The 1,153,433-nt window shown below is 36.9% G+C and overlaps 2 protein-coding genes, 2 long non-coding RNA genes and 1 other non-coding gene across 17 annotated transcripts; 2 read left to right on the forward strand and 3 right to left on the reverse strand.

Annotated features, from left to right (window-relative positions):
* Positions 1 to 114,232: 114,232 nt before the first annotated feature.
* On the forward strand, positions 114,233 to 705,528 carry CACNA2D1 (calcium voltage-gated channel auxiliary subunit alpha2delta 1). Of its 11 annotated transcripts, XM_066238142.1 has the most exons (41): positions 114,234 to 114,793; positions 213,196 to 213,277; positions 230,908 to 231,024; positions 418,479 to 418,538; positions 452,427 to 452,468; positions 491,786 to 491,915; positions 534,479 to 534,610; positions 551,733 to 551,802; positions 554,381 to 554,431; positions 557,360 to 557,459; positions 603,435 to 603,593; positions 608,476 to 608,580; positions 622,070 to 622,148; positions 623,412 to 623,461; positions 624,673 to 624,762; positions 628,503 to 628,580; positions 629,945 to 630,019; positions 630,300 to 630,374; positions 634,383 to 634,439; positions 638,522 to 638,593; positions 639,916 to 639,987; positions 642,601 to 642,662; positions 646,857 to 646,933; positions 648,185 to 648,205; positions 648,869 to 648,929; positions 654,790 to 654,887; positions 658,543 to 658,630; positions 660,768 to 660,830; positions 664,405 to 664,508; positions 665,324 to 665,410; positions 667,717 to 667,784; positions 669,412 to 669,450; positions 671,209 to 671,280; positions 672,606 to 672,758; positions 672,844 to 672,896; positions 674,801 to 674,856; positions 675,225 to 675,354; positions 677,399 to 677,508; positions 680,327 to 680,409; positions 682,427 to 682,515; positions 701,887 to 705,528. In XM_066238142.1, exons 1-41 carry the CDS (start codon positions 114,699 to 114,701, stop codon positions 701,921 to 701,923), a joined length of 3,342 nt encoding a protein of 1,113 aa, XP_066094239.1. In that variant the 5' UTR covers positions 114,234 to 114,698; the 3' UTR covers positions 701,924 to 705,528. The 11 variants fall into 11 exon arrangements, with proteins under 11 accessions (XP_066094249.1, XP_066094239.1, XP_066094245.1 ...); XM_066238148.1 differs by lacking the exon at positions 634,383 to 634,439 and having other exon boundaries at positions 638,537 to 638,593; XM_066238143.1 differs by lacking the exon at positions 682,427 to 682,515 and having other exon boundaries at positions 114,236 to 114,793.
* On the reverse strand, positions 131,224 to 144,594 carry LOC136310092 (uncharacterized). The gene is made up of 2 exons (XR_010726499.1): positions 144,503 to 144,594; positions 131,224 to 131,400 (listed from the first exon to the last, which is right to left on the reverse strand). It is a non-coding gene; the product is annotated as an uncharacterized lncRNA (long non-coding RNA).
* LOC136311395 (small nucleolar RNA SNORA5) lies at positions 259,802 to 259,937 on the reverse strand. Its single transcript, XR_010726783.1, has one exon. It is a non-coding gene; the product is annotated as a small nucleolar RNA SNORA5 (small nucleolar RNA).
* Positions 705,529 to 980,038: 274,510 nt separating the features above from the next.
* HGF (hepatocyte growth factor) lies at positions 980,039 to 1,054,394 on the forward strand. 3 transcript variants are annotated; one of them, XM_066239857.1, is made up of 18 exons: positions 980,072 to 980,279; positions 987,041 to 987,206; positions 991,013 to 991,125; positions 992,692 to 992,806; positions 999,239 to 999,366; positions 1,005,341 to 1,005,461; positions 1,007,177 to 1,007,295; positions 1,024,062 to 1,024,236; positions 1,027,296 to 1,027,423; positions 1,034,756 to 1,034,858; positions 1,038,628 to 1,038,761; positions 1,043,004 to 1,043,042; positions 1,044,189 to 1,044,285; positions 1,048,393 to 1,048,467; positions 1,049,347 to 1,049,493; positions 1,050,421 to 1,050,527; positions 1,050,651 to 1,050,796; positions 1,053,795 to 1,054,394. In XM_066239857.1, the coding sequence occupies exons 1-18, from the start codon at positions 980,192 to 980,194 to the stop codon at positions 1,053,969 to 1,053,971; spliced, it is 2,178 nt and encodes a 725-aa protein (XP_066095954.1). In that variant the 5' UTR covers positions 980,072 to 980,191; the 3' UTR covers positions 1,053,972 to 1,054,394. The 3 variants fall into 3 exon arrangements, with proteins under 3 accessions (XP_066095955.1, XP_066095954.1, XP_066095953.1); XM_066239856.1 differs by having other exon boundaries at positions 980,073 to 980,279; positions 999,224 to 999,366; XM_066239858.1 differs by lacking the exons at positions 1,024,062 to 1,024,236; positions 1,027,296 to 1,027,423; positions 1,034,756 to 1,034,858; ... (6 more) ...; positions 1,050,651 to 1,050,796; positions 1,053,795 to 1,054,394 and adding an exon at positions 1,007,676 to 1,007,885 and having other exon boundaries at positions 980,039 to 980,279; positions 999,224 to 999,366.
* A 40,461-nt stretch (positions 1,054,395 to 1,094,855) lies between these two features.
* LOC136310381 (uncharacterized) lies at positions 1,094,856 to 1,096,080 on the reverse strand. The gene is made up of 2 exons (XR_010726558.1): positions 1,095,581 to 1,096,080; positions 1,094,856 to 1,095,517 (listed from the first exon to the last, which is right to left on the reverse strand). It is a non-coding gene; the product is annotated as an uncharacterized lncRNA (long non-coding RNA).
* Positions 1,096,081 to 1,153,433: the final 57,353 nt, after the last annotated feature.

Below are 1,153,433 nucleotides of genomic sequence, written 5' to 3' on the forward strand. Positions count from 1 at the left end.
GAGAAATGGCACCATGAGGAGCGCTCCTGATACCTCTATCCAAAATTTCAACAAGTTCTACAACTAGAGACACAGAAAAACGATCCCAGGAGCATCTGTAAGTCCCTCACACTGAAGGTATGATTGGGCAAAAATGTGGCTAAATATATAACCAACCCTGAAGGAAATAAGATGGAGAACGGAACAGTCTGCCTTCCTCACTGACCTGAGCAAGGGCTGCTTTCACTTGGAACTGAGAGAAAGTGAGGGCTGGGGGCATGAAAAGAGCTGGGCTGGGGCAGAGACGTTCAAGCTGAGGAAAGAGTGAGTCTGCGGCAGCTCAGCCCATGAGCTAACGCTGGCACGAGACCTGGCAAAGGTGGGTGAGCTGCGGCCCCCATTATCCCCAATATGCTGATCGGGAGCATGGACAGTGAACAAGTGGTTCCTCCTAGCGCCCCGGGGGTGGGTGCCCGCATTCCCGGACAGAGGGTCAGGGTCAGAGACTTCTGCATGGGCTGCGACCAGAGTCTCGGTGTAATAATCCCTGCTCCCCAAGCAACAGAGCGGGGGGAGGGCACAAAACCACCCGGACCTCTCTGGGAGGGCGGGGCGCCTTCACCAAGGCTAACAAAATAAGCACAATCCTGGGGAAGAAAAAATGTGAAAGTGCTGGGGGAGGGGCGCGCAGGCAGGTTGCAGACAGTCTGTGGAGCAGATCTGCGGATCCAATCACTGAAATTAGCTTAACCCACAGTCTGCTCACTGCTCAACTGGCCTATGCTGGCAGCGGCTCTGGCTGACAAGGTCTTTTTTCTCAAGTCAGTGATTTAAGACAAGAGACGTGATATTTTTTAGTGCTTCTTGCTCTGCACGTAGTGGCGGGGGCAACTTCCTGTCAGCTGATACAGGGTGAAAAACACATTCCTATGGAACAGATCTCAGAGAACACTGCAGAAGTTGGACAGGCTAGGCTGTAGGCTTTTTAACAAGGAAGAAGCCTGCAGAAAGCAATCCAACAGAATGCTAAGGCAAATATAACTAGATATATCTGGGGAACCTTAGAAAGGAGCCTGAACAGAAGTCAGTATGCCCCCCCTACCTGCTTAAGCTGGTGGCTCTGATTGGCAGAGCTTTCATACTCAGGGCTGTGCACTAAAAGGAGGGACTTGGCAGCTTTTAAGAACTTCTGTTCTACAGGCAGTGACTGGGGCATCTTCTTCCCAGCCAAAACAGGTTACAGAGTGCAAAAAACCTGGGGAGAGTGGTCCCACAGAGTGCTGAGGCATACTAGACATGCCAGGATGCTTATAGAAAGACACCTTGAGAGCAAATAGCTCCCAGCCCTGCCTGATTACTCTGGCAGCTCTAACTGACAGAGCCTTACCCAGAGCCCTGTGCTGAGTGGGGATTTGCCAGCTCTTTGAGCCTCTTACATTCCAAGCAGTGGCAGGGGAAACCTCATAGCTGGATCACCAGGCTGCTAATTCAAGAAGGAGAGACTAGGAGAGAGGCTCCGGGAAAACGGACTCTCCCATTGTTGGAGCCTGAAAATGCTAACAAGCCCTGACTACCAATGAGACTGAAGCCTAGTATATGTCATCACCATAAAGACTCATCAACTGCAAATCTCTACCTAAGTGTGCCTCAGGGGCAGAGCCTGGGGTACAAAGTCACTGATCAGGAAGAGGGAGAGGAAAGAAAAAGGAAGAAGATAACCTCTAAAAATCAAGAATATTCTACAGTCTTTATAACTTTTTCCACTTTTTTTTGTCTCATTTTCTTATCTTTATTTTTTTTTTCCACCTTGGTCCTTTTATCCTCTGCTCATCTTATTCTTTTCTCTTCATCTTGAACTACATTGCCCATAAGTGTTACATTTCCCATTTTTTCTTTTCTTTTTTCTTTCTCTCTATAAGAATTACACTCCAAAACCTTTAACTCTCTTCTTTTTTTTCCTTTTCTTCTTTTTTTTTTCTTTTTTCTCCCTCTCTCTTAGATTTTTCTTTTCAATTTCACTTTTCCTCTCATTTAATCTTCACTCACAAATTATTTTATTTTAGATTCAAATTTTTTCTTTCAGGCATTTTGTGTGCTTTTTACTTTGCTTTTTAACTCATCAGCATTTCCCCCAATCCCAGTTCTACATTCTATGTAGTTTCTGTCCACTTAATACAATAGTATTTTTTTTCTTTTTCTTGTTTCTTTCTTATCTCTTTCACTATATCTCTCATTCAACCATCATTTACAAGCAAATTATTTTATTCTTGATCCAAATTTCTTTCCATTTTGGCATTTTATGGGTCCCTACCCCGTTTTTTGCCCCTTTGTCACTTTTCCCCAACTAAGGCCCTCCATTATAAGTAGTTTTTGTTCCATTTAGCACAATATAATTCATAGTTTTTCAAGGTATTTTATCAAAGATAAAAAGAAAATAATAATAATTTTTAAATTGTTTATTGTCTATTTTTTTTTACTTTTTATTCTTTATTAATTCTCACTAGTGTTACTAACAAAACCATCCTCAGATGCCATTAAGGAAAAGGAAATCAAATATCATAGATACAAAAGACAGAGATGTAGCACAGATAGATAAGAAAAAATCTATAGAAAAATATTTTAATAGATTGGAAACCTTGGAGTTAAATGACAGAGAATTTAAAATAGAAATTCTAAAAATACTCAGAAATATACAAGAAAACACAGAAAGGAAATTTAGGGAGCTCAAAAAACAACTCAATGAACACAAAGAATGCATTACCAAGAAAATTGAAACTGAAAACAAATCAAACAGATGAAAAACTCAATTCATGAACTGAAAAATGAGGTAACAAGCTTAGCTTATAGAACAGGCCAGATAGAAGAGAGGATAAGTGACATAGAAGACAGGCAACTTGAGGCACAACAGAGAGAAGAGGAGAGAGACTCATGAATTTAAAAAAATGAGAAAACCATACAAGAATTGTCTGACTCCATCAAAAAGAGTAACATAAGAATAATTGGTATATCAGAAGGGGAAGAGAGAGAAAATGGAATGTAGAACATATTCAAACAAATAATAGATGAGAACTTCCCAAGCCTGTGGAAAGAACTAAAGCCTGAATTCAAGAAGCAAACAGAACACTTAGTTACCTTAACCCCAACAAACCTACTCGAAGGCACATCATAATGAAATTGGCACAAACCAACGACAAAGAAAAAATTCTCAAAGTAGCTAGGGAAAAGAAGAATACAACATATAAAGGAAGGCTTATTAGATTATCATCAGATTTCTGAGCAGAAACTCTACAAGCCAGAAGAGAGTGGACCCCAATATTTGCAGCTCTGAAAGAGAGTAACTTCCAGCCAAGAATACTATACCCTTAAAAGCTATCCTTCAAATAAGAAGGAGAAATAAAAACATTTACAGATACAAAAAAGATGAGGGAATTTATCATCAGAAAACCCCCACTCCAGGAAATACTAAAGGCTGTTTTCCAACCAGATACAAAGAACAAAACAAAACTACAAGTAAAAGCTCCAAAAAGAACACAATAAAACCAAATTTAAACTGTTACAACAAAAACAAAAAAGGGGAGAGGATGAAGATTAACAGTAGCGAAGGACAATGGAGTACAGAAGCACTCATAAGATAGTTTATTACAATGAACATGGTAGGTACCCTTTCTATTACTTAGTGGTAACTACCCCTGAAAAAAACCACCACAGAAGCACATGACTTGAAAAAGGAAGTAACAGAAAAAAGAAGTATGGATTACAACCAAACAAAAACAAATGATAGAAAAACAAAAGAGAAGAATCAAACAACATATAAAACTAACAGAAAGCAATATAGAAAATGGCAATTGGAAACCCTCAAGTATCAATAATTACACTAAATGTAAATGGATTGAACTCACCAATCAAAAGACACAGAGTAGCAGAATGGATTAAAAAAGAAAATCCACCTGTATGCTGCCTAAAAGAAACATATCTAAGCAAAAAGGATAAAAACAAAATCAAGGTGAAAGGTTGGAAAACCATACTCCAAGCAAATAACATCCAAAAAAAGCAGGTGTAGCAATATTCATATCTAACAATGCTGACTTCAAGACAGCAAAGGTAATTAGAGACAAAAATGGTCATTTTATAATGATTAAGGGAACACTGAATCAAGAAGACATAACACTTCTTAATATATATGCACCAAACCAAGGAGCACCAAAATATATAAGACAGCTACTGTCTGACCAAAAAACAAAAACTGACAATAATACAATCATACTTGGAGACCTCAATACATCGCTGATGGCTCTAGATCATTCACCCAAACAGAAAACAAGTAAAAAAAATACTGGCTTTAAATGAAACACTAGAGCAATTGGATATGATAGACATTTACAGGACATTTCATTCCAAAGTGACAGCGTACACATTTTTCTCTAGTGTACATGGAATATTCTCAAGAATTGACCATATGTTGGGCCAGAAAAATAACATCAGCAAATTCAGAGAAAATGAAATTGTACCAAGCATATATTCTGATCATAAAGCCTTGAAACTAGCATTCGACTGCAAAAAAGAGGGAAAAAAAACCTCAAAAATGTGGAAACAAAACAACATACTTTTAAAATATGAGTGGGTCAAAGAAGAAATAAGTGCAGAGATCAAAAGATACATACAGACAAATGAAAATAACAATACGACATATCAGAATCTCTGAGATGCAGCAAAAGCAGTAATAAGAGGGAAGTTCATATCATTTCAGGCCTATACAAACAAACAGGAGAGAAAACCCAAGTAAACCACTTAACTTCACATCTTAAGGAACTAGAAAAAGAAGAACAAAGACAACCCAAAACCAGCCGAAGAAAGGAAATAATAAAAATCAGAGCAAAAATAAATAAAATAGAAAACAGAAAAACTACAGAAAAAAATTAATAAAACAAGGAGGTGGTTCTTTGAAAAGATCAACAAAATTGACAAATCTTGGAATGACTCACTAAGAAAAAAAGAAAAAAGACTCATATAAACAAAATCGAAAATGAAAGAGGAGAAATCACCACAGATATCATAGATATACAAAGAATTATTGTAGAATACTATGAAAAACTATGTGCCACCAAATTCAACAATCTAGAAGAAATGGATAAATTCTTAGAACAATACAATCTTCCTAGACTGAGTCATGAAGAAGCAGAAAGCCTAAAGAGACCAATAAGCAGAGAGGAAATAGAAAAAAAATATTAAAAACATCCCCCAAAATAAAAGTACAGGTCCAGAAGGCTATACTAGTGAATTCTATCAAACATTCAAAGAAGACTTGGTTCCTATTCTACTCAAAGTCTTCCAAAAACTGAAGAAGAAGCAATACTTCCAAACACATTTTATGAGGCCAACATAAACCTCATACCGAAACCTGGCAAGGACAGCACAGAAAAAGAAAGCTACAGACCAATATCTCTAATGAATACAGATGCTAAAATACTAAACAAAATACTAGCAAATCGAATACAACAACATATTAAAAAAAAATACATCACGATCAAGTGGGATTCATCCCAGAATCTCAAGGATGGTTCAACATACATAAAACGGTTAATGTTAATACACCGTATTAACAAAACAAAGAATAAAAACCACATGATCTTATCAAAAGATGCAGAAAAGGCATTCGATAAAATACAGCACAATTTTTTGTTTAAAACACTCAACAAAATAGGTATAGAAGGAAAATATTTCAACATGATAAAGGCCATTTATGATAAACTATCAACTAACATAATATTACATGACATAAAACTGAGGACTTTCCCTCTTAAATCAGGAACAAGACAGGGTTGTCCACTCTGCACTCTTATTCAACGTGGTGCTAGAAGTTCTAGCCAGAGCAATCAGACAAGATAAATAAATAAAAGGCTTGTATATCGGAAAAGAAAAAGTAAAGGTTTCACTTTTTGCAGATGATATGATCCTATACATCGAAAACCCCACAGACTCCACAAAAAGATTACTAGAAACAATAAACCAATACAGTAAGGTCGCAGGATACAAAATTAATATAGAAAAGTCCATAGCCTTTCTATATGCCAACAATGAAACATTAGAAAACAATCTCAAAATAATAATCCCTCAAGGTTGCAACAAAAAAGATAAAATACCTATGAATAAACAAAACAAAGAATGTAAAGGACCTATATAATAAAAACTACAAAGCATTGTTAAGGGAAATCAAAAAAGATACAATGAAATGGAAAAATACTCCTTGTTCTTGAACAGGAAGAATAAATATCAAAATGACCATATTACCCAAAGCAATATAAAATTTAATGCAATTCTCATCAAAATTCCAATGGTATTTTTTTAAAAAATGAAAAAAAACACATCAGATTTATATGGAACTATAAAAAACCCTGAATAACCAAAGAAAAAGAACAAAGCTGGGTGCATTACGTTACCTGACTTCAAATTATATTATAGAACCAACCATCAAAACAGCAAGGTATTGGCATAAAAACAGATACTCAGACCAATGGAACAGAATAGAAAGCCCAGAAATAAAACCACATATATCTGGTCAAATAATTTTTGATAAAGGCGCCAACAACACACAATGGAGAAAAGAAAGCCTCTTCAACAAATGGTGCTGGGAAAACTGGAAGGCCACATGGAAAAGAATGAAACTCAACTACAATTTGTCCCCTTGTACTAAAATTAATTCAAAATGGATCAAAGACCTAAATAGAAGACCTGAAACAATTAAGTTCATAGAAGAAAACATAGGTACTAAATTCATAGACCTTGGTGTTAATAATCATTTTATGAATTTGAATTTCAAAGGTAACGGAAGTGAAGGCAAAGATAAATGAATGGAACTACATCAGACTAAAAAGTTTTTGCTCAGCAAGAGAAACTGACAACAAAATAAACAGACAGCCAATTAAATGGGAAATGATATTTTCAAACAACAGCTCAGATAAGGGCCTAATATCCAAAATATACAAAGAACTCATAAAACTCAACAACAAACAAACAAACAATCCAATAAAAAAAATGGGAAGAGGCCCTGGCCGGTTGGCTCAGTGGTAGAGTGTTGGCCTGGCATGCAGGAGTCCCAGGTTCGATTCCCAGCCAGGGCACACAGGAGATGCACCCATCTGCTTCTCCACCCCTCCCCCTCTCCTTCCTCTCTGTCTCTCTCTTCCTCTCTCGCAGTCAAGGCTCCATTGGAGCAAAGTTATCCCGGGCATTGAGGATGGCTCCATGGCCTCTGCCTCAGGCGCTAGAATGGCCCTGGTTGCAACAGAGCAACACCCCAGATGGGCAGAGCATCACCCCCTGGTGGGCATTCCTGGTGGATCCCGGTCAGGGGCAGGCGGGAGTCTGTCTGACTGCCTCCCCATTTCTAACTTCAGAAAAAAAAAAAGGGAAGAGGACATGAACAGACACTTCTCCCAGGAAGAAATACAAATGGCCAACAGATATATTGAAAGATGCTCATCTTTATTAGTTATTATAGAAATATAAATCAAAACTACAATGAGATACTACCTCAGACGTGTTAGATTAGCTATTATCATTAAGACAGGTAATAACAAGTGTTGGAGAGGCTGTGTAGAAAAAGGAACCCTCATCCACTGTTGGTGGGAGTGTAAAGTAATACAACCATTATGGAAGAAAGTATGGTTGTTCCTCCAAAAACTAAAAATAGAACTACCATATGACCCAGCAATCCCTCTACTTTGTATATACCCCCAAAACTCAAAAACATTGGTACGTAAAGACACATGCAGCCCCATGTTCATTGCAGCATTGTTCACAGTGGCCAAGACGTGGAAACAACCAAAAAGCCTTTCAATAGAGGATTGGATAAAGAAGATGTGGTACATATACACTATGGAATACTACTAAGCCATAAGAAATGATGACATCAGATCATTTACAACAACATGGATGGACCTTGATAACATTATACTGAATGAAATATGTAAATTAGAAAAAACTAAAAACTGCATGATTCCATACATAGGTGGGACATAAAAACCAGACTAAGAGACATGGACAAGAGTATGGTGGTTAAGGGGGGAGGAGGGTGGGGAGGGAGGGAGAAGGGGGAGGGGAGGGGCACAAAGATAACAAGATAGAAGGTGATGGAGGATAATTTGACTTTGGGTGATGGGTATGCAACATAATTGAATAATAAGATAACCTGGACATGTTTACTTTGAACATATGTACCCTAATTTATTAATGTCACCCCATTAAAATTAATTAAAAAGATAAAAAAGAATTTCAAAAGGCATGATTATTGGAAAGCATAAAAAATGTTACAGAATACACGTTTGTCACGCAAGGGGAATGGTCTCACGATCCCTTTGTCTAGAGGAGTACTCACTCTCAGGACTCCAGAAGGGGAGGAAGAGTTAGCATCAGTGTAGGATATGTAAACATTGTCTCCTAAAGGATCTTATTGAAGGAGATCCTTCAATAAGAGAAGAGGAAGTTCTTTGTTGTCTAGCAAGTAGTGGCCTCAGTCCTTCCAGAGAACTCTAGTTAAACTATTATTAGTTACTAACTTTTTCCCTTTTAATCTCTTTCTCTGAGTTTTTCTTTTCTTTTCAGAAAGGACGAGTAAGGGGGCCTGACTCTTCCTTCTAAAATACTAATGTTAATTTTTGCAATTCTTCAGCACCTTATCACAGAAATACCTCCTCTCCAGCAAACAATTGCCCCTTTCCGTGGCTGGCAGGCATTTTGCAATTTGCAATCTGCCACCCTGAGGGCAATCACCCACAGCCTTCCACAGACTATATACACATGGCGCTGCTCTGCGCCAATGCAAAATACAAGCGAGCAAACCTAAATGCACTTGTTTCACACTTGAAACACATTGGTTAGCTCAACACTATATGATTTTACTTATATGTAGAATCTAAAAAAGCAAATCAAACAAACAAACAAACCAAAACAGACTCATAGATATGGAAAACACACTGATGGTTACTAGATGGCAGGTGGATGGGGAGATGGGTTAAAAAGGTGAAGGGGAATACGAGGTACAAAATCCTAGTTATAAAGCAAATAAGTCACAGAGATATAAAATATGGCACAGGGAATATAGTCAATAATACTGTAATAACTTTGTATGAAGACAGATGGTTGCTAGATTTACTGTGGTGATTATATCATAAGGTATAGAAATATCAAATCTCTATGTTGCACACTTGAAACTAATATAATATTGTACATCAGCTACAATTTAAAAAATCATATACAGAAAACAAGGAAATACAATTTAAAGTAGGAAACCACTCTGGACAAAGGACAACAGCCATATGACTGGGCAGTCCTGAGTGTTCAGTTCGCTGAAATCTTCAGGAGACCTCAGCCACAGCCCCCATATATATTACATGCAAGACCCCTTGCAAAAAGCATTCAGCTAAGCCCAGTCAACCCACAGAATCATGAAAGATAGTAATCAAGAGTGTTTTTGTTGTAAAGTACACAATTCCACGGGTTTTCATAGAGGCACGTAGTCCAAATAAGTTTTTGAAAAGTTTCGTTAAAGGAGGAAATTTATTAAATATGCTGGCCGCATATAGCTTACATGGGGTCAGTCTGAAATCGTGTGTCTCATTAATATTCTAGGGGTTGGTTATATACCATTAATTATACATGGGCGGGAAAACAACCTGACATCATGGTGTAAACCTATACCTTTTGTTTTCTCCTATATGGGTGTGGGGAAAGGATGAAGGGAGGGGGATGGGACATAATTCATTAGCAAGCGTATAACATTTGTCTATAAGATTCATAAAAAAAAAGGCTTCTATTTTAAAACTTACAAGGCCACATAATGGCAAAAATGTCACTTTACATACCAAAAGACATTCCTATAATTTTCTAGCATTCATTTGCTATTTCTTTGTCCAGAGACACATACATCAAAACATGCTTTCAGGAGGGGAGAGGTAGTTTCCATGGGGACAAATGCCTGTGAATGGTCATTAGTATAAGAAAAGGTTTAACATAAGCTTTTCTCTCCCTACACCTGGCTAGCTATTCACCCATTTCCCCATAGGTATGGGGGAAGGTCAGAGAATCCAAGTCTCCTTTCTCTTTCTGCATCCACAGCACAATGTCGTTGGCCATCTTGATTTTATGCTAATCATACAAGTACAGAGATCTTTTACAAAATCTCTCTGTATGCCTAGCCCAAACTAAAAAAATGTTCTTTAAGCTTCTTAAAATATTAATATTAATTCTGTAGCCTTTGGTACCTTACAACATTTTAAGTCACTAAGTTTTAGGGTAGACAGATTCCAGCAATAGATATCTGAAACAGAATCTGTGTATGTCTATGGATTTATGTGTATCTACACACATACACATGGGGGGGGAGCAAATGTGGAAAATATTAACAATTGTCACTCTAGATGAAGCATTTACAAGTGTTCTTCATGATATTCTCTTAACATTTCTGTAAATTTGAAAATTTATAATTAAAAATGTAAGGATGAAAAAACCCAAAACCATCTTATTTGCAACATAGATGTGAATTACAATTGTATTAGGTAAGTCAAAGAAAGAACTAAGTTTTTTTGTTAGGTTGATGATTATATGAGAAGAAACATACCTCCATTGTGGGTGAAGTCAGCATCATTAGAGACCTAACTTCTCTGCCTAAACTGTAAGAAGGGAGAAAGAAGCTCTGTAAATAGCAGAAATGTGAAAACACTGCCAGAAATGAAAATACTTTCACATTAGGCTTCTTCCAATGAGCTGGGAATTATTGTTGTTTCCTCCCAGCAGATCTTTGAGAGGAAAAAAGAAAAAAAAGGTGTTAGTGCATTTTGATAATTGCAAAATAAAAATGCTCTAGCTTTCCAAAAAATAAATAAAATAAAGATACTTGATTGGCTCATGTAACTGAGAATTCCAGAGGCAGAATGAGGCTTTCTATAAAGCTGCCAGTGATCTCTCAAATATAATAACATGAACCACGTTTCTTTGTCTCTTCCTCTGCCTTTCTTGGGGCTAGCTTTATTCAAAGCTGGGTTTCAATATGGCAGCCAATAGATCCCAAAGCTACCTGCATTCTCATTCCTTTAGGAAAGAGCAAGTATCTTTTAAAATCTGAGGTTCACTAAGACCAAATACTCACTATGCTCACTAGACCCAGGCCACTTTTCTGTCCAGAAGGTGGAAGACAATGATCAGCCCTACCTTGGTTGTATAGTTTGTTCCACAAGTCAGGAGGAGTAATATTAGAGTTTCTGATACCACCTTAAGGAAACAGATCTGCTGTGAATTTAAAAAGAGAAAATAAGCCCTGGCTGGTTGGCTCAGTGTTGGAGTGTTGGCCTGGTGTGTGTATGTCCTGGGTTTGATTTCCGGTCAGGGCACACAGGAGATACCACCATTTGCTTATCCCTTCTCCCTCCCCCTTCTTTCTCTCTCTCTTTTTTCCTCCTGCAGCCATGGTTCTATTGATTTGAATGTGCATCCCTGGGTACTGAGGATGGCTCTTTGGAGCCCCTACCTCAGGTGCTGAAAATAGCTCTGTTGTAAGCATGACCCCTGATGGGCAGAGCACTGGCCCCAAACAGGGGTTACCATGATGGATCTTGGTCCGGGCACATGTGGGAGTCTGTTTCTGTATCTCCATTCCCCCACTTTAGTAAAAAAAGAGAGAAATAAAATAGATGCTCTGTGGACAACTAAACAAAAATCTCTGCTGCATTATTTTCTCTTCAGTTCTCGTCTATTTCTATTTCTTCATTTTTCTCTTACATTGCAAAGTGACTGCTGGCTACCACTTCTGAGTTTAGAATACCTCCTTTTAAGAAAATAGTCAGACTTAGATTGGAAACTTCTTGTCCCAAAGCAAATTTATAGTAAGGGGAACTGCCTGGCTTACTAGAATCATGTGACCAAATAAATGTGTCCATGACCTTGAGTCAATTCCTATAAATAGAAGGTATCTGGCACACCCATTGGCTTGTGGTCTCAGTATTGTGGAAGTACTGGAGTGACAGTTGAGACTAGGCAATGAAAGGCATTGTAGCTTTAGCTTTGCTTTCTGGTATTGCTCACTGTATGGGAAGCTAGGCACTGTTTTATAAAACCACTCCAACAATCCTTAAGAGAGGCCTTCCTCCCATAGCTGTCTCATCTTGCTAACTATAAGGTTTAGCAACATTTGGAACTGAGCCTTGAGCCCTACTTAAGCCTTCAGATGACTAGCACCTCAACCAACATCTTGACCAATATCATAAAAGACTTTGAGCAGAACTGCCCAGCCTTGACTCTTCTAAATTTTGGACCCTCAGAAATTGAGAGAGATAATAAAATTTTATTGTTATATTAAGCCACTGAATTTCAAGGTAATTTGTTTTGCAAATATAGATGGCTAATACAGATTTATTTTCTCTATTTTGTAAAAGAAAAGTCATTTTATTGCTAGTTGTGTGTTGTGTGTGTGTGTGTGTGTGTGTGTGAATTTTGTCCTGGATCAAGTGAATTAGGATGTGTTCTTTTAAAATCAAAGGAAGCTACTCTTAATTTTTCTGATTGATGAGTAATTATCAATGCATCTTCTATTTTTAATAATAATTAGCTAATATGTGAGTATGTATCTATATCTATCTATCTATTTTTCAATTATTTCCCAAAACAGTATGAAATAGGATATTAATGAGGAAACTGGAGTGTAAAGAGATTAGGCAACCTTGGCCTGACCTGTGGTGGATCAGTGGATAAAGCGTCAACCTGGAAATGCTGAGGTCGCCGGTTCGAAACCCTGGGCTTGCCTGGTCAAGGCACATATGGGAGTTGATGCTTCCAGCTCCTCCCCCCTTCTCTCTCTCTGTCTCTCTCCTCTCTCTCTCTCTCTCTCTCTCTCTCTCTCTCTCTCTGTCTCTCTCTCTCTCTGTCTCTCCCTTTCCTCTCTAAAATGAATAAATTTTTAAAAAATTAAAAAAAAATTAAATTAAAAAAAATAAAAAATAAAAAAAAGAGATTAGGCAACCTATCCAAGTTTATCCAGCTAGTAAGCAGCAGTCCAAGGCCACACTATTTTACCTCAGTGCTCATGCTTTAACCATTACATGTTATGAGAACCTTCTACTCCAAATATCAACCCTCATCACTTATGATTTACTATGAAATTTGGAATTGTGGTATTTTATTTTGGATTTTATATTATATTCACAGAAATGGTTGCTTTCTATATTATGTATGCTATCTTTTGGCATTTTGGTCTCAGAATGATGATAGCTTCATAAAGAAAATTGAAATGTTATTGCTCTTTGTCTACATTTTGTACTTTTTAATAGTGTGAAGGTCATATAGTCCTATAAATTATGAAATAATATATTTCAAAAGTGTGGAATTAAGCTATTTGGCTTCAGAATTATTTTGAGAATATTTTTGATTCAATATGTTTTAATTTTTTTAGATCATCACAAATTTATAGAAAAATAATATTTTTCAATAAATAATTTGAAAATTAGTTTGCCAAACTAATATCAACTTCAAAAAACTTATTTTTTAATTCCTATAAAGAAGGACTTTCCCTCTAGCTAACAATACAACTATCAAAATCAATATATTAACATTGATAATTTTTTTATCTAATCTTCAGATCCCATTCAAGTTTCACTACTTGTTCTAAAAATATCTTTCCTGCAAAAGGAGTCAATTACTGGAGGTACTTAACTATCCTGTTTCTTTTGTCTTCTTAAGTTTGGAAGAGTTCCTCAGTCTTTGCTCATTTTTGATGGCTTTGGCATTGCTATAGTTTGTAATTATTTTGTAGAATGCCTCTCAATTTAGATTTCTCTCATGCTTCCTCATGATTAGATTTAGAATATGTATCCTTAGCAGGAATGTGACAGAACTGGCTGCATCCTTCTCTTTTAGATGACATATGATTTCAATTTTTCCCATCAATATTGGTGGTTCACTTTGATCACATAATTAAGATGATGTCTACTGGGATGGTCCAAAGTAAGCTATTCTGTTATTTTGAAATTAGTAGGTATTTTATGTGGAGGTAGTCTAAACCTATGTAAATATATTCTTTCTCGTTGTATTTTGTAATTTATTCATTTATTTTGGTATGGATTCATGGTTTCTCATTTTACTCAATGGGTTATAATCCATTGCAATCATTATTGGATTGTTCATGTTTTTTCTGATGTGATCAGTGAGAGCTCTTTTAAGGTGGCTCTTGTGCTTTTTCATATGACTCTACCATTTTTGCACATATTCATCTTGAAATTTCCCTGCTCCAGGCATTGATAGTATCATTTCTTTCAGGAGCACTGGTTATGAGAAGCCAAGATCTGAGCTTATGTTTGATTGTCAATGATTCCAGAGAGTGAACAGAGCCAGAAAGGACATGTGTGTGCGTGCATGCACATGTGCAAACACACATGCATGTATAATGTTGTCTGTACTTACTGCTTTATCAGTCTATACATTGAAAACTATTGTTTCACATTGACACATCCACTGCCAATTTAACTCCACAGGGTTCATTTTTGTTTTCTCTCTTTTCATATTTCTAACTTCTTCTATGACACTGAGGAATCTGCCTCCCACAATGCTGAATACATTTACATACTTGATCAGTGTCCTGTTGATGATCCATCTCAAGCTTTTCCATCCCCCTCCTTCACATAGATGTGTATCTCTTCCTTCTTGGATGTAACTCTTCACAGTGGCCTCCCTATTTCCCCACAATAAATACTTGTTTCAACTTGCTGTTTGAGCCCAGTGTGTACAGGTGTACCTTGAAAATATTGTGGATTCAGTTCTATATCACCACAATAAAGTGAATATCGCAATAAAGTGAGTCTCACAAATTTTTTGGTACATATAGTTATATTTATACTATACCTTAGTCTATTAAGTGTACAATAACGTGTCTAAAAATGTACATACCATTTTTTCAGAACAGTTTATTGATAAAAATACTATCATCTGAGCCTTCAGTAAACGATCATCTTTTTGCTGGTTCAGGGTCTTGCCTCAGCTGCTGACTGGTTAGGCCAGGGGTCCCCAAACTTTTTACACAAGGGGCTAGTTCACTGTCCATCAGACCGTTGGAGGGCCAGACTATAAAAAAAACTATGAACAAATCCCTATGCACACTGCACATATCTTACTTTAAAGTAAAAAAACAAAACGGGAACAAATACAATATTTAAAATAAAGAACAAGTAAATTTAAATCAACAAACTGACCAGTATTTTAATGGGAACTATGGGCCTGCTTTTGGCTAATGAGATGGTCAATGTGCTCCTCTCACTGACCACCAATGAAAGAGGTGCCCCTTCCGGAAGTGCAGAGGGGGCCGGATAAATAGCCTCAGGGAGCCGCATGTGGCCTGTGGGCTGTAGTTTGGGGACCCCTGGGTTAGGGTATGGTTGCTGAAGGTTGGGGTGACTGCGGCAATTTCTTAAAATAAGACAACAACAAAGTTTCTGCATTGATTGACTCTTCCTTTTACATATGATTTCTCTGCAGCATGCAATGCTGTTTGATGACTATTTACTAAAAGAATTTTCAAAATCAGTCAGTCCTCTCAAACCCTGCTTTATCAACTGAGTATGCTATTATCTAAATCCTTTCTTAACATTTCAACAATCTTCATAGCATATTCACCAGGAGTAGATGTCTGACTCTTCCTTTCACTCGAACATTTATAGGTCGTTGTATGGTTAGTAACTAGCCTAATTTCAATATTATTATGCCTCAGGGAATAAGGAGGCCCCAGGACAGGAAAAGAGACATGGAATAACTGGTCTGCGGGGCAGTCAGAACACATATTTATTAATTAAATTTGCCACCTTATATGAGCACAGTTTATGGCATCCCAAAACAATTATAATAGTAACATCAAAGATCACTGATCACAGAGTGCCAAAACAAAGACAATAATGAAAAAGTGTGAAATATTGCAAGAATTATCAGAATGTGACACAGATACAAAGTAAAAAAATACAGTTTGAATAAAATGGTTCTGACAGACATGTTCAATGCCAGGTTGCTACAAATGTTCTATTTGTAGAAAATGCTGTGTCTGCAAAGTTCATTAAAGCAAAGCACAAGGCTATGAGGTATGTCTATACACACCCTGCTCACTCAGCTTGGGCTGTGACACCCTACCCGATATTGGTATACCCTCCTGTGGGGATGCTCTTCTGTTTGGCTCGAGTTCTGACTCTCCATTCCAGGCCACAGTCCTAAAAAGTGACAGGAAAAATGACTTCTCCCTGCTTTGGTTTGACCTCCCACCCTGGGCCACCTCTACAACTACTTATGTTGATATCCAACTTTGAACTGCTTTCCCTCTCACCTCATTGCATGCACCTGCTTTTCCCTTCCTCACCTAATGGTTTTGGGATCAAATTATTTGGGAAGGAAAGAAAATGGAAAAGAAAGTAAAGAAAAGGGGTGGATATTTAAAAAAACTTTTTTGTTTCATCTACTTTTTTTTTTAAGCTCTAATTTTTTAGCTTACTTAGATGTAAATTTTTCAGAGAGACTTAGTCATTTTGAAAAATTCAAAGCATGCAATAAAAACAGCAAACTTTTAAGTCATACCAGTTAAGAATTTTGGAAGACAACTCTTCAATGATTTTTCACAGTTCTGCACATTGTGTGAAAGAGGCATTAACAGGCAATTCTCTATGAAATTTCTATATGTGTTGTAATATTTTTCTTCCCGGACTATCTTTTTAAGGATGTTTACATAGTAAACAGCCCTGAAATACTATATTCTGTCTCTTTTCAAAGCGCAGTACAGATTTTTATGCTGCTCAGTATATATAATACAGGTATCCCTTTAAACATATTTGCCTCCAGCTTATTATAAAAGGTTGCATTTTTTCTCTTCTTACACAACTCACTGCATGGTGGGATCTTGCCCTAATACCTGTGGGAGTTAGAGCTTGGGGAATTGGCATAAGAAAATGATAATACTGTAGTTTCTGATGTGATTGTGAGTTAGGAACTTCTAAACTTATAAGGAGGGCAACATATAAGATACTTTATAATTATTACAAGAATGCATTCGGCTGCAAATAACAAAATCCAGATATCACTCACTAAAACAGAGATTTGTTTTCTAATATAAATAATCAACCTTGAGATAAGAGATCCAATAATTATACAATTGCTAAAACATGTCACCAAGTACCTGGACTCATTCTATTTTTCTGTTCTGCCATCTTTATCAAGCATACTTTATTCTCATGATTCAGGCATTGTGTCTATTTACCAAACTTGAAAATGAGATAATAGAATAAAGCAATGGATAGATAGGACTGTTAACAACACCCGAAAAAAATTTTTTTCTGAGGGATCTGACCTAGGCAATAGACTTCCACTTACCACCTGTCCAGATCTGTGTCACATTGACTTCCCAAGGACCTAAGGGCAGAAGACCAAGGATATATAACTTAGGTCAGCCAATACATCATTTTTGCTATAAGTATCATCTTATGATAGTCTTCTTTGAATATGTTACAAAGTTATTTTATTTCTTATTTTGTGAATTTGCTTTATCTGATTTATCTTGAATAAATTTTCCAACTATCTACCTGTTGTAATTAACATTTTTTGTTTGAAAAATATCAGTACAAGAGACTTCTGCATTTGACTAGAAAGAAGAGGAATTAAATTTACTCTCTCACCTGAAACAATTAAAAATCAACACAAAGCCTGACCTGTGGTAGTACAGTGGAAGAAATGTTGACCTGGAATGCTGAGGTCGCATTTTGAAACCTTGGGCTTTCCCAGAAAAGGCACAAACTAGAAGCAACTACTGCAAGTTGATGCTTCCTGCTCTTCCACTCACCCCAAAATTTAAAAAAGAAAGAAAGAAAAGGAAAATCAACATAAAACATATTAAACATAATTTTCAGACTTTTGGCATCAGGTGGCAGCTACCAAATTGATATGGCTCACTTCCATAGGTTGGGCCAGAAAGGAGTCAATGAGCCAAATGGATGCAGACAGTTTGGTGCTCACAGTAATAGTAACAGCTTGGAGCTGAATTGCCCAACCTTGGTTCACACAAGGGAACATTATGTGGGCCCAGTGTTACCTGTCCACACAATAGGGATACACTGAGCTTAGAGGACACTCACCCCCAATCTTTCTGGGTGACTGCTAGCAAGCCTGGTCAAACCGTGCCATAGAAGAAGACAGATTTACTTTCCAGGAGGGGTAACCAAGACAGAGACACCTACCTTGAGGAATCTTCTGCCTAATGTTGACTAAAATTGGTGAAGTGATGATTCTCATAGAGCTTTTTTTTTTTTTTTTTTTTTTAATAAATTTTTATTAATGGTAATGGGATGACATTAATAAATCAGGGTACATATATTCAAAGAAAACATGTCTAGGTTATTTTGTCATCAAATTATGTTGCAAACCCCTCGCCCAAAGTCAGATTGTCCTCCGTCACCCTCTATCTAGTTCTCTGTGCCCCTCCCCCTCCCCCTAACTCTCTCCCTTCCTCCCTCCCATGTCCTCCCTCCCCCCCCCACCCTTGGTAACCACCACACTCTTGTCCATGTCTCTTAGTCTCATTTTTATGTTCCACCAATGTATGGAATCATGTAGTTCTTGTTTTTTTCTGATTTACTTATTTCACTCCTTATAATGTTATCAAGATCCCACCATTTTGCTGTAAATGATCTGATGTCATCATTTCTTATGGATGAGTAGTATTCCATAGTGTATATGTGCCACATCTTCTTTATCCAGTCTTCTATTGAAGGGCTTTTTGGTTGTTTCCATGTCTTGGCCACTGTGAACAGTGCTGCAATGAACGTGGGGCTACATGTGTCTTCACGTATCAATGTTTCTGAGATTTTGGGGTATATACCCAGTAGAGGGATTGCTGGGTCATAAGGTAGTTCTATTTGCAGTTTTTTGAGGAACCACCATACTTTCCTCCATAATGGTTGTACTACTTTACAGTCCCACCAACAGTGAATGAGGGTTCCTTTTTCTCCACAGCCTCTCCAACATTTGCTATTTCCCGTCTTGTTGATAATAGCTAATCTAACAGGAGTGAGGTGGTATCTCATTGTAGTTTTGATTTGCATTTCTCTAATAACTAATGAAGCTGAGCATCTTTTCATATATCTGTTGGCCATTTGTATCTCTTCCTGGGAGAAGTGTCTGTTCATGTCCTCTTCCCATTTTTTTATTGGATTGTTTGTTTGTTTGTTGTTGAGTTTTATGAGTTCTTTGTAAATTTTGGATATTAGGCCCTTATCTGAGCTGTCGTTTGAAAATATCAGTTCCCATATAGTTGGCTGTCTGTTTATTTTGATATCAGTTTCTCTTGCTGAGCAAAAACTTTTAATTCTGATGTAGTCCCATTCATTTATCTTTGCCTTCACTTCTCTTGCCATTGGAGTCAAGTTCATAAAATGTTCTTTAAAACCCAGGTCCATGATTTTAGTATCTATATCTTCTTCTATGTACTTTATTGTTTCAGGTCTTCTATTTAGGTCTTTGATCCATTTTGAATTAATTTTAGTACACGGGGACAGGCTGTAGTCGAGTTTCATTCTTTTGCATGTGGCTTTCCAGTTTTTCCAACACCATTTGTTGAAGAGGCTTTCTTTTCTCCATTGTGTGTTGTTGGCCCGTTTATCAAAGATTATTTGACCATATATATGTGGTTTTATTTCTAGGCTTTCTATTCTGTTCCATTGGTCTGAGTGTCTATTTTTCTGCCAATACCATGCTGTTTTGATTATCGTGGCCCTATAATATAGTTTAAAGTCAGGTATTGTAATGCCCCCAGCTTCATTCTTTTTCCTTAGGATTGTTTTGGCTATTCGGGGTTTTTTATAGTTCCATATAAATCTGATGATTTTTTGTTCCATTTCTTTAAAAAATCTCATAGGGATTTTGATGGGAATTGCATTAAATTTGTATATTGCTTTGGGTAATATGGCCATTTTGATTATATTTATTCTTCCTATCCAAGAACAAGGAATATTTTTCCATCTCATTGTATCTTTTTCGATTTCCCTTAACAATGCTTTGTAATTTTCATTATATAGGTCTTTTACGTTCTTTGTTATGTTTATTCCTAGGTATTTTATTTTTGTTGTTGCAATCGTGAAGGGGATTATTTTTTTGAGTTCATTTCTAATATTTCATTGTTGGCATATAGAAAGGCTATGGACTTTTGTATGTTAATTTTGTATCCTGCGACCTTACTGTATTGGTTTATTGTTTCTAATAATCTTTTTGTGGAGTCCTTCGGGTTTTCGATGTATAGGATCATATCATCAGCAAAAAGTGATAGCTTTACTTCTTCTTTTCCGATATGGATGCCTTTTATTTCTTTGTCTTGTCTGATTGCTCTGGCCAGAACTTCTAGCACCACGTTGAATAAGAGTGGAGAGAGTGGACAACCCTGTCTTGTTCCTGATTTAAGGTAGAAAGTCCTCAGTTTTATGCCGTTTAATAGGATGTTGGCTGATGGTTTATCATATATGGCCTTTATCATGTTGAGATATTTTCCTTCTATACCCATTTTGTTGAGAGTCTTAAACATAAAATTGTGTTGTATTTTATCAAAAGCCTTTTCTGCATCTATTGATAAGATCATGTGGTTTTTGTTCTTTGTTTTGTTGATATGGTGTATTACGTTAACCGTTTTGCGTATGTTGAACCATCCTTGAGATTCTGGGATGAATCCCACTTGATCATGATGTATTATTTTTTTAATATGTTGTTGTATTCGGTTTGCCAGTATTTTGTTTAGTATTTTAGCATCTGTATTCATTAGAGATATTGGTCTGTAGTTTTCTTTCTTTGTGCCATCCTTGCCTGGTTTTGGTATGAGGGTTATGTTGGCCTCATAAAATGTGTTTGGAAGTATTGCTTCTTCTTCAATTTTTTGGAAGACTTTGAGTAGATTAGGAACCAAGTCTTCTTTGAATGTTTGATAGAATTCACTAGTATAATCGTCTGGGCCTGGACTTTTATTTTTGGGGAGATTTTTAATAGTTTTTTCTATTTCCTCCCTGCTGATTGGTCTGTTTAGGCTTTCTGCTTCTTCATGACTCAGTCTAGGAAGGTTGTATTGTTCTAGGAATTTATCCATTTCTTCTAGATTGTTGTATTTGGTGGCATATAATTTTTCATAGTATTCTACAATAATTCTTTGTATATCTATGATGTCTGTGGTGATCTCTCCTCTTTCATTTTGGATTTTATTTATTTGAGTCCTGTGTCTTTTTTCCTTGGTGAGTCTTGCCAAGGGTTTGTCAATTTTGTTGATCTTTTCAAAGAACCAGCTCCTTGTTTTATTGATTTTTTCTATAGTTTTTCTGTTCTCTATTTCATTTACTTCTGCTCTGATTTTTATTATCTCCTTTCTTCGGCTGGTTTTGGGTTGTCTTTGTTCTTCTTTTTCTAGTTCCTTAAGGTGTGAAGTTAAGTGGTTTACTTCGGCTCTCTCTTGTTTGTTCATATAGGCCTGAAGTGATATGAACTTTCCTCTTATTACTGCTTTTGCTGCATCCCAGAGATTCTGATATGTCGTATTTTCATTTTCATTTGTCTGTATATATCTTTTGATTTCTGCGCTTATTTCTTCTTTGACCCATTCATTTTTTAGAAGTATGTTGTTTAGTTTCCACATTTTTGTGGGTTTTCCCCCCTCTTTTTTGCAGTTGAATTCTAGTTTCAAGGCTTTATGATCAGAAAATATGCTTGGTACAATTTCAATTTTTCTAAATTTGCTGATATTGTCTTTGTGGCCCAACATATGGTCAATTCTTGAGAATGTTCCATGTACACTAGAGAAAAATGTATACTCTGTCGCTTTGGGATGAAGTGTCCTGTAGATGTCTATCATATCCAGGTGTTCTAGTATTTCGTTTAAGGCCACTATATCTTTATTGATTCTCTGTTTGGATGACCGATCTAGAGCCGTCAGCGGTGTATTGAGGTCTCCAAGTATGATTGTATTTTTGTTAGTTTTTGTTTTAAGGTCAATAAGTAGCTGTCTTATATATTTTGGTGCTCCTTGGTTTGGTGCATATATATTAAGGATTGTTATGTCTTCTTGATTCAACTTCCCCTTAATCATTATGAAATGACCATTTTTGTCTCTGAGTACTTTTTCTGTCTTGTAGTCAGCATTATTAGATATGAGTATTGCTACGCCTGCTTTTTTTTGGGTGTTGTTTGCTTGGAGTATTGTTTTCCAGCCTTTCACTTTGAATTTGTTTTTATCCTTGTTGCTTAGATGTGTTTCTTGTAGGCAGCATATAGTTGGATTTTCTTTTTTAATCCATTCTGCTACTCTGTGTCTTTTTATTGGTAAGTTTAATCCATTTACATTTAGTGTAATTATTGACACTTGTGGGTTCCCTACTGCCATTTTATAAATTGCTTTCTGTTAGTTTTGTATCTAGTTTGATTCTTCTCTTTTGTTTTTCTATCATTTGTTTTTGTTTGTTTGTGTTCCATACTTCTTTCCTCTGTTGCTACCTTTTTTAAGTCAAGTGTTTTTGTGGTGGTTTTTTTAAGGGTGGTTACCATTAAGTAATGAAAAGGGTACCTACCATATTCATTGTAGTACCCTATCTTATAAGTATTTCTGCACTTCATCATCCTTTGCTACTGTTAATCTCCATCCTCTCCCCCCTTTTTTTCCTTTGTTGTCACAGTTTAAGTTTGGTTTTATTGTGTTCTTGGTGGAGCTGTTACTTGTGGTGTTGTTTTCTTTTGTTCTTTGAATCTGGTTGGAAAACCCCCTTTAGTATTTCCTGGAGTGGGGGCTTTCTGTTGATAAATTCTCTCATCTTTTCTGTATTTGTGAATGTTTTTATATCTCCTTCGTACTTGAAAAATAGCTTTGATGGGTATAGTATTCTTGGCTGAAAGTTCCTCTCTTTCAGGGCTTTAAATATTGGGGTCCACTCTCTTCTAGCTTATAGAGTTTCTACTGAGAAATCTGATGATAATCTAATAGGCCTTCCTTTATATGTTGTACTCTTCTTTTCCCTGGCTGCCTTGAGAATTTTTTCTTTGTCATTGGTTTGTGTCATCTTTATTATGATGTGCCTTGGAGTGGGTTTGTTGGGGTTAAGAAAACTTGGTGTTCTGTTTGCTTCTTGAATTTGAGGCTTTAGTTCCTTCCACAGGCTTGGGAAGTTCTCATCTATTATTTGTTTGAGTATATTTTCCATTCCATTTTCTTTCTCTTCTCCCTCTGATATACCTATTATTCTTATGTTATTCTTTCTGATGGAGTCAGACAATTCCTGTAGGGCTTTCTCGTTTTTTATTATTTTTGAGTCTCTTTCTTCTTCATTCTGTTGTGCCTCAAGTTGTTTGTCTTCTATTTCACTAATCCTATCTTCAATCTGGGCTGTTCTGTTAGCTAAGCTTGTTACCTCGTTTTTCAGCTCGTGAATTGAGTTTTTCATTTCTGTTTGATTTGTTTTTATAGTTTCAATTTCCTTGGTAATATATTCTTTGTGTTCATTGAGTTGTTTTCTGATCTCCCTATATTGCCTTTCTGTGTTTTCTTGTATATCTCTGAGTATTTTTAAGATTTCTATTTTAAATTCTCTGTCATTTAGCTCCAAGGCTTCCAATATGTTAAGTCTTTTCTCCATAGATTTTTCCACATCTATTTGTGTTACCTCTCTTTCTTTTGTATCCATAATATTCGATTTCCTCTTTCTTATCGGCATCTGAGGGTGGTCTTATTGATAGCACTAATTAGAATTAATAAAGAGTAAAAAGTAAAAAAAAAAAAAAAAAAAAGGTAAAACACCCCACAAAAAAAAACAGTAATAGTTTATTATTTCCCCCTTTTTTTTTCTCTTCTCTTTCCCTCCTCTCCCCTCCTCAGGGAAATATCGTGCCTATAATGGAGGGCCTGATTTGGGGTGAAGAGTTCAAGGGGCAAAAAAAAGGGAGTAGGGACCTACTAAATGCAAAAAAAAAAAAAAAAAAAGGAAGAAAATCTTAGACAAGCATAAGATGATTTGCTTGTAAGTGATGGTCAACTAAGAGATATAATGAGAGGGATAAGAGGGAACCAGAAAAAAGGACCAAAAAAGAATAATAAAGAAGAAAAAATAAAAATAATAAGTAAAAATCTGTTGTATTAAGTGGAGCGAAGACTAAATACAATGGAGACCTTGGGTTGGGAGGACCCAAAATGCCACAAAAATAAACAAACAAGAAAAAAAAATAAAAACAAAAGCAAAAAAGAGAAATAAAGCCAAAAAAAAGCCTTGAGTCCCAAATTAACTAATTTGTTCGTGATTGAGGATTATATGGGAGGAAAGTAAAATGAGAAAAGAAAAATCGAATAGAAAGGAAAAAATAAGAAAAAGAGAAAAACGAAGGAAGAAATAAAATAGGAAGAGAAAAAAACAAAATAAAGCAAGACAAAAAAAAAAACAAAAGAGGAGAGAGTGAGAGTTAAGTGTTTTGGAGTATAACCTTAAAGGAGGGTGAGGATGAAGAAGAAAAATAAAATGCAACACTCATGGGTAGTGTAGTTCAAGAAAGGGGAAGCATAAGATGGGCAGAGAATAGAAGGACCGAGGTGGAGGAAATAAAGGCAAAAAGATAGAAGAAACAAACAACAACAACGAAAAAAAAAATTAGTGGATCAAGTTGTAAAGTCTGTGGGTTTTTCTTGATTTTGAGAGGTTAACTTCTTCCTTTTTCTTTTCTCTCCCTCTTCTTGGTCGGTGACTCTGTACCCCAGGCTCTGCCCCTGTGTCACTCTTAGGTAGGGATTTGCAGTTGATGGGATTCTATGGCAATGTCATATAATTGGCTTTAGTCTTGCTGGAAGTAAAGGCTTGTTGGCGTTTGCAGGGTCCAACGATGAGAGAGTTTGCTTTCCTGGATTCTCTCTCCTAGTCCCCCCTTTCTGAATTAGCAGTCTGGTGATCCAGCTATAAGGCTGCAACTGCTTCTGCCTGGGGAGTAAGAGGCTCAAAGAGCTGGGAAATCCCCACTCTATCCCCACTCAGTGCAAGGCTTTGGGAAAGGCTCTGAGAGTCAGGGCCTCCAGGTAATCAGGCGGGGGTGGGAGTCAATTGTTGTCAAGGTGACTGTTCAGCGCCTATCATTTAGTTGGACCTCTCAACCCAGGCTTTCCACGCTTTGTAGCCTGTTTTTGCAGGGAAGAAGAGGCACTAGTCTCTGCTTACGACTAGTGTAGTATAGACCTTATTATCTGCCAAGTCCTTCTTGTTAGCGTTTATCCCTGAATATGGAGGCTCTATCAATCAGAAGTTGCCCCCGCCCCTTTAGCGAGAGGCACTAAAAAATATCACGCCTCTTGTCTTGGATCGCTGAACTGAGAGAGATCTTATCAATTAGAACCGAGGGTGCGCAGATTTCATGGGTTAAGCTAATTTCAGTGATTGGGTCGCAGCTGTGCTTCCGAAGGTATTTTAGGCTGCCTGCGCGCGCCCCTCCCCCAACGCTTGATTGTTAGCTTGAATGGCTGGGTGAGGTGCCCCGCCCACGGAGAGAATCTCCCAAGCCTCTCCCGCTCGCGCCGCCGCTGGCAGCTGGACCGCACCAGGCGCAGGATAATGGAGCCCCCTGGATGTGCGGGCCAGCAGGGCGCCCTGGGTGCGTGGAATGCCCAAGGCACGCGCGCGAATGGGGCACTCCGGGCACCGGTGGCCGGCGACCCCCACTCGCTGTGTGCGGGCCGCTGGGAACGTCAGCGGTGCTCAACCGGACCGGGCGCGCGCGGCTGCTCGCGGTGGCTCACGGCGGTGGCTCGTCGCGGCCGCTCGTGGCGGCCGCTCGCGGCAGCGGCTCGCGGGGGCTCGCGGCGGCTCGCGGTGGCGGCTCGCAGCGGCAGCTCGCAGCGGCTCGCGGTTCCCAAGTATATGGGCTGACTCACCACAGGCGCACTTCCTTGAGGTTTGAAAGAACGTCCCTGTGGTAGATTCCTTCACACCCTCGTCTCTCAGATTCAAGTGATAACAGTCCTTTCGCTTTCAGTTTGTGTGGAACTCCGGAATGCTCCGAGGATAAATTTTTCTGTTTCTAGTTGATAAATTTGTTGTGATTTAGGGGAGAGCTGTCGGATGCGCTGCTCACGGCGCCATTTCCGTGACGTCACTCTCTCATAGAGCTTTTAAAATGAGTATATGCTAAAGAATATGGCCTGAAGTTTTTCTTTAATAGTTACTCTGAATTTGAGAAAAATTAAATGAGATAATACATTATATATTCCTGGCATATACTATTGTATATTTCTGGCATATGTTTATGTAATTTAAATGTTTACCTTATAATAAACAAGAAACGTCAAAAAAAAAAAGTGGTGAGTACAGACATCCTAATCTTAGTAGTTTTCTTTGTAATAGCCCCAAAGTTTACACCATCAAGTGTTCATCAACAGATATTAGAAAAATAAACTGTAGCATATACACAAAAAAGAATAGTTCAACAATAAAAAGAAATAGGGGATCTGAAGATGGCAGCAGAGTAGGCAGACAAACAGACTCCCAGCTCACACCACCAAACTGGATTATAAACTAATATATAAACAATCAGCATGAAAAACCAATCTGGACTACAAGAACAACTCTCAAAAACCAAAGAGCAAAGAAGAAGCCACAACAAACCTGGTAGGGAGCGCCTGAATCTCCCCTGCTTATAGGAACAGAGGGGGGGTGAGGCTGAGAGCCCAGAAGGGATCTCACTCCAAGGAAAAGAGCAATAAATACTGCTCACAGCCACTTGCCTGACGACCAGGAACAAGGTGTGTTGAAAGGGCCATCTTGTCTTCCAAAAAGAAAGGAGAGAGAGAGAGAGAGAGAGAGATGGATGGTAAGGGGAAGAAGAATGTAGGTGACAACCTGAAAAGCTGACTCATTCAGTGCTGGAGGCAGCCATAACTAATCCTTCCACAAAGCAAAATACAAAAGCATTTCCAGGTCACAGAGATACAGACATCTCTCCAGCTCCAATCAGCTCAACAAGACACAGCTGAAAACAAGAAGTGGGGAGGAGGGGCAGTAACTCAGGTCTCCATGGAGATCTGGGATACACCTCCCCCTAGTGAAGCTGAGAAAGCAACCTGCCCCCAGAGAGATTAACTGGCAGAAGAGGACTTCAGAGTCTCAGGTCACACCCACTGCATTCCTGGATACAGTTTCAAATAAGCCCCCTGCTGAGATCAGCGATCAAGACTATCATCTATTAAGAAAACAAACAAACCAAGACTTCAAAGGGGCCCAAATCCGAAAGTAGATTACAAATAATAGCTGATGCCAACCCAAGAAGACCTAGAAATAACACACTTGAAAACTGGAGGCAGAAAACACCAAGCCTAGGCTTAACCAGCTCTACAAACAAAACACCCAAATAGATACAATGAGAAGACAGAGAAGTGCACTCCAAATGAAACCACAAGAGAAACATCCAGAAAATGAACTGAGTGATATGGAAAAAACCAAACTTCTGGATGCGGAGTTCAAAATAATGATTGTAAGGATGCTTAGGGAACTTAGAACCACAATGAATGGTCATTATGAACACCTAAATAAATAACAAGTATTAAAAAAGATATTGAAATATTAAAAAAAAATCAGTTGGAGATGACAAATACAATATCAGAAATGAAGACCATAATGGAAGGAATTAAAAACAGGATGGATGGAAGCTGAGGATCGAATCAGCAAGTTGGAGGACAACTAGAATGAAGGCATGAAAGCAGAGAAGAAAAAAAAAAGAGACTCAAAAAGTCTGAGGAAACTCTTAGAGAGCTCTGTGACAACATGAAGAGAAATAACATCTGCATCATAGGGGTTCCTGAAAAAGAAGAGAAAGGATAAGGGATAGAGACTTTGTTCAATATCATAGCTGAAAACTTTCCTAAATTAATGCAAAAGAAACTCTCACAAGTTCAAGAAGCACAGAAAACTCCATTAAAGAGAAACCAAAAAAAACCTACACCAAGACACATCATAATTAAAATACCAAAGCTAAGTGATAAAGAGAAAATATTAAAAGCTGCTAGAGAAAAAAAGGCTATCCCCTACAAAGGAGCCCCCATAAGGATGACATCAGACTTCTCAACAGAAACACTTGAGGCCAGAAGGGAATGGCAAGAAATATTCAAAGTAATGCAGAACAAGAACCTACAACCAAGACTACTTTATCCAGCAAGGCTATCATTTAAAATTGAAGGAGAAATAAAAAGTTGCCCAGTAAAAAAGAACTCAAGGAATTCATTACAACCAAGCCACTGCTGCAGGAAATGTCAAGGAGCATGGTGTAAACAGATAAAAGTGGGAAAAGAATATAGCAAAAGAGGAATACAGTTTTAAAGAATAAAATGGCAATAAAAAACTACATATCAATAATAACCTTAAATGTAAATGGATTAAATGATCCAATCAAAAGATATAGGGTAACTGCATGGATAGGAAATCAGGACCCATACATAAGCTGTCTACAAGAGACACACCTTAAAACAAAAGATGCACATAGGCTGAAGGTAAAAGGATGGAAAAAAATATTTCATGCAAATGGAAATGAAAAAAAAGCTGGGGTAGCAATACTTATATCAGACAAAATTGACTTTAAAACAAAGGATATAGTAAGAGATAAAGAAGGCCACTACATAATGATAAAGAGAGCAATACAACAGGAAGATATAACTAATATAAATATCTACGCACCTAATATAGGAGCACCTAAATATATAAAGCAGACTTTGATGGATATAAAGAGTGAGATCAACAGCAATACTATAATAGTAGGGGATTTTAATACCCCACTGACATCACTAGATAGATACTCAAGAAAGAAAATTAACAAAGAAACAGACTTAAAGGACACACTAGATCAACTGAATTTAATAGATATCTTCAGAACCTTTCACCCTAAAGCAGCAGAATATACATTCTTTTCAAGTGCTCATGGTACATTCTCTAGGATAGACCACATGTTAGGGCACAAAAATGGTCTCAACAAATTTAAGAAGATTGAAATCATATCAAGCACTTTCTGTGATCACAATGGCATGAAACTAGAAATCAACCACAACAGAAAAGCTCAAAAATTCTCAAATACATGGAAACTAAATAGCAGATTGTTAAATAACGAATGGATTAAGAAAGAGATCAAAGAAGAAATAAAAAATTCCTAGAAACGAATGATAATGAGCATACAACAACTCAAAATTTATGGGACACAGCAAAAGTAGTACTGAGAGGGAAGTTCATAGCACTACAGGCACACCTTAAGAAGCTAGAAAAAGCTCAAATAAACAACTTAACCCTGCATCTAAAAGAACTAGAAAAAGAACAGCAAGTAAAGCCCAAATGTAGTAGAAGAAAGGAAATAATAAAGATCAGAGCAGAAATAAATGACATAGAGACAAAAGAAACAATACAGAGGATCAATGAAACTAGGTGCTGGTTCTTTGAAAAGGTAAACAAGATTTATTAACTTTAACTAGACTCACCAAGAAAAAGAGAGAGAGGACTCAAATAAATAAAATTAGAAATGAGAGGGGAGAAATAACAACTGACACAACAGAAATACAAAATATTGTAAGAAAATATTATGAAGAACTGTATGCCAAAAAACTAGACAACCTAGATGAAATGGAAAATTCCTTGAAACATACAATCTTCCAAAAATCAATCTGGAAGAATCAGAAAACCTAAACAGACCGATTACACCAAATGAGATCAAAACAGTTATCAAAAAACTCCCAACAAAGAAAAGTCCTGGGCCAGATGGCTTAACAAGTGAATTCTACCAAATATTCAAAGAACTAACTCCTATCCTTATCAAGCTATTTCAAAAAATTCAAGAGGAAGAAACACTTCCAAGATCCTTTCATGAGGCGAGCATAATTCTGATTCCAAAACCAGACAAAGACAACACAAAGAAAGAAAATTATAGGCCAATATCCCTGATGAATATAGATGCTAAAATCCTCAACAAAATATTAGCAAATCGGATCCAACAATATATGGAAAAAATCATTCACCATGATCAAGTGGGATTTATTCTGGGGAGGCAAGGCTGGTACAATATTCACAAATCAATCAAGGTTATTCATCACATAAACAAAAGGAAGGAGAAAAACCACATGATAATTTCAATAGGTGCAGAAAAAGCATTTGATAAAATCCAGCACGCATTCATGATCAAAACTCTCAGCAAAGTGGGAATACAGGGAACATACCTCCACATGATAAAAGCCATCTATGACAAACCCACAGCTAACATCATACTCAATGGGCAAAAATTAAAAGAAATTCCCTTAAGATCAGGAACAAGGCAGGGGTGCCCCCCTTTCACCACTCTTATTCAACATAGTCCTGGAAGTCCTAGCCACAGCAATCAGACAAGAAGAAGAAATAAAAGGCATTCAAGTTGGAAAAGAAGAAGTAAAGCTATCATTATTTGCAGATGAGATGATATTGTATATAGAAAACCCTAAAGTCTCAGTCAAATAACTACTGGACCTGATAAATGAATTCAGCAAAGTGGCAGGATGTAAAATCAATACTCAGAAATCAGAGGCATTTTATACACCAACAATGAACAATCAGAAAGAGAAATTAAGAAAACAATCCCCTTCACTATTACAACCAAAAAAGTAAAGTACATAGGAGTACATTTAACCAAGGAGACTAAAGACTTGTACTCGGAAAATTATAAAACATTGATAAAAGAAATCAAGGAAGATACAAACAAGTGGAAGCATATACCATGCTCATGTTTAGGAAGATTAAACTTCATTAAAATGTCTATATTACCCAAAGCAATTTATAAATTCAATGCAATACCAATTAAAATACCAATGACATACTTTAAAGATATAGATCACATATTCCAAAAATTTATATGGAACCAAAAGAGAACACGAATAGCCTCAGCAATCTTAAAAAAGAAGAAGAAAGGGGGAGGTATCACACTTCCTTATATCAAGCTATACTACAAGGCATTGTACTCAAAACAGCCTGGTACTGGCATAAGAACAGGCACATAGATCAATGGAACAGAACGGAGAATCCAGAAATAAAACCACAGCTCTATGGACAACTGATATTTGACAAAGGAGGTAAGGGCATACAATGGAGTAAAGACAGCCTCTTCAACAAATGGTGTTGGGAAAATTGGACAGCAAACTGCAAAAAAATGAAACTCGACCACCAACTTACACCATTCACAAAAATAAACTCAAAATGGATAAAAGATTTAAATGTAAGGCGTGAAACCATAAGCATCTTAGAAGAAAACATTGGCAGTAAGCTCTCCGACATCTCTCGCAGCGATATATTTGCTGATTTATCTCCACGGGCAAGGGAAATAAAAGACAGGATAAAAATGGGACTATATCAAACTAAAAAGCTTTTGCACAGCCAAAGACAATAAGAACAGAATAAAAAGACAAACTACACAATGGGAGAGCATATTTGACATTACGTGTGATAAGGCATTAATAACCAAAATTTATAAAGAACTTGTAAATCTCAACACCAGGAAGACATACAGTCCAATCAAAAAATGGGCAAAAGAAATGAATAGACACTTCTCCAAAGAAGACATACAGATGGCCAATAGGCATATAAAAAAATGCTCAACATCATTAGAGAAATGCAAATTAAAATCACAATGAGATATCATCTCACACTGGTCAGAATGGCACTCATCAACAAAACAACACAGAGTAAGTGCTGGCGAGGATGTGGAGAAAAGGGAACCCTCCTACACTGCTGATGGGAATGCAGACTGGTGCAGCCTCTGTGGAAAACAGTATGAAGATTCCTCAAAAAATTAGAAATCGAACTGCCTTTTGACCCAGCCATCCCACTTTTAGGAATATACCCCAAGGACACCATATAATGGTTCCAGAAGGAGAAATGCACCCCCATGTTTACAGCAGCATTGTTTACAATAGTGAAGATCTGGAAACAGCCCAAGTGTCCATCAGAGGACAAGTGGATTAAAAAGCTTTGGTACATATATACTATGGAATACTACTCAGCCATAAGAAATGATGACATCAGATCATTTACAATAACATGGATGGACCTTAATAACATTATACGGAGTGAAATAAGTAAATCAGAATAAACTAAGAACTATATGGACCAATCCATAGATGGGACATAAAAATGAGACTCAGAGACATGGACAAGAATGTGATGGTAACAGAGGGTAGGGTGGAGGGGTGGGAAGGGGGCAAGGAAGGAGAAGGAGGGGGGAGAGAGAGGGGAGGGGCACAAAGAAAACCAGAGAGAAGGTGACAGAAGACAATTTGACTTTGGGTAAGGGGTATGCAGCATAATCAAATGTCAAAATAATCAGGAGATGTTATCTCGGAACATATGTACCCTGATTTATCAATGTCACTGCATTAAAATTAATAAAAACAAGATAAAAAAAGAAATGAATTATTGATACACACATGAAAAAACTGAAAGCAATTATGTTAAGTTGAAGATGTTAAACATAAAAATATAGGCTATATGATATTCTAGAAATTTTGCTCATTTTGGCAACACATATCCTAAAAAAATTTTTAGAAATTGCAAATACAGAAACAGAAAACAGATCCGTGGTTCTTGGGTTGAGAATCAGAAAGCGATCACAAAATGACATGTAGAAAGCTTTGGGGGTGAGAAATTCATTTATAATCTCAATTATAGTGATAGTTTCACAAATGTATATATATGTTAAAACATCAATTTGTACATTTAAATATGTGATTTATATAAATTAAATCTGTTAAATATGTAGAAAAACAGTCTGGAGACAGTAGATTTATTTATAAAATTCTGTGTTCTAATTGATTTTTTAAAAGATTTTATTTATTTATTTTAGAGAGGAGAGAGAGAAGGGGGGAGGAGCAGGAAGCAACAACCCCCATATCTGCCTTGACCAGGCAAGCCCAGAGTTTTGAACCAGTGACCTCAGTGTTCCAGATTTATGCTTTATCCAGTGCACCACCACAGGTTGGGTGGTTTTCTTTTTAATTCTTACTTTTCTCTTTATTTCAAAACTTTTGAGTTGTATATGTGTAGTACACTTTTAATTCTCAACTAGTAATGACATTTTATAAAATGAATCTTCTTATGAGTGTGGCTTTGACCATTCAGTCTATAATTTTATTTTGAATTTTGCCTTGACTTGAAAGCTATTTAGATGAGTTATTTCAGAATTTTAGAAAGACAACTTTCAGTATTAACAATCATATTGCATTTTGGATAAATAATTTTAGCTACAATTTCAGATGTTGTTTGTTGTTGTTGCCACACCCAATTCTCCTGTCCCAGGCCAGTGCATCCTAGTCCTAGCTGTGAGTGTTGGCCCCTAGGAGCTCAAAGTTGCCCTTGCATCAAGAGAATTGCCCTCATCCAACAGGGGTTATGTCTTCCTACTGGTTAGGTCCCTTCCCTCCAAGCAGCCCTAGTCAATCCCATAAATGACTGATGAAGAGGTGGGGAAATCCAGCTTCCTCATCCAAAGGTGAAAGATATTACAGGTGCAGTTATGTTCTAGAGGTCTGTTTCCCTATCATGCTAAGTCTAGAATATACTGAAACCACTTCCTTTTTCAGCCTCCCTCTCATTTCTGTCTTCCCTTATGTTTCTTCTCCCTGAAAGCACTCCCACAATAAATCACAGGCGTCCAAATTTCTGTGTAATGCTCTGCTTCTGGAAGTCCCAAATACATCATTTTATAATCCATTTTTATAAGGGTTCCTAACTGCTTTAGTTATACCTCTATATTTATATGTACACATTATATTGATCATTTTCTGAAGCAGTAGCAGGTGTCTTTCCTCAAAGTGTGGCTGTTTCCATTTCATCCCTCAGCATTCAGGCAGCAGCAGCAGCAACTTTCTGTCTGTAGGGAAAAGATGGACACAGCTTAGCCTTAGGAGTCAAATCATTATTATGCTCTTCCAAATGGACACGTGCAGCCCATTAGCAGAGGAAATAATCTTGTTCACTTGCACGCCCCCCCCATTCTTCCTCATCGCAATAAATGCCAGCACCACTTACGAAGTTGTTAACATGAAAATCTCAGAACTATGCTTGCTCCTGCTCTTTCTCATTGAACATCCAATCTCCAAGCAAGTCCTGTTCAATCTACTTGCAAAATGAACACAAATCCAGCATTTTCTCAGTGTCTCCTCTCTCACACCCAGATTACTGTCATCAACTCCGAATTTATTTCCTGCTTCCACTTTCACCTTCACCCTTAGCAACCAGCCTAATCCTTTTCAAATGTAACTGATCATGTCACTCCCGGCTGGAACTCTCCAAGAACATACCACCCCACTTAGAAGAACATATAAAAATTTTACGTGCTCTGGTACCCAGTCTTTGCTCCCATCTCGTCTTTTCTCACCTCCTCTCGCTCACTCTACTCTGGCCACACTTGTTTCCTTGACACGAGTGCATGGTCCAGAATCAGAACCTTTACAGTCTGGAACTACTTTTTCCCTGTGGATCTTGACAATTCTCTCTCTACTTAACTTATATCTCTGCTAAAATGTCCCTTCCTCAACAATGCCATTGCTGACCATCATTTTTTAAAGCGTACTCTATATCAACCTCTGGTTTCCAACTGTGCTTTAGTTTTCTGCAGTGTACCTGTTACATTATATTATCTGTCTCTCATTTATTGTTCATCTCTTCTACTTAACGAAGGCTTAGAAAAACATCTGCTTTAATTAGATGTTGCTCTGACATTATCTAACAGTGCCTAATACATAATAACTCATTGTTAAATAAATGAATAGATAGAAATCAATAAGAGAATAAAAGATTAGACATGCCATATTTAATTAGTTTTATATTTGGATCATGAATATTTTGTACAGTTTGGCTGTTAGTTTTTTCTTGGAGTTTCTGACATTTTGGGGGAGTGGGTAGTCATGTTTACTTATCTCACATGACTCCCAGAAGCTTTCATTTTAATCTCTCCATTTATTCCCTAATTTTGTTCCTCTTGAAGTCAACAGTTTAGGGCTCTAATTTGGATTTATGTCTGTATATTTAAGCACACAATCTTATATAGATATTTAATTTACCTTTAAATTTCAAGGGCCATCTTTTGGGCCATTCAAATGAAAATTCTGGATTTGTACATGACCCAACTATTCCTGTCAGAGTGAACATGCAATCTTCTCACAAATCCTACCTCTACTGAAGGTATAGAACTAAAATGCAGTATTTTCTCAGTTTTTGCGCTGCCATATGTATCTCCACCTAGATCACTTCTATTACCTATTTAGAACCTCAGTCAGTTCTAGAGCTGCAGCCACATGACCTTTATTTTGAACTTTCACTTGATCATGTCCTCCAGGAGCCATTTGTCCTCTGGCCAGTTGCTGCAGATGGCTCCTGAGGGCTGGCCTTTATTTCTATAATGGGTTAAGTTCACTCTTTTCTGGATCTACTGTCTTAATCATTCTTATTAATTCATTATTCTAGCAAATTATTTCCTCACACCAATCTTTCTGGTCTTGCTCCCAAGAGCAAGCCGACCCTGTCAGTTTCTAATAGGTAAAGTTTCCTTTACCCTGAGATCTTTTTCGACTCCGCTGCACAAGCCCTCCATGGGAATATTCAGGCTGAACATTTGATTGTCTCTCTTGTGTCTTTTTTGTTTGATAACTTCTCCTATTCTCAATCCTTCCATTTTCTCTCACCTCCATTTGTGCTCCATTTAATCAGATATTGAGACCTTTAGAGCAGTCATTTATCTCTAAGTCTTTTTTATTTTTATTTTCTTGCTCTACACTTTTTAAATCTATATTCTGGGAGATATTTTAACTCTATTTTCTAAACTTAAAGTGGGATTTATGTTTGTCCATTGCACATTTTCTGTCCAGTACTTTTTGTTTATTCTTTAATTTATACTTTCACATATAATATTATTCTTGGATACAATATATCAGTAAATGTGTTTTACTTTTCACCAGAATTCTGTTGGGTTTTTTAGAGACCTATACTCTGTTGAAGGTTTTGTTGAATCAACGCCATCAGCAAGTTGTTCTGGGGGGGGGGGCGCTTCTAAGGGGTGTCTCAAGTGCCTAGTGCTCAATAATATGGGTAATTTGCACGTCCAAATCTGGATTCCTTCCTCTTTGTTTCCTCTATCATGATTGTACAACAGGTTCAGACAGCTTGCTCTATCTGTTGGCATCCTTCAACCTACTTACTGTCTTTAAAATATTTAATGAAACCCCTTGTCTACTTACACTTTCCCTTCCTATTCTCTTTGTTGGTATGGTACCATTTAGTGTAAAATTTTTATCATCACCATTATAATGTGATTTGGGGAGAGAAAGAAAATAAGCTTAAGGTTTCAGTCTTTGGTTGACCCAGAATCATTACTATATTGTTCTGCATTTTTTTTTGTATGTAATCAATCATTTGATTCAAGTGTTTTTTTCCCTCTAATTAAAAATAAAAGTCCATCAGAAGATCTCAGTTCTAGTATCCTTTCTGACACTCACAAGAGATCTTGGCCAGTGAACCTCTGTGGACCTCAAAAGCAATGACTATAAAATTAGTAGTTCATATACAGGGATTTCTAAATTTCTTTCATCTCTAAAGTTCTAATTGTAATTCTATTGTAAAAATATTAATAAGTTTAAAAATATTCTTCTAGTTACCATAGAATGCTTTCTGACGGTATATTCTGGAAAGACAAAGCAAGAATTTGAAGACAGTGTTTTTAAATGAGAAAAAAAAAGAATCTTATCCTTCAAAAAATCCTCTTCTGTTATAAAATGGATTGGGGGGGGCAGCTGGCATTAAAACAGTAAGGTTTTATTTATAGAAAAAAGAATGACAGCTCAATTCATTTTAAAGAGAAGTCACACCAAAAGCTCATAAGAAGAGATTCTCTCCTTTGCAAATGTTCAAATTGCTCTCTGAATCTTTTATTCAATTATGAGATCTAGAGCACATCTTGTATACAATGATATATTTGTTTTTGCTCACAGCATGTTCACAACAAGGTTATGAATTTTGGGTCAATAGGCTGAAAATGAGATTTTCGATTCCTATTCTTGAAAGATTTATGTTAGTTCTAGGGAAATAGAAGGACACAGATTTTAGTTGTAATACTTTTTAAAAAACAAAATCTTACCATTAATTCAAGCTGATTGCCTTCATTGGTTCCTACTTTGAAGACCCTGGACCAAACTGAGTTAGCAGCCAACCCTCTCACAAATCTGTAAAATGACATTATTTGAAAAGCTAATGAAGCTAATATTAGTTCCCATTTCCTCTTTTGAGATAAAGTGCCATTGATGAATGAAGCAATATTTGGAATACATGTCAGTAACTTTCCACAAATGGAAAGCTTTATTTTATGGACATGTAGGAGAATTTTAAGGAGGCATGAACACATCACAGAACACAACTGACTCATAATTCGACCTGGGAGAAAAACTGTCCTTCCACACTTTGAGGTTTTTCTCCTGGGAATAGGAAAACCATGGCTCCTTTCTTCCAATTTCATTCCTATATACTTCTAGCATCAATTTCAACTGCAGAGATGGCAGTACTAAAATATTTATTAGGGTACTAAACTTCATGGAAGTAGCATCTTCATAAAGCGGAGCCTAGGTCATGACATTGTATGTATTTTGGCAAACTTGTTTTCATTTTACTGAGCCATTGAACCCAGTAATTTTCAACCTTTTCACATTTGGGAACCAATGGAAATGGGACAATTATTTTAGTGACCACTAAGGCAGAAATCACGCTGAGCATAATCAAATTCGACTAAGATCATTGGGTCTGTAATCTTCATATAAGATCAGGGTGGATAACTCTGCACACTGGCCCAAATTTCTTGTGGACGAATCCATGACCATAAGTTGAAAAATACTGATCAGCCTATGTTTATATTATGTATATTTTAAGCCTATGAGAAGAGAAATAAAATAATTTCTAATTATAAAACATTAATTGAGATTATTTACAGAACTATGTAAGTTTAATTGGAATCACAGGATTGAAAGAATCTATACTTTTCATTAGAAATTTACTGCTTGCTGTCTTTGAGTGATATAGTGTTTCTAGTTTTGTTATTACTAAAGTCGGATGTTTAGAAGAGTGTTTTAAATATCAATTCTCGTATTCATTATAGAAATAATAAAGCTTTATTTAGCACGAATCAACTTGTGCCACCATTTTGTTTTGAATTGCCTTTCTTCTCTATTCCAAATCCCTTTGTTCGTCAGCCCAGCAAGGCCTTTGATATTTGTTTGCTTATCTGTTTTGGGGTGTTTTTTTTGTATTTTTCTGAAGCTGGAAATGGGGAGATATAGTCTGACAGATTCCCGCCCGTGCCTGACCGGGATCCACCCGGCCCGCCCACCAGGGGGCGACGCTCTGCCCACCAGGGGGTGATGCTCTGCCCCTCTGGGATGTAGCTCTGTTGCGACCAGAGCCACTCCAGCGCCTGGGGCAGAGGCCAAGGAGCCATCCCCAGCGCCCAGGCCATCCTTGCTCTAATGGAGCCTCGCTGTGGGAGGGGAAGAGAGAGACAGAGAGGAAGGAGAGGGGGAGGGGTGGAGAAGCAGATGGGCGCCTCTCCTGTGTGCCCTGGCCGGGAATCGAACCTGGGACTTCTGCACACCAGGCCGACGCTCTACCACTGAGCCAACCTGCCAGGGCCTGCTTATCTGTTTTTTGCATGTGGCATTTTTTTTCTCTTGTGAGATTCCCAATAACAGAGATTGTATTTTATTAGTTTCTGTTATTCCACTTTTTAGCCTGGCAATTAAGGGTTGAACAGATAGTTGCTGATTTTTATTATTGTGTTTTCTAGATTTAAAAATAAGAAAGTTAGTTATTATTAGTTGTTTCCTTTTTCCTTTACATTTGTACAGGACTTTAAAAATAATAAGAGAATATTGTACTTTGACCAAGTTGCTGAAAAGTAAGAAATAAAATGAAACAATGAGTAAATTATTACAAATGAGTCAAATTAAACAATCAGATGATTTTGACAAATCTAAGCAATAGCAACAACTAAAACTTTTAAAGTCTATAAAAACAAATTTTATTTTCAGGAGAAGCAATATAAACATCAAAACATAAGTTCTGTTTTCACTTAAAACAGAAAGATGGACTAAATGTACTAGGTAAATGTATTAATGTTTATAAGCTAGATTATTATATGTTCTGATAATCTCAAAATATCTGAAGTAAGGGGACTATACCATGTCCTAGTGAACACATTCATTATTTTCTTAAACAATTCTCTTACTTAATGTATTTTTACTCTCACCTTTCTTCCAATTTTGGGGGTCACTTCCATAAAGAAAAAAATTTCTGAAATATAACCATTTGAAACTAATAATTATCAGAACATGACTACAGAAAAGTATTATTTAGTCAATGCCTTTTTTAAAACCAGCTGAACATTGGTCTGCTCACACGTCCTCCTACCTTCCTACATCTTCCTGTCTTTGTCCATATCTGGCTGCTGCTAAAGAGCATATTCTTATTCTGTTTGAACCTTATCTTTCACCCACATACATCCTGCTGCTTTTCAGGTAACCATGACAATATTTCACAGTACTGAGGTTATGTGCCATATAAAATTCAGCCATGCTGTCTTAACTTTATTAGCAAACACAGCCTTCCTGAAATATTATACACATGCATACTCTAATATCATTGAAACTTCATGACATTTGTGAACTCATAAAATACCAAGTGGGCAATCAGATGATTTAATGAGTGGAAAGATGTTTTGATTCTTTTGTTAGGAACAAATAAAAGCACATGAATCTTTGTTCATAAAAAATAGTACCTAAATTTTTTTCTAAATTATTTTTCTAAATACTTTTACTCCTTTAATATCTGCTTCCTTAAAATTTACATAATTAGAAATATTTGCTAATTAATAATCATAGCAAGGTTTGAGATATATTTTTCTTTCTTTCTTTGTTTCTTTTTCTTTCTTTCTTTCATTTCTTCTTTCCTTCTTTTTTATTAAGTGAGAGGCAGGAAGAAAAACAGACTCCTGCATGCACCTTGACCAGGATCCACTCAAAAAGCCCCCTAGTGGGCAGTCACTGCTCCATTGCTTGGCATCCAAGCTATTTTTAGTGCTGAGACGAGACCATGGAGCTTTCCTCAGTGCCTGGGGCCAACTCGCTCAAATCATTCAAGCCATGACTGTGGGAGGAGAAAAGAGAGAGAGAAAAAGAGAGAGAAAGGAGAAGCAGATGGTCACTTCTCCTGTGTGCCCTGAGTGGGATTCAAACCCAGGACTTTCATACACCTGGCCGATGCTTTACTGCTGAGCCAATAGGCCAGGACCCAGTTATATTTTCTGGTTAACAATTATTAATAATTATTTGTTGCTTAAAATATTTTTAAATTTAATTTATTGAGGTGACACTGGCTAACATAATTATATGTGTTTCAGGTGCCCAATTCTACAGTACATCTCTGTACTCTGTATTATGTTTTCACATCCCCCCCCCCCAGTCAAGTCTTCATTCATCACCATTTATCTCCTCATCAGACAACTTTGGTACAGCATAAAGACTCTGGTGAAGAAGTAAGAAGATTGAAATTCAACGTGACCAGGAGGTGGCACAGTGGATAGAGCATTGGTCTGGGACACAGAGGACCCTGGTTCAAAACCCCAGCTTGAGTGCAGACTCATCCACCTTGAGTGTGGGTTTGCCGGCTTGAGCATGGGAGCATAGACATGAACTCATGGTTGCTGGCTTGAGCCCAAGGTCACTGGCTTGAGCAAGGGGGTCACTGGCTCAGCCAGAGCCCTCCAGTCAAGGCACATATAAGAAAGCAATCAATGCACAACTAAGGTGCTGCTGTGAAGAATTGATGCTTCTCATCTCTCTCCTTTCCTGTCTGTCTGCCCCTGTCTGTGTCTCTTTCTCTCTAAATAAATAAATAAACAAACAAACAAATAACTAAATAGAAGAAGAAGATTCCAGGTAACCATAGAAATCACTGGATTATTCTTTCATAGCTTTTCAACATATAGACTGTTTCCTAAGATTTTGCTGATTCACACTTAAGGATTCAATCATTACCTGTTTGCAGATAATTCAATTCTTTCTCACTCTAGCTTCTCTACAGTGCTCCACTTTATTACTGAGTTGAAATAATATCATAAAACCTACCAATAAGAAATATTTTTGAGCATTAATGGAAACACTGCCATAGAAACTGAGATTAAAAAAAAGATGTTAAATGTCAACTCAGAACATGGAGGATTTACAATTAACTTGAGGACATGTCTTACTGAGACTTTTTCTAACTGGTTTCTTTCCTTATTAAACTAGCATATATTCAGTGATCAGTACTGCTACACACTCTCTCAGATGTACCCATGAAGAAAGACACAATGCCAATCCTTCGGGAACTCATAGTCTACCTATTCCATTCTTTTTCTTTTTATTACATGTCCTTGGTTAGTGCTCTTATCTCATTACTAGAGTCAGTGTCCTTTCCTTGAACTTTTTCTGCTATCAGTTAATTACATGCCAGATTAAACTCTTGAAAACAAATTTTCAACATTTCACCAACTATAAAATTCTAATAGGAAAAAGTTTGTCATTGAAAGATCTTTAGAACCTGGTACTCAGTAAATCTGTGTTATTATATTACCATGTTTTTGCCAATATTTTTTCTTCTATCTGGCACTTACCATTGTTTATAGTTTATCTACATTTAAGACCAGTTTGGTTAAAAACACACACACACACCAATTTATTTCCTGAAAGTGTATAAATCTTTCACCTTTTACTAATTTATTATCTTAAAGATTTGCTGTTTGGAAGTTCCACAAGGGTTTAACTGAGCAAAACTCAAAACACTGACAGGGCAGCATACCTTTCTGGAGGTCTTGAGGGAGAATTCTTTTTCTTACCACTTTCAACTTTAGAGGCCATAACATTCATTGACACAGGGCTTTCTTTCTCCCTCCTTTAAGTTAGCAATGTTCCATCTCTCTGCCCATTCCTTCCATGTTGTATCTCCCTCTGACTGCAACAGGGAAAAATTTTCTACTTTAAGGATCATGTAATTAGATTGGGTCCACTCAGATCATACAGAATAATTTCTCCATCACAAAGTCCTTAATGAAATCACATCTACAACATCCATGTAAGGCAGTGGTCCCCAACCCCCCGGCCACGGACCGGTACCGGTCTATGGGCCATTTGGAACTGGTCCACAGAGAAAGAATAAATAACATTATTTCCGTTTTATTTATATTTAAGTCTGAACGACGTTTTATTTTTGAAAAATGACCAGATTCCCTCTGTTACATTCGTCTAAGACTCACTCTTGATGCTTGTATCGGTCACGTGATACATTTATCCGTCCCACCCTAAAGACCGGTCTGTGAAAATATTTTCTGACATTAAACCGGTCCATGGCTCAAAAAAGGTTGGGAACCACTGATGTAAAGTATCTATTCACAGATTCTAGGTATTAAGGAATGAAATCTTTGGGAAGTGGTGGTGAGGGAGGACCATTATTCTGCCTACATCAATGGTATTGTGACTATTTAGGAAATTATTTTTATTCTTAGAAGAAGCATAACTTTAAGAATAAGTTTATAACTCAAATATATATTTTATATATACATATACATATATATTCTATAACACACACTCACACATATATCATGTATACAGATAACCGATGTAGTAAAATTTAGATGGAGTTAAATTTAGATGGAGGGTTATGGTTGTTTTTGTTCTGTTCTTTCAATTCCTCTGTAGGTTTAAATTTTTTCAAAAAAAAAAAGAGAGGTGCTATTGAATACTTTCAGTCCCCAGACAATCCAGGACACATCTGATTTAGAAGTGATCTCAGAAAAAAGAAAGTTGGAACAATTTTAAGATTGGGTAGCTCAATAAATATCTATGGAGAGAACCAGCTAGAATAAGAATAAAGCTGAAAATGGTTTTTTTTTGTTTTTTTTTTTCCATTTTTCTGAAGCTGGAAACAGGGAGAGACAGTCAGACAGACTCCCGCATGCGCCCGACCGGGATCCATCCGGCACGCCCACCAGGGGCGACGCTCTGCCCACCAGGGGGCGATGCTCTGCCCATCCTGGGCGTCGCCATGTTGCGACCAGAGCCACTCTAGCGCCTGAGGCAGAGGCCACAGAGCCATCCCCAGCGCCTGGGCCATCTTTGCTCCAATGGAGCCTTGGCTGCGGGAGGGGAAGAGAGAGACAGAGAGGAAAGCGCGGCGGAGGGGTGGAGAAGCAAATGGGCGCTTCTCCTGTGTGCCCTGGCCGGGAATCGAACCCGGGTCCTCCGCACGCTAGGCCGACGCTCTACCGCTGAGCCAACCGGCCAGGGCGAAAATGGTTTTAACAAAAAGCAACAACCACTTATATTTTCTGGGATTGGTGTTTGGTAGTCTGTAGGTGATAGAGCAACCTTGTTTTTATTTGAATAAACAAAATTACGAAGTGGCCTTCTTTTGTCTCAGAGTGAACTTGTCTTACGTTGACAAGCTCTTGGAATGTGCATGTTGAAGGGGACAACAACATGGCCGACTTGTGAGCTCAGGGTCAGCTTCTGACAACACTGAGTCCTAGCTGTCAGTGTCAGACCAGCTTTCAGCTGCTTTACTTCTTCTCAATTGTTTTTTTTAAATTAAGGCTCAAAACATAGTAATGAGTAAGTTAATTTTAACTCCAGTGCTATATTTTCAGAATATAGTTGTTAAAAATGGTAACTGAACCTAGGATAAATATTTTAAGGATAATTAATATTATTCACACTTATGCATTCATTTGGCAAAAGTAGTGAATGTCTAGTATAGGGAGAGTATGCTAAGTGGCCATAAGAGGACTATAAAGATAACAAAGAGACATAATTGTCTTAAAAAAAAACACTTTGTTCATATATATGATAAATATTTCCAAGTTAGGCCACTTATAAGGAAAAACTATCAGCATATTTATTACCTAAAGCTTTGTTTAAAGTTGAATTTTAGATAATTATGTATGCTAGCAATATTATCAGGAAAGCTTTATGGGATTATTTACATTGGTATATATGTATTGTGAAATCTGAACAGTTAGCTCCACAGACCCCTTACCATGCTGCTATGTTTTGAGCTGTTATTAGAAGTAAATATATACCTGAATTTAAAAACAAATGAACATTAAATAGTACATTACTTACATCTGCTCCTCATAAGGACGACCCAGGCACGTAGTCTTTAGCAATGCCGTACATTCCCAATGATAGGTGGATGACATAAAGCCAGAATTGTGCAATGGAGTCTTGGATGTTTGTTTATAAAATAAATAGTAAATTTTCCCCATTAAGTCATAGCAAAATATGATGATGTGAAGCACTGTTCATAGTGCTATTGTTATCGAACTTTTATATCAAGAAGTATAGCCCTGGCTGGTTGGCTCAGCGGTAGAGCGTCGGCCTAGCGTGCGGAGGACCCGGGTTCGATTCCCGGCCAGGGCACACAGGAGAAGCGCCCATTTGCTTCTCCACCCCCTCCGCCGCGCTTTCCTCTCTGTCTCTCTCTTCCCCTCCCGCAGCCAAGGCTCCATTGGAGCAGAGATGGCCCGGGCGCTGGGCATGGCTCTGTGGCCTCTGCCTCAGGCGCTAGAGTGGCTCTGGTCGCAATATGGCGACGCCCAGGATGGGCAGAGCATCGCCCCCTGGGGGGCAGAGCACCGCCCCTGGTGGGCGTGCCGGGTGGATCCCGGTCGGGCGCATGCGGGAGTCTGTCTGACTGTCTCTCCCTGTTTCCAGCTTCAGAAAAATGAAAAAAAAAAAAAAAAAAAAAAAAAAGTATAATCCTCTGGAAGGAAATATTTCCCAGGGGAAAGAATACCATTTAACACATGTTTCTTTTTTAATTTTTAAATTGCAGTTGATATTCAATATTATATTAGTTTCAGAAGTACAGTATAATGGTTCAACATTTAGAGAACTTATGAAGAGATCTGTCTAGTAAGTTGAGGACCCCCAAACCCACACATAGCTATTATAATGCTATTGACTATATTTCCTATGTTGCTCTTTACATCCCCAGACTGCTTGGTAACTGCCCATTTGTATTTATTAATCCCTCCAACTTTTTCACCCGACCCCACTATGCTTTCTCACCTGGTGGCCATCAGTTTTTTCTCTGTATGTATGAAATTATTTGTTTTGTTTGTTTGTTTACATATTTTGTGTTTCAGATTTTATATATACATAAATTATAATGTATTTGTCTTTGTCTGACTTATTTCACTTGGTAAATACCCTCTAGGTCTATCCATGTTGTCACAAATGGTAAAATTTCACTGGTTTTCTGGCTAATATTCCATTGTATGTACATACCACATCTCCTTTATCCATTTGTCGGTCAGTGAACACTGAGGTTCCTTCCACTCTTGACTATTGTAAATAATGCTGCAATGAGCAGGGGTGCATATGTCTTTTTGAATTAGTGTTTTGGGTTTCTTTGGATAATACCTGGAGGTGGAATTACTGGGTCTTTCTTTCTCTCTTGTTATAGCCTTTGTTTTAAAGTCTATTTTGTCTGATATAAGTATTACTACCCCAGCTCTTTTTTTATTTCCATTTGCCTGAAATATCTATTTCTATTCCTTTACTTTTAGTCTATGTTTGTCTTTTAATCTGACATGAGTCTCTTATAGGCAGCATATATATGAGTCCTGTTTTCTTATCCATTCAGCCATGCTATGTCTTTAAATTGAAGCATTTAATCAATTTACATTTAAAGTAATTATGCAGTTATTGCCATTGTATTACTTTTTTTTTCTCCTTCTTCTCATACATAGAAGTTCATTTATTGTTTCTCATAGTACTGGTTTGGTGGTGATGAATTCCTTTAGCTTGCTCTTGTTTGGGGAGCTCTTTATCTCTCTTTCAAATCTAAATAATAGCCTTGCTAGGTAGAGTAGTCTTCGTTGTAGGCTCTTGCTTTCCATCACTTTTAATATATCATGCCAGTCCCTCAGGACTGCCAAGCTTCTGTTGCAAAATCAGCTGACAGTCTTATGAAAACTCCTTTCTAGGTAACTAACTGCTTTTTTTTTTTTTTTTTTTTTTTTTTTTTTTTTTGCTGCTTTCAAGATTCTCTCTCTCTTTTACCTTTGGAATTTTAATTATGATGTGTCTTGGTCTAGCTCCCTTTGGGGTCATCTATCTTATAGTTCACAGCATCTTTCCACTATCTTCTGCATTCTGCTGTGGGATCTATCTATTGAGTTTGTTATTGCAGTTATTGCACACTTTAATTGCAATATTTCTATTTGGTTCTTTTTCTTCTATTTCTTTGCTGAGATTTTTTTCACCCTGACACTTTCCTTTTGTTTCATTTGTTTTAAATGTATTTGTAATGCTTATTGATTTCTTTTTAAAATTTATGCTTTAAAATATTTTTCAGCTATTCCTAACATGTTTTTACAATGTGTATTTATTGTCTTTAAAAATTCATATTGTGGTTTTATTTTGTTTTTGTTTTTCATTGCTAAAGAAAGAAATAGACAGATGGAGAGGGACAGACAGACAGGAGAGGAGAGAGATGAGAGGCATCAACTCATAGTTGCAGCACCTTAGCTGATCATTGATTGCTTTCTCATATGTGCCTTGACCAGGGGGCTACAACTGAGCCAGTGACCCCTTGCTCAAGCCAGCAACCTTGGGCTTCAAGCCAGCGACCTTTGGGCTCAAACCAGTAACCAAGGTCATGTATATGATCCTACGATCAAACCTGTGACCACATGCTCAAGCTGATGAACTGTGCTCAAGCTGGCAACCTTAGGTTTTGAACTTGGGTCCTCAGTGTCCCAGGTTGATGCTCTATCCAGTGTGCCACCTTCTGGTCAGACCATATTGTTGTTTTCTTGTTTCTCTGTGTAATATATGATTTATTAAGTTATGAACGTCTGGATTTCATATAAACCTTTTTTAAGGTGGCTTCCTCTGACTATGCTGCAACAGAGGAAGAAAGGATCCCACCTTGTTACTGCCAGATGGGGGTAGAAGTCCAAGTTCCTGCTCAGCTTCATTTGAAACCAAGAAGGGTCTTTTTCTGCTGAATAGGAGAGTAATTCCAGCTTCCTTTTAGATTTTTGCTGAAATTACCCTAGATGGTGGAATTAAGAGTGCTTCCTTTCTACTGAGTGGTGGAGGTTAAGAGTTTTGGCCTCCACTGACATTAGAGACAAAGGAGTGATTTTATTAACACTGAGTGTTAAGGAAAAGTCTTGATTCTTTTTTAGTCCTTCTCTGATATCACCCCACTGGGGAGGGAAAGAGATGCTCAGTGACTGCAGGTGGTAGTAAAAGGCCATGCTCCCCCCTCAACCTTGGTGTTCACTGAAGGGGTGCTCCTTACTGGCTAATGGGAATGAGAGTCCCAGTACCCAACTTCACCTTCTGTGGACAAGTCCTGCCAGGGGTGAGGGCGACAGAGACGCAAAGACCCAACTCCGGGGACCAGGTTCAGTGGCGCAGATCCACTTTATTCAGGAAGTAAGCTAGCTTATATATATGGATTCAGCCGATAGGGTGTAACAGCGTGTCCTTCATAGCCAATGGCTGAAAAGGTCAGGGAGCTGCCTGGTTGGCGCTAAGTCACTTCCTTATAGCGGGCGAGCTCCCTTCCTGGGCATGCCCAGGAGGGTTCTGGGAGCTGGAGTGTTCTCACAGCAGTGCATCAGCCATAGCTGCTAGGAATGCGCTCTGCACTCCACCCACAACATTCTCAGGTACTACTAGGGAAGGAGGACTGGGGCACTTTGCTATAGTCTGAAAACAATTTTTGTTCAGTCTTTTCTGATGTGAAGGGCAGAGTTAGAGGCACAGTTTTCCTATGGTGTTTGGCTAAAGTAAAGTGGTTATGTATTGTATAAAATATTTTTCCCTGGTTAAGCTGCCCATTTCTTAGTCATTTGGCTAGAGAGAACAGGTTTTGTAGGATTATTATTGTCTTTCTATTTGTATCTCCAAGTGGTCACTTTTCCAGCATCCAGTCTGGAATATATAAGGCAAAAGTAAAACCCAGAGATCATATTTGTTTTTTCTGGTCCCAAGATTTTTAGATGATCTTCCTTCTTTTCTCCACCTTTTAGTCTTGTTACTTTTGTTGTACATACAATGTCCAGGAGTTTTAGTTGTAATTATTGGAAGAAATATGAAGATAATATATCTGCTATACTTTCTTGGGAATGGAATTCCAAAATAAATTTATTTGTATATTCAAATTTATACCTTTTATTATAAATTTATCAGTGAGACTATTTGATAGGGTCTTGTATGACCTTCACCATGCAATTTATTTTAGTAGTATTTTTTATGCATTGTATTGAGAAAATTTTTGCTTTATACAAATAGCAGTTACCATCATATCCTTTTTTATTTTGTCTGATTCATGTGTCACCTCTTATTTAATGCCCATTTGGTAGGCAAAGTTGTATGGGATCACAGCCACATCTATTTACTAACATGCTGTTTGTGGCTAATTTTGCAGTACAATGACAGAATTGAGTAGTTGTCACTGAAACTTCTTGATGCAGAATACTGAAAATATTTACACTCTGCACCTTTATAGAAAAATTTTGACAACCCCTACTTTAAATGTTCTACTTTACTTTCTCATGCCACTAGTATGTAATTACAACCCAGAAGTTGGAATGAGGAAGACTGGAATAATTTATTCCAAAGATGAATTACTAGGCCCTGGCTGAATAGCTCAGCTGGTTGGAACATCATCCCAACATGCCAAAGTTTCAGGTTTAATCTCCAGTCAGGTCACGTATAAGAATCAACTTTGAATGTGTAAATAAGTGGAAAAATAAATTGATATTTCTTTTTCTCCCTTCTCTCTAAAATCAATTTTAAAAGATGAATTGCTAACTATATTTAATAATTCATTATTTTAGTCAGTAAGTGAGTTCTAAGCCATTAAAATATTCATTAATCGGTAAAAAGTACTTTCAGATTTATTTTCTTAATCTGACACATTCAATATTGTCAGTTAAGGAAAATAGTAGATATCTCAGTTGGAAATCCAAAATTTCCCATAAATCCATTCATTAAAACATTTGAGTCTAGGCCCTGGCCGGTTGGCTCAGCAGTAGATTGTCGGCCTGGCGTGTGGGGGACCCGGGTTCGATTCCTGGCCAGGGCACATAGGAGAAGCGCCCATTTGCTTCTCCACCCCCCTCCTCCTTCCTCTCTGTCTCTCTCTTCCCCTCCCGCAGCCAAGGCTCCATTGGAGCAAAGATGGCCCAGGTGCTGGGGATGGCTCCTTGGCCTCTGTCCCAGGCGCTAGAGTGGCTCTGGTCGCAACAGAGCAACGCCCCGGAGGGGCAGAGCATCCCCCCTGGTGGGCAGAGCATCGCCCCCTGGTGGGCATGCCGGGTGGATCCTGGTCGGGCGCATGCGGGAGTCTGTCTGACTGTCTCTCCCCGTCTCTGACTTCAGAAAAATACAGAAAAAAAAAATTTGAATCTAAAATTTTAGATTTGTTTAATTGACATACTTTATATTCTCAGTTAAAGCATTGTGGTATTCAGACTGCATTACCCAATGACGTTTTACTGAGCCACATGCAGATGAGTACAACTATTTCATAAGTGGAAAATAGGCTAACGATGAAGTAAGGGTGAAAGCCTTGGTAATAACAGCAACACTATTTTTTCTAAGACTGTACAGTCAATTTGAGGAGTAGGTAGGAAATTGCTATGGCTAGAAAAGAGTGAAGAATGAAGATTTAATAGGAGATGAATTCAGATAGGTGGCCATGGGCCAGAACATGCAGAAACTCATTTATCATGATAAATCCTTAGATTGTTATCTGAGTAAACTGGAAGTTTTAAAGCAGAGGAATTATATGATTGAACTGAAGGTTTGAAAGGAACACTTTAGCCAATGTGTGAAGTAAGAAAGTAAATAAAAGAGATACCAGTTTAAGGGGCTGTTACAATAAACTAGATAAGAAATAATAGTGATTTGGGATGGGGTGGTGTATAATAAGAATTTTACTGGCATTGGAATTTTGTAAGTGATAGGAATTCTTTTTTTAACTTGATGAACTCTTATAATTTATGCTAACCAGGCATTTGCATTGTGTAAGCTAGCATAATGACACAGAATGGTGGCTATCTAGGCCTAAAAGACCTACTGTGTGGTTAGAATATTGGGTTCTTGAGGCATATATCAATGTGACTCCTAGAAAGGACAGGGATCTAGAGTTTGAGTGCAATCATGCCTCTAATGATACCCAAATAAAAACTCTGGGCACCATTGCTTGGATACGGAGATCTGTGCAGAGATTTTATTATAGGAGCACAAATACCATTTAGGAAACTTTTGAGGGTTTATTAAGAATGCTGTCATGTTTGGCGAGTCACATTTACTTTTGATATTATGATGTGTTTTCTCTTTAGAAATAAGATATTATATTTAACAAGTTGTTGATCATGAACTAAAATAAACACAGAGTTTACAGTATTTTTGTAGATGTAGGAACTTCCCGTAATATGGTCTTTAGACATTTATACTTAATAAATACTGGGGCATTTAAAGTGTGATCCTGGCCACACTTCTGTAAATTACAGTGCCTTGGAGTTTTAAAACATATATGTTTACTTTTATAGAAGAGTTAATAAGTGCTATGCTGTCCAATAACAACACTGTCACTTAAAATGAAAGAATTAGGAGCATTGTTAACCTGACAACGTCATGGCTTCATGTGTATATGTCAAATCACAAAGAACTCTGCTTACATGAAGTGATTGGTTAGACTGATGTTCAAGTAAATGTGTAAGGCTTCAAAGAATATATAGATCTTCATTTAGTCAGAAACATTATGGACATCAAAATTTCAACTGAAAAATGCTTGAAGGCATAGAATAGCATTGGATAAACAAACACTAGTTATAAAAAAAATTATCAATTTCAATGTCATTTTAAAATTACTACAGTAAGGTTTAGAATCACCAGAGCAGAGGCCACGTTGTGAGCAATATAAAAAAGAAACCAGCTTCATTAAATCTTTGAGATGCATATGTGTATTGGAATAACATAGTTTCAAGCCCCACACAACTTCATTACAAGTGGCAGAAGGGAGTCTATAATTATCAATTATACTAACATCTTTTAGTAAAAAATTCTAGAATGTGAAGACACCATGACTAGCTATATGAATAAATTTGGGGCAGCAATAGATGGTTTTTTTTTTTAAAGTTTAATTAAATATTTGGGTAATGAAATCTAGGCATTTTTTTTTTTTTTCATTTTTCTGAAGCTGGAAACAGGGAGAGACAGTCAGACAGACTCCCGCATGCGCCCGACCGGGATCCACCCGGCACGCCCACCAGGGGCGGTGCTCTGCCCCCCAGGGGGCGATGCTCTGCCCATCCTGGGCGTCGCCATATTGCGACCAGAGCCACTCTAGCGCCTGAGGCAGAGGCCACAGAGCCATGCCCAGCGCCCGGGCCATCTTTGCTCCAATGGAGCCTTGGCTGCGGGAGGGGAAGAGAGAGACAGAGAGGAAAGCGCGGCGGAGGGGTGGAGAAGCAAATGGGCGCTTCTCCTATGTGCCCTGGCCGGGAATCAAACCCGGGTCCTCCGCACGCTAGGCCGACGCTCTACCGCTGAGCCAACCGGCCAGGGCAATCTAGGGATTTTTTTAAATCTTTTTTTCTTTTTTTTTTCTTTATTCATTTTTAGAGAGGAGAGAGAGAGGGAGAGAGAGAGAGAGACAGAGAGAGAGAAGGGGGAAGGAGCTGGAAGCATCAATTCCCATATGTGCCTTGACCAGGCAAGCCCAGGGTTTCGAACCGGCGACCTCAGCATTTCCAGGTCGACGCATTATCCACTGCGCCACCACAGGTCAGGCAATAGATGTTTTTAATAAGATAATTATATGTTATTTTTAGATTTTTCCCAAGCTCTTTCAAAGATTTATATAAAACCAGCCAAAAGCTTGATGATTTGTCAGCAAGTATATATTGTAGAACATTTAGGATCAGTATACAGAGCTTATATAGTATGAAGGAACTAAAGGAATACATTCTTTTGCATTGTGTGTAATGCAAACATTTTAATTAATTAACTTTTCAAGTGCATGAATTCCCATGACTAGTCATTTTTAAAATTACCATCACTTTGATTTTCAAGTCATTAAAGGACATTGAATTACATCAACTAGAGTCATGCAAAAGGAATGCACTCATTCTGAATCTGTAAACAGATATGAGCTAATTGGCCTACCTGGCTAAGGTCCCAATGTTATTTAAAAGGCATAGGCACCTTCTTTTTTTTTTTTTTTTTTTTTTTTTAATTTTTTATTTATTTATTTATTTTTACAGAGGCAGAGATAGACAGGGACAGACAGACAGGAACGGAGAGAGATGAGAAGCATCAATCATCAGTTTCTCGTTGTGCGTTGCGACTTCTTAGTTGTTCATTGATTGCTTTCTCACATGTGCCTTGACCGCGGGCCTTCAGCAGACCGAGTAACCCCCTGCTGGAGCCAGCGACCTTGGGTCCAAGCTGGTGAGCTCTTTGCTCAAGCCATATGAGCCCGCGCTCAAGCTGGCCACCTCGGGGTCTCGAACCTGGGTCCTTCCGCATCCCAGTCCGACGCTCTATCCACTGCGCCACCACCTGGTCAGGCCATAGGCACCTTCTTAAAATAAACTATTTAAAATGGTAGAAAAGTTGTTTTGAATATATATATATCTATATATACTTCAAAAACAGAGAGTATCGCAGTTATATAGGTTAATCTATAGATGTTGATTATTGATACTTGAAACCGAACTATATAGTATTAATCAGCAAATATCAAGGCACACTGCTATAGATTTTAAAAGTTATGAGAAGTAATTTCAGCCTCTTAAGTGACAATAATGTGGAAAGCATAAGACATATTCACATGAAATATAACTTATGCAAGATAATGCAATTGCAGGAAGAGTTATAGCAAGGTCAGTATCTCTGACTTGCGGTTCTAAGATGAAGTTTTCACAGTAAGTGGAAGTTGGATTGGCCCTGGAAGGGTATGTCACAACTGAACATGGTAAAAAGGAGGGGGTTTGGACAAAGACAAAGGATCAAGAAAATGCTGTGCATATTTAGAATTCACAAGTAGATATATTTCCCAGGACATTTGAATATGTGTGATAAAGCATTAAAAATAAGATTGGGCTTTGTTGTGGAGGCTATTAAATGCCAGACTGAGCATAAGGATCTTCAACATTGTAGTAATATTTTCACTTGGCTCCTGAGTCAGTACATTCATAAATCAAAACATAAACTTCAGTTCTAGATCAATTAAAAAGTGATGAACGAGATTGGGGGAGTGACGTCACGGAAATGGCGCCGTGAGCAGCGCGTCGGACAGCTCTCCCCTAAATCACAACAAATTTATCAACTAGAAACAGAAAAATTTATCCTCGGAGCATTCCGGAGTTCCACACAAACTGATAGCGAAAGGACTGTTATCACTTGAATCTGAGATACGAGGGTGTAGAGGAATCTACCACAGGGACATTCTTTCAAACCGCAAGGAAGTGCGCCTGTGGTGAGTCAGCCCATATACTTGGGAACCGCAAGCCGCCGTGAGCGGCCGCCGTGAACCGCCACCGCGAGCGGCCGCCATGAGCCGCCGCCGCCGCGAGCCGCAGCGAGCAGCCGCGCGCGCGCCGGTCTGGTTGAGCACCACTGACGTTCCCAGCGGCCCGCACACAGCGAGTGGGGGTCGCCGGCCACCGGTGCCCGGAGCGCCCCATTCGCGCGCGTGCCTTGGGCATTCCACGCGCCCAGGGTGCCCTGCTGTCCCGCACACCCAGGGGGCTCCATTATCCTGCGCCTGGTGCGGTCCAGCTGCCAGCGGCGGGGCGAGCGGGAGAGGCTTGGGAGATTCTCTCCGTGGGCGGGGCACCTCACCCAGCCATTCAAGCTAACAATCAAGCGTTGGGGGAGGGGCGCGCGCAGGCAGCCTAAAATACCTTCGGAAGCACAGCTGCGACCCAATCACTGAAATTAGCTTAACCCATGAAATCTGCGCACCCTCGGTTCTAATTGATAAGATCTCTCTCAGTTCAGCGATCCAAGACAAGAGGCGTGATATTTTTTAGTGCCTCTCGCTAAAGGGGCGGGGGCAACTTCTGATTGATAGAGCCTCCATATTCAGGGATAAACGCTAACAAGAAGGACTTGGCAGATAATAAGGTCTATACTACACTAGTCGTAAGCAGAGACTAGTGCCTCTTCTTCCCTGCAAAAACAGGCTACAAAGCGTGGAAAGCCTGGGTTGAGAGGTCCAACTAAATGATAGGCGCTGAACAGTCACCTTGACAACAATTGACTCCCACCCCCGCCTGATTACCTGGAGGCCCTGACTCTCAGAGCCTTTCCCAAAGCCTTGCACTGAGTGGGGATAGAGTGGGGATTTCCCAGCTCTTTGAGCCTCTTACTCCCCAGGCAGAAGCAGTTGCAGCCTTATAGCTGGATCACCAGACTGCTAATTCAGAAAGGGGGGACTAGGAGAGAGAATCCAGGAAAGCAAACTCTCTCATCGTTGGACCCTGCAAACGCCAACAAGCCTTTACTTCCAGCAAGACTAAAGCCAATTATATGACATTGCCATAGAATCCCATCAACTGCAAATCCCTACCTAAGAGTGACACAGGGGCAGAGCCTGGGGTACAGAGTCACCGACCAAGAAGAGGGAGAGAAAAGAAAAAGGAAGAAGTTAACCTCTCAAAATCAAGAAAAACCCACAGACTTTACAACTTGATCCACTAATTTTGTTGTTGTTGTTGTTGTTTGTTTCTTCTATCTTTTTGCCTTTATTTCCTCCACCTCGGTCCTTCTATTCTCTGCCCATCTTATGCTTCCCCTTTCTTGAACTACACTACCCATGAGTGTTGCATTTTATTTTTCTTCTTCATCCTCACCATCCTTTAAGGTTATACTCCAAAACACTTAACACTCACTCTCTCCTCTTTTGTTTTGTTTTTTTTTTGTCTTGCTTTATTTTGTTTTTTTCTCTTCCTATTTTATCTCTTCCTTCGTTTTTCTCTTTTTCTTATTTTTTCCTTTCTATTCGTTTTTTCTTTTCTCATTTTACTTTCCTCCCATATAATCCTCAATCACGAACAAATTAGTTAATTTGGGACTCAAGTCTTTTTTTGGGCTTTATTTCTCTTTTTTGCTTTTGTTTTTATTTTTTTTTCTTGTTTGTTTATTTTTGTGGCATTTTGGGTCCTCCCAACTCAAGGTCTCCATTATATTTAGTCTTCGCTCCACTTAATACAACAGATTTTTACTTATTATTTTTATTTTTTCTTCTTTATTATTCTTTTTTGGTCCTTTTTTCTGGTTCCCTCTTATCCCTCTCATTATATCTCTTAGTTGACCATCACTTACAAGCAAATCATCTTATGCTTGTCTAAGATTTTCTTCCTTTTTTTTTTTTTTTTTTTTGCATTTAGTAGGTCCCTACTCCCTTTTTTTTGCCCCTTGAACTCTTCACCCCAAATCAGGCCCTCCATTATAGGCATGATATTTCCCTGAGGAGGGGAGAGGAGGGAAAGAGAAGAGAGAAAAAAAGGGGGAAATAATAAATTATTACTGTTTTTTTTTGTGGGGTGTTTTACCTTTTTTTTTTTTTTTTTTTTACTTTTTACTCTTTATTAATTCTAATTAGTGCTATCAATAAGACCACCCTCAGATGCCGATAAGAAAGAGGAAATCGAATATTATGGATACAAAAGAAAGAGAGGTAACACAAATAGATGTGGAAAAATCTATGGAGAAAAGACTTAACATATTGGAAGCCTTGGAGCTAAATGACAGAGAATTTAAAATAGAAATCTTAAAAATACTCAGAGATATACAAGAAAACACAGAAAGGCAATATAGGGAGATCAGAAAACAACTCAATGAACACAAAGAATATATTACCAAGGAAATTGAAACTATAAAAACAAATCAAACAGAAATGAAAAACTCAATTCACGAGCTGAAAAACGAGGTAACAGGCTTAGCTAACAGAACAGCCCAGATTGAAGATAGGATTAGTGAAATAGAAGACAAACAACTTGAGGCACAACAGAGAGAAGAAGAAAGAGACTCAAAAATAATAAAAAACGAGAAAGCCCTACAGGAATTGTCTGACTCCATCAGAAAGAATAACATAAGAATAATAGGTATATCAGAGGGAGAAGAGAAAGAAAATGGAATGGAGAATATACTCAAACAAATAATAGACGAGAACTTCCCAAGCCTGTGGAAGGAACTAAAGCCTCAAATTCAAGAAGCAAACAGAACACCAAGTTTTCTTAACCCCAACAAAACCACTCCAAGGCACATCATAATAAAGATGACACAAACCAATGACAAAGAAAAAATTCTCAAGGCAGCCAGGGAAAAGAAGAGTACAACATATAAAGGAAGGCCTATTAGATTATCATCAGATTTCTCAGCAGAAACTCTACAAGCTAGAAGAGAGTGGACCCCAATATTTAAAGCCCTGAAAGAGAGGAACTTTCAGCCAAGAATACTATACCCATCAAAGCTATCCTTCAAGTATGAAGGAGATATAAAAACATTCACAAATACAGAAAAGATGAGAGAATTTATCAGCAGAAAGCCCCCACTCCAGGAAATACTAAAGGGGGTTTTCCAACCAGATTCAAAGAACAAAAGAAAACAACACCACAAGTAAAAGCTCCACCAAGAACACAATAAAACCAAACTTAAACTGTGACAACAAAGGAAAAAAAGGGGGGAGAGGATGGAGATTAACAGTAGCAAAGGATGATGAAGTGCAGAAATACTTATAAGATAGGGTACTACAATGAATATGGTAGGTACCCTTTTCATTACTTAATGGTAACCACCCTTAAAAAAACCACCACAAAAACACTTGACTTAAAAAAGGTAGCAACAGAGGAAAGAAGTATGGAACACAAACAAACAAAAAGTGATAGAAAAACAAAAGAGAAGAATCAAACTAGATACAAAACTAACAGAAAGCAATTTATAAAATGGCAGTAGGGAACCCACAAGTGTCAATAATTACACTAAATGTAAATGGATTAAACTTACCAATAAAAAGACACAGAGTAGCAGAATGGATTAAAAAAGAAAATCCAACTATATGCTGCCTACAAGAAACACATCTAAGCAACAAGGATAAAAACAAATTCAAAGTGAAAGGCTGGAAAACAATACTCCAAGCAAACAACACCCAAAAAAGAGCAGGCGTAGCAATACTCATATCTAATAATGCTGACTACAAGACAGAAAAAGTACTTAGAGACAAAAATGGTCATTTCATAATGATTAAGGGGAAGTTGAATCAAGAAGACATAACAATCCTTAATATATATGCACCAAACCAAGGAGCACCAAAATATATAAGACAGCTACTTATTGACCTTAAAACAAAAACTAACAAAAATACAATCATACTTGGAGACCTCAATACACCGCTGACGGCTCTAGATCGGTCATCCAAACAGAGAATCAATAAAGATATAGTGGCCTTAAACAAAATACTAGAACACCTGGATATGATAGACATCTACAGGACACTTCACCCCAAAGCGACAGAGTATACATTTTTCTCTAGTGTACATGGAACATTCTCAAGAATTGACCATATGTTGGGCCACAAAGACAATATCAGCAAATTTAGAAAAATTGAAATTGTACCAAGCATATTTTCTGATCATAAAGCCTTGAAACTAGAATTCAACTGCAAAAATGAGGGGGAAAAACCCACAAAAATGTGGAAACTAAACAACATACTTCTAAAAAATGAATGGGTCAAAGAAGAAATAAGCGCAGAAATCAAAAGATATATACAGACAAATGAAAATGAAAATACGACATATCAGAATCTCTGGGATGCAGCAAAAGCAGTAATAAGAGGAAAGTTCATATCACTTCAGGCCTATATGAACAAACAAGAGAGAGCCGAAGTAAACCACTTAACTTCACACCTTAAGGAACTAGAAAAAGAAGAACAAAGACAACCCAAAACCAGCCGAAGAAAGGAGATAATAAAAATCAGAGCAGAAATAAATGAAATAGAGAACAGAAAAACTATAGAAAAAATCAATAAAACAAGGAGCTGGTTCTTTGAAAAGATCAACAAAATTGACAAACCCTTGGCAAGACTCACCAAGGAAAAAAGACACAGGACTCAAATAAATAAAATCCAAAATGAAAGAGGAGAGATCACCACAGACATCATAGATATACAAAGAATTATTGTAGAATACTATGAAAAATTATATGCCACCAAATACAACAATCTAGAAGAAATGGATAAATTCCTAGAACAATACAACCTTCCTAGACTGAGTCATGAAGAAGCAGAAAGCCTAAACAGACCAATCAGCAGGGAGGAAATAGAAAAAACCATTGAAAACCTCCCCAAAAATAAAAGTCCAGGCCCAGACGGTTATACTAGTGAATTCTATCAAACATTCAAAGAAGACTTGGTTCCTATTCTACTCTAAGTCTTCCAAAAAATTGAAGAAGAAGCAATACTTCCAAACACATTTTATGAGGCCAACATAACCCTCATACCAAAACCTGGCAAGGATGGCACAAAGAAAGAAAACTACAGACCAATATCTCTAATGAATACAGATGCTAAAATACTAAACAAAATACTGGCAAACCGAATACAACAACATATTAAAAAAATAATACATCATGATCAAGTGGGATTCATCCCAGAATCTCAAGGATGGTTCAACATACGCAAAACGGTTAACGTAATACACCATATCAACAAAACAAAGAACAAAAACCACATGATCTTATCAATAGATGCAGAAAAGGCTTTTGATAAAATACAACACAATTTTATGTTTAAGACTCTCAACAAAATGGGTATAGAAGGAAAATATCTCAACATCATAAAGGCCATATATGATAAACCATCAGCCAACATCCTATTAAACGGCATAAAACTGAGGACTTTCTACCTTAAATCAGGAACAAGACAGGGTTGTCCACTCTCTCCACTCTTATTCAACGTGGTGCTAGAAGTTCTGGCCAGAGCAATCAGACAAGACAAAGAAATAAAAGGCATCCATATCGGAAAAGAAGAAGTAAAGCTATCACTTTTTGCTGATGATATGATCCTATACATCGAAAACCCGAAGGACTCCACAAAAAGATTATTAGAAACAATAAACCAATACAGTAAGGTCGCAGGATACAAAATTAACATACAAAAGTCCATAGCCTTTCTATATGCCAACAATGAAATATTAGAAAACGAACTCAAAAAAATAATCCCCTTCACGATTGCAACAAAAAAAATAAAATACCTAGGAATAAACATAACAAAGAACGTAAAGGACCTATATAATGAAAATTACAAAGCATTGTTAAGGGAAATCGAAAAAGATACAATGAGATGGAAAAATATTCCTTGTTCTTGGATAGGAAGAATAAATATAATCAAAATGGCCATATTACCCAAAGCAATATACAAATTTAATGCAATTCCCATCAAAATCCCTATGAGATTTTTTAAAGAAATGGAACAAAAAATCATCAGATTTATATGGAACTATAAAAAACCCCGAATAGCCAAAACAATCCTAAGGAAAAAGAATGAAGCTGGGGGCATTACAATACCTGACTTTAAACTATATTATAGGGCCACGATAATCAAAACAGCATGGTATTGGCAAAAAAATAGACACTCAGACCAATGGAACAGAATAGAAAGCCCAGAAATAAAACCACATATATATGGTCAAATAATCTTTGACAAAGGGGCCAACAACACACAATGGAGAAAAGAAAGCCTCTTCAACAAATGGTGTTGGGAAAACTGGAAAGCCACATGCAAAAGAATGAAACTCGACTACAGCCTGTCCCCGTGTACTAAAATTAATTCAAAATGGATCAAAGACCTAAATATAAGACCTGAAACAATAAAGTACATAGAAGAAGACATAGGTACTAAAATCATGGACCTGGGTTTTAAAGAACATTTTATGAACTTGACTCCAATGGCAAGAGAACTGAAGGCAAAGATAAATGAATGGGACTACATCAGAATTAAAAGTTTTTGCTCAGCAAGAGAAACTGATATCAAAATAAACAGACAGCCAACTATATGGGAACTGATATTTTCAAACGACAGCTCAGATAAGGGCCTAATATCCAAAATTAATAAGAACTCATAAAACTCAACAACAAACAAACAAACAATCCAATAAAAAAATGGGAAGAGGACATGAACAGACACTTCTCCCAGGAAGAGATACAAATGGCCAACAGATATATGAAAAGATGCTCAGCTTCATTAGTTATTAGAGAAATGCAAATCAAAACTACAATGAGATACCACCTCACTCCTGTTAGATTAGCTATTATCAACAAGACGGGTAATAGCAAATGTTGGAGAGGCTGTGGAGAAAAAGGAACCCTCATTCACTGTTGGTGGGACTGTAAAGTAGTACAACCATTATGGAGGAAAGTATGGTGGTTCCTCAAAAAACTGCAAATAGAACTACCTTATGACCCAGCAATCCCTCTACTGGGTATATACCCCAAAACCTCAGAAACATTGATACGTGAAGACACATGTAGCCCCATGTTCATTGCAGCACTGTTCACAGTGGCCAAGACATGGAAACAACCAAAAAGCCCTTCAATAGAAGACTGGATAAAGAAGATGTGGCACATATACACTATGGAATACTACTCAGCCATAAGAAATGATGACATCAGATCATTTACAGCAAAATGGTGGGATCTTGATAACATTATAAGGAGTGAAATAAGTAAATCAGAAAAAAACAAGAACTACATGATTCCATACATTGGTGGAACATAAAAATGAGACTAAGAGACATGGGCAAGAGTGTGGTGGTTACCAGGGGTGGGGGGGGGAGGGAGGACATGGGAGGGAGGGAGGGAGAGAGTTAGGGGGAGGGGGAGGGGCACAGAGAACTAGATAGAGGGTGACGGAGGACAATCTGACTTTGGGCGAGGGGTTTGCAACATAATTTGATGACAAAATAACCTAGACATGTTTTCTTTGAATATATGTACCCTGATTTATTAATGTCATCCCATTACCATTAATAAAAATTTATTAAAAAAAAAAAAAAAAAAAAGTGATGAACTTGTTTACCGGAAAGTGGCAGCTGTTTATTATATGCCTCTTTTCTTTGACCTGACAGATTTTGCAAAAGCAAATTGACGGAAAAAATGAAAACAGTTGGTTAATGCAGTAATTTACTATCTTCGTCAGTCTTTAGATTGACTGGATTCACTGTGGAGACATCTGAGATGATTCCTCAGTGCCACCCCGCAGACTGGACGCTACCTGTGGACATCTGTGGTTCTCCTGCCCAGCACCGTGCTTCCTACTTCACACCATTTTCACTTTCCTCATTGTAGGTGATTTGGCAGAAGTGTCAATGGAAGTGCGCTGACCTTTCCCAGCCAGGATAGGGACACATGACCCAAGATGAATCAGAGTCCCTGTCCTTGGGACTTAGCAGAGTGCCACAAACAGTAAAACTCTAAGGCAAAATATTCCAATTTGTGGCTTCCTAACAAGACTGTTCATTAATTTCTGCAACTTAGCCTCCAGGCACTGGTCTACTTTCTGCGCAGTGAGACTCTGGCTCCTCAATTTTCACTTTGTATGCCTTCAAGAAATTCATTTTTTGCTTAAGTTTTCCACAGAGAGTGTCCATGGCTAGTGACTAATGACACAACATCTAATAATGGTATGGAGATTTTAATATGAACTGCTGTTGTTGGTGGGTTATACTTTGAACCCACTAATGTCTTATATGTAAAGTAATCTAATTTCTGCTCTTAAACTGGGATATTTTTGAAAGTCAAAGAGGGCATCATTGAAAATTAAGCTGTAACACTGATGAAAATAAGACCAGAACATAGGTCTTACACTTATAATATTTTACTTATTGTGTAAAACTTTAAATATGCTTTGCATTTTGAGACCCCCCACACACACACTTTTTATTAGAGGTTAACAGGAATGGGCTGGTCAATAAGCAATCTTCTCTTACTATGAAATTTTGAGTGCCACTCCTAAGATTCTAGAAGGGTGGTTTGCTGTCCTGGGAATTCATCTGACCTATAGTTCAAGTTTTATGGATTGAACAATTGTTGCTGAGACCATTATTGTAGCAAGATAATAGTGGTATGCGCATTTCTTTCCATTTTACTGAATAATTGTCAATTTCCTGTGGTGAATACAGGCAAAAATAAAAGTAAATAACAAAAAAACCACCAACAAAGACAAGAAATTCTGCTTAATGCTCTCCAAAAGTATAACCTGTAAGAATAGTCTACTGATAAGATCCTTTTAAATATGACCTATGACAACATGCCAGTAACACTAATTGTCTTCTTCTTAAGGAATGGAAAACTTAATGAAATCCTTCTAACAGTAATGTTAGCTATGCCTATTGTGTGTGTGTATAAAATCATTATATATCTTTGTATATGTATGTATATATTGATCATAATTTTAATATACAGAGGTATATAATTTACATAGATTTATATAAATGATACAATAATATAGGAGTGTCCATATACCAAAAAAAAGCCAGCAAGAGAATAAAAAGAATATAAGTATAGCTTTTGTAGTGTACAGAATAATTGTAAATGTAACTCAGCAATTCACTTTTCAGCTATTTTCCACATAAGAGCTTTTAAGCAAACAGTTCTACTTCCTGCAAAGTTTGTTCCCTCCTTATTTTTATCTGGCTGACTCTTAATTATCTTTCAGGTTTCAGTTTAAATATTATTTTCTCAGCAAAGTCTTAGCTACTTCTGAAATCTAAATCACATACTCATGATCTTCTTTATATCCTTCAATTTCCTTTACTGTAGATATTTAGAATTATATGTATTTACACTGCTAAAAAAATTAGGGGATATTTTATTGCTTCATATTTATTTTGAAATATCCACTAATTTTTGTAAGCAGTATATATTATTATTTATTTTATATTTTTTATAAGACTAGAAGATTCCTGAGGGCAAGGATCTTTTGACTGATAAGATATTTATCCAACTTAATGAAACTCCAGCTTATTTCTAATTCTGTCTAATTTTTGTGGTCATATCTTGATTCTGTGCCGAGTACATAAGCAAGTATGGAGTAATGCACACAGTCTTCTGTGTGATGACATTTGCTTCAGGAAAATATCATCAGTATGGTAACTGTTCAGCATATAGGCAATATTTAATTTCCTTTCAATCAGAATAGTAAACAAAATGAGAAAATTGTAAGAGCTCAAACCTATCTCTTATCATTCGATAATTAGAGCAGGGCAAACTTTAGTGGTATTGGGATAATTAAAAGCATGTGTAACATAATGTGACTTAAAAATGTTAGTGATGTTATCAAATAATGTTTGAATTTGGAATCTCCCCAAAAGTTATTGGAGGGAGAAAGAGTGTTTTATTTGTAAAATAAAAAGTTTCCCTAAGACTGTGATTTTCTCTTTAATGAGTCTTAATGAAAAGTTACTTGGATGGTTGTTTGTAAATAATCACCCTTTACAAATATTCACTGCTCTTGTGAGATGTCCATGTAAATGCAGTAAAACTGTTTCACCTTTTCTTACTTCATACTAGAGTAAAAGAAATTACAAAAATTCACCTCTTTCCTATTTACTAACAATAAAATTTCAGAAAAAGAAATGAAAATAAAAAATAAGTCCCTTTGCAATTGCAACAAAATACCTAGGAATAAAATTAAGAAAGAATGTGAAGGACCTATATACTAAAAACTATAAGCATTATTTAAAAAGATTGAAAAAGACACAATTAAATGGAAAGATATTTTGTGTTCATGGGTTGGAAGAATCAACATAGTTTAAATGGCCACTTATCCAAAGCAATATACAGATTTAATATACTTCCCATCAAAATCCCAATGTTATTTTTTAAGGAAACAGAAAAAATCATCAGATTTTCTTGGAACACAAAAGACCCTAAATAGCCAAAGCAATCCTGAGAATAAAGAACAAAGCCAGAGGCATCACACTGCCTTACTTCAAGTTATACTACAAAGTGACAATAATCAAAGAAGCATGGTATTGGCAGAAAAACAGACACACATACCAATGGAACAAAATTGAGAGCCAGAAATAAAATCACATGCATATATGTTAATAATTATTGACAGAGGAGCCAAAAACACACAATGGAGAAGAGAAAAAAAAACCCTCTTCAATAAATGGTGTTGGGAAAATTTGAAAGTTGCATATATTTAGATTACAGTTTGTACTCATGTGCAAAAATTAATTCAAAATGGATCAAATACCTAAATATAAGAGCTGAAGCCATAAATTATATAGAAGAAAACATAGGTACTAAACTCATGGACCTTGGTTTTAGAGAACATTTTATGACTTTGACCCCATAGGTAAAGGTAGTAATGGAAAAAATAAATTAATGGAACTATATCAAACTAAAAAGCAAATGCACAGCAAAAGAAACTGCCAATAAAATAAAAAAGCAACCAACAAAATGGAAGGTGATATTTGCAAACAACAGCTCCAATGGGTGTTAATATTCAAAATATACAAAAAACTCATAGAACTCAAAACCAAACAAAAAATCTAATTAAAAAATGGGCAGAAGACCTAAACAGACACCTCTCAAAGGACAAATGGCCAACAGATATCAACTTTAATAGCTATTATGGAAATTCAAATCAAAACTACAATGTGATATCAACTATTAGAATGGCTATTATAAACATGACAGGTAATAACAAGTGTTGGAGAGGTTGTGGAGAAAAAGAAACCCTCATTCACTGCTAATGGGAATGAAAATTGGTACAGCCACTTTGGAAAACAGTATGATATTTCCTCAAAAAATTAAGAAAAGACTTACCATATGACCCAGCAATTGCTGTTCTGGGTATATACCAAAAAATCTCAAAAACACTTATTTGCAAAGCTATACATACTCCTATGTTTGTTGCAGCATTATTTACTTATGGTGGCCAAAACATGGAGACAACCAAAGTGTTCTTTGATGGAGGATTTGATAAAGAAGATGTGGTATGTATACTATAGTATAATATAGTATGCTGTTCAGCCATAAGAAAAGATGAAATACTGCTATTTGCAACAACATGGATGGACCTAGAGAATACTATGGTAAGTGAAATAAATCATTCAGAAAAATCTAAGAATCATGTGATTTCACTCATATGTGGGAGATAAAACTAAAACTCATAGATACAGACAACAGTATTATATCTGGTAACAGTAGTAACCAGAAGGAAGAAAGGGGGGTGGTAGTAAAGGGAAAAGAAGGCCAAATATATAATGTTTGATTTAAGACAGGGGTCCCCAAACTTTGTACACAGGGGGCCAGTTCACTGTCCCTCAGACCGTTGGAGGGCCAGACTTTAAAAAAAACTATGAACAAATCCCTATGCACACTGCACATATCTTATTTTAAAGTAAAAATACAAAATGAGAACAAATACAATATTTAAAATAAAGAACAAGTAAATCAACAAACTGACCAGTATTTCAATGGGAACTATGCTCCTCTCACTGATCACCAATGAAAGAGGTGCCCCTTCCGGAAGTGTGGCGGGGCCGGATAAATGGCCTCAGGGGGCCGCATGCGGCCCTTGGGCCCTGGTTTGGGGACCCCTGATTTAAGAAGACTTGACTATGGGTGGTGAGCACACAATGCATTATACAAATCATGTATCATAGAAATATATACTTGAAATCTAAATAATCTTGTTAACCAATGTCACCCCAATCAATTTAATAAAAACAGACAATGATGGCGCGGTAGGAAGCGATACCGAAAATCTCCCCATAAACTCAACAAGTACTTCAACCAGAAACAGAAAAACCTATCCTTGGAGTCTTCAGATGCTTCACAACACACCTGAAGGTAGGATCAAGCGAAAGACTGGCTAAATATATGGTCAAACTTCGGGGGAAATAAGGAGTAAGAAATGCTCCGCGTTCCTCTCTAATCCAAACAGGATGGCTTTCACTGAGAACTGAGAATATAGAAACTAAGGCGGGCGTAGGGAGTGAATAGTTCCAGGCTGCGGTACAGCCAAATCAGGCGGTAGCACGGAGATCCAAGCCGTGGAAAAACCTGGGCAATTCAAGCTAACACGCGCGCGCCAAACCCAGACAAAGAAAGACAAGTGGGGCAGCCATTTTCTGCATCTCCTGGTTGGCGTGGTTAGTGGGCAAAAGATTCCTACGAACACTTCAGGGGTGGGCGCCGCCCGTGCTAACCTACAGAGAAGCAAAGTCAGAGGCCTCTGTGTGGGCAAAAAGCAGCATCTCCTAGGAGCCCCAACGCCCTGAGGGGACCGGGCACGGGGAGGGAGCTGGAGCCAACCGCAACGGCGGAACTTTTCTGTGCGGGAGGAGGGCTTTCGCGGAGCGAGAGGCGTCCCGTGTGAACCTCATAATCTGGTCAGTGCGCACGCACGCAAAGTGGGCAGGAGATTCCTCCGAACTCCTCAGGGGTGGGTGCTCGTGTTTTCCCTCAGAGGAGCAGAATCAGAGGCCCGTGAGCGGGCCAGGAGCGGAAGCCCCAGCGCCCTGGGAAAGCCGCACGGGGACAGAGCGAAAGCCAATTCCAACCCAGTAACTTTTCCATGTGGGCAGAGGGCTTTCTTGGAGTGAGAGGCGTCCCGGACGCCTGAGCCTCAAAATCTGGTCAGTGCGCACGCAGGAAGAGTGAACAGGAGATTCCTCCGAACTCCTCAGAGGTGGGCACCCATGTTTTTCCCACAGAGGAGCAGGTCTGTGAGCAGGCCAGGAGCGGAATATCAGGCAGCCCTAGCCCCTTGGGAAAGCCGCACGAGGATAGAGCGAAAGCCAATTCCAAAGCTCGATCTTTTCCGTGTGGGTAGGGATTTCACTCGAAGTGTGACCTGTCTGGCTAGAGATTCCTCCGAACGCCTCAGGAGTGGGCACTCGAGTTATCCCACAGAGGGGCAGAGCCAGAGATCTTTGAGTGAGAGGAAGCCACGCCTCATTATGCTGGCAGGTCTGACTGACTGAGCCTTACTCAGAGCCCTGTGCTGAGTGGGAACAGAGTGGGGAGTTGCCAGCTCTTTGAGACTCTTACTATCCAGGCAGAGGCAGCAGCAACCCCATAACTGGATTATCAGGCTTCTAATTGTGGAAGGAAAGACTAGGAGAAAGGCTCCAGGAACACTCTCACAGTGAGAGATCCTCTCTGTTGGAGCCTATAAACACTAATGAACCTTGGCTGCCAACGAGACTGAAGCCCAATACATGACATTGCCATAGAGAATTATCAACTGCAAACCTCTTCCAGAGCGTGCCACAGGGGCAGAACCCGGGGTACAAAGTCACCAACCAGAAAGACAGAAAAGAAAAAGCAAGACGACAACCTCTCAAAATCAAGAATAATCTGCAGATTTTATAACCTATCCCATCTTATTATATTTGTTCGTCTGTGTCTCTTTTCTTCATTCTTGATTTTTTTTTTCTACTACAATTTGGTCATTTAATTCTCTCTCAGTCTTACTCTCGCCTCTCTTTGAACTACACTACCCATAAGTGTTACATCTCACATTATCTTTTCTTTCCTCCTCCTTTCTCTCTTTGAGGGTTGCAATCCAAAACCCCTAACTCTCTCTTTCTCTCTCCTCCTTTTTCTTTTTTCTTCTTTAAGTGGTTCCATCTTTTCTCTCTCTCTCTCTCTCTTTTCTCCCTCTATATTAGTCTCTTCCTCTCTCCTTTACGTCTTCTCTCATTCAAACTTCAATAACGAACAAATTATCTTATCTGGGACTCAAACTTAAGTTTGTGGCATTTTGGAGGGTTTTTACTTCACCTTTTTAACACATTAGCAGTGCTCCCATCCCTGGCTCTCCATTTTATCTAGTTCTTGTTCCATTAAATACAATAGTAATTTTTTAATTTTCCACCCTTTTTTCCTGTTTCCCTCTTATTCCTCTCATCATATCTCTGAGTCAGCCAACACCTAAAAGCAAAACATTTTATTCTTGACCCAAATTTTTTCCTAATTTGCTTTTTGTGGGTCTATACTGCTCCCCCCTTTTTTATATATAAATTTTTTTTCTTGTATTTTTTTTTCCTTTACCCCTATATTACTTCTCCCCAATTCAGGCCCTCCACTACAGGTATTGTTTGTTCTATTTAGTACAATATAATTCACAGTTCATCACAAGATTTTCTCAAAAAAGAGGGGAGAGGAGAGGAGAGGAAAAAAGGAGGGGAAGGAATTATTCCCTTTTTTTCCCCTCAAATTTTTATCTTATTTTATTTTTCTTTATTTAATGATTAATTTTTTTAAAAAACGTGCAATTTTTTATTTTTATTTTTATTTTTTTATCCTTTTATTCCTTATAAAATCTCATTAATACTATCAAGAAAATCACCCTCAGATGCCATTAAAGAAGAGAAAATCGAATATCATGGATACAAAAGATAGAGAGGTAACACAGAGAGATGAGGAAAAATCTATGGAGAAAAAATTTAAGATATTGGAAACCTTGGAGTTAAACGACAGTGAATTTAAAATAGAAATTCTAAAAATACTCAGAGATATACAAGAAAACACAGAAAGGCAATTTAGGGAGCTCAGAAAACAACTCGATGAACACAAAGAGTATATCTCCAAGGAAATTGAAACTATAAAAACAAATCAAACAGAGATGAAAAACTCAATTCATGAGCTGAAAAATGAGGTAACAAGCTTAGCTAATAGAACAGGCCAGATAGAAGAGAGGATCAGCGAAATAGAAGACAAGCAACTTGAGGCTCAACAAAGAGAAGAAGAAAGAGATTCAAAAATTAAAAAAAATGAAATAGCCCTACAGGAATTATCTGACTCCATCAAAAAGAATAACATAAAAATAATAGGTATATCAGAGGGAGAAGAGAGAGAAAATGGAATGGAGAACATACTCAAACAAATAATAGATGAGAACTTCCCAAGCCTCTGGAAAGAACTAAAACCTCAAATTCTAGAAGCAAACAGAACTCCAAGTTTTCTTAACCCCAACAAACCTACTTCAAGGCACATCATAATAAAATTGGCACAAACCAACTGCAAAGAAAAAATTCTCAAGGCAGCCAGGGAAAAGAAGAATACAACATATAAAGGAAGGCCCATTACATTATCATCAGATTTCTCAACAGAAACTCTACAAGCTAGAAGAGAGTGGACCCCAATATTTAAAGTCTTGAAAGAGGGGAACTTTCAGCCACGAATACTATACCCATCAAAGCTAACCTTCAAATATGAAGGAGAAATAAAAACATTCACAGATACAGAAAAGCTGAGAGAATTTATCACCAGAAAACCCCCACTCCAGGAAATACTAAAGGGGGTTCTCCAATCAGATACAAAGAATAAAAAAACAACAACAACAAAGCCACAAGTAAAAGCTCCAAGAAGAACATAACAAAACCAACTTTAAACTGTGACAACAATAAGAAAGGGGGGGAGAGGATGAAGATTAACAGTAGCAAAGGGCGATGGAGGGCAAAAGTACTCACAAAATAGTGCACTACAATGAACAGGGTAGGAACCCTTTTCATTACTTAATGGTAACCACTATTGAAAAAACCACCACAGAAGCACATGATTTAAAAAAGATAGCAATAAAGGAAAGATGTATGGAACACAACCAAATAAAAACAAAAGATAGAAAAACGAAAGAGAAGAATCAAACAAGGCACAAAACTAACAGAAAGCAATCTATAAAATGGCAATGAGGAACTCACAAGTGTCAATAATTACACTAAATGTAAACGGATTAAACTCACCAATAAAAAGGCACAGAGTAGCCTAATGGATCAAAAAAGAAAATCCAACTGTATGCTGCCTACAAGAAACTCATCTAAGTAACAAGGATAAAAACAAATTCAAAGTGAAAGGCTGGAAAACAATACTCCAAGCAAATAACATCCAAAAAAAAGCAGGTGTAGCAATACTCATATCGGATAATGCTGACTACAAGACAGGAAAAGTACTCAGAGACAAAAATGGCCATTTCATAATGGCTAAGGGGACACTGAATCAAGAAGACATAACAATTCTTAATATATATGCACCAAACCAAGGAGCACCAAAATATATAAGACAGCTACTTATTGACCTTAAAACAAAAACTGACAAAAATACAATCATACTTGGAGACCTCAATACACCGCTGACGGCTCTAGATCGGTCATCCAAACAGAGAATCAACAAAGACATAGTGGCCTTAAACAAAACACTAGAGTACCTGGATATGATAGAAATCTACAGGACATTTCATCCCAAAGTGACTGAGTATACATTTTTCTCCAGTGTACATGGATCATTCTCAAGAATTGACCATATGCTGGGCCACAAAAACAACATCAACAAATTCAGAAAAATTGAAGTTGTACCAAGCATATTTTCTGATCATAAAGCCTTGAAACTAGAATTCAACAGCAAAAAAGAGGGAAAAAATCCCACAAAAATGTGGAAACTAAACAACATACTTTTAAAGAATGAATGGGTCAAAGAAGAAATAAGTGCAGAGATCAAAAGATATATACAGACAAATGAAAATGATAATACGACATATCAGAATCTATGGGATGCAGCAAAAGCAGTGATAAGAGGAAAGTTCATATCACTTCAGGCATATATGAACAAACAAGAGAGAGCCCAAGTGAACCACTTAACTTCACACCTTAAGGAACTAGAAAATGAAGAACAAAGACAACCCAAAACCAGGCGAAGAAAGGAGATAATAAAAATCAGAGCAGAAATAAATGAAATAGAGAACAGAAAAACTATAGAAAAAATTAATAGAACAAGGAGCTGGTTCTTTGAAAAAATCCACAAAATTGACAAACCCTTGGCAAGACTTACCAAGGAAAAAAGAGAAAGAACTCATATAAACAAAATCCAAAATGAAAGAGGAGAAATCACCACGGACATCGTAGATATACAAAGAATTATTGTAGAATACTATGAAAAACTTTATGCCACTAAATTCAACAACCTAGAAGAAATGGATAAATTCCTAGAACAATACAACCTTCCTAGACTGAGTCAAGAAGAAGCAGAAAGCCTAAACAGACCTATTAGTAGAGAAGAAATAGAAAAAACCATTGAAAACCTCCCCAAAAATAAAAGTCCAGGCCCAGACGGCTATACTAGCGAATTTTATCAAACCTTCAAAGAAGACTTGGTTCCTATTCTACAGAGAGTCTTCCAAAAAATTGAAGAAGAAGCAATACTTCCAAACACATTTTATGAGGCAAACATAACCCTTATACCAAAACCAGGCAAGGATGGCACAAAAAAAGAAAACTACAGACCAATATCTCTAATGAATACAGATGCTAAAATACTAAACAAAATACTAGCAAATCGAATACAACAACATATTAAAAAAATAATACATCATGATCAAGTGGGATTCATCCCAGAATCTCAAGGATGGTTCAACATACGTAAAACGGTTAACGTAATACACCATATCAACAAAACAAATAACAAGAACCACATGATATTATCAATAGATGCAGAAAAGGCTTTTGATAAAATACAACACAATTTTATGTTTAAGACTCTCAACAAAATGGGTATAGAAGGAAAATATCTCAACATGATAAAGGCCATATATGATAAACCATCAGGTAACATCATATTAAATGGCACTAAACTGAAGGCTTTCCCCCTTAAATCAGGAACAAGACAGGGTTGTCCACTCTCTCCACTCTTATTTAATGTGGTACTAGAGGTTCTTGCCACAGCAATCAGACAAGACAAAGAAATAAAAGGCATCCATATCGGAAAAGAAGAAGTAAAGGTATCACTTTTTGCTGATGATATGATCCTATACATCGAAAACCCCAAAGAATCCACAAAAAGACTTCTAGAAAAAAATAAGTCAATACAGTAAGGTCGCAGGATACAAAATTAACATACAGAAGTCAATAGCCTTTCTATATGCCAACAATGAAACATTTGAGAATGAACTCAAAAGAATAATCCCCTTCACGATTGCAACAAACAAAATAAAATACCTAGGAATAAACATAACAAAGAATGTAAAGGACTTATATAATGAAAACTATAAACCATTGTTAAGGGAAATTGGAAAAGACATTATGAGATGGAAGAATATTCCTTGTTCTTGGTTAGGTAGAATAAATATAATCAAGATGGCCATATTACCCAAAGCTATATACAAATTTAATGCAATTCCCATCAAAATTCCAATGACATTTTTTAAAGAAATGGAGCAAAAAATAATCAGATTTATATGGAACTATAAAAAGCCCCGAATAGCCAAAGCAATCCTAAAGAAAAGGAATGAAGCTGGGGACATTACAATACCTGACTTCAAACTCTATTATAGGGCCACGACAATCAAAACAACATGGTATTGGCAGAAAAATAGACACTCAGACCAATGGAACAGAATAGAAAGTCCAGAAATAAAACCACATATATATAGTCAAATAATTTTTGATAAAGGGGCCAACAACACTCAATGGAGAAAAGAAAGCCTCTTCAACAAATGGTGCTGGGAAAACTGGAAAGCCACATGCAAAAGAATGAAGCTGGACTACAGTTTGTCCCCCTGTATTAAAATTAACTCAAAATGGATCAAAGATCTAAACATAAGACCTGAAACAATAAAGTACATAGAAGAAGACATAGGCACCAAACTCATGGACCTGGGCTTTAAAGAGCATTTTATGAATTTGACACCACAGGCAAGAGAAGTGAAAGCAAAAATTAATGAATGGGACTACATCAGACTAAGAAGTTTTTGTTCAGCAAGAGAAATTGATAACAAGATAAACAGACAGCCAACTAATTGGGAAATGATATTTTTAAACACCTGCTCAGATAAGGGCTTAATATCCAAAATATACAAAGAACTCATAAAACTCAACGACAAACAAACAAACAATCCAATAAAAAAATGGGAAGAGGATATGAACAGACACTTCTCCAGGAAGAAATACAAATGGCCAACAGATATATGAAAAGATGCTCATCTTCTTTAGTTATTAGAGAAATGCAAATCAAAACTGCAATGAGATATCACCTCACACCTGTTAGACTAGCTATTATTAACAAGACAGGTAATAGCAAATGTTGGAGAGGTTGTGGAGAAAAAGGAACCCTTATACACTGTTGGTGGGAATGTAAAGTAGTACAACCATTATGGAAGAAAGTATGGTGGTTCCTCAAAAAACTGAAAATAGAACTACCTTATGACCCAGCAATCCCTCTACTGGGTATATACCCCAAAAACTCAGAAACATTGACTTGTAAAGACACATGCAGCCCCATGTTCATTGCAGCATTGTTCACAGTGGCCAGGACATGGAAACAACCAAAAAGCCCATCAATAGATGACTGGATAAAGAAGATGTGGCACATATACACTATGGAATACTACTCAGCCATAAGAAATGATGACATCAGATCATTTATAGCAAAATGGTGGGATCTTGACAACATTATACGGAGTGAAATAAGTAAATCAGAAAAAACCAGGAACTGCATTTTTCCATACGTAGATGGGACATAAAACTGAGACCAAGAGACATTGACAAGAGTGTGGTGGTTACGGGGGGAGGGGGGAGAGGGAGAGGGAAGGGGGAGGGGGAGGGGCACAGAGAGAACTAGATAGAGGGTGACAGGACAATCTGACTTTGGGTGATGTGTATGCAACATAATTGAACTTTAAGATAACCTGGACATATTACCTTTGAATATATGTATCTTGATTTACTGATGTCACCCCATTAAAAATAAAAAAATAAAAAAAAAACACACAGTATCATACTAACATAAAAGATTCAACTTCAGAACAAAAATACAAAAAGAGCAAGTTTTTAATTCTTTTTTTATTTTGTAGAAAACTGAACTATATTTCAAACTTCCAATTAAGATTAGTAAAATTCACAAGCTTAGCCTTTTTTTGACAAATTTGTATAATCTTATACCACTTTATTATGATTTGAAAATGATTTGAAAATGAGGAACATTCAGAAGAATGTAAATTACTATTCTCTCCATGAGAATCTTAAGAGTATATTTTGGAGTTATAAAACACTCAACAAAATTTTTAAGTGGAAAAGAATAAGTGGATGGCATAATTCATGACTTGATTCCTTAATCTATTAACATCATAAAGACAATAAAATAAATTCATTTTATTTCTCTGATTGTTAGCATAGTATTTTAGAACACACTAAAAAATCACTATGTATGAATTTAGAGATGTGATTAAATCATTTAACATTATGCTATAAAACAAATGTAAACCGAAGAAAGTAGAGGCTGCTTTGTAATGACTCAATGGTATAATGCAGTATTGGCATAAAGCCGGGTGAAATGAAAAGCACAGCCACTATTTCGTATTAGTTTTGCAAAGCAACATGTCATTCAATAAATATATGACAATTTGTTATAATTAAAAGCACTGTTTATGTTCATAGAATTTTATTTTAAGAAAATAGTCATACTTTGTGATAACTTATAATCACAGATGATTTGATGACTTCATTTGAACCAGCTAACTAGAAATAAAGCTTTTCTATGTCTTTACTGTGACAAATATTTTGCTATCTATTTTAAAGAGATTTTTCTGAAAACAAACCAAAAGCTAAAACTTCATTGTGTTTTAGTAATTATGGTTATTTATCACTTAAATCCAGTAGATTTCACTGAAGAAAAGTGAAACGTATGAAGGCTTCCTTTAAACATATGAAGCCTGTTACTGAAGCATAAGCACACTCTGTGCTAGAAGAGAAATCTGGCAAAACATTTACAAATAATTTTTCAATTAATTGGAATCCACAATAAATAAAAATCCACATTTCATATATTGATAAGTTGAGTTTCTTTTGAGTGTCTCCATTTTAGACATAAATAAGATTTATTTAAATCAACTTGATTGTTTGCAAGTAGGTACTATTTAGATGTTTCTGTGTTGTTGGTTTTTAATTTTTCACCTGAAACTGCTGTTTGAAAATGTATATTTTTCTGAGTATATGGTTCCTTTTCAAATTGTAGAAATATTAATTTTTTATTTTTATTTTTTGTATTTTTCTGAAGCTGGAAACGGGGAGAGACAGACAGACTCCCACATGCGCCCGACCGGGATCCACCCAGCACGCCCACCAGGGGCAACACTCTGCCCACCAGGGGGCGATGCTCTGCCCCTCCGGGGCGTCGCTCTGCCGCGACCAGAGCCACTCTAGCGCCTGAGGCAGAGGCCAAAGAACCATCCCCAGCGCCCCGGCCATCTTTGCTCCAATGGAGTCTTGGCTGCCAGAGGGGAAGACAGAGACAGAGAGGAAGGAGGGGGTAGGGGTGGAGAAGCAAATGGGCACTTCTCCTGTGGGCCCTGGCTGGAAATCGAACCCGGGTCCCCCGCACGCCAGGCCGACGCTCTACCACTGAGCCAACCGGCCAGGGCCGAAATATTAATTTTATAAGGTCTTTATTATTGTTTTTGATGATGAATATCATGATGATAATGGCTGAAATTACTGAAACAGGTACGTTCAGAGTCTAGAATAGCCTCATTAAATGTGTCCCAAAGTATTTTTACTGTTTAATATGAATTAACTAATCCAATCCTCAAAACAAACCTATGAGGTGAGTGCAATTATTATTTCAAATCTATAGGCAAAGCAACTAAGAAACAGTAAGGTTTAGAAACTTGCCCAACAACTCGTGCCAGTAAATGGGAGGCTCAGGATTTTAACTCAGGCAGTTTAGCAGCTTATAAATTATTGTCTTTTGGCTTCAATTACATAGCACTATAGGTGACCTGTGAGCAATGCAGGGGTTAGGAAATTGACTCTAGGTACAATAAAAAAATCCACATATAATTTTTTACTTCCTCAAAACTTAATTGTTCCTTCGTATCCATGGGGATTGGTTCCAAGATCCCTCCTGTCTACAGATACCAAAATCTGCAGATGCTCAAATCCTCTACGTATATAATATTGAGTGGATTAATGCATACAGTCAGTCCTTGCATCTGCAAACTCTCAGCCAGACTGAAAGCAGTGCAGATAATTATTGGGGGGAAAAAATCTGCGAATAAGTGAACCCCAGCAGTTTACATCTACATTATTCAAACTTCAACAGTAATTTAAGTTCTGCTACCTGAAAACAACAGGTTATTAATACAGTATTAAAAATTATCGAGGCTTTCGACTTTCGGCCAGCTGGAGACTTAGGTGCAACTTTCCTTGTCGTCTGGAATGCAGGGTTTTTTTATAGCAGCCGCCTCTGCCTTGTACCAAATTTCAACCCCAAAGAAGTTCAAGTCATATACCTGAGGTGCAAGTTGGTGCTATGTCTGCCCTGGCCACCAAGACTGGACCCCAACATTGGGTCTGTCTCCATAAAAGCCTGGTGATCACATCGCCAAAGTAACCAGTGGTAGAAGGGCCTGAGGATTACCGTGAAACTAACCATTCAGAACAGACAGGCTCAAACTGAAGGTAGTACCGTCTGCCTCTGACCTGATCATCAAAACCCTCAACCTCCAAGGGAAAGAAAGAAGCCAAAAAAACCATTAAGTACAGCGGAAATACCACTTTGGATGAGACTGCCAACATCGCTGGAAAGATGTGGCACTAATCTTTAGCTGGAGAAAGAACTCTCTGGAACTATTAAAGGCATACTATGGACTGCCCAGTCTGTGGGCTGCAATACTGATGGCTGTCAACCTTGTGACATCATAGATGACATCAGCACTGGTTCAGCGGGATGCCTGGCTAGTGAAGAACTACAAAGGAAATATTCATTAAAGATCATTAGCAACCAAAACAAAAAAAAGTCATCAAGTTCTCAGCTATTGCCATGCAGTATTGTAGTTTATATCCATTGGGGATTGTTTATTATTCATTTATATAAATTAAATTTATATAATTTTAAAATTTCTCATTGATATCACCTATCTAAAAAATCCTGTTTTATAAATTAGCAAAACATATTTTTAATTTTATGTCATATATAAATGGTGTATATAATATTGCTCCAGGTCTCAAAAGAATAGACTGATTTTTTTTCTAGTTTTCACATTTGCTTTTGCTCTTCTATAAAAGCAATATTAGTATATATTTATATAATTTAATATTTATTTAATGTTATATTTTGTTTATTTGCCTATCTTTTCTTTTTATAGTAAATAGTAGTAATTATAATGTTGATTATGCTGAAAAGTGTTTATATGATAGCATGATCCTGAGGTAGTTTGCTAGTGTGAAAAATAAAACCTAATGAATTAAGTATAAAATATGTAGATTCTGCTTAAGTGAATAGTGATTCACAGAAGTGATATCAAACACATGACAATTCTTAACTTTAGGGTATTTTTTTAATGTGAAAACTGAAGATAATTCTAACTATGGTAGTCCATCACAGCAATTTTTTAAATTAAAAATAATAATATATTGGATGACATTTTATAAATTAAAAAATATACAATGGTGTGTTCATTATCATTGCTATGGTTAGTGTTACTTCCAAATCAGAGATCAAAAAATACATATCAGGAGATTAAAAAGAAGCATGTCACAGCTTATAATAAAGGGGTAGAATAATAAAAAAAAAATTTGTGTGTGTGTCAGAGACAGACAGAGAGAGGGATAGACTGACAGAAACAGAGAGAGGTGATAAGCATCCATTTTTGTTGTGTCTTGTTTGTCTCAGTTGTTCATTGATTGCTTTCTCATGTGTGCCTTGACCAGAGAGGCTGCAGCAGAGCGAGTGACCCCTTGCTCAAGCCAGAGACCTTGGGCTCAAGCCAGTGATCATGGAGTCATGTCTATGATCCCACACTCAAGCCAGCGACCCTGCGCTCAAGCTAGTGAGCCTACGGTCCATCAGCAACCTCGGGGTTTTGAACCTGGGTCCTCCACGTCCCAGTGCAATGCTCTATCTACTGCGCCACCGCCTGATCAGACTAATCAAAGAGCTTAATTGTTACTATTTAAAGAAGATAAATTTTATGGCCTGACCTGTGGTGGCACAGTGGATAAAGCGTCAACCTGGAAACGCCGAGGTTGCCGGTCCAAAACCCTGGGCTTGCCTGGTAGAGGCACATATGGGAGTTGATGCTTCCTGCTCCTCCCCCCTTCTCCCTCTCTCTCTTTCTCTCTCTCTCTCTCCCCCCCCCTCTCTCCCCTCTCTATAATGAATAAATAAAATCTAAAAAAAAAAAAGTTACAAATCTAAAAAAAAAATTTTTTTAAAGAAGGTAAATTTTAATTAAATGCTTATAGTTTAGTTCTATGAACTCTTATAGCCCATAAAAGAGTATAAAAAATAAGTTTTAAAAAAGGGTTGAATTCAGATTATAGAAGGTTTTGAATATCTAAGATATTTGTCCTTGGGTTAAAAAAAAATTGCCTCACTGAATATTTTTCAATAGAATAAGGATACAACACCTGTAATTTTAAAAAAATTAATAACGGTGTTTAGAACAGACCAGTTAGGTAAGAATGAAAAAGAAAGCTAATTATACCATGGTAGGAAGTAGATACAGACTAGCTGCATGTTTGTGCAAAGTATGGATCCTAACTTTAATAATTTGCTTCAAAATTGCAAAAAAATTAATAATGGTAGGTATATTAAACAGAAATGATGAATTTAAATAGTCTGTATTCTAGTTTATAGCAAATAACTTAAACTAAGTTTAAAAGCAGCCTTTCTAGAACAGTTAAATGATCTATCAAAAGATTGTAGTAAATTGTAAACAGGTTCTGCTAAGATAACTGCTTACCTTCCATTTTAGTGAATTTCTTTGATAATTTAAGTTTGAATAAGCACTTATATGTGTCCATAATGGTTTTTTGTTTGTTTGTTTTTAAAGATTTTATTTATTTATTTTAGAGAGTAGAGAGAATGAGAGAGAGAGAGAAAAGGGGAGGAGCAAGAAGCATCAACTCCCATATGTGCCTTGACCAGGCAGGCTCAGGGTTTCAAACCAGCAACCTCAGCGTTCCAGTTCGATACTTTATCTATCCACTGTGTCACCACAGGTCAAGCTCCATAATAATGTTTTAAGTGCTATATATTTATGCATTTATCAATATTTTAGAAGTTTGATTAGTTATAGTTTAACAATATAATATAGGTTAAACTTTATTGACTTTAGTAAAACAATGGCCCATAATATCAAGAGAGATAAACTTATAAATATACACGTATATATAATCACTTTGTGGTAACGCTGTGGATAGAATAATGGCGTAAAACCAACACGAGTTGGTTTACAGCAATTGAGATGGGAGTAAGGGTATAAGAAAATGGAAGCAATGGGCCAAGATTTCCCTAGAGAAAGCTAGATGGACAACATTAAGGTGTTTTTACTTATATCTGGTAATGAAGAAATGAAAGGCTGGCACGCTATTGGAGCTAGGCACTAAAATACAATCAGTAGAGCAGGGCCACTTACCCATGGAACCAAAATACAAAAGGGCAAACAAAAACAGGAACAGACTAACGGAGAACAAACTGTGGCTGGTGAGAGGGAGGAAGGGGTATGTGTGAAATAGGTGAAGGGAATTAAGGGATGCAAACTTTCAAAATTAAAGAAGTCACGTGAAGTAAAAATCACACAGAGAAAATAGTCAATAATACTGTACTAACTTGGTTTGGTAACAGAAGGTAACTAGACTGTAAATGGTGATCACTTTGTTATATATAAATATCAAATCACTATGTTTCACATCTGGAACTAATATAATATTGTAAGTTAGTTATACTTGTATGAATGAATGAATGCAGAAGTTATCACAAGACCAACAAGACAGAATGGGAAGCTTTTGAATCACATACCTATTGACCACAAGAAAGAACACTGCACTTTTTGTTATAGCTTTTAAGATGTAAGAAAAATGTATGGTTACACAATAGAGACTCCCTTTAATTGTCTAACTCTCCATGAGAAATTCATTTTGGTTTGTTCGTCTCTTTATGAGTAATTGAGCCGCATTTAAATTTAACTGTGCTGTGAAATTGAATTCCACTTATTACATGATAAGTGGCATCCATTGGCAAGTTTAGGAATAAGCAAGTTAATATACTCAATCTCCATTAGATGCAACATGACAATTTATTCCACATATTTTTAAAAAAACCCAGTTGTTTATACAAATAGGTATAAATTCAAGTGTATGTTAAGTAAGGAAATTTTTTGTTTACTAATGAATTTTTAGCAATACAAATGAAAATATATTTAAAAGTTGTATGAATTTAGAAAACACTAGTAGTCTTACCTGGCAATAGCATATAATGCTAATGCTAGTTTAAAGAAAAAAATGTCTCTGCCATCGCAGCTGGTAACTGCTGTGCTCAGACTCTTCATGCTGTTGCTTCTCATTTAAACATAGAAGTTGACTTATGTCAGTAAAAATAGTCTCACTGTTTAACTGGCAGTAGATAAACTTCCTAGTTACCAGCCAAATATCAAGAACTTGCGAGATAATATTTCTGTTGCTGATTAGACAGTGTAACTTTAGAGCTCTGAAGTTAGAGTAAAATCAGCACTTCATTGGAGTTGATTTGAAAAAAAATTCGCTAGGTTGGTTAGAGACAGTAATCAATCGTTCCTAAAAACCAAGCTGGCCTTACAAACATACAGTCATAAACATGATTACACAGAAAGGGAAAAATGATATGTTTATTTGCATACTTTTCAGGGGGTTCAAAAATTATAATCAACTGTGGAAGATTAAACAAAACATTGTTATTTCACTTAAAGATAAATACAAATTTTAAATGTATTCCTTCTCTGCAGGAAAAATTAAAGACAAACAAACTAGACCCAATCTAAATAAGTTCATGATCTCTTAAATGGTCTTGTATCTCTATTTGCAAAGGAATTATTGTTCTATGTCTCAATATATGTATCTAAAAATAGGTTGTAAAGGAAAATAAGCTTTTATCCCAAATAATCACTAGTTTGATGTATTGTCTCAATTGAACAGTCCAAGGAACTAATTAAAGGAATAAATGTCCTAACCAGGCAGTGGCGCAGAGGATAGAGAGTCGGACTGGGATGCCGAGGACCCAGGTTCGAGACCCCAAGGTCACTAGCTTGAGTGCAGGCTTGTCTGGTTTGAGCAAAGCTCACTAGCTTGAGCCCAAGGTCGCTGGTTTGAGCAAGGGGTTACTTGGTCTGCTGTAGCCCTCCCCTCTCGGTCAGGGCACATATGAGAAAGCAATCAATGAACAACTAAGGTGCTGCAATGAAGAACTGATGCTTCTCATCTCTCTCCCTTCCTATCTGTCCCTATCTGTTCCTCTCTGTCTCTGTCACAAAAAAAAAAAAAAAAAAAAAAGGAGGAATAAATGGTTGTTGCAGTGGTGGTAACATTACCCAACATCTCTTATTTATTGATTACTTGCCCATAAAAGTTTTCTGAATTCCTAGCTAATACAATTTTTTTAATTAGCAGAATTCAGAAATTCCAGGTTGGTCTTTTGTCTTTTGAATAGAATTGCTGGCAACATCAGGCCATGGGAGATTGGGGGACCTTAGCTGTGCACTTCACTTTTTCTCTCACTTGCCTGCCATATTTTTCTCCTTTTCAGTATATACTGTTCCTTTTGGCATTAAGAGGTTAGCAGGGAAGAGAGAACAGAGGAGAACAAGCATACACAGTGCTGTGAAAGGAACACTGACATGACAATCAGAAGTCTACATTTCATCCTGGTGTTATAACTAACAAAAGCAAGTTTTTTCACATGTCTGAGTTCTTGTTTCTTCATATGCAAAATTATGAGTTAGAACTCTGAGGTTCTTCTATACCTCTAATTTATTATTCTAAGTGTGTAAGAAAGTATAAAATAAGTCATATATTATGGAAGCGAAATTTGTTACAGTAGAATGGCAGCACTTTTTTCTCTGCAGAAACTAATGTGCCAATTATAAAATGTTATGATTTCATTTATATTTCTAGTTCAAGATAAAAGTAGAATATAAACTCCAAAATTTGGTAAAATCTGTGGAGAGACTTAGAAATCCTATTACAATATATGCACTCTCTGTCTGTTCATGATGCATCATTTTTCCAAATGTTTACGAGGAATACCTCTTTTTCTAGTGAGTGTAGCAGTCCAATCATTTAGTTAAGGCTTGAAAGTACACAGTTTCTGTAAGTTGTCATAGGCAAAAACCTAATGTAATGGAAGGTTTATTGTGAGCTAAGTATTACAATCTGGAAAGAAATCATTTTTATTATCTTCAGGGTTGATTACTGGCATGCATCAAGCTACAAAGGACTGGAAATTTTATCATACTTGCAAGCTAACAAGTTAGCCTACTACAGTTCCGTGGTTGCTGACAAAACACTTGATACTCCTGGGTCAAAGACAAAGAACTTTATTCTGCATTATATTTGAGTGTTAACATTTAAGCTAATGCCCCAATTCCACAAGGGGATTTGAAGAGGGACAGATGTTACGCATATATACAGTGGGTTACATTATTGGGGAGGAATCTTGAGCTTAAGGAATAAACTCTTTGTAATGGACAGTGAATCTGACTGACCTTTTTCCCAGCAGTGAAGGAAGACATATTTATTTAAACACAACAGTAACCAAATGTGCTTTCTGCTCCAGAGGAGACACTATCTTCATCATTAAAGATTGTTCCCTATACAAACGGCCTTGGGAAAATAATCCAGAACATAGGCCATCATCAGTTCCTCTTACTAGCAAATTGTACAAGAATCCAAGATACCTATGGAGAATTACTGCCACCGATATGTTAAAGCAATTTGTTTGAAAATGGCTAATAATTAAGGGCTCATTAAAATAAAACATTTATATGTTATAATAAAACTGTTTACATTTTAGATATCAATCACAATTTGAGTTTGGGACAATAGTGAAATAGAAAAGAAGATGAACCAGAATATTTGAATTCAATAAATCTTTATAGAGAGAAGTGACTATGTTAAAGGCTATTATCAAGGTCATCAACATTTTGCTGTAGTCATTGGTCAATCCAAAATCCTTCTCTCACTTCACCACTCCACAGCACTGACAGAGTTGCCTACCTCCAAATCCTGAAGGACTACCTTCTGTGACTTCTGAGATACCACAATATCTTTATTTTTTTTCTTACCTTATTGGTAGCTCCTCTCTAGGCGACTTTGTTAACTGTTAATCTTATGACAAAACAGTACCTTTTTGTGTACCTTTGGATAAAAGTTTTAGCCAAATTTTTTACATCTAAATTTTTTCTCGGTGATTTCATTCAGTCCCACAAATTAAAATCTAATTTATATTATAACAACCTAAACTATATCTTCAGCTGAGGAACCTGTCCAAGTCTCTAGGCTCATATATCCAACTTTCTATTCATATTTTTACTACAATGTAATTGGTATGAAAAACTTAACAGGTCCAGAAAAGAACTTTTAATTTCCCACAGCCCAACAAGATCAGTTTCTCCTCAAGAATTCTCCACAAATATCAACTCATTTGCTCATGTTTCAAACTCAGAAGTTATGTCTATTCTCCCTCTTTCTTCTCCCATATCCTTGACAAACAATCATGACAGCATTATCCCAACACAAATCTGGCATCTGGCTCCTTCTGACAGTCTTTAATACATTATTACTATTGTTCTAGGTATTACCACATCTTGCTTGTTCTACTACAATGGCTTCTTAAATGCTTTCACTCTTGCCTCAATGGCAACTAGAATAAACATTTTTAAGTGATTTAAAATTTTCCCAGGCTTAAAAATCTTGCAATGACTTCTAATTTTCAATAAAAATAAAATTGACTCCTTATAGCAGCTTACAAGACCCTGTTGCTCTAGCACTGCTCGCTTCTCAGGCCTCTTCCTGCGCCACTCTCCAAGATACTCTCTGACCGAAGTCGTACTGCCATTACCACTCTCCAAGATACTCTCTGACCGCAGTCGTACTGTCATTACCGCTCTCCAAGATACTCTCTGACCGCAGTCGTACTGTCATTACCGCTCTCCAAGATACTCTCTGACCGCAGTCGTACTGTCATTACCGCTCTCCAAGATACTCTCTGACCGCAGTCGTACTGTCATTACCGCTCTCCAAGATACTCTCTGACCGCAGTCGTACTGTCATTTTTATATGCTTCAAGCACAGCAAACTTTTTCTCACTTTGGGTCCATTTCACTTGCTCTTCACTTTGCCTGGAATACTCTTCCCTCAGATTTCGGCATGGCTGTATCTTTCTCATCAGTCAAATCTATCTTAGTTCAATTTTATGTCAGAGAGAATTCTCGGAGTTTTCACTCCTTCCAACCCAGTTCCTCAGTGTAGCAGACATTTCTGTAGATTGTTATACAGCCATTTTCTTTGATAACAAAATATTGATTTTATTCATATCCCTTAGAACAGAATCTTCAGGGAAGACTGGACTTTTTCCCCAGAACCAAGGCATGACTCAATTATTTGAACAATCAGGATTATCTCATATTATCGCCAATTGGTCATTTTAGCCATAAGCCTATTGTACAATTTAGAGGAAGCTTTGCATGGGAGGCAAGTCTAAAAAACAGTGTGTCTTATGAAGAATGCCCCTTTACTACTGCAGGGATCTTACACTGAGATTCTCTCTGCTGTTTTGAGGCCCGGGGTACATTCAGGAAAGAAGAACTGGCCAAGAAGCTGAAAATGACAAAGACTTTCTGTAACTGGTGAGGTAACTGAGCTCTTGAATTAATCATCCTAAAGCTATTCTAGCAACTGACATCATGTCATATGAGACGATCAGTATGCTTACTGACCGAAACATGGGTTTGTTTGTTTATTGATTTATTTTCTCTGACTTGTGACAGGAAGCATCCTCACTGCTGCCCTTGATACCCCCCCCCCCCCGCCCGGTCCTAACTCTTCTGTCCTAGCACTTTCCTCATTGAAGCCAGCACTTCACTGTCCCCATTATGTAGCCCCCAGGATAGTGCCTTAACTGCGTTAGGTGCTCAGTCAATATATTTTTAAGTTAAAGAAAATTTAAGTGAAGAAAAATCAATGTCCATTAGAACTTTTAATATATTAAAAGAAATAAAAATATTTCACACATGTAATAGGTATAATAATTCTTTGTAATATGTTAATGGGCTCTTCTCTTTCATCTTTCTATGCTGTGTAATATTCTCCCAGTCAACTATCTGAGCATGGTAGGGAGAAAGGGCCACTGGAATTAGGGTTGTTAAAAAAAAAAACGAGAAAGAAATAACTTCATCTTTAAAAAATAAAAGATTTTCTGGGGGTGTTTTTTGAGAAATTGTCTAAACTACAGGTTAGTTTGAAAAAGAAAAGGATTTTCTATATGTTTTAAATTAGCACATACTAAGATTTCATCCTTCCACGCTGCAGTGTTTACATCTGCATTCAGGTAGGGAAACATAAAAAAAGTGAGCCTTACAAGAAGATAGGTTAGAGAAGTTTCTTGAATTGGAAACCAGGAGAAGTTCTAAGAAAAGGGGAAAATTATTTTCTTTCCTCATGAGATTGTCTGAGTGTACAGAAAAATGCAGAAGTTATCAAGACAGTGTCAGGTAAAACTAAAGATATCTGAAGTCAGTAGCTTGTTTTTCTAAGTAGATTATAGAAGAGACTGAAAGATTATTGGAGAAGTCTTCCAAGTGACCCATCTCAAGCCATGAAGGAAGGAAGTGCCTGGGCCCTGGAGACCCTGGGTAATTTCAGACTATGTGAAAGGTAGACATTTTGGAATCTCTCACAATGGAAATGTAAATACCTGGAATGAAATGCTTTAGAAAGTGTCAACAGATGGCAAAGTGTCAGAGCCCATCTCAGTAGAAACACGATAAGAGCAACTGCAATGCAGTGGAAGCCAGTAACGATCCAGGGAATAAAGGATAAACTGAATAGATACTACCTTTTTGCCACAAATGTATATCTCTAGTCCCAACTTCCCTTTTGAACTCTAACAAGCACATGCAGTTGCCTGCTCAACATTTTCACTTGCACGATAAACTGGAATCTTAAATTAGCATGCTCCCAAAAGATTAACATATCTAAAATAGAAATCTTTTTATATTTCTTACCCCAAACCTGCTCCTCCCCATCTTTTTTATCTCAGTAAATGTTTACCTTCCCCAGTTGTTCAGTTTAAAGTCTTCAACCTCAGTATTGATACCACTCTTAAACTAATACTCAATTTCAATTTCATCAGCAGGTCTGACTAACTTTAAGTTCAAATTACAATCAAGATCTGGCTGTTTTCTGTCCATTTACACCACAGCCACATTAATCTTAGCCATTATCATTTTTTGCCTGGGAAATTCTGAGTTTCGTAACTGGTGTCCCTGATTTTAGTTTTGCCAACTCTATTCTGCATACACACACCTGTCAACTTGACACTTTCAAGATATGTCATATTATGTCCCTCTACTGCTTAAGCCTTACAGTATTTTACAGTGCTCTCACAATACTGTCATCTCCCACAGTGACCTAAGAGGCTTCACTTCACCAGGTCCCTGTGTACCTTGCTGATACACTCACCAATTGCTGCTCACTGTTCTACAGCCTCACTGGCTTCATGATTGTTCCTCTTCCAAGATAATGAGCACCTGCCTCAGGGTCTTAAAACCCACCCCTGGAACGCTTTTCCATTTGATGACTTTATAGCTTGTTCCTTCACTTCATTCTGGTCTTTGAGCAAATGTCCTTTTTTTCAGCAGGCTCCTTTATGACCACTGTAAAAAGATGGCAAACACGTTCCTTTCCTGCCCTAATGCCAAAACCTTTCTTTTACAATTTCTTTTACTGTCAACAAGATCCTACTGAAGAAAATATTAGACAAAATTTAGATGACAAAAGCTTATTATTTAAAGCATGCCAATGAATCATTATAGAGACCAAGTTAAAGAAAAGTCATTTTCAATGGATAAAATCAGAAAAATCTTTATTAAGTCATTGGCATATAAGCTGTACCTTGACCAATGCATGTGGTTAATTAGGACCCTGTCAGACCTGAAAACCAATCAGATCCAAACAATGAATCACAAACCTTATGAGAAGATACCACTTGTGTCCAACTTCCAGGATACTAGATTTTGTCAAAAGACAGGCTTAGCCTTGTCTTTGGTGGCGCAGGGATAAAGCATCAACCTGGAGTGCTGAGGTCACTGGTTCGAAACCCTGGACTTGCCTGGTCAAGGCACATTGCAATGGTAAGATGAGAAAATGCAAAGTAACAAAAGCAAGGCAAGAATACAGGGATCAAGAAGCAAAACTTTTTTTTTTTCATTTTGTAAGACTTTGGTGACTAGAATATGAGGATTTGGTATATGAGAAAATAAGCCACATTTTCATAGGTTTATGCAGGAAAAAATACATAGATGTGAGACTGATTTGAACTTGTCATTTGCAGTTTTTGGACTTTTCCAACATTACCCCTGCTAGGGAATAAAGTAGTAAATCGGACTCAAGGTAGTGTTGACCTAGAGATCAAGGCTAAGTACCTTGTCTGCCTGATCAGACAATAGATTGAATTGTGTTCTCCCAAAATTCATATGTTGAAATTCTAACCCCCATGTGACTATATTGGAGAGAGAATCTTTAAGGAGCTATTTAAGTTTAAATGAGTTCATAAGGGTGAAGCCCTAGTCCAATAAGACTGGTGTTCTGATCTAAAGAGAGTTACCAGCTCTCTCTTTCCCCATGTGATGAATTAACAAGAAGGTGCCCATCTGCCTACCAGGAAAAGAGATTTTAGCAAAACCCATATCTGCACCCTGATCTTAGACTTTCAGCATCTGGACTATGAGAAAATACAATTCTGTTGCTTAGCCACCTAGTCTGTAATATTTTGTTATGGCTACTAACCTTATGAAATACATGAAAACAAACAGAGGTCTACAATATCATGATTACCCACATGCAAAAATAACTAGACAAGAGTCAAGTAAGAATTCCAGAATTACTATGTGAAAAATTACCCAGAGAACAGAAGTAAAGCGGTGGTGGGGGTTTGTGGGCTCCGAGACAGCATTTCTGTGCAGTCTTCCTGCCCTCTGTAGTGCTCTTCCATCACAGAGGGAAGCTCTACTGTGCCAACCTGATCGTGGCACTGGCTTGCTCTTCAAGAGCAGCTCATCATCTGTTATCTATGGCATAAAGTTCTTCCTGATCTTGACAAACTAAACCATGCATGATTTCGCTCCAGTGGTACTCTTTAGATTCATTTTTGCCACTACCACCAAAATCCTAATTTTCAGCCCAAAAAGAACTATCTTAAATTTTCCATGTTGCCACGCTGTTTTCACAACTTTATACTCTGCCTAGGGAATGCTTTCTCCTTCCAAATCCTTCTCACCCATTTTTAAAACAACTACTCATCTGTCAAACCCTGGTTAAAATTTTGCCTTCTCTCATAATCCCAAAATCATTCCATTGTACACACTCTCATTACATCTTGAACTTCATCCCTCAACTATAAACAATTGCCGTATCTATTACATTTGCTTCTCTATGCTAGACTTATTTAGAGACTCAACATGTCACATTCTATTTACTTGGCCTTGGAAAATCTCTGTCTCTCTCTCTCTTCTTGTGTTTCTCCTTTTTGCTAATATAATTCCTGTTCATTTTTTGGCCTAAAATTCCAGAAAACTTTTCCAGTCTCTTAAGATTAACATGTCTCTCTGTAAATATTCCTTATCATTTTCACTGCACCTTGATTGGTATTTATTTATTTGCTATTTCCCTCATTCTGGAATAATGAGTGAGTATCATCTGTCTGCAAGAACTGTACTGTCCAACACAGCAGTTACTAGCTGCATGGACTAATGAACACATGAAATGTAGCTAGTGCAAATTGAGTTGTGCTACAAAGGTAAGATATGTGCTGGCTTTTAAAAATATAACCAAAAAAAGAATATAAAGTATCACAATAAAAATTTTTATTTTGATTAGATATAGAAATGCTAACATCTTGAATATATTGAGACAAATGAAGTATATTATAAAAATTAGTTTTTTGTTTTTACTCTTTTTAACGGGCTACTAAAAAATGTAACATTTTCATATGTGCCACACGTTATATTCTTATTAAGTAGCACTGTACTATATCATGGTCTTCACAAATAGAGAAAACATAATTTATTGATTTTCTACAAAGTATGTATTCATGAATAATTTTTAAATTTTTTTTCTTTATTAAGTCTAAAAAGGCTTGGTGGGGGGAGAGAAAGAGAAAGACCAGGAGAAGAGCAGGAAGTATGTACTCCCATATGAGCCTTGACCAGGCAAGCCCAGGGTTTCAAACCATTGACCTCAGCGTTCCAGGTCAACACTTCACCTTCAGTGAATAAATTAATAACTATAAAATAACACTGGGGAACAATTTTTTAAAATTTTCTGTTGCATGAGGTTTTAGAACTGTTTCTATATAATTCTGCATTGCTGATTCCAAATCTGAAATCCAAATTTTTGTGCATGCTCTAGTTTTTATGCAGTTTTAATTTCTTTTTGTTACAGTTAATGGCATGCATTGGTTTTTAAATTGGAGTTAAAGGGCAACGACTCTTGGATTGAACATAACCACAAGGAAATTAATGTTTTACAAACATCACTTTTACATAATTATAGTTGTTTTTAAATGTAAAAAAATTATTATCTGATAAAAATACCCTCTTATTTTGTTTTAAGATTGAATCATGGCTTCTTTGAGTAGGCGTAAATGTAAGAATAGTCCTGACACCTTCTGTTATATATGTGGCCGTTACACACTTCAACGTCAAAGGTGCAATATTTCATCATTTGTGACACGTGCATATATTGCCTATTTTCAAGATCCCCTTGGCGATCAAGACAAGAATTGGGCTCGTCACATTGTGTGTCATAATTGTGAGGAAATGCTACATGACTGGACAAAAGAAAAACGTAAAGGAATGGCTTTTGGTATCCCCATGGTTTGGCGTGAACCTAAGGACCACACCAGTGACTATTATTTCTGTCTGACCCATACAAAGGGCATCAGCAAGAAAAAACAGCATATGATCACATATCTTAATATTCCTTCAACAATACGACCTGTCCCACACTTTGAGACACTCCCAGTTCCAGTTTTCAATGGTTTTATTTCTTCTAAGGTCGAAGAAAGTGAACATGGTGATCAAGTGTATTTTGATAAGAACATGAGGAAATGGTTATAGAATCTGAAGGGTCTTCTGATGCCAAGCAGTCATTAACCCCTCAGCAGTTTAGCCAACCGGAATTGAATGACTTAGTAAGAATTACATAAAAATTGTCTTCAACTTTCTAAAGTATGAGGAGCATAAGTCATTTCATTTGTGTGAATCTTAAAACGATAAATTTCCTGCTAGGACAACAGAGAGGTTTCATGAAGTATTCTTGCTTTCTGTGTTTGTGGGACAGCTGAGCTCAGGAGAAACACTGGACACAGAAGGAGTGGCCAAAACGTGAAGCTCTGGAAGTAGGGATGCAAAATATTGTGAATGAACCTGTAGTTAATCGAGACAGTATCATTTTTCTCCCACTTCACATCAAACTTGGCTTAATGAAGCAGTTTGTTCAGGCTTTGAATAGAGAAAGTGAATGCTTTCAACATATTATTTCTGCTTTTCCTGCCTTGTCTTTCGAGAAGATAAAAGCACGCGTGTTCGATGGACCTCAAATTCAAACCCTCATACGTGACAAAGAATTTGCCAGGAAGATGAATAAGGAGGAGAAAGCAGCATGGCAGTCTTTTGTGGCAGTTACAAAGAACTTTCTTGGCAACAAAAAAGCAGAAAACTCTGAACTTCTGGTTCAAAGGAAGCTGTTGGATTTCTACAACATTGGATGTAGCATGAGCATTAAGATTCACTTCCTAGCCCTGGCCGGTTGGCTCAGCGGTAGAGCGTCGGCCTAGCGTGCAGAGGACCCGGGTTCAATTCCCGGCCAGGGCACACAGGAGAAGCGCCCATTTGCTTCTCCACCCCTCCGCCACGCCTTCCTCTCTGTCTCTCTCTTCCCCTCCCGCAGCCAAGGCTCCATTGGAGCAAAGATGGCCCCGGGCGCTGGGGATGGCTCTGTGGCCACTGCCTCAGGCGCTAGAGTGGCTCTGGTCGCAACATGGCGACACCCAGGATGGGCAGAGCGTCGCCCCATGATGGGCGTGCCGGGTGGATCCCGGTCGGGCGCATGCAGGAGTCTGTCTGACTGTCTCTCCCTGTTTCCAGCTTCAGAAAAATGCAAAAAAAAAAAAAAAAAAAAAAAAAAAAGATTCACTTCCTGAACAATCACCTTAATAAGTTTCCCGAATATCTTGGAGCTGTTAGTGATGAGCAGACTACTGCTGGAGCATCAAACGAGATTGTTCTCAACAAGTACACAAACACAAGAGCTACAAACACAAATTTTTGCCTGAATAGAATTTAAATAAGTTTTGTGCAAATTTTATGATAAAAATAAGTGTTTTAATATGTTCTGTTTTGAAATTGTAGACAAATTCTGATGCAATCATATCTTTTAGTGTATTAGTGTATTTACTGCATTATATAAATTATATTTTCACAAAGATGATGCCCAAGAAGACATTCTACTTCATTATGTTAAACTAAATGTTGAAAATTTTACAATAAGATGAAAACCTAAAATTTTGGATTGCAAAGAAAAAACTGTAGCTTACAGAGAAAAACTAATGCCAGATTTAAGATCAGCACACTCGAATTAGGTAAGAACAAGTATTTTTGTGGATGCAACAAAAATTTTTTCCCCAGTGTAATGAGTGAAACTAGTTGTATTATTTTATCAGCAATAAGTAAAGACATTTTCACAGATTCTTTATTCCTAATCTATCTTGAAAATGCTCTCTTTTTTTTTTGTTTGCATGTAAAATAGGAGAAATCAAGAGAAAACAGCTTGAAAACTTTGTGATGACAAAGTTCTGAGTCCAAAAGAAATATACACCCTCACTTTTCTTTAATATATTTTTAAATATTTTATTTGAATCTGTATTTGGGGGGTCATTTTGAATGTGCTGTCATAGGCAGATGCTTCTGTTCTTTAAGACTAGAGGCACAGGAATCAGTAGGTGGTGGTGCAGATGGCAAGGAGAGGGTGGGATGACATTTCAAACTGTGGGCAGGACTAATGCAAACTTCTCAGCCTAAAAGGAATTTTTGTCGCCTGATCATTTCTGCAAGATTTCTTGCTTTCCAAGTGGTCTCTGACCCCCACCCTCATATGTATATATATATACTTTAAGTCTCTCCACTGAAAGTATTGCATATTTTAATTCTCAAAGACCATGAGTCCTCAAAATATTGCTTATGGGACCAAACTTTATAATTCTAAAATCGGAAATCACATAAATTTTTATTTTCAGAAATCTTAAGTATAAGGAAATTGATGTGTTTTTGTCATGCATTTAATAATTAGAAAGATAAATGCATATAGTTTTAATGGAAAGAAAGTGCAAATGATTTCATCTTATTTTTTTTTAGCCATTGCCTTTGAGCCATAGAATACAAACTGCCTGAGACAAGTCAACCTCCACACTGAGTTCTCCTGGAGTAGCTCAATTTCATTTCCAACAAACCTTGGCAAGTAAATTCCATCTCTGTATCTCTGATCACTAATGTCCCAGTGAAAAATGCATTCCAGCTTGTCAACAGCTTTGTATAGAGTGATATATTCCCAACTGTCTAGCCACAATAGTACATTGTGTTATAACTTTTTTTCCCTCTCTTATATGCTTGAACATTGAAATGCCAATTAAGGTACTAAAAAAATTATTTTTGCAAATTATTATTTCCAATGTTCTCATTTACCAAAGTTGTTAAAATATTAAAAGCTTTAAAGATGAAACAGTTAACTGATTATGATAAAACTAAACTAAACAGAACATGACCAAACAGAACATGTCCTCAGGCCCAGCAAAATGTTATAGACCCTGATGTCCTGAATTCCAGGTAAATTTCAAGGTTTTGCTACAGTAGAAAAAGAAAGGATAGTATCAAGTGTAAATGAGGCTCTGGAGTAACCCATATTCTTACTCGTTGTTAGTTAGGATGGAAAGCATGATAACTACTGTGCAAAATATTTTGGCATTATCTAGTCAAAAAGTGCATACTTAACTACCCAACAATTCGTTCTTAAAATTGTATTCTAAAAAAATTCTCAAATATGTGACGCAAGAAATAGGTGCACAAATGTTCACAGAAGTACTATTGGTGAGAGTAAAGAACAAGTCCATCAATAATAAAGTGGTTCAAATAATTGAGATGAAGGGATTGTTAGCCAGCAATAAAAATCAGTGATAGCATGAGTCTACCTTGTAGTCATGAACTTGAGGGGCAAAATCAGAAAAGGAAACTATAAGCAGTAATTCCATTTATATAAAGTTTTGTGCATGCAATATTAAACAATACATTGAGAAAGACTACAGACACAAGAGATAAAAAGTATTTAGAGATGAAGAAAGGCATAGCGAACAAAAAGTTGAAAACATTAGTGAATTCTTGGTAAATGAGGAGAGGAGTTGATGGAACCAGGGCAGGGCAAGTCGTGGCTTCCAAGATCTATGGACCATGTTCTGTCTCCTAACCTGAGTGGTGGGCATGGCATTGTTTAATTATGATCATTCATTATACCTAACAGCCTATTGTAAATAGTATTTTATTAATTTGTGTATATCAAATATTAAATATAAAATAATTGTAAAATGTTGAGTCATAAAAGAAAGAGAAAGTGAGTGAAGGGAAGGAGGAAGACAAAATATATGGAAAAATAAAGGGGAAAAATAATGACTAAGCAAAACAGAAGAAAATAAATCATCTGAGCAATATGGAAATCACAAGGGAAAGGTAAAAGAAACAGAGAAATGTTGGTCATGATGACATATTAATAATAACATTAAAACGATGGTAATAATGATGATAATTATATAATATGTAATGCTTACAGATTCATTGTTATATTTCAGACAATGTTCTCAGTATTTGTACAGTAATTCATTTAACCATTATAAATCCATGGGATATGTTCTACTACTATTTCTAATTTTCACATTACTAAACTCAGGTAAATAAAATCCTAGTAAACTTTTAAAGGTCATACTTTTTTTTTTTAATTTTTTTTGGGGAGGTATTTTTCTATTTTTTTTATTTTTTATTTATTTTTATTTATTGATTGATTTTTAGAGGGTGGGGAGAGAGAGAGAGAGAGAGAGAGAGAGAGACAAAAAAAGAGGAGGAGCAGGAAGCATCAACTCCCATATGTGCCTTGACCAGGCAAGCCCAAGGTTTCAAACCGGCAACCTCAGCATTCCAGGTGGAGGCTTTATCCCACTGCGCCACCACAGGTCAGGCTAAAGGTCATATATTTGATAAGTGGCAGAATGGGGATATTAATCCCATTTGACAGACTGACTTCTTTTTTTAAATTGAATATAATTAACATTTAACATTATATTAACTTTAGGTATTCAACATAATGACTCAGTATTAGTACATATTATGAAATTATCATCACAATAAGTCTAGTTAACATCCATCACCGGACATAGCTACAAATTTTTTAACACCATACTATCTAATGTCTCCAAGAATCATGATTCCCAGATAGTAAGTGATTAATTTTTCCTAGTCTATCTGGCCATGCCTCCATGAACCTACCGCAGTCATTCCTAGTATATAAATAGGTCACTTATGGGGAATGTGTTTGACCTCATGAAAATTAGGCAGACTGTGTCAGTGGTTATAAGATTAAAAGTCTATTCAAGTCTCTATTTCCACCTTTTAAGGAAATCTAGTAACCTTGTATCCTACCTCTTCTCAAGACTTGTCATCCTCCATGAGATACTGAAGTTGGAATCTGTAACAGAGGTATTAGGTCACATTTATTAAATGCTTTCTTAGGCATTACTGTATTTTCCTATATTTCAACTTTTTCATTTTCTTCCCAAAGAAACAATGTCTTATATGATACCTAAGATTTTTCATGCATCGTATAATCTTTCATTAAAGATTAAAGTGGACAATATTATCCTTCACATTTTCAGCTTAGTCTTCATTGAAAACTCACTGAGGGTGGTTCCAAACTTAGAGATGTTTACATAGAAACAACCACAAACTGTTATAATTGAGGCTAAGTGAGAAGATTCCACATATTTTTCTCAAATGTCATTATATACTGTAACTATCTCTTATTTTATTTCTTATATCTATGTTGTGACCTTATTCTGTGAAACTATATGCTTATGAATAATTTATCATTCTAGTTAGTGAGAGTCATCATAAATCAAAATTATATATGACTCACCAAGTAGGGGGAAAAATGATCATAATAATCATTGAAACTGAGTCACCATTTCTTTATTACCTTACCCTGTAGTCCTGGAACACAGCCTGGGACAGCACTAATTACATCCTTACCAACTGACTTTCTTGACAACCTAACCCCCCCCCCCCCCCCTGCACCTCAGTCTTGACTGAGAAGTGTGAGTGAGGATGTGAAGATCTAAGTGCTTTCTGGAGCAGGACACAGCAAACACCACAGTATTCAGAGTCAGCAAGCTCAGTTTATTTCCCACGCTCCTGTTTGGTAGCATCCCGTCCTAAACAGGTTTCATAATCCCTGTTTCACTACCAACAAATCACTTAAATTTAGCATCAATTATCTCACATGTAAAAGGGAAATAAGACCTTCTTCAAGTGGTGGTTGTGACAATTCACTGAGTGTATAGATATAGAAAATATAACACTATGTGACACTAATAAATGCTTAATAATTAATAGCTTTCTTAACTTCCATTAAAATTAGTTTTTTTATTCCCATCATGACTATATGTAGCTTCAACATTTCTAAAATTGTTGATAAAAACAAAATAATGAACAAAATATCTTTTCAGTTGCTATAAGTCGTATTAAATTTCCTAGGTCCTCACCTTAGTGGCCTTCAATTCCCCACTAATTTATGACCATTGACCACTGGACCCTGTTTAGTAGTTTTAGTTAGCCAGTATTGCAACAATCACTGGCTGGAGGTATTTTTATAAAATCTCACTCAACAAACACATAGAGACCTAAAATGAAGTAATCCTGCTAGTAAATGTTCTCTGACCTTGTGCCTATTTGTTCCAAACTGTTATCTTTTGCTCCTGGTCTGCTAATCAGATTTCTGGTCTCCTGATTTGTTCCTCCCCTCCCCACACCCTTAATCCAGCCTTCTCAGAATTACAAAGTTAAATTTTAATTGTGCATAACTGATCATGGCATGACCCATTTAAGTTCTTAAGATAAAATCCCAGCCCTGGCCGGTTGGCTCAGCGGTAGAGCGTCGGCCTGGCGTGCGGGGGAACCGGGTTCGATTCCCGGCCAGGGCACATAGGAGAAGCGCCCATTTGCTTCTCCACCCCCCAACCCCTCCTTCCTCTCTGTCTCTCTCTTCCCCTCCCACAGCCAAGGCTCCATTGGAGCAAAGATGGCCCAGGCGCTGTGGGGATGGCTCCTTGGCCTCTGTCCCAGGCGCTAGAGTGGCTCTGGTCGCAGCAGAGCAATGCCCCGGAGGGGCAGAGCATCGCCCCCTGGTGGGCAGAGCGTCGCCCCTGGTGGGCGTGCCAGGTGGATCCCAGTCGGCGCATGCGGGAGTCTGTCTGACTGTCTCTCCCCGTTTCCAGCTTCAGAAAAATACAAAAAAAAAAAAAAAAAAAAAAAAAGATAAAATCCCAAGCCCTTAACATTGTCTTCAAGATTCTGTACAACTTTACTGATTTCTTCTTTATATAACATATTTCCCCATGTATAAGACACACCCTTTTTTGAGAATTTTTGGGTCTAAAAACTGGGTGCATCTTATACAGTGGTTGGAGATATTTTTTACTTACATTTCCTGCTTGAAGAGTTGTATGAATTTTATGAATAAAACTTGAGTTAAATAACTTTACATAATACTTTTTTTTTTTTTTCAAATTTCAGGCTCCATAATTATGGTGCATTTTATACATGGAAGCATTTTATACATGGGTGTTGGTCAAATAAGTTTGTAAATATGATATATATGTTTGTTCGCTTATAGTTTGCATTGGGTGTAAGGGACAGGCTGTAAGCAGGCTGGGTCGTTATAGCCTAAGTCTTAGTTTTAAAACTAAGCTTTTCCCAGCCCTGGCTGGTTGGCTCAGCGGTAGAGCGTTGGCCTGGCGTGCGGGGGACCCGGGTTCGATTCCCGGCCAGGGCACATAGGAGAGGCGCCCATTTGCTTCTCCACCCCCACCCTCTCCTTCCTCTCTGTCTCTCTCTTCCCCTCCCGCAGCCAAGGCTCCATTGGAGCAAAGATGGCCCGGGCGCTGGGGATGGCTCCTTGGCCTCTGCCCCAGGCGCTAGAGTGGCTCTGGTCGCAGCAGAGCGACGCCCTGGAGGGGCAGAGCATCCCCCCCTGGTGGGCATGCCGGGTGGATCCCGGTCAGGTGCATGCGGGAGTCTGTCTGACTGTCTCTCCCCATTTCTAGCTGCAGAAAAATACAAAAAAAAAAAAAAAAACTAAGCTTTTCCCCACACCCTTGACTGTTGCATGATAGGGGGTGGTGCACTCTCATGAGGAATCCCATTATGTCTCAGATAAGTGACTTTGTATCAGAGACTTCCTTGTTTGTATATTGGATTAAAGGTTTCGATTTCTACACTATAAAATGGGGCAGAGGAGCCCATGCTAGAGGAAAGTAGAGAAAGGCCACGTGGAGGAGAGGAGAAGCAGCCAAGATGGCGGAGTGCTGAAGGAGAAGCCAGTTTGTACAGAGTTCATGCAGAAAGAAGGAGATGGGGAACAGAGGTGAATAAGGTTGGTGAGGTAGAAACTTTGATTCTAGGAAACTCAGATAAGTCAGTGGCTTTGGGTGCCCTGAATGGAAAGGGAAGTGTTTTCCCACTGTGTGTATTTTTTGCCCACCAGGTGCAAGCTAGGGTTAAAGCTAATGGCCCACCTGTTCTTGGCCCTGTTGTTTCATTACCGTCTGTCCGAATCAAATGCGAACCTATATGGGCCAGATGGCTGTGATGGTGGCCATGGCTACTGGTTTTCCAATGGGGAAATAGAGTACCTTCATATTAAATCATTTCTTTTTGTTTTTTAAAACTGTAATCTAACAACATTGGCTTTTAAATTTTTTCTTTGAAGGTGACACACTCTTTCCTGCCCTTTTGTTCTTTTGTACTCTTTTCAAATTTTTCTCATTGTTTCTGGATTTTCAGTAGTTTGACTGCTATGGGTTTAATGTGATTTTCTTTTTATATATATACTGATTGAGTTATACAGTACTTCCTGATTCTCTGAGCTGACATCTTTCATCACTTTTAAGAATTCTCAACCATTCTCTCTGCTTCTGCTCTATTCTCTCTCTTTCCTTTCCTTACAAGACCACAATTACATGCATGTTAGACCTTTCTCTCTGTCCCATATGTCTATACACATTTTTCTGTATTTTTTTTCTCTTTAGTCTGGATATTTTCCATAAATCTGTATTCTGATTCTATAATCTTGTCTTTTCCGTGTCTAATATGTAGTTTAACACAGCTATTTTTCAATTCTAAAATTTCCGTTTAATTTTTTTTCATTGTTTTCAATTCTCTAGTAAAATTTTCCACCATTCAATATATCTCTGTGTTTTTTTCTCTTTTCTTGAATGCTTTAATCATAATTATTTGAATATCTTTCTTTACTACTGCCATTATTTGGATGACTGCAAATCTATATTAACTTTCCTTCTAAGTGTTTGAACATATGGTTTTGTCTTGTAGAATCTTTAGAGTATCTGACTAAATATTGGATAGTAGGTATTAAAAATGGAGGTTCTGTGGTCGGCAGTTAGACAGACATGAACAGAGCAAGGACGATGGGCTAAATACAAAAGCTCACTAAAGTAAAGATGATAGGCCAGACTTTAGCTGTGTTTAAGCTCCAGGCCCAGAAAAATAGCAAAACCAGACAAATAAGTCTATGGCTTACCTCAGGACCAGCTGCATTGATTAAGACCACTCCCTCTCTCCCTTCTCTTGTGGACCATGAAAGAACACACTGGAAAGCTGATGAATATTCTAGTGAGACCCTCCCCTGGGACCTGCCCTAAAATTTCCACTCGTAAAGCCCTGAGGATGGACTACCTAGTGCCCTCTCCCTCCTGGGAGCACGGTGCCTTCTCTGTTCTTCTCCCCAGCCCCTCAGGCATGTTGCCTTTACCCTTCTCTTTCCTGAGCTCCAAGGGCCCCTTCTTTTGCCTCTATAACTTGTTTTCTGAGTCCATTTCTTTTGCCTTTATGATTTTCTAAGTAAACTTTCTCCTACAGTTTGAGACTTGCCTCTGAATTCTTTCCCAGCCAGAAGTCAAGTACCAAGGAGCTGAGCCCAGGTCCTGTCTGACTCCACTGGTCTAATCCGGAAGCTGTTCTTGCTGCCACCAACAGATTCATCTTTCCCTTGTAGAAACACCAACATTTATGAAAGTCACGGCATGAGTGCATAAATAATTCTGTGACTATTTTGATAAGTGTTAAAAATATATAAATATCCAATGAAATGCCTATTCTGTTGAATATTTTTTTTAAGTAAGAGCAACATAAAATACAATGTTTGATAAAATTTAGCATGATCCTCAATTTTTTATTTTTAAGTGTCATAGTTATATTAAGGTATATGTAAATATAATTTTGTTACATCAGCTCCAAGGTTAGAACAATTTTTTTATTGAGGAAAAAAAAATATATGTGACTGTTAACATATATATTTTTTATATATCAAGGGATATAAGTAAAACCAAATATTATAGGTGACATAAATTTAAAATGTCAAGCATGACAGGCATTAATCTAGTTAATTTTGTAAATTATTGCTAATGTATTCATTAACATTTCAGGGGTTTGTTTTCCCTTTATGGTTTCAAGGTAATTTAGTAATGCTTCTTATGCTTCAATTTAAAACCAAGCTTGCTCAATCAAGTAATCTGATACTGAATGTAATAATAAATTAACAAAGTTGCAATAAAAATGCAGTATTTCTTAGAGATTAAAACATTACACACACACTTTCGGCTTTGGAAATTGTTTTCAAATAACATTATGCTTACAAATCTCTAATTAGACACTTAGACCTTGCATTAACCCATTTCATGCATTCACCAGTGCCAATTTCTGTGCTAGCACTCCTAACAGCTTTTTTATATCAATCTAATAGACACAAAACAAAACAAAAAAACACAAACATCTGTCTGCAGATGCAGATTTCCTTGGAAAATCCAGGGAACTGAAAAAAGAACAAACCTGAATTCCAAATCTATGCGTCCTCGTTGGGTTCACCTTATTTCCATAACCACATTCTCTTTGGAGTAGCTAGATTACTCTTCTCTCCAAAGCACTAACATCAATTATTATTTTCTAACCAATATTGTCTTGCTTATGTTCTTTGAAAGGATTCTATGACCCATATGAGGCTATTTGTTATAAGAATGAGTAAAAATAAATAAAATTGCCCTTCAATGTCCCATAAAGTAAATTTGAAGAACATCTAAGACTACGTTTCAAGGACTCTGTTAATAATGTTTTCTTGTTGATTATTGTTCTTGTAATTGATTTTCACGAGAAATTTTAAAAGAAATACTAATCATTTAATTTTGGTACTCCAAAATTGTCTCAATGGATCAAATCCATACTGACTTTCCTTACTAAAGCCAAATATCTTTTTATAGAGCCTGCAAATCTTTTTTCAAGGTGACAGTTTATCTAATAAACTGATTTTTGATAATGACAATGACTCTTTCTGTGTTAATGGCAGAGGGGCTTTCTCCCTGATGGCTTGTGCATTTGAATGCACTTCCTAACTAACCTAAAGTCATAACTTTGATAGTGGAGTTCTAAGCAAAACGGGAGAAGGGACACGGCCTTGAGGGGTACTTGTTTTAAGAAGAATAGGGCGTTCAAGGTCTTTGCACAGCCCAACTTTCAAACAGAAAAGTTAACTTCCAATCTGGCCTCACTGTTGCAGGAGCTGTTTTGGGGGCAGGTCAGTAACAGTAAATTTGATATGTAAAAGGCAGTAGGAGATCTTACAGGCAATTTAATCAGGCATGAGTGTTAATAGTTAATACTCAATAATAGAGCTCACCTCACTGAATCACTCTTTCCACCATGTACCCAGATGATGCACCAGTGTTAAAAGTTTTGCTCTGCTAGTTTAGTGACTTAAAAAATTTGTCTTTAGTGTGTAATTTCCTTTTATGTCTTCCTCTGTTTTCCTTAGCATACCTCACATCATCTCCCACTCACAAACATTCACTTTATGAATAACCCTGAATAGCAGAATCAGTATTACTTTTGAATTTGTTACACATGCAACTGCTTGGGGCCCACTCAAACCTACTGAATTAAAAACTCAGGACTTGGGACCAGTCATCGGGTCTTCCAGGTGTCTATGACGCATACTCCAATTTGAGAACCGCTGATATGTATGAATGGTCTTCCAGCTCAAAGTTAGAGTGCTGACCTTCTCATGTCAGGATTTTCTTCCAGAAGCCCCTCAGTCTAGCCTCTATCTCAAATTCCTGGTGCTGAGTAGAAGTTTTGAAACTGCTTAGGGGAGGATAAGCCTTCATTTCTACAAATTCACCTCTCCTAGGAATCGATCTTTACTTTTTAAAAGAGGATAATAAGAACAAATTTCAGTTTGGCTTTACTTTAAACAGACATGATACCAAATTTTGATTAATTTTTCTTGCATGCAATGCTTTTGACTTGTTTACCTACCTGTCTTGTTTCTTTAATAACATATTTGTAGAGTGCCTACTATGAAAGGCAATATTGTCTATAAAATATGCAAGCCATGGCCTAGTAGTTCAGTTGGTCATAGCATCATCCTGACACACCAAGTATATGGGTGCTGTCCTTGGTGAGGGCACATATGGGAACCAACCAATGAATAATAGGTGGAACAACAAATTGGTGTTTCTATCTATCTCAAAAAGAAAAATTAAAATATGAAGTCTAGTAAATTGTGCCAGGCATCACCATATATATATATATATAATTAAGACAGTTAATATGCCACTTAACAATGTAAAGTGTACAAATCAATGGTTTTTAGTATATTTGCAAGCATCACCCACAATCAATCTTAGAACATTGCATTTCCTCATATCCATTAGCAGTCACTCCCAATTTTCCCCATTAGCCGCCCTAGTCCTAGGCAAACATTTAATATATCTATAGATTTGGCTATTCTGGATACTTCAGAGAAATGAAATTATTCCACATGTAGTCTTTTGTGACTGAATTTCACTGAGCATGTTTTCAAGGTTCATCCATGGTGTAGAATTTTATTGCCAAATAATATTTCATTGCATAGATATACTAAATTTTATTTATCTATTTATTGGCTGATGGACCTATGGCTTATTTGTACTTTCTGGCTATGAACATTTCATGTCTATCTTTTTGTGTAGACATATGTTTTCATCTCTCTTGGTAAAATGCTGGGTACTATGGCAACTCTATGTTTACATTTTTCAAAGCAGCCACCCCATTTTACATTCCCACTTGTCATTAATTTACAAAGGTTCTTGATCTGACATTCTGAATAAGCTTTAAGTTTTAAAACTTTTATTTTTTATACATAATGGCATCATGCATCCTAAAATTAGAAAATAGGTGAATGTCTCATATAAAAATTTATATGTAACATATGAACCCATGCATTTCACCCAAGTTTGGGGTTCTGAATAGAAACATATAAATTTATTAAGCACATGATCTTTGTCAGAATGTTTAGTTTTCAGCAAGTTCTTAATAAAATGACTGACTGCAAGAATAAATATATTAACAAATAAAAAGATATCCAAATTTTTAGTTTGCAGCAAATACAAAAGGGAATTCTTTTTTAAAAAGACTTTATTTATTCATTTTAAAGAGAGAAGAGAGAAAGGGAGACAGAGGGAGAGAAGGGAGGAAGAGCAGGAAGCATCACTCCCATATGTGCCTTGACCAGGCAAGCCCAGGGTTTTGAACCGGCGACCTCAGTGTTCCAGGTGAATGCTGTGCCACCACAGGTCAAGCTCAAAAGTGAATTTTTAGGTTTCTATTATCTACTCACACACAGAGGCAGATTTAAGGGTGGGTGCACTGGGCACACGCCCTGGGCCCCGACTTCTGAAGGGCCCGGCAAAACCCCAACTTGACACTTTTTTCTAATGACATCAAGTTTGGTTTCATATGTGCAATTTCAACATTAATAGTACATAATATTTTTTATTTATTTAAAAGTATGGTTAACATGTATTTTTATTTTCCTTGTTTCTCTTTTTTTTTAAGAGGCCCAATATTTTCTTCTGTGCCTGGGGCCTCAAACGACCTTAATCCACTTCTACTCATGTGTATTACAGAAAAATTTTGGCTTTTTATAAAAATGAAATATAATAAAATATTTTTGATTCTCTTAATGAGATTAAGTGATGACCATCAACCCACATTCATCAATTGATACTTCCAAGATTAATTTAAATGTTATTTGAAGTCTGTTAGATTTTTGAAGCTCAGTTGAATTTTGAATTTATGTTCAGGTTAACTAAAACCATATTCTTTCTATGAAAAAATGCAGCTTGTGTTTCAAAAGAAGGATACTAAAATAACTGTTTGGAACACATATTTATAAGTTGAGAATTGCCTGTATTTTTGGAATACTATTACTAGTAGTGTTAAAATATTTTTTACGTAAATTAAAAAAGTACTTCTAAGAGAAAGTACCAAATACAGTTATCTTACTATTTCATTGAAAAATAAAATGACAAATCCTACCCATATTGTATATTTGAGGATCTAATATAAGTTTTCAAAATGAAATGCATTTAGTTATAATTTCATTTTTCTTATATTTTCATATTCGGCTTACAAAGCTACTTCTTTGCTTGATCAAGGTGATAATGTTTTATATTTATAAAATATTTTTGTCTTCCTCATCTTCATTGAAAGGGGGATAAAATCAGTACAGGGTCCTAGGGTATGGCACAGTTCTGTTCCTACGACAGTGATGTACCATAATCTGAATTTTGGTGTAAGTCACAAAGCACCCTAGCCTAACACAAACGAACACTTGCACTTTTAATCATCCAAAATGGCGCAGATAAGTGTACTCAGGATGTCAACCCCCTCACTCATAGTACGCTTTACTGCATATTCTTCCACCACACACAACCAAACTAGCTCACTCATCTAGTTAAGTCAAAACACTCACGTTTCAATTTTTTAAAATTTTTATGGGAGTGAGTGTTGTAAGCTCAAAATGTTGTATGTCAAGACTGTTGTAACCCGAGGACCTTATGTACTATGAAGGTGTCCTGCTGGGTAGTTTATGTAAGAAGAATACATGAAGCAACATCTCTAGCCAGTGATTAAATGCAGAAGCAGAATAGATGTATCTGATTGTGGGGCAACTGTGTCAGGCTTGCGCAAGGGGTTACCAGGTGTAAGCACTTTGTCTGATTGGTGCGTGAGCACATGGCCGCGCCACGTGTGTACTCCTACACAAGGCTATGGGTGCTTGTGCTCTGGGGCATTGTGGGTGGTGGATTTCCTTCCCGCCACTGTGAGGGGCCACTTTACTATTCGTTAGCCTGAAGAGGTGGTTTCCTCTGCCTGTGTGCTTGTCTGCCATTGTGAGACTTTATTAAACAAAATGGCCCAACGCTTTTCCAGCTCCGCAGTTTTTTTACCGTCTGCCCGAATCCAGTGGGAGCCTGCCTGGCTTCGGCCACAGGCATTACACTGATGATTGTAAATGCCATTTACGGCCTCATGTACTTCAATATCATAAATACTACTAGAAAGCCCGGCGGTCATACGAAATGACCGTTGTTCTAGATATTATAAATTGTAATTAAAATGATTTGTGCAAAGGTGTCTGCTAATTCAAACTGAATTACCCAGGGCAGGTGGTGAGGATGCCCCTTTGCTTACTGCCCCACGGGGTTTCCCCCTTCTACTTGCTTAATTGCTTAAAGTATAGTGCAATGAAGGAAACCACTGGCGGTACATTTCTTAAGAGCCACCGCTAGGTCAATAAATAAAGGTGATTTAAATAATAAAATGTTAATTCACATGTCAAAGATCTCTTTGTACACAACATTTCTTGTGTAGATCTTTCTATCATTTTTAAGCTCGCCTTGCAGAGGACCATCAATTATTTTTAATTTTATGTCCGTTCTTTCACGAACTCTTGAACAGGCAACATAAAGTTGACCGTGTCCAAATGCAGGCTCAGGTAAAAAAATGCCAACACGCTTAAGCATTTGGCCCTGAGACTTATTAATGGTCATAGCAAAGGCAAGTTTTACAGGAAATTGTCTACGTCTCAATTGAAACGGCAACCCTGTTTGAGATGGAGCCAAATCAATTCTTGGAATGACATGTATGTCACCTTTAGAGGAGCCAGTCAAAGACTTAGCTATTATGACATTATTTTTCAGTTGGAGAACCTCTAGTCTTGTACCATTGCAAAGATCCCTTCTGGTGTTAAGATTTCTTAACATCATAATAATTGCTCCAATCTTTAACCTCAATTTGTGAGGTGGCATGCCAGAAGGCGAGACTATTTGAATGTCGTGGCAACTTCACCCCATTGACTAGTACAGTTACTAGTACAGCAACCAATAAGCTATTGGCGACAAACAGACACTTAAGCTGCATATAATAAAGATTCTCATTCAGTACAAAGATGACAACACCAAATAAACTCCATAACATATACATAAATGATACAAATACAGAAGTGGGGTTCATATGCCAATTGAAATTATAATTTAATTCTTTTATATGAATCTATAACAGTAGACCCAAATGATTATTGTTTTTTATATGAGTTTAAATATATATATATATATATATATATATATATATATATATATTTAAGTGAAAGGAGAGGAGATAGACAAACCCCTGCATGCTCTCTAACCTGGATCTACTGACAACCCTTGTCTGGGGCTGATGCTCCAATCAGGCAAGCTATTTTTAGTGCCTGAGGCTACTACTTAGGCCAACTGAGTTATCCTCAGTGCCTGACTGATGCTTGAACTCTATCAAGCCACTGACTGTGGAAGGGGAAGAGAGGGGAAAAGAGAGAGAGAGAGAGAAAGGGTAGAGGGAGGGGGAGAGAAGGAGATGATTTCTTCTCATGTGTGCCCTGACTAGGGACTGAACCCGGGACTTCTGCATGCTGTGATAATGCTCTATCCACTGAGCCAACCAGACAGGGCCTAAATATAAACTTTTTATAGTGATTAATTGCTTGAGGTAGACTATGTAGAAGATTAAGAGTCAAAGGTTTTATATTTGGAAAAACCCTAGTCATCCGTAATTTGTACAATTTAAGTACTAAGGTCATTTAAATTTGTCTAATAATCACTTTAAGTTGAATTAATATTTGTTAAATAGCTATATAGTTAATACTTGTAGGTCTCATCAAATTCTACACCAGGTTAAATATGTAATGATTGATCTTTTTAAATAAGAATAAGTAAAAATCTTTTTATAATACTAAAAATCATTGGAACATACCTTTTAAATGGGTGAACTATATAGTATGTAGGTTAATATACATAAAGCTGCTAAAAAGCAAATTACAAAAAATCTTTTCCTATATTTCCAAATTTTTTAATCTGCCCACATAAATGGAGCCTTGAAAATGGCTTACTTATTTATTCTCAGACAATATCTTTTTTTATTACAAACTTTTTTCCCCAAATGAAGTCTCCATATTTATTATCAGTTTACTAATATATATTTTAAAGCATGTACACAACAAATTATAAGATAACAGTATTCCTTTAGAGCCTATGTGTACCATAAAATTAATTAAATATATATTCTATGCCAGTTAATTGTTCTTACAGATAACTATTTAGTCTTCTTTAAAATGACTTGTTATAGATTTCTCTTCAATTCTTAAAGTCCAACAAGACTGAAAAAAAGAAATTCACCTTGCATAGCTCAATGCTTTTTATCTGTTTTCCTGTAACACCCCTGACTTTGGGTGTGGCTATAAATGAGTGAAAGAATTATGCTGTATACTTTAATCCTCACAAAATTGTTTGCATTTTTTTAAAAATTGAAAATTGAGGCTTAGAAAGCAAAGTAACGTGGCTCATGTCTCTGAACTACAAACAACAGGGTTAAGTTTTTTCAGTTAGATATGTCTGCCATTTCTAGCTCCATTGCATGTGAGCATACTTCTTTCTCACTGGGCAGGATTTCAAGAATCACTAGAAATCTGGAGTCACAAATTTGAGTATTTCATGGAGGTCTTGAGATTAATGAGTTAAAATTTTCTCATTAATTAAAAACACATTACAGTAAGATTAACACAAGACATGAAAAACAGATTGGAACATGTGACATGGGGTTCAGGGCTCTTGAACATGTTTTAATGGGAACGGTTTTTCCAGTTAGAACAAAGTCATTGAAGCAGCAAGTCACTGTTGACCTTTTCTCCTAATCCCATTTACACCTCCTATTATTCATGAGTTTTTCTGAAAAAAGGTATTGAGAAAAAGAAGTGGTTCTGAAGGTTGAAAATGGAAAGAATGTAGGTTCATTAAAGTTCATGAGAGATTCATTATAAAAATATTTGTACATATAAATCAATATTCTATATGAAATGGATTATGGCATTTTTCAGTAGAGTTCATATAAAAATTAGGTGACTAGGCTGCTCACTATGCGTAAGGAATATGCAAACATGTTAGAGTAGTTGTACCTTATATAATGCTTTAATTTTACTGATTTAAAAATGTGGTTAAATATGAATATCATATAACCCATTTTACTTTTTGAGCAAGAATATTGAAAGATTATTCATATTTTCTGTAAATAGGGAGATACTGTAGATTACCATATTTGTTTAGCAATAAAAATTTTAGCTGATTGAATATTGACATAAATTTAGCTGCCTTAATCTTTTACCTCATTTATACTGCACTGAATTCCAGGCATTTTTGGCCTTCATGTTTCCTGCTGTCCCTGTTTTAACTTTTTCTTCTTTGCATTGCATTTATTTGTTATAGGAGCAAATTCATCCTTTCCTTCACATTGTTCTTCCTTTATGTTTCCATTTATCTTTTTCTGGGTAATTTCTCTTTGTATTTTCAAGTATTTCCACTTCCTTTTCTCCTTACTACTTAAAAGGGGTCTCTCTTTTGGTAATGTGTTAGAGACACTCAACTATTGTCTGTTGGGGAAGAAAAAGACCAAAAGAAGGGGTGGGGAAGGGGCGGAATGGAGCTGGCTAGTTAACTGGGTGAAGAAAAGGGGAATAACATTAGAACTGAGTTCTCTTCCTGCACACTGAGGAATTATGGTCATGTATTCAGGCTTGACTTTGAAGCTTTGTCATCGTCTTGTAACTGAGTTTATAATGACAGTTCATCTTTGATAAGTATTTTGTGGTTGTTCAAAGGAAAATGTTTCATGTATTTTGAGAAATAACAAAGTTTAAAGCAAATATGTAATCAATCCAATATATAGGAAGTCCAAAAATATTCTAATAATCTTGAAAAAAATGAAGTCTTGAACATAAGAAATTTCAAGTATTAATAAGGAAAGAGATAGAGATGACTGAATATGCACAGCCCTCCCAACCAAAAAGTATGCTGGCTTTTATTATAAATATTGACTACTAATCATGTGAATGGTATAATTAAATAAAATTAACATCATTTTTAATGATAGCTAGATTATGAAATGTTATTAGAATACTATAAAAACAAAAACCTTAATTTTTAAGTTATTTACTTGACATTTTAAAGTGATGTTTTGGCTTAAACTTACTAAAAATTAACCTGCATGTATCCTGACAGTGTAAATATATCCAAAAAAGTGAATGACATCTTGGCAAAAGGAAGACTGATCTTTGTGCAACAGAAAGATTTGCTACCCAGGTAGCACATGCCGTTGTGCACAGGGGACTGGTCCCAGGACCTCCATGGGTACCCAGCTCCGAGGGTGCTCAAGTACCTCACATAAAACTGTGAAGCACTTTCCCATACTCTGCACACATTCTCCAGTGTATGTTAAACCACCTCTAGATCACTCCTAGTACTTAGAACCAAATCAGTGCTATGTAAGTATTTGCTGTACTATATTGTTTAGGGAATAAATAGAAAAAGTCTCTATGTGTTGATTCCAGACACAGCCATTGTAGGTCTACATAGTAGTACACATCAGCAACAACATAACACTTCCCCCCCCTGAATATTTATGTTCCTCAGTTAGTTGAAGTCACGTATTCAGAACTTGTGAATATAGAGGGCTGGCTGTTTACACAGTTTGAAACGGAAGACTCAGTTTATTGTCTTACTTTGGACTATCTTCAACTAGGTTGGCAAATTTATGAAATCACTTCTTTTTTTGTAGCTAGCCGTGGCTATTCTGAGAGAATCATATTCTTAAGGAAGGGTCACCTTAAAGTAAAATTAAAGGAATTGTGAATGAGAAAAAAAATAATGTATTTAAAATTGAACTTTAGATAATGCAAGTTATCTTTAGAATAGAATTGTTTAAATTCTTGTTCTTAGTTTTACAGGTATAAAATGTTGAAATATTGTTTCAATTATGAAAACTAAAACATTAGATAGCATATAACAATATCCTTCAGTGGATTAAGTATCACGGTATGTTTTTCCCCAAAATTATCAAGAACCCTTAGAAATTATACTCCACCATCTCTTATATCTTGAAGAAAGTACTATTACTATATAAAATTATTTGATGTATATTGATTTTCAAATACCAAATTTATATTTCCATGTGATAGGTGAATAAAATAGATTTGTCATATATCAATGGGTTGTAGCATTTTAACTCTAAATTTACTGATGTGTCCAGATAGTGATGTCTCCTTTGTAATAATAGAGCACTTTAATCACATAAATCTGAAATATGTGGCTACAAAAATAAAATTGTTGTATTCCTATTTTGTCCCCCAATTTCATTACTGCTAGTAAGATTATTTTGTGGTGCTTCTATGAACAATCATTAATAGATATAATATCTGTACAGGAGTTGCATTTAATCCATAACATATCCAAATTCTTATAGAAAATGCTAGGTTATAATAGTGCTATATCATGTTTAAAGTATATGAAAACACCTAGTATCGGAAGAACAGTATCAACAAATGATCTTTCTCTTGTTCTCTCATGGAAGGTTGCATTTATTCAACTTAAGAAACTGGAAAGGGTAGCAATAGTTATTAGTTTTTATCTTTACAAAGGTTACTATCTAGCTATTATTAACCATATCCCATTGTATTTTGCTGCATTCTCTACTTCCTTTTGTCTGCACAGGCCTAAATGAATGGATTCCATATAGTTTGTATAATAACTTACAGTTAAAAAATCACCATCACCAAGAAAATTCCAGCCACATTTTTGGAGTGAAGAAGGACCTTACTATGAAATTTAGATTTTAGAATCTAATAGTTCTTTTTTTAGGGGAAGTTATGCTGTAGGTGCTAATCTTGCATGTGCTTCATAGGGGAGGGAGGGAGGAAAAGCAAAAGTAAAACAGAAATAGGTAAATTGATATTTTGATGACTAGCAGATTCAAAAATAGAACAGCATAAAAGCTATTGCTTGGCTGAAGATATAATGGCATTTAATATAACACGTAACTTAAGTTAGCAGAAGTTTGCCAATATAGAATTCTAATGGGCAAATAATGAACTTCCAACAAGTACCTGTTTAATGTTTCTCTGTGTCCACTTAGGAGTAGATGTTTTCATCAAAATTTTAATGTGATATCTGCCAAGAGCTGTATTACTCAGGCCTAGGAAAAATTTTTTCTAAAATCTGTCTTGTTTGTAGGAAATAGTTAACTACATTTTTTTGAGATAGTGTCTTTTCCTTGTTGGTTTCTATGATGGCCGCTGTGTGCTGCTTTAGTATAAAAATACTGGATGTGAACGTTGCCTTAAAAACCCCATAACACACTCTCTTTACCATTCATTTTCCTGGGAATTGATAATTCTGAGTTGCTTTCTTTCTTATTCTCATCTTCTAAGCAGATTCTTCAAGGACATAGATAATTGAAGCTTTCTGTCCATTTCTGTTTTATTTTGGCTTTCTCTGGCATGTATCTGTGTGTGCATAAAAGCATATATCACCTCAAATCACAGGTATTTTCGAATATGGCTTTAGAGTATATTTTTATTTCAGAGACAGGTCATATACCTCTGTTTGCATATAAACAAATAAGGCCTGTTGTCATGGTTTTCTCCTTACATTTCTTAAGATATGCCAAAAAAGCAAGAAAATTAATTATTGCCTTTTATTTTGGCCAAGAGGAATTATTTATTCTAGTTTATTTTTAATTAATTTATTTGTAGTATTTGTATGTGTGCATTTGTACATAAGAGAGAGGAAAAATTCTAATGAGGTTACTATGTCTTACTTTTTAAGCCACCATGTTCTATAACCTAAAATACAAAGGGGGTAAGAGTGGACATTTCATGGTTACTAGGTTAATATTGTTCTTTATTTTTAATAAAAATAAAATGTATGTGAATTAAATATTTACATATAATAACAATTGTTAGTCAAAAGTTACAGATCATAAATTTGCCATAAAAGTCATTGCTTTGCATGAACAAAATCTTCTTTAAACTTCCCTTTAAAAATGATTAAATACACACCTCTGCAACTTTTCACAAGTCTTTATTAGAAAATTTCCTCTTAAGTGAATAATATATATCGATTTCTGGCTTCTTGCTCATTTATAGGCCATAAGACAAGTTTCATTATCAGTCCTTATGATTTCTAAGCAGTTTATCTTAAATGGCAAATTTTGGTGATTTAGCAACATTTTATTAAAATTAATGGGATGAGATTTAATTTTTGTGAAATTTTTTAAAATACCAGAACAAAGATGAAACAATGTACTGTACATGGCTATGGTAATCCAATGGGCACATAATGCTATGTTGTGTAAATTGCTGTGCTCTATCACACATAAGAAAAGCCATATTATGAATATACTCATTAAAAAGGTTTAGGTTGATAAAAGGCAATAAATAGCAAACCATAGAACAGAGCCCTGAGCAGTGATTTAGACTTACAGTGGATAACCAACCCTTTCAGAAATAATTGTAGAAGCAATATCTTTCTTCAACAGCTTCAAATATTAGAGAACAGAGTGCTTCATCAGAGTGATCCAAAGAAATTGAGCTTTGGCTCAAAGGCCAACAACATTAATAATGAAGGCTGACTTACCTTCTCTAGAAGGTATTACTTTTTTTTTTTAATCTTTAGACTCCTTTTTTTAAAGATAGAAATTGGAAACGGTATACCTTAGTAGGAAGTCTGAGGTCATTATTGAGATAATTGACAGAATATATTACAAAAATATTTTCATGTAGTGAGACTATTATGATACCAACATATCATGTAGACAATAATGGGCATCTAATTCTGCTATTTGTAATCCGCATGCTGGGGAAGAAAATCAGCTTTCGCATCATTACAAATTGGAAAAGAAATGATTAACTTGACTATTTGGTTATCTAATTTTGGAGTGGAAAGCTATCTCCAGTTATTGAAATCTCCTTCCGGAGCTGTTTCTTCATGGCATCACACCCCACCTCATGTTTGCTAGCTCCTGCTGCCATACTCTATGCTTAGCATAAAACAAAGTTAAGACTCTGTGGGGTGCCTTTGTGAGGCCTCTCAAGAGTAGAAAGAAAGAAAACAAAGAGCAAGAAAGAAATGTACATAATATAAAAACAAGGCACCAAAAAGGAAAGGTAAGGGGGAAGAAAACATCACTGGGTTAAGAATCTTAAAATCACCCAGACTTTGAATTTTGCTAGTAAGTAGTAGTATGTCTTCTCTGTTTTGGGATGTTGTGGTCAGAGTTGGACCATCAGTTCCCAATACATAAGGGTCTTTCTCTTTCATAAGCTCCCCCTGAAACTAAAGAAGGGCTAATTAACAATTTTACACATAATGCAGGATGGTCATCCCCCCAGGGATCATGTTCTTTGTGCTTCATATCAGAAGTGCTCTAATACACTATAATAGGGAGCTTAAGAATCTGAGATGTTCAGGAAAATCTTTCCACTGCTGGGGTGCCAGTTCCCTCCTAAAAATGGCTTGTGTGGTTGGGAGTGGCCTCATCCAGGGCCCTTCTGTTCTTTCTACAAGAAGGCCTTAGCACACCCTACCACTGCTTCTACGGGGGGTGGGGGGTGGAGGTGCAAATTGGCTAGGCAGCGCTACTCCTTAGCTCTCTCCACCTCCCTTAACTGCTCCTTCGTATTTCAGGAGCTTTTCTCAAATTGCTACCCTTTTCGTCCCTTCGTCCCTTCACATTGACAAAGTGAACTCACCCTGGAGCAACCCCATCAAGCAGGGCAGCCGAATGGCTAAAGCAGGGCGCTTGGAACCTTCTGGAAGTAGTCTTACTAGGATGGTACAAAGCCATTTTCGCAGCACTGTCCTCCTCAAATGGAGACTTCGTTCCTCCAACTCTGTCCTACTGAATGGCAGGACTGGGAAGATTTTATAGCATCAGGTGCTTCCCCGGATTGTCCACAGCCCGGGCCCTGGGGCTCTGCTCTCGCCAGGTGAACCATACCTGGGGTGGGGCCGCTGGCCCAACTGGCATTCAGCCATGCCAGAGGCGCTAGCTTCTGGCACTGCCGGGCAAATAAACAGTGCCACCTGGTAGAGAGTCAAAATTGGTGCTTTAAAAAGCAAATACAAACCTCTCCTACATTTGTTGTCAAATCACTTCTGCACAATTCGCAGGCAGGCAGAGGATTCTGCGCCCGGGAAAAGGGCTGGGGGAACGCTGCCTGCATGTGCAAAAATAACCACCGAAGACGCAAGTCAAGTCCTGGGCCGGGGCCTCTGCAGCCTGTGGATGCCCGCCGGGCTGCTGGCTGTCCCCCGGGAGCCCCGCGGGGCCGGGTCCACTCCTCCTCCGCTCGCCGGGCGGCGGGAGCAGGCGGACTCCGACTTCAGGAGTTCCTTTCTGCCTTGTAAGGAGGGCTGCTCCCGGCCCGTCTCCGCCCGGTCGCTCTGACGCCCAGCCCTCCCGCTGCCCACCCCCAGCCGCCTCCCTCTGACTTGCCGGGAAGCCAGACGGAGCCTCTCCCTGCCACAAGTCTCTCCGCCTGCCATCCCTCCGTTCCCACGTCCACCCCCGCACCCCTCCCGAGAGCCGCCACCCCTCCCGCGCCCCCGCCTCCTTCTCCTCGGCAATCAGGGGAATAAATCAGGGAAGAAATCGAGAGGGGGGAAGCGAGACAAGGAGAGTGCGCGGGCGCTGGCAGGCTCGCCCAGGTCTGTTTCCAAAGTCGCCCTTGATGGCGGCGGAGGCGAGGCCGTGGCGGCGCTGAGCAGTCGACGCGCCTGAGGGTCCGCCCGCCGCCGCCCCTGCCCCGCGTCGCCTGCGCTCCGGCCCCGCGTCGCCTGCGCCCCGGCCCGGGCGCGCCCGCCCTCCAGACGTCTGCGGGCCGGGCAGCGCGCTCCTCTCCTCCTGCGCTTCCCGGCACCGTTTCTTCCCGGCTGGGGAGGGAGGCGGGATTGATCTTCGATCGCGAAGATGGCTGCTGGCTGCCTGCTGGCCTTGACTCTGACACTTTTCCAATCTTTGCTGATCCGCCCCTCGTCGGAGGAGCCGTTCCCTTCGGCCATCACGTAAGTCTCCGGGCAGCGCAGGGCTGGGCGTGCCGGCCGAGGGTGCCCCTGGGCTGGGCGCGGGAGTCCGTTCCCGATCGCGGGGCTCTCCTGCCCGTGGGGGTGGGGAGCGAGCCGCGCTGCAACCCGGGGAGGCCGAGCCGGAGGGGCGTGCGGCTCGCCGCTGGAACGCGCTCCGAACCGGCGTGTCAGAGGGGCTGGACGCGGCGGCCGCGCTGTCCCGGGAAACGTCCGCCGACGACGGGCGGCGACTCAGCCCTGCTCTTAAAGGATTCTGTAGACTTAACGAGTTTATAAGTACGGGGGTAAACAAAGTTTCTAGCCAGATAGCCGCTCTCATCAAACCTAGTCTAATAAAAGTTGTATTTTCGTTGGGTATTAACAAATAGGTAATTTCAGTCTTGTTAGTATAGCTTGGACTTCTGCACTTGGCCTCTGGGATGCTAATTGCTATGATGTCCAAACTCCTTTCGATCCCAAATTCCTGGGCGCACTTGATAGCCTTTCTGATCAGAAGTATGCTCGCTCCCCGCCACTGAGTACTGTCCACTCAGGGGTCTCTCCGATTCTGGACCACGCTTTCCAGCCTCCCTAAACTAACCCTTTATTTGAAGCATCTAAGTGCCGGAAGACACGCGGTTCCTGTTCTTAGAATGAATAGAACCTACTCTTTGAGGGAGGGACTGAACGTTACCAGAGTCTCCTACAATTTTCTCTTATTTTTAACATTTCTAAAATAACTTAAAAAAAGAAAAAAACACTTCGTTGCTATTCTGGAAATAGAGTGCTTAAAGGTAGTCATGTAGTCACACGGCAGGAAGGGAATAAAAAATAATTCTCATCTCTCCTAGGTAGGAAAAAAGAATCAAAGTCAGTGGCACATAAAAATATTTTTAAATGCGCCGAATAGCCTATCAGGCATTCTGGGAAAGCTTTTATTTTAGTTCTTGAAGCTACTTTAAAGCTTTTGAGAGTAGATAATCTTAAACGGATGAGTCACTTTAATGCATTTTACATAACAAAAACAAAGCCCAAGGTAGCCTTCCGGTATTTGTGATGTTGGGAATTATTTGCTGTCCTTTTGTTACCGAGTGCTGAATTCTGGAGTTTTTGGTGGATACAACAGTGAATCTTGACCAGATGAAACCCTACAGCTATTATTTAAGATCCAGCTTGCAGTATTTATTACATTAGGTGTCAGTACAAGCAGCTGACGGATACACATTCTAACCCAGCAAAAGGGAAGTGTCTAATTTTTTTGTCATTGATTTACAGTCATGTTTCTTTTAAGATAATCTTAAATAAAAATAATTGTGGATCCTTTTTTGTTATGAAGCAAAAGTAAATGTAATCTGTAGATCTTCATCAGCGTCATGTTCCAAGCGGATATTTCGAAACCTAAAAAGAGTTAAGAATTACCTTAAAGACGCTTCCAAAATTATTTACTCTTATTGAAAAATTACACTTTTACTCTTTCTAGCTTGGCCTGTACAGCAAGAACTCAAGTGACTCACTTGCATTTTGTGTCAAATAAAGAAGTGGCTCTTTACAAAAGGAATCCGTGTATTTTACACATGTTTCAAGTCTTATTTTTAACTGACAGTTTATCAATGTTTCTATCACTTGGAGGGAATGCATTACCATACCAGTGAGGAAAACTATGACTTTAAATTCCAACAAAATACAGCCTTTTATTCCTGAACATGCCATGGTAAAAATCCTTATTGTAAGGATAGCTGCAACACATCATATCCTAAAATTAAAATAACTAAAATTTCATGGTCAGAATTTACTATAGTCAAGAAAGAAAATAAATATGGGTAAAAATAGGAATTAGGAAACCACAATTTTTTTCCTTGAAAGGATTTGAAATTTATTTTTTAGCAATGGAAATTTAAGATGTCTTTAAATATATGAAATATTATTTCATGAAGTAAAAGCTTAATAAAAGATTTGTAGATCTAAGTCAGTCCCCTATACTTAATGTTAACGATATTTTTGTAAGGGTTCTGCATCTTTATTTATTTGAAAAGTTAGTAACACCATCTTCTGAGGAGAGGACAAGTGATAGTTGATATCTGTACTGATTTATGAATAAATGTTATAAAATTTTTTTTAAATGCAGCATTATTTTTATCAAGATGTGATGCCAATTGCTTTTCTTGCAAGAAAAGAGTTCATATGGAGTGTTGAGATTGTCAGGATCAATTTCAAATCTTTGGGAAAAATTTCAAGTTTATGAAAATAGTACAAAGATTAGAGCATTCACTGAAGGCACATTATTATGCTTCTATGTATACATTTCTCTGGAGATCATTAGAAAATTTTTTGTTTCTTTTGACAATTTTGTTTTTCAGAGGAAAGGTAATATAAGAAGTTTTGATTATCAGAAGAGGATGCCATCAACACTATAAAATTAATTGTGCACTTACTGGAGTGGGACATGAATTAGAGTTAGTAATTCATTTTTTTTAAAGAGTGTTTATAATATTAAGGACTAAAATTTTTTTAATAAAACAAAATGATATTCTAAATATCTTTAATTTTCTGCTCTCTGCTTTCTCATATATATTCTCATAGCATATTCTTCTGTGTTACACTAGTAAGCTGTTCTAAGTATTAATACTAAAATAATTTTTTTTCAGACAGGAATTTTGATACAGTTCTTTTGCTAGGTTAGGTTTTTCTTGTGGATATGACTGTCTCCATAAGGTGTAAAACATAAATATGCCACATGTTAACAACCACCTAATGCATATTGGTTTATATATAAAGGGAAAATACATAATTTCCATGTTATAGTATGCATATGTTATATTGGTAGTTAAAATATAGTTTTCAAAAAGGCAGCTCTCGTTTGGTGTAGAAATAATTTCTTGACTCATATGTGAAAACACTTCTATTTTAAAACTTAGTGTAATATATATGGTAGCCAATACAGTAATGGTAATTTAAACCTGTCCCTTTTAATTTTAGAATCTATTTACAAATCTTTTTTTCTAAACTTTGTAGTTATAACTACTCTTCATGTTAAACTTTTATCTCTGTCATATCAAAATGCCTATGAGTCAAGAATAATTGGTTGAGAGACCATATATGGAATTTTAAAATAAACTATAATGGAATAAATATATTAGTAAGAATGATAGCTACCTACATTAAATAACCATAACATCTTATAAAAGAATAGTACTTTGAGGTTTAAAATCTTAAGATGTATATATTTTTTGTTATTAGCACATTTACATTTAAAGATAGTAGAGAAGAATTTTTTTATGTCATTGGAATGGATATGTTTTCTATGTGTTAGTGACATAGTCACATTTATTTGGGCTTAGCAATTTCTATTCACATACTATGTATATAAGAAAATGCCTTATGATCAAATATGAGATAAGATATTAAATATAAAATCAACCCCCCAAACTATGAACATTAATAAATTCCTATATTAGATCTTTAGTTTGTTGTCATCAATTTAAACACATTTATTATTCTACAGGTGTGTTTAAAATATGCAACAGTAGATATATTTTTCCATATAGCTACTAATATGTTTGTAATTTATTAACATTTATAAATAAGTATATTTGTAGGTGTTTGGATTAGCATTTGAATGAGAATTAGAGCAACAGAAATGGATGTAAAGCAAAAAATAATTATAAATATACAAAAAAATCTAAGCTTATTATGGTTTATAACAAGGAGATAAAATGTGCCTTTATTATTTCTTATGGCTTTCACTAATTTAATTTTAATTCAATAAATATATATGCAACTGGAATCTATAAAGCAAGTTCATTTTGAAAAAGATTGAAAAATCTATTATTCTTTTTTCAAAGAAACCTTGCTGCATAAACACCTTTCTGTTATTTCTCTAGTATTGATAAAAATAACATAATACTGTCTCTTGTAGGGTTTATACATGGTAAAGTTTTGCAAAAAAATAAATAACACATGCAAATTATGTATGCAGATTTAGTATTTATAGTTAGTATATATTCATAAGGAATAACAATGCATTTAGGAATTTTAAAAATAGTTTTAAAAATTGTGCACATAATAAAGTATATTATTTGATATGTTCTTTAGGGTATCATTATATAAGGCACATATACAGAAATTTCTTTTTCTTGTTTTTCAATATACATGACATTTTCAAGTAAATCTCTTCTTTACATCTTGTTTTCTCTGTGTCTTCAAACTCTTTATAAAGTTAAACTGGAGATTTAAACGGTTAAAGTAAAATATATTTTGAGCAAATTGTCAATATGTTGATTTCCATCCGCATCTTACATGTATGGACATAATCGGTTCTAAAACAAACCTGCTTAGACAGAAGTTTGAAAAAAATCAAAGTTTGTTTCAGTATTTCTAAGAAGTAACATTTCATTGTTATTAAAAGGACAACCTTTCACCATTTGTAATAAAAGAGCTCTCTGTTGTAGTATTTCAGAAAGTGTGTAAGCTACTTACCATGAGGAAAGAACTCTGTTATATTTCATCCATTCCAATGTACTGAAGGCTGATCGTGTGCATAGTGTGGCTGTATCACACTGTGTCAGCCAGGCCTCTTCATGGACTGCCTGGCTTGTTCCACAACTGTTCCCACATGGCCGCTTTCCAGTAAACTTGGAACTACACAGAGATAGCCAACTATGTAGCTGACATACAGTTCTTTTATTTTCTTTTGTGTGCACAAGAAAAGGAAAATGGTTTTGTCATACTGTTTACAGAGTTGAAAGAAAGCAGGTGTTGAATTCAGTGTCAACTGAGGTAAAAACAGTAGCACTTTGTGAAAAATACTGTATTAACTATCTTTTCCTTGAGGGTCCAAAATGTTAATGTTGCATAACTGAATACATTGTCTAGTTTGTATTATAGTATTCCACTCAATGATATACTTCATGTGTGTGCAGTCATATATATTGGGTGGAATGAAAGTAGGTTTACAGTTGTCCATTTGGAAAATAATACAATAATTAATAAATAATGATTCTAGAATAAACTTTCACGTACTCACGACTGTAAACCCACCTTTGCCCCACCCTGTATGTGAGTGCACACATGTGTGTTTTTATAAACTTCTTCAAGTCATCTGCTGGGATAGAAAAAGACCTCAGTAAGGTAAATTTATTAACAAATGTACATGCTTTAAGATCTTTCAATTTATGATTGCTTCTAGGAATGTAATGTAATTCAAAACATTTTTATAACCGTAGCATTTAGAATAAATGATTCTTCTTGTAAAGAAAATCAAATGAGATATTGTATACAAAACCAACTTGAAAATGTTCAGGTCATAAAGTGACAAGTTATTACCATAATAGATTAGAAACAAAGGAAATATGATCCTAAAGACAATTTTGCCTTCTTTTAAACAAAACAAGTACGAGAAGCTATTGCACATGGAATATTGGGTATTTATTAAAAGGTCTTTGCATGCAAAGCAATTTTATTTCTGCCATTTAGATAGGGGATACTTTTAAATTTGTAAGAATTAAATATATTTGGCATTGTGACATTTTTAGAATAAAGGATTAATGTGCCATGTTTTAAAATTTTATTTGTAAAATATAAACTTTCAGGTTTCTTTTCTTTATAGATGTTACATATTTTGTTGTAACTCAACACACATGATTAAACTACTAATAGCAATCTAAAAAAATGAGTCAAGTGATCATTGCTCCTTTAAAATTTGCCATTTACACAGATTCTAACAAGATCATAATCAAGGAAAAGACTGACATTGTGACCTCAACAAACCAGTGCACTTTTTCAGTTAATTTCAGTAATTCAGAATTAGGCTCTTATACGTGAAGTAATATTTAAAGTTCTGTTTGAATATGAATGTGGATATTTCTGGCTAAATGTTATTTTAACATTTACTTCTACTGATTTTTTTTTTGCCATATGCTTCTGCTGGAGTAAAAAAATTAGGATATATTTTAAATTCTATATTATAAATGGAGGAACTACTTAAGCTGGAAATGATGGCAGTGGGAAATAACATTGCTGCCCATTTTAAATACTTCAGAATTGGGATACTCTTACTGTCAATTTGAAGTATTTTTATTTCTGAGTAATTAAAAAATTTGTTGTGATAGTCTGCCTAATTTTGAATTCTTTTTTTCAAATAACTAATTACTAGTTCTTTCTTTCACACACACATATTTACTATTAATTATAATTTATTATTTGCATATAACATTAAATCAATTGAGGGAATTTTTGGTTTGTTTTCTCCCAAGTAACCTGTTGCCAGACCTCACTTCCAGCTCTCCATCTCCTTCGATTCTTCTCTCTTGGTTTCAGGGACTCCCTCTGACCGTGGGGCCTTTCTCTCTATGGGAAATTGTCGAGGGATTTTGATGCACAGATAAGTCTGTCATACATCAAAACTTTCACATAAATTGTCAAACAGTCTAGACAATTGTATCTTTTGACATTTGCCTGCATACTGTGGGGACAATTAGAGGAAAGAGGGAAAGAGCTAATAAAATTATTCTGTCTAAGGTGCCATTGTCAGGCTATGTAAAGGGATGGTTAAGCATTAATGATGTCTTATTTTGAGGATTAAAAGAGGACTAGCTCAGTAAAATAAATTAGGCAAACTGGGAAAATCTCTGGTTTTGAAAAAGTGATCAAGAAGCATTGTGGTACAACTGCTGCCTGGCCTTCGCCTGTGTGCGTGGGCGGATGGAGGAGCGGTGGGTCACAACGCTAATGGCGCTACAGGGAGCACTTGCTTCCTTAAACATTTCTTATTTTTTCTCCATTTTCTGTGTGAGCTTGGTAATCCTGGATATGCTGTTTTTATAACATAATATTCATTTTTAAATATGTAACTATTCAGATAGGAAAATTCACCTTAGAAACCAAAGACAATAAAATTATTTAGATCTCAAAAAATAGAAGCAAACATTTTTTTATTTTTATAAAAAAATAAAAAACTAACCCTGGGGAATTAGTTCATTGGATAAGAAATGTTACTGTAGCCCTTCATTAAAAACTTAGGTGCTTATACTCAAGAAAGAAATTATAAATTTTTGCCATTAGAGTATAAGAAATGAAATAACTTGTTATTTAACCTTCTACGTAGTATACTTAAGATTATTTAGATTTCAAAGTGTATAGTACATCATATTATCTAAAACAATTTTAATTTCTCTCAATGTGCCCCGCTTCATATGTTTTAAACATCAAATGAAATTAATTCAATAACTAATACAATTATTATTATTTAGTACAAATTAAATAGTACACTGAATTACATTCTGAGCCTCCAAACTGAGGAAAAGAGTCCCAAAATAAGACAGTCACAACTCCAAGCTGATTGTGAAGTAGTGGAACTCATCAAAACATGCCAAGAAAAAGCACATAGCATGTGGAAGAAACATGGTCTGTTCCATGTTAGGCCCAGGGCTTTTGGGTGGGAAGAGATGTTGGTGGGACTGGATGATTGTTTTAAGTCTGACTTTTACAATTTTTGCACCTCATGTATTTCTACATGACCTGGAGGGAGACCGGCTGTGTTCCCAGCACATGGACATTTGTGGTAGCCCAACTCTGCATACTCAAATTTGGCCTTCATCCTAAGATTTTTAAGTTAAAAGTAAAAGTTATAGGTTTTGAATCACAGCATCTAGAAGATGGGTTAAAGAGGACCAATATTTGAGGCAGAGACAAGGAGAAGAGCAGTTAGCAGACACCATTGCAGTATTCCGAGAGTGAGAGATAGCCAATGTCTAAAGAGCAGTGGCCGGTGGAGAGCAGAGCAGGTGTGAAACATAATGCATAGATGGGATGTGAGGGGCTATTCATTCTGGGATTTGGGGAATCGGGTAGAGAGAGGAGTTAGAATTTAAGATCTCTAACAGATAGATCATGTTACACTGAACTTTGTGGACCAGAGTACACAGGAGGAATACCAACTCGGTGGTGGGAGTAAAGGTAATAGACTCACTGTCAGACATTTTGAGTTAGCAGTATCTCTGTAGATGATATTAGGCAATTTGAAATACATATCTGATGGGGATCTAGAAACAAATTCAGAGAGCAATCTTTAAAGGCAGAAAAAAAGGTTCACTCATTGATTTAACAAATATTTATTTAGTATCTGTTCTGATAGGCATTGTGAGCTTTTAAAGAAGAACTTCGGTCTGTAGTTTAATTTTGCAGCGAGGTCAGAAAGATGAGCCCTTTAAGGAAGTCACCAGGCCATTGAGGATATGAATGCAGTTTCAGCAGCATGTTGCTGACTGAGCCTCCGGAGTTGGTAGCAGCTGAGACTAAAGGTAGCACGAGTCGCGAGGGATTTGACAATGCGAGGAAGGGGAAAGTGGTGTGCGGTAAGTTCAGAAGAAGACAGTTTAAGAATTTTGGCACTCTTTTTCTTTGTTTGAAAATAGGACTTACATTAGACTGCTTGGGATTGCGAGTGGCAGAATACCATAAGACTATCTTGAACCAAAAAGGGAAATCTTTTTCAGTGGTTGTGGAGCTGGATGATCAATTATGGGAGTTAAGGTCAAGAATGTGCCAAAAACTACAGAAAGGGATGGGTCTGCATCACGATCAGCTCTTGCTCCAACCTGAGGTTTTCTTTGACTCCTCCTTCTCTGTTCCCTGCAAACTGGCTGCATCTGCTTTCCAGTGTTGATGGTGTTGAATAGCTGCAAGGCTTTGCATGCCTTCCATCAAAGCTTTGTACTAGTTTGAGACTAGTTCAAAACAGCCTCCTAGAGAAATACTGACCATCTGAATATGGTTTCGATGGTCATCTACAGCCCATTTAGTTGTGATCAGGAGATGGGATTTGGAAAAAGGACTCTGGTTGCCAGAGCTTGGGTCACTCTTCCATAATCTAGTCCAGTCTCATTAGGAGGGAGGTAGTACACTGCAACAGGCCAGTTGCTATTAGCATGGGTAGAGGAAGAGGTGTTTCTTCGAAAATGGCTCCTGAGCTTGGGACATGTTATAGGGCCAACTAAGTTAAGCGTTACCAGAGGAAAGATTAGAGGGAGAAGACCAAATGTCAGAGGGATGAAAGAGATGACAAAGACCATGATTTTGGGGTAATGTTCTGACAGGCAGGTGGGGAAGGGTTCAAGAAGAAAAACAATGTCTTACAAAGTCACTTTTGAAAGAAGAAACAGCCCTTTTAATTCACTGAAGATTTTTTTTGGAGGAATGTTTCAAATTACATATTCCATTCTCAAGAAGGAATGACATGATTCAGAAATGCAGCATATACACAATGAGTAATTTTCAAGCTTTGAGATACACAGGTTAGAGTTTTCCTTTATTTGGTAGTAATAAGATTCCAGTTCATACCTCTGTTGTGTCTGGATACAGCAACATTTGGTCCTTTTTTATCTTTCTTTCTCTTTCCTTTCTTTTTTTTAGTAGACATTGTCAACTTGAAGATCCATGCTGTTTTGCAAAATGTTATTAGATTTAATAAGTATATGTGTTTACGGTAGAAAGGAAAAGCAACAGGAAGGAACCAATAGAGGAAATAGTTTCTGTTTTGGTAATTTATCGTTATTTATCAATTTTGTGACCAATAGGAGAGGTTTACTCCCACACACTGTCCCCACCTTATATTCAGTCTAGCAAAAGGCAGAAATTGGAATTGGAACAGTTCCCTGTCAATTAAACAAAATGATAAATTGGATAAGATAAGAACCCACTAACAGAATATTCCTGCAAAGCATGGTCCTGGCCAACCCTCGAAGAAGCATCTCAGGTCTCCTGAAGTTCTGGAAATTCCTGGCAGCTGCCAGCACATTGTTCCCTGAGCTTCCAAGATGACTGAATGAATGGTTTGTGACAAGAGATAAGATTTAGAGTGCACTATGAATATTTTCCTTTTGTGCCTTCCTCTGTTTTTTTTTTCTCATAGGTATTCACAGTTTACTTGAGCTAATTCTGATGTCTCTACTGCAGAATGTATGGACACTAATACTAACAATTTTTATGTTATATATATTTATATATATATATTGCTTTATGACATTTTTGAGCTCCTGTTCACCAGGCACTTTGAATTAATAATCTGCATGTCTTTAAATAACCCACCCAATTTTTGCATCAGTCCCCTAAGATAAATATTATTATTATCGTTTATAGATGAGGGAAGTTAAATTTAGAGTTTTAAGAACTTTATGAATTGCCTTAGGAGCAAAATTTGATCTCAAACAGCTTAATTCTAGAGTCCTACATTTACCTTCTGTAGTTGGCAGGACCTTTGACATGTTGGCGCGCATTCTCTCACCTGGGCCCATCGTGGCTGGGTGAATGTTCCAGCAATGAGGTTGAGGGGAAAAGAGTCAGTATGAATTGGAGCAGTCTCAGTTTCTCCACATGCAGAACAAGGATAATATTACGTTAATCCAGAAGCATGGTGTTATTCTATGAGGCGATACGTGGGGGGAAATTTGAAGGTCTGTTTTATTTGTTTTTTTTGTTTGTTTTTTGGTTTTTTTTTTACAGAGAGAGAGAGAGATGGATAGATAGGGACAGACAGACAGACAGGAATGGAGAAAAATGAGAAGCATCAATTATCAGTTTTTCGTTGCAACACTTAGTTCATTGATTGCTTTCTCATATGTGCCTGACCGTGGGCCTTCAGCAGACCGAATAACCCTTGCTCAAGCCAGCGACCTTGGGTCCAAGCTGGTGAGCTTTGCTCAAACCAAATGAGCCCGCGCTCAAGCTGGCAACCTCAGGGTCTCGAACCTGGGTCTTCTGCATCCCTGTCCAATGCTCTATCCCAGGGGTCCCCAAACTTTTTACACAGGGGGCCAGTTCACTGTCCCTCAGACTGCTGGAGGGCCGGACTATAAAAAAAACTATGAACAAATCCCTATGCACACTGCACATATATTTTTTTAAAGTAAAAAAATCAAAACAAAACAAAACAAAAAAACGGGGACAAATACAGTATTTAAAATAAAGCACAAGTAAATTTAAATCAACAAACTGACCAGTATTTCAATGGGAACTATGGGCCTGCTTTTGGCTAATGAGATGGTCAATGTTCGGTTCCATATTTGTCACTGCTAGCCGTAACAAGTGATATGACGTGCTTCAGGAGCCGTGACGTGTGCGTCCCGCGTCACCGGAAGTAGTACTGTACGTGAGCGACGCCGCACTTTGCGGTGCCACCACATACAGTACTCCAGGAGCACAGGGTGCGGATGCATCCTGTGCTCCTCTCACTGACCACCAATGAAAGAGGTGGCCCTTCTGGAAGTGCAGGGGGGCCAGATAAATGGCCTCAGGGGGCCGCATGTGGCCCGCGGGCCGTAGTTTGGAGACCCCTGCTCTATCCACTGCACCACTGCCTGGTCAGGCTGAAGGACTGTTTAATGGTAAGGCTTTACTATTTGTACCACGTGTGATATTTCTGCCTTGAAAAAGTCAGGAAGTGATGACTGAGGTTTAGTGAGCTGGCTTATTATGCTAATATATCATTTGGACCATGAGAGGAACCTGAAATGATCAGGCCTTCACAAAGTCTCTTCCTAAAGACTGTGTAGTTAGTTGTCAGTCACAAAGGAGGATGCTGTGAACTTGCGTGAGGGAAGTGTTTTGTCTCTAAGTTAAGGACACACACTGTCACCTACAAGAGACCTGAAGAAAGCAGAACCATGAAGGATTGGATGTGTTTTATCACAACATTTCAACCAGCACCTGTTGTACAAGAACTGTGCCGCAGAAAGCCAATCTCTTTTTAAAAGTTACCCCTTTGCCACTGACAACTTCTCATTGTCAGATAAAGATGTGAGTTTCCAGCTTCCAGTCAGAATATTTGAAAGTTAATAAAGCAATCTGCCCATGATGTTTACAGAAATGGTTCCGGACAACTCTCCAAATTGGGCAAGCACAGAAGTGTAAAATCGAGATCTGTTGCATTTTAAGCAAGCAACACAGAAGTCAGTAAAAATTGCCAAGGGCACAATGAAAAAGGCTGGTTTTCATTTGCCTCATCCAACCGATGATTAGTCACACTCATTAACCCCACCCCTTCACTTTCCAGAGTAAATGGAGTTCAGCCTTTTACACACACACTTTTCTGCTTGGTGGAAATAAAAGCCTTAACGTGTCTGCTGCACATTTTTAATCGATTTGTGGAAGAAAGATATTTTGATGAAACTTCACATTAATACCATGATTAATGAATACAACTTGATGATAGCCATTGAAGCAGCAAGTTTTCAAGTGCCAGGAACCTGCCTTTTTGACATTTGCCACAGAAAGGAATGTGTAAAATTCTTAGAATATTTGTCACTTTAAAATTACCAGCCCTTCTTTGCCATGACATTCTATTCTATTAGAATGGACTTAAATTTGCATTTGTGAACCTGTTAGGAGAGACAAACCAATGGGCCATGTGAAGCCTCAGGAGGACGGGCCCAATGGGGGTTATATGCATGGCTCTAAATTAAACATTTAAGCTTGGTTGTTTCTCAAAACATCTGATTTTCCTGTCAGTATAAATGTAGAAATCAGAATTAATTTTCCTGAGGTAAAATTTTATTGTGCATGTGTAGCTCAGTTCCCAGGGGATTGATATACATCATGTCAAGGTCTGCCAGTGAGTAATTGTTTAAAATTTATATCAATACTCAATGGTAATAAATAAACAGAGGGGACTGGGAGCTCACCACAGAGCCAGCCATGCATGGTGATTAGATGAGGCCCATTTGTCTCCTTAAGTGATCAGATGTGACACAACCTGTCTGTGTGGTGTCTAGAAGCCAGCTGAGTCCCCGTGTAAATGACCGTGACACAGGGGTGGCTTAAGGGTTGTTAGCCTTGGACTTGATTCTGTCTCTTCTCAATTTTTCCACAAGTAAAGTAGATTGGCCCCTGGGATTCTGTTCTTGTGATATGCATGGGGTTATACTCTGGGGTCAACAGACAATCAAGATCTGGGTTTCCCCCCTTTTTTGTTTCCTCTACACCCATCCTAATTGCAGGGTAACATATAAGAGATGTGTGTGTGTGTGTGTGTGTACATACAACACAGGGATAAAAGGTTTACTGTTGTATAAAAATAATACAGTAATAAATAATACAAGGATAAACTCTGTTTTACCTACTCACAACTATAAACATACTTTTGCCCAACCCTGTGTATTATAGTAATATAGCACATTATATGTTACTATAATGTATACAAACATAATATATATGAAATGAAAGTATCATAAAACACTAGTGAAATATGCATATAAATTCAGATGTATTACATGTATGTAGAACACATCTTTAAAAGACATTATGAAAATGCTTTTTAGTATTCAGAAGAGCGGTCATACATATAAAGGATTGCAAGTTTTATCAGGAGTGACTGCTTACTGATTATAGTTTTATTTATTTTTTTGCCCATTTTGAGTCTTATAACTCTCTTTCACATCTTCCAAGCCCCACAATGATCCTATATTGCTCCACTTGCTCCCCAAAGTTGCTAGTAAGCACATTATTAGATGTTGAAACAAAGCCAGAGCCATACTAGTCTGTCCTGGAAGTTCCAAGAACTCGAGGTAGGCAGCCTGCTATGGTAGGAAGTACTTCAACTTCTAAAACAGATCATGTATGGTTAGAGAAAAAACCTCTCTAACCAGATTTTTTCATTTGAACCATGGAACACAAATAATATATGGGTGCTATTTTTTTAGTTCTCTCAAGAAATGGTTCATGACTGGTACCATCTAGAATAGAGCATTTAATTCTTAAAAATGGATGCTTTTGACCATTAAGGCTTAATTCTCTCATGGAACTTGCTTCATTGGTTAAAGTGTAGGTTCAAAGCTCAACATTATAATTTATTAGCTGGGTTCAAGTGTGCCTTCTCATTGACAAAACCGTATAAGGTTTTTGCAAGGATTAAGAACGTTAATTCATGTAAAAGCACTGGCACATAGAAAGCACTGAATAAATAAAATTTGATTAGAAGCAGGAGAATTGAGTGGAGTCAGTTGATTTGGGTTCCTGTTAGTCTCTGCCACTAACTAGCTAGGAATTGTGCCTTGGTAACATCTTGTGAGGAAGAATTCCTGGCATAAACACCTTCTAACATCTAACTGCTCATCACTTAACTGTTTACTAACAACTTAGTCTTAGTTGTTACATACTTGCAGCTCATGTGTCTGTTGGACAGCTGTGTTCTGAAATTATAAAATGGAACATTTCAAGAATAAACAATTTATAACTTTTAAATTGGCGTGATGAAATCTCACACTGTCCCTCTCTGTCTCATGTGGGATTTGAATCATTCTCTGCCCAGCATTTCCACTCTGTACGTACCATTAAATATGGCATTTTAAGACAGAGACCACTTTCACATAACTTTTATCAGAGTATATTGAATATTGTTATAATTGACCTATTTTATTCTTGGTTATTGTTGATCTCTGTGCCTAATTTATAAATTAAGTATTATCATAGGTATGTACGAATAAGGAGAACAGCATATATAGAATTTGGTGCTATGTGTGGTTTTAGGCATCCATGGGGGTCTTGGTATGCATCATTCATGGAGAAGGGGGAGCTACAGTGCTTGAGTTACCCCGTTTCCTGTGGGTATGCTTTTGAAAAAGCTCTGGCCTCATATTTTAGTTTCCTCTCATGATATTTCTGAAATATCTCATATTTTTGAAAAATGGTGAAGTTTTATGTTTTTCTTCCTTTTCAACACTCTGTGCTACTACTAACGCCTAGTAGGGTCCCAGGCTTCTTTCTTTGTCTGATCAGAGGGCATATCAAGAAATGTCTAATGATGTCAGTGACCTTGCGTTCTTGTGTGCAGGGATATACTATTAGTGGCCAATTGTAACCTGATGATTTTAGTTCTGCCAAAGTGTTCCTAGATGTTCTTTCTGACAATATATTTCTAGTAATTAATGCAAACTCTGAAAATGGCAACTTTAAAACTGTATCAGCAATAATTGTTATAGTTGTGTAATATAGAATGGTCCTTTTTTCCCCCTTTGAAATTGAGCGAGAAGCATATCTTATCTTGAGGAATAAATGAATATTGTGGAGTTTTTTAAGAGTATAAATCAATTAAACTGTTTAAAACATCAATTTAAATTTTCCAGGAAGAATTTATATTAAAACTCATCATGCATCTTGAAGTTTAGAAGTGTTTGCAGAATTACATAAAATGTGGCTTTTCCTTGTGCCCAGTTGATTAGCTTTGTTCCTAATGTAATGTCGTGACTAAATGAGAAAAGTTAGGAAAACTGTTAATCTTCAACATTTATGTAAAAAGAGATGTCAATCGGATTATTCAAAAGAGATCAAAGACTCACCACTAATTTTTTTTCTTCTTTTTCTAGGCGAGAGGAGGGGAGATAGAGAGACAGACTCCCACATGTGCCCCAACTGGGATCCACCCAGCAGCCCCTGTCTGGGGTCAATGCTGTGCCCATCTGGGGCCATGCTTGCAACCCAGCTATTTTAGTGCCTGACATGGAGGCTCCAGAGAGCCATCCTCAGCAACTGGGGCCAAAGTGCTTGAACCAATTGAGCCTTGGCTGCGGGAGGGGAAGAGAGAGGGAGAGAGAATGGAGAGGGGGAGGGGAGGAGAAGCAGATGGTCACTTCTCCTGTGTGCCCTGACCAGGAATTGAACCTGGGACATGCACACACTGGGCTGATGCTCTATTACTGAGCCAATTGGTTAGGGCCCTGACCACTAATTTAAAGTATAGTCAGTGAATGATAGCAAACTTGACAGCATCTTTATAACGACATTTTATATGAAGATTGATAGGATGAGTCACTTGTTTAGAATTCAGTAATTTGAATTCATTTATTTATTTCAGTTTGGTATTTTCTATGCTTAGAAATATGCTGCCACAAGCTGAGTAGTTTATAACAATGTACATGTATTTTCTCACAGTTTCCATGGTGAGGAGTCTAGTCATAGCTTAGCTGTATCTTCTGCTCACAAAGCTTCTCTAAGGTGTTGACTGGCCTGCATTCCTTTCTGGGGCTACTTTCTGCTCTTCTTTCAAGCTTATGTGGTTGTTGACACTTCCTTGGGGTTGTAGGACTAGCTCAGCCCTCCTTCCCTTTATTTCCATCTGCCAGAGTCCATTCAGATTTACTGTCCAAAAGGCCCTTTCAAAGCTCCTCTCACAACATGGCATTTACCTCTTCCTGAAAGGCCAACAGGAAAATCTCTCTGTTCAGTCCCTCTTTTAAGGACTTTCAACTAATTAAGTAGACCACTCACGATAATCTTTCTTTTGATGAACTCAGAATCAAATAATTTGGGATCTTTCATCTAGAGAATCCCTTCAGCCTTGACCATATAACATTACTCAATCATGGGAGTGACTTCCTCTTTATAATCACAGGTCCTACCCCCTACTACTCCAGGAGTGGATGAGACAGGGAGCCATGTCAGAATTCTGCTTCCAACAGCTTTTATTATTAGACAGCCATCATAAAAACACCCGAAATTAGAAAATGGATGGGAATGCTCATTTGTTTCCCACTTCAGTTGTTCACAAACTTTGACAGTTCTCCGAGGCAGTCAGATAACCTATCATTCTTTCACCTCCAGGGAAATTGGCGCTGATCATCCTGTAAGGAAAGTAAATTCCAATAGCTCATTAACAGCTTATTACTAGTGTAGGCTGAGCTTTTCTCTGTGCTGTGGTGTAAGTCAGTTTACACAATTATTGCTAAGAATGTGTAGAAAAGTTGTAAGACAGTTCTGAAATATAAAGGATTAAATTACTCCCAAATTAAGATTTATATTTCATGAAATCTTAGATCTCTCCTGAAATTGTGTGCATTTTTCTGCATATATAAACTAGGTGATTTTCTATAATCCTAACCTGCATCTTTTTTACCCATTCATACCCATATGGAATGAACCTTTCTAATTAATGCCCTAATTATAAGGTATTACTGCAGAAATTTTTATATAATGGAAAGCATCATATATGATTTATCTTCTTCAATAAATAGATTTTGGAAAATAGCTATGGCTTGCACTTTTCAAAGAAAAGATTATCATAAAATGCTTCTTCAAAATACCTCAGTATTGGGTACTCAGTAAGTTTACCCTTAAAAAAAGGCCGCTTCCTACCCTGCATACAGGTGCCCTGTGTATACCTAGTCATTTTGTTTGGAAGTACTGCTAATTATCTGAGTTGTTCAGGATTTGTCTTGTTATACCACAAGCACTAATTTGCTAACACCTGGGATGCTGGTCAGAATAGTTGTCTAATTCAGTGCTTTTCACTCTGTCCCTTTTATTTATTTATTCATTTATTTATTTATTTTTGGAAAATTTCCCATCCATTGCAAATGTATATTTTTATAGAACATAATGAAAATCAATTAATGGAAAAGTGGAATTTAAAAAATATGAACCTTGTTTCAAAATAATCAGATTTAGTAGTTATAACATTACTTTATATTTTATTTATTTATTTTAATTGATCTTTTTTTAAATCCTTTTTAAAAAATTTTTATTATTTATTTATTTATTTATTTATTCATTTTTAGAGAGGAGAGAGAGAGTGAGAAAGAGAGACAGGAGAGAGACAGAGAGAGAGAAGGGGGGAGGAGCTGGAAGCATCAACTCCCATATGTGCCTTGACCAGGCAAGCCCAGGGTTTCGAACTGGCGGCCTCAGCATTTCCAGGTCGACGCTTCATCCACTGCGCCACCACAGGTCAGGCATAACATTACTTTTTAAACGGCTATGAAAGTGTCTAAATACACTCCATGTCTACACTTTTCTTGAGTCAGATTTTGCAGAACACAACCTGATTAACTTGTTTTATTGATTTGCATGCTTAAGTTAACCAAATTACTGTTTTCAGTTTGTAATTGGCATTAAAAAAATTAGAAGATTTTCACATTAAATCGTCTTTAAAAATGACATACCCTGAGTTAATGCTTATCTTTGGTTTCAGCATTTTAGGATAGCTGTGATCTTTTTCCATAAAGGAATCATAATATTTTGGTTTGAAAGGAGCTGCCTAATTTCATTCAGATTGTTACATGTGGTTATGACTTGAATTTAAATTATTTACAAGCAACTTTAACTTTTAGTGTGTTCTCTTTAGGACGTTTCCTGTTTCAGTGAGTCTAAATGCTTGCTGTAAGTAGAACAGGCATTTTGGTACTGCAGTGATGGGAAGGACCGCCAAAGCTGAGGCAGATTGTGTGTTTTCCAATTTGCTTTTTAAAAAATTACCTGTATAAAGTTTACTTGGCTTATGAGTGTGAGGTTGTGTAAAAGTCTCCATTGCTGTCTCAGGTGTGAAAGTGTCTGCCATAGTATGATAGTGGAACGTTCTCAATGGATTGAAACACATCTAGAATCCAACAATATGATTATTGCCAAGGCAATCAAAAGTTTTCTAAGAGTGGTTCACATGTTCACTTAGTAAGTATTGAAAATTGCCAAACTTTTTCATTTTGTAGACCCCAATTTTTCTTTAGGCATCTCTGCTCATTGTAGTTGAAATGTATGAAAGAAACTTAGTGACTTTTTTGACAAAATCTAGTTCTGTTGTTTTTTTCTGGTTTGGAGATTTTTGTGACAGGTGGTACCAAAGATGTTCTCAAATTGCTTGTAGGATTTTACCTAATGAAACTGAGGCATGTTAAGTTCTAGCAATAGACAAGTACTACAAGTTATCAGCTCTTTATCTTATGTCTTTCCATGAAGTCTCTCTGAGTTCTGTCACTACACACTTATTCCTGAACAGTTGTTTCAAGGATTTTTATAGATTTTTAGACTATTGAGATAAACTAGTTTCCTAAGAAAATCAGCATTTATGTGTTTCAAGAATCTCTTGAAGGGTTCTTATTCTGTTCTTTAGTGGGTCACTTAAAACTAATAGAATTAAACTAGCTCCTTTTATAAAGATGCTGCATCTCCCAGCTAATAGTGGATGTCAAGAACAATGCCAATGTTGACAGTAGTAGACATGCTCTTGCTAAACTGGCCTTCTAAATGATTTTAAAAATAACCTTACAAGCCCTGGCCGGTTGGCTCAGCGGTAGAGCGTCGGCCTAGCGTGTGGAGGACCTGGGTTCGATTCCCGGCCAGGGCACACAGGAGAAGCGCTCATTTGCTTCTCCACCCCTCCGCCGCGCTTTCCTCTCTGTCTCTCCCTTCCCCTCCCGCAGCCAAGGCTCCATTGGAGCAAAGATGGCCCGGGCGCTGGGGATGGCTCTGTGGCCTCTGCCTCAGGTGTTAGAGTGGCTCTGGTCGCAACATGGCGACGCCCAGGATGGGCAGAGCATCGCCCCTGGTGGGCGTGCCGGGTGGATCCCGGTCGGGCGCATGCGGGAGTCTGTCTGACTGTCTCTCCCTGTTTCCAGCTTCAGAAAAATGAAAAAAAAAAATAATAAATAACCTTACAAAAATACTTGATTGGAAATTCCCTTATAATTCATGGATCTTATACAGTAAAAATTATAGCTGTTTCTATGTAGTTTAAAAATCCTGTTCACGAAAGAGAATATGTAATTTATAACATTACAATGGCCATGATTCTAAGAAATCTGCTGAAATCTTACCTGTGGAAATTGTCTAATACCTGGGTAACTATTGCAGTTAATTGCAATAAAATATTCATTATTATTACATTTAGATGTACATATATATTTAAAACATTTTGGCAAGATGACCCTTACACATGAATATTTTAATTTAATATATTTCAGTTTGGCCAAAAATATGGCTGAGAATTTAAAACCAGATGTCACTGTCTTATAACCCTCACATCTAAAAATAAGTTTTTATCTTCTTTTTGAGCAGCCTTGTTTAGGGGCTGGCTAAGTGTTTTCTTAGAGCTACGTGGGGCAACAATGGGAAACTGTGTCTTAAGAAAATGCTTGGATGAGGCAACTAAACGTTTGCTGCAACATGGACTTTTTATGAGGCTAGCATGTTGAATCCAGATTATCTATGACATTATTCTGTTGATCTTAATGGTCTTGAAATGAAAGTCTTCATGGTACTCACATCCCTGACCATCCTAATTTTTAATTAGATGGTGAATTAAGGCATATTTATACATATGTGATCTGATTAATTTGGAGCTGACCTACCTCCAGGTGAGCACGCCAGAAGTGACGTGGGCATTCTCTGCAGTTGTGAGGGAGGCCGCCACCAACAGTGGTAAATGTGGTTTTATGTCTTTAGGCTTCTCTCCCCCACCCATCCACCACAGTATTGACTCACTCCTTTCCTAGTGGATCGGGTGTCCATAAGCTCTTCCCTGGTTGATCAAATTTCTGTCTTTATCTTTTATCCATCCCTCTTTAAAAAAACTCAAAGGAACTCTTCTTTCCTAAACCATTGGATCAACAGAATCTTTATAGAGGTGTCATTTTAAAGGGAATTAATTAATACAAATAAATCTGTAATGTGTAGGCTATATAAATACAGACTCTATTTTTAAAGGGAAGATTTGTTTTCTGTAGTTCTGTTCTGGCTCATGATTGCAACTGTCCAACCCCATGTCAGAGGAGGAATATCAGGCCTATCTGCTCCTGAAAGTTTGTTCACCAACATCTGGGCATAGTCATCGAATAAGCTTTGAGAGAATGAGTTCTTGGGGTTTTCGGGCTAGCCTCAGATACCATCCCTTAGAACATCAGATATTGTTCTAAATAATCATCATTTTAGATAGATATCAGTGCACAGAATAAAGTGGATATATATGACATTTTATAATAATGAAGCAAGAGTGCAATTTTATAAAAACAGAAGTGTTTTGAAGGATATCTACTTGAGGAAATGTAAAAGAAAAACTGAGTGATACACCTGAAGAACTAAGTGATGCCACCAGGTTAGAGGAGTTGTGGCCTGCTAGTTTTTTTCCTCCTCTGATTTTTTTATTTTATGTCGTTCCACATTGAAGATAGAAAGTTTGTTCCACATAAAACATAGTACAAATTTATCAAAGGCAAGTACTATGCAAAATTATTGTTTAAAATAAGGAAACAAGGACCTAAAAACACTTAACGCAATTGTTCCATAAAATGTATCGCCAAGAAAATATTCTAACATTTGTTTTAAGAGGCAGAACTGGATTTGCTCATTATATTCAGTTAGGTACATTTCTGAATACTTTTCTCATGCTTTTATCTCACAATGAGTCATTCTGTTTCTGGCCTTCATGATGTGGCAGGTTAAAAGCAGTGTTTTATTTTATAAAGAAAAGAAAATCATGAGTTGGTAATGGGGAGAAAACTAGAAATTAAGAGGCTTTTGGAATCTTCAATTATAATGTGCAATTCAGTTTGACTCATTTATATTTCTTGCTGATACCTGATTTCTCCTAAATTCATACATAGTGTGATAATGGCTAGAATATTTTATTTTAATATATTTGTTTGAATTTTATTATACTTTAATAGTATTTGGTAACAATTCATAATTTTAGAAAAATCAAATCAGAGAAACTTGACCAAAAATTACTATTAAAACCTACTAAAATGCACCTAGGAAAGATAGTATTACCACATAGATCTTATGCAAACCCACAAATTTTTTACATAATATAGGTGAGGTTTTTCAGGGTTGGAACTACTGACATTTTGGTCCACACAGTTCTCTGGACTTGTGCATTGTAAGATGTTTAGAAATACCCTTGGTCTCTGACCTTGGTCACTACCAGTAGCAATCCTTCCCCAAGTTATAACAATAAAAAATGTTTCCAGACATTGTCAGATGTGTCTTGCAGTGTGAATTCACCCCTGGTTGAGAGCCATTGATCTAAAAGGTAAACTGCACAATAAATTGGCCCATGATATGTGTTCCTGTCGCCACTGGTGCCTTTTTCTGGCTCACTTCCAAAAATACTTATGTGGGGTTTGCATTTTCTGAATGTTCCATCAATGAGTTTTATTCATTAATCCCTGATAATATATAAGTATGCTATTTTAAAAAAAGTAAATTGACTAGTTCAAAATATTTTCTAAATTTAGCTGTTAAATTTAGTGTGTGGTAAAGCAGGAAGTATAAGTATTTAACATATAGTCAGATATATAGGGGTAGAATCCTTCTATTCCTGGAGATCTGAGAATTTCCTGAAGGAAAATTTTGCAGTGAAACATGTTTTTAGCATGAGAATACTGGTATCTGCGCCTTCCTGCTGGCTTTGGAGAGGAAATGTGACAATCTATTTTGTTCTTTGTGCATGCTGCATAAAATGCTTTGTAGACACCAGAAATGCTGGACAGTTGCCAGGGTGGCCCGAGGGCAAACTGTAATTAATATGGTCACACACTCTTGTTTCACCTGGTAAAGCTGCATAATAAACTAATAATGGTTTTCTTGGTTGAAAACCATCTCCATTTTTTTTTCAGAGGGGAATAATTAATAGAGACCCCCACAGAAAAAAAAAAGGAAAGAAAGAAAACCAGTATGAACACTATAGGGAAAAACTCACTCTACTACTGAGCTTTATTTGTAGGTGGATTCTTTAGGATACTGTCTTATATACGGCTCTGAAATTTTATAGGGCTGGCCTGGACTGATCACACACCAAGAATATCTTGATGAGAATGAAAAGAATACCAAGCATTTCTGCCCATCTGCTTTTACTGCAAATGGAGAAGAGCTGCATGCTGGTTTGTTCTCTTTTAGGACAGTGTATTTACAAGAATGACAACACAAAGTGGTGTAGTGTAGAAACAGCAATCTGGTGAGAGCTGTCCATGTTGGTTAGGAGGCAATGCTATTACAAGAGGGAAAATGGAAACCCAGACTCTCTGGCCCAAGATAATCTTTCTTTCTTATTTTATTGGAGAGTAATTTTTCTGCTTCTTGTTTTTTTGTCTGCGAAGAAATAATACAGTATTTTGTGTCTTTAGCTGATTGGGTTTAAATGAGACTCTTGAAGTAGTTCAGATCCATCCTGCTCTGACTGACTTAGGAGGACCTAGTATGATCCACTTTCGTATCTCCTTTTTATATTATCCTGTGACACCTCTCTAATATTCATCATTTTATTAACAAAACATAAATATATTGAACTTTTACTCTATGCAAAAGCTAGTGCATTTCCAATTTTTTTCCTTCTTTTAGATATTCACTATTATTACATGAGCATAATAACCCCTGCCTTTCCCTGTTTCTACTACAGACCAATAGGGTAGAGAGAGAGAGAGAGAGACCTACCAGCATTTTATTTCAGCCCAGCTCTTCCTTTTGTTAACCATCATGTTGGGTTGGATTAGGACCCTTTTGGTTTCTAGCTACTATCCACCCTGATTAGTATGCTCCTTCATTCTCAAAAGTGTTCAAGTTCAGACAACAAAATCGATGGTTATCCTGTGCTCAGGCTATATTAGTATGTCGTACAGTGTAATCCAACTCAAGGTGTCATCGTTAGGAAATTTAGATTATATTTTCAATATATATGATATATATATATATACATATATATATATACACACCATATAGTGAAAATATTTAAGTATTGGTAAGGTTTTTTACATGTACCTGGACTGTAGCTAGGTTAAAAGAAACGCAATGATTGAGAAGCACTTGTTTTAGCTTCTTCATATCCTGGATGTATTATTCTTTCTTTTACCTGCCTTTAGAAATGAGACATTTGCTATGTATTCCTGTATGGCCAGTAGTTGGGGCCATCACAGCCATGCACATGCAGGTTACCATTAGATTCTGGCAGATGGTAAAGAAACTGTGGAGCCAAAAACTGGTGGACCATTCCATTATTCTAGTCTCGCACCCGGCTGGAGAGTAAACACAAACATACAGGGCACCAAAACCCACTCACACATTCTCTGGTTCCAAAACCAGGAGAATCTTTTCTGTTTTTTTTTTTACTCTGCAAAACTGGCTTCTCTCTCCTTCCTTTTCATCTTGGCTTCTTCCTCCTTCTAAAAAAACTACCTGGGCTCACAAAGACCCCTCCTCCAGCACACATTAGCATAACAATAGTCATTCTCAAGCAGGAAGGTAATTAGCAGTTTCACCTGGCAGCACTAGCGCCATTGTTAACAAAGTGAACAAACATAAAAATCACGTTTTACAATCTTATTTGCCCAAGAATTCCACAATAGCAGTTTAAAATTTTTAAATATCTGTGAATGACCAAGTTATGCAAACTGTTATAATGAAGAACAATCCTAATTTATTCATTACTTGTGAGAATGCTTTTGAATCCCTGCAACAGATTGACTTGTGTTTTTCCAAAATTTATATAGCGAAATTCTAACTTCCAGCACCTCAAAGTGTTCCCTAATTTCAAAATAGAGTCTTTGCAGATGTAACTAGTTATGATTAGGTCATGCTAGAGTAAGGTGGGCTGTAGTCCAATATGGAAAACATACATGAAAAAGAGAAGATTTGGACCCAGACACACACCCAGGGAGAGTGCCACATGAAAATTGGAATTATGCTGCCACAAACCACGAACTACCAGAAGCTGGTAGAGAGCCTAGAATAGAAACTTGCCTAGCACCTCCCCAAGGAGCTTGGCCCTACCAATCCCTGGCTGGTTTTCTAACCCCCAGAATTATGAGACAATATGATTCTGTTATGCTAAGCTGCTCAGTTTGTGGTACTTTTTTATGGCGATGCCAAGACACTAATATAGACTCCATTACTCTGTAGGGATGGTCATGACATCACATTCAGTCATGTAAGGTCTGCTGGGGCATACTGTCATCATATACAACAGTTATCATAATGGTTTCCTGTTCAACGAGACATCATTAGAAATAATCCCTTTAGAACATTTAGTTATGAATGCTCTCTATATTTATACCCCCCAAAATATTCAATCTAGGTGTCTTTTGGGTGTTACAGGCAAAACTTCCAGGTGATTTCATGCAGCTCCCAGACTTCATGTCTAGGGAGTTTTTCTAGCATTCTCTTACAAAGAGAGACATATCTGATATTTCCTCCTGTACTCCTTCCTCTCTGGCACAACAGCAGTGGATGTGCTCCAGGTTTGGAAAATATGTGATGGATGAATAGCATGATTCTTGCCAGACAGACTTCCCAAGAAATAAAGAGAACCCTTAGGCTTTTCAAGATTTGTATATTGAAAAAAGGAGGCTAATTTGGAAAGTTTTTTTTTTTCCTTTTTCTAAAATAACATAGTGTGGTAATAGTACTTTTACTTTGGGATGTTTTAAATTTGAATAGCATGAGTTCATTAACATGTACATTTTTAGAATGCTAGTGATGTGATTATAAATAAATGTGTGGCTATACTCAGTGCATTAAACAGTTTCACAGAGGTGTGTACTCCCAGGATATAGTCTCAGAATCTGAGGTCAGCCTCTCTTTGAGCTATAATGCTAGTACTATGTTCACCTTCTTAAATCGTTTTTGTAAAAGAAATTCTGGACACATACATCTCCCTAGAATGGATCAAAATCACTTATAGGCTGAATCAATACTGTGTGTATTCTCTTTCAGGACTTAATGCTCTTTTCATTCTGTCCTCCCTGGATTAGAATGCTTGATACATGCTTTTAATACTCATTGCTACTCTAGCTTCTCACAAATTAATACTTAATGCTTCATTGTTTGGAGCTATGTTTAGTAGGTCTTCCCGCTTTTTATTTTTCCTTCTTTATTTGAGGCTTTATTTAATGAGTTCTGTAATGTGTGTAGGGTCACTTGTGACTTCGGCTTGTGTGCTAGACCTGGGTCCATGAGTGCACTGCTTGATGTCTCAGTCTCTGCATGCAAATGCTCTGTCTTACCGAGCTCACAGCAGTGTTGTGATATGCACATAAGTATATGACACAAGTATATGGGGACATGTTGAAACTCGAGAGCACAATATTGACATGTGATATTAGACTATTCATTTTCCTGCTGAGCCAATACGTTGGATTTGTGTAACGTTAAACTTGCCGTTGAAGTGGGCTGTCTGCCCCTTCCAGGACCTTGCTTTCCTGAGCTTATGTTGTATTTGAAATGCAGGTGAGACACCTTCTGGTGTAGATGCCAGCATTTGTATGTTATGACTATAAAATAGTGACTGAGTTACAATTACATCTTGGTTTATCATTCCAGTATTTCACTGGGTAAAATTCTGGTTGATGGCTTAAAGTAAGTTATAAATGTTATTCATGATAATGTATCCTCATTAATAAAATAATTCAATGTATGTTCTCATTATATGTATATGTAGTATATGTGTATACATATATACACTCAACAAAATTAATAAAATATTTTAATAAACATTACCAACCATGGCCCAGGCAATATGTTAATCCCTGAAGAAATCAAGTCAATAGCACAAGATCGTATCTTAGATAATTTATAGAATAGTTGTAACACTATTTAACATTTAAGTATTTACATGTACTATATTTAAGCTCAATTTTTTTAAAATTAATTTTTATCTAAAATAGTTTGGATTTACAAGTATTCTGGTTGTAATTAAGAAATAAAAATATTTTAAATATGTTTTTCAATAAATTATGAATAGAATAAGCTCCATTTATTTTCTTAGGAATAATGGGGCCTTAGCGCCGAACCCACCAGCCATTATCCTGGAGCTCTTCAGGAAGGTGTTGGGCACACGGACGGGTCACATGCAGCCAGGCAGAGATGGGAAGGCCTCAGCCCAGGTCTGAAAATGCAGACACATTGTTTTTTGGCCGAGAAATCAGGGCATGGGTAGAAATAAACTTGCTGATGACCTATTTTTCCTTTAGGTAAAAGTTAGATATTTAGAAGGAAATAAGCCCATATGAGTTATTTTTGCACAGATATAAAAGTAGTCCCTCAGTCAGAACATAGTAGGTAAAAAGTGATTGATGAAGAAATGTCTAATTAAGAACTCACTAAAGTTGCCTCAGAAATGCTAATGTAGTCTTTTAGAATCTGTTTAATTTTTATATAACAGATACAAATAGATAGGTGAACTAATTCAAATAATATTATTTCTTTAATTTTTAAGGTAAGATAATTGTGACTAACATAATTTAACAAATAAAATACCTCACTTTTAGCAACTTAATACTTATTTAAGTGATGTATAAGCATTTTAGAGCTTTTTCCTCCCATCATTTTAAATCTCTGCAACAATTTGGGAAATGTTTCAGTTAATTTTGAATTTAACTGAATGTTTTGATAATCTCAAGGAGAATTTTATAATTTTTCAATAAATAGACTTAGAATTTCAAGTATTCCTTTTAATAGAAGTTTCTGCGTAATTTTCCCCACTTATACCAAGAATTTATAATTTCTGTTCTAAGAGTAAGGCAAAAGCAAGCTAGTACTTAGCAGATTAACAACTGATTTCTATCTTTGAGAACCAAATCAGAGGGAACAGTTTAAGGGGTTAAGGCACAAAGAGCTTCTAACACACATACAAACACATAATTGAAGCCCCGAACAGTGTCTGGGAAGGATGATCAAGAGCCCACAGGTGAGAGAAGGCCAGTTTTTTAGTCAAAGTTTACTTTTTAAGATTACTTCTCATGTATTCAGTACACTTAGGTGGGTGGCAACTCAGTTACATTGTTTGAGATTTAGTCTCTGATTTAACAATGGTACAGTTTCTCAAGGATGGGGTGGATGGTGTTCGGCAGGGGCAGCTAGCACAGCCGCAGTCAGCTAACTGGTCACGTGAGTAAACACCCAAGGCTCTGTGGTGTTCTGTTGCCAGTGTTTTTTGGTTTGTTTGTTTGTTTTTACAGAAGAGAGTCAGAGAGGGACAGACAGACAGGAACGGAGAGAGATGAGAAGCATCAATCATCAATTTTTCATTGCAGCATCTTAGTTGCTCATTGATTGCTTTCTTTCTCATATGTGCCTTGACCATGGGGCTTTAGCAGACTGGGTAACCCCTAGCTTGAGCCAGTGATCTTGGGTCCAAGATCTTGGATCTGGTGAGCTTTGCTCAAACCAGATGAGCCCACACTCAATCTGGTGACCTCAGGGTCTCGAATCTGGGTCCTCCGCATCCCAGTCCGACACTCTATACACTGCGTCAGTGCCTGGTCAGGTGCCAGTGTTTTTTGATATTATGTTTTGTGTTTTCACATCCCATCATGTCTCTAAAACACCCATCTGTGTATCACTGCTTCTGGTGAGAAGAAGAGGAAGGCAATTATACAGATAATGGTGTGTGTGTGTGTGTGTGTGTGTGTGTGTATGTGATTTAGTTTTAGTTACAGCTGGAGGTAAGGAATTTGACATTTTGAGGCACTTTCAATTTTTATGAAATAATTTCAACTTTTCATGAAATTTAGATGTCTTTGTGGGAAATGCACCAAAATTCAAGTTCCTCTAGTGAGGTTTACTATTCAGGAAAATAACAATTTCCCAAGATATTTTCTACCCCTATTAGCTCCTCTCCTCTGTTTGTCAGAAAATTGGGCAGAAGCAAGGTGTCCATGTACCTGTATAAAAAAAGGGATTTAGCCTGATCAGGCCGTGGTGCAGTGAATAGAACGTCGGACTGGGATGTGAAGGACCCAGGTTCGAAACCCTGAGCTCACCAGCTTGAGCCCAAGGTCGCTGGCTCGAGCAAGGGGTCACTCAGTTTGTGGTAGGGCCCCTCCATCAAGGCACATGAGAAAGCAATGAATGAACAACTAAGGTGCCGCAATGAAGAATTGATGCTTCTCATCTTTCTCCCTTCTTGTCTCTCTGTCCCTGTCTATCCCTTTCTCTGTCTGTCTCTGTTACAAAAAAGGGGGGCTTTAAAATTTTGGATTCTTGTATGTGAATATTATGTGTCTTTAATTATGTAAACAACAGTTTAAATAACATTGCTTCTGTATGTTTTGATCATCAGCTACAAATAATAATTTGTTCATAGCAAAAAATCATTTCTAAAATTTATTAAGTGCTATGTGCCAGGTAGTATACTAGTGTTTTACTTATGTTATCTTATTTAATTCTGACCTAAACCCTATAAAACAGCAAAAGGCGTTCTTTTCTCTTTACAAATGAAGAAGCAGCTGAGGTCCTGAGCCGTTAAATACCCTATCTGGACTACATGGAGAGTAATAGTGGGACAGAAGTACAACTCTGAGCTGTCTGACTCCAGATTTGCTCTCAGCTACAGAACCAGACTGTCTTCCCATGCAGAATTACTCAGGCGCCAAGCATTTAAAATAGCATTCGAAATACAGATGACCTTATTTTATGGTCTTAGGAAGTCTGTAGTTTCTCTTTATCTAGACCAGTGATTTTTAAATGAAGGACATTTTAACTACTACTTCTCTAGATAAATCAATGACTTTCAACTCTTGCTTCTTAGTAAGAGTCCTCAAAAGAGTACATTAAGTATTAATGGATAAACATTTCCCCCCATAATAATGCATGTGAAAGAAATCTTCAAAGTAAAAGAGGGAAATGAATATCAAAGAAGCTTCTTTTAGAATGTAATCCTATGAGAGCATAGTCTTGAAAGATTAAAAAAAGATTCTCTTTGTGATTATGAATTTGAAACAGCTGGAATGAATTCTGTCATGATCAACATAACTGAAGATCATTTCTGAAAGTGAGGAATATAGCATGTAAAAGACTCATCACTTGGTACTGAGGTCACCTGCTTCATAACAGACTAAAATAGAAGAGAACAAGTGTTAAGAATTTATTCTGCCTTCCCAATGCTTTTGTAGCTTTATTTTTAGAGCTCTGCGAGCGGTGGTAGGGCCATTGTTTGCCCTTACGCGCCTGCTCGGTCAGACTCACCCACTTCTCTTGCAGTCTTCGCCTCCTTTGACGTGTGTGAAGGACTTCCTCACTATTGCAAGCTCGTCATCTGGTGTCAGCCGCCCAGATAGAGCTTGCCTCTTCAGCCCTCTGAGGTCACAAGGGAGATATTTTTCTACTGCCTGTTAATATGTGTTAGTTTTTTCTTAAGGCTAAGCCAATCAGAATGAAAGGGTGTTGGATAGTGTTGTGGGAGGGATAAAAAAATTTAATAAAGAATGGATTAGATAAACTGCTATGATGGATTGATTCATAAAGAGAAGATGAAATGGAATACTTCAGTGGCTTGCTTACAAACTAAGCTATCATAAATGTCCCAAACCACACAAATATACTGCTTTTTGTGATAAAAGCAGAACACATTTTTTCATTAAAATTGTGCTTGTTTGTGTATATTTCTGAAGAAATTAAAATAACTATCTAGAGGTTTATCCATAGTATGCTATTTACTAAAGACAAACTAAGTGTAGCAATGTAAAAGGTATAGTTAAGAATGAGAGTTTCAAATACTTAAATATTTAAAACACTGGAGGCAGTAGTGACCAGCAGAGACCTTAGACAGTGACTTTCTCAGGAACTGTCAGCAGTTTATGCTGCTCGTTGGAATCACAGGAGATTCAGATACACGTTGGAATCCTTTGGTGCTTAGCTTCTACCCTAGAGACTGTGGTCATTGGCTGGCATTGGTATTTAAACAGATAGTCTCCCTAGACGATTTTGTTGTGTAGCCAGGGTAGAAAACCATTGACGAAAACACTCAACTGGAGAGTTGTGTGTTTACAATTATTGATGTCTAATTATATTTGACTTGCAAGATTTGCAGAATATAACATTTCAAAACATACTAGCATTAAAAAAATAGGTTTTTATTATCAGATAATCTATGTCTAAGAGTCAATCAAATATTTGTTGAATACCTACCACATAGGGGACACTGATGGAGAGCTGAAGGGATCTAGCTTTTCATTTCTTCTCAAAGAATTTAGAATCTGAGGAAGAACAGATATATCCGAAGAAGCATTAATGTGCTAACGCTGTACATGCTTCGCAGGAAAGTGCGGTCATGCTATGGTGAACTCAGGAAGAGGAGCAAATCTGGGCCCATGTGGTCATGGAGAGTTCACAGACGGTTTGCAATACAGATTTCCTCTGAAAGCTTTTAAAACTTCAGTTGCTGAAAATTTGTTGGTAGCTTAAAAGTGCTGAGAATGGATCCTCAGATCTATCTGGTCTTTCTTCTGCAGATAAATTTCCCTCATTGAATCACATTGTCTTGGGACCATTCTTAATTAGCTGGTTACCCCTTGTGTTTCCAACTGTTTGGAACTTGAGTATGAAGTTGATCTTAAATGGTAGCTTTTGAGCTGGCCTCACAGAGTGAACAGAATTTAGGTGCAAATAGAGTAGGTTGAATTTTCCTGCTTCAGATTAGCACGGACCATATTGAATAAAATAGAGTATACAACCTGGTTGAAAAAGGAAAGTTATTGCAATAGCAACAGAGTTCATTCCTTTCATCTTCCTTGTGCTTTATCTGAACAGTGCATTTTTTTTTAGAGAGAGCAAGAGAGAGAGGGAGAGAGAGAGAGAGAGAGAGGAAGGGAGAGAGATGAGAAGCATCAACTCATAATTGCAGTATTTTAGTTCATTGATTGCTTTTCATAAAAGTACATTTGTATTATTATGTTTACAACATTTTTGAGGCATTAATTACTGTTATTGAGTAAACAGTGAGGTTCAAAGTGTTTATAATAACAAGCATTAGTTAAGTCATCAAGTTTTAAACATAGTCTAGTAGCCATTCTGATATCAAAAGCCATGCTCTCTCCACTCTGCTGTGTTGCCTTGTGTAAAGGAACTATGGGAAGAGTCAGAAGGAAGGTACAGAAAGAGGGAGGCTTGTGGAATGCCTCGAACACCAGTCCAGAGAATGGATTTTATCCTGGTGGAAGCGAGGAGCCATTGATGGTTTTTTGCAGGGGGAATATATTTTAGTTATCTTAGAAGGTTAATCAGGCAGCAATGTTATATCAGTTCACTAAAAATGCTTATTTATCTAAAAACTATTTATTGAACCTATATTGTATTCTACACAGTATCTAGTCCTTGGGAGTAGAATTGTATTAATCTAGAGTGCTTTTAATCTGGAAGTCTCTTTGTGTAATGTGCTGTGCTACACAGTTTGGAGATAAAGATAGATAAGACAGAGCATCTGCCCTTTTTATATCTTATTATTGAATCAGCTTATTGGATAATTGTTTTGCTTTTCTAAATTTAATTACAACATGATAGATTCTAGAGGGGAAGGCTACCCAGGTATCAGGGGTGAATAAATGGAAGGGAAATATGAAAAAAAGAAATGATAGAAAGGAAGAATGTGGTTTTTTAAACCTTGATGTTTTGTTTCATACAAACTTAAGAAAAATAGTTTTGTCACCATGAGTTAATATGTAGTGTGCTGTGACATCATAGTGTTCCAAATACTATCTGGAATTTTTACTTTGTGTGGAAATAAGTTTTTCATTGTACACGACATTCTCTTTATGAAATATTTGATATGTAGGACTATGAAAGGTACTGTGAGAAGTTATGAAAAGAGGGATTATATAAAGCAAGAGAAAATCAAATTACGTGTAAGTTATATAATATTGTTTTTATCTGTGGCCAAGATCTATTGATCTACTAGATTTGACCAGCATATTTTTTGAACTGTCTTTCTTGATGGCTGACATTCTTCAAAGAAAAACTATCTACCATTAAGTGTCAATAGTATGGCCAGAACACAGAGCAAAACTGACTTCATGAGGTTTTTTTTTTTTTTTTTCTTTCAGAGACAGAGAGAGAGAGTCAGAGAGAGGGATAGATAGGGACAGACAGACAGGAACGGAGAGAGATGAGAAGCATCAATTATCAGTTTTTCATTGCGACACCTTAGTTGTTCATTGATTGCTTTCTCATATGTGCCTTGACTGCGGGCCTTCAGCAGAATGAGTAACCCCTTGCTCGAGCCAGCGACCTTGGGTCCAAGCTGATGAGCTTTGCTCAAACCAGATGAGCCCGCGCTCAAGCTGGCAAACTCGGGGTCTCAAACCTGGGTCTTCTGCATCCCAGTCCGATGTTCTATCCACTGCGCCACTGCCTGGTCAGGCCCTCATGAGGTATTAAACCCTCATTTTGGGGTTTCTTTGTACCATGCTCTGACCCAATCTGTATGCCCTAGACCTCTGATTGAGTAGAGGAGAAGGCTGAAAAGTTGTTTTCAAGGTATACTCAAGCCGTATGGGTACCAAGCATTATATATAGCCTAAACATATAAACTGTCTTATTCATAATAATTACTGCTGTTTTTCAACTGTATGTCAGTGTCATTGTTATTAGTAAGTTATATTTGAGCATGTGCATTTTCTTTCTTTTTTGTTAACGTGAATCCTCATTCACAATTTTAGCAGGTTTTGCTCTTAGTCATTTTTGTGGCCAATGTGCAGATAATCAAGGAAAAAGTCATAAAGTAACTGTATTAAAATATCAGTAATCTTTCAATATTTGGAGGATATATAAAATGTATACTTTATAAAAGTATAGAAATAGAGAAATTTTGTGCATGCTTATATTACTCATCTAGTGATATAAAACACTCAATCCAAAATACGTGTACTCAAATATGGATGTCAAATCCATTTCCCTTGCCTGTTTGAATTTCAAAAATATTTTCATAGCTCTAGCAAAGTGAGCTCACACACCTAGTGTGTGTGATGCCTTGTTGTAACATTGCTAATGGTGCTAGGCAAATCCCTCAGAAAATACTTGAACAAAGATTTGAAGACAACTGTCAGGCAGCTGCCCAGCTGTGCTGGAATTCTCTCTGTGCCAGTGCCAGTCCCATTCTTCAGATGGGCAGAAGACTTATTCGCATCTTAATATTTTTGGAGGAGTAGTAAATAGAATATTCAATTTTTATTATTATTTTTTAGTGAGTAAGACAGAAGGACAGACAGACAGGAAAGGGAGAGAGAGGAGAAGCATCAGTTCTTCATTGCAGCAGTTTAGTTGTTCATTCATTGCTTTCTCATATGTGCCTTGACCAGGGGGGCTGCAGTAGAGCGAGTGACTTCTTGCTCAAGCCAGTGACCTTGAGCTCAAGACAGTGACCTTGAGCTTTAAGCCAGCACCCTTTAGGCTCAAGCCAGCAACTGTCAGGTCATGTCTATGATCCCACGCTCAAGCTAGCGACCCCTGCGCTCAAGCTTGTGAGCCTGTCTCAAGTCGGATGAGCCCGCGCTCAAGCCGGTAACCTCTAGGTTTCAAACCTGGGTCCTCTGTGTCCTCCGTGGATGCTCTACTCACTGTGTCACTGCCTGTCAGGCAGAATATTTGACTGTTGAAATTAGCTTTTATATATGTGAACTTACTTAAAATCACTTAAACATAGCTATTAATTTATTATACTTATTGAATATTAGTGGAAAATTGTAAAGTTGGGAGACAAAAAAAGAATCCAAGTAAGAGGCCCTGGCCGGTTGGCTCAGTGGTAGAGTGGCAGCCAGTGTGTGGAAGTCCAGGTTCAATTCCTGGCTTGGGCACACAGGAGAAATGCCCATCGGTTTCTCCACCCTTCCCCTCTCCTTCCTCTCTGTCTCTCTCTTCCCCTCCTGCAGCCAGGGCTCCACTGGAGCAAAGTTGGCCTGGGCGCTGAGGATGACTCCATGGCCTCTTCCTCAGGTGCTAGAATGGCTCTGGTTGCAACAAAGCAACACCCAGATGGGCAGAGCATCACCCCCTGGTGGGCATGCCGGGTGGATCCTGGTCAGCTGCATGTGGGAGTCTGTCTCTCTGTCTTCTTGCTTCTCACTTCAGGAAAAAAAAAAAAATCCAAATAAAATGGGTAAGGATTTACAGAAAAAATGTGGTGCATTGAATACCAAAGCTGTGATTTCTGAGCCAGGAGTTCTCCAAGATGAGAACTAAAAAAATAAAAATAAAAATAAAGATTTTATTTTTTTGAGCAGCTTTAGGTTCACTACAAAATTGAGAGAAGGAGAATACAGAGGTTTTGCATAGAGCTCTGCCCGCGCATGCGGAGCCTTTCATAGCCTCCATTACCAACCTCCCTTTTGTCTATAGATATATAAATATAGCACAAGCGTCCAAACAGTAAACCCCGAAGTGGAAAGAGTTGAGGAGGTGACACTCTTTGATAGTAGTTTGGGGAATGTCTTCCAAAAAACACATTTAAAATATAATCCCTACACTTGAAAGGTAACTGTATAGACCTGATCATGAGCCATGTTCTTTAGAATTTCACAGACAATGTTGTTACTGGCCACACAACCACAGCATGAATTTCTGGACATGTTCTTCGTTTTCCTATAGACCATTTCCTATAGGAAGCTCTTTCTTTTTTCTTTTTTTAGTGAGGACCAGAGTCTTGCAATGCTTTTATCAATACTTAGAAGTAACTTCCCCAGCTTTAGAAATAGACTCTGTTTGCATATATGTAACTTATTTGTATATCTTAATTTATACATTGAATTTAAACCTTAATTTATGTTTTAAATTATTCTTCTAAATTTTAATGTACATACTTAATATGTTTAAAAAGAAATTGTATTGTCTCTTATTTTCATGTTTTAATTATCTTAATTAGACATATATCTTCACTTTTAAATTGAGAGCACTTGTCATTCAGCACTGACCACATTTTATGTTCAGAACCACCAAGAACAGTGATATAAAATGACTAATCAGAAGATTTTTTAAAATGGCAAAGAGTATCAATACTTTTTTTGCTAACCCAGCCATTTGACCTCAACAAAAGTGATTAGAATACCAATTGAATTTTATTTAACCAGTTTTGAAACGCTGTTGCTCAGTGAGAGTAATTCTTAAAATCAGTGAACTCAGAAAGGAAAGTATCTTGGATGCTTTGGATTTTTCTATTTAAATCTCCACTGACTGCCCCGATTAAGTATAGATTTCATACTTGAGCGACAGCAACAAGTGCTGAAACCGAACCCTGAATTCTCAGTGCTCTGATGCGCCATGTTTGGCAAATCACTGCTCTCTGGACCTTAGTTGTCTGGCAAATGTCCTTTCTGCTGACTACAGAGGGAAGCAACGGCAGATGGAGGACATGGTCTCAGAGTTTTCTTTTCTGCTTATGTAAAATCAGTACTACTGACTGATGGCGTAAAGGAATGAGTTAGTATTAAAAGTTATCTAATGGTGCCACATGTGAACTTAAAGAGCCTGGCTTTAAGTAAATATTCAGGAATACATACAAAAGCAAGTATGCAAGAAGTAGAGCTAAATTAATGCCCCTATAATTGAATTTTATTTTAAATTTGAGCCATCTTTAAGAATGATAGTGGAAAACTTAAGCTAGTTACTTACAACTGATCATTTCAGGATTCTTCACTAACCCATTTGCACCAAGGATGGCAGTTAAGATCTGAGGAGTGCCCAGGTAGTTCCTAGGCTTTAAGAAGGACAGGTTCATCTAACATCCGTGGAAATCAAGCTAATTTGTTTTGACCTTTGTCCCTACTGCAGGTCCTTAGATATGCATATTCCTGCACATGTCACTCTGTGTCTTTCTCACTTCAACCATTAGGTTCCTTCAGGTCACTGGACTCTGTCAGTCACTTCTGTGTCTCTCTTTTGGCCAGAGTTTCAAGAACTTATTTAGAACTCCCATCCAAGAATTTGACCTGGTCCTTTGGCTACCAACTCAATGTCGGAATTAGAAGTGGAGGGGGAAGAGAAAGAGGGAAAAAGAGTGTATGTGCATTTAACAACACTAAATTTTATCCCTCACACTTACAGAACTACTTAGTACTTACATTATCCATATATTTTCTCGTACAGCTGGAATACTTTCATTGGCACTCCATCTGGCAAGGGACTGTATAGTTGGATTGAGTGAGACGGGAAGCTCAAACAATCTAAAAAAGTCTATTAATCTTAGAAAAACACTTTTTTTTATATGATTTAAAAAATGAAAAACATTCTTTCTCAATGTAATGGAATAATAAACCTCTGTCAGCCTTGGAGCGACTCAGGACAGTGGAACTGCTTTGATGACCATTACTTTAGTTGTTCCCCACTGTGTGCATCCATATAGTTTAGGGGGAGGAGGGACGATTCCATGCTCATCGATGCAGCCTCATCCCTCTGATTGGGGGGGGGAGGTGACATTAAAATCCACATTTGTTTAAAATGATGTCTAGGACTGCTTTTCAATATGTAAGAAAGAGAAGGTTTCTCCTCTGTATTTTGTGGCATATGTATAAAAGTGGAGATTGATACATGAATTTGCTACCCTAAGTAAAACCATGATGAAATGATACAAGGAAGAAAGCAGTGTGAAATCAGTAGCAGAGAAAGAGAACTAGAGTCCTACATAAACCACACCTGAAGTCCACATTACTATTAGAGATTTTAAGAAGTAAGCCAAAAATAGTTACAGTAAATGTGTAAACAATCTGTATGCTCTGTCTGTTGCTACCAAAAACATTCTAATACCAAGATACATTTTTTGCTGATTCTTAAATATGTTAACTTCAGGACCTTACTATAGTCAGAGTCTGGTAATTATCCTGGTATCTTGACATAGGATATATTTAAGTCCAAAATTAGAGCACTTTTCCATCCCTACCCTTTCTTATTCCAAACTTTTCTTTCTTTCTTTTGGTTAAGGGTGCCACCTTCTTATTGTTCTATAACAGTGGTCCCCAACCCCCAGGCCGCAGACTGGTACTGGTCCATGGGCCGTTTGGTAGTGGTCCGCAGAGAAAGAATAAATAACTTAACATTATTTCTGTTTTATTTATATTTAAGTCTGAACGATGTTTTATTTTTAAAAAATGACCAGATTCCCTCTGTTACATCCACCTAAGACTCACTCTTGACGGTCACGTGATGCATTTATACGTCCCACCCTAAAGGCCGGTCTGTGAAAATATTTTCTGACATTAAACCAGTCCGTGGCCCAGAAAAGGTTGGGGACCACTGTGCTATAGGAAATTTATAATACCCTCATTATCTCCCTTGTTTATGCTTTTTTGTCTCTACCCAGAATCATTTGACTACCATATATTTTCCTAACTTCATTTTCTGTCCCATTGATACTAGCTTAGATCAAGTTTTTTCACCTTTGTTATTAAATATAATCTATTAATGTAGTCTCCTAACACAACAGTCTGTTTTCCACATTACTGTCTGTATCTTAAACAAACAACAAAGACAAACTTCTGATTATGCTCTTTCTTTATTTAAAAATTTTCAGTGACTTGCATTTCTTACAGAATGAAGTTCAGACTTTTGGGTCTCAACATACTTTTTAATATAGATCTTCATTCTGTTCTTGTTTCATCACTTAAAAATGGGAATAATATTAATAAAGCCATAAGTACGTTGTGAAAGTTAATACAGACAAAGTGTCTGGAGCACGGTAGGCTCTGGGTTAAGTGGCAGTTACTATTATAAGCCCAAAGGGATAGTGACTGCCTGAATACGGCCATGTGACTTCGCATGTGGTGGTCCTTTCACCTGCTCTGCCCCGCCCTCCTGTGAATGTCTCATAATCCAGCTGATTCCCTCCCTCTGGGCTTCTTTCAGAGTTCCCTGTTATGTATCCTGCATTTTATTGATAACTTTAAAAACACTGGCCTTATAAATTATTTAAAAGAAATATTAAGAAATTTAAAGAAAATAAAGCCTTTTGTTTTTCTTTAATGAAATCTTTGAAAATGAAACTAAACCCTGTTCATCTGTCTAAAATTACATCTCTACTCTGATACTTCCTATCCCATGTCCCAACTTTATTTTTTCTTATCACTTAGAAATACTTAATATTTATTTATTTATTTATTTATTTATTTATTTATTTTTAAACAGGGACAGAGAGTCAGAGAGAGGGATAGATAGGGACAGACAGGAACGGAGAGAGAAGCATCAATCATCAGTTTTTCGTTGCGGTTCCTTTAGTTGTTCATTGATTGCTTTCTCATATGTGCCTTGACCGGGGGCCTTCAGCAGACCGAGTAACCCCTTGCTCGAGCCATCGACCTTGGGTCCAAGTTGGTGAGCTTTGCTCAAACTAGATGAGCCCGCGCTCAAGCTGGAGACCTCGGGATCTCGAACCTGGGTCCTCCGCATCCCAGTCTGACGCTTTATCCATTGCACCACTGCCTGGTCAGTAGAAATACTTAATATTAGATCACATAATTAATTATCTAAATAATATAATATACTTATTTCTTAAATTTTCTAATTTTCCTACTAAAATGTATATTCCGCTATGATAAAGAATTTTGTTTTTTTATTCAATGCTATATCCTCAGTTTCTAAGAAAGGTCAACATATTGAGGGAATGAATAAATAAATGCCTAATTTATCTTTTATTTCTAATGCCTAACACAGTAACAGGCATATGTTAGGTGCGAAAAAAAAGTGAGCTGAATCCAAGATGAGTGACTGTATAGACCTGGAAGACTGGAAGCACATGAGTTGTTGACTTAGCTGTAGAAGGCTTTCTATAGGTATAGGTGCGTTTAATTTTGAGAAGGTAAGGGTGGATTGTGGTATCTCCCAAGTGCTCTGTCTTTGAGCTTTCTTCTCTGAGAGTGAGAGTATAAAATGGAAAGAAAGAGGGTGAGAGGGAAGAGAGCCTTTAGTTTTTAACCCATCTGCAGATAGTGAATTAAAACTGGTATTGAGAAGTTTCACCATTCACCCTATATGCCAGTTTATGAAAGGGAAATGTAAATCTAAAGATTTGTTTTTCAGAGCATTTTTTCTAAACTCCTTTATCTTGTGAGAACAGTTCAACCTATACATAGCTATTTAAAACACAAAGTTTTGCCTGACCTGTGGTGGCGCAGTGGATAAAGTGTTGACCTGGAATACTGAGGTCGCCGTTCAAAACCCTGGGCTTGCCTGGTCAAGGCACATATGGGAGTTGAAGCTTCCAGCTCCTCCCCCTGTTCTCTCTCTCTCTAATAAAAAAAAATGAATAAATAAAATTAAAAATAAAACACCCCCAAAAAACCCACAAAGTTTTGTTAAATCTTCAGAAATAACTAGAGTTGAATGGAAATGAGTGTCTGTTAGTGCTGATTGTGTAACTGAAAACTTAGTTTGTTTTATAATAATCACATTTCAGCCAGACATTGGTGACTGAATTGGTCACGTTTCAATTGGTGGCTTAACTGTAGAAGGTTTTCTGTTCCAGTGTTAAAACAATGCTCAGCTTATAATTAAAAGAAAGAATGAAAGAACAAAGGAAGAACCAAAGATAAAAGAAGGTAATGAAGGAAAAAAGGTAGGAAGAGGAGGAGGAAAGGAGAGATGAAAGAAAAGAAGGGGGAAAGGAAAGAGTGAGAATAGTGAATTAATGCCTCTTCTTTCTGGGTTTTTTTCTAAGACCAAGTGACTTTGTTAGTAATCTATGTGGAATGTGGTAGGGGAAGAAGGACATGCAGCTTTTATGAAAAATCTAGAAATACATGATAAATAAGAATTCAATGCTAGAGTTTAAAAAGAAAAACCTATAAGTTTACAACATAGAGATTGGTTAGAAATATGTAAATGGATTTTAATCTCTGGTTTTGAAATTTGTTAGACATTGTTTTTGGTTAAAGAATGTAAAATAGAAAGAATCTTAGTTTCTAATATTAGGCAGTACAAACTTTTGTTCCCTGCAAGTATTTGATTTTCTTAAAAACGTCTACTCTGTTGCCAGTTTGTGGACCATGCATTTTAATATTTTGAGTTTTACCTTAGATTTCCTTCATTGTTTGGATACAAAGACTAGCAGGACTGCTGCCAGGAGAAGCATGCTTTAAAATTACAGTGAACTTAATGTGAAAGAGCGTTCATAATGGATAGAATTGTTACACATTGAAGAATAGTTATGAAGTGAAGAACCAGCAAGAAGAAGGAATCTTCAGGGCAGAAATACATTGTGTAGCCACTAAAGTGGTGAATCAACTGTAAGAAATGTCAATATTAATATTAAAGAAACATTAACTGAATAAAGGCTATTGAAATATTCATCTTTATCTTTAAATACCTAAATTATGAGACCTTTATGGTTATGCTTGGAAATCTGCATTGTTTAAAATTAAACAAAACTTAAAAGTTGGACAGGAAAAGCTTGGTAAATATAGGACCAGAATAGCAGTAGGGAGGGTAATATCAACTCAGAAAAATTTATTACTAAGACTTGAGGTTGGATTAAAGAGTTAAGGGTAGAGTATTTTTATTTTGAATTATACATAGGAAAATTTTAAGAACTTTTTTTAAATTTTATTCATTTTTAGAGAGGAGAGAGAGAGGGAGAAAGAGAGACAGAGAGAGAGAAGGGGGGGAGCTGGAAGCATCAACTCCCATATGTGCCTTGACCAGACAAGCCCAGGGTTTCGAACCGGCCACCTCAGCATTTCCAGGTCAACACTTTATCCACTGCGCCACCACAGGTCAGGCTATACATAGGAAAATTTTAACTAATAATTACCAAAGTAATAAAACTCATTAGAAAGTCCAAATCTGTAATTCTGTAAAGAGGAAATGATAAAGAAATCTGCATTCTTTAGCTTATACTATAGCATTTTTATATTATCTCACTTAAGTCTATCAAACAAATGTCAGAAGTGTATTTTAAAAGATGTTTTAAAATTTATTTATTGATTTTAGAGAGAGTGGAAGGGGGAGAGAGACAAAGAGAGAGAGAAATATTGATTTGTTCTTTCACTTATTTATGCATTCATTGGTTGATTCTGGTATGTGCCCTGATTGGGGATCAAACCCTCATCAACCTTGTCATATTGGGGTGACGCTCTAACCAGCTGAGCTACTGGGCTGGGCAATGTATTTTTTTTACATACATTGACAGAAGCTCAAAATAGTTAAATGAGTTTTCTTCTTTACTCCAATTTTTGTGTGTGTGTATAACTCAGATGTTTAGTTATTTTACAAGTCTATTTGATGACTTTACATTTTAGAATATCAAGAATATTCTAAAGATAAAAAGTATTTTACAACTGTTCTTTTTTAGTCTTCTTTATATCTAGAAACAAATGAAAGCTTTAGTACAAATATAATGTGGCACTTGGTAGCTGTGCCCAAGAGAAGTCAGTCACTAGTAGATATTTTTATAAATAAATTTCATGCTATGGAAAAACTATTCAAATCTTCATTTTTATTACATTAAAATAACATCAGAATGTACACAATGCATATCATTTTTGTTTGATTGTTACATTGATGTAAAATACCCAACAGATTAAATATTTTTAATTCAAATTTTTATTGAAAATGTATATTGTATTAGACCTTCGCTTGTCCATATTTTTGTTAATATAGATACAGTATTATTACTTCAGCCTTTGCATTACCTGAACATACCTATGTAGCTTTAAGCATGGACTATACATTCTTTGTTTGCAAGAACATGCTTAGCATTGTTTTTTTGTGAGAATTCAGTACTTGCCTATTGCAAGATGATCTTCATTTCCATTACTTTATTAAAATAGTACATGTCTGTATATACATAAAAACTTTACATGAAGATGCTCTTTGAAGGTAATTCAAGTATCATTGCCCTTTTCATTGTTCTTTTCTGTCTGTATGTAGTCTGTCATTTTATTATATTTGAATCTCTCAGGACTGAGCTGGAACACTGATTACTTATAACTTCATGTTTACAAACTTCATGGAAATTGTTGATCACACAATCAAATCAATATCACTTCTGAATTATTGCCAGGAAAGAGGAAACATTGTCTTTGCTGTTTCCTAATGACTTATAGAAGCATCTGACCATTTAAATCTAAGGGGTAACAGGTATAATTAAAATTTTTGAATTGACTTGGGATAAGACCCAATAATTTTCTTCCTGAGGCATTCAGTGTTCATATGTTGTTTTATCTATTCTCTTTAATTGTAATAATTCATTGTAAGCTGATGGTGATTTAGCATGTCTCTCCTCATAAGGGTACTGTATTTTAAAATAACATGTTAGGAAAGGAAAAGTATTTATATAAATCAAAGAATGACTTAACAAGTGGGAAAGAAGTTAATTTTTTTAGCTTCTTTTATATTTCACCATATGGGACCATCATCTTTACCTCCGCAAGTAATTCCTGCTTTCTCTCTTTTTTTTAAATTTTGTTTTTCAATTGCAGTTTGCATTTAGTATTGTTTTGTACTAATGTCAGAGGTCCAGGTGCGCAGCATGGTGGGTAGATAATCACATACTTTATAAAGTGGTCCCCCGACATTTCCAGTCCGCACCTGGCACCACACAGTCACTACAATATCATTGGCTGTATTCCCTATGCTGTACTTCACATGCCTGTAATTATTTTATAACTACCAATTTGACTTTTTAATTCCTTCACCTTTTTCACCCAGTCCCATAAACCCCCTCACTCTGGCAACCATCAGTCTGTTCCCTCTATCTGTGACTCTTTTCAGTTTGGTTTTAATCAGAGCAAAGAAGCAGTACAAAATTTAAGAACTGTTGTATAAAAACAATTACTTAAAGTCCAAATATATTTGTGCTGTATTTTGTCTTGGCTTTCCGCAATACCAGTGTCCTTTTATGATGTGGATAATTAAAATTTCACTGTATTTTCAACTTAAGAAGATTAGTCCAGCTAATCTGAGGCTTCAATGTGGGGTCTGACCACAACAAGTATATACCGGGGTCCTGAACGGGAAAAGGTATGGAACTGAAATAAATGATAAACAGGAACTTAAAGATATATATGGGTTCGGGAGGACGCCAGGGCAAACAGTCTCTACTGCTTCTTAGCCGCAATGTGCCTGCTCCCAGAAACACATCCACTTTTATTCATAGAAAAATGTGGTCCATCAGCAATTCAGTTAAGTTTCCGAGGCAACTCAAAGACAACCCCCACCATACCATCCAAATCTGCTTTACACTAATAAGAAACTAGCTTCCAGCCCCTCCAGAGAACATGGGTGAGACAAATGAGAATCAGGTGTAGCTCTTGGTTAACTAGGTAAATGAGGTGGGGTTTGGGCCCAGCACCTCTGTCCAGATTGCAAAAATACCCTGTTTATTTATTTGATCCCCAACACTTCAGTGAGATGATGGGCAAAAAAGTAGGTGAATCAGAGGGGAAATTGAAAATGGCATGGCATAATTTTTGCAAGTTCTATTCAATATACTGTTAGAAACTATGAGCATTTCCTCCCAGCACATAAAGCATGCAGAGTGCATAACTTGTTCCCATCTAATTATATTCTTGAGTGGTGAATGTGTTGTCAGGTTGGGAAGCCATCTTTGGATTAGCCTTTTTTTCACCTTGGTACTCTGTGCTTTCTGAGATTTTACATGGTTCTATGAACTGTGAGTGGTGCTCAGTATTGACCAGTGCAAACAGCAGATGGTAAGATATTGATAGAGAAATTTGTTAATGGGCCAGTTGTCTTACTTAGAGTACAGATTTTTTTTTTTCCTGCTTTTCTACACTGTGTACCTTGGAAGGAGGAAATACACAGACGGCCTTTTCTTTTTCTTTGTGGGAGTCTATGATGGGAAAAAAAGAGGTGACTGTCAACCTTAAGTAAAACCACCTTTAGTAGATGGTTACTACATTATTAAAAATAATAAAATTTCTATGGTAAATGTTAAAAAATTATTTTACTTTTATGTCTGTTGATTTATTGAGTAATTAACGTTTTCTACATGATTATGTACATATTCATGAATGTGTGTGGGAGGAGTTGTTTCATACCTGATTGTAAACATCTCAGGGGAAAAGAGATGTCAAACGAGCTGTTTGTAAGGGGGAGCCGAGCTGTTTGTAAGGGAGAGCCGGGGCGGGCTTCCTGGGCTCCTTGGGACTGCACGCCCTCCCAGTGACTGCCCAGTGAATGCTTTTTCTAGTACAGGTGGTCCTATTTCCTATCCTTGCTATTCACTTCTTTGCTAATTGGCTCTTTATTGTTGATGATTGTTAAGACTTGCTTTAAGGAATGAATCCCTCACGGGTCTATAAAGCTTCAGCTCTCTTTCAACTCCATTTTGCACAGTTACCTGAGAGCAGAGAAAATACTCAACTTTCTCAACCCGCTTTTCTTTTACTCCCAGGAAATAAGAAAGCACGCAGAGGAAGGGTAGTGACCCTGCTTTCTGTTGGAGGCGCCTGAGGACCCAGAGAGGAATTACTCCCTTCAGTCTTATTCCCGCAGGTCCATTCACTGACTTCTTCTACTAATGTTTCTATTGGTTGTCATTCAAGTGACCCACACCGACAGTGCCTTTTCTGAAAATCTTGGCAGATGTCTGGAACACCCTTTCATCTTCATTTTCCTTCTTCTATCCTAGCCCCTGAAGATCCCAGAGAAAGTCCTGCCAATTCTGTTTCTCTCCCAAGGTCCTATTGTGTGTACCTATATTTAATCTTAAATAACATCACTGAATAGCATGTGAGATATATTTAACTTATTCTGCCTTATTTTCACGTGCACTAGTTCATGTAATTCTTTCAACTAACCCAATTAATTAGGTATTACTACTTTCACTTTAAAGAAAGAGAAACTAATTGGCTTCAGGAGCTGAGGATAGCTCAGTTGATTTGAGCATCTGCCCCAGACGGGGGTTGCCGGGTGGATCTTGGTTGGGACACATGGGAGAATCTGTCTCCCCTCTTCTCACTTAAAAATAAATAAACAAAGAAATAAATATGTGAAAATGAGGCTGAGAGTGTCAGAGGTCATTCATGAATTGTGCCAGCTTCATAATTAGAGGGCTACTAGGTCAGAGAGACTAGGGGATCATTCCAGTAGAAATAACACCTTATACTATTGTATACCTAAGTGTGACTTGAATAATACCATATATATTTAAGAACAGACATGAAGAAACCAGGAAGTCTTTAAAAATCTTTTAAAACACCAGAGCATATATAATATATGAGTAGAATTACAGCTCAGTTGTTTGTCAGATTCCCTCAGTATGCGCATTCAAACCTCGCTTGTCCCTGGTGCACACCAACATGTGTGGGGGTAGACATGACGGCCAACGAAACCGTCTGTGAAGAAAAGCAGACTGGGGATTTAAAATAGTATTCCATCCCATTGTCTGACTTACCTTATCTATTTTTTCAGTTACACAGTTTTGTTTATCCTGGAAAACAAAATTTAGAGCATCAAATCTTGAGGCGAGATCCTGAACACGCCAGCTTTGGGAGTAAATTCATGTATTCTTGTCTCGTCTGCAGTGGTGAACATTGTACAGAGCTTTGCACTAACTTCAAGCAAGCCTAGTTCTTTCTTTTCTTTTTCTCGCACTCTGGGAAGGGAGTGCCACTCTGAAGAAGCCAATGAACCTAAAGTTCGCTGATCTTTGTCCCTGAAGCCTGCAGGAGCTCTTGAATGCATCCTGCCGCCCCCTCCCCTGTGTCCTAGAGCTGCTAAAGGCATAGACACCCTGACCTTCATGATCCTGTGTGAAATGGAAAATACTCTGAAAAACAGCCAACCTGAATTTATTTACACAGTTTTGTGAATTTTGCTCTCAAAGCAGGTAACTGCTGATTGGAACATCTGGAATTCATTTTCTGATCTGTCTGATCTCTGGCTAGTCACACCTCCATTTAGCCACTAGTAAAGAAAGCCAATATGAAACAAAATCATAGCTCCCTTCTTTGATTGTGAAGTGTAATAAAACTTTTAGGAGATTTGCTCATTGATAAAGATCAGTTTATAAGTATAAAGTAGGTACTTTCCTCTCTGTTTTTCTTTTAAAAAAATGAAAGAAAAAAAGACAACTTACCAATGGGAAGGCAGGAACTTGAACTCAGGAACCTTCACTGTGAACTTGAAAAATTTATGCTATTCTAATATATATATATATAGTTTAATGACCTTTGCTACTTCTCATTCATATCTGGTTAAGAAAATAACAAAATTGCCTGACCAGGCAGTGGTGCAGTGGATAGAGGTCGGACTGGGATGCGGAGGACCCAGGTTCGAGACCCTGAGGTGCCAGCTTGAGCGGGGCTCATTGAGTTTGAGCAAAGCTCACCAACTTGGACCCAAGGTCGCTGGCTCGAGCAAGGGGTCACTCGGTCTGCTTCCTGCTGTAGCTCCCCCCCCCCCCGCCCCGTCAAGGCACGTATGAGAAATCAGTCAATGAACAACTAAGGAACCGCAACAAAGAATTGATGTTTCTCATCTCTCTCCCTTCCTGTCTGTCCCTATCTGTCTCTCTTTCTCTGTCTCTGCCACAACAACAACAAAAAACCCCCAAAAACAAAACTGTTACTATTGTACTATGTTCGCAGGTATTTTGAAAAAGAAAATGTAAAATTCTGTTGAAAAGCCAGGTTTTGATCAGTTATTTCTCCTGATCTCCTGCGTGTCTCAGAGAATTAAAGTTTTATTTGTGACTGTGAAACCTGCTATTTTCATGGTAAGTTTCATTGTTGGATCACTGTATCAATACGTCGTGACTTCATAAGTGAAGTATGCCGGCCCTAGCACTTCCAAACATACTAAAACATCTGTGAGTAAATATTTATTATATTTGGCCATGCAGAAATATGGCTAAAAATCACTTTTTGACTCAGATCTGATTTTCGCTGATCTAGCATTGATCTTAAATTTTACATAGATAATAACATGTAAGAAAATACTTCTCTTAAGAGGGTGAAGTATTGAAATAGCAAGGAATACTTTTTTTTTTTTGACAGAGAGAGAGTCAGAGAGGGGACAGATAGGACAGATAGGGACAGACAAACAGGAAGGGAGAGAGATGAGAAGCATCAATTCTTTGTTGTGTCATCTTAGTTGTTCATTGATTGCTTTCTCACATGTGCCTTGACCAGGGGCTACTGCAGAGTAAATGACCCATTGCTCTAGCCAGAGACCTTGAGCTCAAGCCAGCGACCATGCGGTCATGTCTATGATCCCATGCTCAAGCCAGCGACCCTGCACTCAAGCTGGTGAGCCCTCACTTATGCTGGATGAGCCTGTGCTCAAGCCAGGTGACCTCGAGGTTTTGAACCTGGGTCCTCCGTGTCCTAGTCTGATGCTCTATCCACTGTATCACTGCCTGGTCAAACAGCAAGGTATACTTTAAATTTTGAAGGGTCAGAATGCTGGGATAGTGCTAACAATATGGATTTCTTCACTAGCCATCATGGTAAAGATATTTAATATTTTACTAAGGACATATGGCTATTAGAAAGGATATATTTTTTCAAAGCAATATCTTAAGTGCAATGATTAATAATTAAACTGTCACAACTCTCTTAACCACATGATATATAATATCTTTAAATTGCTACCACTATACTATATACATCCTGTATATATACACAACTGTGTGTGTGTGTGTGTGTGTGTGTGTGTGTGTGTGTAGGGTGCTTATCTAATTGCCTTAGTTGGATATAATAATTTTTAATTGACTGTTACAAGCCATAGTGTACACAATTGTCATAGTGTATTTTTTACAGTGAAACAACTAACTGATTTTGGTACTTTTGCATATAGAACCTTTAAATGGATGTGGAACTATATATATATATTTTTTAAATAAATTTTTATTAATGGTAATGGGATGACATTAATAAATCAGGGTACATATATTCAAAGAAAACATGTCTAGGTTATTTTGTCATTAAATTATGTTGCATACCCCTCGCCCAAAGTCAGATTGTCCTCCGCCACCCTCTATCTAGTTCTCTGTGCCCCTCCTCCTCCCCCTAACTCTCTCCCTCCCTCCCTCCCATGTCCTCCCTCCCCCCACCCCTGGTAACCACCACACTCTTGTCCATGTCTCTTAGTCTCGTTTTTATGTTCCACCAATGTATGGAATCATGTAGTTCTTGTTTTTTTCTGATTTACTTATTTCACTCCGTATAATGTTATCAAGATCCCACCATTTTGCTGTAAATGATCTGATGTCATCATTTCTTATGGCTGAGTAGTATTCCATAGTGTATATGTGCCACATCTTCTTTATCCAGTCTTCTATTGAAGGGCTTTTTGGTTGTTTCCATGTCTTGGCCACTGTGAACAGTGCTGCAATGAACATGGGGCTACATGTGTCTTTACGTATCAATGTTTCTGAGGTTTTGGGGTATATACCCAGTAGAGGGATTGCTGGGTCATGAGGTAGTTCTATTTGCAGCTCTTTGAGGAACCACCATACTTTCCTCCATAATGGTTATACTACTTTACAGTCCCACCAACAGTGAATGAGGGTTCCTTTTTCTCCACAGCCTCTCCAACATTTGCTATTACCCGTCTTGTTGATAATAGCTAATCTAACAGGGGTGAGGTGGTATCTCATTGTAGTTTTGATTTGCATTTCTCTAATAACTAATGAAGCTGAGCATCTTTTCATATATCTGTTGGCCATTTGTATCTCTTCCTGGGAGAAGTGTCTGTTCATGTTCTCTTCCCATTTTTTTATTGGATTGTTTGTTTGTTTGTTGTTGAGTTTTATGAGTTCTTTGTAAATTTTGGATATTAGGCCCTTATCTGAGCTGTTGTTTGAAAATATCATTTCCCATTTAGTTGGCTGTCTGTTTATTTTGATATCAGTTTCTCTTGCTGAGCAAAAACTTTTTATTCTGATGTAGTCCCATTCATTTATCTTTGCCTTCACTTCTCTTGCCATTGGAGTCAAGTTCATAAAATGTTCTTTAAAACCCAGATCCATGATTTTAGTACCTATGTCTTCTTCTATGTACTTTATTGTTTCAGGTCTTATATTTAGGTCTTTGATCCATTTTGAATTAATTTTAGTACACGGGGACAGGCTGTAGTCGAGTTTCATTCTTTTGCATGTGGCTTTCCAGTTTTCCCAACACCATTTGTTGAAGAGGCTTTCTTTTCTCCATTGTGTGTTGTTGGCCCCTTTATCAAAGATTATTTGACCATATATATGTGGTTTTATTTCTGGGCTTTCTATTCTGTTCCATTGGTCTGAGTGTCTATTTTTCTGCCAATACCATGCTGTTTTGATTATCGTGGCCCTATAATATAGTTTAAAGTCAGGTATTGTAATGCCCCCAGCTTCATTCTTTTTCCTTAGGATTGTTTTGGCTATTCGGGGTTTTTTATAGTTCCATATAAATCTGATGATTTTTTGTTCCATTTCTTTAAAAAATCTCATAGGAATTTTATGGGAATTGCATTAAATTTGTATATTGCTTTGGGTAATATGGCCATTTTGGTTATATTTATTCTTCCTATCCAAGAACAAGGAATATTTTTCCATCTCATTGTATCTTTTTCGATTTCCCTTAACAATGCTTTGTAATTTTCATTATATAGGTCCTTTACATTCTTTGTTATGTTTATTCCTAGGTATTTTATTTTTTTTGTTGCAATCGTGAAGGGGATTATTTTTTTGAGTTCGTTTTCTAATATTTCATTGTTGGCATATAGAAAGGCTATGGACTTTTGTATGTTAATTTTGTATCCTGCGACCTTACTGTATTGGTTTATTGTTTCTAATAATCTTTTTGTGGAGTCCTTCGGGTTTTCGATGTATAGGATCATATCATCAGCAAAAAGTGATAGCTTTACTTCTTCTTTTCCGATATGGATGCCTTTTATTTCTTTGTCTTGTCTGATTGCTCTGGCCAGAACTTCTAGCACCACGTTGAATAAGAGTGGAGAGAGTGGACAACCCTGTCTTGTTCCTGATTTAAGGTAGAAAGTCCTCAGTTTTATGCCGTTTAATATGATGTTGGCTGATGGTTTATCATATATGGCCTTTATCATGTTGAGATATTTTCCTTCTATACCCATTTTGTTGAGAGTCTTAAACATAAAATTGTGTTGTATTTTATCAAAAGCCTTTTCTGCATCTATTGATAAGATCATGTGGTTTTTGTTCTTTGTTTTGTTGATATGGTGTATTACGTTAACCGTTTTGTGTATGTTGAACCATCCTTGAGATTCTGGGATGAATCCCACTTGATCATGATGTATTATTTTTTTAATATGTTGTTGTATTCGGTTTGCCAGTATTTTGTTTAGTATTTTAGCATCTGTATTCATTAGAAATATTGGTCTGTAGTTTTCTTTCTTTGTGCCATCCTTGCCAGGTTTTGGTATGAGGGTTATGTTGGCCTCATAAAATGTGTTTGGAAGTATTGCTTCTTCTTCAATTTTTTGGAAGACTTTGAGTAGAATAGGAACCAAGTCTTCTTTGAATGTTTGATAGAATTCACTAGTATAACCGTCTGGGCCTGGACTTTTATTTTTGGGGAGATTTTTAATAGTTTTTTCTATTTCCTCCCTGCTGATTGGTCTGTTTAGGCTTTCTGCTTCTTCATGACTCAGTCTAGGAAGGTTGTATTGTTCTAGGAATTTATCCATTTCTTCTAGATTGTTGTATTTGGTGGCATATAATTTTTCATAGTATTCTACAATAATTCTTTGTATATCTATGATGTCTGTGGTGATCTCTCCTCTTTCATTTTGGATTTTATTTATTTGAGTCCTGTGCCTTTTTTCCTTGGTGAGTCTTGCCAAGGGTTTGTCAATTTTGTTGATCTTTTCAAAGAACCAGCTCCTTGTTTTATTGATTTTTTCTATAGTTTTTCTGTTCTCTATTTCATTTATTTCTGCTCTGATTTTTATTATCTCCTTTCTTCGGCTGGTTTTGGGTTGTCTTTGTTCTTCTTTTTCTAGTTCCTTAAGGTGTGAAGTTAAGTGGTTTACTTCGGCTCTCTCTTGTTTGTTCATATAGGCCTGAAGTGATATGAACTTTCCTCTTATTAATGCTTTTGCTGCATCCCAGAGATTCTGATATGTCGTATTTTCATTTTCATTTGTCTGTATTTATCTTTTGATCTCTGCGCTTATTTCTTCTTTGATCCATTCGTTTTTTAGAAGTATGTTGTTTAGTTTCCACATTTTTGTGGGTTTTTCCCCCTCTTTTTTGCAGTTGAATTCTAGTTTCAAGGCTTTATGATCAGAAAATATGCTTGGTACAATTTCAATTTTTCTAAATTTGCTGATATTGTCTTTGTGGCCCAACATATGGTCAATTCTTGAGAATGTTCCATGTACACTGGAGAAAAATGTATACTCTGTCGCTTTGAGATGAAGTGTCCTGTAGATGTCTATCATATCCAGGTGTTCTAGTATTTTGTTTAAGGCCACTATATCTTTATTGATTCTCTGTTTGGATGACCGATCTAGAGTCGTCAGCGGTGTATTGAGGTCTCCAAGTATGATTGTATTTTTGTTAGTTTTTGTTTTAAGGTCAATAAGTAGCTGTCTTATATATTTTGGTGCTCCTTGGTTTGGTGCATATATATTAAGGATTGTTATGTCTTCTTGATTCAACTTCCCCTTAATCATTATGAAATGACCATTTTTGTCTCTTAGTACTTTTTCTGTCTTGTAGTCAGCATTATCAGATATGAATATTGCTACACCTGCTTTTTTTTGGGTGTTGTTTGCTTGGAGTATTGTTTTCCAGCCTTTCACTTTGAATTTGTTTTTATCCTTGTTGCTTAGATGTGTTTCTTGTAGGCAGCATATAATTGGATTTTCTTTTTTAATCCATTCTGCTACTCTGTGTCTTTTTATTGGTAAGTTTAATCCATTTACATTTAGTGTAATTATTGACACTTGTGTGTTCCCTACTGCCATTTTATAAATTGCTTTCTGTTAGTTTTGTATCTTGTTTGATTCTTCTCTTTTGTTTTTCTATCATTTGTTTTTGTTTGTGTTCCATACTTCTTTCCTCTGTTGCTCCCTTTTTTAAGTCAAGTGTTTTTTTGGTGGTTTTATCAAGGGTGGTTACTATTAAGTAATGAAAAGGGTACCTACCATATTCATTGTAGTACCCTATCTTATGAGTATTTCTGCACTTCATCGTCCTTTGCTACTGTTAATCTCCATCCTCTCCCCCCTTTTTTTCCTTTGTTGTCACAGTTTAAGTTTGGTTTTATTGTGTTCTTGGTGGAGCTGTTACTTGTGGTGTTGTTTTCTTTTGTTCTTTGAATCTGGTTGGAAAACCCCCCTTAGTATTTCCTGGAGTGGGGGCTTTCTACTGATAAATTCTCTCATCTTTTCTGTATTTGTGAATGTTTTTATATCTCCTTCGTACTTGAAGGATAGCTTTGATGGGTATAGTATTCTTGGCTGAAAGTTCCTCTCTTTCAGGGCTTTAAATATTGGGGTCCACTCTCTTCTAGCTTGTAGAGTTTCTGCTGAGAAATCTGATGATAATCTAATAGGCCTTCCTGTATATGTTGTACTCTTCTTTTCCCTGGCTGCCTTGAGAATTTTTTTTTTGTCATTGGTTTGTGTCATCTTTATTATGATGTGCCTTGGAGTGGGTTTGTTGGGGTTAAGAAAACTCGGTGTTCTGTTTGCTTCTTGAATTTGAGGCTTTAGTTCTTTTCACAGGCTTGGTAAGTTCTCATCTATTATTTGTTTGAGTATATTCTCCATTCCATTTTCTTTCTCTTCTCCCTCTGATATACCTATTATTCTTATGTTATTCTTTCTGATGGAGTCAGACAATTCCTGTAGGGCTTTTTCGTTTTTTATTATTTTTGAGTCTCTTTCTTCTTCTCTCTGTTGTGCCTCAAGTTGTTTGTCTTCTATTTCACTAATCCTATCTTCAATCTGGGCTGTTCTGTTAGCTAAGCTTGTTACCTCGTTTTTCAGCTCGTGAATTGAGTTTTTCATTTCTGTTTGATTTGTTTTTAGAGTTTCAATTTCCTTGGTAATATATTCTTTTTGTTCATTGAGTTGTTTTCTGATCTCCCTAAATTGCCTTTCTGTGTTTTCTTGTATATCTCTGAGTATTTTTAAGATTTCTATTTTAAATTCTCTGTCATTTAGCTCCAAGGCTTCCAATATGTTAAGTCTTTTCTCCATAGATTTTTCCACATCTATTTGTGTTACCTCTCTTTCTTTTGTATCCATAATATTTGATTTCCTCTTTCTTATTGGCATCTGAGGGTGGTCTTGTTGATAGCACTAATTAGAATTAATAAAGAGTAAAAAGTAAAAAAAAAGAAAAAAAAAAAAAAAAAAAAAAGGTAAAACACCCCACAAAAAAAAAACACAGTAATAATTTATTATTTCCCCCTTTTTTCTTTCTTCTCTTTCCCTCGTCTCCCCTCCTCAGGGAAATATCGTGATGACCTGTGAATTATATTATGCTAAATGGAACAAAAACTGCCTATAATGGAGGGCCTGATTTGGGGTGAAGAGTTCAAGGGGCAAAAAAAAGGGAGTAGGGTCCTACTAAATGCAAAAAAAAAAAAAAAAAAAAAATCTCAAACAAGCATAAGATGATTTGCTTGTAAGTGATGGTCGACTAAGAGATATAATGAGAGGGAGAAGAGGGAACCAGAAAAAAGGAGAATAAAAAAGAATAATAAAGAAGAAAAAAATAAAAATAACAAGTAAAAATCTGTTGTATTAAGTGGAGCGAAGACTAAATACAATGGAGACCTTGGGTTGGGAGGAATGCTAGTGAGTTAAAAAGCAACGTAAAAAGTACCCAAAATGCCACAAAAATAAACAAACAAACAAAAAAAAACAAAAACAAAAGTGAAAAAGAAAAATAAAGCCAAAAAAACCCTTGAGTCCCAAATTAACTAATTTGTTCGTGATTGAGGATTAAATGGGAGGGAAGTAAAACCAAAAAGAAAAAATGAATAGAAAGGAAAAAATAAGAAAAAGAGAAAAACGAAGGAAGAAAAAAAAAAGGAAGAGAAAAAAACAAAAGCAAAACAAACAAACAAACAAAAAAAACAAAAGAGGAGAGAGTGAGAGTTAAGTGTTTTGGAGTATAACCTTAAAGGAGGGTGAGGATGAAGAAGAGAAATAAAATGTAACACTCATGGGTAGTGTAGTTCAAGAAAAGGGAAGCATAAGATGGACAGAGAATAGAAGGACCAAGGAGGAGGAAATAGAAATAATAATAATAAAGGCAATAAGATAGAAGAAACAAACAACAACAACAAAAAAATTAGTGGAACAAGTTGTAAAGTCTGTGGATTTTTCTTGATTTTGAGAGGTTAACTTCTTCCTTTTTCTTTTCTCTCCCTCTTCCTAGTTGGTGACTCTGTACCCCAGGCTCTGCCCCTGTGTCACACTTAGGTAGGGATTTGCAGTTGATGGGATTCTATGGCAATGTCATATAATTGGCTTTAGTCTTGGTGGTAGTCAAGGCTTGTTGGCGTTTGCAGGGTCCAACGATGAGAGAGTTTGCTTTCCTGGATTCTCTCTCCTAGTCCCCCCTTCCTGAATTTTAGCAGCCTGGTGATCCAGCTACAAGGCTGCAACTGCTTCTGCCTGGGGAGTAAGAGGCTCAAAGAGCTAGGAAATCCCCACTCTATCCCCACTCAGCGCAAGGCTTTGGGAAAGGCTCTGGCAGTCAGAGCCTCCAGTGTAATCAGGCGGGGGTGGGAGTCAATTGTTGTCAAGGTGACTGTTCAGCGCCTAGCATTCAGTTGGACCACTCAACCCAGGCTTTCCACACTTTGTAGCCTGTTTTGGCTGGGAAGAAGAGGCACCAGTCTCTGCTTGCGACTAGTGTAGTATAGATCTTATTATCTGCCAAATCCCTCTTGTTAGCGTTTATCCCTGAATATGGAGGCTCTATCAATCAGAAGTTGCCCCCGCCCCTTTAGCGAGAGGCACTAAAAAATATCACGCCTCTTGTCTTGGATCGCTGAACTGAGAGAGATCTTATCAATTAGAACCCGTGGGTGCGCAGATTTCATGGGTTAAGCTAATTTCAGTGATTGGGTCCGCAGCTGTGCTCCCGAAGGTATTTCAGGCTGCCTGCGCGCCCCTCCCCCAACGCTTGATTGTTAGCTTGAATGGCTGGGTGAGGTGCCCCGCCCACGGAGAGAATCTCCCAAGTAGGAAAGACCGCCCTGGCGTCTCTCCCGCTCGCCCCGCCGCTGGCGGCTGGGGCACACCGTTCGCAGGATAATGGGGCACCCTGGGTGTGCGGGCCAGTAGGGCGCTCTGGGTGCGTGGAATGCCCAGGGCACGCTCGCGAATGGGGTGCTCCGGGCACCGGTGGCTGGGGACTCTCACTCGCAGTGTGTGGGCCGCTGGGAACATTAGCGGTGCTCGCTCTGCAACCGGACCGGGCGCGCGCCCGCGGCTGCTCGCCGCTCCCGAGTGTGGGCTGACTCACCACAGGCGCACTCCCTCCGCGGCTTGAATGAACGTCCCTGCCGTAGTTAGCTTCCTCCACACCCTCGTCTCTCAGATTCAAGTGATAACAGTCCTTTCGCTTTCAGTTTGTGTGGAACTCCGGAATGCTCCGAGGATAAATTTTTCTGTTTCTAGTTGATAAATTTGTTGTGATTTTGGGGAGATCTGTCGGACGCGCTGCTCACGGCGCCATTTCCGTGACGTCACTCTGGAACTATATTTTTACTCTTATAACCACATTGTGTATTTCTTCTGACTTCTAGTTCTTAATGGACATCTATTTAGCTTCAGAAGGTTATGATTGTTATGTTAAAATGTAATAGAAGTGAGAGCAAATGTCGTCCCTAAATCCTGTGTGTAAATGTGTTTCTTTCTTATTTTTCTTGTTTTTTTTTAATGTTTTTGAATTTATTGATGTTAGAGAGAGGAAGGGGAAGAGAGAAAGAGGCAGGAGCAGCGATCTGTTCCTGTATGTGCCCTGACTGGAGACTGAACCAGCAACCTCTATGCTTCCAGATGACACTCTAATCAACTGAGCTATCCAGCCAGGGCATAAATGTATTTCTAGTGTATGGTATTGTTTGCACTTTCTTATGATGTGCAGTTGCATTTGATATAAAAGTTTTACAGGATAATGCAGCACAAAAGAAGCATTTGGAATCTGGTTGATGAAAATGAGGGATATTGAGCACGGCAGTGTGTTTCCCCCTTGCTGAATGCACTTCCTGCTGTGGTTGTTGGCCGTTTGAGCAGGCACGAGATGCTGCTTACTAAGGTAGCTGGTGGTTTCCAGGGGACTTTACAGAAATTTCCAAATATGCAAGTGTATGTATAAGTGAATATTTGGGAAAAAACAATATATTTTATCATAAGGAGGAAAGATTTCCAGGCCAGTTTGTAAAGCCTATTTACCCCGCACGTGCCAGATAGAAAACAACTTCATCTTTGCCTGACCAGGTGATGGTGTAGTGGATGGAGTGTTGGACTGGGATGCAAGGACTTAGGTTCAAGACCCTGATGTCGCTGGCTTGAGCGCGGGCTCACCAGCTTGAGTGCAGGGTCACTAGCTTGAGCATGGGATCATGGACATGACCCCATGGTCTCTGGCTTGAGCCCAAAGGTCTCTGGCTTGAAGCCTAAGGCACTGGCTTGAGCCCAAGATCACTGGCTTGAGCAAGGGGTCACTCGCTGTACTGGAGCCCCCTGCCCCCCTGTCAAGGCACATATGAGAAAGCAATCAATGAACAACTAAGATGCCACAACAAAGAACTGATGCTTCTCATCTCTCTCTCTTCCTGTCTGTCTGTCCCTATCTGTCCCTCTCTCTTTCTCTTTCAAAAACAAAACAAAATTTTAAAAAAACTTCATCTTTGCTATATTCAGCAGCAAACTAAACTTTCTGTCGATTTCTGCCCTAACTTCAACTGATTTCAAATTATATGAAAATTATCAATTCCTTTACCAGACAGTCACTTTTGTCATTTGTGTGCAAGGCAAATAAGTAAGCTTTGCATCTTTTTTATCTTTAGCATTTTAATGCAGTGTTCATTTCATATTTTAAAACATACATTCTTTCTAGAACAAAAGTATTTTTTTTCTTGTCCTTCATTTTATTACCAGTGATCTACTTTTTACATTTCAATTTTACAACTAATTGTATTACTCTGTGTGGGCTGTTATAGCAAAATAACTAATGCTGGGTGGCTTCAGTAACAGGCGTTAATCCCTCAGCTGCAGAGGCTGGGAAGTCCAAGGCAAGGTGCCGACCAGTTCGGTTCCTGGTGGGAAACTGCTTCTCATTTTGCAGGTAGACAGCTTTTTGCTGTGTCCTCACATGGCAGAGAGAGAACTTCTCTCTCTTCCTTTGTTTTTTTTTAATTAAACATTTTTTTAAACATTGATTGCAGTGAGACAGGAAGGGAGGGAGAGACCGGAACATGGATCTGTTCTGTATGTTCCCTGACCAGGGATCGAACCAGCAACCTCTGTGCTTCAGGACAATGCTTTAACCACCCAAGATATTTAGCTAGGCCCTGGCCGGTTGGCTCAGCGGTAGAGCGTCGGCCTAGCGTGCGGAGGACCCGGGTTCGATTCCCGGCCAGGGCACACAGGAGAAGCGCCCATTTGCTTCTCCACCCCTCCGCCGCGCTTTCCTCTCTGCCTCTCTCTTCCCCTCCCGCAGCTAAGGCTCCATTGGAGCAAAGATGGCCCCGGGTGCTGGGGATGGCTCTGTGGCCTCTGCCCCAGGCGCTAGAGTGGCTCTGGTCGCAACATGGCGACGCCCAGGATGGGCAGAGCATCGCCCCCTGGTGGGCAGAGCGTCGCCCCATGGTGGGCGTGCCGGGTGGATCCCGGTCGGGCGCATGCGGGAGTCTGTCTGTCTCTCCCTGTTTCCAGCTTCAGAAAAATGAAAAAAAAAAAAAAAAAAAAAAGATATTTAGCTAGGGCTCTCTCTTTCTTTAATAAAGCCATGCATATCATTAGGAAGGCAATGCCCTCTACCTTAGCTAACCCTAATTATCTTCCAAAGGTCTAATCTCTAAATACAGTCACATTAGGGAGTAGAGCTTTAACCTGTTTATTTGGAAGAGGGTACAAAATTCAGTCTATTGCATTGAAAGAAAAATATTCACCTGGAGCTTCTTCAATATTGTATGAATTCTCTAGTGTTTTAATAAAATAAAGCATGATAAATGAGAGATTTCAGTGTGCTATGATGGAACAGGAGTTATTTTTTTCTGTATATTCTAGCCTTTCATGTTTTCAGCACTCACTTGGCGAGATGCAGTGGATGTACACTTCAGATAGACTTGCACATTTTTCCCCAAGCTGCTTTTGGCTTGTTATAAAAAATCATTTGGCTTTTCAGATATGTAAAATTTTGTTGTCTATATACCTTAGTGTAAAGAGGTACTTTATGAATATTTACTAGTCGCAATGTTGGAAATTTTAATTTGTGTGGAAAGAATTTTTAATAAAATAAGAATCTAGCATGTGTATTTTCATAACTAAGCATTAATATCAAATAAACTTACTTCAGCCTAAGGGGTTTTAGGGAAAACAATGGAGGGTCCCTATTGGTGGGTGAGGGGAGAGGAGATAGAGCTCAGGGGACAGACAAGAAGTGATGGAGTAAATCCTGTCATGCTTCTTTATATCCTGACAGCTTCTGCTCATTCAACATGCTTTTGAATTTTTTATACATATTTGCTACTAATTTTTCTTATAAAAAGACCAAAGATGCTGTCCATTTTTATTAGGATTCCTTAGTACATGCTCGTTATCCCTTGTTTCAAATATCATCATTCTTTGTGGTGCCTCTTTTCCTGGTAACTGGTAAAACCCTCTCCCTTCCTTCTCTGTCTCCTTGTTTGCTGCTCTATTTCTCCTTAGTGCTTTCTCTTCCAAACAAGGGCTGCATATGAATAATTGAATGGCAAATAGTTTTTAGTTTAGAGTAGCGATGGTATGGCTGGCAGTCGTGCCAGTAAGCATCTGTGGCATGGAAAACTGGCCTCAAGACCAACTTTTCTCCTTTGGAATAGATCAGGGGCTCAGACGTTTCAGTAAAAGAAACTGAAGCACAAGTTTTTATCTAGAGGAGAGAAATACCCAAATGACTTATGATCAAGGCCAGGGGTCCCCAAACTTTTTACACAGGGGGCCAGTTCACTGTCCCTCAGACCGTTGGAGGGCCGGACTATAAAAAAAAACTATGAACAAATTCCTATGCACACTGCACATATCTTATTTTAAAGTAAAAAAACAAAACGGGAACAAATACAATACAATATTTAAAATAAAGAACAAGTAAATTTAAATCAACAAACTGACCAATATTTCAGTGGGAACTATGCTCCTCTCACTGACCACCAATGAAAGAGGTACCTTTCCAGAAGTGCGGCGGGGGCTGGATAAATGGCCTCAGGGGGCCGCATGTGGCCCGCGGGCCGTAGTTTGGAGACCCCTGATCAAGGCTGTATTGTAAGTGACAAATGAGTACATATCCCTGGTGGTTAATGTTACAACTTCTAATGACTTTTAGGTCACTAGGTAAAATAATCAGTGTTAGTTCTGCTCCCACTGTGGAACTGATGGTGTAGAAGAAATCACAATACCGTTTTAATAGAAATATTTGAATGATTGAGTCCAAACCTTAGATGGTGAGAGACTTAAAGCCATCTGCAGATCCTTTGCTACCATTCAATGTTTTTATGCAGAAAGGTCTCCAAATATACTGGTCACGAACATTAGGGGATATTTCAAAAATGAATATGAAGCAATAGAATATCCCCTAATGTTTGTGAAGCAGTATATATTTACCTTTTGTTTTTAGAACAAACACAGTTTTCTTTAAATTATGAATACCGGGCGTATAATAGATTTTATACTCTTTCTATATATCTAAACATTTCATTTGATAAATCTTAAATACTAATAATTGATCTAATCTTTTCAGAAACCCCATTTTAGGCCATGTAACATTTATGGTATCACAAAGCGTATTATGCAGGAGGTGGTCCCCTTACACTTACATAGACAACCAGTGACAAATAGAAGGTCATATTCTGATTCAAGGGGTCACTTTCCTTTCTTTTCTGGAGGGTTGCCACCCCGCCCACTGCCCCTCCCCTAACAGTTCTCTGAATAGGCTCCGTGAATGAGCCAGCACGCCTGTTTAGGCCCAGCCACTCTTGGGGCACCACTTGAAAAGAGCCAGTGCCGGGCCGAAGTGAATGGGAGAGCCCAGCGCCACTGCTGGGAAACTTGTCCCAGCAAGTCACAGACTAATCTGGGAGTGACCTCAGACGAAGAAGACAAAAGAGCACTTTAGGGTCTAAATCACCCACTTGACAGAAGAGCACCAGGATAAAGAAACCTGCCAAGGACTAGTTACTTCTGTTTCTTTTTCTTAACTTTCTAATGCATTTTAGAGACGAAGGACAGAACTCTGGCCGTCCAAAAAATCAGGAAATTTCTTAAATTTAAAAGCATTTTTACATGCAGTTATTCATGATATATTTCTGCTTTCTTACTAGAGCTCTGTACATACATAACCCAGCTTTCATTTGAACATTATCTGTTACTTTGGGGTTTAGAGTAAAATGTTGAGGATGCATTTTTTAAATCAGGAAGCTTTATTTCTTTCCCTAATGTGTGGTTTTTAAAATAGTCTCGTGATCTGGGTAAAATAAGTGCTTTAGAAAAAATTTTGTTTCTGTTAATATTTTTCTATTTATTGATGCACTTATAAGAACATCGATCCATACAGTGGAATGTAAAAATAATACAAAGTTAAAGATAGGGAAAGGTAAATGTAAATGAGAAGGTGAATTGGTCTGAATGCAAATATATAAACCTCAGGATATTACATAATTTTTAAAAATTGGACTGAAAATTTTATTCTTGAGTCTCCTAGAGACCAAAATAAGAAAGGAAATAAATGTGTTATATGTTCAATAAGTGTTCTAATTCCAAGGGGAGCTTAAGTATTTTCCTGGTACTTGGGTCTGAGAGAAACTCTTCCCATGAGTTTCCAACACATAAGTTGTAAGATCAATAACTCTAAGATTGGATTTTGTAAAGTTCTGTCCATTACAGCTGAGATGTATAATAGCAAAGTCAATCTTTGGAAAAGTAATTTTACAGAGTTTTATGATAATGTAGTCCAAGAACATAGCTTTGATTCACAGAAAAAAAATCTAGATTCCAGAGTAATGTCTTTTAAATAGTGTTTCTCTTCATTAGGCTAATGATGAAGGCAGTCACAAATACTTTGAGAATATAATCTTCTTAAAAAAGACCGTTGAGTCTAGATAGCTTTGTGGCTTAGTAATGAGATTTTTATATACATTAGCAGCAAAATAATGACTGGTAGGTTAGAGAGTTTTGTAAAAACTTGTCTGATCAAGTTTCAGTTTAATCCAAATGCTTATTAAATGGATACCCATCCTTCCCACCCGCCCCCAATTGTAAAGCCAGTAGCCACGGTCACCATCACAGCCGCCTGGCCCATGCAGATTCGCATTGGATTCAGACAGTCAGTAAAGAAACAATGGAGCCAAAAACTGGTGGGCCAACAGCTTTAATCCTAGCTTGCACCCCATGGGCAAGCAATACACACAGTGGGAAAACATTTCCCTTTCCATTCAGGGCTCCCAAAGCCACTGACTTATCCGAGTTTCCTAGAATCAAAGGTTTCTAGCTCACCAGACTCATTCACCTCTGTTCCCCATCTCCTTCTCTCTGCACAAACTGGCTTCTCCTTCAGCACTCCACCATCTTGACTGCTTCTCCTGGCCTCCTCCACATGGCCTTTCCCTGCTCTGCTCTCTAATGCTAATCTCAGGAACCGAGAGAGCAAGCTCCCGGTCTGCCCCACTTTATAGTGTAGAAATCAAAACATTTAATCCAATATACAAACAAGGAAGTTTCTGATACAAAGTCACTTATCTGAAGCATAATGGGATTTCTCATGAGAGTGCACCACCCCACATCAAAAAAGGTGGGAAAGGCTTAATCCCAAAACCAAGCCCCAGGCTATAAGGATCCTGCCTGCCCACAGCTCGCCCCCAACACACATTAATATAATCACGCCCATCCCAAGAAAGAAGGGCAACCAATACCATCACCTGGGCGATGGGCTTCCACGTGGGCAACACCATCTTTCACAAAGTGAGCATAATGTATTTTATCTGCCCAACACTAATCTTTATATAAAAAGGTGTTCTAAGAGAGTGTCTATAGAGTTACAGTGGGATTTTCTTTATATAATAGTTATGATCAATTTTCTAAACACATTTTCAAAGCAACCAATAATCATGGAATATACTTTTCTGTGTATGGACTTCAATATAAAAGAAGTAATAAAAATGTTAGTAATAAGAATTTTCTGACAGTGCTGGTAGGAGTTGTTGAAGGCTTACTTGACGTTTTTTATACCTTTCTAATTAGTTGCAAAACTAATTTTCCTGTTTAAATTTCATTATCTTTTTTGGAGGGGAGAAAATTTGAGATTTGAAATATTATGCCAAATAGAAGCTTTCTGCTTCTTGGATAATGTATAACAGGAGACAATTAAAGTTAGAGAACAGAATATAAATGTAATAAACATTGACAACTTAAAAGTAATACTACAGTGAAGAGAAGCTAGATTATGGAGGAGGGGAGGTGGTGAGGAGATGTGGCAAGGTGCTCATTTCCTTCTCCTTTGATACTTCCGTAGTAAGAAATATTGCCTAAAGCCTATAGGTAGTCCAGTAGGTCCTTAAGATAGTATTTAATTATTAAGATGAATATAAAATTATAGCTAAGAGAAGTTGGGAGGAGGAAGAGAGAACAATGGTTGAATATCTGGGGGAAGACAGGAAAGTAGTACATATATGTTAATTTCAATATATTTCATAAGAGTGAACAAGGTACTCCTTTGAGCTGAAGTATCAAGGAATGGAGGCAAAAATATTAATAGATTATTTCATGTGTGAACATGATGAAAACAAGAAATGTACATTTTCCCCAAATTAGAAAATTTGGTTGTACTCCTTGGGATAGAACTGGGTATGGAATGGGAAGAAACTTTTACTTTTTTTGGTAACTTTCCTTTCATGTATTACTTTAATATTTTTAAACAAATAATTAATGAGCCCTGGCCAGTTGGCTCAGTGGTAGAGCGTCGGCCTGGCGTGCAGGGGTCCCAGGTTTGATTCCCGGCCAGGGCACACAGGAGAAGCGCCCATCTGCTTCTCCACCCCTCCCCCTCTCCTTCCTCTCTGTCTCTCTCTTCCCCTCCCGCAGCCAAGGCTCCATTGGAGCAAAGATGGCCCGGGCGCTGGGGATGGCTCCTTGGCCTCTGCCCCAGGCGCTAGAGTGGCTCTGGTCGCGACAGAGCGACGCCCCAGAGGGGCAGAGCATCGCCCCCTGGTGGGTAGAGCGTGGCCCCTGGTGGGCATGCGGGGTGGATCCCGGTTGGGCGCATGCGGGAGTCTGTCTGACTGTCTCTCCCCGTTTCCAGCTTCGGAAAAATACAAAAAAAACCCCAAAACCAACCAAACAAAAAAAAAATGATTCAGTAATATAGTGTGTAAAACTTTAGGAGTCTAAAACTTTTTAATGTATCTGAGAACAATAAAAATAGTTATATACACATTTTAAAAAATGTTATTTTTAGAAAATTTCAGAAAAATAGAAATATATCAGATTAACATTTTTGTATAAGCGTACAGTCATTTCATGGGGAATGATGAAAGAGTATCTTTGTATTTGTTACCATGCTGTACAGATTTTAAATGGTTAAAAAATGTTAGGTGCTTCTATTATTTATCCAGGTTGACTTTGTAATTTTTTAAAGGAGAACTTAATTGTTTAATAATTTTATAAGGAAAAATATCTTATAAATTATATTTCCATGGATTATTTTGATCTATGATTTCAAATGTATCATTTAGAAGACATGGGACTAGACTAACAAATTATAATTTTTAAAAGCATCTAATTTACTATAATGCAAGTATAGTAGTTAAAGAAACACACTTGAGAAATTGGGAATAAAAAGAGTACAAGTCACTGAAACAAAGTACCACTTCTAACACACACACACAGCAATGGTGGCAGCAGCAATAGCAAGTTGACAATAATCAAAACCTGCCGTCTTTACTGAGACCTCGAACTCTACCCTGGTCAGATGACACCTTCAATGCTGGCTTCAGGTCTCAGAGCCAAATTGTTATTTAATAAGTTTATTGATAAATTAGATTACTTTCTTGCTTCCCTCCTAATTTATTTATTTAATTAATTAAAGTATCGTTCCATACAATGTTATAGTATGTATCAATAGTTTGAGGTGTACTACATAGTAGTTGGACATTAATGTGTCTTGCGCTGGGAATACCACACTAAGTCTATTAAGCATCTGGCACTATGCAGAGTTATCACACTATTATTGACTATATTCCTCTTTACTTTTATCACCCATTCCTTTACCCCCACCCCTTCTGGCAACTATTAGTTTGTTCATTGTTTCTGAGAGTTGTTTTTGTTTGTTCATTTGTTTAAAAATTTTTTTAATTCCACACATCGTCTTTGTCTGACATATTTCATTTTGCATAACACCCTTTAGGTCCATCCATGTTGCTGTAAATGCTAAGCTTTTATAATTCTTTTTTTGTTGAATAATGTTCTATTATATATATATATATATATATATATATATATATATATATATATATATATATATATATATATAAAATCACCTTTTTTTATGCATCCATCTATCAAAGGGCCCCTAAGTTGTTTCCAAATATTAGCTATTGTAAATAATGTTACAATGAATATAAGGGGTGCATATGTCTGTTTGAATTAGTATGTTCATTTTTTTTCAGATAAATAGGATGCTAAAGTATCAAGAAATTGTATTCTAGGAGAAATAATAACTAATAAATTGGTATTTTTTGCAAGCCCAGAGAATTAGAGACAAAAGTAGATACATGAGAGCATCAGAAATTTTAGGGCTAATGAATGTCAGCCCTAAATTTAGAAATTGGCCTTACTTTCAGGAATTTAGGGTTAGTGAAAAATTACAGGGAGACAAGAGTGTGCTACACCTTAAAGAAGTTTTTTCTGTCAATTACAATTATTTAAATAAAAATAGAACTCGGCCCTGGCCGGTGGCTCAGTGGATAGAGTGTCGGCCCAGCATATGGACATCCAGGTTTAATTCCCAGTCAAGGCACACAGGAAAAGTGACCATCTGTTCCTTTTCGCCTTCCTCACCCCCTTTCCTCCCTCTTTCCCTTCTGCAGCCAGTGGCTTGGTTGGTCCAAGTGTTGGCTCTGGACGCTGAGAATAGTTCAGTTGGTCTGAGTGCATCAGCATCAGGTGCTAAAAATAGCTTGGTTGTGAGCATCAACTCAAGACAGGGTTGCTGGGTGGTCCCTGGTTAGGATACTTGCGGGAGTCTGTCTGTCTATCTCCCCTTCTCTCAAATTTTAAAAAAACAAAAGTAGAATTCAAGAAACTGTGCTGTAATCACTTATATACTAAATATTCTTAAGCCCTTTTAATATGTTAATTTATTCAGTTCTCATAGCATCCTTAAGAGCAGGGGTCCCCAAACTTTTTACACAGGGGGCCAGTTCACTGTCCCTCAGACCCTTGGAGGGCCAGACTATAAAAAAAACTATGAACAAATCCCTATGCACACTGCACATATTTTAAAGTAAAAAAACAAAACGGTAACAAATACAATATTTACAATAAAGAAAAGTAAATTTAAATCAACAAACTGACCAGTATTTCAATGGGAACTATGGGCCTGCTTTTGGCTAATGAGATGGTCAATATGCTCCTCTCACTGACCACCAATGAAAGAGGTGCTCCTTACGGAAGTGCGGCAGGGGCCAGATAAATGGCCTCAGGGGGCCGCATGTGGCCTGCGGGCCCGTAGTTTGGGGACCCCTGCTTAAGAGGAAGGTATTGCTAAATAGCTCTACCTTACTGATGAGAAAATAAAGATTCAAGGGAAGTAAGTGTTCTAATTGTTCTGCTTAGGATGTCATAGGCTGTACATGACAAGTAATACCAATTCTTTTGGCTCTAACTCCTGAAATCCCAAATAAGAACATCAAGTGTAATTTTAATATGTTTAGATTACATATATTTGCAAGAGAATCTGACCTAGATGCCCTTAGGAGTTTTGCTTTTAATGTCAACAACGTCTTAATTATTTTCTTTCATTTTACATGGATCCAGATTGGCTTGACCTCTGAGTAGTTACAATTGTAATATTTAATGATGTAAAGTAGAAAGGCCAATACTGCCAAGTAGAATTCAGATTTTTATCTTTTTGGTGTTTAGAAGAAAGTATTTTGGTGTATTCTATGGTACTAAAAAGAAGAATCTGCCTGACGCAGTGGATAGAGCATCGACCTGGGACACTGAGATTCCAGGTTGGAAACTCCGAGGTCGCCGGCTTGAGTGCGGGCTCTTTCAGCTTGAGCATGGGGTCACCGGCTTAAGCCTGGTGTCATAGACATGATTTCATGGTTGCTGGATTGAACCCAAAGGTTGTTAGCTTGAGCAAGGAGTCATTGGCGCAGCTAGATTCCCCCGGTCAAGGGCAAATGAGAAGCAATTAATGAACAACTAAAGTGCTACAGCTACAAGTTGATGCTTCTCATCTCTCTCCTTTCTTGTCTGTCTCTCTCTCTCTCTCTTGCTTTAAAAGAAAGAGAGAGAGAGAGAGAGAGAGAGAGAGAGAGAGAGAAGAATTAAAATGCATCAATTTTTGTCAAACATTCACTTGTTTTTGGAGTTTTCAGGGAAGTTTTATATTCAGGTACATAATATAGGGACTAATGTACTATCATAAATAATCCATAGTGATTGATAGTCTAATGCAGTGTTCATAATTAGTGGTTTTGCTGTAAACCCTTACGAATCTAACATTTGGGCCTAGAATGCTCAGGTGTTTGTGTAAAAGTGAGAACTAAAGCAAGACATTGAGTGAAAGGAAAATCTAGGTTTCCAAAAGGGATTGGTGCTTCTGTCTGCATCTGAATTCTTAGAACCAGAGAAGAATGATAACATAAATTATATAATCTGAGGTCTAATATTCATGTGTCAAACAGCAGAAAATGTAAAAGAGGGACCTTTCTCATAAAGGATTCTTGCTCTTTAAGCCACAGTGACTCCCAATTTTAGCATTCATAGGCCAATCAATATCTGAAGTGTGAACCAACACAATGAAATTCTTACTTTTGGTGAGGCTAGGAGAGAGGAGTTTCCACCCATGGGAAAGGAGACAAATGTTTCAAGTTATAGACAGAAAGCAAAAATATTCTGTCTCTTACAGTCTTTATTGAATTTTCTCCCTGCATTCTTGACAATTTCCCCAAACTTCCTGAGACCTACACTGGCCATACTAACTTCGTCCATAAAATAGGGCTAAGACAAGCCAGTGTGAAGAGCTGAATCTGACAGATGGCCACAAGCATTGATCTAATATATCAATCTTGATCTAAATAGAAAAGAGCCTCTGATACCTTCCAAAGCAATCTGAAGCTTTAATCAATAACTGAAATGTTAGATTTTGGCAAAAGAAAAGATATTAGATTTTTAAAGCTGACTATATGACCCCAATAAAAAAGAATCAATTTTTATTAGGAATGGAACCTAGCAGTTTTATACAATGTATCCAGATTTCCTGGAAAAAAAATTTGAGTAATGGATTAACTCCAGTGGAAATTAGGTAATTTTTTTTACTTAACATGATGCACAAGAAGCTTCAATCAATAATACTTGCATTGGAGAACAGTTTTGAAGTAGGCAAACAGCATGTATAATACAGTGTCCTGTGTATATAATTATCTCAGCATGCCGAAAGGTAGAAAACCATCTTCAAGTGGCAGAAAATTAATAACCCTCCATTTCATTGTTCAACACTTTATTCTAAAGTTGTGTTGGTTTTGTATTTGTTTTCCTAAGAGATTTTCTTAAAAGCACAAACCTGACATTGCTCAATACAGCTCACTTTCATCAACAGTGAGCTGAAATGCTGTTGAAACCATATATTATAATTGTCAATGTCTGAGAAGGCTAGTCACAAGGAAAAATTTAAAGGAGCTAGGTACTGTATGGAAATCCAAGCATATACAGTTTAACCCACGTTTAACCCACGTGACTTTTTCTAAAATAGATACAGAGGTATATATTACCTGGAAAAGGAGCATGGAGCTGTTCATTTCAGATGAGAATTTAACCATGCAGGCACTTGCTGAATTAATAAGATACCAGCGTTTTGGAATATCTATTGTTTACTTAACTGTGAAAAGAACATACAGGTCATATTAAAAGGTTATATTTTACTTTTAGTTGTTTCACTTTGAAAAGAACATTAACTTTGTATTGGGTAAGTAAAGCGAGGACAATATCTTCTGAAAATCATGAGTGTTATGCTGCCATTGTCAAGTTCCCAGCTGTTTTATATTATGATAACAATGGGATGAAGTGTAAGAATAGTGCTGTGTACATTAGAGCTTGTTTTATTTCCAGTGTGTGAATGACAGATATGTATTGAGCTGTTTCAGACATATAGGAACATGGAAAACTATCCATTAAAAGCTAATCATTTAAAATATATTGTAGAAAAATTTAAAACTAAACTAAATTTGGCAGTGTTTGGGCTCTAACTACATTTCTTAACCATCTCCTAAACTGCTGAGTTGGACAAAAGAAGCCAGACTTTTTTTTTCTTTTTAAGAAAATAACACAGCTTTCTTATATTTCATAAGAGATAGGTGCCAATGACCTAGGTTCCCTTTGTGACACCTATTTTCTGTGCCTCAGCGCTAGCTGACCCAGAATGCTGTGACACTGGTCTTGTTCTGTGACAGACAGCCAGTGTTTCCAGTCGTTAAGCTTGCTCCCAGAGCCAGGAGAGCCTGAGGCCATCACCAGTAACTGATTTTCACCCTAGAGACCTGCAGACACAGTGTTGGGGACTGTGGGCAATTAAGACAGTCTAGTAGGAAATCAATAATATTTGGGGGGGCATTGCATGGATTTACTGAGCACTGTGATAATTACACATATGTGAGTGTCCTGCCCACAAAAATCTGCATGCATGTGGAAGAGAAAATACACAGGGGAAGCTTGCTAACTGTATAATAAAACATAAAAAATATAGAATTGACAGACGTGTTGAAAGCAGTCCTTGATTAACTGGTTGAATAAGTAATTGGTATAGATAATACATGCACTGTAAAAAGAGGAAGGGGGAGGCGCCTTGGAGCCTGGCCAGCTGGACCGGCTGAGACAACTGGAAACATTTGAGCAGGGCACACACCCCACTCCTCCATCCCTCCATGCCTCCACCCTCCTGTGGTTGGGATGGTTGGAAATCAGATCTAGGCACTTGCAGTTCCAATAGGTGAGGTATTATAGTGCGGCTAGAAAGTCTGCATCACTGAAAACACCCAGGAATAACTCCTGGCAGTGTCATCTCTAGAATTGGAAATGCAGGCAGCTGCCAGTGCCTCTGTGGTCCCTGGGCCTGGAATATGACTTATGCTGATAGGGGACTGGGCTGAGGCTTTCTGTATACTGTAGACCCCTGTAGTTGATGAGGTAGGGCAGCTAGAATAGTGGCAAATCTAAATGTTCTGAGTGTGTGTGTGTGTGTGTGTGTGTGTGTGTGTGTTAGGAGCATTCAGTCTGAAAGTTGTGTTCCTACATCTTTCCTGCTCCTCTTTTTTTTCTTTATATATCTCTGATGCCAGTAGGGAATGCCAATTTTTCATTTGAGTGATCCCTAGATATTTAGATATAATACAGTATTCTTGGAACAAATCTCTTATATTCCATCAATTGAATGCCCTTAGCTTGTTGAGGATTAGAAAACTAGTATCTGTTTTCTAAATCTAAAATCCGCTATGTCCTTAACCCTTGATAGAAATGCCTTGTGTTCTGCTTTGGCTCTCCTTTGTTGGGTGAGGTTTTCATAAAGGTAAATGAGTCGCCTCCCTCAGCAGCTAGTATCCAAGTGGTCTGTTTCTTAAAGGGACGGGGAAGCAGAAATGTGCTAGCTCTGGTTCTCTGCTTTGCATAGTAATGTGAGAAGACTAGATTGGCACATTTCAGGATTTCTGAGCTCCCTTAATAACGGCTAGAGGTTGCTTTAATCAGCAAGCCATGCAACTGTAGTAATTGTGAACCAGGTCCTTGTGATAAATCTTTTATAGTAAACTGTCAGAAGATACAATTCAACCATATCCTGCGTATGTGATTTTTTTTTGAGGGGGTTGTTTATTCTACTCTGTTTTTACTAAATATTTTCTTAAATATCTATTTTATTTAAGCATTGATACCTAGGAAATTTGTATTAAAGTGTTCTTAAATCTGAATTGTTTCCATTCATTTAGTTTTATTCATTTTCCCTCTATTTATTTGATATTCTAGTACTGACTGCAGCCACCATAAATCCTCATTTGCCAAGATGGATGTAACAATGACAAAAGCATGGACCTGAGCTTAGAATGAGTGCCTGTGCTTGTCTGTGGGGTGTGTGCATGCATGAGCATGTGCGCATGTGAGATGTCTTGATCCATTTGCACATTTCTCTGGAGAATTCTCAGGCAATTAAGCCAACCTATTACAATAGAGCCTTTTCTGTCCTTCTGATTTGATAGGAGAATGGGTAATTCCTGTTAATGACTAGTACATCTGTTCAATTATATTGTTTTGTATTGATGCTTAATTAGGTTTCAAGTTGGAGGAGGGTGAAACCCTGAAAGCATGATTTCCTTTTAAATGTCAAACTCTTCCTAAATTACCTGTCTTTTTAACATACATGGAACAACACTTTGACAGGCGTAGTGTTCTTCTGACCTTAAAACATTGACACTGGATTGGTGAAGAAGTGTGATATTCCCTGGGAAGTGAGCTGCTGTAGAGCTGGTTTGCCTTGAAGGTCTTGCATGTCCAGTTTCATGTGGAGCGACCCTTGACATCCTTTAGCTGGCAACAGAAGGAGGGCTTCCTGTGGGTAATGCAATTTTTGTTAACCTTTTTTTTTGGAGAGTTTTAGAAAATACAACTTTGAATAAAAGTGAAGCTATATTGCTTAAACAGTGAAGCTGTATTGCTAATTCCATATATATTTTTTAAATGGTATGATCACAGTGAAACTATTTGTAGAATATAACTAGACCAGTGGTCGGCAATCTCATTAGTCAACAGAGCCAAATATCAACAGTACAACGACTGAAATTTCTTTTGAGAGCCAAGATTTTTAAACTTATACTATATAGGTAGGTACATTCTTTATCAAGGTAGTGCCCACACGTGGTATTTTGCGGAAGAGATACACTAAGGGGCCAAAGAGCCATATGTAGCTCGTGAGCTGCAGTTTGCTGACCAGGGAGCTAGATTAATGGATACCCGACAGTAAATAACAGTGAGCATAAATCCAACTCTTGAAACCAGAATAAGAGGAGATTTGTAATAGAAAGAAGAGCGTCTAAGAAGCTGAGTATTCTTTACATTAGCTTGGGAGTTATGAGTGTTACAGTTTGATAGCCTTTTTAGCCAGAGTATAAACGTAATTTTTATTTTTTATTGATGTCAGTTGGTGGGTTGAGGCCAAAGATTATTATGTTTTCCTTGACAGCTCATGCTATGTCACAGGCAATACGATGTGTTTTAGTAAAAGTATGCATTATGTAGGAGATCTTGTAACAATTAAAAAGTGGGAATTGACAGCACAGAAAATTAAGTTCTTAAGAATGAATCATAATGGTCGAGGTTTGCTTGTGACTGATATTATTTAATCACCTAGTTCAGTGATTTTCGACCTTTTTCATTCAATGGTAAACATTAACTAATTGCTAAAATTCAGCGGCACAACAAAAGTATATTTTTTGCTGGTATGACAAAAAAATAGGTATAATTTTGATTCATTCATACCAGATGACTATTGTTGTGTTGGATGTTGTCATTGTTTAATTTGACAATCTAAAGGGAAAAAGGTCAGTCTCCTGACTAAATAGTCAGGTATTGCATGTTTTAAAAATTCTTGTGGCACACAGCTTGAAAATCTCTGATCTAGTCTATAAGCATTTGGAGTATTTTGTGGACTGCACGGCTATCCTTAACAAAGGAGAAGGATATTAATACTGTGTTCAAAAATGAATAAAGAGTTGTTGATTGTAGTAACTTAAATTAGAACCCTCTTTTCAAAAGGAAAGAAGTTATGTGGATTAAGATAGTCTAGTAACAATTTGGTAATTCTATTATTGGGTCAGTTCTTGGTTTGGTATTTTCTTGTTCATATTAATAAGCTGTATTTTTTCTAACTATATCTTAAGATAGTAAAATCTAAGACTATCTATCTATAACAAACTGTAAATTATTCTCTTAATTCTAGATATAATGCAAGATCTGCCCCTGCCCCCATCTTTGTCACTATTTAAGATTTTATAAACTATTCTCAAGATTCTTCTGTAAACCATATTCTAAGTTTGAATAAAATTATTCTGTTCTGTGATGTAGGTAAGATTAGAAAATAAAAACCTGTTGTCCGACATACAGCTATAGTTTATACAGAATGAGGTTTGCCTTAGTGAAATTATATTTTCTTTGTACTAATCAATGCCATAAATTATTTCTTAGAGAACTAATTCATGAATATTTTTCATGCAGTGAAGAATCTCACACTAATTTCCAGAAGGTTGGACAGATTTTTTGAGGAATGATTATGCTAAAATTATGTAGTTGTTTTGAAAGTGTTACAATGAAGTTATACAATATCTTAAAGTTTATACTTCATTTTTGTATTCATATTTATATTATGTACTTTTATTATTAGGAATATTACCTCAGAATAGAAGTTATGTGTAAATTAATTCTGTTACTGAGAATACTTTTTGTATTATACAAAAATATGTTTTAAAAGATTATATACAAATCAAATAAACTAGAGTTTTAAAGATTCTTATTCTATTTGCTGAATATATAAAATTGAAGATCAGTTAATTTTATTTTGTCTTTCTAATAACAGATGTTTATTAAATATAAAAAGAATGCTGAAGGGACTTTTAATAAAAGCATGAAAATGACAATTTTGCTACAATTGAGGCTTATACTTACATTCAGCATCTCAGAATTTCATTATAGTGAAAGTTATTTTTTTAATATTCTGTAGAACAAGTGATCTTTTAGTGGAGTTCTATATCAATGGCACACACAGTTATTCCAATGTAAATAGCTGTTCCTTCTTGAAATAATTAAGGCTATATATTAGTTACACTTTTTCTCAATCATATGGTTTATTCCTAATACTTAGTAGAGCAGTCAAAACAACTTGGTAAAGATTTATTATGTTCCAGGTACTGTGCTAAGTACTTTAGAGGTAAGATCTTTTTAATCCTTGCAAGAACCTCATGAGTTATGTACCATTAGTTGCCTAATTTTTAAAATGGTTAAGTACCACCCTGGTTGGATAGCTTAGTTGGTTAGAGCAAGGGCTGGAAGTGCAAAGGATGCCGGTTCGGTCCCCAGTCAGTGTGCACACAAGGAGCAGATCAGTGTTCCTGTCTTTTCTTCCTCTCTCCCTTTCTCTTACTCTAAGATCAATACGATAATCATTTTAAAAATAATAAAATGATAAAGTAACCATCCCACATCATTTAATGAAAAGAAAAACCAGTATTAAAACCAAGCTCTTTGGCCCAGAGCCCAAGAACTTGACCAGTTACTCTGCTATATTGTTCATTAGTAAGGAGATACTTCAAATCTTGTTAAATGGTAGGCCATTTCTATCTGTGAGAGGTATGAATTAGCTTTTAAAGGTTTTATTTTTGTTATATTATAATGCATGACATTGCAAAAGATTCAGACAGATAATAAATAGGCACAAAATAAACCACAGAGGCTACTTCTGACCGGTCTCCCCGCTTCTGGCGCCTCCCTGCGACCAGCGCAGGGCCTGTCTTCCAGTATTGTTCGCTGCTATGCAACCCCTTGTGTGAATGCGTACAGAATCAAGCATTCGTTTTTTTACATATACATATGGATAAGTTCATACTCTATGCATTATTATGACTTGCTTATTCACTAGAGATCTTAAGATCTTTCCAGTATTTCTCTTGCTCTTTTATTTTTCATTTAATCTTTCTGCTGCTGCATATTTCACAGAATTGTTGTACCATCAATTATTTAAGAAATTCTCTTAAATAGTAATGTTTAGGTTGATCTTCTTATTTTCTATTACAAACAATGTCCCAGGAAACATCCTTTTGCTACCATTTGTGGATATCAAAGAGTGTTTCCTTGTGGTAGAGATCTAGAGATAAATAGGGAATGGGAATGAGCATTTTTCACATTGAAAAATATTTCCTGATTTGCCTTCAAAGAGTACTTACTGCCCATGATATATGTATATATATAAACATATTTACATATGTACAATACATACATATATAGTGTATATGTATGTTTACATACTCTTTGAAGGCAAGTCAGGAAATTGTATCTTTATTTTCATGTATCTCCTAGTGTTTGTCAGTATTTAAAATTTTTTGTTGATTTAATAAAATATTGTTGGTGTTTTGCTTAATTTCCAATGATGTTAATTTTTCTGATAATTTCAAGTCCTCTGCATATTACTCTGTTATTGACATTTTCCATATTGAGTTTGTAAAGTCTACTGAACTATGTGTTAGTTCAGTAATTCTCCAGTTTATTCTCTTGGATTGTTATGTAGACAGTTATATTGTCTGCAAATAATAAAAACTGTTTTTTCCTTCTTTCCCAATGTTTATGCCTTGTATTTATTTTTCTGGCCTAGTATATTAACTGTGAGGTCTGTTACAGCATTTTTGTACCAGTGAAGATGGGCATTCTTCCTTTTTGCTCATATTTGAGTGAAATATTTTAAGTGTTTCACCTTTAACTATTTTTTCCATATACTGGTATATCTTTATTAGTTAAGGAAATTTCCTTCTCTTCTTATGTTACTAATTATTTTTTTAGCAAAAACAAAAATTAAATATTAGTAAAAGTATTTTGGGGGGCCTGACCAGGTGGTGGCGCAGTGGATAGAGCATCGGACTGGGATGCGGAAGGACCCAGGTTCGAGACCCCGAGGTCGCCAGCCTGAGCGCGGGCTCATCTGGCTTCAGCAAAAAGCTCACCAGCTTGGACCCAAGGTCGCTGGCTCCAGCAAGGGGTTACTCGGTTTGCTGAAGGCCCGCGGTCAAGGCACATATGAGAAAGCAATCAATGAACAACTAAGAAGTCGCAACATGCAACGAAAAACTAATGATTGATGCTTCTCATCTCTCTCTCCATTCCCGTCTGTCCCTGTCTATCTCTGCCTATGTAAAAAAAAAATATGTATTTTGGGGGGATATTTATGGGTGGTTTTTACCTTTAATCACTTAGTTTACTGGATTAAGTGGTAGGTTAAAAATATAAGTTGACACAAAGAAAACCAGATAGAAGGTGACGGAAGACAATTTGACTTTGGGTGAGGGGTATGCAACATAATCAAATGTCAAAATAATCTGGAGATGTTTTCTCTGAACATATGTACCCTAATTTATCAATGTCTCTGCATTAAAATTAATAATAAAAAAATAAAAAAAATAAGTTGAAAATAATACAATATTAGCCATTAATTGTAAATTTAGTATGGTCCAGGGATTGTTCTGAGTGAATTTTTTTTGTTTTAATTAATTTAATTTTATAACCCTTTGAGATAAAGAAACTGTGTCTTTTATTTAAATTAGAGAGAATATTTAAATTATTTAAGATTACACTGTTAATATGCAGAGGTATTCGGATATTTTAATGTTGAAACATCTATTTCTTCCTGGAGTAAATGTTTCATGATCATGGTGCATAAAATTTTTTTTATTTGATTGATCAATATTTATATAGGTTTTTATGGGGGATCAGTTTATGTTCTCTATTCTGTCTTGTTTTGGCAAGAAAATTTTTGCTCTTTCTCAGAATTTAATTAATGTATACATATTAATTTTATAACTAGAAAATAAAATTTAATGTTACATAAAGACACCAGGCATTAATACTTATTCTGAAAAAAATGTCATGGAAGTATTGGAAGCAGAGGAAGGTAGGAGACTGCCATTGTCCATATATTAGATGACAAAGTCCCTAAAAGCAGTGACAATGAGAATGGAAAGGAGAAAGGGATAGCAAAGAGTTGTTTATGTAATTATAATCAGTTCATTAAACATTTAATGAATTCTTATGTGTCAAGCACTAGTCACTCATGTTATTGTCATGAAGGTAAAAGTTGAATGGGGGACTTGATAAATAATTGCTACAAAATGAAATATCTTTTTTTTTAATATTGTAAACAAACTGTACAATATACAGGAGTGACTTACTGAGAAGTAAACCCTTGAGTTTGGTCTTAAATATAATTGGACATTTTCTACGAAGAAGATTTCAAGTAAGTGATAGTTCCAGCAGAGAAAGTACAATGGGAAAAAGAGTTTGTACATTAGGCGAAAGATGCGTGTTTGATGTTAGTAACATTCTAAACCCAAATTATTTCAAACTTCTGAATATTTATACAGAAATATTTTAAGATGAACTCATGTATTTCTGAAGTGAGAATGATACAAGGGTCCTTGTTATGTAGAGTAGAAGGGGAGAAAATGTTGATTGAAGGTAAGACAGGCAATATAGGAGGTATTAGTTTAGAGAAGCATCTTGTAGAACATTAAAAGGTAACTTACTGTGGGCCCTGGCCGGTTGGCTCAGCGGTAGAGCGTCAGCCTGGTGTGCGGGGGACCCGGGTTCGATTATGAGCCAGGGCACATAGGAGAAGCGCCCATTTGCTTCTCCACTCCCCTCTCCTCCTTCCTCTCTGTCTCTCTCTTCCCCTCCCGCAGCCAAGGCTCCATTGGAGCAAAGATGGCCCGGGCGCTGGGGATGGTTCCTTGGCCTCTGCCCCAGGTGCTAGAGTGCCTCTGGTCACGGCAGAGCGACCCCCTGGAGGGGCAGAGCATCACCCCCTGGTGGGCATGCCGGGTGGATCCCGGTCGGGCACATGCGGGAGTCTGACTGTCTCTCCCCATTTCCAGCTTCAGAAAAATACAAAAAAAAAAAAAAAAAAAAAAGTAACTTACTGTGATGTACTGGGAAATTTCTGAGTAGGGTGTAAATTGATAGGCTCTCTAGCAATAATAAAAAAATTTTTTAGGGCTTTAGTTTTGTTATTATTGTTCAATAATAGAGAGAATGCCATTTGCTTAGCAGCTATCTAGGAAATTGAGATTAGATCAAAGCATATGTAAAATAACATATTCCTTGGACTTAATCATGTCTAACAGTTTAAGGTAAAATAAAATGGTACACTGATTTGTTTAAAGTCTAAAAGTGCAGATATAGAGATACTCTATTTCCACTTTACTTTCAGATTCTGCTTTTGACTCTGAACAAGAAATCACCAACGGTATCATTACTTTCCTGCTTCATAGAACTTAATGCACTTTTAAAAATAATTTTAGCAATTGGCAAAGCTGTATGATGTGAAATAGCTATCTCTGTGTGTTTTCACACAACTTGTGTAGCTGCTTTTCTTTGAAGAAGCCAAACATTTACTCTAGTATGCCAGTACTTCAACTTAGAGGGAAACACCCTGGGTTAAGTTTCTGCAAGTGATAAGCAGTGTTCTCCCAGCTAAAGCAGACGCTGGCAGTCCAAGTCTAGGTAGCTGAGCAAATTGGCAGTGGTGTGCAGTGCTGATTCAAAGCTGGTACCCAGAATTGTTACTCTTTGATTAATTGCGGTTGCTGGTACAATGGCTTCATCCCTGCTGGAATTTCTAAGTTTTGCTATAGGGAAACAATAATCCTGTTATTTTTCTCATCCTGAATGACCTGAAATAAATTTATGAGTGTTTAATGTGAAAATTCATACTTTTGAAATGGAAGGTTTTTTTCACACGACTTCCATAGAAACTTTATGGTCTCTGTGTCAGCCAAGATTATTCTTACCCATTTTTTTTCCATTCTATTAAGAAAAAAAAGAAAATCTACTGGATTTTAGGCCATGCTTTTCAATTGATGCCTTGTTTATCATGCCTTGTGCGTAAATGGAGCTGTTCCAATTTGACGATTCTCTTTGCTTTCCCCCCCAAATTATTTGTTATTTATTCAATTGATATTTAATTGGGTAACTATTTTATCTCAGTGCAAACCTAAGTGCTTTTGACTTCAGGTGAGAAAGACCTCCTCTTGCATTGCTTATATTATAATAGAGGAAAGACTGAAAATAAGTTAAAAGACAAAGAGTAATTGCAAGGTTGTGAGTGTTCTGAAGAAACATTAGATCCATATGTGAAGGACAGGGGCCACGATAAAGTGATGAATTTAGCTACTGTGATCAAGAATGAGTCTCAGATAATAACATTTGACTTGGGGCTTAAAAGAATGAGAAGAAATGAGAAGACATGCAGGAATAATATGATAGGCAGAAGAAACAGCGGGCATGCTATTCGATCAATGCTGATGTCAAATTCTATATAGAGTGGCACCTTCAAGATCTAAATCTCTGTCTCCTATCCAAAATGCTGGTGAATACATGGGCTCATACATCTGTGCTATAGCAATGAGTGGTCTAGGAGGAGGGTAGGTTCAAGTGTTATTTACCATTTAGATTGATTTTCCCTTTGGAGCTTCTGAGTGCTAAAGTTTTTCTAATTCATTAGCTGAAACATTAGGGAGTAAAGAAACCTCCAGCTTTGATTATAGAGAACAACCAAGACCTATTCCCCATGTAGCGTCACTATCCAATTATTATGTCATCCTTTTGTTTAACAGAAAATAACTTGCAGTTCATGCAGGTCAAACAATATAACTTTAGCCCTTCTTTAAAGCCCTCATTAGCCACCTAGAACGTCTCAAGAGACTGTGAAAATGTCTGCCTAGGTTTAGAGGTAGCATATGCTACAACACTTCAGTTTTTAGTGCAATGAAATAATTAAAATTGTGTCTTTTGTGATAATGTTCAGATATACGAGTATCTAAAATGTAGCGATGCACAAATACAAACTCCTTTGCTTTGCTGGGGGTCAACTGTATGACTTGTAAACAAACCATCATTCATCAATTGGTTTGTTACTGATCTGCAAAGCAAAAATCATTGCTTTTTAAATCCATTGTTCACACTGAAATTTTATACTTGAGTTATAAAAATCAATGAATATTATTTTTCCTAACAATAAATACAGAAATTCTTAAAAATAAAAGTCTTCTAAGATATTTTCCCTCACAATTCTGTGTAAAGACTATAAACAACCATATATGCTATCATAATTGGATTAAAGGCAATATCATTTTAGTCTTATAGGGCTGTTAATGTCATACCTTAAAACTTGCAACGATTATTTAAACTCTAGTGCATTGCTTATAGCTTTGGGTGATGAGCAATTTTTTTTCAAATGTACAAAAGTAGGTTTTCATCTTGACAAGAGAAACTGCACATTCATTTCTGTAAAATGTGCGTTTATTTCTAGTCTCCTTTCTTTTTCAATTCTCCCCACCCTTCCCAACCTCCTTATTCTTTCTCTTGGTTTCTTTCTTTTCCTTTGGGTCTATTGGATTTTTTTTCAATTCCTTCACTTCTGTTTTCCTTCATTTAATCTTCTCAGTTACCAGCTGGTTGTGTTATACATTCAGGGAGAGTTAGTTAATCAGGAGCATGTTATTTCCCCCAGGCTTCCCAACTCTGGGTATCCCTTTGGATTTCTCTAATGAAAGCAAAAGGTACTGTGATGGGCACAATGGTGTCTGTTCCAATATTTCCATTGTCTGCCCATTCATTTCACAAAAGTCCCCCTCTGTCAAATCAAAAGATAACAGAGAACAAGACCAGCTTAGATGGGAATTGGAAGACCTTTACCACAATCCTGGCAGAGGTGTTTTCCTTAGATGAAAAGTATATACACTGTTCTTGAATTTATTCAATGTGATTCCCACCGAATTTCTGAAAAATCTAGCAGGAAGGTACGGGTGTGGAGAGTCAGGAATAAGGTTTTTATTTGAGCCCTCGCATTGACATAAGGAAAGTTTATTATTTACTTCTTAAACTAAACTTGTCTTAAAGAAGCAGGAAAACCAAACTAATTTCCTATTGCAGTGGTATTTTCATGACACACTATGGGGTTTCAGATTGAGAAATTATATCTAGAGTCCTTTAAACATAACTTTATGATCCCCTCTCTTAAACATCCGCCCTATGACAGATGCCTTTGAGCCACAGGTGGAAAGAAGACAGGGACTCTATAAATAGGTCCTTTCCCACTTTACACAAAGCTTGGGCTGCTTCTTGGACCCACAGTTCTGAAGTTGCTTGCTCCATCCTTGGCATCTGCTATATCCTTGTCTCCAGGTCTGTTCTCTTGCCAGAGCCCTGCACTCTTTCTGCCTAGCCTCTTCGAATCGTGATTCCTGTGGGCTACTTCCTTGCTTGTTGGTTTCAGCTTTGTTTACGGTGACTGGCTTTTGGATCCTCCCTAGATCCATAGTCCAAAGAATCTGATGAAAGGACAGACCCACTCCCAAACTCCAAACCCAGCGCCCAGAACTTTGGAGGTACAATGTTGCCAGGTCACCCCTAGGTCAGAAAAGATTTCTATTAAACTTACATGGTATGCTTGTTAATCCTTATCACCTAAACTGCCCTTAGTTGCTTATTGTTGGTTTTTTATTTTTTAATTTCAAGGAGAAGGTAGACATTCTCACTTTTCCCTTTACATACTTATATTTTTATTCACTCCTTTTATTCTGGTTAAATCCAAGGGTAAAGACAAAAATATGACAGTCAGATAGCTATATCTGAGTCAGCTACATCCATTGTGAAATACATTATTCTTGTGTGTTCTTTTGCTAGGCATTATAAATTGAATGGATATCTGAAGACAATTTTAATTTCTTTCTGAAATATTTATTACTTTACTTGTAAATTCCAAAGTGATAATAATCATTTAAAAATCAAACAACATATTATGAATGTTTATAAAAATAGATTTGATTTTAGATGGTTGCCTAATAATTTATAAGGTAAACATCTTAAATTTCTTTTGCGGCCTGACCTGTGGTGGCGCAGTGGATAAAGCGTGACCTGGAACACTGAGGTGCCGGTTCAAAACCCTGGGCTTGCCCAGTCAAGGCACATGTGGGAGTTGATACTTTCTGCTCCTCCCCATTTTTTCTCTCTCTTTTTTCCTTTCTCTCTCTTGTCTCTAAAATGAATAAATAAAACCTTGAAAAAATACTTGAAAAAAAAGAACCTAGTTTCAATCTGTAAATGAATACAGTTTCTTTAAAAAAAAATTCTTTTGCACTCAGAAGAACTTTCTAACATTTTCATCTCCTAAATGAAAAAGTTATTAGTAAGATAATGAATGCCTATCACAGAAAGTATTGTGGGGAATTGGCATGAGCATTTTTCTTGGGTAATGTGTAAAGGAAGCCTCCATTCAATAGGAAACTGGGCTAAAAGACCAAGTTGTTTTCTTCTGCAGTTTCTAGAACTGAAAATCATGTTAATTACCTGTGTTAACCTGAGAAAAAACCTCAGCTAAAGATTAATTACAAAATGTTCGAAGGTGATGTAAATGCGTATGAGGCTACTATGTCCCTGATGTTATCAAGAGATATGAGAGGATGATCCTGTGTTTTGGGGGATCATGAACAGTTGAAAAGCCAGTTCTGCAGACAGCAAGAGATATACAATGTTATTTTTTTGTGTTTTCTTTCTGAAACAAGTAATGTGGATTCTAATGGTATATTGCTTTTTGTATATTCTAAATATTGGTAAGGGAGTTCATTCAGCCTCTCTTCCAGAGGGATATTTTGAGAGAGAATATGGGGCTGTCAGTCTTGTAAGAGGCTGCTGAGTCACATGTAATTTGCAGATCTGGCTTCAGAAATCTTTAGAATTTCACTTTACAGTACAGGGTGGTCTGTTCAAAACTGCTTGTTGAACTTCACATAGGGATGTGCTGCTCTAAATGAAGTACTAGAAACAGTGACAGAAATGCTATTAATGAAAAAGAATGAGATGTTAGCAACGGTCCATTCTGAATATAGAAGTTTAATTCATGTTACTGGCTACTTTATGATTTCTTCATATATTGTAAAGAGGGTGAGTTACATGGGCTTTGACTTTACATCAGGGCCCTCGAGCCAAAGTCCACTGCCTTCTTTCACCAGGGCTTGTGAAATGCATTTTACCTGTTTCTAAAATGACTGATGGGGGTCCGTTTCTAAGTCTTTCCTTCTAATTGCAGAAGAATTATTGAAAATGTGGAAAATATAAATATCAACACAAGTGACACTTTCTATTAAGAGTTGACCATTTCATTTCAAAGGGTTTATTTAGATTTTATGTAAATAATTAAGTTCTAGTAACCATCTTGTTATTTGTTTTCTAATAAGGAAAATATGCCCAAGACTGTGATTTTTTAAATTTCTTTTTTGTTTCTAATAGTGAACCAGTCACCTGAAATGAAAGATTTATTTAAATAGAAAAAAACTTTTCTTTTTAATTTGGAAAAGTCCTCTAAGTACTATACATACATGATCATGCTTGACTGCATTTTGTTCTGTAATTTACTGAGAGGAAGGCACAGATGCTTCAACTAGATTTAGTTACAGAAAGTGCTAACTTTTTCTCCGATATATTTTTTCTGTTTAATTGCCTAGATTTTGACCTACTTTCCAAGTAGAATGCATTAAAGGTCATAGTTTTATAATATTGTTATTTAAACAGCAGCAAAGATTACATAATTTAAAAATTAATTTAAATAAGGAACATTTGACATCGTTATCAAGAAATTAAAACTCATTTTTCTCCCTGTATTTCTTTGACATTTATATAAAGCTATCACCAATGGTTCACATTCTTCACAATGATTGGATAATGCTAAAATTATAATTTTTCAAGTCCTCGTCTATCACTAAACACAATTATTTCTGAACACAATTCTCATTGTTAAATTTCACTGTGTTAATGATTTTAAAAAAAAAGTTTAGCCTTGTGTTTATGTTGCCAGCTTCTGCCTGAAGTGCTGAGAGCACTCAGACCAGGAGGGGAGGGGACACACTGGCCGGAAACTGCTCAGGCACAGAGGGTCCGCGAGAGCCATGAGTCGGTGGGGACAAAAAGGTTGAAAGCAATTAAAATGTAATATATCTTCTGAGCTCTAAGATATTTACCGTTTCATTTTTCTAGAATCCGATGCTGAACAGTCAAGGGATAAAAATGTTAGAGGCAGGCTCTCCTTTCTGATGTTCTTTGGGAAGACAGTTACTGTTTTCTAATTTGCAAGTTAATAAATGTGCATTGACGGCCTTTTGGTTGTTTAATAAACTGTCCAGAAACAGCTGTCAGCACGAGCACCGTGGGCTGTCATAGGCAGCTCCACAGAAGGGGCCCGCTTGTCTTTGTGCGTCTGTGGATCCGGGCCTGCGCTGTGACGACAACGAAGGCTAGCTCAAAGCCCTGTTTTCTGTTGAGACTAGAAAGATTAATGCTGCTTTTAAAATTTTTTATATTTATAAAACATATCAAGGCAGACTCTACATCTAACCTGCTACTTATGTCAAGTGTGTGCCTGTTGTGAATGAGTCACTTGCTGTGTACGTAAAACTGAGGCTGTCTTGGTATGTTCAAGAAAGCGGAAAAATGTATGCTTTTGTAGATGATATAAATACTCCTTTGATAATTATGATGGAAAATATTGAATTTGCATAAAATTTATAGCATCAAAGCGATCATGTGCCTATTTCAAAAAAGCATTTTAGGTAAGAAAATATCTGGGTTTTCTCCATTATTTCAATTCTTATTTTGTAACTATAACTTTTCTCTTGCTATGTAAAAAGAAGACTTTTGTAATTGTCATTTTCTCTCTCTTTCTCTTTTTTTTTTTTTTTTTTTGTATTTGTGTATTTTTCTGAAGCTGGAAACGGGGAGAGGCAGTCAGACAGACTCCCGCATGCGCCCGACCGGGATCCACCCGGCACGCCCACCAGGGGGCGATGCTCTGCCCCTCCGGGGCGTCGCTCTGCTGTGACCAGAGCCACTCCAGTGCCTGGGGTAGAGGCCAAGGAGCCATCCCCAGCAGCCGGGCCATCCTTGCTCCAATGGAGCCTCGCTGCAGGAAGGGAAGAGAGAGACAGAGAGGAAGGAGAGGGGGAGGGGTGGAAAGGCAGATGGGCGCCTCTCCTGTGTGCCCTGGCCGGGAATCGAACCCGGGACCTCTGCATGCCAGGCCGACGCTCTACCACTGAGCCAAATGGCCAGGGCTTCATTTTCTCTCTTTGCATCAATGAAGCAGACTTAGAACCAATGGTATGCTATTCTGTAAAAAAGAAAAAATGAGATTATTTTTAAATTATGATGAGAAGAGAGTTGAGGGTGACTGTCTGGTGGTTCAATGGTGGAGAGAAGAAGTTATGTTTCAGATCATTGCCTTGATTAGCACTTACTAAAGGCAGTGTGCTTTATTTGCTTCTAAAGGCAAACTGCTCAGCTCTGCCACTGTTAACTCTGTGACCTTGGGCAAGTAATTTACCCTTTCTAGAGCTCAGTTTCCTCATCTGTCAAGTGGGACTTATAGTATCTGCCTCAGTAGATTTGAGTAAGAATTAAATAGTTGGTTCACATAACATGTTTAGAACCACCCTGCACACATAGCTGCTTCATAGTTGTTCTCTTACCTATTGAGCGTCCACTATGTGTTCAGAACTGTGCTGGAGATTCTCAGAATGCAGAATTATAAGCTGTGGTCTATACACTCAAGGAAATTGAATATTGTTGGAGAAAAATAATTCTAGCCTAAGACACTATATCAATATGCATGACATTTTGTACAACAGGCAATATATAGACCTTATAAACTTAAAGAAAAGAAATATTTCTGAGGACTTAAGGGCTTGGATTGTCCAGAAGATGGACTGGAAGCACAGACTTGAATGGTGACTTTTTTGAGGCTGAAGAAATAGGGAGGTAACTTCAGGCTAATAGAAAACATGATTAAATACTGTGACAAAACTGTCATGTCTCTGAAACAGCTAAAATGGCTTGACTGCAGATACTGACCCATGTGGGGAAGTGGATTGGCCATTTAAATGCCAATCCAAATATAAAAAACATTTTAGTATTTTGCATTATTGGAAAGATTATGAAAGCTCAGTTAATACTTTAGAGAAGAAAGGAAATGAGGAAACTTTTATCATGACACTAAATAATATTTACTGCATGAATTAGGCTAAAATATATTTTGTGAACAGTCTGCAATGAATAAAAAAATATAGATAAACAATGAAAGGGAAGCTCTTCAATAAAATGAATGGAGGTTTTGTAATGAGCAATTAGAAATTCAGTTCATTTGGTTCCTAGAAATACCAGCAGCAGATTGCATGGCCATGTGGGACTGCTCCGTTGGCACCAGGGTACAGAAGGACTGTGCCCGAGGTTGTCACTAACTCTGATGTGGAAGGATTAGAAACAAAGCTCTCGGGGCCTCTAGGGACCAACTCCCTGTCTAAGGGCCCTCGCCTCTCTCCGATCTACAGAACTACATTAATATCATCCTGAAGCGCATTGCTCATTTGTTGTCTTGGAAGCTGGAAGCAAATTGCTGCAGCTGAGGCAAAAAATATTAACTAAATGCTTGGAGAACACAAAAATTAATCCAAGATGGTAGAAAGTAGATCTCATAAAGAATTTTTGGTTTTTGAGAATTGAGTATGTGTATTTTTAAAGTGGATTAAATACACAGACAATTAACAAAGGCCAACAGAAAATGAAGGCAGAGGAAAGTGAACAATTTATGAATCAGATTTTAGTGATAAAGCTTTTTTTTTTTTGCTACTCTCCTGCCTGTATACTCTGATTAGCAAAAATTAGACCCCTTTTTATACTACTTACAAGATTGACTCCAGGCGAAAATGGAATGTCAAAGTCAAAATAGCTTTCCAAAAAACAGAACAGCAGTTTATTGAAAATGGCTTGAATCGCTAATAATATCAGGAACTAACATTCCTGGCATGACACCCATCTGACAAACAAACCTAGATTTAGTGTCATACCAAGCACTCTTTTTACACACACACACACACACACACACACACAATTATATTTCATGATATAGTTACACATCTTATAAGAAATGCATATTTAGCAAAATAGTGTGTGTAGGTTATCTAAATCTTTGGCTTACTTATGTTATTTTTACCTAACCATGGGAACACTGTGGGTGGTTTATTATATAACAAAAATAGAAGCAGTTGGGCATTGGTGGGATATTTATAGCAAGTGGAACACTTTTGAAATATATGATTTTATTACTTTGAATTTATGAACAAGTTGTTTATTTACAAACACAATTGAAATAGTCAGTTTGTTAGAGTTTGTGATATATTACCCCACCCCAGGGTCCACAAGTATAACTATGTCTATTTCTTTGGATTAAATATAAAATTTTTCTGAAAATAGTGGCATAGGCAGAGCATTGCCTTAGGACAGGGCTGCAAATACTTCTCCCTCTCTCACTTCGCCTCCTCCTAAGCCCTTACTTACTGTATCAGCCTTCTTCCTTTCCTTTCCCCGTCTATTTATTGCCCATTCTGTTTTTGCTCTCTGGTCTGTATGATAATTGCTAGAGGATGATTCAAGAAAGGTATGGAGCCTGACCTGTGGTGCCACAGTGGGATAGAGCGTCGGCCTGGAATGCTGAGGTCACCAGTTCGAAGCCCTGGGCTTCCCTGGTCAAAGAAAAAAAACCAACCAACCAAACAAACAAAAAAAAAAGGGTATGGAAGAAAGACATCTGTTTTAATACTCTCTCCTTACTAATAGCAGTACATTCAGACATATTCATCTCCTTTTCAGAGGATTTACTATATCAAATAGAGGAAGGAAGGACAGTTAGATAACAATTTTTGGCTATTAATCAATACTTTGGCTGCATTGTTCCAACCAGTAAAAAAGAAATTCTCTTTGTAGAATTTAAAACAATTAGGTAGATAGCTGTGCAGACTTGACACTTTGTACTCAGTCATTGTACTTTTCAACAGATTAAACTGGGTGTAATTGGAGCTGTTCTGAATTTGCTTTTTCTCAAGTGCATGCAAAATGAAATAGATTACCGTAATTCTCTTATAAAAAAATAGTTCCTGAACTATGCACTGCCTTTTTTAAAAGCCATATTACAGGCAAATTTAACCTAAAAAAGAACAATAATTATATAGCAAGTATTTTTCATTCAAATTAATGAGAACTTGAATATTTTATATAATTGCTTTTAGAATCAGGGCTGTTTCTGTACAATAAAGTGAAGAAAAGGATGTAAAAGATGATCTCAATTATTCGATAAAATATTTGCCTCAATATTTAGAAATCTCATAGTAAAATTATATTGAGTCTGCCAGTGTTTTCAAATAGTTGGAAAAATCCTGTTAGTTGAGTCTTTATTTGTAAGGCCAGAGAGGGATTACAAGACTTATTTTTTCCCTATGACAGTCAATATCCAGAGTTATACACTCTAGAGATTTACTAATTCTTTTCAAGTGTTAAGTTGCATTTTGAAAATCTGCTACTTGTTGAAAAGTGGGGGCTATTTGAGATGAATGGGTCTAGCAGTTTATATTGTTTCTAATGTGACTTATAGAGACAAGAAGAAATTTACTAAATAAATCACAACTTAAACAAATATAATTGTGCTTTAAAAATAATGTAATTTCATTTTAATATATTTTCTATTCAATTCTAGTCTGCCTACTGTAATAAAAATATTGAGGATTCACTGTTAAATAAGAATAAAAGTGTAACCATCTAATCATGAAAGTGTACAGGAAATAAGCATAAAGCACAATTAAAGTGCTTTGGAGTTTAGTGGAAAGAAGAGCTTATTTTTAGTCTGGCAGATTGTAAAAGGTGATATTAGAATATTTGTAGAATTTATTCATAATTGAGGTAGAGAATTAATTTTATGGACAGATTATAGAACAAAAACAGAATATGGAAAAGGACAGTCAACACTCATGGAACTTTGTCAGTTTGTTTGATGAAATAGATCTTAGAAATAATTTTTCTCATCTGTAAAAAGGGAACACTGGTTTGCCTGACCAGGCGGTGGCGCAATGAATAGAGTGTCAACCTGGGATGCTGAGGACTCAGGTTTGAATCCCTGAGGTCACCAACTTGAGCGCGGGGTTGTTGGCATGAGTGTGGAATCATAGACATGACCTCACAGTTGCAGGCTTGAGACAAAAGACCGCTGGCTTGAAGTCCAAGGACACTGGCTTGACTAAGGGGTTACTGGCTCAGCTGGAACTCACCGGTTAAGGCACATATGAGAAAGCAATCAGTGAACAACTAAGGTGCTGCAATAAAGAATGGATGCTTCTCATCTCTCTCCCTTCCTGTCTGTCTGTCTGTCCCTGTTAGCCCCCCCAAACAAAACAAAACAAAAAACCAAAACCAAATAAACAAAAAAACCTCTCTCACTAAAGAAAAAAGGGGGAATACTAGTTTTTATGATGACTGAATGAGTGCATGTTGATCACTTTGGCACGGAATTTGGCATAAAATAAAGACAATATATTTCGCTATCAGCTCTGTATTGAGGAAAATGCTGAGATACTACTATTTAACAAAGGTCTGGAGGTGAGATATGAAGACATTGATTACATGAACCTGGGTTACTGAGGAAATAGTTTGCCAACAATGAGAAACGATACAAGGGAATTAGTTGTATGGAGATGGAAGGTGCTGAATTAAGTTTTACAGATATTTTGAAAAAGAATGGTGGGATATCAAGATGAAATGATCTAGCAAATGGTAGTTAGCACTGGAGCTCAAATGTGGAGATTATACATGTAAAAGGTGATAGTTGCAGTCATGAGATTTGGCAGTTCAAGGTCTGAGGTTTTGAAGGAATACAAAAAACAAGCTGGAGAAAGGAGGAAAGGCTCCACAGTTGTGGAGATATTGACAGTTGTATTTGATCTCAGGAGAAGGTGAAACAAGGAGTCAGATGACAGTGTAGAAGAGACCAGGGTACAGGGTCTAGGAGCTAAAGGAAAGGCAGTGGGAAAGTGGGGGCAGGGTGCAAAGGGGAAAGAAAGAATTCTGTTGCATGCATACATTAACTGTATCCCCAGTCTCGGAAGCCTCTCATCGTTCTCCTCGATAAATATTTGTCTGTACTCTCCTTGGTAACATGCTCAAGTCCCATCTTCACAACATTAAAGCCTCTGTTACTACTTGACACTTGAAACCTAGAAGTTAGGTTTCTAACAAGTGGAATAGTGTGTTCCTGGCCTCACAAGTTTGAAGATCCTCATGGAAACATTACACAGATTAGTCAAGTTCCACCGTATCTGTATAACCAGATATACATTGCTTCAACTTTTTTGGACTTGTTAGATATTGTAATATATATCTATATATCTATATATCTATACATCTATATATCTATATATCTATATATCTATATCTATCTATCTCTATATATATATAGATAGATATAGATAGATAGATAGATATTCCCAAAAGAAAGATTGTTAAACTATTAAACTTTCTGAAAGTGATCCATTTTATTTTATAGTGATTTTAGGAAGTTTTTATTTTAAAATTATATATTGTTTTAAGATATTTACTGAGGAACATGTGTACTTAGGATATTTTCTTTATTTTTTCAGCATATTTTATAAGACTGTTAAGCTAAAAATTAAAAAAATGATGTGAAATTTGGCAATGTAGTATTTTTCTATCTTCCTAAAAATATTGTAATAAGACTTATGGTTCCATAAGAAAAGGGTTTAGAAAATAAGAATTGTTTATAAATACAGTACTATAACATTTCAATGAATATTTTTGGTAATTTTTGTTATTTAGAATGAGTAGAGATAGTGAAAATTTCAGGCCCTTTACTTCTCTTTTCCTCGCCCTTTACTACCTGCTAGTGTCCTCCCTGTATTCATCTGAATGCCCTTCATCTGCCATCTGCTCTCTTTAGCCTCGAACTAGTGAAAAATTCACACAGCCATACTGATTAGTACCAATGAAAACTGATGACACCCAGGATAGGGCAAGTCCTGAATTAACCTCTAGCCATTGTTCTTTTTAAAACTCCAACCTTGTTTTCAACGACCCTCCCTTAATACCTACTGCCTGTCACTGAACAGATAGTGTCTCTCTTCGTTACAAAGGAAATCAAGACCAGTGAGTAGAACTGACTCAACTTTTGATCTGGTTGTTCTGTTTATTTCCGTGTACCTAAAATCTTTTACATTTTCTGTCCAATCTCCATGAAAGAAGTGACCTCTTTCTAGCCATGGACTAGGTTTTCCTGTGTTCTGTTATTTCTTCATTCGTCCTCCTCCTTTCTTTTCCCCTCCCATGTTTGGGAATGAACAAGATAAAGCCTAAGTTATCTGGAGTCTTTTGAAGGACCTCACTCTGTCAAAAATTACTTGAGTCTTTATGTCTCCATCTCTACTTGCCTTTCTTCTTTTACATAGAAAATACCTACATCTCCTAATTTAAAAATAAAGAAGGAGCAGTAAATCCTTTTTCTCTAAATTTCATACTGCTTTTCTCATTCTCACACATTAAATGGATACATTTCTTTTACCTTATTTGCTGACTCTCTAGTTACTGCCTCTCTCTGGAAACTTTTCCCTCCTCTGGCTGTTGTGATACGGTAGCTCAGGACTCCCTTCTCTCTTGCCACTACGTGGATTCCTCCGTTTCTCCTTTACTGTTATTTTCCAGAGCGCTGACTACTATATATTTCCTTCCTTCTTTACAGACTCTCCTTTGGGAGTCCTACATTGATTTACCTACATCCCTTCTACACACTTGGTTTGATGGAAGCTTCTTTTCCGAGAGCTCCAAACCCATGTGCATTTAGTTGCCTACTGGGTAATCTATACATGAAACTCTCAAAAACATCTCTAATTGAACGAACAAAAACAAACTTATCAATGAACTTCAGAATTTTTGTTGAGCTAGTTTCTTCTACTTGGCCTCTCCTCCTTTTTCCTCTCTACTCGCACCACTACTCGGTTAGTTTGAATCTTCCTCACTTCTTTTTTTTCTTAAACATTTTGTTTTAGATTTTATTTATTGAATTTTGGAGAAAGGGGAGAGAGAGTGGGGGGAAGTGAGAAAGAGAAAGAGGGGAGAGAAGCGGGAAGTATCTACTCATTGTAGTTGCTTCCTGTATGTGCCTTGACCAGGCAAGCCCAGGGATTTGAACCTGCAACCTCAGCGTTCCAGGTCGACCTTTTATCCACTGCACCACCACAGGCCAGGCACAAATCTTCCTCACTTCTTATACTTACTGATGTTAGGGGGGACTCAAGAGTTAAAATTTTAACAAGCAATGTTGGCTTTTTTTTTTTATAGTCATGGGCATAATGGTTAATGCAAATTACAGCTTTGTTCCAGGAACTGGGCTACCTGAACTGGGTTCCATGACTTAGAGATCTGCCAGTGAGCCACCTCTGTGCCCCAGGAGACTGCAAGCGACACCTTTGTGCTCCAAGGACAGAACATCAGCTGTCTATGATACAATTAACTTTGATTGTGATCTGATTAAATGTCCCTTGAAATTCCCAAACCCTTACCTACCCTTTTCTTCCCCTTATGAAAAGGATGTAACCCCCTGTCCCCACATTGCCTGCCATCTGAATAAAGTGCCCATGAAGATTTGATTTCTGTCTCCACTTATTTAGCTAAATTGCTGACAGACAGCATGAACTCTGATATTTTCTGCTTTCATCTAGAAAATAGATGAAACCCTTCCTACTTTCTGTTCTCCCTTTAAGACACCAACCACTCGGCTGTCTGAGAAATTATTCTGTCATGTCCAGAAAATCTTAATTGATGTTTATCTCTCTAACTTCACATTTTCCATTATTTTTTCATTATTTTGAAAGTACAATCTGACTGCTTCAGAATGTTATTTAAGCTCTTGGCTGGGCCCATCTATTTGTCTGAGTGTCTTCCCTGCCATATTCCTGCCACCATTCCATACCATTTTCTCATCTGACCTTGGACTCCAACCATTTACACTACTTACAGTTGCAGAATAAGCCATGTTCCCTATGCCTTCATTGTTACTTCCTTCTCTCCTCAAGTTTGTCAAATTCTGCCTGTCTTTCAAATTTTACCGCTAGAAAGCTTCCTCTGCCTGCCTTCTTCCATTATTTCCTAATAAAATGTAAGGGATCTCAGCTGGTTCCTGATGAGATTCAGGACATGCTACCCCAAATTAAGACAGCTTGTCATGTTGAACATTTTAAACGGAAGGAGTTTGAGGATTCACATATGCAAGAAAGATTTTCTGACCTTCCTTCATGTGCGAATTGCCTTTCCTCCCATACCTGGAGGAAAGGAAAGTCCTTATCTCCAAAGACAGGGGACAGAGAGGAATCGGAATAAACAGCCTTGTTAGGGTTCTCTCAGTTTATTGCCCACAGCTCATACTTATTTTTTTGAAGTGTAAAGCCAGTAGCCACGGCTTTACAGATGCCTGGCCCATGCAGGTTTGCATTTGATTCAGACAGACGGTAATGAAACAACGGAGCCAAAAACTGGTGGGCCATTAGCTTTAATCCTAGCTCGCACCCAGCGGGCGAGTATACACAGTGGGAAAACACTTCCCTTTTCATTCAGGGCTCCCAAAGCCACTGACTCATCTGAGTATTCCTAGAATCAAAGGTTTCTACCTCACCAGCCTTATTCACCTCTGTTCCCCATCTCCTTCTCTCTGCACAAACTTCTCAAACTGGCTTCTCCTTCAACACTCTGCCTCACCTCTGCAATGCTAATTTAAGGAACAGAGAGAGAGAGAGAGAGAGAGAGAGAGAGGGATGGAGCGCCCCTGCTCTTCCTTATTTTATAGTATAGGAATTAAAGCCTTTAAGCCAGTATACAAATAAGGAAGTCTTATCTGAGGCATAAAGGGATTCCTCATATGAGTGCACCATCCCACATCATGCAACAGTCAAGGGTGTGGGGAAAAGCTTAGTTTTGAGAAGATCTTAGTATTAAAAGGGTGGGACTAGGCCTTAGGCTATAAGGACCCTGTCTGCTTACAGCCTGTCCCCCACACTCAAACTATACAAACTATAAGCGAGCAAACATATATATCATATTTGCAAACTTATTTGACAACATGAAGACACTGTTCTTTTTTTTAAATTATTTTATTCATTTTAGAGAGGAGAAAGAGAGAGAGAGAGAGAGAGAAAGGAAGAGAGAAGGGGGGAGGAGCAGGAAGCATCAACTACCATATGTGCTTTGACCAGGCAAGCACAGGGTTGCTTTTTTTTTTTTCTTTCTGAAGCTGGAAACGGGGAGAGACAGTCAGACAGACTCCCTCATGCGCCCAACCGGGATCCACCCGGCACGCCCACCAGGGGGCGATGCTCTGCCCCTCTGGGGCATCGCTCTGCCGTGACCAGAGCCACTCTAGTGCCTGGGGCAGAGGCCAAAGAGCTATCCCCAGCACCTGGGCCATCTTTGCTCCAATGGAGCCTTGAATGTGGGAGGGGAAGAGAGAGACAGAGAGGAAGGAGGGGGGGTGGAGAAGCAAATGGGCGCCTCTCCTATGTGCCCTGGCCGGGAATCGAACCCGGGTCCCCCGCACGCCAGGCCGACGCTCTACCGCTGAGCCAACCGGCCAGGGCAAGCACAGGGTTTTGAACCAGCGACCTCAGCGTCCCAGGATGATGCTTTATCCACAATACTTTTGACCTTCATAGCTTTCCACAACTTTCCACTTTTTTTAGATCTAGCATAAGAACCTCAGATTTAACCATTTCTTTGGGTTTGTATTTTCTTGTGCAGGCGCCCATGTCATGTAAAATTTAAATAGGCTAGTATCCTTTTTGCTTGTTAATCTCCCTTTGGCTACAGGGTCTCAGTCAGGAATTTAAAAGGCTGAAAGAGAGTTACTTTTCTTCCACTGCAATGCCATATTCTTGTTCTTTGCCTCTTTCCTTCCAGACCCCAGTTTTAAGCCCAAACAGATCGAAAGATATATATCTTTTATTTCTGCATCTCCAGCTTTTAATATCTTCTCCGACAAATACGTATACTTGTTGAATGGGTTAACAAAGAGAAAACAACAAATTCTCCTTCCTGGAGTGCTATGTTGGCTTCTCCAAAATTTTATGGTATATTCTGGAGACATTTAATGAAATAATGCTCAGTGATTATAAATATGTGCTTGACAGTTTTACCTGTATTTTTCCATATGTAATTTCCACTTTTATGATGAATGAGATCTTTGCTTACTTTCTAGCCATTTCATTCTTCTAATTCCAGGTTTGGAAGGCAGAGTGCTCATGTATTTCAGGAAAACCGGAAAATGTGTCATATCTATGAAAAATAACTGTTGCTCCTATAAAGTGTTTTTGATAGCTTGTCAGTGGGGCAGAGGAGACGTGAAAGGCCCTGAATTGCTTCAGCCCGAATAGGCTCACCTCAGTGAGCACTGGCGGTGACGGCTCTCAGGTGTCAAGGCAGAGTGCAAGCTTTCCATCATTTCAGCATCAGTCGCAACTCTGGCAGGAGTTACATTTATGTTTTTACATACGTACTCTTTGTCTCTCAATTTCCAGTGAAAGGGATGTAAAAGATGTATAGCACTTCTTACTATTATCAATGTTGAGAATTATATTTAGAACAGATGATTCATTTTCCTTAGGTTTTAGAACTTGTTCAGTAACAACTTGGAGAATTGAAGTAGTCTGACTGAATTAGAAGTTGATGTCAGCAGTCTTTGCTTCTACCTGTTCCCTACTGTAATATATTGTTTTAAATGTAAAAGTGGTAAAGAATTATATTTATCTAATAGTAGTAATAAGAATATTAGTATTTATAATATGTTTCAAATATATGTATCAGCTCATAATTAGAATAATGTGATATACATCACTCATTTTAATGAGTCTATAAATTTATCTACTGTATCTTATTTATTTTTTGTTTCTTGATATTGATTTATCTTTTAAATCATATTCATATAGCATGGTTCAATAAATATTCTTCCTTATTTTCATTTGTGTAAATATCCCGAGATTTTCTGTATTTCTGTTACTAACTAGTTGATTTCACTGTAAATCAAGACTCTGTGCTTTCCTCCAAGGGTTTTTTTTTTTTTTCCCCAAGAGAAAGAGAGAAAGGGAGAGACAGGAAGGGAGAGAGATGAGAAGCATCAATGATTCATTGTGGCATCTTAGTTGTTCATTGATGGCTTTCTCATATGTGCCTTGACGGGGGGCGGCTCCAGCTGAGCCAGTGACCCCTTGCTCAAGCCAGGAACCTTGGACTTAAAGCCAGTGACCTCTGGCCTCAAGCCAGTGACCATGGTGTCATATCTATGATCCCTTGCTCAAGATTCAGCCCCGTGCTCAAGCTGGTGAGACTGCGCTCCAGCCAGCGACCTCGGGGTTTTGAACCTGCGTCCTCAGTGTCCCAGGCCAAGGCTCTGTCAGACACGGTGCCGCGGCCTGTCCAGGAGCATTCCATTCTTTCTATAACTGCCTCTCAGTGTTGTTTCTTTCTTTTTAGTTTATAAGTTTATTTTTCTTTTATGTATTCTCTTATACTTCATTTAAATTCCTTTGCCATGTTATACTTCTTTCACGTTTATTTTTTTATTCTGTTACTTTTCAATTTATCTGAGAAAATAAAAGGCAGCCTTATAGGACTATTGAAACTCTTGTCTAAGGATAAGAAGTTCAATATGGTTAAATATCCTTGACTCAAGCACTTGTGAAATACACACTTCACTTTTATGTATGTATGTATGTATGTATTTCAGAGAGGAGAGAGAGAGAGAGAGAGAGAGAGAGAGAAAGGGGGAGGAGCAGGAAGCATCAACTCCCATATGTGCTTTGACCAGACAATTGCAGGGTTTTGAACCGGTGACCTCAGCGTTCAGGTCAACACTTTATCCACTGTGCCACCACAGGTCAGGCCACAGTTCACTTCTTTATAAAATAGCACTTTTAAAAACATTTAGTACTAATAAAATTTAAAGAAGTAAAATAAATAAGCAACAGATAGATTCACACACACACACATATGTATCTATATGGAGGGAATTTCTAATTCAAATATAATCATCTATCATGCTTGTCAGTGTTACTTATATTTGCATGAACAGAAAAGAATGTATACTTTAGGTCTTTTTACAACATGTGGATGAGTAAAGGAGATATCTGAAAGGATTGAAAATTAAATTTTATTGATTTAAAATGGGGAAAATTGCATGGTATTTGGTAATGTCCTTAATACTAGAAAAAAGTAAGATAGACCATTAACTTAGGTTTTTCTAAAATATCCCAACATCATCGCTTATATTTTAAGATTTCCACTGCATTAATCTAAAGTATATACCTGAAAAAAATTTGAACTTAAATCCTTCAATCATAATTTTAATGCTCAAAACTATGCTTTTAAAATTTAAGCTTTGTTCCAGTAATTCCAAATCTAAGAATCTACCTATGGAAATGAAGCATGTTTAAGCTTTATACAGTAAGATATTTGTTGCAGTATAATTTATAATGGTTAAAAGCTGATGATATCCTCAATATCTTTTGTAAAACAGAAATATGGTCAAGAATATTATGGGATATAGAGATAATGAAATATTAAGTGGCCATTAAAATAAAATGTTTATGATACTTGTAATGGCATGGGAGTATTTGTCTATGACCTCAGGAAAAGAAATGATGCATAAATTTTACATAACATGCTTTCAACCATGTGAAATAATTTTAAAAGACTAAATGGGAATATAGTAAATGTTAAGAGTGGTTATTCCAATGAAGATTATTATGCTAAGTGAAATAAACCAGTCAGAGAAAGACAAGCACCATTATGATTTCACTTACCGTATTTCTCCATGTATAACATGCACCCATTTTCGAAAAATTTGGGATCTAAAAACTGGGTGCATCTTATACAGTGGTTGTTAAGTCATTTAAGAAGTGTGGCATTTCAAATGCCATAGATGGAACTGAGGACAAGGCAATATATGAAGACAGTGATTTGTCATCAGATACAGATGAGGACAAGCTAATGGATGGGAGTTTTCACAGTGATGAGGAGTTGTATGAATTTTATGATGAATAAAACTTGAGTTCAATAACTTTATGCAATACATTTTTTTTCAAATTTCAGGCCCCAAAATTAAAGCGCGTCTTATACATGGGGAAATACGGTATATGTGGAATCTAATGAACAAAATAAACAAAATAGAAACAAATTTAGATACAGTGAACACACTGACAGCTGTCAGAGGGGAGGGGTGATTGGGGGCTGGGTGGAAAAGGTGGAGGGATTAAGCGAAGGAAGAGGAACTCAGACAACATTAAGGTGCTTATGGGAGGGGAAGGGATGGGGGAGGTAGAGGATAAAGGGGGTAAATGGTGATGGAGAGAGATTTGAAAACAAAAAGTGGTTATCTCTTGGGTAATGAGATCATGAGACATTTAAAATATTTTATATTTTCTTGCATTTTTAAAAATGTTCTACACTTTAGCACATCCTTTAATATTTTAATCAGAAAACTAGTAAGTTAAAATAAAGTTTTGTTTTGAATATTCTATAAATATTTACTAATTTTAGATAGAATTTTCATAAAAATTAAGCAGATTTTATCCTCATATTGGACAAAACTTTCAGGTAATTTTTCTCTCTTGGATCTGAGGGTATTTCAGCATTCTAAGACGTTTTACACTAAAGTTTCATGGGTTTTATAATTTGTGGGTCAGGTGGGAGGGTGGACGTAATGAGAGCTAGGAGAAAAATAATTATAGGCAGTTGAATAAATTATCTGCCCCATGAATATAAAATGTCTGTGGATTCCCAGAGATATGATAGAATACTCTCTTCTCTGATTTCTGCAGGATCAAGTCGTGGGTGGATAAGATGCAAGAAGACCTGGTTACACTGGCGAAAACAGCCAGTGGAGTCAGCCAGCTTGCCGACGTGAGTAGAAGCCCAATACACTTGTTCATCTCTTCTTTAATTTGACTGCAGTTCTGACTCAGAGGAAGCTGTATTTCTATGTTATAAATAAGTTGTCATTTTTCATTTGGATCTGGTAGTAAAATTCTGAGAGAGACCCTTGGTACTGCCTGTTATTGTGAAAAAGAAACATCATCCCTAACAATTCCTGAAGCTTTCTCACCACAGACACTTTATAGTTTACATCCGCTGCTCACCTACATGGGTCCATGTGATACATACAGTCCGTTAGAACTGGCACGTCACATTTCCATTCTTTCGACTATATTTTATAATCTCTCCTATAGTGGTAACTTTAAGTACCGTGAAGAATTTCTTTGAATATCCCTAGTGGGGATAATTCTTCATTCTTTGAGGGTAGATTTTATTTTTGAAAAGAGTTGAAAATTGTTTACAGCTATATCTAGAGACCAGAGTGAATCACTGAGATGGGTAATAAAGATTTTGGAGTAAGAAAAAGAGTTACTGTAAAATATGATTTTTCTTATGATTTGTGCAATGATGAAGATCACTTTTAAATGACTTTGAAAATGATAGCCTTATATAAATATTTCTATAGCATGTTAACTAGGTTATTTTACTTGGGTGTGAGCATTCACATTATAACTTTTATCAGATTTATTAAAAATTAAATGCCATTTCTTTATAGTCTCATTTCATCCATTTCAGTGTAAGTAATGTAACAGTTGAAAGTAGTTTTGCCTTGTGTTCTTGGTGAAGCAGTGAGGTTTTTTATTTTCCAGAAAAGAAGTGAAATGTATAAAAAGCAGTTTTATGTATGATGTATTAATAGTTATTATATAGATATTTATGTATGAATATTCCTTGTTGAGAGAAACTAGATATATAGTTATCTATTAATAGAAATTCATAAAGGAACCTTATTAATTAAGCAAATACTTTAAAAACTTATTCCAGAAACTGTTTGCAAAACAGTTGTATGTTTCAGTCTAAGAGTATGTTGAACAAACTTAAATGTTTATGAGATGAATGTATTCGGAAATAAGGGTGTTCCTTGTGAGTGACAATGATCAGATTTAGTTCTAGTAACACTGTCCTAGGCACTGTGCTGGCTGCGCAGGTTGGGCAGAGACACAGTTCCTCTTTGTGGAGACCTGACACTGCTAATCAATAACCTGTTAAATGGGTGCAAAGATGCGCGATAGCTCCTGTAAGCAGGTACTGGCTATCCGCAGTGGTTTATTGTGGGGAATTGTACAAGAATTTGAAAGTGTGCAAGATAGTAAGTGATCCTCTACGAAAGTGATGGAGTTTGGGGAAGGAGAAAAAAAGAACTAAGAATTGGCAGATTCTGGTTCAAAGCTGTATGACTCTCTCTATTGACAGATCGAGATCAAGTACAAACTGCTCGTGGAGCTCTCCTGCACTCCTCCAGTGTTGCCTCAGCCTCAGAACACACTTTCGTGGCTGACATCTTTTTTACTTTTGGTGTGCATATGTGAACCCTCTCTCAGTGAACCTGCTTTTCGCAGAGAATCATTAAGCAAAAAAAAAAAGTCTCCCCTGATTGCCACTAGGCTGTATGAAGTGTAAAGTACGAAGAAGAGTGCAAGACTGTTAGATGAATAAATGGCTATGTCTGAATCTGGATAACAAAACAGAATGGAGAGGATGAAAGAAAATCCTCACAATTTCTGTTTCTGAGACAGACACCCAATTAGAGTGACATAAAGAGATACAGTACAATTAAAGAATTATGTGTTATATGTAACAAAAGAGAGGAGCGAGAATAGAATTCATTATTGGAAAGAGACTTTAAATATTAGGTACATGAAGAGTGTCATTTTATGTAGAGAAGTGATCCATACGCCTCTCTCCTTTTGCCCAGATAGCAGGTTCATTTTGGGGGCCCAAGTGGTGCGTTTCTTTTTGACTTGAGATTGAAGTCCGAGTCTGGCTGGAGGACACCAGAGCTGAGGGTGGACTGTGAGCTCAGGTGGGGAGTGCTGAATACATGGCAGGGGCCAGAAGTGGAATAAGTGGAGGAACTTAACAGGCTCCTGGATTGAAATCAATATTGTGGAAATAATGGTGCTTCCAGAATTACTTAATGTTATTGTTTTTACTGGCCTTGCAGGATAGAACTAGCATTTTACCTGAATGCTCATCCGCAGCTGTAATGAGGCTACATAGCTAAAATAAGATGTCTTTGCAATTTAATGAATGTTGCTTTATGGCATCATAAAATATTAGCTCAAGGAAGGTTGGTAGATATTACTGGATGAATTCAATAGTTTAAATGCATTAATTATAAACTATTTATCAAATATAGTTTAAATTTGTAAAGTTACCTGCCTAACTTCTGTTAAAGATCTGGTGTGATTTGAGTAGTGCTCTTACCCTGATGCATTTGGATTTAAGATGTGTCCTACTGAATCACTTCATTATCTAATCATTTACTGGGAGATAACATGTCCATTAATTGCTTATGCTCAGCCACAAAGTAGAAGAAATAATTGAGGAAAAAAATAAAATTAGGGGAAAGAGATAATAATGTATTATAATTTTGCTTGGTGATTTTAATATATTAGAACTTTTAAAAAATACAACTGAAGGACTTCATTTGTTTTTTATTAGTTCAAGAATTGCACTGAGCCCTTATCATGCATTATCTTATTAATTCTCAGGACAACCTTGTGAAGTGAAATCATCATCTTTAATATGCATGAAGCAGCTGCAAGGTTAAATTTTTGTTGTAGGGTACACAACTACTAATTAGCTGTAACTCCAAAGTTTAAAAAAATCTTGTTATGCTTTAGAATATAGGTTAATATTTTATTTTTATATTGCTATTTGTATTTTGAGAAGGTAAGCACATTTTTGATTAGACACAAAGTTAACATAGTTATGCTACTGCACTTTTTTTTTTTTGTATTTTTCTGAAGCTGGAAACGGGGAGAGACAGTCAGACAGACTTCCGCATGTGCCTGTCCGGGATCCACCCGGCAGGCCCACCAGGGGGTGACGCTCTGCCTACCAGGGGGCGATGCTCTGCCCCTCCGGGGCGTCGCTCTGTTGCAACCAGAGTCACTCTAGCGCCTGGGGCAGAGGCCAAGGAGCCATCCCCAGCGCCCGGGCCATCTTTGCTCCAATGGAGCCTCGGCTGCGGGAGGGGAAGAGAGAGACAGAGAGGAAGGAGAGGGGGAGGGTGGAGAAGCAGATGGGCGCTTTTCCTGTGTGCCCTGGCTGGGAATCGAACCCAGGACTTCTGCACGCCAGGCCGACACTCTACCACTGAGCCAACCGGCCAGGGCCTGCTACTGCACTTTTAATAAAAGATATAAATTAGAAGCTAAACTTCTGCCACCAGTTATTCACTCATAGACATTTCTATTTTAATTTCTTAAAAAAAAACTGTAGAAGGAAATTGTAAAATGTAAATTTACATGCAGAATATAAAATCTGCTGTTATTGGTTGGTATGCAAGAAATGGTTTTGTGTGTATCTATTGAAAGGATTGCTAAGAATGGTACAGACATTTTGCTTAATTTTGTCTTTATGGTTTTCCACCTGAAGAAAATACACTTATTTTCTTCCAATTGATAACTTTGTGATCCAGTCAACATGTTTCATCTCATGGAATTGTTGACATAGATGATGTAATCCATATAAAATCCTACTGACCTGTAATCAGAACTCAGGAAAGGTCATTCACTTATTAATTATTTGAGGGTATTATATTAATATTATTTGGGCTACAGGCTGAGCCAATATAACAAAGAGATAAGAGAACTGTATTTTTTTTGTCATGTCACAGTGTAGAGATGAGCAACTTAGACTCCACTGGTTGGCTCTTCTTCTGTTCTCAGTATGTGGCTTCATTCCTGGGTCCAAGGTGGTTCTTCCAGTTGCCATTACTTTTCAGCCTGATGTACATGGAAAAAGACTAAAGAACAAATACCCAGTCACTTGAAGAGTAAGACAGTTTGCTCACATTTCAGTGGTCAGAACTTATGGAACCTTTAGCTGAATAGGCATACACCTACTCTGCTATACCGGAAGGGGCAGTCCCAATAGCGGGGACAACTAGCCATCTTCTGTTGATAGACGTTATTGGAATACTGTCCTTATAAGAGCTGTATCTAAAAATGTGTTCAAGATATAGTAACTCAAAATGGGTGCTATATTTATATATTTTAAAGATTATAAATTAAAAGAATGCAAAAAGATTCCCAGATTTTGAAACATACATGCATTTTAAACAATATGAATTATACAACATTTTATTACTTACACACACACTTTCCTTTAATTACTATGTTGGCAAATGAAGAGGCTAATTATCACATATTAATGAATAGATAACATTAAAAAAGTAAAGTGGTCTTAATATTTTTTTTGTGACAGAGACAGAGAGAGAGAGAGAGAGAGACGGAGAGGGACAGATAGGGACAGACAGACAGGAAGGGAGAGAGATGAGAAGCATCAATTCTTCATTGCAGCTCCTTAGTTTTTCTTAATATTCTTTTTTTTACAGAGACAGAGAGTGTCAGAGAGAGGGATAGACAGGGACAGACAGACAAGAATGGAGAGATGAGAAGCATCAATCATTAGTTTTTTGTTGTGCATTGCAACACCTTAGTTGTTCATTGATTGCTTTCTCATATATATATCTTGACCACGGGCCTTCAGCAGACCGAGTAACCCCTTGCTCGAGCCAGCGACCTTGGGCTCAAGGCGGTGAGCTTTTGCTCAAAGCAGATGTGCCCGCACTCAAGCTGGTGACCTTGGGGTCTCGAACCTGGGTCTTCTGCATCCCAATCCAACGCTCTATCCACTGCAGCACCGCCTGGTTAGGCTATTCTTAATATTCTTAAAAATAAGTTTTAAGTTTATGAAATATTGGCAACAACTATTTTTTAATTTAACTTGTTGATAAAATATTTCTTGATGAAAATATACATAAGTTTGACCAATATCCAAATTATCAGATATTTTAAATCAGTGGGTTTTATCATAATAAGAATTTGCTTCATGAAAAGTATTAAAAAAATAAACTGGTAAATAGAAACCACTGTTTGTCTTTTTTACAAAATAGGTTTCTGAGTCTACAAAAGTTACATTAAAAAAAAAAAGTGATCCTGGCCAGTTGGCTCAGCAGTAGAGTATCAGCCTGGCATGTAGAAGTCCTGGGCTTGATTTCTGGTCTGAGCACACAGGAGAAGTGCCCATCTACTTCACCCCTTCTCTCCCTCTCTCTTCCTCTCTCGCCCACAGCCATGGCTCGAATGGTTCAAGCCAGTTGGCCCCGGGTGCTGAGGGTGGCTCCCTGGCCTTGCATCAGGTGCTAAAATAGCTCAGTTGCTAAGCAACAGAGCAATAGTCTGATGGGTAGAGCATCAACCCCAGATGGGGCTTGCCTGCTGGATCGCGGTGAGGCTCCTGCAGGAGTCTGTCTCTTTGCCCCCTGCCTATCACTTAATTAAAAAAAAAAAAGGCAACACTGCAAATATGTCAGAAATCCTCAAGTTACTACACTTGATTGACCCAAACTGGGCACAACAAATCATGATCATATAAGCAAATTATAGGCATCAGGGAATTTTGTTGCCTCCTTTGTGCACTTTTTTTTTACACCTCCCTTTAATCCAAAATTTTCTCATAAACCTCCTCTTTATTACAAAAGCAGGATGGGTGGTGTCATTTATACCTGGTTAAGTCCTCAGTAACTCTTTTATCTCTAAGTGGTACATATTTGGTATTGGAAACAGGTGGAAAGGGTACATTCTGAAAGAGGTAGAGTTCACTCTCATTTCAGATCGTGGTCTCTCTGTCTCAGTCTCTTTTTTTCTTGGCAGGGGACAGGTGGGGCAAATGATGTGCCTGAGGGTGCAGAGTTTAAGGAGGTATCCTCCTTCCTAGGCAGAGTGAGTGAGCAGCACCTGACATTTTGTGTCTTAGGTACCTGACTTGCCTCACCCTACCCCTATTCCGGGGGCCCTGGGCACTGAGCTGACTTGCTCTCTATCTGCTGTCCGGGGCTGGAGGCATAGACTTTTGCAGCCTTTAGACATCACACTAATCCCAGGCTCTTTGGCTACATTTTTCCCTGCTCCTTTCTTCTCCCAGGTGTAATGTCAGGTTTTTCCTGCAGCTTTCCTGGATGCTGTGTTAGCCTCCCAGGCTTGTTTTGTGTCTATATAAGCTACAGTGGGTATTGCTGTAGTTTTAGCAATATATGATATATCCATTTTGAAATCTTCACCCACATTATGTGACATTGCTCCATACTTCCTTCTCTTCAATTCCAACATTGTGTTGTGTCTTCTAATAATAATGTCAGAGGAATCCAAACTTTTTGATAACAAAAATTACTGTATCACTATATTTAATTTAAATGAGGAGTGTCACCTGGTTGTTACAGGCTTTTTTCTTAAATGGAAATTCTGTCTGGATTTCTAACAGGGGTCCCCAAACTTTTTACACAGGGGGCCAGTTCACTGTCCCTCAGACCGTTGGAGGGCTGCCACATACAGTGCTCCTCTCACTGACCACCAATGAAAGAGGTGTCCCTTCCAGAAGTGCAGCAAGGGGCCAAATAAATGGCCTCAGGAGGCCACATGCGGCCCGCGGGCCGTAGTTTGGGGACGCCTGAACATACAAACATTTATAAAGTTTTTGGTTTAACTTTCTTTTTTAATCTGGAAGTTTATTTTTTAAGGTAAAATCCTTCTGCTATGGCATCATAATAGAAGTTCCTTGCTTTAACTCATCATTATGATTTCACATTAAAGTTACTGTTAAAATATTTACATATTTCAATATTCTCTCAAAGGTGTAGATATTAAACTTGTCTAAATATTGAGCATTTAGTTCTCTTAATTTAGTGTTTACACAACGGTTTTGAGCGAAGACTTTTATTAGTAACCATGGGATTTTTAGACTGAGTCCTTTTTTTTGACATTGTGGTCACGTCATTTTATGTAAATAGAATGTTCATTTTCTAGGCGATAAGGAGTTTAATATATCAATTTATTTGCAAAAGAAGGTACTTTAAAGCAGAGCATAATTAACCATTGGTGATTCTGACTAGGGAATTAGCAAGATGCAGAGGGAAAAGTAGGAGTGGGAATCTTTTTTTCTTCTCTAGGGAATGCTGCTAATAGCTGGATAATAGTAACTTTCACTTTACCTGCTTGTCAAGTGAGATACATAGTAACACTGCTTTTTTCACAGAAATGTAGGAGTAAAAGGAATATAAAGTGTGGTGTGATAGCAATAACAAATGCTATGAAAGAGATAATGCTTATTTCTCTTTAAAATGTAGCTTTGTATTCATATCACTTTAAAAATAATATAATTATTTTTTAAATGTATAACTAGGTTATAAAAGTAACATTCTTACTTTTCAAATATAGCTTACTTATTTCACATGCTCTGGTTTTGTTCAGAGTTCCCTTACTTTCTCCAACCATGACAAGTTGTAACTAGTTACCATAATAATATAGACAAATCAAGATTATTATTTTAGGGAAAAATACAGCCCCCCCCCAAATAGAAATCTATTTTGATTGAAGAATATATTATCAACAGAGACTATGGGCTCTCTCTCTCCCTTTACCTAAACACTTGCAATTTTAAAGAAGCTGGTTGCTTTCTTTTTATTTTTTTTAAAGCTGTGGTTAATGACATTCATTTTCTTCTTTTCTTTTTCTTTCTTTCTTTCTTTGTTTTTATTCAGTGAGAGAAGGGGAGGCAGAGACAGACTCCCACATGTGCCCCAATTGGGATCCACCTGGCAAGCCCACTAGGGGGCGATGCTCTGCCCATCTGAGGCATTGCTCCATTGCTTAGCAACTGAGCTCTTCTTAGTGCCTGAGGCAGAGGCCATGGAGCCATCTTCAGTGCCCAGGACAACTTGCTCCAATCGAGCCATGGCTGCAGTAAAAGGTGGGGGGAGAGAGAGAGAAGAGAGAGAGAGGGAAGGGTTGAAAAGCAGAAGGGTACTTTTCCTGTGTGCACTGATGGGAAATTGAACCTGGAACATACACACACTGGGCCAATGCTCTACCAGTGAACAAACTGGCCAGGGCCATGACATTTATTTTCAAAGATACAAAATAAAATAAACTTTAAGGGGCTTTCTAATCTATGATGACTTTCAATGTTTTATTAACAGTTTTTTAAATGAAGTAAAATCTGTTCACAAACGTTAATAGTGAAAGGCGATTAAAATGTGTGTTTCTTTTTAACCTTACCAATCTGTTCCACTTTCAATCAATAACAGTTTCTGAAATTATGCTGGTATTTGAGGGATGAATTTTTATTTGTTGTTTTTCTAAGTAGCAATCTGTTGGCTTTGCAATTGTAATTACAGTGAAAGTGATAGTGGCTGTACTCTCTTCTTGTTTCTGAGCTTCAGAAGGAGGGAAGCTAAAACCTCATGGAAGTGATATAGCCAAGTGTTAGTTTCTTCACAATGAAGATGAACAGCATAAAGGACCATTATTTGCTACTGCACGCTCTTGATATGCAACACATAGCTTCTCATTTTTTTTCCCTTGAAGGCATCTTAATGTCTTTATATAGAGAACAGTGGTTCTCAGCCAGGAGCAATTTTGTACCCTAAAAGACATTTGTCAATGCTTGGAAACATTTATTATTGTCACAACTGGGTGTGGGCTTGAATGCTACTGGCATCTAGTGTGTAGAGGCCAAAGATGCCGCCAAACATTGCTATAATGCACAGGACATCACACCCCAACAAAGAATGATCTGGTAAAAATGTCAATATCACTGAGGTTGAAAAACTTAAGAAAGACAAGAATTTGAGGCAAGAATACATGTGTGAAAACTCCTTAAGTGATATAAATTTGTAAAATTACACATCAGTATTGATAGGTAGCAATTTTTGTTTAGCAAAGGCCTTTGCTACTAAGATAGTTAAGGGCAAATTAAACTGTGCTGCATTTTAAAATTCTTTTGTTAGCAGTGAAATAAATTTAGGTTGTTAGGGATGTTAAACCAGCAGCAGCTCACTCAGCCTTAAATTAATTATTTTTTAATTTAGTTGTAATAGAATCAAGTATGATCTCTTCCACTTTAAATTGCACATGAAGTTTCTTGTCAAAATACATGTTGATTTATATATAGTTCCAGATATGCAAAAAATAAAGAGAAATAGGCAAGGTTATTAAGTTTTCCCTGGAATAAAAATAATAAAATAAAACAAGTAGATAGCTTCTTATTATGTATGTCTTAATTTTTTTTTGTTTTTAATCTGAGTATTCTTAAAGATAAACTTATAATTTTTTATATGTAAAATGTCTCCAACTTTAAAACTAAATTCTTGCTATTAATCATTTTTATGCCCACCTTATTTAATTTCTCTAATTCCAAGAATGACCGCTAGTATTCCACTTATATTTCTGGTTAAATATGATCACCTATTTCTATGTGTAGTATGAGGAAAGTGAACAGGCGTGTTTATGGTTTTACCCTATTTTGTTCCTTCTTGCACCTTAAATATGTTGCTTAAAAGTGTCATCATTAAATTCCTGAACTATTATAAGTAGCATATACAGTGGTCCCTTGTCTATTGAGGGGGTTGGGTTCCAGAACCCCCGGGATAGGTGAAAATTCATGAAGTAGCGACCTTATATTTATTTTATTATTTATATATATTTTAAGGCTTTATAAATCTTCTCCACACGCTTATAAACCTTTCCCACACTTATTTTGCTTATTTTACCACAAAATTAAAATAATAGATATATAAAAATACTTATATACCGCAAAATCTCACAATATAGTGAAAAATCTGCGATACAAAATTAGATATATACAATTTCAAAATCCACGATAAAGTAAGACCACGAAAAGTGAACTGGCATAATGAGGGACTGTACTCTGGAAGATTCATCAGTTCTGACTTCATTGTTCCTCAGTATTCTTCCTAAAAATACTGTCCCATTTGAAACATGATACTTTCTCAGCCAAGGATTTATAGCTTATCAGATAAAGAGAATGGAAGGAATAGGACAAATGTTATTGTACTCTGGATTTTTATCTAATTCTAGTTTGATGTTGTTGTCTTTGGAACAGTATACACTGTAAATTTGAGATTATGATAAATTGTACATGTGTATATGTGTATAAATATATCAGTGTGTGTGTTTGTATATATATATATTTGGATGGATGCCACTTATAATAAACAAGCCTACATTATATTTTGAATTTTTTGTATGTACTAATTGTTGTAATAGACACCAAAAGTTCTGAACTAGGTATTTTTAGTCTAAATTACTTTGGAGTTGACAACATAAGGTGATTTTATACCTCGTCATAATAATGTCCCAATTACAGTACTAGCTTTCAGTCTTTATTTTCTAATATTTTCTTGTTTTACACATGTTCTGATTTTCTCCCTTTTTTATTTATGCATGTTTATTCCAGTGTGTAGCTATAATCCCTTTTTTGGGCTATCATAACCCATGTGATTTTACTTTCTTCTGAATTCTGATGGCACAATTTTCTGTACTTTATTGAAACAGTAATATTCTTCATATTGACCATTACCCTGTTGTATGTATTTAATCTAATTATCATTTTCCTGTTGTATTTATATTTCATTATGTAACTCTATAACACCTTACATAGCCTTGTTTTTTAAAAAAAAACTTTTTTTATTCATTTTTAGAGAGGAGAGAGAGAGGCAGAGAGAGAGAGACAGAGAGAGAGAGGAGAGAGAGACAGGTAGAGAGAGAGAGGAGAGACAGAGAGAGAGAAGCGGGGAGGAGCTGGAAGCATCAACTCCCATATGTGCCTTGACCAGGCAAGCCCAGGGTTTTGAACTGGGGACCTCAGCATTTCCAGGTCGACGCTTTATCCACTGTGCCACCACAGGTCAGGCAACATAGCCTTGTTTTTAGGTTCAAAATAAATATTGATTTTAAAATACAAAGAACTTGTTAAGTCAGCATTCCCAGTCCTAGTAAAGCCTGATGCGTAACCAGCATCTGTGTCCTTTCGCTAATTTATGCCATCAATATTATCGAGTGCCTGCTACGTGCAGGCACTCTTGTGATGTGCTGGGCTGTACCAGTGGACAAAAAAGGCAAAAATCTCTCTTCTTGAAACTCTCTTTTCACACTTCTCTCTTTCTGCCTTCCTCTTGCATAGTCATATTTCCTTGTCCATTTTTAAGGACTCTTGTGATTACATTAAACTCACCTGAACAATCCAGGTTAATCTTATTTTAAGTTCAGATGATTAGCAAAACTTCATTCCATCTGCGAACTTAATTCCCATTTGCCATGTAACAGCATATTCTCAGATTCTGGGTATTAGCTCGTGGGTGTCTCTGGGAGGCCTTTACGTTGCCTCCCACAGCCATCCTCACTTCCATCCCGCAGTGTGAATTCCATCTTTCTCTCACTAGTCTTTTCACTGCTGCTTCTACTTCTGCTGCTTCTGCCCTTGGTTCGTCCACTGTTGTCCAATGGCCAGAGAATCTGACTGGCTCAATGCACTATTGTTTATACAGATCTTCGTACTTCCTCCTTCCTTACAGGGCCCTGATTCAGATGTTCTCTGCTTGCAGGTTTAGTATGTCTTAATACAGTTAAGCAAGGGCCAATGTCAAGGTCCTACATTAGAACACTGCTACTTATTTATAAGGAAACTCCTAAGGCTTCTCTTTCATCTGCAACTGTCGAAGGGGACACATTCCACAGAAAGATGGCCAGAGGAATGGTAGGAGTCTTCACTGCTTGTGCAGGACCAGTTTCATAGGAAGGAATAAATGTACAAATATTAAAGGAAGGAGTGGTCACAATTTACATATTGCAGCTTTAATATAAATTTAACTGTGTTTCTCTTTAGAGAGCTTAACTTCCTCATGTGCTGCCGTGATCTCTCCCAAGAGAGGAAAAATATTAGTTTCACCATTTCAAGATTTTAGTTTTAGTTTCTTTTTTTTTTTCCAGTTCAAAAGAGGCTTTTGTGGTCCATTATAGATTTTAATATATTTCAGTTTCCGACTTCCCTTCAGTATTCTATAATGTTCTTGAGTTTGCTCCTCGGCATCTGGGTGCAAAGGGAAACTAGTGTGACAGAATGTCTAGCGTGTTTGCTCTCTGTGATTGCTGCTGAGAACCGGGTCACTGTCCTCCTCCTGCTCAGGGGCCCTCAGCTCTGGGCACTTGCCACCGTCGTTCTCCAGCTGGACCTCTGCTTGCCACTGTCCATCCTTCAATCTCTATATTGGGATCCCCTGATCCTACCCTGAGGGCAGTCTCCTAGCAAACATCCTGACCCTTAATTCTCAGCTACATTTCTCGCTCATCTCAAGGGGCTGTTCTGTTTCCCTGCATCCTGCTGAAGCCAAGGGCGATCCCCAGATGCTGTTGCAGATTCACTTTGCCTCACCATGCCTCGTTACCACCCCCCTTCTGCTAGTCTGGACAGTGGTTTCTTTTATGATGTGAAAACGGGACTGAATTTTCCTCCACTCTAATATCCCAAAGCTTGAATCCCAGTGTTCACACTAATACAATGGTTAATTGAATGAATTCTTTTAGGTTTCTTAAAGTGAGTGGTATAGGGATGCTGCCTGAACGTGAGTGCTAACATAATCTACATTGTTCAAAACTTGGAAGCACATTCAGCTTCCGTGAGCATCTCTAGGGTATCTGTATTATTCTGTGGCATAATTAATGGCACAAAGCAAGTATTATGACTTCTGAAACCTTTCTTAGGTATATTTATTAGATCAATCAGTGGTGCCACTTTTTAGATATTACATTGGAGGTTATGTTAAATGTTTTATTCTGAAGTTTATCTAGAAACCATGAACTTAATTAGAGCAAAGAGACTTAGAAAGAAGTTTCAGTGAAAAAGGTAGGAAAAGCATCTCCTCTGTTGTCATAACCATGAAGCTTGTCTGTTAATGCAATAGTGAAAGTGCATTAGAGCCAGTTAATTAGGATTATAAGAAAGCATATACTGGCAACAAATACTCTTTTGTCAAAACTTGTGTCAAGGGTGGCAGGAGAGGACTTGAACAGTAAGAAAAATTAAGACATGTTCCTGTGTCAGTCAGGAGGAAACAGCATTCTGCCCAGGAGCCTCTGCAGGTGCTGCGTTCTTTCCAGCAGAAGGAACGGAAGCCAGTGTCCCAGAGCGTGTGCGGAGCTGATGTGATCTGAATGGAGTTCTGTCTATGGAAGCCAGTGTCCCAGGGCGTGTGCGGAGCTGGTGTGATCTGAAGGGAGTTCTGTCTATGGAAGCCAGTGTCCCAGGGCGTGTGCGGAGCTGGTGTGATCTGAAGGGAGTTCTGTCTATGGAAGCCGGTGTCCCAGAGCGTGTGCGGAGCTGGTGTGATCTGAAGGGAGTTCTGTCTGTGGAAGCCAGTGTCCCAGAGCGTGTGCGGAGCTGGTGTGATCTGAAGGGAGTTCTGTCTGTGGAAGCCAGTGTCCCAGAGCGTGTGCGGAGCTGATGTGATCTGAAGGGAGTTCTGTCTATGGAAACCGGTGTCCCAGAGCGTGTGCGGAGCTGGTGTGATCTGAAGGGAGTTCTGTCTGTGGAAGCCAGTGTCCCAGAGCGTGTGCGGAGCTGGTGTGATCTGAAGGGAGTTCTGTCTGTGGAAGCCAGTGTCCCAGAGCGTGTGCGGAGCTGGTGTGATCTGAAGGGAGTTCTGTCTATGGAAGCCAGTTCCCAGGGCGTGTGCGGAGCTGGTGTGATCTGAAGGGAGTTCTGTCTATGGAAGCCAGTGTTCCAGAGCGTGTGCGGAGCTGGTGTGATCTGAAGGGAGTTCTGTCTGTGGAAGCCAGTGTCCCAGAGCATGTGTGGAGCTGGTGTGATCTGAAGGGAGTTCTGTCTATGGAAGCCGGTGTCCCAGAGCGTGTGCGGAGCTAGTGTGATCTGAAGGGAGTTCTGTCTATGGAAGCCAGTTCCCAGGGCGTGTGCGGAGCCGGTGTGATCTGAATGGAGTTCGGTCTTCTGCCAAACACTCATTATTTCCACCAGGATGTTTTTCTTTCAGAAAAGACATGGGTTGAAATGCTAAAGCAGGTAAGGAAAGAAAAAAATGCTAGCAAGAGGAAAAGAAATAATAAAGACTCCTGAAAATAATCATTGTTAACATGTTAAATTTTGTAGAAATGTGGTTTATTTTAGTGGTGGAAAATATATAAATTTATGTACATTATGAAAATATATAACGTTAAAAAGCCATGTGAAACTTTCTACTCTGAGAAGTGTTTGCAAAACATATTCCAGTAGATTTTTGAGAGCCTGCTCAATACTTCGTACAACAAAAACTATTGTAGTCTTAAAACCAGAGCAAGAGTTAGTTATTTTGGTGGGTGGGGTATTTATATGGTTTGAATTTTTTTTTATTACCAAGAAAACATTTCAAATGTTTTATATGTAAAAAAGACAGTAGGATATTTACTTTGGGGTTTGAGACTTAAACTTCTTTAACTACATTTAAAAAATTTTTGCAAGCTAGAGCTTTTTTATTTTCTAAGAATTTAGAAATTACCCTACAAGCAAAATTTGAGATTATAGTTTATATATATATTTGAGAGAATAAGTATATACTTGAACTCAATTCAGTTCTTTTTTCTGCTTTATAATCCATTCATTCTTTAAAGTACCTATACTGTGTCTGGCATTTGTAGGTAGTGACTTAATAAATCACATTATTTATAGTACCTAAGGCCGAGTACAGACTGTGCATCCTGAACTAATCATCACCAACTCTGAATTATATTGTAGTCTCTGTGCCACAGGAAGGAGATGGGACTTCATGTAGAAAGGAACCAGATATTAATGGTTCTAAGCATTTCTGCCTTTCATACTAATTAGCTATATTGGTTTTACTGCAAAGAACTAAATATCCTGGATCAATTAAAGTGATGTTGAGGTTTATCTTTTTGTATCCTGATCAATTAATCTATTTAGGATGTCATGTTCCTGGATGTCATCTTAGGCTGCAATGAAAGAGAGAGCCTTGAGTTGGATGGATTTCATCACGGATAACCTGGGTGTTTAATATAGAAGTCGATAATCTGCCCACAGAAGAAAGCAAAGCAGTCTGCACCAGGCAGGAATCCTGGATGGAACTAAATATCGGGATTGTATATGACTAAGTGACTGTAGCTTGATTAGTTGAAATGAAAACTGACAAGGTCAAAATTTAGACAAGTGTGAGAAAAACCTCATAGCTTGGATAAATGAAATAATTTTAGGAGTAAAAGTGATTTAAATCTTTTAAAACTATTGATTTTTATTGCTTAAAATAACTTTGTCAAATTAACATACTCTGTTATAAATAAGTGTTAGCATCTGTATCCGTGTCTATCTGAAACCAGTGTTCACCAGTAGCATCCATGCTCAGCTAGGACAGGGCTATAGAACCTGTTGGTAGTACAGAATGCTAGATTTGTGCCAGAGAAACAGTGTTGAACTGGTTCTTGCATGTGCCTGGATTCTCTTCTCATAAGCTGGTAAAAAACTGCCAGACCTTGGCTTTCAGAGATGGTTTAGTCATGCATGTGCAACCCATCTGTTGGATGCATAGGGATTTCCTCCTTCTGCTCATCCCTCCAGCCACAAACATGGTGGCTGGTTCCCCACCCCCTTCATTGATTCATCCTCTCCCACCAGGAGTGTACAGGCTCTGCAAACCAGTGCATCTGATGCCACTCGAGGGAAACACTTTTCCTTGACACTGATGTGAGCTGTAAATGTAGTTGAGTTTTTGTTTGGTCGCCTACCATACTTATAATATACGGTGTGTCCGTAAAGTCATGGTGCACTTTTGACCGGTCACAGAAAAGCAACAAAAGATCATAGAAATGTGAAATCTGCACCAAATAAAAGGAAAACTCTCCTAGTTTCATACCTATTCAGTGCAGTTTGATGTGGGCTCATGCACAGATATATATATATATATATATATATTTTTTTTTTTTTTTTGTATTTTTGTATTTTTCTGAAGCTGGAAACGGGGAGAGACAGTCAGACAGACTCCCGCATGCGCCCGACCGGGATCCACTCGGCACGCCCACCAGGGGCGATGCTCTGCCCACCAGGGAGCGATGCTCTGCCTCTCTGGGGCGTCGCTCTGCCGCGACCAGAGCCACTCTAGCGCCTGGGGCAGAGGCCAAGGAGCCATCCCGCGGGAGGGGAAGAGAGAGACAGAGAGGAAGGAGGGGGTGGGGGGTGGAGAAGCAAATGGGCGCTTCTCCTCTGTGCCCTGGCCGGGAATCGAACCCGGGTCCCCTGCACGCCAGGCCGACGCTCTACTGCTGAGCCAACCGGCCAGGGCCTCATGCACAGATTTTTTAGGGCTCCTTAGGTAGCTATCCCGTATAGCCTCTACAGACTCATCACTGACCGATGGCCTACCAGAACGGGGTTTCTCCACCAAACTGCTGGTTTCCTTCAACTGCTTATCCCACCGAGTAATGTTATTCCTATGTGGTGGTGCTTCGTTATAAATGCACCGATATTCACGGTGCACTTTGGTCATGGATTGTAATTTAACGAGCCACAGAACATACTGAACTTTCCTCTGTACCATCCACATTTCGACTGGCATGGCCGTGGGCTGCTCTGCTGCATACACGGTGTTACGTCATCATCTGCGCATGCGCACATGCTGCCACATCATCCTACAGAAACTGGGAGGGTTTTCCTTTTACTTTGTACAGATTTCACATTTCTATCTTCTTTTGTTGCTTTTCTGTGACCGGTCAAAAGTGCACCATGACTTTACTGACACACTGTAGTTTGATTCAATGATTTAAAAACAAGGCAAAACATTCAATTTGATAATACATATATTTACATTGTTACAGTTTTAACTAAGCTTTAATGTGGACCTCCATGACCATCAAATACTTCTTTGTGAAATGAAGCTCCCTGCCTCTGTCACCTGTGTGAACCTTAATGGGAGCTTTATAATTATTCATTCATTCACTCATTCATTCATTCATTCATTCTCTCTCTCTTTCTCTCATTTCATGAGCTTTAGCAGTGAATGCTTTAGCCTCAGTGTTTGCAGTGAGGGAAAACTGTGAGAAGTGTCTCTCAGTACATCATCATTTCTGCTTCTCTTCTACCTTCATTAACTACACACATCCTCCAGTTTGACCTCCTCTACTTCAGTTCTCCTGTTTTTGAAAATGGTTTACCTTTTTCGTTAAAATGCTAATGGCAGTTAATACCAGGTTTTGAGGTTGGAGATACGATTTCAAGTAAAAAAATTACCTATAGAAGCCATTGTTGTATAAGATGTTTTACAGCCTGTTGACATAAGTATTTTGGCGAGCTGGTGGTCTTATAGCAAACATATATATACATACATATACATATACATACACACATACATATACATACATATATATATACACATACGCATGCACATACACATACACATACATATACATACACATACATATTCATATACATATTCGTATATATATACATATACGTATACGTATACATACCTAAACTGAAAAGATCAAGGTAAGGAAAGAAAAGGGTGGGTTTTTTGTAAACTTATGTGCCAAATAAGCATTTATTGTTCTTAGTAATTTTCTTTTGCTTTCACACAGATTTATGAGAAATACCAAGATTTGTATACCGTGGAAGCAAATAATGCACGCTATCTGGTGGGAATTGCAGCCAGGGATATTGAAAAACTTCTAAGCAACCGATCTAAAGCCCTGGTGGTGAGTTTAAATTGGGTCTGCTCATTTTACTATTTTCCATTACTTTCTGATTATTTTTCGTGCTTTATTTGAAAGTTTTCTTTAGTATACTTTCTTTACCATGGAAACTATTCTCTAATATATTCATGAAAGGTGAGATATCATGATTTCATTGTGAATCTAAAATAATCATATATGTTCTTTCCAATAATTAGTATATTTTTTATGTTAGGTGATTTTAATGTACCAGAATAGTGTCTTTAGTTGATACATTAATATGTTTATATCTATGCAAGTCATGATGCATAATAACAATGTTTAAGTTTATCATACAACATAAAACCCATAAATATTGCCAGGACCCTACAAGCTGCCTTTGTGGTCTCTCTTTCCCCTCACCTGTCCTCCTGCCAGAGGTGGCCAGTACTAGATATTTGATTACCTACACTGCTCACAAAAATTAGGGATATTTCAAAAATGAGTATGAAGTGATAAAATATTCCCTAATTTTTGTGAGCAGTGTATTTCTTTGCTTGTTAAAAACAGTTGTGCCTCACATAAATGTTTTGCTAAACAAGATATTTGCTAGCTTGCTTGTTTTTCAGCTTTATTAAAATCACATTATTCTCAGCAACTTTGTTTCATCACCATTATGTTTGTTCGATTTATCTGGATGTTTGTACTTAGCTTTAATTCATTTTTATTCACAATTAAGTATTACTTTATGATGATGTATCTCAATTTATTCATTTTTTCTCTGTTGGTAAATTATTACTTGGATTATTTCCAGATGCTGCCAAGTTTTCCTGAACGAGTTTCTTGGTTCCCATGTACAGAATATCTGTGGGGTCAACAGAATTATTCAGCTGTAGGGGGTTCAAAAAAATCGGCTTTACAAAAATATGACAATGGTTTTCCAAAAATATTTTTATCACTTTCAACCTACACTAGCAATATGTGGGTCCCCATGGTGGCAATGCCGGATTTCTTAATTATAGGCGATCAAATGAGTGGGAAGTGGCACTTCTGCTTACTCCTGATGGGATAAACATCTTGTTTCATATCCATTCACCATTCCTATCTTCTCTCCAGTGAAATATTTGTTTAGATTTTTTGCACACTTTTATTTTTTAGTTGACTTGTAGGTTGCACAGGGTTTGGCAAAAGTAAGCTTACACAAAAGTTTATTCCTATATTATTGTTTATCAATTATTGCGTTATTTATGTATTACAACTGTTAACCTACTTTTTCCCACCCCTGTATATTGTTGATGGTAGTTCATTTGTTATGCATGATGTAAATTTTTTTCCACATTGTGATTTGTCTTTTCATTGTCTTTATAGTGTATTTTGATAAAATAAATTTTTAATTTTAATGTGGTGAAGTCAACTTTAAAAAAATACTAGCACATTTGAGTGTGTGTTTTGTTTAAGAAATCCTTCCTTATCCTTAGGTTATAAATATAATTTTATATATTTTATTTTAAAGGTTTTGGGTCTTTTAGATTTATTTAATCTACCTGCAGCCAATATCTGTGTGTAATTTCAGACAACGCATATTCAAATTAAATTTGTTCTAGCCAGTTTTCCCAGGGCTGTTTATTAAATAGATTGTTTTACCCCAGTGAGCATCAATTATCAATCTAGATGTCTTATAGGCCAGTTTCTCACCATATTCTTCTTCAGAAGGATTTTGAACTTCATAGTGTTCTTAAACTTTTACATTTTATCTAAATTTTAGATTCAGCATGTCATTATTCAAGGAAATCTCTACTGGGATTTTGATTAGTATTGGACGGACTCAGACCAAATTGGGAAGAACTGATATCACTATGATATTTGTCTTTCTATTTATAATCATGATATTGTTTTCATTTAGCAAACTTTTATGCCATTCATAAGTTTAAAATCTTCTGCATAAAGTGTGTATACATCTTTTGTTAGATATAATACCTGAGTTTAAGTTTTGCTCTTTTTATTCGACAAATCTCAGCACTGTTACAGGTATTTGTCTCAGACAACTCTGAATTTCCTGATCACTTATCATTCGTAGGTCAGAGTTTTCCTTACTATATTATATATATTTCGGCACAGAAATATCCCTTTATCTTTTGGGAAATTATAAATCTTTATGTTTCTTAAAATCTCAAGTACCTTGTCATGTAATAGGAGGGTCCTTTGGAATATTTGGTTCGTGACCAATTTTATTATGCCTGTATGTGTTACGGAACACAGGTTTGATTGCCTGCGTGACACAAAGAGCCAATATTCATGACAAGTGCTGGTGAAAAAGAAAGAGGTTTATTCAAGAGCTGGCTGCCCGAGAAGATGGGGAAACTCTTGTTCTCAAAAACCCATCATGACAGCTCTGACTCCTTGGTCTGATTATATAGGAAACTCGGTAATTTGAGAGGGGGAGAATTCCTAAAGGGAGGGGAGAAATGCAGTTTCTCGTGAGAAAGGGGCTTTCTTATTTTCATGGTCTTCTCGGCCTTGTATTTGGAATTGAAGCTAGCAAGGAACGCATAAACTAGAGTTATTGTTTTTGTGAAACTGGTATCTCCGAGTTCCTGTGGTCAGGTTGTCCTGTTGGCCTTATCTGATAATCGAGACTGTAAACCTCAGCATGGTGGGAGAGAGAGGAGGGGCTGAGGGCATATTCTTTTGACTCTAATGTTAACTCCTGATGTGTATCAACTGGATATCTGTGATTCATACCCAGCGTTAATGTTTCTTGCTCCTGGAAGGGAACAGGCTATTGAACTGTAATTAGCACTTGGCCAGAAGTGAAAGCGTAGGATTGATTATATATGTTTGATTTGTTACAGAATACATAACTTTTATTACTAGATTGATAATATAAAATCATAATTACAGTTAGATAACAAGCTGGGTTTAATATTTACTAAGATTAACATGGGTGGCTTTATATATATTCTTTAATAAGCTTATTTCATTTGTACATTGTTATTTAAATTCCATTCTAAGATTAGACTATTTAATATGAGTGGTAAAATATATTTATTCCCAATTCTACACATATACTAACTTTATATATTTGGACATTAAATTTTTAATCTTAGTTTGATGTAATCCCATTCATTTATCTTTGCTTTACTTCCCGTGCCTTTGGGGTCAAATTCATAAAATGTTCTCTACAGCCAAAGTCCATGATTTTTAGTACCTATGTTTTCTTCTATGTAATTTATTGTTTCAGGTCTTTTTGTGTGTGTGTGTGTGTGACAGAGTCAGACAGAGGGTTAGATAGGGACAGATAGGAAGGGAGAGAAATGAGAAGCATCAATTTTTCCTTGCGGCACCTTAGTTGTTCATTTATTGTTTTCTCATATGTGCCTTGATTGGGGGGGGGAGGTGGCTACAGCAGAGCGAGTGACCCCTTGCTCGAGCTAGCGACCTTGGGCTCAAGCTGATGAGCCTTGCTCAAACCAGATGAGCCTGCACTCAAACTGGTGACCTCAGGGTCTCTAATATGGATCGTCCGCATCCCAGTCTGAGGCTTTATCCACTGCGCCAGGCGTTTCAGATCTTATATTTAGGTCTTTGATCCATTCTGAATTAATTTTTTTGCAAGGAGACAAACTATAGTCAAGTCTCATTCTTTTGCATGTGACTTTCCAATTTCCCCAACACCATTTATTCAAGAGGCTTTCTTTTCTCCATTGTGTGTTTTTGGCTCCTTTATCAAAAATGATCTGACCATATATATGTGGTTTTATTTCTGGGTTCTCTATTCTGTTCCATTGGTCTGTGTGTCTATTTTTCTGCCAGTACCATGCTGTTTTGATTATCGTGGCTCTGTAGTATAGTTTGAAGTCAGGTATTGCAATTTTTCCAGCTTTATTTTTTTTTCCTTAGGATTACTTTGGTTATTTGAGTTTTTTTATGGTTCCATAGAAACCTGATGATTTGTTGTTCCATTTCTTTAAAGAATGACATTGAAATTTTGATGGGAATTGCATTAAATTTGTATATTGCTTTAGGTAATATGGCCATTTTAACTATATTTATTCTTCCTATCTACAAACAAGAAATATTTTTCCATTTCATTGTGTCTTTTTAAATTTCCTTTAATAATGCTTTGTGGTTTTCAGTATACAGTGGTACCTTGAGATATGAGTTTAATTAGTTCTGTAACTGAGCTCGTAAGTCAGTCAATTTGTATATCAAACAAATTTCTCCCATTTACAATAACTTGAAATAGATTTAATTCATTCCAGCCCTGTGAAACATCCCCAAACCATTCTAAATTATGAAAAAAGACATGTTTTTAATTAAGATACACACATGTATACTTTACCAATGCATAACAAAATATATGAAATAAAAGAAAAACATGTTATTTAGTACTGTATGTACTCTTACCTTGGAGACAGATGAGTGCGGCTAACGGAGGTGAATGGCGAGGAGGAGGGAGGGACGAAGGGGTGCAGGCACTGTGGACACACGTAAACTAAAACTGCACTTTGTTTCTTCTTGAAGTCGCCATAAATAATATGTGCCTTTTCACATATTACAGTCTCCATCACTGTATCTCCTGCCAGCTCTTCCTCTTTCACCCACATCAGCAGAAGCTTCTCCATTTCTTCATGGATATTTGTCCTTAATTGGGGTAGAATTGTAGCTCTTTTCGCTGGATTTGTGCTTTTGATGGCATCCTTTTGTTTAAGGATGGTACAAATTGTAGATGTGTTAACACTAAATGTAAACTAAAACTGCATTTTCTTTACTTTAAACAAAACTAAAACTGCACTTTCTTTACTTAAAATGAAACCACAAAAACTTAATTGTAAAAAAATGCACTTTCTTAACTTTAAACTTAACTTAAGCTTAACATTACGTATTTTTTATTTAATCATCACCTGTTTTTACCTTTTTGGCTGCACTTTTGGCACTTTCACTTGCAGGACTTTTGAATAAAAATCTATCCAAAGAGGTTTGCTTTTGTCTGCCTTTTAAAATGTTACAGAAGTGTGACAAACAAGTGTCATTAAAAAGTGCTTAAATGAGAGTAAAAGACATGGACAAGAGTGTGGTGGTTACGGGGGGCAGGGGGAGGGAAGAAGGGAGAGGGGGAGTGGGAGGGGGAGGGGCCCCCAAAAAACTAGATAGAGGGTGACAGAGGACAATCTGACTTTGGGTGAAGGGTATGCAACATAATTGAATGACAAGATAACCTGGACATGTTTTCTTTGAATATATGTACCCTGATCTACTGATGTCACCCCATTAAAATTAATAAAAATTTATTTATTAAAAAAAAAAGTGCTGAAACACGACCAGCTGAAACTTTTTCTGGGTGTTTCTTTTCAATGAAATTTGAAAGCTTCTCCCACGTTGTCAGCATGTCTTTAATTTCACTTGTAGAAATCACTTTCTCCAACTCTACCTCCTCCTCACTACTAATCTCTTGCAGAAGCTCCCTATGTTGCATCATCTGTAGCTCCTTCAACTCCTCAGTTGAGAGTTCCTCCTCATGTTCCTCGAGGAGCTTGTTTACATCACCCTCATCTACCTCCAGACCCATTGACTTTCGAGGGACACAATCTCCTCCAGTGCTTCTACCTCGGTCTCTGGTTTGAATCCTTCGAAGTCCCTGCTGCAACAACATCAGGCCATAACTTTTTCCATGCCAAGTTCAAGGTTCTTCTTGTAAGCTCTTGCCATGCCAAGTCAATAATGCATAAACATATCACAATGTTGTAGTGATCTTTCCAAAACCCTCGAATATTCGTCTGTTTGTATCTCAAAAGTACCACTGTCTAGGTCTTTTACATTCTTTGTTATGTTTATTCCTAGGTATTTTATTTTCTGGTTGCAACTGCAAAGGGGATTATATATATATTTTTTATTTTTTGTATATTTCTGAAGTTGGAAACAGGGAGGCAGTTAGACAGACATACAACTGACCGGGATCCACCTGGCATACCCACCAGGTGGCGATGCTCTGCCCATCTGGGGCATTGCTCTGTGGCAACCAGGGCCATTCTAGCGCCTGAGGCAGAGGCCATAGAGCCATCCTCAGTTCCCAGGCCAACTTTGCTCCAATGGAGCCTTGGCTGCGGGAGGGGAAGAGAGAGACAGAGAGGAAGGAGAGGGGGAGGGGTGTAGAAGCAGATGAGCGCTTCTCCTGTGTGTCCTGGCTGGGAATAGAACCCGGGACTCCTGCACGCCAGGCCGACGCTCTACCACTGAGCCAACTGGCCAGGGCCGGGATTATTTTTTTTAGTTATTTTTCCAAGGTTTTATTGTTTGCACATAAGAAGGCAATAGACTTTTGTATATTAATTTTGTATCCTGAGACCTAACAAATAGCCAACTAAATGGGAGATGATATATTCAAACAACAGCTCAGATAAGAGGCTAATATCCAAAATATATAAAGAACTCTCAGAAATCAGCAACAAACAAGCAAACAATCCAATAAAAAAATGATAAGAGGACACGAACCGACACTTCTCTCAGGAAGAAATACAAATGGCCAACAGATATATGAAAAAATGCTCATCTTCACTAGTTATAAGAGAAATGCAAATCAAAACTACAATGAGATACCACCTCACACATGTTGGATTAGCTATTATCAACAAGACAGATAATAACAAGTGTTGGAGAGGCTGTGGAGAAAAAGGAACCCTCATTCCATGTCGGTGGGAATATAAATTAGTGCAACCATTATGGAAGAGAGTATGGTGACTCCTCAAAAAATTAAGAATAGTACTACAATATGATCCAGCAATTTCTCTACTGGGAATATACCCACAAAACTTGAAAACATGGGTACCTAAAGACACATGCAGCCCCATGTTCATTGCAGCATTGTTTACAGTTGCCAAGACATGGAAGCAGCCAAAATACCCTTCAATAGATGATTGGATAAAGAAGATGTGGTACATATTTACTATGGAATACTACTCAGCCATAAGAAATAATGACATCGGATCATTTACAACAAAATGGATGGACCTTGATAGCAGTATACTGAGTGAAATAAGTAAATCAGAAAAAGCAAAGAACTGTATAATTCCATATATAGGTGGAACACAAAATTGAGACTCATGGACATAGATAAAAGTACAGTGGTTACCAGGTAGAGTGGTAGAGAGGAGAGAGAAAGGGTTAGGGAGGTAGGAGGGGCTTAAAGAGTAACAAATACAGGGTGATGGAAGATAATTTGACTTTGGGTGATGGGGATACAGCATAATCAACTGTCTAAATGATGTGGAGTTGTTTTCTCTAAATCTATGTACTCTGATTGACCAATGTCACCCTGTTAAATTTAATTGTCTAAATAAATAAATTAATTCAAAATTTTAATTCTGTGCTTTATAGCCTGTTGATTAAAAATGAAATAACTTATTTTATTGCTTTTTGCTTATCTTATATATGTTTATATTTAATTGAAAACTTCTTTAACCATTATTATTTTTCAATTTTACCATTTATTTTGACTTTTTATTCACACTCATATTGTGCTGTGATCTTTTGATGTACATCAACCAACCCTACAAAGAGCTGAAAGAGAAATCAACATAAAAAAATTAGTTGCTTTTGCTGTAAAACCACTTGTTTTATAGCAAAACAGATTTTGTACTTAATTATTTTTGGGTGTTTTTTTTTTTTGTATTTTTCTGAAGTTGGAAACGGGGAGGCAACAGACAGACTCCCGCATGCGCCTGACTGGGATCCACCTGGCATGCCCACCAGGGGGTGATGCTCTGCCCATCTGGGGCACTGTTCTGTTGCGACCAGAGCCATTCTAGCGCCTGAGGCAGAGGCCATGGAGCCATCCTCAGCGCCTGGGCCAACTTTGCTCCAATGGAGCCTTGGCTGCGGGAGGGGAAGAGAGAGACAGAGAGGAAGGAGAGAGGGAGGGGTGGAGAAGCAGATGGGCGCTTCTCCTGTGTGCCCTGGCTGGGAATCGAACCCGGGACTCCTGCACGCCAGGCCGACGCTCTACCGCTGAGCCAACCGGCCAGAACCTGGTTTTGGTTTTGTGGCTGTATAAAAACATATTATGATTCTGATGTTTGATATTGCATTAAGCTCTTACAGAAATTCTGTGAAATAGGCACATTAAACATCTGTTCATATTTGTTTTATAAATGAGGAAACTCAGAAACTAGAATTCTTGTTCAAGACTTTTATAGATTATATGAGGTTGTGGTAGAATTTAATATTAGGACATATTATCTATGAATCTAGCTTTTTTCCTCTAATTCCTCACTGGTAATTTCAACTATTTTATTTCCAAGATATATTTTCTAAGTGACTTTTTCTTACTATTTTTGTTGCTATTCTTATGTCTCACAAATTGGCTCAATGTGGTCATTATCCTGCTGACATGTTGGATTATACTGAAGCAATCTCAAGTCAAACAATGTTTAGAAGTGAAAAAGAAACAATCATTTAACATTGTACTAACATTTATTTCTGCCTTCACTAGGCTGAAAAATCAGCAAGAGCTAATGAACAGTTCATAGGAGAAAGCTTTTCAAAAAAATCAATCCAACCTCTAATGTTACCTCCTGAAAAATGGAAGTAAGTTAAATAAGTGGTCTTATTGTTCAACAACCAGCACAGCCAAAGGGATCTGCTGAATTAATGAAGGTCTCCAGACATTTTGCTCAAAGAAAATAGGATCAAGGTTATAATAATCACATTTTTCTAGTGACACTTTTCCAATTAGAGTGTATCCTGTCTCCCTCTGGCTCTTCTGGTAAGTTTAATTAAAACAGCTCCAATCTATTATGAAGCTTTAAATACTGTAATATGCCCCAACTCTTAATTCAGCCTTGATATTCAGTTTATGAATAGATAATGGAAAAAAATTATGACTATTTTCAAATGACTATTAAATTTTTTTTGTAAGAATAGCTTATTGTTTAACTGACTTGTTAGTGTGTCTTTAGCTTTGAGACGAGTAGTACTCTCTTTCCTGTTTGTCATCAATGCCTATAGAGTTTGCTAAAAATGCAAATTCTTGGCCTTAACTTCTAGAGTGTTTAACTCAGAAATGAAGGAAGAAATATCAGAAAACGAGGTCCAAAGAAGTGATAAAGAGATCCAGGAAGAAATGTGAAATCCTTTAGAGACTCAAAGAATTTTAAAATGCATTTTATTTGGATTTTAGGAATCACTGATTTACTTTTTGCAGGAACTGATTCATTAGAATACATTGGAATGGAATAAAGACTACAGAGTTAAAAGGAGTGATTGGGAAGTGAAAGATTGACAGAATATTTGCATTCTCAGTGATTTGGTAGGACAGTGAAAGAGAACTATGGAGTACTACTAAAGACTTTTTTTTTTTTTTTGAGAATGGAGGACTTGGCATGCTTTATAGACAGAAGAGGAAGAATCTATTAAATGTGAAAACATGAAAAAAAATCTGAATGCTGAAGGGTAATCCCTGAAATATAGGCACTGAGATCAGTTATGAAATTTATCTTTGCCCTGGCTGGATGGATAGCTCGGTTGGTTAGAGCCCCACCCTTAACGGGAAGATGGCAGGTTCAGTCCTGTCAGGACACATACAGGAACATATCAATGTTTCTATCTGTCGGTCTCTCCCTTCCTCTCTCTAAACCAAACAAATAAATAAATAAACTTTAAAAATAACATCTTCGAAAAGGTGATGGTATCTTTCACTTGAGACAGAAGGGATATTAAATACGAATAAAGATGATTAAATTTGTAGTTAGAGAAAGTTTGAAAGTCACACCAGAGGAACACTTGTTTCTTGGTAAAGTAAAAGTTGATCTTAGATGCAAAGAATGAAGGGGTATTGGGTTTCTGAGGACCATGCTGAAGATTCGCAGAAGCAGAGTAAGGGAAAGTGAAAGGAGTCTTGTATAGGTAAGTGAAAAGACTGATAAAAAACCCCTAGGGCCTTCCTAACATTGGGAAAAACCAGAAGATATGAAATAGCCTCATGTTCTAATAGTGAGTGAGGTGCTAAGCTACATATGAATTTGAAAGATTTGTCTAAAAATTGTGTGTGTATGTGCATGTGTGTCCTAACCATTAATCCACAATCTATCTTGAGGGTAAGTTTATTCAGGTTGAAGAGAAAAACAAAAAATTATTTTGAAAAAGTATGAACTATTGTGCTATTTCTGTTTCACAGAGAAAAATGTGCATACTCTCTGTTTAATCTTTTTTTTTTTTTTTTTTTGCCATGCACACTCTTTTTTTTTTTTTCTTTTTTCTTTTTTTTAATAAATTTTTATTAATGGTAATGGGATGACATTAATAAATCAGGGTACATATATTCAAAGAAAACATGTCTAGGTTATTTTGTCATCAAATTATGTTGCAAACCCCTCGCCCAAAGTCAGATTGTCCTCCGTCACCCTCTATCTAGTTCTCTGTGCCCCTCCCCCTCCCCCTAACTCTCTTCCTCCCTCCCTCCCATGTCTTCCCTCCCCCCCCCCCCACCCTTGGTAACCACCACACTCTTGTCCATGTCTCTTAGTCTCATTTTTATGTTCCACCAATGTATGGAATCATGTAGTTCTTGTTTTTTTCTGATTTGCTTATTTCACTCCTTATAATATTATCAAGATCCCACCATTTTGCTGTAAATGATCTGATGTCATTATTTCTTTTTTTTTTTTTTTTTTTTTTTATTATTATAATTTTATTTTTTTAATGGGGTGACATCAATAAATCAGGATACATATATTCAAAGATAACAAGTCCAGGTTATCTTGTCGTTCAATTATGTTGCATACCCACCACCCAAAGTCAGATTGTCCTCTGTCACCTTCTATCTTGTTTTCTTTGTGCCCCTCCCCACCCCCTATCCCTCTCCCATTCCCCCCTCCCCCCGTAACCACCACACTCTTGTCAATGTCTCTTAGTTTCAGTATTATGTCCCACCTACGTATGGAATAATACAGTTCCTGGTTTTTTCTGATTTACTTATTTCGCTTCGTATCATGTTATCAAGATCCCACCATTTTGCTGTAAATGTTCCGATGTCATCATTTCTTATGGCTGAGTAGTATTCCATAGTGTATATGTGCCACATCTTCTTTATCCAGTCATCTATTGATGGGCTTTTTGGTTGTTTCCATGTCCTGGCCACTGTGAACAATGCTGCAATAAACATGGGGCTGCATGTGTCTTTACGTATCAATGTTTCTGAGTTTTGGGGATATATACCCAGTAGAGGGATTGCTGGGTCATAAGGTAGTTCTATTTGCAGTTTTTTGAGGAACCACCATACTTTCTTCCATAATGGTTGTACTACTTTACATTCCCACCAACAGTGTATGAGGGTTCCTTTTTCTCCACAGCCTCTCCAACATTTGCTATTACCCGACTTGCTAATAACAGCTAATCGAACAGGTGTGAGGTGGTATCTCATTGCCGTTTTGATTTGCATTTCTCTAATAGCTAAAGAAGATGAGCATCTTTTCATATATCTGTTGGCCATTTGTATTTCTTCCTGGGAGAAGTGTCTATTCATATCCTCTTCCCATTTTTTTATTGGATTGTTTGTTTGTTTGTTGTTGAGTTTTATGAGTTCTTTGTATATTTTGGATATTAGGCCCTTATCTGAGCTGTTGTTTGAAAATATCATTTCCCATTTAGTTGGCTTTCTGTTTATTTTGCTATCAGTTTCTCTTGCTGAGCAAAAACTTCTTAGTCTGATGTAGTCCCATTCATTAATTTTTGCCTTCACTTCTCTTGCCATTGGAGTCAAATTCATAAAATGCTCTTTAAAACCCAGGTCCATGAGTTGAGTACCTATGTCTTCTTCTATGTACTTAATTGTTTCAGGTCTTATGTTTAGATCTTTGATCCATTTTGAGTTAATTTTTGTACAGGGAGAGAGACTGTAGTCCAGTTTCATTCTTTTGCATGTGGCTTTCCAGTTTTCCCAGCACCATTTATTGAAGAGGCTTTCTTTTCTCCATTGTGTGTTGTTGGCCCCTTTATCAAAGATTATTTGACCATATATATGTGGTTTTATTTCTGGGCTTTCTATTCTGTTCCATTGGTCTGAGTGTCTATTTTTTTGCCAATACCATGCTGTTTTGATTATCGTGGCCCTATAATATAGTTTAAAGTCAGGTATTGTAATGCCCCCAGCTTCATTCTTTTTCCTTAGGATTGTTTTGGCTATTCGGGGTTTTTTATAGTTCCATATAAATCTGATGATTTTTTGTTCCATTTCTTTAAAAAATCTCATAGGGATTTTGATGGGAATTGCATTAAATTTGTATATTGCTTTGGGTAATATGGCCATCTTGATTATATTTATTCTTCCTATCCAAGAACAAGGAATATTTTTCCATCTCATTGTATCTTTTTCGATTTCCCTTAACAATGCTTTGTAATTTTCATTATATAGGTCCTTTACATTCTTTGTTATGTTTATTCCTAGGTATTTTATTTTTTTTGTTGCAATCGTGAAGGGGATTATTTTTTTGAGTTCGTTTTCTAATATTTCATTGTTGGCATATAGAAAGGCTATGGACTTTTGTATGTTAATTTTGTATCCTGCGACCTTACTGTATTGGTTTATTGTTTCTAATAATCTTTTTGTGGAGTCCTTCGGGTTTTCGATGTATAGGATCATATCATCAGCAAAAAGTGATAGCTTTACTTCTTCTTTTCCGATATGGATGCCTTTTATTTCTTTGTCTTGTCTGATTGCTCTGGCCAGAACTTCTAGCAACACGTTGAATAAGAGTGGAGAGAGTGGACAACCCTGTCTTGTTCCTGATTTAAGATAGAAAGTCCTCAGTTTTATGCCGTTTAATATGATGTTGGCTGATGGTTTATCATATATGGCCTTTATCATGTTGAGATATTTTCCTTCTATACCCATTTTGTTGAGAGTCTTAAACATAAAATTGTGTTGTATTTTATCAAAAGCCTTTTCTGCATCTATTGATAAGATCATGTGGTTTTTGTTCTTTGTTTTGTTGATATGGTGTATTACGTTAACCGTTTTACATATGTTGAACCATCCTTGAGATTCTGGGATGAATCCCACTTGATCATGATGTATTATTTTTTTAATATGTTGTTGTATTCAGTTTGCCAGTATTTTGTTTAGTATTTTAGCATCTGTATTCATTAGAGATATTGGTCTGTAGTTTTCTTTCTTTGTGCCATCCTTGCCAGGTTTTGGTATGAGGGTTATGTTGGCCTCATAAAATGTGTTTGGAAGTATTGCTTCTTCTTCAATTTTTTGGAAGACTTTGAGTAGAATAGGAACCAAGTCTTCTTTGAATGTTTGATAGAATTCACTAGTATAACCGTCTGGGCCTGGACTTTTATTTTTGGGGAGATTTTTAATAGTTTTTTCTATTTCCTCCCTGCTGATTGGTCTGTTTAGGCTTTCTGCTTCTTCATGACTCAGTCTAGGAAGGTTGTATTGTTCTAGGAATTTATCCATTTCTTCTAGATTGTTGTATTTGGTGGCATATAATTTTTCATAGTATTCTACAATAATTCTTTGTATTTCTATGATGTCTGTGGTAATCTCTCCTCTTTCATTTTGGATTTTATTTATTTGAGTCCTGTGTCTTTTTTCCTTGGTGAGTCTTGTCAAGGGTTTGTCAATTTTGTTGATCTTTTCAAAGAACCAGCTCCTTGTTTTATTGATTTTTTCTATAGTTTTTCTGTTCTCTATTTCATTTATTTCTGCTCTGATTTTTATTATCTCCTTTCTTCGGCTGGTTTTGGGTTGTCTTTGTTCTTCTTTTTCTAGTTCCTTAAGGTGTGAAGTTAAGTGGTTTACTTCGGCTCTCTCTTGTTTGTTCATATAGGCCTGAAGTGATATGAACTTTCCTCTTATTACTGCTTTTGCTGCGTCCCAGAGATTCTGATATGTCGTATTTTCATTTTCATTTGTCTGTATATATCTTTTGATCTCTGCGCTTATTTCTTCTTTGACCCATTCATTTTTTAGAAGTATGTTGTTTAGTTTCCACATTTTTGTGGGTTTTTCCCCCTCTTTTTTGCAGTTGAATTCTAGTTTCAAGGCTTTATGATCAGAAAATATGCTTGGTACAATTTCAATTTTTCTAAATTTGCTGATATTGTCTTTGTGGCCCAACATATGGTCAATTCTTGAGAATGTTCCATGTACACTAGAGAAAAATGTATACTCTGTCGCTTTGGGATGAAGTGTCCTGTAGATGCCTATCATATCCAGGTGTTCTAGTATTTCGTTTAAGGCCACTATATCTTTATTGATTCTCTGTTTGGATGACCGATCTAGAGCTGTCAGCGGTGTATTGAGGTCTCCAAGTATGATTTTATTTTTGTTAGTTTTTGTTTTAAGGTCAATAAGTAGCTGTCTTATATATTTTGGTGCTCCTTGGTTTGGTGCATATATATTAAGGATTGTTATGTCTTCTTGATTCAACTTCCCCTTAATCATTATGAAATGACCATTTTTGTCTCTGAGTACTTTTTCTGTCTTGTAGTCAGCATTATTAGATATGAGTATTGCTACACCTGCTTTTTTTTGGGTGTTGTTTGCTTGGAATATTGTTTTCTAGCCTTTCACTTTGAATTTGTTTTTATCCTTGTTGCTTAGATGTGTTTCTTGTAGGCAGCATATAGTTGGATTTTCTTTTTTAATCCATTCTGCTACTCTGTGTCTTTTTATTGGTAAGTTTAATCTATTTACATTTAGTGTAATTATTGACACTTGTGTGTTCCCTACTGCCATTTTATAAATTGCTTTCTGTTAGTTTTGTATCTAGTTTGATTCTTCTCTTTTGTTTTTCTATCATTTGTTTTTGTTTGTTTGTGTTCCATACTTCTTTCCTCTGTTGCTCCCTTTTTTAAGTCAAGTGTTTTTGTGGTGGTTTTTTTAAGGGTGGTTACCATTAAGTAATGAAAAGGGTACCTACCATATTCATTGTAGTACCCTATCTTATAAGTATTTCTGCACTTCATCATCCTTTGCTACTGTTAATCTCCATCCTCTCCCCCCTTTTTTTCCTTTGTTGTCACAGTTTAAGTTTGGTTTTATTGTGTTCTTGGTGGAGCTGTTACTTGTGGTGTTGTTTTCTTTTGTTCTTTGAATCTGGTTGGAAAACCCCCCTTAGTATTTCCTGGAGTGGGGGCTTTCTGTTGATAAATTCTCTCATCTTTTCTGTATTTGTGAATGTTTTTATATCTCCTTCATACTTGAAGGATAGCTTTGATGGGTATAGTATTCTTGGCTGAAAGTTCCTCTCTTTCAGGGCTTTAAATATTGGGGTCCACTCTCTTCTAGCTTGTAGAGTTTCTGCTGAGAAATCTGATGATAATCTAATAGGCCTTCCTTTATATGTTGTACTCTTCTTTTCCCTGGCTGCCTTGAGAATTTTTTCTTTGTCATTGGTTTGTGTCATCTTTATTATGATGTGCCTTGGAGTGGGTTTGTTGGGGTTAAGAAAACTTGGTGTTCTGTTTGCTTCTTGAATTTGAGGCTTTAGTTCCTTCCACAGGCTTGGGAAGTTCTCGTCTATTATTTGTTTGAGTATATTCTCCATTCCATTTTCTTTCTCTTCTCCCTCTGATATACCTATTATTCTTATGTTATTCTTTCTGATGGAGTCAGACAATTCCTGTAGGGCTTTCTCATTTTTTATTATTTTTGAGTCTCTTTCTTCTTCTCTCTGTTGTGCCTCAAGTTGTTTGTCTTCTATTTCACTAATCCTATCTTCAATCTGGGCTGTTCTGTTAGCTAAGCTTGTTACCTCGTTTTTCAGCTCGTGAATTGAGTTTTTCATTTCTGTTTGATTTGTTTTTATAGTTTCAATTTCCTTGGTAATATATTCTTTGTGTTCATTGAATTGTTTTCTGATCTCCCTATATTGCCTTTCTGTGTTTTCTTGTATATCTCTGAGTATTTTTAAGATTTCTATTTTAAATTCTCTGTCATTTAGCTCCAAGGCTTCCAATATGTTAAGTCTTTTCTCCATAGATTTTTCCACATCTATTTGTGTTACCTCTCTTTCTTTTGTATCCATAATATTTGATTTCCTCTTTCTTATCGGCATCTGAGGGTGGTCTTATTGATAGCACACAGGCGCACTCCCTCGTGGCTTGAATGAGCGTTGCTGCTGCGGTAGCTTCCTCCACACCCTCGTCTCTCAGATTCAAGTGATAACAGTCCTTTTGCTTTCAGTTTGTGTGGAACTCTGGAATGCTCCGAGGATAAATTTTTCTGTTTCTAGTTGATAAATTTGTTGTGATTTAGGGGAGAGCTGTCGGACGCGCTTCTCACGGCGCCATTTCCGTGACGTCACTCATCTCTCTGTTTAATCTTAATAGAAATGTTTTGAGAAGATTACTCAGATTACTTATAATTTATTTCCTTTTTAGTCTGAGTGCTAAAAGGACTAGGTAATCCACTGTTTGTTTTGCCAAACTGAGATTACTTTTATTTATTTGGATTTGATACATGCTTCTGGATGCTAAAAAGAAAGTGCTGAGGCTGGAGATGCCTGTGCAATGGAAGGTGACTCCACTGGGCACAAGCTACACGCAGAGCAAAGCAGAGGGAGCCTTACTGAATGGAGCTGGCTTGGGACTTTATCCAAGGGCGCTCTGCCCGCGGCAAAGCCAGCGCCGCGGAGGGCGGGTAGACGCACTGAGATCAGATGGGAACTGAGGTGCAGGGCATCAATGGCAGCCGGGAGTGTGGCTTTGTCAGGAGATGTTCTGGGTATTTCCCAACAATGCAGGACAGCACCCCAAGAGAGGAATAAGTCAGTCTGAACATCCACGAGTCTCAGAGCATACCAACACACAATTACAGCCAAAATAGGGCTGTGCACTGCCAGCTTTCTCATAGTGCCACTGCTGAGATCTGCACTGTGGACTGGGAAGAACTATCAAGATGCGACCAGGAGGCAAGGCTCAGAGCGTGAGTTTACCACACTCCTCATCAGAAACTCCTGAAGTTCCTCAGCCTGGAGCAGTACTAAGCTAATATTGGAAGTACAAATGAATTTTAAATTAAGCTTAGACTTTTTATTTTAATCAAAATTAGATATTTTCATTAATTAACAGATTTTTTTTAGGTATAAACAGTGTTGTATGGAAAAGTTGTATACACAGTGTTGCATGGAAAAGTTCTAGAACGTGTAAGGCTTAAAACTGTGTTTCAATATGAGTAATGGATAAGCCAACTAAAGGGTGATTTGAATAGATTACAGGTTTATTTTCTCTCATGTAACAAGAAATGTGGAGGTAGGTACCTCAAGAGATTTCCAGAATGCCCATTCTATTACTTCTCTGTCTATCTCACTAGGTAAGCGCTGACTACAAGGGTGATAAGAAATAATAGTTTTTGCCTCTCTGTACAAAATTGTTGTACTCTGACTTAAATGTTTGTTCAAAAAGCTGGTGTTTATGTCAAGACCTTTTCAAGATTTAGGTGAGTTTTAGTGAAGAAAGCCTAGAGAAAATTCATTTTAAGAAGCAGAGAAAAGAAAGGAAAACATTGCTTTCATTTGGTTTTATAACATAGGGCCCCACTCCCTTAATATGATTATATGCATAATCAAGTCAGCTTTCTCCAACAAGGCTTTAACAGTAGAAGAATGAAAAGATTGTTGAATCCATCTTAGATCGAGGATTGGCAGAGCAAATTTTGTAAACATCAAGGACACTTAAGAATTAGTCAATGAGAGTTGAAATATTTGAAATCATTAACTATGATAGGTAGGATCTGGTAATGGCCAAGAATTAGGAGTACAAGAAAGTTGACCATTTCAGGTGGATAAAGTATAGGTTTATAGGGAACAGTGGAGAAATAAGCAATTGTAGTACATGATATAAATTTAGGGAATTAAAAGTTCCGGGTGGTAGTAAGGTGTAGGCCTGAGTGAATGAGCAGGACATTTCTTCTTCTTTTTTTTTTTTTTTTTTTCAGAGAGTCAGAGAGAGGGATAGACAGGGACAGACAGGAACGGAGAGATGAGAAGCATCAATCATTAGTTTTTCGTTGCACATCGCGACACCTTAGTTGTTCATTGATTGCTTTCTCATATGTACCTTGACCACGGGCCTTCAGCAGACCGAGTAACCCCTTGCTCAAGCCAGTGACCTTGGGTCCAAGCTGGTGAGCTTTTGCTCAAACCAGATGAGCTCCCACTCAAGCTGGTGACCTCGGGGTCTCGAACCTGGGTCCTCGGCATCCCAGTCCAACGCTCTATCCACTGCACCACCGCCTGGTCAGGCTGAGCAGGACATTTAAATGAAGAAGAGTGAAAGATTTTGAAGTTTTAATGATAAGGAGGAAATTGATAATTAGCATTTATTGAATGTCTATAGTGATCCAAACACTTTTTGCTAGGTTCTTTTCCTATATTTTTAACACAATTTCTATTCTGCAAAATAATTTACTTGCATTTTAAAGATGAGAAAAATTAAGGCTCAAGTAATTAAAAATTTGTCCAATTTTATAAGCTAGCAAGTAATTTAAATCCACTTATGTATAATACAAAGTTCTTGGTGTTTCTTGTGCAGCTTTTATTAGTTTTAAAACTTAACACAATAACTCATTTCATCTTCACAGTACCTCAACTGAAACTCAGATTTAATTTCTTGACCAAGTCCTATACAGAGTGAGAAATCTGGGATTTTCAGGTTATCTATTATAGTTTTGAGCTATATGCATCATATTTCTCACTTCTATGATGTCTCACTAATCTTAGCCAAAATATATTTTGTTGTTTGTTTAGTACAATCAGATCTCTCTGTACAGGTGACATATAACTATTATAACTAAATAAGCAACATTAAGTATGCCTTTAATTGGCCCCATAGTACTAGTTGATTTAAGTTATATGAAGTTGCATTGTCATTTGTTTTGTTTGTCTTGTAGCATCTACCACCTGCTTAGAGCATAGCGCAGCACTAAGTAAAAAAGACATACATAGCCTGCAGACTGTCTTCCAGTTGATGGTTTCATAATAGAATTCCTCTTCATTTTTGAAATCCAAGTTTCACAAAATATGCAGATTTCTCAATAAGATATTTTTGTTTCTTGGTTTGTTTTTTTGCTGATGCTTACAAGGCAACTATTTACATATACAACCTCCAAATTCAGTATTTTTTAACAAAGTAATATCTGTCTGGGAAGAGTCTTGATTTACATTCCAAATACAGCTAGTAGAACATCAGAATGACATGTAGATAGATGCTTTGAAGAACAGGCTAGATGCCAGCCAAGGAGATGTCCATGTTTCTGCTGGCACTGAGAGGGCCAGGTCAGTCTACAAACACCTGTGCCTTAACAGCTCTACTCAGCGTTTCAGTAAGAAGTGATACATGTAGCACTTTATACTCTATTAGGAGAGTTTCTTAAATTTATCAACATACCTTTATATGAGTATATATTTTACTGTTTTACTTAGAATTTAAAAAGTTGGTTGAGGGTGTTGATTGAGATAAATACATTATGTTTTTTTCATTTGATCGGCTATCAGAATTTTTACTCACAACATCTTATTTTGTTTTAAATGTTCTTTTCTTGTTTAAATGGGAGAGATGTCTGCATTTTTTATATCATTTGGTGACATGTTAAATGGAAATCTCTATACATATCACACCACACCGCATTTCCTCTCTCAGGTTACACACTTTAGTAGCATCTCCGTAAACTTTTAAATCTCTCATTATAATGATAGGAATCTGGACCCAAACTGAGGAGAAGGTAGAACACTTAAGTGCTGTCTAGAATCTCTTAAATTACTAAGATGGACACGACAGATCCATATACCTGTAACTATGCTACAACTCTCTACCACATCCAGTGTTTTAATTTTTATAACATTCTGTTTTGATTCATATATTATTTAAATGTTCATAGTAAAGTGTTTTTAAAAAGCACCTTCTGTTGTAAATTGCTAAGTGCTAGAGAGATCTTTGTCCCTCCCCCACAAGTAGTGTTTACACTAAAAAAGCTGTATGAACAAAGACATGTTGGGGAAAACCTGTAAGCCAAACATATCTTGAAGATGGAGAGCACAATTAATGCTAAAGTGCACCTAATTTTTTAATGGAAGATATTCAGACAAGGAAAGATTCTATGCAACAATTACAGACACTCTCTAATAAAAGAAATCTTTTTGGGAATGTGATTCTCATAGTCTTGAGTTGACTTGATTCTATAAGATCAGAAAGTAATATTTTATTTATTTATCTATCTATCTATTTATTTATTTATTTAACAGAGACAGAGAGAGTCAGAGAGATAGGGACATACAGGAAGAGAGAGAGATGAGAATCAATTCTTCATTGTGGCACCTTAGTTGTTCAGTGATTAATTTGTCATTTGTGCCTTGACCAGGGCACTTACAGCAGAGTGAGTGACCCCTTGCTCAAGCCATCGACCTTGGGCTCAAGCCAGCAACCTTGGGCTTCAAACCAGCGACCTTTGGGCTCAAGCCAGTGACCATGTATCATGTCTATGATCCCACACTCAAGCCAGTGACCCCCACGCTCAAGCTGGTGAGCCCCTACTCAAGCCGGTTGAGTCTGCACTCAAGCTGGAGACCTAGGGGTTTTGAACCTGGGTCCTTTGTGTCCCAGTCTGATGCTCTATCCACTGTGCTACCACCTGCTCAGGCCAGAAGGTAATATTTAAAATATCAACAAGAGCATTACTGTATTGGCAGTTTGACAAAGATAATGTATGCTCTGATAACCTAGCACTAGCAAAAATTAGGGTAAAAGAGAGTGTTGGGGTTTTTTATTGCATTGAGTAAAATGAGAATTAGGTGAAGTGACTTACGAAATGAAAATATGAGGCCTTTCTTAAAAAGTGATTAAGAATTTCAAGATGGCCACAGCAGAGCACTAAACCAACTGCGTGGTCCACCTGAGTGAAGGGCCCTATCTAACTGCAAAAGTTACACACCCATAAGGCTGGCCCACCCATGCACACAATTGATGAGTGGTAGATCTGGATTTGGACATGGGATTTTTAACTATTCATACAGTGCTTTCTCTATGATGGTAGTGCTTTCTCTATGATGGTAGTCATCAAACTTTATCAGTGACTTGAGAGTCTATGAAACCTAGGATGGTTGTTAAAAATATAATACCAGATGAGGCAAACAAATCCATAATTCACTCTACTTCCATTTTACAAAATTGCAACCTTGTCTCAACAGAACTGTGGACATGCCCTGATAAGAATGTGCTAGTAAATGGTGTTTGGTATAAATAAATATAGAGGAACAGTGCTAATACAAGGCTAGCCTCTTGGATCCACTCAGTGCAATCTAGCTAGAACTCCACAGCGACCGTGAAAGTGGAAATGGTCTGATCAGTAGTGTTTGCTGATGGGAAGCACTATGGAAGCTTTATACAGCTGAACTTCAGGTAGTGTTCTGATTCCTAAATGTTCTTAACTTTATTTTTAATGCATTGATGTTTTGTTTTTGCTTTTGCTTATTAACCCCTCATTGTCCTTCCACAGAATTGCAAACATCTAACTCTTCTGTGCATTCACTGTCTAACTTTTACTATGCATCATGAAGACAGAAGCCCTATATGAGATACTCAACACCACAGCTTTTCTTTTTTTTAATACATAGAAGTTATTTAGACTCTATTGATATATTTTTAGAGCTTATAAAATCAAGAATTGCATTAATAAAAATGAGCTCTCTGTGCTTTCCTTAAGATTCCCTGACACAGTTTGCCATTAGAATGATGGAATGCCCTGTTAATTTAATTAAAATATCATAGAATCATAAATCTTGAAGGAATTTTGGGAATTCATTTTTCTGACCTCTCAAGCAGGTAAATGTCTAAACCACAAAGCTTAGGGAATTACCTGTTGTTGAAATATATTCAATAATTAAGCTTCCACAACTGTACTACTCAATTATTATTATTTAGCTTGGTGTTCAAGAAATTATTTCTAATGTACATGTCCTTGTCTAATTTAAATGCATTTTATTTTCTGTTCTCCATGTAAATTAAAATTTGACTAGCATCCTCCTTATGAGAATATCTCATTTTGTTTGTGCGTGTGGAGGGGGGAGAGGGTGTTGGGGGTGGTGATAGGAACCATCATAAACTCATAGATCAGTGTTCTTGACAAATAATGATTCTCAGCGGCCGAGCGGTCATTCCTTCCAGACATTATGTTAAGTGCTTTACATGTATAATCAAATTTAATCTTCAGAACAACCTTAGGAGGTAGGTGTGTTATTGTGTCTGAAGATCAGAGTTATACTGAGATATAATTGACCTATAGCAGTATGTACATATAAGGTATGCAGCATAATGATTTGACTTACATGTATCATGAAATGATTACCACAATAAGTTTAGTTAATATCTGCATCTCATAGATACAAACAACAATACACATCTTTAGTATACAGGAAAACATTTGATTATTTTAATAGAATTAAGTTATATATGGTAAGTGGAATGGTTGAGTCAAAAGCAGATGGGCATTATTTATATTTTCTTTTAATGGAACAGTCTTTAATCTTTCTATGACATCCTTCTCTCTATTTTCTTTATTTGTTTTTAAATAACAAGGATTCTGAAAACTTATGTGGGAATGACCAGGTTGTATTTGGCCCAGTATAATAATTTAAATATGGTTCTGTAAGCAGGACTTAATTTTAAATAATAGGTATGTTTTTAATTATTATAATTATGTCAAAATTGTTCTCTACAGATTAGTGCCTTTGTTTTTGGCAACATAATCAGTTCAAAATTAACAGACTGGCTAGGACAAACATCTGTTTTCTAGATTTATTTGTTTAAAAGAATATTCAGCCTAAGAGCTCTGGTTACTGAGTACGTGTACCTGCTCATGTGCACTGACTTGCATGTTTACCCCAGCCTTGGGCAGCATGGCCGCATGCCGCACTGTGGGCAGGGATCCTGCTGTCGGCAGACCTTGTGTTCTGGGGCAGATGACACCAGAAAAGCCCAGTTAAGAGCAAACACCAACGTGTGTCTTGACAGCTGAGGAATTATTTCCAAAAGACTGTCTATTCTTTCTCTGATTAATTTATCTATTTAGTCCCAGGACTCATTACTCCCCAATTACAGCTACTCCTATAAATGTCATTCTTTTGTTGCCTGACAAACCAATCACCTCTGATTGTTTACACTGTCTTTTCTTAGAAATTCTAGGTCAGCCAACTTAAAAGTTCAATAATAAATAATAATAATGACTCATTTTCTACAAGAAGGTTTACAGAGAATTTACTGCCCTACACATTACTGCCTATGCCGTTATTTTCTCCAGCACAACAACATAATGAGACCTTTAAAATGGAAAAGAAATAAATCATCTAGTATGATATTTATGTACTTAGAACATTTCTTTAAAATGTAGATGTTCAGTAGCCAGTTTTGCCAGCAGTTCTCAGAAGCAAGTTCAACTCTTGAAGAAGTGTTCATTTTCATGAAATAACTTGGCATACATACATTGATTTTTCCCTCTCAGATGGGCATTTTTAAAATAACAAAATCGGCCCTGGCCGGTTGGCTCAGTGGTAGAGCGTCAGCCTGGCGTGCAGAAGTCCCGGGTTCGATTCTCGGCCAGGGCACACAGGAGAAGCGCCCATCTGCTTCTCCACCCCTCCCCCTCTCCTTCCTCTCTGTCTCTCTCTTCCCCTCCCGCAGCCAAGGCTCCATTGGAGCAAAGATGGCCCAGGCGCTGGGGATGGCTCCGTGGCCTCTGCCTCAGGCGCTAGAATGGCTCTGGTAGTGACAGAGCGACCCCCCCCCCCATGGGCAGAGCATCGCCCCCTGGTGGGCTTGCCGGGTGGGGCGCGTGCGGGTGTCTGTCTGTCTCCCCGTTTCCAGCTTCAGAAAAGTACAAAAATAAAATAAAATAAAATAACAAGATCAAAGTATATTGTAAAATTACGTAGTTTCTGAGACCTTTCTTAGTCACTATATTTTGACTTACAAATTCTAACCATTAAAATGAAAATAATCTTCACAATTTCTCATAAAGAATGATGGTATATTAAGGATTAAACATTAAAATGTTTAAAAAATAACAAATACCTTATGCAACATAGGAGAAAAGTAACAACAATAATTAATTAAGTGCTTATAATATGTACTAAGCACCTGATATTAATATTATCTCTATTTTATAGAGATTTTTTATCTAAGGATTTGAATCCAGATCCATTTAATTCCCCAACTTTACATCAGCAGCATTTGTCCTCACTCTGCCTTGTATTTATTATGTCAGGTACTCTGCTGAGTATTTTATATGTATTATTTCATTTAATAATTTCTTCCCTTTCTCTTCCTCTCCTCCGCCTCCTCTTTTTCTTTCATTTTGACCTCACCCCCAACTTCTTTCTCTTCAGTGTGATAAGGTGAAAAATTATGGATTAGAAAGGTTTAAGTATATCACCCAAGGTCATGTAGTTCTAGAATGGTATTTTTGTTTCAAAATAAGCTGATATATTATCACGTTTTATTTTATGTAAGATATGCTATACAAAAGAAGGGGGAATGATAGCTTACTTCAATTGTAATACAATGTAAAAAGAGAAAGGCTAAAAGAGAAGGAAGGTTGGAGGGACAAAGGAGAGGCTCTTGCCTTTCTATCTTCTAGTGTTACTATTACTGGTAATGCATTAAATATTTATAGGAAAATGTGTGGTTGTCTGGTGATGGAGACAGAGATAATAAAATCTAAATGTTTTTATGAAGCTTAGTGGACTTACTTGAGTTTATATATGAAAACCAACTATTTTGGAGAATTTACACAGTGTGCTGGACCTTCTGTACCACAGTGAATATATTTTGGGAGTGTGTTAAGGAAACTGTCTATATAGCAATACATGCAGATGTGGCATAAAGATCAAAATTAATTAGAATGGTTCTTATTTCTAAACTCTTGAGCTTAAAAGCCATGAAGTTATTCACACAATTACATCCAGTGAGACCAATGACTTTTTTATATTGTCTGTCTCATTTAGATAGTATTTCAAGAAGTAAATTTTACTAACACCTATATTGTTGGTTATCGTCAAAGATGCAGAACTAAGTGAATCACTTGCAGTTAATACTTAAGGTATATTTAAATTAACCAACTTTAATTACAAATAGTGAGACATTCAAGGAATAGTATACAGTTAAAGGACAAGACTGTTGCGCCATTAAAGGAGGCGCGGCTGCATTATGGGAGTGGGAAAGGGAAAATATGGAGGCCAGCTGAGTTTACCTAGTAGAGTACAAAGAACTTTAAAAACTCAGAATTTTCATTCTTTCTAAAATTTGTAAGTATTTAATGTGTCCACTATCATTCATTTGCCTCCAGTAATGGTTTACTGGAGATTTATAATTTTGAACATGATGCTCTCTTTTGGGAATTTGGATGGGGGGGTAGCTCTTTCTATAATTTCAATTGTGCCAAATGTCTGCCAGTCAGCCTGGACAGTCAGTGCTGTTAATGTTACTGCAGTTCCATGATAACATTTCTCTTCACTAAATCGTAGTGTCTGGTCGGTCTCTGACATTTCACACCAATTGCCCTGTCACTGTTGGAAGCTAAATCGGCATATTAAGGAGCAGCAAGTGGCACCTCACGTCTGCCCTGAGGAAAGTTAATGTATTTTAGTTACCGCAAAGATCCTTCGAGGCTCTCCCCGAAGTACTTCGGCCGAGCTCACTGATTCGAAGCTGCGTTTCTCAGCCGCACAGAAGGCACATGGAATAAACACTAGAAGGAGGACAGTTTAAAGACTTAAAGGCAGTTCCTGTCAAGGCAAGCTATACTTTTCCTCTCAGCTGCACACACAGGGGAATTATCCCTATGATCTGCCAGTGTTTTATTGCCACAGAAGGAGGCGTCCGTGACAAAGGGAGCTGGCAGTGTACGTTTTTGTTGTGTTAGTGTGACGATAGTAATTTCCCACTTCTCCATTTAGTGACAGTGCTTAAACTTAAAGGGGAGAATAATGAATGCGTTTTAAGAAGCAGTGAGCTCCAAAAGACTTGGTAGCTTAATAAATGCAGAATCATTTGTATGGTACAGGTTATGTTTAAAAATTGTATAAAATTCAACTAGCGTGAGTTAGTTGTCCGGCGTGCCCTCGATGACATTGGTATGTTCAGTTCTGATTTGCGTTGTGGGGTGACCTGGTCAAGTACTACTGAATCAGATACTTGATTTGTATATTAAATCCTGATCCAGTTGCTTTGGTTTCCTTTTCTAGTCAAATAGAAAATCATCCTTTTGTATTTGATTCTCATTATTTTAGAGAGGGGAAGAAAAACACTTCTGGGCTTGTTTTCTTTTTTCTTTCTTTTTTAATGTTTACTTTATTGATTTTAGAAAGAGAGGAAGGGAGAGAGGGAAAGACAGACAGGAACATATCAATTGATCTGCTCCTGTGTGTGCCCTGACCGGGGATTGAACTGGCAACCTCTGCGCTTTGGGACAGCCTCCAACCACCTGAGCATCTGGCCAGGGCTGGGCATGTTTTCTTCAGGAACTGAATTTTTCTCTTCATTAGATTTTGGGGGTGTTTTAAGGTTGAGGATATTTTATATTAATTTTTTTTTCAGTTTTAATTTGAGAAGAAATAATTAGATTAGTGTTTAGAAATTCAATTAGCAATGAAAGGAAAGAATTGAGTTATCAAAAACATAAACCTGAATAACAACAAGCAGTACTCGGTGAAAGATATCATATGAAGAATGGATCTGCCCCATAAATGATGCAGAAAATGTGTTAAATTTGCTTGAAGTAGTTACTTTAAATGTTTAAGTTAAGTTGTTATAATATAAAAAATTAAAACTACCCTATTTATTATCTTTTTCATTTTGTATTTCTTGATGCTTCTATTTAAAACATAAGTATAGATTTAAAAACATAAGCAATATTGTTATTTGTCAGCTAAAATACATATTTGATTTTTGAGGCTCTCTGATCAGTTTTTCTGTACCTGGAATCTCCATACTATGCAACAAGTATTTAAAAAAAAAAATGCTTCCCACCTGGTGACATTGATTTAGGAATTAATTAAAATTACTGTTTATTCTTTACAAAGTGAAATCTCTGATTAACCATAACTGAATAAAAAAAATGAGAGAACAGGTTACATTTTGATTAATTCTAATATTTGTGGATATTAATTGGTTTTATATAGGATTAGCAATGTGTAAAATACAGTAATGATTGTATTATCTCTGATTCAATATTTAATTTTCTAGAATCTTTAATGTCCTCATCTTCTTCATGTCATCAATAGAGGGTAGCATTTTATTAATTAAACAGGTGAATTTTAAAAAATCTAATTAATCTTGTAGTATCATTTCACCTGACTTTTTGTTTGTTTGTTTGTTTGTTTTGGTGGAGGCATAGCTTTATCTTTCCTTTTATTTGCAACATTTTAATTTTAAAACTTTTAAAAAAGATATTTTATTTATTTATTTATTTATTTATTTTATTATTATTATTTTTTGTATTTTTCTGAAGCTGGAAACGGGGAGAGACAGTCAGACAGACTCCCGCATTCGCCCGACCGGGATCCACCCCGCACGCCCACCAGGGGGCGACGCTCTGCCCCTCCGGGGCGTCGCTCTGTCGTGACCAGAGCCACTGTAGCACCTGGGGCAGAGGCCAAGGAGCCATCCCCAGCGCCCGGGCCATCTTTGCTCCAATGGAGCCTTGGCTGCGGGAGGGGAAGAGAGAGACAGAGAGGAACGAGGAGGGGGGGTGGAGAAGCAGATGGGCGCTTCTTCTGTGTGCCCTGGCCGGGAATCGAACCCGGGACTTCTGCACGCCAGGCCGATGCTCTACCACTGAGCCAACCGGCCAGGGCAAAGATATTTCTTTTAAACAATATATAATTGATTCTTAATATTTGATCTAATATGATAATTTGCCTTTTATTGGCAGAATTCAGTTCATTCATACTTAACTTTATGACTAAAAGAAAATCAATTTTGTTTTTTCATGTCACTGTTTATTGCTTAACAAAGTGCTACCTCTTACTCTTTTTTTAGGGCTTTGTTTTTTTTATTCCTACTCTGATAAAATTGTTTTTTGTTTTTCATTTTTTCATGTGATAATTTGTGTGTTCTGCCTGCCTTCTTTCCTTCCCTCTTTCCTTCCTTCCTTCCTTGTCTCTCTTTCTCTCTTTCTTTCTCTCTCTCTCTCCCTCCCATCTTCCCTCCATCCCTCCCTTCTTTCTCTCTCGCTCTATTTCTCTCTCTCTCGCTCTTTCTCTCCCTTCCTTTCTTCCTTCCTTTCATTTTATTCTAGAGAGAAAAAGAGAGACAGATAGGGACATACAGACAGGAAGGGAGAGAGATGAGAAGCATCAACTTGTTGTGACACATTAGTTTTTCATTGATTGCTTCTTATGTGCCTTGACTGGGGCTCCAGCTGAGCCAGTGACCATGGGGTCATATCTGATGTCCCACTCTTAAGCCGGAGACCTTGAGCTCAAGCTGGTGTGCCTGTGCTCAAGTCAGTGACCTCAGCATTTCGACCCTGGGTCTTCAAGTCCCAGATCAGTGCTATCCACTGTACCACTGCCTGGTCAGGCATTTTTATTTTTAATCCATTCATGACTTTTTTCCTTTCCCCTGTTTTCTTTCTTTCCTTCTTTCCTTCTTTCCTTCTTTCCTTCTTTCCTTCCTTCCTTCCTTCCTTCCTTCCTTCCTTCCTTCCTTCCTTCCTTCCTTCCTTCCTTCCTTCCTTCCTTCCTTCCTTCCTTCCTTCCTTCCTTCCTTCCTTCCTTCCTTCCTTCCTTCCTTCCTTCCTTCCTTCCTTCCTTCCTTCCTTCCTTCCTTCCCACAGCTAAACTTATCCCCAGGTTCCAGGGCAGGAACCCAGAGCCCATGAGCGGTGGAGCTTGCTGTAGCAGCCATCTGGGCCAGCCCCTGCTGAGGGGGGAGCAGGGGCTGAATTTGACGTGGCTGTGGTCCCCTGTTTTCTTAATGACCCAAATAACATGTCCTGGATCTCTGCATGGATGCTCTGTTTATTTCTACATGTCTTATCTTTCTCAGTTCTATTAATACAACTTTAAGAGATTATTTTGTATTAGAATATCCTTGAGAGTATGTCCCTTTTGGTTCAAGAGTATTTTTTTTTTGTATTTTTCTGCAGCTAGAAAGGGGAGAAACAGTCAGACAGACTCCCGCATGCGCCGGACCGGGATCCACCCGGCACGCCCACCAGGGGCGACGCTCTGCCCACCAGGGGGCGATGCTCTGCCCCTCTGGGGCGTCGCTCTGCTGCGACCAGAGCCACTCTAGCGCTTGGGGCAGAGGCCAAGGAGCCATCCCCAGCGCCCGGGCTATCTTTGCTCCAATGGAGCCTTGGCTGCGGGAGGGGAAGAGAGAGACAGAGAGGAAGGGGGGGGAGGTGGAGAAGCAAATGGGCGCTTCTCCTATGTGCCCTGGCCGGGAATCGAACCCGGGTCCCCCGCACGCCAGGCCGACGCTCTACTGCTGAGCCAACCGGCCAGGGCCTCAAGAGTATTTTTTAAGCATTTAATTTTATGTTCCCAGATATCTTCATCCCTTACACTGCAGTCTTGTCTCTCAGTATTGTGTGGGTAGTATCCCACTGTCTTCTGTCCACTAGGCTTCAGATGAGATGTGTAGGGTCACTCTGAATGTTGGCTTTTTTCTCTGAGTTCAACACGTTCACTATTTCTCAAAGCTTGTAAAAGCTTTACTCCTTCTGGGACTTAAATAATTTTATAATTTCATTTGTGTGTGGTGTCTAATAAATAAAATAAATGAACAACAACAAAAAACCCAGTAACAAACTCATAGATACAGAGAACACATTGATGGTTGCAGAGGGAAGGTCAGTGAGGTGGAGGGTGAACAAGGGGAAGGAATTAAGATGTACAAATTGCCAGATATAAAAACAGTCACAATAGGTAAAATATGGCATAAGGAATATAGTTAATTATATTGTAATAACTATGTATGGTGCCAGTTGGGTACTAGAGTTATTAGGGCAATCATTTTGTAAATTTTGTGAACATTTAATCACTTTGTTGTATACCTGAAATTAATATAATAGTATGTCAACTGTAACTGAAAAATAAAATAATTTAAACGAAGTTTCTTAGCAGGATATGCCTAGATGAGAGTCATTTCTCATCCAGCTATCTATGAGTCTGTGAGCTGTTCTGATTTTCAGACTCAGGTCCTCTTTTCCAGCTTCGGGCAATTGCTCTTCGTATGTGTTCTGTTAAGTTTGTATGTTACTTTAGAATATTTTATAATTTGCATGCTAGCTTAGTTGCCTAGATCTCTTCTCCATATCTCTTAACTTTTCCTTTATGATTTTCATTCTTTTAATTTATTTTTTTCAGTTTGAACTTCTTGCATTTGAACTTTCTTGCTGCTAGTTCAGATACACACAATGATTACCCTCGCCTTTAGTTTATCTGCTTAATATTTAATTCATGCAAACTCATGATTTGATTTTTCTTCCTGAACTTATTCTCATTTTTTATTTTTATTTACTGTTCATGAGTTTATCTGTCTATAATATTCTTTTTTACTAAAGTATATTCTGATAATTTTACTTGGTCTTCTCTCTGGACTTAAAATTTTTATCTGCCCTTCCTGGGACAGTAGGCTGGTAATAGAAATACACCTACTGCAAGAATCCTACAGGTATTGAAAGATAAAAGAATTTTGGGGCCTGTGTTGTAACAAAACTTTCAGTCACCCCTCTGTCTGTCTGTACATTCTTTTTTTTTTTTTTTTCTCTTTTTTTTTTTACAGAGGCAAAGATAGACAGGGACAGACAGACAGGAACGGAGAGAGATGAGAAGCATCAATCATCAGTTTCTCGTTGCACGTTGCAACTTCTTAGTTGTTCATTGATTGCTTTCTCACATGTGCCTTGACCGCGGGCCTTCAGCAGACCGAGTAACCCCCTGCTGGAGCCAGCGACCTTGGGTCTAAGCTGGTGAGCTCTTTGCTCAAGCCAGATAAGCCCGCGCTCAAGCTGGCAACCTCGGGGTCTCGAACCTGGGTCCTTTCACATCCCAGTCCGACGCTCTATCCACTGCGCCACCACCTGGTCAGGCTGTCTATACATTCTTAAAGAACAAGGAAAACACCCTATTTACTTAGTTCTGTCTTTTATTTCTCTTCTGATTGGTTCTGTTTTAAAAGAATTTAAAAATAATTTCAAGTGCACAGAAATGTTTTTAGATCAAATAGAAATGCAGTCATAATATAATCACCTATATTTCCCCAAAGTGCTGTATACCTTTCTTCCCCTCCAAATGACATAAAACAAGATACTGAAATGATCTTTTTTGGCTTTTTGAAGGCAAAGAAACTCGTGGAGGACTGCATCCAACTATGGGGTGCAGGTGTGAGCAGTGTAGATACTAGATGCTACCTCTTCTTGCATCTTTCACCTTGCTTTCCTAATACTGGCTTTATACACACGGTTCTGTAAATGTTTGACCTCATTGAGGAAAGACACCCTTTACAAGTTTTTACTTCTTGTGTCTTTTGTGGACTCAATTGTGTCTCTTCTTGAATTCATATGTTGGAGACCTAAACTCTAGCTCCTTAGACTGTGGCTACTTGGAGATAGGGTCTTTAAAATTAAAATGAGGTCATTAGGGTGGGCCCTAATCCATTATGACTGGTATACTTATAAGAAGAGGATATTAAGACAGACAAGCACGGAAGGAAGAGCATAGAAGGACATGAGAGAAGACGGCTATCCACAAGTTAAGGAGAGAGACCTAAGAAGAAATCAACCTTCCTGACAATATGAAATTGAACTTCTAGCATCTAGAATTGTGAGCTAATAAATTTCTATTGTTTAAGCCACCTGGTCTATGGTATTTAGCTATGGCAGCCCTAGAAAATTAATGCAAATCTCAGTAGATCCAGTTCCCTAGAGATTCTGGTAGGTGGTTGATTCAGCAGAGGCAAATAGCTTGACAGACTGATTCAGGAGAAGCAAGGAGAGGAGAGCAGAGGAGAAGGGCCAGTGTGCTTTCAGCATCTCTCCCACTAAGTGCAGCTGCAGTCACTAAATGGCAAAATGGTATTCGTTTCTTATACTTAAGTGCAGCCATGTGAAAAATACTAAGAAAACAAAGTATAAATCTGTATTGCTTTTCATTGTAAGTATATATTTTAGGATATTTTATCTAGTTGCAAATTCTCCAAAATTCTTACCAGGTCATTAATTAGTAGGAAAGCATTGCTTTTAAAGTTACCCTTAGGTAAATATGGGGAAAATCCAAATCTCGACAGTTTTTGTTACTTTTGATATCTGTGACAAAATTTCTCAGAGGAAAATGAAAATTTCTATTCAAATTTATTTGTGAATTTCTTTTAACTACCTCTTTTTCCTCATCGATTATCCAGTACAAACTCTATTACATAAGAAGATACTATGCTTACACATCCCGAGCAGGAGAATAAAGACATTTGTCTTTTTCCCCACAGTGAAATATGAAGTGGATGGTAGATCAGAGGGTGCTGATGTTACCCTCAGTCATGTTCGCTTTGAACCGTTGCATTATCATCATTGAGAGGGAGAAGGTTACTGGAGATATTTCTGTACCATCTCAAAGTGTCATGTGGCTAAGGTGATTGGATATTTTTCGAGTCAGGAGGAAATGTCTGCTGTTTAAAATCAGAAATTAAAATAGGTGATTATTTGTTTCTTATCCAAATATGAACCAAGTAAATTAACTAAGGTTCTAATATTTTTTTTAAAGAAAATGGTGTCATGCAAAGGTTCTAGTAAAACGTTTCTTTCGGGAGCTTTAAGATTGCCAATAGCATACATACCTCACTAAATGTTTCATCTTTTAGGAATTCTTCCTAGGTAGTGGTGATGTTCACTATACATATTTGGTATGCTGACTTCAGAAACAGCTACATATATTGTTTTTGCCAGAAGTCACCTTGTCCTGGAGTGTGAAAGAATTAGCTGAGACACTATTATCTGGCTTTGTCACATTCTTTAATGGCCAGCACTTACAGCTGGTTGGAGGCAGAAAGGCTTTTAATGTTTTAAACACAAGTACAGTTTCCTAATTTGTTTGTAAAAAATTGATGAAGCAAATATAACTTTTTTTTTCAATTTTAAACTAATCTAAGTTGGCAAATATAACAAAAAATAAATAAAATAAAACAAATTAAAGTATTTACCTGTCTATGTTGGCAATCTTTGACCCTTTGAGACCCAGATGTAAAATATACAAACATTAACATTAAAATTGAAAATGTAATGGCTTAAGCATTAACTGTTCAACTGATTCTTTAGAAAGGTTTATATTCTTTCATAGAATCATTAGATATTTATAAAAATAAAAAAGAATGTATACTACTTTGTCTTAAAATTATATTTAAACAATGGGTAGAAATCATTGACATAATACAGATTTATTTTCATTTAGCACTTCTTATTTTAATGTAATATGTCTCTGATTTATGAAATAAACATGTTCAATGTAATAAATATGAGACTGAAAAATATTTTAAATCCTTTTACCCAGAGATAATCATGATTTATATTTTTGGTGTACATCATTCTATTATTTCTATTAAATATTTACTGAAAATGTTAAAAATTCAAATATTTACTTTAAAAATGTATGACAACACATTTTGTGTACATTTACACGCGTGTACCAGACTCTTGCAAAGTACTTGAAAGCATTGTCTCAGTTAATCATACTTTGAGAGAGGATTTATCTGAAACTCAGATAAATATGTTTACAAAAATCACAAGATTAAGTAGTGGTAGAGTCAGGATTATTTGAAACTGTTAAGAACTGATACTTTTGGTCTTAAAAATTAGGTTGTATTATTTCCCTAACATACCAGCACTTCTTGTATATTTTCCCATATTATTGATTATTTTTTTATAACATGGCTCGTATGGTTGGACATACACAATTTACTTAACAATTTTCTTTTGGTAGGCAATTAGGTTTGACATATATTTATCTATCTGTAAATAATTTTGGGAAATATATTCTTGACAGTAGTTATTTCCAAAATCCTGGATTATTCCCTTGAATAAACTGTAAAAATTACACATTATAAAGTGTACACTGAGAATGTACACATTTAAAATCTTTTTACTACGTATCCTGAAAAAATGAGCTTTGAAGTTTGTGCCACCATTTGGATATATCAATTTTTCTATGCTTTATGTACGTTGGGGATTCTAAATTGAAATATTTCTGCCAGCTACATAAAATAAAATATTCTTATCATATGACATAAATCAGCAAAACCCTGAAAATACATAGTTCTAATAATGAGCACAATTATATGAAGATATGGTTTTTCAATAATGTTTATATGCTTATGTAACATTTTTTAAGAAAGAAATTTTAACTATATTTTTCTTGGAAAATATTAAAGTATATAAGTTATCAAAAACTATAATATATATGCAGTTTAATTGAAAGTTATTTAATGGAAACCTTATTAAAATAAGAATTAGGGTTTGAAATATTTGAAAATTAGATATCAGATTTTTTACCGTCTAATAAGTTAGTGGAAGTGCAGTGGAACACTATGAGGCTATTCTTAACAACTTAACAGCTCTCTTCCTTTGTCCATTATGTGTGATTAGAGCAGCAAGTAATATTTTGCAACCCATATAAAACAATTTTGTGTTGAATTCATCAAGTTTATGTGGAAAATTTTTTTATCAACATAATCACATAAAGCCACTTCTTTAAGATAGCAAAACTTTCTTTAGCTATTCACCTCTCTACTCTCACTTTTTATGCAAGTAAAATATAATTGTAGTTTGTAAATTAAATCATAATGATTACATTTGGATATTATTTATCAACACTATCCTTTTTTGTAAAATTTAAATTTGAAAGATGCCATCAACTTTTTTTCTTTTTCTTTTTCTTTTTCTTTTTCTTTTTTTTTTTTTTAGTGAGAGAGAGGAACAAACAGGAAGAGAGAGAGATGAGAAACATCAACTCATAGTTATGGCACTTTAGTTGTTCATTGATTGTTTTTCATATGTTTGACCGGGTGGAGGGCTTCAGCTGAGCCAGTGACGCCTTGCTCAAGCCAGTAACCTTGGGTTTAAGTCAGCAACCATGGGGTCATGTCTGTGATCTTATGCTCAAGCTAGTGACTCTGTGCTCAAGCTGGTGATCCTGTGCACAAGCCAGCCACCTCAGGGTTTTGAACCTGGATCCTCAGTGTCCCAGGTCGGCGCTCTATTAAATCCTTCTTTTTAATCACTAATACCAGATACTGATTTATTATTACTATATTGAAATATTTAAGCTCTTATTTTGGTTTTGAGATGATGTGATTATGATAACAATTTTGATTTTAGGAAGTTTTATATATACCACAATATTTATAATATTTTAGTTTAATTTAATACTGTATTTTTATTTAATGAAGAAGACAAATACATGGGTTAGACATGAATTATCAGTATTCTAAATGCTGTAACTCAGTTACTGTTCATTAAGAAGCCTTTCTTTGGTTGATTAACATTTAATAATGGCATAGTTGAAATATATGGTTGATAGAAATAATCATGGCTAAAAAATGGTCTTTTCTGCATCGTTTTAATAACAAAATATAGCAAAACATTGAGGCTTTTTTTGTATAAAAATGTATAAAACTAGTTATTTGAATTCCTGAGTTTTTTGTTTAGTTTAATGTGGACAACATGATCTGTATGTGAAATCATAGAAGAGCTTTTCAAATTCCATTCTCTAACATACTAAATATTTATTTAGAAAAAGTCTGTATTCCTATCAAGGTCTGTGAGCCCTCATATAATTCTGGTGTGTCTTTTCCTCGCTGACCTCATTTCACTGCTCTTGACCTGACAGGGTCCTTCAGTTTGTGGGCCTTCTTTATCTTTTTTCCCACCAAAGAGTATTTGCACATTCTGTTCCCTTCCCCAGCTTGGTGCTTTATGTTTATTTCTTAGATCTCTGTATGAAGGTCAGTTGACTAAAATAGCCATGTTCAATTATATTGTTTAAATCAGACACTGCACCAATAGCTGTCACTGTGCAGTAGAGACTTTTATATGAATACTCTATTAGACTTCTGAATTAGAGACTTGAGTACACTGACCACAACATGGTAATTTATTACAGGTTTGGTTGGTGTTTTTATTGTCTCCCTAGGCAGTAATGTCCGAAAGGGCCCATTTCAGCTCTTCTTCATCTCTATCATGCCTTGAATAGTGCCTGATGTACAGTAAATATTCAATAAATATTTACTGAATAAGTTATTTAATGATAAAAATATAGTTTTGTTTCCTTAATAGTCTCTCTAATATTTTCTTGTTTCCTATAATCCTGTTTATTTAGGGCTGAAGAAATAAGTTTAAATCATGTTTATTTGCTCTTCAAATAATAATGAAACTGAAAGTTTGAATGAACTAATAGTGAGGCTACTTTAAAATTATATAGGTGTGTTCTCACTTTTAATATTAAATGATTTTTGCTGTTTTATTTTGAGAACACAGTGATTACAAAAATAAAAACAAAAAACACAAGTCAAAAATGAAAAATTTAAAGTTCCCACTTTAACCTAACCCCTTAAATACAGAAGAGTTTGATATAAGTTCAACTTTCATTTTATGTGTAGTATCTCTTTAATGATAACATATCAACATGTCTAAATGATATATGTAGAGATTTTTTTCCCCTACAATTCAGTGGGTCAGACAAAAATGATTTGTCATGTATGAGTTTTCACATGTTAATTGTGCCTATGTTAATTTGGGCATCACTGCAAAAAACATTTGTGGGAACCTTTATTTTAAATAAATTTCATAGTGTAATTGAACTATAAATATGAAATTTAAAATAAAGGAAACAAAGTCATGAGTTCTGTCATCAATTTTAGAGAAAGAAGATACTGTCATTCAGATGTTAATAGTGTAGAAAAGAATGAAAAACCTGGATTGTGTCAAATTCTGAAATATGTAAGCAAGTAAGTGAGAAAGGAAGACAATGATACTTCAGAGGGCTTCATCATGTGACTGTAATATGACCTGTCTTTTAGTGGCAATTAAAATTATAGTCCTTTTATCTAATAGTGTATCAGTAAATTCAGGAATAAGAAGATGGATAGTCTATGGGAATATCTATACTGCCCTCAGAGTTTATAGAAAATATGTATGTGATATAGATCTTTAGAGCCATTACTTACTTCAATAATACTTTAAAATTTCACATTAAATATTAGTAGTCTAATGGATATTCATGGTTCTATACTAGTTATAGATATTTCTTTGTATTGAATTGAGTTTTTTGAATAACATTTTAAAATTTATCCTGCATTTCATAGTTTTCTTTTAATGTATTTAATAAGGAAAGTTTTTTTTTAATTTTATTAAAATCTCAATTGTTCCTTACTTGATTCTAATTAAAACTATGCCTTGGCAGTAAATTCTGCTTCTGACATATTGACATAACAAGAGTACTTGTGGAAAATTATGATTGGCTCTCATTTGGTAATGAGTTTGTTTATGAAAATGAATGAATACATAATTTTTAAGATTGCTTATTACTCTTCTGCTATATAGTAAAATTCTTTATTAGTTGCCTCCAGCGTCTTATATATAATACATTCCTGAGAGATTGTACATGTAGAATGAGCTGAACAGTGCCACTAGACACAGATATTCTGAAGACTACAGCTAGGGTAAAAAGCTTAAAATCTAAGGAATAAAGGTACTTACTATATCCTCAATATCTGTTTTGTTTTGTTTTGTTTTTTAGAGTCCCTTCTTCTATAATTACATTGAAACCTCTCTTCATTTTAATTTCTTTTGAAATTGAAGGTTGATCTTTCTTGAGGTTTGATAGCTTATCAAATTCTGTACATTCTTTCTATTCTACAGATTTTACAATAAGATTAGAAGAAATACACACCTAATTAGATAAAGTTATCTATGGAAAACAAGTTGTAGATTGGCTTCCAACCTCCTCTTCCCTGCAAAAAAATTAAGGAGGGAGTAGTATTTTTATTCAGTAGTAGCTATAAGGAAACATTTATGTCACATAATGATTATCAACACTGTTGTTATAATATTGAATAGTGTAATATATTTAATATGATTTTTTAAAGTGAAAAAACATTGTATTCTAGACCCTGAAAATTACTGCTTACAAAAATTAGGGGATATTTCAAAATGAATATAAGTAATAAAATATCCCCTAATTTTTTTGAGCAGTATATAAAAGGATCTTTGCAGATATATAATATAAGCAAGTCTCCAAATGCATGCACAAATCCTTTTAATGTAAAATGTTACAAAGTTATGTATTGAATACAGAATTTTACCTAGGTATGCAGACGTTGAAGATGCAAAAACTCATGTCCATGCACAATTAATTAGGATGCTTTATATTATGTGCGCCATAAAGAACATATAAGGTATGGTGGTAATCTATAGGAGGAAATGATTAACTCTACCTTGTTGGGGGTGTGATGGGATTAGGGAATGCTACATTCCTGTTACATTGTGAACTAGTACATACTGATGTGACTAGGAGTTTGACAACTTGAAAAAGAGACAGACTTGTAAAAATAAAATGTACAATTAGGTCTCTTAGGTATAAATATCTCTAAATTCATCAAAATCCTCCCTGCTACTCCAAGAAGGTTTCTAATTATGTGTCTTTCTGCTAATAATGTGGCAGCTCAAAATTTCATCTAGTATAACAACTGTGGCTCTCAAGGCTTAAGGCTGCACAATGTTAGTGTGACACACTGAGCAGACTGACTCAAATGTCACAAATGCTCTGAGACGTTAACCCCTACTTAAAAAGGGTCACTTATAGAAACAGCTTTTCTTAATCAATATCTACATGTTAAGCCTCACATTTCCCCTCTCTACCCTTTAGGTCTTTATGCTGTGACAACATTGTCCTGTGTTATAGCAATAGTGTCTCATTTATGTTTTTATACTATAAATCACTGAACTGCTTATCCTGCTAAAATTTAAACTCTAAGTACAGTGTCTGAGTCAGAGCACAGTTGAAAAATAATTTGGTTTTTTTGGAAATGCTCAGGAGTAGGGGACCCGGATGTTCATGTTATTAAGATCAAATGATTGACTCCTTTCTCCTCTGATATTTTTTATTTTATTGTAATATAAATTTAATTTATAAATTTAAGAGTTTTTGTGTTCTTTAATAGAATGTTTTGGGAAATAGGCAAAATGGAGTATTTAAAAAACATGTTTTCTTTCCTCAAAATGATGTTTTGTGTTTCACTTCCCTTTCTGAACGACTTTGTACAACTAATAATTAGATGGCAATCCTCCCTCTGTTCTTTGTTTCATTTAGCATATAAAACGGTTGGTGCTACAGGTCTCTGTACACTAGTTATCTTCAAGTAATATGTTTTAGACTGATTTATTTATTTTTTTGTTCTTTTGTTGATATATAGATGTTTTTAAAATTTTTTAAATTAAAAATATTGGGGTGACATTGGTTAATAAGTAATATAGGTTCCAGGGTACATTTCTATGTGTACATGATCAGTATATTGCATTGTGTGCCAACCACCCAAAGTCAGTTCACTTTCTGTTACTGTATATCGTATTTGGCCCATTTTAGCCTTTACAGCTGCTCCTCCCACCTCCTTCCTGCTGGTCACCACCATTGTATTGCCTTTATCTATAAATTTGTTTTATATACCACATTGAGTATAATCATATAGTTCTTAGCTTTTCCTGACTGATTTATTTCACTTAACACGATATTCTCAATGTCGACCGATGTTGCAAATGACCAACAGATACATGAAAAGATGCTCATCTTCACTAGCTATTAAGGAAATGCAAATCAGAATTACAAATGAGATACCACCTCACACCTGTTAGAATGTCTCTTATCAACGAGATGGGTAATAACAAGTGTTGGAGAGATTGTGGAAAAAAGGAACCCTCATTCACTGCTGGTGGGAATGCAAACTGGTACAGTCACTATTCATAACAGTATGGAGGCTCCTCAAAAAACTAAGAATTGAATTTTCATATGGCCCAGCAATGTCTCTTCTGAATATCTACCTGAAAAATTGGAAACATTTATTTCTAAAGATATATGCACCCATGCACCCATATGTATAGTGCAGTATTATTAATGATGTCCAAGACAGGGAACAGTAGATAATTGGATAAAGAAGATGTGGTACATATATACAATGAAATACTCCTTGGCCATACAAAAAGATAATATACTGTTATATGTGATATTTAGATATTTATAAAGTGAATATATCATCTTGTAAAACTATTAACAATACAAAATATAGATAGAAAGTATAAATTTAAAAAGTTAGCTCTTAAATGTTTTAGTATAATCACCTTATCAAATTTCAGAAAGATAGCATTGATATTTTTTAGACTGTTAGTTTAAATTTTGTTGTACCTATTTGGGCTTCAGGGATACTACTACTCTAAATCTGAGCAATCATCTGGTTTGATTCATGGGATTGTTCTGTAATTATTTTAAGCATGCTAGATTCCCTAACTTCTGAAATAGGTTTTTTACATTAGGAGATAGTTAATAATACAACTTGTTAGTCACATTTAATTAATCTTTTTATTTATAAACAAATTTCTCTCCAAGAATAAAATAGCTCATTTCAAAGTACAAAATGTCATATATTTTTTTGGTGTGTGGCAGAAAAGCCTATTATAGTAAAAATAAATACGAGTCATGCCACCATACAGAAATTGTAAGTGTGAATACCTCTGAATTTCTAGGTTCAAGAGGAAACGACCTGTGATATAGGGGCCATACCAAGTTAATTTTGTCCATGTTTCTACATTATATGACTTTCACCTCAAACAAAAGAAATCTTTACATTTTATGTGATGAATACAAAGTTATTTTGTTTTCAATTTAAGGCACTAATAGTAAGAAGTAAATTTACTAGCATATTTAATTACAATATATCAAATATAGCTGCTCCAGCTTATGTTACTGTTAAAGTAATTTAAAAGTTTATTGGTGTTATTAAGCATGGTGATGTAAAATCATCTTCATCTCTTCTTTCTCTCAAAACTATTAAAATAAATTTATGGAATAAAGAGGCTTAAATTTGTACGGATAAAGATTATAGAAAGGAAGATAACATCAGATAAGGACTGCTAAGGAAAGTTGAGAGCCAGAAAAGAGTGATCATTGACTTCCAAGAACAGAAATAGCAAAAAGCTAAGTGCCTACATTAAGATAATATATAATAAATATATACCATATTGAGAAAAAATTGCATTTGTACCTCAAAACTCTGGCAGAGTCTAGAAATTAGAGCTACATGGTGACTTTGTGCTTGAGACTTGTTTGGAGGTTCTAGCAGGGGAGCGCAGCTACTCAAATACCCTTGACCGAAAAACGGTCCTCTCCTCTAGCGGGGAAGGTCGTCGTCTTCGACTGCGAGTGTGCAGCTTCGGGAAGGATGCACATGGAGCGGTGAGGGAGGAAGGGGACACCCGCCTAGCCAGCCAGATCAGCCAAATCAACCAATGGGGTGACAGATGTCACAGCCAGATCGCCCTCACATCCTACATGGTGACTTTGTAATGTTGGGTGCGAGATAGAGCTGAAGACAAAGATTGATTTAGAGTGTCTTCAAGAAGTTGCATTCTCAAATCCCTCCCTCACTGAACTTAGCCTTGGGTTGAACCTCAGGGGTTCTGTACTCAGAGATACCAGGAGATAAGAGAAGTGTTGTTTTTCTAAAAGAAATATCATTATTCCAGAAGAAGAAAAACTTTTTCAAGTTAAAGAAAGTCTGTACCTTGAGCTGTGGGATTTTTACTTTCCTTCCTTCTTAAATTCCAGAATTAGAGAATAGTTTGTAGTCTTAATTTCTGGAGATATTGGCCCAAGAGATGAGATTTATAGAGAGTGATATTTTGGGATTCACCAACAAAATGACCAAGGTCACCAACTGATCACCCTGTGGTATATAGCCCAAATATCAGCAAGTACTTTTATGCATGAGGAACATTCATTCAGCTTTTCGATGTCTTACTCTTTTTTTTGTCACATTTTCTGAACCTAATTTATTTTAATGCATTTAATATATAAAAAAATTATTCATGGAATAAAGAACCAAAAAGCATTAGCAAACATACAATTGAATGACCTGTGTCAACATTAGTGTCTATTGTGAGAATTCTCTCCAAAATAACTATTATTTTGGCTATAGGATTAACATGGCTATCGATATTGTCATATACCTTTCTGCTTATGCTTGGCACAGTCTGTATCAGTAATGTATTTTTAAAAATGTTTATGAGCCTCATGTGTTTTGATTCAGTGGTCAGAGCTTTTCCATTAAAATTAAACATATGTATTAGATTCCAGATACATAAATCTGGTTACATATTATAATCCTCACCCTTTCCCAGGCTCTGCATCCTCCAGGTTGAAGCCCTGGAGGTGACCACCTCCAACCACTTTTGGTCAATGCCTTACTCTTAAGTATGGATAGTCAAGGCTTATATATATTTGAGGAAATCTTTGAACAGAATAAGAACATCATAATGACAGGAATGATATAAAGAAGAAAAGGAAAAATGAGAAAATAGAGGAGTCAGAGACACTGCAGGGCACAGAAGAAAACTTCAAAACTGTACTAAATATCCTTAGATAAGAAATCATTTATTTTTGAAATAATGTCAAAGTGCTATATAAAAGGAATATTTAGAAAATGTATAAAAATTGATAAAAGAAATGAAAACATTAAGTAGAAGAAAAGAAAAAGAAAGTTGAGGAGACCATTTTTTCCCTAGGGTGCAATTCTTAGGAAAAAAAAGGCGAAGGAATAGAAGCCAGAATCTTAGAAAATTAGAAAATCAGCCTAGGAGATCAAAAATAAAATGAGTTCAAAAAAAGGAAATGGATAAGAAGAAATTATGTGCATATGTATGTATATATGTATATTTTTCATTATATAGTTTATGTACCTCATGAATGCATATTAATATAAATATTATTTATTTCAATTACATATACTGCTCACAAAAATTAAGGGATATTTCAAAATGAATTTGAAATGATAAAAAAAGCATTTGATTTTTTTTATTAAACAAGAACATCAGAAAAGCAAATGACAAATCAAAGAAAGTTGTCGATTATACAAATGAGATGCAAATGAGATGCAAAACCAACTTTAATATCATTGATGAAAATGCACTGTACAAAAGGCTGAAAGTACTGGAGTATCTGCACGGTCCTTGATCCCCTAATTTTTGTGAGCAGTGTGTGTGTGTGTGTGTGTGTGTGTGTGTGTGTGTGTGTGTGTATAGTTCATATAACTAAAGGACATAAAACCCAAATTGGTAGGAATCACCAGAATTTCTTAGGGATGTTAATTTTCAAACTATGTTATATATCCAGTCAAACTATAAGTCAAGTGTGAGGTGTAGCAAATAGATTTTCAAAAAATTGATTTTATCTCTAACAAAATGAGGAAGCAGGTATTAAAGAAATAAATAGATTAAAATTATTTATTAATTGAGAGAGGGAGAGAAAGAAAGAGAAACATTCGTCTGTTTTTGTATGTGCCCTGACCGAGGATCCAACCATCACCTTTACATATCAGGATGATGCCCTAATTAAGTGAACTATCCGGTCACGACAAATTTATAGTTAAAAAAAGAAAATCAAGGAATTGAAAAAAAAGAGAAGGTAAATACCTAGATGTCAGCAGTGTGGCAGGCCAGGATTTCATCATGCAAAGAGGTGCTGGTTGATGAAGGGTCTGGAGGGCTCCTGTCTCCAAGGAAAACGTGAAGCAGATAGATTGCTCACTGTGCTGACCCTGTAGAAGGGACTGACCTTTCCTGTAGAGAGCCTGGCAATGTGTAACTCCAGGGAAATCAAAAGGTTATCACAGGAAACTTCATGGCTTAGCTATGATAATATTTATATTATCATAATTATATCAACACTGAATAGTGAATTACCTAAAACTGATGACTCTATGGGAAAAATGAGGAAGGGCACAAACGTGTATATGTGTATGTGTATGTGCATGTGCAGTGGGCAGGGAAGTGACATAAAAAATCTTTTTATAGGAGAAATAGACATTTTGGCATGTTATATTTTTAAACGGGGTCATATAGCCAAGGAAAGAGAATGTGATTGAACTTGGTTGGCTCTGAGGATCCACTGGGAGTGCAAGAAGATGTGGCAAGATTTTAAAAATTCATCCTTTTTTCCTTATGACTTGCTACACTGATTAACTTTTAAATTAAGCATCTGTATTATTTTGGGAAAAAAACAATAAAATATTGTATGTAGTTTCTAATTGTATTTCTTCTATAAAATTATGTAATACCTCCCAAATTTAGCTTGGACCTTGTATATTTGTTACATTGGTGCCTATTTTTTAGGCACAGTATAATACTGCTGAAAAGTATATCTATTTTCTTTTTGGATTTTATTCATTAGCTTTTAATAAAATTGAAATAGCAGCTACTTCTCATTACTTCTTCTATGTATCAGCATGTAAATATTTGAGGCATCCTTTGGTTCTTGCTCCGTCCTGCTGGCCTCTGTGTTTCAGTGTCCCTTTCACGGACACTGCTTTGGCCCAGAAGTTCACTAACTCCCACCTGGAATAAAGGGACCACTACTGAAGTGATATTCCAACTCCTAATCTCTTTCTGCTTCAATTCTTCTGTAGTGCTTTCAGGTTAAATTTCAGAAGTCACAACAATGATGATGGTTCTTTTTTCAGTGAACGAAAAAGAGTGAAGGAGAAGATTAGGCAAAACCTTTCCCTGGTGGCAAATAATCATCTTGGGAAAGATACATTATGTCATTGTTTTTTGGTGTCAGTGATAAGGTTATTTACTCAACATTATTTACTGATCACTAATTAACAACAGACACTCTACTACTCCCACACCCAAGCTACTGGGTTATAAATATAGAAAATGGTTCCTTCCCTTTTAGTTAAAATTGATAGAAAGACCGTAAATATTAGCTTTTTTTTTTTTTTAAGGGATGGTTGTGGTTTCTGAGCCAGTAGCTGGTCACATATTTGTTAAGAGGGATTCAGGATCAGTGAACTGTAGGTTAAATGGCCCTTCTTTACCCTCATTGTCTTTACTCACTGAGAATAATATTTAATTTTTAATCGAAGCACTTTCATTTATAATATCCCCAAATTAGAATTTAATCATTTATCTATGTACATTCTTTGGAATGGTGAGTCCCCTTTCTCTGTCCATTTCTAGTCCTGTTTTCCCTACCCTTTTTATTCTGGGTCTCTCCACAGTTTTATGCCGAAAGAACGCAACTTCAAAATGAATAATTCATCTGGTTCATTGTATCCTGAATTGGCATGTCTGAGAACAGATATAATACTAGTGTTCATAGGAAGCCTTTTGTTCTCTAGCAAAAGAAGAAAAAATGTGAGGTGGCAAAAGGTGTTATGTATATGGTGGGTCCTTGATTCTTACAGTCCTGCTGGGGGGTATATTTAAATGTGGGGACATATAACTAGGGTTCATTGTACTTGTTTGTATTGAATAAATTTAAATATTTAAACTTTCAATTCATCATATCATAGATAAACAGCATTCATCCTCTCCTTTCAAAAGGACAAATAGAAAACTACCTCAGCTGGATCCCATCAATACATACAACTGTGTGGAACTAAATATTTGCACTATGTGGTCATGGTGCCTTTATGATAGGTAGTAGCTGTTACAGGCTGGCTACATGGCTGTGATTTATTATTTAACTATAGGCTGTGTTCATTTCAGCAGGGAACCTCTCTTCCTGCAGGTCCTTTGAGATCTATGACTGTCATTAGACTCTGCACAGTGACTTGGACATTATTCTCAGTTGCAGATTACTCTGAACTCCCCCAAAAGGGTTCATTTTCATAACCTCAGTGGAACACACCAAGAACTCATGTAAGTTTATTGACTCTGATATCCAGTGTGTTCATGGGAGCATAAAACCATAGGCAGCTGTTCTTTCGGGCCCCAGTTGTCAGGTGGGAAATTATGAAGAGCTTCATGCTGCTCTAAATAATTAAAATTAATACTGGAAGAAAATCTGCTCAATTAGCATTAGATTCCTTACAGATATCGAATAATTAAACTAGTTTCTGTAAGAGTGCATTTGTGAGATACAAATATTTAACTAGGAATAATTTTTAATCTGTATAGACTACTCAACAAATATATCAATTCGATGACTCTTAATAAAGAAGCTAAAGTGTTCAGGTTGTGTGTGTGTGTGTGTGTGTGTGCGCGCGCGCGTGCGCGCGCATTTGTTAGGTAAAGAACCAAAGAAACTAGCTTTTGCTATGAGTGCTCCTTCCATCCTCCCTGCAGGTTTCTTAACCCCCAGAGCAATTCTCCTTCTTCTCAGTTTCCTGTAATCATTCATATTATAACTTTCTAGGACAGAGATGGGGCCAAAGGGAGCTAGGAGAAATATTTTTAAAGAAATTTTTAATAACAAAAACAAGTTCTAATACTGGAATGAACACCAAGAAGGCAACTGCAGAAATGTTTATTCTGTGGCACATGCAGATGTATAGAAAAATACTTGGGAAGATTGTAACTGAAGCATTCATAACATTTCTTACAGCAGACAGAGAGCGTTAGCCACCGCCTGTCACGTGGCTCTTTCTTCTACATATGAGCGGAGAAAAGCATTGCAGTGTGAAAGGCTGTAACCAAGGCAAAGGGAAGAATATAAACACGTTCTATTCTTAGGCCTTCTGACTCTCAGAGCTTTACCTCTTTCTTTTTATGTCATTAGGTAGTTCACAGTTATTTTCTCATTATTTTAATTGTATGTGTTGTTTTTAAAAGGCTTGTGAAAGATAGCTTGGCAAAATGTATAATATTTGACTCTTCTTTAAGAAATCATATCATGGTACTCTGGATGTGTAAGTAGAAAGTGCATCTCAATATCATTTGAGAATTTGGGTCAGCACTCCTGGGAATTCTGAATTTGATATTCATTTCCTTTCTCAGCTGCATTTTTTTTCACTAAAAAGACAACTCAGTGAAGCCTATAGGACAGATGTCGTATATGAGAACGAAAACTATAAACAAACGTAATTGTGTATAAGGATGTGATTTGGAGGAGATATAACAGAATTCAATGTGGTTATTTCTCTAGAACATCCCAACTGACTATAGCATCCATTCTTAAGGCCTCTGACCTTGCTGCTAAATCTGTTTGCCTAAACATATTTACATTGTTAAGAGCTTGATTTTTAGAAATAACTAAGGGCCTCCCTAGTACGCAAAAAGAGAAACAAAAAGTCCAGCTGTGATTTTCCAGGTGTTAATTGATTCGAACATTAGCAACTGAATAATTGGTCTTGAAGCTATTTCTGGAAATCCCTACAAAGGAAAAGAAAGGACATTGGTGCTAATCTTCCCTGTCCTGGGCACGTTCTATTAAAAGGGAGTGCTCAAAGGACAGTGAGAATAAAGTGTAAGTGAACTGTAAATTACATCAGTTCATGATATAAGAAAGGAAGACATTATTCTTTTAATCTGTACATACTCGTTAAATAGTGTAGAGGCAGCGAGTGCCGACCTGTCTCTTCCATGCACTGGACCTGCTATGCTTTTGAAAACCTATCCGTAAGTCCAGTATGTTCTGAGAAGCCTATGCAGTTCATTTCATCTTTATAAATAGAAAACAGAAGCAAAAGCAAAACATTCACTCATGCACACACTCACTTAAATAGGCAACAAGATAAAGTAACTTGGCTAAGAAAGTAAAAATTCATTAGGGAGTTTTTAAAATAAAATTTTCTCTTTTTTTTGCTTTCCTTCTTTTTTTATGAGTATAAACCAAGGCTTTTTAAGGCCAGATGAGGTAGAGACATGATCTGATTTGCCTTCCCCCGACCAGGCTGGGTGGCTACATTGATAATCAGAGTCAGTGACTCAGAATGTGAAATGAGAGGTACGTAGGGGAAAGAGCAAACCTAGAAAATTAAAGACTTTGAGAAAACCAATTTGGGATGTTTTCAGAGCATATTTTGCTATCTTTGATTGTAAAAAGCTATAGGATACTGTATATCCTTTTATTAAAAGAAAACTAGATTGAGCCTTGGCCAGCTAGCTCCGTTGGTTAGAGCGTTATCCATACAGCCCAAAATTGCAGGTTCAATGCCCAGTCAGGACATATTCAAGAATCAACCAATGAATGTATACATGGTGAAACAACAAATCAGTGTTTCTCTTTCTCCCCCTCCCTCCTTCCTTTCACCTCTCCCTCCCTTCCTCTCTCTCTATTATCAATTAAAAAAAAGCTAGACTGAACCTTGTGTCCATTTCTCTAAGTTTTATATTCTTTGGATAGACTGTGTTTGTGTGGCTGTGTGTAATTAAACACTTGAAGCTCAGCATTTCTGAGTGGGTATAAACCCATTTCTTCTTAAGACGTGTAGGAAGAAGGCAAGAGGTACTGGAAGTGGCAGGGTCAGGAAACAGAAGAAGAGCACAGACAGACAAAGATGAGGCAGGAAGAGCACAGACTTCTGGAAGATGCCATTCAACCTGCCCTACAAAGGGGTGTTTCTCAATCTTTGGGACCCTTTCTCCCCAAAGAGCTTCACATTGCTCTTTGGATGTTTAGGGCTGCTGAGTGGGAAGTAATATCTATGGAAGCTAATGATATAGACAGACACGGGAGAGAGGAGAAAGGAAATGTAGGAAGTGATTCTGTGGTCTAAGGGCAGGGACAGCAGAGAGGGAGGAGGGCATAAACAGCAAAGGAAAAAAGAGCAACAAATACTGCTTTTGGATAGCCTGTGAGATGCTCTCATCTCTAAGGAGTAGCTTAGTGGACTCTTCCTGTGGCTTTTTCATCTTTGGTCTATAAATAATATAACTAATCATTTGCCCAGATACATGTTCCTAACTGTATTTTATCAACTGTGCCTATTTAACCTGTTTAACTCAATTGTATACCAAAGCAGCAGATATTCTTTAACTCATATCTTCAAAGAGAGTCCCGTGGGCTCCAGTTACTAACTCTTCAACAGGTTATTGCCAAAAGAATTAGGGTACACTTGTGTCCGTTTTGCCTGGGGAAGTCCTAATTTTGTCTATTGTCCCATACACTTGTACGTATCACTCAGATTTACTCTCCAAAGGGTTCCATTTTGACAAATTGATATATGGTCCATTTATCACAGTGTATTAAACCAATGTATTCTAAGCCAAAGCTGTCATAATGTACCTATTGGCCTGTCTCTGTGACCTTTTTATCATTCCCTATCCAGTAGCCCACATTTATTATATCAGTCATTTTGCCTCATGAAAGAACTGAAGAGTTAAAAAACATTGAAAGTTTCTTATATGTTAAAAACAAATAAGCAAATCACTATTTCAAGAGTAGCTATGAAGTACTGTGACCCTGCAACCTAGAAGCCTGGTTAGGGCTATGAGATTATCCCGGGTTGGTCTGTATAGATCAGGGGTCGGGAACCTATGGCTCGCGAGCCAGATGTGGCTCTTTTGATGGCTGCATCTGGCTAACAGACAAATCTTTAATAAAAAAAAATAACGTTAAAAATATAAAACATTCTCATGTATTACAATTCATTTCCTACCGCTCATGTTCTTGGTTGTGGGTGACTGGAGCCAATTACAGCTGTCCTCCGGGACAACACCAAATTTTTATTGGATAATGTGTAACATACACAGGTCATTGTGAGGTCAGGAAGTAAACTTCTCTCCTTTTAATCAAGTAGGCAGCTAGCTAATTGCAGTAGCCCTTTTGACAAAGAAGATGGCTAAAAGAAAAAAAGATGAGGAGTTTCGTACTTTTCAGCAGGAATGGACAGAGGAATTCGCCTTTGTGGAGAGAGCAGGTTCTGCAGTGTGTCTAATATGCAATGATAAAATTGCATTGATGAAACGGTCGAATATAAAGCGGCACTTCAACACACGCCATGCTACATTTGCATCGAAATATCCAGCAGGGGACAGCAGGAAGAAAGCACGTGAAGAGCTACTGTGCAGAGTGCAAGCTAGTCAGCAGCAACTCTGTGTTTGGACCCAACAAGGTTACTGGAATTTGGCTTGCTTTGCTAGTGCTTTAGCAATTGTGAGAAACGGAAAGCCATTCACAGATGAGGAGTATGCCAAAACATTCATGCTTGATGTTGCCAATGAACTTTTTGATGACTTTTCGGATAAAGACAAGACAATCAAACAAATAAAAGACATGCCTCTGTTGGCAAGAACTGTTCATAATCGTACCATCATGATGGCAAATTAAATTGAGGCAACACAAGTGAAGGACATAAATGCAGCACCATTCTTTTCTCTCGCTTTGGATGAGTCAACAGACATAAGCCATTTATCCCAGTTCAGTGTGATTGCAAGGTATGCTGTCGGTGACACACTATGTGAGGAAAGTCTTACTGTTTTTTGCCTATGAAACAGACAACAAGAGGGGAGGATTTATTCAAGTCTTTCACTGAGTTCGCTAAAGAAAACAATCTACCGATGGATAAACTTATTTCAGTGTGTACTGATGGTGCTCCATGCATGGTGGGGAAAAACAGAAGATTCGTAGTGCTTCTTCGTGAACATGAAAAGAGACCCATCCTAAGTTTTCACTGCATCCTACATCAGGAGGCGCTTTGTGCTCAGATGTGTGGTGAGCAGCTTGGTGAGGTGATGTTGCTGGTCATTCGGGTGGTCAACTTTATTGTTGCCCGAGCTTTAAATGATCGCCAGTTTAAAACACTGCTGGATGAAGTTGGGAATAATTATCCTGGTCTGCTTCTGCACAGTAATGTGCGTTGGTTATCAATAGGGAAGGTGCTCAGCCGTTTTGCGGCTTGTCTGAGCGAAATCTGGACTTTTCTTGAAATGAAAAATGTCGAGCATCCTGAGTTAGCTAACACTGAGTGGCTCCTTAAAGTTCTACTATCTCGTGGACATGACTGAACATCTGAACCAGCTCAATGTGAAAATGCAAAGCATTGGAAATACAGTCTTATCCCTTCAACAAGTAGTGTTTGCATTTGAAAACAGCTGGAACTCTTCATTGCCAACATTGAAACAGGTCGTTTACTATACTTTGAAAAACTGGGAGAGTTTAAAGATGCATGCACAGCAAGTGACCCTGCTCAACATCTTGATCTCTAGCAGCTAGCGGACTTCACATCTAATCTCCTGCAGTCATTCAAAGCGCATTTCGCTTTAGAGAATTTTGTGAGTGCAGTTGTCTGTTTAAGTTCATCACTCATCCACACCAGTGTGCAGTGGACAGCGCCAACCTGAGTTACATCCCCGGTTTCTCCATCAGAGATTTTGCGCTACCAGCTGCTGATCTGAAGGCCTCAGACATGTGGGTGAATAAGTTTAAGTCACTGAATGATGATCTGGAAAGACTTACGGACAGCAAGCAGAGTTGGCAAGCAAACACAAGTGGAGAGAAATGAGAAAACTTCAACCCATGGACCAGCTGATTGTCAAAACTTGAAACGCGCTTCCCATTACATACCACACACTGCAGCATGTGAGTATTGCTGTACCAACAATGTTTGGCTGTATGTATGCATGTGAGCAGTCTTTCTCACATCTAAAGAACGTTAAGACCAACCTATGACACGTTTAATGGATGGAAATCTCAACGCCTGCATGAAACTTAACCTCACCACGTATCAACCAGACTACAAAGCCATCAGCAAAACCATGCAGCACCAGAAGTCACATTAATGGTAAGAAGTACTGTATTCATCATTAGTTAACAACAGCATAACAATGTTATTAAAAAGAATTCAGAGACTTATTTTACTTTAAAATTGTTGGTCTTACATAAAATGCACACATTTACTTGTAATTAGTGTTAAACATATTGTATATGGCTCTCACGGAATTACATTTTAAAATATGTGGCGTTCATGACTCTCTCAGCCAAAAATGTTCCCGACCCCTGGTGTAGGGAGTTTAAAGGGTTTGGGGCTGATAAAAGAAAAGCTATGACCATGAGAGGCAGTAACGTACAACAAGCCTTATTGGACAGCACACGGACAGGGTTGCATGGGAGGGGAAGCCCCTCGCAACAAGTGACCGTCCAGAAGCTATGGTGCAGAGGCCCCTGTGCAGTAGGGGCGGGGAGGGAGGGACAAGGGAATCCTGAAGGAGCAGTGCATCAGACAGGGCCTTGCAAAACCGGGGCTTTCTGTAGCTCAGCAGTGCTGCAGGGGGTCTCTGGGTCAGAGAGCTATGAATAGCAGTGGTGTCAGGGTCTTCATAGCCAGGGCTTATCTTATTTATTGCTAGGAGATGTTTGATGGGGTTATGGAAGGATTGAGTGTCAGTTTTGATAAACATGGAGTGTGTGCATTAGCCTCCTGCTTGGAGAACTGTGGGCTGTTAGTCATGACATTCATATTTAGCCCAGCTTGCCTTATCTTTCATTTTTAATTTTTATAATTAAATTTATCAGTCTTTTTATTTATAGCTTCTGTGTTTGCTGTTGGCTTAGAAAGAACTTATGTCACTTAAACTCCTATATTGTAGTTATTTTTTTATTGTGTTTGTAGCACTTTAATCTTGCTCTCCATGTAAATGGGTTTTGGTACATGGAGTCAAGTGTGACTCTAATTTTTTATTTTTCAAACCATTGACCAACAATGCTAGGATTATTAAAGAGTTATTAAAGATTTTATCGTAAACCTGCTAATTTGAAATAACTTCTATGTTTCTAAACTTTCTGCTCTATCCCGTTGACCTTTGTATACATTACTGTACTAATAACACACATTAATGTTATTTTTTCCCTTGTTGTGCAATTCAGTATCTGAAAGGCCATGTATAACCTTATTTAAAAAAGGGATATTCTTCATGGTGATGGTTAATACAGTTTTATCAAAACTTTTCCATTATCTTATCCCCTCAAAATCAGATTTTAACTCCTAATTTCTTATAATCTCGCTTTTTATATTTATACATATTGTTCTTTTCAAAGTCTCTATTAATGTCTTAATCCCCAGATTCCAGATTCAGCTGCTTGAACAAGCACTTCTCCCGGCATCCATGAAACTTCATAGTGTGTTATAATTATTCTGTCTTTGCAAATTTTAAACTTTTAAAAATCATAAACTCTTTAGCTGTTGAATCATTCTTGGCCTTTTCTTTTTTTTAATTGATTGTAATTTATTGTGTTTACATAGATTCACGTGTCCCACTGAATACACCCCTGCCACCCCCATGCTGCCCGCAGCATCCCCCTTGTCCCCCCACCACGCCCTCCCTCCTTGCCTCCAGGACTTGCTTTAGTGCCCTCTATAAAGATGGGTTATGTATATATAATTTCACCAATCTCTTTCCCTTCCCTGATCCCATCCTTCCTCTCATCCGCTTTCCCTCTGTCCACTTTCCCTCTGGTCCCTTTGGTCCCGCCTCTGCCTCTATTCTGTACCTCAGTTAACATTGTTCATTGGATTTCTCATATGAGTGAGGTCATATGATATTTTTCTTTCTCTGCCTGGCTTATTTCACTTAAGATAATAGTTTCCAGGTCCATCCATGTTGTTGCAAAAGGTAAGATTTTCTTCTTTTTCATGGCCGCATAGTATTCCATAGTATATATGTACCACAGCTTTTTAATCCACTCATCCACTGATGGACACTTGGGCTGTTTCCAGATCTTGGCTATTGTAAACAATGCTGCAATAAACATGGGGGTGCATTTCTGCTTTTGAATCAGTGATTTGGTATTATTAGGATATATTCCTAAAAGTGGGATGGCTGGGTCAAAAGGCAGTTCCATTTTTAATTTTTTGAGGAATCTCTGTACTGTTTTTCACAGTGGCTGCACCAGTCTGCATTCCCACTAGAAATGCAGGAGGGTTCCCTTTTCTCCACATCCTCGCCAGCACTTGTTATACGTTCTTTTGTTAATGAGCACCATTCTGACAGGTGTGAGGTGGTATCTCATTGTGGTTTTAATTTGCATTTCTGTAATGATTAATTATATTGAACACTTTTTCATCTGTCTATTGGCCATCTGTATATCCTCTTTGGAAAAGTGTCTATTCATTTCTTTTGCCCATTTTTTGATTGGATTGTTTGTCTTCCTGGTGTTGAGTTTCACAAGTTCTTTATAAATTTTGGTTATTAACCCCTTATCAGAGATATTGTCGAATATGTTCTCCCATTGTATGGTTTGTCTTTTTACTTTGTTCATATTGTCCTTAGCTCTGCAAAAGCTTTTTAGTTTGATATCATCCCATTTGTTCATCCTGTCCTTTATTTCACTTGTCCGTGGAGATAAATCAGCAAATATATTGCTGCAAGAGATGTCGGAGAGCTTACTGCCTATGATTTCTTCTAAGATGCTTATGGGTTCACGACTTACATTTAAGTCTTTTATCCATTTTGAGTTTATTTTTGTGAATGGTGTAAGCTGGTGATCTAGTTTCATTTTTTTGCAGGTAGTTGTCCAATCTTCCCAACACCATTTGTTAAAAAGACTGTCTTACTCCACTGTATGCTCTTACCTCCTTTATCAAATATCAATTGTCCATAAAGGTGTAGGTTTATTCCTGGGTTCTCTGTTCTGTTCCATTGATCTGTATGCCTGTTCTTATACCAGTACCAAACTGTTTTGAGTACAATGGCCTTGTAGTATAAGTTGATATCAGGAAGTGTGATAACATTCACTTTATTCTTTTTTAAGATTGCTGAGGTTATATGTGTTCTTCTTTGATTCTATATAAGTTTTTGTAATATTTGTTCTATATCTTTGAAGTTTTTCATTGGTATTTTAATAGAAATTGCATTGAATTTATAAATTGCTTTGGGTAATATACACATTTTAATGATGTTGATTCTTTCTATTCATATACACGGTATATGCTTCCACTTGTTTCTATCTTTTTGAGTTCTTTTATCAATGTTTTATAATTTTCCGAGTACAAGTCTTTAACCTCCTTGGTTAAATTTACCCCTAGGTACTTTATTTTTTTTTGTTGCAATAGTGAAAAGGATTATTTTCTTAATTTCTCTTTCAGAGAGTTTATTGTTGATGTATAAAAATGCCACTGATTTCTGAATATTAATTTTATATCCTGTCACCTTGTGAATTCATTTATCAGGTCTAGTAGTTTTTTGACTGAGACTTTAGGGTTTTTTATGTACAGTATCATGTCATCAGCAAATAATGATAGTTTTACTTTTTTTTTCCAACTTGGATGCCTTTTATTTCTTCTTCTTGTTTGATTGCTGTGGCCAGGACTTCCAGAACTATGTTGAATAAGAGTGGTGAAAGGGGGCACCCCTGCCTTGTTCCTGATCTTAAGGAGATTACTTTTCATTTTTACCCATTGATTATGATGTTGGATGTGGATTTGTCATAGATGGCCTTTATCATGTTGAGATATGTTCCCTGTATTGCCACTTTGCTATGGTTTTGATCATGAATGGGTGCTGGATTTTATCAAATGCTTTTTCTGCATCTATTGATATTATCATGTGTTTTTTCTACTTCCTTTTGTTTATATGATGAATCACATTGCTTGATTTGTGAATATTGTACCATCCTTGCCTCCCCAGAATGAATCCCACTTGATCATGATGTATTACTTTTTTTATGTATTGCTGGATCTGGTTTGCTAATATTTTTTGAGGATTTTAACATCTGAATTCATTAGGGGTATTGGCCTGTAATTTTCTTTGTATTGTCTTTGCCTGGTTTTGGAATGAGAATTATGCTTGCCTCATAAAAGGAGCTTGGAAGTCTTCCCTCCTCTTGAATTTTTTGAAATAGCTTGAAAAGGATAAGAGTTAGTTCTTCTTTGAATGTTTGGTAGAATTAGCTTGTGAAGCAATCTGGCCCAGGGCATTTGTTTGTTGGGAGATTTTTGATAACTGTTTAGAACTCACTTGTTGTATTCGGTCTGCTTAAGTTTTCTGATTCTTCCAGATTGATTTTTGAAAGATTATTTGTTTCAAGGAATTTGTCCATTTCACCTTGGTTGTCTAATTTTTGGCATACAGTTCTTCATAGTGTTTTCTTACAATCCTTTATATTTCTGCTGTCTTCATTGTTATTTCTCCACTCTCATTTCTAATTTTATTTATTTGAGTCCTCTTTTTTCTTGGGGAATCTGGTTAAAGGTTTATCAATCTTGTTTACCTTTTCAAAGAACCTGCTCTTGATTTCATTGATCCTCTGTATTGTTTTTTTAGCCTCTATGTCATTTATTTCTGCTCTGATCTTTATTATTTCCTTCCTTCTACTTCCTCTGGGTTTTACTTGCTGTTCTTTTTCCAGTTCTTTAAGATGCAGGGTTAATTTTTTTTTTTTTTTTGTATTTTTCCGAAGCTGGAAACGGGGAGAGACAGTCAGACAGACTCCTGCATGCGCCCGACCGGGATCCACCTGGCACGCCCACCAGGGGGCGACGCTCTGCCCACCAGGGGGCGATGCTCTGCCCCTCCGGAGTGTTGCTCTGTTGTGACCAGAGCCACTCTAGCGCCTGGGGCAGAGGCCAAGGAGCCATCCCCAGCGCCCGGGCCATCTTTGCTCCAATGGAACCTCGGCTGCGGGAGGGGAAGAGAGAGACAGAGAGGAAGGAGAGGGGGGAGGGGTGGAGATGCAGATGAGCGCTTCTCCTGTGTGCCCTGACCGGGAATCGAACCCGGGACTTCTGCATGCCAGGCCAACGCTCTACCACTGAGCCAACCGGCCAGGGTGGGTTAAATTTTTTATTTGAGCTTTTTCTAGTTTCTGAAGGTATGCCTGTAATGCTATGAACTTCTCTCTCAGGACTGCTTTTGCTGTGTCCCATAGATTTTGAGTTGTTGTATGTTCATTTTCATTTGTTTCAAGAAAATTTTTGATTTCTTCCTTGATCTTATTGTTAACCCATTTGTTATTTAATAACATGCTATTTAGTCTCCATCTGTTTGAATGTTTTTCAGTTTTCCTATTGTAGTTGATTTCTAATTTTATGTCATTGTGATCAGAGAAAATGCTTAATATGATTTCAAGCTTCTTAACTTTATTGAGACTCATTTTGTGTCCTAACGTGATTTATCCTAGAGATATGAGTATTGTTACCCCAGTGTGTTTTTCATTTCCATTTGCATGGATTATTTTTTTCTTTATTTTCAGTCTATGTTTATATGTTTATTTTTTGTTTTGAGGTGGGTCTCTTGTAGACAGCCTATGTACGGGTCCTGTTTTCTTACCCTATGTCTTTTGATTGGATCATTTAATCCATTTACATTTAAGGTTATTATTGATATGTAGTTGTTTATTGCCATTTTATTCTTTAAATTTACATTCCTCTTTTACTAGACTCTTTTTTCTCCTTGTTCTGTTTACAACAGGCCCCTTAACATTTCTTGCAGCATCAGTTTGGTTGTAGTGAATTCCTTGAGTTGTTTTTTTTTTTTTTTTTTGTCTGGGAAGCTTTTTTTTCTCCTTCTATTTCAAATGACAGCCTTGCTGAATAAAGAAGTCTTGGTTGTAGGCTCTTGTTTTGCATTACTTTGAATGTTTCTTGCCATTCCCTTCTAGCCTCATTTGTTTCTGTTGAAAAGTTGTATGTCATCCTTATGGGGCTCCTTTGTAGGTATTCGACTGCTTTTCTCTTGCAGCTTTTAGTATTCTTTCTTTATCTTTTAGCTTTGGCATTTTAATTATGATGTGTCTTGGTGTAGGTCTCTTTGGTTTCCTTTTTAATGGAATAATTTGTACTTCCTGAACCTGTGTGACTTTTTTTTTTCATCAATTTAGGGAAGTTTTCAGCTATGATTTCTTCAGTCAGGTTCTCTATCCCTTGTTCTTTCTCCTCTCCTTCAGGAACCCCTATTATATGGATGTTTTTTCTCTTCATATTATCACAGGGCTCTGTTAGAGTTTCCTCAGACTTTTTGGTCCTCTTTTCTTTCTGTTGTTCTGCTTTTGTGCTTTTACTTATCTTGTCCTCTAATCGCTGGTTCAATCCTTTGCTTCATCTAGCCTGCTTTTAATTCCTTCTAGTGTAGTCTTCATTTCTGATATTGTGTTTGTCATTTCTGTCTGATTCTTTTTTATGACTTCAATATTCTTTTTGATGCTTATTATCTCTTTGTTTAGGTGATCATTATGTCCATCTATTGTTGCTCTAAGATCCTTGAGCATCCTAACAATCTTTATTCTAAACTCTGCGTCCAGTATGTTGGTTATTTTTATCTCATGCAGTTCTTTTTCTTGGGATTTCTCTTGTTGATTCATTTAAATTGCATTTCTCTGTCTTCCCATTTTGTCTCTGTATGTGTTGGTTGTGTAGTTAGCTGAGTATAAGGTTTGTATTGTCTGCCTCCAGCTTTCAGTTGTGTTGTTTCTAGATCTTCTTGGTTGGCCTCAACTGTTATTTGTAATCTGCTGTGGGCTACTTTGTCTGCTGCTACTGCTATTTTTGCTATTTGTGTCAGCATTTTCTATGTCTTAGCTGGGTTAGGTGTGAGAAACCTTTCCTTAAGACACCACTCAAACTAGGGTTGTTAGGTTCTGAACTGGTGCTTTCCATATCTGGCCACTGCATGTACCATCCCTGGGCCTTCCTGGCCGGAACCTGTTGCAGACCAGTAGGGCATCTCTGGTCATGACTGGCCCTTAGCAACCTTCTTGGAGCTACAGGTGTTTCAGAATTTGTGGCTGCCTCTTCTGGGCCCTGATGCCGTTGTAAATATCAGCTGCACTCCTACGCTAGCTTTTATCTACTCTTATCCAGTGTGTGTGGCCTTCTATTCCCAAGGTGTGGTCTTTCTGCTGGTCCCCCACTGCCGCTGCCTCCTTGAGCACTCGGGGACCAGCACTGCCGGGGGCGTGGCCTTGCGGGCCACAGCTTAGGCTGTCCCGAGGCACAGGGGGACTCCTTGCCTCCCTGGGCTCCGCCCCCCACGAGCACTTGGGGCACCTTTCTGGGCCCCGCCCTTCCTGGCCTTTCCTTTTTATTCACCTTGCCCTTCCCTGCTACATAATAAACACTGAAGGTTCTTCTTCCATTAGAAGGAATCTTTGAGGCAGGTTCCTGGGAAAATGTATCATGAAACATCAAACAGCCTGAGGATGGTTAGTTTGAATTTTAGAGTACAGACTGGAAAAGATTGATATATTATTTGTTTAATTTCTGAAATGCAGTTTTTTTCAATTTTAATTTTTTTTATAGCAGCAGGAATTGATACTCTTCAGAGAAGGTCTAATAGGCTCAAAATAGAATTGTAGGAGCAAGTTTTCTGTAATATTTTTAAGACATGTTGGAGACGAAAATCTGTCTCTTGGTTCAGATGTTTAAATTATGGTTCTGTTACAAAGTTAAAGATTTTGATATTCTGAGAGTACAGTCAGCATTGCCATGGCATTGACAATGTTATTCAATTTGAATCCTTTATTGGGTGAGTTGCAATGTTTAAGTTGTAATCTATTGCAAGAAAGTACATGGTGTTCCTGAGCCTCTCCCTCTGCTGCACCACACACACATAATCACAAAGAGCCTAAGAGATGTTTTCTCACTTTGAAATCCGTTTTAATGATTTGAATATCCTTATAAAAAACCTTCTGTGAGTTTTCAATAATTTTACAATTTTATTTCACTGCCTTTTCTTTAATAAAATGGAATTATTATTTTTTTTACTCGTTGGCAATATAGGAATTAGGTATAAATGTAAGAAAATAGGATAATCACTTGAGCTAATTATACTGAGAGAATCAAATAACTCCTCCTCCTGCTAAGAGTTCTCCTCTTAAGTCTCACTGATTTCTATGTCCCCAACCCCTACCCATTTCACAGGGTTACCCATGAGCCAGGATGTATCAGTTTCATCTCTTATCCAGATTTTCTACCTCGAAATTGTGAGAGCTTGTTTTTCATTTTGGGTTCAGATGTCTTCAAACTTCCACAGATCAATCAATGGATATAAACAAAATTGTGACAATAGCTTAGATTTAGTAAATTGAGTTTAGTTGCTTGGTTTTCTTGATATTTATAATATTATGACAAATGTTAGAGATAGCTGTTAGAAAAAGAAAATCTCCATAAGTTATTACAGGAGGCATGGTTTTATCTTTAAGAAGAAGGAAATGCCATTTTAAAATGGAATTGCTGAATTTTAAATAAACACTTTGAATTTATAAATTATTTTAGCCATTCAATTAAAGTCCATAATATATTTGTGCATATAGCATATCTTGTTTTTTTTTTTTTTGTATTTTTCTGAAGCTGGAAACGGGAGAGACAGTCAGACAGACTCCCGCATGTGCCCAACCGGGATCCACCAGGCACGCCCACCAGGGGGCGACGCTCTGCCCCTCCGGGGTGTCGCTCTGTTGTGACCAGAGCCACTCTAGCGCCTGGGACAGAGGCCAAGGAGCCATCCCCAGTGCCCGGGCCATCTTTGCTCCAATGGAGCCTCGGCTGCAGGAGGGGAAGAGAGAGACAGAGAGGAAGGAGAGGGGGAGGGGTGGAGAAGCAGATGGGCACTTCTCCTGTGTGCCTTGGCCGGGAATCGAACCTGGGACTTCTGCATGCCAGGCCGATGCTCTACCACTGAGCCAACCGGCCAGGGCTTTTTTGTTTTTTGTGTTTTTTTTTTTTAAATAGCATATCTTATAAATATAAATACCCACTAAATACTTATAGCCTTTTAATTATTGCTTCTTTTTTTTATAGACATATTTGTCTAAATAAAATGAAAGACAAGTTACAACTCTTTAAATTTTATGTACAGTATATATTTTAGCAGGGGTCCCCAAACTTTTTACACAGGGGGCCAGTTCACTGTCCCTCAGACCGTTGGAGGGCCGCCACATACAGTGCTCCCTCTCCCTGACCACCAGTGAAAGAGGTGCCCCTTCCGGAAGTGCAGCAGGGGGCCAGATAAATGGCCTCAAGGGGCCACATACGGCCCGCGGGCCGTAGTTTGGAGACACCTGTTTTAGAGGGTTGAAATCTTTTAGGGATACTTAGTAATCTATGTAAAATTCAACTCAATAAATTGAGATAATGTACTTACTGCTTAAGGCAGTGATGGGCAATCTTTTGAGCGAGATGTGTCAAAATTCGCCAAAAAAATGAGCATAACTCTGGTGATGTGTCACTTCGAGATAAAAACCATAATTTCACAATATTTATAGTTTAAATAACAAAAATGTATAATTGTAATATATAACTGTATTTAATAATCCAAAAACTAATTATTTAACTTACCTGCTTAGTGACTTCTTTGTTCATCTGTCAGTTGATTTCTTTTGTTGGTCTTGACATTATTTAACTTATGTGGGGTGCCATGAACTAAGATAAGTGAGGGAGAGGGGGAATTCTTTAACTAACCTGCCTATCAGTGACTTTTTTGTTGCTGAATTTCATTGGCTAAATCTTCAATTGAAGGTTGGTATTTTGTACACTTCAAGCCCAAGCAAGCGCTACTAACTTCATCTGTCAATCTGTTTCTTTTGTTGGTTTTGATATTATTTAACGCTGAGAATAAGGTGTCACAAAAGTATGTAGGGGGAAAAATTGTGAGTAAAGCCATTGCTATATTTTTCAGGGTGCTGAAAGTGTCTGGTAATCGGTTCCAGGCACTGCAAATTTCCTGTTCCTAGTGGCACTCCTCTTGATCCTCCAAGTGGCACCTTTCCAGATTCTCAAGCTTTGACCTCAAGTTGAAAACACCTGAGCCCAGATGCTGTCTTGAAATTCTGCAAGTTGCATCTTATGTAAATTAAGATGGCTGCCGCTATTTCTGATGGCGGGAAACAGCACCCATAGCACAGGCCCTTGCCTCTCCCAGCCTCCCCCTCACTTATCTCAGTAATGATGGTCAATTAGAAATCCATGACACCCCAGAACAGTAGATTGGATGATGGTGCTGTGGTTATGTGGTTGCTGGTAATGGTGATCACAGGGCCCCCAGAGATGCATCCCCCGAGGCATCCCGCTGGTCCATGATCCGCGGGCCGGAAGTGAGGTCAAAGATCCCCTAACGACCTAACCGGAAGTCCCAGAACTAGACGCTCTGTGCCGGAGTTCTGTTGTTTTGGTCTACAGACCTCCCACACAGAGTTACACTACAGCAAATGTTTTATCCTCGGCTACTGCACCTGGCCCTGCAGGAGCCTTGGATGAAACGTCCCCTGATGAATACTTCTCTGGTATGTGGCCGCATGCAGCTGCGTGTCATCGAAAATGGCTATGCGTGTCAGTGCTGACACGCGTGTCATAGTTTCGCCATATTGGGCTTAAGATATGTAAATTAGTAGGTAGCTATTTATTTGAAAAAGTTATATCCCCACATTGTTTTGTGTAGTAGACATTGTAACTGTCTCCTAAACACCTAGTTTACCCCTCTCTTTTTTGTAGCATCCATTTGGTTTGGATGACACTGAGCTGTTGTTTATTGTATCTCTTGACTTGTTGATATCACAACACAGGATTTAATGAATACATGGCCTTCTGTTGTCCAGAAGTGGTAGTTTATAGATAATCTCATTAGTGCAGATTAAGTCCCTGCTTCAGTAGTTCCTTAGTTGTTGTGGAAGAAAAACCATTCTCTTTCCCGCTGATCTGGAACCTAGTTTTCCTGAGGTGAAAAGAGGTGCTTTTGGATCTTTGCTCACTTCATTTCTTAGAAAAAAAAAATTAGAAAGAGAAAGGAATAGAGCAAAGGGGGGAGAAAGAAGCATCAATTATACTTGACCACTGGTAGTGCAGTGGTTAGAGCACTGATCTGGGATGCTGAGGTCTCAGGTCACTGGCTTAAAGCACAAGGTCGCTGGCTTGAGCAAGGTATTATTGGCTTCGCTGGAGACGCCCAGGCAATACACATATGAGACGCTAACAATGAACAACTAAAGTGCTGCAGCTATGAGTTGATGGTTCCTTTCTTTCTCCCATCCTGTCTCTCTTTCTCTCTCTCTCTCTCATTAAACAACAACAACAACAACAAAACATCAATTTGTTGTTTCACTTATTTATGCATTCATTGGTTGCTTCTGACTGGGAATTGAACCTGCAACCCTGGCATATCGGTACATGTTATAACCAACTGAGCTACAGGGCAGGGCTTTTTTTTTTTTTTTTTTTTTTACATTTGATAATTTTGATGATGATCCTGAGTTGCTCAGTCAACAAACATTGAAATACACCTTACTTCTGGGTTTCCCTGTTCCACAGTCCAAATAGATCCTTTAATGATTGGGCCAACTTTAGTCAAATTTTCTGTTATTTGCAAATAAAAGAAACTCAGTTGATGTACTTGTTGCTGTGGTAAAGGTACAGAACTAAATTCCAAATTAGGAGCATAAATTCTTGTCTTAGCTCTTCCATTTGCTTGCCATGCACCTGAGACAAGTGTTATTCTCATATAAAAGGGATAGGATACATGACATAACAGAATCTTCCAGTGCTAAAATTCTAGAATCATGTTAATCTGAATTGGTTTCTGGATTAAAAGTCGAAGAATAATGCAATATCTGAATTTTGGTTAATGATGAAGATCATTAGCTTTTTCCAGCTCTAGATCAGTCTTGTAAGTATATACTTGTGAGAAAACTACAGTCATTGAGAGTAAGATGACAGTCCTTTATACTCTTTGGGATATATTGGGATGGCACACATCAAAGTGTCAATGTATAACCTTATCAAAGTAACCATTGCTCAAGTTATCCTAGTAAGCTTTTTATAGTTAAAAATAACAGACTGATTTAAACAGACATTTATTAAAAGAGTATTTGGGTAATATACAGAATTATGAAAATTGCATAAGGGCCTGGATGGGGTGGATACACTTGCCACAACACCTAAACATGGGCGCCGTGACTTACACTGACCATCCTCGCTGGACACCTGGAACTGCCATTGCTGCCCTGAAACTGTCTGTTGCTGCTAAAGCTGGGATGGGTCTATCACTGTCCCTGCTTCTCTGGGTTACCAGCTTCTCATTGAATACGAAGTGTAGTCCATCTGATTGGCCGAATCAAGTGCTTGGCCAAGTCCCAGCGGCAAAGAGGCAGGTACAACGAGCTTTCGGACTCCTGTATGTGCCAGTGCCTCCCAACACAATTTATATCTTGAGAAATTCTCCAAATGTTGAGAGATATTTCAGTGGCTAAAAAGAAATAATTAAAAAAGCAGACAGATTACAAATGTCCACTATAAAGTTTAGCTAATTGCAATTAAATACCTCTTGAAATGCTGTCTTTAAATATCCTGTGTCTAAATAATTTGACATTTCAGCCTGATCTGATTACTCTAATCAACCAAAGTAAAATAGACTCAACTCAGATAAAGAATATATTAAAATAAAACTGCTTGTTCAATGGGTTTGCCTATCAAAAAATGGAAACAGTTAAACAATTACTTAATCAGTGTAGATGTAAATGAGATGATGTGAGCAGAGACCTTGGAATGACTTATTCATTATGGTGAAATATTTTTAATAAGAATTCAAAAGCTGATTGTGGTCTGCTTATTTTGCTCTTTCAAGATCTATGTTTCAGCCGAAAATTTATTATACTGTGTGTCAAAAGGCAAGTATAATATATTCTAAAAAATAAATGTTTACTGTGTGTGCGCTACTGCACTATTGCTTATAAGTCACACACTTTGATGTCTGAGCACTCTCTTTGCCTTGCTGTGTGTATCATTTTTAATCAGCTTGGCACGGTGAAGTGTTTCTTGGACCGTAATTACAGGTTTTCAAGGGAAATGACAGTGTAAAACTCACTATATGGTGTTTGTCACACTGGAGCGTATAGGAAAAACATACACCAACTGTGGGCTCTCTTCAGAAGGACCCCTTCAGAGATAATAATAGAATTGCTTTCAGGACTGATAAAATCAAAAAGCATCCTGAAAGGGGGTGCTGCCCTCACCTTGGGTGAACAGTTACGCTATCTATTCAAGAAGACCAGCAAAGTTATAAAGAGAGTATTAAATAATGCGTAAACACGTGGGTACATGCTCTGAAATTCATTTGAATTTAAAGAAGTGCTATGAAATTTTGATTTCTTGGGGAAGCAGTTCAAATGTAATATTTCCAGTTCTTTTCAGGGAACCACATTACAGAGCCAAGGATCTTGCTGTAAGTCCTAAGTAAATGTTGATGTTTAATTTAAGTAATAAATTTACATTGTGATTTGATTGGCAGCACCAGAGAGCCTGCTGCTTGATGGAAAAAGCTGTGTGTTTTGCAGCTGTGTATATATTTCATATCAAACTGACTTAATGCTTGCCTGTGAGATGGTTCATGAGCATGCAATTTTCCTTCAGTATGCTTTCATTGCTACACACTTTAGGGCACAGTGTGTGTGCCCTTGCATAGAATTACGTTTTTTTTTTCTATTCCCTTATGTTATATCATTTTTATGATCTATGGAACAAAATACATGGCTATTCCTCATTCAATCATTCATAAATACACGTATTTGACAATTATTTCTTTTTTTGAGTGCCTAAAATATACCAGGCATTGATTTGTGGCTATAAAAAACAAAAAACGTAATTTTGGCCCTGGCTGGTTGTTTCACTGGTAGAGCGATGGCCTGGTGTGTTGAAGTCTCAGGTTCGATTCCCAGTCAGGGCACAAAGGAGAAACAGCCATCTGCTTCTCTACCACTCCCACCCCATCTCTATCTCCTTTCCCCTCCCACAACCATGACTGAAATAGTTTGAGCAAAGTTGGCCCCGGGCACTGAGGATGGCTCCATGGCCTCACCTCAGGCGCTCAAATAGCTTGGTTGTCAAGCAATGGAGCAGTGACCCAGACAGGCAGAGCATCCCCTGGTAGGGGGCTTGCTGGGTGGATCCCGGTCGGGGCACAAGCAAGAGTCTGTCTCTGTCTCTCTGCCTCTCACTTAATTAAAAAAAATAAAAGTAATTGCCTCCCCCTTGAGCTTGTATTCTAGTACTCTCTGAGGGTATAAGTATTGGCATTCCTGTAAGCCCGCACACATTGTTGACTTAGTAGGCATGTCTTTGTTCACTTTGCTTGAAGCTTTGTCATGCTTTAATAAATTAGAAAACAGTACTCATTAGAAATAAGGAAGTAGAGGCTGCAGTACTTATAAGCCGAAAGGGGAGATAGTGTGAAGAATAGGTGATGATCAACAACATGAGTGCACTCATTCAGAAACTGTTCCTCCAGGAGCATTTTGTGTTGGGGGACTCCAGTGTGGGCAGCAATGAAGAAGGCTGAGACAGAGCAGGTGTGGTTCAGATCTTGGGATGGTGCTCTGTCAGTGAACATATAATAAAGATAGCACTGGAAATTGGTAACCAGAAGAATGGCTTGAGCATGGGCTCATCCGGCTTGATCACGTGGGATTCTTTATACAATGCTTGACAATTGTAGAGAACTTTTTTCCATAGTGAATATCCAAGACAGTGAGAAGAGGAATTCACTGTATTTTTTAATGATCCAGCCTGCACACTGTCACTTCTATGTTATGTATGCTGTTTGTTAGAAGTGAGTCACTAAGCCAGGCATACCCTTGAAGAAAGAAGTATCAAAGAACTGACAGACGTATTTTAAAGACACACAATAGTTTTTACCAGTGTCTAACTGGCATATTTATAGGCCATATTACTACAACTATCTTTACTATTGAAGAACAAAGGCCACTATCTCACTATTCATAATATAAAAATTACTCAATAAGAGAAATTTTACATGTTTGTCATATATTCCAATTCCATTGCTGTCGAAATTGTTTTCTGAAAACATGGAATTCTACAAGTTAGGTTATATTTATGACTTAAAAAATACTGTCTTTGAGAGGTTTTATAGAGGAAAAAATTCTATTATAACTTTTGTCTCATAAGTTAATCATTTTGGATTTCTGCTTAAATGTATTTTGACTTCCATAAATTTATAATTTTTTGTATGTACTTTGGACTGTTAGTCTAGCATCTCTTTTCTGTGATTATAAAAACTGTTTATTTCACATAAATTAAGATAGATCCAGGAAAGAAGTTAACAATTATTAAGGTTTTATATTGTAATTAGCTGCTTTTCTTGCTCTAGCCATTTACCTTACTCTGGAAGCCTTTTTATTTCCTTGGCTCTAATTAATAACCATCTATATGAGGCTCAGTTTCCCTAAACGTCTTAATAGGGATAATAAAAGAGCCTTATCTGCAGAGCAGTTTTGATGTTTAAAAGGAAAAAAATGCTTTTATTCAAAGTTATGACGCATAAAACTATAAGTGCTAATTTCCCTTCTAAAGGGATAAGTATATTTTATAGGATAAAGCCTGAAAAAAATGAGAGAATCAAGAGAAAACATTGACTGCATACAGGGGGAAACAAGAATGAAAATATATGAAAGAGTCTGCGACTGAATGATGGAGTGAGTGATGGTATTTCGAGTAGAAGGAAAAACTGTAGGTTCTAGAGAAAGTATTGGTGTGATTTTTCACATGACAACTTTGAGATGATTGTAAGCGCTCTTGGTATAGCTGGTAAACAGCAAGAGGGGTTAGAGGATTGACACTTCTGCAAGAATGGGTGACAGTGGATATGTGGTTTCATTCAGATGACAACTGACATAAAAAACAAGATAGAGGCCCTGGCCCGTTGGCCCAGCGGTAGAGCATCAACCCTGCGTGTGGAAGTTCCAGGTTCGATTCTTGGCCAGGGCACACAGGAGAAGCACCCATCTGTTTCTCCACCCTTCCCCCTCACCTTTTTCTCTATCTCTCTATTCCCCTCCCACAGCCAAGGATCCACTGGAGCAAAGTTGGCTGGGGCACTGAGGATGGCTCCATGGCCTCCACCTCAGGCGCTAGAATGGCTCTGGTTGCAGTGGAGCAATGCCTCAGATGGCAGAGCATTGTCCCCTAGTGGGCATGCTGAGTGGATCCCTGTCGGTCTAATGCGGGAGCCTGTTTCTCTGCCTCCACCCCCCGCCCCTGCTTCTCACTTTGGAAAAATACAAAACAACAACAACAAACCCAAGATAGAAGGCTGAATCTGTGATTAAAACATTAGGTTTATAGAGTGGAAGTGGGGAGTAAAGCCACAGTTTCAAAGGGATTGGCAAATAAAGAACTTTATCGTTAATAAGGAATACAGTTCAAGAAATGATTACAGAGAAAATACTTTGAAATCATGGATACTAGGGCAGTGAGATGAGGCCATAATGAAAGAAGGTAAAAAATGAGTGCAATCTAAAAAATTTGTTAAAAGGAATTTAGTGAAAGACATTAAGAAAGTCTGTGTTAAAATTCGCCACAATGGCAAAATTAAAAAGAAACTTACAATATCAATTGTTGGTCAGCACTATCTAGAACAACTGGAACTTAAATACACGGGATGTAGGGAAACCCATTTTTATAGCAACCACGTTGGAAAAGTTTTGGTAGTATATAGTCCTATGATTCAGCAATGCTTAGAACATACCTAAGGGAAATGAGAGCATATGTCTACTAAATGTCATGTAGAATTGTTCACAATAGCCTTTAACTGAAAACAACTCACATGTCCTTGACTAAAAGACTGGTTCAATAAACTCTAATATATTCATATATTAGATTATTCTACAGAAATGAAAAGAACAAAGTACTGATACACACAACGATATTTATAATAAATCTCACAGATAGAGCGAAGAACTATTGAGGCAAATTAGAAATAAACTATTTTATGATTTAATTTATATGAAGTTCAAGAATGGGCAAAATTAATCTGTAGTAATAGAAGTCAGAATAGTGGTTATTGTGGCTATAGGGGCAGGGAGTAGCTATTAACTCAAATGAGCATGAAGATATGTGAAGAAAGTCTAAAAGAGCAAAAAATAACAAGGAAAGAAATAGATGAGAAGAGAACAAGTAAGAACTTATTTAGCTGAAGCCAAATGATGGGTCTATAATTCAAGAGGGGGCACTTGAGACACAGAACAACAATGCAGAACTGTGTAACAACAAAAGGTAATAGAGTCTCTCTTTTAAGGAGAGACAGGAAATGAGAGAGACGAGAAGCATCAAATCAGAGTTGTATCTCTTAATTTGTTCATTGATTGCTTCTCATAAGTTCCTTGATGAGGGGGCTCAAGCTGAGCCAGTGACCCCTTGCTCAAGCCAGCAACCTTCCAATCATGTTGATAATCCCATGCTCAAGCCGGCATACTCAGTATTTCGAACCTGGGACCTCAGCATCCCAGGTTGACACTTTTTTCCCTGTGCCACCACCGGTCAGGCAGTAGTGTCTCTCTTGTCTGCTCTTTATGTCTGAGAATTCTCCATTTAATGTGATGACTTGGGAGGATATAAATGAAGGGGTTAATTCTTTTCTGCCACTTCATTCCTGGTATCTGTTATTCCTCAATCATTCACTCAGAAAATTTTTACTAAGTACCTTTTATGTTCCAGACATTGAGCTAGGCACTAAAGATATACAGTTGAAATATAATGTCTTCACCTTATGTGATTTCCAGTTTAGTGGGGGCAGATTTTCAAATAGACAAATGATTTTAATAGATGTACAAGTTCCATGAAAGCATATGGAAGAGTTCTCAAACCCCTGAGGTGAAGAAAGAGCCTAAGGGAATTTCAGGTGGAGCACCTGCAAAATTAGGGTCCATGAAGAAAATGGGGCAATGCGACACTAGAGAAGTAAGTAGAAACCAGGTGATAAAGGGACTGTACAGCACATGCCCTGGGAAGCCAGCACACTTGAGAATGGACACATCAGGATTTGAATTTTATAACTTGCCTGTAAAATGGAGAAAATGGTGTCTATTTTGCTGGGTTGTGAGAATTAAAGTCGTAAATCCCTGCTTGTTGTTTTAGTGAAGGTAGCCATATCATGACAGGGAAGCTATTAAAGGTATAATGAAGGAGAATAAGAATTGGTATTAGTGTAAATTCACATGTGCAGTTTTAGTGGGTTATGGGCAGATTCTGGCAGACAAATGAGAAAATTACTGCAGAAATCCTAGGAAAGGCAAACAAGCTTGAGGGAAAAGTGTTCTTGTGCAAATGGAGGAAAGGTGAGGGAGATAAAGCAGGAGGATCCAGGTCATGCTGAGTCACTGAATGTGACAGTCAGAGAAAAGGAGATATGTAGTTTTCCGGTTTGGATAATTTGGTGTAATTATTACAATGTATTTCCTTTAATTGACTTTTATCTTTCCATAACCCATTTATTTTTCACTAAGTTAAAAAAATGTTATAAACAAAACTTCATGCCAAAAATAGATTTTTCCTTTGCCTATGTAATATTTTTAAGTAGTTAAATAATTCTTATTTTAAAAAAATTTTGTTGACCAAATAAACAGGTTGTAGACTCTATAGATTTAAAGAGGTTAATTTTGAAAGCTTTTAGTTTCTTCAATTTCATAGAGCACTCATGCATTGATATTGTGTATGAGGAGGAGTGGGAGGTAATGCGTATATAAAGAATACTATTTACTATTTGTAGTCAAGAAACTTTTCAGGCTAATGGCAGAAACAGACAAGTACCCAAAAGCGTTCATTATGCAGTAATACTACATTTTAGGTACTGTAATTAAATGGCTAAAGTGAGTTATTAGCAAACGAATTTAATATCAGTTGGTGCTGGGGTATAAATATGGTTACACTTATAACTATATTATGTGTATATATAAAAAAGTCAGATGTTTTACAGGTTACTGAGCAAAAGATTGACAGTCTAAAGAAAAGCAAGCAATGTATCAATATATATAAGGCATCTCTCTGTCTCTCTCTCTCACACACACACATACACACATGAAAGTGCTTGTCTTCTTTCTAAGAAACGCAAAGTATCAATGGCACAGCTCTTTTTTTTCAAATAAAATCTTCACTGAAAATCAATGTTGTTTTTTTAAAGGAAACTTTTTTAGCTTTTGATATTTGTCTTGAATCTATTTGAACCTAAATAATTTAGTTAATTTTAAGGAGGCTAAATGCCATATACATTCATTCTAGCTTATGATGAAAATGCATTTCAAAAGTAGTTTGTCTTGTGATTGAAACATAGCGATAGAAGAAATCAAATACTTCTTGGATTCAGTCTTCTTTAGGGTAATACAGTCTTTCTTACAATTTATCTGGGCATGGAGAAAGGTCACATTTTTATTAAGAATTAGTTAAAAACTTTTTTACCAGTACATTGTGGTAGAAAGCTTTCAAGCAGTGACCTATTATATTTAGGGTATCATAAGAAATCAATTTATGAGTTGACTTTTATAGCCATTTAAATTTATTTTACATGCAAATTGTAGTAAACTCATAATCATGTTTACAGAATGTTCTTCTAAACTAACAGGATTACTTTAGAAGCATATACTTGTTGAAATTGGTAGAAGCACAAGTGTATTATAACAGCAGTGACCAGTGAAGAAATTTGTTAACTGATAACCAATAGCACCCTGAAACCTAGATTTCAAATAGACAAAAGAGATGTACCTCATTATTATCAAAGGCCAGACAATTTCTTTCATTTTTCAAATTGGTTTATTGCATGGAAATGCTTTTGTGGCCTTTCTCAAGGTGAGCTTTCGCTCCTGTAAGACTGCCTCTGTATCATTTCATAACAAATGAGGCATCAGATGCACATACACCAGTAAATATCCCATCTTGTAGATCAAATAGATGATTTATTTAATGAGGTAGAATATAATTTCTTTTAACTTATCTTTGTATAGACAGAAGTTGAACCATTTAAAAAAAACTAACCAAAAATATAGTTTTAAGATTTTGTATTTCCTCTCACTTCTCAGAATCAAAGCCTAAGGAATAACAAAAATAAATTGGAGAATGATTGAAAAATCAGAAGTTTAATGTATAAGAAAATGGAAAATGGCTGCAAATAATGGCAGGTGGTTGAAAAACAAGATAAATTTATCCTTGAGATAGCTACGTGATACTTTTACACAGAGCCTGGAAAGTCTTTCCAAATCTTTCGTAAGGGCTTGCTGTGAACGTCAGATATTCAAGGAAGAAAAATCACCCAGAGCAGATTAAATAAACTTCTGAATGTACTTGTTAGCCCCTCAAATAAGCCACAGGATCTGTTGCGAATGTGATTTGGTGATTTCTTGAATGAAATTGAAATGTGTTCTTTGTTAACTAGAGGGACGAAATCTATAGAGACACCAGAAAGTGAAAGAGTGAATCATTCATATGCATGGTTAGGTTTGGCCCCAGAGATCTTAGATCCAAATATAACTGGGTTTGCCTTGCTTTAGGAAAATTGTAAGGCAATATTTAGGAAAAAATTCATACAGTGAAATTCAGCATTTCAATTTGAGAAATAGTGCTTTGGTTCTAATGAGCAGATGCTCAACTGCGTATTGGGAGACCTGATGCAATTAAAAGATGTTTTTAGGTGGGAGGGCTCATTCAGCCATGTACCGCTGGTCAGATCCTCCTTGGCCAGCTTCCTGCATGCCAGATGCAGTTAGATTTTCCTAAGTCTAGTCAGCCAGCCATTAATTTGGCAACAGTCCCTCCAACAATCACTTATAAGACCAGGGCTTGGAAGAAGACTTATATGTTCCTTTCCTAATATAACAGAGATCAGATGTGCTACTGCGGTGATATGAACATGCTTGATAAAGGGATGAACCCCACTGGCTTCAGGAAGGAAGATGGAGAATGAAACTGGAAACAGGGAAGATAGCTTGTTGGGGCAGTCTGCTACAAAATAAGTACACATTTGGATCTATAACTGTGATTTTTAACCTTTTTCATCTCATGGCACACATAAACTAATAACTAAAATTCTGTGGCACACCAAAAAGTATATACTATTTTTTGCTGACCTGACGAAAAAACAATAGGTATAATTTTGATTCATTCACACTGGACTGTTGTAATGGCTGTTGTCATTTTTTTATCTGACAATCTAAGGGAAAAGAGGTCAGTGCCCCTGACTAAATAGTCAGGAATTGAATGTTTTAAAACTTCTTGTGGCATGCTGGTTGAAAATCGCTGATCTGTAAGTTTGTATATTTGAGAGAATTATAAAGCTCTTTAAAATAAGGGCAGAATGGCTCTTTTTAGACTAAGTGGCTCTATCACCAGTGGTGTGTCTTGGATGACGCTAATTTTTTTTTTATTTTTAAAATCATAAACAAGGAAGAGGTATATCTCGAGTAAGAGCACCATGTCATTTACTGGAGACAATATTTGATTCAACTGCTTTGCTCCCCTGTCCATTCTTCTCCTTTTCTGTCTTCATTCTCTTCAGGTCAGAGGCTGGCAGCATAATTAAAATTTGAATTATTTATGAAGAGCCATTAAAGTGGGTGGCTTGCAGATCAGTCAAAGACAGCAGAGCTGACACTATGCTGAATCTCTTTTTACTTTCTCACAATATTACCTTGAAAATAAGCATAAGGAGTTAGAGCTTTTAAAAGAAAAATATGTAAAACATTGTGGCCATTTACACTGAAGCAAACATAAATGTGTATCTATAATCATAACGTGTAAAAAAGTCTTTTGTGTGTGCATAGATACATTAAAGATGCTTCTCTGCCAATAATTCATTAATATTGAATAGAAATATAATTACCAAGGGGAACAATTTTTTGGTAGATATATAAAGATATGGCTAGAACTATAAGTATACTCACATGGGTATCATTAAGTGTGTACTTGATATTTGGACAGGGACATTGAAACAGTTCAGAAACATTTGTCACCAGCATGATGTGTTGAGAAGCAAAAGAAATGGAAATGGGTGTCTGTTTTCTCAAAAGCATTAGAATCGGTAAACATAAGCATCATTTTTTTATCTGCTAGTTAGAATGAGTTCATGGGCCTAATGCAATTTTTGAAAACAGTGAGAGCCAGCATAATAATGTTAAATTCAAATATTCTTCAATTAAACATAGGGAAAAAAACCATATGATCAGTTTCTCTATAGCCTTATCTTAGTCTTGGGGGGAAAAGGCATATTATCATATATTTCATTTTGCACAGAGATTGAGGTAAGTATCTCCCTATTTTCCTTATGATACCTGTGTAGACTTTGTTTATACCATTCAGAAGAAAATTAAACTTTTGCTTTCCTGGCCTTTTACTATCTCTGCATGAAAAATGGCCCAAAACATTGGATAATAATTTTTATAGTGCTAAAATGGAAAAAAAATTAAGGATTCCCAGACCGTTATTTTCATTTCAGTATGTCTCTTTAAGATGTCTCTAAGCAGAATGGATTAATACTCCATTGAAATAATCACTTTCATCGGATTTTTAAAGTCATATTCATTTCTAATTTCAGAATTCTGTGGACAAGGTCAATCTTTTTCTTTTCTTTCTTTTTTTTTTTTTTTTTTTTTAAGGAAAAATACCAGAGCGAATGTTTTCTTGCATTGGTAGAAGTGTTTTATTTTATTTTATTTTTTTAATTTTTAAAAATTATTATTACTAAGTGAGAGGTGGGGAGGCAGAGACAGACTCCCACATGTGGCCCAACCCAGATTCCCCTGGCAAGCTCCCTACCCGGCAATGCTCTGCCCAGCTGTGCCACTGCTCTTTTTCTGGGTAATCAAGCTATTTTAACACCTGAGGCAAGGCCATGGAGCCATCTTTAGCACCTGGGGCCAACTTTGCCCGAATCATTTGAGCCATGGCTGTGGGAGGGGAAAAGAGAGAGATAGAAAGAGAGGGAAGGGGATGGTTGGAGAAAGATGGCCATTTCTCTGTGCCCTGACTGGAAATCAAACGTGGGACTTATACGTGCTGGGGTGATGCTCTACCACTGAGCCAACTGGCCAGGGCCTGGAAGTATTTTAAAAATAAACTCATCCAGGTATAATCATTGATGTTTAGGCTAAAGTCTCTCTATTTGTCTGGGTCCAAGTGACCAAAGAGCAATGATTTCCCAGAGTATTGATGTATGTAGGTAAAAGAGTAGCATATTTCTCTCCTTGTGTTCTTGCTTTTGTGTGAGACTGAATCTCCTGCAGTAGGTGTTGAACATGTAGGTCAGTGGGTGTTACATATAAAATGAAAATAATAATAGCAACAACAACAATAAACTCAATGCTTATTGTTATATGGAAACATGACAAGCTTTGTCATTTTCAGAAGAAAGGGCAGGCTGGTCAGCTGCCTCATCAACATTTGAAATTGGTATTACCTCCAAATAAGTCACCCACAAGGAAAAATCAGCCCATTTTAACTCTTTCAATGCCAAGGTCAGTGAAAGAAAAATACCAGAAAGACCCCAGGCCTTTCCAGCACCAAAAAAATCACTTACTGATTTATCCTCTTGGAATGAAAACTTTGTATCTATTTCTAGTGTTCTTTCTTCTTCATATAGTGCTTATTGTTTTTTTACTTTATTTATTTTTAGAGAGAGAGAGAATGAGAGAGAGAAGGGGGGAGGAGTAGGAAGCATCAACTCCTGTATGTGCCTTGACCAAGCAAGCCCGGGGTTTCTATCTAAGGACCTCAGTGTTCCAGGTGGATGCTTTATCCACTGTGCCACCACAGGTCAGGCATATGGTGATTATAATCTCTGTGAGAGAATGGTATATGTACTGCTCACAAAAATTAAGGGATATTTTATAGCTTCATATTCATTTTGAAATATCCTCTAATTTTTGTGAGTAGTATATTTGATATGAAATAGTTAACTAGAATACTATCCTCTATGATATGATATCAGAAATGCTTAGAAAAACAATGTTTCTTCTCACCAGTTCCTATCTCTTCATGGATTAGTACCTGAAAGGTGGCTTCATCAATCTAAGGAAGGCTTACTAAATGGAACTATCATGGCAAAGAGATACACTTTAGGTTGACACTCAGTCACTCTTGACCTTGTGAGGAGAAAGAAAATGAGTAGTCTGAGAAATCTAGAGAGAGGATTATTAGAGCCACACTGACTGCTACAGAGGGGAAGGTTATAACACATACACGATTTGCCGAAATGTGTTCCATAGCACCCAGGTTCTGAGACACACTTTTCAGACTGGGCCATGATCTAATAAATTTTGGACACAGTTTATACTATATCTCTCCTTATAGACTCTAAACTCTTGGATATATAACAGACATAGTAAGGTCCTACATTTAGGAAGTCTATTTAAGTTTGATTAGTTCAATGTTTCATATATATATATATATATAATATATATAAATGATCTATATGTACAAACATAATTATACTATTTGAATATTATATATACATATATGCATATAGGTATATATAATGTCATTTGACTATTATTTATACATATATACATACACATATATACAAATGTATGTATATGTGTTGTAAAAATCCAATATCATTTGGAACTAATATTTCTTGGACACGCTTTGAAACAATTTGAGAGATACTACTGTAGGTTTTAAAAACAGACTTTGTGATTGAACAATATAGAAAAATATCTACTATCAAATTGAGCAATCTTGAGCAAATTAACCTTTTTGAAAATGATTTCTTCATCTGTAAACTGGTACAAATAATTTTTACTCATGTGATTTTCTTAAGGATAGAATGCCATAATATATGTAGAATTTTTAGTAAAGTTCTACCACATAATCATTTGATAATGAACTTGAGAGGATGAGGTCTTTAAGGTCATATTTTGCCTATTTCCATTGTTTCTTTAGGTAATTGGGTCTTGCTTGAATTATTTGCTTATTAGTTTATTGGCATAGCATTATGACTCAGGAAAGTATTTAGTTTCCTATAATAAATATCTGTTGTTTTTGTCTTCTTAATATTTCTTTTTACTTGTTATAGAAAAGTCCTTGTGGGCCATATGATCCTGGTGTCATTGTCCAAAATAATGTTGACCTTGGTGATATCATTAATAATGACCACCATGGCCCTTGCTGAGTGGTAGGCAGTACTCTCAGTGTTTTATATATATTAACTCATTTAATTTTTTATTAAATCTTATAGCATACCTACTATAATTATGTTTTATAGACCAAAAAATTATAAAAAGGGGCAGAGAGAGGTTAAGAAACTGGCTCAAGGTTACACAGCTAATAAGTGGCTGAATCAGTAGTAAACCCAAGCTGTAGGGCTCCATAATCCAGGAATAAATGCAGTAATGCAGTATACTCTACAGTATATGCAGAAAACCACCTTCCATGAAGGGCTCTGTTCCTCGCTTTCTACCTGTGTGAGGGGAAAGTGTGATCAAAGCCATGAGGAAGTTTTCATTCAGTTCCTTAGTATTCTAATATCATTGTTTCTGGATGATTATAATTATGTCTTTCTACCTACTTTAAAAGCCCATTAGCATTTAGGACTAAAAGTAGTATGTACTTAACAATTATTTGACTAAAGAGTTCTAATAATCATTTCTCCCTTAAGTGCCGATCAAACGAAACAGCACACCTCTAAAATTCTGCAATGTCAGAACAGTTATCAGCTGAATGATCCTCAGAGCTGTTTGGCTACCAACTATGGTATTTTCCAATAGCACTTTTTGGAAATAGACTTTGTGTTGTGAAAAGTTTCTTATGTACTTTAAACATTTACTCAAATGATATTCACTAGCTATTTGACAATCAAAACTTATATGTATTCAGAGACCCTTTAGTATCTCCAAATTTGTAAACAGTGTTTCGCCACTTTATTCCTTGATTGTTCCATTTGCGGAGGGACATTGTTTCCCGTCTCACACAATTGGGAGACTATGGTGGTAAGTAGCAAAGCGCTCTTCAGTTAGGCTCAGTGACCGAATAATTCACATTACAATTCAGGCTCATGGCCTTGGTAACTCAAATGTGTACCATAGAAATATCACAAAGAAGTTCATAGTAAAGCTTTAAATTACTCACAAATTAATTCAAATACCATGTGTGACATAAATGTGTATGGCGAGAGAGGATCTATAATTTAAAATAAAATTTAAAAACTAAATTTTACATTTAACATTATCACCAACCTAAACTATTTGAGTTAGGCTATATGTAATAATCTCTTCTTAATTAGAAGGCGACAATCCCAAAAAGGTTTACCATATTCTATATATATACCTATCAACAGCTTATCTGTTTATATCTATCCCAGTGTTTATTTAGGAGTCAGATAAAGGATTTTATTTTCTAATAAATTATAATTTTCCTCTAATAAGCAAAAAAAACCCTTTCAAATGAATTGGCTTATGTATTCCTCTATTACAGGGGTCGGGAACCTATGGTTCGTGAACCAGATGTGGCTCTTTTGATGGCTGCATCTGGCTTGCAGACAAATCTTTTATAAAAAAAAACAAATGCTAAAAATATAAAACATTCTCATGTATTACAATCCATTCATTTCCTACCGCTCATATTCATGGTTGCGGGTTGCTAGAGCCAATCACAGCTGTCCTCCAGGACAACATCAAATTTTTATTGGATAATATATAACATACACGGGTCATTGTATGGCTCTCATGGAATTACATTGTAAAATATGTGGCGTTCATGGCTCTCTCAGCCAAAAAGTACAGATGAATGATTATTGAAGGAAGAGAGAACAGTATGTTTGGAAAACAAGGGTATCATTAATATTTAAATACTTTCAAAAGAGCTTTCTATATTTTTAACTAGAAAGTGATGTTTTGTCAGAGAAGTAGTGGTTATGAACTGGGAACCTTAGTTCTCTAACCCTGCTGACTCAGTCAAGTTTGCCTAAAGCTGGAGAGTTCCACTGGTGGGCCAGCCAAGAATACTCAAGAGTAGAAATTCCTTACGGAAAGCATTATACACCACTGTTGTCCGTTGACCTGGACAGTCTTACAGGTTTTCAGACTGACTGAAGAACTATTTCATTGGCTGAAGCTAACAGAAGCATTATTTTTCCTCCTCTATTAGGAGAAGGAGTAAGTGAAAACAAACTGAAGGAAATTGGCAAAAGGCATTGTACTTTTTAGAATGGAGAATATGAATATTTGATTTACTTTAGTCATAAGCGTGGAGGGCAGGATTCCTTCCTCTTTCAACTATAATATCTTCAAACTTTCTCTATATACACTTGTACCTTTTTCCTCCAGTCCTAGAAAAATATCCCTCCCTCTGCTAGAGGCTAATGACTTCACCTGTTTTCAAAAATATTTGCCTCCCATCTCATCCAACATTGAGGTCTCCCTCTATCACTAATTCCTCTTTCTATATATTTTATATTCAGTTTCTTCAATTTTGTTGGCTTGTGCCTAAAAGCTCATAAATTTAGGCATGCTCAAATCTTTCCCATCTTTATAAGAAAGCTACAAATAAAATAAATATTCTTAAGTCCTGTATTCCATTTAGTTAATGTTTCTTCTCTCCTTTACTTAATAGCCAAACTTTTACCAGAGCTTCCCAGATTTTCAGATTTTATGAACCAATGTATTTTTTTTAAATATGAGAAATAGCTTGACCTGTGGTGGCGCAGTGGATAAAGTGTCGACCTGGGAACACTGAGGTCGCTGGTTCAAAACCCTGGGCTTGCCTGGCCAAGGCACATACGAGAGTTGATGCTTTCTGCTCCTCTCTCTTCTCTCTCTCTCTCTCTCTCTCTCTCTCTCTCTCTGTCTATAAAAAAACTAAATAAAGTTAAAAATAAAATATTTTAAATATGAGAAATAATCTAAATAACTAACAATTAGTCTATTCCATCAATTAGATTTCAGAAAAGGGAGGGTGTTGTAACACTATAAAAGGAGGAAGGGTATATTTACAGTATTCTGTTCTTATACCTGTTTTAGGTTTTACATAGTCCTGGAGTATAGAATTCGTACTCTCATTAATGGTTTATTGTAATCCATTGTTGCAATTTAGTGCATATATTAATATTTTAAGCATTACCACATTGGCTTTGAATCAAAACAAGGAGTGTGATTTAATTCAGTGGATTGAGTTGCCAATTGTAAATGGATATTATCTCAAGATGCATATGCATTTTTCCTGAAAATAGATGACTGGCACTGAATGTGTTTTCAGTGTCAAGACAGCAGTAATGCATATGATTGGGGGCAAGATATAGACTGCTGTGGTAGTGGGGCCAGAATCCTGTCTTGTGTTCTATGCCAGTCCCTTCAAGGATCAGAGCTGAGTAGAGCTGATATGCTCAATTGAAATGCATTCTGCAAGATACCATACTAAGTACCATAAAGGAAGAGGGAAATAAGCTATTTATTTCCTGAATCTCACAGAAGCTTTTTATTTTGTGATACAAAATATAAAAATTTGTCATAAACACAAATAAGATAATATAGTATCATCTTAATAGCATTGAAAGCAAAGCAAAGCACTTCCAAATTGTCATAATTCAGGTTATATTTGTTGCTACTACCTTCATCACTGATATCATCTCTAATGAATTCAGAGTATGTGTTGATTGTGGAGAAGGTATTTAAGTTTTGAAACTTGTGATAGTCTACACATCGTTTCTAGTGACAGTGGTGTAGCCAGAGCAAGTGCTAAGGCAAACATTGTTTTGTGAATTATTTTATTTGAATTTTTTTGCTTCAGATTTTAAATGACTTAGAGATTCAGGTTATTTTAAGTATTTATGCTTTTTATTTTTGCCAAAATTATATTATTGTGGTATCTTCTAATGGATGGTTTGACTAAGGTTCTTAGTCCTTAAGCTTTAATTGATAAATTTGGTTATAACTAAATTACTAAGTTTTTCTATATAGGACAATAAATTAATTTATTCTCTAAAATCAGTTTTCATGATTTTATACTACTACTTCTAATTCTCTCTTTGATGTATATACTAAATGTGCAAAATATAAGTTATGTCTATATTTTGTTATACCTATATAGACAGTGATGCTCTCTATACAGTAGTCTCACTCAAAGGCCAAACTCAGTGTGATCTTGAGCAAAATATATTAGAAAACATGCACAGTAATCATACAAGATAAAAATAAATTTATGCTTTTATATGTTTGCGCTAGTACTTGAAAGCTGGAGTTGAATCATCACACACCAGCTTGGAAAGAGGATCAAATTCTGATTGCCAAATTTTAATCCATATGCACAGGCACATATATACATTGGAAAGCTGAAACATGTCTTAGCAATCCAGACTGAATGATTGACTATTTTGATTGATTGAATTATATACATATTCAAAGAATGAAAACACTGAACTGAAGGGGAGTGGTGAAAATTTCAGGTAACGAAAGAAGATATACCACAGAGAAAATCTTTGTCAGTAGTCGGTTAAGAATTACCTCTAGCCTGACCAGGTGGTGGTGCAGTGGATAGAGCATTGGCCTAGGACACTGAGGACCCAGGTTCGAAACAATGAGGTCGCTGGCTTGAGCATGAACTCACCAGCTTGAGCTTGGGGTCACCGGCTTGAGCGTGGGATCATAGACATGACCCAATAGTCAATGGCTTGAGCCCAAAGGCCGCTGGCTTGAAGCCCAACATCACTGTTTTGGGCGAGGGGTCACTGGCTCACTGGAGCACCCTGGTCAAGGCACATGTTAGAAAGCAATTAATGAACACTAAGGCACCACAATGATGACCTGAACTTCTCATTTCTCTCCTTTTCTGTCTGCCTGTCCCTCTCTATCTCTTAAGAAAAAAAAAAGAATTACCTCTAGAGGGAAACATATAGCCTTTGGTCACCCAATAAATTCAATATAAAAGAATAAATAAGATTTGTGCTAGTCAATTAAAAAAGTAATTACTTCTAAAGGGAAATATTTAGCTATTGGTTTTTTACTTTTGGTATCAATGGGAGACTTTCTCTGGATGTATCAGTCTATTCTAATCACTCCCATTAACTATTAAGTTTATGTAAGGCTCCTTATTCTGATCCTATGCTCAAAAGCTGTTTATCATTTGGCTTTTTAAAAAAATTTTTTTAATTCATTTTAGAGAGGAGAGGGAGAGACAGAGAGAGAGAGAGAGAGAGGGAGAAGGAGAGACAGAGAGAGAGAAGGGGGGGGAGGAGCAGGAAGCATCAACTCCCATATGTGCCTTGACCAGGCAAGCCCAGGGTTTTGAACTGGCGACCTCAGCATTTCCAGGTTGACGCTTTATCCACTGCGCCACCACAGGTCAGGCGTCATTTGGCTTTTTATCGTTTTGCCTGTAGGGAAATAATGGATAGGTTATGCCAACTGGATTAATTCTTTCCTTCATGAAATAATTATCAAGAGCCCACTATTGGGATTGACTTTGTTTTGTATTCTGGGGATAAAACAGTGAACAAACAGGCAAGTTGCTTATTTTCTTGAAGTTTAAATTCTGGAGTGGTGAGTGAGACAAAACACATTGAGAAAAACACACTGAAGGAAATGAACATGGTGATATGACTGACAGGAAGTAACTAGAGGCAGAGGGAAGGAGTCGTTTAGTGAGTGGAGTCAGTAGGTGACATTTGAGCTAAGAACTGAAGGGTAGAAACATTTGTTTAGCAAGTGAAGAGAGAACAGTTTTCTAAGCAAAGAAAATGAAATGTTCTGAACATATTAGAGTTCTAATATATAAAGGAGGCTAGTAGGCTGTTGAGGTAGAGAAAGGTCACACTAAGTAGAACTTTGTAAATCGTTGAGTTGGGATTTTTTTTCTAAATGCAGGTTTAATAGATAAGTTTTACATTCACACTTAAGAAATGAATCTATTTCAAGGGCACTGATGAAACCAGGTTTCTGAGTTGCTAAAGCTGAAGCCTGACTCTGGAATGTGGTAAATTTAAACAAAGTAATGAACTCTACCCTTTGAGGTCTTGATGCCAGGCTTTCTCCCAGCCTGAGCCCATTGAACTTTCCTGTGCATGGTAGCGAAGAGATAAATGATAGCAGAACGCTAGCCTACCAACAATGTTACAAACTGTTACACTTCTGGTAGTGATTATTTCAAGACGTATGACTGACACCATACTGCTTATTTGGACAAAGAAAGACAACAAAAGGGATGTAAACAGTGTTTTATTGCACCATCTTAAACATGTGCATTCCTTTCACCACTAGGAATTTATACCAAAAAACACACACATGAAGAATTAAGAACAGAAATAATAGAGTGAAACTAATGAAAATATTTAAAAAGTGAACCAATAAAACATATATGAAAACAAGAGATCGCTTATGGCTCTCTTTTCCTACAATTATATAATGAAATACAAATTTTTTCCTATTAAACACAGTCTTAGAAACACACAAGACATCTAAGGGATTTATGCTGAATGCTAATTTGTTTTATATTTACTTTTGGAAGGACAGAATAAGAATTAACCAAATTAAATTGCAGAGAGGAAATGAGGTGAGAGTAGGCAGGATGTGATTTTTTTATGCCCTTAATAATGTATAATTCACTTTTTAATGGCCACTTAGTATGTAGCAAATATAATTTTTATTTCCTTGTTGGAAAATTAAAATGAAGACTAGATGAATAATCTGTTCGTGGCATTAATTTTTTATGTTGTTTTGTTTTTAAGCCAGAATAGAAACACTCACCCAGCACAGACTCGGTCGGGAGAGTGAAGTTACACATCAAATTGAGTTGTCAGGGAAGAGGGTTTCTTATCAATAAAACTGCCACTTACAAAAATATTTTGACCTCATGTTTCTTAGCCATATGGAAACATACTAAATTCAATGTTCAGTAGCTTCAGGGAATCGGCTCTAAAACCTTGAGTTTCTGGAGAATAAACACAAGTTATTTTCTAGTGCAAAATTCATGATTAAAATATATTGTATGGCACCATTAAATTTGATATATGAAAGATAACAGGTAAGGCTTTAACATGAAACACCATTAACAGCATTATTATACATTTATTTTGTATGCCTATATTTTATGTCTTGCCAGATTCTTTTTGGTTGTTTTAGTGTTGTATATTAAAATACTTGTATATGGCCTGACCTGTGGTAGCGCAGTGGATAAACACATCGACCTGGAACGGTGAGGTCGCTGATTTGAAACCCTGGGCTTGCCTGGTCAAGGCACATATGGGAGGTGATGCTTCCTGCTCCTCCCCTCTTCTCTCTCTCTCTCTCTCTTTCCTCTCTAAAATGAATAAATAAAATCTTAAAAGAAAATACTTGTGTATATGTCAAATGCCCTTATAAAATGAAATAAACTTCCAGAGCCAATATTTTTTATCACTATGCCCTTGATTAATGTTCTTGTATATTATATATGAACTATAACAAGTCATGGCTAAAGAATTCTTTTCTCTATGGATTCTCCTTTTAAGCACATTTAACAAGTCTCCCCACAGCCTTCACTTTTACCTCAGTCCATGCTTTCATCATTCCTGATCTGTAGTTCACATCTTTATCTTTTCTGACCCGTTTTTGTGTCTTTTGTCTTTAGATTCTCACTACCCTTTGACTATTGTCCAGACTACTGCCAGTCATCTTTTTCAAATTCAAAATGTATTGTCTCATTTCTGTACCTCAAGTTCTGTACTTATTTCTTGTTCGCTTCAGGATATAATAATCCAAATTATTTTACAAGTCAAACAGAGCCTATATTCCATCATAAGCACCTTTTCTCCAGCCATTCCTCCCCCTCTTCGCTAAAGCTACAAACACTTCCCTCTCCCTGAATGTCTGTCTATACATTGTGTTCTGATCTTTGAACACCTATTATTTTACTCTTCAACCGGTTCACTTCTCATTCTATTAAGTGGGCTTTCTCTGCAAACCCTTCCTAGATTTTAGTCTTTCTATCTGCCCCCAACTCATCCTCTCTGCTACCACAATTTGTATCAGGTGTTTCTTTGGCTTACAATTTAAAACACTGCAGGGATATTTTTTGGTGCTGATTTGCCTACTATTTTGTAACTGCTTGAGTCCAGTAACGCTATATCCCCACTGATGAGTACTGTGGGCATCCAGTAAATATGTATTTCATGAATGGACAGTTGCATGTTTAACAAGGGAGGGAGTGCGGCTAGTGCAGTTGTGATAGGACCAGGCAGCCCTGCTGTTTTCAAATCCTGCCTCCACCACCTATCGCTGTGACTAACAGGCAAGTTACTAACCTCTTTGTGCTTTGCTTTCTTGAGTGGTAAATGAGTACTACAAAAATAAGTACCTCAGATCGTAATTGCAAGGACTACATAAAGCAGTTAGCAAAATACTTGATATATCATCAGTGCTCAAATGAATGTAAACAATTATTATTATTACAAAGGAAAGCTTATCAGAATTACAGTACATAATATCTTTATTTTGCTTCTCTTAAAATATGTTCACATTCTTATTTTATAGCACAAAAATATAGAATATATTTGCAAAACAGTCGTTATTGTATTGTCTAATAATTAAAATATAAATGACAGATAAAGACTTTGATACTTTTGTGTTTGGAAGAACACACAAGTTCAGGTAATGCAAATTACATGAATCATATAGAACAATGAAGTGATTATTTGCTAGACTTTTGATTTTGCATGTTCTTTTACCTCTGCAACTGACTCACGATGCTAACGGCTGTCCTTGGGAAAGGAGGCGTGTGGCGTGAGGCAAGTCCAGCTTTACCTTTTGTCTCCCGCCCCTCCCCAGCTGTTAACTGCTGATGGACTACTTAACATTTTCTAATTATCTTGGTAGTTATTTTAATGATTCTAGTGTATGGCATATCAAAAGCTGGAAGAATGATTTCAATGTATGGTTCTGAAAATAGAACAGAGAACACAGCACTGCCAAATCCTCCAGTTTTCTAGAAAGGAAATGAAAACATGACAGCTCAACCCTTTCCCACCACTGCCCTTCGTGGGGATAACTATGGGGTTGACTGCTTGAAAAGAATTTAATTGCAAGGTCATAATGTTATATTGTACCTTTTTTGATTTCTCATATATATATTTGTGTGTATTTATGTATTACAAAATTTCACCTGATAAGTATTTGGAATTACTAGTATAAATCATACATCTTTTTAAGAGGAAAAGAACATACCAAAAGCCAATATTTAATTTCTAAGAAGAATGCTGAATACAGAAAGCAGACTGCTAAATATAAAATGAAATTAAAATATCTTACTATATTGTGAGTTAGAGCTATTTATTGAAGTTTAAGATGTTACATGTGAAGTCATTGCTTAAACAATAAAGATTGAAGCTTTGACACCCTCTGTAATAGTGATCACCCTCAGAGAGAAGGTAATTAATGCCACTAGCTGTGGAACCATAAGAATTGTCTTGTATGCTCTGTTACATAATGAAGTTAAAAATGAAAAAATTTCAGGATATAACAATAGGAAATTAGATTTTTATTTATCTGGTGCTTAAGAAAAATGATTTCTCACTATGAATATGTATTCATGTAGGATCAGATCTGTTTTTTGTTTTTCTCCCTCTTCATAATATTATCAAGCTTCTTTAAAAGGCAGAGGGGTTGCAGGTGAGGTGTACAGACTGTTTTTCTAGTTGCCTACTCACTGTCCATTCCCTACTTTTCCCATGTTCAAAGCTCTCCTATGGCACCAATCATTAGATTTGGGTACGACTGATCCTAGGCCCAGTACCTGGGGTATTATTAATTGTTCTAAACCAGGGGTAGTCAACCTTTTTCTACCTACCGCCCACTTTTGTATCTGTTAGTAGTAACATTTTCTAACTGCCCACTGGTTCCACAGTAATGGTGACTTATAAAGTTGGGAAGTAACTTTACTTTTGCAAGTTAAAGCATATAATAATTACTTACTAAGTACTTTATGTCGATTTTTGCTAAGTTTGGCAGAATAAATCTTTATAAAACAACTTACTATAGTTAAATCTATCTTTTTATTTATACTTTGGTTGCTCTGCTACCGCCCACCATGAAAGCTGGAGCGCCCACTAGTGGGCGGTCGGGACCAGGTTGACTACCACTGTTCTAAACCAATGCAGTTCGGGATTGGTGATAAAATCTGCCTAAGCCAATCAGCACAAGATCTGGGCTAGTGTTCTAATAGGCTCAGGAGCATCATTTGATAATTTTGAGAATACTTGTGAGAATATAACCCTTCTCTTATAGGAGAAGAACAAAGATGATTTCAGCTTTCTTTCTAGCCCTTTTGCAACCATGAGGTTGGCAAAGCTGAAGACAGTGCGCCAAAGGTAATGGCGACACGTAGAGAAGGTCAGAGCTAAGGCAGTACCCTGTCTTCCTTTACCAGGGCAGCACTCGTCTTCCATAATCTCGTCACACACACTGTTCAACCTCATCAGCAGTCTGTTCCATGTTGCACTCTCTGCCACATCCATGTGATCCTGTGGAGAATTCCCAGATACTCCCATACTCTTAATTCTCTCAAATTCTTTTTCCCCTTATTAGTCCCTTTACCTATAATCTTTTGTTCAATTATGCTCCTCAGTGTTTGACAACTATTTATTCTTTAAGACTCAACACTAGGTTAGCTTTTATGTTCTGAATTTTTTTGCCTTCCAGATTCTTGTGTTGAAACTTAATACCTAATGTAATGGTAATATTAGGAGGTGGAATTTTTGAAGGTTATTAGGTCATGAGGGTGGAGCCCTCACGATTGGGATTAGTGCCCTTATAAATGAGATACCAGAGAGCTCTTCTTCCCCTTTTGCCATTTAAAATTACACTTACCAATCATTGAGTCTGCCAAATGCCATGATCTTGGACTTCTCAGCCTCCAGAACTGTAAGATATAGATGTTTGTTATCCACCCAGTTTATGCTTTTTTTGTTATACCAGCCAGGGTTAAGCCAGCATCCTTAACTCCTGTTATATCTACTGAATATGGTATTCCTCCTTTGTGCTCCCATGACACCTTGCGAATGCAGAAAGCCTCTATATTAAATTTTAAGGGGAGATTTTTTGAGTCTCTGTCTCACTAGAGCATCTTTAAGATAGGTATTTGTTCATTACTGGGTCAAAAAACCCCACTCTTAAATGCAAATCAAAACTGCAATGAGATACCACCTCACACCTGTTAGATTAGCTATTATCAACAAGACAGGTAATAGCAAATGTTGAAGAGGCTGTGGAGAAAAAGGAACCCTCATTCACTGTTGGTGGGAATGTAAAGTAGTACAACCATTATGGAAGAAAGTATAGTGGTTCCTCAAAAAACTGAAAATAGAACTACCTTATGACCCAGCAATCCCTCTACTGGGTATATACCCCTAAAACTCAAAAACATTGATACGTAAAGACACATGCAGCCCCATGTTCATTGCAGCATTGTTTTCAGTGGCCAAGACATGGAAACAACCAAAAAGCCCTTCAATAGAAGACTGGATAAAGATGTGGCACATATGCACTATGGAATACTACTCAGCCATAAGAAATGATGACATCGGATCATTTACAGCAATATGGTGGGATCTTGATAACATTATACGAAGTGAAATAAGTAAATCAGAAAAAAAACAAGAACTGCATTATTCCATACTTAGGTGGGACATAAAAACGAGACTAAGAGACATGGACAAGAGTGTGGTGGTTATGGGAGGAGGGGCAGGAGAGGAAAAGGGGGGGAGGGGCACAAAGAAAACTAGATAGAGGGTGACAGAGGACAATCTGACTTTGGGTGATGGCTATGGAACATAATTGATTGACAAGATAACCTGGACATGTTTTCTTTGAACATATGTACCCTGATTTATTGATGTCACCCTAGTAAAAATTAAAAAAATAAAATAAAAATAACAGACAAAACCCCCCCACTCTTTCTGACCATACTGTTGCAAAATTGTGATATACTACATCAATACTGTTATATATATACATAGATATATTTGTGTATTTATATATTTATATAAAGAAGTAAAAAGAGTCATACTTCAAATGACATCAAGTGCAAGAAAATATTACTAATTTGATTTTCAATGTCATCTTTAATTATTAGAAAACAAATCACTTGCTTATTTCAAGTATTAGCTTAGGAATAAGAAAATATGGATTCTAATCTTACATTTAACATTTCTGTAATTATCAAAATCCTGTTTAGATCACTGTGAGAACAAAGTTCTTGAGAAAATAAGCAGTGAACTTCAAGTAGGGTCACACCTGGTGTTAGTGTCCGCATAGGCTGAGAGCTTCCTTCTCCTCTCAGGCCACCAGAGTGCCTCTATCCCCAAGTGTCAGCCTTCCGAAAGGAGGTCATTAAGGAGAGAGCTCTCAGGAGAGACACGCATGGCCCCATGGAAACCTGCCAGCAGTTTATATAAGAGTCAGAGTGAATGCCTGGCCGCCGAGTGGGCATCGCTAACCTTATGCATGAGGTATTTTATTATTGTCATTTCATTGTGGTTATTATTAATACACGTAGTCATGACTATGGCATCTTAAATCTAAAGTAGAGCATATGTAATATCCGACAGCCTTTGCCGTCCTGCTCGGTGTGGTAGAGTCTTAGCTTGGTGCAATGTAAGCTGCTTACTGTCTATTGTATACACCTGGGCCTTGTCACATGTGTTTGTGACTTCCTAGTTTCATTTCTCTGAAAATAGGAATAATTGGGTTTCTTATCAGATATTGAAGTTCATTGTTTGAGAGCTTAGAGGTTCTCGTTCTCTCTCTCTCTGTATTTCTTAGAATACAATATGTATCTCTTTCCAAATTCAGGATTAGGGAATAATTATAATGTTAAAACATCTCCAATTTAATTTTCCCTCAGGTAATCCTGCAAACTAGATGAAAATGACTGTGGAAGCTCTCTTCTTATAGTTGGGATTTTAAAAAGAATGCTGTTTGCAATGCAATGCCCAGAAGCCATGCCAGGCCTGTTTCCATGCCATGCGCCAGTCCGCCAGCGACATGCCTGGCATTCCTGGCCCGGGTGGGCCTGTGGGAGGCGCTGGGCTCTCTGGCCCGGGTGGGCCTGTGGGAGGCACTGGGCCCTCACTCTCACTTCCACAATTCATGTGCGCATGGGCTTGAAAAAAGATTGGTGTAGCTAAATCCCAACTAGATACAGAAATATTATTTCTCCACTTCAGTTTCCCATTTTAAAATTCTCAAGAGACATAAAAGCAAGCTGGCAGAGTGGACAGTCCTGATACATAGTTGTTCTCTGTCCCCCAGCAGGGTCCTCCCCTCAGAGCCTGTGACTCTAGGCAATGAGCAGTGGCCTGAGGGAATGGAGAAGACCCTGGTGTGGGGCCTTCTCTCTGACTCATCTGCTCCTAGCGCGCCTGTGCCTTGTGGGCTGACAGTGAGGAAGGGGTGAGAGTGAAGACTTTTGTATACAGAATGGGCGGCATTAAGCCAAAAGGGCACCAAAATTTCATCACCCTTAAGTACAGAGCTGTGTGTCTGTGTCAGCAGCCAAAGATAGGTTGCCCTTTTCATAAAGATAAAAACTGTCTGAATATTCCCTGAAATAAGTTTAAAACATTTTTACAAAAGAACTGATAATTGGTAGAAAACTTGTACAGATATTGCAATTACTTTGTCAGCTGGTCAAAGAAGCAAGTCCCTTCTCTCAGTCCTCCTGCCCACCAGCATTCTCTCCACCCTGTTAACACACACTCACACACACTCACACACACACACTCACTCACACCCACACACTCACCCACACCCACACCCACACTCACACCCACACACTCACTCACAGCCACACACCCACACTCACACCCACATACTCACACCCACACACTCACACACTCACACATACACTCACACACACACTCACATACACTCACACTCACATACACTCACACACACTCACACACACACTTACACACTCACACACACACACACACTCACACACACACACAGAGGCACGCACACACCGGTTGGACATGGCTTAAAGAGGAGATATGGTGCCAACTATAAACATGAAGTAGTTTTTAAAATACAATGCTTTGTCATGAAGTGTTGAAAAAGATTTGTGGTGTTTCTTAGATGTTTTGTTTTCAGATAATAACAAAATCGTTAATTTAAAATGATGCCTGTTTTTGGTACCAGATATTGGTTTATTTACCTTGAAATACATTCATATTCTATTATCATGTGAACAAGAACAGGTTATACAAGTATATTTTTAAAATGATAAATTATTTATAAATTAAATTTATATATTGATTTCTCCACATATGCATAAATATAGAAGTATATACCTGTGTAATGTATAAAGAGATTATTACAGTTGTACCTTGAGATATGAATTAAATTCGTTCTGTAACCAAGCTTGTAAGTCAGTCAACTCATATGTCAAACTGCCGATACTGGGCCTGTGCACCTTCGCGCCAACTATGGGCAGCTTCCTGAATCATGACTCTCATCTCGGAATTTCACTCGGATCTTGAACAAAAGTACTGACCGAGTTGCAGCTTGTATCTTAAAAATTTGTATGTTGGTCTGTTCGTATCTCAAGGTACCACTGTATATACGATATTTCCCCATGTATAAGACGCTCCCATGTATAAAATGCACCTTAATTTTGGGACCCGAAATTTGAAAATATATATATATATATTACATAAAGTTATTGAACTCAAGTTTTATTCATTATAAAATTCATACAACTCCTTATCAGTGTCAACACTCCCATCCATTAGCTTGTCCTCATCTGTGTCTGATGACGAATCACTGTCTTCATATATGGCCTTGTCCTCAGTTCCATCTATGGCATTTGAAATGCCACACTTCTTAAATCACTTGACAACCACTGTATAAGACGCACCCAGTTTTAGACCCAAAATTTTTTGAAAAAGTGTGCGTCTTATATATGTGGAAATATGGTGTATATATTATCTGAGTGGTCTGTATTTGCTTATATTTTCTAGTTTTTTCTACAATGATTATGAAGCACTTATAAAATAGATTAATTTGTTTAGATGTTATTTAAAAACAGTGATTGATCAGAATTCTAGCATGCAGAGGCTTTGGGCTATGAAGGGTTATTACTATGATAGCCTGAAATAAGTTTACCCTGAATTCAAGGGACCCGATATACACAGACAGTGTAACACCTGATCTCTAAATGGGTGCGACCACAAATTTATACATCTGTATGTAGAACATATGTAGCATATAACAGAAGTAAAATGTTTCTGAACTATATAACTATAATGGAAAACGGTGTTTAAATAAGAATCTACAGCTATGCTTTGCTAGAAGGTGAAGCTCTCAGGACATATTTAAGAAAACATAAACATACATGTATTGTATCCTTTTATTGTTGCCAGTTTAGCATAATTAAAAACGAAGGCTTGACAACCTTCTCTTTAAAGTGAATTTTACAAAACTAAAGTGTTTTCTCAACTCTCTCCTTTGTTGTGTGTGTGTTTAGCTGAATAAAGAATTTGCAACATTTTGAATAAATACGCATTTAAGAATGCCTGTCTTTTAGCAATACTTGGGTTTCTAGTTTTATTTATAAAAGTTATGCCATCACTGATTTTATTATTTATAGTTTTTAGTTATTACATTACTAGAGTTTTCTTCCACCTTGGGAAACACCAAACCAAAGAGTTCTGTTCCACATAGAATCTACTAAAGGCAAATTTCAATTGTGTAACGGAGAGACTTTTTCCATGAATATAGAATTACCTGGGGATTTATTCAAAACAAAACAAATCATGCATCAGTGCAGGGCTGAGCTAGCTGTAAACCTGAAGGGATTCAAATAATTTTGTCTCACCTGTGATGATGGTGATTTGAGTAAGACAGTAATCATTGATTTTATGAAATTTTTCTACTTTTTTTTTTTTTAGATTTTATTTATTCATTTTTTTTTTTATTAGTGAGAGAGGGGAGAGAGAGGGGGAGAGAGATAGAGAGAACAGGGGGAGGAGCAGAAAGCATCAACTCCCATATGTGCCTTGACCAGGCAAGCCCAGGGTTTCGAACCGGCGACCTCAGCATTTTAGGTGGACGCTTTATCCACTGCGCCACCACAGGTCAGGCCTTTATGAAATTTTTCAATGATCAGTGGCCGGCCCAAGATTTGCCATGGATTTGCTCTCAGGAGACATGTTCTGTTTCTGGTTCGGTATCAGCGCTCCTGCCTTGGTGTGAGTGGACATGCTGGAGGATGCTTTACGCTTTTTTAGAAAATCAGGTCTGAGTCTTTGTTGCATTTTCAATTTTATTACACTTTTCCCAAGTGTCAGAGGCAGTAATGATCAAAGATTTTTTCCTATGTATAATTTATATGATTTTGATGGAAAGCACATTACTGTTGTCTGTAGAAGTGGAATATAGTTAAAATTATACATTTAAAATAATACTAGTAGTCATGTTTATGTGTGTTAAATTTAGAAAGCTGGGAATGTTAAGGAAAAGATTTTGAAAATAGATTCTTGTTTATTTATATATATTTTTTCATTGGGACGATCACTTAATAAGTTAACTAATATAATAATGTATGTCAATTATAATTGAAAATACAAATGATTTAAAAATTTTAAAAAAGGAAATAGATTTTGAAAAGGCCTTGGTGTCTGGATCTTTTAGCTGCCAGTTAAGACAGACCTCTAGGATGTTCTTTATCAAGCTGTCAGTATATGCACCTTACTCAAGATGAAATCTGTGAGACAATATGACTCAGACAGTCACACCTTTCATAGGTTATCAGCTACCTGAAATATTGCATTGCTTCCTCTACCTTAGTAATTCATCTAAGTTAAGAAATATGTTACGACCTGCCCAGGTGGTGGCGCAGTGGATAGAGCATCGGACTGGGATGCAGAGGACCTGGGTTCGAGACCTTGAGGTCACCAGTTTGAGCCCAAAGTTGCTGGCTCCAGCAAGGGGTTGCTTGGTCTGCTGAAGGCCTGCAGTCAAGGCATGTATGGGAGAGCAGTCAATGAACAATTAAGGTGTCGCAATGCACAACGAAAAACTAATGATTGATGCCTCTCATCTCTCCGTTCCTGTCTGTCTGTCCCTGTCTATCCCTCTCTCTGACTCTCTCTCTGTCTCTGTAAAAAAAAAAAAAGAAATATGTTATGCCCTGGCCAGTTGGCTTAGTGGTAGAACATTGCCCAGTGTGTGGATGTCCCAGGTTTGACTCTCAGTCAGGGCACACAAGAGAAGCATCCGTCTGCTTCTCCACCCCCTCCCTCTTACTTCTCTCTCTCTCCTCCTCCTGCAGCTATGGCTCGATTAGAGAGAGTTGGCCCAGTTGCCCCGGGGTAATGAGGATGGCTCCATGGCCTCACTTCAGGCTCTAAGAAGAGCTCAGTTGCTGAGCAACCAAGCAACACCCCAGATGGGCAGAACATCACCCCCTAGTGGGCTTGCTGGGTTGATCCTGGTCAGGATGCATGTGAGAGTCTGTCTCTGCCTCCCCTCCTCTCACTGAATTAAAAAATATATATGTCCATTGAAGAAACAGTGAGCTCGGGCCAGAAAGTTCTTAAAAGCACTTGGTCTCTCTTCCCTTTAATTAAACTGGTATGGGATTTAGGGTCACCTTTGAAAGTGAAAATTTTGACATTTAAATGCAAGAACCACAAACCATAGCTCTAAAAATTTAAAAGCTAGAGCTACATATAAATCTGTGATTTTACGCTTATAGACTATATAGACTGAAGGTTAAGAGTTTGGAGTGTAAGTGCAGCTGTATGGGCTTTCTTCTGGCTCCATGTATGTGGTGTGGTGTGTGATTAGGAGAGCTTCGAGGCGTCCTGGATCCTGGGCCTTCTTGTCTCTGAAGGGGAGCCTGACACCTTGCTCACGGGTTAGTTGTGGGGAAAAATATATATATAAAACAACATATTGCTTGGCAAGTACCACTCCTTCAGTCATTGTTGGCTATTTTAATAATAATTTGGTAATAATAATTATTGACAATAACAAGTAAATATATGGATAGCTAATTTGTTCATATTGGGAATTTTATATTCCTATTTCAGGAAAAAATATGTACTAAAATATGTCAAATTATCTATAAAAATGTTTATAAGGCATGGACTCTGCAATAGAATTGATTTTCAATGATCTGTAACTAAAATCGGCCAGATTCATTTCTTCTTTCAGGTGCATTATGAATTAAACTTGTTCCTTAATGTGCTTGTAGAAGACGGAATAGTAGATGGTGGGGTGAGAGATGTAGAGAACTTGAAATAAAAAAGAGATCAATAGTTTAGTTTCATATATCATATTTAGAGGCTTAGTTTCATTATAAAACAAAAGATCAGAACAGCACAGTTTAAAATGTTTTGATACAGAATTTAAATAGATACTGGAAATAAATATATATTTAACATGTGTCAAAATGTTTTGGTAACATAACTACTCAAAGTCAAATATACAACTTTTAAATGCTAAAAAATTTTTGAGAATTTGATTTGTGCTTTTAAACAAGATTGACTTTCATAATACAATGAACAATTTTCTGACTGTGACACTAAAAATGATTTTAAGGCACACTCATAATTTTAATAAAGTGTGAACAAAATAGTTTTTCTTGCTTTTGCAAAGCATTTATTTTTTTTCTGCAATAAATTCAGCATGAGCCTGACTCATAAAATTGATTTGGAGTATGTATATAATATAAAACAAATCAAGAATAAGAATCAATGCAGTGAGTCCATTTGGAGAAGGAAAACTTTTCTATTTTATATAATGAAAATCCCTTTTGTGTTATTTGATTTGCTGAATAGGATCTTTTGCATTTAAAAGAGGAACATTCTTTCAGTGATTATTACTGTAAAAGGGTGTATTAACATGAAACATATAACATTTTTTTTAAAAGATGTTACAGAAAATTTTACTAGGAGAATTGTGTTAAGTTAGTTAAAATCCACAAATAATTTTTTTTTGTCTCACAGAAATGTGAAATAGTTGTGAATTTGAATGTTAGATGAATAACATGTTTATATTAACACAAGATAGCTTGTGATAGGTATTACCACTGTTAGCTATGTTTTACATTTATTTAGTTTTTTATCATAGAATATTATCTGCTGAAAATAATGTCTCAGGCATGTTAGATACTTGATTAAAATATTTTGTATTACTAGTTATTTTAGTCCAGTGTGTTATATTCTATACTATTATTATAATATCTAGATCTATATACATAGATTCAAATAGTGTGTAGATCTAGCTCTAATCTAGGCACTATATTAATATACTCTATTTTTATGTTAACTGTATACTAATATTATATAGATATAGATTAGATATATATATTATCTATATTATTATTTCTTATTCTTGGCAGTAAAATTTGCTTACTGTTCCTTTAAGGATATTCAAATTCACATAATGTGAATTAATTCCTAATCTATGTCATGTATTATACTAGACATTGCTTTTTTTTTTTTTTTTTTTTTTTTTTTGTATTTTTATGAAGCTGGAAACCGGGAGAGACAGTCAGACAGACTCCCACATGTGCCCGACCGGGATCCACCCGGCACGCCCACCAGGGGGCGACGCTCTGCCCACCAGGGGGCGATGATCTACCCCTCCGGGTCGTCGCTCTGTTGCAACCAGAGCCACTCTAGCGCCTGGGGCAGAGGCCAAGGAGCCATCCCCAGCACCCGGGCCATCTTTGCTCCAATGGAGCCTCACTGCGGGAGGGGAAGAGAGAGACAGAGAGGAAGGAGAGGGGGAGTGGTGGAGAAGCAGATGGGCGCTTCTCCTGTGTGCCCTGGCTGGGAACGAACCTGGGACTTCTGCACGCCAGGCCAACGCTCTACCACTGAGTCAACCGGCCAGGGCTGCTTTTTTTTTTTTTTCATTACTCAAGCTTTATAACATTTTTTGATGGCTGATTTTATTCTCTTTATGAAGGTGAAGCAATTGAGTAAGATTTTTGGAGAATGACTTTAGAAACTTATATATAGAAGCACACACACTTTCTCTCCCCATCCCTCTTGCTCCTCCTCTGTCTCTGCCCTCAAGCATTCTGGGATGATTAGGAAATTGAGTCTGAGAAGCGAGATGGTGGTGGCATAAGTAGATCTCCTGGGACCCTTTTCATCATGAAGCCCTGAATTGATCCTGTAGAGTTGAGGAGTATTACCAGGACGTTTGAAATTTCATTGAGGGGCCTTGGCTTTTCTTAAGCCATTTGATCTTAAGGAGGTCTGAAAAGCAGTTTCCTGGAGCTATGGAAGTCGCTGAATTAAGTAAAATGTAGTCCATATTAGCACAATTTTCTCTGCATCTACTTCTTAGTGTTGAGAGCAAAACATTGATAAAAAGTATATATTAAGTCAAATATTGAAATACAAACACATAGTTTTATCTTTTAATAATTAATAACCTAATAATTTAAATCAATACATTTTACAAAGGTATCTGATTCATAATCAGGTGAATAACTACTGAGAAAATCTGGAAAGTTATTTTCAATGTACAACAGATAGAATTGTAATACAGAAAGCCTGAGATCAAATGAAAGATATTTTAAAGACTGATTTAGATCCTTAGATTTGTGTACTTTTAATTTGGCTCTAATTTTAAAATATTTGCATAACTACACTTAAGAACACCTTTTAAACTGTTAAGCAAAATCTTAAAGATTTAAGTCAGACTTAAGGAAGAGTGCTTTATGAATGGAATATAATAAATTAATAAATTAATTGATAAATTATTGACATTTAAAACAACAGGAAATTAAAGATAGTTTGTAAGAATTCTTTGATGCATATTTTCCAAGTTGAGAAGAGGGGAGATAGAGAGACAGACTTCTGCATGTGCCCCGACCAGGATCCACCCTGCAGCCTCCATCTGGGGTTGATGCTCTGCCCATTTGGGGTCATGCTCGCAACTCAGTTATTATTGGTTCCGGAGGCAGAGGCTCGTGGATCCATCCTTAGTGTCTGAGGCCGATGTGCCCAAACCAGTTGAGCCATGGCTATGGGAAGGTGGGGGGGGAGAGAGAAAAGGAGAAGGAGGAGGGGTGGAGAAGCAGATCGTCACTTCTCCTGTGTGCCCTGCCTGGGAATCAAACCTGGGACATCCACACTCCAGGCTGACATGCTGCCACTGAGCTAGTCAGCCAGGGTTGTTTCATAGTTTATTGGAAGGAGGCTCATCATTTTATAAACTCAGATACAGAGTTAGATCTTAAATATAAAATGTGATTATTAGATCAGGAATACAATTTGAACCCTTTTGAAGTTATGTGTAGTAAATTAGGAGACAGAGAAGGTGAAGGGGGACATAATATATATTGAGGACCTGCTGTTCTAGAAATACCATTTTATTTAATAACCACAATAAAGTTAATCACTCATTAACTTTAGTGATGTTATTATAGTTTTATAGAGGAGGAAACCAGAACAACTGAGATGAATGTCAGGGATAGGGTTTAATCCCAAATCTGTATGACTCTCAAATTGAGGGTCCTTTTCTTATTCCTAATACATGCTGCACAGAGAATCTGAAATTGTAGTTTGTGTCTATTGTTCAGTACTATTTTCATTTTTATATGCCAAGTCTTACCTGAGCAAACCACATCTGCATTAGTCCTTTCCTCTTTACACCTAATGTCTTTATGTCTTTACTACGGACCATGAAAAGAGCTCAGGCAGGGTAGAAAATATTTTATACGTATGTAAAAAACTTGAAAACTGGTTCATTGTGGTGGCGGTGTGTCTGTGTGTGCACGACATGGCACATGGGCCAGTTTGAGCAGACCCTGTGGACACGCCACACCCCCCAGTGGGCCTCCTGCCTTCTCGAAAGTAATTTACAAGGCAGGAAAATGCAATTGGCTTCTAGTATTATAATTCATACTTTCACCCTGTGGAAAACTCTGGGAACGCTTAACAATATAGATTTTGATATCTTTAGCTTGAACATTGGGACTATTACACTTTATTATTATTTTTAGTGAAAAACTTGCAGCTACGTAAATGTGCCTTAAAGAGAACAGTGCGCTCACTAGAAGAGATGCAGCAGACAGCATAGCTATCTTTAGCTGCCTTCATTACTGATGAGCACAAACTTGGAAGAAACAAGAGAGCATATGTATAACAAGGCTTTTTTTTAGGGGAAGGAGGTCTTCTGAATACTTAAAAAGTATTAGTCTATTAAATCATGATTGAAAGGAGCTAAAATTTTAGCTCCCTTATTGTGTCTTCATATAGGCTTGATCTTTTTCAGAATATACTCTAAATTCATCACATTAGGCCCACAAATATAGCTTAATTTGACTAAATTATTGGCATTTGGGGACAATAAGATCTACATTTGTGTGTGTGTGACAGACAGAGAGAGAGACAGATAGGGACAGACAGAAGGGAGACAGATGAGAAGCATCAACTTTTTGTTACAGCACCTTAGTTGTTTATTGACTGCTTTCTCATATGTGCCTTGACCAGGGGCTACAGCAGAACGAGTGGCCCCTTACTCGAGCAAGTGACCTTAGGGCTCAAGCCAGCAACCATGGGGTCATGTCTATGATCCTATGTTCAAACAAGTGACCCCACACTTGTGTGCAGGATGAGTCTGCACACAAGCTGGTGACCTCGGGGTTTCGAACTTGGGTCCTCTGCATCCCAGTCTGACGCTCTATCCCCTGCGCTACCACCTCATCAGTCAGGGACAATAAGATCTAGCTTTATAGTCTCCACTTTTTTCTTTTCCTGACACAGTAGTATTTCTAAATTAATATTTGTTGCTACTGAAGAAATTAGAGAAAAGGCATAAAAAGATGGATTTAAAGTAGAATCTTTTTGTGAATATAAGCATAGTCATTACTAGAGCTTCTATTGTGTTGCTGTTTTTTTTTTATCACTTGAATATATTGGCTCCTAACATAAGGAGCCTTCTATGTATATATATTATTTAGTAACATTTTACTTATCTCAAAATATTCATATCCTAACACATCATTCATCTACAGTGATTTTTTCCCCCATTCAACAAAGGGACATAATATGTTGGATATTTTAGTGAGTTTTGAGAATAATAAAATGAATGAATTTAATTGCCATGCTTGTCTTCAAGCAACATGGAGTCTATCTACAAAGACAGACCCACAGAGCCAAGTACATATGTAGTATTACGTAGTGACAGTTTTCAGTTCACCAGACTTAATGAATGTCTATTGTGTAACAGGCACAGTGATAAGTCTGAAGATACAAAAGTGTCTAAGCCAAAATTCCTCTTCTCAAAGAACTCGGGCTCTTCTCGCAAACCAAGATGTATGCATATGGATAGTATTGCGGTGCCCATGCTGTTCGATCACATCCTGCTTCTGGGAAGGAGAGAGAAAGGAGTGGTTACCTGTGCTGAGCTAGGAGTGAGAATGGTACCTGTCTGAGCTAGGAGTGAGAATGGTACTTGTGCTGAGCCAGGAATGAGAATGGTACCTGCCTGAGCCAGGAGTGAGAATGGTACCTGTGCTGAGCCAGGAGTGAGAATGGTACCTGCCTGAGCCAGGAGTGAGAATGGTACCTGTGCTGAGCCAGGAGTGAGAATGGTACCTGTGCTGAGCCAGGAGTGAGAATGGTACCTGTCTGAGCCAGGAGTGAGAATGGTACCTGTCTGAGCCAGGAGTGAGAATGGTACCTGTGCTGAGCTAGGAGTGAGAATGGTACCTGTGCTGAGCCAGGAGTGAGAATGGTACCTGTGCTGAGCCAGGAGTGAGAATGGTACCTGTGCTGAGCCAGGAGTGAGAATGGTACCTGTGCTGAGCTAGGAGTGAGAATGGTACCTGTCTGAGCCAGGAGTGAGAATGGTACCTGTCTGAGCCAGGAGTGAGAATGGTACCTGTGCTGAGCTAGGAGTGAGAATGGTACCTGTCTGAGCCAGGAGTGAGAATGGTACCTGTGCTGAGCTAGGAGTGAGAATGGTACCTGTCTGAGCCAGGAGTGAGAATGGTACCTGTGCTGAGCCAGGAGTGAGAATGGTACCTGTGCTGAGCCAGGAGTGAGAATGGTACCTGTGCTGAGCTAGGAGTGAGAATGGTACCTGTCTGAGCCAGGAGTGAGAATGGTACCTGTGCTGAGCCAGGAGTGAGAATGGTACCTGTCTGAGCTAGGAGTGAGAATGGTACCTGTGCTGAGCCAGGAGTGAGAATGGTACCTGTGCTGAACTAGGAGTGAGAATGGTACCTGTCTGAGCTAGGAGTGAGAATGGTACCTGTGCTGAGCCAGGAGTGAGAATGGTACCTGTCTGAGCCAGGAGTGAGAATGGTACCTGTGCTGAGCCAGGAGTGAGAATGGTACCTGTGCTGAGCCAGGAGTGAGAATGGTACCGTGCTGAGCTAGGAGTGAGAATGGTACCTGTGCTGAGCCAGGAGTGAGAATGGTACCTGTGCTGAGCCAGGAGTGAGAATGGTACTGCTACTTCTTGACCTAGACATGCTGACAGGACTAGAGAAACTCCACAGAAGAAATTCCTTTTCCTCCTGTCCTTTTGGTAGCAACACAGACTGTCATGTGAAAGAATTTGGAACTTTTCTTGAAAATTGCAGGGAACTACAGAGAGAATTTAAATGGATCACACTGGTTTTAAAAATATTTATTCTGGGAATGCACACTGAAGAGGGCTAAGGCCAGAGGCCAGAGAACTCTCATTAAAAGACCTCTCGCTGTTAAGGTCCTGTGCTCCCTTACTCTTTAATGACAATTTGCAGGTTATTTGTTCCACAAAATTCTTCAAGTACTGATTATTTCCTTGGCCCTGTGTTTGGGGTCTGAGAATTTAAAGAGATCATAACATGGGTTTTTTTCACAGGCCTTTTCAGATAGACAAGTAGAAAACTGATTCTTAGTCACTTCTCTTGAGGTTGTCAGAAATGATCTTTGTCAGTGTTGGACTAATTGAGGATTCTTTCTCAATTTGCCTTTGATTTTTAAAATTAAATTAAGTTTTATAATATAGAGATCAGTGATTTATATCTAATGGATGAGTAAATATTGCATGTCATATTCTTAATGATTAACAGATTTTAATGGACAGGCTATAGAGAAAATGCTGTGTAGTGGGCCAGGAGCTATAGAGAGAATGGACACCGCGTGCTGTGTAGTGGGCCCGGGAGGTATAGAGAGAATGGACACCGCGTGCTGTGTAGTGGGCCCGGGAGGTATAGAGAGAATGGACACCGTGTGCTGTGTAGTGGGCCCAGGTGCTATAGAGAGAATGGACACCGCGTGCTGTGTAGTGGGCCTGGGTGCTATAGAGAGAATGGACACCGCGTGCTGTGTAGTGGGCCCGGGAGGTATAGAGAGAATGGACACCGCGTGCTGTGTAGTGGGCCCGGGAGGTATAGAGAGAATGGACACCGCGTGCTGTGTAGTGGGCCCGGGAGCTATAGAGAGAATGGACACCGCGTGCTGTGTAGTGGGCCCGGGAGCTATAGAGAGAATGGACACCGCGTGCTGTGTAGTGGGCCCGGGAGCTATAGAGAGAATGGACACCGCGTGCTGTGTAGTGGGCCCGGGAGCTATAGAGAGAATGGACACCGCGTGCTGTGTAGTGGGCCCGGGAGGTATAGAGAGAATGGACACCGCGTGCTGTGTAGTGGGCCCGGGAGCTATAGAGAGAATGGACACCGCGTGCTGTGTAGTGGGCCCGGGAGGTATAGAGAGAATGGACACCGCGTGCTGTGTAGTGGGCCCGGGAGGTATAGAGAGAATGGACACCGTGTGCTGTGTAGTGGGCCCAGGTGCTATAGAGAGAATGGACACCGCGTGCTGTGTAGTGGGCCTGGGTGCTATAGAGAGAATGGACACCGCGTGCTGTGTAGTGGGCCCGGGAGGTATAGAGAGAATGGACACCGCGTGCTGTGTAGTGGGCCCGGGAGGTATAGAGAGAATGGACACCGCGTGCTGTGTAGTGGGCCCGGGAGCTATAGAGAGAATGGACACCGCGTGCTGTGTAGTGGGCCCGGGAGCTATAGAGAGAATGGACACCGCGTGCTGTGTAGTGGGCCCGGGAGCTATAGAGAGAATGGACACCGCGTGCTGTGTAGTGGGCCCGGGAGGTATAGAGAGAATGGACACCGCGTGCTGTGTAGTGGGCCCGGGAGCTATAGAGAGAATGGACACCGCGTGCTGTGTAGAGGGCCCGGGTGCTATAGAGAGAATGGACACTGCGTGCTGTGTAGTGGGCCCGGGAGCTATAGAGAGAATGGACACGGCGTGCTGTGTAGTGGGCCTGGGAGCCTGGGCTCCTTGGAGATGCCTCACATGTCATAGAAAAGCGACAGGCAGTGTAGATGATACACACCAGCATGCGCCTCTGTGTAGCAAAGGAATGCTTTCTGATGAATAAAAAAAACAATTGTTTCAAAGAATTATTGATTTATAGAGGGTATTTTATTATTTATTTTCCCAATCCACAATTATTAAGAACTTTATAATGGAGCAGATTTCATCACATTTAAATTATAAAAAAGTGCAAAGATTTTGTATAACACCCTAGAGGAGCCACTAATTTGTTTATACTTGGCTGCTAGCTTTATGTTCATGGATTCCTGATGATTTCAGCCGATAGCCCATGTTAATTTTGAAGTCTTAATACTCTAGGCATTGGCCCTAGCCGGTTGGCTCAGCGGTAGAGCATCAGCCTGGCGTGCGGGGGACCCGGGTTCGATTCCCGGCCAGGGCACATAGGAGAAGCGCCCATTTGCTTCTCCACCCCCACCCCTCCTTCCTCTCTGTCTCTCTCTTCCCCTCCCGCAGCCAAGGCTCCATTGGAGCAAAGATGGCCCGGGCGCTGGGGATGGCTCCTTGGCCTCTGCCCCAGGTGCTAGAGTGGCTCTGGTCGCGGCAGAGCGACGCCCCGGAGGGGCGGAGCATCGCCCCCTGGTGGGCAGAGCTTCGCCCCTGGTGGGCGTGCCGGGTGGATCCCGGTGGGGCGCATGCGGGAGTCTGTCTGACTGTCTCTCCCCATTTCCAGCTTCAGAAAAAAATACAAAAAAAAAATAAAATACTCTAGGCATTTTCAAGTCCAGTGGCTTTTGTCATTGAGGCTTTCTCTTAACACGTGATCTGCTTAGGACCATCCCTGATATGACTGATTTATAGCTCTGTTATGCATTTGGGAATGACTACTGGTCCGATGTAATTTTGCTGCTCTTCTTTTAGATTGAACTTAAGTGAATCCAGGTGTCAAAAATAAGTACTGATTTCAAGGGTCAGCACGAGTCCCCTTGCTAGTAATGAACACGAGAAAGCGTAACGCAGGTCTGTTCACGTTTGATACTGTTGGACTCTGGACTAGAAGAAGAAGGGGAATCCCAAGTTCTTTTCTTTTCTCCAGTATGAATTTGTTGTGTGATTTACTGTGTGACAGTATTCTCTACTTTTCAATTTCCTCATCCACAAAAGATGATAGGACCTACTCTGTGTAAAATGTAGGATGATTGAGAGGATGAAGTCAGATTATATAGGAAAGAGTGTGTGTGAAGAAATTATAAGTAATACTTACACCATTCCGAGTGTGCTTCCCATTTCCTTATTTTTTTAGTCGGCATCTTTAGTTTTTGGTAAGCCACCAATTGCACCAAATGCTTTTGCATACAAAAAATCATCCCATAAAGAGATCAAAATATTAATGTGAGATTAATAATTGCATATGATTTGGCTGTAAAGTAAATAGTATGTTTAAATGAGTAAGGTATGAGACAACCTATTTATACCTGATAATCCAAGTAGGAAAAAAATAGCAGGATATAGAGGGGAAAAAACGATAAGAGGACATAAAACATAGGGGAAAAATAACTAAGAAACAAGACAAGTATATCTCCGTATGTTTGTGGGTTTTTATCTTATATTTTAACAATGGCATAAAAGTATGATATCTTGTATTCAGTGAAAATTAACTGAGCTAGTTTTAGAAGTGCTTGTTATTAGATTTTCTGTTTTGTTCCTTCCTGACATTAACTCAAATTAAAAAAAAAATTAAGGAAAAGTATTTTTTTGATTCTGAATTTTATTAAGAATGGGAGGAGACTTGAAAAGTTATTTTTATGATGTAGCACACATTTGTTTTTGGTTTTGAATTTTTACATAATTTATATAAGCCTTGGATATATTATTGATACATACCCAGCTATTAGAAACAGATATTTAAAAGATTTTACCCATAGCGTCATAGAATAAATACAATATATTTTATTTTTACAACTGCTAGTATATCATTTAAGTGGACACATTAAAATAAAGAACATTTTTATTATAATTGTATTAAAATACTCAGAAATATAAGTGGACTCTCCACTGCTGAGGAAACAGATTTCCTTTAATAAGTTTTTGCTAATTAGATTATTTATTACTTTATTTCACTCTTCATATAAAATTTTAAAATTCAGAATAAAAATCACCTGCAGTAGATGGTAAATTAGTTTTATGACAGGAAGCTCTGACATAAGTGAGGAAATATTAAGAATATATCTGTCAAATAGAACTTAAAAATATTAAGTTTTTTTTATTTGTTTTATATCCTCAAGTTGGATACTTTTAGGAAAAGCCCAATGTAAGACATACTAACTAAAAAGGAACAAAAACTTATAAAAGCTTTGTTTGAACTCTTTATTCTGACTTAAATCAATGAAGAAAAGGCTTACTCCAACGCAATTTTTGTCATATACAATTGGTTAGTGTAGAGATTAAATTATGAATGTCACATTTAATTTAAAACTAAAGGGAGAAATAGAATTATCATAGAGAATGTGCTCTTTTGTGAATGTCAAGTGCAACTGTTGAAGGTCTTTTGAAACACACTTGGGGAAGACTGCACGTCAGTGATGCCTGCCTAGAGCACCCACCGTCTGGGATACAGCCGCCGAGGACACTGTTGAGTAACCCTGTTTTCAGTGCAGATTGGCTTTTGAAATCATACACTATTTGTCCTTAGAAAGGAATGAGTCTGTGCTACAGAAAGGATCCAAAGCCTCTTAATATCTGTGTAGAAAGTAATTCTTGCTTAGGAAGTTGGTTTTCACTTCTCATAATTCGAGATTTACCTACTTACTTGTTACGAGTTTCTAGAGAGGTATTTTCTTTCCTCTATGTTGTATTTTTTTCTTCTGAAATATTGGTTTCCCTGAACAAACAAGTGTCTTTTTTTAGCTTGGTACTATACATTGAGAGTGTTGCCAGATGTTCCCCTGCAGATTTCTGTTCACTTCTTAGCCTTTTACATAGGGTACTGGGAGAGTTATTAGGGCTAATTTGTGTGAAGATCTTATCTAGTTCCAGGCACAACAGTCCTCAGTAGGGCAGGTGGTGAGTATATCTCTCTTAGATACATGAAGGCAGTGAGTCCTATAAACATCATTGAACCTTGTGTACAGTGACATTTTAGGAATATACCCGGCCATTCTTACTCCTTTATCTGTGGCCCACTGACTTGTCATGACACTATTACTTCAAACTTATAACCCAACTACCAGAGTAGTTAGCACATATTCCTTAGCATTTGAGACAAAGTCAAGAAAAATGAAAAAAATCTATACATTATAAAATCAGAATGGATATAAAATTGGAAATGTCATCAATAGATCTTTATTCAGTATATTTTTAGACTTTTAATCTTTAGTTATTTCATGTATTATTATCATTGTTGTTATTATTATTATTATTATTATTTTTATTTATTTTTTGTATTTTTCTGAAACTGGAAACGGGGAGGCAGTCAGACAGACTCCCGCATGTGCCTGACCGGGATCCACCCGGCTCGCCCACTGGGGGGCGATGTTCTGCCCATCCGGGGCCTCGCTCTGTCCTGACCAGAGCCATTCTAGCGCCTGGGGCAGAGTCCAAGGAGCCATCCCCAGCGCCCGGGCCATCTTTTGCTCCAATAGAGCCTCGGCTGCGGGAGGGGAAGAGAGAGACAGAGAGGAAGGAGAGGGGGAGGGGTGGAGAAGCAGATGGGCACTTCTCCTGTGTGCCCTGGCCGGGAATTGAACCTGGGACTTCTGCACGCCAGACCGATGCTCTACCACTGAGCCAACCTGCCAGGGCCTGTTGTTATTATTTAAAGTGATGTATGAGAATGTAATGAGTTACTGGCAATTAGGAGAATCATTGAATATAAAGACTTGATAATATTGCTGGTGCTGTAGTAAAAATAAAGTCCTTTGGTGACTATGCTGAAAAAAAAAGTCCTTTGGTGACTATGCTGAATAACATTTTCTAAGGCACTAACTAAAGTATTAAGGAGTAATCAGTTTAGTTCTACTTTACATTAGCAATGGTTTGGAATATTTCTTTCAGGAGACAAACAGCATTTTTATCTGCAGAGAGAGTTGATTTTGCCGATTGTACCATAGAGAATATTTGAGCAAAATGTTTAGTTCCTTTATATAGCTTACTTCCATTGTTTTGTAGTTGTAATTAAAAGGAAAAGGAACATAGTTTAAGCATACCATTTTCAGAAATTGCTTTCATTTTTTAGTGTGCTTCTTTAGCCTGGTGAGCATATTTTGGTAATTTTCCTCATATTCAAGTTTTACCTCAGGTTAGATATTGGGTAAAGATTATTGTTTGCCAAGTGAAAGGTTATAGTACTTTAGTAATAACATCCTTGATAGTAATTCTCATATACTGCCTTATTTAATATTAATTTTATTTAAAAGAAGTCTATTATGAATATAGGAAGTAAAGGAATATGTCTGTTTTGAAGAGAGAATAGGAAAAAAGTTTTCTCTTTAAATACAGAGCATGTATTACACAAACCCAAATTATTAATATTCATTTTATTTTCAAAAATCATATTTTTATATTAATAAAGGTTTTAATTTTTATGAATTGATTGATTCCATTTTCACTTTTCTCTGCTAGCTGGGTTGTCTTAAAAAATTCAAAGAAGAGAGTTATGGCCCCCTTGTGGTCAAATAATGTAAAGTTCTCAAGATCGTAAAATAGTTTATATTTTTCTAAAAGGTCATTCTGGAAAATTCTAAGGCTATAGCTTCTAAAATGACAAAATAGTCTGCTAAATAATAAATACAGCAATTGATTGAAGATATTTATTTGACATGTAGTCAACTTTTTTTTATATAAATAGATAAATGTTCAGGCTTATGTGAAAAAAGAATCTGGATAATTACATTCTCTCCCCCATCCTCTGTGACATTTTAGTTCATATGTATTAGGTATATTTTTTTAAAACTATGCCTAGTATGATGATGACTCTTTTAACTATATATCATTTAATACATAAAGCCTATTAAGATAGTGTGAGGTGAAACAGCATATATTACATACACGTTTTGGTAATTAAATCTTAACATTTTAATAAAAATTATCTAGTTTTCACATAGTCTTATATTACTCTTGATTAGGAGAAGCATCTTTCAACCATTTTAGAGAAAATGTACATCAATCAGAATAAATTTTTGAAGTTTTTTCCCCCCCTATGTTTAGGGTATGGTTTATGTTCTATATAAAGTTTAAAGAAGTTAATGTCAGAAAGTATATATCTTCATGCATATTTAAATTAATTTATTATGAATGTAACATGCAATTTTTATAGTTGTGATAACACTTTTGATTATTTATACTAAAAATATTGACATGGAGTATGTATTTTACTTTTTGGAAACAACTTGATATACATAGAAAAAATAATTCAGATTTGGGCCAATCACTCTTTAAAATAGCATGTGAAAATTTATACTAGGTTCTTTTTTGTATAAATATTTCTACTTAAAATATAAAAACAGATGGTAGTGAACTAAGCAAGAATTAATTGTGATATGCAAATACTATATAGCTATTATCTGTGAGTTTTATTTGTTTGTTTATTTTTGTATTTTTCTGAAGTGAGAAGCAGGCAGGCAGAGAGACAGACTTCTGCATGCATCTGACTGGGATCCACCCAGCAAGCCCACTAGGGGGCGATACTCTGCTTATTTGAGGCATTGCTCCATTGCAACCAGAGCCATTCTAGTGTGTGAGGCAGAGGCCACAGAGCCATCCTCAGCGCCTGGGCCAACTTTGCTTCAATGGAGCCTTGACTGCAGGAGAGTAAGAGAGAGAAAGAAGAGGGAGGAAGGTGGAGAAGCAGATGGGTGTTTCTCCTGTATGCCCTGGCTGGGAATTGAACCCGGGACTTACACACACCAGGCCTACATTCTACCACTGAGCCAACTAGCCAGGGCCTATGAGTTTTTTCAGTGAAACAATCTTTTTAGTTTTCACATGGTTGTAAGAGGGGAAAGGAAAAAGGTCTTGTAACGTATAGTACCTGTAAATGACAGCCATTCAAAATTGCCCTGATCACTGGCATTTTTATATTACTATTTTTATCAGGTCCACTTCACTTGATCTCATGGGGAAAACTTCTATCCTCAGTGAAGATATGGAAGAGCTAATATAAATTAAGTGAAAACTTCAATAAAGCTGACAATGAATTTGTCAGAGCTTTGCTAGATTTAAAAATATCTGTGAATATTTGTGATCTTCTGTGATCCAAATAGATTTTTGAAATACTTGTTCTAGTTCTGTAAAATACTCATTGATATATTGATGGGGATTGCTTGGATCTATAGATTGCTTTCAGTAGTATGAACATTTTAGTGATGTTAGTTCTTCCTATACATGAACACTGTAGATACTACTACTTATTTGTATGTTGTTCAATCTTTCCCCAGCGTCTTATAATTTTCTGAGTATAGGTCTTTTGCATCCTTGGTTAAATTTATTTCTAGGTATTTAATTTATTTATTTTTAATGCAATTGTAAATGGGATTGCTTTCTTAGCTTCCCTTTCTGATAGTTCATTATCAGTGTATAAAAGTGTAACTAATTTCTTGATATTTATTTTGTATCCAGCTATATTACTGAATTAATTTATCAGTTTTAGTAGTTTCTTTGCTGAAGTCTCTAGGGTTCTCATAGCCACAGCAATCTTGAGAAAAAAAACGAATTTGGAGAAATTGTGCTACCTGATTTCAAACTATACCACAAGGCCATAGTAATCAAAACAGCATGGTACTGGCATAAAAACAGATATAGATCAGTGGAACAGAATAGAGTGCCCAGAAATAAACCCATGCTTCTATAATCAATTAATATTTGACAAAAGAGGCAAGAATATACAATGGGGTAAAGATAGTGTATTCTATATATTGTGTTGGGAAGTTGGATAAATAAGTGCAAAAGAATCCCTAAAAACTAGACTACCATCTTACACCATACATAGGGATAAACTCAAAATGGACTAAGACTTAAATATCAGATTCAAAACCATAAAAATCCTAGAAGAAAATATAGGCATAAAGATCTCAATCATCTCTCATAGCAATATTTTTTTTTCAATATATCTCCCCCAGCAAGGGAAACAAAAGAGAAAAAAGACAAAAACATATGGGACTTCATCAAACTAAAAAATTTTTGCACAACAAAGGAAATATCAGCAAAATAAAAAGACAACCCACTAAATGGGAGGACAAATTTGCCAATGATACATCTGATCAGGGGTTAATAACTACAACTTATAAAGAATTTATACTACTTGAAACCAAAACAACAGTCCAATTTAAAAATGGACAAAGGACCTGAATAGAGACTTCTTTAAAGAGGACATATAGAATGACCAATAGACATATGAGAAGATGCTCAATGACACTAATTATTAGAGAAATGCAAATCACAACCACAATAAAATATCACCTCACACCTGTGAAAATGGCTATAATCAATGTCAATAAATGCTTGACCAGGAGATGGCGCAGTGGATAGAGTGTCTGCCTGTGATTCTGAGGACCCAGGTTTGAAACTCCAAGGTTGCCAGCTTGAGCACGGGCTCACCAGCTTGAGTGCATTGTTGCCAGCTTGGGCATGGGATCACAGATGTGACCCCATGGTCCCTGGCTTGATGCCCAAGGTCATTGGCTTGAGCAAGGGTCTTTGGCTCAGCTGGACCCCCCCAATCAAGGCACATATGAGAAAGCGATCAATGAGCAACTAAGGTGCCACAATTGATGCTTCTCATCTCTTTCACTTCCTGTTTGTCCTCTCTCTCTCTTTCTCTCTCTCTCACTAAAAAAATAAAAAATAATAATTAAATAAATCAGTAAACAACAAGTGTTGGCAAGGATGTGGAGAAACTGGAACCCTTGTGCATTGTGGTGGAAATGCAGATTGGAGCACCCACTGTGGAAAACAGTATGGAGTTTTCTCAAAAAGTTACAAATGGAACTGCCTTATGACCCACCAATTCCCCTCCTGGGAATAAATTTGAAGGAACCTTAAACACTGATTGGAAAGAAGACATGCACCTCTGTGTTTACTGCTACATTATTTATAGTAGCCAAGATTTGGAAGCAGCCTAAGAACATCAGTAGATTTGTGGATAAAAATGCATGGTACATTTACACAGTAGAATACCACTTGGCTGTGAAAAAGAAGGGAATCTTACCGTTTGTGACAGTAAGGATGGACCTGGAGACTATTAGCTAAGTGAAATAAGCCAGTGAGAGAAAGACAAATACATATTATTGTACTTATTTGTGGAATCTAAAGAACAAAATAAGAAAACAAACAAAATAGACTCATAGATACAGAGAACAGACTGACAACTGTCAGTGGAGGGGTTAGGATGGGAATGGGCACCTGGGTAAAGAAAGTGAAACAAAACAAATCAAAACAAAACAAAAGAACAGCAACAACAAAACCCAAATGTCAGACACAGACAGCAGTGTGGTGATGCCCAGAGGGAAAGGAGTGCGGGAAGAGGTAGAAGAGGATGAAGAGGGGAGTAAATGGTAACGAAAAACTTGACTTTTAGTGGTGAACACACAATACAATATATAGTATAGAATTGTACCCCGAAGCCCATATAATTTTATTAACAAGTACCCCCAAAAAAGTTTAATAAAATTTTAAAAAAATAGTAAAAGAACAAAAAGATAGCTGAATGCAAAACTAATATCTGGTGTTAGAAGTTTGAGCATGTGGACCTTTCTGGGATGCTGGTAGTTCCTTCTTTGTTGTTTTTGTTGTGAGTGCATCATATGTGTGCTTCTACCTCGTTAAAATTATTATTATTTATACCCTTTTCTGTATGTGCAGTATTTTTCAACAGGTCAACTTAAAAAATACTTGTGGACATCTGTAGATAGTTATAGAAAAGGTCATGCTATCACATGGTGTCAAGGACAGAATGTTCTCTGGAATATACTTTTATGTAGAATCTACTCTAAGATGCTTTAGAATTAATTCTTTCTCCTGAAATAAATTTTATGAAGAATTTCTTTTCTATAATTAACTCAAAGTCAGTAAACAAAAAATTGTTTTCCAAATGATCAAATAATTGCTTTCATGTCAAAAGAAATTAGCTAGCTGATTTCAAATGTTACTATGCTTCTACTTGAAAGCATTGATGAAGCATTTGTATTATTAGTTTTTTAATTTTTTCTTGTGAATTTGGACTGTTATAGTAGAAACAACATGAATTGTGCTTTACCCTGAATTTTGAAAAAATGGGAGCAGTTACAATATACTTGGGAACCTTAAATTAGATGACACATGAGAATGCCTATTGTATAAGATATGACACATGACGTGTTCTCAATGAAAGTTAGTTGTGTTTTTTTCCTTTCTCTTCTATGGGAATCTTACCTCAATCTACTACCGGATGGACTTTCTGACTTGCTGGCAAAACAAAGAAGTGAACATTTGTTATGTTTAAATATGCATTGTTTTATGAAAGTATTAGCTGAATAAAAATTCTTTATGTTGTAAATGGCATTTATGAATGTGATGGAGTATGGGACAAAATGATGATGGTATCCCAATTTGGGGTATTACTTAGTTTTAAAATTTAATAATGTGACTATTAAATATTTTAAATTGGCAAGTTATTTTGGAAACAATAAATATATGCATTCTCTTTGACCTCATACTCCTGTATGAAGTAGGAAAAGGCTACAAAGACACAAACATGGAATATTATAATTTAAATGTCATAGAATACTCATTATCTAGTGGGTAAAATGTTATATAATTTAAAAACATATTATGAAGTGTTTTCTCAATATGGAAGGTGGTTCATGGGGTATAATTGATATTTAAAAAGTTTATTCATACCATGATTAGCATTATTTATTTTAAGTATGCAATTGAACAAAAATGTTACAAGAATTAAGAATAATAACCTGACCTGTGGTGGTGCAGTGTATAAAGCATCAACCTGGAACACTGAGGTCACTGATTTGAAACTCTGGGCTTGCTTGGTTCAGGCACCTATGGGAGTTGATGCTTCTTGCTCCTCCCCTTTCTTTCTCTCTCTCTATTTCTATAAAATGAATAAATAAAATCTTTTAAAAAAACCTGGTCATTAAAAATATAATAATATAAACATCTCTTGAGCTAAAGTGGTAGAATATGGGGTGTTAATATTTGTTTTTACAATGTTATTTCCACTAGGGAGAGGCTGAGTACATAATAAACATAAAAGCAGTTAGTTTTTAATTAGATCAAGGACATTTTTTCCTGGCATACTTATTTCTATTTACTGAACAATGTGATGTTTTTGATGGTAATATATTAAAATCTTACCAAATTTGAGGTGCTTTGCTATCAAATTGTATCTATGTTTGGTTCTCTCCAAAACATATCATTGAAATTTGCCCTAAACATCTCTTAGAAAGTCTAATAGGTAAATGTAAATCATCTATCAGGAACAGTTCCTGTAAATGCGCTGCCTCTCTGGGAGCTTCTATGTTCAGTGGCTCACCTGTGGTTCCTGTTACTCTCTCCTGTGCCAACTCCGGCTGCACCCCCAGGAGAGCAGGTTTTCTCTCCGTCCAGCCTGAGGGCTGCAGAGCTCCTCTGTGCATGCAGGGGTGAGCAGCCAGTGGAACCAGAGCCGGGAAAATGCAAACATTTATTTTTTCTTCCTCTTTTCCTTCTAGCCCTTCCCAGCCTCCCAGGGAGGAGCATGGCCTGCAGGCGCTGCGCTCCAGGACCAGAAATACAAACAACAAAAGAAGGGCTGGGAAAGCAAGTTTAATTAATTTTATCAAGTGACTTAGCACCTCATTAAAAGAACATTTCAAGGGGAACATTTGCTGACATGGCTCTTTGAAGATTCATTTATTCCAGACATTTAGCCAGAGCTTTCTATGTGCCAGAGGCACAGATACAGGAATGTAAAGATGAATGTGACCTGGTCCCTGCCTCAGGCAGTTTATATAAAGGAGAAGTTTATCCTGCTTAAATTGAAGGCTCTCTAAAACACGAACACTTCTTCCTTTTTTATAGTGCAGAAAAAGAAAGCCAGTAATGCTTCTATTATATTGGTATTTCTATATATATGTAAATATCTATATCTATATCTATGTCTATCTATCTGTCTATCAAACATCTATTTCCAGTAGATGTACATTATATTTCATATAAACTAGTCTATATATTTTTAGAAGTAAACTGGCCTATCTGCAGTGTTCCTTTTATTTTTTATTTTTTTTTAGAAAAAAAGTTAAGACAATCTTTATAATAACATTAGCATGATAGAAAATACAAGTTGGGTTGTACCTACCTATACACTAAATTTCTTCCTTTAGTTTTAGTTGAGCACCAACACTTAGATTCCCTGATTTAAAAAAAAGAGTAACTTTTATATCTGTCACAGTGAAACATATGTACATTTCTCTCAGAAATTTGTAAATTGCCCAGAGAACTGCACTAGGATGTTCATTGCAGCACTGTTTTTATAGCCCCAAACTAGAAACAACCCCAATGTCTGTCACAGTAAAATGGAAACATACACCGTGGTACATTTACTGTATTGGAATGCCACATGTCTGTGGAGCCACGGTACTGAAGACAAAACTGAAATATGACATTGAGTGAAGGAAGCTAGATACTAAACGTAGATACTACTCTGTGACTCTTTATTTTTTATTTTTTGTATTTTTCTGAAGTTGGAAACGGGGAGGCAGTCAGACTCCCGCATGTACCCGACCGGGATCAACCTGGCACGCCCACCAGGGGGCGATGCTCTGTCCATCTGGGGCTTCGCTCTGTTGCAACCAGAGCCATTCTAGCGTCTGAGGCAGAGACCACAGAGCAATCCTCAGTGCCTGGGCCAACTTTGCTCCAATGGAGCCTTGGCTGCGGGAGGGGAAGAGAGAGACAGAGAGGAAGGAGAGGGGGAGAGGTGGAGAAGCAGATGGGCGCTTCTCCTGTGTGCCCTGGCCGGGAATCAAACCTGGACTCCTGTATGCCAGGCCGATGCTCTACCACTTAGCCAACCGGCCAGGGCCACTACTCTGTGACTCTTTATCAAACAAATACAAAGCAGGCCAAATAAACTACTCTGTGGGATTGGCAGCAGAGAGGTCATTCTTTTGGGAGAGACTCTCATGCCTGGAAGGCTGCCAGTTACACAGATTTTTTTTTTCATCTGGATTTGTTACTTGGGTGCGTTTAGTTTGTGAAAATTCACAAGTTTTACACTTATGATATGTGTACTTTTCTGTGTGTGTATTATTCTTCAACACAAAGTTTAAAAACAAACAGTTAAAGTAGGTGAATATATGGAATGGTGGGACAGGAAAAGGAGCTGTGCTCCTAATATTCGTGTTCCTCACCCAAACATAAAGACCACACTATTAGGAGAAATAGATGCAATTTATTTCTGAATTTATTTCATAGTAGCTACCATCAGTTGCATCTGCAGAGAGGTGAGGGAGTGGTGTGGAAAAGCATTTTAGTGATAAAAGGGGAAGGTCTCATGCGTGCTGTGATAGCAGGCCATTGGCATGGGGTGGGGGGCTGGCCGGAGTGAGGCCTCTGCAGTTAGCTCAGGGAGGACAGTTGGCTTTCTCTGGTTGGGCCTGAGTTGGAAGCCAAGACAAAAAAAAGAAAAAGAAAAAAAAAATAGAAGAGCTGGATGTCTTTGGCTAAATTCTGACAGTTTTGGGGAAATTACTGCAGGCTTAAGTTAGTTGCTTCAGAATTTGCGGGTGAGAGTTCCATTGTCATATGTAATCTGAGCATTGTCTGAACAGTCTCATCGTAGAAGGAGCCACGTAAAGGGGGTCAGGGAACAGCCAGTGGGGTGCTCGGCTGGAGCCCCGCACGCACTGGCTGTGCTTTGGATCTAAGACTTGTTCTCTTGTGTTTTGGGGACCAGACCTATGATTTGTCAGTTCTCCCTGAAGTAATTGGACTATGAAAAACTACATACTAAACTAATATACTCTGGTTTCTGCTGAACTAATCTAAGGAGAATTATAATGGAAAGAATTTTGTTAGGTAAAGTGGTAGGCATATCTTGTTCAATATTTGAACATTCCCTTCTTTGATTCAGAGTTCAGAAATAGTCATTAAATGCTATTTAAAAAAAAAAAAAGAAGAAGAAGCCAGAAGGCTCTGTGACAAATATTACAACTACCTGGAGAGCTTTTAAAACAGCCCTGGTCCTGGTTCTTCCAGCAGAGATCAAGTTGCAGATAGAACTGATATGAGTGAGACTCTCTGGCCACAGGTTTTCTGATACAGACTGATGGGCCTGGAATATGTAGAACGGAAGCTGGTCTAAGCAAAGTTGGAGGAATCATTCTTGACAACTAGTCGATAATGCAATTATGTGATATTTTTATTAAGTTATGTTAATCTAATACATTTCTCTTTATTCTAGGAACATGTTTATCCAAATAACCCGAACAGGTCACTATTATTCATGTGTCTGTAATTTCGGGCTTGGAAGACATCTTAATAGCTTGCTAAACCAATCACCAATCTCATACTTGACTATTTTATCTTCTCAGGCCTTAACACCTGCCTTAGAGCCTTTTCCAGAATCAATATCTAACTCTCAACTTTGTGGTTTATACAATTTTTTTTCTTTCAGAATATCAGTTGCATTTGTGAATTTTGGCTTTTAAAGCCCTTTGTTCCTTCTTTGTGAGCCATTGTGACCTTGACGGTGGTGAATCTGACGGTTTCACCTTCTCCTGGCCTGTGTCCTGTTCTTCCAGGCCGAAGATCCTGAGCTCATTTAGAAGGAATAAATTTGCTGTCATAAAGTGGGGAATAGATACTGTTTTATTATTTTTTCAACTCTTTATAGCCGAGAGTCTATATAGACCTCTATAGGCACATCTTTCGATTTTATGAATCCAGATCCAAGATATTAAAGAAAATATTTTCAATTATTTAAAATTCAATTATGAATCTTGAGAAATCAAAAGTAACAAGGTAGTGTAAAGTTGGTCACTGTTCTTGTACAAGGAAGAATTGTAATATTTTATGTATTTTGTATAATGCAAGGGGTGGGCCTCCTACCAGTTTTTTATATATTACAAGTCAAACTAGGCATTGTGTTTGGTTCAATTGATTCTTCATTTAGATGAAATATGGAAAATATCCAGTATATAATAAAGTACAAAGAAACAAACAATTTGGAGTTTAATTGAGGCATGCAAAATAAATAAAATAATAACAGCCAGCTAAAATACTTTCTAACATTATAGGATTAAGCCTCTGAATTCCTTTTTTCTTCTTCCTTTCAGATATTAATTGCTTTTTTGTTGTACAGAACTGTTCTGATTTCCAGCAGATGATTGAATGAGCTCCTTCCTCTTCTGCACTCAGGAAGCCTATTCCATGGGTTCTGTATTCAATTGCTTTTTAATCAATCCCTCTGAAGAGCCAATATGTTAGCAATATGACAAAACGTCTCAGAACCTGCACACTTGCCAGAGAAGTTCAATCAGTTCTTCCCTTTTCCAACAGGAATGTGTAATAGAATAAAATGTGAGGTGCCTATCAGAGTACGTGGCTGCCGAGCCCCGGGGGCGGCTCTGGGTGCTGGTGAGAGCAGTCTGAGTTGTTAGCCAGTGGGAGTCCATGAGAAGCAACGAGGCTTTGGTGTAACAGCGTTCTTGGCTATAAATGAGATTGTTGTCTACTTGTACCTTGCAAAAGATGTCTAAGAAGGACTGACTACCCAGTACGTCAACGAAACAACTGCCTAGGACACAATTATTTTTTAAAAATATTTTATATTTGGCATTAAAACAAAATTAAAGCAGAATTAGGTTGGGTTTTCTCATATATATTTTACATTTTGGAATTGGTTTTATTTTGAATGATAAATAAACTATAATCTTTATAACATTTGTTTCTTTACAGATCTTAGACCTATCCAAAGTCTACATTTGCATGGAAAGCCATTATTTATAAATATTTGTACTCAGTTAAATGGGTCATTGATATAATTTTGGAAACATAATGTTTTAAAAATTAAGTATCAAAGAGACCAGTTTTGTTTACTCAGTGCGTTAATAAAACCAGAATTTTAAAAACTGTTTTCTAGTAGAAACTGGGTTATTTTCTTATGTAGGATAGAGGTTTCCCCAAATAAAAAAGTTGATTAAGTATTTTTTAAACTTTAATAGATAGATTGATAGATAAATAATATGTGCATAGAAAATATATACATATTAAATTATCAACTATTTTGTCACAATTGTATTATTCTTTTTCTAAACCTCTCTTAAGTCATGAATTCCTTTGAAATATTGATGTATGATATGAAACTTTTCCCAGAAAGATTGATATATAAATGTCTACACAAAATTTAGTGGACAGTTTTAGACACTGAATGAACTCCTGCATCTGAGTCTGGTAGGTCACTCATGAATCTCAGAGTCTGACTGTTCTTCAAGGAACTTGAGCTGGAAGGAAAATTGAAGGGAGTAGATTAATTTTATAATTAGTTTATGGAAGTACAGCATAGGTAAACTGGTTAGCTCCCTTTTTCAGGGAAAAGAGCCTAGTTCTTAGTTCTTTCTTTCACAGTTTCTTAGCTGTATCCATAGTGATTTAATTCCATAATCAGCAGAGTCTATAGCATGTATTGTACCTTACATAAACACTTCTGTTCATAATTCTTATTGTTTCTTGCATTATTTCTGACAGTTTAATGTATTTTCCTCTCTTGACCCCTGTTCTCAGCCAAATAGCAATACTACTTAGACAAAAAGTATTGCGTAAAGTGAGAAAACAGAAAAAGATAAGAGAGAAAGAGAACAATTTTTATATAATACCTAAATATTAACTTTTGTCATGATTATCAAATAGTGATATATTTTTACATTGGACAGTCTTATCAAGTTATAAATTGGATATCTCATTAGTGATGTAAGTTTGTTTTTGCAACAGTGGGACATTCCAACTTAGTTGTTTCTTTTTTAATTTTTTAAAAAAATTTTTCATTGATTTGAGAGAGAGAGAGAGAGGAAGGTGGGTGGGGGAGAGAGAAAGCAGCATCAACTGTTGTTCCACTTAATTGTTCCACTTAGTTGTGTACTCATTGATTGTTTCTCCTAAGTGCTCTGACCGGGGTTGAACTCATAAGGTCAGTGCCCTGGGACAACGCTCCATCCACTGAGCCACCCAGCCAGAGTTCCAGCTTAGGTTTGAATTTCACATTCAAATATGAGCAGATGTTTCATCTATCATTGCGCATTTTGTTTGCTGAAAGGAAGACTCAGACGCCATGTTGAGAGAAATGTGGCCTGGGGACAAGTAAACATCCACTGCCTGACTGATGAACAGAAGCAGTTCACACAGCTTCTGTTAAGATGGAGCTGTATCTCCTCAGACCTACATGAACTGTCAAGTGTGGACTGACTGAGAAATAGGTCCTGTCTTATTTCTTACCCTTCCTAACATGACAGGAAAAAATGCTCTTTGAAACGTAACAAATCACTTGACACATAGTAACAGTAGATCAAAATGACTTTATGAACCTTACAAGAAAATGAATGTTGTGTGGAGACCAGACTATTTTCTTCGTGAAGTTCTTTTTGGAAATTAGTGTGTTAATTCAGACAGATGTAGAATTGGAATGCCTAGGTCAAAATAGCTCTTACCAATTATTATGTTACCTTGGGTTAGTTTAGCTAATTTTCTAAATCTTAGCTTTTCAACTGCCAAATGGAGACAGTGGTTACATCTATTGTTTTCAAGTTTAAGAAAATATTAAATTGGTATTTAGAGAAAGAGAAAGAGAGGCAGACAGACAGACAGACAAATTTCAGCTTGTTATTTCACTTATTTATGCATTGGTTGGCTGAGGCTTCCATGTGCCCTGACCAGGGGATTGAAGCAGCAACCTGGGCATATCGGGAGGGTGTTCTAACCACTGAAAACCTGGTCAGTGCTCCTTTTAAGTTTTGTGTGAGGGCCAAATCAGTTTTTGTCTGATATATAGTAAATAAGCACTCAATAAGTGCTAGCTGTTCTTATTGTCCTTTAAGGTAATGAAGATGTTTCTCCATGATTTTATAATTTTGCTGTATGCTGCCTAGGATTTTAAAAAAGTTCTTATCAATATATTTATTCATTTAGCAAGTATTTTTGAGGGTCTACCATGTACCAGGTGCTGCTTTAAATCCTGGGCTAACAGAGGTTGTAAGGTGGCCTGGTGGTAAGCAGATACTGTGGTAGATGAGTGAAGTAAAAAGTAAGGAAGGGACCAGCACTCCAGGCAGTGGATTTCAGATGTAGGAGGCTCCAAGGTCAGTATGCTGGCATGTTCACGGAGCCACCAGGAGGCTGAGAGGAGAGGTTGCAGTGAAAATGCCACGTTGAGAGATTGGGGGCTTTAGGGGTGGGGCATGTTATGTCAGCCCTAACAGGCGAGAGAAAGAAAGCCATTTGATGATTTTGAGCAGGATAGTGACATCTCTGATTTACATTGTAAGAAGCATTACTATAGCTACGTTGTGGAGAATGGGGGGGGGGGGTTTAACATCAAATCAGGATGGTCCATTAGGAATATCACAGTGGTTTAAGTTAGAAATGATGGTGTTTGGACTAATCTAATAAAGGTGAAAGTGCAAAAAAGGGCTTACCAATAATATATTAAATACCTACCATGAGCCAGACGCATTACATATAAATTGTCTAATCCACACAACATACCTAAAAGGCAAGTATAGGATTACCATCAGAGGTACGATTTGCCTAAGGTCATGCAACTACAATTCAAATAAAGTATGATGCTCTTTCTATGACCTAAAGTAAAAGTAGGAAAATTAAATGTACCTCACATCAATCACTTTGCCTGGCTAAGTATACTTGTTTTTCATATATAGTACAGGTAGTTTCAACTCCAGTAGGTGTCTTAGGAGAAAGGTTATCAGGCTGGAAGATTGAGGAGAATGGAAGAGGTTGTATAGCAGGTTTTGGAGATTTTGACGTTTTGAGATCCAGTGCATTAAAACTACAAAACTACTTATTTTAGGGTAAGCTGGACAGCCATTTAGTTAGCATTTTAAGATTAAACAGTAAAAGCAAAATATAAAAATAAAAACTAACAACATCCAAAAACCTGAAACTCTTTTATCTTTTAATTGGATATTTACTCAAAAAATAATCATTACATTTATTTAGTATCTAGTATATAGCAGGTGCTGTATTAGATATTTGGAATTAAAAAATGAATAAGACATCATATCTGCTCTTAAGAGTATAGCTGTAATAAATGAAAATAGCCTGAATTGAAGGAAAAGATAAAGTGTTACATTATAAATTAGGGAGCAATAAGCAGTTATATGTCTTGAAGATGGCCAGAAGCCTTTGTAGAGGAAGAAACATTTGTGGTAGATCACCTTTTCTGTTACAATTGGACACAATTGAAAAGTTTACCTGATCCATGGAGTAAAAGTCTCCATTCCTCAGTATAAAAACCCATACAACCATGGTCATAGGTACACATGATTGCAGTTACAGGTATAGAGGTTGGGAATCTCATATTGGGATAAAACCTTTTGACATTATAGATTAAAAGGAACTTATTTTAATTTTAAATACAGCTGGCAGGCCTTTCATCACCCAAAACTGTGTAGCTTTTACGCTATAAGAATTTTTCTTTTCATCAAAATTATATCTCTTTTCTTTAAAAGCACTATTATAGAAAATATTCTATAACTTGTCTTGAAGCCATGTGAATATACTATCAGAATTTGTAGTAAACTAACATTTTTTTTGGAATGGTGAACTAATTTAACAACAAATTGTTGCTTCGCTGTGAGTTGGAAATCCAAGATCGTGTCAGAGGAATCTTGAGAGTTACTGCAGAAAATGTTTTAGGGGTGATTTAAGTGTAATAATATTCAATCATGAAGCCTAATATTCCTTTGATATATGCATATAATACAGCTAGTGTTTTAAAACTTATTTGTGTTAAACTGAAAATAGAACTACCTTATGACCCAGTAATCCCTCTACTGGGTATATACCCCCAAAATTCAGAGACATTGATACGTAAAGACACATGTAGCCCCATGTTTATTGCAGCATTGTTCACATTGGCCAAGACATGGAAACAACCAAAAAGCCTTTCAATAGATGACTGGATAAAGAAGATATGGCACATATACACTATGGAATACTACTTAGCAATAAGAAATAATGATATCGGATCATTTACAACAAAATGGTTGGATCTTGTTAACATTATACAGAGTGAAATAAGTAAATCAGAAAAAACTAAGAACTACATGATTCCATACATAGGTGGGACATGAAAATGAGACTAAGAGACATGGACAAGAGTGTGGTGTTTACGGGAGGGGGGGGCAGAAGAGGGAAGGAGAGGGGAAGGGGGAGGGGGAGAGGCACAAAGAAAACCAGATAGAAGGTGACGGAGGACAATCTGAATTTGGGTGATGGGTATGCAACATAATTGAATGACAAGATAACCTGGACATGTTTTCTTTGAACATATGTACCCTATTTATTGATGTCACCCATTAAAATTAATAAAAATTTATATAAAAAAGTTATTTGTATTAAAGCATAGTATTTCTCAAAGTATGGTCCACAGAAAACTAGAAATCTCCAGAATCCTGCTTTTACTAATAGTGAAAAAAAATTATACATTGAAGCAACTATGCCATTTTCCAAGTATAAAAAAAGCTCTATAAAATAATCTTATGAAGAATGCTATGTTATACGTCAAAATTACTTCTTACTGAGTCATGGACATCAGAACAATTCTACCTGTATCCACATAGTAATAGACCATTTAAATTTTTCTCTTATAAGACTTTGTCATTTCAGAACACTTCTCTTATTTTTCAGATAAATATTTATTAGATAACTACCTTAGATATTTGTTTCTTAGGATATAGCACTCTCACTTTACAAGTAAATAAATTTTAAAAACATCTTTTTAATAGATGTTTACAATTTATCATTACTATTAGCTCTACAGATGGGAAAGGAGCAGCCTTGAAAGAGAGAAGCCCATGCAGCAAAACTGGGTCATCCTTGTTCCTTCTTCACAACTAGACACTAATTTATTTATTTGGATGATATAGAAATATTGGGGAGGAAATAGCACCCAAAATCTGAACTGTTCAAGATTTCAGTTGGCTCATGGCATAGCGTAAACCATTTGGACTATTGGAATGTTTTTGAGAAAACTGTAACACATTCTACCAAAAGGCAGTACATCTATGAAGCTGAGATGTGGTCTGTTCTTCTTTCCTGGTGATTAATACATTCATAACAACAAAATCTATAACTATATGGTATAGAAAAATCCTACACTCCTATTTTATTGTAGGGTATTATTATTTTTAACAGAAAATATTATCAAGTAGAAAACAACTTAGAATTAAGACTGCAAATTACTTTGCTGCTTACTAGAATATTACAGGCCTAATAATTATAGGTATAGAGAAAAACTATTTTTTTTTTAAGATCAGTATTTATTAGTTGTCTGAACTTCAGTCAGTAAGTCAGGGAGCCTCCTTAAGCATCAGTTTTATCTCTAATGAGGATTAAAAATAGTATCTATTTAAAAGGGCTTATCTGAGAATTAAATAATCTAGTGTTGCTGAAGCCCTAGTATAGAGTCTTTCCTTCAAAAAAAAAATCCTAAATCCATGTTCTTTATGTTGGTGTTGATGATGATGACTACAATGGTGAGAAAGAACTGAAAAAGTTTTAAAAATAAAATATTAGTGATATTTTACTTTTGAAACTATTCCAAATTTTAAAAGCTTCCAATTTATTTGTACTTTTCTTTTATTTGAAATTAATGAGATGAACTTATGGTCATTGTTATAAAAAAATTATTCTTTGTGCATGTGAAAATTCATACTTGCTATTGGTAGATCTTGGTTGTAGAAATAATAGTATAATAGCTGCAATAAAACTAATTGAAATTCTATGTATACCTGAAATGAAATATTCTGCTTCTGTTTAATAATTTTTTAAAAATACTCTTTTAGTTGACTTTGAATATATATCTAATTTATTTGAACGTGGTTATGAAATTTATTTATGTCAAAGACAGTCTTGTTCTTGATATTTAAACAAACAAGCAAACAGGAAAGCAAGGAAAAGAAATAGGATATAATAGACATCAGGGTTACATGAAGTATTAAGTCTTGATTCTACTTGTTCTGATTAGCATCCAGTTTTAGATCTTATAGCTCCGGGATACTGTCACCTTGTGTATGTGACTTGAATTGAAGTATAATACTTAAAGGGTTCAGACAAAAAAGGTGACTGAGCAAAGCAAATTATGAAACACTCACAGCTAGACCAGTCCGATGGGGAATATGAATAAAAGTCTCTGAGCTGGTGTTATTAATGGAGATGGTCAAAGTCATTATGAAGACAAAAAATTATTACTTTATAAAGTAGGTAACTATAAGATAATTATCAACTGGTTAGGCAAGAAAGGGGGTAGAGGGGAGGGTCAGGAATATAGAGGAAGGGTAGATGGTGACGGAGGAAGATGGTGAACTCACAATAGAATATACAGATGAGGTATTGTAGACTAGTACACCAGAAACTCATGTAATTTTATTAACCAGTGCCACCTTAATAAACTTAATAAAGCTTTTTAAAAAATCAAACCAATCAAGCAATCAAATTTTAAAAAATGGACACAATATAATGTAATTTAGAATGCCATCTTTATATAAAGTATAATGTTGGTTCATTCTCCAGGTTTCTCCCTCTCTTCCTCCCTCCTTTCCTTCCTCCCTTCCTTCAAGTATTTTAGCTATTCAGATTTTTAATAATATCCATTTAGGCTAGTAGCCAAGAGATTTTGAGCTTATAGCTATTTTTGTTGTTCAGATATATTTACTAGTTTTGTAATTGCTTATTTATGGAGGGTTTTTTGCTATTCTGAGCATCATCTTTTTTCGTCCTTTATTTTTGGACTCATTGTGCTCTGTTTACTTGATTTTGCTAGAAGTATGGTCTTTGCACAGCTGAAATACATGACAGAATGAAACCATTCTTGGGAGTAAACTGTCTTATTTTTGTGATGCTTTAAGCTCCAGAATGTTTCAGAGAAGGAAATATAAATCATGAGTTTGATTTTTGGAAAAGAAAAATTCAGAATATTTTCAATAAATTATTTCATGAATATGTAGCAGACCAAGTTGATTCTGATAAACTGCTTCATATTCCACTAGTATTACTCTGCCTAGAAAAATATGCTTTATGGGGTGAGAAATTTAAACAATATAAGAAATATTTCGAAACTAAAAGAGATATGAACATAAGGAGAGTGAAAGAAGGAAAAAGAAACTACCTTCACTTCTAAAATATGCTAAACAAATGAAACACAGCAGTGCTTATAAAGACACACCTGTGTTGGAGTCAAGAAAATAATTTGCTGCCTAATCAGGCAGTGGTGCAGTGGGTAGAGCATCGGCCTGGGACACCGAGGACCCAGGTTCAAAACCCCGAGGTGCCAGCTTGAGCACATCTCATCGACTTGAGTGCAGGATCACTAGCTTGAGCCCTGAGGTCACTGACTTGAGCCCAAGGCTGCTGACTTGAGCAAGGGGTCACTGGCTTAGCTGGAGCCCCTTGGTCAAGGCACATATGAGAAAGCAATCAGTAAACAACTAAGGTGCCACAGTGGAGAATGGATACTTCTCACCTCTTTCCCTTTCTGTTTGTCTGTCTCTCTCGCTAAAAAGTAAGGAAGGAAGGGAGGGAGGGAGGGAGGGAGGGAGGGAGGGAGGGAGGAAGGAAGGAAGGAAGGAAGGAAGGAAGGAAGGAAGGAAGGAAGGAAGAAAAAGAAAGAAAAAAAGAAAATAAATAGTATGCTGATCTCTGTTTGATCGGCTCTCACTTTTGGTTTTCTACTGGAATGACTTTTCTATCTGGATTATTCTATACTTGGGAGCATGTTCCTCAAATTGGTTCTGCACTGCATACTGTTTATGAAAAATTATTTCAACTATAGCATTTGTTTGAGGTGCTTTCAAAAAAAGGTCTTTACATATTCCCAAGCTTCTTTATGGTGTGATTAAGTGTATTTGAGGTTATATAACTCTATTGGATAATGTGGTTGAAGAAAACAGTGTAATGCCTTTGTGTGTTGAGGACAGCGTGCACTAAAGAATGAAGAGCCATAGTTTTGTAATTAGACAATGTGGCCATTATCGTATGTCCATTTTTTATGCCCGATTAACCTGGACCATAGAAAATGTTTATCTTGCACAGAATTTTTCATACCATAGCAGGGTAAATATATCTGAGAATAAGAAAAATACAAAAATTTTAGTAAAACTATTAAAAAATACTACTTTAGGGGAAGTAAATTTTGAATTTTAGTACTTTAAGAAAATGATTCCTACACAACCTCTAAAATAGATAAAATGAATAGTAGATAAAGAGTCTTACTTAGGAAACCTTATCAGAATAAATTTAGTATTAGAGAAAAATCAGAATGGTTAGTATAGGCTCGCGGATTTGCTCAAATCCCTGTTTTGAGGAGGAACAATAAAGGACCTCCATCATCCCAACTGACCGAATGGTCCTGCTTCCCGTCGAGGAATGGGTTCAAACACTTCATCCCCTGATCTTCATTTCTCCCTACTTGTTCCTTTTGTTCAGAAAACTAAGGAGAAATCAAGTAAGACTGCAGTTATTTTCTATAGCAGCTTCAATAAAGGACAGTTGTACTGATGTTTACCTTTGTCTGTTAAAGATAAAAGCAAAACTGGAAACTGCACATAGGGATCTGAGCGAAACCACACTGGGGAGGTTGACTCATACCTTAACTGGGCTATTTTGGGGTGCATACAGGATGCTAGCCAAGAAGGTCTTTTAGATTGCCTTGCACATTTCTCTAAAAAGGAATTGAAATTTATTTATTTGAAGTAAATTGGTAAATATCTAGTTTGGACAACAGTTATTACCTTAACATAATATTTTCTTAACCAACAAAACTTCCCAATCCCATCAGTATCTACCTTTTCCCCAATTTGTACTTAAATAGTTACACAAGTGGTAATCACTCAACTTTGAAAATTGACAGTCAATCAATATTTTCCATTAATGTAAAATACTCTCTTCTTTTGTGTCTCAGACTGGCTCTATTTCACATCTTTGCTGCTGTTGGCCTGGATTTTAGGAGATTTTTATTGATATTCAAACCCAAATCAACACTCATGAAATCTCATCATTACTTTCGTTTGACTGACTATAAATTGCTTGCCTCCCCATCACTGATTGTGTCCCAGAGAAGCCCATCGACTCTTTTTTTTTTTTAAAGTGAGGAGAAGGGAGATAGACTTCCACATGCATCCTGATTGGGATTAACCTAGTAACCCCCCTCTGGGGCTGATGCTTGAATCAATCTAGCCATAGGCTTTGAGAGGGCGGAGAGAAAGAAAACGAGTAGAGGAAGGGGAAGAGAAGCAGATGGTCCCTTCTTGTGTATGCCCTGAATGGGTATTGAACCTGAAATGTTCACATGCCTGGTCAACACTCTATCCACTGAGAAAACAGGCCAGGGCCACTACCAACTCTTTGAAGATATGAAATTCATTAGCTTGGTTGTGCCATACCTCAGATGGTTGCCAATTCAGCCCTAATTTATAACAAAAAATACTATTAAAATGATATAAAACCTAGCTCAAAGAGCCAAAAGGAAAATTAAGTCCATAGGGCTGAAATAATTTTTCTGCATACAACAGAACAATAAAAATCTGTGGTCATATTTTTAATCTATAGTAAGAATCATCATTTTAAAATTAACTGACATTTAAATATTATAATTTAGAAAGTACTTTTATAACGTATCTGGCAAAATATACAAAGATACTAATGTGTCAGTTTTCCTTCCAGAGCTTGGAAATAATTGTTTGCAGGAGGCATGTAATTAAACAAAAGACTTCCATCATACACTAAGTTTTAGGCTTTTCTTTTTTTTTTTTTGTATTTTTTTCTGAAGCTGGAAACGGGGAGAGACAGTCAGACAGACTTCCGCATGCGCCCAACTGGGATCCACCCGGCACGCCCACCAGGGGGCGATGCTCTGCCCCTTGGGGCATTGCTCTGTCGCAACCAGAGCCACTCTAGCGCCTGGGGCGGAGGCCAAGAAGCCATCCCCAGCGCCCGGGCCATCTTTGCTCCAATGGAGCCTCTGCTGCGGGAGGGGAAGGGAGAGACAGAGAGGAAGGAGAGGGGGAGGGGTGGAGAAGCAGATGGGCGCTTCTCCTGTGTACCCTGGCTGGGAATCGAACCGGGACTTCTGCACGCCAGGCCGACGCTCTACAACTGAGCCAACCGGCCAGGGCCAGTTTTAGGTTTTTCTTAACCAATATTGTGGTAAAGTAACTGTGTTTATGTAGAAGAGGAAACCTATTTGTGGAACATTGTCATTACTTTGTACTCCATTACTTTAGTTATGATTTTGTGAAAGAATAGGTATACACTGTTTGTCCCACAGCTTCACATTATCCTACTAATGTTATTAGTACTTAATACTAGTGATAATGTCCATTTGCTCAGTGCTTAGGATATGATAGGCATGTGCTTAGCGTCTGACAAACATTAGCTCATTTAACTCATGTGTCTGGGAGATAGCCATTACTATTCCCATAATTATACGGGGAGTCACACGGTTTTTTCCATTCGGGAAGCCTAAGGGAGAAGGGCTGCAGGTGGGTAGACAGAGAAACAACTTGAAGGAGATGCAGGGTAAATGTGAAGAGAGATTAATCTTAAAACTTAAGAAAAATTTTCTTCTGAGATGGAAGAAGAGGGGAGGGTTGTAGCAAATATTAATAAATTAAAAAGGAAACATTAATGCCAGTCAGGTTGACTCTGATTAGGTATTAGCTTTAGCAGGGACAACTGAGTGCCGTAGACTGGGTGGCTAAGGAACAACAGAAATTTACTTTCTGCATTTCTGAAGGCTGAGTGTCTGAGATCAGAGTACCAGCCTGAAAGGGTTCTGGTGAGATCTCTCCAGGTTCCATACAGAGGGTTTCTTTTTCCTCGTTTAGTGGGGAATGAGTGTGAGCTCTCTGGGGGTCCCTGTTGTAGAAGCAACAATCCTACTCATGACGGTTCTACCCTTGTGACCTAATTACCTCCCAAAGTCTCCAAATTATATACAGAACAGCTATTTGTGCCTAGCACTATGTAAGGCATTATTAAATGGTCACATAGAAATAGAAGAGTAAGTTTCTGCTCTGAGAAGCTTACAATTTTGTTAAGAAGACAGAGCACACCAGCAAAAGGGCTAAAGACAATGCAAGGAAATCAGTAGTAAGTTAATAGCATGATGGGTGTTAGAAACAATTCCTCTGACTGAAGATCAGAGTAATGGCTGAGAAATTTGATATATATTTATATTTATTCCCCCCCCCCCCGAAGTGAGAAGAAGCAGGGAGGCAGAGAGACAGACTCCTGCATGCACCTGACCGGGATCCACCTGGCATGCCCACCAGGGGGCGATGCTCTGCTCATCTGGGACGTTGCTCTGTTCAACCAGAGCTATTCTAGCACCTGAGGCAGAGGCCATGGAGCCATCCTCAGTGCCCGGGCCAACTTTGCTCCAATGGAGTCTTGGCTGCAGAAGGAGAAGAGAGAGGTAGAGAGAAAGGAGAAGGGAGAGGGTGGAGAAGCAGTTGGGCACTTCTCCTGTGTGTGCCCTGACTGGGAATTGAACCTGGGACTTCCACATGCCAGGCTGATGCTCTACCACTGAGCCAATCAGCCAGGGCCCGAGAAATATAAATATATATTAATTTTATGAATGTTCTTCACATGTAGGATGCCACTGATTGTAGGACACAGGATAATATTGCTTTTAAAATAAATCTATAAAATATGACTTCTCCATTATATAATACCCATCCTGATTTTATAGATGTTAACTTGGGAAAAAATATATCATCCAAGGCAATAAATATAGTAAATGAGATATACTTCAAATAAAATTAGAATTAAAGCTTTAAACTGCTGCAAACTCAGCATAATTTTAAAGAAAGTTGTTTTCAATTAATATAAAAAGAAATACCTCCTTAAATCATTCATTCAACAAATACATAGTGTATGCTGTTCTCAGTTCTCATTGAGCATAATTTTATCTACATTAGCAACAAATACTTACATAGTGTATGCTATTCTCAGTTCTCATTGAGCATAATTTTATCATTAGCATCTATAAAACACACTGATTTTATATTTGAATTGAGAGATTTTGAGTAACTTAATGACTGCTGATCTCAAAGAATTCAGGTATATAACCATTTGCTTTATAGTAGGCATCTTTTTAATTTTTTAAAATTCAATAGTAACACAATGATTTAATATTCATACTCATATAGAGGATGTTTTTAGATTGTGTTGTGCATGTTGATCTGAAAGAACCAAAAATATACCCTATTTTGTTACTTTTTAGAAACAAAGAGGAATATTGATTTGGTTCACACAGTGCAAAAAATGCGGCACTGGCTACTGAGGGAGCAGTTTAGCAACATTAAAACATTTCACAACCTTTATTATTTCAAAATCAAGCCTGTTTTTGTTTCTTTGACTATAGGAAAAAATTAGAGCTAAAACTTTTCTGGTGTGTGTACAGAAATGATCTCATTAGCATTGGAATATCTTCTTATAGCTGTTGGGAACAAGGAAAGAAAAACCAATCTGTTTGTTTCCTAATTCATATTCATGAGGCTGCTCAGGAGGCAGTTTGATTGACACCGTTGTATATGTTATCTGCTTTCTTTAGATCAAGATGGGGGTTTTGGTTCACCTATCACTCATTTCTACTTTGTTACCAAGGTCTATTGTGGCTTTCTAAATTGTGTTGTGATGAATTGCCCACTTGGGAATTTTTAGGACATCTTAATCCCAGTCTGACAGAAATCCCTTCGATAAATAATCTAGCAACCCTTGTGCCAAATGCAAGTGGATCAGTGGACATAGATTTATGACAGTTTTCATGAATGAAAAGTGGCGGCAGGGAGAGCTTGCTAGTGCACTGAGAAGCCATGAATCGTCTCTATTTCCTGGTTTATTTTCTCCCCAATAGGTGAACGGTTCTCTGCAGGATTTTTTTTAAAGTTGTTGTGTGTGTTTGTGTGCGTGTGTGTGTGTATGACTGTGTGTGTTTGAATTTGCAGTTGCTTCATTAGTAAATGTATATATTTATGGGAAATCATAGAGCAATTACTGGAAATCATTTTTGTTTATAAATTGGGCTCTTCTTAGGAAAATATAAGCTGATAAAATTATACAGTAATAACTATGAGTAGTGAAAATTCTGACTAAAGAGTTTTTAAAAGATTTAAAGTAGTTTAAAAAACTAATTTGAGAGAAGTTTATATCTAGTGGACTTAGAATCTGGAAAAGAATATGTGACATATTAAGTAATTTGATTTTTCTTCAAAAAATATATTTTTTACTGAAAAATTTGAAATATTACCTGTGGTCGTGTTAATCTAGTGATAATTTTATATTTGAATCCAAGATATTTGCAAATAACTAATATAATTCAGAAATAGCAAAAATAAAAATAAATTCGGTTGATTGAACAACTGGCCTGTAATATTTTAATGTAATTTCTATTTCTATTGCTTTGTGATGAATTATTGGTGATAAGAAGTCATTAATGCTATGAAATGAGAGCTCATGATAAAAAATAGGATCCAAGTACCATCCTTCATATATATTGTATATGTACATGTATAATGCATTGTATTTATGAAACATTTAAGAAGTAAGAAGCAACTACAGGGAGAAATCTGAAATTGAGTCATTTCTTAGCAATTCTTGCATTATCACACTTAGACGGTCAAACCTGTAATTCTATAATAGAAGCACCATTCTTTCTATAAAGTGACAACCACCTCTTCTTGCCCTTAACGTAAATGGTACAAGTTCACAGCAAGTCAGAATGTGACATGTTGCTATTGCCATTAATACTTAGACAGCTTAATAAGCTTCTATGAGGCTAAAGAGTTTCCTTAAATAAAGAAAATAAGAGAGGGTTTTGTACTTATGGATACACTTGATTCCCTCTATGGTAATATGTTTTCTGTTTGCATTTAGAAAAACCCTGGAGGGGAAAATGAAAACTACAAAAAAACTCTAGACTAGAAGGGTTTTTAATTGCCTAAATCTAGAGAAGTAAATTAAAACGGGCATATTGTTGTTGTCAGTTAAAAAAAATAGTGGATTTTCAGAACAAACCCTAAAGAGGTTATTATATTCTTTTCCTTAGCCACTGAAGCTCCCAGCAGGTGACTGGAGACTCATTAAGGATATAACACAAGGTCAAGGATTAGAATTGCTTCTGGCTTGGATAACTCAAAAATCATAGTCTCCAAATTAGTACACTTGCATTCAAATTAGACAGTAAAAGATACTTTTTAAAAATGTCAAATCTTCTCTAATTAACCATGAAAAAGACAGCATAGGATAATTGTTAAATGAAACAAAATGTTATAGTTTTGGATGGTACTTTTTATAAAGCTTTTTCATTGTCCCAGTCTCATTCTATCCATTCAATGATTTTGTGTGGCCACTGTTGTTAAACCCACATAACAGAAGAATCAACTGAGGCACGAAGAGGGCAGTAGTTTGCCTAAGATTACAGAGCTACTGGGGTAGGATCAAGTTTACTAAACACTCCTCCACACACTCCATTTTAAGCCCTTTGATTAAATTCTCAATCAGGGGCTGATATAACATCCATCTTATTGCCTTCCTCCACTCCCCTCTCTCACCAAGAGAGTTTTTATAATACAAATGTGTGAGGGTGCTTTGGCTGTCACAATAACAGCTGCTGACATTTAGGGTGTAGGGCCAGGGATAGTTCCACACAACTCTCCCTAAAAATCCTTTGGTGCCTATTTTGAGAAGCAATTACAGCCGGACCTGTGGTGGTGCAGTGAGTAAAGCATTGACCTAGAACACTGAAGTTGCTGGTTTAAAACCCTAGGCTTGGCCTGACCTTTGGTGGCGCAGTGGATTAAGTGTCGACCTGGAAATGCTGAGGTCGCCGGTTTGAAACTCTGGGCTTGCCTGGTCAAGGCACATATGGGAGTTGATGTTTCCTTCTCCTCCTCCCTTCTCTCTCTCTGTCTCTCTCTCTCTTCTCTCTTCTCTCTCTCCTCTCTCTCTCCTTTCTAAAATGAATAAATAAAAATTAAGAAATATATAAAACTATATAAAACCCTAGGCTTGCCCGGTCAAGGCACATACGAGAAGCAACTATGTACTAAGAGCTGATGCTTCCTGCTCCTCCCCACCCTCTCTCTCTCTTTCTCACCCCTCTCTAAAATCACTAAATAAAATCTTGAAAAACAAAACCATTAAAAAAAGTGAAGCAATTGCAATCACTAGGCATACCAAGTAAAGAAGTTTTTATAATTTTAGAGTATGTTTACAATCCACTCATTACATTTATTTCTTGTTTTCATTTGTTTTTTTTTATAAATAAGTCTAAGATTATGTGGTTAAAACTGTTTATTTTCTATAGAATAGTATAAATAAAACTAATAAAATAATAAATGAATATAATGTTTCATTTCTGTTTTGGTTTTCAGCTATAACATGTACACATAAAAGTGGATCTATTTCTTCTAATTTTAATAGATTCCATTAGCTATTATTTTTCCAAGTTAATAATATAACTATTAGAACAATAATTTTTAACTTCTATTAAATTTCTGTCCTGCTATTTTACCATGTCAGCAAATGCACAGGATAGCTGCTGCTGTTCTGACACTGAGGTAGAGGTGATACACTCAGGGATTGCCTACAGAAAAGGCAGAAACTGCTCTTTTCAAAATTAGATATGCATTTTTTGCATATATCTAATTTTTAACTTGAAGGGTGCTAATTATTTTATTTCCTAAATATTGGATTTGTTTTATTGAATGTTAATAGTGGTAGTATTGTTACCATTTAACAAGTTAAGGAAGAAAATAAAATATACATTGGTGTTAGTTGTTAAAAGATACCACAATTAATGTAAAATAAATTTTGGCTTTTATAGTTACCATCACCTCTTCTACCTTCTTCATTCATGAATAGGAATAAGAAAATTGGAAAATTTTTGACAGTGATTTTTTATGTAAAAACATCTTTGAATTATAAAAATATACTCCTCTTTCTAAAAAAACAAGATGTATGATTTATATGCATTTAATTCAGGGGTCCCCAAACTTTTTATACAGTGGGCCAGTTCACTGTCCCTCAGACTGTTGGAGGGCCGGACCATTAAAAAAGCTATGAACAAATCCCTATGCACACTGCACATATCTTATTTTAAAGTAAAAAAACAAAACGGGAACAAATACAATATTTAAAATAAAGAACAAGTAAATTTAAATCAACAAACTGACCAGTATTTCAATGGGAACTATGCTCCTCTCACTGACCACCAATGAAAGAGGTGCCCCTTCTGGAAGTGCTGTGGGGCCGGATAAATGGTCTCAGGGGGCCGCATGTGGCCTGTGGGCCGTAGTTTGGGGACGCCTGATTTAATTGATTCACATTGTTTGTATGTATGTTTGTATGTATGTCCATATTGTTAGCATTATTTTAGGGCTGGCCTCCCCGGAGCCAGCCTGAGAGGGAAATTTTTGTTTCTTCAGGGGATGCCCTTGGGAAAATTGGTAAGAGAATGAGGGCAGCATGACAGTTCAGGGGCAGTAGCTAAGCAAGGACATGTTTTCAGCTAGAAGACTCACTTTAGCTTGATCCCATGACTACCACGTTAGCATGAACTGCACCACGAAACTAGTCTCACAGCAAGGATGGAGTTGGCCTTTTGTATTTCCCTGGTGATCAGTCATTGGCTATAGGCTCCATGGAGGGGTTTGGGGCGGGGAAATGGGGCACAACCTCTCAGGATGGTTTGGTCAGTTGAGGGTAATTCTCCAAAAAGAGGCAGTTGTAAACAGCTGCTAAAGCTCACAGTGTCTGGGTCGTTGGGTGCACCTGGCTATGTCAAGTTCCAAGTAAAGAGAGGTGGGCAAGCACCAACGTTGTCCAATCAGTTGATGTCCTGTTTGATCATATAATGGTAGTTATTAAGTCATCTTTTTGAGTCTGCCATACTGGTCAAGTTACTCAGATACATAATATTTTGTTTGAAGTTTTTTGTGAGTAATACACATTTTCTAGAGATTAAAACAAATGTGATGAGACCCAAAAAGCAAAGTAGAGACAACATAGGTTGACTGAAATTCTTTCAGAAGTTTCATTGTCATGAATGGACCATTCTTTTTCTTCATATTATCTAGCCTTTCAGACCCCCCCCCCCCCCCTATTTTCTGTTCTTAGCACACAGGGTCCATGGTTGATAACTCTTCCTCAGTACAGGGTCAGCCCGACTGTGCTACTGCTGTGTCACAAGAAACTCTTGTGATGCCTAGTGTTGTGATAAAATATTATTTTTATTTTAGCTGGGTTCATTTCTAATACACTGCTCACAAAAATTAGGGGATATTTCAAAATGAATGTGAGGCTATAAAATATCCCTTGATTTTTGTGAGCAGTATATTTCACAGTGTAAATAAAAGTGATTAGGAGTCAACAGAATAGGCAAAGACACACATAGCACGCTAAATGACAGACTTTATTCACTCATGGTTAAGACGAGTGGCCGGCTCAGTCTAGGCGCTCGCTTCGCTGGGGCCAGAACGAACTCACATGGAGAGGCAGAGTGCTTCGTGGCAGGTGCCAAGGGATCTCAGTGGGTGACGTGGAGTCTGTGTTGGAGTCTCAGGCAACTGCCTTGATCCTCACCCCAGCTACTTTTATCTGATTAGGCCACTTGTCACGTCATATGGTTACATGATCAGACTTCAACATAAGTCACACAAGGGCTTGATAAAGTTGACAGATGGAGTTATCAGGAAAAGGAGTAAACCCGTTAAACCTTGGTAGTCAGGCCTTAACTTATGTAGTGAGCTTTTATGAAAATATAGTTAATCACATTAATTTTCACATGGCATTGGCACGCAGTAGAAACATATACAGTTATGTCAAACGGGCATAACTGGTTACACCTAACTCATTCTTAGTTTCCTTTTTTACATTTTATATTAATTTGATTTTATGTTTACTATAACATCTAGTTTCTAATGGTCCCACATCTGTATTTGCTGAGGGAATGAATAAGAGACAGTAGATGTGAAAGGAACCACCTAGGATTGGAGATTATTGAATCATTAATAAGCATATAAACTTTGTGATTTTTTAAAACTGTGTTTCATTAAGAAACTTTATAATTTGCTTATCTGAGTGCACTATCATTCTTCAGTAGCAGGTTTTCTAATCTTAAAAGCTGTATTTCTTATTGTTTTGTTATTGTACACTGCTCAGAAAAACTAGGGGATCAGGGACCGTGCAGATGCTCCAGTACTTCAGCCTTTTGTACAGTGCATTGTCACCAATGAAATAAAAGTTGGCTTTGCATCTCATATGAATATTCAAACAACTTTCTTTGACTTGTCATTTGCTTTTCTGATGTTCTTGTTTAATAAAAAAAAAAACACCAAATGCTTTTTTTTAATTGCTTCATATTCATTTTGAAATGTCCCTTAATTTTTTTGAGCAGTTATATCAATATATTAGCTTCAGTTAGATAAGCTAAACAGCTTCATAGTCCTGAATCACTCAGTAGTTTTAAAGACATTTTTCCAACAATGCCCTTTTGCATTGTTTTTCCTCTTTTTCAGTTTGCATTAGGTTCAAAGGTATGGAATAGTCTGTATATAGGTTATGTTCACAAACAGGAAATATTTATGACAGAAAAAGTAAGAGATTGAAGGAAAAATTAAAGAAGTAACAAACTGAAGAAATAAAAAGTTCTAAAGTATCATAGTGAAAATTTAAAGCCATGAAATGATGCATAATAAGTCATGGTCTTTATTCATTAGAAAGAAGATAGAAATAAGGATAAACTCAACTGTTGTATTTATACTTTTTCAAAATATGAATATTTTTCAAATAAAAATATATAATAAGTATTAAAGGGAAAATAAGACAATATGGAAGATTTTAGGATAAAAATTAAAAGACCTAATTATTTCAACATCCAAAGTTATATCCTGATTAATACTATGATGCATGAAGATATAAATATTTTATAAATATTCATACAAATACTATATTGTATATGTATTAAATGGATACAACTATTTATACCTTTCTTTTTACTACACATTATATAATATATATTCTATTTCGATTTATAAAAAAAGAAAGTTAAACAGAAATTAGTAATTTCTGTAACTATCCCATATTGCATTGTCCTTGTAACATACATCCCTGTATGTGTGTATACACACATTAATATTTTAAATATTTTTCCTTATTTAAGCATAAATATCCTAGTAGTTTGCCCACAACCCCAAGCAAATGCCATTCTGACTTCTGTCTTATAGATTAGTTTTGCTTATTCTTGTGCTTCATAAAACAAAATCATGTAGGACACTTTTTTGTATCTCTTTTTCACAGAGCATGCTACTTTATAGATTCACTTTTGTGTTGATTTGTGTAGTATTGATTTTCTAATAATATGCCAAAACTTGTTTATTTATTCTGCTACTGATGTATGTTTCTGTTGTTTTAGATTTTTTTTCTTGCTATTATGAATAAAATTGCAGTGAGATGTTTTCTATAAGTCTTTGTAGATATATGCTTTTCTGTTGTGTGTGTTTATATATTTAGGACGGAACTTGCTAGCTCATAAGATAGAAATATGTGTAACTTCATAAGAAACTGTCAAAGAGGAAAATTCAGTATGCAGGTATTTCTTTGCTGAAAAAATATGTTATTCATTTATAATTTTTCTCATTATGTAAATAGGTTTAAAGATGAAGTGTTCAGGAGCAGGGTCTTTGACCTGGTAGGGAGGTATCTTGTGTAAACACAGCCAGCATAATTTATATCTGAATAAAAGCTTTTAGGGTAAATTACCTTAATACACTTTTTACATGTACAAGATCCTCCAAACTCATAATTTTTTTATGATAAAACAAATCTCATTACTTTAATAGTTTACATGTTATCATAACAACCTAATAAGACATTTTGCTTTTATTAATTTTTCTAAAATGTGTCTGTTTCTTGTTCTTGTTATGGACTTTTATAACACACTATCAAGGCTGTACTCACAGACAAAACACCCATTTTTGATCAGTATTTTTGCAATTGACCATCATGCATATTAACTGATAAGTAAATATAGTACAGTAAAAGCAAAATAAATCAGTGAAAATAAAAAATTATATAGATAAATAAGACCATTCCCTGAACAAGTTGACATTACACGAGGGCACAATATCTGTGACTATCGCAACTGTAAACTACCATGAATATATTTTTTAATATAATTTTGAATCTTTTAACATAGTTATAAAAATAATTTTATTAACCAATATCATCCCAATAAAGTCAGTAATTTTTTTTAAAATGTAGTTGAAATTACCTGGTAGCAGATAGATAGATGATTTCAAAAGAGATATAAGAAAGATAAAAAATATAGTTGAATTTTCTTCCTGGAAATCTTATTTTCATGTATATTGTGTTAAAGGTAATTGTAGTTGAATGTTTAATTCTTCTGCAAAATTGTTTCTAACTCATCTGTGCTGTGTGTATAGCACACCCACATAACAGAATTTATGAGGAATGACCAGGCTTAACAAAGCCTTTAGGTTTCTTAAGAGCTTGTAACATAACTCAGTGCATTAAAAGTTATTTTTTACCTCCCAATAACATGATCATTTGTAACTCATTATTCTGCTTCATCTATTAGAAAATGATATGCTTGTTCAGTCTAGTCTTTGCAGTAGAATGCCTTATATTTATACTGTGATTTATGGTGTACAAAATTGTAGCACAAATGGCTTGAGTTATAAAAATCAGTTTATTTTAGAAATATATTCAGAAGCAGCCAAATTATCAGAGAACCATGGACTGGGTGACATTTAAAACAACCGATTTCAAATCACTTCATACATTACCTTTAAATTTTTAATTTTCTCTTTGAGCATTCCCAACTATTATATTCTGCCATAATCACAATATTTTTAATAATTTTATTTTTATTTATTTATTTATTAATATTTTTCTGAAGCTGGAAACGGGGAGAGACAGTCAGACTCCCGCATGCGCCCGACCGGGATCCACCCGGCACGCCCTTCAGGGGCGACGCTCTGCCCCTCCGGGGCGTCGCTCTGCCGCGTTCAGAGCCAATCTAGCACCTGGGGCAGAGGCCAAAGAGCCATCCCCAGCGCCCGGGCCATCTTTGCTCCAATGGAGCCTTGGCTGCGGGAGGGGAAGAGAGAGACAGAGAGGAAGGAGGGGGGGTGGGTGGAGAAGCAAATGGGCGCCTCTCCTATGTGCCCTGGCCGGGAATCGAACCCGGGTCCCCCGCACGCCATGCCGACGCTCTACCGCTGAGCCAACCGGCCAGGGCCTGAATAATTTTAATGAAGATTATTCCCTATAAAATTTTGATCTCTAATGAAGTAAACTATTTTCCGTTATAATAAAGTCATTTATTAAATAGTTAAATGATTATAAGTAGTTGCAATATTTATTGATTTGTTTTTATTCAAGATTTTGATTTTTTTCAATTCACATAAAAAATATTTTTTCCTAAAATAATTGAAGATTATACGGTCCATTTTTTTATTCCTAGACAATGCCCTCATTTAATTATCTAAAAATGTCATATTTTAAACATGTACTACTTGATCCCACTCTTTCATATCCTCCTTAAATTACAACAACTGATCTTTATTTGTAGACATATAGTAGAAGGTACCAGGTGGGCACTGCCTTATTTTTTCATCCAACTCACTCCCATTTATAACCATCTGCATTCAGCTTCTTAATTTCTGATTAAACTAGACTCTATTTTCTTCAAATCTAACAATCCTCTCTTGTTATTTGACTCTTTTTCCATATTCTCTAATGACTTTGTTTCCCTCCATCAACTATTCCCATTTTCTCTTGTTCTGCAAACCAACTAATGAACTGTTAACAGAAACAAACAAAAAATACTATCTCTAGTTCCTCTTGAATCTTTTCCATGTCACCATTCTTAATGCCCTTGATTTAATCTGTGATCTTTACATTTCCATCCTATTAGTGCAATAGCTATCCAATAAGAATGTACTTCTGATATGTCCCTCCTGTCTGTCTTTCCATGGATCCATCATACACGTCTTCAGTGGCAGTGCCTTTATGATAAAATCCAAACCTCATAGCGTATTATAGTGGCTGTTAACATGAGACTCTTCTTGTCTGGGAATTGTGCCAAGGCCCAAAGCTAAAGTTTATGAGCGCCAAGTGTCCCTCTTCTAAAGAGAGTTATTAGGATTTGCACAATCTTGGTCTAGCTTTAGCTAATATCTTACCTTGAGGCTAGATAAGGAAAGAGGATATCTGGCAGAAGTCAAGCTGTCCCCAAGCAAAAGAGCCTAGCTGGATAACCAGAGTCAGTCTAGCTATGGAAGGAATTGCCTTTTCTTAGTGATCACTTTTAGGGATCGCCACACTTTTTTTTTTTTTTTTAGATTTTATTTATTCATTTCTTTTTATTAGAGAGAGAGAGAGAGAGAGAGAGAGAGAGAGAGAGAACAGGGGGAGGAGCTGGAAGCTTCAACTCCCATATGTGCCTTGACCAGGCAAGCCCAGGGTTTTGAACCGGTGACCTTGGTATTCCAGGTCGACGCTTTATCCACTGCGCCACCACAGGTCCCTAGGCAGGGATCTCCATACTTGATGCAACCCTTAATAGCTGGCTCATGGGAAAGAGAGATAATGGCAGGAACGGTCTTCATCAGCCCCAGAGAGTTATGATTTACTGCCAGTGTGTGTGAAGGAATTCCAGTGCAGACTCTGTTTCATGGAAAGCCTCAGGGGTTGCACAGAAAGTCTCTCCCTGGAGATCTCTAAAAGTGGTGAAAAATAGTGCAAGTTATTCTGCAAGTTTCTTTGACTGAGTCAGGACAAGCTAAAAGAGGATTGAAATGTTCAATTGCCAGAGATTTCATTAGGTCAGATGAGGTTTTATCAATACCTAAAAGTGATTCAAAAATTATTGAATCTAAAGGAGATAACATGCTGGGTTAGGGAAGGGGATTTGACATGGAGAAAAGGAAAGGCAGCTACTCAAACCTACAGTGTTCTTCAGACCCATTAAAAAATCCAACCTTATAGTTAGCAAAATATTTAAATATGTTTCCCCTATTTTTCTAGCCTCATGTTTTACCACCAGCTTTCTAATTTCAAACTCTATGGTTTATCAAAATACTTTGAATAAACTTTGTTACCTTCTGTACTTGATTAACTTCTGTCTGATTTTTTTTTTAAGTTTAGTGATAGGAGAGGAGGCAGAGACAGATTCCTGCATGTGCACCAATTGGGATCCACCTGGTAAGCCCACTATGGGGTGATGCCCTGCCCATCTGAGGCATGGCTCTGATGATCAGCAACCAAGCTCTTCTTAGCTCTTGAGGCGGAGACAATGGAGCCATCTTCAGTGCCCAGGACCAACTTGCTCCAATTTAGCCATGGCTGCAAGAGGGAGGGAGGGAGGGAGGGAGGGAGGGAGGGAGGGAGAGAGAGAGAGAGAGAGAGAGAGAGAGAGAGAGAGAAGTGAGAGGGGACGGTGTAGAGAAGCAGAGGGGTTCTTCTCCTGTGTGCCTGGACTGGGAATTGAACCAGGGACTTCCACATGCCAGGCAGATGCTCTACCACAGAGCTAACCAGCCATAGCCTGTTTGATCTTAAGACCCAGGTCAGCAATAACCTTGTCCACGGAGCCTCCCCTAATGTCACACCCTAACCCATGTCACATTAGGTGTTCCCTTATGTGTCCTTAGGGCTCTTTTTCATTATAGATTTTTCAGTCCTTTCCTATAGATGATTTTGTTTTCTCTTCTTCCTAATCTGATCTTTGCCAAATATTGTAATTGATGACCTTTCCCAAAATCTGAAAATGTTTTTAGAATGATTTTTTCATTAAAATATATCATAATATATATCAAATCAAATACAATGTGGTTTTGTTTGCTCCTTTATCTCATCAAGCTGTGTAATGTGTCTGCTTTGATTTTAGCTTTAATAGTTACACTTTGTTTACAAAAAAGATTTAAGGAAATATAGGCTTGATTTTATCATGCTAATCACTCCATCCTCACATGCAAACACCTACATGCAAATTATTAAGGGGAGAAAATGTTCAGTTTTTGGCTAATCCAGCATAGGAAGTAGAGATATATTTTCCTAACCGTATTTGAACTTTCAGAAGTTTAATTACTGGTTATTTTGGCACAAAGCACTTGAAGTGTGTCATCTTGAAAGGTAGAGTTGAGGCAGTCCCAGGAGCTCTGCGCTATGACAAGACTGTAGGAATCACTGCAAGCAGCGAGCCCAGCTGGAGGTTGCTGATGGTACCCGGACTCAGCTCTATGAGCAGCTCATGGAAGAACAGTGAAGATCAGGGGCAGTCAACCTTTTCATACCTACCGCCCACTTTTGTATCTGTTAGTAGTAAAATTTTCTAACCGCCCACTGGTTTCACAGTAATGGTGATTTATAAAGTAGGAAAGTAACTTTACTTTATAAAATTTATAAAGCAGAGTTACAACAAGTTAAAGCATATAATAATAATTACTTACCTAGTACTTTATGTCGGATTTTTGCTAAGTTTGGCAGAATAAATCTTTATATAACAACTTACTATAGTTAAATGTATCTTTTTATTTATACTTTGGTTGCTCCACTACTGCCCACCATGAAAACTGGAATGCCCACTCGTGGGCGGTAGGGACCAGGTTGACTACCACTGGTGTAGATTCTGCCAATGATTGGTGCCAGCTCATGTGGAGATTGATAGGGCTTTTAGCAGCTAGTTTGAAATTTTATTCTAATGAAGTTGGTTAATTTTAGAAATTTAATTCACAATATAGTCTTAAAATTTGGATGCCAAAATTATTATAGTGAGATTCCAGTTCACTCTGAAAGTGGTTATGCTCATGCCAGCCTTTAAAAAAATGTATAAAATAAAGTTGATAAAACATACATAAGAGAAAAGGAATATTTGCAAGCATTTATATACAGAGATATTATTGGATTTCCCTCAGGACCACCAAATGAATTTGCAGCTAACAAAGTAGCCAATTGAAGATAAAGTTAAAAGATACCAAGTAGTCTAACTAACACGCATATTAAATATGTTTGTTTTTAATAATACACACTATTTAAATATTGAATTTTTGGTAGAGTGAGGGGAGGATAAAAACTCAAGCATTCCACAAGTTTTTCATACCAATGCCAGAATAATTTAGAAACTCTAGGAAATTCTGCACATTAACTTATTTATACTCACTTTAATGTAGTATGCATTGCTATAGATTATAGAGTGTTCTGGTGTAATACATGTTTTACTTAGATCAATTTTTTAATGTACTATATAAATGGAACATTTTATTTTGTTCATGATACATCTTCTTAGAACTAAGAATACCCCCCACAACCTCACACATATCAAAAAATTTGGCAAACTACAATGAAAGCAATTATTGTTCATTCCAAAGACTGCTAAAATATCCCAGATATTTGTCAGTTTGTCTGTGACTATTTTGGACACACATGGTTGATAGAATCAATCGGAATCTGAAAGACCAGTGTAACAGGCTTTAATGAAAGGAAACCTGCCGGGCTGTCTCGTAAGGGAGAGCAGCCCCGGCTACAGTCTTAGGCCTCCTTTTAAGGGTTAGGGTAGGGAAGTAGAAAGGGTGGTGGGGCAGCTGATTGGCTGCCACTATCACTGGGCACAGGGGTGCTTTTTCACTAATTACGGATGCTGGTGGATTTTCAGTCGTCAGCAGTTTCAACTGTCCATGGCTTCATCGGACATTCCTTTGCGGTTGGTCACCTGCCACACGCCCTGAAACAGACTTACTGGCAGGGTTACAGAAATGAAACCTAAGATTCCCGACTGTTTGATATATTTATATAAAAAGGAAAGGGAATGATTCCCAGAGAGGCTCAAGGGAAAGGGACGGAGGTCATCATCTTCTGTAACTTCTTCCTGCTGAGTAGGGGCGGTGAAGGGTGATGGCCTCTCTAAGGATCACTCTCAGTGAGGGGTAGAGAGGTGCAGGGATGGCTTCTTGTCGGGTAGGGGTGAATTTACAGGGGTCCAGACTTTTCTGTTTTGCGAGGGCAGGTTTCAGGGGTGGTGTGTAGGGTTAGGTAGATTTCTCCAATTTTCTGATTGGTGAAGGCCTACATGCAGTTCTATAAGAAGCTAGTGAACAGACGTAAGAGGCAGGGTCCAAAAACTAGAATAACAAATAGGAAAATGAGTGGACCAATGAAAGGCAATAGCCAAGACACCCAGTTTGTGCGAAACCACCAATTCCCCAAATTGGTTTGTTTTTCACAAATTTGCTGGGCTCGTTCTTTTAATTTGATTGCTGCATCTCTAACTAGTCCTGACTGGTTAAGGTAAAGGCAACACTCTTCTCCTAGAAAGATACAAATACCTCCTTTCTCTGCCATTAAGAGATCAAGTCCTTGGCGGTTTTGTAGCATGACGGCGGATAGGGAATAAATTTGATCCTGGAGTTTTACTAGGGTGCAGGCAATTTCTTCCAGGGAGTTTTGGAGGTCTTCAGAGAGAGAGAGAGAGAGAGAGAGAGAGAGAGAATAAGACAGGGCAGTGGCCAGTCCCCCTGCCCCTAGACCTACTCCTGTAGAGATTCCCAAAGCGACAAGAAGAGGGATTACCTGTATGGCTTGTTTGGTCCTTAGATTGACAGGTAGTGTACTAGGAACTGGAAGAGACTCATGGGGTGGGATTAGGTTGATATTTGGGGTGAGATAGACTAGGGTACAGGTTTTTGTCTAATTAGCAGGGAGATACATATAGGTGTTGGTCCCACACAATAGAAAACCCCTGATTGGGTGAGGCAGGCTGAGAGGTGAATAGAGAATAGAAGGACAAGGGGTTGGTTTCATCTGTCCAGCTCTGAACTCCAGACAGTCAAAGTGGAGGAAAGAGCAGCCCCATCTAGGGGGGAGACATGGTCAGAGGCCTGCTTTGAGCATTGCAACTGTGTGGTAGGCGTAATGAGCCAGGGATATAGCTGTGAGGTGGGATAGGAGCACATATGTTGTGAAGCTGTAAGAGTAGGGGGTCCTGTGAATCAAACGGGATTAGAAAATAATCTGTTAGCTTTTGGAAAGACTTGATAGTTAACTCGATGATTCTGATGGTCTTTGGGAAATTGGATAGTTATTGTGGTGTTGCAGAGGTTAGAAGGGAGGTGGCCCACTGGGACAGTACCCTGTGCAGTGAAGCATAAAGGGGCAGGTGAAAGCAGGGGGGTGTTCAGGGTGACTGGTCCCCAAGCAGGGGGAAATGGGGGTTTTGATTTTTTGAGCTGGGAATAATAGGTTTGATATAGTTTATTTGCTCGGCTGGCAGCTGAAGTGGGATAATTCCCTATAAGAGTGTCGGCTCTCTCAAAGGAGGAAGCCCCTTTGGGTTTGGTATATGAGAACTGTTCGTAGAAGGTGGGTGTTGTTGTTTGGGACAGAGAGGGCAGAGTAGGCTGAGGAGGACATAGACATACACATCCAGCAATTAACTGCATAGGAAGAATTAGCTTCAATTAAAAGTCTTTGAGTGAGGTTGAGAGCATTCTATATACGTGTCTTCTAGGAGAGAAGAGATGGGGGCGGCATATGTGGTGCCCAGTAAGAGAGAAAGTAGAGCTGGTGTTAGGAGATCAAGAACTGGAGGCATGGTGGTTGGGCTTAGGGGTGATTAAGAGGAAGAGAAGAAGAAATTGAGAAGCCGCTGTTTCTTCTGGAGAAAATTCAAGTAGAGAACCTTGCCAGACCAAGTCCCGCATCCAATTGAGCCATCTGTCAGTTTCACTGGAGTGAGGCCTAAACCAGGAGAGGTCCTCGGAGGCCTGAAGAAGGAAGTAGAAGAATCTGGCAAGGTGGTAATTGGCGGTTGCCTGTTGGGAGTTCCTGCTGCACTGGGCACTATGGTGGGATATGGCCTCTTGGAGGAGCATTATGAGATGGACTGGTCTGGTTCTTCTTGGGTAGGGGAACATGTGGAGATCTTGAGAGGCAGAGGACCTGTGGGGGGTGGAGATGTAGGTTTTAGGGGTATTGGTGGGATAAGGCTTAATGTGGGAGAGGTGAGTCCAGTGTGAGTCTCCTTCCACTTTGATGGCGGTAGGGGTGGACAGGATAACAATATGGGGCCCTGTCCAGGTAGGCTGGAGAGGGGTTTTTCCCCGTGTCCTCTTGTAGACCTGGTCCCCAGGGAGGAGTGATAGGTGTGAATCCATGGTTGGAAAGGGCTGTGGAAGGAGCTTGTCAAGCTGGGCATAGTAAGTTTAGTATAGCTTGTTTGCTTGGTTTGCAGCTGAGGTGGGGTAATCTCCTATGAGAGTGCTGGCTCTCTCACAGAAGGTGGCCCCTCTCTGAATCTTGTACATAAGAGTGGAGTGAAGGAGATTAGTATTATTAAGAGGAATAGGGAGAGCTGAGTAAGCTGAAGATGACATGGACAGATATATCCAGCAGTGGGCTGCATAGGAGGAGTTAGTCTTGATTACGAGATTTTAACTAAGATTAGGAGAGCTTTCTAGATGAGAGGATTCCAAGAGGGAGGGTATGGGGGCAGAGTATGCCTTTAAGGGTAAGGAAATAAGAAAGAATAGAGCAAGCTGGAATCTCCATCCTGTCTGTTGTCAGGGGGTAATCATAGTTACTCTCAGCTCAGGTGTTCTTCTTCTTCTGGTATTTTAATTAGTCTGACCTTAGTGGGCCCTAAGGGGGAGCAGGCGTATCTGAGTTGGTGATTCAGGTTGACTGGAATGGTCATCCGTAGGCATATGTGGAGATGGAGCTTTTGTTTTCTTTAACTTGGAGACATGAAACTAGTGGGCCTTTCCCTGGAGTTTTGCCATTGTGGGGGTGGTGACGAGAACCTTGGGATTCACTATGCTGGATGATAGAGGTACATTTATAACAGAATTGGACAAATCTGGCTGGCTGAGAAACAGTAACAGGGCCAACTCTGAGGATGGGAAGTGAAAGGAGAGAGAGACTCTGAGTTTAGAGAGTAAGTTCTGACCTAACATAGGCGTAGGGCAGGGGTCCCCAAACATTTTACACAGGGGGCCAGTTCACTGTCCCTCAGACCGTTGGAGGGCCAGACTATAAAAAAAACTATGAACAAATCCCTATGCACACTGCACATATCTTATTTTAAAGTAAAAAAACAAAACGGGAACAAATACAATATTTAAAATAAAAAACAAGTAAATTTAAATCAAGAAACTGACCAGTATTTCAATGGGAACTATGGGCCTGCTTTTGGTAATGAGATGGTCAATGTGCTCCTTTTATTGACCACCAATGAAAGAGGTGCCCCTTCCGGAAGTGCAGCAGGGGCCAGATAAATGGCCTCAGGGGGCCGCATGTGGCCCGCGGGCCATAGTTTGGGGACCCCTGGTGTAGGGCATCAAGGTAGGAGGAGAAAAGAGTGTGCAAAGGAGACACCATGTATTAGACAAGGCTGTGGATCCATGGCCAATAGGGAGGAAATAAGACCAATCAACACCCACAACAGAGATCTTTAAGGGATGAGCAGGACCTGAATATTTGGGCAAGGCAGAGTAAGTAGCCCCTGTGTCTATAAGAAATGAGACCAGCTTATCTGCTACTTGGATGGCTACCCTCGGCTCTTTGATGTGATGTGAGATGGGGCCGATAGCCCTGGGCACCTTCAGTTATCAGTGTCAAGTGCCATTATGCTGGGCAAAGTTAGGTCACAGGTGGCTGGGGTAGGGCTAGAAGAGACTGAACCCTCCCTTAGAGGAGCCTGGGGTCATTCTACCTTCCAGTGTCCTTTTTTCCCACAGTGAGGACAAGGCCTTAGTGAGGGGTGAGACGCCGGACAGGTTTTTGCCCAGTGACTTTTCTTTCCACATTTGAAGCTGGACTCCGGTGGAGTTTTATGAGGCCCCTTAGGGGCATTGGAGACTTTAAGGGCAGCCATCAAAAACTGGTATTTTGCCTGATCTCTTTTGGGCTGTCTGCCTTCTCCTGTTCCTCTCGGTTATTATAGACCTTAAAAGCCATGTTCAGGAGATCTCATTGAGGAGTTTGACTAAGAGAGCAAAATTGGGAATCCAGTGTCTAAAGCCTATTAGACTGAGGAAAGAAAGGATTTGATCCGTGGTGGTAGGTGGTTGGAGATTGTGGAAGTTCTGAGTTTGATCTAGGGTGAGATCTCAGGTGGTGGTGGTTAAGGAATGCCCAGATAGACTATGGACTGAGAGTGAAGTTGAGCCTTAGCAGAGAAGACACGATATCTCTTCATGGTGAGGAAGTTAAGAAGTGTGGCGGTGTGTCTTCTTGAGGCAGTCAGGGAGGGTCTGCAGAGGAGTAGGTCATCTACATATTGTAAGAGAGTACTAGTTTCAAGATTGCATGCTGCTAAATCCTGAGCTAGTACCTGCCCAAACAGGTGTGGGCTGTCTCTGAACTCCTGGGGTAAGACAGTCCATGTAAGTTGCTGGGCTGCATTAGTGTCCAGGTCAGTCCAAGTAAAGACAAACAGAAAGTAAGAGTCAGGGTGCAGAAGAATGGTAAAGAAGGCATCCTTGAGGTCTAGGACTGTGAAATGAGTGGTGTCTGAGGGAATGTGTGACAGTAATGTGTAGGGATTAGTGACTACTGGAAGGATGGGAACTACCATCTCATTAATTAGGTGTAAGTCTTGTACAAGGTGATAAACCCCTGAAGGTTTTCAAACAGGAAGGATGGGGGTATTGCAGGGGAGTCTGTAGAGATGAGTAAGCCTTGATTTAAGAGGTGGGTAATTATTGGTTTAAGGCCTTAGAAACAGACACAGTTACACATTAAACAAGGACTTCACATACAAATTATAAATTAAGAAATTTAAATGAGTGTGCTTTACTTGTTTCAATTAAAATTATACTAGAGAGGCCTGACCTGCGGTGGTACAGTGGGTAAAAGCATTGACCTGGAACACTGAGTTCGCTGGTTCGAAACCCTGGGCTTCCCTGGTCAAGGCACATATGGGAGTTGATGCTTCCTGCTCCTCCCCCCTTCTCTCTCTGTTTGTCTCTCTCTCTGTCTCCTCTCTCTAAAATAAATAAATAAAATCTTAAAAAAAAATTATACTAGAGATATTTTCTGACAAACAGACAAAACAGATTACTCACTCACACAGCTCAATAGACGACTCTGCCTTTTTAAGCTTCTTGAGATTGGAGGGAGTTTTTAGCATAGAGAGGAAGAAGAGAGAAAGCAGATGGATGGACAGCATGAACAGCTGAATGGAAAGAAGGAGGGTCAGAATCTATAGGAGGAGGAGGAGGTTGAGGTGCTGATGGTTGTGCCACATGGTCAGAAGAGTCAAAAAGATCAGAGCTTAGAGAAGAGTTGGAGGAGGATGGGGGAGAAGAGGTTTTTGCTAAAAGTATTTGGTAAGTTGAGAAAGAGGAATGGACGGAGAGTCAAGATTGGAGAAATAAGAATGCCTGTACATAGAGAATTTCTGAGGCCTTCCCTGTCTGGTGGCAAAAGTATCTAGGTCCCCAAGACTATTTATGTCAAATGTGCCGTTTTGTGGCCAATGGGAATCATTGTCAAGCTTGTATTGGGGCCAGGCTATATTGCAGAAGAAGAGATTTGAGAGACCGAGTTTAATGAGATTTTTAAGAGTTAGCCTGGGAGAGTAGCCTCAGAGGGTTGTTATTGGGAGGAGCCCATACTGGGTGAGCAACAAGGGAGAGGATAGGCATCCCTGCCCTGATCCCTTATTGTAGAGAGAAAATGAGAGACAAGAGACTGTTGATCATCACTGAAGGTCTCGAGTCCAGAGGGTCTAAAGACCAAGAATGACCTGACTAGGTGCCTAGATTTCCGAGAAAATGAAACTGAGACAGGCCACTTAAACGAGAGTCCTCTAGAAGCATGACCCTGGGCCGGGGACAGATAGGAGGCACAAAGACCTACCAGTGATAGGAAGACTTTAAAGAAATTCCATATCTCTGGTCTGGCAGGGTTTCAGGACAGGGTCAGAGCACCGGCCAATCAACCTGCAATTATACATCCAAGCAGAATCAGGGAGTAAGCCCGGGATTTGCTGCCACTGCCCACTGCTTCCCTGGTTGTAAGTTTGGATGGCAAAGATGAGTCATCCAGGCAGTTAATACCGTGTCCCAAATTTTGGCACCAAATGATAGAATCAGTCGGAGTCTGAAAGACCAGTGTAACAGGCTTTAATGAGAGAAAACCTACCAGGCTGTCTTGTAAGGGAGAACAGCCCCAGCTACAGTCTTAGGCCTTATTTTAAGGGTTAGGTTAGGGAAGTAGAAAGGGTGGTAGGGCATTTGCTGATTGGCTGCCGCTATCGCTGGGCATAGGGGTGCTTTCCACTAATTACAGATGTTCTGGCCATTTTCAACAGTCAGCAGTTTCAACCGTCCATGACTTCATCAGACATTCCTTTGTGGTTGGTCACCTGCCACACACCCTGAAACAGAACTGTGCTGGCAGGTTACAGAGATGACACCTAAGAGTGGTAGAAGAGACTAATGCTATTGTCATGTGGCAGTGAGTTGTCAAAAAGTAATAATGTATAAATGTCTACTGTTTGAAATACATTACAAATAGTTCCAGCTATGATTAACATTAATAGTATTTAAGAATTTTTCTCACTCTTTGGTCTTGTTTAATGTTTTAGATTTTGAGAGGTTAAAACCCATGTAAAATGCAGTTCTCTGTCCAAATCTAAACTATAGATCTTCACGTTAAATCTTTGTGCACCTTCTGAGATGAGCACTCAGATCGCCAATATAGTTTGGCAGAAAAAAGCATTAGACAAAGGGAATTAGGAAATAGAACAGATGGAATCCCAGGCCCAGACGGTTATACTAGCGAATTCTATCAAACATTCAAAGAAGACTTGGTTCCTGTTCTACTCAAAGTCTTCCAAAAAATTGAAGAAGAAGCAATACTTCCAAACACATTTTATGAGGCCAACATAACCCTCATACCGAAACCGGGCAAGGACAGCACAAAAAAAGAAAACTACAGACCAATATCTCTAATGAATACAGATGCTAAAATACTAAACAAAATACTAGCAAATCGAATACAACAACATATTAAAAAAATAATACATCATGATCAAGTGGGATTCATCCCAGAATCTCAAGGATGGTTCAATATACGTAAAATGGTTAATGTAATACACCATATCAACAGAACAAAGAACAAAAACCACATGATCTTATCAATAGATGTAGAAAAGGTATTTGATAAAATACAACACAATTTTGTGTTTAAGACTCTCAGCAAAATGGGTACAGAAGGAAAATATCTCAACATGATAAAGGCCACTTATGATAAACCATCAGCTAACATCATATTAAATGGCACAAAACTGAAGGCTTTCCCCCTTAAATCAGGAACAAAACAGGGTTGTCCACTCTCTCCACTCTTATTTAATGTGGTGCTAGAGGTTCTAGCCAGAGCAATCAGACAAGACAAAGAAATAAAAGGCATCCATATCAGAAAAGAAGAAGTAAAGGTATCACTTTTTGCAGATGATATGATCCTATACATCGAAACCCCCAAAGAATCTACAAAAATACTACTAGAAACAATAAGCCAATACAGTAAGGTCGCAGGATACAAAATTAACATACAGAAGTCAATAGCCTTTCTATATGCCAACAATGAAACATTTGAGAACAAACTCAAAAAAATAATCCCTTTCATGATTGCAAAAAAAAAACAAAACAAAAAAACCTAGGAATAAACATAACAAAGGATGTAAAGGACTTATATAATAAAAACTCCAAAGCATTGCTAAGGAAATCAAAAAAGATTCAATGAGATAGAAGAATATTCCTTGCTCTTGTATAGGAAAAATAAATATAATCAAGATGGCCATATTACCCAAAGCAATATACAAATTTAATGCAATTCCCATCAAAATTCCAATAACATTTTTTAAATAAATGGAACAAAAAATCATCAGATTTATATGGAATTATAAAAAACCCCGAATAGCCAAAGCAATCCTAAAGAAAAAGAACGAAGCTGTGGGCATTACAATACCTGACTTCAAACTATATTATAGGGCCACGACAATCAAAACAGCATGGTATTGGCAGAAAAATAGACACTCAGACCAATGGAACAGAATAGAAAGTCCAGAAATAAAACCAAATATATATGGTCAAATAATTTTTGATAAAGGGTTGGCCAAGAACACACAATGTAGAAAAGAAAGCCTCTTCAACAAATGGTGCTGGGAAAACTGGAAAGCCACATGCAAAAGAATGAAACTCGACTACAGTTTGTCCCCTTGTACTAAAATTAATTCAAAATGAATCAAAGACCTAAATATAAGACCTGAAACAATAAAGTACCTAGAGGAAGACATAGGTTCTAAACTCATGGACCTTGGTTTTAAAGAGCATTTTATGAATTTGACTCCAAAGGCAAGAGAAGTGAAGGCAAAAATAAATGAATGGGACTACATCAGACTAAGAAGTTTTTGCTCAGCAATAGAAACTGACAACAAAATAAACAGACAGCCAACCAAATGGGAAATGATATTTTCAAACAACAGCTCAGATAAGGGCCTAATATCCAAAAGATACAAAGAACTCATAAAACTCAACAACAAACAAACAAACAATCCAATAAAAAAATGGGAAGAGGACATGAACAGACACTTCTTCAGGAAGAAATACAAATGGCCAACAGATATATGAAAAGATGCTCATCTTCATTAGTTATTGGAGAAATGCAAATCAAAACTGCAATAAGATACCACCTCACACCTGTTAGATTAGCTATTATTAACAAGACAGGTAATAGCAAATGCTGGAGAGGCTGTGGAGAAAAAGGAACCCTCATTCACTGTTGGGGGGAATGTAAAGTAGTACAACCATTATGGAAGAAAGTATGGTAGTTCCTCAAAAAACTGAAAATAGAACTACCATATGACCCAGCAATCCTTCTACTGGGTATATACCCCCAAAACTCAGAAACATTGATACGTAAAGACACATGCAGCCCCATGTTCATTGCAGCATTGTTCACAGTGGCCAGGACATGGAAACAACCAAAAAGCCCTTCAATAGAAGACTGGATAAAGAAGATGTGGCACATATACACTATGGAATACTAGTCAGCCATAAGAAATGATGACATCGGATCATTTACATCAAAATGGTGGGATCTTGATAACATTATATGAAGTGAAATAAGTAAATCAGAAAAAAACAAGAACTACATTATTCCATACTTAGGTGGGACATAAAAATGAGACTAAGAGACATGGACAAGAGTGTGGTGGTTACGGGAGGGGGGGACGGGAGAGGAAAAGGGGGAGGAGAGGGGCATAAAGAAAGCTAGATAGAAGGTGATGGAGGACAATCTGACTTTGGGTGATAGGTATGCAACATAATTGATTGACAAGATAACCTGGACATGTTTTCTCTGAACATATGTATCCTGATTTATTGATGTCACCCTAGTAAAATTAATAAGAAAAAAACATATGGAATCTAGTTCTAGTTTAACTGGTGATATAAAGGTGACCTTGATAAAATAATTTATTTTATTTCAAGGAAATTATTACTACAATATAATCAATTAGCTACTATTTCCCATGTAGGTCAGGTTATATGCCATTGTACAATACAAGAGAATAATACCTTCTGAAGCCAATCTGAAAGGTATAGAGACAGAATGGATGTTGTGCGTACATATTAAGTTTTAAAAAAAGTAAATGGTTGCTCAAGTTATTAGTGTTGGAATCCATGGGAGTTCGAAAAGACCAGAGTAACAAGCTTTATTAAAAGGAAGAAAAGAACCCTGCCGGGCACTTCTCTGAGGAGAAGGGCACTGAAACAGACTCTGAGGCAAAATTTTATAGGGTGTTTGGGAGAGCCTTGAGCAAGTGTGTGTTGAGTCAGCAGTTCTGGTATATTCCCTTCTGCAGTTTTACAGTTTTGGCTTCCTGGAATGCTGCTTCTTGGGGCGGTCGGCCAGTTTCCTAGAACTTTTCTGCTTCAGGGGCGATAGGAAGTAAGCAAGGGTGGGGTCAGAAAGACAAGCGGAACAGCAAAAGGGCAGCCAGAAGTTCTGGTAAATTCATGTATCTTTCAATTAGCATTAAAATATCTACATAGAAATAAATTCAATAGGCTCTGGCCAGCTGGCTGAGTGAGAGCATTGGCCTGACTCACTGTCCTGTGTTCATTAACTGGTCAGGGCACACAAGAGAAGCAACTATCTGCTTCTCCATCCCTCTCCCTTCCCCTTCTCTTTCTCTCTCTTCCCCTCATGCACCCATGGTTCAATTGGTTCAAGTGCACAGGCCCCAGGCACTGAGAGTGGCTCGTGGAGCCTCTGCCTCAGGATCTAAAAATAGCTTGATTGTGAGCATGGCCCCAGATGGGCAAAGCATTGGTCCCAGACTTGCTTGGCCGGATGGATCCCAGTTGAGGCAGATGCAGGAGTCTGTCTCTATATCTCCTCTCCTCTCACTTGGAAAAGAAGAGAAAAACAAAACAAAACAATGGAGAGTATTATAAAAAAGACTTTGAATAATTTGCCAGGCATTTGACTTCTAGCTAAAGGAAATTGACTTTAGACACCCCCATTTGTGATAATGTGTCAAGGAACTGAAAAAGTGTTGATTCTGGTATTTCAAAAAGAAGAGTCAGGACCCCCTTACTCCTCCCTTGTCTGAGGACAAACAAAACAGAACAAAACAAAAAAACAAAAAACTAGAGAAAGAGATTAAAGGGGCAAAAGTTAGTAGTTAATCATAATTTAACTATAGTTCTCTGGAAGGACTGAGGCCACTACTTGCTAGACAGAGCAAAGAAGGTAGAACTTATCTTCCCCCTCCTATAAGGGTTTAGGAGACAATGTTTACATATCTTAATTAAAAATTTCTATAACTCTTTCTCCCTTCCTGGACTTCTGAGAGTGACGTGTACCACTAGACAAAGGGATCAGGAGCCCACTCCCCTTGACTGAGAAACCTGCATTCTGTAACATTTTATATGCTTTCTAATAATCATCCCTTTTGACTTTATATGTATAAAACTTATAAAATAAGCAAGCAGGGACTAGCTTATTAGCAAAGGTAATTTCATTTAGCTTCTCTCCTTATCCTAAGCTAAACATTTCATATCCCACTGTTGTGACCACAGGGATAGGTGAAGATTTGGGAATGTCTTTGATATGTAAAACATTTATCTCTACTGTGTTGAAATGTAAAACAACATTTACCACTACTGTGGTTATCTTGTGGTCTTGATGTGTAGGAATGATTTTCCTTTAATAGATCCTATAGATAAATGTTGATAGCTTAATCGGTAAATGACTATGTACATTGCTCCCTCTCCTGTTCCCCTCAACCAATATGTGATCATGTCTATATAACCAACCTCAGAACTATAATCAAGGCTGTACGATTTGGGTTAGCTATACACCGTGTAAGTCATATGTAGCAGCTTATTAATAAATCTCCTCCTAAAATTTCTTCTGTATCCTGCCTTGGAGTCTATGTACCCGCGGATTAAAGTACAGTACTTTATACTACATTATTTCAGCTCCTGTTATGTACATTTCTGAAACAACTCTGAAGCATCTTGAATTTTTACTTTCTGTTTTCTTTACTGGTTCTGTTAATACTTCTACCTAACAAACTATTGTTTTTCAAGGACTGGCCTCTGCTCTTTTTGGTCAGATAAAATATATTGTGCTCGCTTTGTTAAAGATGGTGCCGCTCACGTGGAAGCCCATTGCCCATGTGATAGTATTTATTGCCCTTCTTGCTTGGGATGGCATGATTATATTAATGTGTATTGGGGGAGGGCTTTCGTGCCAAAAGGTTTTAAAAGGAAGAGAGATCATGTTGTTCCAGGGGAAGAGTGATTACGTTCTAGGAGAAGCCCATGCTGTAGGAGAGCAGAGAAAGGACAGGTGAAAGAGGCCAGGAGAAGCAGCCAAGATGGTAAAGTGAAGCCAGTTTGTGCAGAGAGAAGGAGATGGGGAACAGAGGTGAATAAGTCTGTTGAGGCTAGAAAACTTTGATCCTAGGAAACTTGGATAAGTCAGCAGCTTTGTGAGCACTGAATGAGTGGGTTTTGGAGCCCAGTGTGTGTTTTTACTTGCCCGCTGGGTGCAAGCTAGGATTAAAGGTAATGGCCCACCAGTTCCTGGCTCCATTGTTTCATTACTGTCTGTCCGAATCCTATGTGAATTGCATGGGCCAGGCAGCTGTGATGGTGCCTGTGGCTACTGGCTTTACAGCTCTCATAACCATTTTTTTTATATTCTCTTTCTAAATCACATTTAAAATTTTTGTCATCAAATATGATGACTGTCAAGTCAATGCTTACATATTTTTCCAAGATCTAGTTTCCTATCCCAAAACACTGAAATCTCTATCCAGTTTCCCAGATTCCTTATGCAATTCAGTGTCCCAAACTGAACATTAAATGTTTCCCTCAACAAGTCTTTTCTAAAGATTTTGTGCCATTTTCCTGTCTTCAGTTTCCATGATTGTGGTCTCTTTCTTATATACCTTATTGGTTCAGAAGAAGCTAAACACTTCTCTGCAGTTTCCAAAAATGATCATGTATGTCATACTAAAGATTTTGGAGAAAAGTTAGGAAAGGGGTTTAAGTTTCTGCCTCAAAATGAACACCAAATTGAATATTAAACTTTTTAATTATTAAAAAAATAATTTTTGATTATCCATAAGTGAGAAATTGTCACTTGTGTCTCTTTACATATATTCTACTCATACATAGCACCTTAAGTGTCTTCTTCCCTTCCTCATACCCTCCAGAATTGCCTCAGAATTGTATTCTAATTTTACCTGCAGAACAATTTTTCTTTTCTTAGCTTGATTCCCAAATTTGAATATATAAACCAACCTGATGCTCCTCTGAACAAAGTGGACTTCTCTTTCACAGGATTTAACCTCCTTAGAAGGAACTCATTATTTCTCGGAACAGTTTTCTCTAATGTCATCTCTCCTCGCTCTGCCTCTGCCCTGTGCAATCCCGCTCTCCTCGCTCTGCCTCTGCCCTGTGCAATCCCCATATCCCACTCCTTGCTCTGCCTCTGCCCTGTGCAATCCCCATACCCCACTCCTCGCTCTGCCTCTGCCCTGTGCAATCCCCATACCCACTGGGATTCAGAAATTGAAGTCAGATCTTGGCCACTCTCTTTTTAGTAAGATCCACATCACCCAGACTTTCATTTTTAAAATTTTTTCTCTGTCTTTACAGGTTCATTTTATTTGTTATTGTAAGACTGAGACGGCACTCGAACACCAGGTGTGCAGGCTTTATTAGAGGAGAAAGACCTGCCGGGGCGCTTCTCCAGGAGAAGTGCACCCAAACAGATTCTGAGGCAAATTTTTTATAGAGTTAAGGGAGAGCTTTGAGCAAGTGTGTGTTGCGTCAGCAGTTCTGGTGTGCTCCCTTCTGCAGTCCTACGCTATCGGCTTCTTGGAACCTTTCTCCTCAGGGCGGCTGACCAGCTTCCTAGAACTTTTCTGTTTCAGGGGCGATAGTCCAGCAAGGGTGGGGTCAGATAGCCAAGCAGAACAGCAAAAGGGCAGTTTGGAAGTTTTGGTAAATTCATGTATCCATCAGTTATTGTGAACAAGAAAGAGAGAAGAGAGAAAAGAAAAAAGAAAAGGAAGGAAGGAAGGAAGGAAAGAAGGAAAGAAGGAAAGAAAGAAGAAAAGAAAAGAAAAGAAGAAAAGAAAAGACAGGGCCACATACTAAACTTGACAAGCTCAGAGAAAACCTATTTGGTTGCTTTACAAACTCAGAGACCTAAGTAAAGACACAGGATGTTTGAAATGAAAACTTTCTAATTGAAAGCAGCTCATAGTGAGTAGTCATGTCCTAAGGAGGTATTTTTCTCTAAACAAAGTTCAGTGCTCACCTTAATGGAGCCTGTCTGTTGTCTTTTGCATCTACAACAAGGTACTTGATAACATACTCTGAAATGTAAGGGTAATCTTATTTTCCTGTCCTCCTCAGGGCAGGCATCCACCAGAGCAGGGACCAACAACCTCATTGTTACTGTTACCATGTTAATTAACTATTGACTATTTTATTCTTGCCTATGAAAAAGAAGTTTCCATATATACATTTTTACTTTTTTTTAAATCCCAGACATTTTCCTGTTAGCTTTCTCACACCTCCCTAATCTATCAATTTCATGTAACCCCCTTGTCTTTCCCTTTTATTCTGATAAAATAAGTGGTAAAACTGCCATTTACCAGGGCATTTTCTCAATTTGTTGAGATGTTGCTTCCTATCAATTGTCAACAATTTGCTTCAAATAAACACATAAGAAATTCTTACAGGTTTGGAAGTTTCTTATGTTGACACTATTTATTGTAGTAATATAATGTTATAGTAATTAAATATATAGAAACATAAAAAAACAAAAATATGGGAGATATATGTAAAGCCAGGAGCCGCCAATCATTCATATGCAGATTCGCATTAGATTTGGACAGATGGTAATGAAACAATGGAGCCAAGAACTGGTGGGTCATCATCTTTAATCCTAGCTTGTACCCAGCGGGCAAGTAAAGACACACACTGGGCTCCAAAACCCACTCATTCAGTGCTCACAAAGCTACTGACTTATCCGAGTTTCCTAGAATCAAAGGTTTCTAGCTCACCAGAATTATTCACCTCTGTTCCCCATCTCCTTCCGTCTCCCTGCACAAACTCTGCACAAACTGGCTTCTCACTCAGCACTCCACCATTTTGGCTACTTCTCCTGTCCTCCTCCATGTGGCCTTTCTCTGCTCTCTTACAGCATGGGCTTCTCCTAGAATGTAATCACTCTTCCCTTTAAAACCTTTTGGTGCAAAAGCCCTCCCCCAACACATAATAACATAATCATGCCCATCCCAAGCAAGAAGGGCAACTAATATCATCACCTGGGTGACGGGCTCCTACGTGGGCAGTGCCATTGTTAACAAAATTAGCATAGTATATTTTATCCTCCCAACAATATATAAAAGTAATTAAGATATAATATTAAAATTAATTAAAGAAATTAAAGTTATGCCATCTGGATAAGAATCAATATAGTGTGTGCAGATGTGATAAACAGACTCTGACTTTTGAGCAGGGCCCAGTTAGTATGTGTGTGAAGTTATACATACATAAGAAGTGGCTTGATGTCAGAACTCTGTAAGTTAACATAAACAAGAAGCTTCCCTAGGAACATCTTAAAAAGTGGTTTGATGTAACATTTCAGTAGATTAACAGAAAAGGGATTCTCTGTGAGGAACTCCCAAAAAGGTGGTTTGAGGTGATAATGCTGTAGAATGACACCTGTTAGAGGCGTTGGCCAGAAAAGGTACTAAAGCTGAAGGGCCCCCCCTGCTGCAGTAGTCACCCAGACTCCAACGTGAATGTGGACTGTCTCCACGCAGCTCTGAGCTCTGACCAAAGACAGCTGAGAGGAGCACGCCAATGGGACCCCTTAAGCCAGGGGTCTCAAACTCAACTCAGCATGTGGGCCGCAGAACAAGATCACAGCCGTTCAGCGGGCCGCACTAGGTCTACAAAAGGCAACTGTTATGCAACACTTTTCTCACTGCAGTTGAAAACAAAAAAAAAAAAATCAGTACAACAAGCACAATCGTACATGCAGTTTACTCAGTGTCACAAAACGACCAGAAACTGTAGTTCGCATCACAACTGCTGTTAACTAAGCTAATATCTAGAGAAATGAAAAATACAAGTAGGCCCCTAGGCTTACTTAATTTTATCCAAAATATTTTGAACTTCATGGATTAGTCTGCGGGCTGCACAAAATTGTTCGGCGGGCCGCATGCGGCCCGTGGGCCGCGAGTTTGAGACCCCTGCCTTAAGCTGTACCCAGGCCCAGCGAAAGGATTTGTGAGTAATAAATTGCCTTTGTGATTATTGCAACTAACTCTGTGTAGGTGTTGGGCAGATAAAATATATTATGCTCACTTTGTTAAAGATGGCCCTGCCCATGTGGAAGCCCGTCGCCCAGGTGATTGCTTGGGATGGGCGTGATTATGTTAATAGGTGTTGGGGAGGGCTTTTGCTCCAAAAAGTTTTAAAAGGAAGAGAGATCACGTTCTGGGGAAGAGTGATTACATTAAGCCCATGCTGAGGAGTGCAGAGAAAGGCCACGTGAAGGAGGCCAGGAGAGGCAGCCAAGATGGTGGAGTGCTGAAGAAGAAGCCAGTTTGTGCAGAGTTTGTGCAGAGAGAAGGAGATGGGGAACAGAGGTGAATAAGTCTGGTGAACTAGAAACCTTTGATTCTAGGAAACTCGGATAAGTCAGTAGCTTTGTGAGCACTGAATGAGTGAGTTTTGTAGCCCAGTGTGTTTTTTTACTTGCCCACCAGTGCAAGCTAGAATTAAAGATGATGGCCCATCAGTTCTTGGCTCCATTGTTTCATTACCATCTGTCTGAATCAAATGCGAACCTGCATTGACCAAGCGGCTGTGATGGTGGCTGTGGCTACTGGCTGTACAGTCAGTTGTTTCTTTCCTCCGGTGGCAGTTAGTGTTGGCACTGATAAGTAGAATCCTTATAGCCACCTCAAGAGTAGTCTTGAAGAGGCTGCCAGCCCTGCTGATAAACAGGAGTGTCCCACTGCACAGGGAAGTGGAATCAGGGACACCTGATTGATGTAGAGCTTGGACTCTACTGGGACACTGTTAAATAAAATACATACATAGTTTCTGTTTTAATTAGCAAGGTTACCCTGGACCTGTTCTTGATAGGATTTCTACACAGTAGTGGGATTCAGATAATTTTACTGTATTTCCTCATGTGTAAAGCCAGTAGCTGCGGCCACCATCACAGCCGCCTGGCCCATGCAGGTTCTTTTCTTCTTTTGATTTACTATTTTTAAATGCTTACCTGTGCTCGAATTTATTACATATACAATATTGGGCAAATATGTTTGTAAAATTTGTATTTGATTTTGCTCTCTTTCATTGTTAAAAATGGGCGCTGCCCAGATATGTGATCTGTGAAACTGCTAAGTACTTTCCTGCTGGGAAGGGGCTTTGTTATTCTAATGAATGCTGGAGGAGGGGTTTTCATGCCAAAAAGTTTTAAGAAGAAGGAGGAAGATGGAGGCCATGTTTCTGCAGTAGAAGGCAGCCAAGGTGGCAGGGTGCTGAAGGAGAAGCAAGTTTGTGCAGAGATGAGAAGGGAGAAGGTGTGCAGATGGGGAACCAGAGGTGACTGAGACTGGTGGGGTCCTTTGATTCTAGGAAAAACCAGAAAAGATTCTCATGGTTGTGGAACCGGAGAATGTGTGAGTGGGTTTTGGTGCCCTGTGTGTGTCTCGCCCACCAGTTGCAAGGCTAGAATAAAGCAATGGCCCACCAGGTTTTGGCTCCACTGTTTCTCTACCATCTGCCCGAGTCTAATGGGAACCTGCGCGTGCCGGGCTGTGATGGCTGTGACGGCTGTGACTGTTGAGCCTACACACAAACATGCATGCACACACATGTGCTCCCTTAAAATAGAATAAAACTAGTTGGCTTTATTCATGTTGTAACTTTATTCGACTTCTGAAAATAGTTTTTCTTTGATTTTAAAAAGTGCAAAAAGGCTTTTAAAGTCAAAGTTTTCCACGATACAGAGTGGAAATAAGTGGAAGGAAAAACCAAAGGTTTTGTACAGAATAATATTCAAAGCAACTTGTCTGTGTTCTTTCAGTTTGAAGGTGGCGATTAGGTTTTCAGATTTATAGAAGTGTGAGACATCGTAATTAAACACCTTTTTTTGCTGAAAACAGCTAGAAAAATCTAGATTGCACTGGGAAGCTCTCAAAGCTTTTATCAGAAAGGTAATATTGGAAAGTCTTTTAAACGAATAGGTTTTGAAAAATTATTTCTCGGGCTGAAGATGCATTATAAATATACTTAAGAAAATATGCATGCTAGAATCCTTACACTGAATAGATGCAAAAATATATATTTGAAAATATAATATATACAGTAAATAAATGTGTAAGAAAATATTTTTGAGTTAAACAAATTGTGAAAATAAATTAATAATTTTTGAACCTTTAGCTTTTAGATTTTTATTTTCAAATCCTTAATAACTAATTATATATATACTAAGGTGATCATATGATGATTAGGATTAGGAAAGTAAAGGAAATCTTTATGGATTTTACACTTACTGTAGTTGTACGTAAAACCTTCATCTCTTTATAAGCCTAGTGTTTATTATTGCCCTCATTAGCAGTGTACTTATTAAATATGAATTGTTTACCTGTAAATACAATAGAGCATATTTTGTAATTTTGTAGTTTCAATCAAGAGCATATCTTCCTTTCTAAGAAAAGTATTTTTTATAGTCTTTATTGACCTTTTGATGCCCAGACAGACAAATTCTTTATATTGACTTGATTTGTCATTATGTGAAATGGGAAGATAGATTCAATGACCTCTAAGATTTCTTTCAATCTTAGCAGCATGTGATTTATGACATATTTTTATAATACCAAGAAGAAATGGTGATAGGTTTTAAAATATTGATAAAATTTATTTGTTCAATTAAAAACTGCCCAAAGCTCTATCAGAGATTATTTAAAAAGATGATATTACAATTTGAAGTGAGCATGGGATTGCAGTTTGATAATGAGTAAGTGTGGTATAAACAAATTCACACACTATTGGTTTGATTAAATTTATCTTTCTGGGAATTGAATATATGATGGCCTTTTACATTACAAATGAGATTTGAGTAAAGTTAATGAAGCTGAATCCTCACTAGGTGGACATCCTTTTCTGCATGTTTGATTGATAGCAAAGGATTGCTATTGTCAGTTAGAAATTAATCTCCTTGTTCCGTAGAACAGAATTTTTTTTAATTTAAAACAATTTATTCAAAGTTAATACAATTATGGGTTTGGAGCAATTAAACACTGACTTACATTCAAGATAAAGAAAAAGTAATTGGTAAACTGAATTCTTTATGCATAGAACAAGAGCAGTACAGTCTTGCTGGGAAGATGATTCTTTCTGTAGATGTGTATAATTGTATCATTTTGGCTTCAAAGATTATTTCTTTTCATTATAAAATTTTGCTTCTCTGACCTTTAAACTCAAGAATCCCAAAATGGATATTTCTTATGATTGAACACTACGCTGTGTAGTTGCAAACTCTACAACAGGGAGTTTATTTAAAGGCAAGGTAGGCTTAGTGTTGGGCAAATAAGTTTGTAAAATGTGAGTTTTATGCTCACTTTGTTAAAAATGGTGCTGCCCACATGAATGATACTGCCCAGGTGAAATGGCTAATTATCTTTCTGCTTGTGCAGGGGCTTTGTTATGCTAATGTTTTCTGAAGAGGGTTTCTCACCAAAATGTTTTAAGAAGAAAGGAGAAGAAGAAGGAAGCCATGTTTTTGCAGAGTGAAAACAGGGAGGACGTGTGTGAGGAGATGAAGCAGCCAAGGCAGGGTGCTGAAGGAGAAGCCAGTTTGTGCAGAGTTTGTGCAGAATCTGAGGTTGGTGGGGGGCCTTTGATTCTAGGAAAAACTGGAAAAGATTCTCCTGGTTTTGGAATCGGAGAATGTGTGAGTGGATTTTGGTGCCCTGTATGTTTGTGTTTACTCTCCAGCCGGTATGAGGCTAGAATAAAGGAATGACCCACCAGTGTTCGGCTCCGCAGTTTCCTTACCGTTTGACAGAATCGAATGTGAACCTGCCTGTGCCTGGCTGTGGTGGCTGTGACTACTGGCCATACACTTAGCAAATTATTTCAAACTATAAATTTATCCGACATCACTTATCTTTGAAATGGATCTGTAATCAAGTTTGTTACTCCTTTAGTTTCATTTTATTTCATGTAAACTTTTAATTAATCTATAATCTAAAAAGTAGTTTCAATTATTCCTAAAGCAAAATCATGTCTATCCATTTGAGTAGTCCTAATGTAGCTAGTAGGTTTTTTTAATCTATGTCTTTTTAGCAGCTAGCCTATAACAACAGTATAAATGAAAGCTGAGATTTTCCTACAGAAATCTTATGTGTGTGAGTTGTTCTCCCTCCTCTACCCTTGTTTTCTGAGAATGAAACTCTTCCGTATTTGTTCATCACTGTTTAGGGCCCGCTGTTCTGAAGCTTGAACCACAGGAGCTATAATCAGGCAGTCTCTCTTCCTCTAAAATAACCCTTTTATTCTCTTTTGCTTTTAACCCTTTGAGTAGTGACTTCTTTTCATACTCGCTGACCCTCACAAGTGTATTTTTTCAAACAATGAAATTAGTTCCAGTTATAGTTTTATTAAGTTAAAATCACGTTTGTTTGAAAACCAATTTATGGAAACAAGAACATGCATTTGCCTTTTTTTTTAATGTTGCATTACACATTTTTAAAATAAAAATTTTTGTTCTCTCATACAATTCTCGTGTACCTCCAGGTCAAAGTTTAAAGATGTACAGGTACGGCCTGACCGGGCAGTGGCACAGTGGATAGAGCATCAGACTGGGATGCGGGAGACCCAGGTTCAAGACCCCAACGTCACCAGCTTGAGCGCGGGCTCATCTGGTTTGAGCAAAAGCTCACCAGCTTGAGCCCAAGGTCGCTGGCTCCAGCAAGGGGTTACTTAGCCTGCTAAAGACCCACAGTCAAGGCACATATGAGAAAGCAATCAATGAACAATTAAGGTGTTGCAATGCACAACGAAAAACTAATAATTGATGCTTCTCATCTCTCTTCGTTCCTGTCTGTCTGACCCTATCTATCCCTCTCTCCGACTCTCTCTCTGTAAAAAAAAAAAAAAAAGTACATGTACGATCATACTCTGGATAGTCACAAGGCAAGAAGACGTACATGAACATTTGCACTACTCAAAGGGTTAAATCCTTGTGAAATTTCCTATTATCTGGTATCCTGTTTGTCTCCCATCTAAGAGTAATATAGTAAACTAATCTGTAGTAATTCTTTTTTAAGAAAATTCATGGTGATTATTCCTATAGATATTTCAGTTTAAGAGCACTTTGGGATAGGTAATGCATGTATAGGCTAAATGAGTGGATCTGGGGTATAGATGCTTCTGAATACTATTTGCCAAGTAGGGAAAAATTTAAGCACAAATGTAGTCTGTTACATCTTTTTTGAGTCCAATTAATGAGTCTCTACTATTCTTCTTACAAAATCTTATTAATATCTCCCTGTGTGTTAAATAAGACCAGAACATTGTAGCCCAAATACTCATCTTCTTCGTGTTGAAATTAGTAGGCTCCTAGAAAGCTAACTTTTTTTTTTTTTTTTGTATTTTTCTGAAGCTGGAAACGGGGAGAGACAGTCAGACAGACTCCCGCATGCACCCAACCGGGATCCACCCGGCACGCCCACCAGGGGCGACGCTCTGCCCACCAGGGGGCGATGCTCTGCCCCTCCGGGGCGTCGCTCTGCCGCGACCAGAGCCACTCTAGCGCCTGGGGCAGAGGCCAAGGAGCCATCCCCAGCGCCCGGGCCATCTTTGCTCCAATGGATCCTTGGCTGCGGGAGGGGAAGAGAGAGACAGAGAGGAAGGAGGGGGTGGAGGGTGGAGAAGCAAATGGGTACTTCTCCTATGTGCCCTGGCCGGGAATCGAACCCGGGTCCCCCGCACGCCAGGCCGACGCTCTACAGCTGAGCCAACCGGCCAGGGCGCTAACTTTTTTTTACTGGTGATTTAGAAGGTGGACATTGTATTAAGTTCTTACATTGATAGTTTTCAACAGTATATTGCCTTATATTCTTAGGCATATTCATGCTATATCAGTTTATTCGACATTCAGTAAGGCAAACAAGTAAAATATGTCTCAAATATGATGACTGTTCATTAGTTTTCACTGTCATACTCATCAGATACCATTTTCTCTCTGTCTACTAAATTCCTATTTTTTTCCTGCCTTCCTTACAAATCTATCTAATGTAAACTAATATTTTCTTAGTATACTTTTCTCTTCGTTTTTATTAAACAAGAGACTGTTAGGCAGAGACAGACTCCCATATGTGCCCCAACCAGGATCCACCTGGCAAGCCTCCTACCAGGTGATCCTCTGCCTGTCTGGGCTGCTGTTCTGTTGCTCAGCAACCGAGCTATTTTAGTCCTGAGGCAAAGCCATGGAGCCATCCTCAATGCTGGAGGCCAACTTTGCTAGAACCATTTGAGCCATGTGGGAGGAGAAGAGAGAGAGAGATTGGGGTGAGGGTGATGGTGGGAAAAGCAAATGGTCTCTCCTGTATGTCCTGACTAGAAATCGAACCTGGAACTTCCACATTCCAGGCCCACACTATACTGCTGATCCAACCGGCCAGGGCCTTCTTAGTATACTTTTGTTCTATTTTACATTTTATTTATTTTTGAGGAGCCACTGAGTCACTTCATCCACAGGTGTTGTAAAGTACCAAAAGCTACAGAATTAATATTAATATTTTAAGAGGCTTGGAGAACATTTTATTAATTTAGGTTAAGGTGTGCAGAGAAATTGTGAGAATAGTCTCTGTACTGTGTGATTGGCATTGTATTGTAAATGCAAAGGGGAGAAAAACATGGATCCCCAGACATTCCACCACACCTGTGGGGAAAGGGGTGAATGGCTAGCCAGGTGCAGGGAGAGAAAAGCCAAAAATAAACCTTTTCTTATAGCAATGAAACATTTGCAGGCATTTGTCCCCATGGAAACTACCTCTCCTATGTAAATGCATGTGGTTAACATGGGTGACTCTGGACAAAAAGATGGCAGATAAACACTAGAAAATATAGGAATACCTTTTTATTTGCAAAGAGACATCTTTCTACCATTGTGTTGACTTGTAAGTTTTGTTTTCTCCAAAATAATGTATGGCTTGCAAATTGAACGTGGTCCTATCGTGTTAAAGGACATATGACTATAACCAATAGTGGTAAGGGGCTCCTAATTGCAATTTTTGCTTCTGTACTTCCCACTTACAAAACTATAAAAACTAAGTAAAACAAAGGGCTGGCGTGCTCTCCCTCAGATTCCTGTTGGAGTTGCTGCCGCTTGGCCAAGCTAGACAATAAAGCTTTGGTGTGTAATCGACGGACCTTGTTCGTGTCTTCAATGTTTTGGGTCCCTCTGGATTAGGATTAACATTTTTGTACTGTCTCTTGGTAGATTATGATGCACGGTGATCTGAATATGAAGTTGAGTTCTCAGATATCAAAGCATTCTATAAAATCAAGTTCTACAACGTAGTTGATCAGAAATATGTCTTAATTGGTTTGATTAATTTAATCAGTTTTATTTTGTTGATGACAATTTATTATTTCCTAAAAATATTGACTTTTTTATTTTTTATTTTTCTGAGGTGAGAAGTGGGGAGGCAGTCAGACAGACTCCTGCATGCGCCTGACCGGGATCCACCTAGCATGCCCACTAGGGGATGATGCTCTGCCCATCCAGGGCATTGCTCCTCGCAATTAGAGCCATTCTAGCACCTGCAGTGGAGGCCATGGAGCCATCCTCGGCACCTGGGACAACTTTGCTCCAGTGGAGCCTTGGCTGTGGAAAGGGAAGAGAGAGCTAGAGAGAAAGAAGAGGGGAAGGGTGGAGAAGCAGATAGGTGCTCTCCTGTGTGGCTTGGCCAGGAATTGAACCCAGGACATCCATACACTAGACCAACGCTCTACCACTGAGCCAACCAGCTGGGCTAAAATCTTGACTATTAATATCTATTTAACTTGTTATATTTACCCATTTATGTATAGATTATGTTTTGGAATACTTTTGGAAATGCATTTATTTTATTAATTATTATGGTGCTTAACCTTTAGCCTTTGAGATTGATTAAAGACATAGATTTCATATGCATTCAGTTAAAAATTAGCTATTCTTTTTCAGTACTCACAAATTCATAGTTTTTATTATGCCAGATTTTATAATAGTGTTTTGTGTGTGTGACAGAGAGAGAGAGAAAGACAGAGAGGGATGGATAGGGACAGACAGGGAGAGATGAGAAACATCAATTATTCGTTGTGGCACCTTATTTATTCATTGACTGCTTTCTCATATGTGCCTTCACCAGGAAGCTCCAGCAGACTGAGTGACCCCTTGCACTAGCCAGCAACCTAGGGCTCAAGCCAGTGACTTTGGCTTCAAACCAGTGACCTTTGGGCTCAAGCCAGCGACCATGGGGTCATGTCTATGATCCCCCACTCAAGCCAGTTACCTGACACTCAAGCTGGTTAGCCTGTGCTCAAGCCACATGAGTTCATGCTCAAGCTGGCAACTTCAAGGTTTCAAACCTGGGTCCTTCGCGTCCCAGCCCGATGCTATATGCACTGCGCCACTACCTGGTCAGACTATAATGGTGATATTTATCTAAAACTAGATATTTGTGAGATTTAGATACATAAATTTTATAAAATCATTTAATGTTGTTATTTGCAACCTTAAAATGAAGGGAAAGACAACTTTAGAGATCTAGTATTCATTAATACTGATTAAATCTTGGATGCGATATACTAGAAACAATAAACCAATACAGTAAGGTCGCAGGATACAAAATTAACATACAAAAGTCCATAGCCTTTCTATATGCCAACAATGAAATATTAGAAAATGAACTCAAAAAAATAATCCCCTTCATGATTGCAACAACAACAAAAAAATACCTAGGAATAAACATAACAAAGAATGTAAAGGACCTATATAACGAAAACTACAAGGCATTGTTAAGAGAAATAGAAAAAGACACAATGAGAGGGAAAAATATTCCTTGTTCTTGGATAGGAAGAATAAATATAATTAAAATGGCCATATTACCCAAAGCAATATATAAATTTAATGCAATTCCCATAAAATTCCTATGACATTTTTTAAAGAAATGGAACAAAAAATAACCAGATTTATATGGAACTATAAAAAACCCCGAATAGCCAAAGAAATCCTAAGGAAAAAGAATGAAGCTGAGGGCATTACAATACCTGACTTTAAACTATATTATAGGGCCACGATAATCAAAACAGCATGGTATTGGCAGAAAAATAGACACTCAAACCAATGGAACAGAATAGAAAGTCCAGAAATAAAACCACATATATATGGTCAAATAATCTTTGATAAAGGGGCCAACAACACACAATGGAGAAAAGAAAGCCTCTTCAACAAATGGTGTTGGGAAAACTGGAAAGCCACATGCAAAAGAATGAAACTCGACTACAGCTTGTCCCCGTGTACTAAAATTAATTCAAAATGGATCAAAGACTTAAATATAAGACCTGAAACAATAAAGTACATAGAAGAAGACATAGGTACTAAACTCATGGACCTGGGTTTTAAAGAACATTTTATGAACTTGACTCCAATGGCAAGAGAAGTGAAGGCAAAGATAAATGAATGGGACTACATCAGAATTAAAAGTTTTTGCTCAGCAAGAGAAACTGATATCAAAATAGACAGCCAACTAAATTGGAAATGTTACTTTCAAACAACAGCTCAGATAAGGGCCTAATATCCAAAATTTACAAAGAACTCATAAAACTCAACAACAAACAAACAATCCATAAAAAAATGGGAAGAGGACATGAACAGACACTTCTCCCAGGAAGAATACAGTTGGCCAACAGATATATGAAAAGGTGCTCATCTTCATTAGTTATTAGAGAAATGCAAATCAAAACTACAATGAGATACCACCTCACCCCTGTTAGATTAGCTATTATCAACAAGACGGGTAATAGCAAATGTTGGAGAGGCTGCGGAGAAAAGGGAACTCTCATCCACTGTTGGTGGGACTGTAAAGTAGTACAACCATTATGGAGGAAAGTATGGTGGTTCCTCAAAAAACTGAAAATAAGCCCTGGCCGGTTGGCTCAGCGGTAGAGCGTCGGCCTAGCGTGCGGAGGACCCGGGTTCGATTCCGGCCAGGGCACACAGGAGAAGCGCCCATTTGCTTCTCCACCCCTCCGCCGCGCTTTCCTCTCTGTCTCTCTCCTCCCCTCCCGCAGCCGAGGCTCCATTGGAGCAAAGATGGCCCGGGCGCTGGGGATGGCTCTGTGGCCTCTGCCTCAGGCGCTAGAGTGGCTCTGGTCGCAACATGGCGACGCCCAGGATGGGCAGAGCATCGCCCCCTGGTGGGCAGAGCATCGCCCCTGGTGGGCGTGCCGGGTGGATCCCGGTCGGGCGCATGCGGGAGTCTGTCTGACTGTCTCTCCCTGTTTCCAGCTTCAGAAAAAAAAAAAAAAAAAATGAAAAAAAAAAAACAAAAAACTGAAAATAAAACTACCTTATGACCCAGCAATCCCTCTACTGGGTATATACCCCAAAACTTCAGAAACATTGATACGTAAAGACACATGTAGCCCCATGTTCATTGCAGCATTGTTCACAGTGGCCACGACATGGAAACAACCAAAAAGCCCTTCAATAGAAGACTGGATAAAGAAGATGTGGCACATATACACTATGGAATACTACTCAGCCATAAGAAATGATGACATCAGATCATTTACAGCAAAATTTTGGGATCTTGATAACATTATACGGAGTGAAATAAATCAGAAAAAAACAAGAACTGCATGGTTCCATACATTAGTGGAACATAAAAATGAGACTAAAAGACATGGACAAAAGTGTGGTGGTTACCAGGGGTGGGGGAAGGGAGGATACAGGAGGGAAGGAGGGAGAGAGTTAGGGGGAGGGGGAGGGGCACAGAGAAAACTAGATAGAGGGTGATAAAAAAATAAATCTTGGATGGGATATATTTGTTGTCACTTTAAATCTTCATCATAAACTTGTGAAGATATTTGACTTATTACCTGCTTTTTAATGGGGAAAGAAACTGCAATTTAGAGATTATACATAATAAGTGGAAGAGCCAAAATTAGAATTCAGACCTGTGTCTAAATCTATTGTGCATCTTTTTTGTATACATCATATTATACACTAAATCTTTACTGAATATTATTTATAGGTTCTGTGACTTTAAGTAAAACAACTTATAACGAAACCCATTTTATCATAGGCTAATAAATACATACAAGAATGAAGTTCTATGAAATCTCTTCAACATTATAATGAAACAATATTTGAGGACTTGCTTTCTCTCTTCCTCTCTTTCTCTATATATTTATGTGCATATATATGTATATATGAATGAATATATATGACCACTGTTCAAAGATATTTCATTCTATTTCTTTTGCCCTAATATGTTATTCAGTCTGGAGATGCAAACAGGGTGTAATAAACTTTAAAAAGCATATTTACCCAAATATATTTCTCTGAGACTGTCTCTGCACGTGGTGATGACCTTCTATCTCTCGGGTCCGGAGCATTCTAAGCCTCGCATGGGTGGTTCAGGCCCAGTAATGCCAATGACAAGACACTCCCTGCACCCTCTACTTTGCTTTGTTTTTTAGCATATATCAAAATTGCATTGCTTTATGCTTTTAGTCCCTTATAGAGATTTTGGTGAAATAATTTTTAGTAATTTTTTTAACAGTTCTTGGTGTCTGGATAAAAATAATTAGTGGTATATTCAAGAGGTTTCACTTAGAAATCCTTTCCACCTTTCTCAAAATGGCCTATTTCTTTACAGCAAATATGCTTGTGTTTATTTTCCATTTCTTTAGGATAAATCCTTTTCTTGAAAGCTTTTAGATACGTTGGGCTAGTAAATTTCTGCGGCACATTTCATTTGCCCTCCCAAACTTTGCTACAGTGCATTCATTGTAGATGGCAGAACGGAACCCCAGCCTCTCAGTCACCTGCCTTTTCAGTCATGGATATTGCAGATCTCTCTGGATGGAGGAAGAGTTAGTGGAGTTCCTGAGGTGGAAGACCGAACTCCACCAGACATTTTTTGTTTCTTCGATCTGATTCTTTGTTCCATTGTTGATATTCTTTTTTATTGACAGTAGTAACACTACTTATCTAATTTTTAGTTACACAGCTTTCTTTCTCTGGTTTGGCCTGTTGCCTTAGCCCAGTGGTTCTCAAACTTTTTGAAGTTAGGGCACATTTAAAATCCTACAAATAATTGTAGGCACACTATATACAAATTTCTGAGAAATATGTTATAATAATTAAGTCAAATATTAAAAAAATATAAAGTCTAAGCATGCTTTTATGGTAATTAAATGAAATAAATATGACAAAATTAAATTTATTCTGACATTAAAAACATTTTATGTTAGTTTTTGAGTTATGCTTTTTAAAATTTATAAAAAAAGGGGTTAAAAAAATGTTATCTTTTTATATATATATAGATACATTCTTAGTAAGATTTAGTAAATTCGGCAGGTCCCAGCACAAATGTGTTGTTTTTTCATTCTTGTGTTTATGAGATACATGAGGCTGATGTGTCCTAGTGATTTCTTCAATGTTTGGGCATATATTTGAAAGGCAAACTCTCATTCCCTTGTCAATACATTGAAGAATTTTTCTCTTTTTACTTTTAATTGTGTTGAGTGCAGAAAACCCCCACCATACATATCATCTTAACTTTACACCAAACAAAGGATAGAGGAAACTTGCCTCCAGTCTTTCCGGGGAAAAGTGTAAACTATCCAGCACCACAGCTTAACAGCCTTTTGCAACCTAATCAGGCAAGTGAGGTGGGGGATTGGGCAGACTGTCAGCTTACAGCCAATTCCTCACACCTCTATCACCGCAAAATCTAAACTCCCAAAAACCCTGTTGGTTTTTTGGTCCCCAACGGGCATGTATTTCTCTGGAACACCATAGGGCACACCTGGAAATCTTCTAGGGAGCACACTTTGAGAACCACTGCCTTAGCCTATGAATGGTGCAGCAAAGCAGTGGTGTGCCATGGGACGGGGAGAGAAAAGTAAACAGTTGTAGAAGGGCGTTACTAATTTAGAAAATATACATAATCAAGTAAATTCTGAAGGAGACTTTTTTTTCAAGTGCTTAATTCATTGTTTGATACATATCTAAGCTGCTCTCTACTGTACAGAAAATGAGACCTTACTCCTTGCTTAGTTTGTCTTCTACTTATATCATTTTGAGAGCGATTTGTATGACTTCTTTATCAGGTGGGATAGAGTCAAAGGTCTGGAATAGGTAGCCTTATTTAAAACCCAGCTCTTTCACCATTTTCCCTTTGTCAAGCACCATATTATAAGAATTATTCCATTGATCTTTCCAACAAATTTATAGATACTATCATTAGCTCCATTTGCAAAGAAGTAAACAGATTTCAGAGAGCAGATAACAAGACAACTTAAGTTCTCTAAAATTTGTTTACTCCTCTATAACTGGAGCTAATGATTCTGTCTACTAAGTATGGTAGAAAAATAGAATAATTTCTGTGAGGTGCTTGGCAAAGAATAAATAGTGAAAAATATCAGCCTTTGTTATTATTTACATCTCATTATAAATAATACACAGATGATCAACCAAGACACCATCTTTTAAAAAAAAAAAAAATTTTACTTATTGATTTTTAGAGAGAGAGGAGTGAGAATGAGAGAGAGAGAGAGAGAGAAGGGGGAGGAGCAGGAAGCATCAACTCCCATATGTTCCTTGACCAGGAAAGCCCAAGGTTTCGAACTGGCAACCTCAGTGTTCCAGGTCGACGCTTTATCCCACTGCGCCACCACAGGTCAGGCCCCAAGACACCATCTTTAAAAAATTTTTATAAATTCTAAAAAGCTACACACATTTTAATTGTCATTATTCTTAATGAATATCATGTGCATGTATAATGAACTTACAATGTTAATTTTTCTTAAAAAGGAAAAAAAGCCTCTTGAACTTTCCACTTGAGAGATTATTATTTAAAAATAATGTAAGAATTAAGGGAATTTTGATAATGTCAGTTACTCAAAGTTCTTTACTGCAATTGTTAAAAATCACATGACAAGGAAAACTAATAGTATTACTCAAGATAAGAAAAAATCTAAAGAACTACTAGACATTTTATAGTAAAAGAGACATTCTCTAGAACAGAGAGACACAGGAATGGCATATATATTTTTCCAAATTAGTAGTGGATAATATTTCTGATATTTATAACACCTAGTAAAATTCCATATTTTACCAATTTGATTGATTGATTTATACATCATAGTGATTTCCAAGTCCTAGAAGGAAAAATTATACAAGTGGGGGAGGAGCACACAGTACACACCTGTGTCCACTACCAAATGGATTCATTTACCCCCAATGTATCAACAAAACTGAACAAAAAAGGGACTGTTTCCATAGTAACATGAGCAAAACAAAATTTGCCTACTGTCTAAGGTCATAGTTTTTCTTAAAGCTGGCCCACTCACCAAATTGGCAGCCTGTGAGAGTTAATTAAACTCAAAGGTAAATTATTTAAAAGTAAAAAAAAGAAATCTAAAATAACATGGCAGGAATGATAGTTTACTATGAGTCAAAGAGTAGCCTGCGGTAAAAGAAACAAGTCCCCTTTGATAGAATAATGATCAAAGGAAGGGTGGTGGAGGAGGGGCACCAGAGATGGCAAATCATTACTGGAAAATTAAAAGGTGGAAAGTGTCTGAAACAGATATAATTTTACAGGATCTCGGGCACACTGCGGTATATGTAGACCGGAATGATGTATACCTGTCTGATTACACCTTCAATAAGATAAAAGAAGTCTTTTTTTTCCTCCTTCTTAATTAGTAGTAGCTAACGTTGACAAAAAGGTCACTGCTGTTTTGTTTTGCAAAATCTTATTTAATCCCTAAATATTCTGTGAAACTGGTACTATTGTCTGTGTTTTATAGATGAAGAAACAGATTCACAGAGAAATCAAATAATTCCCCCATATATATATATATTTTTTTCATTTTTCCGAAGCTGGAAACGGGGAGGCAGTCAGACAGACTCCCGCATGCGCCGGACCGGGATCCACCCGGCAAGCCCACCAGGGGGAGATGCTCTGCCCATCTGGGGCGCCTCTCTGCAGCAACCGGAGCCATTCTAGTGCCTGAGACGGAGGCCCACAGAGCCATCCCCAGCGCCCCAATGGAGCTTTGGCTGCGGGAGGGGAAGAGAGATAGAGAGGAAGGAGAGGGGGAGGGGTGGAGAAGCAGATGGGCGCTTCTCCTGTGTGCCCTGGCCAGGAATCGAACCCAGGACTCCCGCAAGCCAGACGACGCTCTACCGCTAAGCCAACCGGCCAGGGCCTCCCTCATATTTTTGAAGTCAATATGTGTTTTATGGTTTTCTGATTTCTTGAGCAAGCCTTGCACAAATTTTAATTAAAAATAAAACTTATTCTGCTGAAGCCCCCGGTCAAGGTACATGTGAGAAAGCAATCAATGAACAACTAAGGTTGCCGCAATGAAAAATTGGTGTTTCTCATCTCTCTCCCTTCCTGTCTGTCTGTCTGTCCCTACCTGTCCCTCTCTCTGATTCTCTCTCTGTCTCTGTCAAAAAAAAAAAAAAAACTGAAAAAATAAAAATAAAACCTTCAGGACTATGTTCAGATGAGCTGATGGAAAATTTTATCTTTAGTGATCACATAATATTAGGAATTTTTTGCACATACTGGTATTTTATATGGAGTAGCTATCCAGGTCTAATATCGGTCTACAGACCAGCTTTGGTGCAGTGGAAGGTAATGGATGTCTGTCGGTGAGTTCATTTTGAAAGATAGTAACTCAGGCTATTTCAAAACACTTGAATTATAATAAGAACATAAAGTGATAAACACTTTAGGGACTGTAAAATGCTAGAAGAAAAATTATATGCAAAAATCTTTTACTGATGGCATAAACATTTTAAGTTACTTTTCATAGTAAGGTATCAACATAAATTGGTAGACTTTTTTAATCTGCTCTTTCTGTCAATCCTTTTTTAAAATTTTATTTTTATTTTTTGATATAATTACATATATGAAACTAAAGATAAATTACACTAAAATGTGTTCTTTTTTCATATATATTTATTTATATTTTTGCCTTCAGTTCTGTTGAAGAAGATTGAAGCTTTTAGAATTACCTGTCCTTTTTCCTTAAAAACAGAAAATTAGAAGGTATTAAAAATTAATTTTAAATGTACTAAATCTGTTACACTACATCATTTCATTGGGTCGGTTTGCATTATGTTCAATTAAATTGTGTGTTTATGCCATTTCCATAATTTAGTAAGTCCCATAACAACTTTAACAAAATTTCTTCTTCTACTTTGCATAAGCTTTTGTGCTTTGTACTTTAGTTAATAACCAACATATTAAAAACAAAATAAAACCTGAAGTTTACACTAGTTCTTGCAAATCATAAGTAGTGGGTTCGTAAAAACTAAGTGAGTCGGATGCAGGATATTAAGCCCACTTAGTATCCAGTGTTCAAGAAAGAGAGAAAAGAAGGAAGAGGAGAATTATAAAACTATAAGATGTAAAGCAGTATGTTTCAATAATATATCTCAGAGAAGAAAAATAATAAGAGAATTTTAGATAATTCTAAATTGCATTTTTATTAATTCTAATTCATTATTTGTAGGACATATTTGGAGGGTTCAATAATATTTCCACAGTTTCTATATACATTTAATATTGTGTTCTGTCACACACAGCCATTTAAAATATTTTGTCAAAAAGAGAAATACCATTTTTTTTCTTGTTATTATTCTAGTTTCCAAATTAAAGTTAATTGTCTCAGGATCAAAGCTCATAAACTATAAAATCAGAGTAAGACCCTAAATCATGATTAAACTTTTGTATTGTTATCAGTACAGCTGGGGACTTCTGCTTCACCTTTTCATCTCCAGTGCTGTGCCTGATTTAGCAGGTTTATTAAAAAAAATAAAATAAAAATTTAGAACAACTTTTGTTATTTTATTTCCCATAGCTTCAAGAGCTTGGCATTAAGATAATATATATAAATCTTCTGCTTTAACAATGCTACTCCTTTTATTTTAGAGCAGTGCTTCTCAAACTTTAGAGCACATTAGAATCACTGGGAGGTTTGGTTAAAACATAGATTGATGAGAGACACTAAGACTTAGGCAGGGTGCAAAATGCATGCTCAGTAAAGAACTGAAGACAAAATAAATGTATCATTTAAATGACGGTGAGTATCGGAAGAGATGGAGATGAATTAGTGAACATTTTTGTAAAAGCAGATGGAACTAGATATGGTGTTTCAAGAAATATCAAGGATCTGAGATTTTATACCCTTCTTGCAAGGTAACGCGCTAGCTCACCACAGTTTAAAAGCTCCAGGAGACTTCCGTGAATCAGACAAAATGAACTTTATGATCCTGACACAGCAGGCTGCTTTGTACTGTGTTACTATCAGCTTCTCCCGGTGCTCAAGTCCAATGGGGCCATGCAGAGTATCACAGTGGACAATGCGAATCACTTAAATTAGTGCCACAGCAAAGAAACCCAATCTTTTAAGTGAGGCCTGCCAGCAAACCTGCCTAACTTTTGCCCCACACATTACTTTTATTTTCCTGAGCAACGAATAAATCTGAAGGGAGACATACTCTTTTTCTTCCCAGGATGTTTGCTGTTCTTGAAAAGATAGGAGCAAAGGCACTCTTCACGTGACATGTCAAAATGTGCGAGACCCACAGCATTGGTCTCCTGACCTGGCAATTGGAAGTAGGACTAATTTAGAGAAAATGGTCAAAACAATTATGATGTTGTAGTATCAGCAAAGTATTTCCTGTTCAATAACTATTCTAGAAAAAAAATCAAGATGGCTGTTTTTATTTCCCTGTGGAAAAGTATATAATATTCTTTTTGATAATTATTTTAAGATTTTCAGTGCGTTAATTTTATTATTTAAATCAATTATATGTCCTTCAGTTTTTAATATGTGATAGCTTCCATTTACTGAGGACTTTATATACATCCTGTTTAATTTTACAATACAACATGATATATATACACTATAAAATCCTTGTTTTATATTTAAAAGAATTGAGGTAGAAGGGTGTTATTTTTCTTGCTACTGGTCACACACTTAGTAACTGGGAGAGCTATTTGTACTATCTTATGCTGATTTGGTTGTTCACAGCAGTGAATAATAACTGCTAGATGTGTAATTGTGAGGTCACAAAGGAATGAAAATGACCAAGTTAGGATGATTTAGGTTTGAGTTTTGATATATTTGTAGGCAGTTTGTTGGTTGGCAGATAATTGAAGGAATGAGCATGACATGGTCAGCAGAATTCAGTTCTCAGCTGAAGAGATGTCCGATGTACTTTAATTCTGTGGGACCCTAGAGTCAGTTATTAATAGGATTAAGGGATAGACTAGTTTTATGAATTGTCCTTTTTTAAATTTCTCTTCTCCACTGTTAAAAATTCTCTTTCTTCTCCACACTGATACTTTTTTGAGTTTCTGAGTCTACTTTAGTATTCAACAACTTAGAGAACAAGGCAACTGGTTATAAATTAATTCTAGAATCTCAGAGTGGGATTAACACAGATTAGTTTAAATCCCTGTGATATACCCAGCCAAATTCTACTAGATTTTAAGGGTCAAGTGGTGATGAATTAATCCAGCAATTTTCAAGAATTGAAGGGTGATGTATTAATCTAGCAATATGCTTGATATGTATGAAGACAACTTTTGTGGCCTCTCAAACTGTCATGATGATGATGATGATCTTTAGAACCTAGTTATAAATCTGATACAACTGAGACAAAACCGTGAAATTACTTGGAAGTATTTCTACATTTGTGCACACATTCATTAAGTGCTTGCTGTCTGCTATGTTGTGTAAGGTACATGAGGTGCACAGATATGAAATAACTGCTTCCTGTACCTAAGGAACCACATTTAGTGTTTTATTGAGAGAAAGAGAGAGAGACAGAGAGACAGAATTGAGTACAGCATAATGGGTGTCATGATAGTGTAAGGATATGGCTCTAGTAAAACACAGTAAGTCATTTCTGTTGACTTTAATGAAATTGTGGTTCTACTCAGACAATGCTTCTCAAAGAATAATTAAATCCTTAAGTGAAATACAGCGAAAATGTTGCTCTCTGGAAGAGCAGTTTCCAAGTTTAGTCTAAGAAAAAGGTATACTATATTAAACATCTAGATTCCTGGGAATGACTGCAGGTATTGAATCAGAGTTTTTGGAAAGAGTTGGGGTTAAGTGGGTTCATATGAAGTCTTGGTATGTTGAACAAGCTTATCAGATGGATTCTTTAGAGTTGTCAAAATGTAAAGCTGATGTGGAAGTTATATTCATTTGAATTTTTTATTTTGTTTTGTGCTGTAAAGGCAAAAAAAAGAGGAAATAATAGTCACAGTTATATATTATTTACATTCACTATTGCTAATTACTGTTCTTACCAGATGACATCTTTATCCTGGCTTCTGTATTCCAAGACTCTGCCAATTTATTTGGAGCTAATTACATCTCTGAAGATTATACTTGAAGCTTTGTGATTAATTTCAAAAGCATTTTCTGAATATGGCAGATCCAAAGCTGAAATCTAAACAACACGGTCCAGCACCCATATTCCAAAAGATTTATTTTTCACTGGGCTACAAATAAAAGAATAAATGATGACGGGCTTAATTTTAACAACTTTTATTTATATGTTTTGCATACATTATACTTTCTTAAAGCTTGCAGTAGAAGGAAGAATAGTGGTTATAATATGAAATTGTTATTTCATATAACCTGGAATAAAATGAATTACAAGAAAATTATGGGCTATAAAAAAGAATTAATTTGTAGCCTTACATTGCACCTCATGCACTGTAAAATTTATATGTGATTTAGATTAATATAACAAATCAATCTTTTACTATTAATTTTTATTATTCTCTTCTTATGTCATAATTCTAGTATATACAGAGATGTTAAAATATTTGAATAGACAAATAATAAAATTATATACTTTATTCTAGTTGGAGAGTTAATTTATAAATAATTTTAATCAATATATATATTAAAAATTATGTATTATATAGCCTGTTCTGCTTCCCTTAAGAAATAGTAGTCAAGAAGACAAACTCCTCTTTTTCTCCTCAATAAACTCAGATAGTCTGGTGCTAAATTATTTATCAAGATTTTATAGAATTTCTCAAGTCATTGCAGAATATTTTTCTAAATTAAAATAGAATTTATTAAAAATGTTTGTGTGTGTGTGTGTGTGTGTGTGTGTGTGTGTGTGTGTGTATGTCAGACTCAACTTGGGATTGCCCTGCTGGAAAAACAAGAGTGAATTTGAAAAAAAGAAATTTAATGATTGTAATTATGTGCTCGTGTTTCATGTTATTAAACAAAAGCAGGAAGTTTGCAAAGGTGTATTTTAGGCAAGCATAAGTAAACATGATAACAGCATTTAGTCATCTCCGTAAGAGTGGGCTAGCTAGCCCCATACAGTATAGTGAGAGGGGTTTGAAATATCTTTGGATAAGTTACCTTGCTTAAGTGTTTATTTAGCATCTTTCAAACCACACAAGTAATTTCTGTGCAGAGAGAATGATAGTCTCTGAATGGAGAGGAAATATAGGTAAGACTATTTACAAATAAAGCCTGTTGCTATGTTCTGATGATAAAGATGCAAATAAACACATAAAGTGGTGCTAGAAAATGGTTTGAGAGATGGCTTCAGCTTGTTTCCTTAAGGATTCTTCCCTGCTATAGGCAACTTATCTTCACTTTCCAAAACCCTGAGCAAACCATTTCTCAAAATTCTCTGACATTGATTCTCTTGTTCAATCTAAACCATTACTTGGCAGAGATGATGTGTGTCTCCTATCCATGTGCCCCACCATAAATCTGATGGAGTTTCTCTTTGGTAATCAACCTCCAAGCAACCTATTAGAAAAATCAGCATATCATCATCATATAATATTTACATTCTTAAAAAATACATGTCAAACAACAACAAAGAATATGGACTAATTTATTATAGTGATTGCTATGGGTAGAGAAACTGGTTAAAGAAGGTAAATAAGGTAAGCTTCAAAGTTGTTTATAATATATTATTTTGTTCATAAACAGTTACTAAAGCAAATATGAAAAATAAAGACAAATTCTGGTTCCTAGAAGCCAGACTATTTCTTTCTATACTGTTCACTATTTTCATATTCTATAAGATCTGCTCTCTTTCCTCATTTTATTTATGGTTAAAATAAAATGTAGAATTGAACTCGTATTATTAACTGCTATATTTAACTCACAGTCCCTGAATTGGATATGCTTTGGAAGCACCATATGGGTCTATATACATGAGCTTTTCTGTTGGGCAACATACAGTTAACATATAGGTACCATTAAGATGTCTTCATTTGTTTCACTTAAATAAGTACATGTTGAAATGGTCATTAGTGATTATAATTTTAACATAGCCTATTCTATGAAGTTACATTTGTAAGACTCAAATGGAAGTAAAACTTTATTTAGAGTTTATCATGGACTAGATATTTAGCATACCAAATACAAAATAAATAAAGTACTTATTATTATTAGATGCTAAAAAATGTTAAGTTTATTGCCTAAAATTTCATGTTTAGTGAATGGAAGCACCAGAATTGGAAACCAGATCTGTCTTTTTTTTTTTTTTAATGTATGTGTTCTTTTCTTTTTCTTTTTTAATTTTATTTATTGATTCTTTTAGAGAGGGGAGAGAGAGAGAGAAAGGAGGTGGGGGTAGAGCAGGAAGCATCAACTCATAGTAGTTGTTTCTTGTATGTGCTTTGACCGGGCAAGCCCAGGGTTTTGAACCGGCGACCTCAGCGTTCCAGGTAGATGCTCCACCCACTGTGCCACCACAGGTCAGGCACATCTGTCTGGATTTGAAGTGCATGCTGATTATACTATACCTCCAAAATTATTGATTATGTCCATATGTTTTTTTTTCCAAAGCATTCAATTCTGTTATTCACCTAAATCTGCTCTTTTCAATAGGTATTGTTAGAGTATGCAATTTATTATCCTGATTTCTTTGCTATGTTAAGAACATTGTATGAATAGAGGCAAAATTCATTAGAGTGATAAAAATTTTGTCAAAATAGTTATAATACAATGATTTACTATTCCTTATTGGTATTAATTATTTGAACATTAATCAAATAACACATGCATATTTTACTTGGATTAGTCTGTTGTGGAATTCTACCACCTCTCTATTAGAAAGGAAAGTCTTGACATACACTAACCAAATAAATTGTTTAAAATTAGAGTTGTTTCTTTGAGTGATATTTCTAAGTCAATTTTTGATTAACATGAGTATCAAAATTATTATTTAGTTGCAGTCTAACTAAACTGTCATATGAATCCTGAAGGTTTCTTTTCAAAGATGTCAAAAGAAAATTTCTTATAATTAAATATTTCAGAAAACTTCTTTTATCTTTTATCTGTAATTAGTCTAGAAAGTAAATTTACATATTTGGAAAATAGTCTCTTTTCAAGAGAAAATATATTTAGGTATGGTTAAGGCAAATGATAAAACAATTTCTTTATACACTGTACTCTAGTGCTTTGATTAGACTTTCATATCACCTGATAGAATTCAGTGCTGGTCCAACAGATAAAGACATATCAAAAGTGAAGGTTGAGAATGAATAGGCCTTCAAGGGAGCTGATCTTTCTCTAATCTGATAAAACCGCTTCATTCTCTATTTCTGTGGTTTTTCCCCTGCAAATCACTGCATTTCAAAAGCCTTTTCTCTGATTAGCGATAGTCTCTCAGGATTTAAGGACAGACCTATGGAAAGAAGTTCTCAAACTGAAATACAGTTTTTTGTGCTGTTTTTGTTTTCAGTCTTTAGCAATTTCTAAAAATTTATAGGAAAATTTCCCATTACCCTGAAATATTTCTCTACTGTTTCAGGTTTTTGGTTTTGATGGAACTTTGACTTCATATATTCTGTGGATGGCTAGTGATGTTAGCACTTCTGATGGGTTTAATGGAGACTAAAAATTTTTTTTTGTGGAATGAGCATAAGCTTTGGAGTGCAACACTTAGGTTTAAGTCCATTTTGTTAAACTTATAAAAGTCTTTAAAAGGTCATTAAAATGCTTTTCTGTTTTAAGTGTCAAATCAATAGGTAGACAGGGATTTATACATTATTATATTATTATATATCTATAACACTGTACATATACTTACCATTTTGTACCCAAATAATATTTATATACACAGAAGCTGTTTTATTTATAATAAAGCCATTTAACGAATCTTCCTGGCATATCTTAATATGAGCAGAATAAGTTTCAGTTTTCTGTCATAGTTATTTATGTTAAGTTGGTTTCTCTGTTTCTATCTGATATTTGATGTGATTTTCATGATTGATACTATTACTATAAAATGATAAAAAACACATTTTTTTCTGAAATAAAATTACTGTTACAGACTACAGTTAGATAGACAAATATAGAAACAGTAATGTTCTACCAAGCACATTTTCACATTTGATTAGGAGGGAATTTTATCAGTCTTAACACATTTGCCCATGGCATTTAATGGTCGATTGTTGGCTTTAAAGAAAAATGTCACTTGACTAAAATAGAAGTTAATTAGGGACTTGAAGTGTCCAGAAGACTTGTCAGTTTTCTATAAGTCATGATCAGCTGGTCTTTTGCCACAAGAAAGGGCACCATTAGTAACTATTTTCTTTAGTACCCAAGATTGACTATTTAAGTATCTAAAGTTCAGTATTATGCTTTATCATGAAATTTGTTGAATTTAAATGTATCTTATTAATTTTTTAATGAACAAAGAAGATAACAGTAGTAAATTTCATGACTACATCTTTTTAGCTTTCCAAGCTAGGGATTTAAAATTTAGCAACTTTTGAGCTTCAAACCAATCCTTTAAAATACACTTTTTTTTCTTGTATATAACTCTACCTACAAGTCTCTAGAGCTTTTTCTGAATCTTGTAACAGGTGACATTTACTCCATAAAATTAGTGTTTAAAACTATATATTAGAAATAGAGCTGGTTTGGACTCTCCTTCCCCAAGGAGAATTATCTTACAGTTTTTAGCCATTGTTCATTCCTCTTTAATTATTTTCTAGAAATAAACTGTGATGATTTTATCATTATAGTTTGTTAAGCCTGGATTTTATTTATCATATTTCCCCATGTATAAGATGTTCTCATGTATAAGATGCATCTTAATTTGGGGGCCCAAAATTTAAAAAAAATTACATAAAGTTATTGAACTCAAGTTTTATTCATCATAAAATTTATACAACTCCTCAAAAAGCATGAAAAAACAGAAAATGCAAGTAAAAAAATCTACAACCACTGTATAAGATGCACCCAGTTTTTAGACCCCCAAGTTTTCGAAACAGGATGTCTCTTATACATGTGGAAATACAGTACATTGTAAGCCATGTCACTCTGGATCAGATTATTTAAATTGTACTTTTTTGTGCTCTCCCTAGAGAGCAGCATGGTAGAGTTTGAGCTCCTGCCTTGGAAACCATCTGTCCCTGTGGCTGAGTACGCCCCAGAATGCTTTGTTTATTGGTATGGTTTCCCTCTTCTGTGTTGTGAAAGGAGAAATCTTAAATTTTTTTTCAAAGACATAAGGGCATTTTAGAGTTCTAATATATTTTAATTTTTAACTTATTTATATATTATTTAATATTTTATTTAAATTCACAAAATGCTTGTTTGTTATTTGCCCTGTACATATGAACATTCAACTATTCTTATATTACCTGTTAAAAATGAAGACCTACACTTTGAATTTTGTCCAGAAGATACCTTCAATGTTTATTTTCCCATTCCGTGTTTTCTTTCTTTATCATCTCATTCTTTTTTTTTTTTTTTTGTATTTTTTTTTTTGTATTTTTCTGAAGCTGGAAATGGGGAGAGACAGTCAGACAGACTCCCACATGCGCTCACCAGGGGGTGAGGCTCTGCCCACCAGGGGGCGATGCTCTGCCCCTCTGGGGCGTCACTCTGTTGCGACCAGAGCCATTCTGGCACCTGGGGCAGAGGCCAAGGAGCCATCCCCAGCGCCCGGGCCATCTTTGCTCCAATTGAGCCTCGGCTGCGGGAGGGGTAGAGAAAGACAGAGAGGAAGGAGAGGGGGAGGGGTGGAGAAGCAGATGGGCGCTTCTCCTGTGTGCCCTGGCCAGGAATCGAACCCGCGACTTCTGCACGCCAGGCCAACAATCTACCACTGAGCCAACCGGCCAGGGCCTTTATCATCTCATTCTTTATAAGAAATTTTCTTATAAAGAAACTATGTCCATTTCCATTTCAGTTGCTATTTTATTCACCTTTTTGCTGCATTTTCGCATTGAATTTGAGTTGCTAAATGTATTTGGTACAATAGTACTGAAACGTATACATTCTTAGCTTTGCTTTCTTTAGTTCTTTGTTTTTGTAGGGATCAAGAATCTTTTCTTGGTGGCCCTGGCTGGTTGGCTCAGCGGTGGAGCTCGGCCTGGCGTGTGGGGGACCCGGGTTCGATTCCCGGCCGGGGCACATAGGAGAAGCGCCCATTTGCTTCTCCACGCCCACCCCCTCCTTCCTCTCTGTCTCTCTCTTCCCCTCCCGCAGCCGAGGCTCCATTGGAGCAGGGATGGCCCGGGCGCTGGGGATGGCTCCTTGGCCTCTGCCCCAGGCACTAGAGGGGCTCTGGTCGTGGCGGAGCGGGCCCCCCCCCCGGGGGGGAGGCAGAGCGTCGCCCCCTGGTGGGCAGAGCTTCGCCCCTGGTGGGCGTGCCGGGTGGATCCCGGTCGGGTGAATGCGGGAGTCTGTCTGACTGTCTCTCCCCGTTTCTGGCTTCGGAAGAATACAAAAAAAAAAAAAAAGAATCTTTTCTTGGTTATTCTCTCTAGGGCAATTTCTGACATTTACTGGCTCCTATTATAACTCCCTTTCTGCCTGGAAGCTGACAGCTAAAACCTTTGTCATTTAAGCATGTGGGACAATTTTCCTTTTAATCAGTTTAGGGACTCTTAAGTTGAGATCCCCATTAAGCAATATTTTGTAGTCATTCATAGATAATACCCACATAATAGTTTAGAAGAATGAACAGACTACGTCAAATAGCAGGGGACAGAAGTCAATACACCAATACAAGACCTGCTCTAAAGGGTTGTCTCCATTATTCAGTGTTGTCTGGACTTGCATAGGAAGAGCCACACTGACACGTAGTTCATTGTGAGAAATTAGACACACAAAATAGGGAACCACAGTGAGCTTTATACTTTTAAAAAACCTACATGGTCATTTATTTCTTAATAAATAAATGTAATACATTCACATTTATTATACATTATTTGATGTTATACTTGTTCTGTTTCTGCCACTTCTTCTGTGTGTGAGGGGCAGGCCACAGACATGCACACTGAGCTGTTTTCTCACATGGCCACAGTAACTCATAATTACTCCTCACAGTTAGATAGCTTTTATGCATATGGCTTACTGTCTGTCTAACAGTGTTCTAAGCACTTTATATGTAATAATTCATTTAATCCCTTTAAGAATCAGGAGGCAGATTCTCACAATAGTCACAGGAGAAGGAACTTCACTTTTCCCAAGTTTGCACAGCTGGTGTGTACCAGGGTTGGCATTTAAACCCAGGCAGTCTGGTTTCATATCTGTGTTCGTAATCACTCAATGTGCCTGTTTCTTGTTAAAGCTGATTTCGTGGAGAACATAAAAGTAACACTGGGAAATACAAAGAGGAAAATCTAAAAACCAGAGAAGGAAAAAAAAGAATCTATATACAAAAAGTATTAGCAGTCTGACACTCAATGATTTATCTTCAACCTAGAAAAATAATTTCATCCACAATATTCTAACTCATTTAATATACAAGAGTGACGGTAAATAAGCCATTTGCATGTGTGCAGACTGTGACTGCTGGCTGTTATTCACTGATTGTCTCTAAAACGACTATTAAGAATCTTCTTACTAAAGTAAAAATTATTACAGTTTTGTGACTTTTGGTAAAAAACAAAAAAGCAAACAGCTAAATATGCTATTAACAAGGTGAGTAGTACAGTGTTTAGCATGTTTATTGATTTCTCAATGTCATTTCCTTTCCATTTATAAAGAATTGTATGCTATAATGGTATGTACTAATAATAATCTATAAGATTAATATACCCTATTGATTAAAGCTTTTTCTAAAACCTGAAATATTAGTCTTTGATAAAAAGCACTTAAAGAGGACAGTACTGCTAATGATGACAGAGCCAATGAACTTAATGGCATTAAGAATAGTATGTTACTTATATCACTAAAAGGTAAATAGATACTATATATCAACTTTAGTAGGTTAGATTATTAAATGATTTAGAATATATGAGTTTGAAATAAGGTATTGCTTTAGTGTTCTTGTCCTTATAATTGATATGAAAACCCAGTGACTCTATATAACAATTAATTACATATTCATGTGGTCATTTGAATTCTAAGATGTATTGTTTTCTTTTCAGCGCCTGGCTTTGGAAGCAGAGAAAGTTCAAGCAGCCCACCAATGGAGGGAGGATTTTGCAGTAAGGACCCCTTTTTTACCACTTGATGTAAATAGATGATGTCTTGTGTCTGTATAGTTATGGTTGCATTAAAACATTTTAGTGATGAAATCTTATGGTATTATATGACCAAAAAAGTCTATAGTTTGTTTCTTTAAAAAAATTGTTTTGGATTATCAAGGCCAATTCAGTTATTCAAAATGTTCCTGCTTATGTTTTATATATTTTTTAAAGAGTTCATTGAATATTCTTCCATTCACAAAGGTATTTATAAAATTAAGTTCAGTAAAAATAACACTATAGTATCTGAATAAACTCTGTAGATATTATGAATATACTAGTTGAAAACAATTTGCATTTAAAAACTGAGTTTATGAGAGGTGACATACATATTATAATACCTGGATAGTGGGCAATGTGATTAAAGTAAGAATAAATATATTAAACCTCTTAAAATTTAATTTGATCCACTTTAGCTAGAAGTAATCTTTCATCTACTATGGCCTACTTTTGGGAATGCCAACTGCTATTAACTTTTCTATGTATTATTATTTTTTTTTTGTATTTTTCTGAAGTTGGAAACGGGGAGGCAGACAGACAGACTCCTGCATGTGCCCAACCAGGCTCCACCTGGCATGCCCACCAGGGGGCGATGCTCTGCCCATCTAGGGTGCCCCTCTGCTGCAACCGGAGCCATTCTAGTGCCTGAGGCAGAGGCCATAGAGCCATCCTCAGTGCCCGGGCCAACTTTGCTCCAATGGAGTCTTGGCTGCGGGAGGGGAAGAGACAGAGAGGAAGGAGAAGGGGAGGGGTGGAGAAGCAGATGGGCGCCTCTCCTGTGTGCCCTGGCTGGGAATCAAACCCGGGACTCCTGCACACCAGGCCGATGCTCTACCACTGAGTCAACCGGCCAGGGCTATGTATGTATTGTTTTTAATAAACTAATTTTGTACCCCAAGAATCATTGTGTTAATTATATAAACAGCAGAAATTATTCTTATGATAAAGTCTATTTTTTGTCTATCTATCTATCATCTATCAATCTATCATCAATCATCATTTGTTTATCTAACATTTTACAGCCAAGGGACACAGTGAAAAATTCTGTTTTTAAGAGTCATTTTAAGTATTTTTGTTATATATTTCCATTTTTCACTTATATTGATTTTTTTTTTAGTTTCTGATAAAAGAAAAATTGTAGGCAATTTATTTTGAGGAATAAAATAAAAATAGAGTATGAGTGACAAGTTGATTGTACTGTTTAATTGTCTTTGAAAGTTTTGCAAAACTAAAGTCTCAAATTTGAAAGTTTTGAAAGTTGTGTTTCAACAGAATAATAAATTGAGGTTCAGTAATTAGAACTTTTATTTTATGTTTGTATGATTATATTATATAAGAAAGGAAAATACACTAAATGATATTTATTTACTCTCTACTTGACACTTCTGATATTATTAATTTTTGCTGTGTTTTCTATAAATTAATATTTCTTAAACTCATAGTCTACTAAGTGGAGACTCTATTAGACTACTGGTGGTTTGATTCTTTCCATATATTAATCATATTGCTGGATTTGTTAGTATCATGTAAATACTGGCTTGATTCACAACTGTTTGTCATAGAAGGTTTAAAAAGATGAATTTGTCATCTAATATATAAAGAAAAAATTGGTTTTTAAATTAAAAAGACAATCTTTTTGAATATTGAGGGCAAACTGTAAGCTTATTCAATGAAGATTTTACAATGTAGTTTGTTACTTTTAAATAAAAGGAAACATGAATATTTTTCTTTCTTGGATAGGCAAAAAAGCAGCCAAACTAATTTATCTAAATAAGTATCCCTTTGATTAACTAATCTTTTCCCCCAACTTATGTGGTATAGTAAAATCCAGTGTAAGGCATAATAGGTATGAATCTAGAATATATATTCTGCCTAGAATTGGTGTATTATAATTGGTTCTGTTTTAGTTTAAATCACAAATAATTCTTAGAATCCAAAAATCTAGTTTATCCAGATCTGCTTCCTTTATATATAGATTCCATTGCTTTCAAAAAAGCTTTTTTGGGATTAAAAGAATTTGATAACAGTTCACAAAGTCGTTGGTAGTTGTATGTCTTTTCCTAGTTCTCTAAGGAATGATGTGGTGAAAGCAAATTCGGCAAGTCGGAATGTAGTAATGCCTGCCATATCATCATTGTTGTTTCAGTCAATTATTTTGTTACTGCTTTATGAATGTAAAGTTTTTTTTTCCAAGATATATTATAAACTCTTTGATATCAAGCTGATTAATACTAAATTAACATTTCAGCAATGATTTATTTCTCCTTATAGAAGTAACGAATGACCATGGTAGATGTTACAAAAGCTTGCAATATGTGTTAGCTATGTAACTATATTTTATTGACTCATCATTATTTGTAAGACACTCTGTCATTTATGTATTGCTATGAAAGGAAAAAAGAAGCCAATTAAACTATACTCCACCAATTTGAAGCTGTATTCTTGTCAGATGTCAAAATATGGAAAAAATTGCCTCGAAATATAAAGCCTGTTATCTACTTCATCAGTGTCTATGTCCAAACAGAAGCACTGCTAGGAAAATCTATGCAAGAGGACAAATTATTCCCATAATGGAATAAAAGCTATTGCTAAGTCTTATATGGTAAAATAGAAAATAAATTGTTTAGCTAGTAAATGTTAAGAGTTCTTAGCAAATAGTAGACACACTGTGGAAGAATTCTTGAACAAATTCTGTTCTTAATTTTCCCCTAGATTACTTCACAATTTATTTAGAACATATGAACATATTGATTGACATTAAACGAGACTGTTAAAGGAAAAACAAATTTGGCTACTTTAGAGCCCTGTCAATTCCTTTCCTGAGTCCTTCTTGAAGAACTGAATGATATTCAGGGGACTCATATCTGTCACAGTGTGCACACTGAGGATTGATATTTTCCATCTCTTACCATGTCAGTCATACATAAAGTCTTTACAATAACCCTTCCCTTTGAAATACCATAGATGATAGAACAGTCAGATAGTGGTGCTTTTGTATTTAAAGAATAGGACCTGAATAAAGATTGCCTAACCTTCAGACTCAAATAAGTAAATAGTCCAAAAACATGACACCCTTTCCCCCTTTTTTCTTTTTTTTGTTGATAAGCTAGATGATGCTTCAGTTTATATATCGTAAAGCTAAGCAACTCCTTCAAGGTCATTTATACAAATCAAATGAAAACTTATGCATGGCTGTGTTTGGAAATTAAAAATCATCACCATTGTTTGACCTGTAATGGCACAGTGGATGAATTGTCGACCTGGAATATATTTCTTCAATTTATTTATTTTTTTTTTAGAAATAAATACACAATATAGATACACATAATTTAAGAACAGAAGACAGGAAGCAGTAATTATTGCATCTTTAATTCTTTTTTTCTTTTAAGATTTTTTATTTATTGATTTTTAGACAGAGGAGAGAGAGAGAGAGAGAGAGAGAGAGAGAGAGAGAGAGAGAGAAAAGAAAGGGAGAAGCAGGAAGCAACCAGTAGTTACTTCTTGTGTGTGCTTTGACCAGGCAAGCCCAGAACCTTGAACCGGTGACCTCAGTATTCCTTATTTTCTAAGAGCACACAAAACAATTACAGATTTTATCAGTATCTTAACTAAACACTTAGAGATGTTTAATTTGAAGTTAAATGCCACCATATTTAAAAAGATCCTCTGTAGGTCTAGTAGTTGGGGCCATCACAGCCAGGCACATGCAGGTGACCATAAGATTCAGACAGATGGTAGAGAAACAGCAGAGCTGAAAACTGGTGGGCCATTCCTTTTATTCTAGCCTCGCAACCGGCTGGCAAGTAAACATAAACACACAGGGCTCCAAAACCCACTCATTCAGAGCTCACAAAGCTACGGACACATCCAGGTTTTCCTAGAACCAAAAAGCCCCACCAGTTCAGTCAGCTCTGTTCCCCATCTGCACGCCTTCTCTCTGCACAAACTGGCGTCTCCTTCAGCACCCCAACATCTTGGCTACTTTCTCTTCAACAACATGGTCTCCTACCTCTCCTATCTCCTTCTTAAAACTTTTTGATGCAAAAACCCCTCCTCCAGCACACATTAGCATAAAGAAGCCCCTTCCCAAGCAGGAAGGTAATTAGCTGTTTCATGTGGGCAGTGGCCATTTTTAACAATAAAAGTGAGCAAAATCAAATAACACAAATATTACAAACTTATTTTCCCAACATCCTCTGTTTGAACTTTATAAGACTTTTATCTTTTGAAGTATTTAACTATTTGGATCACTGTAATATTTCTTTAATGCCATCCTTTAATAATTTAAAACTTAAATGATTTAGAAGGCAGCAATAATTTCCTAAGAGGTACATTAACATTTCAAAAAGAAATATAATATTCTGATTCTTCCCTCAAGTATAAGTAGGCAAGTTTTATTAATATTACTTAGGCAAAATGTTGATTAACATTCCCTGTGTAATGTAGAGAAGTCTCATGAACAACAAGAACAAAAGGCAAACTACCAACATACTGGCAACAAGAAAGCCACCATGTAATTCACACTCTCCATCAGCTCAATTCCCAACTGAATGCAAAATTGAGGGAACAAAGGGCATACATTCTAAATGGATTAAGATTTATGCGGTCATGCGTTTACGAGTTCAAACCAATATTTGTAAATAAGCTATGTCTGCCAGCTGTCTTTCAGGTCTCCATAGAAATTACCGAAGTTAAAGGTGACATTTTGTGTCCCTTACAAGGGAAAAATTATTTTGGGGGGAGGCAGGTGGGAGAAGGGAAAAAGAGCTTGGGAAACTAATTGTTCCACATGAAATAATTGCTATTATTTCTACAGAACTGATCTTTTCAAATTGCATTTGAAATCTAATTTGACTGCATCGCAATGGTTGGTTAACTACAGCAGTTTTCTTTCCAACTAAGCCTGCAATATTAAATGTACTTACACATGTATAAACATAAGGGGTGCCTGATTTGTATTTTAATAAGTAGGATCTTTATGTATGGGTTATTAGCACCAGCTTGTTACTGTGCAGGCTTAGTACAGACATCTAGAAATTGGCCAGTAATTAAAACATTTGAGGAGCTGTTTTTAGCTTTATCTTTACAGAAAGACTATATTAGAAGGTGAAAATGTTTCTGGCGAAGCTGAATGTTATTGAATGTCAATCAGGAACAGTTAGTGTTAATTTAGCTTTAATTGTATATACAGGGGTGGGCAAAAATAAGTTTATAGCTGTGAGTATGCCAAACACAGAGTTAATAAAGTTATTGTAATTATCATGGCATGTTTATCTTTTTCTGTGTGAACAACTGTTAACCTATTTTAGTATACTTTTTCTAAACTGCATTATGAAATGTTGTTTTAAAAGTAGTGATATTTATAATTTTCTGTTTATATGAGTTAAATAAACAGGCACTGGCATTATGTATTTAATTATTTTATCTGTTCTGTGTATTTTATGGAATTGCATTACTTCTGTTGATTGCAGCACAAACAATTGTAAATATGTGAACCATAAAAACATACTTCATTTATTTTGGTTATAATGTATAAAGATAAAATGCTATTCTAAATTATAATTTGGCATAGGTTCTGCATAAGGAGAGGCTGAATTGTTAGTGCTTAAAATTTGAGGAGTAAAAATAAAGTGTTCTTACTCAATATATAAGTGAATAAATTTAATAGATCATCAAAATAATCTACTAGTTTCTCTTAGTTTCTGCCCTTGATCGAATTGCCCTCTTGGAATCAAGAATTTGCATATTTTAACTTTTTTTTTTTTTTTGCAACACTTCTATGTATAAAAGCAGTCAGTTTTTTACTGCTGCTTTCTTTTAAGAGTCTTGTCAGTCTTTTTTCATCATTAAGGTAGATGTAAAGAAGCCATGGTGCAAAATTAATTAATTTACCCCCAAATTGTGGAAAAGCAATTTAATAAAAAAGGCTCAGGCAACTTTCTGTTTTCTTTCTTTTTTTACTTACAAATGATCATGGTAAGAGCATTATAAAACATCCTGACCAGGTGGTGGTTCAGTAGATAGAGAATTGGCCTGGGACACTCAGGACCCAGGTTTGAAATCCTGAGGTCACCAGCATGAGCATGGGATCATAGCCGTTGGTTTGAGCCCAAGGTCACTGGCTTGAGCCCAAGGTTGCTGACTTGACCAAGTGATCACTGGCTTGGCTGGAACCCCCCCAGTCAAGGCACATGTGAGAAAACCATCAGTGAACAACTAAGGTTCTACAACTATGTGTTGATACCTCTCATCGCTTCCTGTTTATCTGTCCTTTTCTCTCTCTCTCTCTCACTAGCAAAAAAAAAGAACATTATAAAACAGCAGCATAGATAAAAACTATGGGCTTTAAATTATTAGGTATCTTGAGGGATAACCTCTGTCTTTTATATCTTATATTGAAAAATAGAAGAAGCAAAACTTTTATTTAATTATTTACCTGGCCAATACTAGGGTTTTTATTTGTAAAATTGTTAATATTTTCTAATGATCTTCCAGACCTCTTTATTATTTATAATAAAGCCATAGTCACATTATAGAACCTCTTAAAGTAAGATATCATGATGATTATCCTGGGATAATGCAACAGAAAGGATTGCTTTTACACCAGGATATCCTCTTAAGAAGGGAAGTAGGCAGTAAGGATCTTTATTATGCAGATTACCTCTTCTTTCTATAGGAGGCATAGGGTGGGCCCAAATGACATATTACTTTACTGATACCTGACCAGCAAATCCAGACTAGTTGATTAAGATTACATTTCTGGGAGAGATTGAAACTGCAATTAGATCAGGTATTAAATCTAGGTCTGGTATCATGGACTTTTAACAGCTCTTAGTCTCCGCCATTCATAATTATCTCTGTCAGATGCTCAGTAATTGCTTTTCTATGATCCTGTGAGCACTGTTTCTCTACCAAGTAAAATGTTTTTAGAAACCTCAGGATTTGAATCAGGTGTTTAAAACCAGGTTAACACAAGTCCCTGGATGGATATTCACCCAGTCCATTTAGCATCTATCAGCTATCCTGACCCTAACAGGTTATTTTAAATCTATATATGTAAAATTTTCATACAAAAATCAGTTAATTTGAAAATACCACTGTGAATAAAATACTGAAATGCTTTCTATTTTAAAAAATTATGATAAAAACATGTAGCAAAGATGCACCCTATTAACATTTAAGTGTACAATACTTAAATGTTTATCCACTATAGATAAAATGTTTTACAGATCTCCAGAACTCAGTTATCTTATTTAACCGAAACTGAAATTTTATGCTAATTCTGTGATTCCTTATTTTCCCCTATCCCCACTTTTTGGTAGCCACCAATCCAATCCTGGATTTTATTCATTTGACTATTTTAGATACCTCATGTAAATAGAATCATGGATTACTGGTCTTTCTGTGTCTGGCTTATTTCATTTTGCATAATGTCCTCAAAGTTCATCCATATTGTCATATTGCACAATTTTCTCCATTTTTAGGGTTGGATTGTATTATATTTTATGGATATACCACAGTTTCTTTATCCATTCATCTGTTGATGGGCATTTAGGTTGTTTCTACCTCTCGTCTGTTGTAAATAAGGTTAGAGTGAACATGGGAGTGCTCTGTAAAGCCAGTAGCCACGGCCAGGGCCACTATCACAGCTGCCCGGCCCATGCAGGTTCGCATTGCATTCGGACAGTCGGTAAAGAAACAACGGAGCCACAAACTGGTGGGCCATAGTCTTTAATCCTAGCTTGCACCCGGCGGGCAAGTAAAACACACACTGGGCTCCAAAACCCACTCACATTCAGTGCTCACAAAGCCACTGACTTATCCGAGTTTCCTAGAATCAAAGGTTTCTAACTCACCAGCCTTATTCTCCTCAGTTCCCCATCTCCTTCCTTATCCCAGATACAAACTCTGCACAAACTGGCTTCTCACTCAACACTCCGCCATCTTGGCTGCTTCTCCTGGCCACATGGCCTCTTTCTGCTCTCTACTCTGCTCTCTCTGCTCTCTCATGCTAATCATCCCAGGAACCAAGAGGGCAAACTCTCGTTCTGCCCCCATTTTATATTGTAGCTTCACAACCTCTAATCCAATATACAAAACAGGGAAGTCTCTAATACAAAGTCACTTTTCTGAGGCATGATTGGATTGTACCAGCCCACATCAAAATGGGTGGGAAAGGCTTAATCCCAAAACCAAGCCCCAGGCTACAAGGATTCTACCTGCCCAGAGACACACATTAATATCACCTGGGCGACGGCTTCCTCATGGGCAGCGCCATCTTTAACAAAGTGAGCATAATATATTTTATCTGCCCAACATGCTCATACCTCTTTAAAATGCTTATTCTAGCCCCTTTGGATATATACCCAGTGGTAGGATTCTGGACTTCTTGGCAGTTTTGTTGCCAGTGAAAATGGGTCCTATGATGTGAGAAAAGAATTTCAACACGCACATGTATGGGGGAGTTTGACCATAGTTGTAAGATTTAATGGGGTGAAAAGAACAATACGACCTTGGGGATATGGAGAGCAGGCAGGCTCTAATAGCAACTGCTTAGAGATGCTTGATAATCTTCCATATATTTTCTTGGTTTTCAGGAACAAACAGTCTTGTCATTTAAACTATCCACTGTTCCTGGGTTTTCCTGAGTTTATGCTGTCTCTCCACCAACTCCCTTCCAGTCCTGTTTCTGGATCTTCTAGGGTTTTGTGCCTTTATTTTACTCAATTCTTTACCAAAATTAGTTGACTCCTCTTTATGTCACCACTTTTGGCTCCTACTGTGCGTGTCTGAAAACTCTGTTTTGTCATCTGGTTTCTAGTGAACGTGTGCTTACCCTCCCCTGCACCATCTTGATTTCTACTGTGCATTACTCAACAAAGGAATTTCCCCTGCTGTTTCATCCCCCATCGCCCATAATCTCTGCTACTGGACTGGCTCTGCCCCAGGAAAATTAGGAAGCTGATTCTTCCTGCCCTCTCAGGGATTCCTCTGGGATTAAATCCCTTTGGTAGTAGATGGGTGGTCCCCTGAGGAACTTGTGAATGCCAAAGCTTCCCAGTAAATCAGGCTTAATGTCTGATTCAGCTCCCTAATTTATTAGGCTTACTGTCTGATTCCATTTGCTCTCTTCCTTCATTAATAACTAACCAGCTACCTTTGCTAACAGTTCTATTTATAATTCTTTTTTTTTTTTTTTAATTTTTTTTATTTATTCATTTTTTTAGAGAGGAGAGGGACAGACGGAGAGAGAAGGAGGGAGGAGCTGGAAGCACCAACTCCCACATGTGCCTTGACCAGGCAAGCCCAGGGCTTCGAACCGGCGACCTCAGCATTTCCAGGTCCACGCTCTATCCACTGCGCCACCACAGATCAGGCTTATAATTCTTTTTGAAGAACCTCCATACAGTTTGTGTGGTGGCTGCACCATTTTGTATTCCTGCCAGCAATGTGCAGACATCCCAATTTTTTTTACATCTTTGCCAACACTTGTCTAATTGATTAAAACTTTAACCATAAGACACGAAACTGTAAAACTACTACATTAAAACAGAGGAAAACTTGATGACATTGTAGTTGGCAATGATTTTATTGACTTGATACCAAAAGCACAGGCAACAACAACAAGAATAAACAAATGAGACTACAGAAAACTGAGGTGCTTCTGTAGTGCAAAGTGAACAATCACCAGAGTGAAAGCAACCTACAGAATGGGAGAAAATATTTGTGTCATATATCTGATATGAAGCAAATCTCCAAAATATGTTTTAAAAACCCATACAACTCTATAGTGAAAATATCAACTAAAAAATATAGGTTTTTAATTACTAGGACTTCAAAGCTAGTTCTCATTATCACAAAGTTCTCTATATCACAAAGCTCCTGAAGAAAAGAACTCATTTATTATTTATTAAGTACTTCTGTCAATGAGGGCAGAACACCTCTTCCTGAGAGAGTTTGAGGAGATTTAGTTCTTACCTTATTCTCACCTCCTAGCTGTCCCTATGTATTTCTCCTTTAGGAAGCAATCGATGGTCTTCCACAAATGAATGCATGAAAACATATTCCTGATCACTTTCTAGCTCCTAACCTATATTGTCATGGGTCACATTAAGCCCAGAAGACCCTATTGCTATATACATTTGTATCTCCAAAAGCTTTTGGAAATTAAGTGATATAGTTTATGTAATATATGCCTAGCCTTTCGGAAGATCTTCAAAAATAATAATTTTAATAGATGAGGCACTATCTCTTTCTAGATTTATTTATTCCAAGAAGTTGACATATTGCTTTCCTAATGATTAAGTGCAACTTAAGAAGGAAAATATGTATTCCCATAAGAGGCACTAGATGAATATTTCTTGAAATGATTCAAATTCCATTTATATATTAAGATGCATTCACTGCATTGACTACATTTGAAAGTGTCTAGTACTCAGCATGAAGGTCACAAAATAAGTCTTTTATTGTTATTAATATTTGTCTTTATATTTGCATGAAGTTTTGGTTTACTCAGTGCCCAAAGAGGCCTGATATGCCTTTCTAGAATAAAAAACAGTTGTATCTGAAAGGCTATGTAGGGGAGTGCAGGGACTAATGCATATTCTGTTTATTGTAGACCCTTAAGGACTCACCCCTGGGGTAATAACTATGCCATACATAATTTTCACCTTAGGAATATCACATATTGGAATGATTTTAATTTAATAGTGTTACAGATATGTTAATGGCTTTACTGGTATTGCTGTGGAAAAGAGAGAATGTTCTGAGAATTGAAGACCTAGCCTAGAAATCTTCCATCCTAAAGGATTCACAGTATATTGAAACTTGGAGCTTTATGATAAAGGAGTAAACTATGAGAAGCAGTCAGTGAAAGTAAGTCATGGGGTTCAGTCACTAGTAAGATACATTTTGACATGTCCAGAGAGCTGACCACAGGGACTGAGGACTTATAAACTGGTTTCTTTCTTTTTTAAATTTTAATGTTTTGTATTTTATTGATTTTAAAGAGCGAGGAAGGGAGAGAGTAAGATAGAGATAGGAACACTGATCTGATCCTATATGTGCCTTGATCAGGGATCGAACCAGGAACCTGTGCTTCAGGATGATGCTCTAACCAACTGAACTGTCCAGCGAGGGCTAGACTGGTATCAACACAAGGATGCTGTATGTCCAGAATGTAGGCAAGCTGTGAAAGAGGGTCTGCATAATGTAGGGAGGAGCACATTTTAACCAAAAGCTTAATAAAAAAGATAACTCTATGTAGAAGAAAATTAGTAGAGGCTTTTGATTTAAACTTAGAGGTTAAAAAAATTACAATATAATGTAGAGAATGTACATCTCCAAATTTTTTTAAGTCTGTAACTGGACTTTAGTACTGGGTTTAATTACATATGAGAAGAATGCTGTGGGAATTAGGGGGGTGGCCACCTCTCCCCGCCCATGTGCACAAACGCTTACTTCGTAAAGCTCCTGCCTTGTCATCCTCCGACCTTCCCGGCCGCCCCTTCAATGTGTTCATCCCTCATGCTATCCTCTCTTTCTTAATCCACTTTTGTTTTCACTTTCTCATCGGCATACAAACTGGCTCCAGTATTTTCTGTTACAAACATTTATTGTCCCTTTTAGCTTTGCCACATTATTTTTTCTGTTTTCTTCTGCAAAACTCAAAACAGGTGCAGGCAGACCTACACACTCTCCCCTCTTCACCTTCGCCCACTGAGACGCACACTCCCTCCCGTTGGACTTCAGATTTTGTGCTGAAACTGGTCTTTGTAGTTCATTCATTTCCACATTAGGAAATCTAATGGCCATATTCTTTTTATCTTTTTACTTTTTTGGACATATTTTTAATGCACTATATACTATTTCTCCTTTTATCAAATACTTTCTACTCTTAGTTCTCAGAAAAACCCCATATTTCTGTTTTTGTTTCTTTGTTCACAATTTATTCCTTCTGCACCCCTTTATATAACTCGTTCTTTAGCGTGGATCTAATGTGTACATTTCAGGCATAGTCTTAGCCTTCTGGGCCTTGATGCCCATACTTTCTCCCGGGATACCTCGTCCGTGTCACTGAATTTAAATATAATTCCACACAAATCTCTTTCCTGAGCTCTAGGCTCATTTATACAACCACCCCTTGCCGTTTCCACTTAGCTGTCTCACCTGGCATGTGGCTATTATGTCCAGATGAATGGTCATCATTGCTTTCCTCCTACAGAATCGTGATCATCTGTTAATTTCCCATATCAATTTTATCACCTTCTCCTCAGTTAATCTTACTGAAATTAAGAAGTAATCCTTAATTTCTCCCTCTGCTGTATAACCTCAAGTAGAATCCATCTTTACATTTGTCAGTTCCAACTAATACATCATGCAACCATTCATTTATCTTTATCTGCACTATTATCGTCTTTGTCCAAGCTACTCACATTCTATAGGGCGAATAACACTGAACTTTTAAATCAAATTATGGATCAAAGAGTCTACTCTGCTGTCCTATACTATGCACAAATTTGTTTTACAGAAGTGTAGTAACTCAAACATAGACATAGTTAAATAAGATTTTGGACTGTCAAATAGAAGAGAACCTTGAGACTTTTTTATCAGTAGACAATTTTATGACATAATGAAAAACATACCTTTTGTATATTCTTCTGCTACAAATATTTGGAAGAACAACTAAAATGAATAAGTTGTCAAATTTTTGAACCAATAAATTAGCCAATATTTGAGCCGAATAATGCAGGTAACACAAACCTGAATTTAGAAAAAAAAAATACTTGATTTTCTCTAATTACTCATGCAAAATGTGTCTATGGACAACAACAATAAAATCTTATGTAAAAGTAAGAATTAGATTAAAACAAATAGAATAATATTACTGTTAGCTAAAATTAAGAATGGAAAACGTGTTTTATGTGAATTCAAGTTTAAAATAGCATTGTAAAAATGTGCCGGGAAGAGTTGGTTATTTACCATTGTTTGACTTTTCTCTATTTAATCTCTAAACCAGTTTCTTTAGCAATAAAATAGAAATAATATTGATACCAATAGCACATGATTATTTTGATAATAATAATCAAATTTATGATTAATAAACATTAAGCATAAAAGACTTTACACAAGTCTTTGAGGAGAGTCAAGTTCAAATAAAGAATATATGAATAAAGGCATGTTAGTAAGAAATGTATGATATTCAGTGTTGGCTAAACAAATATAACTGAAATTTTATTAGCAATCAAATTTAGTTTTTTAAAAAACTTGGCTTATATTTCTTTAGCTTGCTTTCAAGTGGAATCTGCAAAGTGTACAACAACCTACAATCATCAGACATCTTTCATATATTCAAAATCAAAACATTTCATTGAGCCTGACCAGGTAGTAGCACAGTGGATAGAGCACTGGACTAGGACGCGGAGGACCCAGGTTCAAGACCCCGAGGTTGAGCTTGAGCGCAGGTTCATCTGGTTTGAGCAAGGTTCACCAGCTTGAGCCCAAGGTCTCTGGCTCAAGCAAGGGGTCACTTGGTCTGCTATAGCCCCACAGTCAAGGCACCAATGAGAAATCAATCAATAAACAACTAAGGAACCACACCAAAGAATTGATGTTTCTCATCTCTCTCACTTCTTGTCTGTCTGTCCCTCTCTCTGACTCTTTCTGTCTCTACCACAATAAAACCCCAAAACAAAAGATATCATTGAGATCAGTTATGCTTGTGAATGTGCTATTTCTCTTTTAAAACATTTTTTAAGATTTCTAAGATAATTAATAGTGAAATGTTAAATAAGAAAGGCAATACAGAATCAAAACATCCATTTTGATCAATTCTATTCTTGCTCTGAGCTAAATAATAAGTAAATAAATAAATATTTAGCACAGCTATTTTAAGCTTTTAAAATGCCCTGAAAACATTTCTGCATTCCTACTGTTTGTATGAATGTTGGAATCTCATTACTTTTTAGCTCACGATTGGTAAAATCTAATGAATTTTACATATCCACACATTTACTTGAAGTTCTCTGAGTTTTTATGTTCTGGGCATTTTTGTTTCAAAATAAAGAGCATTAGTTATACTCAGAATAGATTACAAAATCCAACTTACAATAACTCTAAAATATATATTTGATGGTTTCATACTAAATTCTTTTTTCATCATCCTTGTGCTGAGTGAAAATGACCAAATCATATATTCAAGATGACGCCAACCTATTTCTTTGGCTAGAAGGAAAATGGAACTATCTGACAGAGAATATCAATGTTCCTGCTCTTTTATTATGATGGATGTTAATCCTGAGGCTTCCCAGAAGTTTCTCTAGTTTTATTAGTGTTTTCTCAGAAATTCAGATTCATAATTTTAACATTAATTTGATAACCTAGATTTTTATCTAGAAAGTTTTTTTTTATCTCACAGGGTTTTAATTCTAAATTCTGATTCATAATTAGTTGCTAGTTTGGGGTTGCTAGGGGAAATGATGGATGATGTGAATTATTTTATTCTACAAATGGATAATCACATGGTATGCCATTTTCATCAAACTACATTTTCTTATCTGAATGCACACAGAATAAGCACTGAAAGAATATGAAGAACTTTAGAACACTGATTCTCTGGCATGGGGCTTTTCATGGCCTACTTGCTGTTGTTTCCTTTCTCAGTATTCTCAAATGTCAAGGGTATTTCATTGATGATTATAAATTGTTTTGAGTCATGCAATGTGATTTACAGAGATAATAGAACAGCAATGACAAAAAAATTCAAGGTCTGTCTACAAAAGCACTGCTTGGCCATGTTGAAAGCTTTATGAATTTAGTGAAGATGGCAATTGTACTATATAATTCATACCTCTGTCTGAGAGCGCCAAGGAACCATATCCTTCAACAGGTTTGAGATTCTTCAGATGTAAAATTCAAGGTTACTGTTGATGAAATTTATCAACACACTTTGATTGTAAAGGGTATTTGTAAGGCCAGTCGCCACGGCCACCATCACAGCTGCCTGGCTTTAGCAGGTTCACATTTAGTTCTGACAGATGGTAATGACGCAACAGCGCCAGGAACTGATGGGCCATTTTCCTTTATTCCTGCTTGCAACCGGTGGGTGAGAAAATACAGCGAGAAAACACTTCCCTTTTCATTCAGGGCTTCCAAAGCGACTTTCTCCATTTTTTTCCTAGAATCAAAAGCCCCCACCAGCCTTATCCCCACTGATTCCCCATCTCCCTTCTCCTCTCTGCACAAACTGGCTTCTCCTTCAGCACCCAGCATGTTGACTACCTGCTCTCCTCCAACCACATGGCCTCTCTCCCCTGGAACAACACGGTCTCCTCCTCTCTTTACAACAACGTGGTCCTCTCTCAAAATGACCTCCTAGATCCTCCTTTTAAAACGTTTTGGCACAAAAGTTTCCCCCCAGTACACATTAGCATAACCAAGCCCCTTCCCAAGCATGAAAGGCAGTTAGCTGTATCACGTTAGAGCCGGGGTCCCCAAACTACGGCCCGCGGGCCACATGCGGCCCCCTGAGGCCATTTATCCGGCCCCACAGCACTTCTGGAAGGGCACCTCTTTCATTGGTGGTCAGTGAGAGGAGCATAGTTTCCATTGAAATATTGGTCAGTATGTTGATTTAAATTTACTTGTTCTTTATTTTAAATATTGTATTTGTTCCTGTTTTGTTTTTTTACTTTAAAATAAGATATGTGCAGTGTGCATAGGAATTTGTTCATAGTTTTTTTATAGTCCGGCCCTCCAACGGTCTGAGGGACAGTGAACTGGCCCCCTGTGTAAAATGTTTGGGGACCCCTGCGTTAGAGCATCATCACATGAGCAGCAGCCATCTTTAACAAAGTGAGCAAAACCAGAAAACACAGATCACGAACTTACTTGCCCAACAATATTAAATATCTACTGTGTAGTTTGAAAGGAAGTCTATTGAATCATGTTAATGCTGACAAACTGGTAATGTGGACAGAATAACATGTAAGCAACATCCACCTATAGATAATAGGTGTTTAAATAGAGAACTTGCAAAAAATCTAAACAAATTTTCATGGAAAAGAGATGTCTGCTCAGCTTTCCATTTCAATTCCCCTCTGCATCCTGTTTAAAAAAGAAAAAAGTAAGAAAAACATTGCAAATGATTAATAGTGATTAATAGCTGTATTATTCCCTGTTACTTGAGGTTGTGCAGTTGAATCTTTCCTTTTGGGGGGAGAAAACTTAGCTTATTGAAGATTTTACTAAAATATTTCTTCTCAATTATTTAGACATTTTAAGAGATGCAGAGAATATGAATGAAGAAGATATGTAATTTTCCTTTATGGAAAAAGTAGGTACTAATAAATCACTTGGAATTATAGAGTAAAGGTTGATTACATAGAAAAATCAAGAGGGCTGATTTCGGAGTTGCTTGCAGAGTGGTTTCCAGTCTTCCCCAGGAAAAGGCTGAGGATGTCAGGAGTGTCGGGTTAACTGCTGTCCACTCGCACACCTCTCTGTGCAGGAGTGTGGTGACAAACGGTTTCCCGCAGAAATACCTGATACCAAATGTAAAGAGAAGTCAACAAAACAAGTAATTAAATAGGCATTATTCACACTGTCCCTGAATTTGAAAGAAATGCTTATTTAATTAAAGCAAAAGTGAGGACAGTTGATTGCGTAGTGGGCCAACATATTCTATATCAAATTATTTTTAAATATCATGCCTTTGGCCCTGGCCGGTTGGCTCAGCGGTGGAGCGTCGGCCTGGCGTGCGGGGGGACCCGGGTTCGATTCCTGGCCAGGGCACATAGGAGAAGCGCCCATTTGCTTCTCCACCTCCCCTCCTTCCTCTCTGTCTCTCTCTTCCCCTCCCGCAGCCAAGGCTCCATTGGAGCAAGGATGGCCCGGGCACTGGGCATGGCTCCTTGGTCTCTGCCCCAGGCGCTGGAGTAGCTCTGGTCGCGGCAGAGCGACGCCCCGGAGGGGCAGAGCATCGCCCTGGGTGGGCAGAGCATCACCCCTGGTGGGCCTGCCAGGTGGATCCCGGTGGGGCGCATGCGGGAGTCTGTCTGACTGTCTCTCCCCATTTCCAGCTTCAGAAAAATACAAAAAAATAAAAATAAAAAATAATAATCATGCCTTTAAGTATTTTGTAATGACATTTTTCTGTGCACTTAATATTTGAAATCTTACATGTTAGCACTGTGTCTTTAACTTTTATTTATAGTTTTAAACCTTTTTAAAAGTAAAGTAAATGTTTCAATAACTCTTTGAGGGACAAATAAAATACCTACTGCTATTAATATATGTCTAATGATAGTATCTAAGCAAATATACTATGCTGAATATATTTCTATCCAGATGCAATAGTATATATTTGTTTTGCTCTTGTACTCCACTGTGCCTCTCCTCAGCTTTAGCTCTCTGTCTTGGCTGCCCTCTAGTGAAATATGTGGTAATGAAAACAGCAATTTGTTACAGCTGTTCTTCGTGCTGATGAAACCTTCTTTTCTGTACATTTTCACTGTTTGATTGCCATTTTTCTCTTTGTCATCTGCATGGTACTTGGGCCTGCTTACTATAATGAATCTGAGAGATACGAAATACAGTGTGTTTGTAAAGTCATGGCGCACTTTTGAACGGTCACAGGAAAGCAACAAAAGACGATAGAAATGTGAAATCTGCACCAAGTAAAAGGAAAACCCTCCCAGTTTCTGTAGGATGGTGTGGCAGCATGTGCGCATGCGCAGATGATGACTTAACACCATGTATACAGTGGAGCAGCCCACGGCCATGCTAGTCAAGATGTGGACGGTACAGAGGAAAGTTCAGTGTGTTCTGTGGTTCACTAAATTCAAATCCATGACCAAAGTGCAACGTGAATATCAGCACGTTTATAATGAAGCGCCACCACATAGGAATAACATTATTCAGTGGGATAAGCAGTTGAAGGAAACCGGCAGTTTGGTGGAGAAACCCCGTTCTGGTAGCCATCAGTCAGTGACGAGTCTGTAGAGGCTATACGGGGTAGCTACCTAAGGAGCCCTAAAAAATCTGTGCGTGAGTCCACATCAAACTGCACTGAATAGGTATGAAACTGGGAGAGTTTTCCTTTTATTTGGTGCAGATTTCACATTTCTATCATCTTTTGTTGCTTTCCTGTGACCAGTCAAAAGTGCACCATGACTTTACAGACACACTGAGACCCCATTTGGAGAAACTTCTTGTTTTGATTTCCTTTTGCTAAATGCAAAAAAAAAAAAAAAGAAAGAAAGAAAAAAAAAGAAGCTTTCAGAAGCTCACCAGGAAGGAGGAACATTGTTACTCAGAAGTTGAGAGGTTTAGGATTTAGTGTTCCCATACCAAGGGTGCTTCTTGTGTTTATCATTATATTTACTGAATAGTCACTATTTAAAAATAGATAGTGTACTAGTTTAATATTAATAAATGAAGAAAGGTGTTATATAGACTTAGATTTAAATTGTTTTGCTACTCACTATGTAACTTTGAGAAATTGGCTTACCTTCCTGAGCCAATATTTCCTCACCTGTAAACTATAATAATATACATCTTAATATTTGAAGTGAGCATTGCATGAGGTAGTATAAGTTTCCACATTAAATTATTAATAAATGGATATTTCATTATTATTGTTTATACCTTGTTTTACAAATAAAGGTTCTACAAAGATCAACAAGCATTCATTTTTTGAATCATATTTTAAACCTCTGTAAGCTCACTGCAGTTCTTTTTAGTATTTATGTGAATGTGCATATATGTTTTATGTATAGGCTGTAGCATTCTTTCCTCTGGAAAGAAAAATGGTTGGTAACCTTAGGTTCTCTGTTCCCTTTATACTTATAAAACTAATTCATTTAAGAAAATATTTCACTTAAAGTTTATTCTTGAAAATCTAAAGAAATGTTAAAGAATGATATTAGCCTATTGTTTATTATCTATGTGTACAAATACATAATAGTCATCAGAGATGGAGATGTATGGATATATATTAATATATTATATATATATAGAGAGAGAGAGAGAGAGAGAGAGAGACAGAGAGAGAGATTGAGAGAGAGGCTGAGAGACAGAGACACTATTTGAAGAATCTTTTTGTGTTTGCTAAGAAAACATTCTTGAAGACCATATCCTTCAGGCTTCCATTACAGGAAGAAGGTTCTAGCTCAAAGCAAAAATTTCCCTTATCCTTTTCATCAGACAGGGAGAATAATGCTCTGATCATGATTTCCTTTTCTCTCAGTCTGTCAGGAAGCTCATGGCCAAATTCAGTGCTTAATCACAGAATTGCAGGCTCTGTAACAGTTGTCCTTACCAGGAGAAACTGAGATATTTATTTTACATTAGTTGACTTCTTTTATACATGTTTGGTAGTTTTCTGTGAGAATGGAATCATTCTCTTAGAATAATGATGCTTGCTGGTAGCTTTAAAATCTCCATCTGATCTTTACAAATACCATATTTTTTATATCCCGACGTACAATCCAGTAATCAGTCAATGACTGGTCAATTAAACATCAATGTTTGGTTATACCAAGATCAGTGAACGCTGTGGTTAAAAGTTTTAAGGCATTGGAATTTGTAAAACTAATGTTTGTAACAAGTAAATTTATATTACACACAAAGCAATCTAATGATCTATTACAACTTTTTACATAATTTGTCAGTTTTATGTACATACAGCTCTAGCTCTGAGAGTCATTTAAAGGAGGACTGGAGAAAATGGTAGAATGAGCAACTTGCAAATAACCAATTGTCTTAAACATATGTAAATTAGAGTTTAAGTCAGTCTTCAGTGACTAAACTCACTCACAGGAAATAAAATCTGAAATGCAAATCTATATTTATTTTATTAATTATATGTAAGTATTCACGTAATTCTCCAGCTTACTTTGTTTTGTTTTTACATGACTATAGTAGTTTGTCTTTAGTTTAGAAATGATTAGGGCCCAGAAATTTTTTTGTAAATCCTTTTCATGAATTTCTGAGGAAGCTATACTCAGAAATTCATGAAAAGCAATGACAAAATAACTGGTGACAACAGGAAGAATGTGGCCTACTTGTCCTTTAAAACACATAGTTTGCTGGTTCTGTCCAAGTGTCAGTGTTTTGAGTACCTTTGACATTAATAATGACCTCTGTTTGGGAATGTTATCACATTTGACCTAATGTGCAAGTTTAGAGAATCACATATTTAACAGTTCGAATGTTAGTGTGTAACTACTTGGATGGTCAGGTCATGGAAATCAACATAAGTGATATGTGAGATGATAGTCACCTTTCTCTCTCTCTCTCTTTTTTTTTTTTTTTTTTTTGTGTGTGTGTTTTTCTGAAGCTGGAAACAGGGAGAGACAGTCAGACAGACTCCCGCATGCGCCCGACCGGGATCCACCGGGCACGCCCACCAGAGGCAACGCTCTGCCCACCAGGGGGCGATGCTCTGCCCCTCCGGGGCGTCACTCTGCTGAGACCAGAGCCATTCTAGTGCCTGGGGCAGAGGCCAAGGAGCCATCCCCAGCGCCCAGGCCATCTTTGCTCCAATGGAGCCTTGGCTGCGGGAGGGGAAGAGAGAGACAGAGAGGAAGGAGGGGGTGGGGGATGGAGAAGCAAATGGGCGCTTCTCCTATGTGCCCTGGCCGGGAATTGCACGCCAGGCCAACGCTCTACCGCTGAGCCAACCGGCCAGGGCCCACCTTTCTCTCTTTTGAGTTTTATCAAATCGTTTAAAAATAATGAACTTCTAAATTGTCAATGCAACTATATTGATGATTCCTTAGTGTATTTCAAAATGAGAATTAAATGAACTATGCCAAATACTTATATGTGTGAAATTGGAAATACCATTTCCACATGTGATGCATTTGACTAAAGAGTTATTGCAACTTTGAAAAACAAATCTTCCTTGGCTTTCCCATGCAATATTTGAAAGACTGGAGCAGTTTGTAATTTGATGGTGCCACTTTTTGAGATCATTGTTCCAGATTTAATTTCAAAGCTAGTATTTAATGATATAGCATCCTCCACCCTCAGAAAAAAATTCCTGCAACAATAATTTTAATCTTAAATACTATATAATATATTTAAATTATATAAAAAGTATCTTACAAGTTAAGATTGCCGTATTTAGCACAAGAAAATATAGGCTTCCAGTTACTTTTGAATTTCAGGTAAATAAACATATCTTTTGTATAAGTTTGAAATATCTTTTTACTAAAATATTTATTATTGGAAGTTAAAATTTAATCAGGTATCTTCTATTTTATCTGGCACAGCTGTAGTATAAAAACAAATATTTTCTAAAGCTCATACATGAAAATTCTTAGCCCAAGCTTTGCTAAACTTTCTAAAACCTGATTTCTGTTTTTGAGCAATCTAAGCAATTTTTAAACAAAATTAGGCCAATTACATAACTTCAATTTTAGTATCATTTACTTGATCGTGACTAGAAAAGATATTGTGCGTAGTAATATTATCAGCTTTGATTAATTGTATTTAGGTTTATCTTATATTCCGTTTCTAATTTGAGCATAGCACTCTGAGTGTAAAATCTGGATGGCCACTTCATTTGGTCTGCTTTCCTTTCACTGGTTTCTCTAGGGTATTTGTAGAGTGGCCGTATTTTTGCTAAATAAGTAAGTAATTCTTGAAAGTGACCAAAATACACAACAAATTGGAGGAGAGAACACAGTCTTCTAATTTTGTGGAGAGCAAATTGTGTTTGTAAAGGTTAATTAGCTGCTAATCTATTCTCTTCATATTTCTCACCTGGAAATTGACTTTGAAATTTCTTGTTTCTTTAAATGTACAATATTTTTCATACTGAGTTTCTCATGCACTAGGAAAGAAGTCATTGTGATCAAAAGATGAAGACGTTGACGTGTTCCTTTGTTCAGGAACACATCTGGAAGCACAGCTGAAAATGGAGACAATTCTATAATTGGGTGGGCTTCTCCACGATATTTTTTCTCTCCACTGAAGTGATGGCAATCCTTTATGATTAAAATAACTTCATTTAGGCAAGTTCTTTAGCAATCAGTTAATATTTTATTTCGATTTCATATTTAAAACTATCTAAATTTTATTATTTATACTTAACCAGAATAAATACCTTTATTTAAAACTAATTTTAGGAAATTTTTATTTGATCATTTAACCTTCTCTTATTTTATTTTATTTGTATGATTATATCACTTAAACAAATATCTGGGGTACTTAAATAATTATATATTAAATTATAACCTCTATTATATTTGTATAAACAGTCTTAAAATAATTTGCATACTAGATAATAAGATTAATATTTATTCTTTAAAAACAACTTTGAATAGATTAATTTGTTTGCTTTCTGACACAGGCCAAAAATTCGACCAAGGAATAGAATTCAGATTTTTTAATTTGTCATTCAATGCATTTGTATTGCATCATGCTGCCTCTGCTTGGTACCACTTTGTATAATATTGTGAAAAACATAAAGGTTTTATTTTAATACTCACAAGAAAAAATTATATTTTTCAAAATACTTTTACATTATCAAAATTAAAATGAATAATTTGTAAAAGTATGCTTGAAGAATGAAGAGTGGTCCACAGGGTTTTCTTTCTCTGTCCTCCTTTATAAAAATTTGAATGAGAGATGAAATATCAGTATACAGCTTAACTAGGCCTATGTTGAGAGTCTTTTGGATTCCTTGAGAACCTTTGGGTTGTAGCTTTCATAAATTAACACTTTAACAATTATGCATGTTTTAATTAGAGACAAGTTATGTCTGAATCAATGAACAGTTTGAATTGAAAAAGCCCTTTAAAAACCAGCTTAATTAAATACAAATCCTAAAACTAGGCTAATGAAGTGCAGGCTACTAGGAATTTTTGTTTGTTTCCAAAGTAATTATATATTATTTAGATGGAATGACATATCTCTTAAAAAGTCAGAATGTATTTCAGTTATTTTCTTCTGCATAGCTTTTCTTTCTTTGTGCTTTTAGCAAAATTATTTTTACAGAGAAGTGAAACAAATTTAAACTGTAGCCTATCCCCTGCAAAAAATGCTCTGATTTCTACTTGATTTAAATACAAATGAATGGCATTTCATTATGTTAATGAAAGGTAGCAGTGTTGATGTAGAGCAGTTAATTTATGCCATAATGGAGAGACTGGCAGATTGGTGGGAATAAAGGGGTTGATTTACCCTAGTATGATTTACCATAGTATGTTTTTATTTCAAGACATCCATCTTCAGAAAGTTATTTTTCAGTGATAAATGAATATACTTTGACTTGACCTTTTGAGACATAAAGAAAAATAATGATGTAGATGTTCTTCTTACACTTTCACATGTTTCTTTGGAAATATGTCAGGGATATTTTAAATAAAAAGAAAAAGAGAAGAGAGAAAGCGTTGCCTTTGCCTTTTAGAACTGAGAGATGCGAACACTCTGTTGGGTGTTCACTTGAGAAGAGAACTAATCAAAGATACCCTGTAAAAAATAGATGAACACAGCTATTAGGTCTTTTGCAATCTAAAGCAAAAACAGTTACTCAGGGAAAACATGAAACTATATAGGTGGTAAGATTCTAGAAACAATATTTGTTAACTAAGTCATCATTTTACAGATGAGGAACCAGAACCTAAAAAAAGTCACTCTGTCAACTTGTTAGTTCAAAGTCTTTTGTCGGTTAGCTATGTGCTCAGTAGATATTTCTAAAACACTATGTTCCTGTCTCAGATGTTGGGTTCCTGTCCACGTATCCTGAACACACACACACACACAGACACACACACACACACACACACACACATACAATGGGTATAGCTTCCTACTCCAAGCATCTGCAAATCTGTGCTTGAGGGCTTTCTCTGGTGGCTGGAATATGTAAAACTGAACATCCTCAACCAGTGATGACTGGTATGGGTAAATACTTCTTCAGTTTTCTCACTATTTATTTATTTATTTATTTATTTATTTATTTATTTATTTTTGTGTTTTTCTGAAGCTGGAAAGGGGGAGGCAGTCAGACAGACTCCCGCATGTGCCCAACCGGGATCTACCCGGCACACCCACCAGGGGGTGATACTCTGCCTATCCAGGGCGTCGCTCTGTTGTGACCAGAGCCACTCTAGTGCCTGAGACAGAGACCATGGAGCCATCCTCAGTGCTCGGGCCAACTTTGCTCCAGTGGAGCCTTGGCTGCGGGAGGGGAAGAGAGAGACAGAGAGGAAGGAGAGGGGGAGGGGTGGAAAAGCAGATGAGCGCCTCTCCTGTGTGCCCTGGCTATAAATTTACTTATTTATTGGTTTTAGACAGAGAGGAAGGCTGAGAGAGAGAAACATCGATTTGTTGTTCCACTTATTTATGCTTTAGATTTTTAAAATGAATTTATTAGGGTAACATTGGTTAATAAAACAGGTTTCAGTTACGCCATCACATAATACATCATCTGCAGCTGCACCACGTGTTCATCACCCCAGGTCATGTGCCTTGACCAGGTATCGAACCCTCAACCATGCTCTAACCAAATGAGATACCTGCCCCATAGATTTTAAAATGTGAGAACTGCTGACTTGCTCTGTATGAGGGCTTCTTATGTAATTTTCTCCCTTGAAATTACCCAGTTTTGGTGTTGAGATGGATAAGCAAACTTTTGGTTTAAAACAAGGTTGGGCATATTCTAGGCAGGAATTAATGAGGATTGAGGTGTAAGGAAAAGGGGGTGTGGGGAGAGAGAGCTTAGAGTCACAGAACTCCGGAGCACAGTGACAGGTAATGGACAGGACGCGTGGAGCAGCATCGCTTACCTACCATTTGCACTAGACTTTCTTAAAAGTTTACCTCAACTAATTTATCTAATTAAAAATAACAGAAAGTAGCAATTACATTTTTTCACTCTGCTACATGGACTTGTTGAAGAAATGACTTTAAATGAATTAAATAGACTCAGCATACTAACTGATCTAAGAAAATAAAATTATAATAGTTTACTTTGATTCATATATAGGACCCAGATAAAGCCTATAGATAAATTCTATGGATATTTCTGAATTTTTTAAATATATAAAATAATAGTTGATAACAGATAGAGGTCATATATTGTGTGCCCAGGCACTGTGCTAAACATTTCATATCATATGTTTAGCAGACAATATAGTTACCCCAAATTTTTCAGGTTATGAATCATTGCATAGAGCCAAGGGTATAGCCAAGAAAAGAGAATTAATAAATTGGACAGGAAGTTCATCTCTATTTGAATTCTGAATGTGTCATATATATCAGATATTGGCTATAAAAAATCCCAATTTTTAGTTCCAATATTTAAATCTTATCTCTGGCAACATCTTCCTTCCATGTGGAAGCTTTGTATTTATGCTTTGAATTTTTAACATCAACTATTCATCTGAGGCCAACTTTTATTGGAAAGTGGCATGCAAGGGACTGTCACTCACAGTTCACATTTTAAAGATGGAATGGTCTATTTTGCTTTGATTTAATTTTTGACTCCCAGTAGATGCTGGGAAACTAAAGTAATTTATCTCTCAATTTGCTAGGGGATATTTTAAATTTCAGTAAGCAGCAGCATTATATTAGCGTAGACTATTTGGGTAAATTTGTGTGAAGGAGATAATAAATAACTAAAATACTTGGTTAAAATCATAAATGAAACAATTTTTTTCCTGTCATCTGGTGGTGTTTAAATTATGACAGATAGCTCTCTAAAGGTTTAAGTAATGTATGAATCTAGTTTGAGGCTTTTTCTGACTTTTTCCTATCATAAGGCACATATGCACTGAAATCCACCGAAAACCTCTTTTTTTGAATGCAAAATACCTTCCAATGTAATGCTGTTTAATAATTAGCATAGAAAATTTTTTGCCAGAAGAATGATAAACAAAATAACGCAATCCTAGAATATGTGCCTGTGCTAGTTAGTTGATATGCCATAGTTTTAAAGTGCTAAAGATGTTGATATTACTATGCACTTTCTGAGGAGGGATTGAGGGAATTTTAAGCAATAAGATATATCGCGTAGGTAAATGATTAAGAAGCACACACACGCATGTTTTCAAACACACATGCTTGAACTTACCTAAAGGAGGAGAATTTCATAACACTCTGAAATTCTTTTTTTCTTTTTCTTTTCTTTTGTTTTCCAAGTGAGAGGAGGGGAGACAGAGAGACAGACTCCCGCATGTGCACCAACTGGGATCCACCCCACAACCCCAATCTGGGGCTGATGCTCTGCCCATGTGGGACCATGCCAGCAGCTGAGCTTTTTTTTTTTTTTTTTTTTTTTTTTGTATTTTTCTGCAGCTAGAAACGGGGAAAGACAGTCAGACAGACTCCCGCATGCGCCCGACCAGGATCCACCTAGCACGCCCACCAGGGGGCGATGCTCTGCCCCTCCGAGGCGTCGCTCTGCCGTGACCAGAGCCACTCTAGCGCCTGGGGCAGAGGCCAAGGAGCCATCCCCAGCCCCTGGCCCATCTTTGCTCCAATGGAACCTTGGCTGCGGGAGGGGAAGAGAGAGACAGAGAGGAAGGAGGGGGTGGGGGTGGAGAAGCAAATGGGCGCTTCTCCTATGTGCCCTGGCCGGGAATCAAACCCGGGTCCCCCGCATGCCAGGCCGACGCTCTACCGCTGAGCCAACCGGCCAGGGCCAGCTGAGCTATTTTTAATGCCTGAGGCACATTCTTAGCATCCAGGGTTGATGTACTCAAACCAATCGAGCTGTGGCAGCAGGAGTAGGAGAGAGAGAGAGAGAGAGAGAGAGAGAGAGAGGAGGGGAAGGGGGAGAGAAGCAGATGGTTGCTTCTTCTGTGTGCCTTGACCTGGAATCAAACCTGGGACATCCACATGCAGTGCTGACACTCTACCACTGAGCCAACCAGACAAGGCCTTTCTGTAATTCTTTATTTTCACCTATTTTGAAACCTGGAACAGTTTTGATAAATGTGGTCATGTATATAATAAGAGATAGTCTTCAGTTTTAGCAGATTGGAGCAATTAGCTCAGCTACCACAAGTTCTTACCACATATGAACTGGGAAGGAAGAACTTGCTCCTAATGGTCAGAGCGTAGTCTTTATCTTTGTTTCTCCAACACAGCACAGAGAGAAGTTGCTAAGGTTGTTGTAGAATGAGTGTGGTCTTCTCCCTTTGTTGGTTTTAAGACCTCAAAATCTCCAGAGTAAAAGAAGGAATTCAACTCATACTTTTGCATTTTCTTTTTTTTTTTCTAAAAATATAAATGAGAAGGAGAGAGAGAGAGAGACATTGATTGCCCTGACTGGGGATCAAATTGGCAACCTCTGAGTATTGGGACGATGCTCTAAGCAACTGAGCTACCCGGCCAGGGAATGCATTTTCTTTAATTACACCACCTTAGGATATTTAACTTTTATCTTAGGACATATAACAGTTTCATCTTTTAAGGTGTATTAGCACAGAATTGATTTTAACTAAAATTCATTCCTATAAAAACATCAGAACGCCCTGGCCGGTTGGCTCAGTGGTAGAGCGTCGGCCTGGCGTGCAAGGGGTCCTGGGTTCTATTCCCGGCCAGGGCACACAGGAGAAGCGCCCTTCTGCTTCTCCACCCCTCCCCCTCTCCTTCCTCTCTGTCTCTCTTTTCCCCTCCTGCGGCCGAGGCTCCATTGGAGCAAAAGTTGGCCCGGGCGCTAGGGATGGCTCCTTGGCCTCTGCCCCAGGCGCTGGAGTGGCTCTGGTCACAACAGAGCAATGCCCCAGAGGCGCAGAGCATCGCCCCCTGGTGGGCAGAGCGTCGCCCCTGGTGGGCGTGCCAGGTGGATCCCGGTCGGTCGCATGCGGGAGTCTGTCTGACTGTCTCTCCCCGTTTACAGCTTCGGAGAAATACAAAAACAAAACAAAACAAAAAACACCAGAACATGGAAGTTGGGCTGATTCAGTGTGAATTATCCAAAATTCCTAAACATTATCCTTTATTCCAACCTCGTTAAAATTGGTTCTTGATATATTTTGGTGCTTCAGTGATTTGAATCATTTGATTTTAGATTTATTTAATGTAACAAAACTATACTCATCTTTCTTTTTAGTACTAACAAGTAATATAAAATACTTTCATTGAAAATTATTTAGACAAATATAAATGGAAATACATTATGTCTTGTTTCATTGGAAGCAGTTAAATTTTTTAAAGTCCTATTTTGATTTTGATACATTATTTGTACTATTAATTGAAATAACACATTAACATGACATTTATATGTATTCTAATATTAATTTTTTAGTGTTTTTTTCTTTTCAATTTCAATTTATATCTATAATTACTTTGTTTCAGGTGCTAGACAATTACTATATATAGTTTACCAAATGTTACACCTGATATTTCCAGTACTCATCTGGGATGCATAGTTCTTACAATATTTTTTACTGTATTCTCTGTGCTGTACTTTACATCCCTGTGACTATTTTGTAACTTCTTAACCCCTTCGCCATTCACCCAGTCGGTCCCCCACCCTCCTCCCTCTGGCAACCATTAGTCGGTTCTCTGTATCTATGAGTCTCTTTTTATTTTGTTTGTTTAGTTTTTTCTTTAAATTTTATATATAAGTGAAATTATATGGCATTTGTCTTTCTCTGACTGACATTTCACTTAGCACAATACCCTCCTGGTTCATCCATGATAAGATTTCATTCTTTTTTTATGGCCAAGTAGTATTCCACTGTGTAAATGTACCACAGGTTTTATATCCACTCATCTACTGATGGGCACTTGGGCTGCTTCCATATCTTGGCTATTGTAAATAATACTGCAGTGAACATAGGGGTGCATATATTTTTTTGAATTAGTGTTTTGAGTTTCTTCAGATATATATCCAGAAGTGGGATAACTGGGTCATAAGGCAGTTCCATTTTTACTTTTCTGAGCACCCTCCATACTGTTTTTCTTAGTGGCTGCAGTAGTCTGCATTCCTACCAACAGAAACTGCATGCATTCAATGTATATTCTTATATAGCAGACTTGTATGTATTTTTATATAGCAAAGGAGATGGCTATAATGAATGTGATAGAGAAGAGCATTACAATTTCATCAAATTATGATTTTTCTCAGGCTTACATTTAATGCTTTTTTCTGAGTCAAAGAATTCTGATACTATCTAAATAAAAGCCACACTACAACAAATCACTGCAATTTTTCATAAGGAAGTATGATGAACTGAGACTGGAAAATATTTTCATATGTTTATATAAATTCAATGCCCTATGAATGTTTCCATTTTATTTCAGTGTCCTACTGCCATGTAGATAGACTGGGATGGCAGGTTAAGTGCACAAATACAGTTTCCCCAAATCGTTACATAGATTTATCCTTATTAAATTTGGTCAGTTGAACTTTACTGTTAAGTAAAGTAAGGAAATAATGAAATGTGCATGCTATCAATGCAAGTTGTGAGGTTTGGGAAAGTAAATTGCATTTATAAAAAATGTTTCTAAGCCAAAAGCGATGTCATGTTTACTGGAGAAGAAATTTTGTTGTAACGTAGTGGGTGTAATCAGTTGCAATTCTACTGAAATGTGTGTTCTCTTATTAATAAATGACAGTCAGTTAAGCTCTTGTATTTGATTAAGTGCTTTTCTATAAAAAATTACACTTGTGGCCCTGGCCGGTTGGCTCAGTGGTAGAGCGTCGGCCTGGCGTGCAGGAGTCCCGGGTTCAGTTCCCGGCCAGGGCACACAGGAGAGGCGCCCATCTGCTTCTCCACCCCTCCCCCTCTCCTTCCTCTCTGTCTCTCTCTTCCCCTCCCGCAGCCAAGGCTCCACTGGAGCAAAGATGGCCCGAGTGCTGAAGATTGCTCTGTGGCCTCTGCCTCAGGTGCTAGGATGGCTCTGGATGCAACAGAGTGACGCCCCAGATGGGCAGAGCATCGCCCCCTGGTGGGCATGCCAGATGGATCCTGGTCGGGTGCATGCGGGAGTCTGTCTGACTGCCTCCCTGTTTCCAACTTCAGAAAAATACAAACAAAAAAAAAAATTACACTTGTGTTTTTCTTTGCATTTGTGTTTGGTCTTGTAAGAAATTGATATCATATAAAAAAGCGAGTTCTTAAAAGTAGAAATACAAATTACCCAGTTAGAAGAAGTATGAATGTTTGATATGTAGTATTGTAAATATTTTGCAACTAATGTATTTTTGTAGAGTTTATTTAAAAGGAAAAAGACAACTTTTGGAATTGTATGTATTTCAAAGTCTAGAAAGCAAAACTGTTTGCAACACACATTTTCAATAACAGTTTAATAAGCAATATGGAGCTTCTAAAAGAGGTAAAAGTGTTTATATAAAACATAGTACAGTAATAAGGGGAAAACATTTGGAAATTCTTAAACTCAGTGTTTTCTGTATGTTAATTATTATTTTAATTTTGGGCACAGTTTATCTTAATAAATCAAAATACTGTACTTGAGTTAAAACTAGCATTTCTTTTTCTTTTTATTATATTTTATTTTATTTTTTTAATGGGGTGACATCAATAAATCATGATACATATATTCAAAGATAACATGTCCAGGTTATCTTGTCGTTCAATTATGTTGCATACCCATCACCCAAAGTCAGATTGTCCTATGTCACCTACTATCTAGTTTTCTTTGTGCCCCTCCCCCTCCCCCTTTCCCTCTCCCTCTCCCCCCTCCCCCCATAACCACCACACTCTTATCAATGTCTTTTAGTTTCACTTTTATGTCCCACCTATGTATGGAATAATGCAGTTCCTAGTTTTTTCTGATTTACTTATTTCACTTTGTATAATGTTATCAACATCCCACCATTTTGTTGTAAATGATCCAATGTCATCATTTCTTATGGCTGAGTAGTATTCCATAGTGTATATGTGCCACATCTTCTTTATCCAGTCATCTATTGATGGGCTTTTTGGTTGTTTCCATGTCCTGGCCACTGTGAACAATGCTGCAATGAACATGGGGCTGCATGTGTCTTTACGTATCAATGTTTCTGAGTTTTGGGGGTATATACCCAGTAGAGGGATTGCTGGGTCATAAGGTAGTTCTATTTTCAGTTTTTTGAGGAACTACCATACTTTCTTCCATAATGGTTGTACTACTTTACATTCCCACCAACAGTGTATGAGGGTTCCTTTTTCTCCACAGCCTCTCCAACATTTGCTATTACCTGTCTTGTTAATATTAGCTAATCTAACAGGTGTGAGTGAGGTGGTATCTCATTGCAGTTTTGATTTGCATTTCTCTAATAACTAATGAAGCTGAGCATCTTTTCATATATTTGTTGGCCATTTGTATTTCTTCCTGGGAGAAGTGTCTGTTCATGTCCTCTTCCCATTTTTTTATTAGATTGTTTATTTGTTTGTTGTTGAGTTTTATGACTTCTTTGTATCTTTTGGATATTAGGCCCTTATCTGAGCTGTTGTTTGAAAATATCATTTCCCATTTAGTTGGCTTTCTGTTTATTTTGTTATCAGTTTCTCTTGCTGAGCAAGAACTTCTTAGTCTGATGTAGTCCCATTCATTAATTTTTGCCTTCACTTCTCTTGCCATTGGAGTCAAATTCATAAAATGCTCTTTAAAACCCAGGTCCATGAGTTGAGTACCTATGTCTTCTTCTATGTACTTAATTAAAACTAGCATTTCTTTATCATAATTTACCCTCTTCTGGCACTGTAGTTGATATTCTTAATCTCAAGTTTAATTAATAAATTATCTTTAGCTGTCATATGTGACCATGTGTGACACATAAGAAAAAGGTTTACTAATGAATTTAGTCCACTAATTCAAGTACCATGTACCAAGTGTAGTCCTTGACACAAGAATGGTTTTGTATGATTGATCTCTATTCACTATTTTACCTGAAGGGTAGGGGTAGGTATGTTTAACTTATTGTGTGTCTGTCTTGACAGAGTAGTATGTGCACATAAGTATTTAATGAATGTTTAAAATGATATTGCTGAACTGCTTGAAATTAAATACAGTTTTACCTTGTTTTCAGCACCTTGCAATTTGTAAATTTAAGCCAGCAGTTGGCAGAAAGTAAAGTCTGAAATGGAGTTAAACTTATTCACTATTTTAACTTTTGATGGACTCCACATTCCAAATTCAAAATTGTCCTCTAAATATAAATTACAGGGTTGTAGGAGGAATCAATACACTAGTAATTAGATTTGGGTCTCAGGTGAATTCAGAAGATTTTTTTGCTTTGTATTTACAATGAGTTCTGATTTTGCATTTTAACTTTCTTACAAAACTAATTCTAGAAATAATGCTTCAGTAATTGGAGTAATTTTAACATGCATGTTAAAATTCTCTAGCTACTTAATTCTTTTAAAAATCATTAAATGTTAATTTTAAAAGTTTTATTGACTTAATATAAAATAAGTTTAAACTCATGGATTTCATTCAGCGTTATGAATTTTATGTCCTTATATTTATCTATATAGTGTTTGGTTTGTTTGGTCTCTAGAGAGACATATATTTTATAGCTCTTTAGTCTCATGGTATGTTTCTCACATCAAAAAAAGAAAAAAGAGGCTGATTCTGTGGCAAATAAATCTGGGAAACAAAACAAGATCTATTTTCCTCTTGGAGATTTATTCCTTTTGAAAATTTATAATCTCCATTCATAGCACCACGGTTCTGTGAAGTCCTGCTGCTGAGAAGAGATCTATTTAACTTTATGGTTTATTCTGAAGTCATGACCATAGAATACTTTTGCTTGTGTAACACTTATTATTGATTCAAGAACTAGTATATTTTGGGGGAACGTGCTGTAAGAGGCATTCATCTATTTTTTCCCAAGTAATTTTCTTAAAATAATTTTTGTATATTGTGTTTTCTTTTAATAAAATTTTAGAGTGTCCATATTTATAAATAACCAAAAGGCATAGAAAATGCAGTTTTTACATAGTGCTCACATTGTAACTGAAAATCTACAGAACATGAACTGTATTTTTAATCACATCAGGAGATGAAAGAATATAGAATTGATTATTTTTACATTGCATAGATCTAGCCTCACAGATGAAAGAAAAAATAATAAATTTAAAATTCCCTGATAATTGTTTTACTCATTCTTTCCATTTCATTTTCCTCTTAAACACAATTTATGTTCATAATTTTATTTATGACATATTTCAGCAACCTTGATGGTTAGAAGAAATGTCCATATACATTTAGTCCTGAAGAGCCAACACATGCATTCACCACTTTGGTAGAAATTGAGATTATTAGTGTGTTAGATAATTTGATATTTTTTTGCTGTCTATATTCACAGTTACTTTTGATCCCTTATCTGAATCTCATGAAATAATTTCTGCCAATACTGATAGCACAGATATAACATTCTTTAAGAATAGTGTCAACACCAGATATATATTTTTTTGAGAAGTCATGGTTTCAGCAAATTATTAACAAGCTACTTACCTAACATTTTTCTTGAGTTGTCTAGTTTATCATTTTATGGTTGAGGTATGTGTGTGTGTGTGTGTATGTGTGTGTGTATATGTGTTTGAAAATATGTGTGCATGTGTTTTGGTATATATGTGTGTGTGTATATAACTTATTTGCATTATGAATTTTTTATGTTATCTTGAAAAATTGTTCTCAGACTTACACTGAAATCTTTCACCGTGATGCAAAATGTGCTTTTCTAATATCACTGATATAGTGTTTTAATATGTTCTTAGAAAATATTTGCTAAACTTTATGAATCTTTATGGAATATATGGTAAAAAGAATATTATAAAGGGTTTATTAAGATATGAATAAAATGTATTCAGTACTTCATTCTGTATGTTTTTATGTTTTACTCAAATCAATTAAGCATTCTTTTTTATTTTTTTATAGAGTAATGAAGTTGTCTACTACAATGCAAAGGATGATCTCGATGTGAGTATTAAAATTTTACATTAAATTCCAAGTTGAATTTAGTTATACTAGGATGATTGGCTTTACAGAATGAGCTGACCTAGCAAATTTTATATTTCAGAAAATGTTTGATAGCATAGGGAAAGTACCAGTTAGTGCTTATGTGATCCTTAATGACTTACTATTGGCATTTTCCTAAGCAGAAACGCCATAATTCTCTGGATGTGAACTCAACTGCACCCTGTCCAGACCTCATGCCACTGCACCAACTTAAATTCTCTCCACTCCATTAGCATTGTTAACAGAGACTTATCCTATCTATCTCTGTATCCTGACTTCTGTCACCACAATCACTAACTATGTCTACTCTGGCCTACACTACACACTCCAGGAGAATGCAGTTATTTCAACTATAGTGTGAATGACATCCTGGAAGCTGAGCAACAGCTGGCCTGCTTGTTCGATCTTTGAAGACAATTTGGTGCTTAATATACCTTTTTAAATGAATGTCTCTAATGTACATGTTCAAATGACTTTAGAACATGGGTTATTTTAATTTTTTTATTTTATTCATTTTAGAGAGGTGAGGGAGAGACAGAGAGAGAGAGAGAGAGAGAGAGAGAGAGGAGAGACAGAGAGAGAGAAGGGGGGAGGAGCTGGAAGCATCAACTCCCATATGTGCCTTGACCAGGCAAGCCCAAGGTTTCGAACCGGCGACCTCAGTGTTCCAGGTCGACGCTTTATCCAGTGAGCCACCACAGGTCAGGCAGAACATGGATTATTTTAGGTCAAATAAGTTACTTCTAATATTGCCACATTTGGACAGATTAGGAAGATAATTTTATTACTTAATTTTCTTTTTTTTGTGACAGAGAGAGAGAGAAAGACAGAGAGAGGGACAAACAGATGGGAATTGAGAGAGATGAAAAGCATCAATTCATCATTGTGGCATCTTAGTTGTTTGTTGATTGCTTTCTCATATTTGCCTTGAGGGGGGGGGAGGGGGCCTATAGCAGAATGAGTGACCCCTTGCTCAAGCCAGCAACCTTGGGCTCAAGCCAGTGACCTTGGGCTTCAAGCCAGGAACCTTTGGGCTGACACACTCAAGCCAGGGACCCAGCCCTCAAGCTTCAGAGCCTGTGCTCAAGCTGGATGAGCCCATGCTCAAGCTGGCGACCTTGGGGTTTTAAACGTGGGTCTTATCCATCCCAGTTCTATGCTCTATCCACTCTGCCACTGTCTGGTCAGGCTATTACTTAATTGTTGAGGAAACATTTACAAATTATAAAACAAAATTTATACATAAGGTTTTTTTTTATTAATTTTAATTAATTGTGTAACATGGATTCAAGTGTCCCACTCAATATAACACCCTCACCTCCCACCTGTGTGTCCCTATTTACACCACTTTTGCCCCCCTCCTCCTAATTTCCTCCCCCCTTCCCTCTGGGATTTGCTGTCCTGTTATCTGTATATCTGTGTTTATAAATAATTTCACTAATCCCTTCACTTTCTCTAAATTCCCATGTATTTGAGTTTTGTCATCAGAAAAAAATATTCATATACATTTATTTTTATTGAAAGTATTATTTGAGGGCCTCCTATATTTTAGGTATTCTTCTAAGAGCTTGGCATATATCAATGAGAAAAAATTTAAATAAATTTACCATAATTATTGTTTGTTCTCACACTTTTTAATCTGAATCAAAAATATATATTACTAAATATATATATATTACTATAATGATTTATATTAATTTATTTAAATGAAAGTATTAATCTTGTCCTAGTTTTGGTCTTCTCCCATACAAAAAGGTCTCTAATATTACTGTGGGTTATAATTATGTCAATAAAAATGATGCTTTTTTTTTTTAAGGCCAGGAGTTGAGCCTACAGCAAAATAAATAAAAATACTATTAAAAGCAAAATACCTATAAATTTAAAACATCAAAATGATGGTCATTATTTAGAGAAATTATTTTCACTTACTTGTCTGTTAACAACAGTTCTGGAATAAGAGGCAGAGTTTTGTGTAGTGGAAAGAGCATTAGAAAAGGAGTCAGAGACTTTGTTTTCTGCTCCAGTGCTGTCCTACAGTTGTAGTGATTGACAGGGTATTAAACCTATTTAAATTCAAACTGTGTCTCACATCTGAGACATGGTACAGTTGATTAGGTGATCCATAAATTTCATGTCAGTTCTGCATGTTCTTAGAATCTTGCTAAAATAGTCAAGTTTGGTGGAATAAGGCTGTTTTGAGAATTTGTAAAGAAGTATAAGGTTATTACATACTTCATTAAAAGTTTTTATGGGGAAGTTCAAAGTGTTTTAGATATGGTAATACTATTACTCTTGTAAACCCTTAGACATTAAGTAAAAATGAACAATGTTTTATGATTAGCATATTGGTTTGGCTATTTAGTGAAACCTAAAGGAAAAGTGCTGAAAACAAGAAAAAAGTTTGTGTTTCATGAATCATTCTGTGTACAAGGTCTCCATGGTAATTCTCAATTATCTCTCATGTTTTCTGCTCTCTTCAATATAGCTTTCCCATGTTGTGGTCCAAGAGTGATGCTTCAGTATCCACAGTGATTCTTGCATTCTAGATTACAGGAAGGAGGCAAATGGCAATGGAGTCATTCCCTTTGTCTGTAGGAGCCTGTTTTAAAATTTGAGCACATCACTTTTATCGGCACCATTGTCCACAATTTACTAACTTGCCTTGTAGGGTTGCAGGAGGATATGGAATATAATCAGTGGATAGGCATGGACCCAAATATAGAGTCTTATTACTAAGCAGAGAATAGGGGGAATACTAACTTGGAGATAATTAGTTTCTACAAATATCTTCAGATTGCTCTTCTTGACGTATTGAAATAAATGTCCAAACCCTACCCACTATGCATTACTGCTATCATCTAAATATAGCAGGTTCTTCAACATAAAACTGAGTAAAAAACTGTCTTTTATAGCAAAATGAGTATAAAATTATTTGCTGCATTGAGTATTTTTTGGTCTTAACGTATATTTTGACCACTACAGTCCAACTATTTTTTAAGAGAAATATTTACTATCTTACAGTGAAAGAATGTTAAGACATGTCACACTTTGTAATTCTACTTTAGCATTTTCAGTGGTTAACAATTTTTTTGAAGACTGTTGCTTATTTGATGAAATCAGTCTTCAATGAATGATGAAATTTACTTACCCTCACCAAAGTTTTGCAATGTAGGTAGATTTTATTGACTGACATACTCAAAATTTTATAAGTGTCTGCTTGATATTTTATGTATCAAATGCTCACAAATCATGCCATCTCATTGTTTTGATTTGAATTGGCCTACCGTCATGTTCTTGTGGTGACTTTTCTATATACCAGTTTAAATGTATCATTTTCTCAAATTTCACAAAGCCATATCCATTATTAAAAATTGATGATTAGAGATGATATAATGTATTTTTATCATCTCATCCATCAGAGCCTAATATCTAATAAATAAAAGCCCTAATTGGGATACTAGATATTGAAATAACACTACCACTTAATAAGTTTGTACTCATATGTTTGAATGGTGATACAAATATCTGAGATTTAAATTAAGTTTCTATCTTAAGTATTATGCCTCCTTAAGGAAACTAGCAGATTGTATATCTCGAGCCTCGGTTATCATTCATTGCTCTCCCCAAGTTCTGCATCAGCCAGTGCAGGTGTCTTTATCTGTGCCTATTGCTAGTGGGAGAGTAGGCGTTTTACATATTTCCCAACTCTCTAACATCAATTATTCTCTTCCCATCTCCATGACCATCATCCAAGTTTAAACATTATTCTTAAATATTTATTTAACAGCTATTGAAATGGTCTCTTATGCTTCTAAATTTTATATAGATTTAATAATATACATTTTTAGTATATAAATATTTCTAAACATTTTATGCATTTTTCCTCTTTCATTGTCAAGATCTTCAAATCAGTTATCATTGCCTTTATTTGGTATTTAAGACCCTGAAGAAACTTTCCTAGTTTTTTCTAAGCCAGCATGACTTTTGTAATGAAATGGAAGTTTCTTCTTCTTGGAGGCACAGCCAATCTTTATAAGTTATTTCCTTGGGCCCTTCTCTTGAGTATAAGTACTCACAGCAGCTGGCATAGCTTGTGTAACAACTAGTACATTGTAACCATTCACTAAGATTTTTTCCAATAATTCAGTGAATCAAAGTTAAAATAGAAGTTTCACTTTACAGAAATATGAAATGATTGAAGAACAGCAGAGTCATAACTACATACTCCCATTTCTTCTCTCCATACTTAACCTCATTTTTAAAGAGGCTTTTTCACCACCTGATTTCAGCCTAGAACTCTGTGATTCTCTGCAATACGGAAGATTGGAAATGAAATACACACCTTGAAGAAAACACGTGTCCTTAGCAAATGCCTACTGTTAATCAGAAACCATACCTGTATCATTCTTTGCCCTCAATCTACAGATCTGACAGCAGCATGAAAAATTCCTTGAAAGGAATCTGTAGCATTTGACTTTTTCTCAGCCTTGAAATTAGATAATCTTAATTCTGAAGAAAGACTAAATAGTTCTCTTTATTTAAAACTAATAAAATAGAATCTATTCAAGAGAAGAATCCATGAAATATTCAGGAACTGCAGAGTAGAAATACTGTAGTATTGCCCTGGCCGGTTGGCTCAGCGGTAGAGCGTCGGCCTAGCATGCGGAGGACCCGGGTTCGATTCCCGGCCAGGGCACACAGGAGAAGCTCCCATCTGCTTCTCCACCCCTCCGCCGCACTTTCCTCTCTGTCTCTCTCTTCCCCTCCCGCAGCCGAGGCTCCATTGGAGCAAAGATGGCCCGGGCGCTGGGGATGGCTCCTTGGCCTCTGCCCCAGGCGCTAGAGTGGCTCTGGTCGCAATATGGCGACGGCCAGGATGGGCAGAGCATCGCCCCCTGGTGGGCAGAGCGTCGCCCCTGGTGGGCGTACCGGGTGGATCCCGGTCGGGCGCATGCGGGAGTCTGTCTGACTGTCTCTCCCTGTTTCCAGCTTCAGAAAAATGAAAAAAAAAAAAAAAAAAAAAGAAATACTGTAGTATTAAAAATACAGAGGAAACATTTTTCTCAGAAATAGTGTTATTTTAGCCTGACCAGGCAGTGGCACAGTGGATAGAGCATCGGACTGGGACGTGGAGGACTCAGGTTTGAGACCCTGAGGTCACCAGCTTGAGCGCGGGTTCATCTGGTTTGAGCAAAGCTCACCGGCTTGGGCCCAAGGTCGCTGGCTTGAGCAAGGGGTTACTCAGTGTGCTGTTGCCCCCTGGTCAAGGGACATATGAGAAAGCAATCAATGAACAACTAAAGTGCCGCAACAAAGAATTGATACATCTCATCTCTCTTCCTTCCTGTCTGTCTGTCCCTATCTCTGACTCTCTCTGTGTCAAAAAAAAGTGTTATTTCAGATACTTCAGGAAAGATAAAACCAACATTAAATGTGTGCTGAGTGTCTCCAAAAAGAGCCAGTGATGACTGAAACAAAATTATCAAAACCAAAACTGCTAAAACTTAATTCCATTGGAAGAACTAACAAATTTAACAGTGCAAATTACTCATGGATGATGCACAGAGGAAATGGGAAATCCTCCTAGAATCTCAAAAAGATAAAAATAATAAAGGGGAGAAAAGATAACATATATGAAGGAAGAAATACAGAGATGTATACCATTAAGTCGTGTGTTACAAAGATCAAGTGAAGCATATGAATTGGAAATATGTATTCTAAGGTTGAATGGAAGAAAGCACCGAAGTCTTAATCTGTAGCTAATTGTGGATTTGGAAGGCCCACAGAGTTTCTTTCAGGCAAATCTTTTTTAAACATCAACACATACCAAAAACTTACTCAATGATATTCAAAAGGACACTTCTATGAGATAACTAAATATTTAGTTTTACCTAGAATAGTGGTATGCTTTAGCTTATGAGTGGACTTTGAAAACATGTTGCTGAAATTTTCCCAGCAACTGTGAATCTAAATATACAGCAAGGCCAGATTCAACTACAGATCCATTTTGCTATCCTGGTGCAATGTTAAGAACATATACCCCCAAAACTCAGAAACATTGATACGTAAAGACACATGCAGCCCCATGTTCATTGCAGCATTGTTCACAGTGGCCAGGACATGAAAACAACCAAAAAGCCTGTCAATAGATGACTGGATAAAGAAGATGTGGCACATATACACTATGGAATACTACTCAGCCATAAGAAATGATGACATCGGATCATTTACAGCAAAATGGTGGGATCTTGATAACATTATACGAAGTGAAATAAGTAAATCAGAAAAAACCAGGAACTGCATTATTCTATACGTAGGTGGGACATAAAAGTGAAACTAAAAGACATTGATAAGAGTGTGGTGGTTACGGGGGGAGGGGGGAGAGGGAGAGGGAAAGGGGGAGGGGCACAAAGAAAACTAGATAGAAGGTGACAGAGGACAATCTGACTTTGGGTGATGGGTATACAACATAATTGAATGACAAGATAACCTGGACATGTTGTCTTCGAATATATGTATCCTGATTTATTGATGTCGCCCCATTAAAAAAATAAAATTATTAAAAAAAAAAAAGAACAAAGTGACTTTGAATGAATGCATTTGGATTGATACATTCTCCAGCTGGCCACAATTTCACTACTCCCTGTTGTTCTACACTCAGACGGCTTCACACATCTATCTACACAACATAAAATAATAATAATGCATTAAGATAGTACAGGACAGAATCTTTAGAACACCAGTATTTAACCCTTTGAGTAGTACGAACGTTCTTGTACGTCCTCACTCAATGGGTTAACAAAAAACTCACTATTCAAAGGGTTAAGGGAAGGTGACAGCCAGAAGTGGGGAGTGTGAAATATGAGTAGCTTGTGATGAAGACAGAGGATCTTTTATAATAGAAGTAGATCATACAAAGAAAGGAGGCCATGAATTTAGTTACTGATGGATTCAGTACTAAATTTGGAATCTTCTGATTTCTGTTATACTTCCATGTTTATTGTGATGGTCTATCACTCAGTTAAGATTTGAATATAAAGAATGATATATTGATTTTGTTCATTGTAATGATGATACATGGCCTCAGTTAAAGGTCAAACAAGTATTTAAAGGAGATCAATTATCCCGTTGGAGTGTAACCTTTCTGTTGGCTCATCTGAATTAGTCAGTTTGTGTGGGGCTATCCGGCTGTCAACTTTTCAAGGACTTTGATATAAGACAATTTTTTAGAGGCATTTTATTGTATCTCTGCTACCCTACTTAGATCAAGCTATTTACATTCACTTTGTGGGTATAAAAATAAATACTCAGTGACAGCCAGATTTCGCTAGAGCAGTGGCTGAAGTAAGGTGTAGAATTAATGTCCCTTAGGATCGTGTCATATGATAAAAAATTTATGACTGTAGTCTTTTAGACAAGTCTTCTTCTTGAAACTTAAGAATAAAATGTATGTATAACTGGGCTAAATTATTTGGTGAGCCACAGTTCTCAGGGGAGGATGTGAAGCACACATTCTTTCTAGAAATTTAAGGTGATTGTTTCTGTGTCCATTGTGTAGTGAACATTAAAACAGTCTCTCTTCTGATTACCTTACCATGATATCCTTCAATTTTCTCATCTAGTGTTAAGTATTTAAAAACAAATTCAAATACTACCTCTTCACAAAGTTATCTTTGGTTTTCCTAGATAGCAAATGGGATTTCCTGCCTTTGGGTGTTCTAAACAACTTTTTCACATTTCTGGCCTTAATAGTATATGATACCTTACATTGTAGCATTTGATGCAGGGATAATCTCTATTACATATTTAGCAACTTGAGGTAAGAACTTTACTTCATCTCTCTGTTTAAAGTAATCGTTGACAATAATGTTTGTTAAATTGGGTAGGTGTTTGCGTTTCAATACTATATTACTTATGCAGCATCTGTGAAGATTTGTTCACCTTTCAAAACGGTGTCATATTTGCAAAGTAAACTAAAAACCCCTTGCAATGATTGAATTAAAATGCTTGTTTCATTTCAAGTTTGAGTAGAAACAAAAGAGGAATGGCAAAGCTGGCTTTTAGGATGGACTATATTAAGATTATAATGTGAACATTGTTTTCTTTTGTTCAGTACCTGGGGCAGACTGCAGAGGAAGGCAGCTGCGAAGGACACTGTGTCCTCATCTCTCATCTGCCCTTCCTCTCAGGGACCTTCCAATGGTCATGAGGACTGAGGGCAGTGTCAAAACAGACAATGTGGCTTCCCATTTGCCTAAAACTGATTCAGGTTGGGAATAACTAATAGAGTTAGTATATTTATATGAAATTACTATAAGTGATTTAATGTCAGAATTTTTGGTTTTAAGTCTGAACAGATCTGATCAGCTAAGTTATTATGAATCTCGTGAAACACGAAATCAGACTTATTGTATTACTCTGTCAAGCTAAAGATCTGAGTCATCATATAATTAGAGTAAATAATAGTTGTTGAATTTTATTTCCAAAGACATTTCAGCATTAAAGTGGGTATAATATTTCAATGTAAGATTTTTTATTTTTTTTTACTTTTTATTAAGAAAAATATTCTAAGTATACTGTAGCGAAGAGTGAAATTTGTTTCCATACTTGCTTTAGCTACTATTTGCTTTAATATTTTAAAATAAATTATAAATATGACATTGTACATCTAAATATATGAATGTACAACTCTTTTTATTCTAAATAGTAACAAAGCATGCATGTATAATCACTGCATACATTGCTATACAGAAGCAATAGTAGAGATAGTAGAAAATGATAGTTAAGAGTTGTATTCTGCAGTGCCACTGCCTGGATTTGAATCCCAGTTCTGCCCATTTCTAGCTTGATGATATTGACCAAGTCACATCATCTCTCTGTGTTTCATGTGTTTGGTGTGTAAAATAAAGATGATAGTAGTAGCTACTTCATACAGTTATTGTGGAAATTAAATTAGTTAAACCATATAAAGAATTTAGACAATTTTCTGTCTCATAGTAATAAAAATATATATTTTAAAATAATAATTATTAATATTATTACAATAAATTTAAGAATGATTTGAAGTGGTTTTAGCTCATCATAGAACAAGTTTGTGTGTATGTGTTAACAATAATGAAAGGTTAATAGATTGAACTAATTTTCATTTCGTTATGAATATAATTCTAGAATTTGTGTGATAATCTTAAGACAATGCAAAACAACATAAAAACTCAAGTAGAATCTTCAGAAATATTTAGAATGAAATAAACGCAATGCTGAAATTTGTCTTGATGTCAGTGTATGTTTTATATATCTAGATTTGAAAGAAAAATGAAATGTCAAAATAAAATGGAAAAGAAAAGCAACTAATGCAACAATTATTTATGAAATTCCACATTTAAATTTTACTTTGTTTTGAAATTTATTTAGGTTCTGGGCTTAGTGTTTTAGAAACCTCTGTCTCAGTCAGTTTTAGAATGCCTGCAGATTGGTGAAGCATATTCCCGAGCAGGCTTGAGGTTGCACCAGCAAGCAGCACCATTAATTCCCAAAGCCAATAAAATGAATGCAGATCATTACAAACTCTTATTAACCTAATTCCAAGATCTATGTTTCTGACTAAAATCCAAATGAAGTAACTTTAACTTTAAATTTCCATGTCGATAATTCAGTTGATTTATTTGCTACATTTCATTTTATTGATCATGTTAAAAATTTGACCTGCCTGGGACTTTTGGATAGTCTGCTAGTTTCCCTTGCATATTTATGTTGCTATATATTTTCTTTTTTTTCCTTTTATTATTTTTCCAAAGTGAGAAGCGGGGAGAGGCAGACAGACAGAATCCTGCATGCACCTGACCAGGATCCACCCGGCATGCCCACCAGTGGGCAATGCTCTGCCCATCTGGGGTGTTGCTCCACTGCAATAGGAGCCATTCTAGCACCTAAGGCAGAGGCCATAGAGCCATCTTCAGCGCCCAGGCCAACTTTGCTCCAATGGAGCCTTGGCTGCAGGAGGGGAAGAGAGAGACAGAGAGGAAGGAGAGGGGGAGGGGTGGAGAAGCAGATGGACGCTTCTCCTGTGTGCCCTGGCCGGAAATCGAATACAGAACTTCCGCATGACAGGCCAACACTCTACTGCTGAACCAACCAGCCAGGGCTTGTTATTTATTTTCTTAGCAAAGTCTTGTTTATGTTAAAATTAGTTCCAACATAATGTCCTATCTAAATGCCTTTTTAAAAGCCCAATGTTTTAGGATTTTATTTTACTTCATATAAATAAAAAAACTTGATTCAAAAGGGATATGCATCAGTGATGAAACCAATTCTAATTACTAAAGAAAGAATCAAAGTCTAGGTTTCCTTTTTTTTCTTTTACATCTTGTAGTATGTAAAAAATATCAATGTAGTATGACTCTGCTAATGACTGATGTTGAATCCACAAACAGATGAGGGCATAGAGATGGAATATTAATTGCTGCTGTATAATAACAGGTTTAATCAGAGTTGCTTTTTGTGTGTGTGCATCTAAAATAAATGATTTATTTAGTAGGAAGTAATTGCCTTATGTATCATTTAAAGTTCACTAATCTTTTGTAACGTACTATTATTTTAATGATTTTCAGGTAAGACAAGTAAAACGTAGTAAGTTTAATTCACACACAAGCTATTTGATAGCGCAGGGGACTGAATGTAGTTCAGTGAGTGCACCCACGGCAGGGGCAGGGTGTCACTGTGCTGTGTTGTGCTGTGGACACCCATGGCAGGGGCAGGGTGTCGCTGTGCTGTGCTGTGCTGTGCTGTGGGCACCCATGTGGATGGGAGAGGCATCTGAAGTGGAGCTCTTATAAATTAAGCCAAAGGGCCTGACCTGTGGTGGCGCAGTGGATAAAGCATCGACCTGGAAATGCTGAGGTCGCCGGTTCAAAACCCTGGGCTTGCCTGGTCAAGGCACATATGGGAGTTGATGCTTCCTGCTCCTCCCCCCTGTCTCTCTCTCCTCTCTCTCTCTCTCTCTGTCTCTCTCTCTCTCCCTCTCTCTCTCCTCTCTAAAATGAATAAATAAAAATTAAAAATATATATATATATATTTTAAAAAAAATTAAGCCAAAGGTTAAAGGTTTTGGAGATGGTTTTGATTTAAAATATTAATTGCTTATACCTACTCATTATTTTCTTCATATTTAATTGTGACATATTCAGCTTGTATTTTATCCATCCAGCTTCATTGTTGACAGTGATTTGCAGTAGGTAAAGTAAAATCTCTATGATTAAAAAGATCATTAGACTTCAAATCATAAATCTCCACTGATCGGATCTGCTATGCCCAGTGATATTACCTTAGATATCTTAAAATTAATGCGTGCAACCTTCTGTGAAATACATTAGGAGTGATTGGAGAATAAAAACTGTAAAACTAATAAAAAAGATAGATTAAATTGGACTGCACTTCTTCTAGAAATTTTGCCTTATGTTTTTGAGGGCTTTAAAAACTTTTGAGTTTATTTAGGTATTTTTTTAATTCTTTTTGCACTTGGACACATGCTTGTTTTGCAAGGATAGTTTAAACAATTGATTCGTGCCTCTTTTTTGGAGCATGAATAATTCTCTTACAGATTCCACATCCAGTTGTTTCTTTTAAGAAGTAGTATGTGGCATATTTACTTAGAACTCAATGAATATTCATTATTTTGAAAAATTCAGTATATTATGTAGACATTATAAATGTACCCTATATTGTACAAAGGTGGAGCCTGGATTGTTTTGAATGGCATCTTCAATCTTTTTATTACTTGCACATATACATCACTTTGAAGACATGCACCTCCCTAACCAGAGTCACCCCAATAAATTCAATTAAAAATGTACTCGCCCTATAAGGATATTTACTTATAAATTCTATATATACACTTCTGAACTAACATGTTGAAACACCTCAAAAGAGACTTCTAAATTTTTTTATATTGAAATTTTACAATGTATTGATTTTAAGTGGCATGTTACATTAAAAATCTGGAAAAAGTAGAAAGTTTTTTTTGATACTAGTTATTAAATGCCTTTGTTAATTATGATAACTTCATATTACCATTGGAAATATTTCAACAGGCCATAAAAATACATTACATTATTATATTATTGTATATTACAATAGTAAATATAAATGATATTTAAAATAGTATTCTTGATAATTTTAACTTACTTGACCAATTTGCCTAATTAAACTAATTAAATCACTTTTTATTTCGTAGTGAGGTTGAAGAAGAGCAAGTGCTGAGAATAAATAAAATCATCATCTCTGTCATTTTCTTGTGGTTTAGTGCAACTTCCATTGCTAGAATTTCATAATTATTTATTAACTTTCAGGTATTTTTAAAAGCTACTAGCCCATATGAAATAGGTTAAACCAAAAAAGAGAATACGTCAGTTACATCTAAGGTGTTGTGTAGTGCGTGGAAATGACTGTAGAAGTGAGAGGGCGGCTGCCACCTTGTCCATGTGTGGTTCCCACTTCCTCCTCTGCTTCCTGCAGTCTAACAGTGTCTGGGAACAGCTCCCACAGAGGGGGGTGCGAGGGAAGGGCTGTGCTACTGTCCTTCCTCTGGTAAATAGTAGTAAGCTTCCTTCCTTCCTCCCTCCCTCCCTTCCTTCCTTCCTTCCTTCCCTCCCTCCCTCCCTCCCTGCCTCCCTCCTTCCCTCCCTCGTTTCCTTTCTCCCTTCCCTTCCCTTTCCTTCCTCCTTCCTTTTTTTTTTAAAGACATACACTTTAAAATTTTTTATTTATTTTTTATTTATTCATTTTAGAGAGGAGAGGGAGAGACAGAGAGAGAAGGGGGGGAGGAGCTGGAAGCATCAACTCCCATATGTGCCTTGACCAGGCAAGCCCAGGGTTTTGAACCGGCGACCTCAGCATTTCCAGGTCGATGCTTTATCCACTGCGCCACCACAGGTCAGGCCCCTCCTTCCTTCCTTTTTTTACTTCACTTGCTAGAAATAGGTATAAGTTCTATTATCTTCCAACCCTCCAATGAATTCTTTGGGAGACCACCCATACATAGTATATTTATATTTATTCAAGGTTTTATTAAAAAGATTGTTTTGGTTATCACCCAGTGATATAACTGAAAGAATAAAGCCAAGGAAATTGAGAAGAAAGGCCTAAGCGATGTTTTACTTCTTATGCACCTACACAATATCTATTTTTCTGACTGATGTGTGTCCCTTTATGGAAATGAATGCATTGGCCTGAATCAAAACGTAAATTCTCAAGGGCAGGGATTTGGTTATCAAGTGGCTTATAGTAAATGCTTCTTTATGCCAGCATTCCACTGTTTTTTTTTCAAAGAAAATTGTTTTATTATACAAATATAATGCAAAACCAACTTTTATTTCATTGGTGAAAATGCACTATACAAAAGTCTAAAAGTTCTGTAGTATCTGCATGTTCCCTGACCCCCTAATTTTTGTCAGCAGTGTATTTAAAAATGTCTGAGATTCTTTTTTTTTATTGATTTTAATTTATTGTGTTTACATAGGTTCTAGTGTTGCCCTGCATGCCGCCCTCCCCCGTATTCCCCTCAACATCTTTCTGTCCCCCCTCCCTGAAGTGCCCTCCCCCCATCCTTTCAGGTTTATCCCCTCCTATCGTCCCCCTTCCCTCTGTCCTCTTTTCCTCTGGTCCCTTTGATCTCTCCTCTGTCTCTATTCCGTTTCTCAGTTTACATTGTTCATTGGATTCCTCAAATAAGTGAGGTCATATGATATTTTTCTTGTTCTGCTTGGCTTATTTCACTTAACATAATAGTTTCCAGGTCCATCCATGTTGTTCCAAAAGGTAAGATTTCCTTCTTTTTCATGGCCCCATAGTATTCCATCGTATATATGTACCACCGCTTTCTAATCCACTTGTCCACTGATGGACATGTGGGCTGTTTCCAGATCTTTGCTGTTGTGAACAATACTGCCATAAACATGGGGGTGCATTTCTCCTTTTCAAACTGCGCTATGGTGTTGTTGGGATAGATTCCTAAAGGTGGGATAGCTGGGTCAAAAGGCAGTTTGATTTTTAATTTTTTGAGAAATCTCAATACTGTTTTCCACAAGTGGCTGCACCAGTCTGCATTTCCAGCAGCAGTATAGGAGGTTCCTCTTTTCTCCACATCCTCATCAGCACTTATTCTGTGTTGTTTTGTTGATGAGCACCTTTCTGACTGGTGTGAGGTATAACTCATTGTGGTTTTAATTTGCATTTCTCTAATGATTAGTGATGTGGAGCATTTTTTCATATGACTATTGGCCATCTGTATATCCTCTTTAGAGAAGTGCCTATTCATTTCTTTTGCCCATTTTTGATTGGATTGTTTATCTTCCTGGTGTTGAATTTTACAAGTTCTTTATAAATTTTGGTTATTAACCCCTTATAAGACATATTATCGAATATGTTCTCCATTGTATAGTTGTCTTTTTATTCTGTTCTTATTGTCTTTAGCTGTGCAAAAGTAGTTTGATATAGTCCTATTTGTTTATCCTGTCTTTTATTTCACTTGCCCATGGAGATAAATCAGCAAATATATTGCTGCGAGAGATGTCAGAGCACTTACTGCCTATGTTTTATTCTAAGATGCTTATGGTTTCACGGCTTACATTTAAGTCTTTTATCCATTTTGAGTTTATTTTTGTGAATGGTGTAAGTTGGTGGTCTAGTTTCATTTTTTTGCAGGTAGCTGTCCAATTTTCCCAACACCATTTGTTGAAGAGGCTGTTTTTACTCCATTGTATGTATGCTCTTACCTCCTTTGTCAAATATCAGTTGTCCATAAAGGTGTGGATTTATTTCTGGGTTCTCTGTTCTGTCCCATTGATCTATATGCCTGTTCCTATGCCAGTACCAAGCCAGCTTGAGTACAATGGCCTTGTAGTATAACTTGATATTCGGAAGTGTGATACCTCCCACTTTATTCTTCCTTTTCAAGATTGCTGAGGCTATTTCTGTTCTCATTTGTTTCCATATAAATTTTTGGAATATGTATTTTATATCTTTAAAAGGTACCATTGGAATTTTAATTGGCATTGCATTGAATTTATGAATTGCTTTGGGTAATATAGACATTTTAATGATGTTTATTATTCCTAACCATGAGCATGGTATATGCTTCCACTTGTTTGTATCTCCTTGATTTTTTTTATCAATGTTTTATAATTTTCTGAGTACAAATCTTTAATCTCCTTGGTTAAATTTACTCCTAGGTACTTTATTTTTTTGGTTGCAATAGTGAAGGAGATTGTTTCCTTAATTTCTCTTTCTTACAGTTCATTGTTGGTGTATAAAACTGCCTCTGATTTCTGGGTATTAATTTTATATCCTGCCACCTTGCTGAATTCATTTCTCAGGTCCAGTAGTTTTTGACTGAGACTTTAAGGTTTTCTTTATATAATATTATATCATCTGCAAATAATAACAGTTTTATCTCTTTTCCAATTTGGATGCCTTTTATTTCTTCTTCTTGTCCGATTGCTGTGGCTAAGACTTCCAGGACTATTCTGAATAAGAGTGATGAAAGGGGGCACCCCTGCCTTGTTTCTGATCTTAAGGGGATTGCTTTTAATTTTTCCCATTGAGTATGATGTTGGCTGTGTGTTTGTCATAGATGGCCTTTGAACATAGATGAGGTATGTTCCCTGTATTCCCACTTTGCTCAGAGTTTTGTTCATGAATGGGTACTGGATTTTATAACATGCTTTTTCTGCATCCATTGAAATTATCAAGTGGTTTTTCTCCTTCCTTTTGTTTATGTGATGAATTACATTTTTGATTTGCGAATATTGTACCAACCTTGCCTCCCCATAATAAATCCCACATGATCATGGTGTATGATTTTTTTCATATATTGCTGGATCTGGTTGGCTAATATTTTGTTGAGGATTTTAGCATCTATATTCATCAGGGATATTGGCCTATAATTTTCTTTCTTTGAGTTGTCTTTGCCTGGTTTTGGAAACAGAATTTTGTTCACATCATAGAAGGAGTTTGGAAGTCATCCTTCCTCTTGATTTTTTTGAAAAAGCTTGAGAAGGATAGGAGTTAGTTCTTCTTTGAATATTTGGTAGAATTCACTTGTGAAGACATCGGGCCCTTGACTTTTGTTTGCTGGGAGTTTTTTGATAACTGTTTTGATTTAATTTGATTTAGTTGGTTTGTTTAGGTTTCCTGATTCTTCCTGATTGATTTTGAAAATATTATATGTTTCAAGAAATTTGTCCATTTCATCTAGGTTGTCTAACTTTTTGGCATACAGTTCTTCATAGTATTTTATTACAATACTTTGTATTTCTATCGTGTCAGTTGTTATTTCTCCACTCTCATTTCTAATTTTATTAATTTGAGTTTTCTCTCTTTTTTTCTTGGTGAGTCTGGTTAATGGTTCATCAATCCTGTTTACTTTTTCTAAGAACCAGCTTCTTGTTTCATTGATCCTCTGTATTGTTTCTTTAGCCTCTATGTCATTTATTTCTGCTCTGTTCTTTATTATTTTCTTTTTCTACTACTTCTGGGCTTTACTTGCTGTTCTTTTTCTAGTTTTGTAGATGCAGGGTTAAGTTCTTTATTTGAGCTTTTTCTAGCTTCTTAAGGTATGCCTGTAATGCTATGAACTTCCCTCTCAGGATTGCTTTTGCTGTGTCCCATAAATTTTGAGTTGTTGTATGCTCATTATCATTTGTTTCTAGAAATTTTTTTTATTTCTTCTTTGATCTCATTGTTAACCCATTCATTATTTAATAACATGCTATTTATTTTCCAAATGTTTGAGTATTTTTCAGTTTTTCTGTTGTGGTTGATTTCTAGTTTCATGCAATTTTTGTCAGAGAAGATGCTTGATATGGTTTCAATCTTCTTAAATTTGTTGAGACTGCTTTTGTGACCTAACCTGTGGTCTATCCTAGAGAATGTACCATGAGCACTTGAAAAGAATGTATATTCTGCTGCTTTAGGATGAAAGGTTCTGAAGATATCTACTAAATCGAGTTGATCTAGTGTGTGTCCTTTAAGTCTCCTGTTTCTTTGTTAATTTTCTTTCTTGAAGATCTATCTAATGATGTTAGTGGGGCAGTGAAATCCCCTACTATTATAGTATTGCTGTTTATCTCACCCTTTATATTCTATCAAAGTTTGCTTTATACATTTAGGTGCTCCTATATAAGGTGCATAGATGTTATAATGGTTATATCTTCCTAGTGGATTGCTCCCTTTATCTGTCCTTCTTTATTTCTTATTATAGCCTTTGTTTTAAAGTCAATTTTGTCTGATATAAGTGTTGCTACCTCAGCTTTATTCTCATTTTCATTTGCATGAAATACAGTGTGTCTGTAAATCATGGTGCACTTTTGACCGGTCAGAGGAAAGCAAAAAAGACGATAGAAATGTGAAATCTGCACCAAATAAAAGGAAAACCCTCCCAGTTTCTGTAGGATAATACGGCATGCACAGATGATGACGTAACACCGTGTATACAGCGGAGCAGCCCACAGCCATGCTAGTTGAGATGTGGACGGTACAGAGGAAAGTTTAGTGTGTTTTGTGGCTTGCCAAATTCGAATCCGTGACCAAAGTGCAACGTGAATATTGGCACATTTATAACGAAGCGCCACTACATAGGACTAATGTTACTTGGTTTGACAAGCAATTGAAGGAAACCGGCAATTTGGTGGAGAAAGCCCGTTCTGGTAGGCCATCAGTCAGTGACGAGTCTGTAGAGGCTATAGGAGATATCTACCTAAGGAGCCCTAAAAAAATCTGTGCATGTGTGTGCTCAACAATTACACCTAAGCAAGACCACAGTTCATAAGGTGTTAAAGAAATGTCTCTCTTTTATGGGGTACAAACTGCAGCAACAAATGGAGTCCACATCGAACTGCACTGAATAGGTATGAAATTGGTAGAGTTTTCATTTTATTTGGTGCAGATTTCACATTTCTATCATCTTTTGTTGCTTTCCTGTGACCGGTCAAAAGTGCACCATGACTTTATGGACATATTGTATTTTTTTCCATCCTTCACCTTCAGTCTATGTGCATCTTTTGTTTTAAGGTGTGTCTCTTGTAGACAGCATATGTACAGGTCCTATTTTCTTATTCATGTGACTACCCTCTTTTGATTGGATCATTTAATCCATTTACATTTAAGGTTATTATTGATATGTAGTTGTTTATTGCCATTTTATTCTTTAAAGCTGTATTTCTTCTTTTGCTATATTCCTTTCTCCCTTTGTTCTGTTTACAATAGGCTTTTTAACATTTCTTGTAGCATTGGTTTGGTTGTAATCAGTTCCTTTTTTTTTGTCTGAGAAGCTTTTTATTTTCTCTTAGATTTTAAACAATAGCCTTGCTGGATTAAGTAGTCTTGGTTGTAGGTTCTTGTTCTGCATTACTTTTTATATTTCTTGCCATTCCCTTCTGGCCTCAAGTGTTTCTGTTGAGAAGTCAGATGTCATTCTTATGGGGGCTCTTTTGCAGGTGATAGCCTTTTTTACTCTAGCAGCTTTTAATATTTTCTCCTTATCACTTAGCTTTGGTATTTTAATTATGATGTGTCTTGGTGTAGATTTCTTTGGGTTTCTCTTTAGTGGAATTCTCTGTGCTTCTTGAACTTGTGTGTGACTTTTTCCTGCATCAATTTAGGGAAGTTTTCAGCTATGATTTGATTGAACAAAGTCTCTATTCCTTGTTCTTTCTCTTCTTCTTCAGGAACCCCTATCATGCAGACTTTATTTCTGTTCATGTTGTCACAGAGCTCTTTTAGAGTTTCCTTAGACTTTTCAGGCTCTTTTTTTTTTTTTTTACTGTTCTGCTTCCTTGCCTTTATTTATCTTGTCCTTTAACTCTCTGATTCTATCCTCAGCTTCATCCATCCTGCTTTTAATTCCTTCTATTGTGGTCTTCATTTCTGATATTGTATTTTTCATTTTTGACTGATTCTTTTTTATTATTTCAATATCCTTTTTTATACTTGTTAACTCTTTATTTAGTTGTTTGTTATGATTATCTATTGTTATTCTAATATCTTTGAGCATCCTAACAATTATTATTTTAAACTCTGCATCTGGTAATTTGGTTATATCTGACTCATTCAAGTTTTTTCTGGGCATTTCTTTTGATTCAATAGGGTTGCATTTTTCTGCCTTCCCATTCTGTCTGTGTATAAGAAGGGTGTGGCCTCTGTGTTCTCTTGGTGTGGTCTGTCAGCAGGCCCTCCACCCCCTCTGAGGCTGCCTCGGAGCTTTGGGTATGGGCATTGCTGTCACCAGCCAGCTGCCCCACTGCAGTTTTCTCCTCTCCTCCATGTGTTCACATTCCCAGGTCTACAATTCTCGGCTTTTGCCCCAGCACCACAGGTTGGATTGCATACTGCACCTGGGGCCACAAGCGTCGGCACCGTGGGCAGAATGAGCACCTTTGCTCAGCCACAGGTCTCTGCCTATTCCTGGGTTTTCGCCTCGCCTCCATGGGCGGAACTGCACTCATGAGTGGGCCATAAGCCCCAGGCTCTGTTGGTCGGGCAGGGCTGCGTGCCTGTGCTCAGCTGCGGTTCTGTCTGTTCCCCGGATTTTGCCCTGCCCCATGGCTGGAGTTGCGCTCACACGTCTGGCCCCGAGCCCTGGCTCTGCGGCCGGGTGGGGCTGCATGCCTATGCTCAGCCACGGGTCTCTGCAGATCCCAGGCTTTCACCTTTCTCCTGCAGGTGGGATTATTGCAGGTGGGTCCGCAGCCGGCTTGGACCACTTTCGTGTGCCCCTTCTGCCCCAGCCTGTGAGAGTGTGCTCACACTGGACCTCAATCATGGCTGGCCTGGCTTTCACCCCCACTGTCGGGACCGTGCTTCCACGTCCCGTCACCACCTGCTCTCCAGCTAGCCCTCAGCAGTGTGGTTGGGGGTACTGCACCTCAGACCCTATCACTCAATACTGTATTCCTTAAGATTCCCTTCGTGTAAGCTACTCTGCTCTGAGTGCTGCAGGAAGAGCTTGTTTGTCCAGTGTCCTGCTTTACTTTGCTGGTATTGCTGGTTCCAGGGGAAATTTTTACTTCAGATTTGGGGAGTGACTCAGCCCAGGGGTTAGGGTGGCTCTCCCTCAAAGTGTTTCTGCCTGTGCCTCCTAGATTACACTCTTTTCCTGCTACTCCATTCCTCTCCTCTCTTCCCGTCCCCTGTATCTCTGGGTGGGTGGTTGTGAAAGAGGTTTTCTGTGTGGTCCCTTTAAGAAGAATCCTGGGCCTTAGAAATCTGTCTCTTTCTCACAAACAGTATCCTGACTTGTTTCGCAGCTAAATACTCTCCATATGCTTCTTCTAGGCTCTGGGGCTGTGGGCTGGGGCTTTGTTCCTGGGACTCAGGACTCTCCCCTCTCTGCTAAACTCACTTCCCACTACGCAAGTCTCTCTGGGCTGCTGTTCGCTCCCAGGAGCTGGACAGTCCTCTCCGTCTTTCTGCTTTTTGGTCTACCAGTGTCTGTGTGGCTTCTTCAGTGTTCCTTGGTTAAAGAGTCCTCTTAGTTTAGTCCACAGTTGGTTTTTCCAGATAATAGTTCTTAAAATTAAGTTGTAATCCACTTTGGTTCTGGGAGATGGAAGTTGGTACATCCACCTATTCCATCACCATCTTGCCGTGCCCAGCATTCCACTATTTAAATGTTTTTACAGCTAGTTGGCATTAAAGAAAGAGAGAAAGAAAGAAAGAAAGAATGAAGAAGAGAGAGAGAAAGAGAGAGAAGGAAGAAAGAAAGAAAGGAAGAAAGAGAAAGAAGAAAGAAAGAAAAAGAAAGAGAGAGAGAGAGAGAGAGAGAAAGAAAGTTTTGTGGAAAATTTAAGTTGCCTGACCTGTGGTGGCGCAGTGGGATAAAGCGTCGACCTGGAACACTGAGGTCGCCGGTTCGAAACCCTGGGCTTGCCTGGTCAAGGCACATATGGGAGTTGATGCTTCCTGCTCCTCCCCCTTCTCTCCCTCTCTCTCTCTCTCTCTCTCTCTCTCTAAAAATCAATAAATAAAAAAATATAAAAAAAAAAGAAAATTTAAGTTAAAGTTCATAGATTTAAGAATTTGAATTTTTAGATCCAGAAGGAACCTTACAGATCTTGTTTTTCTCTGTTTCTTAAGAAGAAATCTGAGGAGACATAGCAAGGATTCATAGAGTTGAAATGCGATAGAGAACCTAGATTCCTGACTGAGGCACTCTTTACCAAATTGTTTCCAGTGTTTGTCCTAGAAAAAAGTGTAAGTTTGGATTCACCTTTTTTAATTCACTCAACAAATAATATTAGTATGGCAAGTAAATACAGGGAGTGTAACAGGTGTCTCGAGACCAACTCAAGTGATATGCTCGGGATACAGTGAGTGGTGTCAGTGAGGTCTCTTGCCCTTGAGGAGCTTAATTTTAATGTAAGAATAAGCAAAATGGAAGATCTGGGTGAGCAGTATGGCAGGAAATGGTGACAGGGAATCTTACAAGCAGGCTATGGAGAGGTTTTCATTTTGTTGTAAATATGGTGGAATCTTGAAGTCCTGGAGCCTGGAACTAATGTCATACAATTAATGACATTAGTTAGTCTTTGCCTCAGATATCAAGGGAAAATAATTGAACTTTCCACCTTGGAAAGTTTTTCTCTTTAGAACTTTTTTTGCTCTGGTAATATTTTGAAAAGTATATTTGTCTATCATAATATTTATACTGTAAAATTTGCTTTTAATGTTTAGAAATAGAATGATCTCATTTAAATGGCTTTCTTTTATATGACATATATAAAACTATATGGCTTTTTATGGGGTGTGATATATTAAAATTTTAGACCATCCGAAATCATATAGTGCTTTTGAAATTCAAGATACCATTTCACAACCCCTCTCAGCCTCTTCCCAATATTTAGGTTATATATTTACTTTTTTTAAAAAAATAGATATATGTGTATTTTTATAATATTACATTTCTTTCTAATGCTGGTGACTTGAAAATTTCATACTTGTGGAATTTAAATCAGCCCCCAACTCTTCCTGTCAGCTTACTTACTTGTACATTTTTTTATTGTAATGGGCCTCATTCATTCTATGTTCCAGATTCTGGCATAGGTAGGATAGGTGACTCATCCATCCTGCAAACTAAAAATTTATCAGTTTTATTTTGAGAATGTTCTTAGGTTGTATATTCCCACTTTTTCTGAATGTTATTATTGTAATCATTACCAACAACCTCAATACATTTTGAGGAATGTCTATTTTGCTTTTAAATTTAATTTAATGAAAAAGTTATTTCAGTGGTCAGTATCACTATTGGCTTAATTTAGTTGTTTAATGTGTTTCAGATTCATACCTGTCTTTGATTCTGTCATATTTAGACAGTGTATTTATTTTTTGCTTTAATATCCCCTATAGTATTTTTTTTTTTTTTTGTATTTTTCTGAAGCTGGAAACGAGGAAAGACAGTCAGACAGACTCCCATATTCCCAACCGGGATCCACCTGGCATGCCCACCAGGGGGCGATGCTCTGCCCCTCCGGGGCCTCGCTCTGTAGCAACCAGAGCCACTCAACACCTGGGGCAGAGGCCAAGGAGCCATCCCCAGCGCCTGGGCCATCTTTGCTCCAATGGAGCCTCGCTGCGGGAGGGGAAGAGAGAGACAGAGAGGAAGGAGAGGGGGAGGGGTGGAGAAGCAGATGGCCACTTCTCCTGTGTGCCCTGGCCGGGAATCGAACCTGGGACTTCTGCACGCCAGGCCGATGCTCTACCACTGAGCCAACCGGCCAGGGCCCCCTATAGTATATTTAAACTTGCTATTTCTTTGTTATTGCTTAATTTTGGCTGATTACTGTTCACTACTCCCTCCCCCCTTGCAGTGGGCTTATTTCAGACTGTTTTGTATCATAATTAGTGGTAGAAAAATACATAGAGGCTTAACAGTGAATCTAATATTTAAGAGCTAGAATAATTTCTTCAGTTTTCTTTTGATCAATATTATAAATTTACTTTTCATGTTAACTTTAAAACATTCTTTTCTTAATATGTTAAATTCTTTTTTTTTTCTTTTGTATTTTTCTGAAGTTGGAAACAGGGAGGCAGTCAGACAGACTCCCGCATGCACCCGACCGGGATCCACCTGGCATGCTTACCAGGGGGCGATGCTCTACCCATCTGGGGCATTACTCCGTTGCAACCAGGCCATTCCAGCGCCTGAGGCAGAGGCCATGGAGCCATCCTCAGCACCCGGGCCAACACTGCTCCAATGGAGCCTTGGCTGCGGGAGGGGAAGGGAGAGACAGAGAAGAAGGAGAGGGGGAGGGGTGGAGAAGCAGATGGGCACTTCTCCTGTGTGCCCTGGCCGGGAATCCAACCTGGGACTCCCACACGCAAGGCCGACACTATACCACTGAGCCAACCTTTCCTGTGTAGAATTAATGTTCTAGTTTATCCACAAGGTAGATCTAAAGAGTTATTCTATCTTAATTACCTGAAGAACTGGAGAAATTATCTGAATTGATTAAAATATTGCTTTCTTCATCAAACATAATATGATTAGGTAAAACTCTTGTTTTTTGCAAGGATATGTCTGGTACAGGGGGGCAACGAGACCTGGATTCCTGTTGCTTGAGAGAAAGAATTCCATTGAGAGACAAAATATAGCAAATAAAAGAAAAATTGATTGACCTGCAAGAAGAAACAAGAAGGGGACAGGTTCAGGGGGTTTGCCCAGGACAAGCTGCCACTCTCATGGGGTACCTTAGAGCTTAGAGGAGAGAGGGGGGCAAGGGAAAAATGCCTTGGGAGGAAGAAGAAAAAGAGAGGAATGGAAAATAAAGGCTCGGGACTACTCACCAAAGGAGAGCACACTGGGACCTCTGTCCTAAGGGATTTTAAGGGTGGGGATTTGGGGGGAGGTCCCAGCGGAGAATCTTAATAGAATACTCATCAACTTTTTAGGTATGTTTTTTAGGGTTATGTTCTCCACTGATTGGTTGACACCAAGGCATGGGGTCATTAGTTACTTCAGTGGGTCCTGAAGTCAGCCTGGTTTTCCTTTGTCTTTTTTGCTGCGTTTCAGGGTGTGGAGCTGACACGACTGAGGCTTAGATGTCATCTCTAGGGGATAATGTTAAGTGCCATTCTTCAACTTTCTTGTTTGTTCCTCCTCTCAGGGGGCCTAAAACCACATGACTTGTGATATCCTAGGGGAAGAAAGGTCAGGATAGGGTCTGAATTCCATGACCAGAACATGAAATGAGTGTATCTAAACTGCAAGAGCAGCTAAGGGAGGAAAGGTCACCCTGGGGGGTGAGGTCCTTATTTCCCCAGTTTTACCCACTGCTAGGCACCTGGGGCTCTCCACCCTGGTGGCCTTCTGTGCCTGGCCTATAGTCCTTGCTCTGCTCATGTCTGTCTACCTGCCCACCACATGTCTATTAAGTTCATAATTTAAAATCTTTTCTTATGATTCAGTAATGCAAAAGTACTAAATATTTCAGCCCTTAGTATATAATGTATTCAGTGTCATTCAAGTCCTATTTTCCTTCTAATTCTTCATCCACTCAATACTTCTGTGTCATATCATGCTCAAAGAGAAAATAGCAGCTTAAGCCAATTAACACAGGAGACTCAACAGTGTTCTTATTATCATTGTAACTGAATCATTGTGTAATAGTCAACCTGGCCTTATACCCTGACCAGCACAACTATGGCTGGGTGAAGGCTCAGCAGCTTTTTCTCTCTATTCATTATTCGTTAATTTGGCATGACTGCTGCAGCTGCTTTGATGGAGTTCCATTTCTCTTTTTTTTTTTTTTGGCTGGGTCATATGGTAAAATGTATATTTGTGTTTTTTTGTTTTATTTTTTATTATAATTTTATTTTTTTAATGGGGCGACATCAATAAATCAGGATACATATATTCAAAGATCAACAAGTCCAGGTTATCTTGTCTTTCAATTATGTTCCATACCCATCGCCCAAAGTCAGATTGTCCTCTGTCACCTTCTATCTAGTTTTCTTTGTGCCCCTCCCCCTCCCCCTTTCACTCTCCCTCTCCCCCCTCCCCCCATAACCACCACACTCTTATCAATGTCTCTTAGTTTCACTTTTATGTCCCACCTACGTATGGAATAATGCAGTTCCTGTTTTTTTCTGATTTACTTATTTCACTTCGTATAATGTTATCAAGATCCCACCATTTTGTTGTAAATGATCTGATGTCATCATTTCTTATGGCTGAGTAGTATTTCATAGTGTATATGTGCCACATCTTCTTTATCCAGTCATCTATTGATGGGCTTTTTGGTTGTTTCCATGTCCTGGCCACTGTGAACAATGCTGCAATGAACATGGGGCTGCATGTGTCTTTACGTATCAATGTTTCTGAGTTTTGGGGGTATATACCCAGTAGAGGGATTGCTGGGTCGTAAGGTAGTTCTATTTTCACTTTTTGAGGAACTACCATACTTTCTTCCATAATGGTTGTACTACTTTACATTCCCACCAACAGTGTATGAGGGTTCCTTTTTCTCCACAGCCTCTCCAACATTTGCTATTACCTGACTTGTTAATAATAGCTAATCTAACAGGTGTGAGGTGGTATCTCATTGCAGTTTTGATTTGCATTTCTCTAATAACTAAAGAAGATGAGCATCTTTTCATATATCTGTTGGCCATTTGTACTTCCTCCTGGGAGAAGTGTCTGTTCATGTCCTCTTCCCATTTTTTTTTATTGGATTGTTTGTTTGTTTGTTGTTGAGTTTTATGAGTTCTTTGTAAATTTTGGATATTAGGCCCTTATCTGAACTGTTGTTTGAAAATATCATTTCCCATTTAGTTGGCTTTCTGTTTATTTTGTTATGAGTTTCTCTTGCTGAGCAAAAACTTCTTAGTCTGATGTAGTCCCATTCATTAATTTTTGCCTTCACTTCTCTTGCCATTGGTGTCAAAATCATAAAATTCTCTTTAAAACCCAGGTCCATGAGTTGAGTACCTATGTCTTATTCTATGTACTTTATTGTTTCAAGTCTTATGTTTAGATCTTTGATCCATTTTGAGTTAATTTTAGTACATGGGGACAAACTGTAGTCCAGTTTCATTCTTTTGCATATGGCTTTCCAGTTTTCCCAGCACCATTTATTGAAGGGGCTTTCTTTTCTACATTGTGTGTTCTTGGCCCCTTTATCAAAAATTATTTGACTATATATATGTGGTTTTATTTCTGGACTTTCTGTTCTGTTCCATTGGTCTGAGTGTCTATTTTTCTGCCAATACCATGCTGTTTTGATTGTCATGGCCCTTCAAACTATAATATAGTTTGAAGTTAGGTATTGTAATGCCCTCAGCTTCATTCTTTTTCTTTAGGATTGCTTTGGCTATTCGGGGTTTTTTATAGTTCCATATAAATCTGATGATTTTTTGCTCTATTTCTTTAAAAAATATTATTGGAATTTTGATGGGAATTGCATTAAATTTGTATATTGCTTTGGGTAATATAGCCATCTTGATTATATTTATTCTTCCTAACCAAGAACAAGGAATATTCTTCCATCTCATTATATCTTTCTCGATTTCTCTTAACAATGGTTTATAGTTTTCATTAGATAAGTCCTTTACATTCTTTGTTATGTTTATTCCTAAGTACTTTATTTTTTTTGTTGCAATTATGAAGGGAATTATTCTTTTGAGTTCGTTCTCAGTTGTTTCATTGTTGGCATATAGAAAGGCTATTGACTTCTGTATGTTAATTTTTTATCCTGCGACCTTACTGTATTGGCTTATTGTTTCTAGTAGTTTTTTTGTGGATTCTTTGGGATTTTCGATGTATAGGATCATATCATCTGCAAAAAGTGATACCTTTACTTCTTCTTTTCCGATATGGATGCCTTTTATTTCTTTGTCTTGTCTGATTGCTCTGTCTAGAACCTCTAGTACCACATTAAATAAGAGTGGAGAGCCTGGCCTGTGGTGGCGCAGTGGGTAAAGCGTCGACCTGGAACCCTGAGGTCGCCGGTTCGAAACCCCGGGCTTACCTGGTCAAGGCACATATGGGAGTTGATGTTTCCTGCTCCTCCTCTGTTCTCTCTATCTCTTTCCTCTCTCTCCTCTCTCTCTAATAATAAAAATGAATAAATAAAATTAAATAAAAATCTCTTTAAAAAAAAAAGAGTGGAGAGAGTGGACAACCCTGTCTTGTTCCTGATTTAAGGGGGAAAGCCTTCAGTTTTGTGCCATTTAATATGATGTTACCTGACGGTTTATCATATATGGCCTTTATCATGTTGAGATATTTTCCTTCTATACCCATTTTGTTGAGAGTCTTAAACATAAAATTGTGTTGTATTTTATCGAAAGCCTTTTCTGCGTCTATTGATAAGATCATGTGGTTTTTGTTGTTTGTTTTGTTGATATGGTGTATTACGTTAACCGTTTTACGTATGTTGAACCATCCTTGATATTCTGGGATGAATCCCACTTGATCATGATGTATTATCTTTTTAATATGTTGTTGTATTCGACTTGCTACTATTTTCTTTAGCATTTTAGCATTATATTCATTAGAGATATTGGTCTGTAGTTTTCTTTTTTTGTGCCATCCTTGCCTGGTTTTGGTATGAGGGTTATGTTGGCCTCATAAAATGTGTTTGGAAGTATTGCTTTTTCTTCAATTTTTTGGAAGACTTTGAGTAGAATAGGAACCGAGTCTTCTTTGAATGTTTGATAGAATTCGCTGGTATAGCCGTCAGGGCCGGGACTTTTATTTTTGGGGAGGTTTTTAATGGTTTTTTTAATTTCTTCTCTACTAATAGGTCTGTTTAGGCTTTCTGCTTCTTCTTGACTCAGTCTAGGAAGGTTGTATTGTTCTAGGAATTCATCCATTTCTTCTAGGTGGTTGAATTTAGTGGCATAAAGTTTTTCATAGTATTCTACAATAATTCTTTGTATATCTACGATGTCCGTGTTGATTTTTCCTCTTTCATTTTGGATTTTGTTTATATGAGTTCTTTCTCTTTTTTCCTTGGTAAGTCTTGCCAAGGGTTTGTCAATTTTGTTGATCTTTTCAAAGAACCAGCTCCTTGTTCTATTAATTTTTTCTATAGTTTTTCTGTTCTCTATTTCATTTATTTCTGCTCTGATTTTTATTATCTCCTTTCTTCGGCTGGTTTTGGGTTGTCTTTGTTCTTCTTTTTCTAGTTCCTTATGGTGTGAAGTTAAGTGGTTCATTTGGGTTCTCTCTTGTTTGTTCATATATGCCTGATGCGATATGAACTTCCCTCTTATCACTGCTTTTGCTGCATCCCATAGATTCTGATATGTCGTATTGTCTTTTTCATTAGTCTGTATATATCTTTTGATCTCTGCACTTATTTCTTCTTTGATCCATTCATTTTTTAAAAGTATGTTGTTTAGTTTCCACATTTTTGTGGGATTTTTTTCCTCCTTTTTGCAGTTGAATTCTAGTTTCAAGGCTTTCTGATCAGAAAATATGCTTGGTACAAATTCGATTTTTCTGAATTTGCTGATGTTGTTTTTGTGGCCCAACATATGGTCAATTCTTGAGAATGATCCATGTACACTGGAGAAAAATGTATACTCAGTCACTTTGGAATGAAATGTCCTGTAGATGTCTATCATATCCAGGTGCTCTAGTGTTTTGTTTAAGGCCACTATATCTTTGTTGATTCTCTGTTTGGATGATCGATCTAGAGCCGTCAGCGGTGTATTGAGGTCTCCAAGTATGATTGTATTTTTGTCAGTTTTTGTTTTAAGGTCAATAAGTAGCTGTCTTATATATTTTGGTGCTCCTTGGTTTGGTGCATATATATTAAGAATTGTTATGTCTTCTTGATTCAGTGTCCCCTTAGCCATTATGAAATGGCTATTTTTGTGTCTCAGTACTTTTCTTGTCTTCTGGTCAGCATTATCAGATATGAGTATTGCTACGCCTGCTTTTTTTTATGTTATTTGCTTGGAGTATTGTTTTCCAGCCTTTCACTTGAATTTCTTTTTATCCTTGTTACTTAGATGAGTTTCCTATAGGCAGCATACAGTTGGATTTTCTTTTTTAATCCATTCTGCTACTTTGTGTCTTTTTATTGGTGAGTTTAATCCGTTTACATTTAGTGTAATTATTGACACTTGTGAGTTCCCTATTGCCATTTTATAGATTGCTTTCTGTTAGTTTTTTGTCTTGTTTGATCCTTCTCTTTCGTTTTGCTATCTTTTGTTTATATTTGATTGTATTCTATACATCTTTCCTCTGTTGCTATCATTTTTATTTCATGTGCTTCTGTGGTGGTTTTTTCAATGGTGGTTACCTTTAAGTAATGAAAAGGGTTCCTACCCTGTTCATTGTAGCGCACTATTTTGTGAGTACTTTTGCACTCCATCATCCTTTGGTACTGTTAATCTCCATCCTCTCCCCCCTTTCTTTTTGTTGTTGTCACAGGTTAAATTTAGTTTTATTGTGTTCTTCTTGGAGCTTTTACTTGTGGCTTTATTTTTTTTTGTTCTTTGTATCTGATTGGCGAACCCCCTTTAGTAATTCCTGGAGTGGGGTTTTCTGATGATAAATTCCCTCATCTTTTCTGTATCTGTGAATGTTTTTATTTCTCCTTCATATTTGAAGGATGGCTTTGATGGGTATAGTATTTGTGGCTGAAAGTTCCTCTCTTTCAGGACTTTAAATATTGGGGTCCACTCTCTTCTAGCTTGTAGAGTTTCTGCTGAGAAATCTGATGATAATCTAATGGGCCTTCCTTTATATGTTGTATTCTTCTTTTCCCTGGCTGCCTTGAGAATTTTTTCTTTGCCATTGGTTTGTGCCAATTTCATTATGATGTGCCTTGGAGTAGGTTTGTTGGGGTTAAGAAAACTCGGAGTTCTGTTTGCTTCATGAATTTGAGGCTTTAGTTCTTTCCACAGGCTTAGGAAGTTTTCATCTATTATTTGTTTGAGTATGTTCTCCATTCCATTTTCTCTCTCTTCTCTCTCTGATATACCTATTATTCTTATGTTATTCTTTCTGATGGAGTCAGATAATTCTTGTAGGGCTATCTCATTTTTTTAAATTTTTGAGTCTCTTTCTTCTTCTCTCTGTTGTGCCTCAAGGTGCTTGTCTTCTATTTCACTAATCCTCTCTTCTATCTGGCCTGTTCTATTAGCTAAGCTTGTTACTTCAGTTTTCAACTCGTGAATTGAGTTTTTCATCTCTGTTTGATTTGTTTTTATAGTTTCAATTTCCTTGGACATATATTCTTTGTGTTCTTTGAGTTGTTTTCTGAGCTCCCTAAATTGCCTTTCTGTGTTTTCTTGTATATCTCTGAGTATTTTTAGGATTTCTATCTTGAATTCTCTGTCATTTAGTTCCAAGGTTTCCAATATATTAAATTTTTTCTCCATAGATTTTTCCTCATCTATCTGTGTTACCTCTCTTTCTTTTGTATCCATGATATTCGATTTTCTTTTCCTTAATGGCATATGAGGGTGGTTTTGTTGATAGTATTAATGAGATTTAATAAAGAATAAAAAATTTAAAAAAATAAAAAATTGAAAAAAGTTGTGTTTTTTAAAAATTAATAATGAAATAAAGAGAAATAATATAAAATAATAATTAAAAAAGGAAATTATTCCCCCCCTCCTTTTTTCCTCTCCTCTCCTCTCCCCTCTTTCTTGAGAAAATCTTGTGGTGAACTGTTAATTATATTGTATTTAATAGAACAAACAATGCCTGTAGTGGATGGCCTGAATTGGGGAAAAGTAATAAAGGGGTAAGAAAAAAAATAATAAAATGAAAAATAAAATAAAAAATAAAAAAGGGTGTATGGACCCACAAAAAGCAAATAATGAAAAAATTTGGATCAAGAATAAAATGATTTGCGTTTAGGTGTTGGTTGACTAGGAGTTATGATGAGAGGAATAAGAGGGAAACAGGTAAATGGGGGGACAAATTAAAAAATTACTATTGTATTTAGTGGAAGAAGAGCTTGATAAAATGGAGAGCCAGGGATGGGAGCACTGCCAGTGAGTTAAAAAGGTGAAGTAAAAACCCCTCAAAATGCCGCAAACATAAGTTTGAGTCCCAGATAAGATAATTTGTTCGTTATTGAGGTTGCAATGAGAGGAGATGTAAAGAAGAAAGGAAGAAACTAATATAGAGGGAGAAAAATAAGAGAGAGATAGAAAAAAATAGAGGGAACCACTAAAAGAAGAAAAAAGAGGAGAGAGAGAGAGAGAGAGTTAAGGGTTTTGGAGTGCAACCCTCATAGAGAGAAAGGAAGAGGAAAGAAAAGATAATGGGAGATGTAACACTTATGGGTAGTGCAGTTCAAGGAGAGGAGAGAGTAAGACCGGTAGAGAGTTAAACGACCAAATTGGAGGAGGAAAAAAAAAAAATCAAGGATGAAGATAAGAGAAACAAACGAACAAATATAATAAAATGGGATAGTTTATAAAGTCTGCAGATTATTCTTGATTTTGAGAGGTTATCTTCTTGCTTTTTCTTTTCTCTCCCTCTTCCTGGTCGGTGACTCTGTACCCCAGGTTCTGCCCCTTTGGCACGCTCAGGTAGAGGTTTGCAGTTGATAAGTCTCTATGGCGATGTCATGTATTGTGCTTCAGTCTCGTTGGCAGTCGAGGGTCATTAGCATTTATAGGGTCTGACAGTGAGAGAGTCCGTGTTCCTGGAGCCTTTCTCCTAGTCTTTCCTTCCTCAATTAGTAGCCTGATAATCCAGCTATGGGGTTGCTGCTGCCTCTGCCTAGATAGTAAGAGGCTCAAAGAGCTGGCAACTCCCCACTCTATTCCCACTCAGCGCAGGCCTCTGGGTAAGGCTCAGTCAGTCAGAGCCGCTAGCATAATCAGGCGGGACTTCTGCCCACTCAAAGACCTCTGGGTCTGCCACTCTGTCCGGTAACACGGGCGGGCACCCACTTCTGGGGCGCTTGGAGGAAACTCTCGTTCACTATCTGTGTGCGCAGACCAGGATGTCAGGCTGGAAGTCTTGCCCTCTGAGTGAAACCCCCCGCCCACACTGAAAAGTTCCAGCGTTGGAATAGCTCTCGCTCCCTTCCCGTGTGTGGCTCCCTCAGGGCGCTGGGGCGGCCTGAGATTCCGCTTTTTGGCCCACACAAAGGCCCCTGACTCTGCCCCTCTGTGGGATAACACGGGCAGGCACTGCCGAGCGGAGGAATCTCTCGCTCACTATCTGCACACGCAGACCAGGATATCAGAGCAGCGGCCTCACCCTCTGAGTGAAACCCCCGCCTATACGGAAAAGTTCCAGCGTTGGAATTAGTTCTCGCTCCCTCCCCGTGTGCGGCTCTCCTCGGGCACTGGGGCGGCCCGGAGGCTTTCGGCCCACACAAAGGCCTCTGACTCTGCCTCTCTGTGGGGTAACACGGGCGCACCCTCCTGGGGCTTTGGAAGGAATCTCTCGCCCACTATCTGCACGCGCCGACCAGGATATCGGGTAAAATGGCCGCTCCTCTTGTCTTTCTTTGTTTGGGTTTGGCGCGAGTGTTAGCTTGTATTGCCCGGGTTGCCACAGGATCAGATTTTCCTCGGCTTGGATCTCCGTGCCACAGCCTGGTTCTGTGTGCCGCGGCCTGGATCTATTCATCCCCTTTGCCCGCCTTAGTTTCTATATTCTCACTTTCCAGTGAAAGCCGCCCGGTTTAGGTTAGTGAGGAAGGCGGAGCATTTCTTACTCCCTATTTCCTTCGGGGTTTGGTTATATATTTAGCCAATTTTTCACTCGATCATACCTTTGGGTGTATTGTGAAACATCTGGAGGCTCCAAGGATAGGTTTTTCTGTTTCTGGTTGAAGATCTTGTTGAGTTTTGGGGGAGATTTATCAGTATCGTTTCCTACCCCACCATTACTCTGACGTCATCCTCTGGAGTTCCATTTCTAATTGATGCAAGTGATTTAGTGAAAAGGAGGCTTTACTTGTTGGAGTCGGAACTGGTAACCAGCCTTAACTAACGGAGCAACACAGAATGCTTAGATTCCAGTGGTCAACTAGGGTTAAAGGGGCAACATTACTTTTTAATGCATAGAGTGACTGCAAGTCCCTCTTTTAAATAATATGTTTGTAATAGTTGTCCAAAAGGAAAAGATGCATTTAGAAGTGGAAATTTTTAAAGGTACACACATACATACTGGAGAATTGTGTACAAAGCAATGAGCCCTAGATATTGAGGAATCTGGTTCATTTCACAAGAACTCATTCATTAAACTTCATTAGTGAGATAGAAATACCAATTGTAAACCTATGGGTCTCAGTGAACCATTTTTATTCATTATCAACTAGTTTTCTCATTGTTTTGTGGGACACAAAACATATTCAAGAGCAAGGGAAGTAAACCTCGCCACAGTGTGATGGTGAACCAAGCGTCTCCATGAGTGTGTTCCATCTGATTTGTGCAACTTGTTAAGCTAGTTTTTATTGCAATTTAGGTAAAATATGTATACTTGTAATTTCTGAACATTTTACTCTTAGTAGAAATAGTTTTACATTAATAACGTGAAAACATAAAACGTTTAAAACAAACCCATTAGTATAAATATCAATTCTGAGAGTTTGTAGTCTGAGATAAATATGTTAAATATTTAAAAGTCTTTTCTGTCTGCCACAGACTTGTCATTATGGCTTTCCAAATTAAATGTACTAATATGTCCTACTTGTGAAACTGAATGACCTACCCATCCAACAGGAGCCAGTCCCACTGTCTGTGAGTGATCTAATCTGTTATTTAATGACTGAAATCATATTGAGACAAATAGTCTAAGACAGATGCTGTTCTTGTTCCATTTACACGTTCTACTAAATGCATTTGAATACATTTGAGAATCAATCTTCCCAGTTTCTTTGTACACATTTATATAAGGTGGTCTGGAGAATTCAAAAGAGATATTTTGGGGGAGAAATATTTAAAAAGATATATAATAACTTAAAGAAGAAAATCTAAATCCCAGGAAATAATTTATTTAAAAAATTTAACACATTCAACAATATATGTTAAGTAGCTTTTCCTCAAATTCCTTATCTCAGTCATTTCCTTTGTGTCTAATATTTGCTATATTTTAATTATACTGTATAATGGCAATATATTAATATAGGTAAAGACATTGATTATAATGGCATCAGAAATGATAATTTAATAAGTTTAAGTAAGTTATTTATATGTAAAAATTCCATTATTTTCATGAAATTATTTCAATGTATGGAGACTATAAAAAGGTAGAGCCATGGAGAACAGTAGTACTGTATTAATTTTCCTTAATATATATATTTGGCAACTGCACATTTAAACTAGTCTTGATACACAATTACTCAAGTTAAGAAGTACATTATTATTTTAAAATTATTTCTAAAATCCCTTTGGTGATTTAAAAGAGAAAGAATCTCTAAATTATATCAAAATGAATCAATGTATATTTACAATTTTTAGGTGTGAGAGAATTCAGAGGAAATATAATCAACTTTTACCTTAGGAAGATAACATATAATGCTTAATAGCACCCCAGAAAAGACTTAAAAGAAAAATTAATATTGTTTCTGATTAAAATATAGTACATGCTCTTTGTGTTGCTAAAAAACCGGAGCACACAAACATAAATACAGTTATATCTCATAACTACGAAACCAATGCGAGTGATGAAAACATTTCCTATGTACTCATCCATGCACATTCCTTTACCTCTTTCCTCTCAAAATAAGCAGGCTCTTTTTTTTCGTTTTTGAGTAACATTTAGTTTTTAAACCTTGAGAATTTTAAACAAACATAGCATATATGTATTCGATATATCCTCTATAATTACTCTTTTATATTATGTTTGTCATTATTATTGTGATCATTTTACTACTGTTGGACATTTGTTTCCAGATTTAGATCTTAAATGACATTTCTAGAAAAGTTAATATCAGTAAATACTCTTGTTCACTCTAGCAACTAGATATTTTTGAGTGGATTAATGAATGGAATATTTGCACATTTTCACCTATTTCTAACCCTAATTATTACATGCAGATCACCATCTGTTATCTAATCCTTCTACTTTTCTAAAACTTGCTAGAAGTAGATGTAAATGGGATTTCTAGGAAATATATGCTTACAAAAATGTTATTAAAATTATAGAAATAAACTTTATTTCTTTATAACCAAAATGGCTTTATAGATTTAGTTTGAAGATTTTTAATTTAAGATAGGAGAGGATATTAGATGCATCAAAGAGATTCTTTCAAAAGACATTCTCCCCTTTGTGAATAGCTCCTCTGTTGGTGGGTGAGGAGGCTCTCAGGTAATTCTGATTGACGAGTGAGAACCACACCTGTGCCCAGAACCTTTCATATAAGAGTGAAAACCCAGGAGCCTAGGGAACAGTGACGAGCCCAAGGTCGAAAGGTAGAAGCAGGTCTCCTGCTGTCTACACTTTCCACTCTGCTCTTTGATGGTATTTTGTAAATACTGTATGTTTTTTGTAATAGAGAGTATACTTAAAAAATTTTTTTTCAGAGTTATATAAGCTTGAGAGTGCTATGTTAAACAATTTTTTTAGTGACGCTTATTTCAGAATCTTTGATATCCAATGTGCTTTGTTATATTCTCTTAATAGAAAACTAATCTGTAGTAGCATTTTCTCAGTTTATTTCAGGATGGAGCTAGTCTTAGGGTATCATGAAGGACTGCTGTCTTTTCAAAAACCCTTTGACAAATATTATTTGCCATATTACCCTGTGCATGCATGACAATACTAAAACTATCAGGTGCATGGAGGTGGGAAATTTTAGGTACCCGTAAAAAAGCTTATTACTAATCAACCCTAATTTTTTATGAGTAGTTCCACTAAAGAAAAACATATGCCTAATTTAAACAATTGACACTTTAAAGCAGTGGACTTCCAGTCTTAGTGTTAATCAGAATCACCTGTAGGGTTTGTTGAATTACAGATTGCTCGATTCACTCCTGGTCATTCTGCTTGACTAGGTCTTGGAGAGGCTTGAGAGCCTGTATTCTAAAAACTTGTCCTGGATGCAGAAGCTGCTTCTCCAAGTACCACACTCGGGGAAGACACTGCTTTAAAGTAAATGTTGAAAATTTTCAGTAATTCAGAATGTTTGCAGCCAAGAAGAGTACTTTTTACATTTCGCAATCAAGGCAGGTGTATTAGGTTAAGCATTTGTGTTTGCTATGTGGTTTCTCTGTAACAGTTCATCTTCACTCTTGTCCTTCACATTACACACACTTAACCCGTTTTAGAAGAGTATAAGTTGTGATTTTACCATGTAAGTCTGTTGTTAAATTTTAGAACTCAATACTACTATTTGTTATTTTGAATGTTCAGTTTGTTGATGGAGGAACAATTCTATCATTGTGGCTTTCATATAAATAGAAAAGTGATCTATTTTCCAATATTTTTATCAATGACAGATTTTATAACTGAAATCATACATATCCAAGTTTATGTGTATATATACACACACAATCAGATCTAACCAAACCACAATTTTCATAATGTAGTTTTCTCCCTTATGTAGAGAAATTTCAAATTTTCTTTCTTTTATGTTTCATTTAAAAATGATTTGGTCATGACCTAATAAATTGACTTTATTATCTAAAAATGGGTCAGACCTTCAGCTTTAGAAGCTATTATAAAGAAATAATAATAATAAAAAAACCTCATTGCTCATATTTCTATCTAAATAATCTTATCAATGTTGCAGTATCCCTACAGGAAAAAAATGTGTGTGTGTGTGTGTGTAAAATTGTTAAAATATCTCTGGATACTAATGTGTTACATGGCCATATAAATATTCAGAGTCCTATGGAAATTTGCACACCATCACTTTTTTTTTTGTCTCAAGTAACAGTTATTTGAGAACATTTTTTTTTATAAATAAATTTTTATTAATGTTAATGGGGTGACATCAATAAATCAGTGTACATATATTCAGAGAAAACATGTCCAGGTTATCTTGTCATTCCATTATGTTGCATACCCATCACCCAAAGTCAGATTGTCCTCTGTCACCTTCTATCTAGTTTTCTTTATGTCCCTCCCCCTTCCCCTCACCCTCCTTCCCTCTCACGCCCCGCCCCCCCATAACCACCACACTCTTGTCCATGTCTCTTAGTTTCGATTTTATGTCCCACCAATGTATGGAATCATGTATTATTGGTTTTTTCTGATTTACTTATTTCACTCCATATAATGTTATCAAGATCCCACCATTTTGTTGTAAATGATCCAATGTCATCATTTCTTATGGCTGAGTAGTATTCCATAGTGCCACATCTTCTTTATCCAGTCATCTATTGACGGGCTTTTTGGTTGTTTCCATGTCTTGGCCACTGTGAACAATGTTGCAATGAACATGGGGCTGCATGTTTCTTTACGTATCAATGTTTCTGAGTTTTTGGGGTATATACCCAGTAGAGGGATTGCTGGGTCATAAGGTAGTTCTATTTTCAGTTTTTTGAGGAACCACCATACTTTCTCCTGTAATGGTTGTACTACTTTCGGTCCCACCAACAGTGAATGAGGGTTCCTTTTTCTCCACAACCTCTCCAACATCTGCTATTACCTGTCTTGTTGATAATAGCTAATCTAACAAGTGTGAGGTGGTATCTCATTGTAGTTTTGATTTGCATTTCTCTAATAACTAAAGAAGATGAACATCTTTTCATATATCTGTTGGCCATTTGTATTTCTTACTGGGAGAAGTGTCTGTTCATGTCCTCTTCCCATTTTTTTACTGGATTGTTTATTTGTTGTTGAATTTTATGAGTTCTTTTGTAAATTTTGGATATTAGGCCACCCTCACTTCTTTATAGACCTCCTGGCTTTATGTTGCACATTGTTTCAGGCTCCTTATGAAATTTTCTGGTTGTCCACTTAAGTCTTCTCCATGTTTATCATTTTTATTACTTTAGTGTGCTGCCAAAATACTCAACTGATGTGATTTTTTTCCATTTTGTTTCAAAGTAATCACCTTGGGAGTATGGAAAACAGTGTCTAAAATGGATGGGTGTGAATTTAATGAAATAAAAAAAGGTTAGGAAAGTGTTAACTATATTTGAACTGGAAATAAAAAGGTTCAACACAATTAGTCAAAAACAATTGTTCTAGAGGTTCATTTTGAATAAATGAGTGAGATTCTTACAGCCTTGCCAAAGGAGGGCAATAGGTAATTCAGTATCAAAAGTATAGAGTTCAAAGAGATAGAAAATGAATCTTCAACCTATAACTTCTGTGGGATTTTCCTGAATCATTATTGACTGGGTCTTGGCTTCTACCTTGGGCGACAAACTATTCAGGTTAGTATATAATTATAATTAGAATTACAGTATACTTTAAAAAAATTTTCATTCACCTAGGAAACATGCAAAAGTCAAGGGAGTAGGACTTTCATTGCTATCTTTTTGCAGTCATGTGTACCATTAGTTGTCCAGCCCAGCATATTCCTCAACTGCAGAATATATATTTGGTAACATAAAAGTGAAATTTCCTCCAACAGCATAGTTTTAATTTAGTTGTATTTAAAAATACATATCCTGTTCTTTCTCCCTCTCTCTTTCTCCCTCCCTTCTTTCCTTCCTTCCTTCCTCCCTCCCTCCTTCCCTCCCTTCCTTCCTTCCTTCCTTCCTTCCTTCCTTCCTTCCTTCCTTCCTTCCTTCCTTCCTTCTTTTCTTTTCTTTTTCTTTGTGACAGAGACACAGAGAGACAGAGAGAGGGACAGAGAGAGAGAGAAAGAGAGAGAGAGAGATGAGAAGCATCAACTCTTCATTGCCAGAACCTTAGTTGTTCATTGATTGCTTTCTCAGATATTCCTTGACCAGAGTGGAGGGGTGGGGTGGGGGGATACAGCAGACTGAGTGACCTCTTGTTCAAGTCAGTGACTACAAGCTCAAGCTGGTGAGCCTTGCTCAAACGAGATGAGCCTGTGCTCAAGATGGTGACCTCAGAGTTTTGAACCTGGTGCCCTCCATGTCCCAGTTCAACGCTCTATCCACTGCACCACCACCTGGTCAGGTCAGATCCTGTTCTTTAAATATACATTTTAACAAGTACTATACATTGGAAAGCTCTGGTTTGGTTAGGATGATCCTGAGGTGTAACTCCACCATTGAGCAAATTAGGAGAATAAATCTGATGTCATTATGGTACTATATTTTAAAATATTTTCTTAGTTCCTTTTTGAAGAATATGCATTTGGCAAATGACATGAATGTGAGAATATCTGTGTTAGCATAAATTGTAATATTCTGTTGTCTCTCTTTTCCTATGTAGCCCGAAAAAAATGATAGTGAGCCGGGCAGCCAGAGGATAAAGCCTGTTTTTACTGAAGATGCTAATTTTGGACGACAAATATCCTATCAGCATGCAGCGGTTCATATTCCCACTGACATCTACGAGGGCTGTAAGTAAATGAATGTGAACATTCAATGTTCAAATACCGTGTTCTTTTCTATCTTACGTGTCTAATTTTTTCTAAAGGAGCTGATATCATACTGTTTTTATTTACATGTCTTGTAAGAGTCTGTGGTCAACGCTGATTGTATAAGGAGAAAACCTGATTTTCATGAGCTGTTTATGGTCAGATGGCCTCAATGGATGATAAATGCAGGAGAGTCTGTATTCATGGGCATGTTCTTCTACTCTGTTATTTAGGAAATAATTCTGCTTTCCAAATTGGCATCAATAACTTAAAAAGTAATGGATATATTCTTTAAAAATCTAAGCTATGTGACACAAGTGCAAACATGCAAATATTCTTGTACAAACTAGCAAATGAAGAGAGATGTGTATTTTAGACTCGAGTTCTTACCACATATTAACATGTTTTTAGGTCACTGTCACTCTCTATCTTTTGCTGCCTTACCTTAGGATATAGGCCAAAGATCCCTCCTTTCCAATACATTGTGGGCTCAAGATAAAAAGAGGTGTTAGGGAAAGGAATAAACAAAAGACCTAAGGAAGTCAAAAACCACTAAATGGAAGATTTGAGGAAGATTGGATTGAGAAGTCTTACCTGAAGAAGGGAGGAGAATAAGTTATTTAGGAAGATATAGAGGAAGAAACATATGTTAGTGATCTTTCTCAGAAACACTATCTATAATGAAGGCAGAGCCTGAGCGTTCTAACTAGGAATTCCCCAAACAAAAGCCCAGTCATCTACGGGGAGCAGCTGCGACCCAGAGAACAGTAGCTCAGTCATAGCTCTGGTCTTCGGAGCTACCCATTCTATGACCAGCTTACTCCCACACTCCCTTATACCCTGCCTTTTTCATAGAAAATAGCAAGGAAAAAGAATGACTTGACATTTTTTAAAGTATTCAGAAAATACTAAGTACTATGGTTATGTTTTTTTTTTTTAAATAATTTTACCTACCTTATTTTGTTTCAAATTTTCATTACTTATTGTTTGTTGGATATGTCAACAAGGTAATAATCTTATTATTCTAAAATTATGTTTTTATTGAATTTGCTTTAGAAGAGAAAACTGGATGGATGGATATAGACATTCTGAGTCAAAACATTTTTTTTACCAGTACTCTGTGGCTAGCATGGCACTCTTTTCCAACTTAGATTACTATATTGAACAAACTTGAATTCAATGTCAGTGTTTTTAATGTGTTAGAAAGCTTTTGTGACTGTGTTTCTGTTTTCATGCCTCTTATTTGCAGCTTTTTTTCCTTATTCCTGTGGTTCTGTACTTTTCAACAAGATATCAAAGTCATTTTTTTCCAAGTAGTTTTAACCTGTGAAAACTTTGTTTATATATATATATATATATATATATATATATATGACTTGTATGTAAAGTTAATTAAAAAAATAAATAACAAAAAGTGGCCCTGGCCAGTTGGTTCAGTGGTATAGTGTCGGCAGGCATATGGAAGTCCTGGGTTTGATTACTGGTCAGGGCACACAGGAGAAGCACCCATCTGCTTCTCCTTCCCACCCCTCCCCCTTCTCTTTCTCTCTCTCTCTCTCTCTCTCTCTCTCTCTCTCTTCCCCTACCACAGCCTCGACTTGATTAATTTGAGTGCATTGCCTGGGGCTCTGAGGATGGCTCCATAGAGCATCTGCTTTGGGTGCTAAAAATACCTCAGTTGTGAGCCTGGTCCCAGATGGGCAGATCATCAGCCCCAGACAGGGGTTACAAGATGGATCCCAGTCCGGGTGCATGCAGGAGTCTGTCTCTCTATCTCCCCTCCTCTCACTTGGAAAAGAAGGAAAACAACAAACAAACACAAAACAAAAACAATGATTGAGCCTGACCAGGTGGTGGTGCAGTGGATAGAGCGTCGGACTGGGATGCCGAGGACCTAGGTTCGAGACCCGAGGTCGCCAGTTTGAACTCATCTGGTTTGAGCAAAGTTCACCAGCTTGGACCCAAGGTCGCTGGCTCGAGCAAGGGGTTACTCGGTCTGCTGAAGGCCCACGGTCAAGGCACATGTGAGAAAGCAATCAATGGACAACTAAGGTGTCACAACGAAAAACTGATGATTGATGCTTCTCATCTCTCTTCATTCCTCTCTGTCCCTATCTATCCCTCTCTGACTCTCTCTCTGTCTCTGTAAAAACAAAACAAAACAAAAAACAAAAAAACAAAACAATGATTGAAACAAATGTAATGTGACCATAATCCTTTCTACTTACCTATTCCCTTATGTTCTTTAATAGAAAACCTTCTGTTGTCTACTACAGGTAGTTTAATAGATTCTCTGAGCCACTTCATAAGTTATTGTTTGAATGTCCCACTCAAAGTAAAGAAAAATGCAAAGGTTGATTGTATGTAATTTTAATTTCCTCCTTGTGGATCTAGCCTCTGCAGGAAGGTGAGGGTTGTTTCTGAGAGCTTTGCCTCCCTTTCCCCTGTCCACAGCCCGTGCTTTGCAGGACATGAGCACCCTTTCCTAGCGTAACGTGAGAGGAGGCCGGCTTGAACTTACTTCCTGGACTGTATAGCTCCAGACATACCATTTCAGTCCTTTCAGGGTAAACGCTCAGCTGCCCACCCCCACTGACCTAAACTCACCCTACTTCCCTCCCTTCAGATGCACAAAATATTTAATGAGGTTCTTCACACTTTCACTTATACAAGCAGCAGTCTTTTTGCCACTCTATAGGTAAATTTTCTTGGAGTTCAGGCCATCCAATAGTGATTATCCAGAAATCCTCTAATTTTCTATTATATTCCGAAGTATATCAGAACTACTTCACACATTTGAAAACTGTTTTTTTTTCTAAAGCTATAATCCATGGTGATAAAAATTTTAATATTGCATACATATTTAACATACAAAATAAAAATCTCTAGCAATAGCACCTCCCAAAGCTAGTCATGGCTAACAGTTTGGGGCATAGTCCTATAAAGTATTTTTTAAATTAAAGACCCTAACTCATAAAATAACCCAAGTGTGATTTTTTATAATGTTCTTCAGATTCTTCCCCTCCCCCATGACCGTCCCCCTGGCTTACAATAGAGAGATACTTTTGTTAATCTATTAAAAGGCTGAAAATTGAGTTGACAAAGATTTCTCTTCAGGAGTAGGTTACCCAGAGAATATAAAAATAGATGTTGTTTAAGAAGCAAAAATAAGTGAAAAAAATATTTTTTTATTTTTTTACATAGATAACTAGAACCCAAACTAATTAAAACCTAATTTACCAGTGTGGTAAATTACCTTGTGCTTACATTTTACAAATGCCAAAGGTTGGTAGACTCTATAATTCCATTGACCTGATTAATAATGATAACCATTTAATGAGTTTACTAGTTGATGGGCTCCATGCTAAGCTTTCTTAATATAATGTTTTCTTTACTGTAATTTTGTTAAATAATTTTGAAAAAGGGGAAACTGAAGTGGAGTCTTTCATGAAAAGCCACATTTATAAGAAATGGGGTCAGATGTTAAATAAATTCTAATTCTAAACTTTATTCTTTTAAACACTCTGAGAAATAATATTCTTGATATTTTACTTTTGAGTTAATTTTATATTATTGACTTGGTTATATTATTTAGGAGCCAGGATTGTCCACAGAAGTTAGTAATATACTTGCATAGGAGAATCTTTATTCTCTTAACCTTTATGCTCTTTTCTTTTTTAGTTGAAATCATGTTCATAACTAATATTTTCATCTATTTTATGCTAAGATGAAATCTGACACATAAAATATATCCAAGCATATATTTTTAAATAACTGATATATAGTATTCACATCTTTTTACAATATTCTACAAGTGTTGTGACTTTGTTATAAATGTTTTTCTTTCCAGTTTCAAAAAAACTATTTGTAAACAACTACAGAAGATAATTTTAATCATTTAGAAAAAAATATATATATTGCTTTACTTTGAAAATAAGAAAATATATAAATAGAAATTTTAAGAGATCATGACACTTTGTTTTAAGGTATAAGTTGTATTTTTTTTAAAGAATTTCTGTCTTTGGATTATTTATTTAGTACCACTCATCTTACTATTGGCTTTTCCTTCTTTGCTGAAATCTCATCAGCAAGATTCTGACCCTGCCTGGCCTGTAGTTCTTTAAAATTCATATCCAGTGTTATGGGCTATGTGAGTAAATGACACAGGAGTAAAGTCAGAAATGTTAACAGGATATTGAAAATTTAATAATCATTGGTATTCTTTATGCATATGATTTAATAATTATTGGTATTCTTTATCGGCATATATCTAATTTACAGGATTATTCTAGCTTTCTTAATTTAAGAAATGTAGAAATGCAGTTTAACCTATGGGTTAACTGAGGGAAACAACTTTTTTTATTTGAAGACAGTTGTGTAGCTACATTTTCATAATCTCATGTTCTAATTTTCCAAATGTGATCATTTTTTGCTCAATGATATATTTAAAGTTTTAGAATAGTTGATACTTTTATGTTAGAGGGAACACAAATCATACTTAATTTTCAGATCTTATTTATCTGTCTAAGAGTATAAAAATAAGCATAGAACTTCATCAATAAGGGTTGATTCTGACAATTTGGTTTTAATCACAGAATCTTATTATTTAATCACTTTAGATTTGAATATAGGGAATGTCTTTATAGACTAGTCTAGTCTCTTATTAATAGATATTTATGTTGACACAAGTATTTATAAAATTATTATAGGTTTAAAATATATATATGCATTAATAAGGGACATTAATAAGAACATCAAATTTGCATAACATTTTTAGGTATTGTATACTGTAGTTCTTAAATTTACCTTGTAATGTAAGCAAAGCAATCATTGTAGTCATTTAAGAAATTAAAAAACATACTTTTATCTCAAAGATACATTAATTTTGATAAAAGAATACAGACTGTTCAGGAGTTGTATTGCCCTCAAAACTCTTATATTCTTATTGATAATATTTGCTTTCTATAAGTTGAATTAGTTATAATCACTAATATAATATAATTTATTTTGATTTTGGCTTTATTTTAAAAATATATAGCAGTTGTATCTCATATGATGTCAGCATAAAAATGATGGAGGAAAAAGCTGCCCAGCCCTTGACAACAATTAGATAGATACCTTTTCATAATCTCCTGTAAATTTTAGCAACTAATCTGTTCCAAAATATGGCCACCATTTAATTAGAGTGCTAATAGTTTATGTATACTGTTTTAAACAACTCATTTTACTTCTTATTACAATAAGTAACAAAGTAGGTACTATCCCTTTTACATATTAAGAAAGTTTGTACTCTAACTGATTGACGTGCTCGATATAAATCATGCTGACTTCACAGCTGATAGTCATAAAAACTGTTGAAAATAACCCCTCCTTAAGATGTTTGATGTTCCTTGGCAGAAGAGTGGATTCAGAAAGTATGTGTCTACTCATAAGTTTATATCACTTGTATATTTTTTTAAACAAATTGCAATCTCAGTATTAATATTTCAATGGAATAATGTTGATATTTGGTACTCCTTCACCAAATACATTTTGTAAGGGTGGGAACTTGTACATGATGTTGGTACAATATTCACTTCCATTGTATCTTATTATCTGAATTGTACTAATTAATTACCCTTGACATAAAGAAAACACACGGGGTAGAAACCTTAAAGACTTAAATTCAAATAAGGAATGTGAGTTCTTTGGAAAACAGGCAACCTGAAAGAAATGCAGGCCAGGGAAAGATTAATATGAGTAAAGTGAATTACATAGGGTGTAACTTAGTTGATTTAAAATCAAAATAGGGCCCTGGCTGGTAGGCTTAGCGGTAGAACATCGGCCCAGCATATGGAAGTCCTGGGTTCGATTCCTGGTCAGGGCACACAGGAGAAGCGCCCACCTGAGCAAAGTTGGCCCAGGCGCTGAGGATGGCTCCTTGGCCTCTGCCTCAGGTGCTAGAATCACTCCAGCCCAAATGGAGCAATGTCCCAGAGGGGTCGAGCATCACCCCATGGTGGGTATGCCAGGTAGTCCCGGTTGAGCACATGTGAGAGTCTGACTGCCTCCTCACTTCTCACTTTGGAAAAATACAAAAAAAAAAAAAAAAAACTAAATAAAATAAATAAATAAAACCGAAGTAGATTTTCAGAATGTTAACAAAAAAGGAAATTAGACATGAACTATAGATTTAACCATTATTTTTCACATGTATTTGTTTTTAAAATAAACATTCTTTCCTTTTAAACTACATTGACTATAATAGTTGTTGATACATGTTAATTCCAGTTATCCTAAGAGCACATAATGTTTTAAATTTTTATTTGGCATATTTTATTAATAAGTATTTTGAATTATTTATAGGTTATTTTAGGAAAAAATATACAAAATCAACCAAATTTTGTTCTGTTCTCATAATACCAAAACAAAATGGATTATATTTATGTTAAAGAAATCACTTTTATAATAAAGTAGCATTACAGGTTTGATGTAAAATGTTATTAACTATCTTTAATTGGAATAAAGTATAAGAAAGTTTATAATAAGGTAACCAAGATCATACCAGTTTTATTGGACATGGTATTATCATTCAAGTATCACAGAAACAACCAATAATCAAGTGAAATTTGATGGCTAGTTTCAGGTATATTTTTTATGTTAAATATATAACATGAATGAAAGAATTAAAATGTTATCTTTATTTTACCTCTAACATTATCTTAATTCAGCAAATATTTATTGACTATGTGCCTTGCACTTTTCCAAATAATGGCAACATAATATTTAACAAGTAGACAAAAATTTCTGCACTCATGGAATTTATATTCTAGTGGATTGGTAGAAGGGCATAAAATAAATAACAATTAAAATAATGGCATGTATTGTATAATAAATACTCTAGACCAGGGGTAGTCAACCTTTTCATACCTACCACCCACTTTTGTATTTCTGTTAGTAGGAAAATTTTCTAACTGCCCACCGGTTCCACAGTAATGATGATTTATAAAGTAGGAAAGTAACTTTACTTTATAAAATTTATAAAGCAGAGTTACAGCAAGTTAAAGCATATAATAATAATTACTTACCAAGTACTTCATACTGGATTTTTGCTAAGTTTGGTAGAATAAATCTTTATAAAACAACTTACTATAGTTAAATCTGTCTTTTTATTTATACTTTGATTGCTCTGCTACCGCCCACCATGAAAGCTGGAACGCCCACTAGTGGGTGGTAGGGACCAGGTTACTGCTACTGCTCTAGATAAAAATAAAATAGGGAAAGGATATATAGGTAGTTCATAGCTTAGGAATTGGGGGGTTGATATTTTAAAATAGGTTAATAGGAGAGGCTTTGTGGATAAAACATTAGCAGCAGTCTGTAGTTGGAAAGCCTGAGAGTCATAAAGGGACCTGGATAAGAAGGTATAGGCCCGGGGAACAGCTAGTTCAAAAATCCTGAGGTGGGAGCATGGTAAGGGCATAAAGTGCAGGAAGACGCATGTGGCCAGAGCAGAGTGAGCAAAGGGGAATGAAGCAGGTGCAGCATCAAAGCCCTTATCATGTAGTTTTGTGGATAATTGCAAAGACTTTAATTTTTACTTTGAGATTTTCTTAGTCCGGGCTGCTGTAACAAAATACCATAAACTGGGAGGCTTAAACAACAGACATTTACAGTTCTGAAGGCGGGGAAGTCAAGGTCAAGGTGTTGACAGACTTAGTTTGTAGTGAGGTCTTTCACCTGTTTTGCAGATGGCCTCCAACTTGCTGAGTGCTCACATGACCTCTTTTTGTGCTCTGATCTCTTTTCATTTTTATGAGAAGACCAATCCCACAGTGGAGGCAAGATGCTAATCCTACTATCAAGGCTCTACCCTCATGACCTCCTCTAATTCTATTGACCTCCTAAATACTTTAGCTCCTAATACTATTATGTTGAGGTTAGGATTTCAACATATGAATTGGGGAAGAACAGAAACATTCAGTTCGTAACAGAAATGGAAAGCTATGATGCTTTTGCAGTAAAAATTATATAATCTGCTTTATCTCCATTTAAAAAAAGTGATACTGGATGCTTTAGCAAGAAGAGAGACGGGTGGTATGCCCTTGGACAGAGATTGGAGCCCAAGGTAGTATTCCTAAGAATATTGTGTAAACCAAGTATATTTCTGAGATCTGCCTCCTAATTTTATATTTACTTTTAATTTTTTATGACATTATGGTATATTAACAAATTATCTCAAAACAGTGTGACATACCAAATTAGTCCTCATAAATAAACCTTATAAATGTACTTTTAATGGAGAAGCTATTGAGATCTTTAAAGAGTAGTGTATTAAGAAAAAGTACAGTTTGTCAAAATAGCAAAAGACCCTCTGTCTATATCTTTCTCCATAATTAAATATTTTTTCTAGTTAAATATATTCCCTGCAAGTTAGTTTCTTTTCTGATAATTTAGTGGTACTTTTAAGAACAGACATAGATTCTAGAGGAAAATATGCAGATAAATTTCTTAATTTTTCCTGTTGACATAAATCCTTATACATTGATGCAAATTGCTGAGCTCCTCTTTTGGGCTTGCCTGGGATATTTCTTGTGATAGATTTCTGCTTTAGGATTCACATCACGATGCCACCAGGTTTTGAATTAAACAAACTGTGAATGTTTATATATGTTCATGCTAGTGTGTTAGCTCTTTTCTGTGCAAAACAAGTAATGAACTAAAGCCATGCTCTATTTTTTTGAAGTAAGAATTTTTTATTTAATTATTATTCTATGTATGAGAATCTTGGTTGAATAGTGTATGATTTTCCGCTAAACTGTGATTTTTTAAATTGCTTTGACTCAACTATATTAAAATTATTTTTCACAATATAAAGGAAATACATGATTTTCTGAAATATAAAATAGTATAAAGGAAAATATATAAAACTACAGTAATATTAATACTATATATGTGTGTATGTTCACTGAATATTCTAGTAATAAATATATAATAAGCTAAATAAATATATTAATACTGGAATGTAATATTAAAGTGAGTTAATGAATAAATATAAAGCATATACCTGGCCTTTTAACTTACTGGGAAGATTTATCATATATTTAAAATTATTTTTTAAAATAACATTTTAATATATGTTCCATAGCTAATTTACATTTTTATATTGCTATCATTTTATCATGGTGCATAAATAAACCTCTATGTCTCTTCATTATTTTCTTTTAATAAAGTATAAGATCATATTAGAAGTTCAATGCTATTGATATATTTTATTTATATTGTACTTACTATTTAGATTTATACTAGCAATGACTTTAACATTATCAACACTGAATATTACCTTTTAAATAATGTTTTGTCAGTGTGTAAAATATTGAAAATAAGTTGGGTTAATTTACTGCAGCTGTGTTCCAGCCGTGATGTCACATGGTCCTGCTCTGCACTGGGCTCTGTAGCTGTCGAAGGAGAACACGGGCGCTAGGAGAAGCAGCAGCAGTGTCTGAGGGTATAACAGGCTTCTTTAGAAGTTACTCAGTGTTACCACATGTCATAATTTCTTAAACAAAAATATACAGGAGTGGTCAAAAGTAGGTTTACAGTCATAATACAAATAATTATACGATAATAGTAATACAAAAATAAATTTTGTGTTGTGTACTCACTCAGTGAACCCACTTTTGCTAACCCCTGGATATTGTAGAGTTTTTATCTTCACTGTTATAGCCTGCATTTAATTATTATATTTAATTTAACTTTGATAAATATGCAAAATTCAAAATAACAAAATATTATGTTAAAGTATATTTGAGCAATAAAATCACTAACGTTTAAAAAATACGCAAACATTTACCAAGGTTAGTAAATGAGAGAGAGAAAAATATTAACAGAAGTTTAACTCCAGATAAAATAGAGATTAAGGCCTGACCCATGGTGGCACAGTGGATAAAGCTCCGACCTAGAATGATGAGATCACCCGTTCAAATCCATGGGCTTGCCTGGTCAAGGCACACATGGGAGTTGATGCTTCCTGCTCCTCTCCCCTTTTCTTTCTCTCCTCTTCTATAAAATGAATAAAGTCTTAAAAAAATAGAGATTAAATCATAAAAGAGATTTCTATATAATTTGATAATAAAGTGTTATAATGTATAAAGAAATGGATGAAATTTTAAAATGTAATCCAAATTGACTTGGTCACTCAATAACCATAAAACAAATTAGAAACTTTCAGATTTCTTACCAAAGCTAATAATACTTCACGATGAGTGATTTCTGTAAAAATTTTGAGATAATACTTTCAAGTTTTAAAAATTTTACTAGAACACAAAAATGTGTCAGGTTTATCAACTCATATAATTTCTTATAAATATATATATATATATATATATACACACAGTTTTAAAGAGGGGGGAAGGTGGAAAGATAACCATTGAGCCATCTCACTTGTGAATTATGGTTAAAAATTGAAAACATTTGCCACATTAGCAGCAACGAAAGAGTAATGCATGATAGCAAAATAAATGACTTCATAATTAAGTATTTTAGATGTCTAATGTTATATTCTATATCAATTGAGGTGGATAAAGCATTCAATAAAGTCTTATCCCCATTTGTAATTAAAATCTTATCAAAATACCACTACCAACATCAAAAACTGCTCTGATGATTAAGACCTGAGAAATCCCCCTTCTTCCTTCTAAACAGTGATCTTTTTTTTTCATAGTACTGTAGTTGTTTTCTGTACTGTTATTTATCACAAATGTTAATATGGATCAAGATACAGTTATACAAAATGGTTTTTAGCAGTAATACAGTCTTTCATGTGTGTGTGTGTGTGTGTGTGTGTGTGTGTGTGTGTGTGTGACAGAGACAAGGAGAGACAGATGGATAGATAAGGACAGACAAGAAGAAAGAGAGATGAGAAGCATCAATTATTTGTTGTGCCATCTTACTTGTTCAGTGACTGCTTTTTCATATGTTCCTTGACCAGGGGCTACAGCAGAGTGAGTGACCACTTGCTCAAGCCAGTGACCTTTGGGCTCAAGCTAGCAACCATGGGGTCATGTCTATGACCCCATGCTCAAGCCGACAACTTCAGGGTTTTGAACCTGCATTGTCTGCATCCCAGTCAGATGCCCTCTCCAGTACGTCATCTCCTGGGCAGGCAGCAGTAATACAATCTTAAGTTTTGTGTTCATTTTTTTTAAACCAGGTAATTTACCAAAAAAAAGTTCCTGCGATTCAGTAGGGTGCACCATTCCACACTAGAGTTGTATGTCTAAGTACTAAAAAAGTGAATGCTTTAAAAAGCTGCCAGTAAGATTTTACCATGTTTATAATATAATAAAGTAACAAAACAGATTCTCTTCTTATTTCACAATGCCATTTCAATTAAAAAGCCTGGAGTCTGTATTATGGAATAAGAAATCCAGTAAGTCCTAAGAAAGGGAACTCTTAAGAAGTACAAGTGATTCTGTAGCAAAATGATCATTGTAAAAAAATAAATAATTAGCTTAAATAATTAACGTTATCTCTCAGGAATAGGGCAATAAAATAGTAAAAAAAATCATAAAAAAGACATCAAGGACAAGCAAAATCAGATTTTAATCTAGGATAATTTGATCATGTTTAATAAGAATGGCCCAAAAGAAAGCAATTTCTCCTCTGAGGTAAAGTTTGCGCTTTCTCTAACGTTTCTGTAACACGTGTGTTTCATAGTGATACAGTATTCACTGTTTGATAGGAATATCTTTGACATGGGTAAACCCACATGTTACAGAGACTGGTTCTTTAATTCACTTAAGATTGTAGAATAGCAGGCTAATTACTAATAACAGTTTTATGGGTTTTATAAATTGCTATTGTCTGAATTTTCCCTATAAAAGTTATGTTGAAATCCTAACCCTGAATGTAATTGTATTTGGAGAATGGGACTGGTGGAAGGTGAAGGTTAAATGAGGTCAGAAGAATGAGATTCTAGTCTGGTGGTGTTCTTAGCAGAGGTCCATACATGTGCACACAAAGAAAGGCCAGGTGAGGAATAGTATGAGAAGGCAGGTGTCTGCAAGCCAGGAAGAGAGCTCTCACCAGGAACTGAATAGGTAGTCAGTCACCTTGATCTTGGCTTTCCCAGCCTGCAGAACTGTGAAAAAATAAATCTGTTGTTTAAGCCACTCAGCTGTGGTGTTTGGTTATGGCAGCCTTAGCTAAAATGCAAATTTATTTCCATAGGAAAAATGCTATAAGCTTAAACTCTGGTTTAAAGGAACAAATATAAAACAAACTATGAAAAAGTTAAATTGGATAGTTTACACTTTGTATTAAAATAAATGGCTTAGAAATATTTGGCTGCCAAATTTGGATTTGCCAGCCCCCTTTTTGCATTTTAATTCAGAATCTTGGTTTTTGTGCTTGCCCATTGAAGTGACTGGGTGGTGATGCTCATCAAACTCCATAAATAAATAGACTTGATTGGAAAGACAATTTGCAATTCTAGGCAGAAATAGCAACAATAATTAGTTTACTGGGTATGCAGACTCTGCAAGTGCAGAGATTGAAATCTATAGTTACTGAAGTCTGGTTTGGTTTTGTCATTTTTAAGAGAAGGCAAAGGAATAATGTAACAGCCTGCCTTGTTGTTCCATCATTCATCACAGGGCCCTGTGTCATGCTGGAGTCATGCTGACAAGTGTTGTTGTTGTTGTTGTCGTCCTTGCTGCTTACCAGTCTGTGGAGACAATATTGTCCTACACACATTACAAATTGATCACAGTTTTGAATCCTCCCCCGCTGGGTGAATTTCTGAAACATCCCACTTCCTTAATTGAAACTTGAGGGATATTTTAACCTATAATAGTATTTAATAGTATTTAGAATTATAAAATGCCTTTGATATCATTGAGAATTAAATTGTATGTATACTGGCTTTTGAGATAGCTAATATTACAAGATCTGCTTAGCTCTTTTAGGTGGATGTCTATTATGGTGGTTGCACCTGTCTTCTCTGTCACTTACCATGTGAACTACTCATTAGAACACAGCACATTTTCTAACTGTTTCTATAGGTAATATAATTATGTCAAAATTCGTAAGATGAGAGTGGTTTGCTGGCCAAATAAATTTGGGAAATGTAGTATTTTATAGCCCCCCTTTTTGGAGAGTCATAGGACATATTACCTTTAACAGCTCAGAGAAAACCTGCTATAAATAAACAATTGAAGTTGTTTACTCAATGCATATTTATTTGGCCATGTAACATTAACATCCAACAAGAATGTATTTTATTTAATTCACATAATTACTTTATCTGAAATATTTTATATTGGCAAGTGGGCACAATACCATTGATAAAATGTATAACTTGTTTTGATTTCTATATAAATCACTTTGTTGGACAAGTGTGATGTGTTTGTTATGAAAATACTATTGAGTATTAGAGTCCTATCCCATTCAACAAACACTTTTAATTTTTCACCAAAATCCTTCTAGATTTTTCTACATCAGAAGATTTGAGATGCGAATTATATGTTTGATCTCAGCTTAGAAGGAAACCTCATGCTCTACTGTATAAGCAATGCCCTGTAGGAGAAGCCAAAATGACCTTAAGAAAAATTTATTTTGTTAGACTTAAACTTTTTCAGTGAAAAATGTGGATAAAAATGACTTAGTGACTCTAAAATAATAAAATGACCTTCCTCACTTTCAGTCATAAAAAGTCTCCCCCCAAAATGGAAGTTTTAATTCATAAATTAATATGTCTGTTTCCATATAATAATAAAAAATATCACGTTTGAGATAGTGTTGCCTCTTCTTCCCTACCCTAGATTATAATGGAAGCCTACATTGGAGAAGGGGCAAGGGGCGGGACATTTACAAGCTGCTATGTGAGTTTTACCTCCACCATGTCACATGTTGGGGAAGGCAGGAAGAGGACAAGCTGGGTGACTTAGGGCAGGGCTGGGTAGATGATAGGTCCTGTGGATAATTATACCTGTACTGATTCTTTCTCTTGGGAAGTGGTCTTATGGGTTATTTCTTGTTGGGCTCTTCTCTTCTGTAGTTTTTTGACCAGTAGACACACATTTCTATATTGTGTGAAAATTTACTGCAATTTGGTTCCATGGCCCTGACTTGCATTTTGTGCTTGCCTCACCAGAACCATCCAGGATACTGTAGAATACTGACATCCTTCATACTTCATGTCTGTCTTAGCAGATAATATCAAGTCAGCCAAGATTTGGGCATAAAACATTGCATGGTTCTTAACATTCTGCTATATGCCTCTTGTGTTATATTTAATTGTAAAGTCTATCTTCCCATGTTGCATATTTGGTCAAATATATAAGAAATAGCTAATAGAAAGTCTGTTATTCTCAGAAGCCTCATGAAGGATGTTCAGTGAGTCAAGAGTACTTAGTAAAGTTTTTAAGAGCCCTATAGCCAAATAGCTGGGTTGGTTAGAGCGCATCCCATAGTGCAGAGGTTGCCAAGTTGACTCTGGTCAGAGCACATACAGGAACAGATCAATGTTTCTCTCTGTCTCTCTTTCCTTTCCTCTCTCTTTAAAAACCAATAAGTAAATTTAAAAAAGGTTTTTAAAGAATTTATATCATGATTAATCTTGGTATTGAGCCCCTCTTTCTCATCTAAAAGGATAATGCCCATTTCTATGGCCCACATCCCAGCACTGTGTTTAGCATGCATATAACTCCCTAAGGAATATACAGATTTTTATGTCACTTACAGGAGCTGACATTTATTTCTCGGTGCTTTTCCTTAAGGAGGAGACCAAATATTGTACAATATGTTAGTTAAATGTTTTAAATTTGTATTCACTTTTATATTTCATTAGGAGTTTGTTATAAATAAAATATCCTCCAATTATTTTAGACTATTACTGAAGAAGAAATTCAGGGATTTGTTAAAGATCCAGTTATTGCTACATTTCTTATTGTGTAGTGGGGAATGCAAATTAAAATGTGCTGTTTCTTTGTTTCTAAAAAGAAGATAAAATGAGAACAGAGAGAGAAGATATGAAAAAGAAGGGGAGCCCAATCAATGCCTCTATAACTTGATAGCTGGAAATCAGAAGTGCTCTTTATGATGGATAATGAGTGACAGGCCATTTCAAAGGTTGAAGAAGAGAGATAATGAAATCTTAAATTAGAATAGCTTCAAAAACAAACTGACAATACTGTTCACAGCAAATTAAAAAGGGATTGACAATTGGAGAGGAAATGGAGGGATGGAATTTGAGATGAGAAGATTTTAATTATCTGGCATTTGCTTCATGGATAAAGTCTCATGCAGATTTCTCCTTAGAGACAAAGAGTCATTTAAAAGGTATTTCTACAATCCTGTTCAAAAGAGAAAGACTTTAAGTGGATTAAAGATTTTAAAAACTAACTGTATTTTGTCTCAGGATACAGAGAGCAGATTTTAAAAGTATGGGGCTACGAGCTATGCTAGGATTGAGATGGCACCGTGTCATATTTATTGTGATTAGAGCAAACCAAGTCATGTACAAATTTAATTGAATGCATAACACATGACACATTTTAAAAATACTGCTTGAGGTATGTCACATTGTAAAGGGGGCACCAAAGGCATTACTCATTGATTCAGTCATGTGTTAACATTTTCTTTTCACTTGTGTTTCTTGCAAATGATAGTAACTAGAAGCTGTGAGGAAATTCATGGTAGTCTCCCATGGACACTGGGGCCCTTCATTATCTTACAGTCCCCCAGTCGGGGACATGACTGAAGAGCTGTCCCCATTACAACCCTGTGGAGACCAGTTGTTTCTATACTTTTTTGGTCATCACCATCCCTGGCAGGTAAATACATTGGTAATGATTACACTACTCTTGGAATAGAGCACAAGTCCCCAGGAGAGTTATGCAAGTAGTTAGTGGAAGGCTTTAATTTTTGAAAGAAACAAACTTTATATGGGGTTGGCTCTTTTATTCCTTTTTTTTTTTTTTTTTTTTTTGTATTTTTCTGAAGCTGTAAACGGGGATAGACAGTCAGACTCCCGCATGCGCCGGACTGGGATCCACCCGGCACGCCCACCAGGGGCGATGCTCTGCCCACCCCTCCGGGGCGTCGCTCTGTTGCGACCAGAACCACTCTAGCGCCTGGGGCAGAGGCCAAGGATCCATCCCCAGCGCCCGGCCATCTTTGCTCCAATGGAGCCTCGCTGCGGGAGAAGAAGAGAGACAGAGAGGAAGGAGAGGGGGAGGGGTGGAGAAGCAGATGGGCACTTCTCCTGTGTGCCCTGGCCGGGAATCAAACCCGGGACTTCTTCACGCCAGGCCGACGCTCTACCACTGAGCCAACCGGCCAGGGCCGGCTCTTTTATTCTTAAAATGGCTTCTCTTTTTAATCTGTATCTTTTCTAAATCACAGGGCTTCTTTGACCCATAGAAGAACATCCTCATTCTGAATAATGTAATTCTTCTATCCTCATCAGTTACCATTTTCATCCCAAAGCTTGAAAGAAAAAAAAAAAAACAAATAGGAAAAACTAGTTTCAGTCATTTCTTTTCAGTATATGTATGTCACACTTCCCATTTCCAATAGAAGGGCTAATGGATAAAATTATTCTGTTTTTATTTATAATTTTTTATTTGAAGCAATTACATTAAATTTAAAATGACATCCTTTTTAAATTAAAATGCTTTTGAATAAGTTTCATGCAATTTTCCATATATACTTACTATTTCTGATATTTTTATCTTCCATTTAGAATTGCCTTCAATATCAGTTTTCTAGTCTAGAAAAAAAATGAAATGATTACCCATGTTAAAAAAGAATAAATAAATAAAACAGCCAAACTTTTTCATCATGCTTAATTCTAAGGGAGTTATAGCTGTTTAAAAAATGAAGTAATTTCTCAAAGAAACAAAGTATTTACCATCAATTTAAAATGTAATTCAAGCTAATGACTTCCAAAAATGTTTGTGAAAAAGAAGCTTTCATCAAGCATCCAACTGATATAATTTAATGACTATCTATAAATTTAAAAGATCATGCAAGTGTTCTGTATGTCAATGGAAAAAATATCAAACCTGTAGAGAATTTTTATATGAACTTATTCGAGCCACATTAATTACCCTGCTGAGAAGCAAGGTCGCAAGGTCTCTGGATAATGACCGTTTTGCAGTGTACTTTATACGTTTAGAGATAAGGGGGTGTACGGAAGATTACATGGAGGTAGGAGAAGGTAAAGTGCGGATTGAGAGGATAGTCAACAGGATTAGCTTCTCTTGAGCTCTTGAGGGTGGTTAGGTTTCCCAGGAGTCTGAAAAAGAGGGATTTCAGAAGTGTGTTAACCTAGGTGCACAGAAACAGTGGGCAGGGCTTGCTTAAGACAAAGATCAACCTTTCCCCAAACAAGTTATCTGTCCTTTAGCTAAAAATTATGACAAAGTTGTCATCTACGAGACTGTTTTAATACATATAATACCTCAAAGAATTGTTATGAGGATTAACAGAAAAGATACATAAAATAACTAGACCACTCTTAGATGAGTATTATACTAAAATCTCACTTACTGTATCTATAAGTGGCTTCATTTTCCTAAGAAAAATTTGGGATAGACTATTTTGACCTAATTCTAATGAGAATATTGTCATCTCATAAAAGTTTTTAAGATGGAACTGAACATATATCCACATCTTTTTTTTTTTTTATCCATTGAATTAGAAACAACCAGTGTTTAAAAAATATTTTAAAAATCAGAATTGGGCCTGACCAGGCGGTGGCACAGTGGATAGGGTGTCAGACTAGGATGCAGAGGACCCAGATTTGAAACCCTGAGGTCCCCACCTTGGGCACAGGCTCATCCTGCTTGAGTGGGGGCTCACTAGTTTGAGCGCAGGGTCACTGGCTTGAGCAAGGGGTCACTCTCTGTGCAGTAGCCCCCTGGTCAAGGTACAAATGAGAAAGCAATCAATAAACAACTAAGGTGCTGCAACAAAGAATTGATGCTTCCCATCTCTCTCCCTTTCTGTCTGTGCCTGTTTGTCCCTATCTCTGTCTCTGTTACAAAACAACAACAACAAAACAAAATCGGTTAATGATAGAATTAAATTTATTCTAATACAAATTAATTAAATTAGATTTATTTTATATTGATTACTTTCTTTTCAAAGCTCTTTGGTCAGGATTATTACAGGACCATAAATGGCTAGTAAACGTGGACTTTAGTAACTAATTTGAGATAGGTTTTCATATATTAATGAATAGAATTTGAATCTAAAAATTTTAATATATATGAGCATAATTACTTTGAAGGCCATCAGGTTATTAATATGAAGTCTCTTTTGTGCAAGAGGTTTTAATCTTTGAAGTTCAATAAAGCTTATTAAACATATATTAAAATCATTCTTTTGCTACCATAAAGCCGATTTTTATAAATGAATATAATTAACTATATATATCTGTGCATTTTAATATTTTAAACATAGAGCATTAACTATATTGTTTCTATCACTCTCAAAAAGTATGTGCTGGTATTGAAAGTGATACAAATTTGTATGCGTTTTAAGGAAGTCTGTATGCAATTGTGCATATGTATGTATGTATGTATATATATGGAAAGAGAAGAGAGAGAAGAGAGAGAGAGAGAAAGAGACCTAATCTATAGTGATCTAATTATAATTATATAGCTGGTATTAATTTAGAATGTATGAGAAAATCAAACTATAAAAGTGAAAATAAGACTTGAGTAATTGGAACTTGTGTATTTAGTATATCTTAGTATAACAAACTATAGTATAAGTTATATGTAGTAAACATTAGAAATTATGCAGAAATACTTATTAGGGCTTTATGTCACCTGGTAGCATAATCACAATAGTTTAATATCCTCCTCTCTACCTTTCAAGAATTTCAATATTTGGTCAATATTTTCTTTTATCTTGATCAAAACAGGTCTTTTGCTCTATTCAGAATAGTCTTTTCTATGGAACCATGTCCCACAGATCATTCCAAAAACATTCCTGACTTTGTCTTTCATTTTTTGCTAATCTTGTGTTGTTCCACAAAAATCATTATTAACAGAGAAGCCATAATTGTCTAGTTTATAGCTTATATTTCTAATGAATTTAAAAATAATTATTTCATGAATACATCTTCAATCACTGTACTGTATTTTGACAAGAATTAGTAGAGACTGCATTAGTCTACTATACCTGAATCTCTCCTTTAGACACAGGTAGATCACACTGTTTAGTGAGTTATGGTGGAAATGACATGGTGACTTTCAGACTGGTGGATTTAGTTGTCAGCGTTAGATTCTCTGGAAGTCTCTTTCTACCCATGACCAGATGGGTTGGACCAGAATGAGAAAACTGAGGGCCTTGGGTTGAGTGAAAACATACTACAGAGCTTACTCCCTTTCTACCCCTGGATTATACCAACTGTAAGCAGTGGGTTTGTAGGATATAAAGAACCAAATTACTTTGATGTTTAACTTACTGAAATCATACACATATTCATATGCATATGTGTAACATGCATGTAAATGCATGCACACACGTACTCTTATACATCAAGTATATTCTGAAAGTTCTAGTTAATCTTCCTAAAGTGTTTAAAAATCAATATTTTAATCTAAAGGGTTTATCTCCTAAATAAATCTTAAGAGCAATTTTTGCCAAGACTTATAATTCTCATCCAACAGATTTCTCTTAATTAGAGCTACAAAATAAGCGTCATTTCCATTCTTTTAGTCTCAATTTTTCATTCTTTTTCTCCTAAATGAGATTTCAGAAAGTATGACAGCTTATGGAAAACAAAAAAATCACAGCTTATTCTCTCGGACAGTTGATGATAGATTGATTTCAGACTCTGACAGTTTTAAACTCATACTTTTGCTCATTTCCTACTCAACAGTCAAATCAAAGTTTTAAAAAAGCATATAAATATTATTTGTTGAAATTATATTATTTCTAACTTATTACTTTATTTTATAAAATTCAAAAATTAAAGAGTTATTCACAATATGTGATGTTAACTCCCCTTTCCACTGACACAGTAATACCATGGGTAATTATAAAATAATATATTTCAACTAACATATATTCTGTAAATAAGTAGGCTAGGGACCACATTGAAGTTAAGAGAACTGCATTTAACCTGAGTTAGTAGGTTATAAAATATTTGTGTATGTGTGTATATTTCATATCTATATATTTTATACATATATTCTTAAATATATATATTTAAATTGTCAATAAAATATATTTTTGCATTACAGGAGACCGTATATTATCATATAATATTATTATTGTAACTATAGCATTGATAAACTATACTATATTTAAATATTTTCCATTAATTCTTATAATGAAGGATACAACTATAATGGAAATTGAAAATATAATAGTTTAATAATGGATCAAATAAGAATATCTTTTACTTTGTTTAAATTTAATAATAAATGGTGTTCTTTTAAAATTTTATTTTGAAGCATATATTTTTATCTGTTATGAGTTTCATTTCTCATTTGACACTTTACAGTGTTGATTTCCTGAATTTCTGGATGAATCATGTAGATATTGTGTGTGACCCACCATCTCCTGTTTGCCTCCAGAGAATTTATCCATGCTGATTTCAGACTTTCTATAAGAGTAGAGGTGTGGGAAATTTTGGTACAGTGAAAGTTAAGAAATTTGTTCTAACCAAGACATTTTTTTTTTTTTTTTTTACAGAGACAGAGAGAGGGTCAGATAGGGACAGACAGACAGGAACGGAGAGAGATGAGAAGTATCAATCATCGATCATTAGTTTTTCGTTGCGACACCTTAGTTGTTCATTGATTGTTTTCTCATATGTGCCTTGACGGGGGGCTACAGCAGACCAAGTGACCCCTTGCTCGAGCCAGCAACCTTGGGTCCAAGCTGGTGAGCTTTGCTCACACCAGATGAACCCATGCTCAAGCTGGTGACCTCGGGGTCTCGAACCTGGATCTTCTGCATCCCAGTCCGATGCTCTATCCACTGCACCACTGCCTGGTCAGGCCCAAGACATTCTTAATTTCAAACTTCAAATTCTTATGGTAACATAAAATGCTGTACTTAGATAATTGTTTTCTTTAGATTATCATTTTATGTTAGTGTATAGTTACAACACATTTAATCTATTTATATAATCTTATGCATGTAAGAATCTCCCAAACTAGGAGTTTATAAAGGCATATTATTTTATAGTGTCTTTGGTTTAAATAGTGAGATATAGATCAGTAAAAAACATTGCAAAAAATTTAGATTCTGTTTTATTTCAAAAGTCAAGCTCATGGTCTTCACTGTGATTTATGCATTTCAAAAATTATAATTACAGCCTGACCAGGCGGTGGCACGGTGGACAGAGCTGGAGGACCAGGTTCGAGACCCCGAGGTCACCAGCTTGAGTGCATGCTCATCTGGTTTGAGCAAGGCTCACCAGCTTGAGCCTAAGATCGCTGGCTCAAGCAGGGGATCACTTGGTCTGCTAAGCCCCCTGCCCCCGCTCAAGGCATATGTGAGAAATCAATCAATGAACAACTAAGGTACCGCAACAAAAAATTGATATTTCTCATCTCTCTCCCTTCCTGTCTGTGTGTCCCTATCTGTCCCTCTCTCTCTCTGTCTCTGCCACACACACACACACACACACACACACGAATATATATATATATATAATTACAGATTCTACTTTGAAAATGACAAAAAGCAATTACTATAAAAACAGTAAAAAGTATAATACCAGTTTTGACCCAAAATGAAATAGTAGTTTGAAAAATAGTCTTTTGTTTGATATATTCTGAAAAATGAAAAATTTAGAATACCATTTTGTATTTCCTTCTTCTTCCTCATTTTACTTTACATAAATGCACATATGTATACTTTTCACATGTGTACGTATATCATTTCAATGGAGAACTCTTTCCAGTAAGCTGTAGTTCAGGGGTCCCCAAACTATCGCCCACGGGCCACCTGCGGCCCCGTGACGCCATTTATCTGGCCCCCGCCGCACTTCTGGAAGGGGCACCTCTTTCATCGGTGGTCAGTGAGAGAAACATAGTTCCCATTGAAATACTGGTCAGTTTGTTGATTTAAATTTACTTGTTCTTTATTTTAAATATTGTATTTATTTCAGTTTTGTCTTTTTACTTTAAAATAAGATATGTACAGTGTGCATAGGGATTTGTTCATAGTTTTTTTTATAGTCCGGCCTTCCAACAGTCTGAAGCACAGTGAACTGGCCCCCTGTGAAAAAAGTTTGGGGACCCCTGCTGTAGTAGTTTATTGAAATGTCAGATAAAAATATCTTAGCCTTGAAAAAAAGTATACTTTCATAGACTATATTTTGATGTTGATTGCATATATTTCTTTTTTCTTTTCTAATTTTACTAGGGTCACATCAATAAATCAGGGTACATATGTTCAAATAAAACATGTCCAGGTTATCTTGTCAATCAATTATGTTGCATACCCATCGCCCTAAGTCAGATTGTCCTCCGTCACCTTCTATCTAGTTTTCTTTGTGCTCCTCCCCCCCATAACCACCACAGTCTTATCAATGTCTCTGAGTCTCGTTTTTATGTCCCACCTACATATAGAATAATGCAGTTCTTGTTTTTTTCTGATTTACTTATTTCACTTCGTATAATGTTATCAAGATCCCACCATTTTGTTGTAAATGATCCGATGTCATCATTTCTTATGGCTGAGTAGTATTCCATAGTGTATATGTGCCACATCTTCTTCATCCAGTCTTCTATTGAAGGGCTTTTCGGTTGTTTCCATGTCTTGGCCACTGTGAACATTGCTGCAATGAACATGGGGCTGCATGTGTCTTTACGTATCAATGTTTCTGAGTTTTGGGGGTATATACCTAGTAGAGGGATTGCTAGGTCATAAGGTAGTTCTATTTTCAGTTTTTTGAGGAACCACCATACTTTCTTCCATAATGGTTGTACTACTTTACATTCCCCCCAACAGTGAATGAGGGTTCCTTTTTCTCCACAGCCTCTCCAGCATTTGCTATTACCTGTCTTGTTAATAATAGCTAATCTAACAGGTGTGAGGTGGTATCTTATTGCAGTTTTGATTTGCATTTCTCTAATAACTAATGAAGCTGAGCATCTTTTCATATATCTGTTGGCCATTTGTATTTCTTCCTGGGAGAAGTGTCTGTTCATGTCCTCTTCCCATTTTTTTATTGGATTGTTTGTTTGTTGTTGAGTTTTATGAGTTCTTTGTATATTTTGGATATTAGTCCCTTATCTGAGCTGTTGTTTGAAAATATCATTTCCCATTTAGTTGGCTGTCTGTTTATTTTGTTGTCAGTTTCTCTTGCTGAGCAAGAACTTCTTAGTCTGATGTAGTCCCATTCATTAATTTTTGCCTTCACTTCCCTTGCCTTTGGAGTCAAATTCATAAAATGCTCTTTAAAACCAAGGTCCATGATTTTAGTACCTATGTCTTCTTCTATGTACTTAATTGTTTCAGGTCTTATATTTAGGTCTTTGATCCATTTTGAATTAATTTTAGTACAAAGGGACAAGCTGTAGTCGCGTTTCATTCTTTTGCATGTGGCTTTCCAGTTTTTCCAGCACCATTTGTTGAAGAGGCTTTCTTTTCTCCATTGTGTGTTGTTGGCCCCTTTATCAAAAATTATTTGACCATATATATTTGGTTTTATTTCTGGACTTTCTATTCTGTCCCATTGGTCTGTCTATTTTTCTGCCAATACCATGCTGTTTTGATTGTCATGGCTCTATAATATACTTTGAAGTCAGGTATTGTAATGCCCCCAGCTTCATTCTTTTTCTTTAGGATTGCTTTGGCTATTCGGGGCTTTTTATAGTTCCATATAAATCTGATAATTTTTTGTTCCATTTCTTTAAAAAATGTCATTGGTATTTTGATGGGAATTGCATTAAATTTGTATATTGCTTTGGGTAATATGGCCATCTTGATTATATTTATTCTTCCTATCCAAGCGCAAGGAATATTCTTCCAACTCATTGTATCTTTTTCGATTTCCTTTAACAATGGTTTGTAGTTTTCATTATATAAGTCCTTTACATTCTTTGTTATGTTTATTCCTAGGTATTTTTTGTTGTTGTTGTTGCAATCGTGAAGGCGATTATTTTTTTGAGTTTGTTCTCAAATGTTTCATTGTTGGCATATAGAAAGGCTATGGACTTTTGTATGTTAATTTTGTATCGTGAGACCTTACTGTATTGGCTTATTGTATCTAGTAGTCTTTTTGTAGATTTTTTGGGGTTTCCAATGTATAGGATTGTATCATCTGCAAAAAGTGATACCTTTACTTCCGATATGGATGCCTTTTGTTCCTTTGTCTTGTCTGATTGCTATGGCTAGAACCTCTAGCACCCCATTAAATAAGAGTGGAGAGAGTGGACAACCCTGTCTTGTTCCTGATTTAAGGAGGAAAGCCTTCAGTTTTGTGCCATTTAATATGTTAGCTGATGGTTTATCATATATGGCCTTTATCATGTTGAGATATTTTTCTTCTATACCCATTTTGTTGATAGCCTTAAACATAAAATTGTGTTGTATTTTATCAAATGCCTTTTCTGCATCTATTGATAAGATCATGTGTTTTTTGTTCTTTGTTTTGTTGATATGGTGTATTACGGTAACCGTTTTACGTATGTTGAACCATCCTTGAGATTCTGGGATGAATCCCACTTCATCATGATGTATTATTTTTTCAATATGCTGTTGTATTCGATTTGCTAGTATTTTGTTTAGTATTTTAGCATCTGTATTCATTAGACATATTAGTCTGTAGTTGTTTTTTTTTGTGCTGTCTTTGCCCGGTTTCGGTATGAGGGTTATTTTGGCCTCATAAAATGTGTTTAGAAGTATTGCTTCTTCTTCAATTTATTGGAAGACTTTGCGTAGAATAGGAACCAAGTCTTCTTTGAATGTTTGATAGAATTCGCTAGTATAACTGGGCCTGGTGTTTTATTTTTCAGGAGGTTTTTAATAGTTTTTTCTATTTCTTCCCAACAAAGTGGTCTGTTTAGGCTTTCTGCTTCTTCATGACTCAGTCTAGGAAGGTTGTATTGTTCTAGGAATTTATCCATTTCATCTAGATTGTTGAATTTAGTGGCTTAAAGTTTTTCATAGTATTCTACAATAATTCTTTGTATATCATTGATGTCTGTGGTGATTTCTCCTCTTTAATATTGGATTTTGTTTATATGAGTTCTTTCTCTTTTTTTTCTTGGTAAGTCTTGCCGAGGGTTTTTTAATTTTGGTGATCTTTTCAAAGAACCAGCTCCTTGTTCTATTAATTTTTTCTATACTTTTTCTGTTCTCTATTTCATTTATTTCTGCTCTGATTTTTATTATCTACTTTCTTCTGCTGGTTTTGGGTTGTCTTTGTTCTTCTTTTTCCAGTTCCTTAAGGTGTGAAGTTCAGTGGTTCACTTGGGCTCTCTCTTGTTTATTCATATAGGCCTGAAGTGATATGAACTTCCCTCTTATCACTGCTTTTGCTGCATCGCATAGATTCTGATATGTCGTATTGTCATTTTAATTTGTCTGTATATATCTTTTGGTCTCTGCGCTATTTCTTCTTTGACCCACACATTTTTTAAAAGTATGTTGTTTAGTTTCTGCATTTTTGGGGTTTTTTTTTCACTCTTTTTTGCAATTGAATTCTAGTTTCAAAGCTTTATGATCAGAAAATGTGCTTGGTACAACTTCGATTTTTCTGAATTTGCTGATGTTGTTTTTGTGGCCCAACATATGGTCAATTCTTGAGAATGATCCAGGTACACTGGAGAAAAATGTATACTCTGTTACTTTGGCATGAAATGTCCTGTAGATGTCTATTATATCCAGGTGCTCTAGTGTTTTGTTTAAGGCCAATATATCTTTATTGATTCTCTGTTTGAATGACCAATCTAGAGCCGTCAGTGGTGTATTGAAGTCTCCAAGTATGATTGTATTTATGTCAGTTTTTGTTTTAAGGTCAATAGGAAGCTGTCTTATATATTTTGGTGCTCCTTGGTTTGATGCATATATGTTAAGAATTGTTATGTCTTCTTGATGCAGCATCCCCTTAATCATTATGAAATGACCATTTTTGTCTCTGAGTACTTTTGCTGTCTTGTAGTCAGCATTATCAGATATGAGTATTGCTACTCCTACTTTTTTTTTTTTTATTTGCTTGGAGTTTTCCAGCCTTTTAGTTTGAATTTGTTTTTATCGTTGTTGCTTAGATGAGTTTCTTGTAGGCAGCATACAGTTGGATTTTCTTTTTTAATCTATTCTGCTACTCTGTGCCTTTTTATTGGTGAGTTTAATCCGTTTACATTTAGTGTAATTATTGACACTTGTGAGTTCCCTATTGCCTTTTTATACATTGCTTTCTGTTAGTTTCATGTCTTGTTTGATTCTTCTCTTTCGTTTTTCTATCTTTTGTTTTTGTTTGGTTGTATTTTATATATCTTTCCTCTGTTGCTATCTTATTTAAATCATGTGCTTCTGTGGTGGTTTTTTCAAGGGAGGTTACCATTAAGTAATGAAAAAGGTTTCTACCCTCTTCATTGTAGTGCACTATCTTGTAAGTACTTTGAACTCTATCGCCCTTTGCTACTGTTAATCTTTGTCCTCTCCCCCATTTTTTTGTTGTTGTCACAGTTTAAATTTGATTTTATTGTGTTCTTGGTGGAGTTTTTACTTGTGGTTTTGTTTTGTTTTGTTCTTTTTATCTGGTTGGAAAACCTCCTTTAGTAATTCCTGGAGTGGGGGTTTTCTGATGATAAATTCCCTCATCTTTTCTGTATCTGTGAATGTTTTTCTCCTTCATATTTGAAGGATAGTTTTGATGGGTATAGTATTTGTGGCTGAAAGTTCCTCTCTTTCAGGACTTTAAATATTGGGGTCCACTCTCTTCTAGCTTGTAGAGTTTCTGTTGAGAAATTGGGTGATAATCTAATGGGCCTTCCTTTATATGTTGTATTTTTCTTTTCCCTGGCTGCCTTGAGAATTTTTTCTTTGTCGTTGGTTTGTGCCAATTTCATTATGATGTGCCTTGGAGTAGGTTTGTTGGGGTTAAGAAAACTCGGAGTTCTGTTTTCTTTGAATTTGAGGCTTTAGTTCTTTCCATAGGCTTAGGAAGTTCTCATCTATTATTTGTTTGAATATGTTCTCCATTCCATTTTCTCTCTCTCCTCATTTTGATATACCTATTATTCTTATGTTATTCTTTTTGATGGAGTCAGACAATTCCTGTAGGGCTTTCTCATTTTTTTAAATTTTTGAGTGTCTTTCTTCTTCTCTCTGTTGTACCTCAATTGCTTGTCTTCCTTGTCACTAATCCTACCTTCTATCTGGCCTGTTCTATTTGCTAATTTTGTTACCTCGTTTTTTAGCTTGTGAATTGAGTTTTTCATCTCTGTTTGATTTGTTTTTATAGTTTCAATTTCCTTGGTAATATATTCTTTGTGTTCATTGAGTTGTTTTCTGAGCTCCCTAAATTGCCTTTCTGTATTTTCTTGTATATTTCTGAGTATTTTTGGATTTCTATTTTAAATTCTCTGTCATTTAACTCCAAAGTTTTCAATATATTAAATTTTTTCTCTATAGATTTTTCTTCATCTATCTGTGCTACCTCTCTGTCTTTTGTATCCATGATATTTGATTTCCTTTCCCTTAATGGCATCTGAGGGTGTTTTTGTTGATAGTATTAATGATAATTAATAAAGAATAAAAAGTTAAGAAATAAAATATTTTATTAAAGAATAAAAATAAAAAAATTATTATCCCCCCCTTTTTTTCCCTCTCTTCTCCTTTCCCCTCCTTGAGAAAATCTTGTGGTGAACTGTGAATTATATGCTAAATAGAACAAAATCTACCTATAATGGAGGGCCTGAGTGGGGAGAAGTGATAAAGGGGTGAAAAAGGGGGTATGGACCTACAAAATGCAAAAAAGGGAAAAATATGGGTCAAGAATAAAATGATTCGCTTTTAGGTGATTTGGTGATGGTTGACTAAGAGATATGATGAGACGAATAAGAGGTAAACAGGAAAAATGGGAAAGAAATTTAAAAATTACTATTGTATTTAGTGGAGGAAGAACTAGATAAAATGGGTTGGGAGCACTGCTAGTGAATTAAAAAAGTAAAATAAAAAAACCCCAAATCGCCACAAAGAAAAATTTGTGTCCCAGATAAAATAATTTGTTCGTGATTGAGTATTGAATGAGAGGGAAAGTAAAGGAGAAAAGAAGAAACTAATATAGAGGGAGGAAAAAAAAGAAAGAGGAAAACACAAAAAGAAGAAAAAAGAATGAAAGGAGAGAGAAAGAGAGAGTTAAGGGTTTTGGAGTACAACCCTCATAGAGAGAAAGGATGAAGAAAGAAAAGATAATGGCAGATATAACACTTATGGGTATTGTAGTTCAAGGAGAGGAGAGAGTAAGACCGGCAGAGAATTAAACGACCAAATTGGAAGAGGAAGAAAATATTCAAGACAAGAAGATAAGAGAAACAAATGAACAAATATAATAAAATGGGATAGGTTATAAAGTCTGTGGATTATTCTTGATTTTGAGAGATTATCTTCTTGCTTTTTCTTTTCTCTCCCTCTTCCTGGTCGATGTCTCTGTACCCCGGGTTCTGCCCCTGTGGCATGCTCAGTAGATGTTTGCAATTGATAAGTCTCTATGGCAATGTCATAATTGGGCTTCAGTCTCATTGGCAGTCGAGGCTCATTAGCATTTGCAGGCTCCGGCAATGAGAGAGTCCGTATTCCCGGAGCCTCTCTCCTAGTCTTTCCTTCCTGAATTAGTAGCCTGAGGATTCAGCTATGGGATTGCTGCTGCCTCTGCCTTCGCATTTAGTGTGGAACTTCTGGAGGCTCCAAGGATAGATTTTTCTTTCTCTGGTTGAAGATCTTGTTGAATTTTGGTATCAGTATCACTTCTTATGGCACCATTTCTCTCGCATATAAATCAACTTATTGTGAACTCAGGGACAAACAAATTGTTTAGAAATTAACATAACAAACAATATCCATGAGTTTCAAGGAAATTTTAATTTTAATGAACATAATTTTATGCTAAAAAATAATAATACCTGTATAAAGATTTATTAACTTAAATAAAAGATATAAATTACAGACTATAAGATTAGATTTTTCAACTTGATTTAAAAGTAACTGTTTTATAAAATAATAAGATGGACTCTATGTGATAAGAAAAAAACCCACTGGTTGTTTTTGTCTAACAAGAACGTAATTGTGAAGTTTGGGGAATGCTAGAAGGGCTATTATAACAAAATACTTTTAAAATGACTTAATTAAATACCGTCAATGATGCCTATGTATACAGTGGTTTAAATAGAGGATGGAACAATGTGATCAGGTGCCCATAGTGATACGTACACACTCTTTCCTACCTTCTTGTTTAACAAGGTATTGCTACCTCATTTAGAAAGATGTCAGTTGAAAATTTGCCCCCAAATGTTAATAAAATGCACATGCTTTTGGTTTTCAACAAGAAAAAAAATGTTTACTTGTCAGATTTATGAATAGCAGATTCAAGGGAAAAATAATGGACAATTGATACTTTAGTAGGATATATAAAAAAGAATTTTAGTTGAGTCAAAGAAATAAATACTTTGCTTCACATCTGTTAGTAGTACCAGGGAAATCGGACTTCCATGAGTTTGATTCAGAATACAAAGTGACAAGAAAATAAAGGCTTCTTTTGAAAACATGAATAAGAATATCAAAGAAAATACATTTTGGGAAGAATGGTATATGAGAGAATGGTAATTATGTGTTTAAAATTAAATTATGTTTATTCTTACATGTGCCTAACTTTCTGTTTTATGAAATAGAAGATTAAAAAAGTCTTATACGTATGTTACCTTCTGATATTAAATTGTACTGAAAGGTTGAAGTTTCCTTTTTAGGAAGAAAAATGTCATTATGTTTCTAAGTAATTAAATCTTGTCACTCTTGCCTTCAATGAATGAGGCTGGTAGGCATTCATGCATTCAGAACTTCTGATGCAGGTTTAAATCATTTCCAAAAGTCAAAGATGCAAGTGAATTGCAGAAGAGGGCTGTGCAATGATGGTAAGGAGAGTGTGTTCGGCAGTTTGAAGTGTCTTTATAATACATATATGTGTCCGGTGGTAAACTTTATGGTTCTTTAAGACCATGTAATCATTGAGCCTCACTCTCTTGAGGCTCTCTGTAAGTATAAAGGCACAGTAGATTACCTCATCATTCTAACAGAGGCAGAAGGGAAATTGCTTATTCTTCAAGCGCACATCAAGCATTAATGTGCTCTTCATACAAGAGATGCAGGCATTGTATCCCTGGGTACTTGAGTTAAGTCAGTAACTATTTTAAAAATACAAAATTTAAAAAAATGTGTTAAGAGATAATGGATTTTTATTGTTTTTTATACCTTTTCCTATTCTTTCTTCTTAATGGACTGTGAATCATACATAGATACATGGAATTTGTAGTCAGTGCTCATTTTAATGCAGATGTGAAAATCGTATTTGAAAGGGACATCTTACTATTTTAGTTAAACAAAAACAATAAATATTAAAGTATTCTATGTAACAATTACTTTTTTATGGAAAAGATGTTATGAGAGTTAGATTTTCATTTGTTCTTTTTGGCAATCTCTCTCTGATAAGTAAAGCCTCTTTAATACTTAAAGGTCCCTAGAGTTGATGGTGTCTGTAACTGCTGTCTTCATGCAAACCAGACAGTTCCAACTGTCACTGCGGTAATCACTCCCAAACTGATTCTTCCATGCAGACTTTGTGGCTCAGCTGCAGACTCATTTCTCTTATTGCCTCTTTAGCAATCCTGTTTAATAGGTATCTCACACATACCTCACATTATGTTCAAAATTGAATTCATCATCATTGTCCCCAAATATACCCCTCCTCCACTGTTCCTATCACTGTCGTTTGTACTATTCAGGCTTATGTCAGACGACCAATACTTCTCTTTTTCTTTTCCAGCCATCTGTCACTATGGTCTTTAGATTATTTCTCCTCAGTGTCTTTTGTACCTACTTTCACTTCCTGTGTCTACCAGTGTCTTTATTGTTCAGACCATTTATTATTTATTTTTTACCAGCCTGACCATACAAGTTTCCTGTTTCGCCTTCCCCATTCACATCTCACTTGCTTTCAACCCATACTCAGTCTTGTTTCACACTGGCTTCTGAGTGAATTCTCAATTACAAATACGAATATTTCATACTTCAGTTTATATGGCTTTCTATAATTCTTAGAATACAATTATTCTAGGTCCTGGGGGGTGACCCAGTGGATAAAGCATTGTTTTGGTTCACCAAGGTTGCAGGGTCAGTTCCTAGTCAGGCCATGCACCCAAAGCAATCAATGAGTACATAGCTAAATGAAACAGCTAAGTGGAACAATGAGTTGATCTCTCTCTCTCTCTCTCTCTCTCTCTCTTTCTCTCTGCCCTATTTCCTCTCCCTCTTTCTCAATCAATGGAAAAAATTTTTTTTAAATTATTTTGTATTTAGTGCTTCTGAATTATCATGACAGTGTATCTTTAATATTATTGTTGCTGCCATTGTCCTACATTCCCACTGCATCCACCATTTTGAACAATGACCTCCTGGACTATTTTATAGTTGTTGTCATCTCTGTGTCCTGCACAGGCTATGCATGGAATCAGCTAGCAAGCCCTCTTTCTATTTATTCTTTCTTTAACACTGTGTCACTACTCCAGGAAGTCTTTTGTGACCACCCTTCCCCTGACCCTCAAAAGATTTACTTAGCTTTTGATAGGCAGGTCCAGTTCATAGGGTTTTAAAACAAAAGTAGAATTTGATTTAAGGTACTTTGAGTTACCTGTCATTTTCTACTAGATTTAGATAAACTTGAGAAGAATGATCACAATTGATTTTATTTTAGTTTCAAGACCTCATCAAGGATTATTAGAAAGTGTCTTTTTTTTTTTGAATGCTTGACTACAATGCTGGAATTAGACCTTCACCTCACTAGGATTACATCTGTTACAGTAAAATGCCCAAACCATTTTTAATTTGTCCCCGATATTTCTTTATGCTGTTATGTATCTGCATATTTTGCTGTTGCAGGAAAGCTTTTTAAGATTCTATCCTTAAAATATCACACTAGATCATAAAGCCATTCTTTTGATACCTAAGCATTTCCATTGTCAAAATCATTAGTGTCTATTATCTTAATAAAATGCTTTCTATCAGTCTTTTCATGATGAGTTCTTATCTTTCACTCAGGTCTCAGCTTAAAATAAGCAAGAATGTTCCTGAAGGTCCACTCTAAAGTAACTAATCAATCTGTGTCATTCCCAGTTTTAATCCTTTAAAGAGCAGCTATGATGCTCTGATATGTTCTTATTTATTTGTTTATTGTGTATCTCCTCCCCTAGACATTAGAAGGTTGGTCTGTCTTGGTGGCCTAATAACCCTGGAGAAGGAGTCAGCAAACTAAGGCTCACTCTCCTACCACATGGTTTTGTAATTAAAGTGTTAATGAAACACAGTCATATCTACTTGTTTATGTGCTGCCTATGGCTGCTTTTGTGTGACAGCTGCAAAGGGAATGGTTGTGACGAGACCATGTGGACCATACACCTGCAATATTTTTTATTGGCCCTTTAAGAAATAGATTGCCGACTTCTGAAGAGCTTAGAACAATGCCTGACACATAATAGATGCTCAGTGAATATTTGTTAGAGGTGTGTATGACAGAAATCAGATGATTAGCATACAAATTAGAAGGTACTTCACAGAAAGAGTCTTAGAAATACTTCTTGATTTAAAGGACTTTGTAAAAACAGGCTATAGTATGTATATCAGGTTCTTCAAAACATCTGTGTTAAAAAGGGTAGATTTATCATAGAACTTGAAATAAAGCTAAAAAGAGGACCAGAACAACTCAATCCCTTTACTTCAGTTACTGACACCCTTTCCCTATCTCTTTGGGTAGAAGGGCGGAAAAGGAATTACTGGAACGATTTGTACCTGATCAGATGTGGTGTAACACAATGTAGTTTGATAAAGACCTGAAAAAGTTTTAATTTACTGACAGTATATGCAATAACATGGGAGACACAAGTCAACACTCTCCTCTGGGAAAGGCAGAAATCATTCACTATCGCTTGGGTATGTGGAAGAGCAGTGGGAAAGGAGCTCAGAAAATTGAATAGAAACCTATAAAAAAAGAACCAAACCAGGTTTTATAGAGACTAAGTGAAAAGTTTTAATTAAGGAGGGCATTTGCCAAATAAAATACTGTGGCAGAGTGGGTAGAATGGATGTAAATGAGCAGGGAGACTAAAGGTTCTCACAAAAGACCTAAGTGAGTGTAGCCATGGAGGAAAAGAAGATGAGAGATACACAGGAACTAGAATGTACATGACCTGGTGGTCATTTACCATCTTCTATTGTACTTCATCAGATTAAAACTTGTAAGCTATTTTTAAAAGCTTATATGTGAAATATTTACTTGGATCAGGTATTGAATTATTTATAATGTTTGATAGCTAAGTCAGAATCACTTGAGCTTCTTCAACCAATTTGATTTTGATTAATTGAAATGTTTTGGGGATGATATTAAGCTATGAATGAAAAATTTAAAATTCATAGCTTATTAGAATAGAAAAAGAATTATTTCTGTACTAAGGTATGTGCTGAAGAATGCAGTAGTTAGAACTGATAAATATAAATTTAATGTCAGTAACTATTACAAGTACATTAAAATCTGAAGAAATATTCACTATGTTGTAAGCATCCTGAAAACTAGCCAAGTTGATGTATTTGTTTTGTTTTTATATATAGATGTCTTTCAGTATAAATAGCATAATAATTAATGAGGGCCCTGTATGTATGTATGTATATGTATATGCATTTGGGAAAGTATTGGTGAGCAACTAGAGATATTAAGGATCTTAATCTCATGTTGTCTTAGAAATGGTATTCAATTTTATTCATACCTTTAGGTCCCATGACTCTGGAAGCAACAATCTGGAATTCACTATTTTTGATTTAGTTTGTTTTGTTTTGTTTCACTCTGAAGCAGCGAATGGTGTTTAAACCGAGTGATTGCTCTTCTTGATTACAGCCCACTGCTGCGTACCGTGTTCAGTGCATCTGATCTTTGTGTCTTTAAGTCACCAGACTACTTTTCTTTCTAAAACTGGCTGTCACAAACCCATTAGTAGCAAGCAGTGTGTACCCTATTGACAGTATCACCCCAGTCCCCAGGAGCCTTGTTATCCTTCTTCTTCAACCGTATCTCATTAGTCAGCTCCAATACTTTCTGATCCCTCTTTTTGAATTCAGCAACCCAGCTTTCTAGGGAGGCACTAAATTCCCTGTGCAGTTAGGGAGTCCCAGAGCAAAGGCGAGAGATTTCCCTTATCTTATTTGGTCTAATATAATTTTCACCCCCAGTTTTCTCTCAGCTTTAACAGAACTGTGTATGTAATTCTGTGTGTGTTGTGTCTGCTATGTATATTGGACCTTATTTAATTTCTTCCAGAATTTTAGTGTCTGTGCTATCACCATTGTGGTTTGATATCTGGGAGCATTGGGAATATTCCATTGTAAAAATCATCTCCTCACAAAACTTACATAGTTCATAAAGAGCGTTCAATAGAGATAATATTTTAGTTTAGTTTAGTTTAGTTTGTATTCTCTTAAAACAATGTAAATGATTTTGGAAAGGTTTACACTGTTTTCTTCATGAGATTTATAGCAAGGAGATTAAATGTTGTTGGACCATAATTTAGGACTGAGGGAAAAGCAAGATTCTGTGAAGAGAGAAATGTTTAATCATTCATCCTAGCCGTTTAGCAGCTCAATCAGAATCCTTCAATCAGGATATCTTTTTTCTCCCCATCATCAGGATATTTTTAAAAAACTTTTTAAATACTGAGTATTAAAAGGTAAATAAGATAATGATAATAAGAAGGGTAGGCAGTGTTCTAATACATACATGCAATCTAGTCTAATATGTAAAATAGATATTTAAGGATCTTTTTACAATTATAATTTCAAATAATCAAATTTATGATTAACAATGACTTTGTATCAGTGGAATAAATTGTCTTGAACTCTTCACATAATTACTGTAAGTTTTTGGTTTATATTTATAAATTATGCAACATTCCCAAATTTAAAATTATATTTTGTCTATATTGTTTTAATTGAGGAGTATCTCATGATAGGAGAGCTTTTAAATAAATTAGGGGGTGGACAGAAGGAATGTGGCTTTATTTCAAAATAAATGGAGAGATAGCTTAATTGTTCAAGTAAAAGAAAGTAACCAACAAGACTGAGATAATATGCGGAGATGTAAAAAAAAAAAGTTATTGTCTATGGAAAATATTTAAAGGAGATGTCCATGTTTACAGATTTTGAATTGAGCAATGGAAAGAACTATAGTAAAATTATGTTCAACGATTCCCTTTTATTCATGAACTTATTTGACATTAATCCTAACCTGAAGGCTATCTAGGATCCTTAGTCCATTTATGTCCATTTTTTTTAGTTGAACAAAAAACAGACAAATGAAAGTTTAAATGATTTATCTTAAGGAGCCTGTTGTGCCAGTGATAGTCTCTTTGCTGCCAGTGCCACTAATTGTGTGTTTTTTTATATATAATGTTAGGAACAAAAGAAACATAGAATACTTGTAAGATAAAAACAAAGTTTTAACCTTGCCTTCTATTTTTGTTATTTCTATGCAAAATCCCTGTGTCCCTCCCAGAAAAATCTTACATTATCATTTTGTTGAAAGTGACATTTAAAATCCTTCAATTACTAAACATGACATTAGATCCTAGGGTCTTCTATTCCCCTTGGATCATTCTTATTTTCTTTAATAATGAAGTGGATTTTTTCTGAGCTCCTTCTGTGTGCTCCACAATTTGCAGATTTCATTAAAGCAGAACAGCTGTGTTCTGGGTATTCGATCTACGGGAAACGAAAGACATAGGAGCAAGACCAGAAATCCCAGTAATTTGGGTCTTAGAGAGTTGACAAGGACAAGGGCCTTTTAATATTTGTACTAAATTAATGTAGAAATAAGGCTTATCTCCTCATCAGGGTCTACATATGTGTTGGAGCTTTCTGTTCTCCCATTCTCAGTGGGAGGGAAAGTCTGCTGCCTGAGAAGTGATTAGAGAGATTAGATTTGGTCTTCCTATCTCCCTGTATTTTAGTAATCTTTCATTTACCCTGGGATTATTTGAGATTTCCTTAACCAAATCCAATGAAAGGATTCATTCATTTTAATATTTATGCACACTGTCTAGTCCTTAAAGTGAATTCTTTTTGTCCTTGCACTTAATTGGATCAGTGGGTTTCTTCTTATTAACATTTTTCTTTTTAGATATTAGAGTTGATGAATAAAATTAGTGACATCTGGTTTGGCTCATCTGTTAAATGCAATTCTGTTAATGACCACCGTATATACTCCGGGATAAAATATGTACATTTGCTATAGAGATAAAATAAGTTTTGTATAGAATCAGTAAGTGTTAAATCATTAAAAATAACAATACCAGCCAAGCAAAACTCTTCATATTGTGTGAAGGTCCAAAAGCAGAAGGGAGGGAGGAAGAACACTTAATGGCTCTAAAATGTAGCTTTGAATCCTTAGTTTTTTAGGTAGGAGGACAGTGTGTTAGAGTTTCTGGGACTAAAATGAAAATTTTCTCAACTCAAAAAATATCAAAATGTAGGCTGAAATATTGAGATAATTTAATATCATGAAATAATATTTAAAATTATATCAACTTTCCATTTGAAGGAGTTTTGTTGCTGCTTTTTTGGACAATATTTATTGGGAATATTGCTTTTTACAATGTGGAGTCATTGTTTTGTGTTTATAGGTGTACTTCAGCCAGGTTCCCAAACTCAGGCACATTTTGGTAATTTCTTCCTGTGGGGCATATTTTGTGCACTGTGTGATGGTTAGGGCATCCCCAGCCTCTACCCACCATGTGTCAGTTATGATATCAAAAATATTTCGAGACATTGCTGAATGTTTGCTGGGGAGCAGTATTCCTCTCAGCTGAGAAACACTGTGCTACAAAGACATTGGCATATTTTTTTAGATTTGAAATTTTAAGTAATTAGAGGTAAACATATAATGAAAGCTTAGAAATAAATAGCTCATATGCAGTAAGAATTTTGGAATCTGACACATACTTGAGTGCTGTCTCTATACCTGTAACTGTGATTTTTGGCAAATTGTATGCTCTTTTGAAGATAATATTAGTATCTCAAAGAATCATTCTAATTGTTAAATGAGATAATGCATAAGAAGTGGTTAACTTACCTGCAGCATATAAGTTCTTAATAAATATTATTGACTTTTGTTATTACCAGTGGCAGTATCTTAAATAATATATACTATATCACAATGCAAGGCTTTGATAAGAGAATGGTATTATTAGTTAAATAGAAAAAGTATAGGCAGCATTTTGGCTAGTTCTCTTTTTAAAATTTTTAATTGTATCATATTTACCATTTTTTGAAAAAGCAGTTTTTAGCATCTGGTCCTTTATGTAGCTTCAATATCTACAGATTTTATCAGATTTACAAATGCTATTTTATGTTTTATAAAATATATTTTTGATACAGACTCACCAAAGTTTTTATTTTTTAAGAAACTTATAAAAAGTGGTTCTTTTTTCTATACATATTTGTTTCATTTGAAAGCTGTAGTTGCCATTTTAATTAACCTCAAGGCTTTTGAAGTAGTAGTATTGTGCCTTCAATGCACGGTGAGGCCCTGAACCCTGAATAAGACAACAAAATGGAGTCAAACTTAAAAGATATCAACGGTGCTACACTTTATGTGTTAAAGTTCACAGAAGAAAATTGCATTCAGAACTTATCAACAATTCTGTATTCCATGTCATAAAGAAGATATAGATGTATCATGTATTATACAAGAATTAGCAGCAGATGTAAGGTGCTTCTTTTATGATCTTACAAATTAGATTTTCCTTTCTTCCCTTGAGAAGCCAGACTGAACAATAGAATGCTTTAAAAGAGAGAATAGTTGAACACCAAGGCCATGCTTTTGAAAACCAACCATACAAAGAATACAGATGTATGCTTGGCGTTCTGAGTCAATTATCTGTGAAATTCTCTTATACCATTCAGAACAGAGGCCCCAAAGTCAAGGTTTGCTTTCCCAGCATTCATTTGCTTTTAATAGGCTTGGACTTGGACATCAATAAAAGACTTATTTTTGCAAAATCTAATTTTCTAACAAAAATAAAGATCTTCACTTTTTTAAAGTTTGGCAGAATCTGAGTACTAATTTTGCTTTTAAATAGCCATAAAACATGCCAGCTGAAGTTTATTAGTTACTGGCAGTTGACAAGGACAAATCAGCATTGACTTGTTACTCTTCTGCAGTGAAAAAAAATATGTCACTAATGTAATTCTAATATTCATTCAAACAAGAAATTAGAAACTTGTGTGAATGTATAACATTACTATATATTTGGGGACATGAGGGAATACAGTACTCACAACTGTAAACTTACTTTTGCTCCCCGCATATAGTACACGGTATATTAAAAATGCAATACATATGCAATATATAATTGATAAGCTACATAAAATAAAATCATTTTAAAGACTGATAAATGACTTAGAAAAAACCAGACAGAACTATCATCCAATAAGTATATCTGTACAAATAAAGGTAATGTTTTGTGTCCAAGAAATATTTCAAGTTCTTTTAAAAAGATTTGATTCTGGCCCTCGCCGGTTGGCTCAGTGATAGAGCGTCGGCCTGGCGTGCAGAAGTCCTGGGTTCGATTCCTGGCCAGGGCACACAGGAGAAGCGCCCATCTGCTTCTCCACCCCTCCCCCTCTCCTTCCTCTCTGCCTCTCTTCCCCTCCTGCAGCCGAGGCTCCATTGGAGCCAAGATGGCCCGAGCACTGGGGATGGCTCCTTGGCCTCTGCCCCAGGCGCTAGAGTGGTTCTGGTCGCAACAGAGCGACGCCCCGGAGGGGCAGAGCATCACCCCCTGGTGGGCGTGCTGGGTGGATCCCGGTCGGGCGCATGCGGGAGTCTGTCTGACTGTCTCTCCCCGTTTCCAGCTTCAGAAAAATACAAAAAAAAAAAAAAAAAAAAAAAGATGATTTGATTCTTGAGTTCTTATATGAAGCATTATTTGACTAATTTATATCAGTGTTTTGGCGATTAAATAAAAGCTTTTGAATTTTGATTTCTTGCTCTGGACTTCAAATAAAGATTGTGACTTATAAAAACTAATTGTATTTTTAAAATGTTTATAATATACATTGACAAATGGAAACAAATTACATCTGTTGAGCTTTATTGAGTCAGAGTGCCACAATTTTTCTTGAGTTTCAAGTCTTTCTATGAATGAACAGTACAGTTTCATAATTCAGAGTAATATTGGTTGAGAATAATTTTCCAAGAAATTTGGTCTTGTTTTATTGTTTTTTCATCATGAAGGATCATGTTTTATACCTTCAGTTTTAAGTACTATCATGTAAGAAAAATAGGAGACTCTAAACTGAGGCCAGAGAGGCAACAACAGCATAACCGTGTAAACTTTTTGTAATATAAAACAAAAGATCTCCTAATGATAACTTTTTGAATGCATCTGAATTTTTAGCCAGATTGTAGCCAAAATAGTTTATTAAAAGTATCTCCCTAAATAAACACTGGAGAGAGAGAGAACTTGTGGGTATAAATACAATGAAAGTAGCAAGGGAAGAAAGTAGATTCAGGAACTGACATAAATTTGTTTTAGCATGGCCAATGTTCTGCATGAGTTTTACTATTCCAACATCTACAGGTTACCTAGTTATTTCAGTATTGCTTATCCTGAGTTATGCTAATAGCATAGACATGGAGAATGGTCAGGCCCCCTTGTAATTCTAAATAAAGCTAGAATTAAATTTTGCAAGGTTAAGACAAAAATCTGCTCATTTCAAGGTACTAAAATAATGTTTATTAGTCAAGTGCAATTCATAATGTGGTTCAGAAAAATATACCCAAATAATTAAGAAGAATCTCAAATATATTCAAAGTAAACTTGTTTGTTTTCTTTGATGCTTTACTTATTTTCTTTTCTATTTATAGTTGCTTTCAGTATAGTGAGAAAAAATTTCCTAGTGCAGCAATATATTTTACTTTGTAGTGTTGATGTTTTAAGAAATTTAAACAGCATGATTGAATAAATGACTCTTGCTCTAAAATTCCCTGGTTCAGGGCTGGAGATCTACACTCTCTTCATAGGATAAATCCCCTGAAATTGTTACAGACTTTAATTTTGAAAGAGCTACAACCCCACTCTTCTTTAAGAGGTTGCACTCCTTATGCTCTAGCATGTCCAACTTTGAATTTTGATTTCTTGCTTGGGACACTCAAATAAAGATTTTAACTAACAGAATAAAGATCACACTCAAAGCCTTTATCAATATCCAGCGACAAGTAGAAGTATCTGTATCCTCACTCACTGCTACGTGCTGTCATCAAGTTGCTAAACCTTGTGATGTGTATACAACATCATTTCTTTCATTTTGAGCATATTTAAAACCAATTCAAGGGCCTATTCTGCAAATGTTGTAGATACCTTGCCATTTGCAGATGATCCAATTTTGAGGAAAACATTTTGTAATCTACTTCAATAATGTCTTATATGAAAAAAAGAATTTTCACATGTATAAACTACAAATATTAAAACATATCACCAATATAGTAAGAATATTTCAGAGCTTGACTTTTTCCCCAAATACATAAAAGTGTAATAAACAATCAGTGTATCAGAGCCTAATCTTTAGCAGTTAAGTTATCAAATAAAATTAAGAAAAAAATAGTAGCCTTGAAAACAAATAAAACTTTATTAAAAACAATTAGATACCAGTTGTTGCTTAATGTGAATTAAATAGTCAAGGAAATTGAAGAGATAGAACAGATTGGAGTTTAATGAAGTCTATTTGGATCATAAATAAACATGATTATTTGTTCACAGGAATATTGCTGTTAAATTTATGAATGTTTAAAGAAAAGTACAATGTTTCTCTTTTCTGTGATTCTTTAGCATATGAATTCACTGGTATCTCAGATGCACTATGAATCTGACCCAGCTCATGAATATTCACACGCACACTGATCTTTCTGGACTTAATCACATCTATAAAGATGGAAATTTTGTTAGTTTTCAATAATAAGAAATGCATTAGGATGCTGGTCCTGGAACAATTTTACAATACCCTGTTTTCATTTTTTTGTAAATGATGAACTTTAATATAGAAGCACGTATGCTATTTATCTTCCTTGATAGAAGCTCTTTTCCTTTACCTTTAAAAATCCTTCTGCATGGCTTAACCACGATTGCATTTGCTTCTTTTATCTGCTTTGCTCACCAAAAAGAATAGAAATTAAAACAGTATCTCCAGTCCTTATCCCAAGCTAACTTCCACTGTTCAGGCTTAGTCATAGATTTTCAAGCACAGAGAAGTCCAATGTACTAATCAGCAGGGGGCATGGTACATATTTCACAAAAATAAAAAACAAAAAAACCCTGAGATTATTTATTATCTTTTTGTTTAAAGGGAAAATCATATTCTAAGCTATTTAAATATTTAGTATGTTAGACATAGGATGCTATGATTACAGAGATCCATAATTATAAATTATATATAATTTAACCTTTTTTAATCCCATCATATAATGCTTCCTTTCATTGTCCAAGATAAATCAGCAGGTATAAGTAGGCATCAAAATCAATGATCTGATCCTTATTAACAACATATTCTAATTATTAATTGAGCTAACTAGAAAAAAAGAAAAACACTATTCATAAAGGTAGTAATAAAGTATGAGCTGCTTCATATTTCTAACATTGATATTGTGAAGCCTCTGAATGAATTCTTTTGTCTGTGATCAATGACAAACATGTAATTGTTTTTAATCAAGTAACAGACCAGATTATGTTAGTATATCACAGAGAATCATCAGGAGTTGAGGGAGGTGGTCATCAGACTGCGCCCTGATGTGTCCTGTAGGTTTCTTCAGAACTGCCTAAAGGGCTGGAATGTCTCCCACCCCTTTTCAATCAGGAGAGCTTGCTGTTGTGTTTTGTGTATTACAGCCATTCTCAGCAGGGAGCAGTTTTGCCCTCCAGGGGTTATTTGAAGCTGTCTGGAGTTTTGCCTGTTACATCTAGGGGGATGGTACTGGCATCTAGTGGACAGAGGCCAGAGACACTGCCCAGCGTTATACAAAGCACAGGAAACTCCCACAACAAAGAATTAACAGCCCAAAGTGTCAAAAAGGCTACTGTCCTATAAAAATGTGTTTGAGGAAATAATTGCATGTCTAAATATTTTGATAACTACTGAATTAGAGTACTTGTACAGGTAAAGCAATGAAAATGTAAAACATTAATTTTACAAATTAATTATTATAAATTTGAATTTTAATTATGATGAATATATTATAAATTTTTAGTAATTTATTTTTTCTTTTTTAAAATCAGCAACAATTGTATTAAATGAACTCAACTGGACAAGTGCCTTAGACGAAGTTTTCAAAAGAAATCGAGATGAAGATCCCACATTATTGTGGCAGGTGTTTGGCAGTGCCACAGGCCTGGCCCGGTATTATCCAGGTAAGTGCCTGGTGAGTCATTAGGTAGGTACCAGATAAAACTGTAAGTACCAGATGTAATGTTTCTTGAGAACATGCTGTTACTTTCTTCTAAAGTAAAAGAAAAGGATAGCTTTCCTGTTACCTTTCATAGTTGTCCCAGTAGAGCCCAAGCTCTATGTTGATTAGGTGTCCCTGATTTGACTTCCCTGCACAGTGGGACACTCCTGCTTATCAGCTGGGCTGGCAGCCTCTTTGAGAATACTCTTGAGGCAGCAGTGATGATGCTACTGATCAGTGCCACCAGAGGAAAAACACAACCGACATACAAATTAGTTGCAATAATCACACAGGCAATTTATTACTCACAAATCCTTTTGGCGTGTCTGGGTACAGCTTAAGGGAGCCCCGTCGGCGTGCTCCTCTCGGCTGTCTTTGGTCAGAGCTCAGAGCGGTGTGGAGACAGTCTACATCAACGTTGGAGTCTGGGCGACTACTGCAGCAGGGGGCCCCTCAGCTTTAGTACCCTTTCTGGCCAACATTTTATACCTGGTATCAATCTATAGGATTATCACCTCAAACCACCTTTTGGGGAGTTCCTTGCAGGGAATTCCCTCTATGACAATCTACTGAAATGTTTACATTAAACTGCTTTTTAAGATGTTCTTATTTACATTAATTTACAAAGTTAATGTAAATAACACCAAACCACTTCTTATCTATGTATAATTTCACACACATACTAACTGGGCTCTGCTTGAAAGTCAGAGTCTGTTTATCACATTACAGAGTTATGGCACTAAGCCACTATATTAATTCCTATCCAAATGGCATAACTTTAATTTTAATAAATATTTTAAATATCCTTTTAATTACTTTTATATATCACCCATATTTTTATATTTCTATATATTTACTATAACCTTATATTACTACAACAAAAGGAAAGACAATTTCTCCTTACATGCCTCTGTAGCTATCAAAATCACTTTAAATCAAGACACCTAGAAGGAGCGGGAGTGTTGGCACCTGGAATCAGGGCAGATTTCTGTGAGACCATGAGCAGGGATCTGTGTACCTAGAATGGAGGTTACCCTGAACCCTAAAACAGTTCTGAGATAAAGAGCCAGCTACCAGGATGGACCTAATTGTAAGTCGCATTGAGAACTGAATAGAATTTTTTGAGAATAATTGAAATATTTCTTGCCAGATTTTAAGTTTGTACTTTTGCATAGAAACTGTTCATGCTTCTCTTTAATCAATAAATGTAGATTTGTTATAATGTGTATGACAGGAAACAAAATGAAATGTCAATAAATATAGAGCTTTCTTATGTATTAGGTTGGATTAATTTTGAAGGCATCTCAGCAAACATATATAGTCAGTGAAGATGAATATATTTTGTAAACTAAAATGAATAGGCCCAGGCCAGGTGGCTCAGTTGGTTAGTGTTGTCCCTGTATGCCAAGATCATGGGTTCAGTTCCTGGTCAGGGCACATACAAGAATCAACCAATGGATGCATGAATGTGTGAAACAAGGTGATGTTTCTCCCACTTCTTTCTTTTCCTTTCTCTCTAAAATCAATAAATTAAAAATGAAACCTTTTTATAATTTCCTTTATTTTATTTTATTTTTTGTGTGTGACAGAGACAGAGAGAGACAGAGAGAGGGATAGATAGCGACAGACAGACAGGAAGGGAGAGAGATGAGAAGCATCAATTCTTTGTTGGGGCTACAGCAGACCAAATGACCCCCTGCTCAAGCCAGCAACCTTGGGCTCAAGTTGGTGAACCATGTGTTATTTTACTTAAATGGATTTTCATATTATAAGACTTGGACCTCAGGCTAGAATCTTCCTACTGACTGTAAGAAACAGGATTGGTCTCCTAAATTCTAAGACTTGATCATCAAATCTGAAAATTATGAACCCTAAGTACTCAGTTTATCCTCTTAGGGTTTTTGTGATCAATCAGATAATATAATGAAAAATGTTTTGAAAACATAGAACAGTAGGCATTTTTTTAAATGAGTGAATATCAACTAGAATAATTTTGCCTAACTACATTTTTATTTTTGTGTGAGAAATTAAAGAAAATAATTGAGGCTCCAATCAGTTGACAAAGGAGATGAAATGGAAATGTGGGAAGAGTTCTGAACAGATGACTAAGCAGTGACAGCTACTAAGCAGATGACTAAGCAATGACACCTACCAGTAACACTAGTGTGGAGTTGGGCACAAGATGCCCTTAGTTAAGTCACTTCTCTGCAGGGTTGCCAAATAAAATAAAAGATGCCCAGTTAAATTTGCATTTCAGAGAAACAATTAAGAAATTTTTAGTATAAGTATGCATTATTTGGGAAATGTTTACACTAAAAAAGTATATTTTTATTAAAATTTAAATCGAACCGAGTGTCCTGTATTTCTTTTTGCTGAATCTGTCAAACCCTGTCTCAGGCTCCAACTTTCTATATTTGTTAACATGGGAAAGTCAATCTTCCTAGTACAACATGGAATTATTTTGACATAATTAATTCTGTAAACCACCTTTTAAAAAATTTGCCAGAATTATTAAAAATAAAGTGTTCTGCAGAAAGTAGAATAATTTCCAGTAGAGTCTAAAAGATATTTTTGTTCAGTGTTAATGTGCTCCTTCAAGCAAGGCTACTTGGTGTTACTGGATTAAGCAAATCTATACCGAGTAGCCAGGGTCTTAATCCTCTTCGTCACTTGATGTGGCGGTCACCTTTGGAAACCAAAGTCCTGCTGAAACAGGACTTCAGCTAGGAAACATGAGAATGCTAATGGTTAACTTGTGGAATAGGTAAGAAAGGAATTGAACATGGTTCTTAGCCTAGCATGTAAGGGAAAATCAGTGATGGTTAGCCACTCTAGGTTTACATGTATCAAAATATTTAAACTATTATCCAAGGGAGGAGATCTCAAGAGGAAGTTCTGCAGAGCTGATTCTGAATAGCAGTTTATTTGGCAATAAGTGTGGATTTGAGCTCTAACATCTTTCCTTGAACTGAACATCAGTAAATTGCATTTTTTATTTGGTTGATATGTATAAAAATAAGCTAGAAACATGATTTCTGTATACCTTTTTTCTTTCACCCCTCTTCTTCTTTCCTTTCTTCCTCTTTTCATCTTTCTCTTGCTCCTCCATCCCCTTGCTTCTTTCTCTGTGTCTTCTCCAGCTGAGAAGGTAGGTAGGCTGTGTGGTATAATAAAGAAGTTGATTCTGGGGAAGACTAGTGTGTTCTGTGAGATAACCAGAGTGGCCCGGCCTGGTCACACAGCTAGTTTCACGGCATAGCTGAAGTCAGAGCCCATGTCTAATGACAGTGTCACTGTAAGTGTGCTGAGTGCAAAAATCTCTTTATTGTATGAGTGCTTTCCTTTAGAATCTCTTCATTGATTTAGATAAATTAGCTTTAAAGCTATTAAAACTGTGTTTGAAGAGTGATCAACTTCATGAAATCTGCTTGTCATCAAAACTGTAGGTACAAACTGTTCATTTCACCTCTTAGTGTCTCCTATAATTGCACCAATTACAGTAGTAATTGGGATTGTAAATTAAGAATTAGTGGCTCACTGAAATGCCATTGTAGAAAGCACTTATTCTTTTTAGGTAATTAGTTGCATTTACAAAAAAAAAAAAAAAAAAAAAAAAAGGAACCCCCCCCCTAAAGATCAGCTCTATCTTCATATGACATTTTCTTTTTCTTTTTTGTATTTTTCTGAAGCTGGAAACCGGGAGGCAGTCAGACAGACTCCCGCATGTGCCCAACCGGGATCCACCCGGCATGCCCACCGGGGGGCGATGCTCTGCCCATCCGGGGCGTGGCTCTGTTGCGACCAGAGCCAGTCTAGCGCCCTGGCCATCTTTTGCTCCAATGGAGCCTCGGCTGCGGGAGGGGAAGAGAGAGACAGAGAGGAAGGAGAGGGGGAGGGTGGAGAAGCAGATGGGCGCCTCTCCTGTGTGCCCTGGCCGGGAATCGAACCCAGGACTTCCGCACACCAGGCCGACGCTCTACCACTGAGCCAACCGGCCAGGGCCATGACATTTTCTTAATGTCTTATTAATCATTTGTTCTTTCTCTGCCCTCCCTAATTTATTTATTTTAAAAATATGTGGTTACGGCCCTGGCCGGTTGGCTCAACGGTAGAGCGTCGGCCTAGCGTGCGGAGGACCCGGGTTCGATTCCCGGCCAGGGCACACGGGAGAAGCGCCCATTTGCTTCTCCACCCCTCCGCTGCTCTTTCCTCTCTGTCTCTCTCTTCCCCTCCCGCAGCCAGGGCTCCATTGGAGCAGGGATGGCCCGGGCGCTGGGGATGGCTCTGTGGCCTCTGCCTCAGGCGCTGGAGTGGCTCTGGTCGCAATATGGCGACGCCCAGGATGGGCAGGGCATCGCCCCCTGGTGGGCAGAGCCTCGCCCCTGGTGGGCGTGCCGGGTGAATCCCGGTCGGGCGCATGCGGGAGTCTGTCTGACTGTCTCTCCCCGTTTCCAGCTTCAGAAAAATACAAAAAAAATATATATATATGTGGTTACAATAAAGGGACTTCATATAAGTAGTTACTGTTAAATATACCTCGGGGAGACAATTCCTTTTGATGTCTGCTAGGATTTTGCTAAAATAAAATGCAAAGGAACCTGTGTATATGGCGTGACATTTTTTCTGTATAGATAGCTAATGCCAAAGAATTCTTATTATTTATGAAAAGGTTATTTGATAGATCACTAACTAATTAGAAGAAAATGGGATAGCAAAGGAGCCTCAATATTTTTGGTATTTAGAGAAGTGCTGCTTTCAGTGATCTTTTAAAAAGTGCCTCATTTTTAAAATTTTGATATTTATAAATGGATACAAGGTTTAACTTTAACTTTGTTTAATTAGACTTGTTCTTTTTTGCTAATAATTATTAAAGTCCAGTGTGTCTGATAGACCTAGTATTAGCTACCAACTACAGAAAATCCCAAACAGTTGGTGATTTAATCACTATAGAAGTTTGTTTCTCACTCAAGTCAAAGAATGTCAGTTATACAGATCAGGGCTGATGCGGAAACTTTATACATGAGTGGCCCACACTCTTGTCTGATTTTGTCTGTCGTCCTCTAAGTGTGTCATCTGCCTCAGTGCCCATCACTGTTACGTGTGCGCTTTAAGCAACAAAGAACTGTATTCTTGTGGGGTTTTTTAAGGGCACTTCCTGGAAATAACCAAAGCCTTTCCTCTTATGTGACATTGGCCAATGTCAGAATTTATTGGTTTCATGGTCACAGTTACCTTCAAGGTGACTATGTATACAGTTAAAAAGCAGGAGCTGTGTAAGTAAGAAGGGGAGAAGAGATTACTTGGGGACAAGTATCTCAGTGCTGTGGTTACTCAGTGCAAATCTGAGTTTTAAAATACATTGTTCTTCAAGTATCATATGATTCCACTCATGTGGAATGCAGTGAGCAAAATGAACGGATAAGCAAAATAGAGACAGACTCATAGAGAGTAGGCTAAGAGCTGTGGAAGTGGGCAGATTGGGCAACGGAGGTGGAAATATAAAGCAAAAATACCCAAAAAACAAAAAAACCCTTATGGACACAGACCACACTATGGTGATTGTTGGGAGGGGTAGAGGGAGGAGGGTATGAGAGGAATAAGTGGAGATGAACAAAGACTTGACTTTGGAGAGTGAACACACTATGCAGTTTGATGTCTTACGGAGTTGATCCTGAAACCTGTATGATTATGCTAACTAATGTCACCTTAATGAATACAATAAAATAATTACCCCTAAATTATAAATGGAGTAATTGTCACTATAATTTGTAGAATTATAAGACTTACTCTGTTGAGAAGATATGGTATATTTAATTTACTGGAACACATAATTTAAAATTTTATAAACATATTGATTAGCCTGACTAGGCAGTGGTGCAGTGGATAGAGTGTTGGCCTGGGATGCTGAGGATGCAGGTTTGGAACCCTATGGTTGCTAGCCTGAACACAAGCTCATCCAGCTTGAGTATAGGCTCTTCAGCTTACCAGCTTAAGTGTGGGGCCACTGGCTTGAACGTGGGATCATAGACATGACCCCATGGTCACTCTCTTGAACCCAAAGGTTGCTGGCTTGAAGCCCAAGGTTGCTGGCTTGAGCCCAAAGTTGCTGGCTCAGCTGGAGCCCCGTAGTCAAGGCATATATGAGAAAGTAATCAATGAACAACTAAGGTGTCACAACTATGAGCTGAAGCTTCTCCTCTTTCTCCCTTCTTGTCTATCCTTTCATCTCTCTCTCTTTCTTTCTCTATCTCTCTTGCTTGCTAAAAAACAAACAAAAAACATATGTTGATTTAAATAAAATAAAATAGGCTATTTCTGCTCTGTAGGAAATTTCAATCTATTTAGGCAGTCAAATTTATACATTTTGATATTTTGATTGCAAAACATGTCAATAAATGATTCAATAACAAATAATTAGACTATAGCAATAGATTTGCTATAGGAGTTTTGGATAAGCTAAGGTAATTATAGAGTTATGAGTAAGGTTTATCAATTATAGATCAACTCAATGAAGAAAAAAGGCAAAGCCTTTTTAAGAGGGTAGAAAGGAGCAAAGTGAAAAACAGGGAAATGAACAAGTATTGTTAGAGCCTTGTGAGCTTAGCTAATTCAATAGATTGTAAGAGAAGAAGAGCAAAATTGGAGCAAAAGGTTTATTAATGGCCTTGAATGTCAGAAGAGTTTGTCTGGAAAATACTACCAACATTTTGACCAGTGAAATACTACAGTTAAATCAGTGTTTCCTCTGATTGGATGGAAAACACTTAGAAAGCCTTGACCAAAAATTATGCTGTTAGGATGGTTAGATATATAGCATAATAAAGATCTGAACAAGAGATCAAATAGGAATTAAAGAAGAAGAATTCTTGGGTATAAAAAACAGACGATATGAGAAACCTTAAAAAACAAATTGATATGATTATATGTTAGAAAATGATGTCAACTGTAGTGTTAGCTAACATCTCTATTACCTCATATAATTATACATGTATTATTTTTGTGATGATCACCATCCCACACATTAGATGCCCAGAACTTCTTCATCTTCAAATTAGAAGTTTGTACCTTTTGACCTCCCCCTTTCCCCCACTCCCCAACCCCAGGCAACCGCCATTCTGCTCTGTGTTTCTGTGAGTTAGCCTTTTTCACGTTCCATCTAGAAGTGAGATCATGTCATCTTTATTTTCTCTACCGATTCCTTTCACTTAGCTCTCAGATAAGTGTATCTTTCCAGTACATGTGTACCTTAAACTTGTCCAGTTTTATGTCTGAATTGTATCACAATAAATAAAGATAAAATAAGAATGTAAAAATAAATAAAAGAATTTAGTGATAGACATTGGGTATAAGTTAACTACATATAATTTTTAGCTTGAGGGAATATGAGAATGTTTATTGAAATATCAGAAGTATTTTTATTTTTGAATAAAATGATGAATTTGATGAGTTTGATTTAGGACAATAAAATTTGAGGTGTTGACTGGAGAGTGCAGATCCAAGCATAAGGTTTATATTATGATTTATATGATTTGCTTTGCTATATGAAAACATCAGTAATGTTTTCTGGAGGCCACATCTTATACAAATAATATTTTGAAGTTCTTAAATGCTCCAAATTTGTGGAGATGCTGCTGTAGCCTTATTTTTGTCATCTTTGTATAACCTCATCTCTTAACTAACTCTCTTATTTTACATATTTAATGGTTGTAATAGTTGTTTGCTTTTCAATCAGTTATAGATCAGGTCAAGCTTAAATGGATTAAAGGACTTATTTTATTGCTGATGGGTAAAAGCAGTTAAATAGGATGCTAACGTGGACATGGGTATTGCTTGAAATTTGATGATATACTATATATAAATTATGTGATTAAGTGTTGTTAAAAATGCTTTAGCTCTTTTTAACTTCTAAAATATATCCTTCTGTTCACTTTTCCTTTATATGTTGCTAAATTTCTATACCTTATGTTGTCCATTTTTCGATATTAGAACCACTTTTGTTAATGTATTTCATTTCATGTTCAGTATATTTTATTAAAATTTATAAAAACTTGAGAAACAAAAAATTAGAACACTTTTTTCTTTAAGCAAGAGAGAGACAGACAAAAGGGAGAGATATGAGAAGCATTAACTCATTGTGTCACTTTAGTTATTCATTCATTGCCTTGTCACATGTGCCTTGACTGGGGGCTCCAACCAAACTCAAGCCAGCAACCTTGGGCTCAAGCCAGAGACCATGGGTTTTGTCTGTGATCATACACTCAAGCCAGCAACCCCATGCTCAAGCAAATTCAGAAAACTTTTTAAGCACTTCTCTCAGGTGCATCAAATATAAAAAATTTTAATAAATATATTATGACAATTATCAAAGAAGATTTATTGACTTACAAAAACTATAAACTTGTTCCTATAAAATCATAATTTTTTTGTTTTTATGAATGAATCATTATGATCATCTAATTAGATTTATTTGCTTATAAAAATAATCTTTTTGTCTCTGAGTTTACATTTTTGTCTGTGTAGCACATATGTGAATTTATTTTCAATGTCTTCTATTTTATAGAACATGCTTTGTTTAAACTTACTTCTGAGTCACAGACTGCATATTGATCATTTAAATAGTTGTCTTTGTGTACCATTTGCTTTACTGATAATATACAACTTGTCTTTGTTATCTGCTACACCTGTTGACAGACAAAGAACCTTTTATGCTAAATGAAAATGTTTTAGGTGGATTGTCTGGCATCTGCAGAGTTAGCAGGAAACCACTTTGTAAAGCATTCTTTTATTTTTAAAAATATGGTGATTTGTCCTTGGCCATCATATCATATGTATATGAATTTCTGCCACTTGTGTATCTATAACTGAAAGAAGTATTCTGGATATATTACAGTTGAGATAACAAAGGTACTCTCAAGCCAGTACAATGATATCATCTGAACATTGTGTTCCATAGATCAGAAACAAAATTAAAATCCCAAACTCATGTGATTAATTAAGTCAGCACAGTCTGACCTCAAAGAAGGGAAGAAAGAACAAGGCAGAACTCCTGCTTCTGAAGCAGCTGACACACCCTAAGTGTTCTGATCCTCAGAAGAGAGAGCGTTGTTTCAGCAGAGCTCACATGTGGGGGAAACAGAAAAATTATAGATACATGAAAATGCAGTGCAAAAATAAATGGAAAAAATTTATTAAAAAGTGATCTGGAGCACAACTTAAATGATCATTTCTCTAGTAAAATGATACAATCTGGCATCAATCTCTTAATGACATCTGGCTCTTTTACTATGGTATTCAGATCACTCAATGACTCTTACCCAGCTTATGCCTCCAGTTTTATCTTTTACTACACAGTTCAATTTTCATGGTGTACTACTACATTTCTTTTTCCCCTTTATTTAATTTTAATTTCATTTTCTTTTTTGCAACCAGTATTTTCATATCTCTATATGCTTTGTTCCTAGAACTCCATCTTTGGTTATATGATTCTTACCCATCAATCAAAGTAGAACACAGACGCCACTTTCCACCAGAAGGCTTTTGCAAAAGCTGCCTCCCTTTACTTTGCTCTCTCAGAGAACTTTGTTTCTATCTGGAACAACAGCTGTCCCATTTTATCTTCTTTAGAATTTTTTTGTATGTTATCTTTTAAAAAGGATTGCAGTGGATATAACTGCAGATATAGAGAGCTACTTGTGTATGGGCACACCCTCTACCACCTAGTGCAGGGCCCGGGATGCAGTGGGAATAACTGCAGATATAGAGGGCTACTTGTGTATGGGCATGCCCTCTACCACCTAATGCAGGGCCCGGTATACAGGGGAAATAAGTGCAGATATAGAGGGCTACTTGTGTATGGGCACGCCCTCTATCACCTAGTGCAGGGCCCTGGATGCAGTGGGAATAACTGCAGATATAGAGGGTTGCTTGTGTATGGGCACGCCCTCTACAACCTAGTGCAGGGCCCGGGATGCAGTGGGAATAACTGCAGATATAGAGGGCTGCTTGTGTATGGGCACGCCCTCTACCACCTAGTGCAGGGCCTGGGATGCAGTGGGAATAACTGCAGATATAGAGGGCTACTTATGTATGGGCACACCCTCTACCACCTAGTGCAGGGCCCGGGATGCAGTGGGAATAACTGCAGATATAGAGGGCTACTTGTGTATGGGCACGCCCTCTACCACCTAGTGCAGGGCCTGGGATGCAGTGGGAATAACTGCAGATACAGAGGGCTGCTTGTGTATGGGCACGCCCTCTACCACCTAGTGCAGGGCCCGGGATGCAGTGGGAATAACTGCAGATATAGAGGGCTACTTGTGTATGGGCACGCCCTCTATCTCCTAGTGCAGGGCCTGGGATGCAGTGGATAATAGGTATTTGTTAAATTAAACTGGATAAACAAATAAAGATCATAAGGTACTAGAGCTGTAAACACGTATCAGTGTAGAACTTTAGAGAACTCAGTTTTTAAATAAAGTGAAATGGTAGGTGGCAGGGGGCAGATGGAAGGTACAGGAAACATAGAATTTAATGATTTAGGTGTCTTACTGTACACCTTTGTCATCTCACCCTGTTACCTTTGCTGGTATTCTCCATGATATTTCTGGAACAACCACGTGAAGTCAGTTTTTAGATCCTTGGAAGCTTTATTGACTGGATGACACTTTTCCATGTCATGGGGGTGGTATAAGAGGGTCAAACAGTATGCTATTCCAACCCCTAGTCATGGAAATATGCTTTTAAATGGCTAAAATCTGAGCATATTTTATAATAATATATTATTTTAAAAATTTGTGTTCTGTGATGAATAGTTTTAGCAATTCAGTGATATTGTTTTAAAATATCCACATGTAGAGAGCTTATTATGTACCAATTCTAGTTCAAAGTGTTTATGTATATAAATCATTGAATCTGAGCTATCACATTCAGAAGCAGAACTTTTATAACCTCCATTTTACTGAAAGGGGGTAAGAAGTAATTTATTGAAATTCATACATCCTATTAAAAGTATAGGAGACCTAGCTCCAAAGCTCATCTAAGTTCTTCACTAGGCTGTTTCCAATAAGAGAAGACAGTCTTAAAGAGACAGTAGAACAGACTCCTCACATTAGCATTTACCTAATTGGGATGACTGCCCTTTAACCTGGCCTCCTGCCTGGGATTCTCATCGATGGTTCTGTGTCTTAAAGCCTCAGTAATTCAGCATTTGAAAACTTGATCTGACATTGTTTGGAGATCAGTTACTTTTCAGTAACTGATCAGAAACATATGTCCATTCCCAAATTCAGCACTGATATATAAATGATAAGACAGACATCAAACTGCCCAGCAATATAAATATTATATGGCAATAAGTAGTTTCCTGTGGCCAAAATAATATTCTTCTAAGAAGATCTAGAAAGTTAGGGAAAAAATGATGAAGAGTTTGCCTCATATAAATTCTCCACGCTCTAGAACTTGACTCAGGTTTGTGTAACTAGGAAAAGTTATTACCTGTACTAGGGTATTGATTCAGTATAATCTTTACTAGGCAGTCCAATGAAACTTGAAGAGTACTATTACTAGAAGGAAGAAAAAAAATGTATCATGAAGACTTGTCAATGTCTCTTCCTCTGGCAGTGCAGTGATCTCTGTGTACACTTCTTTCCATACTGAACACACTCATCTCCTTCACATAGGAGATGATTTAAGGTCAACTCCAATAAGTTAGTATAGCAATTTTTAACCAGTGTACTGTGGCAGGCACAATGGTGTGTTACAAAATTTTTTAAAGCATGCAATACCTGACTATTTATTGTAGTTGGGGCACTGACCTCTTTTCCCTTAGATTGTCAAATAAAATAATGACAACAACCAACACAACAATAGCCATCTAGTATGAATGCATCAAAATAACACCTATTTTGGGATCATATTGGCAAAAAATACATTTTTTGATGTGCCACAAAATTTTAGTAATCAGTTTACATGTGCCATGAGATGAAAAAGGTTGAAAGTTGCTGAATTAGTACATTCAGCTCAATATCTAGAATCTCTGGGTCAATGCAACTCTCTGCATGTGTGTGTGACTTTTCCTAATGTGGCTACAAAACAGAGCAGGACACAGGTTCCTTTCTCTGTGCTATTCCCATCACTGCCCAGAAAACTTCTAGGCAACGGTGGTGTCTTCTGGGTGACCCTAGGAGAAATGGCCATTTGTCAAAAGGAGAGGAGGAATCACTGGTCCATTGTATTTATTACAATTCAGCAGGCATGAAACAAAGACCCTCCCCCACCCCCACCCTATTCTTCTCATGAAGTAAGTTCCTTAGTTAGCACATCGGACCACTCCTGGTCATGATAGTGTTCTTGTCTGAAATCCTTTCAGATGTACCTGAAGGGTGTGCTTGGGAATAAACAGCTTTCATAGCACGTTGTTTGGGGTGCCCAAAATTGCCTAAGGGTTTACAACAATTATAAGATTTCTGCAGAAAGCTTTGTTTCTTTGGTAACACAGATAACATCAACACAGCACTTAGTTGACTTCTTATTATTTTCTCCCGTAAATTTCTTGTGTAAGAAATCCTAGTCCTGAGATTTAGTCTAAAAATAATTCTTAAGTCCATCATTTTTTATGTATGTACTGGATTATGAATTTAGTCCTTCCTTTTCTCTCTCTTTCTCATACTAAATATGGTTTACTTGAAGACTGCTGGAAGCAGAAAATTTGATGTTATAATAGCTGAGGATATTACTCACTTTCTAATTGTTCATCTGTGTATGAGGCAGAGGCTGCTAATTTTCCATCACAATTCTGTCCTCCCTTTCCATTGTGAAGTTGTGTTTTTAGAAATGACTTCCCAGCCAGGGACAACAGGTCTCAGAGCTCCTTTGCATCTACAAAGGACGAGTAGAGTATAAGTTAAAGTAATAGGTGTCGCTGCCAGCCTGAAACTGAGACTTGGATGAGCCTTCTCCGTGCTTCGTCCTGTCCTCTCGCAGCTGCCTGCCAGTGCCCTGGTGACCTTGGAAACCAAGTGCTAGAGAAGGCAAAAGCCTTGCCAGCTACTGGTCTCTGAGTACCTTCTTGGAGCAGAATTGATGCCCCTGTGAACAGTAATATCTAACTTAGACTGTTATGTGAGTGAGAAATAAACTTTGCTTTTCTAAGAAAGAGAAGATTTGAGACTGTTCATTAAGTTACTTTCTGTTACCATAATTAATATAGAATCATCTTTCTATGTATAGGACATTTCCCAGGTTAAACAATTTACTGGGGGACAGAGACGGTCTCCTAACTCAAAATCTGAAGAGGCCAGCTCTTCGCTTTCCTAGGCTCTCTCACACCTGGCCATGGGTCTGTAACCTACACTCTGTCTATGAGAGTCAGCCTGGACCTTGATGTGGAAGCCATGATGAGAATTAGGAACTGGGGAGAATCCATTCTGGGATGGATTCATTGCGCAGCAACACTCAGATTCCTGAAAATCTTGTGAGCTATGCAATACACATTTATTGAATTAATTCTTAAAAAACAGTCCAATCTCATTATCTTGGGTTGGAATTCAGAATCATGACCAATATTCCACAGGAGATGACTGAGACAAACCTAAAATAATGATTGACATGACAACAGTTAGATCCAAGCAGTTGGACCAGGTATGTGAAATTCATTCCTTTCTTTTTATGAGAATAATAATGTGAAGTCTGCAGAATAAGAAAAATGCATTTGAACTTGCTAATTGGAAATGCCATTAGCTTTCATTTGAAATGGTGTTTCTATCAAGAGAACCAGCCCTCAATGCATCATAATGTGCTGTGTTATTTCCTAGCAACTGAAAAAAAAACATGGATACTCTCCTATTATTTTAGACTGAATTAATTAGAAAATAGCTCTATACTCTGCATACTTTCCCAAGAATGTTACTAACGCATATTTTAGTATTATGACTTAGTGTATAAATGACTTTTTAAATCAGAGCTCAAAAATTGACATAGTACACTTTAACTATCATATGAAATAGATTTATAGTTCAAAAAATTTTATCAAAGTGATATCCAAAGTTTATTTTTGATTGGAGAAAAACATTCTCATAAATGATTATCCCTTTTACCTTTGGCATTCAGAAATTATACCTATATTCTGGGCTGTCATTTCTACCTCTTTCACCTGTCATCCCAAATTCTAATTGGAGAGCAAAGGGGATCTAAACTGAGTCACATTTCACTTTTTGCAGGGATTTTAGAAGCTCCAATTTCTTCTCAAAACATCTATATTTCATTGTGCATCACTATGAAACTGATCATTTCAGGGAGTTCCATGGTACTGTTATTAACCCATTTTACTATCTGACCTTCTATAATTCTGAACCTATATGAATAATGTACCAGGTAAATGCCACAATGGAATTTTGAAACAAATTAATTAGTAATATGCTAGAAGAAAGTACATTGTTTAATTTTACCATAATATAAACATATTAAGTGTAATCAAGGGATATTCCCTAATATTAGATATCTCAGAAGACTATCAAGAGAAAATTCTTATTTTTACATATAAGTAATTTAAGATTATATGTTATATAATGATTTTCAACTGGTTTGTCACGAGAATTTTAAAAATGTATAATACTTGACTATTTAGTCTGGGACACTGACTTCTTTTCCTGCAGATTGTCAAAATTAAAAAAATATGCCAACAGATAACATAACAATAGCCATCCAATATTAATGAACCAAAATTATATCTATTTTATTTTGTCAAATCACCAAGATATACTGGTGTGTCTCAGGATTTTAGTGGTTAATTTATGTGTGCCGTGAGATGAAAAGATAGAAAATCATTGTGCTATCCTAGAATGTGATGATCTGGCTTATACTATATATTATAATCCCTTTTTATCTTGAAAGTTAGATACCAATTTTATGGAACATAGTGATGCTGACCTCAGTTCACTTTAATTAGCAATTATAGTGAAAACAAAAATCCTAGATTAATGTGATCTGCAAAGAATTCAGAAATCTCATTTAAACGTGACTTTCATCCAGTTTTATTAAATAATTTATCAAATTCATTAGTGGCCATGTTTCAATCATGGTGGTTGCTATTATATTATATTAGCAGTGGTAAGTAATCTCACTTCTCACTTCTTTCATTTCACCTGCACATTTGTATCAGTATGGGTCCAATCAGGAGAGAAAAATCATAATATTTTGAACATGGAAAATAAGAAAAGAGCCTTTGAACAACAACAACAACAAAAAACAGAAGCAGGAAGCAAAATCCCTTTTTTCATTCATTGTCTCTCTTTTATCATTCGCTGACAAAGCTTAAAATTGTACTTCTTGGCAAAAGAAAAATTGTTAAAGTGCCCAGATTCATTTTTATAGACCAGGTTAAAAGGGCGAATTTGGAGTGTAGAGGCAATAAATCTATAACCAGCACAACATGATACTGAAAGTAGGATATAATTTATTTAAATTTTTAGTTATTGGACTCTTAACTTGGGAGTCAGATATATTTAAGAATAGTTGAAAGTGTCCTGATCTGTCTACCTGCATGCTAGTCACTTAATTCCAGTGCTACCACAAAAAGGAAAAAAGAATCAATATTTTATCTCACTGGTTCTAAGTTTCTTCAAATGTAAATTGAAAGAATTAAAATAAACTTAGTTCAACTACATTGACAACATTCATAACAGGCATAGCTGGAGGAGTGCTATCCATTTAAAATGAACAAATCATTTTATAATATAGTCACTAATAAGAAAGAAATTTCAAAGTCAAGGAGAGGCTTAGTATGTATTTTTTTAAATACCCTAATTGGTCAAATTATCTTAGTTGACTAATAAACCTGATTTTCAGTAAAGTTCTCCATAATTTCCATTGTTTCTCAATAATAGCAAAATACATTGGAAGGCATAAGTCATATGAATTATTAGAAATTTTTCCAAGGGTCATATTTCTAAACATGTTTAAGGAGAGGACTTGTTCAGCATGAAATTGTTGACCAATTCATCAGCATTTGTTGATCTGCATTGAGTCTAAGGTTTGTGGTGTGTGTGTGTGTGTGTGTGTCTGTGTGTGTGTGTAAAGTTTTGTAAATCATTTTAATTACAGTATAGATTTAATTAATATAAGTGTAAATTGATTATATTTAAAATCAGTGCACTTAGCCCTGGAGGGTGGCTCCGTGGACAGAGCGTGAGCCAGCATGCCAGAGATTGCAGGCTCAACACCCAGTCAGGGCATGTAGGAGAAGTAATCAATGAGTGTACAACCAAATGGAACAAATAAGTAACACAACGAATTGATGCTTCTCTTTCTCTTCCTCCCTCTCTCCACCTCTTACTCTTCCCCTTCTCCCCTTCTTTCTCTCTCTCTTCCCCCCCTTAGAGAAAATGTTTTTCTGACTACTGAAAATGGTAAAGTCTCTGAAACTAACAAGATTTTTGAATCTGTATTTGAATTACTTCAATCATTTAAATAAATTTAAGGACAACAGTTTTTTCTTAAATTTTTTTTAAATTATACTTTTACTTTTTAATTATAATTTCAAATGGACTGGCCATTATCAAGTATGAGGTTGAAAATCATGTTTTTGTATGATAAAAAAAATTTAAAAACCAACAATTATTTCATAGATCAACATAGTATCACTTAAAGCATAATTTCCATGAGTGCCAAATCTATTTTCTTTTAAGGTAAATAAATGTTTCTGTTAGTAGAGAAGAAAGAAAATATATAACTTCTGGACACCTGGTAAAATATTATAAGTCAGCACCCAGAAAATCCCTATGTCTACAAATTATTTCTGGAATAATATGAAAAAGAAAATTTTCTTATATTGACTTTCCTTTGTATTACTATATGCTTTTTTCATTTTCAAAAAGAAAAAAAAGTATTGTGTAAAAATTATATTTACCATTTTAACATTGTGGATAGGTGGAATGTGTCAAATGGTGTTTTGGATTTATTTTAAATACTATTTTTAATATTTTTTTGTAATTTCTCTAATTTTTAATGTAACTTTATATCTCTCTCTCCTCTTCCCATCTCCTTCTCCCTTTCCTTTCTTTCTCTCTTTCCCTTTCTCTCTCTGAAAGCTTCTCCATGGGTTGATAACAGCCGAACTCCAAACAAGATTGACCTTTATGATGTACGCAGAAGGCCATGGTAAGAATTTTAGGTAGTCATGAAAAGATGAAACAGACAAAAGGAGGGTGCATTTCTTTATTGTTGCTAACCGCTTGGGGCCCTGTCCCGGTTAGAGTGTTGTCCCAAAACAACAAGGTTGTGGGTTTGATCCCTAGTCAAGGCACACACAGGAAGCAACCAAAGAGTACACAACTGAGTGGAACAACAAATGCTTCCCGTCCTCCTTCCCTCTTCCTCCCTTCCTCTCTCTCTCTTTCTTTCTAAAAATCAATAAAAATTAAGCCTCGGTTGGATTGCTCGGTTGGTTAGGGTGTCATTCTGGAGCACGGAGTTTGCATTCGATTCTCTAGTCAGGACACATACAGGAGCAGCTGGATGTTTCTGTCTCTCTCTCTTCCTGCCTCTCTCCCTCTCAGAAAAAAAGGAGAAACTCTTTCCATTATCTGGGTGAATATTGTCTAATTATGTAAAGGGGTCCAGTATTTATTTTTAATTTTAATAAATGTATACAGTTAAAGGTAAATAAAGATGATAAGGTCATGTGGGAACAGTATGGAATATTGTTGAAATTAATTACCAAATTTATTTCCAATTGACTATGTTTTATTTTCAATTTTATATCCTAAACTCTTTCAGCTGGTAGGAATTTCTAGTGGAAGATGACCTTCAGTTTGCTTGGAGTCGAGCTCTAATTGAACATCTAGACTGAGCAGGAGGTAGTCTGTGTCTAGCAGTGAACAAACAAGAACTGACCTCAGGCTGTAGGAGCTGCCCCTAGTTATAGTTATATTGTTTAGGTTTATTTTTCCAAAAAGAAGTATTATTTGTTTCTCTCCACTAAAGCAACTCATTTCCCTAATATAAAATTCAAATAATACCAATGACTTGCAATTTTACAACACACATATTTTGAGTTTTTTAAAAAAATGTATTTAATGTGTGAATATATCTTTTTTGAATGAGTTCACATTATAGACAATATGCTGCTTTGTGACCTACCTCCTGTTTTCTTTTTTTTCTCCTATTTTTATATCAATACTTTTGAGTACCTATTTATAAGAGGCACATGTAACGTCATTTAAAAAGAATGACCATCAGGTAACTTATTTAAGAAATCCCCTATTATTGGACATTTAGATTATTTCTAACTTTTGCCAGTGTTCAGACAAATTCTAAGACATATTTGTTGATTCAAACTAAATGTATTTAAAGCTTTTAAGATACCCTATTAAACATCCCAGTAGCAATATACATGAGCACCAATCACATATAATAGTGCAAGATACAATTAATCTACATATTATGCTTGATAATATTTCTCTAAGTGTGGTGACTGTGAAGCAGTGGGTTGTTGAGTGGAGCCAAAGATGATGACCTCACATGGTTTGGGTTCAGGAACCAGTTATTTGAGGGGAAAACCTAGAATCTAGGTGCCAAGCAGAAGAGGCAGATAGCAGTCTGTCCTCTCATCTTTCCACCGAGAGGCACACACGGGCCATTTGTTAAAATGCTACACATGAACTAGATTTGCCTTCCATTGGAACATCCCAACAACCCTCCCCCTTACCTTTTTACAGAGGCACAAACTGGGTGCAAATTATAAACTCTTTTATGAACACATAGTCTTGAGTAGATACTAACTGTGCTGGACTTAGTCTGTAAATGAATTGACAAATTATCTGGCAGGAAGCAAAGTAAAAAACAATTACAGATACAGAGAAGTTAGATTTAGAGTCATAGGTAAAGAGGCATCAGAGATAAGTAGAAAATTGAGTTCAATTCAGCCCTTCCCATTGAGGAAATCTGTCCCGGGCCCTGTCACTCTGTGGCCAGGCAACGTGGCTTTTGGGACCGCTCACCTGTAATTATGTTTATCTCTTTCCAATTCCTAAACCATTTGACTGAAGCTCTCCCACAGTCTCTTTAAAATGCAAAGATTCTAAATCTGTAGGGCTGGGTCGAAATTGGAAATAAACATTCTAAATCGACTCTCATGATTCTTAGATACTATAAACTTTGATAGCCACCTCTGGAAACTCTTGGTAGTAAAATTAATGATATTTTGTTTTTAATTTCTTTATTCCTTTGTATTTCTCTCTCTCTCTTTATGTTGCTTTTTTCATGTTTCTAGATCACTTATCAATATTTTCTGTTTATTTTTTGCCTTTAAAAATATGACACAGTCTTATTATTTTTGTTGTTGTTGTTGTTATTGTTATTCTTTAGAGTGAGTTTTAAAACCTGTGATCAACAAATTGAAGTTCAGGGTAAATTACTTTTTCAGGAAAATGTCCTTTAGAAGTTGAGTTCTTTGGTTCTTAATATTAAAGCACATCTATCTTTTTTTATAATATTTGAAAAACATAATTGAAGCATTATACCCTGATATCTCTACTATTAAGATAAATATAGCTTTTTAAAAAATTGACAATGCAAAATTATAAATGAAAGAGCAGAGCATTGTAGACTGAGCTAGAATGGAAATAGTTCTGTTTGGAAAACACCTTATCTCAGACATCAGTAAATATCAGGTTAACAAATATCAACGTTTGACATTTTGCAAGAGAAAAAAACATTTATTTTGTATTTGTTTCAGGTACATTCAAGGAGCTGCATCTCCTAAAGACATGCTTATTCTGGTTGATGTGTGAGTAGTTAAATATTATACCTTTATTTATATAGTGAGAACATAGCATGGATTCATAGATAAAAGTAATATGTTAGAACCAAAAAGAATTGACACATTAGGGAAAAAGAACAAAGAGTAATTTTGATTACTTTTGTATCTAGACAAAGAAGTCATATTAAGACAGTAACAACAAAAAAAAAACTTATTGAAAATGAGAAAAATCTATGTCAGGTTTAAAAATTATGGCATGGCATGGTACTAGAGTCTGAGCTTTTTGAAAAATTATTTGCTTCTAGTTTTGGGTTTGTATTTAAAATAACAAAGTACAAGGTTTGTAAAACTCAGCAGTTTCTGCTACCAAAAAATAAAAATAAGAAAAAATAAAGCCATTTAGTTGGCACCTATTCATTAAAGATTCAAATAACTTTGAGGGTTTTGTCCCCAACACAGATAAAGGTTAAATGTGTTAAATGTTAACACTGAGAAATGGTAATATATAAGAAAAAATTTCAGAAGTTTTCATATTGGTCATTTTCTGTGTTTCCTTGCTTCAGGTTAAGGTGTGTGTGTGTGTGTGTAATCCTCTAATAAAGTTAAAGATGAAATAGATAGAAATGAATAGAAAATAATATATCCTGCTATAGAGATTTTGTTTTTAGGAGTAATAAAAACAAAGTATAAAATACTTTGATTATTTTCCCTGAGAAAATAAAGCTATATCTTTATATATTCTTTGCCACATTGCAACAAACAAAATTTAATGTTTTGTAGGCAATTAAATCCATATTACAAACAAACATCAACATTTGAAAATTTCTTCATTTTTACCTAAACTGAACAAATTATAACCTTATAACTATCCTAAGAAGAGAAGATAAATAAATTAGACAAATGTAACTTAAGTGTTAATTTGATTTCATTTGTTAAAATGCACTTAAACTACATATCATTTTAATTAAATTATTGTGGAGTATATCATACATGAATCCTTGATATTCTCCTTAAGTAGAAATCTAAATGGTAGTGTAATATGTTATAAACCTATGAGATATATGATCATTTCCAGAAATAATTTTTCACATTAAAATCTTTGTAAACCCAAATATATATCCCTAAATTGAAAATATAATAACATTAAAATATCATTTTAAAAGTTATTTCAACATAAATATGTTGAGTCTCATCACATATACAATGTCATAATATAGATTCCAAGATAGTTAAGATGTGATCCCTGCTCTCAGAGATAATTCAAATGTACTAGTGAAACTAAGCCATTTTCTCAAATAACTAAAATAACATCAAAGGTGATAGACCTAAGATAAGACATAGCATTGAAGGAGTCCATAGGAAAGGAATAGCACTTTAATTTACAGTGTCAGACAAGACATCATGAAGAAGCTAAAATTAGAATTAAATTGGCCAGCACGGGAGGAGAGTGGAGAGAGAGGAAGTTGCAGTGGAAGAGCTGACAGAGGCAGTGGCTCTGGAAAGAACACCTGGAGTCACTGGCTAGAGGAGGCAGGAGAAGGATGCAGGATTATGACAGCTGTTGAACGGAGGCTATTTAGTAGGTGACTCTGAGGTGTTCATAGTATTGTCTTAAGGTATGTTTCCAGAGTTTCTTCCTGTTAGCATGGGGAGGAGAAGTGACTAAGAGCTGGGCATAGTGGCTGACACTTAGTTCAGGATCCTCAGGTAATGAGGATCTGAGCCAGAGTGGAGAGATGGAGAGAGGAGGCCGCTGTCTTGGGAACAGTGCGTATGGAATGAATGCAGGAGATTGTCTAAAAGGGTAGGAAGGATGGGAGGGAGAAGGGAATTGGATGACTAAGACCTACCTTGGTTAGTACCAAGAACATAAAATATGTTTGGGAATAATTTGTCATTTTGGACATTGAGCCTGTAGTTGTTTAATAAGCAGCAAAGTGTAAAACTGGAGAAAAGCTGGGAGCCAGAGATGTAGAGTTGGGAGTAAGTTGTCTAGAAATGAGCACCACAAATCAATGAGGTCTTTGTTACGGGTTATAGAATATATAGAGTGGAAACAAATGAAGATCAAACCCCAGAAAATATCTATTTTAAGACATAAAACAAGGCATTTTTGTCCACACACAAAAAATCTGTTTATTATTATCATAATTGTTATGCCAGTGCATAACTATTGATTTAATTAAGCAAAGCAATGTGTTCCCTCGGGCAATGACTTAATCTGTTAACCTAAACAGGTTATAAGCCCTCACTTCTGTCTTGGCTAACTAGGCTGGTTTTCAGTATAAAGGATGGCAAAAGTAGGTTTACACTTGTGAGTACATGAAACACAGATTATTTTTGTATTATCACTTATTAATTATTGTATCATTTTCTATACAAATAACTATAAACCTACTTTTGCCCCACACTGTATGTGTCCTGAATAAGTGGACATGCCCTGAGTATCCATATTTTCTTAAAATTGTCATTTGACTTTTAATTTTTATAGTTTTATTTAGAAATTATATACATTCTGATACTGGTATGAAAGAATGGCAATATTGCTTTTTTCTACTCTATTAAAAATATGACTTTTTCTACTACTGATTAGGCCTAGAGCTATTGCAGAAATTGCCTTTACTCAGAGTGTTTGATTTTGATTAAACAGTAACATCATGGACCCATTTCTTTCTTTCTTTCTTTCTTTCTTTCTTTCTTTCTTTCTTTCTTTCTTTCTTTCTTTCTTTCTTTCTTTCTCCTTCCTTTCTCCTTCCTTCTTTCCTTCCTTCCTTCCTTCCTTCCTTCCTTCCTTCCTTCCTTCCTTCCTTCCTTCCTTCCTTCCTTCCTCCCTCCCTCCCTCCCTCTCTCTCTCTCTCTTTCTCCCTTTCCTTTCCTTTCCTTTCCTTTCCTTTCCTTTCCTTTCCTTTCCTTTCCTTTCCTTTCCTTTCCTTTCTTCTTCTTTCTTTTTTATAGGAGTGGGAGTGTTAGTGGATTGACACTTAAATTGATCCGAACATCGGTCTCAGAAATGTTGGAAACCCTCTCAGATGATGATTTTGTGAATGTAGCTTCGGTAAGTATGAGATGACTGCATTGTTGGTGAATTAAATCTAAAATTTTTATCTCCTTTGACTTTAAATACTCCATAGTGTTTTATCTTTGATAGGCTGAGATATTTCTGATCTATTTTAAGATGGTATCATTGAGCTGTTTCTGTTTGTTACTGATTCTCCTATATTTCCACACCAAGATCCTTTTTGAATGTTTAAGGCTTTACCCATAATTAGAGTAATAAATACAAAAGAGAAACATTATCCATCCTTCACTCAGAAAAGCTTAAACAGGTGACATGAATACCATTGTTGTACTCATGAATACCATTGTTTCTACTAATAAAATTTTTCTTTTCAATTTAACAGGAGAACCAAGAGCTATTTGAATGTGTTTCTTTTAAAGTTTCATTTCCCAGAACCATCTTAGACTTTCATACTCACAGAGTGTACTGAACTCTGAAACAAATGAAACAACAAAATGAGTGTTACTGTGTCTCATTCTAATTCATAGAATTTAGGCAGAAAATACCATGGTTGTTTACTGATGGGTATGATTTCACATTTGAAGTGGATTTATTCACAGAGCTGAAGGGGAGGGATGAGGAACTGTGATGAAGTCGCTCTGTATTCAACAGAGGAGAGTGGCTCTGTCTCTGAAAGCAGCAGCAGGAAGTTACAGCAGGTGGGCTGCGTGGGTTCTCTCCCTTCACCGAGAGGGCACCCAAGAGGCAAAAGGCAGGGAGGAGAATGGGGCATAATCTTTTGTCAGCCAGCGCTCCAGGTAACTAGGTTAGTGATATTTACTGAGAGGAAAAGGATTATTCCTAAAATGCTTTTAGCATGTTATCCCTGGCTTAGGGTAACTATGGTCAATAGAACCCAGGATCAATGAAGCAAGATTCCCTGAAAAATATGTGTAGGCGATATAACTCTCTGGTTAATAAATTGGAGGTGTTTCATAGTTTAAATAGTCTCGCTATACGGGGAACCCTGCAAAACTCTTTTTGAGGCCTCTGTTCAACTGGGTCAGGATGGGGGATGTCTCCAACACAGTAAGGAGGAACCTGTTCTATGTTTCCTAGAGCTTCCATAACTTCAAAGACTGGATAGCTTAAACTACAGGTGGTAACTTTCTCATAGTTCTGGAAGTCAGAAGTCCAAGTTCAAGATGCCATCATGGTCACTGTTTCCTGAGTCCCCTTTCCTTGCCTGCATTGCCACCTGCTTCCTCCTCACATAGTCATTGCTCTGTGCATACAGACCTGTGGTGTTTCTTCCTATTCCGCAAAGGACACCAGTCATACTGGATGATGTCCCTAACCTACCTCAGCTTGACTTAGTCACCTATTTGAAGACCTTATTTTCAGATACTGTCACATCTGAGATACAGGGGTTGGGGCTTCAACATATAAATTTCAGGGTGACACAATTCAGCCCATTACTCTTGGGAGCCATTCTGCACGTCCAGATCCTTTATCGCTTCTTCTGAACTTTTATAAATCCTTAGCTTGTTTGTGTTCTTGATATTATTTAGTAGAACTTGATACTACATAAGATCTGATTCATGTCAGTCTCATTTTACATTCTGACCCTGTGTATTAGCCCACCAGTTACTCAACTAAATGCAGTTTTTTTTTGTTTTTTTTTATATTTTATTTATTGATTTTTAGAGAGAGGGGAGAGAGAAAGAGAGAGAGAGAGAAGGGGGAGGAGCAGGAAGCATCAACTCCCATATGTGCCTTGACCAGGCAAGCCTAAGGTTTCCAACTGTCAATCTCAGTGTTCCAGGTTGACGCTTTATCCCACTGCACCACCACAGGTCAGGCAACTAAATGCAGTTCTTAACCTCTAAGTGAAACGATCAGAAAAGGCAGTCATTTAGTTTCTTTTTGTATTTTTCTGAGGTTGGAAACAGGGAGGCAGTCAGATTCCCGCATGCGCCCGACTGGGATCCACCAGGCACACCCACCAGAGGGCGATGCTCTACCCATCTGGGGCGTCGCTCCACTGCAACCAGAGCCATTCTAGCGCCTGAGGCAGAGGCCACAGAGCCATCCTCAGCGCCCGGGCCAACTTTGTTCCAATGGAGCTTTGGCTGCGGGAGAGGAAGAAAGAGACAGAGAGGAAGGAGAGGGGGAGGGGTAGAGAAGCAGATGTTTTAGTGAAGAACAGAATGAAAGACAGACAGACTGACATGGGCAGACAGACAGGAAGGGAGAGAGATGAGAAGCATCAAGTCTTTATTGCGACACCTTAGTTGATCATGGAGTGCTTTCTCATATGTGTCTTGATGGGGGTGTGTGTGGCAGGCCCTAGCTGAGCCAGTAACAGCTTGCTTAAGCCAGCGACCTTGGGCTCAAGCCAATGACCTTGGGCTTCAAGTCAGCGACCATGGGGTCATGTTTATGATCCCATGCTCAAACTGGTGACCCTGCACTCAAGCTGGATGACCCTGTGCTCAAGCTGGCAACCTTGGGGTTTCAAACCTGGGGTCCTCAGCATCCCAGGTCAACACTGTATCCACTGCCCCACCACCTGGTCAGGCCATTATTTAGTTTCATTTGTACATAAACATATTGTTTATTATTACAAAATAACTGTAATGGTTGCTAACAAAAAATGATCTGTGACATAGCAAAATAGTCATAAAAACATTAAATTCGGTACAGATTTTGCATTTCCAATGAAATGTATATAAAACAAGCAGATATTTATATAGTTAATTTCTTAATCTGGCTTCTTCCTGATCCTCACTGATGAATTTAAGTAGAAGTGGGATAATTTAGTTGGGACATGATCCCAGGCAATGCTATCAGCTAAAAGAGTGGGGAAGGGAGGTCAGGGAAAATGAAAGGAAGTCAGTTAAAGGCTCTTAATTCATTGTAAAGGAACATAATCCTACTGAGAAATTTTTGAAGTGGTATAGAATATAAACTTTAGAGTTATTCCACATAAAGACCAAAGGAGCGCCTGGTCAGGCGGTGGCGCAGTGACTAGAGCGTCGGACTGGGATGCGGAGGACCCAGGTTCGAGACCCTGAGGTCACCGGCTTGAGCGCGGGCTCATCTGGTTTGAGAAAAAAAAAAAGCTCACCAGCTTGAGCCCAAGGTCGCTGGCTCAAGCAAGGGGTCACTCGGTCTGCTGAAGGCCTGCAGTGAAGGCACATATGAGAAAGCAATCAATGAACAACTAAGGTGTTGCAACGTGCAATGAAAAACTAATGATTGATGCTTCTCACCTCTCCGTTCCATTCCTGTCTGTCCCTATCTATCCCTCTCTCTGACTTTCTCTCTGTCTCTGTAAAGAAAAAAAAAAAAAGTCCAAAGGAGCTATGGGTTTAAGTACCAGTCTTGCCCTTCTGTGATCAGAGCAGACTGGCCACAACAGGGAGAACTGAAACAAAACTTTGCAGGTGATAGGAGTCAGAAACCCGGCCAGTGGCCACTGCATCCATTCACTGATTCTTAAAGATGGCAAATACCAAAAAAAAAGGGGGGGCAACAGTTCACAGTTAAAATTAAACATAAAACATCATCAGAAAGTTGGAATTCTAGAGTTAGAACCAATCCCATACTTTGCATTTCTCTTTTCTCTCCTCTAATACCCTTCCTAGTTTCTTCACACCCTTGGCAAAACCTTGTGCTGCTAGTTTTCTTGGCGAGATGACCCAAGCCTCTATCCCAGAGGCCTGTGAATCTACGGTTTCTATGTCCATTCAGCAGTGGTTCCTACCATTGCCCAGTCACAGTTGTTACCCAGCTGGGAAGTGCTGTATGAATCCCCAAGTCTTATGCATAATTCTCCCTTCCCACATTATGTAGCAGCAGCCCTCATGGTAATTTCCTTGTCATCTGAAGTGCTACTAGTAGAATAGCTTCTTTTATTTTTTTTCTTGCATGTTGATCTACTTGCATGAGAAGCCCCAAATGATCAGATAGTAGCTATAGATTTAAGTTTAGTGAAATTCTTTTTTTTTAATTAATTAATTTATTTATTCATTTTAGAGATGAGAGAGAGAGACAGAGAGAGAGAGAGAGAGAGAGAGGAGAGATAGAGAGAGAGAAGGGTGGGAGGAGCTAGAAGCATCAACTCCCATTTGTGCCTTGACCAGGCAAGCCCAGGGTTTTGAACCGGTGACCTCAGCATTTCCAGGTCGATGCTTTATCCACTGCGCCACCACAGGTCAGGCAAGTGAAATTCTTTTTTTTTTTTTTCATTTTTCTGAAGCTGGAAACAGGGAGAGACAGTCAGACAGACTCCCGCATGCGCCCGACCGGGATCCACCCGGCACGCCCACCAGGGGCGACGCTCTGCCCACCAGGGGGCGATGCTCTGCCCATCCTGGGTGTCGCCATATTGCGACCAGAGCCACTCTAGCGCCTGGGGCAGAGGCCACAGAGCCATCCCCAGCGCCCGGGCCATCCTTGCTCCAATGGAGCCCTGGCTGCGGGAGGGGAAGAGAGACAGAGAGGAAAGCACGGCGGAGGGGTGGAGAAGCAAATGGGCGCTTCTCCTGTGTGCCCTGGCCAGGAATCGAACCCGGGTCCTCCGCACGCTAGGCCGACGCTCTACCGCTGAGCCAACCGGCCAGGGCCGCAAGTGAAATTCTTACTGTGACCCTTCTAAGGGCACTATGTCGTCTCACACCCACATACATGCTCTTGGAAAGAACATACAACAGAGTAAATTTGCAGTGATAGGAAATACACATTTTACAGTGGATCACTTTGAGTTATGGTGAGAGGGGACATTCCTACTTCCTTTCTTTGTTCCACAATCCTGCATTCTGCCTTTTGGTGGCAGACCCAGTGTGGGGAAGGAAAACCTGATTTGTAGTATTTGCTAATTTTCATAATATAAATATTTCTATCATGGCCAATTTCAGGTTACCTATGTGAGGTCAACTGGCTTAAAAATTCCTGAACTTTTAACTATTGTTTTTTGTTTTTGTTTTATGAACAAATGAAAGCTGGCACCAGCACATTAATGGGCACAGCACCATGGTTCAAAGTACATATTGTATCTTGAAGCATAACATTCCAACTCAAAGCTTGTCATCTCCAAGCTGAAGCCTTAATTACACATTTAAGAGCCTGTCCTGATATATTATCAGGCTGGCAACTTCTAATGATGTAGTACGTAATAGACCCAGTGGATCCTGCGGTCATGTGTTTATTATTGGACCTCATTTGCCATAAAATAGGTGTCTGTTTTGAGGAGATGTTATATAGGATTCCATGCTGATATCCCATGATGATAAGTCAAGCAGTATGATGAACCCAGAGGAATGAGGCATTATGAACAGGAAAGGTAACTCATAACTGGAATATGTATCAATAACAGGAAAATCAAAATTTATTCCACCTCCCTCCAGAGGGGTAAAATCAAGTATAATCTATTTGATATCAAGCTGCTGGTTTTCTCTTTGAAAAGTGATACTATATTGAAGACTCAACATTGGTTGGTCATTCACCAGTGGCAATAGTCATATCATACTTGGTGAAAAGGAGCCCATGCTTTTAAGCCCATGCTTTCCTCTATCTGGTACAAAGTTGCTTCATTTATGGGCTCATTTTGCAAGTACTGTAGTTGCCACATCCAAAGGTTGGATGACCTCCAATGAACAAACATCTTATCCACCCAATTGTTCAGTACCTCCTCTGTAATGAATGCTCTCTAGTGGTCACTGATGTGAGACAAAGATTTTCATATGACCACTTTTATAGGTACTTTGTCAAGTGTTTTCTCCAGAACTATTTGTTTGGGGAAGGTATTCCAATCTTGCATCATTAGAGGCATTGACAAACCAGCGAGTCATTTGCCACTGTGCAGGTATTTCCTTATCTCAGAGTACGTCTTCCTCCACTCCAGGTTGGGGACCGGGTATAATGTGCCTCAGGATTTCTTGACATCCATTCTCTGGCATGTTCTCTCAGTATCTGCTGGTTCATATTAGGCAGATCTTGCATCTCTTTGTTGAATATTTATTCTCTTTTTGTTTCCCTAGAGCAGGGACTACTTTTTCAGTTGGATCATGTTGAGACCTGACTTATTTGTTACCTAGAGCCATGGAGGGGAAAGGGGGTAAGATCTTGAGGAGAGCAAACATCATATTTTATGATATTTAGCAATGGAGAAAATACTACCGCTAAGGGAAGGAATTACTTCTGCCTATCAAGAGGAAGTTCAGTGTTCTCAATTGCATCCTCCCACATGTCCTCATTCTTATTTTAGGGCCCTATTCTTTACTAGTCAGTGCCCTGACTTTTATGTAGAAACCTGAAAAGGCTGTGAGTGCATCCTCTTTTATAATTATATGACTCTCCAAAGCAAAGTTTGTTCTATTTCTAGCACACACTTTCTCTTTATTAAGTACCATAGAAATCTTCTGGCTTTTATACTTAACCCTTAGTTGATACTTTGCTGACCACAGATTGTCTTTTTTAAATGAATTGAACAGCAACCAACCAATTCATAGCCCTTAAGATTATTATATTTCTCAGATGCTAGGCACCTCCTCTTCAGTCTATATTGTGTTCCAATCACCACAGGTGAAAATCATAGCTATTGTGATGCTACAGCCTCAGAAGGGTGTTCTTAACTCCAGTTATGACTGAGAAAGTTACCGGTGGAGTCTTTGTTACCCTATGGCTGGTGAATGATTTTATTCTAGAATCCCATCTTGAGGATCTGCTTTGACTTAGGTTGGTTTCCTCAGACATAGTCCTTGAGACAAAAATTCAAATACACATTGTTTATTTGGAAAGTAATTCAAGAAAGACTTTTAAAAATATGTGAGAAGTAAAACAAAGGTGAGAAAGAGGAAGAGAACTAATAAATGGTGGATTATTAAACATGCTACCTCTCTGAGTGAGTGGAAATTAATCTTCTGGACATTTCAGAGAATGAGTATAGATTACACAAATCAGAGTTATCCCTTCCAAAGGGAAATATGATGGAGTATTTAAAGTCATGATTGCTCCCAAGGGATGTTAATTCCCTGGTGTTTGCAGGTCGTTGTGCCCACAGGCAGAGGGCTCTAAGAACATGGGCATTGCATTTGAGCTGGCAGGCATGGGGATGTGGATGGAGCACCAACGGCAGCTGCCTCAGTTAGAAACTAAAAGATGCTGTTAACATTTTTAAAATTCTTCGACCGCAGTACAGATAGCTTTGAATGAAGTTTATGCTTTCAACATTTAGCTAGCAACTAGTGGCTATTTTACTAATTAAAATAACTTACATGGGATTGACATTGGGATTCCTAATGCTTGACAAGTTTTAAAAACATTGCTTTACCTTCCCCCCCCCAAAATTATGGTTGTTAAATATATATTTTTAAAAAGGAAATGTTAACTGATTTCTTAAGAAAAAACTTGCAAGGTATTTCCTTGTGGCTCTGTGGCTGCATTGACAGCTCTGTAATTTTTACGCAGGCAGCCTTACTTGGTATAACAAATATGGAAGCTAAACACAAACGGGCACAGAGAATGTTATCTGTAGAAATAACTGGGAGTGCATTTGATCTGGAAGTAATCTATCTCAATGCCTCAAGTTAAAAATTATGACAATATCTCAGTTCTATATTCAAAAATAGGGAAGAAGAATGATATTGAAAGATGTGCAACTCATGCAAAATGTAAGGCAAATTCTGTAGGAAGGTATTGGAAAGATGAAGTCATGATTTCTCACTCCACCCCCAAAGAAATGAATTCTGGCCTCAGCTCCTAGTATATTGCCTTGTTTAGTTTAGATTAGTTACTTTAATTTATTTTAGTAGTTTATGGTCCTTATTTAGCATAAGGTGATAATATATTTGTCAACTATACTTGGGATTTTTATTAACTACACATTTTTGTTCATTATACTATTTCAAGATAATCATTAGTAAATCTTCATAATTGAATAGTCATAAATGATTTTGAGTGATCATATTATTCCAGACATAGATTTGCCCTTGAGAAAATCAATAGGAATAAGATCTAAAGTAGACACATGTTCATTTTTTATCTTACATGTGTATTTTTCTTTAGTTTAATTACAAGTCATAGAGAATTATTATTTTTTTAAACACTGCTCATGTGGCAGGAACTGTTCTGTGTATTTTTTTATGGTAAATCACTTAGTCTTCACAACAATCTTATGAGGCAGATTAATTTTTAGATAAAGAATTAATTTTGCAGATAAACATAGACTTCTAATAATGTCACAAAGGACCCAACTAATTGTAACCCTCTTTGCATTGTAAGCTACCCAGGACTAGCTTATACATCTGATCCACTACGAAACCAGACTCCTTAGCCTCAACACTTTACTATTTTTGTCCATTTTAGGGAAGTTATTATTGTAGGCTCAACAGATCCACAAAAGGGCAGGTGTTAGGGGGCCTGCACTAACTGTTAAGAAATTTGGACCACACAGCCCAAGATTGTTAGATTGTTCTAAAGATAACCCTAGTTTAACGAGCTTGATTTGCTTCTATAATCCCACTTAGCTAGGTGCCTGTATCCCGCTCTTCTCCCCCCACCCAAAAATATGGTTTATGCCTTTAAAAGCAAACTCCTGAGCTTATTCAAGGCTGTACGATTTGAGTCTGTATTGAGCTTCATGCAAGCCGATAGTGATAAACTCCTCAAAAATTTCCTGTAACACCTCATGTCTCTTTGGAACTTGCACTTTACAACAATCCTGGAGGCCCCAGAGAGATTCCCAGTACTCCTTGTCACCAGATTGAGACACACCTGGGTGGGTTGGCCTCTCCAGGAGGTTGCCCAACCCCACTGGATCTCTAGAAGAGACACCCCCTGAGATGTTCCAGGGCTCCAGCTATCCTGTGGGTCTCAGACAGTGTCTTAGCAGACACCCCCAGCCCCAGCATTTGGCAAAACTTGAGAAGTACAAATTCTGACCTCCAGAGGTGAGTAAAGTAAATCTCTTGCTTTGCTGAATTCTGCTTTTCTATTAGGACTAGTCAGTTTGGAACTACTGTGATGGAAGATCAGACGTGATTACACTGAACAATAGGCTCTCCAGGGCCAAGATGTTTGCAGAGAGTTAAGCCCTGCCTTGGGCTCCTGGGACATAATTGTTTGTGCAACTAGGGAAGACAACTAGTGGAGACATTTGTTTGTGCAACCAGGGAAGACAATTAGTGGGGACTAAACTGAGTCCCGCCATGGGCTTCCAGAGACTTTTTTAGCCGAGATCTCATTCTTTGCTCTTATTGTTTCTGTTCAAAACCCCCTGTGAATGGTGTGTAAATGGGGATCTCTAGCACCTGCACCTGAGTTTACGCAGCCAGGCGAGCACCTGAGAGGCTCCTGATGGGCACCCCTTTTCTTGTTCGTTAAACTGTGTTGAAAAGTAAAGTGTAAATGTGAATAGTAGATTGTCTGTTTTGTAGGTTCTCTTTGTTTGTCAGGAAAAATCCCTGGTGTAATTTCAATTGGAAATTTCTGCCTTAAAACCAAAGGGCAGAAGTGAAAGGACATTTGTGGCCGTCCACTGGAAGCTGAGGGAAACCTCTTCCATCTCCGGGTCTGACCTGGCCAGGGATGAATACTGACCGGCCTATACTAAGGAGAGCGAATATCCCAAGGTGGACTCAGCAGATGGTTGTCACTTCTTAAAGGCAACTCTGAGAAAACCATTCTAAAGCCCCCAGATTATAAAAAATAGCAAAGCAAAATTCATAGAAATATTCTAAAACTAAAGACCTAAGAGAGTGCTAGAAGAAGTATAGAGTAGAAACTTCAAACTCTTTGTAAATTAGAATAACCCTCATTTGGGGTAGGGTAGCTAAAACAGGGCTCATTAGATCCTAGAAATATCAGAGCTATATAAGATAACTAAGCCCCAGGGCCACCCATACCAATTCCCCTGCATAGAACAGTAGAGAGCCCTAGTAGAAAATCCCCTCCTAAAGAAAGGCTGTACAATCAGGGATGGTCATCATATTTTACTAACAGCCCCCAAATCAAGAAAGAGCTATCTTACCAACTGTTAAGGAGGACAAAGCAGACTAGGGTAAGAAAAAAGAGTACATTAAAAACTCTCTATGAATTAAAGAGGTCAAATCTTAGAGCAGACTAGCCAAATCAAAAATTACTAGACCCAGGAAAAAGCACGGTCAGTCTAAAATACTACCACTAGGCACCTTCCCCTGGGGTGGGGCTGGGGGGTGGCCAGCCTGCAGCTGAGCACAAGCAGCAGCTGCTGCACCGACTGGCAGCTCCTCACACAGCTCCCAGCGCCTGCTCCTCCCGTTTGGGCACCAGGAATCCCAGGCGCCAGACCAGGTCCCCCACCAGGTCCCCCTTATATTGACTACCAAAGAGCCCTTCTTCTTGGCTCAAGGGTTGCACCAGATAATTAGGACAAAGGGTTTTAATAGCTCAGTAAGCCAGGGGCATTTACATTTCCAAACAGCCTCCTGTTTTATAAACCACCCTGGAGGAATTCAGGCTGCCACCCCCTTGCTACAGCCCGCCCCCCTACCTCTGTTATGGCTCAGAGAATCACCACCTCATACCTAGAGCCAAATCTGAGGGGAAGACTTAAGTAAAAACCCAAAACTGAGGTGAAAAAAAGCTGCTATTTTAGGAATGATCAGAGCTAAGGAAGACAACCAGGACCAAAAGGTGGTCCTGGTTGTCTGGCCTAAGTAGAACCCTAACACCACTACAGGACAGGAAGCTTTTACCCATTTCTGTTAGCTGAAATCAGGGCAATTGCTAAGAAACCTATAAATTTGTCTAAGGTGTCAGAAGTTACTCAGGATCTTCAGTGTAAGAATGAGACAGCACTCGAACTCCAGGAGTGCAGGCTTTATTAGAGGAGAAAAACCTGCTGGGGCACTTCTCCAAAAGAAGGGCCCCCAAAACAAACTGAGGTAAAACTTCATAGGGTTGGGGATAGCCTCGAGTAAGGGTGTGCTGGTATGTTCGGCTTTCTGGAATACTCCTCTTTGGAGTGATTGACCAGCTTCCTGGAATTCCTTTATCCCAGGAGCGATTGTCCGGTAATTAGGGTGGGGTGAGCGGAACAGCAGAAGGGCAGTTGTAATTCATGTATGTATCATTTCTCAACTCTGTGGTTACATATAAAAGAAAGGCAGTTATTTTATAATATATGATGAGGGGTGATGAGGAGAAAGAGGAGAAAAAGTTGGAAAATTATTGCTTCTTCTGGAGAGAACTCAAGAAAAGAACCTTGTGAAGCCAAATCCCCCATCCAGTTAAGGAGGTCATCAATTTCCGTGTTGTGAGGTTTGAACCAGGTGATGATTGAGAAAGTAAAAAAAATTTGCGAGGTAATAATTGTTAGTTGCTTGCTGTGAGTGCCAATTGAACAGGGTGACATGGTGATACATGGTCTCCTGGATGAGCCTCATGAGGCGTGCTGGTCTGGTTCCTCTTGAATGGGAGGACATGTGGAGATTTTTAGAGACAGGGAACCTGTTGGTGTAAGTTTTTAGAAAGTCTGAATATGTGTGGTTTAAAAGTAAGGGGGTTTGGAGAACATTCAGGAGGGAACTTCTCGGGCTGAGGGGTGGCTTCTTCCTGCTGTCATCCCTACCTATTTGATATTTCCCTCATGAAGTTCTCCTTGCGGTATTGGGGAATAGGAGTGTAGGAGCATTTGATTGTAGGTAATTCTAGAGATTTCTCTCATCCAGGCCTGTAGGAACTTGATAAAGAAGGGGGCAAGCATTAAAATTAGGCACAGAATTAGGATTGGTTCTATAATTGGTGCTAGTACCGAGAATAAGGGGTTTTTCCAATTTTTTTTATTGGCGAAGGTCTGCATGTGGTTCTGTAAGAAACTAGTCAAACAAAAGTTAAAAAAATAAATAGGAGAGTGAGTGGACCAATGAAAGGCAATAGTCAAGACACCCAGTTGTGTGAAACCACTGATTCCATGACTTGGTTTGTTTTTTACGAATTTGCTGGACTTCAGAGAGAGAGAGAGAGAGAGAGAGAGAGAGGAAATAAGACAGGGAAGTAGCCAGTCCCCTTACCCCCAGAACTATTTTTGTAGAGATTTCTAAAGCAACAAGAAGAGGAATTACCTGTATAGCTTGTTTGGTCCTTAGATTGATGGTAGTGTAGTAGGAACTGGAAGAGGCTCATGGGGTTGGATTAGGTTGATATTTGGGATGAGATAGATTAGGGTACAGATTTTTATCCAGTTAGTAGGAAGACACATATAGGTGTTGGTTCCACACAGTAGAAAACCCCTGATTGGGTGACGCAGGCTGAGAGGTGAATAGAGAATAGAAGGACAAGGGGTTGGTTTTGTTTCTCTGTTTCTGAGCTCTAGATGGTTAGGGTGGAGGAAAGAGTCATCCCAATAAGTGGGGAGAGTAGAGGATTATTAGTTAGGGTGACTAATTAAACATTCTTTGAAAATCGTTTTCTGATGGTTCAAATTCTTTTTTCTCGGTACAAACCTCCTACAACCTGCACAAACCTTATAAACCTTCAACTTTCATAAACTTTCTTATCCAGAAATAACTAGCCTTCATAACAACTTGCTTTCCCCCCTTTTTTTTAAAAAGAGTATTCCATACCTTATCCAGTCTATTATCAAAACCATACAATTATTTTCTAGTCAGAACTCTAGATTTAAAAAATTTTAACCTTTAGTGACAGTTAAGTTGACTTTTTTTTAATCCTAGTTTCCCTTTTCCCAAATTCTGATTTAAAGAGTCCTTAGTTTTTCATATATTTGCCATACGTAGTCCAACTAGCTTCAGGTTTGTGGTTGGAGTAAGGCATGCCGTTTTTCTACTTTAGCAGCAGTGGGAGTTGTCAAGATTATGGTGTGTGAACCTGTCCATGTGAAAGTCAGTCCTTGGGTGATGTAATGCTGGAAGTGCCTCTTGGACAGTCTTTGAACAGTTTGCTGAGTAACCTGTAAATCCTGCAAGTGCTTAGGGAAAGGTTGGTTACATTTCTATTCTTTGCAGTTAAAGTTTAAGTCCTAGTGACCACTGCTTCTAGCTGGAATTAGCAGCAGGTCCCAGCCTAAAATAGGCATGGGGCATTGAGACAAGAGGAATAAAGGAGATGCTATACATTAAATAAAGTTACAAAATCAGACTGTCAATACCCACAGTAGAGATCTTTGAGGGATAAATAAAACTTAAATATTTAGGCAAGGCATAGTAGATGGCCCTTGTGTTCACAAGAAATGAGATTAGTTTATCTTCTACTTGGAAGAAATACTTTAGGCTCATGAACAATGCCCTTGGGTCTTCAGTGGCAATTCCCAGCATGCTGAGCAAGGTCAGGTCACAGGTAGCTGGAGCAGGGCTAGAAGAGACTGAACCCTCCCTCCATGGAGCAAGGGGCAGCTTTCCTTCTCGTGTCCCTCTTTCCACAGCACAGACGTGTCAACCGGTGGGACCGGGAAACCTGGCAGGCTTCATTCAGTTCAATGACCTTTCTTTCCACTCTGGAGCAGGGCCCTGATGGAATCCTATGAAGCCCTTTAGTGCACTGGAGCCTTTAAGAGCATATGCCAAAAGCTGGTATTTCCTGTCCTTTTTTGGGCCTTATTTGCCTTTTTTGTTACTTCCTTGGTCATTTTAGACCTTAAAAGCCATGTTCAGAAGATCTCACTGAGGGGCTTCATTAAAAGAGCAATTTTGGAAATCCAGTATTTAAAGAAGCCTATTAGACTGAGGAGAGAAAGGATTTGATTTGCAGTGGTAGATGGTTGGAGACTGTGGAGGGTCTGAGTTCAATCCAGGGTGAGACCTCAGGTGGTGGAGGTCAAGGCAATGCCCAGATAGACCAGGGACTGAGAGTGAAGTTGAGCCTCAGCAGAGAAATACAATATCCCTTCACATCGAGGAAGTTAAGAAGGGTGGCAGTGTGTCTCCTTGAAGCCAGCAGGGAGGGGTTGCAGAGGAGTAGGTTATTTACATATTGTAAGAGAGTACTAGTTTTGAGATTGCATGCTGGTAAATCTTGAGCTAGTGCCTGCCCAAACAGGTGTGGGCTGTTTTTGGAACCCTGAGATAAGACAGTCCATGTAAATTGCTGGGCTGCATTAGTGTCTGGGTAAAGGCAAACAGAAAGTAAGAGTCAGGGTGTAGAGGAATGGTAAAGTAGGCATTCTTGAGGTCTAGGACTGTGTAGCAAGTGGTGTTTGAGGGAATGTGTGACAGTAACCTGTAGAGATTAGGGACTACTGGATGGAGGGGAATTACTGCCTCATTGATTAGGTGTAAGTCTTGTACGAGACAATAAGCCCCTGAAGGTTTTAGAACAGGAAGGGTGGGGTATTGCAGGGAGAGTCCATGAGGATGAGTAAGCCTTGATTTAAGAGGTGGGTAATTATTGGTTTAAGGCCTTGGAACAGACACAGTTACATAGTAAACAAAGATTTTATATATAAATTATGAATTAAGAAATTTAAATGAGTGCACTTTAATTGTTACAATTTAAATTATATTAGAGATATTTTCTGACGAACAAAGAGACAAGATGGATTACTCACTCACATAGCTTAATAGATAATTTTGCTTTTTTTAAAGTTTCTCGAGATGGCAGGGAGTTGCCAGCATAGAGGGGCGGAAGAGAGAAAGCAGAAGGATGGACAGCGTGAACTGCTGGATGGAAAGAAGGAGGGTCAGAATCTGCAGAAGGAGGAGGAGGTTAAAGTGCTAGAACTCTGAAGAGAGGGGAGAGGACGAGGGGGAGAAGGGCATAGCTGTAGCGAAAGCTGGTGGGGAGAGGGAAATGGGTGAAATACAGCTGATGCCAGTGGGGAACGGTCGAAGAAGAGAGACAGGCACCGCAGCCAGAGCCACAGCTTTTAAGGAGGGAGAAGGGATTTGTGAACACAGTGGAGAAGGGAGGGGCCTCTGGCCAGCAGGGGAGGAGAAAGAGAGACTGGTATTTGCAAGTGAATAACAAAGAGGATTTAGAGAAGAGAGGAGAGAAGAGACTGGAGTAAAAGAGATTTGCAGAGGGACTAGAGAGGGTTCCTGAGAAAGGGGTGTCCCCAGAGGTCAGGCAGGAGGGAGAGAGAATTGGGAGTCCACAGAGAAGGAAAGGTTAGGAGCAAAGGTTTTAAGTGAAGTTTTTTGGCCAAAAATGACTTGCGTGTAGAACAATCAGTACAGAAATTAAGGACAGGAATGAAGAGAGAAGAGAGGCCTGCACGTAAGGAATTTCTGATGCCCTCCCTGTCTGGTAGCAGAAATTGTCAAGATCTCTTAGGATATTGTAATGGTAGTAGAAAGCAACCTGGCTAGGCACCCAGACTTTTGAGGAAGTCCGTAGAAGCAGGCCGCTCGGAGTAGAAACCTCCCAAACTGTGAACCCCAGAGAGTAGAGTGAGGATGACATAGTATCCTGAAATAGAGGAGTCCCGAAGGAGTAGAGGAGTAGTCTCTGAGGCCTGAGATTGGGAGGAGCCTATGTTCCAAGGGGAGTCTGGCTGGACGGTTTGGACTGGGAGGAGCCCACAGTAGAAGAGACTGGTGAGAGAAGGGGGTGTCCCCGCCTTCAGTCACAGTTCCGAGAGGAGAAAACCTCTCTAGAAAGAGAGTCTCAGACACAAGGTCGTCACCCCAAGGCCAAGATCTCAGGACGTAGGATGTAGGACATAGGAGGGTGGCTTGGCTAGGTACGCCTAGACTTTTGTAGAAGTCCAGTAGAGGAGTAGAGGCAGACCAATCGTAGATATGGGGTCTGAAGTCAAAACCGTCGGACCAAGAAGGGGTGTTATTGAAGAGAAATTTAGAGGCCAACTGGGAGAGGGGAGGGAGAAACTCCTTACCTCCTGATCTGGCAGGGTTCAGGACAGGGTTAGACTGCCGGTCGCTCAACCTCACTCACACAGCCGAACAGAAGTTCAGCCGGCAAGGGGATCATCCAGCAGTCGGTACCCCGTCCCGGGTTTCAGTACCAGATGTAAGAATGAGACGGCACTCGAACCCCAGGTGTGCAGGCTTTATTAGAGGAGAAAGACCTGCCAGGGCACTTCTCCAAAAGAAGGGCCCCAAAAACAGACTGAGGTAAAACTTCATAGGGTTGGGGGTAGCCTCGAGCAAGGGTGCGCTGGTTTGTTCGGCTTCCTGGAGTACTCCTCTTTGGGGTGATTGACCAGCTTCCTGGAATTCCTTTGTCCCAGGGGGGTGATTGTCCAGTAACCAAGGGTGGGGTCAGGCAGCCAAGCAGAACAGCAAAAGGGCAGTTGTAATTCATGTATCTATCACTCAGAAACTCCCACAGTTTTCTTAGAGACTACAAAAAGCTTATCGAGCCTATACACCTCTAGACTCTAAAGCACCAGAAAATACTAGGGTAGTTAACTTCGCTTTTTATGCCCAGTCAGCTCCAGACATTAGAAAGAAACTCCAGAAAATAGAAAGGTTCAAAGGCATAAATCAACCCCATGTAGTCGAGATAGCCTAGAATGTTTTTAACAACAAGGACACATAAGAGAAAAGCAAGACAAAAAGATTACTAAGGTAGTAATAGCAGCACTCCAGGAGGCTAATTCACACAGGGGAAAAGAGCTCCCAGGGAAGAAAGGCAAGAAAAAGAATATAAAAAAAAACTAGAATCAAATTAGGAAAAATTAACATGCATTTTGCAAAGAGGAAAGACATTAAAAAATAAGTGTTCTAAATTAAAGCTGCCAAGGCGGGTCCTGAGCCTTAAGGATAACGGGCTAAGGCTCCTTTCCACTGAGTCCCCAGGAGCCTGTGGTGACAGTGGGAATACAAAAACTGCAGACTCTCTAATAGACACTGGAGCAACACATTCGGTTTAAACTGAGCCCCTTGGACCTGTCACCCCCACAAAATTCCAGTGCAAGGGGCCACCGGAAAAACTGCATACTACTCACAGACCACCCAGAGGACAGTCGACTTAGGGCAAGGAACTGTCACCCGTTCGTTCTTGGTCATGCCAGAGTGCCCCTACTCCCTAATAGGACAGGACTTGTTACAAAAGCTCCAGGCCACAATTTTTATTTAAAGAGGAAAATACAACCTTAACCATAGGACCCAAAAAGGAATCATCAGATGTCGGATTTCAGCTACTCCTAACTGCCCTTTCTCTGAGGAATATCTCTTACAGGAACTGACTAGGCTGAGAGACACCAACAGCCCGTCTCTTCTCCAGCAGCTTCAGGAGAGTTTTTCAGGGATTTGGGCTGAAACCAGCCCTCCTGGACTGGCTGCCTATCAGCCACCTGTAGTCATACAACTGCTCTCCACTGCAATGCCGGTAGAGCCTTCCAGCAGGATCACCAAGTCTGTACCTACTCCAGTACGTAGATGACCTACCTACTACTGGCGGCAGCCACGAAAGAGTGCTGCCTCGAGGCTACTCGAGGCTTCCCCACCTCACTCCAAGCACTAGGGCACCGAGGGTCTGCCAGACGGCACAACTACAACTCTGTACTCCAGCGGTTACGTATTCAGGCTACTGGGTCAAAGGGGGACAGAGGACCCTGTCCCAGAGCCGCATCGAGGCCATCCTCTGGATGCCCTCTCCAACAGCTAACAGGCAAGTAAGGGAGTTCCTCTGGGCCATAGGATATTACAGACTGTAGATTCTAGGTTTTGCGCAGTGAGCAAGCCCTCTTGCTATGCCTGCACAGGCGGGTCACAACCCCTAGAAGGGACTGAGACTGAGAAAAAGCCTCTGAGCACCTTAAGAAGGCCCGAACATCGGCCCTGCTCTTGCTCTGCCTGATGTCTCCAAGCCCTTCCAGTCATTCATCCATGAGGCTTGGGAATCACTAAAGGGGTCTTGACTCAGCCCTTGAAACCTTGGAAATGACCAGTTGCGTACCTGTCATAGCAGGTGGATGGCCTGCTTGCCTGAGAGCCAGAGCAACTGCCACAATCCTTGTCAAAGAGGCTGACAAGCTCACACTGGGTCAAGAGCTAACTCTGACGGTGCCACACACAGTTGAGGCGCTCCTAAGGGGAACTTCAGAAAAATATATGTCAAACACCCGAGTAACCCAGTTCCAAGCTCTACTCCTAGATCAAACCAGGATAAAGTTCCAGAAAACAGCTGCCATCAACCCCGCAAGCTTGCTTCCGGACATTGACCCAGCCATTCTGCTGCATAACTGTACGGAGGTAATCAACATCATACAGACTACCCAACCAGCTCTGAGCTACCTGATGCTGATGAGGTACTGTACACAGACAGGAGTAATTATGTACAGGACAGCATCAGGCATGTGGGAGCTGCAATAGTGACCCTAGACCAGGTCATTTAGTCTTCGGCGCTGACCCAGAACTTCAACACATAAGAACAGAACTTATAGCCCTTATCCAGGCCCTCAGATAGGAAAAAGAATAGCAATCCCCAGTTACACTAACAGTAGTTATACTTTTGCTACTGCTCATATTCATACAGCAATCTACAAAGAGAAATGATTTCTAACATCTGCTTGTAAGGACATCAAAAACAAGGAAGAATTTTTAGCCTCATTAGAAGCCATTTGGCTACCAGAGACTATAGCCCAGGGTACCAGAAAGGAGACTCAATAGAAGCAAAAGAAAATTAGGCAACTACTCAGGCAGCAAAAACGTAGCCCTAAAACCAGTAGGGCCTTTAGTAACTAAAAAAGGACAACTAAGAATAAAAAGAGAATAGTTAGAAATACCAGACAAAAGACTTCTTTTGCCTAAAACCCCAGGCAAGGAAAGCATAGTGTCCAAGTATTTAGTCTGTGCCCAAGTAAATACTAAGCAAAATAGAGAAGTTATAAAAAGAAATAGAGAAAGAGGAACTTTCTCAGGTAAACATTTAGAAATAAATTTTACCAAAATAAAGCCACCAACGCAGGGATATAAGTACCTATTAGTTTTATTGGCACCTTTTTAGGATAAGTAAAAGCTTTTCCTACTAGAAATGAGACCACAGTAACTGTTATTAGGAAATTACTATATAAAATTATTTCCAGATTTAGCTTGCTCATTACTATTAGGTCTAATAATAGGCCAATGTTCATATCTGATGTCTCACAGCTAGTAGGAAAGGCACTCAATTTTAATTAGAAATTGCGCTGTACTTACAGGCCTCAGAGTTGAGAACAAATAGAAAAACTGAACTTTGAAAGAAGTCCTAACCAAATTCATTCTAAAAACTGGTGAAAACTGGACTAACCTATTCCCCATACTTTTGTTAAAAGCTAAAAGCACCTGCTACCGGGCAAGGTTCACCCCATATAGAATTGTATTAGGCAGGGCAACACCCCTTCTCCTAAGCTCCCTTAGAGACCCCCTCGGAGATGGTGCAAATGGATTCTACCAACCCCTCTAAGTTGACCCTGAGAAGGACGACATGCCCTGCTCCAGCCACAAACTGGAAGCTGGCTGGTCTACATATGACAGAAGCCCGAGGAACTTCGCCATGTTATCTGACTCCTTATAATAGGACTTTGGGAAGAGAGGGAAACTGAGGTCAAAGAAAAGCCAGAACAAGTCATCTTAAGGTTTAATACATGTATGACTATGAGTCATACAGAAAAGGGTGTAAGTCCCTTAGTAAGGAGAGATGCTACAAAGTAAATTATATATATATATATATATATATATATATATATATATATATATATGTTCATAGCTACCTCTATAGAATAACCTATAAATATTAATCATGTTTGACAAGCTACTTAGAGGGAGGACACCTCCAAAAAGAAGCATATTTTAAAAGAAAATTGCTTATTGCTAACTTAAGTTGTCACTGAAGGTTAAGATCTTTAAAAAATTGAGTTCCACTTTTAGCCAAGAATACTATACCCATCAAAGCTATCCTTCAAGTATGAAGGAGATATAAAAACATTCACAAATACAGAAAAGATGAGAGAATTTATCATCAGAAAGCCCCCACTCCAGGAAATACTAAAGTCGGGTTTCCAACCAGATTCAAAGAACAAAAGAAAACAAAACCACAAGTAACAGCTCCACCAAGAACACAATAAAACCAAACTTAAACTGTGACAACAAAAGAAAAAAAGGGGGGGGAGAGGATGGAGATTAACAGTAGCAAAGGACGATGAAGTGCATAAATACTCATAAGATAGGGTACTACAATGAATATGGTAGGTACCCTTTTCATTACTTAATGGTAACCACCCTTGAAAAAACCACCACAAAAACACTTGACTTAAAAAAGGTAGCAACAAGATGACGTCAGAGTAATGGCGGAGTAGGAAGCGATACCGATAAATCTCCCCAAAAACTCAACAAGATCTTCAACCAGAAACAGAAAAACCTATCCTTGGAGTCTCCAGATGCTTCGCAATACACCCGAAGGTATGGTCGAGTGAAAAATGGGCTAAATATATAACCAAACCCCGAAGGAAATAGGGAGGAAGAAATGCTCCGCCTTCCTCACTAACCTAAACAGGGCGGCTTTCTCTGGTAACTGTGAATATAGAAACTGAGGTGGGCAAAGGGGGTGAATAGATCCAGGCCGCGACACAAACGGCCGAACATGGCTGTGGCACGGAGATCCAAGCCGAGGAAAAACTGATCCTGTGGCAAGCCGGGCAATACAAGCTAACACTCGCGCCAAACCCAAACAAAGAAAGACAAGCGGGGCAGCCATTTTACCCGTTCTCCTGGTTGGTGCACAGTTAGTGGGCGAGAGATTTCTTCCTAAGCCCCGGAAGTGGGTGTCCATGTTACCTCACAGAGAGGCAGGGTCAGAGGCCTTTCTGTGGGCCGAAAGCAGAATCTCTGGACAGCCCCAGCGCCCTGGGAAAGCCGCGCACGGGAGGGAGCGAGAACTAATTCCAACGGTGGAAATTTTCCGTGCTGGTGAGGGTTTCACTCAGAGGGAAACACGGCCGGCCTCATATCCTGGTGTGCGCGCGCAGATAGGAAGTGAGTGATTCCTTCGAGTGCCTCGGCAGTGCGTGCCCGTGTTATCGCACAGAGGGGCAGAGTCAGGGGCCTTTGTGTGGGCAAAAGCGGAATCTCGGGCCGCCCCAGTGCCTTGCAAAAGCCGTGCACGGGGACGAAGCAAGAGCGAATTCCAATGCTGCAACTTTTCCATGCGGTTGGGGATTTCACTCAGAGCGTGAGACTGCTGGCCGGATATTCTGGTCTGCGCATGCAGATAGAGAATGAGAGTTTCCTCCAAGCGCCCCGGAAGTGGTCGCCCGCCTGTGCTACCGGACAGAGTGGAAGAGCCAGAGGTCTCTGAGTGGGTGGAAAGCCCGCCTGATTATGCTAGCAGCTCTGACTGACTGAGCCTTACCCAGAGCCCTGTGCTGAGTGGGAATAGAGTGGGGAGTTGCCAGCTCTTTGAGCCTCTTACTATCCAGGCAGAGGCAGCAGCAACCCCATAGCTGGATTATCAGGCTACTAATTGAGGAAGGAAAGACTAGGAGAAAGTCTCCAGGAACACGGTCTCTCTCACTGTCGGAGCCTATAAATGCTAATGAGCCTTGACTGCCAACGAGACTAAAGCACAATACATGACATTGCCATAGAGACTTATCAACTGCAAACCTCTACCTGAGCGTGCCAAAGGGACAGAACCCGGGGTACAGAGTCACCGACCAGGAAGAGGGAGAGAAAAGAAAAAGCAAGAAGATAACATCTCAAAATCAAGAATAATCTGCAGACTTTATAACCTATCCCATTTTATTATATTTGTTTGTTTTTTCTCTTATCTTCATTCTTGATATTTTTTTTCCTCCTCCAATTTGGCCGATTAACTCTCTGCCGGTCTTACTCTCTCCTCTCCTTGAACTACACTACCCATAAGTGTTACATCTCCCATTATCTTTTTTCTCCTCTTCCTTTCTCTCTATGAGGGTTGCACTCCAAAACCCTTAACTCTCTCTCTCTCTCTCTCTCTCTCTCTCTCTCCTTTCTTTTTTCTTCTTTTAGTGGTTCCCTTTTTTTCTCTCTCTCTCTCTTTCTTGTCTCCCTCTATATTAGTTTCTTCCTTTCTCCTTTACATCTCCTCTCATTCAAACCTCAATAACAAACAAATTCTCTTATCTGGGACTCAAACTTATGTTTGTGGCATTTTGGGGAGGTTTTACTTCACCTTTTTAACTCACTAGCAGTGCTCCCATCCCTGGCTCTCCATTTTATCTAGTTCTTGTTCCACTAAATACAATAGTATTTTTTTAATTTGTCCCCCCATTTTTCTGTTTTCCTCTTATTCCTCTCATCATAACTCTTAGACAACCAACACCTAAAAGCAAATCATTTTATTCTTGACCCAAATTTTTTCCTTATTTGCTTTTTGTGGGTCCCTTTTTTTTTTTTTTTTTTTTTTTTTTTGACCCTTTTTTACTTTTCCCCAATTCAGGCCCTCCATCACAGGCATTGTTTGTTATAATTCACAGTTCACCACAAGATTTTCTCAAGAAAAAGGGGAGAGGAGAGGAAAAAAGGAGGGGGGGAATAATTTTATTTTTAAAAAAATTTTTTTTTTATTTTATTTTTCTTTATTTCATTATTAATTTTTTTAAAAAAACAACTCTTTTTGATTTTTTATTTTTTTTAACTTTTTATTCTTTTATAATCTCATTAATACCATCAACAAAACCACCCTCAGATGCCATTAAGGAAGAGAAAATCGAATATCATGGATATAATAGAAAGAGAGGTAACACAGCTAGATGAGGAAAAATCTATGGAGAAAAAATTTAATATATTGGAAACCTTGGAGCTAAATGACAGAGAATTCAAGATAGAAATCCTAAAAATCCTCCGAGATATACAAGAAAACACAGAAAGGCAATTTAGGGAGCTCAGAAAACAACTCAATGAACACAAAGAATATATGTCCAAAGAAATTGAAACTATAAAAACAAATCAAACAGAGATGAAAAACTCAATTCACGAGCTGAAAAACGAAGTAACAAGCTTAGCTAATAGAACAGGTCAGATAGAAGAGAGGATTAGTGAAATAGAAGACAAGCAACTTGAGGCACAACAGAGAGAAGAAGAAAGAGACTCAAAAATTAAAAAAAATGAGATAACCCTACAAGAATTATCTGACTCCATCAAAAAGAATAACATAAGAATAATAGGTATATCAGAGGGAGAAGAGAGAGAAAATGGAATGGAGAACATACTCAAACAAATAATAGATGAGAACTTCCCAAGCCTGTGGAAAGAACTAAAGCCTCAAATTCAAGAAGCAAACATAACACCGAGTTTTCTTAACCCCAACAAACCTACTCCAAGGTATATTATAATGAAATTGACACAAACCAACAGCAAAGAAAAAATTCTCAAGGCAGCCAGGGAAAAGAAGAATACAACATATAAAGGAAGGCCCATTAGATTATCATCAGATTTCTCAGCAGAAACTCTACAAGCTACAGAGAGTGGACCCCAATATTTAAAGTCCTGAAAGAGAGAAACTTTCAGCCACGAATACTATACCCATCAAAGCTATCCTTCAAATATGAAGGAGAAATAAAAACATTCACAGATACAGAAAAGATGAGGGAATTTATCATCAGAAAACCCCCACTCCAGGAATTACTAAAGGGGGTTCTCCAATCAGATACAAAGAACAAAAAAAAAAAAACAGAGCCACAAGTAAAAGCTCCAAGAACACAATAAAACCAAATTTAAACTGTGACAACAACAAAAAGAAAGAGGGGGAGAAGATGGAGATTAACAGTAGCAAAGGACGATGGAGTGCAAAAGTACTCACAAAATAGTTCGCTACAATGAACAGGGTAGGGACCCTTTTCATTACTCAAAGGTAACCACCATTGAAAAAACCACCACAGAAGCACATGAGATAAAAAAGATAGCAACAGAGGAAAAATGTATGGAATACAACCAAATAAAAACAAAAGATAGAAAAACGAAAGAGAAGGATCAAACAAGACACAAAACTAACAGAAAGCAATCTATAAAATGGCAATAGGGAACTCACAAGTATCAATAATTACACTAAATGTAAACGGATTAAACTCACCAATAAAAAGACACAGAGTAGCAGAATGGATTAAAAAAGAAAATCCAACTGTATGCTGCCTACAGGAAACACATCTAAGTAACAAGGATAAAAACAAATTCAAAGTGAAAGGCTGGAAAACAATACTCCAAGCAAATAACATCCAAAAAAAAGCAGGTGTAGCAATACTCATATTGGATAATGCTGACTACAAGACAGGAAAAGTACTCAGAGATAAAAATGGCCATTTCATAATGGCTAAGGGGACACTGAATCAAGAAGACATAACAATTCTTAATATATATGCACCAAACCAAGGAGCACCAAAATATATAAGACAGCTACTTATTGATCTTAAAACAAAAACTGACAAAAATACAATCATACTTGGAGACCTCAATACACCACTGACGGCTCTAGATCGGTCATCCAAACAGAGAATCAACAAAGACATAGTGGCCTTAAACAAAACACTAGAGTACCTGGATATGATAGACATCTACAGGACATTTCATCCCAAAGTGACTGAGTATACATTTTTCTCCAGTGTACATGGATCATTCTCAAGAATTGACCATATGCTGGGCCACAAAAACAACATCAGCAAATTCAGAAAAATTGAAGTTGTACCAAGCATATTTTCTGATCATAAAGCCTTGAAACTAGAATTCAACTGCAAAAAAGAGGAAAAAAATCCCACAAAAATGTGGAAACTAAACAACATACTTTTAAAAAATGAATGGGTCAAAGAAGAAATAAGTGCAGAGATCAAAAGATATATACAGACTAATGAAAATGACAATACGACATATCAGAATCTATGGGATGCAGCAAAAGCAGTGATAAGAGGGAAGTTCATATCGCTTCAGGCATATATGAACAAACAAGAGAGAGCCCAAGTGAACCACTTAACTTCCCACCTTAAGGAACTAGAAAAAGAAGAACAAAGACAACCCAAAACCAGCCGAAGAAAGGAGAGAATAAAAATCAGAGCAGAAATAAATGAATTAGAGAACAGAAAAACTATAGAGAAAATTAATAGAACAAGGAGCTGGTTCTTTGAAAAGATCAACAAAATTGACAAACCCTTGGCAAGACTTACCAAGGAAAAAAGAGAAAGAACTCATATAAACAAAATCCAAAATGAAAGAGGAGAAATCACCACGGACACTGTAGATATACAAAGAATTATTGTTGAATACTATGAAAAACTTTATGCCACTAAATTCAACAACCTAGAAGAAATGGATAAATTCCTAGAACAATACAACCTTCCTAGACTGAGTCAAGAAGAAGCAGAAAGCCTAAACAGACCTATCAGTAGAGAAGAAATAGAAAAAACCATTAAAAACCTCCTCAAAAATAAAAGTCCAGGCCCTGACGGCTATACCAGCGAATTTTATCAAACATTCAAAGAAGACTTGGTTCCTATTCTACTCAAAGTCTTCCAAAAAATTTAAGAAGAAGCAATACTTCCAAACACATTTTATGAGGCCAACATAACCCTTATACCAAAACCAGGCAAGGATGGCACAAAAAAAGAAAACTACAGACCAATATCTCTAATGAATATAGATGCTAAAATACTAAACAAAATACTAGCAAATCGAATACAACAACATATTAAAAAAATAATACATCATGATCAAGTGGGATTCATCCCAGAATCTCAAGGATGGTTCAACATACGTAAAACGGTTAACGTAATACACCATATCAACAAAACAAAGAACAAAAACCACATGATCTTATCAATAGACGCAGAAAAGGCTTTCGATAAAATACAACACAATTTTATGTTTAAGACTCTCAACAAAATGGGTATAGAAGGAAAATATCTCAACATGATAAAGGCCATATATGATAAACCATCAGCCAACATCATATTAAATGGCACTAAACTGAAGGCTTTCCCCCTTAAATCAGGAACAAGACAGGGTTGTCCACTCTCTCCACTCTTATTTAATGTGGTACTAGAGGTTCTCGCCACAGCAATCAGACAAGACAAAGAAATAAAAGGCATCCATATTGGAAATGAGAAGTAAAGGTATCACTTTTTGCAGATGATATGATCCTATACATCGAAAACCCCAAAGAATCCACAGACTACTAGAAACAATAAGCCAATACAGTAAGGTCGCAGGATACAAAATTAACATACAGAAGTCAATAGCCTTTCTATATGCTAACAATGAAACAATTGAGAACGAACTCAAAAAAATAATCCCCTTCACGATTGCAACAAAAAAAATAAAATACCTAGGAATAAACATAACAAAGAATGTAAAGGACCTATATAACGAAAACTACAAGGCATTGTTAAGAGAAATAGAAAAAGACACAATGAGATGGAAAAATATTCCTTGTTTTTCGATAGGAAGAATAAATATAATTAAAATGGCCATATTACCCAAAGCAATATATAAATTTAATGCAATTCCCATAAAATTCCTATGATGTTTTTTAAAGAAATGGAACAAAAAATTATCAGATTTATATGGAACTATAAAAAACTCTGAATAGCCAAAGCAATCCTAAAGAAAAAGAATGAAGCTGGGGGCATTACAATACCTGACTTTAAACTATATTATAGGGCCATGATAATCAAAACAGCATGGTATTGGCAGAAAAATAGACACTCAGACTAATGGAACAGAATAGAAAGCCCAGAAATAAAACCACATATTTATGGTCAAATAATCTTTGATAAAGGGGCCAACAACACACAATGAAGAAAAGAAAGCCTCTTCAACAAATGGTGTTGGGAAAACTGGAAAGCCACATGCAAAAGAATGAAACTCGACTACAGCCTGTTCCCGTGTACTAAAATTAATTCAAAATGGATCAAAGACCTAAATATAAGACCTGAAACAATAAAGTACATAGAAGAAGACATAGGTACTAAACTCATGGACCTGAGTTTTAAAGAACATTTTATGAACTTGACTCCAATGGCAAGAGAAGTGAAGGCAAAGATAAATGAATGGGACTACATCAGAATAAAAAGTTTTTGCTCAGCAAGAGAAACTGATATCAAAATAAACAGACAGCCAACTAAATGGGAAATGTTATTTTCAAACAACAGCTCAGATAAGGGCTTAATATCCAAAATTTACAAAGAACTCATAAAACTCAACAACAAACAAACAAATAATCCAATAAAAAAATGGGAAGAGGACATGAACAGACACTTCTCCCAGGAAGAAATACAAATGGCCAACAGATATATGAAAAGATGCTCAGCGTCATTAGTTATTAGAGAAATGCAAATCAAAACTACAATGAGATACCACCTCACCCCTGTTAGATTAGCTATTATCAACAAGACGGTAATAGCAAATGTTGGAGAGGCTGCAGAGAAAAGGGAACTCTCATCCACTCTTGGTGGGACTGTAAAGTAGTACAACCATTATGGAGGAAAGTATGATGGTTCCTCAAAAAACTGCAAATAGAACTACTTTATGACCCAGCAATCCCTCTACTGGGTATATACCCCAAAACCTCAGAAACATTGATACGTAAAGACACATGTAGCCCCATGTTCATTGCAGCACTGTTCGCAGTGGCCAAGACATGGAAACAACCAAAAAGCCCTTCATTAGAAGACTGGATAAAGAAGATGTGGCACATATACACTATGGAGTAATACTCAGCCATAAGAAATGATGACATCAGATCATTTACAGCAAAATGGTGGGATCTTGATAACATACGGAGTGAAATAAGTAAATCAGAAAAAAACAAGAACTACATGATTCCATACATTGGTGGAACATAAAAACGAGACTAAGAGACATGGACAAGAGTGTGGTGGTTACCAGGGGTGGGGGGAGGGAGGACGCAGGAGGGAGGGAGGGAGAGAGTTAGGGGAAGGGGGAGGGGCACAGAGAAAACTAGATAGAGGGTGACAGAGGACAATCTGACTCTGGGCGAGGGGTATGCAACATAATTTAATGACAAGATAACCTAGACATGTTTTCTTTGAATATATGTACCCTGATTTATTAATGCCATCCCATTAACATTAATTAAAATTTATTTAAAAAAAATAAAAATTAAAATTAAAAAATTGAGTTCCAATTAAAAAGGGATTATATAGTTTTAATAGTAGAAGATGTAAGGTATAAATGTACTTTTGAGAAAAAAAGAGAAAATTAAGTTGTTATAAAATCTAATTGCTTCTAAATAAATCAGAAAGTTAAGGTTTTATGTAGGTTGCAGAAGCTTTGTGCAGGTTGTAAGAGGTTTATACCAAGGAAAGGATAGGTGTAGAGAACAGAATAAACCCTATTGTATGATATATTCTAGCAAATGTTATGCCTCAAGTTCACAAAATAGAAGAGGCTTAGATTTACTTTTCCTTCAACAAGGTAGCTTATGTGCAGCATTAAAGAAAACTTGTTTTTTCTAGGCTAATAATTCTAGTGTAATTAAAGAAAGCCTATCTTTTGTTAGGGCAAACGTAGAAAAGAAAAGAATTTGAACAGTCAGAGAATTAGTTCCAAAGAATGTTTAATTGGTCACCATGGCTTACTACCTTTTTGTCTACAGCAACTGGTCCTCTTACTTTAATTTTAACTTGTCTAATAGTAGGACCATGTTTAATCAATTTTGTAACAAGGTTTATTCGAGAAAGGGTAAACTCTATTAAACTAATAATAATTATGTCAATACACACCCATAAAAGAAAATAGCAATAAAGATAAATCAATGACTTGATTATATAGGTAAAACCAGTAGGGAATGTTACAAGGGTCCCAACTACTTGTAACCCCCTTTGCATTGTAAGCTACCAGGACTAGCTTATACATTGGATCTATAATGAAACCAGACTCCTTAGCCTCAACATTTTTAATATTTTTCCATTTTAGGGAAGTTATTATGCAGGCTCAACAAGTCTGCAAAAAAGGCAGATGTTAGGGGGCCTGCAGCTGATTGTTAGGAAATTTGGACCACACAGCCAAGATTGTTAGATTGTTCTAAAGATAACCCTAGCTTAGTGGTTGGCAAACTCATTAGTCAACAGAGCCGAATATCAACAGTATAACAGTTGAAATTTCTTCTGAGAGCCAAATTTTTTAAACTTAAACTATATAGATAGGTACATTCCTTATCGAGGTAGTGCCTGCATGTGGTATTTTGTGGAAGAGCCACACTCAAGGGGTCAAAGAGCCGCATGTGGCTCATGAGCTGCAGTTTGCCAACCAGGGCCCTAGCTTAACGAGCCTGTTTCACTCTGTAATCCCGTTTAGCTAGGTGCCTGTACCCTGCTCTCCACCCCCCCAAATATGTGGTCTATGCCTTTAAAAGCGAACTCCTGAGCTTATTTGAGGCTGAATGATTTGAGTCTGTATTGAGCTCTGGGCAAGCCGCTGGCGATAAACTCCCCCAAAATTTCCTGTAACTCTTTGGGACTCACACTTTACAATAGTAACTCTCCTAGGGAGAGACAGGATTAGAGCACAGCCATCTTTGTTAATGAGTCTAGATTTAACCACAAAGTTAAATCTGTAGAAAAATATAAAATAAGTTTACTTACTATATTGTGAAGTTGATTATTTAAATAAAATTTCAAAATATTAGAATTTTTAGAAATTCTAAGATAAAAATTAGGTTATAAAAACAAAAAGAAATGCTTCCTTTTAAATCTAAATTTATTATAATTTTTAAATAAGAGTGTTACTTATGTATTGGTAGAGGAATTCTCTTAGGAAATCTGTATTTTGTCTTGAAAAAGCATACAGGAATTGGATTACTCTTATAATTGCAAATGAACACATAACCCTATATCAGGATTATATATTTTCCCTAAGCAGTGTGACATCTTTATTTATTTTCTTTATCATGTATCTTTTGCTCTTCTTAAACTTCACATATTCTTTTTTACATTTTTAATATATGATATATATAGATCATATATATAGTACATGTATATGTTGACTATATTAACTAATAATTTAAAAGATATTCTGCAATTTTATTAGTTATCATTCTTTATTTGGGAATATAAATATTAGAAATTGATATATTTAAAGTGAATTAAGTCTTATGCAACATTTTTGGTAGAGAAAAGTGAAATTGTATTCTTGTCAGTAACAGATACAAATTTTCATTAAATACAAATTTATGATTTCATTTTTGGGAAATTTTAAGAAATGTCAAAATCTATTTACAATGTCCTGATATGTGTGAGTGTATGTGTATGTATATATACATATATGTGTGTTTATTTTTTTATTTCTATTTTCTCTCTGATTTGAAAGTCTAGGAAAGAAACCATATTGCTTTGAGCTTTTGTAACTTCAGGGAGGCATAGTAATAAGGCATTAATGAAAACTGGTAGTGATTCTATAACTTTGACAGTAATTTTTCCATGAAGCCCTCATGCATTCTCCTTCCTCCTCATACCTAATATGTCCATCATCCAAAGAGTTACACAAGCTATACAGATAGTTTCCAAAGTGGCCTACAACCACTAGACAGAAAAACCAAGTGGTCTTTCATTTTCAGGTTTATATTTCTGTTTCTTTTGTTTAAGGAACAATAAGTTTTATGCGTAAATCATGTATAAGATGTCAGAATAAATGCTGCATCATTTCCTAGTGGTTATGTTGTTCCCAGAAGCCTGCTGTTAGCTGAAGCTCAAATGCTAACATTCTGTAGCTGTTTTCCCACCAATCTAGTTAGATATTTTGATAGAAGTAAGTGGTAGATGATAGGAGCAGCAATTCAATTACAGCATGTTCTGATTTACAGGCAAAATTTCAAATGTTGACACAGAAGTAGAATTTGTTTATGAAAGTGAGGGAGTTTGACGTTTTAGGAATAGAGTTGCAAGCCAGTGGATAATGAAAGGAAAATGTATGCTGATTATGGGCAATATGTGAAAAGTTAGGAACTGAACAAGGTGGCCGTATGTTTCCCTAACATCACATATCTCCTTACTTAAGAATTAGATGCAAATGCCATGATTACATTAAGGATACTTGAGTCCATCTTTTTGCAGAAAGCTTTTCTAATCCACTTGCATTATAAAACACTGTCTTTGATTAGTCATCAGAAAGAAATAATCAAAATATATTCTTCATAATGTCTTCACTATTAGTTGTAAAAGAGAACTTTTATTTTTAGACTAAGCTTTCCCCTTTGCCTAGATTGTCATCAGTAAACAACAATTTTAGGAGTGACAATCTCTAAATGTAGTGCAAAATGAGGAGGGAGGAATCATAGCTACAAGGATCTGGGGAAGGGATGATCCTGAATCTGTGACACCAATGAGGTTCACTTTTGGTTGACTGACCTAGTTCCCACTCCTCTCAGACAATTCTGCATCTTAGATGTACTCATTGAATCACACAGGCGTCATGCATAGCCTTTGAAACTAGTTTACACAAGGCTTATGAGTCTCTTTCTTCTCCTTTGAAAAGGACAGAATGATATTTAACTTGCCAAAATGTTGTCGAGCACCAAATGAAATGATATACATAAAGTGATTATATGTGGCAATTATTGGTGGTATTATTATCATCATATTCTTCCAATACTTTTCTACCAACTGTTGGGAGAGTTCTTCCTGAATCTGTCACATTTCTTCCAGTCTAAGCATTAACAGTCATCTGCTGAGATTAATGTCCCTTCTAGAGTAGTGAAGAATGGGCCCTGGCCGGTTGGCTCAGCGGTAGAGCGTCGGCCTAGCGTGCGGAGGACCCGGGTTCGATTCCCGGCCAGGGCACACAGGAGAAGCGCCCATTTGCTTCTCCACCCCTCCGCCACGCTTTCCCTCTCTGTCTCTCTCTTCCCCTCCCGCAGCCAAGGCTCCATTGGAGCAAAGATGGCCCGGGCGCTGGGGATGGCTCTGTGGCCTCTGCCTCAGGTGCTAGAGTGGCTCTGGTCGCAACATGGCGACGCCCAGGATGGGCAGAGCATCCCCCCTGGTGGGCAGAGCGTCGCCCTTGGTGGGCGTGCCGGGTGGATCCCGGTCGGGCGCATGCGGGAGTCTGTCTGACTGTCTCTCCCTGTTTCCAACTTCAGAAAAATGAAAAAAAAAAAAAAAATAACAGAGTAGTGAAGAATGAAGATGTCTTCCTCTCCAGAAGAGATTTACATTGTGGAGTAATTAAGGTGTTGTCTCTGTCTGATGAGGGTGATGGGCTGGCTGCAACAGCCCCTGCTTAAGATGAGGGGCTTCTTTATCTTGGGATGTCTTGCCTAAAACCTGTGGCTGGTGCAAATGACCTCTGGCCCTTCTCTTGTTCCACTGTGAGAACTAGGATTTTGGTGCAAATATAATAGATTTTACTCTGGCTACTACTTTTTGTCTTTGACCAGAGAACATATATTTTTTTGCTGGTATCTCTGAAACTGTAAGAGGCTAATTCCTCAGCTTGCAAGTAGGATGAAATCTCAGACATGTCCCAGTTCTTGTCCTGACAGTTTAACACCAACAAATGTCAGAGTGGGGGGCTGTTCAAACACTGAAGTGTACTGTATCTGCAAGAAAGACGTGGTTTGGGTGGTTCCTTTTCCTACGAGCTTGAGATTTCAGTTTTCCTTCTAAAACATGACTAATGGTTTTCTTAGTTACAGAACTCTTCTGCATATGATAATGAGCACGGTTGTAAATTGTGGTGCAACTTAAATTTAAAGGTTACTTTTACAACCTTCCAAAACAGGCCCTCCTTTTGCCAGTGCTCAAGTAAAATAACAGGTATTCGGCATCCCCAGGCCGTTTTGTGACAAATGAACTGCAGGAGAGTAATTTCAGTTTCCTGTCTTCTGAAAGAGTCATCCATTTAGAGTTTAAGAAAACTTTATGTTGATTCATATTTCATTTATGTCAACAAATGAAAACATTATAGTTTATACTTCTGCTACTTAAAGTGGGGCCTCTGGCCAAGCAGCATGAGCAGCACCTTGTAGCCCCTTAGAAATGCAGAAGCTCAGACTCCACCCAACATCTCCAGATCCGAAATCTGTATTTATCCAGTCTTCCAATAATCTTCAGCAAAGAGGAAACCAGAGAATCAGGGTACATTTGGGAGGCTCATTTTGCAAACTCCAATGGGTATCTGCAGGGCCAGTGGCCGGCGCTGTAATGGCCATGCAAATTCCCATTGGATTCAGGCAGACAGTAATGACAGTGGAGCCAGAAAATGGTGGACCATTCCATTTATTAAAATCTCACCAGAGGATAAGCAAACACACTTCCTTCTCATTCTCAGGCCTCCCGAAGCCCTGGCACATTCACTGGTTCCACAACCTGGAGATTCTTCTCTGGTTCCTCCTAGAATCAAAGGCCCCACCTGTCTCAGCTCCCAAAGTCCCTCAGCTCTCCGCATCTGCACTCCTTCTGCAAAAACTGGTTGAGGCAACCAAAAACCCCATCCTTCATCAAATATTAGCAGAACAATGGCCCTTCCAAAGCAGCTAGGTAATTTGTAATTCGTAATTTGCAATCTGCTGTAGCCTTTCACAGACTACATACACATGGGCCTGCCCAATGCAAACTATAAGCTAGCAAACTTAAACATTTGTTAAAACTTATTTGCCCAACAGCATCTATCTGGGGCTTGTTGTAAACAATCATGCTTAATGATTTCAATGGTAAGATTTTGTATATCAGAATTACTAGTATTATGGATGTTTATGAATATTTTATTTTGTAGCCATTTGCTTTTTGGTGGTACTTTAAAAACAAGAAGAAGGAGTAAAACTAAGTTCATTAAAAAACTAAAGTTCCTTCTCTCATATATTTTTTAAGGTAAAGCTGGGTACTTTTAGAAAAATCATCTTCATTTATATTACACATAAATGAAATTGTGGACTGTAAAGGAAAGATTGAAATAAAGGACACATTTAAGGATTATAATGACAGGGCAAATAATCAAAGTAGTTTAGGTAAAAAAATATTTCCAGAGGATAATTAATTGCTTTGTAAGTATAAGTAAGTTTATAAGCATGCATTGACAAGCATGAAAAATTTTTTTCCATCAATTATATGGTGCGCTAAAGAAGGCTTTTGGTACCTTAAAAATTATCTGCATTTGTAGTTTTGGAAATAATAAAAATAATACTTAAGGTGAGGCAGAGGGAATACTTAAGACTGAGCTATTTTTTAAAAATGTTTATTGTATTGATTTGAGAGAGAGAGAGAGAGAGAGAGAGAGAGAAACATCTGTCTGCTCCTGCATGTGCCCAGTCTCGAGATCAAACTGGCAACTTCTGTGCTCTGGGATGATGCTCTAGTCAACTGGGCTACCAGGGCTGAGCTGTTGTTTTTAAAAATATAAAAGTTATTGATTTGTTTGCTGGGGCTTGAAAGACTAGGAAAAGACAGACTCCATGTATGTCATTATTTATTGGGTACAGTTTTTCAAAAGTACATTTATTCATTTAATCTTGAGTACAGGCAGAGAAATTGGGTAGCCAGACATGAACTGTACCCTTAGCGGATTTGCTCACGCTTACTTTAATTAAATTAAACTATCTTATTGCTAATTATTTAGCATGCTTACTTTCATATTATGCTAAGTGAAATAAACCAGTCAGAGAAAAACAAATACATTTGATATCACTTATATGTGGAATCTAATAAACAAATAAACAAAATGGAAACAGACTTATAGATACAAAGAACAGACTGACAGCTGTCAGAGGGGAGGGTGAGGGGAACTGGGTGGAGAAGGTGAAGGGATTAAGCAAAACAAACAAGCAAACAAAAAACCTTATAGACAACAGTGTGGTGATCACCAGAGGGTAAGGGAGTGGAGGAGGTAGAGGAGGGTAAAGGGGATAAATGATGATAGAAGAAAACTTGACATTGGGTGGTAAACACGCAATAGAATATACAGAAGATGTATTATAGAATTGTACACCTGAAACATATAATTTTATTAAACAATGTCACCAATTAAATTCAATTAAAATTAATTTTAAAAGAGAAAAAAAATTAAAATATAAAGAGATTATATAGTAAGTTACCTATTGGTAAATGCATAACTTTTAACCATAATTAAAAAGAATTTATTGATTTTAGAGAAAGAGAAACATGATTTGTCCTGTATATGCCCTGACCAGGGATAAACCTTGATTTTTGAATAGCACTATGTATATAGGACATTTCAAGGCACATAGTGGTCCTTCTTGAATTGACTCAAAAATCATCACAGTGCTGGAGGAGGAAATGCAACATAGGTATCAGAATTTTATACCAGATTTCAATCAGTGATAAAATATAACTGTGTTTTTAAGTGACCAGTTATCTTCACATATATTATTAGTGTTGCCATATCTTCATTCTGTAAAAAGATTAGGTATGCTGGTCATTCTCTTTGTGTCCTTTAACCAGCCTTCACAACTGTTCTTTTGTCAGTGGGAAAAGATGTTCCAAGTACTAGTTAGCTATAGGAACCATAAAAATATTAAACACATTGGTCAGCTCTGCATCACAGTGTTGGTAAAGAGGAAGAGAGCAAAGAGTACGTGACCATTTGATCATTTCATTACAATTTTACCTATGGGAGCTGACGTTCAGATTTCCATGAGGCTATGAAAAAAATACTTGTAATAGATATAATACGAATATGATCATTATATCTTAAGAATGATGTAGAAAATACTGCCCATATTTTTGGTTAGACAAGTAGTATGAAATCAGGATTGTACAGTGGTTGATTAAAGGATGATTGAGAAAATATAAACAACAAATAGAGATAAGTGAGGAATCTAAATACAAATTACTTTTGAAGCTTACAATTAAAAGGTTTAAATGTTTTCTGTATCAAAATGCAAATAGGATATATTAAAATGACACTTGGAACACATGCAGAAATTTATTCACTGTTTTAATGCAGGTCAGTAGACTGAATTTTGCATATGTTACAGTCCAAGTTAATTGCAATATTTGTTTAAAAATGAAAACATTTATAAAAAATTTTGGTGGGCTGTGGTTTATAATTAGGCAAACATAAATTTTGTCTTGATGATGCTATCAATATTTTTACTATTTTATTGTTTACAATTTCTTTTGACATGTACATATTTATTATTGCTACTTATTTATGTAGTTTTTTCTGATAGTTAAAATGTCAGATCTCCATGATCTGATTTTAGATTTGAGTTGATTTCCTTTTTATCAATATTTCAGAAAGGAGAAGCCCAGAGCTCAGAAGAGATCATTGAACCAGTTGTGGCAATGATGTTAATTACTGGCAGCACCTGGACTAGACCTGATTTTCCAAAATAGAATTAAAAAGTGGAAAAATTTTTATGAAAATTTATATTTTTTATACAGTAGACCCAAGAAACCACAAACCAGCAGTCAGTGTTTGGGGACAGCACCTCAATTTGAGGACAAAGGAGTTCAAGTCCCAGAGTGTTCCTGGTGACTACACCTTCTGATTTTCCCTGAATAGAGATTAATAATACAAATTAAAACCAAATGCACAACATTAGCAAAACTCATGAATTACCTAGTAGTACTGTTAATAATATATTTACAACCTGCATGTTAAGAAAAGAGGAAAGAATGTAGGAGATGTATGCAGGACAGTAGAAATGGAGATGAGAGTTATAAATGTGGAATTAATGAATAATTCTTCCTGAAATGAAAAACTGACTCAGATGATGTCAGTTTTTCTCAAGTTTTTTCGTAAATGCCATTTTAATTATATATGGCTCACAAAATTAGAGGATATTTCAAAATGAATCTGAAACTATAAGATATCCCCTAATTTTTGTGAGCAGTATAGTTTCAGAGTTCATTAAGAATACATTTGAGAAAAAAGTCAAGTGGCAGGGCATGGCGGTTTCCTCTTCTGGTACACACTGGAAACGGTTGGTCGGGTTGGGTTAGGAGGTAGAGCCCTGACTCTTGGTTGCTGTGTGACTGACTCTAAGCCTTATTTCCTCAACTGCAGAATGGAAACTACAGTGGTCCCTTGTCTATCGCGGAGGTCAGGTTCCAGAATCCCCAGCGATACGCGAAAATCGGCAAAGTAGCGACCTTATATTTATTTTATTATTTATATATATTTAAAGGTTTTATAACCCTCCCCACACTCATAAACCTTTACACTGTTAACCTTTCCCACATTCTTATAAACACTTTCTACACTCTTAAACCTACATAATTTTAACAACATACAAAATTCTATATGGGTACTCACCAGTGAATACTAATATATTTTAATTAATATTTTATATATTTTTATATTGTTTTCAATTTTTTAGGCTAGAAAATGCTTATTTTACTGCAAAACTAATTAAAATAATAAATATATAAAAATGCCTATATAACACAAAATCCCGCAATATAGTGAAAAATCCGTGATACAAAATTAGATATATACAATTTAAAAATCTGCAATACAGTGATACCATAAAAAATGAACCATGATATGAGGGACAACTGTATATCAAAACTAAAACCATAAGCTTGGTGAAGGTTAATTGAATTAATACATATACACGTGCTTAGCTTGGCACAATTGTGGTTTTTCAATATATGTCTAATATTTCTGTTATTAGTATTAAAAAGTAAGAAGTTGGTGAAATAATGGGAAAGTTAAAGGGATGTAAACTTCTAGAAATGTATCTCAAATCTTAATTGATAGTAAAGAGTGGATCATGACATAATAATTATTCAATAAAAGGGAAAATTGGCTATTTTAAAAATATTTTAATCTAATTGTTACTTCTTACTATTGTGGGAAGTAAATTGCAACATGACTAAACACCAAAATGTAAAATAAGCAACAAAACCACCAAATATTAGTAGAGACCATAAATGAATATTTACCTGATTGGCAGGTGGTTTTCTAAGCATAAAATTAATAAATCATGAGGAATAGCTTAAAATTAAAAGTTAATCAATAAAATGTAATAGTATATTCACAAGCTTGTATAAAAATTAACATATGAGGAAAAAAAATTTACTTCTTAGCAATTAAGGAAATTCAAGTAATAATTAAAATATTGAATTATTCTTTGTACTTAACAATTAAAAAAAATTATGAGTTTATTTGTTATAACTTAGCAATAAAAAGGTGAAGTGCTTATGACAATGAATATTGTTACACATATATTGTAAATTGACTCAAAATTTTTGGAAAGTTTTGGCAATAGGTGAAGAACTTTAAAACCATTCTTAACTGGGAATATGAATTCATGGGTATGGATAAGAATTATCAGCTATTTTTTCTGTGTTTTAGGACAATTTAATTTTTTTCTTATAATTTTTAGTTTACAAATATTCTATAAAATAGAAAACTTAACATAAATAAATAGCATTTTTAATAGGAATAAAATTAACCAAGATTTTGAAGATCACAGTTTGTGTTCACTTTCCTTTTATTTTTCCTGTATTGCCCTCTGGTGTCTAATATGTGGATAGTGTCGGATAACATAATTTGTAATTGTACATACTTGCTTGATTAGAAAAGTTGGATTAAATTTATTTAATTTAGATACTTCATTTAAATTAATTATTTTATATAATTTAAAATTGTTATATATATAAAAATTATAGTTAAATTATGTAAAGGAGTATACTTGTATATTTTGTAATTTAAGCAGATACCCGTGTTCCAAATGAGGCCAGTCTGGATTTGAGCACTTGACTGTGCAGATTGCACACCTGAGTCCACGCTTTCACACTATATCTCTTTTACGTGCAAAAATGATAGAAGAAAGATCATTAGAACATGCTTTAAGGAATAATTTAGATATAGAGAAATTTTTTAAAACCCAAGGAATTACAAATGATGTTCATTTTGCCCAGTAAAGAATGTTTTATGACAAAGTACCCTAAAGTAATGAAGTCTGCCTTTATGGAAGCTGGGAGTCCATGGAAATGACAAGTGTGCTGAATGGTCAGGCACATGTTGCCTGTTAGAACTTCCTCTGCAGTACTTTGTAAAAGAACATTACCTTCAGATTTTCTTTTTAATTCCTAGGGTAAAACTACTTTGCCCACTAACCTTTTCAAAGGGAAACTTTGTGTTCCATGAAGGTGAATTATAACTGCCATTCCTAGTCAAGGTTGCTTTCCAGGAACTTGGTGCTTCTCTGACTTATGATGCATAACAGGGCAATGCCAACACTATGTTGTTTGTATCCCAGATTAATCCAATGGGCAGCAAAGTTGCTGTCAGAAATATTTGCTGGATGGACTGACCAGGTGATGGTGCAGTGAATAGAGCATCAGGCTGGGATGCGGAGGACCCAGGTTTGAGACCCCGAAATTGCCAGCTTGAGTGTGGGCTCATCTGGTTCGAGCAAGACTCACCAGCCTGAGCCCAAGGTCACTGGCTTGAGCAAGGGGTCACTTGGACTGGTGTAGCCCTGTAGTCAAGGCACATTATGAGAAAGCAATCAATGAACAACTAAGGTGCCACAACAAAGAATTGATGCTTCTCATCTCTCTCTTTCCTGTCTATTCCTATCTGTCCCTCTCTCTGTCTCTCTCTATCTCTGCCACAAATAAAGAAATAAATATATATAAAAAATATTTGCTGGAATGGTCTCTTATTCAGCAGAAATCATCAGAACAAAATGATACTGCCTTTATAAAACCAAGAGTTTAGTTTACTTGATTTGAGAAATTGTTGTTTTTTTTGAAGGGGACCTAGAGTGTCTTTTAATTTGAAGTGTGTATTTAACTATGATATTTACTAGAAAAGTTCTTTGAAATTTACTGTTTATGGTTATTTCAGAGAATGTTTTATACATTAAACTAAAGTTTGAGGGATACTCAGATACTCATCTCGTTAGTGAACTTTATTTAAATCTCATTAAAACTGATATTGTTTATCTGAATCTTATGCATCAAGGAATCCATTTTGATTTTGGTATTGAGTATAATACTAAAGTTTTTAATAAAATAATTTCTTAATGATAGAATGACAATTGCTTTAACATCTATGTGCTGGCATCTACTTTATGCTAGGTGATTTATGTTTATCTTCATTTGACTATTTTAATAGTGTCTGTCTGGAAAGACTGTATTTATGAAGGTACAAGTATAAACACATTGCACAACTAAAATACAATCACTACAGTAATAAGTGTATAGTTTTAATATTGATCAACATTTTGTACCATCTTCTCATCTTCTTAAACTCCATAATATTCTGTAAATATTCATAGCATATCTATTATATGCCAAGTGCTGAGGATGCAGTAGTGGGATGGCCATTTTCTTTGACCATGTGGGATTCTAATTCAGTGGAAGATTCGATCAAGATACAATACAAAATGCCTGACCAGGCAGTGGCGCAGTGGACAGAGTGTCGGATTGGGATGCAGAAGATCCAGGTTTGAAACCCCGAGGTCACTGGCTTGTGTGCAGGCTCACCAGCTTGAGCACAGGCTCACCAGATTGAGCATGGGGTCGCTGGCTTGAGCAAGGGGTCACTTGCTCTCCTGTAGCCCCTTTGGTCAAAGCACATATGAAAAAATAATCATTGAACAAGTAGGGTGCCACATGAAGAATTGATGCTTCTCATCTCTCTCCCTTCCTGTCTGTCTGTCCCTATCTGTCTATCTGTCCCTCTCTCTGACTTTCTCTGTGTCTGGCAAAAAAAAGAAAGAAAAAAGTAATATATTAATACAAAGAAATATGAAATGATAACTCTGATATGTTCTGTAAAAAAATTAATCTAGACTTAGGGGAGCTTATAACAGTGTTATCTGACCTGATTGGGGAAGGTCACTAAAGCCTTTTATAAGGAAAGGATATTGAGGTTAGCGGGACAACTGAGTGTAGAGGAGAGGAATAGAAGGAACAGGAGAAGTGGAAGGGAAAATGAAAGAACGGACAAATACTGGAACATAGATACAAAGTCCCTCATGATTTCTAAGCAGATGCACACGGTACACAGCACACTTTCCTGTCTCAGATGCTCATAGAGATTTTTCTCAGTAGTTTTAAAAGGGACCTACCTGGTTGAATTATAAAGCATCAGGAAAAGAATTGCCATGGTGTTAGCTTAAATTTCTGATTCTGTAGGGTTAGTTAAACATACATTTTTAAACAAAGTATTCTCTTGATAGATGACAAAAGCAGGGCTTCTTAAATCTATTTTCACTCACCATATACTGTTTCAAAGTTTTATGGTGGTATGTTATTAAACTTTTGCTCTGTGGTTTTTAATATGTGTGTGTGTGTGTGTGTGGTTTGTATATTAAATATGCAGGTTATAAATGGAAATCCAGGCACATGTTACCAAAGACTGCAGTTTCAGTTCATGAAAATAAACCTATTCTTTTCTGTTCTAAAAGCATATGAATATCAGATGTCTGTGGAATATATACTTACCTAATTTAGACTTAAAATTTATCATCCCTTTCCATAGGATAATAAGATTTGCTATAGGGACTTATACTTTGTAAGTTACTTTTTCTCAGCATTATTTATGAATTTGATTATGAATATAATAGTATTTCTGTTATACACCACTGAATTTGTACTTAACAAATTAAATTTACATTTAATTAGTTTGTATTAAGTGACTTATTGAGATATTTCACTCTTTTGTTTTAAAAGCAGGTCAAGGCCAATCAGAATACTCAGGTCCATACGTTCATTATTCAATGCTCATTTTAGGCAAAACATAATTTTATAATGATTCATGGTTGAACTAAATCAGTTAACACAATTTTCTATAACCATATCTAATAACTCTCTAAGGTTAGATGTTTTTCTATCAATATATTATGAACTATTTTTTTTTACTAACATGGAAATTCTCACATTCTTTTATTTTCAAAATGGAACATGTTTAAGGTTGTATCATGTTATCAGAGAATGGAAAGGAATGAAAAAAAGGCAGTGGGAGTTAGATTTTTGACCTGAAAATACTAAATTTTCAACATTCAAATTTATACAAAACAGTGAAACATATTGGAGCTTTGTTCTTATATACATGATGTACCTGGAAGTAGTTCAATGTAAAAATAAGAAAGAACTCAAATTATTTATCTGAAAGTGCTGGACGTTTTACTTGCTATTTAATTTCTACTTTCTTCAAATCATCTCCTCTCTTACTTTATCCTGATGACCTTGCCTCATTGTTCACTTTTGTCACAGATAGTAACCATCATCTTTTCTTTTTTTTTTTTTTTTTTTTTTTTTTTTTGTATTTTTCTGAAGCTGGAAACGGGGAGAGACAGTCAGACAGACTCCCGCATGTGCCGGACCGGGATCCACCCGGCACGCCCACCAGGGGGGGCAATGCTCTGCCCCTCCGGGGCGTCGCTCTGCCGCGACCAGAGCCACTCTAGCACCTGGGGCAGAGGTCAAGGAACCATCCCCAGCGCCCGGGCCATCTTTGCTCCAATGGAACCTTGGCTGCGGGAGGGGAAGAGAGAGACAGAGAGGAAGGAGGAGGGGGTGGAGAAGCAAATGGGCGCTTCTCCTGTTTGCCCTGGCCGGGAATCGAACCCGGATCCCCCACACGCCAGGCCGACGCTCTACCGCTGAGCGAACCGGCCAGGGCCAGTAACCATCATCTTTTCAACACCAGATCTATAGACTTGAGTGTCTGGACTCAGCTCACACTCTTCTTTCCTAGAACAGCGAAGTCAGTATTTTCTTAAAGGGTCATCCTTACAGATGACAGTGGTATTCCGTCCTCCCGAACTTTCACCTCTTTTTTTTCCTGAATCTTTTTCTTTCTTTGCTCTTTAATATCAATCCTCTCTTGCATCTTTATCTGAAGGATGGCTTTTCTTGAGTCCGGGTGTACCTTTACAGGTACCAGCCTCTTTTTGTCTGCTTCCCAGCTAAGGCACTTGGAAGGTGACCCTCCGCACATGCCATCTTGTCCCATTGTTCTTCAGTGCACGCCCCTGAGTTTTGCCTATATAGCCAGGATGAGTTCAGTAAGTCCTCATCTTCTCTGTCTCTGAACTGCAATGTCATCTCTTGAGCCTTTTTTCTCTTATTATCCAAGAGAGTCCAATCACTTTGTTTCTTTCTTGACTCCATGGGAACTTAACTCTTACTCTGTTTTCTTAAGGACACCTACCCACCCTCCTTCACTTAACTTTAATGAAGACTTCTTTTGAGCCTCATACTTTAACTGTTCTGGTTTTTTGATATCTCTATTTGCATATCTCACTTATAGTAAGTCCCCAATTTACAAACGTTCAACTTACGTACAACTCATACTTACAAACAGAGCACTTAAGGGCTATTAGTAATCAACTGCAGTTGAACATCAGTAAAAATGATATTATAGAGTTACTTGACTCCCATGGCAAAGATCTAACCAATGAGGACTTTATGGAACTAGATCAGCATATGATAACATTTAGGGAAGAAAATAGAAACTCCAGAACCAAAAAAGTTTTCTACAAAAGAAATAGCTGATGCTTTCATCTCATTGAAGCAGGAATGGCAAAGTTAGAGGAGCAAGATTCTGATAAAGAGAGGTTCACCAGAGTTTGCTATATAGTTACCGAAGACCTGAGATGCTAAAGGGCCATTTATGATGAGAAAAAGAAAAGCTCTGTATAAACCTCCCTGATGCCGACTTCAAGAACCTGACTCCAGCAGCAGAAACAAACCCTGACACTGCAACACCAGTCTCAGCCTCTCGAACAGGTCCATCATCATCTGCATCATCCAAGATTGTTTAAGGTTGTATTTGAAAATCTGCAAGTAGTTATACACACAGAAAAATAAAAATAAACGTATGTTAAGTAAGACAAACATCCAAGTTGCTTTTAATAGGTAAATGTACCTGTTCCAATTTACATACGATTTCAACTTAAGAACAAAACTACAGAACCCATTCCGTAACCCAGGGACGGCCTGTATATTGAAAACTTACCCTCACTAGAACTCTGTGCTTTTTGTCACTATTCCTCAAGTCCTCTAGTCAATCCGCCAGCCATCCAGATGCCCACGGCAGAACCTGATCATCAATCAAGGGAGCACTGTCCTATTCAACCACATATCCAATCTACCACCAATCCTATTGATTCTTCCTCCAAAATAGATCCTAATTCCTTTCTTTTCCATCATTTCCACAAATAACAAAGTCAATTATATATTCAACTTGGTTACCACAATAGCTTTTTAATTATTCACCCTCCTTTAACTTTTGCTTACCTTAAATCCATTACCCAAACAATAGCTAAGGTGATTTCTTAAAATTCTAGACTATATTATTTTGGATTTGGCTTAAAATCTTTCTTTGACTTTCCATTTGACAGAAAATAAAATCCCACATCTTCAGCATTTCCATTAGACCTTGCATGATCTAGCTCCTTCCTCCTTTCCTGAGCTCACTTTATGTCATTTGTCTTCACATGTGACTGAGATAAACTCTTCTTTTTTGTTTCCCTAAAGGTTCCTTTTCCCCCACCCCACATCAGGCCTTTTGCGGGTTGTTCTATCTGCCTGAATGTTCTTCCTCCATAGAATTCAATGAACCATTTCTCTAGGAATGCCATTTTTAGGGAGATTTCTTCCCACTAGCTGCTCACAATTCAAATTAGAACCCATTCCGTGATGTTGTCTCCTAGAGCATAATATTATATTTCTTTTTCAGAAGTAATCATAATTTACTATAATACATTCACAGGCAATGTAGGAATAGTTAAAATCTTAGACTCTTCTGCCCCAGTACTAGTCTGAATTCCATCACTTATTTGCTATGTGACTGTGGACAAATTATTTTGTTTCTCTATGCTTAAATTTCTTCATGGAAAATAATAACACTCATCCTGTAGGGCACTCACCAAGAGAAATGACTAATATTTATTGAGTATATAGTAAATGCAGCACATAGTAAACACCATATATGTTTACATACATACAAACATATATCTGTGTATGCATATGCCCAGTTTACTTAATATCTGAAGGCATAAAACTTATTACCTGACATAATTCTTTATAGATAATATACTGCTAGGGAATACATGCTTAATGGATTAATGAAAAGTGTATTGCACCCTATAATTAGGCTTCAGTGACCTTCAGAGGGAAAAAAATAATGCATTATATTTATATGAATATATAATCACTTATAAAATTTCTGTTTTGGCTTGTGATCCAGCTATTGAAGTTATTTAATGGTATGTTTTTTTTATCTGAGAACATCTTCAAGCTTTTACCTGGCCAGCCGCACCATCTCCTAACAAGTATGGTTTTATTATTCTCATTTGCAAATGTGAGGATCTACACCCCCAGAGGGCCTTTTACAAATAGCAAAGTTAATAAATGATAGAATGAGCTTACTCATCTCAGTGTCCTGGATCTTACTGCACTACTCCCACTGTCCTTATCTTTGTGGAAATATCCAATGGAATATATGAATACTTTTTATACAAGTGGTGGAATTACTTTGATGATCACTCCTAAGTTTTCTGTTTGGGCAGGCATGCTGGGAGTTTATGTGCTCTCTCTCCTCTCGCAGCCTCTTTGTCCTTCGAGGGCGCATCACTCACAGCAGGAGCTCTCCGTGGTGATCTCCTGGCCTTGGCTTGCCTCCTGAATGGCACTGAGTTCTGTGCAGAGCTTCTAGGTGATGGTTCTAAAAGGCCTCCAGGGGTGCTTGCTGCTCTCATGTTGCTTTCCTGTTTTAAAATATAAGACTCTATTCTCAAATTTCAAAATTTTTAAACGTTTGATCCTTTAATACAGTATACTATTTTCCTATCTAGCTCTTCTTTATGAGAGGCAAGATACAGTTTCTTCCTGTATCTTGCACAAGCATCATATCATTTCTGGATTCTGAATACATTTCATTATTATTTTTTCTTTTTTGTCTGAATGTTTATAAAATTTGAGAGCTGAAGGGGACCACATATAACTCAAATCCCAAATTTATAATCGGGGAAACTAGGCTTCAGAAGGTAAGTGACATGCTCAGAGTTACAGTATTATTTGGGGTCTTAGAGGAAAATTACTACTTGACCCTTACTGTACTTTTGTTACCTGTCCTATTTTTGTAAGAGAAAGCAATGTACTGGAATTGAGAAACATAAATAGTAAGTTCAATGAAAATTATATGGTTGATTTTAATTTCATTTATATATTTTCTTTTTCAGTTTAACAGCAAAGCACAGGATGTAAGCTGTTTTAATCACCTTGTGCAAGCAAATGTAAGAAATAAGAAAGTGCTGAAAGATGCTGTGAATAATATGACAGCAAAAGGAATTACAGATTATAAGAAGGGCTTTAGCTTTGCTTTTGAACAGCTGCTTAATGTAAGTATAATACCATCCCCTTTTCTCTTTCATTATTGAATTGTAGTTAACTGAATTTCAATATCCTAGTACATATTTACACTATCTAGAATTCGATAACAATGCTGTTTTTCATGTGTTTAGAAAACAGATATGTTCAAGCAGTAGCAATCTTTGAATGGCTTTTATTTTGAAATTGAAATTCAAAAAGCATACAAAATGCATTTTTCTTATCCTTTTAGATATTTTCTTCTATCATATTTTTGAATTACGTTTAAAAACATACTTATATGGTAATAATTTAATTTTGTATAAGCATTTAAAACTTAGTTGCCATATTTAGAATATTTTTTTTCTTATTATAGTTGCTGCAATATTTATCTGGAAACTTGTGCTTTTAATTATCAAATGTTTGCTAGAAATATTTTAGTTTTAAACATCTAGTTTAGGGAAGTTAAATTGTTCCTAAATTTACAGAAACATCAAAATAGTAGAAGGTTAAATAGGAAAAAAGTCCCAGAACAGAAACTCCTTTCTTGGGAAAGATTTCCCTGAACGAAGCACCCGTTGATATCTACAGTTAGCCCATTGGACTCTGGCATAGCCCACTGCCTGACGCATGTAAGATCAGGTGTCTCTACCTGGACTGTATTATCTAATGGCCATCTCATATTTTTTATTTTGAATTAGTTGAAAGCAGGAAGCTTCATAAAGTTCTGTATCTCTCAGATAGTATTTTCACTATGGTTAAGAGTGTGGACCTAACTGCTTTGTACCTTGGTTTCCTCACTTATACAATGGGAGTCACCATTGCATGTACACCAGAAGGTTGTGGACAGGATTGTCTGCAGAATGTGACACAGCAAACCTCATGTGTATTTCAGCTGTTGGGCTGGAGTTGAAGTCAATATCATTATTACTTTAAGGACTAGCTCATGGCTGGTGCCAAATCAATACGTAATTCCTATCATATTTGCCAAATCACTGAATAAGGCCTTGCTTGTGGTCTTTTCTGAAAATTTGACTTTGTTGTTCCCTAAGTGAATCTTCTAAATAGTTATTGAGATGTCTGACTAGTTGGTTCATTCATTCATTCATTCATTCAGCCAATATTTATTGAGTGTCTCACAATTCCCTGTCACAGTGCTGGAGCTGAAACTATAGAAATAATCAAGACCTTCTGCTCTTAAGCTCCAGCATACCCTAAATCATTTTCCCTAGTACATGCATTTCGGCCTTTATGGGGCATTCAGAGTGTTTCTGGAGCATCATGGAGGAGGGCCCAACTTACCCAAAGGGGGGGTGAGTAAAGTGTGAATTAAAACAGGATTTTGAGGAATGAGTAGAATCCAGGTAGGTAGTTAAGAAAGGGGAAATCATTTCAGGTAAAAAGGACCACACGGGCAAAGGCACACAAGTATGCCAGCCTGCATGGGTCACTGCAAGAAGTGCCAACCCTTTGGCATGGCTGTGGCATGGCAGTATGGAAGCAGTGGTGGAAATGGGGAGACCGTCAGTTACCAGTAACGAGGTGCTCAGGAGCAAGTGAAAGTCTCTGGTATGAAAGCGACATGCTCTAACTAGTGTTCTAAGTTAAGCTGTTGTGGAAATCCTGGTGTTGGAACAGCAGTGAAGAAATGCTAAGGAATGACATGGTTGCTGCATAGGGGAAGAGGCTGCTAAGGGGAGAGGATGATTTGGATACCTGTACGTTCTCTGAACTGGATGATGGCACAGCAGTCTAGACAGAGGGCAGAGAGAGCTCAGGTTCAGCTGTGTTGAGTTTGAGGTGGTGATATTTATTGAATGCCATTAAACACGCAGGTAAGCAGACAGGAAAACAAAGTAGCTCAGCGCTGCTGGTTTCAGTGAAGTCATCACTGGTAAAGTGCACGTTGGTTAAATGATGTATGTTCATTAATAAATATATGAAAACTTAAAATTTTGAAATTCAAATGTAATTGACCATTAGATTCAGGCGTTTCCTTTTTGTATAAAAGGAATATAATATTTTTAAAGAAAAGTTATTTTTCTCTTGAGTCAGTAATCGAGTGTTCTAGACCTTGGCAGCACAGCCACTCTTCCCAGTGCTGTGACTTTGCTCACTTCCTTCCCCCTTATTCGTGTTTCAGTTGTGAAATGCTAAGGTGTCTCAAGCCTACTCTACTATTTCAGAGCAGTCTCATTAGAGAGACCGATTCATTACTAATTGCTGATAAAATATATTTTTACTCCTGTTGGCCCCTAATACTGCCTTTGTGGCCATTGTAAATTATTTTTAATACATCTCAGTTATTTCTGGAGTAAATTTCCAATGTTCTGCTTTCCACACATTCCTTATGTGTTCCTCTTCTTCATCTTAAAATAAGTCTCCCAGATGTCGTGGCCTGCCTTATTCAAAATTGAAGCTTATTTTATTATCTCTTTCAAATACTTCTAGTCTTATTATCATGCAACATCATTCTCTGTTTCTTTGTATGTCCTTCCAAGGTTTACCTAAAGATCACTGAAGCAAGTGTCAAATAGAATTAGACATATCATTTATCACATGGTAAACTTTAAGTTAAGATGTGGACTATTATTCAGGTAGCATTCATAAAATATTATCAAATACACTGGGATGCAGTTCTCAAAAAATTTTTAGTGCAAATATGATAGATACTTTTCCATGTGCTGGCCATACAGAGCTACAACACAGCAGGTTGTGAAATAATGTATTAAGGTAAATTAACAACTCTGATTGTAATTTTGTTGAAAGAGTGAAGGTCTTTCTTTAACTTAATTTGTTACAAGCCAGTAAGTTGTTAACTATTGTGACTATGTGATTCTTTACATATTTGTATATCCATTGAAAAATTGCTGTGATGTACTTTGTTTTATCAAAAGTCCTGAGAAAAATCATATTGAAAACAAAACATTTTATTTCCAATTTTGTATGTCCTAATATGTATATCTCCTGGAAAAGGTTATTAGTATTTATACATGTTTGCAAATGATCAGCAGGACCCAGTGTGCTACTTGACACTGATATTTGCATTTAGTTAAGCTGTTGTGGAAATCCTGGTGTTGGAACAGCAGTGAAGAAATGCTAAGGAATGACATGGTTGCTGCATAGGGGAAGAGGCTGCTAAGGGGAGAGGATGATTTGGATACCTGTACGTTCTCTGAACTGGATGATGGCACAGCAGTCTAGACAGAGGGCAGAGAGAGCTCTATGCCTCTAAAACCTCCAAAAGAAAATCGGCCTGTTGTAAACCTTTATTGTATCACTTTTACAATACAGTTCTTTAGATACATATTATTTTGCCCATTTTTCATATTCAGATTAAAAAGACAAATCAGTAGGGAAATTAATTGTAGTTAGAGATTTCAATACCTTTCACAAAAGTATTTTGATAATAAAATATGTTACTTTTTTGTCTAGTCAAATTTTCAGATACTCACCTTCAAAGATATGAACCGTGTTTGAATGGGACAAATTGTATTGGCAATACTTGTCTTTTCACAATGCTTTGATAAAACTTTTAACTGCCAGTGTTCTAATGGCCTAGTTGATAAGATTATATGAAACAGGGTCGTTTCATCAATAAAGCCAAAATGGTGTCTTATTAGCTTTTACAACAGGAAATGGGGTTTATCTTATTTGAAAAATAGAGCATGGACCTCCAATAAGCTTAAACACTACAGGAAAATTAATGATTTAAAAAGATATATTAGCAACTTAAAGGCCTAGATGGGCTATTCAATATGGTAATCAGAATCATATGTGCTGTTGAGCACTTGAAATATGCCTTGCCTGAATTTGTTAATTTCAGGTTTTTCTTTTTACTGTAGCATGGCTATTGGAAAGTTTAAATTACCAATTTGGCTCATATTATATCTCCACGGACAGCAGTCAACTGGCTAGAGGTTTTGCATTTTGAAAGAAGCTGAGAATTCTTAAGTTAGTGTCACTTTTTTATTCTCAATGTTTTCGCAAAACACACATTTCACAACAGTAAAAATGTTGACATGATGTCAGACCTCAAAGAAGCCCAGAATTCTAAACTAATTGTTAATTGTAGCAGTTCTTCAGTGTTTTCTCACTTTTGACTCTGTTGGGACTTTAAAGAAAGTTTAGGAGAAGACTTCCTATAGAAATGGATTCTTTCAGGGTTAGAATGTATGTGGCAGGTTGAGAGAGGATAGAAGAGATATTCTGGGAATACATATGGACATTTACAAAGATATGAAAGCATTGGGTGTTAGGGATTGACTAGGTGTTTATAGTTTTGAAAATGTAAAGTGAATAAATAGGATAAAGAGGGAAGATAGAAAAATGTTAGTAAATAAATTATAAATATATGTGAAAGGGTATGCACAATTTTCATTAATATTATTTATTTCTAGTGTGAAGTAGAAGGGCATAAAATTGACATCATAACTATTAGTTAATTTAAAATCTATTAAAGTTCTAGGCACTTATCTAGGCAAGAAAACAACACTGAACAAAAACAGACAAAACTCCATGCACCCATGGTACTTACATTCAATTATGCAAAGCCAACAATTGCAAGCAAATGAAATATGCAATATATATATATATTGCATATTTCACACACACATACACAAAAGAGTGTAAAATGCTGTGAAGTAAAATACAGCCTGGGAGGGAGATTGCAATTTCAAATGTAGTTTTCAGGGAAATTCTCACTGACAAGGTGACATGTGATCAAAGACCTAAGGAAGTTGAGACCTGTGGGTGTCGGGGGCAGAGGGCTACAAGAAAGGCTCCGTGTGGTGGTGACCTGTTCTGACTCGGGAACTGGTTCGTAGATTTGGACTGTATTTTACCCATTACTTGCAATTTGTTGATGCTCTTTCATATGCTGAATGATATACATGTACATATATTTTTTTACAGTATAATGTTACCAGAGCTAACTGCAATAAAATTATCATGTTGTTCACGGATGGAGGAGAAGAGAGAGCCCAGGAGATATTTGCCAAATACAACAAGGACAAAAAAGTGAGTGTAGTTTTATAGTATTTTAATTTTAATATTAGTTTAGTTTTTTTTTAAACAACAGTAGGGGAGAGTCATTGGGACAATTCTTGGTATAAAAACTCTTGTGTGGTGATTTTAGATGGAAATAGATGTGGCATTCGTACAGGTCATGGATTATAAACTGAGGACTGAATTAGAGAACCATTAAATATAATATTTTTATGAGATTCAGAAGTAATTTATGACTAATCTACTAATAAAATAATCTTGACCTATAGAACCCTATTTGATTCTTCTGCACAAATTCTATATATGAAGATACTGTAGAAACTGACAACCCAGAAGAAAATGTAAAAACAGGTACAGTGTCAGCCTTTCTAGGATAAATTTATATTTTTAATTACTAAAGATTAATATAGTAATGCTATAATTTTATATAAACAGAAGATTAGATCCACAGACATTATTTTGTAGATTTAAAGAAAGTAATTTACAACAACAAAAATACCTCCTTGTTTTCTTTCAAGAAAAGATTTAAATAAATCTTTTTATAGGTATACTATTTCAACAAGCACAGAATGTGAAGATGAGTGTTAAGGATGGGATATATACTGATCACAAAACTTAGAGGATATTTCAAAATGAATATGAAGTGATAAAAAAAGAAGCATTTGATATGTCACTTGTTACTCAATCACGGTAATTGAGTTTTCACTTCATTTGCATAATCAAACAACTTTGTCTTGTTTGCTTTCCTGTTTAATAAAAAAAATCAAATGCTTCTTTTTTTAATTGCTTCATATTCATTTTTAAATAGCCCCTTATTTTTGTGAGTAGTATATTTGTTTCAATGTTTGTTTAACTGCAGAGAACAGTATTGTAGAGGAACTTGTTTTAAAGTTTCACATGTATAGCTAAAGCTGCTGATATTGTAGAAAATATCAATATAACTAGATTTTCTAACAGTCCCATTAACAGCCCATTTTGGTTTTCTGACTAACTCTTCACAATTTATAAGAGAAAATGATTCTCAAGTTGTTTTCCTAAAATGTGAAAGATGCATCAAAAACTAATAATGATAACTTATAACCTATTTCTTATATTTCAAAAATTCCAACAGAATTGATACATTTATCCGTAAGAAGACACTGCAGAGTAAAGTGCCAGTTTGCTCTGCTTTTTATTGAAATTTTCATCATTTAGAGGTGTGGCTCAGCATTAATCACACTCTTTTAAATGGATTGTTTTATTATGCTTTTGAGAAATTAAAAAGAAAGAAATATATGAATTAATAGATTTAGATAGTTTTACAGACAAAATATTGTGAATAAGAATTAGTGAAAAATTTTAAAACACTTAGGTGGTTTTTAGCTTATATGTGATCCAAATATGATCAAAGAATTGAAAACATATATATACATGACTTCAAATTAATCACAAATTTTTTAATATTCAGCTCTGTGAATACTGCTTATGATGTATGTCATATGACATACATTTATTGTAGGAGTTAGCATGATTTTTCTAAACACCTGGTTATTTTAATGGTGTGGAAAACCATTTCTTTTGAAAAAGTTGATGAATGGACTGAACTGTTGACTGAATACTTTCAAATGCAACTTGATTTATGATTATTTCTTTAAAAGAAATGATCTGGATTAAAAGTAATGGGAAAATGCATTAATCGAAGATATAATGTACATTGCTTACCTTATTTAGTAACTTACATTCGTTTTCCAAATTTAGGACAACATTACTGCCTGAAGGATGTCTCTGACACTCCCCTCCCCCTTCAGGCTTGTTTAGATACATGTGCTCTGATTCCATAGCACACTGCGTTGTGTCGTACGTCCCCCACATTGCACTCTACCACTGGGACCTGTCCTCTCTCCTCCCTCTGAAAAATAAGGTCCTATGAGACTGGACCAGCCTCTTGTTTACAAGTGAACTCTAGACATCTTTCAGAGAGCACAGATTCTGAGACAGTTCTTAATACATGACAATAAATAAATGGAGGCTTACAAAACTTGGAAGCATGATTTCTGTTCATGGAAGTAGATCATAACACAATGTAAGGTGAGGACTATTCAGTTTATTTAAATATTCTAAATAATATAACATTAGAATATTTTGAAAAACTCAAATAAAACAAAGTAAGTTTAACCCAAAATTCAATTGTATCTCAAATTTTAATTAATCTTACTCTTATAATTTTTCAGAGACTTTTTAGCATCTTCTAGTCATTATTTGAAGTATACTTTGTTATGTTATGATAGAAGTATAAAATCCCTATTTTCTCATTTTTAATTTTATTTATTTATTTATTTATTTGAGAGGGAAAGACAAGAAGGGAGAGAGATGAGAAGCATTAACTCATAGTTGCAGCACTTTAGTTGTTCATTGACTGCTTCTCATATATTCCTTGACCAGGGGGCTCCAGCCAATTCAGTAACCCCTTGCTCACCAGTGACCTTGGGGTTCAAGCCAGCCACTTCTGGACTCAAGCCAGTGACCATGGGATAATGTAAATGATCTCATACTCAAACCAGTGACCTCGAGTTTTTGAACTGGGACCTCAGTGTCCCTGGTCAACACTCTGTCCACTGTGCCACCACCTGTCAGGCAATTGTTTCACTTTTTAATGAATATAAGTTTAGATATCATCTTTTTTTTATTATAATATCCAAACCATCCACCAGAAGATCTTGTTCACCTTTGGATATTTTTCTCCATAAAGGAAAACATTTTTAAATTAATATGACAATGAATTTTACATTGTGTATTGCAATTTGTGACTATGGTATAGCTTAATTTTAAGGAATACACAGTTTTTTAAAACAAATTCAAGTAAAAGAATATAAATACATAAAAACAGAAGTAATAAGTAATTTTCATGTAAACATGTAACTCTTTTTTCTCTTCCAAAGCTCTGTTTGTATCCAGCGTTAACACAATAACATATCTCAGGGGCTTATCATAAGTCCCCCCACCAAATACAAAGATTTTATATCCTAAGGAAGACAATTATAGTCTATCCTCAATTTTTATGCGTTGTTCAATGAATTGGATAAATGAAGAATATACTAGTGTAAAGCCATTTAGCTATGTGTACATCTTTTAAATGTCCAGTCTAAATATTATTCTCTTGAAACACTGCTTCTCATCCCCTTCACCTTTTATAGGAACTCAATTTTTTAAACAAAGGCATTTTGTGCCATGTCACACCACATGTTAAATAATTCATATCACATTTACTTTTGTAAAACTAATGGATATCTCATCTTTAACAATCTGTATGTTTTTCTGTTAATATATTATGTTCCGTGTGTTTAGTACACACATTTCTCTTAAGGGTACATACCCTTTATTAATACCAAAGCAATTCTGAAAATTTAGTAGTTAGCCCTTAGTTTCTATGATTTTTCAATAAATGTTATTTTTACTTGACATAAAAAATAAAATATTTTCAGAATCAGATACTTTATTTCTGTGATTCTAATTTTAGTGGATATAGCACAGTTCCGTGATACACACACTTAGATGAAGGTACACATACCTACATATACAGATACAGCTACATATTTATATCTATTTAAAATGAACATCCCCCTTTCCATGTATCTTTAGGAACAAGGGACTATGTATGTAACTCTGGCATGAGATCTCTTATAATAAAATGGAATGAGTAAGAACCAGCAGCTGGTTAACAAATAAATAAGGGGTCCTGGCCGGTTGGCTCAGTGGTAGAGCGTCGGCCTGGCATACAGGAGTCCCAGGTTCGATTCCCGGAAAGGGCACACAGGAGAAGCGCCCATCTGCTTCTCCACCCCTCCCCCTCTCCTGCCTCTCTGTCTCTCTCTTCCCCTCCTGCAGCCAAGGCTCCATTGGAGCAAAGATGGCCCAGGCGCTGAGGATGGCTCTGTGGCCTCTGCCTCAGGCGCTAGAGTGGCTCTGGTCACGACAGAGCAACGCCCCAGATGGGCAGAGCATTGCCCCCTGGTGGGCATGCCAGGTGGATCCTGGTCGGGCGCATGTGGGAGTCTAACTACCTCCCCGTTTCCAGCTTCAGAAAAATGCAAAAAAAAAAAAAAAAAATACATACATACATAAATAAATAAGGGATGAGGAAGTAAAAATCTGAATACAAATTTTTCTGAAATCTTTAAATATTTGCTAAAAAATATTGGGGGGAAAATAAGACAGTCAACTTGAGGTCAGGTTGTGTACACATACACATATGTATATATAGAAAGAGAATTTTTAAAGATGGAGGAGCTAATTAATTACCATATGTTATAGATGAGAGGGGATGCACTGACAGGGAAAGCTTATTGATATAAAACCAGGAGAGAATAATAGGTGGAGATCTATGAGAGAGGAGGGATTGAGATACAGATCATAGATTTCTGAAGTAGATAAACAAGAATTATATTTCTGGAAACATTGCTGTCCCACATTTAAAATGAATTCTACTATCAAGTTCAATAGTTTTTTCCTTTTCTTTTTTTTCTAACATGGGAAAACTTTGTTAAGCACATATTGGGCTTAACATTTTGTTAAGTACATATCTGGTATTTGCATGTTCTGGGTCCACTCAGTGAAAATAAATGACAAATACTTTTAATTCAGTTCAACTTTTGAATGTATGTATTTATATTTTGTTCAGACAACATTTAAATAGTCAATTGTTTATGTCAAGGACATATATGTGCATATAGCATATATGTATTTACCAAAAATAGTGTGTATATGTATGAGGGAGATTTTTTTTTCCACCATCTTCACATATAGCTTCAGATGGTTGTAGATGAATTGAGGAATCTTGTCTAACTTCCTCTCCTCTTTCAAACTTCCCGACCCTCCACCTCCCCACCCACTCCATCTGAGGCATTGGCAGCCACAGACACTGATATGAAAGGTGATTGTCTATCTTTGTCATCTAAGGATGTGTATGACAGACCAGTTCCATACCTATGAGATTTATATTTGTTACATAATAAATTTATCAACTCAGAGTTTCACTACCTACATTACCTTTAAATGACCAACGTATAAAAATGAAATTTGATAGATTTAAACATTTAAATTTTCAATACTCTTAAATAGTGTATACCATACTTGATTATAACTTTATTTAAAATATGCTTTTTAATAAAAAAGTTCACTTAAACCTTAAAATTGTCAAAACTGAAAAATCATAAAAAAAATCAATGAGCTTTAAGAAAAAATCCGAAAACAACTCTTAAATCCTACTTTTCCCCCAAGCCTCTTGCTTGGTGTTAATATGGCTGCTGAATGCTTCATTTACACTCATTTTTCATCTAGACGACATCAGAAATCACTCAGAGCACCCAGGTAGGTGTGATGAGGTGTGTCCAGAGAACTGATGAATGAGGCTGCAGATACACAGCACAGTTTAATGAGGCCAAAAAGTTTGAGAATTAGAACAGAATGTTTGGGTTCTTTTGCAAAATGTATTGCTCTTGGGAATGAATCGACCTGATTATAGATAGGTACAGCTTTAAACCGAATCCTTGTTAACCTCCCCACACAGCTGTTTCAAATTAAAATGAATTCACTTTCTAATCTTTACCTGCAGCAACGCCAATCCTTGGGGCTCACCCATGTGTACGAGACGTCCTTAAAAATGGTGCCAAAAGTAAAATGAACTTTGTCATAGAGTCCAAACAAATGAATAAAGAAAAGTAAAACCAGACACAAGGTTGAAAGACAATTTCCAGGCCTAGCAAAATTAAAGATAGTGGCTTTTCTGTAGAATAGCAAAGGGATTGGTTAGCATTACATACTTAAACTTGTCTAGTCAGCTAGAAAACAGTGCTCTGCTTCTTAGCTTAATTCTCAGAATTAATAAAAAAAGATGAAAGGCATTCAAAATTAATAAAATGAACATTTAAAAATAACAAGTAAATGAATGAGAACAAATTGGAAAAAGCGTATGCTGGAGAATAATTTTCAAAATAAAGAATACATAGCTATAAAGTTATAACCATCTGACAATAGATATATCACTTTTTAAATTTTTAAAAAATGTCTAATTTTTCTGTCAAATCCAAAGTAGAGAGCTATAATCTATAGCCTGAAAAACTATAAGGCAAATTACAAATGGCTGAATCTGTGTATGTGTTTTACACAGTAACAGTGACAATTGTCAATTTTTCAACAGATGATAGGGAAAATTATTTATGAAAAATAATTCATTGCCTTTTCTACTGTCTCTATCGGCTTCTTCAACAGGCAAGAATTAAGCCTTTGTAATGAATATTTAAACATATGATAGTCAAGGGCATTCAGACAAATGAACTACTTCTAAAAAGTATTATTTCAGATATTATGGCACTTTCAACAGTTTCCAAAAGATTTTTAGCTTTAGAGTATGAACTATACCTTGTAGTTAAAAATCAAATCTATTATCTATTGCTAGAGTTACTGTATTGCTGAAAACAGTAATTACAATGTAATATGGGTCCCACCAATTGAGACATTAGCAAAGGCTGATTATGTGCATGTATGTGCCTGTGTCCTCCTCTTTGACAGATTTATTTACATTTGCTTCTCTTTGAATAAAATTAATGTTGACATTGCTTAAACTAAGGAAAATCTTATCAGGTATATTTTCTTCAGATACATGTCATATAAAGTAATATGACTTTCGTGCATTTTATAGTCTTTAATATCTAGACTCTATTAAAAAACGAGGGTAAGAATTAAGCATGAAGTATATAATATGATATAAACCTTAGAGTGAAGAAAACGTGCTTAAAGTAATTTTTAGGTAGACTTGCACCACCTACAATTGGGAATGCCCGTTGTTTGGGTTAAGTTACTGAACCAGGATAGCCACACTGTTCTGCTTTCTATGTGGCTCCCTTTGTCTCAGGTTAGGTCTCTGCTTACACTATATGTCTGAAGAGGTGTCTTCCTGACTCCGTCTTTCTAGAGTGACCTCCTTTCCCCAGAATACCCTTTTATCATTCTCTATGCCAGCACCCTTTTTTCTTTTTGTTTTCTTTCCCCAGATTACCATTTAAAAAATTATTTTACTAATGTATTTGTTCACTCTTTGAATTTCCCTGTATTATAAGCTCTGTAAAGGTAGGCTTGTGTTAGTTTATAAACCAGCCATTGAAGCTTCAGTGGCTAGCACAGGGCTTGATACACAGTAGTTGCTAAATATTTACTGCTATATCAAACATATCAGTAAATATGCAATAAATATGCACCTGAGGTAAAACATAAGAAACTGTCTGGAAAATACTCAATAGCTTTGTTCTTTTAATAGGTAATCATTTAAAATGATATTTTTGTCTTATAATTGGAATATGGGGTAAAGCTGATATTCCATTCTTTATACATCATCTTATAAGTAGAGAGGGCCTGACCTGTGGTGGCGCAGTGGATAAAGTGTCGACCTAGAACACTGAGGTCGCCAGTTCAAAACCCTGGGTCAAGGCACAAATGGAAGTTGATGCTTTCTGCTCCACCCCCTTCTCTCTCTGTTTGTCTCTCTCGCTCCTCTCTAAAAAATGAATAAAAAATTTAAAAAGTATAGAGGGTTTAAGTTTATATAAAAAGTGATTGTATCATGGTAAATTTTTCATTTATCCTGATCAGTCCAACAAAGTTTTTCATGAGGATTCTCATTACTGGTGTCAGTAAGGTGCCTGGCATTACTCAGAAATAATATCTGAAATAAATCACTATATTGCTTATGTTCTGATCTCCAACTGACAGTGGTCTTTGTAGAGCTACAGGTGGCCTGGAAATGCAGTGTGCCCATAGCTTATTCTTTCTCTAGCAAGTTCTATAAGTGAAGGCAGAGAGAGGGAAAACTCAAAATTTCTTCCTTATAGCATGATGTGAAGGTGATTCATTATAACTGTTATAGCAAAATTTAAAATATCAACATAATTCCAAGCCATGTATCTGTGTTATGCATGCTTATGTAAGACATGTGAGAGAAATGTCAGCTTGTGTTTTAAGATCATGTATGCACAGCCAAACAACTATTGTATTTTGGGTTTTTTTTTCAAAATTGTTGTGTGTTGTTTACTTAAATCCAACAAACACTAATTAAATTCTTGCTTTTGTCAAACTCTTAGAAATTCATATAAAAATATTTCAAACAATTTAGACAATATTAGACTTTTTCTCAAAGCATATTGTAATATGCTAAATATAATAAAGTAAACCAAATTTATTCCTCTAGAAAGGCATTATTTTGAGTTATTTTAGTCCTTCTAGAGGCATGGAAGGCTAATTTCTCACTAATGGAAATGTTATTTCTTTGAATTCTGGTAGTTTGACTATCGAAGACATTTTAGTCATCATTGTCGTTGTTAAAATCATCATCATCTTCATTACCATAGTTGATATTTGTAGAGCTTATACTTTTTTATATAATACCATGTATTATTTCATTTTCAACTGGATTAATTGTATGATAAAAGCATTTTTATTATCATCATCCTCATCCCCACTTTGGAAATTGGGAAACCAGAATTTGAGAAGTTGGAAGTTACCAGCTGAAAGTTTTACAGCTGGTGACAGAATCAAGAATTTAAATGATGAACAATCCAGATTTCATAACCGTATGTGGTATGTGCCAGGCTGGTAGTCTCTCTTCTCCTGGGCTGCCCTGTGGCTATGCCAATCATCATTTATCCATCCAGGAACCTTCCTTCTAGTTGGCCAATGGGATTTTACCACTAGTGACTAGAGGACATGCTCCTCACAGACTTAACAGGCTAAAATGGATTAAACTAAGCTGTCCAAACTTTGCAGGCTGCAAGTACCTTTCAGATCATTAGGCTTTATAAAATATATTAAGTGTGAAAGGTGAATTTATACACTTTTATTTAATTAATAATATGTAAAACTAGAGATATAGGTTATTCAAATGCTCTGGATGCTGCTATCTTTGTGAGTTATGGAAACCACTGTAGAATTTTCTCCTAAAATATTTAGTCCAATCTTGTATTTTTATAGGCTTAATGCCAAAGGTTTTAGTACACATAGTAAATTAATAAAACCATTTCTGACATCATTTTTTCTAACATGTTTCGATAGCTGAAGTTTTTATTTTAGTTTTATTGGCTTTCTTTCTTCATAGTCTTATTTCCATTATTCCCTGGAGATTTGCCTATTGTAAATTAAATTTGAACTCTGAGTAACTGATAATTGTTGAGGTGACAGTTTCCAGTAACTGTGTTCTGCTGGGAAATGAGAAATTCCGATGGCTTTCTAAAATAGATTGACCCTATGGCTTTGGAAAAATCTTAATTGACGACAAGTATTTTTAGTCTTCAACAAACAAAATAAAATAAAAAATTGATTAGCAGAAGTCCAGAACTGTAGGATAAACTAATAAATCATTAGTGTGTTATATCAAATAAATCAGTAATATATTTTAAATGATTAAATCTGTTGTTAATTAAAAGTGTTCTCTGATCAAGTAGGCCAGACTTGATGTATCCACTTTATATTATAGAAATTATAATTTCTCTGTTCAGAGAACTGGTTTTTGAAACAACTGAAAGCTAAATTATGAAAATATGAGGTTAATAAGAACTGATTTTTAATTGTTTTAAGTTTAGGTTTTATTAAATATGCCTTCAGATTACTATTGCTTCTACACTTATATAATGAAGCATGAGTCAAGAATTATGAAAATTTCTTTTTGTTCTCTATTATTTACTACTCATAATGTAGTACATAAATGGCATGTGTATTAAGTATATTTTATTTTGCCTGCAAACATTTAACTCCATTGAGCAAGTCTTAATAACATAAAAATAGATTAAAAATTTACGATGATATAATGAAACTGCCCAGATTACCAATTGTGAGACAACTATAAACCCTGTTGTTGGGTTCTGTTCTGTTATAATTAATTGATTTACATGTCAGATGACATGACATTTCTTAGATCGCTCTGGTAAGAAGCTGAAACCACTCATTTGGCTATGAGCTTTTTCTTTTCATTAAACAAATATTCCATTATGGGTAAGGCACAGCAGTAGATAAAATAGCGCAGTCTTGGAACTGTTTTGACCTAATCCAATGTTTATTTAACACTGCCTTCCCACATTTTCTCTGTTAAAGATCTGGGCTCCAGCATTATGAAAAATATCTTTCAAAGCTATCTAGACTGTATATGTCTCATGTATTAACCTCACAGAAAAGAACATTTTGAAACACGAGCTTGTCTAAATTCAAACAGATTAGGTGAAGAACATTGGACAATTTTTCTAGGATTATTTCACTTAGAACAGAAAGTTCCCAGTATGCATTTGTTACGTGAATCTGGCATTGTGATTATAAATGTACTATGAGGCATAAATAAAGGAATTTTTTTCTCCACATATATTGACTTTGTCTTCATGAAGAGATGGTTTAAAGTAAGTAATTTGTTTAATTGAGATTTTTGATAAAATAGTTTGTGTGAGTGCACATTAAGTATTTTGAGTTATTTTGTTATGTCATTTTATTTGTTTTTATGTAAGATATCCAAACATACTAATAAGAAAAGAGCTCTAAAAAATGTACATCTTTGTGAGTATAATTTATGTTGGTTTTCAAATTGTGCAAATTTCAAGGAATTACTTTATTTTTTCTTTACCAAAAATTACAGTTAAACAAGAACTGTATATTTAAAGAAGTGGAAACCATCAGAAGGTGGGGGCGGGGTGGGTTAGCAATTATCTCTGAATTTGAGCATCTTTAATTTTAGAGTTCATTATTCCACAGGGTGGCAGTAACATAACATGGAATAGGAGGAATACTATGTACAAGTACAAGAGGAAAGTTAGTGTGTAAAAAGTCATCTTGTACATTTCACTAATTCATCATGTACATGCAGTATAAAATGTGCATTGCGTATGTTTATAGAATCAATGAAGTTAATTATTTCCTAATTAAATAATATGGATAAAGCAACACCAAGCTAAACATATGTAGTTATGGTATCTGTGATTGAAATGATTTTTACACTGATTTTTTTTTGTCATAAGAAAATTTAAAATTTTGAGTAATTCTTAGTAAATCTTTTCTCAACCAAATGTATATATTTAAAATTATTTTAGAAAATTTTAGATAATCTACAATCATTAAAAATCTACCTGCATCTGTTTGGGATATATATGTACATATGTGATGTTCGTGTGTGTGTGTCCACCAAGAGAAAAGCCAGTATCCTAGCTATATTATAAAGATTTTGTAAATATTGTAATGATAAGGCAGTTGCAGAAATATAAATAGAAAATTATAATTATACATTTATAATTATTGAGATTTTAGTAACCATTTGAAGTTTGGAAAATTTCAGAGAACAAGGTGTCTTTAAAAAATTTGACAGTTTGTAAACTGTGATTGAAAATTTTAAAAATGCTTTAATAAAGATCAAATATTTCAAGAATTAAAAATGTTGACAGTAAGGCAAATAAAAATTGAGAACAAAGCACATATTATACATTTTTTATATGGGAATGATTCAGTCAGTCAATGTAACATGTTCAATAGTCAAGAACCTATGTGAAAAATGAACAAAGACGGGAAAAAATGAGTGTGCTTTAAAATTTTATGAAATGATAATTGTGATAGAATGTACACTTCCACATGCAGCCCTGATCAGGAATTCCTAAATTTGGACTTCTGAGGGTTAGTTATATGGGGGTAAGAGTTTATTAGGAAAGCAAAGTTTTCTTTTACTAGTAAAATTTTTGGCCAATTTCAGTGTTTATTGGACTATTTGATGAATAACATCAGTTCAAAATAATGCCATGGTGTGTCTAAGTGTAGCCTCTATGTTACTAGAAATGCTTGCCTTCCAGAGATGTATTAGTCATAATAATCTATTTATTTATACTGCAAAGTATTTTATGAAAAGTATTTTTTTAGAGCAGTGTTGTGGAACGGGAACAACTAGAGGAAGCACTGTTTTAAGTTGAAAACTGGAGACGTGCTTTCGAGTGTCAATCATGACGGCAGCCCCACGTGCTTTCTGGAGCATCTGGGCCTGTTCCCACCCTGAATTACAATGACGGTTGTTCAGGGTATGGCAGTGAAACTGAATTATCAGTAGGGTGGCCAAGCTGCTTATAAAAGTATTTCCATTAGGAATAAGTTCAATTGTATAAGCAGTAACATTCCATTAAAGTATATAGGCAGCCTAAAAGATGATCCAGTAGAAGAATTTAAGAAAATGAAGACGTTGCATTTTGAGAGAGAGACAGAGACAGAGAAAGACTCACAGTGGTGTCACTAGTCACTAACTTAGAACGAGTATTTGTTCTTACAACTCGAGGTGATCAAAACTCAGCTGTGTTCACCAAATGGCTCACATAACTAGCTAAAAGCAAACCTAGACGACTTAAGGGTGGCTCGCATAAAACTTTACAAGTGAAACAGCAACATCCCCAATGTAATTTTGACGCGGGGATTGTTATAATGGGATTTCTGTGTGGCCAAGACGAGTGAAACAACAGAGAACAGATGTGAAATCTCTTTTGAGATTTGTGTTCTGCAATCATGTGGAAAAGATGAAACAGATGAAACAATTAGAAAATGTCAGTTCAAACAGTCAATCGACTTGAATTAGGGAAAAGCTCTTAACATAGTTCAAACCAGAACATGAAATCATGGAAAAGTGATTTTCTGCATGTTTATCTTTTAAAAAAGCTAACATGTGGAACATAGAATATTGGTTTACTTAGATTACTAAATTGGTAAAAATCAATATATGTTAAATATCCCTTTTATTAAATACTTCTTAAGATCATTAAATTTATCCTCTGTGTATTCATAGTATTATTTTAATTCAATGACTTCCAGTAAATATTTATAATAATTTAAAAAACATCTTAATTAAAATTTTAAATATAATGTAAGCATATATTATAGCATGTTAAAAACTTTTTTGATTCTCTTTAAAAATCCTAGGAGCTTAAAATCTTTATATATACCAATTTTCTTTAATAGAACATATGTAACTAATATAATTATACTTATACATCTTAAATATTTCTATAGTGTGAAAATAGCAAAACTATCACTAAATTTAAGTGCCCTAAGCAACTAAAAGTATAGAGACTTCCTTTATGAATACATTCTTCTAACCACATACTGGTAAAATAGGGAAATTTTTTGTGTGCAGGGATTAGATGTATGAACATGTTTTAAGCAAGTAAAACTGGTGAACATAGATTGGGCCTGAATGATGCTATTTCTACTAATGAAACCTTGGTCATGATTCTGCCATAACATCAGGATATGGTGCAGGACACCTAGGTACTACTTTAAATGTAGTAACTGAAAGCTATGGGGACATTGCTCTCTGGTGCCTTCCAGAATGCTTTACTGCTCTATTTTTCTTATCACATTAATCAAATGGAAAACATGTTTTTATTTTGTTTTTTCTTTACTTTAGCTATTTTTTTGTACAGTTAAATAAATTGTATGCAGCCTAACAGATACCTATTTTCCAATTCACCAGGTACGTGTATTCACATTTTCAGTTGGTCAACATAATTATGACAGAGGACCTATTCAGTGGATGGCCTGTGAAAATAAAGGTAACATATTTTTCCTCACTGCATTTTATTAGGAAAAAAATAATAAGTTGGTGGTTTTACATATTATTTTAAATAATCTAGAGTTTTAGCTAAATTTATAGGAATAGAAGCAAGAATAAGATCTTGAGTGTTTCCTAAGAAGAAAACACACAGCACAACAAACTTTGTGTTACATTAGACACCACTCCTATTATTATACATTTATAAAAGGATGCATTTTATTGAATGATACTTAAGGACACTTATCAAATATAACCTTACATAAAAAACTAAGAATGAAAAAGTATCTGAATTACATAAAACTTATAAATAAGATAGTGACATATATAAATTGTTTTCTATAGTTAAATTATTGATTTTTTAAAAATGTATTTTTATACCTTTCCAGGTAATATATATTTTGTGTAGTAAGTTTGTATTTCCTTTGTATTCAGAAAAATACAGGATGTTACTCAAAAAACAAGCAGTGATCACATAGCCATAAAAAGAACAATTCATTCTGAAAGTTATATTTAGGAAAATATTTCATATAATTATCAAATACTCATGATTATGCAAATTTGGTAATTTCCCCAATGAAAAAAATTTTTTTATAATACCAGATTCCTTACTGCTCTGTATAAAAATAACATTTGCCCTGGCCGGTTGGCTCAGTGGTAGAGCGTCGGCCTGGCATGCGGGGGACCCGGGTTTGATTCCCGGCCAGGGCACATAGGGAAAGTGCCCATTTGCTTCTCCACCCCCCTCTCCTTCATCTCTGTCTCTCTCTTCCCCTCCCACAGCCAAGGCTCCATTGGAGCAAAGATGGCCCGGGCGCTGGGGATGGCTCCTTGGCCTCTGCCCCAGGCGCTAGAGTGGCTCTGGTCGCGGCAGAGCGACGCCCCAGAGGGGCAGAGCATCGCCCCCTGGTGGGCAGAGCTTCGCCCCTGGTGGGCGTGCCGGGTGGATCCCGGTCGGGCGCATGCGGGAGTCTGTCTATCTCTCCCCGTTTCCAGCTTCAGAAAAATACAAAAAAAAAAATACAAAAAAAATAAATAAATAACATTTATTTTATACAATGTAAGATAATATAGCAAAATTTTTAATAAACTGTGCATTTGTATGAAAATACACATTTAATCAAACATTTTTCAAATTTATCAGTGATACTGTTTTAGTGTTTAAGTAATTAAGGCAAAAAACACTTTTCTTTCAAAGTCATCAATAATTGTATAACCTTTTATTATAATATTCTTGCATAAATATGTATTATATATGTTTCAGGTTATTATTATGAAATTCCTTCCATTGGAGCAATAAGAATCAATACTCAGGTATAGTTTTTTAAAGCTTGTTTAAATTATTTTACCAAATTGTAAGATATTTTCTGCTTCATACATAATAAATATGCAGAATATAAATGAAAATAAAAATATTTTATTACATCATGCATAATAGTACCTTTGATGAATATTATGGCAACATATTTGTTTTTATTTCATTAAAGTTACAAGTGTTTTCAAATATCCAGAATTTAGGTAGATAATATATAAATATATTATTCTTCTCAGATATGCAAAAACATCATACAAAATAAAATTAAATTTACTAATACTGTCAACTCCTGTAATTTGAACTAGATTCTATTGCAAATAATTTAAATGATTTTCTTCAATTTGTAGATCCCACAGAGAACATTAAACAATAATTATTCTTAACAAATTATATAAAATGCTACTCAGAATTCATCCCCATATGACCTCTGTAGATACATTTACATGTCTAAAATAAACTTACAACATGGAGATGATTTTTCTACAACTATTCATTTAAAAACATCCTTGTTAAATAACTTTGAACATTGAAACAAGCAAGGTAATTTAAATATATATTATTTTTAAGTATTTGTAAATTACTGTTAAAAATCATTACTCAATTTTGAACTTGAGGATCTGTAAAATAGACTGTCATATTTAGCATAGATGACCTGGAATGTGGGGAAGTGAATACTGACTGTACAAACTGTGAAATGAAACAGCAGCTGCATTCGACTCTGATGTCTAGATCTGGCACAGCTTTTCATTTATTTTTTGATATGTTTAAATGTAGTTTTGAATTTCAGCCAAACAAGCTGCGATATGAAAGCAAATACGTGTCTGCTTTATGATTTCAAATTAGTGCAGTTCCACCCAGGAAATCACAGAGCCTAAAATAGATTAGATTAATGTAAAATAATTCACAAGGAACATATTTCACTTATCATTGGCTCTTCCACAGAAAGAGAATGTTTTGATTGTTACTAAGAAAAACTGGGGTAGATATATTGTAGAAACAATATAAGTCAAATAATGTTGATTCAAAGTATGTAGACATACTATTTAGGGAGTGCCCAAAGTAGGAATTGAATGATTACATACATAATGTCTTAACAATTTTGATTCCATATTTATTTTTAATTCTAGATAATTTTCTTCTGTAAAGATGATTTTTTTTTTAACACAGCGTTCTTGGTTTGCTTTCATTTAACTTTGTCTTTAATAAATAGGAATATTTGGATGTTCTGGGAAGACCGATGGTTTTAGCAGGAGACAAAGCTAAGCAAGTCCAATGGACCAACGTGTACTTGGATGCGCTGGTAAGAGGCTGGCTATTCAGCCCAAACTGTCAGAATAAAAGCATACAGCCGACTTCTTTGTAGGAGACATTTTTGTTTTCCTCTTCACTGACTCTTTCTAAAAAACCTTCTATCACAACAGGTTTTACTAAATTACATGTAAAACTATACTTATGTGTAGTGGTAGAGAACCACAAATGTGAAGTCTTTTCTAATTGATCCATTGAGGATGTAATCTTTCCAACCTAGATTCTTAAATTAATGGCCATTTTAGTAACTTTTTCAATATTTATGTAAAAATATCCTGAAAGTTATGTGAATTAGTACCTATTACTACAGGTTTTGAACAAAAATTATGAAGTATTTTTAAAGTAGACTTTAGAAGCATGTGTAGCCTCTACAAATCAAGCCAGATTCAACAAAATTCAGCAGTTCATGCAATTAAACAAGCAAAACTCTTACTTATCCTGATTTTATCACAAACCTAATCTCTTCTTATATAATCTCTTGTTTTAGGGCAACCTATATATGTATAAAATAGGCCATTGAGGTGAACAAATCTGGTGTGTAATAACAAAAACAATTTAAGTTGTCCATTACACAATTAAAATTTTAGTACAGTTATTCCATTATATATTAAGGTGGTAGTTCTCAATGGTGGGTGATTTGGCCCTTCACAGGTTATTTGGGAATATCTAAAGATATTTCTAGCACAATGACTGGGGCAGAAAGGGTTCTATTGTCATCTAATGGATGAAAGCCAAGGATGCTGCTAAACATCCTACAATGTACAAGAGAGCTTCCTCCATCCCAAGCACACACACAAAGAATCATTCAGCTAAAAATATCTATAGGACCAAATTTGAGAAATCTTACTTCAATGTAACTTTGTTTTCCTGATATGGAAGTTATAGGTAGTAACTATTATACTGAAGATTCATTCATATGCTTAATCTTAATAAGATTTTATTAATGATTTTTCTAATGTAATATTAGAAAAAAAAATTAAGCTCTAAAAAATACATGCTGATTCAATAAGCCTTTCTCCTACTTGAAATTCAATTTTATACTGATTCTATATTTCTGAATGCAATGATGAACCCAAAGGGCAAAATGCAATCCACTTAAAATTACTTACCGTTTGGTTCTTGTAAAATAAACATACACAGGAAGTTAGAAGGAAAATAGGCACTATTAGCCGCAGCCTTGCGTGCTAAGACAGATAAAATGAAGCTTGCTTACCTCAGGCTTTAGTTAAAATTACTGTCCAGTGTTCCTTTTTGACGTCTCATATTTATTTAAGGTCACATAGTCATCTAAAGCTGTGGTCAAATTTTTACTTTCCCAAATCCATCATAGTACAGAGTATGATAGGAAGAGGCAATAATTAAGCCCTGATGTATTTCCTATGACCAGAAGTTCATTAACCAACATGTGTGCATTGCTGGTAAGGTTCTTACTGATAGCACAAATGACATTAGGAAGAAATCTTGGTTCTAAATATGCTGTTCTATAAGCTGAAACTAACTGATAAAAAAGAACACATAGAAGTATTCTTTTTACTGACTTGAAAATGTAAAGTGACCCATCTTTTATTTCTAATTTTTGTTTATAATTTCCACATAGCAAATTCAAAGCATATGCTAGTCAAAATAACAGTTATGTTAAGAAGAAAAAGGTGAAAATATTCCAAGACAAAATATAATAACCAGAATGAGCAAACAAAAAGATCTCTGGAAATTCAGAAGAAAGAAGCCATACAATGGGGGTTGGAGTAGGGTAAGGTTAAAAGATGGTGACATGTTAGCTGATTTATCACCCCAGGTAAGGTTTCTGTAATTGGTGATGAACAGAGAACCACACGGAGTGAGTACAGTGTGAAAGTTGCTCAGGTGCTATTTCTATTGAAGGATGATTCCTCAGTCACTTTTGGAGATAATGGGACATAAAGATGGTGACAAGAATGGGACAATATTGTGGAAGGTCATTATATTTGCGAGATAAAGTAAGGTGTTTTGTATAAAAAAGAGAGATTAAAAAAAAGAACTAGGCTCTAGAAAACAAATATCAAATATTCCAGAACAGAAATCTTATTTCTCCTTTTTATTCTCTTGCAACTATACAGTGCTGAGAACTATAAAATTTTTTAATTTTTTGGTAAATGAGGGAAAAAATGGAAGTTGGACACCATTGAGTTTATCCATAAATATATTTAATATATCGGTATAGTATCTCATTATAGAACACATTATAATATTTATAAGCCAATTATGCTATTATATACAAATGCAAAAGTGATCCAAAGAAAAAGATTATATCCATATATACCTTACCTTATACTAGCATGTATAAAACTGTCCATATACATTATAACTCAAATAGAAAGTTTGCCAAAGGAATCTTCAATGAATTATCTTTTCGGCACTAGTTTTATGAATCATCAGTAATCTTGACTTTATCGAGGCAAAACATTTTCATTGTGAATATTTGCATAATTAATTAAGGATATTTTATTGTCAGATGTTCTTGCTTAGGACTAAATAGAAAGCTAATTTGTGTATCATCACGTGCTCAATTATGTGTAGTCGTTTTCTTAATTTTATTTGTCTCAAAAATTTGGAAGTTGTTCTGCTGAAAGCTTCTCTGCTCTTCCTCAGTTGATGCAGTTTCCATTGTTCTTGTGCTTCACAAATGCACAATTTAAACCATAGCCTAAGATATTTTCTCTGTAAGACCGTACCATTTCTGAAATGAGACCTGGGGTCAGAAGAGTTAGATTTAGGGTTATTATTCACAAGATGATTCCAACCAATATTTTAAACAAACATCATTCATTATTTTCTCAGCTTAGCAAATTTAATATTTTCAACAATTTAAAAATTATTTAATAAGTGATTTTGTTAAAAATGGTATTTGACATGAAATAGTATATATATATATAATATATAATAGTGTATTATATATTAGTATATAGTATATTGCTGCAGATGGCAGTAATAAAGAAAAGTCAGCCTCTGACTTGAAAATCGTGCCTTTGGACCGATTCATGGATTCATATAATATATGACTTTATCTAAAGACTGATTTATTATTGTTATACTAAACTACTTCATAACTAGCCTTTCATATTTGATACTTGAAGTTTTATTTTGTCTACATCATTACACTTTTTCAAAAATTGGTCTTTATTTTGGAGGATATTTAGAAGCAACATTGCTTCTTTTGAACATCATAGTGTTTACCAAGAATATCCCAGAAATGTAGTGTCAATAATATGTTTATAATTCATAATGCTATTCTGCTACACATTTGTGATTTAGCATGGAGCCTTGGGACTTGGGCATGAAAAAATTAAGAATGAAGTTACAACAAAGTAGGTAAACGAATTGTTTGAAGTATGTAATATTTTAGTATCACTCTACTCACGGAGGCCTCTGATGTTAGGTGTAAACTATAACCATGAAGAAAAGAGTGGAGGAGTAGGATTACTGAAATGTTTAATGTCAGTTATTTTTCACATTTTAAGTTAATTGTAACATTCTTGTAGAGTAATATTTAGATGTTGCATGCTTTGATAGCTGCCTAATAGATCTTGATGATATCTAAGACATTTTCATTGATTTTTTATGAAAAATAATCTTTCAAAATGTATTACTAGTTTTATAGAGTATAAAATGCACTGTCAAATATCAAAGACTAATACAGTATGACAGTTTAAATTATAATTTTAATTTGCTTTTTCTCTCTGAATCTATTTTTAGGAACTGGGACTTGTCATTACTGGAACTCTTCCGGTCTTCAATATAACCGGCCAAGTTGAAAATAAGACAAACTTAAAGGTTAAAAGTTAATTGATTGAATTAAGAATAATAAATGATAAACTATGACGTTGGAGCTCAGTGTGGATAAGATATATCTATAAGGATGTACATAGAGTGTAACTGTCTGTGAGGCCGGAAGTAAAGGCAACAGCTGTTGATGTGATAACCACCTGGGAAAAAGGAAACGCAGGTCAAGTTCTCTGTTTCCCCAGAGACAAGATTCAACTTGACTCTATTTAACTCTGACCCATGAGAACACAAGTTCAGACTCTGGGAGTAATTTCATGATAAATGGGTAATACTGTTGGATGCACATTTTTAAAATGCATCTAAGATATTCATGGAGTTCAGAAAGAAAACTCAAAAAACCATGGTGATGTTGTATCAGATATACATAGGTAGTATATCTTTAATGAGTTATTCCTCCTCCAACTCCCATTCAAACAATTGTGGGGTTTTTTGTTTTGCTTTTTAAATAATCATGTAGCATAAAAGGTCTAATTTAAACAAATAGTTCTCTTTTTTTTTCTATCTTAACGTTGAGGAAAAATACTTAGGTTTCCTAAAAAATTTTTATTTCTATAGCACTAGTATATTGTCAATGCAATAAAATGTTACCCCCTTAAAGTTCTGAAAGTTTTGAAAATATGCTACTTTGTACTTGTTAATGTCCATTTATTTATTTAAATACTTTTTATTTAAAAGTTGGGCTGCATTCCCATTTCTTAGCTTGCATCAAAAGAAATTTAGGAATGCCAGAGAATACTAAATGTTCATTTTGCAGTTTCATTGACATTCTTGATTTGAGGACATTTATTTCCTGTTTATTTTAAAATGTTTATGTGTCTTGACCCAGCAAGCTTGGGGTTTCAAACTGGCAACCTCATCATTCCAGGTCGACACTTTATCCACTGCACCACCACAGCCCAGGTGCATTTTTGTGATTTCTTAATATCAGTACACCATAAAGTCAGTCTATATTCACATACATAAACACACAAAGTTACAGCTGCCAACTGTATAGTAGCAATAAATTTATGTACAAGGGGTAATGAGTACAAGAAATATCAAATAAAAATTTTCATATATTTAAAATTTTTTAACTTCCATCATTAAGAGTTTATTTTTAAGCTAAATAATAAGTGATAAAATTGTGGAAAAACAGTCAAAGCTGAGAATCATTGTAAATTGATTCCAAAAATGTTCCACCCATATATAAAGATATATATATGTATGTATATGTGTATGTATATAAACATGTATATAATTTGAGCTAGTATGGCATACAACCAATATCAAGCAAAGGGATAAATAATATAATAATTGTGTAGAAATATGTAAAAATTTGATATAAAACATACTACCTTTTTTCCATCTTACAGAACCAGCTGATTCTTGGTGTGATGGGAATTGATGTGTCTCTGGAAGATATTAAAAGACTAACACCACGTTTTACAGTAAGAAGCCATTTACCTTTTTGGTATCTTTTCCATTTTAAGACTCTGCTAATTTATCTTGTCCACAAAGCATTAAGTAACTTAAAAATTATGTGCAGTTATATTAGCAAAGGAACTAAATGTTAAAGGATCCTTAAAATAAAAAGTAAAGATGCCTTATCCTTCTCCATGCTAAAGAGTATATTTAAGATTAGTTTAAATAAATGAGTATTATTGATTGTGACCTAGAGATCTCTATCTAAATGTTTTTTTTTTTGTTGTTGTTATTGTTTGTTTCTAGCTGTGCCCCAATGGCTATTATTTTGCAATTGATCCTAATGGTTATGTTTTATTACATCCAAATCTTCAGCCAAAGGTATGTATATAATTTGTTTAGTGATTAATGACTTGTAAAATTAATGATTCATGTTTTTAATAGGTTTGCCATTTTAAAATCCACCACATAGCACTAAATAGAAAGGAACATTATTATGTCCGTAATGTTAATAGATGACTAGACCACAGTTTAAAATATATAAAAGTATGAAAGCACTTTTTTTCTCTACCCAATATTTAGCTAATCAATATTCTTATCTCAAAGGCAGTCATTATCAGCACCTGTGCTTCAGTCCCACACATTCCATCTGGGACTTTGTTTAAGGCTGTAAGCTAGTGAAGGAGATTGCCCCACCCCATGAGAACCTGATAAATACAAGGAGTGTTCCTCAGTGCAAAGGCCACGTTTTCTATTACTCTTTTCGTAGTGGTAATGCCTCACTCTCCTGTTCTTCTCCCAGCATGTTTTTTCTTTTTCTACTTTTGAACAGACTTGTAAAAATATGTATCCAATTCAACAAGTAAAACTCCATGGGATGGGCTTCAAAAATGGAAAGTGTTTATCAATCAGTGAGTTATTAGGAAGTGATAAAATTCCACAGATAATCATTTTATCTCAATCTTTATGTCTATTTTTCTAAGATATAAAATATTTTCTTAAAGATCTCATCCAACTGATTTCACTTTTATTTTTAATTAGTGCTCACAGGTAGGGTGAAATTTATTTATTTAGAAATAAAAATTGGTAAAACCATTTTCTTTTTATTTTTCTTTCTTTTTTTATTAAGTGAAAAGCAGGGAGACAGGGAGGCAGAGAGAGACTCCTACAAGCACTAGGATGGAGATCTACTTGGCAAGCCCTCTACAGGGCGATGCTCTGCCCATCTGGGTCCACTGCTCTGTTGCTCAGCAACCAAGCTATTTCAGCACCTGAGGCGAGGCCATAGAGCCAATACCTGGGGCCAAACTGCTTGAACCATTTGAGCCATGGCTGTGGGAAGGGAGGAGGGAGGAGTGTGAGAACGAGGGTGGGGGGGGGTGAGGGGTGGAGAAGCAGATGGTTGCTTCGCCTGTGTGCCCTGAGCAGAATCGAACCGGGATTGCCTCATGCCCAGCTGACATGCTACTGCTAAGCCAATCGACCAAAGCTGGTGAACCTTATAATTAAATGTTATAAGCTTATTTAAGCTGTTAACTTTGGCAATAATCCTGAAGATACTTTAAGTCATGCTTGAGGGAAATAGATGTAGACTTAGGCATACTACCTTCTTTTCCCCAGTCTTGAATATTTAACAATAGTAATATTTTAGGACATACAGAACTATGTGCAAACACTCACATACACACTCATAAAGTTGAATCGTTTAAATATTGTTCAAGTCAACAATAATTAAGAACCATTGACATGGCATGCAAAAGCATAAAAATGGTTACAGTTAATATCTATTCTAATTTTTCTCACTTTGGAACTTATTTACAAACAGTTCACCATGATCTAAGTATTTGCAATCAAATATAGCTTCTCACTCGCTGCATTATTTTTAGCGTTGTTATTTTATTAAACATGTGGTATAGGCATTTTTCATCTGACTCTTAGTCTATCAGAATTCTTTATAAACATGTCATGTTTAATTCTTTTTAATAGAATCTTTTTTTTTTTTTTTTTTTTTTTTTTTTTTTTTTGCATTTTTCTGAAGCTGGAAACAGGGAGAGACAGTCAGACAGACTCCCGCATGCGCCGGACCGGGATCCACCCGGCACGCCCACCAGGGGCGACGCTCTGCCCACCAGGGGGCGATGCTCTGCCCATCCTGGGCGTCGCCATGTTGCGACCCTCCTGGGTGTCGCCATGTTGCGACCCGAGCCACTCCAGCGCCTGGGGCAGAGGCCACAGAGCCATCCCCAGCGCCCGGGCCATCTTTGCTCCAATGGAGCCTTGGCTGCGGGAGGGGAAGAGAGAGACAGAGAGGAAGGCGCGGCGGAGGGGTGGAGAAGCAAATGGGCGCTTCTCCCATGTGCCCTGGCCGGGAATCGGACCCGGGTCCTCCGCACGCTAGGCCGACGCTCTACCGCTGAGCCAACCGGCCAGGGCTTAATAGAATCATTTGTGATTGGCTAAACAGTCTATGAGGTTGCATAGTTGAACATTTTTATCTTTTTAAGATTTAAGAAATGTGTGATATTAATTTTGTTTTTTATACTTCCAGTATATTTTAAATTGTTAAAGTAATTTAAAAACAGTAACAATGTAATGTACTGAAGGATCCCTATTTTTAAAATTGTAGGTCTTAATCCTTCCCCAAAAGAACTAAAATATATAATAGACAAACTAATAAAAAAGAATAATAAGAATAATGCACATATGAAATATAGTATATAAAAACCCATTAAATAAACCTAGTAATTTTATAAAGATTTTCTCCTTTTTTGTATTTTTCTACTAATAAACAGTAGTTATGTACAAAATATTTTATTTATTTATTTATTTATTTATTTATTTATTTATTTATTTATATTTTTCTGAAGCTGGAAACGGGAGGCAGTCAGACAGACTCCCGCATGCGCCCAACCGGGATCCACCCGGCACGCCCACCAGGGGGTGACGCTCTGCCCACCAGGGGGCGATGCTCTGCCCCTCCGGGGTGTCGCTCTGTCGCAACCAGAGCCACTCTGGTGCCTGGGGCAGATGCCAAGGAACCATCCCCAGCGCCCGGGCGATCTTTTGCTCCAATGGAGCCTTGGCTGCGGGAGGGGAAGAGAGAGAAAGACAGAGAGGAAGGAGAGGGGGAGGGGTGGAGAAGCAGATGGGCGCCTCCCTGTGTGCCCTGGTCGGGAATCAAACCTGGGACTTCCACACACCAGGCCGATGCTCTACCAAAAATATTTTATTATTATTTGAATGTTGTTAACATATATTTGGCTTATATTTGAAATAATTTGCTAAAATTTATAAAATTACAAAGAAAATATAAATTCCATAGAAATTCTTATAGCCCAGGTATGCCAGGTAATTTTCTTTCAGGATTATATTAACTTATTATATTGTTATATAAAAAATTATTAAAACCAAGTATGGAACAAAATGACATTCAGAAAAATTAGAAACAACTAAAAATAAATATTGTTGAATAATCATTATATTCATGTTTCTCAAATTCATGCTTGTGAATTCTCATTATGAACAAGTTACACATCATCATTTTTATTTTGTGGATGAGGGTGTATGCTATACAGATAGATACAAGAAACTCATAAAAGGATGGTAAAGTGTGTAAGACATTTGTTTTAGAAATGGTCAAATACAAAGGACCAATATGTAACAGCAGGTATATTAACAAAATTAATTATTATTCTTTCATCAGCAATGCACCAATAGAAAAAAGGAAAATGATGTTCTATAGTACCTATAATTATATAACAAGGTCAAACTCTAATTTTATGTCTTCTGTTTTATTTTGAAATTTATTTTAATTATTTTTCCATTTTGTTTCATTGAAATAATCAGATTAGGTGAACGTATTAGATATCTCATTTTGCTAAGTCTTAAGAAATATTTATTGTAAAGAAAAATATGCATACTCTATGTTTCAGAAGTCAATATTTAAAATAAATCTATAGGGTTATGACTGAATTCTCCATTATAGTGGTTCCACATATATAATATTTGATATCACTTGAGAAGACAAAGGCATAATTTTAAAGGTTTAAGATTCAGACTTTTAGTATCCTATAATATTTATATTTTAACACATTTGAATTATATAAATACTATATTTTTTTATTTTTTAATCAGCATAAAAATTGGAAAAATCTTTACTTTTATTCTAGAAAAAAAGAATATTAAGTCATTTTGCTAAAAGAATTGTGTATTCTTACTAAACATTTTTTATTTACTAAAAATATTTTTATACTTATTTATTTTCTCTTTATAAACTCTATGATATCTGTTTATGATCAAGGCAATATATGACCATAATTGATTATAGGATAGAACCCTTGACTGTGTTGAGATGTAGTATGATGAATTATTATCTTTCTGTTGCTTTAGCCTATTGGTGTAGGTATGTCAACAATTAACTTAAGAAAAAGGAGACCCAATGTTCAGGTAACTGAATGAAGTTAGCAGTGCCTTCAAATTTGCTAAATCGGAGTTGAAATTAAGCTTCTTTTTCTAAAAGCCTATGATTAATACCGCCTTTGCTGACATCAAGCTTCAGAGCATGAGATGGAGATAAGCATCATTTCTCAAGAAGCTGGAGCAAAATTGTTATTAATGATGGCAGAGGGTCTGCACTGGCTAACTAAAAATTGCTAGCAAATTATGTAATAATGATGTTAACAATCAGCATAATCATAATCAAATGGCTTCTAAAAATACATTTATTAAATCTTGTGAAATTAGTGTCAAATCCATGTAACCCTAACCATTTGTTTGTAAAATTAACTTGTAAGTGGAAATAAAAAACAATTCTGACGTGGTAGTTTCTGTAAGTCATACAATTTAATCCAAACATTTTCTTTTTAATTTCTAAATGCATATATTTAGAAGTTAAAGAAATTCTCCTTTAGCTAATTAAAGATGTCAAAAATTTCAAATCAACATTGGGAATTGTTATTGCTTGGCAAACTCATTCCAAAATTTTTTCTCTATTGACAACTAAATGTAAATTTTATTAATGTATACATGTTTCTTTAAGTATCCTAAAAATAATTAATGTAAGAGGATGCTTCCTGCAGTATAGTGCAGTTTAGTAAAAGAATTGTAAAGAAAGTTCAATGTGACTTAACTTATTATATGTAAGGTTATTATTTCTTAGAAAAGACAGTGGTGACATAATACAGATAGTTCCCAACATTTGATGGTTTGGCTTACAATTTTTCAACTTTACAACCGTGCAAAAGCAATATGCATTTAGAGGAAATGATGCTTCCAATTTTGAATTTTGATCTTTCCCGGGCTAGCAATATGTGTTAGGATACTCTTTCATGATGCTGGGCAATGGTAAGTGTTCTGAGCACATCCGAAATGGGCTTGCTGAAGCTATGATATTGGGTAGGGTAGGTGTATTAAATGCATTTTCAATTTATGATGGGCACATTGGGACTTAACCCCATCATAAGTCAAGGTGCATCTGTAATGGAGAGTAATACGATATTAAGAAGAAATAATTAAGCTATGAATTAGTAGAACAGAGTTTTAGTTTGGATCTACTTATAGCCAGTACTATAAACTTGAATAATTCACTAAACCCTATAGTACTTCAGTATTTTCACCTAGAATGTAGGAGGATTGAACTAATGGTTGTTTTCTACCCCACATAGTATAGCTGCCTAGGAAATTAAGTATATGTCCATTTCAGGCTCCATTTTGCTAGAGATGGAATCCAGGCTTCTGATGAGTTTTTAAACTAATCCAGGTTGTTATAAAGTAGAGAGCACTGGATAGGTAGCTTCAGTTCCCTTCTAGCTCTGGAATTCCCCGACAATTTGAATTTCATGTTGTTACATTAGTCTTTATATCTTTTATGATTCCTATGGAGGTTAAAATTATACTTATATCTTTTTTGATGTAATAAATTGTTTTCTGTTACTCTTCTTGCATGTTTCTTTCTATCTTAGCTGTCATGTCCACCTTAGTAAATTCTTATTTTTATAGTACTTTCATATATTGCATGTAAATATGATATATAATTTAAAAATAAACAATCTGCAAAGTGGCTTGTTTTATTTTTGTTTACATTTAAGTAATCTGCAAATGGCAAACTAGCAACCACACTGAATTTTGGGAATATTTTTTTTGAACGATGTATGTAATATTATTAATAATACTAACTACTAATTAGTTTAATTTAAAATTTGTTAATAATATTGCCATTTATTTTAGTTCCACAAATTACATGGTTGTTATCAGCTGATATTCAGATTTTACATATGAGAAACGTTAGATATTTAAAATATCGACCACAAGAACTGGGAGTGGAGGAACTCGGTTCAAGTTCTCAAGCCTCTCCTGGTGCTTTGCGAAGATTCTTTTTCATTTTTCAATCACTGTGCCTAAGATGGGTCTTTTAAAAATTGGTCAGCTAGGTTGCCATTTAAAAAGTAAAAACTATTCATTGACTTTTTTTTTATGATTTCATTTTCTTCTCTGTGTCTTTATATGTTGGATTGGGACATCATCTTCATATTGCCCCTTCTTCCTGGTCATGGCTCCTCCATGCATGCTGTCTGGGTCTGGTTATGTATGCATTATCCATTGCATGTAAGCTAATATTCTTATTTATGTTTGGATTATTTTGACTTTGTTTTGCAGTGAGTTTATTAAAATTTTAATGCTGGTTTGATGGTATTTGTGTGAAGATAATTTTTTTAAATAAGCAATTCTGAATAATCCTGTCAACTTTAGAATATCCTTTTATTAGAGACTTTTTCAGTTTTGCTTCTTTAGGTAAAGGAGTAGAATTGTTTTCAATACTGATTTTATTTTCTTCTTATGAAATATGATACATTTCTAAGTCAGTAAGATGCTGTCCAAGCAATGGGCAGTATTAAATAATCTAATACTTATTTTCAGTATACTAGAATCTTCTTATTCTAAATATTGAGTTCAAAGGCAGTAAATATTTTTTTAATTAAACTGCCAGACACAGATAAGATTTTTGTAAATTTGCCTTTAACAATCCTAATTCATCAAAAGCCATGGGAATCATAAATTTTCATTGTTTAAATGGAGTTACTCGTTTTGTTATAATTATAAATTAATACATGCCACATGTACTTATCATTTGTGATAAATATGGTATTGTGATTTCAATACATTTTAATTATTGTTACTGTGTTGGGTTGTTAGTCCTCCTAAAACAGTGTTTAAAATAGTTATGATCTGAATATACTTTAGAAGTATCTGTGAGGCTGAAATTATTAAAATTCCCATAACCTTGCACTAATACAATATCATATGTATTTATTACTTTTACCTAATTAGTTATCATAGTTTAATAGTATTTTATTAAACATTAAATATCCCGTTTCTAAAATTTTGCAACTGTAAAAGTATAGACAACTTTATATGATTTTATTGTTATAGTGAACTTTGGGATTTTACTATGCCATGTTACATTACTTAGCAAGTATTATAAGACAATCAAATAGTTTATCAAATAGTTCAATAAGTTCTCATTTTGTAACTGAGAAGCTTTTAAAAGGTCATATGAGGCTAACATTTAATTATATATGTTTATATAAATAAGTAAAGAATCTTCCTGATTCCATAATGAATTTTATTTATTGTTAGATATCAGCAGGAAGTAGCAGTAGGAAATGCTAAAGCAGGGAACAGTATTTAATGAACCCAGGGGTTATAATTCTAGTTAGACTTTAATTACAATAGGTAATCTTTATTGAAATCCTTATTACTTAATCACAAATTTTATCTTATAAAAGTACTTAATCTCATTTATTAAAAAATAAATTTTTGAGATTCAAATATGTGAAGCAAACTTGCATCTTTATACATTTTAAGAAGGAAGAGTACATTTAGAAGAGTTTGTTTTGCTTAGCAAATTCAAACATAATTTACAAACTTTTTTCTTCTTATAATTTATTTCTTTAGAGATCCAAATAAGAAATTATATTATTTATATATTTCCCTTGTTTTATTGATAAATATGTTATCCACCTGGCTATATGTTGCTCCTTTTGTTCCTAATTGAAGAAAAAAGTTGTGAGTGTATCTTCAAAAGTTATATTCCCCCAGAACTTGTAGGTCTAAATGTAGTGTCTAACACAGCACTCAAAATGAGACTGTCTTCAGCTGGCTATTAATTGAAATTTGCGGCACTTAAAGCTCAAATTCCTGGACTATTTGTTATTTCATATCTATCTATTTATCTAGCTAGCTATCATCTGTCTATCACTAGATCTATTGGTATCTATCTATTTACCTATAGATATCGGTATCTATTTATCTATTGGTAGAGAAAAGTATAGATATTAAATCTATCTACCAATAGATAGATAGGTAGATGAAAGACTATACTTTTATGTAATGATTTTTGTCAGCTGTATATTATACCTTAGGTAAGTAACTTTTACAGATAAATTTTATATTTATATATTAATTGAATTATTCTCTGTATGACATCATTTTGCAATGTCACATATGCTTAATTATTGTTTTCTGTGTAGAACCCCAAATCTCAGGAGCCAGTCACTTTGGATTTTCTTGACGCAGAATTAGAAAATGAAATTAAAGTGGAGGTGAGTGTAATCAGTAGGCATGAGCAAGAACCTTGGTCAAAGGCTGGAATCGCCCAGCAGTGTCTGTTAAGCTGCTTCATTGTGTTGGGTGTTCTCGTAGGTTCTGCAGACACAGATTGGAGGTTTTCTTGTTTTTAATTCTAGGGCCTGAGTTTGCTCATCCAAATGATCAATCAAAATAAATAAATATTTTAAGTTGGTTGTGACCTAAATTTGTTTCTTTCTTATTCCATAGTTAGAGATATTTTAAGTATTTCAGTACAAATGAAACTTGTAAATTGCATTAAAAACATATGTAGGAGATGTTGCTATAGAGTTGAAAGAAAAGTTGGAGGGCAGCTAAACACTCAACTACTTAATGAGCAACATGTGTACAGAGGCTGACATTCTGTCTCAGTACTCTGTACTCAGAAAATTTTTTATCTCAAAACCAAAATTGCATATCACTTTCTCTGAGAGGGTCTTCCATCAGGATAGGGATAATCATTCATAATAATAATAATATTCTTTCAATACATGATTATATGTCAGTCATGGAATCTCAAGAGCCTTTGAAAGTGGGTATTATTAATATTATTATTATATCTGTTGTAGTGTTGATACATTTGAGGTACAAAGAAGTTAAATAGTGCTTTCCTGTTGCTCAGCTAGTAAGTAGCAGAACCAGGTTTTGAACTAGGCTCTTGCAAACCAGGGCAGAGATTTTAAAGATTCTTTCAGGTGGATTAGCTCCTTCTCTTATCTATGCAAAGGCTACCATATTTCTTTTAACTTGTCAAAGTGTGTTTTAATTTGTACTTGCTCTATATATTTTACACATTTATTTTCTCATTGTATAATAGAATTTATGTATTTATTATAATTATTCTAGGCCAAGACATAGCTCTGGGGTTTTAGGTGATTAAAAACATTTGTTAGGAAGTGTTCTGACATGACAGAGTAGGATCATGTAATAATAAGGAGCTTAGTCTTTGAACTGTCATGCCACTGTAACTCTAATTATTATTTAACCCCTCTAAATCTGATTCTCCTTACTTAATCCTATAAAATAATTAACCACTATTTTGGTGATTACATTTCAAAAATTAATGACTGGTTGAAAATATTTTGTTAAGAATATTCTTGTTTTTTCTTTTTATTTTACTAATGTAAAGTGACTATAATATAGTAGATTTAAAAATAATATTCCCAGAGAAAAGCTGCAACTACTAGAGAAACCAATCCATTTTATTCAATTTGTTCTGAAACAAGACAGTTTAATAATCGTACTTTGGGAGGTCAATTGAGTACTTTCAAAAAAGTAATTTTTCAATTTTTCTTAGATTCGCCATAAAATGATAGATGGAGAAAGTGGAGAAAGAACATTCAGAACTCTGGTTAAATCTCAAGATGAGGTAAGAATTAAGTCAGGTTTATTCTTATAAAAATAACATGTTAATAATAATTGATATTGGTAGTTTGTCTTTCTTTTCTATTAGAGCAATATTTATTTATAAAACAGGATGTCTCTAGTAAACAAAAACTAATTTAAAGATTTTATTTATTGATTTTAGAGAGAGGGCGAAAGAGAGATGGAATAAAGTCATAGCTACTTCAGTTATTTATTGATTGCCTCTGGTATGTGCCTTGACCAGGCAAGTCTGGGTTTCAACCCACAACTTTAGTGTTACAGGCCAATGCTCTATCCACTGCACCACCACAACTCAAGTATAGGAAACAAAAACATTTTAAGGCACTTCTCTTTGCTGGAGGGATAGTTTCAATAAGATTTTTAACTCTTTAATTTTTATAAAATAATGTTGCTTTGGCCTGACCTGTGGTGGCGCAGTAGATAAAGCCTTGACCTGGAAATGCTGAGGTTGCTGGTTCGAAACCCTGGGCGTGCCTGGTCAAGGCACATATGGGAGTTGATGCTTCCAGCTCCTCTTCTCTCTCTCTGTCTCTCCTCTCTGTCTCTCCCTCTTCTCTTTAAAATGAATAAATAAAAAATTTAAAGAAAAAAATTTTTAAAAAAATGTCGCTTTGGGTTTCTTGATGTATTCTTATATTAATAATATGTTCTTGAAAATCATATTTTATGCCTTCATTCTTTATCATAAGAAAGAAAGCACAATTTAATGCAGATGTTTTAATTATTGCATTCCATGTATTAAATATTTACGTTTTAAAATGTTTTGTTTGTTTCTGGCTTAACATATTAGTATACTGTTTATGCACTTTATATTATAATTTTCATGCATTTAAATCTGAAATTAAATCAGAAAATAGCAACTACACCCATAAATCACTGTTACAAATATTTAATAAATTTCTATTGTTTATTATTATTTCATTAACATGGAAGAACTTTTAAATGAGAGTATGTCTATCTTCAGTCACATGTGGATTAAATACACATTCATATATTTGAGTATTTGAAAACATATACAGAGCTTAGAAGCTTTTGAGCCTGGAAATTTAATTTAAGCTTTATATCATCTGTTTTTAAATGTGACATTTCTCCAATTCCTCAGCAGATCTACTCCTAAAATGGATCTAAGATCTAAATATGATCTTTCATTTGCATGTGGCTTTTCTTATTTTAGTATCAGTAGGAACCCCTATTACAAAAACACAACTGGAGGTATATATCAATTTCAGTCTTTGTTTAAAGTTCAGTTTTATTTACTCAGACTTCAGCTGTGCTGTTTACCCCGCATTTAGAGGAGAGATGTTCACCATTAACCAGTTCCGCTAAGTTCTTTATGTTGTTCCACCAACCACAATTCTGACTTCCACACTTTTTTCTCAAATTACATAATCAGTTTTCTTTCTATTAAGTCACTTTGATATTTTCATCCTTAATTTACTGTAAATTCTTTTTGACTGATATTTACCTATAGAATTTTCCTATTACTGCTAGTAAAAAAAATTATCTTATATATTTTCTTAATTAGATAATATTTTTATTACTTGCTGAACAACACTAGTTTGCCATGTTTTTTGAGTAATAACAAATATGTAAACATCATTTTTCAAAATTCTTTAAAAAATTTTTACTAGTCCAAAAAACTTTCTGAGGACTCCTGTCCTCCCTTCTTCTATTCTGTGCTCACATAAATAAAACCATAGTGATGTTTGATGCATAGAAGCAATATTGTGTAGTTGCTAAGTGATGAGTTTGGCATCATACATTTTCTTTCATCCTTACAATTGAAGTTCCCTTTAAGACTTATTTCTTTATCAATAATTTGTGGAAAATAATAGTATCTATTTCCTGGGGGTTGATTAAATGGGGCAGTGACTGCAAAGTGCTTGGTATAATATATTGCCTATCTTCAAGTAATACTTCAGTGAATGTTACTATTTGAGTGAGGGTGCTAGAGACAACTAAAAGAAATTAAAAGATAAAAATGTGTCATCACTATATGCAATGACAAAAAGAATAATAATTTCTTTACTGTTGCTCAGCAGCTATATATGAAAGATTCTATATCATGAAGTTATTTAACCCTTCTCTTCTCTGGTAGATAAAGTTGTTTTTTCAACCTTCATGATGCTGAGTAGTTAGTCTCTTATGGTAGATAAAACTATAATAGTGGTTTAATATGAACAGTAATATGCTGATCATATATTTGGATCAAGACACATTGACTGCATTAATTTCCTGATAGTCCCTATTTCTCTTAATCATACTTCAAGCCTTATCCTAACATTTCATAGTCCTATTAGATTATTAAAATTCATTTTTCAGAAATGTTTTCAAAGACTTTGGGTTAAAACTTGGCATAAATTACTGAGATTTTATACTTGTAAATCCTTAAAATTTATCATATAGGTTTTCATCTTTGTCCTAATATTTGCCTTACTCATACATATAACACTAACAGAATATATATTATAAAATAGATCAGACATTTTTTAAGAAGCGTGTTAAATGATCACCACATTTGTAAATAGATCCTAATGTTCTGTACTTCATGTGAATTTACATAGAACAAAATAACCATGCCAAACTTTTTTCCTAGCGATATATTGACAAAGGAAACAGGACATATACATGGACTCCCGTCAATGGCACAGATTATAGGTAATTGACCATATTTATATGTATATTGACTGAAGGAGTATTCAGTTCAGTGTCTTCCACATATTTTAGTAGCCATTTTCCAATGGATGAATATTAAGGGTTTGCATTTTCATAAGTTATTTTCAGTGTAACTAAAATTAAAATGTTACCTTTTCCAACATTAAAATGTTTAAAGTTGTATGTTCTTCTTTTTTTATGGAAAATATAGAGAAAAGCTAGGACTATATTATTTAGAAATGAAACTATATGTGATATAAATATATTTGATGTTTTGTGTATGTATGATAGTAACAATGTGTTGTAAATATGCTCTTACTTTGTAGTTATCACCTCTCTGATCTTTTAAATTAGTTACATTACTCATGTTTTTGGTTGTTAGTTAACTTAAAAATAAAATTCATTACATTGTAATATAATCTGATATACAATGCTCAGTTGATATAATTTACCCCCATGAGTAGCAGTTTTGTAATATCCTAATCCTTGGAAAATTGGATAGAATAACACTGTACGCTTCTAACCCTTAGATTAGAACCCTTAGACTCTAACATTGTCGCCTACTTTATTTACTTTTGGATGCCCAGTTCATGAGACAATGACAGCTCATAGACATTCTATAGATATTTATAGAATTAAAGATTAGGATTTTCAATTTGTCTCATTTTATCAAATGCAAAGAATGGGATCCAAACTTCCATTGAAATCTTCAAGTCTGAAGGACTTTTTATTAATAGCTGGTGGTAGACTCAGCTATTCCTTAACAACCCCGCTCAACATACACATAACCTTTGAGGGGAGCTTAGGGTGCTGGGAACTTCCCTAGGGCTGTGGTGGTGTTTTCATAGGAAGCTGTTGCTGTTGGTGTCTGAGGAGGGCTTGCAGAGTAGATATAGAAGAGAACATAGACATTGATACCATGATCAAGTACGTACCAGTCTTTCTCACTTTTTTGTGTTTGGCATACTTTTGAACCTAATGAGAAACACCAGAATGACAGGTTTAATTATTTTACTTGTGTGTGTCTACTGATTTCTATCTCTCATGGTATCTCTTTAGATATATATTTAATCTTTGTGTTACATACACAAATCATTAATTTTTCTCTTTTATGCCTATTGACAGATTTGCTTTTTTGGGGGGAGGGGATAAACTTGTCAAAAGGTGTAACAAGACAGGAGACCTAGAACCCTGTCTCTTTAATGAAGAAAACCGGCATATGTTGATTTAATAAATGAGGTACCAAATTTTACTTAGGGATTTTTGTCTCCTTAAACCTTGATATAATTTAGATACCACATATTGAAATATAGTAATTGTATTAATAAAATTCTCTCTCATTTTTTTTTTTTTTGTATTCTTTCAAAGTTGGAAACGGAGAAGCAGTCAGACAGACTCCCGCATACGCTGATCGGGATCCACCCGGAATGCCCATCAGGGGGTGATGCTCTGCCCATCTGGGGCGTTGCTCTGTCACAACCAGAGCCATTCTAGCGCCTGAGGCAGAGGCCATAGAGCCATCCTCAGTGCCCGGGCCAACTTTGCTCCAATGGAGCCTTGGCTGCGGGAGGGGAAGAGAGAGAAAGACAGAGAGGAAGGAGAGGGGGAGGGGTGGAGAAGCAGATGGGTGCTTCTCCTGTGTGCCCTGGCTGGGAATCGAACCTGGGACTCCTGCACGCCAGGCTGATGCTCTACCACTGAGCCAACTGGCCAGGGCCTGATTCTCTCTCATTTTTAATGAAGAGTTTAGTTAAAAAGTGTTATATTCCACTTAACTAGTTAATCATGTTTATCTGAGTCACAGAAATATGGGCTCTACCATCCATTGGCTTGCCACTGGCTTTCTAGACTTTATTACCTAGGAAAAAATAAAACAGCTTTGGTCTGTTGGTTCTATATGGAGAGGGACAGCAAACACTGTCTATGAGAGCATCCCTGACTGGGAATGTTGGTAAAGATCTTATCTACTATTGGTTAAAGAAATATCTGTTGCCTTAAGATGGGAATGATTAAATTAAGTGTAACTATATTTTTCTGTGGATACAGGTTAGTCATGAATAAGAACCTAAGACTTTAGACCAGATATATATTAAATGTGTCAATTATACAACTTCTTTTGTGTCTCTCATGACTTTCTGCACTATTTTTTATGGTACATGAGATGTAACATAAGCTTATGGAATGACACTGTGGTACCCGCATGATATAATGTTATCAGTTTTAATTAGAAGTTTCTCTTAGCAATAAATGCTGATAGGGTAGTAAAAATGTTCTAATTTCCCTTGAGAGGAATTTTTAGGTGACAGTCTTCAAATGCTTAGTAATTCTGCTCTACGTTTTATAAATGGCAAGTGGATCATGAAAGGTCATCTCGCTTGTGGGCTAATTGCACAGCTTATTTTAATTTTAATCTCCTCCTCCACTTAAAGGAAGTTAATTATAAAATGAATGTAGAGATTTTTATTAAATCTACATAGTATTTTATTTCTCTGACCTTTATAAGGACAGTCTATGAATTACTTAGTGATGAAGATTTGGGAACTGAAAGTAACAAGCATCACCCATTTTGCTATCTTGACTGCATAAATTGTAGAAAATAAACCTAGCTCTTTTATTCTTCATAGGATGATTTTTTAGCATATATATTGATAGGAAGGAAAACATGGAATTTTGTATCTTTTTCTGTTCTGTATGTTCATAAAAAAATGTGTAATGAGATTACAATATGGACATTCATTCCAAAAGCCGGTGAAATATGAGGCTTGGCTTATTTAAAAGAAGATCTCCTGAAAATGCCTAGAAATATTTAGGAGCCTTGATATGCACACCTTTTTCTGTACATTGCTAAATTTTAGATTAAATATTAAAGGCAAATGCTGAATGACTCAACTGGTCAAATTAATCTAGCGTCACTTTTTGAAAATAGTTGCACTGAAAATATTTGAGATATCCTCATTTTTTGTACCCATTACTTCTTAATTTCCTTTCTATATTCAAAGAATTGCAAAGGTCATTTGTAAATGTGGATATTAAATAATTAATTATGTCCTGCACATGTATATTAGCCGTTGTGAAAGTAAAAGAATTACATATATGGGGTACTGCAAAAGTAGGTTTACAGTTGTTTGCACGGAAAATAACAATAGTTAATAAATAATAATACAAAAATAAACTCCATGTTTCAAGTACTCAAAATTGTAACCCTCCTTTTGCCCCACCCTGTATGCAGTTGTGTTGTTGGAAATTGCATAAAGTTCAAATATTCTGACATAACAGTTCTAATGTATTATGTGTATTATTCATTGGCAACTTCAAAATAGTAGTAAGGTTACCTGCCTGTCAGCTTTGTATTTTGTTCAGTCATTAACACAAGGTTTGAAGACAGCCTTGTCTGTCCTGAGTTTAAACCATTCTGAAGTTGGTTTAAGGTTTGTACTGCTCCTCTCCTCCAGGTCGTACGTATTCTACTGTAAGCTTAGAATAGCTGCATGACTCCAGTCAAGTGCTGAGCTCAAGTTGTATATCTTTTTTTATCTGACAGCAGTTTATCAACTGCTATGGGAAATCCACAATAAATGAACTTGACGTATTGGGTAAGAGCCAATGGGATGAGCAGGAAATCTTGGTGCTATGAAGGAATTTGAATTTTCCCATTGACATACTTTGCAGACTTGTTTAAAGATTAGAGTATTAAAATAGCTTTTTTAACCTCTCAAAAGAATATATTTCTGATGATTATATACATTGTGTAATAGAAATGATAATACATTTGTAATTTTTAATAGCATATATTTGCTACAAAGTACTTTAGCATTGTATTAATATATAATTCATTGTTTATTTACTTCCTTTAAACATACTCTAGTATTATTCTAGCTTTTTCATCACTTGAGTGTTTTAGTATACTTTATGGAAATACAGTACCCGTGACATTTCTTTCTCTGCTAATTTTTGGGCATACTTAGGAGCTTATTTTCCATATGTCTCTCCTGATTCCCTACAATGTAGAGACTGGATGACTCAGGATGGCAAGACCGCACTAAGTCCTCTATTAGCTGAATGCATTTTACTCTCAAAGTAATATGTCTTTTCCTTCTCGTGATGAAGAGTTTGGGATTTTCCATGAATTTAACATGTTTTTTTTTAAGTTATGTTTCATTTTTGTTTGTGTTTATGCTTCTCTTGTTTCTATTGCAGTTTGGCCTTGGTATTACCAACCTACAGTTTTTACTATATAAAAGCCAAAATAGAAGAAACAATAACTCAGGCCAGATGTAAGTACTGTGGAAGCGACTCAGGGTCTATCTGTTATCATCTAGTATTAGGTGTTTAAAGATGTCTAGATTTTGGAATACCCAAGGCTTATACATTTTAGTAGCTGTTATTACCAAATCTACAGCAATGATTCTAACCCATTCCAAACATGCAAGGAACAAGAAATATTCTACGTGGTTAGAATATGAGCAGGTACTCCAGTCTCACTGCGGTCCCCACCACCCGTCCCTGCCTTGCTCTGTGCTCACAGAATCATTGCAGTGCTGCTCCTCTGTTGCTGTTGTTTGAAGGGTCTGCTAGCTGACACAGAATGTTCCACGTGTCTCTATTCACGGCACTGTGCTAGTAAAGCTTTCTTTCATTGCGTTTGGCAAGAATAATATTGCGCTCCACATCTTCTGCTTTGTTTCCATATATTAAATTGCACTGGTCTTTGGCTTGGTTTTGGCGATTTTTTCCTCATAATCCAAATTAATGTTTTCAGTAACTCCAATGAATCAGTGTCTTTTTTTTTAAGCATCATTTGGAATGTGGAGTAATTATTAACATGAGTGTATATTTCAAGTCACCAGTTATCTTTATTTTGTCTGGGGTGACTAGACTTAGTAAAGTAAAATGACCATCATATCCTTTGCACATAGCTCAGTTACTACTAACAATCTCAATTTTCAATGATACAATAATGTAAAAAGTATATATTTATATATACCTTTTATATCTGACCTTAAGTAAGCTAGACTCTTTCATTTCTATATCAATTCTCTTTTGCTTTCTGTAGTCATGGTTCTCATAGTACACTGTGGGGTTTTATACATTTATATCACTTTCACTTGGTAGATATGATGGTCTTTTAACAACTAGTGTTTTGCATGAGCTATTTCTTCATGGATAAATGAGGGGATGACTAGTGTGGGTCTTTGATGATTGGTAAATGCTTCTGTTCATAGGCTAACATCATCGGTATTGCACCTGCATTAACCACTTTGCAAAATAGACCCTTGAAATAACCACAGGACAGAAAGGGTGCTCTAGTAGTAATTGAAGTAGTAATTGACAGGACATGCTTTCCAGTCTTCAAAAATATGTGTCTTCTTTTCCAGACAACAGCTGCACATAAGTGAACCTTTGATTTATGCACAATATTTTTATTCAAGAAAGTCATTGAATAAAATATTGTTTGTGACCCCCTTTGCTTTACCCTCTTTTTTTTTTTTGTTTCCCTGCTTTCTCTTTCTGATGGATTTTCACAGCAAAAAAGGGCAAAATGAAGGGCAAGTATTTTCTTGTTGCTCAATTTTTTTCTATTTAGTACACTTGACATTTCCACTGATCTTTCCATTCCTATTGGATATTATCCTCTGTGCTTCTCATTTGCTAGATTTTCCTCCATGACCTCTCAAACAAATGGGGAAAGAATATGCTTGTGCTTTCAAATGAGACCTGTTTCACATTCAAGTTTTTTCTTAGACTTAAATGCTTGTATGTTTTTATCCTCCCACTTCCTATTTCATACTAATGTGAAGAATGTTACTAATTCACTAAGGCATTAATGCATTTATTGAAATCATTTTCTTTACCATAATATTGGTAAAATTTCCATATTGACATGGTAAATAAAATACTTCTGATGTAACATTGATATAAATTTCTCTTTAAAGGGTATCTTGGTTATGGCATGGTTAGTAAATGGGAAAATTATAAATAGTATTTTCTATGATATAACTGTTGTAATCCATTTTATGAAATTCAAGTTGATTTTATTATTTGTAAGTATGGAGGAAATTTCTATTAATTGATGTGTTTCAATTTAGGATATAAGTAGCCTATTTTAATTTTTCTTAGTAGATCATCCTTCTAAAGCCTTCTTATTGCCATAGAGTCTCGGGAAATATATTCTGGATTGCTTATCTAAGCCTGTAACATTATCTTTGTAGATTCAGAAACACTGAAGCCAGATAATTTTGAAGAATATGGCTATACATTCTTAGCACCAAGGTTGGTTTTGTTTTATTTTATTTTTAATAGCTTATATGAATGTTACCTTCTGAATTGGGGTCAGGAGTGCTCTGGGTTAATATTCTGCCAAATTATAGAACCAAAAGGAACAAGAACTTTGAAACTGAAAGCAAATCCTGCTCATTCATTCATTCATTCAGGTGCTTACTGAGCAGCTACTGTGACCTAAGCAGTGTGCTGATGTGGGGATACAACCGTGAACAAGACAGATGTAGGCTTTGCTTTTGTTGGGACTAACTTGCAACAGACATGAAAAATTGTGTATTTGCATTCGTATGTGTACACATACAAACATACTCTATGTATGCATGTTTTTACATGTTTTTATGTATATATATGCACATGTATTTATAAACATACTGATAGATATGTACAGATATATATGTATATAGATTCATAAGTACATATGTACCTGATAAAAGGTCTTAACCACATACTGTATTTTCCGATGTATAAGATGCCCCCTTTTCCGAAAAATTTGGAGTCTAAAAACTGGGTGCGTCTTATACAGTGGTTATAGATTTTTTTACTTACATTTTCTACTTTTTCATGCTTGTGTTTGCACTCATTGTTGAAGACAGTGATTCATCATCAGATACAGATGTCGACAAGCTAATTGATGGGAGTTTTGACAGTGATGAGGAGTTGTATGAAAAAAACTTGAGTTCAATAACTTTATGTAGTACTTTTTTTATTTCAAATTTTGGGCCCCAAAATTAAGATGTGTCTTATACATGGGAGCATCTTATACATAGGGAAATATGGTAATTTTTTTTTCAATACACTAACACAACTTTCTTGGAAAACATAATATAGTGACATTTTCTTACATATTTTTTATGATTGACATTTTTCCTCCTGCCCAATATTATTTCTCTTTCCTGTTATCCTCCTGTCTATCCTTACTATTATTTTTAATCTCTACTTTTTTTTTAATGTATTTACTTGAAAATCTATTCAATAATCCTGGAATGGTCTTTATTTTTAGTTCTTTTCTTAGTTTACTTCCCACTCTCTAGCAAACACATGTATATTCAAATTAATATAATTCCTATTAATTTAGACCAGCTATTTTCAACCTTTTTCATCACATGACACACACAAACTAATTACTAAAATTCTCCAACACACCAGAAAATATATTTTTTTGTTGCTCTGACAAAAATAATCTAGTTCTAATTTTGATTCATTCACTCCAGATGGCTATTATTGTGTTGCCAGTTGTCTTTCATTTATTTAACAATCTAAGGGAAAAGAGGCCAGTACCCCTGACTAAATAGTCAGGTATTGCAGGTTTTAAAAATTCTCGTGGCATACCCATTGAAAATTGCTTATGTAGACCAAATTATTGAAAAAAATAGATTTAGGAGCTTCTGTTATTAATTTCTCACATTTTATACTTCTCCAGAACCCAAAGACGGCTTATAAAAATTGGTCTAAGTTACTCTTTTATTATTTCAGCATAAAGATATCTGAATTTTTGGTCATAAAATTAGAGACTATATTTTACGCTCTGTTAACAGAGGATATTTTTGGATTACTACCCTGAAGCAACTTCTTCTGCTTGAATTTCTTTCAGTGTTTGATGCTCTCATCACACCTTCCTTTGACACTCTTCGCCACCTCTTGCTTGATGACACACTATTCTGAACATCTTCCTCTCTCCCTGCTGCATATTCAGCACTTTCATAAACTACTTTACTTCTGCAGATCATGCCCACGAGAGTCTCAGCTTAGGCTGTCTTCTTGTTCAAATCTATAGACACACCACCCATCTAGTCCACTACCGTTTGGGGTGATGCCTTCTACATCTTCAAGATGGCCATAACATCTAGAAACAAAATAACATTCTATGTGGTTTACATTACAGTATAGCATCAAACAATATATCTATTTCCAGACTTTATATATATATATGTATATATATACACATATACATACACACACATATATACATATACACATTATACATATACACATATACATATATATATACACACATATATATACACATATATACATATGCACACTACATATTTCAATGTGAGACTCCTATTTATAGAAACCGAACAGGAATCACTTTAATGTGCTTCAAATTTAGCATCTCCTAACATTTGTTCTTTTTGGAGAACTCATCTTCTTTTGTTTCCTCCACGAAGAAAACATCATCCTCTCAAATGCCCAGTCCTGAAACTTGGGCTGTTACTCCCTTTCCTTCATATCTAACTACTAATTAAACTGAATGAGTCCTACCAAACTGAATTTGTCTTATGAGTATCAAGCAGACTGGCCGTTCTCGGCTTCCTCTGTCCTTGAGCCGGCCATGGCCTTCTCTTTCCTGAACTGCTGCTGCTGCCTCCGCACGGCGCTCCCCACCTCCAGTACTCCCCCTCCTGTCCCAGTCCTGTCACTCTTCTGGAACCAGAGAGAGTTTCTACAGTAAGAATAAAATTCTGTTTCTCATCTGCTAGTGCAAACCAATGGCTCAGCATTGTTCTCACAATAATCTGTACTTTATGTTATAACTTGCAAATGCTCTGTCCTAGTTTATCAGTGTGATTCTCTGTACTCTAAATCCGGGCCATCAAACCACAGGCGACACGCTGGAGGCCTGTTCTATCCCTACAGCTTTATTGGAACACACCATACTTGTTTACTATTTTTCACTATAAAGGCAGAGTTGAGTAGTTGTGGCTTAAACACAACAACCCATTGAGCCTTAATCATTTCCTATATGGCCGTTTAAGAAGAAGTTAGCCAACCTTGGCTCTAAATTCAAGCCACACTAAACTTCTATCAATTCCTAAATGGACTGTTTTTACCCCTTAGCTCTTTTTTTAAAAAAATTATTTTTTGATTTAAATTTATTGTGTTTACATAGATTCTCGTGTCACCCGAATGCATCCCCCCTCCCCCATATTCCCCTCAACATCTCCCTTGCCCCCCTCCCCATAGCACCCTCCCCCCTTCCCTTCAAGTTTATCCCCTCCTATCATCCCCTTTCCCTCTGTCCTCTTTTCCTCTGGTCCCTTTGACCCCTCCTCTGTCTCAATTCCATTGCTCAGTTCACATTGTTCATTGGATTCTTCAGATGAGTGAGGTCATATGATATTTTTCTTTCTCTGCCTGGCTTAGTTCACTTAGCATAATAGTTTCTAGGTCCATTGCGAGTAAAAGAGCTAAGGGGCAAGGAAGAATACCCCTTAGCTCTTTTTACTCACAAATTGTCTTTTCTATTTTGGACTATGATACTCAGACACACCTTGCCCCTTTCCAAACCCCAAATCCAACTCCTTGATCTGGGAATTTCTTTCTCATTTTCACTGGATTATTTGTTCTTGTTGACTCTTATAGAATCCTGCATTTCTCTATCTAGAGCACAGCCACATTTTATTTTATTTACTTTTCCCAACAGAACCATGATTGTGTACTTATTATTTAATACCCAGTATGACAGCCACTGCCTAGTATCCAGTAGGTGTTGAATAAATATTTGGTAACTGTAGAATCTATAAACATATGAAGAATGTTTTAAAAGTCATATTATTAACAGTGACACCTGAAATATTATTACCACATTTTTGATACAAGTAACTTTGAACAACTTAAAACTGCTAAAAGCAATGTTAGGTAGAAAGGAGAATATTAAGAACAATGTCCCCCAGAATATGCATGTACTAATACTGTAACAGAGGTTGAAGTGATGTACTCAGTCCCTCCATCATAGATAGCAGTTTTTCTCTGGACAGTTTCTTCACTCACCTCTCCTGATTATTAAAGAGCAGATAATACTGATTGGTTTTCTGTGCTTTACTATCAGACAAGGCAAAAAATATGGTAAAAGTACAGGTACTCACAGAGAGAATAAATATCTCTCAATTCCAATTTCCAATTCATAAGTAATAGAATTTGTTTAGTTCAGCAAGGATGAGCAGATGAGCCTTTTCTGTAAGCTAAATCCTATTCAGTTTCAACATGACTGATTGGAAGACTGGAATTCTCCTTTATGTTCAGGAATGGAGCAAAAATACCAGAGAAGGGAAGCAGTGGTATAACTTGTGACACAAAGTGATACGTGTCCACCTCAGTTAACATGTTAAGCCCTTTACATGCATAATTATATTTAATGCTCAGAAGAACTCTATAATAACTTAGTGTTATTATCCCATTTCAAAAATCAGGAGATAGTTTTAGAGAAGTTGAATAAGATGAGATTTGAACCAGTTTCCTTGTTACTCCAAGATATTAGTATGTATGTTGAATACACAAATGCTAAAGAATGTCAAAAGAACGTTCAGTACATCTGAGTAAAATATTTTCATGTGAAAGTTTTCCTGTAAGAGTTGAGTATTAAATGTATATTCAACAAGGGGTGGAAAATAAAGTGATAGAATATTAATATAAAGAAAAATTGGCAAGAAAAGACAAAGACTTGTGTAGTATAGGATAGCAGTCTTGTGAATTTGTCACTGTTATTAATGGGACACAGTGTAGCAAACTCTAGAGCAAGACTATCTGAATCTGTTACCCAGATGTTCATTGTTATGGCTGTGACTCAAATGTTCTTCACCTTAGTCTCTTTAATTGCAATGTGTCAATAATACCTATCTCATAACAAAGTTTGTAAAAGCTTTGAAATAAGTAAATCATGCAAAATATTTAACAGAGTTCTAGATAATATATGAGCTCTGAATAAATATGTTATTATTTCTGGTTGTAGTAAGTTGTAGTTAGAGAAAGGGGAAAGGAAGGTTTGTTAATTAATAAAGGGTATTAAAAAGACATAATATTTAAAAAGGAAATTTTCAAATTTTTAAGATATAACCATTTTTGTTAATTCCTAAATAAAGCTATTTGATCCTAATTAATAGCATTTTTGCAATTTCCTCAATTTTAAAACTGCTGTAAAAGGAGGATGTTGAGAATTGAGATGCACGGAATACTTTGCCTTTAAGAGGCATTCGGTCTTAAGGATGAAAAGTCTAAAACATAGGTTAATTTTGCTATCTTTCTTGGATATTCAGAAATTAAAAAGGCACTTCAAAGAAGATGAATTTAATGAAAAATAAATAACAATACGTGATAGTCTAAAATTCAATGCTAAGCTGTCCTGTATGACCTATGTAAGTTTTTTGACCAGAATAAGAACAAACTTATTTTCAGTAATCTAAAAATAAGTAACTTGCCAAATTTTTCATACTAAAGATATTGTAGTTTCAAGAAAATGACCAAAGATGCGTTCAGGCCCTGTGGGTGTTTTCAGCAAGTCAAAGTTGGTGTCATTCCCTTAAAGCCATGCAAATATTTCTCTACTTTGCTGCTTTAATTTTCTGAGGAATTGTTTTCCTAAAAGAGATTAAATAATGATCAGTGTGTGTGAAATTGATGTCTTTTAGAAAAATAGTGCCTAATAGAAAGTGTATCTGCAGGTCTTCCCATGTCTCTGGGGAACAATCTAGCAGTTTTGGTAACTACAGGTATTATTCTGCCACCCATTGTTATGTGTGGTTCCTTTGGGACCAGAGCCTAAGAAAGAGTGATTATCTGAGTCCCCAGGCTCCCAGGCCTGTGCTGAGTAACCATTAAGCTAACAGGCAACCAACATCAATTGTGTCTGTGTAACCCCATGTTTACCTCTGAAATATTTCTATCAGTCTCTTGCCACTCATTGTCAAGATATCATTCTGATGTAGACATGAAAAAATAGAGGTAACAAGAAAATCAGGAGCTTGCAAAGTCATATAGCTAGTAAAAAAAATGTTTTCACTTCCTATGATTACCATGTAAATTTTGTAAATGTATTTATTCTAATGCCCATATCCTAAAATATGTTTTTCAGAGACTACTGCAGTGACCTTAAAATATCAGATAATAACACTGAATTTCTTTTAAATTTCAATGAGTTTATTGATAGAAAAACTCCAAACAATCCATCCTGTAAGTATGCATTAATTCATAATAATTACTTACTTGGTTATAGCCAAAGTGGTCAAATCTTGGTTCAGTTTAGTTTGTTATGATGGTTTACTTATTTACTTTATAAACTTTTAATGGTGAAAATGTAACAATATGGTCTTAGCAAAGAAATTTTATTACATTAAAAAGTGAAATAAAAATTTCAAAGCCACATAATAGATACTTGCAAATGTTTAAATGTAAATAGGATATGCTTATCTTTGCTCCTTTCTCATTTAAGAAGCTTAATTTTGAATGAGCTGTTGAAGGTTTATCATTGCATTGTTCTTGCTATATAGAGAAAAACAAACATATAACATTTTTATCAATTTATATATATTTTCCAATTTATATAATGAGTTTTAATATGAATAATATAAAATCAAAATATAAAGATATATTGCTTAATGATTTGTTTTCTTACTGACATTGTTTTGATCACAGTTAACTGTATATTAATAATATGCTTCTATAATTTCTTATTTTATGAAGTAAATCAAATTGGGTGAAAAGAAATTTTAATAGTTTCTAACTATTATATTTGTCTTTCAAAGACATTTGCATCATTCATATTGTGAAACTTCATAGAGATTTATAGATTCTTAGATTTTAAAACATTTAAAAATCTTAACTTTTTTTACCTAAAAATATTTTATGAATGTGCTATCAGGAATATGCAATACAAATGGGAAACAATAGAAGAAAACCATTTTATGGCAAAAAAGAATTAGTAACTATAATTGGAGAAAAGTATCATAGTTGATTTTTTGTTCCTCCCTCCTCTTCCTTCTCTCTTCCTCCACTCTCTTTTTAAAAAAATATTTTTTTTATCAAAAAGAATTTAAGAAAGCACTTTCACAGTTACAAAGAGCGAACACATGGTTTCTCTCAAATTTAAATTTATCTCATAAAAAGAAATAACTAGAACTTCTAAGAAGGATTAGCTACTCTGAAGACCTGTCTTGGGTAGATGAAGTCTGCATGATCAAGGCTGAACATGAGAGATTCCAAACTTTTCTACTCAGTGTGTGCTCACCCTGACTGAGCCATAGTCTTTGCAATATAATATAATTTACATTATTCTTTATTTTATATTAGTAATTGGCATTCCCAAGAGAGAACTGAAATAATATTATTGAATATTTCTTTAATTATATGCCTATAGATCCTAGGATAGTATGAATATGTTTAAACAAAATACTCTCAGTATAATAATACTAATATCCATCTGTTCTTCAGCTTTTCTCCATTTCACTCACCTTTTATCAGCCTCCCCTGTAATCCAATAAGAAATACTTGAGGTGATTATATAACCATGTGAAAAGTTGAAATTTTATTGGATTTTTTTTTTTTTGTATTTTTATGAAGTGAGAAGCAGGGAGGCACAGAGACAAACTCTCACATATGATCAACCAGAATCCACCTGGCATGCCCACCAGGGGGTGATGCTCTGCCCATCTAGGGCATTGCTCAGTTGCAACCGGAGCCATTCTAAGCACCTGATAGAGCCATCCTCAGTGCCCGGGCCAACTTTGCTCCAATGGAGTCTTGGCTGCAGGAGGGGAAGAGAAAGATAGAGTGAAAGGAGAGAGGGAAGCATGGAAAAGCAGATGGGTGCTTTTCCTGTGTGCCCTGGCCAGGAGTTAAACCCGGGACTTCCAAACGTCGGGCTGATGCTCTACCACTGAGCCAACTGGCCAGGGCTTTTATTGGATTTTTAATTATAAAAAGTAGCTGATAGTTATAAAAGAGCTTATATTATTCTCTGTTACAGATTTTTCTCATATTATCAAGTAATATGTAAAACTAAATCTAAAAGTAAATATCAGTTGTTAGAATTTGACTTAAATAGATTTTTTCAAATGGCTGCAGTCATTTAATTTTGTTTTAAAAAGTACTTACCTGTCAGTAAAATGTCAATTTCAATTATTTAAGTTAATTTATTAACCTACCCAAATGTTAACACTATAGAATAGTTGTCTTACTCCAATGTAAACTAATGTGAAAATGAGTTTGTATGTGTGCATTTGTAAACTGGTAAAGATTAATACTATTAATCTATTTATATATGGAATTAACTGCAGGGGACATATTTCAAGACATATTTTAGACTTACAGGTTAATAGAAATATGAATAAAATTATGAAGTTACAACACTGGTTTATATTACAAATTAGAATAATGGTCTCAATTTTTTTTTTTGTTTTACCTGAAAGGATTTGAGACAAATTATAGCATTCTCTTCCCAAATGGACTACTTCTTCTTAAGTCATGCAGTTTCTAATATAATATAATAAAAAAGATCCTAAAATGAATTGAAAGGAAAACTAAAATATGGATTATATTTATTCTTTAATCCTGGGTGAAAGGTACATTTAATTAAAATAATTAAAGTCAATTAAATGTTTTAGCCTATCTTACTTATACCTTTTGTAGTAATAGGATATTGAAACCTCCTATTCCTTACCTGAATAAAATAAAATTTTATCATAAAAGTTTTAAAGGGTACTTTTAGGTTATTCAGAGCTTGATTAGTATTAAGCAGAGGAGCCAGAAGAAAAGGATTAAAGCAAAGTATTCTAATAATGTGTATTAATTTGACCTTTTTTCTTTTTTTTTTTTAGCAAAAGAGAGAAAGAGAGGGAGAGAAAGAGTGGGGGATGGGGACAGAGAGGGAGAGAAATGAGGAGCATTAACTCATAGTTGTGGCACCTTAGTTGTTCATTGATTGCTTTCTCATATGTGCCTTGATGGGGGGGTTGGGGGTGGGGGGTGCTCCAGCCAAGCCAATGACCCCTTGCTCAACCCAGCAACCTAGGGCTTCAAGCCAGTGACCTTGAGCTTCAAGCCAGTGACCTTCAGGCTCAAGACAGTGGCCATGGGGTCATGACTATGATCCCACTTTCAAGCCAGCAACCCAATGCTCAAGCTGGTACACCCTGTGCTCAAGCCAATGACCTTGGGGTTTTGAACCTGGGTCCTCAGCATCCCAGGCCAATGCTGTATGCACTGGGCTACCACCTGGTCAAGCTGACCATTGATTCTTACCATTTGTTCTTTCCATTACCTTTGAACTTGAACTGATTGGCTCTTTCATCAATATCAGTGGATTCCAAAAGCCAATTTTTCAATAGGACTGGTCTGTAGTAACTTATTATGTTTCTTGGCCAAAAGAAGCAAACAAAAAACTATATAATATTTAATATATAATATAAACTATATAATATATATGTATATAAAATTGTGCATGAAATTATGATGGTTTGGAATCATTACAATAACCTACAATAAAAAAACAAGAGAAATACTTGTTCCTTATTATTTTTTAATTGGCATATTTCATGTATCTTTTTAATAAAGTTTACAAAATAAGTTGCCTCACGTAGAATTGGCTTTTCCACTACTAATTCTGCCCATAGCCTGGAAAATGTGAGGCAAGGTGAAAAATATAAAAAAAATACAAAAATATAATATATTAATTAATTATCTTAATTAAAATATAATTAATGTAATTAAAATATATAATATTTTTAAATCATAGTATTTATTATAAATTGCTTTTAAAAATAGATATTTGTCTCATTATCTTAATTTTAAAATTATGTGGATGTAATTAAGGCTGTCCTTTCTGTGTTAGGTAACACGGATTTGATTAATCGGGTCTTGCTGGATGCAGGTCTTACAAGTGAACTAGTCCAAAATTATTGGAGTAAGCAGAAAAACATGTAAGTATTTGTTCTTATATGACTTCTATTTCAGTTTAGCATTGTTCCAGGAAATTGCTGGAAATAGTTCTAACTTTAAAGTTTATTATTTTTCTTTAATAACAATTCTCAAGAAAATCATTTTGCAATTGTAGAAAACTTGCAGATGTGGGTGTGTGTCAGGAGTAACATCTGCCATTGCTCAGCTACACATGTGGTGTATACACTGCAATGAGACTAGGCATGTTTTTGTGTGTTTCAGCATGTGCGGTAAAATAGGGTTTCTAGTGAATCCTCTTCATTGGAAAGTTCACTTTCTAATAGCACTACCATACACCCAGTCAAGAAACTAGGAAATCTAACTATAGTTCTCATTTATAGTCTCTTCTTCACCCCATTTACAATCAACCACTAAATGCTAAATATTTCTTTTAACAATGTTTTTCTATCTTCTTCACACTTAAGGTCCTAATTTCCATTTCCAAGAATTGCAGCAAATAATTTTAAGCCTTTAGTAATTCCCATTCCTCTAAGTACAATAGCCCCAAGTCTATTCTCCATTCAACTCACACTAGCCAGTCTTAACTTTTATTTGTTTGTTTGTTTGTTTGTTTGTTTGATGTGGGGGGGAAAGAGAGAGTGAGAGGGAGTGACAAACAGGAAGGGAGAGAGATGAGAAGCATCAGGTCATAGTTGTGGCACCTTAGTTGTTCACTGATTGTTTTCTCATATGTGCCTTGACCAGGGATCTCCAGCTGAGTCAGTGACCACTTGCTGAAGCCGGTAACCTCAGGGTTAAAACCTGGGTCCTCTGTATCCCAGGCCAATTCTCTATCCACTATGCCCCTGCCTGGTCAGGTGCCAGTCTTACTTTTATAATTTTTTTTAAGATTTTATTTATTCATTATAGAGAGGGGAGAGAGAGAGAGAGAGAGAGAGAGAGAAGGGGGAGGAGCAAAAAGCATCAATTCCCATACGTGCCTTGACCAGGCAAGCCCAGGGTTTTGAACCAGCAACCTCAGTGTTTCCAGATTGACGCTTTATCCACTGCGCCACCACAGGTCAGGCTACCAGTCTTACTTTTAAAGTGCAGTTCCAGCTCTTGGTTTCATTGAAGATATGCTCCCCCATGTTTATTGCAGCATTATTTACAATAGCCAAGATCTGGAAATAGCTCAAGTGTCTCTCAGTGGAAAAGTGGATTAAAAAGCTGTGGTTCATATACACCATGGAACATTACATGGCCATGAAAAATAAGGAAATCTTACCTTTTGTGATGGCATGGATGGACTTGAAGATTATTATGCTAAGTGAAATAAGCCAAGCAAAGACAAATATCATATTACCTCACTTATATGTGGAATCTAATGAACAAGGTGAATTGAAGAATGAAATAGAGGCAGAGGTGGGGTCACAGGGAGCAGAGGGAGAGCTGTCAGAGGGAAGGGGGAGGAGGGGATGGAATCAGAGAATGTAAAGGGATTAGTAAAATTGTATATACATAAATATACATAACAGATATATATAGATAACAGGAAAGCAAATCCCAGAGGGAAGAGGGAGGGAGTTAGGGGGAAGGGGACAATGGGGGTGTCATGGGGCACATGAGGGTGGGGGTGAGGGATTTCTATTGAGTCAGACACTTGAATTCATGTTAACACAATAAATTTAAATTAATAAATTTTTTTTAAAATGCAGTTCCAATTCCAGGTTTAAGGTGCTGCTCTCTAGCATGGATTTCAAGATCATTCATGAGTTGACCATACTTAAGAAGCTTGCACTCAAGATTTTACTTCCTGTTTTTTTCTCACCTTGTGCCTGCTGCTTTTATCACATTAATACACTCACTCTTCATTAGCTTTCTCTGTATCCTGTCTTGTGGTATCTACCTGCTTTCTCTATCATCTTGGTTAACTCCTATTCCATCTTCAAAATCCAGTGGTATTACTACTTCCTGTGAGATGCCTGTCTTAAGCATCCTTCCTTTGAGCACTTGTTTCTTAGATACTTTACTATTAAAACATAGTTGCATATTGATATATTCACTTTGACTTTCGGTATTTTAGGAATTCATTTTATTTATCTTTGTATCACCAGTACCTAAATTAATACCTTAATAAGAGTAAGTTGACTAAAATATTTCCTTCTTCTCTTCTAGCAAAGGAGTAAAAGCACGGTTTGTTGTGACTGATGGTGGGATTACCAGAGTTTATCCCAAAGAGTAAGTTCAAACAGCATCTGTAAAAATAAGTACACTACAATAGTCTACTGTAAGAAACTGTACATTACTGTATAAGGATGAGGTTTCAGAGAAACAGGTCATTATTCATAAATTAAATTGGAGTCATTGTTTAAAGTACTTATATTATTAAAATATTTCATTTTTTAGAAAGCTATTATGTGATTACCCAGTGATGTATTTGCTTATCAAATATATTACATAGTTTAAGAGATGTCAAAAGAAATTTTTCTTTTTGTAGCCAAAAACTAACCTAGTGAAATGAACATAAGGGTTATAAGCTACAGCAGTGGTAATCAACCTGTTCCCTACCACCCACTAGTGAGCGTTCCAGCTTTCACAGTGGGCGGTAGCAGAGCAACCAAACAGCACCACGATTACATACTAATCGACTAACTGTTGACCAGTGAAGATCAGGACAGCGGTCAGACTCTGTTACAGGGCATCTGTATTGGGACCGCAGCCGACTTCTTTCGCGACCACCTGGCCCGCATTTGCGAGCGGCCAGGTAATTGACCCACAGTCCACACCTGCTGCCCAATCCAGCAGGCAGTTTATGACCGATACTGTCACCCAAAAACTAGCAGTTCGTCATTTTATTACCCCCGTAGACAAAGAACTCCATGGTTCGATGCTTCTTTCTATGACAGAAATTGCCGGACAATGGAGACACCAATTAACATATTTTCATCTCAATTCCCGGATTTTAGGGTCTATAATAGGGTGACATTCTAGGAACACCCCCCTTGGACTGCCAAAACTAGCCGATGTCTCGCTACTTCACCTCAATCGCAAAGAAGTGATGCCATTGACCAACACCTGCTACATAAAATTTTATAAAACGCACAACCAGGAATACTCACTAACTTAGTCTTGTCTCGAAAAACTCTCGCTCAACCACGATACTTATAACGTCGCGACCACACAACAGACTTCAAGCGCATAAGTTTTGTTCACATTACGTAAGTGAAGCTAAACTGTTACATAATCGAAACTAAAGTCAGTATGGAGTTAGATTTCTGAGAGCAAGCACATGCTTACAAGCTTTAAACAAAATATTGTGAAATATCATGAGCCCATGTCTCAAAATATATATATATGCACGCGGCTATTCACCAGTTTCTGAAGATGGGTTTCATAGAATCTGTTGCAAATAAACAACATCCAGTGTGTTTATTGTGCCATAAAACATTATCCAATGAGGCAGTGAAGCCAACCCAGTTGCGAGAACATCTTTCTACAAAGCATCCAAAAGACAAGGACAAGCCCATTGAATATTTTCAGGAAATATATAAAAAAGTTCAAAATCATTCAACTATTGTTGCGTCATTTAAGAAACAACATACAACGAATAAAGATGGATTAATTGCCACTTATTGCATTTCACAAATAATTGCAAAAAGTGGTAAAAGCTATAATATTGGAGAAACTGTAATAATACCCTCTATAAAAGAATTTATCTCAACAGTAATGCATTAGGATATACCTCAAATTTTAAAAATGTTGCCCCTAAGCGATAGCACAGTAAAGTGACAAATTGATGAAATGGCAGTTAATGTTGAAAACAAACTTATAAGTATTCTCCAGAACTCTTCATTTTCCATGCAATTGGACGAATCTACCATTGCAGACAATGGTGCTTTATTGATGGCATATGTACGCTATTTTGATGAAAACAATATATTACGAGAAGAAATGCTATTCGCAATAAATCTCATCACAGATACAAAAAGAATCATCTATATTTAATACTGTGAGAACATACTTTACAAAAAATAATATTCCTTTGAATAATACTGTTGCATGCACTACTGATGGAGCACCATCAATGGTAGGTCGCTATCATGGATTTGTTGCTTATTTGAAGCAAGAAGTGCCAAATATTTTATGTATTCATTGTGTGGTGCACAGACAACGTCTTGTAGGAAAACATCTAAGTACAAGTCTCCATTCATCATTAACTATAATAATTCGAGCCATAAACAAGATCAAATCCAATGCAAAGAATGATAGAATGTTTCGACAGCTTTGCCAGGCCAATAATGAAGATTTTATTAAGTTGCTTTTGCACACAGAAGTTCAGTGGCTGTCAAAGGGTACATCTTTGGCTAGATTTGTAGTATTATATGATAGTGTCATATAACTTTTTGAAAGTAATAAGGAGACCAATCTGTGTCAACAGTTAAAAACAGTAAAGAATGATGCCTTTTACTTGGCAGATATTTTGAAGAGGTTTAACGATGTCAATTTGCAGCTTCAAGGAGCTAATAAAACTCTTATAGGTTGCCAAAGTATTGTGCTATTATTTACTGACAAACTTGAACTACTTTGTCATAACCTATTGAAGAGAGAATTTTGTCAGTTTCCTCAATTATCATCTATAAAAGATGATGTAACTCCAGAGGATATTGACAGATTCAGTGGCCACTTCAACTAACTTAAATTGGACATGGAAAAACAATTTGAAAATATTTTGAAATTGAAGGTGTATGACTGGATGAAAAATCCTTTTACTGCAAATATTGAAGAGGCTGATACAACTTGCCAAGAAGAACTGTTAGAAATTAGATATGATGAAGAAAGTAAACATAAATTCGACAGTGGTGGATATGAAAACCTATGGCAAAACAAAAAAATACCGGTCTTATATCCAAATATGTAGAAAATGGTATTCAGTTTATTGATACCTTTTCCTACTTCATATCTTGTGGAATCAGGATTTAGTGCTATTAATCATATTATGACAAAAGAAAGAAACTGCCTGAATATTTCCGAAAGGGGAGACTTCGTTTGTTCCTCACAAAAATTGAACAGGATGTTCAATATTTAGTTTCCCAGCATCAGCCTCAAGCATCCCACTAATAATTCAATGAAGTAATGTAATTTCTATGTATGCAAAGTATAACTAAAAAGATAGATTTAACTATATAAGTTGTTTTTTATAAAGATTTATTCTGCCAAACTTAGCAAAAATCCAACATAAACTACTTGGTAAGTAATTATTATTATATGCTTTAACTTGCTGTAACTCTGCTTTATAAAGTTTATAAAGTAAAGTTACTTCCCTACTTTATAAATCACCATTACTGTGGAACCGGTGGGCGGTTAGAAAACGTTACTACTAACAGAGATACAAAAGTGGGCAGTAGGTTTAAAAGATTGACTGCCCCTGAGTTACAGGATATATTTGTATAGCTCTTCATTTTTTTTACTCTTCTTCAATAAATCTTACCTCTGTTTATCTTCAGAACAGACTGTAAAGTAGGCTGGGAAGACTTATTAATATTTAATTATCCTATTTACTGACTTGTCCAGAATTACCTAGTTAGTAAATGACAGAGTATAACTAGAAGTCAGCTTTTCCTGACCCTTTATATAATTCTGTGTATTTCTATCTATTGCTTAGTCGTAGTGTCATTTACTCTATCAAAGACTTCTAACTTCCTTAGACATAACTGATGTAGAAATATCTGTAAATTTCAGTTTTGTTCACCCAGAGAAAAGTAGATTATTAGGTAGATTAAAGAATAAAAATGATGAGCCATTTCCTCTTTAGGGCTGGAGAAAATTGGCAAGAAAACCCAGAAACATATGAGGACAGCTTCTATAAAAGGAGTTTGGATAATGATAACTATGTTTTCACTGCACCATTCTTTAACAGTAAGTGTTACTTTGGAATTTAGTTTTTCAATTAAAAAAATTAAATATTGCTACTACCTGCATTTACCCAAACAATATAAGATAATTGATCAGGTAGTCATTATTAGGTATACACTTTATGCTGACTTAGAAAAGACAGAAGCATCTATTTCATTGAGAGGGTAAAAAGCACCTACAGGAAACAGTCATCCAATAATGTAGAGACAGCTGATCTACAGGTATGCATAATACAGAGAAACACATATAGATAATTCCACATTTAACAAACTGAAAATATATTGAAAATGTTTAATGAATTTTGAAAAATATATTTACTTCATTTTAATCAATTTAAGTATATTATTTATAAAAATTAATAATAGCCATATTTTAAATTATTTTATTATCTAATTTTCTCCACATTTTCTCATTTAATTACTCAACCTTTCTGGGGGTAGGTAATATTTATCCTCATTTTCACAGGTGGGAAAACTGAAGTTCAGAAAATTTCAGAGCTTTGGCCAGGGACATATATCTTTCAAAATGCAAAGGTGGTTTGGGGAAGCTAAGATCAATCCCTCCACTTCAGTTGCCTTCACAATGTTTTAGCAAATGTTGTGAACCCGAGAGCTGGCTTGTATCCATTAGATTGTGGAGTAGAAGTGGCCAAGCTGAGTAATTCACATCCCAAAGTCAATTTTTTTCTAACCAATTTATGGACACTCACTCCAGTTACCCTGGTATATATTATATATCTATGCTAGAATAGTTACCTATTGAAAAGAATTCAATATTATTTGATGTATCTAGATAAGTTTCTTTTTCATTTCTTTTAGAAAGTGGACCTGGTGCTTACGAATCCGGCATTATGGTAAGCAAAGCTGTGGAAATATACATCCAAGGAAAACAACTTAAACCTGCAGGTATGCATACAGATTGTATAAATACACAGAAACCAAATTAAATGTGACCTAAAATTTATATTAAAAATGGGCAATGCTCATCAGGAAGGCTATCAGAAAGCTTTACCCAAAACAAAGTAAAAAACAGGCAAATTTTAAAAAACAATAAAATTTATAGTGTAAAAAGTTTGAGGAATTTTCAATGAAGTATGTGTACTTGTACACTTTTGAAATATATTTATGGAGTCAATTTAGTGTCATATATCAAAATTCAAAATGCTGGATCAGTCTAGCAATGCTACTCTAGAAGTCCATCCTAAAAGACACTTTCAAATACACAGAAGGGTACATGGACAAGGCTGTGAATGTCTGTAATGATGTAAACATGGAAAGTTTAGTTTCCATCATCGGAGAATAAATTATATACATCTAGACTGTGTGTCTATTAAAAAATATTATGTAGAGATCTTCTCTTTAAAAAACTTCCTATAAAATAGATAGAAAAATGAATTATTGTTAAAACAAATCAAACAAGAAAACACAATTTTAGAACAGCATCAGTGGGAATTGGAACTAGGGTTAAATGAATAGATACAATACACAGGGACAGTCTCAGCATACTGTTTCAAGTTTATGATGCTCACTCCCAGAAAATCTGTAAAAATTTGAGACTTGGGTATTTCAGCTTATGTCATTAGCGTTGTACTTACAGACTATGTGGGCGAACTACAGTGTGTCCGTAAAGTCATGGTTCACTTTTGACTGGTCACAGGAAAGCAACAAAAGACTATAGAAATGTGAAATCTGCACCAAATAAAAGGAAAACTCTCCCAGTTTCATACCTCTTCAGTGCAGTTCGATGTGGACTCACGCACAGATTTTTTAGGGCTCCTTAGGTAGCTATCCCGTATAGCCTCTACAGACTCGTCACTGACTGATGGCCTACCAGAACGGAGTTTCTCCACCAAACTGCCGGTTTCCTTCAACTACTTATCCCACCGAGTAATGTTATTCCTATGTGGTGGCACTTTGCTATAAATGCACCGATATTCATGTTGCACTTTGCTTACGGATTCGAATTTTGCGAGCCACAGAACACACTGAACTTTCCTCTGTACCGTCCACATCTCGAATGGCATGGCCGTGGGCTGCTCCGCTGTATACACGGTGTTATGTCATCATCTGCACATGCGCACATGCTGCCATATCTTCCTACAGAAACTGGGAGAGTTTTCCTTTTATTTGGTGCAGATTTCACATTTCTATCATCTTTTGTTGCTTTCCTGTGACCGGTCAAAAGTGCACTATGACTTTACGGACACACTGTAGTTTGGTTGCACGCAATGGAAGAATATGCAGTACAGTATACATCATAGTATATTTATGTCCATTTACTTTTCTATGGCTTAGTTGTGTTTTTATGTTCTAGATTATGATTTTACAACTATGTTAGGACAGGTAAGTGACTTAGGTTAAGGTGTGCTTTGATATACACCAAAATTTGGGTTATGTCATTGTAGGAATGGAACTGTGTAGTACCCCAAGGACCCTTGTAGTAACAGTTATTATTTTTTTTCATTGTATGATTCAATACTGACTTTTTGAAAGGGCAGGTATTAGAGCACCTGGAGAAGGAAGATAAATTGCCTTCCTGCTCTTGAGGGCAGTCTTATCTCTCAGTGTTTCAACTACATAGGTGGATTCACCCCTTCTCTCCTTCCCTCAACTCCTTTGACTTACTTATTCTCTCAGACATTCCTTCATTCTTCTACTCTCCCACCCATGCATCCTCTCATCTTGTCATCTGTCCACTCCTTAATAAACATTACTTAAGCATCTATTGCATATGTTGGCAAAGTTAAGGAATTCTTGTAAGACAATCTACTTGAATAACCTTCTATTAGTAAGGCTGCTCCTAACATTATCACTTACTTTTTTTTTTAGCTAATCATCTATATTAGTTCATTGGTCAGGTTGTGGCAAATGAATAAACTGTGTTATGAATATAAAGGAAATTTACATTATAGTTGAAGAGCTGTCCGCATTACTTCTTAATGAAAACCCCAAGGAATAACTCTGTAATAAACATTGCATTCAACCCAAATTTAATGCTATTGCATAAAATACCTATTTATTGCAGCTAAGTAAAGTTGAAATCAAATAAAATTTTCAATATGCAGCTGAAATTAATTATTTTTTTTAATCTCAAGAAACTTACATTTGCCTGCCCAGGAATTTTCAAATATGAAAGGAAAAATAGATATGTGAGAATCATAGCTACACTTTTTAAAGGTATATGTCCATTTTTCTTTTACATTTTTTTTCAGTTGTTGGAATTAAAATTGATGTATATTCCTGGATAGAGAATTTCACCAAAACATCAATCAGGGATCCGGTAAGATTATTTTTTAACATTACTTTGCTATATATAAGGTCTACCGGAAAGTTCTGTTCGTTTCTATCACAAGTTTCGACACGTAAACACGTTTATTTGGCGCATGTGTGCCTCTTTATTTTTATCACTTAATGTATACATACTGATGTAGCAAATTAACTAAAACAAAGTTGATTCACATTAGTCTTATGTGTGAAGCCATAGTGTACCCATGGCTACTGATAAAGTTCATTTACGCCACTGTAATTTTTACAAATTTCAACAAGGAAGAAATGCTACAGAAGCATGTCTGTCGCATCCACCATATTCCCCGGACTTAGCACCCTCCGACTATCACTTGTTTTTGTCCTTACAAAATTTTTTGAAGGGCAAAAACTTCAAAAATGAAGAAGATATCAAAGAAGCACTGGTTCAATTTTTCACATCAAAAGATAAAACATTTTTCAAAAATGGAATATACAAATCGCCCTCATGCTGGCAAGAAATCATTAATAATAATGGCAATAATATTATTTAATAAAGTTTGTTGACGGTAAGAAAAATTTGTATCTTGTTTTATTCCAAAAACGGGCAGAACTTTCCGGTAGACCTTAATAATCTCAAATGTAAATAAGTGCACAAAATCTCATACAGAGGCAAAAGAAATTTTCTTTTTTTTTGTAACAGAGACAGGGAGAGACAGAGAGAGGGACAGACAGACAGGAATGGAGAGAGATGAGAAGAATCAATTCTTCATTGCAGCTTCTTAGTTGTTCATTGATTGCTTTCCCATGTGTGCCTTGACCAGGTGACTACAGCAGACTGAGTGACCCTTTGCTCAAGGGTCACTACAGCCAAGCCAGCGACCTTGGGCTCAAGCTGGTGAGCCTTGCTCAAATGAGATGAGCCCGCGCTCAAGCTGGTGACCTCGGGGTTTTGAACCTGGGTCCTCCACATCCCAGTCCAACGCTCTATTCACTGTTCCACTGCCTGGCTAGGCAAGGCAAAAGAAAATTTCAGTTTCCCATTTTTTAAAGATTTTTTGTTTAATCATTTAATAAATATAAAAATATTTCTGTTATAATTTGAAATTCTAGTGTAGATATGTAGTAGTGGTTATTTTCTATTTTTTTTTTTATTAAGTGAGAGGCAGGGAGACAGACAGACTCCCGCATGCACCCCAACAGGGATCCACTGGCAGACCCTCTGGTGTGATGCTCTGCCCATCTGAGGCCACTGCTGCATCGCTTGTGCAACTGAGCTCTGTTAGCTCCTGAGGCTGAGGCCATGGAGCCATACTCAGTGCCTAGGGCCAACTTGCTTGAACCATTTGAACAATGGCTGTGGGAGGGGAAGAGAGAGAGATAGAGGAGGAAGAGAAGGGGGAGGAGTGGAGAAGCAGATGGTTGCTTCTCCTGTGTGCCCTGACTGTGAATCGAACCTAAGACTTCAACACGCCGGACTGATGCTCTACCACTGAGCCAACCAGCTGGAGCCTATTTTCTAATTTTGAAGATGAAGTCATTATTTTTTTTATTATAGAATAGAATGATCTTACATTCTGATTTATATTTGTAACATAGTAATAAAATGATATATTTAAAATTGAATTTTAAAAATGTGGTGATGATTGTATTTTGTCTTCCAGTGTGCTGGTCCAGTTTGTGACTGCAAAAGAAACAGTGATGTAAGAAAACTTTAAAAATTTTAACTATAATTTTTCTTGTTACTCTTGCTAAGATTTTATGATTTAAAAAAAGATGCAGGAAATATTAATCAAATGCTAAGAAAATTACTCCATAGAGTTGTGAGCTAGTTCATAGGTAAGAATTTGAATTATATGCTTTTAATTCCTAACTTTAAATGCTTCTAATTTTAAAAAGATTAATGTATTATGGAGAATTATAATAAGCCATATCAATATGAACTATATTTTCTTCTGTCTTAAATGTGTTAGGTTATTTTAAAGAGATTTATATTTGCCTCTGTTTCTGGGTGGAAAGTTTCTAACCAAAGTGTACTTCTCAGTTATCACTGCAGTCTCCTCTCCTCTGTCCACCAGCCTGGACTGCTCCCTCCACAGATAGCTCGCCTCCTGCAGTGGGAGCCGGCCCTGGTGTGGCCGAAGGGAGCCCTGAGTTGCTGCCGTCCTGTCTCACACTGTGTTTACAGTTATGCGGAGTGGTTTTAACTAACCTAGGAATTATAGAATTGATTATAAAGTTCTGCTATCTTGAACTGGATTTTACATTGCCATCCATTTTATTTCTGTTTGAGAGATTGAAAAAGCAAACGTGGACTTTCTTTGTTCAAAAGCTAAGGATACTCTAAGAATAATTCTAGATAAATTATTTAAAAAGTGAATAAAGAATGAATACCACTCTTCTGTTCACCTTATCTACATGAATATTTCCAAGGGAAACAATGGGTTTATATTTCCTTATCACTTCTAGACATCAAAATTATAAGCCAATAATTTAATTATTTTTGTAGTTTGTCCATTTTACAGAGACTTTGTAAACATAGATTATGAAAATTATGTTTTTAGAGCAAAGGTTTTAACAAGCTGCTTCCACAGTGGAAAATGGAATATACAGCCCCAGTTCTAAAAACAATGTTTTAGATTGTGATAATTGTGACTTTTATACAATAAAAATTATTAAATTGATTTATGCATCTAGACATGATTTAAACTGGGTGGGAATTTATTCTATATTTCAGGATTAATGAATTTTTTTAGTCACTAGCATTTACTGTTTTGCTTTTTAATTATTTTTTGATCGAGCATTTTAAGGAGACAGAGGGAGGGCAGAAAGAACTCATTTGTTATTGAACTCAGCTGTGCATCCGCTGACCGCTTCCCACCTATGCCCCGACCAGATGGCAAATCTGCAACCTTGGGGTTTCGGAGGGCGTGCTCACCGGCTGAGCTTGCTGGCCAGCGCTGCTTCCTTTAAATCTCAATTTATCCAACCAAATATTTTTAATATAAAATAGTTATAAATATTCTCAGGCTGCTATTTTTTTTTGAGTCTGTGAAACATGGTGTCTAAAATTTATTTTAAAATATTTTTAATCAAATCTTAAAATGTACTTAAAATAATTATACATTATAAAACATTTTGGTCTTATTTACTGAATCATTCAGATGACTTTGGAGTGGCAAATGGATTATTTCTAATTTGTTCTTAAGAGTCAAGACTGAGTAGTCAGTTTTATCTGGTTGGATAGTTGTGGAGTAGCAAGGCCTGAGGGTTTGATAGGAATCTATGCATGCTCTTAATTTATTATCTTAGATCTCTTGAGCATACATGTTCAAGAGAAGACATAGTGATTTGAATTTTTCTCCTATTGTTGATATAATCATCTACATATTATCGACTAATGAAAATGCAACCTTCCAACTTTCCTAAAAATGTGTTAACTGCTATTTTTATTTTAATAGGTAATGGATTGTGTGATTCTAGATGATGGTGGCTTTCTTTTAATGGCAAATCATGATGATTATACTAACCAGGTATGAACCTAATGTGAAAAGAACTAAAGTTTCCTAAATATATTTTCAAGATCAATATTACAATAGTCCTTCATACCATAATAGAAATTGATGAGTTATTATTATTTTTTTTGTATTTTTCTGAAGTTGGAAACGGGGAGGCAGTCAGACAGACTCCCACATGTGCAGGACCGGGATCCACCCAGCATGCCCACCAGGGGGCGATGCTCTGCCCATCTGGACATTGCTCTGTTGCATCCAGAGTCATTCTAGCATCTGAGGCAGAGGCCACAGAGCCATCCTCAGCGCCCGGGCCAACTTTGCTCCAGTGGAGCCTCGGCTGTGGGAGGGGAAGAGAGAGACAGAGAGGAAGGAGAGGGGGAGGGGTGGAGAAGCAGATGGGTGCTTCTCCTGTGTGCCCTGGCTGGGAATCGAACCCAGGACTCCTGCACGCCAGGCCGACGCTCTACCACTGAGCCAACCAGCCAGGGCGATGAGTTATTTTTATTACAAATTTTCAAGTGCTTAATATTATATGGTATTAAGAAATGCATCTTAAATCTAAGTTTTTACTTATATATGTTAGTTGAGTTTACTTTCCTAGTACTCACAGTAATTAAACCATATAGCTAAAGATCTGAATATGACATGAACTTTTTATTTTTGCTCTCAGAAATTTAGAATATTTTCATATACTAATTATCAGTTGATAATGTCTAGCTTAATACATGGCTGGGTTGAAACAGGTGAAGTTTCTACTCCCAAATTTGCAAAATAGCAGCACATAGTCTGTTTGGTTCACACAGAATTTTGAACAAATTAGAATTTGTTGCTAACCTATTTTGTTACTGAATCTACGTTTCTGGCTTCTCAAAAAAAATAAAAGATCTCTCAATGACCTTTTTCTACCTAAAAATGTTGATGGACTGGAGTTTAGTATTAAACTGTAGGTTAATCTTCTGATAACACTAGAAGTTGCCCCTGTAGATGACTCGCTAAAGTTCATCACAGTCCCTAGAAATTTCTTTCTTTCTTACGTACCCATCCATTTTTCTTATTTATGCTACTTTTCTCAACCCCTGAAGGCATTTAATTGTATCCCTAATTCTGAGTAGATTGTGTCCATTCCTTCCACAAATATCACACAGAGCCATTGAGTAATTAGAACATCTAATCTCATTTGCATTCTTTCGGAGTGTCATATCCTGGTTTATTATTTGCTTTTGTTTTAAAGCTCTCAACTATATAGTTTTAGTACACAGTTCTTTGTATTATTTCTTTTCATTCTATTGGTTCAGGTGTTAACATTTGACTTTAATTTGAAATCGTTTTCTTTTCTGTGCCAGATTGGAAGATTTTTTGGAGAAATTGATCCAAGTTTGATGAGACACCTGGTTAATATATCAGTCTATGCTTTTAACAAATCTTATGATTATCAGTCGGTGTGTGAGCCTGGTGCTGCACCAAAACAAGGAGCAGGACATCGCTCGGCATACGTGGTCAGTAATGTCCATGTCGCCCCTTCCTATCCAAGGAACATTCAGTGTAGATTAATGCAGTGACTTTTCCATTATATTTTCCTAGCCATCAATAGCGGACATATTACACATTGGCTGGTGGGCTACTGCTGCAGCCTGGTAAGTCAACATTGTATTTTTATCAATAATAAGAGAAAGATGTCAAATAGTAAGGAACTTGATGAAAATATGAATTTTGTGACATGTAAATAATTATTATGGGAGTTACTGTTTTTGTTGTTTTTGGCAGCACATATCGGTGATACTTATAAATAGTTCCTCCTATGTGATCAGTGTACAGCTGGTACAATTTTTTTTTTTAATATGAAAACAATGTTATGCTCATGCAAACTTCAGCCTCTTTAAGAGACTTCTTTTTTCTATAGGTCCTTTTCATTTGTCTCTCTTCTTTATACTCTACTCAATTTCTTAAATTTTAGGTGTTTATATCTCTACTATATATTTATTGCCTTCAATATCCAAATTAGATTTCTTCATCAATCCAATTCACTCCATGATGACTTATCTTTCTACTTCTTTACTGTTCATATAAAGGCTGGCATAGTTTAAGAGGCATCATCTTGCTGAAATGGATCTAATTCTTTTTTTTTTCATTGACTCCATCCTTCTACATCCTTTAACCCTCACCTATAACCTGCCACCTATGAAAATGAGACATTTAAACTGCTTAGTGAAGCACTATGGGAAGTCTGGAAGATCAAGTTTGTCATTGTTTGGTTCTGGTTAGTCAAGTAACTAAACCTCCTATTGTGTCTGGGATCCATTCCCTCCTTCCTTCCCTCCTGCCTCTTTCTTCAGTGTCAGTTCTCTACTGTACTATCCCAGCCTTAGCCCATGGAGGGTAACCTCTAATATTCATTTGATATTGAGGCTTTCCCAACTAAAATTAAATGATTATAAAGTTGCAAAGATGGTAACATTTAAAAACTTACTATTCTGGAAAAAATTGTGAAAAATGATGCTTTCTGTTGTGAAAATTAGATGTATGTATTAATTTGCATAGGCTTTCTAAATCTTAAATTGATTCTAAAATACTTAATTGCCTCTCTGTTTTTGTCTGGCTAGAATATCTCCCCTTTCACCAACTGCCATTCTTTCTAAACGAAACTCAGTTCCAGATGACTATACTAATATTAGGCGCAATCGTCCTTTCATTTCAAACTGAAATGTGCCATATGCCATGTAGAACAGTGGTTCCCAATTTTGGGGGGGGCATGGACCAGTTTAATGTCAGAATATATTTTCACGGACCAGCCTTTAAGGTGGGATGGATAAATGTATCTCGTGACCGAGACAAGCATCAAGAGTGAGTCTTAGACAGATGTAACAGAGGGAATCTGGTCATTTTTTAAAAATAAAACATCATTCAGACTTAAATATAAATAAAACAAAAATAACGTAAGTTATTTATTCTTTCTCATCAGACCAGTACCAAATGGCTCACGGACCGGTATCGGTCCGTGGCCTGGGGGTTGGGGACCACTGATGTAGATGATATGTATATTTTATTTCACAAATGGCACATTATGTATTTGCAAATATATTCTATATCATAAAGTAAATAGTTTATAACCCCACAGCACAAAGTTCTTTTTATTTTATTTTTTTAGGGTTTTTCCTCCACCTGAATTTTAAAACTAAAGGGAGAAATCCTGACTGTAAAACCTATGAACTGAAATATTGATATTCTACCTCAGAGTTACCACTTCCCTACACCCTCATTCCACGTTATACCTCCTCACACATGTGTCTTCATTTGGTCCTAAACACATCTGACTTCATGGCTTCTTCAACAGAAAATACTTTGCAATGTTTTCTATAATTTAAGAAATATATCAAATGCTTCTAAACATTTTATTAGCAAATTCAAATTTTTCCCCAGAAAGATGAAAAAGTAAATGTGTTTATGTGTATATGAAAATTTCCTTGGGTTTTTAGTATATAATTTATAAAAATAAAAACCTGTCCATTCTTATCAATAATTATTCATATTTAAAATTCAGGTCTATTCTACAGCAGTTTATTTTGAGTTTGACCTTTCCACGACTTCTTGAGGCAGGTATGTAAATGCTCAGATATTGTCAAGATAATTAAAATTTTCTTTTTAGATGTGCTGACTTTAACAATCTCAGTGAGAAAGAGTGCATTTGTGTGTGTGTATGTGTGTGTGTATGAGAGAGAGATTATCCATTTGACACTTGTAGGTTGAAATCTTTTTGTAAAAACTTCCCTATGTCACATTGGCCACTGTTATGTAGGTGTGATATATTTGAATAGACTTATTCTACTGAAATTTATTGGGCACATTACACAGCAGTAAACAAGCCGATCAAGGTGCCTGCCCTTTTACAGTTGTTTCCCTCCATGATAAATGAAGGGAACTGCCTACAATGTCCTCTCTTGATGGCGGTCTTTGTTTCTCCACAGTTGAGATGGAAGATGATGACTTTACAGCCTCTCTGTCAAAGCAGAGTTGCATTACCGAACAAACACAGTATTTCTTTGATAATGACAGCAAATCATTCAGTGGTGTATTAGACTGTGGAAACTGTTCCAGGTAATTTTTGTCTTCATTTTTAGACCAATTTCTACTTCACTAAGAAATAGCATTCACTGTATGTAATCGTTATGGAAAGTAATGGAGATTTTGTTGTTTGAGTCTGAGAGATTTGAGTAATGTTTTAAGATGAAAACATCACAAATCTTCACTTTAAAATTTTTAAAATTCTAACTTTGTAAGTTATAATTCCTCATATTGTCAAGAAATCAGTACCCACTTATAGGCAGAACATAGTAAAATTCTATTATATTTAAATGTATTTTTTTTGTCTAATAGAACCCATATTAAAATTTTTCTAAAATAAAGAAAATTACTTATATATATAGCTACTAAACAGGTTTACAAAAAGATATTCAGGGGTGTTTGTTCTAATTCCAATCTTCACTAATGTTTAGAATTGAAGCTATGTTTGATTTGAAACTGGAAGAACTGGAAGAAAATATTTCCTAAGGTCAAGGTTAATGTTAATCACTAGTATTGATAAAACATTTTGGAAATGATGGAGAATTTAATTTTGTTGTAATGGGATAGAGGAGAAAGCCTGGTAGGAATTTTTGAAGTTTTGAAAGAAGAGTGAAAATCCATGTCATAGGATCCCTGAGAAAGGAGTGAAAGGCAGAAGTGTTGGGATACTTTGTTTTTAGTGGCTGCAGGCTGGTTATTCTAGAAGAAATATTAACATAGAGAAAAAGAAATGTGAGGAGGTGCAGTAACCTGAGCACGCAGAAGCACTGGAATTGTTAGTTGCTAGGGATTCAGAAAAGAAGTTTATAACAGTTAAAAAATATTTTCAGGAATGTGTTACCTGAAACTAGCATGAATTTTTAATAGACATGGTCAGTATGATTTCATGACTTAACTTTAGCTAACCTTTATGTCTTAAGAGGAGGTAGAGGGCATAAAAAGGAGGAGAAAGGGGAGGACGGTCGGGCATGAACTCGGAAGAAAGCAGACTGTTTTGTGTAAAGATTAGTATTTGGCCTATCAACTTCAGGAAAACACATTGTAGTGTGTTTTATGGGTACAACAGAATGAGTTTCAGAGTCCTTTGGTCTTTCATTAATTGATGTTCAGTAATAGCAATGTGTTCTTAAAAGTTGGCTAAATTAAATTGCAAAGATCATTATAATCAAAATATTAGGTTGACTCATTTTTTTATTCATTTTATTCTTGTGTCCTAAGTTCAATGGGGAAAAAAGCAAGACAATCCTACTTCTTTGAAAATATATAATCATAAAGAAATTACTCTAAAGGTAGATTTATTTTTATCATGCTTGCTACAGAAGGCAGAAACAACTTAAGATGTGGATAAAACACTTAATGGAATTTAAAGCTCTTGACTTTGTCTATATCTGTGTTGTCCAGTTCAGCAGTTACCAGCCACAGATGCCTATTTCAATTGTCAGTTACAATTTATATTAAAATTTTGTGCCTCAGTCGCACTAGTCACATTTCAGGTGCTCAGTTAGCCTTATTTTCTATTTTATTGGATAAGAAGAAAATGTTTTTTTCCATTGTCACAGAAAGTTTGCTGAACAACATTGATCTAAGAAAATGTTTTTTTCCATTGTCACAGAAAGTTTGCTGAACAACATTGATCTAGTCTCTACTTGGCCATTAGTTTGGGCAAGATCCTTAGCTGTATTTGTACTCCTGGTTTCCTTATCTTAAAATAAGGCAACTTTGGCATATTTCCAGTGATAAATAGCACTAATTCCTAAACATGTAAAATAAACATTTCTCTATGAGTTCCCACAACTAAATAGTGCTAATTTTGCATTGAGGACTATCATTTTTTAAAAACACATTTAAAACATCTAATGTACTTTTCTGGTATTAATTTTAGAGAGGGAATGTATGCATACTAATAAATTAAACAGCAATCTATCTTCTAGAATCATTCTCATTCTATTGGTGTTGGTGATTCTTTGTGTTTCAAGATGTGATATTTTGTCTTTTGTTTTAATATGTTAAGAATCTTTGAAAGATTTTCTTTCCAAGAAGATAATGTTCTCTTATTTTTTTAACATTTATTTTGCAGAATCTTCCATGTAGAAAAACTTATGAATACCAACTTAGCATTCATAATGGTTGAGAGCAAAGGGACTTGTCCCTGTGACACACGATTGCTCATACAAGCAGAGCAGAATTGTATCCTTTCACATTGGAGATGTTTGGAATGGAAAGCCTTCCTAAACTAATGCATTTATAACCTCGTCATGTTGTTTATGCTCAAAAAAGATACAGTGTGTCCGTAAAGTCATGGTGCACATTTGACCAGTCACAGGAAAGCAACAAAAGATGATAGAAATGTGAAATCTGCACCAAATAAAAGGAAAACTCTCCCAGTTTCTGTAGGATGATGTGGCAGCATGTGCAGATGATGACATAACACCGTCTATACAGAGGAGCAGCCCACAGCCATGCCAGTGGAGATGTGAATGGTACAGAGGAAAGTTCAGTGTGTTCTGTGGCTCGCAAAATTCGAATCCATGACCAAAGTGCAATGTGAATATCGGCGCATTTATAATGAAGCGCCACCACATAGGAATAACATTACTCGGTGGAATAAGCAGTTGAAGAAAACCGGCAGTTTGGTGGAGAAACCCCGTTCTGGTAGGCCATCAGTCAGTGACGAGTCTGTAGAGGCTATACGGGATAGCTACCTAAGGAGCTCTAAAAAATCTGTGCGTGAGCCCACATCAAACTGCACTGAACAGGTATGAAACTGGGAGAGTTTTCCTTTTATTTGGTGCAGATTTCACATTTCTACCGTCTTTTGTTGCTTTCCTGTTACCAGTCAAAAGTGCACCATGACTTTACGGACACACTGTATTATAATCACCTTACAAAGGCAGACTGGACCCCTCATGCAAAATTTGGTTTGGATGGCAAGATGGATGATGCTACATATGTACCAAAGAATGTGAAAGGTTTCTTACTCGTGTAACCAGATTTGGTGGAGAGAGCAGTGCAGGCCCCCCAGGCGATCTTACAATGGCTTGAGAGAACAGGGAGGAGCAGCTGGCTTGGGATATTATGGTGCTGGGTTCTTGCCTGTGCTGGATGAGGCTAGTGTGGTTCAGACTTCCCAGAGTGCCAAGCGAGGGAGTGCTCAGGCTTCCCTATCAGCTTGCCCAGCTGCAGGACACAGGAAAAGGGGAGCATTGTGTTTCAAAGCTGTCAATAGCCAGTCATCCAAAATAGTCAGATATGGTATATACCAGGGGTAGTCAACCTTTTTATACCTACCGCCCACTGTTGTATCTCTGTTAGTAGTAACATTTTCTAACCGCCCACCGGTTCCACAGTAATGGTGATTTATAAAGTATGGAAGTAACTTTGCTTTATAAAATTTATAAAGCAGAGTTACAGCAAGTTAAAACATATAATAATAATTACTTACCAAGTACTTTATGTCAGATTTTCACTAAGTTTGGCAGAATAAATCTTTATAAAACAACTTACTATAGTTAAATCTATCTTTTAATTTATTTATACTTTGGTTGCTCCGCTACCGCCCACCAGGAAAGCTGGAACGCCCACTAGCGGGCAGTAGGGACCAGGTTGACTACCACTGGTATACACGTACAATGGAATATTATTTGGCCTTAAAAAAAAGGAAATGCAATTGTATGCATACAATTGCAATAGCAGTAACACTAAAACTACTTTTCGTGGTAAACATGCAGAATGGCATACAATTACTATTAAAGAATTGTATGCAGAGCCCTGCATACAATTGTATGCAGAGCTCCTATAATTTTACATTTACCCATGCTATTTTTGAAAAAAAAAAAGTTCTCACCTATATTTGGAATTGACATTATTTATTTATTATTTATTTATTTATTTATTTATTGTATTTTTCTGAAGTTAGAAATGGGGAGGCAGTCAGACAGACTCCCACATGTGCCTGACTGGGATCTACCCGGCACGCCCACCAGGGGGCAATGCTCTGCCCATCTGGGGCGTTGCTCTGCTGCAACCAGAGCCATTCTAGCACCTGAGGCAGAGGCCAAGGAGCCATCCTCAGCTCCTGGGCCAACTTTGCTCCAATGGAGCCTTGGCTGCGGGAGGGGAAGAGAGAGACAGAGATGAAGGAGAGGGGGAGGGGTAGAGAAGCAGATGGGCGCTTCTCCTGTGTGCCCTGGCTGGGAATCGAACCCGGGACTTCTGCATGCCAGGTCAATGCTCTACCACTAAGCCAACCAGCCAGGGGGAATTGACATTATTAAGAATTGGTTTATGTTTCCCTCTTAATAAATAGAGTGCACCCAGATTCTCCTTTGTGCTGTTTTACAAATACGACCCTGTTTTATACTCTGCATCATTTCTGTATTTCATTCACTCATTGTCTACAAATATTTATTCAGCACTTGCTATGTTCCAGGGACCATATACAGTAAAAATTTTTTATGTTGATCTCTGCACACAGCCCTTAGTCTGGCAAGAAAAAATCTGTGGCAGTTTCTTTTTTTTTTGGTGACAGAGACAGAGAGAGAGTCAGAGAGAAGGACAGATAGGTACAGATGGGCAGGAATGGAGAGAGATGAAAAGCATCAATTTTTTGTTGCGGCACCTTAGTTGTTCATTAATTGCTTTCTCATATGTGCCTTGACCTGGCCAGGGGCAACAGCAGAGCGAATGACCCCTTGATCAAGCCAGTGACCTTGGGCTCAAGCTGGTGAGCTTTGCTCAAACCAAATGAGCCCACGCTCAAGCTGGTGACCTAAGGGTTTTGAACCTGGGTTCTCTGCATTGCAGTCCGACGCTCTATCCACTGCGCCACCGCCTGTTCAGTGTGGCAGTTTATTCTTAAATCCCCAAGTACTTGAACTGGCTGTGTTGGTATAAAGTAATGCATAGGCATCTCTTACTGGCTTTGGGAAATAAATATATTGTATTTTCATTTTTTTAAATTGTGGGGGGATGAAGTAATTTCATATTCCTTAACAAGTTTCTTTAGCTGAAGGTCCAAATCCTTGCATTATGGTTAAGCAACCCAGACACCGAAAGGGGCCTGATGTCTGCTTTGATAACAATGTCTTGGTAAGACCAAATGTTTACTATTTTAAATACTTTATCTCAATGGTCATTGTCCACAAGAATTTAAGGAGCTGTGGTGTTTCGCATTAACATGATGTATTTTCTGGTAAATAGATTTTTTATTTCAATATTTTTCATGGTTAGCATAAGCTTAACTGTTGCTTCTTCTATCTGTCCTTCCCAAAGAAAGTGTACTTTCAAACACAATTGCAATCAATTTAGTAATAATCCAATATTACAAATCTGATGATTTTAAAGACATTCTAAAAAATAGTAACTGGTGGTAAATATTACTTATGGTATATGAGTTGCATACCTTTATTTATATTCTAATCCTGAAGATATAATAGTTACTTCTATTAGTTTGGGTTTAGTCCTCATTCTGGCTATTTAAAAACCCATTAAACAGTTATTGTCCAATTATTTTATAATTTCACCTTTTTTGACATGGATTGTAATTCTGTCATATATTAGATTTATATTAATTATCTTAACTGTATTTTTATATTGTTTGAAATTAGACCAGGTCAATAACACAGGATTAAGTTGAGTTGAAATATTTCTTTTAATTGAATTTATTTTTATATTGTTCGAAATGAGACTAGGTCAGTTATATAGGGTTAAGTTGATAAAATTTTACAAACTGTATTTAATGTTATTTAAACACACTGCTAATTTTTCTATAGGTCAGCTATCTTTCTTTAACAGTATTCTGACTTACTGTGTCTGTAATTAGTTTTATACATTTAAAATTAGTTTAGCCTGACCTGTGGTGGCGCAGTGGATAAAGCGTCGACCTGGAACGCTGAGGTCGCTGGTTCAAAACCCTGGGCTTGCCTGGTCAAGGCACATATGGGAGTTGATGCTTCCTGCTCCTCCCTCCCCCTTCTCTCTCTCTCTCTCTCTCTCTCTCTCTCTCTCTCTCTCTCTCTCTCTCCTCTCTAAAAATTAATAAAAGAAAAAAAAATTAGTTTAGAAACTTGATTCTCAAACATAATGGCCACAAAATGCCTGGCCACATTCAAAAATCAATTTAAAATATTCCACAATTCTGATGTTTCAATGTGTGGCTTTGCATTTAGTGGCCTGCACACAACAGTGAGCATGCAAACAGAACATTATCATCTTTGGGCCTGTTTTTAGAATAAACAGTTCCTATCACTGACTGGTTGATGTGCATGTTTAGAGGTTATTATTTATTTAGAATGAACTTGCCTACTATGTATGTGTTTACTCCAATATACATAGTCACATTTGTCCCAGAAAGAATAATGCATTTCTATAGATACATATTATGCAATTAGATGATATAAATTATAACTGGAATAAAGAAGAAATAAAATCAGTGATGCTGAATAAGGCTACAAAAGCAAGATGTCTTTAGCAAGTAAATCTTAGTTCTCTCTGTGAGGACTACTGCTCATTCCTCTTTGGTGGAGAAAGTGATGCCAAGTTGCAGCAAATTGTTCTTTTTCATTTTACCAAGTTAAATTTAAATGATATTCAGATGTGTGTACATTCATTGTTTTATCTACTATACCTTTAAGAGCTTTGCACATGTCAAATCATTCCCCAGGGATATTGTCACTCATTAAGGGAACTGCTTATTAACTACTTGCCATCAAAGACTGAGGTGAAATTCATTCAGATGAACTTTAAAGATCATATAAAAACCCTATTCTGAAAAGTATTTTCACTCTAGGAAACTTTATATTTTAATCAAGGCATCAAAAAGATTTGAGAAAATAATCTCAATAATTCAAGTTTCTGTAAATTATACAGTGGATTGTGCGTGAAAGTACAACTCTTGCTCAGTAGCTTACGGTGCTAATAATGTCTTTGTTCTTTAGCAGTGGAATGTTTGGTAATGCTTACTTGCGATGGTCACTGAATCTGCACTGGATGGAGGCTCACATAAACTGCTAACTGCCAGCAAATTGCATGAAATCTCATCTTGTATGTCTTCTTTTTGTGTTTTCTTTCCTTTTCCTGTACTTGCTACTTTGCCCGTTATTAATAGGATCAACTTGTATGCACAACGAGTCGTGCCTGTACCATGATGTCAGCTCCTATCTTCATTTTACTGCAAGTTTTCATGTGGTGTGGATGGTCAGTCACTTTCTCTAATTTTTCTTTGTTTTTGTGTTTGGCTTGAAATTAAAAAAAAAAATCCATATCCCTAAATGCACTATAATTGTCCTGAAACAAGATTATTAAAATCCCAATTCTAATGTTTTGTGAATAACTCATTTCAAATGTTGCATAAGTTTCTAATCTTAAATAGAATATAACAGCATTCTGCATTTATTTTAAAATCAGTATTTTCTCATAGGGTTTTTAATAGACATGAAGTCAATGTGGAGAAAAAATTATACATGCTTCATGATGTCTAAATTTTACTAAAGAGAAGTATCCTAAGAATAATCATTAGAGCTGGTCGTCTCAATTTATTTTCAAGAGATACTAACATAAAAATAATGAGTTATTTCAAGCTTATCAATCACTGCATAATAAATGTATCATTCCACTTTTTTCTTTTTTAAACAAATATGGTTTAAACAACTCTTTAGATTTTTATTACCAAAATGATGATCTTATTGAAATATTTTAGTATAAGAGCTTCCAATTTTTAAATACATTTTGTTTAACATCACATACATTATCAAGAGCAAAATTATCATTACTACCTTTTTATCATTGATCTGAATTTCATAATCAATATGACTAAATAGATGTTTTAGGGCCTGAGTTTTTGTTCAGGGTTCCATTTATGATTTTGCAATTTTTCTGATGCTTTGGACTTACTATGATTATTGCTACTTGAGCACTTTGGTTATGTTCTTTTATTGTTGTCCAGGTATTCATTGATTAGGAAACCACTAGATGGAGATGTGGCCATTACTATAAGTAGAGTGAGCTTATCAGGGGATGGAGGGAAGTGCACTGCAGAGGGATATTAAAACACAACTGAATTTCTCCTGGGATAATAAAATAATGGTTTTCACAGAAAGAAATTCGACATGAAGGAAAGCTATCTGGTTTAAATTATCTTTCTATATGGACATATTTTTTAAATTGATGTCTAGAAGTGATTTCTGGTATCATAATCATACCATTTACATATTAAAAGTATTGTAAAATCACATTTTTTATACTTGTCCCTATTTGTAAGCATGATAGAAATGAGCAAACTAAAACTTAAGGGTAAAAAATTATTACAGTATATTTTACAGGTGAAGACTAGTGGGAAACAGATGCAAGTATTCAGTCAACTTCTTTTTTAAAAGGTCACTTCCAATTTTACCTTTGCTTTAAAAATCTATAAGTAACAATGAAATACATTTTTTTACATAAGATTTGCCAAAAGTATAATTTTAAATTTTCCTCTGATGATTTTTTATTCTTTCATCATAACTATAAATTTACCAAGAAAAATATCACCATAAACCCAACTAGATGGGATCAATATATTTTATCAAAATAATTCCCCCCCCAAAGTGAGAAGCTGGAGGGGGGGTAGACTGGGGTGGGATACAGACAGACAGACTCCTGCATGCACCGACCGGGATCCACCCGGCATGCCCACTTGGGGGCGATGCTTGATTCCTCTGGGCGTTGCTCTGCTGCAATCAGAGCCATTCTAGTGCCCGAGGCTGAGGTCATGGAGCCATCCTCAGCGCCCGGGCCATCTTTGCTCCAATGGAGCCTTGGCTGTGGGAGGGAAAGAGAGAGATAGAGAGAAAAGATAGGGGGAAGGGTGGAGGAGTAGATGGGCGCTTCTCCTGTGTGCCCTGGCTGGGAATCAAACCCGGGACTTCCACGCACCAGGCTATTGCTCTTCCGCTGAGCCAACTAGCCAGGGTCTAAAATAATTTTTGAAAGATGAAAAGAGCACATCTGGGATTTCTTGATATTTTGTGTCCTGGAGAAATATATAACAAAGCTTGGGGTGAGGACTTTTAAAACACAGTGTGGTACAGTGAATTTACTCTATGCAATGTTTAGAGTTAAGGAAGTATTTTCTCTGAAACAATAGGAAGTTGATAAAAATAATAAAATATTACAAAAAAAGGGATTAGTTGGCAGTTCTCTGCATTTTTGACCAATAAAGCCTACAGTGTAAGCATCAGTGTTAGTCTGCTATAACTAGGAATTTGCATGGATTAGATTGTGCTCAGAGGAAATCTGGAATGGTGGTGTCATCTTCTAACGTATGATGTCTCTCAAAGCATTGAAAGAGTGGCTGTCTAAAGCTAGGACTCTTCCACCCTTTGGAGTCTGAAAAGGACATGGGGCCCTGCACTGCACTATGAGGACTTTATTAAAACACTAGTGGTCAAGTGAGACCTAGAAGAAATTAAAGCAAGCCAATATGTGTGCATTGATGAAATTAATTTTATGAAAACCTAATTTATAAAAACACATTGGGTACATGAAAAATGACTATGCAGAAATAAATGTGTGTATATATGTACATTTTAATATCTGAATCAATATACTACCTACCTCATGAGTTAATGTAAGATATGTTAAGTATGTTAAAGTGCTGTGTAGGAGAACAAATTATTTGTTCGGGAATTTTATAGATTTTTTTTAAAGCTGCTATGGGTGACTTAAGTACAGACCTATCTAAATTCAAAGGGTAAGCATAATTTGGTGGATGTCTTCACTAGTGATTTGCCTTTTGAAGGAAATAATGACTATAATTCAGAAAGGAAAGAGTAAAAACTTCTTAGCCAGTGATCAGAAAACTTTCTCTTGTAAAATTTATACATTTATTTAAATAAATTAAAAGTCATTTTTTTCTCACAATATGCAGTTAGTCACCCCAGGTTCTGGCTGTGGAAAGAAAGGCAGAGTAAAGTTTTAATAATACTTGTTTAAAGAGGGAAAATGGAAGACATTTTAGCCACCACTATACATGATCTTAAAAAGTTAGCCTTGGGGAAGTCATATGAATGTAACTGCAGTTTAGATGTTGGTTTATTTTAATGAGTACTTGAAAAGAAAATAGGAATTAGGAATTCTCAGTGTTTTCTTTATTAAAAGTCCTTTTAGAGACATCCCTAGAAGGAAATCTAATAAAATTGCTCTAAACTGTATTTTAACATAACCAAATATACTGCTCACAAATGTTAGGGAATATTTCAAAATGAATATGGAGTATAAAATATCCCCTAATGTTTGTGAGCAGTATATATAAAATAGTGGCTCTGTATCCTTTTTCTTTTTTAATGTGTCATATGGAAAACAGGTGCCAATCTCTTTTGTCTACTATAGTAATCTTTATAAATCAGACTTGATTTATCTGGTCGTGTTGTTAGTGGGAGTTTGGTCCCTTTAAGACAGAGAAATGCTGAAGTTTCACCCATATCAATGCATTTGTGATTTAGAGTGTAACTTATAATTTACTTTCATAAAATTATTTCAAATCTTGATATATGTGATTGCCCTTGCAAAACATATGTGATTGCCCTTGCAAAACATTTGAGAAAACATGGTCAGGAAACAGAAAAGGCAGATTTTTCAGTGTGAATCAATGTACAGACTTTAGGCACTACAAATAACTTATCTAAACTACTGCCTTCCACACTGAAACAAATATATCTCATCATCACACAGAGGAAATGAAACAAACAAACAAAACCCAGTAAAAATAGAAAAAGAAAACAATGGATTCAAGACAAAGATGTTTTTTCTCCATAATACATTTCTATAATTTTAAAACTAGTAAGAGTTTCTTTGACAAAATATATTTTAATGCATTAATGGGTCTTGTTTATGTTCTAATTTTCCATTCTATCAAATTAATACTTAAACAAAATTGGGAGATCCTCCTCGTAAAATGAAATACTAACTTAAAGGTTTACTTCTTATGTCCATAGTGTTTCTAACCAATCAATATTGTGCTACTTTATTGAGTACTGACTATTTATCAAGTACTTACTATACAATACTCCTGCTATCCACTTGTGAGATATTTGAGATTTGTCTAAACCAAAATGTAATTTGTTTTTAATCTGAAATTCAAATGTAACTGAGAAACCTATTTTTCATCTGAAAAACCTACCCAGAGGGAAAAGTATTTGAACAACAGAAAAATAGGACAAGCACAAAAGCTCTGAGATAGTAAAAACCTTGACTGTTGCAGTGATAGCTGATGTGACTGGAGCGGAATGAGCGCTGAGGGAATGGAGGGAAATACCAGAGGGTGGAGGTGGAGAGGCAGCCACAAGCCATGTCATAGAATGCCTTGTTGGCCTTGTAAGAAATTTAGATTTCATTCTGTTGAGTGATAAGAAATTTTAAGAAGGAAGTGAAATGAGATGATATATGGTTATTAGAAGACTGATTTGGAGGAAAAGATTATAAGAGGGCAAGAGTAGAAGCAATGAAGCAAATGAGGCAGCTTTTACAGGAGTATAGGCAGGAAGTGATATGACTGGGACATGAGATGGTGAGAAGTAGTGGGTTTCGGAAGATATTTTGAAGCTAGATTAAGAAGACATGCTGATGGGATAGATTTGAGAAACAAGGAGGAAACACCCATGACTTATCTTTGAACTGATTCACTATTCCTCAAAGTGTCGCTTAGAAAAACAATGTTTTGGGGAAAGCTTGAGATCTTTCTGAGACACATAAAAGCACAGGTGATAGAGATCAACGAATGTGTAGATTAGAGGAGAATTCAGGGCTAAAGATATAAAAATGTAAGTTATTGAGGTTCTGTTCTAAGGTAGTAACACAGTAGGCCCAAAAACACACAGACACACCAAACCTGCACCTATAAACAGAGAAATTCCCTCTGAAAGGAATCCACCTGAGTGACCCCTACACAAATACTTCCTAATGGGCCTAGAAGGGACTCACTGTGGGTGTACTCTCAAAGGCTTGGGGAGGGGAGCAAACAGAAATGTCTTAATTTCAGTCTTTCCCTATGAGAAGATATTTGCATACTTTAAATGCATTTGCCTAAGTATGTCTTCTAATTTTGCAGACATTTAGGGGCTGTGATCCTCCCTGCAGGGCAGGGTGCAGTGGGCGCTTCCTCCATATTAATCCTCTAACCCACTCCAGTTCTCTGGGTTCGTGATAAGACTTTTGAACATATCTGGCATCTTGGCTTATGAGCTGCCACTCTAAGAATGCACCCACCCCTTTATTATGACTCTGGTGGCCAGCAGGGATGACATTCACAGGATCTGCAGTACTACTGCAAATAAAGTTCTTAACCAACTATTCTCCCAGAGTTCAATACAGAGGGAGCTGTCCCTGAAAGACATCTATTTGCACACTTTAAAAGCCGCTTGCTTTTTCTTCAACTTGAATCTAGGTGCTGACTGAGTCCCTGCCTTGGACAATGTCAGGCAGTGACACACTCTCAACTACTGAAAGTCACCAAGAAATATCTACTTCAAAACTTAAATAAGTAGCTGTTTTATCTAATGCACAGAAAGGAACACAGAGAATCTAAGAAAATGAAGAAACAAAATATATATACTAAATAAAGTAACAAGATAAAAGGCCCCAACAGACCTAGAAGAAAACATAGGGAAGAAGCTTCTTGACGTTGGTCTTGGCAATGATTTTTGGGTATGACACCAAAAGTACAATGGTAAAAGTGAAAATCAGCAAATGGGACGTGTCAGACTTGAACACTTCCTTCTGCACAGCAAGAGGAGAAAAATGGCAACCAACAAAATGTGTGAAATTTTGTACAAACTGTTTTAGATAAGGAGTTAATATCTGAAATATATAAAAAACTCATACAAATAAAATTTTTTTAAATCCAACTAAAAAATGAGCATAAAATATAAGCAGATGTTTTTCCAAAGAAGACTTTTGAATGGCCAATAGGTACATGTAATACTGCTCAACATCACTAATTGTTAGGGAAATATAAAAACCACAGTGAGATACCACCTCACAATTGGTGAAGTGGCTTCATCAAGATGATAAGAGACAACAAGTACTGGCCAGACTGTGGAAAAAGGGAACCTTTATAAACTGTTGGTTGGAATGTAAATTGATGCAATCAGTATGGAAAACAATATGGAAATTTGTCAAATAATTTAAAATAGATCAAGCATATGATCTAGTAATTCCACTTTTGGATATATGACCAAAGGAAATGAAGACAGTATGTCAAATAGGTATCTGTACTCCTGTGTTTATTGTAGCATTATGCACATAGCCAAGATATGAAAACAACCTAAGTGTCCATTCTTGATGAATGGATAAAAAAGAAGCAGTAGATATTCTGTCATTCTTAACAACATAGATAGAACTGCAGCATATTATGCTAAGTGAGATAAATCAGAAAAAAACAAGTACATTGTATGCCATCACTTATATGTGGAATCTTAAAAAGTCAAGCAGAGAATAAATGGGTTAGAGAATAGGTTAGCTGTTGTTCAAGTCTGTAGACTTACAACAAGTAGTAAATAAGTTTTAGATATGTAATGCATGGTACAGTGGATACAGATAACAACATTATAGTAAAATCATCAAACTGACTAAAAGACTAGAATTTTATTATAACTACTACAAAGAAAGGATTATTATGTAACAAAAAGGTACTAATTATTGCTAAAATGACATTTATATTACAGTATATAGATGCATGAAATATGTTGAATACATTAAATTTACACAATGCTATATTTCAGTAAAAAAGAGAACTTACACTGAGACAAATTACAATTAAATTATCAAAATAGAAGATAAGGAGAGTATCTTAAAAGGAATTAGAGCAGTGACATCAGAGAAATGGCACCGTGAGGAGCGCTGCTGATAAATCTCCCCAAAGTTTCAACAAATTCTTCAACAAGAGACAGAAAAATCTATCCTTGGAGCATCTGGAAGTCGCTCACACTGAAAATGAAGTACTATCAACAAAACCACACTCAGATGCCACTACGGAAAAGGAAATCGAATATCATGGATACAAAAGACAGAGATGTAGCAGAGATAGATGAGGAAAAATCTATGGAGAAAAAATTTAATATATTGGAAACCTTGGAGCTAAATGACAGAGAATTTAAAATAGAAATCCTAAAAATACTCAGAGATATACAAGAAAACACAGAAAGGCAATTTAGGGAGTTCAGAAAATAAGTCAATGAACACAAAGAATATATTACCAAGAAAATTGAAACTATAAAAACAAATCAAACAGAGATGAAAAACTCAATTCATGAACTGAAAAACGAGGTAACAAGCTTAGCTAATAGAACAGGCCAGATAGAAGGTAGGATTAGTGACATAGAAGACAAGCAACATGAGGCACAACAGAGAGAAGAAGAGAGACACTCAAAAATTAAAAAAAAAAAAATAGCCCTACAGGAATTGTCTGACTCCATCAAAAAGACTAACATAAGAATAATAGGTATATCAGAGGGAGAAGAGAGAGAAAATGGAATGGAGAACATATTTAAACAAATAATAGACGAGAACTTCCCGAGCCTGTGGAAAGAAATAAAGCCTCAAATTCAAGAAGCAAAAAGAACACCGAGTTTTCTTAACCCCAACAAACCTACTCCAAGGCACATCATAATGAAATTGCAATAAACCAATGACAAAGAAAAAAAATTCTCAAGGCAGCCAGGGAAAAGAAGAATACAACATATAAAGAAAGGCCTATTAGATTATCATCAGATTTCTCAGCAGAAACTCTACAAGCTAGAAGAGAGTGGACCCCATTCTGAAAGAGAGGAACTTTCAGCCAAGAATACTATACCTATCATAGCTATCCTTCAAATACAAAGGAGAAATAAAAACATTCACAGATACAGGAAAGATGAGGGAATTTATCATCAGAAAACCCGCACACCAGGAAATACTAAAGGGGGGTTTCCAACCAGATACAAAGAAAAAAACCAAACCATAAGTAAAACCTACTCCAAGAACACAATAAAACCAAATTTAGACTGTGACAACAAAAACATAAAAGGGGGGGAGAGGGTGGAAATTAATAGTAGCAAAGGATGATGGAGTGCAGAAGCACTCATAAGATAGTGTACTACAATGAACATGGTAGGTACCCTTTTCATTACTTAATGGTAACCACCAGTGAAAAAACCACCACAGAAGCACATGACGTAAAAAAGGTAGCAACAGAGGAAAGAAGTATGGAATACAACCAAACAAAAACAAATGATAGAAAAACAAAAGAGAAGAGTCAAGATACAAAACTAACAGAAAGCAATTTATAAAATGGCAATAGGGAACCCACAAGTGTCAATAATTACACTAAATGTAAATGGGTTAAACACCAATAAAAAGACACAGTAGCAGAATGGATTAAAAAAGAAAATCCAACTGTATGCTGCCTACAAGAAACACATCTAAGCAACAAGGATAAAAACAAATTCAAAGTAAAAGGCTGGAAAATAATATTCTAAGCAAATAACATCCAAAGGAAAAAGCAAGTGTAGCAATACTCATTTATAATAATGCTGATTACAAGACAGAAAAAGTACTCAGAGACAAAAATGGTCATTTCATAATGATTAAGGGGACTCTGTATCAAGAAGACATAACAATCCTTAATATATATGCACCAAACCAAGGAGCACCAAAATATATAAGACAGCTACTTATTGACGTAAAAAAAACCTGACAAAAATACAATCAAATTTGGAGACCTCAATACACCGCTGATGGCTCTAGAACGTTCATCCAAACAGAAAATCAATAAATATATATTGGCCTTAAACCAAGCACTAGAGCACATGGATATGATAGACATCTACAGGACATTTAATCCCAAAGTGACAGAGTATACATTTTTCTCTAGTGTACATGGAACATTCTCAAGAATTGACCAGATGTTGGGCCACAAAAATAACATCAGCAAATTCAGAAAAACTGAAGTTGCACCAAGTATATTTTCTGATCTTAAAGCCTTGAAACTAGAATTCAACTGCAAAAAAAGGGGGGGGAAAACCCACCAAAATATGAAAACTAAACAACATACTTTTAAAAAATAAATGGGTCAAGGAAGAAATAAGCTCAGAGATAAAAAGATATATTAATTTACTGTATATAATATTTTGAATTTGTTTATACCAAGTTTTTACACTGAAAATAAATTAGTTTTATTTACATTAAAAAAAATTTTTAGGGGAATAAGCTGTTGGGCTAAATATATATTAATGTGCTTTTTCTTTTCTGGATGTACAATGGAAGTTTATACTTGTATCTCACGGCATCATAGCTGATTGCAAAAATTAAAGTACAAAATTTATCAGCAAAAAAAAAAGATATATACAGACAAATGAAAATGACAATAAGACATATCAGAATCTCTGGGATGCAGCAAAAGCAGTAATAAGAGGGAAGTTCATATCACTTCAGACCTATATGAACAAACAAGAGAGAGCCCAAGTAAACCACTTAACTTCACACCTTAAGGAACTAGAAAAAGAAGAACAATGACAACCCAAAACCAGCCAAAGAAAGAAAATAATAAAAATCAGAGCAGAAATAAATGAAATAGAGTACAGAAAAACTATAGAAAAAATCAGTTAAACAAGGAGCTGGTTCTTTGAAAAGATCAACAAAATTGACAAACCCTTGGCAAAACTCATCAAGGAAAAAAGAGAAAGGACTCATATAAACAAATCCAAATGAAAGAGGAGAAATCACCACAGACATCATAAATATACAAAGAATTATTGTAGAATACTATGAAAAACTATATGCCACCAAATTCAACAATCTAGAAGTAATGGATAATTTCCTAGAACAATACAACCTTCCTAGACTGAGTCATGAAGAAGCAGAAGCCTAAACAGACCAAATAGCAGGGAGGAAATAGAAAAAAAAACTATTAAAAACCTCCCCCAAAATAAAAAATCCATGGATAAAGTATTAACCTGGAAACGTTGACATTGCCGGTTCTAAACCCTGGGCTTGCCTGGTCAAGGCACATATGGGAGTTGATGCTTTCTGCTCTCCTCCCCCCTTCTCTCTCTCTCTCTCTCCTCTCTATAATGAATAAATAAAATCTTAAAAAAAAAAAAAATCCAGGCCCAGACGGTTATACTAGTGAATTCTATGAAACATTCAAAGAAGACTTGGTTTCTATTCTACTCAAAGTCTTCCAAAAAACTGAAGAAGTAATACTTTCAAACACATTTTATGAGGCCGACATAACCCTCATACCAAAACCTGGCAAGGATGGCAAAAAAAAAAAAAAGAAAACTACAGACCATTATTTCTAATGAATACAGATGCTAAAATGCTAAACAAAATACTAGCAAATCGAATACAACAACATATTAAAAAAATAATACATCATGATCAAGTGGGATTCATCCCAGAATCTCAAGGATGGTTCAAGATACATAAAACAGTTAACGTAATACACCATATCAACAAAACAAAGAACAAAAGCCACATGATCTTATCAATAGATGCAGAAAAGGCATTCAATAAAATAATACACAACTTGATGTTTAAGACACTCAACAAAATGGGTATAGAAGGAAAATATCTCAACATGATAAAGGCCATATATGATAAACCATCAGCTAACATCATATTAAATGGTAAAAAACTGAAGACTTTCCCCCTTAAATCAGGAACAAGACAGGATTGTCCACTATCTCCACTCTTATTTAATGTGGTGCTAGAAGTTCTAGCCAGAGCAATCAGACAAGACAAAGAAATAAAAGGCATCCATATCAGAAAAGAAATAAAGATATCAGTTTTTGCAGATGATATGATCTTTTACATCGAAAACCCCAAAGACTCCACAAAAAGTTTACTAGAAACAATAAACCAATACAGTAAGGTCGCAGGATATAAAATTAACATACAGAAGTCAATAGCCTTTCTATGTGCCAACAATGAAACATTAGAAACCAAACTCAAAAAAATAATCCCCTTCACAATTGCAACAACAAAAAAATACATAGGAATAAACATAACAAAGAGTGTAAAGGACCTATATAATGAAAACTACAAAGCATTGTTTAAGGAAATCGAAAAAGATAAAATGAGATAGAAAAATATTCCTTGTTCTTGAATAGGAAGAATAAATATAATCAAAATGGCCATATTACCCAAAGCAATATAAAAATTTAATGCAATTCTCATCAAATTCCAATGACATTTTTTAAAGAAATGGAACAAGAAATCATCAGATTTATTTGGAACTTTAAAAAAACCCAAATACCAAAGCAATCCTAAGGAAAAAGAATGAAGCTGGAGGCATTACAATACCTGACTTCAAACTATATTATAGAGCCACGACAATCAAAACAGCGTGGTATTGGCAGAAAAATAGACACTCAGACCAATGGAACAGAATAGAAAATCGAGAAATAAAACCACATATATATGGTCAAATAATTTTCGATAAAGGGGCCAACAACACACAATGGATAAAAGGAAGCCTCTTCAACAAATGGTGCTGGGAAAACTGGAAAGCCACATGCAAAAGAATGAAACTCGACTATAGTTTGTCCCCTTGTACTAAATTAATTCAAAATGGATCAAAGAACTAAATATAAGACCTGAAACAATAAAGTACATAGAAGAAGACATAGGTTCTAAACTCATGGACTTTGGTTTTAAAGAGCATTTTATGAATTTGACTCCAAAGGCAAGAGAAGTGAAAGCAAAAATAAATGAATGGGACTACATCAGACTAAGTTTTTGCTCAGCAAGAGAAACTGATAACAAAATAAACAGACAGCCAACTAAATGGGAAATGATATTTTCAAACAACAGCTCAGATAAGGGCCTAATATCCAAAATATACAAAGAACTCATAAAACTCAACAACAAACAAACAACCCAATAAAAAAAATGGGAAGAGGACATGAACAGACACTTCTCCCAGGAAGAAATACAAATGGCCAACAGATATATGAAAAGATGCTCATCTTCATTAGTTATTAGAGAAATGCAAATCAAAACTACAATGAGATACCACCTCACACCTGTTAGATTAGCTATTATCAACAAGACAGGTAATAGCAAATGCTGGAGAGGCTGTGGAGAAAAAGGAACCCTCATTCACTGTTGGTGGGACTGTAAAGTAGTACAACCATTGTGGAAGAAAGTATGGTGGTTCCTCAAAAAACTGAAAATAGAACTACCTTATGACTCAGCTATCCCTCTACTGGGTATATACCCCCAAAACTCAGAAACATTGATATGTAAAGACACATGCAGCCCCATTTTCATTGCAGCATTGTTCACAGTGGCCAAGACATGAAACAACCAAGAAGCTTCATTAGGTGACAGGATAAAGAAGATGTGGTACATATACACTATGGAATACTACTCAGCCATAAGAAATGATGACATCGGATCATTTACAGCAAAATGGTGGGATCTTGATAACATTATACGGAGTGAAATAAGTAAATCAGAAAAAACTAAGAACTGCATGATTCCATACATAGGTGGGACATAAAAACGAGACTAAGAGACATGGACAAGAGTGTGGTGGTTATGGGGAAGGAGAAGGAGGGAGAGGGGAAGGGGGAATGGGATGGGCACAAAGAAAACTAGATAGAAGGTGATGGAGGACAATCTGACTTTGGGTGATGGGTATGCAAAATAACTGAATGACAATATAACCTGGACATGTTTTCTTTGAACATATGTACCCTGATTTATTGATGTCACCCATTAAAATTAATAAAAATTTATTTAAAGAAATACAACTAGGACAAAAAAGTATTTAGAAAAAAGCAACTTGTTCTATACAAGGGAACCCCTAAGACTATCAGATTTTCAGCAGAAAGTTTTCAGGCCTGAAGATAGTGGCACATAATATTCAAAGTGCTGAAGAAAATACCTGCTAACCATGAATACCCAGAAAAATTGTCCTTCAGAATTGAAGGAGATAGAGTTTTGAGACAAGCAAAAACTGAAGGAGTTATAACCACTAAACATGCCTTACAGGAAATGTTAAAAAACATTTCTTTAGGTAGAGGCAAAACAGTGCTAATTAGTAACAGGAAAACATATGAAAGTATAAATCGCATTGATAAAAGTGAATATATAGTTCAATTCAGAATTTTATATTATAATGGTGGTAGATTAATCACTTATATTGAATATAATTTTTAAAATAGTTCATCCTAGTATGTGAGTCAGATCATGTTCATATTATAGTTTGAGTTCTTAGCAGTGTGGTCATGCACAAATTGCTTATTTTTTGAAACCTACATTCTCTGTAAAATCTGGACATAAACTACCTCATAGGGCATCGATGAGATACAATTGAGGTAATTTATGCAATGTGTTACACAGAGCTTTGCAAATTTTCCCAATAAATAATAGGTCTTAATCCAAAAAATATAGTGAAAATAACTATAACACAATTAATAATTACACAAGATAAAATATGTAAATTGTGACCTCAAAAATAAAATGTGGCAGGGAAAGGTTAAAAATATGTTGAGCTTTGGAATGCATTTGAACTTAAGATGTTACCAGCTTAAAATACAGTGGTATAAGATGTTTTATGTGAACCTTTGTAACCACAAAGCAAAAACACATACTAGACACACAAAATATAAAGGAGAAGGGGTCTAAACATACCACTGTAGGAATATATAAATTGCAAAGAAAGAGAGCAAGAGAAGAAAAAGAAACAGGAATTTGGAAACAACAAAATGATCCATACCTATCAATAATTATCTTAAATGAAAATGGACTAAATTCTACAGTTGAAAGACATAAATTAGCTGAATGGATTCTTTTTAAAAAAAGACACCATTATAGAGCTGTGTACAAGAGACACACACACCTCAGATTTATGGACACACACCATTTGAAAATTAAGAAATAGAAAATAATATCCCATGCAAGTGGAAACTAAAAGAAAACTTGGGTAGCTTTCCTTAGGCAAAATAGACTTTCAGACAAAAATTCTAATAAGAGACAAAGTCATTATATAATGATAAAGGGGTCATTTAACAAGAGGATATAACATTTGTAAATATTTATACATCAACATAGAAACATCTAAATATATCAATCAAATATTAACAGACCAACTGGGATAAATAGATATTGTACAATAATAATAGGTGGCTTTAATTGTCTATTTTTATCAATATATAGACCTTCCAGACAGGAAATCAATGAGGGGACTTTGGAGTTAAATGACAATTTAGAGCAATAGAATTTAAGAGACATTAACAACATTCTATCCCAAAACAGAATACATATTCTAGAGTGCATGTGGAACATTTTCCATCATAGAACATAAGATTATTATATTAAGTAGAAATTATATCAAGCATCTTTTCTGACCACAGCATATGACATTAGAAGTCAATTACATGAAGAAAACTGGAAAATTCACAAATATGTGAAGATTAAGCAACATGCTACTAAGCAACCATGACTCAAAGAAGAAATCAAACAAGAAATAAAAAAAATATCTTGAGACAAATGGAAATGGAAATAAAACATACCAAAACTATGAGAGTAGCAAAGTACTTCTGAAAGGAAAGTTCATGGTGATAAATACTTATAATAAGAATTAAAAGAGATCTCAAATAAACAACTTAAATTTATACCTGTGGGATTTAGGAAAAGAACTAATTGCAATGTCAGGGAATAACAAAGATTATAGTAAAAAATAAATGAAATAGAAACTAAAAAGATAATAGAAAATATCAATGAAACACAGTTGGTTCTTTGAAAAAGATAATCGAAATGAGCAAACCATTAGCTGGATTTCCCAAGGAAAAAAAGAAAGAGGACTAATAAAATTAGAAATGAAAAATGTTAAAATTGACATCAAAGAAATACAAAGGATCAAAGAGACTACTATTAACAATTATATGCAACAAATTTGAACAACAGAAGAAATGGATACATTCTAGAAACACATAGCTTATTAAGACAATCATGAATAAATACAAAATTTAAACAGATAATTTACTAGTAAAAATATTGAATCAATTATCAAAAACCTCCCAACAAACAAAAATCCAGGACCAACAGGTTCACCAGTGAATTCTACCAAACACTTAAGAATTAATAACAATCCTCAAATCTTTCCAAAAGTTAAGAGGAGGGAACACTTCTAAACTTATTTTCCAAGCCCAGGCTTAGCATGGTACCAAAACCAGACAAGGAGACTACAGAAAAGAAAATTACAGCCAATATTCTTGATGAATCCTAAACAAACTAAATTCAACAATACATTAAAAGGATCATATACCATGATTAAATGGGAATTATTCCAGGGATGCAAGGATGGTTTAACGTCTGCAAATCAATTCATATAATATACAACATTAACAAACTGGAGGATAAAAACCAGGTGATATTCTCAACAAGTGCACAAAAAGCATACCGTATTTAACATGCATTTTGCTAAAACTCTCAACAAGATGGTATTGAAGGTACATATCTCAATAACAGCCATGCATGACAAGTACACAGCTAATAACATCATACTCAATGGTAAAAAGCTAAAAGCTTTTCCTCTAAATTCAAGAACAAGACAAGGATGCCTACTCTCACTACTATTATCAAGATAGTAATGGAAGTTCTGTATAGAGCATTTGGCAATAAAAAGAAATAAAAGGGCCTGACCAGGCGGTGGCACAGTGGATAGAGCATTGGACTGGGACGTGGAGGACCCAGGTTCAAAAACCTGAGGTTGCCACCTTGAGCACAGGCTCATCTGGTGGCTTGAGCAAAGCTCACCAGCTTGAGCCCAAGGTCGCTGGCTTGATCACAGGGTCACTCACTCTGCTCTAGCCTCCTGGTCAGGGCACATGTGAGAAAGCAAGCAATGAACAACTAAGAGGCCGCAATAAAGAACTGATGCTTTTCATCTCTCTCCCTTCCTGTCTGTCTCTCCCTCTCTGTCTCTGTCACACACACACACACACACACACACACACACACACACAGAAATAAAAGGCATCCAAATTGGAAAATAACAAGTGAAACTGTCTTTATTTGCAGATGACATTGTCTTATGTAATGAAAACCCTAGAGACTACCATAAAACTGTTAGAATTTGTAAGCAAATTTTAAAAATTGCATGATACACAGTCAATATACAAAAGTCAGTGACATTTCTATACATTAACATTGAACTTTCAGAAAAAGATTAATTCTCTTTGCAACTGCATCAAAGAAAAATAAAATACCTAGGAATAAATTTAACCAGAAAGGTGAAAGAACTATACACTAAAAACAATAAGACATTAATGAAAAAATTGAAAGTCACAAGTAAATGGAACAATATTTACTGTTTATAAATTAGAATATTATTGTTAAAGTGTCTATACTATCCAAAGCAATTTATAGGTTCAATGCAATCACTATCAAAATTCCAGTGGCATTTTTCACAGAAATGGAACAAACCTACACTATGTATGAAATCACAGAAAACTCATAGCCAAAGCAAATTTGAGAAAGAACAAAGGTGAAGGCATCACACTTCTTGATTTGAAACTGTATTACATAACCACAGTAGTGAAAACAGTACAGTACAATCATTTTAAAAAAGACACAGAACAATGGAACAGAATAGAGAGCCCAGAAATAAACCACCCGTATGTAACATTAACTTATGACAAAGGAGCAAAGACTATACACTAGAAAATGAATTGTTGATTCAATAAGTGGTGCTGGGAAAACTGAACAACCATACGGAAAGAATGACACTTGACCACTATCTTACACTGTGAACCAAAAATCAATGCAAACAAATGGGACTACATTGAATTTAAAAGATTCGGCACAGCAAAGGAAATGAAAAACATAGATGAATAAAAGGCAATCTACTGTTTGGGAAGAAATATTTACAGATTATATCTGATAAGGGAAAGTATCTAAAATATATAAAGAACTCATAAGACTCAATATCAATAAATAATCCAATTAAAAATGGGCAGAGGATCTGAATAGACATTTTCCCAAAGACCTACAGATAGCCAACAAGCACATGGAAAGATGCTCAACATCACTAATCATCAGAGAGCTGCAAATCAAAACCACAGTGAATATCACCTCATTCCTGTTAAAATGGCTATTGTCAAAAACACAAGAGATAAATGCTGGCAAGGATATGGAGTAAAAAGAAGCTTTGTGCATTGATGGTGGGAATGTAAACTGTTACTGCCACTATAGAAAAAGTATAGATTCCTCAAAAAATTCAAAAGCTGAACTACTGTATTATCTAGAAATTCCACTTCTGGGTATTTATCCAAAGAATATAAAAACACTAACTGGAAAAGATATTTGTACTTCTGTGTTCTGTGCATCATTATTTATAATAGATAGACAAGATGTGGAAATAGTTTCAACCATTAAAAAGTCAAATCTTTTATTTATTTGTTTGTTTATTTTGTGAGAGGAGAGAAGGCAGAGACAGAATCCCGTCTGCGCCCCAACCAGGATCCACCGGTAAACCTACTAGGGGGTGATGCTCTGCTCATCTGGGGCTTTTGTTCAGTTGCAACCAGAGCCATTATTTAGCGCCAGAGGTGGGAGCCATGGGGCCATCCTCAGTGCATGGGGCCAACTCGCTCTAATTAAACCATGGCTGCAGAAGGAGAGGAGAGAGAGAGAGAGAGAGAGAAGTGAGAGGGGGAGGGGTGGGGAAGCAGATGGGTGCTTCTCTTTTGTGCCCTGAACAGTAATCAAACCCAGGATATTCACACACCAGGTCAGTACTCGACTACTGAGCCAACCAGCCAGGGCCAAAAAGTCACATATTAACAGTTGCAAAAACATGGATGGACTTTGAAGGTATTAAGTGAAATAGACCAAGCAGAGAAAGACAAATATGGCATGGTATCATTTATATTTGGAATCTTAAAAAATTTTAAAAATAAATAAAAATTTGTATAAACAAAGTGGTTGCCAGAATCTGGGGAAAATGGGGAGAGGCTGGTAGAAGGGTAAGGCATGAGGACTAAACCATGGTGACTATAATTGGTGACTATGTTGGTTACACTGTTAAATCTAAGTTTGCTAATGGAATAGATACTACATATTCTCACCAAAGGAAAAAAAGTGATAGATGTATTAGTTATCTTGATGGGATAGTTCATTCATAATATTAAGTCAACACAGTGTATACTTACATATCTTATAATTTTACTTGTCAATTGTAACTTAATAAAACTGAATTTTTTTAAAAAAATCTTTTTTATATTAATAACTCTAGAGTAATGAGTAATTAAGAGTTGTGTGAAACTTAAAGCTAGAGGACTGGATTAGATCACATAGAAAGATGATAAATAAAGAAGAAAATAAGAGTAAAAACTAACTCCTGGAAATCTTGCATGTAGAGATAGATCATGAAGAGAACAAGGTCGAGCCAAAAAGAGTAAGAAGAACCACAAACAAGTGTAGAAAAAAGATGCGTAACAAAATACTTCAGAGAGTATTTATTGTACATTGCCCAATGCTCCCCACAGTCAAATATGATGAGGACTAAGAACTGACCATTTTTTAGTGATTGTCTTTAGATTTAGGCCCTAACTTTGGAAATTAAAATTTTCCTTAATAGATTCTTTTTTTTCTGAGATTTCTCTTTAAAAGAGTTAGGCTACCTTAACATATAATTCATGAAAGAAATTTTACTTATTTATTGGGTGGCAGCCATTGTATTAAACCCTTGTGATCAAAAAGAGTCAATGTTCTATTTCCTGGGAGTTCATAATCTTTGTATAATTTACTTACAAAGTAAATTTAAATTTGTTTACTTACATATATAACTAATTATTTTAATTATTGGAAGGTGAACCTTTGATTAGTAAATACTTTTTTTGTGTGTGTGACAGAGACAGAGAGAAGGACTTATAGGGACAGATAGGAGGGAGATGAGAAGCATCAATTTATCAATTCTTTGTTGTGGCTCCTTAGTCTTCTTAGTTGTTCACTGATTACTTTCTCATAGCTACCTTGACTGGGGTGGGGATGGGCTTGAGCAAAGTGAGTGACCCCTTGCTCAAGCTAGCAACCTCGGGCTCAAGGCAAGGACCTTGGGCTTCAAGCCAGGTGTAAAGGATACGGGAAATGGAAGTTCACGTCTCAAATTTATTTATTTTACCAGTCAAAGTATTTGTCTAATACAGTATAATTGCTAAAATCATAATTCATGGGAATTATAAAACATACTATTAAATATTATTTTTATTTCTTGTATTTATAAATACATAGAAACATTTGATCCCATAAAATTTTCTTTATTTAGAAATAGGTATATTACTCTAAACAGGATTCACTATTAAAATATTTCTTATATTGTCATCAGAGTCTACAATAAAATTATAAAGCATTCTAAATGGTACTAAAGATATTGCTTTATCAAAAATCACTGAACAATAAAATCTAGGAGAATGTAATTTATTTGGATTTAAATGAAAGCCATTTTATAAGGTGAGTTCAGAAGTGGAATAAACCTGGGTTCGTTGAAAGGTGTCTTACTAAATATTTTTCAGGATTTTTCTCTCCTTTTCTTTCCAACAGGAGGATTATACTGACTGCGGTGGCGTTTCTGGATTAAATCCCTCCCTGTGGTCCATCATTGGAGTACAGTTTGTACTCCTTTGGCTTTCATCTGGCATCAGACACTGCCAGTTATGACCTTCCAAAACCAACTCTGTATAGTTAAACTCCAGACCCTGCCAAAACAGGAGCCCTCTATCGCATTGACACAGGGTCAGCCATGGAATCAGCAGAACATTAGCTGGGCCCAGAACATGGCGTCAACATAAGGCACGGACTCATAGGGCGCCCACTGGCTGCACTGCAGGGTGCCAGATCCTTAAACTTGTGTGAATGTTGCATCACTCATGTATCATATCAAAGCAAAATTCTCTATGTGTTCTACTGGAAATTCGAGAGTTTCTTGTTGCCATGTTGGTGATTTCTTGTGAAAGGGCTCCCCACACAACTGTTTATGAATCATACCAATTGTCTTGATCTGGACCTGGAATTCTCAATTGCTGCAATTCTTGTTCTTTTACCAAGAAAATCTAGGGGAAAAGAGTTATTTTTTGCCTTCACTTATTCTTCTGCTAAAAATTATTTCCCACTTTGAGTAGTTGTTTGAAATATACAGAGAGAGAGAATGAGAGAAAGAGAGAATTAACAATGATGTTTTCTGTTGAAATAAATAAAATGGCTGATTTTCTATAAAAAAATGCCATGAATAAAATGCCTTATGAAGAATGGCTTATCTGCCAAAAATATAACACAAATGATGACCAATTAAGTTATGGCGGGGTAATAAATTGATTGTTTGAAAATAATAACTAAGAAATTAGTCAACTAAAGGTGCTTGAGGGTGAAATTTGAATATGTGACCTATTTCCTCATAAATGTTAAGCCCTTAATAAGTGCTTCAATGTAATGTTCCTTTTGTTCACGCTAAAGTTATGTAGTACTAGCCAGATATTTAAAAATGCTCTAAGAAAAGCTTGTTGGGGGAGGGAAGGTGTTTTTTCTTGTGATAAATAAACTTTGGTTACTAAGGGTATTTTGCATGCTTATTTTAACTTTCAGTTTTTTTCTCTTAGAGTATAGTCCATTGAAAAGTTAACTGAGTGACATTATTGTTATGTAAGACTGAACCTTGCAATGTAATGCAATTAAGTCATCTTTTAAAATGTCGTTAAACTACTCTGAATATACTGTGCAATGTAAATGCCGAATGATTGGGTTAGGTAAATGGTGAAATGGGAATTAACGGATTTTATACAGATTCGTGCTTTTGCCTGAAAACCTATGTACAGATATTTTAAGTACATAAATCAGATTTGACACATTTATTTTTTGAAAAGTACATATATGTTCTCAGTGAAGATTCATCTTAGGTTTCCTCTTTGTTCGTTTGAATAGTGGCACATACAATCCAAAACTTTCTGCTGCTGCTGCTCCTACTGCGTTATCCCTCCATTCTAAATGGTATGATCACTTAACCAAAAGTCCTGTGCAGGTCGGTGAGGGTTTTACAATAATCTGAACAAATAGGAAACCTTGAATCTATATGTATGCACATGAATACTTGATTATGAATAATCAGAATTGTTTTTATACAGCCTCATTGGTGAAAATGGTTAGCATAGTATTTCAAATATTTCATTATAGATTAATATGTAAACAGAATATTATTTATGCTTTTAAAAGTTATTTTCAGGAGTAAATAGTATTTGAAGAAAGAGTAAAAACAATGAATGTGTAACTCTAGTTGTCGTGAATAATTCTACTGAAGGCTGGAAGTATGCAGATATTTTTTATGGTAAAATGCATTTGTTCTTTTCTTTTGAACATGCCAAATATCGGTGTGTGTATATGCTGGAAATTTTCTCATATATAATTTTTTAGTCAAAATCTTATTAACATTATCCAGCATGCTTTAATATTCTCTACATATCAAAGATACAACCAATTCCTTAGCATAGCTTAAAAGATACATTTCTTTAGTCTTTAGCTTTGCATACATTTGTAATTCCCTCCTTTGCCAATATACCCTAGATAACATTTGTGTACATTTCCTTATTTAAAGTATTTTTTTATTTAAAATGGGGGAAGGGGGAAACTGATTCACTTTGCCAACTATTGTTCTAAGAGTTAACATGAGTTACCATTTCTAATGCATTGTTGTGGTTTTGTAGTATCATTTGTACCTGGTATTGACATTTTAGAAAACACCAAAGTGATTTTAAAAATATGGAACTTCTCACTCTAGTAACAATATGTTTAAATCATGTTGTTTGTTAATTAAATATTTAAAACTTACTGTTAACTTTTGCTAGACTATTTTAAATCATGAAAGTGTTGGGAAGGGGATATCAAAATATAAAATTATGTGAGTTTGTGTATATAAGCAACACATTAAAACAACTGAATTGCTTCCAGCATACAACAAACTACCTTAAAATTATCTTTAAAATCTATCAAATATATTTTCATGGCTAATGTCACTGAAATGGTATGTATTCGTTGACTACGAAATTGTTGTATTAATCACAGTTAAACTTGGCATCTCTTGGCAGGGTCCTATTTGATTTCATTTGCCATAAAAATATATTTACATGCATGAGTCTTGCTATGATCATTTATTTTCTGCTATACATAATAAACCAATATGACAACCACATACATGATTATAAATTGGATAAGGACACACTCTGTAAAAATTATTGAGTCCTAATACTAGCCTTTATGCCTTTAGTGTATTTACTTTCTTATAAGACAGTAACACTCATCCCATCAAATTGTTATACTTAATTGAGGATTTTTCTTTGAGTTTTAATTAAGAACTTAAATTATAGCATATTATAAATATTGATTTTTCAAAGACTAAAAAGTACAAGAGATCAGGAAAAAAGCTTTTAAAATCAAATCATCACTTATTTCATTTTTGTTATACTGATGCAGCTCAATGTAGTTTGTCATTAAAATCATTTCAAATAAGTCTTGCATTGGTGTTCAGTAACAGGAACAAATTTTACTTTAATGGTTTTCTTCTTTTGAACAACCAGCATTACTGCCAAACAACAATCGTGGTCCATATTTGTAACAGGTTTTTAACATGACATAGTTAGCAAGTTTGATTGAGAGATTTTTAGGTCCTGGGTCTATAAGATTTAGTATGATCTTTTATCATGTTTCTATGCTTGAGGCATTACTGCTTAACTTGGAAAAAAACTAAACAGTGTTGCTGCCATTTGTAAGTTTTCTTATAATATTCCTTTTATTAACTTTAAAACTGGCCTTATTGGGTTCAAATAGGCAGTATCCCTTTTAAGTGACCTTTGCAACCCAAGTGTTACTTGCTTATTTGATGCTCTATTGTATTTTTCATCTCCTTTAAATCTTTCTCACCACCAAAGCTTAAATTCTATGTCTTAATTTAAAACTCTAAATTATTCCACTGATTATGTTAGTTAACATTATATGTCTAGAGGTATAGAGTTTGATCTAGTGAAACAAATGGATGTTGTAAATTTTTTTAAAAATGTAGAATAGAATGATTATTTCACTTGCTCACAATTTCAAATATTTTATTATTATCTGGAACTTTTGTTTTCCCATAGCAGAATGTTAATATTGCTAATAAACAGTGTGCATTTCTGTAAAGAGCTAGTCAATAAAACAAATATATCAAGTGTTGAAAAAATCCTAGCACTTCAGAGGCTTAGGCAATGCTTACCAATAGTTTCATGTACCCTATTCATGCAGCTCACATAATTCACACAAGAAGTTCCTCTGAGACTAATGGGATACTGTCTTGTATAGATGCCAGTTGAGTTTACAGTGTGACCTGACAGAGCTATCTTTTTTGTTGTGCTGTATGATTGTTGGATCATGCTTTTTAGGATACTTTTATTAAAATGCTCAGTGTGCATCCATGCAAAAGGCCAAGTGGCTTTGTGAACAAAAGTTCTTTTCTCCCATTTATTATGTTCTCTTGACACTTTTGCGGAAATTAACTAGCCTGATAAAAAACATTTTGTAAAAATTTGTATAATACTGTTATAAAAATATTTATAATCCCAGATAATGTTGTGTTAAATCTTGTGCAAAAACAGTATATTCAGAATAAAAGTTTATCATTTAAAGTCACTACAGTTTGGATTATTTAATTATTTAAAATTCAGTTGAAAGAGACAGTGGTCTCTGTTATAAATATATTTTAAGAAAGCCACCTTCCTGTGGAGAGAATTCTGGATTGTGAAAATGAGTTGGAATTGCAAAGTACTGCTACAATAGCAACCTCAACACAGATAGACAAATTTACTTGCAACTGCTTCACATAATTCTGACCCTTCTTGTGTGCTGTCGCCATCAAGGCAGTTAGAAATGTGAAATCAGACTTCTATTGTTAAAAAAGAAATCCAAACATTTAGGCAAAAATGTTTCCATATTTCTTTAAAGACCTTGGGAAAACAGTTTGAATGAAACATTTTAAAATATCTGAACTATGCATACCTTTAATTACATCTGACTGCATTTAAATATTTTGCTAGCTATTTCATACCAGCTGAAACATGAAGTGTACTGTAAAGAGTTTTTTATAAAACTATTAGGTTTCTTTTCCACTGATACATACCAGCTTACCACGTGCCACCCTGTGCTCATCTAATAATAAAGGAATGACCCTGATACTGTGTGGAATCTAGTATAAAGTAAGACTATTTTTCTGTCTGGGGACTCTCATAAGAGAGCAAAACTACCTCCGAGTGGGAGGAAGGTGGTATATGGGTGCCAATGCTGGTGGTTCCGAAACATTTGACTGTTTCTGATCAAGGCATTTTAACAGGAAAAACCCTACTTAAAAGTGTAAGGTAGATAACACTTTTTTTTTTTTGAACATCTGGCTCCATTCTGTACCAATTTATCTCCTCAATCAATCCTCAACCCTCATTTCCTCTATCAATCATCCTGATGCCACCACACCCCTTCCTCAGGGACCGCGTTTCATCAGTTATCCTTTCTCAAGCATGGTCAGTCTCCCTTTTCTACAGACTTCCTTCCTGCCTGCAAACACATTCAGAACATCTCCATTTCAGCCAAACAGGAAAATCAAACACCCACTGCTGCCCAGTAACTCTATTTCTTTCTAGAGTTATACACCTAGAATTAAAATATTTCTTTGCATATCTATAGACACACTTTTGTTAGTCTCTTTGCAATATATTCAACAGGCCTTTGAATTTTAGATTGGAAAAACATAATATTATCTCTGCCTTTAGGGATACCACTGAAAAATTTCAGTGACCAGTATGAGTTAATAATATATGTCCTGGGCATTTCTTGATTCTCAAATTCTTTGTATCTTGGAGTGGAGTTATTCACAGAGCATCTCCACAATTTTCTATGAAATGGTATACAATCAACAGTGCTAGTAATTTAATATTTTCTATTTAAATTGACTCACTTTTTTCACTGGAACAGTTATTTTTTTAATTTTTAATTTTTTATTGAACTTATTGCACTGATATTGCTTAATAATATTATACAGGTTTCAGCACACAATCCTGCAATACATCTTCTGTACATTGTGTTGTGTGTTCACCACCTCAGGTCAAGTCCCCCTCCATCACCACTAACGCCCTCTACCCTCCACCATCCCCTTTCCCTCTTGCAATCCCCACACTTTTAAAATACATTTTTAAGAGGGAAATTTAACATTACTCTCATAATTGAAAAGCCAAATTAATTTGCCATAATTGTAGGTATGTCACATTAAAGTAGGTTCATATCTATTATAATGAATTCAATAAAACCTCTCAGTATATGCCTATGTCAAAAGTGCTAGATTTAACATAATACCAGCTCAACATATTTATTATAATGATAGATTAGGCAGTTTTTGTATTTCTGTCTCAATAATGTTTTAAATGTAAACCTGGACTCAAAAACCTTACTAAACTGTAATTATTAATACATTAAAATATCTTTATCAAAATGCAAATTTTTTTCAAATTTTACCAAATTTATCTTTATCAAATTTTTTTCAAAATTTGAGCTTTCTTAAAGGCATGAATTATTGTTTTTCAATATACTTTACCATAATCATAGTAGTCTTGACTACCTCAGAACTTTAACATGTCCTTAAAGGTTACTTGTAACACTATCATTAATATAAAGACAATGGCCTAACCAGGCGGTGGCGCAGTGGATACAGAGTGTCAGCCTGGGACATAGAGGACCCAGGTTTGAAACCCCAAGGTCATCAGCTTGAGCACAGGATAATAGACATGACGCCATGGTTAGTGGCTTGAGTCCAAAGGTTGCTGGTAGAAGCCCAAGGTCACTGGCTTGAGTGAGGGGTCACTGGCTTAACTGGAGCCCTCCCCCACCTTCATCAACACACACATGAGAAAGCAATCAATGAACAACTAAAGTGTCACAAGGAAGAATTGATACTTCTCATCTCTCTCCCTTCCTGTTTTTTCCTATATGTCTCTCTCTGTGTCTCTTTGACTTAAAACACACACACAATGTATAATGAACCAAGGTTGGAGTAATATTGCCTATTTCCTATATTGGGAAGGACTGCTTTTTTCCAGATACTCTGTTTTCTCTAATTGTTTAGTTTAATAAAAAGTGATCTTTATTTAGAGAAATTATGGGATAGTTGATAATAACTATTTTTAAAATTTTATTGATTGATTTTTATATAGAGAGGAAGAGAGAGAGAGAGAAACATTGATCTGTTTATGTGCCCTGACCTGGGATCCAGTCTACAGCCTTTGCGTATCAGGATGATGCTCTAACCAACTGAGCTATCTGGCCAGCGTGATAATAACTATTTTAAATAGTGAAATTATTAAACTTACATCAGTTGTCATTACGGTTACTTCAAGCCCTTTTTTATTAATTTCAAAAGCATACTGATCTGTAAAATTCCGAAATGTGGTAACAACTGCTCTAGTCCTCATTATGAAGGAAATATTGCCAAGTCGTAACCGCAATCTATTGCTTAGATTCAGACCTGACTTTACCACTTACTAGTTTTGGAACCATGGGAAATTATACAATGTCTCCAAGCCTCAGTTTCCTCATCCATAAAATAGAATAAAAGTAACTACATTACAGGGTTGCCATGACGACTAAATGATATAATTAATGTAAAGCACTTAGCACTGAGTAAGCACTCAACAATATCATCCATCAGTATTATGAACTGTTACCACAATCATTTTCCTGTTCATCATTATCATTTTGGGGTGAAGTTTTAAGACCCTAATATCTCCACCACTTGTTACTGGAAATATTTACTCATATTTTATTTAACTGGAGTGTTAGAATAGAGCTTGTACAAGATTAAAAAAAAAAAGTCCTCTCCCTTATGGAACTGAATGACTGGAATATTTAATAAGTACTTACAACAGTGTGATGTAAATGCTACAATATAGGATATAAATATACTCCTCACAATAATTAGGGGATATTTCAAAATGAATATGAAGCAATAAAAAAAAGAAGCATTTGATTTTTTTATTAAGCAAAAATATAAGAAAAGCAAATGACAAGTCAAAGAAAGTTGTTCAATTATGCAAATGAGATGCAAAACAAACTTTAATTTCATTGGTGAAAATACACTATACAAAAGGCTGAAAGTACGGGAGCAGGAGTCCCCAAACTACAGCCCTCATGTGGCCCCCTGAGGCCATTTATCCAGCCCCCACCGCACTCCCGGAAGGGGCACCTCTTTCATTGGTGGTCAGGAAAAGTGGAGTGTCGCTCACGCACAGTACTACTTCTATTGATGCAGGATGCACGCGTCACGGCTCTAGAAGTGCATCATATCACTTGTTACGGCTAGCAGTGACAAATATGGAACCGGACATTGACCATCTCATTAGCCAAAAGCAGGCTCATAGTTCCCATCGAAATACTGGTCAGTTGGTTGATTTAAATTTACTTGTTCTTTATTTTAAATATTGTATTTGTTCCTGTTTTGTTTTTTTACTTTAAAATAAGATGTGTGCAGTGTGCATAGGGATTTGTTCATAGTTTTTTTTATAGTCTGGCCCTCCAATGGTCTGAGGGACAGTGAACTGGCCCCCTGTGTAAAAAGTTTGGGGACCCCTGTACTGTAGTATCTGTACGTTTCCTGATCCCCTAATTTTTGTGAGCAGTAGGATTACCCTAATTATAGAAGCTTAACATAGGGTGATCTGGATAGACTAAGCCAGAGAAGGCAGACATGATTTTGAGCTGAGGGAGGAGGCAGCAGTACTGTAAGTGTGTGTGACTCTGAGAGACGCAGTCAAGGAACTGGAAGAAGCTGCATGTGAGTTCAGTGCAGCTTGAGGCGTGGGTGATTAGGAGCAGGAATGACCTGGAAGAAGAGGCCAGAGAGACCAAAGACCAGAGCCTGGAGTCCACTGGAAGGTGCCAAAGATTTTTAAGCAAAGAATGGTCGGGTCAGATTCATATTTCAGGAAAACTACTCTGAATGAAATGTAGGTTTTTGGCAAATAAATACCAACAGGAAGAGAGACCAATTAAGAAACCACTCTCAAAGTGAGAAACTTTTGTTGACTGGCATGGAAGGTAGATAGAGATAAGTAGACTAACTAGAAATATTTAGAAGGGAAAGGAGGAGACTTCATGATGCACTCGCTGTTGTTTTGAAAGAAAATGAAAAAATCTAGAATTACTTTCAGGGTTCTTAGGTTTAATATTGTGGCATGGTTTAACGCTCCAAGTTAGAGAATATTGGGAAATGCAAGGGGCAAGGTTGGTTGAGATAAGGTGGGACAAGTCCAGAGGAGAAAACGAGAGATTGCACTTTAGAAATATTGTGAGTGAGCTCTTCCTGTACAGTGCTAAGGATAACAAAATGAGAGAATATGATTTCTACTGCCAAGGAAGAGATATGCCAGGATGACAATTCACAACACTGATTGCATTTAAACTCCCTTATTAAGGGTTTTGTTTCTTTTGCTATTAATTCTGAGATGCAGGGCCCGTGCTAATTCACAATCTCAGATGGCTCTACGGGCAGGCTGCAGTACACTACCTGGGGGCACGTGACAATTCTGATGCAGGTTTTTCTGAATTATACTTCATTAACGCTACTTAGACGTACATTATTGGTTCCATTTTAAATGAATCCCTTTTGAACATGTGTTTGGGAACAGTCCCACAATTTCAACTCAAATACAATCTTTTTGAGGGCTCTACTTTTTAATGTTTTTCTTTCTGGATTCAGATTATACAGCTATATACAGTTGATAATAAAGTTCTCATTGACTGTGGTTGATAAACAGAACTGCTCTTAGAAAAATTATTACTACTGGAAATTCTACTCCTATTTAAGTCATAATAATGCTCTTGAATCTCTCAGAGTTGAACCACAGATTTCTATAAATATTATCAGAGAAACTTGTCAACAGGCTCATTCTTATGGCAAATGATATTGCAAGTCAAAATAAAATTAGAAAACAATACTACTTAATCTGATTTCTTTACATATTATATATTTAATTAAGATGAATATACAGATCGATTCCAGACTACCTGACAATCTAAACGTAGAGAACCCTAAAGAAATCTGATTGAAGCAAGAGATACCATGTAGTACATGGTAGAAATTCCAGGCTCTGCAGTCAGGTTACCTGGTTTCACATCTCAGATCCCCTACCTAGGCATATTATATAACATCTCTATTTTTCTTTTTCTTAACTGGACAATTAATACTATTGACTCTATAAATTTATGTATATGAAGACAGTGATAACAATCACTGTTTAACAGTTGTTAGGGCCTCTACTTGTTATTTCAGAAGCTCAATCATTCTGATGCTGATGATTTCAGGAATGCCTGGAGAAACTTGCCATCAAGAGAATTGATTATTAAGATGTGTGGAATATTGCCAGAACTTTAATTCTTTTAGGCATTAAGGATACAATGGAGAAATACAAATATAACACAAGGTATAGGAGAACAAAGAGAGAAAATTCACCCCAAAATTTACATAGATAAACATATCACTAACTCAAAGGAAATACTTTGCCATAAAGGATGTTGGCAATAAGAAACTGATGGCAATGGGGAAAATAGGCCTACTAGAAACCGAACAGGATTTAGTGACTGAGTGAAAAGGAAGGAAGTGGAAGGTTCAAACTCTCCTGAGTGTCTTCATATCCTAGAAAAAACTAGACCAGCAGCCCTGATGAATACAGATGCATAAATTCTCCTCAAAATGTTAGCAAACCAAATTTAAAAAACACATTAAAAGGAATATACAGCATGGTCAAATAGGGTTTATCCTTGGGATTCAAGGAATCTTCAGTATACACAAATTAGTAACTGTAATTCATCACATTAATAGAATGAAAGATAAAATTCTTATCACCTCAGAGGCAAAAAATGCATTTAGCAAAATATAACAAAATAGATACCTCCTTTCTCAATAATAATAATAAACCTATAGATATACTGGGTACAGAAGGAACATGCTTCAACATAATAAAGGCTATATACATGACAAACCCACAGCCAACAGACTCAAAGAGGAAAACTGAAAGCCTTCTTCTACCACCAGGAAGGAAACCAGGGAGCCCAGTCTGGCTGTACCTATTCAAAAAGAAGACCTAAGTAGAGTGATTAGGCAAGGTTAATTTTTTATGCATTCAAAGCATAAATAAAGAAGTAAAATTGCCATTACTTGCAGGTGATATGATTTTGTATATAAACAATCCCAAAGACTCCACTAAAAATGCTGTTGGAACTAATCAGTGATTGAAGTAACACTGTAGGATGTAAAATCAACATAAAGAAATCCATTGCATTTCTATACACTAAGGATGAAAACTATGAAAAAGAAAGAAAACTACCCCATTCATAATAGCTTAAAAACAATGAAATGCCTAGAAGTAACTTTAACCAAAGAATTGAAGACTAGCACAACAAAAACTAAAAAAAAAAAAAAAAAAAAAAAAAAAAAAGAAAGACATCCTGTGTGCATGGATGGGAAGAATTAATACTGTTAAAATGTCTATACTACTCAAAGCCATCTATAATTTTAATACAACCCTTACCAAAATAGCAATTGCATTTCTCACAAAATCATAAAAAGGTCCTAAAAATTGTGTGAAAGTACAAAAGACCTCTAACTGAAAACAATCCTGAAGAAAAGGTACAAAGCCAGGCTTTGTATCATGCTTCTTGGTTTCAGACTACACTACAAAGCTAGAGTAATCTGAACAGTATGGTACTGGCATAAAATAGACACATAGACCAGTGAATTTCAACCAGTGTGCCATGACACAATGGTGTGTCACATGAATTTTTAAAACACAGAATAACTAACTATTTAGTCAGGGGCACTGAATTCTTTCTCTTATATTGTCAAATTTAAAAAAATGTTAACAGTCAAGGCTATAACAGTAGCCTTCCAGTATAAATAAAACCAAGTTCTAATTTTTTTCAGATTGGCAAAAAATATAATATATACTTTGGTGTGCCACAGAATTTTAGTATTAATTTATGTGTGCCATGAGATGAAAAAGTTGAAAATTGCTGACACAGACCAGTGGAACAGAATAGAGACTGGAATTTAACCTCCACATAAATGGTCAACTAATATTTAATAAGGGAGTAAAAAACACCCAATTGGGAAAAGATAGTCCCTTCAACAAATGGTGTCAGGAAAACTGGACAAACACATGCAGAACAAGAAAACTGGCTTTACACCACTCACATAGATTAACTTGAAATAGATCAAAGGCTTAAACATAGCACCCAGTACTATAAAACCCCTTGAAGAAAGTGCAGAAAAGAAGCCTCTCAACGAGAACAAAAATCAACAAATGGGACTATACACATCCAACTTAAAAGCTTCTGTACAGGCCCTGGCCGGTTGGCTCAGTGGTAGAGCGTCGGCCTGGCGTGCAGAGGTCCCTGGTTCGATTCCCGGCCAGGGCACACAGGAGAAGCGCCCATCTGCTTCTCCACCCCTCCCCCTGTCTCTCTCTTCCCCTCCCGCAGCCGAGGCTCCACTGGAGCAAAGATGGCCCGGGTGCTGGGGATGGCTCCTTGGCCTCTGCCCCAGGCGCTAGAGTGGCTCTGGTCGCAACAGAGCCACGCCCCGGAGGGGCAGAGCGTCGCCCCCTGGTGGGCATGCCGGGTGGATCCTGGTCGGGCACATGCGGGAGTCTGTCTGACTGTCTCTCCCTGTTTCCGGCTTCAGAAAAATGCAGAAAAGAGGAAAAAGCTTCTGTACAGCAATAGAAACCATTAACAAAATGAAAATGCAACCTACTGAATGGGAGAAACTGTTTGCAAATCATTTATCAATCAATAAGAGGACTTATAAAACTAAAATTAAAAAAATGACTTAAGAAATGGACAGAGGAACCAAATAGACATTTTTCCAAAAAAAATACTCAAATGGCCAATAGGGTCATGAAAAGATGCTCAACATCACTAATCTTCAGGAAAACATAAATTAAAATCACAATGAGATATCACATAGCACCTGTTAGAATGGCTGAGGAATCTCACTTCTGGGTATACACCCAAAGAAAAGGAAAACAGGATAATGAAGAGATAAATTAATCTCCATGTTTAATTGCAGCATTACTCATAATAGTCAAGCTATGGAAACAACCAAAGTGCCCATCAATGAGTGAATGAGTAAAAAACATGTGACGTAAATTTTATACATACAAATATTAGTCAGCCATGAGAAAGAAAAACATCTTGCAAGTGTTAACAACATGGATAAACTTGAGCATATTTTGCTAAGTAAAAAAGAAAAAGACAAATAGTGTATGATATCACTTATATATGGGATCTAAAAAAGCTAAACTCAAAAACAAAAATGAAACAAAACAAACCCAAAGTAAAATGGTGGTTACTCAGGGCCAAGGTGGTAGGGGACAGATGTTGCATAAGGGTAAAAACTTGCAACAAATAGTAAATAAGTCATAGAGAGCTAATAATTTAACTTGCAAAGGGACTAAAAATTATTTCAATCTCTTAAAAGAAAGGATGATTATGTAACATGACAGAGGCACTAATTATTCCTACAATGGCAATATTACAATATATAAATGTATCAAATTAACCTTAAATTGTACACCTTAAATTTACAGAATGGTATATATCAAATATATTTCAATTTTTAAAAAAGAAAAAAGAACAACAGACGTCTGAAGCACAGTTCCTATAAGCGTAATGGTGGCTGGAAGAAACTTTTACTTCAGATAGCAGCTTGGGCTGGCCAACCAAAACTCCATCTCAATAATGAGCCTGTTTTTACTTCTATCAACAATAATTCATTTCCCTATTCATTTTCTTTTTTTATTCTAAAAATTTTTGAAATGTTTCTGTGATCAATTACCACATACTTTCCTACCATTAATTTCAATCTCCTAAAATTTCACTTCTACCTCTCCTCTAAAAATGCTTTGCATTGACATTCTAATATTGTGTTCTGCCTGTCATCTTACATATTCTTAAAGCTTGAGACTTTTCTGGGTTTCAGTGCAGAAAAGATGGGTACAGGGACTTCCAGCCTCTGGGACTGAGAGCCCAGCTCTCTGCAGTCTCATTGTATTTATTGGTCTCTTTGCGCATCAAGCAAATTAGCAGCCTGGGTCAAATTAGTCTACAATGAATTCAGGTGCAGAGAAAGATGACCAACCGATGCCCCCAGGCCTGTAGGAAGATGATTATAGGCATCAGTGGCTTCCTGTAGACAATCATGGTAGTGCTTGCGGGGGCAGCAGGGCAGCGTTCTGCCCCTGCAGGACTTGGCGTCCGAAGTCCACACCAAAGACTTGTCTCAAGGTTGTAGGTTCAATCTCTCAGCCATTTTCCCACAGTTTATAAATTACTCGCTGCAGTTCCTATAACAATGGAATGGACTCCAACCTTCAGATGTGCCAGCTCCATGTGAGAGATGTGGACCTTTATCCACTTATCAGGCAAATTGTGTTGAGTCCCCTCAGCAAAGAACTCTCACCCCACTCCTTTGGATTCCTTTGTTCTAGTGTTGTTTATTCTCCCTTCTTCTCCCTCCTTATAAAAACCCCTGCCTGCACCAAAGGAGGAGGTGGGTTTCTGAGGATAGTCATCTCTCCATTGTGTCAGATGGCCGGCAAGTGAATAAAACATCTTTCCTTCTCACCAGCACCTGTGTTGTGTAATTGGTTTTCATGGCGAAAGGCAGCAGGACCTGTGGGTCATTTTTTCCAGTTTCAATGTGAATTTAACAGATTTACTTAACATCACAGTGTAACAGTAGCTTCAACTGTGAATTGTCACAGCAACACTTCCTTTACCATATTTGAAACAGATCTTAATGATACAGCACTGGTCAAAAATAGGGCCTTAATATATAATAACAACATTTAGTAAAAGAAGTCCCTAATCTCCCAATAGTCAAGCCCTTCCGATATTGCCAGAGTAACAAGAACGCTTCTAGTAGTCAAATATTTGGCTGATTTTTAAATATTGTCACCTTAGTTTAACAAATAGCTAAGTAGTCACATTTCCTAGAGGGTTTTCTTCTCTAATTTAGCATTTGTTCCTAATAGAACACATCAATCTGCATATCCCAGATTATCTCATCTGTTACTCAGAAATCTATTTCTAAAGTTTTAAAATGACTTTAGAGTCCTGGAGTTCATTTAACATTGTAGAAGGGATACAGTCATAGGGATTTAATCAGAATTAAGAAGCAGAGTTCTGTGATTAGTAAAAGTGAACCAGGCAAAAGTTGAATATTCAAAGAAAAAAACCCTAGCAAATCAGATGGACCATATTTAAATAAAAACAATATATTTTTAAAAATTAGGATTCAGGAGGAAGTTTTATTTAATATTTAATACCAAGCTATTACATTGTTGACAGGGGACTTTTTATATTTTCCTAAATTCTAGGGTCAGTAGTGCCTCAAAAAAGACATTAGATGGCTGTCAACTGATGGGAATCGAGACAAACAACCTAGTCACTAGAGATGATGGGAGAGAAAATGAATGGAAAGGAACAACAAAATCTGAGTTTTAAAAGAATTAGGATGCCTGACCTGTGGTGGCTCAGTGGATAGGACATCGACTGGGAACACTGAGGATGCTGATTAGAAACCCTGGTCTTGCCCTGGCCAGTTGGCTCATTGGTAGAGCATCGGCCTGGCATGCGGGAGTCCCAGGTTTGATTCCCGGCCAGGGCACACAGGAGAAGCACCCATCTGCTTCTCCACCCCTCCCCCTCTCCTTCCTCTCTGTCTCTCTCTTCTCCTCCTGCAGCCAAGGCTCCATTGGAGCAAAGTTGGCCAGGGCGCTGAGGATGGCTCTATGGCCTCTGCCTCAGGCACTAGAATGGCTCTGGTTGCAGTAGAGCAATGCCCCAAGATGGGCAGAGCATTGCCCCCTGGTGGGCATGCCGGATAGATCCCGGTCGGGTGCATGTGGAAGTCTGTCTGACTGCGTCCCTGTTTCCAGCTTCAGAAAAATACAAAAAAAAAAAAAAAAAAAAAAGAAAGAAAGAAACCCTGGTCTTGCCTGTCAGGGACATGAGAGAAGCAACTACTATGATTTGATGCTTCCCGCTTTCCTGTCCTCCTCCTGCCTCTCCCTTTCTCTGTCTTTTTGTCTCTCTCATCAACAAATAAAATCTTAAAAAAACAAAAAGAATTAGGATGAGTAATACAGAGAAAATCTCAAATTCATCTGTGGTTATTTCACCTATTTCTATTACAGCATGGTCTATAATTAGGCAAAATTGTTTTGGGAATTCTTTAAAAAATAATTTTTTACTGCCTTGATACTTCAACCTCTTTGTGGTGAAATGCTATCACACTCAATCGCATTAAATTAAAGAAAGAGCAAACTTGAAAAGCAGTCTCAGCAAAATTACATCAGATTATAGATAAGTGAACATTAGATGTTTTATGCGCGCGCGCACACACACACACGCTATATATATATATATATATATATATATATGAGATAATGATAGCAAAAATGTCTAAATCGACTAATTATTAATGATGTTAGCCCAAAATTGATTCTGCATACATTTTCTTATTGAATTCCCTGTCAATTAATAAAGTATTCTGTGAAACAGGAATAGAGAAGCAAGACAATTATGAGTCAAAAACCCAAGAGAACAATTAAGTTAACTCTGAAAGCATAGCTTTTCAGGTTGATCCATAAAGAATTAAAATTGTATTATTAAAATTATATTGTGCATGTCATTACTCAGTGCATGTCTTAATAATCTCCATATACCACAGATGCCCCAGGGACATTCCACCCTAGGGTGCCCCACTGCGGTGTAAGTAGGTACTTGTGTTAAATGGTTTATTGAATTCATTGTGTTGACATTGAGCAACAAAATTATATAGGTTTTGGTGAACATATCTATAACACATCATCTTTATATTGTACTGTGTGCTCACCACACCAAGTCAAGTCTCCTTCCATCACCATCTATCCCCCTTGTACCCTCTTGAACCTCTCCCACTCCCCCACTTCCCTCTTGTAATCCCCATTCTGTTGTCTGTGTCAGAATCTATTTTTTTTTTCTTGCTTAATCCTTTCCCCTTTTTCACCCAGCTATCAGAGGGGATGAGGGGTAATGCTTTTTATTAAATTAGAATGTGGCCCCATTGGCTAGTTTGATGCTGATTAGAGTGTGTTTGAGTCAATTCTCTAATCCACAAGTGTATAATACAAAGGTGTTTCCAACTCTGCTGTATTTGTTTCATGAGAAGTCAAGAACTCGTGGTTGTACTGACTCACCCTTTAGGAATTCATCAACGTTACTGACTGCTGGTGTTAAGGTTACAGGTGTCTCAGTTCTATGACACTGAAGTAGCTATATCACTGTCCTTTATGCAAGTGAGTTTTTTGGTACATTTCCTTAATTTCTTTATGTTAGTATTGAATACAGTGGAGGAGTGTGGTCCTCACCAAGACAATTCTAAAAATTTCCTGAGCCCTGTTCTATTTCCTTTACCCTGCCAAGAGTTATTCCCAAGGTTCCAAAAGCTAAAATTGTCTTTCCCTCAAATTGTCATTTATTTGTGTATTTCTCTTCTAGACTATTTCTAAATATGCATTATGAAACTTTATTAGTGTGCCTTTCAAGTGCTATAATCAATATGCATATAAAAATAATTTATTGAAATGTCTTCACTAGTGCTTTGACCTTTGTATTTTAAATATATACTAGAAACCAATACAAAATATTACTGAGCTTAAGCTAAATAACTTACAAATAACAACAACATTTCTTTCTATGCTTTCCTTAGCAGTGTCTAAGACTTTGATGTTATCCTCATAGGACATTAGCTTCCTGATACTATTTTATCTCTTAGACATAGGGAGTTGATTACATATGGTATTAGGTGCTTAGGGCTGCCATAAATTATCACCAAGTGGGTGACTTACAATAAAAGAAATGTATAGTCTCATTGTTTTAGAAGACAGAAATTCAAAAGTAAAGTGTCAACAGGGCCACACTCCTTCCAAAAGCTCCAGGGTAGAAAGAACAAATTAGCCTGTCAGTTTCTGCTGGCTCCAGGCACTACTTGATTTGCAGGAGTATAGCTTGCCTTTCTGCCTCTGTATTCTCCTTTTCTAGCTCTTAAAACAGGGGTCAGGAAGCTATGGATCACGAGCCAGATGTGGTTCTTTTGATGGCTGATCTGGCTCACAGACAAATCTTTAATAAAAAAATAATAACATTAAAAATATAAAACATTCTCATGTATTACAATCTATTCATTTCCTACCGCTCATATTCATGGTTGCGGATGGCTGGAGCCAATCACAGCTGTCCTTCAGGACAACACCAAATTTTTATTAGATAATGCATAATGTACACAGGTCATTGTGAGGTCAGAAAGTATACATCCCTCCTTTTAATCAAGTAGGCAGCTAGCTAATTTCAGAAAACCTTTTGACGAAGAAGATGGCTAAAAGAAAAAAGATGAGGAGTATCGTACTTTTCAGCAGGAATGGACAGAGGAATTTGCCTTTGTGGAGAGAGCAGGTTCTGCAGTGTGTCTAATATGCAATGATAAAATTGCATCAAAGAAATGGTCAAATATAAAGCAGCACTTTGACACATGCTATGCTACATTTGCATCAGAATATCCAGCGGGTACAGCAGGAAGAAAGCATGTCAAGAGCTACTGTGCAGAGTGCAAGCTAGTCAGCAGCAATTCCATGTTTGGACCCAACAAGGTTACTAGAATTCGGCTAGCTTTGCTGGTGCTTTAGCAATTGTGAGAAACCGAAAACCATTCACAGATGGGGAGTATGCCAAAACATTCCTGCTTGATGTTGCCAATGAACTTTTTGAAGACTTTTCGGATAAAGACAAGATAATCAAATGAATAAAAGACATGCCACTGTCAGCAAGAATTGTTCACGATCGAACCATCATGATGGCAAATTAAATTGAGGCAACACAAGTAAAGGACATAAATGCAGCAACATTCTTTTTTCTCACTTTGGATGAGTCAACAGACTTAAGCCATTTATCCCAGTTCAGCGTGATTGCAAGGTATGCTGTCAGTGACACACTATGTGAGGAAAGTCTTGCTGTTTTGCCTATGAAAGAGACAACAAGAAGGGAGGATTTATTCAAGTCTTTCACTTGAGTTCACTAAAGAAAATATCTACCGATAGATAAACTTATTTCAGTGTGTACTAATGGCGTTCCGTGCATGGTGGGGAAAAACAGAGGATTCGTAGCGCTTCTTAGTGAACATGAAAAGAGACCCATCCTAAGTTTTCACTGCATCCTACATCAGGAGGCGCTTTGTGCTCAGATGTGTGGCGAGCAGCTTGGTGAGATGATGTTGCTGGTCATTCAGGTGGTCAACTTTATTGTTGTCCAAGCTTTAAATGATCACCAGTTTAAAACACTGCTGGATGAAGTTGGGAATAATTATTCTGGTCTGCTTCTGCATAACAATGTGCGTTGGTTGTCAAGAGGGAAGGTGCTCAGCCGTTTCGCGGCTTGTCTGAGCAAAATCTGGAATTTTCTTGAAATGAAAAATGTCGAGCATCCTGAGTTAGCTAACACTGAGTGGCTCCTGAAGTTCTACTATCTCATGGACATGACTGATCATCTGAACCAGCTCAATGTGAAAATGCAAGGCATTGGAAATACAGTCTTACCCCTTCAACAAGCGGTGTTTGCATTTGGAAACAATCTGGAACTCTTCATTGCAGACATTGAAACAAGTTGTTTATTACACTTTGAAAAACTGGGAGAGTTTAAAGATGCATGCACAGCAAGTGACCCTGGTCAACATCTTGATCTCCAGCAGCTAGCAGGCTTCACATGTAATCTCCTGCAGTCATTCAAATCATGCTTTGGAGAATTTTGTGAGCACACTCATCTTTTTAAGTTCATCACCCATCCACACGAGTGTGCAGCGGACAGCGCCAACCTGGGTTACATCCCCGGAGTCTCTGTCAGAGATTTTGAGCTACAAACTGCTGACCTGAAGGTCTCAGACATGTGGGTGAATAAGTTCAAGTCACTGAATGAAGATCTGGAAAGATTTGCACGACAGCAGAGTTGGCGAGCAAACACAAGTGGGGAGAAATGAAAAAACTTCAACCCGCAGACCAGTTGATCGTTATAACTTGGAACACACTTCCCATCACATACCACACACTGCAGCGTGTAAGTATTGCTGTACTGACAATGTTTGGCTGTACGTATGCATGTGAGCAGTCTTTCTCACATCTAAAGAACGTTAAGACCAACCTTCGATCATGTTTAACGGATGGAAGTCTCAACGCCTGCATGAAGCTTAACCTCACCACGTATCAACCAGACTACAATGCCATCAGCAAAACCATGCAGCACCAGAAGTCACATTAATGGTAAGAAGTACTGTATTTATCATTGGTTAGCAACAGCATAACAACATTATGAAAAAGAATTCAGAGTTTTATTGTAATTTAAAAGTGTTGGTCTTACATAAAATATACACATTTAATTGTATTTAGTGTTAAACATATTGTATGGCTCTCACAGAATTACATTTTAAAATACGTGGCATTCATGGCTCTCTCAGCCAAAAAGGTTCCTGACCCCTGTCTTAAAAGGACAAATAATTTGATTTAGGGCTGAGAAGCTGCTTTATCCAAATATGATTACATTCACATGTTCCAAGGATTAGTTCTTAGACATACCTTTTTGGGAGACATAATTCAACATAGGCTACACATAATGCCTTTGGTATTGCGGTATATACATGGAGAGTACTTATTATGAGTTCTTTTATTTCAACCTCTAGCTTTGATTTGTCCATTTTGTCTAGATTCTTATATCCAATTGGGTATGTTAGATGGCTGATTTGATTGTTCCACCTGAGTATTTAGCAGTTGTAGAAGATGGGGCAACCTCCAGATTGCCGTGTTCAGGACTGAGGCACTTATTCTCCCCTTTCCTGGACACTTGACTGTGGCTCACAGCTAAATGCTTCCCAGAGATTATTTTTGCATGAGGGAATTTGCTTTGCACCAAGTTATGGCCACCTCAAAGGTGACAGATGAGGAGGCTACAAAGACTTAGAGCACTTGCCTTACTTCAGTCCATTTTAGAGGGGCATCCCAGCTCCAGAGCTTCCCACAAGATTGACTGAGACCTCTGTTACAAATGCATGACACCACTCCCTCTTCCTCTGCACGATCCTGCTTCTTTCCTTTATTCAAAGGTATCATTCTTAACAGCACTTTGCATAAACCGCTCATACACAAGTCTCCAGCAGAGCCTTTTTCCCATAGAACCCAACTCTGTAGTTCTGGAAAATAGCTCTTACTGCAATGTGTCCTCTACCACCTCGGCTTCCCTCCCTTTCACTAAAATGATTCCATCCCTCTTCCCAATATAGTAAATGGCAATACCATCCACAGAGTTCTCAAGCCAAAAACCTAGGAATCACTGTAATTTATGCTTTTTTCTCTTACCAATATTCTATATGAGCAAGGACAAGCGACTTTACTTCTAAATTATATTGGATATCTAACTATTTTTTTCCATGTACCTCACCACCTTCCTAGTGTGATCATCATCTCTCCCTGAACTATTCCTAGTTACTAGTATTATGATCCTGAGCAATTTACTTAACCTTTCTAAGCTTCAGAAAATGAAAAGGACAATAGTACTAACATAGTAATAGTGCCAATATTATAGAGTTGCTGTGATTAAATGGGTTAAAAAATGGAAGAGTTAATAACACTTGGTTTATATTGAATAGTAAGTGCTATAGTGTCGGTCATAATAAAGATCCTACAATTTAATGGGTTACCTCTTACTAGGGGAAATGGAAAGTGCATACAACTGAACATGGAGAATTATCTGTGGGCTTCCCATTGATTGTCTTTGACCCCACTGTCAAACACTATATGTCCTTATTGCACATTAATTGCATTAATCTCACCCCACCATTCAATTTGGTGGAAATCCAGGACCTAGGTTATTTTAAAGTATTCAGGACACATATATAATAATGAACTAAATGTCATGTAAAATAATGTAGTTTTTTTTCCTAAATATCACAGTTTTCTTACTTTATCTGGATGGCTCTAATTCAAGAACAAGCAGTCCGGATGCCGCCAAAAGTGCATTCCAGGAGCATACTGTGGGTTGATTATTTCCAGGACACGGTCTTACCCCGCCACGAATCTGCTTACTGCTTCATTTCTTTTAAAATTCCCACATATGTACAAAATACATTTTTGACTCTTAATTTCTTCTTGTTCATCCCTTTCCATTCTTAGTGATGACTAAATGGGAAAATGATTTCTCAAGTTTCTCTAACATTGTGGTTAAAATGTGGTGTTCAAAACTATGAGACACAGGCATATATATGTGATCTCATACCAGGCATTTCCCTAGATAAAATGGGTAATACTATGAATTAGGTTGCTATACTTTCCTTAACATGACAATGAGAGTTTAACAAGGATCACAAGATATAAACTCAATTTTAAGATTAAAATCACAAATAAGTAAATCAGTTTTATTAAGCCACTCTATTACTCTTACCAACAGTAGGGTAATGAGATATATGAACAAATAAGTTTATACACTTTTTGTTTTAATATGTCCATAAGAAAGCATATATTAAAGTTTAACAGAACTAAGCTATGTTCATTTCAAAAGCTCATTCTTAAAAAAACTAGTAAAATATGTTATTTTCTTATCTCAATCTAGTTGAAAGAACTGTTTTACTGTTGAAGCTTCTTTTTTCCTGAACAAGAAAAGAGCTGCGAATTCCTGTCATATCCTATTCTGCACTTAGGGTGCAGAAAATGTAAGTACTTTGTAAATATGTATCACAATGGTGGCAAAGTATTTCACGAAACTGCACAGAACTTCCAGGTCAGATAGGCCCTATTGGTATTTAGTTCTGATATAAGTCACTAAACAGGAGGCAACTAAAACAATAACCAAGTAGAAAGGTTTCAGACGGTTTGTTACTTGGAGCCAAAGATCTAACTAGCTGAAACAAAATGAACTAAAAGTTAACCAGGATTTCAGATAGGTGATGAAATCATTTAACAAGTAACAGAAATCAGGGGAGGGGCTAGAAAAATAATGAGTCCATTTGACAAGGTTGAGTGTTTCATACCTAAGAGTCAACTGCATAGAGTAGCTGTAGAATGTGAGTGTATATCTCAGCAGGAAAACCCAGATGGAAAAAATACAGATTTTGGAATTAATATGTAAATACCACTTGAAATCCTAGGTTTAGATGTGATAGGCCAGAAAAATAAAAATTAAATTTAGAAATAGTCAGGTATGTAGCCTAATGAATCTTTTGACTGCTAAACTCTCTTTTATGCCAATGTTATATATTCAAATTTTTTATAAATATAGATAAAACAGATGTTTTTAAGAAAGGTGTTTTTATGTGGGTGCCCAAATAATTTCTTGTTTCTTAGGTAAAGTTCTATAACAAAATTATAAGTATGTCTGAGGTTTTAGATCATGTTTAAAATGAACTCTAAATATTAAGTAGGATTTTTCTCATTTTCCTATAAAGAAATTGACTATGTGCCACACTTAGAAAGCAGAGCATGAAAACTAGAATAGAAAAAAGGGAAGTAGAAGAGGCATGGTGGAGGGTAAAGAAAAGAAGAAATGTTCATTTCAATTATTCTTCTAGATTGTCTTGCATCTATCTGTGAAATATAAAGACTCATCTTTTGTAATACCATAGTTGTTTTTAATTTTTTTAATTGATACTGTATTTTCATGTTTATGTATTCTCTTACCCGGAGCTTTTTCAAGACTAGGGCAGTTACATTTATAATACCGCTGTAATATCAAAGTTTAAATTTTTGATATATTTGTCACATAAACCTAAAATATATTTTTGATTTGTATAAAAGGGTCATCTTAAAGCACTGGAAGTATTTTGTCTCATATGTTTAGGTGTATCTCAATGTAAGAATAAAATATGAGACCGAAAAAAAAGTATTTTGTTTCAGGTAATAGAAGTCAGATAATGCCTATACTTTGTCCCACCCTTTTTGGGATTGCACTGAAATAAAGATAATTAATTACAAAGAAGAATAAAAGTATGACATTGAATTGAACAGGAGGAAGGGAATGAGCATCACTGACCAATAAAAAAGATTAACACTTTTGTTGAAGAGAGAAGTTGCAACCTATAATATAAGAAAATCGCAGCATAATTTTCTAGAGAAGCTCTAAGAAGCTCTTACCTCAGAGTCAGGGGGTATGATAAAATATGGGAATGGAAAATAGGTTAAAATTCAGTGAGGGGTAAGTATGGAATAATTGTTATTAGATACCCACTTATCTTTCTCTAATCTTGAACAGACAAATCACAAGCATCCATATTTTCTCCTGAGCAAATTAATTGATAGTTTTACAGGACCATGTGCCTAGTTATGACCAATGAATTATCAGAGAAAGTGATGCGTCCCTTTTGGGGCAGGGTCATTCATTGCTACCACTCCAGATCTCTTCTTCCATAAATCTCAGACTGGCAGCATTGAGATATGGCCCCACCCATATCTCAATGGGTGATTGTAACCAGAGTAACCAGAGTTTCAGCCTGTAACCAGAGTAAAGAGATGTGGGACAGAGAGAGACCTCTCCGTCTCTACTATTAAAGTCACCACGTTGTTTGGTTTGTTTGTTATCTTAGCAAAATCTAGTCTATTTTTATTTTGCTATCCTCTGGCCAAAATATTTTGGGGAAAATGGGAAACTCAAACCTTTCACTCTTGACATTTGTTTTCTAGAATGAAGCCCTCATCATTCCAGTATCTGGGCGTTTCTATGGAACAAAGACAAAAGATGAAGGAGAGGAAAATCAGTTGACAGAAGACACTTTATAAAGTGAAAGAACTCACCAAATGCCCCCTTTAAATTTTACAAGGCGCACACTGAGATATATTTTTATTAAACTTCAGAACAATAAAATGAGAAGGTAATAAAAACTTCTACAGACATTTTTTAAAAGTCACTTGAAAAGCAATGAGAAAGTGACTATCATGAGAAGCTGTGTGATGTAGTATTTACACACATGATGTCCAGAGTCAGATATGACACTATAGTGACCATGTGCTTTGGGCAATTTATTTAACTTGTGCTTAAGTCACTTCAGGTATAAAATGGAGATTATAATAAGTTTTATCTTTTATGGTTGTTAAGACCTTAAAGTGTTTAGAACAGTACCTAGACCTAATAACCTGGTAAGAAACTATGGCTATAATAATTTTCAGACATTCCAAGAACAATCCTGAATGTGAGAAGACAATAAGACAAAGAACTGAGTCTATAATATGCTTTAAATGATGACAGTTACAAAACAAACACAATTAAAATTGTCTATTTTTCTTCCTAATTGAAATTTGCTTTTATCTCCTAAGTTCTAATTTATGGTTTGCAGTAGAAATCTTGGCCAAATAAACAACCTAACATTATAACTTAAAGAGCTAGAAAAAGGCTGAGAAATGTAGCTCAGTCAGCAGATACTTAGCATATTAAAAATGGACTCTTGGGACTCTCTCCTTCTCTTTCTTCTCCTGTTGACAGAAGAAATGAGTGGGGATAGAAAGTTCCTAGGAGGGTACGCTCTGCTCCAAGTGCTGCTATCTCTCTCTGACAGCTTCCCATCTGGCCTAATATACTGGTCACTGTCTCCATTGAATAATTGTGTTGCTGGGGGAATAATTTATGGTCTGCTTTCATGGAAAATGTATAGTGAAACTTGATGGTTCTCCTGTCAATTTGGATTCTACCTTAGTCCTTTGTTTTTTAAGATTTTATTTTTATTAATTTTAGAGAGGGAAGGAAGGAGGGAAGGAAAGAGAGAGAGAGAGAGAGATGGGGGGAGGAGCAGGAAGCATCAACTCCCACATGTGCCTTGAACAGGCAAGTCCAGGGTATTGAACCAGCGACCTCAGCATTCCAGGTCAATGCTTTATCCACTGTCCCACCACAGGTCTGGCAACACCTTAGTACTTCTGGCATGTATTTGATGCTCTGAACTCAGCTGTCTCCCTGTACCACATGGACCATCCTTCAGTCTCAGCTATAAGAACTCTTTCCCCCAAGTCCGCTGTGAGCCCTCAGTAGGCTCACTGGTTCTATAATATCAACCACATTTTACCTCAGACTCAGAAAATTTCCTGATCTTCGCCATGTTGGAGACAGCCAACATTCTCTGCACTAAGTTGCAACTATATTTTTGCACACAGTACACACACTAAAGGGTGTGTAAATAAATAGTGTGGTTGTAAAGATGCTAACTAGATTAAGATGAAAGAAATTAAGAGTACTCTAGCACATAGTTACTAAAGTACGTGGGAGAAAAAAAAGATGAGTTCTATTTATAAAAATAAATCATAAAATAAAATAAGACTAACCTACTCTTGAGTATTTCTATTGAGAAGAAACATTCATTTTAGACTCACCCTTCCCAAAGATCTCTATCTCACTGCTCAATTATATGTGGTAGGTAAAATTTTACTTTCCAATATTTAGAAAATTGGCATAACCAGTGAATGGATGAGAACAAGAGCTCAGTCCTTCAATGTAATCTGATCCATGGAGAATGTAATCTAGACTTTGTTTTCAGTTATAAAATCTATGAGTATTTCTGGGATTCACATACAATGCCAATTGAGTGTAGTTTCTTATGGTTACAAGATAGTTTAATAGTTTTTAGTTTTTAAATTTTAGTCTAACTGTATTTGATAATAAAACATTAAAAATATATTTTCTATTAGTTGATGCAGGTCAAATATAGGATGTTCCTTTAAGATTTTAGTGGCTGAAGTATTAAGCTGTATAATGTGATGTGCACGTCTATATAGCACCTTAATTGACAGAAATACAAATGTTAGGAATGGCTCTTTAAAGCCTCTTTATGTAGATTGATTTGCTTTTCTCCCCTGGAGCGTTGCTAAAATACAAAATCCCAATTACCAATGAAAATTAAAAAAAAAAAAGACATATTACTTGTTCCTTGATGACTTAAAGAGAAAAAGGTAACACTGATTGAAAAGAAACAGTAAGCAGTATTTTAAGTCACAATTTTGCTACTTTATTTGAAGATCCTTTCAGTCTTAGAGAATCTGTATTTGTAGTTTGTTTTAAAATATAGTTGTGGGGATGTAGATAAAAGAAAAATAGTTATTTCTTTGAAAAATTAAGACCTCATTAATTTCTCATCATCTGACCATGGTTTCTTATAGCACCTAAATCCAAGGACAGGTGGACTGAAATGTGATAAAGAGTCTGTATACGTTACATGTTACATTACCAACGTCTAGCTTCAATAAAAACTTCATCCAGCTTCTGTGCCATGTGGTACATGAGCTAGACTCACTTTAATTGACTCCAGCTGTTACTATGTGGAATAATAAATCATGATCTTTTCAGCATTGTCTAAAAGGAGATATGTGTACAAAGGGAGAAAAATGTGTAAAAATATCAATAATCACCAATTTATAGTTATTGAGTACACTAGGCCCAAATGTAGAGAAAGAGGGAAAATCTAGAACGTGGTAAAGTAAATAATAAACTAAGTTAAAGGCATTCAGCCATAATGCAAAGAACAGATGTCCTGAAGTCAGTACACCTGGTTTCAGACCCTTGCTTTGCCCCTAACTAACCATCCATGTGAGGGACTAATGTGAATTATGCTTGCTCCTCACAGCCAGGTAAGGTAAGGGCAGAGGGAAGAGTGGAACAGGCTGATAGGTGAGGCAGGGTGACAATAGAGCAGGGAGATGGTACAAAGAACCGTGGCCAAAGGAAACTGACATGCTCAGGCTGATTTAGGCCGTGGTCACCCATGGGCACCCATGTAGTGGAAGGAAGTTGGCCAAAAAGAGAAGAGAAGCAGATGGTATTTTACAGCTGAGTGAGATGCATGGTTCTCAAACTGGCGGCAGAGTTGTGGAGCTCACCTCAGATTGATGAAATTAGGGATCTAGGGTTGACGCAGACATAAAAAATGTTTTTACAAAAAAAAAAAAAAAATGTTTTTACAGCTCCCCAGATAATTTTAATATGTTGTCAAAGTTGGTAATGAGTGAGTTGTGTGAAAGTTTTGCCCTTGAAGTGGCAGGTCACAAGATAGTGTGCTGGGGCTCAGTTCCTCCAGAAAAGCAAGCCCTGGCACTGGGAATAAGGCAGAAGGTGGGGAGGGCTGTTACTCCAGGATAAAGATGAGTGTCCAGTGGAACCAAGTAGACAGTAGACCCCAAACCTAACTAGTAACACACTTGAGAGAATTACCAGCTTAGTCCTTAGTACTGAAGAAAGAACATAAGAGTAGTGGGAGCAGATGGCCAGAGTAGCTGGAGAACCTCAGTTGGCATCAGAAATTGGTTAGGAGAAAGACAGCAGACCAACTGATGTTAGATAAAACCAGGGGTAAAGCAAGTCAGATGCTGCTTGTGCCTGGCTTACTTTATCAGCAAAATGAGGTTGAAAATTCATTTGTTGGAATACTCTGCACCCACATCAGCCATTGGCTTCCCTACAGACCTTTTCATGAGGTATTCCTCTCATAGTTTCACTTTTATCCACAGCTCTTAAGTACTTCAAAATTCTAAAATATGCTTCTTTACCAAAAATTAAAAAACTATCTAATAACGCTATTATGACACTTCAGCTCGAGTGATTTTGAATAATACTATATAAATAATGCAACAAAAAGAAAAATAAATGAGTTGTAAAATTGAAAAGAAGGGTAAAATTAGTATCTGTTAATGAAATGGTACAATCTCCATCCTAGAGACTATCACAAACACTGTGCTATACAGTCGAGTATTCTGTGAGAAATGAGCATACAGCATTAGCCTCTAGCAGGGGTCTCCAAACTTTTTACACAGGGGGCCAGTTCACTGTCCCTCAGACCATTGGAGGGCTGCCAAATACAGTGGTCCTCTCACTGACTACCAATGAAAGAGGTGCCCCTTCCAGAAGTGCAGTGGGGGCTGGATAAATGGCCTCAGGGGGCCGCATTGCTGCCCACAGGCCGCAGTTTGGGGACGCCTGCCAGAAACCATAAACTGGATAACAGGAGTAAAAAGATTAACATAGATAGAAATTAATAGAAAATGTGGGTGTTTCCTACTAAGGAATTTTTAAATGAATAAATTCAAGCTTTGAGCTTGGGTAGAATTTTATAATAAACAAATCAGTTTTAACTAAATTAATTTTTAATTAACAGAAAAGAAATACAATAGGGATTTATCTTCAAAACTAAACATTAACTTTAAGGCTTATAAAAATAATACATGTAATAGTATTAATTTTTTCATAAGACAAGAAATACAAACAACTTTAACAATAATATTTTGGTTGTATAGAAAAGAACACATCGAGGAAAAAGGGAAACTGAAAAAAATACAGGATTTTTGTGTAGGCAGAAATTATTTTCTGTATGAAGGTATTGCCTAGTAGTGATTCAATCACAGATAAATCACAAATTTAAATCTGAGCTATGTAGTTTGAATCTTGGCTTCTCCGCTGCCTTTTTTTTTTTTTTTTTAGAAATTCACATATAAAATTAGGCTTGCAATCAATTTGAAATAGGGGGCATTTATACCATTCATCAGCTTGCTTTCCCTTACTGACCCTGATATAACATTACATTTTCTTAAAATACAACATAACACTTGCACTGTTCTAATCTGACCAACATTTTCCATAGTTGAGTCTATTCTGAGGCCTCCCTTCCACTGCCCAAAGCTTACCCCACCTTGGCCTCACTTCTTCCATCCATCAGTTTTTTCAAACAGTACATTTCCTTCCTGTAGATTCTAAGGCAAACAGTCATGATTGAATCTATTCTATTTAACTGCAACTGAACTACTAAACATTTTTATATTTGCTGCTATAAAAAATAATCAGTCTTTTGTCTTGCTGTACTGATTCAATAAGGCTTGATATTGCTTTTTATTAGATCTTAATTTCCTTATCACACCATAAAATAAATTATTATGGCATGTTTTATTAGAAAATAATCTGATTTCAGAGTTTTAAAAATTATAAGCCTGTAAAGAGTTAACTGTATGCTACATGCTATGTGGATTTATCCCATACCTTCAGATTCATTAATTTTTTCAAACACTGAATAGTTTATAGGTTCATAATTCACTGGTATTATTTTAGATGTATGGAGTATTCATGAGCTTTGGAGGAAAAACATTTAGAAATGCTGTATTTTAAGCCAGAAAATGAAAACACATATATATTTTTTCTTTTGCTAAAACATAGATCTAGTTGACATTATTTTTTTCTGATGTTCATCCATATTATTGAGACATAAATAAGCCTTTTAAGGCTGATATGACATGGTACTACATTTTAGTTTAAAATTTTGTTTTTCTGTGAATACAAATTGCATTTTTCTTAACACAGAAGTGAAGCAAAGTTTATTCTTTACAAAAAGGTTTTTTGATATTTTATAGTTTAGATCATTATTGATAGCTATAAAGAAGAAAACACAAGAAACATTTCTCTTCTGTAAGTCAACCGGCAGTCCATACTGTTCCTTTAGAAAGGATAGATTTTTGTTCACCTGAAGCATAGAATTTGGCTCTAGGCCACTGAAGCAGTTTGAAAAATGACCTCCAAAATGTTTAAATTAACAAAGCAACTGTACTGCGTGTATTCGTTTTTGTTTCAGAAGAAGTCATTCATTTTACACCCTTTGACCAATATGGTTAATTTATCACTAAAGTTCATTTTGTGATATATTTTAGAAAAGGCATATTATTTCAACTAAATTATAGAAATGGTATTCAAGTCATCTGAAAAGTTTGTTTTATTTTTTACAAACTCTGTAATATTTTGCCACAGGGTACTCACAGTTTATCTGGAGATGGAATAATTATTATTTTAACTTTTTTTTGTTAACAGATTTATTTCATGCCCAATATTAGGAACACACAAGGAAAGGAGGGAATCTTAGGTAAAGGAGAAGAAAAGAGGTGGGAGGAGAGGGGGAGAAAAGGAGTCTAAGATAGTGACCTATTAGATTTATGATGTTGATGAGATAAAACAAAGTAGATAAAAAACATCAAATCATTGACCCTAATGAGTATGATTGCAGTTAAGTATTGAGGACAGAAACCTTAATGAATTAAGCAGGAATGAAATAAAGGCATGAGAAGTATGTTATGTCACCAGTGAGCCAATGGGTTTTGCAGTAAATAATTATAGAAAGATAAAGTTATTGGAAAAGTAGTCTTCATGTTTTGTTTCTTGAAAGAAATACATACTCTGACACTTGACAAATTTGCATGTGAACGGACAAATTTGTGGGATTAAAATGACCTCCAAAGAAGTCTGAAGAAAATTAAATGCAGCCATTCACACTAATTTGCATATGAAATTGACTTAAGTATATTGATTTTCTATTTTGCAATAGAAAATCTTATATAATCTCAATAGCTTCATAATGACAACAGTAAGTGCTTGAATTATTTGTCATAACTGCACATTATTTAGTTATCCCTTATTCGAATAGGTATTCCTAGAACTATAGATTTATTGATGATAATCTTTAGAACCTTTCAAAATAATCCACTAACTCAATAGAAAAATATTACACTTAATTAGAATAGAAATTAACTAGTATCAAATATGAAATTAACTAATCATCATCAACTCTGTTCAGAAATAAAATTCTGGGAGATTCCAAGATGGCGATGGAGTAGGTGAATGTTCCGATTGCCACCTCCTAGGGCAAAATTGGATTACAATTTAATTTAAGAGCAGTCATTTTGAAAAATCAACTTTGGACTAAAGGAAGAGGAGTCTATAACCCAGGACCACAGAAGAAGCCACACAGAAACTGGTAGGAAGGGCAGAGACATGGAAAGGGTTGCCCCATTCCCAAGAGTGAGCTGCAGCTGAGGGTCCAGAGGAACTCTCTCTGTGGGGAAGGTCACCCTGACAGCTGTGGGTGCTCAGCCCTAGTCTGACACCCTGGCCTAGAGCACCAGAAGGTAGAAGAGGTGACCACACAGCATTAGGGGTGAAAAGAGCTAAAGTTTCTATCTGTGAGAAAGAGACAGAGCTCTCAGAGATGCAGGTTCCATCTTAAAGGGCCCACACAGAAAATCTCATTCATAGCCCCTTACCTGGGGCCGGGGCTCCAGGGAGGGAGAGCTGAGAGGACTAGATTTGCATGGGGAGATTATAAAGTTGGAGGCCCAAGGAGAGACACTGTGAGGGACAGTCACTGGAATCACGTGCTGAGTCATTCTCCATACTGCACTTATCATCTTTCTCGGGTGTAGGGTCCCCTCCATGCAGCATCAGCCTGGGGGAAAGCAACTGTCCCACCTTTGAGAATCCCTCTTACCCCACCCCATGGAGACCAGGCCATTCTGAGACATCAGCCAGGAAGCAGGGAGCATATCAATGACTCAGTTTTCTGGTGTTGAGGCTGAAGGTACCCCTGCCAAGCTCCCGAGTTTATGACTGGTACTTCCGTCTCACAGAAGACTCAGTAGAAACTGTTTGGAGTGCAGGCAGACCACACGTCTTGGTCTCAGAGGCTACATCCACCTGACTTTTGGGGCCACACCTTACTGAGGTCTGTGATAAAAGTCTGGACAGGAAAATACCTGGGGCGGAGCCACACCCACCACAATTCCTGATATCTGAATTGCCCCAGGCTCTGACTGCACCAGAGTTTTATTTCAGTGGCCAAGCCCAACAAGCAGCCAGCAGACAGAGGCTGTAGGATGTGGGCTCAGGGAACCTTGAGCTTTTAAGTAGAACTTCCCCAGGCTTAGTGTGGGTAAAGCTAACCTAGGTGTGCAGCTTGGTATTTCCATGTGCCCCTGGGAGCAGCAGAGAGGTAGCTACAAACTCTGGATTGCTTGTAGCTCCAAGAAGGTTGCTGAGGACCAGTCACAGTCAGTGTATCCCACTGGCCTGTGCCAGGTTCCTACCAGGGAGACCCTGGGATGGCACATCCAGTGGCCAGCTGCAAAGAGCATCGGTTCAGGACCCTTGCTGAGTGAGAGAGCCCCTGATCTACCTTATTTTATAGTGTAGAAATTAAAGTCCTTAAGCCAATATACAAATAAGGAAGTCTCTTATACAAAGCCACTTATCTGAGGTATAAATGGGATTCCTCATAAGAGTGCACCACCTCCCATCATGCAACAGCCAAGGGTGTGGGGAAAAGCTTAGTTTTGATAAAATCTTAATATTAAAAGGATGTTGTAACGATCTTAGTATTAAAAGAGTGGGAAAGGCTTAGTCTTAAAACTAAGCCGTAGGCTATAAGGACTTTGCCAGCTTACAGCCTGTCTCCTACACTCAATGCAAACTAAAAGCGAGCATAATATTTACAAACTTATTTGACCAACACCTAGACTCAGTTAACTACACAATCAGCACACACAAAGGAGGAGTCCAGCAAGCACTAGACAATGTCTGTGGAGAACAAATATGCCCAATAGAACAAACACTGCACAGTGTCTAATACACATGATCAAGGTTGACCCTTAGTGCCAGCCAGCCTGAAAGCATAAACATACCCATGAAAGAAACAACTGTATTCAATACTTACATATAACAGGAGGAAAAATACTACCCCCAAGAAGCATTCCTAGAGCAAGAAAAACAGGTGGTCTGGAGGTTGGTACCACTGAGCCAATCTTCCTCATAAAGACACCACAGCAAATTTCAAAGTCAGACAGCACCATCTAATACAAAGACAAAATGGGCAGATAGAGACATATGACCCAAATGAATCAACAATAGAAATTCCCAGAAAAAAAACAAAATCAAATGGAAGTAACCAAATTACCAGACGCAGAGTTTAAAATAATGGTTTTTAACATGCTCAAGGATCTTAGAGCAACAATGGATGGTCATAATGAGTACCTAAATAAAGAGACAGCAAGCATCAAAAAGGACATTGAAATCATAAAAAATAACCAGTCAGAAATGACAAGTACAATATCAGGAATGAAAACTGCACTAGAAGGAATCAACAACAGGCTGATGATGCAGAGGATCTAATCAGCGATCCAGTGGACACGATAAATATAAGCACAGAAGTAAAATGAAAAGAGGTGCAGAAAAATGAAGGAAACTCTAAGAGACTGCTGTGACAACATGAAGAGAAACAACATCTGCATCATAGAGGTTCCTGAAAGAGAAGAGAACAAACAAGGGATAGAGAATGTGTTTGACAAAATCATAGCTGAAAATTTCCCTAAACTGATGAAGGAAAATGTCACACAAGTTCAAGAATCACAGAGAGTCCCATTAAAAAGAAACCCAAGGAGGCCTACACCAAGACATACCATAATTAAAATGTCAAAGTTAAGAGACAAAGACAGAATACTTAAATCTGCAAGTGAAAAGCAGTTAATTACCTACAGAGGGACCCTCATAAAGAAGACATCTGGCTTCTCAACAGAAACACTTGAGGCCAGAAGGGACTGGCAAGAAATATTCAAAGTCATGCAAAACAAGAGGCTTTAACCAAAACTACTTTATCTAGCAAGGCTATCCTTTAAAACTGAGGGAGAAATAAAAAGCTTTCCTGACAAAAGAATACTCAAGGAATTCATTATAACCAAACCAGTACTGCAAAAAATGTTAAGGGGCTTGCTGAAAAAAGAGCAGAGGATAAAAGAAATAGAAAGAAAGAAGATTGTAGATTTAAAAAATAAAATGGCAATAAACAACTACATATCAATAATAACCTTAATTGTAAATGGATTAAATGTTCCAATCAAAAGACATAGGGTAGCTGCATGGATAAGAAAACAGGACCAGTACATATGCTGTCTGAGACTCACCTCAGAACAAAAGATACATATAGACTGAAAGTGAAGGAATGGACAAAAGTATTTCATGCAAAAGGAAATGAAAAATAAGCTGGGTGGCAATACTTATATATAACAAAATAGTCTTTAAAACAAAGGTTATAGTAAGGGATAAAGAAGGTCACTACATAATGATAAAGGGAGCAATCCAACAAGAGGATATAACCATTGTAAACATTTATGTGCCTAATATAGGAGCACCTAAATATATAAAGCAGATTTTGATGGACATAAAGGGTGAGTTTAACAGCAATACTATACTAGTAAGAGATTATAATACCCTACTAACATCAATGGATAGATCCTCCAGACAGAAAATTAACAAAGAAATAGCAGCCTTAAATGACATACTAGATTAACTGGATTTAATTGATATCTTCAGATCATTTCACCCCCAAGCAGCAGAATATACATTCTTTACAAGTGTTCATGGTACATTCTCTAGGATAGACCACATATTAGAATACAAAACAAGTCTCAATAAATTTAAGAAGATTGAAATCATATCAAGCATCTTCTCTGATCACAACGGCATGAAACTAGAAATCAACTACAATAGAAAAACTGAAAAACATCTGAACACTTGGAGGCTATATAGTATGTTATTAAATAACAAATGGGTTAACAATGAGATCAAAGAAGAAATAAAAAATTTCTTAAAACAAATAAAAATGAAATATACAACTCAAAATTTATGGGACACAGCAAAAGCAGTCCTGAGAGGGAAGTTCATAGCATTACAGGCATACCTTAAGAAGCAAGAAAAAGCTCAAATAAACAACTTAATCCTGCACCTAAACAAACTAGAAAAAGAACAAATATAGCCTAGAGGAATTAGAAGGAAGGAAATAATAAAGATCAGAGTGAAAATAAATTACGTAGAGGCTAAAAAAAAAGAACAATACAAAAGATCATTGAAACCAAGAGCTGGTTCTTTGAAAAGGTAAACAAGATTGACAAACCTTTAACCAAACTCATCAAGAAAAACAGAGAGATGACTCAAATAAATAAAATTAGAAATGAAGGTAGAGAAGTAACAACTGACACAACAGAAATACAAAAAACTGTAAGAAAATACTATGAAGATCAATATGCCAAAAAAATGGACAACTTAGGTGAAAGGGATAAATACCTAGAAACATACAAACTTCCAAAACTCAATTGGGAAGAAATAGAAAATCTAAACAGATTGATTACAACAAATGAAATTGAAACAGTTATCAAAAAACTCCAGCAAAAAAAAAAAAAAAAAAAAAAAATCCTGGACCAGAGAGCTTCACAGGTGAATTTTACCAAACATTCAAAGAAGAACTAAAACCTCTCTTTCTCAAGCTATTTCAAAAAATTAAAGAGGAGGGAAGGTTTCCAAGCTTCTTTTATAAGACAAGCATTATCTTCATTCCAAAACTAGGTAAGGACATTACATAGAAATAAAAATACAGGCTAATATTCCTGATAAAAACAGCTGCTAAAATTCTCAACAAAATATTAGCACATCAGATCCAGCAATAGATAAAAAAAGATCATAAATCATAATCAAGGGGGATTCATTCTTGGGAGATAAGGCTGGTACAATATTCACAAATCAATAAATGTGATTCATCACATAAACAAAAGGAAAGATAAAAGTCACTTGATTATATCAATAGTTGTAGAAAAAGCATTTGAGAGAGTAATGGCGGGGTAGGAAGCGATACCGATAAATCTCCCCCAAAACTCAACAAGATCTTCAACCAGAAACAGAAAAACCTATCCTTGGAGCCTCCAGATGTTTCGCAATACACACAAAGGTATGATCGAGAGAAAAATTGGCTAAATATATAATCAAACTCCGAAGGAAATAGGGAGTAAGAAATGCTCCGCCTTCCTCACTAACCTAAACAGGGCGGCTTTCACTGGAAACTGAGAATATAGAAACTAAGGCGGGCAAAGGGGGTGAATAGATCCAGGCCGTGGCACAAATGGCCGAACCAGGCTGTGGCACGGAGATCCAAGCCAAGGAAAAATTGTTCCTGTGACAACCCGGGCAATACAGCTAACACTAGCGCCAAACCCAGACAAAGAAAGACAAGCGGGGCAGCCATTTTACCCGATCTCTTGGTCGGCACGTGCAGATAGTGGGTGAGAGATTCCTTCCAAAGCCCCGGGAGTGTGCACCCGTGTTGTACCACAGAGGGGCAGAGTCAGGGGCCTTTGTGTGGGCCTAAAGCGGAATCTCAGGCCGCCCCAGCGCCTTGAAAAAGTCGCACACGGGGACAGAGCGAGAGCCAATTCCAATGCTGAAACTTTTCCGTGCGGGAGGGGGGTTTCACTCAGAGGGCGAGACTTCCAGTCTGACGTCTTGGTCTGCGTGCGCAGATAGTGAGCGAGAGATTCCTCTGAGTACCTCGGCAGTGCCTGCCTGTGTTATCCCACAGACGGGCAGAGTCAGGGGCCTTTGTGTCGGCCTAAAGCGGAATCTCAGGCTACCCCAGCGCCTTGAAAAAGCCGCACACGGGGACGGAGCGAGAGCCAATTCCAACGCTGGAACTTTTCAGTGCGGGCGGGGGGTTTCACTCAGAGAGCGAGACTTCCGGTCTGACATCCTGGTCTGTGCGCGCAGATAGTGAATGAGAGTTTCCTCCAAGTGCCCCGGGAGTGGGTGCCCGCCCGTGTTACCAGACAGAGTGGCAGAGCCAGAGGTCTTTGAGTGGGCGGAAGCCCCGGCTGATTATGCTAGCAGCTCTGATTGACTGAGCCTTACCCAGATCTCTGTACTGAATGGGAATAGAGTGGGGAGTGGCCACCTCTTTGAACCTCTTACTATCCAGGCAGAGGCAGCAGCAACCCCATAGCTGGATTATCAGGCTACTAATTGAGGAAGGAAAGACTAGGAGAGAGGCTCCAGGAACACGGACTCTCTCACTGTTGGAGCCTATAAATGCTAATGAGCCTCAACTGCCAACATGATTAAAGTACAATACATGAAATCGCCATAGAGACTTATCAACTGCAAACCTCTACCTGAGCATGCCAAAGGGGCAGAACCCGGGGTACAGAGTCACCGACCAAGAAGAGGGAGAGAAAAGAAAAAGCAAGAAGATAACCTCTCAAAATCAAGAATAATCCGCAGACTTTATAACCTATCCCATTTTATTATATTTGTTCATTTGTTTCTCTTATCTTCATCTTGATTTTTTTTTTCTTCCTCCAATTTGGTCGTTTAATGCTCTACCGGTCTTACTCTCTCCTCTCCTTAAACTACACTACCCATAAGTGTTACATCTCCCATTATCTTTTCTTTCCTCTTCCTTTCTCTCTATGAGGGTTGCACTCCAAAACCCTTAACTCTCTCTCTCTCTCTCTTCTCTTTTTTCTTTTATCTTCTTTTAGTGGTTCCCTCTTTTTCCTCTCTCTCTCTCTTTCTTTTCTCCCTCTATATTAGTTTCTTCCTTTCTCCTTTACGTCTCCTCTCATTCAAACCTCAATAATGAACAAATTATCTTATCTGGGACTCAAACTTATGTTTGTGGCATGTTGGGGGTTTTTTCTTCACCTTTTTAACTCACTAGCACTGCTCCCATCCCTGGATCTCCATTTTATCAAGCTCTTGTTCCACTAAATACAATAGTAATTTTTTAATTTGTCCCCCCATTTTCCTGTTTCCCTCTTATTCCTCTCATCATAACTCTTAGTCAACCAACACCTAAACGCAAATCATTTTATTCTTGATCCAAATTTTTTCATTATTTGCTTTTTGTGGGTCCATACTCCCCTTTTTTATTTTTATTTTATTTTATTTTATTTTTTAATTTTTTATTTTTTTTGCCCCTTTATTACTTTTCCCCAATTCAGGCCCTCCATTACAGGCATTGTTTGTTCTATTAAATAAAATATAATTCACAGTTCACCATAAGATTTTCTCAAGAAAGAGGGGAGAGGAGAGGAGAGAAAAAAGGAGGGGGGGAATAATTTCCTTTTTTAAAAAAAATTTTATTAAATTTTTTTATTATTTTATTTTTCTTTATTTCACTAATTAAAAAAACAACTTTTTTTGATTTTTTATTTTTTTAACTTTTTATTCTTTATTAAATCTCATTAATACTATCAACAAAACCACCCTCAGATGCCATTAAGGAAGAGAAAATCGAATATCATGGATACAAAAGAAAAAGAGGTAACACAGATAGATGAGGAAAAATCTATGGAGAAAAAATTTAATATATTGGAAACCTTGGAGCTAAATGACAGAGAATTCAAGATAGAAATCCTAAAAATCCTCCGAGATATACAAGAAAACACAGAAAGGCAATTTAGGGAGCTCAAAAAACAACTCAATGAACACAAAGAATATATGTCCTCCAAGGAAATTGAAACTATAAAAACAAATCAAACAGAGATGAAAAACTCAATTCACGAGCTGAAAAATGAGGTAACAAGCTTATCTAATAGAACAAGCCAGATAGAAAAGAGGATTAGTGAAATAGAAGACAAGCAACTTCAGGCACAACAGAGAGAAGAAGAAAGAGACTCAAAAATTTAAAAAAATGAGATAGCCCTACAAGAATTATCTGACTCCATCAGAAAGAATAACATAAGAAAAATAGGTATATCAGAGGGAGAAGAGAGAGAAAATGGAATGGAGAACATACTCAAACAAATAATAGATGAGAACTTCCCAAGCCTGTGGAAAGAACTAAAGCCTCAAATTCATGAAGCAAACAGAACTCCAAGTTTTCTTAACCCCAACAAACCTACTCCAAGGCACATCATAATGAAATTGGCACAAACCAACGGCAAAGAAAAAATTCTCAAGGCAGCCAGGGAAAAGAAGAATACAACATATAAAGGAAGGCCCATTAGATTATCATCAGATTTCTCAGCAGAAACTCTACAAGCTAGAAGAGAGTGGACCCCAATATTTAAAGTCCTGAAAGAGAGGAACTTTCAGCCACGAATACTATACCCATCAAAGCCATCCTTCAAATATGAAGGAGAAATAAAAACATTCACAGATACAGAAAAGATGAGGGAATTTATCATCAGAAAACCCCCACTCTAGGAATTACTAAAGGGGTTCTCCAATCAGATACTGTAAAGCCAGTATTCACGGCCAGGGCAACCATCACAGCAGCCGCCTGGCTCATGCAGGTTCACATTGGATTCAGACAGTCGGTAAAGAAACAAAGGAGCCAAAAACTGATGGGCCATAGTCTTTAATCCTAGCTTGCACTTGGCGGGCAAGCAAAAACATACACTGGGCTCCAAAACCCAATCACATTCAGTGCTCACAAAGCCACTGGCTTATCTGAGTTTCCTAGAATCACAGGTTTTTAGCTCTTATTCTCCTCAGTTCCCCATCTCCTTCCTTATCCCAGATACAAACTCTGTACAAACTGGCATCTCACTCAGCACTCCGCCATCTTGGCTGCTTCTCCTGGCCACATGACCTCTTTCTGCTCTCCTTTCTGCTCTCTCCTCTAATGATGATCTCAGGAACCAAGAGCCAAATCCCGTTCTGCCCCCAGTTTATAGTGTAGAAATACAAACCCTTAATCCAATATACAAAATAGGGAAGTCTCTAATACAAAGTCACTTTCTGAGACATGATAGGATTGTACCGCCCTATATCAAAAAGGGTGGGAAAGGCTTAATCCCAAAACCAAGCCCCAGGTTACAAGGCTTCTCAACACACATTAATATCACCTGGGCGATGGCCTCATGTGGGCAACGTCATCTTTAACAAAGTGAGCATAATACATTTTATCTGCCCAACAGATACAAAGAACAAAAAAAAAAAAAACAAAGCCACAAGTAAAAGCTCCAAGAAGAACACAATAAAACCAAATTTAAACTGTAACAACAACAAAAAGAAAGGGGGGAGAGGATGGAGATTAACAGTAGCAAAGGATGATGGAGTGATAAAGTACTCACAAAATAGTGCACTACAATGAACAGGGTAGGAACCCTTTTCATTACTTAAAGGTAACCACCATTGAAAAACCCACAACAGAAGCACATGAGATAAAAAAGATACCAACAGAGGAAAGATGTATGGAATACAACCAAATAAAAACAAAAGATAGAAAAACAAAAGAGAAGGATCAAACAAGACACAAAACTAACAGAAAGCAATCTATAAAATGGCAATAGGAAACTCACAAGTGTTAATAATTACACTAAATGTAAACGGATTAAACTCACCAATAAAAAGACACAGAGTAGCAGAATGGATTAAAAAAGAAAATCCAACTGTATGCTGCCTACAGGAAACACATCTAAGTAACAATGATAAAAATAAATTCAAAGTGAAAGGCTGGAAAACAATACTCCAAGCAAATAACATCCAAAAAAAGGCAGGCGTAGCAATACTCATATCTGATAATGCTGACTACAAGACAACAAAAGTACTCAGAGACAAAAATGGCCATTTCATAATGGCTAAGGGGACACTGAATCAAGAAGACATAACAGTTCTTAATATATATGCACCAAACCAAGGAGCACCAAAATATGTAAGACAGCTACTTATTGACCTTAAAACAAAAACTGACAAAAATACAATCATACTTGGAGACCTCAATACACTGCTGACGGCTCTAGATCGGTCATCCAAACAGAGAATCAACAAAGATATATTGGCCTTAAACAAAACACTAGAGCACCTGGATATGATAGACATCTACAGGACATTTCATCCCAAAGTGACTGAGTATACATTTTTCTCCAATGTACATGGATCATTCTCAAGAATTGACCATATGTTGGGCCACAAAAACAACATCAGCAAATTCAGAAAAATTGAAGTTGTACCAAGCATATTTTCTGATCATAAAGCCTTGAAACTAGAATTCAACTGCAAAAAAAAAAGAAAAAAATTCCACAAAAATGTGGAAACTAAACAACATACTTTTAAAAGATGAATGGGTCAAAGAAGAAATAAGTGCAGAGATCAAAAGATATATACAGACTAATGAAAATGACAATACGACATATCAGAATCTATGGGATGCAGCAAAAGCAGTGATAAGAGGGAAGTTCATATCACTTCAGGCATATATGAACAAACAAGAGAGAGCCCAAGTGAACCACTTAACTTTACACCTTAAGGAACTAGAAAAAGAAGAACAAAGAAAACCCAAAACCAGCCGAAGAAAGGAGATAATGAAAACCAGAGCAGAATTAAATGAAATAGAGAATAGTAAAACTATAGAAAAAATTAATAGAACAAAGAGCTGGTTCTTTGAAAAGATCAACAAAATTGACAAACCCTTGGCAAGACTTACCAAGGAGAAAAGAGAAAGAACTCATATAAACAAAATCCAAAATGAAAGAGGAGAAATCACCACGGACACCATAGATATACAAAGAATTATTGTAAAATACTATGAAAAACTATATGCTACTAAATTCAACAATCTAGAAGAAATGGATAAATTCCTAGAACAATACAACCTTCCTAGACTGAGTCAAGAAGAAGCAGAAAGCCTAAACAGACCTATTAGTAGAGAAGAAATAGAAAAAACCATTAAAAACCTCCCCAAAAATAAAAGTCCAGGCCCAGACGGCTATACCAGCAAATTTTATCAAACATTCAAAGAAGACTTGGTTCCTATTCTCCTCAAAGTCTTCCAAAAAATTGAAGAAGAAGCAATACTTCCAAACACATTTTATGAAGCCAACATAACCCTCATACCAAAACCAGGCAAGGATGGCACAAAAAAAGAAAACTACAGACCATCTCTAATGAATTCATCTCTAATGAATACAGATGCTAAAATACTAAACAAAATACTAGCAAATCGAATACAACAACATATTAAAAAAATAATACATCATGATCAAGTGGGATTCATCCCAGAATCTCAAGGATGGTTCAACATATGGAAAACGGTTAACGTAATACACCATATCAACAAAACAAAGAACAAAAACCACATGATCTTATCAATAGACTCAGAAAAGGCTTTCAATAAAATACAACACAATTTTATGTTTAAGACTCTCAACAAAATAGGTATAGAAGGAAAATATCTCAACATGATAAAGGCCATATATGATAAACCATCAGCTAACATCATATTAAATGGCACTAAACTGAAGGCTTTCCCCCTTAAATCAAGAACAAGACAGGGTTGTCCACTCTCTCCACTCTTATTTAATGTGGTATTAGAGGTTCTAGCCAGAGCAATCAGACAAGACAAAGAAATAAAAGGCATCCATATTGGAAAAGAAGTAAAGGTATCACTTTTTGCAGATGATATGATCCTATACATCGAAAACCCCAAAGAATCCACAAAAAGACTACTAGAAACAATAAGCCAATACAGTAAGGTCACAGGATACAAAATTAACATACAGAAGTCAATAGCCTTTCTATATGCCAACAATGAAACAACTGAGAACGAACTCAAAAGAATAATCCCCTTCACAATTGCAACAAAAAAAATAAAATACTTAGGAATAAACATAACAAAGAATGTAAAGGACTTATATAATGAATACTATAAACCATTGTTAAGAGAAATCAAAAAGATATAATGAGATGGAAGAATATTCCTTGTTCTTGGTTAGGAAGAATAAATATAATCAAGAAGGCCATATTACCCAAAGCAATATACAAATTTAATGCAATTCCCATCAAAATTCCAATGATATTTTTTAAAGAAATAGAGCAAAAAATCATCAGATATATGGAACTATAAAAAACCCCGAATAGACAAAGCAATCCTAAAGAAAAAGAATGAAGCTGGGGGCATTACAATACCTGACTTCAAACTATATTATAGGGCCACGACAATCAAAACAGCATAGTATTGGCAGAAAAGTAGACACTCAGACCAAGGGAACAGAATAGAAAGTCCAGAAATAAAACCACATATATATAGTCAAATAATTTTTGATAAAGGGGCCAAGAACATACAATGGAGAAAAGAAAGCCTCTTCAATAAATGGTGCTGGGAAAACTGGAAAGCCACATGCAAAAGAATGAAACTGGACTACAGTTTGTCCCCCTGTACTAAAATTAACTCAAAATGTATCAAAGATCTAAACATAAGACCTGAAACAATAAAGTACATAGAAGAAGACATAGGTACTTAACTCATGGACCTGGGTTTTAAAGAGCATTTTATGAATTTGACTCCAATGGCAAGAGAAGTGAAGGCAAAAATTAATGAATGGGACTACATCAGTCTAAGAAGTTTTTGCTCAGCAAGAGAAACTGATAACAAAATAAACAGACAGCCAACTAAATGGGAAATGATATTTTCAAACAACAGCTCAGATAAGGGCCTAATATCCAAAATATACAAAGAACTCATAAAACTCAACAACAAACAAACAAACAACCCAATAAAAAAATGGGAAGAGGACACGAACAGACACTTCTCCCAGGAGGAAGTACAAATGGCCAACAGATATATGAAAAGATGCTCATCTTCTTTAGTTATTAGAGAAATGCAAATCAAAACTGCAATGAGATACCACCTCACACCTGTTAGATTAGCTATTATTAACAAGACAGGTAATAGCAAATGTTGGAGAGGCTGTGGAGAAAAAGGAACCCTCATCTACTGTTGGTGGGAATGTAAAGTAGTACAACCATTATGGAAGAAAGTATGGTGGTTCCTCAAAAAACTGAAAATAGAACTACCTTATGACCCAGCAATCCCTCTACTAGGTATATACCCCAAAAACTCAGAAACATTAATATGTAAAGACACATGCAGCCCTATGTTCATTGCAGCATTGTTCACAGTGGCCAGGACATGGAAACAACCAAAAAGCCCATCAATAGATGATTGGATAAAGAAGATGTGGCACATATACACTATGGAATACTACTCAGCCATAAGAAATGATGACATCGGATCATTTACAGCAAAATGGTGGGATCTTGATAACATTATACGAAGTGAAATAAGTAAATCAGAATAAAACAGGAACTGCATTATTCCATACATAGGTGGGACATAAAATGAAACTAAGAGACATTGATAAGAGTGTGGTGGTTATGGGGGGAGGGGGACAAGGGAGAGGGAAAGGGGGAGGGGGGAGGGGCACAAAGAATACTAGATAGAAGGTGACAGAGGACAATCTGACTTTGGGTGATGTGTATGCAACAAATTGAAAGACAAGATAACCTGGACTTGTTATCTTTGAATATATGTATCCTGATTTATTGATGTCGCCCCATTAAAAAAATAAAATTAAATTAAAAAATTGAAAAAGCATTTGATAAAATCCCGTATCCATATATGATCAAATTTTAGCAAAGTGGGAATACAGGGAACATACCTCAACATATTAAAGGCCATCTATGACAAACAGATAGCTAAAATCATCCACAATGGGTAAAAATTAAAAGCAATCTCTCTTGCCTGACCAGGCGGTGGCACAGTAGATAGAGCATCAAACTGGGATGCGGAATGACCCAGGTTTGAGACCCCGAGGTCGCCAGTTTGAGTGCAGGCTTGTCTGGTTTGAGCAAAGCTCACCAGCTTGGACCCAAGGTCACTGGCTCGAGCAAGGGGTTACTCGGTCTGCTGCTGCCCCACGGTCAAGGCACATACGAGAAAGCAATCAATGAACAACTAAGGTGTTGCAACAAAAAAACTGATGATTGATGCTTCTCATCTCTGTCTGTTCCTGTCTATCTGTCCTTATCTATCCCTCTGTCTGATTCTCTCTCGTCTCTGAAAAAAAAAAGCAATCTCCTTGAGATCAGGAACAAGGCAGGGGTGCCCCTTTCACTACTCTTCAACAACATAGTACTGGAAGTCCCAGCCATAGCAATCAGACAAGAAGTAAAAATAAAAAGCATCCAAATTGGAAAGAAGATTTAAACTATCATTATTTGCTGATGACATGATACTGTACATAGAAAATCCTAAAGTGTCAGTGAAAAAACTACTAGACCTGATAAATGAACTCATCAAGATGGCAGGATATAAAATTAATATTCAAAAATCAGTGGGCCTGACCAGGCGGTGGAACAGTGTATAGAGCATTGGACTGGGATGCGGAAGGACCCAGGTTCAAGACCCTGAGGTCACCAGCTTGAGCGCGGGCTCATCTGGTTTGAGCAAAAGCTCACCAGCTTGGACCCAAGGTCACTAGCTCGAGCAAGGGGTTACTTGGACTGCTGAAGGCTCACGGTCAAGGCACATATGAGAAAGCAATCAATGAACAACTAAGGTGTTGCCACAAAAAACTGATGATTGATGCTTCTCATCTCTCTGCATTCTGGTCTGTCTGTCCCTATCTATTCCTCTCTCTGACTTTCTCTCCATCTCTGTTAAAAAAAAAAAATCAGAGGCATTTTTATACACCAACAATAAATTGTCAGAGAGAGAAATTAAGAAAACAATCCTCATTCACTACACTTGGGGACAAAATATTTGTTGCATCCACAAAAACACTTGTTCTTACTTAATTCGAGTGTGCTGATCTCAAATCTATATTAGTTTTTCTCTGTAAGCTACAGTTTTTTTGCAATTCAAGATTTTAAGTTTTCATCTTAATGTAAGATTTGCAACATTTAGTTTAACATAATGAAGTAGAATGTCTTCTTGGGCATCATCTTTGTGAAAATATAATAATTTATATAATGCAGTAAATAAAATAATACACTAAAAGATATAATTGCATCAGAATTCGTCTACAATTTCAAAATGGAACATATTAAAACATCTATTTTAATAAAATTTGCACAAAACTTATTTAAATTCTATTCAGGCAAAAACTTGCATTTGTAGCTGTTGCATTTGTGTACTTGTTGAGAACAATCTCATTTGATGCTCCAGTAGTAGTCTGCTCATCGCTAACAGCTCCAAGATTTTCAGTAAACTTATCAAGGTGACTGTTCAGGAAGTGAATCTTAATGCTCATGTTACATCCAATGTCATGGAAAGCCAACAGCATCCTTTGAACCAGAAGTTCATAGTTTTCTGCTCTTTTGTTGCCAAGGAAGTTCTTTGTAACTGCCACAAAAGACTGCCATGCTGTTTTCTTCTCCTTATTCATCTTCCAGGCAAATTCTTTCTCATGTATGAGGCTGTGAACTTGAGGTCCATCGAATACACCTGCTTTTATCTTCTCAAAAGACAAGGCAGGAAAAACAGAAATAATATGTTGAAAGCATTCACTTTCTCTATTCAAAGCCTGAACAAACTGCTTCATTAAGCCAAGTTTGATGTGAAGTGGGGGAAAAATGATCCTGTCTCGATTAACTACAGGTTCATTCACAAAATTTTGCATCCCTACTTCCAGAGCTTCATGTTTTGGCCATTCCTTCTGTGTCCAGTGTTTCTCTCGAGCTTGGCTGTCCCACAAACACAGAAAGCAAGGATACTTCGTGAAACCTCTCTGTTGTTCTAGCAGGAAATTTACCATTTTAAGATCCACACAAATGATCCAGTTATGCTCCTAATACTTCAGAAAGTCGAGGACAATTTCTATGTTATAATCTTCTCGCAGATGAGTTAAATAACCAATTGGAACCTCTGCATAAATGTTACCATTGTGTAGGAGAACACATTTCAGACACCGCGTTTAGTGCTGTCAAGAAATAGCCGCCATTCTGTTGGACTGTAAGTGGTAACACCTAGATGGCTGAGAAGACTACTGATATCATAACAGTAAACAAAGTGTTTGTCTTCAGAAAAAAGTCCACAAAAATTTGTTCATGCTTCCTGAAATGGGATACTTTAGCTGACCGGTGAAGTACATTCTTTTCTTGAAGCCTAGAAGCTAATAACTCAGCTGCTTTCTTTGATAGGCCCAAATCTCTAAGTCATTTGATTCAGGATGGCTAAACTGCTGAGTGGTTAATGACTGCTTGGCATCAGAAGAAGACCCTTCAGATACTACAACCATTTCCTCATGCATCTTATCAAAATACACTTGATCACCATGTTCACTTTCTTCATCCTTAGAAGAAATAAAGTCATTGAAAACTGGAACCAGGAGTGTCTCAGAGTGTGGGATAGGTAGTATTGCTGAAGGAGTATTAGGATATGCAATCATGTCCTGTATTTTCTTGCCGATGCCCTTTGTATGGATCAGACAGAAATAAGTCACTGCTGTGGTCCTTAGGTTCATGCCAAACCATGGGAATACCAAAAGGCATTCCTTTGCGTTTTCCTTTTGTCCAGTCATGAAGCATTTCCTCATAATTATGACACACAATATGAGGAGTCCAATTCTTGTCTTGATCGCCAAGGGGAACTTGAAAATAGGCAATATATGCACGTGTCACAAATGATGAAATATTTTGTCTGTGACGTTGAAGTGTGTAACAGCCACACATATTATAGAAGATGTCAGGATTATTCTTATATTTGTGCCTACTCAAAGAAGCCATGATTCAATCTTAAAACAAAATAAGAGGGTATTTTTATCAGATAATAATTTTTTACATTTAAAAATAATTACAATTATGTAAAAGTGATGTTTCTAAAACATTAATTGCCTTGTGGTTATGTTCAATTCAAGAGTCGTTGCCTTTTAACTCCAATTTAAAAACCAATGCGAGATGACGTCAGAGTAATGGCGGAGTAGGAAGCGATACCGATAAATCTCCCCCAAAACTCAACAAGATCTTCAACCAGAAACAGAAAAACCTATACTTGGAGCTTCCAGATTCTTCGCAATACACCCAAAGGTATGATTGAGTGAAAAATTGGCTAAATATATAACCAAACCCCGAAGGAAATAGGGAGTAAGAAATGCTCCGCCTTCCTCACTAACCTAAACAGGGCGGCTTTCTCTGGTAACTGTGAATATAGAAACTGAGGCGGGCAAAGGGGGTGAATAGATCCAGGCCGCCGCAGCAAAAACGGCGGAACCAGGCTGTGGCTCAGAGATCCAAGCCGAGGAAAATCTGATCCTGTGGCAACCCGGGCAATACAAGCTAACACTCGCGCCAAACCCAAACAAAGAAAGACAAGCGGAGCGGCCATTTTACCCGGTCTCCTGGTCGGTGCGCAGTTAGTGGAAGAGAGATTTCTTCCTAAGCCGCGGAAGTGGGTGCCCGTGTTGCCCCACGGAGAGGCAGGGTGAGAGGCCTTTCTGTGGGCTGAGGGCAGAGTCTCTGGGCAGCCCCAGCGCCCTGGGAAAGCCACGCACGGGAGGGAGTGAGAACTACTTCCAACGGTGGAGATTTTCCGTGCTGGAGGCTGTTTCACTCAGAGGGAACGGCGGCCGGCCTCATATCCTGGTGTGCGCGCGCAGATAAGGAGTGAGCGATTCCTCCGAGTGCCTCGGCAGTGCACGCCCGTGTTATCGCACAGAGGGGCAGAGTCAGGGGCCTTTGTGTGGGCCAAAGCGGAATCTCGGGCCGCCCCAGCGCCTTGCAAAAGCCGCACACGGGGACGGAGCGAGACTCAATTCCAACGCTGCAACTTTTCCCTGCGGTTGGGGGTTTCACTCAGAGCGTGAGACTGCTGGCCGGATATCCTGGTTGCAGACAGTGAGTGAGAGTTTCCTCCAAGCGCCCCGGAAGTGGGCGCCCGCTTGTGTTACCGGACAGAGTGGCAGAGCCAGTGGTCTTTGAGTGGGCGGAAAGCCCACCTGATTATGCTAGCAGCTCTGACTGACTGAGCCTTACCCAGAGCCCTGTGCTGAGTGGAAATAGAGTGGGGAGTTGCCAGCAATTTGAGCCTCTTACTATCCAGGCAGAGGCAGCAGCAACCCCATACCTGGACTATCAGGCTACTAATTGAGGAAGGAAAGACTAGGAGAAAGGCTCCAGGAACACGGACTCTCTCACTGTCGGAGCCTATAAATGCTAATGAGCCTCAACTCCCAACGAGAATAAAGCACAATACATGACATTGCCATAGAGACTTATCAACTGCAAACCTCTACCTGAGCGTGCCAAAGGGGCAGAACCCGGGGTACAGAGTCACCAACCAGGAAGAGGGAGAGAAAAGAAAAAGCAAGAAGATAACCTCTCAAAATCAAGAATAATCTACAGACTTTATAACCTATCCCATTTTATTATATTTGTTCGTTTGTTTCTCTTATCTTCATTCTTGAGACTTTTTTTTCCTCCTCCAATTTGGCCGATTAACTCTCTACCGGTCTTACTCTCTCCTCTCCTTGAACTACACTACCCATAAGTGTTACATCTCCCATTATCATTTCTCTTCTCTTCCTTTCTCTCTATGAGGGTTGCACTCCAAAACCCTTAACTCTCTCTCTCTCTCTCTCCTTTCTTTTTTCTTCTTTTAGTGGTTCCCTCTTTCTTTCTCTCTCTCTCTTTCTTTTCTCCCTCTATATTAGTTTCTTCCTTTCTCCTTTACATCTCCTCTCATTCAAACCTCAATAACAAACAAATTATCTTATCTGGGACTCAAACCTATGTTTGTGGCATTTTGGGGAGTTTTACTTCACCTTTTTAACTCACTAGCAGTGCTCCCATCCCTGGCTCTCCATATTATCTAGTTCTTGTTCCACTAAATACAATAGTAAGTTTTTAATTTGTCCCCCCATTTTTCCATTTTCCTCTTATTCCTCTCATCATAACTCTTAGAAAACCAACACCTAAAAGCAAATCATTTTATTCTTGACCCAAATTTTTTCCTTATTTGCTTTTTGTGGGTCCATACGCTCTTTTTTTTTTCTTTTTTCTTTTTTTTTTTTTATTTTCCTTTTTTTTTTTTTTTTTTTTTTTTTTTTTCTTTCTCTCTTTTTTGCCCCTTTATTACTTTTCCCCAATTCAGGCCCTCCATCACAGGCATTGTTTGTTATAACTCACAGTCCACCACAAGATTTTCTCAAGAAAGAGGGGAGAGGAGAGGAGAGGAAAAAAAAGAGGGGGGAATAATTTTCTTTTTTTAAAAAATTTTTATTTTATTTTATTTTTCTTATTTCATTATTAATTTTTTTAAAAAAACAACTCTTTTCGATTTGTTATTTTTTTATTTTTTTTAACTTTTTATTCTTTATTAAATCTCATTAATACTATCAACAAAACCACCCTCAGATGCCATTAAGGAAGAGAAAATCGAATATCATGGATACAAAAGAAAGAGAGGTAACACAGCTAGATGAGGAAAAATCTATGGAGAAAAAATTTAATATATTGGAAACCTTGGAGCTAAATGACAGAGAATTCAAGATAGAAATCCTAAAAATCCTCCGAGATATACAAGAAAACACAGAAAGGCAATTTAGGGAGCTCAGAAAACAACTCCATGAACACAAAGAATATATGTCCAAGGAAATTGAAACTATAAAAACAAATCAAACAGAGATGAAAAACTCAATTCACGAGCTGAAAAACGAAGTAACAAGCTTAGCTAATAGAACAGGTCAGATAGAAGAGAGGATTAGTGAAATAGAAGACAAGCAACTTGAGGCACAACAGAGAGAAGAAGAAAGAGACTCAAAAATTAAAAAAATGAGATAGCCCTACAAGAATTATCTGACTCCATCAAAAAGAATAACATAAGAATAATAGGTATATCAGAGGGAGAAGAGAGAGAAAATGGAATGGAGAACATACTTAAACAAATAATTGATGAGAACTTCCCAAGCCTGTGGAAAGAACTAAAGCCTCAAGTTCAAGAAGCAAACAGAACTCCAAGTTTTCTTAACCCCAACAAACCTACTCCAAGGCATATCATAATGAAATTGACACAAACCAACAGCAAAGAAAAAATTCTCAAGGCAGCCAGGGAAAAGAAGAATACAACATATAAAGGAAGGCCCATTAGATTATCATCAGATTTCTCAGCAGAAACTCTACAAGCTAGAAGAGAGTGGACCCCAATATTTAAAGTCCTGAAAGAGAGGAACTTTCAGCCACGAATACTATACCCATCAAAGCTATCCTTCAAATACGAAGGAGAAATAAAAACATTCACAGATACAGAAAAGATGAGGGAATTTATCATCAGAAAACCCCCACTCCAGGAATTACTAAAGGGGGTTCTCCAATCAGATACAAAGAACAAAAAAAAACAGAGCCACAAGTAAAAGCTCCAAGAAGAACACAATAAAACCAAATTTAAAATGTGACAACAACAAAAAGAAAGAGGGGGAGAAGACGGAGATTAACAGTAGCAAAGGACGATGGAGTGCAAAAGTACTCACAAAATAGTTCGCTACAATGAACAGGGTAGGGACTCTTTTCATTACTCAAAGGTAACCACCATTGAAAAAACCACCACAGAAGCACATGAGATAAAAAAGATAGCAACAGAGGAAAGATGTATGGAATACAACCAAATAAAAACAAAAGATAGAAAAACGAAAGAGAAGGATCAAACAAGACGCAAAACTAACATAAAGCAAGATATAAAATGGCAATAGGGAACTCACAAGTATCAATAATTACACTAAATGTAAATGGATTAAACTCACCAATAAAAAGGCACAGAGTAGCAGAATGGATTAAAAAAGAAAATCCAACTGTATGCTGCCTACAGGAAACTCATCTAAGTAACAAGGATAAAAACAAATTCAAAGTGAAAGGCTGGAAAACAATACTCCAAGCAAATAACATCCAAAAAAAAGCAGGTGTAGCAATACTCATATCGGATAATGCTGACTACAAGACAGGAAAAGTACTTAGAGACAAAAATGGCCATTTCATAATGGCTAAGGGGACACTGAATCAAGAAGACATAACAATTCTTAATATATATGCACCAAACCAAGGAGCACCAAAATATATAAGACAGCTACTTATTGATCTTAAAACAAAAACTGACAAAAATACAATCATACTTGGAGACCTCAATACACCGCTGACGGCTCTAGATCGGTCATCCAAACAGAGAATCAACAAAGACATAGTGGCCTTAAACAAAACACTAGAGCACCTGGATATGATAGACATCTACAGGACATTTCATCCCAAAGTGACTGAGTATACATTTTTCTCCAGTGTACATGGATCATTCTCAAGAATTGACCATATGTTGGGCCACAAAAACAATATCAGCAAATTCAGAAAAATTGAAGTTGTACCAAGCATATTTTCTGATCATAAAGCCTTGAAACTAGAATTCAACTGCAAAAAAGAGGAAAAAAATCCCACAAAAATGTGGAAACTAAACAACATACTTTTAAAAAATGAATGGGTCAAAGAAGAAATAAGTGCAGAGATCAAAAGATATATACAGACTAATGAAAATGACAATACGACATATCAGAATCTATGGGATGCAGCAAAAGCAGTGATAAGAGGGAAGTTCATATCGCTTCAGGCATATATGAACAAACAAGAGAGAGCCCAAGTGAACCACTTAACTTCCCACCTTAAGGAACTAGAAAAAGAAGAACAAAGACAACCCAAAAGCAGCCGAAGAAAGGAGATAATAAAAATCAGAGCAGAAATAAATGAATTAGAGAACAGAAAAACTATAGAAAAAATTAATAGAACAAGGAGCTGGTTCTTTGAAAAGATCAACAAAATTGACAAACCCTTGGCAAGACTTACCAAGGAAAAAAGAGAAAGAACTCATATAAACAAAATCCAAAATGAAAGAGGAGAAATCACCACGGACACCGTAGATATACAAAGAATTATTGTAGAATACTATGAAAAACTTTATGCCACTAAATTCAACAACCTAGAAGAAATGGATAAATTCCTAAAAAAATACAACCTTCCTAGACTGAGTCAAGAAGAAGCAGAAAGCCTAAACAGACCTATCAGTAGAGAAGAAATAGAAAAAACCATTAAAAACCTCCCCAAAAATAAAAGTCCAGGCCCTGACGGCTATACCAGCGAATTTTATCAAACATTCAAAGAAGACTTGGTTCCTATTCTACTGAAAGTCTTCCAAAAAATTGAAGACGAAGCAATACTTCCAAACACATTTTATGAGGCCAACATAACCCTCATACCAAAACCAGGCAAGGATGGCACAAAAAAAGAAAACTACAGACCAATATCTCTAATGAATACAGATGCTAAAATACTAAACAAAATACTAGCAAATCAAATACAACAACATATTAAAAAAATAATACATCATGATCAAGTGGGATTCATCCCAGAATCTCAAGGATGGTTCAACATACGTAAAACGGTTAATGTAATACACCATATCAACAAAACAAAGAACAAAAACCACATGATCTTATCAATAGACGCAGAAAAGGCTTTCGATAAAATACAACACAATTTTATGTTTAAGACTCTCAACAAAATGGGTATAGAAGGAAGATATCTCAAAATGATAAAGGCCATATATGATAAACCATCAGCTAACATCATATTAAATGGCACTAAACTGAAGGCTTTCCCCCTTAAATCAGGAACAAGACAGGGTTGTCCACTCTCTCCACTCTTATTTAATGTGGTACTAGAGGTTCTAGCCAGAGCAATCAGACAAGACAAAGAAATAAAAGGCATCCATATCGGAAAAGAAGAAGTAAAGGTATCACTTTTTGCAGATGATATGATCCTATACATCGAAAACCCCAAAGAATCCACAAAAAGACTACTAGAAACAGTAAGCCAATACAGTAAGGTCGCAGGATACAAAATTAACATACAGAAGTCAATAGCCTTTCTATATGCCAACAATGAAACAACTGAGAAGGAACTCAAAAGAATAATCCCCTTCACGATTGCAACAAAAAAAATAAAATACTTAGGAATAAACATAACAAAGAATGTAAAGGACTTATATAATGAAAACTATAAACCATTGTTAAGGGAAATCGAAAAAGATATAATGAGATGGAAGAATATACCTTGTTCTTGGCTAGGAAGAATAAATATAATCAAGATGGCTATATTACCCAAAGCAATATACACATTTAATGCAATTCCCATCAAACTTCCAATGACATTTTTTAAAGAAATAGAGCAAAAAATCATCAGATTTATATGGAACTATAAAAAACCCCGAATAGCCAAAGCAATCCTAAAGAAAAAGAATGAAGCTGGGGGCATAACAATACCTGACTTCAAACTCTATTATAGGGCCACGACAATCAAAACAGCATGGTATTGGCAGAAAAATAGACACTCAGACCAATGGAACAGAATAGAAAGTCCAGAAATAAAACCACATATATATAGTCAAATAATTTTTGATAAAGGGGCCAACAACACACAATGGAGAAAAGAAAGCCTCTTCAATAAATGGTGCTGGGAAAACTGGAAAGCCACATGCAAAAGAATGAAACTGGACTACAGTCTCTCCCCCTGTACAAAAATTAACTCAAAATGGATCAAAGATCTAAACATAAGACCTGAAACAATTAAGTACATAGAAGAAGACATAGGTACTCAACTCATGGACCTGGGTTTTAAAGAGCATTTTATGAATTTGACTCCAATGGCAAGAGAAGTGAAGGCAAAAATTAATGAATGGGACTACATCAGACTAAGAAGTTTTTGCTCAGCAAGGGAAACTGATAACAAAATAAACAGAAAGCCAACTAAATGGGAAATGATATTTTCAAACAACAGCTCAGATAAGGGCCTAATATCCAAAATATACAAAGAACTCATAAAACTCAACAACAAACAAACAAACAATCCAATAAAAAAATGGGAAGAGGATATGAATAGACACTTCTCCCAGGAAGAAATACAAATGGCCAACAGATATATGAAAAGATGCTCATCTTCTTTAGCTATTAGAGAAATGCAAATCAAAACGGCAATGAGATACCACCTCACACCTGTTCGATTAGCTGTTATTAGCAAGTCAGGTAATAGCAAATGTTGGAGAGGCTGTGGAGAAAAAGGAACCCTCATCCACTGTTGGTGGGAATGTAAAGTAGTACAACCATTATGGAAGAAAGTATGGTGGTTCCTCAAAAAACTGAAAATAGAACTACCTTATGACCCAGCAATCCCTCTACTGGGTATATATCCCCAAAACTCAGAAACATTGATACGTAAAGACACATGCAGCCCCATGTTTATTGCAGCATTGTTCACAGTGGCCAGGACATGGAAACAACCAAAAAGCCCATCAATAGATGACTGGATAAAGAAGATGTGGCACATATACACTATGGAATACTACTCAGCCATAAGAAATGATGACATCGGAACATTTACAGCAAAATGGTGGGATCTTGATAACATGATACGAAGCGAAATAAGTAAATCAGAAAAAAACAGGAACTGTATTATTCCATACGTAGGTGGGACATAATAGTGAAACTAAGAGACATTGATAAGAGTGTGGTGGTTACGGGGGGGGGGGGGAGGGGGGAATGGGAGAGGGATAGGGGGTGGGAGGGGCACAAAGAAAACAAGATAGAAGGTGACAGAGGACAATCTGACTTTGGGTGGTGGGTATGCAACATAATTGAACGACAAGATAACCTGGACTTGTTATCTTTGAATATATGTATCCTGATTTATTGATGTCACCCCATTAAAAAAATAAAATTATAAAAAAAAAAAAAAAAAAAAAAAAAAAAAAAAAAAAACCAATGCATGCCATTAACTGTAACAAAAAAAATAAAATTGCATAAAAACTAGAACATATACCAAAAAACAGATTTCAGGTTTAGAATCAGCAATGCAGAAATATATAGAAACAGTTCTAAAACCTCATGCAACAGAAAATGAAAAAAAATTTGTTCCCCAGTGTATTGCAACAACAACAACATCAAATAAAGTGCCTAGGAGTGAATTTAACCAAAAGGTTAAAAACTTGTATTTGGAAAATTATAAGACACTGAAAAAAGAAATCAAGGAAGATACAAACAAATGGAAGCATATATTGTGTTCATGGTCAAAATGTCTCTACTTTCCAAAGTAATGGACAGATTCGATGCAATTCCTATTATAATACCAATGGCATACTTCAAAGTATAGAACAAATATTCCAGAAATTTATATGGAACAAAAAAAGTACACGAATAGCGTCAGCAATCTTGAAAATGAGAATAAAGTGGGAGTATCACATTTCTTGATTCAAGTTATACTATAAGGACATAGTAATCAAACAACTTGGTACTGGCATAAGAACAGGCTTATAGATCAATAGAACAGATCAGAAGACCCAGAAATAAACCCATGCCTTATGGTCAATTGATATTTGACAAAGGAAGTAAGAGCATACAATGGAGTAAAGACAGTCTCTTTAATAAATAAATGGTGTTGGGAAAATTAGACAGGTATATGGAAAAAAATAAAACTAGAACACCAATTTACACCATTTACAAAAATAAACTCTAAATGGGTAATAGACTTAAATGTAAGTTGCAAAACCGTAAACATCTTGGAAGGAAACATAGTAAACTCTCCAATATCTCTCGTAACAATAATTTTGCCGATTTATCACCACAGGCGAGTAAAATAAAGGACAAAATAAACAAATGGGATTATATCAAACTAAAATGCTTTTGCACAGCAAAAGAAAGCATGAACAAAATAAAAAGACAAACCACACAATAGGAGAAAATATTTGCCAATACATATAATAGGCAAATTCATAAAGAACTTTTAAAACTCAACACCAGGAAGTTAAACAGTCCAATTAAAAATGGGCAAAGGAACTGAAGAGACACTTCTCCAAAGAGGACATACAGATGGCCAATAGGCATATGAAAAAATGCTCAACATCACGAATCATCAGAGAAATGCAAATTAAAACCACAATGAGATACCACCACACACCTGTCAGCATGGCGCTCATTAACAAATCAACACACAACAAGTGCTGGCGAGGATGTTCAGAAAAGGGAACCCTCCTGCACTGCTGGTGGGAGTGCAGACTGGTGCAGCCTCTGTGGAAACCAGTATGTTGTTTTCTCAAAAAATTAAAAATAGAGCTGCCTTTTGACTCAGCTATCTTACTTTTAGAAATGTACCCTAAGAATACCAAATTACTAATTCAAAAGAAGAAATGCACCCCCATGTTTATGGCAGCACTGTTTACAATAGCTAAGATCTGGAAACAGTCCAATTGTTCATCAGTGGACAAGCGGATTAAAAAGCTGTGATACATATACACAGTAGAATTCTACACGACCTTGGGATAGAAGGAAATCTTACCTTTTACGATGGCATGGATGGACCTGGAGATTATACTGCTAAATGAAATAAACCAGGCAGAGAAAGACAAATATCATATGATCTATTTATATGTGGAATCTAATGAACAAAGTGAACTGAGGAACGGAATAGAGGCAGGGAGCAGAGGAACAGCTGTCAGAGGGAAGGGGGATGAGGGAATGGGATCAGAGAAGGTGAAGAAATTAGTGAAATTATATATACATAACACATAGATAAAAACAACTGGACTGCAAATCCCAGAGGGGAGTGGGGAGGGAGTTAGGAGGTGGGGGCAAAGGGGTATAATTTGGGACATATGGTTGGGGGCAAGAATGTTATATTGAGTGGGACACTTGAATTCATGTAAACACAATAAATTAAAATTAATAAAATAAAAAAATAAATTTATATAACATTAAAAAAAGAAAATTCTGGCAAGCTTGAGAAATTTACTTTCCTACTGGCAGCATCTGCCAGGCAATACAAAGCCTTAATCTATGGGAAGTGGCTTTTTGATTGCAGGTGTCAATGTAGAAGAATTTGACAATATTTAAATGTCCAAATTTTTATGTTGAAGATTAAATGTGCTTATATTTTTAGAAAAGTGATTTGACCTCAAATTAGGATATGAATCTTTACTATCTATAAATAAGCCATTAAAAAGAATAATATTCTATAAAGTGCAAATTCTTCCATTCTATTAGTAAGAGCATAGAAACCTTTTTTTTTTCCCCTTTTTTCCAAGTGAGAGGAAGGAAGACTGAGAGATAGAATCCTGCATGTGCCCCAACCAGGATCCACTCAGCAACTTCAGCATGGGCCCCTTTCTCTGCCCATCTGGGGCTATGCTCACAATTGAGATATTTTTAGCACCTGGGGTGGAGGCTCCATGGAGCCATCCTCTGCACCTGGGGCTGATGTTCTCAAACCAATCGAGCCATGGCTGTGGGAAGAGAAGTGTGAGAGAGGAAAAGAGAGAGTGGGGGAGGGGTGGAGAAGAAGATGGTTGCTTTTCCTGTGTGCCCTGATTGGGAATTGAACTGGGACATCCACACACTGGGCAGACACTCTGCCAGTGAGCCAACTGGCCAAAGCCAAAGCATTTTAAAATAAGCTATGGAATATAGAATGGATAATTATTCTTAATGTTTCCAGAATCACTTCAGAGCATTGTAAAAATTATAAAACAAACTAGAAGCATTCTCAGAAATATATGTATATTGATAGAAAATTCTACAAAAATTTAAGGGAGGAATATATTTATGTTACAAACCAACAAAACTGCTCAAGTAACTTTCTATTTAAGCAAAAAATATATATAATCAGAAATTAAAATGTTGAACCATGCTATTCACTACTAGCACATAGCAATTTTTACATAGTTCTGTACACTATGGTCATTTTGATTTAGTTGGTGATTTTTCAATGGGAATTATATATCTTTTTTTCTAAGAGAGGGAGAGAGAGAGAAGGGGGAGGAGAAGGAAGAATCAACTCCCCTATGTGACTTGACCAGGCAAGCCCAGGGTTTTTTTTTGGGGGGGGGTTGGTTTTTTTGAACCAGCAAACTCAGCATTTCAGGTCAACACTTTTATCCACTGCACCTCCATAGGTCAGGCAATTTATATGTCTTAATTAATGATTTGGTCTCACTTTGCGTTTTTACAGGGGAGAAGTTTCATCTTCTGTAACTTGCTTAATATCCAATAAGACCAGAATTACAAGGGTTTTCTACCATAGTTGTTTATGGTATTTGTCATTAATCAATGTTTAGTTTTTATAATCAGATAACATTGTATATAGTAGTATTACTATATAGTTCACATGTTTAGAAAGGTTTTTCTTTGTAAAGTAATATATGGTTGATTTTTGTGATAATTTCATGAACTCTGTTAAAGAAGGTAATTTTTTTATTTTATTTTAGAGTTCAGAGTTTGATGTATATCAGTTAGATCTATCTTCTTAACTATATTATTTTGGTCTTTCATATCTCCCTTTAATTCACCTGCTTGCTTTATGAGAGAGAAACACAAACTTAAATTTCCTTTTCCTAACTTGCTGTTCCTATTTCTCTTTGTATCTCTTATAAATTGCATTGTTTTATTAGCAGAGGTACACTCTACCTAATCTAGTCATGACAAAAGACAGGAGACCAATTTACCAATATCAGAAGTTAAATGGAAATGTAGGAGAGACAAGGTGGCGCTGGAGTAGGCGGACATACCAACATCTACCTCCCAGAACCAAAGTGGATTACAAACTAATTTTAAGAACTAGCATCTGGAAAAACCAACTTTGGACTAAACTAAGAGGACTCTTCAACCAAGGAACACTGAAGAAGCCACACCGAGACTGGTAGGAAAAGCGGAAACGCGGAGAGGACTGCCCAGCTCCCCGGAGCGAATGGCAGCAGGGAGAGACTCGCGTGGCAGGAAGTGAGTTTAGCAGAGGGCGAAGGGTCCTGAGCCCCAGGAACAAAGCCCCAGCCTGCAGTCCCAGAGCCTAGAAGAGGCGTAAGGACAGTATTTAGCTGGAAACAAGTCAGGATACTGTTTGTGAGAAAGAATCTGATTTCTCGGACCCAGGATCTTTCTTAAAGGGACCGTACAGAACATCTCTCTCACAACCACTCACCCAGGGCTCCTGGGGGCGGGGGTAGAGAGGAGAGGACCAGAGTAACAGGAAGAGAGTGTAATCTAGGAGGCACAGGGAGAAATATTTTGGGAGATAGTCACCCTAACCCCTGGGATGAGTCATTCCCCAAAGCTGAAGTGAATATTTCCCCCCAAAACAGCAATACCAGCAAAGGGAAGCAGGAGAGCAGCCAAACAAGCTCCCCTGTGGCACTCAGAGCAGAGTCGCATAGAAGGAGGGAGCTTTTGGGTCTACGGTAGTGAGTCTTAGGGTCCGAGCTGCAACGCCCCCACCCACTCGGCTGAGGGCTCATCGGAGGGTGGGTGGCAGTGGGAGACAAAAGCACGGTTCTGCTGGCAGGGTCAGAAGCCAGCTGGCCACCACTGGGCTCAGATGTGAGCTCAATCTTGCCCAGCTGGGGAGAAGGGGGCGTGCAAAAGCGGTCAACCTCAGCTGCCGGCAGCCTGTAATCCAGCCTGCGGGAGAAGGGCAGGAACCCCGGAAAGGGTGGAGACCAGCCCCTGAGCAAGGGCAGAGGAGCACAGCCTTGCCCCACCCATGCAACCCAGGCTTGCAGTCTGACTTGGTAGCCGGCTCCTCCCATGGGGGTGGAGCCTAAAGCCCAGAAGAGGTGGAGTTCCGCTACTGAGCTGAGCTTGGGCACGCAGTCCTGCCCAGTGGTAGAGCCAAGGCTAGCAGCCGTCCCTCAAGCGGGCTCCTCCTGCAAGGTCAGGGCGAAAGCCTGGAAACAGGCAGAGACCCGCAGCTGAGCAAAGGTGCTCACCAGTGCCCTCAGGACCGAGCATAACGTCACACACGTGGGCGGGGCAAAGGCCAAGGCCACCAATGCTTGTACACCCGAGCGCGTGATCACAGCCACTCTCATGAAGAGAAAATGCGGAGGCAGAAAAATACAACACAAATAAACCAAGAGAAATCCCCAGAAAAGGACCTCAGTGAATCAGATATAACCAAATTACCAGATACAGAGTTTAAAATAACGATTGTTAGGATGCTCAAATATATTAGAACAACCGTAGATGGCCATTACGAAAACCTAAATAAAGAGATAACAAATATAAAAAAGGACATTGAAATAATAAAAAAGAATCAGTCAGAAATGACAAATACAATATCTGAAATAAAGAATACAATGGAAGGAATTAAAAGCAGGATGGATGAAGCAGAGAATCGAATCAGCGAGTTAGAGGACACGATAAATAAAGGCATGGAAGCAGAGCAGAAAAAAGAAAAGAGACTCAAAAAGTCTGAGGAAACTCTAAGAGAACTCTGTGACAACATGAAGAGAAATAATATCCGCATCATTAGGGGTTCCTGAAGAAGAAGAGAAAGAACAAGGAATAGAGACTTTGTTCAAACATATCATAGCGGAAAACTTCCCTCAATTAAGGCAGGAAAACATCTCACATGTTTAGGAAGCACAGAGAACTCCATTAAGGAGAAACCCAAAGAAACCAACACCAAGACACATCATAATTAAAATACCAAAGCTAAATGATAAAGAGAAAATATTAAAAGCTGCTAGAGAAAAAAAGACTATCACCTACAAAGGAGCCCCCATAAGGATGACTTCTGACTTCTCAACAGAAACACTTGAGGCCAGAAGGGAATGGCAAGAAATATTCAAAGTAATGCAGAACAAGAACCTACAACCAAGACTACTTTATCCAGCAAGGCTATCATTTAAAATTGAAGGAGAAATAAAAACTTTAAAGACAAAAAAAAAAACTCAAGGAATTCACTGCAACCAAACCAAGGCTGCAAGAAATGCTAAGGGACCTGTTGTAAACAGATCAAAGGAAAAAAAGAATATAGCAAAAGAGGAAAACAGTTTTAAAGAAAAAAATGGCAATAAACAATTACATATCAGTAATAACCTTAAATGTTAATGGATTAAATGATCCGATCAAGAGACATAGGGTAGCTGCATGGATAAGGAAACAGGACCCATACATATGCTGTCTACAGGAGACACACCTTAAATCAAAAGATGCACACAGACTGAAGATAAAAGGATGGAAAAAAAAATACTTCACGCAAATGTAAATGAAAAAAGAGCTGGGGTAGCAATACTTATATCAGACAAAATAGACTTTAAAACAAAGACCATAGTTAGAGATAAAGAAGGTCACTACATAATGATAAAGGGAGCAATCCAAAAGGAAGATATAACCATTATAAATATCTATGCACCTAATATAGGAGCACCTAAATATATAAAGCAGACTTTGATGGACTTAAAGGGCGAGATCAACAGCAATACTATAATAGTAGGGGATTTCAATACCCCATTAACATCATTAGATAGATCCTCAAGAAAGAAAATTAACAAAGAAACAGCAGACTTAAAGGACATATTAGATCAACTCGATTTAATAGATATCTTCAGAACCTTTCACCCTAAAACAGCAGAATATACATTTTTTTCAAGCGCTCATGGTACATTCTCTAGAATAGACCACATGTTAGGGCACAAAAGCGGTCTCAACAAATTTAAGAAGATTGAAATCATATCGAGCACTTTCTCTGATCAAAATGGCATTAAACTAGAAATCAACCACAATAGAAAAATTGAAAAACATTCAAACACTTGGAAACTAAATAGCATGTTATTAAATGGAAATGTAATTACTAAATAAAATAAAAAAATACAACCAAAAAAATCTATGTCCATAAATCCAATAACATAAAATGAAAAAAAAAAAAACTACCAAAACTCACCAAAGATGAAACAAACTGAATAATCCTCTGTCTACTAAAGAAATTAAATTGTAATTTTAAAGTATAGGTTGTGTGTGTGTGTGTGTGTGTGTGTGTGTGACAGAGACAGAGAGTCAGAGAGAGGGACAGACAGACAGGAAGGGAGAAGGAACAATTCTTTGCTGTGGCAACTTAGCTGCTCATTGATTGATTTCTCATATGTGCCTTGATGGGGGGGCTATAGCAGACTGAATGACCCCTTGCTTGAGCCAGTGACCTTGGGCTCAAGCCAGCAAGCCTTGCTCAAATCAGATGAGCCTGCACTCAAGCTGGTGACTTCAGGTTCTTGAACCTGGGGTTTTCACATCCCAGTCTGACACTCCATCCATTGCGTCACCGCCTGGTCAGGCTAGTATAGGTTTTCACTTACTCTAAGACCAAATGTTTTCAATAGTTAATTCTACTAAACATTTATAAATAAATAATGCCATAGTGGTGGAACTACATAAAATTTGTACTGGTAGAGGTAATTATCACTTCCAAGACATAGAATAAGAAGAAATACTTTCCAACCTTTTATGCCTCCAACATATTACCAAAACCAGACAAAGATATTATAAGAAAAGTACAAATATCTCTTATTAACACTGACACAAAAATCCCTAACAAAAAAGTAGCAAATTTATTTCAGCAATATATTAAAATGATTAGACATGAAAAGTGGGTTTATCCACAGAATGTCAATTTGGGTTGTATATTAAATCAATGAATGCTCATATTAACAAAATAAGAGAAACCATATGATTATCTCAACAGACACAGAAAAGGCATTTGACAAAAGGCAATGTCCATTCATGATTTAAAAAAGAAAAATAAAACTCAGTAAATTGTGATAGAAGGTGAATTCTTTCACCTAATGCTGAGACAGTATCTACGAAAAGTCCATACATAAAATTACACTTAATTACAAGAGACTGAATGCTTTCTTATGTGTCTCAAACAAGGCAAGGATGACCTCTCTTACCATTCCTATTCAACATCATACTGAAAGTCCTAATACTGAAAAATAAATAAAAAACATACCAATTTGCAAAAAAGAAATAAAACTGTCTATATTCAAATGAAAAATTTCTACATAATAAATTCCAGTTAATTTATAAAATCATTCTTCTGGAAATAATATTATGAGTTTAAGCGAAGTTTCAAGATATACAGTCAATTTATAAAACTCAATTATGTTCAATATAGTTGTACTGTGGGTGGAGCACAAAGCGCATTCCTAGCAGCTGTGGCTGATGCAATGCTGTGAGAATACTCCAGCTCCCAGAACCCTCCTAGGCACACCCAGGAAGGAAGCTCACCAGTTATAAGGAAGTGACTCAGCGCCAACCACACAGCTCCCTGACCTTTTCAGCCATTGGCTATGAAGAACACACTGTAACACTCTATAGACTGAACCTGTGTATATAGGCTAGCTTGCTTCCTGAATAAAGTGGATTTGTGTCACTGAACCTGGTCCCCCGAGTCGGGTCTCTGTGTCTCCATCATCCTTACCCCTGGTGGGCCTTGTCCACATACTGGCGCCTCAAACAGGGACCTAACTGGCATCTAAGAGACGGGTGAGTGACCCTCTGCAATTCCCATTCTCCCCCCACTCCTGAGCCCCACAGATGTGAGCCCTGCATGCCCTATTGCAGAGTAGGCGAGTGAAAGTTAGTAAAAAGAATCTTTGTACTTACTGGAAAATCCTCTCTGGTTTTGGTCCATGGCTTGGGGACACACCTCTCTGGATCCCGGACGCTTGGGCCAGGGCTCTTCGACACGTTCGTTGGTCCGAATGCATGGGGGGGTGGGCCTTCCCTCTTGGCCTCACTCCTGCCCTGTTGGCGGTGCATGCCTGTCTGGCCAGTGCTCCTGCTGGAGACCCTCTGCTGGTTCCTAAAATCCTGCGGGCTGCTTCTCTTTTGGGGGGCCCCTGCCCCTCTGTTTGCCTCCCTCTTCAGAGGAGGAAGGTGGGCCTCTGGGTTTGGTGGGCTCACGGCTGAGCGCGCAGAGATGCCAGCCGGGTTGGTGGCTGCATTGTCAGCTCCACCTACCGAAGAAGCGGAGGTCACTGCTTCTGCAATCCCTACCGGGGCTCCATGCCCCGCCATCCCCAGCTACTAGCCAATTCCCCCAATCCTAAAAGCCACTGCCCAACTTAAGCCCCCGGAACCAGTCGGGCTCGCGTGGGATGCCGACCAACCAATATGGGTTGAGCAGTGGCCATTGACAGCTCCTTGATTGGGAGGGTTGTACAGGCTGATACAGCAACAGCTGGAAACTGGACATGTTGGGCCCTCCACCAATCCTCATAGTTCTCCTGTTTTTGGATGCAGAGGAGGGTATCTGGAGGGTAGAGGCTCCTCCACGATTTGGGGACAATTAGTGAGCATATGGCAAAGGTGGGCACTTTGCAGCCAGGCTTGCCATGTCCCTCTGCAGTGCCATGGGTGGCCCATGTCCATCCGGAAGAAAAGCCTTATTCTGCTTTTACAATGCCCTCCACCAACCACGCCCTTCCAGTGCAGCGGTATCAATGGACAGTCCTGCCACAAGGCATGAAAAACAGCCCCACCTTGAATGCCATTGGACTTTCCATCCATTATGCCCTGCACCTCTGGCAACAGGCTCCTCTCAAAATCTTCTCGGATAGTGCCTATGCCATACAAAAAGTTAAAAGTCTTGCCCATTCCACCTTCCGGCCCAAGCAGACATTACTAGATAGGGCTCTCTGCCAGCTTAAAGAATTGTTAGAGGAGTGTCAACACCCTTGGTATATTCAGCATCTTTGCTCCCATTCTGACTTGTCTGGCCCCCTAGCGGGAGGCAACACACAAGTTGATCGTCTAGTTTTAACAGTTTCCCCTATTGAACAAGCCAGACAACTTCAAGCCTGGTTTCATATATCTGCCCATTCTCTCAAATCTCTCTTTCCCCATCTCACTCACGCAACCTGCAAACACCTTGTTCGTGTATGTAAACAGCGCGGACCCTTACTACCCTTAGGCCCCTTACAACCACAGAGTGTCAACCCTTGAGGCTTACAGCCTAATTCTGTATGGCAAATAGATGTCACTCATGTCCCCCAATTTGGCAAACTCCACTACGTGCACGTGGCACTAGACATCTTCTCCAGAGTCATCTGGCCATGGCCCTAGCAGAAGAAAAACTACAGATACAATTTGTGCCCTTCAACAGGCCATGCTTTGCCTTGGTGTACCTTGGGAAATTAAAACTGACAATGGGCCCTATTATATCAGCAGCCAATTTAAAGCCTTTTGTTTCCAATGGCAAATCACACACCGCCTTGACATTCCTTATAATCCCCAAGGACAAGCCATTGTAGAACAGTGACACAGAGACATCAAGCTTCAAATAAAAAAGAAAAGGGGGATATGCTCCAGGCCTCATCCGGACAATTCACTCTCAATTATTTAACTTTTGATTCTGAAGGAGTAACTCCCCCTTATAAACATTGGGGAGGCCTTTGTAGCCAATTGACTCCATTGCCATTAGTACGCTGGAAGGACCCAGGCACAGCTCAATGGTAGGGACCACACCCTCTTCTAATGAAAGGAAGAGGTTATGCTTGTGTTTTTCCAGAAAATAGCCCGCATCCAATTTGGATCCCAGGAAGGAATGTACGGCCACTGCCGGTGTCCCAAGCTGACCCCTCTGATGAATCCCCCAACCCAGGAGATGACAAGTCTCCAGAAGACCTTGCGTCTGGTGTGCGCGCCCCATCACCTGGGGGGATGTGGAGGCTTTGGCGGGGTGGGCCCAGAGAGTGGCCCCTGGCAGGCCCCCAGGCCCTGGCACTCTGTTCCTCCTCATGTGTGCCATTATCACAGCAAACTCCCAGGCACGAGGAGATCCTCACGTCTAGGTGGCTCTTCCCCACCCTGGCATAATTATGCCTGTTGAAGTTAATAGCCCACAGTTTCCAGCAGTATATTCCAGTAACTGCTCCCTTAGTCTCCCTTGTGACAATAGTGACCAGGAATCCCAACAGTGGAACGGCACTATATGGGGTAACTTCAGTGACCCAATGCTACTTAAGTTTAATAACACTGTCCCCTCGGAGGGGTGGGTCCTCCTTTGAAATCATACTATAGGGGACTTTCCTGAAAATGATACTACCAACCGAGGCTCAGTACTTGGCCTACACGCCCTCCTCCCCCTAGCTACCAACAGCTGGGCCCGCCCTGCTAACTTTGCCTTCCCAGGGTCGCCTCTTTGCATGTTCCTGTATGACAAACATCTATGAACACTCCCGAGAGAAGGAATTCCCTGTAGAGACTGCTGCATTGCCTCTGGCCCAGATGCGTAGACCATCAACCTCAGAGTTTGGCATTGGAAGCTGAGAGATGGAAGGCAACAATATGCAGTATAGAGCCTGCAGCAAGCCATCCGTTCTGTGTTTGGATGCTGGGACCTTTGTGGGAAGGGGGTGTGCATGGACCTACATCCATTTTTTACAATAAAAATGGAACTGTGTTTAACGACACCTGGAAGTTCTCTGTAACACAATAGGAGGGAAATGACATCCCGACCCCTAGGAGGAATCCCCTGTTTAGGACCCCCATTCTATTTCCTAACTAGTCAAACATTACAGAAGCTTGTCTCATTGTTTAATCCAGCTAATCTATTAGCATATAGTATAAGTATTATAGTTTTTTTAGTTCTACTAGGGTTCCATTGCATAATGTGTAGCATTCAGAAGCTACAACAATAGCAAGCTGTCATTCATCAAGTCCAATTGGCCCTAATTAAAAGAGAAAGGGGAAATATAGGTGGAGTGCAGAGTGCATTCCTAGCAACTGTGGCTGATGCAATGCTGTGAGAACACTCCAGCTCCCAGAACCCTCCTGGGCATACCCAAGAAGGCAGCTTGCCTGCTATAAGGAAGTGACTCAGTGCCAACCATGCAGCTCCCTGATCTTTTCAGCCATTGGCTATGAAGGGCCCACTGTAACACACTATAGGCTGAACCTGTGTATATAAGCTAGCTTACTTCCTGAATAAAGTGGATCTGTGTCACTGAACCTGGTCCCCAGAGTTGGGTCTCTGTGTCTCCATGATCCTCTCCCCCAGTGGGCCTTGTCCACATTGGACTTAATAATTGGATATAAATTTAAAAACACCACTCATAATAAAAGCCTTCGAATGAAGTACATAGATATAAACTTAACAAATTTATCTGGGATGTTTATATAGAAAATTAGAAATCACTGATGAGAGATATCAAGGAAATCTAAATAAGTTGGGAGAAATATAATATCCATGGATTGAAAACCTAAATATTGTTAAAATGTTCATTTGTTCCAATTGGATCAATAGATTTTACACAATCCCAATTCAGGATCCACCAAGCATTTATTAGATACCAACTAGCTGAATTAAAAATGTATATGCAAAGGCAAAACAATTAGATTAATGAAACAATTCTGTGAAGAATAAACAAAGTTGGAAACTCACATTTTCCAATTGCAAAATTTATTATAATGCTTTATAATCAAGACTGTGTGGTACTGAAGAAGCAAATTGAAAGCCAATGAACAGATCCACCACACAAATATAGTCAACAATTTTTGTCAAAGGCCCAAAGACATTTCAGTTGAGAAGCAATAGTCCTTTAAAAAAATTAGATTGGAAAATTTGGACATTAGTGTGCAAAAATAAATAAATAAATAAATTAATTAAATAATACAACCTTGTAAAAATTGGATCACGGACCAAAATGTAATATATAAAACTATAAAATGCATAAAAGCTGTAGAAGAGATGTTTTATCTTTGACAATTTTTAGATATAGCTCCCACAGCACAATTCATGAAAAAAAATAATTTTCATATTAGCAAAATTTAAAAATTTCTTGACAAAAGACACTTAAAAGACTAAAAAGACAAACCACCAACTGAGAAAGTATTTGAAAATCACATATCTGATAAAGGGCTTGATCTAGAGCATATAAAGAAAACTCTCAAAACTCAATCTTTTTTTTTCTTCTTTTCCTGGTGAGAGGAGGGGAGATAGACAGACCCCTGCATGTGCCCTGCCAGTAATCCACCTGGCAAGCCTGTTTAGGGCCATTGCTCTGCCCCTTTGGGGCCATACTCACAACCAAGCTATATTTAGCACCTGAGGCAAAGGTTCCACAGAGCCATTGTCAGAGCCCGGGTTGATGCCCTTGAACCAATTGAGCTCTGGCTGTGGGAGGGGAAGAGAGAGAAAGAGAAATTGAGAGAGAGATTAGGAGAGAGAAAGGGTAGGGGTAGGGGTGGAGAAGCAGATGGTTTCTTCTCCTATGTGCCCTACCGGGAATCAAACCCAAGACTTCCACACACCAGGCTAACTGTCTAGCACTGAGCCAACTGGCCAGGACCAAACCTCAATCTTAAGAAAAAAAAAACCCACAATAAAATGTGAACAAAAAAATTAAACAGAACCTCATGGAAGATAATAAGAGAAAATAAATGAAACAATGCTCAACATATTTATAATTAAGGAAATATAAATTAAAACAATAATAAGATGCCACTACACATCTATTACTAAAATCCAAAAGCTGACAATACCAAATGTGGGCAAGAATGTGTAGCATTTTTTGCTTAGAGAATTCAAAATGATTCAGTCACTTTGGAGAACAGTTTGGCAGGTTTGTATAACGTTAAATGTAGGGTTACCATATGACCCAGCAATCACACCTCAAAGTTTTCACCCAGGTTATTTGAAAACTATTGTTTACTCACAAAATATTTTTTATCAGATTTATTCATAACAACTAAGTTGTCCTCCAACAGGGGAATAAAGAAACAAATAAGGTAATACTATCAGAAATAAAACAAGATGAACTATTGTTTCATGCTATGTAAACAAATCTTAAATGTATTTTGATAAGTGGAAAAGTGAGTCAGAAAAGGCTACCAATTAAGTCTATTTTATTTATATGACCTTCTGGGAAAAGCAATACAATCAAGACAGAAAAAAGATCAGTAGTTGCTAGCAGATGTAGGAACTGCAAAGAGATCACACACGGTGCTGTTCTATATCATACTGGAATGGGGAATATGTGACTGTGCATTAATCAAAATGTATAGAACTATATATAATATAGAGTTAAATTTAATGTATGCGATCTTAGAAAGAACACCACCACCAACAACAAAACCCAACCAGTATGCTGGGTAATGACCACAATGGAATATAGACTGACAATGAAGATAACCAATATATGACATAACAACACTTAAGGGGCAGTGGGAAAAACTGATTAACCTTAGAACACGATGTTTTATGGAAACTGTAAAACTAAAGACAAAAAAGATATTTAAAAATGAATATGTAAGATGAGCTGTGGGAGCTAGTTTCTCACTGGTGAAGACGTGAAGAGGGAAGGTACAAATAAAAAAACGGATGAATAGAAAAAATTAGTATTAGAAGACTAGTAGATCCCAATTCTCGTTCCTACCCACAAGAACAACAATAATAATGAGTAAACAACTAAACACCAATGAAAATAGCTCTGGGAAAGCACCAGAGTGAAATAAAAAAGATGCAGAAACCTGTGGAGCACGAAAATGTGTGGCTGCAGAGAAATGAATAGAAAGCATTTGCTTCTGTCACCCAGTTCTCTAGTCTGGCCCAGCTCGGTGCCAAAGAGAATACCCCGTTGTTACCTCCCTTTCCTTCAGGATAGAAGGAGAGCAGGAGGATCTTAGAACCCTCATTACCACCACTGATCGCAGCATCTTTTGCCACCAAAGAGCCTGCAGCCTTCACTGCTGAATGCAGCTGACAGAACTGCCTGGAGTCCACACTGCTACACCCATCCCATGTCCAGGGACCAGCGTCAGTCCCATCCCCACCAGTTTGGTGATGCATCCTACATCTCTCCCACCAATGGAGCCAATATTCCCCTCCTGCAACCACACACATACCTTTGACCCTGGCTTCATGATTCCATGCATATGATACCTCAGGTACTAGTACCATTGTGGCCAGTGAACTTGTGCCCCGAGCTAGGCACAGTGTTTATTCTGAAAGCCCCTAAACCCTGGATTCTGGCTTTGCAAACATTCAGTGCCAACCTGCATCCCTGACGCCATTGCCACTGCTGCCATCAGTACACATGCTCCTCAGATCCCAGCACTGCTGCTGCCATTTTGTGTCCATGTGCCATGTCTAGTTCCACAAGGGGCCCCCACAGACAACTTCCCCACAAGGCAAAAAACAGGGAGAGCCCAGCAGACTTTGCTCTCAAGTATGCCAAAAGTCATGGTAGAACTATGGACAACCTTGGTCTCTGATCACCCCTATAGTTTCAACAAGGTTGAACTCAGCTGATGGAGCTACACAGACCATACTGCTTGTTGTGCTTTCCCTGAGCCCAGAACTACCAGTGCACCCACCCAGAGTAAGAGTCACCATATCCCACCCATCTAGTACCATCACACAGATCCTGAGGTGAAGGTCTTTCCCCATTTATCCCAGTCAATAAAGTCTGGAATAGGTGACTGCTCCTTCAAACGAATAGACATCAACCCAAGGCTAAAAAACACAGAAACAAAAAATTCACAAAACTCAATGTAGTAGGCCCTGGCCGGTTGGCTCAGTGGTAGAGCGTCAGCCTGGCGTGCAGAGGTCCCGGGTTCGATTCCTGACCAGGGCACACAGGAGAAGCGCCCATTTGCTTCTCCACCCCTCCCCCTCTCCTTCCTCTCTGTCTCTCTCTTCCCCTCCCGCAGCCGAGGCTCCATTGGAGCAAAGATGGCCCGGGCGCTGGGGATGGCTCCTTGGCCTCTGGCCCCAGGCGCTAGAGTGGCTCTGGTCGCAACAGAGCGATGCCTCGGAGGGGCAGAGCATCGCCCCCTGGTGGGCAGAGCGTAGCCCCTGGTGGGCGTGCCGGGTGGATCCCGGTCGGGCGCATGCAGGAGTCTGTCTGACTGTCTCTCCCTGTTTCCAGCGTCAGAAAAATACAAAAAAACAAACAAAAAAACCCCGAAAAAACTCAAAGTAGCATGATATTACCAAAGGAACAAAAGATTTTGCCAGAAATTGGCTTCAAATAAATGAAGATCTACAATTTGTATCACAAAAAAATTCAAACTAATGATGCATGAACAAAATGATAAGTTGAACAAAGAAATAAGTCATAAAAAAGAAAGAGATTCTAGAGCTGAAGAATACAATGAATAAAATGGAAGATATAATGCAAAGTTTCAATAGTAAAGTACTCACTTCGGCAGCACATATACAAAGTTTAAACAATAAATTCAACAGCTTTAAAGAACCTTAAAGAGTTTCCACAGTTTGATCAGGCAGAGGAAATCTCTGTTGTAGTAATGTTATAGTAATTAAATATATAGAAATATAAAAAATATGGGAGATATATAAAGTAATTAAGATATAATATTTAAAAAGATATAATATTAAAATTAATTAAGGAAATTAAATAAATTTATGCCATCTGGATAGGAATTAATATAGTGTGTGCAGATGTGATAAACAGACTCTGACTTTAGAGCAGGACCCAGTTAGTGTGTGTGTGAAGTTACACATAGATAAGAAGTGGCTTGATGTCATAACTCTAGATTAACATAAACAAGAAGCTTCCCTCGGAACATCTTAAAAGTGGCTTGATGTAACATTTCAGTAAATTAACATAAAAAGGGCTCCCTGTGAGGAACTCCCAAAAAGGTGGTTTGAGGTGATAATCCTGTAGATTGACACCTATTAGAGGTGTTGGCCAGAAAAGGTACTAAAGCTGAGGGCCCCCCACTGCTGCGGTAGTTGCCCAGATTCCAACGTGAAAATGGACTGTCTCCATGCAGCTCTGAGCTCTGACCAAAGACAGCTGAGAGGAGCACACCGATGGGGCCCCCTTAAACTGTACCCAGACACGCCAAAAGGATTTGTGAGTAATAAATTGCCTGTGTGATTTTTGCAACTAACTTGTGTGTTGGTTGTGTTTTTCCTCCGATGGCAGTCAGTGTTGGCACTGATCAGTAGCATCCTCACAGCCACCTGCTCCCAAGGACATCCCAAATATACAGCAACATACAGAATCATACCTACATATTGCATGAGTAAGGGAAAAATCGCATGTATAGCAAAAAGAAAAAGAAAGAAAAAATAATATAATTAAGAAATGAGCTGAAAATCTAACAGACATTTTTCCAAAAACATACATATGGCCAAGAGATACATGAAAAGGCACTCAACATCAATCACTAATCATTAGGAAAATGCAATTCAAAATCACAATGCGGTATCACATCAAACCTGTTAGAATAGCAATTATCAAAAAGACAAGAAATAATATGTGCTGGCAGAGATGTGGGGAAAAGGCGATGTTTGTGCTCTAAAGATGAGAATAAAAACTGGTGCAGCCATTTTGGAAAATGGCATGGAATTTCCTCAAAAAGTTAAAAACAGAACTGCCTATTATATAGTCATACTACTTCTAGATATTTATCTGAAAACAAAATAATTTAGTCAAAAACAGTTACTGTACCCCATGTTCATTGTATTATTAATTACAATAGCCAAGACACAAGAAGAAGCCAAGTGTTCATGAATGGATGAAAGGACAGAGAAGATGGATGAATGGATATGTAATGGAATATTATTCAGACATTAAAAAAATATTGTCATTTGTATAACATGAAGAGACCTTAAGGATATTTTGCTAAACTAAATAAATTAGAGACAAATACAATTTATCAGTTATATGTGGAATCTTTAAAAAAAATGAATTCATTAATACAGAGAACAAATTTATGATTACCAGAGACATGTGGTTGGGGGTAGACAAAATGGGTCAAGGTGATTCAAGAGTTTCAAACAAAAAAACAGTAACAAAAAAAGGCATTTGATAATATGCAACAACAATTAATAAGAGCAATTCTCATAAATGTCGTACTAGAAGGAAATTTACACAATATAATAAAAGGCGTATCTGAAAAACCTAAACCTAACAGCATACTTCTTGGTGAAATTCTAAATACTTTCCCCTAAGATTAGGAGAAACACAGGATATCTTCTCTACCTCTTCTATTTAACATTGTTCTTCAGGTTTTAGCCAGTATAATATGGCAACGAAGAGTCATAAAAATGTATTCATATTGGTAAGAAAGATGTAAAATTGTCATTAGTCATTGATGAGATGTGATAAGAAAACCTTTCCAGGTTGCACAGCAGAGTCAGGGTGTGGAGCCTGTTGCTGAAGATATACAATATGCTGGTGGCTAGCGACGCAGCCTTGCCATTGACTCCACTGATAGATGAGATTTTTAAAATAATTTAACTAAAATGTTTAAACAGAGTAAAAATTTATTATTTAAGCCAGGGGTCAGAAACCTTTTTTGGCTGAGAGAGCCATGAACGCCACATATTTTAAAATGTAATTCCGTGAGTCATATACAATATGTTTAACACTAAATACAAGTAAATGTGTGCATTTTATGTAAGACCAACACGTTTAAAGTACAGTAAGTCTCTGAATTCTTTTTAATAACATTGTTATGCTGTTGCTAACCAATGATGAATAAAGTACTTCTTACCATTAATGCAACTTCTGGTGCTGCATGGTTTTGCTGATGTCTTTGTAGTCTTGTTGATACATGGTGAGGTTAAGCTTTATGCAGGCATTGAGACTTCCATCTGTTAAACATGATCATAGGTTGGTCTTAACATTCTTTAGATGTGAGAAAGACTGCTCACATGCATATGTAGAGCCAAACATTGTCAGTACAGCAATACTCACATGCTGCAGTACGTGGTATGTGACAGGAAGCGCGTACCAAATTTTGACAATCAGTTGGTCCACAGGTTGAAGTTTTTCCATTTCTCCCCACTTGTGTTTGCTCACCAACTCTGCTTGCTGTCATGCAAGTCTTTCCAAATCTTTATTCCGTGACTTGATCTTATTCACTCACATGTCTAAGGCCTTCAGGTCAGCAGCATGTAGCTCAAAATCTCTGACGGAGACACTGGGGATGTAACTCAGGTCGGTACTGTCCACTGCACACTCGTGTGGATGGGTGATGAACTTAAAAAGATGAGTGCACTCATGAAATTCTCCAAAGCGAAACGCGCTTTGAATGACTGCAGGAGATTAGATGTGAAGCCCGCTAGCTGCTGGAGATCAAGATGTTGAGCAGGGTCACTTGCTGTGCATGCATCTTTAAACTCTCCCAGATTTTCAAAGTGTAGTAAACGACCTGTTTCAATGTCTGCGATGAAGAGTTCCAGATTGTTTTCAAATGTAAACACCGCTTGTTGAAGGGGTAAGACTGTATTTCCAATGCTTTGCATTTTCACATTGAGCTGGTTCAGATGTTCAGTCATGTCCATAAGATAGTAGAACTTCAGGAGCCACTCAGTATTAGCTAACTCTGGATGTTCAATGTTTTTCATTTCAAGAAAAGTCCGGATTTTACTCAGACAAACTACAAAATGGCTGAGCACCTTCCCTCTTGACAACCAATGCACATTGCTGTGCAGAAGCAGACCAGGATAATTATTCCCAACTTCATCCAGCAGTGTTTTAAACTGGTGATCATTTAAAGCTCGGCCAACAATAAAGTTGACTACCCGAATGACCAGCAACATCACCTCACCAAGCTGCTCACCACACATCTGAGCACAAAGCGCCTCCTGATGTAGGATGCAGTGAAAATTTAGGATGGGTCTCTTTTCATGTTCACTAAGAAGCATTACGAATCCTCTGTTTTTTTCCCACTATCCACGAAGCACCATCAGTACACACTGAAATAAGTTTATCCATTGGTAGATTTTTTTCTTTAGCGAACTCAGTGAAAGACTTGAATAAATTCTCCCCTCTTTTTGTCTCTTTCATAGGCAAAACAGCAAGACTTTCCTCACGTAGTGTGTCACCCACAGTATACCTTGCAACAGGCTGAACTGGGATAAATGGCTTATGTCTGTTGACTCATCCAAAGCGAGAGAAAAGAATGGTGCTGCATTTATGTCCTTCACTTGTGTTGTCTCAATTTGATTTGCCATCATGATGGTACGATCATGAACAGTTCTTGCTGGCAGAGGCATGTCTTTTATTCATTTGATTATCTTGTCTTTATCCAAAAAGTCATCAAAAAGTTCATTGGCAACATCAAGCAGGAATGTTTTGGCATACTCCCCATCTGTGAATGGCTTTCTGTTTCTCACAATTTCTAAAGCACCAGCAAAGCTAGCCAAATTCCAGTAACCTTGTTGGGTCCAAACATGGAGTTGCTACTGACTAGCTTGCACTTTGCACAGTAGCTCTTGACATGCTTTCTTCCTGCTGTCCCTGGCTGTATATTTTGATGCAAATGTAGCATGGTGTGTGTTGAAGTGCCGCTTTATATTTGACCATTTCATTGATACAATTTTATGATGGCATATTAGACACACTGCAGAACCTGCTCTCTCCACAAAGGCAAATTCCTCTGTCCATTTCTGCTTAAAAGTACGATACACGTCATCTTTTTTTTTTTTTTTTTAGCTATCTTCTTCATCAAAAGGTTTTCTGCAATTAGCTAGCTGACTACTTGATTAAAAGGAGGGAAGTTTACTTCCTGACCTCACAATGACCCATGTACATTATGCATTATCTAATAAATATATGGTGTTGTCCCAGAGGACAGCTGTGATTAGCTCTAGCCACCTGCAACCATGAATATGAGTGGTAGGAAATGAATGGAATATAATACATGAGAATGTTTTATATTTTTAACATTATTTTTTAAAAGATTTGTCTGTGAGCCAGATGCAGCCATCAAAACAGCCACATCTGGCTCGCGAGCCACAGGTTCCCCACCCCTGGTTTAAGGAATAAATACTATAGAAATCAAATCAATTAAGTAGAGAACAAGAAATTATTTTAGTGTAATGTCATATAAACAGACAAATAGGTTATACTAAAGAAAACAAAAAAATTATATATAATGAGAACAGAGAGAAAATAAATTAATGTTTGACAATTGAGAATTTTTTATAAAGTCACAAGATTACACAATGGTCAACAAGAATATACTAACAAAAAACCAAACACTTAAAACTGGAGACTTAAAAAAACAACAACACCTAATTATGAAGATTACAAAAAACGTTTTTTCCTATATCATAAAAAATTAGTGAAAACTTGGGAAATACATTTTAAATTAAAGCAATACAATGAAAATATTACTTATATTATTCTACAATGTAAGTTTTAGAGGAGGATGAATATTATTAAAACTGAACAAAAGACCCTAATAACATCAAATCACTGATTCAAAAGAAGATAGGCACTCTCATGTTAATTGCCACATTGCTTACCATAGCCAAGATCTGGCAACAGCCCAAATGTGTCCATCAGTGGATGAATGGATTAAAAAGCAGTGGTACATATACACAATGGAATACTACATGGCCATGAAAAAGAATAAAATCTTAACTTTTGCACAGCATTGAAGGACCTGAAGATTATTATGGTAAGTTAAATAAGCCAGGAAGAGAATGATGAATATCATATGATCTCACTTATATGAGGATCTAATGAACAATGTGAACTGAGGAACTGAATAGAGGCAGAGGCGGGGTCACAGGGAGCAGAGGGAGAGCTCTCAGAGGGAAGGGGGATGAGGGGATGAGATCAGAGAAGGTGAAGGAATTAGTGAAATTATATATATATAACAGGACAGCAAATCCCAAAGGAAAGAGGGGAGGGAGTTATGGGGAGAAGGACAAAGGGGGTATAAATAGGGACACAGGTGTGAGGGTGAGGGTGTTATATTCAGTGGGACACTTGAATCCATGTTACACAATAAAGTTAATAAAAAATTTAAAAAACTGAACAAAAGATTAACTGAAGTGATCTTGAATACAAAATCATATAATCACTGCATTGTTAAAGTGATGTTTTAAGAACTTAATCTGCAGTTAGAATGTTTTCTATGTTTGAAAACCACAGTAACGTTGTTTTCTCAGATATGTATATGGATCAAAAATATTTAATACAGCTTGACCAGGCAGTGGCACAGTGAATAGAGCATCGAACTGGGATGTAGAGGACCCAGGTTCGAGACCCCGAGGTCACTGGCTTGAGCGTGGGCTCATCTGGTTTGAGCAAAAGCTCACCAGCTTGGAGCCAAGGTCACTGACTTGAGCAAGGGGTTACTCAGTCTTCTGTAGCCTCACGGTCAAGGCACATATGAGAAAACAATCAATAAACAACTAAGGTATCGCAATGAAAAACTGATGATTGATGCTTCTCATCTTTCTCCATTCCTGTCTGTCTGTCCCTATCTATTCCTCTCTCTGAATCTCTGTCTCTGAAAAAAAAATTAATACACATTCTCAATATAGAAACATTTAAGAATAAAAAAAAAAGACTAGCAGTTGGACAACACATAGTGTCTTTAGAATAATTTTACTATTTATGGTGGCAAAGTGGGTTAATTACAAAAATAATCCTTCAAAGATCATATGAGTATTTAAAAATATAGTACTTAATAAAAATAGGTTCTAAAAATAAAAAAACTGTATATTCAATAAGAGGAGAATTTATGGGACTCCAACTATAAGGGTTCATAAAATAATGTTGAATTCTTTTTACACTATGAAAGACTTGTCAGTGATTATCAAAATAAAATTAAAGAGAAAATTTAAAACACATGCTTGGAAGATGTATATATTGTCAATTATTGAAAACTGTAACAAAAAAAGTAAACCAGATAAAAGTGACTCAACCTTTTGAAGCCATGAACCTTTTTAAGATTGAAGAAATCTACAAACCTCTTCCACCTCTGTTTTTTCTAATACATATCAACACTTGCATTCAAAACTTTACCAAAATTCATTGCATTATTTCCTTCATATAATAAGTTTTTTAAAATTATATTTCAAAAATTGTTCTTTATTAATAATTTTGTTGTAAAACTATAGCTATTGCACTGAAGAACTGGAAGCTCAATTTTATAAATTAGTTTAATTCTGTTCCAAGTAATTTTCAATATGGAGACTGCAGTTATGGATATGAATAATTTAAATTGGTGAGTGGTCTTTCACATGGTAATACACACATGGCTATTACTGATTTTTTAAAATTAATTTATTTTGACTATTTTCTATTTAATAGCAGGCTACAGAAAAATCCAAACTCATAAAAGTACATATTAGCAAACAGAAACAATACATTCTCATAGCCACTTCTCCAGATAAGGGTGGCTTATGTCGAGGAAACCCAGAATTCTCTAAGACATTTCTTTGAAATCATGTCAAATTTTTTCTTTTGTCTTCAAGGCTGACATCATCTTTGGCAAAGTTTACCTTACTGATGTTGTCTTTGTCAGACCAGAAATTAATAAGAAATCCACATTTCAATTCTAAGGTTGTCTGAGCAAAAGCTATCTTCAAAAGAAGGCTGCAGGGTTCCCAGGTGTCTTCAGATTCTTCCCTGTAGTAAAACTGACATATAAAACTCTAAACTTTATTCTGCAGAAATATTTCCAGCATTGGAGAGTTCACATATTGTTGATATTGCATTTCTTTCTCTACAGTGGAAGCTTACATAAACTTCTAAAAGTTTCAAGAGACTCCATAATATTGTCTGTAAGACCAAAGCTAAAATATTACCCCCAAACCCTATTTTAGAATTTATACTGAGTGAATTTTGATGTATCTGTTCATGGGGGGGGGGTATTTCCTTTGAATTCTGTGACAGTCAGAATTTTTAATGGAAAAAGAAACTATGTTCAATTTAATGGGGGAAAGCACCACCCCATTTTTCTGGGAAGTATACTGAGATAGTAAACAGAAAAGATAAAAAATTGAAAGCAGGAATTCCAAGTCTGTGGCTCCTAGGATATTCTATAAGAAATCATGTACCTATATTTACCACTCTTGGTGTAATTTGTCAATATAACTCTTAGTAATTTAGAAAGCACTGATAGATAACCCCTGTGATCAAAGAGTTTGCTCCCACATTAAAGCTACAGTCTCTGCTTTTTCTTCCCTGCTTAAATGTAAGGCAGATCTAACGTGCCCATTTCTCCCTGTTGCTTCAGGAAATCCTATTTTATGTTAGTGTGGAAGGGATAGTAGTACACAACAAGAATTAATTTGGTGATATCTAAAATTTTTTTCTATTTCTCTTCTCTATCAATTGCAATGCAATTTTATATCCAATTTTGTGCCTCTGCCCACATGAACTTTATTTAGCAAGTGTCAGAGAACTGGTCTGAGTTCTATAGGACTCTTTGGAATTAGTCATTTTAGAACCTGTCCATAAGAAGCTATTTTTTTAAAGTTTTCTTTCTGCCTTCATACAAATGTCTTTGATGTCTTTTTTTTATACTTTACTCAAGCTTACAAGAAATAAATTTAGCCCTGGCCGGTTGGCTCAGCGGTAGAGCGTCCGCCTGGCGTGCGGGGGCCAGGGCACATAGGAGAAACACCCATTTGCTTCTCCACACCCCCCCCCCTTCCTCTCTGTCTCTCTCTTACCCTCCCGCAGCCAAGGCTCCATTGGAGCAAAGATGGCCCAGGCGCTGGGGATGGCTCCTTGGCCTCTGCCCCAGGCGCTAGAGTGGCTCTGGTCGTGGCAGAGCAACGCCCCCCGGAGGGACAGAGCATCGTCCCCTGGTGGGCAGAGCTTCGCCTCTGGTGGGCGTGCTGGGTGGATCCCGGTCGGGCGCATGCGGGAGTCTGTCTGACTGTCTCTCCCCGTTTCCAGCTTCAGAAAAAAATACAAAAAAAAAAAAAAAGAAATATATTTAAACATCTACTATTTTCAATTAAACCCCCAAACCTTCTGACACCGCAGGCTTTATTCTGTGTTTGAAATTACAATATGAAGCACTTTATCCAGTTGCTTCAACAATATATAACAATGATTTTAACTTGTCAGCCTTGCTTAGAGAAATTATCACTGAAAAAAAGTTTTGCCTTTATTTTTTTCTCACAAAATAAATCAGATTATTATTTTGAGTTGATTTCTAGCACTTAAGAAACATCCCTAGTCAACTGAATATCAACACAAAGATTTGCTCAATGGAGTTTTCATTTCTTGTGAGCTCCGAGTGGAAGGTGGCAGAAGGAACAAGAAGGTCTAGGGTTGGAGTGTGGAGTGATCCAAAATCTAACTGGGTCTTGGTTATCAAAGCTCCTTTTGTACCTTTCTTAAACTAAGAGAGTGAATAAACTCACACTGCTATGCCCCTAAAACCACCTTTCTAAAGTCTTTTGGGATGCATAATAATTATAAACTAACTCTTTCTGTGTCTTTAATTATTTTGCAATTGGAGAATATTCAAGAACAGGAGAATCTCACTAAAGTCTTCTTCAGAGAGAGATGACCAAAGGAGATCAGGCTATAACTGGAGACAAATCAGTCAAAATTTTATTTTCACTTCATTTAAATTGTCCTATAAAATGTGTTGCCTGCTTTCTGCTCTCCTCCATTTCTTTCTCTTTTCTTTCTTCCCTTCCTAAAATTAGGATTCTATATGCAAGGAGTGTTAAAAGAAAATTTAGAAATATATTTTTTTAATTTTTTATTGAGAGGTCGGAGGCAGTATGATACTCCTGCACACACCTTGACCAGTATCTACCTGGCAAGCCCCCTACTGGGTAATACTCTGCACATCTGGGGCTGCTGCTCCATTGCTCAGCAACTGAGCTATTTCAATGCCTGAGGAGAGACCATGGATCCATCCTCAGTGCCCAGGGCCAACTCACTCCAGCCATTTGAGCCATGGCGGGAGGAAGGGGAGAGAGAGAGAATGGGAGATAGAGCTTCTCCTGTGTGCCCTGACCAGGAATCAAACCTGGGATTTCCACATGCTAGTCCACCACTGATTGGTTACACTGTACTGAGTCATGTTGCCAAAGAAATAAGTCTCAAATTTCCTTTCCTGTTTAAGTGGGTATTTCAGGAAATGGATCTTCAGAAATTTTGGTAACCTCAGTGTAGGCCATTGGCTCAGAAGCAAAGGTAGGTCCTGGTTACCATTTTGGTTTTTATTTCATAAGGGATTATATTATTTTCTTCCGTTTTCTTTTTATCTCTAAATTGAATAAAGCATGGAGTAGTTTAAGAATTAATTTCCATTTGGAGATATTTCCATGTAGAGATTGGTAAATTCTTGATGTAAGGAAAAAGCCTTGTTCTCAACCTCCTAAGCTACTTTTGATCTGAATTGTAGTTCCGTTGGTAAAGACATGATACCCAAAGTGCAGTGTACTTCTTAACACTATGCAATAACTTCAGAGCTGAGAGAGAATCTTCTTAGTCTAGAGAGGCATCTCTATTAGAAGATATGAGATTCCTGTACAAATATTGAAACATGGGTGCCTGTTTTTACATGTACAAGCACAACTATGCCCAGAGGACAAATGCCTAGCAACTGTTTTTACACAGCAGCTGGTACCCTCCAGCTCCCTTTTATCCACAGACCAACTGCTTAAAGCAGTGGTTCTCAAACGTTTTGAAGTCAGGGCACATTTAAATCCTACAAATAATTGTAGGTGCACTATATACAAATTTCTGAGAAATATGTTATAATAATTAAGTCAAATGTTAAAGAAAAAATAGAAAGTCCAAGCATGCTTTTATGGTAATTAAACAAAATAAATATGAAAAAAATAAATTTATTCTGACATTAAAAAACATTTTTATGTTATATTTTTTCTTATCGTTTTTAGAATTCATTAAAAAGAGGGGTTAAAAAAAAAGTTATCTTTTTATATCTATAGATACATTCTTAGTAAGATTTAGTAAATTTGGCAGGTACCCGTGTGAATGTATTAAGTTTTTTCATTTTTGTGTTTATGAGAAACATGAGCCTGATGTGTCCTAGAGATTTCTTCAATGTTTGGGCATATATTTGAAAGGCAAACTCTCATTTCCTCATCAATACCTTGAAGAATTCCTGTCTTTTTACTCTTAATTGTGTTGAGGGTAGAAAATCCTAATTCACATAAATAGGATGTTGAAAATTGTAGTAAAATGTTCAAAACTTTTTTAGATATTGCCACATATTCTTCTTTTATAGAAATCCAAAAGGCTTCAAGATACAATTCCTTATGTATAATCATCAATCCAAAACCCCCACCATACATATCATCTTAACTTTACACCAAACAAAGGATAGAAGAAACTTGCCTCCAGTCTTTCCAGGTAACATGGGGGGTAGTGTAAACAATCCATCACCACAGCTTAACAGCCTTTTGCAACCTAATCAGGCAAGTGAGGTGGGGGGTTGGGCAGACTGTCAGCTTATAGCCAACTCCCCACACCACTGTCCCCCAAAAATCTAAATTCCAAAAACCCTGTTGTTTTTTGGTTCCCAACAGGCACATATTTCTCTGGAATACCATAGTGCGCACCAGGACATCTTCTAGAGTACACTAATGTGCCCTGCCGCACACTTTGAGAACCATTGGCTTAATGGAACATTTGTTAAAAAACTTCTCTAGGTTTTGCGGATGGGGGGTGTTGACATGGGTCTGGGCTTGTTGCAAAGGGGGGAATCAGCTAGCATTTCTAATTTTACCTTCTCAATCAAACATTGGTCTTGTTTTTCACCTTATCACCAGACTGCTCAGGCTACGTTTAATCAGTTAATTCCCCAGCCATATATAAAAGCAAGTTGATGAATCAAAAGCCATTCACAAATAAGCTACCAAATTTTAATCTATAAATAAAATTTCTTTTTGTTTCCACTGAAGATACTATTATGATATTATATGATATCTATCAAATAGATTTTTGAACTGAACCGATTTAAAACATGATATAGAGCAGTTTATAATTTAACTGCTTTATCAGGGGAAAGGTATATAGTGTCATAGTAACACAGACCCAGAACTACATAGCATTTACTTGGAATATCGACTAATTATTTTCTGGTGCACAGGTAGAAAAGAATAGTTACATCAGGAATGAAAATAGCTCTCTCAAGCAATCAGAAAGGTTTACTTTGGTCGGTTTTTTCCTTATTGACCAACTTCTCAAGCTAAGTTGAATCAGTTCTCCACCCATATATCACTTGATGAACCCCAAACCATTCACAGGTAGGCTCCAAATTTTAATCTATGCATAAAATATATGACTAACAAGTTTAGTAATTGCGGCTTGGTTTTTGTGCAGTCATGGTGGGTTGTTTTTTAAATAATGGATATTCTACAGTTTGCTGTTTTGTTTTTTTTTTCTTTTTCATTTTTCTGAAGCTGGAAACAGGGAGAGACAGTCAGACAGGCTCCCGCATGCGCCGGACCGGGATCCATCCGGCACGCCCACCATAGGGCAATGCTCTGCCCACCAGGGGGTGATGCTCTGCCCATCCTGGGCGTCGCCATGTTGCGACCAGAGCTACTCTAGCGCCTGAGGCAGAGGCCACAGAGCCATCCCCAGCGCCCGGGCCATCTTTGCTCCAATGGAGCCTTGGCTACAGGAGGGGAAGAGAGAGACAGAGAGGAAAGCGCGGCGAAGGGGTGGAGAAGCAAATGGGCGCTTCTCCTGTGTGCCCTGGCCGGGAATCGAACCCGGGTCCTTCGCACGCTAGGCTGATGCTCTACCGCTGAGCCAACCGGCCAGGGCGCTGTTTTTTTTTTAAATTTATTTATTAAATTTAATGCAGTGACATTGATAAATCAGGGTACATATGTTGAGAGAAAACATCTCTAGATTATTTTGACATTTGATTGTGCTGTATACCCCTCCCCCAAAGTTAAATTGTCTTCTGTCACCTTCTATCTGGTTTTCTTTGTGCCCCTCCACTCCCCCAACCCCTCTCTCCTTCTTCACCCCCTCCCCCCTCCCCCCACCTCCACCCCCCACCCCTGTTGCCATCACATTCTTGTTCATGTCTCTGAGTCTCATTTTTATGTCCCTTCTATGTATGGATTCATGTAGTTCTTAGTTTTTTTTTTTTTCTGATTTACTTATTTCACTCCGTATAATGTTATCAAGGTCCATCCATGTTATTGTAAAGGATCCGATGTCATCATTTCTTATGGCTGAGTAGTACTCCATAGTATATATGTACCAAAGCTTTTTAATCCACTCGTCCTCTGACGGACACTTGGGCTGTTTCCAGATCTTCGCTATTGTGAACAATGCTGCCACAAACATGGGGGTGGATTTCTCCTTTTTGAGCCGTTCTATGGTGTCCTTGGGGTATATTCCTAAAAGTGGGATAGCTGGGTCAAAAGGCAGTTCGATTTTCAGTTTTTTGAGGAATCTCCATACTGTTTTCCACAGTGGCTGCACCAGTCTGCATTCCCACCAGCAGTGCAGGAGGGTTCCCTTTTCTCCACATCCTTGCCAGCACTTATTCTGTGTTGTTTTGTTGATGAGCGCCATTCTGACTGGTGTGAGGTGATATCTCATTGTGGTTTTAATTTGCATTTCTCTAATGATTAGTGATGTTGAGCATTTTTTCATATGCCTATTGGCCATCTGTAGGTCCTCTTTGGAGAAGTGTCTATTCATCTCTTTTGCCCATTTTTGGATTGGGTTGTTTGTCTTCCTGGTGTTGAGTTTTACAAGTTCTTTATAAATTTTGGTTATTAACCCCTTATCAGACGTATTGTCAAATATGTTCTCCCATTGTGTAGTTTGTCTTTTTATTCTGTTCTTGTTGTCTTTAGCTGTGCAAAAGCTTTTTAGTTTGATATACTCCCATTTGTTTATCCTGTCTTTTATTTCACTTCCCCATGGAGATAAATCAGCAAATATATTGCTCCAAGAGATGTCGGAGAGCTTACTGCCTATGTTTTCTTCTAAGATGCTTATGGTTTCACGGCCTACATTCAAGTCTTTTATCCATTTTGAGTTTATTTTTGTGAGTGGTGTAAGCTGGTGATCTAGTTTCATTTTTTTGCAGGTAGCTGTCCAATTTTCCCAACACCATTTGTTAAAGAGGCTGTTTTTACTCCATTGTATTTCCTTGCCTCCTTTGTCAAATATCAGTTGTCCATAGAACTGTGGGTTTATTTCTGGGTTCTCTGTTCTGTTCCATTGATCTATATGCCTATTCTTATGCCAGTACCAAACTGTTTTGAGTACAACGGCCTTGTAATATAACTTGATATCAGGAAGCGTGATACCTCCCACTTTATTCTTCTTTTTTAAGATTGCTGAGGCTATTCGTGTTCTCTTTTGGTTCCATATAAATTTTTGGAATATGTGTTTTATATCTTTGAAGTAAGTCATTGGTATTTTAATTGGTATTGCATTGAATTTTTAGATTGCTTTGGGTAATATAGACATTTTAATGATGTTTATTATTCCTACCCATGAGCACGATATATGCTTCCACTTGTTTGTATCTTCCTTGATTTCTTTTATCAATGCTTTGTAATTTTCCGAGTACAAGTCTTTAGTCTCCTTGGTTAAGTTTATTCCTAGGTACTTTATTTTTTTGGTTGTAATTGTGAAGGGGATTGTTTCCTTAATTTCTCTTTCTGACTGTTCATTGTTGGCGTATAAAAATGCCTCTGATTTCTGAGTATTGATTTTATATCCTGCCACTTTGCTGAATTCATTTATCAGGTCCAGTAGCTTTTTGACTGAGACTTTAGGGTTTTCTATATACAATATCATATCATCTGCAAATAATGATAGTTTTACTTCTTCTTTTCCCACTTGAATTCCTTCTATTTCTTCTTCTTGTCTGATAGCTGTGGCTAGGACTTCCAGGACCATGTTAAATAAGAGTGGTGAAAGGGGGCACCCCTGCCTTGTTCCTGATCTTAAGGGTATTGCTTTTAATTTTTGCCCATTGAGTATGATGTTGGCTGTGGGTTTCTCATAGATGGCTTTTATCATGTTGAGGTATGTTCTCTGTATTCCCACTTTGCTGAGAGTTTTGATCATGAGTGGGTGCTGGATTTTATCAAATGCTTTTTCTGCATCTATTGAAATTATCATATGGTTTTTCTCCTTCTTTTTGTTTATGTGATGAATCACATTGATTGATTTACGAATATTGTACCATCCTTGCCTCCCCAGAATAAATCCCACTTGATCATGGTGTATGATTTTTTCCATATATTGTTGGATCCGGTTTGCTAATATTTTGTTGAAGATTTTAGCATCTGTATTCATCAGAGATATTGGCCTATAATTTTCTTTCTTTGTGTTGTCTTTGCCTGGTTTTGGAATCAGAATTATGCTCGCCTCATAAAAGGAGCTTGGAAGTCTTCCTTCCTCTTGAATTTTTTGAAATAGTTTGAGAAGGATAGGAGTTAGTTCTTCTTTGAATATTTGGTAGAATTCTGTTGTGAAGCCATCGGGCCCTGGACTTTTCTTTGTTGGGAGTTTTTTGATAACTGTTTCGATCTCCTTTGTTGTAGTCGGTCTGTTTAGGTTTTCTGATTCTTCCAGATTGATTTTTGGAAGATTGTATGTTTCAAGGAATTTGTCCATTTTATCTAGGTTGTCTAGTTTTTTGGCATACAGTTCTTCATAGTATTTTCTTATAATATTTTCTATTTCTGTTATGTCAGTTGTTATTTCTCCTCTCTCATTTCTAATTTTATTTATTTGAGTCCTCTCTCTCTTTTTCTTGGTGAGTCTAGTTAAAGGTTCATCAATCTTGTTTACCTTTTCAAAGAACCAGCTCCTAGTTTCATTGATCTTCTGTATTGTTTCTTTAGCCTCTATGTCATTTATTTCTGCTCTGATCTTTATTATTTCCTTCCTTCTACTACATTTGGGCTTTACTTGCTGTTCTTTTTCTACTTCTTTTAGATGCAGGGTTAAGTTGTTTATTTGAGCTTTTTCTAGCTTCTGAAAGTGTGCCTGTAGTGCTATGAACTTCCCTCTCAGCACTGCTTTCGCTGTGTCCCATAAATTTTGAGTTGTTGTATGCTCGTTGTCATTCGTTTCTAGGAATTTTTTTATTTCTTCTTTGATCTCATTCTTAATCCATTCATTATTTAACAACCTGCTATTTAGTTTCCATGTGTTTGAGAATTTTTGAGCTTTTCTGTTGTGATTCATTTCTAGTTTCATGACGTTGTGATTGGAGAAAGTGCTTGATACGATTTCAGTCTTCTTAAATTTGTTGAGAGCACTTTTGTGCCCTAACATGTGGTCTATCCTAGAGAATGTACCATGAGCACTTGAAAAGAATGTATATTCTGCTGCTTTAGGTTGAAAGGTTCTGAAGATATCTATTAAATCGAGTTGATCTAGTGTTTCCAATAAGTCTGCTGTTTCTTTGTTAATTTTCTTTCTTGAGGATCTATCTAGTGATGTTAGTGGGGTATTGAAATCCCCTACTATTATAGTATTGCTGTTGATCTCTCCCTTTAAATCCATCAAAGTCTGCTTTATATATTTAGGTGCTCCTATATTAGGTGCATAGATATTTATAATAGTTATATCTTCCTGTTGGATTACTCCCTTTATCATTATGTAGTGGCCTTCTTTATCTCTTACTATATCCTTTGTTTTAAAGTCCAATTTGTCTGATATAAGTATTGCTACCCCAGCTTTTTTTTTATTTCCGTTTGCATGAAACGTTTTTTTTTTCCATCCTTTTACCTTCAATCTATGTGTGTCTTTTGTTCTAAGGTGTGTCTCTTGTAGACAACATATATATGGGTCCTGTTTTCTTATCCACGCAGCTACCCTATGTCTTTTGATTGGATCATTTAATCCATTTACATTTAAGGTTATTATTGATATGTATTTGTTTATTGCCATTTTCTTCTTTAAAGGTGTATTCCTTTTTTTTTTTTTTTTCTGTATTCTTTTCCCACTTTGATCTGTTTACACCAGGCCCCTTAATATTTCCTGCAGCATTGGTTTGGTTGTAATGAATTCCTTGAGTTGTTTTTTGTCTGGGAAGCTTTTTATTTCTCCTTCGATTTTAGACTATAGCCTTGCTGGATAAAGTAGTCTTGGTTGTAGGTTCTTGTTCTGCATTACTTTGAATATTTCTTGCCATTCCCTTCTGTTGAGAAGTCAGATGTCATCCTTATGGGGGCTCCTTTATAGGTGATAACTTTTTTTTTTCTTGCAGCTTTTAATATTTTCTCTTTATCACTTAGCTTTGGTATTTTAATTATGATGTGTCTTGGTCTAGGTTTCTTTGGGTTTCTCTTTAATGGAGTCCTCTGTGATTCTTGGATTTGTGAGAGTTTCTCTTGCATTAATTTAGGGAAGTTTTCAGCTATGATATGATTGAACAAAGTCTCTATCCCTTGTTCTTTTTCTTCTTCTTCAGGAACCCCTATGATGCGGATGTTATTTCTCTTCATGTTGTCACAGAGCTCTCTAAGAGTTTCCTCTGACTTTTTGAGTCTTTTTTCTCTTTTCTTCTCTGCTTTCATGCCTTCATTCCAGTTGTCCTCTAACTCACTGATTCGATCCTCTGCTCTATCTATCCTGTTTTTAATTCCTTCCATTGTGGTCTTTATTTCTGATATTGTGTTTGTGGTCTCCAACTGATTCTTTTTTATACTTGCTATTTCTTTATTTAGATTTCCAACTGCCCCTCCATTGTTGTTCTAAGATCCCTAAGCATCCTTACAATCATTATTTTGAACTCCGCATCTGGAAGTTTGATTATTTCCATATCACTCACTTCATCTCTCGAAGGTGTCTCTTGTGGTTTCATTTGGATTGCACTCCTTTGTCTTCTCATCCTCTTTTTTTTTGTTTTATTTGTAGAGTTGGTTGAGTCTAGGCTTGGTGTTGTCTGCCTCCAGTTTTCAGTTGTGTTATTTCTAGGTCTTCTTGGGTTGGTATCAGCTGTTATCTGTAATCCACTTTTGGATTTAGGCAGCTTTGAAGTCTTGATTTGTTTGTTTTCTTAACAGGTGATAGTCTTGTTTACTGATCTCAGCAGGGGGCTTTCTTGAAACTGTATCCAGGAATGTGGTGGGTGTAACCTGAGACTCTGAAGGCCTCTTTAGCCAGCTAGACTCACTGGGGGCAGGGTGTTTTCTCAGCTTCAGTAGGGGGAGGTGTATCTCAGATCTCCATGGAGACCTGAGTTACTGCCCCTCCTCCCCACTTCTTGTTTTCAGCTGTGTCTTGTTGCGCTGATTGGAGCTGGAGAGATGTCCGGAGGTCTCTGATCTGGAAGCACTTCAGCTCTGTTTTGTGAAAGGTTCAGTCCCTCCCCCAGCTATGGCCACCTCCAGCATGGATGAGTCAGCCCTTTTAGCTCCTCTCCTGCATTCCTTATCCCCTCAGAGTCTGTCCCTCTCCCTGTCCTCTCCACCTGGGAGATAAGCTGGTCCTTTCAACGCACCTCACTCCCTGGTCGTCAGGAAAGTGGCTGTGAGCAGTAGTTTCTGCTTCCCTCCCTCCAAGATCCTCTCTGGGCTCTCAGCCCCACCCACCCCTCCATTCTGGCAAGCAGAGGAGGTTCAGGGGCTCCCTACCAGGACTCTTGTGGTTTCCTCTTTGCTCCTTGGTTTTTGAGAGCCATTCTTGCAGTTCAGAGTTGGCTTTTCATGCTGATTTTTCCCAAATTGATTTGTATTCCAGTTTGGTGGTGAGAGCTGGGTGTCTGTGCATCCACCTACTCCGCTGCCATCTTTTTTCTCCCCTACAGTTTACTGTTTTTAAGTCAGAATTTGTCTCTTAACCTTTCCTAGTGGGGCATAAACAAATCTAGTCTATTTATTTCTAGTTTCTGCTTTTATAAATGAGTGCACTCATAGCTGTAGAGAATGGTAAAGCAATTGCCCAAGCTCATTGTTTTCTTGGTCAACCTAGGCAGATCGCCAATTATGAAATCATGCAATGTTAACAAAGTCTATATATTCATTCCTGAAGCTGAAATTGTTAGCATATCTGAAGCATCTGTATTGGTGGTAACTGTCAAACTTTGCATTGCAAAATTCAAAGCCAGAACTTGAGTGGGATATTAAATATGAGGATTCAGTTTTCAAGCACTATAAAAAGTAAAAAAGAAAGAAACTAAAAGCCCTAAGGCAAATATATTGCACTGACATTTGAAACTCTTACAATAGATTTTATTTATTATGCTTTTTAAAAACAAAGAACTTGAAATACAGATTCCATTTTGTAAGGTGAGATATATTCTCTCTCTGACAATAAAAATGTAAAAATAAGGTATTTTATGTATTGAAATCCCAATGAATTTGAAATTTGCAAATGATCTCTTTCAGAAGACCTCAAGACAATAGTTAAAAACCTCTGGTGACTGTATAATGATTCATACCCAGAAAGTGCTTGAAAATTGTTAAACACTGTAATACAAGTTGAAATAGTCCATATTGAAATGACCTCTGGTGAATTGGACTGGGGCTAAAAAAACTGTTTTGCCAGGGATCATGTTAAGTGACTGCAAGAAAGCAGGGAGACAGGTGTTTCCTGTTCCCAACCACATGGCATAACCATATAGATTAGCTGAAAGGAATCTAGCGACATTAAAAAAAAAAAGTCCAAAGCCTAATGCAATTTACCACTACTCATATGAAAACTAGCTTAGGTTTAAAGTATATTCTAAGTAATTTAAACTCCTAATTAAAATTTATACTCTTCTTTATTCCTAATATAGCAATACTGCACAATATCCCAGAATCATAAATACTAATAGTGGGATGAGTTCTTGAGCTATCTCATTCAAACTCATGACTAATATAGTTATTCTTTGCATCACTGCCCTGGAGTATGGGCCACCATCCTCTCTTGAACACTTTCAGTGTCAGGAAGGGAGGAGGAGGAACTTATAGAGAATTAAGATGACAAATCTCTTTTAAGACACTTCTGAGGCTACTGCTTGCTGACGGTCATTCAGACATTTAGAGTTAAAATAGTAAGTGCTACACTTGCAAATGGAAAACATCATATTTTCATGTCCTGACTTTTTAAATTGATCATACATTCATACTAGCTTAGATTACCATACAATCATGTCTAACAGAATACTAAATTGGAGGGGACGTGTTCTGGTTCTGGATTAACACTGAAATGCACGAAGTGGCATCCAAATGTCTGCAGCTCTCTCATTCTCTAGAACACGGCCATCTGATACACTGTGGGAAGTCAGGCACTGCAGGGCCCTTTCAGAGGAAGACTTCTAGCTTCTGATTCACTGCCCTGCCACACTGACAGTAATCATCTGATTAGCTTTAAGAGAGTAGTAGAATGAAAGAGGATTAGTTATGTGGCACCCCCACTGGTTTCGAGAAGGGGTAGTCTTGGGTGCAGTAAAGGAGAGAACAGATAGAAGATATTCCTAAAATAGCATTTGTTAAGCAGTAAAGGCTGGATGGAAGTGATGAGCCCTCCAAATAGCAGATTTTTCCCATCCTCTTCCTATTAAGAACTAAAAAATCATCCCAACACTTTATTCTCTGTGGAGCTATGAAGGCTCTAAGAAAGATGAATAGGTCTTATGCATGAATCTCTTCTAGTAATGGGACAGTCCAGTTCAGGAGCTAAGTTTGTGGGTCAGAGTAAGAGGCCCCTCAGTCAAATTCTAGTACCACTACTTAAACCCTGTAAATTCATTCAATTTATTCAACTTCTCTGTGTCTCAGTTTCTTTCATCTATCAAGCAGAGAATAATCTGCAGTAAACAGAGTTGAAGTGATGAAGAAACGAGTCAACTCTGCAGTTTTCAATTGGTGAATACATTATTTTCATTGTCGTAAAACTATTTTTAAGTGTCATGAAGGGTTTTATATGGTGCTCTGTTTTGCTTCTATTATTAAAAGAAAACACATTCCTGATGCTACTCTGCTTTGTTTGTAACCCTGATTATGAACCATACAGATGGTGAGTATTTTTATGAAACAGGCAGAGATTTCTTTCTTTCTCCCCTTCCCCATTTTCTGCTGAGTGCTCAGTTCTGTAGGACCTAATAGTCATGCACTGTGAATCTTCCCACAGGTAGTGATTTCCTGGGCTGCAGGCTGAAATCACAGGGACTGCATGTGGTGGCCCAGACTTCCTCTGCTCAGGACTGATGTGAGCAGAATTTTGACCAAAAGGCAAGGAGGTAGGATAGGGAGAGATTTTTCAGAGCAGTGCTTTGCTGGTGTCTTTCAAAAGACAAAAAAAAAAAAAAAAAATTATACCTCCAGGTTCCACAGCAAGACTAAACCACAGTTATGTAATTTTGAAAGATTCTTAAATCTGTACTGGCATTATATTTAAAACATTAAACTTCAAAGAAATAACCAAAGAATTTCTCCTGACCTCATACTACATATATTCCATTAAAAATCCAATTTGTAAAACATATTTCAAATGGTCATTCTCAGGAGACTAGGCCTCAGTAAAGACCAGACACATGGAATATTTCAACTGTGTGTGGTTCTTTTTCTTTTTCTTTTTCTTCACATACAAGATAGGCCTTGTAGATGAGTAAAGATATGCTGTGTGTGTACTTTCCAGCACCAAGTTATCTTTGGGCTGTGATCAAGCATGAGAAATTTCCACCCTAAGGAAAAATATTTCAAGGTTGCAAGATGAATGTAAGTTCATGGTTAACACTACTTTATATTGTAAACATACAACTATTTTTTCTGTGGAAAATACCTAAAAATTCCTCAATTATGTCTTCTCTTGGATTATATAGATTGGTAATCTTCATACAATTTTTAGCGTGGCAAAGATTTTAGAGAATTTTTTAGTCCAGTTCTCCCATTCTGCAGATAAGTAAACAAAGACCTAAATTATTTCAGGGAGAAAATACATTCAAATTTTGTGATAGAAAATAGCTCTCTGAGTGCCAACTCTGCTGATTGGTGGTGTCTGTGTGCAAGTTTTTTCTGAGAAAGAGTGAGAAGTACCAAGTCAGCTGGAGAGGATGCAGCGATTAAGCATCTGCCCAGATTTGGGATCAAGAATTAGAGAGGAAAAGTGTCCTGAAGTTGCAGATGGTAGTTGAGTCTTATAGTCAATAAATCTAGCAATTGATTTTCTCACCAATCAAGTGGGAATTAATTATTTACTGGGAAAATATTTATTGCTCCAAACAACTCTTTTCCTACAGTCCTAGATTTGCTTTACAGAAACCATGATGCTCTGATAGTGACTGACTTCTCCTTTCTGCTGGTTTTGGTAATTCATGACTACCATAGGGAAAAGACACTACTTCAGAGAAGCTGTGAAAAATTTGATGTGATAGGGCGTATCAAGAGAAGACGACTGAGGAACATCACTATACAAGATAGTAAACATTGCATGTAAGTAATCTGAAAAGCCACAATAGAAAAGCCAACTCTGTAGAGATCCTCCCAAGAGCAGGTTGGAGAAAGCAGGGTCATATCCACCTGATCAGAAAACAGGATGACTGTATTTTATGCTGAAAAAAACAATACCTCCAAAAGACCAGCACAGTGAGTGGCATCTCTGAGTGAGCAAATCTTAGAACAGTCAAGGTCATCCAGAGCAGGGTGACAAGAGTCACCTGACAGTGGGCTTTCCCGTCAGGAGCCTTGACCATGTGAAACAGAACTGGGGTCATTGAGATCGAAACTTCTCTTCCTATAAAGCTATAGATAAGATTAGAAAACACAAATCTTACATATAAGTTTACAGATAAAATATGGAGTTTTCTGCTTCTGTGGATCCTGTATATGAGAAAAATCTGCAAAACTAAAGAAAAGTCTTTCAAAAAGCTGAGAATGAGTTTCATCTTTGTGGCTATTTGAGAGCACATTGATAACTTTCAATAAGTCTTGGGTTTTAAATAACAAAAATCACTTCAGTGGCCAATTATTACTTAATATTATGTTTTACTGTCTCTAAGCTGTGCTGTGAACTAGATTGTCAGAAACAGCTGTTTTGAGAGTTGTGAAGATGTAGAATGCATAGTTACCAAAGGCAAAGAAATATCTGTTATTGAGAAAGAGGAGTAATTACTTCTTTCCAACCTGGGGAGAAAGTAAAATGAGACCAGGCCATATAATGTTACTAGAACTGCCAAAATTTCCACAAGATAGACAATTTTTTTAAGAGCTGAAGAGAACATTTAAAATGTAACTGCCTATTTTTAAACACACTTGTTCAAAACACATTTGTTCATGTTTGACTTGGCAGGTGAAACTGATATCATTGTGTCACATGGCACTTTATTCTAATATACATAAATATTTAAAACTAATGATAATAAATACTCATTAAGTACCAACTATATGCCAGGCACTGATAATTTCTTTAAGCTGTTTTTGATGATTAGGAAAATATATATTTATGACACCTGAAAAAGTATCTCCTCAGTAAAGAATAGCTATTATTTCCCCACATCCACACTGCTAGGAGAGAGCATAAACTGGAACCAAATCTATGTTCTTTTTCTACTATGCTGTGTTTGAGTTTCTGAAAGCCAGTTACCTTATCTTAATATTCTGCTGATGGATGATTCACTTTTAACTCTTTCATTTCCTTGTCATTCCTGATTCTAATTTACTTTTCTCACTTCCTATGTGATTGAACCTCACTCAAGTAATTCATTACTTATTTTCATAATAAAACCCACATTTGCAGATGTTACTGTCCTCATTACCTCCTAACTTCACTGTGTATTATGGGAATAGAAACATACATGCACCTAGAAAAACCTATTGTTTGTCTTATTTTTAATGCAGGCCATTAATTGATGAAACTTGTTACCTATCAGTTCTGTTGTATCAAAAGTTATGGCATATATTAAACTCTCAAAAGATGGCATTAGCCCTGAAGTCCCCTTTAACTGTGGTTAAAATATATAATCAGTACAATGTGTTTGTTAGTTAATAAAAAGGAATCAGTCCTCAGACTGTGAATGAAAGAGCTGGCTAATATGTATGCAAGTGGACCAAGTGGCGTTTCGGAGAAAGGGTAGATATTTTAAACTCAAAAGATTTTATTTTTTTTTTGCTACATATCCAAAGTTTTATGCTGCCAACTGTTATCATGCTAACTTGCTTCAAACTGAAAGAACAAACATCATTTTGGCCAGAAAGAGACTGGATGTCTCTGAGGAAGACAGCATGTAAGTTCCTTTGTGCTATTTTTATTTAAAAGGAATAGCACCCTGCCTAAGTTTCCGATGTCTCTTTAAATATTAAAAACTATCCCATAAACATACACTGCTATTATCAACATAAAGTGACAAATTATTTTCAGAAATAATCAAATATGAGAATCAAAAGAAAAATATATGCTTTATATTTCACTTCCCTTCATGAAATCTGTCACAACCATCATCATTAATCTTATTAATATTGTTCATTTAATGGATATTTATAGACAGTTGCTTTTTTATTTTGGCTTGGATTTGTTTTACTATGAATAAGCTCTTTTTGACAGATTAGATTTAAAAAGTTAATACAAATTGAAAGAAAAAGACAAAAATGTGAAGTGTCTTCCTCGTATATATGCAAGGAAACTAGATATAAAGTCATATTCTTATATTTGCCATATTTATTACTTAGTTTGATAATATTTATTGACTTTAATCTGAAATTAATATGTGACCTTCCTATTACAAAAACATACATAAAAATATTAATTTGCCCAAGCTTTGGGATCAAATCCTATAAGAAGTAGAACCAGAATTTCAAACTTGACTTTGAAAGGCTTAAAAATCCTGCTCTTAGAACAATCCAGACTATGGTACAGCATCGAGATGTTCAGTAGAGCAACTCTCTCCTGCGGCCCTTGTTTGGATCGAAATGAAAGGTCTTTGTGCCGATTTGCTGATGATGTGAAACTGAAATGAAGGAACAAGTGAAGAGCATATTTTTTTCCTTTTTTGAGGAATTATCAGGGAGGTTAGGAAAGCTTTGGAAGAGTAGACTTTCTAAGCTATATTTCGGCATTAGATCTAATTACTTGTAGACTCCACAGTCTGGTAAAGGTGTGAGCCATGTGATAAGAGATTTGAGAAATGGGTGAAATGAGATGGGGAATGTATAGATCAAATCAAATTTAAGATAATTGCTTTAATGTGAATAAAGTTAATGTTCTGATAGTTTGTACATAAAAAAATAAAATAAAATGAGTCCCTTAGTGTGTTATTGCTATTACTGAATTTCAAGATGTATGCTACTATGTCTTGTAAATTTCTTTTGTTAGTGTGAATAGGAAATGCCACACTGGTTAAGTGCCACCATTTGGAATGCAGTGGGTCATTTGAAAAGAGACTTGAAAACCTGAATGCTTAGAAAACAAATGGGAAACTAAAGGAATTGTTAGCAATTATAAACAACACATCTTTTGCTTTCAAAATGAAGAGTGTACCTTTGAAAGCACAAATACAGTCTGGTAGAGCAGCATCATGGCCATTCCCTGCCTCTTTACAGAATGAACACTTCAAAGACATTTTCTATGAAAATGAAAGAAAAATAAATGTGGAGATTTCATTCTCGGGGAAAAAAATCCTGTTCTTTTCCACTATGATACATCATTTTTACTTGATTAAAAAGATCTTAGCAATATTAAAATGAAGTTGTTTCAGTAATATTTTCATGCCATCAGTGTTTGATGAGAAGTATCATAGATTTCCTAAGTGAAGTTAATTTATGGCAACAGCTGGAAAGTCACATCATATTTCTCTGAGACTCAAAACCCAAAGTGCCAACCATTTTGCATTTGTGTCTGCTGTAATGAAACCGTGGAGAAGGTGAGCCAGAGAACTCACAGCCTTACTCTCTGACTGTAATAATAGAGTTGAAAAGGTATTGGTCCCAAATTTGTCTCTATACAAAGTGATCTGTGTGTAACCATAGCTCTGCTTCCTCTCCCAACTGTTTATAGGAAGAATTTTTTTCTTTTGGCTATATACTTCTTGTTTTATATTGTTAAATTCCTACAGTATTATAATACATAAAACTTGAATAAAGATAGTGATTTTATCTTAGAAGCATATCTTATGCTTACGAAGTATGGGTGGAGGCTAATAGCAATTTTAAAACATTCAGAATGAGAATGCCATTATACTCTCAGTTTAAATACAAAATTGTAGCCAACAAATATACATACATGGTTTCATAGTATAGATATAGTCTTTGTATTTTCAGTCTAGGCTAAATTGTCTTAAATTGGTAAACAGTGTCTTCATTGTCTACTTCCTTTATTTTTTACATTTAAACATTATTACATTTTATCTTATTAAGAATAAATACAAACTCATGAGTATTTATTGTAAGCAAACAAAAAGTTGTCATATGTAATGTATAAATTTCTTTTTTCCCCAATAGGCACAACCCCCAGCCCAAATGATATCTGAAAACAAATGCTATTTTAAATCTGTTTATATAGTATACTGAGGCAAATTTAAAGTACTAATTTACTTACATTCTCTTTAACAACACAATAAAATTTTATAGCATTAAAATACACTAATTTCTGGCCCTGGCTGGTTGGCTCAGTGGTAGAGCGTCGGCCTAGCATGCAGGAGTCCTGGGTTTGATTCCCGGTTAGGGCACACAGGAGAAGCACTCATTTGCTTCTCCACCCCTCCCCCTCTCTTTCCCCTCTGTCTCTCTCTTCCCCTCCCACAGACAAGGCTCCATTGGAGCAAAGTTGGCCTGGGCGCTGAGAATGGCTCTATGGCCTCTGCCTCAGGTGCTAGAATGGCTCTGGTTGCAACAGAGCTATGCCCCAGATGGGCAGAGCATTGTCTACTGGTGGGCATGCCAGGTGGATCCCGGTCGGGCACATGCGGGAGTCTGTCTGACTACCTCCCCATTTCCAACTTCAGAAAAATACAAAAAAAAAAATACACTAATTTTTCAAATACTAAATATTAGGTTATGAATAATATTTATGTTGGTCAGAACTCCCTTCAGTTACAAGTACAGAAATCCATTTGTAATAGCTTAAATCAGTGGTTCCCAAACTTTTTGAAGTTGGGGCACATTTAAAATCCTACAAATAATTGTAGGCCCACTATATACAAATTTCTGAGAAATATGTTATAATAATTGAGTCAAATATTAAAAAAATATATATATAAAGTCCAAATGTGCTTTTATGGTAATTAAATGAAATAAATATGACAAAATTAAATTTATCCTGACATTAAAAAACATTTTTATGTTACATTTTTTGAGTTATGCTTTTTAGAATTCATAAAAAAGAGGAGTTAAAAATTTAAAAAATGACAAAAAAAGTTATCAGAGGGGCTAAAAATAAAAAAAACCCAAAAAGTTATCTTTTTATATCTATAGATACATTCTTAATAAGATTTAGTAAATTCAGCAGGTTCCTGTGCAAATGTGTTAAGTTTTTTCATTCTTGTGTTTATGAGAAACATAAACCTGATGTGTCCTAGAAACTTCTTCAATGTTTGGGCATCTATTTGAAAGGCAAACTCTCATTTCCTCATCAATACATTGAAGAATTCCTCTCTTTTTACTCTTAATTGTGTTGAAGGTAGAAAATCCTAATTCACATAAATAGGATGTTGAAAATGTTCAAAGCTTTTTTAGATATTGCCACGTATTCTTCTTTTATAGAAATCCAAACGGCTTCAAGAGACAATTCCTTATGTTTAATTGTCAATCCACGATCAGTGGATATAGCTGCCAGTTCTTCTTCTTCTGTTAATGTTAAACCAAAATCACTTGAGGTTTCCATAAGTGGGTTTCTAATCCAATTGCATTGTTCAGTGTTAAGTGATGGAAAATGCTATAAATTAAATTCTACCCATCAGCCTTCAAGTCCTATTTTATTTTCACTTAACATCTGCTCACTTCCAGAATCAAATTCTTCAATATCACGCTTCTTTTTGAGAAATCTATCCATTTTATTTGTGTGTATTTATCTAAAAGTAATATAATGATATGTTAATAATAAATATAATAATGATGTATTAACAAAAAGAGTGGTATTTCCGTAATGAAATGGTATAGTAGAGTAACTATATTTATTTTTATATCTGGTCACATGCCGTGAACCAGTGCAGCCAGTAATTCCAGGTCCTGAGTGGGAACAGTGCAGAATTAAGAAAATATGTGGAATTAAGAAAATACAGGGTCTGGGGGGCCCTGTAATAGGTGCTGGCAGGAACAAAGCACACCCAAAAACTGCATCTTCCCTTATTTAAAGGGCAAAGTGATTCCATTAGCAAATCAATGGTCTCTAATCACATTTCCAAGGCAACCCAAGAATTTTACCAACTGCAGAAAACCCCCACCATACATATCATCTTAACTTTACACCAAACAAAGGATAGAAGAAACTTACCTCCAGTCTTCTGGGGAACATGAGGGGTACTGTAAACAATCCAGCACCATAGCTTAACAGCCCTTTGCAACCTAATCAGGCAAGTAAGGTGGGGAAGTTGGGCAGACTGTCAGTTTACAGCCAATTCCCCACACCTCTGTCCCCTAAAAATCTAAACTCCAAAAACACTGTTGGGTTTTTGGTTCCTAACAGGCACATATTTCTCTGGAATACCATAGGTCACACCTGGAAATCTTCTAGGGTGCACCAGTGCACCCTGCTGCATACTTTGAGAACCACTGGCTTAGTCAATAACAAATGATGTATTGGGCACAGATAGTGGCAGCCAGCACAGCGAACTGAAGAAAAAGTTAAAACACCCAAACCTCATAAAAGGACAACTCCAAAGTCAGACCAGTTTAAACCACAAAACAAATGTGTCTACAAATTTTTGATCATTGGTTTCTATTTCTGTCTCTGAGTCATTTTCATTATCTTGAACCGTAGAAACCGTAGACAGGCCTCTCTACAAGCTATAGAAAATAGCCATGAATAGCTCTGCACTCAAAAACTCCCACCTCCCCAAACTAAATAAAAGAAATTATCCTTTTTATTTAAAAAGTCCATTGAAAGGTTTTGTTTCCAAAAGTGTCAGATTGGGGTACTTGCCAACACTTGAACTATTTTTGCTGGGATATAAAATATCATTACTGATTGTTGGGCAGATAAAATGTATTATGCTCACTTTGTTAAAGAGGCAGTTGCCCAGGTGATATTAATGTGTGTTGAGAATTGTTGTAGCCTGAGGCTTGGGTTTGGGATTAAGCCTGTCCCACCCTTTTTGGTGTAAGGTGGTACAATCCTATCATGCCTCAGAGAAGTGACTTTGTATTAGAGACTTCCCTATTATGTATATTGGATTAAGGGTTTGGATTTCTACACTATAAAATGGGAACGGAGTGAGAGTTTGTCTCCCTTGGTTCCTGAGGTTAGCATGAGAGAGCAGAGAGAATAGAGCCAGCAGCGGGAGGAGGTCATGTGGAGAAGACCAGGAAAAGCAGCCAAGATGGCAGAGTGCTGAGTGAGATGCCAGTTTGTACAGAGTTTGTATCTGGGATAAGGAAGGAGATGGGGAACTGAGGAGAATAAGGCTGGTGAGCTAGAAACCTTTGATTCTAGGAAACTCGGATAAATCAGTAGCTTTGTGAGCACTGAATGTGACTGGGTTTTGGAGCCCAGTGTGTATTTTTACTTGCCCGCTGGGTGCAAGCTAGATTAAAGACTATGGCCCACCAGTTTTTGGCTCCATTGTTTCTTTACCGACTGTCCGAATCCAATGCGAACCTGCATGGGCTGGGCTCCTCTGATAGTGGCCCTGGCCTTGGCTCCTGGCTTTACACTGATCCAGCTGGGATCCCTGCAATGCCCCAATGTCTTACAATGGTCAGTCCTCAACAAACAGTTATACAATTAATATCTCAAAGACATTTTGTTAAAAAACAAACATTAAAAAAGTCTAAATTATTAATAAAAATATAGTGTTGTAATATATAATTATTATAATTTTACTATATATAAATCTTCACTGTGTTAAGCCTAATCCAGAGGGACTCAAAACATTGAGGACATAAAAAAAATCCATCAATTACATACCAAAGCTTTATTGTCTAGCTTGGCCAAGCGGGGCGGTAACTCCGACAGAAATCTGAGGGAGAACACGCTGGCCCTTTGTTCTACTTAGTTTTTATAGTTTTGCAAGCGGGAAGTATAGAAGCAAAAATTGCAATTAGGTGCCCTTTACCACTATTGGTTATAGTCATATGCCCTTTAACATGATAGGACCATGTTTAGTTTGCAAACCATACATCATTTTGGAGAAAACAAAATTTACAAGTCAACACAATGGTAGAAAGATATCTCTTTACATATTAAAAGGCCTTCCTATATTTTCTAGTGTTCATCCGCCATCTCTCTGTCCAGAGTCAGAGGTATTAACCACATGCATTTACATAAGAGAGGTAGTTTCCATGGGGAAAAATGCCCGCAAATGGCTCATAGTTATAAGTAAAGGTTTATTTTGGCTTTTCCCTTCCTGCACCTGGCTAGCCATTCACTCCTTTCCCCATGGGTGTGGTGGAATGTCAGGGAATCTATGCTTGCCTTCCCTTTTCATTTACAATACAATGGCAAGAGCCATCCTGGTTATGCCAATCACACAGTACAGAGACTATTCTCACAATTTCTCTGCACACCTTAACCCAAATTAATAAAATGTTCTCCAAGCCTCCTAAAATATTAGTATTAATTCTGTAGCCTTTGGTACTTTACAACACCTGCGGGTGAGATGGCTCAGTGGCTCCTCATTCCCCCCTCTGAATGGGAAGATAAGACGCGGTATCTACCAAGGGGAGAGGCTGGTAGGTAGGCTGAAACGTAGGTCGGCAGACCAGGAGGTTGACGGCCCCTAGCTGGCATTTGACCAGGGTGGTATAAGCAATAATCAGGTATTGCTCTCTTTGTTAACTGGGTAGGTGAGATGGGTGGTTAGGCCCAGCACCTGTCCCCTGGATATAAAAACACCCTGCTTATATTTCGGTTTCCAAAAGATATTAAAATTTCAAATTTGTATGTTGTGATTCTTACTTATTTGAATTCCCATGTTCGGATTTGAAGGCAGACTGGAAAAATACAGCATAAACACAAAATTAGTATAGCCAATGCTAACAGATGCCCAAAACAAGTATACTAATACATCACAGTGATTAAAGCCTTTAAGCAAACTCTTTAAGCTAATACAACAAGAATCTATAAAAGAGTAATGTCGTTAAAGTGTTCACCAAGTCCAAGTTGGCACCAACACCATTCCAAATCTCTGCAAATGCATCCCAACCCCAGTTCAGTCCATCAAAAACTGTCCCAGGAGGAGTCCAGGAAGAGTCCACATTCAGGAAAAGTCCACATGGCACTGGAATTGCCGTCACACTTCTACACTCTGCAGTTAGTGTCAAAGTCCCAATGACTGCTGCTCCCAGCTGGCAATGACCCAGATAGACTGGAAAAACCACCTGCAGCACGCATGAAAATGGAGCTTCCGTTTTCTTTAAACTGGAGAGGTGAACCCAGGGTGCCTTTCTCTGGAGCTCTGCAATTATGGCATGGTGAAGAGAACCTGTGGATACACTATTCTGGGTAGCAGAGGTAAGTTTGTCTAAATTAGGAGTAAGTCCCAGCCTAAAATAGGCATGGAGCATTGAAGCAAGAGGAATCGCAAGGAAACACTAAATATTAAACAAAGCAGCAGAAAATAAGACTATCAACACCCACAACAGAGATCTTTGAGGGATGAATAAAAAAACTGAATATTCAGGCAAGGCATAGTAGGTAGCCCTTGTGTCCATAATAAAGGGGATCAGTTTACCTGCTACTTGGAAGAAATACCCTAGGCTTGTCCACAGCGACGTGAGATGGGGCCAATGGCCCTGGGCACCTTTAGTCTTCAGTGGCAAGCCTCAGTAGGCTGGCAAAGTCAGGTCACAGGTAGCTGGAGCAGGGCTAGAAGAGACTGAACCCTCCCTTGGAGGAGTGAGGGAGCAGCTTACCTTCCAGTGTCCCTTTTTTCCATAGTAAAGGCATGTCCCTGGTGGGGGTTGAGAAGCCTGGCAGGCTTTAGCTCAATAACCTTCCTTTCCACTCTTGAAGCAGGGCCCTGATGGGAGTCCTATGAAGTCTCTCGAGGGCATTGGAGCCTTTATGGGTGTATGCCAAGAGCTGGTATTTTACCTGATCTCTTTTTGGCTCTGTCTGCCTTTTCTGTTCCTCTTTTCGTCATTATAGACCTTAAATGCCATGCTCAGAAGATCTCGTTGAGGGGTTTGAGGGTCCCCATCTGCCTATATAAACTTTTTCCATATACCTAGGGCTGATTGGAAAAAGACAAAACAGCATTATCAGCTGGACTAAATAAAAGAAGGTAGAAGTTTGCAGGAAGAGAAAAGAAGTTTGGCATCTTTTGTAGGATTTCAGAGTCTCTCAGTTGCTGAATCAACCTGTACATTAGTATTTAAGAGAAAATTTTTAAAAGGTCCAAAACACAAAGTTTTATTGAAAACAATAAAATATAGCAGATTCTTATTTTAAAGTAAAACTGACTTTTCCCAGAACTTTCCTAGTACCACATTATTTTGATTACTATTAAAAATAAAACAAAACAAAGTCCCAATTTCAAAATATTTAGCAAACCTGTTGGTAAACATTCTTTTCATGGTTCTAGTTATTTTTTTCCCTAAATTTTACATTTGCACCTTTTTAAGAATGAGAGTTTTTCTTTACACTAAAGGAAACAAACAGATTTATTGTAATAAACTTAAACATAAAAAAACCTGAATGTCAGAATTACATAGACCTTTCATTCAGAATAAATATTTAAAGAATAAGCTGTTCTGATGCATCTAAAACATTCATCCAACAAATTAAAACAAATTTTAGCACATAATTGCACAATGCATGCTTGCAGCGGTGAGATACTATCAGGAATACAAAAACAAATCTATTTAAGTAACCCATATAACAATAACAAAGTATTCAATGTATTAATACTATTAGAGAGGTATTATAAATTGGTACAGTAGCTTAGTGCCATGAAAGATTAATTTCGACCGGTCTTTAAAGAGAAAGAGGTAGTATGTAGTCATGTCAGACAGCTTAACTCCTGAAGCAAGTTTAGATTTTAATAGAATCTTACCTCTCTCCTGTATTTACCAATGGAATTAGAGCCTTGCTTAGGGTGGCTCTTCTTTCTTCCTTGTCACCACACAGATTTTTAAGCATTTGTTGAGTATACTTTATAATATCTTTACTTCAAAATTGTAAGACATACTTGTCTTTATGTTAACTTAACAAAACATAGTAAATGCATTTTCAAGTAACATTTGCAAACTTATTAAAACAGTTCTATTAACAGGCAAATTAAAGTGCACAATAAGGCTGGAAAATTCCAGTACATTATTTCCAGTGGCCATTATTTTTCTATATTATTAATGAAAATCTACACCGTTGCTAGGTAAATTCACCCTGTTTAAGTGTTGCAGCCTGAAGTTTGAAGCAGTTTGGCCAAAATTAGCAAGTTTTAGGATTCACATTTTATTCAATTTAAATTTAAATGAGCGCGCTATATTTACTCCAATTAAAATTAGAAATTTGTAGGGATGATATCATCTTTAATCCTAGCTTGCGCACAGTGGGAAAGCAAAAATGCACACACCAGGCTTCAAAACCCACTCACATTCAGTGCTCACAAAGCTACTGACCTATCTGAGCTTCCCAGAATCAAAGGTTCCAGCTTATCAGACCTATCCACCTCTGCTCCCCATCTTCTCCCTTCTCTTTGCATAAACTCTGCACAAGCTGGCCCCTCACTCAGTACTCCACCATCCTGGCCACCTCTGCCTGCCTCCTCCACGTGGCCTTTCTCTGCTCTCTCTAAAGTTAATCTCAGGAACCAAGAAAGCAAGCTCCGCTCTGTCCTCATTTTATAGTGTAGAAATCCAAACCTCTAATCCAGGGGTCTCAAACTCGCAGCCCGTGGGCCGCATGCGGCCCGCCAAACAATTTTGTGCGGCCCACAGACTAATCCACGAAGTTCAAAATATTTTGGATAAAATTAAGTAAGTTATTAGCCTACTTGTATTTTTCCTTTCTCTAGCATCCTAGCTAGATATTAGCTTAGTTAACAGCAGTTGTGATGCGAACTACAGTTTCTGGTCGTTTTGTGACACTGAGTAAACTGCATGTACGATTGTGCTTGTTGTACTGATTTTTTTTTGTTTTCAACTGCAGTGAGAAAAGTGTTGCATAACAGTTGCCTTTTGTAGACCTAGTGCGACCCGCTGAATGGCTGTGATCTTGCTCTGCGGCCCACATGCTGAGTTGAGTTTGAGACCCCTGCGTCTAATCCAATATACAAAATAGGGAAGTCTCCAACACAAAGTCACTTATCAGAGACATGATGGGATTGTACCACCCCACATCAAAAAGGGCGGTGAAGGCTTAATCCCAAAACCAAGCCCCAGGCTACAAGAATTCTGCCTGCCCACAGCCCGAAGAGACACACATTAATATCATATGGGCAAAGGCCTAAACGTGGGTAGCGCCATCTTTAACAAAGTGAGCATAATATATTTTATCTGCCCAACACCTTTATGCAAGATTTGCACCGGCCGACAAGCAAACACACAGGGCTCTCAAAGCCACTGACACATTCTCTGGTTCCAAAACCAGGAGATCTTCTCCGGTATTTCCTAGAATCAAAGGCTTCACCAGTCCCAAAGCCCCAGGATGCCGACTAGGCCCTTCTTTTCCCCCCAGCCAAACACTGTCCAGTCTCGCTGGGGCGGGGCCCGCCAAACCCTGCCGCCGCCTGCTCACACAACTTCCTCTTCCCGACGCTCCCAAAGGCGCTTCTCTCATGATGACCCCGGCCTGGGGAGCGCCCCACACAACCAGCCCTGAACCCCGGGTGAGAGAGCAGGCGCCCTCGGGGCTAGCCGGGCACCCGTGGCAGGGAGGGGCCCATAACAAGCGCCTGCGGAGGAAACCAAGCACCAAGCGGGTGTGGGAAGCCCCTTGGGCAACAGGCGGGTCCACCGGGAAAACACACGGGAATTCCCAAAACCACCACACACGGCCAGCCCCTGACGCCCAGGACGCCTGGCAGCCCTCTTTCTCCATACTCTAAAAACTTTGACGAACGCAGTGACAAAAAGAGATAGACAAACAGCAAAAAAAAACCCAGACAAACAGCAAAAACAGATAAACAAATAGGCGCCATCACCTGCTCTCGAGCTCAGAATATCTAAACTCAAACAGGGTTCCCTAAATGCGGGGTGCCCCCACCAAAGTTTCCCAACCTCGCGTCCGAGGGGAAACCGGCCACCGGCTCCTTCCCGGCCCGTCAGCCAGAGCGCACGTGGCAACCAAAACGGTCACGACCTTGTTTCTACTTACCCGGGGTTGGACAATAAAGCTCCAATGTGCAGACCGACAGCTCCTTCCCGGCCAACGCACCAAATGTTAATCCAAATTCGGAGGGACCCGAATTATGGAAGACAGGAGCAAGGTCCGTCGTTTACACATTAAAGCTTTATTGTCTAGCTTGGCCAAGTGGCAGCAACTCTGACAGAAATCTGACGGAGAGCACGCCGGCCCTTTGTTTTACTTAGTTTTTATAGTTTTGTAAGTGGGAAGTACAGAAGCAAAAATTGCAATTAGGAGCCCCTTACCACTATTGGTTATAGTCATATGCCCTTTAACATGATAGGACCATGTTTAGTTTGCAAACCATACATCATTTTGGAGAAAACAAAATTTACAAGTCAACACAATGGTAGAAAGATATCTCTTTACATATTAAAAGGCCTTCCTATATTTTCTAGTGTTCATCCGCCATCTCTCTGTCCAGAGTCAGAGGTATTAACCACATGCATTTACATAAGAGAGGTAGTTTCCATGGGGAAAAATGCCCGCAAATGGCTCATAGTTATAAGTAAAGGTTTATTTTGGCTTTTCCCTTCCTGCACCTGGCTAGCCATTCACTCCTTTCCCCATGGGTGTGGTGGAATGTCAGGGAATCTATGCTTGCCTTCCCTTTTCATTTACAATACAATGGCAAGAGCCATCCTGGTTATGCCAATCACACAGTACAGAGACTATTCTCACAATTTCTCTGCACACCTTAACCCAAATTAATAAAATGTTCTCCAAGCCTCCTAAAATATTAATATTAATTCTGTAGCCTTTGGTACTTTACAACACCTGCGGGTGAGATGGCTCAGTGGCTCCTCAGATAAACTGATTGGGTTGTTTTAATTACACAGTTTTAAATCTTTAATTTATTTTTTCTTCCTTCCAGAAATACTCTATGAACTTATATTAAGTGCGAGGCCCTGATCCAGGTGGTGGAAACAAAGCTATTTATAAGACCTGTCCCTGTAATTATTGAGCTATTTCTTTTTTAGAATCTATTGAGGTGACCCTGGTTAACATAATTATACAGGTTTCAGGAGTCCGAGTCTACAAAATATCTCATATATATGCTAGCAACAAGAGATCCACCTCAGAACAAAAGATACACATAGACTAAAATTAAAGGGTGGAGGCCTGACCTGTGGTGGCGCAGTGGATAAAGCATCGACCTGGAAATGCTGAGGTCGCCGGTTTGAAACCCTGGGCTTGCCTAGTCAAGGCACGTATGGGAGTTGATGCTTCTAGCTCCTCCCCCCTTCTCTCTCTCTGTCTCTCTCTCTTCTCTCTCTCTCCTCTCTAAAATGAATAAATAAAATAAAAAAAAATTTAATAAAAAAAAAAGTAAAGGGTGGAAAAATATTTCATGCAAAGAGATATGAAAAAAAGCTGGGGTAGCAATTCTTATATCAGACAAAATAGATTTTAAAACAAAGGCTATAGTAAGAGACCAAGAAGGACACTACATAATGATAAAGGGAACAATCTAACAAGACGTTATAACCCTTATAAACATTTACATACCGAATGTAACAGCACCTATATATGTAAAGCAAATCTTGATAGACTTAAAGGGAACAAAATGAGAGAAAAAAAGAAAAAAAACTCTGGCACTTATATTCTACTTAGGGGAGTCAATGAATATTTAGATAGGGTGTCCAGGGAAGCTCGTTCTTTTTGAATGTTGTTTTTTGAGCAATACCTACATAAATAAGGGAGTCTTACATGTAACTCAGGGCAGAGAGAATTACAGGTATAGGACTCTAAGAGAGAGAGTGCAACTCTCAGGAAACTGCAAGATACCATAAAGTGTCTACTAAAATCCACAAGAGAACTGAGAGGTACCTATGGAGCCCTGGGCAGTTCTGGGTGTGGTAGGAAATGGGGTTGTCTATTGTAAGGCTTTATAGACTGTGTAAGAAGTAAAACAATCTGATTTTTGTTTTAAATCATCTCTGTGGCTACAGGTGTCAATTGTGTACTGTTTTGTTGGGACAGCAATTCTGCAGAGTAAAGAGAAAGAACTTGTACAACTGTAATTATTAATGTATTAAATTTTGCTTAAGCCATTGGACTAGCAATTTTGATTTTATTTGGTGGCTTCAAATAAAATAAATGTTCTGCAAGAAATTTAAATTTTATTGCTTCAAATCAATTTCGTTAGATGGGTGATCTAACCATAAATTTCTAACTGGGCAGGTCATGGTGGGTAGTCACACCCTATAACTTTTTTAGGAATAGGTTTATCTTTGACTTAAACAAGCCTCATTCATTGTTTTCATGAATATAGGTTAACACACCTTAAAATAACCACCCTCAAGAGACCAAATAATCTTTTTAACTATCCTGTAGTTCAATTCTCACTTTGCTTTCTTCCTTCCTCACATCTCCTCCCTAACCTCAACCACATAAAAGAAACTGCAAAATTGCTATTCTAAAGGCATTTAAGAACTTGCTTCCTTGCAATTGTCATCAGTTTTAGCTTAAATAAACTCTCATAAGAATTCTCTACTGGTTTGGACATTCTTATTTGACAGAAAATACTTAGGACTCTTCTAATTAGGTGAGGGAGAGTGGCAAATAAACAAAGTGATTAATATATTAGGATGTAATGGTATGACAAAAGAAATACTTAAACTTGTCTTTTAAAAGGTGGGAGGGTCCAACAAGGCTTATTGAAAGAACTTTAAAGTTAAAAACTCTTAGAGTAAAGGGCATGTGCAGAGACTAGAGGCAAGGGAGTGAGTGGGGAGGAAATTCAGGAAATGCTCAGAGATGTCTGTCAGGGAGGCTGAGGCAAGGAGCAGCAAGGTTTGTTTATTTTGTTTATTGGGATTTGGTGTCTAGGAGGCAGAGTCCTGGAGATTTGGGGAGGTAGTTGGCAAAGGTAGGTAGAGGTCAGAGACATAAAAAAGAATTACAGCTGATACCCAGTCAACTTTGAAATCAGGACAATGCCATCAAACAGGTTTCTGTGAAAAAGACAACAGTGAATGATAAAATAAGTACCAAGTCCTCAAAAACCCAACATTACTCTCAGTGCCTACCAGTGGAAGTGCATTCTGTCCACCTGAAGGAGGAGAGTGAATCTTTCAGAGAAACGTGAGGTATATCAATGTTATCTGAAGTCATGTAAATTTCTGACACCACCAGGAACAAATTTACAACAAAGTTAACATAGTTAAGGCTCAAATGCATATTGTAAAACACACAGGAAACACACTCTAATTTATAAAGAAGCATTTTGAATGAACATTGTTATAGTTGTTCATTAATTTTTATACTTAAGTTGCATTATAATTATTGAATAAATACATTTGTTTAAGAAAAGTACCTTGTAGTTTCACTAAGGATTTTGGATATAATTTTTGGAGCAATGGAAAGCCTTTAAGGGTTTTAAATAAATGACTCAGATTTCAATTTTAGAGACATCTTTGCTATCTTTGTCATTGAGTATTGAGACTCCTTCACAGCAATTCAAGATTGGATGAAAGAAGCATAAGGTAAAGGTTAGATATAGGCTCCTTGGGTAATCTTATACATGCTATAACACAAATGATAATATATAAGGAAAGAAATGTATACACTGACGAGATATTTCGTAGTCATATTGAATGAGACTGGATGGTTTGAAGGGGAGTTAAGAGAAATTGAGGACAACACTCAGTATCTGCATTAATTTAGGTCCCACCAATTTAGACTCTAAAAATTTGATCAGTAGCCAGACTTAAATTGATGTTTTATAGGCTTTAAAAATATTTTTCAATGCAAATTAATGGCGCCTACAAGATGGGATAGAGTTTTAAAAACAGAAGTGCTACTTATATGCAAAAAAACCCCAAAACAACTAAAGTATATTTTAATAATAAACCTAATCAAAGAACTCATACATATAGGTTTTAAATGCTACTTATTAAGATTAATACAACTATATTAAAATGATAATTTAAATATCTTATACATTCATATCTGCTTTCTATATTTTTGGGGATTAGTGATAACACATTGTTTTATTTTATTATCACTCAAAAAAGTATATAAGCAGGTGCTATTACAAGAAGTATTGATGAATGCACATTGGGTAGATTTAGCATTTTATTTTAAAATAGGGTTTGATTGTACCATATATACAAATTAATTAGAGGTGCACTCATGGAGCCATTGCAAGAATTACATAAGTTGAGACATTTTCAATGAAAAGGCATTGCAGTTCTAAAGACCTAATAAAATACTACATTATTGTGATTGTTGGAATGGCAATTTTTACTCTTATTATTATTTCAGACATTCAGACAGGCTAGTTTCTTTCTAAGACCTTTGCCTTTGACAGATGTCCATTTGAAATTTTAAAGTTTTATAAGACAAAGTCAGTCTTTCAGATGCCTATAATTAAGTAGCTTTTTAAATGATATTGTCCAGAGGGAAATGGATGCAACAAAGTTTGCATTCAAAGAAATCAAAGACAATATTCTCTTCATGATTTGCTGTGATGAATCCATGTGTGAGAATTAGTGTTTGTTTAATCATATTTAACCTAAATGACCATTATAAATATTTAATAAAGATCTTTTAAAGTTTTAATAATCCTTTTCAAAGAAAATACAGAGCTTTACACAATATCTTAATTCATTGATATTGTTTATTTTTGTCTTATGCAAATTTTAGGGCTGTTTACAGTAATAATTTCAGATGTTTTTAATTAGACATTAGATTCTAAGTTCTGTAAACTGAAACAGTTCTAAGAAAACAATGTGACAAAGGGGGCAAACTTCCAGAAACATCTTCTAGAAGTTGGAGTCCCATTTGTTTGAATGCCAGTGATTACTCTGGGTGATGCACACTCTGTGTTTTTGATATGCATTTATTCACTTAATCCTCAACATCACCCCACTGGTTGAAAAACAGGAGACACAGAAATGGTAAGTAACATACCCAAGACCACACAGCTGATAAGTATTAGCCCTGGAATTCTGTTATGAATTGAGTTGTATTTCCCTCAAAATTTATATGGTGAAGTCCTAAGCACAATACCTTAGCATATGACCTTATTTAGAAATAGGGTCACTCCAGGTATAGTTGAGAGAAGGTCAAACTGGAGTAGGGTTCTTAAAAAGAAACACATGTGAGGAGAGACACGCACATGGAGAACACCATGTATAGATTGGACTTAGGTTGCCACAAGCTAAGGAACTACTAGAAGCTGGGCGAGAGCCTGGAACAGACTCTTCCCTAGAGCCTAAAGAGAGAGCATGGCTCTACTGACATCTTAACCTTGGCCTTCAGAACTGAGAAATAATAAATTTCTGTTAAGAAAAAAAAAAAAAAAGGAGGCATGGGACACATCATTGTTTTGATGTTAGTGACCTAACCACAGGTATTTTTTTTCTTGAATTTTTTTAAGTACTTTCAAAAGTTCATTTTATGACCTTCAGAGCTCTAACTATTCTCAGGAAACAGTTCTATCATTTTCTTTACTGCAGGAATACAAGTGTATTATTTACACAGAAGAAAGATGAATAAAAAGCAAGGCTCTGTCCAGTTGTCTCAGCAGTAGAGCATCGGCTAGCATATGAAAGTCCTAAGTTTGATTTCCAGTCAGGGCACACAAGAGAGGCTACCATCTGCTTCTCCATACCTTCCCTCCCATTTCTCTCTCTTCCCCTCCTGCAGCCATGGCTCAAATGGTTGGAGCAAGTTGATACTGGGCACTTAGGACAGCTCCATGACCTCACCTCAGGTGCTCAGTTGCAGAGCAACAGAATAGCAGCCCCAGCTGGGCAGAGCATCTCCCAGTAGGGGGCTGCTGGGTAGAGCCCCATTGGGGCTCATGTGGCAGTCTGTCTGTCTGCCTCCTCACCTCTCATTTAATAAAAAAAGGGGAGTAATCATTATAAAATGATTCTTTTTTATTTATACAGCCTCTTATACTATATTATAAAAATAAAATATAAAAGCCCTGTGTACTTTTGAAATGAGTAAGAAACAACAATATGTAATATATTCTTTTATCTTGCAATATATAGCAGCTAGCCAAAAACACAGAGCTTCTTCAAAAGAATTAAAATACTGATTGTAAAAAGAATATTCTGTTTCCTCTAAAACAACTTACAGGTCTTCTCAATTTGTGGTGAAGATAGTCTTTCCATTGCTCAGGCCAGAATGATTCAGTCATTCTTGACTTTTATTTCTCTCACACTCTTTATCCAATCCACAAGCAAATATTGTTGGTTTTACTTTTAAAATATATTCAGACTAGAAAGGTACAATTAACAAAATAAAAAGACGACCCACTGTATTAGAGAACATATTCACTGATACATCTGATAAGGGGTTAATAACCAAAATCTACAAAGAACTTATAAAACTCTACACCAGGAAGACAAGTCAATTAAAAAAATGGCCAAAGATTTGAATAGACACTTCTCCAAAAGAGGACAGATGGCCAATATGCATATGAAAAAATGTTCAGTGTCACTAATCATCAGAGAAATGCAAATTAAAATTAAAACCACAATGAGGTATCAACTCACACCAGTCAGAATGGCGCTCATTGACAAATCAACACACAATAAGTGCTGGTGAGGGTGTAAAGAAAAGGGAACTCTCCTCATTGCTGGTGGGAATGCAGACTGGTGCAGCCACTGTGGGAAACAGTATGAAGATTCCTCAAAAAATTAAAAATAAAACTGCCTTATAATCCCGCTATTTCATTTTTAGGAATATGTCCTAAGAAACCCAACACACTAACTTAAAAGAAGATATGCACCTTCATGTTCATTGCAGCATTGTTTGAAATAGCCAAGTGTCTGTCAGGAGACGAGTGGAGTAAAAAGCTGTGGTACATTTACACAATGCAATACTATGTGGCCATAAAAAAGAAGGCAATCTTATCTTTCCAACACCATGGATGGACCTGGAGATTATTATGCTAACTGAAATAAACCAGGCAGAGAAAGACAAATACCATATGATTTCACTTAAGTGTGGAATCTAAAGAACACAATAAACTGAGGAACAAGATAGGAACAGAGGCTGATTCACAGGGAACAGATGGACAGCTCTCAGAGGTAAGGGGGAGGAGGGGACTGGATGAAAGAAGGTGAAGGGATTAGCCAAAAACATCTATACATATAACACATGCGTACAGAAAACAGGGGAGCCACAGCCAGAAGCAAAGGTGAGGGGGATGTAGGGAGAGGGAGGCAGAGGGAGAGAAATGGGGGTGGAGAGAAATTATTCATGGGCATGGGGGGAATCATACAGGGGGCTGAGGGTGTTATATTGAGTGAAAGACTTGAAACCATGTCAATATAATAAATTAAAAATAAAAATGTTTTTTCAAAGTTATATATATTATATATGTGTATATATATGTGTATATATATATATATATATAGAGAGAGAGAGAGAGAGAGACTATTTCGACTATTTCTTATTCCCTCCACACCTATCACTTTGATCCAAGCCACCATCCTCTCTAGCCAGAATTACTGCAAGGTTATTGCAACTACCTCCACCACTTGCTCTTATAGTCTATTCACAGCAGAGCAGCCGGAACAGTTCTATTACAATAAAACTTTTGCATTCCAATTTACCAATGGCTTCCCATTTTCCAAGTAAAACCCAAGGTCCCTACAAGGACTTTTCCAGCTCCTGCACCACCTCATCCAACCTGTATTCTTCCAACCTTGTTTCCTCCAACTCTTCCCCTTGCCTGTCCCACATCAGCAAAATTTTCCTCCTTCCTGCTTCTTAAGCAAGGTACTTGGTTATAATCTTGCTTCAAGGCCTTGGTGTTTGCTCTTAGCTCGGTATAAAGCACTCTTTTCCAACATATCCATATTATTTTCTTCCTCAAATTATTTTTGCAAATCTTACCTTCTCACATCTCAGTCCCAAATCAACTGTGGTTCTGGCAGAAGAGTTGCTAGCATGCAAATGGTAATTTAAGAGATAATTAGGGACTATTATAAAGGACTGGAAAGGCTAAAGGCAATTACAAAGAGGTGTTGAAGCGCCCAGAGATTAGCAACAGCTGGAAGCCATTACTGTCCCTAGAGTGAAAGCACAGGGAGAAAGCTGTTTTTATCTGAAAACAGTGAGAGCTGTAATATTGAGGAAAGTTACCTGACAAGAGCTTGTGGCTGTAGCTAGAGAAACAAGGGCACTAACAAATCATAATTCATTAGGGACAGAGTAAGGGGAATAAACACCCTGATTTCTCTCTCTCTTGGATTGACAGTTTAGGCCTCACACTGGGTATACTTAAAGGGAGGCCAACGTGAGAAGGAGTTGGGAGACACACACTGGAGAGGAAAGGCTCTGAGAGCACAGGGTGGGGTAGAGAAACTCAGGGAATAGATCTGGTTGGTAAAATGGAAAATGATCACAACTATCCATCCCTTCCCCACTCCCAGAATCCACTCTTTTTAAAATAATAGCTGTACCTAGATAACAAGTTACATCCACAAAACTGACCATTTTAAAGGCAAGTTACCATTAACAAAGATAAGTAAAATATACTGAGTGGCACCTGGAAAAGTCAGCAGTACACACACATTTGCTGCCTTACCTTATGACTATGTCAACTCTCTTTGTTACAGACCAGAAAACCCATGGTCATCTTGCTGGTCCATCACAAGGGCATCAGATCAAATTATTACAATGTAGCTAATGTGCTTGGTTATTTCAGCATATCATAGCCAGCAAACAAATCTCTTCCACCACTCCAGCTTCATGTCAACTACTTCTGCTTGTCTTTGTTGATGGATATTGAAAAGAAAGTGATGTCTTATTCAACGGCTGTGTATCAGGTACCCAGGACTGATTTGCTGCTATGGTATCAAGAGCAGCTTGGATTAGCTCCAGCTATTGATCATCCTTAAGAAAATTCAGTCATTATTCAAGACTCATTAGGTTTTTAATGGCTAAAGAGAAAAGTTAAACAGAAGTGAGAGGGATTACAAACCCAGCATTTGTCAAGACATTAATGATAGTGCTAATCTCTATAATTCTTTTATAGTTGCTGTGTTGCCTTGAATGTACTATTTTGGATGGAGAGTAGCATTTATAAGGGCTTCCACTAGAATTTTCCTATAATAGTCCTTCCTCTATGCGGGGAGTTTTGCCAGTTATTAAATATACACATTCTGTCTGTGCATGCTTGGGCTAGGTAAATATCTACAGGATGGGTTACTGGTTCCCCTGTGAGACAGATTTAGACCAAAGACTCCGTCTGTCATTGTACTTGAATAAACTTCTGTAATGCCAGTGGCTGAGGCTGGGCAGGTCCACATTGAATTCAGGTAGATGATAGAGAAACTGCGGAGCCAGAAAGCATTAGGGCCATTCTGTTTAATAAAGTCTCACAACGGTGAACGAGCACACAGGCAGGAAAAAGCTCTTCTCCGGCACAAACAGCAATAATGACCCCTCACAGTGGCAGGCAGCCCACCATCCACTATCCCACATCCCTCTTGAGCACAAGCACCCATTGCCTTACATAGGCCATACACACGTGGTGCTGCCACGCACCAATCAGGCAGAGTGCTTACAGCCGGTGACCCCACAAGCAAGCCCAACACAGCCATTTGCCCCACAACCTCCATTCTAATCCATAAGTATTAGTGGCATTTTGGACAATCATGGATTAACCTCAGTGAAAAGCCTTCTGTAGAGCTAATAATCTTCCAACTCTGTATTTTCATCTATGGTGTAGAATTCTACCACCACTTCCCTCCATTAGGAGAAGGCTTAGAGAAAATATTACGATATAACTTGTGGCCCTATATTGCAGTCCTTTGTCAAATATTATGGCCAGTGTGCCTTTGATGGGCTAGGCCTACTTCTGGCACCTATGACCAGGATGTTGTTATTAAAATTACACTCAAAAGATCAGAGTTTCAATCCATCATCTTCCTTCATTATCTCTGGCTACAGCAGATGGCCATCCCAGAGCTTCCAATACTGTTTTAAAGAGGAGCACAGAAGCATGCCTCGGAGGCACTGGGGGTTTTGTTATACACCCTGCTGTAAAGTGAATATTGCAATAATGAGTTGTGTATTTAATTTTTCTTTTGCTGGTGGAGGGTCTTGCCTTCAATTTGTAAAAACTGCAAAATCTGTGAAGTGCAATTAAGCAAAGTGCAATAAAATGAAGCATGCCTGTGTCCTCTGGCTTTCCAGGAAGCTGGTAGGACAAGGCTGAGCAACTTGTGCAGAGTTGTTCCACTGCAACAGTCCCTACATCTGCACACCCCATCTTCAGCAACAGCCCCTACACCCGCGCGCCCCGTCTTCAGCAACAGCCCCTACACCCGCGCGCCCCGTCTTCAGCAACAGCCCCTACACCCGCGCGCCCCGTCTTCAGCAACAGCCCCTACACCCGCGCGCCCCGTCTTCAGCAACAGCCCCTACACCCGCGCGCCCCGTCTTCAGCAACAGCCCTACACCCGCGCGCCCCGTCTTCAGCAACAGCCCCACACCCGCGCGCCCCGTCTTCAGCAACAGCCTCTACATCCGCGCGCCCCGTCTTCAGCAACAGCCCCTACACCCGCGCACCCCGTCTTCAGCAACAGTTCCTGCATCTGCACACCCTGTCTTAAGCAACAGCCCCTACATCCGCTCACCCCGTCTTCAGCAACAGCCCCTACATCTGCGCACCCAGTCTTCAGCAACAGTTCCTGCATCCGCACACCCTGTCTTTAGCAACAGCCCCTATATCCGCGCACCCCGTCTTCAGAAACAGCCCCTACATCTGCGCACCCCGTCTTCAGCAACAGTTCCTGCATCCGCACACCCTGTCTTTAGCATGCCAAGAAGTGTTGTCAGCTCGTTCATAGTCTCACCACTAAGTTCAGTTTGCACTTGCTAATGAACTAAGCCACTGTTAACGCTATTCCCGAACGCTTGAGCTAGCATGTTCAATTCATCCCAGGTGAGAGTCTCTAAATTCAACAAAAATCAATCTTGTATTTTACCTTCTATTTTCTTATACTCTTCTAAATAATTTCTACCTATGTTGCTGAAACTCCTGAGTATACAACCAGGCAAAATCTATTGTTGAAGCTGCCTCATCCTTGGAGCAGATTTTTCACTTTTATATCTTGGCTATGTTGAGATATAAATCATTCTATGGGCCTACAGATGAGGGAAATTCATGTGAATGACAACTAAAGAGAATGTGTGTTGGGGAAGAGCTGTGTGAGGCTTGCTCACTGGTGTACTTACTGCAAGCACTTTGCCTGATTAGTGTGTGAGCACGTGGCAGGGCCACGTGTGTATAGTCTATGTAAGGCTATGAGTGCTTGTGCTCAGGGCGGATTGTGGATTGCAGATTGTAATGCTGGTGGCCAAGGCCAGGCTGGTTCCCACAGAATTTGGACAGACAATAGAGGAACTGAGGAGCCAGAAAGCATTGAGCCATACCCATTTATTGGAGGCTTGTAAAGACAGGTGAGCAACTAAACAACAAAAGGGAAAGCTAATAAACAAAGGAAAATCTGCTATTTGCAGTCAGGGCAAGGGAGCAAGAAAAACCACACCTCACAGTGGTGGGAGAGTGATCTGGGAGAATCACTGCCCAAGGGAAGCATCCATAGCCTTACATAGACTATGCACACGTGCCTCTGTCACGTGCTCATGCACTAATCAAGCAAAGTGCTTGCAGCTGGTAAACTCGCGAGCAAGCCTAACACAGCTGCCCCACATTCCACCCCCTAGGGTTGCTCACTTCACAATCCAGGTGACAGGTTTCTTCTGCGATGGTCCCTGTGCGAGGAGTGAGGAACATTGCATAAACAAAAACAGTACAAGCGAAGCGTTGGTGGTATAATGGTGAGCATAGCTGCCTTCCAAAAACAGTACAGTCTACAGCAACAGAATTACAAACACAGCTAGGGGCGAAATGATTGTGGTCAGCGGCACCAAGAGAGGCAAAGCTTTCCCTTCTGGTGAAATACAGGCCTGAGTTCTGTCTGCAGACAGCACAGCAGCAGGTATCAGAGGCCGCCCTGGGTGGGTATTCCAAACCTAATTGTCCTGCACACCAGGATCTGCTGGTTCTGTGTGCAAGATGGGAGAACTCATTATTGGCCATAAGGAAATTAGAAAGGTGCCTTTCATAATGCTGTCCCCCTAAACACTCAAGGGATATACACTTCTACCTTAGGCAGCCAGGTGCTGGTTGCCCAGGGAGATAACTGGAGGTCTACCTCCAGCCCCCTACCCCATGGTGCCAACAAGGTCACCCATCATAGGTGGGGGGCCTGTACAGTCCAGGGCCATGTCCATTGAAGACTTTGGCCTTTACAGAGGGCTGTTGGGGCAGGTAAAAGCACGTTGCCCTGCTGTCCAAAACCCGGCTTGAGCAAAGCGTCCCTGGTGCGTATCTGCAACTGGATGAGAACAGCTGCCTGGTGTAGGAGGGCCTCCACCGGAGATGCCCCCCCCCCCATCAAGGTCTCTCATTCAAAATCTGGAGTACTGTCCACAAGTGGTGTGTCCATCAAGTAAGGGAGTTAGTGACCCCTCCTGTCACAGTCCCTGCTTTAAGAGTCCATTATACCACTCAATGATACCAGCAGCCTGTGGGTGGTAGGGAACATGATACTTCCAGTCCACCCCCAGCTCTTCAGCCCATTGCCTCACCATAGAACCCATGACATGGGTACCATGGTCACTTTCAAGGACCAGCGGCTGCCTGTACAGAGCACTCAGGTGGTCCAGAGCCTGTATGATTGACCTTTGTCTGAGTTACAGGGAGGGCAAGCAGCAAGCAGCCCAGTGGCAGTATCTACATGTGACTGCATACTGGTACCCGTCTGACTTTGGTATGGGTCTGATAATGTCTATTTGCCAACATGTCATTGGAACACAACCTTTCTGGATCTGTCCAGGTAATGCCAGTTGTCTCCGCGGATACTACTTGGAACAAACTGCACATTGCTCACAGGCTGCAAGTACCTCTGCATAGAACACAGGCAAGCTCCATGCCTTAACAGTAGCCCACAGTTTTCTGTCCCGCATGGAGCAGATGCAGGTGGAGCCACTGTGCCATATCATCTGCAGGCACAGTCTCCAACCATCGCACCCTCACCAAAGTGTCTGCCTCATCATTCCCAGGATGGGCTAGAGGGGCATACCCTGTGACATGGTATACTGTCACCTGCTTCTGGTGTCCTATTTCTCATAAGTCTTGCCACATGACCTGACCCCATAGTGGATGGTGCATTACCATCCACTGGTTAATGTGCCAAGTAGCAATCCAGAGGGTCAGTCCACAATAGACAGCCCAGCTGTTGGTGTGAATCACCAGAGGTGAAAGTTCATTATGGGCAACTAGTCAAACAGCTCTTAATTCTGCCCATTGGCTGCTTTGGCCTGTACCCGTGTCCATCCAAATAGTCTCAGTAGCGGATGGAAGGCTATAGCCATCCCTTTGGCAGGTTGGCCCCTGCTGGAATCATCAGTATACCAGGCATCCTCGGGGATGGGTACCTGCTCCTCCTGGTAGGAACTGACTTCAGGTTTTGCCTCCTGAGCCCCAGCTGCACCTGACTCTAAGGTTGCATAGGAGACTGGACCCAAGATTTCCTGCAGTTTTGCTCTCAGTGGGCTGGTGCTAAGAGCACAGCATTGTTACAAGTATGTACCACACTTGGCCAGGGTGGAGGTTTGGGCCATACCACTACGGGGTTTGGTTGCCCAATCTCTTACTCAACCTGCAATAGTGTATGTGGTCTTGACCATAACTGGTGTTGTGGTTGTAATATTCTTAGTGGCTAGGAGGGTAGTATACATGGTTACCAACTGTTTATCCACTAAGGAGTAACAACAGGCTTTAGTGCCTTTCCACAATTGGGAACAAAACCCAATAGGTTGCCATAAGAACTCTGTCCCTTGCCATAAGCCCCATCCAGACCCCTTGGGGGTTATATAGACATCAAGTTCACAGGACCGGGCAGGATCAAACACATTCAAGGCCTGTGCCACCTTGACAGCTCTCTTAGCTGCTGAAAATGCACCTTGTGCCTACTCAGTCCAATCTCAGCAAAGCCTCTTCTGAATAAGGCTATATAAGGGACACAGTAACTGAGCCAAATGGGGTATGAATGCTCACCATTACCCCAACAAACCTAAAAATTCCTGTAACTGCTTCACCGTAGTGGGAACACGGTATGTTTGGATCTTATCTATAACTGCGTCAGTGATAACCTTTGTCTTACCCAACCAGACATCTCCCAAGAACTTAACAGATAACCCAGGTTCTTGTAATTTGTCCTTGTTGACCTCCTAGCCACACACTGTTAAATGGGATAGCAGGGTAGAGACAGCTTGCTCCAATTCTGGAAGAAAGTCGCTAGTTAGCATAATGTCATTAGTATAATGATACATACAAACTGCCTCTGGTTCAGCAGCCACCAACCCATGACACAAGGGGGGCTATGCAAATAGCCCTGGGGTAATACTGTAAAGGTCCATTGCAACCCTTCCCAACTGAAGGCAAATTGGTCTTGACTCTGCAGCTATATCAATAGAGAAAAAGGTGGGTGTTAGCTAAGTCTGCCACAAAGTGGTATGTGCCCAACTCATGGCTCAACCAATCTATCAGGTTAACTATTGAGGGTACAGCAGCATGCAAAGGGGGAACAACTTTAAGCTCCCTGTAATCTGCTGTCATTCGCCAGGTTCCATCTGGTTTGCACACAGGCAATCCTGGGGAGTTGTAAGGACTGTGTGCTAGCCGGATGATCCCCACCCTTTCTAGTTTGAGGACTGTCCCAGCAATTTCTTCATAGCCACCTGGAAGACGGTACTGCTTGGTGTTAGTCACATGCCAAGGAATTGGTAATTGCAAAGGGGAATGTGCTGCATGTCCCACAACACTTCCTTCACAAACCTGATCCACAGCTGGAACTCTCTGGCTGTAGTTTCCAACCACAGTCCTTGTAAGACATCTACCCCCAAAATATATTCAGGAATAGGAGATACATACACCTTATATGGCTTAGGAGGCAGTCTTCCTATCCCCAATGGAATAGTTATTGGCATCACTTGAACAGTTTGGCCCTCATAATTGTCAATGGCCACTGGGGTCCCAGCAACTCATTCTGGGTTCCTAAAAAGGAGGAAACATTTTGCACCTGTATCCACCAAGGCCAACACCCATTGTACATTGGAAGGGGTCCAGTGGATAGCGAGTTCCACTTGTGGCCTCCAGTCCCCACCCATCCCTGTTAGATGGGTCCAGTCCATCAGCCTTCCTCCTATTCACTGGAATAGTGGGCCTTGGGGGTTCTCCTCTCCATCAACGGTCTCCATCATATAATGTTGTAACGTGCTGCCCACACACCAAAAGTTTTATTGGTGTCTGCTGGTGCCATTCATCTCAGCAGCTGGAATCTCTGTCTTGGTTTAAGCTGCTGCCAAAGCTCCAAAAGAACTGTATTGGGCTTGCCATCCAATTCCTTCCTATCTGCCTCAGCTGCAATTAGATCCACCCACATTGGTGTTTGGGTAACTTTCACAGGCCCATTCCTCTTGCTAGTCGGAGGGGCAGCACGGGCAGCAGCCCTTACAGTTTTGTGATTCCGTGCTACCTCCAGCTCCCCCAAATCTGCTACCATCTGTGTAACTGCATTGATGGGCTGTCCCACATAGGGGTCCAGGATAGCCACTAGTGACCCAAAAGGGGCTGATGGGGCACTCTCAAGGATAAAGTCCCTCCTTTTGCAGAAAACACTTCCTCATCTGGCCCAGGGACCCTGGGTGGAGAGCAGCATTCTTCATACCTAGTTCCCGAAGGACCTTTACTAACTTACTATAACATTGCCACTGACTCACTGCCCCAGCAATTCTCCAGCTTTCTGCCAGACCATACAAATGGTGGCCATCACCCATTCTAATAGGGTATGGTCTCCTGGGTTGTCATGGCAGTTCTGAAGATGCTGCCTCAAGGAGGAGTATGTGATAATGGCAGCCAATTTCTCCATCTCTGTTCCGGAGAACATGATACCATCCACCCTTACATCCTACAACCTTAGTAACCAGGCTGCCAGTAGCTCCATGGGTTTCTGCCTGAATTGCACCCCCCAACTCCATCAGTTCTGCTGGGTGTAGGGCCAGACCACAGAGTGCCCCACTAACTGTGGAGGAGGCTGTGGTTGCCCCTGACAGACTCTGCTGCTGGGATGTTACCTTATTGGCAACCACTGGTCAGGGTCTGAGTGTGTGAACAACAGTTGCAGCCCAATCATCCCCCTCAGAAGAAGAGTTGGAAATGCCTGCTCCCACCGACTCAGAGCCACTCCCCCAGCAGGAATGCAGCTTCGTCTTCCATGCCTGCTTAGGCTCCTTGGCCGCCAGCTCTTGTCTTGAAGCTGACTCTTGAGCTCCTGAACTCAACTCTTGAGCTCCTGACCCTGCAGTTGTTTCTCCAACAGCTGTTACTGCCAATGTTCAGCTTCCAAGGCAAACTGCAACTCATGAACCTGCAATTTCTTCTACAGAGATTGCTCCAGTTTCAGGCATTGTTGGTGTTCAGCCTTCACCTCCCACTGCAACTCTCTAACCCAGTCAGCCTTCCTCTTCAGTGCTCGCTCCAGTTTACACCATCACTGGTTCTCAGCCAGCAGTCTGACTTGCAATTCTCGGATCTGCAGCTCTTTCTCCAGTGACTGTTCCAGCTTGTGCTGTTGTTGCCACTTGGTCCACAGCTCATCCTGCAGCTTTGGACCTCAGGCTGCCTCTTGCACAGGGATCTCAGTTTCCTCTTACAGGGCTGTAAAAACCACCCAGCCTATGACCCCCAGAAGGACAGCCACAGAGAGCCATATGCTAAAGAACAGTGATCACTCCTCTACCACACCCTTCTAGGGTGCCAGTGGCTCCTTACCCATCTGCTCCGAACCCTGCCCACTAGGCAAGATGTAATGCTGGTGGCTGAGGCCAGGTGGGTTCCCACTGAATTGGAACATATGGTAGAGGAACTGCAGGGCCAGAAAGCGTGAAGCCACACCTGTTTATTGGAGGCTTACAAGGACAGACAAGCAAATAAACAACAAAAGAGAAAAAGCTAATAAACAGGAAAATCTGCTATTTGCAGTAAGGGCAAGGGAGTAAGGAAAACCACACCTCATGGTGGTGGGAGAGCAATCTGGCAGAATTTCTGCCCAGGGGAAGCATCCTTACATAGACTATGCACATGTGCCTCTGCCACGTGCTCAAGTACTACTCAAGTAAAGTGCTTGTAGCTGGTAAACCCGTGAGCAAGCCTAACACAGCTGCCCCACGCAGATGATGATTACCTGGCCTCCATTGTGAAGGACCATTTTGCTGTTTGCTTACTGCCATGAGAAGAGGTTTTCTCTGCCTGTTTGCTTGTCAGCCATTGCAAGACTCTATTAAACAGGAATGACCCAACACTAGCTCCACAGTTTTCTACTGTCTGCCCAAATTCAATGTGGACCTGCCTGGCCTTGGCCATTGGTATTACAACCTGTAATTTTTTGTTATTACTAAAGTTATTTAAAGGATTTTGTAGCATGAGAGGCTTGTTCTCTGGGGGCATAGGGTGGAGGAAGAGGCAGTTTTTTCCCCCAGGGAATGTTGAGAAGAATTTTAGTGTTCAGTGCTTTCTATGTTGTCTCTGTTTAGTCTGTGCCCAAATATGTCCTGTTTTCCCTATATCTCCCTCTCAAGAGAAGAGACTGAAGGTATTGTACATTTAATTGGAATTTAAAATTCCATAACTCTGGCAATCAGGTCTTGGGATAAATCCTTAGCCATGTCCTTCCTGTAACCAAATAGTTCTTTTGTAAGTGCCTGAAAGCCAGTTGATTTTCTACCCCTGCTTTGAGTGTTCAGTTTAAGACTTTCAGTGTGCCTTTTATTTCCCCATGCTTTTGGGTTATTTAGAAACAGCTAGCTCATCCCTCAGTTTTATTTTATTGATTTTAATTTATTGTGTTTACATAGGTTCTAGTGTTGCCCTGCATGCCTCCCCCTCCCCCGTATTCCCCTCAACATCTCCCTTTTCCCCCTCCTCATAGTGCCCTCCCCCCTTCCCTTCAGCTTTATCCCATCCTATCATCCCCCTTTCCCTCTGCCCTCTTTCCTCTGGTCCCTTTGATCTCTCCTCTGTCTCAATTCCGTTTCTCAGTTCACATTGTTCATTGGATTCCTCAAATGAGTGAGGTCATATAATATTTTTCTTTTTCTGCCTGGCTTATTTCACTTAACATAATAGTTTCCATGTCCATCCATGTTGTCACAAAAGGTAAGATTTCCTTCTTTTTCACGGTCCCATACTATTCCATTGTATATATGCACCACAGCTTTTTAATTCACTTGAACACTGATGGACACTTGGGCTGTTTCCAGATCTTCGCTACTGTGAACAGTGCTGCCATAAACATGGGGGTGCATTTCTTTTTTTGAAACAGTGCTATGGTGTTCTTGAGGTATATTCCTAAAAGTGGAATAGCTGGCTCAAAAGGCAGTTCAACTTTTAATTTTTTGAGGAATCTCCATACTGTTTTCCACAGTGGCTGCACCAGTCTGCATTCCCACCAGCAGTGTAGGAGGGTTCCCTTTTCTCCACATCCTCACCAGCACTTATTCTCTGTTTTGTTAATGAGTGCCATTCTGACTGGTGTGAGGTGATATCTCATTGTGGATTTAATTTGCATTTCTCTAATGATTAGTGATGTTGAGCATTTTTTCATATGCCTATTGGCCACTTGTATGTCCTCTTTGGAGAAGTGTCTATTCATTTCTTTTGCCCATTTTTTGATTGAATTGTTTGTCTTCCTGGTGTTGAGTTTTACAAGTTCTTTATAAATTTTGGTTATTAACCCCTTATCAGATGTATTGTAAAATATGTTCCCCCATTATGTAGTTTGTCTTTTTTATACTGTTCTTGTTGTCTTTAGCTGTGCAACAACTTTTTAGTTTGATATAGTCCCATTTGTTTATCCTGTCTTTTATTTCACTTGCCCATGGAGATAAATCAGAAAATACATGTTGCGAGAGATGTCAGAGAGTTTACTGTCTGTTTCCTTCTAAGATGTTTATATTTTCACGGCTTATTTTTGTCTTTTATTCATTTTGAGTTTATTTTTGTGAATGGTGTAAGTTGGTGGTCTAGTTTCATCTTTTTGCAGGTAGCTGTCCAATTTTCCCAACACCATTTGTTGAAGAGGCTGTCTTTACTCCATTGTATTTCCTTACCTCCTTTGTCAAGTATCAGTTGTCAATAGAGCTGTGGATTTATTTCTGGGTTCTCTGTTCTGTTCCATTGATCCCTATGCCTGTTCTTATGCCAGTACCAAGCTGTTTTGAGTATAATGGTCTGGTAGTATAACTTGATATCAGGAAGTGTGATACCTCCCACTTTATTCTTCCTTTTCAAGATTGCTGAGACTATTTGTGTTCTTTTTTGGTTTTATATAAATTTTTGGAATATGTGTTCTATATCATTGAAGTATGTCATTGGTATTTTAATTGGTATTGCATTGAATTTATAAATTGCTTTGGGTAATATAGATATTTTAATGATGTTTATTCTTCCTAACCATGAATATGATATATGCTTCCACTTGTTTGTATTTTCCTTGATTTCTTTTATCAATGTTTTATAATTTTCTGAGTACAAGTCTTTAATCTCTCTGGTTAAATTTACTCATAGGTACTTTATTTTTTGTTGTTGTTGCAATAGTGAAGGGTATTGTTTCCTTAATTTCTCTTTCTGACAGTTTATTGTTGGTGTATAAAAATGCCTCTGATTTCTGAGTATTAATTTTATATCCTGCCACCTTGTTGAATTCATTTATCGGGTCCAGTAGTTTTTGTCTTGAGACTTTAGGGTTTTCCATATACAATATTACATCATCTGCAAATAATGATAGTTTCACTTCCTCTTTTCCAATTTGGATGTCTTTTATTTCTTCTTCTTGTCTGATTGCTGTGGGTAGGACTTCCAAGATTATGTTGAATAATAGTGGTGAAAGGAGACACCCCTGCCTTGTTCCCGATCATAAGGAGATTGCTTTTAAATTTTGCCTATTGAGTATGATGTTGGCTGTGGGTTTGTCATAGATGGCCTTTATCATGTTGAGGTATGTTTCCTGTATTCCTACTTTGCTGAGAGTTTTGATCATGAATAGGTGCTGAATTTTATCAAATGCTTTTTCTGCATCTATTGAAATTATCATGTGGTTTTTCTCCTTCCTTTTCATCAATCAATGAATCACATTGATTGATTTGCAAATATTGTACCAGCCTTGCCTCCCAAGAATAAATCCCACTTGATCATGGTGTATAATTTTTTTTTCATATATTGCTCGATCTGGTTTGCTAATATTTTGTTGAGTATTTTAGCATCCATATTCATCAGAAATATTGGCCTATAATTTTCTTTTTTTGTGTTGTCTTTGCCTGGTTTTGGAATCAGAATTATGCTCAGCTCATAAAGGAAGCTTGGAAGTTTTTCTTCCTCTTCAATATTGTGAAATAGTTTGAGAAAAATAGAAATTAGTTCTTCTCTGAATATTTGGTAGAATTCACTTGTGAAACCATCAGGCCCTGGGCTTTTGTTTGTTGGGAGTTTTTTGATAACTGTCTCGATTTCATTTGCTGCAATCAGTCTGTTTAGGTTTTCTAATTCTTCCTGATTGATTTTTAAAATATTATATGTTTCAAGGAACTTTTCCATTTTTTCTAGGTTGTCCAATTTTTTGGCATACAGTTCTTCATAGTATTTTTTTTTACAATCCTTTGTATTTCTGTTGTGTCAGTTGTTATTTCTCCACTCTCATTTATAATTTTATTTATTTGAGTCCTCTTTTTTCTTGGTGAGTCTTGTTAAAGGTTCATCAATCTTGTTTACTTTTTTAAAAAACCATCTTCTTGTTTTATTGATCCTCTGTATTGTTTTTACCCTCTAGTCATTTATTTCCACTCTGATCTTTATTATTTCCTTCCTTCTACTACCTCTGGGCTTTACTTGCTATTCTTTTTCTAATTCTTTTAGATGCAGGGTTAAGTTGTTTATTTGAACTTTTCTAGCTTCTTAAGGTATGCCTGTAATGCTATAAACTTTCTTTTCAGTAGTGCTTTTGCTGTGTCCCATAAATTTTGAGTTGTTGTATGCTCATTATCATTCATTTCTAGGATTTTTTTTTATTTCTTCTTTGATCTCATTGTTAGCCCATTAGTTATTTAATAACATGCTATTTAGTTTCCAAGTGTTTGAGTATTTTTCAGTTTTTCTGTTGTGGTTGATTTCTAGTTTCATGCCATTGTGATCAGAGAAAATGCTTGATATGATTTCAATCTTCTTAAATTTGTTGAGACCACTTTTGTGCCCTAACATGTGGTCTATCCTAGAGAATGTACTATGAGCACTTGAAAAGAATGTATATTCTGCTGCTTTTAGGTGAAAGATTCTGAACGTATCTACTAGATCGAGTTGATCTAGTATGTCCTTTAAATCTGCTGTTTCTTTGTTAATTTTCTTCTTGAAGATCTATTTAGTGACATTACTGGGGTATTGAAATCTCCTATTATTATAGTATTGCTGTTGATCTTGCCCTTGATATCCATCAAAGTCTGCTCTATATATTTACGTGCTCCTATGTTAGGTGCATAGATATTTATAATAGTTATATCTTCCTGTTGGATTGCTCCCTTTATGATTATGTAGTGATCTTCTTTATTTCTTACTATAGCCTTCATTTTAAAGTCCATTTTGTCTGATATAAGTATTGCTACCCCAGCTTTTTTTTTCATTTCCATTTGCATGAAATATTTTTTCCATCCTTTTACCTTTAGTCTATGTGCATCTTTTGTTTTAAGGTGTGTCTCTTGTAGACAGCATATATATGGGTCCTGTTTTCTTATCCACACAGCTAACCTATGTCTTTTGATTGGATCATTTAATCCATTTACATTTAAGGTTATTATTGATATGTAGTTGTTAATTGCCATTTTATACTTTAAAGCTGTATTCCTGTTTTGCTATATTCTTTTCCCCCTTTGATCTGTTTACAACAGGCCCCTTAACATTTCTTATAGCATTGGTTTTGTTGTAATGAATTCCTTGTGTGTGTGTTTTTTTTTTGTTTTTTTTTTTTGGTCTGGAAGCTTTTTATCTCTCCTTCAATTTTAAACAATAGCCTTGCTGAATAAAGTAGTCTTGGTTGTAGGCTCTTGTTCTGCATTACTTTGAATATTTCTTGCCATTCCCTTCTGGCCTCAAGTGTTTCTATTGAGAAGTCAGATGTCATACTTATGGGGGCTCCTTTGTAGGTGATAGCCTGTTTTTTTCAAGCAGCTTTTAATATTTTCTCTTTATCACTTAGCTTTGGCATTTTAATTATGATGTGTCATAGTGTCGATTTCTTTGGGTTATCTTTAATGGAATTCTCTGTGCTTCTTGAACTTGTGTGTGACTTTTTTCTGCATCAATTTAGGGAAGTTTCAGCTATGATTTGATTGAACAGAGTCTTTATCCCTTTTCCTTTCTCTTCTTCTTCAGAGACCTCTAAGATGCAGATGTTATTTCTCTTCATGTTGTCACAGAGCTCTCTTAGAGTTTTCTCAGATTTTTTGAGTCTCTTTTCCTTTTGCTGCTCTGCTTCTGTGCCTTTGTTTATCTTGTCCTCTAACTCACTGATTCAATCCTCAGCTTCATCCATCCTGCTTTTAATTTCTTCCATTGTGGTCTTCATTTCTGATATTATATTTGTTATTTCTGATGAATTCTTTTTTATTATTTCAATGTCCTTTTTTGTACTTGCTATTTCTTTATTTAGTTGTTCATTATGATCATCTATTGTTGTTCTAAAGTTTGAATCTGGTAATTTGGTTATATTGGACTCATTCAAGCCCTTTTCTGGGGATTTCTGTTGATTCAATTTGGTTGGATTTCTCTGCCTTTTCATTCTGTCTGTGTATAAGATGGGTGTGGTCACTGTAGTCCACTGGGTGTGGCCTCTGTGTTCCCTTGGTGTGGTCTGTCTGCAAGCCCACCACCCCTGTGCCCTGCCTCAGGCATTTGAGAATTCAGGTATGGGCATTGCCGGTGCCAGCCAGCTGCGGCTGTCACTGTGGTTTCCGCTTCTCCTCCATGGGAGGGTTTGTGTTCACGTGCCTGGGTTTACAAGCCTCGGCCTTTGCTCTGCCAGTGGGGGTGGGGCTATGTGCCTTGCCCAGGGCTGCAAGCCTTGGCACGAGGGGAAGGAGTGAGTACCTTTGCTCAGCCAGGGGTCTCAGCCTATTCCCTAGCTTTTGCCCCACCCCTATGAGTGGAGCAGCACTTGCAAGTCAAGCTGCAAGGCCTGGGCTCCACAGGCTGGGTGGGGTTCCGCACCTGCCCTCAGCCGTGGTTCTCCATCTATTCCTGGGCTTTTGCCCCACCCACACGGGTGGAGTTGCGCTTGTGAATAGGGCTGCAAGCCCTGGTTCCATGGGCCAGGCAGGGCTGCACACCTGCACTCAGCCATGAATCTCCACCTGTTCCTGAGTTTTTACCCCACCTCCGCAGGCAGAGTTACACTCATGCGTTGGGCTGCAAGCCCTGACTCTGCAGGCTGGGTGGGGCTGTGTGCTCGTGCTCTGCTGCAAGTCTCTGCAGATTCCAGGTTTTCGCCTTTCCCCTGTGGGTGGCATTGCAGTTGGGCCGATAGCTGGCCAGATCACCTTTGTGTGCCCCTTCTGTCCCCACTGGGTGAGACTGAGCTCACACAGGGCCTCAGTCATGGCCAGCCCAGCTTCTGCCCCTGCCAACAGGACCACGCTTTTGCATCTGGCTGCAGCCCGCCCTCCGGCCAACCCTCAGCAGTGTCGTTGGGGGCACTGCATCTCAGACTCTAGCACTCAATACTGTATTCCTTAAGGTTCCCTCCTTCTAAGTGACTCTGTTCTGAGTGCCACAGAAGAGCTTGTTTGGCTGGTGACCTGCTCCCCTTTGCTGGTATTGCTGGTTCCAGGGGGAATAGTTACTTCAGATTTGGGGAGTGACTCAGCCCAAGGGTTAGGGTGGCTGTCCTTCAAAGTGTTTCTGCCTGTGCCTCCTAGGTTACACTCTCTTCCTGCTACTTCCATCTTCTCCTCTCTCCCCATCCCCCAGAGCTCCAGGTGAGTGGTTGTGAAAAAGGTTTTCTGCGCGGTCCCTTTAAGAAGAATCCTGAGTCTTAGAAATATGTCTCTTTCTCACAAACATTATCCTGACTTGTTTCACAGCTAAATTCTGTTGATACATTTCTTCTAGGCTTTGGGGCTGCAGGCTGGATCTTTGTTCCTGGGGCCCAGGGCCCTCCCTTCTCCGCTAAACTCACTTCCCGCTACAGGAGTCTCTCTGGCTGCTGTATGCTCTCAGGAGCTGGGCAGTCTTCTCTGTGTTTCCACTCTTCCTACCAGTCTCTATGTGGCTTCTTTGGTGTTCCTTGTTAAAGAGTTCTCTTAGTTTAGTCCAAAGTTAGTTTTTCCAGATGATGGTTCTTAAAATTAAGTTGTAACCCACTTTGGTTCTGGGAGGTGAAAGTTGGTATGTCTGCCTACTCCATTACCATCTTACCGTACCTCATCCCTCAGTTTTTATAATCGTGATCATCACCGTAGTGACTAAAAGGTTTACTACCACAAGATTTGAAAATGCCTTACTCACCACTAGCATTCCTTCCCATGCCACTACTAGTGATAATTTGAATAATTTTAACACCAATGCAAGCCACCAGTTAGCAGTGTCTCATTTATTCCAACAAGGAGATTCTTTGTTTGCATCTTTCAGGGTATGAGCAATAGTTCCAAATCCAATGAAGAGGGTCCATTCTGTTTGGCCAAAACTTGATAAAAATTAAAGTATCGATAATTATTCAGGCAGAAAACAACACACTGAAAAGTGTATTTCAACAGTTTAATATAAAACTATTTACATAGGTGTAAAAAGTAAAGAGAAACAATAGAGATGGGGTGGGGGAAACAGCTGTGTTAGGTTTGCTTGCAGGTTTCTCGGCTTCAAGCACTTTGCATGATTAATGGGTGAGCACGTGGCAGAAAGACATGTGTGTACCCCTATGAAATGCTATAGGTGCTTTCCCTGAGTGGTGATTCTCCCAGATTGCTATCCTACCACAGCAAGCTGTAGTTCTCAGATTTCCACAGCTGCCACCTTGAGGTACTGATTTTCTGGATCCCTTGCCCAGCACTATGAAAAGCAGTTTTTCTTTGTTTATTTGCTCACCTGTCTCTGTGAGCCTCCAAGAAATGGGAATGGCCCGACACTTTCTGGCTCTGCAGTTCCTCTACCATCTGTCCAGACTTAATGTGAACCTGTATAATGCCAGTGGCCAAGGCCAGGCAGGTCCACATTGGATTTGGGCAGATGGTAGAGAAACTGAAGAGCCAGAAAGTGTTGGGCCATTTCTGTTTAATAGAGTCTCGCAGAGTGACATCAGAGAAATGGCAGTGTGAGGGATACTTCCGATTTCTCCCTTTGAAATTTCAACAAATTCAACAACTAATCATAGAGAAAAAAATCTCAGGAGCATCTGAAATATATACACACCAGATAAAGGTATGATTGAGTGAAAAGGCGGCTGAAGATAGAATCCACTCACTTAGGAAAAAAGATGGAGGTTGCAGCTTTTCACTTTCTTCACTGATCTGAGGAAGGAGCACTTTTGTTTAGAGCCGTGAAGTGGAGAGACTGAGAGAGGGAAAGGAGCTGAATTAGGGCAAGTGCTCAATCAGAAGAAAGAATGCATCTGCTCTGCCTGGGACCGCAGGTGCCGGGCACGCACACAGAGTGGTGGGCTCCACCTAACGTCACTGGTGATGGACACCCATGCACGCTGATGCAAGCATCTGTGTGCATTGCCAACTCCACCTGAGATCACGGGCACTGGGTGCAGGCACAGGTGGTAGGGCTCTGCCTGAGACCGCAGGCACTGGGCACCCACACGAGCTGATGTGGGTGTTTGCCCGCATTGCTGGGATTGTGGGAGCTGGGCACACAGTGGTGGGCTCCCAAACAGTGAGCAAGTAGCCCATGGAGATCTGACCTGCTAGGCACTGAAGCATGCTAAATCTGCCCGCCAGCCCATAGAGTTTTGCCTGAGTGTAGCAGAGACGAACTTGATCTGTGATCTGCACCCTGCCCTTCCTGCTCTTGCTCCTGCTCATGGATCCTGGTGAAGCACAGCCAATGCCCTGCCCAGAAGCCTGCTTTGAGTGGTACTGGAGGAAAGTCCCAGGTGCAAATTGCTACCCTTGCTGTGCAAAAAGTGGCTGTGGCAGATCCCCAAAGCCAAGTCTCCAGACTGCTAGATCTGATGAGAGGAAATGGGACATGGGAGAGGCACCTGAAGAACTGAGACTGCCATTGCTAGAGCCATAATTGCAAAGCTCTAACCATAAACACCACCTACCAGTGCAAATGTGGCCCAGCCTATGTCATTACCACAGCAGAACTCTGCCCAAAAGCCCCACAGAGGCAAAACTTGTAGTACAGAGCCACCTGTTAAAAAAAAAAAGTCACATTTCAAAACTGAGGGAAAAGTAAAATTTTTAAATGCTGTTTTTCATTTTTCTTCTTTCCTTTTTCTTTTATTCTTTTCATTTGAACCTCATTATCCATAGTTGAATTTTTTTATTCTTTTTTTTTTTTTGGTGAAGATTTTATTTTTGAAACCTTTACTTCTTTTTCCTTTTTATTTTTTCTCTCTTCCCTTTTCTTTTCCTTTTTTTTTTCTCATCCAAATGTCATTTTTTTATCAAATTATTATATTTTGGACTCATAATTTTTATGTGTGTCAATTTGCTTGTTTTTTACTTCATTTTTTCTCTTTTTTAATTTTCCTCAGTTCCTGCTCCTTGTTCTCCAGTTTTTGTTTATTGTAGTTTTTGTCATTATTTATAGAATTTTTATTTTTTTCACTGTGTTTCTTCAATTTTTATTTTTATTTTTTAAATTATCTCTTATTATAGGCCCTGGCCGGTTGGCTCAGTGGTAGAGCATCGGCCTGGCGTGCAGGAGTCCCGATTCGATTCCCAGCCTGGGCACACAGGAGAGGCACCCATCTGCTTCTCCACCCCTCCCCCTCTTGTTCCTCTCTGTCTCTCGTTCCCCTCCCACAGCCAAGGTTCCACTGGAGCAAAGTTTGCCCGGGTGCTGAGGAGGGCTCTGTGGCCTCTGCCTCAGGTGCTAGAATAGCTCTGATTGTGGCAGAGCGATGCCCCAAGATGGGCAAAGCATCGCCCCCTGGTGGGCATGCGGGTGGATCCTGGTTGGGCGCATGCAGGAGTATGTCTGACTACCTCCCGTTTTCAGCTTCAGAAAAATACAAATATATATATATGAAAAAAAATTATCTCTTGTTAGTGTTTTTAACAATACCACTCTCAAATGCCATTAGGAAAAAAGAAATCAAATATCCTGGATACAAAAGACAGCAATGTAGCTCAGATAGATGATGAAAAATATCCAGAAAAATATCTTTATTACTTGGAAACTTTGAGGTTAAATGACAAAGAATTCAAAATTGAAGATCTAAAAATGCTCATGAGAAACAAGAAAATAAGGCAATTTAGTGAGCTCAAAAAACAATTTAATGAACAAAAAGAGTATTTTACTAAGGAAATTGAAACTAAAAAGAAACTAAACACATAAAAAAACTCAATACATGAACTGAAAAATGAGGTAACAAGCTTAGCTAATAGAATAAACCAGATAGGAGAGACTTAGTGACATTGAAGACAGACAACTAAAGATACCACAGAGAGAAGAGAAAGACTCACAAATTTAAAAAAAATAAGAAATCCCGATAAGAATTGTCTGACTCTGTCAGAAAGAGCAATATAAGGATAATAGATATATCAGAAGGAAAGGAGAAAGAAAAAGGAATGAAGAACATATTCAAACAAATAATCAATGAGAAATTCCCAAGCCTGTGGAAAGAGTTAGAGCCTCAAATCTAAGAAACAAACAGAACAGCAAGTTACCGTAAGCCAAACAGACCTACTCCAAGGCACATCATAATGAAATTATCACAAATCAATGACAGAGAAAAAAAAATTCAAGGCAACTAGAGAAATGAGGAATACTATTGTCAGATTTCCCAGTAGAAACTCTACAAGCAAAAAGAGAGTGGACCCCAATATTTAAAGTACTGAAAGAATGGAACTATCAGCCAAAAATCCAATATCCATCAAAGCTATCCTTCAAATATGAGGGAAAATAAAAACATTCACAGATATGGAGAAGATGAGGAAGTTTATCAGCAGAAAACCCCCACTTCAGAAAATACTAAAGGGAATTATCTGACCAGGTACAAAGAACAAACAAAATAAAGCTACAAGTGAAAGCTGTAACAAAATTACAATAAAAACAAAAATATTCTGTGAAAATAAAAACAAAAAAGGGGAGAGGACAAAGATTAGCAGTAGCAAAGGAGAATGGAGTGCAGAAGCACTCATGAGATAATGGATTACAATATATATAATATATATCCTTTTTATTACCTAATGGTAACCACCCCTAAAAATACCACTATTATAACACATAGATTATAAAAAGAAGAAACAGAAGAAAGAAGTATGGAATACCACCAAACAAAAACAAATGATCGAAAAACAAAAGAGAAAAATCAAACAAGATACAAAACTAACAGAAAGGAATATATAAAATGGCAACAGGGAACCTTCAAGTGTCAATAATTACACTAAATGTAAACGGATTAAACTCACCAATGAAAAAGCACAGAGTAGCAGAATGGATTAAAAAAAAAATCCAACTGTATGCTGCCTACAAGAAACACATCTAAGCAACAAGAATAAAAACAAATTCAAAGTGAAAGGCTGGAAAAAAATACTCCAAGCAAATAACATCTCAAAGAAAGCAGATGTAGCAATACTCATATCTAACAATGCTGACAGGATAACAAAATTAATCAGAGACAAAAATGATCATTCTATAATGATTAAAGGGACACTGAATGAAGAAGGCATAACATTTCTTAATATATATGCACCAAACTAAGGACCACCAAAATATATAAGACAGCTACTGACTGACCTAAAAACAAAAACTGACAAAAATACAACCATACTTGGAGACCTAAATACAGCGCTGACAGCTCTAGATTGTTCATTCAAACAAAAAATTAATAAAGAAATTTTGGCCTTAAAAGAAACACTAGCGTAATTGGATATGATAGACATCTACAGGACATTTCATCCCAAAGTGACAGAGTACACATTTTTCTCTAGTGCACATGAAACATTCACAAAAATTGACCATATGTTGGGCCACAAAAATAACATCAGCAAATTCAGAATAATTGAAATTGTACCAAGCATATTTTCTGATCATAAAGCCTTGAAACTAGAATTCTACTGCAAATAAGAGGGAAAAAACCCCACAAAAATGTGGAAACTAAATGACATACTTTTAAAAAATGAGTGGGTCAAAGAAGAAATAAGTGCAGAGATCAAAAGATATATACAGACAAATGGAAATGACAATACTACATATCAGAATCTCTGGGATGCAGCAAAAGCAGTAATAAGAGAAAAGTTCATTTCACTTCAGGCCTACATGAACGAACAAGAGAGAGCCCAAGTAAACCACTTAAATTCACACCTTAAGGAACTAGAAAAAGAAGAACAAAGACAACCCAAAACCAGCCGAAGAAAGAAAATAATAGAAATCAGAGCAGAAATAAATAAAATAGAGAACAGGAAAACTATTAAAAAATTAATAAAACAAGGAGCTGGTTCTTTGAAAAGATCAACAAAATTGACAAACCCTTGGCAAGACTCACCAAGGAAAAAAGAGAAAGGACTCATATAAACTAAATCCAAAATGAAAGAGGAGAAATCACCACAGATATCAAAGATATATAAAGAATTACTGTAGAATACTATGAAAAACTGTATGCCACCAAATTCAACAATATAGAAGAAATGGATAAATTCTTAGAATAATACAACCTTTCTAGACTGAGTCATGAAGAAGCAGAAGGCCTAAACAGACCAAAAAGCAGGGAGGAAATAGAAAAACTTACCAAAAACCTCGCCAAAAATAAAAGTCCAGGCCCAGATGGCTATACTAGTGAATTCTATCAAACATTCAAAGAAGATTTGGTTCCTATTCTACTCAAACTCTTCCAAAAAATTGAAGAAGAAGCAATACTTCCAAACACATTTTATGAGGCCAACATAACCCTCATACCAAAACCTGGCAAGGATGGCACAAAAAAAGAAAACTACAGACCAATACAGATGCTAAAATACTAAACAAAATACTAGCAAATCGAATACAACAACATATTTAAAAAATAATACATCATGATCAAGTGGGATTCATCCCAGAATTTCAAGGATGGTTCAACATATGTAAAATGGTTAACATAATACACCATATTAAAAACAAAAAAAAACAACCCCACATGATTTTATTAATAGATGCAGAAAAGGCATTCGATAAAATACAACACAATTTTATGTTTTAATCACTGAACCAAATGGATATAGAAGGAAAATGTCTCAACATAATAAAGGCCACTTATGATAAACCATCAGCTAACATCATATTAAATGGCATAAAACTAAGTACTTTCCCCCTCATATCAGGAACAAGACAGGGTTGTCCACTCTCTCCACTCTTATTTAACATTGTGCTAGAAGTTCTAGCCAGAGCAATCAGACAAGATAAAGAAATAAAAGGCATCCATATTGAAAAAAAAGATACAAAGGTTTCACTTTTTGCAGATGATATAATCCTATACATTGAAAACCCCAAAGACTCCACAAAAATATTACTAAAAACAATAAACCAATACAGTAATGTGGCAGGTTAAAAAATTAGTATACAAAAGCCCATAGCCTTTCTATATGCCAACAACAAAACATTAGAAAATGAACTCAAAAAAATAATCCCCTTCATGATTGCAACAACAACAAAAAAATACCTAGGAATAAACATAACAAAGAATGTAAAGGACCTATATAATGACAACTACAAAACATTGTTAAGGAAAATCAAAAAAGATACAATGAAATGAAAAAATATTCCTTGTTCTTGGATAGGAAGAATAAATATAATCAAAATGAATATATTACCCAAAGCAATATATAAATTTAATGCAATTCCTATCAAAATTCCAATGATATTTTTTTAAAGAAATGGAACAAAAAATCATCAGATTTATATGGAACTATAAAAAAACTCTGATTAGCCAAAGCAATCCTAAGGAAAATGAATGGAGCTGGGGGCATTACAATACCTGACTTCAAATTATATTATAGAGCCACAACAATTAAAACAGCATGATATTGGCAGAAAAATAGATACTCAGACCAATGGAACAGAATAGAAAGTCCAGAAATAAAACCCCATATATATGGTCAAATAATTTTTGATAAATAGGCCAACAACACACAATGGAGAAAAGAAAACCTCTTCAACAAATGGTGCTGGGAAAACTGGAAAGCCACATGCAAAAGAATGAAACTCGACTACAGTTTTTCCACTTGTACTAAAATTCATTCAAAATTGATCAAAGTCCTAAATATAAGACTTGAAACAATAAAGTACATAGAAGAAAACATAGGTACTAAACTCATAGACCTGGTTTTAAAGAGTATTTTATGAATTTGACTCCAAAGCCAAGAGAAGTGAAGGCAAAGATAAATGAGTGGGACCACATCAGATTAAGAAGCTTTTGCACAGCAAAAGAAACTGATAACAAAATAAACAGACAGCCAACTAAATGGGAGATGATATTTTCAAACAACAGTACAGATAAGGGCCTAATATCCAGAATATACAAAGAACTCATAAAACTCAACAACAAACAAACAATCCAATAAAAAAATAGGAAAAGAATATGAACAGACACTTCTCCCAGGAAGAAATACAAATGTACAACATATATATAAAAAGATGCTCATCTCCATTAGTTATTAGAGAAATGAAAATCAAAACTACAATGAGATACCACCTCACACCTGTTGGATTAGCTGTTATCAACAAGACAGGTAATAGCAAGTGTTGGAGAGGCTGTGGAGAAAAAGGAACCCTCATCCACTGTTGGTGGGAATGTAATGTAATACAACCATTATGGAAGAAAGTATGGTTTTTCCTGAAAAAATTACAAATAGAACCACTATATGACCTAGCAACCCTTCTACTGGGTATGTACCCCCAAAACTCAAAAATATTGGTATGTGACGACACATGCAGCACCATGTTCATTGCAGCATTGTTCACAGTGGCCAAGACATGAAAACAACCAGAAAGCCCTTCAATAGTTGACTGGATAAAGAAGATGTGGTACATATATACTATGGAATACTACTCAGCCATAAGAAATGATGACATCAGATAATTTCCAACAAAATGGATTAATCTTGATAACATTATACTGAGTGAAATAAGTAAATCAGAAAAAACTAATACCTGCATGATTCCATACATAGGGGAACATTAAAACAAGACTAATAGACATGGACAAGAGTGTGGTGGTTATGGGAAGGTGGTGTGGAGGGAGGAGAGGGAGTGAGATTGGCGAGGGGAAGGGCACAAAGAAAACCAGATAGAAGGTGACAGAGGACAATTTAACTTTGGATGATGGGTATGCAACATAATTGAATGACAAGATAAACCAGAGATGTTTTCTTTGAACATATGTACCCTGATTTATTAAATGTCACCCCATTAAAATTAATAAAAATGTATAAAAAAAATTAAGAAGAAGCAATACCTCCAAACAATATTTATGAAGCCAACATAATCCTCATACCAAAGCCTGGGATGGACAACACAAAAAAAGAGAACTACAGACCAATATCCCTAATGAATACAGATGCAAAAATCCTAAAGAAAATACTAGCAAATTGAATACAACAACACATTAAAAAAATAAATTACCATGTTCAAGTGGGATTCACCCCATAAATACAGGAATGGTTCAACATACGTAAAATAATGAACATAGTACACCATATCAACAAAACAACAAAACACATATGATCTTATCAATAGATGCAGAAAAGGCATTTGATAAAACACAACATTATTTTCTATTTAAAACACTCAACAAAATGTGTATAGCCTCAACAAAATAAAGGCCATATATGACAAAGCATCTGTTAACATCATACTAAATGGCAAAAAAACGAAAACTTTTCCTCAGAAATCAGGAACAAGATAAGGTTGCTCACTCTCTCCACTCCTATTTAACGTAGTGCTGGAAGCTCTAGCCAGAGCAATCAGACAAGAGAAAGAAATAAAAGACATTCATATTGGAAAAAAAGAAGTAAAAGTTTCACTTTTTGCAGATGACATGATCCTGTATATAGAAAACCCCAAAGACTCCACAGGAAGGCTATTAGAAACAACAAACCAACACAGTAAGGTCACAGGATACAAAATTAATACAGAAGTCTATTGTTTTCTTATATAATGGCAACAATGAAACTTTGAAAAATGTACTCAAAAAAATAATCTCTTTTACAGTTGCAACAAAAAAATAAAATACCTAAGAATAAACATAACAAAGAATGTAAAGGACCTATATAACAAAAACTACAAAGCATCATTAAGGAAAATCAAAAAAGACACAATGAAATGGAAAAATATTCCTTGTCCTTAAATAAGAAGAATAAATATAGTTAAAATGGTGATATTACCCAGAAATATACAAATTTAATGCAATTCCCATCAAAATTCCAATGTTATTTTTTTTTTTCATATTTGGAAAATTTTATTGTTTTTTTTTTATATATAAATAAATTTTTATTTTAATGGGGTGACATCAATAAATCAGGGTACATACATTCAAAGAAAACATTTCCAGGTTATCTTGTCATTTAGTTATGTTGCATACCCATCACCCAAAGAGAGATCGTCCTCTGCCACCCTCCATCCAGTTCTCTCTGTACCCCTCCCCCTCCCCTCCCTCTCTCCCTCCTTCCCTCTCCCCACCCCCCTTAGCCACCACACTCCTGTTCATGCCTCTCAGTCTCGCTTTTATGTCCCACTAATGTATGGAATCCTGCAGTTCCTGTTTTTTTCTGATTCGCTTATTTCACTCCGCACAATGCTACCAAGACTCCACCATTCCGCTATAAGTGATCCAATGTCACCATTTCTCCTAGCTGAATAATATACCATGGTGTATGTGTGCCCCATCTTCTTCATCTAGTCCTCTATTTTTTTTACAGTGATTAAATGCCTTTAAGCAAACTCTTGGCCAATACAGCAAGAATCCATAAATGAGTAGTGTCCTTAACATGTTCCCCAAGTCCAAGTTGGCCCCCTCACCATGCCAAATCCCTGAAAAATGCAACCCAACCACAGTTCAGTCTGTTAGGAGCTGTCACAGGGAGCAGGAGTCCAGGAAAGTTCCCCACAGGAAAAGTCCGTATGGCACTGGAATTGTAGAATGGTGACAACAATTCCAATGTTATTTTTAAGAGAAATGGAACAAAAAATTGTTAGGTTTATATGCAGCCATAAAAAAACCAAATAGCCAAAGTAATCCTAAGGAAATACTGAAGCTGGAGGCATTATAATACCTGACTTCAAATTATACTACAGAGCCACGATAATCAAAACAACTTGGTATTTGCAGAAAAATAGACACACAGATCAATAGAACAGAATAGAGAGCCCAGAAATAAAACCACAAATATATGGTCAAATCATCTCTGATAAAGGAGCCAAAAACAAATACTGGAGAAAAGAAAGCCTCTTGAATAAATGGTACTGGGAAAATTGGAAAGCCACATGCAAAGGAATGAGACTCAACTACAATTTGTCTCCTTGCACAAAAATTAATTCAAAATGGACCAAAGACCTAAATATAAGTTCCAAAACAATAAATTACATAGAAGAAAATGTATGTACTAAACTCACGGACCTTGGCTATAGAGAACATTTTATGAATTTGACTCCGAAGTCAAGAGAAGTAAAGGCAAAGATAAATGAATGGGACTACATCAGACTAAGAAGTTTTTGCTCAGCAAGAGAAACCGACAACAACATAAACAGACAGCCAACTAAATGGGAGATGATATTTTCAAACAACAGTTCAGATAAGGGCCTAATATCCAAAATATACAAAGAACTCATAAAACTCAACAACAAACAAACAAACAATCCCATAAAAAAAAATGGGAAGAGGACATGAACAGACACTTCTCCCAGGAAGAAATACAAATGACCAACAGATATATGAAAAAATGCTCATCTTCATTAGTTATTAGTGAAATGCAAATCAAACTACAGTGAGATATCACCTCACACCTGTTAGATTAGCTATTATCAACAAGACAGGTAATAACAAGTGTTGGAGAGGCTGCCGAGAAAAAAGAACTCTCATCCACTGTTGGTGGGAATGTAAAGTAGTACAACCATTATGGAATAAAGTATGGTGGTTTCTCAAAAAATTAAAAATAGAACTACCATATGACCCAGCAATCCCTCTACTGGGTATATACCCTCAAAACTCAGAAACATTGGTACTTAAAGCACCACCATGATCATTGCAGCATTGTTCACAGTGGCCAAGACATGGAAACAACCAAAATGTCCTTCAATAGAGGATTGAAAAAAAAAAAGATGTGGTACATATATACAATAGAATACTACTCAGCCATAAGAAATGATGACATCGGATCATTTACAACAACATGGATGGACCTTGATAAAATTATACTGAGTGAAATACATAAATCAGAAAAAACTAAGAACCGCATGATTCTGTACATAGGTGAGACACAAAATTGAGACTCATGGACATGGATAAAAGTGCAGTGATTACCAAGGGGGGGGGGGAAGGGAGGAGAAGGAGGGAAGTGAGTAGGGGGAGGGGCACAAAGAGAAACAGGTGATGGGGATAATTTGACTTTGGATGATGGATATACATCATAATCGACTGTCCAAATGATGTAGAGACATTTTCTCTAAATCTATGTACTCTAGTTGACCAATGTCACCTTGTTAAATTTAATTGTCTAAATAAAAATAAATAAAATAAAAAATAGAGTCTTGCAATGTGGATGAGTAGAGAGGCAGGGGAAACTACTCAGGCAAACAAATAGCAAAAATGGCCCTTCACAGTGGTGGGCAGGCATCTGCAATCTGCAATCCGCCTTATGCCCAAGCACCCTTAGCCTTACATAGGCTAACACACATGGCACTACCACATGCTCACACACTAATCAGGCAAAGTACAAGCAAGCAAGCCCAACACACTTGTTTTTCCAACAACCTACCTGGCTTCAACCACCAGCATTACAGATGACAAAGCACCCAGAAAGAATCATTAATGAGAAGCCTTTAAAACACTTAGGCTTGATACACAAGTGTAGGAAACTATTAAGAGAAACTTGAGATCTGTCTCCGTTGTATTCAAGCCTTTCAATAAACTATGGCCAGGGTAGTAGATTATATGACCTAGGTGGGTGGTTGGGAGAAATAAAAAATCAGAACTTTCTCACTTTAGATTTCCTACTGGCAATTTTCATTGTCCAAAGTCAACTAGAATCCAGAGGATGAGAGAACCTGGATGATTCATTGATCATTTTTCTGGAGCACAAGGCAAGACAGGAAAGTGTTGAGAATAGATCTGAGTAGGCAGAGCTCTTACATTCCCTTAATCTCTGATCCTCCTATTAAAATCTGCAACACTCCTTTTTCTGGACTTATTTATATATCTTGGCTTTATTTTCCTAGATAACACATATCTTTAATAAACTGTACAGTTTGTTTAGTTATTTTGTTTATTATCTGTCTCCTAACATGAGATCTTTTTTTTTTTTTTACAGTGACAGAGGGAGAGTCAGAGAGAGGGATAGACATAGACAGACAGACAGGAACAGAGAGATGAGAAGCATCAATCATTAGGTTTTTGTTGCAATACCTTAGTAATCAGGGGTCCCCAAACTTTTTACATAGGGGGTCAGTTCACTGTCCCTCAGACCGTTGGAGGGCCACCACATACAGTGCTCCTCTTACTGACCACCAATGAAAGAGGTGCCCCTTCGGAAAGTGCGGCGGGGGAGGGGGGGCTGGATAAATGGCCGCACGTGGCCCGCGGGCCATAGTTTGGGGATGCCTGCCTTAGTTGTTCATTGATTACTTTCTCATATGTGCCTTGACTGTGGACCTTCAGCAGACCAAGTAACCCCTTGCTCAAGCCAGCGACTTTGGGTCCAAGCTGGTGAGCTTTGCTCAAACCAGATGAGCCCATGCTCAAGCTGGCGACCTTGGGGTCTCGAACCTGAGTCCTCTTTATCCCAGTCCAACGCTCTATCCACTGCGCCACTGCCTAGTCAGGCCAGTGGGATCTTCATGAAACAGAAGAGCATTTCCCAGATATGCTCTTTACTCTATTCCTGGTGCCCAGAGTAGTGCCTGTACATGATAGGCACTCCATAAATTTGTTGAATGAAACTCTATTTCAAGCATGAACTTAAATAGTTCAAGTTTCAGAACTCAAAAATTGGCCAAGGGCTTAAGAAAGACCCTGCACATATACTCTGCTATAATTTTAGTAACATTTTATAACTAAGTATTAAATGAAGAATGTTTTCATAATATATCAAAACAATTTATAGTTCTGTATTCATTGTTTTACATCTGGTATTTTAAAACTTATTTAAAGGCTAGTGCTTTAAGTTGTTTTTTAAAAGCAGATGTCCATGTAGGAAAATCCAAATTAGCAGTTCAGATGGTTGAAGTACTGAATATACTGCCTCTCCTCTTTTATTCTGCAGTTATCCATTGTTGCATGTGTATTGTGTAATTTGAGACAACTAAGCAAAAAGTAAAAAATATACCCATACATCTGATTGTTCACACAGTATAACTGACAACTTCTTGTTGTGTATTATATTGTATCACACACTCTACATAAAACAGGGCTATACATTCCATATTCTTAATAATCTTAAATAATTAAAACAGTTTTTTTATTTTGGTAAAAAATGTAGCAGAGATACTTTCTCAAACTCAATAAATTTTTTTCTGTTACTTACTGTAAGGTGATTTATTTATAAATATTTAGTTTTTAATTTTTATTATTTCCTATAGATTTAATTCTTAATGTTTAAGTAACACTTATTTGATATTAGGCTTTTTAAAAAAGAAATTTTATAAACACTAGAGTTAACATATTTATTTGTATATTACTGTATATTATTATAATATCCTTATAGTTCCTTGGAATGAATTCCCAGAAGCAAATTTTTTTAATCAATGTGGTCACATTCACAGATATAACAACTTCCTTCCAAAAATTGTACACCAGTTTGCATATCCTACAAAAGCACATGAGAATGCATTTTTCTTTCTTTTTCTTTCTTTCATCCTTTTTCTTTCTTTCTTTCTTTCTTTCTTTCTTTCTTTCTTTCTTTCTTTCTTTCTTTCTTTCTTTCTTTCTTTCTTTTTTGTGACAGAGACAGAATCAGAAAGAGGGACAGATAGGGACAGACAGACAGGAAGGGAGAGAGATGAAAAGCATCAGTTCTTCATTGTGGCTCCTCAGTTGTTCATTGATTGCTTTCTCATATGTGCCTTGACCGTGGGCCTTCAGCAGACTGAGTGATCCCTTGCTCGAGCCAGCGACCTTGGGCTCAAGCTGGTGAGCTTTGCTCAAACCAGATGAGCCCTCACTCAAGCTGGTGACCTCGGGGTTTTGAACCTCAGTCCTCTGTGTCCTAGTCCGATGCTCTATCCACTGCGCCACCGCCTGGTCAGGCTCATTTTTCTTATATACTGGCCAACAGTCAGCACAGTAATTTTTGTTAAAGGTTTACAATCTGATATAAAAATATAGCATGGTATATTGTTTTATATAAATTTCTTAGTGGTAAGTGCTTGTTTTTTTGTTTTTTTTTTAAATCTAATGTTGGACTATGTATGCAATAGATTAGAAGTAGTGGCACCTCAATGCATTTATGTATCTCTGTTACATCCACACACAACTTCAATTCACTCAAATGTCACACATGCTCATCTCAAGACTTTTGTTATCCACAAGGTTTTTAGAGAAACACTGAAAGTCAAATGGAACCCAAGACATTTCATTATAATGTTACTTGTACTAAGATGTCATATTCATTGGGAATCAAGTCTTGTCCTCTTGAAAGCCACACATGTTCACTACAGAGTTAGGGTGACTGGCCATTGCTCCTTCTTCCTTTCGACCTTTCCCACCACCTGCGGGTTTTTTGGTGCTCTCTTTGACCCCAATATTCAATGTACGCTCTTAGGTCTGATGTCTTTCTTTTCAATTCATCACTCTATGTTATTTTAATATTCTGGTAACATATTTTTAAAGTTAATCTAATATTTTTTCCTCGCAGTGTTCTAAATGTCAGGCTATTGTTCCTGATGAGATGATAAATTCCTGTGTTACAGACCGATAGGTGGATTGCCTGGGTAGGTCTTCGTGGAGCTCAGCACACACTGAGCATTTACATGGTACTCAACATGCACTCATTTCTGAGGTCTAGACAGTCTGCTTGTTAAACTGCATCTTTTCCTGAAACAAGAATAACATGGTAAGTTTCAAAATCCTCACTTCTATTGAAATGTTCCCAAAAATTCTGAATATTTCTTAGATACTCAGTTCCATACTTTCCAGTTTGTAGATTATTATAATCTTCCTTGATCATTTTTTTTTTTTTTTGCTATGGGTACATTGATACCTTTTCATCGACAATTCTCTGTCACATTTGTGAGACAACATAATTTTTCAGCTTGTTTTTAGAGTGTTATGTGACTCACTGAATTTGCAGCTGAGAGGTTTTTGCACTATTCTGATTTTCTTTTTAAGTAGCTGTTTTTTCAGAATCATTTTCTATTTACCTCTGCCAGTCTGTAATCACACTTAGCACATTATTATTTCAGGAGGACATGAAAAACAATAACAAGGCACTGACTGAAAGAGCCTGAGGAAAGACATGGTGCAATTCAGAAAAACAAAGAAAACAAAAAAGCAGATGAACAGATACAGTCTGTTATAACTGGAGACTGAGAGGTCATTACAGCTGGAATGACCACAAGAATAGGTGGGTTTTTAAATAACATTGTTTTATTGTTTTCCTGATTTATAAAAGTAACACATTAAAGAAAGAAAAACATCAAACATATAAATATATAAAAAGAAAAAGAAAAAACTATGGCACCTAGAACAATACCTTTTTTTCTTTTTTCTTTTTCCTTTTTTTTTTTTTTTTACAGAGAAAGATAGATAGGAACACACAGACAGAAACGGAGAGAGATGAGAAGCGTCAATCATTAGTTTTTTGTTGCGACACCTTAGTTGTTCATTGATTGCTTTCTCATATGTGCCTTGACTCTGAGCCTTCAGCAGACCGAGTAACCCCTTGCTCGAGCCAGCAACCTTGGGTCCAAACTGGTGAGCTTTTGCTAAAACCAGATGAGCCTGCACTCAAGCTGGCAACCTCGAGGTCTCGAACCTGGGTCCTCCGCATCCCAGTCCAACACTCTATACACTGCGCCGCTGCCTGGTCAGGCTAGAACAATACCTTTTAATATGCAAAAATCAAATCTCAAAAAAATATGGTACAAATTATTTATTTTAAATTATTTCATTAGCATTTTATTATACATTAAAAATTACTTGATATACAATTTAAAAGCTTTGATACCGTTTAAGTAATATGGATTTTTTGAATGTTCTTTTTTTTATACCTGAAGCTTCTATAGCTTTGTACCTAATTTTTTACATATTTCTAATTATTTCTAGAGGATACATTTCTTGAAGTAAATCTTTGTGCCAAAAATATGCACATTTATCAATAAAAAACAAAATAAATAAATAAATAAATGAACATTTATTATCTCTTGATAATTATTACTAAATTCTACCAGAAAAGTTGCCAGATCTTTGGCAACAATTTATGAAAATGTTTATTTCTTTAATTTATTTTAAAAATAATTTTAATGGGGTGACATAGATAAATCAGGATACATATGTTCAGAGAAAACATCTCTAGGTTATTCTGACATTTCATTATGCTGCATTCCCATCACACAAAGTCCAATTGTCTTCCATCACCTTCTAACTGGTTTTCTTTGTGCCCCTCCCCTCCTCAACCCTCTCAATCTCCTCCCCCCACCCTGTAACCCCCACACTCTTGTCCATGTCTCTGAGTCTCATTTTTATGTCCCACTTCTGTATGGAATCATACAGTTCTTAGCTTTTTCTGATTTACTTATTTCACTCAGTATAATATTATCAAGGTACATCCATGTTGTTATAAATGATCTGATGTCATCATTTCTTATGGTTGAGTAGTATTCCATAGTATATATGTACCAAAGCTTTTTAATCCACTTGTCCACTGATGGACACTTGGGCTGTTTCCAGATCTTCGCTATTATGAACAATGCTGCCATAATCATGGGGGTGCATTTCTTCTTTTCAAACAGTGCTATGGTGTTCTTGGGGTATATTCCTAAAAGTGGTATAGCTGGGTCAAAAGGCAGTTTGATTTTTAATTTCTTGAGGAATCTCCATACTGTTTTCCACAGTGGCTGCACCAGTCTGCATTCCCACCAGCAGTGCAGGAGGGTTTCCTTTTCTCCACATCCTCACCAGCACTTATTCTGTGTTGTTTTGTTGATGAGCACCATTCTAACTGGTGCGAGGTGATATCTTATTGTGGTTTTAATTTGCATTTTTCTAATATTTATTTATTTATTTATTTATTTAAATCATCACAAGCATTTATATATTTGTTGTGGATTGAACTGTGTCTCCTAAAAGATATGTTGAGGTCTTAATCCTGGGTAGCTAAGAATGTGACTGTCTTTGAATAGGGTGTTTTAGTTGTAATCAAATTTTCTTCTTCTTTTTTAAGTGAGAGGAAGGAAGATAGAGAGACAGATTCCCACATGTGTCCTCACCAGGCTCCACCCAGCAACTCCCATCTGGGGCCATGCTTGCAACTGAGTCACCTCCAGCTCCTGAAGTGGAGGCTCCACAGAGCCATCCTCAGCACCCCATATGATGCACTAGAACCGATTGAGCCATGGCTGCAGGAGGAAAAGAGAGAGACAGGGGAAGGAGTGGGATGGAAAAGCAAATGCTCAGTTCTTCTGAGTACTCTGACTAGGGATCAAACCCAAGACATCCACACGCCAGGCTGATACTCTACCACTGAGCCAACTGGCCAGGGCCTGTTGTAATAAATTTAGAAGAGGACATACTGGATTGAGGTATACTCTAAATTTATTGACTGCTGCCTTAATACACAGCAGAAAGTGAGGAGACATAAAGAGATGGAGAAGACACAGGGAATAAGGCCGTGTGAGGCAGAGATTGGAGTTATGCTGTGTGAATCAAAGAATGTTCGGGACTATCGGTAGTCACCCGAATCTAAAAGAGGCAAGGAAGCATTCTTCCCTAGAGCCGTTCCAGGGAGCACAGCCCTGCTGAAAACCTGATTTTGGACTTCTGACTTAACTGTGAAAGGAAACTATTGTTTCAAGCCATGCAGTTTGTGATCATTTGTTACTGCTGCCTTAGGAAACATACACTATCCTCCAAAAAAAAAATTATATAGGCATTTTAAGGTGTGTGCTTTTTATACTGTTGAGGAGAAGCCATTTTATTATGCTTGGGGAAGCATAAATGTCTGCTCTACAGATTGGTCTGAGGGTCTAACGATGCCATTTAGACAGGCCCCTTGTTTACTGGTCTTTCTTACGGCAGATGTTTTCAAATTGTGGTTCTCTAATTTTTATTTGTGAGATTCCTCCCTACCACCCCTTTCCACCCCCACCAGAGAGCTTGGAATTTTTACTTCTCATGGAAGACATTTTTTTGCCACCAAAGCCCTGACAGAGGCAAGACATCCTTGTTGCTACCCTGGCACACAGTACTTTTTCAGACCATCTTCTCCATTTGTCTTGAGGGTGCAAACCTTGCGAATCCATTTGTTCAGAAGCCTTAGTCCATATCTCTACACTGAATTCAGATCTGACACCATTTTTCTATTGCTGTTGGTTATGAAAACTACAGCTTCCTAGATAGCAGATTCTAGACTAACTCCTTCTTCTGATGAGGTAGCTAGTGAATTTTCCCTGTGCCTTTACACACTCCTTCTTCATTTCTGACCCGAAAGAATGCTTCCATGTTCCTTTCCTTTGACGTTTAGCTGTGATAATTACATTTACATAAAACTTAGTATTTCTTAATGCTTTTCACTATTTTAGCTAGTGTTTATAGCTCAATCAAGAAAAAGAGAGAGACGTGAATTATAAAAATGTTACTGAGGTAAAATAAAAGTTTTGAGGCTAGTATGGTATTCCTACAGTGAAAGAGAAAACATTTACTCAGTCTAGAAAGTTAGTCAAATTAACTAATGCTAATGTTTGTAATGTAACCACCCAAGTGCAATAGCTTAACACAACAAAAGTATTTCTTGCTCACATCATAAAAAAGATAACAGTTGAGGCAAGTGGTCACTCGGGGGCCCAGGTCTCCATCTTGTGGCGCTGCCACCTTGAACATGTGGCCTCCAAAATCACTTCTGAAGTGATAAATAAACAAACAGGCCTGAAAGAGGTCACATTTTAATAGTGAAAAACCAGTCACATGCTCTGGCATTAATCTGAAAAAATCCTGGAAATGTAGTCTTTCTTAGATTTCTAAGTTGGTATTTGGCTGTGCCACAGCAGATAAGATGAGGAAGACCCCAGCAGATGCAAATAAAATGTCCAAGTCATTGTGTTTACAGTTTCCCTATGATAGGGATGGTCAAATGTAGTCAAGTTTCTTAAAACTATGCACAGAGAGGAATGTAAAAACTTAAGAGATCACATGTTTAGGGGAAAAAGTCACCAAATATATCTGATTAAATCCAGCCTTGTAAGGAAAACATAGATTACAGAAAAAGCACTATTCATGATTCTTTTAAAGTAGTATAGGTTAATAAAACAATGGATGATTAGTACAATTTCATATCACCATTTCTTAAGGAACTGAATGTTACATTGCTGCATGTTATTGATATTGTTTATTCTTCTAACCCTTTCACCATTGTCTTCAGTTCTCATCTTTTAAAGTATCTTTCAGATTTATACACACCTGCTTTTAACATGAAAGCAAAGCCTCCTGGCCAAGGCTGGCTTCATAACAAAATGCTTACTGTACTTGATGTTGATATTTTTATGAATGTAAGTTTGTATAATTGAACTCTGAATATTAGAAAACCCACTAAACCAGAGTTTTCTCTTGTCCTCTTAGTTTTTCCCTATAGTTAACTTACTATAATTAAGCTTATTGCAATTCCGAATTAGTGCTGCTATTATTTGATTAGATCTGAATTGCTGTACCTGGAGCCCCCATCTGCATGGAAAATCTGAGTTCTTGTCTTATAGGGATGAGCCTATACTGTCCAATCTTTGCACTTTTATTGGCTAGCTGAATTACTATTTTAAAATGAACCTATATCCTAATGAATAACATTGTCCTAATCCAACGTAAGGTGATTCTCTAATGATTCTAGTTGCTGGATTCGCCTCCACCAAATTGAGCTACCTTCAATACAGAACCAATCAGAATTAAGCTTACGTTGATCACTTCCATTCACATCATAGAATTGGGTCTGCTGTTCATCTGTCTTGGTCAGTGAAATTCTCCAGGTCAGTCCTCCAAATTAGTTCGATACAAAGTTTCCATCAAAACTGGCAGGATCTTTTCTTCATCACACCAGTTAAGATTTTTCTTCCTCCTTTAAGTTCACTTACAAAGTTTAGTAGCTGATAACACATCTTCATTCTTCAAACTCTTTGAATAGCAGTAACATTGAAATTGCAAAGAAAAACGAATAAGAGTGATGTCCTATTCTGAGAGGCTCATGTGTAATACAACATTATAATTGCTACAATGACTATTAAACAAAGTGCTAAAATCTATCAAGGAACAAAGGCAAACAGATATTAAGAAATATGTCAAGTTAGTAAATTATCCAATATGTTCTACCTTCATTATAAGGGCATTTGAAAGTGCTTATTAATTTGTGGCCATTGTATTATTTCCCTCATTTCAGTGTAGTTTTCACCTTCCAACCTTACTCTGAGAGCCTAAATGTTCCAGCAAAGTTTCTTTCTTTTTTTTTTGTATTTTTCTGAAGTTGGAAACGGGGAGGCAGTCAGACAGACTCCCACATGCGCCCGACCGGGATGGGCAATGCTCTGCCCATCTGGGGCGTTGCTCTGTTGCAACCAGAGCCATTCTAGTGCCTGAGGCAGAGGCCACAGAGCCATCCCCAGTGCCCGGGCCAACTTTGCTCCAATGGAGCCTTGGCTGCGGGAGGGGAAGAGAGAGACAGAGAGGAAGGAGAGGGGGAAGGGTGGAGAAGCAGATGGGCGCTTCTCCTGTGTGCCCTGGCCGGGGATTTGAACCTGGGACTCCTGCACACCAGGCAACGCTCCACCACTGAGCCATCTGGCCAGGGCCCCAGCAAAGTTTCTTATGAGCTCCTGATGGACAGGACCTGTTGAGAGGGTGAGGCACTGAAGAACAAACAGGACAATAAACTCGGTGGGAGGAGCGGGAGGCGGAGGCAGGGCAGCAGCTTGCATGGACACCAGTATCTGGACGGGCAGCACAATGGAGCCAGTGACTTTTAAGAACTTTCTCATTATTTAAGAGAGTTAATAAGTTGAAATAGCATGTGGTACCATTGTGTGAATTAACAAATTGCCTTTCATATAGTGTGTGCTTTCTTCTATGCTTTCTCTTTCCCTTGGTAAACTAACGTTGGTAGGCTCTACTATTTATCATTCATCCCTTCTGGCTGGGTTGGTAAATTCAGTTGTAGGAGAATGTATAGTATGACATCTGAGGATGTTCTGGTAATTAAACTTCATTTTCTAATCTAGAGTAGATTTGGAGTTCCATCTGATCCTTGTATCCATTTATAATTGGTTCAGAATACACTGGGCATGTTGGGTTAGAAACTTTATGAAAAAGACTTAGGAACCAGAATTTGGGCCCAGTGATGTAAGTAGGGAGACAGAAGTTTTTATTAATACAATGGTAGGGTTATTAAGCACAACTTCATGAGTCTTTTTTTTTTTCATTTGCAAGGAACTCATACTCTGAGATAATAAATGGGTGTTGTTCTAAGCTATTAAGTTTGTTAATTTTTATGGCAGCCAAAGAAAACTAATAAGTGTTGGGTGGATGGCAGAAAAGGGGTCATGGAACGGGTAAGAATCACAAAGGTAAAAACGATCTATTCCTAACGTTCTAATTCTTAAATGAATGGAGGAAAAGGTTTGTGGTTACTCTTTCACTGTATAACATATAAAATACTTTTCCCTCTTATATATAGCTCATATTACATGAAGAGTTTAAAACTCTTAGGCTGTTTCATTCATGGTTTTGTAGCAAAAGCAAATTAAATTGCCAATATTTTCAATGGAAATTTTCCTTCCATGAAACCCCCCCCACACACACACATCCTGCACAGTGTATTTTCACAAAGGACAGATGTGAGGTTCTTTCTGAGGCTTTTTGCTTCCTGTTGATTCCACAGTAACATTAGAAACACTGAAAAATTGTTTCTTCATTGTAGTTAATAAAAATTTTAAAAACCCACAGGATATGAAACCTTTACTTTCTGTCCTTTACATTTTCACTTTACACAAATTGTCGTACTAAAAGAAAAAAGATGCTATTTTTTCACTCCTGCTTCTTGAGCACCTATGCTGTGTTTGGCTTTCTGCCTTTGGTGGCAACTCAAAGAAGTAAAGGTCTTGCCTGTGCCTATTTAATGGTCTACAATTACAACTGAAGTGTGTATTTAATTTATACAATTGGACATTGTATTAATTTTATAGGGCTGCCAAAATAAATGAACATAAAGTGGGTGGCTTGCAACAACAGAATTTATTTTCTTACAGTTTTGAAGGACAGAGTCTAAAATGAAAGTGTCAGAAGGCTCGGGTAACAAGCTTTCCAGCCACTCCAGCTTCGGGATGCTGCTGGCATTTTTTGGCTTGTGGCTGCACAGCTTTAATTTCTGACTCTGTCTTCATTTGGCTTTGCCATTTCTCCTCATATGTCTTTTTTCTCTGAATTTCATATAAAGACACTTGTCACTGGACTTAGTAACCATCCTGATGACCCACAAACTTCTCATTTTTAGATCTTTAATTTACTGACTGACATTTGCAAACACTTTTTTAAAATAAGATCACATTCACAGGTTCTTGAGTTAGGATGCAGACATATCTTTTTGAGTGTCACTATTTACCCTACTACAAATACTAATCTAGAATTTCAAACATAGAGTGACATCACGGAAATGGCGCCGTGAGCAGCGCGTCCGACAGATCTCCCCTAAATCACAACAAATTTATCAACTAGAAACAGAAAAATTTATCCTCGGAGCATTCCGGAGTTCCACACAAACTGAAAGCGAAAGGACTGTTATCACTTGAATCTGAGAGACGAGGGTGTGGAGGAAGCTACCGCAGGGACGTTCATTCAAGCCGGGAGGGAGTGCGCCTGTGGTGAGTCAGCCCACACTCGGGAGCCGCGAGCAGCCGCGGGCGCACGCCCGGTCCGGTTGCAGAGCGAGCACCACCCACACTCCGGAGTGGCGAGCAGCCGCTGGCGCGCACCCGGTCCGGTTGCAGAGCGAGCAGCGGCCCGTGCACTGCGAGTGAGAGTCGCCAGCCACCGGTGCCCGGAGCACCCCATTCGCGTGCGTGCCCTGGGCATTCCACACGCCCAGAGCGCCCTACTGGCCCACACACCCAGGGTGCCCCATTATCCTGCGCCTGGTGCGATCCAGCCGCCAGCGGCAGGGCGGGCGAGCGGGAGAGGCACCAGGGTGGTCTTCTACTTGGGAGATTCTCTCCGTGGGCGGGGCACCTCACCCAGCCATTCAAGCTAACAATCAAGTGTTGGGGGAGGGGCACGTGCAGGCAGCCTAAAAATACCCTCGGGAGCACAGCTGTGACCCAATCACTGAAATTAGCTTAACCCATGAAATCTGCGCACCCTCGGTTCTAATTGATAAGATCTCTCTCAGTTCAGCGACCCAAGACAAGAGGCGTGATATTTTTTAGTGCCTCTCGCTAAAGGGGCGGGGGCAACTTCTGATTGATAGAGCCTCCATATTCAGGGATAAACGCTAACAAGAGGGACTTGGCAGATAATAAGATCTATACTACACTAGTCGCAAGCAGAGACTAGTGCCTCTTCTTCCCAGCCAAAACAGGCTACAAAGTGTGGAAAGCCTGGGTTGAGAGGTCCAACGGAATGCTAGGCGCTGAACAGTCACCTTGACAACAATTGACTCCCACCCCCGCCTGATTACACTGGAGGTCCTGACTGCCAGAGCCTTTCCCAAAGCCTTGCACTGAGTGGGGATAGTGTGGGGATTTCCCAGCTCTTTGAGCCTCTTACTCCCCAGGCAGAAGCAGTTGCAGCCTTATAGCTGGATCACCAGGCTGCTAATTCAGGAAGGGGGGACTAGGAGAGAGAATCCAGGAAAGCAAACTCTCTCATCGTTGGACCCTGCAAACGCCAACAAGCCTTGACTACCACCAAGACTAAAGCCAATTATATGACATTGCCATAGAATCCCATCAACTGCAAATCCCTACCTAAGTGTGACACAGGGGCAGAGCCTGGGGTACAGAGTCACCAACCAGGAAGAGGGAGAGAAAAGAAAAAGGAAGAAGTTAACCTCTCAAAATCAAGAAAAATCCACAGACTTTACAACTTGTTCCACTAATTTTTTTTTTGTTGTTGTTTGTTTCTTCTATCTTATTGCCTTTATTTCCTCCACCTTGGTCCTTCTATTCTCTGCCCATCTTATGCTTCCCTTTTCTTGAACTACACTACCCATGAGTGTTACATTTTATTTCTCTTCTTCATCCTCACCCTCCTTTAAGGTTATACTCCAAAACACTTAACTCTCACTCTCTCCTCTTTTGTTTTTTTTTGTTTTGCTTTATTTTGTTTTTTTCTCTTCCTTTTCTATTTCTTCCTTCGTTTTTCTCTTTTTCTTATTTTTTCCTTTCTATTCGTTTTTTCTTTTCTCGTTTTACTTTCCTCCCATTTAATCCTCAATCACGAACAAATTAGTTAATTTGGGACTCAAGGCTTTTTTAGGCTTTATTTTTCTTTTTTGCTTTTGTTTTTGTTTTTTTCTTGTTTGTTTATTTTTGTGGCATTTTGGGTCCTCCCAACCCAAGGTCTCCATTGTATTTAGTCTTCGCTCCACTTAATACAACAGATTTTTACTTATTATTTTTATTTTTTTCTTCTTTATTATTCTTTTTTTGGTCCTTTTTTCTGGTTCCCTCTTATCCCTCTCATTATATCTCTTAGTTGACCATCACTTACAAGCAAATCATCTTATGCTTGTCTAAAATTTTCTTCCTTTTTTTTTTTTTTTTGCATTTAGTAGGTCACTACTCCCTTTTTTTGCCCCTTGAACTCTTCACCCCAAATCAGGCCCTCCATTATAGGCATGATATTTCCCTGAGGAGGGGAGAGGAGGGAAAGAGAAGAAAGAAAAAAGGGGGAAATAATAAATTATTACTGGTTTTTTTTGTGGGGTGTTTTACCTTTTTTTTTTTTTTTTTTACTTTTTACTCTTTATTGATTCTAATTAGTGCTATCAACAAGACCACCCTCAGATGCCAATAAGAAAGAGGAAATTGAATATTATGGATACAAAAGAAAGAGAGGTAACACAAATAGATGTGGAAAAATCTATGGAGAAAAGACTTAACATATTGGAAGCCTTGGAGCTAAATGAAAGAGAATTTAAAATAGAAATCTTAAAAATACTCAGAGATATACAAGAAAACACAGAAAGGCAATATAGGGAGATCAGAAAACAACTCAATGAACACAAAGAATATATTACCAAGGAAATTGAAACTATTAAAACAAATCAAACAGAAATGAAAAACTCAATTCACGAGCTGAAAAATGAGGTAACAAGCTTAGCTAACAGAACAGCCCAGATTGAGGATAGGATTAGTGAGATAGAAGACAAACAACTTGAGGCACAACAGAGAGAAGAAGAAAGAGACTCAAAAATAATAAAAAACGAGAAAGCCCTACAGGAATTGTCTGACTCCATCAGAAAGAATAACATAAGCATAATAGGTATATCAGAGGGAGAAGAGAAAGAAAATGGAATGGAGAATATACTCAAACAAATAATAGACGAGAACTTCCCAAGCCTGTGGAAAGAACTAAAGCCTCAAGTTCAAGAAGCAAACAGAACACCGAGTTTTCTTAACCCCAACAAACCCACTCCAAGGCACATCATAATAAAGATGACACAAACCAATGACAAAGAAAAAATTCTCAAGGCAGCCAGGGAAAAGAAGAGTACAACATATAAAGGAAGGCCTATTAGATTATCATCAGATTTCTCAGCAGAAACTCTACAAGCTAGAAGAGAGTGAACCCCAATATTTAAAGTCCTGAAAGAGAGGAACTTTCAGCCAAGAATACTATACCCATCAAAGCTATCCTTCAAGTATGAAGGAGATATAAAAACATTCACAAATACAGAAAAGATGAGAGAATTTATCAACAGAAAGCCCCCACTCCAGGAAATACTAAAGGGGGTTTTCCAACCAGATTCAAAGAACAAAAGAAAACAACACCACAAGTAACAGCTCCACCAAGAACACAATAAAACCAAACTTAAACTGTGACAACAAAGGAAAAAAAGGGGGGAGAGGATGGAGATTAACAGTAGCAAAGGACGATGAAGTGCAGAAATACTTATAAGATAGGGTACTACAATAAATATGGTAGGTACCCTTTTCATTACTTAATGGTAACCACCCTTGAAAAAACCACCACAAAAACACTTGACTTAAAAAAGGTAGCAACACAGTAGATAAAGCGTCGACCTGGAAATGCTGAGGTCGCCGGTTCGAAACCCTGGGCTTGCCTGGTCAAGGCACATATGGGAGTTGATGCTTCCAGCTCCTCCCCCCCTTCTCTCTCTCTGTATCTCCTCTCTCTCTCTCTCTCTCTCTCCCCTTCTCCTCTCTAAAAAAAAAAAAAATAAAAAAAAAATAAAAAAGAAAAGGTAGCAACAGAGGAAAGAAGTATGGAACACAAACAAACAAAAACAAATGATAGAAAAACAAAAGAGAAGAATCAAACTAGATACAAAACTAACAGAAAGCAATTTATAAAATGGCAGTAGGGAACCCACAAGTATCAATAATTACACTAAATGTAAATGGATTAAATTTACCAATAAAAAGACACAGAGTAGCAGAATGGATTAAAAAAGAAAATCCAACTGTATGCTGCCTCCAAGAAACACATCTAAGCAACAAGGATAAAAACAAATTCAAAGTGAAAGGCTGGAAAACAATACTCCAAGCAAACAACACCCCAAAAAAAGCAGGTGTAGCAATACTCATATCTAATAATGCTGACTACAAGACAGAAAAAGTACTCAGAGACAAAAATGGTCATTTCATAATGATTAAGGGGAAGTTGAATCAAGAAGACATAACAATCCTTAATATATATGCACCAAACCAAGGAGCACCAAAATATATAAGACAGCTACTTATTGACCTTAAAACAAAAACTAACAAAAATACAATCATACTTGGAGACCTCAATACACCGCTGACGGCTCTAGATCGGTCATCCAAACAGAGAATCAATAAAGATATAGTGGCCTTAAATGAAATACTAGAGCACCTGGATATGATAGACATCTACAGGAAATTTCATCCCAAAGTGACTGAGTATACATTTTTCTCTAGTGTACATGGAACATTCTCAAGAATTGACCATATGTTGGGCCACAAAGACAATATCAGCAAATTTAGAAAAATTGAAATTGTACCAAGCATATTTTCTGATCATAAAGCCTTGAAACTAGAATTCAACTGCAAAAAAGAGGGGGAAAACCACACAAAAATGTGGAAACTAAACAACATACTTCTAAAAAATGAATGCGTCAAAGAAGAAATAAGTACAGAGATCAAAAGATATATACAGACAAATGAAAATGAAAATACGACATATCAGAATCTCTGGGACGCAGCAAAAGCAGTAATAAGAGGAAAGTTCATATCACTTCAGGCCTATATGAACAAACAAGAGAGAGCCGAAGTAAACCACTTAACTTCACACCTTAAGGAACTAGAAAAAGAAGAACAAAGACAATTCAAAACCAGCCGAAGAAAGGAGATAATAAAAATCAGAGCAGAAATAAATGAAATAGAGAACAGAAAAACTATAGAAAAAATCAATAAAACAAGGAGCTGGTTCTTTGAAAAGATCAACAAAACTGACAAACCCTTGGCAAGACTCACCAAGGAAAAAAGGCACAGGACTCAAATAAACAAAATCCAAAATGAAAGAGGAGAGATCACCACAGACGTCATAGATACATAAAGAATTATTGTAGAATACTATGAAAAATTATATGCCACCAAATACAACAATCTAGAAGAAATGGATAAATTCCTAGAACAATACAACCTTCCTAGACTGAGTCATGAAGAAGCAGAAAGCCTAAACAGACCAATCAGCAGGGAGGAAATAGAAAAAACTATTAAAAACCTCTCCAAAAATAAAAGTCCAGGCCCAGACGGTTATACTAGTGAATTCTATCAAACATTCAAAGAAGACATGGTTCCTATTCTACTCAAAGTCTTCCAAAAAATTGAAGAAGAAGCAATACTTCCAAACACATTTTATGAGGCCAACATAACCCTCATACCAAAACCTGGCAAGGATGGCACAAAGAAAGAAAACTACAGACCAATATCTCTAATGAATACAGATGCTAAAATACTAAACAAAATACTGGCAAACCGAATACAACAACATATTAAAAAAATAATACATCATGATCAAGTGGGATTCATCCCAGAATCTCAAGAATGGTTCAACATACGCAAAACGGTTAACGTAATACACCATATCAACAAAACAAAGAACAAAAACCACATGATCTTATCAATAGATGCAGAAAAGGCTTTTGATAAAATACAACACAATTTTATGTTTAAGACTCTCAACAAAATGGGTATAGAAGGAAAATATCTCAACATGATAAAGGCCATATATGATAAACCATCAGCCAACATCCTATTAAACGGCATAAAACTGAGGACTTTCTACCTTAAATCAGGAACAAGACAGGGTTGTCCACTCTCTCCACTCTTATTTAACATGGTGCTAGAATTTCTGGCCAGAGCAATCAGACAAGACAAAGAAATAAAAGGCATCCATATCGGAAAAGAAGAAGAAAAGGTATCACTTTTTGCTGATGATATGATCCTATACATCGAAAACCCGAAGGACTCCACAAAAAGATTATTAGAAACAATTAACCAATACAGTAAGGTCGCAGGATACAAAATTAACATACAAAAGTCCATAGCCTTTCTATATGCCAACAATGAAATATTAGAAAACGAACTCAAAAAAATAATCCCCTTCACGATTGCAACAAAAAAATAAAATACTTAGGAATAAACATAACAAAGAATGTAAAGGACCTATATAATGAAAATTACAAAGCATTGTTAAGGGAAATCGAAAAAGATACAATGAGATGGAAAAATATTCCTTGTTCTTGGATAGGAAGAATAAATATAATCAAAATGGTCATATTACCCAAAGCAATATACAAATTTAATGCAATTCCCATCAAAATCCCTATGAGATTTTTTAAAGAAATGGAACAAAAAATCATCAGATTTATATGGAACTATAAAAAACCCCGAATAGCCAAAACAATCCTAAGGAAAAAGAATGAAGCTGGGGGCATTACAATACCTGACTTTAAACTATATTATAGGGCCACGATAATCAAAACAGCATGGTATTGGCAGAAAAATAGACACTCAGACCAATGGAACAGAATAGAAAGCCCAGAAATAAAACCACATATATATGGTCAAATAATCTTTGATAAAGGGGCCAACAACACACAATGGAGAAAAGAAAGCCTCTTTAACAAATGGTGTTGGGAAAACTGGAAAGCCACATGCAAAAGAATGAAACTCGACTACAGCCTGTCCCCGTGTACTAAAATTAATTCAAAATGGATCAAAGACCTAAATATAAGACCTGAAACAATAAAGTACATAGAAGAAGACATAGGTACTCAACTCATGGACCTGGGTTTTAAAGAACATTTTATGAACTTGACTCCAATGGCAAGAGAAGTGAAGGCAAAGATAAATGAATGGGACTACATCAGAATAAAAAGTTTTTGCTCAGCAAGAGAAACTGATATCAAAATAAACAGACAGCCAACTAAATGGGAACTGATATTTTCAAACAACAGCTCAGATAAGGGCCTAATATCCAAAATTTACAAAGAACTCATAAAACTCAACAACAAACAAACAAACAATCCAATAAAAAAATGGGAAGAGGACATGAACAGACACTTCTCCCAGGAAGAGATACAAATGGCCAACAGATATATGAAAAGATGCTCAGCTTCATTAGTTATTAGAGAAATGCAAATCAAAACTACAATGAGATACCACCTCACCCCTGTTAGATTAGCTATTATCAACAAGACGGTTAATAGCAAATGTTGGAGAGGCTGTGGAGAAAAAGGAACCCTCATTCACTGTTGGTGGGACTGTAAAAGTAGTACAACCATTATGGAGGAAAGTATGGTGGTTCCTCAAAAAACTGCAAATAGAACTACCTTATGACCCAGCAATCCCTCTACTGGGTATATACCCCAAAACCTCAGAAACATTGATACATGAAGACACATGTAGCCCCATGTTCATTGCAGCACTGTTCACAGTGGCCAAGACATGGAAACAACCAAAAAGCCCTTCAATAGAAGACTGGATAAAGAAGATGTGTTACATATACACTATGGAATACTACTCAGCCATAAGAAATGATGATATCAGATCATTTACAGCAAAATGGTGGGATCTTGATAACATTATAAGGAGTGAAATAAGTAAATCAGAAAAAAACAAGAACTACATGATTCCATACATTGGTGGAACATAAAAATGAGACTAAGAGACATGGACAAGAGTGTGGTGGTTACCAGGGGTGGGTGGAGGGAGGACATTGGAGGGAGGGAGGGAGAGAGTTAGGGGAAGGGGGAGGGGCACAGAGAACTAGATAGAGGGTGGCGGAGGACAATCTGACTTGGGCGAGGGGTACGCAACATAATTTAATGACAAAATAACCTAGACATGTTTTCTTTGAATATATGTACCCTGATTTATTAATGTCATCCCATTACCATTAATAAAAATTTATTTAAAAAAAAAAAAAAGAATTTCAAACATAGAAATAATAAGGATAATAAATTTTTACTAAGAGTGCATGACCCCTTATACTTTGTTGTTAAAAATATGTCATTAACAAAAGAGAATTTCCCTCCATATAATTTAAATGTTTAAAGCAGTTAAATGATTTTTGGATTTATTTTCAGTTTGGTTCATAGTTATTCATAATCTTTCAATCCCTTATAAAAATCATTATTCTAACAAGTCATTCTCTACCAGGGGCTGGGCTAGAAAACATATCTTTTGAAGAAAGGGTTTACCATATATTTATCTTGTACATGGGAGAGAGATTCTTGAATTTATGAAAAATACTTTTTTGATATACCTATTACTTTTATAATCCACATAATGTCAAAATGGAAAAATTATTCATACATTGGAAGGTCAATGAGAAAGAATTATAATATTGAAAATGTTAAAAACAACCTCTGCTTACATAATTGAACGACAAGATAACCTGGACTTGTTATCTTTGAATATATGTATCCTGATTTATTGATGTCACCCTATTAAAAAAATAAAATTATTAAAAAAAAACAAAAAAACCCCTCTGCTTGGTAATCATACTATTATTAACCTCACATTGTTAATATGTGTTACATATATTTCTCTGTCACACTAATTTAGAAGCCAAAATGAAATACTTATGCTGTAGTGGATGACAATCAGTTAACTCTAAACACACCTTAAAACTATCGCCTGCTCATATAACTTAGTAATCATGGCCTTTTGCAGAACTTAACATACTTTTGTTCAACTTGTTTGCAAAATTTCCTTAAAATGTTATTCCTAACCTGAATTAAAAAGAAAATCAGAAACATATTAAATATTTTCTTCCTGTATTGAGAGCTGCTTAAAAATTTAAAAACAAACTTCACCTATTTTAAAAGAAAAAACAAAAAAATATTCCTTTTTTTCCCATCAGTGGTAACAATGTTTTCTTCAAGACCCAAATGGACTTTAATGTTTTTGTGGCATAAAAAATATAGAAGGACCAACAAACTAAGAAAATTCACAAACAGTATGTGTATGTGAGCGAGAGAGAGGAAGAAGAGGAGGAGAAGGAGGAGGAGGAGAGAGAGAGAGAGAGAAAGAAAGAGAGTGAGGAAGAGAAAGAGATTTGAGGGACACAAAAAAATACGGGTGAGATAACATGTTCTATTTGCTAAATCCTTCTTCTTAGCGTTCACATATCAAATGAATTTTAAATTGGTGTACATGTGCTAACATTGTCTTCTTCCAAGTGAGAAACAAATATTTCTTGAGCTAGTCTCCTGAGCTGTTGATGGCTTATGTCTGATAAAGACATTCAGATTCCACTTCCTTTTAAATACGCATGTGATAAATGCAGGATGCTTTTTTTTCTTTGCCAATTCTCTTTCTATTATAAGAGCATGCTCTGATTTTAGGGGCTACTCCAAAGGGCAATACGTATCAGGAGATTTGTGCAGAAAAAAAATTGACAAGTAGCATGCAGCTTAATGAAGTAAAGTTTAATACAAATATAAAGTATAATTCATGATACGAAGCGAAATAAGTAAATCAGAAAAAACCAGGAACTGCAGTATTCCATACGTAGGTGGGACATAAAAGTGAAACTAAGAGACATTGATAAGAGTGTGGTGGTTACGGGGGGGAGGGGGGAATAGGAGAGGGAAAGGGGGTGGGGAGGGGCACAAAGAAAACAAGATAGAAGGTGACAGAGGACAATCTGACTTTGGGTGGTGGGTATGCAACATAATTGAACAACAAGATAACCTGGACTTGTTATCTTTGAATATATGTATCCTGATTTATTGATGTCACCCCATTAAAAAAATAAAATTATTAAAAAAAATATAAAGTATAATTCAAAATAAAGTACAATAGAAAATTAAATGCAAATATTTGGAATGCCATTTCAGACATCTGATGGATTTATAGCATGCTTAGGTTTGAGTAGCCTGTCAGGCAAACTGAAAGAGTTGTCTGTTATTTAGAGTACAAATCAAGAAGCACCCACATGAAGAAGAATGACTCCGAGTTCAGACGTTTGGGTCTGATGTCTGTTCCATTCGTATGTATGTCATCATGATGAATGCAATGTAACTGAACACTAATACTGTCGAAATCCAGCTGAAAAGAGTATGTGATCTTGTTACAACCTAAGGCTACTTATTTTTTCAGCCTACTACTTGACAGCATGACAAAAGTCAAGGGTTATCCTTAATGGTGAGTAACATCCTATGATAATTTCATGTGGGCTAAGGAGGGACTTTTCTGTTTGTAGAAAGAAAATGTACCCCCAAACTAAAACTCCAAGCATTTTTCCCTGCAGACCTAATCTGGACATATTTTATTTCTGTTCATAAATCATCAGTATTAGCTTAGAGTTAGAGGAAGTTATCTATAGATGTTAAACTCCTTGACATAAACTATGAATGTATGGTCAAAAAAATTAAAAAAAAAGAAGAAATAAAGAAAAGATATGAACCTCTTTGGTTTCTCGATGTATTCCTTGTATATAAATCAAACTGTATATAAATAATCATTTGGGTAGAAAAACAGCCTTGAATTCTGTTCATGTTTATCAATAAATTCAGCTTAAAGTACATGCTCTTTAATATACCTTATAACAATAATATTGTCCAGTTTAATCTTTCCCTTTTTCGCAGAAGGTGACTGCTTTTCAAAGAGTGATTATCAGGATTAGATGATAGCTCAGAATAAGTCCTGACGTTAAACAAAGAGATTTTTATTTATAAATCTCAGCTTTTATGATTAATAAGTTTGACTCAATTGCTTGTCTTTACCATTATATGCCACCCACCACCAATTATAACAATAAAAACCCCTCAAGTACAATAGGAAGTTTGGTTTGGTTTGTTCTGAGCAAGCTTAACAGGCTCCAGGTTTTCTGAAATATATATGCATTGCACTAAGTTAGTTTTAAATATATATTATGATTTATGGCTTCTTGTATTTACACTGGATCTATATTTAATTATCAGTATCTGGTTGTCATAAAATCATATATTTATAAAAGATAAAACCTAAAAGTTTCGGCTTTTTAAAAAAAGATTTGTAAGTGTATGTCAAATTAAAACACATTAGTTACCAAAGTCACATTAAAAAGTTACTTTGAAGTACAATACCTCCTTATCATAAAAATTCTTTGGGAATCAAACATTCTCTTTTACCACTATAATGACTTAAGAATGAATCATGAAAAGTTTACTAAGATCAAGAACAATCTTATTCTGATAAATATAATAGAAATCTAGCCAATAAGGGAGATAGCCAAAAGTAAGTCTAAATGGAACAAATATATGTATTTTTTAATCTTGAGATACATTTATTTACTTTGAAATGATTCAAAAAACTGCCTTCTAACAATTATGTGGGATTTGGTTAGGTTAAATGAAGTTCAGTGTTAACCACACATTTTTTCTTTGATTCTCATAGAGCACTGTTGTTACTTACCATATTCCCCATGTATAAGATGCACCTTTTTTTGAAAAATTTGGGGTCTAAAAACTGGGTGCATCTTGCCTGATCAGGCAGTGGCGCAGTGGATAGAGCATTGGACTGGGATGTGGAGGACCCAGGTTTGAGACCCCAAGTTCACCAGCTTGAGCGTGAGCTCATCTGGTTTAAGCAGGGTTCACTAGCTTAAGCCCAAGGTTGCTGGCTCAAGCAAGGGGGCACTCAATCTTCTGTAGCCCCCCCCCCCCCGTCAAGGCATATATAAGAAATCAATCAATGAACAACTAAGGAACCGCAACAAAGAATTGATTTTTCTCATCTCTCTCCCTTCCTGTCTGTCTGTCCCTATCTGTTCCTCTCTCTGTCGCTCTTTGTCTTTCCCCTCCAACACACACACAAAAAAGAACAAACAAAAACTGGATGCATCTTATACAGTGGTTATAGATTTTTTTACTTGCATTTTCCACTATTTCATGCTTTTTGTTATGGCGTTCATTGTTGAAGACAGTGATACGTCATCAGACACAGATGAGGACAAGCTGATGGATGGCACTTTTGACAGTGATGAGGAGTTGTATGAATTTTATGATGAATAAAACCTGAGTTTAATAACTTTATGTAATACATTTTTTTTTCAAATTTCAAGCCCCAAAGTTAAGGTGCACCTTATACATGGAAGCATATTCTACATAGGGAAATATGGTAGCTTTTCCACAAGGGTAGATTTGTACAAGTTTGAAACATATTCACATTTTTATAGTCATGGAAATATTTTCATTATTCTGCTATAACTTTAAACTAAAATTGCTTTATTCCTTGCAGTCATATCAATGTATAAATATACTTATCCTTCTATGTTACTAAAACTGTGAACCACAAAAAGGTATTATTCTTCATAATATTAACTGAGAAATCACTTCATTTATGTATAATATATTCCAGCGGTGGGAACCTATGGCTCATGAGCCAGATGTGGCTCTTTTGATGGCTGCATCTGGCTCACAGACAAATCTTTAATAAAAAATAATAATATTAAAAATATAAAATATTCTCATGTATTACAATCCATTCATTTCCTACCACTCATGTTCATGGTTGCGAATGGCTGGAACCAATCACAGCTCTCCTCCGGGACAACACCAAATTTTTATTGATTAATGCATAAGGTACATGGGTCATTGTGAGGTCAGGAAGTAAACTTCCCTCCTTTTAATCAAGTAGTCAGCTAGCTAATTGCAGAAACTCTTTTGACAAAGAAGATGGCTAAAAGAAAAAAAAAAGATGATGAGTATCATACTTTTCAGCAGAAATGGACAGAGGAATTCACCTTTGTGGAGAGAGCAGGTTTGGCAGTGTGTCTAATATGCAATGATAAAATTGCTTTGATGAAATTGTCTAATATAAAGCGGCACTTCGACACATGCCATGCTACATTTGCATCAAAATATCCAGCGGGGTACAGCAGGAAGAAAGCATGTCAAGAGCTACTGTGCAGAGTGCAAGCTAGTCAGCAACAACTCCGTGTTTAGACCGAACAAGGTGACTGGAATTCAGCTACCTTTGTGATTTTTTAGGAATTGTGAGAAACGGAAAGCCATTCACAGATGGCAAGTATGCCAAAACATTCATGCTTGATGTTGCCAATAAACTTTTTGATGACTTTTCGGATAAAGACAAGATAATCAAATGAATAAAAGACATGCCTCTGTTGGCAAGAACTGTTCACGATCGTACCATCATGATGGTAAATCAAATTGAAGCAACAAAAGTAAAGAAAATAAATGCAGCACCATTCTATTCTCTTACTTTGGGTGAGTCAACAGATGAAAGCCATTTATCCCAGTTTAGCGTGATTGCAAGGTATGCTGTTGGTGACACACTACGTGAGGAAAGTCTTGCTGTTTTGCCTATGAAAGAGACAACAAGAGGGGAGGATTTATTCAAGTCTTTCACTGAGTTCGCTAAAAAAAAATCTACTGATGGATAAACTTATTTTGGTGTGTACTGATGCTGCTTCGTGCATGATGGGGAAAAACAGAGGATTCATAGCGCTTCATGAACATGAAAAGAGACCCATTCTAAGTTTTCACTGCATCCTACATCAGGAGGCTCTTTGGGCTCAGATGTGTGGCAAGCAGCTTGGTGAGGTGATGTTGCTGGTCATTCGGGTCAACAACTTTATTTTTGCCTGAGCTTTAAATGATCACCAGTTTAAAACACTGCTGGATGAAGTTGGGAATAATTATCCTGGTCTGCTTCTGCACAGCAATGTGTGTTGGTTGTCAAGAGGGCAGGTGCTCAGCCGTTTTGCAGCTTGTCTGAGCAAAATCTGGATTTTTCTTGAAATGAAAAACATCCAGCATCCTGAGTTAGCTAACACTAAGTGGCTCCTGAAGTTCTACTATCTTGTGGACATGACTGAACATCTGAACCAGCTCAATGTGAAAATGCAAGGCATTGGAAATACAGTCTTATCCCTTCAATAAGCAGTGTTTGCATTTGAAAACAAGCTGGAACTCTTCATCACGGACATTGAAACAGGTCGTTTACTACACTTTGAAAAACTGGGAGAGTTTAAAGATGCATGCACAGCAAGTGACCCTGCTCAACATCTTGATCTCCAGCAGCTAGCGGGCTTCACATCTAATCTCCTGCAGTCATTCAAAGCGCACTTTGGAGAATTTTGTGAGCGCACTCGTCTTTTTAAGTTCATCATCCATCCACATGGGGGTGCAGTGGACAGTGCCGACCTGAGTTATATCCCCAGTGTCTCCATCAGAGATTATGAGCTACAAGCTGCTGATCTGTAGGCCTCAGACATGTGGGTGAATAAGTTCAAGTCACTGAATGAAGATATGGAAAGACTTACATGACAGCAAGCAGAGTTGGCAAGCAAACATAAGTGGGGAGAAATGAAAGAACTTCAACCCGCAAACCAGCTGATTATCAAAACTTGGTATGCACTTCCCACACATACCACACATGTGAGTATTGCTGTACTGGCAATGTTTGGCTCTACGTATGCATGTGAGGAGTCTTTCTCACATCTAAAAAACGTTATGACCAACCTATGATCATGTTTAACGGATGGAAGTCTCAATGCCTGCAGGAAGCTTAACCTCACCAAAAATCAACCAGACTACAAAGCCATCAGCAAAGCCATGCAGCTCCAGAAGTCACATTAATGGTAAGAAGTACTTTATTCATCATTGGTTAGCAACAGCATAATAACATTATTAAAAAGAATTCAGAGACTTATTGTATTTTAAATGTGTTGGTCTTACATAAAATGTACACATTTACTTGTATTTAGTGTTAAACATATTGTATGGCTCTCACAGAATTACATTTTAAAATATGTGGTGTTCATGGCTCTCTCAGTGAAAAAGGTTCTCAATCCCTGATATATTCTATTTGCATAAAGATTCTTTTTATTTGTATGTATGGAGTAGGGTTTGCTGTTATGAAGTAGCTATGATAGCAAGCATAATACTGCCTATTTAATAAATTTAGTAGATTTTGGCAGTCACTAAACTATGGGCATACAGGCTAAGTATCTGCCTACTTGAGATTCAAGATTTTCAGAGACTAACAAAAATAATTAAAGCACAGGAAAATGTAGTTCACTCATTTATTCTTATTTGTTATTTTTTATTATAGATTTTTTCATAGGCAAACATGAATGGAATACAAAATAAAATTCATGAGTATATAATTTTATTTCAACAATGTGTCAAATTTTGTTTCATATATTTCTCTGCAGATTATTTTTATGCAAACCCAAGACATTATATTATTTTACCTGGATATACTTCAATAAAATGTAAGCCTAGGAAGCTGAGGACTCATGTTCAAAACCCTGAGATCACCAGATTGAACATGTATTCACCAGCTGGAGTGCAGAGTCATGAGTTAGAGCATGAAATCCTAGGGTCCCATGGTCGCTGGCTTGAGCCCAAAGGTTGCTGGTTTGAACCCAAGGTCACTGGCTTGAACAAGGGATCACTGGCTCAGCTAGAGTTTCCTGGTCAAGGCGTGTATGAGAAGCATTTAATGAACTACTAAAGTGCCACAACTATGAGTTGATGCTTCTCATTTCTCTCCTTCCCTGTCTGTTTCTGTCTGTCCCTCTCTCACTTGATAAAAAAAGACAATAACTGTTTAAATAAGAACATATCCACCTGACCAGGCAGTGGCACAGTGGATAGAGTGTTGGATTGGGACATGGAGAACCCAATTGGAAACCCTAAGGTCGCTGGCTTGAGTACAGGCTCATCCAGCTTGAGCACGGGCTCACCAGCTTGAGCAGGGGGTCACGGGCTTAAGCGTGGGATCATAGACATGGCCCCATGGTCACTAGCTTTAGCCCAATGTCACTGGCTTAAACAGGGTTCACTCACTTGGCTGTAGCAACCTGGTCAAGGTACATATGAGAAAGCAATCAATGAACAACTAAGGTGCCTCAACTATGAGTTGATGCTTCTGATCTCTCTCCCTTCCTGTCTGTCTGTCTGTCCTTATCTGTCCCTCTCTCTATCTCTCTTTCTGTCTCTGTAACAAAATTAAACACAATATCATTATGACAACTAATAATTTACTTCTCTGATTAACTTTCAAATACTGGTAATTAAAGTCTACCCATATAAAATATTCTTTAAACATTTTTTTAAATTTATTGATTTTAACAACAGAGGAAGGGAGAGAGAGAGAAAAGAGACAGGAACATTGACCTGTTCCTGTATGTGTTCCAATGAGAGATCAAACCGGCAACCTCTGTGCTTCAGGATGATGCTCCAACCAACCAAGCTATCTGGCCAGGGTTAACTCCATAAAATATTCTTTTCTAGATTTTAGATGCTTGTGCTGCCATTGATTCAGGTTATATGCTAATGTCTTTATTTGGAACAAAATTTTAGTCATCTAAACCACTTTGTGGTAAGTATATAATTATCTCTCTCTCTCTTTTATCTTTTTTAAATTTAATTAATTGTGTTTACATAGAGTCTAGGGTCACCCCGAATGCATCACCCCTCCCCCTTATTCCCCTCAACATCTCCCTTGTCCTACTCTCTACAGCACCCTCCCCCCTTCCCTTCAGCTTCATCCCATCCTACCATCCCCTTTCCCTCTGTCCTCTTTTCCTCTGGTCCCTTTGATCCCTCCTCTGTCTCAATTCCATTTCTCAGTTCTCATTACTCCTTGCATTCCTCAAATGAGTGAGGTCATATGATATTTTTCTTTCTCTGCCTGACTTATTCCACTCAACATAATAGTTTCCAGGTCCCTCCATATTGTTGCAAAAGGTAATATTTCCTTCTTTTTCATAGCCCCATAGTATTCCATTGTATATATGTATGAAAGCTATTTAATCCACTCGTCCACTGATGGACATGTTGGCTGTTTCAGATCTTTGCTATTATAAACAATGCTGCCATAAACATGGGGGTGCATTTCTTTTTTTCAGTTGGTGATATGGTGTCCTTGGGATATATTCCTATAAGAAGAATGTCTGGGTCAAAGGGCAGTTCCATTTCTAATTTTTTGAGAAATCTCCATACTGTTTTTCACAGTGACTGCACCAGTCTGCATTCCCACCAGCAGTGCAGGAGGGTTCCTCTTTCTCCACATCCTCGCCAGCACCTATCGTGTGTTATTTTGTCAATGAGCACCATTCTGACTGGTGTGAGGTGGTATCTCATTGTGGTTTTAATTTGCATTTCTCTAATGATTAGTGATGTTGAGCATTTTCTCATATGCTTATTGGCCATCTGTATGTCCTCTTTGGAGAAGTGTCTATTCATTTCTTGTGCCCATTTTTTGATTGAATTATTTGTCTTTCTGGTGTTGAGTTTTACAAGTTCTTTATAAATTTTGGTTATTAACCCCTTATCAAATGTATTGTCAAATATGTTCCCCCATTGTGTGGTTTGTCTTTTTATTCTGTTCATATTCTCTTTAGCTGTGCAAACCTTTTTAGTTTGATATAGTCCCATTTGTTTATCCTGTCTTTTATTTTATTTGCCTGTGGAGATAATTCAGCAAAGATATTGCTGCAAATAGATGTCGGTGAGCTTACTGCCTAAGTTTTATTCTAGGATACTTACATTCCAAAAATTTATATGGAACCAAAAAAGAACACGAATAGCCTCAGCAATCTTGAAAAAGAAAAATAAAGTGGGAGGTATCACACTTCCTGATATCAATTTATACTACAAGGCCATTGTACTCAAAACAGCCTGGTACTGGCATAAGAACAGGCATATAGATCAATGAAACAAAACAGAGAACCCAGAAATAAACCCACATCTTTATGGACAATTGATATTTGACAAAGGAGGTAAGAGCATACAGTGGAGTAAAGACAGTCTCTTTAAGAAATGGTGTTGGGAAAACTGGACAGCTACCTGCAAAAAAATGAAACTAGACCACCAACTTACACCATGCACAAAAATAAACTCAAATGGATAAAGGACTTAAATGTAAATCTCTCTTTTTTATCCAAGTGAAACCTACATAAAATAAATTTCTTAAGGTTATAGTACCACAACCAGTTCAATTTCTGGCATCTTATTCCAGTACCTACATTTCTTACCAAGATCCATATAATTAATTTTAGGAAAAATATAAGGAATGAAACTACAGTGGTAGTTTGAGATACGAGCAGACCAACTTTTTTTTAAGATACAAGCTGCGACTCAGTCAGTATTTTTGTTTGAGATACGAGAGAATTTCGAGATACAAGTCATTATTCGGGAAGCTGCCACTAATTGGTGTGTTGGCGCACGGGTCCAGTATCAGCAGCACAACACCAGCATCTTGTTCTTTCTCATGTGTTACCTGCAGAATCAAGTTGAATCTCATGTGCTGTACTCATTCTTGCATTTTTTTACTTTTTTTATGTGCAATTATGGGGCCAAAGAAAATGAGTGTAAAGGACAGTGGTGAGAAGAAGAAGAGAATGATGTCAATAGAAGAAAAGCAAGAAATAATAGAAAAACATGAGCGTGGTGTATGAATGATTGAACTGGCAAGGCTGTATACGACCACAATACATCTACAATTTGTACCATCCTTAAACAAAAGGATGCCATCAAAAGTGAAAATTCAGTGAAAGGATCTATAATTCTGTCCCAATTAAGGACAAATATCCATGAAGAAATGGAGAAGCTTCTGCTGGTGTGGGTGAAATAGAAAGAGCTGGCAGGAGATACAGTGATGGAGACTGTAATATGCGAAAAGGCACATATTATTTATGGCGACTTGAAGAAGAAAGAACCATCAACCTCAAAAGAGGTAGCAGAAGATATGTTTAAGGCAAGTCACGGCTGGTTTGAAAATTTTAAGAAGAGATCTGGCATCCACTCGGTGGTGAGGCATGGTGAAGCTGCAAGTGCTGACGTTAAGGCAGCTGAGGTATACATCGCACGTTTTGCTGTGCTTATCGCAAAGGAAGGCTACATCCCCCAACAACTGTTCAACTGTAATGAAACAGAATTGTTTTGGAAAAAAGTACCCCGGAGGACTTTCATCACCACAGAGGAGAAGAAGCTGCTAGGCCATAAACCCATGAAGGACCGTCTGACCTTTGCATTGTGTGCAAATGCTAGCTCTGACTGTGAAGTAAAGCCACTGCTAGTGTATCATTCTGAAAATCCTTGAGCTTTTAAGACCCACAAGATTCTTAAAGAAAAACTGCAGGTTATGTGGTGTACCAATGCTAGGGCATGGATTACATGGCAGTTTTTTACTGAATGGGTAAATCTTGTCTTTGGTCCTGCAGTGAAGAAATATCTTCAAGGAAATAAACTCCCAATGAAAGCATTACTAATCCTTGAAAATGCTCCAGCCCACCCACCTTGTCTTGAAGATGACATTCTCAATAAGTTCTAATTCATGAAAGTCCTCTACCTCCCAGCCAACATGACATCAATCTTGCAAAGTATGGATCAGCAGGTCATTTCCAACTTTAAAAAGCTTTACACAAAGCACTTGTTCCACTGCGGCTTTGAGGTGACTGAGAATACAATTCTAACCCTTCAAGAGTTTTGGAGAGATCACTACAACAATCTTGATATGTTTACGCATTATTGATTTGACGTGGCAAGATGTTACAAGAAGAACCTTGAACTTCACATGGAAAAAATTATGGCCTGATGTTGTTGCACTCAGGGACTTCGAAGGATTCGAACCAGTGACTGAGACCGAGGTAGAAGCATTGGAGGAGACTGTGAAAAGTCAATGGCTCTGGACATAGATGAGGGTGATGTAAATGATCTCGTCGAGGAACATGAGGAGGAACTCTCAACTGAGGAGTTGAAGGAGCAACAGATGATGCAACATACAGAGCTTCTGCAAGAGATTAGTAGTGAGGAGGAGGTAGAATTGGAGGAAGTGATTTCTACAGGTGAAATTAAAGACATGCTGGCAATGTGGAAGAAGTTTTCAAGTTTCATTGAAAAGAAACACCCAGAAAAAATTTCAACTGGTCGTGTTTCAGCACTTTTTAATGACACTTGTTTGCCACACTTCTGTAACATTTTAAAAGGCAGACAAAAGCAAACCTCTTTGGATAGATTTTTATTCAAAAGTCCTGCAAGTGAAAGTGCCAAAAGTGCAGCCAAAAAAGGCAAAAACAAGTGATGATTAAATGAAAAATACGTAATGTTAAGCTTAAGTTAAGTTTAAAGTTAAGAAAGTGCATTTTTTTACAATTAAGTTTTTATGGTTTCATTTTAAGTAAAGAAAGTACAGTTTTAGTTTTGTTTTAAGTAAAGAAAATGCAGTTTTAGTTCACATTTAGTGTTAAGGAAGTGCAGTTTTAGTTTAGGTGTCTACAAGTGCCTGCATCCCTTCCTCCCTCCCTCCTCCTCCGCCATTCACCTCCGTTAACTGCACTCATCAGTCTCCAAGGAAAGAATACAGTACTATTTTTTTCTTTTATTTCATATATTTTGTTATGCATTGGTAAAGTATACATGTGTGTTTCTTAATTAAAAACATCTTTTTTTCATAATTTAGGATGGTCTCGGGATGTTTCACAGGGCTGGAACAGATTAAATCTATTTCAGTTATTTTAAATGGGAGAAATTTGTTTGATATATGAGTTGACTGACTTACAAGCTTGGTTACAGAATGAATTAAACTCGTATCTCAAGGTACCACTGTATACTCAAATAAATATACTACTTTTTTTGCTAAATGTGTATAAAATTTTAGAAATTTTCTTTCTTCCTTCCTTTCTTCTTTCCTTTCTCTCTCTCTCTCCCTCTTTCTTTTTATTTCTTTCTTTCTTCCTTCCTTTCTTCCTTTTCTTGTTTTTTCTTTGATAGTAAGCATAATTAAGTTTTGCTTATCAACTCAGAAATGCTTATTCACTGAATAAATTTACTAGGAGCTTCTATTTTACTTTTTGTAAAATAGGTTATGCATACCTTGGCACATAAATGTGGAGATAAATAAATGGTTTGTATTTGTCTAGCTAAAATATTTCTGAGAGCAAGAATGTTAGATGATTAATATTTAAAATATATTTTGATGTATAATTCTATATTTTCAATTTAAAAATAGCTTTCATAATTGAGTTTGACTTCTACATAATTACAAAGTGAAAGGCATAATAGTTTCAGACTCCAAAATAGTAGGAAGTTTGAACCTATCAGGAAAAGCACTAAAAACAATAACTTGGCTTATATGGACTGCATGCTGACTGCAGTAAAGGGCACTCACTTAAGAATGTATTAGATTGGCCTTGGCTGGGTAGCTCAGTTGGTTGGAGCATTGTCCTGAAGCACAGAGGTTGCTAGTTCAATTTCCAGTCAGGGCACATACAGAAACAAACTGATGTTCCTGTTTCTCTCTCTCTCTCTCTCTCTCTCTCTCTTCCTTTCTCAGTAAAGTCAATAAATAAATGTAAAAATAAATTAAAAATAAAAAGCTTGTTTGAAGATTTATATGTGATTGTCAGCATTCCTAAAAAGTGACTCCAACTAGTCTTTATATTTTTACATTGTGCCTTCCATTGTCATAAAGTGTTAAATATTGATAAAATTAATCACCTTTCTGAAATAACTCCTACATATACATTTCTTACTTCAATATTAGGGTAACATACTATGTGGAAGACATTCTGCCAACCTTTTCAAGGATGTAAGAATGAACTCTGTATCATTAAGTGAAGAGATTTAAAGTAAAATACTTATCAGGAGAATATATGTTATATGAGGGATCTTCCTAAAGTTCAGAGTGTGTTCAAAAGAAAGGAAACCATAGCAATAAGTTGTAAATAAATTAGGATAGTTTTGTGAACAGGATTTATTATTAATCATTTTTGTGAAACCCTTGTTTCTCCAGCTAACTAACCTAACAACCTGGGAGGCATTTTGAATTCTGTGTGTTATATTTCACTTCCAATAAAAAGTAGTTTCTATAGATTGTACCTTGCTACTATTCCTTTCTTATTTAGAATTGGCACAATACATCAGGAGCTTCACTCATTTCTAAAATTTCAATTTCTTTTTGCTGAATATAGCAAGATTGTCAGATTGATCTTCCTTCAGAACAGTTTTACACTGTCATTAGAATTAATATTTATGGAAACCATGGCTAAGAAGATAATAATTCTTTAAAAAGCATCTAGTACCTCAAAATACTATTTTTGTCCAGATCTGTGCTTCTCAAATATTAGTATGTATCAGAATTACCTGGATGGCTTATTAAAATACACAGTGCTGGGTCCTAGATTTTCTGGTCAGTAGGTGTTGGGAGGTGCCTGTGAGTTAGCATTCCTAAGGATTTCTCAGATATTACTTAGGCAGCTAGTACCAAGACCTTATTAGAGCACCATTGATCTATGTCAGTGTTATTAGGACGGTGAGTAGAAAAAGCACTAGAATTGTGAGATTATCTGGGTCCACTCTCAGATGTTCCGTTTGCTAGATCTATGAGATTATGAAAGTTGGGTGGTCTCTTTAAATTTCATTTTATTATCTTGAGTTGGCTCAAACTAGTACACAAAGCCAAATTTGTGAATCTCTTCTAAACTCTGGGTTGAGTGACATCATTGAAGATAAAAATCAGCCATGGTGGAATATTTACACCATAAAAAAGACAATTGTTTCAAATCAGGTTTTATTTTTCCAATTTAGAGAACCAATTGTAAAGTAATTATTAGCATGCCATTGGTTATATCCATATTAATTTTCATAACATTTTCAATGCTATAATTAAATATTTGAAACATCTTATTCCTTTTTGATTCATCTATTTTTTTCTGGACAGCAGATTGGTCTTTCTTAGTCTATCTTTATTATAAAAACTATTATAAATGTAGAAATTTGAAAACTCAATTGTTTAGGAGCAAAGACATTAATGACTATAATTGATTTAAATTGATTCCAATTACATGTAAACTTCTATATCATGATGCATAAATGCAAGCAAATTTGAAACAAATGTAGACCACACTTTCTGGGTTTTCTTCTAGTTTGAATACTATATGTTTTTAAAGATCAGATCCTAGGTTCTCTTCCTTCAAACTTTATACTTTCTCCAAAGGAAATATCATCTGACATCATTCATTAACCCTCTTTGTTTGACAATGTCTCCCAAACTTGTATTTGTTATTTAAAAACTCTGTATTGAGCTTCAGACCTACAAAACAGTAACTTGCTTGAGTGATATAATACAAACTTCAAACTAACAGGTACAAAAAACAATTCATGGTCTTATTCCCAAATATGGTTCATTTTTTTGGTTGTTTGTGTGTTTGTTTGTTTGTTTGTTTAAGTGAAAGGAAGGGAGATAGTGAGACAATCCCACATGTCCCCCAACAGGGATCCACCTGGCAACCCCAGTCTGGGGCTGAATCTCAAACCAACTGAGCCACTGGCTGTGGGAGGAGAAGAGAGAAAGTGGAGAGGGAGGGAAAGAGAGAAAGAAGGGGGAGGAGGAGGGAAAGAGAAGCAGATTGTTGCTTCTACTATATGCCCTACTGGGAATCAAACCCAGGGTCCATACACCGGGTGGGTGCTCTATCCACTGAGTCAACTGGCCAGGGCCCAAAATATGGTTCTTTTCCTCAACATTTTCCTTCCCCACTACATTTCATATCTTTTTTTTCTTACCTGGCATACCTCAGAGATATTTCTGGTTTGGTCCAGACCACCACAATAAAGCAAATATCACAATAAAACAAGTTGCATATTTTATTTTTGTTTCCCACTACATACAAAAACCATGTTTACACTATACTATAGTGTGTAGTAGCATTAGGTCCAAAAAGCAATGTATATACCTTAATTATAAAAAAAATTTTTAGTGCTAAAAAATACTAACAATTATCTGAACCTTCTGCAAATCATAATGTTATAGCTGGTAAGGGTTCTTCCCTCACTGTTGAGGGCTACTAACTGATCAGGGTGGTGGTTGCTAACATTTGGGGTAGTTGTGGCAACTTCTTAAAACAAGACAACAATGAAGTTTGTTGCATCAATTAATAATCTTCCTTTCACCAAACAATTTTTTAGCATATAATGATGTTTGGTATTGTTACCCACAATAGAAATTCTTTCAAAAGTGGAGAATCCTCTCAAACCCTGCTACTGCTCTATTAACTAAGTACATGTAATATTCTAAATCCTTTGTTGTTATTTCAACAATCTTCAGATTCTCTTCACCAGGACTAGTTTTTATCTCAAAACAATCAAACACTCTTTTGCTCATTCACATGAAGCAACTTCCCCATCCGTGGAGAGCTTTATAGTGACATTGCCGCAGTTCAGTCCCCAGGCTCGGCTGCTAGTTCTAGTTCTCTTTTCATTTCTATCACATCTTCAGTCTTGAATGATATTTGGAATTAAACTGGAAGATATTTTTCCCTTATCCCTAGAATCAAAAACGTTCTTAATAGCATCTAGAATAATGATTCTTTTCCTGAAAATCTTTAATTTACTTTGCACAGTTTCATCAGAGAAATTGCTATCTATGACAGTTATATAGCCTTATGAAACGTATTTCTTTTTTTTTTTAGATTTTTTAAAAAATTCTTTTAATTCATTTTAGAGAGGAGAGAGAAAGGGAGAGAGAGAGACAAAGAGGGAGAGAGAGAGGAGAGAGAGACAGAGAGAGAAGGTGGGGAGGAGCTGGAAGCATCAACTCCCATATGTGCCTTGACCAGGCAAGCCCAGGGTTTTGAACCGGCGACCTCAGCATTTCCAGGTCAACGCTTTATCCACTGCGCCACCACAGGTCAGGCATGAAACGTATTTCTTAAATAAAAAAAAATTCTTAAATATTTGAAAGTCAGAATTACCCTCTTGATCCAGTGCAAGCACGCATGAAAATAGCATTGACCTGATTGCACAATCCATCCGAGGGCTTGAATGACCATATGCATTGTCAATGAACAGTAATATTTTGAAAGGAATTGTTTTTCTGAGCAGTAGGTCTCAACAGTGGACTTGAAATATTCAATAAATCATGTTGTAAACAATCATCCAGGCTTTGTTTTTCTATATATAGAATAAAGAAAGAATAGAATGAACATAATTATTAAGAGTGCTAGGCATGGCAGAACAGTAAATGAACTTTAGCTTGAACTTCAAGTTACTAGCTGCATTAGACCTGAACAGAAGAATCAACCTGTCCTTCAAGCTTTGAAGTCAGGCATTAACATCTCCTCTCTAGATGTTAAAGTCCTAAATGAAATTTTCCTCCAATATTATGCTGTTTTATCTGCACTAAAAATGTGTTTTAGTGCAGCCACCTACGTTAATTACCAGCTAGATCTTCTGGATCGCTTGCTGCAGCTGCTACCTCAGCGCTAGCTGCTTGCTTCACTTCACACTTTCATGTTATAGAGATTGGTTCTTTCCTTAACCCTGATGAACCATCTATGTAGGCTTTAAACATTTCTTCTTCACCCTCCTCACTTCTCTCAGCCTTTATACACTTGAATAAAGTTAGGGCCTTGCTCTGGATTAGGCTTTGGTTGTGGCTGGTTTGACTTTATCCAGACTATGAAGCTTTGTCTCTATTGGCAATAAGGCTGTTTCACTTTCTTATGATTCTGGTATTCACTTTTGATTTCTTTTGAGAAGTCTTTCTTTGCATTCACAAGTTGGCTAACTGACACAAGAGGCCTAGATTTGGCCCTACCTTGGCTTTTGATATGCCTTCTTCATTAAGCTTTATAGCCTTTGACTTAAAGTGAGTGATATGTGACTAGAACACTTAAAGGCCTTTGTAGGATTATTAACTGACCTAATTTCAGTATTGTTGCGTCTCAGGGAACAGGGAGGCTTGAGAGGGAGAGAAATAGCCAGCCTATTAAGCAGTTAGAGCACACAACATTTATCCATTAAGTTTCCCATTTTATGTGAGTGCAGATTGTGGTGCCATCCATTATTACAACAGTAACAACAAAGATCACTGAACACAGATTACCATGGCAAGTAGTATAACAATAATGAAAAAAAAAATTGAAATATGTGAGAATTACCAAAACGAAACACAGAGATATGAAGTGAGAACATGCTATTGGAACAATGGCACCATAGACTTGTTTGATGCAGGGTTGCCACAAACTTGCAATTTGTAAAAAAGGCAAAATCTGCAAAGTGCAATAACACGGGTTGCCTGTAGTTTGCTCGTTAGTCTTCCTTATCTTCTTTTATTTCCTCTAAATACATTCTCCTCATTAAATAGTCATTATAAATCCAAGTCTGATAATGACTTTTTCTACTTTTTGGGTAATAATCAAGACTTACAGTATCCCACAAACCAATACATTGCCAACAAGCATGAATTGACTTTTGCTTATTCCTTTAGGCACTTATCAAATTAATCTTCCCCTAGATTTCGAAGTGACTACCTTACTGGCTTCCTTTCTATAAGAGGTCCCTGGAGGCTCAGGGCCCTTGCACAGGCAGTTTCTTTTGTCTTATATTACTTCACTCCCTCATCTTTGCTTGTATAGGATCTCAGTTCAAATTCACTTTATTGGTCAGCTTATACCTCCCAATGAATACAGAAAACACCTATTTCCTATAACATTATTAACTTTTTTTTTTTTTTTGCATTTTCTTTTTCATTTTTCTGAAGCTGGAAACAGGGAGAGACAGTCAGACAGACTCCCGCACGCGCCCGACCGGGATCCACCCGGCACGCCCACCATGGGGCGACGCTCTGCCCACCAGGGGGCGATGCTCTGCCCATCCTGGGTGTCGCCATGTTGCGACCAGAGCCACTCCAGCGCCTGAGGCAGAGGCCACAGAGCCATCCCCAGCACCCGGGCCATTTTTGCTCCAATGGAGCCTTGGCTGCGGGAGGGGAAGAGAGAGACAGAGAGGAAGGTGCGGCGGAGGGGTGGAGAAGCAAATGGGCGCTTCTCCTGTGTGCCCTGGCCGGGAATCGAACCCGGGTCCTCCGCACGCTAGGCCGACGCTCTACCGCTGAGCCAACCGGCCAGGGCACATTATTTACTTTTTCTTCATGGTTTCTGTCAATTATAATTTCATAGGCATTTTTCTTTTATTTCATTAATGTCTCTTTCCTCTCAATAGACTATAAGGTCCACAGTAGCCTATTTATTTTAACTATTAAATAGCATCAGTACTTAACACAGCATGTGACATCCATTAAGAACTAAATATATATTTACCACTTGTTGAATAAATATGTTATTATGTGTGTGGAATAACCAGAATTTTCTTTCTTTCTTTCTTTCTTTCTTTCTTTCTTTCTTTCTTTCTTTCTTTCTTTCTTTCTTTCTTTCTTCTTTTTCTTTCTTCCTTTCTTTTTCTTTCTTCCTTCCTTCCCCTTCCCTTCTTCCTTCCTTCATTCCCTCCTTCCCTTCCTTTCTCCCTTCCTTCCTCCCTTCTTTCCTTCCTACCTTCCTTCTCTCTCTCTTCTCTTTCTCTCCCTCTCCTTCCTTCTCTCCTCTTCTCACTTTTTCTCTCCTCTCCCCTCCTTCTTACTCCCTCCCTTTTCTTCCCTTTCTCCACATTCATCCCTCCTCTCTCCCCCCTTTTTATAGTTTTCTCCTTTTAATAGATCATCAAGAGATGTTCATTCCTATAATCTGTAAATCATTCTAAGAAACTACAAGGCTGTAATGTAGTGATTCCTGGCTGCATATTAGAATCACCTGGGGAGCTTTTAATAAGTACCCATGCCTATGCCCACTACAGACCAATTAAATCAGCATTTCTGGAGGTAGGGCTCAGGCAACATTTTTATAAAGCTCCCTAGGTGATTCTAATGTGCAGCCATGGTTGTGAAACATTCTCTAATAGATGAAATCTGAATACCCATCTGTTCACAAACATACAAACCATGATTCTTGGTGTAGGAAATTCTTAATTTTGATTAATTGATCCTCATATTCATGCATTTATTAATCTATTATTTAAAACATAATTTTAAATAATATATTAAATCTTTTGTTACACTAATATTGAATAGCATATTTATTACTAGAAGCAACTGGAAGCAAAAAATTTTACAACATGTTATGAAGGACTATACGATGTTGCCTAGATGCTTCACAGATTCTGATTTGATAAAATTCTTTCCTCACTTTGCTGATATCATGGGTTTGAATTATAAATTTAACCGTAGAATTCTCTTTGCTTATCTTGTTGCTCTGCATATTACTTGAACACGTGGTAGGCTTTCAAACTGATTGCACAAATGTAATAATGCAAACATCGTTTATGCAAGAAAACCCGTGAAACATTTCTGTAAAATAGGCACATCCACAAAAATATATTTCTTCCTTAATCTGAAAACTGTGAAGGGAAGTCTTTCTGACTGCTATAACATGTCCCTTAGACAGTAGTTACAGAGACGGTTGCAAAATGAGAAGCTGAAGAGCTGTTGGGGGTGGGCAGGAAGAGTAGAAATATTTAAAAAGAGACATGGTGAAATCAGGAAGCTTTTTCCTCAAAGGGCAGTTGCTGCTGGAGCAACTGAGTCATCTCAGTATTGTCTGTCCTAGATACAGAGAACAGGAAGTGAAAGTTCACTGTTGCTTACTGTTAATTACCATCCATATAAACAGACACAGGAAGATCAAGTTATCTTAGTTAGCTTTATCGCCCTTAAATGTTTTGATAAATATGTTAGCAATATAAATAATAAAACTTGCATACTCCCAAGGCTGAATTTGATAGGTTTCAGTTTTCCTTTTGGATTCCTTTTTTAAAAGCACCATCTTTTCCCACATAAGTTCTTTCTGAATTCACCAAACTCTGAACCCCTTGCATCTCTTCACCTTCTGCTCATGGGAGGGGACATCTCAGCGTCCAGGCCCCTCATAAAGGTAAGCTTGGTGCCAGTGAGTAATCCCCTTGGGTCACTAATGGATATTCACACATCTGAAAATGCTGTTAAGAAGCTTCTGAAGTGGAATGTGATTCCAGCTGTAGCAATTACATACTGCTCATATTTCCTAGTTTAGACTCCTGAGAGCTCAACAACTGCCCGCTAGCAAGCTGACGATGGAAGGAAGTGCTGTAAATCTCACAAGCAATGATAAAGCTGATGCTCCTGGAAGAAGTAGGGAAGAATGGAGTGCAATTAAGAAACAGAACCATGAACTTTGGCCTTTTAAATGAACAACACCCACAGTGAGTTAATGAAGACCATGAGAGGATAAACTAAACTGTAAACATTTCTTGTATCTCATTTTCAGTTATCTTCTGGGTTGCAAGCAGAATGAAAGAGGACACTGAACATCAAGAATCCAAATTAGCCTGTAAAATACATCCAATTCTCAAACAAATAGCGTATCATGTTGAACTTTTTAGAACATTTGGTTTACATATCATTTGGTCACTCCTGTTAAGTCAGAGAGACAAAGAGTTTATAACTCCTATCATATAGATACCATTAAAGAAGACTGTTTAGAACTTTTAACAATAACTGTCCAAAGAGAAATTGATCTTAGGTGTTAAAGAAGGAAGAAAATATACTGAAGATCACACATTGAGGGTTAACTAAATGACATAGGTTGCATATTAAGCTTCATAAAAAATGTAAGGGGTTTTATTACTGGACTCACTTGACAGATGTGAAAACTGACTCTTAGAGAGATTACATAGTTCAATGGTAAACCCACAAACACAAAATAGCAACATACAGATGGAGATCCAGTTCTGGGTGATTGTAAAGTTCATGTGTTTTATATTAACTGGTATTTCCTATTGTGAATCTAACTGGGCTCTATTTGAGGGAGTGGAGATAGGAATTTAAAGATCAAAAACGAAATATCAAATCACAAATGCTTTAACTAAATATGCTGGATTTTTTTTTTTTTTTTCATTTTTCTGAAGCTGGAAACAGGGAGAGACAGTCAGACAGACTTCCGCATGTGCCCGACCTGGATCCACCCGGCATGCCCACCAGGGGGCAACGCTCTGCACACCAGGAGGCGATGCTCTGCCCATCCTGGGTGTCGCCATTTTGCAACCAGGGCCACTCTAGCGCTTGAGGCAGAGGCCACAGAGCCATTCCCAGCGCCCGGGCCATCTTTGCTCCAATGGAGCCTTGGCTGCGGGAGGGGAAGAGACAGACAGAGAGGAAGGCGTGGAAAAGGGGTGGAGAAGCAAATGGGTGCTTCTCCTGTGTGCCCTGGCCGGGAATCGAACCCGGGTCCTCTGCACGCTAGGCCGATGCTCTACCGCTGAGCCAACTGGCCAGGGCTATGCTGGATATTTTTTTTTTTTTATAATTTTATTTTTTTAATGGGGTGACATCAATAAATCAGGATACATATATTCAAAGATAACAAGTCCAGGTTATCTTGTCATTCAATTATGTTGCATACCCACCACCCAAAGTCAGATTGTCCTCTGTCACCTTCTATCTTGTTTTCTTTGTGCCCCTCTCCACCCCCTATCCCTCTCCCATTCCCCCCTCCCCCCCGTAACCACCACACTCTTATCAATGTCTCTTAGTTTCACTATTATGTCCCACCTACGTATGGAATAATACAGTTCCTGTTTTTTTCTGATTTACTTATTTCGCTTTGTATCATGTTATCAAGATCCCACCATTTTGCTGTAAATGTTCCGATGTCATCATTTCTTATGGCTGAGTAGTATTCCATAGTGTATATGTGCCACATCTTCTTTATCCAGTCATCTATTGATGAGCTTTTTGGTTGTTTCCATGTCCTGGCCACTGTGAACAATGCTGCAATAAACATGGGGCTGCATGTGTCTTTACGTATCAATGTTTCTGAGTTTTGGGGATATATACCCAGTAGAGGGATTGCTGGGTCATAAGGTAGTTCTATTTTCAGTGTTTTGAGGAACCACCATACTTTCTTCCATAATGGTTGTACTACTTTACATTCCCACCAACAGTGGATGAGGGTTCCTTTTTCTCCACAGCCTCTCCAACATTTGCTATTACCTGACTTGCTAATAACAGCTAATCGAACAGGTGTGAGGTGGTATCTCATTGCCGTTTTGATTTGCATTTCTCTAATAGCTAAAGAAGATGAGCATCTTTTCATATATCTGTTGGCCATTTGTATTTCTTCCTGGGAGAAGTGTCTATTCATATCCTCTTCCCATTTTTTTATGGGATTGTTTGTTTTTTTGTTGTTGAGTTTTATGAGTTCTTTGTATATTTTGGATATTAGGCCCTTATCTGAGCTGTTGTTTGAAAATATCAGTTCCCATTTAGTTGGCTTTCTGTTTATTTTGTTATCAGTTTCTCTTGCTGAGCAAAAACTTCTTAGTCTGATGTAGTCCCATTCATTAATTTTTGCCTTCACTTCTCTTGCCATTGGAGTCAAATTCATAAAATGCTCTTTAAAACCCAGGTCCATGAGTTGAGTACCTATGTCTTCTTCTATGTACTTAATTGTTTCAGGTCTTATGTTTAGATCTTTGATCCATTTTGAGTTAATTTTTGTACAGGGGGAGAGACTGTAGTCCAGTTTCATTCTTTTGCATGAGGCTTTCCAGTTTTCCCAGCACCATTTATTGAAGAGGCTTTCTTTTCTCCATTGTGTGTTGTTGGCCCCTTTATCAAAAATTATTTGACTATATATATGTGGTTTTATTTCTGGACTTTCTATTCTGTTCCATTGGTCTGAGTGTCTATTTTTCTGCCAATACCATGCTGTTTTGATTGTCGTGGCCCTATAATAGAGTTTGAAGTCAGGTATTGTTATGCCCCCAGCTTCATTCTTTTTCTTTAGGATTGCTTTGGCTATTTGGGGTTTTTTATAGTTCCATATAAATCTGATGATTTTTTGCTCTATTTCTTTAAAAAATGTCATTGGAAGTTTGATGGGAATTGCATTAAATTTGTATATTGCTTTGGGTAATATAGCCATCTTGATTATATTTATTCTTCCTAGCCAAGAACAAGGTATATTCTTCCATCTCATTATATCTTTTTCGATTTCCCTTAACAATGGTTTATAGTTTTCATTATATAAGTCCTTTACATTCTTTGTTATGTTTATTCCTAAGTATTTTATTTTTTTTGTTGCAATTGTGAAGGGGATTATTCTTTTGAGTTCCTTCTCAGTTGTTTCATTGTTGGCACATAGAAAGGCTATTGACTTCTGTATGTTAATTTTGTATCCTGCGACCTTACTGTATTGGCTTATTGTTTCTAGTAGTCTTTTTGTGGATTCTTTGGGGTTTTCGATGTATAGGATCATATCATCTGCAAAAAGTAATACCTTTACTTCTTCTTTTCCGATATGGATGCCTTTTATTTCTTTGTCTTGTCTGATTGCTGTGGCGAGAACCTCTAGTACCACATTAAATAAGAGTGAGAGAGTGAACAACCCTGTCTTGTTCCTGATTTAAGGGGGAAAGCCTTCAGTTTAGTGCCATTTAATATGATGTTAGCTGATGGTTTATCATATATGGCCTTTATCATGTTGAGATACTTTCCTTCTATACCCATTTTGTTGAGAGTCTTAAACATAAAATTGTGTTGTATTTTATCGAAAGCCTTTTCTGCGTCTATTGATAAGATCATGTGGTTTTTGTTCTTTGTTTTGTTGATATGGTGTATTACGTTAACCGTTTTACGTATGTTGAACCATCCTTGAGATTCTGGGATGAATCCCACTTGATCATGATGTATTATTTTTTTAATATGTTGTTGTATTCGATTTGCTAGTATTTTGTTTAGTATTTTAGCATCTGTACTCATTAGAGATATTGGTCTGTAGTTTTCTTTTTTTGTGCCGTCCTTGCCTGGTTTTGGTATGAGAGTTATGTTGGCCTCATAAAATGTGTTTGGAAGTATTGCTTCTTCTTCAATTTTTTGGAAGACTTTGAGTAGAATAGGAACCAAGTCTTCTTTGAATGTTGGATAAAATTCGCTGGTATAGCCATCAGGACCTGGACTTTTATTTTTTGGGAGGTTTTTAATGTTTTTTCTATTTGTTCTCTACTGATAGTTCTGTTTAGGCTTTCTGCTTCTTCTTGACTCAGTCTAGGAAGGTTGTATTTTTCTAGGAATTTATCCATTTCTTCTAGGTTGTTGAATTTAGTGGCATAAAGTTTTTCATAGTATTCTACAATAATTCTTTGTATATCTACGGTGTCCGTGGTGATTTCTCCTCTTTCATTTTGGATTTTGTTTATATGAGTTCTTTCTCTTTTTTCCTTGGTAAGTCTTGCCAAGGGTTTGTCAATTTTGTTGATCTTTTCAAAGAACCAGCTCCTTGTTCTATTAATTTTTTCTATAGTTTTTCTGTTCTCTAATTCATTTATTTCTGCTCTGATTTTTATTATCTCCTTTCTTCGGCTGGTTTTGGGTTGTCTTTGTTCTTCTTTTTCTAGTTCCTTAAGGTGGGAAGTTAAGTGGTTCACTTGGGCTCTCTCTTGTTTGTTCATATATGCCTGAAGCGATATGAACTTCCCTCTTATCACTGCTTTTGCTGCATCCCATAGATCCTGATATGTCGTATTGTCATTTTCATTTGTCTGTATATATCTTTTGATCTCTGCACTTATTTCTTCTTTGACCCATTCATTTTTTAAAAGTATGTTGTTTAGTTTCCACATTTTTGTGGGATTTTTTTCCTCTTTTTTGCAGTTGAATTCTAGTTTCAAGGCTTTATGATCAGAAAATATGCTTGGTACAACTTCAATTTTTCTGAATTTGCTGATGTTGTTTTTGTGGCCCAACATATGGTCAATTCTTGAGAATGATCCATGTACACTGGAGAAAAATGTATACTCAGTCATTTTGGGATGAAATGTCCTGTAGATGTCTATCATATCCAGGTGCTCTAGTGTTTTGTTTAAGGCCACTATGTCTTTGTTGATTCTCTTTTTGGATGACCGATCTAGAGCCGTCAGCGGTGTATTGAGGTCTCCAAGTATGATTGTATTTTTGTCAGTTTTTGTTTTAAGATCAATAAGTAGCTGTCTTATATATTTTGGTGCTCCTTGGTTTGGTGCATATATATTAAGAATTGTTATGTCTTCTTGATTCAGTGTCCCCTTAGCCATTATGAAATGGCCATTTTTGTCTCTGAGTACTTTTCCTGTCTTGTAGTCAGCATTATCCGATATGAGTATTGCTACATCTGCTTTTTTTTGGATGTTATTTGCTTGGAGTATTGTTTTCCAGCCTTTCACTTTGAATTTGTTTTTATCCTTGTTGCTTAGATGAGTTTCTTGTAGGCAGCATACAGTTGGATTTTCTTTTTTAATCCATTCTGCTACTCTGTGCCTTTTTATTGGTGAGTTTAATCCGTTTACATTTAGTGTAATTATTGACACTTGTGAGTTCCCTATTGCCATTTTATATCTTGCTTTCTGTTAGTTTTGTGTCTTGTTTGATCCTTCTCTTTCGTTTTTCTATCTTTTGTTTTTATTTGGTTGTATTCCATACATCTTTCCTCTGTTGCTATCTTTTTTATCTCATGTGCTTCTGTGGTGGTTTTTTCAATGGTGGTTACCTTTGAGTAATGAAAAGGGTCCCTACCCTGTTCATTGTAGTGAACTATTTTGTGAGTACTTTTGCACTCCATCGTCCTTTGCTACCGTTAATCTCCATCTTCTCCCCCTCTTTCTTTTTTTTGTTGTCACAGTTTACATTTGGTTTTATTGTGTTCTTCTTGGAGCTTTTACTTGTGGCTCTGTTTTTTTTTTTGTTCTTTGTATCTGATTGGAGAACCCCCTTTAGTAATTCCTGGAGTGGGAGTTTTCTGATGATAAATTCCCTCAACTTTTCTGTATCTGTGAATGTTTTTATTTCTCCTTTGTATTTGAAGGATATCTTTGATGGGTATAGTATTCGTGGCTGAAAGTTCCTCTCTTTCAGGACTTTAAATATTGGGGTCCACTCTCTTCTAGCTTGTAGAGTTTCTGCTGAGAAATCTGATGATAATCTAATGGGCCTTCCTTTATATGTTGTATTCTTCTTTTCCCTGGCTGCCTTGAGAATTTTTTCTTTGCTGTTGGTTTGTGTCAATTTCATTATGATATGCCTTGGAGTAGGTTTGTTGGGGTTAAGAAAACTCGGTGTTCTGTTTGCTTCTTGAATTTGAGGCTTTAGTTCTTTCCACAGGCTTGGGAAGTTCTCATCTATTATTTGTTTGAGTATGTTCTCCATTCCATTTTCTCTCTCTTCTCCCTCTGATATACCTATTATTCTTATGTTATTCTTTTTGATGGAGTCAGATAATTCTTGTAGGGCTATCTCATTTTTTTAAATTTTTGAGTCTCTTTCTTCTTCTCTCTGTTGTGCCTCAAGTTGCTTGTCTTCTATTTCACTAATCCTCTCTTCTATCTGACCTGTTCTATTAGCTAAGCTTGTTACTTCGTTTTTCAGCTCGTGAATTGAGTTTTTCATCTCTGTTTGATTTGTTTTTATAGTTTCAATTTCTTTGGACATATATTCTTTGTGTTCATTGAGTTGTTTTCTGAGCTCCCTAAATTGCTTTTCTGTGTTTTCTTGTATATCTTGGAAGATTTTTAGGATTTCTATCTTGAATTCTCTGTCATTTAGCTCCAAGGTTTCCAATATATTAAATTTTTTCTCCATAGATTTTTCCTCATCTAGCTGTGTTACCTCTCTTTCTTTTGTATCCATGATATTCGATTTTCTCTTCCTTAATGGCATCTGAGGGTGGTTTTGTTGATAGTATTAATGAGATTTAATAAAGAATAAAAAGTTAAAAAAAATAAAAAATCAAAAAGAGTTGTTTTTTTTAAAAAAATTAATAATGAAATAACGAAAAATAAAATAATAATTTTTCAAAAAAGGAAATTATTCCCCCCCTCCTTTTTTCCTCTCCTCTCCTCTCCCCTCTTCCTTGAGAAAATCTTGTGGTGAACTGTGAATTATAACAAACAATGCCTGTGATGGAGGGCCTGAATTGGGGAAAAGTAATAAAGGGGCAAAAAAAAGAAAAAAAAAAGAAAAAAAAGGGGGGGCGGTATGGACCCACAAAAAGCAAATAAGGAAAAAATTTGGGTCAAGAATAAAATGATTTGCTTTTAGGTGTTGGTTGTCTAAGAGTTATGATGAGAGGAATAAGAGGAAAATGGAAAAATGGGGGGACAAATTAAAAAATTACTATTGTATTTAGTGGAACAAGAACTAGATAATATGGAGAGCCAGGGATGGGAGCACTGCTAGTGAGTTAAAAAGGTGAAGTAAAAACCCCCCAAAATGCCACAAACATAGGTTTGAGTCCCAGATAAGATAATTTGTTTGTTATTGAGGTTTGAATGAGAGGAGATGTAAAGGAGAAAGGAAGAAACTAATATAGAGGGAGAAAAGAAAGAGAGAGAGAGAAAAAAAGAGGGAACCACTAAAAGAAGAAAAAAGAAAGGAGAGAGAGAGAGAGAGTTAAGGGTTTTGGAGTGCAACCCTCATAGAGAGAAAGGAAGAGAAGAGAAAAGATAATGGGAGATGTAACACTTATGGGTAGTGTAGTTCAAGGAGAGGAGAGAGTAAGACCGGAAGAGAGTTAATCGGCCAAATTGGAGGAGGAAAAAAAAGTCTCAAGAATGAAGATAAGAGAAACAAACGAACAAATATAATAAAGTGGGATAGGTTATAAAGTCTGCAGATTATTTTTGATTTTGAGAGGTTATCTTCTTGCTTTTTCTTTTCTCTCCCTCTTCCTGGTCGGTGACTCTGTACCCCGGGTTCTGCCCCTTTGGCACGCTCAGGTAGAGGTTTGCAGTTGATAAGTCTCTATGGCGATGTCATGTATTGTGCTTTAGTCTCGTTGGCAGTCGAAGCTCATTAGCATTTATAGGCTCCGACAGTGAGAGAGTCCGTGTTCCTGGAGCCTTTCTCCTAGTCTTTCCTTCCTCAATTAGTATCCTGATAATCCAGCTATGGGGTTGCTGCTGCCTCTGCCTGGATAGTAAGAGGCTCAAAGAGCTGGCAACTCCCCACTCTATTTCCACTCAGCACAGGGCTCTGGGTAAGGCTCAGTCAGTCAGAGCTGCTAGCATAATCAGGCGGGCTTTCCGCTCACTCAAAGACCTCTGACTCTGCCACTCTGTCCGGTAACACAAGCGGGCGCCCACTTCCGGGGCGCTTGGAGGAAACTCTCACTCACTGTCTGTGACCAGGATATCCGGCCAGCAGTCTCACGCTCTGAGTGAAACCCCCAACCGCAGGGAAAAGTTGCAGCGTTGGAATTGAGTCTCGCTCCGTCCCCGTGCGCGGCTTTTGCAAGGCGCTGGGGTGGCTCGAGATTCCGCTTTGGCCCACACAAAGGCCCCTGACTCTGCCCCTCTGTACGATAACACGGGCGCACTGCCGAGGCACTCAGAGGAATTGCTCACTCCTTATCTGTGCGCGCAAACCAGGATATGAGGCGGGCCGCGTTTCCCTCTGAGTGAAACCCCCTCCAGCATGGAAAATCTCCACCGTTGGAATTAGTTCTCACTCCCTCCCATGCGTGGCTTTCCCAGGGCGCTGGGGCTGCCCAGAGACTCTGCCTTTGGCCCACAGAAAGGCCTCTGACCCTGCCTCTCCATGGGGCAACACGGGCACCCACTCTCGGGGCTTAGGAAGAAATTCTCGCCCACTAACTGTGCACCGACCAGGAGACCGGGTAAAATGGCTGCTCCGCTTGTCTTTCTTTGTTTGGGTTTGGCGCGAGTGTTAGCTTGTATTGCCCGGGTTGCCACAGGATCAGATTTTCCTTGGCTTGGATCTCCGTGCCATAGCCTGGTTCGGCCGTTTGTGCCGCGGCGGCCTGGATCTATTCACCCCCTTTGCCCGCCTCAGTTTCTATATTCACAGTTACCAGAGAAAGACGCCCTGTTTAGGTTAGTGAGGAAGGCGGAGCATTTCTTACTCCCTATTTCCCTCGGGGTTTGGTTATATATTTAGCCAATTTTTCACTCATTCATACCTTTGGGTGTATTGCGAAGCATCTGGAAGCTCCAAGTATAGGTTTTTCTGTTTCTGGTTGAAGATCTTGTTGAGTTTTGGGGGAGATTTATTGGTATCGCTTCCTACCCCGCCATTACTCTGACGTCATCTCCCTATGCTGGATATTTTTAATGACAATATTCTGAATTGACAGCACATTTCTTCCCATTGTTTAAGCATAAGATAATTTAAATTTTATAATGTGAGGTAAGCTTTCTGACCATACTCCAAGTTAAATGAATGGCTTCATTGATAGAGGGGAATCTACCTTATGTGTGAAGAGAAGAAAGCTTCCCTGGATGGTTGGCTCAGTGGTAGAGCGTCGGCCTGGCGTGCAGGAGTCCCGGGTTCGATTCCCGGCCAGGGCACACAGGAGAAGCGCCCATCTGCTTCTCCACCCCTCCCCCTCTCCTTCTTCTCTGTCTCTCTCTTCCCCTCCCGCAGCCAAGGCTCCATTGGAGCAGTTTTCCCGGACGCTGAGAATGGCTCTGTGGCCTCTGCCTCAGGTGCTAGAATGGCTCTGATTGCGGCAGAGCAACGCCCCAAGATGGGCAGAGCATTGCCCCCTGAAGTGCATGCCCGGTGGATCCTGGTCGGGCGCATGCGGGAGTCTGCCTCCCGGTTTCCAACTTCGGAAAAAAAAAAAAGAAAGCTTAATATTTAGACTAAAGGAAAAAGAGAGGGCGATGTAACACAATAAAAAAAGACAAAAGAATTAAGATATAAAGATGATAAGAAGAATACCTTGTTAATTTATACTTACATATTATCTTGTTTTATAATCACGGTTTTTGGTGAGTAAGATCCACTCATTATAGATGGCACTAGCTGCTTTAAAATAAAAAAAAATCACTATGTATCACTATTGCCCTTTTGATGGATAATAAAGAGGTATTTTTCTTTTGTAAACCGCTAATGTCTCATAGTACCATCATTATATCTGTTGATAAAATAATTATGTTCCTATTGTCAAGTGTCCCTCCATAATAACGTAACAACAGACTAGATATGACGATCCTAGATATAACCCTAAAATAACCTCAATTTTAAAACAGGAAAATAAAACTACTCATATATTTATAATTATATCTGAAAAGCATTATTTCTAAGCTGTATAATTTAATTATTCTTACAGTTTATATAATTGTACTGCATTGGCCATAGGTGTAAAGCTTAATTGCTAAAGTTAACAATTTATCAAGCATATAGGATGTACAGGAGAAGAACTTATTTGTTCTATGTTAAAGAATCTACCTGCCAAAAATAATCATTTTGCCTTCTTGAAAATCTTTTAGTGCTTCATTGTATATTATCTTATATTTAGTTTGACCAATTCAAGTAGAATTATTGGCTGTTTCTCTCTATATAATAGAAATTTCTATTCCACTGCCAGAAATTCATTAAGTTGACTCAAGGAAAATTCTTCCAACTATATTTTAAAATTGCCGGTCTTATTTACTTGGTCTGTCTCAAGAACCAATAACAACAGATGAGCTCCTTAAATAATCTAGATTCTATGTAAGTTAAATATATGCAATTTTATTTCTTAATTTTAAATGATGCTTTGGAGTCAGAGAAAGATAGTGAAATCTGATAGTTTTTCAGAGAGAAGTTGTTATTAATTAGACAAAACTACAGTTTTAGATAGATTTTAATGGGTTCCCGGAGACCAATATCTGTAAGTACATTAAATCCACAATATATATATATATATATATATATATATAGTAAAATTTCAACACTATGTGTAATATATATCCAGATATTCAAGTTTTTTAAAATGAATTATTTAATGTGTACATCACATAATAATTTATACACTTGTTTAATAACTATCCCATGGGCCACAGTAGATAACATCAGCAGTGAAGAATGATAGACTGCAGCCAGAATTTGCCAGACTGCTAGGGTTTATATCCAGGATTTGCCTGGTTCTTTATCCTTTATAATTCAGCTTTTATCTTCTATAAAATAGTTTATCAATAGACCTACTTATAGTATTATTCTGAGGATTAAAGAAGTAAAGTATTTACAACAATGCCTATTACCTAATAATGGACCGTACTTGTGTTAATTGTGTGTTGCTCCCCCTACCCTCCTTATAGTGCCCCTCTCTCCTGTTTATAAATGCTTTTCCTTTGCCTGGGCAATATTTATTTTCTTTCTCTTTTTCTTTTTTTTTATTAAGTGAGAGGCGGGGTGACAGAGAGACAGATTCCTGCAAGCACCCCAAACAGGATCCAGCTAGCAAGCCCACTGGGGGGCAATGCCCTGCCCATCTGGGGCTGTTGCTCTGTTGCTTGGAAACTGAGCTATTTTAGCACCTAACACCAGGCCATAGTGCCATCCTCAGCATCTGGTGCCAACTTGCTCAAATGAGCCATGGCTGCAGGAGGAGAAGAGAGACATAGAGAGAAGGGGAAGAGGTGGAGAAGCAGATGGCCTATTCTCCTGTGTGCCCAGACTGGGAATCGAACACAGGACTTCTACATGCTTGGCCAACACTCTACTGCTGAGCCAACTAGCCAGGGAAAATAAGTTTTTCTGAGGAATTAATATCAGAAGTGTAAATACTGTATTAACTTTATTAGAAAAAAGTATAAATAAACAGTTATGGTGATTGCTCTCATGTTGTTTAGAATTTAGTGAATAAAACTGGAAAAAATAAAACCTATAAATGTATGATTAAGTTTATGAAGATTGCAAACCAATAAACATAACAAATAAACAAATAGTCAAGCTATTATAAGTGATAAGAAATAACAATGAAAAATCAATGATAAAAACATTAATAAAAGAAATCAAGGAAGATACAAACAAGTGGAAACATATACCATGCTCCTGGTTAGGAAGAATAAACATCATTAAAATGTCTATATTACTCAAAGCAATCTATAAATTCAATGCGATGCCAATTAAAATACCAATGACATACTTTAAAGATATAGATCACATATTCCAAAAATTTATATGGAACCAAAAAAAAAAAAAAAAAAAAAAACACGAATAGCCTCAGCAATCTTAAAAAAGAAGAATAAAGTGAAAAGTATCACACTTCTTGATATCAAGTTATACTACAATGCCATTGTACTCAAAACAGCCTGGTAGTGGCATAAGAACAGGCATATAGATCAATGGAACAGAACAGAAAACTCATAAATAAACCCACAGCTCTATGGACAACTGGTATTTGACAAAGGAGGTAAGGGCATACAATGGAGTAAAGACAGCCTCTTTAACAAATGGTGTTGGGAAAATTGGACAGCGACCTGGAAAAATATGAAACTAGACCACCAACAAATGGTATACAATGGTGTATACCATTCACAAAAATAAACTCAAAATGAATAAAAGACTTAAATGTAAGCCGTGAAACCATAAGCATCTTAGAAGAAAACATAGGCAGTAAGCTCTCTGACATCTCTCGCAGCAATATATTTGCTGATTTATCTCCTTGGGCAAGTGAAATAAAAGACAGGATAAACAAATGGGACTATATCAAACTAAAAAGCTTTTGCACAGCTAAAGACAACAAGAACAGAATAAAAAGACAAACTACACAATGGGAGAACATATTTGACAATACATCTGATAGGGGTTAATAACCAAAATTTATACAGAACTTGTATATCTCAACACCAGGAAGACAAACAATCCAATCAAAAAATGGGCAAAAGAAATGAATAGACACTTCTTCAAAGAGGACATACAGAAGGGCAATAGGCAGATGAAAAAATGCTCAACATCACTAATCATAGAGAAATGCAAATTAAAACCACAATGAGATATCACCTCACACCAGCGAGAATGGTGCTCATTAACAAAACAACACAGAATAAGTGCTGGGGAGGATGTGGAGAAAAGGGAACCCTCCTGCACTGCTGGTGGGAATGCAGACTGGTGCAGCCACTGTGGAAAACAGTACAGAGATTCCTCAAAAAATTAAAAATCGAACTGCCTTTTGACCCAGCTATCCCACTTTTAGGAATATACCCTGAGAACACCATAGAACTGTTCCAAAAGGAGAAATGCACCCCCATGTTTATGGCAGCATTGTTCACAATAGCAAAGATCTGGAAACAGCCCAAGTGTCCCTCAGTGGACTAGTGGAGTACTACTCAGCCATAAGAAATGATGACATCGTTGGCCCTGGCTGGTTGGCTCGGTGGTAGAGCATCGGCCTGGTGTGCGGAAGTCCCAGGTTCAATTTCCGGCCAGGGCACTCAGGAGAGGCGCCCATCTGCTTCTCCACCTCTCCCCCCTCCTTCCTCTCTGTCTCTCTCCTCCCTTCCCGCAGCAGAGGCTCCATTGGAGCAAAAGATGGCCCGGGCGCTGGGGATGGCTCTGTGGCCTCTGCCTCAGGTGTTAGAGTGGCTCTGGTTGCGACAGAGCGACGCCCCAGATGGGCAGAGCATCCCCCCCTGGTGGGCGCGCTGGGTGGATTCCGGTCTGGCGCATGCGGGAGTCTGTCTGACTGCCTCCCAGTTTCCAGCTTCAGAAAAATACAAAAAATAAAAATTAAAATTAAGAAATGTTGACATCGGATCATTTACAATAACATGGATGGACCTTGATAACATTATATGGAGTGAAATAAGTAAGTCAGAAAAAACTAAGAACTATATGAATCCATACATAGATGGGACATAAAAACGAGACTCAGAGACATGGACAAGAATGTGATGGGGAGGGGAAGAGGGGTCGAGGAAGGAGAGAGAGGGGGTGAGGGGAGGGGAGGGGCACAAAGAAAACCAGATAGAAGGTGACGGAAGACAATTTCACTTTGGGTGAGGGGTATGCAGCATAATCAAATGTCAAAATAATCTGGAGATGTTTTCTCTGAACATATATGTACCCTGATTTATTAATGTCACTGCATTAAAATTAATAATTAAAAATAAATTAATGATAAAACTCATTAATTACCTCCCAGGAGTTCACTGGCCATCCAAGGACACTTAATAGAAAGAAACAAAGCAAGCTTCATTTTTAAAAGTATTTTTATGAGTAAAATTAAATGATTAACAAGAGTTTAAAACTTAAATATATATATATATGTACTAACAAGAATTCTATCACCTTAATAATGTCTGTTTAAATTACCATTTATATGCAAACAGTTGTATAGTTTATACACATAAAATTTATATTTTCAACAATGCTGCAATGAACATGGGGCTGCATGTATCTTGACGTACCAGTGTTTTTGAGTTATGTGGGTATATTCTCAGTAGAGGGATTGCTGGGTCATAAGGTAGTTCTATTTTCAGTTTTTTGAGGAACCACCATACTTTCTTCCATAATAGTTGTACTACTTTGCATTCCAACCAACAGTGGATGAGGGTTCCTTTTTCTCCACAGCCTCTCCAAACCTTGTTATTACCTGTCTTGTTGATAATAGCTAATCTAACAGAAGTGAGGTGGTATCTCATTGTAGTTTTGATTTGCATTTCTCTAATAGCTAATGAAGATGAGTATCTTTTTATATATCTGTTGGCCATTTGTATTTCTTCCTGGGAGAAGTGTCTGTTCATGTCCTCTTTCCATTTTTTTTTATTGGATTGTTTGTTTGTTGTTGAGTTTTACAAGTTCTTTGTATAATTTGGATATTAGGCCCTTATTTGAGTTGTTTGAAAATATCGTCTCCCATTTAGTTGGCTGTCTGTTTATTTTGTTGTTAGTTTCTCTTGCTGTGCAAAAACTTCTTAATCTGATATGGTCCCATTCATTTATCTTTGCCTTCACTTCCCTTGCCTTTGGAGTCAAATTCATAAAGTGCTCTTTAAAACCAAGGTCCAGCCTGACCAGGCGGTGGAGCAGAGGATAGAGCATCGGACTGGGATGAAGATGACCCAGGTTCGAGACCCCGTGGTCACCAACTTGAGTGCGGGCTCATTTGGTTTGAGCAAAGCTCACCAGCTTAGACCCAAGGTCCCTGGCTTAAGCAAAGGGTCACTCGGTCTGCTGAAGGCCCGCGGTCAAGGCACATATGAGAAAGCAATCAATGAACAACTGATGCTTCTCATCTCTCCATTCCTGTCTGTCTGTCCCTGTCTATCCCTCTCTCTGACTCTCTCTCTGTCTCTGTAAAAAAAAAAAAAAAAAAAAAATTAAAACCAAGGTCCATGAGTTTAGTACCTATGTTTTCTATGTACTTTTTTGTTTCAGGTCTTATATTTAAGCCTTTGATCCATTTTGAATTAATTTTAGTACAATTGTTCACAGTAGCCAAGACATGGAAACAACCAAAAAGTCCGTCAATAGACGACTGGATAAAGAATATGTGGTATATATACACTATGGAATACTACTCAGCCATAAGAAATGATGACATCGGATCATTTACAACAAAATGGATGGATCTTGATAACATTATACAGAGTGAAATAAATAAATCAGAAAAAACTAAGAACTGCATGATTCGTTTTATGTCCCACATAGGTGGGACATAAAAACGAGACTCAGAGACATGGACAAGAGTGTGGGGGTTACGGGGGGGGAGGGAGGGAGAGGGGGGAGGGTGAGGGAGGAGGGGAGAGGCACAAAGAAAACCAGATAGAACGTGATGGAGGACAATTTGACTTTGGGTGACGGGTATATAACATAATTGAATGACAAGATAACCTGGAGATGTTTTCTTTGAACATAAGTACACTGATTTATTAATATCACTCCATTAAAATTAATAAAAAAATATTATATTCTGCTTTTTCACTAATTTTTGTCAAATGTGTCAAATTCCTACAAAGCTTTACAATCATATTTTAATGGCTTCGCATAATTTCATCAAATGGCATATGTACTCTCATGTTTGACATGTTAGTCAATATTTTACAATGTAATTTATAATCCAATAAAATAAGATTTTTCTTATTTTGATATTTTTTCTGATTTTTACAGAATTTTTCTGTAAAAGATTTTTTTTATTTTGAACTTTTCTGGATCAACTATAAGTGAGATTATTGTGTCCAGATGTATGATTTATTTTTTCTGACCCAACTTTTCTTTCAAAATTAAATTAACATTGATATGTTCTAAATTAAAAAATAATACTTGATCTGTAAATAATTTAAGCAGAGCAAACTGTATAAAGTAAAAAAAATTACAAACTCTAATTTTCTAACCCCGGTAATAACGTTAATCATTGATGTATATACTTCCACACTTTGGTTTAATGATTTGAACTATACTTCATAAAAGAGAATTTGTATATACTGAATGTAGCAACATACTCTATTTTACTTCTGAACATCTATTCATGCCTATAATTATAATTTATACTTTTAATGAATATATAATATTTTTCTGGATTTTTTGCTATACTTGCTTTTAAGAATATTTAACCTCATGACTATTCTGTTGCTATAAATTTGTATTTCTTTTTTTTTTTAATTTTTATTTTATTTATTCACTTTAGGGAGGAGAGAGAGAGAGGAGAGAGAGACAGAGAGAGAGAAGGGAGGGAGGAGCTGGAAGCATCAACTCCCATATGTGCCTTGACCAGGCAAGCCCAGGGTTTCAAACCGGCGACCTCAGCATTTCCAGGTCGATACTTTATCCACTGCGCCACCACAGGTCAGGCTAAATTTGTATTTCTTAATCCCTTCATCTCTTTCAACCATCCCACCAACCCTGCTCTCATCTGGCCACCAAGAAAATGTTATCTATATGGATGAGTCTCTTTCTGTTCTGCTTGTTCATTTATTTTCTCTTTTAGATTCAATTGTTAATAGATATGTATTTATTATAATTCTATTGTTTATATTTTCTATCATTTTTTCTTCTTAAAAAAGATCCTTTAACATTTTATGTAATACTGAACTGATGGTGATAAACATCTTTAGCTGCCTTTTGTCTGGGAAGTCCTTTATATGTCCTTCAATTCTAAATGATGACTTTGCTGGGTACAGTGATCTTGGTTATATGTCCTTGTCTTTTATCACTGAATAGTTCTTGCCTATCTCTTTTGCCCTGCAAAGTTTCTGTTGAGAAATCAGCTGACTTTATTATAAGAGCTTATAGGTAACTAATGGCTTTTCTCTTGCTGTTTTTAAATTTCCTCATTGTCTTTAACATTTTGCATTTTAATTATTCGTCTTGCTATGTGTCTCTCTGGGTTCATACTGTTTGGGAAACTCCTCACTTCCTAGACTATAATTCTATTTCCTTCACCAGATTAGAAAAGTTTATTGTCATTGTTTTTTCAAATAAGTTTTCAATTTCTTGCTCTCTCTTTTCTTCTTCCTGCACCCCCATGATACAAATGTTGGTATACTCCTTTTATGATTCCCATTTTAAAAAATTTTGTTTCTTTTTGCTGTTCTAATTGGGTGCTTTTCCTTCCTTATAATCCAAATTGCTGTTTTAATGCTCAGCTTGATCTACTCTACTGCTCATTCACACTGTAAATTATTTTTCATTTTAGTTAATTTATTCTTTATTTCTGCTGGTTCTTTTTAATGGTTTCCATGTTATTTTTATGCTGTTGAAGTTCTAAGTTCATCTACTCCTTTTCTAAATTCTTTGAGCATCCTTAGAACAAGTGTTTTAAACTGTGCATCTGATAACTTGCTTGTCTCCATTTTGTTTAGTTCTTTTTCTGGAATTTTGTCCTGTCCTTTCATTTAGGACATGTTCTTGTATCGTCTCATTTGGCAGCCTCCCTGTGTGTGTTTCTATGCGTCAGGTACAGCTCTGTGTCTCCTGGACATGCTGGAGTGGCCTGATACTTGCAGTAGGTACCTGTAGGGTGTGGTGGCACAGCTTCCCTGTTCACAGGTCTGGGCACCAGTTGCATCCCACCATGTGGACTGTGTATACCATCCTGTTGTAGTTGAGCCTTGATTGCTATTGGCACATCAATGGGAGAGATTTGTCTCCCAGCCAACTGGCTGCAAGGACTGGCTTCAACCACCGTGGAGCATCAACTGTGCAGGGGCCCACTACATTGAGCAGGACTTACTTCAGTGGGGCTCTGGTGCCCAGTGAGTCTGCCCCTTGAGTATGCACTTATGGAGGAGCTTGGGTGATGCTTTGAGGTGGTTTGAAGCTGTCTACTGGGTCTACTGGCTCTGGGGTCCGAGGAAGTGCAAGACAAGGTCAGCCACTGCCTGTATTCTGCCTGGGGACACCCAGCATGAGTTACAAAGTGATGTGCAGATGACTGTTACTTGTGCTAAGCTTGGAGATAGGTGCCCAGGAGAGGCTCAGCTACAAACCAAGGCCAGCTGCAGTTGGTCCCAGGCCTGGGGCCACTTAATGGGAGGAACGGGGCACACCATGGCCAGATGCTGTTTGTTTGATTTTAAGAAAATCTGAACACTGAGCCAAGACAGGCCATTTGTATGGTAAAGCCACTGGAAAACAGCTTGGATGGGCCTGAAAGTTGGGTGGGTTACAATTGTAGGGAATCACCAGGGTAAACAGTGTGAGCCAGATTGATCGAGGCTCAGCTATGATGCCCATCTGCCAACTCTGTGGGAGTGGGCTCAGAAAAGAAACAATGGCCTCTGCCAGTACTTCTGTCTCAGAGAAAGCTGCACCTCCAGCTCTTGTCCTGATGCCAGATAGGTCAGTTCCTCCCTGCATGTCCCTGGTGCTTTTCAAGCCACTGTACCAGCAATGGCACTCAGAGGGACTGAGTTTCAGTAAGTCTGTGTGCGGGCCCTTTAAGAGGAACTGCATGGGACTCCAGCAGCCCTCCCTCTCACTCTGCCACAATCAATCCCTGCTGGTTGTTACAACCAGAAGTTATGGGGACTTCTCTTGCTGGCACTGGAACAGGGGACTGGGGGTCCTGGTGTTGAGCTGGGACTCCTTGCTCCTCAGGAGGGACCTCTGTAGCCACAATCTCTCTCCTTATTTTTTTCCACTACATGTGATTGTGGAACCAACCCCTTCCATGTCTCTGTTCCTCATACAAGTCTCTATGTGGCTGCTTCTTTATATCCATCACTGTAGGAATTCTAGTTCAGCTAGCTTTCAAGCAGTTCTTTATGATGGGTGTTCTGTAATTTGGTTGCGGCGGGGTGGGGGGGTGGGGGGGGAGCACCACCTTGCACCACCTTTACCTACGCTGCCATCTTAACTGGTTCAAATTGTTTTTTAAATGAGTCCCTAGAAGTACGTTTGCTGACTAAAGATTGCTGTGTGGTTAGAATTGAAAATCTGATTACTAGATTGCCCTTGAGACCGTACTGCTCACGATCCACAGTCTGCATCCCCTACTCGCCCAGGGTTTCCAGCCTTCTCAATTTGGTTAGCTGCTTGTAATCGTAATTCTTGGATTTCTAATGAGATAAAATATATATTGATTTGTTGAATATATTTTTAAACTTTGTTCATGGTGACTTTTGTTGCCAAGTAAGTTTACTTTTATATTTTTATGTAAGCAAACATAATCAATCCTTTTCTTTATGATATTTGATCCTGGTATCTGTTTTCTAACCTATACCTTCCCAACACCAAGGTGATGAATGTAGTCCCCTATTTTTTCTTAAACTTTCTTGGTTTTGTACTTTACATTGAAAAATGTTAATTAAATTGAAATTTTAGTGTGTGTATGTGTGTCTTTGTGTGTGTGCAATACAGGGGAAGGGATATAGTTTTGTTTAAATAAGTTTACTGCTTTTCAATTAGAATTTTATCATATGTAAAGTTATTGTCAGAATTTCTTTTATTTTTGTTCATCTATGGGTTTATTTTGCTCCTTCCTATAATGAACCGGGCTTATTCGTTTTGTTTTTATTATTTGATGGAAAGATCCACTGCATTATACTTATAAAAACTGCTCTATTTTCATTCATTGATTTTTGAAATAAAATATAGTGTTAGTTAAAAGTCATGTTCACAATATTGTAATTGTGATTGTATAGAATTATGATCATTAACTTGGGAAAAAACTGGAATCTTTACAGACTGGCTCTCCCAGGGACAACATATACCTGATGCTCATGTATTCTTCTGCTTCTGTGATTGAACTTCTCTTTCTTTCTGACCCTCCACTTACCAGAGTTTTAGTTCTTCAGTTGAAAGCAATAAAACTGCTCTAGCAAGCGATTTTAAATCAGCTGAACCTTTATAGGACAGTTCTATAAACAAAGAAAAATAATAATAGTTTCAGAAAGGACAGCTGGCCAGAGTGGGTCTGGAGATCTAGACAGCAGCATGTAATGGACATCTCTAGTTCCCACCATAAAAAAAGGAGGTTGCTATATAAAAGAGGAAGAAGAGGTAGTGAGCAACCAAAAAGAAAGTCTTTATTTTAAGCTTATTTTTACTATTATTAAAGTGAATAGAATGACAAGTTTAACTCTTGATAATCAGTTGATGTTTCCTGGTATAAAATAAATTAATGATTTTTAACCTTTATTAACATTTTCTATATTCATTCAACAATTAAAATATTTTATATGTTTTCTCTTGAATTCTCTAAGCATTCAAAAATATTATTTGTATGTAATGTTTATTTTGTTTCATTCTAAAATTTATATTATTAGATCTTATTACATGGCAAAGTATAGCCCAATACTTTGGTGATTGTCATATTTTTTTTTCTAATTCTAATAGTTTGCTGTTAATATAATTTTTTCTTATACATAATTTTTAGCATATTGAGAAAGATTTTTTTAATCAATAAGCTGGAATTATTATTTTTAAAATTAGGATTGAATATTAAATTTTATGAAATAATATTTGGGATCTGCTGAGATGCAGTATTTCTTCATTATTTTTGAAATTAAATATTATCTAGGCTTGCTTTTTTTGAATCATTCATGCAGTTTTGAAATAAAGCCTTCTCTGTCGTGGTATATTCTTTTAATTGGACTTGCCTGACCAGGCAGTGGTGCAGTGGATAGAGCTTCGGACTGGGATGTGGAGGACGCAGGTTCGAGACCTCGAGGTCGCCAGCTTGAGCGCAGGCTCATCTGGTTTAAGCAAAGCTCACCAGCTTGGACCCAAGGTCACTGGCTTGAGCAAGGGGTTACTTGGTCTGCTGCAGCCCCACGGTCAGGGCACATATGAGAAAGCAATCAATGAACAACTAAGGTGTCCCAACGAAAAACTAATGATTGATGCTTCTCATCTCTCTGCGTTCCTGTCTGTCTGTCCCTATCTATCCCTCTCTCTGACTTTCTCTCTGACTCTGTAAAGAAAATAATAATAATAATTAAAAAAAAAGAACATTGGACTTGCTCATAATTTATTGGTGTAATTACATCAATAATCTTTGTTCATAATTTTATTGTTGCTATTTTCAGTATTTTTTAGTTTGGAATATCATTTGTCTTAAAACATAAACTAAGAATAAACTATTTTCTTTTTTAAATGTTACTCCTTTAGGCCAGGTCTCTCAGGTTTGGTACTCTAGACAGTTTGAAGCAAGAGTATTTTGCTGTCAGGCTGTCCTGTGTATGTAGGATGTTCAGCAGTATTTCTGGCTTTAATACTGGAGGCCAGTTGTACACTCTGCTCCTCCATCACCTCACCCAACTGTAACAATCAAAAATACCTCCAGATATCGACAGATGTCCCCTGGCAAACAAAAAATTACTCCCAGTTAAATATCCACTGGTGTTTGCTTCTGAAAGGTCAAATGTGAAAATTTCCCCATCATTTGAACCTGGAGTAGATGAAATAATTTCTTTTTAAATATTATTAATGCAGTGGGGTAGTTAATATCACAATTTAAACAAGTACTGTAATGTCCCCTATTGTTCTCTCTTCTGCATGTCCCCTTTCTTATTTGTCCTTTCTTGAGCAAATTGATTTTGCTACACATCATGCCTGCTTCCTATAGCATTCCAGGTTCTTTATCCCCTAAAGACTTTCTAGAGTTCTAGATCAATATCTGTGTTTTATATATCTATACTTAGACATCCTATAGGACCCTACACAACATATGTATAAAATATAGTTAACTGGCTTATCCCTTCCTAAGTCCCGTGCTCTCTGAGACTCATATTCTCCATCATATATCACAGACTTAGGAGCCAGACAACATTCTGCCTTTTTTTAACCTCACTTTGAATTAGCCAAGTTCTGTGGATTCTACACTCAAATATTAAATACTATTGTCTCTTATGTGATCTATTGCTATCATTTCTACCTGGACTACTTGAATTGGTGATGTATTATATACTGATGAAATATTAACTTAGAATTTTAAATGCCAGAATTCATGTTTATTTATTGAATATTCTTCAATCATTAAAAACATCAGTGAGCCTGACCAGACGGTGGCGCAGTGGATAGAGCATCGGACTGGGATGCGGAAGACACAGGTTTGAGACCCCGAGGTCGCCAGCTTGAGCGTGGGCTCATCTGGTTTGAGCAAAGCTCACTAGCTTGGACCCAAGATTGCTGGCTCGATCAAGGAGTTACTTGATCTGCTGAAGGCCCGTGGTCAAGGCACATATGAGAAATCAATCAATGAACAACTAAGATGTCACAATGCGCAATGAAAAACTAATGATTGATGCTTCTCATCTTTCCATTCCTGTCTGTCTGTCCCTGTATATCCCTCTCTCTGACTCTCAATCTGTCTCTGGAAAAAACAAAAAAACAAAAAAACGAACATCAGTGAATAAATAGGGAGAAGGGTAAAACTCAAGGTTTAATGATAAAATAAATCAAGATATACATTAAATCAGAGAATTGTCTATAGAAAGAGCCAGTCTCTATATTTAGCCATCCTCTGCTCTAAATACTTTGTAGATAAAGGATAATTATCAATTTTAAGAAGCTTTAAAATTAGAATGCATATGTAATATATTGAATGACAAGTCTGAAAAGGTATTTAAAAATGAAGTGAAAGGCTACATATAACTAGGTAAATGTAGTAGGGACACAAAACTCTATACTGGGTTAAAAAATTCAAGTTCATTGCTAAAATAATCAATATGGAAGTTCATAGTAACTAAAAGGAAAGAACAACTGGAAAACATGGGCATTGTAAAGGCCTTGTGTGACTATTTTGGAATATTCTAACTAATATAAAAATAGTCATAAACTTACATTAATTATACCACTAGTTAAATTATTATTGAATATTAAGACAAAATAATCAAACTATTACAGTACAAAGAATTGCTTAACTACTATTACATTTAAAAAGCTAAAAGTAAGAATTATTTACTTAACAGAAGCATCAGGTGGACCATTAGCAGTGCCTGGAACCTGGTTGTGTTCCAGTCTACTAGACAGTGTTGACACAGAGGGGACCAGAGCCCTATGCTGACATATCAACTCAGCAGGTAGAACAGAAATAATGACAAATGATGGCCTTGCCATAATAAGGAAACACAACAGAAGGATTCATTTTGAGATACAAGCCAACTTGCCATTCATCTAAGTCAATGAGAGCATCAGTTACCTTGCTAGTGTGTAAGGACCAGGCCCATGTTTCAGAATGGCGATGATCCAAGCAGAAACAGCACTGGTAAAGGTGAGAAAAAGGTGAAAGGTGAGTTACCAGAGCATAGCTTTGGGTCATTGCAGGGCTGACTTATATTTAGTTGCACAGTTAACTAGAGTCCCAAGTATCCTTCTAGGATGTAAGCAATGTTGATTTGGCAGGTGGTCTTCAAGGAATTCAAACTGTGTAACGAGCCATGATCCAGCCTGGAGGATTTTATTTGCCTGTGAATGAAAGGTAAGCTTATTTTGGATACCTAGAAATGTAATTTAGTTGTTCTCTTCAAATAAGAATATAGCATCATGGTCAGAAACCATGTTCTAAAAAATGCTATATGGCTCTTAGTTCTAGATATAAAGTTTTACGAAGGATAGTGACATATAGTGTAGAAATTAATTGCCCAACGTGTCAGACATGCAATATAAAGGAGTGAAGCTAACCCATAATTGAAAGAAGAAAGGAAGAGAAGGAGGGAAGGAGGGACAGAAGGAGGGAGGGAGGGAGAAAGCAAACACAAAGAGCAGGATGACACTCACTACTTGGCCTGCCTCAGGCAATAAGAATTGGTGAAGGGTGTTGGGAATTGGGTAATGCGATGCCTTGGTGACTACTTCAGGGGCCTTTGATTTTGAGACCTTCATATACTTTTCAAAAATAGTGGATACATTTTCCAAAAATATATATCTTCTGATTTTTAATTTTGACAATTGATTTTTTTGTACTATGTATGGGCCAAGGAAATTATTCTGCAGGTATGGCTCACCTATTTGGAACCATTCTCAGGGTGGCAGCTAGGAAAACAGAAGCTATGACTTCCCCCGCCCCCTCCACCACCCCAAACCAAAAGTATAATAATGTTTATCTAGACAAGTCATGAGACTTACTTCAACATGTCCAAGACTATCATGTGGCAAAGACACTGGTTTTTATTTGAGAAGCAGAGTTAGGATAAATAAGGGCAGATTTTAATATGAACTTTCTAAGAATTTCTGTTCTGGAACAGAAATATTGGAGAAATTTCTTGTTCAGGGCATGCTGTATCTGGTAGATAAACATTTATTGAAGGAATAAATGAACCTTCAACTGGCTTGGGAGGTAAGATTTGGTTGCCTTTCTAAGACAATGGATGACATCACCCTTTGATGAGTTATACCTGTAAGTTTGTTGATAACAGTGCTAACCCAGGAATGTAAAGAATTAGACTTTTTTAAAAAAACATTCTCTATCATTATCCAATATTTAATGAAGAAGTGATGAGCAGGCTTGCTGCTTTCAAATACATCTCTTACATTGATATCTTCTTTTTTGTGTGTGTGTGAGAGAGAGGCAGGAACATAGAACTGCTCCTGTATGTGCCCTGACCAAGGCTGTCATTCATTTCACTTATCCATAATCCCCAAATGCATCATTATTATTCTGAATAAACTTATCTATTAGATCAACAAAACATAGAAAAATAAAATATTTTATTTTAGCTTTAGTTACTCCTTCTCTAAAACTATTTCTTCACTTATGTAGATTTGAGCTTCTGACCTATATAATTTGTCTTCTCTTATTTATTTATTTATTTATTTATTTATTTATTTATTTATTTATTTATTTTCTGAAGCTGGAAACGGGGAGAGACAGTCAGACAGACTCCCGCATGTGCCCGACCGGGATCCACCCGGCACGCCCACCAGGGGCGACACTCTGCCCTCCGGGGCGTCGCTCTGCCACGACCAGAGCCACTCTAGCGCCTGGTGCAGAGGCCAAGGAGCCATTCCCAGTGCCCGGGCCATCTCTGCTCCAATGGAGCCTTGGCTGCGGGAGGGGAAGAGAGAGACAGAGAGGAAGGAGGGGGTGAGGGTGGAGAAGCAAATGGGCGCTTTTCCTATGTGCCCTGGCCGGGAATCAAACCCGGGTCCCCCGCACACCAGCCTTCTCTTTGAAGATCTTTTTACTTGCAATGCAAATCTACTTGTAACAAATTCTCTGAATTTTTGTTTGCTGAAGAAAATATTTCTACTTCATTTTTTAAATTTTGATTTTTTTTGAAAACATTTTTAAGGAGTTTTAGGTTCACAGCAGAATTGAGGGGAAAGTACAGAAACTTCCAAATATCCACTGTCCCCAGACATGCATAGCCTTACCCAGGAGTGGTGCATTTGTTACAGTTGATGAGCCAACATTAATACATAATAACCAAAGTAGTCTACCCTCTCCCTTTTTCTTGAGAGAGGAAGGAAGGTAGAGACAGGACTATGGAGATGCTCCTGTATTTGTTCTGACCAGTGAACTGAACCGGCAACCTCCATGCTCTGGAACAAAGCTCCAACTAATTGAGTTATCCAGCCAGGGCTTTTTATTATTATTATTATTTATTTTATTAAGTGAGAGGAGGAGAGGCAGAGATAGACTCTCACATGCACCCTGACCAGGGTCCACCTATGCTCTGCCTATCTGGGTCATTGCTTCCATTGCTCAGCAACCAAGCTATTCTTAGCATCTGAGATGGAGGCCACAAGAGCCATTCTCAGTGCCTGGGGCCAAATCACTCCAATTGTGCCATAACTGCAGAAAGGGAAGCAAAGAAGAGAGAGAGAGAGAGAGAAAAGGGGAGGGGTGGAGAAGCAGATGGTCACTTCTGTGTGCCCTGACAGAAAATTAAACCTAGGACATCCACACTCTGGGCTGACAATCTACCACTGAGCAAACCAACCAGAGCTTTATTATTTTTTAGAGACAGAGATGAGAGGAGAGAGAGGAGAGGAGGAAAGTAAACGTTATCTATTGTTTCACTCAGTCATGCATTCATTGGTTCCTTCCTGTATGTGCCCTGACTGGGGACTGAACCCACTATCTTGCATTTCTTGCATTTCTGGACTCAATGCTCTCAACTGACTAAGCTAACAGGCCAGGGCCTCGCTCACTTTTGAAGAACAATTTTGTTGGATACCTTACCTATTTTACTCCATTCTCTTCTTGCTTGCACAGTTTTATAGTTTCTGAAGAGAAGTTCAACATAATTTTTATTCTTGTTCCTCTGTAGATGATACAGGTTTTTCTTCTGGCTTCTATAAAGATTTTTTTTTTTTGCTTTTTTTTAGTCTAAATATGAGGTGAAGAGGTACAGAATTTTTAGTATTTATCCTTCTTAGTGTTCTCTGAGCTTGTGGCATCTGGGATTTGGTGTCTGTTTTTAATTTTTAAAAATTCTCAGCCCTTTTATTTAAGAAATATTTTTCTACAGTACTTTCTCTCTTTTCTTTCTGATATTCCCATTATTGATATGTTACATTTTTAAGATTATTCCAGTTATTAGATACTTTGTTGCATCTTTTCCTTTCTTTTTTCTTTTTGCATTTTAGATTTAAAGTTATCTGTTGGTCTATCTTCAAATTCTCTGATTCTTCCGTCAGCTATGACCAGTCTACTGATGAACCTATCAAGGGCATTCTTTATTTCTGTTACAGTCTTGATTTCTAGCATTTCGTTTTGATTCTTTCCTAGAATTTCCATCACTCTGCCTGTAGTCCTATCTGTTCTTTTATGCTGTCCACTTTTTCCAGTAAAGCTCTTAGCATATTAACCACAGTGTTTAAAAATTTGCAGTGTAATAATTTTAAAACCTCTGCTATATCTGGTTTTGGCTCTGATGCTTGCTTTGCCTCTATAGTTAAAATTTTGTTTTTAAATTTTCTAAACCAAACCTTATAATTTTTGTGGAATGCCAGACATGACTACTACCATGTAAGAGGAACAGAGGTAGATAGACCTTTAGTATGAACTATGACTTTCAGTCTAAGGCTAAGGTTGTATTTATGTTTGCTATAGCTGTAGTTTCAGAAGCTGAAATTTCCTTTAGTATTCATGTTTTTGACTCCATGTGGTTTGGGGTTTTCCTAGAGACCCTTTAAATATGGTCTGAGGTTTGAAGTTTTTTTAGCTGTCTTCCTGTTATTATGCAGGAATCTTGTTGATATGGTGGTAAGGTAGGGGACAGGGAAACTGATTTATAGTACCATGATTACATCTCATTCTTTTAGTGAACTGAAGTGGAATATTTCTCTTCTCCCATATCAAAGGCTATAGTAGGTTTCAGTTTTATATTTCCCATCTCCCAGGTTGGATAAGCTCTAGTAAAACTCCATTCACTTAGGTTCTGTTAAGATAGTTTCCTTGGGGCCAGAACTTGTTAAGACAGAAAGCTCTGGAAATATTTGAAGATGGTAAAATTTCCTCTCCCCCTGTTGGAAGCATTAGATCATTTTTCCTCAACTTTTCACAGTTGGAACCTGATAAGGATACTGAAAGTAAAAACCATAAAAGTGTGAGCCCACCCCCCACCAAGAGCAAGCCACCACTTAAGTTTTTAACTCTCACTGTCCCTCCAGCCATACATCAAATAGTTTAAGTCTTTCCACTGCTAGGGCTCCCATTGTGGGGATCTCCAAGGCTTCTACTTCTGTTAAATGTGATCTGCTGTATCTGCCTGTTTGTTTTTTCCAGTTTTCAGGGTACCAGGTAGACATGCTACCTCAATTTCTTGAGGTATCTAAGAAAAGCTGTTAACTTTCCATTTGTTCGGCATATTTTTTCATGTCTGTCTGGGTGGAGTGATGACTTTTAAGTTCTTTATATGTTGAACTAGAAATCAGAAGTCAAATGGTCCATATTAAATACTCAAAAATATTATGTCTCTTCTTCTTTATTTTATTATTACTTTTATACATATAGTAATTTTATTGATAGTAGCCTTTTGTTGCTTTAAAAAAATTCTACTATTTGATATAGATTGGTAAAAAACAAAATTTAGATATGCTTAGCAAGTCATAATTAGATGCATTTTTGTTTTACATGTATTATAATGTGTATCTTCTTATTAAAATGATAAAGTGCATGTTGTTTGTGTGGGGAATTCTTGATCTTCACTCTGTGGGAAAGTGTCTTATTGTTTGAATAATACTATTAGCACAACTACTGCCTCCATAAATAAAGTCAGAAGCTACAATCCAGTAAGCAAGAAAAATTGTTTTATTATGAAAAATTCCTTTGCCAAGTAGAAGTATTTTTGTAGCTCAAAGCACAAGGTCATACTCAGACACTCCCCCATACACATACAATTGGATGACTGAAATAATATTCTTTGTATTTTGCTTAGATTTCCTGTTTATTTTTCATGAATTAGCTCTCTATAATGTGTGACATGCCTTTAAGATCTTTCATCTTAGAGCTATGTTTTATAATTCTGAGGTATATTCAAAGTCCACATTCTAAGCTCAGAGTTAAAAGAGAAAACAAATCCCTAAACCTCTTTTGGTGAAAAGTAGCAGGTGCTATGCTCTTTGCTAAATCCTTCCTTCTCTTGCGGGGCTGAGGCTCTGTCTTAGATCTCATTATGCCTCATTTCAGTCTAATCAATAAACTGATGTGTGTATTCCAATAAACAAGATTATAGGTCTGGCCTGTGGTGGTGTAGCTGATAAAGCATCAACCTGGAACGCTGAGGTCGCCAGTTCTAAATCTTGGACTTTCCTTGTCAAGGCACATATGGGAGTTGATGCTTCCTGCTACCCCCCTTCTTGCTCTCTCTCTTTCTCTCTCTCATTCCTCTATAAAAATTAATGAACAAAATCTTAAAAAAAAAGATTACAGTGTGTATGCTCAAGATTGTTATGATATGTCAAGTATCTTTAGTATAGAATTGTGCCTGGATTGATGACTCTACTAAGTTGACACACTAATTTTTTTATCATTAAACTTCTCTGCTCACTTTGCAAGCATCTATTTCATTTATAGAAGCCAGCCACATTTAAGTATTTCATTTGACCTCCTCTTATTCATTAAAATGATATGAAATTGTTTTCTAAACAACTTATTTTGGTTTTCTTCATACTGATAGGGTGAAAATATGTTGCCTTTTTACATTTCATACATGTCCTAGCAAATAAAATGTGCTCCTTATGTTGGAGCAGCTAGGACTTTTTAACAAATGCAGTAAGAAAATAGGCTGTGCTTATTCAATGTACCTTTCTGGTGGATAGTCTACTGAGATATCTGTTCTAAGACCAAGAAAACATCTTAAGCTTCAAATATTATTTTTTCAGACAGTTGTACTAATTTAACTAAAAGGTTTACAGAGGGAATGGAGAAAAAGATCTATATAGAGTTTGACCAACATTTGCAAAAGAAATTGGATATTTACTCCTTAGCTTCCAAGCAATACATATCAATTGTGACAATGTTCCCAGATTCAATAAGAATAGATGTTAATGTTGGAAAGCTTTTTTTTATTTATAAGAGCAAATTAATGCAAATGAATATTAATTAACATTACACACATAGACATACACACACACTTATCCATGCATGTGTTACAACATATACTAAATGTAACCATTTAATATATTTTGATTGAGAAATGGTCTTGAAAAATAGAGGTTAAAGGTAAGTAAAAAGATAAAAATTTAGTTCAGTTTTTAAATAAAATAAAAAGAAAATTGTTTTCTAAATGTGTAAATACCTCAATAGAAAATGAATAATACAATTAATTATTATATAGATATTTACAAAAATTTGACTTTTCTGATATATGATTGACATAGAAATAAATTACTTCTATTTTGCATTCCATAAAAATGCATTGTACCAGGATTTTAGAACATATGAAATGAGATTATTTTTAATGTTTGGAGAACAGAAAAAAATGAATTGCTGAAAGAGAGAGTAGGAAGCAGCAGTACAAAGGGGAAGAAATAGAAGAAAACCATATAATTCATAAAGAGAGAAAGGATTTCTGGGGCTGTTTTGTGATTTTTGTCAATGAACTCCACTATTTGGTTGTACTGGGTGATTCATTATTTTCCCACTACTTTCTTTCAGGTGAGCAATTACTTTTAGCTGGGATATTGCCCTGTGATAGGTCAAGGAGAGACTCAAAGGCTTGGGGGGGGGGCAAGCTATGATTTTAACAGGACCAGGCTTAGGGTTCTAAGACAATAGAATAGAACAGAAATAACTTGTATACTCAAGAGGGTCACCACTGTTGTTGCGTCTTTATTAAAAATGCATCTTCATAAACTGAATCAGCCAGCCATATATATTTTTCCTTTGTTTTATTTTTTTAATTATTTTTTTTGAAGATAAAGCTAGAATTTAAGCAACTTATTAATATACAGAATGGTGACTATTGTAACGGAAAAAATTTTCTCCAATATGGAATGAAGATGATGCTTAATTTAATAATAAAATTTAAGTATTTCCATAAAAAGGCTAGATGTAAAATAACATACATTATAGGCATTATATAATGCCAAAATGCCAGCAAAATATCAGTGAAAGGATCCAAACTGGTGACTTTGCCCTTACAGCCAATAACCTAATCCACTTTTTCAAGTAGATATTTGACTTGCAAACATATGTATCAGAATATTGTACAATGTCTATGCCTTTAAGAAAAAGAAAATTAACGATAATTGAATGCCTACACATCTCATTAAATCAAATAACAACTCGACCTGGTTAGCAGTAATATTATCCCCAAGCTTTTGTGGAGGAACCTACAGAAACGGCTTAGAGTGTAGCTAGATCACAGAGCCTGCACTACACAGCTCTCGGTGTTTACTTCCACTGTACCAGGTGAGAAATACTACACTAGAGACAAAAAGAGTTGGGATACTTCCTTTTCATTTTATACACATATAAAAAATGTAAACACAGAGAGAAAATTTTAAAAGACTCGTTATTGTTTGGGAGAAACCCAGATCAATCCAATATATCTAATAAATTCTTTTAAATAGGCTGCTCCATAGTCACAGACATAGGTCACTTTAGCAGACAATTACCTGACTGTCCAACACAACCAACCTTCTTAAACATTCCAATATGTTGTTAGGAAAAAGATATGAAGTGTGATGTTAAGTATTAAAATACTTAAAAGCATGCCTGCACTTCTTTGGTGAATGGATGTGTCATTAATGAAGGTATATAAACTTCAGAAAATAAGAGCAGAGTGTGTGAGGAGAGATTTACTTCAAGTGAAATCCTCTGCCCTCAAAGGGTTAAATGTTAACAAAGTAAAAAGCAGAAATCAGGCTCCTATTAGTCTTGAACACTAATCTTGTTGACGGCTGAAGTGTTTCCTTATTTTATCCATATTTATTATATAGAAGGTGGGTTATATGGTGGTGACTAATGACCAAACATCTGGACCTAGTGACCCTTAAAATCCTCCAGCCATTGCTGTTCACAATTAAATACCACATGAACTAAAATGATATTTTGGCTTGACCAGGACAAATTAGTATGGCAAAACTAAAGAAATAGACTTGCCCTTAGCTGTGCAGATCTCATAGCCTGTAGAAATTTAAAAAAATAATAATAATAAAAATTTTTATGACTTGCATGTCTCATTGTCATTATAGAACAAAAGTAAAATGGATTTTTCAGAAGAAAATGAGTAAGTATCTGGGTGAATTGATCATTGTGACTATGAAGAGCATTTATTTCAGAAATTTACCTCCCAGAATTTTGATTGAGCTGTGGGAAATGGGATTACTTCAGGTTAAATAATTGGTAAATCTCATTTCCAGAGTAATTAATTTTGTCTGCAGACAGATAGCTAAAGGGAAGAGAAGGCAAATGTAATCAACTTCATAATGAGACTTACTCATTAAAGATGAATAAGTTTGTCTTCTTCCATGAGAAAGGCAGGAGAAGCAACATGGACTAATAATAGCCAATAAGAATAAGTTGGAATTATCAGATAGAAACACAAAAGAGAAAGTGAATTACATAGAATGCCTGAGGTTCTGTAGGTACCCAATGGAAGGACTTCAGTGAAAGCTCTGGTTGGTCTCTACAGAGTTTGTGTGTTTTTCTCTTTTCTGGCCAGGAGAGCAGGTGACATGCTGCTATGGAAGCTTGGCCAAGGCAGGGAACACACCCCCTGTGACTGAGTCCATCAGAGAGGAAGTTCTCACCATATGACTTGGATATTTAATTCAAGCCTACCTCCTTTTGAAGCAGGAGAGATTTATAACTAGGTGGTATAAAAACCTTTAATAAATCAAAGATAAAATCCACTAATTGTATTGATACACAACTTCTACTGATGAACCCATGCCTCCTATCTAAAATAAGAGTGCAAAAATATAGATAGAATACAAACCAGCAACAATTGGGCCTCAAACTTTATGACAGTCTCGAGTAAACACCAAGAGGTTTCAGATAAGAAGAAAAAGAATCATGGGTAATTTATATAAACTATATCTGGGGAAATACTCAGATATAACTACCCATATGAAAGATGAGAAAGGGGAAAATGAATCCCTGACCACTATGGGAAAAAATGCCACCACAATGTAGAGAACATAAAATGCAACACAAGCTTCAAAACCCCTTCTTATAGAACATATATCAGATATTGAAAAAAATATTTTCTAAAAAGTACTTTCAAATCCAGAAGAAATGTTAAGCAACTTGAAATCATTAAAACAAAAATAAAGCAAATATGAGATAATGAAACAACAGAGTGACACAGAGACTGTGGAACCAAGAAAAAAAACTGGAAATCAAAACCATGTTATTAAAAACTTGAAAATTTAGTGACAATTAGGAAACATAAATATGTATATCTAGACACTAAAATAATTCCATAGAACAATTTTTATAGTAGTTAAAGATGGTTTATATTGGGTACAAAGTTAACACTAACCTTCGAGAAAAATAATCTTCCTGAACCTAGAGAATGAATCATTATGCAGCAAATAGCAATAAAATATATAAAATAAGAATGGCAGATTCTCAAAGATAAATCTACAGAAACTCAATAGGAATAAGACCATAACTAAGAAATTTATATCCGAAAAATCAACTAGACATCAAAAGATAGAGATATATATTCTAATTATAAGGTTGATTCAAGTATGTACAGTGTGTTTATAAAATCATGGTGCACTTTTACCGGTCGCAGAAAAGCAACAAAAGACAATAGAAATGTGAAATCTGCACCAAATAAAAGAAAAACCCTCCCAGTTTCTGTAGGATGATGTGGCAGCATGTGCGGATGTGCAGATGATGACATAACACCATGTATACAGCGGAGCAGCCCACGGCCATGCCAGTCGAGATGCGGTCGGTACAGAAAAAAGTTCAGTGTTCTGTGGCTCACTAAATTCAAATCCGTGACCAAAGTGCAATGTGAATATTGGCACGTTTATAACGAAGCGCCACCACATAGGAATAACACTACTCGGTGGGATAAGCAGTTGAAGGAAACGGGCAGTTTGGTGGAGAAACCCCGTTCTGGTAGGCCATCAGTCAGTGACGAGTCTGTAGAGGCTATACAGGATAGCTACCTAAGGAGCCCTAAAAAATCTGTGCGTGAGCCCACATCGAACTGCACTGAATAGGTATGAAACTGGGAGAGTTTTCCTTTTATTTGGTGCAGATTTCACATTTTTATCATCTTTTGTTGCTTTCCTATGACTGGTCAAAAGTGCACCGTGACTTTACGAACACACTGTATATGAGTAAATACCATGGCACAAGAGTAAATCTTCTTCCTAGGTCACTCAACAGTTTGTTAAAAATAGTGTATTTTTGATAATGTATTCCAAAATGTGGTATAAAATAAGTAGTACCTAGTATACATGCACGTGAGCACATACACACACACACATTTAATATGCAGAATAGATAGGAATAAAAGTACTACATATAAAATAATATATCATAGAGCTAAACTGAGCTCAGATGAAATATTCATAGCCTTACACATTAATGCTACTTAATTTGATCTAAAATATTAAACATTTAATAGAAAAAGATAGTAATAGACCACAAAATACCCCAACAGAAAAATGAAAGGTAAAATAGCATTAAAAGCAGTAATGAATATATCAGAAAATAGACAAAAGTAAATATTAAGTGAAGAGCAATTTTTGGACAAAAAAGAAATAATATGAGAAAACAGAATCACACAATTATAAAACAGAGTAAAAAGATACAGATACAGTGATAATTTTAAAAATGCTCTAGTGTATATTTGCAAAATTACAAATAAAATAGTGCAAAAAACTAAAAGAAATTACTTCTACAATAAAACCCAAATAATATAATTAATTAGAATGTCAAAATAAGAACAAGAACAAAAACCCTAGAAAAGATAAAAACACTGAACAAATTTAACAAACCATTAACTATGAAAATAAATACACCAAATATCATAACTTAATATTCTTACAAAGTGGCAGCTTAGACAATTTGCCAGGTAACTTTTCTTTTTTGATCTTTGAAGGAACAAACAATGTTGATCTTGTGTTCTATAACATGGAGAGAATAAGTAAGTCAGCATAACTCTGATTATAAATCCAAACACAAACAGATGTAAAAAAATATTTTTCAGAAAATTTGTATATGACAGTGTCTTACATAATTTCTCCTGTTATCCAATACCAATTTTCAAATAGCAGAACTCTTCTACAGTATACTTTAGGGCCATCTGTCCTAACTCTTGACTTCAAGGTACAGCAGTAATTCAGGACCTCTAATTATTTTTCTTGGCCCATGTCATTTTTTCCCCAAGACAAATGAGCTCAAATGTGTATAACATCAAAAGAAAAGTGAATCCCAAATGAGAACTTCTTTTTCTATTGTTTGGATTTGGAGATTACACACACACACACATCACTGTTTATGAATGTATTGAAACTGACAATTGTTGCATCAATTCAAAAGCCATTAAGTCTAATTAAAAAATGCTTATTCAGTATTCATTCCTCCCTATTTGAATAGTTTACAACTTATAGGGAACCAATTGCTGAACATTTAAAAGCAATAAATTTTCAAAAGGCATTTTTTTAAAGGTAGAAATTATAAATAACATATAAATTGAGATAAGAGAAATATCAAATTATCAAAAAGGTCAATATCTTTATTAAGAGGAAATAATGAATTTTCAAATTTTTAAATAATTATCACTGTCCCAAAGTAGTTTTATTTCGATCAAGTAATAAATCACACATACAGAATGGTACTGTGGTAAGAAAAGCACAAATTTTTATAAGAAATAATTTCCAATTTTTGAAATGTGGTTATATTTTCTCAATAAACGAGTTAAGCAGACACCATTTGTTGATAAGCATCATATGGAGAATAAAGAGGTTAGCCATAGTCAGAAAGTAAATCAATCATAGGTTTGAAAATAGAATCCACATGTGCAGACTTGCGGAGCTGGTTGAGCCACCGGCCAACACTCTCTCATCACACTATATTAGCTCCATTCCTGTCCAGGGAAGATTGTTAATGGTGAGTCTGATTAGACCAGGAAACCCAATCCCAAGGGAACTGACAGAAATGCCATCTCATGTGCCATTTAAAATAACTTTAGGACCTGGAGGGTATCATTTGGTGTTAAGAAGTAAATAAAACGCTTAACTATCTGACATATTAACAAAATCCTTCCAAACTAAGTAAGCCACCTTAAAGATTTCTTGAAGAATGACCTCAAAAATGACCCAGCAGCATGCAGTACAATACTTTGAAAATAATTCATTTCTACTTGGGAGATTTTTGTGTGTCTGTTTTGGTAGAAGGATACCAAATTGCTGGTATACTGAGACTACAGCAAAAATATATTTTATCTTGTATTCCTAGGCTATACTGTATTCAATCCTTCTTCAATTAGTAAACAAGCAGAGTACCCAGTTTCTCAAAGTCCTGCCATAGAATAGAATAGGCAATTTCTCTATTACAAAATAGTGACAGACAGTTATGCAGTATTAATGCAGACTCCTCTAGTTGCAAATGATGAAAACTCCACCTAAACTAAGCTTAATGGCCATTAGCAAGAATACCTGAAATATCTAGGGATATAAATGGCTTCGGGCAAAGCTAAAACCAGAAGCTCAAATAGTATTTTAAGATTCATTCTCTTTCTCTCGACTTCTTGGTTGTTTACTTTTTTTAAAATGCTTATTTTATTCATTTTTAGAGAGAGGAAAGAAGAGAGCAGGAGAGAGACAGGAGCATCTGTCACTGTATGTGACCTGGCTGGGGATCGAACTGCCAACATCTATGCTTTGGGACGATGCTCTAACCAACCAAACTACCCATCCAGTGCTGTTTGGGACGATGCTCAACCAAACTATCCATCCAATGTTGTTTACTTTTCAATGACTTTGGTCTCAAGCATGCTTCCAATAAATGGAGGCAAATATTACCTGCAAGTACACATGATGCTTAGCAAGCTTGATCTTAGAAAGCAGACCCTGTCTTTTTAAGTGTGCATGTCAATTACAAAGTGGAATCTGGTTTCTACTTCTTGGGTCATTTATTCTTCCTGAGTCATTCATTGCAGCAAGAGGAATTAAGTATTACGATTGGTTTTGCCCTGAGTTGTGTGTTTATCCTGCAAGCAGGAAGGTGAAGTTAGTTCCTCCTGAATGATATGAACTAAACTGCAGAGAAATAATTTTTTTAAAATGATCTAAAAAGATAAAATATGTTTACCATGAATATTTAAAAGATACATTTATGTAACATAGGTGTTAGTATAGAAATAGAGGCGAACTTAGTGCACAAAGGAAGGGGTGTCGAAGGATGGGAAGTGTCACGGGAGGCTTAACAGAGTAGGTAACTTTTATCCTGAGTTTTAAAATCTAAAATGATGTTTAATTTTTTATCTAAAGGTAGTAAGATGTGACAAGAACAAGAGGAACCTTAAGAAAAAGTATCGAGACATTAAACAGCCTGGGAACTTATTTGTCATGAACTTACCCAGTGGTAAATTTAAATCCACAAATAGATTAATCACTTGGTAACTGTGTCCTGATCATACTTCTTATTCAATAAAATTTTTTGAGTGAATAAAAGTTGAACAATTATCAAATCAAATTGGAAGAATCAAGTATGAAGTTAGAAAATAGATAGAATAAACCTTTTCTCCTTTGGGTATTTGTCAAGTATGTTGCTGCTTTTTGTAAAATTAAAAGGTAAGTATTTGGCAGATTTGAGGTTTCACGGAACTACTTCCACTGCTGAACAAGTTGCTAGAAGAAAATGTAGATAACATAAGCTAATCTCAGTTATGTCTTTGGCACCTAGGAGGGCATTTAGGTGTAGCCTTCTACCTGAAAGAAAACAATCAGTTTAGACGACTCAGAGTGCTAGTGAAGTGGAGAGCCTGCTCAATGATGCCAAACATTAATTTTCTTTTCCTACTGAGTTAACTTTTAGTCCAAATAGAATTGTTTCCCAATGTTCTACAGTGTTTTAACCATAGTTTCCTACTGTCTTCCATCTTCTTCACATCATCTCTTCATCTTTTCCAATTCTTTATTAAAGTCCTCCAGTTCATGACTTGGTCTTTCAAAGAAACGTCCCTGCAGTAATGGAGACGACAGGCCGCTTCCTGGAGGCAAGCAGCATTACTTTACTTTTCTTGCTTGAATATAGTTTAAATATATCATATGTTTCAATTAGAGCATCAAAAAAGCTAAATCAGCTTTGTCTTTGCTCACATTGTCCTTCTCTTACCAAAGATATCCCTGGCCCTAATCCTACTTACCACCACCGTGACAGAGAGGAGAAACCAGAATGAGAAGAGAAGCATTGCAGTATTAAGAAATGTTAGGGCCCTGGCCGGTTGCCTCAGCAGTAGAGCGTCGGCCTGGAGTGCGGGGGACCCGGGTTCGATTCCCAGCCAGGGCACATAGGAGAAGCACCCATTTGCTTCTCCACCCCCCCTCCCCTCCTTCCTCTCTGTCTCTCTCTTCCCCTCCCTCGGGCGCTGGGGATGGCTCCTTGGCCTCTGCCCCAGGCGCTAGAGTGGTTCTGGTCGCGGCAGAGCGACGCCCGGGAGGGGCAGAGCATCGCTCCATGGTGGGCAGAGCGTAGCCCCTGGTGGGCATGCCCGGTGGATCCCGGTCGGGCGCATGCGGGAGTCTGTCTCTTCCCGTTTCCAGCTTCAGAAAAAAAAAAAGAAAAAGAAAGAAAGAAATGTTTGTTTTCTAAGAACTCTCAGGTGGATTGAGAAGAAATGTCTTCAGATTTATTAGTCATTTTGTATTCCATCATGTGTGTGTGTGTACTTTACTCATAAAAATTATCATGTGTTATTATTTAATCTCTGTTTAAGAATAAATTATTTAAAAGCCCTCTTCTAATATTAGCTATTTTCCATGATTCTATTAACATTGTTATGCATTTGTTAATATAACTAGAATATTTTTTCAATGAGCCTATGAGAAGAGTGAGGAAATATAAATATAAATATAAATAAATAAATAAATAAATAAAATTCCTGACGCCTTAGTTTCGGACAGTAAATGAACTATTGAACAATCCGGTATCTCAAGTCTCTGGACAGGCTATGTATACACAGAAGAGGAAGAGAAACAGCTAGAGACATATATGTGTCTGAAATGAACAGTGTGCTTTGAAGTATAAAACCAATGTACCAGGCAATATGCCTTGTGGTTCCAGCATTAGGATTTAAATTAACCCAAAATATATTTGATTTTTAGTTTTACTATTTTTTAAACTAGTTTTACTTTGGGCAAATTAGTTAACTTTCTGAAATTTATTTCCTTGATCAGTAAAATAGGAATAAATGATCAGGGCGATTGTGAAGACAAAATGAGAAAATGTATGTAAACTGCATTGCATTAGAACATGTACATAATAAATAGGTGCCGCATAAATATTATTATTATCTGAAAAATCTGCCTCTGAGGAAACAAAATAGATCCCAGGTTACAACACAATTAAGTGAAGGTAGCAGTGTATGTAAATACAGAAGGTGTTGGTTAGAAAAGCATTTACTCAGTCATAGATGTTTTGAGAAGGAACTTTGCCGCCAGTTCTCATTTACCTGTGTGCAACAGAGAGGAGATAAGGATGTGACTGTTTAGTCAGGAGGCTGTTACGTGTTTTGTGTGGAGTGAACACATTTGATTACCCTAAGCAATTCCAGGACACATTGGATGATCTCACCATCATTCCCAAATGCAAACTAGTGTCAGCAGAGTTTTCTGAAATGCTTTTAAAACACAATTTCCATGCCATACAGTACTTGTTCTCTCCAGAGCATAGCTAGATAGTTCATATTTTTAGCAAGCTCCCTAATTAGTCCAGATATGCATCCTAGTTGAGATGACATGGGCAGTTCTCTCTGTTCTGATTTTGTGCTTGTCTCTTCTTTTAATTGATTTTAATTTATTGTGTTTACATAGATTCAAGTATCCTAGCAAATACATCCCCCTACCCCGTGTTCCCCTCAACATCCCTTTGCTCTCCTTCCCCCCAACAACCTTCCCTCTTCCCTCCAGGATTTGCTTTTCTGCTCTCTATAAGGCTGTGTCATGTGTATATAATTTCACCTATCTCTTTCTCTTCTCTGATCCCATCCTCTCATCCCCTTTTCCTCTGTCCGTTTCCCTTCTGTGAACTGAGGATCGGAATAGAGGCAGAGGCGGGATCAAAGGGACCAGAGGGGATCTGCTTATATCTTTAAATTATGGTTTGGCTCCCCATGCCTGACTCCTACAGTAAGAGAATGAACTGGTCTCATGGGTAATGTTTTCAGTGTCCAGTTAATTTATTTCTTGTTGTAAGTGGATAATTGTCATATCCATAGTTTACTGGGAGCTAGATTAATATATATGCTATAGACCACTTCCAGTGTGTTGACCAAATAAAGTTTCTACACTTCCCAATTGTGAATATCAGATAACTCCCTTAGAGAACCATCAAACTGGGAAACCTCTTGGTAAGTTACATTCCTGAAAGATCTGGTCTCACCATAGCTGCCCTGTTGTCAAAGATCAGCAGTGTTGGTCCTCGTGACTCTCTGTCTTGTGTTTATATACCCACATTGTGCTTTTCGTTAGTGGTAGGAGTCACTGAATATTAGTCTGCAGTCTACAAGGCTCACCCACTCATTTAGAGACCGATTTCCTTCACAAAATACTGTAAGGGAATTTCAAAAATAGAAGGTTCTTGGATGAATATTACAGGTTTTGCTGACTTCTGTTTGTCCCTAAAGTAGTCTTTGTGTGTGACAGAGCAATCAGCTGAGAAGTGGGACCTTATCTACAGGATTAGCTGTGCTGCCTCAGGCCTTGATGATCTGGCTAGAGCCTCCAGATATGAATTGCCTTACTTAGAAGAAAAGAGGAATTCTTTCTCTCATTTGCTTTTTTTTTTCTTTTTTTTGGTTTTGGTTCAGAGTGGGACTCAAGACCATTAAATAATACTTAAAAATAATCATGCTGCATCAGCAAGCCAGCCTTGTGTTGTCAGCACAGGCTTCGGATGAGCCACATGATTGTACAGACTGGCGGGTAAGCCCCGCACGTCACACTGACCACTGTAGGCAAGACTCTGGTGGAGCATATCTCTTGAATCCCCAAGAGACTAGGTTTATTCTGAGGACCGTATCCCTTGTTTCTCTTTGTATCTGGAAAAGACCATTGTTCTGGTATTTAATTAAAACCAGACTCTTTCCAGCATGGCAAAACGAACTCCAGGAAGGATAAAAAATGTAAAGATTATACCATTGTAAATACATTTTGGTCATAAACCCTTACTAGGTTCCCTAAATTAACTTCATTATTTCTGGTGTGACCACATCTGAAGCTAAACTTCCCCCACCCAGTGCTTATTTTCTGAAGGGTCAAGTCTCAGTCTTAGGCTGTGTCATTCCAGTTGTAGAAGAAACTGTTTTTTAAAAGACTAAGAAGGGCCCTTTCACGAGCATGTAAGGTGCCTTCCAGCAGGCTGCCAATAATCCCAAAGCAGCACAGCGGGCTGGGCTTCTAAAATTTCTTTTCCCTTTAAAACATGCTCTAATGTTCAATTTAATATATTTTGGGAAGTGTCCCAACAGAATGATTTTCCCTTGGATCCGTGCTCTTCTAAGTGAAACCCGAGTGGAGGCTGTTATAAACCAGCTGATAGGAAAGTGAGCCGATGCTTCTTCCCCCTTGTGCATGAAGTGCCGGGAGCAAACCTGGTCCCTGCTTCCCTGTCCGGAGGGTCGGCAGCTGGAGGCCTGCCTGGAAGAGCAGGGTACAGGATGTCCCAAGGAAAACTACTCGAACTCGATGCTTTTTATGTTAATATGCACCCAGTTTGTATTTGTAAACTATGGTTTCATTAGAAGCGAACAGGCTTTTCAGAACAGTGCCTTTGCATCTTCCAGCCCTAATGATGAAAGAAGGGTGTGTGTGTGTGTGTGTGTGTGTGTGTGTGTTGTACACATGCTCACATGTTAACCTCTTCGTGATCTCAGGCCAATGCCGAGCTTGGGAGGAGTGCCTAACGATTCCCCCAGGGGGCCATGTGTCTGTCTCTACATGGCTGCCTCAGTGACTACTTCTAACAACCACTGACAGCAGTATCGTTAGTCCCATTTCACAGGTCGAGCAGCAGGAAGTAAAGCGGCTTGCCCTGGAAGCTGAGCTGATATTTGACTAACTCTGCTCAACTCCATTGTTCATACACGTTCTCTCTAACTGTGGTAGAAACCAAGCCTCTGTAATGAATAAATACTTTATAAAAAGAAGTCCATGTGTTAAACATTGCAATAGAGAAAATCTAATCTTTTCCCTTCAAGGTTTTGGAGCTAGAGATTATGGTAGGATGTTTGCAAACAATTTGTGTAATATCTTAATGATAGAAATCACAACATAAAGCATGATTGTTTCTCTGAGGATGTGAGTGAATAGAAAAAAGTGATATTACTATACTAATATTCAGATGAATAAATATCCAATTATATGTCATATTCATGAAATATGAAAATGCACTTAGGAAGGTCATAAGTTTAGAAAAATTAAGGTAAATTTCTTAAAATAAAAAATATGCTTATATATTATATTGTTCCATTATTAAAATATTTATTTAAATTTTAGTTGAGAACAGATGCAGTTTATAATTTTTCTATGTGTAAAATGAACTTAGTACCCAAATGCATTACTATATAGTTAAAGAAAAGAGATGTTTATACATGCAAGTTGTAAATTCTTAAAACATTTCTAGTATTAAATTACTTTTTGTTATAATTAAAAAATGTAATCTTCATGATTCTAATAATTAGCAAAAATTAATGTTATGTTAAAAATTGTGTTTATAAGTTCATTTGCAACAGCACTAGGACTAACTGTTTTCTCTTATAACCATAAAAGCAGGCACCTCGCCGTTTCCCGATGCACGTGCTCCCCTGTGTTAGTCAGGAGAATATGATCGTTGACAATGGGAAAGGGAAAGTTCTGCCCAGCGATCAGGCCCCATTCCAACAGCGGTTTTATTGCTTTATCTTCCAAAAACATGGAGCTGTGTATAAGTTTGTTTTAGGTTCTAGACATCTGTTAACTCTATTTTAATCCAACATTTTTTTGTCTTAAAGTACAACTTTTCTCTCTACTTGAAAAAATAAGTAAATCTTCATAAAATCGAAGGATTCTGAATTTCATAATGTTTAATTCACAGTCACTTGATTTTTAAATTACATTATCAAATCTACTACTGGTTATCCCATATTGTAAAATATTTGTGGTTTTCTCATTAAAAAATAATAGAAGATAGAAATTTAAAACTATCATCTACTAAGTAGTTACCAAATGCTCTAAGCACATTGCCTAATTTAAAGGTCACAAGAGCCCAGCAAGATAAATATTTTTTTCCCAAGTTTACATTGAAGAACTGAATTTCAGAGATGACACACACTTAAAAAGACTGACATCCATGTGATTTTCCCAAAGTTACCAAAACAGAATTAAGACAAAAAATATACACATATATTTAATTTTCGTTCAGTGCTTTCTTTCAGGCAGAATTGTAAAGAATATCTTCAATATTTAATTTTTAAAAATCAATAAAGCAGGAAATATTAATGACTGAATCAGGCTTAGAGATAAAATAATAAATACATTATAAACAGAACAACCTAAAATAGAATTCCCAAGGCTTATGTGCTAAAAATAAATATTTTAAAATGTATCATATATGGTGAAAGAAGAGAAAAAGAACAATAAAATTGTCACATTTTCAGTGACATCAAATTATTTTATAGTAGCAACCAAGTTTGTGAAGGTCACTGTTGCGATCGCACAATAGTGCATAGGGCAGAAAACTCTCATTTCTCACTGTTACATCTTGTGTGTCTGTCTCGGTGTTGATAGGTTATGACAAACAAGACTGTCCCTAACTCTACACTAGTGGCACTGCCTTGAAAACTCTTGACCTGAAGATTATGGAAATCAAGGACTCCAGATAGAAGATAAAGGAGACACCAAAGAATTGAAATATCACAGACTAGGGGCTGAGAAACAGAAGTGAGGTGTTACACAATAAAGTAAAGAGGGACTCTAGAACTTGCTGAGGGGTGAAAGGACTTAACCTTGTTCTCTCCTGTCCCCATGAGTTACTCTTCTCAATTTTACCTTTTGCCTCGTGCTTCTCCTTTTCCCCATCCACGTCCTCTCTACTGCAGTAGAAGAACTGTGGAATACTGCGGTTGCTAACCGTGTGACAGTGTCTGGGGACAGGGCACATTCTTTTCAGTCTTCTCCCCTCCTCCCTCAGCTGGTGGTGCAGCCATGTCCACTGCTGCCCACAGGCCTCGAGAGTGGGAGAAGAGGAGTACTGGGCAGGTTGTGGTGAGTTGCAGTAGATTTTTTAGGCATCAGTTGAATCATGTTACCGTCACTTGGTTAAGATAAGTGATATATTCTACAGTAACCCAGGGTTAACTCTATAGCTGGCTAGTAGAGGTAGCTATCAATACATAATAAATATAGATGTGTATATAAGTCAGAAATTATCATATATTGTTAATACATTACATATATATCTTATATCACTAAGAGACAATACACAATTCAAACACACAAAAAAACATTTTTTACTTCTTGACTAATTGAGTAACCAGGCATTTTTAAAATAAGTATAAAGCATAATTAGGATGAAGAGATTTAGATATTTTTTCTGAGTTAGGAAAGGCCAAGGTTATTATCTCCAGCTGATAGATAAGGAAACTGATACACAAAGTGGCTGGCGCAGTTATATGGGGTCACTGGGTAGTAAGTATGAGTAAACAAGATTTCTTACTATGACATTTTATTTTTGATCTTATTAAAATTAAAATCAGTTTAACTTCCTCAGTTTCTTATTAGTTAATTTCTATAGCACTCTTCCAAGTGTCAGTGTCACAGAAACACTTAACATCTCAAGAGATCTACACATGTAGATCTTGGATCTTACAGTGGTTCTCCGGAGGCATATTTCCAGCTGCTTTTAAGGTACTCCCCTGAACCGTTTCTGAACCCTCTCGCCCCTACATCCAATTCATCAGCCCTAACTGCATCACATATCTCACAGATACTATTATTCTTCTTGTCATCTGAAATGACTTGAAATTTGGAGCATCTTTTACTCATTCTGTTCCTTCATCGTCTAATTATGGCCTGTCCCCAAGAGTTATCATTCCTTCATCTTTGCCTTCCCTGTGTGATTCCCACCGCTACCTCACTACTCGGGGCTTTCATCACCTCTGACTTAAATTACTGACAGAGACTTCAGATGGCTCCCCTGCCTACACTCCATCATCTACTGCTCTGGCTTCAGATCAGGGGCCCGTCAATATTCACAGCCACTCGCTAGTCAAAACACTTCTCTGGGATTCTGAGTCTTTTTAACCTAAGTCTTTTTTTTATAAAGAAAGACTCACAGCTCAAGGGAGGCCACAAGTAACCTTATTTCTGCTCCAAAATTGTTTTGAATAATGTTCTCTTCCATCCTTCTTCCATCCCTTCTTTGTATTCAAACTGTAACCATGCTGGAAGGCTCAGCTCAGAGTCAATGTCCCCCATCTTCTGTGATTAAGGAACTTTATAATGATTTCTCTGTTTCCTGAGTTTATATGATTTCCATCTGTATCATATGCTGTGGTCTTTCACTGCGCTCTAATGAATATGGTATATTTATCTTACCAAAGAGACTGTGAATACTTTTTGTGTAGAACCAATGTCACTTGGACCTTTCATAGCATCAAGACAGTTGAAGGTACCTAAAAGTGATATTTTACTAATTGACAGACTTGATTTATTAAGAATATATTATTATTTTTTGCCTGACCAGGTGGTGGCACAGTGGATAGAGTATCGGACTGGGACGTGGAGGACCCAGGTTCAAGACACCGAGGTCGCCAGCTTGAGCGCAGGCTCATCTTGTTTAAGCAAGGCTCACCAGCTTGAGCCCAAGGTCACTGGCTTGAGCAAGGGGTCAGTTGGTCTGCTGTAACCACCCGGTCAAGGCACATATGAGAAATCAATGAACAACTAAGGAGCTGCAATGAAGAACAATGGGGAACAAAATTTTTGTTGCATCCACAAAAACACTTTTTCTTACCTAACTCGAGTGTGCTGATCTCAAATCTGACATTAGTTTTTCTCTGTAAGCTACAGTTTTTTTGCAACTCAGAATTTTAGGTTTTCATCTTATTGTAAAATTTTCAACATTTAGTTTAACATAATGAAGTAAAACGTCTTCTTGGGCATCATCTTTGTAAAAATATAGTAATTTATATTATGCAGTAAATACACTAATACAATAGAAGATGTGATTACATCAGAATTTGTCTACAATTTCAAAATAGAACATATTAAAAGACTTATTTTTTTTTTCTTTTTTAATTTTTTCAAATTTTATTTATTCATTTTAGAGAGGAGAGAGAGAAGGAGAGAGAGACAGAGAGAGAGAGAGAGAGAGAGAGAGGAGAGAGAGACGGGGGGAGGAGCTGGAAGCATCAACTCCCATATGTGCCTTGACCAGGCAAGCCCAGGGTTTCGAACCGGCGACCTCAGCATTTCCAGGTCGACGCTTTATCCACTGCGCCACCACAGGTCAGGCCAAAAGACTTATTTTAATCATAAAATTTGCGCAAAACTTATTTCAATTCTATTCAGGCAAAAATTTGAGTTTATAGCTCTTGTGTTTGTGTACTTGTTGAGGACAATCTTGTTTGATGCTCCAACAGTAGTCTGATCATCACTAACAGCTCCAAGATTTTCGGGAAACTTATCAAGGTGACTGTTCAGGAAGTGAATCTTAACACTCATGCTACATCCAATGTTGCAGAAAGCCAACAGCATCCTTTGAACCAGAAGTTCATAGTTTTCTGCTCTTTTGTTGTCAAGGAAGTTCTTTGTAACTGTCACAAAAGACTGCCATGCTGCTTTCTCCTCCTTATTCATCTTCCTGGCAAATTCTTCGTCATGTATGAGGCTGCAGACTTTAGGTCCATCGAATACACCTGCTTTTATCTTCTCGAAAGACAAGCCAGGTAAAGCAGAAATAATATGTTGAAAGCATTCACTTTCTCTATTCAAAGCCTGAACAAAGTGCTTCATTAAGCCAAGTTTGATGTGAAGTGGGGGAAAAATGATCCTGTCTCGATTAACTACAGGTTCATTCACAATATTTTGCATCCCTACTTCCAGAGCTTCATGTTTTGGCCACTCCTTCTATGTCCAGTGTTTCTCCCGAGCTTGGCTGTCCCACAAATACAGAAAGCAAGGATACTTCATGAAACCTCTCTGTTGTCCTAGCAGGAAATTTACCATTTTAAGATCCACACAAATGATCCAGTTATGCTCCTCATACTTCAGAAAGTCGAGGACAATTTTTATGTCATTATAATCTTCTTGCAGATGAGTTGAATAACCAATTGGAACCGTTGAAAATAGGCAATATATGCACATGTCACAAATGATGAAATATTGAGCCTTTGACGTTGAAGTGTGTAACAGCCACATATATAACAGAAGGTGTCAGGACTATTCTTACATTTATGCCTACTCAAAGAAACTATGATTTAATCTTAAATTAAAACAAAATAAGAGGGTGTTTTTATCAGATAATAATTTTTTTATATTTGAAAACAATTATAATTATATAAAACTGATGTTTGTAAAACATTAATTGCCTTGTGCCTTCAATCCAAAAGTCGTTACCCTTTAACTCCAATTTAAAAACCAATGCATGGGCCTGACCTGTGGTGGCACAGTGGATAAAGCGTCGACCTGGAAATGCTGAGGTTGCCGGTTCGAAACCCTGGGCTTTCCTGGTCAAGGCACATATGGGAATTGATGCTTCCGGCTCCTCCCCCCTTCTCTCTCTCTGTCTCTCTCTCCTCTCTCTCTCCTCTCTAGAAATGAATAAATAAAATAAAATAAAAACCAATGCATGCCATTAACTGTAACAAAAAGAAATTAAAATTGCATAAAAACTAGAACATACACCAAAAAACAGGTTTCAGATTTGGAATCAGTGATGCAGAGATATATAGAAACAGTTCTAAAACTTCATGCAACAGCAAATTAAAAAAGAATTGTTCCTAGTGGAATTGATGCTTCTCATCTCTCTCCCTTCCTGTCTGTCTGTCCCTATCTTCTCTCTCTGTCTCTCCCTGTCTCTGCCACAAAAAAAGAACAACAACAACAAAAAACAAGAATGTATTTTTATTTTTAAAAGGCAGATAAGAAAATCTGACAAGATATCCATCAGGATCAAATATCTTAAGAAGGTTTATGAATTCTTTAGATTTTACAAGTTCAATAATTTTGGCTTTATTTATATACTTATCCTGAGCTAAATATTTTGACTATTCCACTGACAAAGAAAGTACCCAATTTGGAAACATCCTTTACTTCAAGGATCAGAAATTTACATGCAGAATTATATATTGAAATTCTGTATTATTTCAAAATGTAACTCTGATGTTTGAGCTACATCCTCTAATTAACTTACCTAAATTGAAATAAGAAAATAGGAATGGGAATACATACACATCCTAAATTTCTGTTTTTTTTTCTCTTAAATCAGTAGTATAATTTCACAAACCAAAAAGTTGGAAAATAAAGCTTCCAGTTAAGTATCTTTGGACTTAAATAGAAATACATCTAATTCAAGTTTTTGCCATTCCTGCCACTTATTTGAAATCTTTGTAAGCAAAAGTAGAAAAGAAACAAGTTGTTCCAGTAAAATTAAACTGTGCATAAAATCCCCAGCAGTTCAAAACTTGGCTTTCTGGACTTTTTCACGAATTACAACTGCAAGTTTAACAGCCAGCTTTTGGGACTTCAATGCACCAGGTAGGGGATATTGTTCCATAGAATAATTGCTCTCCAGGGGAAAGGCATTTCGGTGACTTTCATGTTATAAGGCTGCACGAGCCAGTGGGTCATTAATCATTACTGAGTGTCACTGAAGAGTTTAAATAAAAAGAATAGGGTCCAATGACATTAAATATCAGAGGGAAAAAAAAGAATTGGGCAAATAGTCATGATAATCTGACTTACTGACACTCAAGTTTCATACCTGTGCGGGTATGCAAATGTCAGGTTGAAAAGAAATCTGCTAAAAGAAAATTAAAGTCTCATTTATTAAATTGAATACAAAATGATGTCTTTAGAGCTGATTCTTCTGGCGTACGTGTAGAACAGCAGAGTGGATGAAAACAAGGCAACGCTTCCATCGTCTGAAATAAAAATGCACCATCTCTACCTCTGACTTGGTTTCCTTTTTTAGTTTTGTAATTTATTTATGCATTCATTTAAGCATAAGAGAATCAACTTATGATATGATAAATATGTAGCTAAAAATTAAAATTATGTAAAAATTAAAATAAGTTCAATACATACTGATAAAAAAAGTGAACATTATTTTTCCCCAAAATTTTAGCTTCAAGATAGCTACTGTAGTTACAGACTTTTATATTTCTACTACTAAACTTCCTAGCAGCTAAGCAAAAAGAAACATAGAATAGATTATCTCCTGAGATGCACAATAAGTTTCAGAAAAACAAATTTTCTCTTAGCATTAATTTTCAAGAGTTTATCTCAGAAGTCACATTCTATAGCATTGATTCAGTTAGTCTTTAGTTTCAAATAGCAGAAAGCACCTTTGGGAAACTTGCAGACATTTATTGAAAAGATATTGAAGGAGCTTGCAAAATCAAAGGAAAGGTTGAAAAACCAGGCTTGGACCCAAGAGTAACCAGGCTTTTAGTCTCAGCAGCTGAAACAGTCTGACAGCCTCTCCTAGGCAATAGCACTTCAATAAGTCCCACTTTCCTGCTGTCCCTGTGTCTATTACTATAACAAGGTGACTTGTGTCTCAATAGCAGGGAGAATTTGACGGTTTCTTCCAGGCGCTATCATGGTAATGGCTTAGTCCAATTTTTCATTGCTTTAGCTTCTATAACTTGTGACAGTCATTAGCACTCTGGAAGTACTTTCCCTCTCCTGCAGTCAGTGTCTCCCCATGCCCTTGACACTATATAACCCCAGCCAGTAGACCTTGTCACATCCAGATAAATGTGGTTAGGCAAATTATTCTGAAGGGAGAGGTACTATTGAATTTATATAAGACTGAAATTTTAATTATCTGATGAGACCACATGTCATTGTAGCCAGAGACAGAATTTTTCAGGGGAAAATGAAACACTTTAATTGGAAATCTTAGTCTTCTCTCCTCCACGCCTCTACCTGCATCACCTCACCCCCCATTGTGGCCAGGATGCAGGAGAAAGGAGAAGGAGGAGGAGGCAGGATTAAACCTATCACCTTCAGGGAAGGAGGGCTATAAATAGCTATCCCTAAAAAAAAAAAAAAAAGTATATCAGAGATTTTTGTAAATGGCTCCATATCTGTAAGATGCTCAGTGTTTCAAGTCTTGTGAGAGAGTTGGCTGAGCGTGGGTAACACACAGCCCACACAACTGCCGTGTAGGATAGTGGGAGGAAGGCCCTGATGTGAGAAACCTCCAGAAAGCTCACCGGCTTCCCCAGAGGAAAGGAAGGTCTGAATCGACAATCCCACCAAGGCCACACAAAGCGGGAGTGGCAGTTACACGAAAGAAAATCACTGTTCTCTTAAAAGAGGAGAAATGGATTGCTGGGCGATTGGTCCAAACAGATCAATGTCCAATACGGCAGGGTGGCAACACTGTGCTTACATTTGTACATTCTCACAATCTCTTTGTGAAGATGGTTCATTCTTATAATGGGGCTGAGTAAGTTACCAAAGACATCCAGATAGACAGCGTTGGAACTAGGATTCAAACCTGACTTCAGGACTTATGTTCTTAATGCCTACGAACACCTTCAACAGCTGTTTTAAAATAGATGAAGAACTGTCTTCATATAGCTAGCTGCTTGTCATAAAAATAAATGAAAATTAGAGCTCCTTCTTAAATACACTGGGTGTACAATCAAATATATTTTGAAAATATATTAAATATATTATTATAAAAATCTGTAGTATCAAGTTTATACACCACCCCAAAAGTAAAGCTAAATAAATGAGGCTCTAGATGAAGATCAGTATCATTTTAGAAAAAATAAGAAACTTTTTTTTTATGGTAGACAGTTTGAAATTGCTTTGATAAATATATCTTTCTCATCTAGATAGGGTTATTTAATTTTTTAACTGTATATTTTTAAAAACAAAAATAATAAGTAATCTGTTACCAATAATTTTTTTAATGCTCTTTTATTATTTTATTTTATTCATTCATTTTAGAGAGGAGAGAGAGAGAGAGAGAGAGAGAGAGAGAGAGAGAAGGGGGGAGGAGCAGGAAGCATCAACTCCCATATGTGCCTTGACCAGGTGAGCTCAGGGTTTCGAACCAGCGACCTCAGTGTTTCCAGGTCGACGCTTTATCCACTGTGCCACCACAGGTCAGACCTGTTACCAATAATTTTATCAAAATTTAAATATTCCTCAATTCAAGAAAAAATTTACTTGTCCCTATGCCCAAATCCTCTGTCAGTCCTATTCCCTAGATAAAAAGTTTGAGGTGTAATTTTTAAAACACTTTTATTTACAAAGAGCAGGCAGATCTGTGACAAGTAGGGCTTTTTCCCCCCAGAATTACAGCAATGCTATTAACTCATAGAAAATTCTATCAACTCATTGAAATTTCATATCAACAAATCTTAAATGTCTTTTATATTTTTCTCCAAGAAAATGATAATCAATATAAGAGTGGCAAGGACGAGAAATTGAAGAAATATATTCTTCTACTTTATCCCAATCCTTGTTACTGCTTTGTGTCCTTAGTTTCATATAAATAATTTTGTTTTGACCTTGTAGAGGTCAGGATCCATGGGAGAATTTGATAATTACTTTAAATCTTTTCTTTGTCTTCCTCTCAGGAAAAAAGAATACATATCTAAATACACCTGCACATACATATGTACTTCCCACAAGTCTATATATCACTTGGGGGTTCATTATAAAACAAAGCCATTTAAGTGACCATAGTTTTATTATGAGACCTTTTATTTTAAATTGGTAGTTAATTTTATTTTTTTTATTCAGAGAGAGGCAGGGAGAGAAAAACAGAGAGGTAGGAAAATCGAGTTGTCCCTGTATGTGCCTGGACTGGGTTAAATTAGTATTTTTTATTTGAAAATTTATTTATGAAAATGTGTACTAGAGAATAAACCAGGAAATATGACCTTAATATGCAATTATGCTCATAATATATAATAAAATGTAATATAATATAAATATATAATATAATAATAAATATATGTTATGATATTATACAAAGTATCATATATACATACTATATATTACATGAGACACGTAATATATAAAATTATATATTATTTTCTTACAAATTTAAATTGTGTCTTTCACACAGATTGAAGTGTTACAGTAAATTTTTATTTTAAGTACCCTTTGAGAAAGGAATTTCTAACTACTGGAAAGACTGCATGTTTTCAAATTTTAAAATGATACATTTTGAATATAAAATGGATGAGAGTAAGACACATTAAAGTAAGGCTTGATTTTACTAATTTTTCTCAGCATTTTTATCTTTCTTTGCATGTTCCCAACTCTACTTAATGAGTCAGTTCTCTCTAGGGTTAAAAATAATCACTAGGAAGTACCCACATATGCTTGCATGAAGACACACAAGGGTTAATGTTTTCTCAGGTCCACAATAAACACTAAAGTCTCTTATTTTGAAATTCCCTCAGTATTTTCTGTGCTTGAACTACCTTATTTCTGAGGTAAATATGCAAAAGAGCAATTTTCCCATTTAATCAGTCTTAACTTTTTCTATTGCTTAACTCTTAAACAGATCCTTTGTTAGATGTTTGGTGATAAAATAACAAGATCATCAAAGAAAAGAGATTTTTCTGAGACAAGATTTTGTGTGGGTATATTCTGCTACACATTGAGAGGATAAAGAAGAGTGACCCTTACTTGAAAGGTGGTGGTATCACTGTTTTATTTAATTAGAAATTTGTTCTGTGGAGAAACTATACGTCCCCCAAACAAACTTTAAGTTCCTGCAGGGAGGGGAAGCTTCCTTCCCTGAGCAAAGCCCTGTCTGCATACACAGGTATACCAAGAGCCTTTTTAATTGCCTCATTTTAAAAAATAAATAGGCAATCAAAGATGACTAGAGAGTTACATAGAATAAGAAACTTAAACATAAAGAAATAAGGCAAACATTATGAGTAAAATTGACCAAAGAAGAAAGAGTAGACTTAGGTCCAAGAATAATTACATTAAAAGTAAATATGGGTTCCATTATTCAAAAAGTATTAAAGATTTCAGATGACCACACCAAGGATTAAACCAAGAGAGAGAATTTCTCTGCACAGGGTACTGTGAGACTGTAGATCAACACAGGTGAAGTAGTCCTTCCCTGCTTAAAACACAAATCCAAACTCAAATAAATCTTTATGGACTACTCTCAGAGATATTTGAAATGATAATCATTTCCATAAAATAAGAATAAGACAAAATGAAGAAAAGAACAAATAGAAGACAAGTAAGAACTTATAAAGTTGAAACACATTTAAAGATGCACCAAAGTGCTCCTTCAGTCTTAAAGTCTGGCTCAAATCTGCTAACTGGCTTTGGCTTCTTCCTTGGCTTTTGGAAAATCCAATAGGTAAAGGTCAGCTTTTTGGAATTTCTGAGCTTGTATATAAAACATGATTGGGTTCCCATGAACTCTAATTGCCATATCAATGCCAGTGAAAGAAACAGGCCAGGCCATTCAGATTTATTTTTTATAGTATCTGAATATTGACTTCCCTTGGACTAAATAATTAGTAATTACTTAGTGTTAGTCAAATAAGTTTGTAAATATGATATATATGGTTGCTCGCTTATAGTTTGCATTGGGTGTGGGGACAGGCTGTTTTAAGACTAAACCTTTTCTGCCCTATTAATACTAAGATCTTTTCAACATTCTTCTAATACTAAGATCTTCTCAAAATTAAGCTTTTCCCCACACCCTTGACTGTTGTATGATGTGGGGTGGTGCACTCTTATGAGAAATCCCATTTATGCCTCATATAAGTGGCTTTGTATCAGAGACTTCCTTATTTGGCTTAAAGGCTTTAATTTTCTACACTATAAAATGGGGCAGACCGGGGTCTTTTTCTCGCTCAGTTCCTGCTATTAGCTTTGCAGAGGATAGGCAGCCAAGATAGTGGAGTGCTGAAGAAGAAGCCAGTTTTGTGCAGAGTTTGTGCAAAAAGAAAGAAATGGGGAACAGAGGTGAATAAGGCTGGTGGGACCTTTGATTCTAGGAATACTCAGATGAGTCAGTGGCTTTGGGAGCCCTAAATGGAAAGGGAAGTGATTTCTCACTGTGTGTATTTTCTAGCCTGCCAGGTGTGAGCTAGGATTAAAGCTAATGGCCCACCAGTTCTTGGCTCCATTGTTTCATTACCTTCTGTCCGAATCAAATGTGAACCTGCATGAGCCGGGTGGCCGTGATGATGGCTGCAGCTACTGGCTTTACAATTAGCGATTAAAGTATATATTTATTTAGAAATCTACTTTCTGCATTATTTCATGACTATAATTTGATATTTTTATGAAAAAAAGCAGTTATTATCAAAGATTTTAAAGTAAGAAGTGAAGACCCTTGCTGGTTGGCTCAGTGGTAGAGCATTGGCCAGGCATGTAGAAGTCTCAGGTTTGATTCCTTGCCAGAGCACACAGGAGAAGCGCCCATCTGCTTCTCTACCCTTCCCCCTCTCTTCTTTCTCTATTTCTCTCTTTCCCTTCCATAGCCAAGGCTCCATGGAGCAAAGCTGGCACGGGTGCTTAGTATGGTTTCATGGCTTCCACCTCAGGCACTAGAATGGCTCCAGTTGCAATGGAGCAGTGCCCCAAATGGGCAGAGCATTGCCCCCTAGTGGGCTTCCCAAGTGGATCCTGGTCAGGTACATTTGGGAGTCTGTCTCTCTGCTTCCTGGCTTCTCTCTTCAGAAAAATACACACAAAAGGTTTAAAGTAAGAAGTGAAGCAGCTATTTGTTGAACAAGAATTCATTACCCAATTCTGTGGACATTCGGTTTGCAGTACAGAATGTGAATGCCATAAATATCAAAATCACTTTAATAGTTTTCTTCCTGGAATCTTACAACAATCCTTTGACGTAAGTAGAGATAGTTATATACATTAGATATTTGAGAACATTAAGGCCCAGAGAAGTTAGGCTTGACCAAGGTCACTTAGATTATAAACAGAGGCAAATGGAACCAAGCCAAATTTTGTTGCTCAAAAACCACTGTTATTTACTTTATACCATACTGTCTTTTCTGGAGAACTGTAGCTAATTCATGTCAAAATGTTATTTTTGTAAATAAATGGGAGGGAGTGATTATTCAAAGAATAATCACAGAGATCCCTTAAAGAAAGTGTAGCACATGGTCTAGATCAGGGGTAGTCAACCTTTTCATACCTACCGCCCACTTATGTATCTCTGTTAGTAGTAAAATTTTCTAACTGCTCACCGGTTCCACAGTAATGGTGATTTATAAAGTAGGAAAGTAACTTTACTTTATAAAATTTATAAAGCAGAGTTACAGCAAGTTAAAGCATATAATAATAATTGCTTACCAAGTACTTTATGTCGGATTTTCACTAAGTTTGGTAGAATAAATCTTTTTTTTTTTTTTTTGCATTTTTCTGAAGCTGGAAACAGGGAGAGACAGTCAGACAGACTCCCGCATGCGCCCGACCGGGATCCACCTGGCACGCCCACCATGGAGCAACGCTCTGCCCACCAGGGGGCGATGCTCTGCCCATCCTGGGCATCACCATGTTGTGACCAGAGCCACTCTAGTGCCTGGGGCAGAGGCCACAGAGCCATCCCCAGCACCCGGGACATCTTTGCTCCAATGGAGCCTTGGCTGCGGGAGGGGAAGAGAGAGACAGAGAGGAAGGTGTGGCGGAGGGGTGGAGAAGCAAATGGACGCTTCTCCTATGTGCCCTGGCTGGGAATCAAACCCGGGTCCTCCGCACGCTAGGCCAGAATAAATCTTTATTAAACAACTTACTATAGTTAAATCTATCTTTTTACTTATACTTTGGTTGCTCCACTACTGCCCACTATGAAAGCTGGAACGCCCACTAGTGCGTGGTAGGGACCAGGTTGACTACCACTGGTCTAAATGAATCATTAGATAAAATATTTTTATGATCAAGAGACCACCTAAGAGATTTTTTTCGAATTGGGTTCTCTGGTACCCTAAGATGTTTGGAACAATAGAAAGCAGGCCAGACTAGGAGCTGAAAGAATGCTAGGACAGCCTGTCCGCTTCATTCAGAGATGGTGGAGGCTCACCTGTGTTAAACACAGATATATGCATAAGCTATCTTTTGAAGGAGGAATGTCATTTCTTAATATAATAAAAAGTTATATATATTAATAAAATAATAGAATACAAGTGACACAATGAATTGGATTTTTGTTAATAAAAGCTAAAGCCCAGTGTTTTCTTTATGGTCCCACAGACAGCAAATGCATAACTAAAAATTTACCACATGCTTAATGATCCCCTCTAAAGAGATCTTTATGTGACAGCACATTATCTATGATTTTAGTTTTAAACTTCTTTCCACTAGTAATTACTTGAAGAATGTTATTTTTTGCCCATTGTTTTTGATTATAGTATATTAGATATCAGTATTATTTTTTAAAAAGAAAACCATAACCATGGGCTTGTTATAATGGTATTTAAAGAAATTTATTTTCAAATATCTCAAGCTTTACTTGACATCATCTTTTCCACAATTCTTATTGCTATGAGTTCTCAACAATTTCAGTTTCTTTTATACACAGATGCCATGATAACAAATCCCCTGGAAAAAAAAAGCCCATTTTACATAGTCAACCATGTGTAAAGCCAGATTTAGTTATAAGTGTATAAATCATGCATTTGCACCTGCATAAAAAACATGCTACATTATACAACTGATTTGTTCTTGCCAAAATGATGTTTAATAGAGCCAAACCTAGCAAAATTGTGCTGTTTTTTAATTCTTTTCCTCTGTCTGAAGTTTCTCCCATGCGTTGCTGAGCCTATGTCCTCCAATAACATTAATAATACTAGCTATCATTTATTAAACTCCTCTTCTGCAACAGGCGTTTTATTTATGAAACTCAATACAACTCTGCAAGACATTTATTAGTTTCCATATTTTTTAGATGAGAAAAGTGTGGTTCAAGAAAATGCAGAAACAAGTCACACCAATAATCTAATAATCTCTTTGGTTTCATAGCTACTTTATCACTTCACCTTCTAGAAGACCTCTCCCAACCTTGACAGGAAACTTAAAATAAAATTAAATATATTTCCTGTAAGGTGACTTTGTCTCAAAAATAAATGTAGTCTAGACCTATTTTGGGAATTAATTTGTCATATATGGAAGAGATGTTGAATATTGTTTTTACTCATATTTGATATCTTTCCTGATTTTTGGTACTTTTCAAGATCAAATCTCCAGGAGTAAAAGTTTTTCAACAGTAGATACTGCTGAGTTTATTTATGGGAACTATTAACTTTATTATTAGTATTATTCTTTTAAGTCCTTCAGATGCTCACTTTACTCATGTTAAAGGTCTGCACTTTGGCCAAATTGTTCACAGTTTTAGTGACAAGTCTATTGTTCAATTTTGTTTTGAATATATATAAAAATCAAGAATAATTTTCATGCAGCAGTATTTACAGTTTCAGGATTTAATGGTGTTATGAGTTATGGTTCAATACTTAATATTTATATGAAGAGCCTGACTAAGTGGTGGCGCAGTGGATAGAACATCAGCTCAGGATGTTGAGGACCCAGGTTTGAAACCCAGGTTTGCTGGCTTGAGAGCAGGTTCATCTAGCTTGAGTGTGGGGTGACTGGCTTGAATGTGGGATCATAGATACAAACCCATAGTCACTGGCTTGAAGCCCAAGGTCACAGGTTTGAGCAAGGGGTCACTGGCTCGGCTGGAGCCCCCCAGGTCAAGGCACATATGAGAAAGCTATCAATGAACAACTAAGGTGTCACAATGAAGAATTGATGCTTCTCATTTCCTCTCTCCCTTTCTGTCTGTCTGTCCCTGTCTGTCTGTCTCTCTTTCTTTCTCTCTCTCTCTCTCTCGTTAGCATGTGTGCATGTGTGCTAAAATGAGTGATCCACCCTTTTGTAGATGAAAAGCTAAGAAAAAATAGAACAAGGAGTCAAGAGGGAGGGTGGCCACTGGGGTGAAGGTGTTACAGGGTTAGAGGACAAATGCAAATGACTAAAAAGATCAACAAGTTATTACGCTGGGGATAGTTATATATTAATCTCCATTGTTTGATAGACAAATCTATTTTATTGTCATATAAATTAATATTATTTCAGTTTCAGTTGTTATTTTATTATGCTTTTAATTTGGTATGTAGTTCAGCAACTTATTCTCTTACATTGTTGACCACTGCCGAGTTAACTCGTGTTTGTACTTGCATTAGCTATTTCAATTTTTGAAACTCGGGGTAATACAGAATTATTGTATTTATGACTCATTGCCCTGAGGATTGAAGTTTGAAAAACAGCACACCGTTCTATATTCTCACGCAGACTCCTTTTCTTCCCACTCCTCCAGGCGTGAGACCGCAAAATCGAAGGTAGTACACAAAAACAGTCACAGTGTCCAGCCTTCTAAACTTGGACTATCTTCTAACTGCTCGCAGTTTGAACATACATATCAAGGATATTATAAAATCTTTCTTCATCATGCTCAACTAGACTAGAACGTGTATAGTGTGTGTTTCAAAAGGAAAGCACAGCGAAACCAGATATATTCACAAAACATGTTGTGTACCATTACACGTAGGTGATTGCTATAAGTATACCACACCAAAAAGTTATTGACATATATAATATGTATAAAATATAATATGTAGCAGATATGTACAACATTTTATTTAAATTCATTATATATAAATAAAGTATACTGAAGTTTATTTAGATTGTTTCACTTTCATACTCAATTATGAAAAAATAGTCGGTGACATAACTTCTGCATAAAATTGCCTGTCAACAATGTGTTAAATAACAGGTGAAAAAGAAAACATCACAGTGATTTCTACTGGTCCTATCATGCATGGATTGACAGCATCATAATTCATAGGGTACTGGAGTAATGTGTTCCTGTCTATTCTAAAATGTACTTTGTCCAAAACAGTCAACATGAAACTAAAGTAATTCTTTAAACTATGGATAAGTCTTCATAATCAGATTCTTTTATTTTTAGAAAATTCTAATAAATAGATAACTTTCTTTAATTAGAAAGTTGCTCTTTGTTCCCCTCCATTAAAAGAAAAATTCTAAAATGGAATCTTTTTTTTGTGAGAATTTATTTAAATGTGTCACCAACTTTTGCATGCTTCCATTTATCCTTCTAGTTAAGTATGCCCACATTTTATCAATTACAGAGATACATGCAGAATATTTTATGAGAGACAATGTGGTATTGTAAAAAAGTGTTCTGGACTTGAATCAGGAAAACAGATTTCTAGTTTTTGCTTGCCAGTTACTGACTGTGCACACTGCTATAAGTCACTTCAGTGATATGGGTTTTAGTTTCCTAATCTATGAAATGCAGTGGTTAAATTATATTATTTCTAACCCTTCATTCACCAATATTGTAAGGAGTCTATTTGCACCTCCACCTTCATACTAGGAAATCACAATAATGGATAATGATGAAGGAAGACCTTAAAATGCAAAGTTTTATTTATTTCTTTTAAGCATGCTTAAAAACAAAACAGCTATCATAGTCTTCATCAGAAATTCTTCTCTGTTCATCAACTTATGAACTTCAGATATTTAATAAATCCACTGTGTGTGTGTTCTTTGGTAGACTGGTAACTATTAACTTTATGTGACATTTCCTTCTTATTTTTCTTTTTAGTGAAAAGAAATCAAATTTAAAATTAAACATTATAACCCCTATTATTTCATTCTTTGTAACTGCATAAAATGTTTTACAAATGAGATTAGCATATATTTAAGAGAGAAATTTGGAGTTTAACCTTCTTGATATTAGTTAATTACAACCTTCTGTGGGTCTCTAGTAACCTTACTTCCAGGGTTAGAGCCAGTTTTTTGCATTAGTTCTTCCAAAGGGACCACATGTCAAATATCCTTGGAACAGGGTACAATTTAAATTACTGGTGGTCTACTAGTTATTTTCAGTCTAGGAGAACAAACACCAGATGTATTATAGACAGACTTTAAAAGGCATTACAAAGAGAAGGGGGGAATAGTCTGTTTCTCAGATTGTAAGATCCACCCATTCTTGCTGTGTGCAATAATCACATTCTGGAAGAATTCAATTTATATTTATCACTGTATTCTTAGGAATAATTCTATAAATGAACACTGTGCATAAAGGAACCTAATATAAGCAAGAGATAATTCACTCTTGATTCCTAGCAAGTGACTTGAAATTTGCATCTCTGATTTAAAGAGAGAAATTGATGATGGACATATTATCAAATCTTAGTTATGGTTACTTAATAATGTCCTGTGGTTTTGTTTGAAAACTCAAAGTGTTTACTAATTCAAAAGCAGTTAATAAGAATTGTCTGTAAAATGAATTTGCTTATTACAGGTAAAAGAAACTTTAAAACACATAATTTTTTTTTCTCCATAGGGCAAGGTTTTCCTGGGGATTTTGCTGATATTTTCAGCTTGTCTCCTTTATAATAGCATCTCTACTTTTATTCCCTGATGTCCAACCATACACTGTTTTCAGGGAGACACAACCTTCGGCAGAGGTATTAAACACAATTTTGCTGACTGCTCAGTGGGGCCGGTGTGAGTTGAGTGGCCTCTGTTGCCAGCTGTGTAAAGCCTTTGATCTTTATTTACATTTTGATGTCACGTTTAAGTGCTGGTGGAGCTTTTCTAGCCAATACTGATTCAGTGGACTTAAAATTCTGTACCAGTGTGTTTTTTCCTTACTGAATTAATTCTGTCTTCACTTTTTCCTATAGGCTATAACACAATGAGGGAAGTAACTACTATGTATTTTTCCCTACCATAAAGATATATATTGATATATATACACAACATGTTTTAAGGTAAACATAATTCCTGTTAAGCCTTGACTATTTTCTAACCTACATCTACATTCCTTTTGGGGGGAATTTAAATAAACATTGTTTTCATATGTACCATCTCTTAAACTTTACTGAACATTGTGCATTATACAATTCACCTAAAAAAATTTTTGCATTTTTATGTATCAAAGAAATAAAATTGTTTAAGGTATTACTTGGGGAGAGAAAGATCAATCAGGGAATTTTATTAAAAGTATTTATCTTCCTGTCAATGTGTATATCTTTTAAAAGAGTAGTAGGGGTTACAGAAAGAATCTTACAGGCATGGTTAAATATAATATAAATATAAATTTCCAGCATTTAAATCTGGAAATTTTAAATGGTCTCATGTATTTTGATTTAGCAAAGCATATATATATTTGCAATCAATATTTATAGAGCAATATACTCTTCTAACATATATGGAATCAAAGAATTATATGAAGCCAAAGAATATTTAGAAGCAAATATTATTTTCTTAGACATAAATATATTTAGACCACAGAATCTACAATGCTTAACATGTTTCTTAATGAAAGATACTCTTTTAGAAAATGAGGTGAGCACTGTTTAGTGAAATGTGAACTTAGAGTTTTCCCAAAGAAAAGAAGGAGTTTGTTCAAATATAATTGACAAATCTCCCCTCCCAGAAATGAAACTCTCTCAAAGGCTTTTGTTTCTCTTGCTGTCACTTCTTAGTGCCAACAGTAGAATCTGCATTTGTGAACCCTGAGGTGATTCTTCTGTTTGCTTGTTTCACTTATTATGTGTGAGGTATAATTTTCCCTACTTGTAGATAAGGAAATAAAACACAATGGTGTGCGCAAGCAGGTTGCGAGGTAAATCATACGTAATAGGGATGTTATTAATGGGCTTCCTGGAGTTTGGATATGGGTGAACAACTGCTGAATTCAAGAAAGTAACTCACTGCCTGACCAGGCAGTGGCACAGTGAATAGAGCATTGAACTGGGATGCAGAGGACCTCAGTTTAAAATTCTGCAGTCGCCAGCAGTGGCACAGTGGATAGTGCGAGCTCGCTGTCTTGAGCACAGGATCATTGACATGACCTAATGGTTGCTGTCTTAAGCCCAACGTTGCTGGCTTAAGCAAGGGGTCACTCGTTCTGCTGGAGACCCCCTGGTCAAGGCACATATGAGAAAGCAATCAATATCAATGAACAACTAAGGTACTGCAATGAAGAATTGATGCTTCTTATCTCTCTCCTTTCTGTCTATCTGTCTGTCCCTATCTATCCCTCTGTCTCTCCTCACTAAAAAAAAAAGAAACTTACCAGAGTTCTGTTAAGTATAAGCCTCAGAGTTAGTAGAAAAAAATTTAAAAATATATTCTTCTATATTTTATTTATGTTTTGCTATTGTAAATGAGATTTTATTTTCAGTTATAGTTTACATTCAACATTATTTTATATTAGTTTCAGGTATGCACCATAGTGGTTAGATAATCATATAATTTATCTAGTGGTCCTCCCAATACTTCAGTACCCACCTGACACTATCCATAATATTACCATATTATTTATGACATTTCCTATGCTATACTTTATATCCTTATGACTATCAATTTGCACTTCTCAGTCCCTTCACCTCTTCACGCATTCCTCTGAACTCCTCCTCCTCTGGCAACTATCAGTCTGATCTCTGTATCAATGAGTCTGCCTCAATTTTGTTTGTTAGTTTATTTTGCTCTTTAGATTATACATATAAATAACATTATGTGGTGTTTTTCTTTCTCTGTCTGACTTATTTCAATTTACATAATACCTTCTATGTTCATCCATGCTGTCACAAATGGTAAGATATCATTATTTTTAATGGCTGAGTAATATTCCATTGTGTATATATACCATCATTTTTTATCCACTTATCTAATCATGGGCACTTGGGTTGTTTCCATATGTTGTCTATTTAAGTAAAACTGCAAGAAACATAGGCATGAGTATTCTTTCAAATGAGTGTTTCAGGTTTCTCCAGATATATCCCAGAAATGGAATTGCTGGGTCATAAGACAGTTTATTTTTAATTTTTTGAGGAACCTCTATACTATTTTCTGTAGTTGCTGTACCAGTCTGCATTCCCACCAACAGTGCATGAGGGTTGCCTTTTCTCCACATCCTCATCAACATTGGTTGTTTTTGATTTATTTAATGATAGACATTGTGACAGGTGTGAGGTGATATTTCACTGTGGTTTTACTTTGCATTTTTCTGATGATTAGTGATATTAAGCATCTTTTCATATGTCCTCTTTGGAGAAGTTTCTATTTAGGTCCTCTTTGTGATATTTAATTGGGTTGTTCGGACTTTTCTTTGGTGTTGAGTTGTATGAGGTTTTTTTATATAAATTTTGGATATTAACCCCTTATCAGATGTATCATTGGCAAATACATTCTTTCATTCAGTGGTTGTTTTTTCATTTTGTTGATTGTTTCCTTTGCTGTGCAGAAACTTTTCAGTTTGATGTAGTCCATTTGTCTTTTTTTCTTTTGTTTCCTTTGCCTGAGGGGATAAATCAGAAAAAAATATGGCTATAAGAAATTCCAAGATTATTCTGCCTATGTTTTCTTCTAGGAATTTTTATGGTTTTGAGTCCTACGTTTAATTTATTTTGAGATTTTACTTGTGTACAATGTAAGAAGGTGGCCTAGTTTCATTCTTTTTTACATATATCTGTTTACTTTCCCCAATACCATTTATTGAATAGACTATTTTTACCCCATTGTATGTCCTTGCCTCCTCTGTCACATATTAATTAACCATTATACTTTTCTTTTCACAAAATACTTACCATTTGTTTTCTCAACATTTATATTTTGTTCTTCTGGTATGTACCTCAAACTAAAAAGAGATAGCTAATTAATAATGTCCTTTATCTCAATGAGTTCAAAGTCTAAAGTGAGAGAGGTAGGTACACTTTAGATAGAACCATGTGACAAATATTGTAACCAGATTGTTGTATAAATGAGGAGGGAAGAACTACTTTTGTCTGGTGAAGACAAAGAGGATAATTCAGAGGAGATGTTGGCTCAAAAAATAGAATGATAAAGAATGAGCAGGGGCCAGAAAACCTGGAAAATGTGTTTCGGGCAGAGGGACATCCCATAGACACTCACATGTAAAGTACAAGGATTTATGAAGCTTGCCAGTAGTTCTGACTAGCTTTGGCATTGTATTGAGTGGAGGAAATTGTTATGAGATGAGACTGGAAATTTTGATTAGAATTGTGTTAGGTGCTTATATCTCAGACTCTGGATAGCCATCAGTTCCCCAGACAAAGAAATAACAAGGTCATATTTTAAGATCATCGTAATGTGGAATAAATTTGAATACCGAAAATGGAGACAATGGAAAAACATAGTATATGATTAGAGTAGTAGAAGAAAGAAATGTTGTGAATGCAAATGAAGTAGTAATAAAAACAAAGGTAGTAAAAAACTATTTGAAAAAAATGAATGAACAGATAAGTATTGGGGAATGATTTAATATAAGAAGTTAAAAGAGAAGAGAAAGTTAATATGATTGTTGTTTCTTTCTTAAGAAAATTCCACTAACGGAGGTAAGAAGGAGCGGATATGAGGGTGTGAAGACAATGTATTCTCTTTCAGACATAAGGAGAACTTTCAAAATAACCACATGTATGGTGCTCAGTAGTTGCCAACCCAAATCTAGATCTCAGGAGAAGATAGGAATGTATTGTAGTCCATAGAACTGTACAGAAAGCAAACCTCTAATTATTATGAAAATAACAACAATATTAATAATAATAAACAAATAATCTCTGCCTTAGATTAAGTTCCACAGAGGCAGACTCTAAGCCATAGATGCAGCTATGTGTGATTTATTGGGGAAGACCCAGGGAAAGTAGCCCTAGAGGAAAGAAGCAGAACAGAGACTGGGAATGAGCCAAACAGAGGAGCAATCGCAGGCAGACCCTGGAGAAGGTGGCTTTACCCGGATGTTGCATGGGCACCCTGACACTTACGCTGTGTCCAGGGTCACTCCCCGAGGCAAGGGAGTTTGGGCACCTTCAGTATTGCTGACGGGCCATTCCAAAAGGATAAAAATACCCAAGCCCTTGCTGACACCCTCAGAAGGGTTGCAGGTGCTGAATATTGAAAGTGAAATCATATTGTAGAATGGAAAGGCACAGGTTGGGGGGACTACAACATTATCCATTCCCATCTAAACCCAGTGGTCATAGGATGAGTTGTCTCAGTAGGCTCTATTTGATGTGAGGAGGTAGCATAAAGTGGCTGAAAAACTCTGGAGTAGGATCAAGAGATTTAGATTTCAGTTTCATCTCGGTCCAACGTAATGAGATGTGAAAAGTTTCTTGACCTCTTGATGCTACAGTTTTCTAATCTGTTATACAAATAAAATAACATTTGCCTTGCTGCCTGGGAAGTAGTTTGGTATAAAAAAATGAAAATAAAACAGCACAAAAATATTTCAAAACTGAGCTGAAAAATCTTTACCAAAAGTTTCTCCTTTGGAGTATTGTGAATATTTTTTAAATGGCAATCTTGAATGAAACAGAAAAGCCAAGTGAATGAAACAGATCAAGACCTTTCCTTAATACACAACCAATACAAGAGTTATTTAAGGACTGGGGAGAAATCAGCTTTTAGTAATGATTAAAATGATTCATTTGATTATAAATTTCTAATGTTCAAACTGAGGCTAAGGAAATTTCTGCCATTAAAAAGTAAGAAAGTGCCTGACCAGGCGGTGGCGCAGTGGATAGAGCATCGGACTGGGATGCAGACGACCCAGGTTTGAGACCCCAAGGTCGCCAGCTTGAGCATGGGCTCATCTGGTTTGAGCAAAGCTCACCAGCTTGAGCTCAAGGTTGCTGGCTCGAACAAGGGGTTACTTGGTCTGCTGAAGGCCCATGGTCAAGGCACATATGAGAAAGCAATCAATGAACAACTAAGGTGTTGCAACAAAAAACTAATGATTGATGCTTCTCATCTCTCTCCATTCCTGTCTGTCTGTTCCTGTCTATCCCTCTCTCTGACTCTCTCTCTCTGTCTCTGTAAAAAAAAAAAAGAAAAATTGAAAGGTAAGATTTCTCTATTTGTAAATGAGATTAGTAACAGAAGCATTAATATTAGTAAAAAAAATAATAATAAGAAGAAGGCCCTGGCCGGTTGGCTCAATGGTAGAGTGTCTGCCTGGTGCGCAGAAGTCCCAGGTTCGATTCCCTGCCAGGGCACACAGGAGAAGCGCCCATCTGCTTCTCCACCCTCCCCCTCTCCTTCCTCTCTGTCTCTCTCTTCCCCTCCCGCAGCTGAGGCTCCATTGGAGCAAAGATGGCCCGGGCGCTGGGGATGACTCCTTGGCCTCTGCCCCAGGCGCTAGAGTGGCTCTGGTCGCGACAGAGCGACGCCCCGGAGGGGCAGAGCATCGCCCCCTGGTGGGCAGAGCGTTGCCCCTGGTGGGCGTGCCGGGTGGATCCCCGTGGGGCGCATGCGGGGGTCTGTCTGACTGTCTCTCCCCGTTTCCAGCTTCGGAAAAATACAAAAAAAAAAAAAAAAAAAAAAAAGTTCCTCTTCTGTTCTGTCCCCAATAATGCCCACTATGTTATGGAGAAATGTACTTACTTTTGTGATCATAAATGTCCCCAGTGGATTATACAATTTATACAGCTTATTATTTTTAAAAGAGTTTAGTATTTTGTTTTTATATATATATGTCACAAATTAGGTGAAATTGTTAAATTTTCAGTTATTTATAAAATAGTTTTAATTTTGAGATATAGATGGTTTTGGATCAATGGCCAACATATTTGAGTTAATATGATTGCTGAATGTCAACCAAATTAGAAAAAATGACAAGATTAAAAATGTACTCAAACATAATTAAAAGAAGAAATCCTTTTAAGGTGCTTCACTGGGTATTCCATTTATGAAGTATTTCATTTTGTAACTGTCACAATGTTTGCTATTTGGTGGAATCTAAAATTTTGTTCAGCTTTTCATGTTTCACTGCTTTGTTATAGTGGTAAAACAGCAAAACTGATGAGTGGTCCAGTCCTTCATGGAAGTAATGGGTAATCTGTGCCTTTAAAAATATCTAAGTTCCACATTTATTTCTAGAGCAAGTAAATTCTGCTGCCTAATTAATTTACAAAATCCACTGACGACCTTAGAGAATGATTTAATCATGAAATGGACCAGAATACCTACAGGCAGCATTAACTGCCAAGAACATGCTTGCAGTGTGGAAGAAACAGTGTCGCCAAGGCAGCTATGCAGCACCACTTTCTGCTCATGCAACTTGGCCCCGGGTGACCACGGGTTTCAAAGCCAATGCTTTCTTAGTGATGCCCCTCTCCGCCACATCACCCAGCTTGTTGCTTAGTCTCACATACTTTCTGCTTAGGTAGTTCCATTCAGGATTTTCCAGTTCCCTCCCATTTGGCTTTGGTAATGCATTCTTGTGAATGGGTGACATTCTGAGAAGTTTCCATTTTTCTCCTTGGGAAAAAATGTTGACTATAGATTTATTCTAATTTTTATTCAACAGTAGTTCATTTAGTAAGACTTCTTGGAGAAAGTGAATATAATGCTGATAATAATAATAATAATAGCTAAAAGGTACTAAGTACTTTTTATATGCGAGGCATTGAGCTAACACAGTACATTCTTTATTTTTTAAATCTTAAACAACTATAAAAGTTAAATATGAGTATTATCATTTTATAGATTTTAAAAATGGAGTGTAGAGCTGGTAAAGTGTTTACTTACGGTCATGGCAATTAAGTAGGAGAGCCAGGGGTAAGCCTTCTGAAGCTGACCCTTAGAACTGGTCACCAAGGATGTAGATCAGGATTTCATGAGCTTCTTGGCACTTATGAAAAATTCATGTATTGACTAAGTAATACAAAAAATGTATCCAATTAAGTATTCTATTTTTAGTAGTTGCTCTAGGCAACTGGAGTAATCAAAAGATAAATGTGAATCTGGGAATCTTCGGGCAGAGTGGTCAAGCATTTGCTTTTTTAGAAAAATAAAAGATCAAGACTTGGAGGCTGGAGCATTGGAGTGGAAGACCAAGTTGGAGGGAAAAAGGAGGCAACGTTTCAAAGACATCGGGAAACAGCCTGGCTCCTTCGGCAGGGCCAAAGCACTAACAGCAACAGAGATGCATGAGCACATTCTTCTAGCCTTATTGGCTCTCAAATAATTTCTTGGACCTTTATAATTTTTGAGTCAAGTGACCCCATGCCTGCTTCAAACGAAATTACGGTACTCTGCACCTGTCTGCATGTTTGTGTCGATAACTATATATGCTGGTGGACAGACGGCAAGCTTAATCTGGTACCATAGCTTGCCACTTTGCCCTAATTACTTTTCTTAAATAGTTAATGCCCACAATGACAGCTTCCATCTTTTTATAGGTTTGGAATTTACATAAAGGGCTTCCATGGAATCATTTCCTTTGATCTTTCTCAAAACCTGGAGCATAGTAGGTGTTCAGTAAATGAATGCAAGAATAAAAGAGGAAACTCTGTTGTAGGTAAGCAGGGACTCTGACTTTCCTGTTCCCCAGGAATAAGATTTCTAAACTTTTGGAATTTTATTTTCTACTACTGTCTTTCTTTTCCCAAAATAGATCTGACAATAACAGAATGTGGAATACTGGGTCTCTTTTTCTCTGCTTGTAGTTTCAAGGGTGGCCAACACTGTCAATCATCCCCTACCCTCCTTTGAAACTCCCTGATTATGGGAAAGTGCTTTGCATGTAATCAGTTACTCAGGAAAACTTCCTGTGTTCCTTCTGCTGTGTTTTGAATTTGGGTTTTTAAAGAGGTTTGCTACATTCTCCTTACATTTAAAAATATATATATTTGGGAGGAAGAGAACAAAATTGCTTTTAAGGATGACCACACATCTAGTTGGAGTGTCCACGGGATTAGAGCAGACAATAGGGATGACACAGGCATCAGAATGAGGTGCTTTTTAGCTGAAGGTAAATCTGAGACTGAAGATTCCAGGGAGATCACAAGCTGGAGACTTGGTAGCCAGTTGTTACATTTGAAACCATTCATTTTGTTGGAAATTCCTCTGGTATGAGTTCTGGGGTTACTTTATGGGTGATATCCTTCTCTGGCCTTGAATTTGGTTGTGTTTTTTTTTAAAAAAATAAAACAAAACCAAAACAAATAAAGCAACCACAGCAAAAGACCCCGTTTGCCGGACCTCCCAGTATAGGAATGATAGCTTCAAAAACATATTCTCTCTGATCTTTGAGGGCCATGACCTGCCTCTCTGATATCATATTATAGTCACTCTGTTGGCAAAGTGTGCAGAGGAAGCTGCCAGGCTTCTACTCATGGGTGGTGTGGGCTTTACAGAGCTCAGTGAGGACTCCCTTCTCAATTGGCTCAGTGACAGCAGTATGGTGTCAGGGGTCACTGATTTCTCCTTATAATTATCTGCACCTTTAGAAACTCAATCATGAATAGTGTGATAAAGTCTTGGTGCTTTAAAATTCAGTGATATAGCCCACTCTCTTTATTTAAAAGTTCACTCAAGACTGTACCAGCATCATGTGAAAATAAAGACACACATTTATTAAGCATCTACCATGTTTTAGGAATTGTGCTAGGCACTGGTGATACTGAGGTGTGCAAGGCCTGGCTTTGATCTCCAGGAGGTTGCAGGTAAAATGAATCCTCTTAGGGGATTGGAATCCTCCTTCTGCCTAACACAGGAATTAGGCATCCACTCCCAAAGAACTCTTTGTGGTGGAACAAGAATCAAATGATACCTGAACAGCCAAAACTCTATTCTCAATGTCAGTTTCTGTCTCCTATAATGTATTCTAGACAAAATTTCCAGGCTCTATATTCTAATATCCCGATTTCAATTTGTTTAATGTGAGGGAGCTAAAGGCAATGGAATTCTGAACTTTTTATCATCCAAAATTAGAGAAAAAAATCACATGGAAAAACAGGAAGATTTGTATTCTATGGTGACACTGGTAATATCAGGGGGGAAATTTATAAAATGCTTTATATCATCAATAAAGTACTTTTTTATATTATATTACTTTAGTTCCATAATCAAAAGGGAGATGGAAGATTACTTGCATTCATTAAATATCGATTAGGTTCTCTTTGTGACGTATCTTCCTGTTATTCTTTATCAAAGTCTTGTAAAGCAAGTACATCATTTTTCCAAAAATTTTATAAGATAATGGAACTGAGATCAAAATAGTTTGTTACATTCCTGAGGCTATAGCTGATAAGCAGTGAGCCACATTTTAAATTCATTTGCCTTTTTCCAAAACCCATGTTATTTCCACTAGAAATGTATATAATTATTACCTCTGCTCAAAGAGAAAAAACTGTGTTTTAAGGAAGTCATTTAGCCTGATCAGGCAGTGGCGCAGTGGATAGAGTGTCAGCCTGGGACGCAGAGGAACAAGGTTCGAAATCCTGAGGTTGCCGGCTTGAGTGTGGGCTCATCGGCTTGAGGGCAAGGTTGCTGGCTTCAGCGTGGGATCATAGATGTGATCTCATGGTCACTGGCTTGAGCTCAAAGGTCACTGGCTTGAAGCCCAAGGTCACTGGCTTGAGCAAGGGGTTACTTGCTCTGCTGTAGTCCTTCCGTCAAGGCACATATGAGAAAATAATCAATGAACAACTAAGCATTGTTCTTCTAAAGAAAGGATGTAGGTCTCATCTAATTCAAGACCCCGAACCTGATCATTTGAAAAGTGGTAATGCCACTAAAAACATTTTAAAGTTAAAAAGGTTAGCGAGTTTAATGAGGAAGTTAATATGGTGGTCTGTTCAACTAACTCTGGGTTGATATCCAAGTATTTATTGAGGTGACTAAGAAGGTAACGAAACATTTCCTGAACCAGATTTTCCAAAACTATTTCCTTTTGACATTCCTAACTTATTCTCTGTCACCTCTCCCTCTTAGTCTTCCCCAGTCCAGTATAAATTTCCCATCTCTAGCTTGTGGGAGACAGGCTATAAACTGACAAAGTCCTTATAGCCTAGGGCTTAGTTTAAGACTAAGCTCTTCCCCATTCTTTTAAGACTAAGATCGTCTCAACACCCTTTTTAAGACTAAGCTTTTCCCCACACCCTTGACTGTTGCATGGTGGGGTGCACCCTTATGAGAATTCCCATTTATACTTCAGATGAATGACTTTGTATCAGAGACTTCCTTATTTGCATATGGCTCTACACTATATAACAAAGCAGACAAGGGGCTTTGCTTTTGCTCTGGCTTGCCATCAGCTTGCAGAGGCCTCCCTACCTCATTCCTTTTTCTCTCTGAATTTATTTCTTCATTTCGCACTTTCACTCAAGACCTGGACAATTACTAGCTGCACTGGTCCAAGGCACCAGCGCCTCATCACACTAACATATCAGTGTATTTTTGTCCTTCATATCATTTACCATTATCTGAAATAACCTTAGTCATTATTTATTTACTTGCTTGATGTCTCTTCCCACTAAAATATCCCTTCCAGGTGACCAGAGAACTTTGCCTCTTTTGTTGATCAGTCAGAGTCTAGAACTATTATTATTAGCAGAAAGTAAGCACACAATAAATTTTTATAGAAAAATAATGAATAAAAGAAGTCATAAGAACAAAATGAAGGACTAAACTCTGGTGAGCAGTCAAAGGTATGATGTGTGAGAATTAAACTGATGCAATAAAAAAGAAAAATAAATACATATAATAAGACTATGATAATATAATATCATAGACACCAAGTAAGAAAATGTTTTGTGGTGAACGTTTGTGATATAAAATAAAAGAGTTAAATTGTAACTTATGATTCATTTCAGAGATAAGAAATAGGTAGAGCTATTTATTTGGATGCTTACTGACTCTGCTTTTAGTCCCTTTGTTCTATTCAAAGATAAGTAATAAGTTAAAATTTCAGTTTTTTTGCTTTTGGCCCCAAACATTCCTGAAATATTTCTATGATGATAATTTAAATACAAATTTGCATGCTCGTTTATATCATATTTATATAGCATAATAAATAAATATATACTAACAATAGAAAAGGTATAATAATATATGCTATATCTGACCAGTTAAGTGAAATTATCCTTCTCCAACATCAGAACACAATATTTGGCCTGCTATATGCTATCATTTTTTTTTTTGAAATCGTGACCCTATTTGGAGATAAGTGTAACAGTAGTGGTCATTCAATAGCTGGAAAAGATTAGCAAAATCAAAACAATATTTATCCTGGCAGAAAATTTAAATTACATTTTAATTATTACCATTTAAATGTTATTTTTGTGAAACTTACACTCAATCTGAAACTCATGGGGTAATTACGTACTTAATGGTTTAGTCTCTAAATTTGTTTGAGTTTTGACTATATCTTAAATGCCTTTGATGTTTTGATGTATTCAACAAAAGGTAAAAGAAGAAGTTGGCTTCTCTTTGTTTTTATTTCAAGAATTAAAGTAAAATAAAGAATTTAACAAACAATTCTATTATTTTAGAAGCCATTTTATTTCTTTCTGTCATCAGTTTAAATTATAAATCCATTGGCAAAATTCATATTCTTTATTTACAGGACTAGATTCTATGCACATTTTTAACCACAGTAGCAGAAAATTAGTTAATCATGAACATAGTTAATGTAGCACATCAGTAAGCCCTTAAATAATTTGTACACTATTGAAAAAAATTTAATTTTCATTGTTAAGTCAAGTATATTGAGATATTAAGTTTAAAAATGGATTTATCTTTGCAAAATGTTACACTGGCAGAAGTCCTTAATGAATAGTTATCAAATTTTTAGAAATAAAGCAAACACAATTTAGGAGTGATGACTTTTTTTAAAAATAATGACATTAAACTATAAATTATTTTAATTAATATTTGTGAATTTCTACTTATTATTTATTCTGCATATATTCTGAATATGTAAATTTATATGTGCATTCACTTTTATTAATATTTTTAAATTTCTTAATAAGAAAATTAAAGAATGGTGATTTAAATGCATTTAACTTCTGTATTATAAAAGATTACTTATCCATTGTTTTATTGCTTATTTTGAAAAAACACAGGTCTAATGTTCTATGCCTAAAGTCAGCTAAACCATAAGACAGGATTGATGTACCAAGAGCTATATAAATTTAAGATACAGGTGAAAACAATTTTAAGGCATCAATGCATGTGATAGCATCATCTAGTTCTAGTTAATATGCTTATCTTCATCTTTCTCCCTCATTTTCATGACACAGATTTACCTCAGTACGATTTTGATTATATATTCCAGAATAACAGAACTCAGGCTGCAGTAAATCTGTTTTAAAACTTTGTTTCAAAAAAAAAAAGGTAAGTATAGACAAATATTAAAAGAACTCATTATTTCATCAGTTAGTGGCAACCGGCTTTGCTCTAGTGCTTGACTTTCAAGAGGTTATTTTTCTTACTTATTTTAAACTTTATTCTGAAATATGATTTTTTTCCTGCAGGCATTCTGCCAGACCTTAATAAATTTAGAAAGGTCTGACAAGTCTGTTTATATTTTTGTGAACTATGAAGATCAGGGGTTCCTGAAGTAGATGTGAAAAGAGTGTTAGGTGTCATTTACTTAATTTAAAACACATTATTGGACAGTTGTTCTGATCCTAATGGTACGGTAATTAAATTTTATCCCACTTGAAAATAATGGAATGTAGGTAAATACTTTAAAGATTTTTCTTTGTAATTTATGGATATTTTTATAGTTATTTTTATTTTTATGTTCCAAAAAGCTTTTTCTTAAAGATATGCATTTTTCCATAATTATGGTAGAGTTTAATTTTGAAAAAAATAGGTAAAAATTTTATAACCAAATGTTTATCTGTAAATATTAGGTAATCAAGTCATATGTAAATCTATGAGCTGATATAACCTTATAAGCATGAGTTAAAGAATGAATTATATGGGAAAATAACACTTTAAAATTACTGCATTTAAGAGGATTTATTACGTGGGAATAGTTTTATCACATTGCTTTAATACTGCTATAAAATATAGTTATGCACATTTTATATTTTCTTGTTCCTAAATATCTACCAAGTATGTAAAAGAAATTTCACAAGGCTGCTTGAAGAAATGATACTGAGTGGGCACTGAGAGACACAGTGAACAAAATGTGGAGAAAAAAATTTGCATCTGGACAGATATAGTATGTTTTATTCTCCATATTACCCACCTCAAGGGTTTATAGGATTAAATGGTACAACACTATATAAAATTATTTCCCACTTTCAGATCACTAGAATAGCCTGTCAATACATGGCAGATTCTACATTATAAGAATTGAATCCAATTGACATCTCTTTAATTTTTAATTCAAGAATAGAGATAATATGAGTTCTACTCTGTGTAGATTGGACCATTTTGATGGTGTTTCATTCTCCAGAGAACTTAAGAGGTAATTTGAATATAAAAGCTGATAATGATAATGGTTAAAAGGACTAGAATGAGATGCATCACTTGAAGAAGCAATGCCCATCTTTATGTATTTGAAAGGGAGTGGTCTTACTTTCTTTGGCTCTGGGAAGCAGAATTAGAAAAACATCAACATTGTAAGGTGGCTGATTTCTAATCAATATGGAGCAGAATGTTCTAATAGCATCAGTGTTCAACATTAGAAAAAAGTACCAAAAATGAAGGTGAATTTCTTGTCTTTGAAGGAAGAATGGTTACAGGTGAAGGTGTCATTTGTAGCAACAAGTAATATGATTTTAGAATCAATGTTTTATTTCAGTATCTAAGAAACTTTTAACCACTAATAGGCTTCAGAAAAAGAACAGAAAGTTATATAGATGATTGCAAGGGGTGGAGCAGTCCTGAGTAGTGATTAACAGAAATGACTAATCCACACTGCCACCTACCAGATGGATAAATCTGTTATATTATTAATGGACAGATTTCTCTTGATTTTTCATGTTTAAGTCAAATTTTAATTAGAGCCAAACCTTGATTATTTTTTCTTAGATTGTGCTGAAGTATTTCAGCTTTCTTTCTTTCTTTCTTTCTTTCTTTCTTTCTTTCTTTCTTTCTTTCTTTCTTTCTTTCTTTCTTTTGTGGTGGGGGGGAGGTGTTGTTAGAGGTTATAACATGCTTGTGTTCCAATCTTAGATTTGTCATATAGTAGCTATTTGCAGTAAAACTTAGTATCTGAGAAGTGGAAATAATAATAATACCTATCTATATGTTTCTTGTAAAGATTTAAGGAAGTATTTTTAAAGTATAAAATATAGAATGTGCTTAGCCTGACTGCATGGTGGCACAGTGGATAGAGCGTCAAACTGGGATGTGGAGGACCCAAGGTCACTGACTTAAGAGCAGGCTCATTTGGTTTGAGCATGGGCTCACTAGCTTGAGTGTAGGGTTGCTGGCTTGAGTGTGGGATCATAGACATGACCCCATGGTCACTGGCTTGAGCCCAAAGGTCACTGCCACTGGCTTGAAGCCTAAGGTTGCTGGCTTGAGCAAGGTGTCACTCGCTCTGCTGCAGTCCCCTGGTCAAGGAACAATGAAAAATAAGGTGCAGCAGTGAAGAACTAATACTTCTCTTCTCTATCCCTTCCTGTCTGTCTGTCCTTCTCTTTCTTTTTCTCTCTCTCTGTCTCTGTCACACATGCACACAAATATATATACAGATTGAACTTAGAATAGTGCTCCAATAAAGGTCTATTATTATTTATGACCTGGATTTAATCTATTTAAGTATTTACAGCAAAATCAAAAAGGGAGATAACATGGCGATTCCCCAGGCACATTTCATAAATAAATAAAAATGTTATTTCCATTTATTTTTAAATTAGAAAATACAGTGAAAATAATAAGGTTGCAATAACTGGAAATGGATAAATATTACTGACTAGCCATCTTAATGACTCAAAACAAGGATAACTAAAAAGAGAATAAACCTACTTAATTTTAAAAATCTACCTACTTAAGTTCAATAATCATGAGTGTAAAGTCAGTAGCCACGGCCATCATCACAGCCACCTGGCCCATGCAGGTTCACATTTGATTCGGATAGTCGCTAATGAAACAATGGAGCCAAGAACTGGTGGGCCATTAGCTTTAATCCTAGTGTGAAGCCAGAATACAAGGCCACCATCACAGCAGCCCAGCCCATGCAGGTTCGCATTGGATTCAGACAGTTGGTAAAGAAACAACGGAGCCAAAAACTGGTGGGCCATCATCTTTAATCCTAGCTTGCACCCAGCAGGCAAGTAAAAACACACACTGGGCTCCAAAACCCACTCACATTCAGTGCTCACAAAGCTACTGACTTATCCGAGTTTCCTAGAATCAATGGTTTCTAGCTCACCAGACTTATTCACCTCTGTTCCCCATTTCCTTCCTTCTCCCTGCACAAACTCTGCACAAACTGGCTTCTCACTCAACACTCCGCCATCTTGGCTGCTTCTCCTGGCCTCCTCCATGTGGCCTCTCTTTGCTCTGCTCTCTAATGCTAATTTCAGGAACTGAGAGCAAGCTCCCATTCTGCCCCCATTTTATAGTGTAGCCTTTAATCCAATATACAAAACAAGGAAGTCTCTAATACAAAGTCAGTTATCGGGGCATGATGGGATTGCACCGCCCCACATCCAAAAGGGTGGAAAGCCTTAGTCCTAAAACCAAGCCCCAGACTAAAAGGATTCTGCCTGCCCACAGCCTGCCCCCAACACACATTAATATTACCTGGGCGACAGGCTTCCACATGGGCAGTGCAATCTTTAATAAAGTGAGCATAATATATTTTATCTGCCCAATGCCTAGCTTGCACTCAGTGGGCAAGAAATACAGTGGGAAAACACATTCCTTTCCATTCAGGGCTCCCAAAAGCACTGACTTATCCGAGTTTCCTAGAATCAAAGGTTTCTACCTCACCAGCCTTATTTACCTCTGTTCCCCATTTCCCTCTCTCTGCACAAACTCTGCACAAACTGGTTTCTCCTTCAGCACTCTGCCATCTTGGCTGCTTCTCCTCTCCTCCACGTGGCCTTTCTCTGCTCTCCCCAGCATGGGCTCCTCTGCTCCATTTTATAGTGTAGAAATCAAAACCTTTAATCCAATATACAAACAAGAAAGTCTCTGACACAAACTCACTTATCTGAGGCATAATGAAATTCCTCATAAGAGTGCACCACCCCCTATCATGCAACAGTCAAGGGTGTGAGGAAAAGCTTAGTGTTGAGAAGATTTTAGGATTAAATGGGTGAGAAAGGCTTAGTTTTAAGACTAAGTTTTAGGCTATAATGACCCTGCCTGTTTACAGCCTGTCCCCCACACCCAATGCAAACTATAAGCGAGCAAACATATACATCATATTTATAAACTTATTTGACCAACAATGAGAAAAGTAATACAAAGAATATAGATAGACACAGAATAAAATGTAAAAATGTAAGAAATAACTTTATGCAAGTCTGATTTCTCTCTCTGGTTATCATTGTTAGGCACATTGGTAGAAGATCATTCCTTTGGATGGGGATCATGTTCTCTATATCTTTGTATGACCTCATATTTATTCATACCTTGAGCACTCAAAGATTATTAGTGTCATTTTCTGGCAGGTGCAAGAATTGGAGTAGGTTATAACATATGATTTATGTTTGTAATAAGATGTGTAAATACAACAGTCATCCAAGAAATAGTAAATGGGCCAATAAGGTGGGGCAGGGGATAAAAATCCTTTCAATTACCCACTTTACACTCACATGTCCTAGAGGATGTGGCCAGTGGCCAGGATTGTTAGCAAAACCCATCTGTTTGACTGACATTGCATAATTTTTACAACTATTTTTCTGCTCCTTTTTACTTTTTTCTTTCTTTTTTTTTTTTTTGTATTTTTTTGAAGCTGGAAATGAGGAGGCAGTCAGACAGACTCCTGCATGCGCCCGACCAGGATCCACCTGGCACGCCCACCAGAGGGCAATGCTCTGCCCATCTGGGGCGTAGCTCTGTCACGACCAGAGCCACTCTAGCGCCTGGGGCAGAGGCCAAGGAGCCATCCCCAGTGCCCGGGCCATCTTTTGCTCCAATAGAGCCTTGGCTGCGGGAGGGGAAGAGAGAGACAGAGAGGAAGGAGAGGGGGAGGGGTGGAGAAGCAGATGGGCGCTTCTCCTGTGTGCCCTGGCCTGGCCGGGAATCGAACCCGGGACTTCCGCATGCCAGGCCGACGCTCTATCACTGAGCAAACCAGCCAGGGCCTTTCTGCTCCTTTTTAATAAATTATTTGGCAATTTTTTTGCACTGTTACATCTATTTTTTAGTTACATTTTGCACAAGAGCTTTGGATTTACATCCTAGAAGAGGCTCAGCAAAGCCTAGGCTATCAGATAAACTTGACCTGGAGGAGTGCCAGACACAGAAAAGAGCCTCCAACATGGATGACACTCATTGTAAAAGCCTCCCTCCTTAGGAATCTGCATAGATAAATGAAAAGATAGTTTTGCAACTTCCCCTTTCAAAGATTCAGATCTCTGTCTTTCAAAACAGCACTATTGTTTCCTAATCTTCCTGAAATGTCAAGTGTAATTTTTGTGCTTCTTCTGTTACTTGAATAAACATCACATTGCAAAATGTCTCTCTCAAAGAGCAGTTAATGTATCATTGCACAGAGTCAGGCAGAAACCACTATGAGGTTAAGATTGCCGTCACAACCTAAACAGTACAAATAGTTTAAAAAAACACAACTTCCTTATTATATCATTCAATCAAGATTTCTTGAACACTTACTAAGTGAAAAGCATAAATAGCTGATTTGGAAAGACATACAAAATATGAGGCATAATTCTTACCTTTAAAAAGTTTATGCCCTGGCTGGATAGCTCAGTGCGAAGGAGCATCATCCAGAAGCACAGAGATTGCCAGTTTGATTCCTGGTCAGGCCGGGAAAAGCCACTCTCTCCCTCCTTCTTCTCTTGCTGAAATCAATCAATAAAAATTTTAAAAGTTTGCAAACTACTCAGGAAAGTAATACACATACATATGCATTGGTTTTATTGTTGTCATAACCAATCACTACAAACTTTGTGGGTTAAAACAATACAAATTACCCTTGTTCATATAGGTCAGTGTTGGTCAAATAAGTTTGTAAATATGATATATATGTTTGCTCGCTTAAAGTTTGCATTGGGTCTGGGGGACAGGCTGTAAGCAGGCAGGGTCGTTATAGCCTAAGGCTTAGTTTTAAGACTAAGCCTTTCCCACCCTTTTAATATAATACTAAGATCTTTTCAACACTAAGCTTTTCCCCACACCCTTGACTGTTGCATGATAGGGGGTGGTGCACTCTCATGAGGAATTCCATTATGCCTCAGATAAGTGACTTTGTATCAGACTTCCTTGGATTATAGGTTTTGATTTTTACCCTATAAAATGGGGCAGAGGAGCCCATACTGGAGGAGAGCAGAGAAAGACCATGTGGAGGAGAGGAGAAGTAGCCAAGATGGCAGAATGCTAAAGGAGAAGTCAGTTTATGCAGAGAGAAGGAAATGGGGAACAGAGGTGAATAAGGCTGGTGAGGTAGAAACCTTTGATTCTAGGAAACTCAGATAAGTCAGTGGCTTGGGAGCCCTGAATAGAAAGGGAAATATTTTCCCACTGTGCATATTTCTTGCCCACTGGGTGAAAGCTAGGATTAAAGCTAATGGCCCACCAGTTCTTGGCTCCCTTGTTTCATTACTGTTTGTCCAAATCAAATGCAAATCTGCACGGGCCAGGCAGCTGTGATGGTGGCCATGGCTACTGGCTTTACAGTCAGACATCTAATGTTGTTCTGATGAGGGTGAAATCAAAACGATGGCATGGCACTGTTCCTTCTGGAGACTCTAAGGCAGCTCTGTTTCCTTTCCTTGTCAGCTTCAAGAGGCTGTTCCCATGTCTTATCTTGTTGTCCTCTTCACTCATCAGTAATCTGCATTTATCTCACCTTTCTTCAGACATCATGGCTCTCTCTGAACACAGCTGGAAAACCCTCTCTGATTTAAAGGAATCATGTGATGAGATAGGGTACACCTTGATAACACAAAATAATCTACTGTTTTAAAGTTCTTAATCTCCATCACATGTGCAAAGTCCCTTTTGCTTTCAAAGAGTACATATTCATTGGGTAGGGATTAGCACATGGACCTTTTAGGGAGCCATTTTTCTTATCACAACATATGAAGTCACTGTGTATAAAGTCACTCTAGTATCTAGCAGAGTGCTTCATAAATGTTTTGAATTAAGATGCATAAAACAATGTATTAAAGACACAAGGAAAGATCTTTTTAAGTAGGTATTCCTTGTACAATTACTTGGAAACAGAAAAGAACAGTTAACATAGACAAGTCTGTATATAGGACTGGGCTAACGCTACAGAAATTATTCTAAGTGAAAGATTTCAAGTCAAAAGATTTAAAGATATCAATTTAGAATTTATTAAAAACATTTGCTTATAAATATTTTATTTAGCATTTTCATAATTATTGAAAATAAATTCTAATGTTAATGCATTATTAATAGCACCTGTTTTACTATTGCAAACTGCATACTATTAAGAAGATATTCATTAGAGCTGAAGTGAATCTCAATAGAGACTCAATAAACATGGATCTTGGATTTTGTCTTAAATCATTGTCCGAAGATGTGTATATGGCCAGAGGCTGCCATCGTGGCCATTCATATTCAGGTTCTCATTGAATTCGGGAAGATGGTAAAGAAATGGTGGAGTTGGAGGATGGTGGGCCATTCTGTTTATTTGTGTCTCATCAAGAGAGGCAAGCCACAAGAAAAGCCATAGAGGGCAAAGGATCAGGGAGGCTTCTGCAATGCTAATAGCATGAACCAAGAGAGAGAGAGAGCCCTTGGTCTGCTTCATTTTATAATGTAGAAAATTAAAGCCTTTACAAATAAGGAAGTCTCTGATACAAAGCCACTTATCTGAGGCATAATGGGATTCCTCATAAGAGTGCACCACTCCCTATCTTGCAACATTCAAGGGTGTGGAGAAAAGCTTAGTTTTGAGAAGACCTTAGCATTAAAAGGAAGGGAAAGGCTTAGTCTTAAAACTAAGCCTTAGGCTATAATGACTTTGCCAGCTTATAGCCTGTCTTCCACACCCAAAGCAAGCATACATATATATCATATTTACAAACTTATTTGACCAACAACATGTATCTGAAAATAGGAAATATTTAAAAGTTCTAGAAAAGTGGAATATTACTTTCAGATTCATTTTTTTCTTATGAATTGACAGACTTTGAGTCACTAAAAATTCTAATAGGCTACTAAATGGTAAACTGTCTATTTTTAGAGAAGTTTATGATGGAATAATAGACTTTTTATGCATTTGTATGTGTGTATGTGTCTATAGATAAAATTAAATGGTGACTTTATTACTATTTTGTTATGCTGTTTGAAGACAAACATCAATTTCTTTTAATTTTTAAAAAAATGAAAAAATTTTTTTCATTGATTTGAAAGAGGAAGTGAGAGAGATAGAGAGAGAGAGAGAGAGAAGCATCAACTCGCCATTCCACTTGTTTGTGCACTCATTGATTGTTTCTCATATGTGCCCTAACCTGAGATTGAACCCAGGACCTCAGCATGCTGGGCCAATACGTGATGCACTGAGCCAGCCAGCCAGAGGCACATCAAACATTTTTTTTTTTTAACTTTTAATTTAAAAAAAAAATTTTTTTTTATTTCTGAAGCTGGAAATGGGGAGAGACAGTCAGACAGACTCCCGCATGCGCCCGACCAGGATCCACCCGGCACGCCCACCAGGGGGGTGTGCTCTGCCCCTCCGGGGCGTCGCTCTGCCGCGACCAGAGCTACTCTAGACCCTGGGGCCGAGGCCAAGGAGCCATCCCCAGCGCCCAGGCCATCTCTGCTCCAATGGAGCCTTGGCTGCGGGAGGGGAAGAGAGAGACAGAGAGGAAGGAGGGGGTGGGGGTGGAGAAGCAAATGGGCGCTTCTCCTATGTGCCCTGGCCGGGAATCGAACCCAGGTTCCCCGCACGCCAGGCTGACGCTCTACCGCTGAGCCAACTGGCCAGGGCCAAACTTTTTTTTTACATCAAAAAATTTTGATATATTAGGTGAAAATTAATAAAGCTGATTCAGAGTCTAAATAGTTTTTAATAGTCACTAAGATAGTCCAGACATTCTATGGCAGTGGTCCCCAACCCCCGGGGCCACAGACCGGTACCTGTCCGTGGGCCATTTGGTACCAGTCCGCAGAGAAAGAATAAATAACTTACATTATTTCCGTTTTATTTATATTTAAGTATGAACAATGTTTTATTTTTTTAAAATGACCAGATTTCCTCTGTTACATTTGTCTAAGACTCACTCTTGACACTTGTCTTGGTCATATGATACATTTATCTGTCCCACCCTAAAGGCCGGTCCATGAAGATATTTTCTGACATTAAACCGGTCCGTGGCCCAATAAAGATTGGGGACCACTGCTCTATGGGCTCTAGTGGACAATATATAGTCAATCATATACTCTATACACTTGAATGCAAAATGTGTGTCTAGCTCAAGTTATCTGGAAATAGGAATAAAACAGTTAATGTTTTAGTATTGAGAAATTTAGTCAATAAGAATATTTTGGATAAAGCATGTTAGTATTTAATCCCTTTTTTACTGATTTAATGGAGGAAAACACAAATATTGTTGGTTTCCAGATGCTATAATTCCTTTAAGTAATATCAAAAAAATTATTTTAATGACATCTATCCAGGCAAGATGCCAATGCAAAGTTCAACATACCCAAAACATTTTACATATTAAAATAATATCAAATTATTTTACTTATATATAATTTTTCACTGGCAGCATTTTTATGACATGGATTCTGTAGCTTTTCTGCTTCCCTAGATTAGTTAACACATGGTTATAAATGAAAACTTAAATTCATATCTAGTGTCACTTAAAATTTATTGTAAGATATTAACAGGCACTTCAGATTATTTAAATAACTGTTAAACACTAGGGGGTTTCCTAATGTTATTTTGCCAAGAGAGTATCTTTACTCTGCATTTTAATCAGGTTTTTTTTTTGAAATATTAAAAGACCAAAAGATTATCTTAGCCTGACCTGTGGTGGCACAGTGGACAGATCCGCAACCTGGTGTGCTGAGGTCCTACGTTTAAAACCCAAGGTTGCTGGCTTGAGCACTGGCTCATCCGCTTGAATGTGGGATCATGAGCTTAAGTGCATGTCGCCAGCTTGAGCATCAGGTCATCAACATTATCCCATGGTCGCTGGCTTGAGCCCAAAGGTCACTGGCTTGACCAAGGCTGTCACTGGCTCAGTTGGAGCTACCCCCCACTCTCCGTCAAGGCACATATGAGAAGCAATCAATAAACAACAAAAGTGCCGCAGCTACGAATGAGTTGATGCTTCCCATCTCTGTCCTTTCCTGCTTGTTTCTCTCTCTCCCACTTAAAAAGATTATTTTAAATGTTACAATATCAACATAATTATTAAATTGAATTGTGTTCCTAAATGTTTCTCATGTACTTGTATGACTATTCTCCAATTGTTACTATAGTTAATAATGATCAAATAATATAACTCATTTTGCAGAGGAGTAAAGTGAGTTAATATGTCTAGATTTTCTCAGTTAATAAGTGGATAATTAAGACTTGATCCTGCTGGTTTTGAATTTGCGCTATCATTTTGTGCAGATGAAAAAAGAATTAAATAAATCTATAATGAGAATTCTTAAATTATAAGACACTAAAGCTATCTATTGCATAAATTCTGAATTACACATTAAGAAAGACCCAATGCTATCTTCTAAGTAACTCTCAGAATGACGCTCAATAACTACAATGTGTAATAGCACTTAGGAGAATCAGGAAATTGTTTCTTAGGAAAAAGACAGAAAAAACAAAACCCTCAAAAAATATGAGTATACCTTTAAATAAAAAATACTATGACAAAGCTATCATTTGGGGGCTAGAAAGAGTTAAATAAATTATTTTATTTACATTTAAAAGAGAAGGCTGTAAACTGTCATTTACAAGAATTAAAACAAAAAGTAAATAAACCAACCATGGCAAAGAGATTCAGAAAACTCTATGAACAGTTTTTTTTTTTTATTAGAAAAAAAAAACTTCTGATAGCTATAATCTGGTGTCCTACATGTGGGTGTTCTGTTAAATGTCATCACCTATTTAATATATGAGGTATAATTCTTTTCTAGAGTTGCAAGGTGAGAACATTTGGTTCATTCTAGAGTTATTTTTCTTTATTCAGGATTAGATTAAAACACTGAGCAACATTTATCTGACCTCTACGCTCAGCAACTTTTATGATTTTACTATTTTTTCTCAACATAATTGTGAATTCTAAGAACATATAAATATAGCATGATTAAATAATTAAGTACCATAGTTTCAGGAACCATGAATTTGTCTCCTCAGAGGGCTAGTTGGCTAAAGAAAAGCAATGATTCTAGTTTGTCTGATAGTCCCTTAGTTCTGAAAAGTCTCCAGAAGTCCAGTGAGTTCAAACATGTCCAGACAAAAGGAAAGGGGAAGTCTGACAAAGACCCTACCATTCAGAGTGAGAAGTCTCAGGCTCACAGGATAGGAATTTAAGCTTCTTTAAAAATCTAAATGATACCACCTTATAATAAACAAACTAGATATAAATTCAGTCATTAAAAAAAATTACCAGGATTATTATGTTATATGGGACCATGGTATCATAGCATTAGTTAAACAGCTTTTTAAATAATTCATAAGTAGGGTCAATAAACCCGATGAGCTGCATGCAGAATAGTATATTATTATATAAAGAAACACCTCCCCTCACTCACCTCCTTCCATACATACATCTACAGAAAAGCAGTGCTCCACTGGGGGAAGCCTTCCTCTCAAGTCTGAAATGTAATTCCGGGCACTGAGTGCCATCTGGTAAATGGAGTCACCCTCAGATATCCCCAAGACCACCATAAACAGGAAACATGTACATATAATAAAAGGAAACTTCAATTTTATTATGTGGTTTTTAAGAAGCAAAATAAATGGATTAAACAGTTGTTTTGAAAAGTACCTTCCTGTGATATTTTAGTTTTCTTACACTAATGACTTTTATCATCATTAGGTTCTAAACTCAAAGAAAAGTAATTGATTCCCCAAATTTTTACATTTTACTAATGTCCCTGCGTCCAACATACCAGGTGTAGAATGTTCAGACTTTATAAGTTTTGGGGCACTCCAGATTTAACAAAGCGGCCAACACCTGGAAAGACATAAAAGCTGGCCTCTAAAACGTAAGGTGATGAGTGTTAGTTAACTGGGCCCCCTGGATTCAGAGCCTGGCCCCTTGTGGCTCAGAAAAGGAAACTGAAAATGCAGCATCGCAGAGTTTAGTTTTACTCAGATTTCTGGTGTTCTCACCGCCTATCTTCTTTTCACTCCCGGACGGCGACAGCAGCTCCAGTCCTGGCTGTCCTTTTGTTTTGCTTTTACCATATTTTTTGCTTCATAAGACGCACTTTTCCCCCCAAAAAAAGTGGAGGGGAAAATGCCTTTGCATCTTATGTAGCTAATGTTCATTTATTTTTAGCTGCTGCGGTTTCCCGGACAACTAGAAGAGTATTTGAACATTAAAGTCTCTTCTCATTTGTTAATAACAGTGCTAATGGTTGTTAATACTGCTGTTGAGTTTACATTGTTGAAATATTATTGTGGTATATTTTATTAAATATTTTAACACACCATTTGGTTCAGATTTTTTTTTTCTTTTTTTCCTCCTTAAAATCCTAGGTGCATCTTATGGTCAGGTGCATCTTATGGAGTGAAAAATACGGTGCGTGAATTTCTTTTAACATGCGCCACAGGATTGCTTTATCAACATTTGTGAACTGCACAAAGAAAAATGACGATTTCTGCTTCAGTATTTCTAGAGAACAGCAACCCTGCTTTTTACACACTTGACACTCCCTACTGTGTGCGGATGCCCTTCCACTGTGTTTGTCATTTTCCTGGATGTTGCCCTGTGGTTTCACAGGTTCTGCAACAGAGTTCCTGAAAGTGGGGCAAGAGTCACGGGCACGTGGTGGAGCCTATGATCTGACTGAGTAAACATTAGAGTCCTTTTAACAGTTAATCAGTGTTAAATTAATTTTTAAAAGTTTTACATTACACCTATAGTGTATCCTAAAGTTGTCAGTTGTTTTCAATTAGATCATTTTTTAATTGTAATAGATGGATTTGCCACATTTCCAGAGTTCCCATACACGTTTGAATGTATAGAATGAATTACTTTTCTTAGTAGACAGGTGTTTGTTAAAAATAACTACTGAAAAATGTTTTTTTTCTGACCAGTTTCTCTGTGCTTGTGTCTGTAGCTGTGCCTGACATATCTTCCAGACAAGGAGTTGTCTTCTGTTATAATTTCTTTATACTCAAAGGCAAAGCAATTGAAGTCCTGTAACACTTGTTCCACTATGTAAAGTACCAACAGAAAGAAAGTGGAGGTTATTCAAACTAAATGTTGCCAACATACAAAGTTTTTTACTATACTCTTTTTATTACATTTTTTTTAATTAAGTGAGATGCAGGGAGGCAGAGAGACTTCCACATGTACCCTGATCAGGGTTCACTTGGCAAGTCCCTACCAGGTGATGCTGTGCCCATCTGGGCTGCTATTCCATTGCTCAGCAACCGAGTTATTTTAGTGCTGAGATGAGGCCATGGAGCCATCTTCAGCACCCAGGGAGCCATGGCTGTGGGAGGAGGGAGGGGTAAGCAAATGGTTGCCCCTTTTTTGTGCCCTGTGACCAGGAATCGAATCCGGGACTTCCACACATCTTGCCGATGCTTTACCACTGAGCCAACCATCCAGGGCCAACTCTTTTTTTTTATTACATTTTTAACAGTCATTCTCTTGCTCTGCCCCTCTGGTTGAGACAATAATCACATTTAGGTGACATTTATTCTAATCACCTTAGACTACATTATCATCTAAAAGAATTTTAGCAATGATAAAAGTTTTAATATCTGCTTTGTCCATTATGGGAGCCACTAGCTGCATATGTTGGTTATTAAGCACTTGAAATGTAACTAGTGCAACTTTGAAATTTTAGTTTTAATTTACATAGCTGTACATGGTTTGTGGCTACCATACTGACAGCACAAAAGTCTAGGTTTAATATGGCCATTGTATCCATTCTTCAAAGCATTTTAAAGTAAACAAGCCATTATGCCTGCTTGTCTCATTGTTTTCTGATTCTGCTTCACATATATTTAAAAAATGTGTCTATCTGTTCACTTCCTATCATCTAGTCCCCATTGAAAAAATATATGTGTGAGATATATATATATATATATATATATATATATATATATGGCGCATAGACAACAGTGTGGTGACAGCCAGGGTAAAAAGGAGATGGGGCAGGTGGAGGCGGGCAAAGGGAGAAAATGCAGACAGAAAGAAGCTTTGCTTGGGGGGATGGGCACATGAAGCAGGTGCAAATAATATTTATTGAGCTGCACACTTGAGACCTGTACTCCAATAAATTCATGAATAAATAAATGAAACTTAAAAATTAAATATAAAAATAAAATAAAAATGTGCTGTATCTAACCCAAAGTTATAGTTGAATCACTACTCAGTGTGGAACATTAGACACACTTTTGTATTTTGTTTTCTAAAAAGCAATTGTCAACTATTTTTCATCCCTGAAACATATGTTCCTTCTTAAATAGGAGTTACTGTCAAAGATACTTTTGTCTTCAATCTGATTTGGTTACTTATAAACACAGGAATTTATTCCTCACAGTTCTGAAGGCTAAAGTTCAGAACCAGGGTGCCAATAGTTTGGACGTCTGGAGAGGGCCCACTTTTTGGTTCACAGGTAGTGCCTTCTTGCTCTGTCTTCATCGTGTAGAAGGGCCTATGGAGCTCTCTGGAACCTCCTTATAAAGGCACTGATTCCATTCACTAGAATTTCACACTCAGGACCAAAGCCTCTCCCAAACATCCCCACCACCCAATACTACCATTTTTGGGGCATTAAGATTTCAATATTAAATTTTGGGGAGACACAAACATTTAGACAATAAATACCACTTACCATGTAAGTCAAGGCAAATTAATGTGTTGACCAATGTTTTATGCATATGCTCTAAACTGAGCTGTATTATCTAAAAGAAATTACTGCAAATTGTAATGAACTTTGCCACACTTCCAACATTAAAAGTAGTCAATACAAATTATTTGTTGGTGAAGCCTATAAATGAGAAATTACCATTCAGAGGGTGGAACCAACGAGAGGGAAAGAATGAGAAGATATGGCTGCATGGGAAAAATAAGTGATATCAAAGATTACACAGGTGTTTTTTAACTAAATGTAGAAAGATGGAATTATATAAAAACATAGTGACCACTAAAGAATTCAGGTAAGTAGAATAATCAAATTTTAAAGGTGGGGCCCTGGCCAGGTGGCTCAGTGGTGGAGTGTCAGCCCAGTGTATAGATTTCTTGGGTTTGATTCCAGTCAAGGCACACAGGAGAAGCAACTATCTGCTTCTCCACTCCTCCCCTTCACCCTTCCCTTTCTCTCTCTCTTCCCTTCCCCCAGCCATAGCTAGAATGATTCAAGCGAGTTGGCTCTAGGCACTAATGATGGCGCCATGGCTAAAATGGCTTGGTTGCTGAGCAACGGAGCAACTGCCCCAGATGGGCAGAGCATTACCCCATAGGATACTGGCTGGGGCACATGTGGGAGTCTGTCTCTTTGCTTCCCCACCTCTCACTTAAGAAAAAAAAAAAAAAAGCTGGGAAGAATTTAAAATTCTCTCAATCTGGAATTCTACTAATTTGGCATAGTATCATATTTGGTAACAGTAAATTGGTACTTGGAAAGCTGTGGTTTAACCTAATGCAAGTTATTTATTATCTCTAAATATCATTTTCCTTATCTATAAATCAGTGACAATAATAATACATTGGGGGTGAGGTGCATTGGGTAAGTGAAATAATATTATACATCGGGAATGTTTAGCCCAAAATCTGGCTCAAGCGTCCTATTTTAGTGGTAGATAACTGAGGTATAGAGAGATAAATGAACTGTCTCAATAAGAATTGAGACTAGGAGCAATAGCTTCAAAGAGGATGACACCACACAATTGATAGTCATTTAATAAATGAAATGACTGGTTCAAGGGCACAGAACTCATTACAGTCTGCAGAGCACACAGATCAGTTCCTTCTTGGTGAGAAGAGATGCAAACATCACTTGAGCTTGAGAAACATAAAACTTTTGAATACAGTTGAATGAAGTGCAGCTTTTTAAAAAGTACAATAATATCTGACCAGGCAGTGGTGCAGTGGATAGAGTGTCAGACTGGGATGCAGAGGATTCAGGTTCGAAATCTCAAGGTTACCAGCTTGAGCGCGGGCTCAACAGCTTAAGCACAGGGTTGTTGGCTTGATCCTGAGATCATAGACCTGACCTCATGGTAGCTGTCTTGAGCCCAAAGGTCACTGGCTTGAACAAGGGGTCACTCACTTTGTTGCAGCCCCCCCCCCCGCCCCCTGTCAAGGCAAATATGAGAAAACAATCAATGAACAACTAAGGAGACTAAGGAGCTGCAACAAAGAATTGATGCTTCTCATCTCTCCCTTCCTGTCTGTCTGTCCCTATCTGTCCCTCCCTCTGACTCTCTATCTCTCTGTCTCTGTCAAAAAAAAAGTATAATAATGGTGTAATTTTTTATTCACTCCATCTTGTTTCCATGAAATAAGAGACTTCAATCAATTCTTCATTGCAGCCCCTTAGTTGTTCCTTGATTCTTTTTTCATATGTGCCTTGACTGGGGGGCTAAAGCAAAGTGAGTGACACTTAGCTCAAACCAATGACCTTGGGCTTAAGCTAGAGACCATGGGATCATGTCTATGATCCCACGCTCAAGTCAGTGACTCCATACTCAAGCTGGTGAGCCCATGCTCAAGCTGGAGGAGACTATGCTCAAGCCGGTGACCTCAGGGTTTTGAATCTGTGTCCTCTGCATCCCAGTCCGACACTCTATCCACTGCACTACTGCCTGGTTAGGCAAGAGACTTCTTACTACAAATTAAAAAAATTATACAGGTAATTTGAATCCATCCTATATTTAAATAATTACACAAATTCTAACATTTAAAATATTCTTGGCCCTGGCTGGTTGGCTCAGCGGTAGAGTGTCGGCCTGGCGTGCGGGGGGACCCAGGTTCGATTCCCGGCCAGGGCACATGGGAGAAGCGCCCATTTGCTTCTCCACCCCCCCCCTCCTTCCTCTCTGTCTCTCTCTTCCCCTCCCACAGCTGAGGCTCCATTGGAGCAAAGATGGCCCGGGTGCTGGGAATGGATCCTTGGCCTCTGCCCCAGGTGCTAGAGTGGCTCTGTTCGCGGCAGAGCGACGCCCCGGAGGAGCAGAGCATCGCCCCCTGGTGGGCAGAGCATTGCCCCTGGTGGGCATGCCGGGTGGATCCCGGTCGGGCGCATGCAGGAGTCTGTCTGACTGTCTCTCCCCGTTTCCAGCTTCAGAAAAATACAAAAAAAAAAAAATTCTTATTACAAGATTTTTCTGTTTTATGCCAAAATTTTTGGATACATTGTGGCATTTATAAAAACAGTTGAACTAATACCTAAGAAGTATATATAAAGGTAACAGCAAGGGATGGGGGAAAATATCGTTATTATAATTTAGAAAAAACAAAGATAATGTATTATCCAGAAAAAAAAATAGCATAATTAATAATTTATTTTGGGCCCTGGCCGGCTAGCTCAGCGGTAGAGCATCGGCCCAGCATGTGGAAGTCCAGGATCAATTCCCAACCAGGGCACACAGGAGAAGTGCCCATCTGCTTTTCTACTCTTCCCCCCTCTTTTCTTTCTATCTCTCTCTTCCTCTCCCACAGCCAAGGCTCCATGGTAGCAAAGTTGGCCCAGGCGCTGAGGATGGTTCCATGGCCTCCACCTCAGGTGCTAGAATGGCTCTGGTTGCAACAGAGCAATGCCCCAGTTGGGCACAGCATCACCCTCTAGTGGACATGCTGGGTGGATCCCGGTTGGGCGCATGTGGGAGTCTGTCTCTCTGCCTCCCTACTTCTCACTTCAGAAAAATACACACACACAAAATAATTAAGATAAATAATAATTTATTTTATTTATACACTTTATTATAGTTTTGAAAGATATTAAATTATTTATATATCACTTTATTTTGTAAATTATTACTGATTATCTCCTATATGTTCTATCTTAGGCTAATTTTGGTGATTATAATCTTGAACAAAAGACGGGTGGTTCTTCTCAAAGGCCTTACAGAAATGTATCACATTTTATGGGGAGTGACCAACTCTGTTTAAATCTCATACCTGCATCTTTATTCCTGTAAGATCTTGGGCAAGTCATTTAATAATAGAAATAATTTACTTTAATTTATAAGTAAAAATTATAAATGAAAATTTTAATAAATGAAAATTATAATTCTTTCTTAATATAAGTTTATTATAAAGATTTAAAAAGACAATCTTTTAAAGAGTATTTGGCACAATGTTTAGCACATACTAAAAGCTCAACACATATTAGCTATTTATTTTACAATAGAGAATCCAAGTAAGCTGTTGAAAGGGAAATCTAAATATACAGTGCTAAATAGGTTTAAGTATTTATTGTATTAAATGTGACAATAAAAAATTGTGCAAATGTGTGACCTATTAAATCATCTTTTATCCAGGATAGATTTTGTCCCAAGCCTGTAGTAATACTTGAAATTATGTTTACTGCTGTGATACTGCTGTGTGTGTGTGCGTTTGTGTGTGTGTGTGTGTGTGTGTGTGTGTGTGAAAGAGGGAAAGAGAAAGAGAGGGAGAGAGAAAGAGAACACAGAAAAACTGTTCTTCTGCATTTTTTACCTATAAGAATTTACTTGCAGAAAAATATAGATTCTTTAAAAGGAGTTTGAATACCTAATAAAGCCCAAGAGATGCCACAGGACCATTCAGGATCCTGGTCAGGCAATACACTAAAATTGAGATTTTCCAAACACTATAAAAGAAGTAAAGGAAAGTAAAATGGATATTTGGGACACCAGGGAGAGGGTGATAAATGATTTTTAAGTTTGATTGGCTTTGTTTGTATAAGTAAAAAATGATCAAAGAGAAAAGTTAACAACTTTTCAATGTATCTCAAAAGTATACAACTAACAAGGTAGTATAAAGTGGACTCCTCAAAGTAGTTCGCTCAATCCCAGCTCCTCCAGCTATCCTGCAACCTTAGGTTATTTTTCTGGAGGTGAGGATGGGTGGAGCAGGAGGAGGAGGAGTGAGAGCTGTACGCGGAGGAAAGGCTGCTGTGTGGATGGCTTGAACATTTCCCACTACCACTTCTGTACAGTGCCACGCTGTTCCACAGCTATTCACATTATGCCTGTTTTCCCTTCTTTTGTGCACAGACACTGGTCCCTACTTGTATTCATCTCAGAGACACATGTGGCAACTATCCCTCAAATCCGTTTTGAAGCAAGCGCTTGCCGAAACGAATCAGAGTAGTGCAAAGACAAATCCTTTCAATAAAATGGGAAGTCTGGGCATTAATTTTGCCATTGGCAAAAGGGCAAGATCACAATTCTTGTTTTCTTGAAGGAAAGAATTCAGTTAAGAGACAAGGTGCAAAAGGCCCTGAGTGGGCAGCTCACTCAAGAGAATGGGTACTCCGATTAATTACAGAGTTCGGGACAGTGAAACAAGAAAGGCAACAAGACTGAGCCTAGGTAGGCATGCTTTGGATCTCTAGAAATGTTACAGATAAGAAAGGAGTCTCGGCAGGGCTTTGGCTCACTGAAAAGTCAGAGAAAAGGTGGCCTTAGAGACAAGTTCAGGGGGGTAGCCCAGGACAAGCAGCTGCTGCTCACTGCTCTCCTGGGTGCAAGTCTGGTGGGGTCCCTGAAAGAGAGAGAGGCAAGGACAATGTACTTGGGGGAAGATGTGCTGGTGGTGGTGGTGGAGGAGGAAGAGGAGAAAGAGAAGAAAGAGGAGAAGGAGGAGAAGGAGGAAGAGGAAGAGGAAGAGGAGGAGGAGGAGGAGGAAGAGAAAGAGGAAGAAGAGAAGGAGGAGGAAGAGGAGGAAGAGGAGGAGGAGGAAGAGAAAGAGGAAGAAGAGAAGGAGGAGGAAGAGGAGGAAGAGGAGGAGGAGGAAGAGAAAGAGGAGGAAGAGAAAGAGGAAGAAGAGAAGGAGGAGGAAGAGGAGGAAGAGGAGGAGGAGGAAGAGAAGGAGGAGGAAGAGAAAGAGGAAGAAGAGAAGGAGGAGGAAGAGGAGGAGGAGGACGAGGAGGAGGAGGAAGAGGAGGAGGAAGAGGAGGAGGAAGAGAAGGAGGAGGAAGAGAAGAAAGAGGAGGAGGAAGAAGACAAGGAGGAGGAGGGGGAGGAGGAGGAAGAGAAGAAGGAGGAGGACAAAGGCATAGACATGTTTCTGGGATGAAGAGTTTGCTGAGTACTCTGGGTCTTTCATCCAGAGGGATTTTAAGGGTGGAGATTTTAGGGGAGGCCCCAGAGAAGGATTCTAGTAGAATATTCATTAGCTCTCTAGGTGTGTCCTCTTAGGTCCTGGTCTCCACTGATTAGTAGGCACCAGGGCAGAGTGTCCTTAGTCAGTCAACACAGCGGGTCCTGAGGTCAGGCTTGGCATTACGTGTTTGGTTTTGCTGCTTTTCTGTGCCTGGAGCTGAAGCACAACTGAGGCCTAGATGATTTCCCTAGGGGGTTAATGCTTATGTGCTATCTTCTACCCCCTTGTTGTTTGCCCCTCTAAAGGGGTCTAACCCACATGACAAGCAACATGCCAGCGGAAGAAATGTCAGGGGACCAGCAATATGAAATGTCAAAAATCTAAAGGTAAGACTAACTATATACTAGTGGAACAAAGTTCACCCTGGCAGGGGGAGAGGCCCGTAAGGTCCTTGTTTTCCCAGTTTTGCCCTTTGCTAGGCACCTGGGGCTCTCTGCCCTTGTGGCCTTCTGTGCCTGGCCTATATAGTCTTGCTCCTTTTATGTCTGTCTAGCTGCCTACCACAATTTCACAAAGCTTCTGCTGATATGAGTGATCCCTATATCCATTACCCTGCCCCTCCCCCAGAGCTCTTCATCCACCCCCCCATTAGATTTTGGGAGGCAGGTGGGTGAATGCAGGAGATGGAGCTGAAGAAGAGAGGTCCATTCATTATTCCTGTGAGGAAACAGCTTGAGAGATTTCCAGAGAAAGTCTGTGAAGGTGCACACATCATGACATACATGGCTGTGTGTCAGTGTATGTGTGTGTGTGTGTACAAGGACACATTTATCTGCTACATTATCTGTCAGGGACAGACAGTGGATAATCCCAATCTCTTAGATATTTTGAGAGCATGACCGGGTTTTATGAGACCCTAGATGAGACAAGTTTCTTTTATGCACTTCGGTACATGTGTGGTGACTGGAGGAGCTTAGTACAGCTTCGGTAAAAAACAAACTGCCTGCTCTGAGCCTTGGACGGGGGCAATTTTCCCACCTGGCATCGTGGGTGCTTTTGTTTTGCTGGTTTATTTGGTTTTCCATACCGTACCACACCCTTTTCTAACCTAAGCCCTTTCTACCTGGGCTGGACCTGCCTGCCTCCCTGCTGCCCCCGCCCACCCCGGCTGTCGCATCCCGGGAACCGGTGTCGGTGCTTTGAGTCCCTCGGTTGCTCTAGCAGTGAAACTAGACGGATCAGGAGCTAAAGCGCATTTGACTGAAAAGCAGCTCTTCGCTTTCTTCTCATGCTGCTTCCCCTTCCTCTTTTCCCAAATAGATATGTAAACACATGTATTTTTCAGTTTAAATTTAGCGAATTGGTCCTCTGCCTGTGCCTTGATTTAGCTATTGGGCTGAGCCTTGCTCCTCCCTTCCCTCCTCGGATAGGAGCCACTGGGATCCGGAGCTCCAGCTTCCAAACTGAAGCTGGCCCCAGGCCAGGTGACCTTTTCTTTGTAAGTTTCTTTCCTAAGCAGAGTTGGGGGGTGGGGTGGAGGGGGGGGCGGGGAGCTGGGATCTGTTTGGTGGTGTTGGAGGGGCCATGAGGAAAGGAGGGGGTGGAAGAGAGTACAGGGCTGCTGTTAAACAGTTTCTTACCGTAAGAGGGAGTTCAGACCTAGATCTTTCCAGTTAATCACACAACAAATTTAGCTCATCGCAATAAAAAGGCGCTCAGAGCCGACTGGCTCTTTCAGGCGCTGGGTCCGACAGGATTCTTTTAGCCCGGCATCTCCTCCAGTGGGACCCGCCAGCGTCCAGCAGCATGTGGGTGACCAAACTTCTGCCAGTTCTGCTGCTGCAGCCTGTCCTCCTCCACCTCCTTCTGCTCCCCATCGCCATCCCCTATGCAGGTTAGTTTTCTCTTCATCATCATCACCATTATTTTAACTTTTTCTTGCTAAGCTTTCCTTTTTCTAACACTTTCTTTTTACCCTACTCCCAGCATCCTTTCTTAGCTCAGTGTGTGGTGTGGGTCTTTTAAACTTCTCACTGTCTTTCCTTTGGAGCTATTTCTATTTGCAAAGCATTTAAAATGATAATTAACATCCCCTCACTGTGTCTACCCCACCCTAACCCCTACTGACCCAGCCCCTTCTCACTTGAGCCTGATAGTCCTGGACTGTGGGATAGGACTGGAGTGCTAACACTGGGTGAAAGTTGGCTGGTTTGGACAAGTTTAAAGCTGAACAGGTCTGATCTGAAGAGAGGAGAGTGATGGTCAGTACAGCAGGGAGTCATTTTTCTTCCAGAGAATAATTTTCCATGACAGTCCACTATATCACATCACTTGGTCAACATTCAGAGCCAAATTATGGTTTTACACAGGTTTACATTTGAAAAAGGCAGATTAAACTCTAAGTAGATGCATGTTATGAAAATGAAAGGAAAGCCTCCTTCTCAAGATCTCATTCTTTCTGGGTGTGGATGCCTGCCCTTTTGAAACTGCAGGGCAAGAAGGGCAGAAATTGTGTGACTTTGAATAGAGCTTTAGAACTTCTTTCAGGGTCTCATTTTCTCACCTGAATTTACAGGTTGGGAAGGAGTTGCTTGAGAGTTCAGATTGCCTGAAAGCTGAGAGATTGCATTTACTGCTTTGGAAAATTTTCTTGTTGTTATCAGGACAAGAGGAAACATCTGCATTTGGTTGTATCATTATAGTAGTGTCTGGGATGCCAATGGGAGAAGGTAGTGAGCATCATGGGTGGGCACAGGGGAATAAAAGAATGGAACAAATGCCCAGATGGTAGACATGGCCTTCTTTATAACTTAAAACAGAGAACTGGCTGCATCTTTTGAGATAAGTTAAATATGAAATTCATCAGACCTCTGATCTAGTTTCTGATGTAATGCAAGGGTTGAAAATATCAAGGATTTGCTAAATAAGAAATCATTCAATCCACCTGACTTTTCTTCTATTATGTGAAGTGGCCCTTTTGGAAAATAATACTGTGTGGGAAGGGTCAGTTTGAAAACATTTAGGTCAGATTTCTGAAGAGGTGAAAAAGATGTTAGTGCAATCAAGCAGGTTATCATGCTTGAGATGTGTCATGTTAAAATAGATTCCTAAGAGACGTTGTTGGTTTGGGGGAGTTTGAGCATACATTGAAATCATGGTTAATATTTTGAAGGCTTTCATTTTTAAAGATGAAAGTGTTGATGGTCTGAAGTAGACTGTGGTTACCTGAGATCATTTGTGCTAATGCAGGGGGAGCACAGTGTGGAAAACCCAAACAGTAGATCAACCACAGACAATGTCTATTTGTTTTTGGCATACGTTATGGAGTTTTGGCAGGAGATATACATTTGTAATTATATTTCACTTTGGCTAATGTTGAAATGACGGCGTTTCCTGAGTATAGGGAAAACGCAGCCCAAGAGTGTGCTGGCAGGCAAGGAGAGGCCAACTGGGAATTGCAGATATGCTGTGAATAATTCCTGGAGTGGATAATGCTAAAATTGTCATCAAAAGGGGTTCTGACTTTGTTTGGGTGACAAGTTTATTTTGATAGTTTTTTTTTAAAATAACACTCTTCAAAGTGGAAAACATGGACAGCCCTTTTAGAACATACAAAGAATGTTCTTTTTAATATCATTTAACATTGGACATTTAGAATTTTTTGCTGTTACTTGCTTTAGTTATACTTTTTGATTTAACTTATGCATTGGTATTGTACATACTGTAAAATAACACAATGTTAGAAAAGAATTGGATGCTATCGTAAGGTGACAACCAGTTCTGAGCAGAATGTATTATAGAGATATTTGATTGACAAATTTCTGAAGAAATACTCAATAAAGTGGACACAAGCCACTTTTATAGAAATCTACAGTTATACTCTACCTACTGCTGCCCACTTTGGAAACAAATATCCAAAAATCCCTTTTAATAACTGAAGCATTAAATGAGCACCTAATGTGGATGTATAAAGTTGAACAAATGAGAAAGAAACCAGCATTACTGAGCATTATGGACCAAGCTCTGAGAATACAAATGAATTTTAATAACATTGGCTTTGTTGGACTTATCTGACATGAGAAAACTGAGGTTAAAGATTTTAATTATTTTATTATCTTAGTTGAGGGACAGAGCTGAGATTCTTACCCAAATCTATGAGAATGAAATATATGAGGTTTTTAAGGAAAATAATTTATATTGAAGCCAAGAGCTGTGAAATTAGTTGAAACTGCCTTTAAAAATTCATTTTGCCAAGAAATATCAGAAAAACTCTATTTTAGAAATACTATTATACTGTGATTGAGAGAGAGTTCATTTCTAGGGTAATCCTTTGAGTAGTGAGTTTTTTTCATGCTCGCTGGATGGTCAGGAGGCACGAGGATGTACATGAACGTTCGTACTACTCAAAGGGTTAAAGGCTCAGACGAGGTTTAGGGAGTATATGGTACCCTAGCTAAGAATGAAAAGATGGGTAGTCCTAGAGTCAGTACGTAAGTCAGGGGAACACAAAGTGACCAAAGGTGTAGAGGTGAGACAGTAGAAGAGAGGACAGGTAACCATGTGGGGCTGGATCACTGAGTGCCTGAGGGGTGTAGTGTGACCTGTGGTTAGAGCAGTGAGGTGGGACAGCACACGTAAGTGGTGACTATCCTGCTAAACTACCGTATTCTGAACAATGGACAGCCACCGAAAGTCTTTGAGTTGACAGGTACTCTGCACAAGGTGTATTTTAGTGTGGTTGTCTTGGTTGCTGTGTGCAGGCAGAGGGGTAGGCAGAAACAGACAGCGGAGGAGCCCAGGAGAAGGCATCTGTATCAATGACTTACTGGACAAGGAGGGCGGATGAAATAGAAGGAGAAAAGTATCTAGGAAAGCCCCAACTGTCATACTGAACATCACTCATTTTGTAAATCTCTTTGGAAGAGATGATTATGCTGCTTTTCAAATAGCAACATTTAAGTCTGACATGATCTCTTTTTTCCTGACATTTTTATTTATTTTATTTTTGTGTGTGTGATAACTGTTACCTTCTCTAAAGAAGGGATCTGTCAAATCCAAGTCCTAGCAGTGAAAATCTGTTCTAGTATTTAAGCTTCTTGTAGTTGGGGACTTGAAAATCTCACTCTGGTCACAAACATTCCTTTCCATTAATTATTTGTGTACTTTCATCTTAACATATTGCCACTTCAAGCTGTTAATCACTAATCATGTGTGTAGGTTTCTCAGGATATGTGGAGCCAGATTCCTGCCTCTTTCCACACCCTGCAAATGCTTTCCTTGCATGATTTTCCTTTGAAGTCAATGGTTAGTCCATACAGAGAAGAAAATATATGAGGTACTGAGAGAAATGAGTGTGAGGCCCAGGGACCAGAGGGAGAAATGTGTCTTTCTTCAAGCACCTTGATACATTTGACCCTACTCTCTGTTTGTAGGCTTTCACTGTGATTCTAATGACTTCAGTTCTAAAACAGGGATGTCAGGTTCCTCAGGAAATATAGCTTCCAGAATGTTTTCCCATACTGGGAGAAGAAGAAACAGTAGTTGCAATTTAAAGTACAGGGAACATGACAAAGTTGGAGTAATCTTTCACCCTTTGATTTCATTTCAATATTTTGTTTATAAGCTTCAACTAATAGTCATGCACAAAAAAACCCCCAAAAACCCCAAAATAATAGGGCAAGTTAGATCCAAAGATATTTTTGAGTTTTTTCCCCCAAATTAAGCTTGTCTTTTAACTGTTTTCATAAAACAAGCATCAGTTGTTAATACATGTGGAAGAGAAAATTGAAACTGTTTCAGCAAAGGAATTTTATTTTCGGTTGTTATTTGTGAAGGACTTCTGTTTTGAATTTTTCTTTTATTGGAGAAGGAATTAATTTTATAGATGTGTGGATTATATGATGTACAATTAGCTTGAACTTCACATTTCTGAGTAGTTACTGACCCAGTCGAAATGACTAAATTATGAGGGAAAGTTTCTAAGTCCTGAGAAATAAATAGTGGAAAGGGAACCCTGGGGGCTGGATCCAATTGGCTGATTAGTTTTGCAGCCCAGGCAAGCTTTTCACTCCTATTTATTATCTAATAAAGGGAAATCATAGATGTATTTGCTTTTTAGAATGCGTTTTGATCTTTAGATGAAAGGCAGTGATGGAAAAATTTATCAGCAAGCAAGAGTAGACTATTTTTATAAGGTAGAGCCACACATTAACACATTTCAATAGGACTACTGAGGAGCTACAGAATTCAATACAACCAACACACCCACAGAGACTTTCTTTCTCTCAGTAGTATTCAATGCTTGCTTTCATATTGCATGGTATAGAGAAAAGAAACCAGAGCATTGACCAGGGGTTCTATTTTGTTTGATAATTAGTAAAATACATATGTGAATTTAATGTTTATCATAGATGTTTTAAGTTTCTCTCTTACTGAGATGTGTATAATAAATTATACATAAGGTCAATTTTAATTCAATATTTTTAGCTCACACAATTTATTTGGGAAATATACATATACATATATAATTCTTCTGGTTTGGTGGACAGTTTTTTTTTTTTAAATAGATAATCTACATCTATTTACTATATTTTTTTCTAAGAAATATTTCTATTTATACAGAAAATCAGATGATATTATACTGTAAAACATTTCACAGCACCTGAGAAATAGTCTAAGGTCAATAGAAGGAGAACCTTTTATTGAAGAAACTTATCTCCCATTAACATGGTTCTGTGGTAGAAAATGAAATTAGAAAAGAATTATATCACTTTTTTGCTTGTGAGAATAATTTTCACTCTTATGCCAGAAATCAAAGAATAAAATTTCAAAACTAAAACTAAAACGTTTCATATATATAGCATTATTTATCCAAATTGGTTTCTAAATATTTACTTAATGATTATTATTTAAGTAGCTCAAATAGTTCAAATATAACTTTTATTTTTTTTAGATTGAGTAATTGAGATATTAGCATTTCAGGTAATTAAACAAAGTCATTTGGCAAGCCGATGAGATGCCAGAATTATTTCTGTCTGCCAATGTTATGCAAGGCATTTGGTCTACACTTAATAAATAACATGTTGATAGATTATTTGGTTGATTGAATTTCTATGTCAAAAATGTCTTTTAAATTATATCTGTTGTACCATAGCCATTCAACTTGTAGGGCAAAGAAAAGTTAAAAATGAAAGCATTACTACAGAAATTAGTAGTATACCAGTCTTTTGGGCCTTATGTTCTGGAGTTATTAAAGAACCAGAAATTTAGAGGACTTCATGTATTCTCTTACTTACTGTGAGCCTCAGGTTAGGAGAGACATTAATAGGTAGCATCTGTCTGTTTAATAAACCAGCTGGAGCAGTGGTTGCTGGCGACTGAAGAGTATAATGCCATTTCTGGTACCTCACTTTGCTAGCCTCATTTCCAGATTTTCTAGACAAAAATTATCACTTTTTTCTTGACACATTTCACCACATATAAAAACCAGGAATGCATTTCCTCTTCTGCTGTCCAAGTTTCTTCTCTACTGATAGCTCTAAATTCAATATTCAGGAGTTATTTACAAGTTGTATTTTCAAATACCTTCTTAGCAAATATTAGAGAAAAGATAGCATCATAATTGCTTAAGAAGGGGCGGTTCTGAAGCTAGGCAGCAGGGTTTCAAACCAGATCTTCTAAGTGGTCAATTTGTCTCTGTGTCTTGGTTTTTAAAATGAATATATTATTACTGCCTTTGTTATAGGGTGTTCAAAAGGATTGGCAAGCAGAGGAGGGGCACAATTATGTATATCCTTCTTATAAAATAGCTGCAGTCTCTTAGACATTTTGATCCTTCTGGTGAAGATGATCATCATTTGAAACCAGATGACCTTAGGCAAATGGAGAATAAAGTTCTTGATACTCCAATGTTAGTCAATAGATTACATCTTCTAGGATTTTTTTTTATGTTTTCAGGTTTTTAATAGGAGGCTTCATGCTATCTAGGTGCCTTGTAGAATATTTTCATGAAGAAAAATGATACTGTTACATTAAAGGATGAAGTTTTACATACATATGATTTGCAGCATTTGGCTTGATTTCAAGACAAACAGTTCAGTAATATTCAGAAATAGTGCTCCAAAAGCACAGAAAACAATTCTGTAAAAAATGAGAATGGCTAAAATATGAATAATATGAAATACTTTAAAGAGCTTTATCCACTGCATAATTTTTAGTGAGAAGAATCACACCTGTCATTGAATTGGCTTATTTAATTAATACTTATAGACCAAAATAGAAGAAGTTGACAAATTTAATTATAGAGCATGATATGACCTGACCTGACCCTTGCTCTTCTTCTGTTTAGAGAATATCATATTATTTATTTCTTTCGCATGAACTCTGTCCTAATTTTTAAAAACATCCTTCATTTGAAAGAATGTAGATGAGTGACTGTACATGACAAGTTATTTATTCATCGCTGATTACAATATTTCTCTGTTGCTCTTAACTATTTAAGAGTATCATTCCTCACCTCACTCCATCTCAACCCCTGAAGGTCTAGTGTGTTGTCAGATAAAATCATTATTTTGTAGATGATCTTTAAGGACATTTTGTTTTACATGAGCCTTAAAAGCTTATTCCTCATGTATTTTTTAAAACTATTATTAATAGAAGGACAGAAGAAAAGAAGAAACACACTTCATGAATTCAAAAAGTCATCAAAGACCACCCTACTTAAAGAAGACCCACTACTGAAGATAAAAACAAAAAAAATGAGCACTGCAGACCAGTGTGCCAATAGATGTATTAGGAATAAAGGACTTCCATTTACTTGCAAGTAAGTTTCTTTATTTTGTTCTTAGGATAATTTCCAAAAACAGAATGTACTCATTATCATCATGGTGTTTATTTTATTTATTTAGTTTTGTATTCTGTGTAATTTCCCCTTAAATTAATAAGCTTGGCTTTAGTTTTAAACACAATACAACAGTTAACTCTCAGTTGGTAGAAATATAAGTAAGGAAGTGAATACAAACTGATATCTTTTAGAATCCACAGTGGCTTTGGTTATGAATTATGTTTTCTCATCTTATAAACAACTGAACTTTAGGAACTAAAATTTAATTAGTTTGACTTAGCTCTCTAACATTTAAAAATATTCTACTCAGAATAAACATTACTTTTTCTTACAAGAAAAGTGAAGGAAATTTTAGAATATAAACTGGGCAACAGCCAAAATTTACTATAATTTATTTTAATGTCTTTAGGGATTAAATAAAGGGTGTTGAGAGACTTAGATAAAAACCTAGAGGAATTGGTGTTAGCAGCAGAGGCTGTTTAAAAGAGGCTAGGGGTAGCGATGATGTTTTAGGTGAAAAGTGATGGGGTAATTCAAAGAGGCAGGAAGAGACTGCGTTTTCTTGTGAAAGTCCCTGTGTGACCTCACAGGGAAGAATTCGTACTACTTTGCCAGTGATCTTAGAGGATAAAATTTGGAGTTTTGGGCCATGACTGTGACAATTTCATCTGAATAGTCTTCTTAACTACCTGAGGAAAATGCATTTCTTAGTTCTTCCCCATAAACATTTCTCTGCTCACTTAATTTTCACCCCATTTTATCCACATTTTATAGGATTGAGCATGGCATCCTGTGAGTTTTAAATTCCACTCCATTACACTCAGGTCATGACATATCATGTAAACACAGATTCAGTCATGTCACTGCAAGTGGCCTTTATTTCATCTTGCCTTTCTCAGAGAAATGAGTGTTATGGTCCCAAGGGGAAAGGCCACAGTCAGAGAAGGTCTTCACCAGATTAGAGGAAGGAGAGACCATCTCCTTTCTATTCATGTACAGCTTCTCCGGAAGTGTTTTTATAGCCACACTGCCACTTTCAGGGAGGGATTTCTTAGCCAGGAGAGTGAGGGATTGACCTGGCAAGTATACTTCTATGGCGATTGTGTTTTTATCCCTGATTTTCTGCTAAAATCCTTGAGATACTTAAAAATAAATGAGAGAAAACCACTCTCCATCAACATCTCAGCTATGAAGGTCTATGGGAATGATGCTCTGGCAACTGAGGAGGTTGGAAGGGAAGTGGAGAACCTCATCTCAGTGTTGGTTTTTAACTCTGAATCTGAAAGTACACTTTCCTGGATCCACAAGTGAGAAAAGTATTGCTACCTTTTGATTTTCACATTAATCTGCCTTATGCCTAAAAAAACAAAACAAAACAAAAAACCTTTTCCTTTGTTTTATTTAGGAGAAAGAAAAATGAGTTTCCCTCATTGGAGAACAAGTGATCTGATTAATAAAGCTTTACATATTGCATGCATATGAGGTTTCACATTTTCCTACCGTATTCTGGTTGAGTGAGGTTTGACCTTCAAATTCAGGGCAATCTGTACAGAAAACCACATGTAACTACGTGGGTACAGCCCAAGTTCTTCTGCCTAGAAATTGTGCCTTCCTTCTCATTCTGTCCCAGAATATGTGTATTATACCTATGTTTTTGAAATCACTAAATACATTAGTTATTCAGAATTAAATAAGCCTACTGTGATACCCTGAAATTAGGTTCTTAAAGGATTAATGGATCTTTTTGCTGACTTGTTATAGGACTAGAATCATTGGAAAATAATGGCAAATACAAGCAATGTTTGGAAAATACCAACAAAGCTGTGTGAAAACATCTGTGATTGAGTGGGCATGCGGTGGAACAATTTCAAACACTGTGTTCTCTTAAGAAGGATCAACAATATTGATTTTATAGAGACTGAAATTTTTCTTTGCTCAGTAGAAAAGATGACCAGAATGCCTGATTCTAAGCTTTTCAGAAAATCTTTATTTATCATTTGGCCCAAGAGAAGAAAACGGGAGGGTCTCCCCTTCTTAAATGACTAAGTAACTTGTATTGGAATTGCCTTCCTGCCTTGAACAACTAGAAAACTACACAAAATAAATTCTTGAAATAAGAATGATAATTAAAATAAGGTTAAGATAAAGATTCTTAAAATCAAACTTCAAAAAAAAAATGCAACTCATGAAATTTGATAGCTTCATCTGGTTTATATGGAGGAAACATTTTCTGGGAGAATATGGTACAGTCATGGAAGGAGAGAATAAAGTGAATGAAACCAGCAAACTGGAACCCTGTTCCTCACTTTCCATATGTAACCACATTTGTATTCACAGATGCAGATTTGCCATGTTCCTCATGGCGCACGTGCAAGGTGATCTCCTGTCAATGCATATAGAAATGTAGTTTGTAGATGTGCGGCACATATTTATTTTAATGTAAAGTTAAGTGACAAACTACTGAGTCTGTAACTTTAAAATTTATTTTTAATGTTTGTTTAGTTTTATTTTTATGTCTGTTCTTTATCTAATTACTATGTTTTCAAGGTCATTTAACACCCTCCCCCTGACATCCCACAGTAAGGAGTAGGAAATTTAACATGTATTACATAAGCTTACAGTCGACCAGACCAAAATTTGAGTCTATTATTAGTCAATTCTGTCTTATCTAGTTATTCTGCCACTGCTGCAAAAATAACACTTTAATGATTTGCTCTTAATTACTATTTCAGATGTAAAATATTTTTATAGGTAGATATTTTTAAATATCTATATGTAAATCAAAGCACAGAGTTTATGAATGTAATGTTTTAAAGTTACGGATAAAAATTTAATGTAGTAATTAAAACATAAAATAATATATAAAAATTTCCTAAAATTTTAGACTTTTTTATATACTTGTTTTATAAAAACTATTTCCCTTATTTAAGATTGCTTAAAAATTGTCAAAATACTATACTAAGAAATAAATTACTAAATTGAAAAAGCTAAAATTATAAGGTCATTTGTTCTCAAAAATATGTATGGTCTGGAAGTAAAAGAATTCTTATTCTTAGAAAGCCCATGTATTTTTTTATTTTATTTATTTATTTATTTATTTATTTTTACAGAGACAGAGTCAGAGAGAGGGACAGATAGGAACAGAGAGACAGGAAGGGAGAGAGATGAGAAGCATCAATTCTTCATTGCAGCTCTTTAGTTGTTCAATGATTGCTTTCTCATATGTGCCTTGACTGGGTGGCTACAGCAGAGCGAGTGACCCCTTGGGCTCAAGCCAGTGACCATGGGTTCATGTTTATGACCCCATGCTCAAGCCAGCAACTCCTTGCTCAAGCTGGTGAGCCTGCACTCAAGCTGGTCAGCCTGTGCTTATGCCGGATGAGCCCACGCTCAAGCCAGCATTCTTGGGTCCTCCATGTCCCAGTCTGATGCTGTATTCACTGCACCATCAACTGGTCAGGCCCGTGTATTTTTTTAAATTAGATACTTATATATGGTGGCATTGTAAGTAGCTTAGAGAGGAATTTTAACACCATTTCTTAATAGATGGAAAACAGTTCAGAATTCCAACATTATTTCTTGTATTGTAAGTCATGGTAACTTTTAATATGCAGAAAGTTTTATGAAGTACTTTATGATTCTTGGTTAAGAGATTTTTGCATTTATTATTTTTGTTTAGAAAGATGTTTAGATTGCCCTTCTTGGTTAAACCATGTGCCCATTCTTTAAAAACTGTATAAATACTTTGGTAGTATTCCATATTTTCATTCAGATATATTTTTCAGGGCCTTTGTTTTTGATAAAGCAAGAAAACGATGCCTCTGGTTCCCTTTCAATAGCATGTCAAGTGGAGTGAAAAAAGAGTTTGGCCATCAGTTTGACCTCTATGAAAACAAAGGTAACTGCCTCCCTTCAATATTCATAATGAAATAATGCAGAAAGTCTTGCCACAGTGCTCCTTCCCACTGATTTTTCTATTATACCCTGGATCTGCTATGTAGTCATTTAATCTATTGAGACAGATGACATGATGACATGAACACCTTGAAGATATTCAGTATGATACTTTTGATTAAAGAGATCACTTCTCAAACTTTCCATAATTATATTATCTGTTCTCTCTTGGTTTATTTCCAGGAGCCTTTCCAGGAACTGGTATTCTCCATGTCACTTTAGAAAGTGCTATCTTCAGCTATTAGTTTAAGACATCTTACAGCACATTTTGGGCTTACTATAGTATTTTAAATTATAACAACTTTGGATAACTAATCTTAAGTTATGTTGATTGCTGATAATAAATGTGGAGGTTTTGAAAATGATAGTTGGATTTATTAGCTGGATCTATTAATAATTATATTCCTCAAAAAAATCTTTGAAAGAAGAATTGAAACTAAATTATGTTAATTGGTCTATTTTGGTGTTCTGAAATTCATAAGTATTTACTTTTTTCAAAAGCAGAAAATATCAATAAGTGATTAAGGGATGTTAAATAAATATAAAATTAACAAAATAAATATCTTATTACTAAAATTAATCATGAGCTGTATTTATGATAATAGTATTTATTTCAATTTTAATGTCTTCTCAAATCATATTTTCTTATTAATTTGGGTATTTGGTAATATACACAGATATTTTCCTATTAATAGGACATATATCTAAATTAAGTTAATTCATGATAGAAAATAAGATGATATCTACAAACTCTAAACACATAATTCAGAATTATGTTTATATTGAATTCATAATTATGTTTATGTTGAATTCATAATTCAATAATCCTACAAACTCTAAACATAATTCATAATCTAGTAAAAGATGAACTTCAGTCTTCAAGATTGCTAACAACTCTATTGTAGTTGATAGGAAGTATATTGTTTGACAGAAATGTACAATGTGCTTCAATTTGATTGCCCTATAATTTACCAGTTAAAATGTTAGCAAAAACATGAAAACAATCAAAAAGATGTAATTATCTCTTTTTACACACACACATGTACACAAAAACACACACAATTTTATGGAAATAAAAACAAATTAGTTACTTTTAGTTCTTAAAATAACTTTCTGAATTTAACATAGGTTTTACAAATTGCTTAATTTTTGTTTTAATATTTTTCTTAACATGGTCCATATAGTTGAACAAATCATTTTGTCAAAATAAATTTGTTTGGCCCGTTGAGTATAGAAACTATGTTAAGTGCATAGATTAATCTCTGCAGTTATCCAGGTATATTCTCATAAAATTAAAACTTCTCAATAGTCTTATTTGTTTGTTTGTTTTGGATTGTTCAGAAATGCACTATTTTGAAAATATTAGTAGAAGCTTTAAGCAAGACATTTCAATATGATTTGAGAGAGTTTATAAGTGTTAATTATTTGGAGATTTGAATGGAATTTTAAAATATATATACAGCATATATTACTCATAGTTACAGCATTCTTCTCTGCTTTCTTCTGATAGACTATATTAGGAACTGCATCATTGGTAAAGGAGGTAGCTACAAGGGCACTGTGTCTATCACTAAGAGTGGCATCAAATGCCAGCCCTGGAATTCCATGATCCCCCATGAACACAGGTAAGAAAAGCATGAAGAAGAGAGGATAAAACTCTCTTTTCTTTGTGTGTGTTATACATTTCACATTAGTCCTTCAGAATAATCCTACAGTTCTATAATAACTTAGCCAATTTTGCTGAATTACATTAGGCCAACATTTTGTGATTCCATGACTGATATTTAATCAAAGATTAGTAAATTTAACATTAAGATGTGGCCTAACATGATCTTACCTTAAAAGCTCAATTTATAAAAAAGATCTCTTGGTGCTTGTGAAAAAATGATTATAACATGATTTTTAAAAAAGACTTTCCCTCCTTTTGCCCTTGAGAATGTTCAGCACTTTGCAGCTGGGGTAGAGGGGTGGACTGTGTAAATTAGAGATGTAACACATTATGACCTTACCGAGAAGCCAGATGTGCTTTAACCATGCTGGTTCTCAACCTCAGCTGCATATTAAAATCACCTGCTAGAAGCCCTTAATGAAGCCTACCACCCAGGTGTCAACAAGACCAATTAAACCAGAATCTCTAGGGAGAAATAACCCATGCCCCAGCATTTTTTAAAAAAATTCTCCCCAGATGATTCCAAAGTACAGTCAAAAGTGAGAATCTTGGCTAAAATATCATGCTTCAGATTGACCAGCTTTCCATTTTTACCTATTGTCCAATGACTAGAAAACACTTCCCATTCCTTGAGAATTAAATGTCTGTACTTAAAAATTGTGTTCATTATAACAGAAGAATGCTATTTAAAAATAAGCAAACATAATATCCAAAGGCTCATTAGTCTCAAAGCTTTAATCATGATGGAGGAGAAATATGTGTATCTACTACCCACTAGAGAACTGAATATAGCCAGTTTTCAGGACTTATTTCCCAAATAATTTTAACAGGAACTAAAGTGTATAGTTGAAAACAGCTCTCCCTAGATATTAAATGCATTAGAAGATTTAGTTTACCATGTGCCAGTTACCTTGCTGAGCAGCTGTAATGCCTATGGTTGAGGGCAGGAAGGTTCACATTGGATTTGGGCAGAGAGTAGAGGAACTGCAGAGCAAGAAAGCATCAGGCAATTCCCATTATTGGAGGCTTTGGAGACGGGCAAGTGGATAAGCAAAAGAAAAAAGCTTTTCTTTGCAGTGGAGGGCAAGGCATCGGGAACACCGCCCATCATGGTGCTGCCTGAGGAAATCAGGGAACCACACCATGCAGGGGTTGGAGAGTGATCTGGGAGGATCACCACCGAGGGAAAGCACCCATAACTTCATAGAGACACACATGTGGCTCTCTGCCACGTGCTCACAGACGAATCTCACTCATTGTGCAAAGTGCTTGCAGCTGGGAAACCAGTGAACCAGCCTAACACAGCTACTTTTCCCGCAGCCTAACACAGCTACCAGGTTTATCTGATTTATTCCACCCAACAACCACATAGTGTGTGATTTTTTAAATTGTTTTATATATGGTGAACCTGAAGCATAAAGAGTCTTAGTAAATTTTCAAGGTCATTCATAGCTGGCAGGTGATACGGCCAGAATCTGAGTCCAGCCATAACCTTTGCTTTGAACCACTCCAGGGCATGATGCACTTAGCAAGTCAGTGGAACACATGCTGTGACTAGTTGCAACAGTGAGGATAACTTTGCCTTGATGAATCCACTTTTATTCTATTTCATTAATTTTTGGAGGGTATAATTATGCAAGATGATTTTCCTTTGTAACAAAGGTGAGTTAATTGGACTAGGTACAAAGGAAAGAAAAAGAGTTTGTTGTTCAACATTGGGATCAAACCTGGTGATCTTGGCCTAATTAACACCAGCTAGTAAGTGTCCAAACTGATTAGCTTCATAGTGTTTCAATAACAGAAAACAACTATTTTTTCAAATTATTTACTTTTAATTATATATAAACATCTTTGAAACATACTATTGCCCTTATATTATGAAAACAAATAATATAATTGGTTTTGCCCTTTCAGAAGTATTTGAATGGTGTCACTCCAAGGATAATGAGGAAAACATTTTGTTTAAAAGGATAGATCTATGCTTTTCATGAACAAAGGACGAGCATTTGAAATCAATCTTGCTCTCGTTGGGTAGAGTGCACTGGACTGACCCGAGAGAGGTCTTGTTTCAACCCAAATTCTCTATGATTGTGAGTCTCTGCTAGAGGGAGTAACTGTGAAATAGAGCTCCCTGGGAACAGGCTATACAGGCCAATCAGCTATTTTTCCAACAAACATTTCCTTGAGTTGAGGGCTGAGAAGATCTTGTACATTATTAAAAAATTTTTTAAATTCAATTGGAGCAACACATAAGTATCATCAATTAGCTTATGGAAATATCAGTATGATAACTTTCAAGTTAAGTGTTAAGTAAAGATTAACTTCACGGGAAATGAAAAAAGAAAAAAATGAAAAATGAAAAAAGAAATATATATATATTTCTTTTTCTAGATATATATATGTCTTTGTCTAGAGGAATGATTTATTGTTGACTCCCTCAATTGAAATATTTTAAAAGTGGCCTAATGGGAAGATGATGATAGATGATGAAATTAGTGTAGAAACTTAACCAGTAGATCAGGTTACCTGATATCTATATCTCTAGCCTTCATTGACCACACAGCATTTATTAATGAAGCAGATGAGGGAATAGATTAAGTTTCCTATGAACACAGTTTATATTAAAAGGAAAAAAAAGGTGACCAGCATCCAGAAGATTTAATTTATGTTTCAAAGCACCTTTAAATATAATTTAATTTTAAATATTTCTTCACTTATCTCTCTTTTAAAGCTTTCTAACAAGGACAAAATACCAAAAATAATATGTATGTAAGTAAAAGTTTATTACAAAGCCTATTGACTGACACATGGCTTTGGAGTAACACGGGTTTTTACAAACATTTGTTGAATGAACATATATAAGAGAAAAGAACAGAGAGTAGGCTTCACTCCTCGATCCAGTACAGATGCTAGAGTAAAGCATGTTAATACCACAAAACACAAAGGAAAAACTGTTATTTGGGCAAAAACCATTTTTGCCAAAGAATGAAAAGAGATGACCCAGAATTCTGTTACTCTGAATGCCTTAAAGAAGAATTTGATATGCATTGATACAGAATTGTGGCAAAGAACATGTCTTTTCATTTCTCATAATATTAACTCTAGTGGGAAAACTTTATTCATCTTGCAGCCATATATAGGTTTGACTTCTTCTTGATCTCTCTTCCTTCATACTTATATTTTTCATACTAAATTACTTACTGATTCATCCACTACTTCTTCAGACTTTATTTTTGGCTTTACAAATACATTGGAAAGGTACATGTGTATATATATTTATTTTTATGTGTGTGTAGAACAAAAAATTTTCTCTAAAACCGTACATATTTAATGTGTTCATTTAATATGTGATAAATCCATTATTTAATTTCTTAAGTACACTTAATATGTAAAATAATATAAAGGACCTCATAATAACCCAATTCACTCCATTACTGTTATAAATCTAGAAGTTAAAAACCCAAAGAGTAAATAAATTGTCTAAGGACTGGTGTCATACTAGGTGAGTGATATATACCAGCAATATAGATTTTGCGTTAACAATAACTTATTCTTATTACTCTACTATACTAAGCTTTTATTTTTTTTTCAGAGACAGAGAGTCAGAGAGAGGGATAGATAGGAACAGACAGACAGGAATGCAGAGAGATGAGAAGCATCAATCAATTTTTCGTTGCGACACCTTAGTTGTTCATTGATTGTTTTCTCATATGTGCCTTGACCGCGGGCCTTCAGCAGACCGAGTAACCCCTTGCTTGAGCCAGCAACCTTGGGTCCAAGCTGGTGAGCTTTGCTCAAACCAGATGAGCCTGCGCTCAAGCTGGCGACCCTGGGTCTCGAACCTGGGTCCTCCTCATTCCAATCCGATGCTCCATCCACTGCGCCACCACCTGGTCAGGCTATACTAAGCTTTTTCATAAAATAGAGTTATAAGAAAATTTTCTAAGGTAAATTTGATTAATATATTACTTTATTAAAAAAGTAAAATCAGTTTTTGTTATATCAGACCAATGTGTATATAATTATAAATTTACTTTAAAAAGTTGGAGAATTGACAAAAATGATAGAAATACATTTCTAGTAATGGTACAAACTAAAGGTACCCTAAAGTAATCTGGAATAAAGGGGCTAATGCTAAGACAAAGGATGACTTCTTTTTCCTTTGAAAATTAAAACTGTTAGGAAACTATGAAATCATGATAAGCTTTAATTGTGTTATAATTTTGTCAATTATATGAACTAATGTCTAAATTTTGTTTTCCCATATTTAGAATGCTAGTGAAGTAAGGTTATAAACATTTTATTTAAAGACATTTTAGAGTTTAATAATGTTTATAATACTTAATAGCTTCCTTAAAATATTTGATTAGTAGTAAGTTTCTTAGAGTAGACTTTTTTTTGGCCAATAATTTTTTTTTCTGAAGACTTAACACTTTTTTTTTCATGTTCAAATGAAAGAATTTTATTGTAAAACGTTGGTTGGTATCTGATGCATGCCCACATTTATTTCATGTCATAATGCAATAAAAGTGATTTTTTTCATTAGAAGTATCAATATAGAAGGAACACACCTGAATGGTATTTACCAAGACACTAAAATCCTTGGAGTTTAAGTGCTACTTAGAACTCAGATTAGTAAAAGTAGAAATAAAGCCTTATAGCAAAAACTAACTAATATTGAAAATGTAACCAGCTTTACAAAACAGTGTTTACTAGGGTTACCTATAGGTGTATATTCTTTTTTTTTTTAAGTGAGTGAGAGAAAGAGTGAAAGAAAGAGAGAAAGAGAAGGACACACAGGGACAAACAGCTAGGAAGGGAGAGAGATGAGAAATATCAACTCAGTTGTAGCACCTTAGTTGTTCATTGACTGCTTTATCATATGTGCTTTGACTGGGGCTCCAGCTGAGCCAGTGACCCCTTGTTCAAGCCAGTGACATTAGGCTTCAAGTCACTGACCCTGTGTTTCAAGCCAAAGACCTTTAGGCTCAAGCCAGAGCTAGTGGGGTCATGTCTATGATCCCACTCTCAAGCCAGTGACCCCACACTTAAGCTGCTAAGTCAATACTCAAGCCGGATGAGTCCATGTTTAAGCTGGTGACCTCTGGGTTTCAAACTTGGGTCCTTAGTATCCCAGGCTGGTGCTAGATCCACTGTACCACTCACTGAACTACTCCATACATCTGATTTATAATAAAGATGTATATTTTTTATTTATAATTTTTTCTGTGTGTGTGCCATCTAGCAGATAAAGGCAGCATCATTGAAGCCAATGCCACAAGCAGTACAAAAGAATAGAAACATCTTTGGATTTCTGATTTCGTGTTGAAATTCTTTATACTGGCAACAAAACTGTAACTAGGGCATTAGAAATTTTAAGTGGAGGTAATGTAGCTCAATGTCTGCAGCCAACTAATATGAACTAAACCTGGAAACATCAAGTCTTAGCCACAATGAAAATTACTAAAATTTTTGAAAAGAATAGCATTTATGTTCCTTATTTCCCTAGAGTAAAGACAATTAACTTGAGTGTGCTTAATAAATAGGTAACACTTATTGTCAATTACTCTGTCATCTCTTAGAACTTCTTAAAACAACCATAGGATGTAAGATGTTATAAGTTATGGTTACACTCATTGTACAGGTAAACTCACAGCTGAGAGAGGCTAACTTACCTGCTGGAGCTCCAGTTAGTAAGCGGGAGAGTTGAAATTTGAGGCCAGGTTTCACTTGATTCTAGACACTTTGCCCGTGTTACGTCATCAGTCTCTTTCTCAGTTGTGCAGAAATTGGAGGGCTATTCTCCATAATAAAAGCAACAAACAAACAAGTAATGTTGTGGTATAAGCAGTGCAATTTTGAGGTTTCAAGGTCAATTGCAAAGTTTCTGTATTCTCTCCTTAGTGGCCTTGTTCAGTCCCTTGTTGCCTTTGAACGAAGCTTTGAAATTGTGGTTCAAACAGTGTTCATTAGGTTCTGAATGTTTGGCTTTTTACACATCCAGAGATGAGTTATTCTTAATGATGTTGAATATATGAATTAAGTTATATAAATGTTTATAAAATTTAAGGATTTTAAAAATGGATGGAAAATAACAATTCAAGTTAATATACAGAGTGGGGCAAGTGTGGGTTTGCAGTTATGAGTACGTGAAACACAGAGTTTTTGCTTGTATTATTAATTATTACTCATTGTATTATTTTCCATATGAACAACTGTAAACCTACTTTTGCCCCACCCTGTATGTGGAGGTCTGAGTTAGAATAAAGGTTTCTGTATTTTCAGGAACACATACCCACTAATTAATAAAATTAATAGGCCAAAAGTAAAGTTGCATGCGCTTATACTGTAATGATTATCATTTTAAAACTAGCTTTTTGCCTTCGAGCTATCGGGGTAAAGACCTACAGGAAAACTACTGTCGAAATCCTCGAGGGGAAGAAGGGGGACCGTGGTGTTTCACAAGCAATCCAGAGGTACGCTACGAAGTCTGTGACATTCCTCAGTGTTCAGAAGGTAAATGAGCCTGAATGCCATGCGGGCACCTGCCCTCCTTTGTGTAGAGCTGCAGCTCGCGTGAAAGGTTAACCAAAGCGAATCCAATCACAATAAATATGTCTTTTGTTCCAATACCACTTCAGAGTATTATTTGAGCATTTCATACAAAGTTTTAAACCCTGTTTATCACTGGATGAATGCAGAATAATGGAGTGAGTTATCAGTTCCAATAGAGCCTGAGGCATCCTTCGGGGAGAGGAAAAGTTTGGGCTTTTTCATTTACTATCTGGAGCTCCCTGACTTCAAAAATCTGTCCTTATGCATCATCTGAAGGGAGCCAAGTGAAATTTAGCCCTTTAGGAGTAAAGCTAATTCTTTATTCATCCAGCTCCTGCTGCCACAGAAATTTTGTCAAACCTACTCTGATATGGCGTGGCAAGGATATATGGACCCAGAAGAGAATGTGTGTGTGTGTGTGTGTGGGGGGGGTTACTGGAATTGGACACACCTGTGTGCATTTTGGTGACAATATGATTAGAACCAAGCCTAATACAGAGCCTGGAATACCAGTCAGAATCGTATCTGAAGAGATCCACACTGTCTGGAAGGCTGGCACCCTAAATCTGTCTATGTCGGCATCGCCTCTCGGCATCAGAGGGCACTGTCCTTGTTTGCAGTGGAAAACTGCGTGACAGGAGGGAAGAGTAACCATTCCAGCATTGTATGTGGTTTTATTTCCTTTAGTTATCTGGCTACCGAATATCTGGCTTTTTGGTCTGTCAGATACTAAAATTCTGAAAATCCAGATGAAACATGGATTAAATTCCGATAGAAATTTAGTAGGATTTTGAAGCACTGCAGATGTGTTGGAGCGGATCTGCTGAAAGGCTGACTTTTATAGTAAGGTATCTATTTGTCATTAATTTAAAAAATATTTCATAAATATCATGTTAGGTTGATAGTATCACATAAAAAAACCTTTCTTAGTTAATTGTCACAGAGAAGGTAAATTTGTTTTCTGTTGTTAGTTAATTTCTTGACTTTATGTGCCAGTCAGTTCTATCTCTGTTTGTAAATTCTTACTTTTCATTCATTCCATATCATATTCTGTTCACTATTACTTCTTCATCATTGTTTTATTTTAAAAATAATAAACTGATCTGTGATAACGTTATGAACAAGTCTGTTTTGTATGAATAAGTCTGTAATTAATGTTTGTCTTAAATTTACACTTGGAAGACAATAACCTACTTCTTGGAAACTCTCCATTATCACAGTTTTCTGAGATTGAAAGTCATTGCAAGGAGTTATGTTATTGGTTTTGCTTGACCTAGACAAATGCTTTCAAAGGAAGGTAACTTGGTCAAACTGTAAACAGTTTAGCATTTATGTTACCTGCCTCATCTGTGTGAGAATGTGATTTTTCCACCCCTGGTTTATAAAAAGAACCTTCATCAAAATACACTGGCTTATATCTGAACTGCTAGGCAATGTCAAAGGGAAGTGTTAGAGAGGATGCAATCGTGGAAGTCCAGTGTCCAGTTATTCTTACTTATGTCATAAGATTATACATCTCTAATATCCTTACTCACTTGAGGTCATTACATCTCCCTCAGAAAAAGGCATTTCTCATTAGAATAATGATACCTTAGAATATTTGTTTCCTTCGCACTGAAGGTTGAAGATACGCTTTTTCTGGAAACAATTAGAGATCTGACAGTAGTGGAATAACCCTCCTGTGAGAAGAGTAAACGGACACCTGCCCTATAGTCTAAACATATTTCAGGGAGTTTGAACTGAGCTTTGATGTTTAAATTTATTCTATAATAAACAATATTTTAGCAGGATTTTAATAAAGAGGATCTAAAACAAGAAACATTGTCAAAACATTGATAAAAAACAGAGTTTTTTTATGAAATAAGTTATAAAAATACACAAAATAAGGTGCATATAATGTTAATCTCTATTAAAATATAAATATGTAAGGAAACTTCAAAATCCAGAATGCTTAAATAATATAATGGGTGAGCCATTTTTATCTATAACTATTAATTTATTAAATGGCAATTTCCAGAAGTTACATCATTATGGATGAGATAGTAATAGTCAAATCATTTTGTATATTTAAAATTAAGCAAAAAAAGAAAACGACCTGAGGCCAAACTTTTAAACAGACATGTAGAGCAGTACATATTTTTTAAAAATAATTGTAACAATTAAACACTTAATTAAATAGTCATCTGAAATTTGTCTGAAAGTTTGGTTCATAGAAGATATGTATCTGATGTTTAATGGTTAATATTTCCTTATGACTTAAAACTTTGAAATATATTAAATGTTCTAATAAAAAGCAAATACTTTTCCTCATTTAGAACCTGACATAATTATGTTTTTTTAAAAAAGGACTATTAATGTTTGATTAAAAGATTGTAGAAAACTGATGTACATAATATCTAATTTCTTGTTTTAATATTTGCTTGGGATTTAAAATAGAACCACCACTGGTCATTGGAACAGATGTCTTTTTAATGACTGTCACATATTCAAGTAAATACATTTTAAGCCCTAATCATTAGTTTTCAATGTCTTACACTTATTTCAAATAATACTGCCATAACTTTATATATTAATTCCATACTCTGTGTGGAGAAAGACTTTTAAAAACAAAGATTTAAATAAAATAATTATTTATAAATATGGATTTGTGAGACTACCCATAAAACATTCAGTTTTCCTGAAGTAATCACCAGCATAGAATTTTCTGAGAAATACTTTCAAAATATATGTTTTACTCTTAAACTCAGATCACTTGTGGTTTTATATTTGGGAAAAATGGAACATAATATTTTTGAGTTAATTGATTAATACAGTGAGAAAGATAATAAGTTAATCCTACTTCTAGTTATAATTTATATGTAGTTTTTAAAGTTTTCTACTACTGTTTAGGTCAGAACTATATTAGAAAAATAGATTCTCATTATGAATAGAAATATTTAGTTTGCATTTGTGTGACCTAAAACAGTATTTTTCTTTTTGCTTGTTCTTTTATTTTTTGTTTTAAAGGGAAGAACATGCTAGAAGGGTTAAGTAATACACTGGCTACAAAAGAGAGAGCCGAGGGAAGTAGGGCAGGCGGGTCGGTCCTCCCCCTCTGTGCTGTTACATAGGTAATGCTTCCGCCTGGTTCCCTGAGTAGGTGAACTCGGTTTCTACCTGTACTGCTTAACTTTGAGCTGCACAAACTTAGCAGAATTCTGGAAGTTTAAAAAGTGACCATGAGCATAAAGTATGGCTTTCCTGACATAATTTTTATGACTAATTTGAGGGTTTAATGCGGTAGCAAAACAACAAATTTCTTAGCTTCGAGAAGATGAGCAATGTACCTGCTTTCCCATGGCTTCCTTTTCCGTTTCCCCCACTAGGTGAGCATCCAACAGGAGGGCAACCTACTGTCAGAAACAAGAGGGCAAAGGGTGACTGGGCCAGTGCGGACCAAGTCAGGCAGGCTGACTTTGTACAAGTTCTGGTACTAGTCTATCTTAAACTAGGATCGGCTAGAATGTGTAGGGAACACATTAAAATATGTAGGACACAAAGGCAACCAGGGAGAATGGAAAGAACCCTGCACTGTGGTCAGAGACCTGTGTTCCAAGCACAAGTTTGAAATTTTCTGGTTTAGGTAAAAATTTTGTGAGTTATTTTCCTCACTACAAAGATTAAATGAATTCCTATGTATTAAAAGTACTGAATAACCAAATAATATGTAACAATAATATATTTAGCATTACACTTCTATCATAGAATGTATTTCTTTTTTACTCCTCCAACAACATTTATTGACTACCAAAATCTAATATCTTCCTTTTTAACTTTTATTATTTTTTTAAAAATCTCACTAAGTTTGAAACTGCATCTATAATTATTTCTTTGCCCTACTATAAACATAACCTGCTAATTCATGCTTCCATACCATTTTATGTTACTTTTCCCATTTTTAGCTTATCCAACTCACAGCCATCCTTCAAGGACCAAGTAAAATCCATTCTCTTCTAAAAAGCCATTACTGCCAAACACATGGAACTTTTAGAATAGAACAAATTATCTACAAACTTATTTCTTATATGAGATCCAAGGACCAGAAGTATCAGCATCGGCAGGGAGCACCCCCCCCCCATCCTCTTTATGAGAACTTTCCCTTTAACAAGATCTCCAAGTGACTTTCTATGCACATTAAAATTTGGAAAAGCATTGGTCTACCATGCTCATTCTAGAAAGTGGTTATAAGAAAATTAAAAATCCTAAAGTCCAGGAAAAATATTTTATAATAATCTCCATAGTACAGCTTTCTAGAAAATAATTTTATTCATTCTCTTATAATAAGATATACTCTTGTAAACTGCATTTGCTGAAGGAGACAGAATAGGTACACTCTAGTTCCTGGAGCACTCCACAAGGGTAGAGATTGCATTGTGTGTATACGTATCCCTTGTGAGTGACCATGGTATTCTACTCCACTTTTTTATTTAATTACATTCAATTTTTAATTCCATTTTGTTCATTTTATTACAAAGAGACAAACCACAATGATAAATAGCACATCATTTTTCGTGATGATATCAGATCTTGCATTTTCTTAAAAAAGGAACTTAAATGAATCTGTGCCTCATTCAGATGGAGAGCTGAGATGTGATAAGGCACAACCTCTGTTACGCATTTCAGTGTGGAAATGACCTTGGCCAAACAGAGAACCTTTATCTATCAGTCACTTTTGGATCCCTCTCATTTCTAGTTCAGCTGCTTACTGACTGTAGTCTGGGGAATCTCAGGATCAAATGAGAGGAAGCTCAATTGGTTCCTTGTCTTAGTTCACAGATAAAACTATATGAAAAGAAATAGATCAAGCCAAATGGTCTCATGTTTCAGAAAGTTAATAGTTAATATCCTATGAGATTAAAAAAAAATCAAAGGTTCAAAAGTGATTATTCTGACATTATATCTCAAGTTATTACAAATGCTTATTAGGCTAGATTTTGGTAGATAAAGCTAAACATTGATATCTGCTCCTTTTCAGCTAACGTTAGATGATCAGTAATCACAAGATACAAATGATGTGTTGGGGAAGTTTGCCTGGTCTTAGGAAAGCCAAGCAATGATTTATTCTACAGGTTACCTGCTGTGCTACAAATCAACCTGCCCATTTAAGAAGTCTCTTTTTCAGCTAGTTGATGTGATTCAGAGTTTTCAGTGTGACATAAGAGGCCAGCCAGAGAGAACTGTTAACCACACAGAATCATCAGTAAGATCCTGCATAGCTAGATCAGCTTATACATTTTTAAAACAATGAATACAAGGAGTTCAAAAGCAGGTCAACTTCTATCCTTAACTAGATAAGAATAGGCCTGTCCCATTATTTAACATGAATGTTCACTAACAAAAAGGAGCTGTGATTTCTTCTTTTAAAATATCCATGTTCTTTGAATAGTACCAGATTTCTATTCAAATCTGGTCCCTCCAATCTGTCTTGTCCTGATTCTGGCATTAACTGTAAGAGTCAGATGTATACTTATTTCCTGTGTATGTAACTGGAGGTTCAGTTGAGAGAGGAGCATTATCGCACTGACCCGATAGAGACTGAAATCCCTTGCATTTTAGACCAACTAAGAGAAAAACCCCGAGGCTCTAGCTGATATTTCTAGTTTCTAAGTGTCTTTTGAACAGTTATAAAAAATTAGAAAAGTAGTGTCTTCACCCTTTGGTAAATCTGTATGACACTAAATACAAAAAATCCCATTTAAGCTCTATAAAAAGTTCAGTAAGGAGTATTTTATGTCACTTTTTATGGAATTAGGCCCTAATTTAAAGGTAAAATGGTATGTATGGTTTTTCTAAAAATCTCTGCTAAACAGGTGATTTACTATTCTTTAAATGGAACAGTGGTATGCTTGATTTTTCTGTCAGAAGCAATTGACATGCCCTACTTTAATTTTATTAGTTGAATGCATGACCTGTACTGGGGAAAGTTACCGAGGGCCCATGGATCACACCGAATCGGGCAAGATTTGCCAGCGCTGGGATCAGCAGACGCCACATCGGCACAAATTTGTGCCAGAAAGGTAAAATACCAGCAAATCATGCTAGCAATGATACTTCCTTCAAACTGTTACTTGCTCCATGACAAACTAAAATAGAACTTCTCCATATACGATGTTCTCTGGAAAGTCGTAGACAAGAAATTTATGACAGAAGTTTATAAAAATGCTGGCTACACCGTCAGTTGGTCTTGGCTGAGTAGATAACGATCCCCATAAATTGGGATGGTCCTTAGGAGCAAAAGTGGAGTGTGGACGGAAAGCACTAGGAAGCTTCCTCTTTCTCTTCCATAGCAGTAAAAAGACAGAGGCCAACTCAATAATGATCACTTTGGCAAGCTGAACTGTGGGAGAAAGCATTATTGCTAAATACAAACCAATCTCCTCTAGAGCCACATATTTAGTGAGTTTGATAAAATAGGCTCATGTTTGACAACATGAGAGAGTTCATGCCCATAAAAAGGTAGAGCAAAAAGGCCCTGGTCAGTGGCTTAGTGGATAGAGTGTCAGCCTGGTATATGGACATCTCACCTTCGATTCACAGCGAAGAAGCGACTATCTACTTCCTCCCTTCTCTCCCTCTTCCCTTCCTGCAGTCAGTGGCTTGATTGGTTCAAGTGAGGCCCCGGGTGGCTCTATTGGAATGTATCAGCCTCAAGTACTAAAAATAGCTTGGTACAAGAGCATCAGCCCCGGTTGGGGTTGTCAGGTGGATCGTGGACAGGATGCATGTAGGAATCTGCCTCATTATCTCCCTTCCTCTCACCAAAATAAATAAATAAATAAACAAATAAATAAGTAAATAAATAATAAAAAAGAAAGATCTAACAGTTCTTTGGCTGCTTTTTCTTGGTATATTTTGACATCATTGCCAATCTGGAGAAATCAGGTAACCAAATCTACTTTCTTCTCAGAAGGAGGTTTGGCACTTAAATAGTTAAAAGAAGTGTCTACTTTGGCCCATTCATTTCCCTTAAAACATTTTAGTTAAAAAAATAATTTTATTTTTATTATAAAGAATAAAAATACAGATAATTACAGAGGAAGCTCTCTCTCTACCTTTGTTTAGAAATTGCTGAAAGGTGTTGTCTTTGCATTTGTATTTATTGTTCTTCTAAATAAAATAAAAACTTTTTCCTTATTTTTAAGTGCATCTCTAGCCTTTCAAGTGAGGGCAGAAGGGACATGGTAGCAATTAGAGAGAAGTCACCAGTGCAGGCCCCCATTAATTTAAAGGAGGAGGACATAGAGAAAGGGGTGTGATGGAGTCTGTCTCTTGCTCTGGTGGAGGCGAGGGCATGACCCAGAAACTGGCTCTGGTTTCAGAATTGAGCTGTCATTACCAACAGCTATTGAAACCTACCTTTGGGTTTAAACTTTAAGCCTGCCATGGTAGAGGACCTGTTTTCTTAATGAGCATTTTACAAGAGGTCATGTTTATGTAATCTATCCTTAATTGGGCTTTATGAAAAGAGGATTCAGTTGGGACCTCAAGTGGTAGACAGGTACCTAATGGAATTCACTTATTATTAGCTAAGGCGATGGTACTATATGCTTGGTGGAATGTCAGTTAATAGATTCAATTGTCAATCATTTGCAATCCTGTAAGGCAACACAGAGAGACTAATTTTTCTCCGGCTAGCAGTATCTGAACTAAATCAACAGTTATTTTGTGAGCTAAGGGCTGGGTGGTGTTTCCAGGCAGATTTACGTGACACTTTTGTTGGTGTGGTTTGCAGATATCCCGACAAGGGCTTTGATGATAATTATTGCCGCAATCCTGATGGCAAGCCGAGGCCATGGTGCTATACTCTTGACCCTGACACCCCTTGGGAGTACTGTGCAATTAAAATGTGTGGTAAGTTAGGGTCAAATTTATTGCTTCCTTTTCCTCTCATAGATTGGATCTAAGCAGGTGATTATTAGTGAGGCAGGTTAACAACAATTTTACTTGATGTTTTTATGTTTGTAAGTTTTAATATTTTTTAAATGTGTGACATAATCCTACCCAAGCTATTACTCTGAATGAGATAGATATCCTAGTGCACACATACACTCAAAACATTTATATATATTGAAAGACCTAAGCATTCTCATGTTATCAAGAAAGAGAAAAAAAAACCTACAGAAGGCGAAAAAGATCAGGGATTACATGTGTTAATGTTACCAGGTTGAAAATGCTAGAACCCTAGACTCTTACCTTCTTCCCTGTATCCTTTCCCTGCCTTTCCTTCCCAGACATAACCTGAGCTGTCAGCTCCCTGTGAACCTCTTCTGGTGAATGACAGGAGCTGCAATGATGAAGGTGAAGTCGCCAGATTTCTCACAGACGTCTTTAGTCCTGGTAGCTGATGCCAACCATTCTGGCTGTCCTTGCCCCCAGCCTGCATTCTGTTCCATCCTCTTTCAGCAGTCCAACAGTCTTCCTAGGCACTGACCTTTACCCACTATTTGCAATTTATGATAAGAAGTTTCTTTTCTTACTTGCTTTGTGGTATCTATATCTGTATGCTTGCTTCTCTCCATGGTTAACTCACGTATTTTTATTCTTTTCTAAAATACTACTACTGGATAATAATTATATATAGACATGCTTTTATTCCTATGAGTACAGGTCTTATTTCAGTAGAACTGCATACATTTAATAAGGTATATAATGTTATACATTGGCTTGATATTTTAAAGATACACACACAAACACCCAGAATGATAACTGTACAATTATGAGGCTATCAACAAGGATTTGTGTATTTCTGTAGAACAGCAGGAGGATGGGGATGCTCCTTTGAGAAAACCTAATTCAGTGTTATCTACAGTATAGTACTGCCAAAGAAAATCTCTTCACTTAGACCTGCTAAAAAAAGGAAGTGTTTTGGACGACTCAAAACCCATAGAAAGGGGATATGTCTGGCATGTGTAAAATAACTGCAGAATCTGGAAGGCTCTCAATGGGAACACAATGTTCCAAGGAAATTGAATCATCTGTTTGGGCCTTTAAATAAAAGATGACTCCTGTGACAGTATTTCTCTGTATAGATTGAATAAGTTCCACGTGTTTATTTTATTTATTTATTTATTTATTTATTTTTTTTTTTTGCAGAGACAGAGAGAGAGTCAGAGAGATAGACAGGGACAGACAGTCAGGAATGGAGAGATGAGAAGCATCAATCATTAGTTTTTCGTTGCGCATTGTGACACCTTAGTTGTTCATTGATTGCTTTCTCATATGTGCCTTGACCGGGGGCTCTCAGCAGACCCAGTAACCCCTTGCTTGAGCCATTGACCTTGGGTCCAAGCTGGTGAGCTTTGCTCAAATCAGATGAGCTCGCATTCAAACTGGCGACCTGGGGGTCTCGAACCTGGGTCCTCTGCATCCCAGTCCGACGCTCTATCCACTGCGCCAATGTCTGGTCAGGCCTACTTGTTTATTTTTAAAATTTTGTTACTCTTTCCATTATTCTAGACCATTTAGTTACAAGAAAACAATTGTTTTCCTGCCATTTTTTTTTGTGTTTTAGGTACTCTTATAGATTGTCTCTGGAATAAAACCGGTATAAATACATACACACACACACACACGTGTGTGCGTGCTTGTGCATACTCACGTGAACGTTATCTTCAACTGACACACATACAGCAAAAATACCCAAGTGTTACTCTCCATTTTCCAACCAATCTTTGATTATTTTTTTAATTGACTTTAGAGAGAGAGGAGGTGGGGAGAAAAAGAGAGAGAGAGAAACATTGATTTGTTTTTCCACTTATTTATGCATTCAGGGTTGATTCTTGTATGTGCCTGACTGGGGATTGAACGCACAACCTTGGCATATTGGGACAATGCTCTAACCCAGTGGTCCCCAACCCCCAAGCCACGAACTGGTACTGGTCCGTGGGCCATTTGGTACTGGTCCACAGAGAAAGAATAAATAACTTACATTATTTCCGTTTTATTTATATTTAACTCTGAACGATGTTTTATTTTTAAAAAATGACCAGATTCCCTCTGTTACATCCATCTAAGACTCATGTAGAGTCTTGTCTTGGTCACGTGATACATTTATTCATCCCACCCTAAAGGCTGGTCTGTGAAAATATTTTCTAACATTAAACCACTCTGTGGCCTAAAAAAGGTTGGGGACCACTGCTCTAACCAACTGAGCTTCCTAGCCAGGGCCTCTTTGGTTAGTTTTTAAAATTGGAAGAGGAAAGAGATAGAATGAATGTAACACTTCTTAATAATTAGATACTTTTTTTTCTGTCCAAGGAAGAGTTAACTAATTATACAAGTAATGTGCAATAATTCTGATGACTTTGCTAAACATAGGGTGGTATTTATAGAACGTTCATTCTAAGAAAATGGTAGAACTTGTGAGTCAAGCCTGCAGAGTTAAGATTAAAATAATCTTCTGAGCTTTGGAAATATTTTAGAAATAATTGATTACAGAAACGCTTTTAGTTTATGAAATTATATAGAGGGTCTATACTTTTATTAAAATGAACAAAAGTTGACATTTTAGAATTCTGAAGAGTGTAAGAGATAATGTTTTATGAATATCCTTTCAAGTATTTTGGCTTTGATATAACCAGTGTGTCCATAAAGTCATGGTGCACTTTTGACCGGTCACAGGAAAGCAACAAAAGAAAATAGAAATGTGAAATCTGCACCAAATAAAAGGAAAACTCCCCCAGTTTCATACTTATTCAGTGCAGTTCGATGTGGGCTCATGCAGATTTTTTAGGGCTCCTTAGGTAGCTATCCTGTATAGCCTCTACAGACTCGTCACTGACTGATGGCCTACCAGAATGGGGTTTCTCCACCAAACTGCCGGTTTCCTTCAACTACTTATCCCACCGAGTAATGTTATTCCTATATGGTGGCGCTTCGTTATAAATGTGCCGATATTCACATTGCACTTTGGTCCCGGATTCGAATTTAGCGAGCCACAGAACACACTAAACTTTCCTCTGTACCGTCCGCATCTCGACTGGCATGACCATGGGCTGCTCCGCTGTTTACATGGTGTTACATCATCACCTGCTCATGCGCACATGCTGCCACATCATCCTACAGAAACTGGGAGGGTTTTCCTTTTATTTGGTGCAGATTTCACATTTCTATCGTCTTTTGTTGCTTTCCTGTGCTGGTCAAAATGCACCATGACTTTACGGATACACTGTTATAAAGCTTATAATGAAAAATCAAGAAATTTGGTGCTGGTTTCAACTGTGTATTAGTTTTGTGCTGCTGCATAACAAAATACAAGAAATTTAGTGGCTTAAAACAGTAAATACTTCTTATCTCATAGTTCCTGTTGGTCAGTAGTCCAGGCACAACTCAGGTGGGTTCTCTGCTTAGGTTCTCACAGGCAGTGATCCAGGTGCTTGTCAACTACTGTCTCCCTGGGACTCAGGGTTCTATCCCTAGTTCACTGGTTATTGGCAGAATTCAGTTTCCTGAGGGTGTAGTGCTGAAGTTCTCAGCTTCTAGAAAATGCCTATTGTTTTCTACCATAGGACCCTCTCCACAATATGTCAGTTTACTTCTTCAAAGCCAACTGGAAGCTAACATTCTCTTTTAAAGAGCTTGCTTGATAAGGAAAGGCCCAACTAAAGGTAGTCTTCCTTCAACTTAGGGTCAGCTGCTTATATAATTCCCTTCACTTCTATGAAGCTAATGTAAGTTAACAAACTAATCATAAGAGTGGCTCTCCCATAATGTTCACCCCGCACTCAAGGGGAGGGAGTTATACAGAGTGTACACCAGTGGGAGGGAATCCCAGGGGCCATAATTGCATTCTAAATACCATACATACATGTGTTACATAAACTGGTTGTAACAGAATATTGATTATCACTTTCATTTGCATTATTTTATTTTTGGGTGAGTTTTCTGGTTATCTCTCAGATCCAATTGCTTGAATTCATTCTGAATTTTCAATATGTTTTAAAAAAACAAACGTTTGATTATGTCGCTTAGCCTCTCTTCTAAAGTTAAAGGGATAATTTTAAACTCTTATTCTATTGTACAGTATCTGTATTTTAAAGTCATAATTGCCACCAATTATGCCATCTGATTTGTGATAGTAGTCTCCGAATTAGCGTCCATGAAAGCCAGGGGAATAGAATGACTCTCCTAAAGGTCTGAGGGCTCAAATTCCACATCCTCTACTTCCACCAGAAATCTTTCCTAAGTCTTCTACTTGTGATGCATGTATTCCTAGGGAGTTAGGCAGTTCAACACCTTCATATTCACAACCACACTTTACCGAACGAAGGCACACTGCCCATCCTTTCTGAATTACAATGTGGTACATTGTCCTGGGGTTTAAAAACCTTAGGGACACTAAACAATGAGACTCTGAAAATATATATGTGCTTCTTATCATTTATGTACTACAGGGGTAGTCAACCTTTTTATACCTACTGCCCACTTTTGTATCTTTGTTAGTAGTAACATTTTCTAACTGCCCACCAATTCCACAGTAATGGTGATTTATAAAGTAGGGAAGTAACTTTACTTTATAAAATTTATAAAGCAGAGTTACAGCAAGTTAAAGCATATAATAATAATTGCTTACCAAGTACTTTATGTCGGATTTTCACTAAGTTTAGCAGGATAAATCTTTATAGAAGAACTTATTATCGTTAAATCTATCTTTTTATTTATACTTTGGTTGCTCTGCTACCACCCACCATGAAAGCTGGATCGCCCACTAGTGGGCAGTAGGGACCAGGTTGACTACCACTACAACCAACAATTACATAGCTCTATCCAGAATATATAAATATACATATGTGTGTATGTGTGTGTGTGTTTAGTGGTGAATGTGTGTATTTGTCTCTTAGAATTTTGTGATCACATAAATTAAAAATATTTAGTTTCAATATATATAAAAATTTTTAAGGAATATATGATGGGGTAAGGAATAAAAGATTCTCCAGCATAAAATAAAATACATTGCATTATAATAATATTCTTGAGTAAAGTGAAATGGAAAAATGACTCAAGGAGAGAAGAAACTTGATAATGTACATTATAAGCAAAAACAGGTAGGTATTGAATCACTGTAATATTTATACTCTATTAAATCCATTAAAATAATACAGAATTTTAATATTAAAAATATCAATACTTGTGCTAGAAATTATAATGTGCTAGAAACATCTTTTGCAACTATTTAAACTTACAATAAAATGTGCAGAGGTCAAGTTAAAAACATGAGAGGAAATATGAATAATTTTTCAAAATTATTTTAGTAACAGGAGAAAAAAACAAAAGCAAAATGCCAACAACATTTGAAGACCACTGATCTGGAAGAGTTACTATACACTCCAAGTAATTTGCATAAAGAGGATAGAGGAAGGAGGAAGTTGTGTCTGATGAGATCTGGTTTTAACAGACCAGTAAGAAGTAAAGAGAATGCCAGCGAGCGCCCTGTGCTGGGAGAGTAACAGGGCAAGGAGGAATGGGACCATCACCAAAGAGGTCTAATATCCAGGACAATGACAAATTGGATGTAGTGGGAAATGAGACAGGGAAAGAGAAAACTCTAAAATATTTTCTACATTATTGGGCAGATGATGTATATTTGAGAGAGTTATAAATCTGAGGAGAAAGGTAATAAGTTTAATTCTGCTTATATTGAGATGCAGGTGATTGATGTGTGTGCTCATAGCACAATCAAGCTCAGTCTTCTCTGAAGGTCATGTACAGTCATAAGTAGCAAATAGCAGTGATAGTTAAAGCCCTGGGCAGAACAGCAATCCCACATAACTCATGGAGAGCACAAGCAAGGCTGTTTATTCATTCCTGTAGGACTTATTCAATAAATGCTTTACTGAGTAGATCTTATATGTTAAACACTTTTTTTAGATGCTGAGGAAACAAAAGTGAACAAAACAGACAGAAGACCCATAATAAACTGAACCTTCAGAGCTTTAGCATGAACTAGTCCAGTAAAATCTGACATTGCCTTGGCATTAGGATATTCACACCTTCCTGAGCCAAGGTTTTAAATATTATTCTCAGTTACTGTTATTTATTAAAAAGCGGAATGGACCACAAATTTGTTCTTGTCACTTGGCTCCAAACTTTCTAATTTTACCATCAGTGTATCACTGAGCGAGAAGGGTGAAGGTTGCTCTTCGCCTGACGAATGTGTTCCGGGTGTTCTGGGACAGCCTTAGTCTTCCTTCTCACCCCATTCCTCAGAAGGTGTTGTCTACCCCCTGGCAGCAGCCCACGTACACCCTGGCTCTGTAACTTCTAACAGACTTCCAGGTATATGGAATTTTAAGACATTGCAGATACATAAGGTTGGAGGCCCTGGGTTGGGCCTAAATAAAGTATTGATTTTCTTATGGTGTTCCCCTGTAATAACTCTATATTCTGAGAAACAGTTTGTTTACTGCTTTTCAGGAAGAAATAATATTATTTGTTAGAACTCATCGTGTTTTTCTGAACAGAACTTGAATAGTTCTCTGGCAGTTGAAAAACTGTTGTGCTTGATTATTTAAATCAGTTGTCCACAAACTTCTTGGGCTGAAGATATCTTAATAGTGTTTAATATTATTGAGAACCCCAAATTGTCAAGGTGGATTATATGAATCAATATATACTGGAAATTAAAGTATAAATTTAAATTTTTTATTAATTTACTAAAAATAAGCTTATTAGATGTTAATAAATATAACTTATTTTAAATAAAATTAACTTTTTTTCAGAAAAACAAAACTGGCATTGTTTTAGATTTTTTTTGCAAATTCAGAAGTTTTACAAATTTATTTAATGTCACATTAATTAGAAGAAAACTGTCCTACATTTGCTTGTGCACCCATTACTTTCGGATATAGTACCTCACATATGGGAATTCCACTGTATAAAAGACAAATGATATCTTGGTATTGTTACAAAAATAGTTTTGATTTCCTAGATTTCTAATACAATCTGCAGAATCCCAGGTGTCTTTTGAGAACAACTTTTTTGCTACATGTCAGACGTGTAAGTTTGATGTAGTCCCGTTAGAGTCCACTAACTAGGATGTACCTGTCAGCCACTCCGTTGCTCCTCGCCACTCACCAGCAGTGCCTCCTCGTTGGGGTTTCTTCCCTGCTTTTCTTTATTTATGCTGTTGGGTGGACTACTCTGTTTTTTGAGTTCTGTTTTGTGTGATTGGCAACACTGTTTACACAGTTCATACACCACAAACAGAATAATCTTAGACATACATTTTCTCCACTCCGCACATTTGATTGTCAAGACCTGTCAATTTCATCTTCTGTATGCTCCAGTCTAGCCATTACCTTTTATCACTGTCTCCATTATCCAAGAGAGCATCGTACCCACGAGTGGGGTTTTACCCATCCTCAGAGTTTTCCCTTTCAACTCCTTTTTAGCACTGCAACTGGTATGTATTTTTAAATTTGTGTGTATCAATCTCCATCTATAGCATACAACAGACACACACACACACGTTAAAAATACTTCAATGATTTTCTTTCATCTCAGGACAAAGATGGAACGAAATCATGCTTTGCTCTTACACACATATCTTTCACCTCATATACTGCCACATGGCTTGCCAAGCCTTGTTCTGTTGGAATCGTTTCCTTCTTTATACCTCACTATTTCCCCTATTGTCATTATAATTTCTTCACGCCTGTCATCTGCTCTGCACTGAAAATTTTTCTCCTCCTGAGTTCAAAGTCCAACTCAGTCATCATTTCCTCAGTTATAATTTGTTCATTCAATGTCCTTGATTTGGTCAAATTCCTTTCTATATATTTATAGCACCAAAACCTCCCTTCCCATGTACTTCTTAGAGTCTAGTTTTTAAACTTATTTTTGAAAGTATTTGGTTAATAACAAAAAATTTGTAAGCTCCATCAGAGTAAGAACCATGTCTCTTTCTGTATCCCATAATGCTAAGCACATTGTCCTGCACATGACAAGAGTTCTACAAAAATTTGTTGAATGAATGAATTTTACCTTCCTACAAGGTGATAGTTTTCCATTTCTCTTTGTGTCTCCTAAATTTCTTCTGTGCTCCTTGGTTTTCATGAGAAAACTTGTCAGACACTGTCCACCAGGGAGATCTGCTTTATGCTTTTTCCCACCACCTCATCAACTCATCCTCAGGTTTCATGCTTCCTTGGCCTAATTTTTTGTTTCTTTGTTTGCTGGTTGTCTTTTTTTTTAAGTGACAGAGAGAGAGATGGATAGACAGACAGACAAGGACAGACAGACAGGAAGGGAAAGAGATGAAAAGCATCAACTCACAGAGGCAGCACTTTAGTTGTTCATTGATTGCTTTCTCATATGTGCCTTGACCAGCAGACTCCTCTTGAACCAGTAACCACTTACTCAACCCAGAGACCTTGGGCTTCAAGCCAGCAACCTTTGGGCTCAAGCCAGTGACCATGGGTCATGTTTATGATCCCACACTCAAGCTGGTGAGCCGTGCTCAAGCCAGAGACCTTGGGTTTCGAACCTGGGTTCTGGGTGTCCTAGATTGACACTCTCTCCACTGTGCCATCACCTGGTCAACCTGTTGCTGGTTGTCTTGATGGTCTTTATCAACAAAATAAGCAAGGCCTTTTATGATTTATTTTTCTTGTCTTATTTTTTTCTTTATTATTTTTTAAACTTACGGATATCTGAGTGTCCAGAATCATTTTTTTGACAGTTATTGAGATAAAATTGATTTTAACAACTTCACATATGTAATGTTACAGTTTGATGTGTTTGAACATATCCATATATTCATGAAATGAAGGTAATAAATGTATCCATCACCTTTAAAAGTTTCCTTCTCCCACCCCGACTTGTGCATATATATTTATGTATGTACATACATATGTATGTATGTATTGTGATAAGAACATCTAAATTGATACATATTCTCTTAATAATTTTTACTCTCAACAATTTTTACTAACTATAGGTACTATGTCATATAGTAGATCTCTAGCACTTACTCATCTTACATAAAAAATTTATACCTGTTGAAAACTCCCCATTTCAGAATTTTGACCCAGGCAGATATTTGATAGCTCAGATTTGAAGATAGGCCTTTTAGGATGTACTTAAGGTTAAATGAGGACTAATGACCTTAGAAGTAGAAGAAGAAAGATTTCTCTCATTCTACCATACGGAGGCACAGTGAGAAAGCAGCCTCCTGTCATCCAGAAACCGCATTGGCTGACACCTGAATCTTGAACTTCTCAGCCTCCAGAACTGTGAGAAAATACTTATCTGTTGTTTAAGGGACCCAATCTGTGGTATTTTGTTATGGCAGCCTGAGTGGCTAATACAGATATGTTGCCACTGGTAATTAAAAGAACTTGTCCTCCTAGTAACCAATGCATATTGGTGTCATTTTAATAGAATACCTTTTAAAATTCAGTGTGTTTGTATGTTGAGAAAATAATTTTCTAAAATTACATACAAACACACTGAAAATATTATTTTTTTTTAAAGTTGATTATTTCTCTGAATTTCATTAAGCCACCCACGGCCAGACAGAGGTTTGTAAAAATAAAATCTTATTGTAGTCTGAGTTAGGAAAAAAACAATGATATCAATACCCTTTCTCAAGGGAAAGATCTTATACTTGGAGGTTTTTTCCAAGTCATCTACTAAGGAATAAGAGTATAGAATTGAAGACCTTCCATGAAAGTCTTGTCTCTGGAGTATTTTATACCAGAAAAGGCTTGGATACAGTCCAGGGGAAAGTTCCAGACAGGAATTGTGGGTTCACATGGAAAGCAAACGTGCAAGCAATTTGAGGTTTGCACTTTGGAGATCTTTCTACTACTTTCCCACATCAATTTTAAAACAAGAAGTTCTTTAAATTTACATTGAGCCTGATCCTGTCTTTTGTGGCCCCAAAGAGTACAAGTCTGTTGACAGGAGAGTAACTCTACACACTGTTCTTAATCTCCAGGGACCATGATGATGTAAACCCTACATTTCAGTTGCTCTTCAATAGCTGGGAATCAGAAGTGGGTTGGGTCGAACTTCTCCAAGGATTAAACAGGTATTTGTCTAACTAAGGTCCTGTAAAGCAACTCATTCTTCTCTATGGGCAACAGAATAACAATTGCTTATTACACTGGGAAAACCAAATTTGAGGGGAGGGTAGAGGAAATGTAAGTGTAGGGATTTACTTACTGTACATGTGGATCTTACAGAGCCATGGGCGTGGGTAATATGCACGTGCATTCCTATTCTCTAGTTGCCATTCATGGACCTCCATCAGGGTTGTGCGGTCTCTCAGAGCAGATTTGGCTAGACTTTCACAGAGAAAATGGATCAGATTTATCAGTCATCTTGTTCTATTGGTCTTTTTTGGGGGAAGCCAGATGCTTGTCACAAGAATTGCATCACAGTTAATCTTGATTCTCTCAATAAATCTACTTAAGCCTTAAAGTTTCCTACTAGCAATCAGATCATAGCATATCCATACCAGTAAAGTGAAATTAATGTTCAAGGGGCACCCATTGTAATTGATTGTGTTCTGACAGAACAGTAAAAAGTTTCAATAGAAAATATTATTTTCACCTGATCTGTGGTGGGGCAGTAGATAAAGTGTCAACCTGGAACGCTGAGGTCACAAGTTGGAAATCCTGGGCTTGCCTGGTCAAGGCACATATAGGAGTTGATGCTTCCTGCTCCCCCCCTTCCTTCTCTGTGTGTGTGTGTTTCTGCCCTCTCTAAAATGAATAAATGAAATCTTTAAAAAAATGTTATTTTCTTTAAAGCATTTCCAAACAGAAAACTTTGTGTCCATCATCAAAAAAACCCAAAAAAACATTCTCTCATAGGCCACCGAGGATCAATCATATCAATATATTTTCATCTGTTCCAAAGTATGGTCACTACTGACACCTCTGGCAAATGTTTTATTTGTGAGGAACACTTAGGAGAGTTCCTGGTATTATCAGTGTGAGCTCAGTAGACATAACTTACAGATATTTGTGTATGTGGGGGTGCACTGTTTTAAAAATATGTTGCTTTGGCTAGACTCGATCAGCTTCAGCTGATATTTCTGTCTTTTATTTTATTTTATTTTTAGAGAGACAGAGAGAGAGTCAGAGAGAGGGATAGACAGGGACAGACAGACAGGGATGGAGAGAGATGAGAAGCATCAATCATTAGTTTTTTTGTTGCGACACCTTAGTTGTTCATTGATTGCTTTCTCATTATGTGCCTTGACCATGGATCTACAGCAGACCAAGTAACCCCTTGCTCAAGCCAGTGACCTTGGGTTCAAGCTGGTGAGGTTTGCTCAAACCAGATGAGCCCGTGCTCAAGCTGGTGACCTCGGGATCTTGAACCTGGGTCCTCTTCATCCCAGTTCGATGCTCTATCCACTGAGCCACTGCCTGGTCAGGCTCTGTCCTTTTTAAACACTTTACTTGGCTACTGGAGACTCTTAAAAATTCTTCCCTTAGGCCCTGGCCAGTTGGCTCAGTGGTAGAGCGTCGGCCTGGTGTGCAGAAGTCCCAGGTTTGATTCCCGGCCAGGGCACACAGAAGAAGCGCCCATCTGCTTCTCCACCCCTCCCCCTCTCCTTCCTCTCTGTCTCTCTCTTCCCCTCCTGCAGCGAGGCTCCATTGGAGCAAAGATGGCCCGGGCGCTGGGGATGGCTCCTTGGCCTCTGCCCCAGGCGCTAGAGTGGCTCTGGTCGCAACAGACCGACACCCCGGAGGGGCAGAGCATTGCCCCCTGGTGGGCAGAGCATCGCCCCCTGGTGGGCGTGCCAGGTGGATCCCAGTCGGGTGCATGCGGGAGTCTGACTGTCTCTCCCCGTTTCCAGCTTCAGAAAAATAGCAAAAAAACCCACAAAAAACTCTTCCCTTAATTAAGGTACCATGTTAAGGTATTAAATTTAAAGGAATACCTTTTCCAACATTTAATAGCCTGTTACAAATTAACTGGTATAAAACAAATGTTTTGTGTTTTAAACCAAATTTTGATATTTATATAGTAGGACAGCCAAGTAAGTGTATTTTATTACAGTTCAAGAATAATTCATTTTGTTTGAATAGTAAGTATATACGTAGGCAGCAAAGATCAAACATTTATATCACAATTATATGGTCTATGGACGAATCGTTCATCATGGTCCTCACCAGATAATATTTATTAGGCAGCTGCATGAGTCTCATAATAACTCTTATTTATTGATGAAAACTATTTATTTATCTTGTACTAATATACTTTTTTTCCCTTTGCTGTTTATTCTTAAACACTGCCACCAGAATTATGTAGTTTTGTTTATGATGTTAGTTCTAACAGCTTAATGTCAAATTGGATAAAAACAGTGCACTAACTTCAGAAGGTACTTTTTAGTTAAAGTAAAATGTTATCTAAATACTGCTAGTTTGTAGTTAAAATCATAAGTAATATTTTCACTGAACTAAAACACAAGAATAGGCAAAACCATCAAATTGTTTGAGGTTATATATTTAAAAGTTATGGGTGCTTATTAAAATAAAATGCTAAAATAATATTATCATTTATATTTTAATTGAGGCTTGTTTTATTTCAGACTGCTATAATAGAATACCATAGATTGGGCGGCTTATAAACAACAAACATCTTTTTTTCACAGTCTGGAGTATGGGAAGTCCAAAATCAAGATGCTGGCAGATTGGGTAACGGGTTCATAGATGGACCCTCTCTGTGTCCTCATATAGTGGAAGTTATTTGGGAACTCTGATGTGTCTCTCTTATAGGGACACTAATCCCATTCATAAAGGTTCTGCTCTTGTAACCTAATCACCTATCAAAGTCTCCACCTCTGAATTCCATCACATTAGGGATTATGATTTCAAATTATAAATGTTGGGGAGACACAAATATTTAATCTATAGCAAGGCTTACATTAAAGTTATATGTATTCTGTACCATCTTGTATTTCTATTAATAATCTGTAATTTTTTGTGTTCTGTAAATTTTATAGGTTTTAGTTTCTGTTTCTAAATTAAATCTGCTAAACTTATTTAATCTAAATTCAAAATTTTGGTTTTTATTTAATCATTTTATCTTACATAGTCTTTTTATTAATAATCAGTGACTCCTGAAGATTATATCAAAAGTTTTAAAATGTACTAATGAAAATTAAAAAAAAATCTTCATTAAAATTCTTCAAATGATGATTCTATGATTGCTACCTTTAAAAGTAAAAGATTCTTTAATTAAATCTTGTTGGGAACCTCTGCAGTTGAGGTCCAAAGTTAAAACCAACAGAAAGATTTCTGAACATAACACAAAATTTTAGTGGAGCAATTAGCAGTGAAATATTTTCCTTGTTAAGGCATTCTTTTTTGACTTGGGGTTTGTAATATATATTTTTTCTCATAAATTTATTTTCTAAAGTTTGATAACTTTGTCCTCAAATTAGAAAAATGTTTTCTACTAACTTTGATATTTTATATTTCCTCTTAATATAGTATTTTCTGATGATGATATGGTTGCTAACTCTGAATTTTCCTGGTATTAATTTCCTAATGAACCATAATAATATTTTCTACTTTAATTATCTCCCTCTTATAAAGAGCAGTGTAATTAAAATTATTTTTGAGGTTAAAACTCCATGTATCATTTCAATTTTAACAGTTATTACTCATTTTTACAATAGCGTCACTTTATAAAAGGTGTTTATGAAAAATTACTTGAAAAATGCAATTATTCTCTAGAAAAAGACACCTTATATTTAATCTTATATTAACACAGTAGGCACAATGTTTGCTCTCCTCCCTGCACACACGCTAGTTGCTCAATGAGAGTCTACAATCACATAGTAGAGGAAACAGCCCCTGACACGGCTTCCACATTTAGAAATTCCATCAAATAATAGCCAAATAGCCAAATCCCTAAGCATTTCAGAACATCATATTCCTTTTTTCATTATTTAGGTTGGGATCTGGAAAATCATACTGTTGTCCAAGGAGAAGTAGAGCCTGTTGATCTCTAATGGGCTCAGCCTCTTTCTTGGTTTCTAGTGAAATGTGTTTAGCCCTGATTGACTTTGGAACTCATCAAGACAGGTTTTCTTGGTTAACATGGTCTTAGTGCCAGAGTAATACTTGAGCTTGGGAAATACAACCCCCCACCCCCGCAACTAGCTTTAAAACTGCTCTCTAAAGAATTCTGCACTGTATTTTCCTTCTAAAAATATGAATTCTTCAACCTGGCTTCTAGTGACAGATAAGTTTCCTTTAAGCCCAAGGTTTTGTTTTGTGTGTGTGTGTGTGTGTTGGGGGAGGGGTGGGGTGTGCATGAAACAAAAGCTAATGATGACTTCCTTTAAACTGTCCACGTGAAATTAGTGATCCATAAGTAGGAAAGTAAAAGAGTAGAAATACCCAAGACAGGCAATGAGGTTTGTGAAAAAATTAACGAAAGAGTTTTTACTCTGACTGCTCTAAGACTGACCTCTCATTGTCAGGATTCTGAGTCCTGATCACGGTCATGAGTTTGTTGCTCACATGCTTATGTCCAAGAATTCAAGGAATCAAAACTTTTTTTCTTAAAATGTTAAACTAATAAATTGATAGGTTCCTGGTGATATCTGTTTTTGTCTTCTTTCATATCATAGTTTTATAACTAGATACAAAATCTATCAGTACAAGCTTAACCTTTTATCTGTTTTAGAGTTATCTTTCAAAGAATTCCCGCAAGTTTCCTCAAATAATTTAACAGTAAACTCAAATCATCAGAAATGTAGTAGCTTAGTGGCATTTGTTTTAATGAAATATGATATAGTTCCTTAGGATCTATGAGATCCGTATTATCTTTTATTTCTTAAAAGAACTTTCGGTAATGTTAAAATAAAAAGGGAGTTAGTTAATTAGAACCAACTTTTTCTGTACAACTCATTTCTCTCAGTCCAAAAGTTTTTGTTCTTCCCAAATCAATATGTATGTATTAGTATAAATTCTCTAGACCATCAACTCTTAATGACCACTCTATGGGTCAATCTTCGAACACTTCCTCATCTTCATTTCCTTTTAATTTAGGATAATTATTATGAGCCATATTTTCTTTTAAAGTAGATAGATAAAAATTTAAAACGTTTTATAATGAGCTGAAGCTATTCAGAGAGCAATTGGTAGAAATCTGTATATACAATATATTCCAGTGGTTGGAATGGTCTTTAATTAATTCTCTTTTTTTGCAAAGTTTCACAAGATAACTCCAAACTTAGGCTCTATGTAATTTCCATTGAATTTAATGAAATAAAGCATCAGTCACATAAGGTATTAATTATTTGTAAGAAACATATAAATTTAAAGAATACTGAAGAGCCATTTTAAAAGAATTTACGCTATTACATAAGGAACATTTTTATAGACATTCCTAGCCTCTGAAGTCATGTCTAATTTTGACCTGTTTTTTGGAAAAATGATGCATCTAATTCCAGAATAGATGAAGAAAGACATTTAAATGTTAAACTAACTTGGAGGGTATCAACTTGAGTTTTATCCAGTGATCTCTTGAATGACCGTTGGAATTGTAAAGGTAACTGAGGAGTTTACATTGACTTTGTTCATCTGAACTGTAAATATTTTCATGTAGGTCTTGAGAAAGCTATTAATTTTAGTTGCTTCAGAAATTTTTAGTAATTGAAATTTTTGATTGAAAAACATTAAAGCCAAAAAGAAAGTCCAATTTGTGGTAACAGTTTAATTTTGTACTATTTGTTAACTTTACTACTGAGATTTTTATGATCTTCACAAGGTATGGTAAGAATTGCAGTAGGACTAAGTAAAGAGCAAGACATCAATCTGCCTAGGAACAGCTAATTTGGTTTTTGAGTGCCTACAAGTTGATTAAAAAGAAAATATTTAGCATATCAGCTTAGAATATATTTATAATATTAGAGATAAACCATGATTAAAACCATTATCGACTTTGTACATAAACAAATTAATTTTCAGAATAATTGTATAGTTATTTTAGAAATACTGTATATTCAGCATATATGTAATTGTGACATATGGAAGTAAATCCCTTTAAAGAACATTTCAAGAACAACCTAATTTGGTGTTGGAAAGGAAAATTGAAATGGAGACAACAGTAATAATAAATTAAGTTTTTTTATAACTGTTTTCTAAACCAACATTAATTTTCCTTTTTTTTTTAAACTCTTTTTAATGGCTAACCTTAGAGAAGAATGCTATTTAATTTCTCTACTTGATCACTATATTACTCATAGATGTGTTTCAATTTTCAAAATTAAAAAAAAACATACATGTGGTACTTAAACATTAATAAATAAATAGATTTTTACCTCTAATATTAATGAATGAGTAGACAGATCCAGGAAATTTAAGTACTATTAGTTGATGCTTTTTCAAACTAATCTAGATAAAGCCAAGTTAAAATATTCTGTTTTATAAGCAAAAATAAAAAAATCACAGTTGAGTCCACCATGTAAACTCACTCCTTTAAGCTGAGTGTGATATTAATGATAATAAATTGAATTTTTTATTCCACTTAATTATAGGAACTTATATGACAAAAAACTCTGGTAATACAAATGCAAATGAACAATTAGAAGGAAATAATAGAATGAAAATTTTTATTTAGTTTACATTTCTTTTTACCAACAGCTCACAGTACTGTGAATGACACGGATGTCCCTGTGGAAACAACTGAATGTCTTCAAGGTCAAGGTGAAGGTTACCGGGGCACAGTCAATACCATTTGGAATGGAATTCCATGTCAGCGATGGGATTCCCAGTATCCTCACCAGCATGACATAACTCCTGAAAATTTCAAGTGCAAGTGAGTAAATTAGGCGAATATTACAATTTTTTGGTAAGCCTTGGGGAAATAGAAACAGGGTGGTTACTTTTTAACTAATTTCTGTGTGAGTGATCCTAAACTTGAGCATGCTTAGGGATAATCAAAAGATAAACGGCAAATTAATTCACTCAGATTTTGATGGCTTGGGTCTGAAATTTGGACCTCAAATATGTATTTTAACAGGCACTCTCGGTAATTCTGCATCAGATGACTGATGTACCGTGCTTTTGGAAGCACATATACAGGTTTGTGATCACAGCTTTGTTCTTGCAGGTTTCTTTAATAATAAACCAATAAATGGTAATAATAACCAGTCACATTTCAAACTAATGCTTATTTAAAATTTTTTATTAACCTTAGGAGAGATTACATATTTTGTTTTCTCCTACAAAAAGAGGAATATTTAATTATATTTAATATTGTAAACTAATGAGTTTTAAAACTTGAAACAAAATTATTTTTAAAAATATAAATGAATATTTTCTATTGTTTCTAGATTTGCTTAAGAGGAGAGGGAATCAAAACAATTTTTAGGTGAATATGTCAATTATATAATTGTAAGTGCCTTCTCTGTGGCTGCTTTTTTTTACCACTTGACTTTTGCTGAACAGACACAGCCACAATGCCATATGTTTTTAAATTGTCCACCTTGTTAGGGGGAACATAAAATGATTGCTTTTGAAATTTATAACACACGTTCCATTCACAGTGGTTTTGCTGAAATAGCACCTATAAATAACATATATTGGCTTTATGTAATTGGATTTTAATAAGAGAGCTTAACATTTCAAGATGGAGAATTATGAGCACTAGTTGCTCATCCACTAGAGAGATTTTTTTTTAGTTAATTTAATGTATTTTCTTGGATAGTCAATATTCATCTGAGTATTTTATTATTTTATAATAACAAATTTATAGTTGTCATTCTGGGTTTATTTCCCAGCATTTTCTTCACAGCAGTATACTCTCTGTTCCTGACCTATGTGTTTCACACCCTCAGATAGAGATAGCGAAGTAGAGAAAGCAAAGAAAATGAGATGTGTCTGTGCCATTCACACTTTCTGTTAAGTTCTAATGACCGATAATACTCAAGTAAGAAATTGTTTATGTGTGAATGCCCAGTAAACTTCATTTGTAAGAAAAAGAGAATAACTATAAAATTTTAATTTACACATTTTATAATTAAAAATTATCAACAATTTAGCTATTTGTTATCATAATTTAAGCCATCTTTCTTAATTTAGTTATTTAGTCAAGATAACCAAACTTACATATCAAAAAGTGAGTTGTGTTACAAAATGGATAAAATCTGACTCAATATATTTCTCAGAATATTGATGCATTAATATTGTGGTCTAGCAGAGAATAGTGTGCTGGTCAGGTGTCTGTGCGTATTAAAAACTATTTGTCTCAATACTGATACTCCAAACAAAAGACAATTTAAAAGATTATATAACTCAACTCTAGTGCCTGTGATGAATCTACATGAAATATATAATGATAATTTGGTTTAGTAATTGTAAACAATTCTTTCTTCAAGTGAAGGGAAAGATATTAGGAAAAATACTTGGCCACACCTTGACTCTCATTCTTGCTTTATCTAGATTAACGAGGTGCTTCTAGATATAGATTTCTAAAGTCAGCATATACTAAGAGTTTTGTTAGCCTTAGATCTCTGTTTAATTATCTTGCCTGAAATTTACAATTCAAAATAATTTATGTAATTATTTATTTAAAATAAAAATTGTGTAAACTTTATAGAAATTTAAATGCACATATTTTGTACTGACATAAATTTTGAAACATAAGTATAAATTTGTTGATAGAAATAAAAGGTTTTATTCTCTTTCCAAATAATAATTTTTCATTTTATAAGAAGGGTAAAGGTTGAAAATGGGATATACTATGAAAACTTGCTACATTGTTACCATAACTATTGGCCAGCATTGTTCTTATAACCTTAAATAAAAAGTTTGTGTCAATACTTATTTTTATTAGATAAGCTATTACTTGTTGATTTTATAAACAAACCCAAGATTCTTTCTTAAAAAATGTCTGAGTTTTTAATGGTCAATTTGGGTATTAGTAAAATTATAGTGCTTTCAACTGGACCTAAGTAATGTGGTTTCTAATAGATTGAATATTAATTTTATTAAATTATTAGCCAAAGATTTAAGAAAGAAAAGTACAAGCTTACTTCAAATTAGAGAGCATTTTTAGAAAAGCAAATCATAAGTTCAATTTTATTTAAAGCAAATCTTCTATTAAGGTTCACATTAAAATTCTTTTACATACAGAGAATATTTGTATATAATAGTTTCTTATAGAGAACTCTAAATACTTAATAAATCACAGGGAAAATAAAGGATGCATATATACTACATTGACATCTATAGTTAGTTTTCCATATTGTAATTATGCTTTTATTTTATAAAAACATTTATAAAGATTTAGGTAACTTCTCTAAATCAAGAAATAATTACTTTGCAATTAAAATAAATCATGTAGCAAATTCAATAAATCAAGAAAATACAGAATTCAAAGAAGAAATAGCAGCTATCATTTTTTTTCTGTAGCAAGTAAGTTTGAATATGTGAAACTATCATTTTAAATGAAAGTAGTTAATGACTATTAATAATAGCCTTTCTTCTGCAGACAGATCCATGTTGTTTGTATATTGTATAAGAGCCATAAAAACTTACTACATAACAGGTTAGTTTTTAAAAATTGTAAGAGTTGAGAGCCTGAGTCTTGAGAATAAGTGAGAAGGATGAAGCAGTACCAGTTCTCTCTTTTGGGAAGCAATGTTTGTTTGTCTGGAAGGAAAAGAATACAACATCTGATAGTGTTTATTTCTCTAATGGGGCAGTGTCAGTTGTGTATACTGAAATTCTAAATTGTTATAACGATCCTAAAACTAACACTTAGAACTTTAATTGTAAACACGCATACATTCTGAGGTTCTAGAGATGTAATGGTGCTGATTCCATCAGTGTAAGAACTCGGGCAATTTACATTAACATGCTTATTCTCAATAGGGACCTAAGAGAAAATTATTGCCGAAATCCAGATGGGGCTGAGTCACCCTGGTGTTTTACCACTGATGCAAACATCCGAGTTGGCTACTGCTCCCAAATTCCGAAGTGTGACGTGTCAAGTGGACAAGGTAATAGTTGACATTTTGCAGCGTGGTCATGATTAAATTCAGTGAAAATGCCGAAAGAAAGTTCACATTTTACAGCAGAAGGCCGACTTCTCATTGTCCAGCTTTCGCTGGCTAGCAAACAAGTCACCAGTTCTAAAGTTAGAATTTCTTTTTCATATCCCCTTGCTCAACACGTATTTATTTATTTGCGTGTATACCAGTGCCAGACACAGTGCCAGGCCCTGGAAATATACCAGGAAACAAAACCAAGTCTCTGACTCCTTGGAGTAATTTCTAGTAAACTGAAGACAAGCAAAATGAAAAAGGAAGTGGAGATAGGAGTACGTTGGTTTGTAAGTGCTAGAGAGAAAAGGGATGCTGTTCTAAAAGAGGAGTTTTGCTCCTTTATATTTTAATTCTTTGGGAAGATCTTACATATTAAAGTAACATTTAAGAAGGACCTGGAAGAAGTGAAGAAACAGCATGTGCCATATGCACAAATTTATAAAGAACATTCTAGGTAGAGAAAAATCTGCAATTGAAAATAACCTGAGATGAGAGAGTGCTTGAAAAATTTAAAGAAACAGCACATCATTGTGGCTGATACAGAATCAGCAGGTTACAGAGCAGCAGCAGAGGCAGTTACAGAGCAACTGGTCTGAAATTGCATATGCCTTGTAGGCACTGGAAGGATTTTTACTTTTATTCTTAAAGAGAAGGAACTCTGTTGTATAGTTCTGAGAAAAGAAATTAAATGACCTGTCTGACTTAAATTTTAACTGGATGACGTGGGCTGCATTATGGAAACTAGCCAGAACTTCTGACAAGGATCAAAATAGGGGAATCAATTGAGTGATTGTTTTAGTAATTTAGGCAGGAGAGGAAAGTGAGGTGGACCTGTGTGTTAGCAGTGGAGACGATATGTAGCAGTAGGTTTGGGATAAAGCACCCTTGTACTTGGAAACATAGATAGCATTGAAGAGAACTGTTTCGGGGAACAGTGGCCAAGTCAGATTGATATAGGTTTCAAAAGGAAAGCATCGGTCCATGATTAATAATAATGTTCAGCTCTGAGCATTTATTAGTATACAGTGAATTGAGAACTATAATATTTAAATAATTATATTTCTATACATAAAGTTAATTATGATGGTCATGGTTAGTCTTAAATCATCCTAAAAATACCAAGGCAAGTTTAAAGCTTCATTTTATAGATTTATTGCCCTATACGTATTTATCCATCTTTTCACTTCTTTCTCAATGACATTTTTTATGAACAACTCTGCAAACAGTTGTAGAGAAAAGAGGGGATGATCTTTTCAGTCAATTCCGCTGTTCTTTGGCAGACTTTAAAGGTCATTTTGAAATAAAGTTAAAATCGATGATTAACAAAGTTTTGGTACCAGCTGGATGTTTTGTTCCTGTCTTGTTCCTTTAAACTACTACTGATAATTTGTGGTAATAGAGGCAAATGATAATAATTGTTTTCTAAGTTCTGGTATATGTTAAGATAGTTTTAAGTATAGTCCATGTATATTACTTAGCGAAGGATCAGAAGCATTAATGGATCAGATAATATAGGAGAACTCAGTGTCATAAATTCATAAATTATACCTAGGCCAATTTATAAATTTAATAGTTCTAATAAATAGGTCAACAAGTCTTTTTTTTTATTTTTTTTATTTTTATTTTTTTTTTAATAAATTTTTATTAATGGTAATGGGATGACATTAATAAATCAGGGTACATATATTCAAAGAAAACATGTCTAGGTTATTTTGTCATCAAATTATGTTGCAAACCCCTCGCCCAAAGTCAGATTGTCCTCCGCCACCCTCTATCTAGTTCTCTGTGCCCCTCCCCCTCCCCCTAACTCTCTCCCTCCCTCCCTCCCATGTCCTCCCCCCCCCACCCTTGGTAACCACCACACTCTTGTCCATGTCTCTTAGTCTCATTTTTATGTTCCACCAATGTATGGAATCATGTAGTTCTTCTTTTTTTCTGATTTACTTATTTCACTCCTTATAATGTTATCAAGATCCCACCATTTTGCTGTAAATGATCTGATGTCATCATTTCTTATGGCTGAGTAGTATTCCATAGTGTATATGTGCCACATCTTCTTTATCCAGTCTTCTATTGAAGGGCTTTTTGGTTGTTTCCATGTCTTGGCCACTGTGAACAGTGCTGCAATGAACATGGGGCTACATGTGTCTTCACGTATCAATGTTTCTGAGGTTTTGGGGTATATACCCAGTAGAGGGATTGCTGGGTCATAAGGTAGTTCTATTTGCAGTTTTTTGAGGAACCACCATACTTTCCTCCATAATGGTTGTACTACTTTACAGTCACACCAACAGTGAATGAGGGTTCCTTTTTCTCCACAGCCTCTCCAACATTTGCTATTACCCGTCTTGTTGATAATAGCTAATCTAACAGGAGTGAGGTGGTATCTCATTGTAGTTTTGATTTGCATTTCTCTAATAACTAATGAAGCTGAGCATCTTTTCATATATCTGTTGGCCATTTGTATCTCTTCCTGGGAGAAGTGTCTGTTCATGTCCTCTTCCCATTTTTTTATTGGATTGTTTGTTTGTTTGTTGTTGAGTTTTATGAGTTCTTTGTAAATTTTGGATATTAGGCCCTTATCTGAGCTGTTGTTTGAAAATATCAGTTCCCATATAGTTGGCTGTCTGTTTATTTTGATATCAGTTTCTCTTGCTGAGCAAAAACTTTTAATTCTGATGTAGTCCCATTCATTTATCTTTGCCTTCACTTCTCTTGCCATTGGAGTCAAGTTCATAAAATGTTCTTTAAAACCCAGGTCCATGAGTTTAGTACCTATGTCTTCTTCTATGTACTTTATTGTTTCAGGTCTTATATTTAGGTCTTTGATCCATTTTGAATTAATTTTAGTACACGGGGACAGGCTGTAGTCGAGTTTCATTCTTTTGCATGTGGCTTTCCAGTTTTCCCAACACCATTTGTTGAAGAGGCTTTCTTTTCTCCATTGTGTGTTGTTGGCCCCTTTATCAAAGATTATTTGACCATATATATGTGATTTTATTTCTGGGCTTTCTATTCTGTTCCATTGGTCTGAGTGTCTATTTTTTTGCCAATACTATGCTGTTTTGATTATCGTGGCCCTATAATATAGTTTGAAGTCAGGTATTGTAATGCCCCCAGCTTCATTCTTTTTCCTTAGGATTGTTTTGGCTATTCGGGGTTTTTTATAGTTCCATATAAATCTGATGATTTTTTGTTCCAGTTCTTTAAAAAATCTCATAGGGATTTTGATGGGAATTGCATTAAATTTGTATATTGCTTTGGGTAATATGGCCATTTTGATTATATTTATTCTTCCTATCCAAGAACAAGGAATATTTTTCCATGTCATTGTATCTTTTTCGATTTCCCTTAACAATGCTTTGTAATTTTCATTATATAGGTCCTTTACATTCTTTGTTATGTTTATTCCTAGGTATTTTATTTTTTTTGTTGCAATCGTGAAGGGGATTATTTTTTTGAGTTCGTTTTCTAATATTTCATTGTTGGCATATAGAAAGGCTATGGACTTTTGTATGTTAATTTTGTATCCTGCGACCTTACTGTATTGGTTTATTGTTTCTAATAATCTTTTTGTGGAGTCCTTCGAGTTTTCGATGTATAGGATCATATCATCAGCAAAAAGTGATAGCTTTACTTCTTCTTTTCCGATATGGATGCCTTTTATTTCTTTGTCTTGTCTGATTGCTCTGGCCAGAACTTCTAGCACCACGTTGAATAAGAGTGGAGAGAGTGGACAACCCTGTCTTGTTCCTGATTTAAGGTAGAAAGTCCTCAGTTTTATGCCGTTTAATAGGATGTTGGCTGATGGTTTATCATATATGGCCTTTATCATGTTGAGATATTTTCCTTCTATACCCATTTTGTTGAGAGTCTTAAACATAAAATTGTGTTGTATTTTATCAAAAGCCTTTTCTGCATCTATTGATAAGATCATGTGGTTTTTGTTCTTTGTTTTGTTGATATGGTGTATTACGTTAACCGTTTTGCATATGTTGAACCATCCTTGAGATTCTGGGATGAATCCCACTTGATCATGATGTATTATTTTTTTAATATGTTGTTGTATTCGGTTTGCCAGTATTTTGTTTAGTATTTTAGCATCTGTATTCATTAGAGATATTGGTCTGTAGTTTTCTTTCTTTGTGCCATCCTTGCCAGGTTTTGGTATGAGGGTTATGTTGGCCTCATAAAATGTGTTTGGAAGTATTGCTTCTTCTTCAATTTTTTGGAAGACTTTGAGTAGAATAGGAACCAAGTCTTCTTTGAATGTTTGATAGAATTCACTAGTATAACCGTCTGGGCCTGGACTTTTATTTTTGGGGAGATTTTTAATAGTTTTTTCTATTTCCTCCCTGCTGATTGGTCTGTTTAGGCTTTCTGCTTCTTCATGACTCAGTCTAGGAAGGTTGTATTGTTCTAGGAATTTATCCATTTCTTCTAGATTGTTGTATTTGGTGGCATATAATTTTTCATAGTATTCTACAATAATTCTTTGTATTTCTATGATGTCTGTGGTGATCTCTCCTCTTTCATTTTGGATTTTATTTATTTGAGTCCTGTGTCTTTTTTCCTTGGTGAGTCTTGCCAAGGGTTTGTCAATTTTGTTGATCTTTTCAAAGAACCAGCTCCTTGTTTTATTGATTTTTTCTATAGTTTTTCTGTTCTCTATTTCATTTATTTCTGCTCTGATTTTTATTATCTCCTTTCTTCGGCTGGTTTTGGCTTGTCTTTGTTCTTCTTTTTCTAGTTCCTTAAGGTGTGAAGTTAAGTGGTTTACTTCGGCTCTCTCTTGTTTGTTCATATAGGCCTGAAGTGATATGAACTTTCCTCTTATTACTGCTTTTGCTGCGTCCCAGAGATTCTGATATGTCGTATTTTAACAAGTCTTTTTTAATACCAATAAATTGATTATAAAGTTCTCCTAAAAATAAATAATAAACACAATGAAATACTGTGAAATTGTAATAAATATAATCAAACTCTGCATGAACTAATATGGAGTGATTTTTTAAGTATATTATCAATAAAAATTCAAGACACCAAAGTATATATTTGGTAATACTTTATTAATAAATAAAATGATTTACTACTGCTAATGAAAAAGGGCCATAGTAATACATATATAAAATATATACAAATAATTTGTATATTTATAGTATATATGTATACATGTATATGTTGCATATATACATCCATGCTTTTTCAGTGTGTTAACTGATTCCTGAATAAATTATTATTTATTTAAAAATAATTAGGATTTTTACCTATTATTTATTATAATCACAAAGAAGAATTTAAGCCAATGATAATATACTATGATTTACAAAGTTTAATAGTCAAATCTATCGTTCTTATTCATATAGTAACATTAAGGACTGTTTCATAAATAGTCACTTTTTAAATATATGATATTGTTTCAAAATATAGAATAGTGTTTCTTTTGTTTGTAGAAGTAAAACTTACATATCTGGTAGAAATTGAATTATTTTAATGATTTTTAAAATTAAGACTATAAACACAGGCCCTGGCCGGTTGACTCAGTGGACAGGAGGTCTGTCTGGGATGTGATGTCCCGGGTTAAATTTCCGGTCAGGACACACAGGAGAAGTGACCATCTGCTTCTCTCCCCCTCCCTCTCTCCCTTCTCTCTCTTCCCATCCCACAGCCAGTGGTTTGGTTGGTCTGAGCATCGGCCCCTGACAGGGGTTGCCAGGTGGATCCCCGTGCAGGGGCATGTGGGAGTCTCTCTCACTAACTTCCCTCCTCTCATTTAAGAAAAAAAAGAGTATATGAATACATATCAATGTTTACTAGACTACAAGTTGAACAATTGAAAAAAAGCCAAAAATAAAAACACACAATACATGATGAACAACACAAGAGCCAGTTTAAGGTGTCTTCTATTAGCTACATTTGGAACAATTTGAGCAACAAAATGAACAACAGGAATAGATTACATAGCCCACCGAATGAAAAGAAAATTCATGGGTCTTTATTTAGATCACTTCTTCCTCTACTAGCACTAGTATTACTGCCACAATCACTGCCGCTAATGGTCATAGTAACATCTAAATGGAAGCAGTAGGAGGGAAGAAAAACCCTATTTACAAGATTGACAGCTAATAAATAAAGAAGTGCAGGTAATAAAAAAATAAACATTTTAAAACCACCATAATACCAATATGTGCAAAATGAACCAAGTATGCCTAAGCTATTTTGTGACTATTGCTTGACAATAGGGTGTTTACTCAGTTTCAGAGGCCCCACTTTTTGTAGTTGTTGTTATATAAAAAGAGAAGTTTTTTCTTTACACCACTTAATAAAGTTATCAAATTCACCACCAGTGATGAAAAAAACCGACATCATGTGTCACATGATATAAAGCTCTGGAAAGGACAAAATGGTATCTATGCAGTATTCCTGTCTTTAACTTGTTTTTATTCATGATAAAATAAAAAGATAATATGAAATTAAAGAGCATTTGCAAAACTGCTGGCTCAGGTGACTCAGAAAGTCAATCTCATGGAAAATAAAATTAAAAGACAACAAATATGATGAGTATATATGAATGTTCATTATGTCATTGCTTTCTGTGAAGCAACACCTTTTGGAAGAAAATGCTGGCAATTATATACGTCATTCTAGAAAATCTTATTTTAAGTGTCCTCAGGAGCCACTCATTTAATTTTTTGTTTATTTTTTTAAATGTGTAATCTTTTTAAATTAATTTTAATGGGGTGACATTGATAAATTAGAGTACATGTGTTCAGAGAAAACATCTCCAGATTATTTTGACATTTGATTATGTTGCATACCCCTCACCCAAAGTCAAATTGTCTTCCATCACCTTCTATCTGTGTGTAATTTGGGGGATGGCTGTTTATTCTGTGGATTCTGAATGATGAGAGACTCTTGGAATTATTTTCAGCTTTTTGATTATGGGAATTTAGTAGCCAAACAGGTAGAAACTCTTTCAAGACTCTTTCTGAATAGAATCTTAATACACGAAGGTCTTAGCGGGAGCAATTCTGGAACTTTAAAACCTGCCCTCTCTGCTTTGGTCAGACTCCAGCTCTATCTTCCCAGATCTGTTCCTCTCGCTAGATTCATACATCAGTTTTAATGGAAAAAGAAATTTGGGTGAAAGTAAAGTATTTTAATTGGCACAGATTTCAGAGTAATTTAATTTTATGTAGATTTTAAAGAAATTATATGCTTATAAAAATGCTTTTGTATTGTACTCCTTAGTAATCACTAGTTTTCTTCTCATATATTTATGTTTAGATTGTTATCGTGGGAATGGCAAAAATTATATGGGCAGTTTATCCAAAACACGATCTGGACTGACGTGTTCGATGTGGGACAAGAACATGGAGGACTTGCACCGGTATGTGGTTTCTTTCTCGGTGTATAGTGTTCAGTGACAACAGCAAGTAAGTCCAGTCAGGTGTGCACACTGCTGTTTCTTTCCATTATTATGAATCACTGTAAGTTCACAACAACAACAGACTAGTTATTCATACAACTCAATTTGATATCTTATCTGTAAGTAGCAAATTTCAAATGAGAAATTCAATGTATATATATATATTTTTTTGTATTTTTCTGAAGCTGGAAACGGGAGAGACAGTCAGACAGACTCCCGCATGCGCCCGACCGGGATCCACCAGGCACGCCCACTAGGCACGCCCACTAGGGGGCGACGCTCTGCCCACCAGGGGGTGATGCTCTGCCCCTCTGGGGCGTCGCTCTGCCGCGACCAGAGCCACTCTAGTGCCTGGGGCAGAGGCCAAGGAGTCATACCCAGCGCCTGGGCCATCTTTGCTCCAATGGAGCCTTGGCTGCGGGAGGGGAAGAGAGAGACAGAGAGGAAGGAGGGGTGGAGAAGCAAATGGGCGCTTCTCGTATGTGCCCTGGCCGGGAATCAACCCGGGTCCCCCGCACGCCAGGCCGACGCTCTACAGCTGAGCCAACCGGCCAGGGCCTTCAATGTATATTTAGTGAGCATTCACTACATGTTCTACTGACTGATAGGCCCTGGGAAACATTAAAAAAAATGGGCATACATTTTTACTCCATCTTTAAGGAGGACATGGTCATATTGAGCAAATAATTACATAACTTGGTGAGAAATTATATAATTAGGTGACAAATCTCATGTTTTATAAAGTGCATTATAGTATTATTTTCTCACAATTATTGTTAATATTCATAAAAAATCAGTAAGTTACCATTTTCGTACATACATTAATATTTAGGTAATTACTAAAAAACAGAGAAACAGGTCCAGATTTCCTTGTATAGTTTTACTTTGACATATAACATTTTTCTATAATTAAAGGAATGTACATATATGTAATTGGAAAAACATCTATTCCAGAGAAGTAGAGATTTTGACATTGGACATATTCACAGAAATATAAGTTTCTCTACTCAATTCTAGCATTAGTGCTACTGTGATTGAAATTCCAAAAAGTCTGAGAAATAGTTGTGACATGAAATTGATGTTTAATATCCCAGAATATATGTACTGGAAAAAGAGATAAAAAAGTTAGTGTCTTTTGATCAAGTACGTGGTTGCTTTATGAAAGTTGTTATCTCATTTGACCATTATACTCCTATATGGAAGATACGTGTATATGTGTAAGAATTTCAAGACTCAGAGAAGTTGAGTCATTTTGCCTCCAGTCCCACTTTAACCTTAAAGCCTTTATTCCAGGGGTTGGGAAGCTATGGCTTGCGAGCCAGATGTGGCTCTTTTGATGGCTGTATCTGGCTCGCAGACTAATCTTTAATAAAAAAAATAATGTTAAAAATATAAAACATTCTCATGTATTATAATCCATTCATTTCCTACCGCTCATGTTCATGGTTGCAGGTGGCTGGAGCCCATCACAGCTGTCCTCCGGGACAACACCAAATTTTTATTGGATAATGCGTAAGGTACACGGGTCATTGTATGGCTCTCACAGAATTACATTTTAAAATATGTGGTGTTCATGGCTCTCTCAGCCAAAAAGTTTCCCGACCCCTGCTTTATTCTCTTCCAAAATGTACTCACTAGTGGATGATATTGTTTCAATTAACTTACTTTACAAATAGTGATAATTCTAAAGTAATGCTCTCTACAATTTACACATGTAAGCTGCACATGTGCTTTTAAGTTTTCTGATAACCACATTTAAAGTAAAAATAAACATGAAAAATTGTTTTATTAATATATTTTATGACTCAAATATATCTAAAGTGTTTTTATTTTAATATGTACTTAATATAAAATTATTAATGAGATCTTTTACATCAAAGCTTCAAATTTGGTTTATATTTACAATTATAGCACCATTCAATTTGGACTAAACACATACCAATTTCTCAGGAGCCATACTATAAAATATTGTGAAAACAGCTTTATTTTATGCTGTGAGAATGCAAATAATTGCCAGCCATTCCTTCGATGGTCAGGAAAACTTCCTCGAGGAAGAGACATTACCTGGGACATATGTGATAAGTAAGAGATAGTAAAAAGAAATATAAGAAGAATACATTAGGCAGAAGGAATAGCTTGTACAAAAGGCTAAATTTTGAAGTATTTGAAAATCAGAAATAATTTTGGTAAGGTTGAAACAATGTAATTTTCCCACTATCCACAGACAAGGAAATCCCTAATGGCAAGACCATGTAGAGACCTGGAAGCCCTGTCAAGGAGTTTAGATTTTATTGTAAGCATTAAAGAGATTCAGTCAAAAATTTTAAGCAGGAATTGACATGATTAAAATAAAATGCTGATTTCAACACTGCTATATTGTTTATTTTTTATTGTTTTTTAATTTATTGTGTTAACATGGATTCAACTGTCCCATTCAATATAATACCCTCACCCCTCAACAATGTCAACACCGCTATTTTAAAAACCATCTTTAGAAATAGAGAGGGGTGGATGTAGCTCTTATGAATGGACCAATGAGAGACAATTGCACCAACTCTACATCTGGTGATTTCTCATTAGGAGATTGATGTTTTTATGATAGAAGTATTTACACCGAAGAAATCAGCAGGGACAACACATAAAGACTGCCCATGTAGACACCTCAGAGTGCCACTTGTTAAACATTTAGAAGCATACCACAGGATATGTGTGACATATTTACTTAGGTATTGCAGTGATTCTAACTTAACTCTTTGAGTATAGATTTTCTTTCAGAAATAGTTAAAAGTCATTTGGAAATAACTGTTAGGATATTGATGAATAATTAAGCTGCATGGTCCATTTAAAGTTATATATTTAAATAACATAAAATCAGGCACATAGTATTATATGTGTTTACTCTTGTTCCAGAAAACAAACCAGAGTTTGAAATGATGACCTAATTTTCCATGTCTAAGCTCTCCTGATATTTAAATGACATATTAATTACATTCAAACTTGAATCTAAAACAAATCCAGTTAAATGTATAGCTTTTGTGACTTGGTTAGGACAGCCACATGAAATTTAACATTATTAAGGTTACTGAGGAAACTATAAATAATGATTGGTATACAAGTAGGCATAGTCCTATAAAATGATATACAGTATTTTGCTTTTCTTTTGTAATAAATTTAATGAAGATGTAAAATATGAAAGGCGAAAGTGTTACTCGGTTTTCTTTCAAAAATCATACTTAACTATTTCATTAGCACACAATTATTAATTTTCAATGTTTCTTCTTATACTTTGGCATAGTGATTTCACTAATGATGCTTTTTATGTTTCTGAAATAAAAAAAGTTCTTTTGCAATGGCTTATATTTTCTAAGTAGTTAATAAACTTACCCTCTGTCATCTCATTTTTTAGCAATATTTCTCCATTTCTATGTGCAAGTGTATTGTTATCTTACCACTGCAATTGAATAGAAGTAAAGTCACAAAATTTTCTATCATTTTGTCTATGCTAATTTTGCAGCTCTAGCCTATATTCCTGAGTTAGAGAACATGCTTCCAAACTATAAAAACAACAAAACAAATCTCAAACAAAATAACCAAAATTCATACCGGTCGAAGCTTGTGCTATAGCTATGATATTAAATTTATGTGCTAGGATTGTGTCTTCTTGGTGACATTCTGCTTTTTCTGGACAAAATGAGCATCTTGTAATGGTCAGAGTTTGTTGCTTTTGCAGGCATATCTTCCGGGAACCAGATGCAAGTAAGCTAAACAAGAATTATTGCCGGAACCCTGATGATGACGCCCATGGTCCCTGGTGTTACACAGGGAATCCTCTCATTCCTTGGGATTATTGCCCTATTTCTCGTTGTAAGTACATGTAATGATCGTCTTCAGGTGAAATATTTTAAATACACTGCATCTTCTCTAAATGATCCAATGATCTAGAAAGAGGGAGGAAAGTCAATGATCTGCCATTTTTTTGTTACCTTACTGATTTTATTTCTTTTATTTATTCATTTTAGAGAGGAGAGAGAGAGAGAGAGAGAGAGAGAGAGAGAGGAGGAGCAGGAAGCATCAACTCCCATATGTGCCTTGACCAGACAAGTGCAGGGTTTTAAACCATAGACCTCAGTGTTCCCAGGTCGATGCTCTATCTACTATGCCACCGCAGGTCAGGCCAATGATCTGACTTTTAAAACAGGTTCTAATGCTTTCCCTTTAGAATTCCTGATTTGTCAAAATCACAGTAGCTTAATTTTAGCACATAAAGTAAAATCTCCAGAATCTAATGGAACTGTGCTTTGATTAAAAACCAAGCTGACACAGAACTCTAATAATTTTATAGTTTTAAAAAAATTTTCAACTAATATTTTTAAACTAAAGTTGTATTGTGTTATTGAAAGACTTTGAGGTTTTGCTAGTATTTGATTAAACACTTGTAGATAACTCATTTTTATTTCAATGTATTCTGAACATTGATTTTAATAAGTATTTTTACACTGTCATTTTTTTCCTAACAGATATTTATAGCCAGGATTTATTACATTTTACCATTGGTGAAAGGCTAATAAAGTTTATCTTTAGATTTGAGGTCTTATTTATTTAACTGCAGAGACTATATAAATCATTTTTGCACTATACATTTGTATTACAAAACATTTAAAAGTTTTTATTTAAAAAATGCTTTCAAATAGTATTTAACATATATTTTAAGATTATAAAATAAACAAAAATAAAACTAGAAATGTTTATATGTTTGTCTATACATATACACATTAAATATAATTTAAAAAAAAACTTAAGTTTTAACAATTGAGAGTGTATCATGTCAGAGCTTTAACTCTGACTTCTGGGCAAAAATTTCAGCTCTGTTATTGTATGTGCCTTGGGTAACTTGCTTACATCTCAGTTTGTATTTCTTTATTCATTTATTAACAGTTTTAAAATTAAGCTACTATTGTATGCAAACCATATACAAAGCTAGGTATACAATAATATAAACAATGTTTCTTACTTTTTAAATAGTTTTTAGTGTAGAAAGGAGACATTTATGTAAATAATTGGAAATATAATAATTTCATAAATACATATTAATATTAAAATAAATAAAGAGGATAAGAACATAGATGTCTGTCTGGGTAAATATGTGTTGTTCATAAAGTTTTGAACCCGAGTTGAAAGTTTAAAAGTGTATTAAAAGGTTTTTTTTTTGTTTTCAGTAACAGTACATATTTAGGCCCTGAACAGTTGAGTCAGCAGTAGATGTTGGCTGGTCTGTGGAAGTCCAGGGTTTGATTCCCAGTCAGGGCACACAGGAGAAGCAACCATCTGGTTTTACACCCCTCCCCCTTTTCTCCTTCTCTCTCTCTCTCTCTATCTCTCCCTCTCTTTCTTCCTGCAGCCATGGCTTAAATTGGCCCCAGGCACTAATGATGGTTCCATGGCCTCACCTCAGTCATTAAAATAGCTTGATTACCGAGTAACAGAGCAGTGGCCCCAGATGGGCAGAGCATCACTTGGTAGAGGCTTGTTGGGTGGATCTCGGTCGGGGCACCTGCAGGGCACAGTCTATCTCTGCCTCTCTGCCTCTCACTTAATAATAATAAAAATAATGTACATACTTGATTCTGAGGACATACACACATGCATACTTCCCGCTCTTATAAAGATATAATGTTTATCATTGACATTTTCCTTCTTCAAAATATAAGTTGAATCAATACAAAATAAGTTTGTATCATATATTTCTTTCATATTTGAGTAGTGTGGTGACAATAGTAAGGAGAAGTAAAAGAGCAAAATTGAGAATAGTATTTGATGGTAAAATGTAAAAGGCCTAGAGAGCAGTTTTTCAAGGTATTGTTCAAAGCATTTGACAGAAAAATCTGTAATGCTTTTTAAAAATTAATAATCTAGCCTTCAACCCAGACTCTCCAGAAATCTTATTTAAAGTGGTATTTCAGTTTATTCTAAAGTGTGAGAAATATTGGCTTAGAAGAAACTATATATGTGTATATATATTCTCAATTATTAATTAATTAATTAGTTTTGTGACAGAGTCAGAGAGAGAGACAGGATAGGGACGGACAGGAAGGGAGAGAGAGGAGAAGCACCAGTTCCTCACTGTGGCACCTTCGTTGCCCATCAACTGCTCCCTCACATGTGCCTTTACTGAGGGGGGATGCTACAGTAGAGCGAAGGACCACCTGCTCAAGGCCACAACCCCGGGCTCAAGTTAGTGACCTTGGGCTTCAAGCCAGCAACCATGGGATCATGTCTATAATCTCACGCTCAAACCAGCGACCCAACACTCAAGCTGGTGAGCCCACGCTCAAGCCAGATGAACTCGGCTCAAGCCAACAACTTTGGGGCCTTGAAACTAGGTCCTCCGCGTCTCAGTTTGATGCTCTATCCACTGCACTATCGCCTGGTCAGGTAATATCATATTAATATTAATACAGGCAGTCCCTGGGTTATGAATGAGATAGGTTCTGTAAGTTTGTTTTGTAAATTATTTTTGTATGTAATTTAGAACAAGTAGATTTACCTATTAATGCAACTTAGATATTTGTTTCAACATAGTATTTATTTTTAGCTTTCTGTGCATATAAATACTTAACATTTTCAAATCATCAAGACCCAACTCATTGTAACTGCTTATAATATACAATTAAAATTAATTCTTAAAATCCACAATTTACTATATCTACTATATCTAAAAATTTAATTTTTTAATTTTTTAAATATTTTAGTAAAGTACAATAACAAAGTAAATGCTATGTTGACCTATTAACTTGATGCTTAGAAATAGGAAACTTGATATGCAATTAATGATAGAATAAATAGTGTAGTTTTTCTCATCAGGACAATGTAACAAATAAATATCTAGTTTTTTATTTTAGAATTTTTTAAGTAATTGACTTGAGTGGGAAAACCAATATCCTTGATGTTTTAATGACCCACAGTCAGCCTCAATCCTTATTTGGATTATAAACTAAAACTTTGACCTCACCTGACCCTAAGCAAAATCTTTTCCCAGGATAGCTAAAGGTAATGAGCAATGATGAAATTTATATGTTTGCTTTTATCTTTATTCATTTCAACTACCTCTATCTGGTAAGTGAACTTAAGTAAAAACTCTTTACTCTTTAGCATGTATTAATTTAGTTGAGATTCCCCATAAATAACAATCAAATTTGCATTTATTATAAAGGAACCCATATACCCTCATTCTTTTGTTACCAGTTTCTTTGAGCTCAGGGCATTTCCAGGGATTAACACTCAGCTGGGCCAAAATTAAACCCTGTGCCATCAGTTCTGAACAGGCAGACACTGAACTTCAATATGTGTCTGCTGCCTCATTTGTTACTGCATCAGCATTCTCATGTCCCAGCATCTCTCAAGCTTTTCTCTTTGTAGCAATTAAGCCCCAGTAAGGAAGTTATGAAAAAAGAGTAATCTCTGAGGCTTTAGTTAGAACTAATTTCCAGTTTCTACTGTTCTCTTTTTTCCATATTTTTGTACTACCATCAGGAAAAACCAATCTTTAAAATATCCTAGCAAAACAAATTATATTCTGTTAACCCCTTTTTTCCCATTAATGATATGGATTTCTAGCTCCTATAGTTCTTAAAGTTTTTTGAAGCATGTGAAGTTTCAGTTATCCTCAACCATATTTTTTAAAGTAATTTTCAGAATAAATATAAATGGATCAAATTAAAGTAAATCAGTCTATCTATATGAATGGCCCAAGCAAGCAATAATAAGCATTAGTGTTCTTCAACGACATGTTCCTTGTGTCCAATGTTGGTCATCTTGGTAGAATGAGGCAGCTCCTTGATCCCAGTAGAAGAGCCTCCACAGCCATAAACAAGGCTTTCCTTACATCACCCACTACCAGGAGGCATGTACCTCCAATAAGGTCCAGTAAAAATGACACATAATTATATAAGAGTAGTGTTACATTTTATCTTTGAATAACATGTCAAGAATTTTAGCAAATTTTTCAGTTCATAGATACTTAAATTCAAAATATAGAATTGGTTCTATATAACAGAAATATGTATGTATATGTGAATTATGTATATGTGTATATACTTATTTTTACAGGTGAAGGTGATACCACACCTACAATAGTCAATTTAGACCGTAAGTATAAATATTTGTTATATTTGAATCTCTATGTATTAGAAATAATGTCATTATTTTCTTCATAGGAAAATATCTTATCACTAAATTAACTTCTATCATAAAAATAAGTTAATTTAGTTTTATTTAAAACTTTTGGATGTGCATATGTAATGGGGTTACAAAGGAAACTGTATACTAAATATCAATCAAAATTAAATTTTATAAGAAATACGTTTAACTTTGTAAAAGCATTTATGTTGCTTTTAATTCTGGGCAAACTGTGTATATAAACCTTCATCCTCCTTTTAAGTTACACAAAGATGCAAAAATCGGAAAGAATGAACCCAAAAGTTTGGAAACTTACGCAGTGTCTCTGTCCTGCTGTACCTTTAGAGCTCTTCGAATCTTCTACAAAACAGAAGATGACACAACCTGAGAGTTTCAGTTATTCCTCAGTTTTAGAAAATCTGCTGAGAGCTACTTGTTTTTAATTTTTACATATTTCTTAGGCCACTTGTGTCCCAGGCTGAAGAAGGTATTTGGAAGTCAATTTCATACCATAAGGCAAGGAAGACAAAGGAGGGTCAGGAAAAAGTTTACTTCAAAGAATTCTGTATTATGTCCTTTGGATATAATGATTTAAAATTAATAATTATGTCATTTGGATAAAGTTTCAATAAATAGAGAGTTGGTAACCTGGTTCAAAATGGCCCTGCATTCTTACTTTATAATTTCAGAAGTAATAAGCCCAATATAGTTTCTTATTTGTTTGTTTTACTCAGGCTATTGATTTCTATTGACATTTAGAAATAACCACTATAAATGACATTGTTTCATTTTATGTTGAGGTTGGTGAGGAAAATAGTTACTAATAGACCTGAAGAACTTGTACTTAGTGCTGGGTGAGGAAAGGCACTGTCACTATCATGGCAATGCTGTCGACCTTGAATTGATTAGTTTTTGCATTGCCCGTCTACTAACATGAGAATGGCAGACATTTTGGACCTGATTTGGCACTGTAGTCATAATATTTTTTTTCTGAAAAAATGTTCTTCTGACACAATTACAGTAGTTATATTTGTTTAGTTACTATTGCATTTAAGAAAGCTGAGAGGCATAGTATTTAACAATGTTTGTCATAATATTATGTTTGTTTTTTTTTAGATCCTGTAATATCTTGTGCTAAAACAAAACAATTGAGAGTTGTAAATGGAATTCCAACACGAACAAATGTAGGATGGATGGTTAGTTTGAAATACAGGTAATTATTAGTGGATATAATTTATATATATTTGGCTTATTTGCAAAAGGTCTATTCCGAGAAGTCTGGTCATATGTGGTCATGCAGGTTGTGCCCTCCACATGAGTATTCGTGTGACTCGAGCTCAGGAAGGGACTAAGGACATTCTGCTTGCCAAACAGCCCTAGATTTTACCATTTGGGCCTCCAGAGAGTGTGTCTTTTTAAATGTTCGCAAAGGTCCCGTATGTGTTGGCACTGTCTCTAATTATAAGTGAGTGATACTTCAGTTCTGATTAAGCCAAAAACAACTACACAGACAACTTACTTATACCTTGATATCACCAGACTAGTTATAATGTGTATATTATAAAATATCCTAATCTAACCTTTTGAGTTTATTTTCTAACATGCCTATGCATAATTACATCAGAAATTTTATATTTCTTTAAAATTTTTGATTTGTTATTGTCATGCTAATGAGAACAGCAATAATTTTAAATTCTGGAACACTTTACCATTAAGAAAAATGGTAACAGGCCCTGGCCGGTTGGCTTAGTGGTAGAGCGTCGGCCTGGCGTGCAGAAGTCCCAGGATCGATTCCCGGCCAGGGCACACAGGAGAAGTGCCCATCTGCTTCTCCACCCCTCCCCCTCTCCTTCCTCTCTGTCTCTCTCTTCCCCTCCTGCAGCCGAGGCTCCATTGGAGCAAAGATGGCCCAGGCGCTGGGGATGGCTCCTTGGCCTCTGCCCCAGGCGTAGAGTGGCTCTGGTCGCAACAGAGCGACACCCCGGAGGGGCAGAGCATCGCCCCCTGGTGGGCAGAGCGTCGCCCCTGGTGGGCGTGCTGGGTGGATCCCGGTCGGGCGCATGTGGGAATCTGTCTGACTGTCTCTCCCCGTTTCCAGCTTCAGAAAAATACAAAAAAAAAAGAAAAAAAAAAAGAAAAATGGTAACAAACAGTGATGGTTAACTAGTCCTGCTACTATAATATTTGCTGTAGACGAAAAATTCTTGACATGTCTATGCCTTAATGCTCTTGAGCAAGGGTCCCCAAACTACAGCCCATAGGCCGCATGCGGCCCCCTGAGGCCATTTATCCAGCCCCCGCCGCACTTCTGTAAGGGGCACCTCTTTCACTGGTGGTCAGTGAGAGGAGTACTCCTGGAGTACTGTTTGTGGCAGCGCTGCAAAGCGTGGCATCGCTCATGTACAGTACTACTTCCGGTGATGCGGGATGCACACTTCATGGCTCCGGAAGTGCGTCATAACACTTGTTATGGCTAGCAGTGACAAATATGGAACCGAACATTGACCATCTCATTAAGCCAAAAGCAGGCCCATAGCCCCATTGAAATACTGGTCAGTTTGTTGATTTAAATTTATTTGTTCTTTATTTTAAATATTGTATTTGTTCCCGTTTTGTTTTTTTACTTTAAAATAAGATATGTGCAGTGTGCATAGGAATTTGTTTATAGTTTTTTTTATAGTCCGGCCCTCCAACGGTCTGAGGGACAGTGAACTGGCCCCCTGTGTAAAAAGTTTGGGGACCCCTGCTCTTGAGAATGAATGGTATATTCTGTTAAATCGCTTTGCAGAATATAGTGTTAATACAAAAATTAAACTTAGTAATTGTGTTATATTGAGCTTAACCAGGCGTGGCACAGTGGATAGAGCATCAGCCTGGGATGCTAAGGACCCAGGTTCAAAACCCTGAGGGCACCAGCTTGAGTGTGGGCTCATCTGGCTTGAGCGCTGTCTCATCAGCTTGAACCCAACTTTGCTGGCTTGAGCAAGGAGCCACTGGTCAGCTGAAGCCCCCTGGTCAAGGCACACATGAAAAAGCAATCAATGAACAGCTAAAGTGCCATAACAAGTTGATGACTGTCATCTCTTTCCCTTTCTGTCTGTCACTGTCTGTCCCCCCACCCTGCTAAAAAAAAAAAAGTTTAATATTGAAAATGAGAGTTACTTTAAAATCCAATTTAAAATTTAAATGCTACATATTTTATACCATGTGGTAGTTAGAATATTAAAATATTTTTGTAAATGTCTGTATCTACTGAAACCTCATCACACAACATACCTCAAAATGTACCTGGAATCTGGGCTCTGGCCGGTTGGCTCAGTGGTTGAGTGTCGGCCTGGCGTGCAGGAGTCCTGGGTTTGATTCCCGGCCAGGACACACAGGAGAGGCACCCATCTGATTCTCCACCTCTCCCTCTCTCCTTCCTCTCTGTCTCTCTCTTCCCCTCCCGCAGCGAGGCTCCATTGGAGCAGGGATGGCCCGGGCGCTGGGGATGGCTCCATGGCCTCTGCCCCAGGCGCTAGAGTGGCTCTGGTTGCAACAGAGCGACGCCCCGGAGGGGCAGAGCATTGCCCCCTGGTGGGCAGAGCGTCGCCCCCTGGTGGGCGTGCCGGGTGGATCCCGGTCGGGCGCATGCGGGAGTCTGTCTGACTGTCTCTCCCCATTTCCAGCTTCAGAAAAATACAAAAAAAAAAAAAAAAAGTACCTGAAACCTGCCCACAGTTACACTGTATTTCCCCTCCAAGGCTTTGTGTTGTTTTCCCCACTGCATGTTGTAGCTTTCTTCCTCCATATTTTGTGTTTGGAAAATCCTTCTCATTCTTCAAATATTTACTTGAATATTTAGTAAAACTCTCTCTGTTCCTTTAACTCTAACCTCATAGAATAGGGGAGAAAAGTATATCTTTTACTGCAATTAAATCACAGTCATATTAAAGTACAGTAGAAACAACTTGAAACTGAAGCTCTTTTATGAATAAGCCAATTATTAGCAGTCTTTTGATATATACCAGATAGAAGATGGCCTAAAGTTTTCTTCTAGTATGTCTTCCTTTCTAGGAGTAAATGATAAACTTCTATAAATATGTATGCTGATAATTATAGTGTAGGGTCCTATGTGTGTACTACTTGAGTGGAATTGTGAAACTCACCAGCATATTAAAGTTAATTGTGCAATATGAAGACTTAATGAAGACTATAAAATTTAATGAAGGCTATAAAAATGTTTCAAAAATCCACATCTCTAAATTAATTAGTGATTCTTAAACAAATCTCATAACTCCAAAAAAAATGATATGTACCTCTAAATTTATTACCAATAGGACATACAAGGATACTCTTTTGGAAGTTTCCATGGAGAAGCAGGTGAAACTGTTTTTCATTAGCTCGGAGTACTATAAACTTTTAGGGAAAAAAATTTTTTTTCTTTTAAATCCAAGTTCTCAGTAACAACAGCTGTTTAGTTATTCTTCCAAAGCACATACTGAGAAGAACAGACATAAAAACTATATATACTCTTATCCTCCTGTGTGGTACAGGCCGTAAATAACCATGGTCTTAGTCTGGGAATCTTCTCCTATTCCTCTCTCAAGCACTGAACATCTGTACACTTTGGATGTGTCAATTGTGAAAAGTACTTTTTTTTTATTTCTCTGGCAAAAATAATGGATTTACAGATTTTGCATATCACCAAATAAATGTACTGGTATTTATTATTCTCTAGAAATGTCCTATTTTGTAGATAATATGTCTTGCAAAATTGTTTTAATTTTATAAATGAAATGTTATGTTGCTAGTCTTAAGCTGAACAAAGAAATTTACTCAAACTCTATTATATTCTAAGTTAACATATCAGAACTAAGTGTCAATGAAAGAAGGAAATAGTGTACAAGTTGTATATATTAGTACTGCCACATGTTTTTTAGAGTTGAAATAAAAACTTAAATTTGCATTTTTCATAAGCAAACACTGAATAGGTCTATGTGGTTTTTGTTGTCACATTTTTGTTCATTCTAATTATTCTTTGTTGCACATACTTTCTCTCGCAAGGAACAAATCTTGGTATGTAGTGACAGGGTCCCTCATACGAAAACAAAGATGATTTCATAGAATTGTAATCACATTATGGAAAAGAGTACTAATGCTGCTATCACCAAATACTATCTTTCTGATAAAAGGAGTACTCATTTAAATCTAGTTGGGTTAATTTCTACATTTTTTTCTCAGATGCATTTATTTTTCACACATCGCCATAGGTTTTGCATTAATTGGCAGCCAACTTTCTCGCACAGATGTTACTTGTTTCTCTTTCTCTTTCTCATAGAAATAAACATATCTGTGGAGGATCACTGATAAAGGAAAGTTGGATTCTTACTGCAAGACAGTGTTTCCCTTCTCGGTAAAGTGTTTCTAAAACTAATTATTTATTTGATCATCTAAAAATATGTATGGCTTCCACTTGGCTTTTAGGCTTAGTTTGTGTATTTATTTAACAGAGATTCACCAGCATGCAGTGAACAAACTAATTTTTTTTTTTAGATTTAGCTAAAAAAAAAAGCTTTCTTTGACTTAATGGATATTTATATACTGTACTGGGCACTATTTCTATTCACTTTTCCCCATTGGTGTTACTCTCATTTGGGAAAAATATTTGCTGGAATTATGTAAATAATTTTATTCCAACTTCTCACACTCTATATTTCTAGATAGAAGTTTTTGTTTTTTTTCTTTTTTATTAAATTATTGAGATGATGTTAGTGAATTATCAAAAACTTTCTATTTTCAGTTCACTTTCTTCTGTAGAGCTAGCCTCAGAGTCATCTTGGGACTAGTTTTCAGTGAAAGGAAATGATATGGAGGCAGCATTTGTAAGCTAACTTCCTGATTCTCATCAAGGTCTCTCTGAATTTCTTAGTATAAACCTTCAACTCCCATTATTAAACCAAACATATACACAGCTGAGATAAAAAGGAAGCTTTGTAGTAAAATTAAAATTCATGTAACATGTTTTACCTGAAAAAATTCTCTCTAGCAAGCATAATCAAATTTCTTTTGAAATAGCCATTGAGTTTTCATAATTTAAAGGTTCTTTCTGCCTATGTGTACTTGTAGAAGTCATAATTTTACATAAGAAATGTGTTACTCTTTATTGTACTTTGAGTCAGATTTGAAATGTAGGTGATTTTTCTGCCCCATAAACTAAAATAACAATACATATGAGTAATATTACACAATTTAAAGTTATATATTATGCTTTGGTTTTGTTTTTTTTACTTAGAAACAAAGACTTGAAAGACTATGAAGTTTGGCTTGGGATTCATGACGTCCATGGAAGAGGAGATGAGAAACACAAACAGGTTCTGAATGTGTCCCAGGTTGTATATGGGCCTGAAGGATCAGATCTGGTATTACTGAAGCTTTCTAGGTTAGTTCTTTTGGAAGGTTTTGTATTTTTAATTTAGACTGGGATTGTTGAAGTTCTTTCCGCTATGTGGCTATTCTTTCTCTCTCATGTAGATGTATTATAACAACAAATGTCACATGGTATGTGTGTGTGTGTGCGTGTGTGTGTGTGCAAGCGCATATACGCACACACTGAAGCATTTTCAAAATTTTCAAAAATGAAGAAGTGAAATTGGGCCAGAAGTCTGATTTGCTTACTCTAAAACCAAAGCTTAGTGAGCAGTTAATTATTTGATAACTTTAACAGGTAAAATATTGATTTACAAAAAAGCGGTGCCCATTTACTTTGTGTGTGTGTGTGTGTGTATGTGTGTGTGTGTGTATTTTTCTGAAGTGGGAAACTGGGAGGCAGTCAGACAGACTCCCACATGCGCTTGACTGGGATCCACCTGGCATGCCCACCAGGGGGTGATGCTCTGCCCATCTGGGGCGTCGCTCTGCCACAATCAGAGCCATTCTAGCACCTGAGGCAGAGGCCACAGAGCCATCCCCAGCGCCCGGGCTAACTTTGCTCCAATGGAGCTTTGGCTGCGGGAGGGGAAGAGAGAGACACAGAGGAAGGAGGGGGAGGGCTGGAGAAGCAGATGGGCACTTCTCCTGTGTGCCTTGGCCGGGAATCGAACCGGGGACTCCTGCACGTCAGGCCGATGCTCTACCACTGAGCCAACCAGCCAGGGCCCATTTACTCTTAAATATTAGCAAAAAACTCATTTACTACCACCCACTGCAGATTGCTACATTATATATTAAAAATTTCTTTTTTTTCTTCTTTAAAAATGTGGCTTTTTATTCTCTTTAAAATCATATTAAATATTAACACTACATTTCAATATGGTAATTTTGAATTGAATCCAATCAAGAGTACTACCATTATATTTTTTTATTTCAGACCTGCTGTCCTGGATAATTTTGTTAGTACAATTGATTTACCTAATTATGGATGTACAATACCTGAGAAAACCACTTGCAGTGTTTATGGCTGGGGCTATACTGGATGTAAGCTATTTTTAAAAAGATAAGACAATATCACATTATATTTTATTTAAAATATTGTATTTGTTTCTTTTTTTTCCCACCTTCCCTGTGCTTATTAACTATACATATTTTGAACTATTCTAGTGATCAACTTTGATGGTCTGTTACGAGTAGCCCATCTCTATATCTTGGGGAATGAGAAATGCAGCCAATATCATCAAGGGAAGGTGACTCTGAATGAATCTGAAATATGTGCTGGAGCTGAAAATATTGGAACAGGACCATGTGAGGTAAAAAAGGAGGTTTTTAAATAAGGCATATGGGATGAATAGCATAGTTTCTTGTGTTTATTTATTTTTTTGTCTATTTTACTCTAATGAAAATCATTGTATACCAATATATTCTGAGACAGAGAGAAATTGGGAAAGATAACTCTATATTATTCATGTACATTTCTTTTAACTACGTAGTGAGACAATCTATATTTCATTAGCAGTAAACTATGATGACATTTGTCTTTCAAAAAAAAAAACAACCAACCAAAAGAATCATAAATTTATAGAGCCAAAACTCTAAAAGAAGCTATTCTAATTAGAGGTATCCAACAGGAGTTTGATATAATAGCTTTAATTTTCTAATGTTTTTCTAAATATATCTGATCCTTCCAATTTTCCCCAAATGAACTATACTAATAATTTATTAAGAAGCACCTGCCTAGTTTTAAACTTTTAAATGTGGTTTTGTTTAAGCCAGTGTGTGTGTGCTAGCAAATTCTATTTTAAAAAACCAAAAGATACTTGAAGAGAAGATATACACTGCTCACAAAAATTAGGGGATCAGGGAACGTGCAGATACTCTGGTACTTTCAGCCTTTTGTACAGTGCATTTTGACCAATGAAATAAAAGTTGGTTTGCTTGCATTCATTTGCATAACTGAACAACTTTCTTTGACTTGTTGTTTGCTTTTCTGATGTTCTTGTTTAATAAAAAAAAATCAAATTCTTCTTTTATTTATGGCTTCATATTCATCTTGAAATATCCCCTAACTTTTGTGAGCAGTGTACTTTAAGAGCTTGGACACTGAAACTCGCTAGGCAACTCTTCTTTCAACTTGGCAGTGTTCCTATCCCTGTTTTACATAGACCAGCTGTTAAACTGTTATTTTAGATGTATTTTGAATGAAAGAGACACACTCTCCAAGCCTGGGAGCCGTGGGACTGTAGAATTTGTTTATTGCAAAGCATAGAATGAATTCAGTAATAGTGAAATGTCTTTTGACATGTAGGATATGCCCCAAGTATGGAGCATTAATATGTATAGAAATGTGTGTGTTATATATATTGCTCTGAGTTTTTTTCCTGAAAAGAAAATGTTTACTAAGTTAAAGAATTTTAGAACTGCTTAAAATCATATGGTTAGATACAGATTATGTGTTTATAACCACTTTTAATTTTGTTTTTCTAGTAAATCAGTATTATTGTGTTCATTTTAAGTAATAATTTGCTAAGAGAAACAAAGAGCCCTGTTAGCATCAAGTGTGAGCTAGACCCACTATTTGTGATCATTTAGGAAGCTATGCACTTACCGCAGCCCTACTGCCATTGCCAAAAATGCTTTGACAACTGCTCTCCAGGAGTAGCCTGTACTCTGGCTTACCACCTATGTATTCTTAGATTCCTAACATTGGCATAAAGTATTGATCACATTATCACATACTTATTATTTTATTCATATAGACAAGATGACTTCAAATTGATTCTACCACTTCTCAAAAATGCATTTATTCTCCAGAATATATTTTTTGACGTTATTTTTTTAAAAGGGCAATAAAATTACTGAAACCACTGAAATCTAAATACTTAAAAAATAAATTTCCCAAATGTTTGCATAGTAGCAATAGCATCACATTTAATAAAAGTTTCCCAAAGTGAATTGCTTTGAAGAGTCATAACAGTAATTACCTGGGCTTTTATTTAAAAATCAAACTTATCAACGCATGTGGCATAATTTATATGAAGTTTTGTAGAATAAACTATTTTTCTTTATTGTTTTACATTATACTTTATTCCTGCTTTGATTTTCCTCATCAAAGAATGTTGCTAGCTCTCTTCTTTCCACTTGTATTAAAGAACTAGATTTTGTAGTAGTTTAGTTTTATTTTATCACATCACTGTTATGATGGAATTAAAATAATCCCAAACACTCAAAAGCCAGTCTGCACTATTTTAGGAGGCTACATGGTGCATGAAAACGATGCAACACATTTGTAATGATTATATACAACAATATATAACAAGGTTACTATACAAAAAAAATGCCATAAAATCACAGGGTTTTTTTCACAATGAGGGGCAGAAAATATAAATATGGGAGTTATGACACAGGTTACAACACAGTTCCATTCCTATGACAGTTATGTAACCTGGATTTTGGTGTAAGTCAAAACACACCCTAGCCTAAGTCACTTACCTATCCTAACACAGTGGTAAAATCATAATCTAGAACATAAAACACAACTAAGTCACAGAAAAAGGAAAGGGACATAATATAATGTACTGGACACTGTACTGTATTAACAGAAAAATGAAAAAAAAAGGAGTATAAAAAAACGATTCTAACAGCGTAAACCAAAACAATCATGTCTCAATTTTTTTAAGTGTTTATGAGAGTGAGTATGATAAACCTGAAATGTTGTATGTCGAGTTTGTCGTAACCCGAGGACCCCCGTATAACTATATTAACTACTACTGCCAACAGCAAGTGCAAAAACATTCCTCCTTTACCTGGAAAAGTTATTTTAACAGTAAATGGAATTATTTTTATCAACTCACATGTTTTTATTTCATTTGTTAAGACCATATTAAAGGTAGGATTGGAGTAAGGAAAGAACAAGATCAGAAATAAGAGAAAATTTAATGCAGTTTAATTATTAAACCTGTATGATTACAGGTGGGTTTTCTTTGTACTTGGAGTTTTCTACATTTTCCAAATTTTCTATATCAAACATACTTTGAACATCAGATGAGAATCAAAATAAATATAAAATCTACCCTCTTAAGTAGCTGTCAGTGGGTACGTGTTAGTATCCATTCAAAAAAGACAACTTTCCCCTTTTCTCAGTCTTGCCTGGTCAAGTCAATGAAAAGCTAACCAATGGTATATTTGAGTTGCAATTATTCTCTTTTTAAATATATGTACCTTTGAGACACCAATCTATATGAAAAATATTAATTAGTTATTTATTTTTCTTTGTAAACTAATAATTTGTTGTTGCATGTCTTTCCCTAGGGGGATTATGGTGGCCCACTTGTTTGCGAACAACATAAAATGAGAATGGTTCTTGGTGTCATTGTTCCTGGTCGTGGATGTGCCATTGCAAATCGACCTGGTATTTTTGTCCGAGTAGCATATTATGCAAAATGGATACATAAAATTATATTAACTTATAAGGTACCACAGTTGTAGCTGATGTAACTGTGTCTGAAGCTTCATCAATACATCTTTTACATGAAGATTCAGAGAACATGAAATTATAATGTCACTTAAAACAATCCTAAAACAACTACTTGAGTGTCATGTTTGTTAAGATACTCATTAATATTTATGCGTGTTTTCTGTTGTTTTGTTCATCAGTGTTATTTTGTAAATGTTGAACTGAATTAAGGTACATGTAAGTGTAGTAACATATCTCCTGAAGATACTTGAATGGATTTAAAAAATGCAAAGGTATAATTGCTGGATGATAAATGATTTAATGGAAAAGTCAATTAATCTCTACACTGCTTTTCAATGTTAGTTTCTTTTTTTTTTTTTTGTATTTTTCTGAAGCTGGAAAAGGGGAGAGACAGACAGACTCCCGCATGCGCCCGACCGGGATCCACCTGGCACGCCCACCAGGGGGCGATGCTCTGCCCATCTGGGGCGTCACTCTGCCGCAATCAGAGCCATTCTAGCGCCTGAGGGAGAGGCCACAGAGCCATCCCCAGGGCCCGGGCAAACTTTGCTCCAATGGAGCTTTGGCTGCGGGAGGGGAAGAGAGAGACAGAGAGGAAGGAGAGGGGGAGGGGTGGAGAAGCAGATGGGCGCTTCTCCTGTGTGCCCTGGCCAGGAATCAAACCCGGGACTCCTGCACACCAGGCTGATGCTCTACCACTGAGCCAACCAGCCAGGGCCTAGTTTCTAATTCTTAAAGGGAAGAGGGTAATATGTGTATCAGTATCATTTCTTTCCTCCAAATTTAGGGCCACTATTTAATGCAAAATATTTTTAGATTTATTTTCCTAAATTTTTTAAAAATTATTAGATAAATTGAAATGTAAACGTATTTTGGTCTTTAAAATGTACTTAAGTTCACTTGCTGGGGTTGGCTTCAAGCTTACCCTCTTTAATTTTTAAAAATTATTTCAGAGGAAAATTTCCATATCTCCAAAGACTTGCAAATAGTTCCTTTTCAAATTATGCTTTCAAGTACCTATTGAAGAAAAAAATAAAAATACTTTTTTTCCACCTGGAATTCTTTTAGCCTAATAAAACTTTATTCCAGTAAAGGAAAAAATGAAATAAAATGACTTGTCTAAACTCTGTATTCAATTCATTTTTGAAAAGTAGAGTTGAATCTGCTGAAAGAGATATTTTATCAAGATATCTTCATTTTATCTTACTTCATTTTACGTAGATCTTTCTTTATGCCATGGGACATATTTATTCAAATTTTATGTTCTGTATGATTATAACTAAATTATAATATTACTGTGTTGTGATTAGCTAATTGTAAAGAAATGATATAAAGAATAATAGGATAGTTTCTGAATTTCTACAAAATCTTCTTCTACAAAAGATCTTTAAAAACAATTATTTGAAAGATTCAAATCCACTTATTCAATTTAGTTTCTCTAGAATAATCTTTATTTAGGCCAAAGATTTTATTAAAGGGTAAAAACAACACCACCAAGAAACTATCAGATACGGTGTACAAACAAGTTCTCCCTTTGGAAACTTTCCTTTGTAAAGGAGAAGATATGTTGAATCGATAATAAAAGCCAGATGAGCAATATTTGTGTTGTTTTAGGTGGTAGGACAGGGTATGATCATGTCTTTTTCTCTAGTGAAAAATATTATTGCCAGGGCATTCTTTTCTTAAAAAACTACAAAAATTAAAAATCTAGTTTATCCAAAAATTCATTAAACTTTGAGTCATGGACAAAACTGTCTTTTAAATGAGAAGTTTTCAATGCTATTTTTGTTTTGGCTGTTTGAATAATGGTTATATGTTGTTGTAATTATGGACATTTTCTTATGTCTACCAGGAATAGTAATGTAAAATTAAAATATTTGTCATAATGCCTCTGCTGTGCAGAAGGGATGATAATTCTTTTGTATACTTCTTTAATTTTATTGTAAAATATGTAATGACTTTTACCTGTTTACTGTGGGCAGGTCCTCAGTAGCACGGTGTATATTGAATCAGTCTCTAGTATTAACAGGCTTTTCCTTGCTAACTTAGTGTTTCAAACTGGGCAATGTGAGACACTGGAAGGCAAGAAAAATAATAATAATAATGATATGTGATAGCAAAATTATATTTCACTTATTCCTGTGAATATTTCCTGTTGGTACCAATGGTACTGTACAAAGTGAATGTTATAGCCACAACATTCTCTGGGGGGGAGGGACCACTGTCAAGTGAAAGAAATACTGTCAGGCATTCTCTTGTTTTGAAGCATAATTTTTTTAAAGAAATACTGGTTTTGCAAAATAGAGATCATGATGTAAATAATTCTAATAAACTCTCATACTAAAAACTTTAAATTGATTTACTGAAGTACCAAAATTGACTGCTTTCATAAAATTATACCCTTATATATAGACAAACTCACTCAAAAATTAATTTGATTTGAATAAAAAGACATAGTCTTTGTATGAATAAATTACTTTTTACAAAAAAGTCCAATTGAAAGTTTCCTTTCAGTGTTCAACTAAGTTCTGAATTGAGAATTGACTAATATAAACACATACACACACAAAAATTCTCTGGACCTTATATGTCTTGACAGTGTAATTTTACGTAGGTTAATTTCCATTTGCACAGAAAGTTTCTGTTCTTAGGAACTGAAAGGGGAATACTGTAGTGTTATGACCGCGTGTGTTGTGTGTAAACAGGAAATTGATAAGCTGCCTACTCAGTGCTGTAGCAGGATGCTTACCCAGAGAGGGAACACTGTGCTTATGACTTGTATATGAAGTTTCTGTAGTTAATAAAGTTGTTATTTTTATAACCTTGATTATATTATTGTTATTATTAATATTAATAAAATATTTTACAAAATCCTCCCTTTGTCTTATTATAATTATATATATGATTGTATTTAAATATGCTCTAGGGGTTTAATGCAGAAAACAACAATGATTTTCTTGACAGAAATAACATACAATTTGTTGCAAGAAATGTCATAGAACTAAGACAAAAGTTGTTGTTTTATTCCAACCGCTATCCATGGCAATATCAGTGGTCTTCAATAACCATTAATCTCTATGGACTTCAAATTCCCCCACTGTGAAATATAGTCATTGTTCACATTTTTTAGAATGGTGCTATGATGTAATTTGCTAATATACAAAAAATTTTGTCATAAACCAGGGGTAGTCAACCTTTTTATAACTACCACCCACTTTTTTTTTTTTTTTTTTTTTTTTTTTTTTACAGAGACAGAGAGAGTCAGAGAGAGGGATAGACAGGGACAAACAGACAGGACCGAAGAGATGAGAAACATCAATCATTAGTTTTTCGTTGCGCATTGCAACACCTTAGTTGTTCATTGATTGCTTTCTCATATGTGTCTTGACCTCGGGCCTTCAGCAGACCCAGTAACCCCTTGCTTGAGCCAGTGACCTTGGGTTCAAGCTGGTGAGGTTTGCTCAAACCAGATGAGCCTGCGCTCAAGCTGGCAACCTCAGGGTCTCGAACCTAGGTCTTCCGCATTCCAGTTCGATGCTCTATCCACTGAGCCACCACCTGGTCAGGCCTACTGCCCACTTTTGTATCTCTGTTAGTAGTAAAATTTTCTAAATGCCCACTGGTTCCACAGTAATGGTGATTTATAAAGTAGGGAAGTAACTTTACTTTATAAAATTTATAAAGCAGAGTTACAGCAAGTTAAAGCATATAATAATAATTACTTACCAAGTACTTTATGTCAGATTTTTGCTAAATTTGGCAGAATAAATCTTTATAAAACAACTTACTATAGTTAAATCTATCTTTTTATTTATACTTTGGTTGCTCTGCTACCGCCCACCATGAAAGCTGGAACGCCAACTAGTGGGTGGTAGGGACCAGGTTGACAACCACTGGAAACGAACATTAAGTTTCTTTACCAGATCACTAAATATTTCAAAAGCAATTATAAATGATTCAGTTAATCAATTTGGAGTATATCTTTAAAATGTGCATTAAACTCAGAATAAATATGAACCAAATGGACTCATTGAATTACAATCGGAAGCAAAATTGAAAGAACTATCAGTTGATCAAACCAAAAAGAGCTCTGTTACACATTTCAAGTTGAGCTATATTGCCTCTTCCCCAAAAGAGTTGCTCTTAATTTTCTAGGATAGATATTTATCTCAAGTAATGATTAATATACCTAATTCTAGATCCCATGATAAAATATCTGATCTTCTTAATGATTTTAATCCAAGCAGAATATATGCATTTATTGATTTTTGGTGTTAATTTCTGGTATTAGAATATTTCAAATATTCATACAAAATTTAGATTTCCCTTTTCTTTCTAGAACTCCATTTCAATCTAAACCAGGGGTCTCAAACTCGCGGCCCACGGGCCGCATGCGGCCCGCCGAACAATTTTGTGCGGCCTGCAGACTAATCCACGAAGTTCAAAATATTTTGGATAAAATTAAGTAAGCCTAGAGGCCTACTTGTATTTTTTATTTCTCTAGCATCCTAGCTAGATATTAGCTTAGTTAACAGCAGTTGTGATGTGAACTACAGTTTCTGGTCATTTTGTGACACTGAGTATACTGCATGTACGATTGTGCTTGTTGTACTGATTTTTTTTTGTTTTCAACTGCAGTGAGAAAAGTGTTGCATAACAGTTGCCTTTTGTAGACCTAATGCTGCCCGCCGAATGGCTGTGATCTTGCTCTGCGGCCCACATGCTGAGTTGAGTTTGAGACCCCTGGTCTAAACCTATATTCTATTTTTTAGCTAGACTAGTCCAGGAAAGCTTTAAGAGGTAGCATTTGAACAGGATTCTCTATGAACTGAGAGAGTGAACAGTGTAAATATCTGCTATCTGGAAAATAAAACTTGGACAATATTTTTTTTTTGTTTCTTAATAAAGGTTATTTATTTACTCTTACAAATTGTATGTTTTAATTAGTCACCATTTGTGAGTATTCTGAATAGAATCTCCTTGGTTTGCACTTTCTCAGTGTTTTAGTCCAGGATTTTCTCATCATTCTTTTTCATTCTTTTCCCTGCACAAGCACCGTTTCCCATCTATACAATCTATAGAACTTCACCAAAGTGCAACCCTTTCATGTAAAATTCAGATTAAAAATCTTATTCTTGACATTCTATTTTTCTTTTGCACCTTACATTTACAAATTTCTCCATTGCATGTGTTTTTCAGGAAAGCTGAAATTTAAAAGTAACTTCAAGATAAAAATAGTATTTGTAGTAAATTGCGCAAATGTACAGAACTATGAAGCATATGTTATCACCTAAAACACATCGAAGCAAGATAGAAAATACTGGGTAAAAGAAAGACACCTACTTTATATAATTTGAAAGAGTGTGAGATTATAGAAGAGTTTAAAAAAAGTAAAAAACATGAAACAAAACAAAAGGTATCAATCTAACATATTATCTAACTTCAAACTAACTTTGGGACCTCATTTCTCCCAAATGCTCCTGAACACTCATCACTTTTTTTCATCATTTGGAACATTACTTCACATTTAAATGTCATGCCTGCATTCAAACAGTCCCTGGGAACATCAGGCTTTTTTTCCTTTAACTCCTCGAAACTTTCAAATATGTAATTTTCCCTGTGAATCAGTCTTCAGCATCTTCAGCTAAGGAGCATTCCTTTCTCGGCTCACTGCAGGGTTTTAGTAAAGCTTCCTGCTCGCTTCTTATAACAGTTTGCTGGTGACTACACGAGGTTTGTTGTGTTCTGCTTTGTATTCACTGTGCGGTTTACCTCCACCCCGTTTAAGCCCCTGGACATACCAGCAATGCCTTGTTAATATTTATATATTCTTTATTTTGCATAGTACTTCACACATAATGATAACCTATATTTTATAAATATCCTATAATCTATCATCATTTTTGAAGGTTTATCAGTATAATTTAGAGATTTGTAATATTTGAAGACATTGGGCAACTTTTACTGAGGGTTAAGGATTTTAGGAGTTTGTATTTAATTGTGTTATTTAGATTAGAATTAAGTGGGACTTTCTAAAGTGGTTTATTGTATTGCATACACTAGAACATGCAGCTAGGAAACAGAAAGTATTAATCTCAAAAAGATTATGCATTTATACAAATTTATAAATGTAATTAAAAATAAACATGAAAAATTAGATTTTAGTTTGTTAATTGATACAGGTCTTTACTTCACACCAGCTAATATAGTTTTAATTATGTTGGTGAACATTTTCCATCTGAGCTTACATGAAGTGTTGATGTCATAGCACTAAGGGGAAAAGTCATATCAATTATCTCAAAAAATATTCTGAGTCAACAAATGTCCACTCATTACTGTGCAAATATGCCATCTGCTGTGCATTGAGAAGTTTCACAATATTGTTACTCAATTAGCAAAAGGTTTTCATTTGAGGACTTTTCTGAACTGAGAGAAGTCACCTTGGGTAACATGTTGCAATGAAATCAAATGGAGAAAAAACAGATGGATTTTCATATTATTTTTTTCATGTGTTTCTAAAGCTTTACAAAGATATTGTTCAGTTTTCAGACCTCTGAATTTTAAGTGTTTAAAATTCAAAGGCAGTAATAGTTTAGATTAGAATATATGACAATACTCTAAAACAAAGACTTTATATACTATAAAAATAACAAATAATTTAATAAGTAGAAATTTGACATTATGGAATTATAAAAGTGACAAAGGATTTTTAAGTTAGAGATGATAAGTTACATGTGTAATTTAGAATCTTTTTTTTTCTTGGTTCTAAAAGCCATTATGAGAGAAAATTTGCAAATTGTTCTGGTTAAAAGAGTAAGAATTTGGGAAAAATTGAGATTAATATTTGAGTCAGATAGTTTAGGTACCAAACAGAACTTCATAATTCTCTGAAGGCTACAAAATATATAAATGAATAAGAAAGCTCATAGAATCTATCACTATGGACATATTAAAATAGAAAATATGTCCTTGATGACTTACGAGAGCTAGGACCAAATTGGTTTCTTGAAGAACAGAATTTTCAAATACTTAAAAATTGTGCTAAGATTGACCAGGCGGTTGCACAGTGGATAGAGCGTCAAACTGAGACAGGGAGGACAAGGTTTGAAACCCCGAGGTTGTTGGTTTGAGCGCAGGCTCATCCGATTTGAGTACAGGCTTACCAGCTTGAGTGTGGGGTCATTGGCTTGAGTGTGAGATCATAGACATGAAGCCATAGTCACTAGCTTGAGCCCAAACTCACTAGCTTGAGCAAGGGCTCACTCAGTCTGCTGTAACCTCCGTGCCAAGGCACATATGAGAAAGCAATCATTGAACCGCTAAAGAGCCACAACAAAGAATTGATGCTTCTCATCTCTCTCCTGTCTGTCCATCCCTATCTGTCCTTGTCTCTGATTCTCTCTCTCTGTGTCAAAAAAATAAAAAAATAATATTGTGCTGAGAAAAACAACATGTTCAGGGCTTGAATAAGTTTTAAAAATGCCGAGGCGCTTTGCATAGGTCACTTTGCTGTAGACTTGTCAAGGACCTGGATGTGCATGTGTATTTTGAAGCTCTGTGAGGGAGCATGGTATGGCATAGTCTTCAAATTTTCTATACTAAGAACCCCTTAAAAATTTGGAGACACTAGAGTTCTGCTAAATGCAGTCCAGGTAAACTTGATTACACTTTCTTTGAATGGGAGACAGTGGCAACTACATAGTTTAGGATTTTTATTGTCTTTTATAAATTATAATATTTTTTCTTCTCTACTAAAACATCTCCTTACAATCTTTCCATTTGGCAATTTTTCCCAAAATTTTTTACTGGGTTTATTCTTTTATACCCAATTTGAGTAAAACTTGAACATTTAGGAGGAGTTAAGGCATATTTTTTGACATATGTGTACCATCTGCTTTGTCTCTCATATCATATCATTAATATGAAAGCAAAATTATAAAATCAAGATATAAAGGTGATAGACCCTGGCTGATTGGCTCAGTCCTGAAATGTCGGCCAGGCATCTGGATGTCCCAGATTTGATTACTGGTCAGGGCACACAGGAGAGGAGATCATCTGCTTCTCCACCCGTTCCTCTCCTCCCCTCCCTTTCTCTCTCTCTCTCTGTTCTCTCCCCACAGCCATGGCTTGGCTGGTTCGAGTGCATCATCCCTGGGCACTGGGGATGGCTCCATGGAGTCTCTGCCTCAGGTGCTAAGAATGGCTCCAGATGGGTAAAGTATTGGCCCCGTAAGGGGGTTGCTGGGTGGATCCCAGTGGGGCACATACTAATCTGTATCTCTATTTTCCCTCCTCTCACTTGGAAAAGAAGAAAAACAAAAGATACAAAGGTGATACTATTTACTACCTAAAGTTAAAAGAAAGACAAAGTAACCTAATTATTTTTTTGTCTTACTAGCCTTTATACTATCCCCTCATCTGCTGTAATTTCCAGCTTTAGAAAGTTAATGGAGAAAGTAAGGAGAAAAAAAACAAGGAAAGATTATTTTTAAAAAAATAGGAAAAAAGAAGAAATAAACCCAAAAAACCCTGGAGGAAATTTGGAAAAAGTTTTCTGGAGGTGTTTACATGTCCCCAGAAGTAAAGTCAACAAAAAGATCTGAAGCATTATTTATTAGCCTCTTTCCTTCTTAGTCACAGCCATTTATTTGTACAGGGTGGGGAAAGAAGCTTTACATTTGCGAGTCCATGAAACACAGAGTTTATCTCACACGATTATTTATTAATTATTGTATTTTCTTCTATATGAACAATTGCAAACCTATTTTTCCCCAACTTATATTAAAAAGTAAAATTTCAGGACTATAATCAGATGAAAACAGTAGAAAATAAATTTAAGAGAATTTGGAGGAAGTAAAATTCATTAACAAATATTTCTATCCTTACTCTAGATACTAGAAATACTTATGGAAACCCCTTACAGATACCTAATACCCACTTATCCTTTTATGTAGCCTGAGCCTCTCATTTAAGTAAAATTACAGCCTGACCAGGCGGTGGCACAGTGGATAGAACATCAGACTGGGAAGCAGAGGACTCAGGTTCGAGACTCCGAGCTCACCAGTTGAGCATGAAATCGGAGACATGACCTCATGATTGCTAGCTTGAGGCCAAAAGTCACTGGCTTGAGCCCAAGTTTGTTGGCTTGAGCAAGGGGTCACTCACTCTGCTGTAGCCTTCTGGTCAAGGCACATATGAGAAAGCAATCATTGAACAACTAAAGTGCCACAGTGAAGAATTGATGCTTCTCATCTCTCTTCCTTCCTCTCTGTCTGTCTCTATCTGTCCGTCTCTCTGACTCTCTGTCTCTGTCAAAAAAAAAAAAAGGAAAATTCCATTATCTCTAGGTGAGTGAGAAAATTATATCAATACGTCCTCTAAGAATTATAATAGTATTATCTTGTTACTTTCCATCTTTCCATCTACACCTACTACACAAGGAAGAGAGCTGTATAGGAGGTGTTTTTCTTCAAAAATAGGAACAATTCTGAATACTGTAGTCCCCCTAATCTGAGCTTTCATTTTCCACTTAGCCAAAGTCAAATGTGGTCTGAAAATATTAAAAGGAAAATTACAGAAATAAACAATTTATAAGTTTTAAATGGTGTACCATTTGGAATAGCATGATGAAGTCTCACATGATCCTGCTCCATCCCACCCAGGACATGACTCATCCTTTTGTCCAGTGTCTTCACTCTGTATATGCTAACCTACTCATCATTAGTAGCCATCTCAATTATCAGATTGGCTGCCATCATATTGTACTGCTTGTGTTCAAGTTACCCTTATCTCACTTAATAAAGACCCAAACAAAGGAGTAGTGATGCTGATAATCAACATATGCCAAAGAGAAGCTGTATAGTGCCTCCTTTAAGTGAAAAAGTGAAATTTCTCAATTTAGTCAGGAAATAAATTGTATGCTGAGGTTGCTAAGGTGCATGGTAAGAACAAATTTTCTATCAACAAAATTTTGAAGAAAGAAAAATAAATTTGTGCTAGAAATCTGTGCAAAAGTTATAGCCACAGTGCAATGGTAAGTAAGGGCTTAGTTAAGATGGAAAGGCATTACACTTGATCATAGGTATGTATGTATAGGATAAAACATAGCATGTATAGGGTTCTGTATTAACCATGGTTTCAGACTGGGGGTCTTGGGTCTTGGAACAAATCCCTGGGGGAGGGTTGCCTCTATAGTTGGGAAGAAGGATAAAAGAAGGCTTAAAATTTTTTCTTTATAAAAGTAAATAACCGCTATTATAGAGTTTGCTAGTGTTCCCTCGAATCCATTTTTCACTTCTGCCTTACTAATAGAATCCCCAATATTTAGCTGGACACATGGAACTTAAGATTCCATATTCGCCAGCTACTCGTTAAGCTAGGTTTGGCTGGGTTGTGGCCAGGGAGCTCCCGGGAAGTATTCTTAAAGGAAGGGTGCCTTTTCTTCCTACCTTCTGTGGTCCTGCTGTTTGAATATAAACTTGATAGAACCCTGAGCAATCATTTAGGACTTAAAATTGAGCTGAGTGCTGAAAAAATGCAGCAATAACATAGAAGGAGTCAGAGTCCCTGACAACTTCCAGAATTTACCATGTCACCTCTGGACTTCTAGCTCTAGATTGCTTTTATATGAAAGAGAAATAAAATTCTTATTTTGAAGTTTTTGTCAATCATAGCTAAATCTAATTTTAACTGATGAACCTATACCCATGAGATTTTTTTTTATATTAATAAACCAAAGATTTACAATCCCAATATATAACCTTGCAAACTACAAAAACAAAACCACCAAAGTATAGCTAGACTCCCTCACTATCACACAGTGATGGTTAACTGGAGTAGAAGTTAGAGTGATCTGCACTACTGCTGGTTAACTAAAAGTCTAACTAAAAATCTAAAATGAAAATAACTCAAGGTTATAATTATTTTAAAAGGCATTTATTGTGTACTGCCTTCTAAATTCCATTTCACGGAAGGAAAGCAAAAACATCAGAATCTATGGTTCAAGGATAAACACCTGTTCTCCCTGCAGCTGTGAGCACATCAGGTGACATTTGATGGGGTGGTGGCGCTCCAAGGCAGAGGGACCGACAGTGTGGCCATGTCGCAGGTTTTTCCACGGGCGTGTTCCAGCTCTGAGAGCTGGGCACAGTGAATAACTGCAGTGCTGAGATGCTGTTGCCGCAGGGAAAGTAGGTTCTTTAAGGATATCCATCTAAAACCAGATGGAACTGATCTAGCGCAGTGTTTTCCTCCCAGACAACAGGGCTGGCAGGACTAAACACGAAAGTGGGACCCAGCCAGCCAGCTGTTTGGGATAAAGACCAAGGGGAGGCTGCACCTACAAACTTAAAACTTAACTAGAATTTAGCAACAAGTGAAGATGGTAGACAGAACTATTTCTTTTTTTAAGATTTTTAGATATTTATTAATTTTAGAGAGAAAGAGAGAGCAACAGACAGAAACAATCTGTTTATGTATGTTCCCTGAGCAGGAATCGAACCAGCAACCTCTGCATATCCAGATGAAGCTCTAACCAACTAAGCTATCTGGCCAGGGCAGAATTATTTCAGGAAGACAGAACACCATGACAAAGTCATTGAAGTAAGAAACAAAGGAAAATAAAGATTAACAAACAATAAAACAAGTCACTGGTCTTTTATGCCGCCATCGTGGCGTCTCTTAGCCTGAAGCAGAGTTACCGATGGGGGAAGAAGTATGGCAGGAGCGCTCGTGTCACCGAGAAGCCGTGGGCTGTGTCCTGGCCGGCGGGGAGCCGGAGAGGGATGGAGGTATGGGGTGCTCTTTTCATAGGTGCCTTTTCCATAGGCCACTCTAACAGCACAGGACAGGATGTCTTAAGAGAGAACCAATTTAGGTTTAGACTTTTACAATACTGAAGCCATGGAGGAAAATAGTGAGGGCTTTCACCAGGGAAAGGAGGGGCAAAAGAAGAAGAATGGTCATTTTCAAGGCATAACGAGGGGGCAACATCAGCAGAGCCGCACGACCTGTGGGTGGGAGTGGGAGAAGAGGGCGGCACCAGGGCTCTTGTTTTGTGGTTGTGCAGATGGCGCAGCCACAGATGGAAAGAAAGTGTTGGAGAAAAAGTAGGTTTGGAGGGAAACATGTTCTGGGTTTGGAAGATGCTTTTCCACTGTGCTACCGCCTGGTCTGGAAGATACTTTTGGAAGTACCTATTGGCCATGTAGGTGGAGAGAGGGAGAGGAGGTTGTCTGTCTGAGTAAACCTCGGGAGAGTGTTTTAGACTCCAGACACAAGAAACTGGAGCGTAACACTATATGAAGGGTACAAAATTTAATTGACTATAATGCATGCCACTTTATTGTGAGGTTAATAAGAACACTGCTTTTTAGATTGCCATTATTATTACAAAAATGTTTTATAGGTCAAGCTTATGCAACTGTTTATCATTAACCATGTACTAAGTGGTAAAACTTCAAATGATCAGGAGATAACATTTGTCAACACTACCTTTTCCCCATCAGTCTGTTGAATGAAAGAAAGAGACTGCACAGTTTCCAGAAAGGGTCACTAGACACAGGTGTTTTCCGTATGTGGAGAACCTGAGAATGTTCGTATTGTTCTAAGGTGCATAGGAACAGAGTGTGAAGACTCCAATTGTTGAATTTAGGTGGCTGAGGCATAATATTGAAAACTACATATCAGTACAATTGAATGTTTTTAATCCCAGTGTGTAACCTTGTCTTTGGGAAAACGAGAATTTCAAACTGACCTGCTTGTTGATTGCACAACCACAGAACACTCCTGGCCCTATCTGAGGAACAAAAGGCTATTCTAATCTGCCAACGAAGCCAATCGTCCAAAGTTTGAAAAAAAATTAAATGGCCCCTCTAGGTCAGGAACGCCTGCAGATTTCTGGATTGGTCAGTCCTGGCAGGTTCATCTCCCCGGAGCTGGGACGGAAGGCCCTGCACTCATCATCCCATTCCGTGCTACTGCCTGTTAGCGTGTTTTCTTCCTCTTCCATATTTCAGGTTCACTTCTGCCAGAAAACTAATCCCTACACTTGTCTTTCTGACCGGGAGGATGTCTTCCCCGTCCAGGATGGAGTCAGATCTCTGAACTGGGGCAGGAAGCCCAATGACGTCCACCTTGGCTCCGTCCTTCTGAAGGAGCTCGCTGCGTCTTTCCAAGGGTCCTCTCTGCCAGCCCTTTGTCCCGATCCCTCTCACTGCGGACTGGACTGACTTTTTGCTCGGGAAGTGTTTTAAGTTTCTGTTTCACATTTTTAAAAATAGTTCAGTTCTTTTGAGGTTTTGACTAAGTTTCAATAGTATGCACTTTATGATCTCAGTTTAAAGATAAATAAATAATAAAATTAAGGTTTTTAATTTAGAGAGTAGGTTTTGTTTCCAGGGCCGGCTCCGTCTCTAGCTGGGGAACTCGGGCCAGTGCATACACTTTTCTCTTCTCTTTCCTCTTTGTCAGTTGATGAGGTGATTTTCGGCCTGCCTTTGCAGAGGGCAGAGTCTGTAATTCCATGTACTATAATGCAAAAGATAAATATGTAAATCAAGTTTTTCCCCCTGGGGTTGCAGTGGCCTTGTATAAGAGATTATAATTTTCTTTGTAGCTATTTTCCTCTTTCATAAAACACCCTGTGGTATCTGTGAGAAATGGAAGGCCCCATGACTGCTCTTCTTTGTTTTAGAATAAATTCTGAGCTTCCCCCACCCCGCCCATCCCCGTCAGGCCTCTTTAAATTTTTACATTTATGTGTTTCTCTGCAGTTGTTACTATTTCTATCTCACAAGGCTGTTGTTTTTCCTCACTAATAGCTGCATCACCTCCCCCATCAAGGATACAGAGGCCTCTCCTGCTAAACTAGTCCCTGACCCCAGTAACCAAGCCTGCACTACTTAGCAATACAAGCAACTCATATTGATATTGAATCTTTCTATTTGAAATTGAGGAGATCACGCTCCTTTAGTGATGCCTCCTTGGGGAAGGCCTGCTTGAAAAGCATTTTGACCTCTGAATAGCTTCTTGCTCATATCCTGCCAGATGAGGGCAGCAGTTTTTTTGTATTGCTTTGTTTTGTTTAAATGAGTTACTCTCTTTTTTCTATTTTTCTGAAAATAATTAAATTAAGTGTTCATTAGATGGGATAGAACTAAAGGGTCAACCAAAATTAATATTGAAAATCTTCCTGTCAGTGTGTTCTTATTACAAGTTATTTAAATTCTTCCTTTTCTCTAAAATAGATGTAATATAGAACCTGCCTATACAATATTATAATCATGATTAAATGAGATAAAACAGAACCTGGCAAACAGAAAACACTGAATAAGTATTATCTATTGTTATTAGGTCATCTTCAAATATAATTAAAAACTTATGATGATAAAACATTTATTAATCTTGCGCTAGCAAAAGAAACACTTATCATTTTATCTCTAAAAATTGCCAGTGTTCTAACCATTTGAAAAGTTACAAAATTGTCTGATAATAAATGCATAAAGCTCTCTAAATTTACTAAAAGTGTCATAAAATTGTTGAGAACATAGAGAAAAGGGGGCAGGATTAAAAAAATTAGGAACTTGGAAAATTGAAAGAAGAAGAGGAAGGTAAAATAAAAATAATTTTAAAATTGGTTAAATTATTACTAACACAGTCATGAAAGTGTTTATAAAATAAGAAACTAATGTTCAAACTGGCAAGATTTCGGACTTACCAATATTGGAAGATGAAGGAAAGATGAGCCAGGAAGCTCAGTGACGTCTGCAATGTGAGTCCAACAGTAAGTGGGCCTCAGCTCACACGCAGGCTCTGTTCATGTTGTCTCCTGGGCTTGGTGCACTGACAATGAGGGCAGGGGACCAGTTTAATCAGTCCTGTGCTTCCAGGACCTAGCACTATCACGGTAAGTGAGCAATAAATATGCCCTGATATAAAATAAAACATATGATTGAAGCCAGTGGAAACAACCTTCCCAACATTACACAAAAGAATTTGGAAATGCTGCTATTTTAAGAGTAAACAAGCCCTGGCCGGTTGGCTCAGCGGTAGAGCGTCGGCCTAGCGTGCGGAGGACCCGGGTTCGATTCCTGGCCAGGGCACACAGGAGAAGCGCCCATTTGCTTCTCCACCCCTCCGCCGCACTTTCCTCTCTGTCTCTCTCTTCCCCTCCCGCAGCCGAGGCTCCATTGGAGCGGGGATGGCCCAGGCGCTGGGGATGGCTCCTTGGCCTCTGCCCCAGGCGCTAGAGTGGCTCTGGTCGCAATATGGCGACGCCCAGGATGGGCAGAGCATCGCCCCCTGGTGGGAAGAGCATCGCCCCTGGTGGGCGTACCGGGTGGATCCCGGTCGGGCGCATGCGGGAGTCTGTCTGACTGTCTCTCCCTGTTTCCAGCTTCGGAAGGGTGAAAAAAAAAAAAAAGAGTAAACAAAATTTTGAGATTGTAATGTGATTGTATTTTGAAATGGAATGAAAACAAATTCTCCAACCAGATAATTATTGATACCTTCATTTAATAGTTATTTATCATGTAGTAATTACTCAGTAATAAAGATTAATTTGTGAAGAAATTAGACTGCACATGCTCTCATGGAGTTTAAGATCTAATAGGAAAAACTATACATCAATGTTAATGTATATACACACACATACACACACACACACACATATATATATATATGAAAATAATTTAATTAACTGGTGCATCATACTTTGAGTTGTGTAACTGGGTGAGGAGGATGGGTGGGGTACAATTGGTAACATTTAAGCTGAATGATGAAGTAGGCATTAGTCAGGCAAAAACTGATGGAGGAGAGAATAATTTCAGGCAGAATGAATAGCAGATGCAAAAGATTTGAGGACGGAAAGAGCTTAGCCCGTCCCAGGATGGAAAAACTCTAATGCAGCTGGAAAATAGTGGGCAAAACGAAAAGAGGTGATGGATGAGTTGAACAATCAAGAACTGTTAATACAGGTATAGGTAGGCACTGGAAAAGAACCGAAGGATTTTAAGAAGGAGAATGACATTTATATATTTATTTTATTTTATTTTAATTTTTAGTGACAGAGAGGGGAAGGGAGAGAGGTGAGAAGCATCAACTCATAGTTATGACATTTAGATGTTCATTGATTGCTTCTCAAACGTGTCTTGACCAGGGGGCTACAGCTGGGCCAGTGACCCCTTGCTCAAAACAGTGACCTCTGGGCTCAAGCCAACAACCACAGGATCATGTTGATGGTCCTGTAGCAATCCTTTACTCAAGGTGGTGAGCCTGCCATCAAGCCAGCAACATTGGGGTTTTAAACCTGGGTCCTCAACATTCCAGACTGCTCCTCTATCCACTGTGCCACCACCAGTCAGGCCAGACAGTAATATTTTTAAATGTGTTTCCATAAATGGTTTGGAGTATAAGTATATACTCTATGTAGTTGTTTCTTTGTTTTGTTTTGTTTCATTTTTTATTAAATGAGAGACGAAGAGGCACAGAGACAGACTCTCACAAGAGCCCTGACAGAGACCCACCGGCAAGCACCTATCAGGTGATGCCCTGCCCATCTGGGGCTGCTGCTCTGTTACTTGGCAACCGAGCTATTTTAGCACTTGAGACAAGGCCATGGAGCCATCCTCAGCACTTGGGGCCAGTTCACTTGAACTATTTGAGCCATGGCTGTGGTAGAGGAAGAGAAAGAGAGAGAGAGAGAGAAAGAGAGAGAGAGAAGGGGGAAGGGGAGGGGTGGAGAAGCAGATGGTTGCTTCTCCTATGTGCCCTGACCATGACCAGAAATCAAACTGGGGACTTCCACACACCTGGGCTGACACTCTACAGCTGAGACAACTGGCCAGGGATTTACTATGTGTAGTTTTATTATAACCAATTTTGTATACTTTGTGGGAATAAAATGTACAATCAGTGAGTTTATTTTGTTTTTGTGTGTGTGTGTGTGTTTTTTACAAACGAAAACAATCTAAAAAAACCTTGTGAAATTAGAAAAACAAAACTGTATTTAACATCTTGTCTTGAGTATTTCACATAACATTTTTATGATTTGATCATATACTAGATAATTATGCAAGAGATTTTTCACAGGAAAGAATTTGAAGTAGTATTTTTAATGCATGCTCTAGTAATAGCTTAATTTAAATTAAGCATATTTATATTCCTGTGATAAAGAATGCAGTACATCAAAAAATACAACCAAAGCCTGATATTTCATAGGAATTTCTTCCAAGGACTCTATGTATTTCTGAGGAAGAAAGTTTTCTTTTAAAATGACCAAATTCTTAAATTAAAGTATATATCTGCGTACTTTTTATTTTTTCATTATTAGACATTTCATTTGGAAATTATTTTGATTAGGTAATCTTCTGCCAAATAATGATGTGTTATATACCTAAAATTCAAAGCATATATATTAAAGATTATATAAAACAGCTGATACTTATTGAGTGCCTGCTATATGACAGATGCCATACTAAGAAATGAATAGAGATTTTTAATTTAATACTCACAATTATAATAATCTACGTATTTTCATTTTACCTAAAAGTTAAAAGAACATTAGAAAGTAGGCATGGTGATAGCTCTTTTTGTTTTTTTCTTTTAGATGAGAGGAGAGGAGACAGTGAGGCAGACTCTCATATGCCCCGACCAGAATCCAACTGGCAACCTTGACTAGGTCTAATGCTTTAGTACCAAGCTATTTTTAGCAACTGAGGCTGATAGGCTGGATGAACTGAGCAATCCTCAGTGTGTGGGGTCATACTTGAACCAATCAAGCCACTGGCTGCAGGAAAGGAAGAGGGGAAAAAAGGGGGAGAAGTAAGGGGAAGAAGCAGATGATTACTTCTGTGTGAACTGACCAGGAATCAAACTTGGGACATCCATATGCTGGGCTACCACTCTATCCACTGAACCACTGGCCAGGGCCAGTGATAGCTCTTAAGGGACAGCATTCAATCTGTGCCCTTTACTACAGAAACTCCATCTTGCTCTACCATACATGCACTTTATTCTCATTGTTACAATAGCAAGATGAAATAATTAAAACATCTCTTTTAACATAAACACTAATGTTTTTGCTGCATTTGTATGTTCTGCCTTCCTGTTGATAATTATGAAAATTCCTTACAGCAAGACAACAAAACACTTATTTAAGAATATAAAACTCAGCCCTGCTCTAAGTTATAGTATTTGTTAATTAATTTAACCTGCACATATTTATTGAACAGATGCTATGTTGAATATGTACTTTTCTAAGCATTGAGAACACAACAGCAAATGATACAGGCAGTAAACAAGTAAATACACTTTACATTTTAAAAATATAAAAGCAATGGTTTTAGAAGTGAAAAGGAGTAGGGAGACAAGTCATAAGAAGAGCCTGAAGTATTAGCTCTGGTCAGGGAAGACCTTTCTCTTTGTGAAAGTTTATTTGGCTAGAGATGGGAAATATGTGGAGTAAAAGCCGTGCTCTGAGGGGAGGGAGGGAGAAGAGAGGACACGGGCTGGTGCATGCTTGAAGAACGAGAGCACCTGGGAGGCCTGAGTGTCTGGACTCCAGTCTGGAGAGCAGTGGAAAATGAAGTCTGGAGGCAGGCAGGAGCCAGATTACATACGCAAAGCTTCCCAGGATATGATTAGGAGTTTGTATTTATTCAAAGCATAAGATTCTCTGCTTAACCAGCCTGATGGAGCTGCCACAGCCTGGACCACAGCCAGTCATCATTGCAGAAGGGACTGAAATCTGCTGCCCATAGACAGACAGAGTGTCATGTGGCCAAGCTAGAGTCTATGAGACACACTGTAATCCTTCCCCAGGGAGAGGGAGGGACCATTTGTGGATAATAACATAACCTACCACAATAACTGTCTGTTATTTTGAGGGTCCTTGGGCTCCTAAATATATTTCATGTTGTTCATATAACAAAATTTATATCATACCATTCAAAATACATATTTCCAATTTTGAGAAAAAAATTATTTCAGCTATTTCATTGAAACAGATTCACTGGTTAAATAGGTTAAATTCCTTATATACTTAAAGAAAAAGAATCTCTGTATTATTGAGATGATTATTTCTGAAGTTCTTCACATGCAGAGTCAAATTGCCTTTAAAATGGGGTTGCATGAATTTAAGCTCTCATTAACAAAATAAAAACCGAAGTGTCTTTGGAACATAATTAGGTTGTTTTCTGGCTTCGTATGCTTTGGTTTCTTCACATAGTATGATGAACACTAATCTGCTCTGGCTTCCAAAGAGTGCTAGAAACTGAAGACAAGTCTGTCTAGTTCTGAAGTTGGCCTTTTTCATGCTTTCTCCACTAACAATAAATATGTGGGATGAAAAAATAATAATAAAACTCTTATACTGAAAACCACCAGGACATTCATGTTGTTTATCACCATGATATAACCTAGCTTATCTTGACTTTTTAAATTATGCATCACAGGATTGCTACTAAATACTAAGACCCCTACATGAAGGTCAATCAGTAACAGCACACAATAAGCAGTAAGCTTGTGCCACAATTTTATTTATAAATTATGCTTGAGTGAAATTGAAAAGAAAAAGATTCTTTGGAATGAGAAAACAAATGGTGATCCCATGTATGAAATCAACATTATATTCAGACAGGCGTATATTCCAAATGAAGAGGTATCGATTTCAACTTGACCTGCCACTCAGAGGCAACTCTGGTTTGGGCCAGAGTGACTGGTGTCAAGAACGTTATTTATTATATATATTACTACTGGTTCCTGAGAGCAAGGCCAAGAAGGTTAATTCATTTAGCCTAAGGAAACGATTTTATATACAGAGAACAGAAAGCATGTAGATGTGTTTATCATAAGAAATTTATAACATTTATACACTAAAAAACCTAAATATTCAGCTTCAGAAAGAAATAATATACAGTACAAACTCATAGATGTATTTCACTGCTATTCAAAAGTTATATTGCTGACATTACATGTAAAATACTTGTGCTTGTGAGATCGTTCTCTCTCATGGCAAGAAACCAAAATAGTGACATCTATAGCCATAAAATGACAGACTAAGGGGTGATTTAAATTACTCTTGCTACTTTTTATAAAATTTTTCTACTATATAATGTAAAGCACACGCCCACATTTAGTACAAGAAAAAATAATAAGGCTATAGGATTCGGCAGATAGAAGGTACTATGGTTGATCTTAGACAGACAAGATTCAACTGACGTAAAAATAAAATTAAACACGATATATTAGATTAGCAGATAATTCTAGTTTTTTACTTTCCAAATGTTCCTTCTCAGCCTTGAGATTATCTAAGCAGAAAACATAATATATACAAATGCAAAATGTTCATAAAGTGTTTAAAAAAGAAAATATAAGTTCTCATCTACATGAAAAATAGCATTTTCCCTTTTAACATTGCCAACATTTTTTGAGTGTAACTCAGAATGAGAGTCTTTTTGACTCCATATTTATCATTTCATAATGTTATACCTTCAATTTGTCATCTGAAAGTGACACAAACTTTCTTCACTCTAGCTGGAATCTCTGAAAAACACATCCTGTGTGGCTATAGGTGCCATATGCTCAAGTTTAATTTTAGGCTATTTATCACTTCGGTCCCTGAACCCTTTAGTTTCTAATTCTGTGTAGTAAAAAGGGGAAGATTTATCTTTATTTGCTTCATTGGAAGCTCACGGATTGCCTCAGCTGTCCCTGCACAGCAGCGGAGTTGGTAGTCGGCGACCACAAATGAGCGGAGGCATACCTCTGCACTCCCTCAGTTACCGCGCTGGACTTTCTCAGCGGCAGCTCTATCTTCATTAAGGTAAAGCCACCACTTCCCCTTTGCATTTTTGTGAGCGGGGTCCCTGTATAAAAGAAATTGATGTTTTGTTCTTTATGCTATCTTTGGCGTATTATCTTAGTCTAAAATAAATAAATAGCTTGTGGTTTGTGAATCACCAAATTTTGTATTTATAACAAAAACATAACAACACATGCCTATAAAAATGTAAAGAATGCAGAACAATATAACAGTATAAAATTGATAGGAACACATCATCACAGAAGTGACATTAACTGTTTGGCATATATCTTTCAAATGGTATTGTATTTACATAATACATACTTTTTTCCCTAAAATGTGATCAGCCTACAGATATTGTGTTCTAATTTGTTTTGTACACATCATTTGCATTTTACCATGATCACATTATATACCATTTCTCTCACCCATATCTAAAATTCTTACATATTATAATTGTATATATAGAGGTCAGCATTTCATTTGAAAACTATTATTTTCTGTGTGAATGTATATCACTTTATTATTGTCACTGTATTTATATATATATTTACTTATTTAGTATTTTTCTGAAGTTAGAAGCGGGGAGGCAGTCAGACTCCTGCATGCGCCTGACCAGGATCCACCCGGCATGCCCACCAGGGGGCGATGCTCTGCCCATATGGGGCATTGCTTCGTTGTAGCCAGAGCCATTCTAGTGCCTGAGGTGGAGGCCATGGAGTCATCCTCAGCGCCTAGGCCAACTTTGCTCCATTGGAGCCTTGGCTGCAGGAAGGAAAGAGAGAGATAGAGAGAAAAGAGAGGGGGAAAGGTAGAGAAGCAGATGGGCGCTTCTCCTGTGTGCCCTGACCCGGAAACGAACCTGGGACTTCCACATACTGGGCTGACACTCTACCACTGAACCAACCAGCCAGGGCCTGTCACTTTATTTTTTAAACACACAGCTTGATTCCCAAGATTTCCTTATGGCATTTTCAAAGTAAGTTCTTATTTTTTGCTTTTTCTTGTGAAAAAAAATAACATAAACTACTTATTTTATTTAAAAAATAAAGAGAAAGAGAAATGAAAAATTGTGCTTTACATATTCCAGGGTTCACACTATGAAATTTAAACAGATAAAAATTATTTTTTATTGTCACAACAACCCTATGAATAAAACCATTGGTGGTAAAATTTTTATTGAACACCTACCATGTACTTGATTCTGTGTGAATTGTGTCCAGTCATCATGCAAGTTAGAGATTTACTATTTTACAGAAGAGAGGAAAAACTGGTTCTAAAAGTTAAAAAGCAAAGGTAATAAATGGCCGTGGTCATATTTGAACATGCCTGTAAACATACATAGCTTTTATTTTTTCCATCAAATCATTTAATGGTACTTATTTGTTTGTAATGAATAATATTTGTTTTACATTCCTCCACAATTTATATCTCTAAAAATAAAATGTAATAATCCTACTTAAAAAACTTCCAATGGCACAAATTCTCTAAAGCAATGATCCCCAACGTTTTTTGGGCCACAAACCGGTTTAATGTCAGAAAATATTTTCACGGACCGGCCTTTCGGGTGGGGCGGATAAAAGTATCACGTGACTGAGACAAGTGTCAAGAGTGAGTTTTAGATGGATGTAACAGAGAGAATCTGGTCATTTTTAAAAAATAAAACATCATTTAGACTTAAATACGGTGTGTCCGTAAAGTCATGGTGCACTTTTGACAGGTCACAGGAAAGCAACAAAAGACGAAAGAAATATGAAATCTGCACCAAATAAAAGGAAAACTCTCCCAGTTTCATACCTATTCAGTGCAGTTCGATGTGGGCTCACGCACAGATTTTTTAGGGCTCCTTAGGTAGCTATCCCATATAGCCTCTACAGATCATCACTGACTGATGGCCTACCAGAACGGGGTTTCTCCACCACACTGCTGGTTTCCTTCAACTGCTTATCCCACCGAGTAATGTTATTCCTATGTGGTGGCACTTTGTTATAAACACGCCGATATTCACATTGCACTTTGGTCACAGATTTGAATTTAGCAAGCCACAGAACACACTGAACTTTCCTCTGTACCGTCCACATCTCGACTGGCATGGCCGTGGGCAGCTCTGCTGTATACACGGTGTTACGTCATCATCTGCGCATGCGCACATGCTGCCACATTATCCTACAGAAACTGGGAGGGTTTTCCTTTTATTTGGTGCAGATTTCACATTTCTATAGTCTTTTGTTGCTTTCCTGTGACCAGTCAAAAGTGCACCATGACTTTACGGACACACTGTATAAATAAAATGGAAATAATGTAAGTTATTTATTCTTTCTCTGTGGACCGATACCAAATGGCCCACGGACCAATACCAGTCCGTGGCCTGGGGGTTGGGGACCATTGCTCTAAAGGATCTAGTTTTGAACCATTAATGTTTAAAAGCCATTTAAACTCTTTGTCTCTTGCTTTCCAATATATAATATCATCATTCAGAATTAGTTTTCATTCACCAAACATTACATATTGTTTCAGAGCTTTCTATATACTTTCTCACATGCTAACCCACCTCACTTCTACAAATGGTGAACTTACAGTCATATTTTATGCATCATTAAATTATTACCACCTCTGGAAGCCCTCCTGGACTTCCTCAGAGAGAATAATCATTTTTCATTATAAGCTATTAAGCAAATTGGAAATTGTTCTATTTCTACTAGAACAGACTTCTAGAAAGTAAGATTTATGTTTGTGGCTTCTGTTTGTCTCCCCCATGGCTAGCAAGTAGTCAGTGCTCAAAAAATGAGAAGTAGGCCCGGGATGGTTGGCTCAGTGGATAGAGCATCGGTATGGTTATCCCAGATTCGATTCCTGGTCAGGGCACACAAAAGAAAAGGCCATCTGCTTCTCTCCCCCTATCTCTGCTCCTTCTCTTTCTCTTCTCCTCCCACAGCCAGCGGCTCTATTGGGTTCCAGGGCTAAGGATAGCTGAGCATCAGCTTCAGGTGCTAAAAATAGCTTGGTTGATTCAGCATTGGCTCTAGGGTGGATCCCAGGGGAGTCTGCCTAACTTTCTCTTCTCCTCTCATTTAAAAAAAAAAGTAAATAAATACCATGGAATACTTACTTTAAGGTTTATACCAACTCTGACCACAAAATGTGAAATTACTAAATCTACAAAGAGAATATTAATCAGTGTAAATCTAAATTTTCATCTTTGTGGGAGTATGTTTTGGAACCTTAGGGATGATACTAATTATGGTCTAAACTTTAGTGTCTATGGTTTATTCTATTTCAGAATTGATATGAAAAAGGTGAGAATGAAGGACGGACACCTCTTTTCACTATAGGATGTTACAAAAAAGGCAGAGATATTGCCAGAGTTTGCTATGATCTTTGGTGCAAATCAGATATTTTATATTGTTTTGCTGGGCAGAAGCACACCTGAGAGAAGACTCCCAGCCTCTTCTTAAAGGCACCAGAACTTCTCAATTGCTAAAACTTCTCCATTTACCGTTGTCTAGTTCTGACAGAGCCAACATTAGAAAGTCATGCCAATGTCTCTTTTACTGGATTTGACATATGTGTAGTTTTTAATTTTATAAGCATCCTCTTTTTTTTTTAATATTAGACACAGAGTCTTTCCAATGGGAAATATAAGACATTCATTTAAATAATATCCTCTATTTGGAAGGTTTCTTCTTTCACGAGCAACTTTACTGGTTGAGTGCATATTTATACTATCATAAAATTATTTTCCAATAATCTATTGATTTCTATAAACTAAAACTTAATATTTTATTAAAAACAAGATTACATTTAAGTGAAAAATGTCTAACAAAATAGTGGTTAATTACATTATGATATTTATTCAATGATTACTAGAAAACAACTGTTTTATTTAAGTGTAAAATTTATTCAGCATAGCCTTTATTTTAGTGATGAATTAAATTAAGTAGATGCACACATGATGATAACACAGGGAAGTCAGTTTGGAAAAGCAATTCTTTAAACACAGTCTAACATGGGTTGCAGTTATTTGTACACAGATCCTCTATTTATCTATCAATAATCTAAGGCTAGCATTGGGAGAACACTTTTCCCCTGAGCCATACTTGCTTTTTTTAAACCAGTCTTAAGTTTTTCTCAAGGTAAAGGCAGTTGCTGCTCTGCCTGGTCAACGTTCAAGTATATTACAAACCACAATAAATAGCAAATGGAGTCACTATAACTTAAAAGGCAGTTGCCATTTTTTGGTTCTTTGTCTTCCACTTCCTCTTTGCAGGCAGCTAGAGGATGGGAGCCTGACTGAGCCATCCAGCTCTCACGTTTTACTTCTATATAGAAATGCTTCAGTCATTTCATGACTTACTTCCTTTAGGTCTTTGTCAAAGTGCAGAGCTCTCAAGGAGACCTTCTCTTGCCCATCCTGTAACAAATTGCAATCCCATCCTTCTGGCTCTCTGTAAAGCCAGTGGCCGCAGCCAACATCACAGCTGCCTGGCCCATGCAGGTTCGCATTGGATTCGGACAGTCGGTAAAGAAACAATGCAGCCAAAAACTGGTGGGCCATCATCTTTAATCCTAGCTTGCACCTGGCGGGCAAGTAAAAACACACAGTGGGCTCCAAAACCCACTCACATTCAGTGCTCACAAAGCTACTGACTTATCCGAGTTTCCTAGAATCAAAGGTTTCTAGCTCACCAGACTTATTCACCTCTGTTCCCCATCTCCTTCCTTCTCCCTGCACAAACTCTGCACAAACTGGCTGCTCACTTAGCACTCCACCATCTTGGCTGCTTCTCCTGGCCTCCTCCACGTGGCCTCTCTTCTCTCTCCTCTAGTATTAATCTCAGGAACCAAGAGAGCAAGCTCCTGTTCTGCCCCCATTTTATAGTGTAGAAATCAAAACCTTTAATCCAATATACAAAATAAGGAAGTCTCTAATAAAAAGTCACTTATCTGAGTCAGGATGGGATTGTACTACCCCACATCAAAAAGGGTGGGAAAGGCTTAGTCTTAAAACCAAGCCCCAGGCTACAAGGATTCTGCCTGCCCATAGCCACCCCCAACGCACATTAATATCACCTGGGTGATGGCTTCCATGTGGGCAGCGCCATCTTTAACAAAGTGAGCATAATATATTTTATCTGCCCAACACTCTCCTTATTGTTTTTCCCTGTTCATTTTTATTTTATTTTATCCCCTGTTTTATTCCCACATGATCCTAGTGATCATCCAATATACTAAAAATCTAACTTATTTTCTATCTTCTTTCAACAGAATATAAAGTCCAAGAAGGTAAAGAGGTATATGTTCAATCCTATAGTCCTAGTACTTGACACAGGGTATGTAACTGATCTTTATTTACCAAGTGAATGACACACAAAAAAGGGTAAGCTGGCAGAAGATGGAACGCCCAAGCTCTATATATTCAACTCGGTCTCAGCAGAGTTTCCCTTGGGGTATGGAATGCTGTCTCAATGGGCACTTGATGTCTCATTGTGCTGCTATTCTTTAAGAAGACAGGGGGTCCTCAGGTTATGACGTCGATGTATGACAGCTCAAGTTCACAATGCTCACTCCTATAAAAACATAAAGAAATCAAGATGTGAGTGTTTTGGCTTGCGCCATTGGCATCGTGCTTACAGACTACATGGATGAGCTAGTTTGGTTGCATTTGGTGGAAGAATATGCAGTATCCTTTCCTGTGGCTTAGTTGTGTATTTATGTTCTAGATTATGATTTTACAACTGTGTTAGGATATGGAAGTGACTTAGGATAGGGTGTGTTTCGACTTTCACTGTAGAAATGGAACTCTGTCCAACCCGAATAATTGTACAGAGAAATTCACATAGTGATAGAAGACAAGAGGTTAGTTTTCTTTAGTCAGAAAGAATATGGTTATTTCTTTGTGTCTGCATTTAATATCACCAAATACCATTAATATCCTATTATAATTAATAATAATATACAAGGGTCCAATAAATGTTGCCTTTTTCATATTTATAATTCATTTTTCCTTATTGCATCCACTGAAGCTTTAGAAAAAAACCTAGATGAGAAAGAAGCCTTGAGACAATCCTACTACATTTCATGCCTGATTTCCCATCTATAAAATGTGAATTTTATGTAATTCCATAAAATGGAGCCATGAATAGTATTATCATAGGGTGAAGTGTTTACAATTGTGTTAAGTACATATTAGTATAAAGTTAGCTAATATTACCATCATCACTCAATCAGCTACCATTTTTTGATGAATCTCTCTTAATGTCTCTCAACTCTAGCCTTTCCTTTTTATTACCATTGATACAACAAAGGACATTGTTTTCCAATTTGTTCATGTGACACCAGTAATATAGCTTATTTTAGATGGCATGTAAGCGTAAAAATAAGGTTATTTTAAGATAACAGACAATTTTATTTCTTAGTAAATAGGTTTGAATTTTAAAACAAGTAGACATATATGAAGCATTAAGTAACTCCATATGTAAGTAAAACATTGCTACGCAAATAATCCTGATGACTTTATGGGAATGGCTGATGTTTGCATAATATGCTTCTTGGAATTTTTTTATACTACCACCACCACCCCCCAGCCTCACACTTTCCTTCTATCTCCATACTGTCTTCCGAGTTATCTTTCTAAACAAAAATCTAATTTTGTATCTCTGGCCTTAAGTATTTTCCATTTCCAAGATTCTCAATAGGACAAATCCTGATTTTAGGAACGCACAGTCTTTCATGATCTGGATTCTGGTTTGTTTTTGACCTCATTGATTACCACTTTTATAGCACAATTTGTGTTTTAGCAAAATCAAACCAATTAAATTCTTTAATCAGCCTGACCAGGCTGTGGTGCAATGGATAGAGTGTTGGCCTGGGATGTTGTAGACCCAGGATTGAAACCCCAAGGTCACTGGCTTGAATGCTGGCATATCTGGCTTGAGTGTAGGGTCTCTGGCTTGAGCGTGGGATCATAGACATGACCCCATGGTTGCTGGCTTGAAGTCCAAGGTTGCTGGATTGAGCAAAGGGTAACTGGCTCAGCTGGAGACCCTGCATCATCAAGGCACATTTAAGAAAGCAACCAATGAACTAAGGTGCCACAACTATGAGTTTGATGCTTCCCATCTTTCTCTCTTCCTGTCTGTCCCCCCCTACCTCTTTCTCTCTCTTTCTCACTTAAAAAAATCCCTTGATCATATCCCATACAACTTTACAACTCTGTGCATTTAGGCAAATTGTATAATATATACTTGGCATAGGTGATCATTTGTTGGTTTATCTAAATGGAAGACATATTCATACTTTAAAATTCAATTCATATGTTATTTTTCATGAAGCCTTATGAATGGTACATTTGGTTATTCCTACCTTAATGATAATTTGGCATGTTGTATTATTTAACACTTTCTCTATTTTCTATCCTTAGTGTTCTCCCCTCTATAAACATGTTATCTTCTTCACAAGATTATGATCAGTGGTTCTATTGCCATTCCTAACCATAAACATGGCAAAGAACAGGTAATAAATATTGAACGAAAAATTAATAAGTAAATGCATATGTATCCCCACCTTTCAAAAAATAAATATATGTAAAATATATATGTGCATGGTATACAATTCATAGCTGTTAATGATTTAAGCAGAGTACACTGCCTCTTATATTTTCCCTTTATTTTTCACTGAACTTGGTCTTAGAAAACTCTACCATGCCTTGCTCATTATCAAACTCAGTGCCTTCATTTCAGACTCCATCGTATTTGAGCTTTCCACGATGATTTGAGACATTAAATGTTAATTCCACTCTTTCTCTCACTTTTGTTTTTATGGCCCTTAAGACATCAAATGCAAAATACCTAAATTATGCTTGTTCTTTTCCCAGGCTCCTTTATCTACTCTGTTTTTTTATACTTCATTTTAATTACAGATCACCCAATTTTCTAGATTGAAAATTGAGCATCATTTTTAAAAAGGCCCCCATGTCCCAAACTGTATCCAGTAGTATATGTTTTTTGCATTATTCACATATTCAGTAGTATAGGTTTTTTGCATTATCTACCAGAATGGTTTTAAACATTAGTCTCATGCATTCCAGAATACTTAAGGCTTGAAGTTTTATCCTGATATAGCAATTCCTTCTGAACTAGTTATATTAAGATTCATTTAGTTGTGTCCAAATCTGAAAGCCAACTAAATTACTCAAGAAAACAGGAAATTTATCAGCTTATTCTATCAATTACCTACTGTCACAATGATGCTGTTTCAGAAACAACCATAAAATCTTGGTGGACTATATATAACACTAAAATGTGTTATGCGCTCCCAGTCTATGAGGTAAAGAGCGCTCTGCTGACATGGACTGGGTGCAGATAAACTTGGCTGAGCTAGTGTGTGTGTCTGGGCTGCGCTGGCAGGGTGGGCGCGCCTGGCTGTGCTCTCCTTGCCACAGTCGGCCTCTGAGCCTGCAGCAGGTCACTCTGGGTTTCAGCTCAGGGCAACGGCAGCCTTTCCAGAGAACACGTTACCGCGGGCCTCTTAAGGTCCCGAGTCAGAACTGGCACAGTCACTTCTGCTGCGTTCTGTTGGCCAGAGTAAACCACAAGGCTAGCTGAGATTCAAGAGGTGGAGAAACAGACTTCACTTCTTACTGGAAGTAAATGACAATGCGCATTGCAAAAGCACAGGTAAAGAGAGAGAAATGATTCGTGCCATTTTCATACTCAGTCTACTGTACTAACATAAACAAACTTATGGATGGGATAGACTGTTTCAGAGAAGATTAGATATGGGAATAGAGGTCTAGGAATCCATTTCTCTTCTCTTCTCTTCAGCTCCAATCTGTGATTTTCAGGCAGCTATTTCCACAAGACTAGTTCTATGGTTGAAGTAGTTTTCGGTTTACAATGAAAGTAAATTCTTCTTTCTCAGCAGTAGCTGAAAGACAAACAAACAAGCAAATAAAGAAAACAAAACCTGGGAGAACCTGTAATTTTTTCTATTGATACTAGGGATACAAACCCTTCTCTGGTTCTTTCACTGTAGCCAAGGATAGAGGATATTATAATTAACCTAGCCAAGGTGGGCTAGGATGTGCCTTGCTCCCAAGATTAGAAAAAGAGTTTTTCCTTATAGTAAAAGCATTTTTTCCCTTTTTTCCTGAATGATGGGAAAACAAAATTAATATTACCCTGAACTTATGCAGTTTAGCTCTCTCACATTCTTTTTTTTGTTTGTTTATTGTTTTTGGCAGCACAGTGACTGTCTTTTATTATTATTATCTTTTCTTTTCCAAATGACATGAGGGGAGATAGAGAGACAGACTATCACATGCACCCTAACCAGGATCCACCCAGCAACCCCCATCTGGGGCCGATGCTCCGTACATCTGGGGCCATGCTTACAAGTGAGCTATTTTTAGCACCTGAGGCAGAGGCTCCATGAAGCCTTCCTCAGCTCCCAAAGCTGATGTGCTCGAACCAATCATCGAAAGAGAGAGAGATAAAGAAGGGGGAAGGAGAAAGGTAGAGAAACAGATGGTCATTTATTCTGAGTGCCATGACCAGGAATCGAACCCAGGTTATCCACACATCGGGCTGATGCTCTACACTGAGCCAACTGGACAGGGCTGAGTTCTCTCACATTCTTATACTACAAAGCATCACTTCAGTTTTCCAAAGTCACAGAGCTCAAATTATTGCCCAGCTTAAATTTAGTGGTCCTTCATTGACTAAAAACAATACAAACTTTTTAGAATGATACGATGTGCAAAACCCTTCTTGATTTGTTACACACATATCCTTTAGGCTTTTTGTTTGCCTCTTTTCTCCGTTGGTTATCTGAAGGTATTTTAGCCACAGTGAGCTATTTGCTACGCAGATGTACCATAACTTTTTGCAAAGCTTCAATTAATTTTTTTCATTACCTGGCCCAAATCTATATTTCCCTTATTGTTTCTCACCAGACCACTTCAACACCTTGTAATGTATAACCAAGTCATGCTATATTTCTGTCCCCAACTCCTAAGATCTTTTTATGATTTAATACCTTTGCTTTGACCCTAAACTAGAATGTCTTTCGTTTTACATTCTCTGTGTGGTTTAATCTTGATTATCCTTCTAGTCCCAGGTCCAATATCCTTCTTTCCATGATTTTTGCTTTATGCATAAATTATTCACTCATTGTTTTCCCATAATCCCTACTGTATTACATTCTACTTTCTTGTATTTTTTTTTTAATATCTTCTCCCTCTGATATTCTTTGTTTATTGTCTTCTAATCCTCTGTGCTAAGCATTATGGCTAGACTATACTATCTAAACAGTAATTCCCAATATTATTTTATTTATAATAATTAATAATTATCAATAAGTTAAATAAATATTAGTGGTTAAGTTTAAGAAAAAGTACTATGTAGGCATACAAAATATTAGCAAATCTTCTTAGGTAGAAAAATCACTATGTTTCAACCCTGAGCGTTGAAATACAGATGAGTACTTTAAAATGTTCTGTCTTTTTCAAAGACCCTCGAAAACAGATGCATCTAGAAATTCAAAACTAATTTATCAACTTTATCTTTAAAATTTCATTATTGTATTAGTTATAAGTTATTCTCTTGGACAAAACAGTGCTACTATCTTTTGAAATTAAATATCTGATGTTTCCTCTTTTCATCTAATTTCAATGTATCCTCTTCTAAGCCCAGATAGATGTATTTTTACTTTGCTCTACAAAACCATACATGCTAGTGATAAATGAGTGGTGTCTGAGGCTACGTTTGTTCTTATCTCTTTTTGAAGCAGAAAACCTGGCAGTCTCTTATCTAAACTTAACAAGTGGAGATAAACCTTGATAAAATAAATGTTTCTGGACTGCCATCACTTTTAGCAAGAGTAAACTATTTAAACTAAAAGCAGCTGTTTGATTTTTTTTGAAAAATAAATCTAAAAGTAAAATTTTCTCTAAAGAATGGCTTATAATTCAACATAACTTTCAATCAAGTGCAAATATAACCATATTGCACATTTATCTTGTATAAATATAAGGCAATTTTATAAATTAAGTTCTTTTGGCTTTGGAACTAAGGTAGTTATTGTAATAATGTCCAGACCATGACTTTAATATGAACAAAGAAGTGGTGCTAATTTGTAGTGCAGGTTCTTACACTTAGAATCATCTATATTTTATTTTTGTAACAATTGATAAATTCATTTGCTAGATTTTAACTTATGTCCCAGCAACTGGGAATTTCTCCAGAAACGTCTCAGAGTAGATCTTGGCTCCCAATGGAAGAAGGCAATTCAGGAGTGGAATTCCTGTTCCCTTTCAGAAAGGATGGCAGAAAGATAAAGAAATCCATGGAAGTGTCTGACCTCTGGTGGCACAGTGGATAAAGCATTGACCTGGGAACACTGAGGTCACCGGTTCAAAACCCTGCACTTGTCTGGTCAAGGCATATATGGGAGTTGATGCTCCTGTTCCTTCCCCCTTTCTCTCTTTCTCTCTCTCTCCCTCCCTCCCTCCCTCCTCTCTAAAATAAATAAATAAGATAAAATAAAATAAAAAAATAGAAAAAGAGTGAAAGTGGTAAGAAGTGGTCAGGTTTAAAAAAAATAAAAGAAATCCATGGAAGAAGAGAAAAAGATAATCCTAACAGTGAAGAAGGACACAAATAAATATTTCTGCATTGTGAGGGAATAGAAGTATATTTTAAATTTGAAAATGTCACTTCAGTTTGTCACTCACCTTGCTCCAGCTAGCTCACTGCACTGACTTCCCTCATTGAATTGCAAACAGAAATTGGTTGTGTATTTATTTTTTCCTCAATGCTTATCCCTTGGCATGTTTTAGTACAAATTTTTCCCCTGTGCACATACTAGGCTGATATATAATAAAATACGCGTGTTCCAGTTGTTTCATTGACAGACCTGTCAATTTCTTTCCTTCTTTCCTTCCTTCCTTCCTTCCTTCCTTCCTTCCTTCCTTCCTTCCTTCCATTTCCTTCCTTTATTCCTTCTTTTCTTTCTTCTTTCCTCCCTTCTTTTCTTCTTCCCTTCCTCCTTCCTTCACTTTTATTTTTTCTTTCTTCATTTTTTCTTTGTCAAAGCAAAAAAGAACATTACCACAGTTGAGTAAAACTTATTTTCCTTTATAAACAAATTAACTCTTTGAGTAGTGGTTTTTTTCATGTTCGTTGACCCCCGGGAGTGGTTTTTGTTTTTTTTTTTTTTCAAAAAATGAAATTAGTTCCAGTTTTATTAACTTAAAATCATGTTTGTTTGATAACCAATATATGAAAACAAGAAGAACATACATTTGCCTTTTTAAAATGTTGCCTTACACATTTTTTAAATAAAAATTTTGTTATCTCATGCAATTCTCACGTACCTCCCATCTGTAAATAAAAAAGTATTATTATTAGCAGAATCTCAAATATGTATTCACATATGATGATATTTTCAGGACAATTTATAGGTATTTTTATTAATTCCTTATGTTTAAAAATTTTTTCAAACTATGGTGTTCCTAAAAACATGGATGCAGGCAAAGTGGTTTGTTACATTCAATGCTCAACACCCTTATGTCCCTCCATTTACATTCTCTTCTTCTAGTTTGCTGACATACGAAGCATTTCCTTTGAGGCTGTTCAGGGACTGGCTTTGGGAAGTGACACACTGGAAGACAAAGGCTATCCCCCTACTGACGATGGTCGGCCTCCTCTGGGTGATTGTCTCTTTCACAAACTGCTCCAGCTCAAAGTTTAAAGACATACATGTACGATCATACTCTGGATGGTCAGGAGGCATGAGGACATACATCAGTGGTAGTCACCCTGGTCCCTACTGCCCACTAGGGGGCGCTCCAGCTTTCATGGTGGGTGGTAGCGGAGCAACTAAAGTAAAAATAAAAAGATAGATTTAACTATTGTAAGTTGTTTTATAAAGATTTATTCTGCCAAACTTAGTGACAATCTGACATAAAATACTTGATAAGTAATTATTATTATATGCTTTAACTTGCTGTAACTCTGCTTTACAAAGTTTATAAAGAAAAGTTACTTCCCTATTTTATAAATCACCATTGCTGTGGAACTGGTGGGCGGTTAGAAAATTTTACTACTAACAGAGAGACAAAAGTAGGCGTTCGGTATAAAAAAGGTTGACTAACCCTGACATACATGAACGTTCATATTACTCAAAGGGTCAATATAAATATATGCATATACTTTAACTCATATTAAGATCAACTGGTATACTAAACTTAATTGTCTCAAACTATACTATGTATTTCTATGACTCTAAGTACCAAGGGATAATTTTTCTGTTCTTTCAGAGAATGTTAAGTTACCAAGTTTGACATTCAAAGTATTACTGTATTTTCTAACTCTTTTATCTTTGGCTTTAAGATATACATTTTATCTTTAACTTCAAAGTTTACTTTAGAATTAGAGTTAAAATTTGTTAGAAATTTGAATTGTACAAATTCTGTCCTCTGCAAGTCAACAACTAACTTCTATTTTAGTCCTTTCTTGGGTAAATTCAGCTGTCTTACTAACGAATCTCCTTCATGTTGATACAATGATTAAGTAATCAGTTTGCCTTGTCTTTGTTCTTTGATGGACTACAATCTTTGAATAAGAGTTTGTGTCTTGCCCTGGCAGAATAGCTCAACTGGTTAGAGTGTCATCTCCATACACAAAGTTGCAGGTCCCATCCTGGGCCAGGGCACATAAAGAAACAGTTTGATGTTTCTTTCTCTCTCTTTCTTTTCTTCTGTCTAAAATTAATAAAACTAAAGAAATTAAAAAGATAAAGTGTCTCTGGTATTGTATTTTAGATATGGTTCTAGTTTAGATAAAATGGCAATACATAGTAAAGTAATATACAAGTTTAAATTTATGAAATATTGCTCTTGGCACACTCATTTATAGTTGTAATTTTTCCAGCCCCAGGTATTAGTGACAACAGAGAGCTCTGAGGGGATAGGTCACCTCTGGTCCAGTAGGACTAGGTGGAGGTCATTGAAAGCTGACTGTAAAGCAATTAAACTATATGAGAAACAAAACAAAACAAAACAACAGAATCATTCTTTAAAGAAGAGCTCTTAAAATGTAATGTCCCAAGAATAAAGCTGTTAAAGTCATTCGCCTTATTAAATTGTGACTTACAAAAAGAAATTAAGTTGGTTTTTCTTAACATTCTACCTCCACACTTTGAATAATCACACTCTCAATACGTACTAAATCCATGCAAGTTACTTCATCACAAAACAGAGATCTTGGTATAGGAAAATTGCAAGTGAATTAAAAGTAAATTATAAGTGAATATAGTTTCAGAAGTTTTATCTAACCTAATAAAATGTTCTACTTTCTCTTAGTCCTTCAAACCAGTTACATAGAATTAGTATACTTTGTCTGTGGGTGATATATCTGTTTGCCTTCTTTGGACTTAATATTCAGGTAATGTATAATTATTATTTATCACTTAATTTTAGTAATTAGTTTATCTAGGGTTTGACAATTCCTATATCTGTGAACATAAATATATTCTTAAATTTCTTAATGTTTTTTCTGTATAAACAAATATTCTTCCTAAATTTTACTGCAAGAGAATGGAATATACACATCATGAGTTAATTAAGATGAAAAAGTTAATGCATTGTGAAAAAGGGAATAAATGGTGCAATGTAATACTAACATTATTGACAGTATCTTAATTACCAAGCTGTGAAACTTTAGCCTTGATTTTAAGGGAGGAGAGAGTCTGTTAAAATAATTTTAAATTATAATTAATAACAATTGATGATTTTCACATTGATAATTAATATTTGGCAAAAAGGAAAGTAACTGCCTTTTTTGATATATTTATTATGTAAGGATTTGTGTGGAGGAAGAAATCAGTGCTGCCTATTGAGAGTTTAGTTTGTGGTGTGAATGTCACATAAATATTTAACAAAAGGAAACACAAGGTCTCCCATGGATGTACATCTGCTACTGAAGAGCTACAACTCATACACATCATGTGTCTTTTCTTGACATATGACATGTCAGAAAAGAATGTTTAAAAAAAAGTAAAAAATGTAAACTCATAACAAACACATTAAAATCGTGTGTACATAATAATGCAAGTATGTCTCATTAAAGGACTCTGGAAAAATATCTGGAACCCACATGGAATAAGACAGCTGTTAGGTTGCTATAAAGTTAAACAGATTTATAGTATCTCCATTATACTCCCCACATGTTCATATCAGGAACTTCTAGTAGTGATTAATATTAATGACATTAAAAAGAAAACAAGTGTGTCTTTCTTTGAAAAATCATTATTTTGCACATAATTTTTTGAACTGACTCAAAGTATAAGAGTATATAAATAAAAAATATTATTTTAGGCAAGCCTAAAGAGTACTTTAAATAAATCGAAACAAGGAATGGAAATATTAAAAGATTGCAAGTACTTTCAGAGTCATGCAAAAAAAAATATCACTTGTTTCTTTTTATGTTAGATTTCTTAACATTCTTTCACAATAGTCTTAGAAAGAATATAAAGAATCTAAAATGAATTTAGAAACCTAAATGAATTTCATAGTCTGACAAATGCAACTTTGAAAGCAATTATGTTTAAGCAATCTATACAATTATGAACTTAGAATATTGATAGTCTCTCTTTTTCTCTTTCCGACTCTGTCTCTATCTCCCTTTGTCTCTTTGTCTGTCCTCCCCCCCCCCCCCCATCTATCTGGTCTCTGCTGTTTGTTATTCCCAAAGGATTTAAGATATCTTTTATGTAAATACATGGAATTCAGCAAGATAACTGTCAGGCTCTGACCAGGAAAACAGAAAGTGCTCTAATCTTGTTTTAATAAAGTGAATTTAATAGAAGAAATTGTTTACACAGGTGATAAATTAGGGAGAGACCAAATATGGGACAGTGAGATGCACAGAAATTAGCAAGGGCAGGAAGCAGCTGCCATCCTCAGCGGAAGGGACATGGTGATGAGAATGTATTGGTGGGATGTAGGACTGAAGTTTGCTCATAGGAGCTGAACCCATTGCCGGCCTGTGTGGCAGGAATGAGGGCCGCAGGGAAGAAGCCATTACCAACAGCATCTATGGAGAATAGAGAGCCGGGGAGAAGAACTCTGGCTTCCCCCACCATCTGGAACCCAGCCAGTCCTCCACAAGTGCCTCCCACAGGATATCCACAGTGGGGCACCAGCTGAGGGGAGCTGGGAGGTGCAGCCTGCAGACGTCGCCACCCTAGGAACAGCAGAGCAGGGAAGGTCGCAGTGGCTCACGAAGACAGACCCAGACAGGCAGAGCTAGTATCCAGGAGCCAAGGTGGCTGTGCTGCATGGAGTCATTGCCTACGTTTATGAAAAACAGGGTGATGTCTACAGGATGAGAGCAGGCAAAGGCGGGGTGGAAACCAGGACCAGAAGCACCACTGCAAAGCTCCTGGCCCCATGGCACACTGATGCTGCTGGCACTTCTTGTCTTTTCCCAGGTTGGTCTTGAGGAGAGTCTGAATCACCAAGGTCTCTCTCTGCCTCCCCTTCTCACGCCCTGTTGAGAACCCTGCTCTCCATGGCCACTGCCGTCATTATTGGTACTGGTCATTTCTATGAGTACCACTACTTTAATGGACACTATAACTGTGATAGCTCTCCTTGGAGGGGTTGGCTCACAACACCCCGAAAAAAAGAGAGAAAATGAGTGTATAAGAGAGAATACCAAGGGAAGACAATAATAGCAACATCACACTGAGCAAAGATGAGTATAATGTAGTGTGAGTGCCTGCAAACTCGCTTTTCTGATTGTAGTAATATAAGTACCTGATATTAAGTTTCTGATCGCTGAGGCATACATTCAAAGACAAGCATCTCAGATAAATGTATGTTCAGCAACAAAACTCAATAAGGAGCCAGGCCACTCCACTTATGAGCTTTTCCTTTTAGAAAGCCCTGGGTGACCTAAACTGCTGATTGTGTGAATGACCCTGCTCTTCCTTTCCCAAGCATTAATTCTCACTTTGTTTTAAATACACAAATAAAGAGGCAACTCCCAAAATCCTAAACTTCCCATCTCAACCCCAATAAAAGCAGAACCTCAGGTACATTCTCTCTCTCTTTCTCCATCTCTCTTTTTTTTTCTCTTCTCTGACTTCACTGTGTGGCCCTGGGCATGCTATTTACCCTCTAGGACTTGTGAATAAAACTTCTTTTTTAAAGTTCCCTGATGGGTGCTGCTGAGGTGCTTCTTGCAGCCATGATAAGAACCACAAGGATGTGTCCAGCCATGTCCAGCCACAACGTTGTCTCTTACTAGGAAAATGTCTGTGGGAGCTGATCACAGCAATATGGCTTATGTAAGTGCCACTGGCACACCTGTAGGGAATCACTCACTTAACTTTGAACCCTCTCTGACTTGGATTGGGGAACTTTAAAGATTTTATTTATTCATTATAGAAGGGGGGGGAGGAGCAGGAAGCATCAACTCCCATATGTGCCTTGACCAGGCAAGCCCAGGGTTTTGAACAGGCAACCTCAGCATTTCCAGGTTGACACTTTATCCACTGCGCCACCACAGGTCAGGCCAGGAACTTTAGTTAAAAGCACTGAGTGAGTATCTCTTGGATGCAAACACCAAGAAGCTGTGTGAGTGGTTGACCTCTGTGCAGACACAAAGGAATGCATGTGAAAGGGCTTTAGGAAATTAGCCTTGAGGTTCTAGATTGCCCCTTCCTTTGTGCTTGTTAATTAGCAAGAGAAAAGAATGTACTGACCCAAATTAGCCCTTTCTCTGTTTCAGCAAAATGGCCATTAGTCATTCTTTCCCCTTGTCACCTGATCTTTTTCCCTTGTGATCCTGTTACCTCTGTTCTGCTTCTGATCAATAAAAGCTGAGGGAGAAGGAGATTCAGGAGGCCCTCTCTGCCTCCCTTGGCAGGCCTCCCCTCTCTTCCTCCTGACATAATTTTGTCTTGAGTAGGTTTTTTCCACGTGACATCGGTAGTTCCCAGCGGGTTGGAGGACTACACATATCTAGCCTGTTGTTAAGACCAATATAAAACATATACAAAACTCAGCCTCAAACACATATTAACTTGATATCTGGAGGCAGCCATTATTTTAAACTTCCTAACAAATCAAAGAGGGACGTGTAAGTAGCCACATAGTTTATAATGTTAAAAATTACTCAGAAGAGGCAGAACTTTCCTGATGCCAAAACCAGAATTGAATTTATTCTAAGTGTTCTAATAAAGAAGATGTAGTTTAAGTCATGTGCACTGTTGAGAAAGAAAAGTCAACTGTGGAAATTTGAAGATCTAATTGATTTTATTAAACAATTTATGAATTGGACAGCAGACCACCTAGCAACTAGAAGGATACTCCAGGGGTTGTACACGGTGAAGGGATTATTTTTTAATAGAAAGAAGGGCACGTGAGCTAATAACAAAAGAAAATAAAGCATTATTTTTAGACCAGAACATCTTCTTTTGGAGGGAATAAAATGGGTTTTTATCATGCAAGTCACCTCTTCTTTCTATGCGGAAAGAGTGAGGGAAAGATGGGGAGACGCAAGGGACATCCTACTGGACCAGAGAATCCCAGGCTGCTGGATGAAGACTACATTTCTGAAAGAGTTTGAAACTGCAATCAGATTAGGTATTAAATCTAGGTTTGGAATCATGCGATTTTAACATAACTGATGTCATTTGGGGACTAAAATTTTCTTTTTAACAGCATTGTCCTAAAAATTCTTGTAGTGATAAGATTCATTCCTCATATTTCTAAAACTAAACAAATACTATTGAAGAAGAAGCACATTGGGGAAAGCTTTTCCAGGGAGAAAAAGCACATAATAAGATCTAAGCAAGCTGTTCTCTGGTCAACTAGATTCTAAATTAATGCAGGGGCAGACTTGTAACTGAGCAGAAACTTCATTTCTTGAATGTGACCTTTTCTTCTTTCTCTCTTTTCTTTTTGTTCACACTGGCCTCATCCAGCACCATGACTCACCTGCCTCCCTCCTTTCTTGCATATCCACCCCTTTAATCATCAAGACTTCAGAACAATGAGTTTCTGGTCAGTATATAACCATCTAAAAAACAAACCTTTGGGTCTGTTGACCGCAGAAATAAACTTTTAGTCAGACTGAACCATCTAGACCAGGAGTAATCAACCTTTTTATACCTACCGCCCACTTTTGTATCTCTGTTAGCAGTAAAATTTTCTAACCGCCCACCGGTTCTACAGTAATGGTGATTTATAAAGTAGGGAAGTAACTTTACTTTATAAAATTTATAAAGCAGAGTTACAACAAGTTAAAGCATATAATAATAATTACTTACCAAGTACTTTATGTCAGATTTTCGCTAAATTTGGCAGAATAAATCTTTATAAAACAACTTACTATAGTTAAATCTATCTTTTTATTTATATTTTGGTTGCTCTGCTACCGCCCACCATGAAAGCTGGAGCGCCCATTAGTGGGCGGGAGGGACCAGGTTGACTACCACTCATATAGACCTTGGTTGTTTCAGCTCCAGACCCAGAAAAGCAGAATGACCTCATTGACCATATTCTTGCGAACCTAGGCAGAGCAGCACATGGCTAACACCACTACCAGATGCAATGATCAACTTCCCTCTATTTTAGCACCAACCAATCAATAGAGGCCATTACCCCAACTCCCTTAGTTTCTGTGATTAATGACTCTTCCTTCTAAAACCCATCCCCTAGAAGACATTAGGAAGGAAGTCTTAGAGGAAGAGCGCACCTATGACACTGTTTTGGCACCATTTTCTTAACTAATTAACCTTTACTTTCTTTGCTGAAAAATCCTGTTCATGCATAGGTGAAGGAACCCTTTTACTTCAATAATAGATTTAGAAAAGAAAATGGGCTGCTGATATCAGCTAATGTTTAGTAACATTTCATAAACCTTAAGTTAAAGGAACTCAAGATTCAACTTCCAAGTACTTTTGTCGAGCTACTCAATTCTGTGATCAAGTCTGGAGACATTTTGTTTTGGCAAACAATTGATCTGGATTAAGGGCCAACCACATATTATGTAATTATAACATAGCAGAGCATGACAAGCCAAAGTGGTCAAATAGTAGCATATAATTAATAGTTTATCTACATTACAGTGCTAAGAATGTCAATGTATTAAAGGATAACAGCAATTTCATTCCTATTTAAAATGGCAAGATTACCCAGATTTAGTGTGAAATGTAATGTATTCAGTAAACCTTGATTTTTCCTTTTGTAGGGATTAAGAACAGGCCTGCCCAAAATGTACCATTTCAGTAAGTAAATTATCTTGATCTCAAGGCAATCAAGACCATGTATGTTCACAAGAAACTTTACTTCTCCCTCAAAGAATTTAAATTAGGTGCCTTATCTATAATAAGAGTTATTACAAGGAATTAATCTTTATAACCTATCTGCAGAGCAGGACAAACTTCTAATTACTAAACATCTCTTCTTACTGTCTTACACTGACCCTTTGAAGCCATAGACACCCAACTTCATCCTTAGTTCATTTTAACTTTCTGTCCCTGAGCTTCTAATGTATGTGGGCTCTCTGACTGTTTCATGTATCAGGATTCCCATATGTATGTATGTAAGTAAATTTGTGTTTTTCTCTTTGTTACATCCTGGGAGACAGGCTACAGCAGACCCAAAGTGAATTTTATAAGTTTTATTGCAGACCTGCACAGGGACTGCAGGTAACCCATGCAAGGGAGCACTGCAGCCCCCCAAACCTGTGCAGGGACTGCAGGTAACCCACGCCTCCGAAGAGACTGGAGCACTGCAGCCCCCCAAACCTGCACAGGGACTGCAGGTAACCCACGCCTCCAAAGAGACTGGAGCACTGCAGCCAACCAAACCTGCGCAGCCAACAAACTGCGCAGGGACTGCAGCCCCCCCAAACCTGCACAGGGACTGCAGCTCCGAGCTTCTAAAATGGCTCCTTTTTATAGGGTGGCTATCTAGGATGAGCAAGCATCATACAGAAGCTGATGTGGCTGTTAGTCATTGGCTAGGGAGGTCGTGCGCAGTTACGGGGGGGGGGGTATTACTCAGTGGAGAATTTCAAACATAAACTTCTGATAAGGGTCTCTTAACCAATAGAATGCAAACATTTGTCTCTTTTTCCTTTTTTCTCTCTCTTTCTTTCAGCCTCCCAGAGTCCCTATCTGTCTCTGCTTCTTGAACGACCTTGGGCATGTTATTCCTAACAGAACAGGAGCAGGACCTGCCTGTAACCCTTAAGTTCCCTGTTCCATTAGTGCCCTGCTTATTTTCTGATCTTCTCTTGGTCCTTACACTCTTGTTAACTTGTCTTATGTACATTTACTTACCATACCAATCTAAAATCTTTGAAGGTAGAAGAAAGTATACTTCTTTATTAATAGCTTAAATATGCACTTTTCTCCTCCTATGACATTGTATTTCTTTTTTTTTTTAGAGTTTTCACCACATTGGTATATGAAACACACATTAAACCCTCAGGTCTCTAATATGAGCAATTGGTTTTACATATTCTTGTTAATAGTTACACATCATAGCTAATATTGCCTAGGAAACTATGATGAGTCACAATTAAAAAAAAAGACTTAAACTTGGTTTTGTTTGAGTATCTAACTAAGTGTATACAATCTTCTTTTGGACATAGTATTAGTGAAGTAAATTAGCTTAATATTAATGTTGTCTGCACACTATATGAACCTCTTATAGAATATTATTTGCCAAATCTCACAAAATGTATTTGGTATTTAGTGATACATATAAAGCTCTTGATCCTGCTTTTTACCAAGAATACAAAAAAGTCTGATAAAACATATCTGAGCATTCTAATTAGTGTGGTTATATCTTTTGTTCTCTAGAAAATAAAATTTTATTCCCCTATGCAGAATCACGCAAAGTTCAATAACTATGTATATCAAATTTAGTTATTGAGAAATGCAAGAATTATCTTACAGTGCTATTATTTAGTATTAAAAGTAATATTTTTTAAAAAGGAATAGCAAAGTTCAAGAATTTAAAATATTAAGTAAAAACAGCTTTATCTTTTTCTTTACTACTTGGAAGGAACTTGTCTATAACTTTTCAAGTGAGAGGAAGCGTAAGGCTATGGGTGAGGACCTAGCCTCAGAAACTAATCTGCTGATGCTGAGTCTGGCTTGGCAAATAAAACTGAATCCTCAGGGTTTGATTTGATTTGTAACTATAAACTTAGAAATAAGTTTCTTTCTCTCTCTCACCTTTTTTCTCTTTCTTTCTCTCTGCATTTTAAAAACCTAGCCTGTCCCCCTGATAATCACTTACCCCTCAGCCCTGAACCAGCAGAAGACTATAGCCTGGACTTGACTAATGGTCACAAAGGTCTGGACCTCTGGCCAACTAAAAATAACACCTTGACCTGAGTTATATTGCAGCTCCTGAGTCCCAAGGTGCAGTTACCTCCTGATTATGATGCTGATGCTAAAGCAGAGCTCAGAGCTGCTCTCAAGACCTGAAGAAATGATTGATTATCCTTATCTCATCTCTGACCAAGCATCGCCTAACATGAGCCCTGAAGCCCTAAGCAATGGCGTGTTTGGTTTTGCCCTACAAAACCATAACCAACATGCCATGGTAGGAGTTGGGAGGACTCGGGGTGTGGGTTGAGTCTTTCAGAGCACGAGCTCATCCACATTCCAGATTGACCAATTCTATACTAAATCACTCCTTCCTCCATTACAGATTTTATCTCATGCTTTTATTTTGGCCAGCACTTGAAGGCCATACTGGATTTTAGTAACTAGTCACTAGCTGTGCAATCTTAGGAAATTTACTTTATTTCTGTTTCTTACCTATAAAATAGGTGCTGCATGAGAATCTTCCTCATTAGTTTCTCATGATGTGTTAAATTAATTAATATTTATAAATTGCTTAAAACATTGTTTGACACACACCAAGTTTTATAAAAGTTATTAAATAATAGGTGCAGCTTTTAGTAAATGGATAAACTTACAGTACTTAGTGTAATTCAGATCAGTGCCTCAAGGAATATCTGACAATTCCTATGTTTTGATATTAATAAGTAATCAACACTGATCTATATAGGCAGTTCCCTATGAATAACACCATTTATCAGATTCAAGCAGTTTGTTGAGATTTCTTTACCACATTTTAATTTTTGTTACTGAAATCTGTTAGAGCCAAAGAACAAAACAAAACAAAACAAAAAATAAAGAGAGAGAGAAAGAGAAAGAGTCAAAATAGATGAAAGATATTTTAAGCTCTCTGTATGCATGGAGTTAGAAAAAATATGTCAAGACAAAAATACAGCTGAAATATGGTTACGGCTAAATGCCTCAAATATAAACTCTTTGTTAAGTACTTAAATAAATTTTACATCTGGCTGGCCATTTATTATTCATTCTAATTCCTAGGGGGAATATTTCAAATGACAGAGCATATGTTGATTTGAGATCATTTCAATAAAAACTCTTTCTTATGTAAATATATATGTTAAATTCCTTAAAGCTACTAATGAAGGCAAAGATTCTGAACAGACAATAGAATATTGCTAACCCTAGGGACACTGAGGGCCTAGATTTTTAAAGATAAACTGAGATTCTTGTGTAATACTTAGGAGAGTCAGTTCTATTGTTTAAATTTGTTAAAGTATGCATCTGTTGCTTTATAAGCAGAAAGAAAACTACATAAAGAGAGATTCAAACAAAAGGTAAGTAAAGTAGCTGTTGTAGAGCTACAATTTTTACTGTATTAAATAAATGCTTTCCACATATTATATTGCTTAATCTCAGCAAAATCCAGGATGCTGGTAGTGTTTTTCTTAATTCATAAAAAAATAAAACTGAGACTAAGAAATATTAACTATCTAAAATTATCTTAAAATATTTCCCTCATTAGTATAAAGTATGAGAAGAGAACTTGTTCTGTATTTTCATGACCATGTCCTCAGTGCCTTAAAAGTATTGAAGAATAAAAGAATATCAAATTCATGATCCTGCTAAAATCCCACAAGTAGTAATTTGTTGGACTAGGTGCATGTTCAAATCACTCTGTATGATTTTTTTTATCATCTTATTTCTATTGTTTTCTTCTTGAATTCAACTGGCTTACAAATATACTCTATGTTATTTACAAACTTAGAAATGTATTGACTTGCTTTTGCATTGTTCTAAATCTTCCACCTGTAGTTAAAAATAGTAAGTTTGTTATGATTATGGAATATGATATTCTATACATGTCATCTAGAGTTAGTGTTGTTATTCAAATCTATATAAATTTGTTCTCTACATATTCTACCAGTTATCTGAAATATTAAAATTCACCACAATAATTGACAATTTTTCTATTTGTTTAAACTTTTGTTTTCTTTTTCCTCACTTTTCTTCAGTTCGAACAATTGCTAACCATCAGTCTTCCAGTTTATTATCTTTATGCAGTGTCTGTTTGTTAGCACCACCTATTGAAGTGGTATTTAAAGTTATTGTATTTTTCAATTTTAGAATTTGCATTTGACTCTTTTTAATAGTATACAGTTCCATGAATATAATTTTAGTTTATTTCAAATCTATTTTCTTGCACACCTGTTGAGCAAATAAGTTATTTTTTCTCACTCTTAGTGTTAAAGATGGCCACTGCCTTCACGTGATACAACTAATTACCCTTCTTCCTTGGGAAGGGGCTTGGTGGTGCTAATGTGTGCTGGAGGAAGGGGTTGTCTTGGGGAAACGTTTTAAAAAGTGGAGCTAGAAGACCATTTTGAAGGAGAGTGCCCATGTTCTTGTAGAGAGGAAGTGCCCATGGGGTAGCAGGACAGGGAGGCTACGTGGAGGAGGCAGCCAAAATGGTGGAATGGTGAGGTGGAAGCCTTTGATTCTAGGAAAACTCGGAGGAGTGGCTTTTGGAGCCCTGATTGGAAAGGGAAGTGTTTCCATTGTGTGTTTTAATTGCTTGCTAAGTGCAAGTCTAGAATAAAGGAAAATGGACCACCAGTTTTTGACTCTGCCATTTCATTACTGTCTGTCTGGATCAAATGCGAACCTGCAAGAGCCAGGTGGCTGTAATGGTGGCCACAAATATTGGCTTAGCAACACTCTAGTTTTTTTTAACATTCATGTCTGAAGATTGGAATACATGGATCACCTCTCCAATGACTTTATTCTCAGGTCTTTTTTGATTGTTTAATCCTACTCCATATGTCTGCAATAGTTGACTTAATAACTATTGTATATACAAATTATGAATTCTCTGAGTTCTTTTATCTTATTTCAGAGAAGATTTTGCTTGTCTAGCATTTTATTAAAATAGATGTTAATTACATCAAATGATTTGAGGCTATAATTTAATACTTGCTAGGGGTGATTTTTGTCCTCTATGGTGAAGTTGTTCAGAAGTCTCAGCTGAAAGCTTGGTGTGTGTTTCAGTTATCTTCCTTCTTAAGAGGTCTTGAGCTCTGCTTTTTTGTCTCTCTAGCACCATGTCACTGCTAAAGTTTTGCTTAAGCTGTTTATCCTCTGCTGCTTTAGGCTTGGCTTCCTGGCCATTTACCATAAACAACATAGGGACTAGGAAACACCTCCAGAGAAAGCAGTTTAGAATTCCATGCTCCTTTTCTGATTGTTTTGTTTTGTCTATGACCTAAGCCCTTCAGTTATAAGCCATGGCTACAATTTATAGGACTAATTTATAGTCCTTACCTCCATTTTTCTGAATACCTACTCCCTTCTGGCTTCCCAAAGTGCTAAGCCACTGATTGGCCTGCATGAGTTACAGATATGCAAATACCTTGGGTTGAAAATCAGTGAAGAATTTTCGGTTTATTTTAATGTGTTCTTGCAACAACTTAACCCCTCAAGTTCTGCCTGCCTCAGCTGCTCTTTTAAATCTTCAAATAGATTTTTAAAAATCTTATATACCTTATATAGTTATCATTCTTGGCAGCAGAATTTACTTGTCTTTTACGAATTACTCTATCACTACTGGGAGGATAAGACAATAAATGCATTCATTCATGCCTTGTTCTCTGGAATCTACTCGGATATATAGTTAAAATGTGACTGAGCAGAATACTATTAAGTTTGCTTATATTCAAGACAAAGAAGGCAGAAAATTCATAATATTTTGAACAAATATTTTGGAGGGACTACTATGATACTTAGAGTAGTGTTGAAGATACAGTAAAGGACAAATCAGGCAACTATTCTCTGCCAATTGGATGTTACAGTCCAGTGAGATAAGACAGTCACAGTAGAAATAGAGGAGAAATAGATTTTTAGTAACTTTTTAGAGGAATTTTGTAAAGTGATTATAAATTTATGTTACAAGACTAAATATATGTTAAGTATAAGAACAATTGAAAAAACAAATGAGCATCTATCTGGCTATAGGTATTCATGGGTATTGGTCAAATAAGTTTGTAAAATATGATTTTTATGTTTGCTCACTTATAGTTTGCATTGAGGGCTGGGCAGCACCAGGTATATGTGGGTCTGTGAAACTGCAAATTACCTTCCTGCTTGGGAATGGCCATTGTCTTGCTAATGTTTGCTGGAGGAGAGATTTTCATGCCTGAAAGTTTTGAAAAGAGAGAGAAGGAGAAGATGAAGAGAGAGAAGTCATGTTTTGCAGGGAGAGCAGAGAGAATGCAGAGTGCTGAAGAAGAAGCCAGTTTGTGCAGAGAGGAGAAGGTGTGTAGATGGGGAACCAGACATGAGGGGCTTTGTGAGCTTCACTAAGACTGGTGGGATCTTTGATTCTAGGAGAAATTGGAGAAGATTCCCTTGGTTGTGGAACCGGAGAATGTGTCAGTGGCTTTGGGAGCCCTGAGTGTTTGCTCATTGGCCAATGTGAGACTTGAATAAAGGAATGGCCCACTAGTTTTTGGCTCCACTGTTTTTTTATTGTCTGTCTGAATTCAATGGAGACCTGCATGTGCATGGCCGCGATGGCTGCAACTGCTGACCATACAACAGGTGTCTGCACAACAGCTACACAACTTCTAGAATCATAGTGTTTGACTTCTAAATTTTGTTTACTAGCTCAAATATGGAATTTGCTCTTTCGATTTTGTTTTTTGGGTTTGTTCTGCTCACATTAGCTGTTCTCTGCTCACTTTCAACTCACCTTCAAGACTATCTGGACTAATTAATTTCTGGTGAACTAACTGTGTTCTCTAAGCATTAAATCTTGGCTCCATTAGCAAGTGAGCTAACCTCAATAAAATATAACACAGAGGATATATAGGAGAGAACATCTTAACTTGACAGCCCTGAATTTTTGCGTATACATAGCATTTGCTTTACGTGGTTATTAGCTCCTTAAAGTATGTAAACAATATTCACATTTATATCAGGTTAGTATATTTACTTTTTGGAGTATATGGCTTATATTTTTGATAATCTAGTAATCAAAATTGTTTATGACAGTAACCTAGGAGTCTTTCATATATCTCCCTCATCCAAATCTAGCCAATAACCAACCACTTTGAATTCTAAATCCTGAATAACTCTTGGTTCTGTCCACGTTCCAACATCTTTGGTGCCATCATCTAAGTCTACACCATGATTATTACACCAATATGAAACTTTAGTAAATGCAGTAAGTTCCTTGACTTCACTCCCCAATGAACCATTAGAGTAGACTTAATATAAAATGATCATCTTGCTCTCTTCTTAAAAGGTTAAGTATCATCTATCCTATTTTAAGATGCATTTCAAATAATATAAACAAAATAATGCTAAATCCTTAGCATTGCCCAGCAGTCCTTCTAGTGTGACTGTAAAACTCTTTGGTTAATCAAACAGCCTCTGGAGTCACTTCAAATCTTAGCTCTTCTGCTTACTATGTGATTTTGGGCAAATTATTTAATTCTCTATGCCAAGTTTCTTTTTCAATACAATGGGGATAGAAATGTATCTACACATGGCATTACAGTGAAAATTAAGTTAGTTTAAATAATAGTAGATTAAGAATAATACCAAGGAAGCACTCAATAAATATCTTACTAGGTATTAAGTTTTGCATGATATAACTCTTGCCTTCATCTGCATATTTATTGCACAAACCATCCCAACACCCTGCCTACCAATCAAGCTTTGATGCCAGCATTGCTGACCCTTGTACAGCACTGTAAAAGCCTGGAGAAAATTATTCCTATTCTTATTCATATCTACTTTTATAAGACCTTCTTACCTACTGTTCTTACCCTTCAGGAATTTAGCTTTACTGTCTGATTTCAGGAAAATTTAGATATTACTAATTGTTCTCATCATGCCTTATTATAAAGATGAGATTATAATGATTTTCAATAATTATTGTTGACTTGGTTGCTCTTTAAGTTGAATGTCCCACATTGAGATCTTTGAACAGATTTTCTTCATCTCTCTGTCATCAGCACATAGATAATGTTTAGCACATGTTAGTTACCCAATAGTTTTTGTTGAATTATTATGCTGAAAGAATAAATGGGATCCTAAACTCCCCTAAATGATAAAAATACAATTGTATAAGAAGAAGTCGAATGATATGAGAGAGTTGATAATAATGTATTTGGGGAAATTGAGCTTAAGGATCTGGTAGGACCGCTGTTGGTTGCTTAGAAGAGATGAGACATTTTGAAGGTATAGACAACACACCAAGTTCCAGAAATAGAAAACTGAATAGCTGATCTTAATACCAAGGCAAAGTTTGTTAAAATAAATATCAAACACAATTTTGTCAAGTATGAACTATACCTAATATTGGTTATGGGTATTATGTTTAATATGGTTAACAGAATAATTTTTTCCCTCCTGGGACATTTGTTTTTAGAATCTTTTATGTATTCAGTCTTTCTTTTTGTTTTCCTTTCTACCTGCCAGCACCCCTGCAAAGATATTTTTAACCATATTAAGCCAATCCCTTTCCCCGCAAAGAGGCTTAAAACCGTAAGAAACCACAAATAGGCATGTATGTCTTTGAGGCTGAAGGTTTGCCAAAGAAAAGTATTCAAGTCAAATCAAACTTGAAACTCTAATGCTTTCACACTTAAAACATTGCAGTTTCATGGTAATGCAATGTCCAAGAAAACCACAACATTAAAAAAAATTTCAACACTTTGTGATGTTAAAGGATAAATAAATGAAACATAACATTTTGATTAAACTGTAAATAAAAACATAAAGTTACAATATTTCATCTTAATTGCTATTTTTGATGTAGAAGAATTTTAATATTTTAAGTCTAAGTAAAACTAAGATGTAAAACATTATAATATATAGAATAGTTTGCATTTTAAGATGATAAATGTTAAAGTTAAGTATGTAGAAGCATTAAAAGGCTCTGAAGAGAAGATGATTTAAAAATTAAAAATAAACATTTCTTTTGTGAAATTGAAGTATATAGAATAATTAAAATTTTTGCAGTCTGTTTTTACTTAATGGTAAACAAAGACTTCCCCAATTTTAGAAGATATTTGTAGAGTTTTTATATCTGCTTTCTTCTTCAATAAATAGATTTAACATTATATAGATGCTGGCTTTGATTGCTGTGTTTCTTTTCATAATAAGTTTATTATAAAAATATGTGATTGGAGTGTATCTAATTCTAAATTTATTAAGTAGTCATTCTGTGCCACATAAAGTTCTAAGCAGCTCATATATAATAACTTATTTCTTCTTCAGAACAATACTGTATAATTTATTTGCTATTATTGAACCAATTATACAGATGGCAAAACTAAAGCACAGAAATACTGAATAAATGTTCAAAGTTTACACGTTTTCAAGTGGCAGAATTGAGACCGAGACCTTGACCAGCTTGAAATCTGTGTGCTTGATCATAAATAGGCTCCACAGAATTTCTTACCATCTATTTCCCTCTTTTTTTTTTTTATAAATAAATTTTTATTTTAATGGGGTGACATCATTAAATCAGGGTACATACATTCAAAGAAAACATTTCCAGGTTATCTTGTCATTTAGTTATGTTGCATACCCTTCACCAGAAGAGAGATCGTCCTCCGCCACCCTCCATCCAGTTCTCTCTGTACCCCTCCCCCTTCCCCTCTCCCTCCTTCCCTCCCCCCACCCCCCATAGCCACCACACTCCTGTTCATGCCTCTTAGTCTCGCTTTTATGTCCCACCAATGTATGGAATCCTGCAGTTCCTGTTTTTTTCTGATTCGATTATTTCACCCCGCACAATGCTACCAAGACTCCACCATTCCGCTATAAGTGATCCGATGTCACCATTTCTCCTAGCTGAATAATATACCATGGTGTATATGTGCCCCATCTTCTTCATCCAGTCCTCTATTTTTTTTTACAGTGATTAAGAGCCTTTAAGCAAACTCTTGGCGAATACAGCAAGAATCCATAAATGAGTAGTGTCCTTAACATGTTCCCCAAGTCCAAGTTGACCCCATCACCATGCCAAATCCCTGAAAAATGCAACCCAACCACAGTTCAGTCTGTTAGGAGCTGTCACAGGGAGCAGGAGTCCAGGAAAGTTCCCCACAGGAAAAGTCCGCATGGCACTGGAATTGTTGTCACCATTCTATACTTTGCAGCTCATGTCCAAGTCCCAATGACCACTGCTTCTAGCTAGTAATGATTCAGGTAGACTGGAAAAAGCCATTTGCAGCATGCGTGGATATGGAGCTCCTGTTCTCCTCTGCCTGGAGAGTTGAGACCAGGTTACTTTTCCCTGGAACTCTGTGGCTGTGGCCTGGTAAAGAGAACCTTGGGATACACTAAGCTGGGTGGCAAAGGTAAATTCATAATACAAGTTGGCAAAAGGAGGAAAGAGAGCTCTAAATTAAGAGTAGGTCCCAGCCTGAAATATGAGTGGGGCATTGAGGTAGGAGGGATAAAGGAAACACTATATATTAAGCAAAGCAGCAGAAAATAGGACTATCAACACCAACAACAGAGATCTTTGAGGGAAGAATAAAAAACCTGACTATTCAGGCAAGACATAGTTAAGTGGCCCTTGTGCAAATGAGATCAGTTTACCTGCTTCTTGGAAGAAATACCCTAGGCTCGTCCACAGTGTCGTAGATGGGGCCGACGGCCCTGGGCACCTTCAGCCTTCAGTGGCAAACCCCAGCTTTCTGGGCAAAGTTAGGTCATAGGTGGCTGGAGCAGGGCTGGAAGAGACTGAACCCTCCCTTAGAGGAGCGAGGGGGAAGCCCACCTTCCAGTGTCCCTGTTTCCTCACAGCAGAGGCGTGTAAGCCTGGCAGGCTTTAGCTCAATGACCTTCCTTTCCACTATTGAAGCAGGACCCAGATGGCATCCTATGAGACCCCTTTGGGGTGTTGGAGCCTTAAGGGTGTATCCTAAAAGCTGGTAGTTCCCCCTGATCTCTATTGGGCTTTTTCTGCCTCTAGGTATCTTAAGAGCCATTCTCAGAAGATCTCGCTGAGGGGTTTGAGGATCCCCATCCGCCTATATAAATCTTTTCCATATATCTGGAGCTATTTGGAAAAAAGACAGAACAGTGTTATTAGCTAGATCTAATAAAGAAGGTAGTAGTTTGCAGGCGAAAAAGATTTGGTGTCTCCTGTTCATCAGCATTCAAAAGAAATGTAAATTTTTTTTTAAAGTAAAAAGCATGATATGGTAGACCCGTCGGAGTCATTGGCCTGGTGTGCAGGATTCCTGGGTTCGATTCCCGGCCAGAGCACACAGGAGAAGCACCCATCTACCTCTCCACTCCCTCCCCTCTCCTTCCTCCCGGCCCCCCTCCTCCCACCCGCAGCCAAGGCTCCACCAGAGCAAATCCACCCTGGGCACTAAGGATGGCCCCATGGCCCCCCACCCCAGTCGCTAGAATGGCTCCGGTTGCAACAGAGCAACATCCCAGATGGGCAGAGCATTTCCCCCGGTAGGCATGCCAGGTGGATCCCAGTCAGGCGCATGCAGGAGTCTGTCTGACTGCCTCCCCATCCCCATCCTCAGAAATATACAAAAAATAAATAAATAAAAGAAAAAATACTAAAAAAAAAACACAAAAGGGGGGGGGCATTCCCTTGTGCTAAAGCTCCAGGGAGCATGGAGTGAGCTTGAGTATGTCCTATGAAACATGGAGCTCTATGTTTACTTATAAATCTTTGAAGAAGGAGGAACTGCTGAAATAGTTTATCAGCATTTGTCCCTAAGACAGCAGTCTTTATAGTGGAAACACCATAAGTAAATATTTGCAGTCTGCAGATTAAGGGGGGAATATGGCACATGATGAAAAGCCATGATCTTTGTGCCCCTCCCCTCCCCCAACACCCTCCCTCTCCTCCCCCCACCCTGTAACCCCAACACTGTTGTTCATGTCTCTGAGTCTCATCTTTATGTCCCACCTATGTATGGAAACATATAGTTCTTAGTTTTTCTCTGATTTACTTCTTTCACTCAGTATAATGTTATCAAGGCCCATCCATGTTGTTGTAAAAGATCCTATGTCATCATTTCTTATGGCTGAGTAGTATTCCATAGTATATATATATATATACCAAAGCTTTTTAAGCCACTCATCCTCTGATGGACATTTGGGCTGTTTCCAAATCTTTGCTATTGTGAACAATGCTGCCATAAACATGGGGGTGCATTTCTTCTTTTCAAACAGTGCTATGGTGTTCTTGGGGTATATTCCTAACAGTGGTATAGCTGGGTCAAAAGGCAGTTCGATTTTTAATTTCTTGAGGAATCTCCATACTGTTTTCCACAGTGGCTGCACCAGTCTGCATTCCCACCAGCAGTGCAGGAGGGTTCCCTTTTCTCCACATCCTCGCCAGCACTTATTCTGTGTTGTTTTATTGATGAGCGCCATTCTGACTGGTGTGAGGTGATATCTCATTGTGGTTTTAATTTGCATTTCTCTAATCATTAGTGATGTTGAGCATTTTTTCATATGCCTATTGTCCATCTGTATATCCTCTTTGGAGAAGTGTCTATTCATTTCTTTTGCCCATTTTTTGATTGGATTGTTTGTCTTCCTGGTATTAAGTTTTACAAGTTCTTTATAAATTTTAGTTATTAGCCCCTTATCAGACGCTATGTCAAATATATTCTCCCATTGTGTAGTTTGTCTTTTTATTCTGTTCTTATTGTCTTTAGCTGTGCAGAAGCTTTTTAGTTTGATAAAGTCCCATTTGTTTATCCTGTCTTTTATTTCACTTGCCTGTGGAGACAAATCAGCCAATATGTTGCTGCGAGAGATGTCAGAGAGCTTACTGCCTATGTTTTCTTCTAAGATGCTTATGGTTTCACGGCTTACATTCAAGTCTTTTATCCATTTTGAGTTTATTTTTGTCAGTGGTGTAAGTTGGTGGTCTAGTTTCATTTTTTTGCAGGTAGCTGTCCAGTTTTCCCAACACCATTTGTTGAAGAGGCTGTCTTTACTCCATTGTATTGTCTTACCTCCTTTGTCAAATATCAGTTGTCCGTAGAGCTGTGGGTTGATTTCTGAGTTCTCTGTTCTGTTCCATTGATCTATGTGCCTGTTCTTATGCCAGTACCATGCTGTTTTGAGTACAATGGCCTTATAATATAACTTGATATCTGGAAGTGTGATACCTCCCGCTTTTTTCTTCCTTTTCAGGATTGCTGAGGCTATTCGTGTTCTTTTTTGGTTCCATATAAATTTTTGGAATATGTGTTCTATATCTTTGAAGTAAGTCATTGGTATTTTCATTGGTATTGCATTGAATTTATAAATTGCTTTGGGTAATATAGACATTTTAATGATGTTTATTCTTCCTAACCATGAGCACGGTATATGCCTCCACTTATTCGTATCTTCCCTGATTTCTTTTATCAATGTTTTATAATTTTCCAAGTACAAGTCTTTAATCTCCTTGGTTAGATTTATTCCTAGGTACTTTATTTTTTTGGTTGCAATGGTAAAGGGGATTGATTCCCTGATTTCTCTTTCTGACAGTTCATTATTAGTGTATAAAAATGCCTCTGATTTCTGAGTATTGATTTTATATCCTGCCACCTTGCCAAATTCTTTTATCAAGTCTAGTAGTTTTTTGACTGAGACTTTAGGGTTTTCTATATGCAATATCATGTCATCTGCAAATAATGATAGTTTTACTTCTTCTTTTCCAATTTGGATGCCTTTTATTTCTTTTTCTTGTCTGATTGCTGTGGCGAGGACTTCCAGAACTATGTTGAATAAGAGTGGTGAAAGGGGGCACCCCTGCCTTGTTCCTGATCTTAAGGGAATTGCTTTTAATTTTTGCCCATTGAGTATGATGTTGGCTGTGGGTTTGTCATAGATGGCCTTTATCATGTTTAGGTATGTTCCCTGTATTCCCACTTTGCTGAGAGTTTTGATCATGAATGGGTGCTGGACTTTATCAAATGCTTTTTCTGCATCTATTGAAATTATCATGTGGTTTTTCTCCTTTCTTTTGTTTATGTGATGAATCACATTGATTGATTTGCGAATATTGTACCAGCCTTGCCTCCCAAGAATAAATCCTACTTGATCATGGTGTATGATTTTTTCCATATATTGCTGGATCCGGTTTGCTAATATTTTATTGAGGATTTTTGCATCTAAGTTCATCAGGGATATTGGCCTATAATTTTCTTTCTTTGTGTTGTCTTTGCCTGGTTTTGGAATCAGAATTATGCTTGCCTCATAAAAGGAGTTTGGAAGTCTTCCTTCCTCTTGAATTTTTTGAAATAGCTTGAGAAGGATAGGAGTTAGTTCTTCTTTGAATATTTGGTAGAATTCACTTGTGAAGCCATCAGGCCCAGGACTTTTCTTTTTTGGGAGTTTTTTGATATCTGTTTCAATCTCATTTGTTGTAATTGGTCTGTTTAGGTTTTCTGATTCCTCCAGATTGATTTTTGGAAGATTATATGATTCAAGGAATTTGTCCATTTCATCTAGGTTGTCTAGTTTTTTCACGTACAGTTCTTCATAGTATTTTCTTACAATATTTTGTATTTCTGTTGTGTCAGTTGTTATTTCTCCACTCTCATTTCTAATTTTATTTATTTGAGTCCTCTCTCTTTTTTTCTTGGTGAGTCTTATTAAAGGTTCATCGATCTTGTTTACCTTTTCAAAGAACCAGCTCCTGGTTTCATTGATCCTCTGTATTGTTTCTTTAGCCTCTATGTCATTTATTTCTGCTCTGATCTTTATTATTTCCTTCCTTCTACTAGCTCTGGGCTTTACTTGTTGTTCTTTTTCTAGTTCTTTTAGATGCAGGGTTATGTTGTTTATTTGAGCTTTTTCTAGCTTCTTGAGGTATGCCTGTAATGCTATAAACTTCCCTCTCAGGACTGCTTTTGCTGTGTCCCATAAATTTTGAGTTGATGTATTCTCATTATCGTTTGTTTCTAGGAATTTTTTAATTTCTTCTTTGATCTCAATGTTAACCCATTCATTGTTTAATAACATGCTATTTAGTTTCCAAGTGTTTGAATGTTTTTCAATTTTTCTATTGTGGTTGATTTCTAGTTTAATGCCATTGTGATCAGAGAAAGTGCTCGATATGATTTCAATCTTCTTAAATTTGTTGAGCCCGCTTTTGTGCCCTGACATGTGGTCTATTCTAGAGAATGTACCATGAGCGCTTGAAAAGAATGTATATTCTGCTGTTTTAGGGTGAAAGGTTCTGAAGATATCTATTAAATCAAGTTTATCTAATATGTCCTTTAAGTCTGCTGTTTCTTTGTTAATTTTCTTTCTTGAGGATCTATCTAATGATGTTAATGGGGTATTGAAATCTCCTACTATTATAGTATTGCCGTTGATCTCGCCCTTTAAGTCCATCAAAGTCTGCTTTATATATTTAGTTGCTCCTATATTAGGTGTGTAGATATTTATAATGGTTATATCTTCCTTTTGGAATGCTCCCTTTATCATTATGTAGTGACCTTCTTTATCTCTAACTATGGTCTTTGTTCTAAAGTCCATTTTGTCTGATATAAGTATTGCTACCCCAGCTTTTTTTTCATTTCCATTTGCGTGAAATATTTTTTTCCATCCTTTTATCTTCAGTCTGTGTACATCTTTTGATTTAAGGTGTGTCTCTTGTAGACAGCATATGTATGGGTCCTGTTTTCTTATCCATGCAGCTACCCTATGTCTCTTGATTGGATCATTTAATCCATTAACATTTAAGGTTATTACTGATATGTAATTGTTTATTGCCATTTTTTTTCTTTAAAACTGTTTTTCTCTTTTGCTATATTCTTTTTTTCCTTTGATCTGTTTACCACAGGTCCCTTAGCATTTCTTGCAGCCTTGGTTTGGTTGCAGTGAAATCCTTGAGTTTTATTTTGTCTGTAAAGCTTTTTATTTCTCCTTCAATTTTAAATGATAGCCTTGCTGGATAAAGTAGTCTTGGTTGTAGGTTCTTCTTCTGCATTACTTTGAATATTTCTTGCCATTCCCTTCTGGCCTCAAGTGTTTCTGTTGAGAAGTCAGAAGTCATCCTTATGGGGGCTCCTTTGTAGGTGATAGTCTTTTTTTCTCTAGCAGCTTTTAATATTTTCTCTTTATCATTTAGCTTTGGTAATTTAATTATGATGTGTCTTGGTGTTGGTTTCTTTGGGTTTCTCCTTAATGGAGTTCTCTGTGCTTCCTGAACATGTGAAATGTTTTCCTGCCTTAATTGGGGGAAGTTTTCCATTATAATATGTTTGAACAAAGTCTCTATCCCTTGTTCTTTCTCTTCTTCTTCAGGAACCCCTATGATGCGGATATTATTTCTCTTCATGTTGTCACAGAGCTCTCTTAGAGTTTCCTCAGACTTTTTGAGTCTCTTTTCTTTTTTCTGCTCTGCTTCTGTGCCTTTATTTATTGTGTCCTCTAACTCACTGATTCAATTCTCTGCTTCATCCATCCTGCTTTTAATTCCTTCCATTGTATTCTTTATTTCAGATATTGTATTTGTCATTTCTGTCTGATTCTTTTTTATTATTTCAATGTCCTTTTTTATATTTGTTATCTCTTTATTTAGGTTTTCGTAGTGGCCATCTATGGTGGTTCTAATATCTTTGAGCATCCTAACAATCGTTATTTTAAACTCTGCATCTGGTAATTTGGTTATATCTGATTCACTTAGGTCCTTTTCTGGGGATTTCTCTTGGTTTATTTGTGTTGTATTTCTCTGCCTCCGCATTTTCTCTTCACGAGAGTGGCTGTGATCACGTGCTCGGGTGCACAAGGGTTGGTGGCTTTGGCCTTTGCCCCGCCCCCGTGTGTGACGTTATGCTCTGTCCTGAGGGCACTGGCGAGCACCTTTGCTCAGCTGCGGGTCTCCGCCTGTTTCCGAGCTTTTGCCCTGCCTTTGCAGGATGATCCAACTCAAGGAACAGCTGCTAGCCTTGGCTCTGCCACCAGGCAGGGCTGCGTGCCCAAGCTCAGCTTCGTAGCGCAACTCCGCCTCTTCTGGGCTTTTGGCTCCACCCTCGCAGGAGGAGCCGGCTACCAAGTCAGACCCCAAGCCTGGGTTGCATGGGCGGGGCAGGGATGTGCTCCTCTGCCCTTGCCCCGGGGCTGGTTTCTACCCTTTCTGGGTTTCCCGCCCTTCTCCCGGAGGCTGGATTACAGGCTGCCGGCAGCTGAGCTTGGCCGCTTTTGCACGCCCCCTTCTCCCTAGCCGGGCAAGATTGAGCTCACACCTGAGCCCACTGGTGGCCAGCCGGTTTCCGCCCCTGCCAGCAGAACCGTGCTTTTGTCTCCCGCTGCCGCCCGCTCTCCGGTGCGCCCTCAGCCGCGTAGGTGGGGGAGCTGCAGCTCGGACCCTAAGACTCACTACTGTAGACCCGAAAGCTCCCTCCTTCTATGCGACTCTGCTCTGAATGCTGCAGGGGAGCTTGTTTGGCTGCTCTCCTGCGTCCCTTTGCTGGTATTGCTGTTTCCGGGGGAAATATTCACTTCAGCTTTGGGGAGTGCCTCGTCCAGGGATTAGGGTGGCTATCTCTCAAAATGTTTCTCCCTATACCTCCTAGATTGCACTCTCTTCCTGTTACTGTGGTTTTCACCTCTCTCCTCCCGTCCCCAGGAGCCCCGGGTGAGTGTTTGTGAGAGAGATGTTCTGCGTGGTCCCTTTAAGAAGGATCCTGGGTCTGAGAAATCAGACTCTCTCACAAATAGTATCCTGACTTGTTTCCAGCTAAATACTGTCCTTACGCCTCTTCTGGGGTCTGGGGCTGCAGGCTGGGGCTTTGTTCCTGGGGCTCAGGACCCTTTCCCCTCTGCTAAACTCACTTCCCGTCACACAAGTCTCTCCCTGCTGCCCTTCGCTCCGAGAAGCTGGGCAGCCCTCTCCGCGTTTCCGCTTTTCCTACCAGTCTCTGGGTGGCTTCTTCAGTGTTCCTGGGTTGAAGAGTCCTTTTAGTTTAGTCCAAAGTTGGTTTTTCCAGCTGATAGTTCATAAAATTAGTTTGTAATCCACATTGGTTCTGGGAGGTAGATGCTGGTGCGTCCGCCTACTCCAGCGCCATCTTGTCTCTCCTATTTCCCTCTTGATATAAACCAATCCAGCTTCCATTACAGTGACACTCTCTTAGGTGGGATCACCACGTCCTTTCTAATTGCCAAATCTCTTGGATGTATTTTGAGTTTAATTTGTTTCACATCTTTGTCATAATTAACATTATTATCCACTTCTTTGTTGAAACTCTTTTGTTTAGTTTCCATGAAAACACTTTCCATTTCCTTTTTACCATGCTGGCTGTTTTTTTAAAATGTTTTGTCATTTTCTTTCATATGTAGAGCCTTCAACCTCTTGGTTTAATTTTGTTTGTTTTGTTTTTAAATTCAGGCCTCAACTCCCTTTTCTTTATTTAAATTTCATCTAAAAGCTGATTCATACACCTAAATATTTTCTGGAAATCTACACCTGGATATTCTACAGACAACTAAAACTCAACCTGGGGAATGAGTTTAGAACACACTACCCCAAAATATACCTCTTTGCATACTGACATTTTTGCATTAAAGATACTTGAAAATTAGTCGATAACAAAAAGGACACTTGGGCTTTCTTTTTTTAAAAAAACTGATGAAATTCCCATGTTAAAGATATCTTCCCTAAACTAGAAGGAAAGAAATATTCTTATCTAAAAGATTGGGAAGTCAAGACCAAGACAAATATGTACAAGGAAAACATGTTCATCTAACCTTCATCTTCCTAGTCACTTCTCCACCCAAGCAGCCACTCCAGCTCACGCCCTTTGCTGGGTCATGTTTGCACAATTTACTACTCTTTCTATAACTATAATAAGCATTCAACTCTGCCTTTTTAAGGACTTCATATTTCTAATAAGGATTCTCATGAATATATTTTAGAATATTTAAAGTTGTGCAGGTTTCTCCTATTAATCTGTTTCATGTCAGTTTAATTCTTTTTTTTTTTCTTTTAAATTTTTCTGAAGCTGGAAATGGGGAGAGACAGTCAGACAGACTCCCACATGCACCCGACCGGGATCCACCCGGCACGCCCACCAGGGACGATGCTCTGCCCACCAGGGGGCGATGCTCTGCTCCTCCGGGGGCGTCGCTCTGCCGCGACCAGACCAGAGCCACTCTAGCGCCTGGGGCAGAGGCCACAGAGCCATCCCCAGCGCCCGGGCCATCTTTGCTCCAATGGAGCCTCGGCTGCAGGAGGGGAAGAGAGAGACAGAGAGGAAGGAGGGGGAGAGGGGTGGAGAAGCAAAGCGCTTCCCCTGTGTGCCCTGGCCGGGAATCGAACCCGGGTCCCCCGCACGCCAGGCCGACACTCTACCGCTGAGCCAACCGGCCAGGGCCATGTCAGTTTAATTCTTAAGCCTCACAAGGGCAAAGAAACACTTTCCCTCCCCTCCACTTGCTACACTTTATGCTCCATTTTTTCCCTATTGAAACTGGATATTTCTCCTTTCATTTTTTTCTCAATACATGCACCTCCATCTCCCAGAAAATCAACCTTGATTTCTCCTTCTCATCCATCTCTCACCCTGATTCGATTATCATGTTCAGCCCCTTCCTATCTTGCTGTTACCACTTTCTTGCAGTAGTAGCCTTACAATTTCTTACCAGGATGAGATAGATTCATAGCGTCTGATCAGTCTCCAACTTCTTTCTCATGACTCCTCTTTCCCCACGTAAATCACATAAATGGAGGGATTATTATGAATGGTCTTATCACTCCTCAGCTTGAAATCTTGAATGTTCTTGTCTCATGCCCAAATTTCTCTAAGTTAAACCTCCTAAGCTGGAAAACAGCCTGATGCAAACCCTTCTCACTCTTCCAATATCATGTCTCTTCCCTCTCCATTGTTACCTATGAAGCTTTTGCATACAGCTGATCTTTAGTATTTGAGAATCCTTCTAATCACTAAAATGTCTTTGTATCCCCAAAATCAGTACTCACAGATCTTACTCAGTCACTCACAGATATGCAGAGTGGCAAAAACAATTGACTTGCCTGATGCACAAATTCCTGGCAAAGGTCAAAGAAACTGATGCTCTGCCTGGTTTCAGCTCTGTTACTGCAAATAAGTGTCTTCTTTATGGACTCTTTTGTATTACATTTTTGGGCTTTGATTGGTACTTGCTGTTTAAAATGGCACCAAAGCATAGTGCTACAGTGCTGTCTAGTGTACGTACGTGCAGGCAGGCTGTGACATGCCTTATCGAGAAAATGTGTCTGTTAGTCAGGAAAGCTTCATTCAGGAGTTAGTGATAGTGTTGTTGGTCATGCGTTCAATGTTAATAAATCAACAATATATATTAATAAGATATCTTTAAACACAAACACGTATAAAACAAGGTAACAATTTTAAATTGTATTTATTAATAATATTGTTATTTGGGGACATAGATTAAACAAATAATAAATTATGTTAATGTTATGAGTTAAGATTTTTATCATAAAAGAAAAATAGAGGTAATATAAAATTATTTGAGTTAAGAGAAATCCCTATACTCTTAATGATGATTTAGAAGTATCAGAAAAATTTAATAGTTTATTTTTATATTTCTAAAACTAGTATATATATATATATATATATATATATATATATATATATAGTCTCAAGCTTTGTTTGGTGAAAAGGCATGTAAATGTAACAGCCCAGTTTATAAGCAAGCTAATACAGTAGCAATTAGCACCTCTAACACCCACATTTGGGTCCCTAAATCTGTTTCCCACTAAAAGAATTCAGTACCCCATGAAGAAATGTTCAGTTCCAGGTCAGAAACAATAAAAAGACATGGAACATCTTGTGTCCGACACAAAAAAAGGAGCAATCATATATTACTGGAGTTCAAATACATTGCAAAACAAAACTAAATAAAACTGGAAAATCACTCGAAAGTGTTCCCCCGTCTTAAAATATAGGAGAGCTATAATATTAAAGAAAATAATAACACTAATGACTGAAACCACATTATGTTAAAGTCCATGAGTCTCTGTAAAAAAAAAAAAAAAAGTATTGGTTATCTTTACTTTTGGAGATTTGTGGGACACAAAGTATTCTAAACCAGGGACTGACAAACTTTCTGTAAAGCACCTGGGCCCAGGCAGGGGTGCAGGGTGGCTCTCAGTCGGGTTGTATGCAAGAGTCAATTTAACCTCCTCTCACTTAAGAAAAGATAAAAAATATCTTAAGAATTATACATTTTTTATCTTTAGAGATTTAATTTTTCTGAATGAAATACTGCATAATAAAATGCTCACTTATTCTACTCTTTATTACTGGTTGTTCTTGATTTGAAAATAAACTTATTTTAGGGGTTACTTTTACATTGTTAAGAAAAAAACTATTGCTATGCTTGTTGGCTTTTTCTGTATAATTTAACTTACTTTAGTTTTTATTAATTTGATGGCTAAATTAATTATATTTGAAAACTATTTGACTATTCACATTTGAAGTGATAATTCCATATATAAATTTGTAAGGAAGCACAAAATAGTCTAGGAAATTGGAGTAAAGGGTCATAAGTATGGGTTGGAAAAGATTATTTTCTAATTGTTTAATATTGGTTATTTCAATTCATTTTCCTAATAACTGAGTGGACCCATTTAATTGATCTCAGTCAGGATTAATTCTTTGAATATTTCCTCGACTTCTGAATTTTTTTGTGTGTGACAGAGACAGAGTGTGACAGAGAGAAGGACAAATAGGGACAGACAGGAAGAGAGAGAGATGAGGAGCATCAGTTCTTTTTTGCAACTCCTCAGTTGTTCATTGATTGCTTTCTCTTATATGTGCCTTGACTGGGGGCTACAGCAGAGCAAGTGATCCCTTGCTCAAGCCAGCGACCTTGGACTCAAGCAAGATACCATGGGGTCATGTCTATGATCTCACACTCAAGCCAGTGCCCACGCTCAAGAGGGATGAGGCTGCGCTAAAGCCAGTGACCTATTGGGTTTCGAACCTGGATCCTCTCAGTCCCAGTCCAACACTCTATCCACTGCACCAATGTCTGGCAGGCCTGAAATTTCTTGATTTATCTTCCAACTTTTCCAAATTTTCTAAGATACATTGCAAGTGTTTGTCTCTTTGATGTATATTTGAATGGGTTACTAAATTTTTATCTTGTACATCACCCACTTGATTTATTTCATTATATAATTCATTATTTCTTTTTATTTTAATTTCCACCATACTTTTAATTTCTAGTTATATTTCTGGTTAGTTAGTGCATTGATTTTTTTTTAGAATAGCCTGATTTTGTTCAAGGGATATAATCTCAATGTAGATTAAGATCCTAATTTATCAAATAATCTGTGTTATAAACTCAATAATTTAAGTGTTGTGCCTTGGGTAAACTAAAAGTAATAAAAATGTCTGGCTCTATACTAATGAAGTTTCAACGAGGTTTACATACATATCAATATTTATAAATCACTTAACATTGTATGTCAGCACATAGTAAACCCTCAATTAATGTTAACTGTTATTTTAGTAATCTGTTTGTGCAATACTAATACAAAATTTGAGCAAGTTTTCTTTCTTTTTCTTGACTTATTTTGTTTTCCAAGTTGATTTATTTATCTTGGTTTCTTTTATTTAGGATTTTTCTTCTCTTACTCTGATGATATGTAGTGATTTACCAATATTTGAAAATTAAGGGCTAGATTAATTATCTAGATCAGAGGTAGTCAACCTTTTTATAACTACTGCCCACTTTTGTATCTCTGTTAGTAGTAAAATTTTCTAACTTCCCACTGTTTCCACAGTAATGGTGATTTATAAAGTAGGGAAGTAACTTTACTGTATAATTTATAAAGCAGAGTTACAGCAAGTTAAAGCATATAATAATAATTACTTACCAAGTACTTTATGTTGGATTTTCACTAAGTTTGACAGAATAAACCTTTATAGAACAACTTACTATAGTAAATCTATCTTTTTATTTATACTTTGGTTGCTCTGCTACCACCCACCATGAAAGCTAGAATGCCCACTAGTGGGCGGTAGGGACCAGGTTGACTACCACTGATCTAGATCAACCAACTGGTGTGACACAAGAATTTTTTTTTTCCAAAGTTAGAAGTGAGGAGGCAGTCAGACAGACTCCCACATGCACCTGACTGGGATCCACCAAGCATGCCCACAAGGGGGTGATGCTCTTCTGCCCATCTGAGGCATCACTCTATTTCAGCTGAAGCCATTCTAGCACCTGAGGCAGAGGCCAATGAGCCGTCCTCAGCACCCAGGCCAACTTTGCTTCAATAAAACTTTGGCTGCAGAAGGGGAAGAGAGAGACAGAGAAGAAGGAGAGGGGGAAGGGTGGAGAAGCAGATGGGCCTTCTCCTGTGTGCCCTGACCAGAATCAAACCTGGGTCTTCCACATGCCAGGCCTACACTCTACCACAGAGCCAACCAGCCAGAGCCACCACAAGAATTTTTAAACCACAAGAATTTTGAAAACATTTAATATCTGACTATTTAGTCAGGGGCACTGATCTTTTTTCTTTTAGATTGACAAATAAAAACATGACAACAGTCAACACAACAGTTGCTGATATAAATACGTCTTGAATGATAAATATCATATTTTTCACTCCATAAGACACACCTGGCCATAAGACACACCTATGGTTTTAAGGAGGAAAATAAGAAAAAACATATTCTGAACCAAATGATGTGTTAAAATATTCAATAAAATATACCACAATAATATTTCAACACTGTAAACTCAACAGCAGTATTAACAACCATTGACACTGTTTTTAACAAATGAGAAGAGACTTTAATGTTCAAGTACTCTTGTAGTTGTCCGGGAACCGCAGGAACTCATCATCGCTAGTGTCAGAATTTAAGAAGCGCAGTTGCTCATAGTCACTGTTATCACTTTCTTTGCTATTTTCCTATATGATACCATCTTCAGTGCCATCTAAGGCATTGCTAATGCCACAGTTTTTGAATGATCATACCACATTCATTCTTCACTGACTGCCATGTTTTCACCATCCACAAACTTGAGTGATAGTGGGTCTCTTCATTCTTCCAGTTGGTGTCAGATCATGATTACCAGCAGCCATACATTTGTTCCAGTCTTCTGGCATAAAGACTTTAAATCAGGGGTCTCAAACTCAACTCAGCATGTGAGCCGCAGAGCAAGATCACAGCCGTTCGGCGGGCTGCACTAGGTCTACAAAAGGCAACTGTTACACAACACTTTTCTCACTGCAGTTAAAAACAAAAAAAATCAGTACAACAAGCACAATCGTACGTGCAGTTTACTGTGGGCCGCGAGTTTGAGACCCCTGCTTTAAATGGTTTTTTGATGGAAATGTTGAGGGTTGCTACTGGATGGTAAGACCCCCAGGAATCAGCTAGATGAGTCTTCACTTCTTTAAGGTTTTTGTTTTTTGGTTTTTTTTTTTTGGTTTCACTAATATGTGCACTAAACTGGTCAAGCACTCATAGGGCAGCAAGTGACGTCAGCACCTCACACAGAGCTCCAGCAGCTGCAGCACAGGCCTCCACTGCTGCAGCACAGGCTTCCACCACAGCAGTGCGCCTCTCACGTCTGCCCTGGGTGATGCCAGATGAATGCACCCACACAATCTCACTCGCCTTCCCTCCTGAGCTGCCTGCAACAGTGAAAACTGGAACCAAGAGATCACTCAGTAGATGCCAGGGTTACATACGCCTCCATGGCTGGGATGATTATGCTCCCCCTGGAGCTCATTCTACATTTTTACTAGTGCAACACCCCCCCCCCAGCAGCTAAAAAAAATGAACATTTGCTTCATAATATTCACAGGCATTTCCCCCTCCACTTTTGGGGGGAAAAAGTGTGTCTTATGGAGCAAAAAATGTATATAGGTTGCATCTTATTGGTCACATTGCATAATAAGGTTGCATCTAATTGATTAATTCTTGGTACCAGAAATTCTTATACAGAAGTATAAGCACCTGATATTTTGTTTTAAAGTCACTTCAGAGCAAAAAGAGTAGGTTATTACTATTATTATTTTTTTAGATCAATCAAAATTATACCTATTTTTTGGTCAGATAGGCAAAAAATTACATATTTTTGGTGTGCTGCCAAATTTTAGTAATTAGTTTATGTGTGCCATAATATGAAAAAGGTTGAAAATTGCTGCTCTAGGTGGCTGGTGTGGTTTTCTTCTGCTTTGATTTAGGAAAATTTCTCTAACAGATCTGTTCTTTAATAAAGCACAACTGAGGGCTCTTTTTTTTTTCTGAGAGACCAACAAGAAGACAGAGATGAGAAGCATCAACTCTTTGTTGCAGCACCTTAGTTGTTCATTGATTACTTTCTCAATATGTGCTTTGTGGTGGGAAGGGGGGTTTCCAGCTGAGCCAGTGATCCCTTGCTCAAGCCAGTAACCTTGGGCATCAAGCTAGCAATCTTTGGGCTCAAGCCAGTTTCAAACCCGGGGTTTTGAACCTGGGCCGTCTGCATCCCAGGCTGATGCTTTAGCCACTAAGCCACTGCCTGGTCAGGCCAGCAGAGGGTACTGTCAGTCACAATCTAGTGTGGTATGTGAGTCTGCAGCAAACAGAAAAGCCAGGAGTTCCATCTTTATCAAAACAGGACAAGATTTGCACTTCACATTTGAAGACTGCTGATTCCTTCAAATTCTTTTGAATACAACCCCCATATGTGGATAAATCTCTTGACAGATGGCTTATTTTGCTTGTAGAGCAGTTTGTTCTGCTCTGTTTTGGTTCTGCTCTTCAGAATGTAGTGCGCTTTCCAAACTTTAATGATTAGCGTAAGGTGTACTCAAAGATTTTGAGTTTATTAATTCCCAGCTTGAAGCTTCTTAAAAGTTTTGAGCCACAGTATTTCTTCTTCCACTTCTCCTGTAAATCAATTCCACTTGTTTTATATCTTCCAGCATTTTCTCATAATTTCCAAATTGCTTAGGGTTCATATATATAATATATATAATTAGACATATAAAATTATATTTTGAATGGATGGATTATGCTGCATTTGTATGCTAAATGTGACATAAAAATCAAAAGTATAATAGAGAATTTAACATCTACTATCTACTATGGTCTCTGTTTCCTTACCTTTTTTGTTTTCTCCCTTATCATCATACTTTTTGTTGCTTTCTTACAGCCCTCTACTCAAACCTATTTTTTTAACCTCTCAGTCTCCTCCCCTATTTTTCTTTAAGAAAATGAGATTCACAATCACAAACAACCTAATATTCACTGCCATTCCACAGGCCAATTTAACTACATTGCCTTATTGCCATATTTTTTTGTCTGTCCTCAGAATTTGAGGTTAATTTCTGCTTCTAAGCTAAGCTAATGGTCCCACCTCCTTTCTTCTCAGGGTGCATGAACTAAGTATCTCTCTCTGTTTTTCATCTTCTTGTCCTTTTTTTTTTTTTTTTTCCATTTTTCTGAAGCTGGAAACAGGGAGAGACAGTCAGACAGACTCCCGCATGCGCCCCACCGGGATCCACCCGGCACGCCCACCAGGGGCGGTGCTCTGCCCCCCAGGGGGCGATGCTCTGCCCATCCTGGGCGTCGCCATATTGCGACCAGAGCCACTCTAGCGCCTGAGGCAGAGGCCACAGAGCCATGCCCAGCGCCCGGGCCCTCTTTGCTCCAATGGAGCCTTGGCTGCGGGAGGGGAAGAGAGAGACAGTGAGGAAAGCGCGGCGGAGGGGTGGAGAAGCAAATGGGCGCTTCTCCTATGTGCCCTGGCCGGGAATCGAACCCGGGTCCTCCGCACGCTAGGCCGACGCTCTACCGCTGAGCCAACCGGCCAGGGCCTTCTTGTCCTTTTTAGAGAAGTTCTTTGGAGAGAGATCTAGCAGTCATTCTCTCCTTTCACCATTCAACCTAGCTTGACAAAGAAAGTTTAATCAATAACTTCCATGACATCAAATTTAATGGTTAAACTCAATTTTCTCAACTTTTCTTGACAATTTTTCTCTAGATTTTTTTATTTTATATTTTTAAAAACCATAACTATTCTATATTGCAGTGTGGTCTTAGTAGAATTCCTTAAAGGGTGTTCTTGTTTTCTTCTTCTTTGGTCCATATTACTTACATTCAAGATTTTAACTAACAACCCTATCCTTTTATGCCAGACATTTACTTCTTGACATGCTCTTTATTCTGATTTCTAGAGAGAGAGAAAAAAAATATGTATATATATATATATAATCTACTGAATAAACTACGTGGATGTATCTCATGTAACCCAAACTTCAATCATCATTCCCTGCTCTCTCCTTCCTGTCAATCATATATCCAGTATTCTTTCTGACTGTCCCGTCTTATTTGATGGCACCTCCATCTATGCAATTTCCACGATAAAGATGTAGGGAGCTCCTTCGGCTACATCTTGCCCTTCTTAGACACATCTAATGAAGTAGCAGGTTTCATTCATTTCATCACTTGTGTATCATAGTAAAAATATTTCCTTTTGTTCCATTTGTCTTTATATTATTTCAGCTTGGGTCCTCATTACCTCTCACCTGAGTAACTGTAACAGAATCCCATGTAATTTGTGCATTGGATTGTATCCCTCAACACTTTGCAAACACTCAAGTCAATAATTTAAAACACATCTGATTATATCACCTCTTTTTAAAAATCATCATCATTGTGACCTTATTAATAAGGTCATCCTGATCTGTTGTTCAAGGTACATCATCTGTCATGCCTTTCCTCACATTTCATTCATTATTTGAACTGATTCTTTTCATGCACACACATGCACACACACCTTGACACACAGAGGAGTGTGTCTACTATGCTATTTTCTATGCCTGTGCCTTTGTTCATACTGTTTCCTCTCCCTGGAAGGAACTTCCTTCCAATTCTAGTTTGGTTAAAACATATAATTTATTTAAACTCAGTTCTTGTATTATTTTCTTAGGGAATAGTTTTCTGATTTGTTTTTTTAGATTTAATTAAATAATTTCTTCAATATACGTTTTCTTGAGAAAATTACTGTGGTAGATTTAAATTAATATTGCCTCTTTATTTTGCCATGAAACTTCAATTTTCCTCAAGTATGATTGGATTTATTATAATTTTTCTTCCCTTAAACAGTTAGTTCAGTAGTGAAGCAGGTGATATGCCCTTTTTAAGGGTGTACATCTTTAATTGAACAGACATATGTATTATATGTTCCTTGGGAAAAAAAACACATAATTGAAGTGTTTTCTGGTATAGATTTTTACAATGGTATGATAATTGCAATAATTTTTATACTAATTAATTCTTTTTATTTGATTATAGATATTTTAATAGTAGTATATCATTTGGGTAGTGCTAACTTTAATATTAAAAATAAAACATTTATCAACATATATTTAAGTATACTGCATTCCAAAGAGTAAGAAATATTTTTGGCCCTGGTCAGTTGGCTCAGTGGTAGAGTGTCAGCCTGGCAGGTGTGATTCCCAGTCAGGGCACACAGGAGAAGCAACCATCTGCTTCTCCACTTTTACCCCTCTCCCTTCTCTTTCTCTCTCTCTCTCTCCTCCTCCCGCAGCCATGGCTCAGTTGGAGCAAGTTGTCCCAGGTGCTGAGGATAGCTCCATGGCCTCCCCTCAGGCACTAAAAAAAACTCGGTTGCCAAGCAATAGAGGAATGGCCCCAGATGGGCAAAGCATGGTCTGGTAGGGGGCGTGCCGATGGATCCCAGTTCGGGTTTATGTGGAAGTCTGTCAGTCTGCCTCCCCAATTCTTACTCAAGAAAAAAAAATTTCACATTTACAAATTAAAATAAAGCAAAAATTTAGCAAAATATGAACTATGAATAAACATTTTGATTTTGATAGAAATCATTTGGTTTGACAATTTACCTGTCACATAGATATAATCTCAGACGACCTAGTTAATTTTCCTATTACTTGAAGTTCTGTGAAATGGAGTACAGTATTCAATTTTTTTCTTTACATATATGTGTGTGTGTATAGGTTTAATTATATATTTTTAGATAAAATATGTATATATACATCTACATGTATAAAATTATATAAATACATACATAATTTTAAATCAAGAAGTTAAGTATTTCATAAATGACTGTTTCAACTAAGGTACTTTTTATATCTGGACTTTGGGACAGTTCACTGGGCTACACACTATAATTTTTCTTTTCTTTTTTTTATATTTTATTTTAATTTTAATTTTTTTACAAATAAATTTTTATTAATGATAGTAAGGTGACATCAATAAATCACAGTACATATATTCAAAGAAAACATGTCCAGGTTATCTATCATTCAATTATGTTGCATACCCATCACCCAAATTCAGATTGTCCTCCGTCACCCTCTATCTAGTTTTCTTTGTGCCCCTCCCCCTCCCCTTCCTCTCCCCCTCCTTCGCTTCTACATCCCCCCTCCCCCCACCCCCGGTAACCACCACACTCTTGTCTATGTCTTTTAGTCTTGTTTTTATGTTCCACCAATGTATGGAATTATGTAGTTCTTGTTTTTTTCTGATTTACTTATTTAACTCTGTATAATGTTATCAAGATCCCACCATTTTGTTGTAAATGATCCAATGTCATCATTTCTTATGGTTGAGTAGTATTCCATAGTGTATATGTGCCACATCTTCTTTATCCAGTCTTCTATTGAAGGGCTTTTTGGTTGTTTCCATGTCTTGGCCACTGTGAACAATGCTGCAATGAACATGGGGCTGCATGTGTCTTTACGTATCAATTTCTGAGTTTTGGGGGTATATACCCAGTAGAGGGATTGCTGGGTCATAAGGTAGTTCTATTTTCAGTTTTGTGAGGAACCACCATACTTTCTTCCAGAGTGGTTGTACTACTTTACATTCCCACCAACAGTGAATGAGGGTTTCTTTTTCCCCAAAGCCTCTCCAATATTTGCTATTACCTGTCTTGTTAATAATAGCTAATCTAACAGGTGTGAGGTGGTATCTCATTGCAGTTTTGATTTGCATTTCTCTAATAACCAATGAAGATGAGCATCTTTTCATATATCTGTTGGCCATTTGTGTTTCTTCCTGGGAGAAGTGTCTGTTCGTGTCCTTTTCCCATTTTTTTTATTGGATTGTTTGTTTGTTTGTTGTTGAGTTTTATGAGTTCTTTGTATATTTTGGATATTAGGCCCTTATCTGAGCTGTTGTTTGAAAATATCATTTCCCATTTAGTTGGCTGTCTGTATATTTTTTGTCAGTTTCTCTTGCTGAGAAAAAACTTTTTAGTCTGATGTAGTCCCATTCATTTATTTTGCCTTCACTTCTCTTGCCTTTGGAGTCAAATTCATAAAATGCTCTTTAAAACCCAGGTCCATGAGTTTAGAACATATGTCTTCTTCTATGTACTTTATTGTTTCAGGTCTTTGATCCATTTTGAATTAAATTTAGTACAAGGGGACAAGCTGTAGTCGAGTTTCATTCTTTTGCATGTGGCTTTCCAGTTTACCCAGCACCATTTGTTGAAGAGGCTTTCTTTTCTCCATTGTGTGCTGTTGGCCCCTTTATCAAAAATTATTTGACCTTATATATGTGGCTTTATTTCTGGATTTTGTATTTTGTTCCATTGGTCTGAGTGTCTATTTTTCTGCCAATACCATGCTGTTTTGATTGTCATGGCCCTATAATATAGTTTGAAGTCAGGTATTGTAATGCCCCCAGCTTCATTCTTTTTCTTTAGGATTGTTTCGGCTATTCAGGGTTTTTTATACTTCCATATAAATCTAATAATTTTTTGTTCCATTTCTTTAAAAAATAGCATAGGAATTTTGATGGGAATTGCATTAAATTTATAAATTGCTTTGGGTAATATGGCCATTTTGATTATATTTACTCTTCCTATCCAAGAACAAGGAATATTTTTCCATCTCATTGTATCTTTTTTGATTTCCTTTAACAATGCTTCGTAGTTTTCATTATATAGGTCCTTTACATTCTTTGTTATGTTTATTCCTAGGTATTTTATTTTTTTTGTTGCAATCATGAAGGGGATTAATTTTGAGTTCGTTTTCTAATATTTCATTGTTGGCATATAGAAAGGCTATGGACTTTGGTATGTTAATTTTGTATCCTGCGACCTTACTGTATTGGCTTATTGTTTCTAGTAGTCTTTTTGTGGAGTCTTTGGGGTTTTCGAGGTATAGAATCATATCATCTGCAAAAAGTGATACCTTTACTTCTTCTTATCTGATATGGATGCCTTTTATTTATTCCTCTTGTCTGATTGCTCAGGCCAGAACTTCTAGCACTATGTTAAATAAGAGTGGAGAGAGAGGACAACCCTGTCTTGTTTCTGATTTAAGGTGGAAGTCCTCAGTTTTATGGCATTTAATATGATGTTAGCTGATGGTTTATCATATATGGCCTTTATCATGTTGAGATATTTTCCTTCTATACCCATTTTGTTGAGAGTCTTAAACATAAAGTTGTGTTATATTTTACCAAATGCCTTTTCTGCATCTATTGATAAGATCATGTGGTTTTTGTTCTTTGTTTTGTTGATATGGTGTATTATGTTAACTGTTTTGCGTATGTTGAACCATCCTTGAGATTCTGGGATGAATCCCACTTGATCATGATGTATTATTTTTTTAATATGTTGTTGTATCTGATTTGCCAGTATTTTGTTTAGTATTTTAACATCTGTATTCATTAGATATATTGGTCTGTAATTTTCTTTTTTTGTGCCATCCTTGCCAAGTTTCGGTATGAGGGTTATGTTGGCCTCATAAAATGTGTTTGGAAATATTTCTTCTTCTTCAATTTTTTGGAAGACTTTGAGTTGAATAGAAACCAAGTCTTCTTTGAATGTTTGATAGAATTCACTAGTATAACCGTCTGGGCCTGGACTTTTATTTTTGGGGAGGTTTTTAATGGTTTTTTCTATTTCCTCCCTGCTGATTGGTCTGTTTAGGCTTCCTGCTTCCTCTTGACTCAGTCTAGGAAGGTTGTATTGTTCTAGGAATTTATCCATTTCTTCTAGATTTTTGAATTTGGTGGCATATAGTTTTCCTAGTATTCTATTATAATTTTTTGTATATCTATGATGTCTGTGGTGATTTCTCCTCTTTCATTTAGGATTTTGTTTATATAAGTCCTTTCTCTTTTTTCCTTGGTGAGTCTTTTTTTTATCTTATTTTTATTAATTTTAATGCAGTGACATTGATAAATCAGGGTACATATGTTCTGAGAAAACATCTCCAGATTATTTTGACCTTTGATTATGCTGCATACCCCTCACTCAAAGTCAAATCGTCCTCCGTCACCTTCTATCTGGTTTTCTTTGTGCCCCTACCCTCCCCCCACTCCCTCCCTCTCCTTCCTCGCCCCTTCCCCACCCCTCCACCCCACTCTCTGTTACCATCACATTCTTCTCCATGTCTCTGAGTCTCATTTTTATGTCCCATCTATGTATTGGTTCATATAGTTCTTAGTTTTTTTCTCATTTACTTATTTCACTCTGATAATGTTATCAAGGTCCATCCATGTTATTGTAAATGATCTGATGTCATCATTTCTTATGGCTGAGTAGTATTCCATAGTATATATGTACCAAAGCTTTTTAATCCACTTGTCCTCTGATGGACACTTGGGCTGTTTCCAGATCTTCACTATTGTGAACAATGCTGCTATAAACATGGAGGTGCATTTCTCCTTCTGGAACCGTTCTATGGTGTCCTTGGGGTATATTCCTAAAAGCGGGATGGCTGGGTCAAAAGGCAGTTTGATTTTCAATTTTTTGAGGAATCTCCATACTGTTTTCCACAGAGGCTGCACCAGTCTGCATTTCCACCAGCAATGCAGGAGGGTTCCCTTTTCTCCACATCCTCGCCAGCACTTATTCTGTGTTGTTTTGTTAATGAGAGTCATTCTAACTGATGTGAGGTGATATCTCATTGTAGTTTTAATTTGCATTTCTCTAATGATTAATGATGTTGAGCATTTTTTCATATGCCTATTGTCCATCTGTATATCCTCTTTGGAGAAGTGTCTATTCATTTCTTTTGCCCATTTTTTGATTGGATTGTTTGTCTTTCTGGTGTTGAGATTTACAAGTTCTTTATAAATTTTGGTTATTAACCCCTTATCAGACATACTGTCAAATATGTTCTCCCATTGTGTAGTTTGTCTTTTTATTCTATTCTTATTGTCTTTGGCTGTGCAAAAGCTTTTTAGTTTGATATAGTCCCATTTGTTTATTCTGTCTTTTGTTTCTCTTGCCCGTGAAGATAAATCAGCAAATATATCGGTGCGAGAGATGTCAGAGAGCTTACTGCCTATGTTTTCTTCTAAGATGCTTATGGTTTCATGCCTTACATTTAAGTTTTTATCCATTTTGAGTTTATTTTTGTGAATGGTGTAAGTTGGTGGTCTAGTTTTATTTTTTTTCAGGTTGCTGTCCAATTTTCCCAACATCATTTGTTGAAGAGGCTATCTTTACACCATTGTATTTCCTTACCTACTTTGTCAAATATCAGTTGTCCATAGAGCTGTGGGTTTATTTCTGGGTTCTCTGTTCTGTTCCATTGATCTATGTGCCTGTTCTTATGCCAGTACCAGGCTGTTTTGAGTACAATGGCCTTGTAGTATAGCTTGATATCAGGAGTGTGATACCTCCCCCTTTATTCTTCTTTTTTAAGATTGTTGAGGCTATTCGTGTTCTTTTTGGTTCCATATAAATTTTTGGAATATATGATCTATATCTTTAAAGTATGTCACTGGTATTTTAATTGTTATTGCATTGAATTTATAAATTACTTTGGGTAATATAGACATTTTAATGATGTTTATTCTTTCTAACCATGAGCATGGTATATGCTTCCACTTGTTTGTATCTTCCTTGATTTCTTTTATCAATGTTTTATAATTTTCCGAGTATAAGTCTTTAGTCTCCCTGGTTAAATTTATTCCTAGGTACTTTATTTTTTTGGTTGTAATAGTGAAGGGGATTGTTTCCTTAATTTCTCTTTCTGATTGTTCATTGTTGGTGTATAAAAATGCCTCTGATTTCTGAGTATTAATTTTATATCCTGCCACCTTGCTGAATTCATTTATCAGGTCCAGTAGTTTTTTGACTGAGACTTTAGGATTTTCTATATACAATATCATATCATCTGCAAATAATGATAGTTTTACTTCTTCTTTTCCAACTTGAATGCCTTGTATTTCTTCTTCTTATCTGATTGCTGTGGCTAGGACTTACAGGACTATGTTGAATAAGAGTGGTGAAACGGGGTACCCCTGCCTTGTTCCTGATCTTAGGAGGACTGCTTTTAGTATTTGCCCATATAGTATGATGTTGGCTGTGGGTTTGTCATAGATGCTTTTATCATGTTGAGGTATGTTCCCTGTATTCCCACTTTGCTAAGAGTTTTGATCATAAATGGGTGCTGGATTTTATCAAATGCTTTTTCTGCATCTATTGAAATGATCATGTGGTTTTTCTCCTTCCTTTCATTTATGTGATGAATAACATTGATAGATTTGCAAATATTGTACCAGCCTTGCCTCCCCAGAATAAATCCCACTTGATCATGGTGTATGATTTTTTCCATATATTGCTGGATCCGGTTTGCTAATATTTTGTTGAGGATTTTAGCATCTATATTCATCAGGGATATTGGCCTATAATTTTCTTTCTTTGTGTTGTCTTTGCCTGGTTTTGGAATCAGAATTATGCTCACCTCATAAAAGGAGCTTGGAAGTCTTCCTTCCTCTTGAATCTTTTGAAATAACTTGAGAAGGATAGGAATTAGTTCTTTTTTGAATAGTTGGTAGAATTCCGTTGTGAAGCCATCTGGCCCAGGACTTTTTTTTGTTGGGAGTTTTTTGATAACTGTTTTGATCTCATTTGGTATAATTGGTCTGTTTAGGTTTTCTAATTCTTCCAGACTGATTTTTGGAAGATTGTATGTTTCAAGGAATTTGTCCATTTCATCTAGGTTGTCTAGTTTTTTGGCATACAGTTCTTTATAGTATTTTCTTAAAATCCTTTGTATTTCTGTTGTATCAGTTGTTATTTCCCCCTCTCATTTCTAATTTTATTAATTTGAGTCCTCTCTCTCTTTTTCTTGGTGAGTCTCATTAAAGGTTCATCAATCTTGTTTACCTTTTCAAAAAACCAGCTCTTAGTTTCATTGATCCTCTGTATTGTTTCTTTAGTCTCTATGTCATTTATTTCTGCTCTGATCTTTATTATTTCCTTCCTTCTACTACATTTCAGCTTTACTTGCTGTTCTTTTTCTAGTTCTTTTAGATGCAGGGTTAATTTGTTTATTTGAGCTTTTTCTAGCTTCTTAAAGCGTGCCTGTAGTGCTATGAACTTCCCTTTCAGTACTGCATTTGCTGTGTCCCATAAATTTTGAGTTGTTGTATGCTCGTTATCATTTGTTTCTAGGAATTTTTTTATTTCTTCTTTGATCTCATTCTTAATCCATTCGTTATTTAACAACCTGCTATTTAGTTTCCATGTGTTTGAGAATTTTTGAGCTTTTCTGTTGTGGTTGATTTCTAGTTTCATGCCATTATGATCAGAGAAAGTATTTGATATGATTTCAATGTTCTTAAATTTGTTGAGACCACTTTTGTGCCCTAACATGTGGTCTATCCTAGAGAATGTACCATGAGCACTTGAAAAGAATGTATATTCTGCTGCTTTAGGGTGAAAGGTTCTGTAGATATCTATTAAATCGAGTTGATCTAGTGTGTCCTTTAAGTCTGCTGTTTCTTTGTTGATTTTCATTCTTGAGGATCTATCTAGTGATGTTAGTGGGGTATTAAAATCCCCTACTATTATAGTGTTGCTGTTGATCTCGCTCTTTATATCCATCAAAGTGTGCTTTATATATTTAGGTACTCCTAGATTAGGTGTATAGATATTTATAATAGTTATATCTTCTTGTTGGATTGCTCCCTTTATCATTATGTAGTAGCCTTCTTTATCTCTTACTATATTCTTTGTTTTAAAGTCCATTTTGTCTGATATAAGTATTGCTACCCCAGCTTTTTTTTCATTTGCATTTTCTTGAAATTTTTTTTCCATCCTTTTACCTTCAACCTATGTGCATCTTTTGTTTTAAGTGTGTCTCTTGTAGACAGCATATGCATGGGTCCTGTTTTCTTATCCATGCAGCTACCCTATATCTTTTGATTGGATCATTTAATCCATTTACATTTAGGTTTATTATTGACATGTAGTTGTTTATTGCCATTTTATTCTTTAAAGCTGTATTCTTTTTTTGCTATATTCTTTTCCCACTTCGATCTTTTCCCACTTTGATCTGTTTACAACAGGCCTTTTTAACATTTCCTGCAGCATTGGTTTGGTTGTAATGAATTCTTTGAGTTTTTCTTTTGTCTGGGAAACTTTTTATTTCTCCTTCAATTTTAAATGATAGCCTTGTTGGATAAAGTAGTCTTGGTTGTAGGTTCTTGTTCTGCATTACTTTGAATATTTCTTGCCATTCCCTTCTGGCTTCAAGTGTTTCTGTTGAGAAGTCTGATGTCATCCTTATGGGGGCTGCTTTGTAGGTGATAGCTTTTTTTTCTCTCACAGCTTTTAATATTTTCTCTTTATCACTTAGCTTTGGTATTTTAATTATGATGTGTCTTGGTGTAGGTTTCTTTGGGTTTCTTTTTAGTGGAGTTCTCTGTGCTTCTTGAATTTGTGAGAGTTTCTCTTGCATTAATTTAGGGAAGTTTTCAGCTATGATATGATTGAACAAAGCCTCTATCCCTTGTTCTTTCTCTTCTTCTTCAGGAACCCCTATTATGCAGATGTTATTTCTCTTTGTGTTGTCACAAAGCTCAGACTTTTTGAGTCTGAGTTTCCTCAGACTTTTTGAGTCTCTTTTCTTTTTTCTTCTCTGCTTTCATGCCTTCATTCCAGTTGTCCTCCAACTCGCTGATTCGATCCTCAGCTGTATCCATCCTGTTTTTAATTCCTTCCATTGTGGTCTTCATTTCTGATATTGTATTTGTCATCTCTGACTGATTCTTTTTTAATATTTCAATATCTTTTTTTATACTTGCTATTTCTTTATTTAAGTGTTTGTGATGACCATCCATTGTTGTTCTAAGATCCCTAAGCATCCTTACAATCATTATTTTAAATTCCGCATCTGGAAGTTTGATTACTTCCATATCACTCAGTTCATCTCCTGAAGCTCTCTCTTGTGGTTTCATTTGGATCGCACTTCTTTGTCTTCCCATTGTGCCTACCCAGGGTGTTTTCTTTGTAGAGCTGGTTGAGTCTCGGCTTGGTGTTGTCTGCCTCTAGTTTTTACTTGTGTTGTTTCTAAGTCTTGGGTTGGCATCAACATTTTTTTGTAATCCACTTTAGGATTTGGGCCACTTTGAAGTCTTGATTTGTTTATTTTCTTAACAGGTGATTGTCTTGTTTGCTGATCTCAGCAGGGGGCTTATTTGAAACTGTATCCAGGAATGCGGTGGGTGTGACCTGAGGCTCTGCAATCCTCTTCTGCCAGTTAATCTCTCTGGGGTCAGGTTGCTTTCTCAGCTTCAGTAGGGGGAGGTGTATCTCACATCTCCAAGGAGACCTGAGTTACTGCCCCTCCTCCCCACTTCTTGTTTTCAGCTGTGTTTTGTTGCACTGATAGGAGCTGGAGAGATGTCTGTATCTCTGTGACCTGGAAGTACTTTTGTATTTTGCTTTGTGGAAGGATCAGCCCCTCCCCCAGTTACTGCCACCTCCAGCACTGAATGAGTCAGCTTTTTATGTCATCACCTATATTCCTCCCCCCTCACCATCCGTCTCTCTCTTTCTTCTCCTTTTGGAAGACAAGTGGGCCCTTTCAACACACCTCATTCCCTGGTCACCAGGTAAGTGGCTGTGAGCCGTATTTACTGCTCTCCTCCTTGGAATTGAGAACCCAGCCTCACACCCCCCCCCCATTCCTGTAAGCAGGGGAGATTCAGGTGCTCCCTACCAGGTTTGTTGCATCTTCTTCTTTGCTCCTTGATTTTTGAAAGCTGTTCTTGTAGTCTAGATTTGGTTTTTCATGCTGATTGTTCATAAATTAGTTTATAATCCATTCCGGTGGTGTGAGCTGGGAGTCTGTGCATCTGCCTACTACGCTGCCATCTTCAGGTCTCCTCCTCCTTGGTCAGTCTTGCCAAGGGTTTGTCAATTTTGTTGATCTTTTCAAAGAACCAGCTCCTTGTTTTATCAATTTTTTCTATAATTTTTCTGTTCTCTATTTCATTTATTTCTGCTCTGATTTTTATTATTTCCTTTCTTTGGCTTGTTTTGGGTTGTCTTTGTTCTTTTTTTTCTAGTTCTTTAAGGTGTTAAGTTAAGTGGTTCACTTGGGCTCTCTCTTGTTTGTTCATATAGGCCTGAAGTGATATGAACTTCCCTCTTATTAATGCTTTTGCTGCATCCCAGACATTCTGATATGTTGTACTGTCATTTTCATTTGCTTGTATATTTCTTTTGATCTCTGCACTTATTTCTTCTTTGACCCATTTATTTTTTAAAAATATGTTGTTTAGTTTCCACATTTTTGTTGGTTTTTTTTCTTCTTTTTTTGCAGTTGAATTCTAGTTTCAAGTCTTTATGATCAGAAAATATACTTGGTACAATTTCAATTTTTCTGAATTTGCTGATGTTGTTTTTGTGGCCCAATATATGGTCAATTCTTGAGAATGTTCCATGTACACTAGAGAAAAATGTATACTCTGTTGCTTTTGGATGAAGTGTCCTATAGATGTCTATCATATCCAGGTGCTCTAATGTTTCATTTAAGGCCAATATATCTTTATTGATTTTCTGTTTGGATGAATGTTCTAGAGCCATGAGCAGTGTATTGAGGTATCCAAGTATGATTGTATTTTTGTCAGTTTTTGTTTTTAGGTCAATAAGTAGCTGTCTTATATATTTTGGTGCTCCTTGGTTTGGTACATATATATTAAGAATTGTTATGTCTTCTTGATTTAGTATCCCCTTAATGATTATGAAATGACTAATTTTGTCTCTGAGTATTTTTTCTGTCTTGTAGTCAGCATTATTAGATATGAGTATTGCTACAACTGCTTTTTTTGGATGTTATTTGCTTGGAGTATTGTTTTCCAGCCTTTCATTTTAAATTTGTTTTTATCCTTGTTGTTTAGATGTGTTTCTTTTAGGCAGCATACAGTTGGATTTTCTTTTTTAATCCATTCTGTTACTCTGTGTCTTTTTATTGGTGAGTTTAATCCATTAACATTTAGTGTAATTATTGACACTTGTGGGTTCACTATTGCCATTTTATAAATTGCTTTCTGTTAGTTTTGTATCTTGTGTGATTCTTCTCTTTTGTTTTTCTATCATTTGTTTTTGTTTGTTTGTATTCCATACTTCTTTTCTCTGTTGCTACCCTTTCTAAGTCATGTGCTTCTGTGGTGGTTTTTTCAAGGGTGATTACTATTAAGTAATGAAAAGGTTACTTATCATATTCATTGTAGCACCCTATCTTATGAGTGTTTCCGCACTTCATCATCCTTTGCTACTGTTAATCTCCGTCCTCTACCCTTTATTTTGCTTTTGTTATCACAGTTTAAATTTGGTTTTATTGTGTTCTTGGTGGAGCTTTTACTTGTGGTTTTGTTTTGTTTTGTTCTTTGAATCTGGTTGGAAAACCCCCTTTAGTATTTCCTGGAGTGGTGGTTTTCTGATGATAAATGTCCTTATCTTTTCTGTATTTGTGAATGTTTTTATATCTCCTTCATATTTGAAGGATAGCTTTGATGGGTATAGGATTCATGGCTGAAAGTTCCTCTCTTTCAGGGCTTTAAATATTGGGGTCTACTCTCTTCTAGCTTGTAGAGTTCCTGCTGAGAAATCTGATGATAATCAAATAGGTTTTCCTTTATATGTTGTATTCTTCTTTTCCCTGGCTGCCTTGAGAATTTTTTCTTTGTCGTTGGTTTGTGCCATTTTATTATAATGTGCCTTGGAGTAGGTTTGTTGAGGTTAAGAAAACTCGGTGTTCTGTTTGCTTCTTGAATTTGAGGCTTTAGTTCTTTCCAAAGGCTTGGGAAGTTTTTGTCTATTATTTGTTTGAATATGTTCTCCATTCCATTTTCTCTCTCTTCTCCCTCTGATATACCTATTATTCTTATGTTATTCTTTTTGATGGAGTCAGACAATTCCTGTAGGGCTTTCTCATTTTTTTAAATTTTTGAGTCTATCTCTTCTCTCTGTTTTGCCTGAAGTTGCTTGTCTTCTATGTCACTAAGTTTACCTTCTATTTAGATTGTTCTATTAGCTAAGCTTGTTACCTCGTTTTTCAGTTCATGAATGAGTTTTTCATCTCTGTTTGATTTGTTTTTATAGTTTCAATTTCCTTAGTAATATATTCTTTGTCTTCATTGAGTTGTTTTCTGAGCTCTCTAAATTGCCTTTCTGTGTTTTCTTGTATATCTCTGAGTATTTTTAGGATTTCTATTTTAAATTCTCTGTCATTTAGCTTCAAGGTTTTCAATATATTAAATTTTTCTCCATAGATTTTTCCACATCTATCTGTGCTACTTCTCTATCTTTTGTATCCATGATATTCAATTTCCTTTTTCTTAATGGCATCTGAGGGTTGTCTTATTAATAGCACTAATGAAAATTAATAAAGAATAAAAAGTAAAAAATATGGAAAAAAAACCCAAGAATAATTTATTATTCCCTCTCCTTTTTTCTTCTCTTTCCCTCCTCTCCCCTCCTCCTTAGAAAAATATCAGAATAAACTGTGAATTATATTATGCTAAATGAAACAAAAACTTCCTATAATGGAGTTTTGAGTTGGGGGAAGTGTTGAAGGGGCAAAAAAAGAAGTAGGGACCCACAAAATGCAAAAATAGAAAATTTTGGGTCAAGTATAAAATGATTTGCTTGTAAGTGATTGTCGACTAAGAGATATAATGAGAGGAATAAGAGGGAAACAGGAAAAGAAAACTATTGTATTAATTGGAGCAAAAACTAAAGAGAATGGAGATCCTGCGTTGGGAGGAATGCTAATGAGTTAAAAAAAGCAAGGTAAAAAGCACCCAAAATGCCACAAAAAACCCCTTGAGTCCCAAATTAAATAATTTGTTTATGATTGAGCATTGAATGAGAGGAAAAGTAATAGGAGAAAAGAAGAAACTAATAGGGAGGGAGAAATAAGAAAAAGGTGAAAAGGAAAAGAAGAAAAAAGAAAAAAAACAAAAAGAGGGAGAGAGAGAGAGTTAAGGGTTTGGGAGTGTAATCCTCATGGAGAGTAAGGACTAAGAAAAGAAGTAAAATGTAACACTTATGGGTAGTGTAGTTCAAGAAGCAGACAGAATAAGATGGGCAGAAAATAAAATGACCAAGGTGGAGGAAATAAAAATAATAATAATAAAGGCAAGAAGATGAAAGAAACAAAAAAATAGTGGAACAAGTTTTAAAGTCTGTGGATTTTTCTTGATTTTGAGAGGTTAACTTCTTCCTTTTTCTTTCCTCTCCCTCTTTCAGGTCGGTGACTCTGTACCGCAGGCTCTGCCCCTGTGGCATGATTAGGTAGAGATTTGCAGTTGATGAGACTCTATGGCAATGTCATATATTAGGCTTCAGTCTCGTTGGTAGTCAAGGCTTGTTAGCGTTTGCAGGCTTCGACAATGAGAGAGAGTCTGTTTTCCTGGAGCCTCTCTCCTAGTCTCTCCTTCCTGAATTAGCAGCCTGATGATCCAGCTATGAGGCTGCTGCTGCCTCTGCCTGGGGAGTAAGAGGCTCAAAGAGCTGGCAAATCCCACTCTATCCCCACTTAATGCAGGGCTCTGGGTAAGGCTCTGGCAGTCAGAACCACCAGCGTAATCAGGCAGGGCTGGGAGCCAGTTGTTCTGAAGGTGACTTTCTATAAGCCTCCAGGCCTATTCAGCATGCCTAGCACTCTGTGGGACCACTCTCCCCAGGCTTTCTGCACTTTGTAACCTGTTTTGGCTGGGAAGAAGATGCCCTAGTCACTGCCTGCAGTACAGGAGGTCTTAACATCTGCCAAGTCCGTTTTTTTAGTGTATATTCCTGAGTATGAAAGCTCTGCCAATCAGAAGTTTTCCCCACCCCTTTAGCAAGAGGCACTAAAAAATATCACGCTTCTTGTCTTAGATTGCTGAACTGAGAGAGATCTTGTCAGTTAGAGCTGTGTAGGTCAGTTGGGAGGTGCGCAGACTGTGGGTTAAGCTAATTTCAGCAATTGGATCCCACAATCTGTTCCAGGAAGGACGGCAATCTGCCTGCAAACCCCTCCCCCATGCTTGATTGTTAGCTTGAATGGCTGGGTGAGGCACCCTGCCCGCCAAGAGAAGCTTGGGCGTAGGGAAGTTTGCTTTGGCGCACTCCCTGTGCACTGCTGGCAGCTGCTGCTCACGGCGTGTGCATTTGTTCGCGTGGGCTGATTTAGCACAGGCACACTCTTTCCTTGGCTTGAATGAATGAACATCCGTGCTGTAGCCTAGCCTCCTCCGCACCCTTAGCCCCCCCCCCGACTCTCAGTTCCAAGTGAAAGCAGCCTTTGCTCAGGTTAGTGAGGAAGGCAGAGTGTTTTTTTGTCCAATTTATTTCCTTCAGGGTTGATTATATATTTAGTCAATTTTTCGCTCAACCCTACTTTTGCCTTCAGTGTGTAGAACTCCCAGATGCTCCAAGGATAGATTTTTCTGTCTCTGGTTGATGAACTTGTTGAAATTTTTGGGAGATTTGTCGGTCGCACTCCTCATGGCGCCATTTCTCTGACGCCACTCCATTATAATTTTTCAATTGAAACATTATCTCTTGAAATCCTTAGACATAAATTACCCTGTTTATTTGTACTCTTCTTTTTGTGGATCTCTATATAGTCTGCACTATTTCTTTCTAGGATGACCCATCACCTAAGAGACACCAAAGAGGTTTAAAGACCCTCTCCTTGCTAGATTGACATGTATAGTAGAACAGAGACACTCTTTAATCTATAGTTCAACAGTATATCACATTTCCATTTATCTCATATGTCGCTATATTTTATTGATGCTTCCTGAGGTGTTCAAATAAGTTATGCTCTCATGCCAAAAATAATTCTACTCTTTCTGTTTTTATTGGTTTACCATTTCCTCTAGGGAACTAAAGTCATACTTTTGAGATTGCTATTAAGTGAAAATTAATACTGGATCCTAAGAGAAATGTTGAAAGTATAAAAGAAAAAAGAATAGTTGTCCTATTTGTTTTATTTTCTGGTTCTTAAACCTATTGTTCAAGTTCCTATAAATTAATAATAAAACATTTTATGATCCTTTAATAAGTATGTCCAAATTAGGAGACTCAAGTGAAGAGTCACTTACATCCCAAGAGAATTAGTTCATAGAAAAGATAAATATGTTGAAATGGGATTATAAAAAAGTAGACAAAATCTTGGCAAAGAAAATACCTTGTAGAATACTAGTTTATATATATTTTTTAGTCTATGAATCATTTGGGGAACACCAAAGATGACCAATGTTGGCTGACATTGAATATCTTTTTTTTCAAACAGAATTGACCTGGTTCTACTTCTCTAAGCCTATAATTCTAGTGTCTACAAATAATAACTGTGCTATATTTAGAGATTTACCATCTATAAATAACTTCTTGTGACTTCGATGCATTTATGATGAATTAGAAGACCACCAAATTTAGCAACAGACAACCTTTATTTTTCTTCTAGCTAGATCATTGGTAGTTATATGATATTAAAATCCCACAGAAAAAAAAAGAAATCATCTATTTCACAGTTTTCCTGACAACATTAATGTAAATATGGACAGTTACTCTACATAGTAGAATATAACAAATATTTGTTCTCTGTTTCCCATAGCAATTTCTTTTTCTTCAAGACCTCAGTTCACTCTCTTTGATATCTTTGGACTAAGATTTAGAAAACTCAAAAGATATTTTTGTATGTTCCATTAAATATCTTTGATTGTATTGAAATAATGTCTCTACTGCTTATAATCATGAGTGAGATCAGTTTGTTCAACAAATCTAAAATTGAATTTCAAAAAAACCCCTCTTTATTGCTTTATTTTATTAATAGAATGATTAAACAACAGCCAAATAATTACCTCATGAAAAGTCATGAGAGCTTTAGTAATACTTTTTAATCTTCACATCTGATTAAATATGGAAAAGAGGAAATGATGTTGATTTTTCTAATCTTAGAAGTAAAAACTCTGTTCATTTCCAGAAAATGGTAATCAAAAACATTTAAAATTATAATCTAAAAAGGAGCAATATTTTTCTTGATGAGGCAGTGGTCCAATGGATAGAGCATTAAAGTGGGACACAGAGGACCCAGGTTTGAAACTCGAGGTTGCTGACTTGAGCATAGGCTCATCTGGTTTGAGCACAGGCTCACCAGCTTGAGCATGGGATCATAGACATGACACTGGGGTCGCTGGCTTGAGCCCAAAGGTTGCTGGCTTGAAGCCCAAGGTCACTGGCTTGAGCCCAAGTTTGTTGGCTTGAGCAAGGGGTCACTTACTCTGCTGTAGCCTCCTGGTCAATGCACACATGAGAAAACAATCATTGAACAACTAAGGTGCCACAATGAAGAATTTATGCTTCTCATCTCTCTCCTTTCCTGTCTGTCTGTCCCTATCTGTCCCTTTCTCTGACTCTCTCTCTGTATCTGTCAAAATAAATAAATTAAATAAATAAATAATAAAGATGAACATTATTTTAATGAGAAAAAAGCTAAAAAATTTTCTTTTGTAAAACATACAATCATTACCTGAATTAATGTTTATATTTTAATAAACTTTTTATTGAAATATAAGAACAAAAAAGTACATGTCATCAGTATATAGAACGTTTATCACAAATAAACACATACGTATTTTTTAAATTTAATTTAATTTTTTATTTTTTATAGAGAGAGTCAGAGAGAGAGAGAGGAAGAGAGAGAGAGACAGACAGATAGGAACTGAGAGAGATGAGAAGCATCTATCACTAGTTTTTTGTTGTGACACTTTAGTTGTTCATTGATTGCTTTCTCATATGTGCCTTGACTGTGGGCCTTCAGCAGACTAAGTAACCCCTTGCTTGAGCCAGCGACCTTGGATCCAAGCTGGTGAGCTTTTGCTCAAACCAGATGAGCCCACACTCAAGCTGGCGAACTCAGAGTCTCCAACATGGGTCCTCCGCATCTCAATCCGATGCTCTATCCACTGTGCCACCGCCTGGTCAGGCAAATACATACGTATTTATAAATGTGTTAAAAATTAAAATTGACAGATTTAAAATATTAATTTAATATAGCAATTATAAACTCATGTTATCATAATGTATTTTTATGAAAATAATTACAATTTCAAACAAAAATGTAAGAAGAGTGGCATTACATACATTTTTTAACCTCTTTACTGTTAGCATTAATAGAAGAAAGTTGGATTTTTTTTTATTTATTCATTTTAGAGAGGAGAGGGAGAGACAGACAGAGAGAGAGAGAGAGAGACAGAGAGAGAGACAGAGAGAGAGAAGGGGGGAGGAGCTGGGAGCATCAACTCCCATATGTGCCTTGACCAGGGAAGCCCAGGGTTTTGAACCGGCGACCTCAGCATTTCCAGGTCGACGCTTTATCCACTGCACCACCACAGGTCAGGCCGAAGAAAGTTGGATTTTTTTATATCAGCTTCTGTATTTTATCTCTTACTGTATGTATGTTGTGTGATCAATTACTTTGAAGGAAATGTAGTCTCATGCAAATACCTACTTGGAAAGGGAAGGCTGCTTTGCTATTTTTTATGTAATTGAAGATATTTTTGACATCACAGAACAGCTCTATACGTGGTAATTTCTTAAAGGTACTTAACGTAAAACTGCAACTGCAGTAATGCCACCCTCCTGCCCCTCCCACTTCTACCGCTGGGTGCAGCAGGTTTCTTATTTAGGTCATCTCAGATTAATTTCATCTCTTCTTGAACTTAATGTGAGTGGAATCAAGCTCTGAACACTTACAAGAGAATAAGAATGGAGATGGCAAATAATATCTTAGTATCACAAAAGCAGATTTTATTTTTTAGACCACCTGCATTCCCCTAAACACCATTTGAGAACCACTATATTGGTACAGTATTTCATTATATAAATACAACTAATTTTTAAATAATTTTATTATTAATAAATATTTAGCTTATTTATTAAAAAGGTTATTCCCTCAACTGTTCTTCAGTCTACTTTTGTTTTATGTGTATTTACTTCTGGATTCTATAATAATGTTTTGTTTTAATTAATACTATAAAACAAAATTTTACTTATTGTGGCTTTATAATAAAGTTTTATATGTCATAGATAAGTCTTCCATATTTTTTCTTTAATGTCTGTTTCTCTATTTTTTCCTTATGGTATTTAAGCATTAATTTTAGAGTCTAAAATATTCCTGTAATAATTTTTTGTTTTCTCTGTGGACTCATACAAAACATTGGTTGGAGTCACTCCTAGCTAACTTATGTTTTTTGATGCAATGTTTGATAAAACTTTAATTTTTTTTTGGTCCTAATTGTTCTGGTTTATGGGAATACAATTAATTTTCCTAAGGTGGAAATTTGCTTTTTTTTTTTTTTTATTTCTGAAGCTGGAAACGGGGAGAGACAGTCAGACAGACTCCTGCATGCGCCTGACCAGGATCCACCTGGCACACCCACCAGGGGCGACGCTCTGCCCACCAGGGGGCGATACTCTGCCCTCCGGGGCATCACTCTGCCATGTCCAGAGCCACTCTAGTGCCTGGGGCAGAGGCCGAGGAGCCATCCCCAGTGCCCGGGCCATCTTTGCTCCAATGGAGCCTTGGCTGCAGGAGGGGAAGAGAGAGACAGAGAGGAAGGAGGGGGGGGCGGGGTGGAGAAGCAAATGGGCGTTTCTCCTATGTGCCCTGGCCGGGAATCGAACCCGGGTCCCCCGCACGCCAGGCCAACACTCTACCACTGAGCCAACCAGCCAGGGCCAAAATTTGCTTTTTATTTTAATAATTTGGTATAGATTTTGTTTGTTTTTCTCATGCAAATCCATGTCATCCAAAATAATGACAATTATATTTCTTCTTTTCCACTATTTCTCTCACTTTCTTTACTGTACTGGTAAAATATTTGATAGAAGCAATGATATCAGATAATGCTGCCTTATTTCAGAACTCAAAGAGAAATTTTTCATTATTGTTTAGTAATTAATTAATAAACATAATTTTATCATAGTTGTTTATATAGGATTTTGTAGAAACTTCCTTTATATACCTGCTATACAAATAGTTTTATGTCATGAACGTGAACAAATTTTCTTTTTTGAAACTAAAATAGGGAGTGACATCACAGAAATGGCACCGTGAGCAGCGCGTCCAACAGATCTCCCCAAAATCTCAACAAATTTATCAACTAGAAACAGAAAAATTTATCCTCGGAGCATTCCGGAGTTCCACACACACTGAAAGCGAAAGGACTGTTGCTGAGGAAGGAGTATGCTTGTGGTGAGTCAACCCACACGTGCAGCTGCCCGCCCACACTTGGGGAGCGGCAGCCTGGGCACTGGAGGCAGCCGGGGTGAACTGAGAAACCGCGCGCCCCCATGCCGCGGTCCGGAGAGTCCTGGCCACCAGCATGCACTGGGAAACCATGCGCGCGCCCCGTGCCGCGGTCCAGAGAGTCCTGGCCACCGGCATGCACTGAGAAACTGCGTGTGCGCCCCGTGCTGCGGTCCAGGAGGGGCGCCAAGACTGTCTTTCCTACTCGGGAGATTCTCTACGTGGGCGGGGCACCTCACCCAGCCATTCAAGCTAACAATCAAGCATTGGGGGAGGGGCGCGCAGGCAGCCTGAAATACTTTCTGGAGCACAGCTGCGGATCCAATCACTGAAATTAGCTTAACCCACGAAATCTGCGCACCCACGGGGCTCTAATTAATAAGATCTCTCCAAGTTCAGCGATCCAAGACAAGAGGCATGATATTTTTCAGTGCCTTTCACTAAAGGGGCAGGGGCAACTTCTGATTGACAGAGCCTCCATATTCAGGGATATACCTAACAAGAGGGACTTGGCAGATATTAAGATCTATACAGCAAGCAGCGAATAGTGCATCTTCTTCCCAGCCAAAACAGGCTACAAAGTGTGGAAAGCCTGGGTTGAGTGGTCCAACTGAATGGTAGGCACTGAACAGTCACCTTGACAACAATTGACTCCCAGCCCCACCTGATTACGCTGGAGGCTCTGACTGCCAGAGCTTTACCCGGAGCCTTGTGCTGAGTGAGAATAGAGTGGGGATTTCCAAGCTCTTTGAGCCTCTTACTCCCCAGACAGAAGCAGTGGCAGCCTCATAGCTGGATCACCAGGCTGCTAATTCAGGAAGAAGAGACTAGGAGAGAGACTCCAGGAAAGCAAACTCTCTCATTTTTGGACTCTGCAAACGCCAACAAGCCTTGACTACCAGCGAGACTAAAGCCAATTATATGACATTGCCATAGAATCCCATCAACTGCAAATCCCTACCTAAGCGTGACACAGGGGCAGAACCTGGGGTACAGAGTCACTGACCAGGAAGAGGGAGAGAAAAGAAAAAGGAAGAAGTTAACCTCTCAAAATCAAGAAAAATCCACAGACTTTATAACTTGTTGCACTAATTCTTTGTTGTTGTTGTTTCTTTCTTCTTTCTTATTGCCTTTATTATTATTTGTATTTCCTCCACCTCGGTCCTTTTAGTCTCTGCCCATCTTATGCTACCCTTTTCTTGAACTACACTACCCATGAGTGTTACATTTTATTTCTTTTCTTCATCCTTACTCTTCTTTAGGGTTACACTCCAAAACCCTTAACTCTCACTCTCTCCCCTTTTGTTTTTTGTTTGTTTGTTTGTTTGTTTTGCTTTCCTTTTTTTCTTCCTTCGTTTCTCTCTTTTTCTTATTTTTTCCTTTCTATTCATTTCTTCTTTTCTCCTTTTACTTTTCCTCCCATTCAATCCTCAATCATGAACAAATTATTTAATTTGGGATTCAAGTTTCTTTGTTTTTTTTTTGTTGTTTTTTTTTCTTTTTCTGCTTTTTTCTTGGTTTTCCTTTATTTGTTTGTATTTGTGGCATTTTGGGTACTTTTTACATTGCTTTTTAACTCACTAGCATTCCTCCCAACCCAAAGTCTCCATTGTATTTAGTCTTCGCTCCACTTATTACAACAGATTTTTACTTATTATTTTTTTTAATTTTTTTCTTCTTTAAATATTATTTTTTCTCTCCTTTTTTCTGTTTCCCTCTTATCCCTCTCATTATATCTCTTAGTCGATCATCACTTACAAGCAAATCATTTTATGCTTGTCTAAGATTTTCTCCTTTTTTTTTTGCATTTAGTAGGTTCCTACTCTCTTTTTTGCCCCTTGAACTCTTCACCCCAAATCAGTCCCTCCGTTATAGGCAGTTTTTGTGCCATTTAGCATAATATAATTCACAGGTCATCACGATATTTCCCTAAGGAGGTGAGAGGAGGGGAAGAGAAGAAAGAAAAAAGGGGGAAATAATAAATTATTACTTTTTTTGTATGTGGAGTGTTTTCCTTTTTTTTTCCTTTTTACTCTTTATTAATTCTAAATAACACTATCAACAAGATCACCTTCAGATGCCAATAATAAAAGGAAATCAAATATTATGGATACAAAAGATAGAGAGGTAACACAAATAGATGTGGAAAAATCTATGGAGAAAAGATTTAACATATTGGAAGCGTTGGAGCCAAATGACAGAGAATTTAAAATAGAAACCTTAAAAATACTCAGAGATATACAAGAAAACACAGAAAGGCAATTTAGGAAGATCAGAAAACAACTCAACGATCACAAAGAATATATTACCAAGGAAATTGAAACTATAAAAACAAATCAAACAGAAATGAAAAACTCAATTCACGAGCTGAAAAATGAGGTAACAAGCTTAGCTAATAGAAGAGCCCAGATAGAAGATAGGATTAGTGAAATAGAAGACAAGTAACTTGAGGCACAACAGAGAGAAGAAGAAAGAGACTCAAAAATAATAAAAAACGAGAAAGCCCTACAGGAATTGTCTGACTCCATCAGAAAGAATAACATAAGAATAATAGGTATATCAGAGGGAGAAGAGAAAAAAATGGAATGGAGAATATACTCAAACAAATAATAGATGAGAACTTCCCAAGCCTGTGGAAAGAACTAAAGCCTCAAATTCAAGAAGCAAACAGAACACCGAGTTTTCTTAACCCCAACAAACCCACTTCAAGGCACATCATAATGAAGATGACACAAACCAATGACAAAGAAAAAATTCTCAAGGCAGCTAGGGAAAAGAAGAATACAACATATAAAGGAAGGCCTATTAGATTATCATCAGATTTCTCAGCAGAAACTCTACAAGCTAGAAGAGAGTGGACCCCAATATTTAAAGCCCTGAAAGAGAGGAACTTTCAGCCAAGAATACTATACCCATCAAAGCTATCCTTCAAGTATGAAGGAGATATAAAAACATTCACAAATACAGAAAAGATGAGAGAATTTATCATCAGAAAGCCCCCACTCCAGGAAATACTAAAGGGGGTTTTCCAACCAGATCCAAAGAACAAAAGAAAACAAAACCACAAGTAACAGCTCCACCAAGAAAACAATAAAACCAAACTTAAACTGTGAAAACAAAAGAAAAAAAAAGGGAGAAAAGATGAAGATTAACAGTAGCAAAGGACGATGAAGCACAGAAATACTCATAAGAAAGGGTACTACAATGAATATGGTAGGTACCCTTTTCATTACTTAATGGTAACCACCCTTGAAAAAACCACCACAAAAACACTTGACTTAAAAAAGGTAGCAACAGAGGAAAGAAGTATGGAACACAAACAAACAAAAACAAATGATAGAAAAACAAAAGAGAAGAATCAAACAAGATACAAAACTAACAGAAAGAAATTTATAAAATGGCAATAGGGAACCCACAAGTGTCAATATTTACACTAAATGTAAATGGATTAAACTTACCAAGAAAAAGACACAGAGTAGCAGAATGGATTACAAAAGAAAATCCAACTGTATGCTGCCTACAAGAAACTCATCTAAGCAACAAGGATAAAAACAAATTCAAAGTGAAAGGCTGGAAAACAATACTCCAAGCAAACAACACCCCAAAAAAAGCAGGTGTAGCAATACTCATATCTGATAATGCTGACTACAAGACAGAAAAAGTACTCAGAGACAAAAATGGTCATTTCATAATGATTAAGGGGACACTGAATCAAGAAGACATAACAATCCTTAATATATATGCACCAAACCAAGGAGCACCAAAATATATAAGACAGCTACTTATTGACCTTAAAACAAAAACTGACAAAAATACAATCATACTTGGAGACCTCAATACAACACTGACGGTTCTAGATCGGTCATCCAAACAGAGAATCAATAAAGATATAGTGGCCTTAAATGAAATACTAGAACAACTGGATATGATAGACATCTACAGGACACTTCATCCCAAAGCGACAGAGTATACATTTTTCTCTAGTGTACATGGAACATTCTCAAGAATTGACCATATGTTGGGCCACAAAGACAATATCAGCAAATTTAGAAAAATTGAAATTGTATCAAGCATATTCTCTGATCATAAAGCCTTGAAACTAGAATTCAACTGTAAAAAAGAGGGGGAAAACCCACAAAATTGTGGAAACTAAACAACATACTTCTAAAAAATGAATGGGTCAAAGAAGAAATAAGCGCAGAGATCAAAAGATATATACAGACAAATGAAAATGAAAATACGACATATCAGAATCTCTGGGATGCAGCAAAAGCAGTAATAAGAGGAAAGTTCATATCACTTCAGGCCTATATGAACAAACAAGAGAGAGCCGAAGTAAACCACTTAACTTCACACCTTAAGGAACTAGAAAAAGAAGAACAAAGACAACCCAAAACCAGCCGAAGAAAGGAGATAATAAAAATCAGAGCAGAAATAAATGAAATAGAGAACAGAAAAACTATAGAAAAAATCAATGAAACAAGGAGCTGGTTCTTTGAAAAGATCAACAAAATTGACAAACCCTTGGCAAGACTCACCAAGGAAAAGAGACACAGAACTCAAATAAATAAAATCCAAAATGAAAGAGGAGAGATCACCACAGACATCATAGATATACAAAGAATTATTGTAGAATACTATGAAAAACTATATACCACCAAATACAACAATCTAGAAGAAATTGATAAATTCCTAGAACAATGCAACCTTCCTAAACTGAGTCATGAAGAAGCAGAAAGCCTAAACAGACCAATCAGCAGGAAGGAAATAGAAAAAACTATTAAAAACCTCCCCAAAAATAAAAGTTCCGGCCCAGACGGTTATACTAGTGAATTCTATCAAACATTCAAAGAAGACTTGGTTCCTATTCTACTCAAAGTCTTCCAAAAAATTGAAGAAGAAGCAATACTTCCAAACACATTTTACGAGGCCAACATAACCCTCAAACCAAAACCTGGCAAGGATGGCACAAAGAAAGAAAACTACAGACCAATATCTCTAATGAATACAGATGCTAAAATACTAAAAAAAATACTGGCAAATCGAATACAACAACATATTAAAAACATAATACATTATGATCAAGTGGGATTCATCCCAGAATCTCAAGGATGGTTCAACATACGTAAAACGGTTAACGTAATACACCATATCAACAAAACAAAGAACAAAAACCACATGATCTTATCAATAGACACAGAAAAGGCTTTCGATAAAATACAATACAATTTTATGTTTAAGACTCTCAACGAAATGGGTATAGAAGGAAAATATCTCAACATGATAAAGGCCATATATGATAAACCATCAGCCAACATCATATTAAATGGCGTAAAACTGAGGACTTTCCACCTTAAATCAGGAACACGACAGGGTTGTCCACTCTCTCCACTCTTATTTAACGTGGTGCTAGAAGTTCTGGCCAGAGCAATCAGACAAGACAAAGAAATAAAAGGCATCCATATCGGAAAAGAAGAAGTAAAGGTATCACTTTTTGCTGATGATATGATCCTATACATCGAAAACCCAAAGGAATCCACAAAAAGATTACTAGAAACAATAAACCAATACAGTAAGGTCATAGGATACAAAATTAACATACAAAAGTCCATAGCCTTTCTATATGCCAACAATGAAATATTAGAAAACGAACTCAAAAAAATAATCCCCTTCATGATTGCAACAAAAAAAATAAAATACCTAGGAATAAACATAACAAAGAATGTAAAGGACCTATATAAAGACAACTACAAGGCATTGCTAAAAGAAATAGAAAAAGACACAATGAGATGGAAAAATATTCCTTGTTCTTGGATAGGAAGAATAAATATAATTAAAATGGCCATATTACCCAAAGTAATATATAAATTTAATGCAATTCCCATCAAAATTCCTATGCCATTTTTTAAAGAAATGGAACAAAAAATCATAAGATTTATATACAACTATGAAAAACCCCGAATAGCCAAAGCAATCCTAAGGCAAAAGAATGAAGCTGGGGGCATTACAATACCTGACTTTAAACTATATTATAGGGCCACAATAATCAAAACTGCATGGTATTGGCAGAAAAATAGACACTCAGACCAATGGAACAGAATAGAAAGTCCAGAAATAAAACCACAAATATATGGTCAAATAATCTTTGATAAAGGGGCCAACAACACACAATGGAGAAAAGGAAGCCTCTTCAACAAATGGTGTTGGGAAAACTGGAAAGCCACATGCAAAAGAATGAAACTCGACTACAGCCTGTCCCCGTGTACTAAAATTAATTCAAAATGGATCAAAGACCTAAATATAAGATCTGAAACAATAAAGTACATAGAAGAAGACATAGGTACTAAACTCATGGACCTGGGTTTTAAAGAGCATTTTATGAACTTGACTCCAATGGCAAGAGAAGTGAAGGCAAAGATAAATGAATGGGACTACATCAGAATAAAAAGTTTTTGCTCAGCAAGAGAAACTGATATCAAAATAAATAGACAGCCAACTAAATGGGAACTGATATTTTCAAACAACAGCTCAGATAAGGGCCTAATATCCAAAATTTACAAAGAACTCATAAAACTCAACAATAAACAAACAAACAATCCAATAAAAAAATGGGAAGAGGACATGAACAGACACTTCTCCCAGGAAGAAATACAAATGGCCAACAGATATATGAAAAGATGCTCATCTTCATTAGTTATTAGAGAAATGCAAATCAAAACTACAATGAGATACCACCTCACCCCTGTTAGATTAGCTATTATCAACAAGACGAGTAATAGCAAATGTTGGAGAGGCTGTGGAGAAAAAGGAACCCTCATCCACTGTTGGTGGGAATGTAAAGTAGTACAACCATTATGGAAGAAAGTATGGTGGTTCCTCACAAAACTGAAAATAGAACTACCTTATGACCCAGCAATCCCTCTACTATGTATATACCCCAAAACCTCAGAATCATTTATACGTAAAGACACATGTAGCCCCATGTTCATTGCAGCACTGTTCACAGTGGCCAAGACATGGAAACAACAAAAAGCCCTTCAATAGAAGACTGGATAAAGAAGATGTGGCACATATACACTATGGAATACTACTCAGCCATAAGAAATGATGACATCAGATCATGTACAGCAAAATGGTGGGATCTTGATAACATTATACAGAGTGAAATAAGTAAATCAGAAAAAAAACAAGAACTACATGATTCCATACATTGGTGGAACATAAAAACGAGACTAAGAGACATGGACAAGAGAGTGGTGGTTACCAGGGGTGGGGGGAGGGAGGACATGGGAGGGAGGGAGGGAGAGAGTTAGGGGGAGGGGGAGGGGCACAGAGAACTAGATAGAGGGTGACGGAGGACAATCTGACTTTGGGCGAGGGGTATGCAACATAATTTAATGACAAAATAACCTAGACATGTTTTCTTTGAATATATGTACCCTGATTTATTAATGTCATCCCATTACCATTAATAAAAATTTATAAAAAAAAAAAAAGAATTTTAAAATCTATATTCATGAAAAAGATTGGCTTGAAACATGTTGTTTGTATATTGTCCTTGTCAGGTTCTCTTATTAGGTTTATTTTGATGTTAAGGCAATGTGCTTTTAAACCGAGTCAGGAGGTATTTTTTGGGGAGGTTTTTTTGTTTGTTTTTTTTAATTTGATTATGTGTGTGTTCATTATGTTTAATGATTAAAGATTATAAAATATTTATAAGTTTTGTGTTTATTCATTAAAGTATGTACATAATATGATGCTTATATCTTTAGTGTTGTTTTTTTATTTTTAACAACATTATATATCCAACTTTATATTTCTTTTCTAATCACCCTTCATACCCCTCCCACTTCCACCCCATGATACAACCAATTTTTATTTCTGTCTTCATAATGAGTTTGACCTATTTGGACTATCATATCACATGTATTCTTTCATATTGCCTTATTTCTCTCTACATAGTGTTTTATTTATTTTTATTTTTATTTTTGACAGAAACTCAGAGAGAGGGATAGATAGGGACAGACAGAAAGGGAGAGAGAGAGATGAGAAGCATCAATTTTTTGTTGTGGCACTTTAGTTGTTCATTGATTGCTTTCTCATATGCGCCTTGACCTTGGAGCTACAGCAGACTGAGTGACCGCTTGCTCAAACCAGCGACCTTGTGATCAAGCTGGTGAGCTTTGCTCAAACTAGATGAACCTGTGCTCAAACTGGTGACCTCTGGGTCTTGAACCTGGGTCCTCTGCATCCCAGTCCGACGCTCTATCCACTGCACCACCGCCTGGTCAGGCTCTATATAGTGTTATTAAAATGCATCCATGTTATTGTATATGTGCGTAGTTCAATCATTTTTACCACTTAATCTTATTCCATTATATGAGTATATCACAATTTATCCACTTTCTGCTAATGGACATTTGGTTTCTGTCCAATTTTTTTACTATTATGAATAAGACTACTATGAACATTTTTATACAGGTTTTTTTATGTGAACATATATTTTTGTTGGGTAAATTCCCAGTAATGGATTGTTGGGTCATGGGTAAATGTATGTTTAACTTTATAGAAAACTGCAAATCAGTTTTTAAAAGGTGCTGTATCATAGTTTACTCACACACAATGTATGCAATATCTAGTTCTTCCACATATTCCAACATTTGATTATGACAGTCTTTTTCCTTTAAATGAGTTTTTAAAAAAGTTTCTTTGTGGTTTTAATTGGCATTTTCTTTCTTTCTTTTTTTCAGAGACACAGAGAGGGATAGACAGGGACAGATAGACAGGAACGGAGAGATGAGAAGCATCAATCATTAGTTTTTCATTGCACATTGCAACACCTTCGTTGTTCATTGATTGCTTTCTCATATGTGCCTTGACTGCGGGCCTTCAGCAGACTGAGTAACCCCTTGCTTGAGCCAGTGACCTTGGGCTCAAGCTGGTGAGCTTTTGCTCAAACCAAATGAGCCCGCGCTCAAGCTGGCGACCTTGGGGTCTCAAACCTGGGTCTTCCGCAACCTAGTCCGATGCTCTATCCACTGCACCACCGCCTGGTCAGGCTAATTGGCATTTTCTTGATGCTCAGTGTTGACAGTATATTTTCATAAAGTTTGGCCAGTTAAAAACCTTTTTCAAACTGCCTGTTCAAGACTTTATTCATTTCTAGAGGTGTGGCTTATTTAATTTATTACTATTAGAAGCATTTTTAATTAATTTTATTTTTAAGTCCTTTGTCAGATGTATGTATAATAAATATTTTTTGCTGATCTGTAGCTAGTCTATTTATTTATCTAATGGTACCTTTTAAACAATAGAAATTTTGATAAAATTTATCATATTTTTATTGAGTGTTTTGTAACATGCAAAAATACCTACACAAAAATTCATAAAGTTATTCTCCTGTGTGAATCTAAGTGGCCAAAGAAGTGCTATGCTGTGTGACTTTTGAGGCTTTTATAAAAATCAAGCACCTTGTTTCTTAAATACTTTTCTCTTGGAGTCCTGAGTCATTTGGACTATTTGCATATATGGAGAATACTACCTACATTAAGTTTTGCTTAATGTAAATATTTTGTTTTTCATTGTAAACAATACGTAGTTATATATTATCTTTTTATTTTTCTTAGAATTCTGATAATATTTATATTCATTATCAGTTGATATTTATGGTTCACTGAATCTTACCAATGTAGAAACAAAACAAAAAAAAGAGGGCCACATACATTAACTTGGGAATGTATTTTTAAATGATTATTGTTTTTGGTGTTTCTGGAAGTAGGTAATAGGTAAAGTGTTGTAGAGAAGACAGAGTAAATAATGAGGGTAAAAAGAGCCTAGACCAAATCTAGATTTCAAGAACATAAGTTCTAATGGATTTTATTTAGAGGTAGAGAATACAAGAGAATATAATATGATGCATATGCCAAAATCATTACTAAATGACGAATAGTTTTACTAGTTTATCTTTTTTGTCTCCAAAGTTTAATTTGTTAAAGTATAAGTATAAATCAATGGCTAATGAGATTAGTCATAGCATCTATTGTTTTTCAAGTATTATTCAATTATGCTTTTGAGTTTTTGTTTGGACCTCATTTATTTTAGAGACCACTATATTTTTTGGTTCATGGCTCTTGATACAATTAATTTTAAGTACTACTTCTTGTGGTGAAAGTAGTAAAGACTTTAATTTTCTACATGTTTCAAGTAATTTTGTTAAAGGTTTATTAAATAAATTTCAAAGACATGTATTTTAATTTTATAGGGCCTTATTTTTTTATTGACAAACATTGAATTACGGTAGGAGGTTTTATCTTTTTTGAAGTTACTCAATTATACTGACTCAAGATCTTCTGATTTGATTGTTCAGTATTAGTCACCATTTAACAGATGTAGAGCCTATGATTTCTCATAGACCTGAGAGGATTGAATTGAATTACTATAATTTAAATAATCACTAAGGTACCATTTTCCTATACTCTGACTACATTTGTAACTATAAAGTATCAACTGTATCCCTTTCGATTTCTGATTTAAAAAGGACAGAAAGAAGAATAAGTAGAAGTTTAAAAGAATAGAATAGAGAATAAGTAAAAGTTTATTAATATATTCAGAAATCCTAAAATTTATTTCAACTTATTCTCTATTTTTCTTAATATTTTATTTATTAATTGTTTTTTAGAGAGAGAGAGAGAGAGGAGGGGACAGGAGCTGGAAGTCTCATAT

The sequence above is a fragment of the Saccopteryx bilineata genome, chromosome 7 (assembly GCF_036850765.1).
Source record: "Saccopteryx bilineata isolate mSacBil1 chromosome 7, mSacBil1_pri_phased_curated, whole genome shotgun sequence".
Lineage (NCBI taxonomy): Eukaryota > Metazoa > Chordata > Mammalia > Chiroptera > Emballonuridae > Saccopteryx > Saccopteryx bilineata.

What these genes read in the sequence shown, in the direction of transcription:
- CACNA2D1 (XM_066238142.1), top strand. Translation starts at nt 114,699, where the DNA reads ATGGCTGCTGGCTGCCTGCTGGCCTTGACTCTGACACTTTTCCAATCT. An exon ending in CCTGGCCCGGTATTATCCAG is followed by an intron (nt 534,611 to 551,732) that starts GTAAGTGCCTGG and finishes TCTCTCTGAAAG; the next exon opens with CTTCTCCATGGGTTGATAAC. An exon ending in ATCCAAATCTTCAGCCAAAG is followed by an intron (nt 630,375 to 634,382) that starts GTATGTATATAA and finishes CTGTTGCTTTAG; the next exon opens with CCTATTGGTGTAGGTATGTC.
- HGF (XM_066239856.1), top strand. Translation starts at nt 980,192, where the DNA reads ATGTGGGTGACCAAACTTCTGCCAGTTCTGCTGCTGCAGCCTGTCCTC. An exon ending in CACAAATTTGTGCCAGAAAG is followed by an intron (nt 1,005,462 to 1,007,176) that starts GTAAAATACCAG and finishes TGTGGTTTGCAG; the next exon opens with ATATCCCGACAAGGGCTTTG. An exon ending in AACATGGAGGACTTGCACCG is followed by an intron (nt 1,034,859 to 1,038,627) that starts GTATGTGGTTTC and finishes TTGCTTTTGCAG; the next exon opens with GCATATCTTCCGGGAACCAG.